Genomic DNA, 1,049,858 nt, shown 5'->3' with positions numbered 1-1,049,858 from the left:
TTGTAAAATCACTCTGTAGATATCTATATACCTATCTTTATTTTGGAGCAAGGACAATAAGTATTAAACTAGTTTGAGGCTTAACATTAATACCATGGTGTATTTAATCTAATAACCTATTAACCAGTTCGATTACAATAGATTAACATCGCTTATACTGCTTATAGAATCAAGAGTCTTACAATAATTTTCTTATCTAATAAATTTCAACTTTATTACATTAAGGTAAAGTCGATAATCCCTTATTTCATGCTTATGAAACTTGAATATCATACTCATAGAAGTGCTCTATGTTGACATAACGACGATGATAGGTCCTACGGCGTCATTCCTAAGCCCTTGCTCACATTGTAATGGAACTTGGGACCAACTGTAAGGTCAATGCAGCCAAATAAATGTTCTTCTTCTTCAAAGTGTAAAATATGGATTTAACTACTGAAATAAGCACGAATGTAAAATAGCACATGTGAATATATTGACTTCCGATTGACAGACAGTTTATTTTTCTATACGTAGACAGCCTACATTTGCACCTAGCTTTTTCCCGGCCAAGCGCCAGGGTCTGCTTTCCTGCTCAGTCTTCTCCACTTTGCCCGGTCTTCGGCATCCTCAGGTGTGAGATTGTTGTCTTGCATGTCCGCTGTCACGACGTCTAGCCAGCGCTTCTTAGGCCTACCGCGGCCGCGTAATCTTGGACCTTGGACAGTGAGATTGAGGCATCTATTTCCGACGTAGTCTAGCGGTCTGCAGCCAAATAAATGTTAAATAAAAAAAATATGAATACGTCGGCGAGAACACGAGTGTGCATATGCCGGTTGTAAAGAAGCAAACATGAAATCGGCAGGTAAGTATACCTATAAACATGTCCATAATAATTGGTACCAAACATTACAATCGACACCAGGATGCTTGAAGGCGTATCCAGATTAGTACATTTTTCGCCAATCTGATGAAATTGCCCGATCGAATTAAATGGTGCGGACGCAAATACCAATTTAGCTCGCAGAATTCAACCGCCGATAATGACCGATGTTACCGATAAAATGAGGCGCGGACTCAAGAATACCAATTTGTGAGGCCAGTATTTTCGTTCTAAGGCATTTTTTAAATTTAGAGGGCTCTAATATCACCATAAATCTAAAATTGGAGATTGACGCCAATTTCATTTCTGATCAAATCGACCGATTTTATCACCCCCGTCTGGATACCACTTGAGCCGTCCTTATACGCTGGTGTGTATTGGCCTTTAGGACTGACGCCCTGCGCGTGATATGCTTGTCAACCACATTGCGATACTGACCCTAGCCCAATTGAACTCATGCATAATGCATGACCGATCAAAACTACTAATGCCATCATAGTGTTTAGTTTTGCAACTGGTACCTTTTGGTAACTGTGGCATGGACCAGAAGCTTTGAATAAAGGTACTAAAGTTAGACGAGACGATGTGGTAATAAAACTTCTAAACTGTATGAATAGAATGCAGGTTTGTGGGTTTGATATGAAATAGGTATTGATAGTAGATATGGTATGGTCGGCGGCCGATCGTAAAGTTTCTGAGTAATGTTTTAAACCAATAGACAGGTAAGATAGGTTTGTTAGGTTGCTTCAGATGGCCGTAGCCGAAGGGCAAACCGTCCAGAAATAGGAGCGTAGCGGTGCTCTGTAGATTCAGGAAACAAAACAATGATTTTCACGTTTCCCGTTATACCTAGGATATTCATGACCTGCCGGATTTTACGATTGGCCGCCGACATCGACATGTGCGCATGCATATGGCATACACAGGATAATAATTGAATATACATATCTGATGACCAACTGTTCTGCACCTACTTAGCCAATTACAATAAGCAAGCAATAAGTTCTTGTTTCCAGACATAAAATAACCACAATCAGTGTTTTTTCTTGTAGGTATTTAATGTCGAATCCGTTACATATTGGATACAAATCGCTTCCCTGACGACACAAACAAAGGAAGTTTTTGCGGTTAACTGCTGAGAAAAAAGCAATTTTAACTCCAGTGACAATAGTTAATTTAGGGTACCGTGGAGAATCCGATTAAATTTAAGTGTCACCTTACATTACCTAAAAAAAATTATTATTTTTAACATTCAATCTTGCTTTATAACATTCTTATTTATCCAGTTTACCCCGTTTATTTGTTAATAAGTTTTATTTGAGCTTCAACGGACTGTAGACTTGGGTAAGTACCTACTTAGTTGGTTATAATTTCTTATTTGGTTATAATTCGATACCTCCACGCGTTCCCAAGATCAAGGATCTTGAGTCTAGACACTTGACAGACAGACGGACGGACAGCAAAGTGATCCAATAAGGGTTCCCTTTTTCCTTTTAAGGTCGGAACCCTGAAAACAGAGTTTTAAAGCCATAACAGGACCCGACATTCGTCGTAGCTTCGCTCTTGGCGCTCGCGACTCTGTTTTTGTAGGAGTTCTTTAACCTGCACAAATCGCTCTCGTCCGGAGTCGTCTAATCTAACGATTCACGCGTGAGGCGCCGGCGCAGACTGTCACACCGTACCGAACATGATGGTGCTCTCACATTCAGTACCGTATTTACCATAAGGGCACGCGGGGCCCGTGCCCTGGGCCCCCATCCTCAGGGAGCCCCGAAGGACAGACAGTAATTAGTAGATTGTTAACCAAGGATGGAAAGTGATCCATTTCACCCGAGATATTTTGGCGCTCGAACGAAGAGAGAGCGCCAATAGTTCGAGGGTGAGATGGTTACTTTTACCCGAGTTAAACACTCTACTTTTCATTTAGACTATGAGGAAAATCAAACACAAGAAATGTATGTTGATTATTGGTAGGTAATATTATCATTACATTACATTCATTCATTCAGTTTCACTTTTTTAAGGCGCGTATACATCGGATTGTCTATGGTTTTCAATTTTTTTTCGATCAAAATGTAAACGGCGCCAATTTCAGTCATGCGGAAGCTAATATGAGAGCTTTTAACTGAATAATATGCTGTTGTTAGAAGTAAAAATTAAAAAAAAAAAACTTTCCACCCTAAGGGTGGGAAATTAAATTTTCCACCCGGCTATCAGCCTATGAAAGGTGAACTTTCCGAACAGGAGAGATGAAAAGTATATTTGATAACCTTATAATAAATAGAAGGTCGACATAGTAGAAAAAAATTAGTTTAATTCGCTTTCTTTACTTTCCAAAGGGGCCCCTAAATTCTTATGTGCCCATGCGCCCTAGCATAGTTTAAGACGGCCCTGCCCACATTGGCTGTTATAATAGGTATAGTTATTTACGATACAACTAAAAGTAGGTAGTTACAGAACTCTCTTCACTTTCTTCGGAAAGTATATATGTAACTACTTTTAAGTTATTTCGTTTTTACTGAACTGTGACGCGGTGGGCAAAGTTATGTTAAAGGGCAAATTTATACTATACTTATACTTTTACGGTATGCATATCGTCACTTAGTATCCATAGTACAACCTTTACTTGGTTAAAGTATTTTTCAAAAACGCGCGAGGGGTACGTTATTAACAGTGTCATCTCCATACCATTTATAACCTTAAACCGCTAAATTTCGCAAAATTGAACTGAGATGACGTTTGCCAGGGTATTCTTCCTGTTTTCAATACAATAATAATAGCCCCAAGTATTTATCTTAAATACTTACAAAAATGATAAATACTCGTACAAAACTTTAAATAGTGTTTGGTAAAAATTTAATTTTTGGTACAAGCTTTTATCGCTGACTGTACTTTTCTTTCCACAGGCAACTAATAATCATCGAGACAATTCTAAAAACCCGAAACACAATTAGGTTGCGTTGTTTCATCACAGAGTTCCTATGGCCACCTCCGGTCTCCATCATCAGATCAGCTCCATGACACCATAATATTGCATTGTCACCCGACTTACGTAAGGTAAGTACCCCTATTAACGACCCCATTAAAATTGGCATTCATTACCGCGGTATGTACAAAATAGCGTTTAATAAGGAAGCTTATTAACTTTCTTTGAATCTAAGAACACAGAAATAAAGCCTTATCTTTTGACTGTCGAATAAGTATAACACTACTACGGAAAGATCACACAAACAAGTCGAAAAACGTAAACTAGCGTATCAAGAGCGCAAGATTTGGTTGCTCCATACTAACACGCAACACCTCAAGTAAGTAAACGCGTATTCTATTTAGTGATTAGCGTAATAATGGTAAATATTATGGAAAGACTAAGACTTGAGATTGATTCTTAGTTATTATCTTTATGATTCCCAAATACTTTATTTGCGATATTTGCTCGCCAATAGGGAAAAAATAGGAAATTAAAAACCTCGGTGTTAGGTTTCATTTTCTTTGTGTGACACCTAATTTCGAGGTATACCTCGGTAATAACGGAAACGGTATTTTAGATTCAAGCGATCTTATATTCATATATAAATGCACATTTCCTTGACTTTTGATGTTATTGCATTATTTAACCTCCTATAAAACTAAAGAGCTATTAACGTGGTATGAAATCTATGCAAGAACTCTTAATTTTGATTACAATTTTAGACACCTTCTCAGACGTTTTCTTAGAAACCCTTATATGAGAAACTCGTTCAAGTATTGATATAAAAACAGAAGTATGGTTTTAAAGTTTATTTTAACCATTGTTTTGTAATATTTGGAATCATCCATATTGATCGTATCAAAAAAATACAAGATAACTACATATTTATTTTGATCAGTCGTAAATGAGTTTTAAAATTATTTGAATTGAACCGTTTAACGATGGTTAGAAAAGACATCACTCGGTAGTCAGCAGCTGTATGGGTGATCAGCTGTGTGTGTATGCCTATTGATATCAAACGTGCTAAATCACTCTCTATTTTTAAAAGCCTCTTAAAAAATCATTATTTGTCTCTTTCATAAATTTTTCATTTTTTTTTAACTCCTTATTGTTTTATAGCCTCCTTTGTCATCTATATATTTATTTGTTATTTATATAATGTTTATATAGTAATAAATGTAGTATATTTTTATTTCTTATATTTGTAGTATATGTATTTTATTTTATTTTTATTATTTGTTTTATTTTCGCACCACCCGTTAACTTGAATTTGTTTCGCCTTCTCACTATCTGAAGGTTGTCTGGAAGAGATCGCTGTTTAGCGATAAGTCCGCCTGTTGTTACCTACATATTTGTACCTGTTCATACTTTTGTACCATTTCTTTTGTAGTGTGCAATAAAGCATTTTATTATTATTATTATGAGAACCTAATACAGACCCACCCAAAACTTTCATGACTTCGAAATTAATAGGTTCTTAAAATACCTAATACTTTTGATATTCTTTGGTATACCAGGTACACAATAAAAGGCTTTTTAAAATTCAAGGGCCGAAGAAAGGCCCGAGAATTTTCAGACCTAATGTTGTACCGTTGCACATAATATTTTTTATAAGGCAGCAAACATAAAATGATATATAAAGTCAAAGTAAATATTGGTTATTAGATCTTTGTCTAGAAAATAGTTTTTTTTTACGGTTATACAACTTTTCGCTATTGTGATATTAGTGATCATATAGATAAAGGACACGGCCCCCTACGCACCGCGCTTCAAATGTAGCTGGTTTAGAAATCACTGGCAGTCATTTAATCGACAAATAGAAGTGCTGGAGTAGAAAAATATATTTTATGTTAAAATAGACACACAACACAAACATACAACATTAATATTAACTTACACAGATCTTGTATATGTATTGTGTAGAATATAATTGTGATAGCTTAAACATTTTGGCGCAATTTGCCCTCCACGTCCGGTTGAAATAATTAAGTATGTACCTATTTATTTGACGTAGATAGGTAATAAATTAAACAAGAATTTCGACAGCAACACACTTGCTCGTAAAGGGTACCCCACGATGTTTTTAGCGTTAAAGGAACCAACTATTTCTATTTAAAATTGGGCGCACAGTTGCACAGTTGGGGTTGGTTGGGATTGGGGTTGGGCGGACAGAATAACGTCAGAGACAAACGCCACATTGCAGGCTAGCATGCACTGGGCCCAAGACAGAGTGGCTTGGAGAGCGTTGGTGAAAAGTGTCCACATTCGTCACGTCCCTCAGCCATGAGGATACGACAAGGAAGAGAATTAAATAAGTTTTATAATATGAAAAGCGTATGTATTGAATATAGGTACCATATTTTATCCATTATTGTCAAATAAATAATATTTATCATAATTATGGAACTAAAAATGCAACAAGTTATCTACCCTCGTAAAAAGGAACCCACATCCGCGGTATTTGGGTAACAGCGGTCCATTACCACGGTAATAGGCGATTTCGACATTTTGGTTTTGATAATTATTTTTTCCTTTATAATTTTCTAAAACAAGGCCAGAAACTAAAATAATATAAACTTTAATTAACAAACTAACATAAAAAAATATGTCTTGGTCCATACACCGCCGGTTTATACTTAATTTTTGGCTCTTTTTGGGAAACTTGCTTAACCCCCTCGTTAATACCCATACTTACCTTATGTATGCAAAATTTCAGCTCAATCGGAAACCGGGAAGTGGATGAAAATAAAAAAAAGCTTGTAAAAAGCTCTCATCGGTGTGAGCGCGTCCAAAAGCTCATTTTGCCACAAAACCACGCGAACAGGGATCATCGCTCGACCGAGGCCTTATAACTGTACTGCACAGCCTCCGGTTATGTAACTAGAGGTAGTCCTCGCGCGCCTGCCAACGCAGGAACACGGGTTCGAAACCCGACCTGGCTCACTGACCGTTGTGTATGTGTTGTGACCGGCATTGACCTTTTAAATTCAAAGCTTTTAAAAAATAGAACTAGGTACTCTCTTATTGTTGTTAGGAAATAATTATCCTTCTAATCAAACATTATTATATAGATACTTTTAGAAATATAACATAACCTACCGTATCATAATATATAATGAGTCTTGGACTGAGTCAATGTAGGATCAGTTAAGTTTGTGAACTAAGAACTGAACGTGTTATGACTTTGCTGTGACATCATGGAGATACTAAGGTTTGTTTATATCTGGTTTCCTTTAATAATATCTTGGTAGCAAACAAGCATACAGTGAATTGTAAAAAAAAATATAACAATATGTCTACTCTACCACTGATTAAATTAATCCAGACCACAGTTTTCGATCTGGGGGCCGATTTTTGAATTTCGATCACTCGATTTCGTCACTCGAAAATCGGTGGAAAACGGCGAAATGCTAATTTTTGAAATACGAACGATCGAAATTTGGAATCTATTGGTATTGACCACTCGATTTCAATTCTATTAGTAGAATTTAAACGCCTAGTAGTGGAGATATCATATAACGAAATACACGAAATCGAGTGGTCGAATTTCAAAAATCGGCCCCCTGCGGGCCAAACCAGCCAATGATGATATCCGCAACAGGCTTCGTCAATTTAAAATAATAATTTAAGTCGTTTCATAATAAATCCGCATTACCAACCTCAAACATTAGACGCTTAACTATTAAACACGTACGTATCAGGTAATTGGCGTTACATAAAACAAAGTCATTTTAGTGTAGAAATAAGGAAAGGTGAATAAAATATTTACATCCTTAAAAGTTCAAGCCCCAGTTTTGCATATCCACGTGCGTGAACGTTACGTAATGTTTATGTTTTCCCGTATCTCAGAAACGCGGATATGTGACGTTAAGTTACATAAAAGTTTACAAAGCTTTTACCTACTTAACACTTACTCGAGACAATTGACAATATATCCCATAGATTTAACACTAAGTGATTATTTCAAAGGAGATTGCTCACACAAATTGTTAAGTTTATTATAAAATTAGGTACATAAACAATAGGTATGTAAATATTTTGAAGCCGATTCTGATCAGTAATAGTTAATCGACAAAAAAACACTCAAGTGCAATGTAATAAAACATACAGGCATACACAAAAACATTTTATACTTACAAAGTGACCCGTTTTCATTGCACTGAACACGGAATTATCTGAAGTAACGATTTTCACTATCTTTGCTCGTGTACGATGTTGTAAATTAAGTATTAAATCAATTCATTCAAGTTACCCTAGCTGAATCATTTTGTAGCTAACACTTACTCACTGAACATAAATATTATGGGGCTCCCCCACGCCAATGACCTTCGATTTGAATCCCTTAGTTTTCTAATGTTTTTTGTAGGTTATCATATTAACAGCAACGGCTTTAAGCAATATAGTATCCCATATTTACTTTAAAGTTCATCGTCTTCGAGATATTTGGCATCAAATTTGAACCATTTTAGGCCAAAAAACTGGTTTTCTGGCCATAACTTTTGTGTTAATTAGTTTAAAATGAAAACCTTCGACACGATTTTCGAGACTTCAAAGACGAACCCAAATATGTAGATTTCGTACATGTCAGATCCTTCACTGCAAACTAGATACGAAAAAAGTGTTTTTTTAGACAATGTTTAAAAAATTCATAACAAAATAAGTATTCATTTTTTTTCAAAATCCGGTGGACAAAACCGGAGATAAAAGATTGAAGAACCGATAACCGTTTGTCTTATAATTTTATCTGTAGTACAAAAAAAGGAGATACGATTCAAAACTTGTCAAAAATCGATGAAAACCTCGGGTAGCCCCTTAAAAGAAAATACCTTTGTGAACTCCAATTCAGGCTATGTCATAAGACACTAAGCCTATTTCCGATCTTTTTGTCATATCAAACACATTATCCGGAATATAACAATCATATAAATCCAATTGTGTGAATGTATCACACGCATATTTGTCCAAACTGATAAAAAAGCTTGTGTGGCAACCGCTGTTGAACGTTATTGTCTCGACATTGGTCAATATTATCCAATCATTGACATTTGTACTTTAGCAAATAAGCGACGCATAAACCAATACAGTTAGAGATGTTAATATCGCTGATAGAGAAAGTTAACTTTCCTCGATTGATGACAGTAGAAAGCTTTTGTTTAATCTCTTAATGTCGTGTCAAGATTTCCGCAATTAATGTCTCTTAATGATTATCTACTAAATGATTATGAATGTGGAACGCTTAAATGATTTAAGAAAAGAACTTAACCTACCTACCTCCACTCTGCACTAGCGCCATCTTTTTGTTGTTGCTCATTCTGTTTTTTATAATTGTACATGTTTGATGAATAAATGTTTTGCCACATTTAAGAAAAGAAAATCCTATGTTTTTATTAATTTGCATTAGCAAATAGTTAACATTTTTAAGTAGGTAGGTCATACATACACAATCAGGATAGAATCTTTTAGGAAAACATATTTTCATAAATTAGTTATCATTAACACGGTACTCCACCGACAAACAAATTATTAACAAATAAATATTTACTTTTCAGATACAAATACATCTTTACAATTTTGACTTTCTTCTTGAAAAATGTCAACAACGAAAAAACTTCAAACTACAATAGTACAGTACACACCACTCCAAAATGTCCATTCACTAAATTAGTAGAAGAAATATTCAAAATGAGAAATCAAACTAAACTAAATGACATTAATAGTGAAGGAAAATTAGTGCTTAACTCTATAGCCGATGTGACAACTGATATTAAAAACTCAAATAAATCAGTACAAGATGCTCTAGTAAACGATATAATAGCATCCATAAATAGAATAAAGAATAATATTACTCAAGGAAACGATGAAGAGAGAAATCTAAATGAAGCAATAATATTAAACGTTCCTAATCAATTAGAAAAGGCTGATCGGAGGAATGATGAAATAAGTATAAGTGGAATCAAAAGTGGTATTGAAGAAAAGTTCGATGTCAAACTAAATATATCAAAGAATAATAACAAAAAGAAAGCACCAGAACCCAGTACTACTACTACTACTACAGAAAGAACAACCTACGTCGAGATTTTGACAATAGAACCAAATAATACCAATATTAATAATACCACATCCCTTAACATAATAGAAGTACTGAAACATCTTATGCCGATGTTTAATAGTACCATGACTAAAGAATTACATAACATTACTATAATAGAAAGAGATCATAGCAAAAATCACTCATTTTCCGCTACGAAGAATGTTTCTACCATTGTTGTTACATACTGTGATAACGAAAATTATACAAAAGCTAATGTATCGTTTCAAAATACAGAAACAGATTTAAAGATACCCAGCAATAATACAGATGATGACTACCTTATTAATGATGATGATGACGAATATGATTATAACGATTTTGTGCCTGAAGTCAACTTAACTAAAAACGAAAAGAAAGATATAATGGAAGCTGCTGAGTACGGAATGCAGAAAATGCATGAGTTGTATGCAGTTATGGAACCAAAGTTATATTCTATGGGTATGTATGCATTGTGACCATATACCGAATAAGAAAAATAACATTCAGATCATACTATCTGAATGTTATTTTACGGACAGTAAAATGCCTGGAGTACCTAAATAATTCCAATCTCAATCTTGGTGACTAACCCGTTGTCTAATCCTACAAGATAAGAATATCATTCTGAAGTAATTTTTCAATCAGCAAAAGTTTAGTTACAGTGCAGATTTTGTTTGTATTGATAACTCCATTTTTCGTCTTTATTAATGAATAATAATCGTAGATACTTTCAGTGTCATAACATGATATAATAACTTCTAGGCCTATGGTTAGAGGACTCCAACCCCGCCCGGTACGTGGCCGCCTTCAACGCGCCCTCAGAGGATGCGGCCAAGTTCTACCGCTACGGGTATGCTTCACTGCAAGCTGCCGCCAAGCTAAAACAGCTCACCAGGTATGTTGAAACTTGGAAACTATACAAGACTGTTATGCTAATTCAAATGCCTCTCCTGGGAAATCTAGGTGTGGTTGAGACAATTTGCATTTCGCCAATATTTTTATTAGAGTTTAGGTAGGTGCTGGGAGAAATATAGGCACTTTTATTCGTCGATAATTATATTGATTTTACATAACAATACGATAATGTTGGTTCCGTAACCTTAACCTAACCTAGTAACCAAAGAGTTACTTATTGATGGTAGAAGTGGTAGTGGTCCTATTACATAATTATCGTCACAGGAAAACAATAATGCTGTAACACGCACATACACGAAAAATATTTTTTTACATATTCTTATTACATTTTTTTTTGCGTCAATGGCATTGTATAAATTATACAGGTACAATGAAAAAATATAATCTTTTGAATTTGCAGTAGTCGGATTAAAATTAATGACAAATTCAAAGTGTTTCGTTCGATTTGCGGTTAACAATAAAAACTTGAATTGCGTCGTGATGCTCCATTTACCGGTCGATCGCTTGTCTAGCAATCTAGACCAATTGAATTTTCAATATAGTCTTATAAGAAAAAGAACTAGTACCTATTTATAATGCGTCTACAAAAACTGCCACAATACTGTTTAAAAAAGCACTAATGGTGAGCACAGGATTTTACAGAAATATCTTCTTGACCGTACTTAATAACATTCTTTAAACTAACATTCGCTCCTTGAGAAACAAACAAAATTAAGAATCATTCGAATAGTGACGTTGTTCCATTTTTAACCGACTTCCAAATCTCAAAGAAGGAGGTTATCAATTCGGTTGTATGTTTTTTTTTATTTTTTTTATTTTTTTTATTTTTTTTATTTTTTTTTATGTTTGTTACTCCATATCTCCGTCATTACTAGATCGATTTTAAAAATTCTTTTTTTGATTGAATGTATATGCATACAGATTGGTCCCGTTTTTGTCAAAACCCAGTTCTGATGATGGGATCCATGAGGAATCGAGGGAACTCCTCAAATCTTAAAGGCATACATATAGTGATTTTAGGGTTTTTATCAACAAATCAAGCATATACACCCAAAAAAGTGACATTTGATGAAGTGGAACTGCTGATGATGATCAGAACGGAACTCTTTAACGACGCATAGTTCACGGTTGGCGATTTGTCCTCTTCGTTATGTTTGTTAAGCAAGTTAAGTTTTTAAGCCACATTTTTGTCAAGCTCGAGTTCTGATGATGGGATCCGTGAGGAATCAAGGGAACTCCTCAAATCTTAAAGGCATGCGTATAGAGATTTTTGTATTTACATCAGAAAATCAAGCATTTTCATTAAAAACTGTTGCATTTGATGAAGTGGAACTGCTGATGATGATCAGAACAGAACTCTTCAACGACGCATAGTTCACGGTTGGCGATTTGTCCTCGTCGTTATGTTTGTTAAGCAAGTTAAGTTTTTAAGCCACATTTTTGTCAAGCTCGAGTTCTGATGATGGGATCCATGAGGAATAAAGGGAACTCCTCAAATCTTAAAGGCATGCGTATAGAGATTTTTGAATTTACATTAGAAAATCAAGCATTTTCATTAAATACTGTTGCATTTGATGAAGTGGAACTGCTGATGATGATCAGAACAGAACTCTTAAACGACGCATAGTTCACGTTTGGCGATTTTTCCTTTACGTTATGTTCGTTAAGCAAGTTAAGTTTTTAAGCCACATTTTTGTCAAGCTCGAGTTCTGATGATGGGATCCATAAGGAATCGAGGGAACTCCTCAAATATTAAAGGCATACGTATAGATTTTTTTTGTATTTTCATCATAAAATCAAGCATTTACATTAAAAACTGTCGCATTTGATGAAGTGGAACTGCTGATGATGACCAGAACAGAACTCTTCAATGACGCATGGTAGACGTTTGGTGATTACGAATTTCGATTTTGACTTGGACTGGGACCCGGACTCGGACTTATACCCGGATCCGGTTCGGACCCGGATCCTGTTTGGACCCGGATTCGGACTCGGACTCGGAACCGGACTCGGACCCGGACTCGGACCCGGTCTCGGACCCGGACACGGACCCGGACTCGGACCCGGACTCGGACCCGGACCCGGACTCGGACCCGGACTCGGACCCGGACTCGGACCCGGACCTTGATCCAGAAAACCACTATGATACCTTAACTAAATAAACAACTATGATTACCTACCATAAAATTAATGTAGGTATAAAGTACGATGATGCCAATCTTACTAGCCCCTCCCGCTTAAACCCCCGTACACCGCACGGCATGCGCCATTAAGTGGGTTAGGTTAGGTTTGAACTGCGATCCTCACAGAACCGAACAAGGATTAGGTTAGGTTAGAACTGCGAGCCTTACAGAAACGAAATGCTACTTGAAAAGTGGGTTTGATTAGGTTCGAACTGCGATCCGCACAGAACCGAACTGCTATCTGAGGAGTGGGTTAGGTTAGGCTAGAACTACGACCCTCATGGCTCCTCTTCACGATCGGCCAACGCCAGCCACTCCAAGGGACGCATTTATGCGTTAGAGGGAGCAAGTGATATTGCTATCTCATTCTACCGCATGGCTGCGTCCCTTGGAGTGGCCGGCGTTGGCCCATCCTGTAGAGGAGCCATTATACAGAAGCGAAATGCTAGTAGAAAAGTGGGTGGTTTTACCTCCTTTTCTACATAGTGTACCATCTACAGTAATCTTTCATCGGCCCCCATGGAAGTCGGTTTTTTTTTCTTAAAAATTATTGTAAAGTTGAATATTCAGGCACAAATCATTTTGTATAGTGACACTATGTTTCTCAAGGAACGATATTAAATAAGTCTTCTTAAATATCGACTTCGTCTGTCGATGGATGTTCTACAAATATCGATATAATGATTTTTCTAAATTTATTATTAGTAGGTAGATAACATAGGTACATAAAACCAAATCAAACGGTACCTAGTAGGTATCCCGTCAAAATAGGTAGTACTTAGGGCCCCCCCACATCTAGCGTCTTTCGAGCGTCGGCGTCTGGTCAGCGCTATGGAAAATGACGTCGCTGCGCAGTTGCGTCGACGTTGCGTCGACATTGCGTCGAGCAGCGACCATAGAGTTGTAGACGCCGACGCTCGAAAGACGCTAGATGTGGGGAGGCCCTTACCGGCCAAATTAAAGTTCAAAATCTGAGGGCTTACAATGCCAATATCGAAAAATGTAATAACTTTTGAGTTAGACCTAGCCAAGTTGGCTTAGTGATAGCCGAGACAGTGCAAGTGTTATTTTAAACGTCAAACTTCTATGAAATTAATACATTAAAAAAACTTATGCGCACTGCCAAGGAATGGAATTCCTTGCCGGCGTCTATATTTCCGTGTTCTTATAACCCGGCAACCTTCAAATCAAGAGTGAACAGGCACCTTCTGGGCGAGCTCGCTCCATCGTAGGCCACGTCTACGCCTCGGCTAGTCTGTGGCCATGAGTAAGCCCATTCATAATAATAAAAAAAAAAAAATAACTTGCACAGTCTGGGCTATCCAAATCGCTGCCATCCAAATCGAACAGTCACGAGCGATAGATAGAGAGGCAATTTTAAATAATTTTATTTTGGCGGTAGGCCTTCTTTTGCCAGTTTTGGTAGCCCCAGTTTGATCTATACAGGGTGTAATCGTTTAGTGTAGCCAGGTGATAATTCCGTAAATATAACAGATATCAGAAAACTTGAAAGTGATATCGAAAGTGCGTTACCCAGTAAGTAAAATTACATTAGTAACTTTTTTTAAATAAAAGCAGAAATATCCCAAACATCAACTTCGTTAATTATGGCTACTATCGCAAATAATGAATTTCAAGCAGTTGTATCGTAAACGACACCGACGTTCTTTGAGGGGTGAGTCGTCGTACTAAAATGTATGGGAGGCTTTGAAGTTAATTTTTGGGATATTTCTGCTTTTATTTTAAAATAGTTATTACTTAATCTAATTTTACTCATTGGGTAATGCACTTTAGATATCAATTTGAAGTTTTCTGATATCTGTTATATTTACGAAAGTATCGCCTGGCTACACTTAACGATTACACCCTGTGTAGATAGATTTGACTTTTACATAGTGTTGACACCTTTCATAACACTTATGTTAAATACTTCATGAAATGAGCAAATAACCCAAAAGAGACGAACCGTAACATTGAAATTTTTTATCTGCAATTTATTTTTATTATGATACCAAATTACATTGAATTACTGAGCTCCACTCCACGCTACCAATTTCATGCCAATTTAGTAAAAAGCTTTAACAATATATAATCTAATATATAACTAGAGCGCATAAAATCGATGAGGATGACATAATATTACTCAGGTTAAAATCTTGTAATACCTAATATATATATCTTAATTAATACAAGTTATCATAGTAACAGCGGCGTTCACCATTACCATAATATATATACTTAAATGGGTATTTATTTTATCACTCCAATATTACAAAATAAAAACTCACCAAAGGGATTTATACATTTATTTATATCTGGTATAAGTAACCGTGACTATGTAAAAAATTATAGACTTACTAAATTAGTTAAAAAAAAATACGCGTACAATTACGTAGTACCTACTTAAGTAAATAAGCAGCAATTTAACCCTACTTAGTAAAATAAGTGACACTAAAACAGTAAACTTGTTTGATAAAACATCTCGCCTTTTTTTAATGTAATTACTTTTCTATAAGGCGACCTCTCATTTAACAGGAATGTGTAAGTTTCTTGGTAGGGAATTAACTTTCAAAACCTGTGGAGTACTTAGGCACCTCCAAACTTGTTCAATTTGTTAAGTGATTTATGAGAATTAACCTAGATTTTAGTCATAAATAACACACCAGTGTCTGATTCAAATCCTTTGCCGAGTGATGGCGAAATGGTCATGTATGTACGAGTAAATCTATAAAGACTGTATCTGCGATTTTGGGGACGCAAAAGATTATCGATAAAGAGATCCATTTAATTTGGCAATTTACAAATGCATATAGTTAGTTTGAACATTCCGTGGCTACTGGACATTTACATTTTTGCCACACTTTTCGGTTAAGTAACTTTTGCTTGTCGGTATTGGGCCCCATACATTCCAAGTTTCCAAGACTTCTCTTTCCGTACAGATTCTAGTTTTCGCAAAACTACATTATTAATTATTTCTATTATTAAAAGAGCCGCATTGAAATATTTAGTTACCCATAAAAAATTACACTTAGTTATGTTATATTTTATGTTGCCTGCAAACGCCAGCTCTTTTAAATAATTGGGGCATTATCTATGAAAAGGGACCTTATTGTCGATGGCGCTTACGCCGCACAGCGTCGCGCGGCACTGTATTTATATCGGAGCATCGTTAATAATGGCGTAAGCGCCATCGACAATAAGGTCCCTTTTCATAGATAACGTCACAATTAAGCGATTGTCTTTATTCCGACTAGTGTCCCTACCCTTTTTAAAGGTAAACGATAAATACGGGAAACAACATTAAACAGAAATAAATATAAATGATTAAATTGCAATTAATTATTATTATTCTAACAAACGATCGCTGATAAACGATTAATATTTTTTTTTAATTGCACAAGTATTCATTCAGTAGAGGTCTTACCCTAGTTGGTAAGTTTTTCGGTAACACATTCGCGTTCCACTCCTTATTCAGCGTTGTGAAATAAATAATCCATTTTTTTTAATCATCTTTCAATTTTAATCAAAACGTCAAAGAGCTGTCGTGCGGGAACCGCAGGCCGGAGCCGGCGAGCCCCTCGCGCAGCCAGCGCTGCGCCTGCGCCGCCATCTCCTCGTCGAAGTACTCGCGCCAGCCGCCTGATTTTCCTGAGATAACATAATAAGTTAGCCGTTTATACGTTGTTCGTAATATTACTATTACATCCATAAATAAATAAACCAACAATTCAAATGGACCAATAAAAACTAATAAAATAAAAATAAATTTGGGTGAAACCCCAAGAAAAAAATAAAATAAATAAAAAATAAATTTAATCTGTTGTCGCTCAACGTCAGTGGATATGCTACCTATGAAAGTAATAACTGTACATTCAAAACAAACCAAAAACGTTAAACGTTTATATTTGGAGGATTCAACGCCTCAGTTGCGGAAAAATCATAAAATTAATTTATTTAGTGTATCTGTAATTATATAGTGACGTATCAAACGTAAATTTTATAAAATAAACTCAGCGACAACTGCTTACCTTTTCTTACGAAGCGCTCGGCATCGGGGTTGAAAATCTTATCCCTCCACGTCGGGTGTACAGACTCGTTTTTCCTGAAGTTTTCTATGTCCAAGTGCTCGCAAAGTTTTGCTATTTGTTCATCGTTTACTTCCTTGCCAAGAAAATCCGATACTCGTTTAATAGATGAAAGCAGATCCTGAAGAAAGTACAAAAAACAGTTTAAGGCACAGTATGTATAAATTACTCTATGGTTTCTAGCACTAGCGGCAGAACATTGCAGTGGCTTTAATATCCTTTTGAGTTTCGGTGATAGAAATGACAAATTTTGTTCTCCTGTTTGATCCGTATTGCTATTTTTAATTGCCAACAACTTATAGGAATTACCTTATTCATATCTTCGTAGAAAATGAACAACATATTTGGATGTTGACGTAGCGCCCACGCCTCTTTTAGATGTGTTAAATATGGAGATCTAACAACTAAAAGAACATAAGCGGGCGTCATAAAACATTGGTTCAGTTACCTGCAATATGTTACACAACGAAGCCCGCAAAAATATCTGATACGATCTTATTTGTAGGGCCATCCATAAGAGCGTGTCATATATTTTTGCGGCCTTCAAAGAGTAACATATTATTGCAGGTGACTGTACAATAGACATCATTTATTGGTAATAAGGCATTACAAGTCACAATATTTAAACATATTTCTATACATCTTACATCTATTGTTTATACTATTGTACAATATTTATCTTCAGAAACAATTCAGCATAATTTTATAAGTTACATTATAAAGTATTCATCAAAAAGTAATTTCAAGTTGTAGGAAATAAGTATTTTCTGATTCGATGCTCACCCAAATCGTTGATGAAAAGATTCCAAAAGCTATTAAAATCTCCAGCATAAAACCAAGTCAATTTTTGATGATGATACAAGGACACAGCGACGTCCCTCGGATCCCGGGCCACGTACAGGACCTTGGCAGAATCCAGCAGGTTCAGGGGCAGAAGCGAAAAGGCTAGATGAGTCTTGAAGAACCGAGGAGAATGCGCGTTGTTTATCGCGTCATAAGAAAGCATTTGTATGGAACATTTTTGGCGCAGTATCGGATCCAATAAGTCCAGGTTTAGTTCCTTCTGGTATTTCACGTTGGATCGTCTGAAAAAAAGGAACGTGATTTATGTTTTTTTGAAATTAGACAGAAGCATGATTTTTTCCATGCTGATAAATTACACTGAGCAAGACGCAAGACGCGATTTGTCTTGTCTTGAGAAGAGATAAACATGTTCTCAAAATGGGTGTTTTATCATTTAATGGTACCCACATATAACTTTGTCATAATCTTAACCATGTCATAAAGGTACAATTCACACTTAAACAGACTACGACAAATAAAAGGTTAAAAAGACAGCAATACTTACTCAAGTGCAATATATCTGCTATTCAAAGGAATCTTTAAGGCCGTGACGAAATCAAGGTCATTCATGAGTAGCCACACTAATTCCTGGGTCCATGTTGTACCTTTATAAAAAAAAGTCTTTTAGTCCCCAACGCAACGGCAATAGTAATAAACCGATCAAGTCAGTATTTTCTTTGAGATTCCTGAAACTTGACCTTTTCGACGGGGCATTTGTCCGTATCTGACGATATCACGCGACTTAAATCGGTAGCGACATCAGGTGAAGTCGTGCGAACTCGCGAAATTTCGCCTGACACACTAACGACATCGCACAATATGACACTCTCTGGTGAGTGGCGACATGTGTCGTATCTGGCGACATCGCACGACTTATGACACACACTGGCGACACGTATCGCGCGCTGTTGCCAGACATGTCGGGCGAAGTCCGGCTACGTTGCGTTGCGCCACGTCATCTGACGTCGCTGGCTTTGGTTCCCTAACTAAGTAATATATATTATACTCCCTCGCTTACTTTCTACAAAAGGCTGCAACCCTGATCTCAGTGGATTTTCTCAGTAATTGACCTGGTGTAAATATTGTACCTATTTGATACTTTAAACGTATCGTTGACTTGCCTGATCGAGGAAACGTGGTCACCCACACGTCGTCAGGCCGAGCGGCCATGTTCCTGAACTTGTCGGCGTCATCCGCGTAGCTCGCTGGCAATAGATAGCCCCCGTCGCCGAAACGTGCGCAAATAAGGCCTGGAATGGAAACGTAATAAATAGAAAACAACACATTCGGTAAAGATGTCAACTGACGTGCGCGGCTACAGCCCAAAATGAACATTCGTGCATTTCAATAAAGTTCACGATGAGGCGACGGCATTTAGTAGTTATACATTGAGTTATACCTACCTTTAAAACCGTCGTTTATTAGCTTGTGAGTGGCAGGATCGAGATCTTTTACTTTTATCTTATCGCACATTGTATCTGAAACTGACAGAAGACTGACATTAGTACATATGTATTTATTATCAAAACCTAGTATAGCATGACGTATGACTTTAGTTGAAATCCGCTGAATTTGTAGGATTATTTCATCAAAGCATGGAGCGACTTAATATTAACCTTTGACTTTTAAACTTTTAACTTTTAAAACCTAAAATAAAATCGAGGTACCAAGCTTCAGTGTACAGTCAGCAGCAGAAGTTGCTAAGCGGGTAAGGTGTTCAAAATTATCTTGACGCGACTTTATTATTAAGTGAATAAGAGCGTGTCAGGTGAATTTTGAACACCTCGCCCGTTTAACATCTTCTGCTGCTGACTGTACACTAACAACCCTTTATTTTTACCCGATGCCAGCCGAAAAAGCAATAAATATAGTAATTAGCGTCGTGGATTTTTATACCTTTTGCCAAAAGTAAAGGCCTGTGCACACCGGATGAGTGTGCGTATATAATACTTATACAGCTTGCGTGATGGGAGCGCGCACGGCTCCGATATTTTAGCGCACGTGCACGTATACGCACACGCAGCCGGTGTGTTCTGGCCATAAAGGTGACATTTGGATGTCAACTGCAGCTGCACTGCTGCACGCTAGAAAGGTCTGGGCCGAGGCGTCCGACACTTCGTTTTCCATAAATATCATCATTATGATCACTGATCACACATAGAAAACGAACCCGGACGCGGACCGTTCTAGCATTAGGGTAACATTCCATTCCTGACCGCAGCTGCACCAGTGCATGGTACTAAACGCATCGGTTATTGTCAGTTTCCATAGTAAAATGAACAGTAGTGCAGCTGTCGTTGGAAATGGACTGTCACCTTTAGTCATCCTTTATTGTTGCAGCGCCGGTGTTGCTGCCGCTGTACCTGTCAATTTCCTTTATAAAATTGTTGAGCATTAGAGTTTTCGTTCGCCGAGACATCTATTGTCAACTAGTACTGATAAATTCCGCTACATGGCGCTAGATGTCGACTACAAAATAATGCGCGTTTTGGCAAGAAAACTGATGTATGCAATTCCCACTCTTTCTTTACTTATATGACGCAATGCCGCTGCCTATATAGCTGATCCTATAGGCTGCACGTGTAGAAGAAATAATTTCTTCTTACATAAGAGACTTAAACCCTAACTCAGTAGCTTTGGTCACTTTCTGCATTGATAAAAAAATTGAGTTGGTCGTTTTCTGCGTAACTACGGTCGCAATATGCTTTAAAACGCATAGCCTTAACTTTTTTGGTATATCTTGCAAACCTAGGTAGGTACCTAGGTATGAGCCAGCATATTTCAGCGCACAGCCAGCGCTCTGCGTTCCCTCTACATGTTCTGTCAATAGTTCTACCGTGACCATCGGGTATTCGTAAGGCGGTCTTCATATTGAAATTGTGAATGGGACATTGCTATAATCAACTATAATGCTATACATACGTACATTGTGCTGTCTCGCTTACATTACACACCGGAGCAGCGTTCGGATTAGTTCGGATCTACGTCTAATATAAAATACAAATACAAATGTTTTATTTCGGAGATAAAATTACAACAATAAGTATTACATTTAAGGACTCACGTTAGACCGGGCCGTGTCAGGGCCGGAGCTTCTGGGGCATCGTTTTCTATGGAAAGAATCACGTGATCACCTGTCATGTCATAGAAAAGTAAGAGCCGGAAGCTCCGGCCCGGACACGGCCCGGTCTAACGTGAGTCATCCTTTATGCTGGCCACCACAGTCCTGTGGTGAACATAATACACGCAAGCGAAAATAAACAGCGAGGCCTACTTCGATTGTATTGTCTTCTTCAATTTAATTACTCAAGTGTTATATTATATGCCTATCGGTTATTTATAGTCAATGTCATCGCACATGTTGTTTAATTTTCCTACATATCGTCGGCCTGAGTCGCAAACCTCGTAACTCCATTTCAAGGAAATTAGTAATTGCTACCTTGGACAACTATACTTATAGTCGCAAATCTCGTAACTCCCCCGGAGGAGTTACGAGGTTTGCGACTTAGGCCGACGATATGTGCCTTTAGGCGAAGTAGGTCACTTTCATAGCGCCACATGTACCATACCAGTAACCCGGAGTTATCCTGTTAAACCTGGAGTTACCATGGTTACCAGTACAATTTGACACTGAGTTAACGGTTTAGCCGGTTAACCCCGGGTTAATAGGATGGTGCAAATGGCGCTTAGGAGTCACTTTAGAGATAGTGTTACACCGAAAAAAGCCTGCAACGAATTTGATAACCCACGCAGTGTAAGTGTTATTTATACGTCATAATTTCATAGAAGTTTGACGTTTAAAATAACACGTGTACAGCATGGGCTATCAAAATCGCTGCAGACTTTTCTTTGTGTAACTCTAGTTCACATTGCGAGGACGTCCCTTTCGATGTAGGTATTCATATGTAGGCTTTCAGAGAATACGACACACATAGGGTTTGCACGACGGATCCGAAATGTATGGGAAGAGCCGCGGATCCGGATCCAGATCCGGATAATTTCATACATTTCGGATCCGGATTGCAAACCCTAGACACACATTCATGGATAAAAATATCATCAGCTTTATCACGGTGATAATATCACCGTATCGTGGTCCAGTAGGTAGGTATCATTGACGTAAGAGAGTAATGATAACTTTTATTATATTGGCACGATCTAGTAATGTCAGGTACTATCTTACTAAACTAAACAAGTTAAATAATTATAAAGGATGGCTCACGTTAGACCGGCCCGGCCCCGCGGCCCGAGTCCGTTCTATAGAAAGTTTGCAGGTGTGCCCTTTTATGTCCCTTCCCGTCGGTCTTCGGCAGGATAAAGGGGGCAACAACCCCGAAACCGCCTTACCATACAAACGTAGTCCCCATTTACCCCTTTATTTCTATTCAACATCTGACAATATCTGACGTATGTACAATTCCATACATTACAACTGAGTGGCTAAAAACTCGAATGATAACTAGAATCCAGACTTAGGTCACTTAGGCACGCTCACACATTAGTCGCATGCTTGACAAGTAATTCGTGGCTTGAACTATGTATGTGAACTATGTATGTCACTCGGTACAGCGGATACATCAAAGTGGCATGTCGCAACGATTCGTCCTCGAGGAACGCGGCACAGGCTGCCATACAATTTATAACTAACTTACAGTTGTAGTCAATTACACTAAAAAGTTTAAGGATTATAGTGACAGGACACGCATAAAGGATGACTCACGCTAGATCGGGCCGAGCCCGGGTCGAGGCGACCACCATGTAATTTTCTATGATTGCTGATCGGTGATCACGTGGTGCTTTCCATTGAAAACGAAACGCCGGAAGCTCCGGCCCGCTCCCGGCCCGGTCTAACGTGAGTCATCCTTGACCCGAGTAATCGTTTCGTTTATGGAATTTAGTCAGGTAACTTCGAAAGCGGGGTCATTTTGTAAATGGCAAAATCTATAAAACAACACTTACCTGGTCTACGCTACTACAACGCTTACCAAGGCATCTTGCATACTGTCGCTACAGTAGAAAATACATACTTCTAATAGTTTAGTAAACAATTGCCATTTTCAATATTCCCGCTTTTTAAGTTACCACAAAAGACCCTTACTTTTTGTGGTCTAGTTTCCAAAACACTCACAAATGTTGCTTCGTCACGTTACGTTTCAATACATAAATGATAAGGCAAACGTTCTAGTGCTTGACATGCATAGAGGACACCTTGCTGTCACCTCTATTGACAATGACTTAAGTTTCAAGGTGTCATGTACTGGGACCGCGTCGAGCACCAGTATGTTTACCTTATTTACCCAAACTAATTAAGTCTAACTGGATCCGAATCGGATTTAATAAGTACCCACCTTAGTTCAATAATCGGTCTCTATTACGTATTTGTATGGCAGCCGGCGTTAAAGCCAACGAGTTCTGAGCTGCGCCGGAGTGGAATTTTGCGGGCATCCTGCCAACGCTCTTTAACATAACCCGTTGCTTGCCCAACCGCTAGATGGAGACGTTTATGTCTAGTTTTCAGATGTTCACGGCTAACATGGCCTATTAGGTTGGCATCTACTGGTCTCGAAATATCCTTTTAACTCTTTCCCCACCGGTTTAAGGATGCCTCATACGTTAAACCGGGCCGTGTTCGGGCCGGAGCTTCCGCAGATTACTTTTCTATGACATGACAGGCGATCACTGATGCTTTCCATAGAAAACGATGCGCTGGAAGCTCCGGTCCGAACACGGCCCGTCCTAACGTAAGTCATCCTTTACGTAGGTACTTACAAGAGAAGAGTGGACGACCGCTTCTCGATACAAACTCAGTCCCCATTTTCCTCTCTTCAAGTATCGAGTCTTAAGCCAATTTACGCACTAGAAATAAGTACAATATCTGACATTGTATCTGCTAGTAGCGAGTGACAGCACGATCAGCTTAGAGCAGATCTGCGGGCGCTTATGGACACTAGCGACTCGCCCGCCACTAACCACTTCGCACGGGTTAACAAATTATACACCTAAACCTTCCTCAAGAATCACTCTATTGATAGGAGAAAACCGCATGAAAATCCGTTAAGTAGTTTTTGAGTTCACACAAACAGACAGACTCGGTGGGGGTCTTTGTTTTATAATGGCTCCTCTACACGATGGGCCAACGCCGGCCACTCCAAAGGACGCAGCCATGCGGTAGAATGAGATATTGCTCCCGCTAACGCATAAATGCGTCCCTTGGAGTGGCCGGCGTTGGCCCATCGTGTAGAGGAGCCATAAGGTGTAGTGATAGTGATGACATGATACAATCAGCATCCTTTTTCACTCTGCAAGTAAATAGGTAAGAGAGAGGTAGGTAGGTTATTGTGCGATAAGAGCGAGTTAAGTTAAGGACAACTCACGCTAAATCGGTCCGAGGTTTTCTATAGAAAGCATCACGTGATCACCGCTCAACAGTCACAGGTAGGGTTGCCAACCGTACTATATTATATAGTAGATATTGTACTATATTTTGGCTCTCTGTACTATATACTTTTGGAAAAATATATAGTACGCTAAAATACTATATTTCCGATTAAACGTATATAGTCGCACCAAACAAAGTCTGCAGCGGATTTGATAGCCCACGCAGTGTAAGTGTTATGTATACGTCATCATTTCATAGAAGTTTGACGTTTAAAATGACACTTGCACTGCGTGGGCTATCAAAATCGCTGCAGACTTTTTATGGTTTTGATGCCTAATTCTGGAAAATACTATATTCCAACAAAAAAAGTTGGCAAACCTAGTCACAGGAAACGAAGTGTCGGAATTCTCGGACCCGGACCGTTATAGCATGAGTTATCCTTAAGTAAAACTTTACCTTCCACATTTGTACTGAGTACTTTATTCATAAATGACTGTTTTTCCCGTCTCTACCTGGAAATTACATATGTCGCAATACGTGTATCAGGATTACCTATACGATTTCCATTTTATGTTTTAAGTATACTACTGTAGCATAGCATATTTATAACCGGATGATATTTGTGGCTTTCCATTAAAGAAGGGTCCTTATGCCTCAAGTGCAATAAGGTCCTTTTTCGCACATTGCACTCTGAACCGTTAACCTGGACCGTCTTAACTAAGTATAGACAAGGATAACCTGTACGAGTATAAACATATAAACTGAATACATACATATAAATAGGTACATTAGAATTTTCTGCATTATTTAGTCGGTCGATCCACCAACGAAGCTAACAGAAAGCAGAGCATTTATTATACAGAGTGATTTTGTTACGTCTTGAGTTCTTACCATATATCGCTCGAGGGGCGAATATGCAAGTTATAAGATCATCATCATCATCATCATCATCTCAGCCTATATACGTCCCACTGCTGGGCACAGGCCTCCTCTCGAGCGCGAGAGGGCTTGGGCTATAGTCCCCACGCTAGCCCAATGCGGATTGGGGACTTCACATACACCTTTGAATTTCTTCGCAGATGTATGCAGGTTTCCTCACGATGTTTTCCTTCACCGAAAAGCGACTGGTAAATATCAAATGATATTTCGTACATAAGTTCCGAAAAACTCATTGGTACGAGCCGGGGTTTGAACCCGCGACCTCCGGATTGCAAGTCGCACGCTCTTACCACTAGGCCACCAGCGCTCTTATAAGATAAGATGGGTTAAGAATAACATACGGCGCAATCCGGGAAATTAATTAGAGATTAACTAGATACCATGCATATAGTAAAGATATGTGACGTCCCACGGGTAAAGGTACCTTATAGCGGTTGGCGCTTACGCTATTATTAACTTTGCTCCAATACTTTCAATTTTTTTTTTCAATTTCAATTTATTTACTTCCTTTGAGTACAATTTTAACATTACATAATGTTGTTGTTGAAAAAAAAATTTGAAATATTGTATTGCGGCCCTATGCGACGTAAGCGCTGCAGCCACCATAAGGAACTTTTTAGCCGCCATAAGGATCTTTTTTGCCTTGGAACGTCACAATACTTTACTATTTTATATCTAGTGAATCTGTAATTCATTTCCCGAATCGAGCCGATAGTTTATTTTGCTCCGGGCAAGACAAATAGTATGAGGATTCCATACGGTGATAGTCTTACCCCAGCGATAGTCTTACGCTACGTCTTACGTAGGCGAACAACGCGCGAACGCGGCGCGGCGCGGCGCGGCGAAAGCGGCCGCCGCCGCGCCGCGCCGCGCCGCGCCGCCTGACATTCGCGTGCAAATCGCGCCGCACCGCGTTCGCAACGAGATCGCTTACGTAGGACACTTCTATGGGCATCAAAGGATTGATTTCGCCGCGCCGCGCCGCGCCGCGTTCGCGCGTTGTTCGCCTACGTAAGACGTAGCGTAACTCCTCCTTTCCTTACTGAACAACTTTTACTTTGAAGCCAACCCCAAAATCCTACTTTTTACTAAATTATCTATCATCTGACCCTCCAAACCAAAGAGAAATCTTGTAAATTCTGGGAATATTAGGTTTGCAAGCGGACCCCATGCGCAGTGAGCCCTGGCATAAAGCCAGGACAAAGTTACAAAGATTAGTAGCTAGGGTTACTAATAATTCTAATATTACAGTAACACTAAATCAGCGTTAAAATTGTGCAAGTAATATCAGTCACAGCCCAGAATCAAACCCGCGGCTAATCGAGCCGATGCCGATTACGTGCACATTATCCGTTGCCGGATTAACCAATATTTAAACAAAGTAAGGGTCTCCCCAAATGTATCGAAGCGCATTCGGCAAAAGTCTCTAGGAAAAAACTTTTGTCCACGAATAAGAGCGAATAAGCTGTCGACATGACGGCAGGACCCGGTCAATTCGAGCCGAGGCGCACCGGACGATATCAGCCTGTCAGTTAAACGCAAAAGGTGACAGTTCCGAACAACTGACAGGCTGATGGCTCTTCTTCACGATGGGCCAACGCAGGCCACTCCAAGGGACGCATTTATGCGTTAGAGGGAGCAAGTGATAATGCTATCTCATTCTACCGCATGGCTGCTTCCCTTGGAGTGGCCGGCGTTGGCCCATCGTGTAGAGGAGCCATGATATAGTCCGGCGAACTTGTAACTTGTGGGCCCCTTTACAATTTATGAAGTAATTAAGAACGTTAAACCTAGATTAACTTGCTTTAGATCTTCAGACAAAACACCGCTGGGCGTAAAAATTATTCATTCCATTGTTACAAGCTAAACGGTTTAGGAGTTGCGTCAGGATAGACAACAGACACACAAACAAGCGTGGGACACTCGAACCTTGGACTGAAAACTTAAACCGATTATAACGATTACTTTGTTATTATATTAGGCATAAACTTACTTATTACTCATTAATCCTGTTGTGGTTATTTATATCGTGCGCGTTATGACATTATACACGGTGGCTAAAAAATAACTGCATTCCTATTGCCAGGGAGGTTTTGCGATTATATTGAGCAAGCTTTCTTGAGCTTACCGTGGGGCTTAGTCAATTTGTGTAAAAATGTCCTATAATATTTATTTATTTATAACTTTTACTATGGGAGCAATTCCGAATACGCAAAAATAAATTTACCCTCCCATAGAAAGTGGACGAGCCAAAATGTATGAAACAGACAAAAAATTTTCCGCGTGTCGAGGTTGGTCCCATATTAAAGTTGCTCATTATAATCCCAAAGCCTAACATTGCCTGAATTTAAAAATAAAATGTACTTTAAATCACAAAACAGCTGTCTTTATCTACTTCCTTAATTACAAATCGATAACTTTGGGTTCAATTGGCGTAAAGGACATTTTGACGAAAATGAGTTATCTAGACACGCGGCAGCGTGTCAAGCCAAGTTCAAGCAAAGGAACTGGCTAGCCAGCGCCGAGTGTAATATTACACGAACCACTTGGTGCCACTTTTGACCCTTCTATAACTCAAAACATCTTTGACGTAAACACATAAAACTACGTGTGTTTAATTATATCCATAAGGATATCTAGAAGCCCAAATTTCATGAAGCTAGCTCAAACGGTTATAAAGGTATGAAGGTCAAAAAGTCTTAAATTTTAAGACTGACTTATGACTTATAGTACCTAAACCTAACCTACTTCCAGATGACCTAGAAGGTTGAAATTTGGAATCCAGCTTGGTTATTGTGTGTAACCGTAGGAAAAAATCTAAAAATAAAATAAAGTTAAAAAATAGGGGGGGTTCCCATACAAAAAAAACACTTTTTATTGGGACTGACATATAAGTACCTAAACCTAACCTACTTCCAGATGACCTAGAAGGATGAAATTTGGAATCCAGCTCGGTTATTGTGTGTAACCGTAGGAAAAAATCTAAAAATAAAATAAAGTTTAAAAATAGGGGGGGTCCCCATACAAAATAACCATTTTTTATTGGGACTGACATATAAGTACCTAAACCTAACCTACTTCCAGATGACCTAGAAGGATGAAATTTGGAATCCAGCTCGGTTATTGTGTGTAAGCGTAGGAAAAAATCTAAAAATAAAAAAAAGTTAAAAAATAGGGGGGGTCCCCATACAAAAAAATATTTTTTTATTGTAGCGTTGGAACCGTTACAAGCAGATATTTGAAACTACCCCAATATATGTATTATTATATTTGCTATATTAAAATAAAGTTTAGTCAAAAAATAAGTGGTGTCCCCATACAAAAAACTTGTAATACGCTCTAAACAACCGGCCAACGGTGTGTCGTCGGTGGCGCGCTCACCACATAATTATACAAAGAACAGAAGTAAAAACCATACAGCGGAAACACAAGAAAAAACATTAAATCTCAATACCTGCCTAGTTTTCTTTACAAAAAGTATTGATATCCCACCAAAAACATAAATGTAAAAAAGGAGAGCCAAGTTCAATACAAAAATTATGCTTGGCTGTGGGGCTCGCCGCAAAAAGAATGGAGATCTAAATGAGTGCCACTGCCAAGTTCTATGCAAAATCCAAATATGTATTTATAGGAACAAAATAACATTATAAACAAGTATTAAACTCTATTTCTTTGCTTTATTGGATACCTATAACAAATGCTGTTATTTAAAAAAATGTGAGATCTTAAAGTAGGTTACATTTGGCTTGGCCAGGTTTTATCAGAATTACAATATATATAAAATGATTGATATAATGAAAACTGGCCAAGTCAAATCTAACCTACTTTAAGATCTCACATTTTTTTAAATAACAGCAATTGTTATAGGTATCCAATAAAGCAAAGAAATAGAGTTTAATACTTGTTTATAATGTTATTTTGTTCCTATAAATACATATTTGGATTTTGCATAGAACTTGGCAGTGGCACTCATTTAGATCTCCATTCTTTTTGCGGCGAGCCCCACAGCCAAGCATAATTTTTGTATTGAACTTGGCTCTCCTTTTTTACATTTATGTTTTTGGTGGGATATAAATATACAGTTTTGTTCAGAATTCCAAGCGCTATCGTTCTGTATAGTTAAAATTTCGATATCTCTTAAAAAGTGGCCTTTACGACCCAATTTTTACACTATGAACTTGCAAAAACAGCTTAGCTCAAGGGGCTACACGATGGTCCAAAGGTATAGGTATGTTACATTAGTGAGTTATACTAAAATTAGTTAACTTACTAAAAACTAAACTGAAGTAAACAATCATTGTTTAATTATTAAACTCTATGTCTATATACCTATAGTATATTTTAACACTTCTTATGATATTTAATAACAATTCGCACCATTACAAGGTACCTAAGTTTTTGATAAGGCAGGTAGGTACTAGTTTTATAATGTTATTTAACTTATTTACAAGGGAAATGTTTGTAGCCTTCTGTCTTACCGTGGTGTTTTTTGATAAGATCCGCTGCTCTTTCAGCCATCGCGATGGTGACGACACCAACCTTGGCGGTCGGCAGCGAGGGCATGACGCTGTCGTCCACCACGCGGAGCCGCGACACGTGTCTCACTCTCAGGCTTCCGTCCACCACTCTGCCCATCGCACAGGTGCTGGCCGGATGGAACCCGGCCGTGGAGAGAACCCTCCCGTAGCACTGCCAATACTCATCACTTTGATATTTTAACGCATCACATTCCGGCAGGGGAGGTCGTATAAACCCACCACCGGCTTCCGAAAAATATTTAGAATCTTGTATCTGAACAAGTCGCTGCGCTGATGCCGATATCATCAGGATCGCTATAGTACCCGGTCTTAATGATCGGTGGTACTGCAATATCCGGGCTTCGTAACGTCACTGAGCCAGTTGACTTTTGCTTGTCCAGGAATATTAGAATCACCAGTTTCTCGCTAATAGGTTGGCTCAGAACGTAGGTTAATGTTACAGGTATATTCCAGTTAAAGTTAATTAGGAAGATATACAGAATAATTTTTAAGAAAAAAAAACCGACTTCTATGGGGGCCGGTGAAAGATTATTGTAGATGGTACACTATGTAGAAAAGGAGGTAAAACCACCCACTTTTTTACTAGCATTTCGCTTCTGTAAGGGTCGTAGTTCTAGCCTAACCTAACCCACTTCTCTGATAGCAGTTCAGTTCTGTGAGGATCGCAGTTCAAACCTAACGTAACCCACTTAACGGCCCATGCGGTGCGGTGTACGGGGGTTTAAGCGGGAGGGGCTAGTAAGATTGGCATCATCATACTTATATACTTACACATTTTATGGTAGGTAATCATAGTGGTTTATTTAGTTAAGGTATCCTAGTGGTTTTCCGGGTCAAGGTCCGGGTCCGAGTCCGGGTCTGAGTCCGGGTCCGAGTCCGGGTCCGAGCCCGGGTTCGAGTCCAGGTCCGGGTCCGGGTCCGAACCGGATCCGGGTATGAGTCCGGTTCTGGGTCCGAGTCCGGGACCCAGTCCAAGTCAAAATCTAAATTCGTAATCACCAAATGTGTACTATGCGTTGTTGAAGAGTTCTATTCTGGTCATCATCAGCAGATCCATTTCATCATCAGAACTCGAGCTTGACAAAAATGTGCATTAAAAACTTAACTTGCTTAACAAACATAACGAAGAGGAAAAATCTCGAAACGTGAACTATGCGTCGTTGAAGAGTTCTGTTCTGATCATCATCAGCAGTTCCACTTCATCAAATGCGACAGTTTTTAATGAAAATGCTTAATTTTCTGATGTAAATACAAAAATCTCTATACGCATGCCTTTAATATTTGAGGAGTTCCATCGATTCCTTATGGATCCCATCATCAGAACTCGAGCTTGACAAAAATGTGCATTAAAAACTTAACTTGCTTAACAAACATAACGAAGAGGAAAAATCTCGAAACGTGAACTATGCGTCGTTGAAGAGTTCTGTTCTGATCATCATCAGCAGTTCCACTTCATCAAATGCGACAGTTTTTAATGAAAATGCTTAATTTTCTGATGTAAATACAAAAATCTCTATACGCATGCCTTTAAGATTTGAGGAGTTCTCTCGATTCCTCATGGATCCCATCATCAGAACTCGAGCTTGACAAAAATGTGCATTAAAAACTGAACTTGCTTAACAAACATAACGAAGAGGACAAATCGCAAACCGTGAACTATGCGTCGTTGAGGAGTTCCGTTCTGATCATCATCAGCAGTTCCACTTCATCAAATGTCACTCTTTTGGGTGTATATGCTTGATTTGATGATAAAAACCCAAAAATCACTATATGTATGCCTTTAACATTTGAGGAGTTCCCTCGATTCCTCATGGAACCCATCATCAGAACTGGGTTTTGACAGAAACGGGACCAATCTGTATGCATATACATTCAATCAAAAAAATAATTTTCAAAATCGGTCCAGTAATGACGGAGATATGAAGTAACAAACATAAAAAATAAAAAAAATAAAAATAATAAAAAAATAAAAAAAAATAAAAAACACACAACCGAATTGATAACCTCCTCCTTTGGGATTTGGAAGTCGGTTAAAAAGTGGTGATAAGGCACCAAAGAATCCGGTGCAATGTTGAACGTTTTGGTGATTTTCTTTAAAGGAACCGGCAACAATAGGTAATGGAAAGCTAGTCAACTCAGTTAACGATAAAACAGTGTCCATAGCAGACGCAATATTATGCTTTCCGCTTATGACCAGGGGAACTATTAATTGATCTCTCAATCCTTGGCCAACAGGTAGGTCTGCTATGACTTCTATGCCATGACTCTCCAGGTGTTCTTTAGGACCGATTCCGGACACCATCAGCAGTTGCGGGGAGTTGAATGCACCGGCGGAAACGATCACCTCAACGTCAGCGTAAACAGTTATTTCCTGATCAGAGGTTTTTACTCTTACTCCTATGGCTTCCTTATTATCATTAAATAATATTTTAGTACCTAAACTGTTTTTAAGCAAAAAGAAATTGTTTCTTTTTCTAATAGGGATCAAGTACTCCACAGCAGTGCTAGCTCTCTTTGAATCTTTAGTGATTTTGAATTGTATTTCGTAAGTTCCAAAAATATTTGACCTCAGAGGATCCCTTATGGTTTTCATGCCGATGTCCTCATATGCATCAAGCATGATTTTATTTTTTTCTAAGAACAGGCTGTTAACAGTGTGATTCTTGACGCTTAACGGTCCCTTGCTGCAGTGGAACTCAGCTGTAGGTCCGTGGAGGAGGGACTCGTCTAGCATGTTTTGAGCCTTCTTGAAATATTTGAGCATGTTATCCCAGCGCCAGCCTTCGTCGCTGCCAGCTTCAACCCAATCCTCGAAGTCCGCTTTTGAGCCCCTGATGTAATTGTAAAGTTAGATTTTATTATTAGAGCATCTTATGCAAATAAACTAGGTAAGGTAGAAGTACTAGTGCTCGACGCTGCACTAGTATTCGATATGTGCACTTTATGTCAAATTAATATAGGTTAAATTTGAACGGCGAAGATTTTTCTGTATTCAAATTTAATTCTTGTCACTTTGACATAAAGTGCCCATGTCGAATACTAGTGCAGCGTCGAGCACTAGGACTTCTACCATATTTAAGAGTCATTGAGACTCCGACCTCTTGTCGCAATGACGTCACAATACGGTGGTTTGGGAAATAAATGAAATGGTGTTAATTAATACTCAGGGTCACCCCAGAGGCCCAGACTAGCGTCTTTGAGCGTCGACGTCTAGTCAGCGCTATGGCAAAGAGAATTTGAAATAGAGGAATATTGTCAAAGTAAATTATGTAGTCAGTACATTTACTGCCATCTTCCGACACAAATGATTAACCTATTAGAACGCCATTTGACTTATATCCTTATTTTTTCACTAATATGTGTTAAATTTGATAAATGTCATAAGTATCGCCATCTAGGTACTCGACGATAGGCCGAAGGTATGGTGCCATCTTTTCGAGCGATGGCGCCATACCTTTGCCAGTCTATATTAAAATATATTCTTTTATTTTATCCTTTTCGGAATCCACTTTTTCAAAGTTTTATTTTTCTTGCCTACATAAGTCCCACGCATGTCAAGTATCATGCTTTCATCCGGATGGGACTATACTTTTAACTCTTTTAAGTATAATTTATCGAGGACCCAACTATAATTTCAAATAAAAAATTGCAAATTAACATTTCATATATAAGATGATCCATAGACGAGCACCCAGCAAGCATTTTGCCGCGAGATTGTGCAACTTTTTTAAAGTTGAGAGCTTGTGAGCAATAACCGTCGTCTTCGGAATAATAGTCCCAGTCCCAGGGGGAGTGAGTGACGAATGGCCATAACCCGGGTATCTGCAATGAGTGTTATTCTTAATAAGCATAGTAATTGTGCGAGCCGTTTTAGCTTGCGCAAAAATGCTCTCGTATGTCCGGCTGTTCTCATCTACGTACAAAATAAGTGAAAGAGGTGAGTAAGAATGTGTTGCGAGCTTGGGAGAGATGACTGTGTTGATTGTGTTGCGAGGTAGGGACGCGAGCGAACATTAAAGTTGACATTTGGACTCCGACCGCAGCTGCATTGCTACGGCAGCATTGCAGCGCGTCACCACTGCCGACTGCTGACTGCAACTAGCCTGACACTTAAACGGGTTGCGAGCGATCCCAATATCATCCAACCAGGATGCAATGCTAGAACGGTCGCTATTTAGCCGCAATTCAGCCGGCCTAGCCAAGGTTACAATCGCTATCGCTTCGACAACGAAAACCATTATGTCTCTCTATCACTCTTTCGTATTAGCGCGACAGTGACAGTTGCGTTTCGATCGCTACGGAGCGTAAGCGATTGGCATCTTGGCTACGCGGCCAGCCTCGTCTTTGTCATCGATCTTCGCTTGTGTGTACAATTGCAAGTCGCCGGCGTACAAGTGATATGAGCAATTTTTAAAATTCACAAAAATGGAGTAAATTAGTGGAGAAAGTATACCGCCCTGCGAAACACCAGAGGAAAGTTCGCACCAATTATATAGATAGTTTTCGAATGGCCCAAGTAGCCTGTCGATGACCGCAAAGGTAGGACGCAAACCACTCGGCTGCTGATGATTTAATATTGAGATGGTCTAGAGCGGTAAGGAGAAGCTCACGATTTACAACGTGAAACGCTTTCGAAAAATCGAGGTATTAAGATCAGAACAGTGACAAGGGATGCCTCTATGCCCAGCCGCACATCTTCTATAACCTTAAGTAGAGCGGTAGTTGTACCATCGCCCACACTGTACATCAGTGGACCTTATGCCTTTTTAAACATGAAGTGTTGCCGTTTGTACTATGCCCTGTACGAAGGCCTGACTGAAATGGTGAAAGAATATGGTTATGGAGATGTGAGTGGACAGTTGCTTGTGCACTACTCGTATGGCTTCCAGAACCTTAGACAAAAACGGGAGATTTGAAATTGGGCGAAATTCTTTGAGTAATGAAGGGCTGGGTACTTTTGGGAGAGGGATTATGAAAGCACTACGTCACAAGGACGGAAAAATACCTGAAAATATGGAAAGATTGACGACAAGCGTTATAATAGGGACAGTGCATTCAAGGCTGATCAATATCATGATCCTGCTTAGCTCGTCATGCCCGAATCTAGGTATTTGACTTAACAGAGTTAATTATTGTACAAATTTCATCATCAAAGGCCGGGTGAAAGTGAGAATAGAATGAGAGGAAGAAGGTAGGGCACGAAGCTAAGAGATACTTTTGTCATAAGCAACTTACAAAAAGAAATGAAATGCCACCAAAAACATTTTCATGTAAAATGTTGCCAAGATGAGATCATAATATACGGAATTATTCCTTGGTACAATGCCTCAGGGGCCTATTTTAGATTTAAGCTAGTTATAATTTCGTTTAGTTGTACCACTGTATATATATTGTATGTAAATAAATGATATAAATATATATATATATATACGGATGTCAAAAATATATCATATTTCATGTAGAGCGAAGCTTCTACTCTGCAAGCCCTAACTTCACAAACTCTACACCTTAGTCAAAATATGAGGCGTGGCCTTATCGGTACCATCACATGGGCGTGCGATGAAAAATGTATGTGCTGCGGGTAATGTTAGAAGGTTAATTAAACTCAATAAGTATTTACAACGCCAAGAATGGGCGGGTCTCCGCCGGCCTCGATCAGCAGCACCCTCCAGTCCGAGACCTCAGTCAACCGGTTCGCCAGCACACACCCCGCCGTGCCGCCGCCCACGATGATGATGTCAAAGTGATCTCCATCTGGAATACAGCTTCTAAATATTATGGTGGCTAACAAGCATACGATCCTGACCTGATGGTAAGCGGTCATCGCATCCCATGGACGTATGCAACTCTAGGGGTCTGTAGTGCGTTTAACGTATGTAGCGCGTTGCCGAACCTTTTAAAACTTGTAAACTCTTTTTAGGGTTTTTGGAGAACCCCATACATACTGAAGACCCTCGAGAAAACCTCGGCAGGGAGCTTATTCTATAAGAAATTTCTATTAAGCCGCACAGTGCGCGACCATTTAGGTTCTAGGGCGTGTCAGGATGAACACTGCCGACGCGAGCGGTGCGGTGATGACCGTTGGAATCGTTTGTCTTTATCTGCCATTTTGACTTATGTATTTGTAAGAAAGGGATAAAACATAATTTAACTAAATCAGGCCCGTAAAGTTTTATGAAAGGGGTTATACTTTACCATGAACGATGCTTTGACTCGGCCACTCGCCGGTCGCTGTAATGTTAAGGTAGGTGAGTGCAGCGAACAACAGCTTCAGCACTTTAGACACTAGTCCGGCTGGCTCGAAATGCTGGATGAAGTCCACCAGCGTCTCTAGCAGCTGCTCGATGGACCCTGGTGTAAAAAATAAAATAAGCATCTTAGACATCTATGCTAGGGTTTGGTAATTTCCTCAGAAGAATCAAAATAAAAATCACCAGATATTCATTTAGGAGTGTCAAAGAGAAATTTGTTTTCAGTCAATAGTCTAGAGGTGTAACTTTAATTTTTGTACGCAGTCGAATGCTGATAGTGATCCTGCGGCGCTCCTCTGCAAGGTGTAGTCGGCATTCGTTGGTGGTTTTAGACGGTAGTCCTATTACTGGTTAGTCCGTCATCGCTCCTGGTTCCCCCGGGCCAGGTGGCATGCGTAAACGCATTTCCCCAACGTTAAAAAAAAAGTGTAACTTTAAATTGGATCGGAACTATTGTTCAGTTTACAAACGACAGACGAGGGCACGAATTATTTTCAAGCGAAGGGGGTCTCGTGATTAAAATAGTTAGTAATACGTATTTCTTTAAGGCACGAAGAGTACCTGAGCAACTTTCAAAAAAAAAGAAAAGTTTCTAAGAAACATTCCTTATTTGTTACCAAATGTGTAAGGAAATCTGGTAACAAAAAAGGAATGTTTCTTAGAAACTTTCTGGGACATTTTGGGAAATGTTGTGGAAGTTGTTCAGCTTCATGTACTTTACCAGCATACCAATTTTTATAGAAATCTAAGATGTGATGGGAATGTACAAACTTTTCAGAATTTCTCACCTAAAGATTAGGATATCAAGTTGAATTATAAGTTTATTTATAAGATTATTTTAAGTTTTATATTGCATGTAGTTTAGTTTTAGTATTGTTTAGTTTATATTTTTAAGTCCCAATAAATCCTCCTTTTCTTTAAAAAAAAATTGAATTTTAACTTACTAAAGATAATGCTCCCCTCGCCGACACAGCTTGTAATATATGTTATAAGCTTTAGAAGACTAGGCTCAGAATCCGCGCCAAGCGCTTGACTGGAACCCAAAGAAGAGTCGAGTGACGCTGAACTTCTTAGAAGATTCATAGTCAATTCGTACTTGTGTATGAGCGTACTACTTCAGTTTTTCTGCTCCATATATACCCCCTTGTTTATTTATACAAATGCAATTCACATTTGTGTTTTCAGACACGCTTTATAATCAAGAATAAATTGCATAAAATGCGTCATGTTTGTGCATAATAATTGCAGGGATGTTTACTAAAACAACATAACTGCTTAGAGCAGTTGACACTTTTTTAAGAACATTGTTAATCGTTTCAGGTGTCAACCAGTGTAGTCAGTTATGTTGTTTTTGTAAACATCCCTTCAATGATAAAACAGTATAATTAATGTAACTTCATATTAACGAATACAAAAGAGGTGTGAAGTGTTTTGATGCACGGCCCATCCATATCAAAGAATATAACTCACTACTCACTAGGAGAAACCGATATAACTCCATACAAAAAATATGTACCTTTCAAAAGTTCGTTTATACTACTATAGTTCGTTTTTTTAGCATTAGAAAGAAGGTAAGTGATCCTCACGTGTATTTTTATTAAAAATCACCATTGAAAAATAAGTCACAGCAAATATATTAGAATTTTATAAATCATATACCATCTTTATACGTTATTTTGCTTTCATAATAATTAAATAAACTATTTTTTTTAAAGCGTTTTTCAATATTTTTTACTAAAAAGACACGTCAAGATTGGACACGGCAGGACCGAAGTGATCCCATAAGTGTTCCGTGAACAAAGTTTTTTACGGAACACTAAAATAAACGAACTATAGCGCTCTGGGCTATAACCGCGAAAATCGAAGTTCGCAAATTGCGGGCTTCTTTCTCTATCACTCTTATTACGCCTTCATTGGAGTAAAAAAGAAAAATCCCCGCAATTTGCGAATTTCGGTTTTCGCGGTAGCTCCTTTGGTGGGATCGAATTGTAATTAGAATTGACAACCCGTTTAGCCTAGCGGGTATTGGCAGTAATCCAGTTCAGGAAGCTAATGGTCCTGGGTTCGAATCCCGGAGAGGGAATTTCTTTTTGTATTTTTTTTGTTGGGGTCAGGTTTTTGAAATTAGCATATCACAAATAAATAAAAAATAAGTTAAAAGATATTAATTAGGAGAAATTCGTCAAATATAAAAGGTAACAAAATAGTTACGTAATATTAAGATATAAATATTTTCATTCGTAAATCATAAATAAATCATAAATCATTTATTTTTCGTGATAAACTTAGTGTACAATACAGAAGTAACATGAAAGGCTTAAGTAATACAAACATAATTACAAATTGTTTACCACGAAATGGGCTCGCCTCAGCATAATGCTGACCCGAGAGTCGGCGCTGGTCTTCAGCTTCCGGCGAGTCCATTTTGGGGGGCCACGATCGCAGCTGTACGGCACGGCCTCGTAGAACTGAACGCAACCACTTGCGGCGGCTGCCAGCGCCATCTGGCCTACGGGTGTGACAAATGACAGATAACCTAAAAGGGTGCTAAAAATAACACTCGAGAATTCATTCCTATTAGGATTACTATACACTTATTAGGAGTAAACTTGAGTATGCATAACAAATTTGGAATCCCCGATACCATACTATATAGATTAGGACGCATCCAGAAAAAAACTATCAAGTTCCTCTGTTTTAAACTTAAATATCCTTATACATCCTCCAACTATATCAATATTTGCAGGAAGCATCATCTCATTCCGTTGCATATACGCCGTGAAATCTCAGACATAGTTTACATTCTCAATATTATAAACGGAAATACTTATTGACTGCCCTGAATTGTTGGCTGAGCTCTTTTTCAGTATTCCATCCAAATCTACAAGAAATTTTCGACCCCTTGCTGTTCCAAATACTTCGCGTAACTACAGACCATATCCATGTATATTAAAACCTTCTCCATAATCTAACAATTTTCTGAGAACCGCATCAAAATCGGTTCAGCCAAACGCGAGATAATCGAGGACAAACATACATACATACATAGGGGTCAAACTGAGAACCTTCATTTTTTAAGGTGGTTAAAACGAAAGTAGTAAAACTGCAGACTTCGGAATTGGCTTGAAAAATTTAATAATAAAAAAAATTACTTTGCCGAATCTTTAATATGACGAGCCTAATATTAATATAAATCCCGGTCTTTTAATAGGCTTGCGTTGGGATACTTGGGATATAGATCAAACACGTTAGGCCCATTGAAGAGCTTTAATGTCATGTAGACTTAATTATTATTAAACTTTTTTTTTCTAGCCTATTTGAGTGTCCCACTGCTAGGCAAAGGCCTCTCCCCTTAATTTCCACGACTCCCGATTTGGTGCTTCCTCCGGTGGTTCAGGAAACTATCCAGGTCATCTCGCCATCTCCGTTTTGGGCCTACCGCGGCCACGTCCCTCTACCGGCATCCACCATTATTAAACTTGTGAACTTAAAATCATATTAACAAAGCTAGTTCACCGCAATTATTACCTTAGATGACCCATTACGATACGTCTAATGGTTCAACAATGAATAGCAAACGGCCGGTGTTATGCTGAACGAGTCAGGTGCCAATGTCATGTTGGGTAACCGGCAATGAATACATTCGGACGCTATTCCGTTTTATTTTTTGACAGTTTGAGACATGACCATTATGAAACTAACCACGTCTTAATTTTCAAATAATGGACGACAGACGAAAGCCCGGCAGCTATATTTTAACGCGGCAAATTTAAAATCGTTAGTTATCAATATCATGTGCCATATTCGTAATTTCGTACTGAACACTTTGTTTTATTTCGTACTTTAGAAGACATATATGATAATGATACAATGCACATATTGTTAAACCCGTGAACTATATATATAAATTCACGAACTATGTGCTGGGGTTTGTAGCATTTACCTTGGAATTACCTCCTTCCTTTTTCTGTTCCTTTATTCCAATTCCTGCATTTAGCTTTCCAAGTCCGATCATTCTGATTTGCTTATTATGGCTCTGATCAAAATACTCCTTGTACTATATCTGAAATTCACAGACGTGCTTACTTCGGGCTATTATTTTTATAACTTTCCATATGCCCTAAGCCACCTCAATACATACCTTTAGGTTTTTCCAATTATTTTATGTAATTTGAGGTGAATTTTATTAATATTATCGCTGTGTTTTCCGGGATCCTTTCATTGTTTACATTTTGTAAGATGATTGACGTAACCCGTCAATCACCCTTCAACTGTTCGGATCTCACCACTAAAAAGACTAGTATGTATACTTTCGGCAAAGGTTATTCAAAATTTTGGTAAAATCATAACTGGTACTCGACTATTTTTAAATTTCAAATCTTGTAAATCTGATTCTTTAGATGTTCTAAAGAATCAGGTATAAAAGCGGAACAACCGTCATTCTGTTCAGTTCTTCGTCAGCTCTCATCCGAGCATTTTCGAAATTAAGGGTCCGTGCGGGGCCAAGTGAGGCCCCGCACCTTCAAGAAACCCTCCTCTTCCTGGCGTAACTTACTATATAAATACTTTCACTATAAATTACAAACGCAAATCTACTACAAGCCTCTGATTTGGTGACCCTCGCTGAACGCCTGTGCGCACCCACCTTCACGCCGCGCGCCTGTGCGCGCCCTCCTTCACGCCGCGCGCCCGTGTAATGTAGCATTTACCTTGGAATTACCTCCTTCCTTTTTCTGTTCCTTTATTCCAATTCCTGCATTTAGCTTTCCAAGTCCGATCATTCTGATTTGCTTATTATGGCTCTGATCAAAATACTCCTTGTACTATATCTGAAATTCACAGACGTGCTTACTTCGGGCTATTATTTTTATAACTTTCCATATGCCCTAAGCCACCTCAATACATACCTTTAGGTTTTTCCAATTATTTTATGTAATTTGAGGTGAATTTTATTAATATTATCGCTGTGTTTTCCGGGATCCTTTCATTGTTTACATTTTGTAAGATGATTGACGTAACCCGTCAATCACCCTTCAACTGTTCGGATCTCACCACTAAAAAGACTAGTATGTATACTTTCGGCAAAGGTTATTCAAAATTTTGGTAAAATCATAACTGGTACTCGACTATTTTTAAATTTCAAATCTTGTAAATCTGATTCTTTAGATGTTCTAAAGAATCAGGTATAAAAGCGGAACAACCGTCATTCTGTTCAGTTCTTCGTCAGCTCTCATCCGAGCATTTTCGAAATTAAGGGTCCGTGCGGGGCCAAGTGAGGCCCCGCACCTTCAAGAAACCCTCCTCTTCCTGGCGTAACTTACTATATAAATACTTTCACTATAAATTACAAACGCAAATCTACTACAAGCCTCTGATTTGGTGACCCTCGCTGAACGCCTGTGCGCACCCACCTTCACGCCGCGCGCCTGTGCGCGCCCTCCTTCACGCCGCGCGCCTGTGCGCGCCCTCCTTGACGCCGCGCGCCCGTTCGCGCCCTCTTCGACGCCGCGCGCCTGTGCGTGCCTGTGCACGCCCTCCTCGACGCCGCGCGCCTGTGCGCGCCCTCCTCGACGCCGCGCGCCTGTGCGCGCCCTCCTTGACGCCGCGCGCCTGTTCGCGCCCTCTTCGACGCCGCGCGCCTGTGCGCGCCCTCCTCGACGCCGCGCGCCTGTGCGCGCCCTCCTTGGCGCCGCGCGCCTGATCGCGCCCTCCTTGACGCCGCGCGCCTGTGCGTGGGAACGCGTTTCCCAGGCGCTGCACCCCGGAGCACCGTGCTACCACGCTACTACAACTTCCCGGTGTTGTTGGACAATTTAAGTTCCCAGCCGTGCCATATTGACCCACCACTTATACCTGGAAAATAAACGTTACCTACCCCTGAGTCTTTACTTTTCATTTCTTCACCCTTCATCCTTCCAGCTGCTCAGTTGCGTGCTCTACCAATTCATTGGCAGAGCACGTAACGCGACAGGTTGAACAAAAAAAATACTCATAGTTTTATTTGTGATGACTGCAAAAAGTTAGAAAATACAGTTAGACCTGCTATAATTAAAATGTTCCTTGAGTTCCTTCTATATTTAAGATGATCGGACAGAAGTTGACAAATTATTTAGATTAGTGACTCAATTATAATTAATATTAAGTACTATATGATGTTTATATTTATTCACTATTAAGTAAATATAAAACATTAAATTAGCTTACAAATAATAATACAAACTATCTCTAATCTAAATAAACTTGAAATAAAAAGCCTATAAATAAAAAACGTCCCCCAAATCACTGCCGATGGGCAGTGTGCCCAGAAGGCTGGCCGCATTGCCACGTTGTATGGCAGTACTATATGTATGTGTAATTGCTGTATTTATAAGATTAATACTAAATTAGAAGATCTCATAGTTTGACATGGAGATATACGGGTACGATATAGGAATTTTCCAATATTTTAAAAACTTTTTTTCTCAGAAGTTGTAGAGGTTCAAGTTTAACTTGTTACTTTTGTTGATTCGTTACTAAATAAAAATTCTTTAAACACCATTTGTATTTTTTTAATTAATTGTTTTTCCAAGAAATTAGCATTTTCTCTTTAGGGGTACGAATTAGGCAAGTTTCCCCTACGAGTTTATTTAGTACCCAACGTAAGTGAACAGACATTGACTTTGAGGACAGGACAATAGTGTGAATTTGGAGACCTCGAGGCTTGGACGCGATCTAATTAAGTAATTACGTATGGGTGCGAATTCAAGTCACATTCTTCACAACATCTAAACAATTTAAAAAAATCAAAACTTAACGCGGTGACGGAAGGGTGATTTTTGCAGAGCTGGTTTTTAAGAGGTTTTGTATCATACAATTTAGGAAAATGAATAAAACAACATTAACTTGATTTGAACAGTTATACGGAGGTATTAAATGGGTCACGTACATGTGTTGCCTGACAGACATACAAAAAGGATTAATCTTTTCGATTAACTATCTCACCTTTTTTTATTCATTTTGAAAAAGAAATACTTAATAGTTATTTGGTTTTTTGTCTCCGGTTAACTAGAAAGATTACAATAGTGGCATCCTCCTTTCGTACTTATAATATTAACTGGCTGGCTGTGATAGTTATGACTATCCAGTTATTAATGAGCATATTCCTGAGTTTTGGTGACACCTAATGATGTCCGTTGTCCGCGCTAAAAATATTCGGAAACCTAACGTATCTATAGGAACACAGTTTCGTATGTCTATAAACAAACACCAACTGTATTTTTTAAATGGCAGTGCCCTGTTTTGTAAAAGCTTGTAACTTGTAATACAAGTGGAAGTCCCTTTCTAACAAAAGCGGTCAAAAGGGGACTTCCACTTATATTACAAGTTACAAGCTGTTGATAAACAGGGCACGTCTCAAAACCTCTAAAAAAACTTTAAATGGCGCTTAAACTATGTACAATAATTCTTATCGGAACCATTTTCCCCTGTTTCCCCGTATCAATGAGATGTGTTTCTTGTTGATCAGATCTAATATAAGCGCATTGTCGGTGGAATCGAAAGCTGCGCGCGCGCCGCCAGCTCTCTAGAAAGCTCCAACCGGTCGCGGGAACGCCGGCGAGCATGCGCGTTGCTGTCGGCGGAGTTGACACGAATGTGAAATAGAAACACTAATAAATTATATAAATATAAACTTGAAATGAACTAAATAATCATTCACGTAAGTTAATACGAGTAATATTAATACCTTATGTAAACTCTAATTAAATTCTACTGTGGATATAATTTTGCTTTTACTACCAATGCGATAATATTGCATGGCTGTAATCATAAGAGTTAGACCAAGAAAATTCTGCAACGGTTTTAATAGCACACGCATTGTAAGTGTTATTTTAAACGTCAAATTATGACGTATAAATAACACTTGCACTGTGTGTGCTAATCATCAGAAATCATTGCAGACTTTTCTTGATCTAATTCTAATTAGAGCGATTTTTATAAGCGATAAAAAGGGCAAGTAAAAATGCTACCGTTCTATATTCATTGATTAAGATCATTATTTATAGACATGGTTATGAATATAGTCAGTTCGAATTGAAAACCTGATCATAGCTACTTTTATACATGTCAAATTAGCATTTTATAGAGACTTTAACGAAGCAATGTTTCATTTTTAATATCATTTTTTTTTATTTTTTTTACTTTATTAGGTACACTAAACAGACATCGTACAATATCATGGGTAATACATTTGCAAATTATGGCTTAAATCTAGCACGAGATCCAAAACAAGTGTACACAGCATGTTTTACAATTGAGCGGAAATATTACAAACTAATTATCACCATATTATAGTTACAGTGAAAAATATCAGAGAAGAAATATCTATCTAAACATTACAATATAACGAGTAACGAACTTTACATTAAATTATAAAGACTATTAAACATCACAAATGAAACAAACTTAGAGGATTAAGGCAGATGTCATCAGTTAAGTGGGAGAAGAGGAGAAGAGGACGCCAGCCAAGCACTTCCTAAACCTAGCGATGTGAGGGTCAAAAATATCAATATCAGTGTCCCTACCGCGATGATCACCAGCTATTAAATCGTTATATTGGCGGCACATTCTTGTGATTGGGTTATAGAATGAAGTATTGTTTTTGTACACTCTAAGTGCGAAAAGTTTAGTGTTACGACCTCTAAATCTAGGCGTATTAAAGGTAATGGATGATAATAGTGCAGCAGAGTCAATTTTTGAGTGTATATAACCTTATATAAATTCAAAAAGTCAAACATCTTACGACGAGCCTCTAGTGTGGGGATATTAATTTGTTTATATTAATGTTATATTTTTGTTGGCTGAATATAAAAAGTTCGTGTTGCTTATCGTTAACCACTAACATGTAAAATCATGTACCTATAACGGCTCTTACGCTGTAAAAGCGTCGAATTCAAAATGCGCACGCCGAATGCTAACTTAGAAAAGTGTGTTTTATATGGGAAAGAAACTACTACCAGGTGTTATAGACGTAGTGACATACGCTCATACATAACGAGTATATCTACCTGTCGGAAGAGGAAGTCACATTATGCTGTTATATTGTTATGACACTAGAACGAGATCGTTGGAGGAAATTATGGAAATTTTAGTAGGCTGTTATGCTTTATGAAAAATAGTGTAGAATTATGTGCCGTATAATACTACTGGCAGTCAGTACATTAGGTACTTACCAAGAAATCAATTACAATATTAATTCTAATTAACCTCAAATAAATCGGGTTACTTAATTTTATCTATTAAACTTAAGTAAATTCTACCGAAACTGTGTGCATGATATTGTATCGACTCAAAATAAAAAATTTAAAGATTCTTTATTCTTTTTCAAATATAAATAAGAATTTCGGGAGATATGGCGATCCAGGGGAGAGTAAAGCCTTTGCCCGGCAGTGGGACACTCAAATAGGTTGGTAAAAAAAAACCGGGCAAGTGCGAGTCGGACTCGCGCACGAAGGGTTCCGTACTATAATGCAAAAATAAACAATAAATAAAAGCAAAAAAAAAACGGTCACCCATCCAAGTACTGACCACTCCCGACGTTGCTTAACTTTGGTCAAAAATCACGTTTGTTGTATGGGAGCCCCATTTAAATCTTTATTTTATTTTGTTTTTAGTATTTGTTGTTATAGCGGCAACAGAAATACATCATCTGTGAAAATTTCAACTGTCTAGCTATCACGGTTCGTGAGATACAGCCTGGTGACAGACGGAGGGACGGACGGACGGACAGCGAAGTCTTAGTAATAGGGTCCCGTTTTACCCTTTGGGTACGGAACCCTAAAAAATGGCAGACGACAGTTTTACGAGTATGGCACATTTCTTTCCATTTAGTGAAATAGTAACTAACTCTTACTCGCACTTTTAGATTTAAGCTAGATTAAGTTAATTTTGTATTTGTACAGTTACTGTAATCCTCTGCCTCTATAATGCCTTATTAAGACGAAACAGGAGCTAAGTTTTAAATATTTTAGGTAAATATACCGTCTCGCTAACGGAAGCTGCTCCTAAAACTAGTGCGATAAGGACAAGGCGAAAAATCCCGCGTAAAAATCTCAAAAATCGAGGTTTCGTACTCGACTGTTTCCTCCTCCAAAACTTAACCAATCCTAACTAAACTTGGAAATTTAAATGATTATGAAATTATCTGTGTCGGACCGTTGTGCTTTTTTGGCTAATTGATATCAGTTATGAATACTGCGCCTCTCATTGCGGCATAATCAATTAGGCCATTTTGACCATTTTTGAAGGGCTCGAGCGCCTTAAAAAACAAAAATATCAAAAAAAGCAAAACGGTCCGACACAGATATTGACAATATTAATCTGTGTTGAAAAAATCATTGCTCTAGCATCAAAACCCACGGAGGAAACAGTCGAGTACTTCTGTATGGAGAAATGACCACTCCTGTTGGCTCTTAAGTTATTACCATGTTCATCAACACATACGTAAGTATCTTAAGTTCCACTCTACTGGACACCGGCGGGTATTTATCAGCAAGGTCAACGACCTCTAGTCTACAGTCCATGCAGCCTGCACCTTTCCAAGTGCAAGGTGGCTTTCACTCGACGCGTTTGCACTTTCGATTTTACCTGTACCTGTATGGTCTGCAGAACCAGTAGCATATGTACAGTCAGCGTCAATAGTAGCGGATGAAACGACGCTGCAAAAGTATCTGCCAACCTTACTTCGAAATAATTATAGATTATCTCTATCTCTACAGCTTGGGCTCAAAAGTATTTGCCACATTCTAAAGGAGGACTCACTTTAGACCGGGCCGTGTCCGGGCCGGAGCTTCAGCCCATCGTTTTCTATGGAAAGCATCACATGATCGCCTGTCATGTCATAGAAAAGTAAGCGTCGGAATCTCTGGCCCGGGCACATGGTGGTCTAACGTGAGTCATCCTTTTTAGGGTTCCGTACTCAAAGGGTAAAAGGGTATTACTAAGACTTCGCTGTCCGTCCGTCCGTCCGTCCGTCTGTCACCAGGCTGTATCTCACGAACCGTGATAGCTAGACAGTTGAAATTTTCACAGATGATGTATTTCTGTTGCCGCTATAACAACAAATACTAAACAGAATAAAATAAAGATTTAAATGGGGCTCCCATACAACAAACGTGATTTTTGACCAAAGTTAAGCAACGTCGGGAGTGGTCAGTACTTGGATGGGTGACCTTTTTTGTTTGTTTTTTTTTTTGCATTATGGTACGGAACCCTTCGTGCGCGAGTCCGACTCGCACTTGCCCGGTTTTGTTCTACATGCAGAGACATATCAATATGTTTGTTAACCTGTTAGAAAATTAACCCGAACATAATGTGCCTCCTAAACTAGCTTTACGACAGTAAACTAACATAAGTTACTTACTACTAATCTTTCGCTTGCACGGGACTCAATAAAGAATCGAACAAATATCAAACTTTGCTCTCTTGTTTTACAAATAGCTATTGTTATTATTAGTTTAGTTTCTTCCCTGTTTAAATATTATATTTACAAGAACAAAACATTACAAAGCGCAAAATCTGACAACTAGTTAACATTTAAAATTAGCATTTACCTTAAAAGCGAAAAATGTCTGACTTTGCTCTTACATTTTTGTGCGACAAATATGGCAAATGTTGCTGTTTTGAAGTACAAAATTACCTTAATTCATGGCTTTTAATTGTAAAACAAATTTAAAGAATTTCACAACGTAATAACACCTGACGAGAAAGATAGGTACCTAGGCATAAAAGAAATCAACGTGCACATGTAATTCGAGTTTTATATAGAAAAAAATAAAAATACGCTTATTTAGGTACCGTTTCCTTATTGAAGTTAATGCCATATTGTGCATTGCATACGGACTATAAGTCACGCTCCGTTATGTATATACCGTTATAATATTATCGTTATCAATATCACTTAAAAAATAATGCACATCACTTTGAATTTTACTGCGTTGTTTCATAAACTGCATAATTTATGAGTATTTTAACACAAATGCCCATAATAATTAAAAATATGTCTTACTTCAGGCGTAGCTCACTCCGCGATTTCGTGGCTTTGCTACAGGTAGCTAAAAGTACATCCGTTCCACACCAAATTTTGGTGGCTAGCCCTAGCCATAAGCCGCGCGTGGCGCTGTCGCCACCTAGCGGCCATATCTGTCCTAATCATAACAGACGCGTTTTGTTAGAGAGTGTGTCTTCTGTACTTAGTACTATTATTTATTCTGTGCTTACGCCTCGGTCACGAAAGACACGCTCTAGTTTTGGCCTAAATTGTAAACAAACTTAACCATAGTTTTGTCGAAACATCTTCGGATTTTGGCAAAAAAATTATATTACCTAACCACGGTTTATCTTATGTAGGTACCGACTTATTACAGTTATTACCTATTATGATATAACATAAATATAAAACTTCGTAATAATAATTGGTAGCGTGACCAATCTAGATCAACATGATCGTATTATTGTTATTGTTTTATAATACACGCTTTTCCCTATTGTTCTACAAATTGTAAAAACGTACATCGTAAAACAGGTACCTCGTACGTAAAAGTCGGTGAGATTATCTCTCACTCATTTCTTCGCTACAAAATTGAGATGTATCGTTAACGTACTATTCTTTTGTACTGTTGTTTTATTAGATATAATTATCTTGTTAGAGATGGATCTGATGGATTAGAGATATATTTTTATCTTAATATACTCATAGTTCGGTAACCGTCGTACCATGTATTGGTAATGCTAGAACTCTGCGGGGTATCTCTGAACTGAATGGGTTGTTTAGTTAGTGCTTCTGGGCATTTTCTGTAAATCGACAACCATTGTGCCTATTTTGCGTGAAACGAGGTAGCGCTATACTAACCACCTCAGCTCCCCCAGGAAGCCTAGCAAAGCTTTCAGCTTGCTGACTGCCTCTTTTAGTGTGCTCGGAGTCCCTAGGTATTTGCTCCTGTATACTTTTCTACCTGTTTGCAGTCTAGGAGAATATGTTTTGTTGTTTCCTCTTCTTCCATGCAGGTTCTGCACATGGAACTGTTTTACTGCAATTAATCGGTTATTAAAAACATAAATATAACGTATTCGTATAACTGCATAGATACATTTGAAACGAAATACAGCTTTCAATTCACCTCCCACAACTATTTCAAATAAGAATAAAAATTGCAAACAGAGAAGTCGACTCATGTCAGAACTCACTAGAATTTAACAGTAGGTAGAACCGGTCTTAATCCAAACCCCGGCTAGTCTGGTTGTAACGGAACTAGGATCATAACCGTATTACAAGATTTACAAGTTATGGCATCAAGCACTTCCAAGAACATTGTAACATTACCTACAATCTACATTCGTACTACTTTATATGAACACAAGGAACTTTCAATTATTTTCATCAGGATTTATAAACTTTGGGTTCATTGCACTCATAATAAATTCACGAGTCTGCCATCCAGGAACTATTCTCCTAATAAATAAGGACTGTTCGCGTATATGCGGTATATGTCTAATTGTTCTACATACAAGGACATCTTTGTGCAACCTAAACTATTAGAGAATACATACAATCTCATACAATACCTACATACATTTGACGCGTCTGGGCGCGTAGCCAACGTGCCAATCGTTAACGCTCCGTATCGTATTCTAGTCATCTCTCTCTATCACTCTTGACACTCTTTAAAGTGACAGTTGCGTCACAGAATAAATAATAGTACTAGGTACAGAAGACTCACTCCCTAACAAAACGCGTCTGTTACGATCAGGACAGGTATGGCCGCTAAGTGGCGACAGCGCCACGCGCGGCTTATGGCTAGCCTCCAAAATTGGTGTGGAACGGATGTACTTTTAGCTACCTGTAGCAAAGCGACGAAATCGCGGAGTGAGCCACGCCTGGTTGCGTTTCGTTCGCTTTGATTCGTTACTCTTGGTACTGAACTGACTGTGCGTCTAATTTGATGATGAATGATTTTGTTATTTTCCATAATTCTTCCACCCATTTTCAGCCACTATTTGGCACATAGGCACGCTATTTACTTCGTCGTTTCATCGTAACTAGGACGTTTTGTATCCAGTCTTCCAACCACTCTAGCGATGTCCATTATTTTAGCTCAGAATTTTCTCATTCATACTTTCCATAAATAAGACGACCCCGAAAAGGTGTAGTGTACCTAAGTATAAAATATTGAAGACAAATTTGTTTTTTTAATTGATAGTATTAAGTGACAATCCTTATTAATCATTCGTTAAATAAAAAAAAACATATTCGTAACAGTTATGGCACTACTTCCAACATACAATATTGTGTCACTAGATAATTATTTCATTAGATTTCGCGTGCGTATATGGTGACAGGGCTCCATCGGCGCGATTTCATATTCCCACAATTGTCTTTAAAAAAACATCTGTGAATGGGATTAGATAGAAACTAGATCGTTCCGCGATTGTTAAGCTTTTTGCCAAGTTTGCACTATTGGTTAAAATGCTTATGTTTATCACGGCAGCATTTAGATCTCACTATAAAACACATTTGGCGTTGAAATTAATAGTCTGTCTCTGTTAATGTAGCAGTCGAAGTGTTGAAGTAAGCTTCTTATGGATAGAAAACAATGAAAGCCGATCTGTGGATATTTATCAACATTAATTCATGTGGCTAATTTGTCATATATAGGGACTATTCCGTCCATTATTTATAGCGTCTGAAGCATCTTAACAACAAACAAAATTGATAATTTCGTCGACAAAGCAGCGATTGCTTTTAGTTTCAGCAATCAAAAACAAAATTAGGTGTTTTCCTACGATTGAAAATCAAAGAAATATATGTACCTACCTACTCTCGTGGACGGAATAGTCCCTATGACGGAATTAGCCACCTTACCTTACCTTACTTTATATTAACTGAAAACCGCCGTGTCGCCGAAATAATTTTAGCTTGTAAGATTTTACTATTGTATGTATGTTACTTTGTAAGGTATGTACCTATCTATGGGCCTTAGTTGCCTGATTTCATTTGATTGTAAGTATTGTACCAATTTAACTAAACGTTGCAACGCAAGCACACTCTTCCCCAACAAATACAGGGGCGTGCTGTCACACACCCCGCTAAGTGTTCATCTCTGACCTGTCGCCGCAATTGGAAGAGTGGGGCTTGCCGGGGTCAAAATAGCATCATTGTTCTTAGACAACTAGGTTTAGAAATAATTTATTTAAGAGGCGTGGGGATCGTTCTACATCATAGCGCACCAAAATAATAATGTTTCCCACGATTTAAAAAAGCCGAACTGGCGGCATTGAAATCTTTTTAGAAACTCAAATGAACCTAAACATAATTGAAGCATCATCATAACCAAACGATTAACATCAACACCTTATTTACCAACATTGGCTCAATAATTTTGATGCTACAGTAGAAAACATGACATCAATATACTCGTACTTACTTATACATAGTTATACTTGGTTATACGTAGACTACAAATAGCACTTTAGCGGCTCGATTCGGAAAATGAATTAGATTTCTACTAGACTTCAACAAGTTACGATACGGATAATTTAAAGATATTTGTAAGATAGATATATATGTCAAATTTGACGTTTCCGCGATTATGGAGCTCCTCTTGAACGATTTCGACAAGTTATGACTTAGATATCCAAGTCACATCTAGTCGATATCTAATGTAGATCTAGTTGATCTCTAAATCGTCTCAAGATCTTGTGATTACCTCGAAATCCGAATAGGCTTGTGAGTCTAATGGAGAATTTACCTTTTTCAGTAAGTACTTATCTTAGGTAGGAAAAACTCAGGCGAGTAAGTTTGATGCCACACCGTATGCACATAATTGCTCCTGCCCATATATCTGTGCCTGACTTGTTATTGATTACCAAACACGGACGCGGCAGTTGATACTCTATGGTCACGCCTTTGCTCATAGAGGATAGAGGAAAATGCTTCCTATTGTCACGTACGTTACGTAAAACGAAGCGTTATTACTTATCCACTGGTTATGACTGTTCAGTCAACCGTAATATGTAATCATTTACACCTTTTGGTTGAGTTTTACACCTACACCTTACGGTCAATTAGGTCGTCACAACTTCGTTTTTCAAGAAAATAAGCACAAAAAAGGTAGGTATAATGCAGTTTCATGTTCGCAAATCTAATCTGCCGGCCTAGCCAAGGTGTCAATCGCTATCGCTTCGACAATGATACGCTTTGTATCTCTCTATCCCTCTACCATATTAGTGCGACAACGACAGTTGCGTTTCGATCGCTACGGAGCGTAAGTGATTGGCATGTTGGCTATGCGGCAAGTACTTTTTTCCGATAATAATAAATAAATAAATAATAATAAATAAATAAATATTATAGGACATTTTTACACAAATTGACTAAGCCCCACGGTAAGCTCAAGAAGGCTTGTGTTGTGGGTACTCAGACAACGATATAATATAACAATAGATACATAGATGGCCAAACTATAACTAACTACGAGCAGATAGTTTCAATTTATACATTGAAAATATTGGAATATTTTAGCAGGTTTCTAGCTGCTTTCTTTGTGGCACAGTGGCATCACGAACCGGATATATTATATCCACGTCAACTTTCAATGATTTAAACTTTTAAAGCATTCCTAATAGCAGGATTTGATAGCTGAGGACTGCGCCAGTTTGAACGAAATTGCCAGAAACGTAATGATTCAAATATGTACCTGACTAATAAAACAAACGCATGTAGGTTGGTACACGCTAGGACTTTTGGGACTAAAGGCCCTATTACTTATACCTAGTATAATATAGGCCCATCTTAAACAATGTTGCAATGACTTGCCTCCAAATTTAACCCCCCCCCCCCCCCCCTATTCAACAAAATCATTAAAGCGAAGAACTTCAAAAGTTATGAGTTATGACGCAACTAAATTTTTTTTAAAGTAGTAATGACGTCGCCTTGAATGGGCCCGTACTCGAAAGGACAGTATTACGAAACATTTGTGTTCATTGTGTATGGAAATGGTCAGCTACTTGAGATAATTAGGGAGCATGACTGATGACTTCGCTGAGACGTAAGAGTTTAATAACCCTCTTAAAACTTTAAGATTATTATATTTGTCCTTATTTGACTAATAAATAAATAAATAATAAATAAGATCGCGCGAGTTAAAAATTGATATAATTATGTTAGCGCCGCCTTCATTACATTCATAAATGCCGCTTTGATAATCACATGTGTCATGTATGTTTGAACCTTTATGCAATAAATATTCCACAATAGAAAAGCAAAATGTCAATTGCCCCGCTGGAGTTAGAAAGCCCAGGTTCGAGTCTCGAGCCCGACTCTCACTTGATTGCTGGATGCACCCACACTTTCTACGGGCAGGGAAACTGCAGTGCTATATTAATAGCGACTACATTCAGTAATGATGGTAACCTGTGTGAAGAGAGATTTTACTGATTTTGAACCGATCTTTTCACCATTTGAACGACTAGTTAGTCAAGTAGAGATTTGCAAAACCGATGGACCTGGCTTCTATATGTTGGACTCAGTAGTTTCAGTTTCAAATACCTACATATCAGAAATTAGTTTTTGTGCAAAAAGTTGTGCTAAATTAATCCTTTTCTATCATGGATCAGAAGCCCTTAGCACAATCCAAAATGTAGTACAGGTGTACTCTAAGTGCATGGAAGCTAAAATTAAATCTCTGTGAAGAAAAGTTTTGTATGGAGCACTAAAACTCACTACACCTTATGAAACAAAGCTCCCGCCGCATCGGTATGTATATTCGAGGTAAACTCAAAAACTACTCATCGAATTTTCATGCGGTTTTCACCTATTAATTCTTGAGGAAGGATTAGGTTATTAGGATTTGTTAAGGTTTTGTGTAACCCGTGTTAGTATAATAAATAGCGTAGAAAAAATTAAAAATCAGGAAAACAAAACACGTTCATGATATTTTTTTCATCGACTCAGGTAGGCCACATTCTGACGCCTCTCTCTAAGTATAAAAATACCTACCATTTCATCTCATTCACAAACTCCTGACGTCAGCATGACACAACTTTCGCGATATTTTTTCACACATTATATGTAATCGCTTTCACCGGGCGTGTAATACGGCAGTGATAAATGCAAGGTTGTTAACTTAGCGGTCGTTACTTCGATTGTTTCGATCGGAATTTGTTTTAAGGTTGAAGAAAGTTTGTTTATTAGAGCGAGACAGTGAATATTTTCAATTATGCGTCGTTCCGGTTAGTATTAAAATAATAACTTCACTATTTTACGTCCTTCCATAAAATAACTAGTTACAGGCAGCATTTGTCATTTCAGTCATTAATCATTATTTTCTAATATCTAAAGGAAAGAATTAAATACTTAACACAAAAGCAACCAGACAGTTAATTTTTGATTCATATCAAATACGGTTGATTGTTAAAACTTGTTAAAAGATACTCAGAAACAAATGGTATCTAACATACCCGAGTTACAAGAATTCTTATGTACAGTGTTTCAACTAGAGAGTGGAACCATTACGGCTAAATATGTAAAATCAAACTGGAAGCTTTAATCTGTAACGTATCACCATAAAAGTGCAGAATTTCTTCCAGAAACAGTCAACAAGCCATCTTGGCGAAAAGAAAGTAGTTTCCGACGTTCGTTTCCTTAACCGGTGGAGAAACAAGCAAGGACACGTTAGTCGACTCGACAGATGTTATACAACTCTCCATATTTGTTTAGCTGCTGGTAAGACAGGGCTATAACCGCGAAAATCGAAGTTCGGAAATTGCGGGGATTTTTCTCTGTCACTCTAATTACGCCTTCGTTGGAGTAAAAGAGAAAGATCCCCGCAACTTGCGAATTTTGGTTTTCGCGGTAGCCCCTCAGGAATATACCTAAAATGTTCAGAATACCTAATTATTCAGAATATATATAATAAATAATACCGTATCACGTACAGTCACGGACTTTAATTGTTGAGCCATTTGGGTTTACTTTTACACTGGATATTTCATTGATTCAGTATTGACAACCAAATTAGCTTGAGCCCTAAATTGAGTAAATTGCCTAACAGTACGATCTTCGTATTGATTTTACTTACTAACCCAGGTTAGTAAATGAACATTTTCCGTGTACCTATATAGCTGTGTATACGGAAAAAGCTATTTTGCTAAGAGTTAAACCTGAACTGTGAACTAACGTCATCTTATACCTATATTATTTTAACGATCTAATTATATACGTGTCTCTTTTTGTAAAGCTGTTAGAAAATAAGTAGTATATACTTTGGATGCATATTATAATCCATTGATACAAATCCTATACAGTATGTAATATCTATAGGCTTGAATTATGTCAGTCAATAAACTTCCATGCAAGCTAAGCCCGCGGAAGTTTTGCACATATCGTGTCGCGCAGCACTCATGCGCATATCGTGCGATTTGCATGATCCATCGAAATGCGATAGCTAATGAAAGTGAATGTGCGACTTTTATTACGTAATTGCGAATTTTGAGTGTCATTCTAACACGACAACTTTTACATGATATTATTAGATGACGGATTCTACCTCGTATATTTAGGGCGGCGGCTAGACTGAAGACTAGCGTATTTTTTGCGCATATACGGTCGATTCGGCGTCATGAGCTTACACGCGCGTTACATTTGGGGCCCGATTCGGATTTTGAAATAGACATCTATTAGATATCTTTTAGACATCACCAAGATACGATAACAATATGTTTAAGATCTAACCTGTCAAATTTGACATTTGCGCGATTCTGGAGATACTCTTGAACGATTTCCACAGGATATGACTTAGAGATCAAATTCACATCTAATAGATATCCTCTATCTAACGTAACAGTGACATTGGTTGCCCGAATGCGCTGCAAAAGAGAACTAGTTGATATCTAAACTATAACGTATCTAGAATGGATCTAGTACGTTTCGTCTCTTGTGAATATCTTGAAGTTCGAATACGGCAGTTGGTTTCTACAAGCTTACATGCGCCTTACTTTTCCCTACATTTGGTTTCTACAAGCTAACATGCGCGTTATTTTTCCCTACATTTGGTTTTTACGAGCTTGCCATATCGACTACATTTTGTCTATCTGGTCACTCAGAGTGTATATCTATTTTTTGTATTACATATTTAAAAAATACAACTCGGCTGACACCACTTTATGACTTAAACATTTAATTGCTGATTGTTTTCATTCTTTACACCTATTGTTTAAATTAACAATAGAAATTTTATACACTTATAAAAAAAGTAATTGTTGCTATTTTAGTTATATTGATTGATAGTAATTTTGCACGTAACTTATAAGAAAGTAATTGTCATCATTTTAGCTATAGCAATATATGTACACGCAAACTCGCAAAGTGCTTACGGTGCTGAGAAACAGTCTATTGTGATTTGATTCTCTAGTCTTCATATTTTCTTTTTTTATTTCAGTTTTTGTTACTAATGTGACACAGTTAAGTTCAATATACACAGTACAGTGGCTACATAAGCATCTGAAGTAGCTGTCCTCTAACCATTTCTAGTTGTAAAGAATATCCTTAACCCTAAACCCTGCGTAAATATTATAGTAAAGCTCACCATAAAAAAATTACTGACATCAATTGCGATCGAAATATGGTTGAATTTTTTTTGTGTTGAAATTGAACGAAAAACTTGCAACTCTGTTCCAATCTTCCAAGTGAAAATGGTTTAAATTACATTGAAGTACCTACCTAATTAGCACCTACTACAGGGTTTTTTTTTTCGATGTGGCGCGCGCACAGCTCTTGTGAGCAAGGACCCCGCTAAGGATACGGGCGAACCTTGCTCATAATGCTCATACGCATATCTGTCGCCAGTTTTCCCTTAGTCGCCTTATACGACACCCACGGGACGAGATGGGGTGGTGCTATTCTTTTCTGATGCCGGCACCACCTACAGGTAGGACCATGGGCCTGCATCTGCAAATGCCATTACAGCCTAGCTGTCAGCCTAGTTATAATAGCGCTTTTCTCGAAACTGGTGCAATAATAATTCCTGTAGAAATTTATTATTCTTGAATACAAGCAATTTATAGGTTCCTTATGAGCGGTATTGCTTACCTTTTCATTTCCCTAGAAACATCATTCAGTACTAAAGCTAGCTTTAAACATTTATTAGTTCCGTAAGCGTTAAATTAAGTATAACAATTTATACAACCCACACATTTCCTTTATAATTGTATAAATGATATATGCCTACATTACCCACCCCTATAAAGTATGTAAAAATTCTCCTGAAAATGGGAATCTAACACATTTATGCTACTTCTAAAACTATGATAGTTGTCGAAAATATTGTTACTTTTCCATGCCGTAAATTTTTCAGAAACGGTACTCTGGATTCGAATAGGTACTGTTCCGGATACCTAACTAAGAATTCGCAGGACTTCGGTAGGATTTCATTTTGTTATTTCATTTTGTTGGGCGAGCTCGCTCCATCGTAGGCCACGTCTACGCCTCGGCTAGTCTGTGGCCATGAGTAAGCCCATTCATAATAAAAAAAAAAATATTTAGTAATGTTTTAAAGTTTAGATAAATTTCATCTCACCTAAGGAATGTGTCATGTAGTTATTGGTACTGTTACAAACAGTTGACTGTGCATCGCATGACTGAATGTCGTGTGGGAAATGCTAGTAAAGCCGATACCCGGGAAGTTGAACGCTCGGTCACAGTCTGTCGAGCGTTAATATTTATACGTTAAACTAATGAGTGTTATGTGGCCGCTCTCACTTTTAATGCCTATTGCTTAGCTAGTCGCGTCTGAGTTTTAATTAAAGGCTGGTTACAGATGTAGTGCATAATTGTTTTCCATCGTATTTTCTCGGAAACGTTCGTATTTGTCATGCTACTTCAGTCAACCTCAGTACTTTTTATACCGAGACTGATGAAATAGCAAGACACGTTCGTACGTTTCCGTGAAAATACGGTGGAAAATAATTACGCACTACATCTGTAGATACATACTTACTGTATACATTTACAATACATTTAATCAGTACCGTCTTTACCTTAAGGGCACACGGGGCCCGTGCCCAGGGCGCCCATCCTCAGGGGGCCTCGAAGGACAGACAGTAACAGTATATTTGATTACCCATAATAAATAGAAGATCAGAGTAGAAAAAAAATGCTAGTTTAATTAGCTTTCTTTACTTTACAAAAGGGCCCCAAATTCTTATGTGCCCAAGGGCCCCGGCATATTTTAAGACGGCCCCTGCATTCAATAATTAAGAAGATAGGTAGTTTTGTACAAGCTAACCGGCAATTGATAGTATACATATTCCATATACTGTGGATTGCTCTTAGAGGGGAATATTTGGCGTTCTCTCGATTTCTCGATCTTGAACTCTGCATCTCGATCGAATTCTCGAAGCTAATGTGATGGCGATCGTTAGCCATGGGCAAGTTCACGGCTGCAATAGAAAGTGAGCGCGAGCAATCGAACATCTGTTATGCGTGCGCGCACTTTTACCGCAGCGCCGATTTTATCGGTTCCCGATACGTGATATTATCGGCATTGCGAATCGATGTTTGTTGTTGTAGTTGTGGAAAACTTATTTGTACTTTGAGTCTATAGTACTTAATATTTAAGCTGTCACACGGCTGACAGGTTACAATGATATACGGATTTTAAGGAAGAGGATTTTGACCTGATTTTTTTTTTATAAGTTAACTGTTTACAAGATGGTTTGTGTTTGAAAAATTTAAGAAGATAAGGGATAAAACACAATTTATTAACAATAATAATTTAATGTTATTTAGTATTAGGTAAGCAACATAATAAAAAAAATACGAAGTGAATTACGAAGTTAGAACGGAAGAAGAGCAGATGAATAGATGCATCATTTTTCACAAAAATTTGAATTACCCGCAGAAGCAACCGCAGACGCATAAAATTGTAATATCATTTTATATAAGTATGACAAAACTAATGAGTGATGAAAGGATAGATAAAACTATTACGATCAACAACACGCGCACGCGCGGTCTTGGTGAGAAAGTGACTCCGGCGCGGGCATTCGTTAGGACCCAATAAAATCGACACCCTACCATAAGTTATTAAATATTAAATCTTTATCGGGCCAAGTGCGCGTCGACTGTACAAAGACTTGTCGGCGCGCTTAATAGAGGCTTCTGGTGACCAGAGGGCTGGCCACTATTTCGCCCAGCGTATTAGCATCGCTATACAGCGGGGAAATACGGCCAGCCTTCTGGGCACCTTGCCCGTTGACGGCGATCTGGGGCAAATTTTTTACCTATAGTTTTTGTAAGTTTTATTATGTTTGTTAATTTATTTCTTTGTTTCTATCAATAAAGAACCCTGTATAAAGCATAATAATGTTAATAAACAATCTTTATCGGCATGTGAAGTAGCTTATTGTTTTCTCTGAAATATTTCCAAACGAAAAAAAACTTACGCTCTTGTAATAACAAATTGTACACATTTTATTAAACTATTTGGGTATGTACTACAAAAAATACTTCAAAAAATTAACGTAGGCTTTTTTTGTTAAACTTTAGAGTCTGACTGTGCCTCTATTTCAATATCAGTATTTGTTCATCTCGCTGCGTGACGAATCGGCGTAATGAACTGTGAATCTATCGACTTGTTTTAGCTGTTTTGCCATGTTGACGTTGTCGCAAAGCGCGCCGGTGCGGCACGAACTTGCTCGTTTCATCAAATTTTCACAATTCCAATAAAACTTTTTATTTGTTTGTGACTTAATTCTTTGATTAGTAATTGATTGCTTGTAATTGTTGGTAAACCGCAGTTCTCGAGCTTTATAGCTCGAGTTTCTTGACATACAAAACACTTCTTACAACTACTTTCCCTAAACAGAATAAATCGATAGTTGAGACTCTAAAAAATTCCACACAGTCATGATTGCTTTTTACTGTGGTACCCTGTTAAAATTACAACATTTTGCTAATATAGGTACATACTTATATCTTATATGTATACTGAAATAAGCTTGAAATCAGATTGCTGTCTTGCTCTTAAGAATATATTTAATTTCAATGCATATTTGTATCCCATATTAGGTTTGCTCAACATCTGGAAATAAGGATCTGTCTACATCAATTGCAAATCGATGTCAATAAATCGATCAATGACCCGATTGTTGTTTCGTTTTCTGTTTTATGTTCTATTCGATTGTCTTCGATTCAATACCCGAACTGCGTAAGAGTTAGATTTAAAACAAAGCCACAATTTACCCAATTCACGCAACTCGTAACAGATGGATTATTACAAATTATTACCAAACCGATAACCAAAACCGAAACCGAAACTGGTGCGATTTCAAACTGCCAACTGGCATGCTATCCAACTCGTAAAATGTTTGTGGTTACTTGCGGAAGAGAAAATATGTATTTCGTTCCTCATTGTAGAGCAAAAATGCATAATTGCCTTTAAAACACAGTGTCGCTTTCAGCATGGATCAAATGAGTACGAATGATGGACAACCTAAAGAACTTACTATGTATATTCAGCGAAAATTTATGCTTGAGCAGAAATCATCGTCTTTGTGGTCTTTCTGAACTGTGCAAAGAACCCATCTTTTCTAATTTGATTATTTCAAAAAGTAGTTATGAACAAAATTTTTACGCTGCACCCTTACAGGAGAGATACATTTTTTCATTACTTGAGACTCAACTAAGAAAAACGGGATATATTATATAGGTACATAGGTAAGGTATACGTGACATGTCCACAGAAGGGACCTTTTTCTAAAATGTGTTAATGTGTATATCCAAAAAAAAAACCTAATTGTTGCTCTTTAGCTTATTCTATACGGAGGTACGGGTTCGTTTATTTAAGTTTAAAAACTCGTATGTATGTACTATTTACTAGTACTTTGAAGACGTGATCTCCGGCTTTTAATCTCTGGGAGGCTAACTGCCTTGACCTGAACCATAGCAAAAGTCTGTGAATACCAAACGCATTTCCCAAACCAATAAACTGATGCTAATTGCAATCGGATACCCAGAAAAACGCAATTAGCTGTGCACTTTGTCAACGCTGCAACCGCGGCTTGGGAGCTTGGAAGTGGTAGTATTTGAGGGCAGAGTACCAGCGCGCGCGCACAGTACCACGCCGCGCCGCGCAGGCGCCGCGCGCGGCTCTAGTCAACCACACTAAAGACAAGTTCTACGAGACTTCGGTTAAGACTACAAACATGCTTTAAGACTGAGACTGACTACTTTAAGACTGCAGTGACTGACAAACGATGTGGTCATTTTTGTGACATACAGATCGCTCGTGACTCTATAATGTGACTGATCCTTAATGACGACTTTGTGACCTAAAGTGACTTACTGACGAATTTGTGATATGTGACTTGTGGCGGGGTGGTGACTTGTGACAGAATGACGATGACCAGTGACAGTGACTATACTTGACATTTGACTGACTGGATTTTTTGGAGCTGAGGGGGAATCAGGTTAGTAGCAGCATTTAATTTTTGAGTGATTCTCAAGAAAGTGGCATCGACAGGTTAAAGTTAATGAAAAAACATTTTTTTGTATTTTTTTTATTTTTAATAATGAAAAATATGTTTTACCATTAGGTAGGTACTGTTAATATTAACGCTATTTTAACATTTCGTTTAAGACAGACCGATCTAAAAACGGAAGAACAACAAACTTAATCAATTAAATTATCAATTAGATCACCTTTACATAAATCATAAGATTTTATTTAACAACCTAAGTCCTAAACCCTTAATTGCAAGTCCTTAATTATTTTAATGTTAGTATGTCTCACGACAGTTTAAATTCGATTAACCTAAGTCCTTTAAATGTTTTTAATATATGTATGTAAGTAGTACTTACCTTTTCACCGTTATTTAATTGAGAGTATTTATCTGAAAATTGCATTTACGGGAAGTTAATTTATTATAATATCTAAAGATAGTTTCGGTATAAATAATATGTTTAAAACTTTTATAATCTACATATTCCAAGAAACTTCTTTTATATTTTATGTAAATACTTTCAGGGCAATCAAATCTTGTAGGTACAGTAAAGTGTAAAAAAATGGGTGCATACTTTATATCCTTAATTCGCCAACATAAGAGCTGACTATGAAACACATTTGTAAGATGTGTAAATTTTAAAAACCTAGTATCAACTAGACTCAAATCCGCCCTTAATCACAATCTTTTTGGAAAATGAGAGCTTCCATCTGGTTTTAATCCGTTTCCAATTAAATTTGAGGTACCTACCTCAAAAAATTATGATATTAACATTAATACATAGCCAATTAGCCATCACTTAGGCAACATCAAGTAAGAGCATTTTCTCATTGTCCAACCCGAAATCGGATTCGTCTACAAAGAAGTAAAATAAATATAAAATATTGTTTGTTGTTCAAAACATAAAAGATCTTTAAAACTAGTGCCTGCGCCAATTCTGGGGATTAGTTGCCAAGCGGACCCCAGGGTCCCATGAGCCGTGGCAAAAAGCCGGGACCATTAGAGGAAGATGAAAAGGTCTTGATGCCATATAGATAGAGTACTCTTGTAGTAGTAACAGTATTTCTCCAAGGGTCATCCGATATAGGATCGCACAATGTGGAAACGCTCTGAAGGTAATATTTCAGACTGTCTGCCCTGTGACGTTTCTTCAAACAAAAACGTCACTTTTGACACTGACACATCGAATCCATATCGTTTCTAGATCTATTAATTGACGTATATTAAAGCTCGAATCGGGCCGTAATAGCGCATAAAAACGGCCATAATTGTATTGCTATTCATAACGTCCAAAAGCACCCCAGGGCAAATAAATGAATATTACAACACGCACAACAAAACGCGTCATATTATCGAACCTGCGCCGGAGTCGAAAGTGGTTTCACTTTCTCTGCGCTCCGCGAATTATCATGCGTGCGTTTATCATATTAATTTTATGTGGTTACGTAAGGGAACTGGTTTAGTTTAAACTGATCAGCTTTCAATATTTTGTTGGTTTTCTCGTTGGTTATTTGAGGAATGCTATTGTAGTACGTATAATCAATGAATGGTACGACATTTTAACTAAGTATTAGCCCGATATGGCGCTAACAACTGTTTATATCTACAATACAAACACGCACAGTCGCACAAGTATCTACGGGTTTTACCAGTGTCACTTTTACAACGGTTTTTACAGTATATTAGGTATCTAATTAGGTAACTAGGTAGCGTGTGTCTAAAAAATCATCAATTATTTCTCTTCTATTCCTTTTCTAACATTTAGACACTATTTTAAAAGAGATTACGGACCGACACTAAATCAGCGGCAAAACTGAAACTTGTCTACTGCGTTATTATACTCTGACCGTAATCACTGTAGCGTTGTTTCTCTCATTATAAGCTAATTTGGCATTCTCGTGAAACCGCGAGATTTCCCAATTATTATAATTTTTAAGTATAATCCGCTTTCCTAACACACTTCCGGCGACATCCGCTTCAGATGATCGTAAGCATATCTTAACAACTGATAGGTATGTTTTCACTCTCGTTACTTAAATATGTATGGTAATTTGAAAAGTTTTGGCCCACATATTTTGTCTCACAAAGGTCGATTCGAATAGGTTATCTAATAATAAATTATTGAATTTATAGGAGTGAGAGTGGGTGGGATTTGAATGTGACATTCATGAATACAATATTGGATTCCGTGAGGTAGCTGACCACTGCTGCTGAGTGGAATATAAATTAAAGTTAAGAAAAAACATATTGCAGGTATCAGTTGGATGAGAAGAATTGTTACGATGCTACGCTTTGTAGCATCGTAACAATTAAACATTACCTACAAGCATTATTCGCAATAATAACATATAAGCCACCAGGACGATAACTTTATCTTGTTGGCTCAACATCAACAAGTCAACACTCAAAGCACTTTCGCTCATAATCTAGGAATTTAATTATAGCACCTACATTTATATAAATTTTCTAATCACCTTCCCAAGCTTTAAGTAAATTTAAATCTGAATTTGCTGGCATTGAGATTTCTGCAAAAAAACGGGGTACATGACAAGCCTGCTTTTTAAAATTAGTGTCTTGTCCACAGCGGTGATGGCCTGGAGAGCCGCACGGAGGACCCTCAGTTCCCAGCTGCCAGCGCCCTGCGGCAGTCGCCGCTGCTGCAGCACTGCCCTCTGCGGGGCGCGCCCAAGTGCCCACCTGCTTCTAAGAGGTTGGTATATGTTGACATTCGTCTGTAGTGACCAGCCTTATTTTTTAAGGATAAGTAACTCATAGTAAATTTCCACGAACTTTCCTCTGTTATCCAAGTCAGCTCTCCTGTCTTGTTCTTATTTATGCCTTAAAAAATTTCATGTTTAAAGATTTTCAGTAAAATGAGTGGCCGATGGTATTTTAAAACTGACTTCCGCGCGTGTTGTGTTGTGTCATATATTTTCTTATCATTATGCGAGATATTTACATTCACAACCCCATATGTTGGGTGACATAATCATGTAACTGTCCGGGGTTCGCTGTGAGCAGCTGAGCAGTTGCGGTCATTACTCTATCTATACCTACCCTCAAACAAAATCATAAAATTCGCAACTACAACTCTACCACGATATGCTATAGAACTTCTATTCCAACGGTACAATTTACTTTGTTAACATCTTTCGTTTTATCGATCTGTAGGTACGTCTTGTAGTCTCAACACAATAGATTTACAAAAATGGTGTCACCTCGCTCTAACGGCACTTAACAACAAACATTTACAAAGCAAATCAGTTATTTAATCGTTCATTGTCACAATTCAACATTATGTTCTAGGTACCGAACACATGATGGCACCTGTAACAATGTGAACCGCCCAAGATGGGGTTCCACTATGACCCCCGTCCAGCGTTTTCTTCCCCCCTCTTACTCCGATGGCATCCAAGCGCCTCGCCGTTCGGTTTTCGGCTCAGCTCTACCTTCAGCCAGAGAGATCAGCTCCACTGTCCATGAAGACCAGCACGTGGAAACCCCGGGTATAACGCATCTGCTGATGCAGTGGGGGCAGTTCTTGGACCATGATGTGACATCGTCGTCGCAGTCACGAGGGTTCAACGGCTCGGTGCCGCGGTGCTGTAAAGATGGTGGGCGGGACTTCGTTCCTCGAGAGTTCTTGGTGAGTGTTTGCTAATTTAATGTTTTTAGACATCTGTTTAAGTCTTGAAGGGATGATTTAAGACCGAAGACCTCTTCTCTATTGAGAAATTCTATTTAAACGAAATGTTGTTCTCAAAGTTTACTTGGCAAAATGTTCGATACATTAAAACTTTTTTTTTATACCTAGCACCCTGAATGCATGCCCATCGAAGTTCCGCCCTCCGATCCATTTTATGGACCAAAGGGAGTGAGGTGCCTGGACTTCGTGCGGTCGTCCCCCGCGCCCCGTGACGACTGTGCCCTGGGCTGGCGCGAGCAGATGAACCAGGTGTCGGCTTATATCGACGGGTCGCCGCTGTACGCCAGCTCGGCGCGACAGTCGGACAAGCTGAGGCTGTTTAGAAACGGTACAGCAACATCATGATCCAACTTGATCCACAATCTTCCCAAAGTCTATCAAACCCTATAAGACAGTCAATTCGACAACTATAAGCCAATGCCAATATGTCCAAGACCTTGAGGTTCACTAGGAAACATCTTCGAACTCGACTCTGCCTGTTAACGGTTTTTTAGATATATGATGACAAAGCTTGTATGGAGATTGGCTAAACTCTGCAACTTGGTAATTTTCATCTTCTCTCCAGGAATGCTGCAGTACGGACGCGTCCAGAACCGGCGTCCACTGCTTCCACCGGAGAGACGAGACGAGCTCTGCCGCGGCGGCGCCGTCTCTTCGGACTGCTTCAAGTCAGGAGACGCCAGGGTCAACGAGCATCCTGGCCTGGTCGCCGCCCACATTGTGTGGCTTAGGCAGCATAATAGGTAACATCACAAGACATTTAATTCTACCTGGCTTCATAACTTTCAAGTAATCCGATTGAAATGACACCAGACATTATGGTCTCTTCCACGCTGATAATATTGGTTATATAAGAAATTTTTTATTAGAATAGCTGATCTATCAAGTGACAAGTTCTGATGCTGTTCAGTTGATGTCACTTACCTACTTCCGATTGTTACACCACTTTCATACAGGATGGCGCAAGAACTGGCGCATCTAAACCCTCACTGGAGCGATGAGAAAGTATACCAGGAGACGCGGAAAATTGTCGGCGCGATGATCCAGCATATCACCTACAGAGAATTCCTGCCAATAGTATTAGGTCAGTCATTACCAACATTTTCACCGTCCATAAACCATCCTTGATACTCTTTAAATAGTTGAATGTGTTCCTTTCAGCACCTTTTTATTTCTTTGCTACTTTGAAGATAACGATCTCCGCCTGTCGTAACTTTACTAATGCCAGAAACGGCTGCCAATACACTGCTGTTCTTGTTCTAATTAATTTTCTTTATTTTCAGGTCAAGAAGTAATGCGTCTGTTCGACCTAGAACCCTTAAAGAAGGGCTATTACAAGGGCTACAGCCCGAAAATCAACCCAAGCCCTGCGAGCTCATTCGGCTCGGCTGCGTTTCGGTTCGGTCATAGCCTGGTGCAGCCATCCATGGTGCGGTACGACCGGTTTCACAGGCCTATGCAAAATAGTAAGTTTTGGTTTAAAATCGCTTTATTACTTACATTGACCCTTTAATTGATGTCATGTGATGCCCCATATACATGGATATAACCTATGAAAAGGTCATTGAATATAACCTTCAAGAACTAAGCGTCTAATGCCTCTTTACAGACGTCTCTCTCCACGACGAACTCACCAACCCTTCCAACATCTGGAGCATGGGCGCCGTCGATCGCCTCCTCCTTGGCATGGTGAACCAGCCAATCCAGAAACGCGACGAGTTCATCACAGAAGAACTGACCAACCACCTTTTCCAAACACCCTCTTTCGACTTCGGGATGGATCTGGCCGCTATCAATATTCAGAGGGGGAGAGACCACGGAATCGCACCTTATACAGCTTGGCGGGAGCCGTGTGGACTGTCACCGATAAATGAGTTTGAGGACTTGTTTAGAGTGATGTCGCCGCGTGCTGTGAGGAGATTGCAGAGTCTATACAGGTACCTACAAATCTATTTCATCATCATCAGTATTTAAGAGCTATGCTTCGGTGGAGTAATCGCCACTCTTTTTGCTGGGCCAGCCTTTTAACTTCCTCGTACGACACGACAGAAACTCTACCTTTTATTTGGCTGAGATATGTGAGCCTGGGCCTTCCTCTGCGTCTTTTCCCCTCAATCTTGCCCTCCAGGATGTTTAAAAAGAATCTGTCGTGCCGTCTCAGTGCTTTCTTAATACTCTCAAATAAAAGTATAAAGATTTCTAAATTTAGGGGCAGTCCATCTTTAACTCGTCATAAGAAGAAGATTAAAAAATCTTAGTAGTTCCTTCTCAATCTAATTGAGTTGTTGTTTCAGGCACGTGGATGACATTGACCTGTTTACAGCAGGCATGTCTGAGAGGCCGGTGGTGGGTGGGCTGGTGGGCCCTACATTTGCCTGCATTATCGCTCAACAGTTCTCGAACCTTCGGAAAGGAGATCGATTCTGGTAAGTTCGTGACTTTGTGCAGTTCCTGAACACATATAATCTTAAGTGCCTTGTAAATGAACCTACTCGTGTTACTAACCACAGCAGTACCTGTATAGATAATATAGTTAGCAATTTAGAACTTAGTAATGTAACCGTTGTTGACCTCGCCATCTCTGATCATACACTACAGTACGTGACTTTGTGCAGTTCCTGAACACATATAATCTTAAGTGCCTTGTAAATGAACCTACTCGTGTTACTAACCACAGCAGTACCTGTATAGATAATATAGTTAGCAATTTAGAACTTAGTAATGTAACCGTTGTTGACCTCGCCATCTCTGATCATACACTACAGTATGCCACTTTTCCATCGCCGTTACAAAGGCGTTCTGCGACTTTTTATAAATGGACTAGGCATCTAAGTGAATATAACCTAGACAGACTTCTATTGAGCCTACAAAACACTTCGTGGATTCCTGTGTATAAAGAAAAAGATGTTGATTCGGGATTTAATATGTTTCATGACATAATAATGATGAATTTCAATAAATATGTACCGACTTCTAAAATTAAATTGAAAACTTGTGGTAAGGAAGACAGAGGATGGCTGACAAGGGGTATAAAAATATCGTGTAAAAGAAAAAGAGAATTATTTATCATGACTAAAAGCAACTCAGATGATAACTTGTTAAACCATTACAAATCGTATTGTACCTTGCTAAAACAAATTATTACTTTTGCTCGAAAGAAATACACTGAGAAAAAAATTTCAGCTTCCAATAATAAAGTGTACGATACTTGGAAGGTAATAAATGACAATATTAAAGGATGTAGGCCGTACAATATAACTGATTTGATAGGTTTGTCTGATGGTGTAGAAGTAGCAAATTCTGCAAGTGATGCTGCAAACATGTTTAATAATTACTTTAAATCCATTGGACAACTAAATTCAACTAATCCTTCAGACAATGCAGGTGCAGTCTTGCCCCCTTTTGAAACCACCACATTGTTTTCATTTCCAGCTAGCAAAAGTGAGTTAAAGAAAATTGTTGTGGGACTAAAAAATAAAAAATCATCTGGTTTTGATGACATTCCCTCAGGTGTTATAAAGTATATTGCCGACTCCATATTAAAACCCCTCTTGCACTTAGTAAATCTCTCTTTGGCTGAAGGAAAGTTCCCAACTAGGCTCAAGAAAGCTAACATAAAGCCCATACTTAAGCAGGATGATAAGTTATGTGTAAAAAACTACAGGCCGATCTCTCTCTTAACGATGTTCTCAAAGATTTTTGAAAAGATTATGGCTAATCGTCTATATGCTTATCTGGTTTCAAACAAAATTTTGGCTCCAGAACAATTTGGATTTCAAAAGGGAGTTTCTACTTCTGATGCACTGTTTGAAATGTCTGACTATGTCTATGAAGCACTGAATCGGCAAGAAAATGTTGTTGCCATTTTGTTAGATTTATCTAAAGCTTTTGACCATGTAAATCATAGCATAATGCTAGATATCTTAAATCGCTACGGCATTAGAGGTATAACAAACAAATGGTTTGAATCCTACTTGAAGCAAAGGGAACAATGTGTCTCGGTATCAACCTTGAATCATAAAACTCGTACTCGTTGAATATTAAATCTGATAACTCATATATTGAATCTGGTGTGCCCCAAGGGAGCATACTGGGGCCCATCTTGTTCCTTTTGTACGTAAATTACTTGCCACAGCTATTATCAAACAAAATAATTATGTTTGCTGACGACATTTCCATGTTATTTAAATTCAAGAAAAATGAAACTGAAGGCCTTAATAGTTTAATTACAAATAACTTGTCTATTGTTGTAAATTGGTTAAGTATGCTCAATCTAACTACAAATATTAAAAAAACTAAATGTATGCACTTTAGAAACATAAGAACTGGAAGTGTTAGGCTAGACATAAAATCAAATAGCTTGTCTGTTCTGGCTACAAATGAAACTAAATTCCTGGGTATATATGTGGATGAAAACCTAAATTGGAAAAAACATGTTGACTTTCTCTGCAACAAACTTAGTAGCTTCGCTTTTGCTCTGAAAGGCTTGAAAAATATTTCTACAGAAAAAGCAGCTTTGCAGGCGTATCATGCATTTTTCCAATCACACGTCCTCTATGGATTAGCCGTATGGGGTAGTTGTACCGAAGTCCATCGTCTGTTTATACTACAAAAGAGATGTGTACGTATTTTAGTTGGCAGCAAATCAAATCGAGAGTCGTGCAGAGCCTCTTTTAAAAAATTAGGTTTGCCCACTCTTTCTGCACTGTATATAATAGAGCTCTGCAAACTAGTTCGCCGGCATGTAAATAAATTTCCTGCAAAAAATAACTTTAATAGCGACAGACTAAACTCAATGTTTGCTCACGACATCCGGGCTCCTGTTGCTACGACAGCAATCTTCCAGCGTAGCACTATCTATGTTGCTGCTAAAGTGTTTAATACGTTGCCCGTAGAAATTAAGTCACTCGATGACTTGAAATTTGTGACAGCACTTAAAAAATTTGTCATTGAGTTATGCCCCTACAGCTTAAGTGAATATTATAATATAAACGGTTAGTTAATAAGTAGGTATGTAAGTAAATATGTAGCTACACCCACTGGGTAAAATTGTATTGATTCTCACTGTATTGCCTAACATCAACATGTACACATACAATTTATGGCTTATGAATAAAAAAAAAAAAAAAGTTCAATAGCTGAATCAGTGCCTAACTGTATTTTGGTTGTGAGTCAGTAGAAATAATTTAGTTTCATTATTCGTGACACAATACCGGTTACAGAATACTTATTTAATGTGTTTGTTGTTTTAGGTATGAGAACGGAGGCTTCGAATCGTCATTAACACCGGCACAATTACAGCAGATACGTAGGATTTCATTTGCCCAAATCCTGTGTCGTACCCTTGACACCATAGACAGCATTCAACCTTTCGTATTCCTTTCTGCAGAGAACACTGACAACGATCGGATATCCTGCCTTAACAGCTTACTGAACAACTTTGATCTATCGCCATGGACTGACGTTAACTCAAGCAATGATATTAGTAAATCAGACGAAGTAAGCACTGAGCGACCAAAGAGAAAGACTACTACAACTACCAAACGATCTACAACAAAACACCCTACCACAAAAAAGCCTCAAAAAGTGACTGCCACTACTAAAACTCCTCAAAAGAAACCAGTTCCTGTTGCTAATAATTTTCATAATGCGACTAGACCAAAACCTACACATAGACAAAATAAAACTGACAGTATTAATGACAAAAATGCAACATTGACTGACAAATATGTGATAACGACAACTGAACAGACTGTACTAAAGATAGACGACAAACTTGACTTTAAAAACAAAAGCCGACGATATGAAGAAGCTGACGCGCGACGCAATCACAATAAACCTACAAAACAATACGAGAATGACTATGACGATGACGAGGAAGTACATAGTGTACAATCTGTAGTTATAAATAACTTACAACATAAGCGACCCTACAACAGACCAGTAATAGCTGTGACTGAAAACATTGATAAATATACTTACTTAATAAATTACGTGCCTAGACCCACACAGTCTTGGCGAGACACGACAAGAAGAACGACGACAAGACGACCAACAACAAAACGTACGCACGACAGGGACGTAGTGAAAGTGACGTATCAGACTTATGACGACACGTACGGTCGACCCAACAAACCTTATTACTACAACAGATACGACGACAGACATGACAATTACAATAGACCAGACGACAGAAATGACAACTACGACAAACAAGACGATAGAAATGACAATTACAATAGACATGACGATAAAATCGACGATTACAATATTAGCCTTGAAAGTAAAAAGGAGAATCATAACTACAGACAAAACATACCTAACACGAACGACAATAATTTCTCTTCTGCTAGATCAAATGACAAATTCCAGACATCTACTACGAAAACTGATACAACTATTGACAAGATTGACGTTACGGAAAATATTAAACCGACGACTGTAAATCCATACAAGCTAGTAACATTTGGTTATGTAGGTACATACAAAGGGGACATGACAAATGACAAAGAGACAAAAACGGACTCGACTGAAACAGTTAGACATGAAGTAATAAGTAAAGACTTCTCGACTTATGAAGACGACAGACTAGATGCGGACGAAAAGAAAAACATTAAACTGTCGACATTTTTCCATTACGAGACTGCGACTAAACCTTACAACAATTTTAGACCGACAAGACGTTACGATGAGGATCAAATACCTGACTACTCAAAGACGAACAGCAAATATTACTTCGTTAGGAACGTTTTACGAAAATATCCAGACTCTACTTTGACAGACGAAGTTGCTGACGAGACTAAACAGAAGGAAATATTAAAAGAAAACTATAACAGCCCAGGGCAGCCAGTGCCTGTGATGATAGAGGAAAGATCGTCGGCTAACAAACTGGCTCTGCTGGAAGAGGCAGAGGAAAAGTCGGCGATCCCCGATCCGGAGAGACTGAGGGTGAAGATCACCAAGCCATCAAGTCCGGCTAAGACACCGTCGGTGGCTTTCCAAGTGATACCCAGTGAAAACAAGTAAGTGGCACACTATCTAAAAATACAACCCACAACATATTGATGAAGCTCGTAGTAATTTCTTAATTTTTCTTCTTGGTCGATTTTACCCTCTCTCTCTGGGGCCTCGCCATGATGTCCTTATTGCGATTCTGTTTAGGACGTTAGAGGACGGAGATATATAATTTGTATGTCTCCGTCCCTTAGCAATTCAGTTAAGGTCCTAAACAGAATCGTAATCGTAATAATATCATGGTAAGGCCCTTGTTTTTTAACTTAGTCGATATAATTTTCAACAATCACTAATTTGTTTTAACGAAATATACAACTACGTGTTTTTGTTTCAGTCCGTCTCAATGGGCGACATATGAAGAGAAAGACTTGCCCGAGGGTCTGCCGCACCGCATGCCACCGATGAAAATCGACCCGTACGCGTTAAAAGAAATCCCCAGACCTTTCAACTTCGGCAACTTAAGGAGGCGACGTCCAGGAAAGAAACACTAGGCCAAACTTTACCTAATTAAATCTTTATTCTTAAACTTCACAAGCCTCAATTCGCTAATTTATGAAAATGGCAAATTAAGACAAACAATTAATAGCTTGAGGCTTGGAGCGCGTTTATACATAATGCCATTATAATACAAAGCTTGATCAATCATAACGTTACTCAAACAAGCTGTAAATTTCATTGTAAATAGGTAGAAAAACGTGTTTAACTTTGTTGACAATGTGATTAGTTATAAACGACAGACAGATGATAAGACTTAAGAAAACAAGTAAAGAGTTGTAGGTAACTTGCAAAACATTGAGGACATTAAATGTAATAACGGCGATACTCCATCAGCAATAAGTCAATCTTCCATAGGACTTGACTTCAATAAGTTTAGGTTTAAACGACAGACAGATGATAAAACTTAAGAAAATAAGTAAAGAGTTGCAGGTAACTTGCAAAACATTTAAGACATTAAATGTAATAACGGCGATACTCCATGAGCAATTAGCAATTAGTACCTACAGCCAAGGAATTTGATTTCTGTGCCACTTCGTGGATTGTCCAAGTGACAAAGTTTCAATAGATTTCATACTGTCACTGAGATAAAGACGAACTGGCACAAAAATCAAATTCCTTGTCCGAAAATTTTATACATTGTAATTAAACACGATCTTTTAAGGATATGTGACATGAGCACCTACCGTGACAAAGGTTGAGCAATCAACTATCTCGTCGGCAAGGACAACAAATACAGGGAGTGAATGAAAGCATCAATGATGCTCAAGACCTTTGTGACATGAATTACAATGACGGACGTGACGGGCGGACAAGTGTTTAGTCATATGACTAAACTTACTTAATGACATTGACAGCTTCGACATGAGCTCACTGACGCAACGAACTATTTCTTTCTAGATCATTGTATGATTCATTAAATTTAAAATTATTAAATGGACTAGACTAGAGGACAATGTATGAAAACAAACTGAAACAACTTGAGACTATAGAATTACTGACTGACCGACATATATCAAAGTTTCTAATACGACATGGAAGTGAATTTAAATTATTTTTGATTGGACGTCATCAAAATGACTAGATTAGGGTAGAATGACTTATAACTAAACCATATTGGGAATATGACTGAAACATGACTGACTGATAGACAACTAACGGAATTTATCTATAGTAAACAACTTAATACTTTTGTGACCACTAACCAACGTAACAGTTAACTCATTAACTGAAATTTGACCATTAAGTTAAGTCTAGGCTGGACCGAATCGTCATCAAAATGACTGAAAGTAGCATAACTGGTAAAATACTGACTGAATAAATGACTGCATGACCGACAAATTAATATCGAAGCTGACCGATTATGACAATAAGTACCCAGTGTAGGTGCATGACTCAACTTACAATGGAAAGTGACCCTTCATAAATACAGTAAACTCATGAGGATGACGAATGACTAAGACTAGTTAGTCCTAGGACTATTAGACTCAGATAGCTCGTAGAATGACTGAAAATTTAAACAAATGATGACTGAATATTGCGACTAACCGACAGACATTTAACGAAACTGCATGTACCATGTGAAAATAACTTGACAAATATCAAAGCTGCCTAGCAATGATAAATAAACTATTATTTGACTTAAAATAATGGATGACTCGACTATTATATTTATGCTAATTAGATTTAATCTAAATTGATTGACATAACTCACTCACAGAACGTATACGATACTGAAGTGACTTACCGATCTCAGTAGTTATGGACATGACTAAGAAAAAATTAAAAGTAAGTTAACATATTGTAAAGGATATCACTTACTGATTGAAAGTAAAAAGTATTACTACAGACCCCGACGGAAACAAGACAATAAGACAACTCGACTGTAACGACAAGTTTAGTGTTATATGACAATTAGACTTAGGCTGACCGACGCGACTCATAACCGAAAACTGATAATTTTGTCCTAGTTCGTTTTTAATAGAGTACATTTTAAACTAAAAATTTATTACATTAAAAATTTGCATGAAAGATCGACTCTTTACTTAGTGCCTAGCTAGAGGTAGGTACTTTTTCAGAATTGTCGTCTTTGTCTACTGACAACATTTAGTTTGTCAGACTATAACACTGTCACGGATACTGGACATAACTGATTTTGACTAACTGACATGGACTGGAACTAATACTGACATTAACTGACGGTAACCGACAAAATTGCACTGGCTGTAACTGACACTGATTGTTACTTTTACTGACTATAACTAAATAAAACTGATTTTTACTGCATTGGATACCACCTAGAAAATTTAAATTGATATTGACGCACTAAACTGACTGATAACTAAGTTAATGGCTATATCAGACATCGACTAACTGTACAATGACAGCTACAGTATATTGAGTGAGACGCACTGTCAACTGACTGCTAGAGTCTGGCTAGCCAAAATTTGTTGACAGATATTTCGTTGTTGTATCACCAATTGTCTATGATTTAAAAAAAAGCTAAAAGTTAGTTGACAATTTATGTCATTCATTCAAATTATTTGCGGTTTATAAGGGGTTTCTTTTAAATAATATTAATAATTTCTATACTGAGTGAGGTTCGCAAACTATTATTCAAGCTCGTAAATAATTACGACAATGTGCGAAGTCGACGTGTAGCGTTGTATAACGAAAAACTGCAATGTTTACAACTCCTAACCAAATGTAAACAAATTAGGAGGTTGGTGCTCTATAAATATTTTGATACTTTAAATACTAGTTCTAACATTTGCCTATTACTTTGATTAACTACGTGAATTTATTAATGCCTGAATCCCATAAATAGGACAAATGTATAAAGAAACGGATAAACTAAAAGTCCTGAAAAATATCTATAAAATCTAAATATTGGAACGTAAACATATGTGTTTGTCGTTGACTGCACTTTAAATAATGGTAGAAATTATGTGAGCTGACTTAGAGTGCACGTAAACGTTTATTTAACTTATTTCCTTAGGTACCTTACTTGTACACAGAATATCAAAAATACTATCTAGTATCAAAACTATAATTCCTAGTACACAAAGTGTGACCAGCCCAAGATTTTATGAATTTCCCGCCAAAAATGTAGGTAAAATTTCAGTAGCCAGACTATAGCGAATTTGACTAACTACAACTGACAAACATCATCATCATCGTTGACAAACTGGCGCTATAACCGGTTTCTACTAACTTATCAGCCGCGAATATTGACTAACTGACATTGAAAGTTACTGACGACTGACACGGCTTGCATGGCTGCTAGCTAATTTGACAAACTACGACTAAGCGTCACTGATTTTGACTAACTGACATTGAAAGTTACATACCGCTATAACCGAATGTATGACTTATCTGCTGCGGATAACGACTAACTGACATTGACTGACTGACTGACTGATAATCGAATGTATGTGACTTATCTGCTGCGGATAACGACTAACTGACGTTGACTGACTAAATACAACTGGGCGTCACTGATTTTGACTAACTGACATTGAAAGTTACATACCGCTGTAACCGAATATATGTGACTTATCTGCTGCCGACAACGACTAACTGACATTGACTGACTGACCGACTGACTTTTAGTTCACCTAACTACAATTGACGGTAACTGATTTTGACAAACTTCTGTTGCGGATATCGACAAACTGACATTGAAAATTACTTATGACTGACTGCTGGTTAATCTGAGCAACTTCAACTAACCGTCACCAATTATGACTAACTGACACTGAATATCACAGATGTTAGTTAACTGACACTGACTGAAACTGATTCTCACTAGCACTGAGCAGTATACTGGATATTGACTAACTGACATTGACTGCAACAGAAACTGACTAATGGTAACCGACAAATCGACACTGACTGCAACTTATACTGGCTGTGACCGAGTGAGACCATTACGACTGCATCAGATACTGGCTAACTAATAACGATTAACCATGGTATAATAATATACTCCGCCTGGTACTCTCTTCCCGTCTTTTCTAGGTCACCTGACTGACACAAGCCTACGTCATTATGCGACAGCGGTATATGATAATATGCGATAGCACTACATATAGCGGCCATTTTATTGTGACGTAGGCTTGTGTCACTCTGGGAAGAGAAGACCATGTTTTATTGGACTATGCGATTAACTACAGGTGAATAGTTAACCGTTACTAGTAAGTAGGTACCTACCTAGGTACTGACATAACCGACAGACTAACTAATCAACAGCAAAGCAAAGAGCACCGACTAAGCGACATTGACAATCAGTGATATTGATTTACTGACTCTACTTTAACTGACTTACACAGACATTTGACTACAACTTCTGACCTGAAATTGACTATAACTACTTACGTAATAAACTTGCATTCACTAGACAAGAAATATATGTACAATTCAACAATAACTAAGTTGACTGACTTATAGCAGTGACTGGCTGACTGACTGTGGCACTTACTGACTGACTAGAAATGATACGGACAATAAAATTTACATTAAATAACTGATAACAACACTGACTCAACTGACTGTAACTAATTTTGTCACTATCATGATTTTTACTGGCTATACTGATTCCGCCTAACTGACTATGACACTGAACGTCTTTAACTATGACCGACTGTAAACGACAGGTACTAACTGAATAATTTGATTGAACGTGAATTGAGATGATTAATTATAATAACACATGAATAGCGATATTTAAATGTAAAAGATTAGTTAGGCATAGTAGAAAATACTGACATAACAAAATACAGACTCAATATGATGACGTTTTAAACTACAAAATAAAGACCGCAGCTTGCACTGATCAGCTGACATAATGTGACTGTGACTGACTGATGACCTATTTCAAAATAAGTGAACTTAGGGCCTATTATTCTATATCCAGATATTTAAGGAATTATTCTTATGAATAACAGTTTAACTTTATATGGACACGGAATAACGGCCCTTAACCTTTTAACCGCCTTAGACTGATATATAAGACATACAAACTCGGGCTCATTTTGTCGCGGTCTGATAAATAAGTCAAAACTTCGTGTAACTTCGTACCGCCAGCGAGCGACACGAGCACGCTCGATGAAAATTATGGCGGTTAAAAGGTTAACACTTAACAGACTGAGAGCGATCTACGTATGACAATAATTTAAATTAGTTCATAAGATGTTGGTTAAGTAGAAAAGTGACGTTTCGATAAGTTCCATATTTATGGAAAACTTTTGTTGTTCTAAAGTTTTCTATTTAACTGACAAAATATAGGATTGATTCAAATATAGAATGTTAAACTTTTATCAGTGTGGTCAGCATTTATTAACCCTTGACATTTTTTTTTTGAAAGTCTATGATTGATTTATCTAATGCTGACTATACCGATATTTAAAAAGAGCAACGAATTTATTAACATTTACTTACAATGATGAAGAATCTCACTATAGTTACGTATTTTAATGTAAGTAGTGCTTAATACGATGATAAAATGTAATGTTTTGTTCTTGATAATGAAACTAACCACCAATGGTTATATAAGTGTATCTTGTAAACAGTTTGTTATCAATTTATCACAGATATGAATATTGTTTTACGTAAACTAATAAAGAATAGAACAATGTTGATTATGATGTGTATTTTGAACATGAATAAAGTTTCTAAATGAATTGGAAATCCTAAAGGTGTCTTTTGTATATTAAGTTGAAATAACTTATTCTAGATAGTGAATAAAAGTTTATACAACATGACGTCATTTTATTACCCACATCACAACAGAATATACATTTTTGTATGCTTATAAATTCTAATAAATTAAAATCCGTAACAATAATTATCATAGCCATTCTAGTACAAAAACTGATAATTTAACACATGTACTGCCAAGAACATGTATGTGTGTTCATTTTGTACTGGAAATGGGGTGCACAGCACCGAAAATGTTAAGGTAGGTAACCTTAACCTACCGTTTAATAATAAAAATCATAATTAATAGATCGATCGCAACGTCGGGCCGTGCTCGTTGACATCACCATCCCCCATGATGAGAATCTCGTGAAGGCCGAGAAGGACAAGTCCAGTAAGTACCTAGACTTGGCTCACGAGATAACCGCGATGTGGGATGTTGATTCGACGATCATTGTCCCGATAGTCGTTTCAGTGAACAGTTTAATAGCGAAGAGTCTCGACCAACATCTCGAGAGACTCTCGCTAGGTGGTTGGATCAAGGGACAGATGCAGAAGGCGGTGATCTTGGACACGGCGCGGATAGTACGTCGGTTCCTCTCTCTGCAGCCCTGACCACCGGTAGCTTGGGCCTTGCCCCGCTGCTGGCGGCACCCTAGGTTAGGTTTTTTATAATGTGTTTATATGTATTTTTTATTGTTTTGTAAGTGTTTTTATATTTTACTTTTATATTCATATTATAAATGACCTAGCCTAAGAAGAAAGAAAAATAAAGTAAAAATCATATCTTACAGAAAAATACATTCATGAGTAAATGCCTTAAAAATATCAAGATTTTTGGTCTTAAATCATTGTGTCTATTATGTTGTATATTATATACGGTTTTATTCATTTGGTATGATTTTTGTTCATTACATGTATTATCAGAGTCACTATTAAATAGTGATCTAAATAAATATTTTAAATTCTAATATTAAGTACAGTGAATTCTAGAACAGACTAGTCACATCAACCATAAAATAATAATTCGTAGTAAGTAGATTGCTATATAAATATGTACCTCTAAATAATTTATACACAAAAAACAAATGTATAACTGACTGAATACATAATTGTATGAAAAAGCTACATAATTGCTATATTACAGCAAAAGTATTTGAGTTGGTTTTCTAGAGAATATTTAATGGTCCTTCATACAATGTCCTTCAAGTACTTTAAATTTACTGACCTTACATTACATAGCATCAATAATGAGACTCACATCATATCCATATGTTTAATCTCTCTCAGGATAAAATTGGCTCAAATTTTTGGCCATTTCTAGTGCCAGCTCTTCAGTGCTTGCACACAAGACCCTACGAGATAAAATATCAAACGGGCCACCAGCGGGATCAATACAGACCCCACCAGCTTCACGGACTATAATGTCACCCGCAGCGATGTCCCAAGCATGAATACCAAACTCAAAGTTCAGATCAGCCCCTCCCAATGCCACCATGCACATATTCAAGGCAGCAGATCCCAAGGTTCTAATGCCATGAGCCTTAGTAATTATCATTTTAAAGTTTTCAAAAAGAACTTTCTGTCTTTCTGGGTCTCGACTTGTACCAGCCTCTGTCATGATCAAAGCCTTACTCAACTCCTTAATTTGAGACACATGTATCTGTCGGCCATTATAAAACGCGCCTTGACCTTTCTTTGCTGTGAACAACTGCTCCAGGATAGGATTGTACACAATACCAGCAACTGCCTCCTTGTTGATGAGAAGTCCCAAAGAGATGCAGCTGTGTGGAAAACCGTGGACAAAATTCATAGTTCCGTCGACTGGATCTATCACCCATGTGGGCGCATCAGTTAGCTCGCACATAGCGCCACCAGACACCGATTCCTCGCCGATAAATTTATGGTCGGGATATAATTTTGAAATCCCTCCAATCAAAGTTTCTTCTACTTTTTTATCTATTTCTGTCACCAAATCGATATCACACGACTTCAATTCGAAGTCCTTGCATCCAGTAATATGATCTTTTATAAGGTTTCCGGAAGTTTTCACCAAAGACAGCGCCGACTCGAAGTATTGGTCAACCAATGCAGACTGATCTGCCATCGTGCGAATGTGCCCGCGGAACGGTTTAATAACGAACCGTACAGCAACACCCAGAAATTGTTTAGAACAAGTTAATTTAATTATAGTATTAAATAAATAAATTGTGATTACTATTGTAAAACACCAAAGCCTGTGAGTTTCCACTATCGCCAGTCGCGAATTGGTTTATTTGACATTGACATGACTGACAGCTGAAGATGACAGTTGTGACCTTCAACAATTTTTCATAACGTTCCAAAACACGCACAGCTAAAATTGTCGATAAAATATTTTGTTACGTCACTTTAACGCATTCACTGCCACCAACGCATATATGCATCACCGTGACTTTCACGCTGTGCCTTTGACGCACAGACGCGTTCATAATATATAATAGTGACAGCAAAGTGCGGCACTTGGTGAATGTCCAGGAAAAGAGTGGCAGTGAATGCGTTAATATAAGCACAGATCAATAAAGTGCGTCGACCAAAGAATATAATACTCACTGCCCAGACTTATCCCAGTGGCCCATTTTATAAAGCTACAAGTTACAATTTACAAGCCGAAGTCTCTTTCTAACCCTATGTGTTAGAACGAGACTTCCGCTTGTAAATTGTAACTTGTAGCTTTATAAAATAGGCCACAGGTCACACAATAAATAATAGTACTAGGTACAGAAGACACACTCTCTAACAAAACGCGTCCGTTACGATCAGGACAGATATGGCCGCTAGGTGGCGACAGCGCCACGCGCGGCTTATGGCGAACCCCAAAGTTGGGGCCGAACGGATGTACTTTAAAGCTACCTGTAGCCAGAGATATATATAACTCCGTATAAGATAAATAAAGTCTAAGAAAAAAACGTGCCTCGGGCGGCCAAGCAAAAGTCATTCTCGAATAGATGGCGCCATTACCTTTGGCCTATTCTCGGCTAGATGGCGGTAACGACACCGTTTGGTATTTAACAATTTTAACACATATCAGTGAAAGAACATGGGTCAGTATGGAGCAATAAAAATTAAGAATCATTTATCCGTAAACATATTTTGATTATTTTATCATCATCATCATCATCTCAGCCATAAGACGTCCACTGCTGAACATAGGCCTCCCCCTTGGACCTCCATACGTGCCTGTTGGAAGCGACCCGCATCCAACCGGCAGCGATTATTTTATACATTTTCAATTTTACTTTAAGTTTTAATCGTGTGTCGATAGATGGCAGTAAATGTACCGTGACTACAAAATGACAATGACAGGACCCCTCTATACTATCTATTCTTTTTGCTGTAGCAAAGCCATTGATATAGAATAAGAATATTAAGTCAGTGAGCAAAGCGACGAAATCGCGGAGTGAGACACTCCTGCCCAGGTTTGATTATAGAAATACGAAGTACGAGTGAAGTGAATACAAGTTGATTGCAAATAGGTAGATAAATTTCTATCATTCAAAATCATCACTTTTTTTCGTCTGGCTTTTAATCACTTAACCCTTTAGTCCGTACCGTAGCGGCAACATACATGCTTAAAACAAAAACGCGAGATGCGATTAAGAATTACGGCTCTAAATCGAACGACTAGGAAGGAATGTCAAATGGTAAAAGGGGTTCATTCTAACAGCCAAAAGGAGCAAAAATTTGCCACTTGTAGAAGTTGTAGATAAAATGCAACTTTCTCATCAATTTAAGTAACTATTTAAGCGTATTATGATTGTTTTAATTTTTGGATATTTTTCAATGAAATAAATTTTATCTTATCTTATTTATTAGGATAATTTCAATATTATGAACAAAAAAAATATTGGAGAATAGAGCCTTTACGAGCTGGTGTGGTGAAAATAATAAAATGCAAGGCAGTCTCTCCCAATAATACGGCAACAGGCAGGCTGCCTAGGGAAATGCATTGGACAAAAAATAAAACCAGTGGTTAAAAATCATGAAAAATTGTTTAATTGGCATACCAACTGATAACTTGTTACAACCTATGGCCAATTTTACAATTATCTATAATTGTTAATAATTAAATATAATATTTATGTAAAATATGTTTATGCTTCAATGGTTTACTTACATTTAAATTTTATATTATTATTCAGAAAAAGAAACTATATAATTAGACTTCGGTAAATAGTCATATAAAATGCTCGCAAAGTTACATCGGGTGTATCAAAATTTCTCGCGTAGGAGAATGTTAACCATATAAAAACCTAAGGCCACAATTTATTACTAAGTGTCTTATCTAAGTCTAAGAGTAACGCAAGCCGTGTCGACGCCTGGCAACATTGCCCGCAGAGTAACGCAAGCCGTGTCGCCGCCTGGCAACATTGCCCGCATGCCGAGAGCGGTGTATTTACAAATCCAAGGAGTACAAGGTATAGTTAATAAAATCTGTTAAAACACCCACGAGGCGTGGCGGCAACGGTGGAATTTGTACTGTATAGAAAACTGTAAATTTTATATAAAACTGTAGTAATTATAGTTGTATTGGGGCAGTTATTATAATAAGTCATTGGACAGCTCAACAATAGCTTGATAAATCACAAAAGTGATTTTAGTCTATTTTGGACTGACTGCTAGTTTCCCCGCCGCCACGCCACACACCGAAAGCTTCCATGTTCTTACTTAACTACTACTAGGTATCATTAAATTTGTATGGCAACTAAGCGCTCAGTGTCAACCACTGATATTATTTACATGTACAAGCAACCGTCTGAGCGCGGCTGAGCGTTGTCAAACGTCGAACATTGTCGAATGTCGAACATTGTCGAACGTCGACAATCGCACGCGCCCAGTTTGGAAGCAAAAGTGAACCAGAATGCTTTTGGGGGACTCGATATTGTCGCAACAGTCTTCATTACTCAGTCGCTTTAATCAAATAAACCAATCACTATGAAGTACTTTTGCCACTATTAATAATACTTTTTTTTTCTCTTTTTTTTAATTTCATCACAATATCACCCAATGAGTAATTTCAACATTTTACCCGCTAGACTAGGTCAAAGGTAAAATAGCAAACTCTCCATTGTCAGGAATGTTCCGTTATTAATACTGGACTGTGTATGTTCCAATTTATAAAAAAATGCTTGATATATTATGATGGCGTAAAAAAAATTAAATGCGTAGAGATTCGCAGACCGTTAAATGCATAAAACAACATTTAAAGGTGCATCCATATTGGAGTTGCTTAACACATTCAGGGCTAAGAACCCGACTGTCGGGTACACTGTTCGTAGCGACTATGCGCTACATACGGCAAAGACGTGGCTACGCGCTACGAGCGCAACCCGCAGCACTTAGTGGCAATAAATGTGTTAAATAACAAAATAACTAACACGACTTTGGCCACATCCCGAAACACGTCTTGTCTCTTTTGCAGTGTAGTAAAAAAAAGATGTCCAATATTCGTATAAAAACAAATCCGATATGGGCGCATCCAAGTCGCAAATATTATTACAACAGACATGCAAAATGTTTCTATTTCATTAGGACAATTCATTATCAGGCGATATGGTTTGGGGTGTACAGTAATACATTTACAAACTGACGGCGCGGACCTAACTCTGTACTAACTTAGCAACACGGTCTCAAAACAATATAACATTATAATAATTACTTTTGGAAACAAATATAATGATAGGCAATTTTAACGTAATTTTAAACATAATGTAATAATATCAAAATGGTTATTTTAGGTTTTTTATAATGTGTTTATATGTATTTTTTATTGTTTCGTAAGTGTTTTTATATTTTACTTTTATATACATATTATAAAAACCTAGCCTAAGAAAAATGATGAATAAAGGAATCAAAATACAAATTTTCTGTGAGATTAACCATTCGGCGAACGACATTTATACGAACTTCACTATTGCTGTAAATTCATAATTCTGCTCTTCGAATTCAGAATGACGAAAAATTTAAAGTATTTCAGGCGTGATACAGACATGATCATTTTAATACAATATAACAATGAAAATAAAACGCATTTTTAGATACAAAAATACAAAATTAAGTTGAAATATTTGTTCAATAAAAACTGGTAAACCGGGGTGACTTTGAAATGCAGGGACGACTTCGAAATTTCAGTTTTTCAGCCGTAACATATTTATATTCGGAATTTTTTGTAGTAGGTAAACAAGAATGTATAAAACTTGTTACACGAGCAGTTAGTGAAAATCAAGAAAATGCAAATTTAGTGGCAGTTTTAAAACTATCAAATTATCCCCAAACTTTCCTAGTCACCCCGTTTTACGGTACATAACCTATAGACCTCTACCATCTTTGCAATAACTTCTTGCTTAAATATATCATGTAGCCAGACGCAATGATAAATAGCAAGCACTCCTTCGCGATTATATGAGGCGATATTGACAACTTTATGTAATAAAACTAGATATTAAATTTAATGATTTGATTGATAAGAAATAGTGAAGTTCGGTATTGCGACATGATTAATGTTAAAATAGTTAAAAACAATAAGTTTATCATGTAAATCAACTGTAACATAAGAAGGCATAAGACTTTAGTCAAAGCGAGGGTAGTCAAATACCAAAGACATTTGAAAAACAACTGGTACCTATGCCTTGTAGTTAGCTGACCCGATTGAATTGTATAACTCCAAAACGCTGAGCTGGGCAAAAAGCTGTAAAGCTATATTCTCTGTCCGACATTGATCGTAAGCTTTTTGTCAGGCGCTAACCCTAACATTTCCTCTCACAGCTGATTTACATCAGTTGTTTCAATGTCAACTCTATGTCAATGATTTAAGTTCCAAATTGAATGTATATGTGTTGAGCCGTGTTGCCGTGTGGGGGTCTACTCGACGCTGTTGGTGGTGTCGTTGACGTCATCGAAGGACTCGTCGCCGGAGCCGCCGCCGGGCGCGAGCGAGGACCGCTTCATGCGGGACGAGGACGACCCGCTCGAGAGACCGATGGGACCGCCGCCTTGCCGCCTGCAACATACAGATTATAACATTAGTCTGTCAACTTGACTCCGTAATAAATAGCGACCAGATTTGGCGAATGTGTCATTCGCGAACCGTTTTCGCACTGCACGAGCGCAGTTGGTATAGGAGCGGCGCGAGTCTATCTCGCCCCGAAATAGACTACCCATCATTTCCCAACTTTATGTAGAGAGAGGGTAGTGGTAGCTGTAGCTATCTCGCGGATGTGGTACTGTCGACCCGCTTTTGAGCTACACCTACTGGTTTTAATTTTTCAAAAGGCATACGAGCAGTCTGCATTACTTTCGTGGATGGCGAATTCGCTACATCTGGCCGCACCTGTACGTTTTTTGCGTTGGAAAGAAAGCGACAAGTATGTAAGACGTTTGTGATAATTGGAGCTATAGTTAGTTACAGATATATAAATGTTGGCCTTCATTCTGGACCTCTAAAAATTTACTGGAATATTAACATCTATCGAGATTATTATTAAATTTATTCGTTACTTGCAATTTTAGTAAATAGTGTAAAAACTACTAGACAAAATACTTACAGGGAAGTTTAATACCTATACTATTTGTTAGTCTAAATACATTTAAACTCTAAATATGAAAATTAAGTGTCAAATCGCCATCATATATGTAGATTTGACTATATGACAAAGAGATCAAACCCAAACAACACAATGAAATGGGTTTTGCCCATGAAGTGATCATGGCGAGACAGCACAACAAACATTCTTTATAAATGCTAAATTATGACAACTTTGTAATGACAACGTTTTTTTATTAACGGCGTAACGAAGAACCTCGCAAAAATAATGACAAGGATAAAGAAGCACTTCTTGTTATCTACTGCAGTGAAATTAGGATTTATAAACCTCTTAAGGGGCCTCCGCCGGACGGCATCGGCCTGTCAGTTAGAACAAAATTTTGACAGTTCTGAACAACTGACAGGCCGATACCGTCCGATGGACTGTTAATAAGTGGGCCCCTTTAAACACTGTTTAATTAAGATGCGTCCAGATCGAACAAACGCGCCGCGAATTTTCCTGTTTACGAAAGGCTCTGTTCACAATATCGGCGCATTTGTAAGATTTGGACATGCCGTTACAAATCGTCACTATATTTGAAAGGATTTTATTACCACCGATTTTATCAATGGCTTGCTGTTTTGTTTATTGCGAGTACAGGCATCCATCTCTTCCTAACCGATGAGTTTGAAAGAGACGTATGCTGTAGTCAAGCAATGAACGCTAGCACTCTTGAATGTGAAAATGATCCTTATTTTCAATGTACGTAGGCTGTTATTAAGACATATGCGTAAGCTTAGACATAGAACATTATGCTGGATCGACAATATTGTATGGCAAAACAAAAGAAGACGACGAATAAATTATGACTTCATATCATTTTGACTAGACATTTTGATTTATTATTAAGGACTGTATCGTTTATTATTATAAGGATCTAATCATTTTATTAAAACAACGATATGTGTAATCAAAATACATTTATTTGGCACAATGAATATAACCTCTCTGAACTTGACTAACCACAATTCAGACACATACTATAATTTAATTATTATCTCGGGTTCTCACAAAACAAAACGAACTGACCTGCTCACAATTCAAATACCTTAACATTTTTAATATTGATCGACCGTCATCGTCGAACGTCACCCCACGACTGACTACGAATGATCGTTCAATATTCAAGATGGAGGGATCGATCACGTGACCATTCACGTGATCGATCATTACAAATACTTTTTAAAGTATAGTCACTTAACTTATTTAATCTATAAAAATGTATTATAAGTACTAAAAATCTATATAAACCACACAGTATCCTAACAGCTCGGCCATCCTGCTAGAGCAAGTCCCTTTGCTCATCTACAATTACCATTCGGTTAAATGTTAGATTTACTGGTTTTATAACAGTATATTACTAATTAAAGTATATATTAACTAAGCTATACGAATTTATATGGTCACTTTATTTATTATCATTCATTTAATTATTTTTAATTAACTCATTGAACAACGTCATCAAAGCCTAATCAATAGCACTTATTAATAACTTAAAATAATCTAACAACATAGTTAGGACATTTTAGGATTTCTATTAGTACAGTACACCTAATTAAAGATTCAAACTTACGATAGTACAATATTAACTAAAAATTAACAATTTATCTAAATTAACTATATTCTAGATCATAGACTAACAGCCATGTGAAGTAGCCATGATGATTACTCAGACCCATTTGGACTTTCGGTCTCGACACTGCCAAATTCAGAACTACTTACTTACCATGATTGTTATCAAACACAACCAAGATTTTAATTTATTTATCGCAATTATGTTTTCATAACGATGGTTGCCCTTTTCCGTGTTAGTGGTGTATCTTCGACTGCTAAGTAGTCAAAGATATCTAATCGTTCGGAAGGCATCTAATAATCCTATACGGTCCCTGGTATTTGCTACCCAATTTTGATTTACCACCACTCGGCATTTCTCTCCTAACGCTCACTAGGTCTGTGATTAATCTAACGGGTGCTCCAAAATAGCTCATGTGGTCGCGGAAGACCTTCACCGTTGTTGAGGTCTTTATATTTCGAACATACTTGATGTTAACGAATTTAGTAAAGCTGTTCATTATAACAAGGAGATAATCACCGTGAGGGTCTCTAGTTCAAATGAATGCGAACGTTGCTTATCTGGTGTAGTTTTTCGGCTAAAGTATACGAGACTGGCTTAAAAGGGTCTTCATCACTTTTTTGAAGTAAGATTTCAGCAACAGTATCCATAATTTCCTTGTATTCAATCTTAATTTTTTTTTTGTGTGACCTCAGTGCTTATAATTATAATTTCTTCAATAAAGATCCTATTCCCCTTATAGGTTATCTTTATTGTTTTTGCTCAATGAGCATGAATGAACTTGCACTACATTAACCTACTAACACGAGATACCTACCTAAGATACAAGTATCGAGTTACTTGGTTTAGGTATTGATATAAAATATATTAAAAAGCCAGTTACAATTTTTAGCTTGCAAGATTTGATGTTTTATTTTAACTTTTTTTTTTAACCATTTTTGTCTATCTACAGTGTTTGAGTACTATTCAAGCGTATTAAGATCGTTATAATTTTTTTTAATAGTTTTCAATGTAATAAATTTTACCTCATCTTATCTTGGCTTGTCTTAATTAAGCTTCTAACTCTTTAGTGACCCATCTATACACAAACTGCCGCTGCACTTATTACCCGTAATCACCTGTACATGTATAATTTCACGAGGAGCTATTGTTACGTGTGTTTGAACTTTCAAGAACAACATGTCAAGAGCAATTTCAGTTGTCTAGGTTCATCTTTTTTTTTTTAGTTAACTTGTCGTCAGTCTTATTAGCAGCGTCTAGCAGAACGGATATCTTGTAACGTGATCTTCTACTATCATTACATCAACTTATTTTATTCCTGTACAGTCACGTTAACTTTAAAAAATCTTACCTAATTATTGCTTTACGCAGCCAGTTACACCTACCTTTTACAGGCAGGTTGCTAGTGTCATAAGTTAAATTTAATTTATTCGCACCGGTTTTCTATTTAGAGTTAACGCACTACCCAATACCCATACTGACAGAACACAAAAGATTTGTATGTATTTTTTTTTCAGGATATTGATAATAGTTATATTTGGAATTGCTTCTCTACTGCTACAGAACACTGGAAGGTGACCTAGCTTGCCGCAGGTCCACTGTCTTTTTTTTTTACAATTATGACAAACAATTTTATTAGAGGATTACTCCGATTGTTTTATAAGAGCGCGGCGCGCTCATTCTTTCTTCCGTGGTTTTATAGTATGGTCATCTAACTATTTCCTATCTTGTCCCTGCTTATCAGATTTCTCACTTATTTCTCTGTTAAACCCCACCTTAACTGTTTCTAAATACGTATGAATCTCTTCAGGTTCACAAAAGCCAGCAGCTTGGGCACCTACTTGTACAGCACGGTCATCTATACCATCTAACAAGCAGTCAACAACAGCTTTCCAACCCTGAATACTACATCTGTTTAGTAAATTAACTTTGTCATAGTAATAGTGCTCAAGTGAATGGATATTGCTTATAGCTTTCTTGGAGAGCATAGTTGTTAAAAGTTCACAACATGGGAATGATTCTACAAGTTTATCTTTCTACTCCGACCACGTGTAGAGGACAGTGCTGAGACCTCGGTACGAAGATTTAGTAGGGCATGATGTCGTGGATGCTTATAATTATCCTCATTGTCTTCATAAGAGGAACTCCGCGACCTCCGCAATTTCCGTCGGGCTCGTGCGTCCACATATGGTGACATTGGTGACGTGCTTCTACTGCGCGGAATGTGGCTCGACGGCCCAGCACCGTGGTAATCTCTAACAGATTTCTCGTGCGCGTGAAATCGCGATCATATTCTTCATCATGCAGCAAGTGTTTGCGGCTTTGCCTACTTTCAGGCTCCCTTCCGCTCTCTCACTTGGCATGGCAAATGATTTACGCGTTGGACGTTCCCGAATCTCACATTCGTTGACGTCCACTTCTGTGACATTAAGATCTGTGCGTTGATTCTCTCTGCACCCACCATCGCTGACCTTATCGTCATTTACTGTCCATGTACGTACTGACTAAATAAGAACATTTTGTAATACCATGGCTACAATAAACGATTATGATTATGATTACGTCCATCACTGGAACTTTTAGGCACGTATTTAACCGGTCATCTAATTAATTGAATATGGGTAGTTTAAAAAATAGAAATGGGTACTAAATTTAATACATTGGCGACAAAAGGGGGCCTTAAAATATATTAATATGAGCTGTATTTTAATGCTGTTACAGCTTTTAGTTTACTTTTAGGCAGGTATCAAATATTTATTTGGCAACTGGAGACCATTTTGTGAAGCACACTACTATATTGGAGACCATTTATGTAGCACATTTAAAAAAGAAAAGAAAATGGCTATGTATTAATTCAAAAATGAAGTTCGTTAGAAATATTTTGTTTGGTTACTACCTTTACACTGGATACACAGTCAACCTAACATGCTCCTCCTCGCTTCGCTCGTCGTCGCACCTATTTTCTGATTCTGGCAGAATACAGTGGTAACTATTGAAATAAGTAATTAAAAATTGAAAGACCTAATGGTACAATGGACGTTAGGTGTTTCATGATTAGGGATTTCGACTATAAGTATATCGCTTTACAATATTTTAGCTATTATTTTAGACGCCAACCTATCACTTAGAGTTCCCTATATTTTTTTTGTTGGATCGATTTTGCTGCCATTTTTTTTTAAATAATTATCATGGTTATATTTGAGACTAATATAAATTTATTGGCTCTAAACTATTAAAATAAAATGAAAGTTCCTGTTTAATAATAAGCCAAAATTATATTTGTGCGGTTAATTATTGCCGCTCATTCCAATTTTTAACCGTCCTTACAAACATTTCGAATGTTGTAGCGTCACCTTTCACTATATGGTTAAATATGATTAGAATAGTTACACGTTGTTATTTTAAAAGAGCTCTAACAGCTGATATAGCATCTTAATCAGTTAAGTTTTTATTATTAACGTTCTTACACGATTTAACCCCGTAATATTAGCATTTCCAACAGGTTCTAACAACCCGGAATATTATCATCCCTGGCAATTTATTAAATTTCACTAAGTTCAGGGAGTTGTCAGGGGCCTAAAATATCTTTACATGTCGGTTCTCATGAGGCTCTACACAATATCAAAAGATTTGAAGTTATAACATGTTTCAGCTGCTTTCAGTAGCCTGAAATATCGTTTCAGGTCGTTTCTAATGAAGCTCTACTCAATATCAAAACATTTGAAATTTTCACAAGTTTCAGTCGCTTTCAGCAGCCTGAAGTAACGTCGCAGGGCGCGTCTAAACGGTTTCATTATTTATTTTATAAAAAAATGTTTTTAAATCACAAAACACCATCATCATGGTTACATTAAAATTTCATTAACCATATGATTTACGAAGTATTTAAGGATTTATTTCTTCATTTACCAAATCGTTTAGTTTCTTTATACTAGTAATTTGGTCATTATTTGAATAAACAACTATTATGAATATGATGATGATGATGATAATGATCGTATCCGTCGAGACGTATCCGTCGACGGCGACACCCGGATAAATCAGTATCAGGTATTCATACCTGATTATGAATATACTGCCGTATTCGAACTTCAAGATATTCACAAGAGACGACAACACGTACTCGATCCATTCCAGATACATTATAGTTTAGATACTACAACTAGTTCTCTTTTGCAGTGCAATTCGGGCAACCAATGTCACTCCCACGTTAGATAGAGATATATATTACCACGTAAGATATATATTAGATGTGAATTGGATCTCCAAGTCACATCCTGTGGAAATCGTTCAAGAGTATCTCCAGAATCGCGCAAATGTCAAATTTGACAGGTTAGATCTTAGACATATCGCTATTGTATCTTGGTGATGTCTAAAAGATATCTAATAGATGTCTATTTCAAAATCCGAATCGGGCCCTTAGACTTGTTCACATGAATGTAACACGAGCAAACTCAAACTCAATGTAATTCAAAGAATAAAAGAAAAACGAAAACGGGAAGTTGTATTGCATTACCTTATTAGCACATCATCACGCATCTAGTTTTAGGCAAATCGTGGAAATATAATATATATTTACAAGTACCTACACTAAGATAACAATAAACACTTAGTTGCGAACCAATCAAAACATTATTAAATCTGACCGTCGCAGTTGAAATTCATCGTATAGGTAATAAAGTAAATAGGTATTTAATAGAAAGCAACACTCAACCTTAGGTATTGGAAATTATAGTTACCTACCTTTGTAGTATAAAACTTGTAACTGTTGTTTTTATTTTTGTCAAAACAGCTCAGACAAGCATACGTTTTAACGTATGCATGCACTCGTTTCGTAGTATATTTCTCACATTAAACAAGTTTGAGATCACGAAGTCAGAACGACTCTTATGATGTTATTAAATTACATTATTTTATTATTTCGTTTACATCCCTAGTTGTATTAAGCTATCATCATTTAAGTGTGAGCACGAACCTCACACTTTAAAAAAAAATGACTAGTCAAAATAAGTGGTCAACAAAAACAATGATTATCATTTAATTGTTACGAGTATGTGTCATTATTGTATTCATTGTGCCAAGGCCGATTAATTAACTTTTGCAGGCGGGATAAACGAGTGATTTGTAAAAATACTCGCCCATCCTCACTTCTGAGATATAAGGATCTAATCATTTTATTAAAACAACGATATGTGTAATCAAAATACATTTATTTGGCACAATGAATATAACCTCTCTGAACTTGACTAACCACAATTCAGACACATACTATAATTTAATTATTATCTCGGGTTCTCACAAAACAAAACGAACTGACCTGCTCACAATTCAAATACCTTAACATTTTTAATATTGATCGACCGTCATCGTCGAACGTCACCCCACGACTGACTACGAATGATCGTTCAATATTCAAGATGGAGGGATCGATCACGTGACCATTCACGTGATCGATCATTACAAATACTTTTTAAAGTATAGTCACTTAACTTATTTAATCTATAAAAATGTATTATAAGTACTAAAAATCTATATAAACCACACAGTATCCTAACAATTATAAATACAACTTTACTTAGCCGTTTTTTCTGGTATTATGTTTTTATTAAAAAATTACACATATAGTTTAATTAGTGCTTTAATAATAAGTAACATTTCGTCCTGGGAGATCACGTAAAGCATATGGTTTGGACAATATTTACCCAATCCTCCCGAGTAACTACAACGATTTCGGACAAATACTACAAGAAAATTTACGGTTTGCGAACAAGATAAGTATTACACAAAAAAAATCGTACTATGTAAACAGCAATTACATATGATTCGTAAAGCGAAACATCTGGGCATAGTCTAATCATTTCTTTTAGTTGGAAAAAAAGTTTTGGATCTGTGCTTGGTGGCCTTTTTGAAAATATGGCATGTTACTTACGACAACCCCGACTTTGGTATACAATATAACCATCATGGAGCGTTTCTATCGACCTGTTCTAGCCATGGTTCAACGCCATGAATGTCCGTTAGGCTTTGGATTTCGGTAGATTCTTTTAGCTGTTTCCGTCATTTCCCTGGCGTCAGAAATTGACGGGAATCCAAAATGTTGCATAAAAAGTCGTTTTCATGTAAAGATAAAATACACCACATTTATTCTGTGGATGTTCAATTGAGCAATCATGAAAAGGACACTTAGATGGCATATTTTGGCAGCATATTAACCTTTTGTTTCTTTAAATCGTACTAAGGAATCGGTGAAATAGTCTCAATTTAAGCTCGATAGGCTTGTCCGAATTACATTTGCTAGAAGGTATTAAAATCATCATAAAGTCCCTAAAATAAAATAAATGTAAAACATTCTTATATCAGATATGTCTTAAAAATACCCCCAGATTATACCTTAAGAACATAGTAATACAAAATAATACACACGTCAACAGTTAGACCAGGTTTTATCTGTATTTATAATAAACGATACAGTCCTTACATAATATTAGTGAATAATTATGATGATGCGCTCCTACTTCCCGAAAGGTTAACCTCTATTCGCATTGTGCAAGAACATCATAAGATATCAATTTAATTAGAAAAAAGTAAGAAAAAGATGAAAACAATTTTATTAGAAACCTAAGGCTCTTACGTGAAACGTATCATGTATTCGTCATCATAGTTCTCACTGTTTTGCCAATTATCGCGAGCAGCGCAAGCCGTGTTAACCGCGTGGCAAGCTGTAATCACCATAGTATTGCCAAGTCTTACTGTACAGTTACCGCATCCTAGTCCGAGTGCGACTCGTCGCGCGATGGTCTACACACAACACACGACATTATACACATGTGTAAACTAAGGACCTCTAATGCAAATAAGTTTTTGGCAAAAACTTTCATTTTTCGTACAAGCTTTTATCGCTGACTGTACTTTTCTTTCCACAGGCAATTAATACTCATCGAGACAATTCTAAAAACCCCAAACACAATTAGGTTTCGTTGTTTTATCACAGAGTTCCTATGGCCACCTCTGGTCTCCATCATCAGATCAGCTCGATGACACCATAATATTGCATTGTCACCCGACTTACGTATGTATGCAAAATTTTAGCTCGGAAACCGGGAAGTGGATCAAATTTAACTTGCAAGATTTGATTACAGACAACGGTCAGGTGAAACTAAATAAAAGCTTGTAAAAAAGGATAGGTGCGTCCAGATTTGCTGAATGCGGCATTCGCAAACGAATTGTGAAATTTACTCGCGTTGCGCGAACGGCTAGCCACGTTCGCTAGATCTGGACGCACCTTATAAATATCGTTTACAATCTCTATACGAGAAATGCACTTGATTAACATTTATTGCACTTGTGGCCTTGCTAGGTTACTAGATATTTCCTGAAATATTATGTTAAGACGATAAAAAACACAAGTAAAAATGTACTACTAAACAATATATTTTTAATCATAACCCTTAAGACGAAACAGGAGCTGAGTTTTAAATATTTTAGGTAAATATACCCGTCTCGCTAACGGAAGCGGCTCCTAAAACTAGTGCGATAAGGACACAGCGAAAAATCCTGCGTAAAAATCTCAAAAGAGGTTTCGTACTCGACTGTTTCCTCCTCCAAAACTTAACCAATCGTAACCAAATTTGGAAATCTAAATGATCATGAAATTATCTGTGTCGGATCGTTAGACTTATACAAAAATACTAACTGATAACGGTCCATATCCCGGTCGATATAAGAAATTTTGTGACAATTGATTAAATTTCAATTTGATAAGCAATGAACACACATCTTGCCACACTAAGGGTTATCTTTTGGACATCGGTACTAAATAGTACAACATTAAAGGATTAACTTCATTACTTAAATTAAGATAAGAGACAACGAAAAGTTATATGCAATGTTATTTTGTGTCTTTTCATTTCACTAATCAATCAAAGAGCTATTGTGCCTATGTTACTTGAGAAAAGAAAGTAGTCTTTGGAATTAATAAAACAAAATATTAGTGCCATCGACTTCACAGCCCACAGTAGTAGTAGTAGTAGTAGTAGGCTCGGAAGTAGCTACTTGCAGGCTGAGGATTCGTTTTAAACGGACGACCTTGGGAGTCCGTTTAATTGAATCCGAAGCCAGCAAGTAGCCTTCCAGCCGAGTCATATATAGTGCTTTTCTCAAAAATGGTGCAAGAAATAGAAATATTTTACAAAAGCAACGTTCCTACGTATATATTTTCACAGAAAAAAGCCCTTGCCGCCTTTTTATTTTTTTAATAAAAAAATAGAAGTGTATTTTTCTGCCGAAAATACGCCAACCTATTTGAGACAGCTAAATAGTCGCGGTACTCATCATCTGTATGGCTGTTTAATGGGCCTGTGCCTTCATTTGATATGGCCATTTCAACATTTAAAAAGTTTGGAACACGACAAATAATGGAATTTGTATGCAACATTGCAGTCCCAAAATCGAGACTGCATTGTTTTTAACTTTTTAATTTTTGACTGACCATAAACTACGCGCTTCGCGAACTAGTTTTTAGACGGCAAATTCGACTATGCCGTCCATTTTTGAGAAAAAGAAAATTAACAAGCTTAGAAATTAAACGTATTGCCTAAATCTACCAAGAAGAGAAAAGGACAACACCAAAGTGGGTAAACTAAGGGCTCATTTAGACGATGCGAGAACTCGCATGCGAGTTTCATTAAATTGCGGGTTTTGATTGGTCGGTTGAATAGGACGTAACGAACAGTCAGCAATGTAACTAAAATCGCAAGCGAGTTCGCGCGCCGTCTAAATCAGCCTTAAAGAAATTCTTGTGATCCTCGGTCACAGCGTGCTTAGTTATACTTGTGCCTAGGCACAGTGTGGGTTAAATATGCTTATAAAGCTGCAGCCACTGTCCAGGAGGAAAGGAGCGCTCGCGGTGGCCATCTTTACGGAGGGCCAACTGTTACCAACGGAGTGGACGCTCGAGCGGAGCCCAAATGCCAAAAGGCGGTCGTTAAACAAACGTACCGAGCAGCCAAGGTCTTAGGACGGAATGCACGCTGCATAGCGTTCTTTACCGCTTCCTGCCACGCCGAACGCTCCGCTGGACAAGTACGATCGCAAAGGCAGTAAACTTTGGTCATTCAACCACGTGCTGTCCAAGATTTTGACGCGAGATATAGACAGATTATCAGACCGTGTGCCAGGCCAGGCGAGACAAAGAGGGATGCTCGTGTGGCAACAGGCGAGGGACAGAGAGGGGTGCACTCACCGCAGCTTGTTGCGCAGGTTGTTGCACTCGCGCGTGAGCGTCTCGTGCGTCTCGAGAATGTCCTCGAGCTCGCGCTGCGCCTTGCGCTTGCCGACCTTCTCGCGTTGGACCTCCTCTTCCGCCTCGTCCAGCTGGCGTTTGAGCGCCTTCACGCGATTGTTCATCTGTAAAAACAAATGTCATCATCATTATCTCAGCCGAAAAACGTCCACTGCTAGACCAAGGGCTCCCCCAAAGATCTCCACAGCGAACGGTCATTTTCTTCCCTCAACCAACGGTTTCCCGCGACTTTAACCAGATCGTCACGTGGGCGCGCCACATTGCTCGCAGAACCGATGGCCGATAGGGCAGAAGGGTTCTCGAGTGGCGACCACGTACCGGAAGACGCTCGCGGGACTCCGCCTCTAGGTGTGACAGTTACCTTCTCTATCTGCTCCTTGTACTGGTCGGCGTGGCGGCGCTCCTCGTCCAGCTGCAGGGCCAGCTCCTTCATCTTCTTGTCGAGCTTGCGCGACGCCTTCTGCTGCGCGAGGATTCCGCCTCTAGGTGCGACAGTTACCTTCTCTGCTCCTCGTACTGGTCGGCGTGGCGGCGCTCCTCGTCCAGCTGCAGGGCCAGCTCCTTCATCTTCTTGTCGAGCTTGCGCGACGCCTTCTGCTGCGCGAGGATTCCGCCTCTAGGTGTGACAGTTACCTTCTCTATCTGCTCCTTGTACTGGTCGGCGTGGCGACGCTCCTCGTCCAGCTGCAGGGCCAGCTCCTTCATCTTCTTGTCGAGGTTGCGCGACGCCTTCTGCTGCGCGAGGATTCCGCCTCTAGGTGTGACAGTTACCTTCTCTATCTGCTCCTTGTACTGGTCGGCGTGGCGACGCTCCTCGTCCAGCTGCAGGGCCAGCTCCTTCATCTTCTTGTCGAGGTTGCGCGACGCCTTCTGCTGCGCGAGGATTCCGCCTCTAGGTGTGACAGTTACCTTCTCTATCTGCTCCTTGTACTGGTCGGCGTGGCGACGCTCCTCGTCCAGCTGCAGGGCCAGCTCCTTCATCTTCTTGTCGAGGTTGCGCGACGCCTTCTGCTGCGCGAGGATTCCGCCTCTAGGTGTGACAGTTACCTTCTCTATCTGCTCCTTGTACTGGTCGGCGTGGCGACGCTCCTCGTCCAGCTGCAGGGCCAGCTCCTTCATCTTCTTGTCGAGCTTGCGCGACGCCTTCTGCTGCGCGAGGACTCCGCCTCTAGGTGTGACAGTTACCTTCTCTATCTGCTCCTTGTACTGGTCGGCGTGGCGACGCTCCTCGTCCAGCTGCAGGGCCAGCTCCTTCATCTTCTTGTCGAGCTTGCGCGACGCCTTCTGCTGCGCGAGGACTCCGCCTCTAGGTGTGACAGTTACCTTCTCTATCTGCTCCTTGTACTGGTCGGCGTGGCGACGCTCCTCGTCCAGCTGCAGGGCCAGCTCCTTCATCTTCTTGTCGAGCTTGCGCGACGCCTTCTGCTGCGCGAGGACTCCGCCTCTAGGTGTGACAGTTACCTTCTCTATCTGCTCCTTGTACTGGTCGGCGTGGCGACGCTCCTCGTCCAGCTGCAGGGCCAGCTCCTTCATCTTCTTGTCGAGCTTGCGCGACGCCTTCTGCTGCGCGAGGACTCCGCCTCTAGGTGTGACAGTTACCTTCTCTATCTGCTCCTTGTACTGGTCGGCGTGGCGACGCTCCTCGTCCAGCTGCAGGGCCAGCTCCTTCATCTTCTTGTCGAGCTTGCGCGACGCCTTCTGCTGCGCGAGGACTCCGCCTCTAGGTGTGACAGTTACCTTCTCTATCTGCTCCTTGTACTGGTCGGCGTGGCGACGCTCCTCGTCCAGCTGCAGGGCCAGCTCCTTCATCTTCTTGTCGAGCTTGCGCGACGCCTTCTGCTGCGCGAGGATTCCGCCTCTAGGTGTGACAGTTACCTTCTCTATCTGCTCCTTGTACTGGTCGGCGTGGCGACGCTCCTCGTCCAGCTGCAGGGCCAGCTCCTTCATCTTCTTGTCGAGCTTGCGCGACGCCTTCTGCTGCGCGAGGACTCCGCCTCTAGGTGTGACAGTTACCTTCTCTATCTGCTCCTTGTAGTGGTCGGCGTGGCGACGCTCCTCGTCCAGCTGCAGGGCCAGCTCCTTCATCTTCTTGTCGAGCTTGCGCGACGCCTTCTGCTGCGCGAGGACTCCGCCTCTAGGTGTGACAGTTACCTTCTCTATCTGCTCCTTGTACTGGTCGGCGTGGCGACGCTCCTCGTCCAGCTGCAGGGCCAGCTCCTTCATCTTCTTGTCGAGCTTGCGCGACGCCTTCTGCTGCGCGAGGACTCCGCCTCTAGGTGTGACAGTTACCTTCTCTATCTGCTCCTTGTACTGGTCGGCGTGGCGACGCTCCTCGTCCAGCTGCAGGGCCAGCTCCTTCATCTTCTTGTCGAGCTTGCGCGACGCCTTCTGCTGCGCGAGGACTCCGCCTCTAGGTGTGACAGTTACCTTCTCTATCTGCTCCTTGTACTGGTCGGCGTGGCGACGCTCCTCGTCCAGCTGCAGGGCCAGCTCCTTCATCTTCTTGTCGAGCTTGCGCGACGCCTTCTGCTGCGCGAGGACTCCGCCTCTAGGTGTGACAGTTACCTTCTCTATCTGCTCCTTGTACTGGTCGGCGTGGCGACGCTCCTCGTCCAGCTGCAGGGCCAGCTCCTTCATCTTCTTGTCGAGCTTGCGCGACGCCTTCTGCTGCGCGAGGACTCCGCCTCTAGGTGTGACAGTTACCTTCTCTATCTGCTCCTTGTACTGGTCGGCGTGGCGACGCTCCTCGTCCAGCTGCAGGGCCAGCTCCTTCATCTTCTTGTCGAGCTTGCGCGACGCCTTCTGCTGCGCGAGGACTCCGCCTCTAGGTGTGACAGTTACCTTCTCTATCTGCTCCTTGTACTGGTCGGCGTGGCGACGCTCCTCGTCCAGCTGCAGGGCCAGCTCCTTCATCTTCTTGTCGAGCTTGCGCGACGCCTTCTGCTGCGCGAGGACTCCGCCTCTAGGTGTGACAGTTACCTTCTCTATCTGCTCCTTGTACTGGTCGGCGTGGCGACGCTCCTCGTCCAGCTGCAGGGCCAGCTCCTTCATCTTCTTGTCGAGCTTGCGCGACGCCTTCTGCTGCGCGAGGACTCCGCCTCTAGGTGTGACAGTTACCTTCTCTATCTGCTCCTTGTACTGGTCGGCGTGGCGACGCTCCTCGTCCAGCTGCAGGGCCAGCTCCTTCATCTTCTTGTCGAGCTTGCGCGACGCCTTCTGCTGCGCGAGGACTCCGCCTCTAGGTGTGACAGTTACCTTCTCTATCTGCTCCTTGTACTGGTCGGCGTGGCGACGCTCCTCGTCCAGCTGCAGGGCCAGCTCCTTCATCTTCTTGTCGAGCTTGCGCGACGCCTTCTGCTGCGCGAGGCGCTCGCGCGACTCCGCCTCTAGTTGCTCCTCCAGGTTGGCAACCTTCAGCTCTAGCGAGGTGATCACGCCCTGGAAACAGATACGATATTAGATTTAGATAAAATAAAATATCCTTTTAGATACCCTTTTTAAAATAGAAATCCCCTTTTTAAAATATATTTTATTTGTATTAATTGTACATCGTCATATTAAAGTTTTTTTTTTTCTAGCCGATTTGCGTGAAAGTCATATTTACAATTATTTTTGAATATGACGATACAATACAATTATTTGCTAGAGGCGATTTAGGCAGATCTAAAATGATTTGTGCCTCGTTTTACACCTTCTGTCTTAGGCCCACTTCCACCATCCGTCTAACCCGGGGTTAAGCGATTAAACCGTCAACCCAGTGTCAAATTGTCCTGGTAACCATGGTAATTCCTGGTTTAACCGGTTAACCCCGGGTTAGTGGAATGGTGCAAGTGGGCCTATAAGTGTGACAATATTAACTTTGCAGTCTCCAGCTCGGCCAGCTTGGCCTTGAGCTCCTTGTTCTGCCGCTCCAGCACTAGCTTGCCGCTCTCCAGCTTCTGCGTCGCGGACTTCTCTGTGCCGAGCTCCATGGTGATTTGATCAATATTACCTTGGTCTTGGTCCGCTGCAGTCTCCAGCTCGGCCAGCTTGGCCTTGAGCTCCTTGGTCTGCCGCTCCAGCACCAGCTTGCCGCTCTCCAGCTTCTGCGTCGCTGACTTCTCTGTGCCGAGCTCTATGGTGATTTGATCGATATTACCTTGGTCTTGGTCCACTGTGCAGTCTCCAGCTCGGCCAGCTTGGCCTTGAGCTCCTTGTTCTGCCGCTCCAGCACCAGCTTGCCGCTCTCTAGCTTCTGCGTCGCTGACTTCTCTGTGCCGAGCTCTATGGTGATTTGATCGATATTACCTTGGTCTTGGTCCGCTGTGCAGTCTCCAGCTCGGCCAGCTTGGCCTTGAGCTCCTTGTTCTGCCGCTCCAGCACCAGCTTGCCGCTCTCCAGCTTCTGCGTCGCGGACTTCTCTGTACCGAGCTCCATGGTGATTTGATCGATTTGGTTCTAAAACATTGGAGACATTTATGAGCGTGAATATCATAATTGGGAAATTAGGATTTACTAAATCTGTCAAAGTTTGTAAAACGAAAATTGAAAATCTAAAACTATCTCATCACCACTATATCATCCGGTTGTATTACTGATGTCAGATCGATTCCAAAGGAATCGGAATAATTTCGAGCACCCTGTGAAAGTTTGGTGGTGCTTGTACGTCAGTCACCACACGGGATTGTTATGCCATTTAGGGTTCTTTCTGGTAAATTAGAAATTCTATAGCGTATGTATTGAACAACCAATTTAGCTAGGACCCTAAAGGTGACATTCCATTTCCAACGATAGCTGCATTACTGTTCATTTTACTATGGAAATTGACAATAACACCGACGCGTTCAGTACCAGTAGTGCAGCTGCGGTCAGAAATGGAATATTTATTTATTTATTTATTTATTTGCACAGGGAAACAAACAGCATATAATTACACATATAGTTAAAATAATTAAGTTAATACAATTGCCAGAACAGTTTCCACTTGTGGGTAACACAGTTTTTGCTCTGAGAGAAGTAGCATGCACTTATATAAATTAACAAGGCAATTACAAACTAAACCTAAAGATTATACGATTAATGACAAAGGACTACAATGAATACCAAATGACAAGACTACAATTAATGACAAAATGTATGGAACAAGTTAATTAATTACAACATTCAAGAAGAAGCGTTTTATACAGATTTGCTGCATTAAAAGTTAGTGATCATTGTTTGATAATTATTTGTTATTACTATCATTTTTCTTTTTTGTTACTTTCATTGCAGATACAAATTTAGTGGGATTTAAGTGAAACATGTCTATATGTAAATATTTCTTATTATAAGTACTACATGCTCTTACTAAATACTTATTGTTTGCATATCTTTTACGACTAAACGGAATGGAAAACAAATAAGTGGACCTGGTACGAAAGGTTGGACATCTAAGTGACAATTTTACCATATTACCATAAATGGAGCAACAATCGTGGAGCGTGATGGTACCTTACCTGATAAACCTGTCGCTCGTAAATCTTATTGTAAAGACATAAGGTCCACCGATGGTCAGTTAAAAGCTTCTAATCAGTTAAGAGTATCCAATTTCTTTGTCCCGCGTCACACTCTCTCTCATAAAGCAAAAATGTGAGACAAAATACACATTGGAAAAAGAAATGGGAAAGGTAAATAGCACCCTTACCTGTGCCTTCCTAAGGCGGTCGTTGAGTATTTCGTTGTTGGACTGTTCCTCGTCCAGGTCCTCCTCGAGCGCCGCTATCCGCGCTTCCAGCCGTTTCTTCTCGTCTACTAGAAGTGTACTCTGAAAATAATATACAAATATTAAATTAACGTACAAGTAGATGTTAATCGAATTTAAACTGTTGTGAGACAATAACATTGAATAATTTTACGGTTTAGACTCACTTGTCTTTAGTCACTCGCGCGACATGTTTCGGAGGGCCTAGGTTTCCTTTCTCAAGCACTAACCAGACCAGAACGGAACTCTTCAACGACTCGTTTTTGACGTTTTCATATTCAGTGCAATAAATGCTTGTGCCGCACAGAGCCGCGCACTGGTGGAATCGCGTCTTTATATGTCAGGATAATTGTCGTACTTTCGGCCAGGGATGTGAGCGAGATTACATCAGTTTCCGCTAGTGTTATGAAGTTTTGGTTTATGAGAGTAAGAGTAGTGATGATACCTTGCTGGCGGTGTTGTTGAGCTCGTCCTGCAGGTCGTCCCGTTCGGCCTCGGCCTGCCGCCTCGCCCGCTCGGCGCCGGCGAGCTCCTCGGCGTGCTGCAGCGCCTCGGCCTCGAGCGCCTTGACGCGGCGCTCGGCCTCGCGCGCTGCCGCGCACGCCTCCTCCTTGCCGGCGCGGGCCTCCTCGGCCTCGCGGACGGCCTCCTTCAGTTGCTGCTGGAGCTTCTTCAGTTGCTTCGTGGCGTCCTCCTTGACCTGTGGAAAATTATTTATAAATCAATTCTCAGAAGAACAAATTTTCTAGCAGTTATCATCGGCAAATAAAGAGAAAATAATGCGAAACATTAGCACCGCTCTTTTGACAGCTTTCGTAGAAAACTTTAACTGTCCCAGTTACCACATAGGTAATGATTACATCAGCTAGATTAATATTAGGCTGTCCAGTACGGATATTACGGTCGTTCTTGTCTACATGACAGCGTGATAAAACTATGTCCGTCACATTCAATCGCGCGGTTTTAAAAAGTGACGGTTATTTTGTCACGTTGAATAAGCGATCCATAACACGCCTGCAGCACTGACATTTGACAACTGTAGGCCTCTCCGTATTCTACATACTCCATGTATGTTACTGTGCTAACGATTAATACTCTTGTGTGACAGTTGTCAATGTTTGAAGTGTTTCAGTTTAGTTCTATGTTTCTTGCAAAATATAAATTCTTGTGTTTTTTATGATGTAGTATTAATTAATTACCCATCCACAAATACAACAGTTACCTTGTTGGCCAAGTGTAGCGCTTGCTCGGCGTCCTTGAGCTCGCCTTCGAGTTTCTTCCTCATGGCGAGAGCGGCAGCACGTTGTTTGCGCTCCTCTTCGAGCTCGGCCTCCAAGTCGCGGAGCTGCTTCACGATGCCGCGTCGCTTCTCCTCGCCTTGCTCTTCTTTGGCCTGAAATTGGAGGTATAGAGTTAAGATTTTGATGTACTTTGAAGTATTCAGTTGACTTACACATTCACATTGCATTTGATTTGATTACACGTATAAAGAAAGATCTTTGGATTCAATGGTGCACTAGACCTTACTGACTGCGCCAATAAACATTCTTAGCCATTAAGCCGTGGAAAGGCCCCTAAGGCCCGAGCAGTTTTGAAACTACAGCAATAAAAAATAGACAGACTTAGATCTCCTCATTATGGGTTCGGAGCTCAGACAGCTCTGATTCGAGCGCTCGTTTACTTCATCCCACTGACCGCGCCAGTATACAAACTACATGCTCACCTGGAGATCCCTCTCAAACTGCGCCCGCATGGCCTGCATATTGACTTCCAAACGCAGCTTAGCATCCTCAGTCAGCTGCAGATCATCTTCGATCTCCTCATTCTGGGCCCGGAGCTCAGCCAGCTGCGATTCGAGCGCTCGCTTCGCCTTTTCTAACTCGTGCACGTTCTTATCGGCGGTTCCTTGCGTGTTCGCGAGCTCGTCGAGCTCAGACTGTAGGAGACGCTTCGTGCGTTCTAGTTCCTCGATCTGCAAGATAACGTATACGATTGAACATCTGGATGCCCTAAGTATTGGTCCTATTATTATATTACGCAAATGTTTGAGTGCTAGGAAAGTTGACACCGCATATGCGGGGCACCATAGGGGCACTCTAGTTGATCTGCGCTCCAATATGCCGAACCATGCAAGTGACAGGGCTGGCTCGTGCGGAGCGTATAAATTTTAAGTGTGAGGTTTTAGCAAATATAGATAAGTGTTTAGGTACGTGGTTTATAGTAAGCAGGTAAGGAAAAGGTACCTTTTCAGCGGCGTCGTCCAGTTCCCTCGTGAGCGAGAGCACTCGGGTCTCCTTGTCGCGCGCCTCGCGCTCCGCCTGGTCGCGCTCGGCCGCGTAGCGCTCCGCCACCGCGCGTTCCTCCGCCACAACCTGAAACGAATTAACATTGCAAATACGTCTACACACAACAAAAAGAGGTAAGTACTTTAACTAAATCTTAAGGTGTTATATAAAGTAAATAAATCTGTATTGCTTTATTGTTTAAGGTTTAACATTACATTTTTCACATTATAAAATGTATTCTAGTCATTCGATTTCGAACCGTAATTCTTAATGTAGAGATGCGTTTTTGTTTTAAGTATGGTAGCCGAGCATATTCCGATACGAGAGATAATGCGCTATACTGAAAATCTAAATTCAAGACCAAAAAAGTAAGACAAGGTACGTATAATAATATAATCAAATATAATTCTACTGTTTTTAAGCTCAAATCGGTTTATGGTCTTTAGGCTCCTTATAGCACAAGGGGTAGTATTGTTTAACAAGTTTAACTACAAACTCCATACCTTGTCGAAGCTCTTCTGTTTTTTTTCGAGTTCCATGACCTTGCCGCGCTGTGCTTCCAATTCGATGTTTGTGTCTTCCAGTTCCGCTTGGATCTTCTTTTTACCTAAACATCACAATAATAACATTAGAAATGCCACGCCATGTGCATGAACTATAGGGGGCAGCATAGGAGCCGTCAGCTGGACATTAACATAACCTTAAGGGGTCCGGACACAGGAAACGAAAAACTTAAAGTGTGCCAAACTATAGTAAATATGACAATGACACATACTCTTGTCAAGCTTGTCGTTGGCCTGTTGCAGCTCGTCGATCTGTCGGTGCAGGGCCTCGATGTCCTTGCTGAGTTTCTTGCGCGCTTCTTCCAATATGGCCGCCGCTTCCGCTTCCTCTTCCGCCTTCTTCTTGGCTTCAGCCACTTGGATAGTGAGGGCGGCGACCTGATAAACACGATAAAATTAAAATTGGTTTTCCGGATACCAACGCTTTTAGTTTTGAAGGAAGGTAGTCGGTATTAGCACTATTTCCCCTCTGCGGAGGTACAAGATCAACTGTGCATGCACACAACTAGCGTGGTGCGTGTTGTGACTCATCCATACACAAGGTGTGCAAGATTTGTCTTTGACGTGTGTCATTTTCCATGTATTTGTGTCATCATTACAGGATTTTGTATGCAGTGAGTGAGAATTGCGACTGTGTGCAGGTTTCCCCCCGCAAAAGTGGCAGAACGGTTTGTACGGTAAGATATAGCTTGGGCTCCTCCCTTCCGACTTCGTGAAACACGGGCTTCGAACGTGGTTCGAAGGTGTCAGGTTGAAAATCAGCTTCAGCATCGGTGTTACCTGTTTCTCGAAGTTCTTCTTCGCCTCCTCCTCTTCGTCCAGCTGATCGCGGGCTTGTTCCAGCTGTTGCTCCACATTGCGCAGACGCGTCTGCAGGGCTAGCTTCTGTTTCGTTTCTTCCTCCAATAAGGCCTGGAAATAAAATGGATTTTAGGCTACAGATGTGGATTTTCGAGAACAGCTTTTTTTACGCTGTGAGTTTCCGAAACTATTAATGACTGCAGTTATTATTTCGTAGAAATCCGAAAATAATGCTCTCTACAAATGCAAAAGGAGTGTACCTGGGCCTCGGCGTGTTGCGCACCGATGGTGGCGGCCTGCTTAACGGCGGCCGAGGCCTTAAGCTCGGCCTGCTCCAGCTGTGCCAGGGCTTGCTCCGCTTCGCTCTGCAGACGGACGCATTTCTCTTGAACTTCCGCTCTGCAAAATAAAACGACTGTGTTAACACACATACAATGCACACATGACACATGAAAATAAAAATAAAACTCACATACAGCTGCACATGGTGACGTACTCAATAGGCAAATCTACATCGAGTGTCTTTTGAAGATAATTTGTACGTAACGTACACTCTCGGCATATATGCTTTTATCGAACACTTTTAAGCATACGAAGCTACTCAACCACCACGTACGAGGACGTGTACAATTTGTTCTGTTAAAAATTAACCCGTTCAATGGGTTTGTAAAGTATAATTTAATCTCCGTTGAATGATTATTTTTAGGAAGAATCCTTTTGTTGAATATCCACATTGAATCTCTTCGAAATGAAGAGAAGCTGGTGACAACTGGATGCATAGAGATATGTGGAGATGCATGGGGGAGTCCTACGCCACAGAGGCGACTACTATTATAAATAATTGTTAAAGTTTAGTTTATATTAATAATATGTATAAGTAATTAAAACTGTTTAAGGATAAACACAAAACAAAGAAGTAATAGAAGTGAAACGTACGTCTATAACGTGTGGCATGATTAAGGTTAGCTGCATTCACTTTCAGCACAGACTATTGTCAGTCGAGTGACAGTTCAGTATGGCGCTTTTGACATGTCAGATGTGAAAACAATTCCAGCAATAATTAGAAATAATTACGAATATGCCGTGCTGCTCCATTTTGGAGTGTAAAAATAATAGCCGAATAGAAAATATTAGATATGGAGGCATTTCATATCATCGATAAGTATTATTTCATGTGATATTTCAATATTTTTTACATTTTCGGTTTCCGCAAGGATTTTTCGATTGTTTAGTACAAAAATCAAATTTATGTAAATGAGATAAGGTTGATATCTACTTAGGGTACGGGTGCGCTATTCGCCCACAGTGCGAGGACCATATCAAAAAAGTTATCGATGTCGATGTTCGTATAAATACACAGTTCGGTTTGTTTATGTTCATACATGTTCTTAATAATTTATTTTTGTTTTGCCTCTGGATGATCATATCGAAAAAGTCGTCGCTTATGCACATTTTATATTATGTACAAAATATATTCTTACTTATTTATTCCTATTCAATGGATTATTCACCCCCCATCATAAGAGGGAGGCCTATGTTCAGTAGTGGACGTCTTATGGCTGAGATGATGATGATGATGATGATGAATAGATTATTTGATTTAAAGTTTTTCTTATAGTATTTGTATCTATACATATTTGTCAATTTTCTCTATTAAATAAGGTATTCTATTAAGGAAAGGTTCTCTATTAAGTAAGGTGTCAGTTTTAAGCTGTCACATAATTTTATTGCCGGGTATTTGCTGGCCAGTCTAAAGCCCGCTCCACACTCTTGCACAAATTTTAAAGCGTTCTTCACATTGGATGCGAGTACGCACCATGCTCCGGTAAAAACGTGCATAGTGCTGTCTCGCTCGTACATCAGAGCGGCATTCCTATCCGCATTATTGTGATAACCGTCTAAGTGCAAAAAATATTGTTAATATTTCCATTGTTTTTAATTAGCGTTTTTTAATAATTTTTCATACGAACTTATATTATCGGAGATTCATATTGATGGATGACACAACATTATTGCTTTGTTATGCCTACATAATAACGTGCTAGTTATATAATAAGTATCGTGAACACTTACTAACGACACTTACACTTACTTGCGTATTTTTTACGCACGCACCTAGTGAGAATATTAATTGCAGGTAAAAAATACGCAACTTGCGTATTTTTCACGCACGCACACACGCATCGCAGTAGAAGGATAAGAAATTTGATTTAATTAAAAAAACTATAAGTACACAACGGGTTAGCACTAATTGGCTAGCAGGTTATTATTTCGCGCCATTATAAAGCAATATTGTTGTGGGGTGTGCTAAAGAGTAACAGTTTTTATTATATACCTACTCGCTTACAGTTATATGCATGGTTGGTGGCGTGATTACATTTAATACGAGATTTTTTTATTAAAAAGTAAATAGGTACCTAATCGTCGCCAGAAAATATAGTAATATACATGCATAAAAAAACGGAATAGTTTACGTGTACATTGATCATTAATAAGCGTTTATCGATATCACACAGAATCATGCACATCCCTATCTCATGTGTCAACCTCATAGTCGAATATTTTATCCTATCGCATTCACTCTTGGAAAAGCCATGCAAGTGTAAAAGGGATAGAGCATAAATGACAATTTGTCAATGATTTGTGTATTTTTACAAAAAATAAAAGTCGTAGTGCAATTTCGACATAATTTTCTTGACTGTAAAGTTCAAATTACTGTGATGGGCAAGGGCTCATAATCCCTTTCGAAATAAGCAAATATGGCCAATTTTTGTGACAGCCTTTTGGCGACATAGGTTCAAATACTAATCTAGGCTCATGCCGTTTCCCGTCAGAGCGCGGCGCGCTCATTCTTTCTTCCGTGAGGATAAAGCAACTAAATAATATCTAGTATCACAATCACAACACTCACAAGTATCACAAGTATGGTAGTACTTACAATCTTGTAAGTCAAGTTATTGTAAGGTAATAGAAGAAATAAAGGCTATTTTTATTTTATTTTATTTATTGAATCTCTTACCGTGATCTCTCGTTTTCCTGCAACTTAGCGGCTAGTTCAGCCAGCTGAGCTTCGGCCTGCTTGCGGCGGCGCTCGCCTTCTGCTCGCGCCGCACTGGCTGACTTCAGCTCTGTGGCTAGATCGGCATTCTCCGCTTCCAGGGCTTGCTTGGCTTTCTCAAGGCCTGAAATAAACCATGGAGGTTACATATCATGGTTTAGACAAAACGAAACTTAACCCCTCGAATGCTTATAGACTTAGGCTCCGAGTGTTTCAATTTAAATCTATTGTTTTAAATGTTAAGGGTCACTTTTTCAATTATCACATTCGACAAACCGCCGTATACAAGGGGTTAAAATAAATCAAAGTTTATCCCTTTTTCAATGTAAACAGTAACTTATTTCTTTTATTATTAGAAATAGGAACGGAGAAGAAAGGGAAAGTTAGATATTTTATGTGGTAAAAACTCTGAAGCTCACTTTTGTGGCGCTCTTTTTAATGCTAAAATAACTTAGAATGTTAGGTATTATAAATTATTTTTATATGCAGTATAGCAGACCATCGATTGGCAAAACTTTCAACCTCATTCACACTTTGAAACTTCACAACCAAGTAACTACACAGTGATTCAAATATTAGATTTTTCGGATCATAACATCAACGTTTTTACGTTTATTTCCTTGACATGTAAACCACTAACAAGTATGAATGTTCTAATTAATAATAGATTAAGGCGCTCTTATAGTTGAGTTTTACGTTTCCGAGGGGGTGAAGCAGACGAGTGGTAGAACAGGCGGGCGGGCGCCCCGCGCGCCCCGCCGCACCATTCCCGCGCAGCACGTCTACATCCTTATTCTGGCGCCATCGGTATTCTGAATATTCTGATTTGTCAGTTCCGGGATTTTTTCCGGCAATTAATATCGAATAAGGTTTATTAACAAATTCGTATTTTAATGAGTATTTAATGAAATTATATACAATATGAGAGTATACCCCGACAAACTAAGAACCTAATCAAATTATACCCAATTATTATGAGACAGAAATTGGTACTTACTTACCTTAAAAATATAATAGAGTTAGACAAAAAAAAATTCTGCAAGGATTTTGATTGCACACGCAGTGCAAGTGTTATTTTGAACGACAAACCTTTATGAAATTATGATTAACACTTGCACTGCGTGTGCAATCAAAATCGTCGCAGACTTGGTCTAATTCTAGAAGTCAATTTCGGGCAAGTAGGTTTGAAAATAAGGAAGAATACTGTAGTTCGTTTATTTTAGCATTAGAAAGTACTCGAAAGAAGGTAACCGATCTTGACATGTCTTTTAATTGAAAAGCGCTTTTTAAAAATCAGTAACTATTACATATTATGAAAGCTTATTTTATATATTAGGACTTTTATTTTATATATAATCAATCCACATTTGGCATGATGTGTCACATCCCCGTAGCTGCAGGCGTCCATAGCCTATGGTGAATGTGGGTCGTATGCTTGCTTGCCACCAGTGTGGTATATAAAAACAGTATTTTTTGGAATAAATTTCCCATATCGCACGGTACGGACTTGGCGGAAATAAGGTAGAAGTACTAGTGCTCAACGCTGCACTAGTATTCGACACGGGCACTTTATGTCAAAGTGACAAGAACTAAATTTGACTACAGAAAGATCGTCGCCGTTCAAATTTAACCTATATTACTTTGACATAAATTATAGTGTGTAGCTTTCAAATAGAGCTCAACGGCTAATCCTATTGTCTATTGTTAAGGGGCTGTCCATAAATTACGTCATCGATTTTTGACGATTTTAGACCCCCCCCCCCTTATAATCATCCAAAAATCATGCTCCAAATGACCCCATTTCCTCCTACTTCATGCTACCGTCATCCTATGTCCAGACCCCCCCCCCCCTCCCAATTTGAAATGACGTAATTTATGAATAGCCCCTAAGTAAAACCGCACGTGCTACTTACCTGCAAAAAAGGGTCTTAATTATTTTATTTGGCACCTGAGCGCGGGCTAGGCCAACGCTCAAAAAACCAGTGTAGGTGCGCTCTCCGATAACGCGCCTTTGTTACGCATCTCGATGACACATTTTAAACTGGTTCTGTAGCGTTCGACTCGCCGGCACTCAGTAACCGAAGTACGTATTTTTTATGCAGGTGGTTGTGGCACGTGGCACGAGCGGTTTTACTAAACAATAGACAATAGGATTAGCCATCGAGCTCTATTTGAAAGCTACACACTATACCTTGTCAAAAACTAGTGCAGCGTCGAGCACTAGTACTTCTACCTTACCTAATATTAAACACGAAACCATTTTAGGCATTTTTCGACCACTTCCCTTAAAACGCATGTAGGTAACTCGGAAACTAAAAGCGGTGAAATGGTTACCACCATACACTAAACACTCCCACATAGGTATTTGAATCCCGTACACATATGTTTAAAAATGATTCAATTTGATTAATTTAATAGCCTTTAATAAAATATGTTTACACAATTTATCAATCGTGACTGAATTCCGGATTGGTTAGATGGGTGTGTGCCTTTGCTTCCCAACTTGTTATAAATTGACAATATGACGGGCGAATGTCTGAAATGTCACAATAATTAAGAATTATTTTGCTTTTCTTCGTAAGTATGTTGAAAAACATTGTGTGTATAACATATTTGCATATTTATACAGTGGTTACCCATTTTATGAAACGTCCAGTAAACTAGTATAGGTCCGACGCTGGCAGTGGCCACGGGCGTACTGGCGCGGGGAATGGGCGCAAGGTATTGCCGCGTAGGGTGTAATTTAGTAGGCAAAAGTTGAATTCATAAAATTATGAATGAAAAGATTAACGTATCGATAAAAGGACCAGTAATAACGAAGATTTACTTAAAAGCTATCGAATGAGGTAAGTTTCATATCCATTTTCGTCGTAGTACTTCTAAAATATGGATCAAAAGACAGCTTTAAGCATGTTTTCAACTTAAGATTCTATCGAGAAAATAATGAGCCGTTGTGTTCCTGACAAGCAATAACGTAGTTCAAGGACTAAAGTTATACATACTAGAAAATCATGCTTAAAATCCTTGTAAAAGTCTGTAAATATGGTTACAAAAAAGCGCATTTTACTACACACCGCGCCTTAAGAGTTTTGTTTGTAAACACTGTAAATTATTGTGTGAATTAATTTTTCTTTTCAAATACACTAGAACAGATGACAAGAAAGTTATTCACAGTGGACACGGTTCGCATCCGATTGCGAAGGCCTCCCAGGCTCCGGAGGCGAACATATGCTCTGCCAATAATCCCTAGCGAAGTGGAACGACCGCCCCTCCTCCAAAGGAAACTCTGTCACACTGAGCAAATTATCCTCCTTGTACGGTTCCAACTTCCCGTTCTTCAGTCTTTTATCGCCGGACATTGTTTAAAAATATATTTTTTTTATCAGAAATTAAATGTAGAGCTTCGAAAAGTTTGACGTTGGTTGGATGTTATAAATGGAACGTGTTTGATTTGGGTGTCAGTGTCAGATGATGTTGACATAGAGTAAACTTTGAAAAAGGTTGTGATTGGAGAGACTAAAAAGTTTAAATAGCTGAAACTTGGAGGATATAACCAACGGAGACGCCATGTCTAAAATTTTCGGTACAAAATAGTCTGCCGTTTTTTGCGGGGGAGGGGAACATCAAATGTATAGGTACGTCATGTCAGATAAACGTCAGTCCATACATATGGTTGACATGAGGTTGACCATTGGCCGCCTATTTTCGACAGAGGGGAACGCCTGTTAATGGCGGCTCCATTGTTAATTACTCCGAGAGCTGAAAGGAAGGTTTTATTCTAGAATTAAAATTTCATTATATTTTTTTTAGGTTTCTTACGGGCCCGATTTTATAGGTATCGCAATAGGCAATATTAGGCAAAGCTCTGCGTAAGTGGCACCACTAGCACATACAGTAAATAAACCTCATTGACATCATCAACGACACTAAGTCAATCACATGGCCTATACCGTGAAGCACGACAATCGAAAGTTCGGTTTCTGCCTCTCTATCACTCTTGCTTATTCGATAGATAGAGAAGCAATTAAGAAATTTCGAGTTTCGCGTTTCGCGGTAGGCCACCTGTAAACATACCGCCCATATACCGCCTTGGTGCATTAATGTCATAGTGAAAACTTGTCAAAAAAACCAACAAGGCTAAGAGACCGTCAAAAATTGGTTCGGGATGCACAGTGGCGCCGCCTATTTAATGTTTTTGAGGGACAATTTTTAGGGTTCCGTACCCAAAAGGTAAAACGGGACCCTATTACTAAGACTTCGCTGTCTGTCCGTCCGTCCGTCTGTCCGTCTGTCTGTCACCAGGCTGTATCTCACGAACCGTGATAGCTAGAAAGTTGAAATTTTCACAGATGATGTATTTCTGTTGCCGCTATAACAACAAATACTACATGAAGATTGTTTTCCTTACCTCTACCTTCCATACGTAGTATGTATAAGTTACTCTATGGTTTACTAAACAAATTAGTGCTGTACTCTGGCGGCAGAACATTGCAGTAATACTCCCTATTTAAGAAGACTGATAAAACGAGAACGAAATAGGCCACGTCCACGTGCATGAAGAGGCAGCATAGGAGTCGTCAGATTTTTGGCGCGAGGCGTAAATGTGTCGTTTATGCTTCCGATGTAGCCCACAAGATGGCACAACCTACTATGCACAAGGAAACGTAGCAACGAGACGTTGAACATGTTTCAATCTAATTGACCGAGCGAAAGTGAAGGTCTTTCTTTCAGCTCAAGCAAAAAATTATTTCGTTTGTCAGGTTTTTAACATATTCTCGTGTATTTTGGTGAGCAGGGTTGTGTTAATTATGAGTAAGTGTATAGTTTCCTTTTTGGTTGAGTTTTTCGATTTAAAAAAAAAAAGGTTCGCGAGGCCTACAGCCCACAGAGCCACTATAAAAGAGTCATAAGAAAAGTCTATCATCATCTGCTCAGATTATATGACAATCCGCATTATTGCAAAGACTTCCGATGGTCAGTTCAGAGTGTTACCATTAGTTACTCACCAGCTTTAGCTTTCTTGATCTGTTCATGCTGTTCCATGAGCTGCTGCAGCTCCTGAGAGTGCTTGTGCCGCTGTTCGGCCAGTGAGCTCTCGTGGGTGGCCGCTTCTTCTTCCAGGCTTCGCTTCAGGATTGTTACCAGGAGTGTTACCATCAGTTACTCACCAGCTTTAGCCTTCTTGATCTGCTCGTGCTGTTCCATGAGCTGCTGCAGCTCCTGAGAGTGCTTGTGCCGCTGTTCGGCCAGTGAGCTCTCGTGGGTGGCCGCTTCTTCTTCCAGGCTTCGCTTCAGGACCGCTACTTCTTGCTCGCGCTTGGAGCGGAGCTCTTGTTGAGCTGTTGGTGGAAAATATTAAATAAATTAAGTTATGAAGATCAAAAATACGTATCTCAATATTTTGTTTGTATTATGATCAAACTGCAGCTAAGCTTTAAGGTTTCTTTACACTATTCAAGAACAAAAACCCTCTCTGTATTTTATCGAGCAGTTGAATTTATTGTACAGTCAGCCAAGAAAGTGGTCTACCACTTTCTTGGCTGACCGTACTTCAGTAATCGCTAATGTAACTAAACTCACGAGTTTTGACATCATGAATATGCACTTAAAGCTTACTAAAAACAACTTTCGTTAGCATATTCGAATTAAAATAATGTTACGAGTGAGTTTTGAGGTCCACGTAGTCAGCAGCAGAAGTCGCTAAGCGGGCGAGGTGCTCAAAAAAGATCTCTACTTTATTGTAAAGAGAATAAGTGCGTGTCAAGGTAATTTTGATCACCTCGCCCGCTCCGCAAGTTCTGCCGCTGACTATACTCACCGGCGGTGGTGTCGAGCGAGTCGAGCAGCTCGCTCTTGAGCGCCTCCAGCTCCTCGTTGAGGTCGCGGCGCAGCTTCTCGGCCTTGGTGCGCGCGGCGCGCTCCGCCTCCAGGTCCTCGTGCGCGTCGGCCAGCGCCGACTCGGCCTCGCGCGCCGCCTTCTGCGCGCCCGCGCGCAGCGCGCCTTCCTCGTCCGCGCGAGCGATCGCCCCGGCCAGCTCCTCCTCGCGTTTAGCTGCAAAAAAAAACAATCAAAAATTGACATAACATTTGAAAATATCACGTTACGATAAACCACATATTTCATCAAACCCGAGTGACAAAAAATCTGCCGATGATAACAAGAACTAACTAAAAATGTAGTCGAATACGATGGGTGCCGCAAAAAGGGCGGCTATAGAACCTGGGGCCTTGGGCGGCAAAGACTACAAATCCGCCCCTGTCTCTACTACATTCTCCTATTTGAGTAAACACTAGAAAATTAACCGACAACTTACCGAGCACAATCTGCAGCTCATCCAACTGCGCTTTCCTCTCAACCAGCTGTTCTTTCACATCCTGTAACTCAGTTTCCAGCTTGCGTTTAGCGCGGTCCGCCTCCTGCCTGAGCTGGTGGTCTTTAAGCAGTTTTTCTTCTAGCTCGGCGATGGCAGACTCCTGCTTCGCCTTTAGCTTGCTGAGGTGTTTAGCCTTTTCTTCTTCTTCGGCTAACGCTTGTGAAAGGTCGTTGGCACGTTCTTCTAGGATCTAGATGTTGAAATTGTTAAATTAATTTTCTAAAAATGTAAAGAATGAATCTGTCAATTTTACGGAATGTGTGAAGCACGACTGTCTGTATAATTTGGTTATTACACTGATACGGATCCGCATCCTACGTAAATTTCGCCTCAAAATTATTTTAATTATTTAAGATAGAAATATCCATTTGCTTGTGACGACAAAAGAAATGTTAAAGGTATGGTTTTAAGTCACCACATGTCGTAAAATTTGTCAAATATTACGTGTTTACTGTGTAACCGCAGATAGTTTCCATATACCTCTCGCCTGCTGCCTAAGCACGAGATATTTAAACTAGCCGTCTTTTCCTAACAATATTAAATTAACGGACAGTCGAACTCGCGCGCTTTTGCCGCGGCGCATCACTAGAGCTGCTGGTTTACCAAGGTATGTCCATTGGTAAACCAGCAGCAGGTAAGTTAGCTTTATACATACCTTCTTCTCTTTGACGAGTTTCTGGTTGGTGTCGTCGCTGAGAGCCAGGTCTTCTTCCAACTTCTTCAGTTTGGCGTCGCACTGCACTCGCTCCAGTTGCAGCTTCTGCCGCGCCGCCTCTTCCTCTTCCAATTGCTCTTCCAGGTCCTGAATTATTAAATATTCGTTAGCTTGAAAGCATTTTCTATTTAGACTTAGTGTTTTGTGGTAATTGTTATATTATAATTATTGTCTATGATAAATCTAGATTTAGTCTTAAAATATAATATCAATGAGTTTTGATCCATATTTTAAAAGGGTTGTCCAAAACTCCAAACGAGTGAAACAGTTTCATTTACAGTTCAGGAACACACAAGAGGTCGAGATGTAAATCAGAATGGCCGTGTCGGAGTAAAACTTCCAGACCCAGACTGTCAAAATAAAAGACTTTGGTCTCCTCCAGACATCCTCCAGACTGAGTATAGTAGCGCTACCCCCTCTGCCACAAATATACGGTAGTTTCACTCCAGTTTCGAGTCGTAAGTGTCTTTGTGTGACGCCCGTGTCTTTGAACAGACCAATCACGGCACGGGACTCGCTCACCTCGTCCCCCGCATCCCAGTATTTTTGGCAGCATCGGTTTCATGAAATAAATGCTCTAAACTCCGTCTAGATGATTCCTAGTCTATGACATCTCTCAACATACCTGAATGTTAAGCTGCAACCGTTTCTTCTCCTGCTGCAGCGCGCTACACCTCTCCTCCTCCTCCTCGATCCTGCCCTCCAGATCATGCAGCAGTTCCTCTAACTCCTGTTTCCTGGCCGCTGCGCGTGCGCGGGATTCTTCCGCTTCGGCGCACAGCTCCAACACATACCTGAATGTTAAGCTGCAACCGTTTCTTCTCCTGCTGCAGCGCGCTACACCTCTCCTCCTCCTCCTCGATCCTGCCCTCCAGGTCATGCAGCAGTTCCTCTAACTCCTGTTTCCTGGCCGCTGCACGTGCGCGGGATTCTTCCGCTTCGGCGCACAGCTCTAACTCCGCCTGCATAGTCAGAATGGAGTCATGAAAATTGAAAATCTTACTCTAAATATTATTATAATAAAGCATGTTATCGATGTTGATTACAGGATTTCGAAGCTTTAGATATGACTAATGATAAGTTTCTACATTTAAATTGCAAATCGTTAACGGCGTTAAAAACTTTTCCGGTAAGATCTTACACCTGTACAGCTGCAAAAGTGGAATTCATTCATAAAGTGGGTATACACTTTTGGAGGTCGCTGTCCATAGTTAGATCTCTTGATCCATTTAAGTATATGCTTTTTATCTCACAATTTTGCTCGACCTTATGGTTATGGCGATGGGATTCCAGCATGTTTTGGATCTGTTTCATCACCTTCAGAAAAGTACACTAACCCCCTTATTCATAAACGTTTACTAAAGTTGACAAGCCGATAATAATCGTTTGTCCCTTTCCGACGTATTGGTATGATGGAAAGGGACAAAAAGTTTATGAATAAGGCGGTAAGATGTTACCTGCAGTTGCTCAGCCAGCTGCGTCTTCTCGGCGCTGGCCTGCTGGAACTTCTGCTCGTACTCCTGGCAGCGCTTCATCTGTGTGTCCAGCTTGTCGCGGATCTGGCGGAGCTCGTCTTCCTTTTGCGTAAGCTTTTCCTCCTGCTTCGTCACTTCTAGGAGAGGTTTCACCTGGAATGTTGAGTCAAAACTTTGTGGATTGTCGACTTTTTTATCTGATGCCTAGATAGATCTCTCCTCTCCTTTTTATAAAACACTTTTTTACGCATTGTGTGTATTATCTGTGGACTGCAAGGCGCTTAATAATAAATATATACTTCAATACATCAATTGATCCCATACAATATTATTTCCAGTAGCTGCCATGTAAAATACCCATTTAAAAAAATCATACAATTCATAGACAATTTTATATTGATAGATTAGGTCTATAAAACAATAAAGGAAAAATAATAATTACAGGTAGTGGTGTTCATCATTAAATGCAGAGGATTATTAGTTACTTTATTACAATAAAATCTCAAAGAATGGAATATAAAGCAAACGAAAATGAAGAACCATAATTTTGTTTAGATTTAGATAACAAGTAGATATAATGAACTTCGAACCCTCCCAAGAAATAATCAATCTACACACATTGACTAATCAAAACTAAACACAGTATAAATAAACTTACGAGCAGTGGAAAGATAAACTTGATAGCTTCGCACCATTTTAGAGACTACAGTCTAATGAACAAGTGTGGCCTATTTACATAACTTTCGCATTAGACCGAGGCTGTTGCCAAAACTCTAGGTCGGCTAATAACTGTTTTAGTTGAACGCCGATGGACTTAGCATAATAATAATAAGTGCTGTACTAAGAACTGGGTTAGTAAGTCCCATTGACAATGAATTTATATTTATAAGCACGACAGCCGAGTATTATGATTTATGCCTATTTGATTCTCATATATAACAATTCTTCGTATAATTCGGAATCGAATATTATGCGCTAGATAGATCATTATTTGATCATGACGACCGATGGGGCCAGAGTACTGTTCTGGAGACCTCGACTGGAAAGCCGGAGGGACGGAAAACCACGAGCCAGATGGTCGGACGACATTAGAAAGACGGCAGGGCCGACCTGGCATAGAGCCGCCGCATACAGAACAACATGGAAAATTGGAAATCCATGAACGAGGCATAAGTTCAGCAGTGGACGCAAATATGCTGAGAGAGAGAGAGATCATTACTTAAACTTTTGAAAGTCACGCCAACCAAGAAGAATGCGTGGCGCGTCAACGTGGACCTTAAGGGAATGCACGAAGATTGATATTGGGCTGTAGTCACGCACGTCAGTTGGGAGTCATAGGGTTAAGAACCCAGACCTCGATATTAAATGTCAGGTAAAAATTTACAAGTTGGTAAAGTAAAGGCCTGTCTGATAGTAGAATTAAATGGTAGATAATTTTTAGTACATACGAAGCAATGAAATTAAATCTTACCTTTATGTATAATCTCCACCATTGCCAATTCCTTAGCTTGAGGTACGCTGCGCAGTTCCTCTGGATAATTCTGATCGCATTCAGTTGCTGCAATCTCTTCTGATAGTTCCGCCTGGCCAGAAACCCTCGGCAGAACGCCTGGAAGTTCACAATCAAGTCCGTGATCTTATAATCTCTTTCCTCTTCCAAGTGGGCCAGTACACCAGCTCTGAAGAAGATCTTTGACTGACCAACGCGGTACAGGTTATGGTCGAGCTCTAAGGCCTCGATCATTTGCTCGCATGCCTTCTTTCCATCCATGAAACCTTTCGGGATGATGTTGGGAGTGAGCAGTTCATATCGCTGTCTGAACTCTTGGAAGGGAATGCGGTTGGGGAAACCTTGTCTGCATATTCTGATGCCCTCCAACACACCGTTGCATCTGAGCTGATCTAAGACCAGAGGGGCTTCTATCTTACCCGCCCTCTTCTCGTGGTTAGGAATGATACACCTGACGAAGTTTGGATTTGTGTTTCTGAGTGTGGCCATAAGTTTTGTCAGCTGCTCCTTGTACAGTTGAGAGACTGTTCTGAACATGCCCTTTCTCGTTCTGGCACCGAATTGAGTGTCAGTCATGGCCTGCTGCGCCATGCCGACGATCTCAGCGTCCTTCCAGATGTGACATACGAAAGGATCTTGGGAAGATTGTAGAAGGGAAACCACATTTTCGTTCAGCGGGTCCATGTTCTTCATTAGCCATTTCTCTGCAGAATAGTCTACTTTGCCAGCGTAGTGGATGATCGCGAAGTCGGCGATGCCACGGAAGTCGGTCTTCATGAATTTGGGGTGGACGGAGTGAGCGGAGACCAATTTTTCGACGAAAGTTTTATCCGTGGCTTTGGGGAACCAACATTCCTCGTCTAACAAGGCCATGATACCCATGGGTTTGTCAATAAGGTCGATAGTCGGCTGGAGATCGAGGCCGAAGTCGATGAACTTCCATTCGATGCCTTCCCGCTGGTACTCTTCTTGTTCTAGGATGAACATGGTGTGGTTGAAGAGCTGTTGGAGCTTTTCATTTGTGTAGTTGATGCAGAGCTGTTCAAAGGAGTTGAGGTCGAAGATTTCAAAACCAGCCATATCGAGGATGCCGATGAAGGAGGCTCCTTGCCTCTTGGTCCTGTCCAGTGACCTGTTAATCCTGTTGACGAGCCACCTGAAAAGGCGCTCGTAGCACGCTTTGCCGATGGCTTCCACTGAGAATTCCACCTGTTCTTTCGTCTGCGCTTTCGTTACGAAGTCGCGACCGACTTTGATCCTCGGCTTGAGGAAGGCCTTTGTCATCTCCGTTACAGAGAGACCTGGAAAAACAAGCAAATGGTTATTACTGAACTGTTGTAGAGTACATTCAAATGACCATAAGAAGAATGATCTCATTATTTTTATATACTTTTATGCCATGGACGGCATGGGTTTTAAAGTAACTATAGACCTTGGCTAATTATCATATGTATATGACACAAACGGAAGACGTAGTTTTGGAAGATAAGTTTACCAACTATTACATAAGACATGTATCAACTTACCAAGTAAATGAGCAATTTTTTGAGCAACAGTGTTATCAGGCAGCGTAGCCTGGTCGGAGTTCCTCTCCTGCTTGAATTGCATGGATCCAAACAGCAGCGTCGCGGAGACTATTCTGAATATCGAGTTGAAGTCCTCATTGTTCATGCCCATGATGTTCATTGACTTGATGGTGGCTTGGAACTCCAGGGCGTCGTCGATCCCGGGCACTGTAAAGGATTCTACGCTAAGTGTAAAGTGGATGTCGTTCAAATTTGGAAGAATGTTTATTGATGTCATGATGTGTTTCAAAATTTTAATGCCAAACTGGTGTTGTTTTCTTATCAACATGCAAAATAATACGACAAGGAGTATTTCGTGCGTTTTATAATGTATGTATTTAATATTAACTTTTAGTATGTTTTACAAATTATTTTAGTCGCGTTGAAATGGCAGTTGTGTCTTTAGAGCTTAGTTTTGTTGGCGATACAAGTTACAAGATAGCTTAGTAGGAATACCTAAGTCAAATAGACCTTCGATCTGGCCAAAGTTGAGAGAGGTCACTAAAAGTAAATCAACAGCTTATTGTTGCTTATATAAGATTTACCAATAAAAACAAATATTCTTAGTAATTTCAATGCAACAAAAATAATTCAAAGCAAATAAACTTTCAAATGCAACCGTACCTGGTAACGCAGCATTGGATAGGAAATGGTAACTCTTCGGGTCTTCGAGTATGTACTCCGCGCGCTGCTCCGGCGTCGCCCCGGTCAGGAGCTGGTAGAAGATATGGAAGGTCCGCTCGTCTTTCGCCTGCCGAATGGCGCGCGACTTCTCCAGAAGGTACGTCTCGATATTCGCGCCGGCTATGTAGCCGGACGCGTCGAAGTTTATTCTTATGAATTTGCCCTGGAGTGGAAAAGGGGGAATTTTGAAAAAGCTTTGACACGCTGGACCGCTTAATGCCAAGAAACGCGGTATGTTCTAGCTAGAATTAATGTTGTCGTTAGATATGAGAATTGAGAGGAAAACTGTTTTCCTCTCAATTCTGTTACAGGCATTTGTGGATCAGGCTAGTTTACGTAAACTCGTTCACTATATAGTGCGACATTAAAAAGTAGATATTGAATAAAACGGAACCAACAACTATATATTAATAGAATTATAAAATAAAATAGAAAGAATTGATTTACTTACGAATCTTGATGAGTTGTCGTTTTTGACTGTTTTCGCGTTACCAAACGCTTCAAGTATGGGGTTGGCTTGCAATAATTGTTGTTCTAATTCGCCCTGAAAGGAAAACATGGACTTGATTAAGTCTGTTCAACAATACTGTCAGTATTTTGGAGTAAAATACTGACATTATTCGTCGGGTATTGATGTATGTTAGTACAAACACATGACAGAAGCGTGGGAGGGTTAAAGTGTATGTGTTAGGGTGAACACTGAATTACTACCAATTATGGTTTAGCAAAATTTACCTCAAACGTGGGTCCATTGGTCTAAGGGTTAGCATGAAATGTAATGTTGGCGATGTTAGAGACTAAATTTAGAAAAAAAATAAAAACGTTTATCCAAATATTATGAGTATTATGACTTAACAGATATGGGGAAAAGTAAATAGAGTGGATTTTTAATTATTTTTAGTACAGTAAAAAATTATACTGTATTTAAAAAATATCTGAAAAAGTACCTATTCAAAAATATGTTGTTCTAGTAGGACAATGAAATAAGCAAAATATGTGAAATTAGAAATTATCAAGCAAGTCCAAAAGTTACTTCATTAGCGCCCACAGTACTCGTTTCGGTATAATTAACAGTATGTTAAACGGGTACCCGGGCGCTAATGACTAACCCATTCGACACACAAATATACACTTACATGAACTAAGTCATTATGAATTCGGAATGATACAAGGTCCCAAAACCCATAAAATACATATATGTATTACGTGTAACAATTATATACATAAATGTTACACATAGGATACACAACGCAATACAAAATAGATGGAAAAAACTGAAGTTGGTGTCCTGTCTACGCTAATTTTGTATCACCAATGTACGTGAGTCATACTGAAAGCTTCTGGGTTCTGATCTATGAGAAGACTTATTTTTTCTAAGTGGCCATTCCAGGACTATTTTGGCATACAGATTTAGCGTAGCTTTTCACTTATGAAAAAAAATTGAGTTACACATCCATATAATCCCAAGCGTATGTGGCGATGGTATAAGTTGGAATTTCCTCATTGGACTTACTATTATCAACTGTGGTGAGGGTCCCTGCAGTAGTTCCAGGCATCGGGGAGGGGAGAGAAAAATATACATCAGTGCATGTTCAGAAGTACAGTACAAACAGACTTAAACTATAATGGTTGTTGCTAGGTACCTAGCAAATAAACTTTTTTTACGTCGGAAGTAAGGAAAATAGTACAAGGAAACAAAAATCTAAATTAGGGATGGAAAATCATTACCAAAAACATCAAAAACTACTTTTGAATTATATCTGTACATAGTAACAACCATGAATAAGTAGAGAAAAAGAAAATTCTTGCAATTTGTGGCTTGACCGTAGTCATACATTTTAATAAGATATGTCGTTTTGAAGACAGACTGTAAGGCTCTGTCCTGACTTGTAAGAAATCTGTGTGATATCAGTCAGTATTATCTGAAGCAGAAACGCAAAGTCAGGGAAGGTTCTTAGTCTTGTGTCCATATGCGAGAATTTTCTGTAATTATGTATAAAAGGTGCTATACAGCGAGTTCACAAGCCACCTCCGACATGCAGGTGTGCTAAAATATACACTCTTTTGTACCAGGATGTGACAAATCTTTTATAGCAAGGAAATAGCGAAAATTTACTTCTACAGTATCATGTACTCAGCGTATATCTTTAGAGCTTACACATATTCGACCTTATGAGAATATATTTAGAGTACAAAATAGCTTTATGTTTGGCGCTAGCTGTCACTTAAACCTCTTACCCTCACGCGGTAGTCGAACCAGTAAATTTGTGAGCGCTTGAGCAAAATAAAATGTTTATCAAAATAACCTAAAGCTTAATGTTATTTTAATAATCTATACAAAAAGAGTCGATGGCTAGGTTTGTATCTTTTTTTTTTCTTATACCACGATGGTGGTAAACAAACCTCCTGATGTTACGCAGCCACCGCAGCCTATGGGCGCTTGCAACTCTATCATATATATTCTTAATTCATCAATAAAAATGACAACTGCAGGGCCTTTTCCTGTCCTATCAAGGCCGATGCCCCCAGCATGTAGTAAATTATTTGAATTTAAGCACACGATGTTATTGTGTAGGTACGTGTATAAATATATTCTCCATATTTTCCGCATTACAACGACCACCATTTTAATTATAATAATGACACGATATGTTACTCATATTCATAATACCAATTAGCAGCCAGACTCGACGAAATATGCCACTCTGTAGCTGACCCAAAGGCGACATTGTAAATAATCGTGCATACCATAATCGGTGCATTTCTTACAAATTATACGACATTTTGTTGGTAAATTTAAGCGTAAAATATACTTGACAATATTTTTTATGCTGATAGCCAAAACTTTATATCGGTCGATACAATGTTGTAGACGTTTTTAAAGCTTCTGATCTGGGTAAAATTGCAAATAAGTATTCGTTGGTCATAAATGTTCCTTGTATGGCCATATTTACAGTCATAACACATTCGTATACGTTACGAAACATTATTCGAACCTATTTAGATATATTATTTAATTTTATTATCTACTGAAACGATACCTTAAAAAATTAAATAAGTTGAAACGTGAAGCAATGTCAGATTACCATAAATCGCACCTGACTGTACCAAAAAGGCATTTAACGAACATGGCAAGACCAGCCTTATGTAAGCTTGCGAACGATATGTGACGTACATCTTAAAGTGACGTACAAGATTCAACTCCCTTTTACATCACCTTTTAAATTGTACCTTGTGTACTGAGAGACAAGGTCGAAAATGCTATAGAAAGCGTAACGTGATATGTCTTTTTGAAAGTGTCGTATATATTACTGGGATATATTTACGAGTCTGTACACTCAATCGATCCTTGTCTTATTAAACCTTATATGGGATTTATCTCTTGAGGTGTGAAATCGAGTACGAATAGTCCAATTAGTACAATTTAATGTAAACCAATCGGAATGCAATAAAATTTCGAAGCAAGTGTAAAACTCTCAAGATAGTCGCACTAGTTAGTCGATCAAGGTCTAAAATGTGCCCTACGTGAATGGCAGTAGGTTCAAATTTGAAGTTCAGCGAAGCCAGATAATGGTAAGCTTTCATGAAAACTCTTCAATAACCTGCCGTGTAATTTGGTGATCACACTTATGGTAATACATATTTATTATTTAGTCTCCATTTTCACCCGGCGTTTTATCGTGCCAAAAATATAAAATCTGTTTCGCTGCGTTACAAGAAATAGGTTTACGTTTACACCGCATACAGAGTTTTAGATATTGTTATCTGATTGCAGTGAAGTCATCAAATCAGTTTACACTGCAATGTTGACAAATATGAACATGGGTCAAATTGATGACGGAATTTTCTATTAAATATGTACTTAAACCAATACTTGGGATATACTAAGTCAATAGACAAATACAGATTGCATTGTCCAAAATACTCGCGTGATTTAAAGCTCTGAAAAGCCGATATAGGCTTCAATGTAAAAAAAGATATGACAAACAGTTAATATTTGATTCTTAAGGATAAGTTAAGAAAGTTATAGAAACACTCTTACCGCTCCAGATCCTTTAGGTTTTGAGGCAGCGACGTATGCTAGGTACTGTATGACTTTTTTCGTGTTTTCTGTCTTTCCGGCGCCCGATTCTCCTGTGCAGAGGATGGACTGGTCTTCGCGATCTGAAATACCGGAAAAATTATTATTATTATTTATTATTTGGAGCCTGTCGTGTTCCACTGCTGGGCAAAGGCCTCTCCCCAATTACTCCACAAATCACTGTTCTGAACAGAACACTGACAGTGCTATTCCGGCCACTACTTAAAGAAGGAGTCCAGTTCATTCCGCCATCGTCGGCAGAGTCAGCCAGATCACCGATTTGAGTTTTCGGGCTCCTACTCTGAAGTGATTTTGCCCCACAGAAAAAAATATACACGTAAAACTTCAAATGCATTTAAATACCTACTTGAATTTCTAAATTAGCAACAGAACTAAATTGATACACGAATACATAAAAGTTCGTTCGATAGAAAATCAAAACGAAAGATCACAAATCGATCTGGGTGTTGTTATTTAGGGTCGGTTACACCGAACTGTCTGATCACCACTAAAACGTTCGGAAAATGTTATTGTATGGGAAATTCAATAGTTCTTCGCTGAGTGACGTCCATCAGTCCATCAGTGGTGGTCGGTGCAACTAGCCATTAGTGTGTCTATTCTATGAATAATACATTATGGATCGAATGGGTTAGTCACGAGTATTTAAAATATCTAGTACTGACTATCAAAAATTTTAAGGAAGCTTCGGCAAATTGGCTTCCTATTTTCTTTTACAAACAACAGCTTGTCAGTGCCTGGCATGTTTTCTTCTACTGATCATATCAAATCAAGTAAGATGATTGACGTGAGAAAGATCTTCAACAAAGTTTACTTCAACTCCGTAAAAGATGCGTATCTAAATGTCACCGGGTCATCTTTTAACGACACCTAATTAACGTCACATTGTTGTTTAATTATGACATTGTAGTAAGCCGCGATTACGATCCCGTAATCCCTTTAATAACGACTACATTTACATTCTTATAGTAAACAAACTATTTGACCCGAGAACATCTGTCCCACATCTCTCATCTCTAACTGTTGGTTAATAATTTGGTAACTTTCCGTCCAAATAAGAATTTGGATTCAAGACTTAATACGTTTAGTTTTTTGTAGGCACACTCAAAATTTCCAAGACGTACGGATTATACGCCATGAAGGGTTTATAAGTATGCCATGATATGTATTATCTTTGTCCAGCAGGCAAGTCGTGAGTCAACGCATCTAACTCATAACAACCTAAACAATGCATTTGCATACGGAACCGCAGCGTATCTTCGCCTTTGTTTACTATCATTATGAAACATCGTGAGCGTTTCTAGTATGACTTGGTGAGTGACTGAAAACTGATCCATCAAGGATTAGAGTCAGGGAATTTAACCTTGCGCCCTATGTCCTCCACTTTATCTTTACATTACGGTCAGTTGCCTAAGCTTGAGTCAAAGGTAATGCCAAACAAGTACGTTTGCGATCACATCTGATCTGAGTGATCTGACCATTTTATGCTAAAGGGAAATATGGACGAAGAGAACCTTGGCACACCATGCAACGGTTCCACACTGACTTAAACTTGATGCTGGCGCCACATTTGGCTGTGCAAAACAACTAATGAGATGCAACACTCAAGTATTTGGCCAAATACAGCCATACGTACCATCGCCCACACTGTTAACTGTCCATCGGTGGACCTTATGGGTTTTGTAATAAAGTCCACCCATGTACAGTATAGAGTATTTCTTTGTACCAGCATGAGACCTTCGTCTCAATTCCGTGGCGAAAATAACGGAATGTAATTAATATACCTGTAATCATTCAGTTTATTGTCTCACTCGTTGCCGTCTTTGTCAACTGAACAGCCTTATGAATCGATCCTAAACAATGGGTTGGCACGGAACCGGCTCATCCTCACCTTTGTTTACTATCATTACGAAACGCAAACACCGTGGGCGTTTCCTGTCGGACCTAGGTTCTTTCTCTTATACAAGCGAGCGTTTCATTCAGAAGAACCAATGTAAACTGGGACCTCAACGTCCCTATAGCTGTATTGGATCTCGAGGTCATACGTGTGCTGGTTAGTTAGAGGCAAATGCTTGATTGTATATTTAAGTTATGTGGGAATAGAACTAGTACTTAGCGAGTGACGCGATCGAATGTCGTAGGTTCAAAGGGTTAAATTCGCTAGAAGAATGTGAAAGGGATATCAGAGGTGAAGCGAGAGATAGTTATGATTATCGACAGTTTCTGTATAAGTGACGTTGTTGAAAAAATAAATATTGTTGGGGACAATTTACTAGTTCATTTTCTACTGGGTATGCTAGTTTAGAAAGGATTAAAAACGTCAGGTTCGACCTTCTAATATTCAATTTTGATTTACTTTTTACGTATTTTGTCGTCTCGTTTATTTGGAACATGAATACATATTTTTTTTTAATTTTGAGCTCAGGTGTTTTTTACCACCTCAACGGTTACAACTAGAGATGCAACGGATAGTTGTTTGGCCGGATACCGGATACCGGATATCCGGCCTGGACACTGGCCGAATATCCGGTATCCGGCCGCCGGATATTCGGCCGGCGGAACTATACCTACATTTCGGTTTTTCAGGTGCGCATTCTGCAGGTTTGACCTGTTACCTAGTAAACGTTCGCGCGGACTCATTTCTAGGTTCGAAATGAGTGCGCGTGCAAGTCAGTGGAATGATTAAATTGTTTTAAAATAATAAACACGTACGATTATGACCATGTCTGTTTCTTAAATCCAATTTGTTTACTCCGAAATCAAGCAGTGTTACTATCCGGTATCCGGCCGGATAGCAGGTCACTATCCGGTATCCGGCCGGATAGTAAAATAATGGCCGGATAGGCCGGATACCGGATAGTAACCGGATATTTGGTGCATCTCTAGTTACAACAAGTTCTCTAGGTGATTTAACATATGTAAAAACTATGGTTATGCCTTGGTCAATTTCGGTCGAGGTAAAGGAGCACTCTAATAACATGTCACAAAGACCTATCATAAATCTTAAAAAAAAAAAAACAGGCTCAGCACTACGAAGCCGGAGATAAGGCCGACGGAACCATTTGTCTAATTGTTCACTAATGGGCGCGATACGGCGCGCCTATCTCGCTTTGTGGTTAGTTCGTGATTCAAGAGGAATGCGCTAAACGTCTGAGCGGTATTTGAACGTGCATACAAGTCAGAAGGTGGTGTTGATGTTGAACAATACAGGAGCATGTCTCGTTAAACTGAATCGGCTTCTGGTCGGCGAAAACCCATTGGGTGTGATTTACAAGGAGCCACGACTATGTAGCCTAGCTCTGTATACGGTGGAGGTCAATATAGTCACTGACAACCTAGTATCGAGCTCGCATCAAGATTTTATAAAATAATTAATTAGCTTGCGTCCATTATTTGAGCTATCTACTTGTCTACTTCCAACAATATTAAAACATTAGGTGCATTTTAGGTACTGTTTCACTGGCCTCCATTTTCCATTAATATAGAGCATTGAGGCGACTTAAGGCGGTGACGTTTGGATATCAACTGGAGCTGTTGCGACATTACTGCTGCGGTCTTGATGCCGCCGCTATATCTGTCAATTTCCTTGATAAAATGGATGCATTATAGGCACTGCCACTGCCGCGATTATGACGTTCAATCCGCCACTCATTTTATCAAAGAAATTGACTGAATAGTAGGTAATGCAGCTGCAGCCAACCTTCGAATGTCATTTTTAAGCACCAGGCTGTGTCATTGATGGCGATAGAGTCTGTGCGGAAAAAGAATACTCGTGGAATGTATGGGAACTAATACATTCTACGACCCTTCTCTTTCTGCACAGACTCTACATCGTGGCATTCTATCTCCCCATCTTACAGTCGCCATCAGATATATCGCAGCGGCCAAGGAGCTCACAAATTTCTGAACACGTCTCTATTTTCAAGGCGCTAGAGTGCGTGTTCATGTTTTTTGAGCACCTCGACCGCTCTAATCTGATGGGAACTGTACACGGTGGGTGTCTCATAAGTACTAAAACTATTAAACTTGAGGAACGGCCTTGTAAAAGCGCTGGTGGCCTAGCGGGAAGAGCGTGCCTAGTTTCCCCTCTGGGTTGGAAGGTCAGATGGCAGTCGCTTTCGTAAAAACCAGTGACTACATCAATTCTTGGGAGTAGTTGTCAAGCGGATCCCAGGCTCCCATGAGCCGTGGCAAAATTCCGGGATAACGCGAGAAAGAAGAAGAGGATACTGACCTTGTAACATAGAGCGGTATGCTGTGTCGGTGATGGCGAACACGTGTGGCGGTACCTCGTGCCTCTTTATGCCTTTGTACCTCTCCATGATCTTCTCCGTGTAGATGGGCAGCTTCTTGTATGGGTTGACCACCACGCAGAAGAGGCCGGAGTATGTCTGCGGAAGACATTTTTAGGTTAGAATCTTTAATATTTTTATCCATTTTTAATAAACATACTCTAATAACAGTAAAAGTAATGGCAAATCGAGGGATGAAAGTCATGTGACGAGAAAGGTATTACGAATGAATGTGGAGGGAAGTACGAGGAAAGGAAAACCGAGGAAAAGGTGGATGGACTGTGTGAGAGATGATACGAAACGAACGCAAGTGAATGATGAGATGTCGGGCGACAGAGAGGTATGGAAGAAAAAGACAAGCCGTGCGGATCCCTAATGAATGGGAGAAGGACACGAGAATGATGATGACTCTTAATACATTGGGAATAATTTTAAACTTATCAAAGAGTAAGACACAGTAACAAATAATCGTGTAGGCAGATTCTGTCTAATCTTAGATTTAAGGCCCTTCTTCTACTATTCTGGTAACGCGAAGTCTGTAAGACCCTGAACTATTTAATAAATATCGTACTAACTAGACACGGGTTGGAAAATCATCTTAACAAGTAATGATGAGATATTAGCGATACGACCTCTGTCGTCAATTTGTACCTCGGTCAGATAGTATGGTGTTGTTAATTACTAATTATGCACATAGGTACGAATACTAATTGCAATTCGTTTCAATGCCCTCTAGAACTACGAGAAAGATATAGCATAGGAAACAAATACAACTAAAACAATTAACCACCTTTTTGGAACAATTATCGCTTCCCATCCGGTGGGACCATTATTAATTTCTAGTTACATTTTAATGTGAAACCCAAATATCTACACCACCCCTCCCTTGCTATAGTATTCAGTGTGCTTGGAAAAGTTTTAAGAGAACATTCTTGGGTTCAAACATATTCCTCTCATACATATGACATGTTTTAAGTACGAATTGTTTAGCATAATCAGTGAAGTGTCAGTAACACAACTAACACACAGCCTTGGTCCAACTCAATGAGCAACAATAAATCAAATCAGCGAGCCAAATGATCGAATGATCTCAGCTTCAATACTGAGTTCTAGATCCGGATCTGACACGAGGTGAAAAAGACTGATTTATTTGACTTACTCCACTGTAGCTGTAGCATAATTATTTGCATGACCATATAAACAAATATTTTGGATTTTTTACAATGCAATACGAATACTCTCTATTGCTCACCGCACTAAAAAAGGAACAGTACACTTATCACGAGATCTAAAGAACGTTTTAAAGGAACGAACCTTTAGGCGGCCGAAATTATTCAGTTCGCCGGACGATATCAGCCTGTCAGTTAAACGCAAATAGTGACAGTTCCGAACAACTGACAGGCTGATATCGTCCGGCGAACTGGTAATCGGTGGGTCCCTTTAAAATGAAGGGCTTTCCTCATTTGCTAATTTTGTGTTTTGATTAGACTTGGACTTTACCTAAACAAGACTTTAGATAGAAATGATCGTCTCTCATCTTAATCCCTGGCCGAGCTTGCTGCCAATGTTGGCTAATTGAATTAGGTCTGGCCGATTAACATATTGCAATTGTCAAGGTTTTAAAGTAGAACAACATCACTAAACATACTAAAACAAAAACGGCTTCTATCCAAAGTACTATCGAATATAAATTGTCTTCAGCATTCCAATCAATTAAAATATAATTAATAACATTATTTCATAGATTCAGGCGCCTACTGAAGTTTTATTAAAAATGTACCTAACTTCACATAGAGAGAGTCGAATTTACTCCCGAGGTTTAATATTTGACCGCGCTCGCGAGTTCGAAATCAATTTAATAAAATGTATTGCGTGGGGTTCCAGTTGCATTTAGAACGTATTGACTTTATTGGTATTTCATCACCACAATCATATGACAATAGATTGAGCGGGATGAGAATGATTGAGGACAGTTTATTGCAACTTGTTACGAGATCATCTTGTGTGAAATATCTCATAATTTTAAGTGTATGTGAAAAATAGGTAACATTATTAATCGAACATTTTTATGTTGTACTTAATGTAATAATGTTTTAGGGAATAAAAAAATACACTGAAAATTTTAGAAAGGATCCTCTGCGGTTTCTGGATAATCTCTCCTTTTAGAATACGAATAAACCCAGTTGTAAGACGTCTTAGGCCCACTTGCACCATTCTACTAACCCGGGGATAACCGGTTAAACCTGGAGTTACCATGGTTACCAGTACAATTTGACATTAGGTTATTAGGTTTAACCACTTAACCCCGGGTTAGTGAAATGGTGCAAGTGGGCCTTAGGGCCACTTGCACCATCCCACTAACCCGAGGTTAAGCGGTTAAACCGTTAACTTAGTGTCAAATTGTACTGGTAACCATGGTAACTCCAGGTTTATCCGGTTAACCCTGAGTTAGTGGAATGGTGCAAGTGGGCCTTAGAGGAGTAACTTTTATTTCCAACACTTGGAGGAAAAAACAGCATCGCAACGATACCACGTACCAACGAAGACGAAAGTGACTTCCCCATCCGCTTGTAAGAAGTGATTCACACAGATCTGCGAGATTCCGTAGTGTTAGGTAATACTGGAATGCTTTCTAGAGATAATTGATGAGACATCAATATGTCGTTAGAGAATATGAGTCATGGGAATGAGTGCTTCCGATGCAATCGGAAGTTGTTAGGATAGGGCGGTTGCAGACTTCCACTAACAATTCGACACACCTTTCTCGCTTAAGACGAAACAGGAGCTGAGTTTTAAATGTTTAGGTAAATATACCCGTCTCGCTAACGGAAGCGGCTCCTAAAACTAGTGCGATAAGTACAAGGCGAAAAATCCTGCGTAAAAATCTCTAAATTCGAGGTTTCGTACTCGACTGTTTCCTCCTCCAAAACTTAACCAATCGTAACCAAATTTGGAAATCTAAATGATTATGAAATTATCTGTGTCGGACCGTGTTTTTTTTTTTTTTGGCTTTTTGATATCAGTTTTGAATACTACGCCTCTCATTGCGGCATAGTCAATGCTGAAAGGAAACTTCAGATCGGTATGTTGTTAATAATGAAAATAGTTATGAATCTTCCCAAATAACTTCTTTCGCCTCACCACGAATTCGGGTCCCGATTTCGATCACTGATTTCTAAGAATGAATATGCCTTAAGCGGTTTCGTTATTGGGTTTTTCCTTAGCGATTGTCTCATTGTTGTGTATAACGGTTTAATACTAAACTCTTGACACGAGCGTACTATGGCACAGGAAAATAATGCTCTTCTCTGGGGTCAAGTTATCGTCAAGGAACTCATTATTATAAGATTTGTAAAGACAGGATTGGGCCAAGAACGCAGTATAAATAAAGTAATGCGTATGCAGGTCAAGCAAGGAGCGTCGCCGACAATAAAGTATGCGCAAACAACCAATTAGATAGAGAATTATTGCTTTGAACTAATTGCTGTGATCGTAAAACTATTATCGGGACGAATCAATTTGTTGTAGTAGTTCATAATGGACGGGTTAGTTTAGGCGCTCGAGCGAGTCTTAGAGCGCGCTCTTAGACTAAAGTTGTAAAAGGTTACACTGATGTTAATAATAATACAGTATCCAACAAGTCCTCAGATCAATTCAATGTTACTTAAAAACGACATTTTGCACTCAAATGACAAAAACAAATAGTCTTAACTGAGTCCATATAAATGACCCAAGGCTTAGGTAAATCTGTTTTCAACAAACACATCGTTTGAGAATTCGACCATATTGGCTTTCTCGCACTTTCGTGAAAAACCGTTAGTTATTATCTCTTTCTGAAACTACTATACCGGGTGTGGGCTGTAACATGAGCAAAAAATGTAACTGTAGACTGTACTCCTCATACTGATCAACATTTGTTCAGCGACTTTTAAAAATAACTTGTGGTTTGATTTTTAATACACTTTAAAGTTTATTCTAAGACGCAATGTATTGCGAATTTTGTTATGTTTAAGGCGTGACAAGCAACGTCAATCACAATGATATGGCATGGCGATGGCGTCCATTAAAGATAATATTTATTTTGTATGAAAAATAGGGAGTCTAAATACTTCATAATTTTTTAAAGTTATGGCCAAAAGTGTCACCGTCTGATGAGTACAATCTATGTTTTAATTATTTGCTCCTATTACAGGCCACACCCGGTATAGAAAGAAAGAAGTTTTATCCTGTTCCCATCACGCGATACCCGTGACCATAATATGCGTTCTGTATAATTATTAAAGTAACGTAAGATATCCGTTATCTCGGTCGGCGACTACAAAGCGCGCCTGTTTGATAACATTATCGGGGGCAATTGCTCCGAATCAATTTGCGATCTGACCCGGCGTCTAGAGGACGTGTACGAGTAAACACGCTTATTGTTTAGCTATTCGCACAAAGATATTAATCCTTTTATAGCCTGTCCAGTGTCCGCTTTTCTAAGATAAAGTAGGAACGCCATACTAAATTACTAATACTATGGCGAACTTGATCTTAGAAATCGGACAGGCACCTAATCGCATTGGCTGAAAAGAACATTTAGATAACAGTTCATAAAAGGAAACAATTCAAAGGTCTAAATGTTTAACCCAAATACTCGTACCCAAGATATCTTCAAAACCGGAAAGCTCGATTATGTAAATATGGACAATCAAACAGAGGATAACAAAGAAACAAGCCACATTTCTACGTAAAACGTTTAAATTGCTGAAGGCTACGCCTACAGATAAAGTGTAGGCAATAGACCGTAACAAATTTAAACAAAAGGCTGCGCTAGATGAATATTCGAATAAATTACGTAGACAATTAAGCTAATAGTGAACCTAATTAAGGAGGTAGATACATTTAAATGCCTGATAGTTAATGATGCTGTTTCTAAGCTTGAGTTAAGTTTAATACATAACACTGTAGATAAAGTGGTACAATCTAAACGATACGATCAAAAAATTAGTACTATCGTTGATATTAACTGACCATATATAAAGTATAATGATATAATGATAATGAAACTTCTTGACGGTACGTCTTAATTTACACATATAGATTATCGATTCATCTGCTTTTCAAAAGCTAAATAACAGATGTAGAGAAAGGATGTGGAAAGTTGGGTAGAAATGTAGAGAAGGAAGAAAAGAGATCCTGATGTGCACAATATCGTGATGAGTGAGGCAGATGGATTTATACATATAAATAACTTGCATCTTAACTAAAAACAAAAATATTTATCCTACCATTTAAATTTTCGCTAATCTTTCTTTAGCGTTAACATTGTTTGCGTTTTGGCTTGTGTTGCCGGCTTAGACTTAGAAAATAGATCTCATGTTGCCTTTCAATACGATTGGGCAAGAGTGTCAAAGCCCATGAACACTAAACTTCCCCGACCAGCCATATGTCGCAGCAATGTATCAGTGTCGCAATAGCAAAGCACAAAAACTGCAGCGGCACGGTTTCCACGAGGCGGCCTCCTTATTCGGCATCTCCTTACTAGGGCTCTCCTAATAAACTGATTGAATGCTATACAGCTATGCTGTAAATAGCAGCGTTTAGCTGTGATTTGGCTTGCTGCTTTAGTATCTTGACGTTGGGTTTACGATCACTTACGTTCTAATGCACGTTTTATTTGTCGTCGTTTTGTTGGGTTCTGATAAAGAAGATCACATTTGCATGATCGCATAGTGTTGTTCGCCAGTGAGGAACAGGATAGTTGGTTTTGTTTGATAGTGGACCTCTGTTAGTACCTATACTATATGGCTCCGGTAAAACTCTAAAGTAAAAAAACCAAATGACCCAGTCATCAGTACCCGCGGACTGTCATGTGGTGACGCGCGCGCGCACAAAGAAAAGGTAATGTAGGATGACTCACGAGTTCACCATCCAAGCGTTTGCCAAAATGGCCGCTACACTTTACGAGCGTTTTTTATGGTCAACGGGAATCGTGAAATTATGGACATAGTTGCGAAGATTTTATGGTGCTAATTCTGTGACCAAATCTGGTTTTGGTTAATAATTTGGTAGTGAATATTACTCACTGAGCTATTCTTTAAAAGTATACTCCATGATAAACCCAATGGATAAACAAGTCACAAAAATGGGAAAAAGCATATTTTAAGAATATGAAGAAAAACAATTAAAGATATTGATAGAACATGAAGATGAGCATAAGCAATTTGTTGCAGTCTTTTAGTAAGTACCTAATTTGCAACAAGACACCTACGCCATAAAATAACAAACCACACAAAAACCAGAGGAATTCAAGCAAAACTATGAAATCATTAGTTTGCCTAATGTGAGTAAGCATTAAGAGACGCAGCCTTGAAGAATTTAAGGTATGGCTTGAAACAAAAAGCATTTACAAGTGTACCTAGTCGTCAAATCATAATCCAAACTGTTTTGCCTCTTGGAATAACAAGGTTGGTGAACTAATAAATAAGATGTAATACAAGGTAATTGAAGATATAGGGGACACCAGCGCGATAAGGAGTGCAAAAAGTAAAATGACAAGATTAATGTGCTGATAAATGGATATATTATACAACAAATATCCTTTCAATGCTGTTTTTCTAAACTGTAATGAAACTCGTTCTCAATAAATCCCGAAACACTGAACCACGTAAAACCTGAAGAACTAGTTATTTTAACTACATATTTCACACAAAGCCTTGTTAATATGGGAAATGATAATGTACTACAAGGTGCTGTTTTTCTAGTTGTACATAATTTAGTTCCATTATTTTACGCAACTGACATAACATATAGTTGGTTTCCATTTTGAGCACTGTAATTGTAATTAAGTATATTTCAAATTCTGTTGTTTTGATTTATTGCAATATTTGATTTATTGGATATTTTAATTAATTCACTGTAATTAAGACCGACTAGTTGTCACATCAAAGCAACATCAAATAAGTCTTAGGCATATCTACAATTCTAATAACAGTTCTATGCATTTAAACTAGAATAGTGATCTCGCCTGAATACAAACTTGTAGGATCAAAGATAATTCCAAATACGTAACGACCATACATATTCTCGACTCTGAGTCACACCACACCGGCGTAGTAACGCGCATCTGTTCAAACTGGAAGCAAGGCCGTGCGAGGCCGACTTTAATTACTGCAGCATGTCTATTAACTATGGGTTAATAAGGGATTGAAATTTTACGTGGGAGACGCAGTATACGATAAAGTTACAGTACAGAATCTGCCCCATTGAATGTAAAGTTAGAATTTTTCGAGATATCCGAATGTTACTCTCTAAGAGCTTGACTCTTTTAAGAGCTCGTTCTACCATTCCGATGTATCAAAAATTCTAACATTAATACAATAATTACAACTGGAAATAAATAATCACTAAAGCCCACTCTCAGGATTATTGGATAGACAACTAAATAAAATGTTGTTATAATTTTGGCGGTAGTGGTGAACTTTAAAATGACCAAATGTTTGGAGATCATCTAAGGACGAAAGCATAACAGGAAAATAGAAAACAGGGAGGCCAAGGAGAACATCATGTGAAGGAAAAATAAACGTCATTTTATATCAGGATCCCAAATCCTCCCTGCATTTGATGATGAGTTTAAATGACAGTGGAATTGAACTATGGTAGATCTATTCCCAAAAGGGTCAACAGAGCTAGAGAGCTACATTTACATTCAAAACATACCACCTCGTTTGTATAATTTATTTATTTCGAGCAAAGGAAGGTACGTTAGCGCCGCTAGTGATATACACCCACATAACCTTAACATGACTTAGCTCAGCCTTATCTTACTGCTTATTTCAATGTTTTAAGGTTCAATTTCAGGTTTAAAAAACAAGCTATGACTCACATGACTATCTGAGAATCGTTAGCGTAAGAGTTGACATGTTTGGTACCGTACAAATAATGAAGATACACATTTGTACTGATTTGCAAATATGTCGTCCTAGTTTTGCGACGTTTACTTAGAATAAAGTACATTTTAGTGACGCTTCATATACTGATCAGAAAGGACCAATAATGTCAGCAGAACTTAGCGCAGCGTATACGCACTATACGCAGCGATGTGTTGTTTATACGTTGTGCTTTTGTTATACATTTTGTTGCGTAAGCTGTCCGTTGATACATTAAGCACCAGTATAGCCGAATCGAACCCTCATTGATAAAATTACTGTAACTTAATACACCTGCGTATAGCAAGAAATTCAGAAACCAGTAAACGGTGACTCGGAATTAGATTGGTTAATGATACGCAAGAATGGAAATGGATCCATTGATTGAAGATTACGAGAAGGGTTAATAGCTAATAGGAAATCTCTTGGCCATTGACCTTAAAAGAGATCCTGTTTTGGTAACAGTAGACTCAAAATTTAAAATACCTATAGTAGTGCCTGACAATAAACAGTCACCCACGCACCCTAAAAAGGAAAATGTAATCCGTCAACTACATGTTTAAGATTTACCAGTAAGGAGCTGTAATGTAAATTATGGAAATGTAGAAGCTTAAAATACCAAGAAGATCTGTTGGCATGGATAAAAGATAATCACTTGTATTACCAATAATCTATTCTGGGTGTTAATATTCAAGTAGCTTTAAAGAATTCTTCATTGAAATGCCATATAAAACTAAATCTGTTCTGTTTTTTTTCTAGACTGTCTTACTGTTGTAAAGATTTTTGGGAGTACCTCAAGGGAGTATCTTGGATGCAAAAAAGTGTTCATTTTGCTTTCTTAAAAGCACTAGTCTCAGGTGCGCTCTCGCTACTTTTGTAAAACAATTAGCATAGCGATAATTCGTTCATTATCAAAGCGTCGCGAGCGTTGAACTCACGCGCAGGATATAGGCTCGTTTCGCGTATCGCTGCGCATCCGCTGCGATACCAGAGCAGATCGAACAGTTTTTACTTGTTGCTTTAAGTTGCATTCGAGAATTTATTTCAAGACTAGCTTCCGCTCGCGAAGTTTGTTTTGTTTTGGCTTACGTTGAGCGGAAAGTCCAAAGTTTTGAGTAACAAGTAAAAACTGTAGGTTCTTAAACAAAATCATTTTATAATAATAATAATAATAATAATAATAAAATCATTTTATTTCGGATATAAATCCATAGTTGTTAGTTACAAACATTTAAAAATTAACTTATAAAATAGTGTTAGTAGAATTACAATGTAATCTTAACCTAAGTACTTAACTACTTATTCACTACAGTGTGGAGTTTTGACCACTGCTGCAGCAGGGGGGAGTCCCACCTATCCAACAACGCTATCATGATACCGTTAGCGCTGCCCCGCCAGCGGCTAAGTAAAGAGGCGCACCGCTTCCGCATGATAGCCGCAAAGCCGTCGACTTGCGCCTCCGCAAACATCCCGGAGGCGCTACAGTGACGAGGCAGCCCCATCAGCATCCTGAAAGCGTTGTTGTATTGCACTCGTAGGTCGCTGTACGCCCGCTGCGTATAGCTACCCCACAGGCTGCAACTGTAAAAAGACTGGCAGTAAGCTTTGAAAAGCGTCACTTTAACTGCATGTGTGCAACGTGCAAACCTGCGGATAAGCATATTGCACCGCACGGCCAGCGACCTACGTTCCCTCTCTATATCACAGTTATCGCTAAGATCTTCGGTAACCCAATGACCTAAATACTTAAATTTACTTACCCTAAGCAGAGGTGTGCCATATAGAGATACATCCGGCAAACTGGTGTAGGTTTTAGATCTGGGCTTGAAAACCATTAGCTCACTTTTTTTTACATTGTATTTTAGGCCATGCGTTTCCGCATAGCCTTGACATATTGAAATTAGCCTTTGCAGCGCCCTGATTGAAGGGCTTAGCAGCACCATATCGTCAGCGTAACTTAGGTTATTTATACACACTCCTCCTACATGGCAACCGACTCTGGTGCTACTAAGCTCCTCAATCAGCTGGTTCATGTAAAGGTTGAAAAGTCTGGGAGAGGTCAGACCTCCCTGCCTCACCCCACACCCCAACCTATACTCCCCCGAGACCACGCTTCCCCACCTGACTTGGTTTTTTTGGTGGTTATACCAGTACTGTAATAACAATATGCATTCAGGAGCCAGGGTTGTTTCCTTCCTTAACTTATCCCATAACAAATCGTACGATACCAGATCAAATGCTTTAGAGAGGTCTAAAAAAGCCGCAAATACAGGGGTTTTTCTGGTCGTATAATACTGCACAGTCTGTTTAAGGCAAAGGATAGCACTCTCCGTAGACAAACCAGGTCGGAACCCAAATTGCGCATCGTTAAGTGACAAGTGCTTCTCCATTTGCCGATCAATCAGGCCGTCCAGTACCTTAGCGATGATAGAGGCTAGCGATATTGGTCTGTAATTAGATAAGCTAGAGGAATCACCCGTTCTGTCTTTAATTATTGGCACTACAATCGTACGCATCAGGTTTTCCGGTAGGTACGAGTGACGCAGACATAATGTGTAAAACATTGCCAGAGACCTGGGCAGATGGATACCCGCATGTCGTAAGTGTTCGACGCTAAGATCGTCATGCCCTGGGGATTTTCCCCCATCTAAACCTTTAATAACACTCCACACATCGCTATCTGTAAAGCTGATACTACACTTCAGGTGGACATCCGAACTAGCCCCGGACACCGACGACGCAGGGCCCAATGGCGACTCTAATTTAAAATGTCTTTGGAACAAGTTAGCAATTTCAACGGGCTCATGTATCCCCTCCACGCTCACAGGGAGACCCGCCTTATGGTTTAATCGGTTTGTGTTTTTCCAGAACTTGCCAAACTTTTTACTTGAATGGTGTTGCGCAATAATATCCATTTTAATCTTTTCCGCGTTATCCTGGCACCATTTAAGTTTTGATTTAAATATTTTTCTGGTTTCACACATACGGTTATAAAAGAAACCAGATTTTGGTTTGCCATATCGCATCCAAGTTTGAAACCATAAACGAGCCTCGCCATGCGCCTCTCGCACGTACCTATTCCAGCCGGTTATATATTTTTTTCTTTTTACACTACGTTTATTGACATACGTTAGCACAGCGCCCATTGAAAGCGTATCGATAATTTCCTTGTACATGCCATCCAGTAGTAAACAATGACTCTTATCTGTACACAATTTATCTGCGCAGTCGCAAAAACATTGGTTAAAATCGAGCTCTCTTAACCTATTATTACAATATTCACGATACCTATCAATCTGATTTTGGTCGCGTTCACCCCACTTTACTTTATTTTGGCACAAGGTGTCCCTCGGTAGGATTTTTGGTGTTAGTAAATCTATGTCACACTCGCACAGGACAGGGTAGTGATCAGACCAATAAGTATCGTGTAACACAGATACATTTGAAACCGTTAATTTTGCCGCATTTGTTAGTATACAGTGATCTAGCCACCGGCGGCAGCCGTGCGCTTCGCTCACAAATGTAAAAGTGTCCGGCGGTAAACACTCCATATCAATACACGTCCACGACCGTTCCGCACAAAAGTTTGCAAGTTCATATGAGAATGACTCACCTGGGTGCGCATTGTAGTCCCCCAACATGTACACACACTCGATATTCTGGTTCTCGATGATTGCATTTATTTCGCTCATGCATTCCGTAAACTCAACGAGATTATCGCTTGAATCTATTGGCATGTATACGGAAAAAACAAGTAACGAACGATTATGTAACACTACCTTAATTGCCGTCAAGCGCACACTATGACACTGCACTACTGATACCGTCGGGAATAATTTCTTCCTCCATAGCAGGGCGACCCCTCCGTACGGTCTCCCCCGCAAGAGGCCCGCCGACGTATCCACTGCTGACTTACCGCTAAACGCAAAATTATCGTCAATGCTTCCCAAAAAAGGCACGTCGTTTTCTAAAAGCCAAGTCTCCTGGAGTGCAATTATATCTGCAGACTTACACAACTTTCTGATACAGTCAACAGATCTTTTAACATTTTTACAGTTGAACGTAACTAGTTTTACTTTTTTTTCCATTATTGATTTACTTTATTATTGCCTTATCTGAGTCTGTTTTATTCATAAAGTTGATGAAACGGCGATAGGATACCCCTTCAGGCCAGAAATCATTATTTAATAATAATTCTGCTTTACTAGTAGGTACGAAGATCTTAAAAGAATTGTAGGGTTTTTCCGCTTTCATGTTCATTTTCTTAATCACCACATTTAACTTAGTCTTATTTTCAATGTATGTTTCAATATCACACACGGACACCTCCTTCGCGACATTATAAATATAAATAGGGACACACGATTCTGCCGCTTTAAAATTCGTTTGGGGGCCCGTAACCGCTACTCCTTTATGGCCAACAAAACGATCATTTACTTTGTTTTTCGGTCCGGTTTTCTTTTTTCGCTTTTTAGTTTGTGTTTTCCATTCGCCTTCCTTAGCAACGTCCGCAAAGGAGACATTATTTTGCTGCTCGTTCTGCGCGCCCGTATGTATCGACGCATCGTCGATCACCTGTGGCGGTTGCGTCATCCTCTTATCAGTATCGCCTCCGCTCACATTGTTATTGTCCTCCAGATGTATTTTATTTATATTTTCGTTTGAAGCCGGCGCAACGGATTTAACTAGCTTGCAATTTGGTTTGCCCTCATGAGAATTGGACAAATTTTCTACTTGCTGATAGTGGGACTCTGAGGTTGATGGTGATGATGATGGTGCTGTCCCTGCCATCGGGGCATAGCAAGCCTCCTTTGGAGCATCTTCAGCTTCGAAATGCTGCAATCCCATCGGGCCACTATTCATATCATAGCTAAAAGAGCTCATCAAACAAGCTCCCCGCCGTGCATTGTATATGACAGGTCTCTAAATTGACTTCTAATGACGAGTAATGTAATGATGTCGCGATAAGAAGAAAGTATGTAAGTAAGGCGTTCAAACAGCAAGGAGAAACTCTTGACTTCATCAAGTCTTAATACTTACCTTGATTACTATGCTGGGATTATAGAGTTCATCTCAACATTCTCAACTAAATACTTAATCAGCTTAAAGCACACCCAGACAAGCCGATCTAATCGGCTTCCATGCCTCATACTTGTGTATTCTCTTTGCAGGGGCGGGCGAGTCGACTTTTTGGGCATCACTGCAGCAACACTGCGGGTTTTATCCATGCAATTATTTTACTAACTGTTGACAGTGCCGAATATAGGTATTACCTGAGTAACGAGATCCCAGGACTCGTAAGCACACGCGTATAATCGGAGAGCTTTTTTGTATCAGGGCTATAACCGCGAAAATCGAAGTTCGCAAATTGCGGGCATTTTTCTCTGTCACTCTTATTACGCCTTCATAGGAGTAAAAGAGAAAGATCGTAGCAATTTGCGAATTTCGGTTTTCGCGGTAGCCCCTCTGATCTTATAGAACAGAAACAGACGTTCGCCTCACTTCTACTGGATAAAATGTAGGAATAACCCCAAAATGCATCGGTCTGTTGAATGTGACTTTGCTTTTAAAGAGTTCATTAGTGCCAGGGTTTTGGTAAATTGATTCCATTGTTTTCGGGCACTTGAGTTACGGTTGTACGGTTTCGAAAGACTGGATTGAATTATTTTTTAGAAAGGAGACGGAAAATATTCGGGTGACGGGGAAAGTCATTGAAGCGTATTGTATGTGGTGCAGTAGGGCTAAGGTGGTCGGTTGTTTATCATCTGTGATCATGCCTGTCATGTTCCAACAAGTATGTAAGTGCGAAAGTGACACATGATATGACAGGTGATAAACATGCGACCATGATACCGCTCGTTGTTTCTTCGACGCGATCTTCAGCTCAAACAACTTGAAGGATTTGAATGTCTTAAATTCTTGTCACTGAGCGAAAGTGACACAGGAAATAATTATTAATTAGTCAACATTGTTCTGGTCTTTTCATTCTTCAACTTTGTAGTACTTGTAGTGTAAGAGGCGAAAATTATTTAGCTAGTAAAAATAACTAAAGACGGCAAATCATCAAAAAAAACCCTGTTTACAAAATTCAAGATAAACTGGCGCTACAAAAAATAACTCGGACAACGCCAAACCTGCGGCCTTCAAGGTTTTACAGCGATCATCCGCCCTAAACCTAAACACATGTCGTCATGTATGCCATAAAGATTAACCCTGATGATATAACCCTGATAACATAGAAACTTCTGAACATGACGTCATCACCCGAATTTAAAATCGTTTTATTAGAGCACATTTCGAATACGTACGAAGAAAAACAAACATATGGTATGTCCGGACATGGTGTATTGCGGAATACACTTGGTTGTTGTTTTTGCACAAATATACATGCGCCACATTAGCGACTTAAAAGAAAAAGAGAATTTTTATAACACCGCCATAACTGCCATAAGTGTTACCCTACCGACATAGTAATACTCCTCTCGGCATTGTTTTAATTTTCATAAACCTATAGCAAAATGTTGCTTTAGGATATATGTAATACCTATACTTAGGATATGTGAATTTTCATCATTGTAAAATTTGGTTTCCGGGGTCTAAATTTTTACTTTCTCTAAAAGTCATTTTAGTGAAACCACACTTAGTCTCTTCAGAATTATTGTAAAGGCTCACCTTTGGATTTACACGACAGGAAATAAATAAAAGAGGCTTTATGATAAGATATGCTCTTTCGAAAAAAGGGCTACAAAAAGCATGGAATCTTGCAGAAATTATATCGAAACATTTATGTACGTGGGTACCAAACTCATTTGCAGCAGAGCTAAAGCCAGATTAGGACAGTATTAAAGTTCCCCGTCTGACCTCACCTCAAAAACGAATATACCAAACGAATTGAATGTAGCAGACGGGTTTGGGGGGCATTGCACCTGCCCGCTGAGGGGAAGCCACCTGTCGACCTCACAGGGTTTTGTTTGATAATTCGGGACACATTTTATTAGTGCACGATCGTGACTCGGACGAGTTTTGAGTGGGCGTTATACATTTAACTTGAGTCCAGCACAAATTAGGAATCGTAGCATTATCGGTATATTTTTTTCTCCGATCGATAGCTTTACTCTGCAGAATTTTACGGTAAGATTTTGGAGGCATATTTCCATCCCACAAAATAACAGATGTTCGTCAATTCAATTTAGAGTCAATAGATTTTAATTATTTGAGTAATTGTTTTTATTTCACTGAACTAATAACTAACATTATTGTATAATGTGTAATGTTTGTAACTGGTGTAGTAAGAGTTTTTGATATATTTATTTGTTGGCCAATACATTTTTTATCGAAAAACAAATATTTTTCGGTGAATTCTTTAATAAGACGAGTATGAAACCCAGTAGCAACAATGTCTGATATTGCCTTACTTTTAAGATGTTTGTGCTGGGATAATTTCATTGCAAGTTACCGCAGTCCGACGTCGCCGGCGTCTAGTCTCATCAATTTTCCGGTCTGCCGCGGATTCCCTTACCCCTTACTTATTTATGAGCTCCTTGTACCGACAATATTTTTGCAGGAATTAGTTTTTTTTTAGGAAACTTGCCAAATCTTTGTCGAATATAAAGGCTGTAATTTATGCCGATAAGTAGCTTCCCCAAGTATTAAAGACATTCGTATTGATGATAAAAGCAATCGTTTATAACAGACAGACTTTAATTAGAACTAAAGTTTACTATCAATCAAAATGGCGCCTCAAAACCAGATGGCAACTTAACCGGCTATTCTCCGAAATCGACCAATAAACTGCAACGGTGAAAGCACGAGATGCGTCACTGAAACCCTCGAGTGGTGTGATGGTGTTGGTGAGTCATTGGAAAAATCTGCGACGGATGTGTTGTACTATTTAATCGATTACAACAGATTTGGCTACGCTAACTGATATAATAAATGCGTCATTCCGGATATCCGAGGTGACGGTGACGATTAAAATTGCTACCTGCTACTTTTATAACATTTAGGGCATGTCTTTTCCTATGACTTTTTTTTCTTTTGTATCTCTAAATAAACGTGCTTTCAAACACTTAAGGATATAAAGAAAGCTTCTTGATATAAGCTAATTTTATAGCTCAGAAGGGATAAGATTTGAAAAGCTCTATGATCATAATTTATCCTTTTCACACTTTAAATAGTAAGAATGAAGCACCCGCTAAGTCTGCTTTTAGAAACATAATCGCCAATGCCCCAGACATGTGTTAGTGTAGGGTAGCAAATAACACATTTTATGGGAGGCTTAACGTCTTTGGCGAGCCTTGCAGACTATGGCCCATTAGGAAATAGGTTTCCACACGTATGGTGTAAGTTTATATGGTAAGTCTTCATAACAGCATCGGTGTTTCCTCGATGGACTAAAGTTATTACGTAGTCTAGACTAACGATGTGCTCGTAAAGTCATGCTTCAATAATGGATTTATTTTAGCTTTATTATTAATTGCAAGTATAAAACTATGCAGTAACATAAAAACTAATGATCAGAGTAGAAACGTTAATGATCAAACCAATAATAAGACCAGTAGTCAAACCGATAAGGGCCGGTTGATGAACGATGACAGTTCTGAGCAAATCACTGGACCACACGCGGAGAAATTAGAAATCAACTTCAATTGCCATCCGACCTACTGATCGCATACTAAGATGCATTTGAGATTTGATACGGCTGATGAAGACTAACAAACAAATCAACATTGATTTCATCTGGAATGCTATGTGTGTTAGATGGCTGATGGCTGAATGTCAGTATTTGAATTAGAAGAAAAAAAAAGATATTAAGAAGGACAAAGTCAGGATAGAGTATATGATAAAAAAACTAGTACATAATAGGAATCATAGCAGTAGGCACGACTTTTAGCAATGTAGAGAACGGCCTTCATGACCTACAAAGAGAAGAATTAATAAGTTCTTCCGCAAAAACAAGATTATCAGGTCAAGCAAAAGACAAGGACTCTCATATTTATCGGTTTCATCTGGGAATATTTATGGAACGTGTAGTTCAGTGAAGTCAAAATTATAAAACTCAGGTATGACATACATTATTTGGCTGCCAATGCTTAAGACTCTAGGTAGAGTCTTGGGTGCAGAACATCATAGTATTTTTCTTCCCCTACATATTTTTTGTAATTTTTTGAGCAATAATGAAACACCGGCTTCTTTCCTCAGCGATGAACATTCCACGCACCCCATATCACCGCAGAACAATGTAAACGCATGATTCACATATCAAATTTCCAGCCTATCGCCCTTGGGCCACCGACCGTGACTCACTTCAAGTTGGGTATGTGAAGCCTTCCTTCTTTGAATTATCTAAAATCTCTCGTTTGTGCAATTCATTAAATGAAAAAGGACATAATGGGCGAGGAAGGTTATGGTGGCTGTTTCTAATGTCCAGTCCTGTCTCTTTCTAAAATACATAAGAATAAATCATGTTGCTCCATTCATGAAAACGAAACCGTGCTAGTCGATGTAGTAGAGATCAATTTGAACGACATATATTTTGGCAGACTTCGACCACGTTAAGTACCAACTTGGCAGTGACAATCTGACAATGCATACATATTAACCCACAGGAGCGCCATACTTGATTTAGCACTTGGTTTTATAACTTAGTGTGGTCGGACTAAATACTGACATAAAATAAACTTTGCTCTGGTAGCGGATAACATATACAGTCAGCCAAGAAAGTGGTCTACCACTTTTCGACTCTATCAATCAGATGATAGAGTCGAAAAGTGGTAGACCACTCTCTTGGCTAACTGTACCAACGTGTAGTTCGAAAAGAATTATTACAATGTGCATTAATAAGACCCTGCATTTGTACAATAATTTTTTTTAATTCTTTTTTCATTACAGCTTTATATTTGGTTCCTCGTTAAGTATTCCTACAAAATTAGTAACATTTATTTCTAATTAAAACACAATGAATCATTACCTAAACCGCAAGGTTTGTGTTGAATCTAATTAAATTGTTATTCACCTCAATACATATTTCTCGAGAAACGCAAAAACCTTAGTCATTCCATTACGCAAAACCTTCAGAAATGAGGTTTTGTGTACGTGATCAGTTTCAGTTGGTGACATAAAATGCTTCTTGTTATTTTATTGGGGTCATCTGTAACTATGACGAGTAGAGTCATACTCATAATATAAATATTATACCTAAGGCCTGATTCGAAACAAATTTGACAAATTCAGAGTGATTTTTCTTGGATATTTTCTAGCTTACTTTATATATACACTACGACATTATAATTATCAGAATCACAAAATTATTATACCAAAAAATTTTTTGTTTATCAATTCTAAGATGATCAAAAAAATCAAATAAACGCCGACGTCTTTTTAATTAGGCGCCAAATTGCTGTCAAAAACTTGATAAGTATGGAAGAAACTTGCACATAACTAATTTCCAACATAACCTGTTACCTAATATTATACCAATACTGAAAGGTAATTTCATTGCAATATCCATGAAACAATGAGGATCTAGACATATCTTCAAATATCTGGCGTATCAGGAATTTCGTCGATGTGGTGTCAGTTACCGGGCATTGGTTACTTTTCGACAGAGAAATCGACACCAACATCACTAAAAGAAACGGTTCGCAGCTTTAGTTTAATAATGCGGATTTCCAATATTACTTTGATAATATTTGGAGATGATCCACGATGTTTATGAGGCAATCAGCATGCTTAAGCCAGTACCCTCGAAATCGGACCAAAAAACTTGATTCAACAAAGTCCCACAGTATTGACCTATTGAACGGTATGGAGTGGAGTGTCCAAGGAATTAGTTCGTTAAAACAACAAAAACTATATGCAATATAATATTTCAAAATAAACATTGTTCTTGATAGGACTCAAACTAAGAAACTGTCAAAAAACACTGTCGGATGTATGATGGAGGGCATACAACAAAACTAACTAGACTAGACAAAAATATTCAAAATCGTTCTCCTTCTTGATGCGACTGGCAAATCATATTACTTTTTGGCAACCGGGTTTTTTAACCTAATCAGACCCTGCTGAATCCGAATTTGCCGGTTGCTCGATCGATATCTTGACCGGAAGTGAGATATTTGACATTAAAGGTCCCTTTTTTTGGTTTTTCGTAAATAACTCTTAAACGGTGGCGCATAGCAAAAAATGTTCTATTACATAAGTAATCTACATAAAATTGCCTACAAGAAAGATTCAGTACAATTTTTCGCTAGGATCAATATTCAAAGAGATTTCAACGCGGGAAATTTAATTATAATCACTTCTAAGGTCCCGTTTTTTAGGTTTTCGTAAATAACTCATAAACGGTGACAATATCAAAAAATGTTGTGAGACTTTAATAATCTACACAAAATTTTGAATAAGAAAGATTCAGTACACTTTTCGCAGGGATCAATATTTAAAAAGATAATAAAGAGGGAAAGTTAATTATGATAAATTCTAAGGTTCCTTGTTTTTATTTTTTCTTTAATAATTTGAAAAGTATGACTCATAGCAAAAAAAATCTTATACATAAATAATAGACGTAAAATTTCCTACAAGAAACATTTAGAACACTTTTCGCTAGGATCAATATTTAAAAAGGCAAAGCAGCGGGTAAGTTAATTATAATCATATTTAAAGTCCCTTTTTAGTTTTTTGTAAATAACTCGTAAACGGTGTCCCATAGCAAAATAGGTTTTTAAGAACAAATTATCTACATAAAATTTCCTCCAAAAAACATCTAGAACACTTTTCTCTAGGATCAATATTTCAAGCGATATTAAAGGAAGAAAGTTAATTACAATCAGTTCACAGGTCACTTTTTTTTAGTTTTTCGTAAATAACTCGTAAACGGTGGCCCGTTGCAAAACAATATTCTACATAAATACTAAACATAAAATTGTCCACAAAAAAGGTTCTGTACACTTTTTCGCTACGATCAATATTTAAAGAGGTATTAAAGGGGGTAAGTTAATTATATTCAATTTCCAGGTCCCTATTTTTAGGTTTTCGTCTATATAGGTAAAGAACTATTTTATTTTATTTTATTTTAAAAATGTAGACCCAGTATTTTTGGAGATAAAGGCCAGACCATCACCCCGATGGTAATTTTTTGTATTTTAATGTTTTATTTTGGGGGGAGGGGCTTTATCTCCGAAACTATTGGGTCTTAAATTTTGAAAAAATATACAGAATAGAACCTCTATATGACAGGAAAACCTATTAGAATTATGCAGTCAAGCGCGAGTCGGGCATTACTTAGTTTTTGAACCGATCCCGACGGGTTTTTTAAAGGCAATCACTCGCGTTTCACATATACAAAACACATTGTTAAAAATTGGGTAATGCACGGATCCCTTGCAACGCGAGTCCGACTCGCGCTTGGCCGGCTTATTTTCATTTTGAGGTACAGAACCCTAAAAAGAGAAAAGTGTTCCATATGTTTTTCGTAGAAAATTTTATATCGATTATTTATTTACAAGAACATTAAGAACTTATTTTGCTATGAGCCTTATTTTACGAGTCATTTACGAAAACCTAAAAATGGACCTGAAAATTGATTATAATTAACTTACCCCCTTTAATACCTCTTTGAATATTGATCGTAGCGAAAAAGTGTACAGAACCTTTTTTGTGGACAATTTTATGTTTAGCATTTATGTAGAACTAGCTGACCCGGTGAACTTCGTATCACCTATCTATACTATGTCTCCTTTTGGCACGTCACGGATTAGCCTGGCCGCACACGCTCGGAATTTTATGTAGGTACTGATTGACATGGTGTGTAAGCGAGACAGCACCATGCATTTGTAGAGCGACGTCCCGTTCCCACCTGTCATTCCGTACGGAAACATAATGAACATTCCGAACGCCTGCAGCCAGGCCTGAAAAAAATTGTTATCGATTAGTCCCTCTACTATATAGGGTGACTTCAAATTGGTAATACAAAATGAATGTTTTACATATATCTTCCCTTCATTAAGCCCCTCAATTAAGTCTCATGCTTTTAAAATAATTAAAAGTATTTTTTTTTGTTTCATCCAATTTTTTTAGGCTTCACATGGTTATCCTAACATAATAATTAACGAAGAAGGTTAAATAATTTCAAATGAACAATTGAACACTTTCCTCTTTGGTTATCAATCACCTGTCACAGTATTTATGAAGTAAACGTGTTTTGATCAGTAATTGTCACTTGTCAATTGAATATTAGATTTTCCGCAAAATTTGATTTTACAATAAATTTTTAAATAAAACAATACCTGAGAAACGTGTTTTCTACAAAAGGTGCAGGAGCAAAATTTGGAGAACCTCCATTTCCAGCAAGATTGTGCACCAGCACAGTTAACTCTAAGTGTGCGATATTATTTAGACCAAGAGTTCCCTGGCAGATGGATTGGACGCAACGGCCCAGTCGCATAGCCGCCTCGAAGTCCCGATCTTCGCACGGGAATTAAAAAGCTAATTGAGGTGTTCAATTCTGTGAAACCAATGAATTTATTCTTGGCAGACTAAATAATCTCAAGAGTATTCATAAGAATCAGAGTTATGTGTCCAGAAAAGCGGTGGTCATTTTCAATACATATTAAAATACGTTTCGTTAAAGTAGGTGCACACTGATCTACTTATTGAAAGTGTTGAAACGTAGGTATTTTAAGATTGTGTTACATTCGGTAGATTACGTATATTAATAAATGATTTCATTTAAATTAATTCGCTTATTATTTACCATAAATTGTATCAGGGTACTTAAAACTAAACCGCTTAACTTAATGCCAGTCCAGACGGGAATAGTTTTACTCCAATCTGATTAAATTGTTTGATCAAATCAGGTGGTGTGGTGTGGTTGCAAACTCCATTTTGCTCGCTGATTCCCTTTTATTCGATTGTAAGATTATGACCGATAAAATGGAGGTGCTAACTTCAAAATCTGTTCTTATTTCTTGTACACATTACAAATGTAACCTGTAATGGTGTACTGATGTCAACTTTCTAGCATTAATTGTAGTTTCGGCTCTGCGTGATGATGATGAGTCAGTCAGTCAGTCATCCAGAAACGTAAATTTAACGCTGTTTTTTAGGGTTCCGTACCCGAAGGGTAAAAACGGGACCCTATTACTAAGACTTCGCTGTCCGTCTGTCTGTCTGTCACCTGGCTGTATCATCTCATGAACCGTGATAGCTAGACAGCTGAGATTTTCACAGATGATGTATTTCTGTTGCCGCTATGACAACAAACAGAATAACATAAATTATGTAAGTAAGGTCCTATACAACAAACGTGATTTTTTATGGTTTTTGCGTATTGGAACGGAACCCTTCGTGCGCGAGTCCGACTCGCACTTGGCTGGTTTTTTTTAATCCTGTTGGCACCTCAGACAGTGGCGAGACACTCCTGACTTCGGCCAAACTCGGCTCCGTTCGGCTCAGCATTGCTGCGAGCAGTTATAAGGGTTGCTACCATTTGACGTCCTTTTGCATGCACGACCACAGATAAGATAATGACTTGAATTTTGACAACCCTAAATAGCCGAACGGGATAGTACCATACATTAAAAAGGGATAGCAAGATTCATCCCTGAATCGCTGTCAAACTTCGGTTTTGTAGGAAGTGTCCATTATGGTACTTACGGTAGTACCAAAGAGTAAGGTAGTACTATTATTTAGTATGTATGTATTTGTTGGTTGTCATTTTGTTTATGGGTGCGTTCAAAACTGTTTGCATATTGCTGGCTTTAACAGACTACCGCACCGGACCGCGAACTTTGTGTATCCCGGCGTACTTTCAATCGTGTGTCAGAGGGCCTACCGCGAACAACGTAGTTCGCAAATTTTACTCCTATTCGCGGTAGACCCGCAGTACGTTCGTTAAAACCATACCGCCGGGCGCGGTGCGGTAGTCTGTTACGGCTTCATGACATCGAGCAGTTATATTCCGTTTCTGAACGCATCTATAAAGCTTGACAACCAACAATGACAATCTTTTGTGACAGGGACACTATTTGGTGTCATTTATGTGTCATTGCTCGCAATAATGTGGACATGACTCCAAATTTGATTAAATAATTAATCATTTAATTATTTTTTTACCTGAGATTTGATTTTGTTCTCTAGTCAATAAATAGCACTGAAATATATTTTTGATATAAAAAAATGAGTACCTACAAAAAATTTGAAAAACATACTGATATTTTAAAAATAAATTTGCATTATAAGAAATCTTTGTGTTATTTATTGATTAGAAATCAAAATTAAACCTCAGGTAAGAAATTAATTAAATGATTAATTATTTAATCAAGTTTGGAGTCATGTCCAAATTATGCTAGCAATGACGCCAATCTGTCCGATTTCTGTTATTTATTGCTTGCATTGTTAAAATCTAAATACGCGATAATTCGAATGTTGTGGATCTATGTTATCGACTCAAAACCCTTGATTTAATATAATCTTCAATTTGCGGAACTCCAGTGTACCGTACCGACAGGACAGCTATCATGTTTGACAGGTACGTTGGTAGGAACATTTTGTATGGGAATGATCATTCTTTCATTATTTTGTTTTCGTAAATTTTTTCAATGTTTTTAATAGTTATTCTGCTATTCTAGGCCGAGACTAATCCAACAAATCAAAAACCATGAAAATCGGTCCAGCCGTTCTCGAGTTATGGATGCTGGAACAAACACGACTTTGTTTTATATATATAGATATTGTTTTGCAACGGGCCACCGTTTACGAGTTATTTACGAAACTCTAAAAAAAAGTGACCTGTGAACTGATTGTAATTAACTTTCTTCCTATAATATCGCTTGAAATATTGATCCTAGAGAAAAGTGTTCTAGATGTTTTTTGGAGGAAATTTTATGTAGATAATTTGTTCTTAAAAACCTATTTTGTTATGGGACACCGTTTACGAGTTATTTACAAAAAACTAAAAAGGGACTTTAAAATTGATTATAATTAACTTACCCGCTGCTTTGTCTTTTTAAATATTGATCCTAGCGAAAAGTGTTCTAAATGTTTCTTGTAGGAAATTTTACGTTTATTATTTATGTATAAGATTTTTTTTGCTATGAGTCATACTTTTCAAATTATTAACGAAAAAATAAAAACAAGGAACCTTAGAATTTATTATAATTAACTTTCCCTCTTTATTATCTTTTTAAATATTGATCCCTGCGAAAAGTGTACTGAATCTTTTTTATTTAAAATTTTGTGTAGATTATTAAAGTCTAACAACATTTTTTGATATTGACCACCGTTTATGAGTTATTTACGAAAACCTAAAAAACGGGACCTTAGAAGTGATTATAATTAAATTTCCCGCGTTGAAATCTCTTTGAATATTGATCCTAGCGAAAAATTGTACCGAATGTTTCTTGTAGGTAATTTTATGCAGATTACTTATGTAATAGAACATTTTTTGCTATGCGCCACCGTTTAAGAGTTATTTACGAAAAACGAAAAAAAGGGACCTTTAATGTCAAATATCTCACTTCCGGTCAAGAATTCGATCAAGCAACCGGCAAATTCGGATTCAGCGGGGTCTAATTAGGTTAAAAAACCCGGTTGCCAAAAAGTAATATGCTTTGCCAGTCGAAATCGTTTTTATGAAAAATATGACCAGTCTAAACGACAGGAGCGGGAAGAAATGGAAAATGATGAATTTACTTATAAATAACAATTTTTAAACAAATTTTCAATAAATTATGGAAAAACAAATCTTGATTCAGCTAGCTTCAGTACCATTAATAGGGTTTTCAATTTGGCAGATTGAATTCGAATCAGGCCTTATTTGAAATATTATACTCGTAATGTCAAGCCTTTTGAGGTTGTCTTTGCATACAATATCTAATATGTCTTTAAAGACAATCAGCTTTGAAAATTGTTTAAAAAATTTGGAATATTTTCTAGAAGGGACTCTAAAAATCAGGAGTCTTATAGTGATTGCAAATATAATGTTATTTCAGGAAATTTTTAGTCTTTATTACCACCACACCACACTATTAACACTAACAGAATCTAGAAAGAGTCCATCCTAACTAGGTTTACAAGAAACCTTACCAAAAAAGAACAGAATATCAAAACACTTTTTTATTAAACTAAACATTACCAGGAAAACATGAACACCAAGAGGTGTTAATCATCATCTTCCTCGCGTTGTCCCGGCATTTTGCCACTGCCAGGCCTATGGAACTCTCCGCGCGAGCTCGGATTTATACCTACGAATCTGCTCCCGTTCACGGTAGAAAAGCAAGCCAGTTGGTTGCCACGCGCGCTCACGTACGCACGTCACCGCGCGCCGCACTGTCAATTTTTACGATAGTTACAAGCTATGTAGTAGGTACCTGTACCTAACTACTATTGAATTTATTTAATTAAACATGTAATGTTTATTATGTATGACAAATGTATAGTTTTAGATATATTTGAAATAGGTAGCAATTGTAGCAAATTTTTAATTTATTTTGGTAAACGTTTATTTTAACGACAGTAAGTTAACTTTACACCGGAAAGTGCCTACTCATTTTTGCTCCGATTAACTTATAATTAATTACCTGTATTCATTCATGGGGTTCCTATTATTTTTCTTTAGTGTGTAACATTAAACTAATTCTTGCTGGGATTATTGCGCGGTTTATAAAACGGCGTAAACACTGCGCTTACTGCAGGGACATATGACCTTTTAAAGGGACTATTTCGCAAACTCGTCATAATTGGAATATTAGGTATAATTTAAGACTTAGCTTTCCTTTTATTTCACTCCGCTGTTTAAGTAGGTATTTATTTATCATTTCTAAGCGTCAGCAATCCTAGCGTTGTGCCGATGCGCGTGGTGCGGGGAGCGGAGCATTGAAGGTCACTCCATTGTATTTTTGTGTAGGTATCAAAACGATAGGTATTTGCGTTTTGTTTGAGAGATAAGTATCTGTTCGTAAGAACTATTATATAATCTGTGCCACTGCTCAAAGGGCCCACTGATTAACAGTCCGCCGGACGGTATCGGCCTGTCAGTTAGAACAATATTTTGACAGTTCCGAACAACTGACAGGCCGATACCGTCCGGCGGACTGTTGATCAGTGGACCCCTTTATGGGAGCCTGGGGTCCGCTTGACAACTAATCCCGAGAATTGGCGTAGGCGCTAGGTTTTACGAAAGCGATTGCCATCTGACCTTCCAACCCAGAGGGGAAACTAGGCCTTATTGCCGGTTTCCTCACGATGTTACCCTTCACCGAAAATCGAGCGGAAGATGATGATTACCAGGAAAACATAAGCACCAAGAGGTGTTAGTCACTAAGTTATTTGCGCCAGCTTTATTTACCTCATTATCAGATTGCTCAAAGGGTTATTTGAGGTCGACACAGTTTCGAACATCCTTTGAAACCAGAATTCGGGACATCTATCCCACTCACTCTAACGGTGGTCAAAGATCAAGTGAGAAAGACTGCAGGAAAATCCCGATTGTCGAAGCAGATACCCTCAGTACATTGACCACGTTTAACGTGTTAGCATTTTGGCTAACGACCGCTCATTTAGGGTTGCCAAAAACTATAAGTCAGCTTGTTTAAGAGACAATAAAAACTCTTTAAAGAAAGATATTGCGGTAAGTGTTTCGGAGTTCCGTAAACTGGGTTCAAAAACACATCTGTTTTTGTTTAAGTACTGTTTTCGTAGAAAATGTATCTTTATTTTTAAGAAAGGAATCTTGTCTTACATATAGCGTTAAAAATGATTTTTAACCGCCTTAATTAGTCAATCTAGTTAAATGTCTATCAAACAAAATTATACGGAACTCTGTTTATTCACACCGTAAAGGTACAGTCAGCAGCAGAAGTCGCTATGCACTCCAGGTGCTCAAAGAGAGGTAAACGTTTAAACTGTCAAAAAGTTGTTGACTGTCATGGTAGTATTTACTTGTGAGCGCTCAACGTGTCACAAATATGTTAACAGTCGCTATTCATTAATTTCTACACTTACAACAAGTCATTGATACCTTAGCTGTCAAAAAACCAATGGTATCTAAGCGGTCAACGTGTCAAATATATCTGAACAATATGGAAAAATAGACTTTAAAGCATACAAGTATGGTCGAATATTGAATAAAAGATAGCCATGCTAATTTCAGGTAAAGCGTTTTGACAATCATCGAAAGCAGTACAGTCTTGTCATCACATACATCTATCTCACGTTTTGCCCTTCAACCATTTGACAGGAGCCTTTCGGTCAACTTACTGCAAACTATTTCTTTTAACAGAATCGTCAAGACGAATGACACATAGCAAAAGCTAACTGAAGCCGAATTTAGAGCCAATTGTCAAGGCACGTCGTGGTCTCAGTAACAGGCGTTTGCTTTTCAAAGCAGAGACTGCGGGTTCAAATCTCAGTCGTACGCACCTAGAGATTACAGCTTTTTGTATTTTTTTTGGGTTTCATTTCTTTTATTAATTTGTGTCTTCTGGTTTTATGTTAATTTCGCATTAGTTTATATAATTTTTGAAGATAATGTCACATGTAGCGTATGTACGACTTTCTATCAGGACGTTGTAGGTTTGAACCCGCAGTGGGCGTTACTTAGATTACTCCTGTGCGGAATGCCATTTGATATTTACTACTCAAAAATCACGTTCGTTGTATGGGAGCCCCACTTAAATCTTTATTTTATTCTGTTTTTAGTATTTCTTGTTACTTATAATAGCGGCAACAGAAATACATGATTTGTGAAAATTTCAACTGTCTAACTATCACGGTTCCTGAGATACAGCCTGGTGACAGACGGACGGACGGACGGATGGATGGACAGACGGACGGACAGCAGAGTCTTAGTAATAGGGTCCCGTTTTACCCTTTGGGTACGGAACCCTAAAAATGCTGGTCTCTTCGAAAACTGACTAAATTGAGACCTACAAAATCGATATCTAAATAGAAATAATCTTAGTTTTATTTTTCAAAACGTTCGGGGTTCGATTCCCGAGCTGAGTACACATTTTTTTAAATGTATGAATGTAGTTTTTCGTGTTACTAAAATCGATGACATGATTCCTAAGAAGAGATCGGTGTATATCTTATAGTATCAGATTTTCCCATACTGGCCGATCTAAATGGGCCACCCTGTATAGTATATTTTACTACAATAAGTGGGCTAAATAAATATATTAACATAGGTATATAATATGATCAACAGTTTGGAAGAACAGCCGCATATGACAGTTAAAATAAAAAAACCGATCATTCTAGTAGAACCTACTTATTTATTGTATAAGTTCGATAAAATACTTCTTTAAGAAAGGAGGTGTCAATTCGTAGTGCTACAGTATTTATTTTAAAGTTAAACAGATAAAATGTTGATGCTTAGTTACCATTGAAATAACAACTGCTTAGCAACTGGTGGCACCCTGGCTGCTGACGTACGTGATTGGCAGTGCGTATAGGTATTAATGACAGCAGCTTGAATTTGATTGCTTAGTTACCACTGACTTTTTAACCGTTATTGTCATTGTGATTAAATAAGGATGTATGTGTTAAAGAAAAACTCAGAAGTTAAGGTATTTGTGACGAACTGAAAGCCTACGTGAAAATGACATCTTAAATGTCCTTATTTTTGTGACGATTGAAGTGTATATGTTTTCTTGGACACCTTGCCCGCTCAGGTATATCTGCTGCTGACTGTACTTGGCAAAGTTCTTAAGAGATACGTATATACAAGTTATCGGACGACGAACGCCTTTGTTAACTTTAAAGTGTAAGAAACGAATGACCCAGTTGTTTACATTCGTGCGGTAAATTGATGCAGTATAAATATACACGAACTTGTTGAATTCACACGCAATATTGACCGCTTTTAAGTATTTTTTGTAAGGAAAGATGCATTTAAAAAATCTAAAGTTTCGAGTTCGCTCTCTCGATCTCAAAAGTAACGAATATTTTTGTGTTCATACCATCACCTTCTTGTGTTGTATCATCTTCTGTTTTGATCATTTCATCAAGTTCCCGGGTTATTAAAATAAGAATTGTTTTATATCTATCTGCTTTTCTGTGCTAATATACTCTTTAATTTATATTGTCCCTACTTTAACAATATACTCTCGTAATAAAATGAAATACCAGAATAGAAAGTCTGTAATGTTTAGTAAGTAATTAGACTTAATTATACAGAAGAATATAGTAATATTAACGTTGCCATATGAAACTGAAACTCATACATTTATTTAGCAAATAGGCCACAAGTGTTTTATACGCCAAGTTGCAAGCAATAAAAATAGATCACCAGCATTTTTAATAGTACATTATTGTCGAGGCTCGGAAGTAGCTACTTGCAGGCTGAGGATTCGTTTTAAACGGACGACCTTGGGAGTCCGTTTAATTGAATCCGAAGCCAGCAAGTAGCCTTCCAGCCGAGTCATATATAGTGCTTTTCTCAAAAATGGTGCAAGAAATATAAATATCATAGAAATATTTTACAAAAGCAACGTTCTTGCATATATATTTTGACAGAAAAAAGCCCTTGCCGCCTTTTTATTTTTTTTAATAAAAAAATATAGCTGGTCAAGCAAAACTTGTCAGTAAAAAAAGGCGCGAAATTCAAATTTTCTATGAGATGATATCCCTTCGCGCCTACATTTTTCAAATTTGCCGCCTTTTTTTACTGACAAGATCTGCTTGACCAAGTATAGAAGTGTATTTTTCTGCCAAATATACGCCAACCTATTTGAGACATCTAAATAGTCGCGGTACTAATCATCTGTTTGGCTGTTTAATGGGCCTGTGCCTTCATTTGATATGGTCATTTCAACTTTTAAAAAGTTTGGAACTCGACAAATAATGGAATTTGTATGCAACATTGCAGTCCCAAAATCGAGACTGCAATGTTTTTAACTTTTTAATTTTTGACTGACCATAAACTACGCGCTTCGCGACCAATTTTTTAGATGGCAAAGTCGACTTTGCCGTCCATTTTTGAGAAATATACGTTTACGTACAGTCAAGTGTAAAAATATGGGTGTAGACAACTTACTCAAAAATACATATATCCCATAATTCTTAATTCGCTGACATAAGAGCTATGGGACATATTTTTTAATTTTAGTTTAAAATTGTTTTTTTTAACTATATAGTTGTTCTATTGTGGCATTCTTCCTTTGATTTTAATAATAAATAATTTTATGTTTTTGAGATGATTTGTGAACCCATATTTTTACACTTGACTGTACATAAATCAATGAGATATTAGATAATTAGAATTACCAAGATATTATTTCTTCATTATTACATTATAAATGAAGAACAGCAACAGCCCTATCGTTGGGTGCAGTGCATTGACTCGTGTTCAGAGGAAAACAATAATTCAATTCACATCAGCATAAAGCCAGCCTTCTAATTAGATGCGAGCCACCGATGCTTTATTGGGAAATTTACAGTAATCAATGCATTCCAAGTTTGGTGAATGCAGTTTTACTTTTGACCGCACCGAAGGTCATTGGTCTGTCTAAGGTATAAACGTGTTTTTTATACATGAAATCTTTGTTTATAAATATCAAACTAACCGGCGAGTTTTTAATAAGTATGAAATATGACATGTTTCCCACTGTTTTTCACACAAATTAAAATTAAAATTCAGTTTTCATCATCAAACATTTATTCAACAAATAGGCCACAGGGGCACTTTTACATGTAAAATGTTTACAAGTAATAAAAATAACCAAGTGGATGCCGGTAGAGGGACGTGGCCGCGGTAGGCCCAAACGGAGATGGCGAGATGACCTGGACAGCATCCTGAACAACTGGTCGGAGGAAGCACCAAATCGGGAGTCGTGGAAATTAAGGGGAGAGGCCTTTGCCCAGCAGTGGGACACTCAAATAGGCTAGGAAAAGAAAATAAAAATAACCAAAACAATTACAAATATGGAATCAATGAACTATTAGAACCTTTATTAGAGATGTATAGTATACAGTCTCAGTCTCTAAATGACAAAACACAACTACCTACTACTAAAATTCTGCTATGTTTACTATTATCTCAATACAAAACAAAAACAGATTGGTAAAAAAATTTAGTTTACTAAATTTTTTAACCAACCGCTCATCTTCCTTCGACCTACGCTATACGCTGTATACGCATACCTTAGGTACCTAAGCCCTCCCTGCATCATCTGTCATGCTCACAAATTGACCAGGCACTATACAGGCCCGTCAGCATGTCCAATCAAATCATGATACCCTAAGGGCCTCATCTCGGCACTAATTTGATGACGTCACCATATCAAGATCGCGGTCTCTTATTACGTATCCAACATAGAGTGGGTTGTAGTTATCTGATGTGTACGGGTAAGGTATAATTGGAAATTGTAATTAAATAAAGGCAAAGTTTATTTTAGTATTGTTTCGTGCTCATGTTCGTGATAATATATCGTGAAACATGGCGTTTCGGTTGTCTATATTGCTATAGCGAAAGGTTACGTATATCATAGTCTGAATTGTCGGCAATCCCTCTTTTCCGAGACTGCAATATATTGTATTATTTGAACATGTGTTATAATTACATTTGTGTGATGTAACGAAATTCAAGGTTCGTCATTTTCGCCTGAATTTGTAACATTTCATAAGTTGCACTCCAAATAATTGTTCAAAGTTTTAATTAAAAATAAAAATGTAAAAATCGCGTGCAATTTGGCAAAAAAATAACTTGTTATTTAGTCATTATTCATTATTCTCATTATCGGCAAACGTTTGTTACTCCGTCTGTCTACCCATTCGTGTGTAGATAATTCTGAATTATTTGTGAATTTCTATGTACAGGATGATCCCTGAACGCATATCAACGTAGCAGTCAAAACATCACAAAACTAGCTAAATTTAATAACATTCGAGTTTTTTTTTTAAACGGAACTAAGGTCCAATAAGCATTAAAAAGTTTAGGACCCGGAGCAATTTAGATATAAGCATCCACACTAATATTTTATCGTAATGGTCAGTTAACCAATTAAAATACAGAGTCATTACAATGACAATAATTCACACTAAGCTCGTGCGCATGTCGACTTATTAGAATCATGTAAAAAAACTACAAACTACATGAAAGAAAAAGGTCTTAACTACATTATGATGTAGTCAGACATATGACATTTAGTTGTACAAGGTTAAGACGACCGTTAACATGAGTCATCGGATAGAGGTTGATGATTGTGGATGTAAATAGATTCATTCGTTAGAACATTTTGGGTATTTTTTTGCATCAGTTGTTGGTTTGTAAACAACTAGAGGCTTTAAAAGTAAGTACGTAATTCTGGAAATATGTACTTAATACTGATATTTAATACAGAAGTGTCAATCAATTCTCTTATCAAGTTAAAACGACTACTTTCGACAGTGAATTTACCAACACTAGAAATTAAAAATGGAGCGTACTTATAGTTCTTCCACCTATCCAATTTCTTTGTTCAATGTGTAATTGTGTATTGCGTCTCACATTTTTCTTAATGACTGACATTGGCAAAGAAATTGGACAGGTGGAATACCACCCTTAGCTTTATCTCGGTCGTGGTCGACTAGCTATTGGAATAGCGCCTAGCACTGGCTGGATGCCAACCGCAGCTATCACATGCAGGAAGAATTCCTACAGGAACACACTAGCATTGACAAAACACCCAATTCCCGAGGAATAAAGTCCATAATTGAACAAACACAGGCAACATTTTCCAGGAAAATTATTCGGTCAATTATAAACCTTAAATGAAAAGGACAAGATTGAATTTTGTTTCGAGATGGAAAAGTATTGACGTTGTTGAAATACTGCATCCTAGTCCTATAAAGGTGATGCGTCTAGACTAAGTAGTTGTAAGTTTGAAGCATCTCTTTGTAAGCGATATTGATGTTACGTGATGACAGAGGGTTATAGTGCTTGGGGGATTCAAAGTATACTTGGGTGTGTAATTATTTTGTGAGACTCGACGTTTCAGCTATGCGCTATGCCATCCCATCGTTTATGTGTACATAAAATAGTGAGCTAAGCTTATAGTTACAATGAGGTTGCGTTGATATTAAACTTTCGTGAGACATATTTTAAATCCCCCGACGGGTCCGAAACATGTCGCCAATAGCGACTAAAAAGTCAAGTGAGGTTGCGTTGTTTTATCAGAGTTCCAATGACCACCTTCGGTCTCTATCACCAGATCAGCTCGATGTCATCTTAATAATGCACTGTCATAGGCCTTTACATTTCACCTCTACTGGAACTATTTCAACAACAAGTTGTCGAAAATGGTTTAGGGCAATTTTGAACACATCTCATAGATACGAGTATACCGTTTTACTGAGGTCGTTTTAACTGGTTCAAGTCCCAAAACTCTGCTACCTTCTAGAAAATCACAACGCACCTTCTTGACCAACCCCTTGAGATACATAGATAAATTCTAGGCCTATTACTTACGTAGGAAAATTGCAATTTAAATAAAAGCTTGTAAAAAGTTTAGCATCGGTCCATTGGACGTTTAATTGTGTATCTGTCAGCACAATGCGAGAAGATTTTAATCTTACACGTGGTTAAGGCGAGTCTATTGGCATGAATAAAAAATACGTGTTGTAATTAACCAGGCCCGTGTCTTACTCGTATGTCGTCGCTCTTGTTATTGCTAACGTAATTTAAATTAGGGACTAATAAGCTGATGGGCGAACCAGTTCGCCGGACGATATCAGCCTGTCAGTTGTTCGGAGCTGTCAAATTTTGCGTTTAACTGATACGCTGATATCGTCCGGCGAACTGGTAATCAGTGGGCCCCTAGGTTAGAATACCTAAACTTGTCAAAATTTACATCATTCTTCCATATACTCTAGGACCTCTTTCTTACTTACCAATGGCCAGTTGAAAGTCTTACTATTATGTAGTACTTTGAGCTAGTTCACTTTAGTATTTTTGATGAGTTTGCTGTAGATTTTGATGACATTTACTTCTTTAGTAGTACTAAACTTCTACCACATAACGGAAACTCAGTCTAAATGTACCGTCCCCACTATCTCTACAAAGTTGTTCGGAATAATGACCAAAGTAAAAAATGATCTGCATGTCAACTGTAACCAAATGCAAAGCTAAGTAGTATCACAAGACATTCTCGCTGCCCGGCAGACTGTATTGATTGCTATGCCTCTGGCTAGAATCAACCGGTCCACAGATCTAAGTAACTTTCAATAAATCGTTAGTTAAAACTAAATCAAAGGCATTGGCTTGTATAATCGTTCAATTATCCTGTTGTTCCACACATTGACACTCGCACATTTTGGTGCGGTCGTTCACCCCGCAAGATTATAAAATTATAACGTTAGTATTATATTATGCGCGCAGTGTAACATCATTAGTAGCTTCAAGACATATTTTTTCGATGCTATACGTCAAGATGATGGAAAAAAAATTGCGCTTTAAAACGCAGTTGACTTCAGTAAAATAAATTTTCTTCAATTCAGAGTTGGAAATAATGGAGTTAGTCTCCAATGACAATCAATTCATTGTGGTTTATAAATATTTAATTAAATTTTGATAGTTAAGTTGATAACAAATTAAGTAGTAACGATAAAAATAACTACATTTCCAATTTCAAAGCACTAAACATTTAAGTAATTTAAATTTTAAATGAGCATAGTTATGGCCTGGTCACATAAATGGTAATGCGGAAAATGTATGATTAATCAGTAACCACAGGAATTTAATAACCGTCGTGTTTTGAGAGAATCAACGCTCGAACAGACGAACACAATCCATAGTTACCGGCAATGGAGCAAAGTTGATTTTCCTTGGTTAATAATTGTTATTAATTAATGAGCTGCCTTGTGCATGTGCACGGTGATGAAAATGTATAATAGGAAAAACCTGTAGATATGCCATATTCCGATTTTGTGATTTTCCAAACTTTGGACATTTTTCCAGTCATATTCAAACGCAAAAAAAGCGCTGGTGGCCTAGCGGTGAGAGCGTGCGACTTGCAATCTGGAGGTCGCGGGTTCAAACCCCGGCTCGTACCAATGAGTTTTTCGGAACTTATGTACGAAATATCATTTGATATTTACCAGTCGCTTTTCGGTGAAGGAAACATCGTGAGGAAACCGGACTAATCCCAATAAGGCCTAGTTTACCCTCTGGGTTGGAAGGTCAGACGGCAGTCGCTTTCGTAAAAACTAGTGCCTACGTCAAATCATGGGATTAGTTGTCAAGCGGACCCCACAGGCTCTCATGAGCCGTGGCGAAATGCCGGGATAACGCGAGGAAGAAGATTCAAACGCAAATTGCTTTTTATTCGTCATTTTGCACATTGGTAACATTCCAAATAATTACATCAATTTCAAAATTTGTCAATTTTTAAAATTTGCTTCCATTGCAATTTCAATATTAAAGTTGATGATGATAGGCGTGGATGCTAGGATATCACTTTTTATTTAAAGACCATCAATATGTCCTGCCAAACTGCCCAAAGACAACTGGTAGTTTAAATAACCCCTAATTTCAGAAGAAAAATACACAATTCCACATTGCCCGAAGCATAAGCAGATTTATTCCCCATTGACAGACTCAGCTCAGTAAAAAAAGTTTTACTTTTATTTTTCGTAAATTAATTGCAAAAAAATAAAGAGCTGAAACATATGATCGCATTCCAAGAACGAACTGAACCTCAATAAAAAACGGCTTATGAAGAGAGAAAAACAACAGTAATCCAAAGGAACGTAAGCTCGCAAATTTACTGACACTCCCAAATATCCGGTATCAAACAGCCACATTGTCATTCGAAATACAAAAATTTTAATTTTGACCGCGTCCGCGCACCGACCTTGGTCTTGTGAGGACTTTGGGGGGTGCCGGGTAGGGGGGAGCCAGGATCACCGCACGAACTGGTCGAAAAAACGTTGAAATAACCAGCTAAACGTTAAGTAATGTCCTTGGCGCACCTTGTTACGTTTGCGGTTGGACATTTAACATTCTCTAAATCAGGAGTTCTTATTGCCAAGAGATTAGGACTAAAATAGAACAATGTATGTTAAGGAGTTTATTTGTGGATTGTAATTTAAATTGTTGGGCGCGTTGATTTAAATTCCAAACAGGTGGGATTGTCCGTCGTATGATTAGTAGCAGAATTTTAAGTTTCAGAACATGTCAAATTTGATAACTACGGTCATTAAAGTTCATTTATTAAGCACTCATCATGTAAACATAAAAAAAATGACAAAGAAGAGCAAAGAAGCTTTGAAATCATATCAACCAGAAACATGTATAGCTAAATTGTAGCAGCAATACAAGCGGAAATGTGGATGAGCTAAGAAAATAGTAAACAGCGAGAAAAGAATAGGCAAATCCATGAGAATATGACAAAATGAACTTGTCCACCCCAATTCAATGTATCTAAAAATAAATCGTAAAGGAATTGAACGAGCTTCTTGTGATTGCATTTTCGCCATCCATCACCAAGAAGTGCGGAATAATTCTTCATCTTTGGCTCTATCATGAGCACATACCATTAGGTAAGACTAGAATCATGCACTGGTCAGTTTGTAAAGAAAAAAACGTAATGAGGTTGCATTAAGAACAAAGCCGGTCAACCTCCGACCCTGTTACAGAACAGAACCAGACGACAATGACCAATGCGCGCCGTTGCAATAACGCGAATAACGGAACGTTATATAAAGAGCAATTACAAAAGAGCCGGCACCACAGTATAGCCGAGACAATGAATTGCGAGAAGGAACCAACTGATGTAACGGAGGATTCATGAATGGGGTTGGCAACTGTCAAAGGTTTGCATAGATGGCAATGGCATTATCATAGGTTGCCCCTTTTTCTATGAGAATTAAGGGCATAATTTCCCATTAAAAAAAAACAAAATTTTACACCATTCTAGGGATCTGGCGCCATCTGCTAAATACTTCGACCACACACCGGACCCCATTTGTCATAGATATAGCTTTTTTTTCTACAAACATGCTAGATGACCTGAACGAATAATTATTATAACTACTAGGGTCTGACAGGACCACAAGGTGTATCATCGGTTCCTAGCTTACTTATCCATTTTTGTATCCAGTGTCAGGGAATATAGCCGTTAAGAAAATTCTACTGTAATATAATGCCTAATAAATTCTAGCAGATCCACTTACGTCTAATACATCTTCTTCCAATAGAATGCAATAATTTCATCGACACTATTCCAAATTCTACCTAAATGCTTTCCAAGAATGACCTAATAACAATTTATGGAACTAGTAAACTATAGCCCTAGAACTAAGTGCTTACTAAAGTGGAATTTCAATCGATAACCAGATGTGAGCTACGAGTAGTTGATTTCAGAGAGATAATTATAGTCGTTCCGATCTTAACTACAGGTGATCATAACATTACCATATGTGTATGTGTCATAATGACTTGATAGTGAAAGCCACTAATAGATAGGTAGCTTAGTACTCTGACAATCAAAATTAGTTGAGTATTGTATTGGAACTAATGAAAGATCAAATATGAGCAAGGTTTTCGTTCAGTCACTATTCGAAAATTAGCACAACACCAAATTAGTGAAATAAACCAATCTCTCTTGACAGAGAGGATTCCAAACACCGGTTCTAGCCCAGTCGGTATATAATGACGCTGCATCTGAAGCAGGAGGTCCCGGGTTCGAATCCCATTTATTTGTGTGTTTATAACAAATATTCGTTCCTGAGTTATGGAACTTATGGATGTTAATCTATGTATGTTACTATGTTTTTATCTATTTCAGTATACATATTATGTATATCGTCGCCTAGCACCCTTAGCACAAGCTCTGCTTATAGTTCGTTTTTTTAGCATTAGAAATAAATTAAACAATCTTGGTGTGTCTTTTAATTGAATTTATATTCTTCTGGTTTAACAAGTAATAGTTACTGATTTTTAAAAAACATTTTTCATTTAAAAGGCATGTCAGGCATGCATCGCTTAACTGCTTTCTAATGCTAAAAAAACGAACTATCTATAATAGTGAGGGCCTAGGTCGACCTGTGTAAGATGCTCTCCGAATATTACTTTATTTGAATAGCGACTACAGCGACATTCATCTTCCCTGTTACGTTATACCCATTCAACTCCTTAAATCAAGTGGAATCTACAAAAAAGAAAGGTACTTCCATTAAAACCCAACAGTTCCTTTGACCCATTACCGAAACCGAACGGTACCATAACCGGTTCGGCCTCTGCATCGTGTTACCTCAGATAACGTGAAACCTCGATATTAGGAGCCAATAAAATAATTATAATCATGTAGAGGAGGCGGAAATTTGAAGTGTTATCTGTAGCATTAGTGCTTAAATTAGCATTTGAATTTACTAGAGTTATAATTTACGAGTTTAAATGTTCATTTTGATATCCTTCTCTTTTAAATAAATATTTCGTAGGAACTGAGGGACGTCGCCAACAACAAGCTTACGTTTCTTATAAGTAGTGACCCTGCCTATAAAGCAAGAGGTCCCCCCGGGTTCGAATCCCCATAAAGGCATTCATTTGCGTGTTCATCACGAATATTTGTTCCTGAGTTATGGATGTTAATTATGTATTTAAATTTAAATATTAGTTTTATCGTTACCGTTTGATTTGTTAGATGAATATAGCGAACGCATTATTCAGTTGCAGCAAATTTTAAAGTCGCATTTTTTAGCGAAGCAAATTTTCATGTTCCGTATATTTTGCTAACGCCTTATTTAGTTGCTGCAAATTTTTATGTCGCATTTTTTAGCGAAGCAAATTTTCATGTTCCTTATATTTTGCAAACGCCTTATTTAGTTGCAGCGTATTTCAGGAACGCATACTTTAACAAAGCAAATTTTCATGTTAGTTATATTTTACAAACGCCTTATTTAGTTCGAGTGGATTTCAGGAATGCATCATTTAACGAAGCAAATTTCATGTTAAGTAGTTATATTTTGCAAATAACTCATCCCATCAAAACATTACATATAATTAGATTAGAACTTGTCCAACTTTACTATAAATTATATTGCACTATTTGATGGCACTATATGAATGGGCAAATCGAGCTATATGGACTAGACGACCCTGGGTTAGGATATCGAACAAATCAAATAAATATGAATCTTTAAACTTACGTTTCGTAAACAAAAGCATAGAATAAGGACATAGGTACATCTTTCACAAAGGTAAATATGCGTTATAAAATCAAATAAATGTTTACAATTATTTAGACCAAGTAGTTTTCCGTTTGAAATTCTCGTTCACGTTCCCTATACGTCCTAGGTAAACAGGGTGGAAAGTAACTATGGGCCCTGAAGGGGAACTACCTTAAATTAATTAGTTACCTTATTTTACTGAAAGAAAACATTATTATATTTGAAAAAAGAAACAAAACTGCATTTCAAAATACTCTTCCCACAACCAGGAATCGAACCGGCTAATATACGAAATAAAAACATTGTGTATTTTTATCACGTCGACAAACAAGGTTAATCATAAAGATTGAATCTCTCTAACAAACATTATAAAGGCCGTAGCAGGATAAGGGAAGAAAAAATGCCCTTTTGTAATTAAGTGCAGTTTTTTTCTATAGTTACTTACATCTAGTAGTGCAATTGTGCAAAAAAATAAAATCCAAATTTATGAAATATGATATTACTGTATAAATAAAAATTACAAAAGGGCATTTTTCCCCTTATCCTGCTACGGCCTTTAATGAAGGGAAAACCACTATATCAAAAGTTATTTGAATGGGGCCCAAAAATGTATTGATAATCAAGAATTTAAAATGAGCTAACTAAAGAATTTAAGGTAGTTTAGGCAGTTTCCGTCTAGGGCTCATATAATCTTTCCACCCTGTAGGTACCTAGGATACCTAGTATAAATATGATAAACTAACAATTCACTTCAAACCTCTTTAGATTATGGACTGAAGAATAGATTAGACGTAATAATCTGACAATGACGTAGAAAAACAATTTCTTCTGTATAAGAATACATACGAGTATTACATTGCATCGGTCTTTGTGAGAATAAATATTTATAAACCTTGTAGTGTTATGTAGTGCAAAATGCAGGCATCATCTAGTTCATCATGTAGTGCATCATCTAGTGCATCTACTCGTGATAACAGAGTTGAATTTACTTTTGTGCCAAGTTCTCACGGAGGAAACATTTTGCTACGAGCAGGACATAGATACAGCTTAAATAGATCCAACAAAATGTCTACGGTATGGTTATGCACAAGCAAAAGTTGCAATGGGACTGTTAAGTTAAACAAAGATAAATCGAATATATTAAATGAGAGTAATCATTCTTGTATACCCGATTTTCAGTCGAATGAAATCGAAGAACGACTTGCATACTTAAAAAAAAAAGTAAAAACTAATTACAGACCAATACCACTATTGTATCGCAAAGTAATGTTACCTGTAATGACTAAAGAATATGCAGCAAAATTACCGTCATTTCATTCAAAGCGGGATGCCTTGTATAGAGCTCGGAATAAAAGTATTAAACAATTTCAGTTCCAAAATTGTGAAGACGTTGTAATTCCACCTGAATTAGAAGAAAATTTTTTATGTGCTCAAATTGAAGACGTACTTATTTTTATAAGTCCAGAATGTAATGATTTCCTGCAGCGTGTAGATCGCATCTTTATGGACGGAACATTTAAAGTTGTGCCACGGCCATTTGTACAGCTTTATACATTTCACGGTGACATTGGCTCTTCATCAGAATACACCAAAGTTGTCCCTCTTATTTATGCCCTGTTACCCAACAAGCAGAAAGGAACTTATGAAAAATTGTTTAATGGTATAAAAGAATTTATCCCAAATTTTCAACCAAAATGTATAATGACTGATTTTGAGTTGGCAGTGATAAATGCAATTCCAAATAGTTTTGAGTCAGTATCGGTCGGTGGCTGTTATTTTCACTTTTCCAAAGCTGTGTGGCAATACGCATCTGATTTGAACATTTCCAGCAGCCGTGACGGCTGCGACTATGTTGCAAAATGTGTTGCAGTCGCTCATATGCCGAAAACAAAGATACTTGAAGCGTGGTTCAAAGTATTAGAAAAAGTGCCTTCCATAGAAAATATCGATTTGTTCAACGGATACATAACTTCACAGTGGTATAATGTCAAGAATATGAACATTGTTTCTTGTTATGACCAACGTCACCGCACAAATAACGTGACAGAGGGTTGGCATAATAAAATGAATAAACTAGTGCGAGGTAATAAAAGTTTATTTCATTTGATTGCAATGATGAAAGAAGAGTCGAGGACTGCTGATTTTCGCATCCTTCAACAAGAAATGGACATTGAGACAGAACGAAAACGATTAAGAAAATATATACAAATGGATGAAGTTATAATGAAAATAGTAAATAGATATCTGAATCAGAAAATATCTATGGAGAAGTGTATAGAAAAATTATCTTTTTTAAAGTATACTTAAACTATAGATAAGCAGGAAAGCAGAAGAGAAGAGAAAAAAGGGGAAAAAATAGTTATTAAGTGGTCATTAATAATGTAAGGAAATATTAAGTTTCAGTTATGTGCAGCTGATTTAGTTTTTTTTCTAGTTTAAAATAAATAGTTCATGTTAATACTGAGTATTTTTATTATAATTTATTTATGATGTGTTGTGTGAGCCTATACATACATAGGCATATACGTCTATAGTAGGTCCTACCACTGGGCATTGGTTTCTCTTAAGCGGCATTTACATTTAGTCGTTCGCCTCATGCTGCTTGAAGCGACCGCAAAAGTGTAAATAACACTTTAGTCGATCGCATTCGCAATCGACAACTGCCGCCAAGTATTATGTGACCGAAGCAGTGTATAGGTAAATACGACGTCTGTCGCCTAATTACTCGTAAGTCACCGACTGCGACGAACGCAGATCAGTTGACATCGTGACAGATATCTGATGGTTGACTTTGTAGTTCAGCCGCAGTACCTATTCGTGAAGACTAGCTAAAAGACGACGTTCTTTGAACGAATCCCTTCGGCAGTCATGCGGTCGCCGAATAGTAGGCGGACAGACTAATGTGAAGACGACGTTTCAAACAACTTCGGCGACCGCATTATTTAGGTGAACGACGAAGTGTAAATATTGCTCTATATTTTATACGGATAGGTATACTTCCTAAGCAATCTCAAACTAATCGGAACAGTCTCAATAAGGTTGCTTCTAATTATTTATAAATAAATCTGCAACAAGCAAAGGAAAAACATTTATTGAGCTAGAGCGAACACAGTCAGACCGAGAAAGTTCAACACATGTTTAAAAATATTGATAATATCTTGAGCATGATTTGCGTTAAAATCTGTCAAATTTTCTTCAGCGTCGGCAATTTCCTCCCACGCATCGATTTGTTTTTCTAGGTGGAATAAGCAAGCTTTTGTCCCCGGCGATATGTATAAATTGTACTTCACCAAGAGATTTTCCTTCATTACAATTGGTACATCGTACAATTCTAAATTTGGACAGCCGCCGAATATGCAAGTACACCACTCGGGTGTTCTTTTAAGTGGCTTGGTGATTAGAATTTCTTCGCTTTTCGAAATTTCCATCTTGGAATCAGCAACAAAATAGCTTATAGGTATATCCACTACAAACTGATAGATATGCAAGATTTATTGAAATATAAAACGTCAATAACACTAAAAAGTTAAAAGACCTAAAGGAAAAAGGATTAACATTATTTTGAAACAACTCTAAATAAGTTTGCATTTAAATTTTAAATACCGTAAACTGGGGCTCTTTAGAAACCACGAGGCTATTTGGAATAAGGGAGGTGTAGGTTTTGAGTCCCTATATTTTTTGTTATGGAGATGATAGAAACTTAGATCTTTTTCTGACAAAAGATCTAAGTGTCTATCATTGCCATTACAAATAATTAGGGACTCAAAACTTATAGTTTTTTTTATTCCAAATAGCCCCGTGGTTTCTAAATAGCCCCAGTTTACGGTAGGGCTATTCCCTGAGGTCTTTCGGTTCCTGTTGTAGAGGTTGGCTATGGCCTGCGGGTGACAAAATGTATGAACTGACAGGTGACTCGATAAGTCAGGTTAGTGCCCGCTATTCACTATTGCCGAAAACAATCGAGACATTCGTGCCATTCTTTCTAAACTTCTTGTAGGATTGAGAGGGACAGCACGCACACATCGGCTGTGCTCGGCAAGAGTGAGAGAGTAGAGCAGGCTAGAATGAGTCTATTCATTATTACGGTGCCGGCCTTATACATTCTGAATCATAATGTGGATATATAATTATGAATTCATACTCTGAAATCTGGGCCCGACCTCACACAATCTGAATCAGATCCATCTGAGAAATTAGTAATTCGAAAAGATGTGTGTAGACAGTAGGTAAAAAATATTTCGGGAGCACCTTTAGCTAAAAAATGAGGCTAATAAATAATAAGAACATAAATCAAGCGTTGGCTAAAAACTGCGATTACTGAAATTTGCTGCAAATAAATAAGGCGTTTGTGATATTAATCTACTAATAAATTATAATGACATTAAAAATTGTTCGCTTAAAAATGCGATTACTGAAATTTGCAGTAAATAATTAAGGCGTTTGCGATATTAATCTACTAATAAATTATAAGGCCATAAAATAAGCGTTCGCTAAAAAATGCGACTTAAAAATTTGCTGCAACTGAATAATGCGTTCGCTATATTCATCTAACAAATCCAAAATAATGTATTTATTTTTATTTGTTTATCAAAAATATAGAATCCACAAACTGAAAAGCTTTTGTAAAATGGATTTCCATGCGTTGTTGCTGTAGTCTATATACAAAATCGAACGCAGCAAATACACAGCATTCGGTTTGTATGAAACCGCTACTAAAACCCTGATGGTGATGTGCAAAGCCATTCTCATTCTTTGCTTACTCGTGATTGATTATAACAATTCACTTATTATAATCAATACACAAATTACAGCCGTATTATTAGTCCTTTCGAAATACGTACCTACTACGATCTCATCGTTTGTATTCATCGTTTCTTATTTAAGCGGATATTGGCGGGAACTTACCTGAAAAGTAAAAGTAAGATTAGAAATGTGCAAGGATTAATGGATAGAGTTAGACCAAGATATGTCTGTAACGATTTTGATAGCACACGCAGTGCAAGTGTTATAAACGTCAATCTTCTATGAAATCATGATGTATAAATAAAGCTAGACAATAGCGTTGAAATTTTCCGGAAAAAATCCCGTTTCTTTCCAAACAGCTCGTTTTTTTCGGATTTTTACGGAAAAAAAACCATGAGATTTACCGCTTAAATTTTTCAGAATAAAACAATAAAAGCGATTTAAACAGGTTTCAATCGGTTATTTTTCTTAATACTGGTGACATTTGACATCGGAACGGTGTCAGTGTCAGTTCAGTTCAGTTGTCACAGTTGTGTCATTACGCTTATCAGTCGGTTGGTTTTTTAGGGTTCCGTAGCTCAAATTATATAATTTTAAAATACATAGGTTCGAAGTTATTTGAGAGAATAGCCAAAAAATTACCATTCCCCCCCTTTATCTCCGAAACTACTGGGTCTACTGGGCTAAAACAATCTTGACGTGTCTTTTTATTGAAAAATGCTTTTAAAAATTAGTTTATATTACTTATGAAAGCCAAAGAATGTAAAAGATCGTATATTATTTATAATTCTAACATACATATTTGCTGTGACTTATTTTTCAATGGTGATTTTTAATAAAAAGATATGTCAAGATCGATTACCTTCTTTCTTATGCTAAAAAACTAACTATAGATTCATGTGATTCTCACTCCAACATTTTTTATTGGGGAAAAAACAGACATAGGCAGATAATACAAAAAGAGGACATAGGTTTATACATTAGTAAGTGCAACCTACATCCTGAGACAATTCCCACTATGATTTGTAAACCAAGAATATTTAAGTGGCATTGTCATAGGATTGAGGTAACAGGATAATAGATACTAAACTAATATTGGTTACAATTATTATAACAAGTGCTGCAACTCATATTATAATATTCCATAATCTGAGAAAGCGCGCAATACCCGCACATATAAAACAAAGGTCGTGTTTGATAACAAACCGTATAGGAAGGGTGATAGCGTATAAACAATAGGTGTACCACGTCGCGTGACAATGGATGAATTAACGTAATATCGGCGTGATGTCATCGCGTGAGTTGGAAACGCATTCTGGAGGAACTGGAATGTTTCTTATTTGCCTTTTTAAAGTATTTACGCTTTTAAAATACAGCACCATTTTGATGTGAGAACGTGCTCGGAAGTTCTAGGAAATGCTCAGTAATGCCAGAGGGAAATTTGCCTCCCTTTCACACTTACGTACGAGTTACAAGTGCGACAGAGGCAACAACGTGGTTTGCGATAGGCCCTCAGGAAAAATGCACCTTGGTGCGATTCATTTCAGTCGTGACGCAGACAAAAGTCACCTTTAAGTGCGATGCGTGTCCCCAAATACCTACGACGGGGCATACCAGAAAGGGGACGTGACGGGTATGGCAGCTTCCTTAATAACCTGCAGATCTCTGTTTATATACCGAATTTAAAACTAAGTTAACAATCGTTACAATGCCAAATATCGGATATGTCGTAACGTGGTTATATGACTCTAGCCATCATTCGATATTTACCAGTTTCTTTTCTGTGAAGGAAAACATCATGAGGAAACCGGACTAATCCCAATAAGACCTAGTTTCCCCTCTGGGTTGGAAGATCAGATGGCAGTCTTCTTATAATTCTTGGGATTAGTCGTCAAGTGGACCCCAGGCTCCCATGATCCGTGGCAAAATGCCGGGATAACGCGAGCTAGAAGAAGATTACTCTATCCATGAGCCTGATAGTCTGTTTAATCTGGCAACGGTGGTAATAGCTAGTTCTAGATTAGGTATATTACGGACAAGACAATGACATATCTTGAACATAAAACATTACAGCAACAAAAACACAAAGACTATGGAAATCATTATCAGAACTATGATTCAGACATAACTTCAATAGTTATTTTTATGACATGGCATAATGTTCTTTTGTAGCCAACACTTTCAGCATATTAAGCAACGACGCGGTAGGACCAAATAAATGGTTAACCATTACGTCGAAAACACACCTATACCGCTTCTGGCCATGTCATGAATCATTGAAATCGATTCAAACGATCAATTCTTTGCAAATTAGCGTCCGTTACGTTTCGAATGTGCCTTTTTTGACACAGCTAAATGACCTATCGTGAGTCTTATTGCCATGGGGTAAGGTCTGAAGTTGGTCAGTTAAGTGTGTTAGCAATCCGCCCTGAGCTACACTATTTGTTTAACTAACTGAACAACCATCAGATAATTTTGTTTACGTAAGGCTGTACTGCGCTTCGTTAAGCCACGGTTCAGTCTAATTAGGGTTCGGTGGAAGAGATTTATGACTTGATCTGGTTGATATAGTATTTCAAATATATTTCCTAATGTCAAAATTTTGTTCCGCTGTTGCTCTTGTTAAGTCGTAAGCAGGTATGAGTACACTTGAAATTTTTTCAGAATACCTCCAATAAAGTATAAGGGATAACAACTTGCATGCTGATGTAGCACCTTTTAAATTGCCAGAAGGTCTGCGCTTACAATCGTACGGGCCGTACGCTTTTTGCGAGAGCAAAAGCAAAATGTAGAGACAACGAGTGCATATCTTGTGTTAGGTGGAAGTGCAATGTCAGGCTATAAAGGGAGTGTGCACACTCTTATTATGCCGGTGGCATGGCATGTCTGCGTTTTCATACATCGTCCGACACGTTTATTTGGAGTTGAGCAGCGTACGAAATGTACCAATACACACACGAAATCCAATATCCCATCAAATAATATAACCATATTCGAAACATGCTCCTCAAGAAATGTAGAAATCTTAATAAGTCTACACAAATGGCGTCGAATCGCCATACTGACCCTTCTGACGACATTCCTGAAGAATTTTCAATCATTAACCGATGGTCGGTCGAGTGGTACCGTTACGGCGATTACACGTCACAGCCTCGTGTCCTGTCCAGTCCAACCAGATGGCAATACCGTCGACCCACTTCTCGAAGGTCCCTCGACTTATGCCATTTAAGGTACGGCAGGGTTACGCAAGCCGGGTGACTCTGTGCGAACTGCCGTGCGTAATTGTGATACCTTTTCATCGTAAACACGATAATCTCGCAAATCGTTTTGGACATGTTTGATATGGTGTTAAGATAGAGACTTGCTTTATATGGATTTGGAAGGACTTTAAAAAGGTTTCAATGGAGTAATCAGAAATTCCGGGTATTACGTAAAAGCCTACTTTTTAAACAGTTTTTTTTCTCACGTAGATGGAAATCAGGAGCATACAGTCCACCGAATGGTAAGCAGTTGCAACTACACTACTACTAGGGCTGTTCCACGCGCGTAGCCGATCATTGAAAATCCTGTATTCCTTTCTGGAAGAAATCCATACTGTAATGTAAGCCCTTGGAAAATACTTCGTCAAGCTTCATCATTATAATTATTTACAACTGAAGCTTTCGTGGGAAAACATGGAAAACAATGCACATTAAGTATTGCACGCCTGCGGAACCTTCTGGACGCAGATAAGGCAAAGGACGATAATGTTGCTTATGCTGAGAGCGCGTTCTAATATCAACGAATGTAACTATTATGGTTTCCCCAGCGTTAATCAATGCGACCAGTACTTCCATTTACATCTTGTAACCGACACCAGACCGGCAATTACTAATCGGAATGCAATATTCAAAGCATTGGCGCCACAAAAGTCCGTGTCAGGCCAAGAAACTCCGAAAAAAACGAGCCTAAAAGACCTCAATGAGCGTTGATTGCGTACCAAAGCCGTTTACAGTTAATAAATTCTACACCATCTTGTGCAGGTTACTCAATGTGTTGTGGCATATGGTTGGCTAAATGGCTAAAACACGGCCTTATAAGGTCTGGACATATGGACGGAGCGTGAGTCGTGCTGACATGTCCTTTTGTTAGTTGGAAAGTTTAGACGCCTGTTAAAGGCCAATGAGGTTGTTTATTTACCGGGCTGCTGTGAGGCTTGTACTCAAGAGTGGATATGACTCAGTATATAGGCTATTAATATCGAGGATGAAGTGCACATGGTAGCCGTTTTTATACTATCGTCAATGAATCATCTATTCATCAGATCCTTGCACGTGTGAAAACTAGAAACTTATTATGTTTTAGCGCCAGATTTTAAAAAAATTCAAAGGACGTCCCTAGGTTTATATGATTTTTTAGATGTGATGAGAATGTGATGAAGTTATAATATGAAGGTATTTAAAACCAAATCCGCTATGCTAGCTAATCATGTCATTACGGGGTTGGTGTGACAAGAGTTGTAAAGAGAACGTCCGTGACCAAATTTTGAGGAACGACTCGCACGTCTTTGACAAGTACGATTTCTTCATTATTCCTCATTCATTGTCCGTTGCTACAGAATGATGGATCATCACAATCATCAGTCACGTAATCTTTTACTTTCAATGATGGCACAAGTTATTATGAAAATAGCAATGAATATGTAATTACAGATTTAAAGGTATAGTTATAGGACTCAGGCGAACCATAAAGGCTTAAGTTACGAGTATTTATTTACCCGACTAATGAAGAAAGAACGGAATGTTTTTCGAGTGGCATATTATACACTATTTCTTTGGCTGCGTAGGGCAGGGCAAGCTTTCTAAAGTATCAATATGTAAAACTAAGTAAAGAAATCCATGTAGGCGCTAAGCCTTCCCTAGCCGATGTACCCTTCTTCATGTATCGTGTAAGAAACGTAACAACCAGTTGCTAAACGAAAGAGACGATCCGAGACAAAAAAATCTCCTTAACAATGCCGTAACTCGCCTTAACAAAGTTCGCTAGATTCAATTTGAGACGTTAAAAGCTGCTGCTAATGAACAGCATTCCATTTCGCGCTAGGCAATAAAACGTCCAAATTAATTGTGACGTCCCACGGGCAAAGGTACCTTATGGCGGGTATGGAGTTATGCATACCCCAGTAATCTACAATAAATAAGCTATCGATAACACAAAAGATCAACCTTCTAAGTTGCGTAGTTACAGAGATATGATTTTTTGAAAATAATGTTGTGAAATGAGCAACTTTACAATAGAGAAGTTTTAAGTTTAGCCGCCTAAAAAACTATGTTCCTGAAGTAAGTTACATAGTTGACTACAAATAATAATACCTTATATATCTGAGATTAAAAAAATGTTGCGACTTGTTCTGTAATGCAAATAGAAACCTTTGATATCGACTGATTTATGTGTATACTAACCAATCTCTTGAAAATAAAGTTTTATTTCATTTTCACGATTGATTGCAATGAGCTCTCAAGATTTAAATTGTATCTATTAGAAAACGACACTGAGAGACAGTTTAAGCAAAAAGCAATGCCGATTTAGAGGTGAAAATGTATTTTCTGACTTTTTCAGATAAAATCAGAAAATTGAATATTTTTACTTTTAATGTAACAAACAATCAATTTTTCTGAGCACATATGAAAGAAATTCTATCATTCAAATGAAATAAATCCTAAAACCCCAACTAAATACTATATTTAACCCCTTATGCCACTTTAAACTTACATAACAATTACAGTATTTGCTCCATACGTTTACGAAAAGGTACCTTATGGAAATAAATCTAATAATACATCACTACAAAACATCAATCACATTGAAGTTTATCTTTTATGAATAGAAAATATTAATTTACATTAAACTGCCACAAATTTAATTAGTTCTTCGTCATAATAATCTTAAAAAAGACCAATAATTTGTATGTAATGAAAAGGTACCTTGTGGTTAAGTTACATGATGAGGCATGATGATAATGGAACAGTTAGGATAAATTAATAATATTTTGGGGTAAAGATGGTATAAATAGTCTATTTCTTATCAATAATATATTTTGGTTGCCATTGAAGACAAGCGGCATTGAGGTTCAATGACCTCAGATATTCCATAAGGTAATGCGTCGGGTATTGGCATTTTTCAGCAAACCAATGGCTGATTTATTGCATGCGACCAAACCAAATGAAGATTATTCTAGTTAAGAAAGACTTGACGAGAGTAACTTTGGTATAATAGCAGGCTACTTGGATTTGTAATGTCGGTCGATGTACGGTTATAATATTTGCTAGGCGCCCCAACCAGAACTGAAATTATCAAATTAGTTTTGCAGAATGCTAATACAGTTCTCTACCAAACTTCTTTTCCCGTATTGACTAGTTTTTTTGGGAATTTTCAATCTTTTTTCCATAAGGTACCTTTTCGACTAAACTCTGAGACGACATTACTAGGCTTATAACTAACTTGTAACAAAAATAAAAACAGGTAAACAAACGTTACGCATTAAGGTTTCAGATCACACAATAAAAAAAAATTGAGCATTTTTTCACCTCAAAACATTTCATATCTCCGAAACTAGAAACCCTCATAAGGTACCTTTTCCCGTGGAACGTCACAATTAAAGTCTCTCAAGAACATCACGGGACAAAGACAAGAACTGATTATGCTAAAGTTCTGTTCAATTTTCAGCAACATGTTAAGCTATTATGGAACGTATTTTTGAAGTTTTAGGTTTGGTAATGGCTTGCACGGATGAGCAAAATGCTTTGTCGAGCCTCCCGCGTAGTGCATCATTCGCATTGCGGACTAAACATTTGCAATAACGAAATGCTAATGGTAATAAGCGGGTTTAATATTATGACCGTAATAAAATTGTTAGGTTATTGCCATTCCTTTCTATTAAGACTGTTCAACCGAGGTAGTATAAGGTTTGTTTTATCAGAATACCTAAAGCGATATTTAACTTTATCGATACCTACACAATAGATTGTAGTGGTCAATTGGTCATCAATGGATAATGTGGCTGTATTAGAAAATTTTATTGTCTTATCTTAGTTATATATTAATCAATGCCGCCATTTTTACTTTTTGAAAATATTAGTTGAAAACGTGCAAATTATTCTTGTCAAAGTTGTATGATGTATGATTTATCTTTATAAATCATGCAAGGATGCAATCAAGTTTTTAAATAAAGAGAATCTTTATTCTCTTTATTTAAAAACTTGATTGCATCCTAAAATCCTAATTCAAAGAATTCGCCCGGCTGCCAATTTATAAGAATTTAAGTATACTATCGGTTTCCTTGGGTATTGCCATTCGTCCGGATTTTTCCGGATTTGTCAAAGAAAAATATGTAACCAACGGGAACCACTGTCACTTTTTGTGTCAAATCGGGGTAAATCCCTAAAGCGACCCGGGCCCTACTTGGGGACAGCCTTTGATGAAATATCGATATTTTTTTCACAGAAGCGGTACTATGTATCCACCCAGATTAGATACCAGCCCTTTTTGGTAATCGGAAAAAGCTCACTTTACAACGGTGAAGCAGAAATGTGTCGCTTTGCACTTTTCCACGCCGAAGATATATTGAACCGCTTCCATATACCGCACTCTAAGGTTGCCACATAAGCCAATGTACAAAGCCTAACGTCTTATGTGCCCGCCAATTATAAGTAATGGCATATTGGTTTGATCCGACGTCATATAACTTACGGTACAATCACTTGGACGTATATGGCGACGTCTAAATCGCATGTCGTTTGCAATTTGTTAATGTCGACCTGATTGAGCAACGGTATAAAACGCTGCGTATTAAATTCTTTAGATGATTATAAATGGAACGGCGAATATAGTCAAAGCAAATCCGTGTAAAGCGACACTTCGCACCACCTGTTCGATATTATTGGTTATTAAATAGTTCTGTCCTGTTACGATTTGATGTCGGCTCAAGGAACTGTTGAAAGCAACGATTGATTGGTCTGAGGCAATCGGAGTAATTTGAGTTAAATATGGCGCCGGCAGCTGTCATCAAGCATATTTTAAACTATACGATTACGTTTACAAATGTTTTGGTGCAATTGGACTGCAATTAAATAGTCCACTTGAGAATATTGTCTATTTCAGAATTATTGAGAATCTACCGAACTTATACTGAAGCTTGTAAAACAGCATATAACTTGTACTTGTTCTATAAAATCGAGGAAAGGTTGACGCAAATTCAAGGAATTCTTGATGTCCTATGTATATCAGATAACACAATCAGTTACTTAATATAAAGAGCAATGACTCAATTTATGGTTGAATCAAAGAATAAACAATGTTTGGTATAAAATTGTGTATGTCGTGTCAAAACGATTACTGAATATTTCATAAAAACCTTTATATCGCTCGAACTATTGATACCACTAAATTGACCCAGCATCTACACTACATAAATTCATCAAAGATAGTAAAGAGTACGTTTAAACATTTATTTAATGCATGGAACATATCAACGACGTGACTGCTCTAGAAATAGCCTTTGCATACGTAGGTTCTTACAGTACCGTCTACGTCAAAGATAGTTTTATAATATTGCACCTTACTGCGTTGCAATAAGGCGGAAAAAGTATACATATCTTTGACGATACAACCGTACAATACAACGAGCAACGTGTGAAACAATTACCAGCTGAAATACCCCCTATTGGAAGGAAATAAGCACTGTAAAAGCGTTAGTAGGTTGCCTAGTGTACTCGCAGATATCGTATCTCGAAATATTCTCCGTACAACGGTTTCATTCATATTTAGATTTATACCTAAGTGTGCGATGGCGAGATCGTGGATCACGTTTTTCAAGGAGGTGGAGTAAAGTAAGCTATAATTATTGAGCAAGGCTTAAAAATTGCTTGAAAACTGCACTGCGAAATGGAGCTCTGAAAGAGGTTACGTATAGCATTCTACGTGAATATTTATTCTGCGTACTACAAGTTAAAGTCGGGCGCCAACCTCGAGGTAAACCACAGAACTTTACTTCAATGTGTAAATGTATGTCAGCAATGTCAGCATAGCGCTAGTATTCTAGTACTTAAATCCCTTTTCCGTAGCAAATGTCTATATATACATTCGCTTTATTAACCGACGCATCGCTTCAATTCATTATTTTACAAATTATGGTGTAGTTATAAAACAGCAATTTCTGCAATATTTCTAAAATAGTAATTTTCAGCACTTTCTAGACAACTTGGCACTTTAATGAAAACAAACGCGAATGAAGTCATAGATATAAGTTCCATTGACGTATTCATGGGAAACGTCCATTATATCACCGCCCGTTTAGAAAACACTGCTGTTCTATATTTACAACCGAATAGTTATTTTTAAAACAAAATACAAACGCTGTAATAATATGTAACTTGTGAACTTACATTTTAGTTAGTCTTACACATATGAATTGACGGAAATGGCGTAAGTGACAGAAATTAACGATGGTTACGCTTGAGCACAAAATAAGGTAAGGTACTTATAGGTTAGTTTTATAAGAGATGAGACAGTGACAATGTCTTCTTCTTCTTCTTTGGCCAACCCTCTTCCCAGCTCATCTGGGGTCGGGTCTCTTATATTAAATATGGAGAATATGGCCTTAAATATGGAGACAATGACTGTAACTGGGAAAATCCAGCCATTCCTGAGGAAATTACGACTTTGATTTCAAAGCTAAGTTAACTGAACTTGAAGATTATTTTCATCTATTTTTTCATGTCATAGGAATTATTCAGATAAAACGGAATAATAAATCATCATTTCATTGTAACTTCGAAATTGTGGATGGAATTGTGGAAAAGCTAGTTTTATAATTTCTGACTGTCATTTACATAACAATTCATCTCATTTCTTTTCCTCGTCAGATAAAAAGAAAGAACAATGAATTAATGTGCGAAACATGTAAAAGTTTAAATTAATAAACGAGTAAAAGGCTGGCGAAACATATACATATTACTACACAGCCACGTTTGGTCCAGATGGCTATTAGGGGTGGGTGGCCGGAGTTTTCTCTGCATTGCAGATAGAATAGCGAGGCACTGGACAAACTGTAGCGTAATTGCAGAAATCAATAAAGGATAAAAATTTACGATCTCACGACTAACAGATAGACCGTTCACGGGATTTATTTGCAGTGATCTTACTATAATTGATTGTTATTATGGAATTGTCGACGACAAAAATATAATACTATTTTACCACAATACACTGAAATTAAGTAAAAAACGGACAAATATGTTTTTTTTTTGTTATTATATCTATAGGCGAAATTATTCTTCTGTTACAGTGATTACAGTATCACTGGAGTTTGGCTTAATGCGCCAGTACGCCACATATGAGAACAGCGCAAATCAGAGAAGTTTCAGTCTTTGCATAAGACATACAGTTGATACAGTCGCCATCAGATATATCGGAGCAGCCAAGGTGTTCACAATATCTGAACAAGCACTATAACGCCTTGACAATAGAGGCGTGTTCAGATATTTGTGAGCACCTTAGCCGCTCCGATGTCTGATGGCGACTGTACAAATCTCAGGCAATTTTATTGGTTTCCTTTTTGGCGATGTAACTATATTAAGCAAAGGGATTTTTTCAAAGGGATTTTGTCGAAGATCTTTAAATATAATATAAGGTTGTTTTTAGCATTAGGGGACTATGTACCTACAATACAAGTAGTATTTCAGCACATTACGGACGCATTAAACAGCGGCGTTATCCGTGCCAAAACAATCTTTCGTCCATCACACGCCTACATGATAAAAGCCAGACTAGGTTCCATTTTTCAGCACGTAAATATGGTATGTAAAACCACTACACCTAAAGATTTGCCTCGTATTCTCACATTTTGTTGAGATGACAGTTTTGTGCCTAAAATAATGGAGCTCGTGAAATTCCCATGGCATACGTCAATGTTTACATAGCTGCGTCAATGTTAACATCTGTAGGTGAAACGAATAAATTCCTTATATATATTTGTCATCGTCACTATATTTTCCTGGGTGAAAAACGAACCTACCTCTTTTTTTTTGAGTAGGTTTAGGGATAGATGAACTTAAAAAGTGCCCCTAGTCTATGTTAGGGATGAAAAACCCGACGTCTGTGTAATTAAAAGTTATCCAATTTTATATCTCTATTGTTATATAGAGAACACTCCAAAATTTTATTTAATAATAAGGGAAAAGCGCCTTCCGTACCGTGTAATTGTTTGTCATTGTCATTACGCTGGGTTATCTATGTCGGCGGCCGATCGTAAGATCAGGCATATCGTGAAACGTGAAAATCTTTGACTCGTTCCCTGAGTCGACGGCGGGGCTCCTATTTCTGGGCAGTTTGCCCTTCGCCCCCTTCGGGCATCTGAAGCAACCTATCGAACCTATCTTACTTATATATTGGTTTAATGTGACTATCCTCAAAACAATACACAGGAACATTACGATCTGCCTGATCTTACGATCGGCCGTCCACATCTACACGCTGAGTCACAGAGACATATTTACACTACATTACAAGTACTTATCAATTTATCTTCTTTAAATCATACCATATTTCTCTCGCCATATTGGTACAACAAATGAAGCATAAACTACAATTTCCGAGCCCTTCTAGTCTACGTTTGAACCACAAATAATTTGTCTGCGACGTCTGAAAGTTTAAACCCTGTCTGCGCCCTCGGTACGGTACAAATATACCAGTACTTTAACTTCATATATATTCCGAGTATTTTTAAGTTAGGAGAGGGTGTACTATTGTGGCTGGGCGGAGCTGGAGGAGGCCACGCTGGACCGCGAAGAATGGAAATCCCTTCTGAGAGCCCTATGTCCCTGATGAGGGATAACAGGATATCATCATCATCATCATGTACTATGTGTAGCATGTGTATGTGTATGTGTGTGTGTGTGTGTGTGTGTGTGTGTGTGTATGTGTGCGCTCTGTTGGATTAATCATTGAGGAGAATTCAGCCACGCTTTGCCGTTTTCGTATTGGGTTTGTTGGGTTTTCGTTTTCGAAAAAAAAGCTCCATATTCATAGCGTAATTTCTCCCACTCATCATGTTTTTTTTTATCAGACAGTATGTATGTAGGTATGTCACTCTATTGCACATATAAACAGGTTATTACATTGCCACGTTTTACCGTGTTTTTTCCCGTACGTCCTCCGGACTAGTCTAAATTGAGGAGCTCGTGCTTGCAAAACACGTCGGATTGTATAGCAATGCATATTTGAGAGGGCGCTCCAGATTGTCTGCGGTTGATTGACCTATGTCGCGGTAATAGGATTGGGAGGACCTATACATGACCTGACTGAATTGACATAATTTGACTACTCCAGCACTAATGATTTGATTTCTTTTATATGCAGTTATTATGCTGTCATGTTTCACCGTGGTTTCTCTCCCAGACGTCCCCCGGGCTAGTCTACATCGGGGAGCTCGTGTTAGGAAAACTCGTCGGATTGTATAGTAATGCATATGTGACAGGACATTCGCAGGTTGCCTCCGGTTGATTGACCTGTGTCGCTGTACATAATAGGATCGAGAGGACCTATTGATGCCCTGTCTGCATTGAAATAATTTGACTACCCCACTAATTATTTGATTCTTGTATAGGCAGTTATTATACTGGTATTTTTCACCGTGTTTTCTCTCCTGTACGTCCCCTGGGCTCGTCTGCGTTGGGGAGTTCATGGTAAACTCGGATTGTATAGCAATGCATATTTAAGAGGAGACTCCAAGTTGACTGTGGTTGATTGACCTATGTCGCGGTAATAGGATTGGGAGGACCTATAGATGACCTGACTGAATTGACATAATTTGACAACGCCACTAGTATAATTATTATAAATTGACAATGCCATGTATTCGCAATCGGACGTTTATTGTGTTTGACGACCGGTCTGGCCTAGTGGGTAGTGACCCTGCCTGCGAAGCCGATGGTCCTGGGTTCGAATCCCAGTAAGGGCATTTATTTGTATGATGATACAGATATTTGTTCCTGAGTCATGGGTGTTTTCTATGTATTTAAGTATTTGTATATTATATATATCGTTGTCTGAGTACCCACAACACAAGCCTTCTTGAGCTTACTGTGGGACTTAGTCAATCTGTGTAAGAATGTCCTATAATATTTATTTATTTATTTATTTATTTATTGTGGTGATATCCAGTGATGCCAAATTATTTTAAAGCTAAACCTACTAGGAGTACATAAGGAAACATCGTTGCCACATATACGTTCGTTCGTAATAATTAACGAAGTCAACTAGGGCAGAATGAGAAATCAATGTTTTCAAGTAGGTATACGTTATCGATTTTAGGATGAGGTTTGGCATAAATCGTAAAACTTCACACGGTTCAAGAAAGTTGATGTTCATTTCTATTTAATGCTCATTTGTAACGACTCTATTGCTCTTGACTGGCCTATCAGACTTCCCAGTCACAGACTTAGGGGTCATCCATTAATTACGTCACACGTTTAGGGGGAGGGAGGGGGTCAAGAAAATGTGACATATTGTGACATGGGGGAGGGGGGAGACACAAACTTTGTGACGTCACTTTAACTTCATCAGTAACCGAAAATTTATTTAAATTATTTAGTTCGCTGTACATTTAAATAACAAGTTTTTAAAACGAAAATAGTTTTTAATCGTTTAATTTTCTTTCCTAAGCAGTTTTGGGTTATAAAATTACTAATATATATATCGTCAAAAATATTTTGATAAAATATTAATAATACTTAGGTACTTCCTTAATTAGATTTGGCGATTTCGTAGAAAAAATGTGACGTCACACTAGGGGGGGAGGGGTTTGCCAAATGTGACCAAGTGTGACAAGGGGGGGGGAGGGCTCAAAAAACCTAGAAATTGGTGTCACGTAATTAATGGATGACCCCTTATTTCCAAAATCAGCCTTTGCGGCAAACCCTGTTTTATATATAACTACATTTATTTACATAACAGATACACTAAACAGTGATACTACTAAACTATATCATTAACTAGCTTAAATCTAAAATAGGCCCTTGAGGCATTGTACCAAGGCTGCTGGCGGCATTTCCTCGCTGTATCGCAATGCTGATACGTTTTGCGTGGAAGCCGCCAGCTCTGCGGTCACCAGTTACGTCAACCAGACTCTTCTTTGATTTAATAGTCTACAAATATGCAATATGCTAATAGTAACAATGGTAGAAATCAGTTTCTATTTTCATATAAATTTAATGATTAGAAACAGAATATCGAAATGACTGTACAGCGATAGATTGATTAGCCATTGTTATCCGATAAATAAAACCATAACCAGATGGATATTTTTTGTACATTTTCCCCAAGTCATGAATGACTATGACTAACGCGTAAGCAAGAAACTCTTATCAATGTATCATTATCAGATTCTATAAAATAAGCTGTAGATTATTGTATTTAGATAGCTCATAGCATAGTAGTAAAAATAAAAATTTTAATATCAAAATGATACCGGATATTGTGGTGAATGTATTTGTTTATAATGTCCATGTTATCTACGTGGACGTAGGAAAATTGTTATCTTTAAATTTTAATAATAAACTTTGATGTCATTCCAGTGTCTATTCATGATTTTTTAGTGTTCCGTACAAAACTTTGTTCACGGAACACTTATGGGATCACTTCGGTCTTGCAAATCAGTTGAATGCGTTTTTTTGTTATTTAAGGCAGGTTTAAGTGGTTAAGTACCTAAGGTAAGTCAGTAAAACTAAACTAATGAGTCATTGTGCTGTAAAATTAATTGATCGAGTGAAGCGATAGTCTCCGTTTAAAGTCTAGCAAGTCTAAAGTTGGAGTCTTGAGCAAAAATGCTTTTGCATGCCCTAATGTTCTCCTCTGCATCAGATCGCATTTCTCAGCCGGTTTGCGTGAAATTTTGTGAGCGGTTTCAATAGTGAAATATAATTTTCTTGTCGATTCAGTTTTTATATTTATTTCATAATGGCGGAGCTATGGAGGTTCTCGTGAACCTATTCTACAGCTCACAGACAGAACCGAACTAGTGACAATTGGTTATTGAAAAGCTTTTGAAAACAGACGAGAGAAAGACATATTTTCAGGATGTAGATTTTCTTGAAGGTCGTTCGTAGCTCCTTTCCAACCAGACCGTTCTATCATTCATATCACGTCATTCCCATAATGGTTGTTCCCATAGATAGAAAAAGTGATTGTTTTGCGATTTAGTCCTTCTATGGTTTTGAAAATCTCATGTTTATACGGATCTGATCATATCAAACGACTATAAATGGACCATGAAGACCATGCAAAGATATAATTGACCGACTTGCAAGAGAAGGAGCTGTCGATCTACGTGTCTATTTTAGATGCCCCACGCGCAGAATAAACAACTTACTTTCACAAACTCTTTTAATCAATCGTGTTATTGTAGAAGCAACCTTGGATTGTAAGACATAAAGTACACGATTCAAAATTACGTCACAATGATGTGCGCTTAGGAAAGAATAGGCAGTTTATTGTTTTTAATTTTATGTATAAGTTCCGGGACAGCTTTACTGTTAACTTTAACATGTTTTTTGAGTTCTGAGCATACATATTCTTACTCGTAATGCAGACCTGAAAGATGTAAAAGCCGTTGCAAAGTCAATATTAATGCTATTTCGCGGTCTAATCGGTCTTTCACGAAAATTGCGACAGCTACTTCCGGGCATCTTTCTGAATTCAGTAGTACATATGTGGTTTTAAACACTCTACAGGACCAGGTGTGGGAACTCGTCGGTTCGCATCGAAGTCGTCGAACCAAGGCAAGTAGTAATCCAATAACATGCCTAAAGAGGAACATGCCTAATCATGAAAGCCAACCAGATGCCCGTAAGCACCTTGTTTATGAAATGTTCGGCCTAATACGTGACTCATACCCAGTTATCGGCACTAAACGTGACTTGCGATGGATACAACAGAACGTGTGAATTTGAACGTTTAAATCTTGGCAGCGAATGGTAAGCAATGGCTGTTTAATAAAGTTTTTTGTGTCTGATGAACAGCATTGTTCTCCAGTACATCAATGTATTGTGGCGAATTAGGATCTGGATACGCTTGCGAGTTGAGGTTAGATCCCTCACGTGGAAAGGACTATCAGGCGAAGAGTGCCACAAGTACCAAGGCGCTATAACATCTGTGGAGGTTAAACGCACGTAGCGTATATTCGCGTGGGCCGCATCCCCGCTCTCTCCCCGCCAGGTCAATGACTGCCGGGGCCGTTTCGGCCGGGCGCGGCGCGCCTCACCTTGACATTCATCTCGAGCACGACGCTTTGCCCAAACGTTTGAAAACTCGACTAATGTCAAATGAACGTTCTACCACCACCCTAAGCTCTAATCGGTCGCCTACGCGATTCGGCCGGTTGACCAAAGTTCACACATCGAAGGTCCGTGTAGACGAAACACGTCTGCCTGCTGTTTATGCCTGCCTGGTACAAGAAGTTCGTTTTGATGAAGAAATTGAAATTAAAACCGGTTGTTTTTGCTCGGGCTTTGAGTTGAGACAGATCAATGAATTCGGCTTTAGTGGACTCGTCTGTATTATTTAATAATAAGTGGATACTTGGTTAGGTTAACTATTGTTGCAAAAACATGCCTCTTTTCAGAGTTCAATCAAATTTGTTTTTCGATACATTATGAAACAATGAATTAATCAGTACCTACACTTTTTTTATTAAAACAATAGGTATCACGATTAAATTTCCAAGGAAATATTTCTTGAGTGAATCTAATATTTGTTCAAACTATCTACAAAAATTGAATACTTAATAAGGCGGATATTTGATATGGCTTCATTTGTATTAATTTCTACTCCCTCTAGTTGCCATATACAACTAAATAATTACATAAATATCAGTATACTTGACAACAGTTGGTGTATATATCCACTGACTAATGATTGCACAATATGATATGATTAGCCTATTAAATGAATAATTATCATGAAAGCGTCTTTTTAGTCATCCTCAAGCGACCCAGATGATCTCATGGCATGGTTGACATTTCGGATGCATGGAGCTTACATAACCACGCAAGTATTCAAGTGCTTCAAGATAATTACTTACCCATTGTCCTTAGGTTACATTACGACATTTACTAATGTGAGTTTACTTAACCTACATGATACACAAATGACCAGCTGTAATCACTTCTTGGAATAGTTATAGGTGCCTATTAGCGTTGACAGTTGGAGGGGCATGATCGAAGACAAAATAACTAAGTGGACACTTTACAGACTTGATGAGATGATAGGTAGACAGAGTTGGCTGTGGTAGTGATTGATATGTCCAAAAAGAATTCACAAAGACAAGACCTTGTGGGATCTTATTTGCATTGCAGTCTTATGGTTCGAGCTTTGTTTTTCGTTTTCGTATACTTGTGTTTAGCTGTGCAATTTATCTGTGATGCAGTTCCTGTCTATGTATACGCGAACCAGCGTCAGAATCTTCTTTTCAACCATTGGTTGTCTTGAACAACCAACCAACCAGTCTTGAACAACAAACTTTGGTTGGTTGGAACTTGGAATTGAGCACAAAAATATTAAAAATTGTTTAAAATCTCGCAGGCCTGTAATTTTCAATGTTTCAGTGCACCAAACGTTTTGGTTTCCCTGGTGAAGGCACTACGTTGACCATCGATCAATGTTCGCAAACTTAATGGTGCGTGAAATCCTTACATTTAAATAACAAAGGTACGCGTACCATACTGGCTCAGTACTCCAAAACAGCAAGTCCATGCTGATTTACGCTTATGATATGAGATACGCTTTTTCGGTCCAGTAACCACCATTAAGGTACGTACGGTGACGTTGGTCCGATTGTTCTGATAAACTCGTTAATTAACCGCTCGTAGTTATGCAATCCTGGTGCTAAAATTAAACTGTCTGGCTATGGTTTAATAGTTACGATAGTTTAATTTAGGTACCTAGTGAGGTTTACGTATATATAAGAGTTACGTTTTATATAGTAAATCAAAAATAATATTAATGTAAAAGATGATGGAAAATAGTGACGTAAATAAGAAGCTCTGCTTTTTCGATAAACCAGAATAGATAGAGTGATACCAAAGAATATGTAAACTAAATAATGATTTCTAAATCTTATAAATATGTGCCTCCATGTGTAGGCATAGTAAGCGAAATTGGACCTGCAAGTTACGTCGTATTGACAAAGCACAAAAATGCAAAGAAATCTCTTTCTTCTAACTGTCGAAGACTTTGGACTCTGTGGACTCATTTCGATAATACGCATCAGTTTTAAAGCCAATATGGCGTAATTATTACGTGCTAAGCAGCCTTAGAATATTTAACGTTCAATTTTTGAACGTTTTGCCCATATGGCAGTTAATATAAAGTATCTGTATGATAATGAGCCACTTAAGAGCCAACAGGAGTGGTCATTTCTCCATACAAACGTACTCCACTGTTTCTTCCGTGGGTTTCGATGCTAGAGCAATGATTTTTTCAACACAGATTAATATTGTCAATATCTGTGTCGGACCATTTAGATTTTTTTTGATATTTTTGTTTTTTAAGGCGCTAGAGCCCTTCAAAAATCGCTAATATGGCCTCATTGACAATGCCGCAATGAGAGGCGTAGTATTCAAAACTGATATCAATTAGCCAAAAAAGCAAAACGGTCCGACACAGATAATTTCATATATCATTTAGATTTCCAAATTTGGTTACGATTGGTTAAGTTTTGGAGGAGGAAACAGTCGAGTACGAAACCTCGATTTTAGAGATTTTTACGCAGGATTTTTCACCTTCTCCTTATCGCACTAGTTTTAGGAGCCACTTCCGTTAGCGAGACGGGTATATTTACCTAAAATATTTAAAACTCAGCTCCTGTTTCGTCTTAACTTTAAATATATAGATCTATGCAGAGCGGTTTTGGAGGCCACTTTATAAATCAAGAGATTGTTCAACTCTTAAAGCTGATAAGAGGAGTGCTAAGTGATAAGCAGATACCTAAATCCTCTTTCCTGAGCAGAATATATATTCTACAAAATCTATCTCATATGAATATACATTTTTTTAATATAAAAACCATGTAAGTTAATCAAAAGAAGGCTTATTTTATTTTTAAGAGATGGTGGGACGAATTAGATGCATTCCAGCGGGATTGGCGGGATCTTGCTCAGCACAGGAAGGATTGGAAAGGGAGAGGGGGGGCCTTCGCCCAGCAATGGGACACACACTAATAAACATTTTTTTTAAAGATTCTTCAAACTTTTAAAAACTATAATGAATAAGTTTTGGTATGATTAAGAAATAATTTATAAAAGGTAATGTAATGACAAGTATTAAATCTAGCCTGCAATACATTTAATAAACATTATCTTAACATCTTGCAATTTATTAAAGGTAAAAAAATAAATTGCTGCAATTAAATCTCAATCCAATTATGTGTGAACAAGTCCATAAATAAAATTGGTCAAGAGAATTTAAGATGATTTCCTTTTTAAATTTGACCTATACATAATTGCAGTTCATACTGATTTAATAATGTGATAACAATCCACAAGCATAGCATGATGTGCTGTACATAAAGGATATTTCATAATATTTTGTAAATATTAAGGAAAGTACCCTGTCATTTGGTTTCTACTGAACACCCGTGGTACTGAATTTGTATGGCATACCTACACACTTTGGATTTGGGAGTTAGGACAATGACCTCCTTCATAGATTTTGACAACAAGCAATCAGTTTAAGGTACCTATAACCTGAATATGATGTGTACATATTACAATTTTTTTTTAACAATTTTTCAGGATCGCTTCAAAGTTGCAACAGCTTGTCAGAATTGCAACAGTATAATTTATTACAAGTAGCAGCTATAGCAGTAAAATATTGTATTACTTAGATGGCAAGTAAATTAATGTTTATACAAGCATAAACTGAAACATAGTAAACATTGTAGGTTAACAGTGCCTATAGGAACCCATTAAAGGTTACTATGTTATTGGCTGGCGCTTATGCTGTTATTCACGACGCTCCTATACGAATATGCTGCTACGCGTCCTAAATGCCAACTGCCATAAGGTACCTTTACCCGTGAGACGTCACATATTATTTATTAATCAGAAAACCAAGATTAGCAGCTATGCTGATTTTATGGCAAAATATAAATACCTACCTTTTGCTTTCTTTGTTAACACTATTGCTTAAATATGATGTAACACATCATGGATATGTTAGAAAACATAGTTATGTTTACACATAAACATAGTTACAGTCACCCGCAATAATATGTTACTCTTTGAAGGCCGCAAAAATATGTGACACACTCTTTATGGCTCTACAAATAAGATAGTGTTAGATATTTATGAGGCCTTAATTGTGTATCATATTATTGCAGATGACTGTACATCAGTACTATGTTTCAGAAAGAATTTCTGCAGAGCCATGTAATTTTTTTTTTTAGTTCTTATATTAATAAAACCTAACCACAAGTATTAAATCAATCAGTTACATCAATAGGTAACAAAAAACTCTAAAGTATGACTTCATTGTTTAAAGTGTGAATCATCTTAACTTAAAGTTAAGAAAATGTTTACTGTATTTCTTGTAAAATATAATGAATTAATGATGTCATGTACATTATCCTAGATAATTGTATAATTATAAAATTGTGAAGTAACGTTTTATGGGAATATTTCCGTACACGGCGGGAAGAAGTTGATAACTCGAGATATTCTAGTGAAGAAATTCGAACTTAAAATAAACTTACATAAGGTTCAAATTTCTTCATTTTTTTCTCGCCAGATATCAACTTCTTCCCGCCGTATACGGATTTAAATAAAAGAGGATCATGCTATTATTAAAAGGACTACAAGGATAAGGTAATATTTGTACATTTTCCCTCTATTAATAATATTTGACCTCTGCATAGGGATAAAGTCACAGACAGTTTTTAATAACATTAGTGTTAACACATTTGCTGCGGCAATTAGTGTAATTCATAATTAACCATACTTTGCATGGGGTCTCTTGACCCCCTACAGCATAGAATGTGATAACCATATAAGGCAGCGGTCGGAACATGCGGCCCGCGAACCTCCCTAGCTATTTTGTATGTAATATTGACATCAACGTCAGAAATATTACCAAAGTGCGGCCCGCATCAACTTTGTTAACTACTATCCTTGGGTGCTAAAAGGTTGCCGACCGCTGATATAAGGCAATGTAACAACAGAAGTATTATCAATGATTCTGTTCAATAACTTTCAAGCAGGATCTCTGAGGGTGTACGGTGAAAACGGAAAATCGAAATTTCAATATCTGCTTCACTACAACATGAATATGAAAGAGTGATAGAGAGGCAGATAGCAAAATTTGATTATTTTTTTCGCTCTTGACCCTGAGTATTAACTTTATAGAAAGGGAGATATGTAACTAACTGGGTGTCTGGCCTATAACCACTCAACCGTCCGGCCCGCAAGACTGTTTTCCTGTCAACCGTCCGGGGTTTTTTAGCGACGCACGCCCCGCGCAGCGCATTCACAACTTTCTACAAAAATTATAACTACACTGCCATCAATTTTTTTTAGAGCTAACTATTTAGTTAGGCTACGTTGTCGCATCAAGAGAATTAGTAAATAATGCCAAAATATTCCGTTAGATGGCTCTGAAATCAAATCTTTCTTCCACCCCTTTGGATAGTAAGGTTCCCGCGGACGGTTAAGAGCATATTTTTTTGGATACTATGCTATCGTCGGACGGTCAAGTGGATAACTGCGAACATCGAAGTTCGCAAATTGTGGGCATTTTTCTCTGTCACTCTAATTACCCCTTCATTGGATTAAAAGAGAAAGATCCCCGCAATTTGCTAATTTCGGTTTTCGCGGTAGCCCCTCTGGTACCCCAAACTCTCTCTCCATGGATACTTTATACAACTTCAAGTGCCTATGTTAAATGGGCCCATGAGTTACAACAATTTAATAAAAATTTGTTACTTATGTGATATAAAATTAATATGGTATGATCAGATCCTTATTCTTACAATCAGATTGCATGCATGGAAAACAGATGTAGTAACAAAAAGAAAAGTGTTCTTAAAAAGTTTGGGGTACTTACATAAATGAGGCCGGAGTAGTATCTGTCCTTGATGTTATGCAGCACCGATGCTTCATTCAGGCATGTCAGCTCTGCCATGTCCTCCACCTTGTCAAACTTGGGAGGATTCATTTTCTGGATGTCATCTATCTGGACCAGCATCCGCTTCCCCGACTCTGCGATCTCCACTTCCACCTCGTCTCCTCTCTCCCCCTTGATTCCAGCCGCCACGAACCCTTGCGTTTCGTGGGGCACCCATACTAAACGCTTCTGCGTCCATTCCGCCTGAGTGGCCGGATCGTTGAAGCTGTTCCGATCCACCGATAGATACCGGAGCTCCGGGTCGTTCCTATCCATGTCAACCATCGCTAACCACGCCGCGCGCCTCGACTTGCTTTACTAACGCCGGCACTGAACACATTAAACGGTCGCGCCGACCGACACTGCACCTCACAACACTTTTAAAAATGCACCCGCGTTCCGAGACCGCGCGAGGCGCCGATACAAAATGAAGATTGCGACTGACAGGCGGCGGAGTCGCCGACGGTTACGGTAGGAGGGATGGACCGGTCGACGCCCGACTTCACGTTGAGTTTGTTCTTAATTCGTATAAGATTATTGTTGTAAGACTTAAATGTAACGCGGTTTCGTTCACTTATCCTAACATAGTTATTGTTATAGACATAGTTTGTGAAGAGAAACGAAGAAAAATAGTTTTTCCACTGATAAATAGCAGGAAGAAACGCAGCACAAAATCTTGCCGATTCGGTTTTTTGTCGTTGAAATTTGTTTTATGTTACGCAAATCAAATCAATGCGGCGGCCGTTAGTGTCTATTTTAGGATTGGCTATTGTTGTAGAGTTTTTTTTTTCGAAACTGATAGTTACCAATGAAAATGGTTTTAGTAGTCTATGGTACGTGAAAAACAGAAAAAATGAGAAAAACACATCGAAAACATGCTAAAGGCTAATGGAAGATGATGGGAAGATGATTGTTGATTTCGTTGGATTTTATTGAATCAGTATGATATGAAATCTAGAAAGTTTTACTAGTAAACGCTTAAATAATTTAAATCAGTTATGCAAATAAATAAAATATTCTAATTTTTTTTTATTAAATAGTATAAAGGGCCCTGCACACAGTGCGACAAAGCGCACTACAATAGGGTTACCAGTAAAGTAAAAATTGGTGAATATATTAATATTTCTTTTTTATAGTCTCAAACCATTTCCGTCAGTAGAAACAATCGTAAAATTAAAAAAAAAACTTAGGCGTGAAGGGTAATTTTCTCATAGAAAATTTGAATTTTGCGCCTTTTTCAACAGACAAAGTTGTTTGACCGCCTATATTTATTCATTGTTGATCTCCAAACTCCAAATTGTAGTCCGACAAGAAATTGTACAAAATAATTGAGGGTGCCACTTCCTACTTAACTGTCACATTTTTGACGTAAAATGCTTAAACATAGCAACAATTTACTATGGAAATTTATTAGTTTCACTTTATTTAATTTCTAATATTTTATGCCGCACTATAAGTTCTCCCCAGTGATGATTATATGTTTCGAGATTGTTAGAATGGTCAAAAGAGGTTTGGCGCCAGAGTACTGGCCGCATTTGGTATTCTATAATTTCATATCAAATCGTGTTTAAAAATTAGATTCTATCAAGTGTCATGCTGCGTAACTGTCTGTGTTTGTTTTGCTTAATAAATTAAAACTAATTTATTATTTAATATCTTATTTATTCACAAGGGACTCTGCGTTACAAGTAGTGATAATATTATGTGTAATAATAATAATATCAGGTTAAGGGCCGTCGCGCAACCATAACTGCGTTATGCCCATAGTGTGAATAATTTAGAAGATAGTGTTGGCAAAATGAGTGAAAATGCAACTTCGAGTAGTAGCATCAGTGGTTTGCCATCTATAGAAAAACTGGATGGTAATTCCAATTACGCAACATGGAAGTTTATGATGGAACTGTATTTGGTCCACGAGGATTTGTGGGAATACACGAGTGCTACTCCTGCAGCCACCGACGTTTCAGGTACGAAACGGGACCAAAGAGCGCGTGCAAAGATTTGTCTTATGGTCCGACCCCATTGTCTAGTGCATGTCCGTAAAGCAAAATCAGCTAAGGAAGCTTGGGAAGCATTAAAGAATGCATTTGAAGACAAAGGTCTGAACAATCGCTGCCGCCTATTGTCAAAGCTAGTGAGCTTGACGCTGGAACAATTCTCGTCGGTTCGAGATTATGTGACATCTGTCATGGCGACGTCACAAGAGCTGTTAGATTTAGGGAAGGAGATTGATGATGAGCTACTAGCAGCTTTACTTCTTCAAGGCCTTACCCCAGAGTTTCAACCGATGAGGTTGGCCATAGAGAACAGCAACATTAGTTTAACTACCGATTATGTGAAAACCAAGCTGTTTCAAATGGAAGATACCTTCGCAGCAGGCTCCAGCGAGAAGCAACCAACATCTGCGCTGCTAACAAAGAAGCATAAGGGCAAGAGTGCACCTAAATGGAAGACCAAAGGAAAGGTCAAATGCTTCATTTGTGAAGGACCTCATAAGGCACAGGAATGTCCAGAGAATCCGAAAACGAGGAAGGAGGCACTGCAAGCCTATGCGCTTGGTACAGCGATGAATCCACACGCAGATGACTGGATCATAGACTCGGGAGCGTCTTCAAATATGACTCATCGGAAATCTTGGTTCAAAAACTTAAAAGACTCTAAGAAACCCTTGAGAGTGACATGTGCAAATGGTAATGAGGTACTTGGCGAAAGTGAAGGTACGGTAGTTTGTGAATCTATAGATTTGACTATAAGCAATGTAACTTATGTCCCTGAATTAGCCTCTAATTTATTGAGTGTGAATGCTATCGCGAAAAAGGGACACGTGGTGGTATTTACTGAAAAAGGGTGTGACATCTTTAAGAGTGATGAATGCAAGATTAGAGGTAAGGCTGTAGTGAAAGGTGTGGAAGAACGAGGCATTTATAAAATAAAGTGCTGTTCACAGGGTTCTGCGCTTTCATCTGCAACTGCAAGTGACCAGCTGATGCAGTGGCATCGGAGGATGGGGCATCTTGGTATGAAAAACCTCAAATTACTCAGAGATAAGATGGCAACAGGGGTAAGTTTTCCTAACACTTTATCTAAACTTGAGTGTATACCCTGCATCATGGGAAAACAGACAAAACAACCCTTTATAAAAAAAAATAAAGCGACGCGAAGCACTGAGGTGCTAGGTCTGGTACATTCAGACGTCTGCGGACCTATGGAGGTTCCTTCAGTCAGTAAGGCCCGATATTTTTTAACGTTTATTGATGATTTCACTCGAAAAACTTTTGTATATTTTCTAAAACAATAAAACGAAGTGTTTGAAAAATTTATGGAGTTTAAAGAGTTTGCTGAGAATCAAAGTGGGAAGAAACTGAAGATCCTTCGCACAGATAACGGCACAGAGTTTGTCAATAAACAGATGGACAACTACTTGAAAAAGTTCGGGATACAGCATCAACTGACAGTTGACTACACACCAGAACAAAATGGCGTCGCCGAGCGGGCAAACAGGACGATATGCGAAAAAGCAAGAAGCATGCTGCATGACTCCGGTTTGGCTAAACGTTTTTGGGCAGAAGCAGTCCACCATGCCGTTTTCTTAAAAAACAGGTCACCAACGCTAGCGGTGAAGAATATGACACCTGAAGAAAAGTGGTCACGGCGGAAATGTGACCTCAGCAATGTGAAAATCTTCGGGTGTAAAGCATTTATGCATATCCCTAAACAAAAAAGGAGAAAGTGGGATCCCAAGAGTAAAGAACTGATTTATATAGGCTTCTGTGACAACTCCAAAGCTTATAGATTAGTGAACCCCACTACAGGCGAACTGCATAAGGCAAGAGATGTGATATTCTTAGAAAGTGAAATACATCATCAGCATTTGGAAACAGATCCAGAGGAGATACTTAATATGTCTGAAGAAAACGTCAAGGCGACACCTCATCAGAACATGTGTGATGACTGTGATGAAATAGAAATTCCACTGGCAGTGGAAAATGAGGTTCCTAGAGAAGAAGTCGTAATTCCTAGAGTGGAAGACGTCCTTCCTAGAGAGGAAAGACCGGAAAGTGGTATCAACAGTCCTAGAGTCGACCATGAGCCAAACATAGAATCTGATCTGGCCGAGTCGGACTGTGGATCATTTTTAAGTATCGATGAAGAACCTGAGGAGGAACAGGAACGGAGGTACCCCCTTCGAACAAGGAAACCAACTCAGTTTCCGGATCATGTACTGTATCAAGCCATAGAATCGGAACAGGAACCCAGAACGATTCGTGAAGCACTGTCAAGAGATGACAGCAAAGAGTGGAAAGTCGCCATTCAGGAGGAGTTGAATGCGATAAAGAAAAATAAGACATGGGTCTTAGTCAAACGACCAGAGCGATGCAACGTCGTTGATTCAAAGTGGATCTTTAAAATCAAAGACGAGGGGGAGGGAAGAAAAAGGTACAAGGCTCGGCTCGTGGCTCGCGGTTTCAGCCAGAGATATGGCATTGATTATGACGAAACCTTCTCCCCGGTCGTTAGACACAGCTCGCTAAGGACACTTTTAGCATTGGCAGCTGATTATCGCCTTCACATTGACCAGATGGATGTCAAAACGGCATTCCTAAATGGAGACTTATCTGAAACTGTGTACATGAAGCAACCAGAAGGTTTTGAAGAAGGGAGTTCGGACTACGTATGCTTACTCAAACGTTCCCTGTACGGGTTAAAACAAGCCCCTAGAGCATGGAACACGAAACTGAACAATGAGTTGCTACAATTAGGTTTTACGAGGTCTAAGAACGAACCATGCGTTTATATTAAATCTAGTAACAAAAAGATTACTATACTCGCAGTGTACGTGGATGACATCCTTATCTTGTGGAATGATAAAAAGGAGCTGAACTCTGTCAAAACCGATCTCATGAAAAAGTTTGAGATGAAGGATCTTGGTCGTGCGAAATTTATCTTGGGAATTCGGATTACTCAAACTGATACTTCGATCAAAATCGACCAAGAGAGTTATGTAGATAAAATATTGAAAACCTTTGGTATGGTTGACTGCAAGGTCGCATCAACGCCTGCAGTGCCTGGACAAAAGCTTGAGAAGCCAGGAGAAAAACACAAAACTGATGAGGGCATACCATATCAGAATCTCATAGGGTCACTTATGTATCTGGCAGTCTGCACGAGGCCGGACATAGCACATACTGTGACTTATCTAAGCCAATTTAACACGTGCTATACTGACGAGCACTGGATCGCAGCGAAGCGAGTGCTTAGATACCTAAAGGGTACAAAGAGTCAAGGACTCAAGTACAAAAAGTCGGACAAGATGAAAGGCCTAGTCGGTTATGCGGATGCTAGCCATGCTACATCCTACGATAGGAAATCGTTTACTGGTTTGGTCTTCCTATGGAAAGGAGGAGCTGTTTGCTGGGAGAGCAAAAAACAGAAAACGATTGCCCTTTCAACTGCGGAAGCCGAGTATGTTGCCATCTCAGAAGCAGCCAGAGAGGCAATATTTTTAAAACGATTTGTTGCTGAGATCACTGGAGAACGAGAAAAGCAGTTAACTATCTTCAGTGATAGCCAGTCAGCAGTTGCCATCGCGCAGAATCCTGTGCACCATCAACGCACGAAGCATATTGATGTGCGCCACCACTATGTGAGAGAAGCGGTTGAGAATGGGCATATCCAGTTAGTGTACTTGGAGACAGAACGAATGGTGGCGGACGTACTTACGAAAGGTAAGTTTATTGAAGGGTAAGTTTGTGTTGTGTGCAAGAGGCATGGGTCTAGATCTCTAGAGGTATGAAATTAAGGAGGAGTGTTAGAATGGTCAAAAGAGGTTTGGCGCCAGAGTACTGGCCGCATTTGGTATTCTATAATTTCATATCAAATCGTGTTTAAAAATTAGATTCTATCAAGTGTCATGCTGCGTAACTGTCTGTGTTTGTTTTGCTTAATAAATTAAAACTAATTTATTATTTAATATCTTATTTATTCACAAGGGACTCTGCGTTACAAGTAGTGATAATATTATGTGTAATAATATCAGAGATGTTCGACTGCATACTTCTTTCTCTTAAGTTTCCTCATGGGCCTGATGACAGCAATTATAGCACTAAACATACATATACATTTCAATAATCTTGACCTGCTGGGGCTGCTGGTCATATAGATAATGAGATCAACGATTAATTTTCATACTAAATGAATCAAATACCAAATTATTTTTAATTATTTAGATCCTTTTATTGACACAACCGTAATGTCTAATTTATAATACATGGTACTTACTTAAAAAATCTGACTTATCCATAAGATAAAACAAAATAGAGTCTGTGCGGAAAGGAAGGAGTCTTAAAATGTATAGGGCATAATACATTCCACGACTTTTCCCTTTTCGAACAGACTCTACCTATTCTATGTACCTATAAATAATTACTAACAAAAACGAAAATGACAGCACTATAAAAAAAAGGTAAAATAGAAACTAAACAAACAATTGTATGTTTAGCCTGGTCAAGATTTTAATGCCACAAGAAAAACACGATAAAATAAAAAAGAAAACAATAAAGGATGTACATGTACGTTTCTTCAACTACAATCTCTTTGAAGCTTAGGCAGCCGGCAGCCACACTGAAAGTTTTTATTTTGCCCATTAGTTATAATCATAGATATTATAATATACTTAGATGACGCCTCAGCGTTATAATAAATGCTACCATTGCTCCGCTGCCCCTATTCTCTACTATTATTAATAACTCGCAAAAAGCGATGCTTCATCCTTGCAACATTCTGCTTATAACCACGTGTGCAGGGTCCTTTATTACTGCTTGTCAAACGCCAAATCAGCTGACGATGACAGCTTTCATTTTGAAGTGTAATACTACTTATTTAAGAATACCGAAAACGAGTGTAATTTCATAACATTTACCGACTTTGTCTATTTGAGTAGTATTACAATTTATTGCTCAATCTCAATAATCTCATGAATCTCAATAGTTCAATGTGAGAGAAACCGGTTGATTGAATAATGAGATTAATAAAGAATAACCTTCAATAATTATCCAATTTGTTAGAGTGTTGATACACCCAACTATTTCTTTTATCTAATCAAGCCTGTTGTTTTCATTTTAGTGTTGATCTCAACTGAAGTCAGTCGGTGGTCGGTTGATACAGAGTTCAGTCGTCCGGCATCAAGTTAGGTTATTTCACGTTCCAGAATTTGAACAGTTAATTTCACAATGGCGTACATAGTAGATATGCGTTCGGATACCGTGACAAAGCCTACCAAGGCGATGAAACATGCTATGGTGAATTCTGCTTTGGGAGATGATGTTTTTGGAGAGGACCCAACGGTGAATGCCTTGGAAAGTAAGATAGCGGCTTTGATGGGGAAGCCTGCAGCGTTGTTTGTGCCTTCTGGTACCATGTCCAATTTGATTGCGAGTAAGTTTCATTTAGAAATCACCTGTATTTATTTAATAAGAAAGATAAATAGAGGACATCTTACACAGATCAACCTAGCCTCTAGATAGGTGACGATATAGATACTTATATAGATAAATACATAGAAAACGCTCATTAAAATAAAATAAAATAAAATAAGCCTTTATTGCTGTTTAACACAATAATAATGAAAGTATTAAGTGGGTACCTTTGCACTATGTTTCTTCTATACTACATTATATATTATATATCTAATTTCTTAACTAAGTGAATCGGCATCCGGTTTTCGTTTCTTCCTTTTTACAGCTTGTCTTTCGCCATAGGCCTCCTCTAAACCTTTCCATTTTATCCTGTCTTTTGCAGTTCGTCTCCATGTAGGGCCAGCTAACTTTCTTATGTCGTCTTCCCAACGTTTAAATTGTCCTCCTTCTTTTCTTATCCCGAAAACGCTCATTACTCAAAAACAAATATTTAAGTTTTGTGCAAGCGCTTTGCAAGTTGTTAAATCCACTTGAATGTTACCAATTGTTACTTCGACAAACAAGACTGGCTTGTTAATAAATGTTAGTGTGCTTTGTTGTTGTCATCCTATGGTACCCCATTCATACAGAGGACCTTCGTGAGACGTCGCCATCTGCTCCTGTCCAGTACCTCGTGCTTACTTATACAATTTCAATTTACCCCCCTGTCATGATCCCCCCCCCCCTGCATCCGCCTTTGGGGGCCACTGCGCAGGTGTGTAATAATTAGAGGTATTTTATTAATTTTTTTTTTATTATTTCAGTCATGGTGCATTGCAATAAGCGAGGCGCAGAAGTCATTGTTGGAGACAAGGCACACATTTACAAATATGAACAAGGCAAGTTATTTTCATCTTTCATACAGTTGCCTCAAAACTTATAGCGCTATACGCCATCAACTTGGGCACAATTTTTCTTACACTTGATAAGTAAGCGTATGACCTTTGGCACCTTGGTAGAATTGCTTTGATGGATTCCTATTATATGACCATGTAAAACTGGCAATAAAATCTATCAAAAATAAGATTCTTAGTCGACTTTTATTCTACGCCTTCACACAATACTGTTAACCCTTTATAAGACACCATCAGGTTGTCAGAAATTATGCAAAATTAAACCCTTTCACTTTGAAACAAGTTCAAAATCATGTGGGAAATATATTCCCTCTACCCTATAAAAGCTTAAATGTCTACATAAAAATACAAAGTTCAAAATCATGTGGGAAATATATTTCCTCTACCTTATAAAGGCTCAAATGTCTACGTAAAAATCTATGTCATCATCAGGCGGTGCAGCACACGTCGGCGGCTGCCTGTTATCCACAATGGAGAACAATCCCGACGGCACCTTCGACCTGCAGAAGATGGAGAAGCGAATCCGAGGCACCGACGTACACGAGCCAATCACATCGCTGGTCTGCATTGAGAACACGCACAACGTTTGTGGCGGGAAGGTAAGCTGTTAACCCTTTATATGACACCATCGGATTGCCAGAAATTGTGCAAAATTGAAAATCCTTTTACTTTGAAACAAGTTCAAAATCATGTGGGAAATATATTCCCTCTACTTTATAAAAGCTTATAGTTCGTTTTTTTAGCATTAGAAATAAGGTAAACAATCTTGATGTGTCTTTTTTATTGAAAAACACGTTTTAAAAATAAGTCACGGCAAATATGTAACAATTATGAATCAAATACGATCATTTATATTCTTCTGCTTTCATAAACTAGTAATAGATACTGATTTAAAAAAAGCGTTTTTCAATTAAAAGACATGTCAAGAATGTCAAGATCGCTTATCTTCTTTCTAATGCTAAAAAAAACTAACTATAGCTATATGCCATATAATTTGCGCATGCGTTTGCCTCGGCCCAGGCACGTCTACAGAAAGACTCGGAACCGGTTTTTTCTTCATACGTAAAATACCGGTATTATTACGTTCTTTTTCGTTATTTGGTTTATTATATCATTTTTAATGGGTCAATCTAAGGGGTCATCCATTAATTACGTCACACGTTTAGGGGGAGGGAGGGGGTCAAGAAAATGTGACATATTGTGACATGGGGGAGGGGGGAGACACAAACTTTGTGACGTCACTTTAACTTCATCAGTAACCGAAAATTTATTTTAATTATTTAGTTCGCTGTACATTTAAATAACAAGTTTTTAAAACGAAAATAGTTTTTAATCGTTTAATTTTCTTTCCTAGGCAGTTTTGGGTTATAAAATTACTAATATTTATATCGTCAAAAATATTTTGATAAAATATTAATAATACTTAGGTACTTACTTAATTCGATTTGGCGATTTCGTAGAAAAAATGTGACATCACACTAGGGGGGGAGGGGTTTGCCAAATGTGACCAAGTGTGACAAGGGGGGGGGGAGGGGTCAAAAAACCTAGAAATTGGTGTGACGTAATTAATGGATGACCCCTAATAATACGAAGTAGTTTCCTAAATACATGATTCAATCCTACGAAAAGAGTATAAAATAATTAAAAATATTTAGGGATTAAAAAGAGTGGGAAGCGGGGTAGATAGGCACAAGGGGCAGTTTTGAACACCCACACTAATTCCTTAACTAAAAACTTATGTTCACCTTTTGCAACACTAAAACGTGGCTTTGTATGTGTGAGTGAGGTACGAGCTTCGGCACATCTCTCCTGACAGCCGTTGCCGCTTGGTGCGTGAAAACGTGTTTCCGCGGTCGCATAGTAAATAAATTATGATTTTTTTATCGAGTTGTGGTGCGAAATTTTAGACTTTACCGGATGAACATTATAATGAGCACTTAGTACGTTTATTCAGTAATAGGGTTAGCTTATTATTTTAAAGTAATACTTAATAGTATATTTTAATAAATTATTTTTAATTTTTTTGACCATTGGGGTACTTTGGTGCAATAAAGATTGGGGCAGTTTTGAACATATCAAAGTGCCCCTCTAGTGTATCTAAGTGCCCCTGCCAGTTTTTGTTGTGATTTTTTTTACTGTATAGTCGTTTTTTTTACGTACAAAGAGAAAGAAAATTAACAAAGAAAAGTTAAAACAACCAAAGTAGCTTTTTGTCAAAATCTGACACTGAATTCATTAAAAGTTGTTTTTTGTAGTGTTAATGCACCTGCTGCTTAATAACTGTAGTATGTTCTAATAGCACCGCACTTAATAGACGTTTTATAATGTTTAAAAAGTTTACTACTGGTCAGCTAACTGAGTTGATCTGTAAAGTGTGCTCTGGGGGGCAGTTTGAAACACTTACCGGGCACTTTGATTCACGTGCCAAAGTACCCCAAAATGATGTATCAAAGTGTCCCATGTAATGTATCAAAGTGCCCTGCAGGTGGGGCACAATTGAACAAATCCCATTTTTTGTTAAAATCCATATATCTCTTTTACTGGCCATAAATTTAACAAAAAATGATACACTTTTTATATCTTAGTAAATTTGTCATCTAGTAAGTACAAAAAAAATGTATTTTGAGTTCATTTTGGGGCCTAAAATCGATTTCAAAAAAAGGTGTACCAAGCTGCCCCGCTTCCCCCTATGCGCGGCAATTACCTCGCTCTTTCCGTAGATCCAAGAGCGATGAAAAGGGGTCAATTAGTTCAGAATTTTCAGTCAAAATGATTAAAATATCTTTGCCTTTGAGTTGCAATTAGGGATTGCAATTGCTGGATCCAGCTTCCAGCAATCCAGCTGGATCCAGCGCTTTTTTCGGTCTGCTGGATCCAGCAGGCAGCGCTGGATCCAGCGCTGCGGATCCGCAATAAAAAAATCATCAAAAAACTACACACGCAACTTTGCAAAAACTTATAAAAACCGTTGGTTTAAGCGTTCCAGCGCTTAGCCCATCCCAAATCTACTACTAGTGTATGTAAATTTGCTTATAGGCTATACTCGCCCGAATATATGTAGATGATTTCTTAAAGTTTACTGTTGCGTGCCATCTGCACGTCTGCATTATTGACAATACCGTCGTATTATTATGCAATATGCCGTTAGCCAACATTTTTTAATCCCATACAACCATTTCCAGTCGCCGTTACGACGCGGTGTAGACACATCTTGTGTCGACACCGTCTGTTTCGGTCACAATTCCAGTCGCAGAGTCGTCGCCGTGTCGACACAGTTACCAGAAATGGGGAAGGGTCGACACATGACACAAAGTGACATAAAGTGTGGTCGCCGTGTGCACACATTGTTACTAGTTTGCGACTACTTTATGCCAAAATCATTCGTTCATTCGTTCATTTTGTTCCTGTCAAATGGAAACTGTCAGATGGAAAAATAGTTAAATAAAAATAAGTGACATTAATACGCCATCTCTAAAACGGATTACAAGACGTAATTATATATTGTTTGCATTTATATTACAATAGGACTTAAATTATTATGGGGAATTAAACTGCTCGAGTGATTTGATAAACTAAGTGTAATATAATCAACGCGCCACCACATTGTTTTAGTTTAGCCGGAAATGAAATTGTTTACTTCTCAGTGCTTGTGTTCATAAATATATTATTTGATGCATTTTTAGTACTTCGATGCGTATACTATACTTAGATAACAGAAATAACGCTTTACATACTACGAAACTTGTTAATTATGATGTATAAATATGGTTTAAGGCTGAGAAATATTGCAGTCACAAAGTAGTCGCAAATGTTTCGACTTTGTGTCGACTCTGTGTAGACACATGACACGCGCTGTCAAAAGTAATAACAAAGTTACTCGATTTGCAAAATGGCTCCTTGTGTTCATTTGTTTTCAGATATTCTCAAAGTGTAAAAATGACGTGGTCAGAGATGGGACTTAATAGATTAACTGTTTATTCGACTAAGGCCCACTTGCACCGTCCCACTAACCCCAGTATCAAATTGTACTGGTAACCATGGTAACTCCAGGTTTAACCAGTTAACCCCGGGTTAGTGGAATGGTGCAAGTGGCGCTAATTAATGGAATAAAAAAAGTTAATCCTCAAATTTTAATCACGATTAGGTTAGTCGACCTAACATAGGTTGGAAGTTGACAGGGGGCCATTTTTGTACGTAAAAATAATAGAATTTCTTGCAGATGGTAGCCAAACACTTTGTCATAAAAGTCGAGATGGGTGTCGATTTATAGGTTTTAGGGAGTGCCGATTTCGAAAATGATGACCATTAATTTTGGAATCCAAAATGGCGGCCATGCACTGTGTCATAAAAGTCGTCATGGATGTCGTTTTATACGTTTTAGGGGGCCCCAATTTTGAAAATGATGACCATTTTGGAATCCAAAATGGCGGCCATGCACTATGCCATAAAAGTCGTCATGGGTGTCGTTTTATAGGTTTTAGGAGGCGCAGATTTCAAAAATGATGACCATTTTGGATTCCAAGATGGCGGCCATGCGCTATGTCATAAAAGTCGTCATGGATGTCGTTTTATAAGTTTTAGGGGGCCCCGATTTAGAAAATGATGACCATTTTGAAATCCAAAATGGCGGCCATGCACTATGTCATAAAAGTCGTCATGGGTGTCGTTTTATAGGTTTTAAGGGGCGCAGATTTCGAAAACGATGACCATTTTGGATTCTAAAGATGGCGGCCATGCACTATGTCATAAAAGTCGTCATGGATGTCGTTTTATAGGTTTTAGGGGGCCCCGCTTTCGAAAATGATGACCATTTTGGAATCCAGAATGGCGGCCATGCACTATGTCATAAAAGTCGTCATGGGTGTCGTTTTATAGGTTTTGGGGGGCGGAGATTTCGAAAATGATAACCATTTTCGATTCCAAAATGGCGGGCATGCACTATGTCATAAAAGTCGTCATGGATGTCGTTTTATGGGTTTTAGGGGGCCCCGATTTAGAAAATGATGACCATTTTGAAATCCAAAATCGCGGCCATGCACTATGTCATAAAAGTCGTCATGGGTGTCGTTTTATAGGTTTTGGGGGGCGCAGATTTCGAAAACGATAACCATTTTCGATTCCAAAATGGCGGCCATGCACTATGTCATAAAAGTCGTCATGGATGTCGTTTTATAGGTTTTGGGGGGCGCAGATTTACAAAATGATGACCATTTTGGATTCCAAAATGGTGGCCATGCACTATGTCATAAAAGTCGTCATGGGTGTCGTTTTATAGGTTTTAGGGGGCGCAGATTTCGAAAACGATGACCATTTTGGATTCCAAGATAGCGGCCATGCACTATGTCATAAAAGTCGTCATGGGTGTCGTTTTATAGGTTTTAGGGGGCGCAGATTTCGAAAACAATGACCATTTTGGATTCCAAGATGGCGGCCATGCACTATGTCATAAAAGTCGTCATGGATGTCGTTTTATAGGTTTTAGGGGACGCAGATTTCGAAAATGATGGCCATTTTGGAATCCAAAATGGCGGCCATGCACTATGTCATAAAAGTTGTCATGGGTGTCGTTTTATAGGTTTTAGGGGGCCCTGATTTCGAAAATGATGACCATTTTGGAATCCAAAATGGCGGCCATGCACTATGTTAAAAGTCGACATGGATGTCGTTTTGTTGGTCATGGTCATCATTTTCGAAATCTGCTCTTCCTAACACCTATAAATCAACATCTATGACGGCTTATATGACAAAGTGCACGGCAGACATCTTGGAATCCAAAATGGTCATCATTTTCGAATTCTGCACTCCCTAAAACCTATAAAACGATATCCATGACGACTTTTATGACAAAGTGCACGGCACACATCTTGGATTCCAAACTGGTCATCATTTTCGAAATCGGCATTTCCTAAAACCTATAAAACGATATTCATGACGACTTTTATGACAAAATACGTAGCCGCCATCTTGGATTATAAAATGATCATCGTTTTCGAATTCTGCACTCCCTAAAACCTATAAATCGACATCCGTGACGACGCAAGTTATCTTTATTTTCAGATCTAATTAATTGCTACAGAATACAAAGGACAAAAAAAGAAGCGAGGAGGTAATGAAACAAGCAAAAATACAGATGATTCCTCGACGCAATGGGATGCTTCTTAAATTGTGTCCAGATTTTTTGTCATAAAAGTTTTTATTTTTCACATATTACTCTCACAAGTTCCGTGACATTTCGACCTTGTAATTTTTTAAGTAAATGTTTTTGTTTATCTGTGAGGATCTCACTAGAATAATATAATCAAGGTATGTTTATATTTGATGATTGAAATAGTAACGCAAAAAAAAAATTATATCTGTGTCTTATATTCCTGCCGAAGACTTTTATTTTTCCTTTTCCTTCTACACAAGTTTGGTCAAGTAATAAGAATTTAGGGCTCTCAATTTTATTTTGACTTCTACAACATTAAAGCTACGAGGCCATGTTTGGTATCGTTTTCGTATAAATTCGCAGTACCAAATTTAGTTATGGTATCACATTGACACCATTCCAAAGTAAAAACATATACTTTCTTTTAAACTCCTCTTCACGCTTAAACTGCTGAACAGTTTTAATTTAAATTTAGTACACATATATATTGAGTCCCGAGACAGGACATAATAAGTTATCTCAAAAATCATCCTTTAAAGGTGTGAAATGAGGTGTAGGGGGGAATTCAGAATTGACTTCTTGAAGTTAATACTGTTTAAGTTTAGGTTTGAAGTCATGTTTTTTTTATCATTTTTAACTAAATCAAAGATGTAGACCATCCCAAATTTAATATAAATCAGTTCAGCGGTTATTGATTTCCCGTACAAATTTCCACGCCACTTTTCACACTTTTCAAAAGATGATTTTGGTTATAAGATCTATCCTATGTCCTGTTCCGGGACGCAAACTATTTCTATACGAAATTTCAACGAAATCGATTCAGCGGTTAAGCGTCAAGAGGAGTTTAAAATAAACCGGCCAAGTGCGAGTCGGACTCGCGTATTAAGGGTTCCGTACATTAAGTCCGACTCGCGCTTGACTGCACATTTCTAATAGGTTTTCCTGTCATCTATAGGTAAAGAACTATTTTGTGTATTCAGACAGACAGACATACAGACACACGAGTGATCCTATAAGGATTCCGTTTTTTGCTTTTGAGGTACGGAACCCTAAAAAGATATTTTTTTATTTTGTGGAATGGTGTCAATGTGATACCTTAAATGGATTCAGCAACCCAGATTTATACGAAAACGATACCATACACGGCCTTGCACCTTCACTGATGTAGATATATCAAGATAAAATTGAGAGCCCTAAATAAACTTTCAAGAGCGGATATCTCAAAAACTATTCAACATATCGAAAAATATGACTGAATAAACTTGTAACAAATTAAATTAACTTGCATTTTGTATAAGTGGCCATGTCGCTAAGATGCATAGTTTCCGAGATATAATCGAAAAACCGGAAAATGGGACCTTCAAAGCCCCCTCTCTTCCCCCGCTCAAGGGCTACGGCCGGGGACTTTTGATATGTTCACCTCCTAACTTGTCCAAACCAAGTTACAGAGTCAAAAATTGTGTTCCGAGCATTTCCCTCTACAACTTTTTGGAGCATTCGTTGGCTGACCTAAGTAGCTTATTGCATTTCTTTAAAAACTTTTCTGTAAAAGGTTGACGGGTGTTGGGTGTTTATATGGTTTTGGTCGATTATTATCATTTGCATCGCCCATGATGACTTACTAGAATTACTTACGAGCACACGAGACACTAATAGTAGTTTGACAAACCTTGGTTTTCAAGAGGTATTTTATATTGACATTTGCTGTCACAAATTTGCTGTCAGATTTAGTCGCAAACCGCACGCAAAGTGCACACAAATGTGTCGACACCTTGTTACGGAAAAGTGTACACACGGCGACGACACTTTGTTTCGAAACAATTCTAGACACATTGTGTGGACTCTGTTACGACACATCTGACATTTAGTTACCACTTTGATGATTCTGCGACTGGAATGGTTATATGGGAATGTAACTATTTATTACCTAATCTTAGTTTTTTTTTGTTTTGTATAATATATATTTATATATTTTGTCGGGTCCTTATCGGCGTGAGAATGCGATGCCATCTGCTTGACCGTTTTATTTTGCAGTAAGTTACTCCACGACTTTCTAGCTCCTATCGTTAGTGTTGCTAGATTATTTAACCGCGTGTGAACTTTCGTTTCAAATTTAAGTTTTGTGTAGGTACCTATACAAAAATCATTTAATATGAACGTTAAAATGGACGAGGATGTGATAAAAAAACTATGGGATTACTTTACAAAAAATATGAGGGCCGGAGTGCTATGCTCAAAGATTCTAATTATTTTATGTTATTTTATTTTATTTTATTCTAATTCTAATTCTAATGTTGAACATGTAACCGTTCAACCACAGGCTTAAAAGGTTATTTACAGAAGATTCACTGTGTCAATTTTACGTCCGGCAGCACCAGCAACAGTTACAAATAAACTAGTACTCACTTTCAGAGGTCTCAAAAGAAATAAAAATGTTTTAAGTTTAAATTACGCCCTACTAGAGTCTGGCTAGCCAAAAATTGTTGACAGATATTTCGTTGTTGTATCACCAATTGTCTATGATTTGAAAAAAAGCTAAAAGTCAGTTGTCGATTTATGTCATTCATTCAAATTGTTTGCGGTTTTTATGGGGTTTATTTTAAATAATATTAATAATTTCTATGCTGAGTGAGGTTCACAAACTATTATTTAAGCTCGTAAATAATTACGACAATGTGCGAAGTCGACGTGTAGCGTTGTATAATGAAAAAGTGCAATGTTTACAACTTCTAACCAAATGTAAACAAAATACGAGGTTGGTGCTCTATAAATATTTTGATACTTTAAGTACTAGTTCTAACATTTGCCGATTACTTTGATTAAGTACGTGAATTTATTAATGCCTGAATCTCATAAATAGGACAAGTGTATAAAGAAACGGATAAATTAAAAGTTCTGAAAAATATCTATAAAATGACAGCGTTTTACACAAAAATAAAACGCTAATTAAATAACTTACCCTATTCGGAACCTAATAATAATATTGAGAATGGCAACATTGCGTTGTTGGTCGTATTGTCCTTTTCTAGCATATACGTCCCTCTCTCTCCCACGCTCCCACCACACAGCAGTTTGCTTTTTGGCGGTTGTCGCAAAAAACAAATTTCCAACTCATTGTCTCAAAATTATACATATTTACACCAGGCAGGATTAAAACTTTAGGTTCCGAATAGGGTAAGTTATTTAATTAGCGTTTTATTTTTGTGTAAAACGCTGTCATTAAACAACTGTACCGCTATTCGGAACCTAATAATAATATTGAGACGTGTTTGTTATCGCCTGGTGGTGGGAAGACGCCAAGCCAATGTGATTATATACATGTACTTATTATGTATATTATGTAATATTATTATATGAGTGTTTAATTAATTATGCAGTACACCCTTTATTTTAACACCTGTGAGGAGAGAGGTATTTAGTAAAGCATACAATTTGATATTCATATTTCATATTCATTTTTATTATTAATAATGTACACATACATTATATTATGATACTAACTTAACATTTTATATACGTACTTAATGTACTTATAAATGTTCAAAAAGAATAAGTGAGTCGCAACAAGGCTACTTAATTACATGTACATATGTGAAAACTAGGTAAAAAAAAAAAAAGATGTGATAAGTCAGTCTACTCTTCAAGGAGCATACAACATCTGTTATTAAGGAGTAATGTAATTCAAGTGTGAAAAGATAAAAATAACAAAGTACTAGAGTAGTTTTTATTTATAAGTAGCAATTATTATCAAATTTGATAATAATTATCTATAATAGTAAAGTAAGCAGTTGCAGGAATATAACAAGGACAGGACCTTTCCTATTTCCAGAATCCCTCGGGATTAAATAGACGAATATTTTAATTATTCGTTATATCACTATCACCACAAAAAAAGTTAATAAAATTATATAGGTACTTGTTGAAATGTCATAGGGAATCACTAAATTTCTTTAATGACTGTAAGCCATATACTTGGTTATAGGTTATATATAGTTATAGCTATAAAATGCATTTAACCCTTTTAAACGCTTTACTAACGAGAACGCGAGTCAACCTAAATAAACCTTACTTAAAAGTATGAAGGTTACTTTGAGAGCTTAAGCCACAACACTCAATGTGTTCACTGCGCTGTGGCACTAGTTATGACGCTTTTTTGGTGTTCTTGGCGTTCAAATGGTTAATGTAGAATTGCCACAGAACTTTATCAATAATATTTGCCGAGTCATTCTAATTAAATTAATGTTTAGCTATCATAAGCTTAATTTTACTCATTAATTTGTATATATGTAGTAAGAGTAGTTTCTCAGTGGTTTACTTTATCTGGTGCCTACTGGTAGACATATTAAGCCTTAAAACTTTATTGGTTCTGACCGCTAAAGTGGCTTAATTTCTGTAAACTATTCATAAACATTGCTTAATTCTGAATATTCAGTTTTCTCTATTCAGTGTGTAAATTATAAGGAATAAGATACTTAATTCGAAACCCTAGCTCATCGCATAGGTGCTTTTAACCGAAATACAAATTTATGTGCTTATTTCGTGATTTTACGTTATTTGCTGTGGGAAACCAGGGGGTCCCCGACCTTTGCCGAGCGCCCAAAGCCAACAGCGCAGAGGCCCTTTAAGAGGGACCTATTTCATCCAACGCTAGAATCAACACTTTGTCGAATCTATTAGATATTTAGGTATACTTATCCTCCTTATGAACTAAGGATAATTGTTACTTGTTTATATTTCAATAATAGCAAGATCTGAAATATAATATTACTTAATTTGGGCCAGTGTACTTTTGTATACTATATCTCTGGCCTACTATATAGGTTAGTCTAATAACATCCCGCCTTCTGGGAGGCAATATACAGAGTTCTTGGATAATATTCACGATAGCGCTAAGTGTGTGGACCTAGTTTTCCGACACGTGACTGCATGAAATTATAGTGTGCATTTTTTACAGGTCTCGAGCAAGAAGGGCACCTATATATAGGTTGAGGTCCTTAACTTGTAGATTTGGTAATAGGAGCAAGACACAGACGGGGTGTAAATTATTTGATCCACCATGTTTCAAGAGATTCATGTGCATTGATGCCTTTAGGTTACACTGTACATACAGACTATATAACTCTTTGGCAGAGTTTTGCCAACATATTATAATAAATGACTGCATTTGTTTGGGTGTACTTGTTCCACGACAAAGACATATTTATATGTATTACAATGTATTTTTGAAAAGTACTCGCGTTTCAAAATAGCTTCGCCTTTTCGCAAGGCTTGCTTCTGTTTCACATTGTGCAAAGCAAATAGTATCACAATGTTATAATTTTGTATAAATTGAGAACTAGAGGGTCATGCTCTAGACGTGACCGCCCCGAAGTTATACTAGAACCGGTCGTGCAAACCGTCAAGTCACTGTTTCTTAAAAACCTTATGTAGTGGGTACATTACATTCCACGGTGGGTACATTTGTTAAACGTATAGTATCAAACTATGACGAATAATGACAAGTGAATTAAGTGATACTTAACAATATTTGGTCCGTGCATAGAAGCACGTGCCCTTGAGATTAGAGCATGGGTAGTTTAAAATAAACTTAATCTGTGCATAGGAGCACTTACGATCAAGGTGGTTCGAATCCTCAAGGGTCACAAGGCAGACATAAGGGTGTAAAATAAATCATTCATAATCGCCCCGTTAGGTCAGTTTTGTAAATTTTTATTTCCAACATGCTTGTGCAGCACATGACAATTTTTCTATACCATGCCAGTCAGGGATATAATAATTAAATAGGTAACCTTGGTTATGTCGTGTACCTACATAGGTAGGTACTCGTAAACATGTTAACTGAAAGACTAGTGCTCTCGAGGCAAATATAATTTATATTAATTTCTAATCTGCCATAGCAGGCATAGACTTCAAAGGTTTTTAGATATTCATAGGGCCGCTAAACGGAACCCTTTGTACACCTTGAGCAGGCTGTTTGTGCTCTTGTAATTTGATTTTCACACCATCAGTGATATTAAACATAGCTTATTTCAGAATTGAACCGTAAGCTATGTCGTGTCGTGAGCTTAGTGAGCCCGATTTAATTAAGAGTCCACAGGTTATCTGGACCTTGGAGGATTGACCACATCTTATTCTAATTATCAATATTCTGCCTGGGCTTATGGTCGAATTTAGGTGACTAAATCTCTTACTATTATCTATGCCACCCACGTTATGAGGCTTAGCGTCTCCAGACCACAATTTTATATTTTTCTTCTTTAAAATAAAAATGAGTCGAGATAGGCCCGGAATCTTAGGTTATTTTATACCTATTATATTATAGTTTTAGAAATGTTCAAATTTGGGTTTAGCCAATAGGGTGTTCGGGACCCTTAAAATAGATTGGTAAACAAAAATGAAACCTCGAATAATGAAGCCTTGCCTATTTCGACTGATTTTTACCAAGAACATTATTTTGTTAGAACCCTTTTCACTTTGTCTAAAAGGAGGTATTTACATACTCATCTTTGTTATATTTTATGATTGTGGCCTACTCGGTCGCCTGTGTTATGACCATATCATTTAATTTCTGACATGCCTTGCGCAGGCTTACATAGGTTGTAATATCATCATTAATAACTTGACATCAGTTCGTGAATGAATCAAAGATTCTTTGGCACACCTTACGCAGGTGGAAACATGGCAGCCTTGCGCAGGCTTAGATAGGTACACAACATATTGGTTTCATCACAAATAACTTGACGTTAGTTTGTGACTGAATAAAAGATTCTCTTAGTGGAACCGTAACAGACATAGGCATAAGAATATCATTCAAATGAAGTTTATGGGTAATATTCCCTTAGTTGCGAGTTCTTCGCTCGACAAGGGGAAAGGATTTACTTTAATAAGCACTTTTAGAAAGTGTCATTCACGGTGACGCGCAGATTTGCCATAACTAAACTTTAACTCTACAGTTAGGTTAGCGAATATAATTTGACAATATGAAACAAACCATGCGTCTTCGTCAATGAATCAATCTAAAGATTCCCATATTGTTAATGCCCTTTCAAGTCACAGGCTTCCGATTTTATTTAAAACGTTTACCAGTGTAGGTACTATTTATGTAGGTAGGTAGGTAGGCTTAAAGATTGACCCTCTTGTATGTAGTTACATATAGCATGAATAATCAAGTTATTCAAATCCAAAATAATACCAGCACATATAGCAACTACATGCAAGAGTTCTTTTCGTTGACCTCTTAAGCAACCTGTTATTTATTTAAAAAGATACCTATCTACCTACATTCCATTTTTTTTTTTTCAAAATCAGAGATCTAGTTAGAGAGATATAAGTTGGAAGATAAGGAGTGAAATACTTAAGGATTTCCATGTAATTCTTGCGCAGAGCCATGCTAATCTCTCTCTTTGTCTAGTCAGATTTAAATTTACGTACTGCCAAAGTACTCACTTTCCACAAAAATAAATGCAATGCTTGCGATGTAGGTTTGTTCGTTACCTTGTGTCCCTCAGAGCGGAAATAGAAGCCCCGCGAAGCGGGGCTTCGTCGACTCCTAAGCGGGTACACGTTATTTATCAGCAAGTTGATTACCAAAAAATTCATTTTGCAATATTATATTTAACCCGGAACGGGATAAAACGAAAGTTGCTGATACATACTTCGACAGATAAACCCTACACGTCTATAAGCTTCTACCTTAATACGTAGGTTCTACGTAACACATATTAACTATCCGATCCTTTCGTATTCGAAAACACAAATCACTTGAAAACTGAAGGGTATGCCTCCACACATCACCATTTAAGTGTTATAATTTTAACCGTTATTATAGACACACAAAGATTTAAAGTAATGAGTTATAATTAAGGCTCAGGAGAGACTTAATGTAGGTATAAAATTAATTAAATTCTAATGGTGACAAGTGCATGCTTTACCAGCTCGATGTGTTTTCTAATAACATTATGTGTTTTAGTATTTTCATTAGCATAGCCACGGTGCGCGCAGGCAGCCTTTGAAAACTTACACATTACTATTCCGGATCGTTTTTATTTGCTAGATAGTTTAACGGACACTAAATTTAAATATTTATTTCGAACGGCAAAAGCCGTTAGAAACTGTTTTTCAATATAGTCAGCTAAACTGGGGTACAAATTCAAAAACTCACCAGCAGTTTAGCTTCACGACCTTCCAGATGGAAAAACAGCAAGCCAATGAGTTGGAAATTTGTTTTTTGCGACAACCGCCAAAAAGCAAACTGCTGTGTGGTGGGAGCGTGGGAGAGAGAGGGACGTATATGCTAGAAAAGGACAATACGACCAACAACGCAATGTTGCCATTCTCAATATTATTATTAGGTTCCGAATAGCGGTACAGTTGTTTAATCTAAATATTGGAACGTAAACATGTGTGTTTGTCGTTGACTGTACTTTAAATAGTGGTAGAAATTATGTGAGCTGACTTTGAGTGCACTTAAACGTTTATTTAGCTTATTTCCTTAGGTACCTTATTTGTGCACAGAATATCAAAGATATTGTCTAGTATCAAAACTATAATTCCTACTACACAAAGTGTGACCAGCCCAAGATTTTTTGAATTTCCCGCCAATAATTTAGGTAAAATTTCAGTAGCCAGACTCTATCCTCCTGTTAAGGGTGTATATGTAAATAGGTTTTGATACGTTTACACTATTATCTATGTCTAGTCTTAAGTTCTTTTTTAATTCCATATTTAAATTCTAATGTTATTTTGACTGTTTATATTTTTGTACGTCAGTTCGCAAAATAAACCCATCACAAACAGTCAACTGCCTGGTTTATTGATTATTTTCCACTTTAGCTATCGAAATTCCCTCTTCTTTACTTGTCTGTCTTCTTTATTTTGGTCCTTCTTCCTCACTCATGATCTTGCGATCTAAAACCAAGCAGTCGGCTAAAAGCGCTAAAATGACGCGCTCGGAAACGGGTACCCCTGCCACGGGTAGGCTCGGCCAGTCCAAAAAGTTGGATCACGGTGCGGCCGACGCCACCGTACCACCCGCGGCTTCCGACCCGCAAATCCCCGGGACGTCTCGCGAGTGCCTCACAACCGGCACCAGCGCCGAACAAGTTAATGTTCCCCTCAGTTGCAGGTCTCGCGCTTCGGGCTCTACGCGATCATCGGCCACGATTAGGGCACGACGATTGACCGCGGAGGCCCACTTGGCCCGCAAGAGCATAGAAAGGGAACAAGAGCTCTTTCAACGCGAACGGAAACTCCTTGAGCAGGTTAAACAGGTAGAACAGCTTGAACTTGAAGCGAAAATAGCCGCCTTAGAAGCCGAGGAGCGTTCCAATCACACGGTTAGTAATGCATATTCTCGTACAGCATCTTGGGTTCGTGACGTAAATCAGGAAAGGCAACCCGTAGACACACGGGCCGAAGTGGGTATAACTATTCCGCCTCATATAGCGGTAGTTACCACCATGACTGCCGATCCCCCTATAAATTTACGTCCAGAACCTACTGTAGAGTGTAATGTAGTAAATAACCGTATTCATTCACCTTTATTGCGTGAAAACGTCAAACGTCAAAACGGCCACGATAATGCAGTGATTGATTTTAATAATGATTATGTAAACCAAGAGTGCCGCCGTCAAGAGCAAACCGAGCCAATAACCGGCTCTGTTACGCTTTTACAAGCTATTGCCGATACGGCTGCCGCAGCTAAAGCGCTCGCCGCACGAGACGTGCCAAGAAAAGCTAAAATTGAGCTTCCAACTTTCTATGGCAACTCGTCACAATGGCTTCAATTTAAATACTTATTTGATAGTACTAAAACTTCTTATTCCCCCGCAGAAAATACGGCGCGTCTATATAACGCACTTCGCGGGCCCGCCCGGGAGGCCGTCGCCTCTTTACTCAACACCGCGGCAGCTTCCGAAGATATCATGGCAGCACTCGAACGTACATTTGCTTGTCCCGAAATGATTGTCTTCGGCGAAGTTCAGATTTTGAAAACGCTGCCTCGGCTCGGGCCTGACCTAAAGGAGATAGGTATTTTCGCTAATAAGGTACGCAATTCTTTGTCTACTATGAAATTACTCGGCCTACGAGAATATTTACAATCGCCGGAGCTGTTTCATAATATTCTAGGAAAATTTAACCCTTTCATGAAAATGAGATGGTCTGATTATGCGTCAGATTTGTCAGAAACGTCAAACCATCTCAAGTCAAAGTTAGAACTTTTATCTGACTTTCTAACACGCGAACACGAACGCTATATTAAATTCGCTTTATCGCCAGAAGTAGGGCTTTCTATGTCTATACCGCAACAATCACGAGTACATTTTCCAATGAATAAACCATTTAAACGTGAAAATATACATTCCGTCACTCATGACAAAAATAAAACGATTGGTAAGATAGTGTGTTTATTGTAAAAAATCCCATAATATAAAAAAATGTACTGAATTTACGTCGTTATCTGTTGACGATAGGTGGCGTTGGTTGCGTGAACACAAAGTTTGTTATAAATGTCTAAAAGACAACTCACACCTATGGAAATTATGCAAAAGCAACCCTTGCGGGGTCGATGGTTGTACTTTTCGACACAACCCTCTTTTGCACGGCAGGCAGGAAACGTTTACATCACCGCCTCCACCCGATACACGGATTAATAACATCATTTGCGTTCCTGCGGCTGAAAGTGGTACCCAGCATTCGTCGAGTTCCTCGCCAGCCGATAATAAGGTGTCAGACAATAATGTGATTGTGTCTAATATAGGTATATCGTGTAACCAACATAAAACGTCTAATGAAATATGTTCAAATATTACAATGTTGAAGGTTTTACCAGTGACACTGTCAGGGCCAAATGGCAGCTATGAAACCTTCGCGTTTCTCGATGATGGCAGTACTGCGACTATGATCGATTGTAAAGTGGCTGCTCGCATAGGTTTAATAGGGCCTGAAGAGATCATAACTGTCAATGGTATCATGGGTTTACAAAAAACTACAAAGGTAAGATACGTTGACTTTTACATAAGAGGTAAATATGAATCTGATATCCATTTGGTAAATCATGCTAAGGCTGTACAATCGTTAGGCTTGAACGAACAAACTCTATCTAGAGAGACTATTGAATCTTATGCTCACTTAAAAGACCTAGCCGAATACTTGACATATGCTGACGCTACACCAACCGTACTTATTGGTGCTGAGCATTGGCATCTGTCAATATGTCGCGAGGTTTGTGAAGGCAGACGTAACGAGCCCGCCGCTTGTCGCACTTTGCTTGGGTGGACTTTGTATGGACCAACGAGTAGCAAAACCAAGCCAGTCGAGTTCGTCAACCATTGTCAGTTAGACCGCACTGAACCTTCTGAGAATGAACGCCTGGAGTCACTGATAAAGGAGCAATACAAACTCGACTCGCTCGGTATCTCTAAGCGCGAGACTCTATTTAGCAAGCTAGACTCCCGCGCCGTCGAGATTCTTGATGCTACCACCACACGCTTACCGACCGGTAGATATGAAGTAGGTCTTCCGTGGCGTGACAACATACAGTGTGCTCCCGATAGCTACCCGCAAGCTTTATCAAGATTTCTAAGCCTCGAAAGGCGAATGATTCGTGAGCCCGCCTTTGCTGACGCATATAAAAAGTTTATTGATAACATGATTGCTAAAAATTATGCTGAGGAGTGCAATCCCGGCACTTATTATAATCATTTTATCACTAAAAGCGTCAACACCAGCATTAATCTCAAACACGATACCAATTTAGGCGATTATTCAAATAAAATTCACACCTTATCTGATAACTTACAACCTAGTACAGTCAGTCCGAATAAAGCAGAAACAAATTTTGACATTGAGCTGTCAAGTGTGAATAACAATAAAAATAAATTAAAAACCGAATCTGAACCTAATAAAAGTGACATTAACGCAAGAATAAGGTGGTATTTGCCTCATTTTGGCGTGTACCATCCACAAAAACGTAAACTTCGTGTTGTCCACGACGCAGCCGCGACTAATCAGGGTGTTTCATTAAACTCGTTGCTGCTTCAAGGACCTGATCTTTTAGAAAATTTATTAGGTATTTTATTTCGGTTCAGAGAGGGCGCTGTTGCCATAACAGCTGATATTAAGGAAATGTTTCCTCAAATAAAAATCCGTGAACAAGATCGTGACGCACTACGTTTTTTATGGCGCGACGTTCAGTCAAGGGAAACAACGCCTCTAAAAGAATATCGGATGACAGCTGTCATTTTTGGAGCATCGTCCAGTCCTTTTACTGCGTTGTACATTAAACATAAAAACGCTATGTCTCACCAAGATTCGTATCCAGCGGCAGCCAACGCAAGTATCCATAGTTCCTACATGGACGATTTCCTGGATAGCCTGGACGATGTGGACGAAGCTGCACAGATGGCATCCGATGTTGTGACTATTCATCGTAACGCATGTTTCGAAATGTGTGGCTGGATTTCTAACGATCAAGGAGCATTGCGTCTTGTACCGACTGAACTGCGCGCCGCCCAACCTAGTGAGATGTCACTTGGTAGTGAGTCAAGTAGCGTCAGAGCCTTAGGTGTTTCATGGGATCCTATATCAGACACTATCGGATTTAGGACCGGTTTAGAAGGTCTCATACTACAGGGCAGTTTTAATAAACGCAAAGTGTTGTCCCACCTCATGAAAGTATACGACCCACTAGGTTTGTTGGGCCCAATAGTGGTCAAAGGGCGTATACTGCTTCAGGAGGCGTGGAGATCCAATATTGACTGGGACACACCATTTCCACCATCACAGATTTTAAAGTGGAACGAGTGGTTTAAGGAACTGTCTGACGTATCTACAATTAGGATTCCACGATGGTACGCCAAGCTCAATGGAGAACCTATACACAGGGAGCTACACATTTTCGCGGACGCAAGCGAGCTTGCCTTTGCCACCGTCGCTTATTGGCGCTTATTGTATGCAGATGGTACAGTCAAGCTCGCACTCATCACCAGTAAGACGAGAGTCTCACCTTTGAAGCCCACTTCAATTCCTCGTCTAGAATTGCAGGGCGCTTTGATAGCTTCTCGCCTTGCTGTCACTATTAAAGAGTTTCATAAGAAAAAACCTTTACGAACTTTCTTGTGGACAGATTCAAGAACTGTCCTCGGTTGGCTCAGAAGTGACGCACGAACGTACAAACCCTTTGTGGCCCATCGCGTAGGAGAAATTACAGAAAATACGCGCGTGCAAGATTGGAAATGGGTCCCAACTGATTTGAACGTTGCGGACGATGCCACTAGGATTAAGCCGCTTCATCTTAATCCAAACCACCGATGGTTTACAGGTCCCTCGTTCCTCCTCGATCCTCCGGAGAATTGGCCTGTTGAACCAGCTGGTCAGCCTATAGTCCAGGAAGAGCGGAAGCAGACTTCTGGACTTGTGGTTGGTCATCTGACAATTACCGCGGATTTCAGTCGTTTTAGTGACTGGCTACGATTACTTCGTGCTACTGCTCGCGTTTTGCAAGCTGCGTCTAAATTTCGCTCGGCTTTAGATCGCGTAGGTCGCGTTGCTCCTAGCACCGATGTTAGGCTTCGTCAACGTACGAATACACCTACGTCCACCACTCTAATCCCCCTGACAGCGGAACTTATGGAAGCCGCAGAAAGGCACGTCCTGAAGAAAGTACAGTCTGAATCATTTAGTGACGAAATCCCAATAATAGAACGTGGAGAATTGATACCAAAGAGTAGTCGCCTGGCGAAGCTTTCTCCCAGAATGGGGCCAGACAACTTGTTGCACCTAGCTGGCAGAATCGTTGCCGTACAAGACGTCGGTTCCGAGATCAAGTTTCCAATCATTCTCGATGGACGACACCCAGTAGTGCGCTTATTGGTCAATTTCTACCATCGCAAGGCTGGACATGCAAACAATGAAATGGTGGTCAATGAGGTTCGACAAAAATATTGGCTTTATTTTAATTTTTAACAAGCAGAAACGTCTGCGAACGACTTTTAAATTTATTCTAAGCTTAAAAATATTGGCTTCTTCATCTGCGCAGTACTGTTCGAAGCGTCACCAGCAAATGTTTGTTCTGTCGCATTAAAAGAGCAAAGCCAATGAATCCGATGACCGGTAACCTTCCTCCTCAGCGGCTTGCCCACCGCCGCCGCCCATTCACGTACACTGGCTTGGATTATTTCGGCCCGTTAAATACCAAGATCGGTCGAAGACAAGAGAAACGTTATGTGGCCCTGTACACCTGCATGACATCCAGAGCCGTTCACCTGGAGCTTGTACATTCCCTTTCTGCTGACTCCGCAATAATGAGCCTGCGACGGTTTATTGCTAGAAGAGGAACTCCCAATACTGTATATTCTGACAACGGTACATGTTTTATTGGTGCAGACCGAATTTTACGAGAATTTTATCAGCACGAGGTCTACGATTTTGCTGCCAATAGAGGAATAAAATGGAGCTTTATTCCTGCCGCTGCTCCGTTTTTCGGCGGATGCTGGGAGAGACTGATTCGCACCATCAAAGTCGCGCTGAACGCCACATTACGTGAAAGAGAACCTAATCCCGAAGTCCTAGTAACTCTCCTTCTAGAAGCTGAGGCAATTGTAAATTCTCGACCTCTGACCCATGTCCCTGTTGGCCCTGAAGACCAGGAAACCCTAACGCCCTTCCACTTTCTAATTGGCTCATCTTCTAACCAGGTTCTGCCTGCAACCCTTGACGACCGAGACCTTTTAAGACGTGCTGACTGGAGGAAGGCGTTGAGATTGGCCGACCACTTTTGGAACCGATGGGTAAAAGAAATTCTGCCAACCATGCAACCTCGCCAGATAGCGGAGAACAGAGAGCACGACTTGACTGTTGGCGACTTAGTCATCATTGTAGACCAGAACCTACCCCGAGGAACCTGGCCACGCGGCCGCGTCGTTGCTACATTCCCTGGCAGAGACGGAGTGGTCAGGGTGGTGGACGTAGCCACATCAGGTGGAATCCTTCGTCGACCTTCTAAAAAATTGGTCAGATTAGAGGCATATCTAGTCTGGCTAGTTTTGTGTGCTTTCGCACACAAGGGGGTGGGATGTTAAGGGTGTATATGTAAATAGGTTTTGATACGTTTACACTATTATCTATGTCTAGTCTTAAGTTCTTTTTTAATTCCATATTTAAATTCTAATGTTATTTTGACTGTTTATATTTTTGTACGTCAGTTCGCAAAATAAACCCATCACAAACAGTCAACTGCCTGGTTTATTGATTATTTTCCACTTTAGCTATCGAAATTCCCTCTTCTTTACTTGTCTGTCTTCTTTACCTCCCTTTGTTTGGTTTATTTCATTTTAATAAAAAAAACATGTAGAATTGCACCATGTGTCTTTTTTGCAAAATCGGTAAACTGCTGGATCCGCGCTGGATCCAGCTGGATTGATACCGATCCAGCAAAAATCCAGCTGGATTGAAAACGCTGCTGGATTGCAATCCCTAGTTGCAATGTTCCTACGTTGCCTTTTTTATGGTAGCATGCAACATTCCTTGAATAAGCAGAAAGTCACGATAAGTATTAATTATTTATGGTTTGCGTTGCGCTTAATAGGTTTCGTTTTAAACATTAAATTGTTCCGTGACAAATAAAGTTTTTTTTAATACTAAATCGGTGGCAATCAAGCATAAGGCAGGACGGTAAGCGGTTACTGTAGACTATGGACGATTTTTCTTTTCAATGCTACACGTTTGTGATGTCACCCTTGTGCTTCCGCCTATGAATCCACAGACTCCGTGCGCGAGCTATTGCTTCGTGTTTGTATACTATTTGAGACGTTATCTATGAAAAGGGACCTTATTGTCGATGGCGCTTACGCCATTATTAACGATGCTCCGATATAAATATAATGCCGTGCGACGATGTGCGACGTAAGCGCCATCGACAATAAGGTCCCTTTTCATAGATAATGCCCCATTTTATGACGTATAACCTATCCAATTTCTTTGTACAATCTGCATTGCGTTGCGTCTCATATTTTGCTTTAATGAGAGAGTGAAATGCTGAGATGCACTGACGCCACTGATAAATAATTTCATGTCACAGTGACGTCAGTGACAATCAATACTAAAACCGCTAGTAATACATTAATTACTTTATTGTCACTGTGACAGGTACCTACGAAGTGGCACAGAAATCAAATTCATTAACTGTACTTTGCTTTGCTCTAATGTCTAATTATGACCACATAGGCGCATACATAGGTGCAGAGGTTACAAATAAAATAGATAAAGACTGCTTTGGCCGGACAATAATTGCCTTTGTTAATTATATTTGAGCAGTATTTCGCACTTATCTATAAAATTAATTGGCGGTGTTCTCAACTGGTTGATTATGCTCATTAGAGATATCACAGAATAAATAATAGTACTAGGTACAGAAGACTCACTCTCTAACAAAACGCGTCTGTTACGATCAGGATAGATATGGCCGCTAGGTGGCAACAGCGCCATGTGCGGCTTATGGCTAGCCACCAAAATTGGTGTGGAACGGTGTACTTTTAAATAGCTACCTGTAGCAAAGCGAAGAAATCGCGGAGTGAGACACGCCTAGAGATATTTAGGTACCAGAGGCTAGTAAATAAAAAAGACCGACAACTTCCACGCAACACCGCGTTCCCCGTGATATCTTATTGTTGTAGGTGGCGCTATTTACTATTTTTCCATTTTAGCTTTGCGTGTGTGAAAACTACCACCTTGATATATTAGACCGGGAGATAGTGACACATTTTACTGGGTCATTTGTACCAGTATGGCGTTTCGTCAGGGGTCTAAGTACGTAATGAACGAAATAAAAATGATGGTCATAGCGCTGGTACCGGCGGCCCAATCGCGTGGGCGTTAGTCGAACGTGTCGGATAAAATACGAGTGTCGAACGATTTGTTCCACAAAAATACTCGTATTTTTCGATAGTCCATAAAAAAGAAGTAGACGGTAGCGTAATGCCATACTTCTCCGGTGTGACTTACAGCCCGCCATACTGAGGCGAACACATTAATTAAAAAAAAACAATACAATCATTTGTGCCAAGCTAATTTTTGCACAGGTGATCATCGTCGAGCAGCCATTCATGGACCACCATGCCATACTTTTCGGATGGTTCCAAATGGCCGCCATACCGCCGCAAAGGAGTTAATTGTTTTTATTGCTAAACGATTTGTACCATGTTCTAATTTTTTTTCAAGACTTTCTGTGTGATTATAAATGGAAATCTCATAATGCCATACCTGTAGGAGGTGGCAAATGTGTACATTTTTTTTTTATTTATTTCAAGTATGGTGCCCCTTTTTCCCCCTATTAGAAGTATGGCAAATATAATAATGGTCACATTGCATCATATAATTTCCAAAAATCCAAATGCCATACTGGTACAAATCGTCAAAAAATTGTTTGTTGTTTTAAGTTTTGGCTTAAGTCTCACAGTCGTCCGCCCCGTAGTTATAATCTGAAATATTTTTTTTAGGTACCTATAATTGTATCTAAACAAACAGAATATGATGATGCCATGCTGTAAAAAATTATTTTACGTATACATAGTCGTATTTTTGAAACGTGTCGATTAAATAAGTTTTTCAAGTATGGCAGCACTTTTTCCCCCTACTATAAGTATGGCAATTATAATAACGGTCACATTTTATCAAATACTTTCCAAAAATTTAAATGCAATACTGGTACAAATCGTTTAGCAAAAAAAAACAAATTAACTCCCTTGCGGCGGTATGGCGGCCATTTGGAACCGTCCGAAGAGTATGGCATGGTGATGTCCATGAATGGCTGCTCGACGATGATCACCTGTGCAAAAATTAGCTTGGTACAAATGGTTGAATTGTTTTTTTTAAATTAATGTGTTCGCCTCAGTATGGCGGGCTGTAAGTCACACCGGAGAAGTATGGCATTACGCTACCGCCTACTTCTTTTTTATGGACTATCGGAAAATACGAGGATTTTTGTGGAACAAATCGTTCGACACTCGTATTTTATCCGACACGTTCGACTAACGCCCACGCGATTGGGCCGCCGGTACCAGCGCTATGACCATCATTTTTCTTTCCTTCATTTTCATTACATGCTTAGACCCCTGACGAACCGCCATACTGGTACAAATGACCCAGTAAAATGTGTCACTATCTCCCGGTCTATATGGGGCCTATTCCATAAGAAGATACAAGCTATTATATAGGAATAGGCCTTGAACGTAAAATAGGAATAGCCCTGTAGGTACAATAAAAGTATTTTGGCCATACTTATTTAATACCTATAGGTGGCGCCAATATGTACATGTGACCAGGTTAGAATTTGATAATTTCATGAAATTACATTTCAGAATTGAGTACTTAATGATATAGTTTAGGTTAGGTTTAACTTTTCATGATGTCTCCAACCAATAATCCAATGATTGGCACATCAAGAAATGATCAATTCTAAGATCTGGCCACGACACGTACAGTCGCCATCAGATATATCGGAGCGGCCGAGGTGTTCACAATATCTGAACAAGCTCTCTAACGCTTTGACAATAGAGGCGTGTTCAGATATTTGTGACCACCTTGGCCGCTCCGATATATCTAATGGCGACTGTACATACCAATCATCAAAATAGTTTCACGTGCAGAGTCCAACGCTACATCGGTCGAATATCCCTAAAATAAAGAGGAATCTGTGTAGTGTGACTATTTGTGCTAAATGTGGTATCCAGGTGCTGCCCATGAAATGGCTTGATGAGCTGTCTGTCATCTGCAAGAAACATTCCTTACCTATACATGTGGATGGAGCCCGAATCTTCAATGCGGCAGGTAAAATACGCAAGTTTAATTATCTGATTTATTTTTTTAACAGTGCCATCTCTTTCTAACAGTCTGGTTCGTTTCTAACGTGTTTAACCACGACTTTCTTTGTCTACGAGTAGCATACCTGAACGTCCCCGTGAAAGAAGTAGTCAAGTACTGCGACAGCATATCCGTGTGTTTCAGCAAAGGCTTGAGCTGTCCGGTCGGCTCAGCGCTAGTGGGCTCCGTACATTTCATTGAACAGTAAGTACATATGTCGTCATATGGTAGTGTGGTAATTAACCCTTTACCAGGCCACAGAATAAGTAATAGTATTATCATACAGAACGGACACGCACCGCCCCGCCCCGACTCGGATTACCTCGCCCCGCGACTGAGTTCTGACGGACTCCTGACGTACGCTCAGTTCGGCTAGCGACGCCGCGACGCGATGACGCAACGTTCAAAATTGTTAGAATCGTGTAGTATACCCTTTACATCTCATTCTATTATTACACAGGCAACACCTCTCTCTATGATCAATGTTGCCACTATACACCTATCCGGGTTCTCTTTCGTTTTCCCCTCCGCTCGAAACGTAATGGCTCCTCATAAGTCAATTTTATTTTATAACTTTTAAACATGTGATATATAATAATCCGATTTAATCGACCCTTTGACATGGACGAAATGTAGTGTAATTTATTGCAAATTAAAACTACGATTTTGTTGAGTAAAAGAAGCATTTTATTTTCGACGACATCCTTCGCCGCAGTCCTACGCAAGGCCCTGCGCCTTCATCCTGCACATCAGTTTATGTACCCAGAAGAGAGTGCTGCGAGGATACTGAAAACAAAACCGCAGAAAGGTACGTCGGAAATAGTGTAATTTTTTTGAGGTTAGAATTGCACTTCCCTCGTTTGCATATAACCTCACTTTTCTTCGATTGCTCAACTAGTCACTACAAATTAGTCCAAAATGTCGTCAAACAGTGAAAATAACGGGCACATTCCAGTTGAGAAACTGGATGGCTTGGCAAACTATTCAAATTGGAAATTTGCTATGAAGATGCTACTAACGCTGGATGGTCTATGGGGCTGTGTGGAAGGTACGGACACCAATGCGACCCACGAAAGCCGCGCTTTAGCTAAGATATGTTTAACGATCAAGCCTGCACTGTACCAGTACGTGCGAGATGCCACGTCGGCAAAGGATGCCTGGAAGAAACTCGCCGATGCCTTCGAGTCCAAGGGCCTATACCGAAAAGTGCTCTTGCTACGTCAACTGCATAAAGTAGAATACAACCAGTACAGCAGCATGTCGGAATATGTCGAGGCGGTGATGCGGCTCGTTCAACAGCTCGATGATATAGGCAAGAAGATAGACGATGATGAGGTAGCGGAGATCCTGTTGAGTGGTTTACCGCAGGAATTTGACAACCTGGTGTCGGGTCTGGAAACCGCCTGTCTTACAAGCAAACTCACGGTGGAGCTTGTGCGTGCCAGATTGCTACAAGAAGAACACCGGAGAAGTGCGAGTGACCAGGAGGGTGTGAAGACCTACCTAGGAAGCAAGAAGAAGAAGTCATCGCCTATGTTTTGCCAGTTCTGCAAGAAGAGCGGACACACTATCAAGCGTTGCTTTAAGCGCAAGAAGGAGCTGAAGAACAATGAAGAGAATCACACTATGCTTGCATCAGCCATGGTATGCAGCGGCAGCAGCTGCCATGATTTTGTCGTGGATTCTGGAGCGTCCCAACATATGGTTGCTAATAAGGAGCTACTAGAAGAACCTAGAGGTAAAAATTCTACAATTTATATAGCTAATGGTAATAAATTACATAGCAATTGTAGTGGTAGGGTCCCTTTGTGCTCCAATATTAGCCTTGTAAATGTTCTCCATGTGCCTGACCTCTCCAGCAATTTACTGTCCGTTAGTCAAATCACTGACAAGGGTTATACTGTCGTTTTTAGTAGGGATCATTGTAAAGTCTTTGATAATGTTAAAGTCACTGGCGATCAACTGTTAGTTGCTTCTAAGGAAAATGGTTTGTATAAATATAAGGCTCAAGTGCGACACATCCTTGAGGAGGAGTCTTCCAAGCTCTTGCAAACCAGGCAAGAGACAGTGAATGCTCACGCTGTTTCGACAGTGCCAATGGATCTAATCCATAGACGTCTAGGTCATTTGTCTGAACCAGGTATGAGGATTCTTGGTGATGGGGAGAAATGCATGAACTTACTTTTTCAGAAAGAAGACACCATCAGTGGTAGTTGCGAGCCGTGCTTGACAGGCAAGATGGTGCGAGCACCGTATCCTGCTGTCAGCACGAAGCGCACTACCCAACCACTTGAACTCATCCATTCAGATGTGGCCGGACCGATGCAAGTCGAAACTTGGGGTGGAGCTCGTTACCTTTTGACCTTCACAGATGACCATACCCGGAAAACGTGGGGCTACCTTATGAAGCATAAATCAGAGGTGAGTTCACATTTTATTAATTTTAAAACTATGATTGAGAAACAATCCGGATTTTTAATAAAATGTTTGCGCAGTGACAATGGCCTTGAGTTTACAAACAATAAACTGGCCAATTATCTTAAAGAACATGGTATTATACATCAAACCACTGTCCCTTTCAATCCTGCTCAAAATGGAACAGCGGAAAGGGCTTTTAAAACGATTTTTGATAAAACTAGGGCTATGCTGCAGGAATCCGGCCTGTGTAACCGCTACTGGGGAGAGGCAGTTATGACAGCCATTTACCTGAAAAATAGGTCTCCTACCAGAGCGCTTTCAGGTGGAATTCCCGAGAGCTTATGGACTGGGTCTCCTATAGACATCAGTCATTTACGTGTCTTCGGGTGTACTGCTTATGCACATGTGCCTAGTCAAAAGCGTCGAAAACTTGATGCAAGAGCAAAAGCGTTAATTTTTGTTGGTTATGGTGAAACTTTTAAAGGATACCGTTTGATTGATCCCACTAAACCTCATAGAGTTATACAGTCCAGATCTGTTATTTTTAATGAGGATAAATTTATAGGTAAACATGACAGTAGTAAAAAGACTTGTGGAGCCAATTTTTATAATTACTATATCGATAAAGACAATTTTAATAATTCAATGACTAATAATGAAAATAATTCTTTTAATGCATTGAATAATTTTAATGATGACTCTCATTTTAATGTTAATGATGTCATTCAAAATAATGAAAAAGATAAATCGGCTGAGTGCTCATCCTCTTCAAATACAGTTTCAGATGCAGAGACCCTGACGCAACCGGCGTGGTCACCGCTTTCTGAGCACTACTGTACGGGCGATGAAGGTGCAAGTGACAGTCCCGGTGATGAAGATTGCGTCCCAAGAGGCGCCTTGTCTTCTCTGCCGGAGTCATCATTTGATGATCATGACGACGGTGATGAAGTGGGTGCTCCAAGGGGTCCCGTGTCTTCTCTGCCGGAGTCTGCACCAAGTGAGCCGACGCTGCCGGCTGTTTCCGACACGTCTCGTTCACGTCCCGTACGTAAAACACGAGGTAATATGCCACAGCATCTCAGAGACTATGATTTATCTATGATAGCGGAAGGATATTCGCCAGATGAGCCTGCATCATACCGCGAAGCCATGCAATCTTCTGAAAAGGAAGACTGGCAGCAGGCAATGCAGTGTGAGTATGACTCTTTAATTAAAAACAAGGTATGGATCTTAGTAGACAGACCTGCAGATGAAAACATCGTCAAGTGTAAGTGGGTTTACAAAAAGAAACTCGACACCTCAGGTAAGCCTGCCAAATTTAAAGCTAGGTTGGTTGCCCGTGGGTTTAGCCAAGTAGAGGGCATTGACTATACGGACACCTTTGCACCTGTAGTGAGGCATAGCACACTGAGAATATTGTTTTCTATTGCTACTGAATTAAACTTACAAATAGACCATATCGATGTTACAACTGCATTTTTAAATGGGGAATTAAACGAAAAGATTTATATGGAGCAGCCTTTAGGCTTTAAAAACTGTGATAAGGTTTGTTTGCTTAAGAAGAGCTTATACGGCCTTAAGCAAGCAAGCCGAATGTGGAATATCAAAATACATGATTTCTTAGCACTAAATAATTTTACTCAGAGCAAATGTGAGCCATGTATTTATACAAAGAAGACAAAGACTGAATATATTATTATTGCATTGTATGTTGATGATTTTTATGTATTTCACAATAATTGTATTAATAATATTTTACAACTTTTACAAAATAATTTTGAAGTCCGTCATTTGGGCAAATTGAATAATTGTCTAGGAATGAATGTTTATAGAGAAAATGGTATCACAACCCTAGATCAAACTGAGTACATAAAGCGTTTATTATTCAAGTATAATATGTCAGATTGTAAATCTGTTTCTACACCTTTACCGGTTAATTGTAAATTACAGAAATCAAATAAGACATGTTTAGATGATGAAGTCTATCAGTACAGACAGTTATTAGGAAGTCTAATGTATTTATCAGTCTGTACTAGACCGGACATTTCTTATGCATGTAGCCAACTTAGTATGTTTAACACATGTTTTGATGAAAATCATTGGCGCATGGCGAAGCGTGTGCTACGTTACCTAAAAGGTACTATTAATTATGGCCTTTGTTTCACAAAGAGCAATACTTTTAATCTTACTGCATACGCTGACGCAGACTGGGCCAATGACCTTTCAGACCGCAAGTCCTATACTGGCTTTGTGATTAAGTTAGGATCTAATGTAATTAACTGGGAGGCAAGAAAGCAACAATGTACTTCTCTTTCAAGTTGCGAGTCAGAATACGTAGCTATTGGAGATTGTTGTAAAGACATATGTTTTGTACGAAATTTCTTGTCAGAAATTATCGATAAAACTTTTGACACTGTCATTTATAATGATAGCCAAAGTGCTCAAAAATTACTGTTAGTTAAAGAGCACTCCCACAAAAGAACAAAGCATATAGACCTAAGGTATCACTTCATTAAAGATCTGATTCAAAAAGGGAACTTAAATGTAAGGTACTTGCAGACTGACAAAATGGTAGCAGATGTATTAACAAAACCTTTATGTGCTGAAAAACATTGTAAATTTGTGCAGGGACTTAATGTTAAGCCTTTAAAATGTTAATTAAGAGCCACTTCTCTACTTATGATTTTTAAATGTGATATTCATTCCTGTCTTACCTAGTTATAGCTGCATGTCTATATTTTACGTCTATGTGTTTTTACTAGACTTAAGCCTGCAGCATGTAATTTATTCTAAGTATGCTTTATGTAGAGCCATACTTAGAGCTTTTCTAGGCATGTAAAGTGCAAGGAGGAGTGTTAGAATCGTGTAGTATACCCTTTACATCTCATTCTATTATTACACAGGCAACACCTCTCTCTATGATCAATGTTGCCACTATACACCTATCCGGGTTCTCTTTCGTTTTCCCCTCCGCTCGAAACGTAATGGCTCCTCATAAGTCAATTTTATTTTATAACTTTTAAACATGTGATATATAATAATCCGATTTAATCGACCCTTTGACATGGACGAAATGTAGTGTAATTTATTGCAAATTAAAACTACGATTTTGTTGAGTAAAAGAAGCATTTTATTTTCGACGACATCCTTCGCCGCAGTCCTACGCAAGGCCCTGCGCCTTCATCCTGCACATCAAAAATGCCGGTGTATTGTGCGATGTACGGGTAGTACGGATAACTAGGTACTTATTGTAGAAATGAATAATAAATATAGTTTTCCAAAGAGACGAAATATGTATCAGAAAATAAGGCTATACTTTTGCGTAAAAATAATAATATCATATGAATTAAAACCCGTTCGTTGAATTTGTGAATGTTAAGCCAACATTTAATATTTAAAGTACCTAAGGTAACTAGACCTTCTACACAGATATTCCTCGTAAATGTTTTATTTTTAGTTTAACACTCTTTTCACAAAAAAGAACTTGTTGGTCGCGGGACATTCGCGTTTGATTTTTAATTTAATTTTAAGAATTTAAGAAATAATTATGTATGTTATATAAAATAATCAATAGGCATCAACAATAAGGTACATTTAATAATGGCGTGTTGAAAGTCCAACTACGTGCAGGACTATAAACTGACAAAGCTAATTCAACAATTGAAGCGAAATAAAACATAAACCTATATTTTGTTTTTTTTTACGTATTTCGGTCGAATTATGCAACGCAGCGGGCCGCTCGTCGTGTCCTTCGGCCGGCCTCGGCAAGCCTCGGCTTCGCCTTCCCCGCGCGCCGCACGAGTCAGCCCTAAGCCACTTACTCACACAATGACGCGTGTACAGACGTGCCGTGCACACATATAAACGCAAATGATTTTCGATGTATGGCGTGTCCGCCCTGTGACCAGGCTAAGGGATATATATTTCCCACATATGGCACTTCAAACATGTGTTGTATTTTCGATCAGTAAGACTGACATTAGATTGTCATTTTTGAACTGTCAGCCTGGTAAAGGGTTAAACCCTTTGAGTCCCGCTTACGTGATATTTCACACGGGTTTTGTTATAAAAAGTATGAATATTGAATTAAAACCCCCTGAAATTTAGAACATAGTAGCATGGTCTATGCCTGGGACTCGATAGGTTATCCATGTTATCACAGCCATACTCAACCTATTTTTTCATGAGGGCCACAAATACAGTTTTGCCTTAAAACCCTGGGCCGCCGGATGAATTTGCTTAACCCTTTAACAATTTGACATTCCTTTGCAGTTATTCGATTTCGAACCGTCAATTGTAGTAGAGATGCGTTTTTGTTTTAATTATGATGGCAAGTATGTTGCCGCTACGGACTAAGGGGATAAAGGTAACATATTCGGATGGCAAGGTCACTTGCAGAGCCCGGTGGGCCGCAGGTTGCGTATTCATTATTGCAGGCTGGGTTATCATATTAAAAAAATCTACATCTTGAGATTAGTCCACTTCAAAAGTTCAAATACGCGTACATACGAGTTTATACGAGTCTCTTTTTTTTTTATTTCAGAGCGCGACGCGTCCGAAAGATGTTAGGAGGCGGTATGCGGCAAGCCGGAGTGTTGGCGGCGTGTGCACTTGTGGCGCTCGATGAAATTGTGCCGCAGCTGGAGTTGGACCACAAACGCGCCAACAGAATGGCTAAAGGTAATGTTTCCGATCAGTTAAGCTAGATTTTAGATCTTAGAGCAGCGGTCGCTAACCTTTTACAAGCCAAGGGCCACATAGTAGTTAATAAAGTTGACGCGGCCCACACTTTGTTAATATTTATGACTTTATCAGACATTGTCGTTTGTCCATATTACATACAAAATAGCCAGGGAGGCTCGCGGGCCGCAAGTAAGAGGTTTGCGGGCCGCTCGTTGCCGACCGCTGTCTAAAAGCATCTTTTCGTGGTCACCACGCAATATTAGCATTCCATAGCGAGTATACGTATTTTTTATTTATACCTAGACGCGAATGCCCGACAATGCGCAGGGGAGTGTGCTTAAACTGTAGAGTATCTCCTTATTGGCGTGAAGTGTAAATGTCACTGTCAAGTTAAACACGGAACGTGGATCCACGTTAGTAAGTATTGAACTATTTGATACTTCTTGCACGGATGCGCGTTCCGGCATACAAGAGGTTAAGTCTTTATAAGGCAGAGGGAACATATTTCCCACTTGATTTTGAACTTTATTTTTTTTAATGTTAGGGTTCGCCTAGGGAACGCTGTTCACATGTTCATAAATTACCTATCATAGGTGGCTACGATACGATAAAACACGAACTTTATCTGTGAGTGACTTATGATAGTCACTTTCCATTGTTATAACCAAATATTTAAAATACATAAGGTAGAAGTACTAGTGCTTGACGCTGCACTGCACTAGTATATTCGACATGGGCACTTTATGTCAAAGTAATATTTTTCTGTATTCAAATTTAATCCTTGTCACTTTGACATAAAGTGCCCATGTCGAATACTAGCGCAGCGTGGAGCACTAGTACTTCTACCTTATATGTATCTTGCAATTAAAGAGAGCATGCCGAGTAATATTGACATAATTTTTACCCATTCTTATTAGTAACTTTATCCCAATCTATTTTTATTTTAATTCCAGTAATCGAAGGCATGTTCCTGAAATGTTTCACCGTGGACGTCCAGAACCAGCACACCAACATAGTTCTGGTGCGACTCACACCGAAATGTCCCGTCGGGGCGGGAAGGGTCGTACAGAGGTTAGCGCAAGTTTCGCTGCAGGAGACACAGGTTTGTACCTACTTACTATATCATATTCATCATCATCAATATTTATGAGCTATGCTCTTGTCGGTGGAGTAATCGCCTCTTCTTTTTGCTGGGCCAGACTTTTAACTACCTCGTACGACACGACAGAAACTTTATCTTTTATTTGGCTGAGATATGTGAGCCTGGGCCTTCCGCTGCGTCTCTTCCCCTCAATCTTGCCCTCCAGGATGTTTAAAAAGAATCTGTCGTGCCGCATCAGGTCGCCACCTGATACGGCGACCTACTTACTACATATCCCTTTTACCATCCCATTACATACCATAACCTTATCCCTTTTAAATAGACACCAATCTTAACACTTTGACAGGCATAGATAGGGGTGTCTGAATTAAGTAAAGTTGAACCATATCAGTAAAAACAAAATTAAAAATAATTGTGGGTAACGGATAAACCTGCCTAATAAAACCTTAACATGGGCACGCGCAGAACGTTCATCGAATTTCGATTTAGATTCCAGATCCAGATTTATTTATTAATATTTATACTAAATATACTGCATTAATTACCCTTTTGAACGCCAAACGGCGCATCCATTTGCCGTGCCACTGACGCCACGGGGGTAAAATTTAGGTGTCGTCCCTTTCAAACCAATTCATATAATAAAACAGGACGACATACAGTGTTGCCACTTTTGAATTTCTACTCTTCTTTGCCAAGCTTAAATCTATAATTGTCACATTTGTGTTACAGGGCGACTGCAAAACCGCGAACGACGAAGGCGTGATATTGAAAAGCATCATCTTCGACGACCAAACTATTCGCTTTACACTCCACAACGGAATAACGGACGAGGACCTATGGCTGGCCATCATGAAGATCACCTACGTGTTCAAGGAGATTGAGGCGGAGGCGGGGAAGGCTACTAAAATTTAGAACGTTTCCCTATCCTCGTAAGGCCCAATGTGCATTACAATGTACACTGTTTCAATCTAATTTGAACCTTTCAGAAAGGAAATAACGTAGCATTTCCTTTGTTTCATTGTTTTCTAAAACGAAAGTCACCCTAATGTATAAAACAACAAGGTTCAAATTAAAAATAGGGAAACTTTCTATGGTGGGCCTTACGAGGCTATCAGAATAAATAATAGTACTAGGTACATAAAACATAAGACTCACTCTCTAACAAAACGCGTCTGTTACGATCAGCACAGATATGACCGCTAGGTGGCGACAGCGCCACGCGCGGCTTATGGCTTTCCCCAAAATTGGGGTGGAACGGATGTACTTTTAGCTACCTGTAGCAAAGCGACGATATCGCGGAGTGAGCCACGCCTTGCTATAGGCCAAGCAATAAGAAGGTATAGAGGCAAATGCTAGGAACACAATTTTTGAATCCGTAACTTTGCTTGGACTAGTTAGGAGGTGAACATATCAAAAGTCCCCGGCCGTACCCCCAGTGCTAACTTTATACTAAAATGAACTCTGTTTATAGGTAAATAGAATTCATTTGGTGGCCAATTACTAACAATGGCCGGTTACTGGCGAATTACCCTAGTTAAATGACTAGTAACATTGTTGCTCGAAGATTGTGGCATATTTAGACAATAAATGAAGCAAATGTCAAATGCTCTGCCAATCACGACTTTATCATCTATAATTATAAGGTTATTATTCGAATGTAAATGAAAATACATACATATTAAGTAAAGTTATTGTTTACTGTTGACATTATAAAATAAATAGTACAATGTTGTGATGAGATATTTACTTATCAAATATACAATTGTTATACATATTTTTTTATTACCTCCTAGTTGTAGCTTTTACCAAATACACATTTTACAAAACAATCACTGTGGGGGACAAACCTATCACTATCTTGGCGGGGGCACGGCCGTGCCCCCAGTTATCCTGAATGTCAAAGCACGAGGGTAAAGGGCCCCACTGATTAACAGTCCGCCGGACGGTATCGGCCTGTCAGTTCTTCGGAACTGTCAAAATTTTGTTCTAACTGACAGGCCGATACCGTCCGGCGAACTGTTAATCAGTGGGGCCCTTTAAACAAAACTTGCCCCCGAGTGAGACAATATTTTTCATCACACCAACCCAAAGCAAATATTAAATGTAAAATATGAAACAAAATCAAACCAAATGAATGTTATTAAATATTTATCATCCAAAATCATCATTTAAAAGTCAATTCTACGAGCATACATAAAAAAACACCTCAAAATTTGCATTTGATTACTTTGTAAATAAAATGTAACTTTGCTATCAGTTTTTGAAGTGCAAAGCAAAAAGAATAGATAGTATAGATATAGAGGGGTACTGTTATTGTAAATTTTGTAGTCACAGTAAATTTACTGCCATCTATCGACACACGACTAAAACTCAAAATGAAAACGTATAAAATTATAAAAAAAATGTATACATATGGTTAATTTTACTGATATCTATGTGTTAAAATTGTTAAATATGAAATGGTATCGTCACGCCATCTAGCCGAGCATAGGCTAAAGGTGTGTGCGCAGGGAATGCAAATCGGTTATTTTTTGTATGGAAATAATCGGTTTTTAACCGAAACCGCGGTTATTTCCATACAAAAAATATAACCGTTTTTCCCCCGAAAGGGATAAAAACGAATATTTCGAGTCCAGCCGAAGCTTGACCCACCTTGAGATTACGATCGGCTTTTCCCCAAGTAAATCGTTCTACAAACTCCCTATAACCTACTTACAGCCACCTTAAGTGGCAACACTGGCGTGACGTCACTACCGGAACAGGCACCAACGCGAGCCGGCTAGCTGCTTGGTCAGTACCTTTATATGCCGGCAAGGCATTTAAACTTGGGTGGGTCAAGCTTCGGCTGGACTCGAAATATTCGTTTTTATCCCTTTCGGGGGAAAAACGGTTATATTTAGAGGTCCGAGCCTCTGCTTGACCCACCTTGAGATGTGTTTGGTTTCTGCCGGCATTTTTCGATTGGTGTACTGTGAATGGTATCGTGATGATTTCAATAATAATTCATATTAAGATATTGTTAGGAATCACTTTATTTCTACTTATTACAAGTAATTAAAGGGTGAATTAAAAACGATACCTCTTAGAATAGACTAGACCGCATTGAAATGATTGGAAGGTCTGTCGGTATTAATCATACGTGGTCGGCTGATTTGCCTATAGTAATGTCTGAAGAATGTTTCTTGCGATCTCCAGTTTCCTTTAGACAAGACGTCTTCTATGTCTAAACCGCTCAGGGAGTAGTTGTCACTTGCCACTGCAGCACGGGTGGAGCCAGGCGGAGCATTTATGTGAAGTTCCTTGAAGTAGTTTTTTATCCAACCGGCTATCACGCATCTACTGGCTTCTTGTACCTTCCCTCTAGTTGTGATAAACAGACTGTTCAAAGATTGCCTAGCGTTTCGCCGAGGCAACGATACCTCTAATAATTTTTTAATCCAAAATACGGAATTAAGATTCTTGACATGATTGGCCTTGAGGGCCCATCCGGTTTGACGAAATTTTGTGCAGTCTGTTTTCGATCCAAACCTCGGTTGAAGGATGACAGAGTCGGCGCTAATATGGCAATTGTTAGGTGATATATCTAATAACGTCAAGTCGTGGATACGTCTACCTGAATGCAGTAACAGTAGCAGAGCCGTATGTCTGGAGACTTGATATAAGCTATCCTCATTTACTATACTTTTATTCAGACCAATTAAAATGTCATCCAAATTCCATATAGGTTTCTTAACCTTAGGCTTAGATATTGATATGCCCTTAAGTATGTTTCTCACTAATGGATGACTGGAGATTAATTCTGATCTCGATGGATTGGCAAAGGTACAAATCACTGATTTATGTACTAATATTGTTGCAGCGGCTAGATGTTCTCTATGATGAAGAAAACATAGATATTCTGCCACTTTTTCTGGAGACGGGTCATTAATAGAACAGGAATTTTCAGCTGCCCATTTTTTCCATCTGATCCATGCTGAATGGTATGTTCGTAAAGAGCTTTTTCGCCAGGAATTTTCGAGAAGGTCCTTGTACTCTTGTGGCCAGGTGTTTATCTCGGAGGCCCACCCCGTACCCTCCAGACTTCCAATTCTAGGTCTCTCACTTCTGGAGGTGGTTGGTTGGTTCTGCGATCCATTAGATTGAATTGTAAATCTCGAATCGTGAACGGGGCTGCTGTTGCGCGAGATTTGAGATCGGCTCTCCAATGTACTTTGTGCCACCTCGGGCAGGCAATTAAGTAGATTCCTCGCGCTTTGTTCAGGTGGCAAAGTACTCTCGGCATTAGACATGGTGGGGGGAATATCCACGCCAGGTTCCAGTTCCAATGTCTGGAGAAAGCATCTACGAATAATGCGTTTCGATCCCGTATGTCCTCGGTCACGTACACTGGTACCACCTTCGACTGAGCTGACGCAAAAAGGTCGATCTGTGGTGTTCCCCATTTGCTGAATATCGTGTCCATGACTGAATTCGACAGGGACCACTCCGGAAGTTCTTGTTGGCGAGAGAGGCTGTCCGCCGTAGCGTTGTATCGACCCGGGATGTGTCTCGCTGTAAGCGTTATATTTAGTTGATTGATGAGCTGGAATATCATTCTCGTTAGCTTCAGCAGGACCAAGGATTTGGTGCCCCCTTGTTTCTGCAGATAAGCTACGACAGTTTGGTTGTCTGATTGTAGAAGGCACGTTTGTCCTCGTACTATTTTCTTGTTCTTCTTTAGCACTATGAATACTGTCCACAATTCCTTCCTGTTGCAGTGCCACGTTTTTTGCTTGCTGTTCCACGGTCCTTTTTGGTGTCTGCCATTTATGGATGCGCCCCATCCCCAGTCCGATGCGTCTGTCGATATAAAAATTGTCGTTTGTTTTGGAAAAATAGCAGAATTGTCGGACAGGTGTCCTAGCCACCACGTGCAATCGGATAGAGTCTCCGGGGACAGAGCATATTTTTTGCTCGTCGGGAATCTTCTCATTTTGTTGTTGTCTCTCTGGAGGTGCCGACAGTGCAGTCGCCCGTAAGGCACGACAAAGGACGCGAAAGTCAGACGTCCTAGAAGACGTTTTGCTTCTAGCCAGGTGCATTTTTGTTCCGTTAGTATTTTCGACAGTTGTTTCCTCGTAAGCAAGTTTTTCTTGTGGTCTATACTCTTTATGTCCGCTTGCGTGTCCCAAATAATCCCGAGGTATTCTTGTTTTTGAGATGGAGTTTGGCTGGTCTTTCCGGAGTTCAGTTGCCATCCGAGGTACTTTAGTATTTGACAGGCACGAATTCCTTGTTTTGTTAGTTGTGACGGATTCTGCCCCGCTATGAGGAAGTCGTCGAGATACACGACCACGCGGATGCCTTCGCTTCTTAGGATGCTTGCTACCCAGTTCGTTAGTTTGGCGAAGACTTGAGGTGCAGTTGCTAGACCAAAGGGCAGACACGTCATTTGAAAGAGGCTTTCTCCCACCTTTAGCATCAGGAATCTCCTGTGCTGCTCTATTATTGGCACATGAAAATATGCCTTTGAAATATCTATTTTCAGTAAGTAATCCTGTGGTTGTAAGAAGTTTTGAACTTTTTGGGAGTTTATAAGCCTGAACTTTCTTGGTTCTAAAAATTTGTTTAAGTTTTTCAAATTGAAGATCTGCCGAAAGCTGCCGTCCGGTTTCTTTTTCAGGAATAAAGGGGACAGGAACCCCGTTGGAGCCGATGCTGGCTCTATCGCCCCAATTGTTTGTAGGCCCCGAATTTCCGAGTCCATGGTAAGGCTGGGCGTCGTCTCCAGTGATTTGATGTCTTCCTTGGAGAGGCACATTAACGGGGGTTTTTTGATAAAGGGGATCCTGTATCCTTTTATTATGTCTAGTAGAGTTTGATTTGCTCCTAATTTTCTCCACTGATTTACCCTTAGACGTAGTGCCCCGGCTCGAAACTGATTGTCAATATTTTTTATTATGCGCAGCTCGCGTGGGGCGCTTTCTGGAGTCCTTCTTCGAGCTTTGAGTGTCCTTGGCACGATTCTTTTGATGACCAGACGGTTTGGCTGGCCCGTGGGCTCGTCGAGGTTGTCTTGTCCTATTGAAGTTCCCGCTCCCAGCGTTGGGAGTTTTGTTTTGCATTTTGCTTTTGAACTCCGGTTTCTTCGGGGGAAAAAACTTTTCATATCCGCCATATTGTTTGAAAGCTTCTGAAAGCATTGCTTCATCAAACAAGTGTGTCTTAGAAGGCGGGATGTTCTGCATGACGGTGTCACACGCCATATCCGAGGATGAGTAGAACGCTCTTCTGGTCGATATTATTTCGGAGCGCCGGCCACAGACGTATTGTAGCGCCTGGTCGGAGATACGCCTGTACCCAGACTCTTTTGAGAGTACATTCCGGTGTATCGCATTGAAAATGAGGGGGTCATCCACCTCTCTTGCTATCTGCTGGAGCCCATTTTCTAGGGCTCGTCGCTCCAGCAGAAAGGCATGCGTGAGAACCCCTAAGGTTTTGTCGATTTTCAAGAGTATATCTGGATTACACCATTTCGGCGTGATCTTGCTTAGCTGAGGGTTGATTTTTAATGCAGTGAAAACCGGAGTTCCATGTAGCGTTTTTTCCGCTTCTTTGTAACGCAGATTATTCCATGTGTCAGAGCCAAGGCGTTGGCATTTAGCTCCTTTTGCTACCATGTCTGCATCTGCCGCTGGAACAGGAGGTTCAGCTTCTGTAGTGATCGTGTCAAAGCAAAGACCCGCTATGGCTTCTGTCTTGTCACCCCATGTTGGTACTGGCGTTTCTTGGCGCTCCTCGCTTTCGTTGTTCGATCCTATATCAATGTCGGAATAGGACGTGTCCGCTTCAGCGATAGTATGATCATCAGCCACTTGAACGTCTTTAACTGAGTTTACCGCTTGTATGACGCGCTCGGCGGTGTTGTTCGAGGCGGCCACCATTTGTTTCATCAGGGCGGCGAACATTTCAGTTTGTTTCGCCAGTGCAGCGGCAATAGGATCCGGTGTGGCGCTCTGTGTTTTTTCTGTGTTCCCAGGGGTCCTCAGTCGCTTCGTTCTGGTTAAGGACCGAGCTGGAGAGCTTGGAGCTCGTTTTGAGCCCCGCGACGAAGAGCGTCCTCTTAAGAAATTATCGGTCACTTCTCTGCTACAAAGATGTGGTTTCATCGTTCTAACTGTATTCAGAACATTTTCCACGTTGTTGCCGTGTATTTTAACAGCCAGTGAGTAAGGGGCATAAATTAGGGCTCTGGTAAAAGGCCATTCAAGCATCTTCAATTTTATGTTTTTATATGTTTTTTCGGATAGTTCCTTCAGGTTAAAAGCTGCTGCTATGTCTGCTGTCGGGATCGCATAGCGCAATTTGTTGGTTATCTTAGGATCGGGTGGATCGCCAATGAGCTCTCGAATATTGACCTCTTCTATTTGCCAGTCCTTCCAGTCTAACGGCATGAACGGTAGAACGGCGTCATGCAGCTTGTCGATCGGGTCCTTTGAGGAGGAGGCTGTGGTGCCCGTGAGTAGAAGGATCTCTTGGATTGTTGGCATATTCCTGAAAAAGGAATACTATTTGAGCATAGCTGTAACTGATGATCCGTCGGATCAATTAGGCTTAGAGAGGACGGTCGCGCGAAGCGTCGGGCCGTTGGTCCGACGGGCGGAACTGATGGTATGTACAGTGAACCGTCGGGTCAGCCGGACCGCCCGTCGGACGGGTCCAGTATGGAACGGATAGGAGCCGACGGCTCAATTAGGATTGTTCATTTTTTTAGACCCCCATTTTTATTTTATTTTCTGAAAATATAGGTTAATTTAAGATACCAATTTGAATGATTTAGTAATTCGTGGCTCGGTTGAATATTTATAATTTATTGAAAATATGAGATACGACTTCTCGTAAATTACATGTCGTCGGCTGATTAGGATAATGCACAAGCAACAACAAGCATTAAAAAAATAGTTGTCATTGTCAATTGATTGTAATGTCACCTGTCGACAATGTCAGTGTCACGTGTTTCTATAAATAACAATCGTCTGGAATGGAAAACTCGTTTATTTTGAATCATTAATTTCAAAATACCTACGCTATAAATTTGAGAAAGCTGATTCCAGAAATCTGCCTAAGTTATATAATATAACTTAGTTTTATTGGAGTATGTATCCATATAGCATCCAACTCCAACCATAACTTGGCTGAAATCAAGGGAGCAAAAATACAAATGTAAGTTACCTACATCATATATATTTTAACTGATTCGATTTGTAAGAAGATTGGATTCATAAAATCGTTACAAGCGTCCATTGCTAAAGGTAGCTTAGCACCCAGTGGGTGCTTTCTACCGGCTTGTCATCATTGTTTGGATATTGTACTACATACTTATACTACTATATTAGGAACATGCCAATTTTGCTAATTATAGCCTATTATTTCAGGTCATCGTGATTCCTATTTAGATACAGCTGTGAGATATGTAACTGCACTTGGGCCCAGAACAAAGTTGAGCATTTTGTATTGGAACGAACGTCATATTAATTATTAATCGTTGTAATACTTTACGACCGTAAATAATGCCTGGGAACAGAGTAAATAACAAACCATACACTTCTCTTCTGGATGGTCAACAAGAAGCCATCATTGTCAGATGCTCGTGCAGAAAATGATAAACATTAATTTAATGTAAAGTTACTATTTTTTTTGGAAACATATATAACATATTTCCCAAATTAATAAAAAAGTAGGTAAACAAAAACATGTTTTATTATTCACAACTCTTTATTAAGTCTTGTCCACCATGATATCAGCAGCTTGCACTGCAACATGTACCTGGAAATTAGAAATTATATCTTTTTAAAGCAGTTTCAGGCTGAATTTTGAGTAGAGTATGGCTATGTATTCTTGTATATTCCTTCTTTCTAGTAGGCACCATCTCTGTTTAACGGTTTGCCTTTAGATACTCTGGCTACATTACCACAGAAAATAAATAGATACCACGACCCTACCAATAAAGTGAGCTTTTAAATACTTAATTGTAGTAAATTAATATTAATTTTATACTTACATCGACGTGATTCTCACAGCAATACTGTGTGTAACACGTGAAGTGGGTAGGTTCTTCCAAGTTTAATTCACGGCACCATCTTTCACGTCGTAGGTCTTCGTGGATTCGAACTATTATTTTTGTGAATCATTCCCACACATAGGAACAAGGTTTTTGATATATTATTAAGCAATGAAATCTACTGTTTAGGTATTAATTATAAATCAAATTGTAACAAACAAGCGCAGCGGTTTAACTGAAAAATTTTGTTATGACAATCGATGACAATGATAACTTTGACAATACGTGAGTGACGGATTTATTTACTATGGTTCGATAACTTTTATTATGCAATGACTTTACATTCAGCCCAGGAGAAGGTCAAACTAAGGTCATAAGGATATTTGTTGAAATATCTTCAATCCTCAATTATTATATCGCAGCAAATGTCGGAAACTGTTTAAAAACCTTATATCTCGAAATGGTTATCGAAATAGAACATTTGAAAAAAAATGAACAATCCTAATTGTACAAGTTTCTGCTTATGTGTTTAGAAACGATATTCTACTATTTTTTTTAATGGGTGGAAAACAGGGTACAAAATGTGAATAAATTTTTGTCAACATTTTTAACAAACAAATAGGTACAGTCGCCATCAAATTAATAAAAAAGTAGGTAAACAAAAACATGTTTTACTATTCACAACTCTTTATTAAGTCTTGTCCACCATGATATCAGCAGCTTGCACTGCAACATGTACCTGGAAATTAGAAATTATATCTTTTTAAAGCAGTTTCAGGCTGAATTTTGAGTAGAGTATGGCTATGTATTCTTGTATATTCCTTCTTTCTAGTAGGCACCATCTCTGTTTAACGGTTTGCCTTTAGATACTCTGGCTACATTACCACAGAAAATAAATAGATACCACGACCCTACCAATAAAGTGAGCTTTTAAATACTTAATTGTAGTAAATTAATATTAATTTTATACTTACATCGACGTGATTCTCACAGCAATACTGTGTGTAACACGTGAAGTGGGTAGGTTCTTCCAAGTTTAATTCACGGCACCATCTTTCACGTCGTAGGTCTTCGTGGATTCGAACTATTATTTTTGTGAATCATTCCCACACATAGGAACAAGGTTTTTGATATATTATTAAGCAATGAAATCTACTGTTTAGGTATTAATTATAAATCAAATTGTAACAAACAAGCGCAGCGGTTTAACTGAAAAATTTTGTTATGACAATCGATGACAATGATAACTTTGACAATACGTGAGTGACGGATTTATTTACTATGGTTCGATAACTTTTATTATGCAATGACTTTACATTCAGCCCAGGAGAAGGTCAAACTAAGGTCATAAGGATATTTGTTGAAATATCTTCAATCCTCAATTATTATATCGCAGCAAATGTCGGAAACTGTTTAAAAACCTTATATCTCGAAATGGTTATCGAAATAGAACATTTGAAAAAAAATGAACAATCCTAATTGAGACGACGGGTCAGATATAGGGATATACGATCCCTTTCGTTCCGGGTTTTTGCTTTTGTAGTGCGTATAAAGCACGTTTACTCAAAAAGCAGGAGCAGGTGATGTGATACACGCTGCTCGCATACGTCTAATAACGTAATGTGATTTGATGGCTCTCAGAGGCGGTAAGCCGTCCGGAGCATCAATAAAATTAACTCGTAGGTTGCTAAAAGAAAGGGAAATAGACTTACCTTAGTCTTACACTTGTAGAACTAAACGTAGATAGTTCACTTTTATATTCGCTTTGCGAACGAACACACGTCGTTACTTGGGGGAAAAGTCAAAGCGTACTGACCAAGCAGCTAGCCGGCTCGCGTTGGTGCCTGTTCCGGTAGTGACGTCACGCCAGTGTTGCCACTTAAGGTGGCTGTAAGTAGGTTATAGGGAGTTTGTAGAACGATTTACTTGGGGAAAAGCCGATCGTAATCTCAAGGTGGGTCAAGCAGAGGCTCGGACCTCTAAATAACCGATTTGCATTCCTTATGTGTGCGGCATCTATCCGAGAATGACTTTTTCTTGATTTCCGAGGCACATTTTTTCCTTAGACTTTATTTATTCGTCTTATACGAAGTTACATATGTCTTTGTGCAAAGTTAGCCTTTCCGAGCTGGTGTGGTGAAAATAAAATTATTATACTTATAATTATTCACTAAGGACTCTTAAACCAACACTATAATAAATTCACTAATGTCACGCTGCATTGCAATCAAACAACCATCAAATAATCCTATTCTGTTCGTTCCACACCCGCACCAACTCACTGTGATCACTGTATCCATGAGAGGCTATCACTTCACTGTAGTCCTCTTTACTATACTTCTTCTTGTAAAAATAGAAATGTGGACAATGGGTCGGCTCTATGCCAACCTTCTTCGCGACTATACCCAAATAAATATCATCAAATCTGAAATGTTTTACATATAAACTCCCTATGTACATTATTTTAATAGCCTTATTAGATAGGACGTAAGCGCCCGCCGTGACATAAGGCGGCCAACGATTCCATGGATATTCATCTATAGATACTCTCCATTTACTAGTTATATATCTATGCGGCGCGGATTTAAACACGTAACCGGCGAAAAGTAGTCTGTCTCTTTCGTTTCCATAAAAAGTCGTGCTCAATCCTGTTGGAGGCTGCTCTGATACATAGTTCAAAAGATTGCTAACAGATATATACATATCGTCGTCTGTGAATAAATAATAATCTGCCGTGGAGCAATGTTCGTACGCCCATCGAAAAGACATCATAGTCTTAAAAGTATTGTTATAATAATTATCATGAAAATCTATCTGTATAATGTCATTATGTTCGTCTATTTCTTTTTCTATCATCCTTTGCGTTTGAGATTTCATGTCATTTATTCCAAGAAAGAATAGGATTTTGACGATGCGCCCTGGTAGATAGCTCTCTTGGCCATACGTCTGTCTTATAGCTTTCCTGTGTTGAAAATGATTCATAGCAGATTTGACTAATATAAACAGGTCAAGCTTCTCCACAGCATTACATTTCCCAGAGTTACTAAGGAACCTATATGGGTATATATTTATAGGGGTTACGCTAGGTTTATAACCAGCTAATATATCGACAACAATCGGCCGAATATCCGTGTTGAGTGGATAGTCAAATTCACTGTCAAAATCTCTTGAGAACACATAGTCACTAACACCACAGAAGTAGTATAGAAACACGAGCACACACACAGTGAACACGTAGAGATTTCTTCTCCGTTTCATTTTGGATTGTTCATTGATTTTGCATCTGGAATAGAGACAATCTTCATTAACTTTGGCTTGTTAAAATATGCATAAACAACGTTAAAATGCCTAACTTGATATGAAGCTCTTATCTACTACACTACTGCATAAACGTACCACGAGTATCATAAGTTCAAATATTTGTTTTAATTACTCAACCACCAGAGACCGGTAAATAAAAGATTGTCAATCTTTTTACAAGTCATTATCTGTCCTTCTAAGGCCCACGGCCCTACCTTACCTATAGTACTTAAATCATATTCGATTGCAACAGTGTTGCTTTTACTTTGTTTCGTTCAGTTTTTAAATAACGCAACATCAACTACACTAAAGGTTCATATTTCTGTGGCAAATTTTGCATTTTTCATTTGTATGGCTAGGCCTTAGGAGGCTATACCTCTCGCGTCGAACGATGGTTCCCTATGACAGTTAATTTTTAACCGTCGACGCAAAGAGGTGTATTATAATTTTGACGCCAATGTCTGTTTGTGTGTTTGTCTGAGGTATCGTAGCACTCAAACGAATGCAGCTATGATTAATAATGATAAGTGTAAGGGCGCGGTTTTTTAACAAACTACGGAAACGGAAACTATTATAATAGTTGTATGCTTGGTTAAATAAGTCGCTTAGTTTACCTGCAGACTGCAGAGTCAGTGTGGGTATCCCCTAAGTCACAACACAGTAGCACAATGGTACGTACGTATATTATATGACCTGAGTTGGTTTCGTATTCTTGACTACAAGTTTGGATAGGTTGGTGATGTTAATAAGACTGACTCAGGTGTTAGCAATACAATGTATGAAAACTGCTTGTTATTTTATTACACTATAATATTTTCACACAATAGACTGAACACTACAAACAATGGGTACAAGCTTGTATTGAGTTCGTGATCATCAAGACAATGATGTGCGTAAGTACAGTCTACATTAGATATATCAGACCGGCAGAGGTGCTCAAAAATATCTAAATGCCTTGTCATTAAAGGCATCTTCAGATATTTGATACTGATAATATTTATACTATAATATAATCACTTCGCTATAATCGCGAACTGCTTAATTGTCAGTTCGTATTATGTCTCTTTATTTCTCAAGCCATGAAAACAGGAGTTTTGAATATAATATAGTTATATTAGGTTGGCCATTGGGGTTCAATATGGCAACGCGGCGAGCTTGATGGGCTCCTTTGCATCTAGAGGGGCTTGGAACGAATTTTGTGAAAAGTTTTTGTGTTCTTAGATTAGGTTAAGACATTTGTAATTTTTGGATGTGTATCATATGGTAAATTGTAAGTTTAGAAACATACCAAATTACAAAGACGTGTCCACAGTGGAACTGATGGAGACCGGTGGCAGGTAGTGGCTGCGGATCTGGTTGTGTAGGCGAGACACTTCAGCGTCAAGACTCTCCGTCTCACGGACTAGTTGAGTGAACTGTACTATACCTGAAAACATCAATGAGTTTATATTTTATATTTACTAATATCATAATATGCAACAGGCGTGGGGTCGGTAGAATATGGTTTTAATCAAATAAAGAGAGTACTCCCATCGTAAAAGCTGGTAACACACTTACAATCCCTCTGGTGTTTCAGGTGTACATGGACGACGGTAATCTTTTGACTCCTATGTATTATTTTATTTATTTATTTAAGCCTTTATTTTTCCTTAAATTGTATTTCATTAAGAAGTTTTCTGTTTATATTGTTGCTTAGTTTATATTAAGGACCCCTGTCGAGTATAGGCCTCCTCCATATCTTTCCACCTTTCTCAGTCTTTAGCCTTGATTAGCCAATTTTCTCTATCTGTGGCTATGTATATCATAAGAAAAACATACCACAGAGTAATGTTTACCCTGTTTTGAGGCAAACACCATAGAGGTTGCACCGTAACAATATCAAAATAAAATAAGCATAAAATATAGGCAATGTTATACAAATAATTAATCCAACAAGACCACCTGTTAATAAATTCTAATAATAATAACTATCTCCTTTTCGGTCTGCCTAAACCCCGACCTGCACCATGCTCCGTGGGTCCCACTCTGTAACAACCATTTTGGCCCACCATTCTGGGTGCATGCGGTAGACATGGACGACCTGGACCCCATATGGTGGGAAAATGCCGATAACAGGGTCGAGTGGAGAAAACGAGGGGAGGCCTTTGCCCAGCTGTGGGACACCAAAATAGGCTAAATAAAAAAAATAACCAGGAATAACATGCTAACCTTCCCGGGTACCACTGAATCCATGTCGTTTGATAGTCTCCATCTCGATCTGGACGACCATGGGGAACACAATCTGCATCATTTTCAGCATCTCATTGCCCGCGGCTTCCTTCGCTTCGTCCAGTTTGCACGAGTAGTCTGGCGAGTCCAGCGCGTCAATGATCTCGGACAGAATCTGCCGGATCTGGTCAACGGACACGTTCTGCGGCGATGCCATTGTCTTCACCCTTCATGTACGGATTGATCGACGGTATTTAAGACAAAGTAAAGTCTGTACTTGTGTAAGCGCTTGCTAATAAAATAAACGGGATTGAACGCAAATAACTACAGTGATAAGAACCATTCATAAGTTTGACAGTCAGGATTGATATCTAAGTCACCAAACTTGAGAATGGATGAGATAAATATAAAAATTAAATAATTTTTAGATAAACGCTGAGTGAGATGAATAAGCCTTTGACAGGACTGAGGACAGGAAGGGGATTATTATGTTTAAAAATACTTTGTAGACGCCAAAACTGTGAAACTCATACAATAATTTAAAAAAATTAGTCGTTTAAAACAATACCTTAAATAATTCTTAATTGCCAAAACTTAAGCCCCCCATTCACACTCCTACCGTGTAGTCTGCCTCGTTGGGTAGGATTGTGTATGGGGGTTGTCGTCCTACGTTGCGGCCTACCGTGTTTAACGTGTGGCGCACCGCAATGCTGGCTGCCCACAACCCGGCTGCATGTCTACGTATCTACGTCCATGTCATTCCGACACAACGAAATTTTCCTTCTGCGACACGGAAGCCTAAATCGTTTTTGCAAATCCAATTGTAAATTATTCATTGTAAATATTGCTCTCATTATATGTAAATACTATCATCTATCTCCGCGTGTTATTTAACATAGAAATAGTGCTCTAGGCAAGAACACTAAATTGGTGACCCGCGACTTTCGAAATTTAAAATGACCGACGAGTTCGAAGATTCCGTTTGCGAGAAAATAGAGCCCGAACGATCAGGCGCTGCGGTGGATCGGTTAACCATGAGGTTACCACCATTTTGGGCAGAAGATGCGGAAGTTTGGTTCGCCCAAGTCGAGGCGCAGTTCGCCGTTTGGGGCGTGAAAGCCGATTCCACGAAATACTTTCAAGTGATCAGAGAGCTAGATCCCAAAACGGCTCGAGAAGTACGGGATATCATAACGAAGCCCCCAGAAACGGATAAATACGAAAAGTTGAAAAAACAATTGATCGACCGTCTGTCAACGTCGCAGGAAAACAAAAGACGTCAGTTGCTGCAATTTGAAGAACTTGGAGACAGGAAACCAAGCCAATTCCTTCGTCACCTTCGAGGATTAGCTGGCGATAGTGTCACTGACGATTTTCTCCGAAGTTTGTGGTCCACTCGCCTACCTACTCAAGTGCAAGCGATCATCGCGTCTCAGAAGACGGCTTCTTTAGACGACATCGCGACCCTTGCAGACCAAATCTTAGACGTGACACCTTGTTCTTCTTTTAAGCAGGTTGCAAGCATGACTTCGTTCGAAGACATGTTTAAGAAGATGGAGCAATCTATAACGGCGCGCATCCAGAGCGAAATGACTCAACAGATTGCTCAGCTAAGCACCGGTAACAGCAGCGGTCAGCGACGTCCGCGTTTTAACAGGAGCAGGTCGCGCAGTCGCAGCAGATCGAAGTCTCACGGTCGGTATCACGCTGTCAAATCAGGTATGTGCTGGTATCATAGTCACTTTAGTACCAACGCACGGAATTGCATTCCGCCGTGCAACTTTAAAGCGGAAAACTAGCAAGACAGTCTACCGTGGCGGCTGCTGACTGTCCTCCTACTACAACCTGCCGCCTATTTATCACGGACAGAGTAACTAAAATTCAATACCTCATTGATACCGGATCTGACCTCTGCGTTCTGCCACGCCATTTTATGCCTAAATGCAAGTCGCCTGACAACTACTCGCTTACTGCCGCTAATGGTTCGCTCATACATACATACGGCATAATCAAGCAAAAGTTGGACATAGGATTACGCCGAGATTTTATTTGGAACTTTGTCGTAGCAAATGTAAACAAACCTATACTTGGCGCTGATTTTCTTGCACATTATGGTATTCTTATCGATTGCAGAAATAAAAGACTACTCATTGACAGCTTAACAACTTTGTCTACTACGGGACAGCTTAAGCACTGCAACCAGCCCAGCGTTAAGGCAATTTCGGGTGACAGTGAGTACCACCGCTTGCTAGCAGAGTATCCCAGTTTAACGAAACCATCTGGACTGCCGCGAGAGGTAAAGCATTCCACTGTTCACTACATTCGAACTACTCCAGGTCCTCCTACCTTTTGTAGACCACGCCGTTTAGCTCCAGATCGCCTGAAGATTGCTAAGGAGCAGTTTGAAGAGATGCTTCGCGACGGTGTAGCGCAACCATCTGATTCACCGTGGGCGTCGGCGCTACATATGGTGCCAAAGAAAGGCAATGGTTGGCGGCCGTGCGGGGATTACCGCGCGCTGAACGCACGCACTATCCCTGACAGATACCCTGTCCGCCACATAGAGGACTACGCACATCGACTAGCTGGTAGTAAAATATTTTCAAAAATAGATTTAGTTAAAGCTTACAACCAAATTCCCGTATACAAAGATGATATCTGCAAAACTTCAATTACGACTCCATTTGGAATGTTCTCCTTCCCATTCATGCCATTTGGACTCCGAAACGCTGCCCAAACCTTTCAACGGTTCCTGGATGAGGTGCTCAGAGATCTGGACTTCGTGTACTCCTACATCGATGACGTGCTCATCTTTTCTAAAGATGCCGAGCAGCACTTAGATCATCTACGGCAAGTTTTCGATAGGTTCCATGAGTACGGTATGCTCATCAATGAATCCAAATGTTCTTTTGGCCAGAAAGAAGTCACATTCCTAGGATTTACTGTCTCTGAGGAAGGCACGCGTCCCATCGACGAGAAGGTAAAGATTATGCAGGAATTTCCTCCTCCAAAGACCGTCGGTGGCTTACGCAGGTTTCTCGGCATGCTGAACTTTTATAGAAGATTCGTTCCTCACGCTGCCGAACACCAAGCCCCTCTTCACGACATGCTAACCGGACCTAAGCTGAAAAGTTCGTCTCCACTAACTTGGACAGATCAACAGTTAGAGGCATTTCAGAACTGTAAGTCTAGTCTTGCAAACTCTACATTACTGGCTCATCCCATTATGGACGCAGAACTAGCTCTAGTTACTGATGCTTCAAGCACGACCTTGGCCGGCGTTTTACAACAGTTGGTGCAAGGACAGTGGCAACCACTTGCTTTCTTCTCAAAGAAGATGACACGGCAACAGACGCAATACAGCGCGTATGATCGGGAGTTGCTTGCTATATATGAAAGTGTCAAACATTTCCGCTACATGGTAGAAGGCAGACATTTCGTCATTTACACGGATCATAAACCTATCACCTTCGCCTTTCAGCAAAAAGACAGGAAATGTTCCCCGAGACAATTCAATTACCTTGATTTCATTTCGCAGTTCACAAGCGACATCAGACACATCTCCGGGAAAGACAACATCACCGCTGACACGCTCTCCCGTATCGAGACCATTGCCGTGCCACCAGACTTCGAAGCCATCGCGCAAGCTCAGCAGGAAGACCCAGAGCTACAAGAACTTCTTGCCAATCGATCTTCGTCACTGAAGCTTGAGAAAGTACCCGTACCAGGTACCAATGTTTATTTATATTGTGACACGTCTCAAGCAAAGCCACGTCCGTTTATCGTCAAGCAGCATCGCCAGAAGATATTTAACACCATTCATGGCATGAGTCATCCAGGTACGAGATCCACAATCAAACTAGTTACTCAGAGATTCGTGTGGCCATCTGTACGCAAAGATTGCGGTACCTGGGTACGTGCATGCGAATCGTGTCAACGTGCCAAAGTGCAACGTCATACCTCCTCTCCTCTTGGAAATTTCAAATTACCAGAAGAAAGGTTTAGTCATGTCCACATTGATCTGGTCGGCCCATTGCCACCTTCATCAGGATTCCGTTACCTTTTCACAGCCATTGACAGGTACACACGGTGGCCCGAGGCAAAGCCACTGTCTGATATCACGGCTGAAACGGTAGCCCATGCATTCTACGATACTTGGATATCGCGTTTTGGTTGTCCTCAAACCGTAACTACTGACCAAGGACGTCAATTTACCTCACGTATGTTTAAGGTCTTGGCAGAGCTTTGTGGTGCACAGCTGCGTCACACGACGGCTTATCATCCTCAAGCCAATTCGATGGCGGAGCGTCTTCACCGCTCCCTGAAAGCTGCCATCATGGCCCACAACAGCACGAGGTGGACTGAGGTGTTGCCGATCGTCCTACTCGGCATAAGAAGTGCGTGGAAGGAAGACATCAAATGCTCAGCTGCAGAGATGGTGTACGGTGAGCCTTTACGCATCCCGGGTGAGTTCTTTCATTCTCATACCTCAAACACCCTGCAGCCTGATGATTTTGTCACTCAGTTGAAACGCCAGATGTTACACCTCAGACCCGTCCCCGCATCAAGGCACGGAAACAAATCAGTCTTTGTTCACAAGGACCTAAGTTCATGCAGCCATGTTTTCCTTAGACAGGATGCACTGCGTGGATCGCTAGAACCGCCATACACAGGCCCATATCGCGTGCTAAATAGAACGGACAAGACCGTCACACTGGACTTACTACGAGGACCAGTGACAGTCTCCATTGACCGCGTCAAACCAGCTTACATGCAGAGCGACACAGCTTCACCTACAGGCACAAGTGCTAAGCCTACTCAAGCTGTTGTCCCGGTGAGAACCACTCGGTCTGGCCGGAAAGTAACCTTTTCTTCTCATTTACAGGCAGGACTCTGATTCTCCCAGGGGGGTCCTGTGGCGCACCGCAATGCTGGCTGCCCACAACCCGGCTGCATGTCTACGTATCTACGTCAATGTCATTCCGACACAACGAAATTTTCCTTCTGCGACACGGAAGCCTAAATCGTTTTTGCAAATCCAATTGTAAATTATTCATTGTAAATATTGCTCTCATTATATGTAAATACTATCATCTATCTCCGCGTGTTATTTAACATAGAAATAGTGCTCTAGGCAAGAACACTAAAAACGTATGACAACAGAGCGCGCCATTTTTTTGAAGTTTATAAAGAAAATCGCTGTTTTTAGGACCAGAAATCACCCAATCACTCCAACAAACAATGGAGGAATAGGCATTGCAAAAATTATTACCAATACTTAAGAAATATGACGCTCTCTGGCGAATTTTTAGCAGTTTCTTTTCCCACTCTCTTTTTTATTTTTATTCAATAACAAAAAAATACAAAGCGCTATTTTCTTTTTTAAATTGCACGTAACATTTTCAAGAATAAGTAGACCGATACTTGTGAGAAACGAAGCAGACGAAGCAGTACTGGTGAATGGACGGCAAAACAGTACCGTGTGTGAGCTATTTCTTGCTCCGTATTCCTGCAAGGCGATCTACAGAGTAGGATGGTGTGTAGCCCCCTCCAGACTATGCGCGTGAATCGCGGGCGAAGCCGCGAACGCGAGTGTGGAGTCGATTTCGCTGTGTGCGAAAATCAACGCCACACTCACGTTCGCGGCTTCGCGCCGCGATTCGCGCACGAGTGTGGAGGAGGCTTGTGAGCTATATCCTACGCCGTAGTCCTGCGAGGCGGACTACAAGGTAGGAGTGTGAATGGGGCGCTTAATCTTAATCTGAGGGCCTACCGCAAACCACGTTCGACTTGTTGCCTCTTTGTCGCACTTGTAAATTTGTAGGTAAGTGTGACAGGAAGGTAACACGTCGAACGTGGTTCGCGGTAGTCCCTCTGACATTTCTGACAAATACGTACGCAACTTCATATGCCCCGCCCCTTTTGTTTATTTATGTATAACCTACAATAATTTAATAAAGTAGATTTATTGAAAAAGGTGCCCTTAAAATGCAATAAAAAAATCTTATTAAGATTACAAACCACTACACGATCGGCCCTACTGCGTACAAGGTAGGTAGGTGAATATTTGAATGAAACACCTACGTTGTACTAAGTTCCTTTTTTACATATATTTTTATAAATTTTATAATTTACTCATAATTACATTGTTCCTGATAAGATAACTTATCATAGTCATTAGCTATGCTATTAAACTTATCTATTATTGCTATTTTATCAAGTATTGTCGCGTGGCGGCATCGATAATAACAAAGGTCCATTATAGATTACATTCTATCTGCTTTTTAGTTCAGTGTGTACGGTGTAAAGTTAAATGCTGTGATCAATCCACATACTAGGTAAACAAGTAAAAAACTCACTGGCAAGTTTCAAATTATGTATTAAGTAGAAAGAAGTGAATTTTTAGAGTACACCAAGAAAAGACTGCATTGATTTTGATAGCCCCATTGCAACTTCTATGAGATTATGACGTATAAATAACTAACTTTTGCAGTCCTTGGTTCTGTGTGGGCTATCAAAATCGCTGCAGACTTTTCTTGGTCTAAATCTGTACATCTTCAGGTGCTTTATTAAGGATATAAACGTAATTGTCAAAATACTCGTATTGTCACACTAGAACTTATACAAAATTGAAAAGGCCCATTATAAATTTCCAAAATAATTTCAGAGTCAACATGGAAGATGAGATAGAGGAGATGGAGTCTCGGCCTCCGAGCGCTCGCCGGAACTTCTCTCTCCGCAACAATGCAGCCAGACAAGTGGCTATCAACTTCATGCCGTCCAGGCAGCTGCCCGGCAGTGAGTATTCATATTTACTACTATTAGATACTAGATATAGTTAGATTTTGTATGAATCTTTAATATCTTTACAAAAATGCTATTATGGATCATCCATTAATTACGTCACACGAATTTTTAGGTTTTTTGACCCCTCCCGGAGGGGTCCTTGTCACACTTGGTCACATTTTGCAAATTTAAGAAAAAAAGAAAAATACTTTGAATGCAGTTTTGTTTCTTTTTAAAAATAAAGTAATGTCTCCTTTTAGTAAAATGAGCCAGCTTAAGGATTTAAGGTAGTTTCCCTCCAGGGCCTGACTTATCTTTCCACCCTGTATATGCTAGTAAAGTAGGCATTAAAAACTGGTTACCTGGATAGTTGAATCTAAACACTGATTTAAACATGAATCTAGTTAAACAAAATAATCCACTAATTGTATATAAATTACCTTAACTCTTTTTTTCTAATGACCCAGCCCATCAATATCATTAACAGCTCAAATTACATTGATTCACCACTTACTGTTACATGACCATTTCTAAACCTTATATTCAAGCAGACAAGGTCTACCTATGCGCAGTTAAGACTGTTTCTGTTACTAACAGCTTGTACCATGTCACTGTGACCTTTCTTGAACCTTATTCCATAGATATAAGGTCCACAAATGGTTAGTTAAGTGTTGCTGTTAGTATGAACACTGATTATCCTAATTATTACAATTAGTGTGATTCAGACAGTCTGATACTGGCCTTCGAGAAAACAGGACTGGCCAGTTGCACATATACTCTGTTCTGTTACATACAATCTTGTTTCAAGTTTTTATATGAAGTCGTTTGTCTTTATCTGTCCTTTTGACTAATGCATTTGTAAGAAAGGGATAAACATAATTTAACTAAATCAGGCCCCTACAGTTTTATGAATAAGGGGGTATAAAATAGGTATATATGGGTAGCTATAGCTACCATGTTTGAAGTAGTGGATGAGTCTGTGACCTCTGTGACATCTGTGAGTGACATTGAGCTCCAGGAACTTATAAGAGGTACTTATTTTTTTATATTTATATTTAAGCTCAATTAATTTAAGGACCCAAAAAAATAAACTTATTCTTTTGTGTCTTTGTTTCGTTAATGTTTACTTTACTGCCTTTTATTTTTGATTTTGATAGATAGATTATCTGTTTATTTTTGGTCATGATTGTATCCCTTGTAGGGGATTGCTATAAGAATTTCCACATGATTAGATAACATAAAACTAGTTTAAAGTTAGGTAAAAGTATCTTAACCAGTTAAATAAAAAGCAGCAGCCCAGCAGGAAGACATCCTATCCAGTGACTGATCCAGGCGGTTTTGTATTTGGTTGGTTAACCAACTACCCGAAAATTTACAAATTGTTTGTTTACTTTTATTTAAATACCTAAAAATACAGACTATAGCTAGAGAATAGACTGAGTACACAGACAAAACATCCTACAGACTGAGCATAGTTGCGCTACCCCCTCTGCCACGCATACGGTAATTTTGCTCCATGTTCGAGTCGAAAGTGTCTTTGTGTGACGTCTGTGTCTTTGAAGGGACTAATCACGGCACGGGACTTCGCTCACCTCGTCCCGCGCACCCCCGCATTTTTGGCATCATCGGTTGCATGAAATAATTGCTCTAAACTCGGTCAAGAGGATTCCTAGTCTATGACTGAGTATGACTGACTAAACAAGTCTTATATTAATAAGAACCTAAAAAGTTGATTTATAAAAATTATTATTTGGAAACAAATCACTTTACATTGAATTTGTTGATGATAGGGGAATCAACAGTTTTTCCTGTTAGGTAACCATACTTTTAACTTAGCTTTTGTATAATTGCCGTTAGTGATGTGCCGTTACCGGTAAAATACCCAAGGTGGGAAAATTCCCAGTAATGTTACCGGTAAGATTCCCCAGAATCGGTAATTTACGGTAATATTCAAATTAAGTAAATGTCAACATAAGTTGTTCTATATTAAATCATTACTTGTCAACAAATGCATCATACGAAGTGCAAAAAATCAACATAGGTTTACTTTTCTAGTAAATTCCCAATACTACTGGTAATTTTCCCAATGTTACTCGGTATTTTACCAATATTACTAGGAAGTATTCCCCTTGTCTGTGCAAGTGGGCATAGTCAAAACCAGTTCCAGTCAAAACCACTCAATGAATAATACCAGAATTTTAGTAAAACTAAAACGAAAATGTAAAAATCACATTGATTTAATAATAATCATCACATTTTTATTATGAGTAGGTAAGTTGTAGTACAATGACATTGTTTTTGAAGTGGTAATTTTTTATAGCTTAGTAACATTGATATAATAATATTCTTATTTTGAGCGTATATATTTATTTGATTTATTTTATTTATTATATTTTTGTATTTAATTTATTTATTTTATTTTATTTTATTTATTTATTTTATTTTATTTTATTTTATTTATTTACTTCATTTATTTTAGTGACAGAAAAACCTTGGTAATTGACGAACTTTGATTTTTGCGGTTATAGCCCATTACGGGATACAGCGCAACTACCTTGCTTTGCAACTCCGCTAAGATTTAGTGAAAGAGATAGCTGAAGCTACGAGTGGAAGAGACGTAAAGATAATTAAACCATTTCTACATGTTTTAAATTAAATTGCTTCAATTATAACGTAAGCGTTCAAGTACGAGTATATTACCCGCTTTTGGGAATATTACCGGGAAGAATGGTAATTTACTGGTAATATTCCCAAATGGTAAAATACCGGTAATGGTATTTTACTCTCGGCACATCACTAATTGCCGTATTGCAGCCATTATAGACCTTATGATATGAGCGAAAGGTCTATTTAAGCTTGCATGAACATGCTCTAAATATGTACCTACCTATTTTCGTAAGTAAGCATTTTATTCCTTCGTAAGTGAATTCATTGGTTTAGTCAGTAATTGTACTTTAATAATAATGGCGGTGTTTCAATTGCGTATGTATTATTTGTATTAAAACGAATGTTTTTAAGGATTTAAGGTTTTAACGCTTTCAATCGCGCATTTTTCGAATACAATATGAATCCACCTAGAGGGTTCTTGGCAGTGAATGCGTTAATATTGGTACTAGTGTTAAATGGGTTTAGTTACTGAGCGTAATAATTTGTCAATGTGTACATGTGATATATATTTTTTTGTGTAAACATGACCAAAAATGGTTCCTTATGCTCTGGTTTCCTAGGACAGCGGTGCCGTCATATAGCGGCCGTCTCCATACAACTACGACATCCATATTTAGCCGTATTATTTAGTATGGAGACGGCCGCTATATGACGCCACCGCTATCCTAGGAAAACCGAGTTTAAAGCCCGATTTAGACGATGCGAGAACTCGCATGCGAGTTTCATGTCATTGCGGGTTTTGATTGGTCAGTTGTATTGGACGTAATCCACAGTCCACAATGTAACTAAATCGAGTAGGTAATCGATAAATGCGAGTTCGCGCGCCTCGTGCGGTTGCACCAAACTATTAGTGTTCGCTGATTTTTTATGTATGGAAAGTTTCATAGTAAAGCGCCGGGCCGCGCCGGCTGACGTTGACCAGTTCGTCAAATGTGGTAGCTGCAACTGGCCCTTAATCAGCCCTGCATTTTTATTCCCAGACACGATTCGTCTAAAACGCAATGCATCTCACAATGCATTACTTGAGGAGGCAGTCGACGCGCCCGATTCGGCGGACCGGCAGGCCGATATTATCGTGCGTGAGATGGAGCAGCATTCCAGGCTCATGGAGGACAATCCTGAAGCTGAGGAGCTAAGGAGGTAATGACGATTATATAAATAGTATGTATGCATGTTTTTTGTTTAATCTACAGTGGCGGATTTGCCCTAAGGCCTACTTGGCCCAGGCCTAGGGCGGCAAGATATTAAGGGGCGGCAAATTCTGTCAAAAAATCGCTGATGATAGCAAGAAATAACTCAAAATGTAGTCAATATGATGCGTGCTGAGAAAAGGGTGGGTACAGGGCCTGGGGCCTAGGGCGGCAAACACTGCAAATCCGCCACTGTTAATCTATATATAGGCGGCAACAGTGAAAACTGGCGTGAATCCGCACAGGACCGAGTAAATATAGCAATAATGTAGTATAGTATTATATTACCTGCACCACAACACAACATCACTTTTAAGTATAGGTTGCACATCAGCCTGGCCTCTTCTGATAGTGGCGATGCCAGGACGATGTTGCAACTACCTATGTTGGTAGTTTGCATGGTTGGTACCTATGTATGTATGTCACTTTATTACACATAAACAAGTTTACGTAGTTATATCCTTGTAAGGCCCAATGTGCATTACAATGTATACTATACACTCTGTTTCAATCTAATTCGAACCTCGAACCTTTCAAAAACTGAATAAAGTGGTATTTCGTTTGTTTCACTTTCCGTTCCGTTTTCTAAAACAAACGTAATGTCTACTCTACAACAAGGTTCTAATTAAAAATAGAAAAAAAATGGTGTGTATATAAAACAGACACAAAACAGAATGAAAATAAAAATAAGTTTACTCTTAATTAATTTACTTGTCTCTGGTTCTTTAAATGCTTACAATGAATGCAATTTCTCAATTCCAGGGAAGCCCTGCGAGATTTGCCGCAAGGCTTGACGATGAAGCGCCACGTCAGAGCCAAGCTATCAGCCTCGGTCAGCCTCCGGTCCAAAAGCAAGCCCATCTCTCTCTACAAGCGATTCAAGTACAGGATGAGCTTTTTGTGGAAAAGGGTGAGTTTTTTTTAATCAAATATTCTTTTAGACAAAGTTGATCAGTGATCACAGAGTTCAGAGTGAATGGCCCGTTTTGCCCGTTGGGTCGAACACAGGTGAAAATAAAATCTCTCCTGTATACCCGATTTTAGGTCCACCTCATAAGCTTTATTTTTGGATGTTATTTACATCGCTTAAAAGCCGGTCCCGGCGTAGTGTTCGAGGGTACGGGTACAGTCGACGTCAAAGATATGTTTACGCTTTTGCACCTTACACCTTTGTAATAAGGCGAAAAATGTAAACATCTTTGACGTCCACTGTATAAAAGGACAAATGGTGTTATTCATAAACGTTTCTCAAATCTAACAAACCGATGATAATCGTTTGACCCTATCCGTCATTTTGATTTGATTTGAGACGAAAATTAACAGAGGTTTATAAGAGGTTGCTAAGTTATATGAATAAAGGGGAAAATGTGAGCACTAAATCTGTGTCTGCACCAGCTCTTATCTCAGCGAATTAAGAACTATGGGACATATTTTTGAGTAAGTTATATGTACCCATATCTTTAGACTTGACTGGTGTACAGTCACCTGCAATAATATGCTACTATTCCAGGGTCACAAAATTATGTGACACATTCTTATGGCTCTACAAATAAGATCGTTCCAGATATTTTTGTAGCCTTCGAAGAACAACATATTAATGCAGGTGATTGTACACAAAACTTAAAGGGGCATAGGCCATGAGTACGAATTTTTATAAAACTCAATTTATTTGTTAACAGACCCGCGACCGTTTCCGAGATTTCGTCTTCTCCATCGAGCTCTGGTACGAGCCAATCCGGTCCATCGAGGGCCACTTCGGCTCGGCCGTCGGCTCCTACTTCTACTTCCTGCGATGGCTGTTCATGCTGGATGCTTTGCTCGCCGTTATGCTGGTCGCTTTCGTAGTCGTGCCTCAGTTATTGCACGATGGGACAGGGAGTGGGATTAAGGATATGACTTTTCTGGACTTTGTCAGTGGAAAGGTTAGTAAGGGTGCGTCGTATAATATATACCAACATTTGATATAATCTAATTTTAATATTATTCACAACATATAACACACGTTGGGGCTACCAACAAATAATATATGTTTATAACATATATGGTAGAAATTCTCTAACGTACTTCGTATATATTAATAAATAATATAAAGTTTGTATTGGCTAATTATTTTTTATATAACATTCATAACTTATAGGAATTATTACAAATAAAGATATTTGAAATATCTTATACAGGGTGGAAAGGCACGACGATCCTTGCCGGAAGTATTAGGTCGTTTCAGTGATACAGAGCAGATTGGAAATGGTAAGAATCGTTAATTGAGTAATAAATAAAAATACCAAATTTTCTACTTTTTAACTGTGGTGATAACCCTGTAGCATGTGCACATGACGGCTAGATTAAGGATCTCCGTCGGGAAAGCTCGGGACTTTACGCTTTTTTCCGATCGTTGACAGAATCGCAATGATGTATGAATGACGCATAAATCAAATGAATGCAAAAATATTACAAACAATTTTATTACTTTCTTAGATAATTACTTTTTGCCAATATTTAACACTATCTTCTCTTCACATACGGTGTTCAAATGTACCTCCGTGTCTTATAATGTACGCCGCAGCCCGCACCCGAGCCCGCGCACATTGCCCATGCGATAGTGTATGCTCTCCGTAATTTTTCCTCCGCAGATTGTCAAAAGCAGCAATTAGCCTTTAATGTTTCATTTCGTCCGCAGTTTCACATTCCGTTTGGTACACCATATCTTTTACACAGCCCCACAAATTTAAATAACCACGAGCATCTAACAACGGCATTTTTATTTGAAGAATATGACATTAGATAAGTAAAGTTCAATGACAATTTAGTTTCAAACATCAGACGTCTTGTCTATTTCCTACCATGCAAGAAGGTTTGTTAGTTAGGTTAGGTATTTAAGAAGAATTTATTCTTGATTTATTCTTAGTATTTCATTTTCACATGTTCATTTGGTGTATCAAACACAATCTACTTGTAATTTTTTATTATTTTAGATAGTGTCCAATTATTCGAAAATAATTTTGTGAAACGTGTTAAGAAATTAAATCCTTTTTATCAGTCAAGGAAACCAGAGATATACAACTGCGTACTTTTGAGTGGTTGTCAATGTCACAATTTGAACTGTCGTTGTAAACAATGTTCTGGTTAGTATTATTAAGGAATAACTTAACTATTCAAGTATTGAACAAGTGGAACCACTAAGAAAGCGAAAATCCAGCAACGTTTCTTACCGTGTTGTAAGCAGACCTAAGAATGGTTAGATGGCAACAAATTAGCATAATTCCCTGTCGTATACTGATTGTTTACAAGTAAGTTCATTGACCCTGTCACCTGTTAGGGTTAGAACAAAGTAGTTTTTGCATGGATGTTTAAAAGGCCATAATTTAGAAACGGTTGCCCGTATTAACATAGTTTCTATGGAGAAAATATAGAGCTTAGGCTAAACAATTCCCCTTTTGCGGAAAGGATCGTCGTGCCTTTCCACCCTGTATATATTATAACATAACAATTACATGAGAAAAATACCTTCCAAAATATATGATCATACATGTAACAAAGTAATTAGTATCTTCTGCCGGTTGTTCTTTACTAAAGCAGGTCTCCGTTAGGTACGACGACGAGCGAAGCGAGGAGGAGTGTTAGGTTGAACTGCGAACAAACAGTGCATAACAGTGCATCCAGAACGAAATTGGTCCATGGTTTAATAACTTACCAGAATTTATTATTCATTTATGTTCTTAGATCTAGTACCTGATATAGTTTTTGATCGTTCGACTATATAATTTTTATGACATTCAAGTTTTATACAATATGAAATTATCTACATTGAATGTTATTCAAAAACAAAATTAGCCATTTTGACATTATACGATTTGGGTTTTATACAATGCAAAACTTATATTATTCAAAATTATACAAGGTGAGCGTATATCTTGTCAATGTTATATTAATAATTGGTATAGCCACAGACTAGCCGAGGCGTAGACGTGGCCTACGATGGAGCGAGCTGGCCCAGAAGGTGCCTGTTCACTCTTGATACATTTGTAGCGGTTATGTTAACGTATAGACGTGGCGTTCAAAGAGTTAATGGACACAACAAAAACGTTATTTGATTCCGTGTTATGTTTCCAGGGCGCGTTGGAAGACTCCTTACTGTTCTACGGGCACTATCACACCAGCGACGTGGCGGCGCCGGGCTACAGCATGCCGCTCGCCTACTTCTTCACCATGCTGTGCCTGTATCTCATGTTCTTCGCGCTGCTGTGCTACAGGTACGTTGATCTGTTTATTCAGGGAGGTTTGGAAGACTGCTGGGCCCAGTTTTATAAAGTTACAAGTTACAGGTTACAAGTGTACAGGCTACAGGCACCTGTAATGCACTGTGAACGGCTACAGGTGTTTTATAAATACACATAGATAATTACAGTTGTAAAGAACCACGGTCAATCTCGATTACATGTGAAATCTACAAGTGTGAAGGACATCACTATTTAAAAAAAAACGTTTGTCATAGATACTCGGTGTTCTACTAAATGCTGTGTTATTGTTTGCTTTAAAACATTAATTACTGGAAAAATGGCCAGAAATGAAGGAAAAATCGAGTGGTTGAGAGCGGTGTTCGATGCCAAGGATATACTTTTTAGGCCGTTTTCAGATTCAGATTAAGTTAGATTTAATGAAATATTTACCTAATAAGTAAATAAGTACTGTTTCACATTACATTAAAATGTATCGTTTCGGTAGCGGCTCAAAGATAAGTACCTACGCTGTGTATCGAAAATTATGAATAGTACACTTTGCCATAATGTGAATGCACTATACCGTAGGTACTTAAAAAAAGAGACGACGAGACGAGAATGCTAATAAATCAACGACAACTATCGGCACTAATCCCTTTCCGTCCTAGTAGATAAAATAAAACGAAACATCAATAAAATCAATATCAAACATATTTGTCACTTTATTTCTTATTTACTATATATTTCAGATACATTAACAAAAACTGATAGGTCAGTGCATGGAAAAGTATGCATGCCCTGGCACAATCGTTGGCGTTGGTGCCTAATAATAGAGTAAAGTTTAAAATCTCTCAGAAAACAAATAATTTTAATTAAAATTAAGAATTATGAGCGAAAGAGCGAATCACTGAGACACTACAAGTAGCTGCTGTTGTGCTGTTACAGGACTCAAGACGTATGTAAGTTTTTGTTACAAGTGTACCAATCTACACTTGTAATTTACAATATTTTTATAAAACGCTTGTTCGATTATGAGTTTAAAACTATTAAACTCCCATATTTTCGTCTATGGTTGAGCTACAGGCACTTGTACCTGTAACCTGTAAAATTGTAACACAACACTTTTATAAAACGCAAATTGTAAAAAACGGAGCAAGTGTTGCCAGTAAACGCCTGTAAACTTGTAACCTGTAACTTTATAAAACTGGGCCCTGTTCTACGGGCACTATCACACCAGCGACGTGGCGGCGCCGGGCTACAGCATGCCGCTCGCCTACTTCTTCACCATGCTGAGCCTGTATCTCATGTTCTTCGCGCTGCTGTGCTACAGGTACGTTGATCTGTTTATTCAGGGAGGTTTGGAAGACTGCTGTTCTACGGGCACTATCACACCAGCGACGTGGCGGCGCCGGGCTACAGCATGCCGCTCGCCTACTTCTTCACCATGCTGTGCCTGTATCTCATGTTCTTCGCGCTGCTGTGCTACAGGTACGTTGATCTGTTTATTCAGGGAGGTTTGGAAGACTGCTGTTCTACGGCCACTATCACACCAGCGACGTGGCGGCGCCGGGCTACAGCATGCCGCTCGCCTACTTCTTCACCATACTGTGCCTGTATCTCATGTTCTTCGCGCTGCTGTGCTACAGGTACGTTGGTCTGTTTATTCAGGGAGGTTTGGAAGACTGCTGTTCTACGGCCACTATCACACCAGCGACGTGGCGGCGCCGGGCTACAGCATGCCGCTCGCCTACTTCTTCACCATGCTGTGTCTGTATCTCATGTTCTTCGCGCTGCTGTGCTACAGGTACGTTGATCTGTTTATTCAGGGAGTTTTGGAAGACTGCTGTTCTACGGGCACTATCACACCAGCGTTTATGCCGTGATATCCAGATCTGAACGCATATTTGATGTCCTGTAGTTCCGAAATACTAATAGCGTTATTCATAAACGCGTTACTGGCTTGAATTAGCTATGAATGGTTTGTCTTTATCTGTCATTTTGATTCATGTATTTGTAAGAAAGGGATAAAACATAATTTAACTAAATCAGGCCCGTAAAGTTTTATGAATAATGGAGTTAAAATATAACCATATGTTAAAGATTTTTTTTGTTTTGTTATAGAACCGCGTTGTCATACCGAAGGAACTTCATAGAGACGGCGCGGATCGGTGGCATGAGCCATGTATTTGCCAGCAAGGTTAGTTTATTTTCTTAATACAAGTTTTTATTACTTTGACAATATATATACCTATATAGTCCTCCTCATCGTTTTCGATGACGGCGACCCTAAATAAATATCATGGACGTTGTCTAGCGTGAGCCCTTATGTGGCTGGCCAGGCCGAACTTGGTCTTAAATATTCTATTGCACGTGTGACAATAAAGTTGGCCAGCTTCGTTGAGCGTGTACACGTAGGAACAATATATATGGCTATACAATATCCTCATCATCCTCAGCATTGAGGGAACGAGGAAGAAGATACAATATATATGGTTTGACAATAGATATGGGGAAATAAGCTTATTTGTGAATTTTTATTACTTAAATTACAGGTATTCTGTAGCTGGGACTTCGGAATCACCACTCGTACGGCTAGGGCGCTGCACGCCAACAGTATCTATAACGAATTTAAAGTAAGTAAATATTTCTTACGCCTATTATTGCTTGGTCTCTGTTTGAACTGGTAGAGAATGCCTTGTTTATTTTTACGCACGTTCTACAAACCTCAATTATTAGCTATAATAATCCTTTGTTCCTGTCATTCTGACTTATCTAATAATTTAACTAAATTAGGCCCATATTTAAATACACAAACGGGTCTACTGCGATATAATTTCATTGTTAGGGTTCCGTACCCAAAGGGTAAAACGGGACCCTATTACTAAGACTTCGCTGTCCGTCCGTCCGTCCGTCCGTCCGTCCGTCCGTCCGTCTGTCCGTCTGTCTGTCACCAGGCTGTATCTCACGAACCGTGATAGCTAGACAGTTGAAATTTTCACAGATGATGTATTTCTGTTGCCGCTATAACAACAAATACTAAAAACAGAATAAAATAAATATTTAAGTAGGGCTCCCATACAGTAAACGTGATTTTTGACCAAAGTTAAGCAACGTCGGGCGTGGTCAGTACTTGGATGGGTGACCGTTTTCTTTTTGCATTTTTTTCCCTTTTTTTTTTGCTTTATGGTATGGAACCCTTCGTGCGCGAGTCCGACTCGCACTTGCCCGGTTTTTTTTACCTTTAATTCCGACGTTTCAGCTGAGTTGCATTAGCTGTGGTCACGGAAAGACTGACTGAGCTGGTCTAACTCAGCTGAAACGTCGGAATTAGAGGTAAAAACAATGAAATTATATCGCGGTAGACCTGTTTACATAATTAAATATGTGTACAACGTGAGAGTTTAAAGTGTTATATATTAGGCCCGTGTAATTTTACGAATAAGGGAATAAATAAATAAATTTAGGTATGGACAGACCCCACGGACGCGATATGAGGTCGGCAAAGAGAATCAAAATTAAATTCTAAATTTAAACATCTGCGTGGACATATTTATCAAAAAGTAATTTAGAGTTAAACCAAGAAAAGTCTGCAGAGATTTTGACAGCATACGCAGTGCAGGTGAAATTATGACTTATAAATTATAAATAATGCACTACGTGAGCTGATGTCAAAATCTCGGCAGACTTCTCTTGGTATAAATCTAACTATGTATTTAATTTCAGGAACTCCTCAACGAACAAAACAAGAAGCGAACCTCAAAGTCCTTCTGCACACGTTTCGGCCAGCGCCTAGCCAATATAATCATTACCACCCTCGTATTAGCGTTCATTGTTGGTGTGGAATACGGATTCTTACTACTTCTACAGAGGGAGAGCAAATTGGCACATTGGGAGATACTGGTGTCCTTGGGAGTGACTGTAGCGGTCACCATTTGTCCACTGTTCTTCGCGTTGGTCGTCAAGTAAGTATGCAAATATAGACTTTATACCTTCATTTTAAGGTTTATAGTCGTTGGAGTATGGATTTTTACTGCTGCTGCAACGGGAGAGTATATTGGCACATTGGGAGATACTGGTGTCTTTGGGAGTGACTGTAGCGGTGACAATTTGTCCGTTGTTCTTCGCGTTGGTCGTCAAGTAAGTATGCAAATATATACTTTATACCTTCATTTTAAGGTTCATAGTGGTTAGAGTATGGATTCTTACTACTTCTACAGAGGGAGAATAAATTGGCACATTGGGAGATACTGGTGTCTTTGGGAGTGACTGTAGCGGTCACCATTTGTCCACTGTTCTTCGCGCTGGTCGTCAAGTAAGTATGCTAATCTAGACTTTATACCTTCATGTTTAGGTTCATAGTCGTTGGAGTATGGATTCTTATTGATTCTACAGAGGGAGAGTAAATTGGCACATTGGGAGATACTGGTGTCTTTGGGAGTGACTGTAGCGGTTACCATTTGTCCACTGTTCTTCGCGCTGGTCGTCAAGTAAGAATGCTAATATAGACTTTATACCTTCATGTTAAGGTTCATAGTCGTTGGAGTATGGATTCTTACTGCTTCTACAGAGGGAGAGTAAATTGGCACATTGGGAGATACTGGTGTCTTGGGAGTGACTGTAGCGGTCACCATTTGTCCACTGTTCTTCGCGCTGGTCGTCAAGTAAGTATGCAAATATAGACTCTATACCTTCATGTTAAGGTTCATAGTCGTTGGAATATGGATTCTTACTGCTTCTACAGAGGGAGAGCAAATTGGCACATTGGGAGATACTGGTGTCTTTGGGAGTGACTGTAGCGGTCACCATTTGTCCACTGTTCTTCGCGCTGGTCGTCAAGTAAGTATGCAAATATAGACTTTATATCTTCATGTTAAGGTTCATAGTCGTTGGAGTACAAGTATGGATTCTTATAGCTACTGCAACGGGTGAGTGGTGTCTTTGCCCACTGTTCTTTGCTTAGGTCGTCAAGTATACGAATATATACTTTAGACCCTCGAGCTTAGAGTCCATGACGAAATAAAAGCTGAACCTAAGTTTTTTTGACAGGTTAGAATACTACAAGCCCAGAACGGCCGTGTACGTGACGTTAGCACGAACATGTTTCCTGGACATCGGTACTCTGACGTTGCTGCTCTACTACTGGTCTGATTCCGGAGCTGCAGTAAGTACTAAGTACCTACTGCTTAAGAATGTCTTAACCCTTGGAGCGCCCCAGAATTACCGTAGTATGGAACTCCTATACTAGTTACCAGCACACGTGTCTGTGTAGGGCGCTCCACGGGTTAATAGATAATCCAAATAATCACATAGTTTCGCAAATGGATCATGATATTAAAACAAAAGTTGTGACTCCTTTGGACAGTGGTTAACCTTTTTGAACGCCAAGAACACTTAAAGTCGTTGTTACTAGTCGTGCCCACAGCGCCATGAACAATAGGTATTATGGCGGACGCTGTCAAAGTAACCTTCACACTTTCAACACAGAATAATTAATACTAAATATATGCGTTCACTGTAGTACTACCGTACAGAAAGGAAAGTTCCTACAAAAACGAAGTTTGACAGCGGTTCAGGGTCGAATTATACTGTCCCTTTCTAATATATGGTACTATCCCTTTCGGCTATTTAGGGTTGTCAAAAATCAAGTGATTATCTTATCTGTGGTCGTGCACGCAAAAGGAAGTCAAGTGGTGCCAACCCTAATAATTACTCGGAGCAATGCTGAGCCGAGCGGAGCCGAGTCTGACCGAAGTCAGGAGTTTCGCACTCCTGGTAAGATTTACATTAGCCCGCTTGCGCTCGGGACCTAGGCGTGTCAGTGACGTTTTTGTTTATGACATAAAGCGTTCAAAATGTTAACAGCTTGTGTTCATATATGTAATGATTTTATCACACAGACTAATAGAAAAGGAGGACTCCTCTATGCGGATAATGGTTCCATCTCAAAATTAAGCTTTAACGGCTCGGCCACGACATTAAGCGACTTGCGACGGCGGCAGCTATAACCATAGGTTGGAGCAAGACACAGCGATCGGACCATTCGTTCCCACCTATGGTTGTCGCTGCCGCCGCCGCAGGTCGCTCAATGTCGTGACCGAGACGTTATACTTTGGGTATTTCTAACCACTGTTAGAGAAGTTACAAAGTTCTTTCACTAGTAAGTATCGCCTGGTTTTGTGAACTTCACCCAGTAAAAATAAAAATATCAAATATTATGTAAATTCATACCACGATTTTATGTGACAATAGAGTTTAATCCCAGGTATTTCTATATATCTCTATATTTTTTTAATCCATTAGAATTTTGATTTTTGTTTTTCATTATGATTTTATTTTATTTTTTCGTCCAGTGCTGGGAGACGTCGTTCGGCCAGGAAGCGTACCGGCTGGTGTTGCTAGATGCGATAATATCGCTAGTAGTGTTGCCAGTTATTGAGTTTTTAAGAGCTTTAATTTTTAAGTAAGTTTTTGTTCTTTTATTTGTTTTAAATAATTTTACTTTTAATTTTTTTTTTACTCAATTGTCGTTGGAGGGATTGCGTTTTTTTTTAAGTTTGACTCGTTTATTCCGCCAATAGCACAATAGCACAGATACTAATACCTAAGTATAGCCTGGTAAACCTAATTTTTCGGTAGAGGCAATTTTTTTAAATGCAAAGGTTCCATCTTCCATAGTAATTTTGAGTGTATAGAGTCTTTTTCTACTGAAAAATTGGTTTTCCAGAGTATATAATACTATTATGTTCGAGTATTGTGTCACCCGATTTGGTTTGAACGTGTTACCTACTACATATTTCTAATAACAAACCTACCTACTATTTTTAATTCTAAGTAACTAATTGTTAATAAACACCTTTTATTGCAGATTGAACCCAAAGTCCAGAGCGCCAGAGTTCAACATCGTATTCAACTCGCTAACCATAATCTACAACCAAGGCGTGCTGTGGTTCGGCATGCTATTCTCACCTCTATTAGTGGTAGCAGTAGCGTTGAAGTTCCTGTGCCTCTTCTACGTGAAGAGGGAATGCGCTTTGAGAGCGTGCCAGCCGGCTAGAAAGGTATAACCCTGCCATTGTAGATTGAACCTTGTGTGTAGGTCGTTAGAGTTCGACATTGTGTTCAACTATAATCTACAACCAAGGCGTGCTGTGGTTCGGCATGCTATTCTCACCTCTATTAGTGGTAGCAGTAGCGTTGAAGTTCCTGTGCTTGTTCTACGTGAAGAGGGAATGCGCTTTGAGAGCGTGCCAGCTGGCTAGAAAGGTATAAACCCCTATACAGGGTGTAATCGTTAAGTCGTACAGGGTGTAAATGTTAGATTTATTTCATAAACGGTAGTTTTATTATTTTAGTACAGTTTATTATCACAAATAATGAATCTCAAGCAGTTTTATCTCTTACGACACCGACGTTCTTTGAGGGGTGAGTCGTCGTACTAAATGTATGGGAGGGTTTGAAGCTAATGTTTGGGATATTTCTGCTTTTATTTAAAAAAAGTTATTAATGTAATTTTACCTATTGGGTAACGCACTTTCAATATCAATTTAAAGTTTTCTGATATCTTTTATATTTACGTAATTATCGCCTGGCTACACTTAACGATTACACCCTGTATGTTGGTCCGACCGACTTAACTAGCTTTTATAAAGCTACAATTTACAGTTTTCTGATGCGCATAATATCGAAATTTAGGTATTTTATTTTAAATCAATTTTACGCCAGTGTCTTATTCAGACTCCATGAATAAAACAACTATCTATCATTGATACTTGATGCCTTAAGGCAGCGGTCGGCAACCTTTTAGCAGCCAAGGGCCACATAGAACTAAGATGACGCGGGCCGCACTTTGGTAATATTTGTGACTTTAGCAGACATTGTCGTTCGTCAGTATTACCACATTACTTACAAAATAGTCAGGGAGGCTCGCGGGCCGCAAGCGAGAGGTCGGCGGCCCGCATGCGGCCCGCGGGCCGCGGGTTGCCGACCGCTGCCTTAAGGTGTGCCTTATTTTACTAAAGAATAAAATTGTAACCCATTAATAATAAGAATAACCGTTACAGGAGTTTTATCTGGATTACGGCTCTAGCCTCCTACGGCGCAAGGTCCTATCTGTAGTACTTCTTCAGTTCGATGATATTTAAGTCATATTCAATTGGAACAGAGTCGTTTTTGCTTTGATGCGTTCAATTTTCAAACAACTAAACAACAACTCTATATCCTACACATTAGGTTCAAGTTTCAGTGGCAAATTTAGGATTTTTCATTTGTATGGCTGGGCCTTAGGAGGCTAGATAAAGCGTGTTACGAAGCGAAGCATTTCAAAGAACATTCCACTAAAAACACGATTGACGCTTCTTAATAATACACTCGTGGAAATCGCACACCTTCGAGCGAAAGCGATTCTTTCAAAAGCCGACATTTTTAACAATAAATAAAACACGTACACAAAAGAGACATTAGATTAAAGGGTATTAAATGAGCTTTTAAATTATGTCAAAACCATTTCACTTAAGAGCTAGAATCGCCGCCGACGCGGCGCCGAGTGTATGTTAACTTATATTTTTGTGTAGATTTGGCGCGCGGCGCAGACCCAAACGGTGCTCTACATGTTGGTGACGATGTCTCTCTTCTCGACTCTCTTCGGCATCGGGACCTTGTTTTTAGGGTACGTAATATACTATGATAATAATAAGTAGATAGTTGCAAAGAGAATTGATTTAAATAGAGAGAGAGGTACAGTCTAAGAAGAAAACGTGCCCCTAAGTTTGACATCCAAAAGAGATGGTGCTGTACTGTTTGCGGCTGTATACGTTTGCGGTCACTGAATTGTCAAACGTCAACTATCAGAGTTACCGCAAAATGTATGCAGCTCTCGTACATTTTCCGCCATCTCGTTTACCTGTCAAATTAAAAGCACGAAATTGTCTTAGGCCAAGCGCGCACCACGACTTTTTGTCGCGCGATAATTTAGTCGCAGAAATGTAACGTATGTGTTTATATGGAAGTGCGCGCATGTGCGACAAAAAAATTGCAGCGATTTTAAAATTGTGATTTGTCACATTTTTCCGCGACTACTCGCGACGCGATTGTCGCAAAGTGAATTGCAGCATACAGAATGGTATGGCCCCGCGCGCACTGCGATAATAAAATCGCACCCCGGACCTCAGTCGGCATTCCGCTCTCCAAGCGTCAACTAATCGGAACCTGCTTCTCCAATGGAGTCACAAGATGAAACGCTAGATGTTGACCGTTTAATTATAGAAATAGAACGAGATCACCTTTGTGGTATAAATACTCAAAGTCATACAGCGATTGCATATTGTTTCACGACAAGCGACTGGTACGAAATCCATGTCGAGAATGAACAAATCGTCGACTTTTCATCGCAGTGCGCGTAGTGAATTTTCTGCGATAAATTACAGCGCGATTCTAAAATCGTGTCGCAAAAATTAAAATCATGGTGCGCGCTTGGCGTTAGAGTTCACGGATTTTACTCAATGTCTCTTTGGTAGTTGCAACGAGTTGTCTCAATGTGTCAAGTCCTCTTTCAACCCACTTTATATGTTACAGCACCAGCTCTCACTCCTGCGGGCCGTTCCAAAACTATGAAACAGTGTTCTCAGTATTCACGGAGGGCGTTCTGAAACTATCCACGCGCCCTACTTTGCGCACCATACTGGTTTTCTTAACGCGACCGGGCGTCATTGGTTTCCTGATGCTTACGCTGTGGTATGTATAGTTCGTTTTTTTTAGCAATAGAAAGAAGTTTAAAGAAGATAAGCGATCCTGGCATGTCTTTTAATTGAAAAACGCTTTTTAAAAAACAGTAACTATTACTTATGAAAGCAGAAGAATATAAATAATCGTATTACATTCATAACTGTTACATATTTGCCGTAACTTATTTTTAAAATAAAAGACAATTAAAAGACACATCAAAATTCTTTACCGTATTTCTAATGCAAAAAAACGAACTATAGACATAAACTCATAGGCAATGCTACTGAAGTTGAAAAATAATTATTATCTAGATTATCTTAGGTATTTAACCCTTTATAATAATTTAAAATAGAGTTTAAAATCTGGTGGGAAATATATTCCCTCTACCTTATAAAGGCTTAACTAGCTACCTAGAAGTATCAACATAATATAACATGTAAATGTAGATCTTTATTTTGTGATAATACTATAAAGTCGAAAAAATCGTTTTAATTCGTTATGTCAGCATTGGGTTGATTAATAACTCTGTTATGTGCACTATTTAATTGACTGTCTTCTCCGATCGCTTGTGGTCAACCACACCTAAATATTCAGAGAATATAACCAACGGAGACGCCATGTCTATAATTTTCGGTACAAAATAGTCTGCCGTTTTTTCCGGGGGAGGGGCACATCAAATGTATACGTAACGTAAACATAGCCATGTCAGATAAACGTCAGTCCATACATGTGGTTGACATGTGGTTGACCATTGGCCGCCTATTTTCGACAGAGGGGAACGCCTGTTAATGACCACTCCGTTTGGTTATATTCTCTAAGCCTAAATATTATAATTACCCGCTTTATTGAGTGACGGAAATGGATTGCCAGACTTATTACATGTTGTTTTCTCTGCAGCGTTTTAGTGTACTACATGCGAGCTAAGGCCAAAGCGCAGCACTCCATGGTGGAAATACTGCGCCATATGCTGGTGCTGCAAGCCAAGGACAAGGATTTCCTGCTTAACGCTATCGCCAAGGTCTCCAAAGGAGGTAAAAATCACTCATTTCGACGAAGCGAAGGCCCCCAAAGATTTCCACAACCTTAACCCTTTATAAGGCATAAGGGTGTCAGGAATTATGCAAAATTGAACTCTATCACTTTGATATAAAGTTCAAAATCAGGTGGGAAATATATTCCCTCTGCCTTATAAAGGCTTAAGCAAATCATGAGTCCATTCAGTTGAGAATCTCTGTATGAGTCCTTAGGTTTTCGTTCGCCACTCAAAAACTTATCTGCCTCGGTCATAGGCTCCCCTTACTCACTGCCACAAAGTCTTACACTTCTCACTTCTCACCGTCAAAGTTTGTTATGCTGACGACCTCGTACACATGCGGCTCTCATGCTTTGAAACTTGAAAGAGTTTGGATTCTGTTAGACATGTACAGCTTTTTCACACAGCTTAAGCTGGCTATGGGCGGTATTGCAGCTGTCCAATTTCTTTGGACTTTCCAAGTGAGACGGAATGATATTGGACCAATATATTGAAAGATAGAATACCACCCTAAGTGCAGATTGAAGGTTTATTTTCGATGTTATTTTTAATATTGTTTTCTTTTATTACCTTAATTTCACTATTTGCAGAGTGGATGTACAGCCCAAAACCCGAAGACCCAAGCGACAGTCACACCTGGAAGTACCTTAACGAGGTCCGCAAGCCTTCCAACGCGGGCTTCCACTTTGACGCCTCCCGACTCAGCCATTCGATGCTCGGCGCGAACAAAAGTCGACCTAATTCCTATGCGCCGGAGAAATCAAAGTCAAATGACGATGGGGATACAGATAACAGTTCTTTTAGCTGGCAGGGGTCGAGCTCTTGCTTGAATAAGGAGAATGAGAAGAAGTGGATTTAGATTACAAGCAAAAGTCGACCTTATTTTTAAGTGCTGGAGAAATCGAAGTCAAACGACGATGGCAATACGGATAGCGTTTTTAGCTAGCAAGGGTCAAATTCATGCTTTAATAATAAAAAGGAGAATGAGAATAAGTGGATTTAGACTGCAGATCCAACGACGATGGTTAATTTGTTGATACTTATACACTACAGTTTGAATTTACCCGAAATAAATTTCGTTGAAAATAGACGGAGCTCTTAAGCTTTTATAAGGCAGAGGGAATATATTTCCCACATGATTGTAAACTTTGTTTGAATGTGATAGGGTTCAATTTTGCATAATTTCTGACTCCTTTATGCCTTATAAAGAGTTAAGGTCCTTCATTACTTGCTTGGTTTGAATCGTACTGAAAGGGACATCGTTCATATTCTAGAGTCGTAATCCTTATGTTCCTTTATCTTGGGCGAAAACGCCACAATGTATTATTTAAGACTGTTCTTTTTATATTTTAGGTTAGATTTTTTATGTTATATATTGTTTTGTTCAAGATCTCTAATAAATACTACAACAGTGATATAAAGCATAATAAAATTGAACAATACAGGCTTTTTAGGTAGGCACTTATATTTATAGCTAATTCAAAACTTTTATTAGATTTAATTTGGTTGTGAAAATTTTGCATAATTAAATTTTCATATCTTTAGACATAATTATTTACTTATGAATTTTAATAATGATGTTGTATTTTTATTATCTTAATTATGGTGCTATTAAATAAAATCAATTTACATATTTATACTCAAAACATAATATTGTTTTATTACAAAACCCACACAGCTTTTCATAGGCTAAATCGTTGAGTACAATTATAACTTAAGACAAGATAGCGAAATAGAATCGTTACCATTGTTATGGCAGAACCGCAGAAGTACCGTTATGGAGTGTAGAAGTACAGTCAGCAGCAGAAGTTGCTAAGCGGGCGAGGTGTTCAAAATTACCTTGACGTGCTCTTATTCTCTTAACAATAAAGTCGCGTGAAGATCAATTTGAACACCTCGCCCGCTTAGCAACTATTGCTGCTGACTATACCTCTACTTCCATAGTAGGTACCTTGTCATTGCATTATAAAAATTAATGCATTAATTTCATTGTAATATTAATGTAAGCAAAAATAAAATCTAGACGTCTAGGCCATAGGCTAAGGCAGAGGGAATATATTTCCCACAATGATTTTGAACTTTAATTCAAAGTCTTAGGGCTCAATTTATGGTTCAACTTCAGTTATGCCTGTTAAAAGGTTAAAGTTTAACCGTTAGTAAGCCGAGGTATTCTTCAGAGAAAAGTTCGGGTATCATGCAGGCTAACCGTGCAGGTTCTTTAGCGTATAATTCGATCTGTGGTTGAAACCGATTCTGCCGCTGTTGCTTGATCATCTCTGTCGCACTTGACTTCGACACTTGAGTGCGACAGAGACAAAATATAAAGTTGAGCCAACTTAAAAAAACCATAGAGAACTTTTTTATATATATTTCCTTTTTGATTTGTTACTGGTTGATTATAAAACATAATAATTGTCTTTTCCATAGCAACAAGCGGTTTCTATGGAGACGCGTCACTGACACTGTCGACATTGTTATTTATTTTGTGTACCTACAGTTTTCCCAGAAAATAATTAATAAATGAAATATTAAGGAGCACAGAATCTTGTAAGGTAAGCTAAAGTGCAAATTTGAATGGGCTTAGTAGTTCCGTAACCACTATTAAACAAAATAAAACTTCGTTAACATTTTACAAGTCATAATATACCTACATAATATTTATTAAAGTAGCTAATGCTCGGGCTCTGCAAAGCCTGTAAATGCTATAGATTTTAAAAACGTGTGTAAAATCCAAACAAACTGTAGTTTAGTGATTTGCACACACAAACATTGGATTGAGCGATCGAACTGTTGAGGTATGGTGGACAGTTGGAATAAAAGACGTGAGTCTAGCTCGATGGTTATAATCAGACTGACTAAACTAACTTACATGATCTGTCTACATCTAGTTACATACACGTATAGTATATGCACACCTCACCTGGGGGGTGCTTTTGAAAAAAAATTAATTGTTAAATTACATTTTTTTTTGTATTCAAATAAATGTATAAAAATATACAATGTATTTTTATTTTATATGTACCTATATTTTAATCTTATGAGTAAAGGTTACAATGAAAATTATAATAGAAAAGTTAACTACAACATTTTAAAACATTAAAATTAATTGTTACACACTAAACATTAAAACATAATATCATAGTGATACATACTAATTATAAAAAGGTTTAGTTCTATTTTTATGGACAAGATCGATCTTACCATCTATATCTAACTTAACATTTACTCCATCGTCCTCTATGACTTTAAAAGGTCCTTTAAAAAGGTTATCAAATTTTTTCCCAGTTTCTGACTTAATTAAAACAAGATCATCCTTTTTATAAGTCATTGAGTTCGATAACTTATCATAATATATTTTTCGTAATTCTTTTGTTTTTAACAAATTTTCTCTAGCATCTTTACGTGCTAATTGTAGTCTGTATTTTAATTCTAAAGCATAATCTTCTGAGTTATACATAGGTTCTACAGTGTTAGTTAAATTACTAGGGATATTACATTTCTTTCCGAAAACCAACTCGAATGGTGAATACTTTGTGGCTGTATGTACTGTTGTATTATACGCGAAACACCAGAACGGTAACCACTGACTCCACGTGTCAGGGTGTCCGTCGCACTGTATTCTCATAAATGCGGCTAAATGTTTGTGCATATTCTCTAATGCGCCTATTGATTGATGGTGGTATGCGGTTGAATTAAATTTACTTATTTTTAATAACTTACATACTTCGTCCATAGTAGCTGACATAAACTCCGTACCGCGATCTGTTGTTATCGCTCCTGGGATGCCATACCTTAATATAAAATTACTTACTAGAGATCTCGCTACGCTAATTGTATCCTTACGCTGTAGGGGATACGCCTCAATGTACTTGGTCAGTTCGCACTGCAATGTGAGAACGTATTTGTTATCTTCCGCGTCGGCATCGAGTGGTCCGAGTAGGTCGAGATATATTTTCTCGAAGGCGGATGTCGCTGTCGTTGTGATAGTCATTGGCTGTCTTAAGTTCTTAGAGTACTTAGATACTTGACATTTACTACACTTTTTCACATATTCCCTAACGTCATTTTCTAAACCTGGCCAGTAGTATTTAGACTTAATATTACTTATCATTCTGCGAACGCCGGCATGTCCGCTTGTTGGTAACAAATGATAGTCGTTCATTATAACTCGTCTCTCATCTTTGTCAGTAATTCTGTTTATTTTTCCTAGGACATTTACTTTCGGTCCGGACCAACTTTTATTTAACTTTATTTCATTTACCAGAGATTTTATAAATAACGCGTTTTTATCATTTTTTATTATACATAACTCATCTACTTGTATCTCTTTACAGAAATCACTTAACATACTCACAAATACGGCTCGCGTGAAATATGACGTATAATTAAGGTTAATGTAAAGACGTAATTTATCTTTTACGTACGCAAAACAATCTTTTTCTCTGGTTATTAACTTATTTTTTCTCAATATTCTTAACTCATCTTCTGACCCAAATAACATTTCTACAGAGTTATTAGGCTTTCTTAATATTTCCGCAATTCTCGGCTGATCAGACCTTAAATTTTCGGATATACTAAGATCCATAATATTACTGTCACTCGATCCGTCATCTTGCATTAATTTTTTACTCTGGGCCCTTGTCATAACCATAATCTGTTCACTCATATTTTTTAATTCGTCTGATGTTATTGTTATCCTACTTAAAGCGTCTGCTACTACGTTAGTTTTTCCTTTTATGTATATTATTTTATAGTCATATTCCTCTAACTGCAATCTAAATTTTACTAATCTGCTGGACGGGTCTTTCATGCTGAAAAGATAGAGAAGTGGTCTGTGGTCTGTTAATATTGTAAAGCGTCGTCCAAACAAATATGGTCTGAAATATCGTACACTCCATGTGATTGCCAAAAGTTCTTTCTGAATAATGGGATAATTTAACTCTGATTTATTTAGGGGTCTACTGGCATACGCTATAGGCCTTTTGTCTTTATTACATAGCACGGAACCGATCGACTTTGCTGACGCATCTGTTTGTAAGATAAATTCGTTTTCTATGGAAAAATCGGGATATTGTAAGATTGGTGGCGTTATTAGTTTTTGTTTTAGTATGTTAAACGCCGTATCGCACTCGTCGGTCCACTGAAATATTACGTTTTTTCTACATAATTTGTTTAATGGTAAAGTTATCTCCGCGAAATTAGGGATAAATTTCCTATAGTAATTGCAAAAAGCTACGAAACGCCTAACTTCGTCACTATTTGTTGGTGTTGGGTAATTTTGTAATACTTTTGTTTTTTGTGGATCTGGTAACACACCTTCCGCTGATACAACATGACCCAAGTAAAGTAATTCTTTTTTTAGAAAATCACATTTTTGAGGATTTATTTTCAAGTTAACTTTACGCAACCTCTCTAAGACATCAATTAAGTTTTTATTATGTTGATTCATATTTCTTCCAAAAATAACTAAATCGTCCATGTAAACAAAACATTTCTCGTACGAGAGACCTGACATTGCTATTGACATTACACGGGAAAATGCACTACCACTAATTTTCAAACCCATGGGGAGCCTTTTCATTCGAAATTGACCTTGACTTGTTGAAAACGAAGTGATATTTCTACTATCTTCATCCAGAGATGTTTGGTAATATGATTGTTGTAAATCAAGGTGACTAAAGTATATTGCGCCTGACAAAGAATCTAGAATTTCGACGATATTCGGAAGAGGGAATTTATCGTCTTGAATAACGTTATTTACTTTACGGTAATCGATAACTAATCTCCATTTTTTTGTGTTATCCTCTGATTTTTTCGGTACTAAAAGTATGGGACTGTTCCAATCGCTATTTGATTCCTCAATTATATCGTCTTTAATCATTTGTTCAACTTGTTTATTTACTTCCGATTTCATTGCTGCTGGTAATCTATAAGGCTTTGTATATATAGGTTTAGTATTTGGTTTCACGGTAATACTTTGGCTCAATATATTGGACGTTCCTAATTTATCCCCTTCTAAGTAAAAGACATCGGCGTATTTGGCACATATTGACTCGATAAGTCTACGGTCTGTATCGTTTAAATGGTCTAATTTTAAAGATGGTAGTAATTTTTTAACTCGATCTACTCCGTTGTCGGTTTTGTGAAAGTTGCAAATGTTATAATTATTTAAATTTTCTAATTTAGGTAGAAACATGGGTAATTGGACGTCATGGTCACTTGTATTTAAAATTCGTACCGGTATTCTATTTTGTTTAACTTTAACTATACTTCCGGCTAAAAATATATTTTCGGCTAATTTTTCAGAATTTATAACGTAATCCTTTCCCAAGTCAAGAGATTTTACTTTAATTAAATGTAATGATTCACTTCTCGCTGGTAGTGATAAACAAGTTCCGTTATTGCTACTTCTCTGAATTCGTAACACGTATCTCTCGTTCCCATCGTGTAACGTGAGTTCGTCCGTCATTAAGTCTATAATTGCGTTATATCTTCGCATGAAGTCGAGTCCGAGAATGCCATCCGCGTGACATGGCATATCCTCATCCTGTAATATATGAAACCTATGCGTAAGCGATATCGTATTACTGTATTCTAAAGTCGCGTCTGTCACATGTTTACTTGTAATTTTTCCACCTACGCCTGATATTATAGTACCTTTTTCGTATGTCGGAGATTCTATGGGAACCTTGCTACGTTGTAAAATAGATATACTTGCACCATTGTCAATCATAAGGATAATATTTTGTCCACCTACTGAAACTCTAACATAGTCTAGTCCGTCACATATAGTCAAAACTTTATGCTCGAAAAAACTGCATCTGTGAAGGTTCTTCACTCACCGTGTTGCGTGAGGTCTGCGGCTCGTGTGTATATGTATACACATTTCCTCGACGGCCGCGGTTCCTTTGTGTACCACGTCCTCTAAAATTTGCACGCTGTCCGCGTCCCCTATAAAAATTATTAGTGGGTACAGTACCTCTGCTCATCGGGTAGCTCGGTACCCAATGATTGCGGTAGGCTCTGGCTCGAGGCTGGTAGGCATGTCCGCGCCAACCATAACGCTGGGGTTGCTGGAAACCTCTTCTGGTCATGTTCATGACCACAGGCTCGGGCTGCGGTCGCGCCAGCTCCTCGTCTTGAGCAGCTCTGACGGCTTCCTTCAATTCTGTGTACTCCCGGGCAGCTAGAATTGTACTTAATCGGCGGTTTCGCAAACCGTCTGTAAACTTTTTGATAGCCAAGGACTCATTTATCGGTCTAAGGACATCGCAAGCTTCCGATTTCCCGTCAGCTTGTGCTATTGTTAGGCCGATAAACAATTCCTCTAGTTTATCGCCGTATTGGCTAATTGACATTTCTCTTTGTGAAATGTTGTTTAATTGTATTAGCAAAGAATTTGCGGATTTCTTAGGTAGCAAATATTTTTTTATATCGGCTACTAGCTGGGTAGCGGTGTCATATGTCGGTTTTAGCTTCAATTGCGCGATTTTATTAAGTCGGGTTTTTAAAACAAAAGAAATCAGCAACTTCTTTTCGCTACTATCTGTTAACATGCCATCTAACATTTCAATTCCCGCTATCATCCTTTCCACAGTTTCCTCCTTATCATCTAAAATTGGAATTAAGCTATTAGCTTCCCTAATTTCAAATTGTTTCGCCATTTTAGCTGGTTTTTCGGACACGCTTTCTATTATTTTATACTTTAAAATTCTATCGTAAACTTCTTCTATTTTCTCACACAATAATTCCGAAAACAAACATTCCTTTGACAGGTCATTTACATTAACAGAAACAACTAACTGCTTATAGTCCTCATATATTAATTGCGCTTCAGAAATTTTTATTAATCCTACTTCTTGTTGCCTTCTACACTCGCCTAATTTCCGCAGGTCAACTCTAAGTTTTTCTAACTTTTCATATATATTATTTAATTTTAAATCCATACCTTTAACAACACACTTTGACGCACTGAAATTTTAACGCTTTTCACTTCACACACGCGTATCGCGTAAAGCTCCTTGCTCCTTCCTTCGCCTCCGATCCTTGGTGCCTAGACATCTTCTTCGGTGACTTTGGCCGGGGCTGCCCGCCTTCCAGACAGCCTGGTCTGCATCCTGCTCCAGAATTCGCGTCGCACCTCTTTTCTGACACAATTCGCTTGTGCCTTTCTCGCCAACACGCACAGTCCACAGCAGAAAATCAGCGCTATTATGACAAATAGGATGCTCACTAGTATATTATTGATTCTGGTGTGTTCATTTGAGCTCGTTGCATAGTTGCTCCCAATTGCATTCTGTGTGATGATGAACTCCCTTTCTTCCTGTTTACTGTACTGGTGCCCCATTTTCACTTTCACTTAATTTATAAACTGTCCGAAAATTCACTGATTTAAAAGTTCATCGCTCAGTCGGTACGCGCTCGCTCCGCGGTCGGTCGTTGTTTATATGATATCCGATACCATCGCGCGCCGAGGTACGTCGAGGCCACGGTCAACGGTCGCCATGAGGTATGGTGGACAGTTGGAATAAAAGACGTGAGTCTAGCTCGATGGTTATAATCAGACTGACTAAACTAACTTACATGATCTGTCTACATCTAGTTACATACACGTATAGTATATGCACACCTCACTGTCATTTTAGTAATTAATATCCTGGGAGTCCGAGCTTTGCTCGGAAAATATATTATAAAAACTCAAAATGCGCGTTTATTCAGATATATATAAGATGTAGCTAGATTGTTTTTTCGTCCCCGAAAACCCCCATATAGTAAATTTCACCGAAATCGTTAGAGCCGTTTCCGTGATCCCCGAAATATATGAAGATATAGTTACCTACAAGAATTCTTTTTTTTTTTTTTTTATTATGCATGGGTTTACTCATGGCCACAGACTAGCCGAGGCGTAGACGTGGCCTACGATGGAGCGAGCTCGCCCAGAAGGTGCCTGTTCACTCTTGATTTGAAGGTTGCCGGGTTATAAGAGCACGGAAATATAGACGCCGGCAAGGAATTCCATTCCTTATTCGGCGGTTTAAAGCGCCCCTTGCACCATCCCACTCACCCGGGGTTAACCGGTTAAACCGTTAACCCATGGTCAAATGGTACTAGTAACCATGGTAACTCCAGGTTTAACTCATCGTTAACCCCGGGTTAATGAATGGTGCAAGTGGTCCTAAGATATATGATATAAAAACAGAGCTTATGATCTTTTTCAGCAGTGCAATGGCAAGCGGCGACCGCAAGCGCAAGGCCTTGAACCCCAACCTCCAGCTGGTGGACGCCGAGCCATGTCCACCACGTTTTGTGACTCCTGCGCGGAAACAGCCTGGCTTGCCGTGGATGCCGCGAGCTGGTCGCCACTCCGAATTGGATAAGGACAGCGTACTGCTAAGTGCGGCTAAAAACTACTACCCTGAAGGTATGTTCAACACCTACAGACCACGGACTCATTTAGACGGCGCGCGATCTCGCATGCGATTTTAGGTAGGTACATTGCGGACCATTGACGTTACATCAACTCAGCCGACCGATCAAATAACGCAATGTACTGAAACTCGCATGCGAGTTCTCGCGCCGTCTAAATGAGCCCTAAAACTGCCGGCCACTGGCCGCGTCACCGAGCTTGAGGTGCATGCATCGCGTACTCTTACATATTTACTAATAAGTACATTTGTCATCATCATCATCATATCAGCTAGAAGACGTCCACTGCTGGACACAGGCCTCCCCCAAACAGTGCCACAATGACCGGTCTTGCGCCACCCGCAGCCAGCGGACTCCCGCGAGCTTTACCAGGTCATCAGTCCTGTGGGGGTCTACCCACGCTGCGTCTTCCGGTATGTATCCGGTAGACTAGGTACAATTATATATATAAACAGCTGCCACGTCGTCAGCTTTTTTAAATTTTCTTGAAATTCGCTGAAAACATGATTACAAGCCTTAGCTACTGTTTCTTTGATACTTTGTCTGCTATGACTAAGGAGTCGTCCATTAATTCAGATTTTTTACTCCTCCCCCTCCCACTATGTCACACTTTTTCATAGTAAAAAGATAGGTCCCCCTGTTGCCGTGACGTAATATGTGGATGAACCCTAATAAAAGTAGAGTTTCATACTAAAAAGCTGTAGCCAGTGCAAAGAATATAATACTCACTAGGAGAAGAACGACAACTCCATACAAAAAAATGTCCCCAAACGTTTATACGTTTATACTAGTAGCGCCGCGTTGTGTACCAAGAACTAAAGTTGACAACTGGTTTAGCCTGGCGGGTATTGGTAGGTAGTAATTCTGTTGATAAACATATTTTTTATCTTCATATCACGAAATATATGAAAGATGCAAATATTACCCCTTGTTTGTGGTATTATCAATTGATTTAAATAAAAGGCATATTTATGTTTATAACATTGTATAATTTTATTTATTAAAAATATGTTTTACATATAGAAATATACACTGAAAATTAAACCCTAACAACTTAATAAAAAAATTGACATTAATAAAGCGCATTCACAAAGTTTCCAGTGTAATACAAATAACATTAGACATGCCTACCTATTACACTTTACACACAGATACACTACACTTTACACACGACATTTTACACAGATTTCCAACTTGTATTCATACATTTCTTCACGGTTAATTAATACGCTTTCCAGATGCATTATGACTCGGTTCCTTCTGAACCCACTAAAACTGAATTTCACTCTGGCTGCTTCAACAGCCGTTGCTCCATTTTCTATGTGCATTGCTGTAATCCATGTAGGTACAGACTTACAGTCTTAAGTGGTAGTACCGCTACGTTGTATTTATTATTTGAAGATTTAATAAATAAAATTTTCGTTATGAACTTTAACCACAGCAGTTGGACAGAGTCATTGAGAAATATATTTTTTATTATGGTGGGTAGATGTACCTACCCTCCATATATTTTATGGGCGTTGATAAAGACAGTTGGAAGCAAATATTGAATTTTAAAACTGAATCGCGTATAATTAAGTTTTACGCGTTTTAAGTCCCGTTTTATGATTAATAATGTATAAAATTCGTGATAATTTAAATCAGAGTTGGGAGCAATGTTGCTGTAGAAAAATGTTTTTATTTTTATTGCTCGCAACTTTTTCTTGGAGGCCAGCGCAGACATAGAAGCTTCAGGCGCACACATGCGCAATTGTTTGGGGACATAACTTTCTTAGGAAGTGAACAGGCCTTGAGCCAGTGACAGCTGTAGTAGATATCCAAGGACTGGCCTTACGGGCACTAAAAACCGGGCAAGTGCGAGTCGGACTCGCGCACGAAGGGTTCCGTATCATAATGCAAAAAAAAACGGAAAAAAAGAAAAAAAAAACGGTCACCCATCCAAGTACTGACCACGCCCGACGTTGCTTAACTTTGGTCAAAAATCACGTTTGTTGTATGGGAGCCCCATTCAAATCTTTATTTTATTCTGTTTTTAGTATTTGTTGTTATAGCGGCAACAGAAATACATCATCTGTGAAAATTTCAACTGTCTAGCTGTCACGGTTCGTGAGATACAGCCTGGTGACAGACGGACGGACGGACGGACGGACAGCGAAGTCTTAGTAATAGGGTCCCGTTTTACCCCTTGGGTACGGAACCCTAAAAATGGTACTAGGTAGTTCAGCGGTGTCACTCACGAATTCGAGCCAATCGTGCAGTCCTTAGATATATATGTCAATGGCTGTAGCATATATGTGTAAAATCATAATGTGCAGGTGAAAGCGAAGGCGGCTGCAGCGAATTCCCACCGTTAATGCAGAGGAAATCCTGGACCCGTGGTGTGCCGCACCGAGACAGCTTCGATTACGTCAAGCCTATGGACTCCACTGGTAAGTATTGTTAAAACTAATACACCAATCATCATCAAATAATAGTTATTTGTTTTACAAGGGGGCAAAGTTGTTGTTTAACCGCTCGTGCTAATATTGATACCCGAGCAAGCGAAAGATTCCAAAATTGAACCACGAGCGTAGCGAGTGGTTCGAAAAATGGAATTTTGAGCGTTGCGAGGGTTTCAAAGAACGAGGGTTAAACAAAATTTGCCCCCGAGTGAAACACAAAATTATTCACCACACCAACCCGAAGCAAATATTAAATGTAAAATATCAAACAAAATCAAACCAAATCAAGTCCAAATGAAAGTTATTAAATATTTATCATGCAAAATCATCATTTAAAAGTCAATTCTACCAGCAAACATATTTAAGAAAACAACTCAAAATTTACATTTGATTACTTTGCCTCACATGTGAATAAAATGCAACTTTGCTATCAGTTTTTGAAGTGCAAAGTAAGCCTTTCCGAGCTGGTGTGGTGAAAAAGATTTAATACAATAAAACAGACATAACTTGGGATACGTCGCCGCACGATAGTGATAGTGACCATTTCCAATACCGATTGTTGGGCTGCACACAGGAAGGCTCATTATCGGTTATCAGTTATCAAGATTCGCTATCACATATACATACTAGAGTGACCAAGAACATGTTTCTAAGGGGTAAACAACGCGCGTGTGTCATCCGAAGTTGCAGGCATGTATTGGCTACGCTAAAATAAGGCGGGGCGTAAGTATGCTTGTTTCCAAGCGACGCGATATAAAATAGGTCCAAAAACTATCATATCTGAAAATCATCCTAGGTCGTGACATTGGAAGTGGTTCCAAAGCGCCGGGTTCTCCCCATCCTCTTTGGCCCTCTCGATCCCCACAGTGAGCTCCTGTTTTCTACTAAGCCAATAATATGACTACCTACCCTACCAAAAGATGGGGTTATCCCGTCTCTAGCTTATCTTTAGCAGGCGTATTATGGATCGCTTTATCCACGTGATAAAATAACTGTCACTTTTTAATTCCGCTGGATATAGAGTGACGGACACCGTTTTATCACGCTGTCACGTAGACAAAAACGACCATCATATCCATACTGATTATTCTATAATGTAGGTAACTGCTACACCCCGGCCTCGAAGACCATGCGGGTAATAAATATGCCCCCAAAACGGCGGGCGCCCCCCGTCCTCTACGGGCCGCTCGGGCCCCGCGGGGAGGTCCAGTTCCCGCCGCTCAAGCCCTACGCCGAGCGGATGAGGGAGAAAGAAGAAGCAGAGAGAAAGGAAAGAGAGAAGGGGAAATTGCAGAAAGGTACATGTTTACTATAGTTTTATAACTTTATATATGTAAAGTTTACTACCCTACTGCCGGCATAGCCAATAAGGTTTTAATCGCTATCGCTACGACAACGAAACGCTTTGTGTCTCTCTATCTCTCTTCCATATTAGTGTAACAGTGACAGTTGCGTTTCGATCGCTACGGAGCGTAAGACAGTCTTTCCACAGTGACCACAGCTGGTGCAAATTAGCTGAAATGTCGGAATTTAAGGTAAAAACAATGAAAGTATAGGTATATCGCGGTAGACTTTGTGTAATTAAATAGCGAATTTTGAAATCTGCGTTTGCACAGGAGTCCGAAAATTTTTGGGCCCAAAATAAGCAGTCTCCGTAGCCAACATGCCAATCGTTAACACTCCGAACGAAACGCAACTGTCACTGTCGTACTAATATGGAAGAGTGATAGAGAGAGATGACTACACTACGCCACGGAGCGTTAACGATTGGCACGTTGGCTAAGCACCAAGGAGCTTTTAATTTTTATTCTATTACAAGCCGTAGAAGACATGGGGTCTGTGATTAAATTGATATATGGGCTGATTTAGACGATGCGAGAACTCGCATGCGAGATTCATACCATTGCGGGTTTTGATCGGTCGGTTGAATTGGACGTAACCAACAGTCCGCAATGTAACTAAAATCGCATGCGAGTTCGCGCGCCGTCTAAATCAGACCTAAGGCAAAATTTTACTCATACTTCCACAGGACTAGTGCTACTCGAAGACCTGGTCTCCGGTGCGTATAACAGAAGAAAAGAGGCCGAAGCAGAGGCCAGGCGACAGAAGAGGGAGAAGAGAAGGCGAGAGAAGGAGGCCGCCGAAGCTGCAGCAGAAATCGCTTTGAAAAAGTACCAATTCTAAAGTCTTCTGTATTGTCTTTTTAAGCCCCTACACAAAAAAGGAGTGTTATATGTTTCATGCCAATGTCTGTGATCTGTCTGTGGGATCGTAGCTCTCCAACGGATGAATCGATTTCGATGCGGTTTTTTTTTCGCGAAAGCTATTTTCCTTGCAGTGGTTCTTAGCTATGTTTGACAGAAATCGATCCAACATTTTGAAGTCAGCTCTTTTACAAAATGGTTTATGGAATTTTTATTAGTATAAAATTGATTATTTGGCATATACATAGCGTAGGGGCCGTAGGGGGTTTTTTAAAGTTAGAGACATTAACAATATTTTTTTTCTTATAGGCATTTAGAAAAATTACAATTCGAGGTTCCGAGAGACCCGGACGATCAGAAATTAGAAATGCTGAGAATAACCGCAGAGGAGCACTACAGATACATACATCCTAAGGATTTAGAGAGAATCAACTACTACTTGACCACGGTAAATTTTGTTTGTTAATCCACAAACATTGCACACTAGGGGGCGTTTTCGGGCAGGTCAATGGGGTTGGCCGGTGGAAGTTTTTAGCAGATGGCGCCATCATAGCTTGCCCTGTCAATCCGTAGAATTGTGTCAATTTTTTATTTTTTTAATACCCTGGATGCCAGCTCTTTTAGCCAAATCTCATAGAAAAAGGGGCAAGCTATGATGGCGCCATCTATGCAAACGTTTGACAGTTGCCAACCCCATTATATATTAGCAAAGAGAATAGAGTGTATAGAGGCGGATTGTCAAAGTAAATTATGTAGCCACTGTAAATTTACTGCCATCTTTCGACAGAAGATTAAAACTGTTAGAATGCCATTTGACTTTGATCCTTATTCTTTCACTGCCTGCCTGATGTGCCTGCACAACGCCCCCTGGAGTCTAATAATGTTTGAACATGGCAAACATGCATCCACCGCAGCACTGGCCGGTGATAAGAAAAAACATGATGCTCTTCGCGTTCGCGCTCGGCTTTTGTTTTTGGCGCGGAAAATTTTGTTGGTAATTTTGCTGCTGCTACGAAATTTTAATTTGTATTTTTTTACAGTTAGCCTGTTGTGGTGTCTCACTGCTGGGCAAAGGCCTCTCCCCCTGATTTCCATGACTCTCGTTGTAGTGCCTTCTCCGGCCAGCCACTGATGAAGGCGTATTACTACAAAATAATTCATTGTTCTGATATACATAAGTATCACTTCAAATATTCTTTCTCTTTCAGGCTCTTGACGGGAAACATCTACCAGACTTTCCCCAGCACCTATACTTAAAGGCGAAGGCGGCAGTAGATAAGCAAACAGCACATATCAAGAAGAGGTTACTGATTCTCACATACCAGGCATGTGTGAGGCAAAGTTTGGCTGATATAAAGGAGTTTTTCCTATGGGCTATGAAAAGGTACCTATACATATAATTGAGAAAGAAAATGCAAATTGTATTTTGGATATTTTTAGTGTATTCGTTCTATAGCCGGGTACTCACTAGCGAGCTGTAAACGAACATGCGTGATACAGTAACGAGGTTCTAGTGTGTACGCGTGTTACAGTTTCGGCTCGCGACGTCGCCGGAACGCTTTCACCGAGCGTACTGATTTTGCGAGCTGTAACTGTAACCGAATAGATACAGTACGAGGTTCTAGTGTGTACGCATGTTACAGTTTCGGCTCGCGTCGTCGGCGGAACGCTTTTACCGAGCGTACTCATTTTGCGAGCTGTAACTGTAACCGAACAGATACAGTAACGAGGTTCTAGTGTGTACGAGAAGGCCAAGCCGAATCTATCCTCAGTTTTGGTTTGTAACTCCACGATGTCGGACGAGTATTTTTCGCATGTGCAGAATACATACTAGATGCCTACTCGATGGTCATAAACGGCCACGAAGATGTGGGATTCATAGAATTTATCGGGAAAGTAGTTCCATAGAATACACTACATAGTACACTATTTTCCCTGTAGGCGTCTATCAGCAATAGTAGTTTGTGTTACAAGGGATCAAAATGATATATTTCCGTCAAGGGCGTATATTGAATCCTGAATGAAGCGATGGATTCTACAATAGAATCCCGAACGTAGTGAGGGATTCTAAAGTAGAATCCTGAGCGTAATAAGGGATTCAAGTGTTAACGCCCAAGACGAAATAATTTTGATACCGTGTGACACATACTGCTTTTCACATCAACTATGAGGAAAATAAAAAAAATCTTAGTGTTGACACAATCCGATGCTTAAACAGATTATTTAAGCTAAAAAAATAATGTGTCAAAAAATTTAAAAATAGAGTGCTTGAACAGAAAAGTGCCACTTTGATCCCTCCTAGCAGGGAAGAAAAGTGCCACTTTGATCCCTCCTAGTAGGGAAGCAAAAGCCGTTTTCCGAATATGTGATGTGAAAAATACATTTATCCTCTGACCATTCACTCATGACGAATAAATACTCGATATATAGCCTGGAGCGCTGGTGGCCTAGTGGTAAGAGCGTGCGACTTGCAATCCGGAGGTCGCGGGTTCAAACCCCGGCTCGTACCAATGAACTTATGTACGAAATATCATTTGATATTTACCAGTCGCTTTTCGGTGAAGGAAAACATCGTGAGGAAACCTGCATACATCTGCGAAGAAATTCAAAGGTGTATGTGAAGTCCCCAATCCGCATTGGGCTAGCGTGGGGACTATAGCCCAAGCCCTCTCGCGCTCGAGATGAGGCCTGTGCCCAGCAGTGGGACGTATATAGGCTGAGATGATATAGCTGGTCCGCAGCGGCTAGCAACAACTAATCTTGACGTCCACGAGCGCAGTGCAAGCGTCCTTTGGTTCGCGGCGGATCGCTGCGAGCCGCTCGTGTAGCGTTCGTTGCAGGCTCGCGAGCACGTACACACTATGTTTTTGGCAACAGTAACTGTTACAGTTACGTGCAACGTTACGGGTTCAGAAATGAGTACGTTGTAAACGTCGGCTCGCTGCGAGCCGCTCGTGTAGCGTTCGTTGCAGGCTCGCGAGCCACGTATACACTATGTTTTTGGCAACAGTAACAGTTACAGTTACGTGCAACGTTACGGGTTCAGAAATGAGTACGCTGTAAACGTCGGCTCGCTGCGAGCCGCTCGTGTAGCGTTCGTTGCAGGCTCGCGAGCTACGTACACACTATGTTTTTGGCAACAGTAACTGTTACAGTTGCGTGCAACGTTACGGGTTCAGAAATGAGTACGTTGTAGATGTCGGCTCGCTGCGAGCCGCTCGCGTACCGCTCGCAGCAGGTTTGCGAACCACGTACACACTATGTTTTTTGGTTACAGTACATGCAACGGTTACAGTTACAGCTCGCTAATGAGTACCCGGCTTATGAGTTTGTTCATTGGGCTTCGCGCTTGTAGCCATAGGATTCTTATTTATTTCACGTAGAATGTCATAGGTTAGGTATGCTGTATTTATTGCACGTATGTCATAGGTTAGTGTGCACTATTTTTACGCAAAGCTTTTCGAGCCTCTTTTTCAACTCCCAGTTTTTCCTAGTACTCTCTCTCTCTCTAGTCGTTTTCTTCATTGCTGAAGGTCGTGTCCGTCTTGAAATTTTCTGATGACCCCTGTCACCAATCGCTTCCATCCCACCCTGCTCTCGGCCTTCTTCATGGCGGTTGCTATTGTGAGGCCTGTAAGGGTAGAGACCTGATCCGACCACCGAGCAGGAGATCTGCCACGTCGCCGCTTGCCGTCTACTTTCCCAACAACTACAAGTTTCTCCAAGTTGTCAGGTTCTCGGCGGGCTATGTGTCCAAAATAGCTAAGAATCCTTTTAAAACAGGTGGTGGATAGCCTTGTCTGGATCCCAAGCTGCTGGAGGATAGAGACGTTTGTCCTCTTGGCTGTCCATGGGATACGTAGCATCCGTCTCCAGCACCACATTTCAAAGACCTCTATTTTCTTGCGTTCCGCTGACCGGATTGTCCATGATTCCGAGCCGTAGAGGAAAATCGAGAAGACCAGCGTTCTTATGATTCTCATCTTGGTGTTATTCGAGATTTTTCGATCCTGCCATATTCGTGTCATCTTACTCATGGCAGATTTGGCCATTTGAGTCCTTTTCGAATTTCTCTCTCCTTCTCGCTCGCGAATTTCTCGCTTCCTCCTTGGTTAGTAAGTAGTGACCCCAGGTATACAAATTTCCTAGTACAGTCAACTTTAAAAATATGGGTGTAGCCAACATATTCAAAAATATGTCCCATACTTCCCATAGTTCTTAATTCGCTGACATAATTAAGAGTTATGGGACTAATTTTTGAGACCCAATTTTTACAGCTGACTGTGCAGCCAAGGATATATTACTTAGGTAGGCACCATTGTATGCTCGATCTCTGGGTAATAATAAGTACCTACAGTAAAATTGGCCGAATCACGTGATTTCTTAATAACAACCATAACTATAAACCAATTTTCAAGCCACACAGAGATATATTTCATTCGCTAATTTCCTCAAAATTCATTTTTCAGATGCATCCTCTCCTACATCCTGGAGGATCCAGCGGAATGCGAACGCCTCCACATAGCCTTCCTGCCGCCCCTGTGGCCAGCGTGTGTCGTTCGCGCACCGATGCCGTGGCATTCTGACTATGTGCGCGCTAAGCAGGCCATGTTCTTCCGATACTATGAGGGCAACCCCGTGCTTATAGAGCTGAGGAGAATGTGGCATGACAGGTAGACAAATTTGATACGTATAGGAAATACCTATAGGCATAATAAGCAGAGCTCGGCGGGGGTGAGCTGTTTTCAGAGTTTGCACAACATGGACATGCATTGTCATTCGATGCTATATGTGGTGTAATTTAATAACTAAAGAAATTTTTTACTAAGGCTGCCTTTCCGCTACGATCTTTACGTTGCCATTAAAACAAATCAATTTTATACCAAGCTTTTTTAGTAAACCTCAAATACAAATACAAATACAAATACAAAATCGTTTATTTGTCCAACATAGGTATGAATAGTACATAAGTACAGATCTTATAGTATTACTGTTGTATCACTATGTTGTGCCATAAGGCGTACAATTATTTGTCATTAATGGACTGTGACTACATGCTGTGCACAGTTACCATTAATTATAGTCTAACAAAAATTCGCTTACACTATAATATGTTTTGTCAACTAAATATTTAAAAACTTTACTTTTAAAACTTGTCATATCCTCTAAATTTCTTAATTCATTCGGTATTTTATTAAAAATTTGTGGGGCCATTCCAAATATACTTTTTCTATATAATGCTGTTTTGGAAGGCATTGAATTTATTTTGTTCCTAAGACGTATACTCTTAAACTGTTGAAATAAGTGGGGATTACTTTTAACAAAAATTACAATTTCGAAAATATACAAACAAGGTAGAGTTAATAGTCCTAATTTTTTAAAATATGGTTTACATGAACCCAGTTGCTGAATTCCACACAATGATCTAATGCATCTTTTTTGCGCTTTAAACGCTACTTCTCTGTCAACTGAGTTTGCCCAAAATATAATGCCATACCTTAGTGTTGATGTTACATAGGCTTGATATGCCGTCAAAACAACTGGTTCACTAACAATCTTTCTTAAATTATATAAAACATATGAAAATTGATGCAGTTTCTTACATATAATGTCTATTTGATTTCTCCATGTCAATTTATGATCTAAGCTTATACCTCTTCCAATACTATGTATATCCATCCATATGCTACTATTAAAGTTTATTTGTGCATAAGGCATATACTTATAATTAAACTAAAGTCTTATTTTAATATTTCTTTCTAAGGTGTATCTATATTAATATCTACACTTGACATAAGTGACGTCAAAATGGCTCACCCCTGCCGAGCTCTGATAATAAGCACAAGCAAAAAGGATAGATAGTATAGAGGGATCCTGTCATAGTATATTTTGTAGTCACAGTGAATTTACTGCCATCTATCGAAACACGACTAAAACTCAAAACGAAAACTTATAAAATTATCATAAAAATGTATATATATGGATAAATGATTTTTATTATTTTTATATCATTTTGATCCATGTTCATTCACTGATATTTATGTCTTAAAATTGTTAAATATGAAACGGTGTCGTCACGCCATCTAGTTGAGCATAGGCTAAAGGTGTGTGCGGCATCTATCCGAGAATGACTTTTTCTCGATTTCCGAGGCACGTTTTTTTCTTAGAGTTTATTCATCTTAACGAAGTTACATATGTCTTTGGCACAAGTAAGGGCTGATTTAAACGATGCGAGAACTCGCATGCAAGTTTCATTACGTTGCGGGTTTTGGTCGGCCGGTTGAATTGGACGTAACCAACAGTCCGCAATGTAACTAAAATCGTATGCGAGTTCGCGTGTAAATCAGCTCTAAGGGTTGCCGAATAGTGGGAAGGCCACAGACTACCTAGTCTAATTCAGATGGACCGACGATCTGGTTAAAGTCGTGGGAAACCGTTGGTTGAGGGCAGCGAATGACCGTTCGTTGTGGAGATCCTTGGGGGAGGTCTTTGTCCAGCGGTGGACGTCTATCGGCTGAGATGATGATGATGAAGCGTTCCCGAATGTGCAAATAAACTTCTCTCTCGTGATTTTATTTGTTGACATGAAACGTCTTTTTTCTCTCGAGTGTATAGAGAGTGATAGAAATTATGTTTATAGATTGACACAGCTTTGCAAAGCACGCTATTCTCAAAACTCACGCGTTAAATTTGAGATTTAAAGTGCCTACAAGTATCGATTACTGTCGAAGCGTTCATAAAACTAGTTTCCCAATACATTGCCTAATTGTCAACACGAATCCAGTTCATGAAGAACCGATTTGCCTTACGAATATTTTTGACGTGCCGCCTTCAGCAGAGGAGTCAATAAGTATCAGTACCTACTTACTGACCCCTTTTTCCCGCAGGTACCAAAATATGTTGATCTGCGACATGAACAAGATGCAAGAGGGCCTCCCTTTCCCGCAATACCCGCACGAGTTCACAGAGCGCCTGCAGAAGTTTTGCGAAGCCTCTCGTTCGGAGCTCGTCGATAATTGGCTGATCGACGTGGCCGATACAATGATCAAGATGAGGCATCACTGGGCCGTTTATGTGGCGAAGAAAAAGAAGGAGTCTACGTTTCAAGTGGAACGGTTTTTTGAGTATGTTTCTATTGTTTTCTTTTATGGTTTTACGACAGTAAATAAATAAATAAAATAAATATAAATATTATAGGACATTCTTACACAGATTGACTAAGTCCCACAGTAAGCTCAAGAAGGCTTGTGTTGTGGGTACTCAGACAACGATATATATAATATACAAATACTTAAATACATAGAAAACACCCATGACTCAGGAACAAATATCTGTATCAACAAACAATTCTTGAAAACAAACGATTTAATGGCTTGGCCACGACATTACGCGATTGGCAACGGCGTCGGCGGCAACCATGGGTGGGAACGAAAGGTCCGATCGCCGTGTTTGGCTTCAACCTATGGTTGCCGCCGCCACCGTCGCCAGTCGCGCAATATCGTGGCCTACCCGTTATACGTTTTTAGCAAGCTACAGTCTTGATTTGGAATAGAAAACGGTCACAATCTGTTCCCCATTCCATTCTATCTCTCGTTCGTTCTTGTTTTCCATTTGATCTCCGAAGACTCGACCGGAAAGTAAAATGAGTCATAAGCAAAATGTATGCTTTTTTTTAAATAATTATCGACCACATTGTAATTTCGTAATTTCAGATGCATCCACGGATTGATGTCGAAGCAAGTTCGGGATTTAGTGGAGCGGAGTGTTTATCATTTTGCCGCGTATTTTTCGTATTATTTTGTAAGTTTATAGTTTATACCTACCTATTCTGTTTAGAATTTTTTTGCTAGTTTGAACATAACTTTTACCTATTTATACGTGTTTAACTTTATTAGCATTTTTCTTGGACCCAACAGTTAAGTAGCTATTTGTACGTATGAATTGTAAAAGTCATTACCGTTCATAGAATGTCTGTCGGAGTGGCGACTTTCTATATCCACCTTGGCCTGTAGTTTAGCGCTTTCCATTCTAGTACAGTCACGCTCCGTGATACGCCATTTAAGGTTCTTTCTAAATTGGACATTCCATGGCGTAAGTATGGAACAACCAATTAAGCTAAGACGTGACGTAAATGCCGTAACAACCGCATAGCGTGATGGTAAATGAAGTTTTAATACTACTTTCCATTGACACCTAATATTATATTAATATTACTGACTTGCATCGCAATTATAATTGTGGGTTTTTACCCGACTACGGCAACGCAAAAGGAGGGTTATGATTTTGACCGGTATGTATGTGGGTATGTATGTAAGTATGTTCATCTGTTCCATCATAACTTCTAAAGTACACATTATAATTTGACAAACGATATGTCATTCCAATCGTCTTAATCGTCCTCTGGTTATAGGCTATATGACGTCACAAAAAATGAACACGGCTCCCTCTAGAGGTCATAATTGTGTCGCTTAACTTCAAACTCGGGTAAATCCATTAGACCCTCAGCAAATATCTACCCTATTACGTTTTCTTAATACCAAAATCGCATAATCTGACAGATGGATTTATCCGAGTTTGAAGTTAGGCGACTCAATTAGTTTTTAGATATATTACTTTATAATAATATGTATGCTAGTTTTCAGGCAACTAATCTATGGGCTAATAGTTGCCTGAAAATAAAGATTTTCATTCATTACCACCCAGGAAGGCAACGATTACGGGCAAGAATACCGCGACTACACATACATAAAGCGGCCACTTCTACGAATAAAGGCCGTCGCACACCCCGGCTCGACTAACATCACCTTCGACCCGCCGCTCGAGCAGATGCCGGTGCAGATCTCCAAGTGGTTCCATAGCATCATCAACGTGGGCAGTCAGCTGCCGAGCGTGGACAGCATCATGTACCCTGGTATGTGTGCTATCGCCCACCCTGTTACCGGGATCCTATCTCGTCGCATAATAATTGATTGTCATAATGTAATGTTACGCATAAAACTTTTTTCGCATAGTTTTTCTCCAGCTGAAACAGAAAGTATTTTCGAAAATATTTTGCATAGGTTGTATAGAATAGGGTAGGTTAGGTTAGGTTTGTGTTATAATTTTTCAGAAATATTTATATTTTCAGTACTTACAATAACAATTATGCGAAATGAGTTTTATGCGTAACATTACATTAGGACAATCAATTATTATGCGACCCAATATGGACCCCCTGTTACCACATCGGTGGACCTTATGCCTTTTGTAATAAGGTGCACCGATTTACAGTTTTGCTGTTTGTACATCTACAAAATAAAAGCTTGCACTTACTTATGTTGGGAATATATCCGTTTGAAGAGAGTAAAGTGGATCCTGCTGACTGCGCCATTTAAAATGCGTATCTAGATAGAGGAGGCAACAGGAAACCTCCTTACCAACAGGCCATCAAAGGCAGCCTTTGGACTTTAGTGGTCATCCATTAATTACGTCACATGAATTGTAGCCAGCGCCCCCCTGGTGTGACGTGACATTTTTTCAACAAAATCGGCAAATCGAATTAACTAGGTATTATTAAAATTGAATGAGTATCATTCCAAAAACTATTTAACTGTACAGGTAATAAAATAATTTAAATAAGCTAAAGTGACGTCACAAATTCTTGTGACGGGAGTCCCCGTTGTCACAATATGTCACATTTTCTTGACCCCCTCGTAATTTGTGGATGATCCCTATTATATGTAAGTATACAGGGTGATTTCGGGGTCGTGGAGCAAGTGAGCCAGACATCATACAGAATCCAAAGATGAGCCTAATGATGTTGTTATCTCTTTATTTATTTTACGTCTTAAGTTAGGTTTTTTTATAATATGAATATAAAAGTAAAATATAAAAACACTTACAAAACAATAAAAAATATATATAAACACATTATAAAAAACCTAACCTAGGGTGCCGCCAGCAGCAGGGCAGGGCCCAAGCTGCCGGTGGTCAGGGCTGCAGAGTGAGGAACCGACGTACTATACGCGCCGTGTCCAAAATTACCGCCTTCTGCATCTGACCCTTGATCCAACCACCCAGCGAGAGTCTCTCTAGGTGTTGGTCGAGACTCTTCGCTATGAGACCGTTCGCTGACACGACTATCGGAACAATGATCGTCGAGTCAACATCCCACATGGCGGTAATCTCATGAGCTAAGTCTAGGTACTTGCTGGACTTGTCCTTCTCGGCCTTCACGAGATTCTCATCATGGGGGATGGTGACGTCGACGAGCACGGCCCGGCGCTGCGATCGATCTAACAGCACGATGTCAGGCTTATTGGCTACAATAGTCCTGTAGTGATGATAGATCGATCCCAATAGAGCGTGGCACGACCATTTTCGAGAACTGGCGCAGGTGAGTACTTGTAGTACGGCACTTCGCGGTCCACAAGGCCGTATAGGAGGGCAAGCTGCTGGTGAATAATGTTGTTATTATTATTGTTTATCACCAATAATGATGATTATTTTCCAGATGACAAGTAGGAAAAAACATTTTTGCATAATACAATTTGGTGACCCTACTCAATGTGACGTCTTGTCGCTTTCCATACAGCGTATGTCAAAAGTCATAGGGTGACCATAATTACTTAGTATAACATTAATTTTACTTGAAAAATAACAATAATTAAAGTAATTATATTTCAATCAAATACTAGCATATGATAATGTGGATCATTTACAGAGTTAGAAATAGTGGTTCTGGATCACGACCCAGAAATCACCCTGTATATATTTAAACAAGTCCCATTGAAAATGTAATGAACACACATTTCATTTCCAAGGCGCCACCCGCCCCAACCCTTGGCTGATGTGCGTGTATCCCGAAGAGCAATACATGACGAAACTCGTCAACAAGTCCATCCACTACTTCAACATAAACAAGCCTGGCCCCATCTCGTTCCTGTCCTGTTACGTGCCATATTACTACATTCTGGACGGCACGGCTAGACAGGATCTGATGATATTCTTCGGGCAAGAACCACCGCCCCTGTTGAAGGTAATATACATTGACTTATATCTAAAATGGGCCTTACTGGCACAAAAATGGTGCTAGTTCAGCGGTGTCACTCACGAATTCGAGCCAATCGTGCAGCCTAACGCAACTAGTTGCGAGTGTTGCTACCAATCGCGCGCGTTATGCTAACTCATCAACCAATCGCGTACTGCTCCAACCTTACTGTCCGTAAGGCCAGTCCTGAGACATACGTCAGTGGTAATGTATCCAAAACTTTAATGCTTCATATCTAGAATTACAGCTACGACTGATATGATCAAGGTTTATAGAGCTTTCAGACTCTTCATTGCAAGAATACGTGATCGTAATACGATATTTTCTGACAACGCCACTCGTTTTGTCAACCGAATCCTAATAAACTTTTCGGTAAGAGCCTTTGAAGACATTATCACATAGACATCATCATTAAATTTAAGAGTGGGCTCTTGTCGGTGCAGCGTGATGAAGTTGTCTCCACCTTGGTCGGTCCGAAGCCAGCCCTTTAGTGTCCTGGTACGACATGGCCCCTACGTGCTCCTTTACTTGGCTCATATAACTTTTCCTTTGACTTCCCTTCCCTCTCCTTCCATTTATTTTCCCTTCTATGATGTCACACTAACATCAAAAGTATATACATATGTATTGTGTTTAAAATACATATGTATGTTAGTCTGTAAGGTATTTGTAATATGGGCCTTGTTGCCTGAATTAAATTTCTAAATAAAAAAAATATCAAAAGGGGCCCACATGGTAGTCTGCCGGACGATATCAGCTGTCAGTTGTTCGGTGCTGTCAAATTTTGCGTTTAACTGACAGGCTGATATTGTCCGGCGAACTGGTAATCAGTGGGCCCCTTGAGTTAACCAAAAGTTTTGTACTAAATATATATTTATATATACGCTCTATAATCTCCTTTCAACGTTACCCACACACGATCTCAGTTAAATGTAATAGCAGTCTTCTTCTTTATTTGCCATTCCCTAACGGACGTCGGCAACCACCTTTGCCATCTCTCTCCTGCTCTTAGCCATTCTTGTCAGAGTGGCAATAATAAACTTTTGCGTGCTTTTGCTTTTGCGTAGTAATTTTTTTTTATTTCCCCAGGACTTCACAGAACGGATCTACATGTACGAGGAGGTACGCGATGACATCGCGTTCCTCCGGCGCGACATTCCACTAAACATGGTGATGCTCGACTGCGCTCCGCTCAACGACACCATGCAGGACATCATCAACGGGCTGCGGCAACACATTGTGGATCATTTTATATTGGTTAACAGGAAATGGAATAGAGGGTAAGTGATCGCTTCACCTTGCTTTTAAATCCTACGCCAGCCGGCCTAGCCAAGGTTACAATCGCTATCGCTTCGACAACGAAAAGCATTATGTCTCTCTATCACTCTTCCATATTAGTGTGACAGTGACAGTTGCGTTTCGATCGCTACGAAGCGTAAGCGATTGGCATCTTGGCTACGCGGCCTGATACACTCGAGGAACATGACTCCATTATTAAACATTCTAATTTTCAGCTACCTTCCATGTTAACGGAGTTTATTCTTATAGTTTGAATTTTCTCAAATTATTTTTACGCCTAAAGTCTTTTTTCCCCCGACTGGGTAAGACCCTAAAAAAACAAGAAAATATTTTTTTTGTGCGAGCAGTGTGCTACCGTGCAGAGAGCACGTGCCAAAACAACAATTTCATTTAAAAAGCGACTGTCGTTGGTGGTTTTAAGGTTCAAATACTCTCTCTCTCTCTAGATTTGAAATTTTCACAGAGTTTCTGTTGCCGCTATAAAAACAAATACTAAAAAGTATGTAACCCTCGGTGGGCGAGTCCGACTCGCACTTGTCTGGTTTTATAATTACGATCCGCCCGCTCGCAAGCGCAACTATCACAATGTCATAATAGTTATTTACAATACTGGTGCGAAAAATAGACGAGTGGCGAATTTTAAAACACGACCGAAGAGAGGGTATGAATCGACACGAGTTGTGAATTACCTATTCGCAAGTGTATCGTACAACGTTTTACAGAACATATGGCCCTCTAAGTTTTTTACGCAGTTACGTAATGTGCTTATCCCATACAACCATTTCCAGTCGCCGTTACGACGCGGTGTAGACACATCTTGTGTCGACACCGTCTGTTTCGGTCACAATTCCAGTCGCAGAGTCGTCGCTGTGTCGACACAGTTACCAGAAATGGGGAAGGGTCGACACATGACACAAAGTGACATAAAGTGTGGTCGCCGTGTGCACACATTGTTACTAGTTTGCGACTACTTTATGCCAAAATCATTCGTTCATTCGTTCATTTTGTTCCTGTCAAATGGAAACTGTCAGATGGAAAAATAGTTAAATAAAAATAAGTGACATTAATACGCCATCTCTAAAACGGATTACAAGACGTAATTATATATTGTTTGCATTTATATTACAATAGGACTTAAATTATTATGGGGAATTAAACTGCTCGAGTGATTTGATAAACTAAGTGTAATATAATCAACGCGCCACCAAATTGTTTTAGTTTAGCCGGAAATGAAATTGTTTACTTCTCAGTGCCTGTGTTCATAAATATATTATTTGATGCATTTTTAGTACTTCGATGCGTATACTATACTTAAATAACAGAAATAACGCTTTACATACTACGAAACTTGTTAATTATGATGTATAAATATGGTTTAAGGCTGAGAAATATTGCAGTCACAAAGTAGTCGCAAATGTTTCGACTTTGTGTCGACTCTGTGTAGACACATGACACGCGCTGTCAAAAGTAATAACAAAGTTATTGGATTTGCAAAATGGCTCCTTGTGTTCATTTGTTTTCAGATATTCTCAAAGTGTAAAAATGCCGTGGTCAGAGATGGGACTTAATAGATTAACTGTTTATTCGACTAATTAATGGAATAAAAAAAGTTAATCCTCAAATTTTAATCACGATTAGTTTAGTCGACCGAACATAGATTGAAATTAAATTAATCTGAACATTAATCGAATAAATTATCGATTAAATCTCGGTTGGAAGTTGACAGGGGGCCATTTATGTACGTAAAAATAATAGAAATGTCTTGCATGCAGATGGTAGCCAAACACTTTGTCATAAAAGTCGAGATGGGTGTCGATTTATAGCTTTTAGGGAGTGCCGATTTCGAAAATGATGACCATTTAGGAATCCAAAATGGCCGCCATGCACTGTGTCATAAAAGTCGTCATGGATGTCGTTTTATACGTTTTAGGGGGCCCCAATTTTGAAAATGATGACCATTTTGGAGTCCAAAATGGCGGCCATGCACTATGCCATAAAAGTCGTCATGGGTGTCGTTTTATAGGTTTTAGGAGGCGCAGATTTCAAAAATGATGACCATTTTGGATTCCAAGATGGCGGCCATGCACTATGTCATAAAAGTCGTCATGGATGTCGTTTTATAGGTTTTAGGGGGCCCCGATTTAGAAAATGATGACCATTTTGAAATCCAAAATGGCGGCCATGCACTATGTCATAAAAGTCGTCATAGGTGTCGTTTTATAGGTTTTGGGGGGCGCAGATTTAGAAAATGATGACCATTTTGGATTCCGAAATGGTGGCCATGCACTATGTCATAAAAGTCGTCATGGGTGTCGTTTTATAGGTTTTGGGGGGCGCAGATTTTGAAAACGATGACCATTTTGGATTCCAAGATGGCGGCCATGCACTATGTCATAAAAGTCGTCATGGATGTCGTTTTATAGGTTTTAGGGGGCCCCGCTTTCGAAAATGATGACCATTTTGGAATCCAGAATGGCGGCCATGCACTATGTCATAAAAGTCGTCATGGGTGTCGTTTTATAGGTTTTGGGGGGCGCAGATTTCGAAAATGATAACCATTTTCGATTCCAAAATGGCGGCCATGCACTATGTCATAAAATTCATCATGGATGTCGTTTTATGGGTTTTAGGGGGCCCCGATTTAGAAAATGATGACCATTTTGTAATCCAGAATGGCGGCCATGCACTATGTCATAAAAGTCGTCATGGGTGTCGTTTTATAGGTTTTGGGGGGCGCAGATTTCGAAAATGATAACCATTTTCGATTCCAAAATGGCGGCCATGCACTATGTCATAAAATTCGTCATGGATGTCGTTTTATGGGTTTTAGGGGGCCCCGATTTAGAAAATGATGACCATTTTGTAATCCAGAATGGCGGCCATGCACTATGTCATAAAAGTCGTCATGGGTGTCGTTTTATAGGTTTTGGGGGGCGCAGATTTCGAAAATGATGACCATTTTGGAATCCAAAATGGCGGCCATGCACTATGTCATAAAAGTCGTCATGGATGTCGTTTTATAGGTTTTGGGGGGCTCCAATTTTGAAAATGATGACCATTTTGGAATCCAAAATGGCGGCCATGCACTATGCCATAAAAGTCGTCATGGGTGTCGTTTTATAGGTTTTGGGGGGCGCAGATTTAGAAAACGATGACCATTTTGGATTCCAAAATGGTGGCCATGCACTATGTCATATAAGTCGTCATGGGTGTCGTTTTATAGGTTTTAGGGGGCGCAGATTTCGAAAACGATGACCATTTTGGATTCCAAGATGGCGGCCATGCACTATGTCATAAAAGTCGTCATGGATGTCGTTTTATAGGTTTTAGGGGACGCAGATTTCGAAAATGATGGCCATTTTGGAATCCAAAATGGCGGCCATGCACTATGTCATAAAAGTTGTCATGGGTGTCGTTTTATAGGTTTTAGGGGGCCCTGATTTCGAAAATGATGACCATTTTGGAATCCAAAATGGCGGCCATGCACTATGTCATAAAAGTTGGCATGGGTGTCGTTTTATAGGTTTTAGGGGGCCCTGATTTAGAAAATGATGACCATTTTGAAATCCAAAATGGCGGCCATGCACTATGTCATAAAAGTCGTCATGGGTGTCGTTTTATAGGTTTTGGGGGGCGCAGATTTAGAAAATGATGACTATTTTGGAATCCAAGATGGCGGCCATGCACTATGTTAAAAGTCGATATGGATGTCGTTTTGTTGGTCATGGTAATCATTTTCGAAATCTGCTCTTCCTACACACCAACACCTATAAATCAACATCTATGACGGCTTATATGACAAAGTGCACGGCAGACATCTTGGAATCCAAAATGGTCATCATTTTCGAATTCTGCACTCCCTAAAACCTAAAAAACGATATCCATGACGACTTTTATGACAAAATACGTAGCCGCCATCTTGGAATATAAAATGATCATAGTTTTCGAATTCTGCACTCCCTAAAACCTATAAATCGACATCCGTGACGACGCAAGTTATCTTTATTTTCAGATCTAACAAATTGCTACAGAATACAAAGGACAAAAAAAGAAGCGAGGAGGTAATGAAACAAGCAAAAATACAGATGATTCCTCGACGCAATTGGATGCTTCTTAAATTGTGTCCAGATTTTTTTGTCATAAAAGTTTTTATTTTTCACATATTACTCTCACAAGATCCGTGACATTTCGACCTTGTAATTTTTTAAGTAAATGTTTTTGTTTATCTATGAGGATCTCACTAGAATAATATAATCAAGGTATGTTTATATTTGATGATTGAAATAGTAACGCAAAAAAAATATTATATTTGTGTTTATATTCCTGTCGAAGACTTTTATTTTTCCTTTTCCTTCTACACAAGTTTGGTCAAGTAATAAGAATTTAGGGCTCTCAATTTTATTTTGACTTCTACAACAGTAAAGCTACGAGGCCATGTTTGGTATCGTTTTCGTATAAATGCGCAGTACCAAATTTAGTTATGGTATCACATTGACACCATTCCAAAGTAAAAACATATAAACTTACTTTCTTTTAAACTCCTCTTCACGCTTAAACTGCTGAACAGTTTTAATTTAAATTTAGTACACATATATTTTGAGTCCCGAGACAGGACATAATAAGTTATCTCAAAAATCATCCTTTAAAGGTGTGAAATGAGGTGTAGGGGGGAATTCAGAATTGACTTCTTGAAGTTAATACTGTTTAAGTTTAGGTTTGAAGTCATGTTTTTTTTATCATTTTTAACTAAATCAAAGATGTAGACCATCCCAAATTTAATATAAATCGGTTCAGCGGTTATTGATTTCCCGTACAAATTTCCACGCCACTTTTCACACCTTCAAAAGGTTGCTTGGTTATAAGATCTATCCTATGTCCTGTTCCAGGACGCAAACTATTTCTATACCAAATATCAACGAAATCGGTTCAGCGGTTAAGCGTCAAGAGGAGTTTAAAAAAAACCGGCCAAGTGCGAGTCGGACTCGCGTATTAAGGGTTCCGTACATTAAGTCCGACGCGCGCTTGACTGCACATGTCTAATAGGTTTTCCTGTCATCTATAGGTAAAAAACTATTTTGTGTATTCAGACGGACAGACATACAGACGCACGAGTGGTCCTATAAGGATTCCGTTTTTTGCTTTTGAGGTACGGAACCCTAAAAAGATTTTTTTTAATTTTGTGGAATGGTGTCAATGTGATACCTTAAATGGATTCAGCAACCCAGATTTATACGAAAACGATACCATACACGGCCTAGCACCTTCACTGATGTAGATATATCAAGATAATATTGAGAGCCCTAAATAAACTTTCAAGAGCGGATATCTCAAAAACTATTCAACATATCGAAAAAATTGACTGAATAAACTTGTAACAAATTAAATTAACTTTCATTTTGTATAAGTGGCCATGTCGCTAAGATGCATAGTTTCCGAGATATAATCGAAAAACCGGAAAATGGGACCTTCTAAGCCCCCTCTCTTCCCCCCACTCAAGGGCTACGGCCGGGGACTTTTGATATGTTCACCTCCTAACTTGTCCAAACCAAGTTACAGAGTCAAAAATTGTGTTCCGAGCATTTCCCTCTACAACGTTTTGGAGCATTCGTTGGCTGACCTAAGTAGCTTATTGCATTTCTTTAAAAACTTTTCTGTAAAAGGTTGACGGGTGTTGGGTGTTTATATGGTTTTCATTTGCATCGCCCATGATGACTTACTAGAATTACTTACGAGCACACGAGACACTAATAGTAGTTTGACAAACCTTGGTTTTCAAGAGGTATTTTATATTGACATTTGCTGTCACAAATTTTCTGTCAGATTTAGTCGCAAACCGCACGCAAAGTGCACACAAATGTGTCGACACCTTGTTACGGAAAAGTGTACACACGGCGACGACACTTTGTTTCGAAACAATTCTAGACACATTGTGTGGACTCTGTTACGACACATCTGACATTTAGTTACCACTTTGATGATTCTGCGACTGGAATGGTTATATGGGATTATAGCACCGGTGTCGTAATATAGCACCTGATGTACTGTAAAACGTTATAAGCATGTTTGTGTTTCAGAATTTGCAATGTGTATGAAGAAATAGCCGCGCGCGCGAGCGAGACCCCCGAGACCACGGCACAGCTGGTGGACCTCGTCAATTTCATTACCGAGAGCCGGGACTGTGCGCTTTTCGACCTCCGTGATAAAGCGCGCACCACCGCCGCATATGTGCTGTTTCTCATGACACATGCTCATCTTAACTGTGAGTCAACGGTTTACGCCACCTACACTATTGGCGATGATCATTGATAGTATCACCATCTATCATCGGTAAGATGATCGTGCAAGCATCCATATGATCGCCTGTGCAACCGCCCTTCGATTCCTATTGATGCGTGCCCAAAAAACCGGGCAAGTGCGAGTCAGACTCGCGCACGAAGGGTTCCGTACCATAATGCAAAAAAAAAAACAAAAAAAAGCAAAAAGCAAACGGTCACCCATCCAAGTACTGACCACTCCCGACGTTGCTTAACTTTGGTCAAAAATCACGTTTGTTGTATGGGAGCCCCATTTAAATCTTTATTTTATTCTGTTTTTAGTATTTGTTGTTATAGCGGCAACAGAAATACATCATCTGTGAAAATTTCAACTGTCTAACTATCACGGTTCGTGAGATACAGCCTGGTGACAGACGGACGGACGGACGGACGGACAGCGAAGTCTTAGTAATAGGGTCCCGTTTTACCCTTTGGGTACGGAACCCTAAAAACCGACAACTCACGTGTCGTAGGCGGCTGGCGAGACTGGCGGAGCTGCCGAGTATGGCATACTCGTATGCCCTCTAGACTATCGTGCCCGTCAGTCATCGTCTATCATCGCCGATAGTGTAGAGGAGCCATTACAATTGATGACGTAGTAGAGCGGGGCCGTCTCTGTCGGCTTTTTATTACAATCAATTCTCTTTAGTCGTGGTTTGATCGTAGACTGTCCTACTGTGGGGTCCTCCATATCCCTGCCATTTCATTACTTATCTCCTTGATAAAACATCAACAGTCGAGGACATAAACCTGAACACCCGCGTGTTCCTCTGGCCGCTCGACATGGAAGAGACCATCGACCTGACACTCAAGGCCCTCAACACCAAGAAGACCATGGCCGAAGAGAAGCTCCGCAGCCGCAAGTGCGTGTTCGAGGAGAAGCTGAAGACACACGAGAAGGACTTGGAGGTGTTCCGGCGGTATGACCCGCCGCTGCTGACCCTGGATCTGCTGAAGGAGGTGGTCAAGAGGGTCGATGAGATTAACCAGAATTTATTGGTGAGTAAATGAGCGTTTTTGTTTTATTTTTTTGCCATTTTTATTGACCTTTTTTGCCACTTTTGTGTTATTTCTACTCAGAATCACGAGCTCTTTCGATCCTAATGGGATAAAAAAAGTCCCAGTCTTTTTCCTAATTGTGTTACCATTTCCCCATATACTTTGTATGCCGGTAACAAAAAATAATGTTTGAAAAGACACCATTTTGCTCCTATACTTAAGGATGAAAACGGCTCACGATCCTACTAGAAATAACACAAAAGTGGCAAAAAAGTCACAATATATATTTTCTATGAGTAAGACTGACATTCGATTGTCATTTTTAAGGTTCCGTACCCAAAGGGTAAAACGGGACCCTATTACTAAGACTCTGCTGTCCGTCCGTCCGTCCGTCTGTCACCAGGCTGTATCTCACGAACCGTGATAGCTAGACAGTTGAAATTTTCACAGATGATGTATTTCTGTTGCCGCTATAACAACAAATACTAAAAACAGAATAGAAAAAAGATTTAAGTGGGGCTCCCATACAACAAACGTGATTTTTGACCGAAGTTAAGCAACGTCGGGCGGGGTCAGTACTTGGATGGGTGACCGTTTTTTTGTTTTGCTTTTTTTTGCATTATGGTACGGAACCCTTCGTGCGCGAGTCCGACTCGCACTTGCCCGGTTCTTTTATTGAAATGAATGAATGAATGAATGAATAATATTTATTTCAGGACTAGTCCCATATTATGTTAGTAATAAGTTTGGTACATACTTAAATTTAGTGTTAGTGCAAAACAACATAAATAAAATTTATAATTTATAATCTACCTACGTGGAGCGCGATACATGGAGCTGTGTCCATCTCCGCATCAGCGCGGAATCCCAGCGGTCCGCGAACGCGCTCAGGATCCCGTTGGTGCTGCAGCGAACTCGGGCTAGCAGGGAGGCGCACCGCTTGCGCATTATGGCAGCAAAATCGTCGGTCCGCGCCTCCGCAAACATGCCTGTCGAGCGTAGTTACTGTGGGGCTCGCAGATTCCGAAGTCAGGACACGTTCACGCAGGCTGGAACACGCTGGCTGGCTCGCTGGCTGCTGTTACCTCCGGTTACCGCACCATTACCGGGAATATGTAGGGTGTTCAATGAAAACACATTTGTAGGTTTAAAGAAAACTTTGGAGAGTGTTGGGAGGCTGGTGCCTCTGTTGATGCTTGTAGATGAGTGAGTGAGCTCCCAGGGTGGGCGCGTATATATAGGCGCGCTCAGCGCACCCCCACCGTAGGTACTCTAGGCCACGCCTACTCAAGGCGTGGGTGTTACGTGCAGAGTAAGTATTTTCTTTATTGAGCCAATCACAGTACAGTAAATATAATCATGTTACAAAATTAGGGAAAAAGAGGATATATTTAATTGGGGAACAATAAAGACTTATTATCTAACACGTGACATAATAAAACGTAAAAAATAGCCAAGTTGTACAATAAGTAATTATAAAAAATAAACACACAAAATAGATTAGTAACATATGGAACGCTTAAAACTAGACATGAATGATTAAAAACTAGCTATACACGACAATCTCCCCCACGTGTGTCAACACCGTCTGTATGTGAGGAGTGTATAGGTATTAGCCTGGAAACTGGGCGACGGACGTCACCTGCGCGGGTGCGAACAATGGCTACTCTTACGTGGCCATCAGGGCCGGGAAAGAGTTGTGCGATTACGCCTCTAGGCCATGTTCCTCTTGGCATGGAGCTGTCCGCGACTATGACTACGTCGCCTATATGTAGTTTCTTCGCGTTCTGATGAGCACCGGGCCGAGGGAGGAGGCTGGGTCGGTATTCCTTTTGCCAGCGCCTCCAAAAATGGTCGGCTAAGGTCTGCGCTGTCTTCCATGACGAGAGTGTCATAGTTGCATCTGTGAAGACGCCCAGTGGTGACATGGAGCTCGATCGACCGATGAGAAAATGGTTTGGCGTCAGGGCTTCACTGTCTAAGTCTGGATTTACTGGCGTCAACGGTCGAGAGTTCACTATGTGCTCGGCTTCCAGCAGCAATGTGTGCAGCACTTCTTCATGAGGTGCTCTCTCTTTGAGTGTTACTTTTAGTGACCTTTTCACGCTGCCTACGAGCCGTTCCCATGCGCCGCCGGCGGAAGGGTTGCCGGGCGGTATCTTTTTCCAGGTTATGGCTCGCTCGATCAAAAATGGCTTTAAGTTGTCGGGCAGCGTCTTCTTGGCCTCTGCCAGTTCTCGCTCTGCGCCGTAAAAGTTGGTGGCGTTGTCAGAGTATAGAACCGTGGGCGTGCCGCGTCGCGCTATCATTCTGCGCAAGGAGAGTATCATAGAGGATGCCGAAAGTGAGGCGGCAAGCTCTAAGTGCACAGCGCGTGTCGTGAGGCATGTGTATAGTACACCCCATCTCTTTTCGCGGCGACGGCCTATCGTGATTTGCATAGGGCCAAACAGGTCTACGGCTGTGGCGGTAAATGGCGGTTGATTCGCCTGGAGCCTCTCTGGCGGGAGGTCGCCTACAGGAACCTTGAGTGTGGTTCCTTTATAGGTCCGACACCATTGGCACTTGTTCGCTATATAGCGAATATTACCGCGCAGCCCGATGATAAAATATCTCTGCTTTAATTCGTTGATTACGGTTGCGTGGTTACCGTGGTCGAAGAGCGCATGGAAATGATATATCAGCAGTTTGACAAAATCTTCTTTTGCGTACAGAACGGGTATGTGCACGTCCTTGTCTATTCTGGCGTTCAGCACGATGACTCCGTTCTTATCCAGTCGTATTGCTATCTTATGCAGCGGAGACTTCTTCGGTAGAGGCCGCCCAGTTTCCAGTAGCTTAATCTCCTCTGGAAAGGCAGCATGCTGACTCCGGCGAATTAGCAAAATTTCTGCTAGATTTACATGCCCTTTGTTCATTTCTGTGTCTGTTTTCTGGGATAGCAATGAGGCTTTAAAAACCTCGGCGGCAACCAGAACCCTAGCGGTGGCGCGAACTAGTCGTACGAACTTTGAAAATCTACCTACTTCCGGTAGGTACTCAAACTTATTTTTCGCGACACCTACTGAGCATACGAGTTTGCTAACGCGCTCCTCGCCCGTATCGGCCACGGGCGCGGGCGTTTTCTCGGTCGGCCAATGCTCTTCGGGTTTACGTATAAAATCGGGCCCTATGAACCACCGGTGGTTCACTCCAAATTGCGCAGGTATTCCGCGGGTCGCGTCGTCAGCCACGTTGGCTGCACTAGGCACCCAGCGCCAGTTGGCGGGGGTGGTAGTGTTCTCTATTTCTGCCAACCTATGTGCCACGAACGTTTTATACCTACGTGGGTCCGCACGTATCCACGTGAGCGCCGTTTTAGAGTCAGACCAAAAAAACTTTTCCTTTATTACGTAATCTGACTCCTTGACTATGGTTTCCGCTAATCTCGTGGCTAGTACGCAGCTCTGCAATTCCATTCTCGGAATGCTCACTACCCGGAGAGGCGAAACGCGGGCCTTAGCGGCTACTAACGCGGAAGTTCTAATCCCCTCGGGGTTGACGCTAACCAGATACACGGCCGCGGCATATATTTTTTCGCTTGCGTCGCAAAAAACATGCATATATGCCTCCCTATTAAATGCGGGCACGTGTCGCGGAATTTCTAAGTCCCGTAATTGCTGTACGTTTTCGATGAACGATCGCCACGCGGGTGCGAGTGAGACGGGTATAGGCGAGTCCCAACCGATTCCGGTCCTCCATATCTCTTGCATTAACGCCTTGCCTAAGACGGATATGGGGCTTACGTAACCGATCGGATCGAATATTGACATCGCGCTACTCGTTACCTGTCGCTTTGTAGGTAATTTCTGACCGTTAAGTACGTCTTCGGGCGTATTACGAAAGTTCACGTTGAAACCTAAGGTGTCACGCTTGTGATTCCATTTCAAACCTAAGGTACGTTCGCTCTCGTTCGCGCCTAACAAAGACGTTTCCTCTTTGCTGTTAACTACGTCAGCAATTACCGCAGGATGGTTCGACGCGAACCCGCGGAGTTCGAATGACGCGCGCATGTTTAGCTCGTAAATGTCGTTTACTACGCGTCTGGCGTCCTCCTCGGACGTGTCGAGGGCGATTAACATGTCGTCCATGTACGTATTTTTAATTGTTTTTTCAGCTGCGATCGGAAATTCAGCACTATGCGTTTTTGCGTTTTCGTTTTTGACATATAAAGCGGTTGTCGGCGACGCTGCCGATCCAAATATTAGCCGCTTCATTCTGTACTCTTGCGGTGGAGAAGTACGGTCTTCCCCCCTCCAAACGAAACGTAACGCATCGCGATCGCGCTCTAAAATTTCGATTTGCAAAAACATCTCCTTGACGTCGGCTATTACCGCGATTTTACCTTCGCGGAAGCGCACTAATACGCCAAAAAGTGATTCTAACAGGTCGGGGCCTGCCAGCAGCGCGCTGTTGAGCGAGCGACCGTATGCTGTGGCAGCCGCGTCCCAAACTAGCCTCATTTTACCACGTTGCGGGTGAAATGTGGGGAAATGCGCTAGGTACCACGTCCGAGGTGCGTCGGGGGGCGGGGGCGAATCCATCTTCTCCGCGTAACCTTTATCGAGCAAATTATTCATATGTTTCGCATATTCGGCTTTCAACTTTTCGTCGCGGTCTAGTTTACGTTCTAGACTGAGTAGCCGCTTTAATGCTTGCGCTCGGTTATCGGGGAGTTTTTCGTCGTCGGTTCGCCATAATAAGCCCGCTCGATACCGGTTCTCCCCCGGTATCTTATCGCACGTGGCTTTTAATAAGTCTAGCGCTCGTTGGTCGGGATCGGCCCGAGGCAACTTTTGTGAAACGCCTAACGATTCTATGTCGAAATGCCGTTTCATGAGCTCTAAAGCTTCGTCGTCCGCGGTTTTAGGCCGTGCATGCCCCACAAAATTTACCGCGGCGCGACGCGTTCGGTCTGGGCCGTGTAGAACCCATCCTAATCTGGTTAGACTCGCGACGGGAAGGTTAGGCGGGCCGTCTATGACTTGCCGAGAAATGATGAGGTGCCAGTTATCTTGACCTATCACGATAGTAGGTACGGCCGTAGGGTAACTTAACTCGTCCGCGATTTTCGACAAATGTTCGCACTTGTCTACTAAGTCACGTGGTACGCCTTGCGAACCTATACCTATATCGCCTATCGTGAGCACCTCCATTAACTCCAAATGTCGGCTACAAAAACCCCTAATCGCGACCTGTAGCGCGTACGAGTCTGGGTCTCTAACTACGCCGCCTATTCCTTCAATTTCTAACGTCTCTCCGCGTACGCGAGGCGCGATTTTATCGGCTGTCTCGTGCAGCATTAAAGTCATTGCCGCGCCTTCGTCTAATAGCGCGAGGGTTTGTACGGTACCTACAGGTCCCGACACCTCCACAGGCATGACTTTGAGATACGTTTGCGGGAGTCTAATATTGTTTACAGATACGGCCGGCGTACTGTTACCGTTCGCGGGCGCGGCCGCGTTCAGTCCGTGTAACAGCTTACTGTGTCCGGCTTCGCACTGGTTTACACCGCACGCGACGTATTTACACTTAAACGGCCTACGGTGATTCACGTCTAAACATCTATAGCACAATCTAGCACCCTTCACTAAGTCCCAACGCTCAGATATCGTCGCGGCTAAAAACTTTGAGCACGCACTAACCTTGTGCTCGTTCCCGCTCTTACAAATGGCGCACGTAGTGCGAGAGACAGGGACGGACGATACCTGCTGTTTGGGTCTAGCTCCGGTTGACGCGGGTTTTTTTTTATTGTTATTATCTTCGCGTGACTTGACTTGTGCGACAGTATGTTTACTACGCGATCTACTCTCCGTTTCGCGTGGGTAATTTTCGTGGAAATCTGACTCCGAGTCCGTACTACAGTCGCGGGAGAACGCGGGGGCGCGGGACCTAGAGGGAGCTTTGCTCGACCGCCTAGGTTCGTGCTCAAAAGATACCGTGTTCACTACAGCTCGCGATCTAGTAGCCGGTCTGCGGTTTACGCGTTTGGCTGCAGTACTAATGTCGTTGAGAAACTCAGATAAAGCGGCTAGGCCGGGAGTTTCCGAATTAGTCTGCCTATATTTGGCCCATTCGTAACGCACTATCAAATTTAATTTGTCCACTATTTTGTTCACTAGTTCGGGCGCGTGCAAATATTTTTCCTGACGCAACGATTTTATAGTGGCGACGGCGTTCGCGATATGCGCGGCGAAAGAAGAGATATTACCATTGTCTTCGGACAAACGCGGCATGCGTTTGATATTATGCAGTTCCGTAAGTACAATTTCTTCGGGGTCGCCGAATTGCCGTTCTAGCGCTTCCATAATTTCGTATGGATCCTGAACTGTGTACATGATCGATTTTACGGCCGTCCGGGCCTCGCCTTTAAGTGCGCGCCTAATTCTACTGACATTGTTAACGGCACTAAACATGGGCGACGTGTCCTCGAACTCCGCCCTAAACGATATCCATTCGGTTATATCGCCACCGAATGTGGGTAACTCTGGCGGCTTGTGATACATTGGTGCGTAGGTACCTTGCGGCACCTCTAAAAATCGCGGTGGCGGCTTGCTAACCCTATCGGTCGCGGCGCGCGGCGCGGTCTCTTTCGGCGGCGGGATTTTTACGTTTTCACTCGCGATTTCGCGCTGTAGCCTCGCTTGTTCTACCCAACTTCTAGTTCGTACCTCGGCCTCGGTCGCGATACTGCCGCCGTCAGACTGCGCCTTAGCTTGGGCAATCTGCAGCTTCGTTTTGGCGGTATCGGACTCTGCCTTGGCTACGAGTAGAGCGGCTTTACGAACTTCGAGCTCGGCTAAAAGCACGGTTAATTCACTATCGCGGTCCCTATTTGCCGATTCGCGGGCAGACCTAACTGATTCGCGAACGGACGGCGCTCGCGGCGGCGGCGCAACAACGGGCGGCACTAAAGTATTCGACCTACTGCGAACTACCACTGTTTCATCATGACGCTCTTCTGAGTGTACCGACTCATTATCTCTCTCACCACTAGTTCTCCGGTTGTCGCTGGTGCCTTTGCTCCACGTATGGGTCTCGCCGGACGTAGTTTTGCCGGACGAGGGCGTGGGCGTGGGCGTGGGGACAGGCTGGTCCCGTCTGCGTGAGCGAAGTGATCTTCCGCTTTGTGACATCTTCTTCTTTCTTGATTTTTACGCACAAAACACAACACTTGACACACGCGGGGGGTCCCTAACTATATACAAATTTACCTGCCTAACGCCTATGCTCTGACGCTACAGAACGCAACGCCAGTGCCCCTAAGCGTGGATCCCTCGGTGCACTGAATCTCCCGCAATGGCTAAGTGCAGTGCCTAGAGCGTTCGAAAGCAGCGTGATGGTATCACCATGTGACACATGCAACTAAAGTTGCCAGGACGCGTGAGTGGAGGAAAACCTACAACACTGCACGGTCCGCCGGCAAGCCGGTAATGGTGGGTTATGGAGAGGTAGGTAGGTAAGGTCTGAGCCGAAGCGAACTTCGGAGGCTCAGCGCGTTCGTTTTTCTTTTTTCCTCTGAATCAAGTAAAGCTCTACTTAAAATTCAGCGCGTACGTGTTTCTTTCTTCATTCGGCAACGAAGGACCATAATGTCGAGCGTAGTTACTGTGGGGCTCGCAGATTCCGAAGTCAGGACACGTTCACGCAGGCTGGAACACGCTGGCTGGCTCGCTGGCTGCTGTTACCTCCGGTTACCGCACCATTACCGGGAATATGTAGGGTGTTCAATGAAAACACATTTGTAGGTTTAAAGAAAACTTTGGAGAGTGTTGGGAGGCTGGTGCCTCTGTTGATGCTTGTAGATGAGTGAGTGAGCTCCCAGGGTGGGCGCGTATATATAGGCGCGCTCAGCGCACCCCCACCGTAGGTACTCTAGGCCACGCCTACTCAAGGCGTGGGTGTTACGTGCAGAGTAAGTATTTTCTTTATTGAGCCAATCACAGTACAGTAAATATAATCATGTTACAAAATTAGGGAAAAAGAGGATATATTTAATTGGGGAACAATAAAGACTTATTATCTAACACGTGACATAATAAAACGTAAAAAATAGCCAAGTTGTACAATAAGTAATTATAAAAAATAAACACACAAAATAGATTAGTAACATATGGAACGCTTAAAACTAGACATGAATGATTAAAAACTAGCTATACACGACAATGCCCGACGCACTACAGAAATGTCAGCCTGGTAAAGGGTTAGCAATCATGCTGGGTGTTTGCTGTTTAGGACGACAAGCGCGAAGCGGAAGACATAATCAACGAGGAACAGCTGTTGGACCAGGACGTGTCGGTGTTCTTCAGTCTGCAGACGATGCTGGCCAGCGTCGATCCCTTCTACAAACTGTGGCACACCTCCTTTGACTTCTACGACGGTTATGAGAAGTGGTGAGTGGTGGAACAGATAACAGGGAGCGCGTTGTCCATTAGCGCGATGGGATGACTTACGTCACCTTGGACCATCCCACTAACCCGGGGTTAACCGGTTAAACCTGGAGTTACCATGGTTACCAGTACAATTTGACACTGGGTTGACGATTAAACAGCTTAACCCCGGGTTAGTGGGATGGTGCAAGTGGGCCTTAACTTTCTATATCTACTCTCACAACTGTCACTTTTTTACTACGAAATTTTGTACAGGTACCACGGCCCCTTCTACGGTTTAGACGCAGAGCAGATCGCAGAGGACGTGGAGGCGTGGTGGAAGCTGCTGTACAAGCTCGGTAAACAGATGTTCGAGTACCCCGGCGCCAAGCGCATCGCGGACATGGTGCGCAACAAGGTGGAGAAGTTTAAAGTGCTGCTGCCGGTGCTCATCGGTATATGCAACAAGGTATACATGACTGACAGAATTTTTTTAGCACGCATCAGGGAAAATGTCTTGAGAGTGTTCAGGTTTCTTTACCACGAGATATGTTTTCTATTTAATTGTATGGTTAGGACCGTTGCGTTGCGTTTGCGTTTTTTTGCTATCAGAGTCAGCCCCCCCCCCCCACACACCCTTTACCCTTAAGGACTTTTAGTATGTTTATCTAGGCACCGCAAGGTATAACTAGAACTATTTTCAAAACTACAAAAATTATTTCCGTCGATTGCTCATATTGCGTCTATACAAGTACACATTTTACGTCCATGGACTACCGTAGAATATTTCCTCAATTCTATCTATGTCATAGAAAACGTTACTGTTTGATCCATGTGTTTGATCTTTCCTTTCAGTTGCCAAATTAAATCACGATGACTATTTTGTGTCATTTGCCATTGCCACTAGTTTTTATATATCGTAAACTTTTTATACTCGAGCATTTTCACTGTCTCCCATTAATGAGCTCGTCAAACTTTTCTAGGGCATGCGCGAACGCCACTGGGCCAAAATCAGTGACCTTATCGGCCAGCCCGTAGTCCACGAGCCAGAGACAAGTCTGGCCGACATGGTGGAGCAGGGCGTGCACGTGTTCGCCGCGCAGCTCGAGGAGATTGGCCAGTACGCCTCCAAGGAGTACACGCTGGAGAAGGCGCTCAACAAGATGAAGGAGGAATGGGTGGGAGTCAAGTTCGAGGTCATGCCGTACAGGTTGGTTATGGTGTCAGTTGTCAGCATAAATCAGCGACCTTATCGGCCAGACCGTAGTCCACGAGCCAGAGACAAGTCTGGCCGACATGGTGGAGCAGGGCGTGCACGTGTTCGCCGCGCAGCTCGAGGAGATCGGCCAGTACGCCTCCAAGGAGTACACGCTGGAGAAGGCGCTCAACAAGATGAAGGAGGAATGGGTGGGCGTCAAGTTCGAGGTCATGCCGTACAGGTTGGTTATGGTACTTATGGTATCAGTCTAAAGCATAAGTAGCGTGCTCTATTTCTGACATAAGACAAACAGTAGGTAAGTAAAATAGCAGTAAAATGAATAATATCAGGACCTATAAATTGAAAATTATGGCCGGTGCGTGGTTCCTATAGAGATACTTATATATAACACTTTTGTGCTAACTGTGCATTCGAATCCCTTTCTCACTTTGCCCTCATAATATCAGTAAGATTTGACAATTTGCAAAACGGATGTGTCCTTTCTTCTTTTCTTAGTCATAGGAAGATTATACATTGTTAATGTCCTACAGATGTCGAGCATAATTATTCTCCTTCGTATTTCCATGGAATCATACGAACGTGTCTTGTTATTTCAGTGAGTCTCGGTCCAAAAAGCACTGAGGTTGACTGAAGTAGCATGACAAATACGAACGTTTCCGAGAAAACGCGAGGGAACACAATTATGCACTACATCTGTAACTTCTTTTGGTAGAGATACCGGCGTCGGGATCCTCACCGGCCTGGACGATATTCAGCAACAGCTGGATGACCATATCCTCAAGTCGCAGACCATGCGTGGGTCACCCTACGTCAAGGCGTTTGAGGCCGACATGGTCGCGTGGGAGGAGAAACTCATCAGCATGCAGGACATCTTGGACCAATGGCTGATGGTAACTGTTCACACTTAAACTCTACTGCCAGATACATTGGTGTCAGGATTGCGTGGCTCACTATATATCAAGGCGTTCGAGGCCGACATGGCCGCGTGGGAGGAGAAGCAGGCCGCGTAGCCAAGATGCCGATCGCTTATGCTCCGTAGCGATCGAAACGCAACTGTCACTGTCGCACTAATATATATATGGAAGAGTGATAGAGAGACATAATGGTTTTCGTTGTCGAAGCAATAGCGATTGTAACCTTGGCTAGGCCGGCTGATCAGCATGCAGGGCATCTTGGACCAGTGGCTGATGGTAACTGTTCAAACTAACCTCTATTGCCAGATACATTGGTGTCAGGATTGCGTGGCTCACCATGTGTCAAGACGTTCGAGGCCGACATGACCGCGTGGGAGGAGAAACTCATCAGCATGCAGGACATCTTGGACCATTGGCTGATGGTAACTGTTCACACTTAAACTCTATTGCCAGATACATTGGTGTCAGGATTGCGTGGCTCACTATATATTAAGGCGTTCGAGGCCGACATGGCCGCGTGGGAGGAAAAGCTGATCAGCATGCAGGGCATCTTGGACCAGTGGCTGATGGTAACTGTTCAAACTAACCTCTATTGCCAGATACATTGGTGTCAGGATTGCGTGGCTCACCATGTGTCAAGACGTTCGAGGCCGACATGACCGCGTGGGAGGAGAAACTCATCAGCATGCAGGACATCTTGGACCATTGGCTGATGGTAACTGTTCACACTTAAACTCTATTGCCAGATACATTGGTGTCAGGATTGCGTGGCTCACTATATATTAAGGCGTTCGAGGCCGACATGGCCGCGTGGGAGGAAAAGCTGATCAGCATGCAGGGCATCTTGGACCAGTGGCTGATGGTAACTGTTCAAACTAACCTCTATTGCCAGATACATTGGTGTCAGGATTGCGTGGCTCACCATGTGTCAAGACGTTCGAGGCCGACATGACCGCGTGGGAGGAGAAACTCATCAGCATGCAGGACATCTTGGACCAGTGGCTGATGGTAACTGTTCACACTTAAACTCTATTGCCAGATACATTGGTGTCAGGATTGCGTGGCTCACTATATATCAAGGCGTTCGAGGCCGACATGGCCGCGTGGGAGGAGAAGCTGATCAGCATGCAGGGCATCTTGGACCAGTGGCTGATGGTAACTGTTCAAATGAAGACGTTTTAGGCCGACATGGCCGCGTGGTAGCATGCAAATACTTTGGATCAGTAGCTGATGGTGACTATTGAAAATAATGCATAAAATTGCGCTTGCAACTCCAAGGGTGTCACCACCAGGAGAACAAACTGCGTAGTACGTTGACAGTTTAAGAGACAAATGCACAGTCACAGACTCTGTCCTCAAACTGTATCCTCACTAGCTCGAATAACCTAGTGTTTATGAAAATTAATTCCCTAGTTGAGCAGTACAAAATTTGAGCGAGAAGATATTCCACAATTCCCTACCTAACCTCTTGCCTCTCATCTTTCGTCTTGATTAATTTGGTCTGTATCCTTCTATTTTCTTCTTCTTTTCGTGTCGAGGTTCCTTTTTTTATACGATGGATGCCTAGTAGGCAGCGGTGTTGACAGCCCTGGCTGTCGCGTCCCTCAGATCCAGCTCCGAGCAGTGATACGGGCATGGGGGGCACGCCAGTAGATGTGTCATGAGAAGATTAATCAACTTCCTCCTTTTTTCCCCAGTGTCAAGCCACCTGGATGTACTTAGAACCCATCTTCTCCTCTGAAGATATCATGCGTCAGATGCCGACGGAAGCCCGCAACTTCCGCGACGTGGACAAAGAATGGCGGACCATCATGTTAGCCACCGTTAAGGACCCCATGGTCCTGACGGCCACGGATTTCCCACAATTGTTGAAGAAGCTGAAGTACAGTAATGCGTTGCTGGATGATATACAGAGAGGATTGAACGATTATTTGGAGAAGAAGAGATTGTTCTTCCCGAGGTTAGTGGTGGTATTGAAGGTAGGAAAGTAGGAATTATACACACAATAGTAGATACAAAAATGTGACGTCCCACTGATAAAGGTACCTTATGGCGGTTGGCGCTGCTTACGCTATTATTTACACCACTCCAATATTTTTGCGGCGCTATGCGACGTAAGCGCCAGTCGCGATAACCTTTTGTCGTGGAACGTCACAAATAATCTGATACAAGCATTGCAGCACCTTGTACATAAATAGAGGTGTGAGGCGTGTTCAAATATTTGTGAGCCTTGACCGGTCCAATATATCTGATGGAGACGTATTTTCTATTTTTAGATTCTTCTTCCTCTCAAACGATGAGCTGCTCGAGATCCTATCGGAAACCAAGGACCCTATGAAGGTGCAGCCTCACCTCAAGAAGTGCTTCGAAGGGATATACACGCTAGAATTCAATGCCGCGAGAGAGATCGTTGGTATGGCTTCTGCTGAGGGCGAGGTGGTGAAGCTGTCTTCCAGTATACAGCCTGCCGATGCCAAGGTAAAGAACTAACCCCCTTATTCATATACGTCTACTAAAGTTGAAAAACCCCATATTGTCCCTTTCCATCATACCTATACGTCTGAAAGGGACAAGCGATTATTATCGGTTTGTCAACTTTAGTAGACGTTTATGAATAAGGGGGTTAGAAGATAATATTCGTTTTATACAGGCTCAATCCTGTCGGAGACTGTTAGGTTACGTTGCGGTGCGAAATTTTCTGCCTAATTCAAAAGACGACCTATTTGAATATAACATATTTAAAATGTTGAAGGGGCATTCCAGAAAAGTGTCGGGTTTAGGTACGTGACGCTATTTTTACAAGCTTTTATTTCCTTTCACCTGTCCCGTTGTCTGTCAGTCTGTAATCAAATCTTGCAAGTTAAATTTGATCCAGTTCCCGGTTTCCGATTGAGCTGAAATTTTGCATAGTACATACGTAAGTCGGGTGACAATGCAATATTATGGTATCATCGAGCAGATCTGATGATGGAGACCGGAGGTGATCATAGGAACTCCGTGATAAAACAACGAAACCTTATTGTGTTTGGGGTTTTTAGAATTGTCTCGATGAGTATTAGTTGCCTGTGGACCAAGCAAGAAATTTTTGCCAAAAACTTATTTTACACTTCTGATAAAGCCAAGAAGCCAATATTTGGCATGACAACCTATGATAATTTTAGCTTTAAATTCAACGGAATATATATATACTAGATGAAAACCCGGCTTCGCTCGGGTAAAATAAATTATAATAATAGGTACTAATTTTGAATTGAGTAATTATTTACTTTAAGACTTCAAACCTTCATCAAGGCAGTTACATACCTATCTCATCTCCGATAACTTTAAATCCATAACATACAGTTTAACTGGTTTACTAATATGTGGCCGAAAATTGTATGGCAAATTATCACTTCCCAAACTATTTTTCCAATAGTATCATTTGGCAAAACTATCAGATGGCAAACCAATGTTTCGCATATATAACATGTCGCAAATGATTATTTACAATATTATTGTATGGCAAAATATTTAGTTGGTCATGTTTCAAAATGTCTTTTATTGTTATGTCGAATGTATTGATAGGCATAAATTATTTTTCGCCTAATATTGTGATGCATACTACTAAATACCCTAATAATATAGTACTCAACTACTCATGGTACAAATTACAGTAGCATTTTATTTCGTTACGTAGGTAGTTTTTTCGAGATGTGCAGTTCAATGATGGAGGTAGTAATTTTGTTTACTACATTTCTGGCAACAGTTTTTTTTCTTGGGGTCGCAATTCTTACCTAACCTAACCCACTTTTCTGGCAACAGTTCGTTTTCTTGGGGGTCGCAGTTCTAACCTAACCTAACCCACCTTTCAGGCAACAGTTTGTTTTCGTGGGGTCGCAGTTCTGACCTAACCTAACCTAACCCACTTTTCTGGCAACAGCTCGTTTTCTTGGGGGTTGCTGTTCTAACCTAACCTAACCCACTTTTCTGGCAACAGTTCGTTTTCTTGGGGGTTGCAGTTCTAATCTAACCTAACCCACTTTTCTGGCAACAGTTCGTTTTCTTGGGGGTGGCAGTTCTAACCTAACCTAACCCACCTTTCAGGCAACAGTTTGTTTTCGTAGGGTCGCAGTTCTAACCTAACCCACTTTTCTGCCAACAGTTCGTTTTCTTGGGGGTCGCAGTTCTAATCTAACCTAACCCACCTTTCAGGCAACAGTTTGTTTTCGTGGGGACGCAGTTCTAACCTAACCTAAGCCACTTTTCTGGCAACAGTTCGTTTTCTTCGGGGTTGCAGTTCTAACCTAACCTAACCGACTTTTCTGGCAACAGTTCGTTTTCTTGGGGGTCGCAGTTCTAACCTAACCCACCTTTCAGGCAACAGTTTGTTTTCGTGGGGTCGCAGTTCTAACCTAACCTAACCCACTTTTCTGGCAACAGTTCGTTTTCTCGGGGGTCGCAGTTCTAACCTAACCTAACCCACCTTTCAGGTAACAGTTTGTTTTCGTGGGGTCGCAGTTCTAACCTAACCTAACCCACTTTTCTGGCAACAGTTTGTTTTCGTGGGATCGCAGTTCTAACGTAACCTAACCCACTTTTCTGGCAACAGTTCGTTTTCTCGGGGGTCGCAGTTCTAACCTAACCCACCTTTGAGGCAACAGTTTGTTTTCGTGGGGTCGCAGTTCTAACCTAACCTAACCCACTTTTCTGGCAACAGTTCGTTTTCTTGGGGATTGCAGTCATCTAACCTAAAACATGTTGGTACAGTCATCAAATCTATTAGCGTAGTGGCACCCGTCCATGGAAATATGTAGATACGTTTGTTAAAAAAAAAGCCACCAACAGGTCAAATAGCCATCAAAATATATTATGAAAAGTAAGTATAAATAAAGCAAACGTTTTTTGACAATTAAGAGTTAGCTAAGTTGAAACATTTGCTCAGTGACTATTTGTCTTAATGAATTTTGGTAAAATGAACATCTACTAAATAAAATTGTGATCAAATAAAAAGTATGCGAAGTTTCAATTTTGGCAAACGTTATGTAACAATAAATAGTTAGGTATAATAAAACATTTGCTTAGTGACTATTTTTCTAAATAAATCGTGGTAAAATGAACATCTGCTAAATAAAATTGTAGTCAAATAAAAATTATGCTAAATAATAATATGCTATAAGCATTGGTTTGCCAACTAAAAGTACTGCAATAAGTTGGTTGGGAAGTGAAATTAGGCGAAAAATATTTCGGCGAGATGGCAGTACACCAGTTTAACTCTAAACGTACTATTCAGATATATCTTAAAACAAATATGTATGTAATAAAAAACCGGGCAAGTGCGAGTCGGACTCGCGCACGAAGGGTTCCGTGCCATAATGCAAAAAAAAAAAACAAAAAAAAGCTAAATAAAAAACGGTCACCCATCCAAGTACATACTGACCACTCCCGACGTTGCTTAACTTTGGTCAAAAATCACGTTTGTTGTATGGGAGCCCCATTTAAATCTTTATGTTATTTTGTTTTTAGTATTTGTTGTTATAGCGGCAACAGAAATAAAACATCTGTGAAAATTTCAACTGTCTAGCTATCACGGTTCGTGAGATACAGCCTGGTGACAGACAGACGGACAGACGGACGGACGGACGGACGTTTTACCCTTTGGGTACGGAACCCTAAAAAACCTAATCTAACCCACGTTAGGTTTTTTAGGGTTCCGTACCCAAAGGGTAAAACGGGACCCTATTACTAAGACTTCGCTGTCCGTCCGTCCGTCTGTCACCAGGCTGTATCTCACGAACCGTGATAGCTAGACAGTTGAAATTTTCACAGATTATGTATTTCTGTTGCTACTTACATATCACGGTTCATGAGATACAGCCTGGTGACAGACAGACAGACGAACAGTGAAGTAAACTGAAATAAATGTCATATACCTACTAAGAAAGACCGGCCAAGTGCGAGTCGGACTCGCGCACGAAAGGTTTCGTGCCATTACGCACAAAACGGCAAAAAAATACGTTTGTTGCATGGGAGCCCCACTTTATTTATTTTATTCCGTTTTTAGTACTTATTTGTTGTTATAAGAAGAAGAAGAAGAAGAAGAAGAAGAAGAAATACATTTATTTTAACGTCACAACATAGTACATGTAAAAAAAAGAAAAGTATGCAGACATAAAACAGATTAGGACGCTAAAATAGGATCCCCACTCAGCATGATGCCGCGGCAGACCGTGGCGCTGGTTTTCTGTGGGGACCTGACTTAATCTAAAATTGAATGGCGACACGTATTACGCCAACGACACACAAGTAAATTATTTACATTGATTAAGAAAAAAAAACATGAACATTATTATTGATATAGCACGGAAAACATAGAAAATTAATACACAAGTAAAAACCAGAAAAGAAAAGAACAATCACATGACATAGACTACCGTCTTTTTTAAAAAAATATATAAACAATTTGCGAGGACAATAATTATTGGTATTTGGTGTGGTAACACCAAACCGTATAACTGTCTAGCTATCACGGTTCATGAGATACAACCAACAGACAGACGGATAGAGGAGTCTTAGTAATAGTAGGGTCTTGTTTTTACCCTTCGGGTACGGAACCCTAATAAAGTGTATAGATTTGTAACACAGCAGAGATCTAGTCTTTCTAGTGACTAATAGCCTTGTATGCTTGTTTGCCTCCAACATGGCATTTAAAACATATTAATAAAAACTTACTCATTTCATCGGTCATATACAGCCTAGTATTGGCTTTAATATATATTGGGTCTGAAATATTTTTTTTATTTAATTTTTTAGTATGTATAGCGGCAACAGAAATACATCATTTGTGAAAATTTCAACTGTCTAGTTATCACGGTTCATAAGATCATGAAATACAGACAGACGGACGGACAGACGGACAGCGGAGTCTTAGTAATAGGGTCCCGTTTTTACCCTTTGGGTATGGCACCCTAAAAAGTGACCAAGAGCTCCAGTGCCCCAGGCTGGAATCGAAACAGCATCCTCTGCTATAGCCGCTGGTGCCTGTGCCATTTGGCCACCGGACCCCAGCGGCATAGGTCGAATTTTTCCAAGTATATGCACTTCTTACTGAAGGCCCAGCGTTCCACCTGGCCACCCCTAAGGTAAAATTGAAATTATGTAGAATTGGGATTATGTAGAATTAAGCTTCTGTAAAATTGAAATTATGTAGATTTGGGAATCTGTAAAATTGAAAATCTGTAGAATTGGTAATCTGTGATAGGAATCTGTAGAAATGAGACTAAACCCTTAGTAATGTGGTACTATGTACTAAGCTTCACTATGACTCTGAAATTGTAGCAGTAATTAATTTTGTTTTAGTTGTCACCTGACGATTTATTTAAGTCAAACTCTGAAGTTATTATTTTACACTTTTATTTGAATCAGCATAAAATATATCTTTTGATATATACTATATATATATATATAAATCTTATATTCAACTTACATTGACTCCAGAGATTACTTCTTCTTAAACCTTGTGTTATTAAATAAGTCCACCATACACTGTAGTTGTTCGCACTGGTTCACACTGGATCATATAATCAGAGTGGAGTCAACTGGTTCTTAAACTCAACTTTTAATTACTTTTGTGACTTAACTTCACTTTCATCTCGCTTTAGTTTGTCAAGCACATTCCTTCAAGGTTCTTCCTTCCATTCTGAAATGTATAAATACAACTGAGTATACTGTATATAAAATTTGTGTCCCGTCTGGTCTAGTGGGTGGTGACCTTACCTATAAAGCCAAAGGTCTTGGGTTTGAATCCTGGTAAGGGCATTTATTTGTGTGATGAGCCGAGATATTTGTTACCGAGTCATGGATGTTTTCTATGTATTTAAGTACTTCCAAAGAGACGTTCAGCGCTATCAGCTATGAACTTTGTAACATGTAATGGGTCTCACATATGGAATACAATGGGAACTATTGTGGCAAGGTTTGTCCAAGTAACAAAATTATGTGAGAAATTATGTATCAACAACAAAACAATAATGAAAGTTGAAACAATTATGTGGTTTGAAGATACTCACGATTTTCGGCATAGGTTTATATATTTGTTTTACGCGTTGGTGCCGTGTCATCGTTAGTATTGTAGTCACAAACATTTAAACTGAAAAATAAGTTTTAATTCCCATCAATAATGCATCTGTCATCAGTGACAGTAGTCGTTTTTTTTTAAATAGGCTTTCTACACGCTCGACGCCAAACGCGCCTGTGTGACGGAGCCTTAAATGTCATATACCTACTATTGTAAGAAAAACCGGCCAAGTGCGGTTCGGACTCGCGCACGAAGGGTTCCATACTTTTTAGTATTTGTTGTTATAGCGGCAACAGAAATACATCATCTGTGAAAATTTCAACTGCCTAGGCCTATCACGGTTCATGAGACAGACAGACGGACAATGAAGTACATCTGAAATAAATGTCATATACCTACTAAGAAAAACCGGCCAAGTGCGAGTCGGACTCGCTAATAGGTTCATAGGGTCATATCCAGCCTAGCATTGCATTGGCCCCGCTTAAATATTTTAAGAGTGTAATAGATTTGTAACCGGTCAGCAACGTGAGTCCCTTGGAGAAGCAGAGGTCTAGTCTAAACTCCCACTTACCATCGGCATTAACAGCCTTGTATGCTTATTTGCCACCAACATGTCATATTAAAACATATTAATAAAAATTTACTCGGTCAGCAATGTGAGTCCCTTGGAGAAGCAGAGGTCTCGTCTAAACTCCCACTTACCATCGGCATTAACAGCCTTGTATGCTTGTTTACCACCAACATGTCATATAAAAACATATTAATAAAAATTTACTCATTTCATCGGTCATATCCAGCCTACCATTGCATTGGCCCCGCTTAAATATTTTAAGAGTGTAATAGATTTGTAACCGGTCAGCAATGTGAGTCCCTTGGAGAAGCAGAGGTCTAGTCTAAACTCCCACTTACCATCGGCATTAACAGCCTTGTATGCTTGTTTGCCACCAACATGTCATATTAAAACATATTAATAAAAATTTACTAATTTCATCGGTCATATCCAGCCTAGCATTGCAGTGGCCCCGATAAATGTTTTAAGAGTGTAATAGATTTGTAACCGGTCAGCAATGCGAGTCCCTTGGAGAAGCTGAGGTCTAGTCTAAACTCCCACTTACCATCGGCATTAACAGCCTTGTATGCTTGTTTGCCACCAACATGTCATATTAAAACATATTAATAAAAATTTACTCATTTCATCGGTCATATCATATCCAGCCTAGCATTGCATTGGCCCCGCTTAAATATTTCTTTAATTTGTTTTTAGCATTTGTTGTTATAGCGGCAACAGAAATACATCATTTGTGAAAATTTAAACTGTCTAGTTAATCTAGTTATCATGGTTCATGAGATCTTGAGATACAGCCTGGTGACAGACAGACGGACAGCAGAGTCTTAGTATTTAATAGGGTCCCGTTTTTACCCTTTGGGTATGGAACCCTAAAAAGTGACCAAGGCCTCCAGTGCCCCAGGCTGGAATCAAAGCAGCGTCCTCTGCTATCGCAGCAGGTGCCTGTGCCATTCTGCCACCGGGCCACGGCGGCATAGGTCGAATTTTTGAATACTAAACACAATACTCCCATGGAACGCTTTGAAGTTCAAATCTCGTTACGTTACGATGGCGTTTGCACTTTGCACTATGTTCGGTGACTATTTTTTATTGTTAACACACACAATACACTATTTAACAGGTTTTTATCACGTATTTTCGAATAAATTAGTAATTCAAAACACCCCAAAGCCGAATGGTTTGACGTCTAGGCAGTGTTGCAATCGTCTTAAAAGCCGTAACAGACTATCGCACGTTCTAGCTTAAAAAAAAATTATGTAATAATTATACCGGTATACATATCCATATGAAACGAAACTTAATGCAAATAATAACCATTATACATACCGGAGTCATCAAATAAACAGTAATATTCGTCTTGGTTTTTATTTTTAAAAAAAAACGACCAACCTAACTTGTAAGCATGTTTGCAGTTTCTAAACGCAACAAACGCTGTCAAATGACAATCAACAAATTGAACATTTGCATTCTTTGTCGAAATTTTTTCACTTTTAAATGCAAAATACTCGACAATACGAATTTTGCGGATACATGTTCTCGATTCAAAAGTGATATTTTTTCAAGCTCTTTCGATTGAGCATAATTTCATTTAGGTCTACCGTGAAAGCGGCTCGCGTTTATATATAAAGAAATATTTACAGATTTCTGCAGGTTAGTAAGTACCTAGTTGTCAAACGCGTCACATTCCCGACAAAGTTGATATTTTTGTGAAATATTTCATTTTTCCAGGGCATGGTGGAGCGCTGGCTGCAACAGCTGGAGCACCAGATGATCGTGAGCCTCAGGGACGTGGGTGCAGAAGCAGTCAACGCGTACCCGATCACCAAGCGAGAGGAGTGGGTCCTCATCTGGCCTGGACAGATCGTTCAGACCGGCTCCTGTGTGCACTACACCGCCGAGGTATCATTTTTAGGGTTCCGTACCCAAAGGGTAAAACGGGACCCTATTACTAAGACTCCGCTGTCCGTTCGTCCGTCCGTCCGTCCGTCTGTCACCAGGCTGTATCTCACGAACCGTGATAGCTAGACAGTTGAAATTTTCACAGATGATGTATTTCTGTTGCCGCTATAACAACAAATACTAAAAACAGAATAAAATAAAGATTTAAATGGGGCTCCCATACAACAAACGTGATTTTTGACCAAAGTTAAGCAACGTCGGGAGTGGTCAGTACTTGGATGGGTGACCGTTTTTTTTTTTGCTTTTTTTTTTGTTTTTTTTTGTTTTTTTTTTTTTGCATTATGGTACGGAACCCTTCGTGCGCGAGCCCGACTCGCACTTGCCCGGTTTTTTCGATGTGGCGCGCGCACAGCTCTTGTGAGCAAGGACCCCGCTAAGGATACGGGCGAGCCTTGCTCATATGCATATCTGTCGCCAGTTTTCCCTTAGTCGCCTTATACGACACCTGTCGCGAAACGCCTGTCTTTATGGGAATTTATGTAACTACAGTGGTAGAGTAAATTAGATATGACATGCGTCGCGATGGAATGAGATAAAGATGTTTGAATCTTACCTTTATCTCCTGGTCTATGCCTGGGGTTCCAGCATCTATTGCCCTCAGGAAACTCGTGCTCACAGGATAGGCCACGCCTGCGGGGCTCCAGCGCACCACCTGAAGTTTTAAGTGATTTATGACATCACCGTTATCACTGAGCATCTCGGGATATCTTTTGGGGATTCTACTACTAAATCAGATTGGCATGATTAGATCTATGTTAAGTATAAGTGTCAATAGGCTTCAGTCAGTCAGTCATGTCCCAGAGATCATACTTCTCCCACAGGCAATTCAACACTTCGGTACCGCGCCCACAGGGGTACCGACACAACATATAGCCTCGTCAGGCTCTAGGCACACCGTATAGGTTACCGTCAGGCCTCGTCAGGCACTAGCTCATGGACACCGCGACCACTGGGGTTGTCCCTCTTCCACTCTCCAATAACACATGAGCCCTACAACCACTGGAGGGCTCCACCTCTGCCTTCTATAACCAAGTCCACCGTACCTCTCGTACGGTGGTGATCTCCCTCGTAACTATACCAAAGTAGTGGACATGTCAACAATCAAGTTACGGGGACAAACATTCATAGAAGGTATTTAGTTTAAGGGACATCTAGGTAAGACTGAATAGTTACGTTATGAGCTTACGTTACGTGTTCATGATGTAAAGCAAAGCAAATACAAGCAAGTGGAGAATACTCAGCTTTAGGGAAACCAGCCCATGTGGTTTCCTGCTACGTAGGATGAGTCTCGATAACCTCACGAGCACATTTAACTGTTCATCACGTTGCGGCGACGAAGTCTGACAACAGAGACTTCCATAGACTAGACCTGGTATACTCACCATAGATACACTACTCTCTGGTAGGGTTGCCAGCGGTGAATATAGATGTTAGACGTCATCGCAGTGCCTGGCACTCGCGACACTCCCGAAGACAGGCAGAAGTGCAGACAGGGATTGCGTCCACAGCCGGATCTTCTCTCGGGCTTTGGCGGCGGCATCCCTTTGCTGCCGTGGTCGAGTAGATGCGCCAGTGTCATCATCAGCATTTGATCCGTTGTCTGTCTCAATATTGTTAGGCGAAATGACTCTCTCTAGAGTACACTCTTCACTTATACCTGCTGTATCATATAAAGTTTCCTTATCCCCTTCATCATTAAAAGACATGTCGCCCAAATTATCGACTTCGAGGTCGATGTCTAAAATTTGTGAATCTTCAAGAACTCTTGAGTCTTCTTTATTCACCGTTGATGTAGCAGCTTCTTCGCTTGTCACATCTTCTACTTCTAATGGATACAATTGTGCTAAAGAACGAGTATACACTTTATTCCCTACCTTAACGCGGGCAACACGACACATATTGTCGCTCCCCTTTTCAAGAGATATAATTTTTCCTACTTTCCAGTCTTGTCTATTTTTGTTATCGGCCTTAATTTGTACTACTTGGCCCTCCGATGGTTCAAGCTTGGATGTGCACCTAGGTTGTTTAGGAGAGTGTGAATACCTTTCTCTCAGGCTCAAAAGGTACCGATCTATGAACATTCTTTTAAACTCTTCCAATATGCTGATACCTTTCTTCCAGCTTTGTACTAGATCACTCTTCGTCTGTGTTTCTAGAGGTAAGGATCCATCACTCCCGGTGTCTGTTATTATGGTTCTTCCCATAGCGATGAAATCAGACGGCCTAAGTATATGTTCTACATCTTCGTCGACATATGTTAGCGGTCGAGTGTTGACAACAGCTTCAATTTCCTTGACTACAGTACTTATTTGATTGTCCGTAAGAAGATGTTTCTGAAGAGTTGTTCTCATGCAGACTTTGACCATACCCACAAGTCTCTCGTAGAAGCCCCCGAACCATGGTGCTAATTGAGGGATGAAACGCCACTTAATCTTCTTTTCTATACAATAAGGTCGTGTCATAACTTCGGATATTAATTTAAAATTAGTGGCATTGTCAGATGTTATTACTGTGGGTACGTTCCTAGTAGCTATGAATCTTCTTAAGGCAAGAAGTCCTTCTTCTGCTGTCAAATCTCTCACGACTTCCAAATGTATGGCGCGTACGGCAAGACAGGTAAATAGGCAAATCCACCTCTTCTCCGTTCCTGATTGGGTTTTAACTAGTATCGGGCCTAGACAGTCTATCCCTGTAAAAGTAAAAGGTTCCGTGTAGTTGACCCTTTCAGGAGGTAAAGCCGGTGTAGGCGGTAGTTTAAACGGTCCACCCCGTTGTTTGATGCATTGACTACATTTACTTATGACGTTAAGAACTCGCTTCTTCCCTTGTGGTATCCAGAAGTTCTGACGAATTATACTAAGAGTGTGGGCGGCTCCGACATGATAATTATCATTATGAGTTCTCATAGTGATATTATCAGTATATGTACTCTTAGGAGGTAGTAAAATTGGATATCGTTTGTCATATGTCCAATTAGCGTATTGGAATCGCCCCTTGCTCCTTAGTATTCCATCTTCATCTATAAAAAGACCTAGATTTCTTTTTAGGCTAGTCTCTTTTCCTGCTAGTTCTTCGGGAAAGTACTTAGCTTGGACTTCTTTGATCTCTGAAACCTTAGTATATACGATGCCGATGTCTTCGTGCGTCCCTTCTTTAGGTCCAGTTCTTAAGCTGTCATCTTTATGTGTCGTTTCCTCAGATCCAATACTTAAACTACCAGCTTCATCCTGTATCTCTCTGTCGTCAAGTCCTATTTCCATTGGAATGCTCGACAGACCCTCCCCAACCAAAAGAGAAGTGTTACTTGACGGACTGACAGGCCATTCTATTGAGTCTTTCGATAAGAACTCGGGTCCTGCCAACCATTTCTCCAGTTCCTCCTTTGGTTGTGCGGGCCTGGTTGCTACGTCCGCTGGGTTTAAATCCGTTGGAACATATCGTACCTTCAGTTCTTTGTTTTTCTTCATTTCTTGTATTCTTCTTGATACGAACGGTGTTAGAAGTTTATCTGAGTAGTACCAACCGATTACAATTTGACTGTCCGTCCAGAGGATTTGTTCAGTTATTTCGCCTCGTAGTGACTTCTTAACGTACTGGATTAAACGATGCCCTATAAGAGATGCAATAAGCTCTAATCTTGGGATCTTTAAATGATCCTGATCTTTAATTGGTATCAGTCTTGATTTTCCTATAACGAAGTTTCTCTGGTTGCCCTGCACTATGTAGACAACCGCTGCATATGCTTTAGTCGAAGCGTCTGTGAAGCAATGGATGGAATAGCTCTTCAGCCGAAGGTTCTCTACACAGCACCGGGGAACACAGGTGTCCTTTAAGTTCCTAAGTTCTTTCTGTACATCAATCCATCTCTTCGCTTCATTTCCAGTTAAAGGGTTATCCCATTTTAATTTAAGTTTCCACAAATCCTGTAGAAGAAGCTTCGCTGATAGTGTAGAGGGTGCTGCGTACCCACAAGGGTCGTACACTGACGCGATGCATTGTAGAACTCCCCTCTTTGTACTAGGATATTCACGTTCCTTCAGTCGCAAGTGAAGTGTATCTGATTCTAAGTTCCAGTCCAGTCCGAGTACTTTAACTATTCTATCTTGACAGCTGTCTGGAACCTGTTCTATGAAGTCACGTGAGTTGGAGCTCCACTCCCTCAAGTTCATTGACATTTGTTGAAACTCTTGTTTTGTAGCGCTATATAAGTCTATTGCCTCTTCTACAGTATTTGTTCCAGTCACCATATTATCCACATAGATGTCATGAGAAACACGTTGTATATTTTCTAAGCTAGATTTAGATAAGTGGTATTTAATTGTGGCGTTCAGTAAGAACGGACTGCTGATCACACCGAATGGGACTCTACAGAACCTCATGTGTTTTAAATTGTTGTTTTCTACTGGTTTATCTAGATCCTTGATCCAAAGGAATCTAGTTACGTCACGGTCTTTAACTTGTAAACCTATTTGTAGAAATGCTTTCTCTACATCTGCACAAATACCTATGTTATGTGATCTGAACTTCAACAATATTCCTGTTAACTCTTCCAGCATTAAGGGACCACAGTAAAGGCACTGATTTAAGCTCTTATTGTCCTTGATTTTAGATGACGCGTCGTATACTATGCGCGGAGGCTTATTCTTCTGTTTGACACAGTGATGTGGTAGGTAGTGAACTGGATGACTAGGGCTAACAACCTCTTCCTCCGGTACGACTTCTATTATTCCTAATTTCTCTTGTTCTTTAATTAATTCGTCGTACGAAGTCAATGTGTCAGCTTCTAGACGTTTAATTAAACTCACAAGTCGTCCTAGTGCCAAACCGAAGTTAGGATCCAAGTCTGGAGGGTATTCTACCCATGGCCACGAGACTTGGTATCTGCCATGTTCAAACTGGGTCGTCTCGTTGAAGTGACGCAAGGCTTCTTCCTCTCTGTTCTCTTTTGGAGAGTCCGTGATGCCAATTGTTTCCAGATCCCATAGTTCTTTTAGGTTTACACCTTCTAATGGTAAATCAGGTTTATTTCTTCCTATATCCAAGTTAGTCTGACAATAGGTGATGATTTCCAAGTTATTATCTGGTTCTATCTCTGGTTTTCCTCCGAAAGTCCATCCAAACTTGGTGTTAATCATGAAAAGATCTTCCTTTAATTCTATTATCTCGGGTAATAACAGAGATAGATAGTAGTCGTTACCCACTAAAAGGTCTATCCGGTCACCGAAGGATCCATCATCAGCTAACTTATATTCCGGATTCCATAATCTACGGTCAGGTCCTAAGTATGGAACGCCTCTTGCAATCACAGGAACAATGTTGACATTAATTGAAACAATTTCACCGGTTTGTGCTATCATCTGGATCTTAACTTTGGGACTTTCCACTTCTTGAGGTGTATTGGTACCAAAAATAAATATAGTAAGATGACTATCTTCTATGGTTACCAGGTTGAATTTCCTTGCGAAGTCCTTTGTAATGTAAGATCTCATGCTTCCTCCGTCAAGCAGTACCCTACCTTTATGCCTGTTGTTGATTCCTTCAGCAGTTATCTCTATAATGGCTGTTTGCATAACGGTAGGTCGCACATCGTTTACTAGGCCTAGTCACAAAGGTATGTTAGGCTTGGAGGCTTCGTTGTTTTCTGTGACAATTCCAGGTGTCTTTGTTGTGCTCGTCTGCGCTTCTGTAGTCTTTGTTGATGCCATCTCTGACAGAGCCTTCGGACACAGAAGTAGGTGATGGTAGTTATTTCCACAGCAGGCGCAAGGTTTCTTTGATTTGCACGTTCTTCCAAAATGTCCTCTTTCCATGCATCTGTAACATCGAGCTACAAGCCTATTTTTCCTATCCCTTATTGTGGTATACTTCTTACATTTCGCAGAGTCATGTTCTGCTCCACAGAACAAGCATGATATCCTGAACCTCTTTCCAGATGGTTCCGTTGAAGAATTTCTTTCTTGGTTACTTCCAAACTTCCTTTTCACCCCTTGGTTTCTTGAATTTGAAGCATAATTGTTTCGCTGTCTATAACTATTATTCTTAAATATATAATTATTTCTTCCTCTTCCAAATCTAGGGTTATTAAATCTTTCACTGACGTGCAGTGTCTCAGTAGTGTAGTTGCCTGAAGTACTTTCACTTGTTTGGGAGATGAATCGACTGGCGTCTTCCTTGGCGGATATTAGCTTCTCTAGCTCCTTTCTTATTTCCGGAACTGAATCATCCTTGACTCTTTTCTTCAGTTCATAGACTATTTCTTCTGAGAACTTTTCCAGTATTACAAACCGAAGGTAGCTGTGCGTGTCGTCTTCGCCTAAGGAACTTAACACTCTAAGATGGGTCTCTATCTCGTTCAGGACATTCCGGCAACTGATAGTGGAACTGTCGGCCGGTTTAATTTTGCTCAAAGCAGAGTAATGGGCATCTTTGACAAGCTCCACGCGTCCATATCTTTCTTTCAACGTATTGACAGCTATGGCGTAGTTCCTGTTGGTGGTTCCTAGCCCTTCGATCAGCTTCTTAGCTTCTCCTTTTACAGCAGAATTGAGATACATAAACTTATCTACATCACTTAGTCTTCTACTATCAACTAAGGAGACGAACTGATCCCAAAACTGGTGCCAGGTTAGAACGTCACCGTGGTACTCCGGTAGATTCAGTTTAGGTAACTTTCCCGATACAGGCATGGTAGCTTCTTTTGATGTGGCTCGAGCTCTTCTGACCCTCACTTGCAGCTCACATAAATCTTCTTCAGCTGCCAGCTGGATCGTAGAAACCCTGGAGATCTCATCGGCATCAGGCTGATTAGCCATCTTAAAGTAGTTATTCATTTCGGCCTTTATTCTACTCAAGCTGCTTTCTAGCTTGGAGATGACAATTTCCATTTCTAGGAGAAACTCGTCCGTAGGGGAACCAGGTATGATACTCAATATCTCCCTCGCCTTAACAGACAAACTCTCTAAATGTCCAGCAGTAAACCGAAGTGCAATTTTCAAGCCTTCCTCCATATTGATTACTAACGTAGATACAGACCTGTAATATACACACATCAAATAGTAACACCACATTGTACACCGCTCAATGTACAATGTCCCAGGGAAGATAATTCAAGAGACAAAATATATAATTTTGTTATTCGTAGCATAGTATAGCAGGCATATAGCGCTTAGGCAGGTTCATATGTGTTAGTTGTTATTATTCCATAAGCATTGTATGTGCCCAGCATAACTCAAACTTTCATTCCATAAAATTACTTAAATCTAAGGGTTCAACGTTAGTTGGTCGAGGTCGCATGCTGATAGCTCTTGGTAGGTCAATAATCGTTTTGCTTATTTATGTAAACAAACCTATTTATTAATTTAAAATTGACTAAATGTTTCCAAATGTGAAATGTGTACCTATTCCAAAATTAAAACTAATATTCCAAGGAAATTTTAAATACTAGCAAATTTTCTAATAATTATTCATTAAGTCATCACCAAGTCTATTTGGAAATTAAAAGGGTAACTTACTAATCATGATTTGTATATATTTGTGTCAAAATAAATGAAATTAAGTAATTATAGATTGAAAGTGCCTTTATGTTGTAAGTGTCACTAAAGAAACCTTCCATCTTATTTTATGTGTCAAAATATGATGTAATCATAGATTGAAAGTGTCCTTATGTTGTAAATGTCACTAAAGAAACTTTCCATCCAATAAAATTGTTTTAACCATTGATGTATATCTCAGGATTGGCCTTACGGGTAATAATATTGTCCACAAAGTTAATTAAATTTTTTATGAATTTATGATGTTCAATTAACACTGACTCTAATATTGCAAATCAAGTAGATAGGTGTGTATGTGTCTATATTTATTCATTACTTATTTTGTGTATAAATTATTAAAGTATTATCATAGTTATTACTTTCAAAGAAAATCTATAATTTCAAAGTGTGTTCACTGTGTTCTAAACAAAGCCAAAAGTTAAGAAATATTCAACCAAGTATTAATATCACATAATGATAATAGTGTAATTATTTAAATTTAAGTTTGATATTTTATTTTAATTTTAAAATTTCACTTTATTTGTATCGTTTTAATTCCTACAACCTACATCATGTAAAAGCGCTGATATTGAAAGAAAACACTGTCACATATAACCGCTGTAAATTAACACACACAAAGCATTCACAAAATAATAAGCATGGGTAAACAGGGGGTTAAGGGTTTGTAAAAAATAAACACACAAATATTTATTTAATCACACATAGCAAAGGTAGTTCCCTAAATTTGTAAAACTCCTGGCGGACAATATAAAGAAATCTCAACGTATGATGAAATTACTGGAATGAAGTTAAGATTCCTTTTCGTTCACTTTTCATTCCCTTGAGCACACATTTAACTTTACTTTAAGTAAAACATTAATATCATGATATGAATGTACTACTGATAGTCAGGAATATTACTTGTTACTTTATTAAAATAATGTTGCCTTGATCATAGCAAGAATTCTACTATAAAGTTAAATTGATTATGATATTTATTAAAAATATAGTGAAGTAGGTACTATTTTCTATAAGAATTCACTTGTTTATATTAATCAAGAAATTAATTTATTGGAACTAAACAAATGAAGGTAAATTAAGCAAATTTGTCACACAATTATACTCAAAATGCATTACTCTTTTCGTCAAGGTGCTCATGAATCTAATATCAAATATATATCATTAATATGTAGCGGCGAAATAAGCCCTAAGCAAGGCGTATCGGGTAGCGGGCACATATCCCGGTATGTAGCAGTTTCTCGGTTCTCGCATGAACAAACGCTGGATGAATTTATAAATAACATGTACTTACAGTGAAACAGACGGGATCTCGCCTCAGATGACACCGGGCAGACGTCGCGCTGGCTTAGTGGGAAGGGCTCGCGGTCGGGTCCGGGTTTCGGGTACCCGTTGCCGGGGCCCCGTTCTCGTGCTACACGAAACCGGATTTGTGGCCCGTTCGGAACGGATAATTAGGATCCGTGTAATTAAGATCCGTGTACCCGTGTTACCCGTGTGTCCGGATCCACGGATATTAATTACACACGGGTCCGGCCCGTTCTCGACGTATAGTGACGATGAAGATCGATCGCGTTCTTTATAAAAGCAAAGAATCTTATATCTTTAAACGAGCAATACCATTATATTCAAATAGTAAATGTACTATTTTTTTAAACAGACTTGTAACCATTGTTACCAATAAACTTCCATTTTCATTTTATCATTTTCATTTTTTCTATTTCTATTTTTCGCGCATTTCGGAAATGGCTCTAATGGTTTCGATAAAATTTGCTGAGCGGGGGCGAACAAAACGAAAAAAAAAACAGAACGGCATCAACTATGTATGACCAAATGAAAACAGCTGAACTATGATTAGAAACTTTGACCGACTGAGTGGCAAACTAAAATCTTAAAAATTCCATAACTGAAAAAAATCCAATTCTTGTTTGTAAAACAGTACGGCTACTTCTTTAACTTTCCAAACAAAAGGTATGCCGGGTAAAATATCTGTGTCAAAATTGCCACGGGTATTTTATTGCATGTGCCGCCCGCAAACCATTATTATCTTAATCTACACGTGTACATTTCTATGAACTTCGCACGAAATAAAAATTATCTAAGTAATACTAATAAGTGGGGATGTGAGAAAAAACTAGAGTCGGACAAAAAAAGTCTTAAAGCGGATTTGATAGCCCACGCAGTGCAAGTGTCATTTATACGTCATAATTTCATAGAAATTGCGATCGAAAAAAAATGTAGATTTAACCAAATCAATTCGTTAATTTATGAAATGAACGTATTGATTTGGTTAAATCTACATTGTAAGCATATGATTACAGTTCTTATTTAGGTATTTATTATTTAAGTTTAAGATTATGTTTAGTTCAAATACCTACATATTAGTAAAGTGCAACGTTACAAAGTATGACGTTTAAAATAACTCTTCCACTGCGTGGGCTATCAAATCCGCTGCAGACTATTCTTGGTCTGACTCTAGTATCTTAATATTTATTATAAACCTATATGCTCATTATTTAATAATTTTTACAAGCAGTAACATTTAATATACAATTGGTGTCTCATTTAATATAATCCGACTAAATTACATTTCAGCAACACCTTCATATTTCACAAAATAATCAAGACATTATCCACCGGTAGAATACCACCTCTTAAATATTGTTTAAACTCGAACCGGCCGGGGGAGTCGGTCCGCCGGCGCCGTGTATTCAATACCCGAACGAAGCCGAAGTCCGCGGCTCCGGAGCCGAGCGTAGATCCGGAGCCGAACGCACTACACGGGAACGGATCTTGACGGGTTCGTGTAATTCGGAGGCTTAGCACCGCCGGGGCTAAGAACACGGATACACGGGTTGGCGTGTAGCACGGATATCGGGAGCCCTAGGGGAAGTAGGTAGGTGGCGGCTATAGGCCTACAAGTATCAAATAAATATTTGTCAAACAAAGCTAAAAACTAAGTTAATAAGAGAGGGAGGTCTTCACCTTAACCAGCATCATCTAATTTTGACAAGGTTTTCACAAACAGGTTAAATTCTAACTAGAAAGCCTCGAAAAAGTTTGAAAAAGGAACTTGAATAGCCTATGGCGTCTACAGTAATTGGGAAATCGCGATAAATTTTAATATTCGTGTGATACCTTTATTTGATTTGTGTTCTTGAATGAACAATCTAAAAGTTTCTTTATTTAAAATAATTAAAAGAACTTACCCCGCAGCAAAATTATAAACTGCAACTTTCTTGCTGTTCTTTAAGTCGTAGTCAACGTAAAATGGTCGACCCACGCTGTTACGTGCTTGTACGAACTCGATGAGCCGACAATACCAACACAACAAACCAAACCGCTTCCGCTGTTCGTAATTGTGTCGTAATAAAATAAACCTTAGGTCGATGAAAATAAAGCTCATAATGGTTATATTCTTATAATATTCCTAAAGATGAAGTGAAATATAAAATGATAATTATCGCTCGATTTTATACTTATTCAAAATTATTAATCATAAAATTAAAGAAGACGAATAAAGAAATATATTTTTAACATATTAGGGTGAGTTAAATGATTTTAACATAATAAAAATACCAACGATTGACCAACCAAGCGCTCTGCAGTTTACGTTCTCATAAACCCACATAATTCTAACTTGAGTACTATTACATCCATTTTACTTAATAACAATACATAATTAATTATTCCACGCTATTTTTTCATAATTTTCTTGAGTATATATCCTTTTTGCGAAAATAAGTACATTATTGTACTCCGTAGTTGTTCCGGTCGTCGCTCTGGGGTTGCCGTTCTAAAAACTTTCTTCAGTATCGATGATTATGATTATAAATCGAATAAGTCAAACAACATTCGACCTCTTCATTGATCGAATCGATCGTTTATCGATTAATTATATTCGCAGTTCGCCATTAAACTTAAATCAGCTTATGAACTATATATTAACCTAATCATGTATCTGAAATGAACATTAAATAACAAACACACTATTATTTATTCAACCGTTCCGATGCGATCCTGGTATCTGAAATAAATTTCTTTTATTTCCTGAAAGCTCGAAGAACAACATCGACTATTTTTTGGCCCATATCACAAGTTTTAGGCATAGATTCACACATCTCAGCATCGTTCCACCATGTCGCGAAACGCCTGTCTTTATGGGAATTTATGTAACTACAGTGGTAGAGTAAATTAGATATGACATGCGTCGCGATGGAATGAGATAAAGATGTTTGAATCTTACCTTTATCTCCTGGTCTATGCCTGGGGTTCCAGCATCTATTGCCCTCAGGAAACTCGTGCTCACAGGATAGGCCACGCCTGCGGGGTTCCAGCGCACCACCTGAAGTTTTAAGTGATTTATGACATCACCGTTATCACTGAGCATCTCGGGATATCTTTTGGGGATTCTACTACTAAATCAGATTGGCATGATTAGATCTATGTTAAGTATAAGTGTCAATAGGCTTCAGTCAGTCAGTCATGTCCCAGAGATCATACTTCTCCCACAGGCAATTCAACACTTCGGTACCGCGCCCACAGGGGTACCGACACAACATATAGCCTCGTCAGGCTCTAGGCACACCGTATAGGTTGCCGTCAGGCCTCGTCAGGCACTAGCTCATGGACACCGCGACCACTGGGGTTGTCCCTCTTCCACTCTCCAATAACACATGAGCCCTACAACCACTGGAGGGCTCCACCTCTGCCTTCTATAACCAAGTCCACCGTACCTCTCGTACGGTGGTGATCTCCCTCGTAACTATAGCAAAGTAGTGGACATGTCAACAATCAAGTTACGGGGACAAAAATTCATAGAAGGTATTTAGTTTAAGGGACATCTAGGTAAGACTGAATAGTTACGTTATGAGCTTACGTTACGTGTTCATGATGTAAAGCAAAGCAAATACAAGCAAGTGGAGAATACTCAGCTTTAGGGAAACCAGCCCATGTGGTTTCCTGCTACGTAGGATGAGTCTCGATAACCTCACGAGCACATTTAACTGTTCATCACGTTGCGGCGACGAAGTCTGACAACAGAGACTTCCATAGACTAGACCTGGTATACTCACCATAGATACACTACTCTCTGGTAGGGTTGCCAGCGGTGAATATAGATGTTAGACGTCATCGCAGTGCCTGGCACTCGCGACAACACCCACGGGACGAGATGGGGTGGTGCTATTATTTTCTGATGCCGGCACCACACGGCACGCCTAGGTATCATTGTAAAAGCTCCTAAATATTGACTAACCTCCTAAGTCTCATATATGGCTCGTGCGCGTTGGAGGGTCTGCCATCTTGTGGCCTGAATCGGAAACATATGTGCACATGTACATTGCCAAAGCAAGTGCTACAATCTACCGTTCTCGTCGGTACGTTTCCTTGTGCATAGCACAGACAAGACATCCTCCAGACTGAGCATAGTAGCGTTACCCCCTCTGCCACAAATATACGGTAGTTTTACTCCATTATCGAGTCAAAGTGTCTTGTGTGTCGCCCGTGTTTTTGAACGGACCAATCACGGCACGGGACTCGCTCACCTCGTCCCCCGCACCCCTGTATTTTGGCAGCATCGGTTTCATGAAATAATTGCTCTAAGTTCCGTCTAGAGCAGTCGGCAACAAGCGGCCCGCGGGCCGCATGCGGCCCGCGAACATCTTGCTTGCGGCCCGCGAGTCTCCCTGGCTATTTTGTATCTAATATTGACAAACGACAATGTCTAATAAAGTCGTAAATATTAACAAAGTGCGGCCCGCGTCTACTTCGGTAACTACTATTTGGCCCTTGGCTGCTAAAAGGTTGCCGACCGCTGCTCTAGAGGATTCCTAGTCTATGGGTATCATTGTAAAAGCTCCTGAATATTGACTATAACCTCCTAAGTCCCTGCGTACAATTTTTTGTACATATTCCAAAATCTATTTTGAACTTTTATTGTGTAACTAAGGGCTCCAATTTCAAACAAAACAATTGCTTCTGGGTCTAAGGAGGCTAAAGTAGGTCAATGAATTTGAGACGGGAATAGTATTGGTATTTACATAAGGACAGCTCCAGTAACTGTTATGTTATAACATTCTTCATTATTCTTTTCTTTTGCGTGATCAACGCGGATAACTATATCACATATTATGTGATAATGACAGAACTGTCTGGGTCTCTGGATAGTGTTTAGTGATAATGTGTTAACCCATATTAATTACGCAATAAGATGTCAACTCAAAAAAATGACGCTTAAAGTTGACATTTTATTGCAAAATGAATGTGGGTTGACACATTTTCGCTAAACACCATCCCTCTATCGTGCCGTCATCCAGTCGATAATCCCACCCATCATAATATTTATGACCATCCGCTGACCGTGACCTGTTTTTTAACACATCCATTGCCACTAAGTGCTACAGGTTACGCTCGTAGCGCGTAGCCACGGTTTTGCCGTATGGAGCGCGTAGTCGCCACGAACAGTATACCCGACAGTCGGGTTGTTGGCCCTGAGTGTGTTAAACATTTTTATTTTATTTTATTTATCAGGAAAACTTACAGCTTGAGTAACAACTTAGGTAATAACATAGAAACAGTTAGCCAATTACAAGTTTCCACAGGTAGAATTTCCCGATTTTCTTCAACAGTAGTTTTTGAAGTCTTCTCCTAAGTTTTTCATCCATTACACACACTTATTAAGAATGACTGTAGTTCAACTGTTCGAAGCTCAGAAATGGCTTAATAAAAATATGGCCCCACGTTGGGCGCCATTGTAAAGATGAAAAGCTCCGGCTTGTCTAAAATGGGAACAGCCATGTTAAAAAAAAACTAAATCAAAATTTAAATTAAGTAAACTAAATGGTGTCTTAACCTAGCTGCAGGTAAAGCCTAGACTTATTTTTATGCACCAGAAGATCATTTTGTTTAACTTACCTTTCGGAGAGTGTTTTATTTATTTATTTTTTTAAACATTATTGCACAAATTTACAAAAAAAAAAGAGTACAATTGGCGGACTTAACGCCTTGAGGCATTCTCTACCAGTCAACCATTGGGCTAAACAGAGACAGTTTGGTGCAGGATTGTAAATAGTGGATATGAGAATAGACACAAGTCGAGACTACATACTATCAAAAAGAATAGATAGTATAGAGGGGTCCTGTCATAGTAAATTTTGTAGTCACAGTAAATTTACGCCATCTATCGACACACGACTAAAACGAAAACGTATAAAATTATCAAAAAAATGTATGTATATGGATAAATGGTTTTATTATTTTTATATCATTTTCATCCATGTTCATTCACCGATATCCATGTGTTAAAATTGTGTGTTAAAATTGTTAAATATGAAACAGTGTCGTCACGCCATCTAGCCGAGCATAGGCTAAAGGTGTGTGCGGCATCTATCCGAGAATGACTTTTCTTGATTTCCGAGGCACGTTGTTTCCTTAGACTTTATTCATCTTATACGAAGTTACATATGTCATTGATACTATGATACTATACTTACACTTATACTTACACAAATGTACATTATATATATGTTTTGTTGCATTTCATCAGGCAATAGAAGCAATTCAAACCCACACTCTGCCGGACTTGGTCGCTCGGAGCACTCAGCAGATCACCGGGCTGGTATACCTGGTGCAGGGCGACCTGGAGCCAGGGAACAGGGTCACCATTGAAGCCCTCATCGTCATTGATGTGCATGGTAATTTATCAATCTTGCCATTTAGTAGTAGTAGTAGTAAAATACTTTATTGTACAAAAAGAAACATAAAACATGAAAGAACACACATCATTAGTACAAAGGCGAACTACTACTTACGGTATTCGGTACGGCGGTATTTATACTTGGTTAAGCAAATCTTGTCAGTAGAAAAAGGCGCAAATTTCAAACTTTCTATGGGGCGATAACCCTTGGCGCCTACATTTTATAAATTTGCCGGCTTTTTCTACTGACAAGATTTGCTTGACCAAGTATACCTATAGTGTTTATTTTGCAAACTTTCTGATATTATAAGAATGTTGGTTAATTAATGCGTCGTTTTCAAGAAAATGGTATCACGTTGTCGCTTGCCATAAGGACGCTGTGACAGGTTATTTTTATAAAGATACAAGCAAATTACGTCCTTATAGTAAGCGATGAAGTGGTTTCTTTTGCTTGAAAACGTGAATTAGAGGGTTTCTAAATTGGAGACATATTTACCACAATCAGGACCGTCCAGACTTGCTAGCATGAGATGCGTTCTGTGCGCGACTCCATACCTCTAGCGAGTCTAGCGCGACTTCAAGTATGGACTCGCGTGCAAGAACGCAATTCATGCTAGACCGCCATAGACACTATTTCGAGTTAATCTTTGGAAAAAAGGTTAAAATTTAAAATCCTTAAACTTCATTCATCATTTGACTCTATTGTAAATTGAGAATCAACTTGCGGCGATTTATAAGTATTATTTAGGATCTAAGTGAAATTATCAATCTGTATACCTAATATTGCCTATATTACATATTAGTTTTTCCCGTCAGGTCGTTCTATTCTGGAAGAAATGGTCGAAAAAGGCGTCAGCGATGTCGCCGACTTCAACTGGATATCGCAACTGCGTTACTACTGGCGCGGAGAAAAAGTGACGTGCGCCATGATCACCACCGAGGTGGACTATGGGTTCGAGTACCTGGGCAACATCGGGAGACTGGTGGCCACGCCGCTCACTGATCGCTGCTTCAGGTGACTACAATTGTTGTGTAGCAATAGCTTTAAAAGTGACGTGCGTCATGATCACCACCGAGGTGGACTATGGGTTCGAGTACCTGGGCAACACCGGGAGACTGGTGGCCACGCCGCTCACTGATCGCTGCTTCAGGTGACTACAATTGTTGTGTAGCAATAGCTTTAAAAATGACCTGCGCCATGATCACCACCGAGGTGGACTGTGGGTTCGAGTACCTGGGCAACACCGGGAGACCGGTGGCCACGCCGCTCACTGATCGTTGTTCAGGTGACTACAATAGGCCCTGTGCATGAACTATACCTTTTGTCATTCATTACTTTTAATTGAATGTACCTACTTATTATTATTATTTATACCTAGTCGATCTTATTAGTTATTGTGAATTCATGTTAATGAGATACTTTGTAGCATTTGTAAAATAGTTAAAATACCTTGCAATTTTTAATTATTGTAGAAATATATTTAAGTAAATTGGTTGATTTATGGTACCTACCTCTGTTGAGACATGACCTTGTTACATTTTCCGTTATAACAAAGACACACAGGCCTATTCGGATTTCGAGATAATCACAAGATCTAGAGACGATTTAGAGATCAACTAGATCTACATTAGATATCGACTAGATGTAACTTGGATATCTAAGTCATAACTTGTCGAAATCGTTCAAGAGGACCTCCAGAATCGCGGAAACGTCAAATTTGACATATCGGGGGGCACGGCAGTGCCCCCGCCAAGTCGAGCGCGAAGCAAACACTGCCGTACCATATTTACTGGAACCATTTCGCCGCATTTTCAGGCCCCTATTTGAGAACCTCTGGATAAGACCAGAACGAAGAAATTTTGGTCATCCAGTAAGCTATAATCACATACTTAAAATCCAAAATTTCAAGTCTGTAGGTCATTTAGTTCCGAAGTTAAGCGAAAGCAAAGTTTCGCATTTATGAAACTCACTCATGATCATCAGAATAGAACTAGTACTTCCCATAAACTCAGAGAGCTGAAATTTGGTACAGAGTTAGGGTTTAATGGCCACATAAAGGGAAAACCTAAAAATATTGCAATATCAGTCACGTTTTAAAGATCTAAGAACTGCATAAGTAAGTTTGTAATCCCATATAAATATATGATATTACAAAGTTACTGTTGCAGTTCCTACAAATAGTAGGTAAAGTAAAGTAAAGGTACTCTACGATGTACGATGTGAGTATGAATGAAGATATGTTTAGTTATGATATGTGTATACATAGTATGGGTATGAGTACCCGAAAAGAAGGACTGCCTACAAAAAGAGATGAGATCCCATCAAAAACATTACATGTAAAAAGGTGCAAGTCTCGCAACGCTTTTACTACAAAAAAGTTTTGAGATGTAATGTGAAACCAAGTCGGTTATTTTAATCAGTGCCAGGGGGTGTTAAAACCGTATCAATAAGATATCTTTAATTTGTAATACGTATAATGACTTGGCCATCGCACGGCTGCATAATGACAAAAGGATCATCGTCACCTATTAAAAATAATTCTAATTGAACACAACGCTAGCGCTAATTGCAGTTTGAGCATTACACATATTTACGAGTACGGTACGAGTAAAGCATTATGTGCGATTGCCAAGTCATTATATGATGATTAGTGACGGATTACTGATTATTATTTAATTATTAGATTTAATGAATGGGCAATACGAAAAACTGTTGCTACTGTACAAGAATCAGAACCGGAAAAAAAGAAAAGAAAGATTTGTAATGATAAAAAAAACTACTCCTAAAAAGAAAAAAAATGTGTTAAATAAGAAAATCTAATAAAATAAATCAATATGCCCACGTTTCTACAAAAAGAAGTGAAATCCCACCAAAAACATTCTGTAAAAAACTAGCCAAGTCTCGATGGAGCTGCTTGTTTATCTCTAAAAAGTAATGAAATCTAGACAAAGTCGAGCCAAGTCTAAGGTTCCTTACTGCGATTTCTTTATTATTATAGTTAATGTTGTGTGACTTGGCCGTTGAAGGGTACACAAGGGTACAAAACCAGGTGCTCCATGACACCATTGCACCAATCTGCCATTGCACCAAAAAGAAGTGTTTGTTTCAGGCTCGCCCATACATAAGTATTATTGAAATACGCAGCTTTATCAAGCCTACAATTGACTGGTTATTGAATCAAGTGGCAATTTTCCATCGTCAATGGGTAGCGGTTCTGGCGACAGATTGGTGCAATGGTGTCACGGAGCACCTGGTTTTGTACCCTTGTGTACCCTTCAACGGCCAAGTCACACAACATTAACTATAATAATAAAGAAATCGCAGTAAGGAACCTTAGACTTGGCTCGACTTTGTCTAGATTTCATTACTTTTTAGAGATAAACAAGCAGCTCCATCGAGACTTGGCTAGTTTTTTACAGAATGTTTTTGGTGGGATCTATCTTACAAATATCTTTAAATTATCCATATCGTAACTTGTTGAAGTCTAGTAGAAATCTAATTCATTTTTCGAATCGAGCCGACAGTGGTAATGATCTGGATTGGTGTTTAAACAAGTGGCGACTTGTTTACAAAAACTGTGACAAAACGTCTAACCAACACCGGTAGCACCACGGAAGAAAGAATGAGCGCGTCGCGCTCTGACGGGAAACGGCATGTGCCTGGATTAGTATGAGAACCTATGTCGCCAAAACGCTGTCACAAAAATTGGCCATATTTTCTTATTTCGAAAGGAATTATGAGCCCTTGCCCATCACAGTAATTTGAACTTTACAGTCAATAAAATTATGTCATAATTGCACTACGATTTTTATTTTTTGTAAAAATACACAAATCATTGACAAATTGTCATTTATGCTCTATCCTTTTTACACTTGCATGGCTTTTCCAAGAGTGAATGCGATAGGATAAAATATTCGACTATGAGGTTGACACATGCGATAGGGATGTGCATGATTCGGTGTGATATCGATAAACGCTTATTAATGATCAATGTACACGTAAAAACTATTCAGTTTTTTTATACATATGTATTACTTTATTTTCGACGATTAGGTACTTACCTACTTACTTTTTAACCGACTTCCAAATCCCAAAGGAGGAGGTTATCAATTCGGTTGTATGTTTTTTTTTATTTTTATTTTTTTTATTTTTTATGTTTGTTACTCCATATCTCCGTCATTACTGGACCGATTTTGAAAATTATTTTTTGATTGTATGTATATGCATACAGATTGGTCCCGTTTTTGTCAAAATCCAGTTCTGATGATGGGATCCATGAGGAATCGACGGAACTCCTCAAATCTTAAAGGCATACACATGGTGATTTTTGTGTTTTTATCAACAAATCAAGCATATACATTCAAAAACGTGACATTTGATGAAGTGGAACTGCTGATGATGATCAGAACGGAACTCTTCAACGACGCATAGTTCACGGTTGGCGATTTGTCCTCGTCGTTATGTTTGTTAAGCAAGTTAAGTTTTTAAGCCACATTTTTGTCAAGCTCGAGTTCTGATGATGGGATCCATGAGGAATCAAGGGAACTCCTCAAATCTTAAAGGCATGCGTATAGAGATTTTTGTATTTACATCAGAAAATCAAGCATTTTCATTAAAAACTGTTGCATTTGATGAAGTGGAACTGCTGATGATGATCAGAACAGAACTCTTAAACGACGCATAGTTCACGTTTGGGGATTTTTCCTTTTCGTTATGTTCGTTAAGCAAGTTAAGTTTTTAAGCCACATTTTTGTCAAGCTTGAGTTCTGATGATGGGATCTATGAGAAATCGAAGGAACTCCTCAAATTTTAAAGGCATGCGTATAGAGATTTTTGTATTTTCATCAGAAAATCAAGCATTTTCATTAAAAATTGTCGCATTTGATGAAGTGGAACTGCTGATGATGATCAGAACGGAACTCTTCAACGACGCATAGTTCACGTTTGGCGATTTGTCCTCTTCGTTATGTTTGTTAAGCAAGTTTAGTTTTTAAGCCACATTTCTGTCAAGCTCGAGTTCTGATGATGGGATCCATAAGGAATCGAGGGAACTCCTCAAAAAGGCATACGTATTGTCGTGTATAAAAAATAATTAGATTTAAAGTGTTTAAATAGTTAATGGGAAAAATGCCTCGGATAAGATCCGCAGTAAAACATTGGACTATTGGAGTGCAAGGGTCCTCTTGTTACTCTAACCTGGTTAATGGGAACTTGGTAGGATATTGAAAAGATAAAACCAAATATATGACATGCAATTTAATACACTTCGCTAACTACTCACAATGCACTCCGCTTTAGGGCGGGCGCTGCTCAAAATACAATCGGTTTCTCTAAACTGTCGGCGGTTATGGGGTGACACTATGGCAATTCTTAACCTACGATCGCGAGACGGGCGAAACGTGGAGTTTTGGCCAAAACCTAAAACGAAAGTCTAGTGCACTCACGGATACCGGATGTAGCTTTCATCCTGGAACTTAGCGTAGCAGACAGATCGACGTAGATCAGCGGCGGGCGTTCATCGAGCCCCAGCTGTGACAAGCTAAGGCGAGAACAAGCCGCGGCGCTTGGAGTTTCACGGGAAGGACCCGCGTGAAGACACCTTGGAGTCGTCGGACGGCAGCATAGCCATCCGACACACGGCCTGCAGGTCGAGGCCGCGCCCTATGGCGTAGAAGCAGCGTCAGCATGACGCTCAGCAAAATCGGGGACGCGCAACAGCGCGCCTGGGAACACGATCACCAACCGTGCTCATGTCCATCGGCGACACGGGACGCACTAAGTAAATCACGCGCACAATTCACGCACAGCGATATACGCACTTTACAAATCGGTCTCCCACCAGCCGGACCAGGCGGCGGAAGGAGACGAGGCAATTCCTCTTAATCTTTAATTAGAAACCATCTACATCCTAGCGTATTCCCATTCCAAGTCCAAGTGAAGTGACAGTGACAGTTCGAAATCTTCCCCTACCGGACACGTTGCGTTTCGATTCACATCAACACATTAAACGTCAAACCAACTTAAATCTTTTTTAAATCGAATGATTCTCGAAAAAATACCAATGCTCATTAATACTTGTGATATTTTAAGTGGTTAATAATAATTTCTAATAATTACATTTATATCGTACGTTTCTACTTTGTTTCCTTTGGAATATATCCTTGCTTATGCCTGAACAAAACGCCTATATTCTTAGCTGTCACCGGGCTGTCAAACTTACGACTACCCAACGAAAGTCTTTTTTATGTTTTTATATAATTTCATAAATGATTCTAAAATACAAATTAAATTAGGATGTGACCTACTTGAGCAGTTAAAACGGATCACGAGGATAATTTTGATATACGTGAAGCCAGGTTTGGTTCAACAATCTCTGCACAATCTGGGTGACAAGTTCCGTTCGAGTGGCATGCTCTTTGGACTTGTTTCTTCGAAACCAGTTAGCCAGGAGGCAGTATATGCTAATCAACCTACAGCTGAGAAGGTGCATTACAGTTTTACATAAGTGTCATACTCTGGTGTATGTTATTTTGTTGGAAATGCGACAGTCATGTTGTACAGGTTATCCTGTATGGAAAAGTATGTATCTATCATAGGCAAGTATGTAGCATCGCTACAATATCCCCTCTCTCGGCAAAGAGGTTAAGCACCGGTTAACCGAGGCAGCCGGGGTAACCGGAGAAAAAAAAAAAATTAACCGGATACCTACTCAACGAGTCCATTAGGACGTTAATTATACATGCAGATATGCTAAATATTATTATGTTTTAATCTATCTATGTCCATCTCTGGGACTGTAAGTTTTATTTCTAAATGTTAACTCTATTAGAAATCACAGTGCATGGCCACTACACTGTGGTTTCTGCAACCTAACTAAAAAATATTTTTTTTAATTCAAGTAATCCTCTATTGACTGGTCTAGCCACTATTCAACATAAATAATAATAAGCTAACTCCCTATTCTAAGATTCACTAAAGTATTTAAATCCAATTTAAATATTAAGTATTTTCAACTATATTTATAAATTCTTACTATTTAGTATATTACAAGTAGTTATATACATAATGCAATATTAAGAATTAAGTTTTAATATGGCATGCCCTACTATGTACATGCCTATGAGTACAAGATTAACTTACTAGTACCTTAATGTAATGTGGGAACTAGTTGCTAATTTATATCTACAGATTATCCAATACAATAGTGGAGGCTAACTTGTAGCTCACACTCAAGTCAAATCCCAATGTGTAGCCAGTGGGCTTACACTAAGTGAAAAAAAAAACTTGGTTTTCTTTTTCATGTCTAAGTCAGTGAATTATATCTAATATAATTACATCACCCTGGACCCTTAGGGTGTGTAGTCACAAAAAAATTTGGTTTCCCTAGAAACGCTTGAAAAAAAATCTTGACCAAGTGAGTCAAGGAGGTACGCGTACTCAAAAAAAATGGGTTGTTACCTAAGTTCACCCAAATAAAAAAAATAAGTTACTAACTTGAAAATACACCTTGTGAAATTATAATATTGAGCATAATGTTACTGAACCAATGCTTTAAAATTAAATGGTAACTGATTTTTTCCAGATTACCTTAACTACAAAGCGGTTTGCTCTAGCAGTCGGAAATTCGGAGGTTATGTGACGAATCAGGAATACTACTCCAAATGGAATGCAGCATGCCGTTCAACAACATGTCCCTACCTTTAGCGAATACAAATGGTGCATGTTTCAGCAGAACTTTAAAAAATGCTATGCTAAGATAGCTGAAATTGAGGTTGATTCTAAGACCAATTTCCTCAAATTTCAAAAAAAAAACAAAAACAAATATTATGAACATTTAAGTTCTATAAAATAGTTCTATTTAGAACTGAATAAGTCAAAAACAATAGAATTTAGAGTGTCTCGTCTGTCATGCTAAGTCTGCGGAATGAAAAGTTTGAGTTGGTTTGAGAAATAAAAATGAATAAATATTTTAATACTTTTGAAATGGGTGGGTCGGGCGGGTGGGTGTCTAACGCGGCACCCCATGGTCGCGTATTAAACAATGAGGCATTAGGCATGGGTAGGGGTGAGTAGATAAGGTATCCCCCCCCTCCTACTTCATGAAATTCCTCTCCTTCCCCGTCCGGCATGTCGGTAGAAAAAATGGTTTGCTTGTGTCAGGGTATGTAAAAAAGTATAATAAATTGGTAACACTTCACTTTATACTGGAAGTGTTAAAATAAATTACCTACCTCTCAAATGGAGCATGGTGAAAAAAATAATATGTGGCTGAGCGCTATGCTAATTAGTCATAGTGTAGCCTAATAATATTTGTAATAATTGATGAATTTGCTACCCTGTCACAAGTAAACTTACAAATTAATTAATTTTATATTTTGAATACAAATAATTTCACTAAATTTTTTAAAAATAAAGTTTTTTAAATGACAAAAATTTTATAAATTGATGTTATCGCTTCCCAAGCTCACAATAACCAGGCTATATATTTAATTTAAACTTTCTTCGGGCGCCATTGTCGTGAATAAAAAAATAATAAGATTTTTAGTAGCGTGACATTGTAGTGTATAAAAAATAATAAGGTTTTTAAATGTTTAAATAATTAATGGGAAAAATGCCTCGGATAAGATCCGCAGTAAAACATTGGACTATTGGAGTGCAAGGGTCCTCTTGTTACTCTAACCTGGTTAATGGGAACTTGGTAGGATATTGAAAAGATAAAACCAAATATATGACATGCAATTTAATACACTTCGCTAACTACTCACAATGCACTCCGCTTTAGGGCGGGCGCTGCTCAAAATACAATCGGTTTCTCTAAACTGTCGGCGGTTATGGGGTGACACTATGGCAATTCTTAACCTACGATCGCGAGACGGGCGAAACGTGGAGTTTTGGCCAAAACCTAAAACGAAAGTCTAGTGCACTCACGGATACCGGATGTAGCTTTCATCCTGGAACTTAGCGTAGCAGACAGATCGACGTAGATCAGCGGCGGGCGTTCATCGAGCCCCAGCTGTGACAAGCTAAGGCGAGAACAAGCCGCGGCGCTTGGAGTTTCACGGGAAGGACCCGCGTGAAGACACCTTGGAGTCGTCGGACGGCAGCATAGCCATCCGACACACGGCCTGCAGGTCGAGGCCGCGCCCTATGGCGTAGAAGCAGCGTCAGCATGACGCTCAGCAAAATCGGGGACGCGCAACAGCGCGCCTGGGAACACGATCACCAACCGTGCTCATGTCCATCGGCGACACGGGACGCACTAAGTAAATCACGCGCACAATTCACGCACAGCGATATACGCACTTTACAAATCGGTCTCCCACCAGCCGGACCAGGCGGCGGAAAGAGACGAGGCAATTCCTCTTAATCTTTAATTAGAAACCATCTACATCCTAGCGTATTCCCATTCCAAGTCCAAGTGAAGTGACAGTGACAGTTCGAAATCTTCCCCTACCGGACACGTTGCGTTTCGATTCACATCAACACATTAAACGTCAAACCAACTTAAATCTTTTTTAAATCGAATGATTCTCGAAAAAATACCAATGCTCATTAATACTTGTGATATTTTAAGTGGTTAATAATAATTTCTAATAATTACATTTATATCGTACGTTTCTACTTTGTTTCCTTTGGAATATATCCTTGCTTATGCCTGAACAAAACGCCTATATTCTTAGCTGTCACCGGGCTGTCAAACTTACGACTACCCAACGAAAGTCTTTTTTATGTTTTTATATAATTTCATAAATGATTCTAAAATACAAATTAAATTAGGATGTGACCTACTTGAGCAGTTAAAACGGATCACGAGGATAATTTTGATATACGTGAAGCCAGGTTTGGTTCAACAATCTCTGCACAATCTGGGTGACAAGTTCCGTTCGAGTGGCATGCTCTTTGGACTTGTTTCTTCGAAACCAGTTAGCCAGGAGGCAGTATATGCTAATCAACCTACAGCTGAGAAGGTGCATTACAGTTTTACATAAGTGTCATACTCTGGTGTATGTTATTTTGTTGGAAATGCGACAGTCATGTTGTACAGGTTATCCTGTATGGAAAAGTATGTATCTATCATAGGCAAGTATGTAGCATCGCTACAGTATAGAATTTTTTGTATTTTCATCATAAAATCAAGCATTTACATTAAAAACTGTCGCATTTGATGAAGTGGAACTGCTGATGATGATCAGAACAGAACTCTTCAACGACGCATAGTACATGTTTGGTGATTTCGAATTTCGATTTTGACTTGGACTGGGACCCGGACTCATACCCGGATCCGGTTCGGACCCGGACTCGGACTCGGACCCGGACTCGGACCCGGACTCGGACCCGGACTCGGACTCGGACTCGGACCCGGACCCGGACTCGGACTCGGACTCGGACCCGGACTTGGACCGGGACTCGGACCCGGACTCTGACTCAGAGATCCGGACCTTGACCCGGAAAACCATGATACCTAAACTAAATAAACCACTATGATTACCTACCATAAAATGTGGGTATGATGATGCCAAACCCCTCCCGCTCAAACTCCCGTACACCGCACCGCATGCGCCGTTAAGTGGGTTAGGTTAGATTTGAACTGCGATCCTCACAGAACCGAACAAAAGTGGGTTAGGTTTGGTTAGAACTGCGAGTCTTACAGAAACGAAATGCTACTAGAAAAGTGGGTTTGATTACGTTCGAACTGCGATCCTCACAGAACCGAACTGCTATCAGAGAAGTGGGTTAGGTTAGGCTAGAACTACGACCCTTACGGAAACGAAATGCTGCTAGAAAGTACTGGTTTTACCTCCTTTTCTACATAGTGCACCATCTACCATAATCTTTCACCGGGCCCCATAGAAGTCGGTTTTTTTTTCTTAAAAATTATTAATAAAAAAAATCTCGTATTGAAAGTAATCACGCCACCAACCACGCATATAACTGTAAGCGAGTAGGTATATAATAAAAACTGTTACTCTTTAGCACACCCCAGAACAATATTGCTTTGTAATGACGCAAAATAATAACCTGCTAGCCAATTAGTGCTAACCCGTTGTGTACTTATAGTTTTTTTTTTATTAAATCAAATTTCTTATCCTCCCACCGCGATGCGTGTGTGCGTGCGTGAAAAATACGCGAGATGCGTATTTTTTACCTGCAATTAATATTCTCACTAGATGCGTGCGTAAAAAATACGCAAGTAAGTGTAAGTGTAGTTAATAAGTGTTCACAATACTTATTAACTAGCACGTTATTATTTTAAGGCAAAACAAAGCAATAATGTTGTGTCAAACATCAATATGAATCTCCGATATAAGCTCGTATGCAAAATTATTAAAAAACGCTAATTATAAACAATGGAAATATTATTAACAATATTTTTTGCACTTAGACGGTTATCAACTTATCACAATAATGCGGATAGAAATGCCGCTCTGATGTACGAGCGAGATAGCACTATGCATGTTTTTACCGGAGCATGGTGCGTACTCGCATGCATCGCAATGTGAAGAACACTTCAAGATTTGTGCAAGCTTGTGGAGCGGGCTTAGACTGGCCAGCAAATACCCGGCAGTAAAATTATGTGACAGCTTAAAACTGACACCTTTACCTACTCGTATTTAATAGAGAAAATTGACAAATATGTATGGATACTGTATAGTATCCATACATATTTGTCAATTTTCTCAATGGATTATTTGATTTTAAGTTTTTCTTATAATACTATAATCACGCCACCAACCACGCATATAACTGTAAGCGAGTAGGTATATAATAAAAACTGTTACTCTTTAGCACACCCCAGAACAATATTGCTTTGTAATGACGCAAAATAATAACCTGCTAGCCAATTAGTGCTAACCCGTTGTGTACTTATAGTTTTTTTTTTATTAAATCAAATTTCTTATCCTCCCACCGCGATGCGTGTGTGCGTGCGTGAAAAATACGCGAGATGCGTATTTTTTACCTGCAATTAATATTCTCACTAGATGCGTGCGTAAAAAATACGCAAGTAAGTGTAAGTGTAGTTAATAAGTGTTCACAATACTTATTAACTAGCACGTTATTATTTTAAGGCAAAACAAAGCAATAATGTTGTGTCAAACATCAATATGAATCTCCAATATAAGCTCGTATGCAAAATTATTAAAAAACGCTAATTATAAACAATGGAAATATTATTAACGATATTTTTTGCACTTAGACGGTTATCAACTTATCACAATAATGCGGATAGAAATGCCGCTCTGATGTACGAGCGAGATAGCACTATGCACGTTTTTACCGGAGCATGGTGCGTACTCGCATGCATCGCAATGTGAAGAACACTTCAAGATTTGTGCAAGCTTGTGGAGCGGGCTTAGACTGGCCAGCAAATACCCGGCAGTAAAATTATGTGACAGCTTAAAACTGACACCTTTACCTACTCGTATTTAATAGAGAAAATTGACAAATATGTATGGATACTGTATAGTATCCATACATATTTGTCAATTTTCTCAATGGATTATTTGATTTTAAGTTTTTCTTATAGTATTATAAGAAATTTTAAGTTTTTCTTATAGTATTATAAGAAACTATCTCGCTCGTACATCAGAGCGGCATTTCTATCCGCATTATTGTGATAAGTTGATAACCGTCTAAGTGCAAAAAATATCGTTAATAATATTTCCATTGTTTATAATTAGCGTTTTTTAATAATTTTGCATACGAGCTTATATTGGAGATTCATATTGATGTTTGACACAACATTATTGCTTTGTTTTGCCTTAAAATAATAACGTGCTAGTTAATAAGTATTGTGAACACTTATTAACTACACTTACACTTACTTGCGTATTTTTTACGCACGCATCTAGTGAGAATATTAATTGCAGGTAAAAAATACGCATCTCGCGTATTTTTCACGCACGCACACACGCATCGCGGTGGGAGGATAAGAAATTTGATTTAATAAAAAAAAAACTATAAGTACACAACGGGTTAGCACTAATTGGCTAGCAGGTTATTATTTTGCGTCATTACAAAGCAATATTGTTCTGGGGTGTGCTAAAGAGTAACAGTTTTTATTATATACCTACTCGCTTACAGTTATATGCGTGGTTGGTGGCGTGATTATAGTATTATAAGAAAAACTTAAAATCAAATAATCCATTGAGAAAATTGACAAATATGTATGGATACTATACAGTATCCATACATATTTGTCAATTTTCTCTATTAAATACGAGTAGGTAAAGGTGTCAGTTTTAAGCTGTCACATAATTTTACTGCCGGGTATTTGCTGGCCAGTCTAAGCCCGCTCCACAAGCTTGCACAAATCTTGAAGTGTTCTTCACATTGCGATGCATGCGAGTACGCACCATGCTCCGGTAAAAACGTGCATAGTGCTATCTCGCTCGTACATCAGAGCGGCATTTCTATCCGCATTATTGTGATAAGTTGATAACCGTCTAAGTGCAAAAAATATTGTTAATAATATTTCCATTGTTTATAATTAGCGTTTTTTAATAATTTTGCATACGAGCTTATATCGGAGATTCATATTGATGTTTGACACAACATTATTGCTTTGTTTTGCCTTAAAATAATAACGTGCTAGTTAATAAGTATTGTGAACACTTATTAACTACACTTACACTTACTTGCGTATTTTTTACGCACGCATCTAGTGAGAATATTAATTGCAGGTAAAAAATACGCATCTCGCGTATTTTTCACGCACGCACACACGCATCGCGGTGGGAGGATAAGAAATTTGATTTAATAAAAAAAAAACTATAAGTACACAACGGGTTAGCACTAATTGGCTAGCAGGTTATTATTTTGCGTCATTACAAAGCAATATTGTTCTGGGGTGTGCTAAAGAGTAACAGTTTTTATTATATACCTACTCGCTTACAGTTATATGCGTGGTTGGTGGCGTGATTACTTTCAATACGAGATTTTTTTTATTAATAATTTTTAAGAAAAAAAAACCGACTTCTATGGGGCCCGGTGAAAGATTATGGTAGATGGTGCACTATGTAGAAAAGGAGGTAAAACCAGTACTTTCTAGCAGCATTTCGTTTCCGTAAGGGTCGTAGTTCTAGCCTAACCTAACCCACTTCTCTGATAGCAGTTCGGTTCTGTGAGGATCGCAGTTCGAACGTAATCAAACCCACTTTTCTAGTAGCATTTCGTTTCTGTAAGACTCGCAGTTCTAACCAAACCTAACCCACTTTTGTTCGGTTCTGTGAGGATCGCAGTTCAAATCTAACCTAACCCACTTAACGGCGCATGCGGTGCGGTGTACGGGAGTTTGAGCGGGAGGGGTTTGGCATCATCATACCCACATTTTATGGTAGGTAATCATAGTGGTTTATTTAGTTTAGGTATCATGGTTTTCCGGGTCAAGGTCCGGATCTCTGAGTCAGAGTCCGGGTCCGAGTCCCGGTCCAAGTCCGGGTCCGGGTCCGGGTCCGAGTCCGAGTCCGAGTCCGGGTCCGGGTCCGAGTCCGAGTCCGAGTCCGGGTCCGAGTCCGGGTCCGAGTCCGGGTCCGAGTCCGAGTCCGGGTCCGAACCGGATCCGGGTATGAGTCCGGGTCCCAGTCCAAGTCAAAATCGAAATTCGAAATCACCAAACATGTACTATGCGTCGTTGAAGAGTTCTGTTCTGATCATCATCAGCAGTTCCACTTCATCAAATGCGACAGTTTTTAATGTAAATGCTTGATTTTATGATGAAAATACAAAAAATTCTATACGTATGCCTTTTTGAGGAGTTCCCTCGATTCCTTATGGATCCCATCATCAGAACTCGAGCTTGACAGAAATGTGGCTTAAAAACTAAACTTGCTTAACAAACATAACGAAGAGGACAAATCGCCAAACGTGAACTATGCGTCGTTGAAGAGTTCCGTTCTGATCATCATCAGCAGTTCCACTTCATCAAATGCGACAATTTTTAATGAAAATGCTTGATTTTCTGATGAAAATACAAAAATCTCTATACGCATGCCTTTAAAATTTGAGGAGTTCCTTCGATTTCTCATAGATCCCATCATCAGAACTCAAGCTTGACAAAAATGTGGCTTAAAAACTTAACTTGCTTAACGAACATAACGAAAAGGAAAAATCCCCAAACGTGAACTATGCGTCGTTTAAGAGTTCTGTTCTGATCATCATCAGCAGTTCCACTTCATCAAATGCAACAGTTTTTAATGAAAATGCTTGATTTTCTGATGTAAATACAAAAATCTCTATACGCATGCCTTTAAGATTTGAGGAGTTCCCTTGATTCCTCATGGATCCCATCATCAGAACTCGAGCTTGACAAAAATGTGGCTTAAAAACTTAACTTGCTTAACAAACATAACGACGAGGACAAATCGCCAACCGTGAACTATGCGTCGTTGAAGAGTTCCGTTCTGATCATCATCAGCAGTTCCACTTCATCAAATGTCACGTTTTTGAATGTATATGCTTGATTTGTTGATAAAAACACAAAAATCACCATGTGTATGCCTTTAAGATTTGAGGAGTTCCGTCGATTCCTCATGGATCCCATCATCAGAACTGGATTTTGACAAAAACGGGACCAATCTGTATGCATATACATACAATCAAAAAAATAATTTTCAAAATCGGTCCAGTAATGACGGAGATATGGAGTAACAAACATAAAAAATAAAAAAAATAAAAATAAAAAAAAACATACAACCGAATTGATAACCTCCTCCTTTGGGATTTGGAAGTCGGTTAAAAAGTAAGTAGGTAAGTACCTAATCGTCGAAAATAAAGTAATACATATGCATAGACGGTTATCAACTTATCACAATAATGCGGATAGAAATGCCGCTCTGATGTACGAGCGAGATAGCACTATGCACGTTTTTACCGGAGCATGGTGCGTACTCGCATGCATCGCAATGTGAAGAACACTTCAAGATTTGTGCAAGCTTGTGGAGCGGGCTTAGACTGGCCAGCAAATACCCGGCAGTAAAATTATGTGACAGCTTAAAACTGACACCTTTACCTACTCGTATTTAATAGAGAAAATTGACAAATATGTATGGATACTGTATAGTATCCATACATATTTGTCAATTTTCTCAATGGATTATTTGATTTTAAGTTTTTCTTATAGTATTATAAGAAAAACTTAAAATCAAATAATCCATTGAATAGGAATAAATAAGTAAGAACATTTTTTGTACATAATATAAAATGTGCATAAGCGACGATTTTTTCGATATGATCATCCAGAGGTAAAACAAAAATAAATTATTAAGAACATGTAACATGTAACATAAACAAACCGAACTGTGTATATTTATACGAACATCGACATCGATAACTTTTTTGATAGTCCTCGCACTGTAGGCGAATAGCGCACCCGTACATGACTTTTACGCTAAGTAGATATCAACCTTATCTCATCTACACAAATCTGATTTTTGTACTAAACAATCCAAAAATCCTTGCGGAAACCGAAAATGTAAAAAATATTGGAATATTACATGAAATAATACTTACCGATGATATGAAATGCCTCCATATCTAATATTTTTTGTCCGGCTAGTGTTTTTACACTCCAAAATGGAGCAGCACGGCATATTCGTAATTATTTCTAATTTTTACTGGAATCGTTTTCACATCTGACATGTCAAAAGCGCCATGCTGAACTGACAATAGTGTGTGCTGAAAGTGTATGGAGCTAACCATAATCTTGCCACACGCTATAGACATACGTTTCACTTCTATTACTTCTTTGTTTTGTGGGTAGCACGGTCGCATTATTTTTTTCGCTTGTCACCATGCCTGTCACGTGACAGGCGATAAAAATGAAACTATGTTGCGCCCAGATGACCTGTTTACAGTGGTTACCGGTGTTGACGATGCGTAACAGCATTCCCACATCGACAAAAAAAGGCAAATAATATGTTAAGTCAGAATCATCTCTTTTTTTCCTAGGACCCTAATGAGCGCGTTAAAGCTGAACCTTGGCGGAGCGCCCGAAGGCCCCGCTGGCACCGGCAAGACGGAGACCACCAAGGACTTGGCGAAGGCCGTCGCCAAGAAGTGCGTCGTCTTCAACTGCTCCGACGGGCTGGACTACAAGGCGCTTGGGAAATTCTTTAAGGTACAATCTCTTCTTCTTTTTCCAGCCCATTTCCCAGTTCAGCTGGCGTCGGGCTTCCTCGTACGTCGTCGCCAGGACTATCTATCCTGGTTTGTCTGTGTGGTCAGGTTTTGTGTCCTCATCTCTTTTTAGACATAGGACCACCAGGTTGATGGTCTTCTGCCTCTTCCTCAAGGTATAATATACTTTCAATAGTATCATGACAAAATAAAACTTATGTTACGGGGTGTGTTCCCATCTGTCCCCGCCGGGCACAAATGGGAAGAATCACAAAATTTCCTAGCTACCTTATGAATTAATTATTTCATAATGTCTCCATGCAATTTTGCAGCTAGCTGTACCTAAATGCTTCCGTAGAGATTGCGCTATTATTCACTACAGAATAGATGCAGTCCATAATTGCTTTTCATCGTATTTTCTCGGAAACGTTCCTATTTTTCATGCTACTTCAGTCAACTTCAGTACTTTTTGTACCGAGACTGACTGAAATAGCAAGACACGTTCGTACGTTTCCGTGAAAATACGATGGAAAATCATTATGCACTACAGGGGCCCATTTCTCGAACGGTTATTAGACTAATATTATTAGTCCGCGAACTGTCAAATCGTATGGGTTACCATGGCAACACACTAATATTATTAGTCTAATATCGTTCGAGAAATAGGCCCCTGCTGTACTAATTAACTTGTTTCTTTATTTAGGGTCTAGCACAGTCCGGCGCATGGGCTTGCTTCGACGAGTTCAACCGTATAGAGCTGGAAGTGCTGTCCGTTGTGGCGCAGCAGATCCTCTCCATCCAATTGGCGATCCTGCGGAAAGAGAAGCGGTTCATCTTTGAGGGCACGGAGATCAGCCTCAACCCCACCTGCTCCGTGTTTATCACCATGAACCCTGGGTGAGTGACTTTTAATCTGGAGGTTGCGGGTTCAAACCCCGGCTCGTACCAATGAGTTTTTCGGAACTTATGTACGAAATATCAGTTGATATTTACCAGTCGCTTTTCGGTGAAGGAAAACATCGTGAGGAAACTGGGCTAATCCCAATAAGGCCTAGTTTCCCCTCTGGGTTGGAAGGTCAGAAGGCAGTAGCTTCCGTAAAAACTTTGCCTACGACAATTTTTAGGAGTATAGGTAGTTGTCAAGGGACCCCGGGCTCCCATGAGCCGTGGCAAAATGCCGGGATAACGCGAGGAAGAAGAACCCCGGGTAAGTCAACATAAGTTTTTGTCCAATATATTATTTCTTGCTGCTGTTTACCTGTACAAGAAGAGTCTTCGGGAATACGGAGATCTGATTCAAGTGAGTATCTATAGTGCAACAGATTTACTCCCTCCAGGTGGGCGTCTTATACGTGAACTCCTTACTTAACCTTTGGAGCAAAACTCGATTATATTGTGGTATTTCTACCATCTAAAAACGTTAATTCAAATACCTTGTTGATGTTCCTACCTTTCCTCCTCCTACTTGCTTCCTCCTTCATTCCTTACCTTCCTTCCTTTCTCCTTCCTCTTGCGCTTCCTCCCCTTTCCTTCCTTGCTCCAAAAAAGGGTTCCTCTTGCTCTTTTTTTTCATCACTCGAAACCGCTATCGCTAGTATAGTAACTAAATTGAAAGACGACTTTAGCATTTTTTGAACTATTTATATTGTAACCCTTGGACTTAAAGTTGTATGTACGTTATCTCAACTCAAATTACAAAAATAAATCTGTGATTTTGGCACTCTTTTGTCGCCGTTGTATCGCTTACATACAGGTAATAACAATAACCTGAGGACTAAAATCAGAATATGATAACATAGATAAATTCTAAGATAAGTAAATATTCAAAAACTAGTCCCCATTATTATAGGTAGTCAAGGGTCCAGCTATCATGTACTTCATGGTGGGCGGCGCGTCCTCGAAGACCAGGTCATGTTCGCGCGACAAGTCATCGTACTTGACTTCAAAGACCGTCTCCCACCCGTCCCTGTCGGCCGCTATTTGGGTCCCGTACCCTGTCATCCACCCTCCTGTTTTGAGGGCCCCTAGTTCAGCACACTGTAGGCGTCTGTAAAAAAAATGGAAGGCAAAATTTAGTGATCATAATTTCGTATAACGTCATTACGGATATGTGGGGCATACGGGTAAGTGTGGCTGGCCTCGCCTCGCAATAAATAAACTTAAACACTAATTAATGTGTAAACAGGCCCCAATGTTAAGGCCAGCCACACTTGTCCCTATGCCACACTTACCCGTACTGACCTTAAGCCCCCTCCAGACTATGTGCGTGAATCGCGGCGCGACGTCGCGGAGCGAACATATCGCGAAGTTGACGTAAGACTCCACACTCGCACACTTCACGGCGATTTCGCAGTTTGGTTTGCGGCAATATGGCGGAAAAGCATCAGCTGATCGAGTTTAACTGTTAGTTATCTATGGCATCATACGTGATTTAGCTGTTTTTCCATTTTGTTTTATTGTAAAACCGTAAAATATAGCTGCTTAATATAATATAATTCATATTTATTTTGCCACAGAGGAGCCAAAATATTGTGTAATGTGGAGTCTTGCAAGTTCGCGCTTCGCGTCTCCTTTGACGCGGGCCGAAATACCGACAAAAAACGGTGAACAAGGCGTGAAGGCGTGAACAATCTGCGAAATCGACGCCACACTTGCGTTCGCGGCTTCGCCCGCGATTCACGCGCATAGTCTGGAGGGGGCTTTACCTAAAACACCTGACAAAATACAAATACATAGTAGTATTTAAAAAACAGTGGAGCATGCGCTGACTTTACGTCAGTACCGTCACTAGTGTCAGTAAATACTTACCTAGAGATGTTGGACCAATATAGAGTCTGTGCGGAAAGAAAAGAGTCGTGGAATGTATGGGGCACAGATGCTACCTGTAATACATACCTTGTTTTTAAAAACTGTTGCGCTATTCCACACCTCCTGTAGCCCGGCATCACCAGTACGCTGTCGTCATCCAGGTACTCTTTCAGATTCAATTCTTTCACGGGTTTGTACATGTCCGAAGTTGCTTTGAAGACTGCTGTTAACTTTCTGATTTCCTCGGGACTGTTTTTCTGGAAGAAATATGTATAGGTGTTGTCAACCAATTATGATATGTGTCTAGAATTCTAGATTTCAAATATTTCTCAGCATAGCGCAAGCATACATGAACATAGGAACTTTATCCTTTGCTCAAATATAGTATAGGATCTATGCACCTTCTCTTTTCGATAAGCCAGCCAGACAAACCTTAATCATTTCCAAGATCTGATCCCAGTTGAAATCTTCCGTCACGAGTGATACACTCGACACTCCCAATATAGCCCCGGCATAATCCCCTTGGTCTTCGCAGCAGATGACAGTTCTGCGCCTTGGGTCTTGCTTGAACATATTCAAATATTCTCTATACGACTCCACTGCCTCTGGATTCTTCGTGATACCTTGGATGAAGAAACTGTATTGGTTGCGCAAAAATGTTGGTAAATGCTGCCTTCCAAAATCCTTAACGGAAACGTACGAACGTGTTTTGCTATTTCAGTCAGTCTCGGTACAAAAAGTAGGTACTCAGATTGACTGAAGTACCTATGACAAATACAGGAATGTTTCCGAGAGAATATGATGGAAAACAATTTTGCACTACGAATATATCTGTAGAGAGTAGGCAGTTTTAAAGATAAGTTTCTGCTTCATTGTAAAACAATGTTTTTCGTTTACCTATAAGCATGAATAAGTAGTTTAAATATGATTATAATTTTGTCATGTCATCATACCTGCTGCTTTGTGTACGACTTCGTCCGCCGCAAAGTGTTTCAACCTCAGCTCCACGGCCTCGTCAACCCTCTCAGGAGGCAAGTCTTGTATCCTCAGCTTCAGTGTAGCGCCATCTTTTGATTTCGTCTCGAATCTTAGCCACACTTTTTCGGTCATATTAGAACAGTTTCAAAGTTCAGCCGCGCGTGTTTCTGCGATAACGGTCTGAATGAAACTGAATGCATAATCTTATTACTTATCGCGAATTGTGTCATCACAATACACTAGTGTTGATGTTGACCGAACGTGTTATTAATTACGAGTTATTACCTACATATAAAACCAATAATTAAGAATTAATGGCTTCAGGTAATTGAACTCAAAAGTAATTTTTAATTAGATTGAAATACTTACATATGACTTATAGTATTAATTGATGTTTTCCTTCACAGAAGAGCTCTACGGTGAAAGAAACCGCACAAACACCATTACGGTGCAGTTTCCCTTTCCCTCTAGATTGGAATGGAAGGCACGGTTGTACAGTCACCTGCAATAATATGTTACTCTACGAAGGCCGCAAAAACATCTGACACGATCTTATTTGTAGAGCCATAAGAGCGTGTCACATATTTTTGCGGCCTTCGAAGAGTAACATATTATTGCTGGTGACTGTACATAAACCGGATAGTAGACACTTTTTTTGCTTACCAAATTTTACCCTTATGACCGAGTAAGACCGTTGATCATAGGAGACTAGAGAAAGCGGTATTTTTTTTTTTTATTATTATTATGCATGGGTTTTAGACATGTGTAAGTAATGCTCGTAATATCACAAATGAGATATCTCTCGAACACGTAATATGGCATTACGTATCTCTCCGCGAAATCAACCAGTACTTCAAACATCACGCATCACGCGAGCCGCACCGAGCGCGCGAGCGCCAACGACCGGCCGAAGCGCGCGAAATGGATTCAATTCCAAATACATTGACTCGCCGATATGAACGGTCAGTTCAAGTCTACGCACGGAGCGCGTAATGTGCAATGTGACTTGTGATAGTGTCATGTTTGTTCGCCATGCCATGCCATCATTGCTTTGTTATTTCGCTCGCACTCGCACTCAGTGCTCGCTCGCTCTCGCTCTGCGATGCTTTCGGCGATCTTCGGAACCGTTCGGATAGGTCCGCTCGGCCGATCGCCGCGGTTTAAGTTGTCACTCACTAATATTTTTACGAATATGATTTTCTGCAATAGATTTAAAACTCTAATGCGTCCGCGTAGAGCTTAAAATGTTTTTCTTATAATACAAGAAAGACACGGTCAAATGGAGTAATTTATTTGCGATTTTGAATTTGACGAAAAGAAAACCGTTTATTATTATTGTTGTGAAATGTTTGATAGTTTGCTTGACTTTCGCGGTTCGCGGCAAACTAAGTACGAGTTAATACTTGTTTATCCTTTGATTTAATTGTGAATTAGTGCATATCGAGACTGACTGTAGAAATTAGAGTTGTTTATAAAGGCTGAGTGAACTAAATTGCAAATCTATTTAAAATAAAGTGTGAAAGGTGTAAATAATAGTTTCGTTATGGCAATATTCTGATAATGTATTAGTGCTGATGAGTAATCGCTTTTTTACGGACTATTGGTGACTTTAACTTGATTGACCTATTAAAAAAAATGGCTATAAATGAACCACTTTACGGAGACAGAACCAAAGCGAGCAAAATGTACGCATTGTTATAGAATACTCGCCATATCGGGAAGCTCCATAGGCAATTATCTACCTCCGAAACTTACATACATATTACATATAGTAACAGCACCAGTCATGGGACATTTAAGAGGAAATTTGGAGTATTTATGATATTTCCCTTATAAATGTAAATGGTCTACCGCTTAGCGTGTTAAAAGATGAAAGTCCTATCCGTCTTTCATGTTTTTGGCATGTTGTATCAAAGATACTGCAAGGAGTTTCCACATACTTAACAAATTAAAACTATGTTTTTTTTCTCCAGTCATGGACACCAAAGTTCCAGTAATGGGCCCCCGGTAATGGACATGGATCCAGTAATGGGCCCCCTATAATGGACATTGCTCTATTAGTATAAAATATTGAAATGGTGAATAAGTTATGGCAAAAAAATCATTTTTTGGTATAAGCTTTTATTGCTGAATGTATTTTTCTTTCCACAGCCAATTATTATTGTATTAGATCCATCGAGACAATTCTAATAGACCCAAACAAAATTAGTTAGGGTTTATTGCGATAAAGTTCCCATGGCCACCTCCTGTCTCCATCATCAGATCAGGTCCATGTTATCATAATATTGCATTATCATCCGGATTTGCATACTTAATTACATACTTACACAAAATTTCAACTGAATCGGAAATCGAAAAGTGGATCAAATTCAGCTACCAAGATTTGACCTACACTAACTAACAGGGCAATTTAAATAAAAGTTTGGAAAAACGATATTAATTTATCCGAAGTCCGAGAATACCTACTGGTCGACATATTTCGTAACTACATTTTACTTCTGTATTGTTTAAAAACATGATATTATGGCATGACAAGCATCATTATGTCAATTGTCCCATCATAGGAGGTATGCAGTTTTACAGCTCCTATAATGGGATTGGGCTAAATACCACTATTTTTTTACATCTGTGGAGTCACAACATTAGTGTGTTGTATACCTTATCTCATGATAAATGCAATTAACAAAACACATTCTAGTTTTCATCAAGTATTAATTAATTAAAATTTAATAAATTAACTCACCTCTCTTAGCGAAGTTGTTAAGAATTCGTAGTGGTATTTTTTTTCAGTGACATGACAACTTTTGGGTTGACGCCAATTTCTTAAAAGATAACCGAATTTAATAAAAATTGAAACATAAACAGCTCTAGGACTCTTATTTATGATAAAAATATATCCAGTGTTTATAAACTACTTTTAGATACTTATTTCAGAGGAATTGTGGTTTTTTGTCCCATTACTGGTTCCACGCCCATTATAGGGGATACTACTATAATTACATTATATTATAATTCATAAGAACTAACAAAAAATCTTTCACATAAAGGTGACAAAACGCAACGCGTAATAAATAGATCGATCGCCGATACGGATCCGAAACGCCTAGAATCACTAGAGTGCTGTAGATGCGCTGTGTAATGTAAGAGATAGCTGTAATGTGGCCATCTCGCGCGCGCCCGAGCGCTGTTTCACGGTCGGGTCATGTTTCGAGTGATGAGTGATGTGCTGATGTGATATCTCAGTGTACCATTACGTGTTCGGAAAAGTGATGTGATATAGCATCACTTTTCGAAGCACTGTTTCGCGCATGTCTAATGGGTTTACTCATGGCCACAGACTAGCCGAGGCGTAGACGTGGCCTACGATGGAGCGAGCTCGCCCAGAAGGTGCCTGTTCACTCTTGATTTGAAGGTTGCCGGGTTATAAGAGCACGGAAATATAGACGCCGGCAAGGAATTCCATTCCTTGGCAGTGCGCATAAGGAAAGTAGAAGCAAAGCGCTTAGTGCGAATTGGCGGAATATCTACCAAGTAAGGATGGAAACCGGCCGTGCGTCTAAAAGTCTGATGGTAGAATGGGGACGGTGGAATGAGCTCGTGTAGCTCTTGGGCACACTCCCCGAAGTGCAACCTGTAGAATACCGACAGGCTGGCGACTTTCCGCCGATGGGCCAAAGTCTGAAGCTTAGCCGTTAGCTTCTTGTCGCCAATCATCCTCCTGGCTCTGCGCTCCACTGAGTCCAAAGCGGCGAGTTGGTATTTAGCTGAGCCATCCCACAGGTGGCTGCAATACTCCATACACGACCGGACTTGAGCTTTATAAAGTGTTAGAAGCTGTCCAGGTGTGAAGTATCGCTTCACCTTATTTAGGACGCCCAGCTTTCTGGCCGCAGTTTGTGCTTTAGACTCAATGAAGCTGCCGAAGCCGAGGACTGAACTCAGCTCCATGCCGAGGAGTTCCAGGCTGTCGGTAATAGGTACAGATGCACCCCGGAAAGAAGGAGTCAGGTCGAATGGACTCCGTTTTGCGGAAAATAGACACGCCTGCGTTTTGGAGGCATTGAACGTGACCAGATTGTCATCACCCCACTGGGAAACGAGACTAAGGGTCAAGTTCATTCGCTCAACCATGGCCTCTCTCTGTGAACGTATATCCTCCCTGCTGTCCCTTGCACTAGCCAAATATCTCTCAACAACCGTACTGTCATCTGCATAACCTACAATGCTGGGTTGCAGCATGTCGTTAATGTGGAGCAGGAAAAGGGTTGCGGAGAGAACAGACCCCTGAGGAACACCGGCGTCAATGGCCATGAGGTCCGAAGAGCAGCCATCAATAACTACTCTGATCGACCGTTCACTCAAGAAATCAGATAGCCAGCTACAAAAATCAGCAGGGATGCCGTAAGCAGGAAGCTTGCTAAGGAGACTTGCGTGCCAAACCCTGTCAAAGGCCTTCGAGATGTCCAGTGAAACAGCAAGCGCTTCACCGTTCCTCTCGACGGCCTCGCCGCAGCAGTGCGTGACATACGCTAAAAGATCCCCAGTAGACTGACCTCGGCGAAAGCCATATTGACGGTCACTGAGCAGATCATTTGCTTCGAGGTATGCCAGCAGTTTGCCGTTAAGTACCCTTTCCATGACTTTACAGAGCATGGAGGTAATGGCGATTGGTCGGTAATTGCAGGGATCAGCACGACTACCCTTCTTGGGTACTGGCTGCACGTTTGCAAGCTTCCAGGATTTCGGCACCGTTCTTGTTTGGAGAGAGAGGCGGTACAGGCGTGTCAGTACAGGAGACAACTCAGGCGCACACTGCTTTAGTACACGTGCAGGTATACCGTCTGGTCCATTGGCCTTATTCACGTCAAGATTCAGCAGAGCTCGGCGTACCTCTTTTTGATGTATAGCAATTCTCTGCATAGAGGAACTGCAATGAGGTAGCGTAGGTGGAAGTTTTGAGCCTGCATCTAGACGTGAATTGCTCGCAAACAGAGAAGCACACAAGTTAGCTTTCTCTGTCGCGGAGTGGGCCAGTGTCCCATCAGGTTTCTGCAGAGGTGGCAATGTGGGTCGGCAGAAGTTGGATTCGACCGCTTTCGACAGGGACCAGAACCGCTTGCTACCAGGAGGGTAGGAGGCGAGTTTGGCCCCTATTCGACTGACGTGGTCGAATCGAGCCTTTCGAAGCACCCGTTTGCAGGACTTGGCAGCTGAGTTAAAGGCTTTTTTCTTCGCGCGAACCCTCTGTGCTCCAGCTTTGGTATCGCGGGCTAGTACCCAAGCCTGGTATGCAGACTGCTTACGAGCCTCGGCTCGAGCACAGTCCGAATTGTACCATGCTCGGGTCTTGTGATCGAGCGATAGGTCGGAGAACGGAATGAAATATTCCATTCCCTGCCGAATCACATCCGCAACAGCCTCAGCAGAACAGGAGGGGTCAGTCATATTGTCGCAACAGTCTTCATTACTCAGTCGCTTTAATCAAATTTATTTCTTATTTAAAAAATAAAGTAGGTAATTGATTATATCGGCCAACGCTACAGATCTTAATCACAAACAGTGAGTACATAATATAGAGTTTATTCAAAGATGATAATAAAAGATAAGGAAAATGATAATGTGTGACATTTATTGCCAAGGTTCGACATAAATTGTGATGCTATCTTGTTTTAGTGTTTCGTAGATATCTAAAAAAGAAAAATGGAAACCTTATAGGATAATTAAACGTGACTGTCTCATGTAACGTGACTATCTGCTTATCCGTATATCAAAGCTAGTTTGCTCTCAAACTGACTTACTGAACTGAAATATCTATCACATACAAAACATGTTTTATTGACTATCTTCAAAACAGTCTTTAGTTCCAAGGCTAACGCCCTGGACCTATAGGCTAATAATTTGATTTGTTCCCTAAGTAGTTTAGGATAAAAACTCGGTTATCGTATAATTCCTTTAGTTCCCATATATCTTGTGCTGTTTCCTTCACACCTAGTCCCTCACTAACCCAATCGGCCATTAGGAAGAAGCATTATCCTTCATCCTTCACAACCCAATCATCAATCAGGGAATCCTAGTTCAGTCACATGTAAACTATCACTATTATTAAGTTTTTGTTTTATTTGAATGTAACTATTAAATACCTACGTGTTTTTAAATAAATTATGTTTATGTTTACTAGGTATTTCTCTAAGGCCCACTTGCACCATCCCACTAACCCGGGGTTAAGCGGTTTAACCGTTAACCTAGTGTCAAATTATACTGGTAACCATGGCAACTACAGGTTTAACCGGTTAACCCCGGGTTAGTGGAATGGTGCAAGTGGGCCTAAGATTCCCATGTTACAGGCCGAGCCTAGTGTGGGTGTATCACTGTACTGCTTCTCTTGGAATACAAATTTCTTGAAATCATCACACAAACTTACGCAATTTGTCCCACAGTTACGCGGGCCGTACAGAGCTGCCGGATAATCTGAAGGTGCTGTTCCGGACGGTGGCCATGATGGTGCCGGATTACGCCATGATTGGCGAGATCACGCTCTACTCCAACGGCTTCGTGTGCGCGGGCCCGTGAGTTTAATGGCTTCTCTGCACGATGGGCCAACGCCGGCCACTCCAAGGGACGCAGCCATGAGATAGCAATATCACTAGCAAGCGCAGGGGAGCACCCGTTATAAATGCGTCCCTTGGAGTGGCCGGCGTTGGCCCATCGTGTAGAGGAGCCATAACACTTCGCCTTTATTCGGAAACCATCGCAACTAAGGGCGTTCTCATAGTGGCGGATTTGCCCTAAGACCCAGTAGGCCCGGGTCTAGAGCGGCAATATATTTAGGGGCGGCAAATTGTGACAAAAAATTCGCTGATGATAAGAAGTAATAACTCAAAATGTTGTCAATATGATGGGTGCTGCGAAACGGGCGGATACAGGGCCTGGGGCTTAGGGCGGCAAATCCGCCGCGTCCGATCCGTTATCGATACGACTACAAAGAAAAAATTGTAAAAGCGTGCCTTTATATATTTTGATATTTTGTGTAATAAAGATTGAATTAATTAATTAATAGATTAGCGCGCAAGATCGTGCAGGCCTACAAACTGTGCTCCGAGCAGCTGTCGTCCCAGAACCATTACGACTACGGCATGAGAGCCGTGAAATCGGTGCTGCTGGCGTCCGGGGCCCTCAAGAAGGCCTACCCTGAGAAAGACGAGGCTCAGCTGGTGCTGAGGGCCATTATAGACGTCAATATGCCCAAGTTTCTTTCACAGGTAAGGTGTTGATCTTTGACGAAATTATTAATAAGAAAACTATCAGAGTAAATGGTAAAATTCTGCACTGTTCACACAAAATAAAAATTTCTACATATCGTCTTTGTAAAATCAGGAAACAAAGTCACATAAAAAATCGAACGAATTGAGAACAGATTGAGAACCTGGCGGCCAAGGTGACGCTCGCTTGCGCTTCGGCATCGAATCGTTTTGGGTCTCTCTATCACTCTTCCATATTAGTGACAGAGGGGCTACCGCGAAAACCGAAATTCGCAAATTGCGGGGATTTTTCTCTGTCACTCTAATTACACCGTCATTGGAGTAAAAGAGAAAGATCCCCGCAATTTGCGAATTTCGATTTTCGCGGTTATAGCCCAGATGCGACAGTTGCGTTTCGTTCGCTACGGGGCGTTAGCGATTGGCACGTTGACTACGGGGCCTTTTCGAACTCCAATTCTTTAATTCGTCGAGTTTTTAAGGAGTTCGCTAAAACGCTCAGAAACACGGTTGTTGTTCTTTCAGGACGTACCGCTATTCATGGGTATCTACTCTGATCTGTTCCCTGGAGTCCAGATACCGCAGCCAGACAGAGACGAGTTGACAAAGTGCATCATTAAAGAGCTGGACAAGCGGAATCTGCAGGGCACTGAGTGGTATCTCGAGAAGATCATACAGGTAAACTCTTAAGAATGATCAATACAACCGGCTTTCTATGTATCTAAATATTAAGTCGTCTTTCGTTCCCCAAACTTTATTCCTGACATTGAAGACTATGGCTGCCTGTACTTATACTTCTCCAAGACATTGTACTTGTATAGAGTTAGACCAAGAAAAGTCTGCAACGATTTTGATAACACAAACTTCTATGATATTATGAAGTATAAATAACACTTGCACTGCGTATGCTATCAAAATCGTTGCAGCCTGATCTTGGTGTAACTCTAATAAACAGCGTCTTTCAGCGCCCAACTGTATAAAGCAATAAAGTAAGTACTGTATTATGTAGTAGTCCGAAGTAGGATCCAAATGCAAAACTTTACATGTCTGTTTACATACCTTCAAGCAAAGTTAGGGTAAATAAGCTAGATTTCTTGATACGCGGATCAAGAAGAACCCGGATGTCAAAGCGAAGCGATCACAATGTTCACTTTTCCGCACAGATTTACGAGATGATGCTAGTGCGCCACGGCTTCATGGTGGTAGGTCCACCGATGGGCGGGAAGACCCAAGCTTACCAGACCCTAGCGGACGCCCTCCGAGCCCTGCAGCTGACTAAGCCTCCGCCGCGCCACAAGGAGTTCGGCGCCATATACAGGATTATCAATCCGAAAGCGATCACTATGGGCCAGTTGTATGGATGCTTTGATCCTGCTTCGCATGAGTGGTAAGTAAAAGATCTTTCACGGTTGTTGTGGACCTTCAGAAAGGTAGATACTGTAGATAGAATAGTCTACGGAACAGAGAAAGCTGTGATGCGAGTGAATTTTTAGGAGTGTTTTCCGTTTGGTCGAAAAAAAAAAATTTTTGCTATCTTTTAATAAAGGAAGATTAGGACAGGTTAAACTTTCAAGCCTCTTCCTTTACTATATTCTCCCATTTTTAGGCTAAAGGCCTGGCCACGACGCGCGACTTGCTTCGGCTAAGTTGACAATCTTTGGTTGGAGCGAGACAGCGATCGGACCTTTCATTTCCAGTTATGGTTTTCACATTAGCCGAAGCCATGGGATTAGTTTCATTAGTCGTCAAGCGGACCCCAGGCTCGCATGAGCCGTGGCAAAATGCCGGGATAACGCGAGGAAGAACAAGAAACATTAGCCGAAGATAATCGCGCAATGTCGTGGCCAGGCCGCCAGGGAAACGGCACTTGTCATTGGACTTTATGTATCTCAATGAGGCCAATAGAACTACTGTACAGAAAGAAAACTTCCTACAAAAACGAAGTTTGACAGCGGTTCAGGGTCGAATCATGCTGTCCATTTCTAATATACGGCACTATCTCTTTCGGCGCGCATAAGTTGTTCGCAGAAATCGCGAAGCGTCTGGTTGACGTAACTGGTGACCGAAGAGCTGGCGGCTACCTCGCACAATGTATCAGCATTGCGATACAGCGGGGAAATGCCGCCAGCATCCTTGTTACAATGCCTCAGGGGCCTATTTTACATTTAAGCTAGTTATTAATTTCGTTTAGTAGTACCACTGTATATATATATATTGTATGTAAATAAATGATTTAAAAAAATATATTTAAAGGAAGTTCTCAATGATTACCTAATGTTCAGGTCAGACGGCGTCCTAGCGATAGCGTTCAGAGAGTACGCCATGTCGATAACGCGCGACCGCAAGTGGATCCTGTTCGACGGGCCGGTGGACGCCGTGTGGATCGAGAACATGAACACCGTGCTGGACGACAACAAGAAACTGTGCCTCATGAGCGGCGAGATCATTCAGGCACGTTTCTACTTAACCTGACACCCAACACTAGCATCTCGCACTATTAGTCAATTCTTTGGCTGCTGATACATACCTATATACAGTGTGTTTTCTGTAACAGGAGCAATAAATTTAACTGTAGGCTGTACTCCTCAAACTGACCAACATTTGTTCAGCAACTTTTGAAAATAACTCATGTTTTGATTTTTATTACACTTTAAAGTTTATTCTAAGACGCAATATATTGCAGATTTTGTTATGTTAATAGCGTGACAAGTAACGTCAAACACACTGATGTCAGCGTACATTGAAGGCAATATTTATTTTGTATGGAAAATAGGAAGTCTAAAGGATTCATAATTATTAAAAGTTGCTAAACAAATGTTGGTCAGTTTGAGAAGTACAGCCTTTAGTTTAATTTATTGCTCCTGTTACAGGAAGCACCCTGTATACACACACATTACACTTTCACATAGTTATACACATTATTATTCTCTAAATTTATTTTCGGTATTATTTGCATTTTCTTGTTGTTATTCTACTGTATTTGACGTTGTTATTTTTCTTGTAGGTATAGCGTTATTAACATTGCCTTCTATTCTTTCCACTCATATATTTGCAATGTATTAATTTGTTTTTATTTTTGTTATATGATGTTTATTATTTATTTATTTTAATGATCAAATATGTATTCTTGTAAATTGACTTTAACATTTTATAATGTAGGGAGGTCCCTAGGGAGTTATGGCTTTTTTTTCACAATCCATAACTCCAGCGGGAACAATATAGGCCTTTGTCATAATTGTCATTCAGTTACACCTGCATGAAATAAGATTTTTTTCGAGCAAGTGTGATGCAGATGACTTTTCTATTTTGGCAGATGACAAACAAAATGAATTTGATATTTGAGCCGGCGGACTTGGAGTTCGCCTCTCCGGCCACCGTGTCGCGATGCGGGATGATCTACATGGAGCCTGAACAGCTAGGTACAACCGGCCTACCCAAGGTTACAATCGCTATTGCTTCGACAACGGAACGCTTTGTGTCTCTCTATCACTCTACCGTATTAGTGCGACAGTGACAGTTGCGTTTCGATCGCTACGGAGCGTAAGCGATTGGCATGTTGGTTACGCGGCCTTGACACGCTCGCGGATAGAACGCCGCAAGTGATCCCATGAGGTTCTCCTGACGGCAAAGAGGGCAGGGGATGTTAGTGGGTATTCTCCTCCCCTCCCTCTGGCTAGCAGAGGATGTTACGGGAGGAGCGAGTCCCACATACCACCCCCCAATGGGCTTCCCCAGCCCGGGGGTGAGATGCGTAAATGCATCAACCCCAGTGTTAAAAAAAGGTACAGGATACGCAATTACATTTCCACGAGCGCGATAAATTAGACTCGAGAAGGCGTTACTACATCATGGCAATGTCACAGCCGAACTGTTAAATTTAGCTAAACCATATGTCCCTCTTATCTATCATCTTTCAATCCTTTACAGTTTGGCAATGTCGCCGCTTTCCTATCATTAAAGTCACTATAACGAAAATTTAAGTACTAAATTACGGAATAAATATAATCACAATAAAATGGTTTAACTGAATAAATAATTTTTTTGCCATTCGTTTATTTTTTTCACGTAAACGAGACCGAAACTATATTGCTCCCTTCAGGCCTCGCTCTTACTCGTTTCGTCCAGCCCTTTTCTGATTGAGTCAGTTTTTTGTCGAGATTCTCGGCGATCGGCTCTCGATCTCTCATCATCATATCAGCCAGAAGACGTCCACTGCTGGACATAGGCCTCCCCCAATGTGCCACAATGACCGGTCTTGCGCCACCCGCATCCAGCGGACTCCCGCGACCTTTACCAGAGAGTGTGAGAGTATGTACAGTCGGCATTATATTTGTGTCCAGGGTGGCGCGCTTTTCTAACGTCATACAACAGGTGGCTCAGCAAGAAGCTGATCCCGGAGCAGTTCGACCTGATCATGGAGCTGGTCGACTGGCTCGTGCCGGCCATCTTCGATTTCATGAGCGTTAAGTGCCACCACTTCGTCGCCGTCGGCGAGATACATCAGTTTTTTGTGAGTTCAGAAATTCTATATTTAAAAAAAATTGAATTCTAAAAGCTGCACCTGATGTTAGGCACTGGTCCCACCGCGAGCTTGTAAGCTATGAGCTATCGGCTATAAACACGAACAAAAGATAAAATAAAAATAAATGTGAATAAAAGAGTGTAAATAAAAGAGACACGGCGATATTTATAGTTACTCGCCCAGCGGTGAGCTATAAATATCGCCGTGTCTCTTTTATTTACACGGGAGTGCTTATCTTTTGTTCGTGTTTATAGCCGATAGCTCATAGCTTACTAGCTCGCGGTGGGACCAGTGCCTTACTAAGGGAAGGCTAGCTTGGGTTTCAGTGACTATAGCTCAAACCGTATAAAAAAAAAAGGAGTAGGCCTGATTAGTAGAGTAGGTATGAAATATAGTCAGCCCGCCTAGCCAAGGTTACAATCGCTATCGCTTCGACAACGAAAAGCTTTATGTCTCTCTCTATCACTCTTCCATATTAGTGCGACAGTGACAGTTGCGTTTCGATCGCTTCGGAGCGTGAGCGATTGGCATCTTGGCTACGCGGCCAGTTTTGACAAATGTTTATTTTCTGGTTTAAATATTTATATTTTTCCTGGTTTTAAGATGTTCATGGGTTGTGGTTTAATTTCAGTCGTTCACCCGCCTATTGACTTGTCTGCTCGAGAATGAGAACCAGTTCAGCACCATGTGGCTGCAGTGCACCTTCGTGTTCTCCCTGCTGTGGGGCCTGTGTCCTACCCTCACAAGTGAGCAACATTAACACCTGAAACCAATACAATGATTCCGCTCATTTTAAATACTCCCGCTGATTGCTTTATTAGGGTTCCCCTGGGTACATATGTAGACGCGGAATCGGCAGAATCTGAGAGGAAAAAGCTTTACGTCTGCGAAATAAGAGCGAAAAAGTCGTCGTTCGGCTCGGTTCGCATCGGTCGGCGCCTGCCGACAGTGCCGACGCGTCGACAGAGTCTGGGGAGACACTTACACGAATTTAGATTCCTAAAGTTCCTGATGGTCCTTTGGCCTTACGTACCTACCTACATATATTTTATTCTTTCTGGAAGTTTGCTTAAGTCGCAAATAAACGTAATCAACTAATCAATTAATCATGTTAGTTAGCCAGCTGTCACTTTCTGGTTCGCTGACATGTTTCTTTTTTGCAAATAAATGATACCATAGGTTTTTGTATTGTAGTTACTTTAATCGTAATGTCATGTCATTCACTTAATGACTATCTTTGTTAGGTGACAGCCGCAAATCCTTTGACGTTTTCTTCCGCAAACTATTGGACGGCCAAAATGCGACGTACCCCAAACCTAAATCTTTCAAGCTCACAAAGAACCAGCTTTTCGGCGACAAGGATACGGTGTATGACTATGTGTATGATAAGAGAAATAACGGGACTTGGATACCTTGGATGGAGTTAGAGAAAGAGGGACAAATTGCAGCGAATGCCAAGGTATTGTTATAATGACATTCATCTTATACAGGTTTTTGTTATGTCTGACCTGTCTATGTGTATATGTAGGTCATACTGAACAACTTTACTACAGGGCCAACCCCGAAATCTAGAAAAAAATCTACCGTCTCATACATTTGAAATAAAGAAAGAAAATATATTTATTTTAGTCAAACCAAACCAGTTAATTACATAGAAGACATATAATAGATGAGACGGACGTTAAAAAAGATACCCACAGATTTTTGACGAATCTTATCTTATGTCTATGTTTTCAATGGAACAACATTTTTTTTGCGATGTCGGGGTTGGCCGCGTAGTAAACGTTGTACTGATCAACGTTCACATATCGTTCTCGCCCTCAGAGTGATCAGACATGGCAAAAATACTCTGGAAACCCTGTTTTATTAGTTTACTAATTTTCTTGAGCAAGCTACGAAGTAGTCTATCGCATTTTTCATCTCCTTCTCAGATCATTGCCATTACATGCTCTTTGTAACTATAGAGGAGTAAACATCCGGGGGGGGGGGGGGAGGCATCCGGGCCTTAACGGGCCCCCGATCACGAGGCAGCACAGGAAACTTCAATGAGATAAGAAAAGAGGAAGATACTAATATGATGACGCTCCCAATAACCCTGCAGATTTGTTCCATGCACGGTTATTCTGGCGTCAAAAATACTTACACAATTGCTATTAACAATAGATATCAAACGTGGACGATTTTGAGTATTTCGTAACTGGAAACAACATGGCTGTAATTTTCTGTACAAAACAGTCTGCCGATTTTTGCGGGGAAGGGGAACGTCAAATGTATGACTATTTGTACATGATTTGTACGTAACGTACAAAAAGCCATGTCAGATAAACGTCAGCGCATACAAAAGTTTGCACAGTTACGTAAGCTCTTAAAGGCGACTCCGGTTATTAAATACAAGGTGGATGATTACTTTGATATTGTATACAGGTGAACGACCTCATAATCCTAACGAACGAGAACGCATGCTTGCGCTACTTCGTGTCCAAGATGGTGCGTTCCAAGATCCCGATCCTCCTCGTGGGCCCCACCGGTACCGGCAAGTCCTCCCTCGTGCTGAACTTCCTGCTGTCGCTGCCCAAGGAGAAGTACATCACCAACACCATCAATTTCTCTGCTAGGACCACTGCTAATCAGGTGAGGATCTCACATTACCAACGAAAATGTATTACATTAAAACAATCATAAGTACATAGGCAAAGGGTTAGGTAATACATATGTGGGTAGGGTAGAAAAGTGGTTTCAATCGATGTGTGGAAGGGCGGCACCGTCGTCGAACCCAAGCCACCTGGCGGTCGACTTAAAACGGTGGCGTGTGTTTCGGATACACATGCTGGTGGCGCGTATAACGGCGATACTGATCCTACATCTTAGCATCTGAGGATCTCACATAGACTAGGAATCTTTTAGATCGAGTTTAGAGCTATTATTTCATGCAACCGATGATGCCAAAAATGCGGGGGTGTGCTGGACGAGGTGAGCGAAGTCCCGTGCAGTGATTGGTCCGTTCAAAGACACGGACGTCACACAAAGACACTTTCGAGTCGAACATGGAGTAAAATTACCGTATGCGTGGCAGAGGGGGTAGCGCGACTATGCTCAGTCTGGAGGATGTCTTGTCTGTGGGATCTGATTTATCTTATTGTTTTCGTTAGGGATACGCTTCGACCCATAGGGATCTTTTGTGCAATTACCCCCTAGAAAAGATCCGTCAACTACTCAAGAGCTTTTCTCACCATATCCATGTGCCGGATGATGGAGCTCATGGGTAGCGTTTTGAAGTCCTTTGGTTCCAGATATCCTGCCCTAAAGTCCTTCATTCTTTGTCTGGATTTCACTTACGTATCTACAGTCGATTATTATGAGACTATTTTATTACAGAAACTAGTGTCTCTGTCGGCGGCCGATCGTAAGATCAGCCAGATCGTAATGTTCCTGTGTAATGTTTTTGACGATAGTCACATTAAACCAATATGTAGGTAGGATAGATTCGTACGGTTGCTTCAGATGCCCGAAGGGCAAACTGCCCAGATATAGGAGCCCCGCGTAGCGGGGCTCCGTCGACTCAGGGAACCAGTCAAAGATTTTCACGTTTCACGATATGCCTGATCTTACGATCGGCCGCCGACATCTCTAAAGAAAGTCGAAATCAATAGAAATTGCAAATAATGTACCTACCTAAAAAATATTACTGATATCGTTAGAATTTGACATTTATCCTAACATATTTACGAAAGTAGTTTATTTCACTCATATTGATAAGAAACATTTATAATTAACAAGTAAAGTGGGTATTATTTGATGTAACTGCTTACAAATGTATTTAAAATTTAATATCTTTGATTTCTTTTTCTAGACGCAAGATATTATTATGTCTAAAGTGGATAGACGCCGGAAAGGCGTATATGGACCGTCCATGAACAAAAAGGTATGTATGTAAAAATATCTATTACAGTACAGTGTTTTAATTTATAGTCACTCGTTGCGAATTTCCTAAGTTTCACACTTGTATCGTAAATGTAGGTGCTATTTTTTTCTTTATGCTAAACAAGGTTATTAAGGACGTTTTTCAGCACATATGTTTTCTTTGGTTTATTTTGTCACCGTTTGTGTAACAATATATGGTTATCGCATCACGTATTACCCTGTTATGTACCTTATCTGCTGTAGGTATACTATACATTGGTATTTACCGTATTGACTATTAATTAATAATATTTCTAAACGTGTCATAATCATAACAAGTCATTGTTGTATGTATTTCTAATTATATCTTGTTTTTCCCAGTGCGTCCTTTTCGTAGACGACCTCAGCATGCCACAAAAAGAGGTGTACGGAGCCCAACCTCCACTGGAGCTGCTCCGGCAGTGGATAGACCACGGCCACTGGTACGATCTCAAGGAGATGGTCAGACAAGAGGTGGTTGACGTGGTAAGTGGTTTATCTCCAGTGTGTACCCATGGGTGACCTCCGTATGCTGTAGACAGAGCTGGACGGATGCTTACCTAGAGCTGAATCGGCAGTGGATAGACCACAACCACTGGTACGATCTCAAGATGTTCAAGCATGAGGTGGTTGACGAGGTAGGTGGTTTCTCTCCAGTGTGTGCTCATGGATGACCTTCGCATGCTACAGGAGGTGGAAGGATCCTCGTCTGGAGCTGAATCGGCAGTAGATAGACCACATCCACTGGTACGATCTCCTCAAGCAGCAGGTGATCAAGCAGGAGTTAGTCGTCGTGGTAAGTGGTTTATCTCCAGTGTGTACTCGTGGATGACCTCTGTATGCTGCAGTAACAGGTGAGTGCACAGACAAAACATCCTCCAGACTGAGCATAGTCGCGCTACCCCCTCTGCCACGCATACGGTAATTTTACTCCTTGTTCGAGTCGAAAGTGTCTTTGTGTGACGTCCGTGTCTTTGAACGGACCAATCACGGCACGGGACTTCGCTCACCTCGTCCCGCGCACCCTCGCATTTTTGGCATCATCGGTTGCATGAAAATAATTGCTCTAAACTCGGTCTAGAGGATTCCTAGTCTATGGGTGAGTGATAGAGTGAGACACGGACACTGGTACGATCTCAACTCAATGAGATTATCAACCAGAAGTTGACGACGTGGTGAGCCGTTACAGATGCTTTGTACATTTTGTCTATGTAGTTTATTTTAAGATGCCTTTCTTGCGAGAGAACCATGAAGGAGGAAAGTAACATAGGCAACTATACACGGTGTAACATGAGGAAACCGAATCCTTTTAACCACGCATTTCTGAGGCCAAAAGAAGGAAAAAATGTAATATAAGTTTAGGTAAATTTCGCCAAAAAAAAAGTTTTTTTTGTTTTGTTTTTTTTTTTCATTTTTTTTAATGTGTTTGTACATAAAAAATAAATGTTATTGGTAAACTTGTCACTTAAAATTGATTTTAACATTTTTTTTCGTAAAACCTACTTTTTGCAAAGTGTTACTTGTCACTTTTTGACATCTATCAATAAGTATATTTAGACTACGTCCCATAGCAGCAACATCACCGTCAAAAAGGCCTTTTACACTATGTAACAATAAAAAATTGTTTTTTTTTAAATTAATATTATCTCTGAAACTAGGCGAATTTCAAAAAAGCTTGTAGGACATTTTTGTCTCTAAATATGATCAGGAATACGCTGTTAAAATTATTCGGTTTCCTCATGTTACACCGTGTATACTGGACTAGCATTTTGAACAAGGAAATTTTCCGACATGGTGATTTTTCCTGATCGGCATTGACGCGCTGTAGCATCCGCGCCAGTCGCAAAGTAAATCTGATGCTTGCCCTTTTTTACGCGCTTAGTCAGAAAAAATTCTAATGATATATAGTGTTCTTGCTGATCATCAAAAGATTACGATAAAGAACGCCGAATCCCATGAAACTACTTTCTTCTCTGATATTTAATAATTTTACGGTTTAGACTCACTTGTTTTAGTCACTCGCGCGACATGTTTCGGAGAGCCTAGGTCTCCTTTCTCAAGCACTAACAGTGCGAGCACTACACAGCAGTGTGACTAAAAACAAGTGAGTCTAAACCGTAAAATTATTCAATGCTATAGTTCGTTTTTTTAGCATTAGAAAGAACTTCGCAGAAGTAAGCTTGTGGTTCCAAATCCGGCACTTTTAGCGGTAATAATTTGAAGTAAATTATATGTATTGACCGTGCTACATTAGATAATTCAATAATTATTAACAATTAAAGAGCCTGATAAAAACTGTACGTTTACTTCTGTGGAGTTCTTTCTAATGCTAAAAAAACGAACTATAGTATGTATCACAACAGTTTAAATTCGATTACTTTCTTCTCTGATTGTCTCGACATTTCTTGCCAGTTGTTCGTCTCTGCCATGCTCCCCCCTGGCGGTGGCTCCAACCTTATCTCCTGGCGGCTGACTCGGCACACGATATTGATAGCCCTGGATTCCTTCGAAGACAACACCCTCAACAAGATCTTCGTCACCATCATGGACTGGCACTTTAGCAAAGGCTTTAATGAGACGCTTGTGCGGTTAAGTAAGGTAAGGTCCTTCGTCACCTACCTTTAAAGGGACTATTTACTGAGGTCTCTAGGACTAAAATCAAAACCTGAGATTTATTATAAAGACTAATGTGTAGTTTAGCTTTGAATAAAAGATGAGATAAAGACTAAATAAATTTTTCGTGCCTATCACAAAATATGTACCTAGCTACGAAACGAATAGGCACAGACAACAAAAGCAGAGAAACCAGAACATTAAGTCCATCACGAAATGGACCCAACTCTGTATAATGCTCTTGTCTCTGCGCTTGTCTTCCGTAGGGCCCATTTGGTGATACCACCGACAGATAACACATTAAAACTTTACAATAATAAATATTCGAGATTTTTTTTTTAATAATAATGAATCGTAGTTGTTTAGTTTTCCATGAACGCGGTGGGGGTATATAACCTTTTATTTTATTGGGTGGACAATCCGTTATGGATAGCGCCGCACCGCAGGGACAGCGCGGAGGTTATGTCGGACTTTCACCAACTAAAAACCTCCCAGTTATCCTCCTCGGCGCATTTCGGACGGCTCTGAGATCTCCAATGAACGCGCCAGTGCCGTCCTAGCGCTATGCCCCTTTGTGGGTCCCCTCTTTTTTCAGCCGCAGTCCCTAGCTGCGACTTTCTCCGATCCCGAGAACCCCTTTTAGGCGCCTTTTACGACAGGCAGGGGATACCGTAGCGGTATTCTTACGCCCGGGCTACAGGGCGCGGGGGGTATATAACTAACCTAACCTAACCTAACAAATAACTTATAAGCTTCCCGCTACTTTCTTTCAACAGAACGTGGTATCAGCGACAATGGAAGTATACAAGACCGTGACCGTCCAGTTCCTCCCGACGCCCAGCAAATGCCATTACCTCTTCAATTTGCGAGACTTCGCGCGAGTTATCAAGGGCGTCCTGCTGGTGCCTGCGAGTCACATGAAGGAAATGAACAAGCTGGTGCTGCTGTGGATTCATGAGACTTACAGGGTGTTTTATGACAGGCTGATTGATGATACTGACAGGTTTGATTATTGTCCGTTTTAGTTAGTACAGTCACCACAAGGGAATATTATGCCATATAGGGTTCTTGCTAAATTGGAAATCCTATAGCGTAAGTATTGAACAACCAATTTAGCTAGGACCCAAAATGCGCAACAATTGCGGAGCATGATGGTAGAATAGTTAAAAACGGTGAAAAACGCGACTCTTAAACCAGGCGTCATTTTTTCGAAGTCTGGCTTTTCTACCAAGTTCCAAGGAACTTACGTATAGTAAGCAACAGAAGTGGCTAAGCGGACGAGATGGCCGATGATCTGAGCACAAATTTACTGCCAAGATAATAAGTGTATGTGTGCACAAAAGTCGGTTAATATGTTTAGTGCGAATAAAACTCGGCGAAAACATGTTAGCCCAAACCGTACCAAGCAAATTTGTAGGCGAATATATATAGTGTATTGACTAGAGATGCACCGGATATCTGGTTAATATCCGGTATCCGGCCATTCATTTACTATCCGGCCGAATACCGGATAGGGACCTACTATCCGGCCGGATACCGGATAGTAACATTGCTTGATTTTGGAGTACACAAATTGGATTTAAGAATCAGACACGGTCATAATCACACAATTTAAACATTCCACTGACTTGCACGCGCACTCATTTCGAACCTAGAAATGTGTTCGCGCGAACGTTCACTAGGGAACAGGTCAAACCTGCAGTATGCGCACCTGAAACACCGAAATGTAGGTACCTTATAGTTCCGCTGGCCGAATATTCGGCGGCCGGTATCCGGCCAAACAACTATCCGTTGCATCTCTAGTATTGACTCTTGAATACAAATTATCTGGTACTCTTTCTTCAGGCAAAAGCTATTCGAAGTAATTTACAAAGCTACGTACGCCAACTACCGCGTACACATGGACCAGGTGATGACGGACATGGGTTACGTGCCGGACGGAGAGAAACTGAATAACAACCACGCTTCCAATGTATTCTTTGGGAATTACATGGAGCCAGACGCTGATCCGAAGATTTATGATCAGGTGATTTGAACATTTATAGCCAACAAAAACTTTTAGCCTTTTAGTCATTTTGACGACCGGTCTGACCTAGTGGGTAGTGACCCTGCCTGCTAAGCCGATGGTCCTGGGTTCGAATCCCAGTAAGGGCATTTATTTGTGTGATGAACACTAATATTTGTTCTTGAGTCATGGGTCTTTTCTATGTATATAAGTATGTATTTATCTATATAAGTATGTATATCGTCGCCTAGCACCCATAGTACAAGCTTTGCTTAGTTTGGGGCTAGGTTGATCTGTGTAAGATGTCCCCAATATTTATTTATTTATTTTCTTACCTACATCAGGCGTGGCTCACTCCGCAAGTTCGTCGCTTTGTAACAGGTAGCTACAAGTACATCCGTCTCACACCAATTTTGGTGGCTAGCCATAAGCCGCGCGTGGCGCTGTCGCCACCTAGCGGCCATAGCTGTCCTAATCGTAGCAGATGCGTTTTGATAAAGAGTGAATCTTCTGTACCTAGTACTAGGTTATAGGTTTTCGCGGGCTTGGTTTCCGCAACTCGACGTCATAATATTGCGCCTATTTTGCGTGATGGGTTGGCGGCACTATTCCTGCCAACCCAACTCTACCAAGAAGCCTAGCAGACCCTTGACGTTGCCGACGACTTCTGGGAGAGACCCCGGTGAGCCGAGGTGTTGTGCCCGGTATTTTGCCACCCCTGGGCATTCGAGAATACCTAGTACTATTATTTATTCTGTGCTCATGTTAAGCTCTGTACAGGCTGCGTAGCCAAGATGCCAATCACTTACGCTCCGTAGCGATCGAAACGCGACTGTCACTGTCGCAATAATATGGAAGAGTGGAAAAGCCTTGGAGGATATAACCAACGGAGACGCCATGTCTAAAATTTTCGGTACAAAATAGTCTGCCGTTTTTTGCGGGGGAGGGGCACATCAAATGTATAGGTACGTCATGTCAGATAAACGTCAGTCCATACATATGGTTGACATGTAGTTGACCATTGGCCGCCTTTTTTCGACAGAGGGGAACGCCTGTTAATGGCGGCTCCATTGTTAATTACTCCGAGGGAAAAGCGATAGCGATTGTAACCTTGGCTAGGCCGGCAGTTTCTATACTGTATGTATATTTCACTCAATTTTACTGAACTTATGTTTTACTGTGAGAGAGAAAGTGAATTTGTTTTTTTTTTTTCGTTCGAGAATGAGAAAGCGATTTGCGTCTCAAGCATTAGGGAGAGACAACGTGATTCCTTGTCAAAGACGGTTTGGTTTATTCTAGCTCTTGATATTGTCTCCTAGGTGACGAACCTCGAGGACATGGCGGTGAAGATGGAATACTACCTGGACGAATATAACGTCGTCTCCTCATCGCCCATGGCCCTAGTCATGTTCCGATACGCTTTGGATCATATATCCCGGTGCACTAGGGTGCTATTGCAGGATAACGGTATGGTCCATCCTAGTTTGTTGATCTTCGAGTTCCTTTTCTATGCATGAAGTATGCGGTGTAGAAAGTGCATAAAACTGTAGCATCGCACGTCTTGCTGATTATATGGTCGCCTCAGAAGATAGAGCCCAGGGGGCGTACCGCGAACCACGTTCGACCTATTGCCTCCCTGTTACACTTACGTACGAATTTACAAGTGCGACAGAGAGGTAACACGTCTATCGTGGGTCGCGGTAGGCCCTCAGGAATAATTTAGGCTGAGTATAAAGGTTATGACTTTAATAAAAACACAGCAGAGCCTAACATGAGATAACATGAATCTCAAGAGAAACTGTGTTTTCATGTTATGGATGCATTGACATTTGAGAACGTTGCTTCTCCAAAAAAAGAGCGAAATATCGCATATCGCGATAAAATTATAATTTTCGCTTTACTAAACTAGATTGAAATCATCAAGATTCCATTGTGTAGGTATATCAAGTACCTAATCTAACTAGGTATTTCGTTCCTCCAATAATAGAAAGAGAGATTTTTAACTTTCTATATCCGTACTAGGTAATCTCCTGCTCGTCGGCGTCGGCGGCAGCGGGCGCAGCAGCGCCGTCAAGCTCGCGGCCAGCATCCTCGAGATGAACGTGATCCAGATCGAGATATCTCGCGTGTACGGCCAGAACGAGTGGCGGGACGATATACGGAAGATGCTGATGAAGGCCGGCATCATCGGCAAGCCGCTGGTCTTCCTGTTCGCTGATAACCAGGCGAGACACTCTTGTTGAAGAAAAACAAAAGTTCTTCCTCTTTATATTTAGTAAATCATCATTCTCTTGTCCTTGTCCCATTCACTTGGGGTCGGCGCAGCATGTCTTTTTCTTCCACACCTCTCTGTCGCCCGTCATTTCATCATTCACTTGCGTTCGTTTTATATCATCTCTCTCTGGATGGACTGTGGTCCATCCACCTTATCCTCGGTTTTCCTTTCCTCGTACTTCCCTCCACATTCATTCGTATTACCATTCACGACACATCACTTTCATCCCTCCGCATCACATGCCCGTACCACGCTAGGGGATTTGCTCTTACTTTTTCTGTTATTCTCAAATGAAGAAGCCCAATTACTTAATCGAATAAATAATAATCACGTCCATAGTAAATTATTTTCAAATACACTTTCAGATTATGTACGAAGGTATGGTCGAAGACATAAACATGCTGCTGAATACCGGAGACATTCCGAACCTTTATGGCATGGACGAGAAGGTAGAAATTCTGGACAAAATGCAGGGTGCTGTGAGAGAATCGGTAAGGAGCTACAACAAGAATCGACTGCTATCTATGTAAATATTTGTAGTATACTTCAATTAGGGTGGGTTGACTGGGGTAAAACCGTTTGTTACGCCCCTATCGCCAAGGCACGGCAAGTCACGGCACGGTAGTCTTGGCATGCCTGAGGATGCCTTGGCAGTCTTCAGGTTGCTTCGGCAGCGTTTCTAAAGACGCCGCCGAGGCAGTCTTCGGGAATTTTTACGGGAACTATGTATTTAATGTATTTCTGGTGTATTCGTTGTCTGAAACATATTATACAATTAAAAAAAGGAGCTAAATATTTTAAATGTGCCAAACAGGGCCGGAAAATGGAGACGACGCCGTTAGCCATGTTCGGGTTCTACGTGGAGCGTGTGAAGGCGAACCTTCGCATCGTGATGGCCATGTCGCCCATCGGGGACTCCTTTAGGAACAGACTGCGGATGTTCCCCTCGCTTATCAACTGCTGCACCATCGACTGGTAACATACCTATTTGTATTCTTCTTCTTAGGGCCATTTGCACCATTCACTAACCCGGGGTTAACCGGTTAAACCAGAAAGTAACCATGGTTACCAGTACAATTTGACCCTGGGTTAACGGTTTACCCGCTTAACCCCGGGTTAGTGGGATGGTGCAAGTGGCACTTAGCCGGATACTCTTATCAGAGCAGTCGTGGTCATTGAGGTCGTTCTACGGCCTTTTTAGTTGTTTCCCGCCATGCTTTTCTATTTATTGCATTCCGCACGCACAGATTTACCTTTATTTGCCTTTTTAATAAAGGTAATAAAATAAATTCGCGATAGACCCGTCTATAAATCTGAGTTAATATGTGTTCAAAACTCGAAAGTTTTAAATATTATATTGCGGTCCAGATATGTTAAGATATCAGCACTATATAAATATATACAGGTTCACGGCCTGGCCTCCCGAGGCCTTGGAGCGTGTAGCGCAGATGTTCATATCCAAGATGCAAGGCGTGCAAGAGGACATGTGCACGGCGTGCGTGGAGGTCTGTCAGCTGTTCCATATGAGTGTCGTCCAGCTGAGCGACAGGTAAGCTATGCGTTATGGCTCCTCTACACGATGGGCCAACGCCGGCCACTCCAAGGGACACGTCTCTTTGTGTGCACGACCACAGATAAGATAATGGCTTGAATTTTGACAACCCTAAATAGCCGATAGAGATAGTGCCATATATTACAAATCCCTTCCCAATCTCATCCCTTTCAGCATGATTCGACCCCGAACCGCTGTCAAACTTCGGTTTTGTAGGAAGTTTCCTTTCTGTACGACAGTACTATTATTTATTCTGTGATATAGGGACCGTGTGCATCCGGAGGTTTTGTCTTAAGGTTGTTATCTCTGCGCCATACGATTAAATAAAATCTCTACGTTATCATTGTGGATCTTTATGTAAAATCAATGAATAGTAGATTGTTGTAGACCAAGGGCTGAAATGATGCCTTTCACCCGAATTAAACACTATTTTTCATTTCGAATAGGAGGAAAGTAAAATGCATGTGTTTTTTAAAAACATGACTAAGTATACATTTTTAAATTATTTATTGAGGGTACTTTCAATTAACAATTTAGGCTAAAGTATCGTTATTTATGGAATGTGGTGTCAAATATCAGAATGGAAATTGTATAACAAATCCATTTATACCCAAATTTCAATTGCTTATCGTAAAAAAATTAATAAAATCGTACTTGGATGGAACACAAAATGCTCTAGTGCAGAAACGTATCATTTTCTGCACACCTTTTAGAACAACAATGATCCTCTTTCAGAAAATGAGAAATGAAGAACTATTGTCATGTTTAACAGGTTTTATAGCGAACAGAAGCGCAAGGTATACGTTACGCCCACCAGCTACTTGGAGTTGATTAAAGCCTTTCAGAGTCTTTACGCTATGAAAGTGGATCAGATCACCCGAGCAAGAATACGGTGAGCTATTTTTAATTTTTATATTTTTATTGTGCAACAAGTTGAACAAGTTTATAACCCCAGGATATAACATTTTTTGGTGGTTCATACAAGTACTTATTCCAAGTAGGGTTTCTGATTTCTCGATCTTTTTTATTTCTCGAGGCACGAGCATTCTCAACCAGGAATTCTCTAGTTTCTCGAGTATCTCGAGAAATTTTGAATTTTCAATAAGACAGTATTCTAAGTAAGCATCTGGTGACAGGAAGTCAATTGGTTGGAATAATTTTTCCATTATGTATCATGCTATGGTACTATTCAACTTGGAAAGCGCCTCAAAGAAAAGGGGAATGACCCCCGTTCTGAGTCATGGCTTGTCCAACAGGTCTCCATCGCCATACAGCGGGGTAACGCTGCTAGTGTGATGGGGACCTTTGGACCCGGCATGGCTCAGAACGGGTTTTAGTTTGTTAAGTTTTATACATACTTACATAATATGTAAAATTGAATAAACTAAATTAAATAGCTATTCAACTTATTATTGCAGGTACGAAACTGGCTTAGAACAATTAGACTTCGCAGCGGGCCAGGTCGCTGTGATGCAGCAGAACCTGCGGGATCTGCAGCCGTTGCTGGTTGAGACGTCGGACAAGACTGAGAAACTTATGATCAAAATCGAACAGGACACCGTAGTCGTGGAGAAACAGAAGGAGGTTCGTTGCGGAACAGGGGCATAGTTTTAGAGTACCATCACTCACACTGTTAACTGTTCATCGGTGGACCTTATTACAAAAGGCATAAGCTCCACCTACGGGCAGTAGAGTGTTGCTGTTTGTTTGTTGTAAATAAGGAAACATAGGCGTGATTTGTAAGCATTGTATTGACAGCAATTTACCTCATTTAAACTAGTTTGCATTTAGTATGTTAAAGTTTAAGAATATGTGTCTAACAAAAAAAACAACGGGTTGCACTCCGGGAGTGCCGGCAGAAGTGAAAACTCAATGACATTGTAACAGTTTTTCGTTCAGGTCACGTGTCCGTCTTAATTACTTCTTACGAATCTTACGGTCACGTGACCTGTCGGGAGTTTAACATTTTTTCTTCATCACAAAAAGTGCACAGCGCCGCTAAAGAAGTTTTCACTTCATAAATTAGTACGTATTAGAATCAACAACCAAAAATAAAACAGGAATATTCCTTACGCCACTTTATTCTAACAGATCGTAGGTGCCGACGAAGCCTTAGCCAACGAAGCGGCCGCCGCCGCCCAAGCCATCAAGGACGATTGCGAGTCCGACTTGGCAGAAGCCGTGCCAGCCCTCAACGCTGCCCTGGACGCCCTCAACACCCTCAAACCAGCTGACATAACCCTTGTGAAGAGTATGAAGAATCCGCCGGCGGGCGTCAAATTGGTCATGGAGGCGGTTTGCGTCATGAAAGGGATTAAAGGGGATAGGAAGATGGGTCCTGATGGTTAGTTGCAGTTCTCTCTCTCTCTCTCTCTCTCTCTCTCTCCGTCGAATTACTCTTGGCAGAGCAGTCGTAGTCATGTTGAACGACTAGCGATTCTACACTAGTCCTCCCTTTCAGATGCTTCTCTGGCACATGTGTTAAGTGGGGTGTTGGTAAGGGCTTTTATCTGATCCGTCCAACGCATCGGAGAACGTCCTCTTGACCTACAGCTATTGACCCGTCCCTGGACAACAAGTCTCTCCATGGCCTGCTCTCCACGCCGCGTCACATGTCCGAAGTATCTGAGGATACGCGCTCTGAATGTGGCTTAGTTGCAGTTACTTACCCATTTTTATTGCTTTAGTGAACAATCTTTCTAAACAACGATTATATGACACTTTTGACAGGGAAGCCATTCGAGGACTATTGGGGTCCGTCGCAGAAGATGCTGGGCGATATGAAGTTTCTGGAAAACCTGAAAGCTTATGACAAGGACAACATACCTCCTGCCATTATGAAGAAGATTCGAGACAAGTAAATACACATATATGAATATTACTTCGTTTGATATAGAAGTTGACTGTTTTTACTGTCGAAGGAAAATATAATTTAGGAACTTTAGGAACCTTGGCCTTTTTCTTCGACCTTTACATGTTTCCCCATTATCCGTAGATACATTCCTGACCGCGAATTCGACCCAGCCGTTATCGCCAAAGTGTCTTCAGCTTGCGAAGGTCTGTGCAAGTGGGTTCGTGCTATGGACGTGTATGATCGTGTCATTAAGGTCAGAAATTCAACATCTTATATCGAGGTCTTCATAGCATCTCTTCTTCTTTAAACTTCACTTTTTTCCGTTCTCCGGCATCCTCAGGTGTGAGATTGTTCTCTTCCATGTCCGCTGTCACAACGTCCAGCCACCGCTTCTTAGGCCTACCGCGGCCGCGTGATCTAAGGCCTTGGACAGTAAGGTTGAGGCATCTATTTCCGACGTAGTCTACCGGTAGCATCATGCCGATAAAATAAAGATATGAATGAAGGTCACCCTCGGTGTAGGTATCCACTGTGTAAATTCTGAATTCGTATTGCCTGTGTTAATTTACCAATTAATTTTCAGGTTGTAGCTCCGAAGAAAGCGGCGCTGTTTGAAGCAGAATCGGAACTACAGTCGCAGATGAACACGTTAAACGCTAAACGAGCACAGTTGCAAGGTGTACTCGACAAGTTACAGGTTAATAACGTTACAGTGTCAAATATATGTGGAAATCCATCACAGAATCCTTCTGGGCGAGCTCGCTCCATCGTAGGCCACGTCTACGCCTCGGCTAGTCTGTGGCCATGAGTAAGCCCATTCATAATAAAAAAAAAGAAGGGTCATTTTATGCATGAAATGCAATAAAGTTCTTTTTATCTGAAATTCTGACCCTTCTGTGATGGCAAACCACATTATGTATGTAAGTATATCAACAATTTATAAGTTATATCACGATTGATGCGCTCTTTTATCTCGAATGAACTTCTTTTAATTGGGTAGGTAAAGTTTTTTGAAGATAGGCAAATTATATTTTTTTCCGATAGTATTTATTATAGCGATCACGGAAATGCAGCTCTTTTATTTTTATTTCATTTTATTGATTAAATATAATTTTTTAAATGATCGATATGACGTTTGTGAGATGGAATGGCAGATACGAGTAATTCCTTTGCACGTAGTAAATGGGACGGGATAGAAAAAAAAACGATGTCAACTGTCAGTGTCACTTAGCTCTCATTCCCGAAAAATAACGGACAAGCCTCATGTCAGTGTTGCCAACTTGGCATAAATGATGCCAGATCTGGCATATTTTCACTCGCTTTGGCACCAAAATTTTCCATTTAGCATCTGGCATATTTTTTAGCATAATTTAGTTTAAGCCAAGTTTGCACCAACTTGGCAGCAACAATATGCGCCATCGCCTTATGCGGTTCATATTTTCATATGAATTTTGACTTTTGTGAACGGATGGACGTCAAGGGACTATATAAAGTTGGTCAAGCAGATCTTGTCAGTAGAAAAAGGCGGTAAATTTGAAAAAAGTATGTGTTTTAAGTGTCTAATTTCAAGTGATATTTTAGCATAGGTGTTACAAAAATCTTTGGCATAATTTTGGCATAATCTAGACATTAGTCTAGCATTTTTTCAAAATCCGAGTTGGCAACACTGCCTCATGTTACCTTGCGAATTGCTATTAATGTTATCATTGAGATTTTCGGCGACCTCAGCACGACCCACGGACTTCTGATTCCCCACGACATCTGCGCGTATTTGGACAAAGATTGAATTTACTTTCGATAACTTGGCACTGCATAATTATTGGACAACGTTTTCTTCCCCACCCCTACACGACGGCCCCTACGCTGACCCTTGGACAGAGTTTTGCAAGAAAAATAAGCGAGTTCATACGAGATTGCGAGCAGATTCTACAAATTTGAAATTATTATCATAACAGTGATAAGCACAATGCCGTTGAATTAGAGGAGCAATGGCCGTACAGGAGTACGTATCCGTGAAATACATAGGTACATAAAACTTTCTTCACTTGTGTTTTGATTTTTATTATTAAATTGCCATGAGCTGTTAAGTTCGAAAACAAGAAATCGGTCTAATTTTTTCTAACAATTTCAACCATCTGTTAGTTTTGTGTGGTTATCCTCATTTTATGAATGTTGTTCTTATTTTCAGGTGGATGTAAACATTCATTGGCGGTATTATACTGATGGCTAATTAGAACCATTGAGCCATGACATACTTCCTTGCAGTGTTATTCGGCTAAGCCTCGAGCATCCTGTGAATCTGAAGGATATAATTATTTCCATAAAAAAGAGCAATCGAATTAGGACCAAGATATCCCGAGAATCTAAAGACATTTTATAAAAAATGCAATAAAATGAAAATGGGAGACTCTCTTATTTTAACAATGTTACAAGATCATGACAATGTTATGGTCTATACTTATTAAAATTTTAAAACCAACATGTCTTTATCTTTGACTTGAAAACGTAGAAATGATTTGGGTTAAGTTTTATGAAATGCAACTTATGCTAAAAATCTATTATTATTATATGTCAAATTATCAACTCGATGTTGCTTAAGGCGTATCCAGATTAGTCAATTTTTCGCCAATCTGATTAAATTGCCCGATCGAATCGGGACGTACGGACGCAAACGCCAATTTGGCTCGCCGAATTCAACCGCCGATAATGACCAATTAAACAACTGTACCGCTATTCGGAACCTAATAATAATATTGAGAATGGCAACCCTGTTGTCGGTCGTATTGTCCTTTTCTAGCATATACGTCCCTCTCTCTCCCACACTCCCACCACACAGCAGTTTGCTTTTTGGCGGTTGTCGCAAAAACAAATTTCCAACTCATTGGCTTGCTGTTTTTCCATCTGGAAGGTCGTGAAGCTAAACTGCTGGTGAGTTTTTGAATTGTACCCCAGTTTAGCTGACTATATTGAAAAACAGTTTCTAACGGCTTTTGCCGTTCGAAATAAATAATTAAAATTTAGTGTCCGTTAAACTATCTAGCAAATAAAAACGATCCGGAATAGTAATGTGTAAGTTTTCAAAGCCTGCCTGCGCGCACCGTGGCTATGCTAATGAAAATACTAAAACACATAATGGTAGAAAACACATCGAGCTGGTAAAGCGTGCACTTGTCACCATTAGAATTTAATTAATATTATACCTACATTAAGTCTCTTCAGAGTCTTATTACTTATTACTTTAAATCTTTGTGTGTCTATAATAACTGTTGAAATTAGGTATAACACTTAAATGGTGATGTGTGGAGGCATACCCTTCAGTTTTCAAGTGATTTGTGTTTTCGAATACGAAAGGATCGGATAGTTAATACGTGTTACGTAGAACCTCTACGTATTAAGGTAGAAGCTTATAGACGTGTAGGGTTTATCTGTCCAAGTATGTATCAGCAACTTGTCGGTTTATCCCGTTCCGGGTTAAATATAATATTGCAAAATGAATTTTTTGGTAATAAACTTGCTGATAAATAACGTGTACCCGCTTAGGAGTCGACGAAGCCCCGCTTCGCGGGGCTTCTATTTCCGCTCTGAGGGACACAAGGTAACGAACAAACCTACATCGCAAGAATTGCATTTATTTTTGTGGAAAGTGAGTACTTCGGCAGTACGTAAACTTATACTTAAGTCTGACTAGATAAAGAGATATATTAGCATGGCTCTGCGCAAGAATGACATGGAAATCCTTAAGTATTTCACTCCTTATCAATTTACATCTCTCCAACTATATAGATCTTAGATTTTGAAAAAAAAAATGGTTAAAATGTAGGTAGATAGGTATCTCTTTAAATAAATAACAGGTACTAACAGCTTAAAAGAACTCTTGCATGTAGTTGCTATATGTGCTTGTATTATTTTGGATTTGAATAACTTGATTATTCATTCTATATGTAACTATAGGTACATACAAGACGGTTCTTTAAGCCTACCTACCTACCTACATAAATAGTACCTACACTTGTAAACGTTTTAAATAAAATCGGAAGCCTGTGACTTGAAAGGGCATTAACAATATGGGAATGTTTAGATTGATTCATTGACGAAGACGCATGGTTTGCTTCATAATTTCAAATTATATTCGCTAACTGTAGAGTAAAAGTTTAGTCATGGCAAATCTCGTCACCGTGAATGACACTTTCTAAAAGTGCCTATTAAAGTAAATCCTTTCCCCTTGTCGAGCGAAGAACTCGCAACTAAGGGAATATTACCCATAAACATAAACTTCATTTGAATGATATTCTTAAGCTATGTCTGTTATGGTTCCACCTGCGTAAGGTGTGCCTAAGAGAATCTTTTATTCAGTCACAAACTAACGTCAAGTTATTTGTGATGATACCAATATGTTGTGTACCTATTTAAGCCTGCGCAAGGCTGCCATGTTTCCACCTGCGTAAGGTGTGCCAAGGAATCTTTGATTCATTCACAAACTGATGTCAAGTTACTGATGATGATATTACAACCTATATAAGCCTGCGCAAGGCATGTCAGAAATTAAATGATATGGTCATAACACAGGCGAGCGAGTAGGCCACAATCATAAAAATATAACAAAAATGAATATGTAAATACCTCCTTTTGGACAAAGGACAAGTGAAAAGGGTTCTAACAAAATAATGTTCTGGGTAAAAATCAGTCGAAATAGGCTTCGTTATTCGAGGTTTCATTTTTGTTTACCAATCTATTTTAAGGGTCCCGGACACCCTATTGGCTAAACTCAAAATTGGAATAATTAACATTTCTAAAATTATAATATAATAGATATGAAATAACCTAAGATTCCAGGCCTATCTCGACTCATTTTTATTTTAAAGATGAAAAAATCTTTGCACCCTAATAGAAAATTGTGGTCTAGAGACGCTAAGCCTCATAACGTTGGTGGCATAGATAATACTAAGAGATTTAGTCACCTAAATTCGACCATAAGCCCAGACAGAATATTGATATTTAGAATAAGGTGTGGTCAATCCTCCAAGGTCCAGATAATCTGTGGACTCTAATTAAATCAGGCTCACTTAAGCTCACGACACAACATAGCTTACGGTTCAATTCTGAAATAAGCTATGTTTAATATCACTGATGGTGTGAAAATAAAATTACAAGAGCACAAACAGCCTGCTCAAGGTGTACAAAGGGTTCCGTTTAGCGGCCCTATGAATATCTAAAAACCTTTGAAGTCTATGCCTGCTATAACAGACTAGAAATTAATATAAATTATATTTGCCTCGAGAGCACTAGTCTTTCAGTTAACATTTTTACGAGTACCTACCTATGTAGGTACACGACATAACCCAGGTTAGATACCTATTTAATTATTATATCCCTGACTGGCATGGTATAGGAAAATTGTCATGTGCTGCACAAGCATGTTGGAAATAAAAATGTACAAAACTGACCTAACGGGGCGTTTATGAATGATTTATTTTACACCCTTATGTCTGCCTTGTGAACCTTGAGGATTCGAACCACCTTGATCGTAAGTGCTCCTATGCACAGATTAAGTTTATTTTAAACTACCCATGCACTAATCTCAAAGGCACGTGCTTCTATGCACGGACCAAATATTGTTATCACTTAATTCACTTATCATTATTCGTCATAGTTTGATACTATACGTTTAACAAATGTACCCACCGTGGAATGTAATGTACCCAGTCATAAGGTTTTTAATAAACAGTGACTTAATGGTTTGCACGAACGATTCTAGTATAACTTCTGGGCGGTCACGTCTAGGGCATGACCCTCTAGTTCTCAATTTATACAAAATTATAGCATTGCGATACTGTTTGCTTTGCACAATGTGAAACAGCAGCAAGCCTTGCGAAAAGGCGAAGCTATTTTGAAAGGCGAGTACTTTTCAAAAATACATTGTAATATATATAAATATGTTTTTGTCGTGGAACAAGTAACAAATGCACACAAATGCAGTCATTTATTATAATATGTTGGCAAAACTCTGCAAAAGAGTTATATAGTCTGTCTGTACAGTGTAACTTGAAGGCATCAATGCACATGTGTCTCTTGAAACATGGTGGATCAATTAATTTACACCCCGTCTGTGTCTTGCTCCTATTACCAAATCGACAAGTTAAGGACCTCAACCTATATATAGGTACCCTTCTTGCTCGAGACCTGTAAAAAATGTACACAATAATTTCATGCAGTCAAGTGTCGGAAAACTAGATCCGTGTGGATCTACACACTTAGCGATATCGTGAATATATATCCAAGAACTCTGTATATTGCCTCCCAGGAGGCGGGATGTTATTAGACTAACCTATATAGTAGGTAGTAGGCCAGAGATATAGTATACAAAAGTACACTGGCCCAAATTAAGTAATATTATATTTCAGAATATAAAATAATTTACAATCTTGCTATTATTGAAATATAAACAAGTAACAATTATCCTTAGTTCATAAGGAGGATAAGTATACCTAAATATCTAATAGATTCGACAAAGTGTTGATTCTAGCATTGGATAAAATAGGTCCCTCTTAAAGGGCCTCTGCGCTGTGGCTTTGGGGCCACAGGCGCCCGGCAAATGGTCGGGAACCCCCTGGTTTCCCACAGCAAATAATGTAAAATCACGAAATAAGCACATAAATTTGTATTTCGGTTAAAAGCACCTATGCGATGAGCTAGGGTTTCGAATTAAGTATCTGATTCCTTATAATTTACACACTGAATAGAGAAAACTGAATATTCAGAATTAAGCAATGTCTATGAATAGTTTACAGAAATTAAGCCACTTTAGCGGTCAGAACCAATAAAGTTTTAAGGCTTATGTCTACCAGTAGGCACCAGATAAAGTAAACCACTAAGAAACTACTCTTACTACATATATACAAATTATTGAGTAAAATTAAGGTTATGATAGCTAAACATGAATTTAATTAGAATGACTCTGCAAATATTATTGATAAAGTTCTGTGGCAATTCTACACAAGAACACCACAAAGCGTCATAACTAGTGCCACAGCGCAGGGAACAATGAGTGTTGTGGCTTAAGCTCTCATAGTACCTAACCTTCACACTTTTAAGTAAGGTTTATTTATGTATGTACAGTGACTTGCGTTCTCGTTAGTAAAGCATATAAAAGGGTTAAATGCATTTTATAGCTATAACTATAACCAAGTATATGGCTTACAGTCATTAAATAAATTTAGTGATTCCCTATGACATTTGAATAAATACCTAATTTTATTAACTCTGTTTGTGGTGATAGTGATATAACGAATAATTAAAATATTCGTCTACCTAATCCTGAGGGATTCTGGAAATAAGAAAGGTCCTGTCCTTGTTATATTCCTGCAACTGCTTACTTTACTATTATAGATAATTATTATCAAATTTGATAAGAATTGCGACTTATAAATAAAAACTACTCTAGTACGTTATTATTTTTATCTTTTCATACTTGAATTACATTACTCCTTATAACAGATGTTGTATGCTCTTTGAAGAGTAGACTGACTTATCACATCTTCTTTTACCTAGTTTTCACATACCTACATTTAAGTAATTAAGTATAGCACCCTTGTGGTGACTCACTTATTCTTTTTGAACATTTATAAGTACATTAAGTACGTATATAAAATGTTAAGTTAGTATCATAATCATAATATAATGGAATATCAAATTGTATGCTTTACTAAATACCTCTCTCCTCACAGGTGTTAAAATAAAGGGTGTACTGCATAATTAATTAAACACTCATAATATAATAATATTACATATACATAATAAGTACATGTATAATCACATTGGCTTGGCGTCTTCCCACCACCAGGCGATAACAAACACGTCTCAATATTATTATTAGGTTCCGAATAGCGGTACAGTTGTTTAACCCTTTGACCGCCGTTGGCATGTATACAAGACAACGATAGAACGATACACTGGCGCCGCTGTCTTGTATACAAGACACAAATTCAACCGCTCGGTAAATGTGAAAAAACATCAATTGTAGTATTTTTTTACACTCGTGTTAATATTTTAGGTCTTTGATTTTTAAAATAATTGCATTTAAAGCAGATAAATAAATCCATTCTTTTATAATAAGGCAATCAAAAAAATTGCTCCAGTTTTCAACGTTTTTCATGTTCCTCGTCGCCGTTGTCTTGTATACAAGACAGCTAGGGATGGGAATGTTAACTCGATATGAGAATATTAGAGATGCAACGGATAGTTGTTTGGCCGGATACTGGATATTCGGCCTGACCATCGGCCGAATATCCGGTATCCGGCCGCCGAATATCGGCCAGCAGAGCTGCACGTACATTTCGGTTTTTCAGGTGCGCATTCTGCAGTTTTGACCTGTTTCTAAGTGAACGTTCGCGCGGACACATTTCTTGGTTCGAAATGAGTGCGCGTGCAAGTCAGTTGAATCTCTAAATTGTTTTAAAATAATAAACAAGTACGATTATGACCGTGACTGTTTCTTAAATCCAATTTGTTTACTCCGAAATCAAGCAATGGTACTATCCGGTATTCGGCCGGATAGTAGAGCATTATCCGGTATCCGGCCGGATATTAAAATACTGGCCGGATAGGGCGGATACCGGATAGAAACCGAATATCCGGTGCATCTCTAGAGAATATTCAAATTAAATATCAAGTGGCCAATCTGGTTTTATTTAAGCATTTGAACACCTGTTAAATGCCAATTGGTGATAATTAGTAACTAGAATCCGTTAAACGAGACGAGAGAGAGACAGGCATAACTATAGCTGGAGTTCAGGGAACTTGTTCAGCTGTCCATAGTAGAGTCAGACAAGTAAATCTGTCCTTGTGGTCTATTTGCAGAACAAATGATTCATTTTGAGATGATAGTGTAGTGGGGAGTGATACCCTGCAGTGACCGCTTCGCACAAGAATGATACCTACAGGCGGACGCTCGGACTAGTCAGTGTCGCCTAACTATGAGAATGTTATGTATTTGAAATTGACGAAAAATTAGTAGTAGTAGTAATCACTTTATTGTACACAACACAGGTTTACATAATATTTACAGAAATAAAGGTACAAAGGCGAACTTATCCCTGTAAGGGATCTCTTCCAGCTAACCTTCGAGTAGATGAGGGGAGAATGCAAATTAGATAGACAAACTTACGGAATGCACAGTAATGTTTTAAAAGTAACTAAACAAAATGTCCAAAAGCAAATAAAATACATAAATAATATTATAAAATAAAATACATACTACATACATAAATACTAAACATATATTACATACAATATATATATATATATATATATATATATATATATAAAATTATTATGGTAGGGATGGATACGGGAACTGACAAGCTCTTCTAAGGAATATGTCGAATGTGAAACATGCATTCCCGAACATTTCTGATCCCCACCCTTTTCCAATATTATTGTTCTTCACTCATTGACAATTCAACCCACGTGTCATTTTCCCCAATGCAGTTCCGGTACATTTATATTATCGACACACGATGCGCGGCTCTAACCATACGCTTATAAAGTTTACGTACCGACAAGCGCTTACGCCGTTGACCTAGAGACTATTATTACTTAATCCGCGCGGAAACGGACCTTGTCGGTCTGCACTGCGGGCAGTCCATGCGCGCCGTTGTCATGTATACAAGACTTCTCGTAGAGCCTAGTGCGGTGATATTACGTCATGAATCGATATTGTTTAGTGGTTGTTTTTAATGATAAAGACCTTTATTTTTAACATTGTCGTGTGTAAAAAATATGTTAATTTTTGGCATTCTCGAAATAAATTAAAGTTGGTTAAGAACAAAGCCAAATTGAGAAGATTTTTACCATAAATTGTAAATATCGATATCACATTTTGCAATCCCTAAACTTTTTATTAGTTGTTTACTTAGAATTTACTCTGGCGTGTGAGTGAGCGTCTTTGCGGACTAGGTCCGGCGGCCAAAAGGTTTGACAGCGTTTTACACAAAAATAAAATGCTAATTAAATAACTTACCCTATTCGGAACCTAAAGTTTTAATCCTGCCTGGTGTAAATATGTATAATTTTGAGACAATGAGTTGGAAATTTGTTTTTGCGACAACCGCCAAAAAGCAAACTGCTGTGTGGTGGGAGTGTGGGAGAGAGAGGGACGTATATGCTAGAAAAGGACAATACGACCGACAACAGGGTTGCCATTCTCAATATTATTATTAGGTTCCGAATAGGGTAAGTTATTTAATTAGCGTTTTATTTTTGTGTAAAACGCTGTCATAAAATGAGGTGCGGACACAAGAACACCAATTTGTGAGGCTAGTATTTTCGTTATGGGGCATTTTTTCAATTTAAATGGGTCTAATATCACCATAAATATAAAATTGGAGATTGACGCCAATTTCATTTCTGATCAAATCGACCGATTTGATCAGTCCCGTCTGGATACCGCTTTAGCACCGCGAAAGGGCGCTGCGCGGTGCGCGCGGATTGACGCATGCGCGTACCGTATGCTTTGTATCTATGGTAATATAATTTTAAAAAATATGCAAATAAAAGGCGGCAAAGTTTATTCGTTGTGCAATACTCAATAAGTTACCGCTTGTTATTTTAATGCTCGTAATAAACAAAATGAGTTCAAGTGACGAAAACGACCTGGAATAGACGGCATGCACCGCCTCATTTGAAAGCAGAAGCAAACTTAATAATGAATAACTAGCTTCCTGCTAAGTCCTGGGACAAATACAACAGGACTTACGACATGCTCATGCTGTGGAAGGACACAAGAAGGACAGCCAAAACGCAAGAAACACCTACTCTGAAAGTGGTTTTTAGCGTATTTCTGTGATCAAGTGAAAACTAAAAAGCCATCTACATTTAATATAAACTAAGAATATGCGTTGTTTTTTTAATTGTATTCGCGTCACTTTACCCCTATTAAATACGCTTTACTAAATTGAATTTGTTTTATTTCCTCACATAATTTGAGAATAGTGCTTACTATGTATACCTCAATGGAAGCAAAAATGTAGTATTTTTGCGAGTTGATACACTTGCTACTTGTGTATAGTGGCAAATGTATTAAACTCGCAATCAACACTAATCAATATGTAAACAGGCCCCAACGTGAAGCACATTTACCCTACAGACATACTTATCCATATTGACCATATTTGAACCTCTCAACTCTCTTCAAGGGCACGCCACACAGCGTGATTCTATATACTGTTGTAATGTTAATGCTTAAGGATAATAATTTGTGGATTTTAAAATAAAACGAAACGAAATTTACTGGATTTATATTATATTATTTTGGATTTATATTATAAGTTTTCTAAAGTACAGTTGCCATCAGATATATTGGTGCAGCTAGGGTGCTCATAAATATCTGAACACGCCTCTATTATCAGGGCGTGCGTGTTCAGATATTGTGAACACCTTGCCGAGCCCATATATAATAGCCAATAACGACCTAGTTATAAGACTATTACAATCTTAATCATTATGTATGTATAATACAACAATCACGTTTATATAGTCCTCACAAACGTATAAGTTACCATTTTGGCCAATATATCTTCAAAGCTTGTCACCGAATCGCTGTTAAAGACTTTGGTGTGCTCAAATACGCTGAATTTGGAAAGTAACGTCTGTACTTCCTACAAGACGGTACGACGCACTTTGAGTTCATCTCTGTAATATTCTATTTCCATTCGAACGTTTCCGGCATCGTCTCCATCTATTGTGTTGATACTGAGATCCAAAATGACTCGTGTAGCAGTCCAAGAGTCGTGGTGGAGGCGTTAATGAAAATGTTCTCCAAGAAGCAGTGCCAAGTAGTCGAAAGCAATCGTTATCATTATCAAAATATCCGTGTTGATCGTGCTAGGGACGTTAAAAATACTTATTCTAGAAATCACACCGACATCCAATTACAAGAAAACACAAATGTTTCGTCCGACCATTATTTTCCAATTATTTGCAAGTTATTTTCCAAGAATGACACTGACAGTTGACTTCGATTTTTTTTCTATCTCGTCCCATTTACTACGCGCCAAGGAATTAATTACTCGAATCTGCCATTTCACCTCACAAACGTCATATCGATCATTTAAAAAATTATATTTAATCAATAAAATGATATAAAAATAAAAGAGCTGCATTTCCGTGATCGCTATATTGAATACTATCGGGAAAAAATATAATTTGCCTATCTTCAAAAAACTTTACCTACCCAATTGTCCAGACAAGCTGTATCACTAATCGGATTGCAATACCCCTTTATATGAATGTGTTCCCTCTTAGGCCTTGAACGACGAGTTCGCCGAAATGACGCGCAAGAAGAAAGGTCTAGAAGACGAAATAGAACTGTGCTCCACGAAGTTGTCCAGAGCTGAACAGCTGATCGGTGGCCTGGGCGGAGAAAAGGCGCGCTGGTCAGAGCTGGCGCATGATTTACAAGAGCTACTTGGCAAAGTGATTGGTATGTATGAGTAGCTAAAAAAAAAAAGAATCTATAGTCTGTATTTTTAGGTATTTTAATAAAAGTAAAGAAAATCTACCCTCAAATGGCTCCTTAAGCCAGTAAGTTGAGGGTAGATGAACATTACACGATCAAATAATGTAGGTTAAAGTCAGCTCGTTCAGTGACAGATCCAGGCGCTTTTGTATTTGGTTGGTTAGCCAATATATCTTATAACTACCCGAAAATGTACAATTGTTTGTTTATTTTCAATTAAATACCTAAAGATACAGAGTATAGAAAAGTTTAGATGGCGAGATCGAGATCTGCTGTACGAGATTGAATCGAGTATTTTTAGAGGCTATCCATATGGAGCACCCTAAACCGGCGAACGTGTATGAGGAATGTTATGGAAGTGAAGGAAGCGAAAGAGGTATGTCAGGATCGTAGCAAGTGGAAATCCGTGGTATCTGCCTACCCCTCCGGAAAATAGGCGTGATTATATGTATGTATGTATCCATATGGAGCCAGAGATTTAAACTTTTTCATTTCCAGCATAACAGCTGTCTCAAGATCGATATCAAAAATTGAATAATAAATAAACTTGGTGTTTTCAGGTGACGTGTTATTGGCAGCCGGTTTTATAGCTTACCTCGGTCCGTACACCGTGAGCTACAGGCGAGAGATCCTGGTCATTTGGAATAAACGCACCTTTGAACTAGGTGAGCTAATATATTCTGGGTACCTATTTACTTCTCTAGAACCTGAAAATTAAAATTTTGAAACTCAGACTTTTTAGTGTCCTACAAGCATATGCTGTTTTGCTAATAAGCTAATCTTACAAGATTTTTTAACGTAGATTTAATGAACGCTCGATATTGGTTTGGTCTGACATTGCTTTTTAGTTAGTGTAGCCACCGTTGGCGCTAGTAGTATATACAGCTGTAATGCTCAGCCAAGATATGGTCGGACCGGATCGATACAGCGATTTAGAGCACGATGCTTGTTTTATGTATTATTTATCTTAATTGTAAATAGTCGTTATGTTGTATCTTCTTGCTGTGTAACTTTTTTCTTATTTAATTAACTGTTGACTGTATGTTATTTCTGTCTTTTTTCTTCTTGTTTGTTACCTTCCGTGATTCTTCTCACTTGATGGTCTCATCGGAAGATCAGCGCTGGAAGCCACCAGCAACATGCTGAGATGGGGCCATTTAGTGGCACTTTAATCTTATTTTGTGTTTTCTTTTATACTATGTACTGTTCGGATTGTTTGTGCTTACGAATAAATCTATTCTATTCTATTCTATGTAACTAATTTTCTATCAATTTAACTAGTTTTTAGGGTTCTGTACCCAAAGGGTAAAGACGGGACCCTATTATTAAGACCGCTGTCCGTCTATCTTTCACCAGGCTGTAACACGAGAACCGTGATAGCTAGGCAGTTAAAATTTTCACATGTGATGTATTTCTGTTACTGCTATAACAACAAATACTAAAAATAGAAAATAAACATTTAAGTGGGGCTCCCATGCAACAAACGTGTTTTTTTGCCGTTTTTTGCGTAATGGTACGGAACTCCGACTCGCACTTGTCCGGTTTTTTTTTAACTTAATTGAGCGCGTTTCTAAAATGTCGTCGCCTTGCAGAGATCCCTTGTTCGGAAACATTTTCACTGATCACGACGCTGGGCGAGGCTGTGGTGATCCGCGCGTGGAACATCGCGGGGCTGCCCGTCGACTCCTTCTCCGTTGAGAACGGCATCATCGTGGAGAAGAGCCGGCGGTGGCCATTGATGATCGACCCTCAAGGTATGATTACCCAAGATATAGTTTGGTTCATCGTCATCATCATCATCATATCAGCCAGAGGACGTCCACTGCTGGACATAGGCCTCCCCCAAAGTGTTCCACAATGACCGGTCTTGCGCCACCCGCATCCAGCGGACTCCCGCGACCTTCACCAGGTCATCAGTCCACCTTGTGGGGGGTCTACCCACGCTGCGCCTAGATATGAGCGCCGATAGGCAATTAGCCGGCGGCGGCGCGCCGGTCAAAATCGGTCGGCGGCGGCGGCGAATCGGCGGCGTGGCCTTGAAACACCTTTGATTAATGAAAAAATAATTAAAAGCAAAATTTTACCGAAAAAACATGTTTTTGCTGTAAGAAAGTTATAAAATAAGTGCATTTTTCAATTTCAAGGATAATTTATGGAATAAAGGTACGAAAATAGTTTTATATAGTATAAACGGTATCGCGCTTCATCAGAGTCGGTCTTAGTCTTGGTGAGGCCCTGGCCGGAAGATCTTTGCGAGGCCCTATCTTTTGTGCTAAGTAAAAAGTAGCGGATTGACTGTATCATCAGGAAAACGTCTTGTCGACATTCTAAAGAGCCGAAGTGAGGAAAATCAAGCTCCGTCGTTAACCAAAATCAACCCAACAAAACCGATTTATGTCTAAAGGTGAAGCCCGAGGCCGAGCTCCACCTAACACCGAAGACCTGATTCCGACGCTTTCCTATGCGGGCATGCGAGGCCAGAGGCTGAGCTGCTGGTATTAAGCATACACCTTAGAATCGAACGCCAATAGTGAGCTTGGCTCACGGCCGAAAGCCTGGAGCGCCGATTGCGGTGCGCTTCTGTGCGAGGCCGAAGACCAAGCTGCAAGAGAGCAGAGCTTATAATTGAACTAGTGGTCCAGTGCAAGCAAGTCCGAAGGCCGATAAAGACCGAGGCCATAATGTTAAAAACTTGGAGATGCAGGCGCATTCGTGCGAGGCCAAAGGCCGTGCTGCAGTGGAGCTAAGATCGCACAAATAACCAATGACCAAGCATTTTAAAAGCGAGACCGAAAGTTGAGCTCCAAACAGAGCCGAAAACTTGGAGGTTCAGATAGCGGCATTCATGCGAGCGATGCTAGGCCAAAGATTGAGCTGCGAGAGAGCAAAGCTTGAAATTTGAACAATGGCCAAGTTTAAATGAGACCCGTTTCCGTTTCCGACGCCCTTCCGAGCGAAACCAACGGCCTGACCTTTGAACGTGAAAACGCTTATATCTGAAATTACCTTTTTTACACCTTTTAAAAACATTCAACCATGCTTGCAATGGTTAATATCACAGTGAATGACGGATGACCTAACCAGCTGGCAAAATTTGTAATTTCATTGTCCTAAGACTAGTAGCGCGGTTACCAGACAGAAAAGTTTGAATTTACCTTCGATATTTTTGAATTATATGGACCTAAACTACCTTTTTAATGTCTATAAGCTATTCAGAGTGGCGCCGTTAAAGATCCAAACTAGATAAAATATATAATATCTGATTCTGAAAGTAGTAGTATCTACAAGGTCACGCCGATGCCACGCCGATAGCGCAGCGTCGGCGGCGGCGGCGCGAAAATTTCGTCGGCGGCGGCGGCGCGCCGGCGCGGCGCTCATATCTAGCTGCGCCTTCCGGGTACGTGGTCGCCACTCGAGAATCTTTTCGCCCCAACGACCATCGGTTCTACGGGCAATGTGCAATAGTTTGATTAAGATGTAAATACTGCTAAAGTTGTGTCGTAAGTATACTTGTGTCGAATCACTCTAATCCTACCCGACTGCGCCAAGTAGCTAACACAACTGGCTACTTTCCTATTAGTCAAATCAGCTCCTTTTTTTAGAACTTTCAAAACGATTTGCTAATATGGAATTTATATGAAAACGAGTATAGTGACGTCACGGTCAACTCACCTACTTTTTATATTTCAATCCGTTTATTAAATAGAAATTGTGTTTAAAAATAAGTGATATTCTTGAAGTGTTCGGAGTTCAGGGGTTATAATGATAACACAAGAGTCGAGTAAATACTGAATATATTGGTAGAAAGCGCTGGCCTTATATACTAAGGTTTTAACAGGTTTAATCGAGTGGAAGTTATGGCAATGGTCATTAACCATTGTATAGCAAATTACAGTAAGTCAAGGTTTATGGCATCGTTAACTTAATGTTCTGTAAAGTAGTAAAATACATATGTGGGAGATAGGCATCAAGTATCAGCTGTATCAGCTGATAGCAGCTGTGTATGATCTGACTACACTACAGCTTTCCCGTTTTTTTTTTTTTGAAGACAAAAAATATATAACAAGTATTATTTTTTGGCTTAAGTGAACTTATATCTATGGTATACATATTGGTTCTTAAAATTATGAATATAATAAAAATCTTACTGCTATCTGGATATACAATTTGCTTACATGCCTATTTCTAAGATTACATGTTCCTTATATGGTTATGAAATACATTGTTGCATTAACATGTGTTTACTTTTATTGAAACTGTTAAGTAATATGATATTTATTTGTTAGGCATTATTTATTAATTCTCTGTGTCATGGAGATAGTGGTTCCTTATATGGATGGTGGTATGCGATGGGATGTTAGGTTTTTTTTCCATCAGAATTCTTGCTCGTAAATTGTTTGTTATGGTAAAGAATTGATCGCCAATGAGCCATTTTGTAATGTCTGCATTGTGACCTAATAATGTAAGCTGACTTCGTGATACTTGTCACCTGTCTTTTTAAAAAGTACACAGCGCCTTTTAATAGCGCTCTGGTCGTTCGACCTTTTTTTACATACAACATATTTATTAAGGATACAAAATTTAATATTTATTATAGCGCCCAAGGACCGCTGCAATTGAGAGCTCGCTCGAATTGTTTTGGTTTCGAGGGTTATTGCCTGGTTGTATCCTGGTGTACCTTGCTTACATTATTTATTTCCACGAGCTATCCAGTTTTGAAAGGAAATCATCATTTTGAAAACTTAAAGCATATATAAAGTCATAATAACTTTTGGATATTGGTCATAATATTCTTATGAATTTAGATGGTACGGAAATATTCACTTTGCTTACAACAATATTTGAAATTGGTATAACACAGTTATGCTTAAATTGTACCTCTTAACATCGTATGGTCGTTGTTGGACACTGGGGGGTAGTAGTAGCGACGGCTCTGGTGCTGGTGACTCGCTGCAGGTGCTGGGTAATGGCGGCGGGGCTGATAATATGCTCTTCCTAGACGCTGGCGCCTGCGGGCGGCGCGCGCATGCCGCACTCGTCCTGCCCTGTAGTCATCTGGTGGTTGCTGTTAGGCACAGGCGGTGTTGGTAGTGGCGGCGGGCCTGGTGCTGGGCTAGCTGGCTGGCTGGTTGGCTGGCTGGCTTACTGGCTTACTGACTGGCTGGGCGGCTGGGCGGCGTCTAAGCCGGGGCTGCCTCGAGCAGCCCGACTGGCAGGGTCGCCATGAAGTGTTCGGGCTAATCCTCGAGCAGCCCGCCTGGCAGGGTCGCCATGAAGTGTTCGGAGTTCAGGGGTTATAATGATAACACAAGAGTCGAGTAAATACTGAATATATTGGTAGAAAGCGCTGGCCTTATATACTAAGGTTTTAACAGGTTTAATCGAGTGGAAGTTATGGCAATGGTCATTAACCATTGTATAGCAAATTACAGTAAGTCAAGGTTTATGGCATCGTTAACTTAATGTTCTGTAAAGTAGTAAAATACATATGTGGGAGATAGGCATCAAGTATCAGCTGTATCAGCTGATAGCAGCTGTGTATGATCTGACTACACTACATTCTATGTTTTTCTAATAATTATCTGGTACTTTTTATTTCGTGCATGGTGTGAAATAATTTATTTTAATTAGAGGAAACATCCCAATCCTTTTACGATAGATGTCAGCATTTTTACAATATTCAACTGTTTATACGTCTGTTTTGGTAATCAAGTTCAAGTTCAAATATACTTTATTCACGTAGACCTAACAACAAGCATTTATTTATGAATTGTACGTAAGTATTATTACATAAGTATATGTAATTATCTTAAGGTGGTTCGCCTAGGTTACTCAAAACTTAACTCTCGCTAGATGGCACCACTTTTGCAAAATTTCAGATTTTATTTTTTTGTGAAATGGTCTTGGCATTTGTATACTTAAAAGTATGTTTCGCGCACTCTTTAAGTAAATATTGAACTATTAAAATAAACATTGAATACTTCATTGTGCAAAAACCACCTTTTTAATTCGACGGAGTGTTGCTGTCACGCTTTTTCCTACTATTACTCACACATGCAAACAGTGTTTCCGTTATCCTTGTAGTAGACAATTTCACACAACGTAAGTATGTTGCAATAGCGTAACGGTATGTTCGTGGAAATACGTGCAAGAGGATTGGGGTTCAAGACTGGTGCGAGTAGGTAATTTCTTTTTGTTTCTCCTTTGTGTTATCTTACCTTTAAACGAGCAATTATTAGATATATAATTATTTATTTATATATTTGGATGATATCAGAAACGGCTCTAACGATTTCGATGAAATTTGCTATAAGGGGTTTGATCTCTTAGCTAGGTCTATGAGAAAACGCGCATTTTTGAGTTTTTATGTTTTGTAAGCTTTGGTCGGTCTCCCAGATATTCAATCTCCGCTTGGCAACTAATCCCAGAATTGGCATGCGCACTAGTTTTTACGAAAGCGACTGCCCTGACCTTCCAACCCAGAATAATAAAAAAAAAAAAGTAAGTAAACTTATTTGGATTAGTCCGGTTTCCTCACATTGTTTTCTGTCACCGAAAAATAGGTATCGGTGTATAAATGGGTAGTTTTTTTTTTTTTTTTTTTTTTTTTTTTTTTTTTTTTTTTTTTTTTTTTTTTTTTTTTTTTTTTTTTTTTTTTTATGTATCAAATGCTATTTCGTACAAAAGTTCGAAAAATCATTGGTACGAGCCGGGGTTAGAACCCGCGACCTCCGAATTGCTTTCCGCTAGGCCAGCAGCGCTTCCCCCACATACTCAGTGTTATCAGGTTTTTTAAAAATCAAAAACTATTACTTATGAAAGCAGAAGAATATAAATGATCGTATTAGATTTATAATTGTTACAAATATGTAACAATACAAAAATATGCCGTAACTTATTTTTAAAATGTGTTTTTCAATTAAAAGACACGTCAAGATTGTTTACCTTATTTCTAATGCTAAAAAAAACAAACTATAGTAATAATTGTGTTTTTCATTCATAGACAAAATCCATTATTTTTAACCACAGGAAATTTTATACACTTCTTATATTTTATTTATATTCATATTCATATTCATATTTATATTTATATTTTTATATTTTCGTCCGTACCCAAAGGGTAAAACGGGACCCTATTACTAAGACTTCGCTGTCCGTCCGTCCGTCCGTCCGTCTGTCACCAGGCTGTATCTCATGAACCGTAATAGTTAGATAGTTGAAATTTTCACAGATAATGTATTTCTGTTGCCGCTATAACAACAAATACTAAAAACAGAATACAATAAAGATTTGAAATTTTTGAAAAAATTTGTAACGTGATTTTTGACCAAAGTTAAGCAACGTCGGGAGTGGTCAGTACTTGGATGGGTGACCGTTTTTTTTTTGCTTTTTTTTGTTTGTTTTTTTTTGCATTATGGCACGGAACCCTTCGTGCGCGAGTCCGACTCGCACTTGCCCGGTTTTTATTGCAGTGAGGATGTCCTGATTGTAAAAATCAGGGAGATTAGGAAGAGTATAATTTCTAATTATCTTTGTAAAAATAAAAGAATACGTGTAGCCCATACTTAATAATCGATTTATGATAATAAGAAAAATGAAATAAAAATAAAAAAACAATACGAAATTTAGGTGTAACAAAAATACAAAAAGTTATGTTCCAGCATACAATGACTGAGGATCGAACCGGGAATCTTCCGTTTGCAAGCAAAAAAGCGACTGTTTGCATAACACGCCATGATAGTTCTTAACTAAGCTGACGAACTTCTCGCTTAGGTCAATTAACTACCTGTCAAATATCAGTGTCAACAAAATTGCACTAAACATGACGGCACTCCAAATTCGAACCGTGGTCAGCCCGGCAACGTCGGAAATGGTATGGCAACGTCGCAAATGTATCTGTACACGACATTTGTGACACACACATACGTAAAATTGATGAAAAGTTAACTATGATTTTTGCATGATTTCTGTATGAAACATTGTTTTCCTGTTAATTTCGCGCAAACGAATATTCGAAAGAAGATAAATGCGGAAATATTTGTGTACTAATAGTGTGTAGTTACTTAATGAGCTTTGATTGAATTTTGTATGAAAAGCGAACCACCTTAAGCTAATTATCAGAGCAATTTATTGAAGTTAATATTATTCCATAACAATATTAAATTATTATACAAATAATGAGAAACTTGTATTCGCAGAGCAAGCGAATAAATGGATAAAGAACATGGAACGGGTGAACAACCTGAAAGTGATAAAACTGACCGACTCCAACTACGCTCGAGTGCTGGAGAATGCCATCCAAACGGGCATACCCGTCATCCTGGAGAACATTCGGGAACACGTGGACGCGGTGCTGGAGCCGATCCTGCTGAGGAATATCTTTCGGTAGTATTATCATCACTTTTCTCGGTCCTGTGCGCCCTCTCGCCAATTGCTGACTCGAAGTTCGCGCAGGTTCGCCTCCACCATGTCGCACCAGCGATATCTGGGGCGTCCGATAGGCGCTGTCTTGTGTCGGAGGCCAAGTCTCATTTTGGGTCGCTGAGCCAACGGAGTAAGTAAGTAAGTAAGTATTATTACCATTTTCGAGGTCTCCTGCAATCTTCTCCCATCGAGGAAACAGTCAATTGCTCATTCTACTTAGCGCTTGTCTAAGAGAGACACAGATCAACCTAGCCCCAAACTAAGCAAAGCTTGTACTATGGCTGCTAGGCGACGATATACATACTTTTATATAGATATATACATAGGAAACACCCATGACTCGGGAACAAATATTTGTGTTCATCGCACAAATAAATGCCTTTACCGGGATTCGAACCCAGGACCGTCGGCTTCACCTTCACAGGCAGTTGTCTTAATAGTAATAGGCTGATTTTCGTGTATCCAGGTCTGGCGGTGTCGACTGCCTGAAGTTCGGAGACAACATCCTGGAATACAACTACGACTTCCGCTTCTACATCACCACGCGGCTCAGCAACCCCCACTATCTGCCTGAGATTGCTGTCAAAGTATGTGCTCCATTTTTAGGGTTCCGTACTGTAGCCGCCGTGCAGGTCAGGATCTCGACGACTCAAATAAAAAGCTTCGATTTGAAGTAAACTGTTGTAATTTTCTAAAGTTACTGGTTGACAAGGGCTTTGACTAAAACGGTTAACTGTAAAAGTAGTGTGTTGATTGTATGGAGGCTGATGAAAGAGTGATTTGCATAATTTGAATGTCCGAAAAGTTGGTTAAGATTTAGGTGCCTCTAATTGGCCGCGATACATAGTATGTGGAGCGCTCCTATTGGTGCTTTAGAAAAAGCTTCCAAATACTACGAGTAGCCGAGCCCGACGGCTGCGTTTAGCTACTGCATTAGTTTTATACAAATAAAGGTTGCGTTCGCAACACGTACCCAAAGGGTAAAAACAGGACCCTATTACTAAGACTCCATTGTCCGTGATAGCTAAACAGTTGAAATTCTCAAAGATGATGTATTTCTGATGTCGCTATAACAACAAATACTAAAATGATAAGATGGTGATAGAGATTTTCGGAAAATCGCACAAAAATCACAGTAGGTCAGCTGCTTGCCAATAAATAATCTCTTCTGATGTGAAGAGGTGTAATCCGTTTGTTACGTACGCTAAAACTAATGGTCCATCACATGACAGGTGACTATACTGAACTTCATGATAACGCCACAAGGCTTGGAAGACCAGCTGTTAGGCATCGTGGTGGCCCAGGATCGGCCGGAGCTCGAGCTGAAGAAGAACCAGCTGATTGTGGAAGGTGCCAACAATAAGAGGACGCTTAAAGAGATCGAGGATAAGATCCTAGAGGTGACGGTTGACGTTTATTAGATACCTTTTTTTTTATTAGCCTGTTTGTGTGTTCTGCTACTGAATGGCCTACCGCCACCATCGAAATATCGTAAATCGTTATCTGTTTCTCTATTGCTTTTGCATATTCAAGCGATTTTCCGATGTTTGCGGTAGGATCTCTGTCTCCTTTTCTTCAATTTAGAAAAAAAAGTGTAATCTAAGTATATCCCTAAGTTCAATTCTTTAACCGAACGCAATTGTATAGGTACTTTATTATGTTTATGTTATTCACCATACAATCATTTAGCATTTGCACATAGAATATTGGATTCAAGTTATAAAAATGTAAGACAAAGACCACACGGTACGCCTCCTTCATATAAAATCTCTTCACAGGTCTTGTCATCAGCCGGTAACATATTAGAGGACGAATCAGCCAATCAGATCCTGTCATCGTCCAAGGTTCTCTCCATAGAGATCAACGCGAAGCAGGCAGCGGCGGCCATCACCGAGCTGGAGATAGACGAAGCGAGACAAGGATACGTGCCCGTGTCGAAGCATAGCTCCGTGCTCTTCTTCTGCATTTCGGATTTGAGCAACATTGATCCTATGTATCAGTATTCGCTGGTTTGGTACGATCACTCAACTTATTTTGTAGTTTTTGTATTTTTACTAGAGACAGACCATGAATAGTCTGCAACGGATTTGATAGCCCACGCAGTGAAAGTGTTATTTTAAACGTCAAACTTCTATGAAATTATGACGTATTTGACACTTGGACGCGTGGACTATCAAATCCGCTGCAGACGTTTTTTGGTCCGACTTTATATTGGTTCCCATTGCTTCATTTCTTGATTCAAACCGGAACTTAACCGAACCTCTCAAGTCGGCCTGCCTATAATATAACTAGGACTAGGCACTTATCTGAAGTTATATTCAGGTTCATAATTATAATTTTCCCCTTTGGTGTCATCCGTTTTAAGTAGCGCATAAAATATTAATTTTTGTTTAATTTTAATTTGAGACACTACACAAGTCACGCGGTGGAGAAACCTTACATATGCGATATGTGTGATAGCAGCTTCGAAAATTAATTTCGTGTTATTTAACATAATGCTTGACATTTTATTTCTATTCCCAGGTTTATAAACCTCTACAACCAAGCTATATTGAACTCGCCACAGTGCGACGAGCTAGAGGAACGTCTGAGCAGCCTTAACGCTTACTTCACTAAGAGCATGTATGAAAACGTGTGCAGGAGTCTCTTTGAGAAGGACAAACTCATATTCTCTCTCGTTCTCACACTTGGAATACTGAGAGCTAAGGTAAAACGGACTTTATTGGCTGCTGATAAGTCTCAATTTTTGATTGAGAGTGATATCAATCCCCTATCTGAAGCTATCTGAAGTGTTGATGCTGCGTACCATTATACCGTCTTTCTATTATGATAATTACTTAATGTTAGGTTATCTTTTTAGTGACGGCCACCAACTTGTCTAGACCAAAGAGAATATCTTATTTGGATTAATTGTTTAGGCACAAAGCGATCAGCACATTACTAGAGTTCTTCTTATTGTTTTGTTGATTATCCATACAACAGCAACACACAAACTTAGACGTACTTACATAGTTACATAAAAAAAGCATTTACATGCATGCGGCGAACAGTCTTCTCCGACGTCGCGGCGGCAGAGCCTTTTATATTGCAACCCATCAGAATTTTCGGAAGTAAATAACTATTTAAATAATTTTACGGTTTAGACTCACTTGTTTTTAGTCACTCGCGCGACATGTTTCGGAGAGCCTAGGTCTCCTTTCTCAAGCACTAACAGTGCGAGCAGCGTTCACGACGGCCGTGTATCGCATACTGCTGCTCGCCGCGTCGCACGCTGCGCGCGCGCCGATAATACAAGTGAGTCTAAACCGTAAAATTATTCAATGTTAGTATGTCTCACAACAGTTTAAATTCGATTAAATAACTATTTATGTCACTCATAAATGATGAAATCTGTTTGTCAGGGTAAATTGGATGAGGAGATGTTAGCGTTCCTGCTGACCGGAGGCGTGGCGCTGGACAATCCTTACGAGAACCCCGCGCCGGGCTGGCTCTCCGACAAATGCTGGTCCGAAATCGTACGCTCCAGCAATCTGGCAGGGTGAGTCTATTTTCCCATTGTCCGACCCGATATCGGATGTCGGAAGGACGTACAATGTAAGATATATGTGTTTCTCTGTATTTATGATTAAAAAAAAAACAATAAATAACGCAAAAAGGCGGAGTTCATGCCAATAGCACTCTAATGCAGCTGTTTTTGTCATAGGCGCCTTCCGATATCGGAAAGGCGGACTTAATGCCAATGGCACTTTACACCAGCTATTTTTGTCATAGGCGCCCGGAAGCGCCTTTCCGACAACCGATATCGGAAAGGCGCTTCCGATAAATTCAGCCATGTCGGAGCCCCTCGTCAGCTGTCGGACCGATCATAGCGTGACCGCTAAAGATGGCGCCCGGGCGCGCCCCCGCGGCCTGACTACGGGGATGTAGAATCCTACATCCAATATCGGATCGGACAATGTGAAAACGCTCTAAGATGAGCTTTGATTGTGATATATAGGTTTTGACATGTTTGCCAACGTATTATGAGTGATGAAGACGCTCATATCTATTAGAATGATACAGGAATGTTACTATTTCGTTATAAAGTATAACTCGTCTTTGGCGGTTGTTGTGACAAACTCTGTAATAAAATGATTTCAGACTCAGAGGATTCAAAGAAAACTTCTTGGCGAATGTGAAGGGTTGGAAGGATTTCTACGACCTGGCCGCCCCGCATGAAGTCGAGTTCCCCCCGCCCTATCAGAATGTCAAGGGCATAGCAAAACTGATCATTCTCAGGTAATGTAGTGGACTCAATTTCTTGACGCGCTATTGCAAAACTGCTGCGTACTCCACCAAGCTACAGAACGGGACCGATTCAGACAACTAGTTGGCGGAATCAAACGGAGTTACGATCCTCAGCAATGAGGGACCGATTGAAGAGAGGGAAGAGAGATTGCAGAAAAGAAACAGGTACTATAAAAAATGTATACGTCTGCATGTTGTACCTACTGCTGTTGCCGGAAAATTACGGTAGCTGCACTCCATCCATTATTCATACTTTTTTACTCGACTATGTACCTACAGTCACCTGCAATAATATATTACACAACGAAAGCCGCGCAAAAATATCTGACCCGATCTTATTTGTAGAGCCATAAGAACGTTTCATATATTTTTGCGGCCTTCGAAGAGTTGCAGGTGACTGTACGTCAGGTTTATGATTTTAGAAGTTTTATATGCTTATTAAATATTTTCCATTGTATTATGCCTATTTTGATGAAGTTTCAATCTGTTCTTTTTTAGTCCCGTAATAAATCTGTGTCCCTAGTGAAAAAAGGTACAAGTGTCGGGCAGCGCAGTTGTAAATGGGTATAAGTTCCAAGTAACACCTGTGCCCTTTTACTCCTAAAATACGTGAGACTTGTACCCTTTTTCACTAGGGCCACAGAAATGATACTTACATTTTAATCGACATCCAAAAAGAAGGCTATCCGGAAATCCCGTACTCAATGCTCATAAAGGGGGGACTCAAATGCACGTTACCGGCCCTTTAACCTTTTGAACGTCGCGCGTATCGTGCGCGCCGCGTCATCGTGAACCTTGCTGGAATGCACGAAGGTGGATATTGGGCTGTAGCTGCGCGCGTCAGTTGACATCTTTGGTGGTCAAAAGCTTAAAACCTTTTTTTTTTCATTCAGATGCATTCGGCCCGACAAGCTCATCCCGCTCGTCCAGCAATACGTGGTGGAGGAGATGGGCCGCACCTACATCGAGCCCCCGCCCTTCGACCTGGAGAAGTCCTACAATGACAGCAACTGCTGCTCGCCCCTGATCTTCATATTGTCTGCCGGGTCCGATCCCATGTCGGGGCTGGTGAAGTTCTCCATGGAGAAGAAAGTCGTCAGCTTTGAGACGATCTCGTTGGGACAAGGGCAGGTGATTGAAATTGTTCTTTTTAATCTAACAATAAGCCACCACCTTTATTTTCAAATCCAGTCATTAAGAAAATGAGTTATAAGTGGTGGTTGCATTATCACAACCATACATTTTTCTGTATACCTGAATTAAAATAACATCAAATAAAAATGTCAACTTGGTTAACTATATACACGGTGTAACATGAGGAAACCGAATAATTTTAACCACGCATTTCTGAGGCCAAAAGAAGGAAAAAAATCTAATATGAGTTTAGGTCAATTTCGCCAAAAAAAATTTTTCCATGATTTGTTTTTTTTTAATTTTTTGAATGTATTTGTATATAAAAAATAAATGTTATTGGTAAAACTTGTCACTTAAAATTGATTGTTTTTCTTAAAACCTACTTTTTGCAAAGTGTTACTTGTCACTTTTTGAAATCTGTCAATAAGGATATTTAGACCAAAGAGCATGTAATCACTACGTTTTAAGAGTCGGCACTCTCGAACAATCCTCGAACTTATGAACTTCGAAATTATGAACGTACATATCCCAACACACCAAATACAGGCTTAAAGATCTCGCATCCAGGCCATAATTGTTAAAAAAAGAAAAACCACACAATACTACCAACACAAAAAAAAAACAACGCTAGGGCTCGACACTTCCAGTACCTACTGTTTATCGATATCGATAAATGTGCGATACGTGCTGCTGTATTTACCTACTGTACTACCTATTAATAAAATAAAAGAACATTATATATATATAAACAATTTTATTTTACATGATAAAAATAACATAGTTTATTATTCAAGTAGGCATATTACAATATGCTGAATTCGCGCGCATTCTTTTTTAATCTGGTCCCTTTTTATTGAAGGCACTGGATGGAGAATGATTTCCACAAATGAACTTGTTTCCATTCAGCTTTTGAATAGGTAAATAAATACGCCAAATCCTCATTTCATTTTCCTCAGCTTTGCCCATAATCGACATCTGAAATAAAGAGATTATCGATAAAATTGGTCGTACACTATTCGTGTCATAGGTTACTTAGTTTTTTACTTAAAAATACTTTATTCACAAAATATTTTCGTTTTAATCATGGATTGTACACGACTAAAACTAATTAAATTAGTAACTGTTAACGACTCAAAGTAAATAATGAAAATATTGCATACAAACATCAGTTTACCGACCTGTTCGGATCAAGTTGGAAATTTGGCCAAAAATGCGTCAGTAGTTAGTCTTCTTACACACCCACTACAAACTTCACATTTCCTTAAAGATTTGGCCCCCATTTAAATAACAGCTAAAGTTATTTTACCAATTACAATAAAAAATAACCACGTATTTTCACGTTCACGACAATTCAAATGACGTTTGACGTTTTACTACCAATCATACCAACCTAAAGAAAAGTAAGTATAATACGTCTATGTTAAAAGCAAGTATGGTATGTGCCACCAAAATGCAACAGCAGTCATTTTAATTCGATAAGATTATTTCTATGCCTCAATGTTGGTAACAAGGGCTTTCATAATTTATCAAAGTATGGGGTGTCGATGGGCTGATTTAGACTACGTCCCATAGCAGCAACATCACCGTCAAAAAGGCCTTTTACACTATGTAACAATATTTTTTTTTTATTTACTTTTTTTTTATCTACGTATTTAGAAAGAGCCTTCATCTATGGGACATGTCGGCATGGGGCCTCTACATTACATTACTCTACATTACATTAGTGTTGCTAGATATCAAAGAAATGGTACACGAACTTCGCATGTTTAGATAGGGGTTCCGCCAATATCGACTGGAAAACCCCAACATCTGTTGCTGTATAGCCCCCAGCTTCAAATAATTGTGCCCTCTTGTCCCGAGTCCGAACACATTCCATTAAGAAGTGCTGTACATCCTCCACGGAGTCGCAGATATCGCAGTTGGGCGACTCTGCTTTCCTCATCAGATGAGCAAACTTATTTAATGGAATGTGTCCGGACCGAAGCCTGTGAGCACGTACAATATTCGCCCGGTTTAATTCAGCAACTTCCCACCAGGGTATCCGAGGAGGCTCACATTGAATGGTCTTGTACCAGATTCCTTTCTCATGCGATCTTTCATCAAAAAACTCCTTCCAGCGACCATACATTTTACTTTTATACTTTGCGACTGTTTCTGAGAAGTCTGGAGCGACATCAAACTCAATTCTCTCAGAAGCAGCCGCTGCCGCCAACCGGTCAGCCTCCTCGTTTCCCGCCAAGCCGATATGTGACGGAACCCATTGTATTTTCAAACACCTTCCGCAATCACGGAGCTTAAAAATTTGCATCAAGATTTTGTACGCCAGCGAAAAGCACCGTTCGCCTGAGGCACACCGGTTTAAATGCTGAATGGAGCTTTTACTGTCCGTGAAAATTGCCACATTTGGATAATTTTGATTTTCAACAAACATTAAAGCCTGATAGATCGCACTGAGTTCCGCGACCATTATAGAAACTCCAGTTGAAATTTTATATTGTGCTCTTGTGGCACTAAAAGGATCAAAAAAGGCAGCCCCTATTTTTTTACCGCACTTCGACGCATCAGTGAATATTCTATAGAAATTGATATATTTCCTATTCAGTTCTTGAACCACATCGATACGCAGAGCATCGGCGTTGTGTTTGTGTTTTGCACCAACAACAGATTCTAAACCGCTGTACAAGACGTCATGTAATTCAATTTTTGACACCCAAACATCTAATTGAAACATTGGTAATGGGAATGACGACTGAATATGCTCTTCAGAGATTTCCTCATTTACGACAGCTAGCAAAGGTTTTTTCCTTGTCTTAGTCCAGTACCAGTAAATTAACATTATCTCTGAAACTAGGCGAATTTAAAAAAAGTTTATAGGACATTTTTGTCTCTAAATATGATCAGGAATACGCTGTTAAAATTATTCGGTTTCCTCATGTTACACCGTGTATAGCACGTCATATTGGTATACCTTACTTATTAATTAGGTATACCTGCTGATGTGCCATTGAAGTCACCAAAACTCTGAGCACACTTCGAAATCGAAAGTTTCCCTTGATTCCTGTGAAATTTTGCTGAAATTTTCTATACCATTTCCAACTTTTTGGAATCTTTCCGCAACTTACACATCTGTACTACCCTAAGTATTTGACGTATGAAGACATGTCAAATTCCATCGGAGTGCAGTTGAAAGATGAACAATGTTTACTAAAGAACAACTTGTTCCCACCAGGGTCCCATAGCCGCGAACATGATAGCGGAAGCCATCAAGACCGGCGGCTGGGTAGTGCTGCAGAACTGCCACGTGATGGACTCCTGGATGGGAGAGCTGGAGCGCGTATGCGCGGAGGTGATCACGCCCCAAGCCACGCATCACAACTTCCGGTGCTGGCTCACCTCCTACCCTAGCCGCGCGTTTCCGGTCACGGTTCTGCAGAACGGTTGGTATCTAACGACGTTTAGTACCTACCTATATGTATTTATAGTTTTTTGACAATGGTTTTTTCCACGAGTCCGACCTTCCCTTACCTACAGCCGGTTTTTTTCCTTCTGGATGTACTGTAAAAAATTTTACACGTATTGGTTCAACATCATTGACGACATCAAATATTTGCAGGCGTAAAGATGACCAATGAGGCCCCAAAAGGCCTGAAGAACAACATCTACCGATCGTACATATCGGACCCGATCTGCGACCCGGAGTTCTACATCTCCTGCCCGCGCACGGAGGAATGGCGGCGCCTGCTGTTCGCACTCTGCTTCTTCCACGCGCTGGTGCAGGAGAGACGCGCGTTCGGCCCGCTCGGCTGGAACATACAGTACGAGTTCAATGAGAGCGACCTGAGGATCTGCATCATGCAGCTGCAGGTTAGGTCGACATTTAGGTTGATTTGTGCGAAAACGTGCGATCCCGTTATCTAGCAATGAACGGCTTTCGGTTACGACGGTGATGACCCGGAATTCTACATCTCCTGCCCTCGCACGGAGGAATGGCGGCGCCTGCTGTTCGCGCTGTGCTTCTTCCACGCGCTGGTGCAGGAGCGACGCGCGTTCGGCCCGCTCGGCTGGAACATACAGTACGAGTTCAATGAGAGCGACCTGAGGATCTGCATCATGCAGCTGCAGGTCAGGTCGACATCTAGGTTGATTTATGACGAAAACGTGCGATCCTGTTGTCTAGCAATGAACGTCTTTCGGTTACGACGGTGATCGAATTTCAGAGTGCGCAAACAAATAATATGCAAACGCTGCAGATATGTTGCCTTTAGTTTTTTCCTTTAATAGTACATTACTACAGAGGCCGGGACGAAAGGGGTTGCCGGCCGAAGACATATAGACGGCCGAGCGAAGCGAGGCCGGATAGGTCTGAGCGCGGGCAACCCCATTTCCCGCCGAGGTATGTATAGTGCTTTTCTCAAACATGCAATGAAATAAATAAAATAAAAAATCCACGCAACCCAAGTTTTATTTATAGAAAAAACTAAAAGTAAACTACACCCAAAATATAACCAACACGTACCTATATCATTATCACGCGTATGTTTTACACGAGTCGTGTATTTTTACTACCCGTATATTTTCATGTATCTTTGATTTTTTCGCCTTGTATCCGTCTGATTGTCGTTTTCGTCACATAAGTTTACATAGTCTTTCATGTTGATATCATGTTTCACATACATCGTTGCTTTATGCATGGAGTAAATAAGTATAATTTCCACAGTGTTGACGAATTTGTAGTTACATTCATTTAAAATATGCCACAAAACTGTTTCTAATAAACTGTAAGCCATTTTTCTTAGTTTCTCAAATAATAAAATTGCCATAAGCAACCATATACATACTTCGTCTTTGACTTGGCGGCAGAGGCAGCAAGTTATTTAAAATCAATTCTGCATACGCTGCCAATTCCAACACCTACGATTACAATTAATATTAATTTCATTATTTCGTCGGAACTCATATTAAAGTCAAAAAATCAACAACGCACCATAAATCCAATAAAACAGAATGAATATTTTTCAACTTTACCTCCATTAACAATTTAAAAAATATAACTACGCGTGTTTGAGTAGACCTTTTTACCGCTAACGTTTAGATGAAATATTTTAAATGTTTTTTCTCAAACATGCAATGAAATATTGATGTTATGTTCCTTATAATAGGCTGCGAAGTATGACGTTTCAGGTGCGGCTAGGACAAAAGGTAGATAATGGACTTTCATACAAATCTTGCAGGCCTAGGCCGGCAAAGTCCGCTTTTTTAATTTTCATTTCACAGATATTTGTGACACAGCATCGTGGCATTCATCCATTAAAAAAAAACTAGAGGCAGTATTCGCTTTATGGTTCGTAATGACACTCTGCCACTACGCCTGTAAAAAAAAAACAAAAAACAATGTTTGCTATAATTTGCAGTTTTATTTGTATAAAATCAACATGAATTTCATATATAATACATTATTAACCAAATTCTATAATTTTAAATTATAAATTTAACTACACAAATAAAAACATTTAAAATATTTCATCTAAACGTTAGCGGTAAAAAGGTCTACTCAAACACGCGTAGTTATTTTTTTTTAAATTGTTATGGAGGTAAAGTGTAAAGTTGAAAAATGTTCATTCTGTTTTATTGCATTTATGGTGCGTTGTTGATTTTTTTACTATAATATGAGTTCCGACGAAATAATGAAATTAATATTAATTGTAATCGTAGGTGTTGGCAGCGTAAGCGGAATTGATTTTAAATAACTTGCTGCCTCTACCGCCAAGTCAAAGACGAAGTATGTATGTATATGGTTGCTTATGGCAATTTTATTATTTGAGTAACTAAGAAAAATGGCTTACAGTTTATTAGAAACAGTTTTGTGGCATATTTTAAATGAATGTAACTACAAATTCGTCAACACTGTGGAAATTATACTTATTTAAGTACTCCATGCATAAAGCAACGATGTATATGAAACATGATATCAACATGAAAGACTATGTAAACTTATGTGACGAAAACGACAGTCAGACGGATACAAGGCGAAAAAATCAAAGATACATGAAAGTATACGGGTAGTAAATATACACGACTCGTGTAAAACATACGCGTGATAATGATATAGGTACGTGTTGGTTATATTTTGGGTGTGGTTTACTTTTAGTTTTTTCTATACATAAATAAAACTTGGCTTTCGTGGATTTTTTATTTTATTTATTTCATTGCATGTTTGAGAAAAGCACTATACATACCTTGGCGGGAAATAGGGTTGCCCGCGCTCAGACCTATCCGGCCTCGCTTCGCTCGGCCGTCTATACCTATGTCTTCGGCCGGCAACCCCTTTCGCCTCTGTAAGTCTGTAGTAATGTACTATTATTTGTGTAGTTAAATTTATAATTTAAAATTATAGAATGTATTATTTATTAAGTTCATGTTGATTTTATACAAATAAAACTGCAAATTATAGCAAACATTCTTTTTTATTTTTTTTATAGGCGTAGTGGCAGAGTGTCATTACGAACCATAAAGCAAATACTGCCTCTAGTTTTTTTTTTTATGGATGAATGCCACGATGCTGTGTCACAAATATCTGTGAAATGAAAATTAAAAAAGAGGACTTTGCCGGCCTAGGCCTGCAAGATGTGTATGAAATTCCATTAACGACCTTTTGTCCTAGCCGCACCTGAAACGTCATACTTCGCAGCCTATTTTTAGGAACATAACATCAATATTTCATTGCATGTTTGAGAAAAGATAATTAATATACCGCCGCTATTTTGAGATAGCCTCCTAAGGTGAAATTTGAACCTTGAATGCGGGGAATAGAGTTGATTTTGGCTATGTTTGATTTGAAATTGCACGAAACAAAACAAATGTAACTCTGTTCCAATACTTCCAATTGAAGATTCAATTGGAAGATTTTAAATTTCATCGAACTGAATAAGTACTATAGATGGGATCTTGGGCCTTAGGAGGATAGTTGGACACCGACATATTACTTCAAACATCAATCTTTCAGGTAAATTTTATGTATTTTCCAGATGTTCCTCACCGAATACACGGAGACTCCATTCGACGCGTTAAACTACCTCGCTGGAGAGTGCAACTACGGCGGCCGGGTCACCGACGACAAGGACCGCAGGCTCATACTGTCGTTGCTCTCTCTCTTCTATAACGAGGAGGTCACTGAGGTTCCCGAGTGAGTAACCCATCACTACACCTTGCGGTCTATTCCCACTGACGTCCAGTTTTTTGCGGTACGGTACGGTTTTTTGCAGAATCCCGTTTTAGTAGTAGGTATAGGTAACTTTCATACGAGGATTATGTTTGCGGGATCCTGCATGCATAGGTACTACAGAAAAGTGGATCCTACAAAAAACCGTACCCGCAAAAAAGTGGACGTCAGTGGGAAACAGCTCTTTATCAAACAAAGTCGCCCGCCGCGTCTGTCTGTATGTTCGCGATAAACTCAAAAACTACTGAATGGATTCTCATGCGGTTTTCGTTTTCACCTATCAACAGAGTGATTCTTGAGGAAGGTTTAGGTGTATCATACTGTGTGTTAAACCGTGCGAAGATGTAGCTTAAAAGTAATAGTTTTTACTTCCACTCGATCTCTTGCTGTTCGGATGTCGATTGTTAAGGACGGGAATTTAAGAATCTGGAAATACTGCCATTTTTAGGTCTTTTATGTTTTCAATGTCTAATGGTTGCTTGTGGTACTTAAACTTCTTATTGCTGTCTAGAGGTAAATACCTAATGCCTTACGTGGAAAGTGATCAAATATTGCCCAATAAAGTTGTGATAGCCACCTGACAAGCCCACAATTCTGCTTTATCGTCAATAAACCGTTAATAATTTGCGCAGATACTCATTCTCTCCGAGCGGCAACTACCGCATGCCGCCGTCCATGGACTACAACTCTGTTCTGGAGCACATCCGCGCTCTGCCCATGATCGCCAAGCCCGAAGTGTTCGGTCTTCATGACAATGCCGACATCACTAAGGACAACAAGGAGACTGGTGCTGTAAGTTCTCTCTATTTACCTAGGTATTGCATAAAGCCGTTACAACTCTGTTCTGGAGCACATCCGCGCTCTGCCCATGATCGCCAAGCCCGAAGTGTTCGGTCTTCATGACAATGCCGACATCACTAAGGACAACAAGGAGACTGGTGCTGTGAGTTCTCTCTAACTAACTATTTACCTATTGCACAATTTGCATAAAATCATCAATTTACAATTACAACACTGTTATTTGGAGCATAATATCTGGGAAACCGAAAAACACGTAAAAACTAAAAAATACTTGTAGATAAAGATTTTATAAGACCTAGTTAGATCGATTTTTCGCCCCCGAAAACCCCCATTTAGCAAATTTCATCGAAACCGTTAGAGCTGTTTCCAAGATCCCTGAATAATCCCTAAATATACAAGAATTCCTCGTTTAAAGTTATGAAATACGCGCTCTACGCTCTATCCCATGGTCACCAAGCCCAAACCAAAGAGTGATCTTCACGACAACGCGAACATAACTATATAAGGACAACAAAGATAATTGTCGTGAAGATCACTCTTTGGTTTGGGCTTGGTGACCATGGGATAGAGCGTAGAGCGCGTATTTCATAACTTTAAACGAGGAATTCTTGTATATTTAGGGATTATTCAGGGATCTTGGAAACAGCTCTAACGGTTTCGATGAAAAATGGTGCATTTTTCTTGTAGCAAAGATATATGTAACTTCGTATAAGATGAATAAAGTCTAAGGAAAAAACGTGCCTCGGAAATTGAGAAAAAGTCATTCTCGGATTGATGACGCACACACCTTTGGCCTATCCTCGGCTAGATGGCGTGACGAAACCGTTTCATATATTTAACAATTTTAACACATAGATATCAGTGAATGAACATGTATCAAAATGATATGATCATTTTGAGTTTTAGTCGTGTGTCGATAGATGGCAGTAAATTTACAGTGACTACAACATTTACTATGACAGGACCCCTCTATACTATCTATTCTTTTTGCTTGTAGTTACTCTTCGGCACTCTGCTGACCCAGACGTCCATAATCGCGGGCGGCGGCGGCGAGGGCGGCGGCGAGGGGGGCGGGGTGGTGGAGCTCACGCGGGACATGATGGGCCGCATGCCGAAGCTCTACAACATCGACGAGGTCAGCGCCAAGTACCCCGTGCAGTATTACAACAGCATGAACACGGTGCTCAAGCAGGTGGGTTTGGGATTATTATACCTTCATTTGAAACATACTTAGACTAGGAATCCTCTAGACCGAGTTTAGAGCAATTATTTCATGATGCAAAAAATGCGGGGGTGCGCGGGACGAGGTGAGCGAAGTCCCGTGCCGTGATTGGTCCGTCCAAAGACACGGACGTCACACAAAGACACTTTCGACTCGAACATGGAGTAAAATTACCGTATGCGTGGCAGAGGAGGTAGCGCGACTATGCTCAGTCTGGAGGATGTTTTGTCTGTGACTTGAAACTAGAGTAAGGAGTTTACGAAGAAGAGAGAAATGGCGTTCAACGTCGTATACAAAATTTTATATCTCTATTTCTTTCTAGATTTTGATTTAAAATGTAATGATTGTCGGAAACCGTTAACTTTTCAGGATTTTCGTAAGGTTATCCTATAGATACCTAGGTTAGGTTAGGTTTATTGTTTTATGGCAATCCTGAAAAGTTACGCGTTTCTGAGAAAAACCAAATTATGACTAACGAAAATGTGGACAAACAATACATTATGACTTAAAACTTTATGGGAAACAATAGAGACCCCTTTAGGCCACTAGCTCACCGGATGATGGAAATTGGAACCTATTTAACAGCTCCCCGAATTTTCGTGAAATAGGTACCTACTGCATAATGTCCCATTCTCTCCCCTCCTCCATGTGTGTAAAAGGCCACATACACCACAAACGTAAAAAAAAGAAATACCAAACTCTTTATAACCTGACTATGTATATTCTGTAAATCCGTTGATCAGGAGCTGATCCGCTACAATCGTCTAATATCTGTGGTGTCGCGGACGCTCTACGGCGTGCACATGGCAGCCCAGGGCCTGGCCATCATGAGCGCGGAACTGGAGGAGTGCAACAACGCCTTCGTCAAGGGCATCGTTCCCGCCGCTTGGATGTCCAAGAGCTACCCTTCGATGAAGCCCCTGGGATCTTATGTAGCCGACTTGTTGAGCAGGTTTGTCAAGTTGTGACATAACTCCTCAAACGCCAATGTCAAAAATTTGCTACCTACTGAATGAAAGTAACCTTGAAATTGTAAATCAAAGTTCAAAATTGTCTGTGACGTATACGGGAAAAGGCCTTCTAAGGGTTAATAAGATTAGATGTGCCTTAAGGGGCCCACTGATTACCAGTTCGCCGGATATATCATCCGGCGAACTGGTAATCTGTGGGCCCTTTTATATGTTAATGATGCCCTAGAAATTACTATCTAAAAAGATACCTCCATATCAACAATTCAACATTGTTTAATGCCGCCGCATTGTTTAATGATATAGAAGGCAAACAAGGAGACGGTTCGCCTGGTGGTAAGAGATTACCGTCGCTCATAGACACCCGCAACACCAGCCCTAATAGCATTTTCTTGTAGGGATTTTGTTGGGCCTTTGTTTACGTATTAGTTGGGCAACCGTTATATTTGGCCGTACGATTTGCTGGAGGGCCCTCGACAAAGGCCCTCCCGAATATTCCCAACAGAGGGCCATTAGAGTAATTTTTTCGTTGGGCCTATTTAAATAAATCATACAATTATTCAACGGTGGTGGTTTTGGTTGGGCCGTGGTTGGGCCTATACACATTTGTTTGATAGTTGGTTAATTGTTACATTTGGCCGTACGATTTGCTGGAGGGCCCTCGACAAAGGCCCTCCCAAAGATTCCCAACAGAGGGCCATTAGCAGAGAGCGCAACTTTGGTGCCGATGACGTCATTATGACGTTAAGTCGCATATAGGATGTTTTTTTAAAACAACATTGTAACACCTGATGATTATATATATAATCATTATTAAGATTAATACATCATTATTAATTGTTTAGTTATAAAAATGCCTGGTAATTTACACAAAAAATAATGTAAACATTAAAAAAGTTTTGTACGGAACACTAAAAACGATACGAAACGATCTCCTTCTCGTTCAATATGCTTTGTTGTTTTCAAATGTTTCTCTATATTGCTTGCTTTTGCTGTTAAATACGGCTGCAAAGACCCCATAGCGACATCAAAAAATAATATTTCGGTTACATTTTACTAATAAAAAAATAAGTAAACAGTAATTGGTTGTCATTTCCAACAATCTTGTTTTTAACATGATAAAGACAGTTAGTTATGTTTTTATACGTGGCCATTACGTATAAAAACTCTCAACTCAAGTTTCAATATCAGTAAACTAAAGGCTAATAAGTTGTTATTTGTTTAAGTATCTATAATCTAGATAACAACACTCTGTATCTAGCTTCACGTCATACGTCTGTCATCGGCACCAAAGTTGCGCTCTCTGGCCATTAGAGTAATTTTTTCGTTGGGCCTATTTAAATAAATCATTCAATTATTCAACGGTGGTGGTTTTGGTTGGGCCGTGGTTGGGCCTATACTCATTTGTTTGATGGTTGGTTAATTGTTACATTTGGCCGTATGGCTTGCTGTAGGGCCAACTGCAAAAAAATAAAAAGGCAATTTTTTCGTTGTGCTTCTGTTTGCAAATTCAACAATTACCCATCGGCAAGTCAGGTAGGTCGGTAGGTAGTCGTGCACCAGGTTGAAGGCCCAACACAGCTTGTCCCACAAAGGGCCAACATTGTAACTTTAACGTTGGGCCTTGTGTAGGATTCTTACAATACTACCGTAGGTAAATAGTTGTGTAATTTATAGTGTGCCTACAGTCTAATTATGTAATGGGCTTTTGTTTACGAGTCCTACAGTTACCCTACGTTAAGTAAGTGGTTGTGTAATACGACGTTGGGCCTTTGCTGATAAATATTACAATTACACTACGGTAGGCATTGGTTGTATCCACATGAAGGCCCTAGGCAGCAGTTGTTGTTAATCTTCTCTGTATCGTTCCAATTTTAGTATATATACTGCCGAAGCACGTACACTTACTATACACTCTAACTTGTATATATACTAACCGCACTTCGAAACTTTGTAAGCGAGATTTATGTTTTTTGAGATTTAAATTGAGAAAATGTTGGTAAAATACAATTTTTTAAATTTATGTATAAATGTTATAGTTATAGCAATTAGATTTATAAGTTACTTTAAAAAAATATTATGATTATATCCTGAATAATCGAGAAAATAACTATAACTTCTATGTTTGGAGACAGTAACGCCATCTAGTGACGCCACAAGCAAACTCAACTGGTATTGTTGGGCATCAGTACCACAGCCAATGTTGGTAATTGCGATATTTGTGCTCACTGGGCCAACGAATGTTATCGTTGTTTAGCCACCGGTACCAAAATACACAAAGGCCCATTGTTAGGCGTCAGTGCCACAGCCAATGTTGGTAAATACGATATTTGTCATCATTGGGCCATCGGATGATATTTTTGACTAGCCAACGTTACCAAAATACACAAAGGCCCATTGTTGGGCATCCGTGACACAGCCAATGTTGGTAAATGCGGTATTCGTCACCATTGGGCCAACGAATGTTATCGTTGTTTAGCGAACGGTAGCAAAATACACAAAGGCCCATTTTTGGGCCTCAATGCTACAGCCAATGTTGGTAAATGCGATATTTGTCGTCATTGGGCCATCGTATGATATCGTTGATTAGCCAACGTTACCAAAATAAACAAAGGCCCATTGTTGGGCATCAGTGCCACAGCCAATGTTGGTAAATGCGGTATTTGTCATCATTGGGCCATCGGATGATATCGTTGACTAGCCAACGTTACCAAAATACACAAAGGCCCATTGTTGGGCATCAATGCTACAGCCAATGTTGGTAAATGCAATATTTGTCGTCATTGGGCCATCGGATGATATCGTTGATTAGCCAACGTTACCAAAATAAACAAAGGCCCATTGTTGGGCATCAGTGCCACAGCCAATGGTGGTAAATGCGATATTTGTCATCATTGGGCCATCGGATGATATCGTTGACTAGCCAACGTTACCAAAATACACAAAGGCCCATTGTTGGGCATCCGTGCCACAGCCAATGTTGGTAAATGCGGTATTCGTCACCATTGGGCCAACGAATGTTATCGTTGTTTAGCCAAAGTTACCAAAATAAACAAAGGCCCGTTGTTGGGCATCAATGCTACAGCCAATGTTGGTAAATGCGATATTTATCGTCATTGGGCCATCGGATGATATCGTTGATTAGCCAACGTTACCAAAATAAACAAAGGCCCATTGTTGGGCATCAGTGCCACAGCCAATGTTGGTAAATGCGATTTTTGACATCATTGGGCCATCGGATGATATCGTTGATTAGCCAACGTTTCCAAAATACACAAAGGCCCATTGTTGGGCATCAATGCTACAGCCAATGTTGGTAAATGCGATATTTGTCGTCATTGGGCCATCGGATGATATCGTCGATTAGCCAACGTTACCAAAATAAACAAAGGCCCATTGTTGGGCATCAGTGCCACAGCCAATGGTGGTAAATGCGATATTTGTCATCATTGGGCCATCGGATGATATCGTTGACTAGCCAACGTTACCAAAATACACAAAGGCCCATTGTTGGGCATCCGTGCCACAGCCAATGTTGGTAAATGCGGTATTCGTCACCATTGGGCCAACGAATGTTATCGTTGTTTAGCGAACGGTAGCAAAATACACAAAGGCCCATTGTTGGGCATCACTGCCACTGCCAATGTTGGTAAATGCGACATATGTCATCATTGGGCCAACGAATATTATCGTTGTTTAGCCAACGGTACCAAAATACACAAAGGCCCATTGTTGGGCATCTGTGCCACAGCGAATGTTGGTAAATGCGATGGTGGGCCAATACAAAATTAACGTTGGCTACGGAACGAACCTCATCCCAACGTTTTCCCTACCGTTGGCACCGTGGGCCCCAACGAAAATGCTACTAGGGAGAGGGATTGTAAGTTGGTTGCTGGCCTTTAGGATGGGGGTACGCTCTTTTATATAGGCATGAATAGACGCCATGAGGGGTAGAAAAAGAAAAAAATAATTAACAAATAAATTCAGTTTACTATCACAATACTAAAGCTAACATTTAAATACAATGTTTGTACTCAGTCTGTTGTTGTACTGATGCGAATGTATTGCACATGTAACTATTATAATATGACACGAAAACTTCATTCAAGTAACATATAGGTAGAGCCATAGTCAACGAATGCACCCACAACAATTTTTTTTGTAAATGTAATGCCTAAACGTTTTAACCAGCAGGGCAAGCACCTGATTGGCGCGACAGTATATCGCGGCAAGATAGACTACCCGTCTTAATCTAACTATGTGAACAAAAGAGGGACGGGTAGTCTATCTCGCCGCGAGATACCGTCGCGCCAATCATGTGCTAGCCCGGCTGGTGTTACAATAGGTACGTTTTTATCTATTTCCCCTTTTCATGACTTTTTGCTTTATTAACTTAATTTCATATATTACATTAACTAGAAGTCAATTTTAGATTATCATTGTGATGCGCAGAAAAAATCGACCTTTATTATCTTATCCAAATTCCCAGACTTGGTCTGTTTTTCACGAGCTAATTTTTAGTGTTCCGTACAAAACTTTGTTTACGGAACACTTATTTTATTTTTAAAATAGGAAGAGAGCGTTACTGCATTCCGAACTATCTTTAAAACTAATTCTAACCACAACATGAATAGGATAATCAAATCACGTCTACATATAACTGCGAAAATCGAAGCTCGCAAATTGCGGGCATTTTTCTGTCACTCTACTTACGCATTCGTTGGAGTAAAAGAGAAAGATCCCCAATTTGCTTGCAATTTGCGAATTTCGGTGTTCGCGGTAGGCCCTCTGATCACATTAAAACATACACCACTATGTTGGTTGATATTATGTATATTGATCTTCGGAGTTACGTCTCTTCGAAATAATCTAGCGTATTTTTGTATATCGTGCATTCCACCACAATCTTGTTTTCGTGGGCGAAGAAACTTTTTGACCGACAATTTTGAGTGTCTCTTGAGTCACTTAAAGTGTCTCTGGAGTAAAATTTTTAACAAGCAGAAACGTCTGCGAACGATGGTATCAAGCTTAGAAGAAATTAAAAAATGTGGAAAAATTTTGGGTGGGTGGGTGAGTAAATATCCACTCTAAAATTTTGTCTCTGGAGTTACCAAGAATCGGGCTTCTGGTATACATAGTTTCTGTTTATTAGGTTCAACAGTTGGGGCATGCAATGTTTTAACATATACCCATAACTGAAACATAGAAAATTTCAAAACGAAGTTTCATAGTTGTGGACAGGTTTGTGTCAGTCAAAAAGTTGATTCGGCCTCGTAACAATAAAAATAGGGACAGACAAGTGTTAAAATATAGGTATAGACAACTTACTCAAAAATATGTATGGTTCTTAATTCACTGACATAAGAACCATATTGAGAGACATATTTTTGACATAGAGAGACATATTTTTGCGTATGATTTGTGCACCAATATTTTTACATTGATTGTACTAGGAAGCATATACAAATGTGGTTTTTATACTCTTTATACTCGGGTACGCGTTCAGAGCGGCTACCGCGAAAACCGAAATTCGCAAATTGCGGGGATCTTTCTCTTTTACTCCAACGAAGGCGTAATTATAGTGACAGAGAAAAATCCCCGCAATTTGCGAACTTCGATTTTCGCGGTTACAGCACAGTATAGATCGACATCCAAAGCAGTGATAGATGACCTAAAGAGCTAGCTATAGATTTAACCTCCACGTATGTTCAGCGATTATAATGGTTTCAGAGAATCCGTTACTCTGTCATTACTGTCATTAGCCTTCGTTTGATCAGTACGTTCAATGCAAATCACACCTTTTTATTTATAATATCTTTGCTTGATCATTTGTGATGTTATCAACCAAAAGGGTACTTATTGCCGGTTGTCAATAAGGCGTTATTTACATATATGTATATGTAGCTTCAATTGGAAATCAACCTACGACATAAAAACCGGTTAATGCTGCCCTCCTCTAGACTAAAAATGCACTCTAACAGTACCTTTGTCATGGCTATAAAAATATATAATAAGTTACCAAACAAAATCAAAGACGAAAATGTAGAGCAAAAATTTGTAAACCAATTAAAAGAACTCTTAATATCAAAATGTTACTATAAGGTTAAAGATTATTTAAATGAGTCTATTTTATGAATTTTATTATTACTTAATTTACTATATTCGCAATTCGCTGATCCAATTATGTATATTCTATTCTATTGACATGTTATATTACTCTCGATACAATTTATGTGATGAATGAGATTAATTTTAATTTTAATTATGTATTATGATTAGTACCTACTAGAAATGTAATTTGTAGACTTAAGAATGTTGCAGTGCCCTAACAGGGTGTCATGTACCTACAAATGTATTTATTGTAACACCTGTATTCTGATGAACATGATAGCAATAAAGAGATATGAATATGAATATGAACCTTATCAACAATCGACATTGTGGTACATTTTGGTTGAAAACTTCGCATTTAATTAACGGTGTATTGTAGAGCTCTATACATTTTATTATATACGTAGCTGCCAATACTGCCACAGGTAATATGTAAGCATCATTCTGGGTCAAAGGCCCAATGTATTATACCTATACAATATACATATACCTAATATTAGTAACCTGAGCGAAGATTTATAATTATTCCTAACTAAAAACATTGTTCAGAAATCTTATTACTTAATTGACACATAGAAAATACAGTAAACAGTCAACAGCTAACACCTACCTACATTGTGCAACCTTTAGCGCCACTTGTACCATCCCATTAACCCGGAGTTAACCGGTTAAACCGTTAACCCAGTGTCAAATAGGGAATATTACGCAAAACTTAGCGTAGAAGGCATCACTAGAACAAGCGTCCGCGAAACACGGAAATCGAAAATTCGGTTTCTGCCTCTCTATAATTCTTGCCTATTCGATCGATTTTTCACGTTTTGCGGTAGGCCACCTCTAAACAAACTGCCTTGATGGATCAATGTTATAGTGAAAACTTGCCAGAATACTGTTTTAGGCCTAGTATGTATAAGTTATTCTATGGTTTACAATGTGCATTAGTGCTGCACTCTGGCGGCAGATCATTGCAATAATACTCCCTATTGTACTGGTAACCATATATGGTAACTCCACGTTTGTTGACCCCGGGTTAGTGAATGTTGCATGTGGCCGTTAGAGTTAAAATTTCAATCACAGTGGTCACAAATAGTCGCAATCTTCTCAAATTAAAGAAGTTGAGTATAGATATCTACCCACTTATTGCCACACAGTAAAAATGAAGTGTACAAAGTCCGTAAACTATTCTGCTTCGCATCACGGTTGAAGATCATTGTAACTCGCAATATGACAATAAAGATTTCAATTTTATAATGTTTACGTTTACGGCCTTATGCTCTGGTTTCTTAGGATAGCGGTCCCGTCGTATAGCGGCCGTCTCCATACAAATACTAGGACATCCATATTTAGCCGTATCATTTACTATGGAGACGGCGGCTATATGGCGGCACCGCTATCCTAGCTTTACGTTGTCAAGCTAGCATAGACAAAAAGCCTGCATTTTTACACAGGGTAACACACACAATTAAGGAACTAAGATAAGAGGACACCACAGACATATCTGTAGCTACTAAACATATACATGCATACAAATACATTTAGATGCCAAACAGTTAGTATAGTATATTATATTTTAAACATGCCTTCAAAACAACAATGAATCCAGTTGATGTCCGTAATTTTTACGTTCAGAAATAATATTACGATCACAATTTATCCTAATTTGGTCTAATTGTTACTTTTAAATACATTTATAGCACTGATAAATACTGACAGTTTCAACAGTCGCCAATTACAACCTTCTTATCACTTTAAACAACCCTCGAAAATTCGGAAACCCAACAATATTTCTCCAAAAGCTCGTGTATGTGACATCTATGTCTAGTAAGGCTGTTACTACAAAATAAGCTCTAAAATCGTCCGCAAACGACTCAAAATTCAAGTCTCCTTTTTGGCGAGATCCAATAGCTTATTCATCAACTCACCGCCGAAAGACTCCCTGTATTTCTGACTGATGCTATTGAGCAAGGCGTAGGGGGTTTCATAGTTCATGTTCTCGATGATAGCTAGGGTTGTGTCGTCGTAGGTCCGGCCCACGACTCTGAACCCGGAGGCGGACATCTCGATACAATAGTCGGAGTTCTCCAGGGTTGTCAGGTTGATGTAAATCCTTTGGTTGTCGTTTTTCAGCTGTGTTGATACGTTGGCCGATTTCACGTGTTTGCGTATGTCGTTGATCGCCGCCTCGGCTTCTTGTGGCCATGTTTCTGCGGTAAGGACTTTGTCTTCCATTTTACTGAAATAGAGGCAAAACATTATTGTTTTAGTGTTGTGTTCATATGATGACTAATTGCTAAATCTATTGTTCACATTTTTGGGTTCGAGCTGAAATGTGATATCTAATATGAGAATACTGACTCATTCTTGGCGCAGCGAGTAAGCCACACAAAACAACCCATAAATATTGCTGTAGGTGCTTCAACCGTCCGTGCCGGGCGACTGACGAGAACTAAGAACGCTTGAAATGTTAGACATCAACTAATTACAACTATATGTATGTAGTATGTCCCACGCATTTGCTTGTATACGCCAACAGAGCATAATTCCGCGAGTATGAATGAAAGCCGTGCCACGCGGCACATGCATGCCTACTCGCGTAATTGTTCGTGGACATTAATAATGATGCGTTTTACCTTGGAATACTTTGGTCAGTAACATTATTAGAAGGACATAAAGACTTGAAGACCTAAAAACACGTACGTGACGTAGGTATCTACCTCAGAAGTGTTAAAAAACTTCAAAATCCTATACAAGATTAACATTTTTATTTAGGCAAGCTAAATTATCCCCAGAATTGGATAGCCGAGGGTCCGTCCTCACAGCTCCTCTCCTGCTAAGACCAAATGCTTATGATTATTTAAAATTTTATTGGTCTTAATAAATGCGGCGGGCGATGAACAATCCATCTTTTTTCTACTAGACGCTTCTAAACACATCATACCTACAAAGGGCCAGTTGCACCAACCGCGCCTGTTACCAGCCTGTCACCGTTTAACTGACAGTCAGACTGAACTGGTAATCAGTGGGCCCCTTTAGACAGACTAGCCCGTGGTATTTTGGAACTCCGGAACCTCCTCCAATCGTTCCTCTCAGGCGTCCTGGATACTTTGACCTCATCCACATCGACCAATAAAACTTTACTCTTGCCGTCAGGTTGAAATTCCTCCAAGACTGGGTAGACGAGGGCCCGCCAATCGTGTTCTGGATCTCGGGGTTCTACTTCACCCAGTCGTTCCTCACGGGTGTGCTGCAGAACTACTCCCGACACAACAAGATCCCAATCGACCAGGTCCAGTTCGAATTTGAGATTACCAGCATGGAGGCAGAGTGTGAGGAATTGCCGCATTTCGGAGTGTATTGTAAGGTAAAGGCCACCATATAACTTACTAATGACATTCCATTCAATGCCTAATATAAGTATCAACAAATCAATATGCTACCACGAAAATGTTACTCATATTTTAGGATTACCTGTCTGTTGGGATTCCCTCTTCCCAATTTTCCTGTTTTATATCAGTATTCTTTAAATATGTAGGTACACTATATAATTATACATTAGAATAAGTAATCCACGCCGTCAATGTATGGTTAAATGATCATGGAGATTTGTTGACGCAGCTTAGCTTAAATTTCATTTCATTTCATTTCTTAGCAAAACAAAAACGCAGTTTTACATTTTATGTAGGTATAAATTTAAAAGTAGTAATCGTAAACCATCTCTAGAGAAATTTTTTTACAACAAATCTAGAGAAATTCTTTTCTGTAGGAATTTTTCAAACACTTTGAGTTTAATCGAATTTACCCGGGAATTATCGCCAAAAAACCACTGACGCAAAGTTTACATTTCCCTCACTACACTATCATACGACTACAATAGACAATCGAATCACAGCAAACTGAACTCTACTCACCGACCAGAAGGTCCACAGTCCATTGTACCGTGGCTCTGATATGAGCTTGGGATATTTTTAACCGTATTGATGTATCGCAAGCAGCAAACACAACAGATGGAACACCAAGGACACGAACACAGTGTGTTTGTTTGGGTGAGTTGTGTGTGCATGACATTCTGGGCTTGACATTTTCACCTAAAGATACTGTTTGTTCACAGAAAACGGTGTTCGCTTTTACTTATACTTTGCTAGGTTTAGGATAACAAGCTTAAGTGTCACTAACCCTTATCAAAGTAATATAGAGTGGCGATTCTGCCACCCCTGACAGTATATAGCTGACCCGGCCGGCGCGGCGCTTCTGCAGTTATTTATTTAAAATGTACCACATAAAATATAGCCTACACAGACAGACAGAGGTGCAGATTGCTATTATAATGTACTATTTCTGATCACAAAATGGTAGGTATAATACCTACACAGTTTTTAAGATCTGAATAAGATGCATTGTACCTATATTAGGAAGAGGTGCAGCAGAGGTAGGTGACGTGAGCACTAGTAACTTTTTAGTTTAAATATAATATTCGGTTCTTCACTTCTAGCTATAGAAGCAGATAACCTTGATTTGATTGCACTGAACTTTTACATTGTTTTGTAATTTGGATGACTATCAACAGTCTTTTATTTTGTTATTACGTACGTACGTATCATCACAATTATTCTAAGCAATTATTATCACAATTTCCATATAAAAATTACGTGTTTTTTTGTAGATTCATAGACATCTATTTCATTTTCAAACAAGATATATACAGTGTGTTTTCTCCATAAAGACTGACTGGTAGAGACTCATGTGTGCAATAAATTGTAAAGTTTAAAGAAATGTTTGTTCCCTACAGGGACTTTTCCTTCAAGGAGCGAGATGGAACAGAGAAACGATGGAGCTAGACGAATCCTACCCAAAAATCCTTTTTGACACCATCCCCATCATATGGTTCCAACCGGCTTTGATACAGAACTTCAACCCGCCGCCCTGCTACTTCTGTCCTATATATAAGACGAGTGAGAGGAAAGGCGTGCTGGCGACCACGGGGCATTCGAGTAATTTTGTCATGTTCATCACTTTGTTGTCCAAGATACCGCAAAAGCATTGGATCAATAGAGGTGTTGCTAGTTTGACGCAACTTGATGATTAGTAACCTTGTTAGGTTTAGGGCCAGCAAAGATCTATGAAACTTTCCATACAATAAAATTTAGCGAACGCTTTAATGGTGACAGTGACAGACGGTTTGGTGCAACCGACCTTTAATGTTTCAGCACAGAATAAATAATAGTACTACCGTACAGAAAGGAAACTTCCTACAAAACCGAAGTTTGACAGCGGTTCAGGGTCGAATCATGCTATCCCTTTTTAATACATAGCACTATCCCTTTCGGCTATTTAGGGTTGTCAAAATTCAAGTGATTATGTTATCTGTGGTCGTGCACGCAAAAGGAAGTCAAGTGGTGCCAACCCTAAAAATTACTCGGAGCAATGCTGAGCCGAGCGGAGCCGAGTTTGGCCGAAGTCAGGAGATTCGCACCCCTGGTTTCAGTCAGTAGATACTTTAAGGTCTAATCTATATGAAATTGTCTAATTTATATTTGTTTGCCGTAAAGCTCTTGTAGCAAATGTTATACATACCTACTTTCAACTCCTAAATTCGGCGTGACACAGCCAAAAACGTCTAATCGTCATATCACGGCAAACATTCTGAAATTATTATATGCTTCATTTATAACACGACCGCAAGCAAGAGTGCAGTTTGTATTTGTAACTCTAGACCAGTGCCATGTTTATCAAAAGCTTGTAACTTGTAATACAAGTGGAATTAACTTTCTAACAAAAGCTGTCAAAAAGGGACTTCCGCTTGTATTACAAGTGACAAGCTTTTGATAAACAGGGCACAGAAATGACTTATTAATTTACTTACCCTATTGCTAACATTTTGACCACCACTATTTTATATACGATTAACACGCAATAATAAACTTTATTAGAATGTATTAAGGTCCCTTTTACACTGTAACTTTTATCGTTAACGACCGACTGTAGCGGTCAAAGAGCTAAAAGGGGGCCTTTGCTATAGTAGCAGGTTGTAAAGCGCTTAATCTTATCTAAAAAATTTACCACTGCCAAAGATGTCAAAGAAGTTACTTTTGCCGATGAGAAAGAAGGGAATTGAAGAATTCATTTATTCTCTTGTGCAGGGACGTTAGTGATAACTGATAAATGACATTAAAGATAAAATTGAAATGATAATTTTGTAAATTAGGTTATCATGCTGTTTTATATGAAATTTTTTTTAAGTATTTTCATAGTAATAACTTGATATTCAAATTCAAATCATATTATTTAAAAACAAGTATCACATTTCCAGTGCCTGTGACCAAGGTTGACTATCTTAACATAATATAATTGGTGGAGAGACAACTGACTTCTGCAGACATCATGATATATGTGACGTTCCACGAAATAAGGTACCTTATGGCGGTCGGCGCTTACGTCACGTAGCACGGCATTAGTATTGGAGCGTTCGTTAATAATAGCGTAAGTGCCAACTGCTATAAGGTACTTTTACCGTGGAACGTCACATATACACGATGTAACATGAGGAAACCGAATAATTTTAACAGCGTATTCCTGATCATATTTAGAGACAAAAATGTCCTATAAACTTTTTTGAAATTCGCCTAGTTTCAGAGATATTATTAATAAAAAAAAACAATTTGTTATTGTTACATAGTGTAAAAGGCCCTTTTGATAGTGATGTTGCTGCTATGGGACGTAGTCTAAATATCCTTATTGATAGATGTCAAAAAGTAACAAGTAACACTTTGCAAAAAGTAGGTTTTACGAAAAAAAACATGTTTACCAATAACATTTATTTTTTATGTACAAATACATTCAAAAAATTGAAAAAACAAATCAATAAAATTTTTTTTGGCGAAATTAAGCTAAAATCATATTACATTTTTTACTTCTTTTGACCTCAGAAATGCATGGTTAAGATTATTCGGTTTCCTCATGTTACACCGTGTACATATGTGCTATATAATTATAGTTCAGGTAGAAACTGAATCAGGTAAGGCAATTAGTATACATTCTAACAATAGCTTTAGGCTTTGTTCACCAAGAAATGAACAACTGGAGTCAGATCAGAATATGTAGTTTTAGATTTTGTGGTGTTTGTTGCTGTTATGTATTTTTACTGTGATAATGTCTAGTCATAAAAGTTTGAAATATATTTATTTTGATATTCTGAATGTGAAGACTTTTATTTAATTACTAACCAATATAAATGACCCTTGTGCATCATGTCCAAATGGAAACCAAAATATTGTAAACTAGTTTCTGCTTGCAAGTTCAATCAATCATCATCATCGTCACCATTCCACGCAGACATAGTTGCGAGTAGAAGCTAGTTGTTTATAAAATACAAAGAAAGGTGGTGGTACTAGTGCTCAACATGCTAATGCCCCATACATGACACCCTGCTGTCACCTCTATTGACAATGACTTAAGTTTCAAGATGACATGTACTAGTACTATGTCGAGCACCCGTACCACCACCTTACTTACATCTAATATCTAATAGTCTGTCAAATTAGCAAATTACACCAGCTGGACAGGGCTGGCTTCCTACAAAATGTGGGCAACTCAAGCAGACTTCAACAGTAAGTAAGTTTTGCACTTTGTTTGAGGAAACGGGAACATATTGAACCTTTTAAACGCCACAGACGGCAATAGGTCAACGCAAAATCGTGACAACGACGCAAAAGACGGCATTTGACGGCAATCGTTTTTTGATGAAAATCTACTAAAAACAAAGCATATAACTGTAAAATAAAATACAAACTTAATGCATAATGCATAGTAGTGGTTGTGGTGAGACATGAGTTATAGTAGCGATCATAAATATGAAACATTTCTTCACCTTAATCCATTTTTATGAACCAAACTACCATCCGAGCGTTGAATACAAATTAGAATAGACTAAATAAGTAAATAAAATAATGTTAACAATGTTTGGCCTGATGGTTGGCTGGTAGAGAATGCCATTATGCATTAAGTCCGCCATTTGTACATTATTTTTACGTTTTGTGCAATAAAGTTTTAATAAATAACACATATAAATAAATAAAATGTACTCATTTGATCTGTTGTTGAATAACAATATTATCGTAACAATGCACTCAAAGAATTCTCATTTGAATAGAATGTTGATAACAAACATGGTGAATATTCCAGCCATGTTTTAACAACATAAAAATGGACAAATCAATTGGGCCATGAGCCATGAGAAAATGATGGCCTAAGGTTTGTTTACTGTAACTGTTTTCATTATAACATGTGTGAATCCACAACCTATGACTTAAAACCCTCATGCCTTACTGCTCGGAAGCCAAACAGAAACAATAATCGTTTTTTTTTTAATTTAAGAAACATGTTTTATAAAATGTAAACAATTATTTAAATTCATTGTAGGTAGATTGCTATACCATGACTGTCAGTAAACAATCCATAGAAGTCGAAATAAACTATCTACCTTTGTTAAGTGTTACCTTTTATTCTTCAAACTAAAGTTAAATTGTATAATTGTTATTAAAACTAAGGTAGCAGTGATTAAATTTGCCGCTCATAAATTTAAAGACTTACCTTTAATTGTAGATCTTGGTGTTACTTTTATATAATGAAGCAGTTGGCCCAAGGCTCGTCCAAATTGATTTTAACTGGATTCAATCATAAATTTTCCTATGGCCAAGGAAATTCATTTTCAAGTCAAGTAGTTCACTCCCAACAATACCAAAAAAATGACAGCTACTGTCGACCAATCTGAAAAAATGTGCCACAGACAAAATTTATTTCCGTTCGTATAGAATTTACATAACTTGGTATAAATATAACTACAGCGTATATAGTAGACTTTAACACATAATTTGCATATATTTTAACATATATTAATTTCGTTCATAATATTGCATCATATTGTAATATTTTTTATCAGTATTTTTGTTTTGTAAAGTCATAGATAATAGAGTACACGTTAAACAAACATAGTGATGATGACGATGATGAGCATTGATTGATTTTCACTCTTCCGGAGCAACACTATTTCCGTTCCTTTTCACGGGTTTTCAATGCTTCTTCCGCTAGCTGTCTTGATTCGTTTGAAGAGTTAATTGAATATTGAGCCGTGTACCATTAAATCAACACAAAATACGCTAAAACTTTCTATTTGTGATTCGTGTATAAGTAAAAATATGAAATGAATAATAGTGAAATGTGTAAATCATCAACAGATCGTGCGCGTATCGAAACCACGCTATGTTGTTTATTGTGATTTCGTGCAGATGGCGCAACGGTCTCATAAACTGCGTATCTCAAACTGACGTTTTTGGTTATTTTTGTTCTCGCCTCGTGTTTACTTTAGTGTCTAATTTCGGTCCAATTGCGAAAAATTTGTTGTGCAACAACACTTCAATCAATATTTCGATCATACACGGAATCGCCATATGGAATAGTATCGATCCGCAGTTCTCGACTAGGTATATGTATACAGTATCACGTGGTGGTGTGGTGGTTTATATAATTCTTGTTTACCGCACAAGTCGAAACTTTGCGCATGTGCGTCCCGTCAGTAACCTCAAATCGTAGAACGGGCTCGGAGTCGGCAGGTTCCGGACATCCGGGTCGCGGAGCAGCGGATCCGGCACGCGTGTGAACTTGTGATGTGCCCTTGTGCCAGCAGTGGCAGTGCGCGCCCCGCGTGTGGACCGAAGCGCTGGTGATACTCGCGCTCGCCTGACATGGCCCAGACTCAGTTCTCGCGGAGCTCGGAGAGCGACGCGTGGGCGCTGCTCTCGCTCAAGTCGCCTCCGTCGCCTTCGAAAGTGCAGTGGGCCCAGGAGCCGGCTCCTGTGGCCATCGCGCGGCTAGACGGGAGAGACTTTGAGTACTTGATCCGGCAAAAGCGCGTGGTGATCGGGCGCAACTCGAGCCGGGGTGAAGTGGACGTTAACATGGGACACTCGAGTTTCATATCGCGGCGTCATTTGGAGTTGTTCTACGACCAGCCGGAGTTCTACCTGACGTGCAACAGCAAGAACGGGGTGCTGGTGGACGGCGTGTTCCAGCGGAAGGGCTCGGCGCCGATGCTGCTGCCCAAGAGGTGAGTGAGCCGGCCACGCGGCGATAACGGCGCCGCCCGCGTCATTCTATTTACAATTACACATTGGCTTTATGTTTGTAAACAAACATATTTGTTTATGTCTACCCACCTGTTGGAACAATAAAAAAATATTGCATTTTACTTCCAATTCATTAAATGGACTTTTAGGGCTCTATGCAATTCAATAATAGCACAAATCAAAGTCCAATTTCTTGATTATTCCATTCATTTGTAGCGGTAGGTGGATGATGTAACTCATGGCCATTTCATTGCAATATGTTATGAGTTTCTGACACTCACAACATATTTTCTGTATAGCAAACTCATGGTGATAGTCATATTGACATCATTTATGGAAGACTATTTACATTTATTCATTTTTTAAATACAATGTTGATGTTGACATACAGTTTCTAATAATAACAATGCAATATGTGCCAAATTATAATTACTGGTGCACCTATCTGATGAGTAATGCCAATCTGCAGGAATCCTTCTCTTTCTTGCTCACTTTATCAGTATCTTTTGTCCTACTTTTGTTGTTGACATTACAAATGGAATGTATGCCAGTTAATATATGAGGTAAAACTAATTTTATATTAACGCAAGCATCTAAATTGTTTGTTTTAGGTACCTATATAGATTTACTTGTTACTAATGCAGTCAAAAATATCTAATTGTTGCAAGGAAAAAGGGTTATAATCATTACCTTCTATAATTGTCCTATAGAAGTGTTATACACTCCGTGAGGGACAAAACATGCTATGCAACTAGGGTTGCCAGATGGTCGGGATTTGGCGGGATTCTCCCGATTTTTAGCATGTGTTCCCGATTCCCGACAAAGTGTAAACTGTCCCGAAAAACAGCTCCACGTTATAAAACAATAATTTCAAGTTCCGAACTGCCGTCGAGCGAGCGAGCTGACGTAGTGCCAATAATGTAAAATATCGTTGTTTTTAATACAATTACTTTAATTTGAATGTATATTTTTTCCCGACTCAAGTCCTAATATCCCGAAAAATTGATATTGTTTCCAGATAATAGCGCATTTCGATCTGGCAACCCTAAATGCAACACTATGATTGGTCGAATTTATTTGTTGCCCACCATAATACATACAAAATTTATGGTGGGGAATAAAAAAAATGTGAGACTGACAGGGACGCTTTCGCTGCTACTCCTACTGAAAGATATATAAGACTATCCTGTTCAGTCATTTCCCCCCACCACTCATGCCTGATCGAGTTATATGCTAGTTTCATGGTTATAAAAGGGCTAGTTTTGAGTGGTTAGCAAGTTCTATAGACATATCTGAATGTGCATTAAACCAATAATAGTAGGTAAGTGAATCTAAAGTACTGTGGAAGTACCTCCGCAGAGTTGTTTATATTGTTTTATTATTCACGCTAACTGATTAGCAGTTAATTAAAGCTGACAAATTCACAACACTACTATCTTATCATAGTTCATTCAACTATTCTAGTGTACATATGCACTTGTGTTCCTATTAACTTTTCATTTGTTTTCCTTAACTAGCATTTTTGGGATTAACTTTAACTTAAATCTAGAATAAAGTTATGCCCTTGTTTATGCAAATGAACTTTATACATTTACTAGCTACCCGCCCCAGCTTCGCATGGGTTAACAAATTATACACCTAAACCTTCCTCAAGAATCACTCTATTAATAGGTGAAAACAGCATGAAAATCCGTTCAGTAGTTTTTGAGTTTGTTGCAAAGAAACAAACACAAGTTCGCCTTTATGTTGTATTTAACTCTGTAACTGTGTTTCTCGTGTTTATATTTCTATGTACAATAAAGTAAATACATACAGACGCGGTGAGGGACTTTGTTTTATAAGGTGTAGTGAAACAAACTAATTTCGTATTAGCCAGGGATTTAATTCAAAACTATAATCTCTGGTTTGGTACAGCACATGTTACCACTAATATGTTATTGCAAATTTAATGTACAGTTGCATTCAGATATATCGGAGCGGCCAAGGTGCACACAAATATCTGGCTGTACACTTGTCAAGGCGTTAAGAGTGTGTGTTCAGATTTAATGAACACCTTGGCTGCTCGAATATATCTGATGGCGACTGTACCAGCTTTTAAATAAATGTCACGAGGAAACATAAACACATATGAGTCACTAGAAACTTACAAAAAAATTGCATATTGCAGCTAGTAGCTTGAACTGGTTATTCAGGTTGCAAATTTACATTCACCTCTGTAAACAAACCAAACTTATTAAAATAATTTGATGTTGGGTGGATGGTTGGGTTTGACTTATTAAATATAGGTACATTTCTGTTAATATAATATTGGTGCCCTGAAAAGACTGGTGGATGTGACTGGGGACCGTAGGGTTGGCAGCTTCCTCGCACAGCAGGGGTAATACTGCCAGCATCTATGGCACCTTGCCGAAGAATTTTCATATTAGTTTAGGTTTAGTGGCATTTTATTATTATTAACTTAGGATACTATAATCTTCTACCTAGCGTTATCCTGGCCCACACTGGCCTTAGTTTGCCAGGGTCCGCTTTCCTAATTGCTTTCCTCCACTTTGCGCAATTTAGGATACTATAATATTTATAATTAATTGTTCCTTATTAAATGTTTCATTTCAATTAAATACAATTCCATACACGGTGTAACATGAGGAAACCGAATAATTTTAACCACGCATTTCTGAGGAAAAAATGTAATATGAGTTTAGGTCAATTGCGCCAAAAAAAATTTTTTTTTGTTTTGTATTTATATTTTTTGAATGTATTTGTACATAAAAAATGTTATTGGTAAAGTTGTCACTTAAAATTGATATTTACATTTTTTGTCTCTAAATATGATCAAGAATACGCTGGTAAAATTATTCGGTTTCCTCATGTCATGTTACACCATGTATAAATAGGTGTATGATAGATATTTCAAAGTAGTTTTACTATAATGGGTCACAACTAGAATGTATATGTTATGCCCTAGTATTTATACCACTTATTATGTAGAATGTAGCGTTTGACCTGCTCTGACCTTGCCATATATTTACTGTTTACTATACTGATAACCCCCCTGCTGCTCAATTAATGCTGATTGATATGTTCTGTATTTACTATTAATACAACTTAATCATAGCTAAAGCTATGCATGATAAAATAATTATAACTGTGTGACAAGGAGGGGGGAGGGCTCACAAAACCTAGAAATTCGTGTGACGTAATTAATGGATGACCTAAAGTAAACAAGTCTATAAAAATTGCAGAACTGTTATCCGTTTTTTCACATTCATTATCTTGCAAAACAAACCACCACGTGGGCAGACCATGCACCTTCTAGATCACTCGGGTCACTCCACATTCGCATCCTTGAAACGTCACGAGACGGCTGTCTATCACGCATAAACTTAAGTGAACATTAGTAGGCCGTATGTCTTTGTGTTAAGGTGCAGAAATGGTCAGCTAATTATGTCAACGATGGTGGGGTCGATGTCAGAGATATGTATACAGTTTTTGCCTTATTACCTAAGAGATAAGGTGCAATAGTGTTGACATACATTTTAGATGTTGCGCGTTGATACGGATACGACGCATACGCAGTCGTGTATTCCCAATCGCTTACCGAACTAAGGCGAGTAGTAATCGTGATTTCAAGGTTTGGGTGTGTTGAACATAATGTTTAAAAGATTTAGAATATTTAGATAACGAACTCCATGGATTAAAATAAATGGTCGTCAACGCGCATTTGCCTTTTCTGAAACTACCATCGTCTATTAGGCTACGGTAACACCTTAGTAGGCATGGTTGTGTGCCATAAACAGAAAATTGACTTTACTTGTAAGCGTTAGGAATATCACCACAGAGCGTGTAAACAACAAAAGTAAACAAAACGGCTAGCCTGCCGTCTCTGTCTGCGCTCTACGTCCGTCTCTGTCGCTTCAATGATGGCCGAAGCGCGCGTACTCAATCACCTTGGACGGTGATAAGAATAATCAAAACTTTAGTTTTTGCATGTTATCGTAGTTTCTTGTGTATGTTATCGATATGATATTGCCTACTTCGTCGTCTAACAGATGTTGTATTTATTTACATTATAATTATTGTGTTTTCAAACTATTGACAATGACAACTTTGACTATTAGGGTTCCGTACCTCAAAAGGAAAAACGGAACCCTTATAGGATCACTGGTGCGTCTGTCTGTCTGTCTGTCCGTCTGTCACAGCCGATTTTCTCAGGAACTACTGGACCAATTAAGTTGAAATTTGGTACACATATGTATGTTTGTGACCCAAATACGGAGATGTAAGGTAAACGAATGAATTTTAAACATGGGGGCCACTTTTGGGGGGTAAATGAGAAATTTAAAAAATAAAGTTTTTCAAACTATATCATGTTACATATCAAATGAAAGAGCTTATTGTAAGGATCTCAAATATATTTTATTTTTATAATTTTCGAATAAACAGTTTCGAAGTAATTCAAGAGAATAGGCAAAAAATGACCATTCCCCCCCCCCTTTATCTCCGAAACTACTGGGTCTAAAATTTTGAAAAAATACATCAAATAGGTTAGAAATGTACAGTCAAGCGTGAGTCGGACTTATTACTTAGTTTTTGATCCGACCCCTACGGATTATTTATGTAAAGAGATATCACTCACGTTTCACATAAAAAAATACATTTTTAAAAATTGTGTAATGTACGGAACCCTTGGAACGCGAGTCCGACTCGCACTTGGCCGGTTTTTTTTTATATTGTTGCTACGTACAGTCAGCAGCAATAGTTGGTAAGCGGGAAAGGTGTTCTAAATGATCTTGACGCGACTTTAATTGTTAAGAGAATAAGAGCGCGTGAAGGTAATTTTGAACACCTCGCCCGCATAGCAACTTCTGCTGCTGACTGTACTTACACATATTTACTTAGGTATTCATCATCATCTTCCTCGCGTTGTCCCGGCATTTTGCGACAGCTCATGGGAGCCTGGGGTCCGCTGGGCAACTAAACCCAAGAATTGGTGTAGGCTCTAGTTTTTATGAAAGCGACTGCCATCTGACCTTCCAACTGAAAGCACCTACTATCGGAATCTAGCAGTCACATTTTTCAGAACTTTAGGCTTGTTTCCAACCGTGTAGTACCTACATAGATAGTAGACACTTTAATAATCTGTAGGTGTAGACTGTAGATACATAACCTACTCCATTTCTAAATCTATTTGTCCTTGAGTCTATGACCTGGTTATCATTATCAGCTTATCACCATCTGCCTACTTTCTAGAGCCTAATAATAGCTTCCCAAATAATTTTATTCTCTTGTAGGTAATGATATTTCCTGTGAGCCGTACTGCTTAATTAGCTTAGTTTTCCGCGTCTTTTAATTGAATTACACCTACCAACTTGTATGCGTTTGATTATCAATGTGAGAAATTATTTGTAATTGGTATTACAACCACCGTTTATTGCAGACTATAGAGACAATAATATCTTGTTTTGACTTTGATCTAAAATATCTGTACTGTTAGGCTGTTATCAATAGAGGTCAACTAAAAATAAGCCTCTCGTTTGCCCTCCAAACAACCTTTTTGATATTTTAGTACCCTGTCTAGCTCTTATGTAAATGTGGGCCAAGGATAGTACCGCGAAAGACGTATTTCATTTGTCTCCATCCATAGTTAATCATCATCCTGTCCTAGCCTATTTCGGCCTCGGCGACTGAGTACGCACTGGCTAGTGAGAGCGACGATCGTGAGCTCTCAGGTGGCTGACGTAGCCTATTTTTGCAGTGAATGTACAATTGTACATTCACTATGTCCACACTCACCGCAGGTCAGCACCTCTCCGACAAAATTGTAGTTTATGACCGCGGTGGTCAGGCTTTTAACTCGTCACGCTTCGCGTCGAGCTCCACTCGCCTCTGGGCTATAACCGCGAAAATCGAAGTTCGCAAATTGCGGGGATTTTTCTCTGTCACTCTGATTATGCCTTCGTTGGAGTAAAAGAGAAAGATCCCCGCAATTTACGAATTTCGGTTTTCGCGGTAGCCGCTCAGCTCTTCAAAGGCTTGCACTTTTGTAATCACTGTATGCCTGCACTTCGGCCGATCTTGTGCCGAAGTCTCCCAGTGCGATGGTTCAATGTCACATCCTATTAGTTAGGTATACCTGCTAAGCTCGATTATTATAAGAGCGACAGAGATGAAGATGAACCAAACTTAATGTAAACCCCGAATGGTTGTATCTCAAGTTATTAACTAGTGGCTGCACGCCGCTGTAGACCACGTGAACCCCCTTTTTGAAAAAATCTAACCAGAATAAAAAATCTACAATACTAATAGACATACGGAAGCATTTTTGCCTAAACTGAACGACGCTTCGCGCTCACTCGGTCAGTGAAATGTATCATGTCTCCGAAAGATGATGCTTGCAATGCAGAGTAATGAATACGGGTCATGTGCATTTTGTGTAGCAATTCCCATACAGAGTGACCAGTTTTCATTGCGTCTGATTGTACTAAACGTTCATTCACCAGTCCATTACAATGTGCACACACGGCTTTCGATTGTAGTAGTATGCTGTAACGAGTATTCTAGTCGAATCTAGGGCAAGTCCTAAATGCCCTTGCTCGACTAACATGTCCATACGGCCATATAGGCATGCGAGTTTAGCCTTTTAGAGTCGGTGTCTACACAGTTACATTGTATTTCGCGATATAGGTACATAGGCTTGTATAGCGATGTCACGATGTGCCACGTACAAAGCTGGTGGTCCTAGGTTCGAATAGAGGCATTTAATTGTGAAATCGGTAGGGACATTTGTTCCAGTATTAATATTTTATCGATACTCGCGTCCAACTTAGCTATTTTTTTTCTCGTCAGCGTGCATGACGCAAAGGAAGGTAGTCAATAGATGCCAATAAAAGTACGTGTCTATGTTTAATATGGAATGGAATATGTACTACAATAAATAGAAATTGTCTATGGTTACCTAGAAAAGAAATTGTTTGTGCTTTTTGTTAATGTTTTTTGTTCTGCAGTGCAGATGGGTATAAAAAGCCGAATAACTAATTAGGTATTATTCGGAACCAAATACGTTTCGAAAATGAATAACCGTCGATGCATGGAGGATAGCATTTTAATATCCAATACTAGGCAATTCAGCAATCGATACAAACAATTCGACCGAACACGAATTAACAAATATGCCAAATTTCTTGAATGCCGACAGAGTACCGAACTCACGTTAACCGATTCGTCGCGTGTTCCATTTTCGAAAACTTTTGGCTGTGGCGCGGAACAATCATTTCATGACACGGCAGCCATGCCATGCGCCATAGAATATGATGTTGATGACACGCCTACCGTGTCATCAGCCATGTGTAAAAAACATTGATGACACGGCAGGCGTGTCATCAGCCCTGAATCGGTTAAACGTACGTACGCCTTTGTACTAATGACGAATGTTATTTTTCCTGTTTTGTTTTGTTTTTTGTACAATAAAGTGTTTTACTACTACTACTACGTACTAGTAACGAATATACTAGAATAGAAGGTACTCCCGTAATTGCACATAGACATTCATGCCCTTAGCTACTACACGACACGATATCTAGACACGCGGCAGCGTGTCAAGCCAAGTTCAAGCAAAGGAACTGGCTAGCCAGCGCCAAGTGTAATATTACACGAACCACTTGGTGCCACTTTTGACCCTTCTATAACTCAAAACATCTTTAACGTAAACACATAAAACTACGTGTGTTTAATTATATCCATAAGGATATCTAGAAGCCCAAATTTCATGAAGCTAGCTCAAACGGTTATAAAGATATGAAGGTCAAAAAGTCGTAAATTTTAAGACTGACTGACATACCTATAGTACCTAAACCTAACCTACTTCCAGATGACCTAGAAGGATGAAATTTGGAATCCAGCTCAGTTATTGTGTGAAAGCGTAGGAAAAAATCTAAAAATTAAAAAAAGTTTTACAATAGGGGGGGTCCCCATACAAAAAAAACATTTTTTATTGTGACTGACATATAAGTACCTAAACCTAACCTACTTCCAGATGACCTAGAAGGATGAAATTTGGAATCCAGCTCGGTTATTGTGTGTAAGCGTAGGAAAAAATCTAAAAACAAAAAAAAGTTAATAAATAGGGGGGGTCCCCATACAAATTTCTTTTTTATTGTGACTGACATATAGTACCTAAACCTAACCTACTTCCAGATGACCTAGAAGGATGAAATTTGGAATCCAGCTCGGTAATTGTGTGTAAGCGTAGGAAAAATCTCAAAATAAAAAAAGTGAAAAAATAGGGGGGGGGTCCCCATACAAAAAAACTGTAATACGCGCTAAACAACCAGCCAACGGTGTGTCGTTGGCGGCGCGCGGCACCACATAATTAATACAAAGAACAGAAGTAAAAAACATGCAGCGGAAACACAAGAAAAAACATTAAATCTCAATACCTGCCTAGTTTTCTTTACAAAAAGTATTGATATCCCATCAAAAACATAAATGTAAAAAAGGAGAGCCAAGTTCAATACAAAAATTATGCTTGGCTGTGGGGTTCGCCGCAAAAAGAATGGAGATCTAAATGAGTACCAAGTTCTATGCAAAATCCAAATATGTATTTATAGGAACAAAATAACATTATAAACAAGTATTAAACTCTATTTCTTTGCTTTATTGGATACCTATAACAATTGCTGTTATTTAAAAAAAATGTGAGATCTTAAAGTAGGTTAGATTTGGCTTGGCCAGTTTTTATCAGAATTACAAAATATATATGTTGAATAACTTTATAAAATGACTGATGTAATGAAAACTGGCCTAGTCAAATCTAACCTGCTTTGAGATCTCGCATTTTTTTTAAATAACAGCAATTGTTATAGGTATCCAATAAAGCAAAGAAATAGAGTTTAATACTTGTTTATAATGTTATTTTGTTCCTATAAATACATATTTGGATTTTGCATAGAACTTGGTACTCATTTAGATCTCCATTCTTTTTGCGGCGAACCCCACAGCCAAGCATAATTTTTGTATTGAACTTGGCTCTCCTTTTTTACATTTATGTTTTTGATGGTACTTGTTTACATTGGCTAGTATGACGGTCTGTGCGTCTTTATTACGTAACTGGAAACATAGCGGACGATGTTGTGAATGAGACCGCTCACTCAACGTGTTGTGTCTGTGTGTCTCCGTAGTTCTAGAATAACTACGAGGAAACGGGTGACTTTAACCCGAGTTTTTTTGCCATCCTCTTTCGAAATCGGTTAAAAATGTGGCTATGTCACTAGCATACAATGAATTAATTGCCACGAGTATATAGTCGTGAAAAACTAGAACGAACTAAAATAATTAGAAGTCTGGATAGAGCCACAGAATAAATAATAGTACTAGGTACAGAAGACTCACTCTCTAACAAAACGAGTCTGTCACGATCAGCTCAGATATGGCCGCGAGGTGGCGACAGCGCCACGCGCGGCTTATGGCAAACCCCAAAATTAGGGCCGAACGGATCTACTTTTAGCTACCTGTAGCAAAGCGACGAAATCGCGGAGTGTGTCACGCCTGATAGAGCTCAAAAATGATTCCACGGGAATTGTGCCGAGCGATTCGACTGTACAGCGTACATGTTGACAAAGCCAAATATCATAACGCCACGCAAGATGTTTGACATACCTTTAGAATTATATTTTAGCAAATCAACACTTATTCACAACTTTTTTTTAATAGTGGGAAATTGCATTCAGAGCTGCGGGCGGGGTATATTTATGGAGTAGGGATAGTTTTCAAATAAGCGTCAGTTCATGTCACTTTTTCGAAGATGGTGGTTTGCGCCTTTTGCGAGGTCCACTATTCACATGAGCCACTAGTACCTATATAATAGTTATTTGTTTTACAACGGGGCAAAGTTATTGTTGAACCCTTCGTGCTAATATTGATACCTGAGCAGGCGAAAGATTCTAAATCCAAAATTTGCATCAAATAACTTTGCCACTTGCGGATAAAATGCTACTTTCTCATCAGTTTATGGGTGACAGGATAGTTTATACTTTACGAGCTGGTGTGTTGAAAATATGTTACCGACACACATTACTCCCTGTGTTGCCGTGTGTTTTACACGAACTAATGCGCGCACGCAGTCGCATTGCATCGCAAGCTTGCGCAATGACACCGACGAACAACCAGTTACGATAATAACATGTCTCTTGCGTTACTTAACGTTAACGCACACGGTAATGTTGACACGGGAGCTGTAAGGCCGACTTCCGAATAAGGAGGTGCAGTCGACTGTGTCGTTTGTTATGTTCGTCAGGCTTACTGAAAACGTATTAATTTACTGGCTGATTAATTATTATGTCATTTCCGCTAGGACGCGGAGCAAAGCTCGAGTAAATGAATAATTAAATAATTAAAAACTGCCTGTCGCAATCTAGCTGATGAACCGATTTTGACAAAACATTTGTTATAGCGGCAACAGAAATAAATACATCATCTGTGAAAATTTCAACTGTCTAGCTTTCACGGTTTATTAGATACAGCCTGGTGACAGACAGACAGTGGAGTCTTAGTAATAGGCTAATAGGGTCCCGTATTTACGCTTTGGGTACGGAGCCCTAAAAAGTATGGTTGCCGATTGCCTATATGACTGACCTAACAAAATATTCAATCCACTAATATCCACACATCCAACAGTTGAAAAACAGTTCTTTAACAAAACTAAAACAACTAATCCAAACAAATCTTCACAAACCGTATTTTTAGCACGCCTATTCTTTATTTCTTACCATCCATTCCAAGAAGGTTAATAATATGTTTCTAAATTATTATATTAATATAACAATTTAAAATTCTTCGCGAATGTACCCTCCAGCCTGCGTTTATTTTGACGCCATGTTTAAAACATGCGTGTTGTGACGGCTAACTCATTGACGAGCGCGTCAAGGTTGGTCTTCATCAATACAAAATGACCCTTATTATCTACTGCAATAAGCAACGTTAAAGGTCAATATAGCGTGGACATGTACAGTCAAAATCAGATATATCGGAACGGCCGAAGTACTCAAAACTATCTGAACACGCACTTAACGCCTTGACATTAGAGGCGTGTTCAGATATTTGTGAGCACCTTAGCCGCTCCGATATATCTGATAGCGACTGTATCTACACCCGCCCAGGAAAATATGATCTGTAAATGTATGGAGCGGTTTGGATTCTAGAGTTCTCCTCAGGCTGGTTTACGCTAGACCATTTATCATTTGATACAGGTTTGGCGACCTAGTAAGCGCAAAAGAGGTATTTAGCGTGGTCACTGTAAAAATATTATTACCAGTAATTTAACTAGATTTGTTAGACTGTGTGACCAATTTAGGTGACATTCCATGCCTATGCTCCTTGTGCATATTTAAGCATCCTTTAGGCATAGAACGTCACATATCACTTATAACGGATAAATCACTTGAATTGTTTTTTTTAAAGAAAGTTTGAATATTAATAATAAATAGGAAGTCGCGCTCGAGCCCCGACTCGGTTTTGGAACTTAATTGCACGATATTTTTCAATATTCACCAGTATTTGTAAGTAAGATACATACCAGTAGCTCTCCTGTGCCTAACAGTAGGACTTTGTAGGTTTCGGTTACATATCAGAATACCGAAAATCGATTTACCTAATGTTGAATCACCTATGCTCGTTTCACCTATTTTTTTAAATACCTAATGATCAATTAACCTAAGCTCATAACACCTAATGAACGAATTACCTATTGCACGTTTCACCTACAATTGGTTTACCTAAGCTCAGAATACCTATGCTCGATTCACCTAAAGTTGAAACACCTAATACTCGAAATACCTAAAGCTAATATACCTAATACACGAAACACCTAATGTTGATATACCTAATGCACGAAATACCTAAACTCGGTATATCTAATGATCGAATTGCCTAAAGTTAACATACCTACTGCACGAATTACCTAAAGTCGGTATACCTAATCATCGAATTACCTAAAGTTAACATACCTAATGAACGAAATACCTAAATTCGAAACACCTAATGCACGAAATACCTGAAGTCGATGCGCTTAATGAATGAAATATGTACCTAAAAAAAATATAATTATTGTTTAGTAGAATATTACTAAGACATACAACATTTAGTATACATTTTTTAGCCAAATCATTCAATTGGCTAACTATTTTTTATTATAATATAAGGTCTAGTCGTTTGCCAGAGTCGAGATAGGTGCGACGACGAGTAAAGCGAGGAGGAGCGTGTTAGGTTAACTGCGACCAAACAGTGCCAAAACAGACTTTTATTTCATCGTCATGATGTTAACTTACAAAAATTTAGTTTTTGATAAGATAGGATAAGATAACTAATTTTGTATCAGACTTACAAAATCATTCTACTACCTAAAAAGTAGCATTTCAAAAAGTGTATTTTTAAGTTCTTATCCGCACAAACAGTTTCTACTGTAAGATTGGGAAATCATACGAATTATTGGGTGGAATTGCCACTTGATCATTCGGCAAAATGATATGAATTTTGTTCTAGGTATATAGACTTTAGGTATTCCGTGCATTAGGCATATCGACATTAGGTAATTCGCGCAGGAAGTATATCAACTTTAGGTGTTTCGTGCGATAGGTTTAGCAGTTTTAGGTATTTCGTCCATTAGGTAAATCAAGTTTAGGTACATCGTTTATTAGGTATATCAGCTTTAGGTGTATCGTCCATTAGGTATATCAGCTATAGGTGATTCGTGCATTAGGTATAAAAGCTTTAGGTGAAACGTGCAATAGGTAAAACGTGCATTAGGTACATCGTGCATTAGGTGTTTCGTCCATTAGGTTATTTAAGCTTAGGTATTATAAACTTAGGTCAGTCAATGTTTAGGTAAATTGATCGATAGGTAATTTAAAAATAGGTGAATCAACATTAGGTAAATCAGTTTTCGGTATTCTGATATGTAACCTAGGTTTCAGACTAAAAAGTTCTTGCAAAAATATTGATTGTGCAAGCTCTAGCTGAAGCGTGTCCACTGTCCAAGTAGAAAGTAAAATATGCAGATGACACATTACACTGATTATTTTTAGACTGTGACGTCATCATTTTACATGACTCGTCCGATACATAGTACTCGTAACTTGATTAATAGTGGTGTTCAGTAGGGTGGTCCATACGAATGTATGAAAAAAAAAATTGTTTTATTTTTTCGGGCTCCACCAGTGTTTTCTTATTCGACTATGAACGAAAATTATATGTACCAAAATTGAGCTTTCTAGGACAACGTTTAGAGGTTGCTATGATTTGGAAGTAACAAAATTCACTAAAAAGCGTAGTACCCGCAACGGCCAATTTCAATAGTACCTAATCTTAACGAGGTTTACCCTCATTACCCTGTTTCGTTATTTGTTTCATTTCTTATTAATACTTGCGTAAGTGAAAGAAGTATTTTTTGTTGTGCTTACTTGCGTTATGATATACAGTGGCGGCGCGTCCATAAAAGCCGATTCCCACCGGCTTGCCTGTTTTTGGACGTTTGAGCAGAGTTGCAAAGGAAATATGTAAGCCAAATTAGCCCCGGCTTGCCTATGGATATGTTTGACGCGCCGCCACTGATGATATATTAAGACTGCATCGAGCAAAATCAGCGAAAAAGGCAGTCACCGTTTAGTCGCTAGCGTTCACATCTCTTGATAAAAAAAATTACAATAAATGTCATTATTATCCCAAAGAGTGTGTTTACAACGAATCACCCTTGAAAATCTGAAATATTTTACAATATAATAAATACACTTATGCAAAGTTGTACCTAAAACGAGATGAACGAGTGTCAGCGTTTAGTAAAATTTGTATAAAAAAATCGATGCTCATGCTATAAAATCGAGTGATTTCGAAAGCCAGATAACTGGACTACAACGAATCAGGCTTTTCCTATTTTTCCTCTTAAAGGCTACAGAGAAATTCAATCGTAAACGTAAACTTTCGTAAAATTTCCATACATCCGCCATATCTGTCAAATTCTCCTTTCAATCAGATGCCCGCTGGGCTTGGTTCAAAGCGGACGCGTACCAGGATCTCCCAGTTTGACAGTTTGAAATTCATATCCGTATACGAATGATGATACCAGTGAAAAACTGTGTTCAAAATAAATAGGGTAAATAAATAACGTCACACGGAGATCTAGAGTCATTAAAATTTCGACATCTTTTTATTCACAAGTCATAATACTTAAAAAATATAACAAATTATTTAATAAAATATATGAATACAACCAAATCAGTGTAATTAGCTTCTTCCTAATTCACTTAAAATGAAAAAAGTTTGAAGATTTGTTATTTCTTATTGGAATAAATTTTCATTGTGCTGGTATTCATGTTACGTCATTTTAAAAACATATATGACATTATGTCAATATACTAGATAAACAATTTATCAACAAAATTCTTCACATTTTAGCCTAAGCAATATAAATTATTAAAATTTTATTTATGAAGACGGAGCAATGTTGTTCACATAATTTCAGCAATAAAATTCTTAGTTTCAACTAGTTCTGTTGCTATTCTAAGAGCTATCACGAGCTCTGAAAGTTAATTCAATGATATATCATCAAGAAATTGAAATCAAGACTCGAACTGCAGTCTCAGCGAGTTTTTGTGGCTATATTATCAGTTGAAAGAACGATATTTAAAGCCAATACCAGCAGTGGTCTGTTTTACGAGTACCTATATTGGTTTCATGTGACGATGTTTATATAAATGTATCTATCAAACAACAACGTGCTTTTATTTCATTGATATTCGGTGCAAAACGATAACTCAGTAACGAAATAAAATTATGAGAAATGCTTATGGTTTTTTTCAGTGAACGTTTATATTTATGAGGTCGTTTATAGGTAAGGTCTTATGTCTTATCAGCGTGGCTTTGGCCTTTGGACATTTTTGTAATGCTTTGTAATAAGATAGGTGAGGTATCTACTTATATCCCTAATTGTAATAACCTTTTTTGAAATGAATTACAATTTAATTATGATTAACAATCAGTAAACATCATTAATTACAAATTGGGTGAGATATTTCCGACATAAAACCTAAAGGTAAAAGTACAATTTGCTAAGTAAACTGTCAATCTACATTAATTATTATAATAGATAGACACTTATAGGTCAGCTTACTGAAGATTATGAACAACATATAGGTACTTTCTAAATAAAATACAATTTGTTTTTCCATGACTCATGTAGGCCTTATTTTACTAGACCATTTAAATTAAAGATGAAATTAATTCATGATAAAAGGTAATAAGGCCCGGTAATATTCTCTGTTATTCTTGAACTTGTACTATGACTCAGACACTGACACTGACAGTGCAAGTAACAAGGCCCGGTTCCGAACCAACATGGTATGGTTTTTTTATAAAACGTGTATTTTTCAAAAGCGCCGGAATATTATTATAACTATTTTGGTATATGAAGAAACATGAACAAATGAGAAATCTATATTGAATTGAATTGGTAATAATATCCTGATTATTTATAAAACTATTTCAGTTAAAATAAAGGTGGGCCTTATATGCCTCACCTAACCCTATTCGTTCACATTTAGATCCTATAGCTATATTTGGTCACTTTGGCCGTCACTATCTATTTGATACCGATTGTACTAACAATTAAAAGTACAGCTCATATGTACTTTTTCCTGTACTGAAACTTATAAGGTATGCCCACCAAATACGCTCATAAGAACGATATATTCGATAGATATAGGCTATGAACTATCTAATGATATACAGGGTGTAATCGTTAAGTGTAGCCAGGCTATAATTCCGTAAATATAACAGATATCAGAAAACTTCAAATTGATATCGAAAGTGCGTTACCCAATGAGTAAAATTACATTAATAACTTTTTTTAAATAAAAACAGAAATATCCCAGACATTAACTCTACTCTAAGACATTAACTCACAAACCCTCCCATACATTTAGTACGACGACTCACCCTTCAAAGAACGTTGGTGTCGTAAGAGATAAAACTGCTTGAGATTCATTATTTGCGATGATAAACTGTAATAAAATAATAAAACTACCGTTTATGAAATAATAGATTTATTATTTCATAAACGGTAGTTTTATTATTTTATTACAGTGAGGGGTGAGTCGTCGTACTAAATGTATGGGAGGGTTTGACGTTAATGTTTGGGATATTTCTGCTTTTATTTAAAAAAGTTATTAGGAATCATCCATTAATTACGTCACATTAATTTCTAGGTTTTTTGACCCCTCCCCCCCTCCTTGTCACACTTGGTCACATTATGCAACTCCCTCCCCACCTGGTGTGACGTCACATTTTAGGTAATTTTGTTTTCAACGAAATGGGCAGTACTAACTCGGCATTATTTAAAAAAAAAATATTTTTGGTAAAATAAATATATATAATTTTATAACACAAAACCAATTAGGAACGAAAATTACCTACATACTTCCAAAAACTCATTATTTAAATGTACTGCGAATAAAAAAATATAAATTAATTTTCGGTTACTGATGAATAGTGATGAAGTTAAAATGACGTCACAGTGTTTGTGACTCCCCCTCCCCATGTCACAACATGTCACATTTTCTTGACCCCCTCCCCCCCCAAACGTGTGACGTAATTAATGGATGACCCCTTAATGTAATTTTACTCATTGGGTAACGCACTTTCGATAACAATTTGAAGTTTTCTGATATATGTTATATTTACGAAATTATAGCCTGGCTGCACTTAACGATTACGCCCTGTATAAGTTACTTCGGGACGCGTCATGGTCATGGCCCAGAACCCATACTATCCGGGACACAGTTCTTTAATATTATGTGGGGCTAAAAAGGCCCTCTGTCAGTGCAGGTGACAAGGCCCGGTCCCGGGCCTTATTGAACGTATGAGATGGAATAGTAAATTTAAATATTTTAATATAGGTAATTATGAGTTTTTTGATTTCCCGATAAGTTTTAAGTAAGCATCACTTACTGACTTACAAAAGTATAAGCGTAGTACCTGCATTCTATTAGATGTTTTTAAAGCCTTATTATCAATAGAGCTTTAAAAATTAAGTTTTAAGTAAAATATAATAAGCGTGTTTAGTTGTAAAAAATATGTTACAAGACCTATATATAACTAATGAAGGGATAATTTTAGATATAAGTAGTTCACTTCGAGTAGGTAAAATAGAAGATTTCTTATATCTTTAATAATAAAACTCCTAGTTTTAATTTGGTCTATGTCTACAAACCGCATACCTACCATCGCACACCACCACACTGTTAAGTGACAGTTCGTAAACCTTATTACAAAAGGCATAAGGTCTACCGATGGACAGTTAAGAGCGTCGCCGTTTGTACCTATCTTAATACAAAAGTCAACAACGAAAATAAATAATTACCTAATACGTCACATACCTATGACATGACATGAACAAACAAGGAAAGCTATATATAAAAAGTGTTTTTTCTCTGTCTTCTCACAAAGGAAAGTTTGACAGTTTTAATTCCTCAAAGGAGGTCAGTAGTTAACACTAAACTCGAAACAGCACCTTTAAAAAAACATTAGGGGTCACTGACCTGTCCCAGTAAATTGAGGTAGTGTGCGTGAGCTGCGTTTGTGCGTGAAATGGGGTAATTTGACAGAATCTGAAAATTTACCCTCCTCTACGCCCTCTTAAGTATCTGGTATAAGTTTATGATAAATCGATATGCGTAATTAATTGCATGGACCGTTTAGTTAGACTATAGTTCTCATAGTGAAATATGGCATCGACTAGTAGTTCCGTATCAACTAGGGCTACAGCGGCACTCGGCAGTGTGGTTAATTGGAAAACCAACAGAATCAATAATATATCTCATGCGAGACTTCCGTCGAAAGGTGATGTGCTCAGAAGATTTCACTTTCATCATTTAGAAGAGAAGAAGTCCATGAAACAAAGCATTAAAAATGTGAAATCTGTTCTAGCAATTTGGGAAAAAGCCAGGATTCCCACGCAAAGAATTGACACTGCAAAAGGAACATTTAGAAAGCTCTGAGATGCATACAACCTTTTAAAAAATATATTAAAACTGATTTACAGTCATGTCGTGTTAAAGAGGCGCTGTTTACATCTGCTCTTTTAGAGCTTTTTAATATAGCTGCAAAAGACGATTTAAACATAATGCAAAACGAAAAAAAATAAGATATTTCTCATCATGCAACGAGAAGGTACAACAAGCTGTAGTATGGCTGGCACAGATGTAGCTTTAGCAATGGTCGAGAGAAATCTGAAGCATTTTTAGTAAAAGACCCGTCACACTGGCACACTGATCAAACTTATGTCGATATGCAGAAAAAGGTACAACAAATGAAAGTTGTAAATTAAATGACTGTGCATTACATTACAAAAAACGAAGAACAGAAGCAATACCTTATCCACGTCGTCGATCTGCATAGGAAGAAATACCCCGTAGCTTCAAAATCTAACTTCCTCAAAATAAGTTCTGGTGATAAGGATCCGAGTGGAGTTAGTAAATAATTAATTAATATACTAGTATAGTTGAATGTTATTTCATGTTCATTTTCATATAAAAATGTCTAATTAAAGTGCTCCTTACAAAAATGTCTACTTTTTCTGTACATTCCAAAAAAGCGTCAAATCATAGCAACCCCTAAACATTACCCGATTTTTCTAAATTTTTATACAACGCCGTTTTAAGTCTAATTAAACGAAAAGAAACTGGTGGAGAAAGGAATTTAAAAAAAAATTTTTTTTGGACCACCCTAGTGTTCAGTGCTAATTAAAATGCTTTGATTATCACAGCATCATAGCTAAGAGATATCAAAACAGTAGGAATTTTTCCTGTACTTAAAATAAATTATTTCAAACCGTGCACAAAATATAGCACCGGATAATTGTTAGAAAAACATAGATAGCAAATATTTTTAAACACAATTTGTGTTTAATAAATCGGATTGTAATATAAAAAGTAGGTGAGTTTACCGTGACGTCACTATATTCGTTTTCATATAAATTCCATATTAGCAAATCGTTTTGACAGTTCTAAAAAAGATGCTGATTTGACTAGTAGGAATGTAGCCATTACCAGTTTTTTAGCTGTTTAGACGCAAGACGCCTAGGCAAGTTTATCTGTTAGTTTGAAAAGCATTTTACTACTCTGTTGACATTATTTTCCCTATTGTAACGTTTTCCCGTTTGGTCCTAATGTCCTAAAGGAGAGGTTCACTCAGTATCCATAACAAAGATTGGGCTATATGTGACGTTATCTATGAAAAGGGACCTTATTGTCGATGGCGCTTACGCCATTATTAACGATGCTCCGATATAAATACAATGCCACGCGACGCTGTGCGGCGTAAGCGCCATCGACAATAAGGTCCCTTTTCATAGATAATGCCTCATATACGAGTCATAGTCCCCAAACTCCCTGGGAATACGCTGACTTTCCACTAAGGTGGAGATGAGAGGCGGCGTGCGGGGAATCAACCAATAGCATTTCTTCTCCGCACCGCTGAAATACAACCAACTAGCCGGCCTAGCCAAGGTTACAATCGCTATCGCTTCTACAACGAAAAGCATTATGTCTCTCTATCACTCTTCCATATTAGTGGGACAGTGACAGTTGCGTTTCGATCCCTAAGGAGCGTAAATGATCGGCATCTTAATTGGCTACGCGGCCTGGACTTCATTTCATACACACTTTAATGTTGTTTCATGTCATGCGCGATAAGCGCATAGATCATGCCAACCCTAACAAAAACGTCATTCCAGATCTAGGTCGTCATAATTCATTTTAGCCAGATCATGTTATCTAGTCTAGACTGTGTAAAGTCTGTACAGGACGCCCAACAATTACTTTAGTGACGTTATATCTTTAAAACAGGTAACCTTGTTGAGATCGTTACCCCTTTCCGAGACCAAGACAGAAGCTAGCGCGAACGCCCGCGAAGGCGAACATAGGAATTCGAATAGTTTCTTAGTTCCTGACACTCGCGAGCGTCAGAAATGGTGTTTTCACCAGAGTGTCGCTACCCAGGTTAGGTAGTCCAGACCGCTATCGCGAAAATCGTAATTCGGATTCAGTTTTATACATCTATGATCTATCTCCCTATATCGCTCTTGCATATTCGACAGGGACACACAATCTTGAAATCTTTATGTACCCTTCTGGCATCAGTGACTACTCTTTATTGCTTAGGTACTTTACTTCTCTGGCCAGGCGTGGCGCACTCCGCGATTTCGTCGCTTTGCTACAGGTAGCTAAAAGTGCATCCGTTCGACCCCAATTTTGGGGTTTGCCATAAGCCGCGCGTGGCGCTGTCGCCACCTAGCCGCCATATATTATGTGTGCTGATCGTGACAGACGCGTTTTGTTAGAAAGTGAGTCTTCTGTACCTAGTACTATTATTTATTCTGTGCTCTGGCGTAACAACTCGACGATTTTAGACTCCCCCTACAAGAAAATGTCAGGCTTCTCTGTTCAACTCCGCCGTGGCTCCGTATTTAATACTTGCTTTGGTTTCTTGACGTGGGGTGTGACAAAAATAAGGCTTTCTTGTGCGAGTCAATTCTCTAACAACCATTTCAACTGATAGTAAGATTTTTTTTAATTTATTGTAACTGTTTCCTCCTATTATATAATTTATTATGCACTGATTGAATAATTAAGAATTAGATTGATATCTAGAGTCTGGAGAGACATTATATCAACTGGGTTCGTGATTACAGCTCTGTGAACAGCTGTGTTTCTTTAACCGCCTGAGACCCAGAAGCGGTTGTATTGTTTTTGAATTTGGTACTCTTTGGTATTCGACAAAAGTTCAAAATAGCTTATGGAATATGTACAAAAGATTGTACCGGGGGTCTCAGGAGGTTAATTATACCAGTCAACGACGTTTATCAAATATAATGTAATGACAGGTATACAGGGTGATCCAGGAGACGTGAGCAGGACTAACACTGCGCATTTTGTAAATTATAAGCAACTGTTTCGTATCAGTATTAGTGAGATTAACGTTAATTTTCTACTCGTCTTGAAAAAAATATATAAATTTATTTACGACATGCATGGTCACCCTAAAATTAGAATACTATGTAAATTGAATGTCAATTGAATGTCACTGTCATCACGGCCTGGCTACTTTTGAAAACTCGTATCTCACTCAAGTTTGACAGTTTATTTTCTTCGTAATCAAAATACTGTCATTACTAGGGATGTAACGATACCGATACCGATACGATATATCGACCGATATAATCGGCAGACCGATATATCGGCATCGCCGATTTAAATTCAGCCGATAGTACAGTTTGAAAAGCGTGCGAAACGAATGACGCTGCTAATAATTTGAATACACTTTGTTTCCATAACAAATAACCCTCCTTTTGCGTTGCCGTAGTCGGGTAAAAACTACATAAAGTAAACTATAATTACTGATTTGGATTTACTTTTGCATTGATTGCTTGGTGGTTACCTAAATAAATGTTTTCTTTGATTTTTATTTGGCATTTATCTTTATTAGTTTTACAGTTTTTCACACTTCACAAAATCGAGTGTCTAATTAATATATTGTATGCTTTATGCATAATAAGTAGATAATTCATTATTTGTTATGTCTATTAGCTAACTAATGTGCCATTGATATCGGTATCTGTATCGGTATCGCCGATTATTTACTTCAATAATCGGTATCGGTATCGTATCGGCAAAGTCATGTATCGTTACATCCCTAGTCATTACGGTTAAAGTGGTTTTATGTTTATTAATTAGGTCTTATACGGTAACCATGATTGCAGAGAGTTAAATTTGCCCTCACCAAAAAGTTAAAAATAGAAAAAAGTGTCGTTGTTTCACCTAAATACGACGGTGATCGATCAATTATCAGTTACTGAGTGTGCAGGATTAGTCCTGCTCACGTCTCATGAATCACCCTGTTATAATACAGGAGGATATAGGAGGTAGGTATACTTTACGATCTAATTATTTTACGCGTCAAGCGCCGGGTGGGTCGTTAAGTTAATTAGAATGCACAAACAAATACGGCGTATATTTTATAGCTACATATATGCAGGTTGTTTGTTTATTTATTGCATGTTTTAGAATAGGTATTTTCATTAACCCTTTACCAGGCTAAGGGATATATATTTCCCACATAAGGCACTTCAACATGTGTTCTATTTTCGATCAGTAAGACTGACATTTGATTGTCATTTTTCAACCTGGTAAAGGCCTAAAGGGTTAAGGTGAGAGCCGAGGATAATTCGATGCGATTTTCTATCGAGCAACAGTTTTATACATATCTAATAACTAGTATGTTTCTAAATTTCCTTATCAAGAACATCACAACGCTTTAATCTCAGCACCATAAACTATACATATCAATATCACACATAAAGATCTTGCCTGCTGAAGTAACGAAAAACAAAAGTAACATTCTGACAGCTGAATGATTTTAAAAAAAGTATCAAATATTTAGATCAGTTTATTTGCTGTAAGAACATCATATACTCGAACTTGGCAATAAACTAGCCAATTCAGTTTACCCATAGCCAACATCGATATGTATCTCCAGCATAAATCCTGAATTCACTCGCTTCCCACACGTACACGCAAGCGAAAAAGGTCATATAATTGCACTAATTTTACTGTTTAATACCTTTCTTTCGTCTCGCAAGAAGAGCTAGTCTATTCTTTCACATTCACAAATCATTGTCTCGCTGATCACGCCCATTTTAAATTGACTCGTGATCGTAACAACTTCGCGTAGTAAAATATCAACTTTATACTGGTTTTCCTAAAAACGGTATGATTGACTTCGTGAATGAGCCCTGCGCCCACGGCGCGACATTCCTGCGTCTCGGTGCATCGCACTTTGCGTTTATGTCTGCAATGCTAATAAAAGACATATAAGCCGTGGAATGAGGAATGTTTATATGACTTACTGTTTAAACGTAGATGCACCTGCTTGATTAGTTATTTAGTTAACTGAAAACTAGGCATGGAAGGCTAGCTATAATATTCTGTTTGGAGAAGTGGCTTGAAGGAGTCAGGTTTTGTAAGAGCTGAATCATGCCACTTCTCCCTTAATACAAAATATGTGTGTAGGGTACATGATTTCATACCGCATAAATGTCCTAGTTATAAAATACCATTATACTTGTATTAACTAAATATTTACTTAGGTTTTTTTCACCTCCAAATTGCATTTGTGATGTTATGTTTATCATACTAACTATAAACATAACTAGAGAATATTAGTCCTAATTTTCTCTTTATACGGGGCGCGGCATTGTAACTTGATAACAAACCACGGAGTGAATTCCTAGCACAATACTATGCTCGAATCGTTCGATGACGCGTTCACGCGAAATGGCACCCACTTATTGGTGACGCGGTACATTGAACGAGACTGTGACGCGGCCGCGTCTGGAAGCGAGTGTGTTCCATCATAATCATATATGGTTGAATATAAAACGCGCCGCGAAGACGCGATAAAACTTGACAAGGTCAGTCGTGGCTCACTCCGCGATTTCGTAGCTTTGCTACAGGTATTAGCTAAAAGTACATCCGTTCCACCCCAATTTTGGGGAAAACCATAAGCCGCGAATGGCGCTGTCGCCACCTAGCGGCCATATCTGTGCTGATCGTTACAGACGCGTTTTGTTAGAGAGTGAGTCTTCTGTACCTAGTATTATTATTTATTCTGTGACAAGGTGGACTTTAGACGATAAAGAATGAAGAAGAATAGGATGAGAAGAATCTGATGCCTGGAATGAACAATGTTTTTTGTGGCTATTATGTTAGGGAGGGCTATATTAGAGCTAGCTGGTCAATATTATTGCTTAATTGTTAGCCTAGGATTATTATATAAAATCAATAGGTAGGTAGTTAAGCTTTCAATGGTCAATATCTATCTAGAGTATTTAGTCCTGTAGTTAGTGAGATGTTTTTTATTTGTTTTATGTGGATATTTTATGAGTTCTAGTCAGATCCGAAATAGTTGTAGGTGTTTTATTTTCATTATTCTGCATATTTAAGCAAAAAATATAAAATTTGAAAATCTGCATGAACACACCTATGCCCCTACATATGACACTCCGGCATAACGACCTCAAAATAGCATATAACTGGAAGGAAATAACACTTCTAGAAGATTTTCTTATCGTGATTAATTTGCCTTTAGTCTTAATCTTCCCGTAGATTTATTAGACAGGCATTCAATTCCTCACCCGCCCGATTGTGCCCGTTGGCGTACAACTATTTGTACGTTTAATCCCGCCTCTAGCTATCACCGATATTCTGCATTCTGACATTCCTACCAACCACAATATCTTCATCTAAATAACCGGGGCAAACTTCGAGTTCTACGATATTCCTTTCTCGCAATGGAGAAGGAACATAAAGGATTCCTTATTAATGCTTGTGTGATGGAAACATACGATTCGGCAGTTCACGAATGTGAGATTTTCGAGAAATGGGGGGCCCGTTTTCGAAAGAGAGCTAGCTGAAGGTTTCGTCGTTTTCGCCAGTCAGATTAGTAGAATTGTAACTAAACTTCTAGCTTTATAAAATGAGCCCGTGGTGCTAAAGTCCCATTTAGACGGTTCAAGAACTTGCATGCAATTTTATTTTCATTACATTGCGATTTCCGGTATTCGGTCGATTGACTGAATTCATTGTACTCTGTAGTAGCAACGTATCGAAATTGCATGCAAGTTCTCGAAGTGTCTAAATGGGGCTTAAGGTTGCCACACTTCCCACAACAGGCGTATGTATTTGCTGCCAGCGTGCGAAAAAAAAACCGGGCAAGTGCGAGTCGGACTCGCGCACGAAGGGTTCCGCACCACAATGCAAAAAAAAAAAACAAAAAAAAGCAAAAAAAAAAAAACGGTCACCCATCCAAGTACTGACCCCGCCCGACGTTGCTTAACTTTGGTCAAAAATCACGTTTGTTGTATGAGAGCCCCATTTAAATCTTTATTTTATTCTGTTTTTAGTATTTGTTGTTATAGCGGCAACAGAAATACATAATCTGTGAAAATTTCAACTGTCTAGCTAACACGGTTCGTGAGTTACAGCCTGGTGACAGACGGACGGACGGACGGACGGACGGACGGACGGACAGCGAAGTCTTAGTAATAGGGTCCCGTTTTACCCTTTGGGTACGGAACCCTAAAAACGATATTTCAACAGCGCCACTAAAGGAAGTCAATAAATCCGATATTCGTCCGTCCCTTGCCATCTAGCCAACGTTACGGCGCATACCGTTCGCCAGAGCCTTTGTAAACAAATCACGCGGCCGTAAATATAGGTCGGCGGCGGCGTGCATCGCGGCGACAGACGGCCGGCGTATTTTTGGCAATGCAACTGTCGCCCCCATCTGTGCCATTCTCTGAAGCAAAGTTCATTGAAGAGTTGTTTCACTCGTAGATGATCCGTAGCGTAATTAAATCAACCATTAGAAAATCTCCGCCTAAGGGTCGGTTGCACCAAACTGTTCGTATCGTTAAAGAGTTCGCAAAATTTTTATGTATGGGAAGTTTCATAGTATTTAAAGCGCCGGGGCGCGCCGGCTGACGTTGATCAGTCTGTCAAATGTGGTTGGTGCAACTGGCCCTAAGTAAAGCTCTTGACATAACATACTTAATTCGGTAGGTAACTGACGACAGGGTCGCAGCTGTTGCAGCTACGTATATGTAACGTTACACACGGTAGAGAGATCTGCATCTCACTTCTACATATTGCTGCATCCCATGTCGTCATTTACTGGATTTATATGTGAAACGTTGAAATATGCAGAATTTTACAGGCGCTGTATGTGGTATATTAATGAAATAATCGCCACTATCACGATTATTTATTTTTCTTTAAGCTAAACGTTAGGACGTTAGCTAAACGTAATGCCTAATAGATGACACCCTGTTGACTCTTCTATTGACACTGACTTAAAATAAAGATGACATGTACTGTGACTGAATGAAGTGCCTGATTTATAACGACATGCTTACTTCGGCAAAGTTCTTTCTAATCCTTAAGAAGCGCTAATTAATTATGTGAATAATAACTTCGAAAGCATTCGATTTGAATGACAACATAATTTCAAACCCCCTCAAAATGTTTATATCATCGTGTCGTATTCTACCAAATCATGTTTGCTTGTTCATATTCTGTAAACCCAGTTTGTATGACGCAATAGGTGGCTAATTTGATTTGTGGGCTGTCAATCCTGAAGTTTCTACCCCACCCCTTCTACACGATATAAAGGGAGCTTAGGTTAGTCTCATGTTTCGGTCACGTCTCAGAGATTACTAGTCTTAGTATATTTGTAATGGTTAGCTAATTTATAACGTGTAAAATAGTGTTCGACCGAAGTTTCGGTTTCGGCTAAAAAAACATGTTTCGGCCTAAGGTTTGGTTTCGGCCAGAGTATCAGAGCACAGTCCTCTGATACTTCTGAAAGCAAACTGCAGAGATACATCTGTATTTGTAAAAGTATTAGAGAAAGGCAGATATTTTTGACGCGTTGTTCTATCCTCTACAATGCTGACTGTACAAGAACGTATCTACTGTTATTGATTCTGCATGGATACATTCTTACACGGTCCATTAAATACCAAGTGTTGACCGGCTTTATTCCCAGAACGATAGAGGTGAGTCTTTTCAGACGCTTGAAAGTTTAAAGAGCTTGTTCAAAGTGCCCGATTTCATTGTCTGTGCACAGGCAGCTTACTTCGAGAAGTTTCTTTGACACCGGCACATTTGGGTCACTCGTTGGAATACTAAAGGTTATATCGAGGAAAGTTGAGAAATTAATTAACGGTAAATACCTACAGTGAAACCCGCTTATGATTCTGAAGGGACCACGCCAAAAACGCGTTAAAAATGTGTGAACATGTTGCTGGGACCAGTGTGAAATGGCATATTAGGTACATTGTATTAAAGGTGATCGGCTGATCGCATAAAACGGGGGGTAGCTAAAGTAGACGGTAGTTATCGCACTGAGAACTGTCAAATTTCCATGTCACAAAATATAAAAAAAAAGTGAATGTGATGGCGGTGTGGGAAAGCAAAAGGCCTCAATATCAGAGGACCTACCGCGACAAACGATAATCGGAATTTCGTTATTAGCCTTTCTTTCGCACGAGTATGGAAGGCCAATAGAGAGACAGATAATGAAATAATTTTTCGCGGTAGGCACTTAGTTTCTCGATAAACGCTCTAAAACTGAAGGTTTATAACCTTATAGCCGCGTAATTAAGCCGACCACTGACTTAACAGTCCGCCGGACGATATCGGCCGGTCAGTTGTTCGGAACTGTCAAATTTTTGTTTTAACTGACAGGCCGATATGGTCCGGCGGCCTGTTAGTCAGTGGTCGGCTTAAGTTCTTACGTAAACACGGTAAAGTAAGACTAGTGACGTAGACGCTGCTGCCTCGCGACAGGACAAAGCCACTTTCTCGCATTAGCACCTGTTAATGTGTATGTTCTCCGGATAATATGTGGAACGAACCTACGTCAGCCCCTCCCTCACGTCTACATGTCATCGAAGTGAACGAAGAAGGAATACTAATCAGCTTTGTGGAAACCCGTGTAAATCTTACAAAGATTTTGATGTCAAAAGGAGATTTTGCGAATGCCTCCATTATAATGAGAAAAAGGCTGTCATTAATTTCATTACAGCAAGAATCATTTTTTACGCTTGTGAGACCACATGAGATCAGGTCATTTGGGTTTATATAATTACTTATCTGTGAAATATCACCAAACCAAACACGGGGATCCCTTAAATTAAAGGGATATATTCGCCGTTGTATGGACCTCAATTCCCGTTATTGTGTTTGAACCTGTGTTCTGTACAATAAATGATTACCTACTACTTGCTAGGTACTGTCAAATAGTTACTTAGCATTTAGAAGGAATTGATAAAGAACGTTGAGAAGTCAACAGTCAGGTGGAATGCTCTGAGAATTACGAATATATGCAGCAATATGTATCTACGAATTGTACTGAAAAGTCGACTATATTCAATGACTACCAAGAAGACCCTCAGCATTTTATTAAAGTTTTCCTTTAATAACACGCTGCATATGCCACCCCCGTCACTGTTATTGTAAGCAGTCTTGTCAATAAGTCCAGACAGAAGTGCTGCGAACCCTCGAGGTCAGTGCCCCTTCAGACTACGCGACGCCTTACCGTACATCCAGTGATTCTCAATAACACTCTTGACAACTACTTTATTATGTTAAGTAAGAGACCAAGAGCAGCGGATTTCTATAGAACCTTGATGTCTTTGAGTTAAACGTTATCCTTCCATTTCATTAGTTAACGCTGCAAACTTGCATAGTTAGCTGTAGACCTAGTGAACCCTTATGGCACAGCCATTTTTAAAAAATTCCATTAAATGCATATAATTTTCGTACCTGCTCACCAAATTTCCTAGAATCGGATGAGAAATGCGATCTGTAGAGTAGAGGAAAACAGGGAGACACAAGCCAGACAAAACGAAAGCATATTTACCCAATCTCAAACGAAGCTATCGCTAACTTTAGGTCAAATAAAATTCTGCGTAACTAATCCTTCTTCATAATATTTTTTCTTATAAAGTAAGTAAAACAGGAGGCAATAAGACAACTACTTAATTGGACGGAAAAAGCTTGTAAAAATAACCGATGTAGTAAACAAACGCGCACATTCCTAATCACATATATGGATATCAAGATTCTTATCTTTTCGCTAGGGCTGGCCGGCAGACGGTATATCAGATGTTTATTTACATCTTACACCAAAACAAAGTACCTACATAAGCCGAGTATTCTCGAATGAGGATATTCGATCCTGTTGCTACCCGGGCCGTACAAACTGCGAGCACAAGCAAGGTTTTAATTTAACCGTTCAGATATAGAACTTCTTTTCCTTCAACACAGCCTTTACTGCTTTTAATCTAAAATGAATTTTACCGTTTGTGATTAAAGATCACTTTACTTTGTCAGCGCATCGTACATCAATCATGTTTCGATAACACATGACTGCCGACCGAGTTTTCTTGGGGCAGTGTGTTGCCATGCTTACCGTATGCTGGCGTTCATGAGAACCAGCCTAATTATGACCTCGATCTCCGTAATAAAGTACCAATTGTAGAGATCACATTACAGTTTAACCTGGGCGTATTTGGAATAAAGCTCCACACTTGGTCTCCGCAAGTTTGGTCGGTTTTTTGTCTCCAACCCGGTTGACGACTTTATACCACGTGCAAGCCGGTGCTTCGTATCAGCTCGTAAAATTTGAACTTAACGGCGTATTGAAGCATGCTTTCATGCTTCTGTAGCACAATACTTCTGTTTTTTATCAATTTCTTCCTAATATTGGTATTAGCTGGCGTATGCATATCTGATCTACAATGAAAAAGCCAAAGTATAAAGATTTCTATATTTGTCGCTACCTGAAAGTAGCGTCACACTTCATAAGGAACTATACTTTCGCCATCTCAGTAACTGAATCGATACTGTAGGTAGAGTTATGTTTTAAATAAATATATTTACTCAGTGGGTTTATCAACTGACGATATGTGGCCTTGCGCAGTCGGATCCAAAGTTGGGAATACCCAAACGAAATCTTAGCGCAGACACGCTGCTTGTCGCCTCGATTTTGCGGATGATTTCATCTTTGCCCAAACAGATTTAGAGCTGACAATGTTTATTTGTGGTTTAGCATACTCGTTTTGCTATTTATAATTTTAAATGTTTATAAATATACAATTAGGAATAGTTTTTACGGTTAGACAGCTATCGCATAAATCGAAAATCGAGGAAAGTAATATTCGCGTCTCTATCGCTCTTTTTAATTTAAACTGATAATGACAGACGCATGATGGATAATATGTATTTGATTTAGATTTCCCTATTTTTACTGCTCCATTGGGATAAATAAAACACTTCGTTTAATCGTCACCTAAATGTCAAAAGTTGGGCACTAATGATTTGGTAAAGTTTACAATACTATTACTTACATAGTTTAGTTAGTAGGATCCCTACCCTACCCCTGTAGGATATAAAGGCGAAAAGCCCCATATTTTCACGCAAAAAAGCAACGCTTTTACTAATCCTAACATTTTCTTTGTAAATATTAACCATTACTCGCTGCCGAGACAATCCCATTGCTCAGATATGTATTTACTCTAACAGTAAACTTATAACGTTGACAACAGCCAACAAGGCCAACAGGCCGCATTGTTTGTCTAAAAAGTTCTCGAATTAAAATATGTATACGCAAACGTTAACCAATTCATCAAACAAGCGGGCGACGTCAAAACACTGATTCAATAGTAGGTTCGTTGGAACCTGGGCCTTGAGATAGTGCGACGGTCTCGAAATTTATCACCGGGGGCCCCAATTATATCAGCGGTACTGAGTGTTGCTAGCCCCCTTTTTGCTGATATCTCAGGGGTTTTCGTGTTGTCTAGTGCCTGACATAGGAATTCAGGAATGTCAGGATTTATTCAATATTTTCATTAGGATTCAAACAAAAATTTTCGATTTACGATAAGTAAACAGATTTTCGATAAGTTAGTATATATGTATTATACGGTGCGTAATTGTCCGTGATTTGATTGTAGGTTGTATAACAATAATGTCGACTGCACAAAAATCAGCAATTTATCTCAGCTTTTCCAATTAATATATGTAGCGTATTGTAAGTTTTTCTCTAAACTCTAATATTGGCCTGTCGCGGACATGAGTCTAGTTGCGATGAGTCAGATTTTTTATTCAGGCAACTGGCAACCTAATTTCTGCCAGCCTTGAGCAGGACAACAGCCTAGTTGAGTGAGTCACCGAACTCACCGACACGCGGTTAATAATAACCCCTGATGAGTAGTAACTTTTTTCTTATGAAGCCTTCCGTCCAATTGCGCCAGTATTTTTGGGGTATGTGGTGTCACTTGAGGTATTTTAGCCGAGAATCAGCGATGTAATAAGTTTTTTTTTTTCATATATTATATCTCATAACTGGCAACCCCAATATTCTGCCAGCCTTGAGCAGGACAACAGCCTAGTGGCGTGAGTCAGCGGCACGTTTATAATAACCCCTGAGTAGTAAGTTTTTTCTTATGGAGTCTTCCGTCCATTCATACCGCGTGCTTTTGGCCAATGAGGTGATATTGTATGTAAATATCGCTTTCCAGCGATTGCTTTAGAAACAAACAGTATGTCTGTATTATTTGTGATTATTTTATGGTTTTCCTCGTTGAATTTCCAATGCCGTCGAAAGTTCTCTTGTGTTTACTTAGGAATGTCACGTGTTAAAATTACCTGTTCCTGTAGCATTCACTGGTTTTTTAAATTGTCCTAAACTGCACGATCCTTAGTGCTTTAGAAAATTGGTTAAATGTAGATTTCCTTACGGAATCCCGTCGTGTTTGCACCTAGCCTAAGATTTACGATAAAGCAATTTAGCTGCTCTAGTTAGATTAGAAGTGTTTTAGGCATTCATTCAGAAGTAAGACACTACAGAGTAATAATGTTATTTACTAAATAGAAAATGTATACATAGATATATACAGGAGTAGGCAGAGACCACGGATTTCTACTTGCTACGATCCTGACATACTTCTTTCGCTTCCTCTTTCATAACATTCCTTATACACGCTCGCCGGTTTAGGGTGCTCTTGGAATAAATAGAAAATTATGGTAAATAACTAATATTGGCGAGCTTGTAACTGTATACAAACTAAAAACAAATATAACCTTCAGCAATCATTTACACGTTAAAAAATATGCTTTGTCACGCGATAAAATAATTATACCACATGATTAGTTTCACACACAAATCTAGCGAGTTGCCGCTATAATTTTTTACAACGTATCAATAACAATACTATACTTAAACTAATTAAGAGGGGGCGTAAAGCCAGGAAATTAGAAAAATAACAAGGAAGGGAAACTTGCGACGGAAGATTTGCGATCGCGCGGGTTTTGACGTTTTACCTCCTCAACTCTGAAAGTATAAGTTTGAAATTTTGATTTTCGAATTCCACGGCTATATCATTTGCTACAATTTACAAATCTACAAGTTGACCAATGTGGAGAGGCGTTATGGTCAGCCGCTTTAGATTTGTAAACTTTTAGCTGATTTAAATTCTCTGACAATCCCCAACCAAATGGATCTCCAGATTAGCCGTCTGATCTGTTGTCCACTGAATCACCGCCCCCGTTAGATAAAGTTCCATCGCCTGTGTGATTGTGCTCGTTCTCACGCTGTTTACAACTTGTTTACCATTTCGCGTTTATCTCCGCGTTTTCCTTTTAGGGATTGAAATTTCGTTCTTCTTCAGCCATTGTTTTTCTTTCTGTTGTTGCATTTAAATTTTATAATACACAGAAAACGTATTACTGGTTGTTATTTTTGTTTTGATCTTTACATTTGGTATGCTGATCAGTGGATCCTTATAGCTTAGTCATCTCAATAGCGAGGTCATTGTTTCCTAATTCTTGACGACAGCATACGAAAGGCTATAAATTATATTAAGGATTGACTCTTGAACAAACCTCCTTATTCCAATTAAAATAACTCGATTTTTGTTAAGGCCACTTCCTATTTACGTATGTCGATATGTCGAATCCGATATTTCATCTGTATCAGAAATCGCAGTCATTTAAATCGTTTCAGAGATTTATAGGTTCGTTCCGGATGGTGCTGAATAACCGCGAATATCCCTGGATACTTTGGATAGCGCTCTGCGTTATCAGCAGGGAAATATGAGTGTTGGAAACTCAATAGCGCACTCGAGATGTGGATCGTTCTTTGTGAGATTCTTTGCGACGGCTTCGATCGACAATGTTATTCTTTGTATAGGTGTTCGCGCAGGATTTGAAAACCTTTGAGAGGGATACATCTGTAACGAAACCACAGAGCACGGTGCTGGAAATTAGGCGTGCCAATTGAAAATGTATGACAATAGAAGCTCATTCTTTTGGCATTGCTACTGAAACAGATTTACGGCTGTTTCATTTGATAGACCTGTAAAAGAAATCCGTCTTTGAATTTAACGCCTCAACTTAGCTATACAACGACATTGCTATATCGCTGATCGCTGCAAACTTGTAATGGAACTACAGAGTAACAGGCCAACTCTACAATGTGTCTTAAAACTGTATTTGTAATTTGCTCAAGTTTACGTTCACAACAACTACAATGTTTCTGTTATCTTAAAATAAAAGATTGCCCGAGATAAACGCAGCGCGATAAAATATCGTGATATCGAATGTATTGTTGTAGTAACAATTTATTTTTAGTAATCATGTTGTTAGCTATTCTCGGCGATTAAGTTGGCACCTTCTCGCGCGTGACGCTGTATATTTAGATATCAGGACTAATTAATTAATTTAAACGCTTTCGCAACTGTATAAGCCACGCTTTAAACGTCATATTTTACTGACGCTGCGAGTCATTGAACTTAAAGCATAACCACACGACCATAACCCTTTTAAACTAGTCTGTAAGGTATAAAATAGCTTGGCATTTTTTTTCAGAAGGCTCTAATGACGCTCGGGTGTCTCTGAGAGGGCTCGAGTGCGACGAGTAGGCGAAATTGCGAATTTCCAGCTCAAGAGAGGAATGCGTCCTAACTGAGGGCGTCTGTTGTGTTAGGGTTACGCAGTTGAATGAGGTTACAGCGCTTCGTAGCCAGACTTATTCAGACGCGGGCTCGCTGTTTTTAGTATGCGACAATGGGGTGGGATGAGCGTATCCCTATTTTGTGGTGTACCCTTTTTTTTACAACTTGACTAAATTGTAGTCGCTGGAATGGTTTTTTAAGTGTGGTAATAATAAACGTTTAATTATGGTCGGTTAAATTACGGCTTTTACTGCGACTGACGGCAGTACCTACACATTGTTATACTTTCTGTATTTACCTCTTAAGTATATAAAGAATTACATATTGTATTATTCCTACGCATTTAATAATGATGCTAATCGAAACTCAATAAACGTTAGGTAATTAACATTGAACCAACATCATCAGTAATTATAAATCCGCTTAATTAATGAATATGAAAGATATAAGGCTATCTATTTAAATGATGGAAAGCTACACCTTCAATTGTAAAATCTATTCTTCAATCAAATACTCAAATGTGTACAGTGTAGTTCATTCAATTCCCGCAAGTGATGAATGTATAATCATGACATCAATTATAGCTACCTACATAATTAATAATCAATAGTGACGGACCGAACGGGAATTCCCGTGATCCGTCAATTATACCGACATATTTGTGACACAATTGATTGTTAAGATTGGTAAATACTATAAATATCAACTCAATTTAAATACAATTCACGATTTATCTAATATATTGTTTTCTTCTTTACAGGTAAACCAGGAACTAGTCTTAAGCATTAAGATTGTCGTGAAACCTTCATTATACTTCGGTGAGATCGCCTAATAATTCTAACATGGAATCTACAACGGTCACTAAAAATTTTACAGGATTAAAAGACACATACATATAAAAACTTGTTTTCGAGGCCATGTGTTGGTGTTTTCCGTCAAAGTGTTTTCGCCTCCCTCCTGCATCCGACTGTGTCATCAGATAAGCTCCGTATTGCATCGTCATCGGAATTACGGAAATACACAATGTACACATTAACTGGAAATATAGGTATTAGATAGGTACCCTAAACTTGTACCCATCATTAATAAACAAATGTCCGATGCGTCTGGCATTTAGCGAGTGGACTGTCAATTGTCGCGGACACGCGTCACGCCGTTATTTGCTAGATTACTAATTTGTGTGCGGGGTAATTACGTCACTCGGTGACGTCATTTCAACGCGGCTTCGTGGTATTAAATACGGACGCGGAATATAAACATACTTTTTACATATATACTTAAGAGTGCTTGTTCCCTTTAGGTATTGGCTTGACTTATAGTCATGTTAGGTATGGTGGTTATGGTGGCGTATGGTATCGTCAGAACTTTGGCGGACAAATCTATCAATATATGGCACGAATTAGGTACATAGGTGTCTGCAATCAGATCTCCGGCAGACACATTTACAGAATGCGGAATTTTTGTGGTATTTCCGGACCTATACGACCTTCAAACCTTCAAGAAAAGAGCCCTTCTTAATGGCCGGCAACGAACTGGAATCCCCTCTAGTGGTGTCCATGGGCGACGATAATTGCTTACCATCTGGCGAATCGTCTGCTCCTTTGCGTCCTAATATCATAAAAAATATATATATCTGCCAGATAGCTCTGACGGTCACTAATAATGCGCTATGGAGATAATTTAAGCAGTAAGAATACTAAAGTGCACTTTCAAATAATAACTAGACGTTAGGCTTTTTCGACCAATAACTTTTAACGCGGAGTACAAAACAAGAACACAGCGAATATATGATTAGGCGCCTAAAAAATATTCACAGTGTTAGTGATGGTACTTGCCATAACTATTCCAAATTTTAGGTTCCAACATCAAACGGTCTTTGAAACGCACTTAACCGATTTGCAAGACCGAAGTGATCCCATAAAAGCACCGCAAACAGTTTTGTGCGGTAGAGCACCGCACTAATAAACTGGAAAATATTGCGCCAAAAATTGCCTAAAACTTTATTCTCCCTTAAAAATAATTCAATTCGCTAGCAAAATGGCGTCAGAAAATCCCATCAGACAGACCTTGAGCGCGATACCATTGAGGTCGGATCCGACCCCCGTTCGCCATGTTAAAATAATTACGTAAATTCACCCATAAATTGAATGAAGGCGTGCGAAACTCTCGTTGCCATGTTCATTTCCTTAAGCTGGCTTTCACCGGGTTTATACACAGCGTTAGTTTTTGCCTGCGGTTTTGCTCACGTGAAATATGGTTATGGTGTGCCCCTGCTTGGCTGCATAACGCTGTGCCAAATTTTGGGAAATTATTAATTATTTATTTGGCACGTAATGGTGAGCTACCATGTTTTAATAGATGAAGTAAGTTTGACAGTGTAATCGTGAAGTTAACAGTGATGCCATAAGGGGATTAGTTGCACCAGACCGCCTGTCAATGTCATCGTAGTATATTTAAATTAGTTGGTATGAAAGTATGTCAATTCTCTATCATTTCGGTATCGTTGATCAGTTCGTTAGCTGTTCTTCGTGTACGATTTTTTAAATCAATATCTGAAAGTCATTCATAAAAGAACAAAAATGTAATCATAGGTTTATAAATACGGAGCGAAATCCTAATACACCTGCCAATAAAATATCCTCGCTCATTCGTGTCCCGATGTTACGTATCCCCATTTTCGCAGAAAATATATCTTATCTTCACACCCAGCTTTTTATACAAAATTGATTTTCCGTTACATGTGAACCTAACGTAAAGTGTTCATATTATTGAGAATTTGTTTGTAGATTATTTATATCGTGTAAAAGGTTAGGTTCGCTTCCAAACTTTTTATTGCCGTACTGTAAAGGAAAATCTTGGCAATTACGGCGGTATAATGGTGATACGCTTTTTAAAGAAAAATATGGGGTTATATGGAAGCTATTTTGGTTCCTTTGTTGTAAAATACGTTTCGCAAGTAAAGCTTTAGAAACGAGCTTTAGTTATTTTGGTATTTTCGAAGGGTTTTTTATGGTAATTTTAAATTTACTGTTCGCTTCAGGACTAAAGCTCCCTGAAATCGTCTAGTCCTCTGAATCTCCTGATCCTACCTGATGATAAATATCTATCTAGAGGTTATTTTTGTGTACTTACGAATAAAAAGCATTGATAAAAAGTTTAGTTTCCCCCGATATCACTTTATGTTATTTTCAGTTTATCACTGAACTATTACTACCAAATACTATTTCGGCATAACCGTACAAAGGGAGGCTCCGAGACACCCAACTAAATCGAAACAGACGGGGTGAAGGTCGCCAACTTTATTCAACCCCGAAACATCATTCCAAGCTAAAACGCCGTCCATAAATAGTAAACGTCATTGCACATACGACATTTTTATCTTTACACTGTAGCGCGTTATACGCGAGACCTTATCCTGTCATCCAAAGCGAAAAGGCATGTTATTATGAAACTTGTTTGGAGATAAGACTTTCTACCCGAGCATGCCGGGGTTGTTTACTCGAAATAACGTGCTTAGATGCTGACAGTGTCAGATATTGTTATGGCAAGGTTCTGTTTTGTTTGTTTTCAAATATTATTTTTGGCTTTTGTGTTACATACTATATCAGACGTTCTTATATTATGTACCTACGAACAAAAGTACAAATTGCGTCAGTCATGTCATTAGCTCCCAGCCGTTAACTCGTAAGGTGCCCAAGATGAGATGTGTCATCTGTCGCCGAAGTCAGCTGTCGCTCCGTTGGTGGGAGGAACGGTAGCCACCAAAACACAAAAAAAAAATTGCCGCCATTAAAATAATTTGATACTTCAAATCTGTTGATATTTAGATGCCTGCCTTACCTTTGTACATAAAAGTAGTGTAACCAGGTATTAGTCACTGGCTGGGAATGAACCTACCTACTGTCTGGGGCGAGCCTCGCCGTAGATCGCAATTACGCGGAAGCTGGGATCCTGTTTGTGACTCACAGTTCTAGATTCGGCCACTGTCGCAGTTGGCGTAAACAAAAATGCATTGTTCTCACAACGTGATGCCTACTGGAAATGACGTTAGTTTGACGATTTATTTAGTTGTATGCTTGTAAACGAATTTAGGTACCGTAAAAAAGCAGTTTCGCCCCCGTCTACTTTATTTATTTACAGTTGCGCGTATACAGTTAAAGTTTCAATTTAAGCACCTTAACCGCAAGCTAAAAACAAATAAATTTAATACATTCGTAGGGCTGTCCAAACCCGCCGGCGTGACCGCATCGCACGCACAGTGTCGAGGGTCGCGCGACCTTGAGTAGGGGTGATGACACATCTCCCCCCGCTTCCTGTTGCCAACCCTAGCTTGCTGATTTGCATCATTGTAGTGCTATGGAGTATCGTATAAGCACCTGGGAGACTAAGCCAAGATAACAATCGTTGACAGAAAACGCAAATTGATTTCGGGGTTGGTCCCACCCATAGTAAAAGTTGTTCAGTATGATTATACTTCCTGATACTACTCGGTATTCCAAAACCTCCCTGGCAACGGGAATGCAGATATTTTTTAGCCACCGTGTATAATGTATGGAAATGGTCAAGTGACTTATCGTAGCATCTATTCTCTTCTTCTTCTTCTTAGTCGGTACACTCTTATCAGAGTGGTCGCGTGGTCATCATTGAGAAGACTGCAGCTTTCCGGGTACATTCGTAAACCGAGCACTTGTGATTAGTTAATTATTTGTGTTCCGTACAAAACTTTCTTCACGGAATACCTATGGGAACAAAAGAATAATACCTATACGCAACATGTTTTGTGAAAAACATGCCAAGTGTTTTGCCTTAATGTTGTGACAACTAAAAGATGATGTAATAGACATATTTATGCTCTTTAACAAGTCATTTGACCTGGCTCTGGTATCAAAGTGTACACGGCAGCCTCGGCTTATACCTACATAGTATGACTATGACCTATTCATTATTCCTGTCCCACCGTTCGAGGTAGGCTGACAACAGTGACAACTTAATACTGTATATTCAACCTGACTATAGCCACATCATAAATAATAGTATTACCATACAGAAAGGACACTTCCTACAAAACCGAAGTTTGACAGCGATTCAGGGTTGAATCATACTGTTCCTTTTTAATGTATGGCACTATCCCTTTCGGCTATTTAGGGTTGTCAAAATTCAAGTCATTATCTTATCTGTGGCCGTGCACGTAAAGGGACGTCAAGTTGTGGCTGTAATGCTGATCAACCGAACGGAACTGAGAATACCCGAAAGACTGAGTAAAGACCAGGAGTAATGCAAATTTCTATACCTCTAACAAGATTTTGGTTACAATTGTCGCAAAGTAATGTATTCATTGACGGTAACGTTCCGCAAACTCCGGCTGTCTGGAACGCCCATAATTTGTACCCATCACAAGTGTTTGCAAACGCGTCAGTCGGTGCTGCCGACTATTCGCACAATCTATCCTCGGCTTTATACTAACACCATTATAAACCAACCTCCGAAAACGCATAGTTTTCAAGACTAAACGGACCAGGTTATACTTGATGTACCTACACTTTAGGGGAGGAGAATTTTTGAATAGGGGTGGGGACATGGTAATTTGAGCGGGTCTTTATGCTTTATTAAGTTGTAAGGGGAAATTAATGTGCCTTTATTTTGTGACGGTTGTCTTTAAGTGCACCTACGGAAAGCAAGGGCTGCTTGTTTTATGGGTATTATTTGGAAACAAGTATTTTTTCTGCAGAAATTATTAACCCTTTAAGTGTTTGGTCCTGCATGCAGTTGTAGTTGTGGCCGTTGTGGGTTAAATCACACTACTAATATAAGTACATCGAGTTTCTATTTATTGAACTAAAACTAACTTGTTCTTGTTACGTATACATGTACCTTGATTTCGTACCGTTCCGATCTATTATGTAAACTTGCACATGAAAGATTGTTATCTACGACCCGCTGCAAAGTCACAAAACAAAAATTGCTCCCAATAAACCTGACTCGAGCTATTCTGTCATGCCACTTATGAAGTTAACAAGCCTGTCAATAAAGACGGTAAGGCGAATTTTCAGGCGTCTCATTCACATCGCCAACCGAGTACGGGCGAAACTAAAGTTCAGGCGATCCAGTGTTATTCGCTCTGCGATTATGCATGCTTGTTGTTGGTCTCGAGACCACTTTACATTGGCGATCTTCAGAAGTCATCTCGCCCACGACAACCAAACGGTCGTATTCGGAAAGGCCACCGGGTGAAGGACGTACGCTTTTACTGGAACCCAACGATCGATACTATGACGCGAGCACACACAAGCCAACACCAACCCTGTTGCTATCTGCATATGGCTCAATTTCCAAGATCGCGCACCCCCAACTCGCCTGCTGACCTGTTGTGTGCGGCGTTAGTTACCAGCAGACACAACATACTACAGCCATTATTATGTAACTCGACAGTATCGTTGTTTCGACGTCCACTGCGCATTCTGGACATTGTTTTAATTACCTACGCTTATACAGCCAACGATGTATACTAATCGAATTCGAAGGATCATTTTGTTTTTGTTTACGTTTCGTGTCAGGGAAAATGGAACGTTTCGAAATATATGATTTATGTTTTAGTTTTGGAATTAATTTGACAGCAGTTAATGTTACATTTGGGGTTAAGTGGGTTTGATTGAGAATTAATAAGTATAAACGACATATAAATTGTATTGTTTATCGATTGATGTTCGAGTTTTTGTGATTTTCTGACTTGAGTGGGTGAACGCTACTCTGTGTAGATGCTATGTATGTCAACAATTCATATACATACTAACTCTAAACGTACATGCCGTTATGGCACACCTGACATTTAGTCTCTGTATCTATTATTTAACTTTCATTAAAATCATGAATCATTCAAAAGAGAAGAACCACTAATGTCGGCTCATGCAGCATTGTCAACACACCTACTCTATGCATCTTGTTATTATAAGTACCATGATAAAAGTATTGGCGCCATGCACGCCTTGCTTACCAGTTATTATTAAAGGCTTCTCGTCGCCTCCGTCCAATAGGCTTAGTCTAGGCCATCTAACTTTAAACCCTAACACTATACCAACAGAGCTGAAACTCCCCAGCGGCCTAGGTGGTAAACACTTGTAAAATAATTTACGTAGAATAAAGTTAAGTAAACAAGCGTATTATCGATCGTAAACGACTGGCTATTTTGCTTTAAATACATCCTTGATCTTAACGGAATAGAGCTTAAATTTAATTAGCACGCGCGTTGAGAAACTGCTAGGGTGTGATTTTTGATTGATAGCTATAAATTGTCACACCTTAATTTGTAATAATGAATACAATATTTGCATTTATAATAGTAATTATTTAAAACTAGCTTAAATTGGCTATTTTCGCAAAGTAATAGAATATATACTCGTACATGGGGAAAAGTTGTTGTTTAACTCCTAGTGCTAATATTGATACTTGAGCAAGTGAAATATTCCAAAATTGATATCAAAAAGTGGTCTTTCTCTCGGAGGGTTTCAAGTCACGAGGGTTAAAAAACTTTTCTACCAAGCGAAACACATGTTTCACCACGCCAAGGAAAATTTGAACTGTAAAGCGCTGGTATAGTCTACCAACACAACAGACGGTGATATATTATTGGCCAGTAATTTAATTGTAAAAAAAACGTGTAACATCAAAAATGGTTCATGTTTCCACGGACCGAACCGAACTATTTAAATTCAGCGCGCATCCAATTAATGAACTACCACCGAAGCTGCCTCCGATAAAATTTATTGACTTCCAAAACCAATTGCGATTTCGCAAATGAAATGCTTTATTAACTTTTGACGGCAAAGCCACGTCGGAATTTATTTATTTCTGTATTATAACTTCGTGAAATTAATTATACCTACAAATAGAGCTGTGCAGAAATCGGTTGGTGGTCTGTAATCAATTCAATCAAAATTTCGTGAAAAAATGTCGCTTACAGTTATTCCTACATAACAAAATAAATAAAAATTGTTGTTCACCAATTAGATGTAATTGTATAATGAAAATGCCACAGCCCTCTCATGTTATTGAATCTTCCTCAACAGGGTAAAATCTGAATAGAAAATAACAAAACATAACTTAATTAAAACTTCACTTACAGGCTAAACGTAAAACTGAACTTCAAGGTTTATTGATCCTTACATTATTTATAATTTAGGCATTTGGTTGATAGCTCAAATATAATTATAAACTTAGGGAAAGGGATTTCAGATAACCTCTCCAATTCCACCCTGAATAACTACCGCGAAAAACGAAGATCGAAATTTCGTTATCTGCCTCTCAATCACTCTAATATACAAGAGCGATAGAGAGGCAGATAACGAAATTTCGATTTTCACGGTAGGCCTTCTGTACATAGATTGTGGTGTCCCGCATCCCGCTGAGACGGCATGTGATTTAGGAATCCCATTCGCTGTCAAGCCGGAAGCGTTCATTGATGATGGACCGGACTGTCGGTGCCGGGAATGGGGTGGACGGGAATGAATAGGGACCTTTATATGGAGCAATTATGCGGATCGAGCTGTTTATCCGTTGAGAGCGGAGAAATCGTGGAGATCTGGAGGATGTGGTTGAATGGTGAAATTATATGGCCCTTTTACGTTTGTACAGACACGGTAAATTCGATTACGGTAAAGTCGGTCTAAGCTAAATTTGCACCTAATTGACGAGAGCAAACCGTCCGTCATATTTTCATAAGAAATTGACATTAATGATGACATTATCACACTTTGTCATTGCAAAATTTGCATTTAATGCCACGCAGAGTTAGCTTGGTCCGCTTCTAGCCTGAACTGATGACATGTGATGCTAGCTGGTTATTTTTATAGTTCAGTTACAAGAATATTATACGCGAAAATACATGTGTAATTAATTAATTACCTACTTATTACCGCTTAACCCGCCTGTTGTCTGTATCTATATTTAATCAATTGTTTCCTTACGTTGTATCTTTTCCTGAGGTGACCCAAAATAGAGTATTACAATACAATACAAATATTCTTTATTTCTCACCTTTAGTAATCTACCTATTCTAAGGTTGGTATTCCACCTGTCCAATTTCTTGGTCGAATGTGTATTGTGCATCGCGTCTCACTAAGCAAAATGTGAAATTGGACGGGTGGAATTCCACCATATTTACATACCTATAGTTTGTTTTTTTAGCATTAGAAATAAGGTAAACAATCTTGATGTGTCTTTTAATCGAAAAACTCATTTTTAAAATAAGTTACGGCAAATATGTAACAATTATGAATCTAATACGATCATTTATATTCTTCTGCTTTCCTAAGTAATAGTTTTTGATTTTTAAAAAGCGTTTTTCAATTAAAAGACATGTCAAGATCGCTTACCTTCTTGGAACTTCTTTCTAATGCTAAAAAAAACGAAATATACACTTCAATAAGGTTCTCGTCAGAACATAAAGTTAACTTAACGTTAGTCTCCTAATTAAATGTGCAATAAAGAATCTTCGAAAGATAAGAAAATTCTGAATGTATCGATGTGCGAAGTCAGATTTATATCGTTCGTTGTACGAAGAAATCAATACTTGGCACAGATTTAAATCAAAACGTGTACAGATCTGGGAACGACATAAAAAGATAAGATAAGATACGTAGTAAAACAAAATGGCTCCGAGAAGACGCCCCGTATAAATATCTTTTGGGTTTAATTTGCTTTGAAAATGTTACCAAGGATAATTCTTATCATCCAACAAATTAGACACTTTATTTTCGGAAATGTCTTGAGTATTCCGAAATTATTCGAAAGAGCTTGTTGCTAGGCCTATGGTGAATAAAGCATTTTTGGAGTATTCGTTTTCGCAATTTCTATTTATTACCATCCAAATTTAGAACACGAAATAATAAAAGACGAAAAGTTGTTTTCGAATTTTAGAAATAAAGAGCTATACAAATATAAGTTTGGTTAGCAATCGGAAACATTACGAGGCTTCTTCCATTCATGATGTCAATGTAACTCGGTCCGTGTTTACAACTTGTATTTGGAAGAGTCGAGAACGAATCGCCAAAAATATTTTGTACAGTCAAAAAGTAACTTTAATGTTATGAAAGAACTTGTTTTTGAATAGTTATTTTTGTTCGCTACGTAAAGGTAGAAAGAATACATATACTCATGGGCTAAATTTAGAGGAACGCAAAAAAGGTTTGATTACTGGATTACAACACCTAAAGTAATTTCAAAATTAGTAATTGAAACTTTTTCTTTACGTTTCTCTAAATTTGTCCATGAGTGTATGTACTTGCCTACTTGCTTGCAAGTTTGGTACTTTCAAGAACAAGTATAAATACTCAGGAGAGTAGTACAAAATACTAGAACGTTAAAATATAAAATGAGCCATCTAGTTCTAGTTACTGGCATTGATCAATGCCTTCGCTCTGAATCATTGGACTCCTATAAAATATCTTCTTTGAAAGGAACGCAATCAGTTTCCTCTTTTCATTCGAACACTCCTAGCGGTTTTCTCAGGAGACTCTTCACATCGCTTAGCTGGTTCTCGCTTCTAAGAATCCAGTAAAAGTGCAACTTGAAACCAGTATCAACCATTTGTAACCATTACAAAAAATTACCTACTAATGTTTATAGGCATAGGTTATTTTAACTCAGTATCACAAGGACTTTTGATTTAAAAAAAGTATCTCCATTGTTTCATTCAAATTTTAGGCGTCGCTTTTGTGACGATCTATACAAAATATATGTGAAAATCCGTCACAAAACTTGACAACTTGTTTCGGACACTTTTCTTTTTATTTAAATCGATAGTACTCGTGATTCCAAGTACCAAAATTTGACGATTTTTCGAAAAAAGTAAATGGTACAACTTTTCCTGAAAATGTCCGTTTAGTGTTCACCGGTGAGAATGTCCACACTGCAAAGATTGAATTCAGCTCTCGTAGTTGACCCGATCTCTGCGCCGTCTGAGGCGTGCTTACGTGGGAAATGCGGGATGCACGTCGCCCACTTGCATTGCGACTATTCAGGCTATTCAGGACGGCTGCGGCCAATATGGCTGTGCATGGGCTTGTGGGATAGAATGACGCGCTAATTATGTGGATTACGGTGGCGTTACATACTGTTTCTGGAAATGCTTAGGTGTTTGGTACTGTGACAAACTTGTATACGTTTCAGGCGCTTATTTAATCACAATTCATTGTTTATCTAAATGTAGAAATGATTATAATACTGTGTAACCAATATTACCAGCACACTGAGAGAAAAATCATTAGTAAACTAAACCAGGAATTAAAAAACAGTTCTGTACTGGGGGAAAAAATGAAGTTTAGTAATAATTATAGACGTTTCACTGTTTCTGTAAAGTTAATTTATTTCTACAAACAGCTCAGTAATCCTAAATCTAATTTCAACAAACAGATAATAGAAATTGCAAGAACTAATAGAAATTGCAAAAGTCAATTTGTTCCTATTAGTTGACTCTCCTTGTCCCCGGATTAAGTTTATTTTTGTAATACTAAGTGTGTTTTTGTTATACTTTTCTCTCAGTGCAGGCTGCTTTCTGTACCCTTTCAGAATTCAGAACTATATAGAGTCTGTTCGGAAAGAGAAGAGTCGTGGAATGTATTGGGCCCCATCCATACATTCCACGACTCTTCTCTTTCTGCACAGACTCTACTTACGTTGTCACGTCGAGATGTTCTGGAACAACTGAAAGTGCCAAAGTAAGGACTCCGACTCAACTCCAAGTTTTAGAAAAGCCTTCTATGATATAAATTCTATGTAAAAGTTGTTTTCAACAAATGACGAAGATGTTAAAATAACAATCTAATCAGTTTGCAGCCAGAAAATTGCCGCTTCTCTGGGTTGCACACTTAAACACATTACATTTAACTACGCACGGCTTGAGTGTTCCCACAACGCCACTTGCTATTCAACACAATACCGCGTTTGTGTGTGTTCGCGCGTATTATGCTGGTCTTTTATTGAATCCTGCAGTGCGGCTATTAAATGGTATTTCACGGAACCGCTGTAGGTCGTGCGGTGATCGATAGTGTTTTTGCTCGTCAGTGACATGAGTGAATTGCGGACCGGCCCCAGTGGCCCCGTGTTGGGCGCCATTCGTAGGGATTTATAATGTATATGTACAGTTTGGTATTATATTTATGAGCTGCCTACATGATTGAATTGAATAATTACCCTTGTTTTAAAGAAGGTTTGACAGATTTGATAACATTAGTCCAGTTCTTCCCCTTCCGAGTACTTTACTCAATTAGTTGTATACAGTCACAGATAACTCGACATTTATTTATTATTATGGTTTGTTTAATTAATATATTGTCATTGTTTTTCTCTCGATATCGAAAAGATTAGGACTCGCATTATTGTGAAAAAATAGACAGCATAATTCCGAAGAACAATAGTTAGTTCAGTATTCAAAGTTTATGTAACTATGTACTTATGTACCTACATAAGAAAACGGCACACCTACACTGAACTTTTTGTTTACTTCCAACGAATTTAATCTGTCAAGTGGCACACGTAAACAAATTTGGCAAGTTATCGCGGTGTTTCGCTCCGATGGAGTTGGTCGCGGCCGCTGCCAACTGAGCGTTGCGTTGCCTGCACATGCTGGAAATACGTAATAATAGGGCAACCCCAGAACAGGCAGTACTTGCGATGCCAAGTTTTAAATTACGGTGATATGCAATCGTTTTGTAAAATGTCGATGTGGTTCTAGATTTTTATTTTATAGTATGGAGCGTAGGCGTTTACTTTCTTCACATAAACAGTGAATACGCGAATATTATTTGCAAAATCTGGACTGCAAAATGTTAGGCAAGTTTCGACTACCTAGTTAAAGTGACCCCTTTCCTCGCTTTAATATGAAGGATAAGGCTGAAATGAAACTCGCGTAATTGGGTCATACAGAGTTAAAAAAACAAAGTGCGTCTCTGAATAAGAGACGCCGTTTAATGATGAATGAGATTATAAAAAATAGGCATTTAAAGTGCCATGACTTTTGTCGACGCCCGCGGGAATGCTCGCTTTAATTTCAGTGTAATCCAATTACGAGTATATAACACAGAATAAAAAATCGGCCTTAACAGACATAATACTTATAAATTACTACAGACGTAGTGCATAATTGTTTTCCTTCGTATTTTCTCGGAAACCTTCGTATTTGTCATGCTGCTGTAAGTGAAATTTGTAAGGAAAGAAGAGGAATGAGGTGCGCAGTCATAGATATGGTTATATTGGTCTGTTCCACAGTGGACCATTCCTAACTAGACATTAATATAGACCCATATTGATTCCAGATGCACGCTACGCTTCCCTTCCACGAACATCCGGCTGGAGTTCCAGTCGCTGGTGGAGGAGAGCGGCGGCGGGGCGGGGGGCAGCTCGGGGCCGCCGCTGCCGCCGCTGCGCATCACCATCCCCGTCGACAACGACGGCCGCAGCCCCGCGCCCTCTCCCACTGGTCAGTGTCAACCCCATCACATACGGAGCGATAATACATAGAGCTTTACAGTTCACACAGCCAAGAATTAGTCTCCACGAGGCACGAACATCCGGCTGGAGTTCCAGTCGCTGGTGGAGGAGAGCGGCGGGGGGCAGCTTAGGGCTGATTTAGATGGCGTGCGAACTCGCTTGCGATTTTAGTTACATTGCGGACTGTTGTTTACGTCCAATTCAACCGACAGATCAAAAACCGCAATGTAATGAAACTCGCATACGAGTTCTCGCATCGTCTAAATGAGCCCTTCAGCCCATCACATACGGAGCGATAATACATAGAGCTTTACACTTTACAGTCGCTATAGTTCGTTTTTTTAGCATTAGAAAAAAGGTAAACAATGTAGTAAACTGTAGTTTACCTAAAACTCTTTGTAATGCTAAAAAAACTAACTATAGTAGAGTGCGGTGGACGATTCAGGCCCACCGCCACCAAAGTTTAACCTTCTGCTTAGACTCTAATTCTTGGCTGTGTGTTGTTGAGAATTAGTTTTACCACCACTAACTAGCTCATGCATAATTCTTATGTTTCTGTTATCTTTCAGGCACAATAAGCGCAGCGAACAGTTGTCCGACATCCCCCCGCGGCGCCGGCTCCTCAGGCCGGCGGCACGCGGACCTCGGCCTCGTCGCGCAGCACTACGCCGACCTCGCGCAACGACCCACCTCCAACGGCACTACTGTAAGTGTCAACAAGGCAGCGAACAGTTGTCCGACATCCCCCCGTGGCGTGGGCTCCTCGGGCCGGCGGCACGCGGACCTCGGCCTCGTCGCGCAGCACTATGCCGACCTCGCGCAACGACCCACCTCCAACGGCACTGCTGTAAGTGAACACAACAAGGCAGCGAACAGTTGTCCGACATCCCCACGCGGCGCGGGCTCCTCGGGCCGGCGGCACGCGGACCTCGGCCTCGTCGCGCAGCACTACGCCGACCTCGCGCAACGACCCACCTCCAACGGCACTGCTGTAAGTATCTAGAACTAACACAACAGTAGCCCGTAAGTGTAGTTAGAGTATGGCAATATTGGTATATATGACAGATACTATCAAGTATGAATCTCTTTATTCTGACTTCAGTTACGGACGTAACGCAGAATGCAGATGTGTATTATCGCATAACGAGTTCAGTTGCCAAATTCTCAAAGTATTTAGTCATGTCATAAGGTTATCTTCATACTGGCGCTAAATCACAACCTAGCGATGTTTCCCTTTGAAATATTTTAATTTATTAACGTAAACACGTAATTCCAGGCCTCCGCCGTGTCGGACTCTGGCTACAGCAGCCGCGACGTGCGCGAGCGCGACCGCGACCACCGCGAGCGCGACCACCGGGACGACGCCAAGCCGCCCTACAGCTACGCGCAGCTCATCGTCCAGGCCGTCGCCTCGGCGCCGGACAAACAGCTCACGCTTAGCGGGATCTACAGCTATATAACGAAGCATTATCCCTACTATCGCACGGCCGATAAAGGCTGGCAGAATTCTATACGTCACAACTTATCACTTAACAGGTTCGTACACCCTTAGTAGTTATGGATATGATGGAATGATTCTATCAGATTTTTAATTATGTAGACTAAATATAGAGACTCTGTATAGATAGCTGTTGGATCTCCAAAACATAAATAAATAAATGAATTTTAGCGCTTTTCTATATGTATTTTAATAGAGTTCTGGGGCGGCTTTTGGTTCACAGAAATGACACGGGTAATGGATTTTACGAAAGCAACTGTCTTCTTACTTTAGAGCGCGAAGGAGAAACTAAGCCTAGATTGGTTTTCTCACGATATTTTCCTTCGCCAAATAGCAGCTGGTAAATGTCAAATGATATATTATTTCTTACATAAGTTGCAATTAGTTACTCAATGGTATACGAGCGAGGACTTTGTATCGCCAGGTCACCAAGCGCTCATCCTTTAGACTGCTCTTGTTCAGGCAGACTAACTCCTCGCCGGTTTCCTTGTATAACTGGACTAATCCTGGCTGGATGCTTTGCACGCAAAGTGCCTTTTTTGCATTTCATGATTGTTTTATGTAGTGTGTAGTCTTCTGTTCGACTATAACCTCGTGCATTCACATTTGATATTCCCTTGCAGATACTTTATAAAAGTACCGCGCAGCCAGGAGGAGCCGGGCAAGGGCAGCTTCTGGCGCATCGACCCGCAGAGCGAGGGCAAGCTCATCGAGCTTGCCTTCCGGCCTCGCCGGCCTCGCGGCGTGCAGTTCCGCGCGCCCTTCGGCCTCTCCTCCAGGTACGAGCGACGAACGTGGACCGTATGTCCAAGGGATATAGGTCTACTAATAGCCAGTTAACTGTGTAGTTGTACTGTCACTTCATTGGCGCTTTTATATTTTGCCGTGGACGTCTACACTACGACCGCAGCAGGTTTTAACGTCGCTATAAACCAGGGGACATATATGTAAGAGAATGTATCCTGTGGCTTTTAGTTTACTGTGGTTGGTAACTTCGACGTCCACGGTAATTTAAAAGTGACCAAAAGCAACAAATCTCTGGCTGCTTTACTTACAATTCAAAAAGAGAAATGGCTTAACGAACATAAATGTGACTTGGTAGAAGTGGTGCGTGCATCGTTAGGAATTTTCGAAATTGCGACCTAAATACGATATAGCTACGATTTTTTAATATCTGTTAGGTTTTAAATTCGTACTTCCAAAATATCAAAGTTTTTATTATTTCCATAGAAGTTGGTGTACAAATCGAATATCATCACAATACTGACATCCGTCCAGTGGGGGTAAGAAGTTGGGGAGTAAACATTGTCTAGTGGGTACTATTTTATACAAGATTTCTAGATCATTCTATTGTACATCATATTTTCTGATTAGATCCTACTTAGAACTAATCTACTGTATATTTAGTTATTATTTTGTCTATATCGAATTTAGAACTCATGTATTTAGTAATGTACATTAAATTGGAACAACATTTATACACTTAGCATTCAGTAATTTAACATAAATTATTTAGAACCAACATAGTATTGATAAATTAAATTTTTAGAATAGACAGATCACTAAAGAAAGTAGGAACAACAATACCAAAAAAACACTTTTTTGTGTTTGTTGCCTATAATTTTGGACTTATTCGCTCGTATCGTTCGAATCATTTTAAAATTGGGGGTACCTATCTCTAAAATAGGACACGGAGATTACAAATGTTGTAAACAAGAAGAAAAAATACAACTAAAATACCACTTGCTGCTTTAGATTTGTGAAATGTAACTTATAAGCTTTACCCACTGTGTACCCAAGTCGGGTCTTTCTACGACTGGTCTGGCCTAGTGGGTAGTGATCCTGACTATGAAGCCAATGGTCCTGGGTTCGAATCCCGGTAAGGGCATTTATTTGTTCCTGAGTCATGGATGTTTTCTATGTATTTAAGTATTTGTATATTATATATACCGTTGTCTGAGTACCCACAACACATGCTTCCTTGAGCTTACCGTGGGACTTAGTCAATTTGTGTAAGAATGCCCCTATAATATTATTTATTTATAATTTATGAATGACCGTGTATAACTAGCTCTAACTGTGTCCCTGTGCAGGAGCGCGCCCACGTCGCCGTCGCAGGTGGGCGTGTCGGGGCTGGTGACGCCCGAGGAGCTCTCCCGCGAGCCCACCCCCGACCTCTTCACCACCGAGGACCACGACCAGGTACACACTTCATCACTTCACGCGCATCTACATTTCACCTAGGTATTTAACTCTTTGAACGCCACCGCCCATCGTGCGTAACGTCATTGTTAGACCGCGGGCCAGGAGCATATATCGTCAGTCATCGCCTCCCGGCTGATACTTTGTCAGATGATAGTTTAGATGCTATTGTGAATAAAAAAATATCGTCAGCCGGTTGTATCGCTGTGGAAAGAACGTCAGCTGGTCACATGAACATGTAAAAAATATGCACTTTACCTTTTTATGATAATAATAATAACAAAGCGGCAGTTGACGTCCACTAGGGTTCATCATACATAGTCGTTAACCACTATACGAGTTTTCGCCCGGGAGGCGATTGGTCATGGAAAGCTGTTCCTATCTCGCGGTTTATGTGGACATTGTTGGGATGTACGAGGTAGATATCGGGCTGGGCCGCGCGCGTCAGTTGATGTCTTTGGCAGCCAAGGGGGCTAGAGGCTAAAAATAATCAGAGCTATTGTAGATCCCATCTGGCTCCAACAGACCTTAAGCAATGAAGCATAGTATAATATTAAATATAATAATTAGTTGATCAAATACAATCATGTTTGTTTACAGAGCGGGTCGCAGCGGTTGAACAACTCCGGATCGCAGGCGGCGCAGTACCTGTTCTCCGGCCGCAGCGGCGTCAGCCAGAGCGCGCCAGGCTCGCCAGGTACGTAACATTCATTGATTGTTTCTTGATGAATATAGTCAGGCGTGGCTAATTGCATTGTTTAGTTATGGAGGAGCGAGGCACCCTGATACAGGTTCACTCACCTAAAAGGAAGTCGCAACCACTGATGGCAATAAATAATTTTTCATTTTCATTTTCATTTTTTCGTTGCGCGATTCCGTCGTGTCGCTACAAGTACATGCGGCCTACACCAATTTTAGTGTCTAGCAGTAGTAGTTGCCGCGCACCGCTACGGAAAGGACGCCAGCTCGCGCTTGCGCCACCTTGCGGTCATATCTGTCGTTAGAGAGTGAATTTTCTGGTACCTAGTGCTATTATTTATTCTGTGATATAGTTTAAGTTCCATACGTACCGGTTGGAAGCGATCCGCATCCAGCGTCTTCCGGCGACCTTAATAAGGTCGTCTGTCCATCTTGTGGGTACATATGGAAGTCCAAGGGGGAGGCCTATGTTGAGCAGTGGACATCTTATGGCTGAGATGATGATGACGATGATAGTCTAAGTTATGCGGTAACCCTAGTTATCAAAAATAGACGTTTGACAGTTCAGTGACAGCAAAATATAATAATAAACTAATATTCCAGCGTAAATACGTACGTTGGTAGGGAAACGTGTTGATAATGGATGATAATGATAAAATTATCTATACAGGTCACGGCATCTCGTACAGCGCGGGCGGCAGCGGGCTGGTGGTGGCCGGCCACCAGATCACCGTCGTCACCAACGGCGCCGGCGGCGAGCGGGAAGGTAACATACTCCCTCTCCTTCCTTAGAGCAGGATATCTGGAAGCAAAGGACTTCAAAACGCTACCCATGAGCTCCATCATCTGACACATGGATATGGTGGGAAAAGCTCTTGAGTAGTTGACGGATCTTTTCTAGGGGGTAATTGCACCAAAGATCCCTATGGGTCGAAGTGTATCCGCAAGGGTCCCTGAAAACAATAAGATATAACATAACAGTAACACGCCCACACACAGTGAACAACTATTCTTTCCATCGAAATCTTAATTATCTAGCTGCCGTTAAAATGTACGGAGCTGTCCTGCATCATCTAATTAAACTGCCATAACTGCCTACATGATACATAGATAGACACCACTACCCGCGCGCCGGGGCAAGTAACACTAATATTATTCCGCTCCGTGTTTTTAATTTATATTGTTGTTTGAAGTGGTGGTTTAGAGCTATAAGTGGCGTTTTCGTGAAGTTATTTAGCTTATAATTGATATACAGTAGCAGGATTGCAGGACTGGGCAGTGTTCCGGTCAATAATAAGAAGCAGAAGCAGTGTTAACGCTCGCGTTCCTACCCGCCTGCATCGTTATCTCTCGCCTCCGTACCAAGCAACCACCCGAGCTAATACGGTATCGCTTGTGTATCGCGCGCCCGGGCTGCGCGCGTTATCGACGACCGGATCTCGCCCGCAAAGTGTGTTATCGTGGTACCAAGGCGTTATAAACAGTGTAAAAAATTAACCATGGCTAGGCGCTGCGAATGTTGTGGTGAGGATTTGTATGCACACAATTCTCTGAAATGTTCAATTGCGAATTGTGCCCGTGACTACAAGTATGACTGTGTTGGCCTTTCACTAGAACAATATAAAAAAATGACCGCGACGGTTAAAAAAACCTGGATCTGTCCGGCTTGCAAATGCTCGAGACCGAAAGGCGATAACTCGAATACACCCTGCCGTAAGCCCGACGATACTAATGTTACTCATAGAAACAAGAATAAAGTCACAACAAATAATGACAACAGTGGGGCCGTCGACGCCAGCGAGACCGGCGCGAGTTCATCGGACGAGCTTCCAGGATGGTACGACTCGCTAGAAAAGAACTTATTAGCCAAAATGCGTGCACTCTTATCCTCAAAAATTGAACCGTTGTCGACGAAGATGGATGAAGTGAGTGATGACATAAAAAATAAGTTAGAAACCTTTGAAGACGAATTAACTTTTCTTAAAAAAGAGAATTCCGAGCTGAAGGCAACTGTCAGTGATTTGTCCGCAAGGCTCAATTTGGCGGAACAACACTCGCGAGAATGTAACGTAGAGATTTCATGCCTCCCGGAGCACGACAAGGAGAATTTAGTTAACACCGTCGTTCAGATTGGCAGGGTTGTTCAACTACCACTTCAGGAATCCGATGTTCAGTTGTGTAAGAGAGTGGCAAAAGTTGATGCGTCCAGTACGAGACCCAGGGCAGTCATTGTCAAACTACGGTCTGCGCTCCAAAGAGATCAACTACTTGCAGCTGTTATTAAGTTCAACAAGAGCAACGACAAAGATAAGCTCAACTCGAGCCATCTCGGCATCGGAGGTACAAAAACGCCTGTCTACATCTCAGAACACCTGGCACCGACTGCAAAAAAACTTCACGCGGCAGTCCGCGCTGCAGCTCGGGAAAAATCGTATAAAAATGTATGGACTCGCAACGGCAAGATATTCGTCCGTAAAACTGATGAATCTCCTAAACTTCACATCAAAACATATGCTGACGTAGCGCGTCTGTAGCGCGGTAGGATTATTTTTGTACTAGTCCGCGTTTTTATTAATCAAAATTCACAGTGTACTATCAAAACATGAGAGGAGTACGTACTAAACTGCAAGAACTGAAACTAGCATCGTTGTCGTCCAACTACGATATTATTGTAATGACTGAAACGTGGTTGCATAATGGAATAGGCGACGCAGAGCTTTTAGACCCAAGATACTCTATTTATCGCCGTGACAGACAGTACGAAAGATCTGGTAAAAGAGATGGCGGCGGCTGCCTCATAGCGGTTTCAAATAAATTATTTTCTACAAGACTGTGCAATTGGGAAGGAGAACATGAAGACTTATGGGTTGAAGTCCGCGATAAGTATACAAATTTGACCTTTATTATAGGTACTATTTATATGCCGCCTAATTCCACTACCTCAAAGTACGAAAAATACTTTTCATCACACTTGCTCGGAAAAGATGTATTTACACGTAGGGCTTGCGGGCGGGAAATTGAAATTTTCGCCCTAGGGCGGAAAAAATCTTTTCCGAGCAAGTGTGATGAAAAACACTTATTTACACGTAGGGCTTGCGGGCGGGAAATTGAAATTTTCGCCCTAGGGCGGAAAAGTGTTTTATACAGAAGTTTGTTTTTATTAATTCTCCTTTTTTTCCTTACAAGTGTGATGAAAAACATTGTGTGTGCCACGGGCGGTAAAGAAATTCCGAACTCGTGAACATTTTAAGCCCTCGCTTCGCGTCGGGCTTAAAATTGACACTCGTTCGTAATTTCTTATTTCCCGCCCTTAATACACAATGTACTATTGAAAACTTAAGTGATAGAATGGATTCTTGTGAGGAAAAGATTTTAATTATTGGTGATTTTAACTTAGGGGCTATCAAATGGTCTCCCGACTCAAATGGTTGTTTTTTAAATCCTTCAGTATGTAATAATGGGGCGGCAAATTCTTTATTTGATTTTATGTCATTGAATAGCATGTTTCAATTAAATCCTGTTTTAAATGATAGCTCTAGAATTTTAGACCTAGTTTTAAGTAATTTTGTAGGCCCTATAGTCAGCAAGTCTGTAGATGTCCTTTGTAAACTTGACGGGCATCATCCGGCGCTTGATATTGTAATAAAAAATAACAATAGTGTAAAGAGAATCAGTAAGCCTAAACAATTTGGTACGTATAATTTTAAAAAAGCAGACTATTACATTGTTAATGAGAAGTTGCGTTCTATTGACTGGAATCTGGAGTTTGCCTCGTGTAGTACGGTGGACGACATGGTTTCAGCTTTCTATAAAATTTTAAATAAGGTTATAGAAATTACAATCCCCAAGTCAAAACCTCGTAACTATCTGTACCCATCCTGGTTTAGTTCTGTCCTTATCAGTATGATAAAAGAAAAAAATAAATGTCGACTAAGATACAAAAAAACAAACAATCCTCGTGACTTTTTAGAATTTCAGTTGCTACGTAGTCGGGTCAAAACTAAAATAAATAACGACTACTCGCGTTATACGTCATCTATAGAAAGTGATTTACATTCTAACCCCAAGAAATTTTGGTCTTTTGTCAAAAACTCACGAAAACAGCCTAGGAACAGTTCTTATATTCCTTCTAGTATGTCCATTGGAAACGTAATAGCTAGTAATGATTCCGAAATTTGTAATATGTTTGCAAGTCACTTCTCCTCTACATTTTCACGACATTTCCATCCTCCAATGGGCGATGTGGTGTCCAAACAAATCTCCATTGATGCACTGAACAACACGTTTTCTTCAGTTCGATTGAATGAGTCATCTGTCATGAAGGAGCTTAAAGCCCTCGACGTCAGTAAGGGCCCCGGTCCCGATGGCATTCCTCCGTACTTTATAAAAAAATGTAGCAAATCTTTGACTGCCCCATTGGTTAAAATATTCAACGAGTCACTGCGACACTCCATATTCCCTACTATCTGGAAGGAGGCTAACGTTGTTCCGGTTTTTAAGAAAGGTGATAAGACAAAGGTATCCAACTATAGGCCGATATCTCTTTTATCTATTTTTCCTAAGGTCTTCGAGTGCATCATCTGTAAAAAACTGGCTTGGCATGTTAAAGAAAGAATTTCTCCTTTGCAGCACGGTTTCATAAGCTCTAAGTCCACTTCTACAAATTTGCTTTGCTACGTGAACGACGTTGGTACAGCTATTGACTCGGGCCACCAAGTAGACGCCATCTACACCGATTTTAGCAGCGCTTTTGATAGAGTGGACCACAGTATTCTCATGCATAAGCTTCTCGACCAGTTTAACGTCACAGGCGAAATGTGGAGATGGTTTGGTTCGTATCTGTCTGGTAGACGGCTAAGAGTAGTGAAAGATGGATACTTTTCAAACACGTATGTGGCGACATCGGGGGTTCCTCAAGGCTCACATCTTGGCCCTGTTCTATTTATTTGCTTTATAAACGACTTAGTTTCGTCTGTCAAGCATAGCAAATGCCTGTTATATGCTGATGATATGAAGCTTTACAAAGTGGTAACATCGGTAACTGACTTGTTGCTATTACAAGATGATTTGAATAGCGTAAAGACCTGGTGTCTGGAGAATAATATGACTTTAAACGCTGACAAGTGCCTCTTTATTAAATTCACGCGAAAAAAACTTCCTACCGACTCAAAATATTGTCTCAATGACGTTGTGCTTCGGGAGGTTTCCAATGTTAAGGATCTTGGAGTATGCCTGGATTCTAAATTAAACTTTATAAATCATATTGATTCAGTTATTAGTGAAAGCAATAAAATGCTTGGGTTTATAAAGCGTATAGGCAAAAAATTCAAACGCGCTGACACATTTCAAACTCTTTTCAATGCTCTAGTACGGTCTCGTCTTGAATACTGTTGTCAAGTTTGGAATCCGGGCTACGCAATTCACATTAATCGGTTGGAAAAAGTCCAACGTTCTTTTACTCGATTCTTAGTGTTTAAAACAAAGACCGAGGGAGTTCGTAAAAACCTAACATATGAAGAGAGACTCCAACGGTTTAAAATGTCTTCTTTACAGCTCAGGCGGTCATTCCTTGACATGGCTTTGTTACACAAGTTGTTAAACGGTAAAATCGCGGAACCTTACCTACTGGGCGGTTTAAACTTTACAGTACCAAAAGCTAGCACCCGGTCTGGTCGTCGCACTACTTTTCGCCCCAGTTCTACCAGGACTAAACTGGGCAAGTCACTTCCGGTCCATAGAATGCAAGTAACATGGAACAATCTGTCTCTTGAACAAAACTTTGAAATAGACATATTTAGTGATTCTATACAAAATTTAAAGCGCAGAATGCTCAAACAAACTTTTAACAAGTAATGTTTATAGTAGTTATATGTGACGTCCCACGGTCAAAGGTACCTTATGGCGGGTATGGAGTTATACATACCCCAGTAATCTACAATAAATAAGCTATCGATAACACAAAAGATCAACCTCCTAGGTTGCGTAGTTACAGAGATATGATTTTTTGAAAATAATGTTGTGAAATGAGCAACTTTACGATAGAGAAGTTTTAAGTTTAGCCGCCTAAAAAACTATGTTCCTGAAGTAAGTTACATAGTTGACTACAAATAATAATACCTTATATATCTGAGATTAAAAAAATATTGCGACTTGTTCTGTAATGCAAATAGAAACTTTTGATATCGACTGATTTATGTGTATACTAACCAATCTCTTAAAAATAAAGTTTTCTTTCATTTTCACGATTGATTGTAATGAGCTCTCAAGATTTAAATTTTATCTATTAGAAAACGACACTGACAGACAATTTAAGCAAAAAACAATACCGATTTAGAGGTGAAAATGTATTTTCTGACTTTTTCATATAAAATCACAAAATTGAATATTTTTACTTTTAATGTGACACACAATCAATTTTTCTGAGCACATATGAAAGAAATTCTGTCATTCAAATGAAATAAATCCTAAAACCCCAACTAAATACTATATTTAACCCCTTATGCCACTTTAAACTTACATAACAATAACAGTATTTGCTCCATACATTTACGAAAAGGTACCTTATGGAAATAAATCTAATAATACATCACTACAAAACATCAATCACATTACAGTTTATCTTTTATGAATAGAAAATATTAATTTCCATTAAACTGCCACAAATTTAATTAGTTCTTCGTCATAATAATCTTAAAAAAGACCAATAATTTGTATGTAATGAAAGGTACCTTATGGTTAAGTTACATGATGAGGCATGATGATGATGGAACAGTTAGGATAAACTAATAATATTTTGGGGTAAAGATGGTAGAAATCGTCTATTTCTTATCAATAATATATTTTGGTTGCCATTGAAGATAAGCGGCATTGAGGTTCAATGACCTCATATATTCCATAAGGTAATGCGTCGGGTATTGGCATTTTTCAGCAAACCAATGGCTGATTTATTGCATGCGACCAAACCAAATGAAGATTATTCTAGTTAAGAAAGACTTGACGAGAGTAACTTTGGTATAATAGCAGGCTACTTGGATTTGTGATGTCGGTCGATGTACGGTTATAATATTTGCTAGGCGCCCCAACCAGAACTGAAATTATCAAATTAGTTTTGCAGAATGCTAATACAGTTCTCTACCAAACTTCTTTTCCCGTATTGACTAGTTTTTTTGGGAATTTTCAATCTTTTTTTCCATAAGTTACCTTTTCTACTAAACTCTGAGACGACATTAACTAGGCTTATAACTAACTTGTAACAAAAATAAAAACAGGTAAACAAACGTTACGCATTAAGGTTTCAGATCACACAATAAAAAAAAATTGAGCATTTTTTCACCTCTTTACAAAACATTTCATATCTCCGAAACTAGAAACCCTCATAAGGTACCTTTTCCCGTGGAACGTCACATATAGTCTTTCCTGCATGCCTTAATTACTTAACCTATTAATGTATATTTATAGTTTGTAAAGTAGTGTAAAAGCCTCGAACTGTTTGAATGTTGTTGCACACCTGTTATTGGTGCATAAATATCATACGTGTCTGATGTACTTATGTAACTTTACTTGCTTTGTTTATGTACTGTTGGTGTGTCTATAAAATAAAATAAAAAAAATAAAAATAAGATACATGTTTTGCACTACTATAGGAGTGTCAATTTTGCTTCAGAAAGCTTCAGAAAAAGAGTTTGATCCTCATCTGACTCAATATTAAGGTGTGCAATAAAGAGTATTTGTTTTCTATTATATTGTAACCTATTTTTGGGACGACAAGATATATTTTTATTTACGTAAATTTTAATATAGATTTTTTAATAGCCTGTTACAGTGTCCTACTGCTGGGCTAAGATTAGTACTTACGAAATAATTACATATATTTCTTTACAGTTTTACGTATAGTAGTAGTATATTACATGCGGAACGTGTGTTGTTACAGAGAAGTACGTGGTGGGCACGAGCACGGGCGGCCTGGTCTCCATCCAGGAGGAGGACGCGCTGCAGCACGAGCCATACCTGCAGTCAGTACCTGCCTACACATACTCGCTCATGTCTACTTAGGCCCACTTGCACCATTCCACTACCCCGGGGTATCTAACCGGTTGGGTTATCCGCAGATGGTCTAGAACGCAAAATGACTAGTGTGTAGTTTTGCCTAAATCGCAATTAGTCTACATCGCAAACGGTCTAGAACGCAAAATGCCCACTTTTTATATCACCACATTTTACATAGGTAGGTTAGGTTCGTTAGGTATCTTCAAATGGCCGAAGGCCAAACACCAAGGAATAGGAGCCCCGGGGCTCCGTCGACATCGCTATAAAGTTAAGATAAAATGGAAAAAATAATTCGGGCATTTTGCGTTCTAGCCCGTTTGCGATGTAGACTAATTGCGATTTAGGCAAAACAACGCACTAGTCATTTTGCGTTCTAGACCATCTGCGGATAACCCACCGGTTAAACCATTAACCCAGTGTCAAATTGTACTGGTAACCATGGTAAGTCTAGGTTTATCCGGTTAACCCCGGGTTAGTGGGATGGTGCAAGTGGCCCTTATTGTTAACGATTTCTTTTGTAGCGTCTGAGCATTAGATCGTCGATCGGGGACCCTATGAATGAACATAATGTTAAGAATATATCATGATTTTGTTTAGAATTTATCAAGTCCCATTCTTCGGGAGAAAAATATAGCTATAGTGTGTGTAATGTGTGCAATCAATTAGTTACACACAGCCGAAAGTAGTGTAAGTGCGACCAAGATGGCGAATCACGCGCTACGATCCCGCCATGTTTACCCGACACCCTCCGAATTCTTTCGAACCGCTCCGAAACCTATTCACATCGTCTCGCGAGGAGAGACTGTCGCGTGAGTGAGTGAGAAAGAGCGCGCAAGAAACAATGAGATAGACGAGTGACTTAAATCATCAGTGAGTTGAAGAGTGAGTTCAATCAAAAGATATAGTTGAATTAAATCACTCACTCGTGAATGACACATGTTTATCGATCGCCTTATTTTGGATGACGATCGGTGTCAGCGTCAAGCCACAGAATAATTAATACTACTACCGTACAGAAAGGAAACTTCCTACAAAAACGAAGTTTGACAGCAGCTCAGGATCGAACCATGCTGTCACTTTCTAATATATGGCACTATCCCTTTCGGCTATTTAGGGTTGTCAAAAATCAACTGATTATCTTATCTGTGGTCGTGCACGCAAAAGGAAGCCAAGTGGTGCCAACCCTAATAATTGCTCGGAGCAATGATGAGCCGAGCGGAGCCGAGTTTGACCGAAGTCAGGAGTTTCGCACCCCTGGTCGAGCGTGCGTTCCGTAGCTCTCGGTTTAGGCTTTGTATTTTTGAGTGTTGGATGGAGTAGACAGATTGGTTCAGAAGTTGACATGTTGCAGGGGTAGATACTCGGGCGACATGGAGGCGCTGGCCGGCGAGCTGGTGATCGAGGCGGCGCCGCTGGAGCCGCCGCACAAGCGCCATCGTCACCGCGACGTGAGTACCTGATATTTTGTTTTCTTAGAGAGTCGGCGTCTAGTCAACTCTATCCTCATCTCATGAGTCTATATGTTATGTACCTTTAATGTACATATCCGTTGCAATCTAATTTGAAGCTTTTATGAAACAGATAAAGTAGCTTTTCTATTGTTTCCTTGCGTTTTAAAACTAACGAAATTCGTTCCAATTTACTTTTAGAACAAGGTTCAAATTAAAAATTGTTAAAGTTTCTATGGTCGGGTCTCGCGAGGCTATGGCTGATGGTCAACGCAACACAAGCGACACCATTTAGCATGGTTTTGACTAGATGCTGACGCTCAATAAACGGTAGTATTAGAGCTCGGTATAAGAACTCGCTTACTAGTGCGTCGACCGGCGATTGCAATCGGGTCACGGCATATACAAACAGAAATACACGGCCCGTGAAAGCCGTGAAACGTCACACCGTGTCAGTTTTTGAAGTGTAAACTTCTTTAACGGCGCTGTGCACTTTGGGGAATAAATGTTAAACTCGCGACAGGTCACGTGTCCGTAAGATAAGTAAGACGTAAGGCGGACACGTGACCTGATCGAAAAACTGTTACAATGTCATTGAGTTTTCACTTCTGCCGGCACTCCCGGAGTGCAACCCGTTGTTTTTTCACCATGCAAATAGTAACGAGACCCTCCTAGTTAGTACCTAGTTTTGTAAAAATGTCACCCAATATCACTACAGGTTAATCGAGTTCGCGGATTTTGTTAAACTGTAATAGTGCTGGGAGCACCTTGCAAGTTATATAACGTTGTGTGACAGGGGCAACACGATAATATTGATGATGTGTTATAATTATAACTGGCAGTGTAGGAGCACCATAAGATAATTGTTAGTTCAGTCGTGTCACTCACGAATTCGAGTCAATTGTGCAGTTTAATGCATAGTTGCGATCAATCGCGCTCGTGATGCGAACTCATCAACCAATTGTTCATGTCGGCAGGTGTCCGAGGCCGAGGAGCGCCGCGCGTATTGACGCGCGCCCGCCCGCCCGCCTGAGGATTGTACTCCCCCTCCCCCCCGCACACCACACCGCACCGCAGCCATCACGCACCACCGCTCCACTACCGACCCGAGCTGAGCGACCATCGCAACCCAGTACGCTGTCCTAGCATACGGTTGTGAAAACGCTTCTTAGGAACCTCGCCTTTCTTACTAGCAGAGTATTTTGCGTCAAATTACATCCATTTAAACGTCGCGGCGTGGTTCCCCAGTCTCGTAGTACAATCCTCAGAAGTATGCTTCGCAGTGAAGTGCCGACCGCTCGGGACCGTTGGATCGGAACGTGGTTCGACCCGGCACGGTGGCAATAATAAGGTGATAGGGTAATTTAAATCTGGAATATCGATACGCATAACCGACGAGGGAACGCTGTGGACAATGTTGAGAGTGATTTTAGTTTACGCGTAAGTAATGCAGTAGTATGATCTACGGATGTCTTTTTCGTTTGTTTTTTTTTAATAGTTCTGGACTCGAGTGCGTAGTTTGACAGTTATAAACTTCAGTTTGACTTTTTTTAATTATACGCTTGCAGTGACTATGTGTTGTCAGCTTCAAAAATATGCAGCCGGCGGGAGGCCGTATATTATATAAATTTTATTCTCGTATTTCTGAAGCTGGCTTAAACATTTTAAAATTAAAGTACTAAGTGCAATGATTTATTATAATTTATTGATAAGTTTAGTTAGAAATAAATGTGTAACCGATCATTGTTGCTTATTTGATTAGGAACTACTTAAATTAATAGAAACTCATTTGTAGACGGAATAACCTTTTTATTTAATCGATCGAATATTTTAAGTGCTAATTTAATTTTTTATGTCCTAAAAGTGTGGTTGAATGGTAACTTAGGGTTTAGTTACTTTGTGTGTATCTGAGCCTTCGTCGCACGTCAGGGATCGATAGAACCGATCAATGAAATTAACGAAGTGGTAACCTAAAAGAGATCATTAATAAAGTTGTTTAAAATAATCAATGAATTTGACACGCGAGTACAACATTTTTACGAAAAGCGTTTTCGAGTTTTTCCCTTTCTAGATAAATTTACAAATGTGTAATTTAAATATTCCCCAGTTAAAGTTTGTAAAAATGAATTCTTGTAAAGAATTTAATTATTACAATAAAGTAATTACCTAAGTCATGAATTTGGAATCGCCTTAAATACGGCCATTGTATTTTTATCCTATCAACCCTTTCGATGTAAGGATTAGGAATAAAATTAAAGCAATAGAAATATTTTTGATGTCTCAAATTATAATAACCAACGAAAATGGCTGATTCATTTGCATATAGCAAATCTGTAAAGTAACGTTATCTTCGGTCAGTCGTGTATGGCCCCTGAATCTTACAATACATTTGAAATGTCTGAAGTTCCAATGATGCAAAGTTCAAGTCAGAAGTAGTAGACGTTGGTCTTTTTACTGAGGGTAATTTAAGACATTGCGTTTGAGGTATTGCGTTAAGATCTAACGAATTGATATCATGCAGTACAGTTTAGATTAAACTAGTCGGTGGCACCTTAAGTTGAGTACTGTCAGGTAATTATGATATTTTCATTAGTTCTATTTTCGTATATATCAAAATATAAAATACAATCGTTAAATTTAAAATTATATATATTTATTTCGCTACACAAAACAGTTAAAAACCTAAATGTAGTCACAATAGAAGTAGGAACATTTTTGCCAGTAATTTGATCGCGAGCAGGCAAACTAATTTAATAGATAGGTGAATAACGATAATGAAAATTCTAGCAATTGCAGTTATGTCCTGGTGTGCCGCCACAAAGGTTGGGCGTACTTTACATAGAATATTTTTGCTTGAAGTTTGATTCATATCGGCTGTTGTGACACCGTCACTAAAATTATGCATTGCTAAAGCAAAACTGATGGCGTGCCATCTAATTCTGTTTAGGACGCCCTATCCTTGTTGATACTGTCACTTTCTGTAGCTTCAACTTTCAAAAGAACGCGGGGCTCCAAGATAAATATTATGCTCGAAGTATTTATATTTCGAATTTATTGCATACAGGAATAATATTGCAAATGCCAGAATTTTCTATACTACTTATTATATTTGTATAATTTGTCGTATTTTAAAGTCTATATTCATATTCAGGTATTAGTAGGTATATAGTTTATGTAAAGTTACGCAATCAAATAAATAGTTCCTTTATTTTGCCACGTAATGCAATTAAATAGGTATTTTAAGGTCCTATCTTGTATTTGCCTGTACTTCACTTTCAGGACGAAACAATATCTTGAACTGAGCCTCCTAAAGCAATGTAGATAGGTACAAGAAAAATGCTGTTCTATTTTTAAATATGTATTAGCGAAATAAGTAGTCATATAGAACCCCCTCAACTGCAAAAAAATCAATGAAAAACTGATCTTTCCAATAAATTACATAATGGTAGTTAATTACCTTAAAATGTTTTATGCTTTGTATAGTTTCAGGTGAATAAAACACATATTTGTTACATTAATTTTGATGTTTTGTGTTTTATTTGCAACAGAGAATAATCTCAAAGCTAGTTCACTGTCACCGATACACCAACTCCATGGTACATATGTACATACTACATATTAAGCTTAGCACTGGTAAATAAGAATGAGATATTCTTATACATAAAACATTTTATAGTAGTCAAGTATTACTACTACATGATCTAAAAATAAATGTTCTAGTATACAAATATGTGTGGCAGTTGATAAAATAATAGCATACATCCAGATAAGTTCAATCTACATATTAATGTAAGAGAATTGGGTTATGACTGGGTGCGACAGACACTTTATTATTCACACCTAACGTAACAATACCTTCTGTGAAATGGTATAGATATGTTTTAATTTCGTATATGTATATGAATGACGTCGATCAAATTACGTTACAAAATATGGCCGGCTTACCAATAGTTAGGGAGGCGAGGTAGCTAAAAAATTCAACGGCGCCGTCGAGACCTATCAAAATCGAAAGATAAAATAATTTCGAAAAGAAAAGCTCGTATGGCAAAAACCATTTTAGCGGTGGGTTTGGCGTGTACGGTTTTTCAAAAATGTTAAAAAAAACAGTTACTTGGGCATTCTCGAGCGCGTCAGATATTCATACTACGTATGCCCCGAGTGCCTCTGATAACAACGGTATACTAATCTGCCGGTTTGCGTGGTGGGGGTAGGCATATAAAGTAGTCAAAAATGCAAAAAAAAAAATGTACTCGAGCGCGTCAGATTTTCGGAAGGGGTGTTAAGTAGGCCCCAAGGAAGCTTCCTTTAAAAAAACTGACGATTTCGGCGTGACGATAAGTTACGATGAATTTTTGAAAATGCAAAAAAAAAAAGTTTTTTTGAAATACTCGAGCGCGTCAGATTTTCATAGGGGAGGTTTATCTCGGTATCCTGAAAGCATATTTTTTTAATCTGACAAAAATGTTGGTGGGTTCTCTTAATCTGACCGATTTTATGATGCTTCAAGTCAAAAAGTTTTAACTTTGGACAAAAATGTAAAGAGACCTTTTTTGTGTAAAATAAAATTACCTTTTTTGTTTATTTAAACTTTTTTTTTGTAAAATGTATCGTTCGCGACTTATATGCCGCAACGCGTTCTTAGGAAGACGAAATGGCTCCTCCACACTTCCGGTCATGCGGAAACCGGCAGATTTTGTATTTTTAGTAAGTTTTAGATTATATTCTTCAAAATAAAAAATAAAAAAATCGCGCTCGAGAATGCCGGATTAACGTTTTTTTTTTTACAAGTTCGCGACCCTATAACTCGGCGGCGTCAAGGACTTATCGTCAGATTAGTTAAATTTAGTCTTTAAACACTAAAATCAACCCCCAATATCTTAATCTGACGCGCTCGAGTATTTCAGACTATCAATTTTTTTTACTAATCTGATCGTCTATCCTAGGCGCGCGTCACTACATATAGAGCTAAATACTTTACAAGGTTGTTCTATTAGGTCTAAGGTATCTCTCATATCTTAAACTGCCACGCTCGAGTATTGCCGAAAATTCCCCTATTCGCCTCCCTAACTACAAGTATGATGTTAATAGCGTATTTGCTGTATTTTTAATTAATCGGTGATCGGTGACATAATCCATGTTTACCCGAAGTGACTTTATTTCAAGAATTTGAAAGAGCCTTAATATCCGCCATTTTGGTACAGGGCAACATTTTTTCGGGAGCGTTATGATATTTAGATATATAGTTGCTAAGAATTTGGCACTAGAGCGTCCTTATTTTTCAAAACAAAATAGTATCTCATAACGCGATTATGCGATGACCGAAGTACCATCAACTATCAAAATTGCTAATAAATGGTAAGGCGGCTTGAAGAACTTGTGATTTAGTATGTATTGCACTTACGTTCGTGCGAATGCTGTCAACATTTTAAAGTAACGTTAGCTGTAGAATATTTTATTTAGCGTAGGTGTATAGGCGGGATTGAACGATGAAAGATTATTTTAGCATTTAAATATATGTGAATTATGTGAGAGGCTTATTTGGCGTGATTCCGTTTTTGGTCCCGTCTCGTTTTGTATAAATCGTAGGTCGGTAGGTGCATGGTTTTATGTAGTTTTTCGCTAATCGTTCGCGGGTTATTCGCTATTTGACTCCGTTTTTACGGATAATCTCATTTATCGGATTGAGTTTGAACTTTGTGATCGTTTCAGGGCTATTTGTATGAACTTAGCCAACGTGTAAATATCGGAATAATAACAGTTTTTCTCAAAAATGGACGGCAAAGTCGACTTTGCCATCTAAAACATAGGTCGCGAAGCGCGGAGTTTATGGTCAGTCAAAAATTAAAAAGTTAAAAACATTGCAGTCTCGATTTTAGGACTGCAATGTTGCATACAAATTCCATTATTTGTCGAGTTCCAAACTTTTTAAAAGTTGAAATGGCCATATCAAATGAAGGCACAGGCCCATTAAACAGCCAAACAGATGATTAGTACCGCGACTATTTAGCTGTCTCAAATAGGTTGGCGTATTTTCGGCAGAAAAATACACTTCTATTTTTTTATTAAAAAAAATAAAAAAGCGGCAAGGGCTTTGTTCTGTGAAAATATATACGTAAGAATGTTGCTTTTGTAAAATATTTCTATGATATTTATATTTCTTGCACCATTTTTGAGAAAAGCACTATATATGACTCGGCTGGAAGGCTACTTGCTGGCTTCGGATTCAATTAAACGGACTCCCAAGGTCGTCCGTTTAAAACGAATCCTCAGCCTGCAAGTAGCTACTTCCGAGCCTCGACAATAATGTACTATTAATGCAAATCACTCCATGGGTACACTACATAATTCCGAAATATTTTATGCCGAATTTTAGAATATCGAATTTTATTATTACGTTTTTTAAATGCTCGACCCATCAATATTCCGACTGTCGTAATTACGAATGATGAAAATCACGAAAGTGTATATTTCCGAATAGCAAAAAAGACGATTTTTTTAAATTCCGAATCACATAATTCCGAATATAAAAATTCCGATATTGATAAACACCGAATTTAACATTTACGATTTTTGAAATCACGAATTCCGAAATGCCATTATTCCGAAAATTTTAATTCCGATTCCACGTGACTCCTATTTTAAATATCCCCATTTTTTAAATTCCGAATTTATCGTGGATTCGCAGTTCTAACCTAACCTAACCCACTTTTTTGGCAACAGTTCGTTTTCTTGGGGGTCGCAGTTCTAACCTTTTTTTTTTTTTTTTTTTTAAGAGGGGAAATGCTTTACGCATTCCAAACCTAACCTAACCCACTTTTCTGGCAACAGTTCGTTTTCTTGAGGGTCGCAGTTCTAACCTAACCTAACCCAACTTTCAGGCAACAGTTTGAATATCAAATATCAAATATCAAATATCAACATTTATTCAGCAAATAGGCCACAAGGGCACTTTTACACGTCAACATTGAATTTACATAAAAGCAAAAATAATAACATCAACAATTTTATAAATTAAAACTAACAATTCAATCTAACGTATTACAATTACTAAGAGATGTATATGGTCTCTTAATGTCGAATTACATACAAAATACAGATAAAAAAACACACACAAAAAAAATCTATAATATTTAGAGGTGTAAATGTCTCTAGGTGTCAGAACTATAAGATTATATAGTTTATCAAGTTATCCTTAGAGATGTATAGGGTCTCCAAGAGTCAATATCCTGTATAATTAATACATTCATTAAAAGAAAAGAAACATACGAGAACAGAATGAGGCGTCTCACTGTAATTAATTAATAAAAGTTACTAAGTATAATAGCTCGTGTTAGCTTAACAGACCATTTGTTTTCGTGAGGTCGCAGTTCTAACCTAACCTAACCCACTTTTCTGGCAACAGTTTGTTTTCGTGGGGTTGCAGTTCTAACCTAACCTAAGCCACAGTTTTTTTGTTGGGCTCCGCATCTGCTGCGGCGCTACGGGAATAGCTTCCCCTCCGCGCCTCCGGCTTTTTACATACACTCTAGGGGTAGGACAGACAAGACCACGTGGATAGTGGGGTGCTCCGATTCGGATTTTGGTTAGTTAGACTTAAAAAAGTGCGTTTAAGTCTTATTTTCAAAATCACGAATTTCATTATTCCGAGTTTACAAAAGATCGAATTTCTGAATACCGAATTACTTTATTTCCGATCGGTCAATGATTTTTCGGAATAGACGAATTCGGGAAAAATATTTTCGGATTTTTCCTAAATCGGAATTTTAAGCTTTCGTCCATATGAAAATCGGATTTTAAGTATTCGGAAATAACACAGTCGTGATTTTCTTCTTTCGTGGTTTTCAAAGTCGTAATTTAGATATTTCGGACATATAAAAAAATCGGGATTATGTAAATCGAGGTTATGAAAGTCGGAAAAACATATTTCGGAATATTTGGGTGTTCCCTCACTCCATATTAATAATGAATATTAGTGAATCGTATCGTTATCGAAGAGTAAAAATATCTTGAAATTTTTAGCTCAGCATGAATATTAACCTCCGTCATATATGTCAGGTAAGAGCTATTGTAGTCATCTCAACCCGCGAATGTTAATAACGTTTAGCTAAGTCGTTAAGCTCTTGGTTATATGAATCATTATGTTCTGGTTATTTGGTTTGAGTTATGCCTCACACGCTTTAAAGTAATTTTACTTCGCTTTTCAGCCGTAAGCACTTGACCGAATACCTAGCCATAATGACCTGAAATCAAACTATGTTATGCCTACGCGATCCTTGTTCTTAAAATATCATGAAATTTAAAAGTAACCAATTATCGACCAATGTTGCTTACCTTCTCTAAGGTATATCAATGCGACGCAAATGTCTCAAAGTTTTGGGAAATAAATTGTGCGCGGGTCATATTATAGCAAAATCGACTCAAGTACGTAAGTCAGTTATAAGTCGATTTTCGCTCAGACGATTTAATCGGAAAGTCCTTTTAAAGAGGCAAATGACTGAAAAAACATGAGAAAGGACTCTGTGCTTGTTATCAACGCTTTGACCGTAACACGTAGCTTATGAAGAATATACCGGCCCATCAACTTATTCTGCATGGCTGAGTGATTATTGTGACGTTTCTTGGAAAGAAATCATGCCCATAAAACTAGAGGTTTGGTGGATTTATAAACAAGTTTTATACAGCTGTCAGAGACGGAAACTTGGTATAAATAGAAGAAAAAGTTGATAGGCCTATAGCCACACTTAAGCATGTATAAATATGTATAAACATATATAAGAGCTAAAGGTAGATTAAGTTCGCAACTAGCGTATGATTATAAGGCATTTAAAATGCCAATAATACTTTCGTGTCTAAAGTAATGTATTTAGTGTATGCTGGTATATAATTAATTTTGTTGTGTATATTGCATACTATAACTCGGGAAGCTTCTTCCGGATGGTTGTACCAAGACACTTGTCTGATTATTGACAAATTTTAAGAAATAAACGTATTTTAATCCTTCATATGGTTTCATTTGACTCCTCTTTGCACCTCAGTAGGACCTGGATAATTATGAGAATATGAAAAGGTTTGTACTTACACAATGTTACATTACACAAATCTTCATTAAATGTATGAATTGTAGACAGTTCAAGATAAAGAATAATAAGATAAGATAAGATTAAAATAAGAATAAGGTAAGGTAAGATTTTTGCTTTGGATTTGATGTCTGTACACACTCGAATCTCGGCACCGCTCCGATCCAATCGGAGAAGCGCGAGACGAGACGAGAAGAGCAGCATCTACACACTCGTTCTCGGCCTATCTTGGGGCTCTAGACGAGTGTGTACAGCCCGCATGACAGTACCCGTGGTGCCAAGAAGGGGCTACCCATTCATAAGTTACGTCATTTCAAATGGGGGGGGGGGGGTCTGGACATCGGATGATGACATGACGTAGGAGGAAACTGGGTCATTCGAAGCATGATCTTTGGATGATTTTAGGGGAGGGGGGTAAAAAATCGATGACGTAATTTATGGACAGCCCCTAAGTGCGTACGTTGTCAAAGTAACCTTCAATGTTTTGAGTACGGTTTATATTTGCTAGCTTATGCCAGAGATAGCGTGAAGACGTACTTGGGTTTGACAGATGGCGTTCAAACGGTGGCGAGACTGGTTGTCGCGTGCACCCGAGCTGCATACATTGCCATTGTTAGTAGCTCGGTACACGTCAAGGCAGTCGGACGTCGTGGCATAACTGGACAGCCATGAAATAAAACCAATGTCATTTATCATTAAAGTATTTATTTCCATAATGATAATCGACGGATGTATGACATTTAACAGCAGAAATTACTTGATTTGGATTATTTGAACATTCATTTTAACAACAATTGTAACGCACATTCAGATTTCAATCATAGGAATATATTGTATTTTTAACATCAAAATCATTGTACAGTAAGACATTCTGCTTAAAAGCTAGTTGAGGAGAATTTGTCGCTACAATATACCTGTAATGTTTTATTTGTCGAAAGAAGTAAGTAAGTAGCATGACAAATACGAACTTTTCCGAGAGAATACGAAGGAAAACAATTATGCGCTACATCTGTAATCACATTTGAGACATAATTTCGGGACCTTCAAAATATTGTGTACCCGACTCCTATTAGCATACCTAGGAACAGGCTAGCTCGGTCAGAGACCATTATACATTCAAGACTTAACTAGATATACTTATAGTGGTTATATTTTTGTTTTTCATATTTTACATATTTATCATATTTCCTAATATGGCTTCCCAAGATACTTCTAAATTAGGCTCGGATAATAACCGCTAATGTAATTAAATGCAATAAAATCGGCTGAGAAAGCAAGACTTGCTAGAGCTAAAATAAGGCGGTGGAGAAACACAGATATCAGAATAAAAGAGCTGTAGAGTTATAGGTGTGGAGTCTCTATTCCATAAATACAGGGTGTTTGGTACATCGTTTGCCAAATTAAAACGGCAGATAGGTTGAGTCATTTGCTATCTTCTCGTGCCTAGAAAAACAGAAATGGTCATTTTTTTTTACTACTACGCAAGTAAAAATTTGAAATTTATGAAAAACTGGCATAGAAGTGAAAAAAAATGTGGGCCAAATTAAAATATTCTAGGCCTGAGAAGATAGCAAATGCCTCAACCTATCTGCCGTTTTAATTTGGCAAACGATGTACCAAACACCCTGTATAATTTCCTGATTTTTTTTTCTACTCGCATTCATCTAAGCCTGAGCAGGAATATATATGATCACGCGCTATGTTGCGGAATTTCACTGGAACTAATTTTTTCATTCTATACTGAACTATCAACCTATATGAGAACAGCAGCGCCCTCTTCACAATGATCATATATTACTGGTCAAGCTTTAAGGCCGAGCCACACCGGCTTGCGTGTACGTGACGTGCGCGTGTGCGTGCGCTAAAATGTTGGAGCCGCACACGCATACGTCACGCAAGCTGTGCCATCTCTCATAAGGATCTGTATACTACAACGCCGCACTCGCACGCACGTGCACTTCACGCACACGCAGCCGGTGTGCACAGGCCCTCAGTGTAATATCGCGTTCAACATAAAAATTTGGTTGACACATCCCTTGTATTTTGATATCTATGGCTAAAAGGAACAGTGAACAGGCCGCGTAGCCAAGATGCCAATCGCTCACGCTCCGAAGCGATCGAAACGCAACTGTCACTGTCGCACTAATATAGAGACAAAGCTTTTCGTTGTCAAAGCGATAGCGATTGTAACCTTGGCTAGGCCAGCGGAACCATAAAGGGGTTAAGCAATAATCTTAAAAAACAGATTCATCGCCAAATTCATCTTGTTAATTGTTAATTTGATTTGAAGTAAGTAGACAATACACGAGTTTACACTTCAGAAGTCTTTGAATAAAACAGGAAATGTCTTAGAAAAAATACCCTTCACCATTCATATCGACCTATATCAAAATTGCCCAAGTCTTCAAAAGGTGCATTCATTTGTTATTTACCCAAGGTAGAAAACACTCAAATTGTTATGTCAACAGCAGAAGTTGCTAAGGGGGCCAGCGGGCGCAGCACGGTGCCATTTTTATCGACTATCACTATGCGCGTCCCCTTCGCACTCACATACTTGTTAGAACGTGACAGGCATGGTGACAAGGGATAAAAACGCGACCGTGCTACGCCGCCAGGTGTTCAAAATCATCTTGACGCGACTTTATTGTTAAGAGAATAAGAGCGTGTCAAGGTAATTTTGAACACCACGCCCGCTTAGCAACTTCTGCTGCTGACTGTACATATAATTTTTCAGATTAAGAGTCGGACCAAGAAAAGTCTGCAGCGGATTTGATAGCCCACGCAGTGCAAGTGTCACTTATACGTCATAATTTCATAGAAGTTTGACGTTTAAAATAACACGTGCACTGCGTGGGCTATCAAATCCGCTGCAGACTTTTCATGGACTGACTCTAAGCAAGTTTGATATATCGACGGTGTTTTTATGTCCAATCATTAAAATATAAAACTCAAAGAAACCTACTTTTCGGAAACGTACGTACGGCTAACTACATCTTATTACATTACAAGTCATAAATATCAAATATCACATTAAGCTAATGTCAGTTCAGTCAAAGGTTCACTAACTACTTAAACCAAACCAATTATGTTTAATAAAGAGAGGGCGCTTAGCAGGAGGGATTTCGTACATTGACCTGGCTGTTCCCGTCTCTATCGCACGCGAGTAATTATATTGCTGTCCCGCCCATGATGCAAGCATTGCAAGCGGTCAATGACACTGCGCGAGCGGGATAGCAAATATGCGCGTGCAATAGAGATAGAAACAATTGGTCACTGTACGAAATTCCTCTTGCTAAGCGTGCTTTCTTTACACACGAACGTGACAAACAAGATTATACAGAAATAAGATATGTTCCTGCGTGTAATAGTTTAACTTATTGGCAGCATCCAAAAAGCCGCTCCAATACAATGGAAATTACGCTCCCATTATAAAGCGGCATGCTTAAATCTGACGTTCCACGGCAAAAGGTACCTTATTGCGGCTGGCGCTTACGTCTCATAGCGCCGCAATAATATTGGAGCGGCGTTGATAATAGCGTAAGCGCCAACCGCCATAAGGTACCTTTACCCGTGGGACGTCACAAATTACATGAAACTTGGCATGAACAAGGAAAATAGAGCGAATAGTTTTATACTCGCGATAATTTATTTGTATTGCAATTTCTAGCAACGGAAACTTGTACGAAACATATACATAAGTTCGTTTATTTGGCATTAGAAAAAAAGGTGTACAATATTGACGTGTCTTTTTATTGAAAAACACTTTTGAAAAATAAGTGACGGCAAATATGTAACAATTATGAATCATATATGATTATTTACATTCTTTTGCTTTCATAATAGTTACTGATTTTTAAAAAGCGTTTTCAATTTAAAGACTCGTCAATATCGCTTAGTCTTTTTCTAATGCTAAAAAAACGAACTATAGAAAAACTTGAATGTGCTTATCAAATATCATGTTATTATTTTAAAATGAGACCGTAACTTGGATTGTATCGGGGCGGCGGCGGCATTTTGTTTAGTACTGGAATCTCTGGTGATTTAAAAAAAAAAACATCTGAATAGGTACTAGCCTGAATAGCCGCCCAGACATTAAAACTTGCCAACACAAATGCAATTTTGATCTGTCAAAATAAAGATTCAAATTAGAATGGAACGGTAGTCCTTTTTATAGGCCTCTGGGCGGCCAGAGGATATCTAAATATCACGTACGTGTGCTTTAAACACTATGTATGTAAACGAGGTAAGTAACTAAGTAACTATGGACCTATAATACTACGATTATTCACGAATAACATAACATTACAAGGATCCAGTGAAATGCAGAGACATACATCGAGGTAGTTTAAAATTTTGTTCAATACTAAAAAGCGTTTGACATGTAAGGCTCCTTCTTCACGTTGGGCCAACGCCAACGCCAACGAGGGACGCAGCCATGCGGTAGAATGAGATAGCAATATCACTTGCTCCCTCTAACGCATAAATGCGTCCCTCGTTGGCGTTGGCCCAACGTGAAGAGGAGCCTTTAAATATAATTGATAGTGTTTAAAAAAGGTTTACATTCGGTAATAACTCAAGTGTAAAAATATGGATGCATACAACTTACTCAAAAATAAGTCCCATAGTTCTTAACCCGCTGACATAAGAGCTATGAGACATATTTTTGAGTATGAGTGTACCTATATTTTTACACTTGACTGTACCATACATTTCATCCATTCATATAAACTGGCTATAAGAACATTAAAATCATAATTTAAATTTGCGACAATAGATACAAAGCAAGTTAATTAATTAAAATAATAGAATTATAATGAAAATAAAATATTCTTGCCTTTGGCTCGGAACATAATATAATGACTCGCGTCGTTCTCACTTAAAAGGCACCGCTTTGACAGTTTTCTAAAATTAAGATGTCAGTTTCTATGCATATGCACTTTATGAAACCATTGAAAAAGTGGTACCTTTTGCGTAAGAACGTCACCTGCAGGGTTATTTTGATATGTCTGAGCATACTTTGAGGTGTACAACACCGAAATTGCAAGAAAAATTCTGCGGTCCATAGAAAACATATGGTTTGCCGAAATGTATGAGGCAGCAGATTTTTATTTTTGGGGTTGACCCCATAATAAAAGTCGTTCAGTATAACCCCTCCAAGTAAGGTCACACATAACAAAATCACTCTGTATGTATATATTTCCACTTTCCAATGGGGTTGGCAACTGTCAAACGTTTGCATAGATGGCGCCATCATAGCTTGCCCCTTTTTCTAGGAGATTTGGCTTAAAGGGCTGGCATCCAGGGTATTAAAAAAAACAAAAAAATTACACAATTATACGGATTGACAGGGCAAGCTATGATGGCGCCATCTGCTAAAAACTTCCACAGGCCAACCCCATTACATACCATCGCCCACAATGTTAACTGTACATCAGTGGACCTTATGCCTTTAGTAATAAGGTCCACGGATGTACAGTTAGGAGTGTTGCTTATTGTACCGACGAGGAAATTCTACGAGGATACTTTAAAGCTTAAAACTAACAAATTCGTGAACCGTTTCGCAGAAAACATCGAACTAGAAGATCAATTTCAAACATCTACCCACTAATATCACGAGAGGAAACATGACTTTTATATACCAGACGCGCGTCAATAACATTTGCCATCACTCATAAGGTTTAGCAATTATCTTGGGGCCTAAACTCTATTTATTTATTCGATAGACTAAAGCGACATTTCTCGACTCGACTGCGATCGCCAACCCGCCTGCCAAGCGTGGCGATTATGGCATTCACCTCCCATAAGGGGGAGGCCTATGTTCAGCAGTGGACGTCTTGTGGCTGAGATGATGATGAAAGTGACATTTCATAGTATGACATGACATTTTATGCTCATATTATGAAACGTCATTTTAGTCTACCGAATAAAAAAATAGACTATAGCTAGATGACTATAGTGTGGAGTCCAGGGGCCCGTTTCTCAAAAGCTTGTAACTTGTAATACAAGCGGATGTCACTTTTTGACAGCTTTTGTAAGAAAGGAACTTCCACATGTTTTTGAGAAACGGGCCCCAGACGGGACAGGTTTTTTCGCCAATCTGATTAAATTGTCCGATTAAATCAGACGCAAACGCCAATTCGGCTGACTGGGCTTATTGGTGATAGAAAACGCCAATCGGAGCTTAAATAATGTCACGTGAATTTTTGGAGCATCTGTCACGAAATCACGATTACTTTTTTCTTTTCGTTTGTCATTTGTCGATGTATGACCGTCATCTTGAATAGGCCCCCTAGGCTGAATGATTTCAACAAGTTGGATTTTTCCGAAAACAGCATAATATCTTGTTATTACAGATAGATCGCACTCCAATAATGTAATGGCATATGTTATTGATACACGTCCGTTATTCAAAGATTACAACACACCTAAAAGTATACTTTTTGTATATCCTAACTCCGACGCGCTCATACATTTTGATTGCACACGGTGCACGTAGCTTGCGCATATTGTATTCTGCAACTCGAGCATTTATTACTAACAGATGGACCCTATGGCTTTGTTGTTAATAAGGGATACGAATTGTCAGTTAACAGTGGACGATGGCACAAGTAAACTTTGTAATGTTGCTTGCGTAAGTAGCCTGCACCTTGTGCAAGCAAAATGTAGTACATACATTTAATGTACACTGCTTTGCCATACAGCCGTATTCGAACAATGAGATAGGTACGTCAAATACTAGATATTGAACCGATATGGATCGGATATGTCAGTGTCAAACAAGTGTCAAAACGTTTCTTCAAACAAATACGTCACTTTTGACACTTGTCTGACACTTACATATCCAATCCATATCGTTTCAATATCTAGTATTTGACGTATCTCATTGTTCGAATACGGCTGATAGTATTAAGCACCCATGCTTTATCTATACAAAACTTGAATCTTTACATTGTTTTTTTTTTCACTACTTCATTTCATTATTTAACATTACAAAATACAAAAATGGTAACTAGACACTTCATAGAAAATCCGTTTTGCTAAGCCTTGTTTTCTTAGGTTAATATGTGATTTTCTATGTATAATTAAGTAAGTTTTCATCATGTGTATATTTCTTTCTATTAAACGACAATGTTCACTTTAAAAAATGAGAAATATATATTTATATACATAGTAATAATGGGTACTCAATACTTTTGACGAAGGCCGTAGTATTTAATATACGTTAACTTATAAGTTCTCACATTCATACTCCAGAACAGTCTTGTGGTAGAAGAGGAGATACCTGTCGAATAAAAAAAAACAGTTAAAAATAAATGTCGTCATTGTAAACTCTAATCAACATTATTATAGTTTATTAGTTTGTCATTGTCTTTTATTTTAAACTTTGTGTACTAGAAAAAGATATAACACATTTTAAGTATCAAATGAATTGTGTCGCTTAACTTCCAAATTAGGTAAATCCGTTCTACCCTCTCACTGAATATCTATTAGGTACCTACCTTTTCGTATTACCAAAACCGCATAATCTGATATAGGTATATCAGATTATGGATTTACCCGAGTTTGAAGTTAAGCGACTCAATTTTAAGTTCTATGAGTATGAGAAAAATAAACCAGAAAGCAATACTTTTATGGACTCGTTGAATAAGTCTTTTCACCTTACTGTGGTAAATCCAAAAAGAAGAGTTACGAGTCTAAAACTAAAGTTCGTTTTTTTTAGCATTAGAAAGAACTTGAAAGAAGGTAAGCGATCTTGACGTCTTTTATATGAAAAACGGTTTTTAAAAATCAGTAACTATTACTTATGAAAGCAGAATATAAATGATCGTATTAGATTCATAAATGTTACATATTTGTCGTAACTTATTTTTAAAATGTGTTTTTCAATTAAAAGACATGTCAAGATTGTTTACCTTATTTCTAATGCTGAAAAAAACGAAGTATAGGACAGTTAATCTGCCCAACCCTGTATATGAATGTGGGGACGGGTATGTTTGTATTGCGTGTTCCACCATAGCTTCGAAATTACGACGTTGGTGGCATAGATAATTATTTACCGATTTTTAAAACGAAGGAGGTACGCGTGTTTAGACCTGTGACTTCCTTGAGAACGTTCGCAGTTTTGTATGGGAAATGTTCTCGCTCGAAAATATTTCCGAAACGGAGAACGTTCTAGTAGAGAACGGCACAACTCTACTCGCGTTAAGTTTCAATATTATTTAACTCTTAACAACAAATGTGACGTTGTCGACAAGGTGTGATTCCAAAGTGAAGCTATATGGAAATAGCGACTTTTTGACAACCGACAATAAATACCATTTTGATTGAGAACAGCACAAATAATAGATACGTACCCTTCGCTATCTAAAACCTCCCTGAGCGAGGCCCTGGTGATCATATGGTCGTCGCACTTGAACCAGCTGCCCTTCATCTGTCGCACGTACGCCGTGTAGTGGCCCGCGTCCAGCGAGCCCAGGTGGTTCACCACCGCGAACAGCGAGTACCGGTTATCCTCGAACACCCCCTCAGGCGCATTGTTATTATCAGCCGCCCCGCTGTCAACTGATCGGCGGTGGGACGACATGAATGGAGTCATATCCAACTCGGCCGGGAAGGACACGAATGTGGAGATTTTTCTGTCGATCTGCGACGAGTGCTCGAAGCGTTTTAAATGGAAGCTCGCTACTATAGGCAGCGTTTCGAGCGTCAACTGTTTTGTTGATTCTCGGTACGCTCGGCAGTTTGAGCATTTGATCTTAGCTCCGGAGCCAAGGTGTTCGGCTCTGGTGAATCTCTCTAGGCATGCTTGGAGGGATCCAGGGCCGGCTACGTCTAGGCTGATGTCCCAGAAGGGGTCGATGGTGGTGGAGACCCCGGAGCAGGAGGTGCAGACCACGTCGCTCTGCAGCCCGCCCGTGAAGATCTGGTCGATGATGCAGTTGCAACGGCCGTTCTCTTTCTTTTCGGTGTGCTCTTCGACGCCATTCATGCAATGTCTGGAAAATTCATAATGTATGTAAGTCAAAAGAACTTGAAATAAATGCTATTACTGACTTCTACAATCCTTAAAAATGTGTGCCCACTGAATACCAAGTAAATCGTACTTTGATTTGAGAAAACGCCATATGCTGCACAATAGCCTTAAGGGTGGTATTCCTGTCCAATTTCTTGATCCAATGTGTATTGGCGTCACATTTTGCTTAATGATAGAGTGAGACGCAAACGCAATGCACATTGGACCAAGAAATTGGACAGTTGAAATACCACCCCTGGCAAAACGCTTCTGAGATAAAAATATGTTTGATCTAAGTTAAAATTAGATCAAATCATGCATACGCGAGGCCGAAAGCCGGACTACGCAGAAGGCCCGTAGTGCTTGACTACTGTAGCGACAATCATAGGTTGGAGCGTGACACAGCGATCGGACCTTTCGCTCCAACCTATGGTTATCGCTGCCGCCGTCGCAAGTCGCTCGATGTCGTGGCCGACCTGTTAGGGCTGAATTGGACGTAACCAACAGTCCGCAATGTAACTAAAATCGCATGCGAGTTCGCGCGCCGTCTAAATCACCCTAATGAAACTCGCATGCGAGTTCTCGCATCGTCTAAATGTGCCCTTAGTGTACCTGTGCAGCACGTCCAGGGTGGCGATGAAGAACTCGTGCGCGTCCTGCTGCTCGTAGCCCGCCAGGTGGCGCGCGTGCGTCCAGATCAGGTGCAGCAGGCGGTGCAGGGTCAGCGGGGTCTTCGCACCGGAGTAGAACTCCTGAAATGCAAAAAGGAAAAAAGCTTTAAGCTAATTCTTTCTCACTAAATCTCAGTACCTACTTTTTCAGCAGCATTGTAACGCCTCGGCATGCCACGTTCCTAGCCTGCGTTCCGTGGTTCACGGGTACCTAAGCCATTGGTCTCCATTTGACGCTTATCGCTCCATAAAGCGTCTCATTCAATTACTGATGTCTTCTCATACAATGTGAACAAGGCCTTATTTACACTCTAAAGAAGCTGAACTCAAAGCGCTGGAAGACCATACTGTTTGCTGTATGCTGCTGATAATAACTAAGATCAGCGCCGTGACGTGGGTGACTGTAAATTCAGTAGGTATGATTACCTGTAACTCATGACTGTTTTGCTGAGTCATATGAGAATGTGTAAACGCCACAACTATTAGTGCCTCATGTTGCGTAACTTATTACTTAAGTTAACAAGTACAGATGTACAAAATTTGCTTATAAACTTTTGTATATACTTAGTGAAGAGTTCGATCAGACGTTAAATATTTTAAATTTGTAGTATGACGTAGTTTGCAGCCTACATATTTAATTAACTGTTAAGTTTGATTAATCCTGTTTACTTATGAAGATTCAGGAACAGGTTGTCAATGGCAATATAATTTAAGGCGTTTTTGTGAACAGTATGCAACTAGTTCAAACCCTATTGACCTCCCTGTCTATAGGGTATTGGACTGTATTTAAAATAAATTATGTTACACCTTGCATGGAATAAAGCACTAGAAAATTAATAGAGATACGTAGGCAGCAGTTATTTTTAGACACAATTTATATTTTAAAGCCTGTATAAAACTATAAAGAGTAGGTAATTTGATCGTGACGTCACACGCTAGTGTTTCATATTAATTCCATAGTAGCAAAATCGTTTTGACAGTTTGAACAAAGAGACTGATTTGACTAATAGTAGTCAAATACCCTATTTGTAACCCCTGTTTTAGGTATGGTTTTTACTTTATTTACCTGGAACAGTTTGGAGACCTCGCACACCAAGCATTTTCCGGAGCCCTGCGACTTGCACTTGTGCTTCTCACCGAGGAAGTAGTCTCGGAGGAGAGGCGTGTGGATCAGGGCCTGAAAATATACATTTTTAAGCATAAGCGCGAAGTGTCTCAGTTTCAGCTTTGAAGATAAGCTTATTGACAGGGCGTCGTTTCAGCTGAGACATAATGTTTTCTTACGGCCGTCTGTTCTCCTCTACAGGTCGCATTTAAAAAAAAAAAACAGTATGTGTTTTTTTTATTTACTCAATAAGAAATACACAGCAATATAGTTTGTCGAAAGACTGTCTCATTTCAATCATAGACAGAGATAATCATACTATCTTTGTCTTACACTAGTACTAGCACTCAAAAGAAAATGATGAGTGTAGTTTTCCTGGTTCTTACTGTCTGACAAATTGGTTTGAACAACTATAACCATAACACATTTGTTTCGCCATACTGCGTGACAGTTTGTTAGGTTTTTTGAGAGCGTATTCGATAATCATATGATTTTGATTGTCGATATAGTGGCCAGAATTGATAATTTCATGATGTGGCAATTTTTCATCACGCACACAACACACCACCACATAACACCACACACACCACACCATGAAAATGTCAAACCTAACCATATCAACAAGTGCTCAATTCTAAATTGGTATTTCATGTTCATGTGTTAGTATGGAGGTGAGATTTGGGGGTTCGTGAGGTTCTATAGCTCACAGAGCCCGTAATTTTATCGTAGATTGCAATTTCCTTTTCACCTTCATCAATTTAAATTAGTTAATAATTCGAAAAAACTAGGTATGTTGATAAAACAATATTGATAGTGGCATTGGTTGTTTTCAAATACCTAAACTGATTCAATTAATAATTGAGTCAGTTTCAACGACGCTAAATGATACAATTGCGTTAAATCAACGCTTACGAGCACAGAATTCCATTCAATTAGGTACCAGTACCAGACCAGCTAAACAATATTGCAGACAAACTTAAAAACAAGACACTAACACATTCAGTGCCAGCGCTAGCTACGCGCTACGAGCATAGCCGATAACATGGAAGAACCCGTATGTATAGTGAAAAGCGCATAATTCGAACTGAGAATCCTCCTAGCATACGAGTAGTCAAACAAACGTAAATAAATGTATGTTTAGACATGAAAATGATACGTTTTCCTCCCGTCCCTGTAACTTGTTGACAACTTGGTTTCCTGTTATTGATGCTTCTATATCATTAACATTATTGATAACTAACTTTAAAGACAATATAAGTTTGTAAAATTTAAGAAATCAATCAATTGACAATTTGAAATTTGCTTGCAATAATGCCTTTTGTTACATGGCCAGTTAAAAAGTATTCTATACAACCGAAGAAAAATCGCAAAATCGCATTCGGAAAATCGCGGGGCACTTTTGGATGACACTAGCCCAGGACCAGGATAAGTGGCGTACACGAAGAGAGGCCTATGCTCAGCAGTGGGCGACTGAAGGCTAGAATGATGATGATGATACAACCGAACGCAACAAGAAAGATAAGAGCAGAACCCAACCTTAATTTCGATATCGGCAAAAAATCCGGTTTCGTTCGGACATTATTATATACATGTCGGCGGCCGATCGTAAGATTAGGCATATCGTGAAATTCCTAGGCATATCGTGAAACGTGAAAATCTTTGACGTGTTCCCTGAGTCGACGGAGCCCCGCTACGCGGGGCTCCTATTTCTGGGCAGTTTGCCCTTCGGGCATCTAAAGCAACCTAACGAACCTATCCTACCTATATCAAACTTCAAACTTCAAATATTTTATTGCCACAAAAAAAAAGACTTACTAACTAATACATATATGTACTTAATAATTATTGTGAGGCAATAGGTCTCAGTCTCAGCATGTGCTGTGCCGGTGGCTCAGCGCTGGTTTTCAGACCGAGCCTTTGAGTTGTGTGTCGGTCACAAACAAACAAACAACAAATTCTGGTGGTGCTTGTAGGTACATCAATAGGTAAGTACAAAAAGAAAAGAGAAAGATATTACAATTTTTAACAATCTGGATAAAAAATAAAAAAATTAAAATTATTAAGAATGTACTTATAAAAAAAAAAAGAAAACAATATTAGTGCCACAATAATCAGTAAAAAAAAACTGTATAAAAAACAGTATAAAAGAGAAGAAATAAATAAATAAATAAAGTGCCAGGTGTATGTATAGATATATATATGTATGTCTATACCTATGCGTGTGTGTGCGTGTGTGTGTGTGTGTGTGTGTATGTGTGTGTGTGTGTGTGTGTGAGTAGTAAGAAAAAGAGAGAGGGGTGCCGTCTGGGGAACCTAAAATTTGCTCTGCATCATCTGCATGTCTAGCAAGTGTCTTCGGACTAACCGCTTGTACTTTACAAAGTCCATGGGTTCCCGCAGGGGTGGGGGAAGGTCGTTCCAGACCTTTGCAGCTGCAAATTTGAAGCTCCCTCTAAAGAAGGCAGTCTTGTGTTGGGGTGTCGCTATCTTGGTGCATCCTCTTAGCAACCTGGACCGTGTGTCGTTAACCCATTTCAGCTTCTCAAATAGGTAACGGGGCTTCTCATACTCTAATATTTTTCGTACTGCACAGGCCAAATGCATTCTCCTCCTGTTTGTCATATTTAGTTTGGCCTTGTCGTTTAGGTAAGGAGTAATATGCGCTCGTCTGGGAATTTCATAGCAGAAACGGGTACACGCATTTTGAATGCGTTGTATGTATTTTTTTGTATCTGCTAATAGCCTGGGTCCATATACTATGTCTGCGTAGTTAAAGGGTGACAGTATTAATGCTTCTACTAGAATTTCCCTAACTTTTTCTGAGAGATATTTGCGAATTCTGTACAGTATTTTTAATCGGTAAAAGGCATTTCTGACTTTAGTATTTACATGTTCAACATATCTCAGTTGTCCATCCATGACTAACCCGAGGTTTTTTGCTGTGTCTACTTGCGTGACCGGCGCCGTCCCTATCGATACTCTGGGGTTTTGTTCCTTTATTTTTAAGCATTGCCACTTGTTTCCTAGTATTATGTACTGGGATTTAGCTGGATTTAGGATGAGGTTATTTTTACCTGACCATTTTGCTACTGCTTCTAAATCTGCGTTGATTTTTTCAAGAGCAATTTCCAGATCGTTTGGCGCAAAAGAGTAATATAGCTGGGTATCATCCGCGTATAAGTGAGCATTACAATGTTTAATGTTCATGACTAAATCCGCTGTGTAAAGAATAAAAAGCAATGGACTCAAAATAGAGCCCTGTGGTGTACCGCGTGTAATTTCTATTGTTTGTGACTTCAGTACTTCGCCCTGATCTGCTTCCATTTCAACATACTGCTTTCGATTGGTAAGAAAAGAGTGAAACCATTCGCATGAGGACGGGGATACTCCATAATGTGCCATTTTGGAAAGTAGCAATGTTGGATTGAGGCAGTCAAAGGCACGCGAGAAATCCAAGAGTACTAGAATGGCTCCCATTCCCTTGTCTGATGCTGCAATAATATCATCTGTGACTTTCGCTATTGCTGTCGCCGTTCCATGTTTGCTGCGGAAGCCTGACTGTGTACATGGGAGTAGGCTATTATCCTCTAGATACTTAGATAACTGCTCACAGACTATTTTTTCCAGAACTTTTGATAGTACCGGCAGGATGCTAATCGGTCTCAGATCTTTATATCCTTCAGTCTTGCTAGATTTTGGTATCGCCTTTACCTTAGCTATTTTCCAGGCTTCTGGGTAAGCGTTTGTTACGATTGACGTGTTGATGATGTGCGTTATAACCGGCAGAGTAACGTCTAGTGTCAGGCGTATCATTTCAATTGTCGTACCGTCACGGCCACTTGCATTCGTAGTGATAGACGCAATTATTTTTGAAACTTGCTTCTCTGTGCAGCCTGTTAGGTTGAACACCTGATCAGTGATTTTTTTTTCTTCATAATAAGCCAGCATATCGTAGTCAGTGTTAGCATTACCTGGAAGATCCAAGAAAAACTGATTTATTCCGTCAGGGTTCTGTAGATGTTGCGGGATCGGAGGTTTATCAGTGTCACCTAAACTTGCCGAGCTTCGAAGATGTTTCCACATTTGTTTTGGATTCGACCTGTTTTTATTTACGTAAAACGTGAAGTATGCCGTTTTTTCGCGCTCTAAAGCTCCTGTTGTATAATTACGTAGTTCCTTGTAGTATTACTGATGGGAGTCTTTCTTGGTCTTACGTGCTCTTTTCAAAGCATTGTCTCGTAAATGAATCATGCTTTTAATGTTGTCCGTTATCCAAGGGTGACTTTTGCAATCAACGCGTAGTTTTTTTACAGGTGCGTGTTTGTCAAATAAGGTTATTAGCAATTCGTCAAATCGGCTCACTTTACTGTCTAAGTCCGCAATCTGTTGGATTTCCTGCCAGGGCATACTTCCAAGATCTAAATTGAATTTTACCATGTCTATTTTTCCCAGAAGTCTTTTGTACATGTATTTAGGTACTTTTTTCGGTTTGGGGATCAGTAAATTCACTAAAATCAATGCGTGGTCGCTAATCTGGGGGTTATGTAATACTTGTACTGACTTACATAGGTGAGGGCTATCTGTAATAACTAGGTCTAATAAGGAAGAACTTTCTGTTGTGATTCTAGTCGGTTCATTCACAAGCTGCTCCAGACTTCGTTGAGTTAGGAAATTACATAACTTTTTTGCATTAGGCCTATTTTTTTGTATTTGTACATCTATGTTAAAATCTGTCAGCAAAAAAACCGAGTTGCAGGTGGCGAACATATCTAGAGACTCATTGAGCGCATCTATGGCACTGTCAGTAGATACGGACTCAGGTCTGTACGCTGTTCCGATAGCGAAACGTCCCACGCCACGGACTATTAACTCTAGCCACATTTGTTCGAGAGCGGACGGAGGGTGTTCTTTTATTCTTGCGTTTAAGTTTGTCCTAACGTAAAATCCTACACCGCCCCCTTTTGCTCCATATGGTCGCGGGTTGCTTTTTAGAGTATATCCGGGTAGTTTAGGGACGAATTTTTGTTCGTCCGGTCTCAGCCATGTTTCATTCAGTGCGATTATATCCAGTTTGTATCTATCCATGGCTGCGTCGAACTCGTCACGGCCAGTATTTAACGAACGTATGTTTAACAACCCTAGTGTCAAATTGTATGTTTTTTTAGGGGTCATTTTCATTATAATAGATAAAGTAAACGAAATATATACCAATAAACAAGTTTTTAATCTTCTGAGGCCCAGTGAAAAAACCGTAGAGAATTGGAGCAGATATACCCGTACTTTTACTGGAATGGTACTTGGTATTAGAAATTTTTTTCTGATGTGGTATGTACAGTATAATATACAGCGACAGGTAATTAATGACATAAGTATTCACCAAAATCTGACACTTGCAATATGTAAAAAATAACGAGAAGTGAGAGACATATAATTTCTTTTCTTTAATCAGAAGGCTATATATACATGCATTTAAATATGTAATAATATTACCTTTATAAGTACAGTCACATCCAACAATATATATATACGAAAAGAATATAATCGCATAGCTTAAGAATGTTTCATTACGCTTACTGCTTTCAGAGAGTACTATTACTATAAGGTGGTAACTGTAAATTCCGAACACGACACTATTATTTATTATGATCAGATTCTGTGGGGTCCACGCAAAAAACACTTCTTATATCTTTTTCGTTATGTATGCGAACCGCTCTACTGTCCTTACTTTCTGTTTTTCTCGCGAAAATACGCCCGTCCTTGGTCCATACGAACTTCCAGCCCGCTGCCGTACCCGCCTGCTTTGCCTGCCATAGAAGCTTGCGATTGGTTTTCGTGAGCCTTTCGTTAATGTAAACTGCGTTAGGGTTGTGTTCCGGTAGTCCGATATTTCCAGTGTCAACGCCGCGGCGTACCCGTGCGCTCCGTAGTAGCTCATCTCGCAGTGGTCGCCTGGCTAGGCGCACGACGAGGGGACGGGGTCGCTTTTTCGTGTTGTCGCTGCCTCCGGCCGCTCTCCACGGGCCCACACGCTCCGCGCTGATAACATCCTGTGTATCCAATGACATCCCTACTTTTTGCGCCAAGGCTTGTGTAATATGTATGGTAGATTCTCCCTGGTACTCGGGTACTCCTACTATTTCTATGTCATTGAGCAGTAGTGCTTGATCTCTTTCATTTAGCTCAGAGTGCATGTCTTCCATTTTTTTTTTGCAGCTATATATTGGTTTAATGTGACTATCGTCAAAACATTACGATCTGCCTGATCTTACGATCGGCCGCCGACATACACATTACATAACGCACCTGCACAATGCAGTTCATGAAGCAGGTGGAGCCCAGGTTCTGCAGCCCCCGCAGCCCGATGGTGGTGGAGGGGCTGATGAGACGCCGCTTGCGGAGCCGCCGCAGCGCCGTCGCTTCGTTAGCGTTCGGCAGCCATGGCATGAACGGCGCGCCGATGCCTAGGGACCTTTAAAGCAAACACATGTTAGAGGTACATAGGACAAAGAAATTGGACACTTTGTACAGGTGGAATACCACCCAAAGACAATAACAAGGGCCTTATTGTCAAACATATTTTTGGAATGTTGGTTACATCAAGCTGCAAAGTGGATAGGGTGACTGCTATAATAATTGGCCACTACATAGTAATTGGCCACTCTAAACAGTAAGACTTTTTTTGGCTTGTTTCTTTCTGATTTGTTAGAAAAGGCAAATTACTATGTAGTGGCCAATAACTATAGCATGCACCCTAGGTGGATTAAGAGTTGTTATAGGCGCGTGGCTTCCAAAGCATATGTCGTTATCTGAACCTAGGCTTGCTAAGAATGGATCCTTCCTTTAGGATTAGGCTCTCACCGCCAAAATGACTGACATTCATTTAAAATTAAAGTAAACCCAAAACCGAGAAGGAGAATTAGGCTAATATTGTAAACTAATAAGCAAGGCTAGGTCTTAAAATTTTACAAATATAGGCAAAAAACAAACAAACACAAACAAATGCAAAACTACAACTATAGTAGTCTTAGTATAGTTGTAGTTTTCGCTCTAATATTTGTTTCATGATGTGCATACATGCTTTGGATGGCATTCCCAACCAAAAACCTGCTCTGAAAAGAATTATTCCATGTAATAAATGTTATCTGTTTTGTGTGCCTAATATATATAAAATAAATATATGCAAAATGTATGAGTAATATGGCTGTAAAATTGTTTGAAATATGAAAGATCTTTGTACTAAATAACCTAAAGAAGATCAATTATTTAATCAAAATCTTTAAAGTAAACCCTAGATAAGATAACTCTTTGAAAACATCAGACAAGTGCCCAAATTTACATCATCATTGCTGATATCAAAAGGTTAATGTAGGTTATCTAGAAAATAAAGATATAAGGCTTTAGTGCTATCATATTTAGAGCAGGGTTTCTCAAATTTATAGCCCCAAACAGCTGACATAAGCCATGCCTTGAATCCTTTATAATCGCTGCCAAACCCCTGGTTTACATAATACCTCTTTTTGAGAATCTCTAGTACATATTCCTGAATATTTGCACTGCAAACCATAATCTCAGTATACCTCTTTAAGAAATCTTGTAGTTATGTGTAAATTAAGCATATATCTTATGATGATTTAGAAATACATTTGTAGGTACTGTACTAGGAATGATATTGTATAAATTAATGATTTTGTATCAGTATTATGTCTATGTGCATAAGTAGTTAGAATAGACTAGATGACTAATTTTCATTTATGGTATAAATCAATCAGGTTTGTTTTTATGATCAAACGTCTATATGGGACCCATTGCATTAAAGCAATTTAAAAGTCAGAAATGATAGTCAAAGTCTGACAGTCGTACTTCACTTGCGAAACGCTCCTAAGTGAATGTGACGTCACGGTCACTGAAAGTCCACCTTGAAGTATGGACAAAACATGAAAATTGTGTTTTTGTCGGTGAAATATTGCATTTTTGCATATAGTTGCCATATAATATTTTTTTGTATAAAATGTAAGGAATCGAATGGTATCCTTACTTATTTCCTTTTTAGAAGTTAAAAAAAAACTTAAATTTTGAAACTATATTTTTGTATTATTTCCATATAATTATGAATTTAATATCCACATTAATGTGATAAATTGCTCATTTGCTCTCAATTTTACTAGAATTTGTTATAAAATTCAACATGTGTCATTATTCCTATACCTACTATCTAAGCTTTATTAGTCTGATTACTTACTTTGCTTCTTTTAGCCGATGACTCAAAGCAATTTCAGCCAATTCTCTGTCATAAATGTAGTCCTGGCATTGAGCACAGAATATATTTCCATAGCTCAAATCAACATAGAGAAAATGCTTTTTGGTTTTTGAGTGGTCCTGGATGTGACCCGCATAGCAGGCAAAGAATATGCAGTGAAGGCAAGAGTGCATGCGGGGCCCGGGCTGGCCACATGTGAAACACAGACATGATGTGGCCTGAAAAAAAAAACATAGTCAAACATAGACATTTTAGCTTTTATTCTTTTTTTTGTTTCAAGGTTTATTCTTTTTTTTTTTTAAGATGAGGTAATATCACTAGAAGTTTTGTTAACATTAAAAAAGAAAGATTATATCAATAATATTCTTATAAATCTCGTTGCAAGTGAGTCACGACATCACGCCGCATCGCACGCGACAAACACAATGCCTAACATGATCAGCTGTTTTGAGGTCAAAGATTACGAATCAGCTGATAAGTATTTAAACAGCTGATTACTCTTTATTAAAATATACACAGCTAAATCCATGTGAAATCTTAAAAATTCAGAGCATTTCTTTGTTTTCTGAGCCTTGTCAATGTCTTGAATGCGTGTTCATATAGATGTAAAATGTACCTGCGAGATATACGACGCCAATCACTTCTCAACGCTTACCTTGTATCTTCTAGCTTCTAATGAAGTGCAAGACACGAAAAATGCATGCACTATTTTGTAAGGATTAGATCCTTTGGCTGCCTTAAAATTATTCAAGTGAATGCATCCATTGTCATTCATATTCTTGCTTGTATAACACCGGCGACGCAAAACAAAATTTTCTACGTCGCAAGCTTTAAACCAAAATCATAATAACACTGACTGAACACACGTTTCAAACCAACACAAAAGAAAATCCTTGGAAAAATAAAACACGAGCTTATATTGATGTGAATGTGAAGAAGAAACAAGAAGCGTTTGCGTTATTGCAGGGCTACGCAAACGCAAAGCGAGCTCCGAGCTCTCAAACGACCATGGGTTGGGCTCACAACTCGCAGTCGCTAGCTTTGCTTTGCTTGCTGAACCGGGCAGTCGACTCGATTCGTCCGAGGCTAGCGCAGGCGAATATGGCACGGCGGCGTGAAGCACGGACGGATCCGCAGAAGAGAAGGGGACGACCGGACGCGGGCGGGGCGAGGCGAGGCAGCCCCAATGACGTGCAAACGTGCAACGAATGTGACGTTTGTTCCCACAGATAAAATACAGAAACAAAGAATGGTAAAACTACTACATAATCTGTGGTAGAACAAACTATAGTCTGGCATACTAAATTTATCATATCAGTAAATAAGAACAAAAAACCATACTCATCTCTTTCTTTTGGGTGCCAGTACTAGCGTAAGACAAAGACAGTGTGTTTTTTCTGTCCGTACGATGAACTAGTCTAGTGAATGAGAATGAATGACGACAGTTTTTTATGTACTCTGTGGTACTCCTCTCCTCGCTTTGATTGAAGTAAATAATAAATATGGCCGCCCGCCACTAATAACGATGTAAACTATTGTTGATTGTTTTTAAAAATATCGTTTAGTTAAGAAATGATAAGTGAATTTGAAAACTTGTCCCTTGGAGGAACTAATACAACGAGCAATCATGGAGATCATTTTACTCATTCCGGTAATATGAGTGTTTTTTCTAATGTATACGTATATCATAGAACTAGTTTAGTTGTTTTCCAATTAAAAACTTGACCTCAATGCTTAGCTGCTAGCTGACGGTTGATGTGGTATTTTCAGAGCTGACACCTGAACAGCAGAAGACTTTGATAGACATTCGTCGTCGGAAAACTGAGTTGCTGCTAGAAATACAGGTGAGTGTTATTTAATTTTCATTGTCGTTTCTTACGTTGTGCGATTGTTATTCATGTGCCAAGTTGCCAACTGTGCGTCAGCAGAATGTTATTTAAGAATTGTAAGCAATTTATTAGGCTGAGGAGTAACTTGAGGTTGGAATCCTTTTATGGATGAGTTATTATTAGGACTGTTACCAGTTATGTTATTGCTTAAGTGATTTATCAAAGTTTGTATGGTTCTAAACGAAGTAATGGATAATTTAATACATAAAGATGCCTCATTTTGAAAAATATAAGTATCCTATCCCTTCAAACCCATAGCAATAGACTAAAAGTTTTGTTCAACTTCAAGCGATGTGGTAGTGACATACTGGTTAATCCCCAACCGCCTGTGACCCACTGCTGTTGTTTTGTTATGATTTGTGACTCCTTACTTACAATTTGTTTTCCTCCTTGACTTCTGTCATCAATGCATACATGGAAGTATAACTCTACAATTCACTCTCTTGAGTACAAAAAATGGGGACTTAAAATACCTATCACCCAGGGTAAAAAGAAACTTTGTCTAGGACATAGGGTTGTAACTGTTGTTAGAAGAAGATAACTAATCAATATTTCCACTCAGAAATGTTCTATTCAACATGATTTTGAGTCTAAGAAAGTTTGTGAGTGACTGCGGTAAACAAGCTATGTTGCAGTGCCAGAGAATCACTTGAATTTCTTAACTGTACAGATGAATTTGTCCACATTGCTATTCATTATCTAATCACCCATGAAAGGTAAATGAATTAAATTATGGGCAAAGAGGTAAGGTAACAGTTGCCTTTGTAATTTATAATATTATGTGGGATTTTTTAATTATTAGCCTAATTTAGTGTCCCTCTGCTGACCACAGAGCTGCTCTCATTTCCTCCACCCTGTTGTTTGTACCTTCTCTCCAATCCGAATTGAATGTGTTCAAATCGTCCAGGAAACATCTTGTTTTTTGGTTCTTGTCGGGATAAGGTTCCCCCCACATCTGGCGTCTTTCGAGCGTCGGCGTCTACAATTCTATGGCCGACGTCGACGCAACTGCGCAGCGACGTCATTTTCCATAGCGCTGGACCGACACCGACAGACGCCGACGCTCGAAAGACGCCAGATGTCGGGGGGCCCTTATGTTCTCCACAATCGGCTTTAATCGGGTTAAAGCCTAAAGTCATGATAGATTATGATATTCTGGTGTTAATGCCCATTTTTATGCATGAATAAACATAATTTAGTGTACGACACAGAAATGAAACCTATCATACATCATCTATCCGATATGTTTTTAAGAGAGAGTAACTCATATTATGTTGTTTGATGCCCTGCCATTCCCTACTAGTGTTGAACTTTTATGTTGTTGGAAATTTGAGAAACAAAAATCTGGATCTAAAAAAGACAATATAATATATCAAATATATGACATAATGGAAACTTAGGTATTATAGGTATATAAAACGATTGCGTTTAATTAACGAAACTATTTTAAATATATGGAGTTGTGGTAATTAGACCTTAAATAAGAATTTTTTACAAGAATGACCATAAAGTACAAGTAGATATTAGTACTATTAGTTTACCCACTAAACACAGGCATTAATGTTTGTAGTGGGCTATTTCTAAACAGTGGTTAAACTGTAAACAGTTTAGGGTCCAATCGAAATCTGGACAGATGCCTAATTGCCCGCCAACATGTGTCTACCAGTCTGAACATTACACCAATGACACCATTTACCTTTCTATGGAAACCCAAAAACCCCCTTTATTTGTCCTAGTTTTTATTGAACACTTCTTTGTAAAGTTATCTCACAAGTTACCTACTTGTCTTCTTCTTAAAATATATTTGAGAAATATGGCTTCTCATTCTCATGCTTATGTATTTTTACTAGAGTATTAAAATGTTGCACAAAGTAGTTCAACTAGTTCATTACCAATTCATAATACATATAGTTTACGAGGCGAACTTATCCTTTCAAGCATATCTTTCCAACTAACCCCTTAGGGTGGTATTCCATCTGTCAAATTTCTTAGTCCAATGTGTATTTACTTCTCACACTTTGCTTAATGGGAGAGTGAGACGCAGTGCACATGGGGCCAAAAAATTTGACAGGTGGAATACCACCCTTAGCCACAGAAAGATATGATAGACATACTCAAGTTCAAGACAGATATTTTCCTATATTAATCGACAAACAAAACAAAATCAACCCTTCTTCTTCTTTTCGTGTCGAGGTTCCATTTCTTATTCGATGGATGCCCAGTAGGCAGCGGTGTTGACAGCCCTGGCTGTCGCGTCCCTCAGATCCAGCTCCGAGCAGTGATATGGGCATAAAATCTCGACATCCTTGCTAAGCCTTTTCATTCAATACGCGACCAGTCTGACGTAAGCCATCAATGCACAGGCTTACTACAGCGGTATTGTAGTAAGTTAGTATCAGACGGTCCGCCACGCCGTGCGGACGCGTCGCTACGTCGCTCTGAACCGCATACAGCTGACAGTTACCGGGACCGCAGTGCCAAGGGACTGTGTACTTTGTGAATCGTGCTCTTTTTAACGGATACTGACTGCAGTATTGTGTTGTGTATAGTAAGTGTTTTATATGGATATGAGGATGACTTCGCCGTCCAGTTTTCCTAAAACATGATGTATTACTAATAAAAATTAAACACCATGTTGTTTAATGTCGATACGGTTTGTTTGAGTCGTCATAGTCATTGTTGAGTCTTCATGTCAATAATTTTCCTTATTGAATATTGTTTTCAATCGCGTTCAATGCAATGTTTATAAGAAGCATTCCTAGACTTGCTAACCTTCATGCTAGCACTAAGGTGTTATGCTACAGTCTTAGGATCGTGATACTGTATACATTTACGTGCTAATGATAGCGAAATTATCAAGAAATTGATGATTGTTTGCTAAAGATTTGCCGTCAGTGCTGGGAATGTATCATTTTGAATAAAAAAGGGACTGGCAATTGTCATGAGGGGTGCTTTGTATTGCAACATGTAATAAGCGCAAACCGGCCTGAGGTTCCCTTTTATTCGCATCGACACTTTCTGTACTATATTAACTATACTTAGCAGTAGCTTAGTCTACCTTAGCGGCTAACTAGTTGTATTGTGGAAGTAATAATGAGCTGATTATGCAGATATTATGCGTAGGAAGTTCCATGCAGGGCATTCTACAACTCGACCGTAGGTTTTTTCCTGAACAAGATTTCTATTGGATTTCTTTATGTGAACTAGTTTTTGTTTACTTATGACTTATGAGACTTGCGAAAACATCCGCATTGCTTTAATATCGTATTCTTGATTATAATTTTATAATCGACCAGTAATACTAATTAGGCCCACTTGCACCATTCCACTAACCCGGGGTTAAGCGGTTAAACTATTAACCTAGTGTCAAAATGTATGGCTAACCATGGCAACACCTAGTTTAACCGGTTAACCCCGGGTTAGTGGAATGGTGCAAGTGGGCCTTAGTATCAGAGTAACTTACTCAATATGATTCTTTCTGGAAAATCTGCCTGTCCTCCAGTCACCTGTTTTTCTTATGTCATGCCACTTGTCTATGTTTGTCATTATTTTGTCTTTCGTGACAGTTAATTGACGTAGTTTTTGGTACAATTTTCCACATAATAGTAAATATAATGTAAAGTTCTCATTGTTCTAATGCTTTTTATGATGTGATGTTAATGTCGTTGATGTCAACATTGTCAACTCTTATGTCATGTCCCAATCATCATCATGTTCGATAAATCATGTGTCAATCATTAGTTCTTCACATGCAAACAGTCATTAGCAGTCAAACATTACAAGACTCATTTACTTGCATTAGTGACGTCATTATGTAAAGCCGCATCCTTATTGCATTCTGTGAGCATATCACTATAGAACTTGCAAGAAGGTTAGCGATCTTGACATGTCTTTTAATTGAAAGACGCTTTTTAAAAATCAGTAACTATTACTTAGCCACTCACATGCTTTTGGTAACTGTAGCTACCAGCTGTCACCCTTATTTTATTACAATAATAGAGGTCACTGAAAAATATCAAGCAAGTGAGTGGTTATGAAAGCAGAAGAAAATAAATGATCATATTAGATTCATAATTGTTACATATTTGCCGTTACTTATTTTATAAACGTGTTTTTCAATAAAAAGACACATCAAGATTGTTTAACCTTATTTCTAATGCTAAAAAAAACGAAGTATAGTTGACAACAAAATCGCTTGATTAATTCGATTATTGTTAGCTTGTGTCATCCGAGTCTAAAGGGGCCCACAGATTAACAGTCCGCCAGACGGTATCGGCCTGTCAGTTGGTCATAACTGTCAAAATTTTGTTCTAAAGGGGCCCACTGATTAACAGTCCGCCGGACGGTATCGGCCTGTCAGTTGTTCGGAACTGTCAAAATTTTGTTCTAACTGACAGGCCAATACCGTCCATCGGACTGTTAATCAGTGGGCCACTTAACTGACAGGCCGATACCGTCCGGTGGTCTGTTAATCAGTGGGCCCTTTTAAAGATGATTGACACTTGATTTATCGAAATTGGCTCAGTACATTCGACGCTACGGTGGAACACCCGACGCAAGTATAAACATGACTTGGACTGCTAAAATAATAACTAAGACACCCTTTCCTCATTGTTCTTTGTTATTCACTAAATCAAGACTAAAATCGGTGTTTTACACCCCCTAATTTGTCTTTGCCGTGGTCAAAAATTCACCAAATATTTTGAACCTCGTATACCAACCTCATATCACAGACAAAACAATCAAAACATCCTCCAGACAGCATAGTCGCGCTACCCCCTCTGCCACGCTTACGGTAATTTTACTCCATGTTCAAGTCGAAAGTGTCTTTGTGTGACGTCCGTGTCTTTGAACGGACTAATCACGGCACGGCACTTCGCTCACCTCGTCCCGCGCACCCCCGCATTTTTGGCATCATCGATTGCATGAAATAATTGCTCTAAACTCGGTCTAGAGGATTCCTAGTCTATGCCTCATATATAAATAAACAGACACGATCTTTGTTTGATTAGGTACTTATTTGCTACTTTTATGACTTTGTTGTCAACCGAAGATATGCCTAAAATGGTCGTAGTCTATTATCATAGCGATGGCACTCGTAGCATTGACCCTTTGTCCCAAGCCCAGCTGGAGCTCTTGATTATTTACATTTAATTAACTTGTAAACATAATGTTATTCACAGAAAGATAGTAAAGGTTCTCATTTGTGTAAGGTTAAGGTTCATTTAGGTTTTCATACGGACAGTGCCGTTCTGTATACTTTAAATTTAGCAAAGCTCTTTGAGACTCGGAGTCGTACTTGCTCAATAAGCCTCAACGAAAAGTTGTAGAAGCTGAGTCGAATAGAGCAAATCTATTTCAGTAGAGACGCAGCATTTGCTGATATAGATATTTAGTATTGTTAGTGCTTGCACAAGACTTATAGAGAAAGCTAGATAAAAATTAGGTTTACAACAAAAGGCTAGCCTTAACCTTGAAGCCTTGAGCATTTAAAGCTCAGTCGACAGCCAACTCACGGCACATGCTTGTCGAGCAAGTTTTCACGTAGGGTCAGTTGGGTCAAAGCATAACGTTACGCAAATCCCAGCCTTGACTATACCGTGAATAAAATTATGTATGATTGGTCGGTAAACACAAAATAGTGACGTGTTGGTAACTTTCTTTGCACACAAGTGTTTTCTCTTAGAAAAAGTCTTTGTCCTTTCTTGCGCGAGAAAATAGTTTATCCCCAGTCGCTCTCTCGCCACTGGATAGATGCCTAATGTTAAGGTTTCACGTTGGACAGCTGCCTAAAACTAAGGCTATTTTCTGGTGCGGAATTGAAATTCGATCATTGAAATGCCTACCGGTTTTACGTGGTTCCAACTGAGTCATCGCAGTTGCATTCCCTCGGACAATGTTCGCGATTCATCGGTTTATCATACTTCCTCTGTCGCTTCCGCAGCCGCTAGCCAACTCTGATAACAGGACTGTCCATTTGTGTTCTTTCCCGTTGATTTGATAACTTGACGGGGATTTTAATTATTTGTCTCATAAACCTTTTTGCGAAATGTTCAGACTTACACATAAATCAAGTATGTAGATGGAAAATCGTTCCGCTCTACAAGTGTGTTTTTCTTATGAAATTATATTATGGTTCTATACATTCTGTATATTTTGAATAGTATGTACAAATTAGCTGCTTACTAATGACTCATGTATGTTCGCCGTTTTGGCGCTCAAAAGTCAGTTCAACTCATTCATTGCAATATTTGTAACGCCGTTTCGAAATACGGGTAATCGTAATAGTATTCTGAATCATCCATTTGTTTTTACGTTACCGATAACGCTAATTCAGGTGTGACAACCTTGTCGAATTCAAAGATAAGCATACGCATGTAGAATTGTCAAAGTGCCAAGCGTCCGCAGCTATCTTCAGTATCGTGCGTTCCTTACGGGGAAGTGTATGGCGCGTGGCGATGTGTTTACATGTGAGATTGCTCTGCGACGCGCTGTGGTGGCCGCTGCTGGCGCGGCTGGCCCGCGCTGCCAGCACTTACGACGACGACTATGACCAGGTCTGTCTGTGCTTTCCATGTCTTCACTGCTATCATACGCTAGGTCATGCTTGTGCAATTATCTGTTGTTTGTTTGTTAGGATTCTTCGCAATAAGCGCTTGTTCACTTTCTGAATTGTTTTTGTTGTGCTTGACGTCTCAGGTAATTTCCCCAACCGCACCATCAAGCTCACTCATTCGTTCGGTTTCATGCTTCTTGTGCAATATGTGGTGATGATTATTCATTAGGATTCTTCGTACACCGCTTCTTAAATCCATTGTCAGTTTGTTGTGCTTACATCTTTTTCTTGTGTCCTTTCACCAAGTGGCTTGGATACTGACCTGACTTACCAAACGTAATTTCCGAACCAAACCGGGGCGGCGAGGTCATCACATTATTTCCTTTGTTGCGTTTTCTAATCGTCCGTGGCTTGTAGGCGTTATAAGCGTGTGATGCGCTCGTGAAGTGATGTTCATCAAAGCCGGGCCTCCGGCCGAGGAGGAGCGCCGGGGTTCGGTCTCCAACTGGTTTTCTTCACTACGGCGGGGCGGGCGGCGGCGGCGCGAGGAACCCTCGCCCTCTAACTACGGCTCGCTGGGCCGCCGTAAGGACACGCAGCCCCGCGGCAAGACAAGGTCTGCCTGGGACCTAACTTCGGTATCTAGACTGGTCTGTAATGCTTTATTGCTTTCTTTTTTACTGTTACACTTTCGTTTATATCAATATTCCGCTCTTGAAGCGTAGGTACTAAGAACTTGAAATCAGTTTACTTTTAAATTCAGAGTAGTTCAGAGCTTGTATTTAGCGACTGGCCTGTATTACTATCTTCTGTGTTCAATGACTTATTCACAGCTTTACCGGAAAAGCGAGTGTAATCAATATATTTCCGATCTAATCGAGACGTAAATGACATATTCGAAAACTACTGAAAGAACTCTTATATTTTTCAAGCTTAGGTTACGCAAAATGTCACATTAGACGTACGTGGCGCCCGTAGACTTGGCACTATTCCAGACACGCTGCATCTATGACGCTCTCGCTGCGTTGGCGATTTCACTAGGTACATTCCTAATTTCTTTTTTACACAACCCAGACGGTCTATATTCCATCAAATTTTAATATCTGTATGTATAACTATAGGCGCCTGTATTTTATGTCATTTTTGAAAGTCATTGTAAAAAAATAACCCACTAGACCTGGATTACCCAGTAGTGCAAAAGTACACGATTTGAATAGTCTTTCCCAGAATATGATATGTACGAATTACGATGTTCATTTTCAGTTATCTTCGTCTTAAGAAGTATTTTTGTTTGTAATGCACGATACCCAGAATACCTACAGTCCTACATGTTACATCGTCAATGTCACTGAAGCTGATTGACGTAATGGCGTGTAGAATATTTTTGCTCGCAAACACAAGTTGTTTTCGCGTTATCAGTATCACTAGAACGGTCCGATAGCGGCTGATACACGGAACTCATCGAAAACAGCCCAACTGTAAAAACATTTAGCGCTATTGATAATATGTGAGTCACAGTCATAGGACAGGCCATCACATAGATGTGTCTAACCGTATTTTTTTGAATGAAAGCCGGTTTTGAAGTCAAGATACATGAACTTACAGATTTTATTGTCGCTAAGATATTTTTTGATAGTCTTATCAATGTAATCTGTTTAAATTGTTGGTAAAATGATTGAATGTCTTAGAATTCTTAGATAATAGCCGGGAAATTATTGCATAAGCCAATTTTCTTTGCAATACAATCGCGTACGTAGGCCCTAATAAGGACTACGGAATTGTGAGTACGGCATCCTAAAAAGGCAGGGTGTAAAATCTAGAACGAATTCAAATTGAAGGTATATCAGGTTTATGGTCCGTGTCCATATGCGTACCCAGCATTTTTTAAAGGGTGAGGCAGAAGTATGGTTATGTGCCTTAATTGTTCCTAAAATTTTTAGCTTCTCGTCAGACCACAGACCAGGGTGGGGCAAGTTGCCCCACTTGCCCCACCGTGCGTACGCCTATGTCCGTGTCCACGGAGGCCTCAAGCCAGACAGGCTGCATAGTTCTTTTTTTTCATATTCATGTTAACATTATCTAATATAAATGTGAATGTAAGTTTAAAGTCAGGGAAACATTTTTCTTAATTTTAATGAAACAGTGTCGCATATAACTTGTTATTTATTGTTAACATCCTTTGGATAGTGCAGAAATTGTACGTTTTAATATGGAATCCGGACACTAATGTGTTTAATAGTGTTAAAGATATTCGAAGAGTTCGAGGAAGGCTACACCCGACTACAAAGTGGAAGCCGCATCCGCTAGTTAACAGGCCCATTGCTATTGCTATCATGTTTGACGAGCGCTCGACGCAAACTTGTATATCTTAGTAGAAGAGCCGGCCGCAAATTTTCTAACCGACTTGATACCACGATGAAATGCACAATGGTTTCCCATAAAAGTGATGCTAAGTCCGAATTCGATAGTCTGCCACGGCGGAACTTGCCGAAAGTACGAAAAAGAAGGCCACTTCCGGTGCGAAAAAAGGGGGCTGATTTAACCCATCTGATACCGAAATAATAGTTATGGCAGCAGTTAGAAATTTACATGTAGACACATAAAAGCGAAGTCTGCCAGTATTTTTTTTGCCGGAAGTGCTTGGCAGACGCTCTCAAAGGTGGCCAGCGGGACCCCTAATTTAACCCATCTGATACCACCATGAAACCAATTCCAGTCGGTAGGTATGAACCCTCATGTCAGGAATATATAAGTCTGCCAAGGCTTTTCCTGCCGAAACACCTTGGCAGACGAGATTATGTAAGCAAGGTCGGCATCGGTTACCCTACACTAACCCATCTGATACCACCATGAAACCAATTCCAGTCGGTAGGTACGAACCCCCATTTTAGGAATATATAAGTCTGCCAAGGTTTTTCCTGCCGAAACACCTTGGCAGACGAGATTATAAACAAGATGACCATCGGTTACCGTACACTAACCCATCTGATACCGCCATGAAACCAATTCCAGTCGGTAGGTATGAACCCTCATTTCAGGAATATATAAGTCTGCCAAGGCTTTTCCTGCCGTAACACCATGGCAGACGAGATTATGTAAGCAAGGTCGGCATCGGTTACCCTACACTAACCCATCTGATACCACCATGAAACCAATTCCAGTTGGTAGGTATGAACCCCCATTTTAGAAATATATAAGTCTGCCAAGGTTTTTCCTGCCGAAACACCTTGGCAGACGAGATTATAAGCAAGATGACCATCGGTTACCGTACAGTAACCCATCTGATACCACCATGAAACCAATTCTAGTCGGTAGGTATGAACCCTCATTTCAGGAATTTATAAGTCTGCCAAGGCCTTTCCTGCCGAAACACCTTGACAGACGAGATTATGTAAGCAGTATCCACATACGAGGGATCCGTATTTTGGGATTATAGAGATTACGGACATTATTAATAGCTGTAGGCTTATTTATTACTTTATGCTTATACATATTTGTATATTATTATGTTATTAATAAAATATATTTATAATTTATTAAACCTAAACTTAATACATTGGGAATTCATTACCTGCTTACGGCAGTAGTAGGGATAAGTGGGTCAGTTCTGGCTCACTGAGCCAGGCCAACAGTCCCTCCCCCTTTTTTCCCTTGTTGAGGCCCTGCAACCTTGCCTTGAACCCAAACTAATGTCATTGTAGCTCGAATCTAACCTAAACTATTTTTATTGCTTTTAGAATATTTCAATTATCTACTTTTGCAAAGTTAAAGGTTGAAATCTCTATTTCGCAAAATGGGATTTTAATGTGACTTTAATGTATGTGCAGTCTACTTAGTAATTGGGTTTAAAGATATAAAAACACACATTTTATTTCCTATCCTAAGTATCCTATCCTAAGTTTATTCAAATAATATTCTGAACATATATAGTAATTAGACTGGTCATATTTTTCATAAAATCGATTTCGACTGGCAAATCATATTACTTTTTCGAAACCGGGTTTTTTAACCTAATTAGACCCCCGCTGAATCCGATCCGGTTGCTCGATCGAAATCTTGACCGGAAGTGAGATATTTGACATTAAAGGTCCGTTTTTTTCGTTTTTCGTAAATAACTCTTAAACGGTGGTGTATAGCAAAAAATATTCTATTACATAAGTAATATGCATAAAATTGCCTACAAGAAAGATTCAGTACAATTTTTCGCTAGGATCAATATTAAAAGAGATTTTAACGCGGGAAATTTAATTATAATCACTTCTAAGGTCCCGTTTTTTAGGTTTTCGTAAATAACTCATAAACGGTGGCCAATATCAAAAAATGTTGTTAGACGTTAATAATCTACACAAAATTTTTAACAAAAAAGATTCAGTACACTTTTTGCAGGGATCAATATTTAAAAAGATAATAAAGAGGGAAAATTAATTATACTAAATTCTAAGGTTCCTTGTTTTTATTTTTTCGTTAATAATTTGAAAAGTAAAAAATCTTATACATAAATAATAAACGTAAAATTTCCTACAAGAAACATGCAGTACACTTTTCGCTAGGATCAATATTTAAAAAGACAAAGCAGCGGGTAAGTTAATTATACTCAATTTTAAAGTCCCTTTTTAGTTTTTTGTAAATAACTCGTAAACGGTGTCCCATAGCGAAATAGGTTTTGAAGAATAAATTATCTACATAAAATTTCCTCCAAAAAACATCTAGAACACTTTTCTCTAGGATCAATATTTCAAGCGATATTAAAGGAAGAAAGTTAATTACAATCAGTTCACAGGTCACAATTTTTTAGTTTTTCGTAAATAACTCGTAAACGGTGGCCCGTTGCAAAACAATATTCTACATAAATATTAAACATAAAAGTGTCCACAAAAAAGGTTCTGTACACTTTTTCGCTACGATCAATATTTAAAGAGGTATTAAAGGGGGTAAGTTAATTATAATCAATTTCCAGGTCCCTATTTTTAGGATTTCGCAAATGACTCGTAAAATAAGGCTCATAGCAAAATAAGTTCTTAATGTTCTTGTAAATAAATAATCGATATAAAATTTTCTACGAAAGACATATGGAACACTTTTCTCTTTTTAGGGTTCCGTACCTCAAAATGAATAAAAACCGGCCAAGCGCCAGTCGGACTCGCGTTGCAAGGGTTCCGTACATTACCCAATTTTTAACAGTGTATTTTATATATGTTAAACGCGAGTGAATTGCCTTTAAAAAACCTGTAGGGATCGGTTCAAAAACTAAGTAATGTCCGACTCGCGCTGGACTGCATTATTCAAATAGGTTTTCCTGTCATCTATAGATTCTATTCTGTATATCTTTTCAAAATTTTAGACCCAGTAGTATCGGAGATAAATCCCCCTTCCCCAAAATAAAACATTAAAATACAAAAAAATACCACCCCCCCCCCCCTTTATCTCCGACACTACTGGGTCTAAATTTTGAAAATATAATTAAAATAAAATAGTTCTTTACCTATATAGACGTAAACCTAAAAATAGGAACCTGGAAATTGATTATAATTAACTTACCCCCTTTAATGCCTCTTTAAATATTGATCGTAGCGAAAAAGTGTACAGAACCTTTTTTGTGGACAATTTTATGTTTAATATTTATGTAGAATATTGTTTTGCAACGGGCCACCGTTTACGAGTTATTTACGAAAAACTAAAAAAAAGTGACCTGTGAACTGATTGTAATTAACTTTCTTCCTTTAATATCGCTTGAAATATTGATCCTAGAGAAAAGTGTTCTAGATGTTTTTTGGAGGAAATTTTATGTAGATAATTTATTCTTCAAAACCTATTTCGCTATGGGACACCGTTTACGAGTTATTTACAAAAAACTAAAAAGGGACTTTAAAATTGAGTATAATTAACTTACCCGCTGCTTTGTCTTTTTAAATATTGATCCTAGCGAAAAGTGTACTGCATGTTTCTTGTAGGAAATTTTACGTTTATTATTTATGTATAAGATTTTTTACTTTTCAAATTATTAACGAAAAAATAAAAACAAGGAACCTTAGAATTTAGTATAATTAATTTTCCCTCTTTATTATCTTTTTAAATATTGATCCCTGCAAAAAGTGTACTGAATCTTTTTTGTTAAAAATTTTGTGTAGATTATTAACGTCTAACAACATTTTTTGATATTGGCCACCGTTTATGAGTTATTTACGAAAACCTAAAAAACGGGACCTTAGAAGTGATTATAATTAAATTTCCCGCGTTAAAATCTCTTTTAATATTGATCCTAGCGAAAAATTGTACTGAATCTTTCTTGTAGGCAATTTTATGCATATTACTTATGTAATAGAATATTTTTTGCTATACACCACCGTTTAAGAGTTATTTACGAAAAACGAAAAAAACGGACCTTTAATGTCAAATATCTCACTTCCGGTCAAGATTTCGATCGAGCAACCGGATCGGATTCAGCGGGGGTCTAATTAGGTTAAAAAACCCGGTTTCGAAAAAGTAATATGATTTGCCAGTCGCATCAAGAAGGAGAGCGATTTTGAATTTTTTTGTCTAGTATAAATATCATTACTTATTCTGTGTACAGTGGAGAAAACGAATGAAATCATGCAATTTGATTTTGCTATTTTTAAATAAAGAGTAACTAAACAGTATTTTCCACAGTTGTTGGTAATGATACCATCTCTTACAATTTCTCTTCATGAACATTTTATGATACCTAACCTTCCAGTTTTCGCCCGAATTAATCAAAAAATTCACCAACTCCATTTACACCAACCAAATAGAAAACGGGTCCGTGTCCGAATTCGCGATCTCGAGTCCGGGTCCGCGTCCGGGTCCAGGTTCAGGTAGAAGTCGAATTCAAAATCTTGCTTGTTTTGCCAGTGGGGTAACTTGCTTAACAATCAATCAATTAGAAAAAGACAAGTCGTCGAGGAGTTCCGTTCTGATCACCATCAGCAATACCACTTCATCAAATGCCACTGTTCTTAATGTAAATCCTTGTTTGCCTGATGAAAATACAAGAGTCACTATACAATGCCATTAAGATTTGTAGAGTTCCCTCGATTCCTTATGGATCCCATCATCAGAACTTGAGCTTCACGAAAATATGACTTAAAAATCTAACGTGCTTAACAAACATAACGAAGAGGACAAATCCCCAAACATGAGCTATGCGTCGTTGAAGAGTTCCATTCTGATCATCATCAGCAGTTTCACTTCATCAAATGTCACAATTCTGAATGTAAATGCTTGGTTTGTTTAAAATCCACCAGTATCATATATGTTAGGGTGGTTCAAAAAACATTTTTTTTTCCTAAGGGGCACCCCCTTATTTTGTTACACTTATTATGTTGATAAATTGAGATTATAGTTGAGATAAATTAAGAAACTTGGTGTATAAGTTTCTTAATTTATCTCAACTTTCCGGTTTTTTTATTGTTAGATTGTTTTGTCCTCCTCCTTGCTACTTGATATAGTTTTAAGTATAATAATCACTAGCGAGAGCTACCCGCTCCGGCTTCGCACGGGTTAACAAATTATACATACACCTAAACCTTCCTGAAGAATCACTCTGTTGATAGGTGAAAACCGCATGAAAATCCGTCCAGTAGTTTTTGAGTTTATCGCGAACATACAAACAAACACACATACGGACAGACGCGGCGGGGGACTTTGTTTCATAATATGTAGTGATATATTTCATAACCATAAAACTACCACATTTTTAACAAACTAAGGAGAACAAATTCAATATTTTCACAAGTCATTATTATATAGAAATGACTAACTTACCACTTCAGATAATTTAACAGTAATATCATCAATATGATATTAAACAAAGCACCATTCGCTCCGGACGCCGCCGGCTCCATTTATATTTCATTTTTTCATGCAAAAGGCACCAAGGAAGATCCGCGGGTAAATTTAATGGCGAAAACGATGTCCATATTTTGTTATTTTGGTATAATTATAAGAATTATCACTAGGTATTAGGTATTAGAGAACTAAAATTAGCTACAACGACGTACGAACGAACAAAATAAATAAAAATATGTCACAATCATAATTTGTCAGTCCGAAGTCGCTTACAAATAATGTTAATAAAAAGTATTGCAAATTCAAATCGTTATAATTTACATCTACATGTTTATTTTACCTATGCAAATTATACTTACTTTTTATTTAATAAACTTGAAACTTATTGAAATGATCATATATTGTGTACGCTACAGTATTATATTTCAATAATATTTTAGTCACTAAAGGATTACTGTTTATAAGCAAGCTTCGTAAATGCCTGTCTGGTATACAGAGTGCGTACCGCGATCCATGTTCGTCATGTTGCCTCCCTGTCACACTTACGTAGGAATTTACAAGTGCAACAGAGAAGCAACTTTTCTTCATTTGAGACATTTTGAGTTTTGTATGTCGGCGAGCAGGCGAGCACCTAGCGCCTCGTGCCATCCAGGGACTCTTTTGCAAGTTGTGAGGAGCGTTGAGTTTTTGAGGTTCGCGAGTGAATTTGAAAGGATAAGAGTTTTTTTGAAATTTGAAGTGTGTGAATGATTTGTGTGGCAAGAGGTGTTTGTGATGCGCACGAGTAAATGAGTAAAATGAATAGAGGAGTGAAGTAAGACATTTTTGAGTTGAGTGGTACAAATGAGGTGCCTCGCGAGTGAGCGACTCAACACTACTATACAAGGTGGTGCTTAACCACGTTGAAATTTTGTATGTTGTTTGAAACCCAACAAAAAGAGTAATTATGATTCAGAATTTTATTTAAAATATCTGGTTTCACACTATTTGCACATGTGATGTATAAGTTTTGAAGTAGAAAAACATTTTCGTACAAAATAATATCTTTTAAATCACACTTTCAAATAATGTGAAAACTATTACTTACATAAAAAAAAAAATAGTAACTTATTTATTTTTTTGATTTCAGACAATTTGAAAAATTTCAATGTGTTTGAGCACCCCCTTGTAGTTAAGATTGCAAGATGCTTGGCGTATTTTGTCAACATAATAAGTGTAACAAAATGAGGGGGTGCCGCTTCTTCTAGCTAGAGTTTGAATTTTTCCCATACAAACGTGAACCACCCTTACAAGATTTGAAGAGTGCCCTCGATTCCTCATAAATCTCACCATCAGAACTGGGTTTTGACAAAGAGGGAACCAATCTGTATGTATATACTTACAAGTTACAACTCAACTAAAAAAATAATTTTCAAAATCGATCCCAAAATGACGGAGATATCAAACATTAAAAAACCGAATTAATACCTCCTTTTTAGGGTTCCGTAGCCAAATGGCAAAAAACGGAACCCTTATAGATTTGTCATGTCTGTCTGTCTGTCCGTCCGTATGTCACAGCCACTTTTTTCCGAAACTATAAGAACTGTTGAAACTTGGTAAGTAGATGTATTCTGTGAACCGCATTAAGATTTCAACACAAAAATAGAAAAAAAAAATAATAAATTTTGGGGGTCCCCCATACTTAGAACTGAAACTTAAAATGTCTTTTTCATTAAACCCATACGTGTGGGGTATCTATGGATAGGTCTTCAAATATGATACAATACAATACAATACTTTTTATTGCACGCCTCACATACACTTAGTTTACAATAAATGGACAATAACATAAAAAAACCGGGCAAGTGCGAGTCGGACTTGCGCATGAAGGATTCCGTACCATAATGCAAAAAAAAACAAAAAAAAAGCAAAAAACTGACCCCTCCCGACGTTGCTTAACTTTGGTCAAAAATCACGTTTGTTGTATGGGAGCCCCATTTAAATCTTTATTTTATTCTGTTTTTACTATTTGTTGTTATAGCGGCAACAGAAATACATCATCTGTGAAAATTTCAACTCTCTAGCTATCTCGGTTCGTGAGATACAGCCTGCCCAGCCTGGTGACAGACGGACGGACGGACGGACGGACAGCGAAGTCTTAGTAATAGTGTCCCGTTTTACCCTTTGGGTACGGAACCCTAAAAAGACAATAGAGGTAACAACAGGCGGTCTTATCGCTTATGATATTGAGGTTTCTAATATCATTTATTTCTAAACTGAATAGTTTGCGCGAGAGACACTTCCAAAGTGGTAAAATGTGTGCACCCTCCCCTCCCCCTTTAACTTCTAAAATAAATTTAACTTCGCACTGAATGATGACATCGTACGGGGCTTAAAGCCCCCGTAACGCAGTGAACGTGTTAAAGTCACATTAAAATTCCATTTTTCGAAATAGAGATTTCAACATTTAACTTTGCAAAAGTAGATAATTGAAATATTCTAAAAGCAATAAAAATAAATTAGGTTAGATTCGAGCTACAATGACATTAGTTTGGGTTCAAGGCAAGGTTGCAGGGCCTCAACAAGGGAAAAAAGGGGGAGGGACTGTTGGCCTGGCTCAGTGAGCCAGAACTGACCCACTTATCCCTACTACTGCCGTAAGCAGGTAATGAATTCCCAATGTTTTAAGTTTAGGTTTAATAAATTATAAATATATTTTATTAATAACATAATAATATACAAATATGTATAAGCATAAAGTAATAAATAAGCCTACAGCTATTAATAATGTCCGTAATCTGTATAATCCCAAAATACGGATCCCTCGTATGTGGATGCTGCTTACATAATCTCGTCTGTCAAGGTGTTTCGGCAGGAAAGGCCTTGGCAGACTTATAAATTCCTGAAATGAGGGTTCATACCTACCGACTAGAATTGGTTTCATGGTGGTATCAGATGGGTTACTGTACGGTAACCGATGGTCATCTTGCTTATAATCTCGTCTGCCAAGGTGTTTCGGCAGGAAAAACCTTGGCAGACTTATATATTTCTAAAATGGGGGTTCATACCTACCAACTGGAATTGGTTTCATGGTGGTATCAGATGGGTTAGTGTAGGGTAACCGATGCCGACCTTGCTTACATAATCTCGTCTGCCATGGTGTTACGGCAGGAAAAGCCTTGGCAGACTTATATATTCCTGAAATGAGGGTTCATACCTACCGACTGGAATTGGTTTCATGGCGGTATCAGATGGGTTAGTGTACGGTAACCGATGGTCATCTTGTTTATAATCTCGTCTGCCAAGGTGTTTCGGCAGGAAAAACCTTGGCAGACTTATATATTCCAAAATGGGGGTTCGTACCTACCGACTGGAATTGGTTTCATGGTGGTATCAGATGGGTTAGTGTAGGGTAACCGATGCCGACCTTGCTTACATAATCTCGTCTGCCAAGGTGTTTCGGCAGGAAAAGCCTTGGCAGACTTATATATTCCTGACATGAGGGTTCATACCTACCGACTGGAATTGGTTTCATGGTGGTATCAGATGGGTTAAATTAGGGGTCCCGCTGGCCACCTTTGAGAGCGTCTGCCAAGCACTTCCGGCAAAAAAAATACTGGCAGACTTCGCTTTTATGTGTCTACATGTAAATTTCTAACTGCTGCCATAACTATTATTTCGGTATCAGATGGGTTAAATCAGCCCCCTTTTTTCGCACCGGAAGTGGCCTTCTTTTTCGTACTTTCGGCAAGTTCCGCCGTGGCAGACTATCGAATTCGGACTTAGCATCACTTTTATGGGAAACCATTGTGCATTTCATCGTGGTATCAAGTCGGTTAGAAAATTTGCGGCCGGCTCTTCTACTAAAAGTACAAAACCAAAACACTGTTAAGTAAAGGATACACTAAAAATATTGGTTGTTCAGAAATTTAAATATCTTGTAAATGTGGTTACAGCGAGAAAATGCCGCAAGCATCCTTGGTACCATAACATTGTACCAAGGATGCTTTGTTGCATTGTTCTCAAGGGCCTATTTTAGATTTAAGCTACTTATTAATTTCTTTTAGTAATACCAATGTATATCTTGTTTGTAAATAAATGATTTTTTAGTAAAAAAAAATGTTCTACACATCGCTTACGTAAATAAAAAGGTAGGTACTTACAAAATGTATCTAAGATACTATAAAATTGATGAGCGTTAATGCAGTAATATAATTATGAGGCACTTTTTTTCTGACTATTATTGTGCGTGAGAATAGTGAATAACTAGGTTCATATTAATCACATTACATCAACGACGTGTGTAACTATGAAGCTATCGTCGAACTATTAATACTTATGTACAATGCAACTACCCAAATCTTCTAATAGGCTTAGCGAGATTACATTTCGCCAATCCGTTTAAATCAGCAACCGTTTTCTGACTAACTAGGCATGTAGGGTTGCCACTTATGGTATAATTAAGTAATACACATTGAGTTATAATAATGTTAAAAACGTATAAAATGTCATGTATTTATATCCAATTAAATAAGTTTATTTTAATTTACCCTAAATATATTTTCTGGATATCTTGTACAAAATAAATACTAGCTCTTGTAGTAGGTAAGTAAACTTTGTAAATATAAATATATACTCAGTTCTAGTCTATTTAAAAAAATATACCCATCAAGGGTTACTTTCGTTACATTAAATGCGCATAATGTAACATTTATGTGACTAGTGAATAGAATCAGGCGTTACTTTGCGGAAATCCATATTAATTCAAACTAAAATATTACTTTGCTAATCCACGAAAACAGACCATTCTAGTCAGGTCATTCCGTTGCCGGGCGTCATACCGCCAACAACTCCTGAGGTTGCCTCGTAGAGAGGCGAAACACGTGTCGAGTATTATTCTTTTGGTGGTGGTTTGTTATATTTATTTGCGTATTTATTTGTGCGGTGGGAGGGTGGGAATATTAATTGCATGTAAAAATACGCAAGTAAGTATAACGGGTTAGCACTGATTGACTAGCACGTTATCTTTTCGCGGATTAGCATTTGAATTTATGTGACTATGGATAATTAACATCTCTCGATCAGTCTTCAAAATGATATTAAAAAAGTTTTATTCTTCCTTGAATCAACTTACTTGATGTCCCTATCAAACATCAAGCGTTGCGTTGCTCAAGACGAGACCTCGCCTCGGAAAGACCTTTCATAGACCGTTTACTATTAGAGGGAATAAAAAAAATGTGATCAGGTAATTCTGAGAAAAACGCTTAGGTACAATAAATATATATTTTTAATCTTAATTAATGAAGTGGGAAAATTAATCTTTGTTAAATAGTTAAATTCAGTATATTTAATACTAATATCAGTTATTATGGTTACCTTTTTTTAATATTGGTGAAATCAAGATTATTGTTGAAAATAAATAAATAACAACCCTAACCACAGGCACTGATTGATGAATCTCTTGAGTCTTGACATTCAAGACAATGCGCACAAAACATCAATACATCGATCTCGATGACCTTACCGAGTTAAGATTGTGAATAGATCACAACAGTTTGATAATGGTTTCAAATGCTGCAATCACTTTTAAAATCTCATAATATTAATGAACCGCTCAATTGAAATTTACACACTTAATGCATTTAGGCGGGATGACCTAGACACCTTTCTCAGTAACTGGCCAGAGCAGGCGCTCTGTCGGGAGTCGCGGAAGACAAGGGGAGAGGCCTTTGCCCAGCAGTGGGACACCTTAATAAGCTAGCAAAAAAAAAAAATTTTACTGCGTAATCTAAGGAACAAATTTCTAAAAAAAATCTTAATTTAGAGCGGTGGTGGCCGAGTGGATATGACATCCGACTTTCAATCCGGAGGTCGCGGGGTCAAATCCTGTAGTAGAAGAGCCGGCCGCAAATTTTCTAACCGACTTGATACCACGATGAAATACACAATGGGAAACCATAAAAGTGATGCTAAGTCCGAATTCGATAGTCTGCCACAGCGGAACTTGCCGAAAGTACGAAAAAGAAGGCCACTTCCGGTGCGAAAAAAGGGGGCTGATTTAACCCATCTGATACCGAAATAATAGTTATGGCAGCAGTTAGAAATTTACATGTAGACACATAAAAGCGAAGTCTGCCAGTAGTTTTTTAGCCGGAAGTGCTTGGCAGACGCTCTCAAAGGTGGTCAACGGGACCCCTAATTTAACCCATCTGATACCACCATGAAACCAATTCCAGTCGATAGGTATGAACCCTCATGTCAGGAATATATAAGTCTGCCAAGGCTATTCCTGCCGAAACACCTTGGCAGACGAGATTATGTAAGCAAGGTCGGCATCGGTTACCCTACACTAACCCATCTGATACCACCATGAAACCAATTCCAGTCAGTGGGTACGAACCCCCATTTTAGGAATATATAAGTCTGCCAAGGTTTTTCCTGCCGAAACACCTTGGCAGACGAGATTATAAGCAAGATGACCATCGGTTACCGTACACTAACCCATCTGATACCGCCATGAAACCAATTCCAGTCGGTAGGTATGAACCCTCATTTCAGGAATATATAAGTCTGCCAAGGCTTTTCCTGCCGTAACACCATGGCAGACGAGATTATGTAAGCAAGGTCTGCATCGGTTACCCTACACTAACCCATCTGATACCACCATGAAACCAATTCCAGTCGGTAGGTATGAACCCCCATTTTAGAAATATATAAGTCTGCCAAGGTTTTTCCTGCCGAAACACCTTGGCAGACGAGATTATAAGCAAGATGACCATCGGTTACCGTACACTAACCCATCTGATACCACCATGAAACCAATTCTAGTCGGTAGGTATGAACCCTCATTTCAGGAATTTATAAGTCTGCCAAGGCCTTTCCTGCCGAAACACCTTGACAGACGAGATTATGTAAGCAGCATTCGCATCCGAGGGATCCGTATTTTGGAATTATACAGATTACGGACATTATTAATAGCTGTAGGCTTATTTATTACTTTATGCTTATACATATTTGTATATTATTATGTTATTAATAAAATATATTTATAATTTATTAAACCTAAACTTAATACATTGGGAATTCATTACCTGCTTACGGCAGTAGTAGGGATTAGTGGGTGAGTTCTGGCTCACTGAGCCAGGCCAACAGTCCCTCCCCTTTTTTCCCATGTTGAGGCCCTGCAACCTTGCCTTGAACCCAAACTTATGTCATTGTAGCTCGAATCTAACCTAATAATTTTTTCAATTATCTACTTTTGCAAAGTTAAATGTTGTAATCTCTATTTCGCGAAATGGAATTTTAATGTGACTTTAATGTATGTGCAGTCTACTTAGTAATTGGGTTTAAAGATATAAAAACACACATTTTATTTCATATCCATAGTAACATCATTACTTATTCTGTGTACAGTGGAGAAAACGAATGAAATCATGCAATTTGATTTTGCTATTTTTAAATAAAGAGTAACCAAACAGTATTTTCCACAGTTGTTGGTAATGATACCATCTCTTACAATTTCTCTTCATGAACATTTTATGATACCTAACCTTCCAGTTTTCGCCCGAATTAATCAAAAAATTCACCAACACCATTTACACCAACCAAATAGAAAACGGGTCCGTGTCCGAATTCGCGATCTCGAGTCCGGGTCCGCGTCCGGGTCCAGGTTCAGGTAGAAGTCGAATTCAAAATCTTGCTTGTTTTGCCAGTGGGGTAACTTGCTTAACAATCAATTAGAAAAAGACAAGTCGTCGAGGAGTTCCGTTCTGATCACCATCAGCAATACCACTTCATCAAATGCCACTGTTCTTAATGTAAATCCTTGTTTGCCTGATGAAAATACAAAAGTCACTATACAATGCCATTCAAATTTGTAGAGTTCCCTCGATTCCTTATGGATCCCATCATTAGAACTTGAGCTTGACGAAAATGTGACTTAAAAACCTAACGTGCTTAACAAACATAACGAAGAGGACAAATCCCCAAACATGAGCTATGCGTCGTTGAAGAGTTCCATTCTGATCATCATCAGCAGTTTCACTTCATCAAATAGGCCAAGAAATAAGAAGTTATAGAGGGAAATGCTAGGAACACAATTTTTGACTCCGTAACTTTGTTTGGACTAGTTAGGAGGTGAACATATCAAAAGTCCCCGGCCGTAGCCCCGGTGCTGGGGGGGAGAGGGGGGAAAGAAGGTCTCATTTTTCGATTTTTCACTAATATCTTGGAAACTTTGCGTCTTAGCGACATGACTACTGAGACAAACCAAAAGCTGATAAAATTTGTTACAAGTTTTATTCAGTCAATTTTTTCGATATCTTGAATAGTTTTTGAGATATCCGCTCTTGAAAGTTTATTTAGGGCTTTCAATTTTATCTTGATATCTACATTAGTGAAGCTGCTAGGCCGTGTTTGGTATCATTTTCGTATATATCGGGGGTGCTGAATTCATTTTTGGTATCACATTGACACCATTCCTTAGAAAAAACATATAAACTTTAAACAAATACCTTTTTTTTTAAATTCCTCTTCACGCTTAAACCGCTCAACCGATTTAATTGTAATTTGGTATACAGATATTTCGAGTCCAAAGACAGGACATAAGATACTTTTTATCTCAATAATCATCCTTTAAAGTTGTGAAATGGAGTATGGGGGGAATTCAACTTCGTCGACGAAACTGAATTCCTGAGGTAAATACTGCTTAAGGTAAAGTTTGAAGTCATGTTAGGTATCATTTTCATCTAAATCACAGATGTATACCATCCTAAATTTCACCTAAACCGGTTCAGCGGTTATTGACTCCTCATACAAACTTCCACCCCACTTTTCACATCCTCAAAAGATGCTTTTGGTTATAAAAACCATCCTATGTCCTGTGTCGAGACTGAAACTATTTCTATACAAAATTTCAACGAAATTAGTTCAGCGGTTTAAGCGTGAAGAGGGATTTTTAAAAATATATTTTTTTTAATTTTGGTTTTACTTCGGAATAGTGTCAATGTGATACCATAAATGAATTCAGCACCCCCGATTTATACGAAAATGATATCAAACATGGCCTAACAGCATCACTGATGTAGATATCAAGATAAAATTAAAATCCCTAAATAAACTTTCAAGAGCGGGTATCTCAAAAACTATTCAAGATATCGAAAAACTTGACTAGATAAAACTTGTAACTAATTTTATGAGCTTTCGGTTTGTCTTAGTAGTCATGTCGCTAAGATGCAAAGTTTCCAAGATATCAATGAAAAACCGAAAAATTCGACCTTCTTACCCCCCTCTTCCCCGCAGCACCGGGGCTACAGCCGGGGACTTTTGATATTTTCACCTCCTAACTAGTCTAAACAAAGTTACGGAGTCAAATATTGTGTTCCTAGCATTTCCCTCTACAACGTTTTTTGAGCATTCATTTACTGACCTAAAATGTCACAATTTTGAATGTAAATGCTTGGTTTGTTTATAAAAACACCAGTATCACTATATGTTAGGGTGGTTCAAAAAACATTTTTTTTTTCCTAAGGGGCACCCCCTTATTTAGTTACACTTATTATGCTGATAAAATACACCAAGTTTCGTAATTTATCTCAACTACAAGGGGGTGCTTCACCACGTTGAAATTTTGTATGTTGTTTGAAACCCAAAAAAAAGAGTATTATTCAGAATTTTATTTAAATATCTGGTTTCACACTATTTGCACATGTGATGTATAAGTTTTGAAGTAGAAAAACATTTTCTTTCAAAATAATATCTTTTAAATCACACTTTCAAATAAGGTGAAAACTACTACTTACATAAAAATCTAAAAAAGAGTAACTTATTTTTTTTGGATTTCATACAATTTGAAGAATTTCTAAGTGTTTGAGCACTCCCTTGTAGTTAAGATAAGATTACAAACTTGGTGTATTTTGTCAACATAATAAATGTAACAAAATAAGGGGGTGCCGCTTCTTCTAGCTAGAGTTTGAATTTTTCCTATACAAACGTGAACCACCCTACTACTATATGCAGCACAACGTCCTGAGTGGCGCAGGCTGGTGCATGACAAAGTGCGCGATTTCGAGAAGCAACGTAAAGTTGACCTCGACACTAAACGCGATGATCTGAAAGCGCACCAGCCTGCTTCCATTCACTACCACTATGTGGCTGGTGTTCTCACGTGCCCTCAATGTGCGCGGAGGTTCACCTCCAAGATCGGCTATGTCAGCCATATTCGGGCGCACGAGCGCCGAGCTAACTAGGAGTCGAAGTGGTCGCCATGGTCGAAATCGGCCGGAAGGATCATCATCATCATTTCATTCACCTACAAGATTTGAAGAGTGCCCTCGATTCCTCATAAATCTCACCATCAGAACTGGGTTTTGACTAAGACGGAACCAATCTGTATGTATATACAGTGGAACCTGGATAATTGCAATCTCAAGGGACCGGCCAATTTTTGTCAATTAACCAGGTTTTTCATTTAAGCAGGTCGTGTCAATTAACGAGGTTCAAAAAAACGTTGTGTCAATTATAGAGGTTTTCATTAATAGAGGTTGCGTTCTGACAAATTTCTTTTATGGAGGTGCAAATAACCATTTTAAGTAGCTTTACACGTTTACATTCTATATATTGCTTCCGTCTATACTTGCACTTTTACACTACATTAATTACCACTTTATTTTCTTATCATTTGGGTTTAACAAATTCCCTTGAATTGTAGAAGAAAGTTTTATTAGAATGTAAAAAGCATAAGTACTTTGTTTTTTATTGATCAAAACTAATTCACCTACTACAGGCTGTGATAGGTACCCAATAAATAAATAAAATTCTGGATGGAGATATAAATAAAATGATCATTGCTATTAAAATATTGTTTCTGCTGTATACAACTACATTATTTCAATTACAGAGGTAATAAGCAAGACTCGTTTCAATAATAGAGGTAAAAACAAGAGCAAAAAAAACGGATTTTTTTAGCACAGTGTCAATTATAGAGGTCTTAAGTTGCGATGTGGTCAATTATAGAGGCAAAATTACGAAAAGCACTAAAATCTAAATTGCAATTATAGAGGTTCCAAAATTTCAATTATAGAGGCCTTTTGGTCTCAAGGGACCGGGACCGGACTTTTGGTTGCAATTATTGAGGTTTTCCATTTATCCAGGTGCCAATTAACCAGGTTTCACTGTACTTACAAGTTACAACTCAACTAAAAAAAGATTTTTTTTCTATTTTTGTGTTAAAATCTTAATGCGTTTCACTGAATACATCTACTTACCAAGTTTCAACAGTTCTTATAGTTTCGGAAAAAAGTGGCTGTGACATACGGACGGACAGACGCACAGACAGACATGACGAATCTATAAGAGTTCCGTTTTTTGCCATTTGGCTACGGAACCCTAAAAAGGAGGTATAAATTCGGTTTTTTTAATGTTTGATATCTCCGTCATTTCGGGATCGATTTTGAAAATTCTTTTTTTAGTTGAGTTGTAACTTGTAAGTTCAGTGAAACCTGGTTAATTGGCACCTGGATAAATGGAAAACCTCAATAATTGCAACCAAAAGTCCGGTCCCGGTCCCTTGAGACCAAAAGGCCTCTATAATTGAAATTTTGGAACCTCTATAATTGCAATTTAGATTTTAGTGCTTTTCGTAATTTTGCCTCTATAATTGACCACATCGCAACTTAAGACCTCTATAATTGACACTGTGCTAAAAAAATCCGTTTTTTTTGCTCTTGTTTTTACCTCTATTATTGAAACGAGTCTTGCTTATTACCTCTGTAATTGAAATAATGTAGTTGTATACAGCAGAAACAATATTTTAATAGCAATGATCATTTTATTTATATCTCCATCCAGAATTTTATTTATTTATTGGGTACCTATCACAGCCTGTAGTAGGTGAATTAGTTTTGATCAATAAAAAACAAAGTACTTATGCTTTTTACATTCTAATAAAACTTTCTTCTACAATTCAAGGGAATTTGTTAAACCCAAATGATAAGAAAATAAAGTGGTAATTAATGTAGTGTAAAAGTGCAAGTATAGACGGAAGCAATATATAGAATGTAAACGTGTAAATCTACTTAAAATGGTTATTTGCACCTCCATAAAAGAAATTTGTCAGAACGCAACCTCTATTAATGAAAACCTCTATAATTGACACAACGTTTTTTTGAACCTCGTTAATTGACACGACCTGCTTAAATGAAAAACCTGGTTAATTGACAAAAATTGGCCGGTCCCTTGAGATTGCAATTATCCAGGTTCCACTGTATATACATACAGATTGGTTCCGTCTTAGTCAAAACCCAGTTCTGATGGTGAGATTTATGAGGAATCGAGGGCACTCTTCAAATCTTGTAGGTGAATGAAATGATGATGATGATCCTTCCGGCCGATTTCGACCATGGCGACCACTTCGACTCCTAGTTAGCTCGGCGCTCGTGCGCCCGAATATGGCTGACATAGCCGATCTTGGAGGTGAACCTCCGCGCACATTGAGGGCACGTGAGAACACCAGCCACATAGTGGTAGTGAATGGAAGCAGGCTGGTGCGCTTTCAGATCATCGCGTTTAGTGTCGAGGTCAACTTTACGTTGCTTCTCGAAATCGCGCACTTTGTCATGCACCAGCCTGCGCCACTCAGGACGTTGTGCTGCATATAGTAGTAGGGTGGTTCACGTTTGTATAGGAAAATTCAAACTCTAGCTAGAAGAAGCGGCACCCTAAATAAGGGGGTGCCCCTTAGGAAAAAAAAAATGTTTTTTGAACCACCCTAACATATAGTGATACTGGTGTTTTTATAAACAAACCAAGCATTTACATTCAAAATTGTGACATTTTAGGTCAGTAAATGAATGCTCAAAAAACGTTGTAGAGGGAAATGCTAGGAACACAATATTTGACTCCGTAACTTTGTTTAGACTAGTTAGGAGGTGAAAATATCAAAAGTCCCCGGCTGTAGCCCCGGTGCTGCGGGGAAGAGGGGGGTAAGAAGGTCGAATTTTTCGGTTTTTCATTGATATCTTGGAAACTTTGCATCTTAGCGACATGACTACTAAGACAAACCGAAAGCTCATAAAATTAGTTACAAGTTTTATCTAGTCAAGTTTTTCGATATCTTGAATAGTTTTTGAGATACCCGCTCTTGAAAGTTTATTTAGGGATTTTAATTTTATCTTGATATCTACATCAGTGATGCTGTTAGGCCATGTTTGATATCATTTTCGTATAAATCGGGGGTGCTGAATTCATTTATGGTATCACATTGACACTATTCCGAAGTAAAACCAAAATTAAAAAAAATATATTTTTAAAAATCCCTCTTCACGCTTAAACCGCTGAACTAATTTCGTTGAAATTTTGTATAGAAATAGTTTCAGTCTCGACACAGGACATAGGATGGTTTTTATAACCAAAAGCATCTTTTGAGGATGTGAAAAGTGGGGTGGAAGTTTGTATGAGGAGTCAATAACCGCTGAACCGGTTTAGGTGAAATTTAGGATGGTATACATCTGTGATTTAGATGAAAATGATACCTAACATGACTTCAAACTTTACCTTAAGCAGTATTTACCTCAGGAATTCAGTTTCGTCGACGAAGTTGAATTCCCCCCATACTCCATTTCACAACTTTAAAGGATGATTATTGAGATAAAAAGTATCTTATGTCCTGTCTTCGGACTCGAAATATCTGTATACCAAATTACAATTAAATCGGTTGAGCGGTTTAAGCGTGAAGAGGAATTTTAAAAAAAAGGTATTTGTTTAAAGTTTATATGTTTTTTCTAAGGAATGGTGTCAATGTGATACCAAAAATGAATTCAGCACCCCCGATATATACGAAAATGATACCAAACACGGCCTAGCAGCTTCACTAATGTAGATATCAAGATAAAATTGAAAGCCCTAAATAAACTTTCAAGAGCGGATATCTCAAAAACTATTCAAGATATCGAAAAAATTGACTGAATAAAACTTGTAACAAATTTTATCAGCTTTTGGTTTGTCTCAGTAGTCATGTCGCTAAGACGCAAAGTTTCCAAGATATTAGTGAAAAATCGAAAAATGAGACCTTCTTTCCCCCCTCTCCCCCCCAGCACCGGGGCTACGGCCGGGGACTTTTGATATGTTCACCTCCTAACTAGTCCAAACAAAGTTACGGAGTCAAAAATTGTGTTCCTAGCATTTCCCTCTATAACTTCTTATTTCTTGGCCTATTTGATGAAGTGAAACTGCTGATGATGATCAGAATGGAACTCTTCAACGACGCATAGCTCATGTTTGGGGATTTGTCCTCTTCGTTATGTTTGTTAAGCACGTTAGGTTTTTAAGTCACATTTTCGTCAAGCTCAAGTTCTAATGATGGGATCCATAAGGAATCGAGGGAACTCTACAAATTTGAATGGCATTGTATAGTGACTTTTGTATTTTCATCAGGCAAACAAGGATTTACATTAAGAACAGTGGCATTTGATGAAGTGGTATTGCTGATGGTGATCAGAACGGAACTCCTCGACGACTTGTCTTTTTCTAATTGATTGTTAAGCAAGTTACCCCACTGGCAAAACAAGCAAGATTTTGAATTCGACTTCTACCTGAACCTGGACCCGGACGCGGACCCGGACTCGAGATCGCGAATTCGGACACGGACCCGTTTTCTATTTGGTTGGTGTAAATGGTGTTGGTGAATTTTTTGATTAATTCGGGCGAAAACTGGAAGGTTAGGTATCATAAAATGTTCATGAAGAGAAATTGTAAGAGATGGTATCATTACCAACAACTGTGGAAAATACTGTTTGGTTACTCTTTATTTAAAAATAGCAAAATCAAATTGCATGATTTCATTCGTTTTCTCCACTGTACACAGAATAAGTAATGATGTTACTATGGATATGAAATAAAATGTGTGTTTTTATATCTTTAAACCCAATTACTAAGTAGACTGCACATACATTAAAGTCACATTAAAATTCCATTTCGCGAAATAGAGATTACAACATTTAACTTTGCAAAAGTAGATAATTGAAAAAATTATTAGGTTAGATTCGAGCTACAATGACATAAGTTTGGGTTCAAGGCAAGGTTGCAGGGCCTCAACATGGGAAAAAAGGGGAGGGACTGTTGGCCTGGCTCAGTGAGCCAGAACTCACCCACTAATCCCTACTACTGCCGTAAGCAGGTAATGAATTCCCAATGTATTAAGTTTAGGTTTAATAAATTATAAATATATTTTATTAATAACATAATAATATACAAATATGTATAAGCATAAAGTAATAAATAAGCCTACAGCTATTAATAATGTCCGTAATCTGTATAATTCCAAAATACGGATCCCTCGGATGCGGATGCTGCTTACATAATCTCGTCTGTCAAGGTGTTTCGGCAGGAAAGGCCTTGGCAGACTTATAAATTCCTGAAATGAGGGTTCATACCTACCGACTAGAATTGGTTTCATGGTGGTATCAGATGGGTTAGTGTACGGTAACCGATGGTCATCTTGCTTATAATCTCGTCTGCCAAGGTGTTTCGGCAGGAAAAACCTTGGCAGACTTATATATTTCTAAAATGGGGGTTCATACCTACCGACTGGAATTGGTTTCATGGTGGTATCAGATGGGTTAGTGTAGGGTAACCGATGCAGACCTTGCTTACATAATCTCGTCTGCCATGGTGTTACGGCAGGAAAAGCCTTGGCAGACTTATATATTCCTGAAATGAGGGTTCATACCTACCGACTGGAATTGGTTTCATGGCGGTATCAGATGGGTTAGTGTACGGTAACCGATGGTCATCTTGCTTATAATCTCGTCTGCCAAGGTGTTTCGGCAGGAAAAACCTTGGCAGACTTATATATTCCTAAAATGGGGGTTCGTACCCACTGACTGGAATTGGTTTCATGGTGGTATCAGATGGGTTAGTGTAGGGTAACCGATGCCGACCTTGCTTACATAATCTCGTCTGCCAAGGTGTTTCGGCAGGAATAGCCTTGGCAGACTTATATATTCCTGACATGAGGGTTCATACCTATCGACTGGAATTGGTTTCATGGTGGTATCAGATGGGTTAAATTAGGGGTCCCGTTGACCACCTTTGAGAGCGTCTGCCAAGCACTTCCGGCTAAAAAACTACTGGCAGACTTCGCTTTTATGTGTCTACATGTAAATTTCTAACTGCTGCCATAACTATTATTTCGGTATCAGATGGGTTAAATCAGCCCCCTTTTTTCGCACCGGAAGTGGCCTTCTTTTTCGTACTTTCGGCAAGTTCCGCCGTGGCAGACTATCGAATTCGGACTTAGCATCACTTTTATGGTTTCCCATTGTGTATTTCATCGTGGTATCAAGTCGGTTAGAAAATTTGCGGCCGGCTCTTCTACTATCTGTGACCTCAAGGTCCGAAAGAACACTTAGGTAATACATAAATCAATTTACATATTAAGGTTAGGTTATGTGGAGTGCTTACTACCTACTTCTTACTCCATTGATTGAATTGTTGAAACATTGGTGTAAAAGAAACTATTGCCCCTAAATAAACCATGTTTCTCCTACCCCATATGACCTTAGAGCAAAACCAATGTTTGACAGCACTCGACGCAATAGTAGTGAAAAATCATGAATCATGACATGACATCCCTGTTTTTGACTGAACACGGATGTGTAAAAGCACCAACTTTTATTGCATTGCTAAGAAAGGAAGGATATAGGTACCTATTCCCATACGGATCCCTAGGGTTGTTACATATGCGCTTGTCGTCGCTCTGACATCACTGCAGTACGTTACGTCTTGCACCTATTAGAGCTACAACGGATCACAACAGAAGGACGAAGGATGGTAACAGTCAAACTTACTGGCTAGCTTTCTGGGCTATATATAACCGCAAAAAACGAAGTTCGCAAATTGCGGGCATTTTTCTCGGTCACTCTAATTACGCTTTTACGAATTTCGGTTTTGGCGGTAGCCCCTCTGTATTGTCTGGTACTTAATTCACGAGCGAAGTTGCAAATTGTTTATCAAACAAGACAAACGACGGCGACGATGGATCGGGCGCAGCGAATGTCTTGTCTACGGACAGATAATGGATGAGAATGCGATCGCTGTTGCAATCCTTTTGCAACTGGGGCGCATTTTGTCTTACTGAGGTGGTAGGGTTGCCATATGTCAGGATTTCCTGATTTCCTCTAACATTTTACGTCAGGATTTTTGGTCCTTTGTCAGGATTGCTGGGAACTTACCGCACCTTTTAGCTGAGGTGTTTATAAATTTCTCTAGAAACTACATAAAGTTCGGAGTTGGGCACAGGAAATGGAAGGTTATGCTATAGGTAGTAATAGGTACAGCATAAACTGGTGGTGGATAGTGAAACGCTAGTGGCCCACGAAATATATTGGAATAAGGGATTTAATTGGCGCTTTTATACTTTCGCGTTTTGTACACATATTTAATTACACAAACGGAAAGAGTCTTTCCGTGACCACAGCTGGTGAAACTCAGCTGAAACGTCGGAATTTAAGTTAAAAACAATGAAATTATATCGCGGGAGACCCGTTTGTGTAATTAAATACTTCATGGTAGTGTAATGGTATGGTATATGTAGGTGAATTGTAGATAAATTGTGTTTGGAAAAATAACCGTCCAGTAAATGTCAGGATTATTAGAGTGAGACGTCCGGACTTGACAGAATATTAAATTTTTTATTTCACATGGCAACCCTAGCTAAAGGGGACAGCTAAACAGACTGACATCACAGATTACACAGATGCGTTCCTCATAACGGCCATAATCATTGTTTACTACTTATTGCAAATATTTGGACATGAAGCAATGGAATACATGGCCTATTTACGAAACAAATACATGAAATAGACACTACTGTTAATTCATGTTTTTAAATAAAATTATATTTTATATATGTGCAGATACCTATTTCTTATTATCAATTATTTTATTAGAGTCTCACTTGCCGTATGCCGATCATGCTGACGAGTATTGTTCAAATCACAAACAGAACGACTAGTTTGTTTACCAAGACACACGGAAAACTAGTTTTAACTAGGGAAAACGCGTTTTCATTAAAAACTTTTAATTTACGGTAACATACAATTCAACTATGTACTCCAATATCAAGTAATAAATACGGAATACATAGATTTAAAAACAATAACCTTGTATGAAGCTACCGCGTGTGATAGAAATGCATTTGACTACGAATTCTTTCAACCATGAACACACTCTAGGACTGAACACCTAAAGTGTACCCTCAATAATCTCTACACATACACACAAATTGAAGTGTTAAGTGCTACCGTATGCCGGCACTATGTCATGTTGTATACCAACCTTAACAATGTTTGTAGGACCCAATATTGTGCACATGTTCCGAACAATGGCCGTCACATGGCGTCAATATAGTTTCATGTCGCATTATCTATACGATTATTGTTTTTGTAATCAATTCATAGGTACAATACCTACTGACCGTATTAGCATAGACAGGCGACGAATGCATTGAAATTATTGAATCGAATTTTATCAACTCTACTAAACCTTTGTGATTGGTTCCTTTATTGTCAAGTATTAAATTCACCAGCAAGGTTTACATAAACAAATTTTATGTATTAGGTATTTTACGACTGTCTAGTACCTAGTACAAATTGCACGGTAATCAGTTTGCGTATTTTATATTAGCTCGTGTCGTGAATTTTACGGCGGTACTTAGTTCCGAACAACGTACAAACGGTAAAACCTTCGAGCTGGGTACCTACTCGTATAAATAAATTTCACAGGGAGATATTTAACTGAATCAGGTTAACAGTATAGGAACCCAGCTTTCCTTGTCGTACACGTCGCTCGATCAGTAGAGACGATGCAATTGGTGCTCCAGACGAAGATCCTCAAACACGAACCGAAAAATATCAAGTACATACTTTTTCGACTTACTAGTGCATAAAGTCACCTGCAATAATATGTTACACAACAAAGACCGCAAAAATATCTGACACGATCATATTTGTAGACCCATAAATAAGAGCGTGTCTATTTTTGCGGTACGTGAATATCTCGTTTAATATAATTTTAATTATTACAATAACTTATTTATGTTAAGTAGAATGGTAGAAGCAACAGCTTTGAACATACAATAGGATATCAAGATTTACAGACAAAGCGAATTACATGAGCTTACAGTTAGTTACCATAGTATTCTAAATAAAACGAATGCTAATACTTTCGTATACACACAGGCGAACTAAGAGAGTAAAAAACGTAATCCCTAAATGGAAGTAAAATATTTACAATATTAAACAACTCAATTCAGTAACGCCCAGAATAACTGAGGTCAAGTCAAGAAATGTAGTGAGATAGATAACGAAGTTATGATGAATTTTGTAAATCACGAGGATCAAATTAAAATAACTGATAATTAAAAACAGCTGGCTTTTACGATCTCACAAAGCAGAAATCCAATCAACACGTAAAAGCTCGGCAGATTTGCTGTGTCGCTAGCTAGGAATTGATATATAGATATACCTAGCTACCATGATATTGGTTTTCTGATTCGGAGGCCCTTTTCAACTGTCATCCTATTTATTCAGGCAGCAAATACAGAGCATATTTACACTTTATTATATATTTATTTGGCTTTCTGCTACTTTTTTTTTCCGTGCGATAGGATTTTTTAATATCCCTATCCCTACTAATACCTAGTATAAAATAGTGAGATTTGGTATGGAGATAGTTTTAGGCCTATCATTCCACAAGGTATCACATTCATCACATCATCATTCCACGCAGACGAAGTCGCGGGCAAATGCTAGTAATTCTATAAGCCTAGTCTATATTTAGGGAATTTCCTTTGATATGATGAATTATATTGAGAAATTATTTGCATAGGATACATTCGTTCTCAAGTTGCTACGAAAGTACGAAAATTGTGAGCCTCCGGTACGGGTTCGGTAGGTACTAGTAGTGCGATTTTAACGAGGTCACACATTTCTTTGCGTATTATCTGTTTTCTCTCAGTATAATACACGGTGTAACATGAGTAAACCGAATAATTTTAACAGCGTATTCCTGATCATATTTAGAGACAAAAATGTCCTATAAACTTTTTTTTAAAAACGCCTAGTTTCAGAGATAATATTAATTTAAAAATAAACAAGTTTTTGTTGTTACATAATGTAAAATGCCTTTTTGATGGTAATGTTGCTGCTATGGGACGTAGTCTAAATATCCTTATTGATAGATGTTAAAAAGTGACAAGTGACACTTTGCAAAAAGAAGGTTTTACGAAAAAAAAATGTAAAAATCAATTTTAAGTAACAAGTTTACCAATAAAATTTATTTTTTATGTACAAATACATTCAAATAAATTGAAAAAACAAAACAAAAAAAATATTTTATTTTGGCGAAATTGACCTAAACTCATTAAATTTTTTCCTTCTTTTGACCTCAGAAATGCGTGGTTAAAATTATTCGGTTTCCTCATGTTACACCGTGTATAATAGTTCTAGCGAAGCTGCGTGGGTAAACAAACGTTTAGAATAACTTGTTTATATTTAATATTTAATATCCTTCAGCAAATGTTTGATATTAATCATGTTTACCAACCTATTATACAAGAAGCTCGGGGGTCGGATTCCCTTTGCTACCGGCTTAACTTAATTCAGGCATTAACCTACTGTTGGCTTTAATAAGCGAACTTCGCTGAATGACGGCCATATTTTACCTTAAATAGGTTGTGTTTATTAAAAGTTCACGAAACCGCATTATAATTGGAGCAATTATGTTTAGGTCAATAAGAAACGTAGAAAAGTTGTATATTCAGGACTTTGGTTTGAGAGGTGCTTGAAACGCAACACTTGAGTAGGTTTAGGGATCTTAAAATTCATGGAGGGATTCACATGTTTGGAGGGAGGGTCTCGATCCCTTTAGGTCTTTACCCCCCCTCTCACTAAATCTGCCTTTGATAGAAAGGTCGTTTAGGTATAGGTTACGATTTCACAATCAGTCGGTCCCCAAAATTTTGGCAGGGACTTTTTTAACCTGTATGATCCTAACCCAACTGCATTATATTTTATTTTATTTCTAGTATTGTTAAATCCGCAACACAGGTTAATGTTATTGCACGCTGTTCAAAGTTAAACCTCGTTATCGCGACCACATCTAGTTTCCAACTGTAGTAGCAATATTGACTCCGCACCCTCTGGCGGGTTATAAAAGTTCACACAAAAGACGCGGTCATGCATGCATGACTCCGAGCCATTTCCTTTCGTGCATTTGCTGTAGATTTGTTTGGAAAATACATGGATTTCTGTCGTATACAGTTTGCATATGTGCAAAAATAGAATTCGATGTTTGTGCCCTTCGGGCTGTGTGCATCGGTATCGATGGATGTAACTACTCGTATGTATTGATTCCATAAACAAAATATTATACATAAAATATAAGCGAGAACGGAAAAATTGCGATTTAATTAGAATCGGACTAAACTAACTGTGCATTGCATTCTATGAGACCATGACGTTCCCTCGCTTAGTTTTATTCAAATCGGTGCAAAATTAGCGTAGACGGACTGTAATCGATTGACGTAATACATGGCATTGACGTCATATTATATAAAAATAAAACCATAAAAACGTTTTACCAAACCTGAACTTACTGTTAACAGAGGACATTCGATCACAAATGATTAGAAACATTAGTTTCTAATTTTGCCTCGTATTTTTAGTCTCCAGAATAAAAGTCTACAAACTAAAATAGGTATACCGATATTACCGATAAATTAAACCTATAAAGCCGTGGGACGGGGGTTAAAAGTTTATTGAACTGATTAAATAATATATGGCGCTGACGTCATTCAATGGAAAACCGTCAAACTTTCCATCCAGCCTAATGTTAACGTAACATCAATCAACCACAGATTGTTTGAGCATTCGTTTCTAAAATTATGCTGTATTTTTAGACCTATACACCTATACAGTATATATTTACGAAGCCAAACGTCACCTGGCATATTGTTTCACTTTTAAATAATTAAAATTAGCTCATTACCGTTGGGACTATAGATCCGTTCTTGAAAGTCGAAGCCAAAGATATGTTTACACCAGTGCACCTTAACTCCATTGTGTTAAGGCGTTAAATGTATACATATCTTTGGCATCGTCTATACTAGCTCGGTTATAGTAGACGCCAAGTAAATCTAAATAAATATTGTTGGCGTTTGGCTTGGCAAATGAGACTGTGGACTGCCCTCACTGCAATCGTTGTGTGCATTGAGATTTTAATCTCTGGCCTGCTCGACCTGATTTTATTGAATTACCACCTTAATGCATAGATAAGGCTTATAGTTATACTCGTAAATAGAATGAAGACTGCAAGAAATTTTTTGTAGTTTGAATGAAGAAGCGGTGAACTGTTTTTCATCGTTTAAATACTTTCTATCTTTAAGTGCTTTAAGATAGCTTTTAGCACATAAACGTATCAATGATAAGAATGGCCGCTAATTAATAATACTTCATAGTATTTTGAAGAACTATTTAAGAAGTGAGCTTAGTTAGGCTACAGATATATTAATGTTGACATTATTGACCCATCTACTCTAACATTGCGGTGTAAAGAAAGTAATAAAAACGTCAAACACGAACTGTATTAAGGTAGAGTCGAGCAAGAGGTTGCATAAATCTCAATCAGCTGAATTTGCCCCGGTTCTGAGTAACGTTACAGTTTAAACGGGCGTGAAGGATCGGATCGAGGTGACCTTAGACATCTATCCTCATCTTGCGTCACCTGCCTGTGTTCTGGACCGGCACAGACTAAATTATACTATAGTGATACGCCACTGGAACAAAGTAGTTATTTACGATACAAGTGCGGAAAAGAGGAAATTCGAAACGAGTGGCGATAAAATTAATTCTCGACCGAAGGGAGTGTTTTAAATCGACACGAGTTCCGAATTACCTATTCGCACGTGTATCGTACAACGTCTTACAGCACATAATATATGGCCCTTTAAACATTGACATACTCACGGAAAGTGCTCTTTTACGCATTAAGTAGTGCGGGAAAGTAGGACCATATGTACTGTAACGTGTTCTTGAGTGGAGACCGCGACTCGGCAAACGTAGTGTAGGACGCCCTCCAACCAGTTGGGATGACGATCTGCAAAAGACTGCAGGGAGATGCTGGATGCGGCAAGCTGAAGACAGGGCGCTCTTTAGGGGAGGGCTATGTCCAGCAGTGGACTACTATAGCCTGATGATGATGTACTGTAAAGGACATTTCTATGAGCATGCTTAACAATTTGCAGACAAAAGTATAGTGTAGCCAATTATCAGTTGGCAGGCAATGTCCCCTGTAAAACTTGATGTTGCGAATCTAATCGCTCTTCCGATTCGAGTCATAGCCAGTGCGAGCAGTTAACGCTACTCAGGCACTTTGTCAGTGCCGTCAGTAATATAACTCCGTATAAGATAAATACAGTCTAAGAAAAAAACGTGCCTCGGAAATCAAGAAAAAGTCATTCTCGAATTTCTCGATTAGATGGCGCACACACCTTTGGCCTATTCTCGGCTAGATGGCGTCGACGACACCGTTTAATATTTAACAATTTTAACACATATCAGTGAAAGAACATGGGTCAGCATGGAACAATAAAAATTAAAAATCATTTTTCCGTAAACATATTTTGATTAATTTATACATTTTCAATTTTATTTTAAGTTTTAATCGTGTGTCGATAGATGGCAGTAAATGTACCGTGACTACAAAATTTACTTTGGCAATAGCCCTCTATACTATCTATTCTCTTTGGTATAGTGTAGCTGTAGAGTGTTTTACTCAGGAGTGGCGTATCTGCTTTGTCATTAAGTAATCTTTGGAAGCGTGCAACGCGTGTGCTAATAGTGTTTATTAGCTCTACCATTGCGTGACACGGCACAGGTGACGAGCATGCTTTACATATTGTCACACATTCGCGAATCTTCCCGTGGTCCACATACACTCACGCAATGTCAAACGAGGTCACAAAACTCATTTCGTGAAAATAAAACATTAGTATCTACTGCTCCAATTAGCGTGAAACACACAATAAAGATGATTCTAGTGATGTTTTAGGGCTAACTATATAGGTATTACGGAAATCGTGTAAGTTGTGCGCACGACATATAAAGATATGTCGTATGTCGTGGCGTATATGTGGTAATGAATTTAGTGATATTTTGTAATGAATTTTCTTATGACTTGTAATTTCTCTTTTTACTGTAGGTAGTAGAATTGACGCATGTTAGACTAAGTATTGGATATAGTATATAGTCAATCATCATTATCGTCTCAGCCATAAGACGTCCACTGCTGAACATAGGCCTCCCCGTTAGACCTCCATACGTGCCGGATGGGGGGTGAATGCCATAATCGCCACGCTTGGCAGGCGGGTTGGCGATCGCAGTCGAGTACACCGAATTTGAGGGACGCTGCTGCCCGTCCACTGGTGGTCTTGGACGGATATACCTAGTCAATATTCAGACACAATTGTAATATTGTTAATGAATAAATAATTAATAATATAATATAAAGATACTCGTCTATGAGTGTGAGTTACGTAGGGCAGTCTGTTGAGATTCTTTCTTTTTTTTCCTGCCCTTATCCCACGTTATGTGGGGTCGGCACAACATGTTTTTCTCTTCCATTCTCCTCTATCTTTCGTCACCTCGGCACTCACTCCTTTCTTTCTCTTATCCTCTTTGACACAATCTATCCATGACAATACAATTGAAATTTACTTTGGCGTAACCATAATAACGTGGTAGTAGAAAAAGTTGTAATTTACTAATAGAATTATTGTGTCAAAAGAATAAAGTGCATGCTTTACATATTGTCACCCATTCGCAATCTTTCCGTGATCCAAATCTACCTACGTCACGAAATCTTAAAACGAGGCCACAAAAGTCATTTCGCGAAAATAAAATAAGTATCTAGGTACTATTTCAATTAGCGTGAGACAGTCGTACAATAAATATGCTTTGAAATTCATGAGCTTGTAATTTCGGTTTATTATGATTTCACACAGTTTCGTTACATGCGAAAAACCTTGATATTTTTTAATTGTTCGGTTGTATACATTATTTAATGTTAATATTATTCTTTAAAAAACACAATTGAGTTTTAGGCTACGAATATGCGGCTTAGCCCGTATTATACTAACGACTATATTTTAATCTAGAAAAATACACTGACAGATTACAGATATCGGTATGACATAAATATAAATCAAATCATATAAAAATGAAGTAATTAATTACGTGTCTTATCAACCTGGGACCTTACAATTATGCTTTGCTGTTCGATTATTGCGATTAATGTAGACTTTTACAACTATTCAGCTCTTGGCCGTTATTGTTCGCGTCCGTACTTCCGTAAAGTACCTTTCATAGAAACACGTTTACCGAATATCACGCGAGATGGCGCTGTACCGGGAGCAGCGATTTCTACATCGCGCTAACGAGATTTTTATTGGGATTGTATATAAGGGTTTGGGATATATTTTTAATATATTGGCTTTATTTGTGACTGGTTGTTTATTTTCATAGTCAATCATTCATTAGTAAAGATCGCCCTTTTTGATAAAGTTAGGAGTACATACAGTTATCATTATCACGAAATATTTAAATAATAATTAAATCAATAGGTATCTAAATCATCGAACAGTATGGCCCTTGTAAAACAGATAAAAGCATTTCAGGATATTGCAGTATAGACCCTCTGTCCAAATACTCCAAGTTGCTCAATAAAATAGGTCACGTGGTAAACGTGTAAAGTTAGGGAACTGTAAAGATCGTTTTCCTCTCGAAGGGTACTTCAACGGGAAGGGAGTAGAAACCCGGCTTTTGGGACCTTACAATTATGCTTTGCTGTTCGATTCTTGCTGCTTGCTGCTTAGGCTTTTAGGACTATTTCAGTTCTTGGCCATTATCACCAAAAATTTAAATAATAATTAAATCAATAGGTATCTAAATCATCGAACAATATGGCCCTTGTAAAACAGATAAAAGCATTTCAGGATATTGCAGTATAGACCCTCTGTCCAAATACTACAAGTGGCCCAATAAAATAGGTCACGTGGGAAATGCGTAAAGTTAGGGAACTGTAAAGATCGTTCTCCTCTCGAAGGGTACTTCAACGGGAAGGGAGTAGAAACCCGGCCTTCAATCCACGACGCTACACCGTTCGTTCAGAGCGCCACTCAAGTTTAACAACTACCGCAAGAATTGTGCTGCAGAAATATAAACTAAAGCATTCAAAACGATTTGTTCCGTGAATAATCTTAAAGATAACTAAGACAGCTTAGCTGCAGCTACAAAGGAATATCGGATATCCTTAGTAAATAGATTTCAGGTTCAAGATTTTTCGATATGTCGAAGTCCTTTCTTTTATTCAAACTTGTTTGCTGTTTGTTCTTTAACACAAAGTTTCTTTGTAATAACTACATATTACCTTTAGACCTGATAATATAATAAAAATTGTCCTGTTTACAAGTTTTATGATAAAGTTACTAAATATTCTTTATTGTCCACCATAAAGTGAAAAAAAAAATACACAGAAAAGGAAATACAAGTTTAAGACACCTAGTCTAGAGTATTTTTAATAGAAAAGGTAACTCTACCTGTTCTGCCTGGTACTTACCAGGTCTATTGGTCACCTATCAGACATTAAATGTCAGACGCTAGTCAGGCAGAACATGTTTTTTTTGTTAAATATTATTTGGTAGTTGATTCTTTACCTACGGGAAACAAACCGTAATAAAATCACGTAGTAAAGATCCAATACTAATAAAATAATAAACATTTACTTACTCTTGTTTATTTCTGTTAATATGTATAAACTCACTTGAGAAAGTTTTCAGAGTCATCAACATTAAATGTTTCAAAATACCCTCTTTAAAGTTTATGACAAATAAAATTTAATGTCTATTAATGTTACATCGGCGTCATTTGATTCGTTAAATATTGCTCTTAATGTTTTAAAGATGTTATACAAATCTATTTCTTATTGATCTATAGTTTTCTTTATGTTTTATGTTATACAGATGTTATCTCTATTTAAGGGGAATACACATAGGATAATATTATGTTAGTAACATGTGTTAGTGTCCATTAACTATTATAAGAAATGTCACTTGTGACACTGACAGAACAAATCCGGACTAAACACAAAAGTGATGTAAACAAATGTTCGCCTACCGCAAAAACGTCAAAGTCAGCTGCTGACTCGTTATTTCAAATGCACCATACGAGTAGCGACGAGGGCGAAACCGGTCCCGCGGCGGCGCAGGCGCAGAGCGCTGGTGGGGCGACGAGCGCGTTATCAGTTACTGGCGAGATTACAAGTGGCTGCGTGAGACACACGGATGCGGCGTTCGGTCCGAACATAAATAATCAAGTACCAACGGCAAAATGTGATGATGACGAGGAATGGCAATTAGTGCAACGTAAGAAGATGAAAAATCGTCGTTTTATAGGTAATAGTGGAACAGCAATTGTAGACCCTAATAGTAAATTTAGGGCCGTTTCCAATATTTTTACGATGTACATATACAACGTTGACAAAGAAGTCACGGAAGAAGATATTATGCAGTACGTCAAGGAAAAAGGGAGCATACAAGTGAATGTGGAAAAAATGAAAATGAAAATCTCAAAAAGTTATAACTCTTTTAAAGTTTTTGTACCGAGATCTAAGCTTCAAATGTTTATGAGTGATGACTTCTGGCCGGAAGGTATTTCATACCGGAAATTTATTGGCAGAGCAGATGCTCTGAAAATTGGCGTAAAACATAAATCAAAATAATGGAAGATACAGCTAAGTTAATAACTTTTAATTGTAGAAGTGTAACTAGATCGGTTGACTGTATTAGGCGACTGTGTGTATCATCGGACATTATTGCGTTGCAGGAAACATTTCTTTTGCCGCATGATATTGCATACTTAGGCCAAATTGATGATAAATTTGCCTTCACGGGTACATCAGCGGTGGATACGTCGGCCGGGGTACTTCGCGGGCGTCCTTATGGAGGAGTGGCTCTGTTATGGAGGAAATCGCTCTTTACAGATGTTACAGTGATAAAATGTAGTAGTGTTCGTCTTGCTGCAATTAAGGTACGATATCGGAACTGCTCTTTGTTATTTTTCTCTGTGTACATGCCCACGGACTCGTTGGACAATATTATTGAGTTCACTGAGTGTCTAAGTGAGATAAGTGCCATAGTAGACAGTAACGATGTGCAATCCGTTTTCATGCTAGGGGATTTTAATGCTCATCCCGATACATTGTTCGGTCATGAGTTATTGACTTTCTGTGCGGAACAACAATGGACATGTGTAGACTTAGACTTACTATCGTTAGACACCTATACCTATGTTAGTGACGCACACGGATGCCGGCGATGGCTTGACCACTGTGTAGTCACGGAGGCCGCTCGGGGCCTTATTGATGCGGCTGAAGTGCTTTATGATACATATTGGTCGGATCACATGCCTTTACAGATTAAACTTAACTTGACCTTGACTAGGCAGTCTATTCATTTGTCGAGCCCGCCTAGTAACAATAATGTCAGATGGGGAGAGCGAGATGCTATGCAAATATCTAGGTATACAGAATTATGTAATGATAAGCTAAAAGAAGTCGATTTTCCTTCTGAATTGGCTAGGTGTGCCGGTAGGTTGTGTAGAGATTGTAGTCATAAAAATGTTTTGAACAATATGTATTGTGACATTATTAGTAAACTTACCGAAGCATCACAGTTAACTAGTAAGAACAGCAGGGCAACATTTAAACGTATAATTGGATGGAATAAGCATGTTAAGCGCTCTCACGGGGAGGCTCGGTCTGCTTTTCGAGAATGGTGTATGTTTAATAAGCCGCGTTCGGGTCCTTTATATGACAACATGTGTATTACCAGAAAGCTCTTCAAGTCCGCACTAAAATGGTGTCAAAATAATCAAACTCAAATTAAAATGGATATACTGGCACAAAACCATAAGGTGAGGGACTTTAAGAGTTTTTGGAAGAATACTAATAAATTGAACCCTAAGTCGAGTGTCCCTGTGAGTGTAGCGGGGCAACATGATCCCACCGCCATAGCAAACCTTTTCAAAGACCACTTTAAGGTAAATGCGCCCTTAATACGTCAAACTAAGGTGCTTAATATGGAGAGTCAGTCAAGGGACCTGAGTGTGCACTTCACCGCTAAGGAAGTCGCGTCAATAATTAGTGGTATGGAAAGAGGCAAGTCTCCGGGCCACGACCAGCTCAGTATTGAGCACCTAAAGTACGCAGGGGTGCATTTGCCCAGAGTATTGGCTATGTTTCTTAATTTGTGTCTTAGCCACTCACACCTGCCCGATGAGTTGATGAAGACTATTGTCGTGCCAATCATGAAGGATAAGACTGGTGACATTTCTGAGCTTTCTAATTATCGACCGATTTCGCTTGCCACAGTAGTAGCAAAAGTGTTAGACAGTTTGCTTGACAGGCATATGGCCAGTCGCATACACTTACACGATGCGCAGTTCGGCTTCCGGCCAGGTCTTTCTACCGAAAGCGCAATCCTGTCTCTCAAGCACACTGTCTCTCATTATACATCTAGAAAAACACCTGTCAATGCATGCTTTCTAGACTTGTCTAGGGCATTTGATCTTGTATCATATGACATTTTGTGGCAAAAGTTGACAGAGGAGACTGATGTGGCGGGCGAAGTTGTGTCGGTGCTTAGATATTGGTACAGTAAACAAACCAATTATGTAAGATGGGCAGGGTCACTCTCTGATATGTATGGGTTGCAGTGCGGGGTGCGGCAGGGGGGGTTGACCTCGCCTCGTCTCTTCAACTTATACATTAATCGTCTGATTGTTGAACTCAGCAGCACCTATAAAGGCTGTCATATCGGTGGAGTGTGCGTAAACAACATTAGTTATGCAGATGATATGGTGCTGCTGACTCCATCAATCAACGCGATGATCACTCTTCTCAGTATTTGTGAGAAGTATGCCGAGACCCATGGACTCAGATACAACGTAAAGAAGAGTGAGTGGCTTGTGTTTAAGGCTGGCTCCAAATATTATCCTGACGTACCACACCTAAAACTATGCGGGACTCCTCTAAATAAAGTCGTCAAATTTAAGTATCTGGGTCACTGGGTCACGGAAGATCTGAGTGATACCATGGATATGGAACGTGAGCGTAGAGCGTTGTCAGTCAGATGCAACATGTTGTCGCGTAGGTTTGCACGGTGTACGAAACAAGTCAAGGCGACGCTGTTCACAGCATATTGCCAATCTTTTTACACCTGCAGCCTATGGGCCAACTACACGCAGAAGGCTTACAGCGCTCTACGCGTACAATATAACAATGCTTTCAGGGTTCTGATGGGGTTGCCTCGTTACTGTAGCGCCTCGGGGATGTTTGCCAATGCCGGAATAGATGGATTCCATGCCATCATGCGAAAGAGGTGTGCTTCAACCCTGAGCAGGATACGGGACAGCCCCAATGGAATCCTGGGCATTGTCTCAGAAACGTGGGACAGCCCCCTAATGAGGCACTGGCTCGGTCTGCATGCGCCAGTTCCGTATGTACCGGGTCATAGGTTAAGTTAGTTTTGTTTTATTTTTAAATTTTAATGTATTGTTTAGTTTTATATGATATTAACCCTAATTTTAAGTTTAGTAATAATGATACTAACCCCAATGGACCTAAAGTCTGAAATAAATTATATTTTTTTTTTTTATTTTTTTTTTTTTAAACTCATAATCTGTTATTACAATCAGAATACTAATTTATTACGACTCCACCAGCGATAGACTCATTCACCCTAGTCCCTTAATGCGTAATGAAGGTAAATATACTAGGGTAAAGATAGTTTATAGATATACATGGTTGTATAGCAGATAACACTCATATAGCAGTCTCTTCCTTCGAGCGATCTAAATCGCATTAATTAGCAGTTCGCATCAAATTAATTAAACGCGGTACGCACTAATGTGAACGGGCTCTTAGCGCAGCGTTGGAACTACTGTTTCAATTCTAAGTATAGCCACATGCAGCAGATGGCATTAAGACCGGGAACCAGAAATAGCAGTCATTAAGGAGGGGGGGTGTTGACCTTGCCGGGGGGGGGGGGGACAAGTCTTGCTCTGACTCACTAACTTGTTTCGCGAGAAAGTCGGGTTTGTTTAGCTCATTATGACTGAAGTTAACGATATTTGTGACGTTATCGGACGAACTTGTCCGTGGTAAAACCGTGGTATGGTTTTTACTTCATTTAAAAATCGTTTTGAGTAGGCTTTAAACTCAGGACATACTAGGATACCGGTCCGATTTCTTTAACTTAGCCAATGGATGTTTTGGCTGTAAGGTACTGTCGTTAACTCCTTGAATGAATTTCTCTCAAATGAATCAGCCTAGTGCATTTTGTCTAACAGCGGCACATTTACATTTACACACTTTTTTGTTATTCCTAGTTTAGTAAATCAAATTTTCCCATATAGAACACACACCTATGTCCTAATGATCAATCATTTTACGTCATTCCTTCAATCGAGGTTACTGCTATCGATTCCAATGCTATCGATCCCAATGCCAATCGCGGTTTGGCAAATTGATAGCCAAGACCGTCTGATTGCAGATCTATGAATAGACGACGTCGGATATTCTTGTACATCCCAATTAAAATCGTACAGCAATTTGTCCGACATTTATGTAACATCCACAAAATTCCAACCATGAGTTCAAAAGTCTACGCTATTTGAAAAATTACCGATAATGGCGTTTCATTTGATGATCATATTACACGTGCCATAATTACAGTGTTTAGTTTAAATGTCAAACTAATAGTTATCTGATGTAACTGTTACGTCAGTACATCACGTAGGTATAGAATTCGACAGAATGCCTGCAATATGAGTCAAATCAGCTGTTCTGTATGAAATATCCCGACGATTTCCTGCTATTGCGGGCCAGACACAGTTAGAATGTCATTACATTACACTTTAAGAAATTATATTACTAGTATTACTATTGACAGTGTCATATGAAAATTGGAATAAATTGCATACAGAGAGGACCGATTGGTTATCGATGTTCAATATTTCAAGTTGGATTTTGTTGTATCATATCATTTCTGTACACAACAGCATTCATGATATTGCGCTGAACATTGTTCATAATTACTATAGCCAAAGCATACAATGATGCAATATGTAAACAACATATAGCTCATCCCATAATCCTTTGATTGTTTCATACGGATTGGATCTGCGCGTTTGCCAAGCGAGCACGGTCACTGACTCTGACTGGTTCCACTTGCATTTTAAAACGAAACGACAAAAAATCACAACATGGGCGATACGCAGGTCATTCTCCTTGTGTCAAGTTTTATTTCTCGAATTTATAAATGGATAAAGAGGGATTTTAGATTAGTTATTAATAAAAATTCGAGATAGTGTCCGTCTACCGACTTGAACAAAGCAAAGTGACGGAGTGAGGTTTATAAACGTCATAGTTTTCATAGAAAGTTAACATTAATGATGATAATATTATAGCACACTTTGTCATTGCAAATGCCATGCAGATTTAGCTTGGTCCGACTCTATTAGTCAAGTGAATTGCCGGGATATCTATTCCAATAAGTACTATCAATAACCGACATGGCCCCTCGAATTATACGCCTGTACTTACGCGTACGGGACCTGTTAAAATTGGCTACTCAAATGGCTCTTTAGATATAAAACAAAAGTCTACTTGACAGCAACTTCATACGTACTTTAATACCTGATCAAATGGAAATCCCAGGCGCCTATTCGTTTTGCCACAGTGACAGGCCTCACTTTTTAATCCGAGCATGCGGCGCCTAGGTAGCGGCATTCCTGTTTCAGCATCAACAAACATGGAATTTTTGATTTGAACACTGTATCACCCATGTTTAGATTGCATGGAATATTCGAACGCACGTTTTACATAAATCGATTGCCCCCATTGTTCGGATTATTTGACGATAGATATTATATTCGGGAGCCCTTCAAAGTTTGGAGATTAATTTTCTTCAGGCTTCTTTCATTTTCCTCCACAAGTTTGCCAAATCACGCTCTTGTTTAATAATTGCGTGAAGATTTTTCTAAGTGATTTCTCTTGTATCCGGTTTGGTTGGGACTGGAACTGGTCTGGTGAGTTGACACGACAGGGGCATATAGCAAGGCGATCTCTTTCTGAGAATTACTTGCTTCCACTTCCTACCTTACCGCTCTATTATTGACGCGGAGATTAATTTGTATTTACAAGTTGTAATATTATTTAGTTTCACACAACACTCCTGATCTTAGCGCATTCGGTTGCATCCTTAGAGAATTTATCTCTAAGAATATTTGAGAGACTGGGTCTTAAGAGTGCTATTACATTTCGGGGTTGAGCGAGTTTAGGTATTTTAAGCGCTGCGGCAGGCCGTGCGAGCTCAGTATTCCGATCCCTTCTACCACACTCGCACTACAATGATGGATTAATCATTCTTGATCCTTCGCGAAGCATATTGAAATCAACCATAACAACACTAACTGTACTTAACTTATAAAGTCCTAAAACTGTTATTTGGTAAGTACGAAAATACTAAATGCAGTGCAAATGTACATAGGGGCTGTTCATAAATTACGTCATCTATTTGTGACCCCCCCATCCCTCAAATCATCCAATAATCATGCTTCGGATGACTCTGTTTCCTCCTACGTCATGCTACCATCATCCGATGTCCAGACCCCCCCCCCCCTCCTCCCATTTGAAACGACGTAATTTATGAATAGCCCCATACTCGTACTTATGAACGTATATTACTCGAAAGAAATTATAGGTACTCGCTTATTTACAAGAAACAAGTTACAAGAAACTGAAGATACACAGGGTCTGATGATGGAGCTGGAAGGTGGCCACGGGTACCAGTCTATCATGTAACTAAACCACTTCGTGTTTGGGCTCGTTTGATTCGTCTCAACAAGATCTTTGACACTGAAGATACACAAGGTCTGATGATGGAGCTGGAAGGAGGCCACGAGTACCAGTCTCTCATGTAACTAAATAATTTCGTGTTTGGGCTCGTTTGATTCGTCTCAACAAGATCTTTGACACAAGACAGTACTCAGGGTCTGATGATGGAGCTGGAAGGTGGTCACCATTACCAATCAACCATACAACTAAACCACATCGTGTTTAGGCTCGTTTTATTCATCTCAACAAGATCTTTGACACTAGGTGATACTCAGAGTCTGATGATGGAGCTGGAAGTTGGTTACCGGTACCAATCAACCATGCTACTAAACCACTTCATGTTTAGGCTCGTTTGACTAGTCTCAACAAGATCTTTGACACTAGGTGATACTCAGAGTCTGATGATGGAGCCGGAAGGTGGTCACCGGTACCAATCAACCATGCAACTAAACCACTTCATGTTTAGGCTCGTTTGATTAGTCTCAACAAGATCTTTGACACTAGGTGATACTCAGAGTCTGATGATGGAGCTGGAAGGTGGTAACCGGTACCAATCAACCATGCAACTAAACCACTTCGTGTTTAGGCTCGTTTGATTCGTCTCAACAAGATCTTTGACACTAGGTGATAAACCAAACACGAAGCCCAAACACGAAGTGGTTCAGTTATGTGATAGACTGGTACCCGTCGCCACCTTCGAGCTCCATCATCAGACCCTGAGTAGTATCTTGTGTCAAAGATCTTGTTGCGACGAATCAAACGAGCCCAAACACGAAGTGGTTCAGTTACATGGTAGACTGGTACCCGTGGCCACAGTCCAGCTCCATCATCAGACCCTGAGTACTATCTTGTGTCAAAGATCTTGTTGAGACGAATAAAACGAGCCTAAACACGAAGTGGTTTAGTTGCATGGTTGATTGGTACCGGTGACCACCTTCCAGCTCCATCATCAGATCCTGAGTACTATCTTGTGTCAAAGATCTTGTTGAGACGAATAAAACGAGCCTAAACACGAAGTGGTTTAGTTGCATGGTTGATTGGTACTGGTGACCACCTTCCGGCTCCATCATCAGACCCTGAGTACTATCTTAAGTCAAAGATCTTGTTGAGCCGAATCAAACGAGCCCAAACACGAAGTGTTTTAGTTGCATGGTTGATTGGTACCGGTGACCACCTTCCGGCTCCATCATCAGACCCTGAGTACTATTTTGTGTCAAAGATCTTGTTAAGACGAATAAAACTAGCCTAAACACGAAGTGGTTTAGTTGCATGGTTGATTGGTACCGGTGACCACCTTCCGGCTCCATCATCAGACCCTGAGTACTATCTTGCGTCAAAGATCTTGTTGAGACGAATAAAACGAGCCTAAACACGAAGTGGTTTAGTTGCATGGTTGACTGGTACTGGTGACCACCTTCCGGCTCCATCATCAGACCCTGAGTACTATCTTAAGTCAAAGATCTTGTTGAGCCGAATAAAACGAGCCTAAACACAAAGTGGTTTAGTTGCATGGTTGATTGGTACCGGTGACCACCTTCCGGCTCCATCATCAGACCCTGAGTACTATCTTGAGTCAAATAAATACATATAGAATGTCAGGTCGTTTCAAATATTTTTAATCCTGTCCGGTAGTTTATTAAACTGTACCATTATAAATTATAATACTATAAAAACAGTGCTAGGATCAAAGTCTCTCGTTGCGGTTTACACGCACACAGTATAGCGTTTTACACGGCGCCCGCCGCACACAATGATAAAAAACCTCGTCGACGCCGTTGAAAATGTGCGGAGCCGACCGACACACGTCCTACCTGTACAAGCTCTGCCGCGGCACTGAGCTGGCGAGCGCGCGTCATCGGTAATATAGAGTAGTTTTCAAAAAATTGCCAAAAAATTATAGTAGAATTTCATAAACACTAATGTATACCAACAGTATAAGCAAACGTTGCAGATTGCTTGAGTATGAAAATGACTTCGATATTAAGTAGATTTTCGTAGAAATTGACACTTGTTTCGGAGAGAAAATTGAGTTCGTTTTACTTTGATTTTCTCTTTCTCAAAGGTATGTAGGAAAAATATCGTTTGATATGCCTAAAGTACAGGGTATTAGTAATACAAAATAGCCAGGTTTAGCAGAGTAAACTTCTCAACATTTCCAAATAAGAGCTTGCCGTTCAGTGCTTCACGGGGTTTTTCGGAAATGACCATCAGAAAAAAATTCATTACTAATTTAATAAGTCCTTTTTCTAATATTTACAACGATATTTAAAAAGATAAGAAGACGCTTTTACTGGAACAAGTACTCATTGTTTCTAATAATGAGCACAAAGTCCTGAATTTCGTCGACTAGTATCATCAATTTTGCATTATTTCGAGTTTTCTTGTAAGAGCGCTCTTAAGATTAGGCAGCTGTGAGAGAGTGCTTGCTCTCATCTTATAGTCAAGTTGCTTATGCTTAACTTGACTATCAGAAGTTCTAAAGGCATCCGAAAACCTTAAGTTCGACTCGACTCAACCAATACAACACTTCATGTGGTTGTCCATACAGTGATTTTAGCAAATGAATTACGGCTTTACCGGGGTTACCATCGGGCGACCCACGTGGTCATCAGGTGACTATTGAGTCACCTTAACACTAACCGTGTGTCGACCTCATAACCCTGAACGTTAATGAACTTAGTAACCAGAGGGTATACTTGAATTGCAAAAAGATTCGTTCCGTGCTGAGTTTTCTAATATACCAAAACTCGGATATTCTCAGTCTGCAATGAAATGTCCCTCGAAATGTCGTACGTGCTCAGAATTTATTGTAACGCGGTTGAGAGATTCGGGAAAAAGTCAGATAACAATCATTTCACGGATATTCTCCGATTAGTTGGTAGCTCCGACAAACGGAAGCTAACTACGTGGCTTACGTGTACGTGCATACGTGTTTCCAATATTACTGTACCGGCATAAATATACAACCTTCACGGATGCAAAGAAATTTACTAAAATGTCGATGTTTATACAAGTGGAGTTTTAAATAGTACATTACTACTGAGGCCGGGACGAAAGGGGTTGCCGGCCGAAGACATATAGACGGCCGAGCGAAGCGAGGCCGGATAGGTCTGAGCGCGGGCAACCCCATTTCCCGCCGAGGTATGTATAGTGATTTTCTCAAACATGCAATGAAATAAATAAAATAAAAAATCCACGAAACCCAAGTTTTATTTATAGAAAAAACTAAAAGTAAACCACACCCAAAATATAACCAACACGTACCTATATCATTATCACGCGTATGTTTTACACGAGTCGTGTATTTTTACTACCCGTATATTTTCATGTATCTTTGATTTTTTTCGCCTTGTATCCGTCTGACTGTCGTTTTCGTCACATAAGTTTACATAGTCTTTCATGTTGATATCATGTTTCACATACATCGTTGCTTTATGCATGGAGTAAATAAGTATAATTTCCACAGTGTTGACGAATTTGTAGTTACATTCATTTAAAATATGCCACAAAACTGTTTCTAATAAACTGTAAGCCATTTTTCTTAGTTTCTCAAATAATAAAATTGCCATAAGCAACCATATACACTCAGCGTCAAAAAAATCGCACATCTTAACTTTTTTCTTTCAAGCGGTTTTAAACCTTATATTATATAAGGCAAGATAAGACTATGGGGCCTTATTTGAAAGGTTATGAAACCCTCTATTGGAAAATGTCGTAAAATGGACGATCTACTCCATACAAAAAGAAAATTTTCAGGAAAAACGAATCGACGTGTATTCAGGTTAAAATTGCAAAGAATAAAAACACTACAAAATCAACAGATACGGAAAAAACAAACTTAAAACTAAACTTAAAACCTAATGCTGCCTCCTCTTGCCCTCCGAGTAGCTTCCATGTGATCAGTAATGACTGTCATGAGTGCCACGGTGCGTTTTTGAGGAAAGTTGTTCCACTCCTCAATAATGGCGTTTTGAAGCCTGTCGAGAGTGGCAGGAGCAGGATCAGGCGATCGAACCCGCCGGTTTAGCTGATCCTAGTGATGTTCGATTGGGTTCAGGTCAGGGCTCCTTGCTGGCCACTCCATTACGGTGACCCCAACCTCCCACAGTTAATCTCACACAAACAACGCAGTGTGACAGCGGGCGTTGTCATGCATAAACTGGAAGTTGGGTCCAACAAAACCATCATATGGGAACACATGCTCGTCCAAGAACACCGTTATGGAACGCCGAGCAGTCAGGAGTCCCTGGCTGTGACCACCTTCAGTGCGGGAAATGCACAAGAGATCAGTTTACTCGTCGATCGAAATGCCGCCCCAGAACATGCGAGATCCGACCCCTAAGCAGACGGTTTTTTCAGTGCAGGCTTGCGTAAATTGCTCTTCCTGCCTCCTATACACCCCCCTGCACCTGTCGTTGATGTAAAGGCAAACCCTCGTCTCGTCGGAAAAGAGGACATTTCTCTATTGTTCAAACGTCCAATCTTCGTGCAGTCGGCAAAATTGCCTCCTGGCTATTCGATGCTATTGCTTTAATTGGGGGCCTGTAGCAGCTCTACAGGGCAACATCCTCTTCTCTTCCGGCTTTCTTCCGATCGTAGAGGTGCTTACTGCTGTTTTTTGAGCTGCTTGAAGCTGCTGCTGCAGCTCAATAGCCTCGGAGAAACGGTTCTGCAAAGAGTTCGATACATTGTACCGATGGTCTCTAGCGGAAGCGCAGTGTTGTCTTCCAGGTCCAGGCCTCCTGATGTAACCACTAGTCACCTGAAACCCCAGCAAGACTCGACGCACTCGGAAACCGCTTATGTTAAATCTTTCAGCAAATTCTTACTGCCATAGTCTTGTTTGCAGCAGTGCCACCTCTTGAGCTGCTTCTTCTGGACTGGTATTCATGTCCAAGGGTTTTTTCTTGCTGTAACGGTTCATTAGTAACCTCAGTGACCACTGAAGAGCGAATAAACCATAACTAACCATTACCCTCCATTTTATACCCCTCCCGGATTGCACAACAACGGACCGATTAAAATTGGCTCTCGGCCCTTTTTTAAACAAAACGCCTATGTTCGGCGATGGTTGTTTTTACGGACAATGCCGATTTATCTTTTTAAAGTTCGTTAATTGCGCTTTCAAATGATACCAATATTGATAGGGTACAATGCATTAGATAAGAGCTATATTTGCTTGAAACGAATTTTTGGCGAGGTGCGATTTTTTTGACGCCGAGTGTATATACTTCGTCTTTGACTTGGCGGCAGACGTAGCAAGTTCTTTAAAATCAATTCTGCTTACGCTGCCAATTCCAACACCTACGATTACAATTAATATTAATTTCATTATTTCGTCGGAACTCATATTAAAAACAAAAAATCAACAACGCACCATAAATCTAATAAAACAGAATGAATTAATTTCAACTTTACCTCCATAACAATTTTAAAAATATAACTACGCGTGTTTGAGTAGACCTTTTTACCGCTAACGTTTAGATGAAATATTTTAAATGTTTTTATTTGTGTGTAGTTAAATTTATAATTTAAAATTATAAAATTATATAATGTATTATTTATTAAGTTCATGTTGATTTTATACAAATAAAACTGCAAATTATAGCAAACATTGTTTTTTTTTTTTTTTTTTTTTAATAGGCGTAGTGGCAGAGTGTCATTACGAACCATAAAGCAAATACTGCCTCTAGTTTTTTTTTTATGGATGAATGCCACGATGCTGTGTCACAAATATTTGTGAAATCAAAAATTAAAAAAGAGGACTTTGCCGGCCTAGGCCTGCAAGATTTGTATGAAATTCCATTAACTACCTTTTGTCCTAGCCGCACCTGAAACGTCATACTTCGCAGCCTATTATAAGGAACATAACATCAATATTTCATTGCATGTTTGAGAAAACTCTTTTTTTATATTGGCTTAGTGGTTTGGACATATGTATTTTCACAATCTTCCAGAGAATATTTCTGTACGCTGCTTCGATTGATCTTAAAGTACCGCGAAAAGTCGTATTATCATAATACCTGTCATTGGCAATTAATTAAATCATATTCATATCCAATCCACCATTGTAAACTAGGAAGTAGGGAACCCTTCAAGAAAGAAATTGGCTTCATTTCAAAAGCCATGCTGTCACATCCTCTCGTATAGAGAAATTCTTTATGACGACTTCAAAGGCGCGGATACCTACAAACATGTATTATGTTTCTGTGAATGTATTATTTGTGTGGATTCGGAGGATTCAGATAATGTTGTTCTTAGGTAATTTTAAATTTCTAATAATCATTAATTTAGCACATGTTTAATTTTCCAGACTTTCACAGTCTTTGTTTTGGTAGTTGTTAGCGGTCCACCACCATATTTTACTGTCGCCCTATTCACTAATAAAACGTACTAAAGACTAAGTATTAATAGTTATATGTGTTATAAGTCATAAGAGTCGTAAAAAGTTAATGGTTTTAGAAAATTATTGTGCAGTGTCAGTGTAGTATGGAAAAAATAACATTTTCAAATGTGTCGTTTTGTTACATCTGACGTACAAGTATGTTATGGTAACATCAGTTAACTCCTATACATTATATATCCTTTGGTAATACTATACATTTACCATTATTATTTGATGGATTCATATTAATAAGTTCAATAACGTCTGACCTTACTTTTTACAAATTGTGAGGCCACTCATAAATACTGATACTCTACTTATTCATAAATCATAAAGCTTAGGAAACGCCTTTCCAACAAACAAAGACAAATGTCGAAATGACAGAAAAGTACAAACCTTTATCAAATGCATTTTAGACTTAACAGGAGGCTTAATGAATAATAACACAATATGGCTCGTTTAGTTATCAATGTAGCGTAACGAAGCGAGCACGTTGTGAAGTCGTTTCGTAAGGACAGTCGTGCTCCCATGTCCCAAGGGCTCATTCCCTCCATGGCGGGCTGGAGTAATTGCCCTTTTTCGTGAAACCGTCACGAGGAACCGCACTCATTTAGAGCTATTTGTATTAAATGCTCTTGCGTAGAGTTTCTGCGGCATCGTAAACGATAGCTAGGGGAGCCGGCTGGAACTTATTGTTTGGAAATTGTTTCGGTCATGGACATAGCCTTGTGGAGCCTTGTACGCCCGTACAAAGTTATCGCGAGAGTCGAGCTCACGTAGTTGTACGCAGTGTGTAACAGATGGCGCTTTTTTGCTGACATGAAGATCGCAACGGGCAATTCATATGCATGCGCTCATCCATAGTTTATATCTATGCTTGTACCTCGGCAGAGGGGAAATAGTGCGAATACCGCCTCCCTTCCGTGTTGCTCGAAGCAACGATCTATTCTTTAGTGGGTTTCTGGCATCGGCCTTAAACTTTTTGCGTTTAGCATGGACATATATATTACTTCGTAAGGACGCGGCTAACGAGCACTAAAAAGGGGGCCGCTACATGGGTGTGATATTTGCATTTATCACACCCCGGCGCTCAGTCGTGTGGCGAATTGCGCAGTAGAAAGTTGTCACGCAGCATAACACAAAAATGCCTTATTGCGTTGTAAAAGGGTGCAAAAACCATTATAGGAAGTATAAGGAAAAAAATGGGATCTCATATCATCGGTAAGTAATTTCCAATTAGGTTTATTTATTGCTTAAAACCAATTTTAAACGATAATTTTATTTCATTCTCACGAGCAACTAATGTTCGCTCGTACGTCATAGCGCTAATGCATTAACCTTGTAAGGACGTCATTTCTCTTTGGAAGTTATTATGAAGTAGAAATGCATACTGCGTGATTTGTATAGGTAAATTTACTTAAATATGATTAGTTGATTACCTACCGGATATAATTACCGAAATTAAAGTACCTATTGTCTGTCTTACAGAGTTTGTTCCCGTTTCTTTTACATAATTATTAAAAACATTCGAAATAACAAGATCAAGTATTTGTTATTGTTTTATTCGTTGACTTAGGTACCTAGTATATTAATTCTTGTCAGGTTAAAGTTTTTAATTAACTGTAGGTAAAACTCAAAAAAAATTAACAGGTGAGCGCTAGAAACAAAGCGCGCATTTTCAAACACCGATTAATTCACATCGCTGTATTTAATACTTTCCATTACCTACTTATATTTTTGCATCATATTTGTGGACAGGTGGCACGCTCTCGTTTCGGAGGCCAAGATTCTCTTTGGATCACTGAGCCAAAATAGTTAGTTTGTATTGCTGTTTCCTTCTTTTTTACTCTACCTGTTTTGCAAGCAAGAAACTAACAGAAATAGTTGTTCGCCGCATTTTACTCGCGAAAGCTCGGGAGGTACTTATCGAACTGTACTGCTGTAGCTAGTAGCTCGGCCAACTTGTCGACCTTGACAGAGCCGGCTTACACAGGGCGGCACACCGCACTGCGCGAATGTTTAAAATATTGCATTGCCACCTGAGACGATAATGACATCACGAAATAACGTAGAAGAACGGAAACTTATAAGGATAAGTTCGCCCATTTTAATACAATAAATATGTTAACTAAAGCATTTATTACGAGAATCATAAGTAATACATAGGCAAAGGGTTAGGTTAAGACATATGTAGGTAGGGTAGAAAAGGGGTTTCAGTCGATGTGTGGAAGGGCGGCACCGTCGTCGAACCCAAGCCACCAGGCGGGGGACTTAAACCGGTGGCGTGTGCCTCGGATGCACATGGTGGTGGCACGTATAACGGCGTTACTGATCCTGCATCTCAGCCAGCCCAGTACAGTACTTAGAGATCGGTTCCAACGTTGAGATATGGTTTCTGCCATATGTTTTATAACGGAGGACATTTGGGGTGCATAGACGCTGTCAACAGATGTTACAAGTGGTGTGAAAGTTGCATGTCGCATTTCACAGGCCGTGGAATATTTTCTCTGTTTTTCGTCTTCAGCTGATTTTAGTACAGATGTCACGGGTCTTGAGAGGTAAGAAGGAGCGTCAGTGTCGACGACACGGATATCAAACAACGCCAACAAATACAACAAATAATTTTGATTAACCATAAACTTAATCGACGCTCTTCTGATATAAACCGCGAATAAACTTAACAAACCTTGTACGCCCGTACAAAGTTATCGCGAGAGTCGAGCTCACGTAGTTGTACGCAGTGTGTAACAGATGGCGCTTTTTTGCTGACATGAAGATCGCAACGGGCAATTCATATGCATGCGCTCATCCATAGTTTATATCTATGGTTTCGGTATCAATACAATACAGCGGGCATATTGTAGTAGCATTTAGAAGAACCATTATTGGGCCATGGTATCTTCATAGTGTTGACTTTTAAGGTTTTGATATTTCCTGATATATTTTAATACCATTAACACCCGTCCCGATGGGACAAAGACTTAAAACATCTCTTACCATTGCACTATGCTAGTAAAGAATGAATGCTTTATGTCGCACATAATAGGGATCATATTATTAAGTTACCTGGTGTGCATAGGTGATGTGTTTTTGTTCTTTCAGATATAAAATAATAGGTAGGATTTCTTTAACTTTGTAATGTTTGTTTTTATATTCGAATTTGATACAAAAAAACCGTGACCTGAGTTGGAATTAAAGACGGCATTGTAAAAATTATCAGTAATTGTGACCATAAAGTTATTATAAACTGAGATTCACGGTCAGGGTTGGATACAGAAACGAACATTTGACAACACGTGTTGTACCACATGGCTTCTTTATCGCACCACTTGAAAGTCAAGTGAAACTAACATTCGACTTGGCAGCCATTGATGTATTAACCTTCTCACATTCTTGCATTTTTTGCTAAGAAGCTTCGCTGTGCTCATAATGGATTGCCAATGATAATTCACAAAAAGCTTATGCGATTGAATACATTCTCGCCTAGTTTACTGAATTATATGTTAAGCTTTCATACCTATGTGAGTGTTGGTCAAAAATCGTAGACTCAAACCTCGGATGCGCTTAGAGCACAAAAAAGCGTCCTCGAAATCCTCGAATGCAAAAAGATGACTAAAACGATCTGAAGCGGAATCATGGTCGCATTTTTATCACCAGTCAAGACATGCGTCACTTTCGCACTTACGAGGGGCGGCTGAATAGTAATCTCCTTGGTCAAAAAAATATTAAAATATGTTACTGGTTGCAATGCAATTTTATTCGTTATTTATTCTTTTTTCAAATTTTGTGACATTCATTTGTTTCCGTAAATGCCATTTGTGTACAATTTGCGAATTTATGCAAGATGTCGGGTGAAAAAATCAAAATAGTTAAAATTGAGCACCGTGCAGTGATCAAATTCTTAACAAAAGAAGGAAATACGCCCTCGCATATCCGAGAGCGTATGTTGCGTGTGTTTGGTGATTCGTGCCCTTCAGAATTCACTATAAAATTTTGGTCCAAGCAATTTAAAATTGGTCGTGAAAGCTTGGAGGATGACCCCCTCAGTGGAAGGCCGATTTTTGCGGTTACGGAGGAAAATGTAGCCAAAGTAAAAAAAATAATTCTAGAAGACCGACGGGTGAAGCAGTGGGAGATAGCCCGAGATGTGGGCATAAGTAAAGAGAGAGTTAATGAAATAATTCATACACATTTGAACATGTCTAAGGTGAGTGCGCGCTGGGTCCCCAGAATGTTAACGCCTTTTGACATGGACAGACGGGTGAAATGTTGTAAGGACTTTTTGAACATGAGTCGGGGGAAAGAAGAAGAAATTATGTCAAAAGTAGTGACGTGTGATGAGACCTGGATCAGACAGTGGGACCCAGAAAGTAAGCAAGAGTCTTTACAATGGAAGTTCAAAGACGAGAAGCCTCCTAGGAAGTTTAAAGTTCGACCGTCAGCTGGCAAACTTATGGCTACGGTGTTCTGGGATATAGAAGGAATATTAATGATTGATTATTTACCAAAAAGAACTACCATGAATGCCGAATATTATTCTAACCTGCTACGCCAGTTAAGGGATGCAATAAAAGAAAAAAGGAGAGGCAAATTAAGCAAAGGAATTTTGATGTTACACGATAACGCACCTGTCCATACTGCCCGCACAACGCAGCTGGTTATGAAAGAATTAGGCTTCGGTACCATTGACCACCCACCGTATAGTCCAGACCTAGCCCCCTGCGACTATTTTCTCTTCCGAAATCTGAAGAAAGACCTCCGAGGCAGAAAATTTTCTACTGATGATGAGATGAAGGCTGCTGTAACGGACTTTTTTGACGACAAACCAAAAGATTTTTTTTTTCATGGGTTAATGTCATTATTTGACAAATGTAATAAGTGCATTTCCCTCGAAGGGGACTACATAGAAAAATAAAATAAAACTGGACACTACAGTCTTTTATTTCATACTTAGGTAGATTACTATTCAGCCGCCCCTCGTACATATTTGTTGGAATGTGACATGACATGTGACATCGGCATAATGACAAATGATAAAGAGCCGACCATCTTAGCCCTAGGGCCTAGATCATACAGACAAGAGGTTAATGGCAACAATATCAAAATGTGTCCGATACATTTTTATTTCATATTGCCAAATTATAATTTTGATGACAATCTTCGTCGAAGTTGCAGTTCAAAGTACTTTAAATCTCGTGCATTCGTAAACAATGGATTCAAATCAAATGAGCTAATCTTGGTTATTTACATATTGCAATATGCAGTTCGGCGAAATGTATTCATTGCTTTGGTAATTTTGTTGAATTTGCTTACCGAGTTTAATTAGTGAGCGAAATGTTTATTTAGATTCTCACAAGGAAATGTGACACATAATAACTACCATAATTAAGTTAAACAGTGTTATTAAACTTATTGTTTGTTTTAACTTTTATTTATATTTTAACTTGCTATAAATCGTGCTAACGCACTTGCTTAGAAAATACTTGCTTAGGCATTAAGTATGTAGTTATTGATATTAAGCTATAAAAGTCAAGGTATTCCGATACTATGTATATCATTTTTTAAATCTAGTTATCATCATGTTACCAAACAAAAAAAAACACAAATCGAGACTTATTTTTCAACCGTCTAAAACTTTCGCTAAGAGACTAATTTTCCGGAATAATCCCAAATCATCTTAAATATATCTCTGTTAAGAACTAAGCCTACTGAATGTCGAATTAGGCCCGCCATTTGTATCTTTCTATTTACGCTTTCTACTCCGTTACGCCCGGAATTCAGATGGGCTTTTATTTATTGGCGTTTCAAATATCACTCAGTCGAATTTGGACGGGTGTAAATTAGTGGGGGCGTTGCATGCACATCTCCCCGTTCCCATACAAACTGTCTCATTCGTCGCTAGGGATGGTTTACCTGGGCAATACCAATAATTTTATCCGGGGCAATACCCATAATAGTTGTTACTATTAGGTTTAATTTTGCATGGATGAACCAAGTGTTTGCGAATAAATGTTATGTTACGTGTCTAATCAATATTATTACGAGTTAAAGAAATTTGTTTAGCCAGTTGTTGCTAATTTGATAAGTTAGAGATATAAGTACGTTAATATGAATCTTAATTAACCATTTCCGTTGAATACTGTGCTCACTGTGCTGAAGAAAAGTCACGTAAATCGGTCGTATAATACACCAATTGTCTTTTGATTTATGACTATGAATGACTTTTTTGCTGTCTGTGTATAAGTACAACTGGATTTCCCTGCACCTGCAGGTTACCGTTTGCTTACTAACGTGTGAAAAAAAAACAGTCTAGTTATGTTTTTCTTTTAAAAATGGGTTTTATTTAATCATTTTAAAAATGATTTCGCCAGTGTCAAAAGTGTGCTTGTACAGCATGAAGCCAAGATGAATTTGCCGGATGTTGACTAAAGAATCGATAACCGCGTTTTAAGTCTAATTCTTAATTCCACGTTAATTCACGCATAATAAGCTTACAATATTATACTTTAAACAACATTAATGAGAAAAAAACCGGGCAAGTGCGAGTCGGACTCGCGCACGAAGGGTTCCGTACCATAAAAAAAAACAAAAAAAAGCAAAAAGAAAACGGTCACCCATCCAAGTACTGACCCCTCCCGACGTTGCTTAACTTTGGTCAAAAATCACGTTTGTTGTATGGGAGCCCCATTTAAATCTTTATTTTATTCTGTTTTTAGTATTTGTTGTTATAGCGGCAACAGAAATACATCATCAAATGGTTGACTGGTAGAGAATGCCTTTAGGCATTAAGTCCGCCATTTGTACATTTTTCCTGTGCTTGTGCAATAAAGTTTAAATAAATAAAAAATAAAATAAATCATCTGTGAAAATTTCAACTGTCTAGCTATCACGGTTCGTGAGATACAGCCTGGTGACAGACGGACGGACGGACAGCGAAGTCTTAGTAATAGGGTCCCGTTTTACCCTTTGGGTACGGAACCCTAAAAAGATTCTCGGGACAACTTCGCCATTCTTAAGTTCAACCGGGAATCCCAGTCTAGTGTTGATACACCCTGTATTGTTATACCCGGCAAACGGGCAACTCCCGTGGTATTTTTTGCTCCTGTCTGATTTAACCCTCGTCCGTTATCGGAGCGTGGACATTTGTTTCGTTCGAGGGAAGTTATGCTCCATCGCTTAATTGAAATTAATTAGCATGTGCTTATTGGCAAAAACGTTACATGAGGTTTACTGGTTTGCAGCGGTTACAGAGGAGCGACCTATCATCGGATGCTTGCTGGCATTCTATTTTGTCCAGTTACGTACTTACGAGTAATATACTATTGATATACATTTCTTTATGGTGGTAACTGGGAATTTCGGATTTTATCGAACATATATTATGATCGACTTCTTGAGAACATTTGATAGGTATATAATTATAAAATAAATTATAAACCAGTGCCCTGAAAAAGTTATAATTATGTACATAAAAGGACGCAACGAAATACAAAAAGGAAGTATCGGTATCGATAGAACAGTTTTAATAGGCACATAAGCGAGCCTTACGAAACTTGATTGAGGCCAGGGACCGTTACCGGTATTCTGACTACAGGTTATTATTGAGGTATAACCGGTGTAATTTGAATTTGGGTATTTATATCACTTAAGCTCCGAATAGAGGTATTCGAATACCGGTATTCAATAGTGTTATCGGTTTAGCCAATTGACAACAAATACCACTATTTGATAGTTTACTCCTAAAGCTATTACCGGTAATAAGTAAGTGCCAATACCGGTTGTAGTAGTACCACGATTCGTTCCTTCGCTACTCGTCAAGGACGTTGTCCGGCCCGCTTGTAAAGTTGTAAATACTTAAGATTCGGATCTTAGAATGCCCGTTTTCATGTTGCTGGTGAAATTAGCTGTTAGGTGATGATTTTGACGAATACATTTTTAATAGCGTTCATTTGATTCTTTTAATTGTTTTTTAATTGTTGATTTAATTGTATTTTATTATGTATGTAGTTTATAATCTCAAAGATATGAGCGCTGATTAGACGTGCGCGCCGCCGCCATAAGGAGTACGCGCGCCGCCGCCGCCGCCGGTAGTTTAAAATTCGCGCCGAATATTTTTTTATAAGACAGTATTATGCAGCGTTAAAATATGTAATAGGTTATAGTCTGATAAGAAATAGTTGAAAATTATTGCGGGCGCCACTTCCTACGTAACTCTCACATTTTTGACGTAAAATACTTACTTAAAAATGGCAATAATTACGTACTTACGGAATTTTTCTGGTTATATAATTGAATTTCTACTATTTTATGTCGCACCAACACCACACTAAGTCATTATTTGTCTTATTACAACGTAATGAACCAAATAGATAAAAAAATATTATTACGGATTTTTTTTCCTGTGCGTTCATCAAGACATCAAGAGACAGACCCGATTTCATTTAAGAAAGTTCTTACGAAAATATTGATAAAATTACATGCATTATTGTATACCATTGTTCAGATGTTGCTGCATCCTACGATACCCCGCTAAGTTTGATTTAATGTTAATAAAATGACGCCAATGACTGAAAACCACCACCACGAACCACCACCACCACCTACGGTTTTACCACCTACGAGCTATAAACTTTTTGGAAAAATATAAAAATAGTAGGTTTTACTTTAGTTCATAACATAAGTTGACATTATCAGTAAGTGTATTTGTAATTAAAAGCAATTATTCTATAATAATTTAAAAAATAACATGATATTGACAAAAAAAAACCTTATGCATATAAAGTACTGTATATTCGGCAACGTCCAAAATACTAGACGTCTTTTCATTATGCAGCGTATCTTTTTATTTACACCGAACCTGGCAACATCCAACATATTTGTCATACCTATGTTTTTTTCGAAACTATTATAAATAGATTTTTTTTCATGATTTTTCTACAATAAACAACCACATACCTAATAAGATAATAACACCGAAAAAATGATACTAACACAGTTTTTTAAGATTTTTTTCCCTTGTCGATTTAAGGGTTAAGCATGACTTTTCATTATTGAAAAGTTGAAAAATTCCACGCCGCCGCCGTGGATTTTTTGGTGGCGCGCCGTTGCCCAATTATTTTCGACCGGCGCGCACGTCTAGCGCCGCCCGGTAGGCATTTAGCCGGCGACGGTTCGCCGGTCAAAATTGGTTGGCGGTGGCGGCGAATCGGCGGCGTAGCCTTGAAAACTTGGTTTATGCGAAGAGAATTCAAACCTTTTAATTTCAAGGATTATTTATTGAATTATGGTAGGAAAAAAGTTTTTCATGCCATGAACTGTAGATAAGCAGCACAATGAACATCTTTATATTGTGAGGTTACTGTTAATTGAATTTATCACTAATTCACTACACCTTATAAAACAAAGTCTCCCGCCGCGTCTGTCTGTAACTATATGAATGTATGTTCACGATGAACTCAAAACCTACTCAACTGATTTTCATGCGGATTTCAGCTATCAATAGAAAGATTTTTGAGGAAGCTTTAGTTTAGGTGTACAATTTGTTAAGGTTTTGTGTTATCCGTGCGAAGTCAGTGCGGGTAGCTATAGTCAAATATAATAGTTATTGGTTAGATATTGGTACGAAATACGGAAGCCTAAAAAGAATATTAATTTCAAAATCTCACTGTCATTACATGATTTTGTTGTTGTGTGCGTGACTTCAACTATCGTGCTCATACCTTTACATTCAATTGTTGAGGATATGTTCTGGAATAGACGTATTAGGTTAGACTCCATATCACCTATTTCTTATTCATTGACATTGCCTGGCCACCGAATCGCTAACTACTGCCACATGTTTAGCTTAAGCATAGACAAGAGAAAGCATGCAGTCTAATATATATTAGCCAAAAAAGTTATATATCCGAACTTAATATAAGGTGCTAACAAATTAGCTACCAATATTTTTACAGCTGATAATACTCGACTCCTGGAGTATATTTGTGACGTCCCACGGTCAAAGGTACCTTATGGCGGGTATGGAGTTATGCATACCCCAGTAATCTACAATAAATAAGCTATCGATAACACAAAAGATCAACCTCCTAGGTTGCGTAGTTACAGAGATATGATTTTTTGAAAATAATGTTGTGAAATGAGCAACTTTACGATAGAGAAGTTTTAAGTTTAGCCGCCTAAAAAACTATGTTCCTGAAGGAAGTTACATAGTTGACTACAAATAATAATACCTTATATATCTGAGATTAAAAAAATATTGCGACTTGTTCTGTAATGCAAATAGAAACTTTTGATATCGACTGATTTATGTGTATACTAACCAATCTCTTAAAAATAAAGTTTTATTTCATTTTCACGATTGATTGCAGTGAGCTCTCAAGATTTAAATTTTATCTATTAGAAAACGACACTGACAGACAGTTTAAGCAAAAAACAATACCGATTTAGAGGTGAAAATGTATTTTCTGACTTTTTCATATAAAATCACAAAATTGAATATTTTTACTTTTAATGTGACACACAATCAATTTTTCTGAGCACATATGAAAGAAATTCTGTCATTCAAATGAAATAAATCCTAAAACCCCAACTAAATACTATATTTAACCCCTTATGCCACTTTAAACTTACATAACAATAACAGTATTTGCTCCATACATTTACGAAAAGGTACCTTATGGAAATAAATCTAATAATACATCACTACAAAACATCAATCACATTACAGTTTATCTTTTATGAATAGAAAATATTAATTTACATTTAACTGCCACAAATTTAATTAGTTTTTCGTCATAATAATCTTAAAAAAGACCAATAATTTGTATGTAATGAAAAGGTACCTTGTGGTTAAGTTACATGATGAGGCATGATGATGATGGAACAGTTAGGATAAACTAATAATATTTTGGGGTAAAGATGGTATAAATCGTCTATTTCTTATCAATAATATATTTTGGTTGCCATTGAAGATAAGCGGCATTGAGGTTCAATGACCTCAGATATTCCATAAGGTAATGCGTCGGGTATTGGCATTTTTCAGCAAACCAATGGCTGATTTACTGCATGCGACCAAACCAAATGAAGATTATTCTAGTTAAGAAAGACTTGACGAGAGTAACTTTGGTATAATAGCAGGCTACTTGGATTTGTGATGTCGGTCGATGTACGGTTATAATATTTGCTAGGCGCCCCAACCAGAACTGATATTATCAAATTATTTTTGCAAAATGCTAATACAGTTCTCTACCAAACTTCTTTTCCCGAATTGACTAGTTTTTTTGGGAATTTTCAATCTTTTTTCCATAAGGTACCTTTTCTACTAAACTCTGAGACAACATTACTAGGCTTATAACTAACTTATAACAAAAATAAAAACAGGTAAACAAACGTTACGCATTAAGGTTTCAGATCACACAATAAAAAAAAATTGAGCATTTTTTCACCTCTTTACAAAACATTTCATATCTCCGAAACTAGAAACCCTCATAAGGTACCTTTTCCCGTGGAACGTCACATTTAAGTATGAAACATTTAGGTTTTATGATGTTCTTTGAGAAAATTGGAAAACAAATTTGCTACGTAAAAACACCCTGTTAATGAGATAATTAAATGAGACCTCTTTTTAACTGGCCACTTCACGTTGATAAATGAAATGACACGTTGATGATAATGACATTTAACACAAACAATTGTTGGCAAAACAGAAAGTGTTAAACATCTTGTCAGTTAAATCATAGACAAATATAGTAAGCATAGAGTGCTCACTCCATACATCAGTTTTGGTACCAAAAAGACTATTATTTTCGTAATTGACATTTAGCATCGAGTAGCGGAATTATCAGTACCGCTACTTGATACTAGATGTCTCAAATGTCGCGACTCACGAAAATTGTATTGAACAACTATTTACAACTAATATTAAAGCAGAAGGAGTTGAAAATAAGTTCCAGTTAATCCTTGTTTAATATTAGCTGAAAGTTGTTGAGCATTAGACTTTTCGGTCGGTGCAACATCTATTGTCAAGTAGCAGTGCTGATAATTCCGTTACTCGATACTAATGTTGACTACGAAAACAATAGTATTTTTGGTACCAAAACTGATGTATGGAGTGAGCATGAGCACTCTATGTATTTTTTCTTTATGTGGTTAAATGCACGTAATGATTATTTTTAATTAATTTTATTAATATAATTTTAATTTATTTTTTTGTTCGGTAAATAAAACAAAAATATGATATGAAAAGTTTTCTTGATTTCTATTTAAAGTTAACTGTTTTTATATAAAGTACCATCTCTTAAAATATCGATACCTACAGCTTGGCAAAAAAGAGTAGAAATTAAAAAGTGGCAACATTGTAGTGTCGTCCCTTTCAAACCAATTTATATAAGAAAACGGGACGACACTACAGTGTTGCCACTTTTTAATTTCTACTCTTTTTTGCCAAGCTGTAATTTGTTAGCACCTTATATAAAAGCAATAAATTCCCGATCAAACTAATCTGCATAGCATTTGCAACGACAACGTGTGTAAATATTATCATCGTTAATGTCAAATTTCTATGAAAATATGACGTTTATATTATAATAACACTCCCTCACTTTGTTCTGTTCAAATCGGTGCAAAGTTAGCTTAGACAGACTCTAGTATCTAACAAGGTCACGCCGATGCCACGGCGATAGCGCAGTGTCGGCAGCGGCGACGCGAAAATTTTGGCGGCGGCGGCGGCGCGAAAATTTTGATGGCGGCGGCGGCGCGCCGGCGCGGCGCTCATATTTCATATGGAAATGTTTTCTGGGGTTAATTCTTTTCATTAATTCATTCATTAACCTCGTGCTTTGAAACGGTCGGAATTACGAACCACTTGCTACGCTCGTGGTTAAATTATGAAATATTTCGCTTGTACTGCGATCAATATTAGCATGAGGACTTAACAACAACTTTAACCTCTTGTCGCAAAGTTTTTGGTTACTCTTTGATCAAGTGCAATGAATACCGGTATTAAATACGATAACCATTACCGGTATACTGAATACCTGTTATTATTGAGGTATTAATGAATACCGGTATTTCATTATGTCAATTAGTGTAGTTTAGCGATAAAGACAAAAACGGAATGACAGCAATACCTCTAATTCGAATATAGGTATAACATTTTAACCGGTATTCGTTTGACAGTTTATATACAGGTATTTAATAAAACCGGTTATACGGTCCCTGATTGAGGCATAAACGATGCATCCAGTACACCCATGTACACTTATGATAATGAGCGAAATCGTTTATGGCATTAATAACACCCGCCAACAATTAAATTTCAATCAAAGTAAAAAAAAACCGGTTCATCCACATTAGCGAGCTGAAACTGGGCCAACAAATGAGTCTTATTATTGTCTATCGACAAGCGCGCTTGGGTATAAATTCGTTTAATGTCTCCCTTCTGGCGAGTTGCCAGGTTCAAAAATCGGCCTTAATTTACAAGCCGATTGTTGGAGACTGCAAAGCTGGGCTCACGAAGTCGTTCAGGGATGTTGTTCCGATCGCTCAGCAGGCAAGTCAGTGTCAGTAGCTAATGAGTTGACTGGCAGGCTCCATATAACTCCACATGTTTCATTTCATCCCTGTTTTACAGGATGTAATGTCTGATACTGATTACTGTTCGTCTCTCACTGCTAGTTGGGTTTAAAAACGTCAAATTGTATTCAACTAACCGCTGCCATTGCCACAGGCCAAAAACCCCCATAAGCAAGCGTATAGATTTTTGGGAATGGAAACACTGAGGGGAGATGAGGAAAGATGCCCGCTTTTATGAACTTCGGTGTACATCGGCCTTCTGTTATCAAGAGATGTGTCTGAGAGGGTGACCCATAGTCATTACACCAGCTTCTCCAGAATTTATGGCTTAGGAATTTATGGTTACCTTTTATTTACGTTATAACTTTACAATTATGAAATTTTTCTTTCAATCCAGAGTTGTACGCCTGAGCTGATAGCAATGGGAATACACAGCCAGAGCACCGGAAATATGAACCCATTGTGTGTTGTTTCGTCTTGTTGTGACTGCAGTCTGCTCTGCCTCACTTTGCCGTTATTATTTCTGCCTGCATTTCTTTCTCAACACTGAGCAATTTTTCAACCGCTGGAAAGGAAATAAGAAATCAGCATGATTAATTAATACAGTCTTTTTGCACGACTGGGAAGGGTGAACGTTTCTCAAGTGTAGCACAGAGCGTTGTGAAGGCATTACAGATTTTAATGTTGTTAGGATTCCGAAAGTTATTATGATTAAAGCGTTCTTTTTGTAGAATAGGAGTAGAAGAGAAAGTAACTTAATATAGTCTTAGATCAATACGATAACGCTAACGCCATAATATCATTATTCTCACTAAACTATCGCCGGCAAATATGAGTTCACTGTAAGTATCTTAATCCAAATATCACTGTACTGTCAAGGGATTTAATTTCTGTGCCAATTAAGGTATGCCTTGTCACAGTGATATTAATATGAGATCCTTAGCTATTTTCACATTGAATAGCCACTGTGACTAGGGTTGACATAATAACTATATAAAAAACTGACATCACTGACAAAATTCCGGACCTGGACCCAAAAATCTGTTCATTAAATTCTAATCCTAAAAAAATATTTTAATTGAATATTATCGAATATCTTAATCTAACATGGCATTTTCTTTTTTACAGGTAAGCCCGTTACGAGTTTGATGCAGTAAGATTCTCTCCACTCGCTCACTAAGCTTATCGTGTATGTATATCTGGTTCTAATGGTTGCAAACTTGGATGTGGGAGGCCTAAACAAGCTGGGCTGTATGTACTGAGCGTATCAGTAAAAAAAGACAGTTTCTATTTACCTACGAGTATACTTGAATCGATAAAAAATTGTAGCAGACTGTATTAACCATCTTTGATCGAATTAGGGAGCACGTGTCTCCTTGGAGACTTGGCATAAGTAAACATACAAAAGTAGAGGAGAGTAGTGCCAGCAGTGTAGCATAACTAATAATAATGTAGCAGAATCGACTAAATTACAAGACTGATACGTTCATATTTGTTAAAACAGTCTTGCAAATCCTGCTCTACCCACGATTAAATGGACACGATACATGTCATGTATAAAGTTGTCTGTGTAATTGTGTACAAGCAAGTTAACAATTACATATGTATCTCCAAAACGGATTGATCGATTCAGTTTCAGTTCGATATCAGCGACGACTCTTAAATGGCTAATGCATGTAACTCGCCAGAGGAACATGCTATGATGTTAGTCGGTTTTTTTTAGAGTTATTTATTAGTATAGAAAAAAACAGCACCGCATCCGCATACACAAATCCCGCAAGTCAATGGCCAGGCATCATAGGACACGTCAGAATCCGTATTATAATTTAGGATTATATGTAGAAGTGTTTTGAATATGTAGAACTGACACGGTTTATTGGCTCTGAACGAGGCATGTCAGGCATACAATACGTTTTACGACCTCCAGTCGCCCCGGCGATCCTGCGAAGCCGATGAAATCACTGCCCGGTAGCTCTTGACCGTGTAAAACCAATAAATCTTCGGGTACAGATCCTGTTTGCATTTGACGGCCAATCGGCCATGCCTCCGAAGTATTCATTTAAATCGGTTCAACTGCCTTGTTGGAAATATAAAGCATTATAATATGCAATCGGGAGTTAGAATCGGTTAAAATCTATGAAGTATAGAATATATAACCTACCAGCACCAGCCAGACATATTCGTTAAGGTTATGAGACGTTTTCTCAGAAACAAATATGACATTATTAAATTGAACCGCCTGCCCCTACTGAGTCATACTCGTACATGTGATTTCTTTATTGTATGTAACATTGTTATTTGTTTGAGTCTTTCGACGCTTTCATAAAGAATCATGAGTTACGTTCGGAATTTCCCTGAGAAACAAGGACGATTGTACGTACGATTATGTACAATATGTACGATTAAAACACGTCCAATGTCCAAGCCATAGGTTGTTTACCGTGTTGAAGGTGTGTAATGAACTAAAAATATCCGCTTGTGTAAGTGTGATTGAATATGCAAATACAGCCTGTAGCGTTCCACGGTCTAATCTTTGCACAATGTACTAGTATTAGAATTATAATACAACAGTTAACTCACTTATTAGTAGTCACTGTAGACTAGGTATGTTTTGTATCTTTCGGGCATCCATCTTCAGGGGTTTTAGTGCAAAGACCATCGCGTTCTGTCCCGCACAGTGTCGTTTTAATCAAGCTGTGCATAAATTACTCGTTTGTTATTTAATTATAGCTGGCAATAAATGCACTAAAAATATTCTCAGGAATCACCGATTTGTCACGGAATGTCAATCCTTGTTCAATCGCATTTAATCAAGGTTAACCTGTAGAGGAGTAACGTCATACTCCTCGATAACTATCTTAAGATCAATGCTTATGTCATACAGTGTTGTTTTGTTACTTATGGAAACAAAATGTCGATTTTCTAGAATCCATGACATGGCTCGAACACATCGGCTGTTTTGCCGAGCTCTGTTAGTAAATTCGCAGCATTACATTAGCATGACGCCATTACGTTTTGCTAATCACTAAGTTAGCGCTATAACGTCACAACGTGTTCAAACTTAGTGTCTATGTCTAATCCCGGAAGAGATTGGAAAACTTATAACAGATAGAATCTTGCGCCGAGTCTCGCTCACTTCTTGATTAACTTACGGTATCAGTTTTATGGACATCGCTAGCGTCCCCGGGAAACTATCCCGCCAGTATTGTTAATATTGTGTGACGGCGGGTGACATTAATAGCGGAGGCAGTTATAAAGTTGACCCAAAAAATTTTTATTAAGCTATGAGCTTCATCATATATGTTCCTTGAGTAATTCTAAGCATTTCAAGCCTGGGAGGCAATAAGAAATGTGTGTCTACTCGGATTTGTAATGGATTCAAACTTTCAACCCCTTTTTAACCCTGTTAGGGGATGAATTTTACAAAACGCTGAAATTACTTTTCTTGTCTTTTAATAATATCCCCAAATACAAAGATTCAAGTCCCGCGTTCGAAAATTTTTTTGATATCCATACAAACTTTCAACCCCTTTTTCACCACCTTAGGGGATGAATTTTCAAAAACGCTGAAATTAGTTTTCTTGTATGTTTATAATATATCGTTTTACGAAGTTTCAAATTCCTAGCTTAAAATAAAACTTGAACCCCATATAAACTTTCATCCCCTTTTTAACCCCATTAGGGGTTGAATTTCCCAAAATCGCTTCTTATCTCTTGTACACTTTATAAATGTAATCTAGTGTGCAAATTTCAACTTTCTATCTTTTGTAGTTTCGGCTCCGCGTAGCAAAAATCTCCAACCAAATTTTTCACCTTTTTACGTTTTTCTTGTAAAATTACTATGAAACTGAAAAAAACAAATATCAGCAATGAATTCTACGTCTTGGGTTTATACGAAAATGATACCAAACTTGCCCAAGTACCCACCAGGATCAGAATAGATTTTTTTTAAAGATGACGGGTGGCGGCCGTCTTTGTAAACCCCAGGCTAGAAATGCTTAGAATTACTCAAATATCAGATGTGATGAAGCTCATAGCTTAATAAAAAAATTTTGGGTCATGTATGGCAGCGTTACATAACTGATTCCAGTATAATGACTGCCAATTAACTGGCGCTATGATAAATTAATGTCTACAAGATGCTTTAATAACTTCTCGGAAGACGTGGCATATTTGATGTTATTATGTACATAGTAGATGTAGGTATTGGTCATTTTCCTGCTTACCAATCAGGCGACGTTTCTTATCAGTTGGTTTGTATAGTAAATAAAAAATAAAATAAAAAAGCCTTTTATTTCTGGCATAAATTTTTACGAATTAAGGTTGGAATGTTTTTTTTTTTGAATGATGACATTAGTTTACCTAAGTACTTACAATTTAATATAGAGGCATATGAATGTGAATCTAAGTTTTCTTTATTTTCTACGTATATTAGTGTTCAAAAAATTTTTAATCTATAAAATATTATTTTAAATAACTATTTTAAATAACTATAGTTCATTTCGTTTTTCGGTAAACAAACTTTATGCGTCTCCTAATTGAAAAACACATTCCAAAAATAAGTTACGGCAAATATGTAACGATTATGAATCTAATACGATCATTTATATTCTTCTGCTTTCATAAGTAACATTTCTTGATTTTTAAAAAGCGTTTCTCAATCAAAAGACACGTCAAAATTGCTTACCTTCTTTCAAGTTCTTTCTAATGCTAAATAAAACGAACTATAGGTAGACACTTATTTTAGGTTTTCCTTTACTTTGATTTCCTATTATGCAAGAACCCCTCTGTGGGTAAAGGCCTCCTCCAAAGTTATCCAGTCTTCCCTGGTTTGTGCTGTTTGTAACCAGTTTTGGCCTGCTGTTTTTCTGATCTCGTCTTCCCATCTAGCATATGGTCGCGCCTGTTTCCTTTGTATAGTAGCTATACCTAATATTTACTTTAATTAGACTCTTATTCCATAATTTACATATTGGGGTTCCATTACGATACCAGTAGCAGGTGCTATAATAAGCACATTGCGTAACTACGTCGAAAAATTAAAGGGCCAGCATATGTACTGTAAAACGTACGATAGACGTGCGAAGAGGTAATTCGCAACTGGTGAAAATTTTTTCTGCTGTTTCAGCGTTTCCAACATTCACTTTCATGATTGCATGCAATTGTTCTTGGCCTCCTTTTCCAAGATTAATTCACTGCTAGCATAGCACATTATCAAAGGAATGTTAGTATGTCATTATTTATTTTGATGAATATGCATCGGGACATGACAATGGCGTTATGATTATTATGTTGTATGCGTTCACTGCGGCTACTGGAATTAGACGACGTCATTAATTTCTTTAGTAGCTTTTATTTTGAATCTTGTACAATGATCGGTTGATTGTCAAGATTTATCTTTGGGACTATAAAAATAATGTAAAACGTGTATTTTTGTTTTCTTAAAGATAATTTAAAGAGCGACTCAAGTTGTGTTAAAAGGGCCCACAGATTACCAGTTCGTCGGATGATATCAGCCTGTCAGTTATCCAAAAGGCGATTAACTGACAGGCTGATATCGTCCCGCGAACTGGTGATCTGTGAGCCCCTTTAGTCACGTCCAACTGTCACTTTCCTGGCAAATTGTAAGGGGCTTAACATTGACCGTAAGTTTTGTGACGATTTCTAACCGGCCGTAAATGGACTTAATGGTACACACAAGTCACTCATACCTGTGATTTTAATAAACCTATATATTACAAAAATTCCCTGAAAATATCATAGTTCATCCAAAAATGGCGAGTCCAATAATAAAAGCATTCGCAGACGGACCGCTATGCCACAGTCGTAAATATCACTAGGCCACAAGAAAGCACAAAAAATACACGGCCTTTACGTGAATTGTGAGGGTGCTTATCTTTAATGTCTTAATATCTGGGCCATTTATGATATTATACACTATATTTATTGTTTCGGGGCCTTGTCTGTCCGATCCCATCTAGCCCTTGGCCTTGATAAACATTTAGAACAAGTCACTCCCATCTTCTTTACTGGTAATAGTATATTTTATCGATTTTTGTATACTTTTATCTTTCTGTAGATGTCCGGTGCCTTAATTCTGTGTTGTTTTCTTAGACAAAATATGGCATTTTGTGAGTAGTCATCAGAGCGGTAATGTCTTAAAGATCCAGTGTTGGCCGTAATGGTTAATTCTAATTAACAATTAATCAATTGCATTAACCATTAATTCCGCAATTAATCAATTGCATTACGCATCAATTTAATTAAAGTTAGTTAGAATTGAATCTTGAGACGTTTAATTACATTGATTGTCAATCTAATTGCCTATTTAATGGCATTAAAGTTTCAAAAAATTAATTAGAATTACTCTCAATTGCATTAACGTTTAATGGAATTAAATATTTTTTTCATAAACTAATAATTAATGTTAATTTTGCTTGAAACTATTAAATGGGAATACACTCATTATTGGTGTATTTTTATTTGTCCCTGTCATATGTGAGTTGGAGACAAATGGGAAACGGGGACAAATGGGATTTATTCATTTATATGAAGCGCTTATTCCGTCTGCTCCAGGCGGGAACAAATGGGAAAATATCGGATAATGATGTGTTCCCATTTGTCCCCACACCAATAAAGTGGGGAAAAATGGGAATAATTTATATGCAAACTGCACATATATTTCCTATATGTTCCCCGTGGGGACAAATGGGAATACACCCATTATTGTTAGTTATAATGGGTGCTCATAAAAAAAAATAGAATAAATAAAATAAATAAAATAAATAAAATAAATAAAATAAATAAAATAAATAAAATAAATAAAATAAATAAAATAAATAAAATAAATAAAATAAATAAAATAAATAAAATAAATAAAATAAATAAAATAAATAAAATAAATAAAATAAATAAAATAAATAAAATAAATAAAATAAATAAAATAAATAAAATAAATAAAATAAATAAAATAAATAAAATAAATAAAATAAATAAAATAAATAAAATAAATAAAATAAATAAAATAAATAAAATAAATAAAATAAATAAAATAAATAAAATAAATAAAATAAATAAAATAAATAAAATAAATAAAATAAATAAAATAAATAAAATAAATAAAATAAATAAAATAAATAAAATAAATAAAATAAATAAAATAAATAAAATAAATAAAATAAATAAAATAAATAAAATAAATAAAATAAATAAAATAAATAAAATAAATAAAATAAATAAAATAAATAAAATAAATAAAATAAATAAAATAAATAAAATAAATAAAATAAATAAAATAAATAAAATAAATAAAATAAATAAAATAAATAAAATAAATAAAATAAATAAAATAAATAAAATAAATAAAATAAATAAAATAAATAAAATAAATAAAATAAATAAAATAAATAAAATAAATAAAATAAATAAAATAAATAAAATAAATAAAATAAATAAAATAAATAAAATAAATAAAATAAATAAAATAAATAAAATAAATAAAATAAATAAAATAAATAAAATAAATAAACAAAATAAATGGTGACGCGGGCCGTACTTTGTTAATATTTATGACTTTATACTATTACATACAAAATAGCCAAGGCGGCACTCGGGCCGCAAGTGATAGGTTCACGAGCCGCATGCGGCCCGCGGGCCGCAGGTTGCCGACCGCTGGACTAGACCTTTGATCCCTTGGACGTCTTTATAAAATTACGATATTTATTCTTGTTAATTGTTAATTATCAATCACATGTTTAATTTTCATTAAAAATTGTTTTAGTTTTTAATGGTTTGTAAAGCAATAACCATTAATTCTTTTTAATTGTTAGTGGTTCGTAATAAATTAACATTAATGCAAATTGATGTTCAATGCAATTGATAATTAATTTTCCTTCAATGGTTAATGGCTAATGGCAATTAACCTTTTCAATGGTTAATTTTTAATGGTCAATTGCATTAACGTTCGGCCAACACTGTAAAGATCCATCAAAATGGCAGCAGTGGTAGCTATTAAAAAGTGTTACTACTGATCTTTTTGGACCTAAAGTTGTCACAATTTTCACGGTCTACCTCAGCACATTTTATTTGTTGTAAGTATTCCTTCTATACGATTAGGTACATGAGTTTTCATCTAAATTGTACCACGAGTATACAGGGTGTCCCAGAATTCGACGTCAAGCCGTAAACGGATGATAGACCAAGTCATAACAGTTATCATAAAAATACAAAAAAAAATATAACTCATGTTCTTTAAAAATTATGGTCACTTTAAAAAATTTCAAATAAATCCACACCCTGTAATTATTCAAGATTACACAATAATAAAAAAATTAGAATAAATTATGGAATTTGTAGTAACAAGAGTTAAAGAACCATTACAGGGTGTGGATTTTTTAGTGAATTTTTATAGTGACCATAATTTTTAAAGAACATTTTTTTTTGTAATTTTATGATAACTGTTATGACTTGGTCTATCATCCGTTTACGGCTTGACGTCGATTTCTGGGACACTCTGTATGATGACATTAATTTAAATTACCTCTGATCTGATTAGGATGTATTTCATTTGTGCAAAGTTAAATTCATCGCCATAACGAGAGCGCTGGTAATGATTTTAATGAGTGTCATTTTGTAAACTGACTGCCGCAATGAACAGATTAATTATGTGATGAATTACGTTGGAATGGATAAATATGTATGAAACCCAATGTCGATACAGCCTAGGATCGCTCGATCAAGGTACGTACAGTCGCCCTCGGACGTACATATACCGTCGTACATATGCCTCTATTGGCAAGGTGTTAGAGTGTGTGTTCAGATTTTTTTGAACACTTCGTCCGCTCCGATATATCTGATGGCGACTGTACAAGCAAATTAAAAACCAATGAAACGGTATGTCTTTTTGGGATCCACAAAGCTATATGTAAGCAATAGTCAATTACACACTTTAAACCTATAAATCCTTCTTGTTCCACTGGTCAGAACTGCTTAAAACTGGTTAATAGCTCGCTATCAAGAAATGCCATCTATCTGAACCTGCTAATAATGTATTTTTCATTGGCGTCATCAAACAAATATGTACCCTTAATGAAACAATTTTTACTCAAGGCCACCGCGGCGTGCGGCGTTCTCCGATCATGAGTTCATGAGCATGACAAACATTTATTATGTTATTGTTTGTATAGGACTATAGTTAGTTAGAAATGCTGCCAATCTAGCCCATAAGGATATTTCTAAATTTTAATTTGTGTTATAATTGGGGTATTACTCAAAATCCATCTTTTTCCAGTTTTGGTCCGTTTGGTTACGGTTTTCAATACAACCTTCTATGACCGTAACAAAACGGACATAAAAATTGTATGGAATTTTGGGGACACTTTTTTTTTCTTGTATTAGGAAAGAGCTCGTGATTCTGAGGGGAAGTAATGTAAATAATCCAAAATCTAAAATGCAAGTTGAGGGTACAACTCTAAATACAAAATTCCTTGTGCTAATCGTCCTTTATTTAGCTTTCATTGAGTACCTACATTGACGTATTGGTAAACGTTCGACCCCTTGTAACTCAATTTTATTTATAACCTGGCATACATTAGCGGGCCCATTAGGCCGATGTCGATGGCCCGTCATTAATGCTTGAGTAATCACCTGGGACCTATTGTTAGACCTACTTTAGAAGCAATATCAACAACCGGTTAAAGGCAGCAATTTCGCATAAATTTCAATTGTTTGCCGTGCATTTTGCGGGAAATGGTTTTATTGTTGCGTTGATAACTTAATTATCGTTTTACTCGTCAAAACAAATCACTTTACTTGTATTCAAAAGTTAAAAAAAAAATATTTTGAGTAAAAGCATCTATGGAAGACAGTACTAGACAGTACGCATCATAACGATTTTTCCTAGTCCAAAACTTCAAACCCTATGATTGTGTTTTTTCAAATTCACAGCATAGGTAGAATCTGTGCGGAAAGAGAAGAGTCGTGAAATATATGTATGGGATCCAATACATTCTACGACTCTTCTCTTTCAATCTATATCATAGATTGTGTATTAATCCCTTAATACATAGGTATTGTGGAGTGTAGACTGTAACTTTTCGTGATGAGGGGTTCGTTGGGTGAAGCGTAGAAACTCGCCGCTGGAACGCGCTGGCCGTCGTGCTGTCTCGAAGTCCGCTATACCTCCATTTACCGGAATATGTGTTGTGTGAAATAAAAACACATATATCTGAGTTTATTTACTGGAGAGTGTTCAGGCAAGTGATAGAGTTAAGCTCTCTGAGTTCTCTGAATATGCTACAAATGGCGCGGGTTTATATAGGAATGGCCGGGCGATTTGTATCTCTGAACTAGTGGGCATTATATGCAGAGTGAGTTTTATTTATTTCTGTCAATCTCGTTAATTATAAGCACGTATGAAAGGAGCACGAATCCTAGATTTATAAATAGATACAATATTAAGCACGTATGAAAGGAGCATGAATCCTAGACTTATAACTAGATATAAAACATTCCACGCAATTCATTTGACATAATATGTGAGCACAAAGTAAAACATAATATACAAAAGTAAAAATAGCAACCTAAACGTAAAGACTAATTCAACACATGCATGAACCCTAATAGCTATTTACGACAGTCTCCCCCACGTGTGTTAACACCGTCTTCATGCGCGGAGTAAATGGGGATGAGTCTAGAAACTGGGCGGCGGACGTCACCTGCGCGTGTGCGAACAATGGCCATCCAGGCCAGGATATAGCTGGGCGATTACGCCTCTGGGCCACGTTCCTCGTTACTACGTCACCTTCATGCAGTTTCTTTACGTTTTCTTAGCGAGCAATACGGCTTTGAAAACCTCGGCGGCAACCAGACTACCAGCGGTGGCGCGAACTAACCGTACATTATCAATGAACGATCGCCACGCGGGTGCGAGTGAGACGGATATAGGCCTGTCCCAATCGATCCCTGTCCGCCAAACGAAACGTAACATATCGCGATCTTGCTCTGTTATTTCGATCTGTAAAAACATCTGTTTGACGTCGGCTAACACCGCGATTTTACTTTCGCGGAAGCGCATTAATACGCCAAAAAGTGACTTTAACAGGTCGGGGCCAGCCAACAGCGCGCTGTTAAGCGAACGTTCGCAAGCTGTGGCGGCCGTGTCCCAAACTAATCGCATTTTGCCGCGTTGCGGGTGAAAAGTTGGGAAATGCGCCAGAGGCCACGTCCGGGGTGCCTCGGGGGGCGGTGGCGAGTCTATTTTCTCCGCGTAACCTTTGTCAAGCAACATACACTTTGCATATTCGGCTTTAAGTTTCGCATCGTGGTCTAGCTTTCGTTCTAGACTGTACGGCCGTTGCAATGCTTGCGCTTGGTTATTGGGGAGTTTCTCGTCATTTGACCGCCAAAGTAAGCCCGAGCGATACCTTTGCTCCCCCGGTATCTTTTCGCAGGTGGCTTCTAGTAAATCTAGCGCACGTTGGTCGGGGTTGGCCCTAGGTAACTTTTGCGAAACGCCTAATGATTCTACCTCAGAATGCCGTTTCACAAGTTGTAAGGCCTCGTCGTCCGCGGTATTAGGCTTTGCGTGCCCAACCAATTGTACCGCGGGCGCGATTCTGTCCGCAGTTTCGTGTAGCGTCAAAGTCATTGTCGCGCCTTCGTCAAGTGGCGCGAGGGTTTGGACGGTACCTAACGGTTCCGACACCTCTACAGGCATGACTTTGTGACACGTCTGCGGCAGTCTAACATTGAGTACTGCAGGTGCTGCCGGGACTCTATTACCGCTCGCGGACGCGGCCGCGTTTCGACCGTGTAATAGTTTATTATGTCCGGCTTCGCACTGATTCATGCCACACGCGACATATTGGCACCCATAAGGCTTAGGGTGACTCGCGCCTAAACATCTACAGCACAATTTAGCACCCTTTGCCAAGTCCCATCGCTCAGATATAGTCGCGGCTAGAAATTTCGAACACTCACTAACTTTGTGTTCTTTGCCGTTCTTACATATGGCGCACGCATCGCGCGAGACAGAGACAGACGATGTCTGCTGCCTGGGCTGAGCTCTGGTTGACGCTGGCTTTTTCTTTAAATTACTATCGCGGTGCTTTACTTGAGCTACGGTCGATTTATTAGAACGCGATCTATTTCTCGTATCACGTGTGTATGATTCGCGGGAATCTGACTCCGAATCCGAACTATAGTCGCGAAAGGACGCGGGGGCGCGGGACCCAGTGAGAGCGCTGCTCGATCGACTGGGCCCGCGCACAGAGGAAACCGCGCTTCGTTCACTTCGCGATCCACTAGACGTATCACGGTAGAATGCGGGGGCGCAAGACCCAGAGAGAGCTTGGCTCGATCTTCTAGGTTCGCGCACAGAGGAAACCGCACTCCCTGAACTCCGCGATTCGTCAGACGTGTCACGGTAGAACGCGGGGGCGCGAGACCCAGAGAGAGCTTGGCTCGATCTTCTCGGTTCGCGCGCAGAGGAAACCGCGTTCACTGCATTCCGTGATCTGTTGGACGGCTTATGTCGGTTTATGCGCTTGGCCGCAGTGCTAATTTCGTTAAGAAACTCGGATATCGCAACTAACCCGGGTGATTCTACGTTAGACTGCCTGTATTTGGCCCATTCATAGCGCACTATCAGATTCAACTTATCCACGATTTTATTCACGAGCTCAGGCGCGTGCAAGTATTTCTCTTGACGCAAGGATTTAATGGTGGCGACGGCATTCGCTACATGCGCGGCGAATGAGGTTATATTCGAATTGTCTTCGGATAAACGCGGCATGCGTTTAACGTTATGAATTTCCGTAAGAACAATCTCCTCAGGGTCGCCGAACTGCCGCTCCAGCGCTTCCATTATCTCGTACGGATCCTGAACCGTGTACATTATTGATTTTACGGCCGTCCGAGCTTCGCCCTTAAGTGCGCGCCTAATCCGACTGACGTTATTGACGGCACTAAACATGGGCGACGTATCTTCGAACTCTGCCCTAAATGATATCCACTCGGTGATATCTCCGCCGAATGTAGGCAATTCCGGCGGTTTATGGTACATTGGCGCGTAGGTACCGTGCGGTACCTCTACAATGCGCGGGGGTGGTCTGCTAGCCCGATCGACGGCTGCACGCGGCGGCGGTTGCGTTCGCGCGGTCTCTTTCGGCGGCGGGATTTTAACGTTTTCCTTTGCGATCTCGTGCTGTAACCTAGCTTGTCGTTCTACCCAACTTCTAGTCCGTTCTTCGACGGTCGCGTCACTGCTGCCGACAGACTGCGCCTTCAGTTGCGCAACCTGCAGCCGTAAATTTGCAGTGTCGGACTTTGTCTTAGTAGCTTCGACGGTCGCGTCACTGCTGCCGACAGACTGCGCCTTCAATTGCGCAATCTGCAGCCGTACATTTGCAGTGTCGGACTCTGTCTTAGCAACGGCTAGACGGGCTTTACGAACCTCGAGCTCGGCCATTAGCACGGCCAATTTATTATCGCGTTCCCTAACCGATTTGCGACTCCTATGTGAATCGCGATTAGACGGCGCCCGCGACGGCGATGGCGGCGCATCGATGTCTTTATTCACTAGCGTACCTAATCTACTACGATTTACTACCGTGGCATCTAACGTTTCCGAGTGTACCGACTCGTTTCCACCGGTAGTATTCGGGTTGCCACTGGTGCCCTTGCTCCACGTATTAGTCTCGCCGGACGTAGTCTTACCGGACGAGGGGGTAGGGGTGTCCATGTTCGGTGCGGGCGCAGGCGGGCCCTTGGTGCGTGGTCGTAGGCTCCTTGCTTCCTTTTCGGACATCTTTCTGGCTGGAACCACTTCACTTCACTTAACACACGCGGGGGTCCCTAACTTGACCTGCCTATATCTATGACTGACCGTTACTGAGCGCAACGTCAGTGCCCTAAGCGTAGCGTGGATCCCTCGTGGCACTGAATCTCCCGCAATGGCAAAGTGCTATGCCTAGAACGTTTGAAAGCAGTGTGTGGGTATCAACCATGTGACACATGCAACGAAAGTTGCCAGGACACGTGAGCGGAGGACGACCTACGACGCTGCACGGTCCGACCGGCAAGCCGGTAAATGGGTTACGGAAAGGTATTGGGGTTGGGTCTAAGCCGAAGCGAACCTCTAGGCCCAGCGCGTTCTTTATTCAGTCTTGCCGTCTGAGTCAAGCAATGTCGCTTAAAACTCAGCGCGTACTTGTTTCTTTCTTGCCGTCTGAGTTAAGCAATGTCGCTTGAAACTCAGCGCGTACGTGTTTCTTTCTTGATTCTGAGTTAAGCTATGTCGCTTGAAACTCAGCGCGTACGTTTTTCTATCTTCATCCGGCTCGAAGGACCAAACTGTGGAGTGTAGACTGTAACTTTTCGTGATGAGGGGTTCGTTGGGTGAAGCGTAGAAACTCGCCGCTGGAACGCGCTGGCCGTCGTGCTGTCTCGAAGTCCGCTATACCTCCATTTACCGGAATATGTGTTGTGTGAAATAAAAACACATATATCTGAGTTTATTTACTGGAGAGTGTTCAGGCAAGTGATAGAGTTAAGCTCTCTGAGTTCTCTGAATATGCTACAAATGGCGCGGGTTTATATAGGAATGGCCGGGCGATTTGTATCTCTGAACTAGTGGGCATTATATGCAGAGTGAGTTTTATTTATTTCTGTCAATCTCGTTAATTATAAGCACGTATGAAAGGAGCACGAATCCTAGACTTATAAATAGATACAATATTAAGCACGTATGAAAGGAGCATGAATCCTAGACTTATAACTAGATATAAAACATTCCACGCAATTCATTTGACATAATATGTGAGCACAAAGTAAAACATAATATACAAAAGTAAAAATAGCAACCTAAACGTAAAGACTAATTCAACACATGCATGAACCCTAATAGCTATTTACGACAGGTATATTATGAAACCATATTCGATATATAAGAACCGAATTACATATTTGTATGTTTGTAACATCAGCTGTGTGTGATCCTTCCCCTCATCAATACATTTCACGTGTTTCATATTCTTGGAACTCATCTTCATTAAAAAATGTCTGTAACAAGTTAGCGGTACTTCCTGTTTATATATATTGTATATAATAAGCAGTGGAGTTTAAATTAAGGAGATGTTTTTTGGGGGGGAATAAGTTGGTAAACATTGGGGTATGAGGGCCGTTTGTTGATTCACGTGGGGCTCGTTTAAGGGTGTCCAACTGCCCTTATGTTTGTGTAACTTTATACCGTGACCTTTCCCTAAGATCGACTTTGCTCACTTCAATTAGCTAAAAGATCTTTTAGTCAAGTATGTACGTACACGTGCCTTGTTATATTGCGTACTAACAAACAGTCATTCTGGGACAAAAACAATGCCATCAGTTTAGTAAGTAGAACTCTCAGGGTTGCATGTTTAAAATGTCAAAATGAATAATAGAAAGTTTAGTTTCGCAGACAATAGTCCAGACAATTTTATTTCGCCGGCCGAGGTAATACCTACAGTTAGATTTCACGTGTTTTGCAGACTTTCTCTATAACATTCCCAGGCAGAACTAAACTTTTATGCCTAATGGGAAATATCTTTACGTTTCCTACAATCTTGGCACAATTCCTTACGGATCTGGCCGATTGTGAAGCTAAACACAAAGTACTGCGAAAGCGAATTAATAGGGGAAAGTCTCTAAGGATTTGCGTGTTCGCTCTCTTTACGTGCACGGCAGCACTTTAAAATATTACAGCGATTTGTTTACTCCAATCTTTAATGTTCGTATCTAAGTCTCAAACACAAAAATGCAATTTCATGTGTTGGCTTTTCTTAACATTTCATAAGCAGTGGTGCGCAGCGATTAATATTAAACGCAAATTGTTTCTGAAAATCCTTTATAAAAAGTTATCTTAGGTATTTTTGTAGGAGATGCTGCTGTTTGTTTCAGCTAGATCAGTAATTAATTGCGATATATAATAAATTTTCTTCGGGAACAGAAAAGTGTGAAAACTACATTATTTACCTATGATTCTGACATGTCGACTTCTCATTTTACTCTTTTGGACTCTGTTTATGACCGTTTCAAGTAGGTACCTACACTAGTTTTCATCGTCATTTAGTATAGTTTGCTATACCTACTACATACCTACTTAATTATTATACATGGACAAGACTTGTAACACAAATGGGCCAGGGATTTAACTGAGGTTAGCTGCACCAGATGTAGCGCTTGCAATTAAACAATTTGCTCTAATGCGCTAAGTCAATAAACGGTCAATAGGCAGTCGGTGGCGAAATTGCAAATACTCTTAGAGCATTGCAGTTTAAATTGTATGATTGCTCATGCATCTCCTCTTGATATAGATTTATGGTCTATCTCAATAGGACCGACGAAGATTGCACGAATAAATAACAAGATTGGAAAATACGAGGGCACATAACTTACAATACGGTTTATTGAATCATTTAACATTTTAAGTTATGTTTATTGTGGAGATCAATATAACACACTAATGATAATCTAATCCATTCAGATATTAAATATATCCAAGCTAAAACTTTTACTCAAAATCCGTCCGTTCGGAGGATTTATTGACCTCCGAATTACGAGTGTAAAATGTGTAAATCCCAATTTATTGGCTATGTCGATGAAACCCTACACAAGCGATGATGGATATGGGTGTATTGTCACGCCAGATATAGTATATACGCAGGCTTACAGGTCATTGAATTCCGGCGTTAGTATTCGCCTTGTGCTTGCCGGCAATTTTAAACTTTTAACTATGTGGGTCACGTGCCACGCCATTCCAACCCCTCCCTTGTTCTATTTTGTCCACACGCATATACTATTCTCAAATAGATGCATGTTTTGTACGTATGGCTTTTGAATTGATACGTGCTTAGAGTGCAAAGTAATATGAAATTATTGCTGAGTGCTCGGTTTTTGCCTCCAGTACAAAATGGATGGCTTGTCAGGTACGGTTACATTCATCAAGATAAGTTGTTTATTATCACCGTGGAATCAGGTAGCTATTAGCTACTAGCTAATGCACGGCGCCATGTGTACTCTGAAACTAATTAGTTTCACATGGCCTCATGGCAACAAACTATTTTTAAATCGACGAACCGTTTTTCGTCTAAGAATGTACGTTTTAATTGTCCTATCTCCCTTTGACCTTTCAATTTGGCTCGATGATGTGGGTCCTTTTATTACGTTTGAATGATTGCCTCGTTTATTGATGTCTGATCGGTTTGTCTGTTGAACTAGATACTCTCGTTTCAGAATCAATTTGGAAGTATCTCGGGCCACATGTCGCAAATTGATTACACAACCTATTGTCTCTCGCATTATTGTTATTCCCAAATCAGGAAATCGCTCTTAATTTAGCACGCTCTATAAACCCCGATTCTTTTGTTAATATTATATTATTGCATAATCTGGCTGATTTGGTATAGCTATCGAGAAAGTGCAAGATGATGTAATTTCATCGGGTCACTCTAATAATTAGCAATTTTCTGCTTATTCAGTAGTTCCGAGGGCTACTTTCAATGTGTTCAAAAATACTGTGAATTTCTCAAACAACAGAGTTCAATTTCGTACAGAGACACAAACTATATCTATAGAACTACCTGGAAGTTTTTTACTCTAAGCTGCGTTATAAAAATAAACTTCACAGTTACATTGTAATACGGCGAGTCTTTACAAAAAATGCTTTTCAACACGCGTAATAAACTCGTGGACCATTGTCTGGGCTAATCGTTTTAGCCTAGGTTTAGACAGCAACTCTGTGATGCAACGAGTAACATGTATAAAAATTGGACATTCGAGGCCAGAATCCTAAGAATATCTAGTTCATTCCTTTCGCCAGTTTAGTGCTAACTGGCTCTATGCTATTAGGATTAGGGTAAGAAGATATGGGCGGAAATTCTGGAATGAGGAAAATATCGTTGACACGATTAACTGGAGCGGCTTCATTTAGGAATATCTATCTAAAGAACTTTAGCTATGTTTGTTTTCCTTTTCTTAAGCTTCGATATTTTATCCGTCGTTTAACGGCATGTAAAGACCTGCCACGTGTTCGCTATTTTCACATAAGTAGCTACATTTCGTGTCGCCGGTTATTTATACTAGCGGCTTAATCGCTGCCCATTACCGCCTCAACCGACGTCGCATCCAAATGAGCCGGGCGACACGACAAATCACTACCACGATGTTACATCGACACTGAACTGACAATACATGGGCGTTATTACTTAACTTATAAGGTCTTGCTATTGGTACTACCATATGAATTCAGCTATTTCAGGTAGAAACTCCTATAAGTATGTGCATAATACATATAAAGCGTGAAACTAATAAAACTATTTTCATTATTAGTCAATGACCAGTCAGTAAGGCAATACAATCTTGCGTTTCTCCGAACCAAAGAATATATCAGAGATGGCGTCTTTGGCTAACTTTCAGTGCATATTTTGTATGGCTCTTGACATACCTATAGCGCTTCCGCTGTCATCATTGAGCTTGAGAACTCAGAGTTTCAAAAGAAAATGCTTGGTTGCGACTGTCGTAGTCATGAAACAATTTGTTTTGGGAGAATATTAGGCTTACACAATGTGCACATTGTAGAAATGTAGCAAAACAGTACCGTTCGCCGTTCAAGAGGCCGAAAGATCCATGGATAGTAGAAGGCGTAGAAACGTAGTATTCGTAGGAAATTAGAGTAACGGTCTTTATAAATGACTTGTTGCTTGTAAATCTGCAACCAGATAAACTAAACTATTTCGATCCACTCTTATCTTGCAGTCTGTAAGTGTTAGTCATGCATACGCTTGAACGAGAACGTTTTATCTTTAGCCGACTTTAGTTTTGTCTACCAAGACATGATACTACCAGCCCTACTGCAATTAATCTTGCTTGAGCGATACGGCTTACTGCGTATTTTGCTCCACGCACTTGTCTCCTTGTGATCTTTTTAACGTTTCTTGAATTACGACTGTGACCTCGACCCTCGCTTGTCAAATATAGCCACAATCGTTCTAGACAGAAGCGTTCTCGACAGGCTAGCCAGTATACTGAGACCTCAAGGTCTATGACAAATTTGTGTAATCAGAGATCACACTTACTGCTGGGCTTTAGAGGTAATCGGTCAACACAATTATCTGACTATCTGTGAATCTTACTGCGACGAGATAGGATATACTATTGGTCATTTCAGCGTTGCTGTTAAAACGTAACGGGAATAACAACCCTGCATCCAACAATACTAAAATAGCTTCTTGTATTGTATCGGACTAGACTTGGCTACAGACAGTGAAAGTACTATTGTTACATTATGTGCTGATCTGATGACACGGAGCGCAGATGATGGGACATTCACTTTTGATAACATGATATTGGTGAAAGGTTTACAGCGAAAGTATATACGGGGATGTAACGTCTTACTTGATCTTGTTGTGTGATGTAATTTAATGAATGATATTAATAAATTCTAAGGCGATTAAAGCCAAGCTAACTCTGTACGGTATTGACAATACCAAGGCGGAGCAATGTCATTAGTACTTTCTCGCAAATTTCTATGAAAATATGACGTTTATAACGACCCTCCCTCACTTTGTTGAAGTCGGTTTAGTCAGTGCAAAGTTAGCTTAGGTGGACTCTATCAACAATTTTTCACCTAGAATGTATGTAGTGCCAGTGGGGAGACACTCCTCACTTCGGTCGAACTCGGCTCCGTTCGGCTCAGCTTGCTCCGAGCAATTATTAGGGTTGGCACCACTTGACTTTCTTTTGCGTGCACGACCACAGATAAGATAATCACTTGAATCTTGACAACCCTAAATAGCCGAAAGGGCTAGTGCCATATATTAGAAAGGGATAGCATGATTCGACCCTGAACCGCTGTCAAACTTCGGGTTTGAAGGAAGTGTCTTTTCTGTACGGTAGTACTATTATTTATTCTGTGGTAGTGCGTCGGTTTCGGTCCTTAGTCCTGGCATAATTATTATCCTTAACCCTTTACCAGGCCCAAGAATGACAATCGAATGTCAGTCTTACTGATCGTAAATAGAACACATGTTTAAACTGCTGTATATGGGAAATATATATTTATTTAACTCTTTACCAGGCAAGGGATATCCCTTAGCCTGGTAAAGGGTTAAATGTCGTGTACAATAATGACGAATTAAAAGCCTTAGATTGTTACGAGCCAATCGCGTGACTGCGCTGCATGTGTTCTGGTGAGTGCAATGTGCACGCTTTGCGAATGCAGGTAAAGGGCAAACTATTAAATCATACAAGGCTGTTTTTGTCCGTATTCTAATGAGTGTATAGTTTAATACAAATTGATTAGTATATTTAGCTGATTGTAACATGTAATTAATTAGACCATAGAATTTAGCTAAGTCAGAACATTTTAATCATTAGAAGTATTTCACAGTAAATAACGCGTATACGGTTGTGAAAGTGGCTACAATTCATCACCGAAACTCGAAAAGAAATAAATATCCCGACGCTTAGAGTTATCGCTCTATCTTTTCTAAATTGTGCCTATTAGATCCTATCCTTATGAGTTACTACGAGTATATGCCGCTAACTGTGAGCCTATTGTACCCAAACACGCCTCCTACCGACTCAACTCGGCTTTATCCCCCTCTAAAGCGCCTGGGGTAATTTCAGTATATCTTCTTTTATTACCGCTAAAGGTAGACTTCCGAGCACAGCGGCTCCGGCGACACTAACGCAGCGACACTGACGCGGCGACAGAGCGACAGTATTATGCAGTATGGAAATGTATGAACTTACTTCCGAGCGCAGCGTCACTAACGCAGCGACAGTGGCGCCGCGTCAGTGTCGCTCGGCGATAGCGGCCGTGCTACGTCTGCGCAAGCACTGTCGCGCAGCTCGCTTCACCCGAGGGCTTTTCTCCGCGGAACCCACGCACCTGCTGTACTGAAAAAACCCGTCTAGACAGGCCTTATTAAACTGTATAGGCGTCTAGACTGCAAACGTGTTGATAAATCCATAATGGCTCCTCTACACGATGGGCCAACGCCGTCCACTCCAGGGGACGCAGCCATGCGGTAGAATGAGATAGCAATATCACTTGATCCCTATAACGCATAAATGCGTCCCTTGTAGTGGCCGGCGTTGGCCCATCGTGTAGAGGAGCCATAAAACGACACCCGATTCATTGTCAACCTTGTTGCGTTGTTCAAAATGGTCAAGTTGTACTTACTCGTCTTAGGAGCCGGCTTAGGACTTGGGCTCATGGGTTGTTGTTCGTATTCCTGTAGGTTAGCGCTTGCAGGCGAGGCTTGACTCGGCCGAGGCAAAAAAGTATCAGTATATATATTTACAATACAAATACTTCTTGCGCACCTAAAACATTTAGTTGTTTAGACATGTTGACGTTAAACTGATTCGTTTTTATAGTAGTTTATACGTTTTACCAGTGGGTACGGCTACCATCAGTTTGGCATTGACATAAACGCTATCGTGAACGTAATTTACTTTCTATGCATCTTGCTCGTACTGACATATTAGTGCGAAAGAGATATATAGAAAGTAAATTACGTTCACGATAGCGTTTATGTCAATGCCAAACTGATGGTAGCCGTACAGTACTATTACTAGTATAACCCGACGCTAGTGTGACTTGACGAGAATTAAGAAGAGCCAAAAATTTAGACTTACTTGTTCACTGGAGCTTGGTAAAATTGTACATAGGTAATCTATTTTGCATAATTTTCAGAAACACCGAGGAACAGGTAGCAGTAGTTTTTTGTCAATAAATTTTAAATTGTAAATGCTTTGTTGATGAAAATACAAAAATGGTAGTTATTTCAAGCGTCAATTAGGACAATAAGTTTAGAAGATGTATATTTTTTATCGCGTCGTGCGATGAAAACCTATCCTTTGGTGGTAAGCCTAATAGATTGGCGTTTTACTGATGGCCGCTTTCTCGTCGAGCTATTTTAATGCCACCCCAGGCAGGTATTGTTTTATTCTGCTGTTCTGTTCTGTCCTGTGTGTCCTGCGCCCGAACCCGAGCCTTTTCTGTAATGACATTGTTTGTGCCTTATTTGTTTGCAAGTGCACAATCAACTTGTTCCTTTTATTATCTTCCAATTCGCTTTGCATTGGTGAACGTATTTGTAAACGCGTAGGTTTAACTAAATGTCATTTATTTTATACGAAGCAGTAAAATATTGCGATAATGATTCTGGGAATTATATACGGATAAGTTTATCTGTGTGTACACATGTTAAGTACATACGTAAAGCCATTTTGTGTTTTTATAGGATGTTGTTATCAAGCGTGTTTTACACCAGTGGACCGTTTAAAGTTCAAAATATGTGGGTGTATTAACCTAATATAAACTTAGAACACATCACATCATCTAATTCTAAACAATAGAGGTTATAATTTATATTGTATGAACTTAGATAAATGATTTACTGATATCTTATCGTAATATTTAAACATACTCGTCCTTATTTGTTTTAATGGATTTATTTTATCTATGTATGTCCTTAAGAAGTGCCCCTTTTACCCGAAAATTCTAATATGGAACGTCTACTTTCAAGTACCACCTGCAAAAGTTCCTCGTCGTAACGTTGTGGGCGATCGCCATCAGTTTTATTATGATATGAAATATGAAACGGCGTTCTGCAGGTGCACTAGAATGTTTGCTATTACTCCATTGTCTAGACTAGGGCCGGTATCATATCTCGGGGGAATAGGTAGCGGACCGCAAATTGTGTTAGCGTAGCGTACTCTGCGCCTCTTCCGAAAGCATACCGTCCGCGAGCAAACATTTGACTAGGGTTCACCACGTGCTTTCGAGATTCTGGCCAAATACCTATTGCAAATGATACTGTAGCGGCCTTACGACGAGACCTTACTACAATGCAACACCTCAACTACAAGATGGAACATATAAAGGTGACATAGTGATATCGCCTGCGGATATATTCTCATTAGTCTCCGCCGGACACAGATGGAAGGCGCTCTTATATGAATCATTCCCATTTGTCCCAGCGTCATGTATGCCGCGTCACGTGGGGCGGGGTGGGAATACACCCGCCCGTGTTAATACCTACTGTTAATGCAGCATCATACTGCTGCTGGAAACAGAAACGCGGCTGCAGTCGCAATCAGAATGCACCTTTAGAGGTCGTTCGCATTATTTAAGCTATAGGAATAGGAGCCCTGAAAGCTAGCAGCTAGACCGTGGCACTCATTGTTTACGTATTCCTAGCTCTCGCTCACTCACTGTGAACAACAACGTGCCTTGATAGTCCTATTCATTCTAACGATTTCATTGTGAGATTGCCACAACTACATAGCACAGTCACTTTTATAGACTTCACTTAATTCTAAAAACTGATGCAAATAATAATTAAGCAGCGCAAGTACTTACATGAATGCGAACTTATACGAAGCGTAAATTGTCATGTCGTAAATTGTCAATATTGACTAGAACGTGTTTGAGAAACCCATCGTGCGATATTTATGAATTTCATAAAAAATGCACACCTACGTCACAGAATAAATAATAGTACTACGTACAGAATACTCACTCTCTAACAAAACGCGTCTGTCACAATCAGCACAGATATGGCCGCTAGGTGGCGACAGCGCCACGCATGGCTTATGGCAAACCCCAAAATTGGGGTCGAGCGGATGGACTTTTAGCTACCTGTAGCAAAACGACGAAATCGCGGAGTGAGCCACGCCTGCCTACGTCAAAAACAGGCCAGACCCTAAAGTTTCATTTTTGAAAGTTCACGTACCTACTCCTAAAACTCGTTCCCCTTAATTTACGTAAATTTGCTCCCCTCTGGACCGAACTGCTTTAATTACCCGCCTTCGCTTTGCGAGACGTTTTTGCGTCAACTATTAATTCCATTGTAGCTCTTTGCAAATGAGAGGACAATCAACAAAATTATAAGGCAACCATTTTAGGGTTAATTGTCACTACAAATTCATTGGAAATTTCCATGATATTATAAATGCGAAAGTGTGTCTGTCTGTTTCCTCTTCAAAATTAAACCGCTGAACCAATTTGGACAAAATGTTTAGGCACCGAGAAAAGATATATGATTCTTGGTATTTTGAAAATAAAGATAAATGAAAATAAGAAGTAGAAATGTATGGAATTTGACTAGAATGAACAAGCCTTCATCGTCAAAAGTGTCGTTTCTGACGAATGAAACACCTTTGGAACAAAAGTTTAGGGTGTTGGTAATTAATTATTGATATTTGCCTACTTTAATTTTAGTGATTTTTCGGTTGTGTCCTAAAGGAGCCTAGGGTCCGGTCGGCAACTTATCAGTTGTTTGTTATCTGTGTTTAAAATAGGGGAAAATGGGCCATGCGGCGATTAAGTTTAATATTTAACGTTATTTGTGTACTTAATTAATTACTCCTTCAACAGACGCGTTCGAAACTTTGAACTCGACCACAGTACCTACAATATTATGGTTATCGCTTGAACACAAACAATTGGTTGCGGTTGAACTACGTTATACATATATTCAAGTGCTTAAGTTACAGTACCTATATAATTGGTAGGCATGTAACTATTGTGCCGCAAACATAGAAAAAAAAATACACTATAAAGTTGCTTATTTCAACTATTTAGCATAACATAAAACTATGTAGCAATAGAGTGACTCGTGCATTTCTTATCCGTTGCATGAGATGCACTAAACGCCTTGCATTTAAGTGCAGTCGAGCTTGTACAGAGCATCTCATTGTCCAGGCCGTCCAGACGCAGTCCACAATAGAAATTCCTACAAAATTATGCATTTCTAATGAGGTATTTTCTAATACGTAGCTTTCATGATCAATTAAGCGTATGTTGAACTCCACACTATTTAATATGCATAACTATATTATTATTTGCTTATCAATTGTTACAATCTCTGATGCGTGTGTAATTTTATACGGATATTACGTTTTATAAAGCGTGTATAGGTGTTATAATCAAACAAGGTTTGATCTGAATGATAATACAGTAAATTACGTACTTACTGCTAGGGGCGCGAAACTCTTCCCTTCGGGCAAACTCGGCTCCGTTCGGCTTAGAATTGCTCCGAGCGTCCCTTTGCGTGCACGACCACAGATAAGATAATGGCTTGAATTTTGACAATCCTAAATAGCCGAAAGGGATAGTGCCAGATATTGGAAAGGGACAGCATGATTCGTCCCTGAACCGCTGTCAAGCTTTCCTTTCTGTACAGTAGTACTATTATTTATTGTGTTACTGCTTAATTTTACAAACTATATGTTGGTATGACTATAGAATAAATAATAGTACTAGGTACAGAAGACTCACTCTAACAAAACGAGTCTGTTACGATCAGGACAGATATGGCCGCTAGGTGACGAAAGCGCCACGCGTGGCTTATGGCTAGCCACCAAGATTGGTGTGGAACGGATGTACTTGTTGCAAAGCGACGAAATCGCGGAGTGAGCCACGCGTGGTATAACGTACACGGTTCTTATGTGATGTTATATTGTTTCAGCAACTCAAAGATGAGCTCGGCGAGGTGGTCGCGGAGCTGGAGGCCCTGGACGGGCAGGAGGAGTGCAAGCAGAACAGCAAGGCCAAACAGATGAGCATCGGCAGGAAAAAGTTCAACATGGACCCCAAGAAAGGTGAGCACCATCAGACATCTCATAGTTTTCTCTAGTAGGTACTAGGAGTTCAGCACCTAGGGTGGTACCTATTCCATCTGTACAATATCTTGGTCCAATGTAATTGCGTCTCACTCTCTCTTTAAGCAAAATGTGAGACAAAATTACACATTGGACAAAGAAATTGGACAGGTGGAATACCACCACCACCCGTTGATTAGCAAAGCTGACCGACCAACGTCGCCAGACTGACGGCGATTTAATTCGGTATTCGAGTAGGGAATTCAGTCGAAAGAATGTGACCTCGGGTGGGTTTTCCCGAGTTCGGCGTTTTAGGTATTTAATTATTCACATTATGAATCACAATATTATACACACACGTAGCATAATTTATTGCGCCATTGTGAAATGATGTTAAATTTACTTATTTTCACAACGAACGAAACGAACGAAGCAAATTATAAACAAATAGGGCGAACTAGCTTGTATGAATAAAACATAGTCCTCACACATTATAATTAAATACATGAAGACACGAGTAACAGTCAATACTCGCGTATTTAACGTAATGATACGATAGCCTTTATAAAAATGGCGGAACACAGTGCCACCCATTTCGATGGCATTCACGCGACAGCGGCAGGTGCGGCGTTCCCACGGCAAGGCCTAAGTAGGCATACCTTCCACGTCCAAGCAAATTGTCCTATCCTTTCTCTGTTCCCATCGCTCATCCTGTGTAACGGGACCTTGACATCTGTCACAACTATGCGTGGCAGGAGATCGCAACTTATATTGGTTCACTTTAAAAGTATGTACACCTGCACTCAGGAAAAAATAGTTTTGCTAAAATTCCAATCGTTTATGAAGACTTGTGAGGCAAACCAGTATTGATAAGTACGTACCTTTTTCCTGAAAACGTCCATATTCACACATCATGAAAAAGCTCTTTCTAAAAGGTTCATCCACCTACTGACGTCTACAGGAACATATTTCTTGAACAGCCTAAATGTTACCACTGCCGGGCACAGCGTATGTTCGCTATTGGGTTCCGTTTTACATTACATACACCTTCGATTGGAATTTCTACATATACTGAAAGAAGAGATAAAAATTTTTAAACATCACACTGAAACGGACTACCTACATTGGGCTGGCTCTTCAGTTGTTACGGATCCCTTACCCCCACCACAACAACCCTATGTTTCACTAGTAAACTCACGTGCGATGAACTACATGGTTTTCAGATAATATAACAGGGGTGTTATGTCGGTGGGTCAGTCATCGTCACACAGGACACTTGTTCTTCTGAGCAATCAACTCGCTTGCGCTCCGTAAACTATGGGAACACGACCGGCACTCATTACTTGCTTGACCGACCAACAATCCCGCCATTACTGCGACACAATCACCTGGATGCTTCTCATTACTAACACGAATCCATTCACAGGTGCCTTGAATCACACTTAATGCCACTTGATTGCCGGATTGCCGCCTTTTCCGCGACGTGCGTGTTTTAAAAGAGAAAGCACAGGACTGATGACGCATTTTTACTAATTCAAATACTTTTTCATATCTCGCTCTGAAAGTGGGTCGTTGTTGTTCTAAAAGGTGTGCAGAAAGTGATACGTTTATGCTCTAGTACAGAAAAGTGGTGTACTCCTCTGCGTCCCCATCCCACGAACAACTGGGTGGAAACAAAATGGAAAAATAGTGTCTTTATTTCCTCGCCTGGAACAATTGGTAATTGTTTAATTTTACAAATCCCACGTTGATCCTTTTTTTTATAAAAAATGATGTAAGTGAATTGTTAAAAACAAATTATTCTTGATTTCTTTCGTTGTATTCTATTTACTCGATTTCATGAGGCTGGAACCAAAAGGAATACACCAAAAATATTTTTTTAAACCTTACACTTGGGTAAATGAGCAAAGGCAGAATCTTATACAGCCACAGTTAAACGTTTGTAAGATAGTAAATTGATTTATAAAGTTATTTAGCACTATATTCATGAAAATAAAATAAAAAAACAAGATAAAAAATACTTATATTATTAATTAAATTGTTATTTAATATTTAAAATATTTTTATTATGTTATTACGTGGTGCGGCGCACCAAGGTCGCGGTCCGGTCCGGTAGTCTGTTGCGGCTTTTAGAACGAAAAAGTATAAAATTAAAAAGTAAGGGGAATCCAGCTGATTTTCATACTATGTATAATGAACAAATCATTTTAAAATTACTGCAGTTTGTTGAAAAATGTGTGTTTTCGTAAATATTGCAATTTGAAATGATTTTCGCTAGGGGTTATTAATCTTCACACATGTAAAGTCTCCGACTGCAAGTAAGTCCTAAGGAAAATAAACCATTACTGATTTTGCGAAATTGCCTTGTCTTGTTTGGTTTCCTCGCATTCGATATGAAAAGTAGAGTGTTTAACTCGGGTGAAAGGCACCATTTCTGTCTCGGACTATTGGCGCTCTCACTGCGTTCGAGCGCCAAACTACCTCGACAGGAATGGGTGCCTTTCAACCCTTGGTTAACAATCTACTATATCTATACTTACAAGTACTTACTGGTGATGACAAAGAAGTCTATTATCTACTAGGTCAATAAAAAGATCATGGCCAATTGTATACGAACAAAAGTGCATTGAATTAATCCTCGAAATACGGGCCTCTTATTCTCGTATCATAATTAGTATTAAATAATTCTCCAATAACAGTTACATCACCGCAAGGCCGTGTGCCGTTATAGCAAACAAGGTGGAAATTATGAATCTTTGCGGTCCACGGTTGACCAACATGACCGATGGACGGTACGTTAATGTATCGGTGTCCGGTTATTAAGACTGGATCGAGAACACATCACATTACTGCCAGTTTACTGAGCCTAGTTCACCATTTTTAACTGGCTAAGCAGTTTCAAAGAGTAGTGTATTTTTCCTGTTTTTCATATATTATGAAAATGATTTTGTAAACTCAAGAGCAAACGACTCACATAAAGAAGCAGATTTGATCGTAGCGATTAAATATATATAACAGTTTTATTAACACATAAGTACATAATTTATCTATCTTTCACAAACTTAGTACATAAAAATAAAATAGTTCAAAAAAACTAGGCGCATTAAGAGATTAGCGTGATACGGTCAGATAAAAAGAAAGACTACATTCAGTTTGGCAAGAACGCTGCGAATAGAATTAATATTAACGGTCTTACAGGTAAAGGTATATCATACTATTCATACTATTAATTTACGTCTGAGCTTAATCTTTTCACACAAGCTAATTAGGTCGTGCGCACACTAGCTCAAAGCTGGCAGGCGCTACAAGCAGGGCCCTGTGCCAACTTCTCTGAATACACACTCCTTGCTCTCGAGCTGCGTCTACAAGTTTTCTTACCTGGACAATTTCCTAATGACGTCGCGTACTGAAAGGCTTGTATACGTGTACTTTGAATTTTCTTATTGCATTCACGAGAATGCTGAAAGTCGAAATGTTTTCTTTTGATGAAATTATTCGAGTTTGCATTTTGCGCTTACCGATAGCAAAGATTAATTCATTGTTTAAGATTAAGAAAATGTCGTGTCTCTAAGCTAAGCTAAACCATATGATTTGTCTAATATATACAACTGATGAATCTTTGCTAATAGGATAGGTTATCATGATATGGATGTTATAGATATTACCGGCACGTTTGAAAATGATTGCAATCAAAGAATTTTAATTTCGTTAGATGCTGAACAATGGTATATATCACTCTCTTCGATCTGTTTGAAGCGTAATTTGGCAAACAATATTTATTTTGATGGCAAGCAGTTTCGTGTTTTAGTGCAGCATCACAAAACTTGCCAAGTCTACATTGGAGCCGGCATAAACAGTGCACTAACTAGCCATTCTGATTTTGGCGCATCCCAACTACGATGATTTATTACCTGCACGTGCCGTTCATTTTATACCACCATTGTTTTTCAGGAATGTTAATAGATAGTTAGAACCACGTTTCACAGTACAGTAAATTCCTGAGAATAAGTTTGCTTTTCGTAGGAGTCGGAAGGAATATTCTATTGATATTTTAGAATCCTTAAAATCCATTTTCCACTTTCACCAAAGTCTAATGTCTATAACCCTTGATAATCGTTTGTCCATATCCGCGATTATGACATTTGAGGTTTTATTTAGAAAGGGACAAAATTTGCCAAAGGTTTGCTAAGTTTTATGAGTAGGTATCTTAGGGGGTAAAAATATACGAATAAAAGTTTATCTTACAAAAATCTTGATCGAATCTTAGTTTACGTTATGAACAAATTATGCTTTCGGGCACATGATTTTGTAGAATAGGGACTGTACTATACTTTCCTGTCTTTCACTTGTGCCTATAATAAATATAACAGGCTTTATAATAATATTTCAGCTTATCCTTTGAATATGCAATGAAGATGCATAATTCATATAATGCCCTGCATGGCACGTGACTTTGAGGGTTTCTTTCCCCCGGGAAATAATTTCACCGCCTCGATGGCACATCATGTGGTTTTATACTGAATTATGTGCTTGTAGGTTTCTATAAATTGCCGTGACGAGGAAAAAAGAAGTAGGTAAACGTAATTTCCTGCCGTGGCACTTACGTACCGGTAATTAATCATGTGCTGCATCAAGGTTACCTGAGTTAGTTCTTGTTAGAGCTAAAGGTTTTTTTTCTATAAACTGTTTCTTTAATAAGTTCTTTCTAGACGGACGTGACCTCACTGATCTTCTTTAAGAGTTTAAGACACGTCCCATATACTACGCTTACAGCCAACGATTTTCACTAACGTAATTATTTACACGCGATTGTTTTTGACGTTTCTTTTTGACACAAAGTTATGGTTACATTATTACATTAGTGCAGGTTGCAAGTAGAACATTTTTTTCATAATTTATTTATTGCATCCATGGTTGTTACATAGTGTTACATACTCGTAGTAATAGTACGTTTCAAATGGACACTGTTAGGGCACCGCAATAGCCTTAAATCTAAATCATGCTAGGTATTAGACAGTATTTATATAGTAATTATAAAATTAGGTCTTTTATTATATAATTTTTAAACAAATTAGTTAGGTTCGTTTTATCTGTTTCTCCTTTTCTGTGGTTTCACAGTTTCTTTCTTGTTAGATCTGACGACAATATAAACGAGATCTCGGCTTGTTAAATTCAAAACAGCAGCACAAACGTGGATACAAATGGCGGTCGCATTGCAACTCAAATAGCTAGCAGCTACCTGACTGCAAATGCGCTCGGTGAAATATTTATGTACCTACTTAGCTACGTACTCGTAGTTTTACCATTAGGTTTTTTGAAAAATATTTATTACATACATAATTATGCCTTTAATGGCTTAAATCAGGGTTGTATACAATACAAAATTTATGATTTCCTGCCAAAACAAGTTGTAAAACACAACTCCTTATTCATTCCGTTTTATATTTGTCAAGACATGCGATTAAAAAAACTGGGGGTCGCGGACTCGATCCGGCACGTACTGCCTCGTAGAATAGAAGCTAGGTGTCGGTATCGGTACGCTATTTTACGAGCTTTTATTTAGTTTCACCTGACCGTTGTCTGTCTGTTTGCCTGTAATCAAACCTTGCAAGTTAAATTTGATCCACTTCCCGGTTTCCGATTGAGCTGAAATTTCGCATGCATGTATACTGCATAAATCGGACGACAATGCAATATTATGGTACCATCGAGCTGATCTGATGATGGAGACAGGAGGTGGCCATAGGAACTCTGTGATGAAACAACGAAACCTAATTGTGTTAGGGGTTTTTAGAGTTGTCTCGATGAGTATTAGTTGTATGTCGTAAGAAAAGTACAGTCAGCGATAAAAACTTGTACCAAAAATGAAATTTTTGCCAAATACTTATTCAAAGAAATTTAAAAAAAGCCTGGCGATGCTCAACATCTACAGCTAAGTACCTACTTTCGATGGGTACGGCAATTTGCCCCATTGCTCCTATAAATAAGCGATGCGTTATCGTTACCGGGAATTTGTGTCCGGTGGGAAATATAAAATTGTGACTTCCAATTCGACTCATCCATTATCGTTAAGTGGCGTCTCCGGTCAAGCAAGATCGTAGATTTCCTCTCACTAGCTCCTGTGTTAGACTTATAAACTATGTTCAGCACTGCTCATTTCAGTTGCACGCTCGTTTACGGATGCTCGCTTAAAAATGTTAGCCAACGTGAGTGAGTAAAAATAAAGATAGTTTATTATTCAAGTAGGCATATTACAATGCGCTTAATATGAACGTCGAATAAAGCTACACCGGCACCAACCCTACACCTCTGCCTCGAGAAGATTTAAGTCTCCCCTCAATTGGAGGAGGGTATCCCAATATGGGATCGGCAACAAATATAATATGTTTTTAGTCATTATATGTTTTTAATTAGTATACCAGGGGGTAAAAAACAAGTATGAGTTGAATCTAAATAGTTTGTAGACTCACTAGTTTCACGGCACTTCAGGACTTAAAGTCCTGAAGTATATAGAGTTATCAGCGATTGATCCTTGTTTCACCTGGTGGAAGCGACGACAGTATTAAGATGATTGATTCAGTAACAACCTATTCACTCTTGCTCTTATTCTTATTACTCTTTTTATGTAGTATTAATTAAACTAAATGTGGTATATTATATTCACATCTGCATTGTACAGTGGGCTTCTTATATGCACCATCCAGCAGTAGGTAATTAATTACTGTAAGTAGTGGTGGTCCGCGAGTATGATGGTCGCCATGAGACGTCACACATCGTTAGTCGACTTCGTTCCGCAGCGACACGATAATACTGCCTGCATTTGCCATGCCAATATATGCTCGGCATTAACATAAATCCGGTTCTATTTGATACCAAGGATAAATGACCTGTAGCAGAAAAATATATCTTCACAAAAAACCTGTTAAGACCTAGATTAATGGGTTGTATCGAGCGGTGCGATACTGCGTAGCGAGACGCGTCATATTTTCCCGAGTAATGATGACGTCGTCAAAGGACTCTTACCTTACTGCGGAGAAAGAAATTTCATGTCCAATGGGCGACAATTTGGCACCCTTATTTGCTGTGCGTGACTGAAATACAATCATTACGAGTATTAACAGTTGACAATTTTACATATACTTAAACAGCATGAAATGTTGGTACGAAAGAGGGATTGGCCATCACGCCTTGCGTTATCATCGCTTCTGCACCCACATGGCTGATACTGCTTAATTGCGTATAGGCATGTTAGTCTATTATACCTTATATTTTTTTCCAAAAACACGGAAGATGTACATATATTGCAATGGATAAATAGTGAAGGTAAACTTGTTCTAAATTCTCCGACTAAATTGTATTTAGGGATAAGCAAGGGATGTTAACATTAACTCTGGGGCTGGCAATACGATTTCGATACATTTTTTAGGATTCCGATGTAGCATTTAATACCTAAAAATAGGTATGTTTGTAGGCGTTAAACCTAAAAACGGTCTGACATCTACAGAGGGCAAATATTCTGGTCAAAAGGTCTAGTGCCTCTTTGAATTTCGTTGAGTATTCGAATCAATATTAGCGTTTACATTATTATGCCTAAAGATTTTCCGCCTACGTGATTCAGGCCCTGGCAAAGGTGTTGGCCTATACCTAGTTCCACCAAAAAGAACCATTATAAACATGATCTCCGAATAAATATAATTCTTACGGAACTCGAGGTCACAGTAGCCATGATTTTTTGAGCGCTCAAGTCCGATACCACAGACGACAGTGGGAATATAGGACTAGACGGGGGAGGCTGTGTTGACGTAATACAGAGGCGCACTGCGTAGGAGTTAGACACGACTACGATATCGCGAACTAAAATCAATAGAGGCTTCTTTTTACGTGCCAAAGAAAAGCTCCACTCAAGTGGAGTTAAAAGTTGTCGAAAGTATTGTTTCGTTTAATGATGCTAACTATTATGATATGCAAATAGACCGGAGGACTTTTTCTGATGTACAAACTTATTACCTGACGTAACCTTTATGTGAGGTGGGCCAAGACGAGACAGATGTACATATTACGTTTTCGATTACATATTCCACAGAGCGAATTTTATAATAGCAATGCCAGCAGAATTCCGAAAGTATAGGTATGTAAATGTGGAATACATGCTATCCCCATCCCAATCCACTTAGAACATATACTAAATGGGATTCTAACCTTTAAGATGCTCTCAGATGATTGATAACGACGTTAGCATAGCACCTCTGTGTATGGCTATACGGGAGCGACATTCCCTTCGTACAGGTGCCAGACATGTGAGTTCGTAAAATATAAATGTATATGGACTGAACACTACAAAGGGCTTGTGCACAAATCACGCGAGTTTCGATGGGAGGAGGGGGGGTCACGAAAAACTCACGACAGATCACGTTGGGGGGAGGGGGGTATAAGGAAACCTCACGTGTATTTTTCTACAGTGAACGAAACTAAGAAAAAAAACCAACCACATGAGTAAAATACCTTTTCTCGGTTTCGTTAAACATAAATCTTCACTCTGCACTTCAAAATAGCGAGTGTATTTAAAGAAAATAGAAAATAAACAATATTTTCTAAATACAACACTATTTATCTTAAAATTAGGCCGAATGAAAAAAAATCATAAAAATACACGTACAAATATCACCAAGGGGGAGGGGGGGTCAAAAAGTAGCCGAAAATATTAATATGTGATTTGTGCACAACCCCAAAGGTGCTACATTATCACTATACGAACGCTCTACTCTACTGGAACAAGTTTCGTTAATTATAATTATTCACTTTTTTTCGTTTGTAATCTCGACACGTCAACGAAGTTTATCGTGTTGACTGTTTCTGCATTATTCCCAAATATTTTGTGCGACAAGTGAATATATAAAAAAAAAATACCTATGTAGGTATTATTGACGTAATATAAAATACACTGCAAAACAATCGGCAGTTTCGTACCTAATTTCATTTTCAGTAGAATCTATTATTTTGTTCGCAACTCCCCGCATAATTAATACACGAGTTAAACTTTCACCGCCATTTTCGCACCTGGAATCTCATAAAGCTCTTGTTGAATATGAGGTTTAACGCGTAAATAAATTGCAATGCATTGTTTGTTCGCATACCGGCGGCGCTGCCAATGCGGCGGAAATGCGTGCATGCGGCGCCGGTCACCGACTGCTTTCGCGGTATCGGGCCGGGCGGGTTGCCATCGCCGACTAGCTATTGGCCTTGGAAATGCCAGCATAAGCGGGACTTTGGCTGTAACTGTGAACTATACTCCCGATATTCGTGCGTGCACGCCGTGTGTCCGTGTTCTTAGCCTTCCCTTCGCTATAAACTTTCCATTCTTCGCTCTTATAAAGAACGCGTCCGATCGTCACTATACGTCGAGAACGGGCCAGACCCGTGGATCCGGGCACACGGGTACACGGACCTTAATTACACGGACCCTAATAACCCGTTCCGAACGGGCCACAGATCCGGTTTCGTGTACCTAACACGAGAACGGTGCTCCGGAGACGGGTACACGAAACCCGGTCGCAACCGCGAGCCCTACTGTGAACCCCGATGGTTTAGTCATCTATTTGCCCCTGCATATTCGAGCGATAAAATATTTTCGCAGAGCGGTGGGCAGTTATCACGGTGGATAAAAGGGCCCACCGTGGACTCTTTTAAAATGGGAGGTTTTGGGATCACTGGTTCGTCTTGCAGCGCCATCGGCAAGTCATAGGAACACGTTCCCTGAGAGCCACTAGTCTCAGACCGAATGCTTTTAAATTCAGTATTGCGTTTCAGCCCTAATGCACCGCACTGTAACATATAAAGGCTTTCAGCAAAAAAACTAACGAACACTCCCAATGTTGCTTTTACCGCTAAATATTTGGACAGAAACTTTTTGGGCGGCTTTCGAGCCACTGTTTGGACAATATTTTAGGCTTTTATCGTTACATTTGCATTTCGAATAGCGAAATGTTTTTGCAGTGTGGCTATCACCGTAGATCGTTATTATTATAAACACGCATTGTGTTGATTGGACAATGCAGGTCGATTAATGTGGTTGAAAGCATATCCCGCGCTGAGCCATTTTTTTAGCCGTTGGTATTACCTACATAAATCGTAACAAATATGCTATTTCATCAAATCAAATAATATAGCAATGACGAATATATGTTACGTTCCTGACAGCGCATTCACGAAAACTCTAGGGATTCACAAAGCCACTCGAGCGTGAGTTTTATTTTCCATTTACCTACTCATGATTCGAATCGCGCCTTCTTATTGAATATTCAAGTGTTCACGAGCAGAAATGGGATCGTAAATCATATTTTCCTTTCCTCTGTACATGAGTACACATAAATGAATATCACTTTCCAATATCCGAGAGGAAAAGCGGTGAATAAAAGGCATAAAACAAGTCAACGTGTTATGTGGAGAGGATTGTGGAGGTTTTGGTGTCAACTGTCAACGTTAACGGTAGTTACGTATAAAATGATTATTCATGTGGATACCTCAATTAATCTCGTCATTTGTTAAATAAGTATCCGTTTCACAAACATAAAGTATACCTACGTTTTATTTACTTCGTAAGATGATTCATGTTGTTGGTGCTTACGACAAGGAAGAAGAAGACGTATATTAATTTCAACACTCGATTTTCTTTAGGGAGAGGATAGCAGTCGAATAGTAGAATAATTCATTAGCCGCGTCCACACAGAGCGAGCATACGCGCGAGGCAATTTCCTCGCGCACAAAACGGTAGGCCGAGGCACGTCTACACTGGCCGTTGCCTCGCGCGTATGCTCGCTCTGTGTGGACCCGGCTATTATTGTATACCTACTGGGCGTAAAAATAACAACTCTTGTCAAATATCTATCCTCGGCCACTGTCCTTCATTTTCCTGGTTTAATATCGTTGTACCATTATTGACTCATAGACCGGGAGATAGTGACACATTTTACTGGGTCATTTGTACCAGTATGGCGGTTCGTCAGGGGTCTAAGCATGTAATGAAGGAAAGAAAAATGATGGTCATAGCGCTAGTACCGGCGGCCCAATCGCGTGGGCGTTAGTCGAACGTGTCGGATAAAATACGAGTGTCGAACGATTTGTTCCACAAAAATCCTCGTATTTTCCGATAGTCCATAAAAAAGAAGTAGGCGGTAGCGTAATGCCATACTTCTCCGGTGTGACTTACAGCCCGCCATACTGAGGCGAACACATTAATTTAAAAAAAACAATTCAACCATTTGTGCCAAGCTAATTTTTGCACAGGTGATCATCGTCGAGCAGCCATTCATGGACATCACCATGCCATACTCTTCGGACGGGTCCAAATGGCCGCCATACCGCCGCAAGGGAGTTAATTTTTTTTTTTGCTAAACGATTTGTACCAGTATTGCATTTAAATTTTTGGAAAGTATTTGATAAAATGTGACCGTTATTATAATTGCCATACTTATAGTAGAGGGAAAAAGTGCTGCCATACTTGAAAAACTTATTTAATCGACACGTTTCAAAAATACGACTATGTATACGTAAAATATTTTTTTACAGCATGGCATCATCATATTCTGTTTGTTTGGATACAATTATACCTAAAAAAAAATATTTCAGATTATAACTACGGGGCGGACGACTGTGAGACTTAAGCCAAGACTTAAAACAAAAAACAATTTTTTGACGATTTGTACCAGTATGGCATTTGGATTTTTGGAAATTATATGATGCAATGTGACCATTATTATATTTGCCATACTTCTAATAGGGGGAAAAAGGGGCACCATACTTGAAATTATAAAAAAAATATTGTACACATTTGCCACCTCCTACAGGTATGGCATTATGAGATTTCCATTTATGATCACACAGAAAGTCTTGAAAAAAAATTACAAGATGGTACAAATCGTTTAGCAATAAAAAAAATTAACTCCTTTGCGGCGGTATGGCGGCCATTTGGAACCATCCGAAAAGTATGGCATGGTGATGTCCATGAATGGCTGCTCGACGATGATCACCTGTGCAAAAATTAGCTTGGCACAAATGATTGAATTGTTTTTTTTAATTAATGTGTTCGCCTCAGTATGGCGGGCTGTAAGTCACACCGGAGAAGTATGGCATTACGCTACCGTCTACTTCTTTTTTATGGACTATCGAATAATACGAGGATTTTTGTGGAACAAATCGTTCGACACTCGTATTTTATCCGACACGTTCGACTAACGCCCACGCGATTGGGCCGCCGGTACCAGCGCTATGACCATCATTTTTATTTCGTTCATTACGTACTTAGACCCCTGACGAACCGCCATACTGGTACAAATGACCCAGTAAAATGTGTCACTATCTCCCGGTCTATCAGTGCATGACTAAGTAGATAAGCTCTGTCAATAGTCAATTGCTGCTGTTGGCATGAGAATATGTAAATATGTTAATTACAAGCATCGAGTCATCCTGTGTATTCTTATTGTTTTGACATATACTCATTGATGCTTCAGGCATTGAAATGCTACTGCAATCATTAGTAGACAATTCGTCAATCAAAATACTTAGCGTATAGGATACAAATAATTGCATAAACGCGTCGTTGCGAAACGTAAAAAATATACGTGAACCAAATTGGTAACGAGTATTTATATGAAATAAATCTATCTTTTTCAGGTATCGAATACCTGTACGAGAACGGTCTCCTCCAGAGGACGCCCGAGGATGTAGCACAATTCCTTCACAAGGGCGAGGGACTGAGCAAAACCGCCATCGGGGATTACCTCGGCGAGCGCTCGGACTTCAACGAGGCTGTGTTACGTGCCTTCGTGGAGCTACACGACTTTACGGACCTCATTCTGGTGCAGGCACTAAGGTGAGCGACGTTAGACTATATACATTTTTAGGGCAAAGGACTGAGCAAAACGGCTATCGGGTATTACTTCGGCGAGCGCTCGGAATTTAAAGGCCGTTCTACGTGCCTTCGTGGAGCTGTACAACTTCACGGACCTCATTCTGGTGCAGGCACTAAGATGAGCGAATTTACACTATACAGAGGTGTATAGTATACAGTGTATACACCTCTTCAGACTGAGTCAGCCCACCATCAGATATTACAATCGATGTCCTGCTTCGTGCATCCGTCGAGATATTCGATTCACTGTGAGCGACGGCCCACAGAGCAAAGGAGTTGACCAAATTCATATGGGTGATTCACAAGACGGGGTCACACGATTAACGTAAGGGAAACTTAATCTAGTATACCACAAGTACTACTCTATGACGCCGTGTTAATTTACTATATACACCGTGTTTTTATTGAATTCCGTTAACTTCGGGGTATGGTTAAGAACGTTTAAGTGAACTAATTGGCATAGTTAATTTAAAAAAAAAAAATTTTTTTTTGCTTTTTTTTAAAGAAAAAATTAAGTTTAATAAGTAATTAAATGTAGCATATAGCGTTGATGTAACACGGGCATTACATTTAACTCAACCAAACAATTGAAATCTGTGACATATCAATGTCATTTCGAACATCGATCGACCGAGATTGTACTTAAGTTTAGTAGCAAATGTATGAACTCATTCTTAACACTAACCAATATGTAAACCAGCCCTAAGGCACGTGGACACGCTTGCAGAGGCCTTATAGGAAAAAAATAAATTATTGATTATCTCCGAAATGGAGTTAATTAGAACATCGGTGTCTTTGAGAAAGTTACTTAATTTAAGCTCAGGAATGCACCCTTGAAATTAACGGAAATCAAAAAAAACACGGTGTATATAATATACTCAATTGATTATGTATGCAACGGTCTGGATTCTAATTCAAGGGCACACGACTCTGCTCTTGATACTAATATTGATTTAAACATGCTACTGTTTGCTTGCACCACGTTACAACCCACGTGTAGCATACTTTTAGACCGCGGTAATGTTAACACGCCATGAAAACAACGGCAGACTAAGTGGGCTATCGGCAGCTCACAACAAATTATGTGCAGACACAATTAATTTTAATGCCTTGGTCCCCGGTTAAAGCCACGTTGTCTTAAATTGGCTTCGTGTTTAAACGAAGATTGCCTCTTTCCATACTAATTTCATAAGTTAATAGTAATGGTTTCTATTTGCAGTAAGCCCTCACATACCGATGGTTTACTCATTCGAACTACCAGTGTCGATTATTGGATGAATGCGTCATAATGAATAAATACCTAGTCATACTGGTCCTAAACACAAAAGGAAAACAATTTGTATCCATAAGGGCAGAAATCAGAAACCATTACACACTTTACAAATTACACCTTGTACTTTACCGGTTTAGATCGCGATTTATAACAACTGCTCTTTCCAACAACCATATTTATTTCCAAACATCGAACTTGTAACTTAAAGTTAAGTAAAACAGTCGTAGCGGTTAGATTAGGTTAGCTTATTAAATAAAGAGCGTTTCAGTAAAGTGTTTTAGCACTTGAAAATCAAAGAATTTCGTAGTATTCTCAAACAGTAGCTTTTTATCAAGATATATTCTGTTTACATCACAACTGTAGTAAAAGTCGCCTCGATGTCTGGAACAAAGGCGAGCAGGTGATCGTATATCTAATTATTTTCGTTGGCTCGGAGCGGCACGGTAAACAGCGGCGAAATGCGATATTTCTGGAAATACCATTGTTACAATCATTTTTGCTTCTGACGACCAGGAAAATTGGTAAACATTTTCATTATGCCTATGGCACGAATAAAATAGGTAGCTAATGATTCATATAATTCATATTGTATTTACGATGCAATTATTATTATCAAGGTGTGATTTCATTGTAATACTGTACTTACTACGTTGTGTTCTTCGCTCATTATAATTAAATATCTGGGAGACCGAGCTTTGCTCGAAATACACATAAAAACTCAAAAATGCCCGTTTTCTCAGAGATAAGATATAGCAAATTTCATCGCAATAGAGCCGTTTCCGAGATCCCCGAAATATATGAATTGCTCGTTTAAAGGAATTAGAGTTATTATTTCCTCTATCATAAGTTCCACTGGATGTAGATGCTTATAATCTGCAGGTTCTGAACTCTTTGATCTGACATCGTACAATAAGACTCGAGAAACTCATTAAGTAGTCTCAAAATGACGACTCCTTTTTGACAATTCGGTAACTACCGTTCATAAATTGGAACATATATTTATCTTTACCATGTATTTTCCAGACAATTCCTCTGGAGCTTCCGTCTCCCCGGCGAGGCCCAGAAGATCGACCGCATGATGGAGTGCTTCGCGCAGCGCTACTGCCAGCTCAACCCGGACATCTTCACCAACGCGGACACCTGCTACGTGCTTAGCTTCGCCATCATCATGCTCAATACTTCGCTACACAACCCTAGTGTTAAAGAGAAACCTGGGCCCGAGCAGTTCGTCGCTATGAACAGAGGGATCAACAATGGAGGGGACTTACCACATGAATTGCTCTTGGTAAGTCAAAGTACTTCTCAACCCGGACATCTTCACCAACGCGGACACCTGCTACGTGCTCAGCTTCGCCATCATCATGCTCAACACTTCACTACGCAACCCTAGTGTTAAAGAAAAACCTGGGCCTGAGCAGTTTGTTGCTATGAACAGAGGAATCAACAATGGAGGGGACTTACCACATGAATTGCTCTTGGTAAGTCAAAGCGTCCAGTTGATACACTATTTCTGGATCATTTGTCTTCAATACGGTAGGCAGTGTTGCATAAACTGTTGCTGCTGTATGGATAGCTTTGTCACAACCCAGTGAATCCAAATAGTCCTATATATAAAGGACAAAATATGTTGTAGAAAGAGATATGGATTATATATTTTTAGTCGGGAGTGATTGATTACTAAAAATAACACATTTAAAAAGTTATACCGCAATCGTTAAGTTGTTAATTCTATTCTAAACAAGGAAAATCGCTGACAAAGTGATTGTATAAGACCATTATAGAAAATACAAGTAGAAAGCCCTAAATAGGAGTTATTGTTTAAACAGTTCTTAAAACTATTAATGATTCATGCACTGATTAAATTATGTCTAATGTTTGAAGATCATTAGTGAAATGTGTCACAGTTGCTCATTGTGAATGAGTTAACCGTCTCATCGCCCTTGCACAGATAATTATCGGTTAAACGGAAATGCGAGTCGACATTCCATTCACACAAACACGTCAATTACGAAATCTGATCTAATCTTAACCTAAAACTCCATCTAATCTATGATGTTAAGATAGTTGACACTTGCGCTATTTTAGATAAAAAAAAAGTTAAACGAGATTTAAATTTAGTAGGGAAAAAAATCGAAATAAAAGTCTAACCATGCTATGTTTTGCATGGCATTGGCAATGACAGTGTGGGAATGTCGTATATGAAAATATGACGTTTATAATGTTAATGACACACTCACACTTTGTTGTATCAAAGTCGGTGCAGAGTCTGTTAGATGAGTTCTAGCCCCGTGCCGCCCACCATACAAAATTATAGCCAAGGAAGTTAGAATCATGTTGTATTTCCAATTGGGTTGAATTTCATTTGTTCGAAAGTTTTAAGAGACAAATGAAATGTTACCTGCTTTGTTTTTAATTAAGGTTGACATTCCATTGAAACTGAGTGTACATCCTAATGCACATTGGGCGGAACGAGGGTAGGGCCGCTATTAACCAAGATTATTTAATATTATGTGCGCTTAGTTAAATCGTGTTGTACAAATTGCGCGGCAATAGCTACCGCATGTAATCGCTTAATGACGCAAACATTGTCTGCCTTATCTATAAAGCGGCTGTTTACGATCGTTCCTACTGCGCCGACTTATATATCAGTAGCTCTATACTAACCGCAAACTGAACACCGGGGTCATATTACCATCTCCTTTACTCTTGCTACCACCGTGTAAGTGTGAATGAGAAGCTTTACGACCCCGTTCGTAACTGACTTTTATACCCATTCACGTATATCTCAGGACGGGCTTTGCGGGCACTAAAAATGGTACTAGTTCAGCGGTGGCACTCACGAATTCGAGCCAATCGTGCAGTCTAACGCAACTCGTTGCGACCAATCGCACGCGTGATGCGAACTCATCGACAAATCGCGTTGTGGCGTTGTCACACCGCTGAGTACAGCGATTGGTCGATGAATTCGCATCACGCGCGCGATTGGTCGCAACTAGTTGGCTAGTAGGCCCCATTCTTGTTGCCCGTAAAGCCAGTCCTGAAATATACGTCAATGTTTATACCTTATTGCGTTTTAAGTGTCCATCGGAGTTTAGTGCTGCATATTGATGTGTTTGTTGTAATGTTCCAGTCATTATACGAGTCTATAAAGACGGAGCCATTCAAGATACCGGAGGACGACGGGAACGATCTCATGCACACCTTCTTCAACCCGGACAAGGAGGGGTGGCTATGGAAGCAGGGCGGCAGGTACATTAATTACAATTTACATTTATTTATGACATTCACTTAGGCGAACTAACTATAGTTCGTATTTTTTAGCATTAGAAAAAAAGTAAACAATCTTGATGTGTCTTTTAATTGAAAAACACGTTTTCAAAATAAGTCACAGTAAATATGTAACAATGTTGATATGATCATTTATATTCTTCTGCTTTTATAAGTAATAGTTACTGATTTTAAAAAAGCGTTTTTCAATTAAAAGACATGTTAAGATCGCTTACCTTCTTTCTAATGCTAAAAAAAACGAACTATAAATCACATACAAACAACAAAAGGATAAGCGGGTATTCAAAAATTGGCCCAATTTAGTATATTGCGGACTTAACAAGTGTAATAAATGAAATAATATCTTGTGAATAGGTAACACAAATGAAAGTATAAATGACTGATGATACATGCAATGTCAGTACCTAAACCATACATTTTACATGATTAATATATTTTCTCGCAATTGGAACATTTTATACTGAAACGTGCTTTATAGTTTTGTATGCTTGGTGCCATATCAATTGATTGCCTTCCTAATCAATTAGCCTTTTTTCTTTTTTTTCAAAACTCTTTGTAAAATCTTTTTGTTTTACTTAAATCAAGATCATATCATAACATTCGTTAGTAATCAGGCTTGCCGATTGTGGAATTACTAGACTTTTTGAAACTGAAACCCTGAACCCTGAAACTGAAAACTGATTTTTTGAAACACTATTTCGTCGGGGATAGTGCAATACCGCGTAACTAACAAATGCAGTAAAGTCCAATTTCTTTGTTACATTGTTTGAATTTAGAACTCTATCGACTTTGTTACGCGGTATTGCACTATCCCCGGCGATTTATGTTGTAAAGCGCTAACATGTGCATATTTAAATTTGATAGTATTCGTTCACGTTTTGTCAGGAATATTTCAACAAAATAGGAATGTTTTTTCCAACTGTTTTTTCAATAAGCGTTGCATATTTGTATGTAAGGTACTGGCAGAATACCAGCGATGTGGTTTGCCGCATCACAATGCTGAGTCAGCGCCTTTTCTGTGCCACGACACATGGCTTCATAATTTTTTAATGTAATACATATTTAGTTAATAGTTTTTAGTAATTAAGTTGTTTTGCATGTTCTATCTTGTTCTTTTATAATGCCGTGTATGTTGTGGGTATGAATAAAGAAATTATCTATCTAATGGTGTAATTATTCAAATTTCAGATACAAGTCGTGGAAGAGACGGTGGTTTATACTGAACGATAACTGCTTGTACTACTTCGAATACACGACGGACAAGGAGCCGAGGGGCATCATTCCACTTGAAAATATATCCGTAAGTCGCACTTTTGTCTTTGATCTATAAAGCACACGTATAACCATGTAGATATGTAAAAAAATAAGGTTAGCGGTGCCAAATTCGTTCGAACATTTTATTGTTTATCCGGCCAAGTGTACTCCACTTGTAAATATATCTGTAAGTCTCACTTTTGTCTTTGAAGTATAGAGCACACGTATATATGCCATGTATATATGCCATGTAGATATGTAAAAAAATAAGGTTAGCGGTGCCAAATTCGTTCGAAAATTTCACTCTTTAACCGGCCAAGTGGACTTTGCTGGTTAAAAATAGGTGCCAAAGTGCGTAGTTTATGGGCAGTAAAAAATTAAAAATTACAAAGTTACAGTCCCGCTATTGCAGTCTCGATTTCGGGAATGCAATGTTGCATACAAATTCTATTTTGTCTAGTTCCAAACTTTTTGAAAAGTTGAAATGACCATATTAAATGAAGACATACGTCCATTAAACAGCCAAATAGATGGTCAGTACTTATTATTATAATGTTGGCACCGCGACTATTTAGCTGTCTCAAATATAGTCACTTAAGCCATTTCCGTCAGTAGAAAAAAGCGGGAATTTATAAAATATAGGCACGAAGTGTTGTCGTCCCATAGAAAATTTGAATTTTTCGCCTTTTTCTACATACAAAGTTGTTTGACAGACTTATAGGTTGCCGTATTTTCGTTAGAAAAATACACTTCTATAAAAAAAAAGTTAAGTGTATTTTTCTGCTTCCAAGGTCGTCCGTTTAAAACAAATTCTCAGCCAGCAAGTCCCTCCTTCCGAGCCTCGATAATAATCATACATCGGTATTTTCGGTGCGGAAATGATTTTGTGTATTTATAACTTTGTTTATCGTAAAATAATTACCAAACTTTGAATTAAACCTAGGTAGTAAGCTCCAAATGTGCTCAGAAATGTTAAATAAGTATGGTTTTTTACAGTTTTTACCTGTTATTATTTGTATGATAATAAGCGCTGGTGGCCTAGCGGTAAGAGCATGCGACTTGCAATTTGGAGGTCGCGGGTTCAAACCCCGGCTCGTACCACCAATGAGTATTTCGGAACTTATGTACGAAATATCATTTAATATTTACTAGTCGCTTTTCGGTGAAGGAAAACATCGTGAGGAAACCGGACTAATCCCAATAAGGCCTAGTTTCCCCTCTGGGTTGGAAGGTCAGATGACAGTCGCTTTCGTAAAAACTAGTGCCTACGTCAAATCATGGGATTAGTTGTCAAGCGGACCCCAAGCTCCCATGAGCCGTGGCAAAATGCCGGGATAACGCGAGGAAGAAGAAGGAGATTTGTATGATAATAATGTAGTATAAATGTGGTTTGTTTGGTGTGTGTCCCAGGTGCGTCCGGCGTCGGACCGCACGCGGCCGCACTGCCTGGAGCTGTACGCGAGCGGCGGCGCCGACCTCATCAAGGCCTGCAAGACCGACTCCGAGGGGAAGGTCGTCGAGGGGAAACACACCGTTTATAGGTAAACACTATAGGCCCCGTGCATGGACTATAGGGGTCAGCATAGCAGCCGTCAGATTTTTGGCGCGAGGCGTAAATGTGTCGTTTATGCTTCCGATGTAGCCCACAAGATGGCAGAACCTACTATACACAAGGGAACGTACCGACGAGAACGGTAGATGCTAGCACTTGCTTTGGCAATGGAAGGTAGAAGTACTAGTGCTCGTCGCTAGGCTAATATTCGACATAGGCACTTTATGTCAAAGTGACAAGTTACATTTAAATACAGAAAAATCTTCGCCGTTCAAATTTAACCTATATTACTTTGACATAAAGTGGTGAATCATACCGTCGTTAGTGTATGGATTTGGGGCATTATTACTACGAACATTAAAATTCGAAAGTTTAAGAATAGTCAAATAATAGGCAGCTTTTTATAGATCAAGTGTACAGTGAATGCCCTAATTAAGTACCCATGTCGCCATACTAGTTGTAAAAGAAGTGGATACTTACGTTAGAGTGGTATTCCACCTGTCCAATTTCTTTGACCAACATCATTGCGTCTCACTCGCTCATTCAGCAAAATGTGAAACGCAATACACATTGGACAAAGAAATTAGACAGATGGAATATTACGCTTAGGGAATCTCCTGTACTTTGCTTTTGCCAGTCCTGCGCTTATCCAATAATATGATGAATTTAAAGAAAGTTTTGGGGTAAAACCTATTTACCGATTAGTTTTAAACCGTTGAACCTCGAAGTTTAACTTACGTGTCCCCGCAGAATGTCGGCATCGGCGGCGGAGGAGCGCGACGAGTGGATCGAGTGCCTGCGGCGCTCCATCAGCCACAACCCCTTCTACGACATGCTCGCGCAGCGCAAGAAGAAGGCGCAGCACCAGCACGCCCACCCCGCGCACTAGCCGCACCCACACACTACACACTACCCACTACTCACACGTGGGCCATGTTAGTGGACTTTTGCTCGGTTTATTACCCGTTCGTAGGGTTTGCAATCCGGATCCGATATGTATGAAATTATCCGGATCTGGATCCGGATCCGCGGATCTTCTCATACATTTCGGATCCGTCGTGCAAACCCTACCCGTTCGGGACGATGGTTTTGGCTAAACGAGCTCATACCGTTACGGATTTGATGAGACGTATATACTGTTGCTCCGGTTTCCTAACATAGCGGTGCCGTCATATAGCGACCGTCTCCATACAAATACTACGACATCGACATCCATATTTAGCCGTATTATTTAGTATGGAGAAGGCCGCTATATGACTGCACCGCTATCCTAGGAAAACTGATCTTTAGTCTTTGCCCGTATCCTTGTTAACGGCCCGGGTCGGATGAGTATTTTACTAGAAAACGGCGTATTATTTTCTGGTTTAGTAGCACGATTGTTGGCCAAAGTATTTGACGGAAACGCTGGGTATATTCTAACTTAATATGCAGCTCCGAATAACTATTCATTGACTATTAAACGTCAATTGAATCAAAATTGATCATTTGACGCGACGTTCAATGAAAGCCACTGTCAAACAGCGAAGCGCGGTAAACCACTATGTGCAAATCTTTCGAGCATCTCGCTAGTTTCATGAACTTAGGAGCCTGCTACAAAAATCTAAATTTGTGTATCTGCATCACTCTAAACTTTAGAGTCTAAAGAGTATTTTTAGGTATTCGCGGGAGGCACTCAGTTAACAACTAGTGCACACAAGGTCCTAAAGTGTCATTATATGGAACTTGCTAACTATGTAAACAAAATTTCCTAGTAAATTGATCACTTCACTATGGCGTTTTGTTTACATAGTTAGCAAGTTCCATAGAATGACACTTTAATCTAAACTGTATTGTGACAATGACAATTGTTTTAAATACGACTCATCTGTTCCGACGCTCGTTTCGTCCGGTTTTTTTTTTATATATCAGATCGACATGTAAAATTGTAAAATGGTATGTACTGTGTCTAAGTATCCAAATATCTTACTTAACATTACGTTTTAGATTACATACTCAACGTTAATTCAATTTCATTACAATGTTTCCGTGTTACAGTGATGTAATGTGCAGCTTTAATGCAGCTGAATATTTATGCAATAATTCATATTTATTACCAACACGGGAATCTTGTGCTACAGTTTTTATACACGAAGACGAATACTTCCGTTTACACAACGGATACTGAACGATTCTTTCGTTTTTAATTTGATTTGAAGAGCGGCTTATACGGCGGTGGTTAGTAATAGTTAAACAACCAAATAATCATGATAATGTCACATGACAAATATATGGGTTTGCTTTAAACATATGGCCATAATAAGCCCATAATTATGAATATGACGTCCATCTAAAACGTATAAGACGAGAATTTAGTTAATGATTAGTCAGTAGTCAGACTTCAATCATTGTGATATTCGCCGCGACAGCAGCCCTTTGTCGCGCTGTCAAACTCCACAGCTGCTGAAACCGTGTCACGAGCGATAAACGACGCGACAAAATATCACTAGCTGTCATCTTGTCGTATGTCGCTCGCCGGCCGACGGTATATCGTTGTCCATGTATATAACGAAGGAAAGACTGAACACATGATAGTGTAATTTTTACACGATTTATTTGAATTGAAAATAGTAAAAACATGGTGCATTGTACGTGCGTACTGCCAAATTATAATTTAAGATAATTTGCGTCTGTATGAGAATTTCTATTAATTGGAATTTATTAATGTTTATATTTTAAATGCAATGTTCTTGACAATAATAATTATGTTTATCAAGATGGTTGCTAACCTTGGCAGGTCATGATTTAACACTCCTTGAGTTTCTGTTATTAATTCACAGGAAGACGTTAGGTATTGATGAAAGTATTACTTTAAAGGTTAATCTACCATACGACAGTGTAAATTAATGTTTGTATAAATAGATTAGTGTTAAATTGTCAGTTTAGTGTAAAAATGTAGTATAGTTTGAGTTCAGGCTGCGAAGATGTAAATATTTCTAAATGGAACGTTATGGACGCCTTAGGGTACTGCTTGTTAGCTACCATTTTAGTTCACATTCCTCTCAAACAATTATTTGAGGCGCCTTTCATTAGTGTTAGTTATCATGCATTATAATCATTAGTCACTCAAAAATGTAACTTCCTTTAGCCCCACTTGCACCATCCTACTAACCCGGGGTTAACCGGTTACACCGTTAATCCAGTGTGAATTACCTAATAATCCCTATTTTCTATCAATGTGAAATACCAATTGCCAATAAATTTAAGATGTGAATGTCGACCAGAATCTTAGAAATTTCGTAATTGAGTGTGGTATTCCACGTGTCTAATCTCTTTGTCCAATGTCAGTGCGTCTCAATCTCTCTTTAAAGTAAAATGTGAGAAAACATACACATTGGACAAAGAAATTGGATAGGTGGAATACCTCCCCTAGTTACGCCATCGACATAATTATCACCAAGCATCGACATGGCAATACTTCTGTATACGACTGAAATTCTTATAGGTATCGTCTTGGGTCGTCCCATTCGTTTTTCGTCAAGTTCTTAAATTAGTCCTATTCTGCTTTCGTCACTCATTCTACATTCATCACAATCGTCGGTGGCTTCCAATGTAGAATGCGTGACGAAAGCAGAATAGGACTAATTTAAGAAACTTGGCGAAAAACGAATGGGACGACCCAAGACGATACCTTCCTATATATTCTCATTGTTTTTCAAACGACATGCTTTTTACATCTTCATTACTTAATTTTCCGCGTCTTTTGCATCTTCAAAGAATATGTAAATGATGGAGCATTGTCCTTCACGCCTGTGTTTATTGTTATTGTGATATGTTGTATGTATATTTAATGACATCACCGTTCCTACGTCGCTTGTTACACGCGCGCGTCGTATGAATAATTTATTCGCCGAAAAGGAAACTAATCGACCAATTACAAACTATTTAACAACTTTAACGTGTTCACAATTTACTCAACGGTCTAAATACTATATCAGTTATGGCCTTCAATGAGGAAAACAGTAAGTAACACTTCAGGCGGAGTGCCAATTTTAGTACCTACTTGTAAAAAACGGCAAAATTTGTAAATTGGTGAGTTGCGTGAGGCCGTTTTAAGTGTCAGGTGTGTTTTTGAGTGACGTCTTAGGTGACGAGGCGCACGCGAGGCCGACAACGATGAGACAATGAATTAAAATAATGAAATAAAATAAACACATGAACTGCACAAGTTGCTCTCCTCGCGCGCGCCCGGATCCTGTACTAATCGATCTGTACTAGCCTAAATAGTAATAGTTATAAGTTGTAAATGCGCCTCTTAAATGTTAATTTATCTCATTTGTATGATTTATAATGATTTATTGAATATTTGCATAATAATGGTGTTGTAAATAATTTTGTAAGAAGATCGAAATACATAAATATCTTTATTTAAAAACTAGTTTTCTTTATTCCACAACTCGTATATTATCAGGTGCTTAAATTGCAATGAAGTGAAATTAAACAAATATTGATCTTTAGACGAATGGTTTAATTATTTCGATGATATTTCTATACAAATACGTCAATAGTCGGTAATTGTATTAGACAGGCGGTTTTTCATCTAATAGCCCAGCAATCAATCCATCCTTTTCACTTCAGTGCATTTAGATGCTATAATATTATCCTCGTTTGTGTATGCTTGAGGATCCTGACCGATTTTTAGTCGTGTTTTTGCATTCTTTTCGAGCACGATATTTTCTATTCTAGATACAGCACAACAGAAACCGTTAAATTATCGAAAGGGGCTCTACATATTTATCTTCGCACGGTCATCAAAATGTCCGGGAGAATGGCTAATCTACTACCTATAATATCTATCTGGTTTTGTAATATTTAAATGTAACTATGATTGAGCCGATTATGTAGTAGCACACGGGCCCATACAAATTTCCAGGAAGAAAGTAGATAACTAATCAACTTCCCCATAATAATTATTCCCCATCGTAATTTTCACGGAAACGTACGAACGTTTCTCGCTATTTCAGTCGGTCTCGGTACAAAAAGTACTGAGGTTGACTGACGTAGCATGACAAAATAAATATGAACGTTTCCGAGAAAATACGATGGATAACAACTATGGACTATATCTGCACTTGATTTGAAAGTAAAGTAGTAAAACAAGGTAAATATTGACGGCGTGAATCCGGATTTTGTCATACTTTACATTAGTCATGTGTTCAACTAAGTGTGGTGCAAGTTGGCGGAAACGTAGCAAAAAATGTAGGGAACGACAACATTCAATCAGTGTAAGTATAATGTGTACAGTCGGCAACGCATGTCTTTTGGCACGCCATTCAAGACATACGTTACTCCTTTCCGTCACGTCAGAGTGATAATTTATTACAGCTTCTAAATACTGCAATTTATGAATAAAATACTGTTTTTTTGTGCCACGTGTATCCGTGCTCAACAAAGTACAAAGTGGTGCGAAAGCAACGGAAGCAAGCAAAAGATGCGACGCGACATGAACTTCATGAGTGAGAGATTTGGTTGTCTTTCATGTTATTTCCTGCTACTGGTCGTTAGATGGCGCCACCAAAATGATCTTTGCAATCAAGACTTCTAAGAGACGCGCTTATACAGAGACAAGATTAATATAAAAGACTGCTAATCTCCATTCAACACCCCATTGTAGTAGCAGTTAGCAGTAGCGTTAACTGTAAAGGGCAGCACAGGAGTCCCTTAATTGACCTTGCCCTTGAATAGAAACGCGACACCGACATGTCAAGTTCAAGTTTCCAATTTAGGCACTGTAGGGCCAGTAAGTAGGTATGTAGAGTTAGACCAAGAAAAGTCTGCAGCGATTTCGATAGCCCACGCAGTAGGTACAAGTGTTATTTATACGTCATAAACTCATAAATTCATAGAAGTTTGACGTTTATTTTCGAGAAGTGTCAAATTCAAGTTTCAGATAGCACGAAAGCAAATAATACAAATTAGAAAATGATCTCGCGATACTGTCGCAGTGCCCTTGTGCTAAGGTCAAAATGTCAGATCCTCTAAAGCATTCCCCTAAAAGCGATTGCGCGATAATACTTCGGTTCATTTGGTTATTGTAGCTGACTAATTCACCTGCGTGCGCTATTTCACAGCCGAATGTATCCAGACAGGTGGGCTAGGGCAGCTACCAAGTGGATGCCAGAAGATGGCAGAAGGCGGACAAGAGACCTTCTTCAACAACTAGCCGGAAGAGGTACCTACTAGATCGGGAGTCGTGGAGATCAAGGGCCTTTGCCCAGCAATGGGACATCAAAATAGGTTGCGAAAAAAATGTTTCACGTCAAAAATCCGTGGCTTATTTTCCCTAAGAAGGCCCTGCAGTAGGCCCTGGTCTAGAGCGGCAAGACATTAGTCGCGTCAGCAAGGCGGCAGTCTATAGATGGTTGCTGAGAAAGGTGCGGCTAGTAGAAACAGGGTTTAGGGCCTAAGGCGGCCAACACTGCAAATCCACCACTGGCCAAAATAAGTAAAACATATATTGTATATGCGTAGTCGAGTGTACCATCAGCTGTACCACGCACCAGTAACACATTTTTCCTAACGGCGCGCCGCCGACCGTGACGTACTGGGCTTCCTTTTCCGACGCCAGTGAAACTGCTTGTGCAATGCATGCTATTCAATTTAATATAACCTATCACGTACTTATAGATTGGGGTTCTCGACAGTTTGAACTTGTGAAATGCTGTTGATTTCGGTTCGGACACTATATTGACTATATATACGGGATAGTCACGCTAGCCTGGACCACAATTAATATTCGATATTAGGTAGGTACAAAAGGTGATAGCTGGCACTGGACTTGGAAGAAGCTTAGGTATGCTAAGATGAGAGAGAGAAGAGGTATAAAAATTCTGGTCAGTTCACATTACTGCTTCGTTGAGCGTGACGATCGCTTCTAATTTGGTCGACCGCCACACACTTTGCATATGCACCTCGTAAGGACACAAGGGTTGGAGTGATCACCAGTAATCGTCTTCGTCGAGAGTGTTTACATCATTTTGGACTGGCCTACTGGCCTGATCCGCTTAACCACTTTTGTTGTTGATTGCACATTTGGAGGTTTATGTAAAGTTTTTTGAGAATAACCCATCGGTATATGTCGTATAGTACACCGGTAGGTACACCTATAATTTCAATAATAATCGCCGATTACATAGCTACGTGTTGTTATTTATGAGTATATACAATTCAAGCGAGCCTAAATAGCCAGATGGAACAAGTAGGTACTTAGATACTTAGAGGGGCGTAAGTAAACATCATTAATTAAGTTTAATATAGCATAATAACATAATAAGACCTTTATTTATTTAGGTTGCGCATCTGAAGGCGCCGTTGTTTTCACTTGCCGACTGGGCGATGGCATTGAGATGCATTGCGAGAGCGCTAAGTGTTACAGGCGCCCTCCGTTGCGATAACTGCAGCGGTCACGAAAACTCTGCAATGATTATAAAACTCGCTATAGTTTCTTTCTTCCGTACTTCTATCATTAGATACAATAGATAGACAATAGACAGTCTAATTTGGGTCGCAGATGAAGGAACAAAAAGCCTTTCCGAGAGTTTGCGATTGTAACGCATAACTATTTTATTTATATTTCTCTAATTATTAATTTGTTTTACATATTTAATTACTTAAATACGTACCAAAATTTCCAGGACCGTTAGTAAATCAGAAATGGCTAGGCACAGAAACATCGATGTAACTAAGATATAGGTAAGCTAAAATGAGAGAGAGGAGTATACAATTTTGGTAAGTTGCAGGTGATCGAGCCTAGTGTGGGGAACACTGTACTGCGTCTCTTGGAATGCTAATTTCTTTAAATATATAGATATATTTTGAATATGATTTTATTTAATAGTGCTGTAGGAGTAAACAGGTATACTTATAAGGGGTAAACAGAGTTTACTAATAATGTATTTGCTTGTATTGTTTGCAGGTACTCATTTTAAAATTGGGGTTAAAACCAGTCTCTTAAATAGGTCACAGGATTGACAATATTGAAAAGGGTAGGCATTTGTTACCATATAAAATAAAGATGTGTCCCGATTAGGGTTGCCAACTTTTTTTTGGTGGAATATAGTATTTTCCAGAATAAGGCATCAATAATATAATACATTTCAAGAAAATATAGTACCTTTTTAGATAAAATACTAAACATAGGTGTAATTAGCATTACGCTGAGTGGGGGTCCTATTTAACGTCTATGTGTCGATATAAAATTTGTAATTTAACTGGTTGGTTGACGTAAATAAATGTATTTTCTTTCTTTCTTTCTTCTTTCTTTCTTAATTTACGTTTAATCGAAAATATAGTATTTTAGCATACTATATATTTTTCCAAATATATATACATAGTACAGAGAGCCAAAATATAGTACAATACTATATAATAGTACGGTTGGCAACCCTAGTCCCGATATATTTGGCCACTTTGGCGACAATATTTATTTACGCTGACGTCGCTAACTATAGGGTACCAACATTACACTGTTAACAAACGAATTAGGTCTAATAAATCACTCAATACTCATGAATATTTGGCTAAGTGAAGGTATCCGGCTCCATGCTATGTAGTACTATTACCCAATTAATGATTACTAAAGTGTTACAGTTTAAATTAAGTGTAATTAAGTTACTGTTTACCTACATCCTTCATTCATTCCAGAAATGTTTGTTTACACATTGCCTGTAATTATAAGAGAGTTTAGTTAGTGCCATACTTTGAATTGATATTAATTATAGTGTAGCCAGGCGTGGCTCACTCCGCGATTTCGTCGCTTTGGAACAGGTAGCTACAAGTACATCCGTTCCACACCAATTTTGGCGGCTAGCCATAAGCCGCGCGTGGCGCTGTCGCCACCTAGCGGCCATATCTGTCCTGATCGTAACAGACGCGTTTTGTTAAAGAGTGAGTCTTGTGTACCTAGTATTACTATTATTAAATTTATTCTATGGTGTAGCTATAAAAAGGTAACAAACATAGTTAATTCAGCATTTATAATATCAAAGTGCCCATTTTATTGTTAGTATGGATAGAGAGCATACATTAAATGTTAATAATTGATTTATAATAATCATTAACAGTATTCTTGTCCTCTTAAATACATTGATAAGTACCTGATTGTCGGTATAATTTATAATAACTTACATTGTAAATGCAATTACGCCATCTTTGAGCATTTATAGGGGGCGTTTTTTAATTTAATAGTTCATTCACTGTTAAACAAACAAGATACCTATATAACTGAGAAGTTGTTACTCTTACGCGGCATATTATATTTTTTTATGAAATTATGTTTGTGCTGGAAAAGTCGATCACAGCGTTTCTGAGTCACCACAAAGGTTTTTCCGGCCCTATTCAAGATCCGGGAAAACCTTTTTCCTTTACTTATTATGAGTCACACCAAATGCCATCAGTAAAAGACAAGTAATAATTTTTAAGAAAAAAAAACCGACTTCCATGGGTGCCGATGAAAGATTATTGTAGATGGTACACTATGTAGAAAAGGAGGTAAAACCACCCACTTTTCTACTAGCATTTCGCTTCTGTATAATGGCTCCTCTACAAGATGGGCCAACGCCGGCCACTCCAAGGGACGCAGCCATGCGGTAGAATGAGATATCAATATCACTTGCTCCCTCTAACGCATAAATGCGTCCCTTGGAGTGGCCGGCGTTGGCCCATCGTGAAGAGGAGCCATGAGGGTCGTAGTTCTAGCCTAACCTAACCCACTCCTCAGATAGCAGTTCGGTTCTGTGCGGATCGCAGTTCGAACCTAATCAAACCCACTTTTCAAGTAGCATTTCGTTTCTGTAAGGCTCGCAGTTCTAACCTAACCTAATCCTTGTTCGGTTCTGTGAGGATCGCAGTTCAAACCTAACCTAACCCACTTAATGGCGCATGCCGTGCGGTGTACGGGGGTTTAAGCGGGAGGGGCTAGTAAGATTGGCATCATCGTACTTTATACCTACATTAATTTTATGGTAGGTAATCATAGTTGTTTATTTAGTTAAGGTGTCATAGTGGTTTTCTGGGTCAAGGTCCGGGTCCGAGTCCGGGTCCGAGTCCGGGTCCGTGTCCGGGTCCGAGACCGGGTCCGAGTCCGGATCCGAATCCGGGTCCGAGTCCGGTTCCGAGTCCGGGTCCGAATCCGGATCCGAGTCCAGGTCCGGGTCCGAACCGGATCCGGGTCCGAACCGGATCCGGGTATGAGTCCGAGTCCGGGTCCCAGTCCAAGTCAAAATCGAAATTCGTAATCACCAAACGTGTACCATGCGTCATTGAAGATGAAGAGTTCTGTTCTGGTCATCATCAGCAGTTCCACTTCATCAAATGCGACAGTTTTTAATGTAAATGCTTGATTTTATGATGAAAATACAAAAAAAACTATACGTATGCCTTTAATATTTGAGGAGTTCCCACGATTCCTTATGGATCCCATCATCAGAACTCGAGCTTGACAAAAATGTGGTTTAAAAACTTAACTTGCTTAACGAACATAACGAAAAGGAAAATCGCCAAACGTGAACTATGCGTCGTTGAAGAGTTCTGTTCTGATCATCATCAGCAGTTCCACTTCATCAAATGCAACAGTTTTTAATGAAAATGCTTGATTTTCTGATCAAACAAAAACCTCTATACGCACTTCATCAAATGCGACAGTTTTTAATGTAAATGCTTGATTTTATGATGAAAATACAAAAAAAACTATACGCATGCCTTTAAGATTTGAGGAGTTCCCTTGATTCCTCATGGATCCCATCATCAGAACTCGAGCTTGACAAAAATGTGGCTTAAAAACTTAACTTGCTTAACAAACATAACGAAGAGGACAAATCGCCAACCGTGAACTATGCGTCGTTAAAGAGTTCCGTTCTGATCATCATCAGCAGTTCCACTTCATCAAATGTCACTTTTTTGGGTGTATATGCTTGATTTTTTGATAAAAACCCAAAAATCACTATATGTATGCCTTTAAGATTTGAGGAGTTCCCTCGATTCCTCATGGATCCCATCATCAGAACTGGGTTTTGACAAAAACGGGACCAATCTGTATGCATATACATTCAATCAAAAAAAGAATTTTCAAAATCGATCTAGTAATGACGGAGATATGGAGTAACAAACATAAAAAAAAAATAAAAAAAATAAAAAAAACATACAACCGAATTGATAACCTCCTTCTTTGAGATTTGGAAGTCGGTTAAAAAAGAAAAAATCGTGATAAGGGAATCAAGTATTTTTTCCAAACCACACATTTTATTTTGATTGTTTTCTTCTCTTGCTTGACCATGTTTTATTTTAAACTAACCGTTTCTTATACTGTTTGCTTTATAATTACACTTAGGTTCTATTGTAATGTTTTTCATGACGTTACCCTCTGACCTCAGTTGCTTGTAACCAATTTTTTTTATTTAAGATTTTGAGCCCATCGCGCTTCCCCTAAAAGAACCTCACGACCCCTCATCAAGTCGCGAACCACAAATCAAAAAATATCTGTGTTATATTGCATTAACTACACTTTACTAATTTATTTGCTGTAAACAAAATTACGTATGATCTCTGCATTTAAATATGTGTAGGTACCCCACTCGGCCTGTCAGTTGTTCGGAACTGTCAAAATTTTGTTCTAACTGACAGGCCGATACCGTCCGGCGGACTGTTAATCAGTGGGCCCCTTAACACAATGCAACCTACATTTTATCGAGGGCACAAAAGTGCATTTCATACGCCAAGTCCATTTGTAGCCTTGTATTGAGCACAGGTATAAGTCCTATATTATTCGGTTTTTCATACATTTAGTGATATATCAACATTGACTCGACCTCGGTAACAGAAGTTCGCCCCTTGCCGCCGCGGTTATGAATATTTAACCCTCACTGTTATAGAACAGCGATATTCAGACGATATCCAGAAAATATTTCATGTGGAAGTACCTATTTCATGTTATCCTTTTATACATAGTCTATGTTAATCCCTAATAATAATATGTCTTTCCCATCACGGAAAAATGGTGTTCCGGACCTTTGGGAGGCGTGCGCGGAGCCGAAGCCAACACGTAGAGGCCCTTTTGACACTTTAATGAAATGTAAGGGGTACACCGAGCGGATGCTGCCCTTACCCGTGTCATGGGACGCACGCAGAGGCAGCACCCGCCAGGGTGTAAGGGCTATTGAGAGTTGATGAAATCTAAAATGAACTAGGTTATTGGGTGAAAGCGATGGACTAGTACTGAGCTATGGGGTAAAAAACCGGACGCCTGCCTAATAAAACGGTATGCAATTTTATTTCCGGCAGACGGTGACTCGCCCTCACAAGATGGGCCCCCACAAAAAAGCGACATCTAGGATGGCTCAAGGGCAACACCGGTGTGAGCGGCTCAGGGGTGTCGAGAGGTGTGCGCCGCTTTCTACCCAGTGGCTGTTAACAGCCACTGTGCCAACTCGCGTCTTATGCATATTTCACTTCCACCCCTGGAGCTTATAGCTCTAACGACTCCACTCTGGCCGGCCGGCTAAGGCAATTATTATAATAATATTATTAGGGATTAATAATAATATTATTATATAGGGAATAACATAGAGGCATTTGTAATATTATTACAAATGCGAAACGAATTAAGTAATTCTGTCTGTTACCTCTTCATGCTTAAAAAGCATTTAAGATTTTCCTTGGCACCGACTGCAAACAATATCAGTTTCTAGCACATATAAAAGGGTAGGTAACAAATAATTTATTTATCATTTTGGAAGTCCATTTTCTTCAATTTTCTTTAAGAAATCGATAAAAATGCTATTAATTATTAATTATAATATAGTTTGGTTACTGACTCACAATAACAACTTCCTTCGCAATTAATTATTTGTTGAAATTGAATCGATACCTACTACGGTCAAGTAGGTACCTAAGTTAACTACCTATTATTAATGGTCACGCTAAACTTACCTACTCGTATGTTCCGTACCTATTAATTTTCTAAACGCAAAGTTTTTCTAATATATATGCAACAAGCCAGCCAAGTTATTTATTACTAGTACCTAATAAATACCAATAATTACTAAGGAATGCCTCCATAATAACATGTTAGTAGAATATGTAAGTATAGGACGTTTTCGTAGGTAACAATTGTCACTTTAAAACCTGAGTTAGGTTTAGTGCATCGTAATAAGCGCTAATTAATGAGAGGTCATAATCATAATGTTTTGCTACTGTCCTTGTCTGTTTAAATATAACAAAGCGAGATCGATATCTCATGTACGAACCTACATTAAGTAGGTATATATGCGTTTATGAAAACTAAAATGACTAGTTCAGAGGATGCTAGTGCTACTTAGTCAAAGAATATGTCATTTTATTGACTCATTTTATTTGTAGGTAAATACTTTACTATCCTTGAACTAGATGATTACGAATATTTCTAAGTAAATATACATAACATTTTCCTTAATCTTAATTAATTACAAATGAATGTTATAGCTGCATAAAATTATTAAATGTTGACGTGAACACTAACAGAAGTTGTGGTAAATGAATTGTTTCACAGTCAATATGAAAATATTTATTAGATTCATAGTTAAGTAAGTACAACTACTAGCTTTTAATGCCAACTATACCATTCTTTGCACAGTGAGACATTGACAGACGATTCCGATAAGCTTAAACTTAATTTGCCTGTGTTGGAGAGCTTGATGATATCCTAACCATGCTACTTTCTTAGTCCATGCCCCAACATTTCTTTGTCACCGAAAGTACGTGCCCAGTCAACCAGACACCGAGAACTGACTCAAAGGTTGCTTTCAGTTGATTTATTTATAAAAATAAACAACGGGTTGCACTCCGGGAGTGCCGGCAGAAGTGAAAACTCAATGACATTGTAACAGTTTTTCGATCAGGTCACGTGTCCGTCTTACGTCTTACGAATCTTACGGTCACGTGACCTGTCGCGAGTTTAACATTTTTTCCCCATCAAGAGTGCACAGCGCCGCTAAAGAAGTTTTCACTTCAGAAATCAAGTAAGTACCTACGAAACATAGGAAAGTTAAAAAAGCTTGTAAAAGTATACGTCACGGTCAGCCTCGTGACCGCTTAAAGAAATACATCGCCAGTTCATTCGATGTCATACCATTTAACACCACCATGACCGTGAAACTTGCAAAACGATCAATATATTGACCGTTTTATTTAAATAACAAGGCCGTTTACAGCAAGTGTAATAGCAATAGGATGTGTTCATAATATATGAAATTGTGCCTTCTGAGGTGTTTCCCTTGCGCTATGACATGGGGTTCTTCAAGAAGCAGGTATTTAGGGTTCTCAAAGTTTGGCAACGCATAAGTGGCTCCTCTGATGTTGCTTACGCTCATGGGCCGCGATGACTGCTTCCGATCAGGAGGTTCGTCTGCTCGTTTGCTTTCAATTACATAAAAAAATGTATGGATTAATTGATACCTACCTACTCATTCATTTTCCCGAATCAGGCAGATTTCAAAAGTTGTTTCAAGTTATTTGATTAATTTAGTTAATAGGTTAATGTTTATTTGATATGTATTGCCCATCTTTCTTGAAATTACGTATGTAAATTAATCTACTACGCTGCCACGGACATGCTACCAGCTTAAGACATCTTTTTTATTAATTAACAATTCTGTTGCACGTACTAATCATCCATCTTTAATTTACTGATTAACTACTTGACAATCGAACTGCGATAATTCACTACACCTATTTGGTACACAATGTTCGCTAACTTTGGCTTCATAGGTACATACATACATAATATTAATAATTTAATTATTCAATTGTGGTCCACCAAACTTACATGATAGCAACAATTCATCATCATCATCTCAGCCATAAGACGTCCACTGCTGAACATAGGCCTCCCCCTTAGACCTCCATACGTGCCGGATGGGGGGTGAATGCCATAATCGCCACGCTTGGCAGGCGGGTTGGCGATCGCAGTCGAGTTAACCGAATTTGAGGGACGCTGCTGCCCGTCCACCGGCGCGGTGGTTTTGGACGTAGTTTAAGGACATAGGTACCCGGGTCCAACATGATAGCAACAATTACACATTGTAAATAAGTAGGTACCTAATTAAATAATATTTTTTCTCTGAGTAAGTAGTTATATAAATAACAACTTAATATTCAAACTACTATATTATCATTATAATATTTATAATATACAAGTTAATAGGTAACTTTTCAATTAATATATCTACTGTACTGTTATTGTGGCATCATGGCACTAAATATGTAATAAAATGGAAAAGTGTTTGTCATTTAATTTCAGGTTAGCATAAGCAGACTACTGGATTAATATGTACCTAACGTTCCACGGAAAAAGGTACCTTATGGCGGCTGGCACTTACGTCACATAGCGCCGCAATAATATTGGAGCGGCGTTAATAATAGCGTAAGCGCCAACGGTCATAAGGTACCTTTACCCGTGCGCCGTCACATATGGTTCCCACCAAATTCAAAATCACTAACAAAATTGTATTCAAAATTTTACCCTTAAAGTGACATTCCATTTCCAACTGCAGCTGCAATACTGTTCATTTTACTATGGAAACGCGTCGCTGTCATTGTCAATTTCCATAGTAAAATGAACAGTATTGCAGCTGCAGTTGGAAATGGAATGTCACTCTTAACCTCCTGAGATCGAGAGGCTTTATTCTGGAATTTGGGATTCCTGTAGAAAAGAATTTAATCTTTACAGCCCTTAACTTTTGGGTAGGTATGTCTACAGGAAAGACGTGAACGTGTGTGTTGACCCATATAGAACACACAATAAACACACACATACACAATACCTACATAATAAAGTTCAAAATAGATTGTGCAATATATGTTTGTACAATCCCGATCTTAGGAGGCTATCCGCTCTCTGATGTGTGAAAATTTCCACGGAAAAACAGGGGGCCGATTTTTGAAATTCGACCACTCGATTTCGTGTATTTCGTTAAATGATATCTCCACTACTAGGCGTTTAAATTCTACTAATAGAATTGAAATCGAGTGGTCAATACCACTAGATTCCAAATTTCGATCGCTCGTATTTCAAAAATTAGCATTTCGTCGTTTTCCACCGATTTTCGAGTGACGAAATCGAGTGAACAAAATTCAAAAATCGGCCCCCAGATTCGTAATACAACAATATCTCATAATAACTACGTGTCTATTAGAAGCTCTCGCGTTTTGTTTTTAAGTAATTAAATATCTGAGCTCCCCTGTCTCGCGCGGCTGCGGTGTGGCGCGGTGACCGCGGGGTAGCACAATACTTTTGGCAGTCCGTGAAAATCGGAAAAGTGGTAACATCTGAGCTAATAAAGTAATGCGACTAATTTATTCATAGTGATGGTGAGTCATTGATGAGTCTTGGTTTTAGCAAGGCTAGGTATGTGAATATGTACCTACTTAAAAATAAAAACCGGTATAGGTAGGTAGAGCTAAAATTTTTTTCAATATTTTTGTGAAATATTGCTATTATTAAATATAGGGTAAACATCAAAAAAACATTGGAAATCTCACGAAGGTATCCGTTTCATCTTGGGCAAAAATGCTTTTGTACTTTTTTTTTTCCTTTATATGTTGCATGTATCTTTTTTGAGCAGGTTCATCAATATTTGAATAGATTTTTTTGTCGATTCAGCTCCTAGATTTTTTATAAGAGCGAAGCCATGGGGGTTAATGAAGTCTACAGTTCTCAGAGCCACTTTAGGCCACCAAACGAAGGAAAAATGAGGGAAATAATTCGTGTATAAGCGTATTTTGGCATATAGTTGTACTAGCGGATGGCGCTGGGCCTAACATACGGCGTTGCATGAACAAGAGATTTCCTTTGGCAGGATTGGTCCTTAGGACCCAAGGATGGATTCAAGAAGTGGAGCCACCGAGATTTTTGATGTAAATTTTTAGGGGGGGGGGGGTTCTCAACTTGATCTTGATATCTGTATCATGTATCATTTAAGCTACTAGGTCAAGTTTGGTATCGTTTGCGTATAAATCGGGGGTGCCGAATTCATTTCTGATAGCATAGTGACACCATTCCGAATAATATTCCAGGGAATAACATAGCATACTTTTAATCTCAATAATCATCCCTTAAGGGTGTGAAAAGGGAGGAGGAAATTTGTATGGGGATTCAATAACCGCTGAACCGATTTAGATAAAATTTGGTATAGAGATAATTAGTTAGTTAGCTCACCGCTGGGCGAGTAACTATAAATATCGCCGTGTCTCTTTTATTTACACGGGAGTGCTTATCTTTTGTTCGTGTTTATAGCCGATAGCTCATTGCTTACTAGCTCGCGGTGGGACCAGTGCCTAAGTGGTACCTATAACTTATGAGTAACAATTGTAATAAGTTGCTACAGCCACGCCACAGGTATCAATTACCTCATCATTAGGTACAGTCGCCATCAGATATATCGGAGCGGCCAAGGTGTTCACAATATCTGAACAAGCACTCTAACGCTTTGACAATAGAGGCGTGTTCAGATATTTGTGACCACCTTGGCCGCTCCGATATATCTGATGGCGACTGTACCTGCCGACACGATAACTCCTACGTCAAAATTGATTCGTGATGCAATGCCGAATTGTTATTTATTCGCCAACTGATAATTTGTGTTACTAAATTCTAAAGTTTATTACGTCTATTGAAGTAACAGCATTGTGTTTTACGCTATTTGTGTACTGGCGAAATACTACGTTTTTATTACTCCAGTCGTTTTACTTGCTGAATGGAAATAATACATAATTATCTACTAGGTAACGAGACACAGTACTGTCAACTTATGTACTGTGAATTTTGCTTCTAGCCCTTGAATACAGAAGTGCAGTAGTAGAGGACAATATGGTTTAGACGCCGTTTTTCAACATGAAAATATGTAATGCAAATAATGCAATCAATAAACATTAGGTACTGCTTTGGAGATCGTAAAACGAGGACTGAGCGGTCAAACCCGATAAGCCTAGATTTTTAAAATTTACATATGAAAAATCCATTTTATCGTGTTTGAGTTTGACGGCTACCCCCTCTTCTATTGTCTTGTGACTACATGCGGATACCATAACAATACAGACACACCAACAAATATAACAATACATTGTTTACTAAACTAACAATATTTACGATTCAATAAATAGCTTTGTTTTGATTGGCAACTCTATATCATCGTCCGTCGAAAACAAAATATGTACGACGTTTTGGGCGCGAGGTTGCTTCGCGATTATATAATTTTACACAACCAGTCAAAGTACTTCGACTGCAACCTTTCACATGCCCAGTTAACTCTCAGGTAATCATTTGGAAATTAAGCTCTAAGTTCACGGGATAAGGTCGTGATTAGAATTGTTTAGTTTAACGAGTTACGCGTGTGCGACAATTACAAGTCGACATATATGATATTGTTTACTAATGTTGTGGAATCGTACAAGGCAGGTTGTCGCACCCACTTACCTTGTGGCCAATGTGGCCCTACGAAGTAGGTACACTGGCGTTCAAAAGTGCATGGAGATGTTTCAACCGTAATATTAAGGCATTACGGTAGACATCTATCCATGCACTTTTGAACGCCACAGTACCTATGTCATCATTGCATTGACCACTGATTGCTTATTAAGTAGGTAATGTAGTGTCATTTCATATGCGAATGTTGTGTTTTTATGTCCTGTTCGTGCTTCAGAATTAAAACATGCCTTAGGACAAAATAGTACTAAAGGAAATAGGAAATAGAGGCAAACGAGCAGATGACTCGCCTTATGGTAAGTAATTACAGGTGCTCATGGACACCTGCAACAACAGAGGGGTCGTAAATGGATTGCCGGCCTTTAAGATGGGAGTAGATACGCTCTTTTCTTGAAGGATTGAATTGAACGTCGTATCGGTCGGAATTTACCGCGGGCGACAGTTCATTTCACAGTTTAGATGTGCGAGGCAGACTAATAACAACCTAAAAAGCTCAATATACAGTTCGAATTGTGACTTGTGACTTACACGACAGGACTTCTCTCTGTAAGAAATTGCATTAATTAGCGTTTAGCGCTCAACTATAGTTCGTTTTTTTAGCATTAGAAAGAACTTGCAAGAAGGTATCTATCTTACATGTCTTTTAAATGAAAAACGCTTTTTGAAAATCAAAAGCTATTACTTATGAAAGCAGAAGAATATAAATGATCGTATTAGATTCATAATTGTTACATATTTGCCGTAACTTATTTTTAAAATGTGTTTTTCAATTAAAAGACACATCAAGTTTGTTTACCTTATTTCTAATGCTATAAAAACGAACTATTATATAGTCACACGCGATTCTTCGTGGTCAATCAAGAAACATAAACAACGTAAATATTTCCGCGCATTTGTTTATTGTAAATTAATTGGCTTGTTTAACGGTACTTACGCTTAAAGTTGATTATATCCTCTAGCCGCCCAGAGACCTATAAAAAGGTCTCCTGTTCCATTCTAATTTGAACTTTGTGTTGACAAAATTAAAATTTCATTTGGCTTGGCAAAGTTTGACGTATGGGCGGCTAGAGGATATTCTTATCTGTTACGGAACACTTAAAGGTGCTTTTCTTTTCTATTACAATGTCGAACAAATGGCGTCAGATCGTTGTCAGCCTATTGCAGCCGTCTGATTCACAAAGATTTCCATCTCGACTGTTAGATTGTGTCTAGTATTTTTTTTTTTTTATTATTATGAATGGGCTTACTCATGGCCACAGACTAGCCGGGGCGTAGACGTGGCCTACGATATCTTGGTCTTGTCATCTCTAACAAGTAGGTATAAAAAAAAATATAAATGACAACTTTTTACCAACTTTATACCATAAACAAGTGTCATAGAGCTTTTGACTGTTCATAGTGTTCATTAATTTTGGTCTGTTGTAAATCAAATGCCGCCATACCGTAATTTGAGATTTTTTTTTAATGAACAAAGTAAGTACCTATCAGTGAAATATCAACAATACTCCAATTTTTCTCTTAAAGGATGACTCACGCTAGACCGGGCTGGGGCCGGACCGGAGCTTCCGGCGCTTCGTTTTCTATGGAAAACACCACGTGATCAACTGATGATCACCGACCAGCCGTCATAGAAAATGACACGTCTCGTCAGCACGGCCCGGTCTAGCGTGAGTCATCCTTTAATATCTCATGATTGGTGTCGCATAGGTAAAGCCAGGCGTGTCTCACTCTGCGATTTCGTCGCTTTGCTACAGGTAGCTAAAAGTGCATCCGTTCGGCCCCAATTTTGGGGTTTGCCATAAGCCGCGCGTGGCGCTGTCGCCACCTAGCGGCCATATCTGTGCTCATCGTATCAGACGCGTTTTGTTAGAGAGTGAGTCTTCTGTACTTAGTACTATTATTTATTCTGTGGTATAGCTTCAAACATCACACTTCATACTGGTTTAGCTGACGCAAAGAGTTTTGTGGGCATTGCACCTAAATCGGTCTATGCAAAGTTCAGTGAGCGTGAAGCATGAAAATGTCGTATCTGTGACAACCGTTCGACATCAATTTTCTAAAGTAGATAATTGCTGGAAAACCGTGGTAATGTTTTTATTATGCAGATACTTGATCAAGCAGATCTTGTCAGTAGAAAAAGGCGGCAAATTTGAAAAATGTAGGCGCGCAGGGATATCGTCTCATAGAAAATTTGAATTTCGCGCCTTTTTCTACTGACAAGATTTGCTTGACCAAGTATAAATGTTGATCTTTTGTTATGTGACCTTATAATTATGATGCATCATCGCATCTGTTAAAATATAGCGCTACAGCTAGTCACGGCGCGATTCGGAAAATGAATTAGAGATTAACTAGATACGATATACGATATAGTAAAGTAGTTCCACTGCAAAAGGTACCTTATGGCGGCTGGCGCCGCGATTCGGGAAATGAATTAGAGATTCACTAGATATGAAATAGTGAAGATATGTGACGTTCCAAGAAAAAAGGTACCTTATGATGGCCGGTGCTTACGTCGCATAGCGCCGCAATAATATTGGAGCAGCGTTAATAATAGCGTAAGCGCCAACTGTCATAAGGTAGCCTTACCCGTGGAACGTCACATATCTTTACTATTTCATATCTAGTGAGTTCCCGAATCCGAATTCATTTCCCGAATCGAGCCGTAGTCAAGCAAAGCGACAATTTATTAATCTTATCGACTTTACTGTAACGACCCATTGACGGGTATTTCCAGAAAAAGTTTAGTTACGTATAGTGTGTATTAATGTTTTTTTTTTAAACCCACAACATTCTGCTATTTTTACTCGAAATCACAACGCCGAAAAAGTGTCCGAAAAAAGGACAATTTTGAGACGCATTATCATTATCATTTTGTTTGCCTATGCCATTACAAAACAGACTCGAAATTTTTATGGAAAACTGGGGAAACTGTTATTCTTTTATTTACTTACAAGTTCTATTATTTCAACTACAAGGGGGTGCTCAACCACTTTGAAAATTTTGTATGTTGTATGAGAACCAAAAATATTATTTTGGGTTATTTTCACTAAGAATAACTAGTTATTCTGAGTCAAAGTAACCCTAAAACTTTTAAAGTTCATTTTCGACGATCAACAATAAGAAAACTATTTTATTAACTATTTTTTTGTGTCTCGCACTTAAATATGGTTTTCATTGTTGCACATTAACTCTACCATTAGCTAAAAGGAATGCCTCGATTTAAAAATCGCCCTGTATGGTTTGACCCGCTGCAGACAGGAGCATTGATTTTCCAGCAAAGCCTTGGCATAAGTCTGCCGGCTAGCGTGCCATAAGGCGGTTTAAAAATATTTTATTTGCCGAAAGGATCGCAGAACAGTAGTAACAACTCTGTAATTGATGTCAAAAATGCACCTCGTGTTTGTTATTTCAATATTTCGCTTTCTTTAATGTTGAATAAATTATATTTCTGTTCGTGTTGTTATAGAATTTTGTAGTTAGGGAAAAGTCATTAAGGTACATCATTTTATTTTTATTTTTGTTTCATAAATGGCTCACCTATATTTGTAAGAAAGTGTAATCGTGTTCGTACTATACAACATAATAAAGTTAGGTTTTTGAGAATAAAGTCGACATGAAATTCACGCTACTAAAAATATTTGATCAAAATTATTTAAATAATGTGTACACTTCGCGCGGTCTATCATATATGTTCATACGTTAATTTAAATACAACAATACATGTATACCTATATATGACTGAAAGTGTTCAGTGGAATTCATAAATAAGCAACCTTAAATAGGTAATTATTTAAATAAATGCTAATTCCAATTGCGTTCTTTTCTATTCTGCCACTTAATAAGTAAACCGCCCAATAATAAGTAAGTCGGTAAGTAAGGTTGCATTACTTTTCGACAACTGTTTAGACTTTCTTATACCGTGTTGCATTCGCACGAAAACGCTCTTAATGGAATATAGTCATGCTCTAAAAATAAGCCTCTAGTAAAAGTGTAACGTAGTGAATTATTCGGTTCTAAAATGTGGGGTGGACGTGGTCACGCGATGGTGTAGGTAGTAGGTACTGTACATATGCCATGCTTGAGTGCGCTGAAACGTCATCACCTGGACATTCCAATTTCAAAAATATACCTATGCTTGATTTTGATATTGCATTAGGTAGTTACTCTTATTGTACGCCCTCTCGTCAATATGTAAGTAGGATGAAGTAGGTACGCGTCAGATTTATTGATTTATTAACTTGATAAATAAAATAAAGCATATGACACCGGGCCGTGTAGCTAATGATCCCTTGGGTATATTAGGTAAATGGGATTCAGAGAGTCATATGCTTTAATGTTTTCATATTTTATTTATATTTTAGAAGTTAAAACATATTCGTTCACTTTTACCCAGTCGACGGTATACACTTCATTTTTTTTATAACGGAAAAACAGTAGTTTGTAATAATTGCAATACAATTGATACATAATTATAAATCTTTCGATCTAATTCGGATGTAAAAATAACAAAAGGTATATATTTAATTGTGCTCTCAACCTAACTTGCGAGGCTCATCTATATTGACCTCCTGACTCTACACCTACATAGCATAGATGTAACCAGGGCCATGTCTAGCCTGTTATGTACTAGGATACGGAATTCAAGACCGTACAGATACAGACGACTCGACAAGAATGCAGTCTGCCGATACTGATGGCATTTCTGTGAGGTCACGACCTTCGTGCCGAACTATGATTGTCAGGTAGGAATATAAGGCTATAAGGTGTCTTAGAAAAACAGATCTGTTAATGACCTTTTTTTAGAAGCTGTTATTTTAATTTCTGTGGCAGTCAAGAAATTCAATTCAATTCACTTAAAGCACAATTCTTTGATTTTAGGAGCGGTCGTTTGAGAATGACCGATTTATTTATTGCTTTATATCGTGCAAACTTGTAAGTCATTCAAATAGGAGCACATATATTCCATTGAGAAATCATTTTGAGTTTGGATTCTATGGTAAACAATTGAATGAGTTTTCAAATGACTGTTACAGCTTGGCAAAAAAGAGTAGAAATTAAAAAGTGGCAACACTGTAGTGCCATCCTTTTCAAACCAATATATATAAGAAAACGGGATGACACTACAGTGTTGCCACTTTTTAATTTCTACTCTTTTTTGCCAAGCTGTACAGATGCTTTGTGTGAGGAACAAGGGTAAGGCTTTTCTTTATGGTCCGATTAGAGTTGACTGTTGAAAAAATGGTACAAGTAAGCAGTGACAAAAATCCGGACATCACCCCAAAAATCCTAAAATTGTCTGAATGGTAAATTCTTCAAAATTCTGCCCATTAAATCCCTTATTCCAAAACTTTTCGTACTCTGTATAACCCTTCCCTTTATTTTGCCCAACTCCAAAGCTTTTAGCTAGGTGAGATCCAAAAATCCTGACATGTTACGAGAAATCCTTACGTACCTATACCTAAGCGAAAAACCAAAAACTTGTGAACAATTGCTTCAGCATTGTAGGTACTATTATAGCTATTAATTGGTTTCCGTTTCAGTGGCTGTTAGCAATAATTATCTATAGGTAATTAATTTGTGACCTAAGTTTATTGCTTAAGATAGTGGTTGAGACACAACTTAAATGACTAAACCAAACAATACCTAGACTAGTTTCCTGTAAACAAGTTCAATTATGATTGTCATGAAATCAATATTGCTATAACAAGAATACCAATGGAAAATATAACTAGATCCAACGAAATGCGATTGTTATGAAATTACATTTAGGAACTACGTAATAACATATATGTAATTATGAATATGTGGTGGCTAATTATTATTTTTATGGTGTTATGTGTATGGTGTTTTCATGAATTACTTAAAGTATAATTCTATAGAACTTGCTAACTATGTAAACAAACCGCCATATTGAAATTGTCAAAGAATGATGAATTTACTAGTGACTTTTGTTTACATGGTTAGCAAGTTCCATAGAATGACTCTTTAGAGCTCTACACAACTATACTTTTAAGGATTATTGACTGATACTCAATTTTTATGAAGTATTTTCCTGAACCACATATATGTAGAACGTAATTGTGAGAAAATATCAGTTACAAGAATGTTTGCTGTCTAAGCTGCCATTAAAACAATGGTTATCATAAATGTCTTAGCACTGCACTTCCATTTCTTACCAATTTCCACCCAATATAACTGTGATCTTACCTTCCATAAACACTACATCTAATAAGAGGTCAAACTGAGTTGGTTCAATTCGTACCCAGCGTTCGTTTGCTGATGACAGAACAAGGCAATATTTACTATAATACCAAGGCTATCGATGATAATTATTAGTTGTCACAAAAACGAATAAATAGTTCTCACAATAGCCCGCCATTGGAGCGAAACAATGGAACTGGGCGACACTGCGCGGTTTTTGTAAGGATCGTCGCGGAACCTTCATTCGTTGTGATGTGACAATCACCGTGAAATTATATTTTACTATAGGCCTTTTTTTAAATTAGGCACGGTACTGAGGAAAATTGCATGAACAGAAACTACATATATACAATTGTGTGTTTAAATATTCAGTGTCATCGCGTAACTTTAGGTTCTGTATAGGCAAACCTTGGGCATTCGGTGATACGTAGTTATTCGGTGATAGTCAGTTTTATTGTCTTTTAGCCGAGTTACCCGGTATTTTTTTTGCTTAAAACAATGTTTAAGAGTTACCATGGATGTGACTAATGTGTTGTAATATGGTTTCAAGTAATATAATTACCAGGGGCCAAATTCGACACGTACAACTGTCAGATTTCGCTTCCACGTCAAATCAACAGTTGATTTTATCGCATACTGAGTTATGATTCCATCAACGGTGGATAATATCATTTGGTACAACCAAAACTCCACTCTAAACTAAGGGTGGTTCGGTTTGGTTTGCTTGTCACCCTAACTGTGGATTGTTAATGTCAAATTTTGACATTGTACGTATTCGAGAACTTATGATTTTTCCCACATCAACGGGATATCAACACGATACGTCAAACGTCGCTTGTCGAATAGGGGTCCAGGTAACGCGGATAATACACATTAAAACTGACTATCACCGGATAACCAAGTATCACCGAATGGCCAAGGTTTGCCCTAGGTAACTTTAAACTGGCGGGTCGTAAATGCCCATATGCCATAATGTGCGTCTACTCACATATTTATTGTTTTTCGTCATCGAATATATATATATATATATATATAGGTAGATAGCAGCGGATATACAGGAATGAATTTTTTTCACCAGCCATACCTACTCTGCGTAGTGAATTTATTGGTCATACTGGGGGCCGAATTTTTAATTTCGTTCACTCGATTTCGTCACTCGAATATCGGTGGAAAACGACGAAATGCTAATTTTTGAAATACGAGCGATCGAAACTTGGAATCTAGTGGTATTGACCACTCGATTTCAATTCTATTAGTAGAATTTAAACCCCTAGTAGTGGAGATATCATTTAACGAAATACACGAAATCGAGTGGTCGAATTTCAAAAATCGGCCCCCTGGACAACTTTTATAACCTATGCCGAAATCGCAAAAAAAAAATTGCTGTTTCATTTTCATACTTTCCGGCTGATGTAATGTCGCTGATTTCTAATGACGCAGTCAATTTTTTTTTCGCGATTTCGTCATAAATTTGTCCGATAGAAAAAGTTGGTCAATATGACCTAATTATAAATTCACCACGCAGAGTATGCATGGCTGGTGAAATAAATTTCAGCCTGTAAATCAGAATAGAGATTTTTCACACACTAAGAACATGACACTAGTTCAGGCACATGTAAATTATCACTATTTTTAAGTCTTTGTTTTATATGAATGTAACCATGAAATACGTGTTTTTTAAATAAATTATGTTTATGTTTATGAACCTAGTTAGTAAATACACATAAAATAGTGTTGTAAATACCTAGGTATAGGTATACGCGCATATTACATAAGCTACACGATAAGTAATGTAGGACCATACGCCCCCATTACATATACATTATACATGTTAGGTATAATGATTATTAATGGACTCACATTTTTAAATGGAGACTTAGTTATTCTCATTAAAACATCAATCATATCAATCAGTAGCTATTCAAGATCGCCTTAATAAATATGTTTACTTGGCACATGTTCATTTATTGAAACGATACATACTTATGAGTATTTGAATTTGAGCTTAGGTGGGAGAATCTGTCCCAAAAGACACTTTGAACACAAATAAAAATAAAGGGCAAATGGCCCAGCGTCAGGCCTATGGAACTCTCCGCGCGAGCTCGGATTTATACCTACGAATCTGCTCCCGTTCACGGTAGAAAAGCAAGCCAGTTGGTTGCCACACGCGCTCACGTACGCACGTCACCGCGCGCCGCACTGTCAATTTTACGATCGTTACAAGCTACGTAGTAGGTACCTGTACCTACCTACTATTGAATTTCTTTAATTAAACATGTAATGTTTATTATGTATGACAAATGTATAGTTTTAGATATCTATTTGCAAATTTAGCAAATTAAATTAATTAATTATTTAGGTAGCAAATTTTTAATTTATTTTGGTAAATGTTTATTTTAACGACAGTAAGTTAACTTTACACCGAAAAGTGCCTACTCATTTTTGCTCTGGTTAACTTATAATTAATTATCTGTATTCATGGGGTTTCTATTATTTTTCTTTATTGTGTAACATTAATCTCTATCTGGTTTTAAATTACACGAAGTTTTAAAACTAATTCTTGCTGGGATTATTGCGCGATTTATAAAACGGCGTAAACACTGCGGTTACTGTAGGGACATATGACCTTTTAAAATGACTACGAGTATTTCGCAAACACTAACGCATAATTGGAATATTAGGTATAATTTAAGATTTAGCTTTCCTTTTATTTCACTTCGCTGTTTAAGTAGGTATTTATTTATCATTTCTAAGCGTCAGCAACCCTAGCGTTGTGCCGGTGCGCGCGGTGCGGGGAGCGGCGCGTTGAAGGTCACTCCATTGTATTTTTGTGTAGGTATCAAAACGGTAGGTATTTGCGTTTTGTTTGAGAGATAAGTATCTGTTCGTAAGAACTATTATATAATCTGTGCCAGCGTGCGAGGAGCCTGCCTAATATGTTTAACGAACAAGAAGGAAGAGAATGAAGGAGCGACAGAAACATGAAAACACGATTATGTAAATCAGATAAGGGAACGGTAATGATAATGACCAGCGTCTTTTAGGGATAGGTAATGAACTGTGAAGCCTGGCAGCGGGTAGACAGGAAAAAAATATACTGGGTAGGTAGTATTTTTTTAATACCCTACCGGTGGTAAATAAGCATATTCCCCACCTGATGGTAAAGCTGTCACCGCGGTGTCACACTCATGCGCGTTGCCGACCCTTTAACTCTTAAACCATTAGAATCTATAGTTAGTAGAATTCGATTTCGAATCGTAATTCTTATAGTAGAGATGCGTTTTTATTATAAGTATGATACCAAATATGTTGCCGCTATAGATTTAAGGGTTCAAAACCTGTACTGATTTGCACAAAAGAAACCGCACCTCTCAAGAAAAAATATCAGATTACTTACTAAATTGACAGCCCTACCTATTATAAGTTGAGTCTTCAGCGCAGAAAAAGACGGACTAATCAGACAATAGATGTAAACTGAATTGAATTGATACCCTGATACATCTGTTGACAATAATCAGTAAACACTGCGTAACAGATAGAGCAATTAGTTTCTTTACAGAAGCCGACTATAATACGTACCTAAGCCGTTTAAATACGTAGAAGGTGGGATGTAATTAACTGTCATTAGGAAAAAAACAACAAATTCTAGTCGTAACACATTATTGGTTTACTTAGACAAGACGGATATAAGTAGAGTCTGTGTGCGAAAAGAGAAGAGTCGTGGATTATATGGGAATCAATACATTCTACGACCCTTCTCTCTTCTCTTTCCGCGTAGACTATACCTACTAGAGGTAGGTATATGGTATATATATATACCTTAAAGCATATGCCTACGCTGTTAGATACACGTTACAGACAGACATTACAGACAGCGTCACACGGAAACTTCTATGTTTGACATATTTGTAAGGGTCACTTCAACCAATACCGTAAAAGGTTAAAGTTAGTTGATGAGTCAAATATCAAAGAATAAAAAAAGTACGGACCGGAGTACGTAATTGAAATAAAAAGAAAAACCCGCGTGATGGCCATATTTTCCGTCGCAAATTCCGCGTGACGCGCCGTATGTTTTGTTTTCCTCTAATTTGCTGGCTTTGCCCCCTCTTATAAATAAATGGCGTCTTCATGAGCAGGTGTTGTGTGGATTAACAATGTTTTTCCGTGCAATTTGCACTTGGAACACGTTTTGTGTTTGCGTCATTGTGTGATATCATCCCGACCACATCTCGTTGCCGATTTAGGATGTGCATACCTACATAATTATTAATTAGCATTTGTACTTATCATAAGTCGCAGAGTGAAATGAGATTGCGTTTTTAGCGAAATTGTGTTAATAAATAGCCAAAATTATTCTAGTTTGTTGGTTTTCTCATACCTAACTTATTTAAAAGAAGTGGTTTTGGTGGCGAATACCAGTCCATAGTCTATATTACTAATAAAATATGGAATGGCGCCCCTGCGTGCCACGGTTCATAATAAGTATACAGACATCGTACATTTTCCAGCATTTTTGGTGCATCGGAGTGGTGTTAACGGTTATTGGTATAGATAATTCCAACTGAAATGGTAAATTAAGGTTAATATTAACGTAATTACCGCTAATTAATCATTAGGGTTGAAATTATTTATACCAATCCGTTAACACCACTCGGCTACACCAAAAATGCTGGAAAATGTACGATCATTGATAATATATCATTTTCTACCAACCTCTAACAGATTTATTGCAATAATGTAGGATGTGCATGTACTATTCTCATCCGCGATACAGATCGTTAGTAATGTAAAAGCCATATTGCAATGCAAGTGTAGAATCTCATTGCCAAGTCTAACACCGTGCTTCCTTATATAATACTATTATATGTAGGTCAAGAACACGACCATAACTGCAAACAATTTATTTAAAATATTTCTAACAAGGAATTTGTTGAGGTTAGATATGCCTCATATGCCTATACTTAGGCACATAGTTAACGCCCCTGTAATGGACGTGGTACCAATAATGGTACCACAAATCCTGAAAAATAAGTATTTAACATCTGTTTTTTAAACACTGGCAACATTTTACCATAAACGAGAGTCATAGAACTGCTTAAGTCAGTATATTTGTTATTTTCCTTTTGTTTTTAAAATAAATAGCCCCCTACTGCCTATGATTGGAGAAAAAAAAACATTGCTTTAAACAAACATTGTTTTAATTATGTTCAAACAAATTAAACAAATCGAAAACATTAAAGACGAATAGAAAATTTGCAAGTATCGGTGAAATATCAAAAATACTCTTAATTTTCTCTTAAATGCGACGCGGTAACTATGATGTACTTACATACTTAGAGCGTTGGTAGCCTAGGTAAGGGCATGCGACTTTCAATCCGGGGATCGTGGGTTCAAACCCCGGCCCGTACCATACCAACGAGTATTTCCGAACTTACGTTCGGTTTGTCATTAGGTACAGTCAGCCAAGAAAGTGGTTTACCACTTTTCGACTCTATCAATCAGATAATAGAGTACCACTTTTCGACTCTATCAATCAGATAATAGATAATAAAGTCGAAAAGAACCACTTTCTTGGCTGATCGTACCAGTCGCTCTTCAGTGAAGGAAAATACCTAAGTATTCCGAAAAGTTGTACGATTAGAAATTAGGATGCAATCAGGATAGAAATTAAATGAGAGACTTGCTTGTGTTTACACAATGAATGTGTATAGATATTTATACAATGAGATCATCTTCATGGAACAGTCATACAAATGCTTTATTTGAAAACAACAAGACGGCAAATGAATGTAAAGAAAACTGTTCAAATATCATTTAATCAAGACAAATACTATGGAAACTTACAAATGTGTTTGAAACAAGTAAAGAGCGCACTGAATATTGTTTTCATTGTCTTTATTTTCATACATCACTAGCTTTTGATCGAGACTTCGTATGCTGTGCGTAATGCGTAAACTACTGCCGTATTCGTACTTCAAGATATTCACAAGACACGACACGTACTAGATACGTTATAGTTTAGATTTCAACTAGTTCTCTTTTGCAGCGCAATTCGGGCAACCAATGTCACTTTTACGTTAGATAGAGTAAGATATCTATTAGACGTGAATTAGATCTCTAAGTCATATCCTGTGGAAATCGTTCAAGAGTATCTTCAGAATCGCGCAAATGTCAAATTTGACAGGTTAGATCTTAAACATATCGTTATCGTATCTTGGTGATGTCTAAAAGATGTCTAATAGTTAGATGTCTATTTCAAAATCCGAATAGGGCCCAATACCTCCAAATTACCGTCATACGCCTCACTGAGATACTAACAAAAACAAAAGATCGCGAGCGACCTTCATGCTCGCGACTCTGGCCCGATGACCGTAACCAGTAACCACCTGGCTAGCCGTAATGACAAACAATTAAACTCTGAAAGGGTACGTGTTGGTTTTATGCTCTAGAGATTAGGGGACCGATTCGGATTATGAAATAGACATCTATTAGACATCACCAAGATACGATAACGATATGTTTAAGATCTAACCTGTCAAATTTGACATTTGCGCGATTCTGGAGATACTCTTGAACGATTTCCACAGGATGACTTAGAGATCTAATTCACATCTAAATAGATATCTTACTCTATCTAACGTAAAAGTGACATTGGTTGCCCGAATTGCGCTGCAAAAGAGAACTAGTTGATATCTAAACTATAACGTATCTAGAATGGATCAAGTACGTGTCGTCTCTTGTGAATATCTTGAAGTTCGAATACGGCAGTAGGATTTTCAATTATAAACGTAATTGCTCTTTAACTGGTAGGTAACGTTGGAACTATAATATTTTTCTAACTCGAAAGGATGACATCTGTCATTTCCAAATAATTTTCCGAGATTTGGCGTTTTTAGGTTTAAATTATATGGAGATGACAGGTCCCTTTAAATTTTTTATAGGTACCTAACCTACCATTTAATGTGCTGTGATATGTATGGAAAGCTGTATTTCGATGCTAATTAAATTAATCAAGATATACCTACCTACTTAATTTACTATAATATGTTTTAGCTATCTAGATAGGATTGCGACGACAATATTTCAAATTGCACAAGCACATTATTTATCACTTAGCCCCACTTGCACCATTCCACTAACCCGGGGTTAACCGGTTAAACCTGGAGTTAACATGGTTACCAGTACAATTTGACACTGGGTTGATGGTTAAACCGCTTAATCCCGGGTTAGTAGGATGGTGCAAGTGGGCCTCAAGAAAAGCTCTAATACCTAACCTAATTAAAGTAATTAATCATGTGACGAGGCGATATTGCACTTGTTTTATAAAAACAGACGATATGACGACTGACGTTTGCCAAAAGTGGCGATATGTATCTTATACTTACCTACCTTTAAACGAGCAATTCTTGTATATGTATACGGCAAAGTTATTTGCTAACCGGTTTGACGATTATTAGTTACCTCTATAATGAGATTTGGTATATTACGATAAAAAAAAACCGGGCAAGTGCGAGTCGGACTCGCGCACGAAGGGTTCCGCACAAATAAAAAAAAAAGCAAAAAAGGCAAAAAAGAAAACGGTCACCCATCCAAGTACTGACCACTCCCGACGTTGCTTAACTTTGGTCAAAAATCACGTTTGTTGTATGGGAGCCCCATTTAAATCTTTATTTTATTCTGTTTTTAGTATTTGTTGTTAAAGCGGCAACAGAAATACATCATCTGTGAAAATTTCAACTGTCTAGCTATCACGGTTCGTGAGATACAGCCTGGTGACAGACGGACGGACGGACGGACGGATGGACAGCGAAGTCTTAGTAATAGGGTCCCGTTTTACCCTTTGGATACGGAACCCTAAAAACCGTAAAATATATACTTAACATGTTTTGTGACATTAACGTCATCAACATTAGTACTTACTTTCAATTTTCATACTTTTACTTTCTATATATCTTAGACAAAAAATTGTTTGTCAAAATCAGACCAGTTGGACTGAACTTGATCTGAACTCATCAAGCTTTCCTCTCAAACTCGTTTCATACTTGTCAGTGTCACATTCCCGATAATTATAAACTAATTGACAGCGGAGAAATTTATATGACGAATGAAATTAGCGGCGTCAGTGGATGTGTTGGAGGACTTTTAAATTGCCGATACGTTTACATACTTATTGATTTCGATAACTTGCTTCAGCTACTAGTATACCTACTGAGAATTGACGGCTCGACTCGGGAAATGAATTAGACACTCACTATACTTCGTTTTTTTTTGCATTAGAAATTAGGTAAACAATCTTGATGTGTCTTTTAATTGAAAAACACATTTTAAAAATAAGTTACGGCAAATATGTAACAATTATGAATCTAATACGATCATTTATATTCTTCTGCTTTCATAAGTAATAGTTATTGATTTTTAAAAAGCGTTTTTCAATTAAAAGACATGCCAAGATCGCTTACCTTCTTTCAAGTTCTTTCTAATGCTAAAAAAACGAACTATAGATTATGAAATAGTAAAGATATGTGACGTTCCACTGCATAAGATACCTTATGGTGGTTGGTGCCGCGATTCGAGAAATGAAATAGAGATTCATTAAATATGAAATAGTGAAGATATGTGACGTTCCACCGAAAAAGGTACCTAATGGCGACCGGCGCTTACGTCGCATAGCGCCGCAATAATATTAGAGCGGCGTTAATAATAGAGTAAGCGCCAACCGCCATAAGGTACCTTTACTAGTGGGACGTCACATATCTTTACTATATCATATCTAGTTAATTTTTTACTTTTTAACTTTTACCCAAAAAGGGACCGTGTAATTAAATTACTGTAAAGAAAAAAAAAACCAAGAAGAGAAAACAAAACACGGGAAACAAAGCTTAATAATAATAATCTAGTTAATCTCTAATTCATTTCCCGAATCGCGCCGTGAGAATGTTATCGATTATTATGTAGTCATAAATTATAGGTAGGTACAAACAGCAAGGGTCTTAACTGTCCATCGGTGGACCTTATGTTTAATAAGGTTTACGAACTGTTAACAGTGTGGGCGATGGCAGGCGTGGCTCACTCCGCGATTTCGTCGGTTTGCTACAGGTAGCTAAAAGTGCATCCGTTCGTCCCCAATTTTGGGGTTTGCCATAAGCCGCGCGTGGCGCTGTCGCCACCTAGCGGCCATATCTGTGCTGATCGTAACAGACGCGTTTTGTTAGAGAGTGAGTCTTCTGTACCTAGTACTATTATTTATTTTGTGGCAGTGAGCTGCGAAATCGCATGGAGAAATTGTGAATGAATTCATTGATAAAGTCGCCATGCACTTTTGCAGCTGATAGTACGTTAGGTACGTTACGTTCGTTTGAACAATGATTGCCGCAATTTTGTGTAACAGTTTTCTGTGTTAGTTTATATAACTCCACATTATTGGTTTAATAATTATAAACGTAAGTAAATTAACAGAACCGTCTTGGGGATATCTTTCCGCTATAGTTAGTTATTATTTTTTCCGATTTTCAGTACCCACAGAAAGAACACATTTTTACAACTGAGAATAAGTTTATTAATTTTATTGTTCGTTATGTTGACGTTATATACCTTCTTGACTAAATTAGGGTAACATTCCATTTCCAACGACAGCTGCACTACTGTTCATTATACTATGGAAATTGACAATGACAGCGACGCGTTCAGTACCAGTGGTGCAGCTGCGGTTAGAAATGGAATGTTACGCTTATCCTTTTCGTTATCAGCCTAGAGGTAAATACATATTAAGTAGGTACCTACAACTTTTACATGTTGGCAACTCCAACAGTAATATAAGTCATTCATTCATGCAATTCATTCTACTCGGTTACCAATGTAAACGGTTTACAACAGCGGTTTATAACATCAAATTAATTTCACCTATGTGCTCATGGTGCTTTTATTAATTAAATACAAATATTGTGACCGCAAGTCGATTTTTTCTTCGCCCATATAGAACCAGCCACTAGAGCCTCCGCTGAACAGTACATGTCTCCTGTGGGACAGATAATAAATAAATAAATATTATAGGACATTCTTACACAGATTGACTAAGTCCCACAGTAAGCTCAAGAAGGCTTGTGTTGTGGGTACTCAGACAACGATATATATAATATACAAATACTTAAATACATAGAAAACACCCATGACTCAGGAACAAATATCTGTATCATCATACAAATAAATGCCCTTACTAGGATTCGAACCCAGGACCATCGCAGCTTCGCAGGCAGGGTCACTACCCACTAGGCCAGACCGGTCGTCAAACTAACTAAAGATAACTTCTGGTCGAGCGGTGAAATAAAATGGATTGATGGTGGAATGGATGGATGGAGTGGATGGTGGAATGGAATGGGTGGAAATGGATGGATAGATTCTGCGGAACATCGACTGAATTCTTTTGCGATTGACATGGTTAGTTACATTGTCAATAGCAAAAAATATGTTCAGAATCCACATTTTCTTCGCTTGACTTCACCCATTACCATTGCCTTTTTTTGAATAAATACATGCCTTTTCAGTGAAGTGTGGAAGTAACGCAATATCGTTTACCTACGATCAATTAGCAAGAAGCAACATTCAGTGTTGGCTAACAACTTTTTATAGGCGAATGGTAAGGTGGTTGGCTCTTCAGACACCTGCCGCTATGTCAAATTATTTGTGCAAATACTCACGTGCCTAAGTGTGGTATTCCACCTGTCTAATTTCTTTGTCCAATGTGTATTGCGTCTCACATCTTGCTTTAACGAGAGAGTAAGATCCTATTCACATTGGACAAAGAAATTGGATAGGTGGAATACCACCCTAAGAGGCCAATTCGAACGTACACTGATATCAGACTGACATATAACTGCAAGGTACATTATATAAGTTTCGATTGACTTTTTATATTAACGATTGTCATCTTGGCTAGCCCCCAGACAGGCGCTCCTAATAACTAGGCAACGATTTCTCCCAAGAGCAGGAATGCCTAAAAAGAAATAGGAATAGAATTGTGAAGGTATATATCTAATTATAAGTATACAAAATATGGTTGATATTTACGTACACACGGAAATCTTTATTATTTTGGTAGGTAGTGTTCCAACCCGATTTACTTCCGTGAAGATATTTTGATGGTGTTACTGGTTATATGGCATATTAATAAGTAGTTACATAAAAGTGATCAATAAAAAAACGGCAATGCAATCAAAACATTTCAAATGTGTCCTCGAAGGTGAATTTATAGCAAAGCCCGAATAACAACCCAAGGATACATTGTGGTATATCACAGTACCTCAATACAACGACCACCTATGTAATTATGATACTCATTAAAATTTCAAATGTCATTAGACTCGTCAGTAGATTACTTATAGTATTATCTCAAAGTTTACACGAGAGCAACGTTCATCAACAGACGAGCAATAAAAACAGCAAACACAATAATACGATAAACACGTTTATTATTTAAAAATTAAACATACAGTCACGTTCACGCCTCATTCTTACAATTTTAGTTACAATAACCTATCAAATGTATCTATTGTTATTTTACACAATCAGGTATTATATACCATTTATATTATACACTCCGAGAACTTTAAATTGAGGTACATATCATTTTAAATGGTAATATTTCATATATATTATGTATGTGTTAATGAATAAATATTACGCATACGAAACGCCTTAACTAAATACAAAGAGCTGGAATGTTAATTGTTCGAGTCGCGGGCGCAGCTTTGGCAATGCGTCCCCGACCTATCGTCGGGGAGCCTCTTCTTCACGACTCTAACCTGTCTAAAGGTCACCAATGTTGTATTGTACACCTAAATCTATAAATAATATTAATTCGTCAAGATATGCACAGCTTTCATTCACATTATCACTGGGTCGACCGCGCGGTCAAGGTAACCTTAATATTTGGTAACGATACGCATCAGTCAGAGCGGCGCACAATGCATCACGGTCAGGGCCGGACGCGGGTCGCGCGCGCACTAGGCCAGCAGGTGCGCCAGCGCCGCCAGCAGCAGCGCCGCGGCCAGCGCGCGCAGCGGCGCCGCGCCGCCCGGCAGCCCCGGCGGCGTCACCTCCTCCCCGAACACGTAGCTCTTCGACCCCGTGTGCGACTTCAGAATCCTGTAGTTCACATCACTTAGCAAAACTTCGTTCTTCATGAAATTAAATAGCCTGTTTACTATTACGTAAACGTTGCCGTGGTCGTCGAAAGCGAATCGGTCCACCCACTGAATGTAGTTGGCGTCGCGGGCGATCGTCCTCTGCCCGTGCTGGAAGGGCAGGCTCGTGTTCCACTCCGCGATGGTAGAGTTGCCCACCAAGCCGAAGTAGAGTACGCCGTTTGCGTCCATTTTCATACCATCCGTCTGGGAAGCTTTAGTTCCGAGATCGACTACATATGGTCGTAGAGCGCCGTCGCTTTGTCCAATAGTTTCATTTCGCAAAACTGAGGCATTGATGGCGTACATGTGGAAGCTAGACAGCGGGCAGTAGTAGATGGTGCGGTCGACCGTGTCGCCGGCGAGGAACTGGGGTCCGAGCGCGATGCTGTCCACGTTGACCGGCAGGTCCACCGTGGTGCCGTTGATGCGGAAAGTGGTCGCTTCGGGAACGGCGGACATTGAATGGGAATCACGCACTTTCCACGACTTCTTGTCACTGCGACGGAAAACTATAATACCCGGATCGGTAGCACTGTTATCCGTAATGTAAGCATAGTCTCCATCGCGACGGTTATCAACGACGAGATCATTTAGATACGTGCTAGAGCTGTCCACTGGACTTAACAGGAATCGCTGCATCTCATTTTTGCCGGTTTTAAGGTCGATGAGCACGATGGACGGCGGGCACTTGGAGTCTGGCTTGTCGGTGAGCGTGTTGACGCGGCCGTTATCTAGGACCCACAGGATCCCGTTGCGGTCGACCTGCACGTTCTGCACGAACTGCAGCGCCTGGCAGTCGCCGACCTTGTTGGCGTCCCAGCTAGGGAACGGGCGCAGCTTGGGCGCCGTGTCGCTCTGAACCACCGGGATCGTCGCGAGAGTCGCCGGGACCCCTCGCATCATCCTCGGCACCGTTATGAACAGGTTTTCGCCGTAGTAGCTTATTCCAGATATTAGGACGTTCTGGGGAATATATCTGCTTGTATTGAGGTAGGCCTCCCGATCGGCCGGGGAGGCCCAGTCGAAATCGATGGCGTTCCATTCGTAGATGACGCGGAACTGTTCGCGCCTCGGGGGCGGGGGTCGCGTCTCGTTCTGGGCGGCCGCGGCGGCGACGGCGAGGGCGAGCACTGCGGCGAGAAGCATGGTCGTGGCGCGGGTGGTCGCGAGTGGCGCGGTCGGCGCGAGCGATGCGACTGAGCCGAGACCGCCGCTACCGTGCCCGCGGGCCGAGCGCGCGTGACAACACCGCGACGTCACTGCCGACTAACAAACAAAACAAACGGACCCCAAGCAACAGACGCACTTCATTTCTGTGTCTACTGACTTTGTTTTGCGCGGGGCATTATAATAACAGCTCTAACATTATAACAAGCTCAGTCAGCTTCCATTCTTAATAGATTATCTCTTTGTAAAATTATTAAAAGCTGCGAAATATTTGTCCGTATTATGTCCACCACAGGACAGGCTTTGCCTAGTGTGGTGGCTAGCATAAATGTAATATTGTTATAATTTTATTTCCGAAATAAAACATTTGTATTTGTATTTGTATTTTTTTATTCTTACAAAATGTTTAAATGCATGTAGAAACTTACGTAAAAATCTCTAATGTATTCAAATGTAGTTTCCGGGTAGGGTTTTGCAAGGTCGCGATTCTCACCCCATCCAGACGAAGGGTCGGCTGTCTGGGAGAGGGTCTAACAATCGATTCAATTGGATTTACTCGTTAGGGTACTTTAGAATTAGTTTACTTCACGGATATGAGGTCACTGCAGTACATTGTATCTAAGTTCTATTTTGAATTCAAACGGCGATGTCATTGGAATACTTAATTTATAACAACTAACATAATGAAAGAATTCGTACAATGATAGTAGCGTTGTAGCTAACATTAGAGTACCTATTTTTAATATGATTCTAATAAAACAAAAATACCTACATAAATGGTACCCACCGTTTATAGGTTCGCGTTTTCAGGATTAGTCCCGTAGTAAAAGTTGCTCAGTATAATCCCAAAACGGCCCTGACTCCATAGTCAGTCCCATGAATGCAGTTATTTTTAGCCACCTTCTATGGGAACCCCGGAATTTCATAACAAATGTTATAAGTTAAAAAAATCATAACTCGAAGACTACGCCAAATCGGCTAACATACTTGGGGTATATTCTGATACGACGTGAGGAATCCGAAAAAAGTTTTTTGACATTAAGGTTTGGACCACTCTGTATAAAAATATAACGGAGACTAGGTTATCTAATGACACCTTCACTCATTAATTAAGCCATTAAATACTGTAGCGCGTGTCAAAAAAGATGCAAACAAGTATTATAGCGATATGGAAATTTAATATCATAATATTTATTTAGAGCTCATACATTTTTAGGGTTCCGTACCCAAAGGGTAAAACGGGACCCTATTACTAAGACTTCGCTGTCCGTCCGTCTGTCCGTCTGTCTGTCACCAGGCTGTATCTCACGAACCGTGATAGCTAGACAGTTGAAATTTTCACAGATGATGTATTTCTGTTGCCGCTATAACAACAAATACTAAAAACAGAATAAAATAAAGTATTAAGTGGGGCTCCCATACAGCAAACGTGATTTTTGACCAAAGTTAAGCAACGTCGGGCGTGGTCAGTACTTGGATGGATGACCGTTTTCTTTTTGCATTTTTTTCCGTTTTTTTTTGCTTCATGGTACGGAACCCATCGTGCGCGAGTCCTACTCGCACTTGCCCGGTTTTTTCTCTTTCGGTACTCGTACCATACTATAAGATTAATTGAACATTTCAAAAAATGTTAGAGTGACTTTTTAAATGCGCAGTTCCCAGCCGATTTCATTGTAACTTTGATCACTTTTTTATTAAAATCATTTTGGAAATGCTCAATTATTAATTATGTAACCTTCGATAACATCGAGGGTATACCAACATATTTTTTTAGATATAAGATTTACAAATAATCCTATATTCATTCACGCACTCGCATTAAAACGGTTTCATTGTTAGTAAACTCGTACACATAAGAAAAATAAACCTGTTGTTCTAAAGATAATAAACATTGTTATGTTTGGTTGAATAGTGAATAAATCAATGTTTATGTTATTGGAACTAGTGACAAATGTTCCAATGATAGCAAAGAAAAAATCTAGCGCATTGTATTGTGCGTTTCAACTTTTTTTTTAACGGAGGTATCGAGTCAAATTTTCGTCAGTTATTTAAGTCATACCTAGCAATGCACGCACGAGAACTTTCCAAAGTTGCGAAACTTTCCACATGAGAATTTCTCGGTAACTTCTGAGAATGTTCTCGAGAACGAGAATTTATTTATTTATCGTAGTTTATACCATGAATATTCACGATAGTTTAGGTGTAGTCCTTACCCCCAGAAAATTTCGGCTTTCGGTCGTCCGCTTCCGGTCAGAAAAATGTATGACGGCCCGGCCAAACGGTCAGACTTAGGTGGGGGGTGCTCGACCAAATATCATAGAGGGACCCTGGCAGTTTTTGACGCCGCCATTTTTTTTTCAATATGGCCGACTTTTTTTTTACTTTTTTAATTTTGTCCTAGCGCGCTGAAATTTTGCTCACGGAATCTCGGGGTCCCCTAAATACGTATGAAAATTTTTTTTTTGGAAAAATGCTACTATTGCGGGAAAACTGGCCACTTTTATTTTGTATGGCAACTTTTAAACGGTGCGTGATAGGTGGGGGGTGCTCGACCAAATGTCATAGAGGGCCCCGAGACAAAACAAACTGCATTAAAAAAAATCAAAATGGCCGACTTTTTTTTTAATTTTTTCAGTTTGATCCGAGCGCGCTGAGATTTGGCATAGCGGGAGATAGAGGCCTCTAGATTCTAATGAAAAAAAAAAATTTTTTTAGAAAAAATTGTCAAAAGTCGAAATGTTCTCTGAAATACAGTGAGAATTATTGGTAAACTTATCACATCAACAAAATAGCTAACTGTAATAGACAATAATATATGCATAATAATATTTAGTTTTAAGTTATGCCTATTTAAACTTTATTTCAAGTATATTCTCTTGTTTAAACAATAATTTCCATATTGCAGGAATGTTCTCTGTCTCGAGAACGTTTCCGCTTTTTGGGAATGTTCTGCAATTTGTACATTGCTAAAACCTCCATTCACCATTAAATTCCATCAAATCTACCACTGTGTTGCCAGTAAAATGAAACGTTTTATTAATAGTAAATAAGTATATCATCAGCGGAAGAATGCACATAAGTAAATAATTTACTATTAATTTTAAATACAATATTTAAATGCTTATTTTAAATAATCAGTGTTCTAAAAAAAGCTGTTCCATTAATTAATATTGAATTATAACTATTTTGAGGTAGAAAAGTTCGTATTGAATTGGTAACACTTCAGGTCTAAACAACATTTGGTATTCCGTTTTAATACAATAACATTATCGTCTTACGATGTGCGTATATTTTTATACCTTAAAACGTAAATTCGAAAACGACAAGTACAGGATAGTGTGAAACAGCCTTATGGGTACCATGATGGATTTATGGCGGCCATGACACTTACTTGTCAAGTCAAGTTGTCACTTCATTCGGCATCTGACGTCTGTTTTGAGCGCTCGAATGTTTTCCTATCTCGTCGTGGTGATATCCTTTGTTAAGTTTTTGTTTCTTGTTAAGTTTGTGCTGTTTCTTTTTGTTGATACTAATACTGTGTTAAGTTTGTACCGCGAACGTGAGTTTTGCTTTTACGAAAGCAAAATGGAACCTGTGGCAGGTCCCTCTCACTTGAAGGAGAATATTTCTCTTTCCCCTATAAATATTTACTATATAAATAAAAAAAATATCTAAGAGTCGAAATATAGGCGACACATTTAACGAAAGCCCTGCATTAATGTCGTTGGCTGCGTTTCAGTAAAGGTATAAAAAATGGAGTCTATATTTTGACGTAGCTTCCATATTCCATACAAAAAGGGATTTTATTAAGTACGTTCTTTACCTTCATTTATATAATTATATTTTATATTATCACAAAAAGGTTGGTGACATCTGATCCGTCATACTGACGTTGACAGATGTCATTGTGACAGTGACAGTTCTTGGTAGATTTGATGGAATTTAATGGTGAATGGAGGTTTAGACTCATACCGCGGCGTGGGGGCGGCGGTTTTGGGTATAAATTGAAATAAAAAAGGCTTGTGCACAAATCACGCGAGGTTCGATTCGAGGGCTGGGTCAAAAAGGAGCCGGAAATACCTAGCGTGATTTGTGCACAGCCCCAAAAATCTAGTGCGTTTGAACTTCATTTGTAGCGAGTCAAATACTAATATTCGTCAATTATTTAAGTATGTAATGTTTATTTTCGAGTAACCTTTCAAGAGTCGTGATCCAAAAGATACGCCAAGCTACTCTGGTAGCGCTTCGCCGTAGCCTTAGTAGGTAAATAGTCCTAATGCAGCCCCAATTACATCTTGGCAAGACTTTAATCTGTTTTTTTTTTATATTTAAATATTATTAAAAGAGAAGTTACATTAATTATTGTTACTTATCTGCCAAACTGCGTAGCAATTAATAATTACAGGATTAAACGAACTTACCTGAAGTGAAGTTCTATCCTGATTATATGAAGTACTTAGTCCGTGGTAAACTAATGTAGTTGTCTTCAGTTCTGCCATAGAACGTCGCGAATTTAAGAGCTAGAAAGAAAAAGAAAAAACCCAGCCGCTGGCAACATTATGTCAGTAAGTTTAGAGCTAAATCGAGAGGCTAACAAGGGAAGAAGTTAGCATGGGATGAATGTTAACTTGGGAGGGAGGGAAGCTCCTACCACGGACTAAGTACTTCATATAATCAGGATAGAACTTCACTTCAGGTAAGTTCGTTTAATCCTGTAATTATATTTGTACTTAGTCCGTGGTAAACTAATGTAGATGTTTAGAGAATTTAACATCAATAAATAACTTGTAATGATATAACGTTTAGCCTCTCAGGAACATACTTGTGTCCCATATTCATAATATATAAATATTGAAAAACACAGTTAAGAAACAAGTGTAAACTTATTATTAACCAAATTATGGAATTGCATTATGGAATTAATAACAGACCTAATGATAGTTTTCGAGAACTCTGGATCTTTGGAAATATCCCATCATCATCAAGCATGGCTCATGAGAGCCTGCTTTGAAATATCTGTAACTACCTACTAATCAAACGTCTAATTATCATTATAAAATTGGTTATTATTCAGGCATAATATGTAAGGGAAAGCTTTGATATAATATACGAGTACCTTTCAATGACCTAGCTGAGATTCATTGTTCTCTTTAAGCTCTAGAAAGGTACCTCGCTATTACAGACTTAATGTCTGTAAGACAAGGCAAAGCGTGAGTAATTACATGACATTACTAAGTATCATGAGTTGCCTAAATAATTTGCGTGCTCATACTATAACCAAATTAGTTTGTACCTAATTTATTCTAGTTCTGGAATAATCAAATTACACACACAAAAATTATTTAAAGTTTGTAAATTTCTGTACCTATTTACATTTTATTTAGTAATAAAATATTTTTACCTTTTAGTAATAATATTTAGTTGTACAGTTACTGTAGGTAGGTAAATCGTAAGTTATGTATTTAAATACTATAATTTGTTTTTGTCATTTGGACCAAGGCGCGCCTTGAAAAACAATAATTACTATTTATCATTCATCTGCACTCTTGTTGTTGAAGTCAATCATACTATCCTTTGTCTCTCTCACACGCTTTATTATAATTACCATAATTATACAGATTTAATTTTATTCAATAAGTTAGTACCAATTATAACTGTCAGGTCACTAACTGTTGACAAGACTTAATTATGAAATGGTGAATTAACAACATTGTATTATATGTAAATGTAAGTATATATGTTAAGTCAAAACTCTCCTTGTACTTTCAAACCGATCCCAATTTAATTTTGTGTTTGTCTACAATTAAATTAAATAATTATCAAGTACTATACGTTGCTCCATTCGTCACAAATATTGTGAATGCGGCTAATCATGGATATGTTGGAGAGAATCATGGAATCACTAACACTTTTTCATTGCGATATTATGCGATATCTAACGCGATAAATCGTTAGTCGTAGCATTAATCCATACGGATTTAATGACTGAGAGGTAAAACGAAGTACGTCTAGTAGCGTGCGTGTGCGGCAACAGAATAAAGAATAGACCAAGTCTATGGCCGACTATGAAGTAATTACAGGTATGTATGTTAACAAGAATGAAATAAAATATAAGTTTGTCATAATTAACCCTTTAACAGGCATATCTTATTGAAAATTGTACCTTATCACTTTGACATAAGGTTTAAAATCGATGTGGTAAATTGGGAAATACATTCACTCAGCCTTATTAAAATCTGATGCCTTAGTTAAATATATAAATAAATATTTCATCTTCTCATAAAGGTAAGATTCTTGGATATAGAGAAAAGTATAATATGCCTAGGTCTTAACTTTCCTTGTATAATGATTTCTTGAATGATACCTTCTTATTCCATAATAATCCACCTACCAGCAAGTCATTCAGCATCTATATCTTAAGTCTCTTAATAGTTACGAGAGTGGAGATCAATATCTCAAAATTGTTATCAATCTAAAATGACTATATATATCTATAAATCCCAATCCTGTGGTGGTTACACCCTGGTTTTCCAGCTTCTTTTATAGCATGATGAAGAGTGAATCACCTTGTTTAAGATACAGATGGGACATCTCTAAGTATTATGTTATGCGTTTCCTGCTTTTTATTTTCAGGGCCATTCAATCTATATATACATAGGGCTCAGATTGTAAATACTTTGATATTTGTATCTCAAATTACTGGTTATCCTTGAATAGTTAGGGATGTTATAAAAAAGCTGTTATCATAAGAAAAGAGATGGTAAGACATTAAACATCTTCAGAACCTGATTTTTCTAATATTTTAATACACATAAATTATATATAATATGTATTCTAAATTTTATTGTTGGTATTAAATAAACACACTAATAACTAAATTAAGTAATTTAAATGTATCTCTTAGAGCCATCTTATTTAACACCTAGTCTAAGAAGCCAGGTAAATAGACGACAAAGACCCAAAATAAAGATTTATCATTGTCATCTTCAAAGATGTCATTCTTATTTGTGATGTATTGGTACATCTTCATGTGATTGTTATTTAAGTATATTATTCTTTCTCTGAGCAATTGTAATAAATATTTTATGAATGGTATATAGTCATATTTATTATATAGGACTCACATTAAAATATGTGAAGTTAGTTGGATATTTGTTATTTTCTTATTGCTATTTAATGGATTAATGTCAATATCTCCAAGGGAAAATTGGATCTTTTTGCTAACTTCCTTCTTTGCTAACTCTCCTTCTTAATGGTATGGCACATAATTCAAAAAACGGTATATAATTCACTGCTGGAACATAGTCTGCTATACATATAGGTAGATGCAAACCTACATTGCACAGTGTATTCTGTAATACCTATAGATTTTAGACACTTATCTCATTGAAGAATCAAACTTGAATAAGAAGATCTATAAACCCTAAAAGGACTGTTATATGTACTTAATACAGTTCATAAAGATAATTATAATTATTAAGGCCTAGGCAAACCTTTTTTGGTAGTTGTTTCTTAAGTGCAAGGTCCATCATATGAGTATACATTTCTATATATGTTATAATAAACTCTAGTTAGGCCCGAGAATATTATTATGATTATCTATCTTTAATTATCCTGCTTAAAATTTTTCTTGGTGTATCTACTCATGTAATAGTAATTGTGTAATATTAAAATTATACACATAAATTAAACCTTAAAGTTGAAAAACCTTATATTTCCCAATAATCCATCTTGGGTTTTCAATTTGTGTGATCAAAGTCACTTAAATAAATAGATATTTTAATAAATGTCTTATTTATGACGCCTTCTGATTGCAATATGCCCATATAGTAGGTATTATAGCATGAATCATCATATTCCAATCCACTTAAAAGTATTAAGTACTATGTTGTATTGTACTTACTATGACAGCTTGAGTCATAATACTCTGACTTATACATGTATATGTATAAGAAACTTATAAGAACCATGACACTAGTATCAGTATCTGTTCATTAAAGTACTTAAATGTTTTGAGAATTTTGCTGACATCCACATGATGGTATCTTAATACTGAGTATTTACTTACTTACCAAAATAGACTGATCCTTTAATCATTTTAATGCATGAATCAATTACCATTCAGCACTCAATACTTTGTATTTTACACAGACTCTCCACTTCTGTCGAACACCTGTCTCACAGTTTTAGGTATGTGTGTAATGTGGATGCATATAACAGATTTGTTTATGATAGATATTATCTGTATCTGAGCATATAAAAAATTGAGCTCATTATCAGACAGTGACAGCAGGGACGGTAATGTCTACCATGATAAATTTAATAGTTTTATTCAAAAGGGACTCTTTTATGTCAGTGTCCAGTCTATGTTATATTGTTTGTACTTGGTATTTCCAGCATAACATTAAACTTTGATTGTAGGTATATCCAACAAGTTTAAGTTGGGGACTTCATCTTTTTCGTTTTTCATTTGTTATTCCTCTTCTGTGGGTTCTTTTGGTCCAAAATCCAGTTTTGTAAAAAACCACTTTTAATATACTGTTTAATTAATGAAAAAACAAATTTTGAGTCTGAAGCTCACTTCAGATAATTTTATGACCAAAACTAACATTTTCTGGCACCCTAATTTAGGGCAAGGACAGATATAATAAATTTTGTATACCAGGCTCATCCAAATATATGTATCGGTAACCCAACCGTTTAGAGTTCCAACAAAAAATGGAAATGGGAATTGGTACAAGTCGATTCATCTTGGACTGAAACATCTGTTGAAATGTACTTAAGTCATCTTAGCCCAACGGGTCAGAATGAATGAGAATCAGTTCCTTGAAAAAATTAAAGGTAAGTACCTAATGGTCCTTTATTTACATACCTTGTAAATGTTATGCACTTCTCTCCCACCGGGAGGAAAACATAATATAACATATTATGTTGTAATAGTATATGTACAGATTTATACTTTATGTCTTCACTCAACGAGTGACTGAGTATATTTTATTTCTGTATCTTGTCTTCCATTGGTATTAAAGATGATGCTTTGTAAGTTTCAAAATGTGCATACTTTTCCAACGGAAAAGCACCCTTTTCCAACGGAAAAGAGTGAAAAGACGATCAGAGTAAAGTCGTGATCGTGAATAAACAATCTTCGACACTGAAGTTACTGCAACGCAGTTTTACTGAGGCCTGAGAGGTTATGATAACTTTTTTATTCATTGTTATTATCATTCGTATATGGTTACAAAAATGTTGTTTTCCACCGGAAAACAGGGCATAATATAACATACTATGCCAGTAATAGTATTTGTATGTAACAAAAACATTGTTTGGATGACGGAAACATGTCATAGCGTCATATGTAAATTACTCCAAATTTCGTAGATCTTCATATCAACTCTTCTTTTTATAGTAATTTAAACTTCCACTTATCATTTTAGACATAATAATTTTGGTCTGTATTCCTGAAATTTCACTGAAAAAACAATTTATCACACCGAAACCGGTTTCGCGAGACGTTCCGCGTTGGCGCGAAACTAAAAAACTGACATAATGTTGCCAGCGGCTGGGTTTTTTCTTTTTCTTTCTAGCTCTTAAATTCGCGACGTTCTATGGCAGAACTGAAGACAACTACATTAGTTTACCACGGACTAAGTACAAATATAATTGTTGCTGTCATCCTGACCTAGGTTCTATGTTCTATCTAGTGCCCGAAGGCTAATGGACAGGAAACCTACTTATTAAACATTTATTAGCAACGTTACGCATATATGTCATGAGCATTATTGTGCTCCGTGTGATGAGTCAGTGGTCCTGCTCAAGGTTCAAATCCTGTTCCTGACTGAGTCATCAATGGTGAAGAGTCACTTGTGTACATGATCTAATCAAAACACAAGAAAAAACGTATACAAATGTTACGGTTGACGAAATTAGGCATAAAAGGTTACACGTACATATCTCATACCGCGATCTTATAATTGTATCCCAGAGAATATTAAAATTATACACCTAACTTGGTACGACTTATACCTAATTACAATTGTAGTCACGTTACGGGCTTGATTTAGTTAAATTATGTTTTACCCTTTCTTACAAATACATAAGTCAAAATGACGATAGAGACAAACGATTCATAGCTAATTCAGGCCAGTAAGTAACGCGTTCATAATATTTATACGTACAAGTCAAACCACTTCTCATCTCTCAGGAAAGTCCTTGGTATTCGATATTGAGCTCTATTTGATCTCTAAAATATTGACTGTAGTAAACAACGGAAATAATATTGACTTAGCGCGTGTGACGGCCATATGACAGGGCCCGGACGAGTATCGATAATTAGATATACACGTTTTTGTGGGTTTAAATATATCAGCACGGTCGTGTATGTCCAGTGGCGTAGCTAGGGGGGGCGGGGGGGGCGGCGGGGGCGGTCCGCCCCGGGTGTCACCCATTTAGGGGTGACACCCGACCGTGAATATCAGTAGTAGTGCCACCTATAAAAATTCGTAAAATCATGTAAAATGAAAGCGATGGAGTAAATCCTGAGCTATTTAACATAAATTACAATTACTCTTTTTTAACCGACTTCCAAATCCCAAAGGAGGAGGTTATCAATTCGGTTGTATGTTTTTTTTTTATTTTTATTTTTTTTATTTTTTTTATTTTTTATGTTTGTTACTCCATATCTCCGTCATTACTGGACCGATTTTGAAAATTATTTTTTAGATTGAATGTATATGCATACAGATTGGTCCCGTTTCTGTCAAAACCCAGTTCTGATGATGGGTTCCATGAGGAATCGAGGGAACTCCTCAAATCTTAAAGGCATACATATAGTGATTTTTGAGTTTTTATCATCAAATCAAGCATATACATCCAAAAGAGTGACATTTGATGAAGTGGAACTGCTGATGATGATCAGAACGGAACTCCTCAACGACGCATAGTTCACGGTTGGCGATTTGTCCTCTTCGTTATGTTTGTTAAGCAAGTTCAGTTTTTAATGCACATTTTTGTCAAGCTCGAGTTCTGATGATGGGATCCATGAGGAATCGAGAGAACTCCTCAAATCTTAAAGGCATGCGTATAGAGATTTTTGTATTTACATCAGAAAATTAAGAATTTTCATTAAAAACTGTCGCATTTGATGAAGTGGAACTGCTGATGATGATCAGAACAGAACTCTTCAACGACGCATAGTTCACGTTTCGAGATTTTTCCTCTTCGTTATGTTTGTTAAGCAAGTTAAGTTTTGAATGCACATTTTTGTCAAGCTCGAGTTCTGATGATGGGATCCATAAGGAATCGAGGGAACTCCTCAAATATTAAAGGCATGCGTATAGAGATTTTTGTATTTACATCAGAAAATTAAGCATTTTCATTAAAAACTGTCGCATTTGATGAAGTGGAACTGCTGATGATGATCAGAACAGAACTCTTCAACGACGCATAGTTCACGTTTGGCGATTTTTCCTCTTCGTTATGTTTGTTAAGCAAGTTAAGTTTTTAAGCCACATTTTTGTCAAGCTCGAGTTCTGATGATGGGATCCATAAGGAATCGAGGGAACTCCTCAAATATTAAAGGCATACGTATAGATTTTTTTGTATTTTCATCATAAAATCAAGCATTTACATTAAAAACTGTCGCATTTGATGAAGTGGAACTGCTGATGATGACCAGAACAGAACTTTTCAATGACGCATGGTACACGTTTGGTGATTACGAATTTCGATTTTGACTTGGACTGGGACCCGGACTCGGACTCATACCCGGATCCGGTTCGGACCCGGACCTGGACTCGGATCCAGATTCGGAGCCGGACTCGGAACCGGACTCGGACCCGGACTCGGATCCGGACTCGGATCCGGTCTCGGACACGGACTCGGACTCGGACCCAGACTCGGACCCGGACTCGGACCCGGACTCGGACCCGGACTCGGACCCGGACTCGGACCCGGACCTTGACCCAGAAAACCACTATGATACCTTAACTAAATAAACAACTATGATTACCTACCATAAAATTAATGTAGGTATAAAGTACGATGATGCCAATCTTACTAGCCCCTCCCGCTTAAACCCCCGTACACCGCACGGGATGCGCCATTAAGTGGGTTAGGTTAGGTTTGAACTGCGATCCTCACAGAACCGAACAAGCATTAGGTTAGGTTAGAACTGCGAGCCTTACAGAAACGAAATGCTACTTGAAAAGTGGGTTTGATTAGGTTCGAACTGCGATCCGCACAGAACCGAACTGCTATCTGAGGAGTGGGTTAGGTTAGGCTAGAACTACGACCCTCATGGCTCCTCTTCACGATGGGCCAACGCATGCTAGTAGAAAAGTGGGTGGTTTTACCTCCTTTTCTACATAGTGTACCATCTACAATAATCTTTCATCGGCCCCCATGGAAGTCGGTTTTTTTTCTTAAAAATTATATTAAATATATTTTACAATTTTGATTGAATTTTGGGGTGACACCCACAATTTCCGCACCGGGTGCCACCCATGCTAGCTACGCCACTGTGTATGTCTACGTGACAGCGTGATAAAACGGCGTCCCTTCGCTTTAAATTTCCCGGTGTCAAAAAGCGATGTTTATTTTATCACGTGGATAAATCCATCAATAATACGCCTGCTGGAAAAGCGGATGAGTTTCAACTCGAAAATTAAGTACCTATTTACCTAAGGTCTATGTGGAAAAGACCATATATCAGGCAAAACTGTCTCTCTTCTGTCGCTTCTAACTCTTGCGATTGTACCTACACATACCTTCTCCAATGACAGAAGGTCGGAGAAGATGAGGAGTTCGCTGACCAACCACGCCACAATCACCACGCTTGGTATGGATATGTAATGAGGAGGGATGAACGCCATATAGGCAAAAGAATCATCATCATTATCATATCAGCCAGAGGACGTCCACTGCTCCCCATAGGCCTCCCCCAAAGAGTGCCACAATGACCGGTCTTGCGCCACCCGCATCCAGCGGACTCCCGCGACCTTCACCAGGTCATCAGTCTACCTTGTGGGGGGTCTACCCACGCTGCGCCTTCCGGTACGTGGTCGCCACTCGAGAACCTTTCTGCCCCAACGGCCATCGGTTCTACGGGCAATGTGCCCCGCCCACTTAAGTTTAGCGATTCGGAGGGCTTCATCGGTTACTTTGGTTCTGCTGCAGATGGCCTCATTTCTGATGCGATCTCGCAGAGAGACTCCAAGCATAGCCCTGTCCATTGCTCTTTGGGTGACTTTGAGTCTTCTTATGAGGCACAGTAAGCAAAAGAATAATGAATGTTGATGGACGGAGAGCAGACCCAAAAAATATAGATGGATTGTGTGAAAGAGGATATGAGAAAGAAAGGAGTGAGTGCAGAGGTGACGAAAGATAGAGGAGAAAGGAAGAGAAAAACATTGTGCCGACCCCACATAACGTAAGATAAGGGCAGGAAGAAGAAGGTTTACAGAAGGTCGGTAGAGCAGAAGGAGTGAAGTTTTTAGGGTTCCGTACCCAAAGGGTAAAACGGGACCCTATTACTAAGACTTCGCTGTCCGTCCGTCCGTCCGTCCGTCTGTCACCAGGCTGTATCTCACGAACCGTGATAGCTAGACAGTTGAAATTTTCACAGATGATGTATTTCTGTTGCCGCTATAACAACAAATACTAAAAACAGAATAAAATAAAGATTTAAATGGGGCTCCCATACAACAAACGTGATTTTTGACCAAAGTTAAGCAACGTCGGGAGTGGTCAGTACATGGATGGGTGACCGTTTTTTTTTGCTTTTTTTGCATTATGGTACGGAACCCTTCGTGCGCGAGTCCGACTCGCACTTGCCCGGTTTTTCCATTCTGACTGTGTCTGGTTCTATTCGTTTTTAGTGTTCCGTACAAAACTTTGTTTACGGAACACTTATGGGATCACTTCGGTCTTGCAAATCAGTTAAATACGTTTTTGTAGCATTAGAAAGAACTTGCAAGAAGGTAAGCGATCTTGACATGTCTTTTAATTGAAAAACGCTTATTAAAAATCAAAAACTATTACTTATGAAAGCAAAAGAATATAAATGATCGTATTAGATTCATAATTGTTACATATTTGCTGTAACTTATTTTTAAAATGTGTTTTTCAATTAAAAGACACATCAAAGATTGTTTACCTTATTTCTAATGCTAAAAAAACGAACTATAGCCTCTGTATTCGTAAGTCTTCAATTTAATGGCAACTTCTAAGAGCTATACGAGTGTACGTTTATATCAACTTCTAGACTAACTTAGTGTTATTCATTTGATTACAATTGGCTGGCTGTCAGGCAGTGTGAATCGATTTCTCATAGAAACAATTCTCATCATCATCGAGACAAAAACCAAGATTACATAATATGTATGTAGTGCGACATCGATATAATTAAAAACGTTTTCCTTGACAAAACCCGCCTCATTGTCAAATACATTTTAAATTTTTTAAACGTGAAATGTTTAAAAAACTAAATTAAAAGTAAAAACTTATTTAAATACAAGCTTTTATTTAAATGCGCTAAAAAGAATAAAATAAACTTTCCTTTAAAATTTTACTATCAAGTTTTAACGTCATTACATAATTTATATGATATAAAAGCTTGTCGCGAGATTTAAGTAGGTACTCGTATTTATTGCGTATGAAAATTTTAAAAATTGTAATCCATCAGATCAAGTTATTTATTTCACTTGTTTATCTACAAAGGTTAATCTCGCGTTAATTGCGTTAAGTTGTGTAATAATAAACACTTTAAATAAATATAAATATAGCTTTAAAGATTCTAAGTATAGAGCGACAAAAGACGCATAGATTAAAATTGTGTAGTCTTCCGCGCGCGTGCTGTGTGTGTATTAAAGTGCCAACCACATATGTATTACAATTAATAAATATGCAGTAGGTAGGTACACAGTGTTTATACATATGTGGTTAGCACATGAAATTATTTAGGTGTTGCATTAGACAACATGTTAAGGTTACTAATGGGATGGAGTGGGACAATACAGGGTGGCTGAAAAATAACCGCATTCCCGTTGCCAGGGAGGTTTTGGGATTATAATGAGCAACTTTTACTATGGGAGCAACCCCGAAATCGCGATAAGGTACTAGAACTAGACGTTTTGATATCTAGCAGCCGCCACGACAAGACCAATAGTTTCAATTTACTCTGGACAATTAAAATGCAAGGTGTTTTACATATCATTATTGCTAATATTCATTAAAATTATATTGAATGAGTTTAAGTTTAACTGCTCTCGTCAAATGCTGTATTCCCAGTGTATTCCGCCCTCTATACACCGTGTTTTTTTTGATTTCCGTTAATTTCAAGGGTGCATTCCTGAGCTTAAATCAAGTAACTTTCACAAAGACACCGATGTTTTAATTAAGTCCATTTCGGAGATAATCAATAATTAATTTTTTTCCTATAATGCTTCTACAAGCGTCTACACTTGCCTTAGGGCCGGTTTACATATTGATTAGTGTTTAGAATGAGTTCATACATTTGCTACTAAACTTAAATACAATCTCGGTCGACTGATGTATGAAATGACATTCATATGTCACAGATTTCAATTGTTTGGTTGAGTTAAATGTAATGCCCGTGTTACAACAACGCTATATACTACATTTAATTACTTTTTAAACAAAAAAAATGCAAAAAAAAAGCAAAAAAAAAATTGTATTATTGTCCCCATCAGTACCGATGTGATGGTCGTTCTTGTCTACGTGACAGCGTGATAAAACGGTGTCCGTCACTTTCTATCCCACTCTGTTAAAAAGTGACAGTTATTTTATCACGTGGATAAAGATGGATAAAGCCATCCATAATACGCCGGCAGGCATATTGAAAATATTATTGAAAAATCATACTTGCAAATTTAGTTAGGTATATTCTCATCACATTTAGGGTAGCTGACCCGGCCTACTTTTAACAAATATAGAACACTATTTTAATTATTCTAGCGAGAACATTAGGCTTTGAATTTTTCAATGACGGTTGATTTCGATTTAAGTTTAATCATTAATCACACCTAATTTTTCAAGTTTACATTGTTTTCAGGCTTTTGAAGGGTCCGTTCTTATGTAACGCACTTGAGTACCAGCAATTACATCATAGGCTACGGCCATCGCTTACCAGTATGCGTTAGGCAGACCGTGTTTGCTACCAATGCTACCATCGTGGTTTATAGATTTGATATGTAGGTACAGGTACATAACCTACTGTATCTAAGAAATTAACAAATAACAACATGGCATAATTTATTATAATGTACTTATAAAGAACCCTAAACAGGGCGTGGCTCGCCTCACACTAGTCAGTATTCTACAAACTGGATGATTTACCCGCTTGTAGGTACTCGATATCGAACGTGCGTGAATACTTCATGATATTAAGCGTATGGGCATAGGAAACGATTTCTTTCTAGTTTCCGTAGCGTACGTGTATTCACACGCAACGCTATTAACCTCTAGCCGCCCATACGTCAAACCTTGCCAAGCAAAATGAAATTTTATTTTGTCAACACAAAGTTCAAATTAGAATGGAACAGGAGACCTTTTTATAGGTCTCTGGGCGGCTAGAGGATAATAAGTACAAAACTCACAAAAGCAGTAAGTTGAATGTGCGTTTTTTGCATCTTAAAAACGGTTGGGCGTAAATATGAAATTGAAAACATGTTAAGACGAAACGGGAGCTGAGCTAAAAGTCAATTTTGAGATTTCAAGCTGAATATACCCGTCGCTCTGACGGGGCGTAACCGCGGCGTGAGAGACTGTATTTGTATGTGTAATGCACGCACACAGACGCGTGCGGTGCGCCCGTACTCGCGCTGGCGCGCACCTCACTGATTGCAATTTGCATTGTCACTTTTTGTTACTGCTACTACTAAGTAGGGTAATTCGCCAGTAATTGGCCACTTTTAATAACTGGCCGCCCTAAACTAAAAATGAATCCTATTCACCTATAAACAGAATTAATTTTAGTATAAGGTTTGTATAGGAAAGTCGTCTAATTAAACTATTTTGATCTGTGTTATTTTAAGAAGAAACGTAGGTACTTTATTAATAAGAAATTGTGTATAACGCGGGAAATCGTATTAATTTTTATTTTATTGGTATTCAGGATAACAACAGCCGTAAATATAACTAAGACATATTAATGCTTACATAAAAATAAGGCCAATAACAGTCATCCATTGAGTTACATATTAAGCGGGTTATATTTAAGAGGGAGGGCTATGTTCAGCAGTGGATGTCTTATGGCTGAGAGAATGATGATGATTGGGCTCTATTGTTTTATTAAAGTGCTAGCAAAATTCGCCAATCTACTTCTTAATTTGGTTAGTTTTAAACTAAAATCACAGTTGGATTGGGTAGATTTGTGTAGCATTTTAACCAATCGCAGGCGTGTCTCACTCCGCGATTTCGTCGCTTTGCTACAGCACGCTACAAGGTAGCTAAAAGTACATCCGTCAGGCCCCAATTTTGGGGTTTGCCATAAGCCGCGCGTGGCGCTGTCGCCACCTAGCGGCCATATCTGTGCTGATCGTAACAGACGCGTTTTGTTAGAGAGTGAGTCTTCTGTACTTAGTACTATTATTTATTCTGTGCCAATCGTGCAATCAAACAGTTATTTTTAGTCTGGAATGTAAAAACAGAGCTTAATTACATAGATACCTATTCAAGGGTATTGACTGATAACAATGTAAAAACACCTCGTGTTTATTAACGTGTGTGTGTCGAATCTTTTAACTCCTCAAGCGTGCCAAATGGCGCGCTGTGACAAGTCTCTAACGTTTCTTTAAAAGTTATTGTATATCACCGGAAAAGTAGGTATATATTATGTACAAATGTTTAACAATATCACCTATAATCGTCCTATCCAAAGTAAATGTCATGCCACGAAAACAGGTGACAAACACTCCAAATACACGAACTAAATAGTGAAATCTACATTGCGACGAGTAAAATAATACAAATCCATGAAAATTATTGTTTTTAAATATGCATCACTGGGTGAGTCATGATCAGCGTACAAAAGTCCATATTTCCAGTAGTTAAGTAACGTGGAAAAACAACTCCTTGTCATGCTCACATACGATTACAATCTCTTGATATTTTTCAAATACTAACTTTAAAATAATGGATGAAAACATGTAAAATACTTCTGACTGAACTTCCATTGTTAATGTTATTCGTACTCGTAATTACATACTTGCAACAAAATAAAACCACAATCGTTTAAGTTTGTATTTGTGCGCCATCTCTTGTTGAGTAGATGAACTACGACGACAAAACACTCGGGCGAACACGATAAACGGCGACGCTACTAGTACCGACATTTTTCGGTAGATGTCTCAGCGTACAGCTGAGTAAATAGAATAGATTGCATTTCGTTCAATTTTTGTTTAAATTGTATACTTGTGATTAATTTTTAAAAAGGAATTTAAAAAAAAAGATTAAAAACATTATTAACCTATAATTATATAACAATATCCTTGAGCTTTGTTATGCATAAATTCGACTTCATTAGCAACTCCCGTATGGTCTAGTGGCTAGGATACCTGGCTTTCACCCAGGAGGCTCGGGTTCGATTCCCGGTACGGGAAAATCTTTTGCTTGTTATTTTTTTATTTTTTACACGACTGCCCAAACAAAAAGAGTGTATTGTTTTCAGGGTTCATGTTTGTATGTGAGTTTCTTTATTCCACCATAACTTCTGAATGCCTTAACCGATTTAGATAAATTATATATCATTAGAATCCTTACCTCATCCCGACTAACATAGGCTATGTGACGTCATAATAAAATCAATATGGCGGACATAATACATGATATTGCGTGATGTTTAGAAAAAAAATTCATGCAAACCTATCGAGTGGGGCCTCAAAATGAAGAGCTTTGAAAGACGATTTAAAATATATATGCAACATACGCGTTCAAGTCTTATTTTGGTAGAATAAGGATTCACAAAATGTGCTAAGAAAAATAAATCCTTCTATCTTATTTAGTGCACTATCAAATGTAAGGGTTTTTACCGCTGATCATAAAAATATATATAAATCATATGGTATACCTAAGGTAAATACAGGAACTAAACGCAAACATGTTCTAAATCGCGCTATTGAAATCTAAACGTGTGAAATTCTATTTAAGCGATGGGCTTCGAATAATTTCTGGCTTATTGGATTCTTATATTTCTTGTGAATAAAATTATCCTTGCCTACTAAACCTAATTAACCCGCCTGCGAAACAAATTGGTTTTGTTTTAACACGTGCGTAGGTACTAAACTAATTTTCATAATAGGGATACTGCAATGTTCTGCCGAATATGCAAGAGTGATAGCGAAATTTCGATTTTCTTATTTCGCGGTAGAGCCCGAGATTGTGATGGAGTGTAGTAGTGGCGCCCCCTACGCAGAGTTTCGCGTAATATTCCCTATTGTAAGAAGTATCTATGTGACAATGTTTATACATATTATGTCTTTTCCTTCTCAAATGCTTCGAACCTTCCTTTATTCATTCCTAACCTAACTAGTAGTAAGTAGTAGACATTTGTCTAAATTCAAAAGCCGAAATGTGAGCTCCGCGTAGGGTCCAAGGGCTAGAGCGCGCGCTTTTCGCAACTTTCCCCTAAGTAATATCTTAATTGTGAAGGCCAAAGGCCGAGCTGCAAGAGTGTTGTGTTCAAACACAGACCAGCAGGCCAAAGTCCGAGCTGGGGTAGGGTCGAAGGTCAGGATCATCTGACAGGTGGAACTCACTTACTGCAATTTCCCCTAGTATAGCTGCAATCTCCCCTTTTATAGCAATAAAAAAGCCAATGGCCCGAATCGTCCGAAAAAGGCGCGTCTTTAGTATTCAAACAACAACAACATACCATAATATGGACAATAATACAAGTATCTAAATACGAAGGCCGCAGGCCGCGAACCTCGCGTAGGGCTGAATGCCCGAAGCGTCCGAGAGAGGTGTACCTTTAGTATTTAAACACAGAACAATGCAATGTTACAAGTGTCTAATGCGAAGCCCGTAGACCGAACTCCGCGTAAAGCCGAAGGTCCGGAGCGTCGGACAGGTACATGCGCTATCCTCAATTTTCCCTAGTATCTTAATTGGGAAGGCGCGATTCCACGCGACGCCGAAGACTGACCTGCGGGAGCTTAGTACTCGTGGAACTCGGTCAGACATTTGAAGAAATTGCACCCGTGGGCCTTACGCAGAGCTCGGTCTTCAGTCTACGTATTTTGACACATGTACAATGGTTCTGTGTTTCACCGCTAACGTCCCGCAGCATGGCTTTCAGCCTCGCGTAGAAGCGTGCTTTTGAACGTTTTGGGCGTTCGGCCCTACGCAGAGCTCGGCCCTCAGCCATCTAGTCTGTCGGGGCTAATAGCTACCTATATTCGCCAGTTCATCATTTGTAAGTAGGTAGTAATTACTGCCACATAAAGATGTTAGCGTCGCGTAGACTGAATAATGAAATGCAATCAGACGCATATGATTGTTGTTCGATTTGTTGCTAACAACGTGCTATTTAGCCCAGGGCCATGTGCGTCCTGCTAAAGTCGCATCGAAGGTAATCGAGTCAATAACTTTTTTAGTGGGAGTTAAAGTTATGAGTCTTTACTGTGGACCTTCAAACCCTCATGGACATGTTAAATACTTCTACTTCTTTTTAAGAAGCTATATGGGAAAATGTCAAATGTCCCATATCGTGAACACATCCACATATTATCCACAGAAAAGACGCCGGTATTCCGGAACGGTGAGTTTAATTAAAAGGTCCCAGTCCCAGGAGCTAATATCCACATAAAGAGAACTTTGTGGACGAACTAAATGCCCGAGTAATCTTTATAAATAATAGTTTTAGTTCGTTTTGTCACTAAAATGAGTAAAATAAAATAAATTAATTAAAAAATTAAAAACACGACTGCTGAATTTTAAAGCGAACTGAAAAGCTAAAAATAATGTAATTATGTTAGTTACATAAGGGGTCATGCACATTTATGACCGTGACTGTGGGTAGGTACGTGTGCATTTAGTTTCGATTGCAGTCGGGGGACCTTTTAAATGAAATAATGCAGTAGGTAAATAAAGGTCCCCCGACTGCAATCGAAACTAAATGCACACGTACCTACCTACAGTCACGGTCATAAATGTGCATGACCCCTTATGTAACTAACATAATTACATTATTTTTAGCTTTTCAGTTCGCTTTAAAATTCAGCAGTCGTGTTTTTAATTTTTTAATTAATTTATTTTTTAACTAACTAAGGCTCACCCATCCCAGTAACCCGGAGTTAAGCGTTTAAACCGCTAACCCAGTGTCAAATTGTAATGGTAACCATGGTTACTCCAGATTTAACAGGTTAAACCCGGGTGCTAATGTGGCTTTTACAACCCAAAGTCGGGTTTGGCCTCCGAAACAAGAGCACGCCACTTCCCGATCCTGCGCTGCTTCATGCCAATTATCAGCTTGAAGCTACCGCCGATCCGCTTCAACGCTGTCTCCCCAGCGGTATCTGGGTCGACCCACCCACTGGGCGGCCACCAGCCGGTCTTCCCAAATACGACGATAATTTTCGACGCATTTAATTATTCTGAGAAATGATGTGAACTGATACTGATGCAGGATTTCGTAATCTTTTTTCAAACAGGGAGAGTTGCATCAAACTGTCTGCTAACGCTTTCTACAAAATACTAAAGTACCTACATAAAGCTTTTAGGGCTCAATTACCTATATTAGGTATTTACTGGTATTTATAAACACTATAGCCGCCAACTTCAAATTGCGGTTTCAGATTTTTTTTGATGTTCAAGCGGACTATCTTTATTTATTTATTTTTATTTATCTTTAATATCTATATTATTAATGTTGTCGGTGAAAGAAAACATCCTGAGGAAACCGAACTAATCCAAATAACGCCTAGTTTCCCCCCATGGTTTGGAAGGTCAGATGGCAGTCGCTTTCGTAAAAACTAGACCTCAAATCATGGGATAACTTTGTCAACGTGTCAAGCGGAATTTGGTAAAATGCCGGGATAACGCGAGGAAAATGATGAGATATATCACTCGTTTTATCAAGAAGAAGGAAAAGCTATTGTAAGGATTTAGATTTAGAGGTTATAAAGTTTAAAATAGAAATATAACGCTTGTAAGCTCTTAAACAACTCGTTTGCTGTTCCGTTGTTATTTCCTAGCATATTGAAGTCATAATATTTACCTTGGCCATCCGTTCTCACAATCCTGGCCTGGTACTGCGAACATCGAAAATTCGAATTTCGTTATCTCCCTTTCTATCGCACTTGCTAGATTTGAGCAAAAGAGACACAGATAACGAAAACTCTAACTTTCGATGTTCGCAGCAGGCCTGATGTTTCAGTAGAGCAATACGAGAATAGATGATTTTGCCGTGGCTATAAATTTATAACTGACATTAAAGGGGAGTTAAAAAGTTGTATAAGTCGCGGTTGATGGTTTTATTGCGCACATTTTTTGAGCTTACTGAATGTATTCTGTGTATTTAGGTGCATTTGGATCACTTTGGTAATTTGACTAATATCTCTAAACCAGGGTCCAATTTCTTGAACGATATGTGTCTAGTATTATTAGTGTGTTGTCATGGCAACCCATACGATTAGACATTTCGTGGACTAATAATCATCATCATCATCTCAGCCATAAGACGTCCACTGCTGAACATAGGCCCTTAAAATTAACCGGACCGGCACCGGACTAATAATATTAGTCTAATAACCGTTCGAGAAATGGGCCCCAGAAGTACCTACTTCATACTTTAGCACCACTTGCGCTACTGTTACGCTTATCATGGTTCATCTTGGTTGCTGTTGCTACAATAGAAAGTGCTTCTATCTATAGTTTAGTAGATATTAGCAATTTTCAAAACTATCCCGCTTTCGAACTACCCCAATGCACCTTACTTGCTCTACCTATAACCTTAGCCAATGTCGGTAAATGTATTTGAATGTGAGGACTTTGCGTTGCGTCAGCTGCGCATGTCAAAGCAACCTGTGTCAATATCACACATCACCGTCATTTGTAGGATTCAACACTTCGTTAGGTGACTTCTTAGCATTTCAATGATGATTGTCAAAAAAATGTATATACTTAATTAGTCAAGAACCTAAATTAGGCACCTATATTAATGGGTTATTAAAATTAATCATATAAGTATTGTGCACACTATCCCTATAGTTGAGTAAGTTCAGAGCATAAAAAGGTCAACCACGGCGTTGCATGAACAAGAGATTTCCTTTGGCAGGATTGGTCCTTAGGACCCAAGGATGGATTTAAGAAGTGGAGCCACCCAGATTTTTGATGAAGTGTCTGCGACGTCTGAGGTTAATAATTCTTTAAGTTTAGGTTCTATGTCAAGTTTAGTATCATTTTCAACTAAATCAAAGATGTAGACATAAATTTCATCGAAATCGGTTCAGCGTTTATTGATTTCCCATACAATCCTACACCTTACCTTTCATTTATAAGGTATTTTTTTTGGAATAAAAACTATCCTATGTTCTTCCCCGGGACTCAAACTCAAATTTTATCTAAGTCGTATCAGCGGTTATTGAATATCTATACCAAATTTTATCTAAATCGTTTCAGCGGTTATTGAATCCCCATACTAATTTCCTCCTCCCTTTTCACACCCTTAAGGGATGTTTTTGGAGATTAAAAGTATGCTTTGTTATTTCCTGGGACTTAAACTATCTCTGTACCTAATTTTAACTAAATTCATGTTTTATGTATTTTTACTTCGGAATGGTGTCATTATGATATCAGAAATGAATTCGGCATCCCCGATTTATACGAAAACGATACCAATCTTGGCCTAGTCGCTTAAATGATACAGATATCAAATCAAGTTGAGAGCCCCCCCCCCCCCCCTAAAAATTTACATCAAAAATCTGGGTGGCTCCACTTCTTGAATCCATCCTTGGATCCTAAGGACCAATCCTGCCAAAGGAAATCTCTTGTTCATGCAACGCCTTATGTTAGGCCCAGCACCATCCGCTACTTTCATATCAACGCCTAAAATAAGGCTCATTGATAATCAAAAACTGGACCATAGTTGTATTATAGGACTAGTTACCTGATTTTACGGTACTTAATTACTTTTTGAAGTTGCGGACCATAGTGGTATAGTAAGTACTGGTGTAATGTTGGGTTGTTGTACGGTACCTACCTATAGTTTGTATCTTTAGGTATTTAAATAAAAGTAAACAAAATCTACCCTCAAATGGTTCCTTAAGCTAGTTGTGGGTAGATGAAAACATTACATGATCAAATAATGTAGGTTAAAGTCAGGTCATTCAGTGACAGATCCAGGCGGCTTGGTATTTGGTTAGTTAACCAATAAATGTTATAATTACCCGAAAATTTACAAATTATTTGCTTAATTTTATTTAAATACCTGTAGATTAGATACAGAGTGTAGCTACTTCATGTTTACTTTGACAGTGTCTGGTAAAATTACAGCAGTTGTAGGTTATCGTCCTCTGCAGGATTTATCTCTCTCGAGGTTATGTATTCTCATCGTTGAGTGCACAGGCGAATGATCAACTAAAGAAAACCAGTTAAACTGACCCCAGATAGGTGAGGTCAATACTGATTTAAAGTCATTTTGGTTTCGTAAGTTATTTATAATAATTGGTGTACCTGCAGAGTATTTTACTCGCCGATAAGTTTTCACACACCACCTGACCAACAGAGTGCATGGAGCAGAATTTGATTATTTCGATGACATCTTTTTGGACACAGATTGTTAAGCAGTATAATATTTATGTAAGGGGTCATCCATTAATTACATCACACGTTTAGGGGGAGGGAGGGGGTCAAGAAAATGTGACATATTGTGACATGGGGGAGGGGGGAGACACAAATTTTGTGACGTCACTTTAACTTCATCAGTAACCGAAAATTTATTTAAATTATTTTATTCGCTGTAAATTTCAATAACAAGTTTTTAAAACGATAATCGTTATGATTCGTTTAATTTTCTTTCCTAAACTGTTTTGGGTTATAAAATTACTAATATTTATATCGTCAAAAATATTTTGATAAAATGTTAATAATACTTAGGTACTTATTTAATTCGATTTGGCGATTTCGTAGAAAAAATGTGACGTCACACTAGGGGGGAGGGGTTTGCCAAATATGACCAAGTGTGACAAGGAGGGGGGGAGGGGTCAAAAAACCTAGAAATTCGTGTGACGTAATTAATGGATGACCCCTAAGTATAAGTTTTATCAACCAGTTTTTTTACCGAACGGTCTATAGTGTTGACTCTGTGTAGAATAATATAAGTAAAGAGAGAGTGGTAGGTAACTCCGCACATCAGTTTTCTTACCAAAACGCGCGTTATTTCGTAGTCGACATCTAACGTCAAGTAGTGGAACTATCAGTACCCCTACTCGACACCAGATGTCACAACTGTCGCTACCGAAAAAATGTACTACTAATACAATTTACAACTAATATTATAAGCAGAAGGCGTTGAAAATAGACTTCCAGTTAATCCGGTTATAATAGCTGAAAATGGTTGGATATTAGAATTTTCGTACGGCGTGACATCTAATGTCAACTAGCAGTAGGTACTGATAAATTCCGCTACTTGGCGCTAGATGTCGGCTACGAAATAACGACCGTTTTGATAAGAAAACTGATGTACGGAGTTACCACTCTTTCTTTACTTATATTATATTACTCTATGGTGGGGACTGTGGGGAGACCGAGGTGAGTTGTGACAGAGGAGAGTTGTAACATCGTAAATTTTTTGGAATCTTTTAACTAAAAACAAGTTCAAGTTACGAGCTAACAAACGCACACTGTTGCGAGCTCGCTAACAGTCATTAGATTCCAAATAATCGACAATGTCACAAATCTCATCTGTCAAAACCCACCTCGGTCTCCCCTACAAACACAGAGTGAATAGCGTATAGTCAGACCAAGAATAATCTGCAGCGGATTTAATAGCCCACGCAGAGCAAGTGTTATTTTAAACGTCAGATTTTTATGAAATTATGACGTATAAATGACACTTGCACTGCTTGGGCTATAAAATCCGCTGCAGACTTTTTTTGGTCAGACTCTAGTTTCCTTCCATCATGTTTGCCACCGACGTGGTATAAAAAAAGATCTTAACCGCATGTTGATGGGAAAGTTTCCGAAAAATTGGAAAAGTTCTAGGATATTTCAGGAAAATTTTACCTACAGGAAATTCACGAAATTTTCATTTTGGAAACGGTCGAGCCCCGTGCACAAATGTAAGAATTTTCCGAAATTTTTCTATTCGTATGTGTAAATTTCGCATTTATGGAAACTTTCTAACGGCATATCAGTACTTACAGTGGTTCTTTAGGTGAGTGCTCGGTTAGAGATTAGCAGGGGTTGTTGTGCACAACTTATTTATAAGTACACAGATAAAATATGACTTGTTTATGAGTGCGTAATTAACTTGTGTACAAACTTACATCACTTACATTTAAGAGCTTGTAAAATTCCGTTAAGGCCAGAAGATTATTCATTCGAAAGTTGATTTAACCTTTAGTAGGTACTTAACTATACATCACATTATAGGTATTATCAATTTATGTGTATACCTAGTATCCATCTAATTGTTTCGCAAATACTGATGTGCGGTCGAAAAGTTTTCAAAATTGCAAAATTTTCACTTGGAAAATTTCGGACAGTTTTCATATTTTTATGTAAGAATTGAAATTTCTTTCTTCTTCTTTTTTTCTTCGTTTGTAATTTTATTTAAATGAAGAAAAAACTTACAACAGATACAATATAAAGTTAAAACTAGAAATAAAATAAAAATACAAACTATAAAATATACTTACCTACAAAAGAAACCAAACTATAAAAAGTTGTGATTTTTTACCGCAATTGCCGAGGACTTTTCCAACTTTTTGAAAACTTTCCACATCTTGCACATAATATTATTATGCACTGCAAAGTTAAAAGATGTCTCCCAAGCCATTTACTTTTGAACCATATGTCCAAAGAAAAAAGAAACATCGTGAAAGTAGAGCATAATAAAGACATTTAATGAAAACTATAGAGATTGTGATCAGTAGAGCCCGATATTGAGTTATTGCAAAAACACCCCTGCATACGTATTAGTAGCTAAACTAATACCCGCCGTTCAAGACAGCCTAATATGTGTGCTAAACTAATAGTTTTGCTGCCTGCTTTAAGATACTTATAGCCCCCGTTCAAGACAGCCTAATGTGATGCCAGGGTTACTACGGAACGGAGCATGACCCGACATTATCTTGGCCGGTTTATTTATGTAGGTAATTTAGCAGTTAGGTAGTTTAGTGGTTTTAGCTCAGTACCTCGGTGACTTGATCATATTGAAGTTTAAGTTAAGTAAGTAAGTACGTTCAATTAATTATAAGCTATAAGCTACAATTGGCGAGAAATCGCACAGGATCGAGGAAAGGGGCGCTGTCTTGTGTCGGAGGCCAAGTCTCATTTTGGGTCGCTTAGCCAACGGAGTAAGTATTAAGCTGCTGTTAAGTATACTCGTAAAATACTCAGAACAGTCAAGTGAGTAAAATTTCTATGGACGTCTTGACTGCTAAGCAGTAAGTATAGAGTAGATAGTAGAGTCAACATCCGCATATCATTCGCGACGATACTACGCGTGATTGGCTTTCTGAGTGACAGATTCACTCATGAGCGAAATTACGATAAGTACCTCACCCGAATACTCAGAATTTCCCATAACCTACATGTCATATGTCATCTGTTTTCCAGAGTCGTGAAAGGAAGCGATTCGCGACGCGGTCGCCGGCGGCGCATTGGAAACGCACGTTAGATAACAGTTCCTCTGAACAGGCCTTCGATCATCACCTCTCGTAGTTTATTTTTTAACGGCTGCGAATATACAAGCGTAGGAGATCGCGGCTTACAGCCAGTTGACGCTCAGCCGACACACGATTCGCGTCGCGCGCAAGCCAGTTTTCCCGCGCGAATTTAAAAAGCGCGTGTTCCAAATTTAAATTGCAAGTTCCTTTCGATCGTTCCGCGGTACACAACATGCCTAAAAAGAAATAAAATAGTTGAAATCAAGTCGCGTTTTAAGTTATTTTATATATTATTTCAAAACATGTGCTAAATTGTGAATTCGTGTTAATGACATTTGTTTAAGTGGCGTATTCGGGTGTAAAAATCTGTGATAGTACATTGCTGTGAAACTTTGTACCCAGTGCATAACTTTAACCGTTCGGTTGTATTCCAGTTTCGTGAAATTAAATTTCGCGAAGCGTTCGATAATTTTTCTTTATGATAGGTCCATATATGAAGGTAAGTCATCACTGTTATCATAACGTTAGTGTGAGTTGTTTGTTATCTTATTCATAGTCCACTATGTACAATTGTTAACCTATAAAAAACTATAGGTAGGTACATATCTACTCTAAAGCTGTTTAAACATTGAAAATGAACATGAATTACATCTATTAGGTATATAATGTCACTATAAATTAAATAAGTAATAAAGAACGTTCCCAAACATATATATGTATCTAAGGTGTATTCGGGTAATACCGAATGTCGGATAATTCCGAAATTAAGATGAAAATCACCCTTAATTCCATCATAATAAAAGTCTCTTTTCGGAATTATCCGGCAGTTTTCGACATCCGGAATTACGCGAGTAAACCTTATATAGTAACAGCACCAGTCATGGGACATTTAAGAGGGAATTTGGAGTATTTGTGATATTTCCCTAATACATGTGAATGGTCTACCGCTTAGCGTATTGAAAGATGAAAGTCCTACCCGTCTTTCATGTTTCAGGCGTGTTGTATCAAAGATACTGCAATGAGTTTCCACATACTTAACAAATTAAAACTATGCTATTTTTCTCCAGTCATGGACACCAAAGCTCCAGTAATGGGCCCCCCAGTAATGGACACTGCTCTATCAGTATAATATAGTGAAATAGGTCATCAGATCTGGTCCATGTTATCATAATATTGCATTATCATCCGATTTGCATATTTAATTACGAATACAAAATTTCAACTCAATCGGAAAACGGGAAAGTGGCTCAAACTCGGCTACCAAGATTTGACCCTCACTAAAAAACGATATTAATTTATCCGAAGTCCGAGCATACCTCCTGGTTGACATATTTCGTAACTAAATTTACTTCTGTATTGTTTAAACATGAAATGATGGCATGGTAAGCATCATTATGTAAATTGTCCCATTATAGGAGGTATGCAGTTTTACAGCTCCTATAATGGGATTGGGCCAAATACCACTATTTTTTTACATCTGTGGAGTCACAACATAGTATGTTGTATACCTTATCTCATGGTAAATGCAATTAACAAAACACATTCTAGTTTTCATCAAGTATTAATTAATTAAAATTTAATAAATTAACTCACCTCTCTTAGCGAAGTTGTTAAGAATTCGTAGTGGTATTTTTTTTCAGTGACACGACAACTTTTGGGTTGACGCCAATTTCTTAAAAAACAACCAAATTTAATAAAAATTCAAACTGAAACAGCTCTAGGACTCTTATTTATGATAATATACAGGCAATGTTTATAAACTGCTTTTAGACACTTATTTTACAGGATTTGTGGTTTTTTGTCCCATTACTGGTTCCACGCCCATCATAGGGTACACTACTATAAATACTAAACTAAACTCAAAATGTACAAAGACCTTATTAGTTAGTTATCGGAAATCATTGGTAGGTGTAGAAAACAGGATGCTCTAAAGAACCTCAATAGCTATTAAGAAGTTTTTATTAATAGCTATCGATGTTATGATGTTAAATTAGGTTATACCTACCTAGTTTAGTGAATATGAATTGACCGACTGCTCCCATTAAAATGTTGGTGAGTAAACCACTTGAATAATTTATATTTCCCAACCGCTTTACGTATAGTGTTTACGTAAAATTTCAAATAAAAATTTCATTTGATGATGATGATGATGATGATGATGATGATTCCATCCCAATAAGGAATAAATGTGCAGATATTATTGACGTAGACGTGACTGTGACGACGACAAGGTGTCTCAGTGCCGGTTTCCGCAAACTTCTCTTGTCAGACCTGTGGTAGACCATGTCGGTCTTGCATCGGTCTATTCAGCCACTAAAAACGGTGTCTCTCCGGTGTTACACCATAAATCGTCTGCAATAGATGAAAAGGCCTATGATGATGATGATGAGGCGTGACTGTGCAGGTATTTAGATAACGTTAACAATTAAAATTAACCCGTAATAGATATCGATATTGGTCACGACTTTGCGTCACGTCTGGGGTATAAAAACGGTTTTGCAACGGTGGGTGTTTCTTGAAATTTCGGACCTCTGAGTCATACTGTGTCTGGCCGTGGATCGTTGATATCATTATACACACATATGTGTGTGTTCCAATAGCTTACATCTGAATAAATTACTATTCATTCATCGACCTACCCAGTTTAAAGTTTTTTTGTAGTTTTATTCAGAATTATCCGGTCATTCTCCGAATTTAGCAATACTTCCAAAACATGTTCGTTAAAATTCACTTGCAAGAATCTCGTTTCTTACCATGTTTTCAAAATAGCCGAGTAAATCGAATGTTTAACCTCAATAAGGTCAAATTGATTTAATCAGTTCTATTTGAGCGAGCGATACCAAAACAAATGTATAGGTATGATTGCTTGTAATATGTAACAGAAATAGATGTTCCTAACTGTATGTACCATATTGTTCTCCTAACTACAAATGAATATGTTGCAGTTACTAAGCACCACTTGCAGCATTCCACTAACCCGGGGTTAACCGGTTAAACCTGAAGTTACCATGGTTACCAGTACAATATAACACTGGGTTAACGATTTAGTTAACGTATACCTACTGCGTTCAGCCATGGCATTTTCCTAAAACATTTTAATCGATCTTCCTCAAATAGGGTAAAGTTTGTAACTTCGACACATTTGGCCAAAAAGCCAGGAGTCATTAAACTTGTGGGAGGGACATATGGTAATACTTACTCGGGTAATGAACTATTTGAATTTGCCTTTTCAGTACTTGATATATTACCGGCCAAACTACAAAATCACCAATATGTCTTGTTTAGCCTATTTTCTCATAAGAGCATTTTATATTTTAAGTTGTGGCCATAGTCTAATAAAACATGGTCTTCTCTTCCCAGAGTGACACAAGCCTACGTCATAATAACATGGCCGCTATATATAGCGCTATCGCATATTATCATATAGCGCTGTCGCATGATGACGTAGGCTTGTGTCAGTCAGGTGACCTAGAAAAGACGGGAAGAGAGTACCAGGCGGAGTATATTATTATACCATGCTTGTGGCTATCTTCCGTGTAGGTATGTGTGGTGGTAAAAAATCGTGGGTTTACTCGGTTGTGCCATATAGAGTAGAAAAAATTGATGACTAAATATTCGGTCCGAATCCTTATCATACACAGACAAGAGATTATGTTATGTTTAAGTCACGTCTAGGTAGATGTGACTTAAACACGTTACTTAAACGTGACAGGTGAAAATGTACGGGGTTTGACATTGACCGTCAGTTTTGTGACGATTGCTAGACCGGCATTGGTACACAGTTAAGTGAAAACCTATAAACAAGTTGACTCCTTGAAAGTGATCAGTGTGAGCTCTCTAAGATAAAGTTGATTTCAGAAGTTTTGTTGTCTTAAATGTAGTAGAAACCACATTATTAATTCAGTTTCAGGTCAAAACTAAAAGAGGTTAATAAGATGCGGATACATCAAGCTATCAGCGGCTCATTTCAGAAATATCACATATCACCCACTATTTTTAATTAGCTTGTCTGTAATGATTAATAAATTGTTTTATTTATTGTATAGTTGGACTGATGACGGCCGCATTTGACCCCGAGTAATGAGCACACGTAACAAGTCTGTTATAATGTTGTCACCGATTTAGTTGGCTATTTATCTGGCTACCTATTGTTTTGTATTAAACGTGTGAAGATTTACACAACTTGTTAATGTTAAAGACGATATTCTACCTTGAAATCTGGATTGGTAATGGGCGTATGGACCAGAAACCGTTAATAATAGTTTTTGTAACGATATCAGTTTGTTAATTTGTAATGTTTTTGTAACTGAGTTTTAATGTTATATGGTTACAGCTGCTTTATTAGTTTCATCTGAGTAAAATATCGCGACTTTAATTTGAGGTACCTAAAATACATCATAATTATATTATAATTAAATAATCATAGATTAATTATGATTGTTTCATTATAATCATTATACATAAACTTCGGCAAAATTATTTTTTCTACAGTAATGACATCTAGGTATTTTTGTCTTCTAACAGTTGTATCTACTATACATATCTATTAGTCATAGCGTTGAGTTTCATAATGTTTAAAGTACCTACCTACTTAAACGCATTAGTGTCAAAAGGACGCTGAATAATTTACAGTTCCGTTCACATTTCGCGTCCGCCTACAATACGAATTGTACAACATACAAAATACTTCTTCATTTAGTGTCTAAACTATCACACCAAGTCCGGTAATTTACAAAACATATTGTATCCAAAGGAAAACTGGAAACACAAATTTATTGCTTATCTTGAACAGCGGCACAAAACAAAATGAAATGCCATTCGATTTTAAATCTTACCAGTAAAAGATAGAATATTGATGCAATAGCATTTCATTTTGAGTTGTGCCACTGTTCTTGATAAGCAAATGACGAAAATGCTTAACACTGGTCTACGACACAATTAGAGCGATTGTACAACTCCTTCCTCCATGTTTTGCCACTCAGTTGTACATAAGAGAAGCTTTGGATAAGGGGCAACTCTATACACACGTAACACTGAGAGCACCTTGCACAGTATCCAGTAAATTACTTTTTCTCAAAAATGGACGTCAAAGTCGACTTTGCCGTGTAAAAAACAGGTCGCGAAGCGCGGAGTTTATGGTCAGTCAAAAATTAAAAAGTTAAAAACATTGCAGTCTCGATTATAGGACTGCAATGTTGCATACTAATTTTATTCCATTATTTGTCGAGTTGCAAACTTTTTAAAAGTTGAAATGGCCATATCAAATGAAGGCACAGGCCCATTAAACAGCCAAACAGATGATTAGTACCGCGACTATTTAGCTGTCTCAAATAGGTTGGCGTATTTTCGGCAGAAAAATACACTTCTATTTTTTTATTAAAAAAAATAAAAAGGCGGGCAAGGGCTTTGTTCTGTGAAAATATATAAGTACGTAAGAATGTTGCTTTTGTAAAATATTTCTATGATATTTATATTTCTTGCACCATTTTTGAGAAAAGCACTATATATGACTCGGCTGGAAGTCTACTTGCTGGCTTCGGATTCAATTAAACGGACTCCCAAGGTCGTCCGTTTAAAACGAATCCTCAGGCTGCAAGTAGCTACTTCCGAGCCTCGACAATAATGTACTATTCACCACACCAGCTCGGAAGGGCTCACTTTGCACTTCGAAAACTGATAGCAAAATTGCATTTTATTCACATGTGAGACAAAGTAATCAAATGCAAATTTTGAGTTAGTTTCTTATGTTTGCTGGTAGAATTGACTTTTAAATGATGATTTTGGATGACAAATATTTAATAACATTGATTTGGATTTGATTTGGTTTGATTTTGTTTGATATTTTACATTTAAAATTTGCTTCGGGTTGGTGTGGTGAAAAATATTGTGTTTCACTCGGGGGCAAATTTTGTTTAACCCACGTGCTTTGAAACCCTCGCAACGCTCAAGATTCCATTTTTCGAAGCACTCGCTACGCTCGTGGTTCAATTTTGGAATCTTTCGCTTGCTCGGGTATCAATATTAGCACGAGCGGTTAAACAACAACTTTGCCCCCTTGTAAAACAAATAACTATTGATTGAGAGAGGGGGCATGGCAAATCGTAGGTCTACTTAATAAAACAATTATGTGATGTGACCCATTTCTTTAATAAACTTGAATTACATGGTAACTTCTACGAACTGACTCTGAACATGGCTATTCAGGCTTGCCTACCCATATGTTTTACGCTTCAAAATTTTAAACTCTTTATTGAATCACAAATACCGGCAGCCGGCATAATTTCAACGTAATAATGGTAATTTGGAACCAAAAATACGGCATTGTACCATCGCGTGAACTTCCGTTGTATGGTGTTGGTGTGGGCTATATTATTCTCTTGTTACATTATAGTGGGAACAAGCAAGTTAGGTACCCGTTAATGATAAAGCGAGCTGCAAAAGTACATACCTACCTGCCCACTCTATGAATGAATTCCAAAAAGCCTGTTTGTACGAATATATCAGGCAGGACCGCTTACTATATACGTATGCCATCCTCTTTTCGATTACCTATTTTTCAGATTAAGTACCTATATTTCTAATTACCTATCAGGGGGCCAAGCCAGAAGCTTTACAGAAAACGCCAATTGAAACGTATCTTTTGAGGTCGCATCGGTCGTCCCGGTACAAGTTTACTTTTAGATTGGCGTTTTTCGATAAACGATGGACATCTTGGCTACGGCCTCCAAGAAAATCATGGTGATAGAGCCAGAACTTTTTGAGAAATCAATTCAAAGTAAATAGTTGGGTCTTGCAAGCCACACCCATTAAATCAGCTAACTCATACCAGACAACGGCGCTATTCATTCTATGAATTGAATGACATATTGAATGAGATTATGCAATGATCTGCATTTATTATGTACGGCTGTTCGCACGCGACCATGGTACAGTCAACAGTAATAAGATATTTCAATCTTTACTTTATAAACGCTGTAGAAAATGTATTGGAGATAAGTATAAGGTGCTCGAGATTACCTGCACAATTGTACATTATCTTAAAAACTGATATTGTGTCCAGTTTACGCTGATTGACCTTTTTAACAAAGTATTTAGTAAGAGACCTAGGTACCCTACATAAGACCTAGACCTAGTTAAAGACATGCAATATGTATCGCATTAACTTAAAAGGCGTATTAAAATGAAAACCGATCCTCCCAAAGCGGCAGAGACTCGCGATATGTTTTAACTGGATCTTTCAGTTCATACTTTTTTATACTCGTAAGAGTCATAGATAAGTACATTCGCAGTATTGCTCGATAGATATGATTTTATTCGATTGTAGGTATACATTATTTATCAAAGTAGGTATCATGTATTATTAAAATGTAATATGCCACCAGGAAAACTGCTAGTGGCAATTAAATTACTAAGTAAATGTATGGCGTCAATGGTCACCTCACTTGTTCGAACTCAGTATTTGAACTACGTCACAATACATTCTGTGTATAATTTATACCTGCTATAGCTTGGCCCTAAATACTCGTAGTAATGACCTCAAGATTCGATGAAGAGATACGAAAGATATAAAGTGCGTTAAATTAATTAAATAGATTTATTTACTTAGCATGGAAACAAATTACTAGTTTAAACTTGACACAATTTTTACAAATATGTACCACTACTTTTGGTGGCAAATAATAAACTTGTTTTATTATTCATAATTATATTTTAAATTTGTCTTTTATGTTAGGCCGCGTTAAAATGACCGAAACACGCCTATGCCGATAAAGCCGGGTCTCTATTTGAGCGTCAGCAATAGGACGGACATGAACCGTTTCCTGGTGATATGGTTAGTTATAGTTATGCTAATAATATTATGTAAAATAACGAATAATAGGTAATATGTAAGCACAGTTGTTTTACTTATATGTTTTGTACGGAAGTTGTATATTTATGATCAACAAACATCGTAAATTTTATAGCATTTTTGGTGCAGCGGAGTGGTGTTAACGGAATTGATATAGATAATTCCAACTGAAATGGTAAATTAAGGTTAATATTAACGTGATTAACCCTAATTAATCATTAGGGTTAAAATTGTTTATACAAATTCCGTTAACACTACTCCGCTGCACCAAAAATGCTACAAAATTTACGATGTCTGATGATTAATTAACTGTCCTACTGACGGTAACGGCAAATTGACTATCAAAAATCAAATCAAATATCAAATATCATTTATTATCAGATTTATCAGGCAACTAAGGCCCATAGATACATACCTTACAAACAAACATACATACAATAGTAAAATCTTACAAGCTAAACAAAATATTTCGGCGAAACGGCGGTTTTCAGTTGTGTCGCATGTTCCGGTGTAGGATTATGGATTATGGGTTAAAGCTCTCCACACACCTTACTTAATTCAGTAACGGAAGACAGGGACGCACCAATACGTAAAATTCGTAGAAGTGAGTGTCAAATTACCCGGCGCTAGAGTCGGACCAAACTAACACTGCATGGCATTGGCAATGACAAAATGTGGCAAAGTCTTTAATGTCAAATTTGCTAGATATGACATTTATAATGAAACTTCTTCGTTTTGTTTTATCCAAGTAGTCGGTGCAAAGTTAGCTTTAGAAGGAAGCTATTCCTATAGCTCAGCGGTCGCCAACCTTTTAGCAGCCATATACCAGTTAAGAGCCAACAGGAGTGGTCATTTCTCCATACACGTTTGTATACTGTACTGTACTCGACTGTTTCCTCCGTGGGTTTTGATGCTAGCGCAATGATTTTTTCAACACAGATTAATATTGTCAATATCCCGTTTTGCTTTTTTTGATATTTTTGTTTTTTAAGGCGCTAGAGCCCTTCAATATTGGCCAAAATGGCCTCATTGACTATGCCGCAATGAGAGGCGTAGTATTCAAAACTAATATTAATTAGCCAAAAAAGCAAAACGGTCCGACACAGATAATTTCATAATCATTTAGATTTCCAAATTTAGTTACGATTGGTTAAGTTTTGGAGGAGGAAACAGTCGAGTACGAAACCTCGATTTTTGAGATTTTTACGCAGGAATTTTCGCCTTGTCCTTATCGCACTAGTTTTAGGAGCCGCTTCCGTTAGCGAGACGGGTATATTCACCTAAAATATTTAAAACTTAGCTCCTGTTTCGTCTTAACAAAGTTGACGTGGACCGCACTTTGTTAATATTTATGACTTTATCAGACATTGTCGTTTGTCAATATTACATACAACAAAATATATAAGCCAGGAAGGCTCGCGGGCCGCCGGTTGCCGACCGCTGCTAGCTTTAGCTGACTTACCTTCCCCGGAGTTATTCTATTCTAAATAGGTACCATTGCGCACTAGGAGGTAGTCATTGCGGTCTTGATTTGATTGGTCTACCACATAGAGTTACCACGTGGAAACTACAGTAGATGCGATACGTTTTGTTTGTGACTTCATGAACACGAGCGTGGTTTAATCATAAAATGACGATATTGTTATTAGGTAAAATAATAAGCGTTCCGGACGTTTGTATTTTAGTTTTTATTTTATTTTGGGTAGTTTCATTTCATAACTTTGACGATAAAGAGGAAAACCCACCTCACCCCGTAGTGCCTCGTATTTGGGGTGAGAGGGGATACATTATTTTTGTAGCAGTAGCCTTAAAATCCCTTCTCACCCCCCTCTCAAACCTTCTCTCCCCATTCATAACCCACATCTCCCCGCGAAACCTACTCACCCCGTTTTACGGTAGATACTGGAAGGCAATTATAGAAACTCACTGGTAGTGACATAGGTTAATCTGTCAACTGATAAAAATAATAATCTCTTGTCTTCACCTTCTTTGTAAATCCCTTCCACTTTCACGTGGAATCATTCAAGCTTAATTAATTAAGAGGCTATTTATAAATTAATTGCATGATAATTAGTTATTACATCATTTAAAAGTCAATGAATTGTTTAAAAAACTAGTAAATCGTTGCAAAGGTACAAAGTTTATCGTAAATGTGTTTCGCGATTAACTTTGAGTGACTGGCGCCGATGGGGTGACTGAGCATTGACGTAATCATCTGATAGGAGTGGTACAGTCGACGTCAAATATATGTGTACACTTTTCGCCTTATTACAAAGGAGTAAGGTGCAAAAGTGTAAATATATCTTTGACGTCGACTGTACCTACCAATACTAACTTGTACTTATACAATACAGCGTGGAAATACAATATGATCGAATATGACCAAACACATCAACTTTTTTCCCACTTGAAACCTTGAAATTGGTTTAATAAACTTTAAAATAATGTTGTAGGTAATTTAAACCCATGTGTTGTCTAACTTGTCTACTAAGTGCCTTTTAGTAGAATGCGTATTACTTATTTGGGGTGTTGTGGGCCTTTGAGTGCCGCTTTGACCAAGCTATGATCTATGGTGACGGCCCTTTAAAGTTCATTACTAATGCCCGTTGAGTCCAGGAAATTCCAGATTCTTTGGGCCGTAATGCTCTGTACCTCATAGGATTCCAATATGAGTCACCCTAGATAGGTACTTTACAGTTACGAAACGCCCTCGAATAAGGGTCGATGACCGCGAAAAATTCTCTCAAAGGATAGAAGAACTGAGATGCAACTGGGCTGAGCTGAATTATGATCAATATACAGTAGAAGAAACCTGGTCTCAAGCCAAATCGATTATAATAGATTCTGTGAAATCTGCAGAACGACCGAAAGATGCGACACAAAAACGCCAACGCTGGATGACGAATGAGACTCTCGCTATAATTGAAGAAAGACGTGTTTTAAAAGCTATTGGGGCTAGTACCACACAGCAGAATAATCTAAACTCCCGCATTCAAGGTGCGTGCCGTCGTGATAAAAATATGTTTCTTCAAAATCTTCTTCTTCTTCTTCCTCGCGTTATCCCGGCATTTCGCCACGGCTCATGAGAGCCTGGGGTCCGCTTGTCAACTAATCCCATGATTTGACGTAGGCAACTAGTTTTTACGAAAGCGACTGCCATCTGACCTTCCAACCCAGAGGGTAAACTAGGCCTTATTGGGACTAGTCCGGTTTCCTCACGATGTTTTCCTTCACCGAAAAGCGACTGGTAAATATCAAATGATATTTCGTACATAAGTTCCGAAAAACTCATTGGTACGAGCCGGGATTTGAACCCGCGACCTCCAGATTGCAAGTCGCACGCTCTCACCGCTAGGCCACCAGCGCTTCTTCAAAATATATGCACAGAAATACAGAGACACGGGGAGAAGCACGAAACCAAAGACCTTCACAAGAAGATCCGTGAAATTACTAAAAAGTTTAGCTCTAAAACATGGACTATCGAAAACGCAGAAGGAAGGGTCGTTACAGAGCTGGAAAATATTCTAGAGGTCTGGAAGGATTACTGCCAGTCGCTCTTTTTTGACCCCAACTCGCACAACTATGTCTCTACCAATCCAGAAGATCAAGACCTGGAACCTCATATAATAAGGGAGGAAGTTAAAGCTGCAATCAACCATCTAAAGGAAGGGAAGGCAGTTGGAAACGACTGTATTCCAATTGAAACAATCAAGTGCTGCGGAGATTTTGGCGTAGACATATTTCACACTATATGTAACAAGATCTGGAGGGGCGGGCTGTGGCCAAAGGAATGGACGCACTCTGTGTTTATACCATTACATAAAAAAGGGTCTACGACAAAATGCAGTAACTATCGTCTTATAGCACTCATACCCCATGCTAGCAAAATTTTACTCCATATAGTGAACGAAAGGTTGAAGGCTTATATTCAGAAGGAAATAGCACCAGAACAGGCCGGGTTCGTTAAGGGCAAAGGTACACGAGAACAGATCCTAATCGTGAGACAGATAATAGAGAAAGCAAAGGAATTTAACAGACCGACTTTCATATGCTTTGTTGATTTCCAAAAGGCATTTGATTCTGTTAGATGGCCACAATTGTGGAAGACCCTCATGGAAATGGGAGTACCGAAGCACTTGGTGCATATCCTCAGGTCCCTTTACGAGTATGGCTCTGCTTCAGTCAGAGTGGATAATGTCACTTCCCAACCACTACATCCTTCGGCAGGAGTTAGGCAAGGTTGCATTTTGTCGCCTCTTCTGTTCAATATTTACACGGAACACATTATGAGAATAGCTCTGGAAGAGTGGACAGACGGTATTCCTATTGGCGGCAAAAACATTTCAAATCTCCGATACGCCGATGATACTACATTAATAGCAACGAGTAAAGAGAACATTGCGGAACTATTAAACCGTGTTGAACGGTTACATATCAGAATACCGAAAATCGATTTACCTAATGTTGAATCACCTATGCTCGTTTCACCTATTTTTTTAAATACCTAATGATCAATTAACCTAAGCTCATAACACCTAATGAACGAATTACCTATTGCACGTTTCACCTACAATTGGTTTACCTAAGCTCAGAATACCTATGCTCGATTCACCTAAAGTTGAAACACCTAATACTCGAAATACCTAAAGCTAATATACCTAATACACGAAACACCTAATGTTGATATACCTAATGCACGAAATACCTAAACTCGGTATACCTAATGATCGAATTGCCTAAAGTTAACATACCTACTGCACGAATTACCTAAAGTCGGTATACCTAATCATCGAATTACCTAAAGTTAACATACCTAATGAACGAAATACCTAAATTCGAAACACCTAATGCACGAAATACCTGAAGTCGATGCGCTTAATGAATGAAATATGTACCTAAAAAAAATAATTATTGTTTAGTAGAATATTACTAAGAGATACAACATTTAGTATACATTTTTTAGCCAAATCATTCAATTGGCTAACTATTTTTTATTATAATATAAGGTCTAGTCATTTGCCAGAGTCGAGATAGGTGCGACGACGAGTAAAGCGAGGAGGAGCGTGTTAGGTTAACTGCGACCAAACAGTGCCAAAACAGACTTTTATTTCATCGTCATGATGTTAACTTACAAAAATTAAGTTTTTGATAAGATAGGATAAGATAACTAATTTTGTATCAGACTTACAAAATCATTCTACTACCTAAAAAGTAGCGTTTCAAAAAGTGTATTTTTAAGTTGTTATCCGAACAGTTTCTACTGTAAGATTGGGAAATCATACGAATTATTGGGTGGAATTGCCACTTGATCATTCGGCAAAATGATATGAATTTTGTTCTAGGTATATAGACTTTAGGTATTCCGTGCATTAGGCATATCGACATTAGGTAATTCGTGCAGGAAGTATATCAACTTTAGGTGTTTCGTGCGATAGGTTTAACAGTTTTAGGTATTTCGTCCATTAGGTAAATCAAGTTTAGGTACATCGTTCATTAGGTATATCAGCTTTAGGTGTATCGTCCATTAGGTATATCAGCTATAGGTGATTCGTGCATTAGGTATAATAGCTTTAGGTGAAACGTGCAATAGGTAAAACGTGCATTAGGTACATCGTGCATTAGGTGTTTCGTCCATTAGGTTATTTAAGCTTAGGTATTATAAACTTAGGTCAGTCAATGTTTAGGTTAATTGATCGATAGGTAATTTAAAAATAGGTGAATCAAGCATAGGTGATTCAACATTAGGTAAATCAGTTTTCGGTATTCTGATATGTAACCGTGTTGAACGCACCAGCCTCCAGTTTGGCCTTAAAATAAACCGGCAAAAAACAAAAATGATGATTGTCGATCGAAATCAAAACAATGCTCCAGATATAACCGAGATTGCAAATTGTTAAGTCGTACAGTCTTACATTTACTTAGGATCACTTGTAACTAATTCTGGAGGCTCTGCGGATGAAATTAAAAGACGAATTGCTATTACAAGATCTGCCATGGAGAAGTTGAAGAGGATATGGCAGGACAGAAATATCACCAAAGCCACCAAAGTCCAATTAGTGCGGTCTCTCGTATTCCCTATATTACTGTATGGTGCTGAGACATGGACAGTGAAGGAGCGAGAGAGACAAAGAATCGACGCACTCGAAATGTGGTGTTGGAGACGAATGCTGCGAGTATCTTGGACACAACACCGTACAAACGTCTCCATACTTGAAGAACTTAAGGTGAAAGAGAGGCTCTCAGCTACGGTCAGAGCGCGTATCCTCAGATACTTCGGACATGTGACGCGACGTGGAGAGCAGGCCATGGAGAGACTTGTTGTCCAGGGACGGGTCAATGGCTGTAGGTCGAGAGGACGTTCCCCAATGCGTTGGACGGATCAGATAAAAGCCCTTACCAACACCCCACTTAACACATGTGCCAGAGAAGCATCTGCCAGGGAGAACTGGCGTAGAATCGTTCGTCGTTCAACGTGACCACGACTGCTCTGTCAAGAGTAATTCGACGGAGAAGAAGAGAGATAGGTACTTCTTTTGGACATTAGTGGTTACAGTTACATTTACATTACCTACTTAAAGTGTCTTATTATTTAAACATCATTACAGTATATTAATATTAGGAAAACATAGAATGCGTAACAATGTTTTCCTAATATTGTTATACTGTAATGATGTTTAAATAGTAAGAAATAGATTAAAGTAGATAATGTAACGGTAACTTTGAAAAAAAAAATGTTTTTCTAACCTAGCCTAGTAGCAAAAACAGACCGCAAACAGTAAATGCTGGCAACAGCTGGCATAAACTTGTCAACAAGGGTAATGAATAGAATAGAATAGAATAGAATAGAAATAATTTTATTCGTGAGCACAAACACAAAATAAAAAATTATACCGAACAGAGAAAACATAAAAAAGAGAGAGTGCCACGAAATGGTCTCACCTCAGCATGTTGCTGGCGACTTCCAGCGCTGATCTTCCGATAAGACCATCCGGTGAAACAATCACGACAGGTAACATGAATAACAAGAAAATTATTAATATACATAAAGAATAACAACAAAATTAATATATACAAAAGACAAATATAGTAATAAGAATACAAAAGACAAAGATAGTAACATTAGAAGAGATTAGTACATTACAACAAAATTATTATGTATGGTATTACTCCGTACAAAATAGCTGTTATATTATCACTATTATCAGGTCAAACTCATCTTGGCCGTACATTACGCCTGATATTACAGCTAGCGCCATGCGGCAGCTTCGCAAACTACACTAAAATGACAAATGAAACAGGTCGATTTGTTACGAACAAAAGCAATACTTTATCGATCTTACAGATTTAACTGCTTATAGACAGCCAAAAGAGGGCGAGAATAACATTTTTCAAAAGTAATGTGCCATGGCAATGCAAAGGGAACGTAATCTAAGTGGTAAGTAAAAGCAGAAACTACAGGCAGCTTGTATCGTGTAAGCAGGTTTCCTGGCTAAGTTGGTGGCTAAGCATGTACTGTTTAAGCTTCGTTTTAAAACTATGAATACTTTGCAGGTTCCTCATTGGCGGTGGACGTCGGTAATGGACTCTGCGTTTTGCTCTACATTATGGCTCGAATTATTTTGTATAGTAATATAAATAAAAATCTAGGATACAGATTTTTTTTTTAATAACGAATTACTTTTCTTCCTACTGTTTAAATAATCGATTATTTTGGAGTACCTCAGCCAGCTTACAATAGATTGTGCGATAAGTATTGGTTTTCGAGGAATAGCGATATCATGCTTAGTGACTAACACTAGTCAATTTTCAATTAGATGGAATTACCAATATGACATAAGGTTACGATTGGTTACGATAAGAGTCTTTACGTTATACCAGACATCTTGTAACTTTTATTCAGCTGTTTCTTCATTCATACAAAAGGATGAATAAAGTATTTATTTTTTAAATGACGTGCTTCAATTCAACCGTAAAAGTTAAGTACACAGTTGCCAACAAGAATGGATATCGATGACTAGAAGGCGAAACTAATGACTTGCAAGTCAACCGAAAAACAAAATAGATAAAAACCGCTGTTTTCAATGTAATTCTAGAAGGTGTGTCGAATTGCGTATTGATTCATGGATTTTCCATCTCGAGACGCAAGCTAGCTCGACCAAAGTACGTTACGGTCACAATGGTTAGCATAAAAATACTTACACAGGTGCTTAAAATACTTGACAACAAGAATGACCAACGACACGCGACAGACAGACTGAGAGACTGATATTGCGAAAATATGAGGGTTCTACGTTTTTACCACAGAGTCCTAAAAATGCAACGTAGTAACATGTCATGCGTACCTATACGCTGCATCAAGTTCTATTGCGATCGGCCCTAACATACCTATTAAGTTGTTGTCTATTCTGAGATCAATCGAAATTAGCTACATATTTGCGGCGTTTGGTGTCGAAACTTTGGGGTCATGGGGGCCAAGTCAGGCGTGGCTCACTCCGCGATTTCGTTGCTTTGCTACAGGTAGCTAAACGTACATCCGTTCGGCCCCAATTTTGGGGTTTGCCATAAGCCACGCGTGGCGGTGTCGCCACCTAGCGGCCATATCTGTGCTGATCGTAACAGACGCGTTTTGTTAGGGAGTGAGTCTTCTGTACCTAGTACTATTATTTATTCTGTGGCCAAGTGCGCGTCGACTGTATAAAGACTTGTCGGAGCGCCCCGAGCGCCTAATAGAGGCTTCTGGTGACCAGAGGGCTGGCCACTATTTCGCCCAGCGTATTAGTATTGCCATACAGCGGGGAAATACGGCCAGCCTTCTGGGCACCTTGCCCGTTGACGGCGATCTGGTCCAAATTTTTTATCTGTAGATTTTTAAGTTTTATTATGTTCGTTTATTTCTATGTTTTTATCAATAAAACACAATTTACTCTTTAATTAGTGTTCCAAAACCAGTATCAACGTACATAATATTTATACGTCGGGCTTTATTCAAAGAAAACAAGGTCGGATTTGTTTTGAACAAACTCCTTCGGTTGTAAGCATTAAGGGTAATGCCCTCTTATACGTATTCTGTTCACGATAAGTATTATATGTGATAATAATATACTTTGTTGTTCATAAAAATATAAATCCCATTCGTTCTTAGAATTGACATGAATCAAACTTTTTCATTCACGGAAATGGCGTTGTTGGCAGAATGTCAATTATTATAGTACGTATCTGGAATTCGTGATTAATTTATAAATCAAGTAAAAATGTAGGTAGTTACTGAGCTCTAGGAGAAAAAAAGGCGATGATGTAAGTTTTATGTTGGCATGTGCAGAAAAATTGTTTATATTAAACGGTTATAAGTATCTAAAGCTAACAGGCAAATAATTGCAATAACTTACCTTTAATAAAGACCTGTTTGATTTAATTGACAAACCACCTTAGTTAAATATGTTTAATATGTATAGTTAATTATTTTAATATTATACAACATTCTAACGGATACGCCTTCCGTAAAGCGTACGTTTAATCCACAGACAAGACATCCTCCAGACTGAGCATAGTCGCGCTACCCCCTCTGCCACGCATACGGTAATTTTACTCCATGTTCGAGTCAGAAGTGTCTTTGTGTGACGTCCGTGTCTTTGAACGGACCAATCATGGCACGGGACTTCGCTCACCTCGTCCCGCGCACCCCCGCATTTTTGGCATCATCGATTGCATGGAATAATTGCTCTAAACTCGGCGTAGAGGATTCCTAGTCTATGGTTTAATCGAATATATAACAATAGAAGTTTAGAATAATTCCCAATATTCCACTGTTTATTATTCATAATGGAATTGGCAATCATCAAGGAAGTATACTGTTTACTGGATCTAAATCTGGGGCAAGTAGAACATTGAACAAATGTTGCAGACTCTGTGTTCGTGCGTCAGATATGTCAGAACCAACTGATATTTGCCATCCAGATCACAATGATGATGGACCGCGATGAACAATTGTTTGTGTTACTCTGTCCGTTAATTTAATGGAAATGTATTTGATCAATTCGACGGCAGAAGTCTCATTGACTGATGTGTTTGTAAAGAGACATCCTGATTTAGATATCTGTGCAAACTTATAAATATTTTTGGGGAAAACCGTTTAAACAAACATCCGTTTCCAGCAAATGTTTTTGTCTGACCGTACGTCCTGTATTTTCGTTCAAAGACAGCTTTATCACGACAAGCTACTGAAACGCATATACCATCTGGTAAATAAATAATTACACCAAGATAGCGGTGTAATAAATTAATACAACTGACAGGCCTTTACACAAGTCTATACAGGGTGGAAAGATAAGTCGGGCCCTGGAGGGAAACTACCTTAAATCCTTAAGCTGGCTCATTTTACTTAAAGGAGACATTCCTTTATTTTTAAAAAGAAACAAAACTGCATTCAAAGATTTTCTAAAACTCGCTTGCCTCGCCCGGGACTCGAACCGACTAAAAATTCAAAAAAATAAAAACTCGCAATTTTATTCTACTAGTCGACACAGTTAATGTTAATGACAACATTTCTCCAAGAAACATTAGGTCTTACACTCGTCTGTCGTACAAAATATCCATAAAATCTTATATTTAGTACTTACTTAAGATTTTTTTAGACAAGCCAAATTTAAGAAAAATTGAAAAATACTTTGAATGCAGTTTTGTTTCTTTTTAAAAATAAAGGAATGTCTCCTTTAAGTAAAATGAGCTAGCTTAATGATTTAAGTTAGTTTCCTTCCAGGGCCCGACTTATCTTTCCACCCTGTATATTACATTAATACTTCCCTAAATAAACACTTTCAAGTAACAAAGTATTTACTTGTCTTATTTACTTTGCTTGTAAATCAGGCGGTTGTGAAATACCGTTCTACCTAGGTCGCACTGAGTTTCTCGAGTCAGGTGACACCTTGGCAACAAGAAATCCGTGTGCAAGCTAGTTTTGTTGCCAACTCGACTATTTAATGATCAATTTACCCAACGTTTACGCTTGGTTGGTGATGGACAATACAGTATCTATTACCTGCAATTTTAGAGAGTATCTTAGCACTGTTGATTAGTTTACGTACCTACAGGCTGTTTGCAAATTGGATGTAGACCTTGGAGGATTTAATATTAGAGTTAATTTGTTTCAAATACTTAATTTGCATTAAAACAGATTCGTGAAGTGATTTTCAAAATAACAAGTTAAGATTTTTTAAACGTTACCTTTTACTTTTAATTTAAGTATTTATTTTTGCCCCTGGTTATTAGAGCCTATAATTTCCTCTAATTAATATAAAAGTAAGTCTAGTACCGGGTCACTCACGTTTATAAAGTCGAAGTTAGCTCGACATGTTTCGCTCCATAGCGAGGAGTATTTTACAAAGAGCGCACGCGTTGGCGGTCCGACGCAGACCCGGTTTAATATATTTAAGTTTAGTCACTGTCTTACGGAAGTTTTGTTATTAAAATAGTATTAGGTCTTTCGGGGAAGAGTCTCAATTTCATAACGACCTGTATTAATATTAGAAATATAGAGCCATAAGCTCAATAAATCCGCGCCATTCTGCTATACAATCTGTTGCCACGTGCTGAATGAAGTACATATTTTTTAAATTGTCGTATTGATAACAGCCATATTGAGGCACAGACCTACTGAGACGGTATATTTTTGGTGACAACGAGCACAATGAAGCCACAGTAGGGTCAGTAAAAAGTCCGTTTTATCTCCGGTGAATGAACGCCGGCCAATGTTCCGTTTCTCTTGAAATAATTTTACAAATGTACGGAAATACTCTTGATTCGGAGTATTCACGTGTTCATTATAAACATATATGTATGATATTGTAGGTACGTGTGTTGTCTTCCGCGTTGGTGCTCTAATTATGGCGACGCAAGACAATGTAGGGTATCCTGGTCAAACGCGAATAAACCCGGTAAAATATGATTCCAATTTAGTTTCAATAGGTCACATAAGTTGCTTATTTTAAAAATATTTTAGTTGAACAACTTAGAAAATATCTGTTTTAATCAGGGGTAATTATTTAGATCATGTTTCCACAATTATAACTTGTTTAATTCCTAATAGACCTACTTATAGGTAATTAATTTAATATTTTGTTTAAAAAATATTATAAACTTCTTTCGTCTCATATTCTTTTTTCTTTCTGTAACTTTAGGAATTCAACGAGATTTTTTATATTTTTTTATATTGTAAATCCCGAATATCAGATACAACAAACTTTAAAGAAACGATTGGTGTCATGATCATGAGAGGGCCATAAAATTTTATTATCCAATAAAAATCATCTCGCACGACTTGAAGTCAAAAGCACGTCTGGCGTAGGTACGTCCTACACTACCTACGTGTTAATATTTATTTTATTGATAGTTAAAATCCTAAGTGTTTAAAACATGTTATGATCATTTGCATAATAAAAATTATCGAATTTTAATTGGAATTTAGAACATAAGTACCTACCTAATTAACTTTTTTTGGAAATTCTTAGATTGTAGGTGTTCTAATCTAACGTTGGTGGATTCTCTAAAAAATCAACAAGTAATTAGTAACTAGGACAAGAAGGTGAATCAAGTCGTCGAAATCCATGGGTCAAAAGTTATGTATGTGTAACCTACATTGCGCATTAAAGGGATAAAATATATATTGACTTGCGTAGTGTCTATTTCTGGCTTTTTCCCTCCTACTTTTTTTAGCCTACTTTGCAGGTGTCCCACTGCTGGGCAAAGGCCTCCCCTCGTTTTGTTCACTCGATCCTGTCATCGGCATTTTCCCATTTTCCCTCCTACTACTTATTATTTTTGTAATAAAAAATAAATAAAACCGCTCGAACGTGAGTAGATCCCTTGTCCGTACACAAGTAAGTATTGTGTGACACCTCACGTTTTCCGCCGTACGTTTCAGCTGCACATACACTTAGGGTTGCATTCTCAGTTCCTGTTAGAACCAGCGTAATGTGATCTCTAAGTCTATGACAACAATACAGAGACTGTTACACTGGTTTATACAAGCTATCAAATCTCCCGTTTGTTAATTGATTGGAATTAAACCCCACGAGGAACTACATCTGATAGCTATGATAATATATAATTGCATCCTTTATGACTGACTGGTAATTCTTTGGTAAACAAACGATTTATCAATGCTCGATCTATCCCGATAACTGTTAATGATGGATGAGAATTTTCCTGTATAAACATATCAATCTTGTTGATCTAGTTTGTGGCTGTTATGATTTTGCGTTGATGACTTTATAACTATTTAATACGGCCATGTTTCAAATCTACCGTACGGTAATTTGACATCAATAGACAGACTTTTGCTATAAGTACTAGTTACCTATAATATTTTTACATCCAGCTTTCTGGAAAATGCATTAATCAAATTGGCATACTTTTAGTAGCTTCTTTAAAAACACGAAAATCAAGATAAACGAGATAGATAGGCGTAATCACAAATGGGAAATTATTAAAAGTCACATACCACAGTGCAAAGTTTACTTTTAGTATACCTAAACATCTGTAAACTTGAATGTTTGGCCTAGAATTTTCTCTCAAACGTGACTTCACCACTGTTGCTTGGAACAATGAATATGTAATAAGAAAAATAATTTATACTTATGAGTTTTCCCGGAAACCAGCTATGCAAAAGATTTTCCTCTTAAATCACACCATTTTATAAACATTTTGCAAGATGCCAATTTTCTTGGATTGCGACTGTGGACTGCGGTTTATTTGATTCGCTATCAGCTGTTATTAATCTGAGTTCCAGCATTTATTTCAGAATAGTACTGGAGGTGCAGATATAATCGTCGATGAAAAGGTGGATAATTGCAGAGATTATTGATGAGCAAGCATTGTTTCTAGTCTCTCATAGCCTGACAATAAAAGAATAATCTGATACCTATCTCAGAGCTTATAGTAATTAACCTAGCTAACTACTAAATTACAATACAATATTATTTATATATATTATATATATGTATGTTTATTTTAGTGTATTTATTATGATTGTATTGTGCTCGTACAGGTACCTAATTGTATCATCTATACTACATGTTTTTGCACAGCCTACAACTTATCTGCTTTGCCTAAAGGTTGACTGGTAGAGAATGCCTAATGGCATTAAGTTCGCCTTTTGTACAGTGTATTTCCTTATGTGCAATAAAGATTAAATAAATAAAATAAATAAATTCATAAATAAGATTTATCTTGGCCTCAAAATGCGTAACATTTATGCGTGTATGCAGATGGCATCGATAATTCGATACTGGGTATCGTCTTGGGTCGTCCCATTCGTTTTTCGTCAAGTTCTTAAATTAGTCCTATTCTGCTTTCATCACTCATGCTACATTGAAAGCCACCGACGATTGTGACGAATGTAGCATGAGTGACGAAAGCAGAATAGGACTAATTGAAGAACTTGACGAAAAATTAACGGGACGACCCAAGACGATACCCGATACTGGTTTAAGTGAAGCGTTGATTCAATAAGTGTCGTGTCTAGCTTGGTCTAGGCATTTTTATAGGTTATCGGCGCCATTTAAGTGTCGATAATAACTGTAGGTTTATAGTTTAATTGATTATAGGAAATTAATTATAAGGCTGACATAACTTACTTCGCAATATGCCTTATTAAATATTTATGACTAACAATGTTTATTTTTTATATTATATCACCCACTACCGTTAACGTAATTAAGTACCGCGTTGTTGTAGAGTCAAAACACGGCTAGGAGGCCAATTCGACTTGTTATAAAGACGACTCATGACAAGACCATAAATACCACTTTTGTGAAAAGCCGCGTTTCTTAGGATCTGTTACAGTATACATAAGGTAAATAGTCCATTATATGTCAGCCAACTCACTATTTTAGCAATGTTACTACCTATCAAAAACTAAGTGAAATAGCACCCAAGCTCAAATCGCCATTTTGGAAGCTGCCGGTGAGTCATTGAGAACAGTCACGATAATGGACTCCACAATAGCCTTCCGGTTAATAGTTTTTTTAATAATCCATGTAAGAGTATCAGACACCTTTTTGCAAGACCACGAGTCAGTGGTCTCTGGAGCATTGACCCAGATTGAGCTGTCGGTACATTTGGCAGACGCGCCGTTCTAAAATACGAGCCAAGGGTTATTCCAACCATCAACGAACCAAAGCACAGATTAACCAATATAAATCGGTCTCTAAACACGTATAGTTATTAAGAATCCCGTGGTCTTGGATACAATGGTTTTTGTCGAATGCTCAACCAGGTCAAAGAAGAAATATGCCAGTATATAGTTACTGATTCTGACGTTTTCCGGTCCACATTCATATTCTTTCATGCATGCCGAATACCCCATTTATTTGTCCTGTCGTTGGTGGTTTACGAGTATTAACTTCGGCCTATTCATCTATAAAAATTACATGCATGTGTCATTCTAAATAAAATATACAGCGCTTATCAATCTACAATTCTGTTATTATCGACAAAACTCTATAGTCTGGCTGGCCAAATGTATTGTCTATTATTGTGTACATATACGAATACCTAGGTTACAGTAAATAAGAACAAAACATTACACTCATTCCCTTCTACAACAGATTAAATTTTCTCTGGCTAACCTGCTATGCCACTGACTGTGGACTTATAAATTATGACATTGGCATAAAGATACAATTAAGGAGACTTTGACCACGCTAATTATGCACAAACTTGGCAGTAAGAATGCATACTTACATATTTATTCCCTGTAAGCTCTATACTTTACATATCACTTGGCATACAAACTTAGCGTGATTAGACTCTTCTATTTTTTTCACATAGGGTAAGTTAACCAACTAGAGATTAGATAAAGAGTTTGAAAGAATAATATTAGGTCAAACCGTGATATTTTTACACGTAATATTTGACAGAGATGATGCATATTAAGCCACTTCGTGTCAAACTAACAACCTACAAAATGCTAATTTCGATATGAACATGAGAAGGTCGCTTTTTGTCTATATGAAAGGCGTATATTAGTCACAAAAGTGTAGAACAGTTCTTCTTATAAATGCGTTTCGAAATATTTCGTTCCGCGATGAGTCGTGTGGAAATTTTCATGAAATTAATTATTCCCCAGAACTTTAGGTAAAGACATGTGTGCACAACTGCACATTACGTTTATTTATCTAAACAGTGAAGATAGCTGTAAGCTGTAACCAACTGTAACGTACATTACTCCACACTCCACAATATATGTATTATGAAAAATATATGTTTGATATCTACCTACTATTACTTAGAGTTAGACCAAGAAACAGGGCAGCACAGCGCAGTGCGAGTGTTATTTATAGTACGTCATAATTTCATAGTAGTTTGACTTTAAAATAACACTTGCACTCTTAGAGGATATAACCAAACGGAGACGCCTTGTCTGTAATTTTCGGTTCAAAACAGTCTGCTGATTTTTGCGGGGGAGGGGCATGACAAATGTATCTTATGTGACGTAAAAATGGCCATGTCAGATAAACGTCAGTCCATATAATATGTATGACCATTGGCCGCCTATTTTCGACAGAGGGGAACGCTTGTTAATGACTTCTCATTTTGGTTATATCCTCTAAGCTTGCACTGCGTGAACTATCAAAATTGCTACAGACGTTACTTGATCTAACTGTAGTACTGACAGATATTGAAACAACAAACAAAGCTGATTTACCAATACTGAATTAGATTGGTAATGGACAAAGTGTGTCAATGTCATCACTGATGTTAAAGTTCTACGAAAATGTGACGTTTATAACGACACTCTTTGATTTTTCAAGTCGGTGCAAAATTAGCTAAGGCGGACTCTATTCAAATATCCGCCGTGGTGAACAAAAAATAATAAATGATACCAATTTGAACTCTATAACGAATCGGCTATTGTTAAAATTAAGTTACGTATATTTTATGGTTTGAATACGCTTGTGCGATTTTCTATTGGACTAATAGGTACCTATCATATATTAACACTAACATTTCTGAATACACCGCTCAGCGGAGCATACTTACTCCAAAATAATTGTGTTTACGCAAGCACCTAATTAGCACGCCAGTGGCTGCGAATCAGTCTGTTATTCTAACCTAAATGACTACACCTTAAAAAACAGTCCCCCGCCGCGTCTGTCTGTTTGTGTGTATGTATGTTCGCGATAAACTCAAAACTAGAGAACGGATTTTCATGCGGTATTCACCTATTAATAGAGTGATTTTTGAGGAAGGTTTAAGGCCGAGCCACACCGGCTTGCGTGTGCGTGTGCGTGACGTGCGCGTGTGCGTGCGCTAAATTGTTGGAGCCGCACACGCACACGTCACGCAAGCGGTGTGCCGTCTCTCATAAGGATCTGTATACTACAACGACGCACGCGCACGTGCACGTCACGCACACGCAGCCGGTGTGCACAGGCCTTAAGGTGTATAATTAATTTGCTAAGGTTTTGTGTAACCCGTGCGAAGTTTTAAATATAAAGTCTTTCCACGTCTTAAGTGAGTAATATGCTTCATGCTTTCACTTTTCCTGAGCCTTTTTCCTGAATTAGTATCTGCGCATTAGAGAGGCGCTCCATACAGTATTTTAATAGCACGTGACATTGCTATCTAAACTTCTTATATGGCCGACATATCTTAGCAATAAATAAACATTATCTTTACATGACTAGGAGTTGATACATATCAGCTGCACCTGCATCTATGGAAGCATAGTTAGCTTGTTATATAAAATATTTTCTATAATATAAGGTGAATATTCGGAGGAAAAATAAAATTAGACAACGTTTGGATGAAAAAACGGTTTCGCGCGGTCGTGAACTTTCGTCTTAACAAAGTAATGTGTACCAAAAATGATGGTGGCTGGCAGAGTGCTGGTGGCCATGTCACCAGCTATCATTAAGCATAGTTGAAATGGCCGGTAGAAACATGCATCACTTTCGCAAGTATGTCGGTGGCTATCACTCCGGCAATTAAATTGTAGTTAAGCCTATACTGCTGTGATCATCAACATTTAATAAGATTAGAAAATATTCTATATAATGGACCGAGAAATAACAATGACTTTGCAAAAAAGCATTGTTATGAAAGAGTCGTTGCGAAATGATACTTTCACGTTCTTAAATGAAATAATTTAATGCTCCTGGTGAATGTTAAAATGTGATTACCTAGAAATTTGATTACTAGTTTCGTCTACACAATATGTGTTACGAAATCATAAAATCTTCTAGTATTTTTGGCACCGTGTTGCAATTATTTCAGGGTGGCTCTGAGTGAGCATATTTTTGGAGTTTAGACTGGATTATATTTCCTTTACTTTTTTAAACGATTTTGTCATTATTATTATAGATAGGCAATAGGCATTTATAATTTCAAATAATTATGGACCCGGATGATTGTGAACGCGATGTCCTTTGATGCTGTTCATTATTTTACAGGGGGGTATAAAAAATATAAGTACGGCATAAAAATATGTTTTGAAATACACTATATACCTAATAGATTCATCTGTTTAGCGAATTCTTTTAAAAATACTTAGGTGAAACCCAGTGTAAATATATAATGGCTAAGCCTAGCTGAGACCTTTACTTATTAGCAATGCCTGCTTTGTGCCTTTCTCTTTAAACAAGCTAATTAGTGGGTTACACAGAAATGGTTAGAAAGCCTTGTGTTATATTAACGGAACACATTTTTCAGCAAACACCTTTCAGAAATATGCCTTTAGTACCGTTTGGTAACTAAAAATTGGTAACCAGCTTCGAAACGGGAAAGAAATGCCAATTCGTAACTGGCTTTAAATTGGGACTTTTCTATTACCGATTTGTAACCACGTTTGGTAACTGGCTTCGAAACGGGAAAACTAAATCCCGGGTTGTAACTGGTTACAAAATGGGACTTTTGAATTACCGATTCGTAGCCACGGTTAGTTAATCAGCTTCCAAACGGGAAAAAATATCCCGCGTTGTAACTGGTTACAAAATGGAACTTTTGAAGTGGCTCATTAAGTTGTATACAGGGTGGAAAGTTAAGATGGGGCAGTGAAGGCAGCTTGCTGTCACTCGAAAATGGTCTTGGGAAACCATCTCTAACTTTTAAAGTGGTGACAATTGGTATTTACAAGTTTTGATAAAATGTACAGTCAGCGAGAAATTATCAGTAAAACTTAAAATAAACGTATGCAATGACAATAAGTCTGAAGTGCTTTCGTATGTACACCGTTCGAATTGGTAGAATAAACTCCGATCAGTAACTCCGTCCCAATACGTAACCGGCTACAAACAGGTAATTTTGGATTCCCATTTTGTAGCCGGTTACAAAATTTAGTTACCAGACGGTACCACTCTGGCCCAATTCGCAACTGGCTACATACAGGGAATTTTAGATTCCCATTTTGTAGCTAGTTACCAAATTTAGTTACCAAACGGTAACACGCTGGCCCAATACGTAACCGGCTACAAACTGGGAATCTTGATTCCCATTCTGTAGCTGGTTACGAAATTTTGGTTACCAAACGGTACTAAAGGGAAATATGACATAAATGTCACAAATAAATAGACAGTCTCTCATCATTGTTGTTATAGGTGTTTAAATGTATTGTACGAAACTTAAGTAAAAGTGGGTGGTTTCACTCACGAAAGTAAATGTTGGCTTTCGAGCAGAACGGTTTCTTATTACGTTTTAGTTCGTAATTTGCAAAAAGACAAATTGCGGTTATTAAAGTAGAATGACATAGTATAGCGCATACTATTACGTATGATTAGGGCATAGAGATTTAACTATCTAACGATTTCCAAAACATTGAAGTTCGTCAACAACTTTTTATTCTATGGGTTTTATACCTAGTTTATTAAAACACATGTGTTTCTCTTCGTACATCTTTTCTTTACACACACTATCAATCCAATCGCATAATACTTATCACATTCTTTTATTAATAAAACGTTTCTATTGTTTCAGTGTCAACATTTCTACCCCAAACATTATGATTTACAAATGGATATTATGATAAGAGTGAAGTGTTGCCAAGAAACTAAAAACCCAAAGTGACGAAGTGCCATTTGGTGTCTGTAGTGCTACGTTCCGCTGCTCCCTTACCTGTTTATTAAATCGTTACCATGTCGGACAAGACTACATCGTCGGTCGGCCCGAGAAGTTTCGAGACTATTTCCGAGGAGGATGGGCAGGATGGCTCGCCCTGGGACAAGTTGTTAGGAGACGAAAAGAGTACTGTTCCTATTATAATTAAGACCGAAGCTTCGAGCACGACTTCTAGAAGCGGAGAGGAGGTTTCCCTACATCCTCAGGCCATCGACTTGGAGTCTAACAAGCTGACGCGCTCGAAGAGCCTGGTGCATCAGAGGAGGAACAGCAGCGGGCTTCTGGCGGCCATCCCGCGGCAGTTGAGGAACTCCTTCTCCTTGAGAGGGGTCCACAGCGAACCGTCCAGCGTCAAAGACGTGCCCACCACACGGAATGACAGCTCCCTCAACCTTCTACTTAGGTGAGTCATATGACATACTAAGTTGACTGAATCGCGAAATTTGGTTGAATTTTTGGTACTTCTGTAATTGTGGAACAAAGTTACAATCATCATAAGCGGTAAATAAATAGGAAAATAAAGGGAAAGTGAATAAACAACAAGCATACAAAATTATTCCTATAAATCATTTATTTAACCAGATTTCACTGTTCAATGCAGATTAGCATTGTCATGTTAAATTATTGTGTTAACTAGGTATACTATAGTAGGACATACCGTCAAGTGGGGCGTGGGTCTGTTAAGATGTTAAGAAGTCCATTAGGTATATAGGTACACTTAGTTTTAAAACGGTGTAAAATACTGCACTATTATTAAAGGAGAATTAATCATTCGGAATTCAGTGCTCGATTTAACTCTCTTTGATAAAGAAAACATCGCCATTTAGTTCTTGTAAATTATAAATTATAATAAAGAGCATAGTTACTGTGTTAATGACATAAGTAATTATGAAAACAATGGGTTATATAAGTTAGACACGATAATAGGTCGTGCGTGTCTAGAAATTTCTCCACGGAGTTGTCATTGAAGACAGGTCAAGAGCGGCCGGCGCCGGCGCCCGTGCAGGCTTCGCGGCCACGCTTATTGCGACCCACTGGCGCTAATTGAAGCCCTCCAGATTTATATGTTAACATTACTGCTGATTTATTTGATGAGACCACAGATTTTAAAACAACAGAAAAAGTTACGACTCTCTAATGGCCGAGATTGCCTTTTCAGCTTTTTCTTTATAATATAACATTTATTCCATTTTGTAATTTATCTACGATGAGTGTGAATAAAAAAAAATAGTTTTTAAAAGTCACTATTGTTATATGTTTATGGGCATATTAGTAATGATATTATTTATTATCTCACGGAAGAAAAGTACCCCTATATGCGGATAAGGGTTCAATGAGAAAATGAAGCTTTATGTCCCTTAATGGAATCAGAACCAAAAAGTACCTAAATCTTTTTACAAATAATATATAACATGCACGAAAGAGATCGCGCGCCAGCCAGTCGCCAACAGCCTAGGAGAAACGTTCTAAACTTAAACTGCTTTATGACCCAACTTACTTCGTCGTAATTGATTTTTTTTTATTATTATTTTTAACTATACCTACTACTTAGAAGTTACCAGGCTTCGCGAAGGCCGCCGGTTTATTGCTTCGACCCACTGGAACTAATTGAAACGCCGTACCCTTCTGATTTATTAGCTACTTGTGAGACGGCTGATAACTTGAGCGTTTATATTTATAATGATTAGAAAAAGTTTTAATTCTATAATTTTAATGTTACCACGACTATTTTACCTTAACTTATAAAAGCCAACCATTTCGGTCGAAGCCTAATGAAGACTTAATTTTGTACGTACGATATGTCAAATTAATTACGCATAATCATGTCACATTTATTTTTTACGTATATACTCTTGACTTTTGAATGAAATATGAGTGGGCGGCTCATATTTCAGTGATCAGTTATCAGTATCACTTGAGATCAGTTTAAAATAAAATAAAATGAGCCACCAGAACTATTTATTAAATTACGAACGCTACTTTTTGAATACTTTACAAGCAAGCTTTTCAATAATATATTATATTACAATTTCAAAATTTAGAAATGACAACCGGAAATCATTCGACATTTTCATAAAACCAAATAAAAGTGTATTCGTAAGCCACATACTATTGGAATGCTTAAATTATTTTTAGTTCGATACTGCTTAGAAATTATGCACCAAAATGACGCCAGGAAAGGCACAAAACGCTTTCACGCGCCGTATTCGCATGCAGATTTTTGCAAAGGAAACGGACGTCCTCATACAAATAGCCGAATGCAGGAAACGTCGCTAGGCAGCCGAAAACAATGCTTCATTGACAATATTATAATTGGCATAGACCTCAGGGCCACTGACTTTGTCCTCTTTAAACTTTGTATTGGACTCCAATCGGTTCTTAGATTGCGGATAAAGGGAAACTAAACCAAATTTATTATCGATACGGTACAGGATGATAAAGGTCGTTAATATAGAGCGACATAAAATAGTGGTAATTAAATAATACGGAACATGAAAATTCCTTACTAAATTCTTGCCATGTTTACGTCAAATATGTGACAGTGGCGCCCTCAATAGTTTTCTAAAATTTCTTGGCGGTTATACCTACGATTGAAGCGTTTAGTGTGCGTATGTATACCCAGCTTTATTTATCCATGTTCCAGTTTTTACATTAATTGTTTTATCCCGTCTGCCACTTGTCAAAACTATCATGTCCCCATAAACTATCAGCTAGTTAACCTCATTTCGTACACAATAGATGCGATAACCTATATTATGTTTATGACCCAGAAAACACACTTTTATTGTGACGCAAACGTTTTGCATCATTGGAATTATAAATTTTAGATTTATACGGCAGCTTGATGACGTTATAGAGTTACTCGAACAGATTAAAACCGACACTATAAAGTTGACTCCGTAATGTCAGAGATATGTTAATGAGGACACGATTCTGCAATGATCCGATGACGTCAAAGACATTGCTTGAATGCGGAGCCTGTATTTCCATGACATACAGAGCCGTAGCGTCACAGGCTCACCAGTTTTATTATGACCCCCAATTATGATACTTTACTATAAAGTTTAAAGCCATATTTATGTTGGTTTTTCTAAAGCAAGGACTTCGTTGGCAATTTGAACAAGCAGTGTGCACTCAGAAGGATTGAAGAGCTATTTGCCTGTGCTCAATGGTACAAAGGTAAAGTTATCTCAAAGCGACGATGAGATTGTGCACTTGGAAGACTCGAGTGTTTATGTTTGTCCAATCATAAAAACACTACGGTACGGTCTTTAGCTATAGCTACGAGTAGGTATACCCACAACAGTGAATTTTCATGAATCGCCGCTTTTTCGTACGTCACAGCGGACACATCTATCTATTCAGAAAAGTTGGCTACATCGAATGGCAATCGATGTATGACATATGCTTGATGCAAGACGAGCTGAAAGATGAAGGTTACTAAAACTAAAAATGCTCACTAGTTAGGCATAGAATATTTAATCCGATAATGTAATGAATGTGACGAGGTAAATATTCAAATTTTAATGACTATAGGTACTTATAAATTGCAATAGAATTAATGAACGATGCTTTAAAGTGAATAATAGTCTAAATTTGCGTGCCTTTTGCTTTTCACTAAAATAAGAAATTAATTACGTTCCAAATATAGAGATGTTAAAGAAAGAATTTCGTGTTACACTTAGGCATGTCCAGTCAATTCACGCGTTCATATTGCGCGCATCAGAAATCTTCACATTCTTACATATAAGTAAGTAATACTCAGAGGCCAGCTTTCTATTTTAATTAAACAATTAATTTGCACCTTATTGACCGCTGTACGGATTCCTGGCACGAACTCGGCGAGGCCATTCACTTCCTTCAACGAACCCAACGTGATAGCATGGGGACCGTTTATATACTTGAGAAAGATTACGCACATAGATTGGCAACTCGGTAGTAATAGAGGGCAGAATTCCATTTAATAAACCTTCAAGTTTACATTGGCCCGGGCCTAGGGCGACAAGATATTAGGGACGCCAAATTGTGGCAATAAATTCGCAGATGATAACAAGAAATAACTCAAAATATAGTCAATATGATGGGTGCTGATGCTGAGAAAGAGGCGGCTCTGTAGCCGCCCTGGACTATAACCGCGAAAATCGAAGTTCGCAAATTGCGGGGATTTTTCTCTGTCACTCTAATTACGCCTTCATTGGAGTAAAAGAGAAAGATCCCCGCAATTTGCGAATTTCGGTTTTCGCGGTAGCCGCTCTGTGGCCTGGGCCCTAGGGCGGCAAAGACTGCAAATCCGCCACTGAAAACCATAGACTCCAATGAGTGCAACTCGGACAAAAAGCTGAGATTAGCTTGGCTTTTAACAAGTATTTCATTTGTAGGTACTAGCTTCCAGTGACAAAAGGTCACGAAATAAAAACTCCGAGAAAGTTAAACCCCAGAACTTGTACACTTACGAAATCCTCATTACTCATATCTACCTGTTCTTATTCTTGTGAGTAACTTGTAATATTTACCTTTACTCAATGTTATATTAAAGCATGAGTAATATTGTCATCGTGAAGCCATTATATAAGTATGTTATTACTCGTGAAATAACTCTAAGAATCTTAATAGGGAACTATAACTAAAACATTTTTATCTTTATCTTGCTGCACACTTCACAAGACCCTCAGAGAAGTTATATCTCTTAAGCTTATAATGATTAGATTAACAACAAGTTTAAAATATGTATATGTATAGTTAGGTTACCTATAGGTACCGTAAACTGGAAAGTTTATTTAGTGACCTCTTCTGCATAGATTTTCGTAGAGCGAGGAGTGGGGGGGTAGTCACCAACTCTGCAGCTTACCGTATTTCACCTTGTTCTGAACTACGGTGATGCTCATCTGTTTATTTTTGTTCTGTCCATTCGTGTAAATGTGTGAAGGTATTGGTTTTATGTATAGCGTGCGTCCACGCATGTTAATATTTGCCAATGCCACCATTCTTTCATAGCGTATGAGGATTACAAACTCTACAACACATGTGTCGTTTAAAAACTGGCATCATACGTTTGCTGCCATCGCAATTGCTCAACGAGCGCAAGCGAGCGTTCGCGAACTAGTAAAAAATATATTTTATTACTCATTGTATTATTACGGGTTTAGGGGTCATAATATCACTGGTATGCGTGTGACGGTTTTGTTGGTAATAACTAGCAGTCGGCCCTGTACGTTATCACCACGTGGCGACCTAATTCGACCTACCGTTTTCATGCTCCCGCGGTGTGCGAGTCCGATAGTATTTTGTGGTTACTATGCTATAATGCTATATTTATATTAAATGTAGCATAAATTGAATATGTAGGTATAATTTGTGTGGTTTGCTAGAGTAATAGGTATGTCGCAGTCGGATCGTATAATCCGCCGTATTACATTACGGCTAGCCGTTTTCAAAAACAGGGGCGTTTTGAAATGCGGCGGTTTAACGATTAGCCGTATTGAATGCGGCTGAATGAGAATCCGCCGGAATGTATTCGGCGCCATACGTTCTTCAACACGGCTAGCCGTAATGTAATACAGCGAGTCATTAGCCGCCGCTTTGACAGTTTTTAGTTCCCATTTTTAACACTCGTGGCGCTGCCTGACAAACGCTGGGGTGTCCATCAAATCTGGAGTTTGTCGGACAATTTCTTTTCAAAAAAAAATTTCCTTCGCAACTTAACTAGACGGAGCCCCGCTTCGCGGGGCTCCTATTTCTGGGCGGTTTGCCCTTCGGGCATCTGAAGCTACCTAACGAACCTAACCTACCTACCTATTGATTAAGTGAGACGTCCGTGAAAACATTACACTCTGGGGAAAAAAGCGTAGGTAGGTAATTAGGTTAGGTTCGTTAGGTAACTTCAGATGCCCGAAGGGCAAACCGCCCAGAAATAGGAGCCCCACTTGCGGGGCTCTGTCTATTTAAGTTGTGAAGGAAATGTTTTGGAAAAGAAACACATGTAGTGCGGTGGGACCATGGTAGAAATAAATTAAATTGCAAACATTGTCAAACTCCGGTTACGTAGGCGACCGAAAGAACTGGTCACTCTACAATGTACGAAGCGGCTAAACGTGGGCCGCCTTATTGAAGAACGTATCGCAGTGACAATCCGGCTAATCGTCGAACCGCCGCATTTCAAAACGCCCCTGTTTTTGAAAACGGCTAGCCGTAATGTAATACGGCGGATTATACGATCTGACTACGACAGGTACATTATGTTCCATGTTCGTGAAGTAGTGTTAAGTACCTAAATCCTCATTTAAAATAAGACTTAAGTACTTAATGTTTTTTTACATTTTGATAAGTATAATTATATTAAGATATGTCCAATCTTAATTTGTAATCGAATTGACGAAAACGGCTGTAACTGTAAGATAATAAGATTGTATCCTTAAACACTTAAAACAAGCGACTATCATCATAGTGAATAGTCGGTAATATCTGTTTAATGAAATTCTACAAAAATCAATATTATTTAAGTAAATTAATTTAATGCGTTTCTTTTATTTTTGCTTACATAATAAACCTCAAAGGAAGTTCTGACGTAATACAATATGACACAGACACACAGTATCATCTGTACAAATATGGAGTCTCTTAGCAACACATTATTGTCGATGCCATAAAATACATTATAATTAAAAGAAGGAAAAATAACTGCTGCTAACAATCACTAAAAACCGTCCAATTCTTAGAAATTCAGGAACGAATAAGGATTTATTTAAGTATTCCACGAATGGTTGTACAGTGACCTGCAATAATATGTTACTCTTCGAAGGCCGTAAAAATATGTGACACGCTCTTATGGCTCTACAAATAAGATCAGGTCAGATATTTTTGCGGTCTTCGTTGTGTAAAATATTACACCTGGTGACTGTACACAGAAAACGTAAATGACACGTCGGTGACAGGTATTCAGTAACATCAACACTGGCTAGATACACAACTTGGTTGACACAATTTATTTGTGTAACGTACGGTAGAATAATTGGCATATTGGTGTCACTCGCTTATAAACCCAAAACCAATATATAATTATACCATAATAGTGCTATATTTAATTAAGCACAACGCAATTACGAAAAACATTGACTATGGACCAAAAAAAATATGTATCGACATTAAAAATGCAAAATAAACAGTTGTCAGTTAGGATGGCATGATGGTATGGTGATGGTATGATGTTTGCACGAGATATATGAATTCTCAGTAACATGACTTATTAAAATATCATCTGCACGAAGTCTAGAAACGTTGTAGCTGCCAGTCCAGGTTTGCTGTAATAATAAAACAGAATTAATTATCCATTATAAAGATCAAAAGAAATTCGCTTCAGACTGACTCATTTAGATGAAAACACATGAATCACGCTGGAAAATGATCATTATTGAGAAATGAGCGTTGTATATCGACAGAAACTTGACGTCACCGATAATATCAATATCACTAATATATCCCTGGCGTCGCCGTATGGCTTAATCGGAAATGCGTGCCGCGGTATCCGTCCATACAACTTTTTAATTCGAGTACTCACAGGCCAATTCGAGTTTTAGTTATTGGATCTGTTTCCGATATGATACTGACATAGAGGTACAATAACATAGAGAAGACACGGGGGAGTGGCCAAATGACCGAACGAGATACACTTATAGAACTTTCAGTAGGAGTAGCAGAGAAAGCGGTACTATTGCTTGTCCTTGTCAGTCTCACTTTTTGTTTGTTCCCCACCTTTTTGTTAGTATGGGCTATGGTGGGCAACAAATAACCCGACCGAATTACGTAGATTGTTTTTGGTATATTGTCAGGAATGTTAAAACGTGTTTTTAATATTGTCGCATTGCGTATGTTTTGTCCCTCACGGAGGCACGCGCACACCACTTCTATAGGATGCTACTTCTATGGATACTGATCTGTCAGTGTCAAAAGTGACGCTTTTGGTTGAAGAAATGTCACTTTACACATTTTTTTGGACGTTTTCCATCACAAATGTCACTTTACACATTTTTTGGACGTTTTCCATCACAAATGTTACTTTACACATTTCTTCAACCAAAAACGCCTGTTTTGACACTGGCAGATCAGCATTATATCGGAAACAGATCGAATAACTATAACTCGAATTGGCCTGTCCGCCTCTCAACTGTTCCCTCCTCGGAAATTGAGCATATTAGGTTAGGTATTCGTACTACTCGTATAGTAGGTATAGGGTTAAGCTTATTGGTACTAATGTCAGCCCTTCTCCAATGACCCTTCAGAATTCATCATCAGGCATCCATAGATATAACTCAAATCCCACTGGCTTGCCTAATTTTTATCAAGCTGGCCACTTTTCTTCCAGCTCATGGAGTAATTAAGAAAAGAAAAGCCAAACTATTTAGCTTATACTTGCCTGCACACCTTTTTTATGCACCGCCATTGCCCTTCAACCTTATAGCCCAAGAAAGATACGCTTACGTTAAACATTAATTAGTAATAGGCAATTTTTTTTTTATTCCTGTTCTTTAGATCATTTTAAGATACTTTATTTTCGAATCCAACCAACTTTCCCTCCGGAAGTAGGTAAAAAAAAATAGTTTAAAAAAAGAGCCGTTCTTGTTTGTTAAAAATAGTAATAGTATTTTTAGTTCGTAAACGTGACGAAAATAATATATATAATGAGTCGACAATGGAATCGGTCAAAATATTTACACGAAAAATAACTAATTCAATAAATTGCGGGACCTCACGGATATACGTCGTAACTTGATATAAAAAAAAAGTTATAATTAAGTCTTTGATTTAATTACCATAAAACTACTTCATTAAGCTATTTATCCGAGAATCCAACATCAATATTATTTGTATCACTTTTATATATATTTACGCCTTAAACGTGCTAGAAAAAATGGTTATAGATATAATTTCTAGCAGACTTTGTTCTGATAACGTTCAAAGTGATATTCAATACATAATCACACTAAAACATGGTCAATGTAATAAATAAGAGCAATTTAACAAATTCGCTAAATGAAACTACCAAATTTGAACTCTGTGCGCTAATGCTAAGGATTACATTTCCTTGCGGCGCGCGGGTACAGTTTCAATGCGGGCGGTGGCGGGAGTTCGTGCCAAGGACGCGTGGATAGTATGTAGGTAAGTATGTACTTAACTACAAGTTGCTACAAGTGACAGGCCAATTCGAACGTGCGCGGGCGTCCCGCTCGCACCAAATATTTGTGCGGCCAAGTCTGAGCGAAATGAACGCGCGCGTGAATGATAGCTAATTAAAAATAACTGATATAATTTCCAACATTATTTTAATATTGGTTGATGTTCAAATTATACACGTCAGTCGTCAACGTTATGACCCACTACAAAAATAAAAATTTCGCATGACTATCGTTCTTATTTAATTTCAGAATGGCATAGTGTGGAGTGGCATTATAAAAGGAATACTTATTATCGTAGTCATTTGACAGTTTTGGTGACACTTTCACATTCTGTCACAGCGAAGTGTGTAGGCCCACTCTTTAATTTTATATGAAAGTCTATCCAACAACTTTGTCGGTAGAAAAAGGCGCGAAATTCAAATTTTCTATGAGACAATAACCTTTCGCGCCTAAGCGTCTGTAGACTTTTTTTTTCAACAAACGTATTATATTGACTATTTCGTGCTCTTTCTATTCATAACTAGTTTACGTTCCTAAGTTTCAGAAAGCCCCCTCTCGCTGTCTGCGAAAATCGACGCCACACTCGCGTTCGCGGCTTCACGCCGCGATTCGCGCACGAGTGTGGAGGAGGCTTAATAAGTATAACATAGTATAATAATAGTCGACGCCAAAGATATGTTTACACTTTTGCACCTTATTCCTTTGTAATAAGGCCAAAAGTACGGCTTTAAAATGACAACGTTTTACACAAAAATAAAACGCTAATTACATAACTTACCATATTCGGAACCTAAGAACAATATTGAGAGTGGCAACACTGTCACAGGAGGCTATTCATAAATTACGTCATTTCAAATTTGGGGCAGGGGGCAAAAATCGTCAAAAATAGATGACGTCATTTATGGACAGCCCCTAGGTCGTATTGTCTTTTTCAATTCAATTCAATTCAATTCAATACTTTATTTCCAAGAATATGGTACATACAATGTTGGTTAGTAAAAGGTGTTAGGTCAGCATATTCTGCCGGCATGCATCGGCGTAGAAATATTTACATAGCTATGTACATGGGGAGTAAAATTAAATATTAAAATTAAAATTCAGTCAGTAGGTATAAGATAAGCAAAATTAATTAACAAATTATAATAAATGTCATTTAAAAAATTCATCTACAGAGTAAAAACATTTCCCAAGTAACCACTGAAACATTTTTTTTTCAAATTTACATATCGGTAGAGTTTTGAGGTCATCTGGCACTCTATTAAATATTTTTACAGCCATATTACACACATTTGATTGGGACACTTTCAGCTTCTGCGCAGGTTGATGTAGCTGCAGTGGCTTCCTGCTAGGCCTTTGCTTATTGACCACTTCATCGTGAAGTGGAAAAAGCTGAGGCTGTTTTTTGACAAATTTAGTAATTTCTAAAATGTACTGACAAGGCAATGGTAGAATTTTAAGAATGGGAGAGGATCGTGCCGAGAGCGTACTTGGGACAACGAAGTGGGAGACAGCCGATGGACGTCCTAGGTACCGCTGAAACGACGTAGTTGCTCTAGACCTGCCCAACCTCCGCCATGCTGACTGGCGAGAGCTATCGCAAGACCGAGAAACATGGCGTGATCTGGAGTCGGAGGCCAGGACTCACTTTGGGTCGTTGCATCACCGTAGCTGTAGTACGGCACGATCCTCTCCCATTCTCTTTGTGTCCGAGCCACGGAAGCTCAGCCGCTTTGGTCTCTCCAATACCCAAATATATCGCCAAATATATCGGAACACATTTTTATTATTTCTATGGCAACAAAGTTATATTACGATATATTTGGCTACTTTAGCCGTCACTATCTATTTCATACTGACTGTACATTTGCTTTATGAATGTGTAGTCGCCATTAGATATATATCGTAGCCACCAAGGTCGCTCAAAAATATCTGAACATACACTTTGATTACATTATACATAATTTACATGGTTCAGATATTTGTGAATACCTCATCCGCTCCGATATATCTGATGGTGACTTTCAGCAAGAAGAAAAATCTTACCTGGTCGAGTCGTATCTTATTACGCGAGAAAACAATTCCCGAATTGATTATATCTCTAAAGTCATCCCTTGAACTGATGGACTTCATATTAACGTATCAACTTTTTATTTTTGGGCTTTCTCGGCAGCCCGTTCCCCGGACCAATGGCAATGGTTGCCGAAGCCATAAAAGTCATCTGAATAATATAACTCGAAAATAAATTTAAAACAACGAAATGCAAATTATTAGTAATATGACAGAAGTCATTCGTATGGGGGCTACGAAGGTTGACATTGACAGCACTTTTTATTTTACTTCGAGTAAAAAAAGCCGAAATCACTGCATACCAACATAACAAACATAATTTTGGTTATTTGAAGATCGAAACGAAACCAACAGAGTTTCCGAAAATGGCCGATAGTCGTAAAATGAAGAATGTTATGAAAATTTCTTTTGCTTATTGTAAGTTAAATACGCATCGAAAGCGATAGTTTTTATGCTCTAGTTATATTCTCATATTTAGATAATAGATTAGAACAGCTTTTTCTTATCATACGTGCGTCTTATTCGTGAAACGTGTCAAAAACTTTTTTAGAAATTTGTAAGGTGCCATCTCTCTTCTTCCCTCGTTTTTTATCCCGTTCTGGTTTTTCGATTTTATATATATGATTTGCATTTGTGACCACCTGACGAAGCCTGCGTTGTGGATATCCTACCTAAAAATTTGATCATATTTTTATAGATGTTAAATAAAGACTTAGATAAAAAATTATATATATGTGAAGTGTAATTAAATCCAATATAACAACTACATGCAAAAGTTCTTTTCCTTAATCTTTTAAGCTATAGGTAAGTAAGTACCTGCTAAATTATTTATTTAAGTACCTACCTACATTTTTACCAATATTTTATTCAAAATCAAACATCTAGTTGGAAAGAAATAAGTAGGTAGATAAAGAGTGAAATATTTCACGATTTCGTATGTCATTCTTGCGCAGAGCCATGCTAATCTCTCTCTGTTTCTAGTCAAATTTAAGTATATGAATTATGAATTGCCGAAGTACTAACCCACAATGGGATGTAGGTTTGTTCGTTACCTTGTATCTCTTTTTATCAGCACTTTTATTACTAAAAGTTTATTTGTGACGTCCCGCGATAAAGGTACCTTATGGCGGCTGGCGCTTATGCCGCATAGCGTTGCAATAATATTGGAGCGGCGTTAATAATAGCGTAAGCGCCAATCGCCATAAGGTACCTTTATCCGCAGGATGTCACATTCTGCTATATTATACTAACCCTGAACGGGATAAAAAGACAAATTGCTGATAGATACTTAGACAGATGAAACCTCCTCGCCATATCATAGTCTACCTTAATACGTAGGTTCTACGTAACGCGTATTAACTAGCCGTACCATTCGTATTCGAAAACACAAATCACTTGAAAACTGAAGGGTATGCCATTCACCATTTAAGTATTCAAATTTCAAACCTTATTATACACACAGAAAGATTTAAACTAACAAGACTCAGAAGAGACTTCATGTAGTATGTAATGGTAACACGTGCACGCTTTACTAACTCGATGTGTTTTTAAAGATATGTACTTCAGTATTTTCATTGGCATAGCCACGGTGCACGCAGGCAGCCTTTGAAAACACTTTCACGTCATATCATGGCATAAGCCGTTAGAAACTGTTTTTCACCACACCAGCTCGGAAAGGCTTACTTTGCACTTCAAAAACTAAGAGCAAACTTACATTTTAATCACAAGTGAGGCAAAGTAATCAAATGCAAATTTTGAGTTGTTTTGTTATGTTTGCTGGTAGAATTGACTTTTAAATCATGATTTTGGATGATAAATATTTAATAACATTCATTTGTATTTGATTATTACATTTAATATTTGCTTCAGGTTGATGTAGTGAAAGATTTTGTGTTTCAATTGGGGCAAATTTTGTTTAACCCTCGTGCTTTGAAACCCTCGCAACGCTCAAGATTCCATGTTTCGAATATTGATACTCGCAATATTAGCACGAGCGGTTAAACAATAACTTTGCCCCCTTGTAAAATAAATAACTATTTCAATATAGTCAGCTAAACTGAGGTACAAATTCAAAAACTCACCAGTAATTTAGCTTCACGACCTTCTAGATGGAAAAACAGCAAGCCAATGACTTGAAAATTTGCCTTGAATAACTGACAAAGCAACCTGCCTGTGTGGTGGGAGTGTAGGAGCGAGGGACGTATATGCTAGAAAGGAGCAATACGACCTACGACAGTGTTGCCACTCTCAATTTGAGATGCAATGGATAGTTGTTTGGTCGGATACCGGGTATTCGGCCTGACCATCGGCCGGCGGAATAATACCTACATTTCGGTTTTTAGGTGCGCATTGTGCAGGTTTTAACCTGTTTCGTGGTGAACGTTGGCGCGGACTCATTTCTATGTTCGAAATGAGTAGGTACCTACGCGTGCAAGTGAGTGGATGTGGATTTTTAAATTGTTTTGAAATAATAAACGAGTAAGTACAATATGACCGTGACTGTTTCTTAAATCCAATTTGTTTACTCTGAAATCTAGCAAAGTTAATATCCGGTATTCGGCCGGATAGTGGGTCACTAATGTCACTATCCGGTGCATCTCTACTCTCAATATTATTCTGAGGTTCCAAATATCGGTACAGTTGTTTAATTGTTGCTTAATTTGGAGATTGACCCCAATTTCATTTCTGATCAAATCGGTCGATTTGATCATCCCGTCTGGACTCCACTTAACAGCCGTAACACATTAGCGCGCGCGCGTAACACGGTGCGCCAAACCATAGCCTGATGTCATGTAGGTATATACTTAGTCCAAAATTATGTTATTTATATGCAATATATGCATTGAACGTTAAATCTGAACCAATTCGATCACTATTCTATAGTGAATCAGCATGACTTGAAAAAGCGCGGCAAATTTAAAACATGTATGTAAAAACCATTTAAGGTTTCAATAGCCCTCATAGACCTGACTTTTATCTCGATATCGTAATTTTCTAGCGACAAACCCATTATCTATACAAAACTGTCGCAAAAATGTTATCGCTTGTATATCGTGGTACAGGATAGGATGGAGCCATAGACTTACTACTTGCTTGCAGGTATCGTAATCAAACAAAGTGCTTGCTAAGTAGCTAAATACGCGCAATGTATTTTTATGTCAAAAATAATGTATTTATTTAATGTTAATTTAGTATGAATTATATAGTAAATATATGTATATTGTTTTATCCACAAATATGAACAATTGTAGTTAATTTACAAAACATAATTTATACGGCCACAAATAAAATATTAAATGCTTCTAAAGTCTGTTTGATTATTTCTACATTGGAAACGAAGTCATTTCAAATTATAAAAACATTAACTGAACACCTTATTGCTACCTGCATTCACCGCTCGCCGCTCAGCTACCCCCTGACGAATACCACGGCCTTACGTTTTATGACAGGACTCTGAGTCAGGGGAGTGGCACACTTGGTCCGCCATTTTAGTCAGTCATTCCATGTTCGGGTGCGCTTGCGTTCAGTCGAGTTTTGGAATATTACTGCAAATTTTTGTTGTTTGTTAATTTGTTGGTTATGGTGTCGACTTTTATTGCCCTAGTCGCCAAAATAAATGATGTTACTTAGTGAAATTTTAACCGACACCACACGGTAAAAATAAGTTTACCAATAATTACTTAGTTAAAAATCGAGTAAAAACGGTATTTCTAATACTAAACTTATATTTTTTGCTATTCAATTAAAGAGTACTAACAAAATCCTAACTCAATTAATTAGTGCAAATATTTTAAGGTTTGCGATTCCTGCTCGGCCTTGCGTCGTAAGGTGCCCGGTACCACTGTATTGCAGCAATAACTAGAAATGCTTACTTTGGGGAACATTAGCAACTGTCGTTTTTGATAATTACATTTTAGTGGTGAGGGGTGGTACTTAAATGACCGCTATTGAAACCTTAAATGGTTTAAACTTATAGGCGCGAAGATTTGAAATCCCTAAGAAAATTTTAATTTCGCGTCTTTTTCTGCTATCAAATTATGTGTGTTTCGGTATAATAGCCCAATATAATTGGCCTATTATTGTATTAAATTTAACGCGCACGCAAAGACGGAAAGTCTGCAATTATATAAAATTTACTTTCTTATTTACAGCACTCTTGCCCAGATTAAAGCTGATAAGTAGTTCGAATCTAGTCTCCCATATTTTTTAATTTCACTGGTACATATGTCTTGACCGAGTAAATAGTAAATATACTAAATACTTTTTTAAATATTCGCGCTCGGGGCGGGGGGAAGTTTCATCGTTCCGCCGCCCGCTCCATGCAACGACCAATCGCGTTAGCTCGCTGGCTCGTGCGCGGCAATTTTAAAGCAACGATAACGTTTTTGATGGTTTTTTGTGTTATGAATCATATTTCAAGCCGATTTTTACAGTATTCGACGATCGAGAACTCATAACGAAAATCCCATATGATATTGATCTATTACCATTTTTAACCAGGAAATTAAAGCACAACCCCATAAAACCCACCATACGGTATTATTTAGTGTACGATTAAATTGCAACGCTTGTACTCAGTGGCGTAACTAGGGGGGGGTTGGAGGGGGCACATGCCCCGGGCGCCGTCCAACGGGGGGGCGCCAAAATGCACAAGACCTTTCGTTAGGAGGGAGGGGGGGGGGCGCAAATTCGGTGCCTGCCCCGGGCGCCATATCCTCTAGCTACGCCTCTGCTTGTACTTATTATAATTTGGAAATAATTAGAGAAAAAATAGCCTATTACCATTTTTGAGGACGGAAATATACTGAATTTAATAATAACCGTAGGTTACTTACTTTAAATGTAGGATACATAATTATTTTTTGTGTGATTCATGCTTAATGTTATAAATCAAATATTTCTCTATGAGTATTAATTTAAAAAATGTTATTAATATTTTTTACAAATTTTCTGTGATTTTTTATATTTTTACATTTTTTTTTAAATACCTAAATGTAATATATTTATTTGGATTATGTGTCGACGTAATCACTAGATTTATTGTCTGTCCCATACACCGAATAGTTCAGCTATTACTAATTATTTCCATTCCGCCATACTAGCCGATTGTATCTTTCTTGGGCTATTATTTTTTAAGGCATCACATTAAGGCATCACAATAGAGATCTTTCCTACAAATATGGAGTAACAAACATAAAAAAAAAATTAAAAAAAAAACATACAACCGAATTGATAACCTCCTCCTTTTAGATTTGGAAGTCGGTTAAAATAGGAGTCAATGACAGGACTTTAAGAGCATTGGGTATTTTATCCTACACACGAGTATATATCAATAAATAAAATCAAAAAGAAAATAGCTACATTGTAAGAATGTTAAATGTGAATTTACCGCCGCAACTGCGAATAAATCAGATGTAAGATCAAGGATACGGCTGAACGTTGATTCCTTATGAGATGGGTGCGATAACAGACAACAATGAGACACTAACATACGAATAGTAACTATTACTAATTGTTATGTAACGGTGAGTCACGGTCACGGGTTGTACTGAGCTATTACTATGCTAACAACGGTAGTATGTATAATTAGTGCAATTATTTGATATACTTACACGTTTATTATGTAAAATGTTCATAGGCATTATACCTCTCCCTATATGCAAAGGGAACAGAAGACCGCGAAACAGGCGAATACTTATATTACCTATACCTATATACATAATTAATTATTTAAAAAAACATATATTAAATATAGGTACCTACTACTGCTCTGTCGGTATACAAAGCGACACTAATAAAGGCTTTATAGGTAAGGTAAGGTAAAAAAAAAAGAATCTTAGATACTGTTTCCCAAAAAAAACACAGCAAGTCCAGTTAACCAAATAACACTAATTATATTATGTAATTGTTAGGTACATTAGCGTAGTTTTCATAGCTCTATCTATAGCGGTGCTAGCGGTCAATATATTTAATTTAATTATAACAATATCGACCGCAAATGTCAAATTTGATGTTAATTTTAATAAAGTGCCATTTATGCGGTCGCCTGAACTGTAAGCTATGTATACAGCTGTATTTTAGCTATACTCGTATATGGCTAAAACAGAATGCAATATTAATTAGGACCGTCAGCTGCTATAATAATGGTTGTAGCCGTTACTATAAACGTGCCCGTTTTTTGCCGATCTTCTCTACCTGGCTTTTTAGATTTGTTATGAGTCATATAATCACCTTAGGTTACATTGAACCGGCTGAACTTTAAGCTTGGTCCCAAAGTGAACTTTTTTACTAATTCTTATATCTTTTGCGTGCTTGTATTTTTAGAAGCTCGCTCATCGATTGACTAATGACTTTCGTAACCGGTCAAACGAACATAAATATAAACTATAGGAAGCCTTGTGATATGATTCCTGCTAAATAATTGTAGGTAGAGTTAGACCAATAAAAGTCTGCAGCGATTTTGATAGCCCATGCAGTGCAAGTGTTATTTATACGTCATAATTTCATAGAAGTTTGACGTTTAAAATAAGTAAAATACCCTTGCACTGCGCGGGCTATCAAAATAGCTGCAGACTTTTCTTGGTCTAACTCTACCTATCTTAATATAATGGGCCGTTCGGGAAAAGTACAAAACTTGTAATTGCCCCAACAATTTAATAAAATAAGAATGAAAAACCCTTAATTCAAATAAGGGAAAACTTGTTTTTAAATAAAAACTCTATTTGCGGTACCTACCCAATATAATTCATCCAAATGTAGACGAATTTAGCCTCAGTTAAGGCCTAAACTACTAATTTTTTGAGGTTGAAACTAAACTTTGTTAATTCTTTGTAATTATAGTTCTCCTAGTTATAGTTGTCCCTGACTATGCCATCTACCGGCGAGTAGCGGTAACCTTCATCCCTGAAAACCGATAACTTCACGTGTAAGAAACTTCACACCGCACGCGCCGGAAAGACGATCTCAAGACGAACGGCTATTTCAAACTCACGTGTCACTGCGACTTGGCAACAGCACTCGGTATCTCTTTCATTGTGAGCGAAGTTCGGTAATGTGGGTTAATAATAACTGGCTAAATTGTATTGATATTCTAATTTCAAATCTGGAAATCTGGTTGCCTCGACACGTCACCAGCTCGCATATCTTTAGATAGACTTCCTGGTGTACTAAATATTAGAGACATAATAATAAATATTGTGTAGTAAATACGTAGTATTTACATTAAAATCAACTAATATGCTATACGCCGTTATATTCGGCATTTTGATGTTTGAAAATCACCCAACCGTGCTATCTTAGAAAGGTCACTCAATAGTTAGAGGTCCAAGCGCTTTACAAAATCTATGTAACCTGTAAACATTTATGTAATCTATGACAGCCTGCCGTAATCGAACTTCAAGATATTCACAAGAGACGACACGTACTAGATCCATTCTAGATACGTTATAGTTTAGATATCAACTAGTTCTCTTTTGCAGCGCAATTCGGGCAACCAATGTCTCTTTTACGTTAGATAGAGTAAGATATCTATTAGGTGTGAATTGGATCTCTAAGTCATAGCCTGTGGAAATCGTTCAAGAGTATCTACAGAATCGCGCATATGTCAAATTTGACAGGTTAGATCTTAAACATATCGTTATCGTATCTTGGTGATGTCTAAAAGATGTCTAATAGATGTCTATTTCAAAATCCAAATCGGGCCCAGCGACCATGCTAAAGTAGGGACGTTATAAGTAGGGTTTGCACGACGGATCCGAAATGTATGGGAAGATCCGCGGATCCGGATCCAGATCCGGATAATTTCATACATTTCGGATCCGGATTGCAAACCCTAGTTATAAGCACTGACCCGCCTGTTCCTAACCCGCATAATTATATGGCTATCCCGCACAGTGGCATTGCCCGCTGCCTTCATGGGCGGGACAGCAATACATGCGTGCGATAGAGATAGGAACATGAGGATCAATGTATGAAATGATTTGTGCTTAGCGTCCTTAGTTTAAACGCTATAGAAATATACAGTAACGCAACGTTGTATAACAAACTGTACTGACAGTCTTTATTAACTAACAGGTTTTTTGATTCTAGCGTCTTTTATCTCTTAAAAGATCTCGCCAATTATGTGCAATATTATCATCTATTCTGCCGGAAGCTAAAACAGCTAGAAAATTACGAAAATCAGCTACGGATGTAACGACTAATTAATAGAAACTGAAAGTAGTTTCGCGGATTTAGTACTCGTGACGTTTCATTTTGGCAACGATTTAGACGCTGTATAGGTACGTACCTACCTACTTATTAGAGTTTAGACAGTTGGCTAATAAAAGTATTGTCAAGATAAATTATGTAGTCAGTACATTTAATTTGTTAAATGTCAAAAAGTATCGCCAGCTACTCGACGATAGGCCAAAGGTATGGGTGCCATCTTTTCGAGCGATGGCAAAATCAGACAAAACTACTTAGACTTGTATAGATGTCGGCGGCAGATCGTAAAACCGGGCATATCGAGATATTCCTAGGCATATCATGAAACGCCGCCATTTCATGATCTGACTAAGATTTGCCCAGGCATATCACGATATGCCTTATAAAAGAGGCGGCAGATCGATCAGAGCATTGGCATTCGTTGATATTCCTAGCTTCATACCGGGCGTATCGTAAAATAACCTCGTGAGGATTGCACGATATGACTGGTGTTCGCTAGGCATATCATGAAATGCCGGCGTTTCATGATCTGCCTAGGAATATCACCCAGTGAGGATTGCACGATATGGCTGGTGTTCGCTAGGCATATCATGAAATGCCGGCGTTTCATGATCTGCCTAGGAATATCACCCTGTGAGGTTTGCACGATATGGCTGGTGTTCGCTAGGCATATCATGAAATGCCGGCGTTTCATGATCTGCCTAGGAATATCACCCTGTGAGGTTTGCACGATATGGCTGGTGTTCGCTAGGCATATCATGAAATGCCGGCGGATCTGCCTAGGAATATCTCCCCTTGTTGCAAAACGACGCGGTTTTGGAATGAGATGCAATGCTAATTCACAACATTCAGGATCGAGCATAAATATCTATACTCACCGGTAATAAACGGTACAACACGATAAAATAACCAAAGGATATCACGCACTGGACTGACCTGATACTGCAGCAATGGCGGAATCCTCTCGATGCCACTAGTTCTTTTTTTACGTTCAGCACATTCTCCTCTTTCACACGCCGGCCGGCGGTACGTTAAACAGTCTTAGGCCTTTTATCACGCACGATATATCACTAAAACACTTAGTTTTGGAGGCATAATACGTATAATGTGATTTAAATCGATAGCGGTCGATCCGCATGCCGCGGCGTCTCGCTAGTTCTCGTTTTCGCCAACAGAGGCGCTGCTGAGGCTCGTCCTGACCGTGCCGCCCGAGAGTTTCGGACGATCCTATTGGCTAAAATGTCAATATTGTATCATTGTGAAGTGCGTTTTGGCTTTGCATCGATAAACGGTAGAAGCGCGCAAAAATTTGATTAATTACTTAAAAACTAAACGTTAAGAACGGAACACCTCTTGAGGCTTGCACGATATGGCTGGTGTTCGCTAGGCATATCATGAAATGCCGGCGTTTCATGATTTGCCTAGGAAAATCACCCCGTAAGGTTTGCACGATATGGCTGGTGTTCGCTAGGCAGACCATGAAATGCCGGCGTTTCATGATTTGCCTAGGAAAATCACCCCGTGAGGTTTGCACGATATGGCTGGTGTTCGCTAGGCATATCATGAAATGCCGGCGTTTCATGATCTGCCTAGGAATATCACCCCCTGAGGCTTGCACGATATGGCTGGTGTTCGCTAGGCAGATCATGAAATGCCGGCGTTTCATGATATGCCTAGGAAAATCACCCCTTGAGGTTTGCACGATATGGCTGGTGTTCGCTAAGCATATCATGAAATGCCGGCGTTTCATGATCTGCCTAGGAATATCACCCCTTGAGGTTTGCACGATATGGCTGGTGTTCGCTAGGCATATCATGAGATGCCGGCGTTTCATGATCTGCCTAGGAATATCACACCCTACTTATTTGATATGCCTAAACGTAGCCAGGCAAATCGTCAAACGTTGAGGTTTGAACGATATGCCTGGTAGTCGTTAGTCAGATCATGAAATGGCGGCGTTTCATGATATGCCTAGGAATATCTTGATATGCCCGATTTTACGATCTGCCGCCGACATAGACAAGTACCTATACAATATTCCTGTATTTAAAATTCTCTTTGCTAATAATAAAGAACCGCCTAAAATTTTATCTGATTTTGAATTGCCATAATCTAGGCTTTAGACAGAAAATTTGAGTAATGGTTAAACACAAGAGTTCCACATGTGATCTATATTAAACTCGTAAAAAATGTGACTTAATAACAGCGTAAACATCTCGAAACGCCAAAACAGTCCAGCAGTTGGTGCCAAACACGCTGAAGTTAGTAGCTCCAAGACGGCATCGGCACCTGCCTTATGTCATTGTCCAAGTCTGGGGGTGACTGTCTCAATAACGCTCCCAGTCCAAGGTCGAACAAATAAACGTCGTTGTGATTCCATTAACCCGCCGAATGCCTTGTCCCGTATACGTCACAGACAATATCAACTGTATTACACAAATTTTAAGGTTATTAATTCAGTAGCAAATTTTTGACTACCTAGGGCGTTCGAGGGATTAATATAGCAACCATTTTATTTACGCTCTGGAGTGACTCCTATTAGCTCGATTTTTTCAAGTTCAACGATCTTCCAGCGTCATTTGTTTTTCTAGGAGAATGCTTCAAAACAATTCGTTAAATATTGACTGAACTCAATTTGTCTATTAAAATTAACTTCTTGTGTGCTTTGTTAAACTCTGATTGTGCACGTAAAGCACGTTCAATAGTGGCAGACAAATCTATACACCTAAAGTAAACCAATTATAATTTTAGAAAAAGCGGGCAAGTGCGAGTCGGACTCGCGCATGAAGGGTTCTGTACCATAATGCAAAAAAGGCAAAAAAAAACGGTCACCCATCCAAGTACTGACCCCGCCCGACGTTGCTTAATTTCGGTCAGAAATCACGTTTGTTATATATATTTGTTGTTATAGCGGCAACAGAAATACATCATCTCTGAAAATTTCAACTGTCTATCCCGGTTCGTGAGATACAGCCTGGTGACAGACGGACGGACGAACGGACGGACGGACGGACGGACAGCAGTCTTAGTAATAGGGTCCCGTTTTACCCTTTGGGTACGGAACCCTAAAAAGTAGAATCTTACAGCTGAATATAATACTATGACTCTTACAGCTTTCATAGTTCTGTTACAAAGCCGCGAACTTGGTTGAGTAGGTATCAGTTGTATCACGTGTCCAGTTCAATTGCACCGCAACATTACTTCCACTACACAGGTAGTTAACCACCAACACGTTTCTCACGTGGCTGCTGTATCAAATTTACAATTTTACACGCATGCTTAGCTTAGACACCTGCAACTGCGTCACAGAAGCAACGTTCCTCCATTCGTAGTATTAGTTTGTGAGGATTTCCCCTGGTATGTCAGGATTTTTAGTCCTTTGTCGGGATTGCGGAGGGAGTAGGCAAAGTGTCAGGGTTTTTTTGGAAAGCTCAACTAACTACTCGTCAAAGTTTGGAGTTGGGTAGAGGAAAGCGAAGGTTATGCTGTAGTTAGCGTGTTGAGCAGGCTTAGTGCAGGTGCACCGCGACAGTATCTTGCAGGCGATATACATTATTGGTCTCTAGTTAATAGAGATAGAAAAGGACGTGTAGTCTATCGACCAATAGGTTAGGTGGGGAGGGGAGATATATGAACCTCCTTTTGTGGTATGATTTTTGGTCAAGATATTCCATTTTTCGATATGGAAATCCTATCTCTACGTAGCATTGCTCTGAGACTAAGTCGCTATCCACCTCTTCAATTGTCTAAAACGTAAGCCAGGTTGGTACGAGACTAATCATCTCGATGACGGCAGCAAATTCTTATCCGAAACACTTCAACGTTTCCGTAGCTATTTTAATAATCACGTAGTACTACGCGTGCAAAATAGCCCGCGCCAATCCAGCATTAAGACATTGTTAATCTGAAATCATTTTTCGACTTTATTCATCTGTACTCGTAAATCTTAGCAGATAAATATTTTGTTCCTCCTCAGATCCAAATATTTATGCTACAATAGTAAAACAAGTTGGAATAATCCAGATTAGCGAATGAGTGGAGACGATATCGTACTACTCAAAAAATAGTGCGGGCGACGTCGCGACGCGCCTCGACGTCGCGCGCCGCCGGTTGGCACGGGACGCCTGTTGTGTTTGTTTGGGAACGTCTTCGCATCTGTTTCATTAAACATCCGCTCAGTATTGGACTAATTCCCTCACAATCGGTGCGAGTGGAAAGTCAACTGCACGTTTTCTTGGGACGATTTTTCTGCGTCGCCATTTCTTGATGACAGTGTCGCGAAGCATTCCCCGGGGGACAATGGTGCGAAAATTCGTGGCGCTGTTGTTTGACATCAAGGAAGTGTTCAGTGAATCGTTAATAAATGTTCTGCTGAAAGACAAGAGTGGAGACGGTCTGTTAGTGCGATCGTTGTAGTTATATTTGCCGCTGATATTTACCCGTGTGATAAAACGGTGATTTAGGTTAATACGACATTACAAAGCGCTGGTTTCGCTACTGAATGTGATAATATAGCTTAATATACAGTATTTATAAAGACTGTTTTAAGGAGTGTTTGAGACTTTCTGTATAAATCACGTCGTCTGGTAAAAAGAAAGTCAATTTTAAGATGGAAGAAAGAATGTCAGGACTGAAAAGATGTATAAGTCAAGTGTCTATGTTTATGACTGGAAAACCTGTGAATTCGTCCGAATCTGCTTGGAGAGAAGAATTAAATAAGTGAGTTTATTAAATGTTCTTTCATATTATATGTAGTGTATCCTCTAGACAAATATAGGTAAAGTCAGTATAGCTGAAATACATGTAGAATAACTGGATACACGTAACCTGGCACTGAGTAATCACAGACAAAGAGCTACAAGTAAGTATTATAGTTTAGGCTGTCTCAAGTATTTGGCAACAGTTTATTTACTGAAAATATTGAAGCGTCTATCTTGTTACGAAGCTATTAGAATCGAATACCTAACATCAACAACATGTTTGTCTACATATCTATAAATGAAAAGCTTTAAAATGTTAAGCAAAATCGAGTACCTATCAAAAATTTAATGAAAAATAAAGTATCAAACTGAAATTATGCCTCGATTACAAGGTAATCAACAAGCATCTACTAGACTTTATACTTACCTACCTTAACTACAGTCACCAATTAAATCAGCTCGTTGAATGCGAATTAAATAATTCCAAATAATTATCTGACACGCAATAACCATGTCCTGCGGCTTTACTTCAATTTATACGTTTTATTGCGTAACATACCTACTTATTAAAATCATTGCACATACTTAGGTATTGCGAGTTTTACAAGTTAAAACACTGCCCGTAAAACATATAAAATCTAATAATTCAAACTAAGATTAGGTATTCAATATTTATCATTTAAAATCGTCACTCAAAAATCTACCAACTAACATGAGGAAACAACTCAAAGTTAGCATCAAATACCTTTGATACACTTGTGAATAAAATACAATTATCTCGTCTGTCTTTGAAGATTAAATAATCTAGTTACTACATGGATATCAGTTGTCAAAAGGGATCTCTCCAATAACAATTTAGATCCAGCGACGACTCAGAAACGATATCTCTGGAGAAGGAGGATTAGGAGAGCCCTAATTAGAAATGGGACAAGGCCGGAAGAAGAAGAAGAAGAAAGAGAAGATTAAATAGAACCTTTACGATGTAGTGATAAAATAATTAAGGGATCAATAAAGAATAAAGAGATATAAGAGGTACATAGTTGCAAAATTGTATGTGTCATTATAAAAAAGTAAACACAAGAATACAATCAAATTATTACATTTCAGTCATAAATGACGAACGGCGACTGGAGCGTCAAAGCCGATAACAATGGCGTCTAAACTAATGTTGCCAGTAAGAAAATATCGCGGCGTTTGGTAGTCTTTATAAACTTTCGGAATATAACCAATTTCGCAATTACCCCAATGCAACCTACCTGTATGTCCACAAATCATATCCATTGGGGAATTTTGCGGCGGTTATAGCTGTAAATTTCCTGTATTTCTTCGATAAAATGATTCGAGTGACAAAATGATCTTCATAATCGCAACAGTAATGCCGCGGCAAACGTCATTTATTTTATCAAGGAAAATGACATATACAGCGGCGGCAACTCTAGTATTACTAGCATGGCTGCAGTTGAGGAGTGACTTTATAAAAATAAGCCCTTTTGAAAAGACACTCCTCAGTTGATATCCAAATGCACCTAGAATACGCCTCCAGGTTCATGGAATGTAACTGTGGAATGTAAACAAATGTAAAACCGGAGTGTCCGCTCGGCCCCACCGGGCGACCGCAGGCATTTGCACCCGGCGACATAAATACTATACAAATATATCTCGGTTTGCCTTGAATTTCTACAATTCGAGCTAATTTACATTTTGACAGTTACTTTTGTTAAGACTTTTTTTGTAATTTTAACTGATTCTGATCTTGTATTTTAGAACTGCATTATAAGAAGGTGGTATAATGTAGTTGAATGAAATTGTTGATATCAGAAATTTAACCGGACCGATTAATTCCCTACAATAATTAATTCTTCATACCACAAGCTTGTTAAGGATCTCTTTGTTATTCAATAATTGATGAGAAAGTTGCATTTTATTCACAAGAGTGCCAAAGTAACTTGATACAAATTTTAAGTTGGTAGCCATGTTGGCTTGTGGAATTGACTTTTAAATTACATGATGATTTTGATCGATAAATATAGTAGGTATAGCGTTAATTTAAATTTGATGTGTAATGTTTTATTTACACTTAGTATTTTCCTCACGTGTGGTAAAATAGTTATTTGTTTTACAAGGGGGCAAAGTTGTTGTTTAACCGCTCGTGCTAATATTGATATTCATTGGTTTCAAAGCACGAGGGTTAAACAAAATTTGCCCCCGAGTGAAACACATTTTTCACCACACCAACCCGAAGCAAATATTACATGTAAAATATCAAACAAAATCAAACCCAGTCAAATCTAAATGAATGTTATTAAATATTTAAAATCATCATTTAAAAGTCAATTCTACCCGCAAACATAAGAAAACAACTCAAAATTCGCATTTGATTATTTAGTATCAGTTTTTAAACTGCAAATTAAGCCTTTCCGAGCTGGTGTGGTGTGGTGAAAACAAAATTGCTTGTTTACACGGCGTTTTAATAAAGGTAGAGACCTAATTGTTTATTCTATAAATTCCATTCACAAAGGAAAAATTTATAGAATTAATGAATTCGTTACATAGTTGTCATAATGTAATGTAATAACTCCACGGCCGACTTCGGCCACGGCGACTGGTGTCAACTCCGTTGCTCTCGTTATCATAATAATAAACCTTCAAATGTACATGTACCTACCTGAAATACCTAGGTATAGTAAGTTAGATCCATAAAACTTTTACTTTATAATGTTTGCAGAAAGCATATTTACTGGTATCTAGAAAGCTTTTCTACTGATAATGTTAAAATGTAGGCACTCGGCTTATATGGGTCAGGCCTGAGTGAAATTGAACGCGATAAAATAATCTAAAGTACGTCATTTCAATAAACCACATTTTGTGCACTTACGTGAAAAGTGGGACAGACTGCGGCATGAATTTACTAATTTACTTTTCATTACACAATACTAATTGAATATTGTGGTACATATGTATAACTAGGTAGGTAATTCACATTTCGTATGCGTAGATAATTCAGCTTATTGGTTTGTAGGCCGTTACATCGTAACGTAACAATGTTGTTCACAGCTTAGGTAGGTATTCCATTATTTTTTGACATAGGTATATTATAACATGACCAATAAACTCACAAAAGTACATGACTCATAACTAATGTAATGATTCACTAAAACTTTTTAAACAAAAGTTGACAGCTCCCCGCCCGTCGCTGTATTTAAATAGGCACTTACAAACTATGCAGTTTGCCAAAAAGTAAATCGCTTCCTATGAAGAGACATTCATTAATTTTTTAAGTTTTGGCATTAAATAACAAACCAACTTATTACGTCCATATGTACCTATAATAATCATGATTATTTCCCTTTATTGAATGTAAAACAATCCCGTTTTATACCCACGGTTAGCCATGCTCATCCGTCCAGATTACAGATGGATCACTGTACTGGTCCAATCAAAGCGAACTCCGTTGTTTCGATAATGATTAATGACTTGTGCGCAAACGTTTAGTCATCAAACAGTGCGAAGTCTGAAACGTGATTCCCTGTTTGCTGAAATGATTTATTGGGATTTACTGATATTTATTTGATCAAAGGCGATGACTAGCATAATTAGCGGGTTTCCGAAATTTCGCATTGATGTATGTAGGTACCTATTGTAGGTGTTTCGACGTTTGTTCTAAGTCATTGCTTTCTAAACACCTCAGATTTCATTTGAAATGACGTAAAACGGTTAATTGACGGCAGTAAACACACAAATCACGATTACGGTTTCGTTTAACAACTAAGCTGTGACGTAATCGCGTCTCTCTAATTAGCGGCTCGTCTGAGCTAAACAAATAATAGAAATCAATGTATGCTTTGCAGATACCGTCAAGCCCGTTATGCAGCGAGGCGCGTGAGAAAGCGCGTCATCTTCAAACACGGCGATTGCAACGTCGTGCAATGGAACGTGGCCAAGCGCAGACGCCGGTACCTCCAGGACATCTTCACGACCCTCGTGGACGCGCAGTGGCGCTGGACGCTGATGGTGTTCGCGCTCTCCTTCATCCTCTCCTGGTTGCTGTTTGCGCTCATCTGGTGGCTCATCATCTTCACGCACGGAGACCTAAACCCCCCCGCCAACAACACCGACCCCATCATCCCCTGCCTCAACAACGTCAACACCTTCACCGGTTGCTTCCTGTTCTCCGTCGAAACTCAACACACCATCGGATATGGATCCAGAACAACGAATGAGGAGTGCCCAGAGGCTATATTCGTTATGTGCCTGCAGAGTATTGTTGGAGTCTTCATTCAAGCATTTATGGTAATTTTATTTTATTTACTCCACGTACCTATGCATTGATTCAGTCTGCCAAGATGTCTGGGCAACGATACTATATTTCAACTTTTATTAATGACATTCTTTAGCAGACATGAATTTCCTTTGAAAAACAAAATATAAAGATGTTGAGCGACACTTTTAGAATAAATTAGTGTCCGTCAGCATAGAGTTAGTTGCGCAGTGTGTATTTAGAAATCTACCTGATTTAAAGCCAATATGATAATTTAAAATAAACTTGGCACAGCGCCAGTTTTGCTAACGTATCAAGTGATGCAGACGATCTCTTAAAAATTATTACTAGATTTATAGAGACCATACCACGTGAAAATAATGTCGTTAATCTATTTAACGATTTAGCAATTAGCATGGTTATTTCAATGTGTTCTAGGAATATAATAGTGAGTTAGTAGTCAAGGTAGCTACAGACTAATTTCAATGCAACAGTCATTGGAAAATGCAAAATTGAGAACCATGACCCTCGCTGCTGAGCGACGTGACAGTGACAGCAAGGTTGTTCTATTCTAGGTGGGAATCGTGTTCGCAAAGCTCTCTAGACCCAAAAAGCGAGCCCAGACCCTACTTTACTCCCGAAATGCCGTCATTTGCTTGCGGGACGGGCAGCTGTGTCTGATGTTCCGCGTGGGCGACATGAGGAAATCACATATTGTCGAAGCCCATATAAGAGCCCAGATAATCCGCCGCAAGGTATATAATTTCAACAAAAACGGAGACTGGTTAGTGATTGGGGATTTCAGTTCGCACGCTTAGAAGCATCTTAGCACTGTCTCCACTCCTTAACGTCGGGTCGTCATTTGTCTATTCAAATTTCGACTCTCACAGTTTTCAATTGCCAAGTCTCATTTAATTTTCTTGTCTTTAGGTGGGTCTAATATTCGCGAAGCTGGCTCGAGCCAAAAAGCGTAACACCACGCTCCTGTTCTCGAGGAACGCGGTCATTTGTCTGAGAGACGGCGAATTCTGTCTCCTATTCAGAGTGGGTGACATACGCAAGTCGCATATACTCGAAGCGCACGTCCGTGCTCAGATTATTCGGAAAAAGGTATCTAGATAACTGTTAAGTTAACGCAATGTAAATGTGCATTTGATGTCTAATTTGCGCGTTTAACCACAACTTTCTTTATTAAATTGTGTTTGTTAGACCCATCTATAGACTTGTTCGTGTCGCATGCTGCATGCTCGCTTCTTTATTTTGCTTCTTAACAAGTTAACATACGCTTATTTTTACTATTTACGCTTCTAGAGTTTTTAGCAATGTGGTTGTGCGGTTGATTCAGTCCGGTTAAGCGAAAACGATAAGGCTATGATTGGAGTCCGAAGCTAATGACTTTTTAATACGTAGAACAACCATTTGCGTTGTTTTTGTCGGTAATACCAACGGGCTCTGGAACGAATCAAATAATTATGATATATGACTCGCAACAATTCAAATAACTCAAGTGGTTATGATAGCCAGCCCTTTTAGAATCCAGATATCTACCAATATAAATTACATAATGGCAACTACTACTGTGATCTCTTAGCTAGAAAACCAGTCAGTTTCAGTGTTCTTAATAAACCAAAAAATTCAAGAAATATAGATTTACTGTCACTTTGATTAGATACCTACTTAATCCAATTAAATATTTGCTTAGTTTGTACCTATTTTGCATAACCTGTCCTGATCGCAGATAACGCTGCATATTCTGCTAAAAATGTTGCATTTAAAAGTTCATTTTCTTCATTTGTAGGAGCAATAACATTATACAACGTAAATACCCTCAATCTGCAGATGTATCCTATTAAACATCAAAGTTCAAACTACGTTTTGATTTTCCCCAGACATGTTTAAAACGGTGGGCAGACTAAAATACGAATAACAACAGCAGACAAAGCAAACAAACGGCAATTGACGTAAACTTGTACACAGACCCAAACGAACAATGAATTGGCATTTAACACGAATATGATTTGCGGTACAATCACATGGATGTTTCTTGCTGTGTGTCATAGTTTTTTTGTGTGTTCGGGTAATTAAAAATACGTCTGATTGATAATTCTGAAAAATAAATGGACTCTATTGGTGACTTTGAAAATTACTCGCATACTCCGTATTTTATTCTATATTGTCAGTGTCAAATAGTGCATGTTTAAAAATGTATGGCGCCTTATTTTACGCTTTAGATTCAGTTTTTCGCCAACGAACACGCGAAAGTATTATAATTATTATAAATATGAAACAGAATAACGTAAATAATTGTAAGTATACAATACAATATCTTTAAAACTAGATTTAAAGCAATTTATATTCATTATCACTCGTTGTTCATTGGTGGAAGATATTGTTTAGATCTGGCTTTTAGTAAAATAAACAGTAGATCTAGAATTAGATGCAGTTGTAGATAGGTACAGTAAAAAGCATGAACTATATATAATTCCGTCATTTACAGAGAAATATGTTATGACGACATTTGCAAGGCATAAAAAATCATTATTCATTACATGGGTATGGTTGTTTAATAAAATTAAGTAAAAATATTGAGCCGCCGTGGGGTGGGAAACAGAAAGAAGGAATGAACATTCGAGATAGAGCATCAATAAATAATTGGTGCATAATAATCTGATAACTATAGATATATTAATTCCTTCTTTCTCACGCTATAGCTGCTTTTACCATAAGGTGCTTTGACATAATGTTTGAAGTAGATCATTTGATAGAGTAACGTATTTTTTGAATATCATCAGATATCACTTTCAAAATTCGGAAACACTTTCCAACTTCGAGCAACGCCGGCTTCCGACATGTCGGAAGGGAGGAGCCCAAGCGATATCTGCCCGTACAAAACATTCTGCCATTTTTTGCGGGAGAAACGTGCACAGTCTTTTCACTCACTACATACATACAAAATCCAATATGTAATGACGACACAAATACATAGAAAATGACACACGTCAAAGACAAATCTTGCAAACCTCGATCTTTGTGTACGGATGAGTCACTACACACATCGCCATAGGTACAGTCACCATCAGATATATCGGAGCGGCCAAGGTGCTCACAAATATCTGAACACGCCTCTAATGTCAAGGCGTTAGAGTGCGTGTTCAGATATTGTGAACACCTTGGCCGCTCCTATATATCTGATGGCGACCGTACAGTTGTATCTATGCTTCGGCAGAGGGGAAATAGTACGTGAATGCCGTCTCCCTTTCCGGTGTTGCTCGAAGTTTTCCAACAAAACAACCTTAAACTAAAAGCTGGTCTATACGTTTAGATCACCAGAGAAGGCGAGGTGCTCCCGTTCTACCAGCAAGAGTTGAAAGTCGGCGCCGACGGAGAGGAGGACCGTCTCATGTTCATCTGGCCCATGACCATCGTCCACAAGATCAACGAGAAGTCGCCGCTCTACAATCTGTCGGCCGCCGACATGCTTAGGGAGAGATTTGAAATCGTCGTGATGTTAGGTGAGAATTTATTTATTATCTATCTATGTATATCTTTATCTACTTATAACCATATTCACCCTCTATGATGCGCTCAAAAACCGCGAATTTCGGCGAGCATAAATATCTTTTGTTGGAAATTTCTTTCGCTTTCAGCTCTGTTCACTAACCCACATTAGTACTTTTATGCCCTTTGTTACATAGCAGTCGCATAAACTAATTTCATTGCACAAAAGAAAATCCTAACGTAGGTATACTGTATACTAAAGCCCACTTGCACCATTACACTAACCCGGGGTTAACCGGTTAAACCTAAAGTTACCATGGTTACCAGTACAATTTGACAATGGGTTGACGGTTAAACCGCTTAACCCCGGGCTAGTGAGATGGTGCAAGTGGGCCTAACAGATTTTTTTTAGTTGTCCATTGGTCGACATTATGTCTTTGCGGTATTTATTTCGGGACAGAAAAAAAATTTGCTCATTAAATAGTTATAGCTACTTCGACAGACGGAAAACAATGTAGTTCCCCTAGTTTACAATGCAAGGACTTTCCTATTTAACAGTTTGTAATCGTAGTTTACAAACAACGTGTAGGTATTTATTGGTTGCTCTCTCGCTAAATTTAGTTTTAGTCTGATCAGCAATAATGGGACTTTTAAAATTTTATTTGTTTTAAAACTTTCGCCATATTTTAAGGTCCGACAATGAACCATTTAAATATCACTAGTTGAGGTTTTACTGCTATTGGTCATTTTTAGGGTTCCGTACCCAAAGGGTAAAACGGGACCCTATTACTAAGACTTCGCTGTCCGTCCGTCCGTCCGTCCGTCTGTCACCAGGCTGTATCTCACGAACCGTGATCTAGCTATCACGGTTCGTGAGATACAGCCTGGTGACAGACGGACGGACATAGTTGAAATTTTCACAGATGATGTATTTCTGTTGCCGCTATAACAACAAATACTAAAAACAGAATAAAATAAAGATTTAAATGGGGCTCCCTTACAAAAAACGTAATTTTTGACCAAAGTTAAGCAACGTCGGGAGTGGTCTGTATTTGGATGGGTGACCGTTTTTTTTTTGCTTTTTTTTGTTTTTTTTTTTGCATTATGGTACGGAACCCTTCGTGCGCGAGTCCGACTCGCACTTGCCCGGTTTTTTTGTTGTACATTTCAAGCTTATTAACTGTATATGTTATCTGACTCTAAACACTTAAACATGTGCATATCATATTGTAGTTGTAAAGTCCAAAACTGTAGAGCTGCAACCTTGTGAACGTTTAACATTACATATATTGTCACCCATCATATATTTCGGTTACATAATGTAGCCTACTGTACTAATTGGTCGAATCAATTCGTAGACCACATCCATGACAATAAACTTAATTCAAACTATTCGAAGTAAACTATACATAACATAGATATTTTAGCATTGCGATATGGCCAATTACACGTCATATCCACATTATACAATTTCAGTGTCTATAGATCGTAAAAGTAATACTGTTGGCATAACTTTTGTACCGTTTTTCCTCTGTAGTTGTTTTGGCGCTTCCTCGTACTGTTTTGGTAGTTTGCCCTGAACTTTACTTAAATAACCATCATCTACGTAACAGACGAACATACATAGGTACGTGTGACATCATTACGATAAATGTTTGCCAATATTTATAGATTTTTGGCTTGAAATTCAAAAGATAATTGTGGAATGTGCATCACATCTAAAATTCTAGAGGACATAAGAGGGTAATATAGTTTTTAAGAAGTATTCACCTGGTTACTTAAATACAAATCAAAAGGTTTTCAATGGTTGAGAGATTCGTTTTTCAATTACAAGACACACATACAGTCGCCAACAGATATATCGGAGCAGCCAAGGTGTCCACAAATATCTGAACACGCCTCTATTGTCAAGGCGTTAGAGTGCGCGTTCAGATATTGTGAACACCTTGGCCGCTCCGATATATCTGATAGCGACTGTACATACCTGTAAAGGTAATGGGGTCACCGTTACCTTTCCACAATGTTCTCTCCTTTCATACAGAACTCAATGTGTTGCTTCTGCTATAAATGCTTGAAGGTCAGTGCTAGCACCGCTAGCTAATTATAATGACTCATATCATAAGCCAAAAATAATCCCGTATTGGAGATATGGGTATAGGTCGTATCTTTATGACGTAAGATAGTTTAGTAGTGTTAGGTTTTTCTTCACAGAACTGAATAGCCACATTAGAATTGCAATAGTCAATGTAGCAATGCTGTCGACTACATTGCTGCATAATACCTACTTAAAATATAGATATCCAGATATCCTAGATGATTGAATTTTTTTGCACCAATGCAATGCTGAAACAATGTATGGAATGTAATTTTTGAAGATATTTGAGCCATTAAGTAGAATTTTAAAGACAGGTGACTTCAACTGTCTAAGAAGCAAAAGTGGAGAAGATGATAAAAACTATAAAAATACATCTAGTTACACTGAAAAAAATATGAGCTATCGAGCACACATTAAAACTAATTCATTAAGATTAACTGCTATTACAATATCGACTAATGTACGTACGTACGTAACTTACAAACAGTAAACTTTACTGCTTGATTCGATAGGCTCCCCTGGAACTGTTGAAAACATTAAAATTTAACGCAATTTCAATTGTTTCAACCGATTTTTTTTTTCAGTGTATATATATAATAAAATATCATTTATTTTAATGTTTACAGAGGGTGTGATCGAGTCTACGGGGATGACCACGCAGGCTCGCAGCAGTTTCCTCCCGTCGGAGATTCTGTGGGGGCACCGGTTCGAGACTATGGTGACGTTCAGGAAGGACACTGGAGAATACGAGGTTAGTACTTTTAACCCGTCTTCAGGTCAGGAACTATGTATACCTAAACAAGGAGGAAAGTATCATTATATATCAGGAAAATATTTTCGTCGACTTGTAAATCTTACACTGAGAACCTCTTAAATAAGTACCTACCCTTAAAATGTCGAAATTTTTCAACAGTGAATCCTATTCGCTTGTGTTGTTATAAAAGTGATCGCGTGATAGTATGTACGAGTATTGTATATTATTATGTACATATATGACATTGATTTCATCCTGAAACTTTGGTAGCTAAATGTTAAAGCCGGAAAATCCTTTATGAGCTCAACCTACAGAGCTAAACATGAATCAAGGATGTGATTTACTCCTTTCAATACAACATTAATACTATTTATATTCTTTATATGTATCTGGTTACATCTTCGGTTGTCTGTCTCTTTATTTTACTCGGCGACCTTCCACCCATTCCGTCGACTTAAAAACTGAGAAATTTTACAGAGGGAATTCCAGCATAGTTACTCTGAGCCAGTTTGTAGGTTGTTATTTTTATTGTATGTAAATACATCACAAAACGTGACTTATCACTAGTAATATTCGTTACAAGGATCCGTAAAATAAACAATTCCTTCTATGAAACTCAATGGAGTAAAGTAATATAATAACACGACAACGTGAATCATGACGAATGACGTTGGTTATGGTACCATATGTAAGTGCGATAAGTCAAATTATCCCTAAACCATTTATAGTGTAGGTAATCAATGGCACGTGTGCGCAGTGTGTGGTGCCATTTGAATTTATTGTAAGCTATTCAATCACCAATAAAATTAGTCACGCAAACAATTTTCTACATTTCGTGATTACTGATTAAAATTGGGTGATTTTTCTGTGGTCTGACTGACAAATAAGTTTTAACACCATTGTGATACCACCTGCAATGCACCAAAGGCAAAGATTGAATTAATTCGATGTGTAAAGACAGTTGTGCTTCGAATCTGACAGCAAATGTACCTAGATGGCGCTGTACGGCTTCGTACATAGTGCGGTGAATCCGGTTGTCAGAATCAGACGATTAATAATTTTGTTAGGAACCCCAAACCATACAAGGTATGGCACCGTTTAGCCGTTTATCCATAATTTGAGAGCAAATTGGAAGGGACGGCCTTTGATCTCATCTGTCTGACCAGAGGCAGCTTACCAAATGTTGGCACAGATTTTACCGTACTTTCTCATTGGTTTCACACGTTGCGATATTGGCAATCTTCCAGTAGGTCCCATTTACATACAATATTGCCGGTCCTCTCGTCCTTGAGACACCTGTGTCCAGCATTGAAGCGATCATAGACACGACTATTCCAGAGCCGACTTGTCTACAGTCTCAGAAATCAGTCATATAGAACTATGATCGACAGATTTTTACGATCACGAACATTTTGGCTATGATTGGGGAAGGCCGGTAAAAACTAAACGTATAGTGCGCTAACAACGATAGGTGCATTGTTTTATATGATGTTTGACAGTCAGTCAGTGAGCATTCTCGACGATAGTACATTTTCGTATGGAATTCAATCAAATTTACAATCGCCTTCAGACAATCCAATTGACAATGGTTGGGAACCGTTTGCAAGATAGAGGCCTGCATCCCCGCTCCGGGTCATTCCTGGTGCAGAGGTTATCCGTCGCGATTCAGCGCGGTAATGCGGCGAGCGTTTTGGACACATTTTGTTCTAGCATTTGCAGACTGCATTGCAGAAAAAGCCACGTCCAGAGGCTGCATTCAAGGATCTGTCGTCGGCCCTGTCCTCTGGAACCTTATTCTTGATGAGGTCCTTGACATGCCCATGCCAGAAAGCTGCCACATACAGGCATACGCTGATGATATTCTCCTGGTGTGTAGCTCGAAAAGTTATATAGAACTAGAGCATAGAACCAATTCTGCTTTGAAACAAGTTGTTGACTGGGGAAAAGGAGTAAAATTATCATTCGGACATGAAAAGACGAAATTACTTGCATTTGTACCTAGAGCTAAGCAGGCACGAATACACATGGACGGAAACCTTATAGAATTTAGCAACTCATTTAAGTACCTCGGGGTAACAATAGATAGCAGGCGAACATTTATAACACACGTATTAACTAAAATAGAGAAAACAAAAAAACTTTACTACAAACTTCAACAATATATTAGACCGACGTGGGGTGTCCACCCGGGAAATATCCGAACCATCTTTGAACATGTAGTAGAACCAATCCTAACGTACGCAGCCTCAGTGTGGATTAACGCCCTGAAGTACAAGAAAGTCATAAACAAACTATTGTCGTTACAGAGACTATTTGCCATAAAATGCGTCCATGGCTTCAAAACACTCAACACACCATTGTCAATTACGCTCGCCAGGTTAACGCCCCTACCTGCGATTGTGCGTTGCGCTGCAGAGATAGAGTTAGCACGAATCAGCAGACGCGCTTCCTTCCTGCCTAACGATTTAGAAATCGAATCCCCAGCACCACCGTCTTCTCTGCTGCACCCGGCCTTCAGACGCACGATTGAATTCTCATCCATTAACAACCAACAGGAACTGGACATCGTAACTGAAAACCAAAAGGATACACACACATGGCATATTTACACGGATGGAAGCAAAACTGATGGTAAAGTAGGTTCAGCTTTTATCATTGAAAAACCAAACCACCAGCCAATTATTAAAAAGCTGAAATTACACGATTGCTGCTCGGTGTTTCAGGCCGAACTACTCGCCATACGAGAAGGACTCCGATATGCGCTACATGACAAAGCTTGTCCACACAACATTTTTGTGTTTTCAGATAGCAAATCGGGCCTTACTGAAATATCTAATCCAAATAGCTACAATCATATAGTTAACGGAATACAAATCTTGCTGCATGGACATGAACAAAACACGAAAGTTGAACTATTTTGGACCAAAGCTCATTGTGGTATTCGTGGTAACGAGCTTGCAGACACTGCAGCGAAAGTTGCCACAAAACTACACCGCGCCCCAGACTATGATAGAATACCGATCAGCCACATAAAATACCAATTAAAATCTGAACTGCAAAATGACAGGAAGAACTATTACAACGACCCTAATAATTGCCAATACACAAAAACCCTTTTCCCTACTTACGATGACCTTATGCAATATTTGGAAAAAACCACTTTGACCTTTGCCATAACCCAGTTTTTGAGCAACCACGGATTCCACAAAACCTATTTACACCGATTCAAAATAACACCTGATAACAAATGTCCATGCGATCCGAATTCAGACATCCCGCAAACCCTGAACCATTTAATATATAACTGTCCAAGATTTGCTCCAAGACGTCACCACTTAGTAATCACTTGTCAAAACCTCAATATAGACCCATTTAACTTACAGGATATATTAACCAAAGAATCAACCACTGAATGCTTTCATAACTTAATAGAACACATAATTTACAATTTAAAATCTTTTAACGGTACATAAACTCAAATGACATTATAAAACACAAGTAACTTTTCAAGTAGGTACACTATACACACACTTCACACTTTACATTCACACTACACAAACATTATATCCCGGATCACACAGTAACACACCCGAAAACAACGTGTATACCGATAGCGCCGCGTTTTCGGAAACATAACACTGGACAGGGTGGAGGGTTTTAGTCCGTAGGCAGCTGGAGCAATCCCAGCTGAGTCGGACATGCTGCCAAAACCGGGTTGGCAGTATCCAATGAGGATTACCTCCACCTCTGACAAAAAAAAAAAAAAAAAACATTTGCGCCTGGGATGACGCGGGGTGGGCTATTTGACTTACTGCTGATTGCTTTGTTTTTGACTTGGGTTTTTTTATGTTATGTAAAAAATAAAAAAAATTACAACTGCCTTCTTCTCCATTCAGATGTGTGATGGTTAATGTCCCATAAACTGACAATGGTGATGCTTCCAGGTCGACTACACGAGCTTCAACAACACCTACGACGTGGACACGCCGCTGTGCTCGGCGAAGCAGCTCGACGAGCTGAGGGCGACGGTGTCTACTTCTCAGAAACTAGGTAAGGATGCGAAAAGAGGATCGTTTGAGACGCGCCCGAAGGACTGGAACAACAACTGTTTGGGGAGCTTCAAGTACAAGAGAAACAGGTCCTTTGGAGGCAAGTATATCTCAAGCGACGTTAGGTAGCTAATGCGGTCCCAAATCTAAAATAATTAATACGAAATATTACTTTACATAGTTTAAAATACCAACAACAACAACGACACTTAGTTATTTAGAAGATGATCCATTAAAGTGAATGGAAACGAGTTCCACTAGTTTAGTTCCAAGAATAGAATTATGTGCCTAAGACCGTTTGATTACGGTCATTATGCAACTTTACCAGATTTTTCCGGTGAATCTGTAAAATCATTAGAGTATAACTGCGCAGCCAATTAAAAGCGTAATAAAATTTAAAAATAACTCGCCTAATAAACTGTGTCAAGAATGATTTCTCTTGTCTCTCGCTTTAACGCGGATAGCTCATCTCGGTTTTTATTTGAAGTGAGATGAAAATTGTCGAGGTGCACAATTTTACCCCTAGAAACTTAAACCTAAAACTATATCGGTTTTAATAGGTAATGTTGTTAATTTCCAGATCGTTTGCTCGGCACCATACCAAAGACCTTCTCCAACGACACCCTGGACCTCAGCTCCGTGGACTCCATGTCTCTGGACGAACATATAGAGATCAAGATCCCCGACGCGAGGGCCAAGGAGAACCGGCTGCTCGCCCAAAACAATTTCGTACAGAACATCAATGAGAAATCTAGAAATACCAGCCACAATCACCTAGCCGTTGAGACCGGCCAAGAATTACCCAAGATTCAGAATCATCATGAACATGAAAGCCACAAAAATGGAGATGCGAAGGAAGCTCATATGCATAGAAGCCATAGTCACGCTAGTATGAAGAAGGTGCATGGCCTCACGCCAAACGGCATCGGCCATCACGGACATGAAAATAAAGTCGACGATATCAACAGAATAAAGAAGTGAGTATACATTATTGTTTTCTTGTTATCGGTATTAATATTTGTGGTCAGGGCTGCAAGTTTTTTAATTGACTTCATATTGAGGTTAATTGGTACGCTATTTTCTGAATTTAGTTCAAGGAGTTTGTGTAAGGCTTGCGGTTTTGCGTAATTAGTACTTTTTTATGTTGTTTTTCCACTTATTTTATACTTACGCCTGACGCTGAGTACTTACCCACTAAAAATTAACTGCGCATTCCTGAGGTCATAACCTCCTCGGTCATAGTCCTCACATTGTCCAGGTACGAATTCGAATAGAGATTTGAACTCTGTAGAAAATTTATTTTTTTAACTGACTTTAGCTCTTTATGTACCTATACTTAATTTATAGTAATTATCTGTGTCATATTTTGGATAACCTAGGTGTCCAATTTCAGGATGTGATGTGATCTAGCTATATGTCAACTGAATTTAGCTGAATTTCGATTCCATACATAAAGCTTAACAAAGTTTGTATTTTTCACATTCATATTTTCTATGGCGATTTCCAATGTGTATTAACAGACCTTCATTGTAACTGATCCGCAGCCTATGTCCGCAGATCGCCAAGTGCGAACCAGCTGGCGGCGCCCCCCACCATCCCCATCCTTGTGACGGAGGCCGACGTCGCCTGACCTCCTCCAACCCCGCGACCCCTGGCATCCCCGGGACCCCCGGGACCCCTGCGACCCCCTCTGAGGCCGCACAACAGAGAACACCCACGCAGGGTTAAGAACAGAGTTCGCTTCAGCAGCGAGAGTACTGAGAACATGTGGGTAGATGGCGCTATGAGTACTTAATTTATCGTAGTAGTACGTAAATACTAAAGAAGATATGCCTCTTTTGTGGGTCATTGAGTTCTATCGATTCATTTTCGTGGACATATTGTTACATTAATTAATTTTTGATAGCAATGTCGGTTATTTTGTAGAGATTTCATATTTCTTTCAAATAACTGGAAAGACGATCAAAATCTACTTCTTTAAGATACTTTGCCAAGATCACGCACGAAAGTAGCCTTTTTCAAAAATAATCTGAATAAGACTACTTTCGTGCTGTATTTTTTTTTTGTTATTTTTGTCAGGAAAACTTCTTCCTTTTTTCTTCTTGTAACTTCTTTAGTATTATGTAATACTTAATATGTTTAAGTGCAAACTTTTAGTATAGGTAGTACAGTGACTTTTCCGTCAGATTGTCCTCTTAGTTTTGTCTGATATGTGGAAAAACAATAACACTCACAGCGTGCCTGTGTAAAAAATAGTGCCAAATAAAGTCTTCCTTTCTGTTTTATTCCATTTACATAATAATTTTACATACTTGTACAATTGATTTCATAACAGTGACAGGAAATACAAAAAAGGCTTCACTTATCTATCCGAATTTTCTTAGTGACTAGGTTTCCTATCTGTGTATGAGATGAGAACGGAAATAACGATTTCCCTTTTTATGTAGTAAATTTGATAATGTGCGAGTGAATTTATTTAAAATTTTCTAGACCAAGTATTTATTCGAATAAATGCGGCCAAAAATTGCGGAGCTAATTTATAACAAGAGCTTTAATTTTTTATGATAACTATCAAATTTTTATCCTTCATAATCAGTAACTTGACTTAAGTAATACCTGCCTACTGTATGTCAGCGCATAATATATTCACATATCTGATCTTTAAATCATGAAAGATTAATTCTAGGTAGAGTCAAGATACTGATTATGTTTTCTTAGATAGGTACTTTTAGACATACGAGTAAAATGACACCACGATCTGTCTTTTTATGCGAAATGAAATGCTCCGCAGCGTGTATCAAACGTGTTTGTAGGAATAAAGTCTGTAATAATACTGTCGGTAGTTGAACTAACGATAGATGTGTAGTTAATTGCTGATTATTTCAGTTTATAGTAAATATTAGAAATCCGTTGCATTACGGTCCAAATGAATACAGTAAGTGCGTGAGATACTTACTTGTTTTGTCGTTTGGATGGTGGTTTTTATGATACTCTCGCAATCCTGACCTGATTTATTAATTTGTTGGTTTGTTATCACAAATCAGATATCACAACAAACAGCTTATTTCTGGACAATTAATTAATAAAGACACTATCCATCCATGTCGATACTCATCATTATTGTAATGTAGTATTGTAACTCAGGGATAAAAATTAAAAGTAATACCTACCATATCCGTACACGGCGGGAAGAAATTGATATCCGGTGGGAAAAAATGGAAGAAATTTGAACCTTATGTAATTTTATTTAAAGTTCAAATTTCTTCGGTATAATATAGAGTTATCAACTTCTTCCCGCCGTGTAAGGATATATTTTGTAATTCTTCGAGTTCACACTAGAGGGGAGTTTTATTTCTCCAGATAGCGTCACCTATACAATAATGATGAGATCTATTAATTATTTATAACGTCCTAAATCAGAACGTTTTTGTCTCTACATTCTTTTGACACATTTTTGACGAAGTGTTTTGAAATGATGTAGAAACACTTGATGACAAACGTACCTATCCAAATAGATTAGGTGTTCGAACACCCATAATATCTAACGCTCAATTAAAACATCTTTTTAACATACTCGGGTTAGGACAGTGAAGAGTAACTGGGCTATAACCGCGAAAATCGAAGTTCGCCAATTGCGGGCATTTTTCTCTGTCACTCTAATTAAGCCTGTAGGAGCCTGGAGTAAAAGAGAAAGATCCCCGCGTTTTGCGAATTTCGGTTTTTGCGGTAGCCCTGTCACTTTGAATTTTAAAGTCTGATTAGAAAATCAGTGGCCCCTGTTTATTTATAACACAGTGAAATAAAACATTGTATTTAATGTTAGATACATAAGTTTACTTATATTTATTATTTTCCTTTATGTATTATGTTTTTAAAGTCAAATTCAGTATATTTATTTATTGGCAATTTTAACATTGAATATAATTCATAGATAGGTACATAAGCGGTCGTATTCACTAGATGTATCTTAAATGTAAATTAAGTAAACATTGGTGAGAAAATAATGGATTATTCAGTGTATTAGCATTATGTAGATATGAGACATTTTACATAGTAATGTTTAACCTGGGAATGGTAAATTAATAAACAGTGTTAATCGCTAATTTTCGTAATTAAACTTTATGGCGTGTTCACTTTTGGTTAATAACGATTTGAACTATACTTGATTCGCCGGTTATAAGTCTCGAGTGACAGCGCCATCTAGGGATTTATAAAAGACATAGTTTTCTATTTCGAGAAGGTGACACTCTTTATTAGTTTATTACTACTGTGTGGTTTTACGTAACTATGATTGGTATTCCACTTGTCCAATTTCTTGGTTCAATGTGCATTGCGTCTCACTCTATTATTAAGCGAAATGTGAGATGCAAATATACATAAGACAAAGAATAATTGAAGTAAGGAATCGAACATGAAGTGTGATAAAAACTAATCATTAGTCGGTCTTTTCGTACAAAGTACGTGTCTGTTATATATTTACTAGTGAAATATACAGCTTTTGTATTGCCATTGGGACATTTTTTACAATATTTATACAACATAAGTATTAGAAATGCTATGATTAGGTGGAGCAAGTGCCCTGCATGGAACAAGTGCCACCCTTAAAATAACAGGTAAAAAGGGCTAATTATAGAGTCGGACCAAAAAAAGTATGCAGCGGATTTGATAGCCCACGCAGTGTAAGTGTTATTTATACGTCATAATTTCATAGAAGTTTGACGTTTAAAATAAAACATGCACTGCATGGGCTATCAAATCCGCTGCAGGTTATGAATGCTGCTGCAAATGATCTTGGTCTGACTCTAGAACCGTTGTCTCACCTCATTATAGCCTTTGTAGTTATAAATATATATTTATCAATAGGATAAATCATTATTATATTTTTGTATAGACTGTTGTTAAGGCGATAGAATAATAATACTGCTTAATAATAATCGTATCTACGATGCCAAAAATATCTATATATTTAATATGATATAAAGCGCATACATTTAATGTTGCCTAAATTGTAGTCAGAATCGGAAGTTTAGTTTAAAGGTGACAGTTCATTTTCCACCGGCAGCTGCAATACTGTTCATTTTACTATGGAAATTGACAAAAACATTGTGTTCAGTACTAGTAGTGCAGCTGCGGTCAGAAATGGAATGTTACCATAATTTAAAAAGTCTTATTCTATTGTCTATGAGACACAGGGGCCTCCACAGCGCGGGCGCTGTAGCTATACGCTTGAATTTGTATTGCCTTACCTAACCTGACGGTTCCTCTACACGATGGGCCAACGCCGGCCACTCCAATGGACGCAGCCATGCGGTAGAATGAGGTAACAATATCACTACCTCTAACGCATAAATGCGTCCCTTGGAGTGTCCGGCGTTGGCCCATCGTGTAGAGGAGCCATGATACCTAGTGTTCATCAGAATAGAAAGGTATTATATACAATAATGACATACACTCCTCTTTTATTTACATCCTCAATATTTGCCAAGTATTTGTCCCTTTCACCGCCAAGACAAGAAACTTACGGAAATTCGTACCTTAATAGGCGCCACGAGATTAGATTAGATTAGACGAATCTAGCCACCGCCATACAATCGCAATTATAGTTCATTTTTTTTAGCATTAGAAAGAACTCCACAGAAGCAAGCGTGCAGTTTTTATCAGGCTCGTTAATTGTTAATAATTATTGAATTACAAATATTAATGTATGGTTTATTAGTCCAGAACATATTATTGAATTATCTAAATGTAGCATGGTCAATACATATAATTTACTTTAAATTATTATCACTGAAAGTGCCGGATTTAGAACCACAAGCTTACTTCTGCGAAGTTCTTTCTAATGCTAAAAAAACGGACTATAAGCTAAAATTTTAATAAGAGCAACATGTAACATCTATCTATACTTAAAAATAAAAGTGGGACAGAGTTAAGAGAGTAACTATATAGCTATGAGCCACGCATTAATCTATCTTTTGACCACTTTTAACACACATAAGTTTACATTGTTTCGCCATTCGATAACAGATGGCGCTGAGTCACAAAATTGTAGCCAAATAGTAGCGAAGCATATAGCATATCTCACGTAGTTGTGCTACTCAACAACAGGCGGCGCCACTTAAAAAGTATAATTGCTTTACAATTTTATCTCCTAAATTTTCCCTTAGCATATGTATTTTATCAATTTAAAAGCCATCTAACGTTTTCCTTTAATATTAGCGCCATCTGATGACACAATATCTAGCCAAAACTTGATCAAGAATTACTAGCCCTCTTCGACTGTCGTTTCTTCTTATCCTTCTCGTCTTCACTGGACGATGAAGACGGTTCAGCGGATCCATTGAAGAAGTCTGGTGGGTACTTCACAATCGAGGGCCTGTGGGTAAGGCTGGACCTCCTGATGGCTTCGGCTACCAGTCTATCGGCGATGCCGAGGGGAGGTGACTTGAGGGAACTTCGGTAAATCGTGTCATCAGGGAGGGGAGAGCTGTAGCCTGGAATTGGAAGGTAATTTGAGTTAGTTTCACTGCCATTTTAGGTAGTAAGGAACTGGTTTATATGTATATCACGTATGGGATAGATAACTAGCCTAGCAGGCTAACTTAGGATAAACTAGTTCTGACTATGGGAACCATGAGGAAACTCCTCAAATCTTATAAGCATACTTACATATAGCATTTTCATCTAAAACCAAGCATTTGCATTCCATGAAAACTAGAATGAAACTCATCCACGACGAGTATTTTACTTGTAATAACTACCTACATTTGTTATATGCTATTTGTATTTATTATGAGATGCACTATATGTATAAATAATATTTCAAACTGTTTTTTGAAGTCGTTTTTTTTTCTATTAACCTTTTGGACGCCAATGACCGATATATCCGCACCGCAGGTTCAACGCCAAAGACTGATTAATCGGTCACAGACCACAGAGCATCATAGACCTATGTGCATATGCATACCTAAAGTTCAATTTCAGTTTTGACACTTCGGTGACTTGGCGTCCGCGTGAGTCGCGTGACAGCTTTTGTGTTTGACACGGCGTCGAAAAGGTTAAAGATTATATACCTACATAACACTTTAGGGATAATCCTGAAAATGGGTCGTTTAAATAACGCCAACTTTAAGTTTTAAGCAGTCAATTTACAAATATCGAGTAAAAAGTACGAGAAGTATAACTATAGTTATGAATTTCAAAGATTTAATTAAGTTATCCCAAAAGCGTCATAATATTTGTTTACTATGAAACAAGTATAAAAAAACTTACCACAGCAAAGGCTAGAGACGGCACATACACGAGCACAACATGTAATATTCCCATGAGTATGACGAGGACAGCTAAATGTAACCCAACTCCTTCTGAACAATTTAAATTTAGGTACTTTCGGGGTTTTTATAATTTTCATCTGCATAAAATCTTAACATTCGTAATATGTAACTATAACTACTAAGATAAGAGTTGTCAGGTTCTGGTATTGGACACTCGTTTTCAATTCGATTAGTAGAATTTAAATGCCTAGTAGTGGAGATATTATTGAAGGAAATACACGAAATCGGGTGGTCTAATTTCAAAAATCGCCCCCCCAGGTACGAGTACGTTCTAAAATTAAATCGAATAGATTTGCCAAATTATTCATTAGATTTATGATTTTCTTGATTTTCTTAATTGCAAGATACCATGATAAATAATAAATTCATAAGATCGCAATGTTTTTATGTTATACATAATTTTTTATGTTATACATATGTTATTTCATATATGTATGGTACATTTCCAACGAGTCAGTTCGTTCTAGAATGCTAAGATTGAACTAGAATAATAACTGGATGAACCTAAGTAAGTAAGTGTAAACCACAATATTTACTTATTGCAGAATACAAAATAGATACTGACAAATTCGATATTACCCATAGGTAGTTACTGAGCTTTATGTGTTATACATATGTAATATGTTACATATGAATAATAAATACACATAATATATTATGCTAGTAGCTAGTACTCGTATCTAATTACCTACGTTGTAAAAACCGTGAAGTTTGAATCCTATGGTGTCATTTAAGTGAATTGCAAATACATAATGTATATACGTAATTAAGCGCAGTAAAAATAAGAAGCTGTGATTACTCTTACTTTAATTGATTCATTTGTGTTACGAAAATTAACTATGTAAATTATATTGTATTGTATTTATTGTACTTAATTCGTACACATATAGCATACGCTAACACACTTTCATGCATCTAACTTAAATATAAATGGCTTAACTGTCCTAACACAATGGAATCAATTAAGTTAAGACTAATTACAGGTGTGCTTAACTATGTACAATTTAATTGCAATTCACTCATTTAAAACTTAAAGGCCAAAGCAAAACAAAAGAGGCAGAAATAAATAAAACACACACAACAACGTTACAACATACATTTCGAATGTTCAATCTCTATTTACATACAATATCTTGATCATAAGTAGGCAGGCACATAATATTACTATACAGCCGTCTGCATAAAACTATGACGATATGCTTGAACTACACATACACAAATTAACTTAAATTAAATAATTGCACAAACTTAAATATCATTTCAATATTTTATACTCTTACTTAAATCATAAACAGGCGAATGGAATGTTTGAAGTATTGAACTCGTCATCTATTTGTAAGTTTGAGATTCATTTTTTACAGTTTATACCTAAACTTGACTAGGAGATTTATACGGGATAATATTGGAAGTAAAATAAATAAGAGAAGTGACTGTTTTTCAACTATCATACCCATGTAATTGACACATTTGTTTTTATTTTAATGACAACCTCTATCGTTTTTCAACTCTCAGACATCATTATCGGTCTACCGTTTAACTGAGGCGGTTGGTGATGCATGTAGCGGATTTGTATTATGTAAAGTAAATAATTTATGTTTACATAATATGTGTCATTTTAGCTGAAGATCTCACTTTGTCGATATGGAGTTATTAGTAGTTGCTAAAACTACATAATATAGTATAGTTTTCTAATGTAATACCGGGTGTGGCCTGTTGTAACACGAGAAAAAATTAAACTGTAGGCTGTACTCCTCAAACTGACCGACATTTGTTCAGCGTACCTATTTTTCTATTTTTCATACAAATTAAATATTATCTTCAATGTAGGCTTTCATCAGTGTAATTAACGTTGTTTTCTCACGTTTTAAACATAACAAAATTCGCAATACATTGCGTCTCAGAAAAATAAACTTTAAAGTGTGCTAAAAATTAAAATACCCACAATTTTTTTTAAGTCCCTGAAGAAATATTGGTCAATTTGAGGAGTACATTTTAAAGTTAAAATTTATGCTTATATTAGTTACTGGGTACATAAACTAGTTTTCGTCACAAAACTAAATTTTTTTACCAACCGCCTGCAATAAGTAGACCTATAAATACTCATACGTTTCTGAAATAACATTAGTTTTAAAGAGTGACAGTATAATCTCCATCTTTGTGTTCGGCTTTGGGTTCCGCCGGGGTTCGCTCGGGCATCTTCAGGACAAGGGGTTCCGCGTTTTCTGTGTGGCACCACAAACACAAACATATAAGACGGATACATAACACACAGTAAAGTGTCATTCTGTGGAACTTGCTAACCATGTAAACAAAAGTCACTAGTAAATTCATCATTCAGAGACAATTTCAATGTAGCGGTTTGTTTACATAGAATAACACTTTAGGTATAACGGTTACATAAGAATTATAATTAACTATAGTTAAAGATGCAGAATACGTAAGTATTTAGAGATAATAATTCCATCACAAATTTTTCCTTTGGACTAGATAGAAACACAGAATGAAATGGAAAAATTTATATTTTGTTAATTTTTAAATTAGTTAGCAAAATTGATCTAATCTCTATTTTCTAATTTCTACTTTTGAATTGGTTCAATCCTAAATCACAACTATCTACTTTATTTATAAGGATTGTGTTAGGAGAAAATAGGCCAATAATACTTACATTAATTGTACCTAAGTATAAATACATACACAATTTTTAAGATGAACTTTCATCCCAGGTACACACAGTTAGTGATTTTGATTTATTAGAAATATCGAAACAGAGTTAGACCAATAAAAGTCTGCAGAGATTTTGATAGCCCACGCAATGCATGTGTTATTTTAATCGTCAAACTTCTATGAATTTATGACGTATAAATGATCGACACTTGCAGTGCGTGGGCCATCAAAATCGCTAAAGACTTTTCTTGGTCTAACTCTAAACACAAATCTGCATAATACAAAAGGCACAAAAGGCATGTTAATTAAATAGGTATTTTGTTAGACAAGCGAGATTGAAGCTGTTGCACATGTGTTGTATTGCACTAATACTCGTGCATTGGCGTGGGTGAATGAACAATTGAACAACAGGAAAATAAAAGATAAGAAAAAGCAGTTCACTTAAACCTTTACCGCATACGGAGCCATATATGGCGTATATGATATTCATCTCTATTGACAAGTATGAAAGTTCAAATTTACACTATTTTTTTACGTGCAGTAAGGGGTTAACGCTACACCTTTGTGACCTATTGGATATATTAGTTTATTCGCTTTATAGTATCGCAGAATAATCCATTATGTGTATAAAACAATAAACAAGATAATAACAATCACAGGAAAAAAACGAATATTGAATAAATCATAGGTATTATCAATATTTTATTCTTATTAGCCGTTTAAGTTTTAAACCCGCATCTTCCATTATCTTGGTGTACCTACGTATCTTGGTATTTATATCATATTAGATAAAATAAATTGATTAAATTAATGATAAAAAAAATGTTAAGCTACGAGATAAATTTAAACCTTAAGGGTCATTTTCTGGTATTACATTATAATAACTAACTAAGTAGGCATCAGATTTTGTAGCATAAGAACGATGTGCTTAGTAAATTTTATAGCTATTCGCGAGAGTATCTCTAGAAGATATCACGTCATGTCAAGTTAGAGATAAAGATATCAATATGTTCCTATTACAGATCAATAACCTTAATACCTACACATGGCACTATAGGTGTTATTATTCTATTAGAAATTATGCTAACATTAAAATTAGATTAATTATCAGTATTACTATCATTAATTTGTATATCTGTAGGTATCTTTATCCCATGTAACTATGTAAACTAAAATACATTCTTCTGAATTCGAGCATCTACGATCTTTAAGTAGACGTTTCTAATCATTAGGTACAGTCGAGTGCATAAATATGCATACATTTCTTCACCTTAACCCATTGCAATAAAGTGAAAAAATGTATAAATATTTATGCACTCGACTGTACCTAGTGTATATAGTATAACAGTCTTAAAAATAGCATAAAACAAGCAGATACTAGTAATTATAGCTGCCTAGATTACAAGTAAAATTTCATATTAAATTAAGGCTCTTTTCACCTCGAAAACTTAAAACAAAGATCAAAGAAATCTGTTGCAAATGCAAATGTAGTAACATTACACCCCAATCACCTCTGCATATACTATTTGTATATGTCAGAGCATGAAAAAAGAAAGAATATTACAGTATAATTAGCCGGCAATCAAATCTAAGTATCGTCGTTAGTTACTCTTAAAACTTGGAATAGTCTTGGTTAACAGTAAGCGGTGCTAAATTGCCTTTTATTGGAGTCAATATTCTTAAACGCCGCTGGAATCTGGTCAACTTCCTGGCGCAGAAAGGGGGATCCTTTGTCTATATATCAAAATAAATTGGCAAAATGGCACTAATGGCACTATCAACTCCCCTTACTAAAATCAAATTTAATAACGTCTTCTACAAAGTTATTGCCTAAACAAGTCTTAAAGTCGTAAAAAAGATGAATAATCAAAGAGACGAGAAATCCAGACCGCGGTAGGTATAATAACGGTGACATTGTCAACTTGTAGTGATAATTTGCCGTACTTTGCTGGTCCAGCAAGTAACTTTTTTTTAAGCTACCATCATCAGTAGGTATCATAGTTATTTATCGCCCTAAATGGAAACGAAAATTACAGTAGTATCAGGTGTCAATGGTCAACGTGGTGAAATAGGCCCCAGACGTTTTAATTTTTACACTCGTTGAATATTATACCGTAGAATTTTATATTTACTGAAGTAAATGAGTCAGGTGATAGTGACGACACTGTGCATATAGGCCCTAATTACGTACAACACGAACCACTGAAGTGATTTAAATAAATTACGTCCTACAAGTTAGCATCTTATTTACACCTCATAACAAGGAACAATATCAGTTCGTATACTTATACTCACGATGAACTTTGGATCAAAAACTATAATGAAATACCGCTTGGAATCGTCAAAACACCATGGTAATTAAATCCTTCGTAGTGTCATTGTTGTTAAACAAAACAAAGTAAATATTGTACACTGATTATAACAGGTGATAATAAATCAAATCAGTGAAGTGTAGATAAACGTAGATAGTCAAAGACAACAATGAACAAATCAAGATGCAGTATGCGGCGCTGAATACAGTAGCCCGTGCAGGTATATATGTGACATGCACGTGAATACATGATCTAATGAATAATAAGCATACTTCAGTGCTTTGACTAGGAATTATGAACATATTTGCACTACTTAAAACACACAGGTAGGGGCTATAAATTTAACTGCAATATTTAGAATTTAAGATCGCTTGAGGCTACTACGGAATAACTTTTGACACCAATCTTTGATGTATGTGGGTATACTACTTAAAATTTTATTAAGTTACTTTTTATGGATAAGTTTTAGTCAGACTAAATAGATTAGGTAGGGACATTTTAGGGATTCTATTTTAACTCTAAGGCTCCAAAAGGTGTGTATTTTTTGGAAAAACTTGACGTCAATATAGCCACTTCGGCCTTAAAGGCCTTATGAGGTTAAGAACATGTTCACAGGAACTGGTTTTGTATAGTTAAGGAGAAAACAGTTAAACAGAAAATTACCTATATGAGGCTCTTACATAATTATCATTACAACATATGATAGGAACAGTATCTAGACCCTTCACCAGCTGACCCTAAATAAATAAAGTACCGATAACATTAGACATCTGTGCAAGTGTTAACTCCTATTTTAGTAACGTAAAGTATGCCAACAGTGACGGTGATATGCGTGGAGTTATCTTGATTAGGTACTAGGCTATTTTTGACAAGATTGAGTTGACGATAGAGAACACAGAAATACATGTTAAAGCTTTTGTTGATTAGTTTGTCGCATATAGAGCCAGCCACCAACACCACGAGATTTCACTTGGAAAATGAACTCACCGATAGATCGGCGATCAGTCTGGCTGCCGTAGAACTCGTCCAGCTCTTTGGCAGAGCAAAGCGGAGTATCCACCTGCATAGTCTCCTCGAACTTAGAGTAGTCCACCTCGTAGCCCTGGCGCTCGCGGTTGTACGTCACCAGCGGCGCGAACCTGTGCCCCCACATGATTTCACTGGTTGTGTAACTAGAACGAGCTTGCGTCGTCTGCCCCGTCGACTCAATCGTACCTTCTAAAATAACTACTATTTCGAATCTCTCCTGTAACACATCCGCTGCAGACACACCGTAAAACGGACTCTCGGCATTTATTCGGTGCACCATAGTGATCGGCCAGATGAAGAACAGATTACTGTCGCATCCGTCGGCGTTCAATTCTAATTCTGTTTGATAATGAGACAACACCTCACCCTCCTTGGTGGTTCTCGAGCGAATAAGTTGCGCTCTCACACTCGCACCAATAATATGCGACTTCCTGAGATCACCCACTCTGAACATTAAGCATAACTCCCCATCTCTCTGGCAAACGACCGCGTATTTCGAGAACAGAAGAGTCTGTGTCCTGTGCTTCGGACGGGTCATTTTAGCAAACACAATACCGACCATGAAAGCTTGGATCATAACTCCCACGATACTTTGAAGGCACATAATAAATATCGCTTCCGGACACTCTTCGGTGGTCGTACGGGATCCATAGCCAATAGTATGTTGGGTTTCAATACTGAATAGGAAGCACGATGTAAAATCATAAATGTTGAACACACACGGTTTCCAGTCTGAGCTTTCTTGGTTGGTTGGGAGGTGGTTTTCTTCCAAGTCTCCGTGTGTGAATGCAATTAGCCACCAGATCAATGCGAATCCAAGCCAGGAGAGGATGAATGATAGTGTGAAGACGAGCAGAGTCCATCGCCATTGTGCGTCCACTAAGGTGGTGAACATATCTTGTAGGAATCGCAGCCGCCGTTGCGAGATCTTTGACTTGAGGATATTACACTCTCCATTTTTGAGAATGGCTCGCCGCCTCGTCCTCCGCGTGGCTCCGTGCCTGTGTGACCGGCTCCTGTAAAGAACAAACGGCTCGTTACAACTATTCGCATGAATGGCTTCTCGTTATGATCTATGCGTTTGTAAATGAGAATGCCTAGTTCACGCTTGCATCGTCAGTACGGTAGCGACCTTCGTCAATGTTAATGTCGATAATGTGTACTAGTTAAACTTAGAGAATATATCTTATGTTAATTATCATATACTATAAAACGACCAATGCACCTAATGATGTCGATGAGTTTTATAGTATAGGCGATAACGAAGGGGGAAAGTCTATCCATCTTTGTTTAACTCTTAAGTAGGTAAAAAGTTTTCTCAGTGTTAGAACACGGTGACCAACGTGAAACACCCCCAAATTAATCAACGACCAATTTGTGTACACATTTACACATATAAAAATCCCTTTCATCGAATCCAAACAGAGCTTGTGTGCCCAAGTATATTAAAATAAACATGAAACACGTAGGGGATGCGAGACGAAAAACAAAAAGCGAAACAGTACGTTGGACTCGGCGACGGCACAGGGTTGCGCGGATCGACGAACCTCTTGCTGGCCGTGGGGTAGTACACGCCAGGGGAGAGGTTCCCGTTACCGGGGACCGTCTTGACTTTGAGCCATTCGTCAGGCAGGAGCTGCTGCTCCTCACGGCAGGCGGGGGACTCGGGGTCGGCGTGCATGGCAGGATTGGCAGGTGTGTGCGCCTCACTGGCGGGCGTGTGTCTGCTCCATCCCCGTGCGCGCGCGCTCCTGAAGCATCGCGCGATAATGCCGCGGTCACGACTGCCGCTCCGCACAACGACGCGCTAAACACTGTATAATTGTATCGCGAGATGCTTAATCAAAATTATCAGCAAACTACGGAAAATCATTTTCAGCAAGTGCCCGTATTGACGTCGGAAAGGAAGTACAGGGTGGTGCTATTCTGGATGACTCGTTTAAAAAGTATTTAATTGGAGTTGCAGGTATTTTTTAACGAATTTTTGATAACTCAATTAACTTTGCAGTTATTTAACTGTCATATAAAGTATTTGTTTGATGATAAACATAATAAACACAATAAGATTTGTACATAAATACACATAACTATGTAAACTACTGTTACAATTATAGAACTTGTAGAACTCAAAATATACAATCTGTAGAACTTTACGGATGTTATTAGTGAAAATTGATCTATGTGTATCTCTGCTGTTCTGCAATAGTAATATTATGAAAAAATATTTTTTAAATTTTTTAAGCTCGTCTATTTACTATTCATATTTTTTTTTATGGGAAAAATCATTTATTTATATACAAGATATATACAGTGGTACATACTAAACGAAATTCTACTATTCATCATTATAGTACATATATATATATATATGTATAACAAAATTAAAAAAACGCTGGTGGAAAAAAGCGTTGGTGGCCTAGCGGTAAGAGCGTGCGACTTTCAATCCGGAGGTCGCGGGTTCAATCAAACCCCGGCTCGTGCCAATGAGTTTTCGGAACTTATGTACGATATATCATTTGATATTTACCAGTTGCTTTTCGGTAATGGAAAACATCGTGAGGAAACCGGACTAATCCCAATAAAGCTTATTTTCGCCTCTGGGTTGGAAGGTCAGATGGCAGTCGCTTTCGTAAAAACTAATGCCTGTAGTCAATTCTTGGGATTAGTTGTCAAGCGGACCCCAAGCTCCTATGAGTCGTGGCAAAATTCCGGGATAACGCGAGGAAGAAGAAGATATGTATAACAAAATTGTCTGTAGGTATTAAAGTATTTAAATAATAATAATAGCTTCATTCAAGCGCCATATAACCACATAGTATTTCCTACGCATCTTATTGTTTTCAATAACAATGGACTAATTTTATCTCTTCATATAATAAAAATATATTTGACGATAACATTTTCCTGTTTTCAGTATTAAAGATTACATTATTAATCTGTTCTTTCGAGGAATTTCAAAGCGATTCCAAAATCGCGTAATGCGTCATTCTTATGAGTGTAAATCAAATGTAATAAGTGTAAGCGGTAAGACGACGACAAGGTGTCTCAGTACCGGTTTCCGCAAACTTCTCTTGTCAGACCTGGGGGCCGATTTTTGAAATTCGACCACTCGATTTCGTGTAGTTTGTTAAATGATATCTCCACTACTAGGCATTTAAATTCTACTAATAGAATTGGAATCGAGTGGTCAATACCACTAGATTCCAAATTTAGATCGCACGTATTTCAAAAATTAGCAGTTCGCCGTTTTCCACCGATATTCGAGTGACGAAATCGAGTGAACAAAATTCAAAAATCGGGCCCCTGTGGTAGACCATGTCGATCTCGCATCGGTCTATTTAGCCACCAAAAACGGTGTTACATCATAAATCGTCTGATATAGACGAAAAGGCCTATGATGATGATGATGAAGCGGTGGTGGCCGAGTGGATATGAAGATGACGTCCGAATTTCGATCCGGAGGTCGCGGGTCCAAATCCTCTACTCCACTAATGTACGAGCCAGGATTACTCATTAGAGTTTTTCGGATAACTCATTAGTTTTTCGGAACTTATGTACGAAATATGTTGAATTTACCACTAGCTTTTCGGTGAAGGAAAACATCGTGAGGAAACCTGCATACATCTGCGTTGAATGTACCACTAGCTTTTCGGTGAAGATAAACATCGTGAGGAAACCTGCATACATCTGCGCAGAAATTCAAAGGTGTATGTGAAGTCCCCAATCGGAGTGAAGCTTTTTTCATCATAGCAACACGAGGAAAACACTGCGACTCTAGGTACTTGAATTAATTTATAAAGTCGCTACATCCTCTATTTACCAAGATGGCCGCAAACTTTTCATTAAATAGCCAATTTGACAAGTGCGAATTGGGCCGCTAATGCCCCCCCTCTAATTTGTTACTCCTGATCATTTCGAAGGTCGATCTTCATTATACACTCCTTACACACCTACTACACACCCACTTTACATTATCATGTTATTGGTAACATTTTAATATTATTGCGAACTATTTTTTATTGGTTCAGTAATTTAGTCTAGAATTGAAAAGAGTGGAATAACATTTGTAAGTTTTGTAACGTACAAATTTTATTCGAAGATTTTATTATTTTTTATTTTCGCGTATTTTTCACACTGCTGTCAATTTACTTCGGATTCTTGATAATTATTGTAAGCACTAAAGTGGGTGTGGCGTTATAGAAAAACAACTTTTTTTTCAGGGCAGTGTAAAGTTTTGTTTTTAGTGCAGTGTTAAAACTACGGCAATCCAAACTGGTCACTCTTAACTAATTACCGAGATTTGTGGAATTCATATAATAATTAAAATGAAGAAGAAAATGTAGGAAAGCTGGCCCTACGATTCAGTGGGATATATGTATAATATATAGGTAGCTAGGAAGAGAGAGAGAGAAAGAATTCAGAATTTTACCATTACTTTTCGTTACTTTTTGGCTATTTTTATGCTTCCGCACCTCAAAAGGAAAAAAACGGAACCGTGCGTCCGTCTGTCTGTCCGTCTGTCATAGCCCATTTTCTCCAAAAGTACTGGACCAATTAAGTTGAAATTTGGTACACATATGTACGAGTAAATTCGTGACCCAAAGACGAACATCTTAGGTAAACAAATGAATTTTAAACATAGAGGCCACTTTTGGGGGGTAAATGAGAAAATTAAAAAATAATGTTTTTTGAACTTTATCCTGTTACATATCAAATGAAAGAGCTTAATTTGTAATTTTAAAATAAATAGTTTAGAAGTTATTTAAGAAAATAACCAAAAATGACCATCCCCCCGCCCCCTTTATCTCCGAAACTAATGGGTCTAAAATTTTGAAAAAAATAAACAAAATAGCTCTGTACCTATAGATCACAGGAAAACCTATAAGAAATATGCAGTCAAGCGTGAGTCGGACAAATTACTTAGTTTTTGATCCGACCCCTACGGGTTTTTCTAAGGCAATTCACTCGCGTTTCACATATAAAAAATACATTGTTGAAAATTGGGTAATGTACGGAACCCTTGGAACGCGAGTCCGACTCGCACTTGGCCGGTTTTTTGATTACTTCACTGATATTGATATAGGTACTTCGGGGATCTCAGAAACGGCTCTAACGATTTCGATGAAATTTGCTATATGGGGGGTTTCAGGGGCGAATAATCGATCTAGCATTTTTCAGTGTTTATATGTTTTCCGACCAAAGCGTCGTCTCCCAGATATTATTTTTTTATAAATAATATTTCCAATATTTCTTAAAAGTTCCGTCTCAATGATATTTCCGTTTTCTGTGCACTTAATTAACACGAAACCTCCGTATAAACAAATTTACTCACGACATCATTGTATCTCGAGCAAATACGGCGACATTTCAGTCGTGATATTAAAATAAGCACCTTGGTGACACGATACATACGTAATGATATAAAAATTGAACAAATAAACAAGTACGTTGCAAATAATTTTGCTAATAAATAAGTACGTATAGTTCGTTTTTTTTAGCATTAGAAAGAACTCCACAGAAGCAAGCGTGCAGTTTTTATCAGGCTCTTTAATTGTTAATAATTATTGAATTATCTAATGTAGCATGATCAAAACATATGATTTACTTCAAATTATTACCGCTTAAAGTGCCGGATTTGGAACCACAAGCTTACTTCTGCGAAGTTCTTTCTAAATGCTAAAAAAACGGACTGTAGAGTTAGACCTAGATAAGTCTGCAACGATCTTGATAGGACACGCAGTGCCAGTGTTGTTTTAAACATCAAACTTCTATGAAATTATGACGTATAAATAACACTTGCATTGTGCATGCTATCAGAATCGTTACAGACTTTGTGGTATAGTATAGGGAGACAGATTGTTGAGTTAGTAAGTAGTTCAGTAGTAAATGGACCATTGGATAGAGCGCATGTGTTTAAATTAAATACTCCCCTACCCCTCTCGTGACCTCAACTTTTCTTGACCTAACTCCACCTACCTACCTACCTAAAGCTGAGAGTTCCTACAATAAATATTATAGTTATATTAATCCTGTAAAAAATAACGTTTTTACTGGACTATTACCTACACATTTGGTTCTTTACCCGATATTTTTTACTAACTTGTAATACAATAAACATACAGAGTGGCTCAAAAATATGTTGCCATTTTTTTAAGATACTTAATACGTTTTGTATTACTTAGTTATACTCGTATGATTGTAGTGTAAACAAGAAAAATATTCTTAATTTTTTTATCAACGTAATTTAATCTGTATGAAAGATTGTCGCTGAATAACGAAGATACTTATAGAATAAGGATACTTTCAGTATAAAACACAATTTAGGTAGCGTCATGCTGGTCTGATAGAGTCACTCGCTCTACTCTCGGTCTACTCGGTCTACGTGACGCGTATTTTGAAAACTATTATCATAGTTCAACGTAGCCGGCCACCAGTCAAGTTCTACTTGTACTGTATTAAGCAGGCCACTGACGAGCCTTCCAAATCGATGCCGTTACAATGGATTCATCCAAATGGACGGCATCCTAATATTAAACATTGTACGTTTTTGACATTCACGGACCGATTTTGGATTGCAGCCACGCTATTTGGACTGTTGGAAGGCTCGTCAGTGGCCACCTTTAAAAATCAGGCCCAGCAAACATGGTATGCACGGAGATATACCATATAAACCTTTAAATTAAAATATCCTCATTGCTTCAAGCAATCACGCCTCGTGCAATATAATAAAATGAAAAGATCGCGACCGTATTGCAGTTGCAGTGTCGCATATGTCTTCACAACTTCGCACGTACAGTACGCACGTAGTGCTCGCCCCCGTACAGGATAATCATAGTAATCATGCAGTTGCATACGCGTGGCGAGTGCATCAAGTGTACAAGTGTCAGTGGTAACTTATGAAGAGTGACGGGGCGCGCGTGCTGGACCCTAGTAGGTACTAGATTATACAGGACCTTACTAGCTTGATGTTTCCTTTATATAAAGTGATTTTGTTGTCTGACCATACTCTGAGAGGGAATATGTAGGTACTGAATTACTAGCTTTTACTATGTGGCCAATCCCGAAAATAAAAAAATCTGCTGTTTCGACGAATCTTATGTCAAATTTTTCTGTAGAACAGCAGTTTTTTTTCGCGATTCGGGGTTGGCTATATAGTTAAAAAATATTCAGTATGACCTACATACTCACCCCTCCGAGTATGGTCAGACATAACAAAACCACCCTGTATAGACAAAGGTGTATAAAAAATCTTAAAGGTACCCTTATACCCTTATGATTTTGATGAAGTTTTGTTTGTACGTACATACATAACTTATTTAATTTATACGGTATTTTTGTGTACAATGAGAGAGAGTAATTACTTACATCTAGGCACAAAACGAATATCCAGTTCAGCTAAATATTTTTTAATACAGTTGCTCAAAAAGTGCTACTTTACGTAGCTGTTTAGCGTGCGGAAAGTTGGTTATCTCGAACTAGTGCTTTTTACTTTTCCAATTTTTTTAAATTTATACTTGTTCCAATTCACGACTACTTATTGATCAGTGTTAATATTAGTTTCCTTTAAACGTCGTAATCAGCATAAAAACCTACCGTTAATGTAAGAATACGAAAAATATTACATATTTCATATTTAATTACTTACCTCTTCATCATTATAACACGTTTATTTTTTAATATTCAATATTGAAAATTCCGTTCTTAATAAGTTGACTGAATGGAACGGAATAGCTGCCAAACGCCCATAGATATAATATACGACGTCTAACCGAGCTGTCACTGTTACCACTTTTGTTTAGTGTACGATTAACAATGTTTTTCTTATTTTTTCGCACCTGTATTAAAAAACGTCGTTCGATACACGTGCGGAAATGTCATTCTTCACTCGTCCCGAGTCTTGCCACTCGCCTGCGGCTCGTGGCAAGATATCTCGGTACTCGTGAAGTAATGACATACCTTCCGCACTAGCATCGAAATGTACTAGTAGTACCTATGGTTTACCAAATCTTTGCAAAATCATTTCCAAATCCTCTCAATTCTCCATCTTACGAATATCTCCAATGTTGAAACCCAAATCTATTTACTTTGCACTCCGATGTCGAACGGCTCAAGATAAAAATAGTATTATGTTTTGTAAAATAAAAACTAAGCTTTATTGCATTCAAACATCATACATACATGCATCTACAAAATATACCTACGCATTAAGAAATTGAGCGCAGCGACCGCAGTAATATTTACGTGGTAAATTCGACTTGTATTCAGGAAGTTCGGAACGCCTGGCATATGACCACTTTTTTTTAAATAATATATTTGCGATATGACGAGTTAGTAGGAGAATGCAGAGAACGAGATAGATGAGGTTAATAACCGAATATAAAATTGGTAGAAAATACAAAGATTTGTATACTTTAACCCTCTTATTCATAAAACTTTACATGTCATTTAGTTAAATTATGTTTTATCCCTTTCTTACAAATGCATAGGTCAAAATGACAGATTAGGACAAACGATAAACGATTATTAGCTATTAACTCACATTATAGACCGGTCTAACGCGAATTATTGTGTTAGACCCGTCTATAATGTGAGTTAATATGTATTCAAAACGCGAAAGTTTAAAAGATTATTAGCTAATTGAGATTTGTTGCGCGTTTATGATTAAGGGGGTAAGTAATTACCATTCAATAGGCATGTATTTTAAATTGACTCCAATTCAATGAAAAGAGGTTTATTAGGAGTAAAACACCTCTTAAGGTATCTTACACAGATTTACAGATCAGAATGAAATCTTCCACCTCTTAAGATTTTAGTATTAGTAGAAAATTACTTATTAAAATTACGCGCTACATTAAAATAAGATAAAACACTGAGAAAAAAGATTAATAAATAAGCCATAGTGGCTTAAGCTAAAAGATTATGTAGGTACGTCACCTATCATCATTTGTGCCATTCTCAACCAAAAGGGTACTTATTGTCGGTTGTCAATAAGGCGCTATTTCCATATAGCTTCAATTTGAAATCAACCTTATCGATAACCGACTATATGGTACCTTTTGACTGAGAACGTCACATTTTACAATATAACACGACGCGTGCGATAACTGCCCTTAGTTTGATATTAAAAGAGAAATAGCATTTTGAAAAATACCAAGATATTAAGGCGGTGTTTTTAGAGCCTTAAATCTACAAAAATCTAACTACTTTTTCTATGTAGGTAATTTCATCGCGTGGTGGAAATGTCTCGAGAAGCGATTAATCAAGATTACCTAGACACATATCAGTGTTTGAGGATTTTTGTGGATTTGGCAGATTATGGCGCGTCTCCCCGTGTTTACCTTTTTGTTTGTGAGCCTTGGAAAGTGACACTTTGGGCAATTAGCCTTCGGGTAAACCGGTTCATAAAAGTAAGAAATGCCGTCATTGTTTATGTAGTTACATTCAGAAAATTAAATAACTATGCTCGTCATCGATAAGTCACTTAGGTATTTCAATAATCGACTCGAATTTAGTCGTTTCACATAGCTTTTGTGTTTATTAGTTTTTATTTAATTTTATATTCTGTAACGTACCTAATCTTAATTCATTCGTGTGTGTTATTTATTTTTCCTAAAAATAAAAAAGTCCTCCTAGTCTATTCTGTCAAATCGTAATATTTGTCTAAATTCGACATATTTGCATGCCAACATTGACAACTCATGATTCATACGCACATACCGTAGTCGACTAATTGTTAAAAGTAGCAATGTCACTGGTGAATTTCCCAACAAGAATAGTTTCTTATAATAGTTATAATATATCTTTGAGAGGGGAAATTAATATTCGAAAGTATATTCACGATATATATGTGGCGAACTGTGTGTGTGTAATGTGATATCACAATGGGGGGGGAGGGGTATTAAAACTTAGAGACCTGAAATAAAATTATGTCTCACAGCTTTTGTCAGGAGAAGGAAACCAAATTAATCTTATAAATGAAAATGTTAATGGAAATATACCTACATGAAGTTGACTGGAAAATTGGTCAAGACGGAGCACGCTGTTGTTTTAATTTATTTTTCTCAAACATGCAATGAAATATTGATATTACGATATGATCTTTATATTAGGCTGGGAAGTATCACGTCTCCGGCGCGGCTAGACGAGAGGTTTTTAATGAAATTTCATACAAAGTTGCAGGCCTAGGCCGGGAAGTGGCTCTTTTTAATTTCGATTTCACATGCTACGCTCTTGAAAGTTTGTGAATTTACTTGCTGATATAAACACAATCGACATGAGACTGGGTTTTTTGACCCTTAATTTACTGTCTAAGTTTATTTAATAATTCAATGTAATTTCACTTATTTTGTCTGGTGATTATCAATAATAAACAACTACCTGACTATAGACTAGCATACCTTGTCACTGGTGATTAATTCAAAACAGAACTGGAACACTCTTGGTCAACAACGATAATGTCTACCTTATCACTTATTTACGTCTACGACGCATTTTCAGACACTTTCCACGTGTTTTTCTATACAAAAGACACAAAAAATTTAAGTCTGAACACAGAAGATTCCAGAAAAAAAAACTATTTTATCCAGAATACGATTATCGCTTTACGCTATGGCTTCTTTTTTTTTCAAAATGGCTCCTGCCGCTCAACGATTTTAATTTACAATTATATGGAATAAATAGGAAATTTTTAAATGTAAAACTAAACAATCACAACGGATACTGGATTGCGAATAAATATTTCAACAAAACTATTTCGATAAGTAAGTGAAATCACTTATCTAAGTTTACTGATTAGATATAGTAGATACTTTCAAGGATGGTGATTCAGGGCTCGTACCCTTAACAATAACACCATATTTCAATTATTAAATTATCGATAGAGATTATTAAAGAGTTTCACTCGGTCACCATTCGAATTGCTTATTAGATAACAATTTTTTATCACGGGACGCAAGCCGATATCTATAATTTATAGACAATTATTTATAACTATCACAATTTAACCTGTTTTAATTTGACGATGTTGATGCTACTTAAATAAAAGTACACAATACGAGTACCTATTTATATCTTTTTTTTTTTGTAACTATAAATGACTAAAAGCGGCGAAACGACCTGTTTACAATAAATTGAAAAACTCTTAAATTAAAAAAAAGGCTACTACTATCAGATAATTATTTTCCGCGATTCGTAGAACGCATAATTATGATTCATTCAGATGTTTGTAAGTTTTTGTTCGAAGTTTGTAAATACGTACCTGTAACAATTTTGCGGATGCATCTGGCTCACGGTTCTAATTTAAATACACATGTCTGTCTTCACTATTGTATACTTCATTATTTTATTAGTAGGTACCTACGTCTACCACTTTTAAGTTAGTTTACTAGAATAGCACCTAATTGTCAAAGTAGCGAAGTTATATTTGTTATCTTTCTTAGAAAAAAAACTCGTTGTATGTTTAAATATTTGTCCAATGACTTACTTATATAAATAGCATAGCATTTTTGCACTAGCGACTCTGCTTTAAATGTAACTTGTAAGATTAAAAGGAGTAGTTACATTTTTTAAATGACTCTTCTAATGTACGGAAAAGTCACATATTGATAACTTTATGAATAGTAAATAATCGTTATTGTTTATCTAACATCTAACCCATTCATCTCTAGGCTAGAGGTAATGCTAAGGAGTTCAATGGCAATGATATTTTCCCTTTTTTCTCTCATTCATGAAAATATTTCGCCCAAAAATTTGCTAATTTTAATAGTCTCAACTAAACTAAAGCCCAACACTAGCGTCTCCCGAGCGTCGGCGCCCACTATGGCTGCTGCTCGTAACGTTGGCGCAACTGCGCAGTGACGCCTTTTTCCATAGCGTATAGATGCCGAAGCTCAAAAGACGCTATAGTGTGGGGTGGCACAGGTGGCCACTGACGAGCCTTCTAACAGTCCAAATAGCGTGGCTGCCATCCAAAATCCGTCCGTGAATGTCAAAAACGTACAATGATTAAACATTGGGATGTCCGTCCATTTGGATGAATCCATTGTAACGGCATCCATTTGGAAGGCTCGTCAGTGGCCTGATATTCTAGTTAGTTTTTAATTTTAACCATAGTTGGGGGATTTCAGACAATGGTTTTACGGTTCTTGGGTTAAAGTAGAGCTTACTGTTTAAAAAAAGCATGTATTAGCTTTCATGAGACACTAGGTCAAAGGTTACATAGTCAGATAACTTAGCTCTTAGAAAATATTTGATATTGTTAAAAAAATACAAACTATTAAAGTTACCTGCACGTATCCTGTCGATAAATAGTACTCTGTCCGATAGAGCTGCTGTATGTCGGGATTCTATGTAGGCTATTCGAAGCATGCAACGTCAACGGAGGCCTGAGGAATCCGCTTCCTCTAAACCCAGCCCCAAGCATCGGAGACTCCACCATCGAGCTGTCAAACACACTGGTTTCATCAGTCTCCTCCGGGTTGTAAAAGATCTTCCCCGAAGCCGGTTTGGGTTCTTTCTCCTCGGTTCTGATCTCCATTTCGTAGGAACTGGGCTCGGCTGTCATGGTTAAATGTCCGAATTGAACTGTCACAATATTATTATCGTCCTTGCACTCGCACTGTGTTTTTTCATGTTGCGGGGTTTCATTTTGGGGACAGCTGGTCCTGGAAAGATGAAAATGATATTTTTAGGGATATTTTATTAGGTAGTCTATTTATTTCAAAGAAACTAACTATGTATAACATATTGAATATAAAATAACTTATTAAAATAAACTAAAACTACAAAGAAATTAAAATTAATACTAAAATAAAAGAAACTTACCTATAAAATAAAAACCTAATTATAAAAAGAATACCCCCTCTAGCAGGTCCGCCTGTGGCATGGTACCCATTACGCTGGCGGCGTTTCCTCGCTGAACCGCCAGGGCGATTCGTTGCGAGAAATACGCGCCAGCTCTGGGATCCCCTGTGGCGTCAATCAGCCGTCCCGACAGGGCCCTCACAAAGGCCTGCATGTCGGCTGACCAAGGGCCCAGTGTCTCTACCGCGAGCGCCGCAAACTCGTAGTCCTTAAGTAAGGACGAATATTTGCGGCGCTTGAGAACCTGGGCCTGGTCAGCCGCGCCGCCGGCCTGGGCGCGGGTCGCCTGGATATGGGACTGTGCGAAGGTATCTACGCACGTTGCGTCCCACACCAGGGCCCTACCTAGTTTCCACGGCACCAATGTGGCCCCGTCGGGTATTAGGTAGTTAACACTATTGACCCCTGTCACTTTGTTATGAATTAAATTTTTGCCTATTACCTATTTAACTCTCGCTTGAAATAGGTTAGTATGATCGTAATCATCAGGGAATACAAATGGTTGGAGCGAATCTCACCATTATCATTAGAAAATATTTATTAACATTCATCTCACTTCCAGGCACAAAGTTATGGACTAGTTAGAGGAATTAGGTAGGCCCATGGTCATGGGCGCCGCCAGGATTACTTTCAGGGAGGTGCATATGTGTAATAGAAGCACTCGATGCCATCATTTAAGTACGTGTCAATGTTATTAACAATACTTAATATGCAATTTTATTCAAACAATAACATAATAATGCTGGCGTAGTCAGGTAAAAAATATATATTTTGTACATTTTCCTACGTGTTTTCTTTCTTGCCAGGGGGGTGCAGTGCACCCCCTTGCACCCCGCTGCCGGCGCCCATGCCCATGGTAGGCCATAGGCCATAGTGCCAACTCTAGCCCAATGCAGGTTGTGAAATAGGTATACAATACATACTCCTAATATCTCACGGTGTTATTTTTAATATGGTGATACATTAAAAACTATATCTTTCTGTTTAATGTAATCGCATTCCTGAACTACCTGTGGGTTAGCTATGTTCGTTTCATTACAAATTACGAATACTAGCGCCATCTGTTGACGAGTAGCAATACCAACATTGCATTTTAATTCACCAGCGACCCGCCCCGGCTTCGTACGGGTAAGCCTTAATAAATTATAACTAAACCTTCCTCAAGAATCACTTTTGATAGGTGACAACCGCTTGAAAATCCGTTCAGTAGTTTTCGAGTTTATCGCGAACATAACCGACAGACAGACAGACGCGGCGGAGGACTTTGTTTTATAATATTTATAGAAGATACATATGTCCAATAAAATTAAGTTTAGAACATTTTTAAAGTTTTAAAAAATAATTTTAATTAGCATGTTCATTTACTTAACTATTTTAATTTAATGAATTTTAAAAAAAATTATATTCGATATCTTAAATTACGAATTTTTTAATGAATATTTAGGTATTTATTTATTAACATAATAAAAACACTAAAAACTTATAAATCAATTTTTTTACCTAAGTCGCGGTGGTAGTTTTATGAATTAGGTCAGTTGAAAAGTTTTGAGTGTTGCTGTCGTCATTATGTCATATCAAATCAGGAAGATTGTTCCGTTTTGACACATCCATCCTCAGCAAGGATGTGCGCTATCGCCATACTTTACCCAGTTAACGCCCGGCGGATGTCTTGATAGCCACCTACGGACACGACACTGCGGAAAACCTTGTAAAATTCATGCCGTTTCAGTAAATGGTAGAAAATTGAGGAAGATTATTAAAATGTTTATTAATGAGTGAGTTGCGTAGGTGTAATAGCCACATTATTGGAATGAGTAGGGTTAGCCTAGGGTTTAGCTTACCTATAGTTCGTTTTTTTTAGCATTAGAAAGAACTTGGAAGAAGGTAAGCGATTTTGGCATGTCTTTTAAATCTTTTAATTAAAAAACGCTTATTAAAAATCAGTAACTATCATTTATGAAAACAGAAGAATATAAATGATCGAATTAGATTCATAATTGTTACATATTTGCCGTAACTTATTTTTAAAATGTTTTTTTCAATTAAAAGACACATCAAGATTGTTTACCTAATTTCTAATGCTAAAAAAAACGAGCTATAGCTAGAAATTTTCTTAAAAATCCAATCAAGAACAGTCAAGTTTTAGAGGGGACTTCAGAGTTTTCGTGAAATCCCGTTAGATCGAATTCTTAGGTTTTATGAACAGATATTAGGTTAGGTATAATCCTCTAGTCTCACTAATTCATAATTTCGGTCACTTTAAATCATCTTTACTTTAATCTTAATTATGCCCTGACGGATCTTTAAGCCTTTTGATTACTTTGGGACGAATCATGTTGCTGAATTGCATTTGTAGCCACCGGACGAAGCCTGCGTTAATATAAATATAACTGGAGTATTTTTTAAGATTTTGTTTTTGTCGGTTACTGTAAAATGACATGTAATCCAATAAAAAAAAAATACGAACAGAAGTTTTATTTATTTAGTAAGTTAGATAACCTTAAAAGCTTACCGACCCCCCAGTTTATTAAAACATATTGTGTCAACTTCTTTAACAATATCTTCTAGTCCAACAGAATACAGTCTCCAGATACAAAATCAGTGTCACATAACTGATACACATAGCTTTCAAGCGATTATAAACGCTCGCATGACATGTGCAATTGCATAATTACAAATGCACGAAGGTGGCCAATGAAAAGTGTGACGTCACGGCACCTGAGCGCCGAAGGCCGGTCTCAATTACGGTGACCAGTAATTAGCCACGCGTGTGACCTCAGTTTTGAGGTATGTTCTGGTTCATCTCATGATTCTTATTTGGATCAAGGGTGGACTGACTTGGCATGGACTTGGCAGTTTGTACAGTCGGTATCGTCTTGGGTCGTCCCATTCGTTTTTCGTCAAGTTCTTAAATTAGTCCTATTCTGCTTTCGTCACTCATTCTACATTGAAAGCCACCGACGATTGTGACGAATGTAGAATGAGTGACGAAAGCAGAATAGGACTAATTTAAGAACTTGACGAAAAACGAATGGGACGACCCAAGACGATACCGTACAGTCTAGGAAACGCCTAGGATGATTTTTACTAGAACCAACGAAGCCTTAATTTGGAAGTAAGTCTATTTTAATTTTCACTAAAATACTTAGTAATGAAGTTGATTTAGATATCACTGGGAATCATTTAACTGACAAGTTGAAGTGCTGAAGTGTATCAATAAATTAACAAGAGTCCGAAAGTCGTTAGGCTATAATTATGACCTAACACCCCAGCCCCCCTCCCTCCTCTGCCCTGCTAGTACCTTGTACACTAGTATTCACGGAACTACTAAACTAACATTATTTTCCATAATCTAAATTTTGCTATCTGCCTTTTGCATATTCGAGCGAATCGAGCGATGGAAAGGATGATAATGAAATTTCGATTTTCGCGCTAGACCTAGTAGGTAATCGAGATTATTTCTTCCACGTTTTGAATAATAGTACGATAAAATAATAAAATGTAAAAAAATACCTACCACTTCTACCTATGTAAAATCTATATTTGAACTTATACAAATTAATAAAACAATGACGCGACCTACCTCGTCTCTACAAAAATAGCACTGCGACGACTTTATAATGAAATCATGTTTTTATCTCTCAATCGCAACGTCATGGTCATCCTTTTATTAAAATGCATAAACAGGAAACTATGAAAATAATAAAACAAGTGAAAGTAGCAGTGTGTGATATATTTTTTAATTAAATTTTTGTTATCAATTAATCTCGAATCTGCCACATTATACATTATCTATTTTGCTGAGTGTGATAAGTAGTACTTAATGACACTCAGCAAAATAAAACAGTAGGTACAGTCGCCATCAGATATATCGGAGCGGCCAAGGCGTTCACAATATCTGAACAAGCGCTCTAACGCCTTGACAATAGAGGCGTATTCAGATATTTGTGAGCGCCGAGACCGCTCCGATATATCTGATGGCGACTGTACATGGTAAGTCTTTCAGAGGTATTTATTTACATCCGACGTTTAAATCTGGAGCAGTTCAATAATTACAGTGCTACATGAGTTGCGCGCGACTCCATACATCTAGCGCGACTTCAAGTATGGACTCGCGCGCGAGAACGCAACTAATGCTAGACCGCAATTGCAAGCTAGATGCAATTATCTCAGGTAGCCTATAAAGAAGTTACGTGGTTCTTTTCTAGTAGAAGGAAGCTAAGTTTTGGGACTGAAACTAATTTTGTTACATTTTTAGGGTTCCGTACCCAAAGGGTGAAACGGGACCCTATTACTAAGACTTCGCTGTCCGTCCGTCCGTCCGTCCGTCCGTCCGTCCGTCTGTCACCAGGCTGTATCTCACGAACCGTGATAGCTAGACAGTTGAAATTTTCACAGATGATGTATTTCTGTTGCCGCTATAACAACAAATACTAAAAACAGAATAAAATAAAGATTTAAATGGGGCTCCCATACAACAAACGTGATTTTTGACCAAAGTTAAGCAACGTCGGGAGTGGTCAGTACTTGGATGGGTGACCGTTTTTTTTGCTTTTTTTTTGTTTTTTTTTTTACATTATGGTACGGAACTCTTCGTGCGCGAGTCCGACTCGCACTTGCCCGGTTTTTTTTACTTATTTAACATACCTAATGCACCGTGAACGTACTTAAATGCAGCCTAGCCTTCAGCTAGTCCGTAGCTCCCTCAAACTTCTTACTTACCAACAACCGCCTCAGTTAAATGGTAGACCTACATATAGTACCTGTAGCTAGGTAGTAAGTTAGTCCCTAAATACGGATCCAGATTAATCCAGGGTAATGTTTTGTTTAAAGATTCGGTCTGGCCTAATGGGTAGTGAACCTGTGAAGCCAATGGTCCTGGGTTCGAATCCGAGTAAGGGCATTTATTTGTGTGATGACACAGATTTTGTTCCTGAGGCATGGTTGTTTTCTATGTATTTAAGTATTTATATATTTAATAAGTATATCGTTTTCTGAGTACCCACAACACAAGCATTCTTGAGCTTACTGCGGGACTTAGGGTAACATTCCATTTCTAACCGCAGCTGCATTACTAGTACTGAACGCGTCGCTGTTATTGTCAATTTCCATAGTAAAATGAACAGTAGTGCAGCTTTCGTTGGAAATGGACTGTCACGTCAATCTGTGTATTAAGGATGTCCTATAATATTTATTTTATTATTTATTATTAAAGATGGGCTACTATGTAGATAGAAACATGTTGTAATAAAACCATCGCTAACATAATTATGTACCTACTCAATATTATACAATATATAATATTGTGTATAGGTGTTCAGTTTTGACGGTGTATTAACGACTTTGACATATTTATGTTTTGTCCTGAGGTCACACGAGTTGGTCTTTGCAAACTTGTATTTCAAGTTCTGACATTTACATGTGTAAATATATAATTTTACTCGTACTTAAGTAAATAATAAAGATTTATATTGCTGAGATACGCTCTATACAAATTATACGAAAGGGCTATACCGGGTGTGGCCTGTAATACGAGCAAAAAAATTAACTGTAGGCTGTACTCCTCATACTGACCAACATTTGTTCAGCAACTTTTAAAAATAACTTTTGGTTTAATTTTTGATACACTTTAAAGTTTATTCTATGACGCAGCAATGTATTGCGAATTATGTTATGTATAAGGCGTGACACTGACAAGCAACGTCAATCACAATGATATGGCGTGGCGATGGCGTCCATTGAAGATAATATTTATTTTGTATGAAAAATAGGGACTCAAATACTTCATAATTTTTAAAAGTTGTTGAACAAAAGTGTCATCGTTTGAGGAGTACAGTCTATGTTTTCATTATTTGCTCGTGTTACAGGCCACACCCGGTATATTATTGTACCCAAGGGTAGCTATTGTCATTGAAAACTTTCGGATTAATACGAACCTGTGTCAGGTACGTTATGTTATGTAATATGTTACCGAAAAGTATAATTAGGTATTGGGACCCCTCGCGGTGGACCTATTTATCGGTTAGTAGAATAAGTAAGCATACAGTGTTCACTCCATACATTAGTTTTGTTACTCAAACGCTTATTATTTTCGTAGTCGAAATCTAGCGTCAAGTAGCGGTATTATCAGTTCTGCTACGATACTAGTAGAATAAGTAAGCATACTCTACGTGATCGAATCAGAAATGAGGAGATCCGTAGACGAACTAAAGTCACCGACATAGCCCACCGGATTAGCAAGCTGAAGTGGCAATGGGCAGGCCACATTGCACGCAGAGAAGATGGCCGATGGGGTCGAAAAGTGCTCGAGTGGAGACCACGGACTAGCAAGCGCAGCGTAGGACGTCCACCCACAAGATGGACAGACGATCTTGTTAAGGTCGCCGGAAGACGCTGGATGCGGGTCGCTTCCAACCGGCACGTATGGAGGTCCAAGGGGGAGGCCTATGTTCAGCAGTGGACGTCTTATGGCTGAGATGATGATGATGATGACAGTGTTCACTTCATACATGAGTTTTGTTACCAAAACGCTTATTATTTTCGTAGTCGAAATCTAGCGTCAAGTAGCGGTATTATCAGTTCTGCTACGATACTAAGGGCAAACCAGTTAACTGGCCATTGGCATAGGTAGATAGGTACCTTATCTCGCTGCAATAAGATCTACAAACGGTCAGTCGACTGTATTAATAAGTACAATGCAATGGGAGTGAATATCCAGAGCATAATTCGCATCACATTTTACTGTCTTCGCAGGCAGCGGGGACAAGAATTTATTGCAACGATTACCTCTACAAACTGTGAATGAAGCAGGAAGAATCTATTTCTGACTCATATCTCATATGGCTATTGGTCTATTACTATAGCACAATTGACCAGTGATTTGATTGCAGGCAAATGCTCTGCTATTGCTAGTGTGATTCGGATCACGCGACACGGCAAATTATCAAAGTGGTGGTGAAAAAGGCTACCAACTTCCAAACTGAAAGTCCTAAGTTGTAGGACCGTGACTGAGATAAAAAAAATGGAATATCATAAATACCTAGGTACCACCACCAGCAGCCACCGTAGCATCCCTTGGCAATATCACTATCGCCACACCTTATAAAACTAATTCCCCCGCCGCGTCTGTCTGTTTGTTCGCGATAAACTCAAAAAATACTGAACGGATTTTCATGCGGTTTTCACCTATCAATAGAGTGATTCTTGAGGACGGTTTGGGTGTATAATTTGATTAATTTGTTAACCCGTGCAAAGCTGGGTGGGTCGCTAGTTCTAAGTAGGTATGTATGAGTAGTGAGTACCAAATTGATGAATAATAAACTTGATGGAACGAAATGGTTACGTGTCTTTTTGTCATCTCGATACATTTTTTTTTGTTTAGCGTTTGTCGATGTAAGATTGTCATCTTAGCTAGGCCCCCAGGTTACACACCTATGATAGCCACTCAATTTCGTATGATTGGATTAGAGCAAGTGCGACGTCTCACGACACAGTCAATTCACAGTTGACTCACCCGATCTTCATTAGCTGGGCCCAATTTCTCAACATTGCCGTGTCATGACCCCCTAAAATGCGCAAAATCTTACTCAATCGTTCCAAACCCCGTAATTATTTAAACACCATGCTATTATTATACCAATAAAGTTATTATTATATATTATTTTAATGCTCGGGTAATTCCATGGCCGAGCTATCAATTAAGTATTTCCCGCAGTATTGCCAAATTGGCGATATGTCCATTTCAACTAAAGTTTTCTGGCTATAGTCTGTGCGGAAAGAGAAGAGTCGTAGAATGTATTGGATCCCATACATTTCACGACTCTTCTCTTTCCGCACAGACTCTATAGGGTATTTTTTCAACGATTAACCAACTGTGAGAAACTTTTATTTTTTAATATGGAAGTAACCCTAAAATCTGAGAAAAAGAATGTTTGTTTGAATGTAAAATCCATTTATTTTCTCTATTATGGATTACTCATCTACTTATAGCCTAGTCAAGATGTCAATCCTTGATGAGAAAACGCCAATATAACTTTAATTGTATGGAAACAATCACGTGACTTTTCCTAGCATCTGATCTGTCATCCCCAGAGGGACCGCAGAGGTAAAGGCAGCCGGAGGGCCGCAGAGGTAAAGGCAGGCCCAAGCTCAGATGGTCGGATGGCGTATACCAGGACATCAGGATCTTAGGAGTGAAAAGTTGGAGAAGAAAGGCTACAAACAGATCGGACTGGAGAGACTTGCTTGACCAGGTTAAGGCCCACCCGCGGCTGTAATGCCTCGGATGATGATGATGATCTGTCATCCCAATACTTTTTACTTTTCGTTTAGAGTTACGATTACGCGATTGGCGAGGTACGATTGTCAGCTTGCCAAGGCATATCTATCAAGGCCTCAAATCTGCATAACATAGATATCGAGGGATATCTATGTTATGCAGATTTGAGGTAACTAACTAATTTGTGACGTTATGTATGAAAAGGGACCTTATTATCGACGGCGCTTACGCCATTATTAACGGTGCTCCGATATAAATACAATGCCGCGCGACGCTGTGCGGCGTATGCGCCATCGACAAATAGGTCCCTTTTCATAAATAATGCCCCATTATTCCACAAATGCCTTTAAATCAAATCCTTAACGTTATATCTGGGAGACCGAGTTTTGCTCGGAAAACATATAAAAACTCAAAAATGCGCGTTTTAGAGATACTCGTAAGGCCTAGCTAGATCGATTTATCGCCCCCGAAAACCCCCATACTTATAGCAAATTTCATCGAAATCGTTAGCCGTTTACGAGATCCCGAAATATATAAATAAACAAGGTGTCTATTAAATAATGTCTCACACTATTTGCCATAAACATAATACATGCACAAAATGTGATAAGCACCTAGAGCATTAGAAGGTTATGGACCACACGTACTGTCGTGAATGTAATGTATGTCATAATAGCCTTTTATCCTGTTACCTCTACTTAGTATTTTATGACTAGCCCAGCTACCTGACTAAAGCATTAGAAACCGGAGACAACTCAGTAATAAGGACTGTCAATCTACAAACCTTCCACAACACAACACAAGCCTTCTTGAGCTTACTGTGGGACTTGTCAATCTGTGTAAGAATGTCCTATAATATTTATTTATTTATTTTACAAATCAATCGCGATCGCGATAGTGCCACTACACGCCACTCATTGACTGGAGTTCTCAAATCCATTCATCTAGTATAGGGCTCTCTATACCCCGGCGCGCGACGCGTCGCGTTCCAATCCGGGCAGCCGACAACGTTCCAATCCGGCCAGCAGGAGCCAGAGCGGCTACCGCGAAAACCGGAATTCGCAAATTACGGGGATCTTTCTCTTTTACTCCAACGAAGGCGTAATTAGAGTGACAGAGAAAAATCCCCGCAATTTGCGAACTTCGATTTTCGCTGTTATAGCCCGGCTCCAGGGGTTCAGCCCTAACAGCTGCAATCAGATATCCCCGCCCCCGGCGCCGACGGAAGTTTGGGGACCCCTGATCTAGTACCTATAAAGAGCAGTACGTTTCTGTGGTTTTGATTCACCATAATGGTGCCTGTCACACTTCCGTCGAGTTTGTAGAGGCATCATTATGAGTTTTATCCGCACTCTTTGATGTGGGAAAATCTAGAAAATTTACTCAAACTCATAGTTGTTATAGTCTCATAAGATCGTATCAATTTTATTCAAAAAAAATAAATAACGAATAGCACAAAGCACCTATCGTAGGTGAATGAATTGGGATTTTATATGTTAAAGAAGTTCAAGAAAACCGTTACAACCGACAATATGAATAGGTATAAATGGAATGGAAAATGAGCTATAGCGGCGCCCTCTGTGATAAGAAAGTCAACTTTGTATGGACTGACAGTCTCTATTTACTACATGTCTCCATTACGTACTCAAGAATCTAGCTAACATCTAAATTCCTAGATACCACTCGATTTACGACTGCACTTTTCCACATATACCTCCCAACCGAATAACGTTTATACACTTTGTAACCTATCCCTGGGAGGTAAGATTCAAAATCGCACAATTTGAACCTTGCAGCATATATCGGGTACTTGTAAAGTAATAAAGGTGAGTTTCTCAGACAAGTTGTCCATGTACCAAGCAGAGTAAATAACCTGAGGCCATTCACTTAATGAAAACGATAATATCTACCTAGATATTATTGTTTTCATTAAGGTAGGTACGCCTTGTTTTTCTATTACAGTCAGCCAAGAAAGTTCTACGTGGTAAGAAAGTGGTTATAGGTATAGGTACGGTAGCCAAGAAAGTGGTCTACCACTTTTCGACTCTATCAGTCAGATGATACAGTTTTCGACTCTATCAGTCAGATGATACAGTCGAAAAGTGGTAGACCACTTTTTAGGCTGACCGTACCTATACCTATATCCATTAACTTAACTTAAGCCCCCGCTCGCTAATTCGTCCGCGTTGAAGTCATTAATCATTATTAAATACTTTCAACCCCAAGTAAGTCCCCTTAAAGGTTTGAATTTCCAAAAATTCTTTCTTGTTAGTGGTCTTTTTTTATGATATAGGAGGCAACGAGCAGACGGATCACCTGATGGTGAGCGATTACCGCCGCTCATGGACACCGGCAACACCAGAGGGGTTGTAAGTGCGTTGCCGGCCTTTAAGATGGGAGTACGCTCTTTGCTTGAAGGTGTGAAGGTCGCATCGGTCCGTAAATACCGCAGGCGACAGTTTAGGCACAGAATAAAAATAATAGTACTAGGTACAGAAGACTCACTCTCTAACAAAATGCATCTGTTACGATCGGGACAGATATGGCCGCTAGGTGATGGCCGTAGGTTATGGCACAGAAGAAATAATAGTACTACCGTACAGAAAATACACTTCCTACAAACCCGAAGTTTAACAGCGGTTCGGGGTCAAATCATGCTATCCCTTTCTAATATATGGCACTATCCCTTTCGGCTATTTATCGGGTTGTCAAAATTCAAGTGATTATCTTATCTGTGGTCGTGCACGCAAAAGGAAGTCAAGTGGTGCCAACCCTAATAATTGCTCGGACTCCGAGCAATTATCGGAGCAATGCTGAGCCGAACGGAGCCGAGTTCGACCGAAGTCAGGAGTGTCTTCCCACTTCTTATGGCTTGCCACCAAAATTGGTGTGGAACGGATGTACTTGTAGCTACCTGTTTCAAACCGACGAAAGCGCGGAGTGATCCACGCCTGGTTTAGGTGTGCGAGGCAGGAAGTTTCTGGAGAAACGCACAGTTGATGACTGCTAACCATCTAAGTGGTGAAGATGGAATAGACATACCTCTACTTGACGTATTTCAAGGTCCTATTTTCAATGGTTTAGGCTATGCATTACCTAGGTATCCTGTCACTATTATGCTGTAGTGTGGAACGCTAATATAAAAAAAATAACTAATTCAGATTAAAAAATATAACTGATTTGCAAGACCGAAGTGATCCCATAAGTGTACCGCGAACAAAGTTTTGTGCATCATCATCATCATCCTTTATTTAAGAGTTAGACTCTTGTCGGTGGAGCGATTACCATGCATGTCGGTCCTCTGCCTTCTCCTTGACAGCCTGATACGACACGACGTTGAGCTTTTCCTTTACTTGATCTATGTACGTTCCTCGTTGCCTCAACTTTCCCTTCAATTATATTTTTGATAATTCGTCGTGTCGTAGCAGGTGACCAAGCATCTTTCCTCTTCTGTTTTCTATGGTTCAAAGTTTTGTGCGGGACACTCAAAAGGGTGTTTGAGGTTTTCAGTACTCCACTACTCTACTCAAGTACTCAGTGTATAGATTTAAAATAAATATACCTTGTGTGTGTTTCATTCATTTGCAATTCAAATGCATTCAATGTTTACTATACAATATGTAGTAGGTATGTAGTTCAACGACTAGTGCGAGTAAATACCAAGTTGTATATTATACTGTCAGCTGACTTTATCATAGGAAACAAATATTATTTGACGTTTGAATCAGCGCAGTTCTTAGAAAATACGAGATGTTTAGAAGTAGCAAACATGAGTTGTGGTTGATAACATAGGTACCATCTTCCACATTGTCAACTAGAGATGGACCAAAAAAGTCTGCAGCGATTTTGGTCCACGCAGTGTAACTGTTATAACTGCATAGAAGTTTGACGTTTAAAATAACATTTACACTGCGAGGGCAATCAAAATCGCAACAGACTTTTCATGGTCCGTCTGAGTCTAACTCTACCTACTTAGTTTTATTACTCATTCTTTTCACCTGGTGGTCTAACTAAGGGCCCGATTCGGATTTTGAAATAGACATTTATTAGACATCTTTTAGACATCACCAAGATACGATAACGATATGTTTAAGATCTAACCTGTCAAATTTGACATTTGCGCGATTCTGGAGATACTCTTGAACGATTTCCACAGGATATGACTTAGAGATCCAATTCACATCTAAGAGATATCTTACTCTATCTAACGTAAAAGTGACATTGGTTGCCTATGATATTTTATATGTAGATGTGTTATACACGTTCCAAAATTGAAGCACTCACCTCGTGTCATGTGTACGAGTTTGTCTCAGTCTGCCTGACGCAAGCGCGAAGTGTACACCAGTTAATACTTTTCCACAAATAACGTGTATTAAGCAACAAAATGCGGACCTGCGTTATGTTGAAATGCTCAAATTATCCGCGGAAGCGCAAAAAAATTGACGGCGTCACATATCATTGGTAAGTAAAAGCTGAAATAACCCGTTTTTCTTCGGTTTAATCTTGAATTAAATAAACCCAGCCGCCATTTTCGCCGGCTGACAGAACGAGATAAGTTTATGTTCTCATCAGCGAGAATGACAAGGACGCACCAACTGCGTACATAGATTATCATAGCAGACGCGTCATGGTAAGTTGCATTCATTGTTTGGTGCTTGTCGTACAAATAAAAGAAATATATTTAAATTTCAACTTTAATATTGAAGTTTTTTACTTGAACGCATTTTTTCTTGTATTTAAGTACAACAATTGGCAAATTAAAGATTATTATTGGCCATATTATTGTCCGGGTCGCGTCAATTAAGTAAATAGGTATATTGCTGTTTATACAAAGATTACTACAAAATTAGTATTTATTGTCAGGCATTTCATTTTCTCACACAGTAACAATTATTAATAACATAAAACTGTTAGTAAAATAAAGGATTTTGTTGTTATTGAGTTTGCTTTTTGTCAAAATGTTTCTATAGTATAAGAAAAATGATGAATAAAGAGTATAATATAATATCTTTTATTTACATAACTAAATATGAAAACTTTTTACTTCGGTAGCGAGTACATTACTACATAAAACTGCATTAAAATGATTTGCACCTTCTGTCAAACATCTTAGTCTTTGATTTTTTTTTCTTAATAAGTTTTACGCTTCGCGCCATATTCACTGTTTGTCGTCGTGTTATGGTGGTATCACTGATTTACCAAATTCACGCGCAAGTGACAAACACTAGCCGTCTCTTTTTTACTTAGGTATTCTTTTAATTGTGCCGTCTCTTTTACGCATTTGCGTATGAAGTTATAAACAAATTGTAACTAATGCTGCCGTGTCGTTGGCAGCATTGGTTGGCATCATTTTTTTCGCTTGATATGTTAGTGTATGGCTTATCTACATATAAAATATCATAGTTGGTTGCCCGAATTGCGCTGCAAAAGAGAACTAGTTGATATCTAAACTATAACGTATCTAGAATGGATCTAGTACGTGTCGTCTCTTATGTTGTGAATATCTTGAAGTTCGAATACGGCAGTAAGCTAAGATGACAATCAGCGCAAGCGTAGCGAACGAAACGCCTCTCTTTCTCTATCGCACTAATAGGCATGGAAGAGTGATAGAAAGTCATTAGTTTCGTTTTACCCCAGGGGGCCTAGCCACGGTGACAATCGTTAAGAGAAAACGCCAATCGAATCTTAAATAATGTATGGAAGTAGTCACTTAACTTTTCATAGAACCTGTCATCTCGATATGTTTTTACTTTTCGTTTGTCATTTGTCAATGTACGATTGTTATCTTGGCTAGGCCCCCAGTGGTTTTGATTTTCTATGACTGAAACACCTCATCAGATTCGAGTGACTTAAAAGCTAGTGCACAACTTCTAGAATTTACGTAATTTATCCCATGCAATGCTCAGCATCCTGAAACGTAGTTAATGAGATCTACTTAATCAATGTTCAAGGCATTTAAGAAATAATTCTACTTTTAAAAGAAACTTATACGTACCAACGTCATCAGCACAAAATGCACAAAATCTCTTCAAGAATCACGCAACTTCAAAAACTTCTCAAACTATCCTCGCCATTCTGGTTTGAAAAAAGAACAGTTTCTTTTTAAATTTCCTTCGCGGGATTTCAGACACCAAGTTCTGTTTTGAAAAAGGAACAGTTTGCTTTTAATTTTTCTGCGCGGCCCTCTACACTAGGGCTGCACCGTGCACCATCGTACCGGTTTTTGGCGAGCGGTCTGATCGCCAGGATAGTGTGGACTGGCAATGCGTGCGGACTCCGCCGGTACCTACTCCAATTGTGGACCGCGATTATTTGTTAACTAGCCACGCGCTCGGAAACAATTGCCGGTGTTCGCTGTTGGCCTTTGCAGATAAGATTTTATGTCCATTTTGCTGCAGATTGTGCAGGGTCAGTTTAAGTTTGTTTAGGGATCACAGCGCCATATTTAAAACAAGGAGTAGAAAAGCCCTAGAAAGTGTAAAATAAAATAACGTTAACGAGCCAGATTTAAAATAATCCACAAATCAAGCCTCATTGCCTACATACCTAGTCCTAAAAGTTTTGCGTTTGAAAGAAATACAAGAAGATTATAAATGGGGTGCTTACATTTGCCTTATTAGGTACTTATTAAATACAGATTGTGCCCTTTAATGTTACGCGTTAGATTTACTCATAGCTGTATCAACTGTATGACTACAAATAAAAGAATACTCACCTATCGGTACTTACCTTCACTCAACCGAAAAATTGCATGGCCACTTTCAACCTATGTACTATGTATCTACTACCAGTACTACCTATCACTATCTAGATTTCAAGCTACAAGCACCTATTCAAAATCCAACGTAGTAAAAGTTAAACATATGGCAAAAGTTAATAATATGTTGCTAATTTTGCCATATGACGAGCAACCAATATGTGGAATTAAAGATAAGCTCAAACTATCAATATGAAATAGCAATATACGCTCAAATATTCATAACGCGATCCCACATAGCATTCCCTAACGCCTCCACGCGCCGCTCCACTTGTCACTTCGATTGTTCGACATCACCTTTTGTCAAGCCGTCTCATTTGTATCACGTCTTGCCAATCATTCAAACCTGCTACCAGACCATTTAAGAATGACCCCTAGTTACAAACTATTTAGAAGAAGGGAGCGGTCAATAGTTATTGGCGATTGTGTAACATTTTCATACGCAACTGAAGTAGAGAAATGAGTTTTAAGAGTAATGACTGGTATTTTTTTCGATTGGACAGCGTTAGTTATAATTCTTGTGTTAATTGGTTTGTTTAAAATAGCGTTCACTATAAATATTTCTGCAGTATCTCAAACTTAGTGGTTTAATTTATTGATTTCGTACTTAGATCACATATTTTTTAAGCTGTCGAACATGAAAGGACCCAAGTACCTACAGTTCAATAGAAAGTACCTTTGTGCAGGTGCCAATGCTATTACAAATCATTATTTAAATTTGTCAAGCCGGATTCTTAAATAACCAGGGCTATAACCGCGAAAATCGAAGTTCGCAAATTGCGGGGATTTTTCTCTGTCACTCTAATTACGCCTTCATTGGAGTAAAAGAGAAAGATCCCCGCAATTTGCGAATTTCGGTTTTCGCGGTAGCCGCTCAGTACCTATTGTAAACTTTGGATGACGACTATGCCTAAGTAGTTCAACGAAACTTTTCAACTTCTTCAGGTAACGATATCCAATTTTTGTTTTTCAATCGCCGATAAAATCTAAGCAGTTTATAAGTAACACAATGCGATGCGACATGATAGCCGTGCTGAATTTTAAGTTCGTTTTTTTAGCATTAGAAATAAGGTAAACAATCTTGATGTGACTTTTAATTGCAAAACACATTTTAAAAATAAATTACGGCAAATATGTAACAAGTATGAATCTAATACGATCATTTATATTCTTCTGCTTTCATAAGTAATAGTTTTTGATTTTTAAAAAGCGTTTTTCAATTAAAAGACTTGTCAAGATCGCTTACCTTCTTGCAAGTTCTTTCTAATGCTAAAAAAAACGAACTATAAATAACGAATCGCGCAGCAACCCTATCCACCAGGCAGTGGCGTGCAGTGGAGATAAGACTTAAATCGGGCTCTAGAAGAGTCATTCTTGAAGGAATGTAACGCAAACTATAAAAATCGGCAACTTTTTTTTTGGTCATTTTGTATGGACTGCCTACCCTAGTGCCTACCTTTTTTTGTATGCAATGCACGCCACTGCCACCAGGTACCTACCTACAGGATATAACGGCTAGCGCATTTAATCCCCCTACACCTTTTCGGCACGACATCGCCATGACAGATGGACTCGTTCAAGAGCACACCGATTATCGAATTAGGACCCCGCTGCCGCTGCTCTTTCGATTGCCAGGGCCGGTGCGTCCGCCGTCCTCTGTGCATCCCTATTCCGATGGTGATGATGAAGTAGAATAGGATGTGGTTGGAATGCGGTTGCAATGCAGAATTGCAGCTTCGACCGGTAAAAAAAATAGGTATCTTTTTTTTATTGCCTAGAAACGAAGAGGTTATTATATGTTAATAATTAATTCATGAAAAAAGTTAAATTATGTTTAGAAAGAAGCCGGGCTAGAAGTATCCCGTATCCCAGTGCCAAAAGGGGGAGGAAACAGAGCTCCCAGAGGCCTATAAATCGTCATCAAATGCTTGAGCAAAGCTTTCGACTCTAATCTGGTACAGTCAGCGGCAGAAGTTGCTAAGCGGGCTAAGTGTTCAAAATGATCTTGACGTGACTTTATTGTTAAGAGAATAAGAGCGTGTCAAGGTAATTTTGAACCCTCGCCCGCTTAGCAACTTCTACGGCTGACTGTACCTAACCTGTTACACCATTTAGTTATTTTATACCCATACCTTGCGACATCACCGCATATATAGATTCTCCAGTTTTCCATGCAAGTGACGTTCCTCATCATTATCACGAATGCCATTGTATAGCTACTAGTAACTATCAGTCTGTATTATTTATATGTCCGAGCCTCTTTAACGATGCAAACCTAACCTCAGGCTATCGAAATAAATTCTAAAGCGAGCATAAATACTAGATAATCACTATTTATTACTGAATTATGAAACCTTGTATTACACGGGTAATGTGACGACATAGGGCATCATAATTTAACTTTTGGTTTGTGCCATATGGTAATGACTTTTTCCCCGTAAGCCCCCATTCGCACGACAGCTTTTCCAACACGCGTTAAAAAAACGCTTGAATCTGTCCACACTCTAAATTCGACTTAACCACCAAGGCTTAACGTCGGAAATCCAACAACGCTTGATAAAAAGCGCCACCGCTGTGTGAATACATATGTCGTAGTCAGATCGTATAATCCGCCGTATTACATTACGGCTAGCCGTTTTCAAAAACAGGGGCGTTTTGAAATGCGGCGGTTCGACGATTAGCCGGATTGTCACTGCGATACGTTCTTCAATAAGGCGGCCCACGTTTAGCCGCATCGTACATTGTAGAGTGACCAGTTCTTTCGGTCGCCTACGTAACCGGAGTTTGACAATGTTTGCAATTTAATTTATTTCTACCATGGTCCCACCGCACTACATGTGTTTCTTTTCCAAAACATTTCCTTCACAACTTAAATAGACGGAGCCCCGCAAGCGGGGCTCCTATTTCTGGGCGGTTTGCCCTTCGGGCATCTGAAGTTACCTAACGAACCTAACCTAATTACCTATCTACGCTTTTTTCCCCAAAGTGTAATGTTTTCACGGACGTCTCACTTAATCAATAGGTAGGTAGGTTAGGTTCGTTAGGTAGCTTCAGATGCCCGAAGGGCAAACCGCTCAGAAATAGGAGCCCCGCGAAGAGGGGCTCCGTCTAGTTAAGTTGCGAAGGAATTTTTTTTTTGAAAAGAAATAGTCCGACAAACTCCAGATTTGATGGACACCCCAGCGTTTGTCAGGCAGCGCCACGAGTGTTAAAAATGGGAACTAAAAACTGTCAAAGCGGCGGCTAATGACTCGCTGTATTACATTACGGCTAGCCGTGTTGAAGAACGTATGGCGCCGAATACATTCCGGCGGATTCTCATTCAGCCGTATTCAATACGGCTAATCGTTAAACCGCCGCATTCCAAAACGCCCCTGTTTTTGAAAACGGCTAGCCGTAATGTAATACGGCGGATTATACGATCCGACTGCGACACATACATGGTTATCCATTCAAACGCTTTTTTAACGTGCGTTGAAAAAGCTGTCGTGCGAATGGGGCCTGCCTGGTAAGAGTAACTATAGTAAGAGGGGTGTACTATGATATTGATATAATAAAACCGGACAAGTGCGAGTCGGACTCGCCCACCGAGGGTTCCGTACTTTTTAGTATTTGCTGTTATAGCGGCAACAGAAATACGTCATCTGTGAAAATTTCAACTGTTCGTAAGATGCAGTCTGGTGACAGATGGACGGACGGACAGCGGAGTCTTAGTAATAGGGTCCCGTTTTACCCTTTGGGTACGGAACCCTAAAAAAAAGACATAAATACATTACAGCGAAAAATGTTTATTTATATACTTAACTACGTTGTAACCATGACTGTACCATACCCACCTTTTCAACATCTAATTAAAATTATTTACAAACTGCATAATTATATTCACCTAACAAGAAAATTAAAAACTGAGCAATAGACATTGAGCACCACTTACCACGCATCAGCATTGAAATTGGTCAAATAGATCACATTTCAATAGTATTAGCGACATCTCTGGTTGAGTAGAAAAAGCAACATTATGCTACGTATTGTTATATTGGTTTCTATGTCTAAACTTTGTAGTCTAACAAAAGTAACTTAAAAGTCTAACTGAGTATTGGAAACAAACCAAAGGTAAATTGGTGTTTTGCAGATGTGTGTTAAATTACATTTAGGTACTTACCTACCGTTAAAGTTACATACTTTAATATTCATAATTTTACGTTGTTTTATGTAAATTTCCACAAAAAAATGGTTGATTGCAAACTTTTTCATACCGCAGTAAATTTTCGAATCTATCATTCATCACATGACGTACAAGTAGAATTGAACCCGCTAAAGTAGCGCCATCTATAAAAGAGAAAATTGAGTACAGTTACTGCACCAAAACAAAGAGATAGGTAGGTCAAATCAAAATTGAACAAGCAATATTCTAAACGTGCCATTACTGATGAGTCAAAAATAAAGTAGTAATGGAAATACACACATTTCGTAATAGGTAAATGTTATTATACCTGTTCCGTTTTTTCCTCAAACATGGACACACTTTCTAAGTAGCAGAATCAAAATCCTACTGCGAGCTTTTTCTTTAACTTTCTTCTTAATTCCATTAAACAATGGTAGTTAGTCTGCATTACTTTATTTTGAAGCTGTAGGTTCGTCACTTGCAACTTAACTGCACTTAGCTGCATACTACACTGTTCCAATTCCGAATCAAATGTTACCAAGAGTTTTTTATTCACATCTAGCTCTTTTTGGAAGTAAGATGTAGCAATAAGCAATGTTTGGTCACACATTTTCAAATCTAGTTTTAAACGAATAATTATCCCATATAAAAAATAATGAATGAGAAATTGTTAGCACGTTGCCGTTGACTCATTTTTGAAAATAGTCAAGTATGAGTAATTTATTAAGGTGTGCGATGATAACATAGTAAATAAAGATGATAAAGATACTCGACCTATATAATTTTGTTCATTTGTATCTATGATAATGCGATTGAGGGGCGTTTCTGTATGAGGATGTATTATGTCCAGTTGATTTTCACGTAACAATGTATAAAAGATAAATTCTACATATTCCTGTAATAACATCTATTTTTTAAATCGATACTATCGATTATTATAGAAAATGCGTTTTACATAGAAAAATACATTTCACTTACCTGTATTTAGTATGGCAACACTGCACATGCCAACATTAGAAAAAAAAAAAAATTGACAAAAGTGTGCTGTCATTTTTCTGTCCCAAATCAATCACTGTTGATTTTCTAAAACAAAAGCTATTTAACAATATTAGTAATTATGTTTCGAGCAAATAATTTTGATAAGTTGCTCGGTAAGTATCTAAGAGTCACTTTATACATAGTATACTATACAGGAACTATTATTAACTCTAGTATTTAAGTTGACAATTCCAATATCTCCCGATATCTCTACATAGTAGAATTTTCTCTGATTCACTTTCTTTTGCTACGTACAAAAAGTTTCTAACACGAATCACTTATCTTGGCCGATGTAACGGTAGCAAAATCGGAGAACTTGACAGTATTTGTAAAATTCGTGTATAGATGATCGAAATGTTATGAAATTTTTAATTTCAGACAAAGCTACAAGTAATCTACGTTTGGATCCAGACTGGCCGACTATTCTACAAATATGTGATTTGATTCGGCAAAATGATTGCACGTACGTATGATTTACTACGAAACTTAAATTTACTTGATGATTATTTGCTCGCATATTATAATGTTTGTATGACGATGGTGATAATATTTGTAGGCCAAAATACGCAGTTGCTGCCATCAAGAAGAAGTTGTACTCTCAGAACCCGCACCAGGCCATGTTTGCACTGCTCACCCTTGAGAGTGTTGTAAAAAACTGTGGTAAGGGTAAACTCATTTACTTCATAATGCAATGACTCAGAGACCAATTATGACTGACTTAGAGCCAGTTGCACCAACCACAATTGATGGACCGGACACTACTCATTGGTGAACTATAGAATTATCAATATAATGAAATTTATCTAACAATTGAACAATAATTAATGGTTTGGTGTAACCAACACTTCAGAGTTCCAATAATAACAATTAGCTTACCAGCCCAAAGCAGGCGTGGCTCACTCCGTGATTTCGTCGCTTTGCTACAGGTAGCTAAAAGTATATCCGTTCGACCCCAATTTTGGGGTTTGCCATAAGCCTCGCGTGGCGCTGTCACCACCTAGCGGCCATATCTGTGCTGATCGTGACAGACGCGTTTTGTTAGAGAGTGAGTCTTTTGTACCTAGCACTATTATTTATTCTGTGCTACATTGATAAACTATCCTTTCTTCTCATTTTACATTTGATTAGATTCTTGGTTACAACAGTTAACATCAGTAGCGTGAACTTATCTAGCCATAGGCAAAGTAGCATCTGCGAGGCCCTATTCCTTCAATACGTATTCCCAATATATAATACATCTGCAAGGCCTCCTTAAGTGCGAGGCCATGGGCGAGTGCCCAATCACCCACACCTAGCTGTGCTACTGTTAACATCATGTATCAAACATATTGTGTATACAGTCACGCTGTATGTGAATTTTTTAACCTAACTAGGCTAATCCGAAAAGTTCATAAAAAAATTTAGATATTTTAGTTATAGTAACTTAAGCTAATCTAGTATGCTTCTCACCATAACCCTTTCTGAAATTTCTGAGGTAATGGCCTCTTCCAACAGTTGTTTTTGTCTTGTGCCCTCCATAGCCAGTTTAACCCTGCTGTATTGACAATGACATTATTATCATCATTTCATTACCACAGGCTCCGGCATACATGATGAGGTGGCTTCAAAGGCGTTCTGTGAAATGCTACGGGATCTGGTAAAGACTACCCAACATGAGAATCTCCGTACCAAGATCTTGGAACTGATACAGGCATGGGGATTCGCATTTCGGAACAATCCAAAATATAGAGCAGTACAGGTATGCTTTGCACACTATTCCACCAGTGTTTTTTCACTAACATTTTTTTTATGCTTCCAAAAATGCAATATATTGTCAGGTTACAAGCAAAAGTCACTAACTAACATTGCAATTATTGGACCATAAACCGTGGTACAAGTGTTATAAAGTACATTGTTACTTAAATTTTTTATAGTACTTATAGTTCGTTTTTTTTAGCATTAGAAAGAACTCCACAGAAGTAAGCGTACAGTTTTTATCAGGCTCTTTAATTGTTAATAATTATTGAATTATCTGATGTAGCACGGTCAATACATATAATTTACTTCAAATTATTACCGCTAAAAGTGCCGGATTTGGAACCACAAGCTTACTTCTGCGAAGTTCTTTCTAATGCTAAAAAAAACGAACTATAGTGACTTTTGCTTGTCACCAATCAATATAGTATATTACTTAGCTTGGCTAAAAACCCACCAAAATTCAGCTTTTTAGTGTTACGAAATATAAAAAGTAATGTTCTAAAGTAAGTACCTAACACTGACAATATATTTCTGACTATATAAATAATCTAGATCTATAAATAAATAGGTAATCTAAAGTAGGTCAGCATTTAAATCAATTATCCTCAAAATCTGAAAGGAATGCGGGAAAAAATTGAGTAACAAATATAGTTATTTTTGTAGTAATGTGATATTGAATGCTCAATTAAATCCATATGTACTTAAAGATATTATAAATTGTGAAAAGTCTATGTCGGTTTATTTTATGGGATGCTTACTTTTTGTGAATCAAATACCTAAACGGGTGGGAGATTTGTGTGTTCATTGATAATAAAGAAGGAAAAATTATAGTTATCTTTATAATAACTTGCTTATGTACCTACTTCACATTAGTCATTGTCATTTCCCTATCCTATAGCAACGCCCAAATCGTAATTAGCTATCATTATTACCATATTTACATTTTTATCTCCTATTTATCTTAATTAGAAACACTTGAATATACCAGCATTCTTATCATCAGTACCTGCTTGCAATATGAATTTTATTTAGTTTTTGTTTTAAATCTTATTAGAGACTTTACTGATGTACGGTCTCCAACAACCCTTGCTATGTCAGCTGTCTAACATGGTTCATCTTGGCAATATCTATTTTTTGTAGGTTTATCTTATTATGTTTATATATAAGTAATATTTGACTTCTCGGGTACATTTCTCTTTATAAGTTATGAATCTCCTGCACCAACATTTGTCTCTCTTTGACCCAATGGTTGACTGGTAGAGAATGCCTTTACGCTTTACCCCCATTTGTATTTTTTTCCTGTGTTTGTGCAATAAAGTTTAAATAAATAAATATTATCTTAGCTAGAGAGAAGATCTTAGCTAGGCACCCAGAAATCTTGCTCATCTACGAGTAGAGGTCTAGCCAAGAGTTTGTAATTAATATATCAAGACACACACTTATTTCTATAGTAAGTAGTAACAACAAAGGCGTGTGACGATATATTTGGCCACTTTTGCCCTCACTAGGTATTTGATGGTCACAATACTTTATCGTATCAAACGGGTCAACCAACATTAGGTACTATGTTTTTAGGTATTTAAGTGTAAGAGTCATCCTTTCGCATTTTATTTAACAATCCATAGTATAGTACTACATAAAACTAGTTTCTTGGCAAGGCTTGCGTCCAACTGAGGCCGGGGTCGTTTTCACCCGCCGCCCGCGGCCGACAGCGGCCCGTCGCCCGCGGCGTCTGAATGGTATGTTCGGGAATGCTCGGGAGTGGTCGTTTTCGGGGGGACGCCGCACGCGGCGGGTATTCCACCTATCTAATTTCTTTGTCCAATGTGTATTGCGTTTCACATTTTGCTTAATGAGGGAGAAGGACGCAATGACAGTGGACAAAGGAATTGGACAGGTGGAATATTTACCACTCTAACAGAATATTGATTGACAAATTCCAGCCAGACGAGGTCATGTTCAAAGATAAACAATGTTAAGGTCACAGAGTACAGTCGGCTACAAAAGTATGATTCTTACACTCAAAATAAGTTAACGCCGATTTTGCTTTTATTACAATAACTGGCATAACTAAAAAAAAAAAAAATTTTAAAATTTATTTATTTTATTTATTTAATCTTTATTGCACATAAGGAAATTCACTGTACAAAAGGCGAACTTAATGCCATAAGGCATTCTCTACCAGTCAACCTTTAGGCAAAGCAGATAAGTTGTAGGCGGTGCAAAAACATGTAGTAGATGATACAATTAGGTACCTGTACGAACACAATACAATCATAATAAATACACTAATATAAACATACATAAATATAAATAATATTGATACAAATACATATACCTACTTACATATACATGTACATACATACATACATATGAAATCAGATGAACTTTCAAAACAGAAACATTCAAGATTTTCCAGTACTGCCAGCAAAGTGCTCACTTAAGGATTTTTTAAAAGCGAATTTGTTCGGACACTGTTTAATTTTGACAGGGAGACTATTCCAAAGGCGAGCTGCCTGAATTGAGAAGGAATCGGACATATAACCAGTTCGGTGAGATGGTATAGACAGAGAAAGATTTAAACTGTTTATTATAAATAAAATTTACAATTTTTTTAAGGACTAACTTAACCTAATCTACATAACTCTAACTGGTGACGCGCCCTGGCTTCGCACGGGTTACACACAATCTTAACAAATACCTAAACCTTCCTCAAGAATCGCTCTATGGATAGGTGAAAACCGCATGAAAATCCGTTCACGTTCAGTAGTTTTTGAGTTTGCCTCTTACTCTGCCCCGAGATCCATCCTGTGGGACCCAGTCTGTATTAGCTATTCGTTTGGTCCAGCGCTCCGGATACTTTCGGATTCTTGACCTAAACTACTGTTTATTGATTTATTCAAGTAACCTAGCTAATCTAATTAGGCCCCATTACCACTTGACTCTGCTCAGAGCCCAGTCACCCTGTACGTCTAGTGATAAAAATGACAGCACCATTTATAAGAGTAAGTTAAAGATTGAATGTAAGTAATTACGGTAATAGTTGTTAAACATTATTCATTATTAATGTGTTTATTTGTATCGAGAGTTCTCTGGAAAACAACCGTCGTTGTCATTAATATATATATAATTGAATTTATTTAGGTATTTGTTGATTTTATAATCAAGTATCAACCGACTTCAAAATTTCGAATGAGGTTCTTAATCCGCCAAATTGTGTTTCACTCGGCAACCAAGTTTTGGTCACCCCTCGGCACTTGAAATCCTCACAAACAGTTGCTTTATAATAGTTAGGTATAATACAAATATAAAAATAGCCACCCCATAGTCCCCATATCTATATTTATTAGCCGAACTATAAGTTCTGGTGTTTTCATTTCAAACGAGATACCAGCGACAACAACACGCCAATGAGGTCATTGACATTATCACTTCATAATTACTTAGATAACGTTAGGTACCTAGGCAGTAGCAGACAGATTTGCACAAGGACCTATTTCTCGAATGGTTTCTAATCTACTTACTACCTACGACTTCATCTGGAATGATTAAGTTTCCCCAGGAATCTGTATATATATTATTTTCTTTATCATCTCTGTGGTTTACAACTTTGTAACGCGAGTTGCGTTATCACCTAGGTACCTACCTGTCAATGATAGTGAGTCATACCTAAACAAAGCAGAACGTCATACTGAAACTAGCATTCACTCAATACAATGTCCTTTAACTGCTCAGTGATTCGTTAAAAAGAATATTTTTTCACTTTGTGTTCTACTTGGCGCTGTACGTTTAGTAAATTCATTTTTGATCAGTGAAGAGGCAATAATATATTTCAAATGGTATGATATTCTTCATAATCATCATTCTATTATTGACCGTTTTTCCTACTCGTGTTATAGTGTATTAAGCTGTTATACGTAGGAAAAAAATGTTCTCCATGCATGGAGTTCTTTTAGATTTGTTTCCCCTACCATGAGGCGGTGAATTTCAAAAAATTATGTAGCTTATTTCCATTTCCACCCTAGAGCTTAGGTATACTTTCTTTCATTCTTTGTGAAATTTTTTAGTTACTTTGAATTAATAGGTAAGTATAGTTAGTATTAGGGATGGGGGATCTATACAAAAGGGATGACAACGCTAGCTGTAGCAAAAATGTGACTTCGTAGGGCTACAATGTCGTACTGTTTGACAGATGTTAACTGTCTAATAACAGGCGGGCAGGGCGGCGCCACTGCCACTTAGGCTCACTAACCCGGTTCACCGGTTAAACCGTTAACCCAGTGTCACATTGTACTGGTAACCATGGTAACTCCAGTTTAACCGGTTAACCCCGGGTTAGTGAATAGTGTCGTCCCTCCTCTATAATATATGTATGAAATACTAATTGCTGGGTTCACCTATACATATGGACGGCATGAATATATATAATTTACACATTTATATCATTAGAATGGAAAGATGAGTCGACCAACTTTATTCCACTCTACTCAATTGTGTGTATACAGATAAAATGAGGTCTTGCCTCTCTCATGTGGCTATGCCACTTACATGCATGAATCATTTTTACCTGGTGCCCTTCCATGTCCTTTAGCACTGTGTGGTAGCTAATCCACATTCGCTGCTAAATGGCTATGCACCTCAAGTTGGGCATCGGTCGACTTGCTCCGGTCTAGACAGGGGCAGATCCCTGGTGACTCTTATCAGATTTGCACATTAGTCACTTAGCCGGACGGGGGGGGCTATGCCCCCCGGAGACCTCCACCTTCCCCATAGTCTCGCCACGGTTGCTCCAACTTAGTCGACCGTGCCTGTGTGTTTCCGGACACACCTCAAATGCATGTCCAATTTCCTTGACGACCAAATGTGCTGTGCACTGCAAGATTGGACTATTACTAACGGAAAGAACGATATGCTATAACCGTCTCCTCATCTTTCCATCTTATGATGCACGTTTAGGTCGACATAAAAATATGGCAAAGCAAACACTCACCTGATGTGTTATTGATGGGGCATTGGGCCTCCTAGAAGCTCATGGCTCCTAACTGTTTTACTACCACGATCTCTGCTCACCTACTTTCCTCGTGTTCGTGACACACCTTTCCCGCCATCTTTTTCTCACCATACCAACAAGAAAAAGTTAGTCAAAACAAGTGGTGTTACCACATAACAAAATATAGATTGACATTACAGTGTTAGTGTTGATACATACCGACTTTTACATGGCGAATCGCGCTGTGCGCGACAGTCCCAGAAACAAAGGGAGTCTTATTGCAGTAGTGTGAGCAGGTGACGCGTCCACTCCAGGATTTTCTCTCTGGCACGAATAGCAGCGTCTCTCTTAGTTCTAGTTTCCGGTAGCATACTGTCAGGGTTGGAAGTAACTTCCTCAGAAGCAACTACCTCGTCACGATTCTCAGGTACTGGATTGGTTTGTGGTGGCTGTATACTATCGCTTCCACTTGGGGCAGCATCCAGATCCAAATACTCAATTGGCGTGTCCAGAGGTGGTGCAGTCTGTTCCTCCTCTGTCGCTCCAGGTTGTGGAGAGTCATCTGTTTCAGTCTCCAGCGGGTAGAGATGACCTACAGATCGAGTCATCATGGAGTCTCCAACCTTAACCTTAGCGACCCTATGTTTGCCATCTGCACTCTTTATAAGCTCCGCTACCTTCCCGACTTTCCACAACTCTCGGTTTTTAAGATCTGATTTTATTTGTACGATGTCCCCCAGTTTGGGTTCACAATCAGAGACAATTCTTGGTTGTTTAGGAGAGTTTTGGTATCTTTCCCTCAGACTCGTCAGATACTGTGCCATGAATATCTTCTTAATTTCTTCCAGGATTATCAGACCCTTTTTCCAGCTTTCTATTAGGTTAACTTGAAGTTTGGAACTGTCCACCACTACTGCTGCACATACACCGCTGCTGCTGTGTGTGTGTGTGTGCTGTGTGTGATGCTGTGTATGTACTGTACATACACTGTTCATTGCTGGGGTCAAAGTTAAACATTTCCCAAGACTTAGGAAATCGGCTGGTCTTAATATGTGGATCACTTCGGTTCCAATTTTAGTAAGCGGTCTTGAGTTGACCACAGCTTCTACCTCTTTTAACACGGTTAACAGCTTGCTGTCCCCGAGAAGGTGCTTTTCAAGAGTGCGCTTTAGAGAATGCTTCACTACACCTATTAGTCGTTCATAGAATCCACCATGCCACGGAGCCAGCTGAGGTAAACCTCCATTCAATTCCTTTTTCAATGCAATATGGCTTACTAACGACTTCTGATGTTAGTTTGAAACATGTGGCATTGTCTGAATACAGTCTTTTTGGTGTGTTTCTAGTAGCAGCAAATCTTCTCAGTGCCAAGAGACATTCTTCTGCTGTCAAGTTGTTAACAATCTCAAGGTGAATGGCTCGAACGGCTAAACAAGTAAATAGGGCAACCCATCTCTTTTGTCTGCCAGTTTCTGTGTTCACATAAAGTGGTCCAAAATAATCTACGCCACAGTACGTGAATGGTGTGGTATAGTTCACTCTTTCAGTAGGTAGATCAGGCGCAGTTGGCAAGCGATAAGGACCACCGCCGTGTTTGACACACCGCTGACATCTCGAGATCACTCGTTCCACCTGACGTTTACCTTGTGGTATCCAGTACTTCTCTCTAATGAGACTAAGGGTATGTGTAGTGCCAACATGATAATTGTTTTCGTGAGTTTCCTTGATTATCTTTTTTGTAAATTCACAGTCTCTGGGAAGCAATATAGGATGTTTCATATCATAATTCCATGTGGTGTTGACCATTCGTCCCTGGCATCTCAGTACACCATCCACATCTAGAAACAATCCAAGATTTCTAGTCAGATGTGTTACCTTTCCTGCAATCTCGTCGGCGAAATGAAGTTTTTGCAGTTTCTTTATTTCTGCTATAGTACTATCTGCCGAGTTCAATGGAGGTGGTGTGTCCTGTACTGAGTAAATCTCTGGTATGTCGTTACTTAAATTATTGTTTGTCAACTGGTCGATCTGGTCTTCAATTTCCATCTGTTGGTTATCATCTGCTTCAACAGTTCTTGGCTTATTCCCTGGACCATCATTAGTTTCCGGTATGCTACTGTGTCCACTCTGGTCCAGGCCCTCCCCAACAGAAAGGACCGTCATATGGTTCATATAGTGTCTATCTGTAGGCCACATTGTCTCATCCTCTTTTAAGAATGTGGGACCATTGAACCAAAGTTCCTTGGATTGACTCCATCTGTCGGGCCTGGAGCCTCGGGCCTCGGTTCGGGATATGGAGTTCACTTTTGTCTTCACCTTTGGCTATCCTAGACTTTCCCATTAAGAATGAGATTGATGTGCCTTGGTTACTTCTTGTTGTTAGATAAATAACAGCAGCATATCCAACCTTTGAGGCATCAGAAAATCCATGTAACTGGTATGTTGACGCTAGTTCTGGATTGACATTTGTTACACATCTTGGCAATTCCAGATTTAATGCTGTTTTTATTACCTTCAATATTTCCTGCATGGACTGCACCAAGTCATCTGGTAGGTTGGTGTCCCATTTATGTTTTTGTTCGCAGATGCTCCGAAACAACACCTTCAATGGTAAGGTTAATGGACAAATGAAACCACATGGATCATAGATTCGGGCTAAAGTACGAAGTACCTTTCTCTTAGTGTTGACTGGTGCATCTTTGTCAAAGTGTTCATCAGTGATTTTCAATTGCAAGGTGTCCTTTTTCACATTCCATGACAACCCAAGAATTTTTACTGTATCTTCATGTTTTGCTTGTTGTTCTGAAGGTACAAGATCAAGAAATTCCTTATTATTCGATAGCCAATCTCTGATGTTCATAGATATTTGCCCAAAGGATCTTCTCGTCTTTTCATAAATTTCTTGCGCTTCTTTCACAGAGTTCGCTCCAGTTACTAGATTGTCTACATAGCAATTGTTAGCTATATCCTTCAGTAAGCTTCCATCTGTCTGTGACATGTGATATCTAATGGTCGCTGTCAGGAGAAATGGACTTGAAATTATGCCGAATGGGACTCGACAAAACCGAAGATATAGCAGGTTGTCATCCGTTAGGTCCTTTGTAATGTCTTTAGCCCACAGAAATCTTGTCACATCACAGACTTTCTCTTGAAGTCCTACCTGCAAGAATGCCTTTTCTACATCGGCGACGATTGCTATTTTCTTCGTCCTAAACTTCAAAAAAAGGGCCGTGAGATCCTCAAGCATGGAGGGCCCACTATACAGGCATTCGTTCAGGCTTTTCTTGTCCATACTTCTCATTGAAGCATCGTAAACAATCCTCCCACGTTTTCCTTCACTTTTTACAATGTGATGGGCTAGATAGTGCACAGGGTGTTCTGTGTCATTCCTATGTGGTTCGACTACTTCAATGACATTTCCGTTTAGTTGCTCCTTCCGAATATCATCATATTCTTGCAGCGTTGCTGAATCCAATCTATTGACCAAGCTCTTCAGTCTTCCTAACGCCATGCCGAAATTTACAGGAAGCTGAGGTGGATATTCAATCCATGGCCACGTTACTTCATAACGTCCATTGCTGTATTGTATGGTTTCATTGAAATGTTTTACAGCTTCATCTTGTCTAGTGGCTTTTGGAGAGTTATTTATGCCAATACATTCAAGAGACCATAGAAATTTAATGTCAATGTTCCTGAGGGGTAAGTCCGGTTCGGTAAAATAAGGGCAGCTTGAATTATGACAGTGGCAGTAAGTAGTCACAGTTAAAATATTTTCTGGGACGGCAGTGCGTTTACGATTTTCATCTCCAGAGTACAGCCAACCAAAGTCAGTATTGATCAAATACAGATTTTCATTAAGTTGTATCTTCTCTTGACGTCTGAAACCTTCATAATAATTGTTCCCTATTAAGAGGTTTACATTTTCACCAATAGAGTCATCATCGGCCGCTAGATCCACCACTGAGTGATCAAATTTAGCTATTGGCAACTTCTCAGTAATATGTGGAACAATATTTACTCTTACTTGTTTTTTGGTGCCACGTTTGGTTTCTAACACAATGTCCACTGAAGGGCTTGGCATTTCCTTTGGAATAGTTTCTCCAAACGTGAACACTAAGAGTCGGTCTTCATTATCTGGTAATAGCTGTAGTTTGGCAGCAGCCCGTGCAGTTATGTAACTCCTCTGTGAGCCACAGTCCAATACAAGTCTGCACTTATGTTTGTTTATTTTGTTGTTGTTGGGGTTGCTGATTTGTGCCACTGCTGTCTGTAAGAAATTGTATTTATTTATATTTGCTATATAACACTTTACCATTACAGGCCAACTGACAGGTAAATCTTCCTTAGCCTTTGGCTTTGGACACAGAAGCTGGAGGTGTCCATCACCACATCGGTAGCATTTTATTTTTCTATAGCACTGGTCTGTATTATGGTTCCGTTTCAAACATTTGTGACATCTGCCAGATAGCTGCTTTTTCCTAGACTCAATGTCACTGTACTTCCTGTAGTCCACACTATTATGATTTTGGAGCTTACAAAAAACGCAAGGCATCCGGCTCTTCTTTTGAGGTATGTTATTTTTAGCACAATTTTCCGCCTTTCGTTTTAAGCTCCGTCGTGGTGGTTTATATTTTGATACATTTTGTACTGAATCAGATTTAGTTTGGAGGACATCCGTAGTTATAACATCCGGTTTTGTTTCCAACCCTTTCGGTATTGGTTGCGTCTGGGCCTTTTCCATGGCAATCACAATGTCTAGTAAAGTCTGTCTTACTGTGGAGGTTGAATTACTCTTCGATTGCTGGGGCATAAGGTGGTATTGGTGTAACACTTGCTCCGGAAACTTGGCAAGTATGGTAGCCCGTAGGTGGTTGCCCGCTGTGTCCTCACCTAACTTCTCCAGAACTCGCAAATGGCGCTCGATCTCGTCCAGAGTATGCCTACAACTGGAAGCCGAATATTCTGCTCGACCCAAGTTGGTAAGCGCAGTGTAGTGTACGTCTATCAAAGCATCATTCGACCCATACCTTGACTTGAGAGCCTCCACGGCAATGGCATAATTGTGATTAGTTATACTGATGCCCGCTACAGCTTCCATTGCCTTGCCCTCCAGACTACTTAACAAATAATTAAGTTTATCAGCCTCGGCCATGGGCTGGTTGTCTATATTGGACACAAACCAGTCCCAAAATTCCGACCACCGTAGCTGATCCCCATCAAACTTAGGTAGTTGCAGTTTTGGAAGTTTGATATTCATTTGTCGTTCCGTTGTTGTTGTTGTTGTATCATGCGGATCAGCTACAACTGTCATGGATGTCTCTATATTCACGATTAAATCCTCCGCCTGTAGTTGAAGATCCATAGCATTTTCAACAATGGTAAATTTAGGGTTTGACGAGGTAGTCGTGTAGTGACGTATTTCACTTTGCAAATTTATAATCAGGCTTTTTAAATGACCTATTGTATTTGATGCCTTTTCGATTATGAGATTGCCGGCGTCGTCTGACTGTATGCTTTCAATGTAAGTTTTCAATTTGTTTTTTCGCATTTCGACCATATTCTCTAAGATGTCTTCCATCCTGAATATCACTATCACACCGAAATCTACTTGCAAAACACTAATGGATAACTCTGATTAAAAGTTTCTCTTGAAAATACTCGACTTCCAGATAGCAAATTTTTTCATGACAACTTTGACAAGTGACAACCAAAAGGGCGGCAAATCGAGGTAGTTCCATAGTAGTGTTGTTACGCAAAGATTCCATAATACCGATTTTGATTATTCGTTCAATTTGTAAAACCAAGAGTTTACTCAACAAATATTTGTCGTTTACATATTTTTGCAAATTAAAACCAGATTGAAACTTGTTAACGCTAACCTTTGTATTAATATCACTTCAAAACATTATATTAGTTTCAAATATCGCTCACTTCAATCGAATCGGTTAAAATCGATTACTTGGGAACGCACTAGAACCATAGACATTCGGATGCAACGAATGAATGGATTTTGTTAAAATAATTTCATTTAAGTGTACTTTACACGATGTTCTACTAAAATTAAACCTAGCTTAAGCCTTACATACACGTGTGCTATATTTTTTAATTATTTGTAATTGGAATTTTTCCAAACTTTCTTATAACACAACTACGCACTTTCAAACCAAGAAATTATCCTTTTAATATTGAACTGTGTGCCTTTCAGTTCTCCTCATTTAGAGACTGACAATCACTCAGTATAAAAGGACTTGTGAACTAAAATAGTACAATATCAAAAACACAAACTCACTTATTTTCCTTAATACTAAATTAAATGGTACTCAGACAAATTTCTTTATTATTATACACTAATATATTAGTTGCAACATTAAATCATGATGAATAAAATAAGTAATCACAATATCTGCTTAAATAAAGAACCTGGATGTCAATATCCAGCGGTTCAATTTTTTATTTGAGTAAATTTTGATAAAATAAAATAAGCCTTGCTTATCCGGCTCATTTATTTCACATCCCAGCACCTCCACCAAAATGTCGTCCCTCCTCTATAATATATGTATGAAATACTAATTGCTGGGTTCACCTATACATATGGACGGCATGAATATATATAATTTACACATTTATATCATTAGAATGGAAAGATGAGTCGACCAACTTTATTCCACTCTACTCAATTGTGTGTATACAGATAAAATGAGGTCTTGCCTCTCTCATGTGGCTATGCCACTTACATGCATGAATCATTTTTACCTGGTGCCCTTCCATGTCCTTTAGCACTGTGTGGTAGCTAATCCACATTCGCTACTAAATGGCTATGCACCTCAAGTTGGGCATCGGTCGACTTGCTCCGGTCTAGACAGGGGCAGATCCCTGGTGACTCTTATCAGATTTGCACATTAGTCACTTAGCCGGACGGGGGGGCTATGCCCCCCGGAGACCACCACCTTCCCCATAGTCTCGCCATGGTTGCTCCAACTTAGTCGACCGTGCCTGTGTGTTTCCGGACACACCTCAAATGCATGTCCAATTTCCTTGACGACCAAATGTGCTGTGCACTGCAAGATTGGACTATTACTAACGGAAAGAACGATATGCTATAACCGTCTCCTCATCTTTCCATCTTATGATGCACGTTTAGGTCGACATAACAATATGGCAAAGCAAACACTCACCTGATGTGTTATTGATGGGGCATTGGGCCTCCTAGAAGCTCATGGCTCCTAACTGTTTTACTACCACGATCTCTGCTCACCTACTTTCCTCGTGTTCGTGACACACCTTTCCCGCCATCTTTTTCTCACCATACCAACAAGAAAAAGTTAGTCAAAACAAGTGGTGTTACCACATAACAAAATATAGATTGACATTACTAGTGTTGACACATACCGACTTTTACATGGCGAATCGCGCTGTGCGCGACAAATAGTGCAAATAGCCCCTAGAGAACCAATAATATTAATAGTGATTTTAGCAGTGGTTAGAACTAAAATAGATTGGTTGTCAACAGGACACGGTGAATATTCTCAAAGCCGAAGGATATAAGTTTCCACCGCTGAAGGAGTCTGACGCTATGTTCTCCGCTGACACTGCCCCGGAGTGGGCTGACGGTGAAGTGTGCCATAGGTTTGTATATGGAACGAATTTTTACCCTGATAAGGCTTTTCTTGCTATATCTGCAAATGTATCACATTTCCAATTTAATTTACTAATTTTATGTACAGCAAAATTGCTGAAATCAGACTAAATAAAGATAAAAAAATTTTTTTTTACAATATAAGGATTTCCTCTATCACAGCAATATGTTCTTTGACAGGTTTTCCCGTTAACTAGAAAACCAATAAAGTATGTGTCTGAGAAACCTAGCTATCAGTACAACATGGCACTCGGTACAGTCAGCAGCGGAAGTTGCTAAGCGGGCCAGGTGTTCACAATGACCTTGACACGACTTTATTGTTAAGAGAATAAGAGCGTGTCAAGGTAGTTATGAACACCTCACCCGCTTAGCAACTTCTGCTGCTGACTGACTACTACACCACAGAATAAATAATAGTATTACGTACAGAAAGGACACTTCCTACAAACCCGAAGTTTGACAGCAGTTCAGGGTCGAATCATGCTATCCCTTTCTAATATATGACACTATCCCTTTCGGCTAATTAGGGTTGTCAAAATTCAAGTGATTATCTTATCTGTGGCCGTGCACGCAAATAGAAGTTAAGTGGCGTCAACCCTAATAATTGCTCAGAGCAATGCTGAGCCGAACGGAGCCGAGTTCGACCGAAGTGAGGAGTGTCTCCCCACTGACTACACAAATAATTATACCATAATTACAAAATGTTGTACACAGATGCCGGGTTGCCTTCTCCCTGATGGTGCGTCGGCACCACTGCAGAGCCTGCGGCCAGGTCTTCTGTCAGCAGTGCAGCTCAAAGAGTTCCACCTTGCCCAAGTTCGGTATTGAGAAGGAGGTAGGTTTAAAATGGGTTATGTACTCGAATGACAAAAACGGGACGAACTTAAATGATAGGTGGACCTATATGTATTATTTTTAATTACGTGGGTTTTTCTAGTTAGAAAAAATGTGGGCCAGACTATATGATAATAGTGCAAAAGTACCAAATTTGCGTTGTATAAATAAAATAAAAAATCATTCATACTGCTTAAGTTATCTTTTGGATGAAAAACATGCATGTTTGAATTTTTAACGATGATGTAGTCTTCTGTTGATGTATTATTTTTATCGTAATGAAACATTACCCCTTTACTGGTACCACTTTCAAACCAGGGCTTATTTTGATTTTTAATGTGGTCTAAGGTTTTAGGAAATCTTGGTTTTTGGGTCTGAAAGCTATTATAGGTTTATTTTTTACCCAGGTTCGGGTTTGCGATGCTTGCTATGACAAGGTGAGCCGCCCGCCGACCTCAACAGCGAAACTGGAGATAGTCGACACCTCCAGTGACTACGGCCCTGCTGCAGCGCAGCCACAGGTATGCACACTTATTATTACTGCTTTTTATTGTTGTTCAAAAAAATCTTCATTTTATCTGGAGAATATTCAGTAATGTACAGTCAGCAGCAGAAGTTGCTAAGCGAGCCAGGTGTTCAAAATGATCTTGATGCGAGTTTATTGTTGATAGAATAAGAGTGTGTCAAGGTAATTAACTAATTATAAACACCTCGCCTGCTTAGCAGCTTCTGCTGCTGACTGTACAGCAGCATGTGAATGTACAGTGAACTGCAAAAGTGCATACCCACTATGAATGAATTCCATTTATTAAGTGGGTATGCATTTTAGCAGCTGTGTATATGTACAGTCAACATCAAAAGTAGCGGATCAGACTATTGTGGCAAAAGTGCTACTACTATTTTCTAACAACTTTTGTAGTATCTTTATTAAAAGAACAAAGTGCACAAAAAACAAGAAACTTATGAAGTGAAGTTAAATTACTCCTAATTAAATTATGGGATTTTATAGGCAACTGCTAAATTATTACAAATTTTAGGTTAGAAAACTTATTTTATTAACTTATTTATGCTATAAATATCACTGGGCTTCGTAATTTTCTCCTGGCATTTCACCACCCGGCACCAACATTGCAATGTTATTACCATTTAGTAGAATCTGGTCCAATTTGGTTATTTTTCTTCCTTCCGGCGTCGATTCGTATTCCGTTACATCATCAAGTAACATGTTCACAAAATCGTCGAATCCTTGTAGTGTTCCCACCATTTCTTTGTCGTTTTTCATAATAATGTGAATTCGGGAACCTATGCACTTGTCCACTAATTCTAGCGGCAACAGCGTGTTTGGGTTTGGTAACGACGATTGAGCCATTTTTTGCGATAGATAGATTTCCTTCTTCGTTACCAAGTATATTATAGTTAGTTTACACACAATGCGAATGTAATTATTAGTGAAATATTAAGAAACATACATAAATCTCTCACAACAAACGTTTCGAACGCAAATTGTGATCAAGGTTATCAAATCTGACAGTTGCGTTTGAGGCATAGATAAGTCGTCTTCACACTATAACGATATGCTACAACATAACAACTGAAACAGCGTTGGCACATCACTGCGGATTTACCGGTTTTTACTTTGGTATGGCAACACTGTATTGGCCAATTGGTTCGAATCCAAGGTAGACTTTTGAACTGAAAAGAAAATTAGCTTCTTCTTTCAACAAATCTTTTGAATTTTAACGACGTACGGACAATATTTTGATGATAGTATTTTGTTAAGCGTTGACAAACTGTTTTTTGGAGTGTAGTTTATTAAAAATGTCTAAAAATTACGTGACAAGTTATCGTGGTGATACATACTTTACGCCAACCGGCAAATTACACATAAAGGACGAGCTAGTTACTCCAATTGAGGAAGACTTCGGCGATCACAACAATTTGGATGATTCAATTAAACTCGAATATGGAGGAATGAGGAAATCTATGTCTATGAACGATATAAGTTCACTTACTTCGGACCTAATAAAACTAGGATATCATGAACATGCAGACCACAGGCACCGTAGAGTCACAGGAACAGGCGAGCTGTCAAAAACGAAATTTGTATCAATGGCTGAAGCAGTTTATCATTATCAGAGAGATACGCCAAATCGCTTCCATTCTAGTCGACCTCAAGCATTCCGTCCTAGTGTAGCTCCAGGGCCGTCAGAGCTCACTATTCCTCAGTCACCTATGTTGAGATGTAAGGCACGCTCCCGACCTCTTCACGTTATGTCTCAAAAAGAAAAAGAAGAGATGGAAGCAGAAGAAATCAAAAAGTTCAAGATTAAAGCTAATCCAATTCCGAAATCAGTGATTGAAGGGTGTAGAAATCTTCCTGAGGTGCCAAAGAAAACTCCAACGGTTCCTGAACCATTCCACTTGACCGAAGTGAATAAAAAATTAGCTCAATCACCTGTACATGTTCCTGTATTCAAAGCGCGTCCTGCACCCAAACACATACTTGAGAAACCACAGGTGTGTCCTAAGCAGGCTATTCCTGTCACCATACCTGTCACTCCGAAGTTCCACTACAAACCACCTCCGCAGACACACAACTCTGCACCTAAACCACCCAAGCCAGTTGAAAAGCCAGCCCGTCTTGGACCCGTATTAGTAGAGCCATTTTCATTTGAGAAAAGAGATGAAGAAATCAAGCGCCGTCGCGAAGAGAAAATTAGAAAACAACTTGAAGAAGAGCGCAAACAAGCATGTCAATTTAAAGCACAACCGTTGCCAGGAGCTGTAAAGAAGCGAATGCAAGTCACTACAGTCAAATGTGGTTCGTCTTCAGCATCCTCGGAAAATAAAGAGAACCGCATCAAATTTGAAGCCAAACCTCCTGTTGTATTGTACAAAGAACCTTTCAAACCTGTACTAAAGCCAGTGCAACTTGTAAAACCTGCTCCGTTTCAGCTAACAACAGAAAAGAGAGCAGTGGACAGGGAGAGATTTGATAAGATTATGAAAAACAAGGAGGAGGAACAAGAGAGGCTTAGACAACAGAGAGAGAAGGAGATACAAGAGGCGGAGGAGCGAGCTAATGCTGAACTGAGGGCTAAATTGGTGCACCACCCAAAACCAGTTCCTGTTGTTCACAACCCATTTGTTCCGGAAAGATCTGTGGCTCCACTCACTGTGCCAGAAACTCCTAAATTTGTTAGGAGATTGAAGCAACATTAATAGGCCAGCATACTAGAATGATCACATTGTTTTAAAGCGTTTATCCCTCTTACAATCTTAGTAGGTAGGGTTGTATATGAAATTAATCTATTGTATAGAAACATTTTATTGTCAGTCAACTTGGAGATTGTATACAATCATAATTGTCACAATTATGCATTACTTTCCTTTTTATAATGTTGGTATATAATTTGAATCTGGAGCCAAATGAAGTGTAGGCCCTCTGATATGTTGGTAATGTTCCATGATTGTGCTTCTGCGGAGACTTAGAAGTAATTTCATTACACAATAATATTTTGGAATGGAGATTTGGATTAGTATATGAAATAAAATAACATTGTTATCCTAATTGGGGTCACAAAAATGGATAATTCATTTTTTGAATACGAAGATAAGTACAGAGTTGAAGTAGAAAGTGATTCAGATACTGACATTATCAATGAACGTGTTCTCGAGTACTTGATGCCAAAAACTCCTATAAAAACTGCCATGCAAAATAACCCCACAGTTGTACCTGATTCGGGGTAAGCTCTTGTTTACGATGGATCAGAAGATGAAAAAGATGCCCCTCAAGCTCCCAAAAATGCCACAAGGAGCAGTGATGATGAAGAAGTCTCCCCAGAACTGCTACCCAAACGCCCACCACCCGAAATCTCTCAACACGACAAGACTCTCCTGTCATCTGCAGAGTCAAAAAAAGGCATGGTCCTCGACTCTAGCTCTGACAACTCCATAATCATTGACAAAGCGGGGAAAAGTAAAATGAAATGCATGAGAGATACGATTTAAAGACTAATGGTGGGAAAGATGGTAAAATAAAAGATAGTGAGGAAAGTGGTGCCGATACTATGGAAGATAGTGAAACATTTTTTTTTAAGAAACTTCAAATTCCTTTAAGCTGGTAAAGGTATAAAATATGGTACCATAAAATACCAAGTTCAACATTTAATTAAGTACCATTACCAATGTTATTTTTAGTACTTTCTAAACACTTTCCGCCATTCATGAAACTATGTTGCCTCAGAACTAAGTATTTCAAATAATAGTCACAAGTAAACCAAGATTCCAAGTTATGTTTGGACCATAGGAGATTTTGGACAGTTAGGTGGTTTTACCAAAGGTGGATGCACTTTTGCCCGAAGGAAGGAATGCTTAGAAATTGAACATATTGTGGTCATTCTAGTTATACGTATAGACATTTTATTATTAATGATTTTAGATTGTGGACTGATTGACAATAATGTTAATGTTTGTCAAGTCATTAGTAATTTCTACATAAATTTTATTATATGACATTTTCATTGATTTTGAGTAGTTTTAGTTTAGAGATAGTTTGTATTGTGTAGTTTAAAATGTTGTAATAATGTTTTCCATTTATATGTCATTACATACATAATAACGATTATTGGTTTAGTAATTGTGTAAGTTAACTTTAACTCCTTTATTAAAAGTTTTATAACTTATTATTGTTGTTTTCTTTACACATTAATCCACTGTTCTTTAACACGTTCACTGTCCCATTCTGAATTGTTAACCTTACGGCTTTGTAATAGAGGCTTGCCGTGACCCATATACGGGGCACGGACAGTGAACGTGTTAACCCTTTTCCAAGCCGCACCAATGTATGTACAAGGTTTTCCCAAAAAATCCAAATATATTCCAATCAATCCAGCTTTGATGATTCATTTGAAGACAAGTCACATATCCCAAAAGTTGAAAGATTTCGAGTTGAACTAGAGTTGAACCTTAAATTGGAATGCTAATAAAGTTGAAATTCTATTGGCGCGTGTGTGGGCGATAAATCGTACTAAAAAGCGCTAAAATTTTGCACTGTACATGTACAATCAAAACATAATTTATTTGGGATTGCTGAATTTAAGAGTTAAAGGTTTAAATGAAATTGAATTGATCCCGCTTATACTTAAACGAGGCAATGGAATAACACATTTTCAGTAATCCTAAAAATGAAACTGTGCAAGCAACAAAATTACAACGACAGTAAAATGGTCGCGTTTTTATCGCCTGTCACGTTCTAACAAGTATGTAAGTGCGTAAGTGACGAATGACACGACAGGCGATAAAAACGCGACACCGACACCGCTGCCGCTGGTAATTGTATTCAATACAATTTGTCCTACGCTAATTAGTAATCAGGTTATTACAATTCAATTTGAACGCAGAAACGTCCCGGAAAATCGGAGCAGGACCTGCAAGAAGAAGAAGAATTACAATTGGCGCTTGCGCTCAGCCAATCCGAGGCCGAGCAGAAAGAGAAGGAACGCACGCGCTCCCGCTCGCACATCGCGCCCGACCCTGTGACGCACCCTACTGGTAACTATTTATTTCATACATACATGCATACATATAATCACGCCTATTTCCCGGAGGGGTAGGCAGAGACCACGGATTTCCACATGCTACGATCCTGACATACCTCTTTCGCTTCCTTCACTTTCATAACATTCCTCATACACGATCGCCGGTTTAGGGTGCTCTTGACCTGGCCTTTCTTCAGGACATTCTTTATTTCATAAATCTTACATTATTTATTTGCTGCAACCATGGTGTTGATCGAAATTAAACTTTTGTGAGTCATATTTTAAACTGTTTAGACGACAACGGTTTTCAACCGAAACATGTCGCCAATAGCGACAAAAACTTCAACATGGTGTTGATGTTCTTAGAATTACATAAGTAGGTAACTCCAATCATGTACTGTACCCTACTAAAGTGTAGCAACATATTACCTATACACCGTGTTTTTATTGAATTCCGTTAACTTCGGGGTATGGTTAAGAACGTTTATGTGAACTAATTGGCATAGTTAATTTAAAAATTTTTTTGCTTTTTTTAAAGAAAAAATTAAGTTTAAAAAGTAATTAAATGTAGCATATAGCGTTGTTGTAACACGGGCATTACATTTAACTCAACCAAACAATTGAAATCTGTGACATATCAATGTCATTTCGAACATCGATCGACCGAGATTGTACTTAAGTTTAGTAGCAAATGTACGAACTCATTCTTAACACTAACCAATATGTAAACCAGCCCTAAGGCAATTGTACACGCTTGTAGAGGCCTTATAGGAAAAAAATAAATTATTGATTATCTCCAAAATGGAGTTAATTAGAACATCGGTGTCTTTGAGAAAGTTACTTAATTTAAGCTCAGGAATGCACCCTTGAAATTAACGGAAATAAAAAAAAACACGGTGTATATACTCTGTACCTTTAGGTGCCTACTTAAATAAAAGTTTTAAACAAATTTTATTGATTTTCGGGTAAGTAGTTATAACATTTATTGTTTAACCAACCAAATAGGATCTGTCACTGAACGACCCAGCTGACTTTAACCTACATTCATCATGTAATGTTTTCATCTACCCTCAACTGGCTTAAGAAGCCATTTGAGGGTAGATTTAGTTTACTCTTTAAATACCTAAATATACAGACTATAGGTACAGGAGAAACAAACAAAGCAATAATTAAAATCAATTATTTACAGTTTACACATGAAACTTTTACCTATACGTACTTTGACATACCTACCCGTGAATGTGAAATCACAGTACAAATATAGTAGCATAAGGTCTGTCACCTTGTGGCTAAGATTGGAATAATTAGTTTGATATTGATAACTTGACCATTAATATAAATTTTATTGTTTTATTCACAGTATCGCCAACCCCGTCATCCGTGAGCGCGTCCCCAGAGCACGCGAACCAGTCGAACCCTGAACTGTCTCGTTACCTGGACCGCAGCTACTGGGAGCAGCGCATCTCCAGCCAGAGCGCTCCCACCGCACCCATCTCACATACTACTAGCGACACCTCCGAGGTACTTACTGAAGGTTTTTGTTTTCTGCGCGACTTCGCCCTTTGACCGTACAATCCGTACATCTGCATTTCAACTATAAAATTGTGAGCTAAGCCTCACGGTCGCATTTTTATCGCTCATCACTATGCCTGTCACGTTCTAACAAGTTCGTAAGTGACGGGCATAGTGACAGGCGATAAAAATGGAACCATGCTGCGCCCGCTAGAGTTTCTATCGGAGTAAACAACGCTTCCGACTTGTTCCATCTTGGTTGAGCTAATGGCACAGTTAAATAGAAACAGAACGGGTTATTCCTTACGCTGTCAAACATCGGTTTTGTTAGACCAGTACCTAAAAAATAATTTGTACTTAAGAGCCCTTCAACATGCGCACTAGCGCCACAGCTAAATAATCGTGGTTATTTAAATTTAACGAAAGATATTGAAAAAAGGGGGCCGCTACGTACTGTGTTGTGTATTTAAGTACCTTTTGAATACATCAAACTAGTTTTTGTGTTGCTGGTTTCGTCGATCTAGGAACTCAAAACAAAAACGGCCGTTTTAACTTTGGACGCATAGATTGACGAATCCAGCAACATAAAAACTAGTCTGATGTATTCAAAAGGTACTTAAATACACAATACAGTACGTAGCGGCCCCCCTTTTTCAATTTCTTTCGTTAGTAGTACCAGGGGTGCGAAACTCCTGAGATCGGCCAAACTCGGCTCCGCTCGGCTCAGCATTGCTCCGAGCAATTATTAGGGTTGGCACCACTTAACTTCCTTTTGCGTGCACGACCACAGATAAGATAATCACTTGAATTTTGACAACCCTAAATAGCCGAAAGGGATAGTGCCATATATTAGAAAGGGATAGCAAGATTTGACCCTGAACCGCTGTCAAACTTCGGTTTTGTAGGAAGCTTCCTTTCTGTACGATAGTACTATTATTTATTCTGTGGTAGTACATTATTGTCGAGGCTCGGAAGTAGCTACTTGCAGGCTGAGGATTCGTTTTAAACGGACGACCTTGGGAGTCCGTTTAATTGAATCCGAAGCCAGCAAGTAGCCTTCCAGCCGAGTCATATATAGTGATTTTCTCAAAAATGGTGCAAGAAATATAAATATCATAGAAATATTTTACAAAAGCAACGTTCTTACATATATATTTAGACAGAAAAAAACCCTTGCCGCCTTTTTAAATTTTTTAATAAAAAAATAGAAGTATATTTTTCTGCCAAACATACGCCAACCTATTTGAGACATCTAAATAGTCGCGGTACTATTCATCTGTTTGGCTGTTTAATGGGCCTGTGCCTTCATTTGATATGGTAATTTCAACTTTTAAAAAGTTTGGAACTCGACAAATAATGGAATTTGTATGCAACATTGCAGTCCCAAAATCGAGACTGCAATGGTTTTAACTTTTTAATTTTTGTCTGACCATAAACTACGCGCTTCGCGACCATTTTTTTAGACGGCAAAGTCGACTTTGCCGTCCATTTTTGAGAAAATTTAAATAATCACGATTATGTAGCTGTGGCGCTAGTGTGCATGTTGAAGGGCTCTTAAGTACTTATATACTATTATCAATTCTGTGATCGAGTCGTCAAAACTCGACGCTGGGACTTAAGAAAGTATCTCGATTCTTTCCCGGCCATTCTTTGTCCCCAAAAAATGGGGGCGAAAGATCATTAATTTCAGTAGTAATTTTTTTCGCCTACAATATTGGGCACACCTTACGCGTCTTAGAGCTGATTTAGACGGCGCGCGAACTCGCATGCGATTTTAGTTACATTGCGTACTGTTGGTTACGTCCAATTCAACCGACCGATCAAAAACCGCAATGTAATGAAACTCGCATGCGAGTTCTCGCATCGTCTAATTAAGCCCTAAATTCTAGGCGTCTTGTTCTAAGTATGTCCTTCGAGCATGTCTGAAATTAAACTTTTTTTTTCCAGGAATATGTCAAGCCAGCAACAAGCAAGGCGCAAGAGGACGACAATGAGGACAAAGAAATTGACGAGTTCGTGGAAAAACTCAAGTCTCAAGTCGAGATTTTTGTTAACCGAATGAAGAGTAACTCTTCCCGGTACGTTACTTTGATACTACCATGGAGAAAAAATACATAGAGTGCTCACTCCATACTTCTGATTTAGTACCTAAAAGACTATTATTTTCTTAGGCCCAATTGCACCATTCCACTAACCCGGGGTTAACCGGTTAATCCTGGAGTTACCATGGTTACCAGTACAATTTGACACTGGGTTGACGGTTAAACCGCTTAACCCCGGGTTAGTAGGATGGTGCAAGTGGGCCTTAGTTGACATCTAGCATCGCGTAGCGGAATTATCAGTAGTGCTACTTGACAATAGATGTAGCCCTGACCGAAAAGTCTAATACTCAAAAATTTTCAGCTGATATTATAACCGGATTAACCAGAACTCTATTTTCAACCACTTCGGTTAGCATCCTTATCAATTGAATACAAACGAAAGGTTAAGATTAGATGTTTGATTTGAACTACAGTTATTAACCTCTAGCCGCTCAGAGACCTATAAAAAGGTCTCCTTTCCCATTCTAATTTGAACTTTGTGTTGACAAAATAAAATTTCATTTTGCTTGGCAAGGTTTGACGTATGGGCATTTTATTGTGTTGTTTTTTCACAGAGGCCGGTCGATCGCGAACGATACATCCGTACAGTCCCTGTTCATGAATATAACCGCGATGCACTCCCAGCTACTGCGCTACATACAACAGCAGGACGACAAGCGAGTGTATCTTGAAAGCCTTCAGGTATTTCACTAAAGCAGCGGTTGGCAACCCGCAGCCCGCGGGCCGTATGCATTCATTTTTATCCCAGGCAATTCGAATATTCGAGGGTAGAAATGCACATTTTATGCCCAAGTTATACAAGCTACTTTTCACTTCGGTTATGAGTAAAATATACAAAAATCCAATATTGTAGCTTATATAACCGTATTTAATCAAGTCTAAAGAAAATTGTACTTGGGCCGGTCAGGCTTGCAGTTTGTATGACAGATGCAGGACTTTATTGCTAAGTCAATAAGGGTCGAAATAGATGATTTTACTTTATGCACTAGCTAGAACATAATAAGTACGCACGACTTAAAGTTGAACTTAACGAGCATGATGAGAAGTGAAAATAAATTTATAAAGTTCTCTTTGCGCCATGGCACTGACGTTTGAATAATTTCTCTGGATATCTTTCTAAAAGTAAAGTATACGTCAGTGGCGGCGCGTCAAACATATCCATAGGCAAGCCGGGGCTAATTTTGGCTTACATATTTCCTTTACAACTCTGCTCAAACGTCCAAAAACAGGCAAGCTGGTGGGAATCGGCTTTTATGGACGCGCCGCCACTGGTATACGTATAGTTTTGTTCGTATTTAATGACAAAGAGAATAGATAGTATAGAGGGCTATTGCCAAGGTAAATTTTGTAGTCACGGTACATTTACTGCCATCTATCGACACACGATTAAAACTTAAATTAAAATTGAAAATGTATAAATTAATCAAAATATGTTTACGGATAAATGATTTTTAATTTTTATTGTACATACTGACCCATGTTCTTTCACTGATATGTGTTAAAATTGTTAAATATCAAACGGTGTCGTCAACACCATCTAGCCGAGAATAGGCTAAAGGTGTGTCCATCTATTCGAGAATGACTTTTTCTTGATTTCCGAGGCACGTTTTTTTTTAGACTTTATTTATCTTATACGGAGTTATACCGAGTGCGGCCTGTAATATGAGCAAAAAATGAAACTGTAGGCTGTACTCCTCGTACTTACCAACATTTGTTCAGCGACTTTTAAAAATAACTTGTAGTTTGATTTTTAATACACTTAAAAGTTTATTCTAAGACGCAATGTATTGCGAATTTTGTTATGTTTCAATGCGTGACAAGCAACGTCAAACACAATGATATAGCGTGCCGATGGCGTCCATTGAAGATAATATTTATTTTGTATGAAAAATAGGGAGTCTAAATAATTCATAATTTTTAAAAGTTGCTGAACAAAAGTGTCGCCGTTTGAGGAGTACAATCTATGTTTTAATTATTTGCTCATGTTACAGGCCACACCCGGTATATATCTCTGGTAATGACTTACCTGATTAATTCCGTGTTACAATGTTTTTCACTACATATAATACATAATAATAAAAAAATTCAATACGGCTAATCGTTAAACCGCCGCATTTCAAAACGCCCCTGTTTTTGAAAACGGCTAGCCGTAATGTAATACGGCGGATTATACGATCCGACTGCGACACATATACTTGGAAAAATTGGACCTATGCCGCTGTGGCCCGGTGGCCGAATGGCACAGGTACCTGCCACGATAGCAGAGGACGCTGGTTTGATTCCAGCCTGGGGCAGTGGAGGCCTTGGTCACATTTTCTTAGTATATGACTTTTATTTCAGTTTATTAAAATTGATTTTGTTTTAGGACAAAATAAACCAGATCCGCGACAGCCGCGCAGCGCTCGACACGCTCCGAGCCGAGCATGCCGCACGCTTAGCCGCGCAGGCCGAGGCCGCCGAGCGACAGAGACAGATGCAGATGGCCGCCAAGCTGCAGGCCATGCGCAAGAAAAAACACGAGTATCTGCAATACCAGCGGCAGCTCGCGCTGCAGAGGGTGCAGGTATAGAAGTATTCCATTAGTTTTGTGTACAATCACCAAACCCTTATCATAAAGGTTGCCATCAGTGTTACTTACAATCTGCTCTTTTGACTTTTCTGAGCTAAGACAGACTTCATTGGATGCAAAGTACGTCGCTCTGGTGTGCGAGCGTTACATCACATTTAAACTGCATTGATAGATTTATTAATTACATGGTTGAACCGGGAATCGAACCCGCTGCACGAGAAAAAAAGAACATCCTGTAGCTTTATCATACCGATCGAAAGGCTTTATGATTATTTTTAATTGTTTTTTAAATTAAAATAATGTCTCCTTTCAGTAAAATTTTCCATCTACAATATTTAGGGTAGGTACTTTCCCTCCATATGGCATAGCCGTGGGACGCCCTGTATATGCTGTCTCGTTCATACATCGGACCCGCGTGCAGAATCCGCATCAGTGTGATAACTGCGTAACTTTGGCGTCGCTATCTCGGAGTTACAAAATAAAATTAATTTTGTTAAAAAAACCATTATGCAGTATTTTTATTAATGCCGTTTCTCCTTTCAGGAACAAGAGCGAGAGATGCAAATGAGACAGGAACAACAGAAACACCAGTACATGATGGCATCAGGCACCGGTTTCTACATGCCAGGAGTCACCATGCAGCAGTACCAGCCCGGCTTCCCCAACCAGCCCATCTACGCCAACCCACAGTTCCACCAGATGATCCCGCAGACCACAGACGGCACTGTCCCCCCAACCGGTCAACCTCAGATATCCCAAGCCATGGTTCTCAACGCCAACCAAATTGCAGCAATGTCACAGTCCCTGCCTCAACCCAGCAACGCCTTCGCCATGCCCACCTCAGCTATGACCATGAGCCAAGCTCCAATGACTTCCCCATCCATGAACCCACTCAACATCCGACCAAACATGACCCCGCAGCAAATACAGCAAATGATGATGCATCAGCATCAGATGAGAATGGCCCAACCTGGGCAGAGCGTCCCACTAATGTTCCCAGGGCAGCAGCAAAATGGACAGGCACAGCCAAAGAACCAACCGCCAACATCCATGATGGCTTCTATGTCTCTCGGACCAAACCAGCCTCAGCCACAAGCTAACCCGATGCTCGGAATGCAAATGCCAAACATGAGAATGCCCATGATGCAAGGCCAGAACCCACAGTTTCCGATGAACCAACCAAATAGTCAGCAACCTCATATGCAGCAACCACAACTACCCGGGCAACCCATGTCGTTACCGGGACAGCAAGCGCCAAACCAAAGTATGCCGCAACCTAATAATAATCAGAATATACAGCAGATACCACAAAACATGCAACCTATGTCAATGCACGGGCAACCTATGCCAGGACAGCAAATGAACATTCAAGGCCAGCAACCACAGAGCCTGCCTCAACAGCCAATGATGAACGCTGGACAAACGCCTATCCATATGGGCCAGCCAGGACAACAAAATCCGCAGATGATGCAGCAAATGTCTCAACAGATGTCTCAAGGGCAACAAATGCCTCCAAATCCGACGATGCCTCAAAATCCGACAATGCCTCAAAACCCGGCCATGCAAATGGCGCCCGGTCAGCAAGTACCGCCTCAACAAATGCCAAACAACCAAGGCCAACCAATAAAAGTGCCGTCACAAAATTTCACCAATGGCCAGCCGGCGCCGCCACCCAATCAGCTGCCGCCCAATCAGAACCAACCACAGACTCAACCACAAACGCCTGTCAAGTCGGAGAGCAACAACAACACAGCGGAACTCATCAGCTTTGATTAGTACTGCTAGTGACGTGCTAGGGCCCATAGACTACACTTGGAAGTTTTATTCACTTGCTAAGTTTTAATCATATAAGGAGATAGGGACACAGTTGTATATTAGAGTGAGAAATTATTGCTATCTCATTTTAAATGCTTATGGAAGTAAAACTTTCAAGTGTGAAGACGGAGCATTATTGACAATATTTTCTACGACTGCCATTTTATGTAGCCTGGCTGTCAATAGTTGAATCTATAAAATTCGATTAAGCAGCAACATATACGTTTTATGTTTTGACTTATGTGGGGCCAAAGTATGCATGTAAATTGCAAACCGGCATGCGGCCTTCTCACTATGTTTATTGCCCTACCTGCAAACTGATTTCGGTCTCATATTAGCAGTGTAGTCGGTAGATTATATTGTGCAATAATTTGATCGTATATGGGAGGCCTATATAGGAGATTATGAAAATGACTGGCGATCATCCGTACGTAACGTAAAATTAATACGCAATAATAAAAAGCACTTAGAATTCACAGTAAGATATAGCGTTTCTGAAATTATAATATTGATAGTATAATAAATGTTTTTATATTATAACTTACTATAATATAATATGATATATTCACACTTCATTTTCATCAATATTTCAAGTTTATTGTATTTACCGATCAAACATTACGATTCGTGTTTTATAATTGAATAGGCAAATTATAAGAGTTCATTTTAAATTCACCTTTTCATTTGGTGTAGTTCTTTATAAACCATTCTTATGGCCTTTGTAACGTATGTAAATGTGTAACATGTAAAATATTTGTCATTTTGTAGGTTTAGATAATACAAGAATTATATTTAGAAATTGAAAATATTTTTGTTTACCGATTTTTTTATTTGCTGATAGATGTTCTGTTATTTATCTAAGTTATGATCTATGATGTATAAATACAATAAAACATTTAAAATATTTATTTGTTTTGTACTGTTTTTTTAATACCCAAAATCAGCAACAAACCCTTGTCATAAGCCCGCTCCACACTCGTGCGCGAATCGCGGCGCGAAGCCGCGAACGCGAGTCTGGAGTCGATTTCGCATATCAGCGAACTAGACTCCACACTCGCGTTCGCGGCTTCGCCCGCGATTCACGCGCATAGTCTGGAGGGGGCTTAACAGCTAACTGAAATTATTTACTTAAGGTAAATCCGTCTTTAAATTCCGTACACGAGCGAGTGTTTCAAACAACATATATAGTTTGTTAAAGGAAAGAATCATAGACGGAGAGAATCGTACTATCTTTGTCAGGCTCATTTTAGACGATGCAAGAACTCGCATGGGAGTTTCATTCATTACATTGCGAGTTTTAATCGGTGGGTTAAAGAAGACTTAACCAACAGTCCGCAATGTAACTAAAACCGCATACGAGTTCGTGCGCCGTCTAGTCTAAATCAGCCCGTACTAGCACCGAAAAGAAAAGGATGAGTATAGTTTTCCTGGTTCTTACTGATTGACAAATTGGTTTGACCAACTATACTTATCTTCATCGGTAACGATAAAGAATTAATTGTTTTTAGTCAAATGTAGGTTAAATAAATAAACCTATACCTTTTACCTACTAGCTTTGACCTCGTAAATTGTGTCGCTTAATTTCAAACTCTGATAAATCCATTCGACCCTCAGCAAATATTTATCTACCCTATTCTATATAATAGTTGCTGATTCCAAAAATGGTATTGTATATCAAAGTTTCAAATTATTAAGTTCACAGAAAGAAGCTAGAGCTAAAGGCTAGAGCTAAAAATATAAATTTGTCTTTGGATTTAATAAAAGGAATAAAACTGCTTGGAACTTAGAAGCTGTAAAGCCCCCTCCAGACAATGCGCGTGAATCGCGGGCGAAGCCGCGAACGCGAGTGTGGAGTCCTGAACGGCTCGGCCACGACATCGAGCGACTTGCGACGGCGGGAGCGATAACCATAGGTTGGAGCGAAAGGTCCGATCGCTGTGTCACGCTCCAACCTATGTTAATCGCTCCCGCCGTCGCAAGTCGCTCGATGTCGTGGCCGAGCCGGAACGCAGACCTGCGAAATCGACTCCACACTCGCGTTCGCGGCTTCGCCCGCGATTCACGCGCATAGTCTGGAGGGGGCTTAACAGACGGGCATACCGAACCGCTCCGTTAGTCCGGTCACATGGTCACATAGAGGTACAATAATATAGAGAGGACACGGGGGAGGCGCCAAATGACCGAACGAGATCAAACGAGATACACTTATAGAACTTTCAGTAAGAGTAGCAGAACAAGCGGTATTAATGCTTGTCCTTGTCACAGTCTCACTTTTTGTTTGTTCCCCACCAAAAATTTTGTATGGTTTATGGTGGGCAACAAATAGCCCGACCGAAATACGTAGATTGTTTTTGGTATATTGTCCGGAACGTTAAAACGTGTTTTTAATATTGTCGCATTGCGTATGTTTTGGCACGCGTATACCACTTCTATAGGATGCTACCTTGTATGTCCGGTTAGCATTTTTTTTCTCGTTCTTAGTTATAGCTGCGTCCTTAACAGACGTAAGGTGGACTACCTTCTACTCGATCGAGCACAACTCGGAATAAACCAAAAAAAATAATAATGTTGAGAAATAAATAATTGATGTTACTTAAATATTAAAAATTTAACGAAGGATATTCTTGCACAAACAGAATAAAAAACCGATAATATTTTAATGGTACATCACATCCCTACGTATTTAAATAGCGGGAAATGAAAATCACTTGACAGTTGACAAAGCAAACGAGTTCGAGTTGTGACTTGTGATTGAATGTGAGGAAATAAAACCAACTGTTTATTTACAATTTCATGGGTTTAATTAATAATATTCAATTATTAGAACCAGCGTCAATCGTGTCGGGTCGGAGGTGTAGTAATCTTCACAAATATGGACGAAGAGGGCCAAGACGGGCCCTTCACGGTATGGCAAATGTTCAATGCGCCGACTATGGTGCTCTTCAACAACTTGGAAAACGCAGCTGACGGTCTAGAAAGATTGTTAAATTCAATACTCAAGCTATCAGGGTAAATACACTCAATTTGTTTTGTAGTATTTGCTTGATTATCATAGAATTATAATTTTGTTGTTGGAATTGGCTAAAGAAAGGACAATTTTGAAATGTATATATTTTCAGTGTTTCAGAAGTTCTAGTGCCTCGGCCAGGATCTACAAAGTATCCTGATGTGTATTACAGCGCCTTTAATACCTGGTTGATAGGACGGCTGTTCTATGTGTGGTCAGTAAAGGAGCTAAACAGGTAAATAATAAATAAACAGATGTCAGATTAAATATCTTTAGGCATTTAACATTTTCGCAACCGGGCAAAAAACGGCGCACTACCCCAGAAACCGGTCATCTATATCTGCGTACAAAACAACCCGCTGGGCGGGTTGTCCGGTATCTGAGCAAACATTACGAGTGCCTACCAGGCGGGTTCTCGGTAGTCAAAGTGTTAAGTTATGAATATTACTAGTGAACCCGTGGAGTGCCCTACTATCACATGTGTGCTACTAGTTAGTATAGGAGTTCCATACTATGGTGATACTGGGGCGCTCCATGGGTTTAATATTGGTACTTTGCTATTCTATTTATCACTGATGATGAATTAATGCAATTTTTTTTCAGAATAAATACATTAAGTAAAGATGCGCAGTTGAAAATTTTACATATTCTGAGTATGAATGACGCATCATTCTATGACAAATTGCATTCTGAATATTTTTCAATATTAAATAAACTTATTCAGTGTTATACTGATGCTGCAAATAATCAGCCTGTAGAGATATGCTTACAGCATTTTACTCCAGACAAAGTTACAATTCCAAATGTGGAATTGAAGTTAGAACCGATTTATGTTCAAATAAAGGATCTAAAGACATGTAAATCAATGATAGATCTGACATTGCAACTGCTGTCCGAGAGCATTACATTTAAAGCAATAGCCGTTGATCAGTATAAGGAACAATATGAGAAAATCTTTGAACAAGTGCTGTATGTACTGGACAATTTTAGTGTAGACCTAAAACTTGCATCATTGAAGTTTTTCGCCGATCTCTTTACAAACTATGAGCAAATGGCTATAAGCAAGTTTCACCAAATATTTCCGGAGGTTTACAATGAAATGTTGAAGAGCTTTGAAGCTATAGTAAAGTCATTGCATGTGTACTATGAAAAAGGTGAAGTGGATAAATTAGATTTGGAGAATTTCAAATCTATATCTTCGACATTGATGAAGTTCATAGAAGTAAATATAGAGCAGGAATATACAGAAATATTAACTACAATATGCACAGTTATTCTTCAAACTAAGAGCAATGATATTTTTGGTAAAGAGTTAAAACTATATTGCCTCGCAATGAGCAGCAAAATTGAGCTACCGGAAGATTTGATGGACATAAAAAAACGAGATGCTTCCGAAGTAAATATGCTAGCCGAATGCTATTGCAGTAACATCATAAATCACATTCAGAGCAACATAGAGAATAAGCAACCTGTTAATTTAAGAGAAAACTGGTATTATAATCAATTAATGTCAGTTTTTCAAGAGTTACGAAAACATGACAGCATACATGGAGAAAAGGTACTCTATGAATACACTTTACATAAATGCCAAGCAGTTTTGAGGATATTATACCAAGTTTTTATACAAGGAATGAAAAGTAATAAGAGAGAAGAATACATAAGCTACTTTTCATTGTTGAGTAAAGAAACAGCAAAAGGAATATGGTCATTACAACTGCGCAATGTAAAAGTGTTTAGAGATGAACTATTACATCTTCAAGATATCCTGGATACAATGCTAAATATGATATTAGACGTAATAGGTCTTTTAGACAAATCTTCACTGGCAGTTGATGATACCAATGAACTACTCCGGTTGATATGTCTGCAAACGTCATCAGGGTTTTCATCATTTTCATCCAATTTTGATCAAAAGATAACAGCAGTTATTTTAAAACATGTGCTAGCTGCATTGACCATAATGAAGAAAAATAAAATGAATGAGGCTTGGTCCAGATTTGTGACACTCCTGTTCAACAACCTGATCAGAGTTAAAAATGAATTGATGTATCTAGAGGTAAGCTTCTATTGATATTATTGGATGATTTATTTTTAAGGTAAAGGTACTGCATAATTGTGTTGACACATTATGAATAAGTTTCTTCATAAAGTGGCCATGCAGGCTTGTAGAAAATTACCATAAGATAATTCTTTTACTATTATGGAGTTCGAAAATTTGTTTTGCTACCTAGGCTATAGACACCAGTGTTATTGACTGTAGAAGAGTAGTAAAGTAAGAAAAATACGTTTTTTGACAACTTAACTAGATGGCGCTAAATATTTTGTGGCAACTGAATTGAAACTTGACAACCAGAGTTGCTGCATAATGCACCTACAGTCAGCAGCGAAAGTTGCTAAGCGGGCGAGGTGTTCAAAATGACTTTGACGCGACTTTATTGTTAACAGAATAAGAGCGCGTCAAGGTAATTTTGAACACCTCGCCCGCTTAAACAGCGTTCTACGTAGGCGAACAACACGCGGACATGAAGCGAAGCGATGCGGCGCGGGGTGAATCAATCCTTTGATACCTATAGAAGTGTCCTTCGTGGGCGATCTCGTTGCAAACGCGAATACCTTGGGCCCGCCACGCCGCGCCGCGCCGCGTTCGCGAGTTGTTCGCTTACGTAAGACAGCGTTAGCAACTTCTGCTGCTGACAGTACATAACCATACATTATGTTAAACTTGCCTTACAAAATACTTCTTTAGCACCCATATACTTTTTTATTTCAGGTCATATCCATGAGCGGTCTCCTTCTCATCAACAAAGTTCTATCAGCCAGCAAACTCATTGGCGATATACTCATGCCTGCATTCCTGACCAAAAACAAAGACATACAGAAACTATTAACCAAAGAACTACCCGCAATCTCTTGTATAGCATTGGGCACATACCATGTTGTCTTAGACAATGCCGATGGCACTGGAGGCCATTCAATATTCAGTAATGGAACTATAAATGTGTCTATAATTTGTTCTAATTGTCATAAAACAAATGTAACCATTTCTGAACGTCTGACTCTTCATTCAGAAAGTACCAATACAACAGAGAACCAAACCACAACATTAGGCTTGAGAAACCTTTTTAGCAAATTTTTGAATGCTAATCAGTATATAGACCTGAAAAATACATGCTATTGGGATCTTGTTAGAAGATTGTGTGGCCACTATTATGTGTTTAATGGTGGTGTGCCGAACGAATTAGTGTGTGAAGAGAATTGCCATCATATTGTGGAAGCTCTCAAGCCGCTATTGGGAAATGAAACGGTAAATATAAAATTATTCATTATTAGTTCAGATGGCAGAGCATTGGGCTTGTGATCCATTGGTCACGAGTTCAAATCTCACCCAAGAAGTTAATTTTCTGCTTTTAAATATGACCTGCTTCTTTGTTTTTCAGGAGAACACAGAGTTACATGCCCATAAAGATGACGCATTAAATTTGTGTGTGAATCTACTAGTTAAGTCTACAAAATCATGCTTAGAAGACAACTCCTATAACAGACAGACACAAACCCTCAACAATATAAAGGAGTTTGGTATTCACGGCAGTGAAAAAGTGATTTTACCAGTGACAAAGTTGTTGGTGTATTTTATCATGCATCCACAATGTTCCCTTGGGCCCAAAGCGGTTCTGTATCTAAGAGAAATATGCGAAGTACATGGTTATACACCGAACCAAGTATACCACAGATATAAGAAGGACTACTGCAAACTGTTTGTTGAATGTAGCTTATACAGTGGGAAAGAATTCACTGTGTCTCTTCTAAAGGTAGTAAGAGCGTTTGGCTTTGTTGGATATAGAGATTTCATCTCGAAAGATGTCCATCATTTTCTTCCGTATCTCATGCCATATTCGGTCATAGTGAAGCAAGTACCAGCCATGATCGAGGAGATAGCGTCGTTAGTGCAATGCTCAGTTTCAGATTTCCTAATAGACCGATTTCCACACGTTTACGTGCATGTATATTTGAACGAAACGAAGGAAGTAGCCCAGAAATGTAATAACACGATAGAAAAGCTGACAAAAACTTCAACGTTGAGCCTTATTAAGAAGCATTTTAGGGTTATTCTGACAGAATTCCTGTTGCAGTACTGCTGCGATCCTGAGAAAGTTTTGAACGCGTGCAGATATTTGGCCTGTCACGACCCAGACGTGTCCACACCAGATGGAAGCATGAGCATGAGTACATCACAAATAGCAGACTTCCTAAATCCTAAATTCTTAGGAGTGCTGGCATACTTTGATCACAAGCTAGTAAATGCTAAAGTAGCTTTATCCGTTAAACGGAAAGCGTTGAAAAGCTTTCCCGACATTATGCAACTGATGGGTGAAAAGTACTTAACACCGTTAAGGTTTAAGGTGTTAGCTACGTTGAGATCAGCCCTTCCTTTAGCGAAGGAATTTCCGAAAATTTTGGCTGATGCGTGGGGTGCTTTCATACACAACATAGACAGCATGTCACTGGGACCATTACTGACAAACCTGGCAGTTTCTTTGTTACAACAGCTCGAACACGCGCCTCAAGAAATCAACAAGATATTTCAATATCTCGTTATAAACAACGAAAACTTATTAAGCTCCCACATATCTGAGCTCTTTTTTTTGGAAGACACAAAATTATCCGAAAAAATCAAGATGGTAGTAAAGAGACACGTGAAAAGAACGCAGCCCGAATCGTTCCTTGATAAAGTGAAATGGTACTTGCACCATTTGGATCAGGATATACCGAGTATAAAGGCGTACGCTTTCAGCCAGTTGGATAAGCTGCTGAAGAAGAATAGAACTGAGATTCATAAGGCTATCTTTGGTGGGAAAAATATAGATTCGGCTATTGTTGAGCTGATAGATGCGTTACTGCAAGGTGAGTGGTATCCGTTCATAAAATATGTAGTGCATGCAGTATCGATTACACTAAAAATCATACCTATAATGCTTCAGGAACTTGCATGATGAAGCATCGTGAATGTCAGCTGTAGTTCCGTGTGTAGGTTGACTAGCGTTGGCCTCACTATAATTAATTTCCTTCCGATTAAAGATTTTTCAATTAAAATTGAAAAAGAAAGAAGTTAACTGACTCGGACTTTTAGACGCACGGCCGGTTTCCATCCTTACTTGGTAGATATTACACCAATTCGCACGAAGCGCTTTGCTTCTACTTTCCTTATGCGCACTGCCAAGGAATGAAATTCCTTGCCGGCGTCTATATTTCCGTGTTCTTATAACCCGGCAACCTTCAAATCAAGAGTGAACAGGCACCTTCTGGGCGAGCTCGCTCCATCGTAGGCCACGTCTACGCCTCGGCTAGTCTGTGGCCATGAGTAAGCCCATTCATAATAAAAAAAAAAAAAAAAAACTATAGTAGACGCAAACCAAACTGACTACCGGGGCTGTAAAACTTCTTATTCACACGCGTGGTCGCAGGTAGAGTGAGAGATAGTGCTATGACCCCAGTCTTCAGTTTGGTAGCACGCACGCATACCGGAGTTCCGTAGACTTGTCGAGGTTGGTCCAGTATCAGAAACATCATGCCAATGAGTGTATGTTTCCTATTATTATTATTATAAGCATATACGGTGTCCCACTGCTGGGCAAAGGCTTCCCCCTTCGATTGAGATTCGTCTCGGTTTTGAGCAATCTCCGGCCAGTTGTTAAGATATGCATCCAGATCATCCGGCCATTTCCGTCTGAGCAGACCCTCGCAGTCTTGCGGCACCCGTACCGTGGTTATTTTGGCCCACCTCTGTGGGTGCACGCGGCAGACTATACGAGTCTGAAACTCTAAAGTGTTTAACCTCTTCAGGTTGCAAGCACCCAGACCCCCAAGTAAGCGCGGCCAGCGGCGCCTGTCTAGGCCAACTAGGTGCTATAGAAGCCGGTCACCTACCCCGACAATACGTACAACCTGACCGGTCGCCGTTCGCTTTCTCTATTGGAGACAACTGCTTCGCTGCCACAGCATTAATGGAGCTAGCTAGGGCTTTTCAGTATGAGAAGGATACTATGGTAAGTTACCAATTTTTATAACTGTATATTTTTGATGACCGTCTAGGCCAACTAGGTGTTATAGAACCCGGTCACCTACCCGCCAATACGTACAACCCGACAGGTCGCCATTCGCTTACTCTATTGGAGACAACTGCTTTGCTGCCACAGCATTGATGGAGCTAGCTAGGGCTTTTCAGTATGAGAAGGAAAAACTGTCTCGGCCAACTAGTCACCTGCCGCGCCAATACGTACAACCGGATAGATCACCATCCGCTTTCTTTATTGGAGACAACTGCTTTGCTGCCACAGCATTGATGGAGCTAGCTAGAGCGTTTCAATATGAGAAGGATATGTCACCTATGTTTTATAACTTTGTATATTTTTGAAGACTGTCTAGGCCAACTAGACGCCATAGAAGCCGGTCACCTACCTGCCAATACGTGCAACCTGACCGTGCACCTTGTAAAACAAAGTCATCCGCCGCGTATGTCTGTTTGTATGTATGTTCGCTATAAACTCAAAACTACTGAACGGATGTTAATGCGGTTTTCACCTATCAATAGAGTGGTTCTTGGGAAAGGTTTAGGTGTATAATTGGTTAAGGTTTTGTGAAACTCGTGCGAAGTCAGGGCGGGTCGCTAGAGGTATAAACGGGTAAGCACTGATCGACTTAGCACGTTATTATTTCGCGAATTAGCAAAGCAATATCTTTGTTTTAATTATAGTTCGTTTTTTTTAGCATTAACTAGAAATAAGGTAAACAATCTTGATGTGTCTTTTAATTGAAAAACACATTTTAAAAATAAGTTACGGCAAATATGTAACCATTATGAATCTAATACGATCATTTATATTCTTCTGCTTTCATAAGTAATAGTTACTGATTTTTAAAAAGCGTTTTTCAATTTAAAGACATGTCAAGATCACTTACCTTCTTTCAAGTTCTTTCTAATGCTAAAAAAAACGAACTATAGTGAGCGCATTTAGATTCAGTTGTTTCTTACTGTTTCAGAATATGGACAGCTACGCTCTGACGATCCAAGAGATCCTGAAGATATACGATATTTCGCCGACCGGTAGCAAGAAAGATGTGTGGGACAGCTTTCCAGAGCACATGCACCAGATAATGTTTCCTCTGCTAAGTTCGAGGTTTGTACGGAATAATGGGAAATGTAATGGTCTGGCAGAGAATGCCTTTAGGCATTAAATCCGCCATTTGTACCATTTTATTTGTATTTTGTGCAATAAAGTTTAAATAAATGTACAAATAAAGACAAACCCCGCGAAAGCCAACTCTGATAGTACGGGCATGTAATGCGTCGGGAAAAAGATCACCCGGTAAAAATTGCTCCATGACGCCCAAAAGCCACCTGGTGGATAAACCTGGAGAAACAGTCGCCAAAAATACCAGCAACCTACTATGACATAGCCAAACGGCGGAAGCATAATTCAGAGGGCCGACCCCAAATAAAAAGGGAAGAGGCACGGAGAAAGAAGAGTAGAAATAAAGACAAACTTTGTGTAATACATACATAATTATGCATTATGATAACCGTTAACATAATTTTTTTTATTTTGTCCCAATAATCGAATATAGACATTCCAAATATTATAATTATATTATGTGTATTATATCGACTTTATTCTGTTAATCTTTGTTTCACGGTAGAAAATGACAAAAAGAGACTCACAGAAATAACTGCAATAATATCTTGCACAACAAAGCGTGTACAAATACATATACGCGCGCATCCATTGTTTATCTTTTTGTTCGCAGGTATACCTTGGCCTATCCGTCTCAACCCAAGAAAGCTCATCCTCTGTTTGGAAGTACGTTCGCCACAACTTTCTTGGAATGGGCCCACAAGTAAGTCAACAAATACTCTTACTTCGATAGCATTATCCCTTTTTAGGGTTCCGTAGCCAAATGACAAAAAACGGAACCCTTATAGATTCGTCATGTCTGTCTGTCTGTCTGTCTGTCTGTCTGTCTGTCTGTCCGTCCGTATGTCACAGCCACTTTGTTCCGAAACTATAAGCACTATACTGTTGAAACTTGGTAAGTAGATGTATTCTGTGAACCGCATTAAGATTTTCATACAAAAATAGAAAAAACACAATAATTTTTTAGGGTTCCCCATACATAGAACTGAAACCCAAAAATTTTTTTTTCGTCAAACCCATACGTGTGGGGTATCTATGGACAGGTCTTCAAAAATGATATTGAGGTTTCTAATATCATTTTCTTCTAAACTGAATAGTTTACGCGAGAGACACTTCCAAAGTGGTAAAATGTGTGTCCCCCCCCCCTGTAACTTCTAAAATAAGAGTATGATAAAACTAAAAAAAATATATGATGTACATTACCATGCAAACTTCCACCGAAAATTGGTTTGAACAAGATTTGGTAAGTAGTTTTTTTTTAATACGTCATAAACCGTAAACCGCAATTTTATTATGTTACTTGCTGTTACGGAACCCTTCATGGGCGAGTCCGACTCGCACTTGGCCGCTTTATGTATCTGCATGAAATGCTGAAGCTCATATTTCTTCGTCTTCTATGCCCTGGCCCTGGGCTTTTGAATTTATTGACGACCTTGGAAGAATAAGGTCCGTTATTCTTCTGCATGTCTCATGATTTTAATTTTTTAATATTTTTCGCAGAAGTGTTCCGATGCCTAAATAGTATAAAAGTAAATTAAGTCTTGAAATGTTTCTGTTGGGCTATTTCTTTGCCACTGAAATGCCAAAATATATTTTCGTTTACAGCTGGGCCGGCCAACTGATCCCTCTAATAGAGTCAGAGAACATTCGCGAACTATTACGCACCGTGCACCCGAGCATGCGCCGTGACGTCAGAACGCTGTTCCTGTTCCTACCATACGTGTTGTTGCATGCCGTCATGGCCAACAGCAACACGCAGTACATACAGGAGGAGATACTGGCTGTTATAGGTACGATATAAACACTTGTGATTCCTCCCTTATGCCACCGTGCACCCGAGCATGCGCCGTGACGTCAGAACGCTGTTCCTGTCCCTACCATACGTGTTGTTACACGCCGTCATGGCCAACAACAACACGCAGTACATACAGGAGGAGATACTGGCTATTATAGGTACGATATAAACACTTGTGATTCCTCCCTTATGCCACCGTGCACCCGAGCATGCGCCGTGACGTCAGAACGCTGTTCCTGTCCCTACCATACGTGTTGTTACACGCCGTCATGGCCAACAACAACACGCAGTACATACAGGAGGAGATACTGGCTATTATAGGTACGATATAAACACTTGTGATTCCTCCCTTATGCCACCGTGCACCCGAGCATGCGCCGTGACGTCAGAACGCTGTTCCTGTTCCTACCATACGTGTTGTTACACGCCGTCATGGCCAACAACAACACGCAGTACATACAGGAGGAGATACTGGCTGTTATAGGTACGATATAAACACTTGTGTTTATAATACAGATTGCCTTTAGATTGGCAAAAGAAAAAGGCGCGAAATTCAAATTTTCTATTAGACGATACCACTTCGCGCCTACATTTTTCAAATTTGCCGCCTTTTTCTACTGACAAGATCTGCTTGACCAACTATAGTAACATTAGTAACGGAAAGTTCAAAATCCCGATATAATCTGTCATGTAGGTATAGGGTTGTACTGTGGAGACAATACCTACCGGTTTTATTTGTTAAAACAGGTTTTCTCTCTTTACAACAAACACTAATGTAAATATGACAAATGTTTTTGATCAGATACAATTTGCAGGGTCCGAGAGCGCTAGAACCGAAAGCGGGATCTCAGACAGAAACCGATATAAAATGCTTCGAGACGTACGCTTGACACCTAATATTAATACTGTTCAAGCAGAGGAAGGCAACCAGGTTAGTCCACACTACGTATATTTTTAGATACTGCTAATCATAGACAAGACATCCTCCAGACAGCATAGTAGCGCTACCCCCTCTGCCACAAATATACGGTAGTTTTACTCCATTTTAGAGTCAAAGTGTCTTTGTGTGACGTCCGTGTCTTTGAACGGACCAATCACGGCACGGGACTCGCTCATCTTGTCCCCCGCGCCCCAGTACTTTTGGCAGCGTCGGTTTCTTGAAATAATTGCTCTAAACTCCGTCTAGAGGATTCCTAGTCTATGCTGCTAACTTTGTTGTCTAGGACTAGGGTTCCAGAGTAAATTCAAACTTCCACACCACAGGTATACTTTACATGCAGATGATACAAACTGAATCCCGCAGATCAATCGTGGACACAGCTAGTAATAATTATGTATGGAACCTTAAGTTTAATCTATTAACATCTGTGAAAAGTGTCGACAATGATAATGATAAAGATGTATTCTAATTTCAGAGCAAATGTAGTAAAACTATCTATACACTGCTGGACTTCTTGAATAGATGGATGTTGGAATGGTGCCATTCAAAACAGCGGCCTCTGGAGAATGAAAATTACAAGTTAGTAATAAAATAACATTTACAATGTTATCTTTGCGTGAAAATATGTAATCTTTCGACAGAGGCCTATGAACTAATCTAGCCGAGGACGATATCGCATCTGCGAGGCCCTTTTCTTTCACTTTGCCCGAAGGGGCCTCGCGGAGTTGTAGTATACAGATCCTTATGAGAGATTGCACACCGCTTGCGTGACGTATGCGTGTGCGGCTCCAACATTTTAGCGCACGTACACGCGCACGTCACGCACACGCAAGCCGGCGTGGCTCGGCCTTTAAACGACCTGTCCTATATTTTTTTTTGCATTAATTTTTTTTTGTTTTTACATTTTCCGAATCAGAGCACGATAACGAATATGCCGTTAAACGGATCCCCGCTATTTTTGCTACACCTTGTAGAAAAGTCAAACCAAACTTAAATAATGCAGATATAGAAATGATCACGTGTTTTTTCGTCACATTTGTCATCGCGATACATTTTTACTTTTCGATTGGCGTTTGTTAATAAAATAACAAACGATTGTTATCTTGGCAAAGGTCCCTGATCTATCACTAAAAAGTTGTAAATTTTAGGGCGATCTCAATGTTTATGGAGAAATTCGACAAGCTTCTAATAGCTCGCGGCAACTTCGCTTGCGGCGAACTAGAGCGCGCCCTGCAATACCTAGAACTGTACATGGGGGAGAAGAAACATAACATGCAGGAACAACTGCCGCTGCTGGCCGAGATATACGCGCTGCTGGATGAACCGGACTCGGTCGCTGGTAAGATAATAATCATTCGAATATATGAGGAAGCTAAGGGAAAAAAATAAAATTCGACAAGCTTCTAATAGCGCGCGGCAACTTCGCTTGCGGCGAACTAGAGCGCGCCCTGCAATACCTAGAACTGTACATGGGGGAGAAGAAACATAACATGCAGGAACAACTGCCGCTGCTGGCCGAGATATACGCGCTGCTGGATGAACCGGACTCGGTCGCTGGTAAGATAATAATCATTCGAATAATGAAAAAAGGATAACATTTTATTTCACCATTATTAAACCGTTATCAAGGTAAGGCGATTCAGCGCCTACATGGGGCACAGCGTGGTAGTCTACTGTGAGGCTGATAATTTATTGTCATTTTTGAACTGTCAGCTCAGAGAGAGAGAACTATCGAACTTATTCTAATTATGGAGGCGGCAAAAAGTCGATTGTAGACCTTATTCGTAAGTTCGTAACTATCAGTGGCGGCGCGTCCATAAAAGCCGATTTCCACCGGCTTGCCTGTTTTTGGACGTTTGAGCAGAGTTGTAAAGGAAATACGTACCTAAGCCAAATTAGCCCCGGCTTGCCTATGGATATGTTTGACGCGCTGCCATTGCTAACTATTATCCTAGTAGGTACATACCGCCCAAGTGTAGGCTCAAATGATTCGTCTTGAACAGCCCAATACTTTTGAGGTGCAAAGTGCAGCAGGCATTAGAGTGTGTATTGAAAATGTTGTTTTTGACTATGACTTGACTTATTTTGTGGTGCACAATTAAGTATATTTATTTACTTAATAACTGTACATTTTCAGGAATATTGTCCATCAAAAGATCCGAACCGTCTCTGAACGAGCTGATACTCACGCAAGTAGTGACGGGACGGTTGCAGGACGCTGCTCTTTGCTACGAACGACTGGCCCAAGAGGGACAACTAGATAGGCACAGTTTGCGGGTAATTTACATATTTTAAGCTTTTATTGGTATCGTCTTGGGTCGTCCCATTCGTTTTTCGTCAAGTTCTTAAATTAGTCCTATTCTGCTTTCGTCACCCATTCTACATTCGTCACAATCGTCGGTGGCTTTCAATGTAGAATACGCGACGAAAGCAGAATAGGACTAATTTAAGAACTTGATGAAAAACGAATGGGACGACCCAAGACGATACCATTTTATTTAACTTGGCCTGTTAGTACCTACCTATATGTATGTTAGTTAGTGTGGGTCAAATATTGCCAGCTAAACTTGACCCACTTTCCGATTTCCGATTGAGTTAAAAAATTGCATACACATGTAAGTCGGCTGAGAATGAGACTACTCTTTATTATCAAAATAAATCAGAGACGGACAGTTTGGGTACCTTTCCTTGTTAGGTGTTTTAGAATAATTCCCCGAGAATTTGTTCCCATTAAAGTCCCTATAGTAAAAAGTTCTTGTGATAGGATAATGGTACATGTTTAGTCGAAGTTATAGATTCTCTGTGTGTAAAATTCCGTCACGTACTTTTCAGCCGCTACTTTCTTCCACTCTAATTTTAACTGTTTAATTTTCAGGGTATGGTAGACTGCTATCTAGGTCTAGATCAGCCGTTCACAGCGTACCGCTTGCTAAGCGAGCACGAGGCCGAAGGGTCTGCCGCAGAGTTAGCCGCAGAGCCATTGTGGAGGCTGGGCCGATTCGAGCAGCTAGATGAACTCATAAACAAACCGCTGGTAAGACGTAGGACCTAGGTCTCGACCAGCTTCACAGCGTACCGCTTGCTGAGTGAGCACGAGGCCGAAGGCTCTGCTGCAGAGTTACCCACAGACAGAGCCACTGTGGAGACTGCCAGTTCGAGCAGCTAGACGAGTTGATAAACAAGCCACTGTTAAGACATAGGCCCTAGGTCTCGACCAGCCGTTCACAGCGTACGGCTTGCTAAGCGAACACGAGGCCGAAAGTTCCGCTGCGGAGTTTGCTGTGGAGGCTGGGCCGGTTCGAGCAGCTAGATGAACTCATAAACAAACCACTGGTAAGACGTAGGACCTAGGTCTCGACCAGCCGAAGGTTCTGCTGCGGAGTTAGCTGTTGAACCACTGTGGAGGCTGGGCCGGTTCGAGCAGCTAGATGAACTCATAAACAAACCACTGGTAAGACCTTAGAGCTTGTACAAAACAGTCTGCCGATTTTTGCGGGGGCAGGGGCACGTCAAATGTATAGCTATTGGTACATGATTTGTACGCAACGTACATTTGTATTTAGCCATGTCAGATAAACGTCAGTCTATACAAAAGTATGCACAATTGTGCAAGGTTTTCGGCAGAGGGGTACGCTCTTAAAGGCGAATTCGGTTATCAAGTCGGGCCTGGGGTGGGCCCATTTTAGGGGGATATGTGAAACGTACATTTAGGCTCGTAATGAGAATGAGGGGGTGGAGCCCACCCACTAAACCCACACCGGCTTTCCCACAATGTGCTATTTGGAACCGTCGTGGGATCGCGAACATTGTCAAAAGAAATTAGATAATTAATTAGTACGAGTATATTCCCCGTTACTTTGATTCAGCTTTGTGGTAGAACAGAGTTCTGTTTTATTTTTACCAGTAATCATAGTTAATAATTAATGTATAATTAATTTATTGTTCCAGCCAAGTTCCCGAGAAAACTGGGGAGTCCTAATGGGCCGCATTCTCCTCTCGTACCGCAGTCAAGACAACACTCTTTTCCAACTCTCATGCAAAAACGCTACAGCCAAACTATTAGCACAAATGGACGGAGAGGCGAAAGGAGAAAGTGCTTTAAGGAGTGGATATCAAAGCGTGTTGGGCTTGCACGTTATTACTGAGTCGGGACATGTAGAAGAAGTCTTGCAAAGGTAGGATTATGACATCTGGAGTTCTAGAAAATTACGCAAAAACTGCCGTAGCCAAGCTATTGGCTTATATGGATGGGGAGGCGAAAGGAGAAAGTGCTTTAAGGAGTGGATATCAAAGCGTGTTGGGCTTGCATGTTATTACTGAGTCGGGACATGTTGAAGAAGTCTTGCAAAGGTAGGATTATGTCATCTTTAGTTCTAGAAAACTAGGATAAAACTGCCATAGCTAAGCAATTGGCTCATATGGATGGGGAGGCGAAGGGAGAAAGTGCTTTAAGGAGTGGATATCAAAGCGTGCTGGGCTTGCACGTTATTACTGAGTCGGGACATGTTGAAGAAGTCTTGCAAAGGTAGGGTCGTATCACGTGCCTTTAGTACTAAAAAAACCGGGCAAGTGCGAGTCGGACTCGCGCACGAAGGGTTCCGTACCATAATGCAAAAAAAGGCAAAATAAAATCGGTCACCCATCCAAGTATACTGACCCCGCCTGACGTTGCTTAACTTCGGTCAAAAATCACGTTTGTTGTATGGGAGCCCCACTTAAATCTTTATTTTATTCTGTTTTTAGTATTTTTTGTTATAGCGGCAACAGAAATACATCATCTGTGAAAATTTCAACTGTCTAGCTATCACGGTTCGTGAGATACAGCCTGGTGACGGACGGACGGACGGACGGACGACCAGCAGAGTTTTAGTAATAGGGTCCCGTTTTACCCTTTGGGTACGGAACCCTAAAAAGATTCGACTAAACTTCTAGCGGTGAGCGGCAAGACGCTAGAGTCGGATCGGATCACGCTAAGTTTTAATGCCAACTGCTACGTCTAGTATGAAGCCAATAAGGATATGTATGCATTCTTACCGCGAAGTCTGTGCAAATTTAACGTAGTCAGAGTTTATGTGTACGTCTTCATTTGCGAGAATCTTGCGGAGCGTGCAGCGTAGCGTCATGCGTCCAAAAGATTTCTGACATACGTTTGTAATGTTTATTTATTAAAACTTTATTGTACAAAATATATATACCACAATGCACAAAGCCTAATGGCATTCTCTACCATTAGCCAACTATAGAATAGAGCTAAACAGAGATACACACACTTGGTATTGTTCCACTATGAGCGAGAGAGAGAGGTCACTCGCTGATCGCCGGCGTGTGATATCGTGGTCGGGCTATTAGAACAATAAAGCGGCATTCATGCTTATCTGTGTGCTACACAATTCATTGTCTTGCGGATCTATGCCTTTACACGATTATCGAATGAATCAAACTTTCCTTTCAGGCTAAAATCCCTAAGCGATGGCGACAGACAGGCCGCTGACGTATTAAACAAGTTGTTAGACGAGTGGCGACGACGCCTCTCCGTAGTACAGTCGGACGTCCGGACCGTGGAGCCTTTGTTGAGGCTTCGACGGATATTGCTGCAACAGACACAGGTATACATAACATTAGATCTAGGCTAATCAATCTACGGCCACAGAATAATTAGTAGTACTACCGTACAGAAAGGAAACTTCCTACAAAAACGAAGTTTGACAGCGGTTCAGGGTCGAATCATGCTGGCCCTTTCTAATATATGACACTCATACTTCGCAATTGAACCCGCAAAACCGTAGCAGTTGCACATTAGGGTTGAGGCATATATACATATTTACTAAGTCAAATACATAAACTATGTTTTAAATGAATTATTTAAGATCTGTTTGCGTGTGATTACGCTAAATAAGGTATTCACATCCTTATGATATACACACATCATTACGTTATAAGTGGGTAGAATTTATTTTGGACTTCAAATTAAGAGTAAACAAATTGTGATCAAATAAACAAAAATTAAAAGAAGTAATTTAATAATTTACTTTCCAGAGACACAAATTTATCTTTAAAATTTAAAAAATAGTGGCTATGTTATCATGAGTCATGATGATGTTTCATGGCATATGAACGCTAACCTTTACATTCAACTGTTATTTGCTACGGTTTTGCTGACACGATTGTGAGGTATGATGACACTATCCCTTTCGGCTATTTAGAGTTGTCAAAAATCAAGTGATTATCTTATCTGTGGTCGTGCACGCAAAAGGAAGTCAAGTGGTGCCAACCCTAATAATTTCGTCGCGTCGGTACAAGTACATGCGGCCCACAGCAGTTTTGGTGTCTAGCCAACCATACCAACCAACCAACCATAGGGTTGTACTATTAATTAGCGCATCGCTACGGAAACGGACGCCTGCTCGCGCTTGCGCCACCTAGCGGTCATAGTCGTAATAGACGCGTTTTGTTAGAGAGTGTAACTTCAGTACCTTAGTACCTACAATAACTTAATTCTGTGCCGCGACATGGATTAAAAGTGCCTGTAAATGAGCTGTAACGTGCTTTATTATTTAAAAAAACGAAATATATTGAAATTACCTTGAATGTTTGTAGGAGTTATTGGAGCCAACGCACCCAACTACGGCGGGCATCTTCAAAGCTTGCATAGGCGACCTTTGGCTGCAAAGCGCGAAGCATGCTAGAAAAGCAGGAATATTTCAACAGGTGACTAGATTATAGTATAAAAAAAACAAAGGGTTGCACTCCGGGAGTGCCGGCAGAAGTGAAAACTCAATGACATTGTAACAGTTTTTCGATCAGGTCACGTGTCCGTCTTACGTCTTTCGAATCTTGTCGCGAGTTTAACATTTTACCACCATCCGTTCAGTTTCAATTTCAGTGAAAACTGTAATTATTACGATTTACTCACTTTTCGCTTAATAGTCGTCGTGCTCGCGAGGTCTACAGCTCACAGACCCATTAGTTGTATGAGCGTGTCAACAAAGCCATCTTGCCTGTAAATATTTTTTCCCGCACTTTTTTTTTTCAGTCGTACATGTACATACTGAATGCGGAAGAATACCGGCCAGAAGAGTTGTTCATAGAGAAATCGAAGATGTACTGGGCTCGCGGCCAACACGAACATGCCTTTACGACGCTTAGGCGGGGTTTGGAAGATGCGTATCCACAGCTGGACAAACTTACTAGTGAGCAGAGGTAATATCTGTTCATATTAGGGTTGCCAACTTTTTTTTAGTGAAATATAGTATTTTGCAAAATTACATATAAAATATATAGTACACTGAAAGAAAATATAGTACAGTCAAGGAGATGGTTTAAAATAAATGAAAAGTATGCCAAATATCGCGCGTGTCAGTAGGCGTGTGTAAAATCATGGATTGGACTAAAGCAAAGGGGTTGCAGCACTTAAAAAAAAATCATGCGAGTGATGTTATTAGCACATCAATCACATCATCCATCGAAATTTTACTTTTCCCAACTTTGGGGTCAAATATCTTGGCCATTTTCGATTTTAGAGAAAAGGTTTTCCTACATAACATGCTTATTTTAGCGTTTTGATTGAATTTTTTCTACGATTCCTATACATTTTGCACTTTTGGTCAAAATTTTTCTGTCTTTTATTGCACCACCTTTGCTTTAGGCCGACCCATTCCTATTATAATCCTTATTACTTTGATCATTATCAGATTATCATTTTGGTCATCCATTTCACAAGTAGTTAGAAATATTATTTCAATTTATTTCGTCGATGCAAAGTTACAAACTTCTGAAACTTCACATCACAAGATGAAAAAATCGTTGACAGTTGGCTCAGTGCTGTATATGAGGACGTGACAGTGACACTGATAATGTCACTTTTGACATAACACTCTTGACAGTAACATTGACATGTAGGTTCACGTTAAGCCTTTATAAGGCAGAGGGAACATATTTCCCACCTGATTTTCAACTTTATTTCAAAGTGGTAGGGTTCAATTTTGCACAATTCCTGACACCCTAATGCCTTATAAAGGGTTAAAGCATGCAACACTCGCGCTTGTTCAGTTTAAGAACTTTGAGTTATGTTGTTATTTCATATTTATGAAAAAAAAGCACAGCGTAAGGACCCATCGAAATATAGTATTTTTGCGTACTATATAGTATCCTAAAAATATATAGTACGCAAGGCCGAAATATAGTACAATACTATATTATATAGTACGGTTGGCAACCCTAGTTCATATGCAGAGAAGTTACGTTAAGTTAGAGCTCGTCAATGGGATGATTTTTTTTAAATGTCTTATTTGTTTCAGAAAAACATGTGCCAAAGCAAAGCTGCTCATAGCAAAGTATAATGATGAAACTACGAACGTTGATGTAGACGTCAATATCGGGTATTACAAAGAGGCCGTCGATGTGTTCAAACAGTGGGAAAAGAGCTTGGTAAACAATTTATACTAATTTAGGATTATATTAATATTTTGATATGTATACGATTAATTATTGAGACGAAGGGCTCATTTAGACGATGCGAGAACTCGTATGCGAGTTTTATTGCATTGCGGTTTTTGATCGGTCGGTTGAATTGGACGTAAACAACAGTCCGCAATGTAACTAAAATCGCATGCGAGTTCGCACGCCGTCTAAATCAGCCTCAACGATAAGTAATTTGCACTTAAGTAAAGCAGATAAAATAAACACGAAAATCAAGATTCTTGGATGTAGGTACAGTCAACTGTATGGGTGTAGCCAACTTATTCAAAAATATGTCCCAGGAGCGAATTAAGATTTGCTGACATAAGAGCTATGGGACATATATATTTTTGAGATGATTTGTGCACCCACATTTTTACAGTTGACTGTACATACGTAGAGATTATAAAATTACTGGATATTGCACGTAGAAATTGTATTTATTTGAGCACTCACTAGGTTTTTGCCGTCACTTTCTTTACTTTCAATACTAAGTGACGTATTTGACGGTCATATTTTTGGCCATACATTTTTGATGCATATATTATTCAACATCCAGTGTTTGTTTACTTCTTGGCATGTAAATAATGCATGGCTATAATGTAAAACAATCTGATGGAAAATCCTTTGTTTCTCCAGGTTTGTTTAGGCGCGTACTACGAGAAGGTAAGCGAGACGCCAGGCAGCGGCAGCCCCAACTGGTCTCGAAAGTTATACGCTCTGAACAGCTATGGGAAAGCGCTGCAGTACGGCCACAAATATCTGTACCAGAGTATGCCTCGGATGCTGTCTATATGGTAAATACACTGACTTGTTAGTACCTACCAATAATAAACACATTAGTGTTAATGACTGAATGATACTAGTTTGTATCTTGTATTTTTCTATGGCCAGGCGTGGTTCACTACGCAATTTCGTCGCGTCGCTACAAGTACATGCGGCCCTCACCAGTTTTGGTGTCTAGCAGTAGTGTGGAACCGCTGTGGAACGGACGCCTGTTCGCGCTTGCGTCTACTTGCGGTCATATCTGTCGTAATTGACGCGTTTTGATAGAGAGTGAACCTTCTGTACCTAATATTATTATTTATTCTGTGGTATGGCATCTTAACCTCTAGCCGCCCACGCCCATACGTCAAACCTTGCCAAGCAAAATGAAATTTTATTTTGTCTACACAAAGTTTAAATTAGAATGTAACAGGAGACCTTTTTGTAGGTCTCTGGGCGTCTAGAGGTTAAAGTAGATATCGCTTTTGCTACTATAACTGTAAACTGTTCTCATTTCTCAGGTTAGACGTAGAAGTGACGTCATCAGACACGAGCATTCACTCAGTCCTCGCGCAGATGACGGAAGTCATAAAGACGTACTCTGAGAGACTGCCCCTTTACTTGTATCTGACTGCCTTCTCGCAAATTGTGTCAAGAATTTGCCATCCTGTGAAAGAAGTAAGTTATTTGTGTACCAAGAATATGACTACTCCTTTCTTAAACTTTCGCGTTTTGAACACATACCTATTAACTCACATTTATAGACGGGTCTAACGCGAATTTTATTTAATTACCTTGATTTACCGACGTTTCGACACAGGTTTCACTGGTCGTGGTCGCGGCTGACTGATGTCCCAGCAAAACGTCAAAACAGAGATTTGTGCAACTACCCGACAAAAGGGTATGGAAATCAAGGTAATTGAATAAAATTCGCGTTAGACCCGTCTATAAATGTGAGTTAATAGGTATGTACTCCTTTCTTCCCTAATAATGCCCAAGAAAATCATATGCTGCCGTTTTGTAATAATTTATAATTATTTTTTATGATATATTAGATTGCAACGAAAATGAAGATATTGTTATAAATTTGCATTTTATTCACATCAAAAGTTCACAGATAATTTGTATTGCACTAGAATAGAGGATCCGGGATATTATACTTTTAGATACTACATACAGAATACATTTTTGAATATTTTTGTAATGGCTTGATCATCTTACATTTTATAAATGATATTTTGTCTTTTGTTTTTACGAACGTTTGTTAACACCACTTTTTTAGGCACATTTAACTATCTTTTTCCAGGTATACCTCCAACTGAAAGCCATAATCGTCAAACTAATAATCGCGTACCCGCAACACACCCTCTGGATGATGATGTCGGTGATCAAATCCGCATACCCGCAGCGCATCAAGCGCTGCAGCGACGTGTTCACCGACCCGAGGCTCAAGGAGCCGCACATGCTCAAGCTGCTCAACGACTTCACCCAGCTGGCCGAGAAGCTGATCGAGCTGTGTAACAAACCTATAGTCGGCAGTGGATCGGTAACACTCTTCTTTAGAGATTTAATTACACAAACGGGTCTACCGCGATATGATTTCATTGTTTTTAGCTGAAATTCCGACGTTTCGGCTGAGTTGCACCAGCTGTGTAAGGCACAATGGAATCATATCGCGGTAGACCCGTTTGTTTTATTAAATATGAGTACAAAACTAGAGAGTTTAAATTTATATTCTTCTTTAGATGTCTCGAATTACACTTCGCACGAGCTCTGAGCAATCCTCCCACTCCTCTGCGAGTTTAGTCAGTTCTCTGTCATAAGTATTCACTTCATTTTCAGTTGGCATTTCAGTATACCTATAAGGCAACGGTTGCATGTCGCAAGTGCGTATAGGCTTTTAGGCACGTTTTTTCTACGGTAACCAAAGGTATTTATTTCAGACGACAACAGTATCAGCTCTAGTCCGCACCCTGCCCCGTCTGCTAGCCAGTGAAAACTTCAGCCACATAATGATGCCCTTCCAAGAGTTCTGCAAGATAGTCTTACCATCTAAGGCCGCTCGGCAAGAAAGGATCGACTTCAACATTCCCGCTACACCGCCCGTGTACCTCGCGGGTATAGAGGAACATATCACCATTCTACCGTCGCTGCAGAAGCCGAGAAAAGTCACGTTGAAAGGTAATTAACATTAGACTCAGTTCTGCAAGTTAGTCCTACCATCCAAGGCGGCTTGGCAAGAAAGGATCGACTTCAACATTCCCGCTACAACGCCCGTGTATCTCGCGGGTATAGAGGAACACATCACCATTCTGCCGTCGCTGCAGAAGCCGAGAAAAGTCACGTTGAAAGGTAATTAACATTAGAATCAGTTCTGTAAGTTCGTCCTACCTTCCAATGCGACTCGGAAAGAAAGGATTGACTAACATTCCCGCTACACCGCCCGTGTACCTCGCGGGTATAGAGGAATACATCACCATTCTACCGTCGCTGCAGAAACCGAGAAAAGTCACGTTGAGAGGTAATTAACACTACCATTGCAATTCTGCAAACCACCACCATTCAACTTCAACTATTGAACTATTAAATTATTACTAACGTATAGAACCGGCACAGAGAACCAGTATTTCGCGCCATGAGTTGCTGTCGTTTTGGCAACAAACCATAGAAGCAGATGAATCGAGAACTAAACGCGTTTAAGCGCCATGAATTTTACGGCGCTTACGACGTTTTGGTCGCGTGGTACAGGTTGCGTTTGCGACAATTTCATTGTTTAGGCCCACTTGCACCCCAATAACCCGAGGTTAAGCGGTTAAACCGTTAACTTAGTGTCTAATTGTACTGGTAACCATGGTAACTCCAGGTTTAACCCGTTAACCTCGGGTTAGTAGAATGGTGCAAGTGGGCCTTAGTTAGTTTAGTTATAATAACTCAATGACTTTGACATACCGCTACTCCACCCGTGTATCTCTAGCCTAAGGCCCAAGGTCCTACCTATAGTGCTTATTCAGTTCGATGAAATTTAAATCGTATTCAACAGAGTCGCATTTGTTTTGTATCGTTCAATTTTCAAACAAAACCAAAATCAACTCTATTTCCTGCACTAAAGGTTAAAATTTCAGTAGCAAATTCTGAAATTTTAATTAGTGTTCCTTAGGAGGCTAGAAGCATAAAGATTGATTCAAATATTTGTGTAACTCTATATATTTTTTAGGTTCAGACGGAAAGGCTTACATCATCATGCTGAAGCCACGAGACGATCTCAGGAAAGACTACCGTTTGATGGAGTTCAATGTAGTAGTCAATAGATTCCTACAGGTAAGCCTTATATTTCTACGACGCGTTATCTAAGATAAAATAAGTTTTTGGCAAAAATTTCATTTTTGGTACAAGCTTTTATCGCTGACTACTTTTCTTACTACAGACAACTAATACTCATCGAAACAATTCTAAAAACCCCTAACACTATTAGTTCCTATGGCCACCTCCTGTCTCCATCATCAGATCAGCTCGATGGTACCATAATATTGCGTTGTCATCCGATTTATACATGCATGCAAAATTTCAGCTCAATCGGAAACCGGGAAGTGGCTCAAATTTAACTTGCAAGATTTGATTACAGACAGACAACGGGACAGGTGGAAACTAAATAAAAGCTTGTATTTAATTAGGGAAAAGACTGTTTTGACTTTTTCTAGTCTGTATCTTTAGGTATTTAAAAAAGAGTAATCAAAATCTACCCTCAAATGGCTTCTAAAGCCAGTTGAGGGTAGATGAAAACATTACATGATCAAATAATGTAGGTTAAAGTCAGGTCTTTCAGTGACTGATCCAAGTGATCCAGGTGGTTTTCTATTTGGTCGGTTAATCTATAAATGTTATAACTACCCGAAGATGTACAAATTATTTGTTTACTTTTAAGTCATTCATTCATTCATTAATTTCATTTATTTATTTCTTCTATAACAATATGATCTTGTGTTAGAAAAATCTTACAAGCTAATACATGCACATAATTAAAATTATACAAGAACAGCGGGACCGGACATGTCAATAATTAGAATTCCAAAAACACACTTAAACCAACAAAAAAAAAAGTAAGCACAGATAAAGTAATAAAAATGTTATCATTAAAAGTGTAAAGTTACATGCATGATAATTTTGTAAAAATCAGTTTAATTTGCAAAGATCTCGTCCATACTGTAAAAGTGAGTACCTAAAGATACAGAGTATAGTGTAAAGTTACCTAGGATGAACTATGTATAATATTCGATATAATTTTAGGATGCACCAGAGACGCGTCGTCGCCGGCTGTACATTAGGACGTACTCAGTTCTTCCCCTGAATGAGGAATGCGGCGTCATCGAATGGGTGCCTAACCTGGTCGGACTGCGGCCTATCTTGCTTCATATTTATAAACAAAAAGGTATCCAAATAATCATATAAATATTTGAGAAAACTACCTATACCTTTAAGTATATTGTTCGAATCACACTGACAACTTCAACAACATTTTTTCAAATATACTTTATTCATGTAGGCCTAGCAATAAGCACTTGTGAATGGTAAGTTGGTATTACATATACCTATATTATTTTAAGCTAGTTATCAGAGCAATTTATTGATGTTAATATAATTCAATAATAATATTGTTTTTTTTTTGGATTATTATTAATATCAAATTTAATACTAAGAATTTCACAAAAAGATCGTAAAAAAATACTAGTCTAGAATGTTCCTAGAATAAAATCTAAATGTCAAAAAAAAAACATTTACTGCAAGCGACTCCCTAGGCTGGTTCTCTCTTCGTCGGCGCTTTTCGCCACAAAGCAGATAAACCACATTGGTTTACGAGCGTAGCTCGCACTGACAGTGAATGCGTTAAGGTATGTCATTCTGGTGAGTGGCAGATCTTGGGATGATGCTCATCATGGAGCCGAGGTTGCTCTAGCAAAGGTATCCACCTGGCTGAATAATAATCTACTGACTCTTAACGCTGACAAAACCAATTACGTAGCTTTCTCAAAAACCTCGGCCTCTGCACCACCAAAGGAAAAAAACATACAGCTTCACACATGTGATCAAAAAGCAACACCAGATCGATCCTCTGCAAGTCCTGCATGTAACTGTCAGCTAATTAAAAGACAAAAGGTAGTCAAGTATTTGGGGATTCTGTTTGATGAGCATCTCTCTTTTGCACAGCACATCGCTGCTCTTACTACTAGAGTCAGAAAACTTATTTATGCGATGAAGCGGCTCCGTGACTGTGCAACAATGGACATGCTTCGAATGGTTTACCACGCATTGGGTCAGTCCATCATTCAGTATGGCGTGGCCGTCTGGGGTTGTGCTTGCAAGACCCACCTGCTGCCACTAGAACGTGCACAGAGAGCAGTACTAAAGGTTATGGTAAAAAAGCCTTATAGGTACCCCACAAATCTGCTGTACCGTGATATTAAAGTCCTAAGAGTCAGACAACTCTTTATCATCAAGGCGGTCACAAACACTCACAGTAACATTATAGGCTCTAATATACATGAAAACATGTTAAGCAAGCGAACGTACAGGGCGGCACTCCCTCCTTACAAGTCTGCACTCGCGAGGAGATCACCCGCTTACGCCCACTACAGAATATATAATCATATCTGTAATAAGTGTAACATCAAATGTCTATCGGTCCCTAGAGCGAAACACGAAGTAAAACAGTGGCTACTCACACTATCTTACGACGACACAGAGGACATCATCAAATGTTTAAAGGCAAAGTAATGCTGCAACACGCAAATAGGTAACTCTTTCTCTCTCTCTCACACACACACACACACACACACACACACACACACACAAACACACACACAAACACACACACACACACACACACACACACACACACATATATATCACAAACCCAGCTATTATAATTATTTAGGTCCTGCATGTAACATGCCCTCTTACGGGAACAATTGTCATTCCATAAGAGCTATAGTTATATTATACAGGAGTAGATATAAGGTTGTTTTTGTTTAGTTTCAGACATTTAACTATCAAGTCACCTATCTTAAAGGTAAAATTGTACATTGATAACCACACTCGCAGATCAGATGGCCAAGATACAGGCTCAGCCTAGTTTGGTCTCTGACGGATATAGTTATATTTTTGTATATTACCTAAATTTGTAATAAACTTTTTTGTATTTTATTTTTTATTTTTTTTGTATAGCTTACAAAAATTACTGGTAACTTTATTATATTGAATTTAAAAAAATCTATTTATATTTCTAACATTTCAAATATTCTTACTCAACTTTTTTTTATAAAGGTATTCATACAAGTAACCGCGAGCTGAAAGAGATGATGTGTGCCAAAAACGACCCGTTTGAGAAGAAGAGACGCATGTACGAAGAGAAACTATTGCCGCGACACCCGCCCGTCTTCCAAGAGTGGTTCCGAAGAGTGTTCTCAGACCCGTACGGCTGGTAAGACCATCTTTATATGATACTTTAGATTGTGGCTTCAAGAGTATCGAATGAAACTGCGTCAAAAGTATCTAACAGTCTTTAATAGATTTACAAAAAAATATTTTTAATGTAAAAAAAAAGTTGGTAGATACTTTTGAAAGCGGACTGTAGGGAAATATATTTTGCGTATGTTGTCTCCTACGCTATTACATATACACCGTGTTTTTATTGAATTCCGTTAACTTCGGGGTATGGTTAAGAACGTTTAAGTGAACTAATTGGCATAGTTAATTTTCAAAAAAAAAATATTTTTGCTTTTTTTTAAAGAAAAAATTAAGTTTAAAAAGTAATTAAATGTAGCATATAGCGTTGTTGTAACACGGGCATTACATTTAACTCAACCAAACAATTGAAATCTGTGACATATCAATGTCATTTCGAACATCGATCGACCGAGATTGTACTTAAGTTTAGTAGCAAATGTATGAACTCATTCTTAACACTAACCAATATGTAAACCAGCCTTGGCAAGTGTACACGCTTGTAGAGGCCTTATAGGAAAAAAATAAATTATTGATTATCTCCGAAATGGAGTTAATTAGAACATCGGTGTCTTTGAGAAAGTTACTTAATTTAAGCTCAGGAATGCACCCTCGAAGTTAACGGAAATAAAAAAAAACACGGTGTATAGTAGTAGGTATTACTAATAACAGTATTTGTTTCAAACGCTTTTCATTGTGTATCATATTTTTACGTTTTAGGTATCAAGCACGTTCGGCTTACATAAGGACGACTGCAGTTATGTCAATGGTTGGATATATCTTGGGTAAATGCATTAATAAAAATTGTTACTATTGTTAATGGAATAATTAAAAAACGTGTGATTAGTAGTTATAGTGCACTCGATATGGTACAGAGCTTTATCCAAATTATATTGCGTTTACTTCATAATTTCGACGAATGTAGCAAAATAGTGTAATTTTCATCTTGAAATAAAGACATCTAATCTAATCTTCCCAGGCCTCGGCGACAGACACGGCGAGAACATATCCTTCGACTCAACGAACGGTGACTCCGTGCACGTGGACTTTAACTGCCTGTTCAACAAAGGCGAGTCTTTCGAGTGGCCTGAACGCGTGCCCTTCAGGCTCACGCACAACATGGAGGCCGCTATGGGGCCGCTGAAGCACGAGGGCATGTTCAGGTGAGGCCACATAAATGCCCAAAGGCCTCGGCGACAGACACGGCGAGAATATATTTTTCTTACGAGACTATGATGCTTCTGTTCAGCGGTAGGCACCTTTCGGCTGATACGAGTATGATGATGATTTATAAAAAAAGAAAGTTATCCTACAGATGTTTCATTTCTTTTGCGACTGTTGGTGTAACTCGCATAGTAGTGCAATCGCCAATCGGGCTCACCTGTGACTTGAATCGATTTCAACTGCTCGTTGAATAAGGTAACTTTTTACAGATGGTTATATACGAAAGAAACAGTGACGTAGGTCACCAATGTTCTGGGCTGGGATCAACCAGCGTCTTCTGGCCACCCGAGTTTGTATGGGTCGAATTATAAAGGCGTACGGCCCCTTAAAAAACACAAAAACAATTCAAACTCAAAATACTCCATAAAATAATTCGTTTTGTTTGTGTTGTAATAGAAGATTTACTGCCGTTGGAAACCGCGTTTTAAACAACCTATTTTAGGGCTGATTTAGACGGCGCGCGAACTCGCATGCGATTTTAGTTACATTGCGGACTGTTGGTTACGTCCAATTCAACCGACCGATTAAAAACCGCAATGTAATGAAACTCGCATGCGAATTCTCGCATCGTCTAAATAAGCTCTTACTCTTGTTTACACTCAACCCTTGCACAATCCACGAATGAATACATGATTTATCCCCCCCATATTCAAAAACTTGGCGCTCCATATCCGATTCAATATACACAAGTTGCGAACACCCATTTGTTTAGTAATTCATCAATCACTTTTGCTATTTCCGTTCAGGAAAAGTTGCGAGCACTGATCATTGCTTACTAATAGATAGAGCATTATATGACACACATGTTTTAGCACAGAATTAGTAACAGGCGGACTCGGGTGGACCCCGAATGGAGTTACCTCAGCCCGCGGCAGTAAATTATGTATTATGTACAGTCAGTCAAACTATTAGCTTAGCACCCCTGCATACAAATGTATGTATGTATGTATGTATGTATAAACTCTTTATTGTACAAAACACAAAACACAAATTTATGGAACAGGATAGGCAGTACAAAGGCGAACTTATCCCTTTAAGGGATTTCTTCCAGTTAACCTTTGAGTAGATGAGAATTGAAGAAGAACGGTAGACAAATATAGCACTGAGTACAATAGACTAGAGTAGAAATACATAAATGAAATAGGAATATATAGAGTATATATATAGAGTGAGTAGAAATGTGTATACAAAGTTGTATGTGGGTGCTATCTTTGCAGTCTGTACCGATAGATTGACAGAATCTGAGTTCGATTAGCAACGCGATGACGGAAAGTTCAAAATGCCAGTGTATTGGGCTGGGCTATGTACGGGTACAAGTGTCAAGTCGTGTAGATAGGGTACCCTTTCATTTCATACACCCATCAGGTTCATAAAAAGTATAAAAACCATTGATTTTGATATGAGGCTATGAACTGGACAGGTATTATAGTTACAACATTGATGAGTGGGGCGGCATTTATTAAGATAACATAATCATGAATCAGGCTTTGTGTTTGTCTCTGATGTCCCCTAATTAATATCGAAAGCGTTTACGGTCGGTGAGGGACTGAGCGTGAGATACAGTATCTAATGTTAGGTAATCCATGGTCGCGAAGTGCTATGGGGCTATACCGCCCTCACATACCCTTTCATCTGCGCCCCCTAAGAAGTCAATTACGTGAGTGATATCAGTTTGGCTTACGACGCAAAATATTAGGATGAGGACGTAAAATTTCTTTTTGGGATACATTTTTCATACGATGATAAGGTGTAGGCATCTGACTTAATTGATTCGCTGTATCTTTTGATATTTATGTGAATGTATATCTTCTTCCTCGCGTTAACCCGGCATTTTGCCATGGCTCATGCGAGCCTGGGGTCCGCTTGACAAGTAATCCCAGGGATTGGCGTGAGCATTAGTTTTTTACGAAAGCGACTGCCATCTGACCTTCCAACCCAGAGGGTGAACTAGTTAGGCCATATTGGGATTAGTCCGGTTTCCTCACGATGTTTTCCTTAACCGAAAAGCGATTGATTCATCATCATCATCATTTCAGCCTATATACGTCCCACTGCTGAGCACAGGCCTCCTCTTATGCGCGAGAGGGCTTGGGCTATAGTCCCCACGCTAGCCCAATGCGGATTGGGGACTTCACATACACCTATGAATTTCTTCGCAGATGTATGCAGGTTTCCTCACGATGTTTTCCTTCACCGAAAAGCTAGTGGTAAATATCAAATGATATTTCGTACATAAGTTCCGAAAAACTCATTGGTACGAGCCAGGATTTGAACCCGCGACCTCCGGATTGAAAGTCAGACGTCATATCCACTCGGCCACCACTGCTTCACTGAAAAGCGATTGGTAAATATCAAATGATATTTCGTACATTAGTTCCGAAAAACTTATTGGTACGAGCCGGGGTTTGAACCCGCGACCTCCGGATTGAAAGTCGCACGCTCTTACCGCTAGGCCACCAGCGCTTTTTTTGCCATTTTTTCAATTTAGCAAGAACTCTAAATGTCATAACCATCCCGTGTGGTGACTGTAACTTACGTATACTGGCGGAAAAAAAAACGATTCTATCTTACAAGCTTTTATTTAGTTTATTTAGTTTCACCTGTCCGTTGTCTGTCGGTCTATAATCAAATCCTGCAAGTTAAATTTGATCCACTTCCCGGTTTCCGATTGAGCTGAAATTTTGCATGCATGTGTAAATCAGATGACAATGCAATATTATGGTACCAGCGAGCTGATCTGACGATAGAGACGGGAGGTGGCCATAGGAACTCTGTGATGAAACAACGCAACCTAATTGTGCTGTTTAGGGGTTTTTAGAATTGTCTCGATGAGTATTAGTTGTCTGTCGTAAGAAAAGTACAGTCAGCGATAAAAGCTTGTACCAAAAATGAAATTTTTGCCAAAAACTTATTGTAATTGATGTTTATCTTGCCACAGGAAAAGCTGCGAAGCAGTGATGCGAGCGCTCAGAGCTCAGACCGCCGCCCTAATGTCCGTGATTGGTCCATTCGTTTACGATCCGCTAGTGTCATGGGGTCGCGCGCGACCCATGGACTGCGGGGAGAGGACTAATGAGCAGGCCTTACAGCATCTTATACATATCCGACAGCGGTTGAACGGACTGGTGAGTACAGTTTAGTGACATAGGTATGTTACAGGCAGCCCTGATGACAATGATTGGTCCATTCGTGTACGATCCGCTGGTATCATGGGGTCGCGCGAGACCCATGGACTGCGGGGTGAGGACTAATGAGCAGGCCTTACAGCATCTTATACATATCCGACAGCGGCTGAATGGACTGGTGAGTACAGTTTAGTGACAGGTATATTACAGGCAGCCCTGATGACAATCATTGGTCGTGTACGATCCGCTGGTATCATGGGTGGGATATACTAGCCCCGATGCAAATGATTTCGTCTAGTTCCGCGCAACAATTTTGTTTATTTTAATAAATTTTACACATGAACATATAATGACCCAGTAATGGGAACCATAATAGCAATGTTTAATGTAGATTATTTTGATCGTATAATAAAATTGCATGAGACTCTTATTGCTGAAAAAAAGGACTTTTCAAAAACGTTGTCCAAATCATATTGTCCTCTCCTACAGCACTGCTGCATGCATGGGCTCGAAACAAAATTGTCAGTACATTGGCAGAGCCCTATTGCTTTCCCTGGTAATAGCCCTTTTCACAGATGTTGTAATCCTACCCGTCAAAAAAAAAATCATTATTTTTTTTCTTTCAGTACAAACGGTATTTCTTGCATTTGGATTTAGTTATTACAGAGTATTACCATATAAAATTAAATTACAGTAGTATAAGCATTAAATATTAGCAATTTTTAAACAAAAACATTATTTTTGAACAAACACGAGAACCTCAAAAAATGGGGTCACCTGACGAAAACATATGCATCGGGGCTCGTATCAGGCAGCGACATTGAATGCAGTGAGTCTGTATATGTAACAGGTGACCCTAATGTCTGTGAGGGCCCCCTTCATGTGCTTACGACCCTCTGGTAGGCGTACGTAGTATTAATACCTCATCATCATCATCATCTCAGCCATAAGACGTCCACTGCTGAACATAGGCCTCCCCCTTGGACCTCCATTCGTACTGGTTGGAAGCGACCCGCATCCAGCGTCCTCCGGCGACCTTAACAAGGTCTTCTGTCCATCCTGTGGGTATTAATACCTAAGTTTACGTTTTTAGGTTATTAAAAATGTATAGTAGGTGTACCGTTAGTTTTAAAGGTATTCGAGTTATAGAAGTGCTACTGTATGAATGTAAACGGGTAAGCTTAACATGTAAGAACAATTTGAATTTGCTTGCAATACATTTAAAAACCTAAAGGCTAAATTGTCACGCAATTTTTTTAAGTCGACTATGCCGTCGCTTGTAGCTCGATTGGTCGGTTGACTTATACGATACGTACATTATTTGTTTGACGTTAGCGAAGCAACTGTGTAAATAAAACCAATATAAAAACGCACAACATCCGGCCCCGACCGGATCTGTAGTTCATTAAGCTCGGTCTCTGCGATGTTTTCCTTGTGTTTGGTCTGCATCGATGGCGACAATTTTTTATATTAAACCATAAAGAAGGAAAAAACCTGGCAGACATGAATTGGGCCAGACAATAGAAAATAAATAAAATAAGGCCATTTAGGCCCCCCCCCCACATCTGGCGTCTTTCGAGCGTCGGCGTCTGTCGGCGTCGGTCCAGGTCCAGCGCTATGGAAAATGACGTCGCTGCGCAGTTGCGTCGACGCTGCGTCGACGTTGCGTCGACGTCGGCCATAGAATTGTAGACGCTGACGCTCGAAAGACGCCAGATGTGGGGGGGGGGGGCCTTATACAGTGGTTTAGAATGTCTGCCCATCATATTTACTACACGAGCTGAATATGACGGTTCAATACATCTTGTATACCTAATAGACCTCTGATATGTGATATCATACAAAAATTAAGCAGTAAGGTGTGGTGGTACTAGTGATCGACATGCCAATGCCCAATAGATGACACCCTGCTGTCACCTCTATTGACAATGGCTTAAGTTTCAAGACGACATGTACTGGGACCGCGTACAGCACCAGTACCGCCACCTTATGTAGATGGAAACCAACCTGCGGCGGTAGCACGGTCGCATTTTTGTCGCTTGTCACCATGTCCGTCACGTTCTAACAAGTAACTACCTATGTAAGTGCGAAAGTGATGGACATTGTTGTAGTTTTATGAATAAGGGGTTGTGCATAAATCACGCGAGGTGTTTACTTTTTGACCCCCCTCCCCCTTGGTGATATTTGGTGAGGTTTTTGGCTACCCCCCTCCCCTCACACAACCTCTCGTGTATTTGTTTGAAATTTTTTAATTCAACCTAATTTTAAGATAAATAGTATTGTATACAGAATTTCCTGTTCATTTTTCTATTTTCGTTAATTAGACTCGCTATTTTGAAGTTGTTTGAAGTACAGAGTAAAGATTTATGTTTAACCAAACCGAGAAAAAGTATCTACTCTAGTTGTAGGTCTTTTTTCCCTTAGTTTCGTTCACTGTAGAAAAATACACGTGAGGTTTCCTTATACCCCCCTCCCCCAACGTGATCAATCGTGATTTTTTCTTGACTCCCCCTCCCCCTATCGAACCTCGCGTGATTTGTGCACAAGCCCTAAGGGATCAAAAAGAAAACAAAATTGTAGCCTTTGACGTCTATGAATAAAATTATTTATTATTTTCAGGTAAAAACGAAGAATATGCAGCTGTCCCTGTCACTCTCTCCCGAAGGACAAGTGGAACACCTTATAGTCGAGGCGACTAGTGTTGTGAATCTGTGCCAAATGTACATAGGGTGGGGACCCTTCTTGTGATCGGTCTTATTAAAAGTGCCTTAATATGTGATAATAAATATATTCGATACATTAATACTGTCTTCTTGTTTTATTTAGTTACTACCAGGGATGTTGCGGATATTCGCATCCGCGGAACATCCGCATTATTTTCAACATCCGCATCTGCATCCGCATCCGCATAAAATCGATGCGGAGCATCCGCATGATGCGGATGTCGACCAAGTCGGTAACAGGAACATATTAGCGGTGGCGCCGGCGGCGTAAGTGCTAGGTAATTTCGTCATTATATATAACGAAATCGACTAGATCCCGAAAAGTCGGCCAAGTTACTGTTTATTAAATAAAACGCACATTTTTTTATGCTAAAAATGTAATGTTTGACGTTTTGTAAGTACCAAATCTTGACATCCGCATCCGCGTCCGCGGATGTGAGGCTTTAAATATTCACATCCGCTTCCGCGGATGTCAAAAAATCTGCATCAATCCCTGGCAATCTGCAATAAATTATTTTTATTTATTTAGCTGCAATTTTATATTATTTCGATGAGAGACTCAATAATCTTAGTAACCTGTTACATCTTCTTACGACATAATAAAAGTTGACTCTGTCACAAGGGCCTTGTGACAAAATCGCCTCAGAATACGAATGAATTCGAGATTGAGAGAGATATGCTTAACAATTTCGTTTGGTATGAAGTTTCAATCATCATCATCATCATCATCATCATCATCATCATCATCATTGTGACGTTTACACAATAAAAGTGCAATGCGAACTACCTGCAGGTCGACATTCTGTTGTCAACTGTCATACCGTGCAGACGGGTCGCGGAGCACATGCCTGACCAACTGAGTTTTATTTATTACCTCGCAATACAACAACAGAACCTAGACGTCACAATGGCGACGAGGATAAAAAACGTAAGAAAAAGAAAACAAAACCGATGTAGTTGCTAAATATCCGACAAAAAGTGATCAGTTTGAAATTATTTTTCAATGAAAGGGAGGGAGACAAATGACCCAAATAGCACAGGTATGATTGACCCAATGTGGACTTAAAATATAGCTCTGAGCAGCACATAAACATCTTTATAAGGTACACTTCTGGTACTTAAACTATATTTTGGTCGAGAAAAAAAACTATTTTTACGCAAATAGTATTACTATAGGGCACATTTCAACGTCTTATTCAGTTCAAATACTATTTAATGCTTTTAGCTTTCCAAAAACGGGTCGGTGAACAGAAATTAAGCCAAATACGGTAAAATAAGTTATTATAAAATAGAAATAAAACTTTTATAGCGACTGTGAATTTATGGAAGCGTGTAAAACTATAATTAAGCTATACGTATAATAAATAAACTGTCGCGCATATCGCTGTATAGTGCTGAATATGTCTGTTCACCGGTAATTTATTATAGGTAACTAAGTATACCAACGTGGTGCTGTCTGCGTTAACGGTTGTTGAAACAATATCTGGGTTCGCTGTAGTTTATAATTAGCTCACAAATGTATCAAATTAAGGGCAAATGCTTAATAATACTTCACATAATAAGGTTTATTACTTTTAACCGGAAGTCATCTACCTAAATAAATAATAAATGTACTCTTTATTTCGAGTCAAATTCAATAATAATCAACAGATCAGCTGCTAAGCCTGCTAATGCTGCTATACAATATGTGCTACTTAGTTTACGTGCTACTTAGATATGCATTTAAATTATTTAACCAAATGAGCATAATATATATATATTCTGGGTCTTGTTTCTATAATGTAAAAGGAAAAATAAGTAAACAAACTGATACTGTCGGTGAAATTTGTCGTAAAGCTTAAGCTCAATACGAGAATTCTCCAAAAAGGGAATTTATAGTTGTCAATGTTGTTGTGTTAATCTGATGGGTAATATTGCACTTACCCTCCTGGGGCCCAGCCATACAAGGAAAAATCTGAACTTGCTATTGAAATCTGAATCTATAATGTAGGATTCAGGGTTGATTTTGTTTTGTTTAAAATGGAACGAAGCAAAACAGATGCAACCGTGCTACAATTAAACACAACCTATGTCGCTAAGGAGCAAAATGTTATTGTTACGGCGACGCTGACGGCGAACATTGAATCCTGAACGAAGCGAGGGATTCTAAAATGGAATACTGAGTTTAGTGAGGGATTCAAGGGTTAACGCCCAAAGTGAAAATAATTTTGCTACCATGTGACCCATACTGTTTTTCACATCACATAATATATAAGGAAAAAAAAATAGGCTAGTCTAAAGGATTTAAAGAGTCTTAAGAGTCTAAAGCGTATAAAGAGTCTAAAGGGTCTAAAGAGTCTAAATAGTCTAAATAGTCTAAAGAATCTAAAGAGTCTCTAAAAAGTCTAAAAGAGTCCAAAGAGTCTAAATAGTCTTAATAGTCAAAAGAGTCTAAGGAGTCTACAAAGTCTAAATTAGAGTCTAAAGATTGTAAGAGTTTAAATGGTCTAAAGAGTCTATAGAATCTAAAGAGTCTTAATCTAAAGGGTCTAAGAGTCTTGAGAGTCTGAAGTTTAGAGTCGTACATGTATGCAGTAAACAGATTTTCCTGAAAATAATTATATTAAAATATCCATTTTCCGAATAGATGTAAAAAATTCAAATTTTACTGACCTTAGAAAGTATCTACTTACCTATTTCATCTGGTAGGACCGTGGGCCTTGGGAAGGTATGGTTAATAATTCTGCCGCGCCAGCAATGATTACGCGGTGATCGATTGCATTTGGAAACTCATGAAATGCTTACCCTGTCCTCCTTAAATAAGTTATTTATTTAAAAACGAGTTTTCAAATGCAAGTATCGCGGTTATGGTGGTGGGGCAGGGTTGCTGATGCCGATTATGGTGTATTTAAAATGACTAACTACACATTGACACAACCTTGCCTGTAAATATGACAAACAGGCAAAGTCGAGTTTCATAGACTTAAAAGCCAAAGGTATTAATGCATAGTTTATGCAAGATACGAGTTCCGTATAAATAAATACCTACAATTGGAGTGAAATCTCCGCGAGTGCTGCATGGGATATCGGCCCATGTAGTGCAAATGATAAGTTCTTCAAAATTAAAAATTAATATATTTCAGGAAAAAATCCATAAAACATTGTTAGTAATATGTGACTATAATTAACCTTAAAGATTGAAACTCAGGTTATTGTCACAAAGACTCGTCGAACTTTAATGTAATGTCTTGGGGTCCAATCCTATGTATATGTGTCTACCTGTTCTGTTTTTACACGTTGTGTTACTTCGATAACTCCTTAAGTACAGAAACCCGGTAGTTAGAAGGTACTTACCTAACGCACATGTTCCGTGCTTACTTACGGATAGTTTTACAATGATGTCTTAATTGTACGCTTTAGAATGTGCCTAAGTGTCGTGTGCCTGCTAGCTGCGAGCACTCCTCCAAGTACGCACGTTTTAGAAGCTAGTGTAATGGACATTTTCAAAGTTGCTGTCGACGAATTAAACTAATACCTTTCACGGAAACAGATTTGGTATGAACAATTCATAATTCGACTGATGCAACAGAAACTAGACTTTGAAAATGTCTAATCTAATCTATTCCTAAAGATTCTAAACGTGATTTCAATGCGGAAAAGGAAAACGATCTTATTGACAGATTCGTTGAAAATTGAGCCTCCGTGGATCTAAAAGAAATGTTGAATCTAGGGGTTTCAGTTACAATAAACAAGTGATTATGGAAAAAATATAGATAAAATATTAGGATGCAACGGAAAGAGTTTTGGGCCAACATAACAAACAGGTAGACAGGATTGCGATAATGGCGCCGCCTACCCCCTAAAAGATAAAATGTGCCGGCATGTGATAAATGTGCCTACAAAGGCCAATTCAAAATGCAAAGCACTAGGACTAAATGAATACCGATAAAAGTCGACGGGCCGACTAGATAAAAGTCCAGAAATAAATAAATTACCTAAAGCCAATCAACTAATTTTAGTGCCATAAGAACACATAATTCTATAAATTGACAATCAGGTCAAAGGTAAATTAAAGGTAAATAAATAGACGCTGGGTCTGTCACAATGCCACACATGTAGGTATCTAAAGTAAATGCTGAAAATAAAAACAAAGTACCAATCAGTGGCGATGCGTGAAACCTTGCACTCCCACTGGGCTACTTTATATATGACTTGTTCCTAATCGTGAAAACATACACATGCGAAAATAGTAACCAAGTTCGTAAAACGGACTGCCAAGTGATGGCATCAATATCGGACAATTACCCAGATAGCCATGAGTTTTAAGTGTAATAAAAAGGCACGTTAGAGGGAAATTTATACTGTGTACGTATAAAACCCTAAGGACCAGACGTGATCTTGATTGCACCAAACTACAGTTTGCCAAATTGAGGTTGAGACTAACAAATCAAACAAACCTTGTAAATTGAGGTTGCAGATCGAACCTCTTTATATTTTCAAGAGTACATATATATTACATATATTATCAGAGAGTGATTTACTTAAGTCGTTGTTTAATAATTATCGTACTTTCGGTACTTAGTACCAAATATGAACGAAAACCCAAAATGGCCTAGGGTTTTATTAAAGCAACGGAAAAATAATAAAGTAAAGTGAAACCGTGTTCATCTGTTCATGGTAATGACATTCCATTGGTTCCTTGTAAAATATAAATAATTAGAGTTAAACAATATACTCGTATGCCACAATCAAGGCAGGAAAATGAACATACACAAGTGCTAGTTTTGCTCTATAATATATTTTTAAATGATTGAACCTAATGGAAACAAAATGTCTATAAAAATAATAATAATTAATGTGACTGTAATCATGATCAAATTAAGACTGTATATTGTAGTCAAGGGCTACTGTAGACTATAGTCAAGGCTAAAATCAACTTCCAATTAGTAAGCAAGTATTGGAGTTGTTTTCATGACATAAATATATGAGTAACAGTAAGTTGCTAGATTAACAGAACAGGTATTGATCTGTATTCAGCAAGTATTGTATTAATTAAAAAACGGTAATAAAATAATATATCCAATCCAATGCAATTTATAATAATAACGGTCAAATATGTAGGTACCTACATCATTATACCTGAGTAATAGAAATCTACTTGTAGGTAGGTATAGATCATGGTTGCGTAAATATCATACCAGGCCGCGTAGCCGGGATACCAATCGCTTACGCTCCGTAGCGATCGGAACGCAGCTGTCACTGTCGCACTAATATCGAAGAGTGATAGAGAGACATAATGCTTTTCGTTGTCGAAGCGATGGCGATTGTAACCTTGGCTAGGCCGGCAATACACAAGTAAAACTAAACAGGTTGTGATGTATCTTGTAAGACTTTTTACCTTATTTAACATTGGACCATTTACGTATATTATAAATTGCATCCTATCTATATATTATACTGTATTACCTATCAAACAACCCAAGTAAAACTGAGGCAATCGGCTGTTGCCAATAAATAATGTACAGGTACGAGATGTTATTAGAAAGCAACCTGCTTGTAACAATTTTATTGGAAACTCTCGAAATAGATATTAATGTTTGAAACATGTACATAGCTTGAATGCTAATGGAAAAACCTAGAAAAGTGTAAGCATCCAAAGAAAATGTGTAGCAATTAAGGTTAAACTCGTAAGATATTTAAACCCCGAGTTATCAATGTGAATAAAAGAAAACAGACTCAAAACTGCAAAAAGGAGAAGGACAGGGACTGACATTGTAAAAGTAAAACCATAATTGTATTAAAACACTTTATTACACTAAACAAGTACATAACAATAAGAGAAGAGAATAAATATGTACAAAGATGAACTTATCCTTTTAAGGGGTCTCTTCCAGCTGACCGCTAAGCAACTGAGAGAGATACTAGGAAGAGTTCTAAATATTCCAAGATTGATATTGTTAAAAATGTTTATCGTTGAACTGTTGAGAAATAAATATATATACACCTAGCCGAGTTTCTTCCACCGGTTCTTCTGGGGTCTGAGGTTAACGCTGTTTTCCGGACCGGTGGCAGTAAGTCGAATTAGAATCTAAATTAACCTAGCAGTTATAAGATAAACAGATGTGAGATGGTTGAACTATTGTTGCATAGCTAACGCATAATGTAAAATAAATAAATCATTTATAAAAAGGAAGAGATGTGACGTTTACACAATAAAAGTGCAATGCGAACTACCTGCAGGTCGACATTCTGTTGTCAACTGTCATACCGTGCAGACGGGTCGCGGAGCACATGCCTGACCAACTGAGTTTTATTTATTACCTCGCAATACAACAACAGAACCTAGACGTCACAATCATCATCATCATCATCATCATCTCAGCCATAAGACGTCCACTGCTGAACATAGGCCTCCTTGGACCTCAATTCGTGCCGGTTGGAAGCGACCCGCATCCAGCGTCTTCCGGCGGCCTTAACAAGGTCGTCCGTCCATCTTGTGGGTGGACGTCCTACGCTGCGCTTGCTAGTCCGAAGTTGAAGGTGCATGTGCAGTTTCATTACCTACTTATTATTCAGTGGTGTTTGATTTCTTATGTACAGGTTCGGCTCATCATTGCTCCGAGCAATTATTAGGGTTGTCACAACTTGACGCCCCTTTGCGTGTACGACCACAGATAAGATAATGATTGAATTTGGATAATCCTAAATAGACGAAAGGGACAGCATGATTCGTCCCTGAATCGCTGTCAAACTTCGGTTATGTGGGAAGTTTCTTTTCTGTACGGTAGTAGGTACTATTATCTAAGTCGGATTCACATTTGTCTGTCGTGTTGTGTTGTGATGCATCAAAACAGTATCGGAATCATACATTTAATATGGTTGCGTTCACATTTCTCCGATGCCGTCTGTTGTGACATGACGGCTGGTGTTGTGTCGCATCACAAGCGATCCCGGTCACGACAGGCAAATGTGAATCTAGCTTTATACACAGAGCTCATTTCCTTCATGTCACACCAGCTATCTGAGTTAGTTATTCTACTAGGTATTTCTATTCAGACTTAACTTATGATATCATCTACGTTCCCTCGGGCTAGTCGGGCTTGACGTAATACCCATATTCATCTCTAAATACGTAAGATCGTATCAAAAGTATGCCAAATGAAGCTTATTCCTTCTATTTTTCTCTAGTTAATCATCACAAATCTGTTGACCCGATCTTTTTATCGCGAATCGTTACCCGCCAGGCATTAACATACAACATGAATTGAGCCTGTATAATACGTCACACTATCAGGGGACGGGTGATATATTCCAATCCGCTCATTGTGAATTCTTCCTGTGTCCGGGATGGGCTTCCCACCCCGCCCTAGGTTTGTCCTCGATGCTTTGCGGATCAGTTATTCGACCTTTAATATCATAATACTTGTTCATCAAATTAAGCTAATATATTCAGAGGACGAACATAGAAATGCCATTTTAATTTTTATTGATTAGGTACTTACGTAAATATTTCTTGAAATTGAGTGAGGCCAATGGAACGAATGGAATAGAATCTGATCGCGGAAAATAATATAATTAGGTATTTTAGAACATTGACATTTTCTCAAAAATGTAATCATAAAAGCGACTTCAACAAACTAATCTGACGGATTAGCCCAAAAGTCCAGTAGACCCGGGCCTAGGACGGTAAATTGTGACAGGAAATTCGCTAATGATAAGAAGAAATAACTCAAATTGTAGTCAATATGATGGGTGCTGAGTAGTGATACAAACAGGGCTCGGAAACCGGTATTTGCTCCATACAAAAATACCGGTATTATTACGTTCTTTTTCGTTCTTTGGTTTATTATTTCTTTTTTAATTAAACAATCTGATAACACAAATTCGTTACCTAAATACATGATCCAGTCTTACGTAAAAAGCATAAAATAATTCAAAATATTGGTCTATTTCGGGGTTTTTAAAAAATACCGGTTCCGAGCCCTGGATACAAAAGACTCGAGCCCTGTTAGCTCTTTTTTTAGGGCTCGCCTCATTTCACGACGCCTAAAAGGCTAAAAGCCTATTTTACTAATGAAATAATAAAGGCTTTGAGCCTTTTAGGCGTCAAGAGATGAGGCGAGCCGTAAAAAAGACTCACAGGGCTCGAGTCTTTTGGATCACTAGTGCTGAGAAAGGGGCGGCTACAGGGCTTGGGCCTAGGGCGGCAAAGACTGCAAATCCGCCACTGTCGCTACCCGAAACCAATCAGATTGTCTATCTATCACCTATGTTTACTTACGCAGATTGACACCACCACCAACCACCCTATTGACATCTTATAAACACGGATAGGTATTGATTATATCGCTTAAAGGGAGCAAGGCACCCTATCTGTTAATTACACGTAGGTTATTACTCGCAAGCTCAGTAATCCGTCTAACGCTACGTCTTACGTAGGCGAACAACGCGCGAACGCGGCGCGGCGCGGCGCGGCGAAATCAATCCTTTGATGCCCATAGAAGTGTCCTACGTAAGCGATCTCGTTGCGAACGCGGTGCGGCGCGATTTGCACGCGAATGTCAGGCGGCGCGGCGCGGCGCGGCGCGGCGGCGGCCGCTTTCGCCGCGCCGCGCCGCGCCGCGTTCGCGCGTTGTTCGCCTACGTAAGACGTAGCGTAATATTGCACGAGAGTGTATCTCCACTCAGCACTTGACTAGAATTGCGGACGGAGCATACTAACAATGCCGAGATAAGTTATTGTTTATGAGTTCCGTTAGTAGATGCTTAGAACTAGGAGAGCCATGAGCGGCATTTAGATTTTTAAAACTTTTCATGCTCCAAGTATCTGTAGGTAACTACACTTATAGGTATTTTAAGATCTATTAGTTGCATTGCATATATGCAGTTTATATGCAAATTATTTCCCTTCCGGCTTTGCGTGCTTTTTTTGTAATATTGTCTACTTTTTTTACATATACCTATATACATATTTTTATATTAAGTAGATCCAAGTTACGAGCAATGCAGAACAATATAACAAAAGGATATATATATAGGTACATCTCAAATGGACTCCAATATGATGAAATGCTAAGAAAACTAAATGCATTCGATTTTCTTTGCCGAATGTTAAACCAGTCGATACTAAGATACTTTTGAATAATGAATGCTTAGAGATGGTAGATAAAGCACTGTTTCTTGGTTTAACATTGGACAAAAATCTACAATGGAGTCCTCATATAAGAACACTAGCAAACAAATTAAGTTCGGCCGCTTACGCTGTGAGGAGAATTAGACAATTGACTAATGTTGAGACAGCTCGCCTTGTTTATTATAGTTATTTTCATAGTGTAATGTCATATGGTATTCTGGTTTGGGGCAAAGCAGCTGACATACAGACTATATTTGTCTTACAAAAGAGAGCCATTCGTTCTATATATAATTTAAGGGTGCGTGAATCATTAAGAGACCTTTTTAAAGAAATTAATATTTTAAGTAAGCTTCCCAATACATATATGATAGTATTATTTATGTTGTTAAGAATCTAGACTCCTTCACTAAGAATTCTGATGTCCATAACTATAATACTAGAAATAAAAATAAGCTTGCTATCAGAAAGTTTCGTGTTCGTAAGGTACAGAAGTCATTCGTTGGGCAATGCATTCATTTTTATAACAAGTTACCTGAGGATGCTTTAAGATTACCCTTTCCAGCTCTTAAGAATTACTTAAAAAAGTCATTGATGTTGAAGGCTTATTACAGAGTCGAGGACTACTTGACAGACAAACATGCATGGTCCAAACCAGAAACTATAATAACGACAAGTAGCAATTAAAAATATTGTATTATGTGTAGAGTTAAAGGTGACTCAGCTCAGGTAAGAAAGCACATCAAATTGTATAAAAGCATCTCATAACAATCAGTCAGATTCATATAATATGTATTCTCATTTCTTTTATTGATTTTAATTTCTTTTCCTTTTGTAAGATTTGATATGTTTTCTGAAAGAGCTACGTATTTGTGATTTCATGTACATATATGTTTATTTTTTATATCAAATTCTATAAAGTTATGTACTCACTGAGTATAATTGCATGAATTCTATAGTAATTTAAATTGTATTTTTCTTAATTACTCGTAATGCATGTTAATTATAAGACGTAATAATGTTTTGAAAAGATGTGTCCCGCCGAGTTTGTTGCCGGTCCCGTATTGGGATACCCTCCTCCAATTGAGGGGGGATTTAAATCTTCTCGGGGCAGAGGTGTACGGTTGGAGCCGGTAAAGGTTTATTTGACGTTCATAAGCGCATTGTAATATGCCTACTTGAATAAACTATTTTTTATCTTTATCTTATCTTATCTGAAATTATTGTCGATTTTCGAAATAACCCAACTTGTTTGACCCGAATATACATTGCCGAGTAAAAGTACCTAATAAGTAAATACGTAATAGGTATGTTATATAAAAATTCCAATTATTCATACGTAACGTACCTAACGTTAACGCTACTTTTATTGTTTCCAAATGCCCTGCGGCATTAGAGAAAACATAAATCAAAGATTCCCCGCAATGCAATATCAGAGTGCATAGTATTCCGCCGGCTAAGTGGGAGTCGGTTCGCGCACGAAGGGTTCCGTACCATTAATGCATAAAACGGCAAAAAAAACGTTTATTGTATGGGAGCCCCCGCTTAAATATTTATTATAAGTACCTATATAGGTACCTATTCTGTTTTTAGTATGTGTTAGAACGGCAACAGAAATATATCATCTGTGAAAATTTCATCTGCCTAGCTATCACGGTTCATGAGATACAGCCTGCGGGCGCAGCACGGTTCCATTTATATCGACTATCACTATGCGCGTCCCTTTCGCACTTACATACTTGTTAGAACGTGACAGGTATGGTGACAAGGGATAAAAACGTCACCGTGCTACGCTGCCTGGTGACAGACAGACAGACGAACAGACACATGGACAGCGGAGTCTTAAATAGGGTTCCGTTTTTACCCTCTGGGTCCGGAACCCTAAAAAGAGGGGTCATTCTTTATGTGTGTGTTCCTGGCCAAAGCTAGTATCGGGGTCCTCGCGTGCCGTCGGTGGCGCGGTTGACAGGCAATATCCGGATGATCCATTGTTCGCCTCATTGCGGATTCTGTGCGGCGATGTGCTTTCAGCCCTTGCCTTCCCGAGATAAGGTAAATGTAAATAGCAGGAAACGCACGCTCGTTAAGAGGATAAGTAGTGATTTAAAGGAGCCACTTTTTAGGGTTCCGTACCCAAAGGGTAAAACGGGACCCTATTACTAAGACTTCGCTGTCCGTCCGTCCGTCCGTCTGTCACCAGGCTGTATCTCACGAACCGTGATAGCTAGACAGTTGAAATTTTCACAGATGATGTATTTCTGTTGCCGCTATAACAACAAATACTAAAAACAGAATAAAATAAAGATTTAAATGGGGCTCCCATACAACAAACGTGATTTTTGACCAAAGTTAAGCAACGTCGGGAGGGGTCAGTACTTGGATGGGTGACCGTTTTCTTTTTGCTTTTTTTTGTTTTTTTTTTTGCATTATGGTACGGAACCCTTCGTGCGCGAGTCCGACTCGCACTTGCCCGGTTTTTCAAGTCCTAAGAATACCTAAAGATAAAGGAAATTGAGTGTCAATCGACGCGGATACTCACTAAGTCAGCTTGAAGGGAGTTAGGAGGAGGAGGGAGAAGGGAGAAAGGAGGAGAAGGGAGAGGGTTTGAAGGGAGAAGTGTTCCATTTGTTCCGTTTTTATATGCAAATAAATTACTCGTTTAAAGGATCATACAGTTTACATAATGAGATACTTATCCTTCTCGTGTATATACATAACAATAGTCGAACATACCAATGTAAAGCGCCCTGAGTTTAAGTACCTATCGGAATGGAAATTATACAATGGATACATACTCGTATAGAATAGAGATTATTGCTTAACGTAAAAAAACGTACTTGGATAGTAAAATCGTGATCTGCCCTAGGGCAGAAACGATCACTTTCAGCCCACTTCATAGATAAACAATGAGCCACTTTCAGAACATGATGAGCAATGAAAAACAATTAAGACTGCATCGAAGAATAATGGGATTATTGAAACGCCTTCGGATATATCTTTCTTGACGATATAAGTGTTGTCGGAAGCCGACACACGAATGCATTAAAATTGACTCCTTAGAAAAAAAATCATAGTTACACTCTGGCGGGCATGCTTGCCTCAGCACGGCCTTATTGCCAGTGTCTACGAGTGTGAATATATTTTTGGACGGTTGGCTTGTAAATTAAATTATTTTTTTTAAATTAAATTAAATTAAAGTAAATTTTAAATTAAATTAAATTAGATTTATTTAAGACCAACAAAGGATCAATTTCGTTAGTGACACATTTTAATCTTACAACTAATGTTAGTAGGTATACACACACAACTTATTGACTATCTATTACATATATATTTACATAATAATATAAATTAATTAATTTAATTTAAGCACATGTGGAGTGCACCACAGTGGTTCAGGTAGGCCCCATCAAACCTATCTGCATACATGGCTAGGATGCTGTTGGTGCTGTTCCTCACTCTGCATAACAATGAAGTGGCTCTTTTGCGCATAATGGCAGCAAAACTATTCACGCGCGCCTCCGCAAACATTGTTGACGCGCTGCAGTAGCGAGGGAGCCCCATCAGCACGCTAAACGCATTATTATACTGTACGCGCAGGGCACTGTACTGTTTTTGTGTGTAGTTCACCCACAGACTGCTGGTGTAAAAAAAAAAAAGTAAGTGTAAAGATGTTTGTAAACTCGACTTTCCAAGTTCTGTTAGTGGAGGGAGTGCCAATGAAATCACAGTCCACTTGGTATTGCAGTGTTCTCGCTTATTTGAAATTGGCACCGGAGACCCTGGCAGGTGAGATAGTATTGGCAAACGATCCGCTTTCTAAAGTTTTATGCTGCAATAAATCGCTTTTCGGTGTGCTTTATTCCTAGAATACTTACTACGTTTTCGTTATAATCGTACCTATCTGCAAAAAAATATTCAATAACAAAGGACATTTGAAACCAATATGGTAAAAATTTGGAGTCTAATTTCTACCGCTGTTGTTTTCGATTTGTTTAAAGAAAAATACTGCAAGTGATTTTACATACATACTTACCTAATTAAAAAATTAAAACAGTATTTATTATTTTCTCCAATCATGGACAATATAGCCCCTTTTCTATTTTTAAGGCACTGGTCCCACCGCGAGCTAGTAAGCTATGAGCTATCGGCTATAAACACGAACAAAAGATAAGCACTCCCGTGTAAATAAAAGAGACACGGCGATATTTATAGTTACTCGCCCAGCGGTGAGCTATAAATATCGCCGTGTCTCTTTTATTTACACGGGAGTGCTTATCTTTTGTTCGTGTATATAGCCGATAGCTCATAGCTTACTAGCTCGCGGTGGGACCAGTGCCTAAGGGTCAAATTTAGCTTTGAGAATGCTCCAAATTAAATGTCAATTAAGCAAATGCATGCTTTACATTACAGGGAAATTCCGCGCGTGCTTATAGAATGCAGAATTGGACTTACGTATTTTTTCTGGGCTTTTTCCAGTAAATGGAGGCTTTTGTGCCAACTGCTCTAACTAATGCAAAAAATATTAACTTTGCTTAACATATTTATTTATCTTTAATATAAATCTTGAATAAGATTGCAACCACGCTGTCTACACGGCTTTGAATACTATTTCACCTATGTGTAGTTATCTCTGATTCCGTTCAAAGGAGTACCAGATTGAAAGGTTTAAGCTAAGCGCTATTCCGCTAGTGAGTGCAGGAGCCGAATAAAAGTTTACTTACGTCGTTTGGGATACTCCCTGCCGTTGCAGTATTGGGAAACGTAAGTTTCCTTGATAAGTAGTACCTAGTATAACACTATTGCACAAAACAAGTACACACACACAACACAGAGAGAATACAGTAAATGTGTACAAAGTCGAACTTATCCCCTAACCTAAAGGGATAAGTAGTCGGGTTATATTTCTATTGTTGTCGTATTGCGGTCTGTTGCGGTCGAAAGTGGAATGTTCGTTATCGTTAAGAATCGATAGTAGGTAGGTAATTAGTTTATTTAAAAATGTATGACGTGTAAAATATATTTTAGGTACTACCTAATAAATAAACTAGCAGTGCAGCGTTACTGCTGCAGCTATACAATCAGAATGTACTCTTAAAAGGTATAATTATATAACATGGACGTACGTTGTACCAGACGAAACTGCTATAATCAATGACCTAGGCAAACCGGTACCAAGTTCCTAGTCTAAAGTACCACCACCGGATTTCTCCCGGGAAGAATCTACGGCTAGACTTGAACTGTACAAATGCTGTTTCGTTTAGCCCCGCTTACATTATGTGGCCCGCGAAACAACGTGAATGCAGGGTTTATTTAGAATAGGGTTTGTAAAAGCTTCAAGGTATTTGCAAATTAGGTTATAAAAATACGTCGATTTTTGTGTGTATATGGATGTAACTATGGGTTTTTATTGTCTATTAGTAAATCGTTTTGTTTATTTCACGCGAACAATATATATATATATATCTATATATATAAATGCAAGTGTCCTGACTGACTGATTCATCAACGCAGAGCCCAAACTACAAAAGCCAGAAAGTTGAAATTTGCACACCAGATTGCATTTATAAAGTGTACAAGAGATAAGAAGCGATTTTGAGAAATTCAACCCCTAAGGGGGTTAAAAAGGGGATGAAAGTTTGTATGGGGTTAAAGTTTTCTTTTAAGCTAGGAATTTGAAACTTCGTAAAAAGATATATTATTAAAATACAAGAAAAATAATTTCAGCGTTTTTGAAAATTCATCCCCTAAGATGGTGAAAAAGGGGTTGAAAGTTTGTATGGATATCAAAAAAAATGTCAAGTGGTGGAGTTGAATCTTTGTATTTAGGGATATTATTAGAAGACAGGAAAAATAATTTCAGCGTTTTGTAAAATTCATCCCCTAACAGGGTTAAAAAGGGGTTGAAAATTATAATCCATTACAAATGCTTTGAAACTTCGTAGAAAGGCATAATAGCCGATTACAAAAAATGTGATTGCAACGCTTTTGGAAATTCAACCCCTAAGGGGGTTAAAAAGGGGATGAAAGTTCGTCATCGGGTGCAAATTTTATTTTAAGCTAGGAACTTGAAACTTTGTAAAAAAGTATCAAATTCAAATATAAGAAAACTAATTTCAGCGTTTTAGAAAATTCATCCCCCAAGATGGTGAAAAAGGGGTTGAAAGTTTGTATGGATATCAAAAAAATTTTCGAGCGCGGGACTTGAATCTTTGTATTTGGGGATATTATTAAAAGAATATAAAAGTAATTTCAGCGTTTTGTAAATTTCATCCCCTAACAGGGTTAAAAAGGGGATGAAAGTTTGTATGGGGCTAAAGTTTTCTTTTGAGCTACGAATTTGAAACTTCGTTAAAAGATATATTATTAAAATACAAGAAAACTAATTTCAGCGTTTTTGAAAATTCATCCCCTAAGGTGGTGAAAAAAGGGTTGAAAGTTTGTATGGATATCAAACATTTTTTCGAGCGCGGGACTTGAATCTTTGTATTTGGGGATACTATTAGAAGACAATAAAAGTAATTTCAGCGTTTTGTAAAATTCATCCCCTAACAGGGTTAAAATGGGTTTCAAAGTTTAAATCCATTACAAATGCTTTGAAAATTCTTAGAAAGGCATAATAACCGATTACAAAAAAAAGTGATTGCAACGTTCTTGGAAATTCAACCCCTAAGGGGGTTAAAAAGGGGATGAAAGTTCGTCTTCAGGTGCAAATTTTATTTGAAGCTAGGAACTTGAAACTTTGTAAAAAGGTATTATAATATAATACAAGAAAACTAATTTCAGCGTTTTTGAAAATTCATCCCTATGGTGGTGAAAACGGGGTTGAAAGTTTGTATGGATATCATGCAATTTTTCGAGCGCGGGATTTGAATCTTTGTATTTGGGGATATTATTAGAAGACAATAAAAGTGATTTCAGCGATTTGTAAAATTCATCCCCTAAAAGGGTTAAAATGGGGTTCAAAGTTTGAATCCATTACAAATATGCTTTGAAACTTCTAAGAAAGACATAATAGCCGATTACAAAAAAAAGTAATTGCAACGTTTTTGGAAATTCAATCCCTAAGGGGGCTAAAAAGGGAATGAAAATTCGTCTTGCGGTGTAAATTTAATTTTAAGCTAGGAACTTTAACTTTTTGGAAAAAAAGGTAATAAATTAAAAAACATGAAAACTAATTCAAGCATTTTTGAAAATCATCCCCCAAGGTGGTGAGAAAGGGGTTGAAAGTTTGTATGGTGATCAGATATTTTGTGAGTGCGGAATGCGGAACTTGAATCTTTGTATAAGGGCATAGGTACCTATTATGAGAATACAAGAAAAGTAATTTCAGCAACCAACATCAAAATCCACTTGACTTAAAACTTCATACAACTTGCTAAAAAAGAAAAGTACTTAATTTTAACATTGCTTGGATATGTAAATTATAGGTACTAAAGATGTAAAATGTTGAAGATAAGATACCACGCGGACGAAGTCGCGGGCAACAGCTAGTTGGTAATAGTTACCTATGTGTTATACCAAAGAATATTAGGTATACCTATACAGGTATATATCAAAATTAATAAATGGATACATTAGCCATTTATTAATTTTGATATTACTGCCACCGTCACAATGTATGAAATGGTATGGTAAAGAAAGCAAATTCCTTGGCCGTACTTATTCTACTAATCAAGTCACAAAAGGGTCTACAAATCCTAAATATTTCTACCATACCTTTGTCTCTTTAATGATAAATCATTAGTCACGATTAGAAAGTAGGTAACAATTTTTCTTTCTTTCCTGTACTGTACAAGGAAGGATAATATAGAATATTACAGTAGACTGGACTGCAGAAAACATCAGTGCTAAAAATTAATTTCCGAAAGTTAAAGAACCAGAAATATTATTATATCCAGGCGAAATACGATTATGACGGCCTTTGTGGAGTCTTAATAAAAGAACTCTTTGCTTTGAGTCAATATATCCGCAGAATGCCCAAGGTCCGGAGTATCGCTGCCTTCGTAGATGCCTCTATTTTTCTGTGCCAGTGTTTTAACAAATCTGGAAGAATATAAGAAAGCAAAGAATAGTTCAAAGAAGAATAGAGCCATAGAAGTGTAGAAAAAAAGTTCCAAATAAGTATCATGTTTTACAGGGTGCCCAAAAATATGATTACGTTGACAAAGTTTTTTTAAGAATATTTTCTTACTTAAATCTTCTTCCTCGGGGTATCCCGGCATTTTGCCATGGGGACCTAGGGCCCGCTTGACAACTAATCCCAAGAATTAACGTAGGCACTAGTTTTTACGAAAGCGACTGCCATCTGACCTCCCAACCCAGAGGGGAAACTAGGCATTATTGGGATAAGCCCATCACCGAAAAGCAACCGGTACCTAAATATCAAATAATATTTCGCACATAAGTTCCGAAAAACTAAAAAAAAAATCTCTCACAAAATGTCATTAAAAATTAAAACTAGTAGTACAATAGTAAGTACAATAATTTAACTACTTACCTGTAGAAATGTAAAAAGCCATCGCGCTTGTCCTTGAAGCTTCTGTGTTCCTCTTCAATATACTTTTGAAAAAGTTCGTCTGAATCTTTTAAATTAAACAGATTATCGTCATTAATTTCAATTCCATGATCACTTCTTAATGCCTCCTGATGATCACCTTCTTTGACCGCATCATCTAAATTAAAATTTATTAATAAACAAGCTATAAATTCGTAGAACTAAGCTAAACTTCCAAATACTTAACAGAAAAGATAACATAGCTTTTGCAGAATTATTCAACATTATACTCTGTATCTTTAGGTAGGTATTTAAATAAAAGTAAACAAACAATTTGTACATTTTCGGGTGGTTATAACAATTATTGGTTAACCAAATAACCAACCAAATACAAAACCACCCAGATCTGTCTGTTTTCGTCTACCCTCAACTGGCTTAAGGAGCCATTAGAGGTAGAGTTTACTTTTATATTAATATCTAAAGGTTCTGCCTCGTGACGTAGTAACATCGACCTAAGTAAATAGGTACTCCAACTGCACTCACAAGTCTTTAAGTGAATAGCGTAGCTTTCCTCAACTTCCGCCGGGTCCAAATCTGCATATTTATTCATCACATAGACGGTCTTGCTCCCCTGCGATGTAGCATTCAGTGCCGCAGCGGCATTCAAGTTGTTTACAAATGCCAAATAATGATTACTTTCATCAAACAAGTTTTTATATTGTTTATTATATTTTAGCTTAAAATCGGTAAATTTATCGGTTGCATTAGCAACTGTATAAACCGTCCCATCAATGTCTGGGATATGGAATATCAGAGAACAAATAAATACAACGTGAAACATCTTTACGTGGGAATAAAAACAACTGGCGGAATGGATATGTTTTTCTGAACACCTATCATTTTGATTAGTATACGGTACATCTAATCGATTTAACGCAAAACACACCATCTCAGATATCGCTACCCGTTTGACAATCATACCTACTAAAACGACATAAGACATCATTTTGTACGAACACAAAAGAGCGACCCTAAATAAGAAGGGATTCGTCGTGTAATCAGCTAATCTTGCGTGAAATACAGAATTCGAGTTCGACACGCCGTAAGTGGCACGGAATTTACAGGCGTCTATATTAAATCTCCTGTTATCCGACATTGGACCGGGACAATGGGAGAGATTTAGACAAAGTTCTTGGCCGAACGAGGAAAATTTACATTACAAACAAAAAGAGAAAGCGAACTTCCCAGACGTGAAATTACAAACGTAAGGATCAGGGATACATTCAGCCCGTCGCGAAATATTGCCGAGGAGGGCACTATCACATGTCTGAAAGGATCTTTATTTATCACTCGCTTTTAGTCCCACTTCCTGGCCTTCCCAAATAAAAGCATAGTCAATGAAATATTGACCGTGAAATCGATGAGCCTTAACCCTCACGCTCTCTTTGATCTTTATGATGTCATTCCAGGATATATTTCCATCGATACCTACTGAACAAAGACATATTCAACTACTGCTATATTATTCATTGTCTTTATCCGAGCGAATGTCGAAACGAATGTAATTAAATTTAATATTCATGGGTAAGCTAGATCCTCGCTATCACCGCTGCGGGTACGAATTTAATTTTGGGCCTTTGATCTAATATAATATTCGAGGGTAAACTCTAAACGCGTTAGGCCGGTAATCTCTCCATGCTCTAGAGCCGTGTGATTAAAATTTCCTCTCATTACGAATACTATTAGCCGGGATTGGTCGAGATTAATTGCGTTCGATTAGTTTCTGCCGGCGAAACTTATTCCATCCGTCCTCTCGTTTAACCTTATATCGATTTGCTATTTTTTAACCTTTTTACCCGTCGTGACTGAGCTCGATTGACCACAGTCGTGCATGATTAATTTCCAATAATTCTCTCCCCCTTTTCAAACGCCATCAAATCTCTATGATTTATTGCTAAAATATCGGTAGGCAATCAAGATACGCAAAAATCGTTACGTGTTTAAGGATCGGCTCGTATATTTTAGATTTTGGTGTATGTGATATTCCGTATTTAGGCCAACGTCGTTCTCATTTAGAAATACATATTTCAAAGGATGATTGTATATGTATAATGATTCCATCAACTAATATTTTACATTTGTGTAAACACTGTTATTTCTATATCTGTTCTTGGCGAAATTTATTCAGACTCCGTCACTCAGATTAGGTTACGAGGATAAATATATTCCAAGTGCTTCCCAAAATCCTAATCACCAACCTTATATGGCTGCTATAAGTACCTATATAAAATCGTGTGACATCATAATAAATACGTGACTTTCTTCACAGATGAGAAGACACGAGCTGCCGACTAACACTCTATCGGAGCAAATTGATTTTCGAACAGGAAATATTGAACATTTTCTAGACACAGCCGAGCGAGCGCTGCATCAACAAAGTGTGCGCAATAGTGCGCATCACCTACTAAATATTACGTTAGCTATAGTTCGTTTTTTTAGCATTGGAAAGAACTTGCAAGGAGGTAAGCGATCTTGACATGTCTTTTAATTGAAAAACGCTTTTTAAAAATCAAAAACTATTACTTATGAAAGCAGAAGAAAATAAATGATCGTATTAGTTAGATTCATTATCAATCAATCAATCAATCAATCAATCAATATATTTATTGCTTACTTTACATAAGAACTTAACTTAGGTACAAAATGCGGTGTGGTAAATTGCTATACATATGGATATATTTTTACTTTTATGGATATGCAAGGTATAGCGAAAGCAAGCTACCCTCCGTACTAGTTTACACTGTATTACGGCAAGGTAAGGTAAATGTACGCTTCACCGAATGCTTAAGCCCTAGACTTACGTTTAATTTTTTTATTCGTTCTGATATTTTCTTACGAATATGTTCAATACTAAAATAGAAACATAGATAAATTTGTCCTCATTTAAACATCCCTATAAATTACTGAAATGATTGGACGTGTATTAAAAACATTTTTAAAGTCATTTCTTCCAATTTCCTTGTTTTTACCGTTTACCGAACTAAGAAACGTGATTTGCACATTATACCGAATAGGGAGCCCGCATTACCGAACTAGGAAATAATTGTATGAAAATATGGTGTTGAGTGGTGCTCAAACTTCAGTAGTTCACTATTAAATCCCTACTATGCTTCGTTTTTTAGCATTATAAAGATGGTAAGCGATCTTGACGTGTCTTTTTTATTGAAATAATTCTTTTGAAAAATAAGTCAGTAAGTAAGGTACGCAACAATTATAAAACATGTACGCATATGTATAAAATAATTTGGCTGTTTCATAAATTTTGGCTGATCCATTTTCTATGGAAGGGTAAATTTTTTTTTCACGATTTCGGAGTTGGTCCCATAGTAAAAGTTGCTCAGTATAATCCGAAAACCTCCCTGGGAATGGGAATGTAGTTAATTTTTAGCCACCCTGTATGTGAACCCCGGAATTTCATAACAAAAGATAAAAGTTTAAAAAATCACAATCGCCCACGACGAGAGGAATCTAAAAAAATTTTTGAACATCATGCTTCATTATTTTTATTATCCTATTCAGTTTTTTTGTCCACGTTCCAAGACTATTATCAGGCGTCCAATAAGTATGTCTAAAGTTTGAAAAGCGCTGGCATTGAAATAATGGTCACAAAAAATAAACATATAAATATCGACCTAGCCGTTATCGTAATAAGGATGATATTCTCATGAACGTCGAATAGAAACATGGCCAACGCAAACATGAGTTCGGTAGCAGAGACCATGGGTACCATTCACCGAACGGCCGTTCGGTGAACGAAACATGGAAAATATGTGGAACCTATTTCGCGAACGGATTTTGAAAATAGTATTTTAATCGTAATCAATGTGGTATAACTACAAATCTATCATTAAATTTAATACTTGAATCCATTACAAAACCGTACATGTATAAAGTTCTTGTTAATACTGACGTAAAATATCTAAAATTATTGTTTGATAATAGTCTTGCCAAAAACCTTATTTTGATGCCAAAAAGTCGTAAAACATGAACATTTCAAACGCAGTTTTATAATAATCTATATAGGTTATTGTTGTTCGGCAATTGCTCATAAAATTACAAATACATTAAGTTATTTGTGAAATTAGGTAGTTAATCTAAATAGTTCGTAATCAACCATTAAAAAAATAATTTCAAAAACATACGCTTTCCCTGATTTCGGACGCTGTTCGATAATACCTTCCAATCAAATTGTCGGTGTACTCATCACCGAACTCACATTAAGCTTAATTTCTGATAATATGACTGCACTAAATTAATTAAATTTACTAAAATACACAAACTAATTAAGTAGTCACACTGAAAAACCATACTTTGAAACACAGAAATAAATTTAAAAGGTTTTATGACCTTAAGAAATATACGCAACTTCTTACCGATTTCTTTAAGGTTGCCCATACAAAGTGGCAATCGGGAGCAACGATCCGTTTCGATCAGTTGCCACGTCCCAACTGCGGGACAAATTGGCCGACTCTGAGGCATAGTTGAAGGGATAGGTATTTAACTCGTGGAAAAAAAATACGCAAGTAAATATCAGCTGTAAATAATCGACTTATAGCCTAAAATAGAAGAAATTCGGTGATACGGACGGATATTGAGCGTTCGGTGGAGCGTACTTTTACCTTACCCCCTTCCCCTTCTGCCCGCGGTCCATGATGTCATAGTTGGTCACCCCATATAGGTAATGAATCAGAGTAAATACATTAAAATAATAAAAACAGGCTATGTTATAAACTTAAGTACTAGATTTACATGCAAAAAATGTATAATTTGAAAGTGCTAATTAGTGTATATTGTGCGTGTGATATGTCTGTGAAGTCATGGTGTGTCTGTGTGTGTGCTATATAAATAAATGTGTGTAGGTATGTATATAGGTGCAAATAAAACTTAACGGTCAGCAAAGCGTAACAATACACAGTATAGCCAGACAACAGTGCTCAGCAGGAAAAACATACTTCTACATAAAATCAATTCGAGGTCTTTGGTTATGTTATCTATATATGTTGTTTCATATTATCAGGATGATATCTTAAGTAGTGATTCTGTATCTTCATAATTTTGTTGCTTGAGATATGCAGTTACAGCAATTTTGCAATTTCTGTTGGTGTACTTCTGCAGATCTATATGTTTAGCTAAGCGGTTGTACAAGAAGGGTCCTAAGAAGAACTGAAAGTTATGAGCGAATTTTGTTTTACAGGGAGGTATGTTAAAGACTCGATCCCGTCGTCTTTGCAGAGTTTTTACACCAGAAGTGTTTTTGTGTTGTCTGGAAATCAGAGCCACGATGAATAGCTGTCTAACAGTCAGAGCATCAAACTCCTTATAGATGAGAGCAGTGGGATAACTTATTTTTTTAGAGGTTGAGACCTTGATAATAGCACGCTGGGCCCGTTCAATTTTTATCAGATGTGATTTCTTGGCTCCTCCCCAAGCTTCAATACCATATGTTACTATGGATTGACACAAAGCAGAATAAACACTCTTTACCAGTGATTTGCCTAGGTGTCTAATATTTTTAAAGATATAGATAAGTTTTATAACGCGTGATGAGAGTAAATTGATCTGAGAGATCCAATTAAGATTTTGGTCAATAAGTAGTCCCAGATACTTAGTTACTCTTGTAGACTCCAGCTTATAGCAACTACAAGAAGATAGGAAGGGGTAAGTACACGAGTGGGCCTTGATACTGAAAGTATTATCTGGCTGGGTGGAATTCCTTATGCTAAAGTTAATATATTTAGTTTTATCAAGGTTCAGAGTGAGGATGTTGGATTTGAGAGATTATGGTTACATATTTGCCGTAACTTATTTATAAAATGTGTTTTTCAATTAAAAGACACATCAAGATTGTTTACCTTATGCCTAATGCTAAAAAAACGAACTATAGAAAAAAATACATATCATGGTATTTTTTACGAAACGTATTGATTAATATTACTAAAATACAATGAAAAACTTATAGGTCTGGCCGAGCGAGGTAGGTAATATTTAACTAACGATTATTAATTCAATTTATTTTGTGTGTCAAAGTTTGTTGTCAAATCTTATGTCGGCGTCGGCGGGTAGTACCTATAGTTCGTTTTTATTAGCATTAGAAATAAGGTAAACAATCTTGATGTGTTTTTTAATTGAAAAACACATTTTAAAAATTGGTTACGGCAAATACATAATAATTATGAATCTAATACGATCATTTATATTCTTCTGCTTTCCTTTCATAAGTAATAGTTACTGATTTTTGAAATGCGTTTTTCAATTAAAAGGCATGTCAAGATCGCTTACCTTCTTTCAAGTTCTTTCTAATGCTAAAAATATATTAGCGGCTACCTCCTCCCTGTTTGTGTAAAGATAAGCGTCACGTTTTCATAGTTTTCATATCATACCGGACGCGGGCTAAGCTCGGACACTCTGTCACTCTCAAAGGTAATGTTTGCTAAACCCTCGAGTTGCTGTGAAAACCCAGGACTGAATCCCAAACAAAGTTGCCCGTATCAAATTAAGCGTTGATATATAGCTTACGTGATTAACCCTCGAATTTCGGTGCCGAATTACAGCAGTTTCAGACGTCGCCAGAACTTTTCTTTAGGTGATAAACGCTCTCGCAAATTGCCCACATTTATTCGACTCCGCAGGAAACCGCTGCTAATGTGAACTGTGGAGAATTCCTCTTTGTGAGCTCATGCCTCTTTATACACTTACGATGTACAGTGGCGTTCAAAAGTACATCGATAGATGTCGACCGTAATGCCTTAATATTATGGTGGAAACATCTCCATGGACTTTTGAACGTCAGTGCACCCGGCCGTACAAAACTGATTCCAATATGTGAATCGGCCTGAAATTTAACTGTTTAATTGCCTTTCCTTGCCATTCCCGGTGAAATTAAAATCAATTGCGCCCAATTAAGATAATTGCGTATACAATACGATAAGTTTGATTTACGCAGGTTGGTTTCAGTGTTTCAGAATAATGCCAGGGTAAGTATATGAAATTATAACGTAACACCCATACATTTGATATACCTACATATAAGTATGTATATCGAAATACGGAAACGGCGACCTTAGACGAAGACGAAGACTTATTTTACAATTATAAAATTTGATGGCTTTTATTTTAGGTTAAAGAAAAAACTTCTAGATTATTTTACCAGAGACATTTTGGAAACAAATATTTTATAAGGTGGTCTGAGTAAGGTGGACTGGAAGACGTCTTATAATCTTTTCCGTTGACCTCTGTATAACCATATAAGTAGAGTTACATTACCTAAAGGCAAGTACTATATACATATTATATGTAGGGATAGACGATTACAATGTTAAGATCCGCCATTTTTCAGAAACCTGAGAAATCCATTCCAGTCCATTAAATGAAGTGTAACATAAAGTATCATGTAGCTACACCAGCGGACTGGGGGCTACATTCAGAAACAAAATATATAATACCAATTTACATTTTTTTTATTGAAAATAACATGGGACTATAAAATACGCGTACCACAATACAAAAATTCCCCAAACTGCGGGGTAGTTCGTTGGCGAATTTACATTTGAGTTAGGCCATCAGGGCGCTTAAGTTTCGAGCCAGGATTCCAGGAGTTGAACCCGATAAACCCAGCATTAGGGTGGTTCAAAAAACATTTTTTTTTATTTTCCGACGGGCCACCCCCTTAGTTTGTTACACTTATTATCAACTTATTATGCTGATAAAATACACCAAGTTTCGTAATTTTATCTCAACTACACGGGGGTGCTCAACCACTTTGAAAATTTTGTATGTTGTATGAAAACTAAAAAAAAACAGTATTTAATTTTCAGAATTTTATTTAAGTATATGTTTACACATTATTGGCACATGTGATTTATAAGTTTTTAAGTAGAAAAATATTTTTATTTCTATTTTTTATAATTTTTCTAAAGTAAGATTTTTAGAATTTCACCTAAATAAATCATAAAAAATAGAAATTAAAATGGTTTTTCACCAAATAACTTTTACATCACACTTTTAAATAATGTGAAAACTATTACTTACATAAAAATAATAACTTGATTTTTTTGGATTTCATACAACTTTGAAAAATTTCGAAGTGTTTGAGCACCCCCTTGTAGTTGAGATAAGATTACAAAACTTGACATATTTAGCCAACAGAATAAGTGTAACAAAATGAGAGGGTGGCCTTTCTTCTAGCTAGAGTTTGAATTTTTCCCATACAAAAGTGAACCACCCTACCCAGCATGCTGCAGCATTGCGATACAGCGACGAAATGCCGCCAGCATCCTTGGTACAATGCCTCAAGGGCCTATTTTAGATTTAAGTTAGTTATTAATTTCTTTTAGTAATACCACTGTATAACTTGTTTGTAAATAAATGACTTTAATCTTATTTGAATTTGAGCATTTACGCTCCAGCACACAAACATAGCAACAGTATGTTAGGTCCACACATAAGTTCAAAATAGTATGCGTGTTGGGACAGTTTGTTTTTTATTGCCGGTGACGGTGGATTTGTGTTGATTTTTTTTATTTATACTTGTACTACATTTCAGTGGGTGTACTGGACTCGAAGCCGAACGAAAGCAACCAATACATTTTCGATACGTCAAATAAACATTCGAGAACAAAGCAGGGTCGTGATGTTCGTAGCGATCGTTGCAGAAATTTGCAATTTTTCTTCGAGCAAAATCTATTCCCGTGAAAAATGCGCCCGACGACGGACTGTGTCCTCGGAAAGTCACGTACTGTGGACTCAGATTATCCAACGGTTATTGAGCACTTGAAGGGTGTTATAGCCCTGGCGGCATTCTGATTAAATAATCCGTATTATCTTGGATAGATGGATAAGACTGGGGTGGCCGAGTGGATCTGGCCTCCGCCTTCTAATCCGGAGGTCGCAGGTTCAACTTCTGGCTCGAAACTTAAGCGCTGTATAGGGTATACGAAGGCGCCTGACTCCTAAATTAAAAGAAAAAACTATCTTCTTGTTTCTCGCGTTATACCTGCATTTTACAACGGCTCATGGGAGCCTGGGCCGCTTGACAACTAATCCCATGATTTGACGTAGCCACTAGTTTTTACGAAAGCGACTGCCATCTGACCTTCCAACCCAGAGGGGAAACTAGCCCTTATTGGGATTAGTCCGGTTTCCTCACGATGTTTTCCTTCACAGAAAAGCGACTGGAAAAAACTATATCACTATTATAGAACCTGCTCACAAAATTAAACAAGAATCTCTTGGAAAATGTGACTGAATGTGCCTGACGCACTACAGTGCCTCGTCAGCCTTAACAACATCCTGAGGACATTGCTATACGGGACTCCCAATGTCTTGTAGGCCCAACTTCGTGTAAAAATTACCCACAAACCGCACGTGTACTGACATTGACAGTGCGCTAAGTGGTATCTTCTCGGGGCAGAGGTGTACGGTTAGAGCCGGTAAAGGTTTTTGACGTTCATAAGCGCATTGTAATATGCCTACTTGAATAAACTATTTTTTATCTTTTTTATCTTTATCTTATCTCTATCACCTTTAGTTTACTTAAGGCAACATCCCTATTTTGGACATCAGTGTACCTAAGGAGGTGCGCATTGATATCTATCTTTACTGAACCGGTAAACGGGTTACGAGGTTTCGAATTTCCCGAAAGTTTTAGTGTGGCATTAACTTTAATATCCACTAACACGTAAGCAAAACTAGAAAGCAGTCATTTTATTACAGATAAGTTTGTACTTCGACATCAGCAATGGATAACGGTTATTATGGTAGGTACTCGTACTTACACAAGGTACATACTTACTAATTGTATCTCCTTATAAAGAAACCTTTGTGATAACTATTGGAAGCAAGGTAAGGGGGTTCTCCTCCTTCTTCCTCGCGTTATCCCGGAATTTTGCCACGGCTCATGGGAGCCTGGGGTCCGCTTGGTATTTTTCTGTTGTAATATATAATTTTCAGAAACGTATAAGTGTTATTTGTTTTACAAGGGGCACGAGTTACTATAATTTTATGAGGCGTTGCGTCTCTTGCAGACGTTTTATGCATTGCTGTTTAGACAACGGGTTTGGTGACTGTGGAGGCCGATGCGTGAGCGGCACGACCTCCCACATTTTTGGCAGAGAAAGCTCATGCCAACTGAGGTTCCAGTCCCGGTTTGCTTTCTGCGACACCTGCTATCTAACGCATTAAACCAGACTTGGTTGCATGTTGGTATAATTTCATGTACGATGATAAAAATGGAGACAAAATGAGAAATCGTGATTCACACTACATTTACTTAACTACACATATAATATAGTTATGTACTAGGTGGTAATAGTAATGTAAATAGTTTGTTTTATTAGATGATGTGGTAAAAACATCTTCCTATCGTCTTTCCATCCCCGCGACATCATTCCGAAAGTCGTAAAGATGTGCAGTTAAATTATAACGCTGCACACCCATTTAATCCCATTTGGAGACCAGCAGGATGCAATAAATCATGTGGAACTAAATCTTAGTAGAATATTCGTGGCGACTTCGAGGTGATCCATTCCAATCGCTTGCCGTACGTTGGCAAGATCCAGGCCCCGTAGACAATATGCCAATCGCTGGAGTTAAACCAAGATAAGTCTGCAGCTGATTTGATAAACCACGCAGGGCAAGTGTTATTTATACGTCATAATTTCTTAGAAGTTTGACGTTTAAAATAACACTTGCACTGTGGGGGCTATCAAATCCGCTGCAGACTTTTCTTGGTCTGACTCTACAAATTTTTTACTGTGGGGGCTATCAAATCCGCTGCAGACTTTTCTTGGTCTGACTCTACAAATTTTTTACTGTGGGGGCTATCAAATCCGCTGCAGACTTTTCTTGGTCTGACTCTACAAATTTTTTAATGTGAAGTAATACAGTTCAGACAGAAGATAAAATTGCGAATTAATTTCTGTAAAAAATTGGGAATAATTAGTGTATTTCAGAGTCATAAGCTCCTTTACCGCTAATTTTATGACCACTTCCTGTGGAATGATCCACATAATTTTTAAATTATAAAAAATAATATATAAAGTAAATTGTCTTTTTTCTATAACTCCGTGTTTGATATGTATTCTGTTGCCCTTAAGCAAATTACAAAGACCGGAATTAACTCCGCGTATACGAGTACACTCGTACACGCGGACATTTTAATGTATAGTCGAAGTCTTTTAAGCTGACCGTTTAATAAAAAGGCTATGAGAGCTCATAGTTCTATGTGGTCAGCTTAAAAAATCAACTATAGGTAGGTACCTACTACCTACTTAGAAGTTTTAAAATATTTTAATCATTACTTGTACGAATATAATGTGCATCGCTTTCTAAATTTTAAGGGAAATCGTAAATATTTTTCTGTAATTGTGTCAGATTCAAATAAGTAGTTACTTTTGATAATTAAATAGAAAATTACAATTGAAGCGCTTAGTAAACAACAACGGAACCTGCGCAATATTTAACGTGGAAAATTAGCTCAGATTTCCAGAGCGAATGAATTCCCTCTTAACCTAAATACTTGCTAAACAAATCTCAACGATGATCTCAAATCTCAAACAATGCACGCGCAAATGCGATACGCACTTGACCCAAATTCCTGACAAACTCCCTCTCCCTAACGAAATTTTTGACAACTGTAGGCGTAGCTATTTATAGAGCTACAATCGCCAAGACAAAATAGTTATTTCTGTCACAAAGGGGAAAAGTTGTTGACTTCTCCTTTTAGTACGCGAAAGATTCCAAAATTGAACCACGAGCGTAGCGAGTTTTAAGTTTAAATAAACTTGCTACAAACACAAAATCTTTCACCACTCAAACGCGTGGAAAATACTGTCAAACATTACAAATCAATTGTCTTTCTTATCAGTTGTTGAAGATTAACATTTACGAGATTATGCATTTACGAGCTGAAGCTCTAGCATTAATTTCTGGGACCCGTCAAAAGAGACGATGGCAGTTGGAGGATCCAAAAGAATGCCGAAATAGAACACCTGATAGCCGAGCCGAACATAATAGGTGAGACCAAAGCGCATCGTCTCCGCTGGCTTGGCCATCTCGAAAGGATGGGTGAAGATCGGGCAGCCAAAAGGGCCTACTTGGGTCCACCAATTTGGCACCGTCCTGTTGGTCGTCCTAAATACCGTTGGGCAGATAGAGTGGAGGCAGATCTCCGTGAGCTCGGACCGATCAAAGTGGCGCGCTCTTGTGTTGGAGGCCAAGACTCATTTTGGGTCACCGCGCCAACCAAGTAAGTAAGTAAGCTCTAGCATGAGTTGCGTTCTCGCGCGCGACTCCATACATCTAGCGCGACTTCAAGTACTTATGGAGTCGCGCGCGAGTACGTAACTTATGCTAGTTGGCCTGGTGTGGTGTTTTAATAACGCGCAGATTTCTTCGTCTATACGCGACACACGCATATTCACATTTCGCGGGCGAGCAGTGAATGGTTTAAACCCGATAAGTAAGTAAGTACTAAGTAGGTAAACGTGCGTGCAAAATCACTTTGGTTGCGTCTTATTGCTACGACTTTTTTCATACATTTTGTATGGGTTGCGGTAATTACACAGCAGACATATTTGAGAAGTACCCCTATATGTCAACTCTGTGTACAGACAGTCATTAAAGAACTCACAATAGCTCTCCACAAGAACCCGGATATTGAGCTCTCCAACTTTGCGTCAACAAAGCAGTTTGATGTAGTTCCTTCGAGTTAGACATAGACAAGCAGAGGCCCGATATTTATCACAACTCCCTCGGAACACAAACACGAAGTTCAAAACTAGCTTAACCCTTCGGGAGTTCTCATCTGAGCGGAAATCCCAACAATTTTGTCTATGAAATTGAATGGCCCTGACTCAGTTTTAGAAGTTTCAAGTGATATTATAATTTTATAGGCGTTTGGGGGCCAAATATCTAAGGGTAACTGCGTTTGTATTGTATTGAAATAATTCGAGATTTTAAAACTAATAATATTTGAAAATTCTCTTTGTTTCAAAGCCAAATAAGCGATAACTGAATCCTAATCTTTAATTTAATCTATAAAGAAAAGAGGATACTACCTATTTCTACTATTACATAAAAAAAAGAAAAACTATAATGATATATCATATTTATTTACTTTTAAAAGACCTATTTTTATTGAAATTTAAACAAACTTTTCACTTTCATACTATTACGATGGTTTAAATTTTTTTCATCTTCTAGAACCTGTAATTCTGGATCTATAACCCGATGAGGCTTCTCTGTCTGCATACTTAACTTCTTTTTCTCTCCATCAGTATAATCTGCATATTTATTTAGCACTAGCTTCTGCGAACCAATCATAGCATTGTTATTATTTATATACTCAACATTTCTCATGAACTCTCTATACCTCATCTCCTTTTCAGCTTCACTTTCAATATGCCTCCCATATTTTTTGACAAATGCATCGTAGAGCTCAGGACCATTTTCCATATTGTAGAGAAATAAAGGATATCTTAAGTCCAATATACCAGCCGCTGCTATAGATAACAGATCGAGCGAAAGTAAAATATAAATAAGGTTTCCCATCAGTAGAGTTTATACACGAGTTCACTGATAAGCAATATTCCTTGAAATGTGTTCATTAAGATGGCATTTGTGCGGTTCATGCGAGTAATTTCCAATTAGAGTTGTAATTTCATACGCTGGCGGTGTGATAGGGCCTTAATAGATTGCGTTTGGATTTTAATTAAGAGCGACCGTTGTGGGCGTCGTTGTCATTCTTAATGGATTCGACCTGTTTTAATGGCAGTTGGTGATATGGTTACCCAGATTATATCAAAATAATTATAGCAAAATCTTTGGTATACAAATGTAATGAGTCACTGTAAAAGTGTAAATTTCCTTAATTAAATGAGTCTGAGGAAATTGACAGTGACAGCTCCCGAGTCAAGGCCGCAGCTATAACGCCACAACAATAATTCAGCTACCTGAGCTACGGTTTCTATTCGAAAATATACTATAGAACTAAATCACCGCGCAACTTTTAAAGTTGACAATTTTCTGAATTTAACCTGATGTACCCTTTGACGAAAGTATTATTTATTTAGAAATTCCAATCAGGCAACTAGGCCCATTCTGCCGTCCTAAGCTAAAAGGCAGTTTTTCGACAAAAGCTAGTTTCGAGATAATCGCAAAAAACCAACCCAAACATCTTTCTTGAATTTCTACGAAACGGAAAAAGTTTTTCCATTTTTTCTTTTTGTATGTGGTAGGTATATATATGTACTTATTTTAGGCATTTATAGTATGTTTCTAAACAGCTCAGTTTTTTTTTAATTTATAAAAAACACTTTAGATTAGTATTAAGCTTAAAAATGTGTAGGTTGTACTAGTCAAGAAGGCGGTAAACATGCGTTATACGGCGTTCTAATTTAGTTACAAAGCAGAAACTAGGTAAAAACGCCGTATATGTCACATGCTGCCTTTTTGCTTAGTAACAATGAATAATTCGCACTTGAAATCCTAAGTCAAAAGACCTTATAGCAGCTATTCGGCCTTTTTGGTTACTATACTAGGACAAATTAAGATTTTGTCCAGATTTTCGACTAGCGTGCTAGTGTAAAAAACCGTATACCACCAAAAACACCGAACATACGGTTTTATAGATTAGTATTTATGGAAGAAATGGGAATAAAAAACAGTCACGTAGTTTAAATGTTTATTTATATACGAACTAGAAATGCCATACTACTAGGCTATTATTAAAAAAACAAGATCCAGCGATTATTTTTTGGATTACAATCTTAATTACCATACAAAATTAACACATAAATTGGGTTATTCCCACTAGTTATCATTAAGTTATAACCAGTGATAAGTAATGGGATTTGTTTTCCAGTAGTTACCACTGGTAAAAGGTGAGAATTTTTTCCCAATAGTTACCACTACAATTTTGTTAGGGTTCAATAAATCCTCTATATTTATAGTATTCTACTTATACTGTTTTTGTTACTATTGAAATGTAAGAAAATGTTGGTGGTAACTACTAGGGAAAAAATCGCACCTTTTACCAGTGGGAAACAAACTTTACTGTTTACTGGGAAACAAATCCCATTAGTTACCTCTGGTAACAACTTGATGGTAACTAGTGGGAATAACCCGATTTATGTGTTAATTTTGTATGGTGATTAGGATTCTAATCCAACAAGTAATCGCTGGATCTCGTTTTTTAATAATAGCCTAGAAGTATAGTATTTTTTGTTCATATAATAAATAAACATTTAAACTGTACTGCAAAAAAATGTTGGTGGTATCTACTAGGAAAAAAATCCCACCTTTTACCAGTGGTAACTACTGGGAAACAAATTCCAGTAGTTACTACAAAACTGAGCTGATGGTGTACGGTCTTTCTGATTTTATTTGTATCATAGGCTAGATTTACTCGACACTACTAATGACATTACATATACTGCTAATGAGCATGAGCAACGAAACTTAAAAGAGTCCGCAATAAGCTCAGCCGAATTTTACTTCCCATAAAAACGGAGATTCGTACTTATTTTAAAACAAAGTGTTGGATTGTAATAAATTGCACATACAATGACATGAGGCATATCTATGCCAGTACCTAATTAGTTTATATTCCAACAAAATTAATGAAATAGAGGAAAAATAAGTTTTGTATGAAAAACTTATATTCGCTGTATTTTTTTAACTATGGTATCTGAAGCTACACATTAATAAAATTACAGGCATAGATATACCTTATCCTTTACTGAGTACAAAGTTTTAGAGGAATCTAGCTAATCGTTTTAAAATGAGAGCGTAACTACAGTTGTACTGAGAACCCAGCTTGCTGCTGACTTAAATCTTAGCAAACATTTATCTTTGTAGGTGACCAGTTTTTGCATACACGTAACTCAAAAAATACATAATGTTTTACCGAATTCGTGGCATCTGTAATAGTTATTTTAGTTTGTTATCAATAGGCATGGAATCATCGAGAGTTTCATCGTACGATAATACGTTAGCGAACTATGTAGTCTACGTTAGCAATAAAATTAATACGAGTGTATTAATTCCTGCACATACTCTGTCATTTATTTAATTCTAAAACGCCTTTTAGCGGTTGTAATTAAAAATCAGATTCACAATAAAAATATTTTTCTATTAGATTACAAACTCATATCTTTGACTATTTTAACATACAACTATTACCTAATACACAAATATACCAACCTATTTTAAGATACATATTGTTTTTTATAAAACGTAATAGATAAAACTGTAATATATAAATACTATGATAAATAAAACGTAATATAATTTGCAGTAATTAATTTACGATATTTCTTATCGAAATCTATTGGTGCGATATGAACTAGATAAAACCTACTTAAGTATTTAATTTAAGTAAAATATTATGTATATATATATGTATAATATTTTACTTAAATTAAATACTTAAGTAGGTTTTATCTAGTTCATATCGCACTAATAGATTTCGATAAGAAATATCGTATATATATATAATATAATATTATATTTAACTCTCAGTTGGTTTTCGGGTGGACCCAGGTTCCATACAAAGATGCCCATGGTCCTATGTCCTGGTTATCTAAATAATTAGGCGGAAAATGTTATACTGCCCGTAAGAATTCTCATTAAATTTCCCTTTAAAACATTTTTCAATAAGATTTAAACTCTTCATAATGTCAAATACCTACTTGGCTTATAAGGAATTCAACCCGATAAGTTTAGCTCTAATATCAATTTGATTTTATTTAAATAAAAGCAGTCAAACCGTCCAATGAATAAATAAAACTTAAACAACGTTTGCTGTAGAAAAGTACGTATGAACAATTTTACCATCACAAACTACGCTAGAAAGACGTATTTGCTGTCGAGCGGAAGTATTTGCGAGGTATTTTTAAAGTATATACCTTGATAAAAATGATAATACTCGAAGGTACTAATTGTAAACACAACATATTATTGATAACATATGATGGTAATGCAATAATAAAGTATTTTTTTAACCTTGGCGTTCGGTCAATATTTCGCGCGCAAAAAGCCACCTCCGCTCTAATTCCGGCAGCCACAAGCCTGCGCTTGCGGCTGACGGCTTTTACTTAGCGTAAAGGTGTCTTTCGGCGCGCGGGGAGCATGACGAAGGTTGGAGCATATACTGCGTTATAGACTAGTTAGACGCACTTTCAACCATTTTAAAAGTTTGTTTGCGTTTAATACGACGTCTATACAAAATAAGAAGAACGTATAACAGTTATACGTTTCTAAAGACTATTATGGTGACGTAAAAAAGTTAAGTGATACAAGGCTAAAATGGCGTATGACACATTTAAAGAAAAAAAAAATATTATACGATTTTTTAGACTAGTATCAGATCTAAAATTTTGCTCAAGATCCTAATCTTAAAGTGCGTATAGCGTCTTTTACGTATTTTTAGCCTAGTTTTTGGCTTATACGTTATTTTAGGCTAGACATGGTGGATAAGATTTTACGCAAACCAGAGCGTAAAAAAACGTATAGCTGCATATACGTTGTTTTAGCCTGGCTTTGTCAAATAGTCGCTTTTTAGACTAGGAATGAACGAAAATTAGTGCAAATACGGTCTTTTTACGATATTTTTCTCGAAAACTAAGCCACTTATCGGAAAACGGGCCAAAGTGGTCGATGCGTCTCGATCTCTACATTACGAATATCACAAAAAGTCCATTTTGGCAAAATGTCGAAAAACTGCCTTTTAGCTTAGGGCGGCAGCATATTACAAGTACCTTACAGACTAACATACATATGTATATTATAAACTTAAAACTAAACACTATTTATAGTTCGTTTTTTTTAGCATTAGAAATAAGTTACGGCAAATATGTAACAATTATGAATCTAATACGATCATTTATACTCTTCTGCTTTCATAATTAATAGTTTATGATTTTTAAAAAGCGTCAATTAAAAGACATGTCAAGATCGCTTACCTTCTTGCAAGTTCTTTCTAATGCTAAAAAAACGAACTATAGTCGACAAAACGGCGTGGCTCCGTTGCATCGGTTGCTCTTGTGTCGGATTCTATATTAGTTCTTCTGAACCGAATTGTCACTGATGATCCGATTAAACTTCAGGATTTACACACGCAAATTAGCTATAGTATGTACTTATTAATAGTACTTATCCTTGGGCAGTTTTAGGCATTAACTAAGATTAGGTCCAATTTGTATTACCTTAGAATAATTGGCTTATACATATTTCCAGTTTCAGATTTCTGTTTAAATTCCATTTCGAATTAACATACCTACTTTTTAAACACGTATTTCCGGTGACAATTCTAAATCAATCTCATCTGTCATTGTCTTTCTTTCAGGAATGTAATTGGGTACCTTGTGCCGTGTACCGCGGGTCACGATCGACCCTTTCCATGTCCCCGCGGGTCTGACTCGAGCGGTCTGTCATCAAATCCGGCAGAAAATTCGAACTTTAAAAATCTGATATTGATTTGAACATTTGGCTGGCATTTGGTTAAATACAGAAACCGAAAACTTAAACTTTTTGCCACCACTGACTCGCCTGATGAAAGTCATGAGAAATAGGCAATTTATGACTACATTAAAACTCATATAACAATCGGGTTAGTAGTATAATAATCGATCGAAATGTCTTTTATTGTTAAGGTCACACGATTGTAATTGTTTCACACGATGTAATCACCAAATCCCAAAAAGGAAAAACACCAAAAAAGCACAATAACAAATAAACTCGTTTAATTATGAAATCATGTCAGAAACTCTTGAACTTCGCATAGGAATAGTAAGAAACAAGCTGTAAATATTTGTACCATCTTAACATCAATACCCACAATGAATCGATTTCAAAACTACGCTTAATTAAGGATCCTTATCCATACGAAACACATAAACGAGTCTAGGATTCACAAGATAACGCTAAACCGAAATGTACGTAACTGTGTTTGAATAGGAAGCGTTGATTTTCGTCTCAGCTTTGCCTCACAGATGAGGATTTGGGCAAATAAATGGATACAAATGGATCGCTGTAGATGCTGATGCCTCCGTGTGACCGGAATACGGGCTCTGTGACAAACTTGCACACGTAGACGTGTCACATTGAATGTAAATACTAGTCAACTACATGAGAATGTATCTACATAAATTGGGAACTTGAATATATAACCAACTAGCGACTCGCCTCGACTTCGCACGGGTTACACAAAACCTTAACAAATTATACCTACACTTAAACCTTCCTCTATTGATAGATGAAAAAGTTTTTGAGTTTATTGCGAACATACATACACACAAACAGACGCGGCTGGGGACTTTATTTTATAAGGTGTAGTGATTAAGCGAGGGAACAGATGTAGCAACGTAATGGAACATTAATTACGGTGCGCTCCTCAAAAAATATATCTCGTATACTGATCTAAAATCAAAGCAATATTCGGCACCTAGTTTTGGAATTTTGGGTAAAAATATGTGAATTTAGGGACGCAGTGAATCTTTACTTATTTAATTTTATTTTGCTTTATGAAATAAAACTATTGAAACTGATTACATCGCATATATTGAATACATACTACCTACATCCCGACGTTTCGAACCCTTTACAGCATTCGTGGTCAACGGGTTGACCATTCAATATACCGTAAAACGGGGTGAGTAGGTTTCGCGGGGAGAGTTGGATTATGAATGGGGAGAGAAGGTTTGAGAGGGGGGTGAGAAGGGATTTTAAGGTTACAGCTACAAAAATAATGTATTCCAATTTAAAATGGGGCTATAGTAATACGCGTAATAAAAAAAAAACGATCCAACAATCTTCCAAAATCACCTTTGTATGAAAAACCCTCTCACCCCAAATACGAGGCACTACGGGGTGAGGTGGGTTTTCCTCTTTATCGTCAAAGTTATGAAATGGTACTACCCAAAATATAATACAAACTAAAATACAAACGTCCGAACCACTTATTATATACATCATTCAGTTTTCACATGTAAATAACTATAAAATTTTATCGAGGTTTGAAAGTCAAATTTCACCCAACTCACCCCATTTTACGATACGCGATATAATCCGTTTCAATACTTTTATTTCATGAGTAACTATCGCGGTTACTGAAGACAATATTATTTGGCTTTAACCAATCATGTTCAGCATAACTTAGTTCATTTCATCAAGAACCATATAACATTGTGTAATATTGATACGCTTATCTTTTACGTAGCCGTAAATTGTTATGCTCAATAACCGAGCTGTGTGCCAAGCTACATCGTTGCCGTGCCAGAACTTAGCCCGAACACTTTTACTAAATCATATTTTAAATATGGACACTTAGTTCAGTTTGTTATATGACTATTTTCAAGTCTTTAACTTCTAAAAGTATTTAACTTTTAAAACGAGTACCAAAGTTAAAGTTAGCGGAATTTTGCTGATGTTATAAAATAACAAAACTAGCTTTTTGCTTCTTACATAAATATTCTTCACTCTTCATCCAGCATTTTACAATATTCTAGATATGTTATAGGTAGTTTAGATATCAACTAGTTCTCTTTTGCAGCGCAATTCGGGCAACCAATGTCACTTTTACGTTAGATAGAGTAAGATATGTATTAGATGTGAATTGGATCTCTAAGTCATATCCTGTGGAAATCGTTCAAGAATATCTCCAGAATCGCGCAAATGTCAAATTTGACAGGTTAGATCTTAAACATATCGTTATCGTATCTTGGTGATGTCTAAAAGATATCTAATAGATGTCTATTTCAAAATCCGAATCGGGCCCTAAGTTCAAAACAGATTTTGAGAGTAAATTTATCTTTGCAATTACCTTAAAGGGCCTTAACTAAATAGAAATGTTAAGAAATCGAAATCCACGTCCATACTTTATTACGTGGCCAAAAGCTGAGCCGGGCCTTGCGGAGTGTTGTAATGGCCGCAGGTCCGGCCCTTTCTCTGTACCCTGCGGTTCCTGAGGTTCAACACTGCCGTCTAATGCCGACTTTACAATCCGCTAATGGATGATTGGTAAGTCCTTTGGACGCAGCGTTCACAGATTTACCACAGAATAAATAATATTACTAGGTACACAAGACTCACTCTCTAACAAAATCTGTTACGTCTGTTACGATCAGAAAAGATATGGCCGCTAGGTGGCGACAGCGCCATGCGCGGCTTATGGCTAGCCACCAAAATTGGTGTGGAACGGATGTACTTTTAGCTACCTGCAGCGAAGCGACGAAATCGCGGAGTGAGCCACGCTTGGATTTACTAAAGACACAAAGATCCTGAGATCCTGACATAAAACAAACATACAGCAATAAAGAAACTACGGGATATTGTTGTATGACGTAATGAAATAATTAAAGTTACTTTCAAATTTTTATTTTATGAATTTACCTGTCATGGTGATTATATGTATATAGCCGGTCAAACAAGTTTGTCAGTAGAAAAAGGCGCGAAATTCTAATTTTCTATAACCGTTCGCGCCAAAATTTGCCGCTCTTTTCTACTGACGGAAATCGCTTGACAGAGTACTTACTTATACGAGTATTATATTCTTTGATATATACACATTTATCATTACATTTATCAATACATTCGTTTTATCATTAGACTCAGAAAATTGGCAATTAATTTACAGCCAGCAAAAGAGTTAAATTTAAAATATGTAGGTCAATCTATAAATTTCTGACCGAAAAAGAGACAACACAAGAGACAGTAGTTTCGAAATATGCCCTTATTTAGACCTATAGGCATGATATTTATTTATTTAAACTTTATTGCACAGTAAAAATTGTACAAAAGGCGAACTTAATGCCAGAAGGCATTCTCTACCAGTTGACCCTTGGGCCAAACAGAGAACAAGTAGTAATAGGTGCATTGACTAATAACTTGACAGAACGATCGAATAAATTACGATTGCTCGATTACACCGATCAGTAACCCCCATCTACTTAGTCTGAGAGATAGTTCGATAACTACCAAAGTTATTGAATGAAAGCAAAAGCAAGAGATCATCCCTCGTTAGTTTTCCCACAAAAACAGGTTCCGGCTAAACAACTTCGGAACTAAGCAAAAACTTCCTTTACGCCACGTCAGTGGCAAATAATCCGGCTCTTATGGTAACCGGTTACCGAAGCCGAAACTTAAGAAATAGTACATTATTGTCGAGGCTCGGAAGTAGCTACTTGCAGGCTGAGGATTCGTTTTAAACGGACGACCTTGGGAGTCCGTTTAATTGAATCCGAAGCCAGCAAGTAGCCTTCCAGCCGAGTCATATATAGTGCTTTTCTCAAAAATGGTGCAAGAAATATAAATATCATAGAAATATTTTACAAAAGCAACATTCTTACGTATATATTTTCACAGAACAAAGTCCTTGCCGCCTTTTTATTTTTTTTAATAAAAAAATAGAAGTGTATTTTTCTGCCGAAAATACGCCAACCTATTTGAGACAGCTAAATAGTCGCGGTACTAATCATCTGTTTGGCTGTTTAATGGGCCTGTGCCTTCATTTGATATGGCCATTTCAACTTTTAAAAAGTTTGGAACTCGACAAATAATGGAATTTGTATGCAACATTGCAGTCCTAAAATCGAGACTGCAATGTTTTTAACTTTTTAATTTTTGACTGACCATAAACTCCGCGCTTCGCGACCTATTTTTTAGATGGCAAAGTCGACTTTGCCGTCCATTTTTGAGAAATAGCTATTGTTTAAAGGGGCCTTGTATTGTATTAAGATATTTCGGAAGAAACTTAGTCTGAGCTCATTTTTCTGGCATAGTAAAAAAACATACATACAGAAATAGTTAAAGACCACTTGACTGTCTAATGGGTCCTCTACACGATGGGCCAACGCCGGCCACTCCAAGGGACGCAGCCATGCGGTAGAATGAGATAGCAATATCACTTGCTCCCTCTAACGCATAAATGCGTCCCTTGGAGTGGCTGGCGTGGGCCCACCGTGTAGACTGTAGAGGAGGATACGTCGAACGTGGTTCGCGGTAGGCCCTCTGAATAAGTATCACGCGCAAGCCGGCGTGCTGCGGCGCATGTGACGTGCGTGAGGGACTATTACTGCCGTATTCGAACTTCAAGATATTCACAAGAGACGACACGTACTAGATCCATTCTAGATACGTTCATTATCATCATCATCTCAGCCATAAGACGTCCACTGCTGAACATAGGCCTCCCCCTTTTTTGGGGGGTGAATGCCATAATCGCCACGCTTGGCAGGCGGGTTGGCGATTGCAGTCGAGTACACCGAATTTGAGGGACGCTGCTGCCCGTCCACCGGTGGCCTTGGACGTGGTTTAAGGACATACCCGGGTCCTAGATACGTTATAGTTTAGATATCAACTAGTTCTCTTTTGCAGCGCAATTCAGGCAACCAATGTCACTTTTACGTTAGATAGAGTAAGATATCTATTAGATGTGAATTGGATCTCGAAGTCATATCCTGTGGAAATCGTCCAAGAGTATCTCCAGAATCGCGCAAATGTCAAATTTGACAGGTTAGATCTTAAACATCGTATCGTATCGTATCGTATCGTATCGTATCGTATCGTTATCGTATCTTTGTGACATCTAAAAGATATTTAATAGATGTCTATTTCAAAATCCGAATCGGGCCCTTAGTATTTGCCGGCCGGTAATGTTGTATGAAAATGCATTGCCGGCGCGTTTTAATACAGCACCTACTTGCAACATGGTGCTTCGCAGCCTATTATTACGAATGCAAACATAGATATCAGGGCAAATTCCGACGATTAGAAAAAAACCTTTTGGATACCAACTCGCTATGCGCCATACTCAGTACAACTACGTCCTGATAAAAACAACAGCTTTGAATGCTCTGAATACTCCTAAAAATATCCGGAGCCTCTCTCATTCAAGCTACACTGCCGAGTGAGCTTCTAACCACTAAGCTTACTATAAAATTTTAGTATTTTTCACACTATTTCCACCCCGGACCTAGTTTCGCAAATACTCCCGGAATTGCATTGCCTTATCCGACCCGGGGCTAACTGTAGACGTGGGCGCCCGTAGCTTTTCCAGGATACAACAATAATCACCCTTATCTTTCGTGAAAGCGTTTGTCCTTTGCCAATAAACGTGAAGTGGGCCGTTCTCTTTATCTAACCCGACTAACGGATAGGTGGAGTAATCTGTGCACGGCTACACAATATAATATATTAGCGGAAGCAGTTATAAAGTTGACCCAAAAATTTTTTATTAAGCTATGAGCTTCATCACATATGTTCCTTGAGTAATTCTAAGCATTTCAAGCCTGGGAGCCAATAAGAAATGTGTGTCTACTCGGATTTGTAATGGATTCAAACTTTCAACCCCTTTTTAACCCTGTTAAGGGATGAATTTTACAAAACGCTGAAATTACTTTTCCTGTCTTTTAATAATATCCCCAAATACAAAGATTCAAGTCCCGCGTTCGAAAATTTTTTTGATATCCATACAAACTTTCAACTCCTTTTTCACCACCTTAGGGGATGAATTTTCAAAAACGCTGAAATTAGTTTTCTTGTATTTTAATAATATATCGTTTTACGAAGTTTCAAATTCCTAGCTTAAAATAAAACTTGAACCCCATACAAACTTTCATCCCCTTTTTAACCCCCTTAGGGGTTGAATTTCTTAAAATCGCTTCTTATCTCTTGTACACTTTATAAATGTAATCTAGTGTGCAAATTTCAACTTTCTATCTTTTGTAGTTTCGGCTCCGCGTAGCAAAAATCTCCAACCAAATATTTCACCTTTTTACGTTTTTCTTGTAAAATTACTATGAAATTGAAAAAACAAATATCAGCAATGAATTCTACGTCTTTGGTTTATACGAAAATGATACCAAACTTGCCCTAGTACCCACCAGGATCAGAGTAGATTTTTTTTAAAGATGACGGATGGCGGCCGTCTTTGTACCCCACCCTCCCCCCCACTTCACGCTAGAAATGCTTAGAATTACTCAAATATCAGATGTGATGAAGCTCATAGCTTAATAAAAATTTTTTGGGTCATGTATGGCAGCGTTACATAACTGACTCCAGTATATGTGCTTATGGACCATACACATTATACCGGGTGTGGCCTGTAACACAAGCAAATGATTAAAACATAGATTGTACTCCTCAAACGGTGACGCTTTTGTTCAACAACTTTAAAAAATTATGAAGTATTTAAACTACCTATTTTTCATACAATATAAATATTACATATCTTCAATGGACGCTATCGCCACGCCATATCATTGTGATTGACGTTGCTTGTCACACCGTAAACATAACAAAATTCGCAATACATTGCGTCTTAGAATAAACTTTAAAGTGTATTAAAAATCAATCCACGAGTTATTTTTAAAATTTTCTGAACAAATGTTGGTCAGTATGAGGAGTACAGCTTACAGTTAAAATTTTTGCTCGTATTACAGGCCACACCCGGTATAGCATGCGAATTGTCACAGTTGGTAGGTACCTACTGTGACAATTCTCTGAACCGTGTAGGTACACGGTCGCGGCGTCTTCAAACTTGCAAGAGGATTCCAATATTTTAGAAGGTGCTTTGTGCTCGCTCAGTATTGGTTGAGGAGTTTATAACTTTGTAGGTACCTACCTATTGTCAAGGAATCTTATGGAACACCTATTACTTACTTCTTAGTTGGTTCATTTGACGAAATGAGCTGTAACTAGCTCAGTATTTGTTTTTTATATACATATTTCCTTAGTACAAAAAATTATTTGTAGATTTGGATATGCTACGGGCTATGACAGTATAGCAATACGGTCGTAGAATAACAGTAAATATAAGTACAATGTTTCATACATTGTAGTTATATTTAGCAATGTACAAATTGCAGAACATTCCCAAAAAGCGGAAACGTTCTCGAGAATGTTCTCAGAACATTCCTGCAACATGGAAATTATTGTTTAAACAAGAGAATATACTTGAAATAAAGTTTAAATAGGCATAACTTAAAACTAAATGTTATTATGCATATATTATTGTCTATTACAGTTAGCAATTTTGTTGATGTGATAAATTTACAAATAAGTTGCTTAAATTCTCACTGTATATCAGAGAACATTTCGGCTTTCGACAATATTTTCCAAATTTTTTTTTTTGTTTCATTAGAATCTAGAGGCCTCTATCTCCCGCCATGCCAAATCTCAGCGCGCTCGGACCAACTTGAAAAAAATTAAAAAAAGTCTGCCATTTTGTTTTTTTAATGCAGATTGTTTTGTCTCGGGACCCTCTATGACATTTAGTCGAGCACCCCCCACCTATTACGCACCGTTTAAAAGTTGCCATACAAAATAAAAGTGGCCAGTTTTCCCGCAATTGTAGCATTTTTCCATAAAAAAATTTTTCATAAGTATTTAGGGGACCCCGAGATTCCGTGACCAAAATTTCAGCGCGCTAGGACAAAATTAAAAAAGTTTAAAAAAAAAGTCGGCCATATTGAAAAAAAATGGCGGCGTCAAAAACTACCAGGGTCCCTCTATGACATTTGGTCGAGCACCCCCCACCTAAGTCTGACCGTTTGGCCGGGCCATCATACATTTTTCTGACCGGAAGCGGACGACCAAAAGTCGGAATTTTCTGGGGGTAAGGACTACACCTAAACTATCGTGAATATTCAAGGTATAAACTACGATAAATAAATAAATTCTCGTTCTCGAGAACATTCTCAGAAGTTACCGAGAATTTCTCATGTGGAAAGTTTCGCAACTTTGGAAAGTTCTCGTGCGTGCATTGCTAGTTATATTTACTGTTATTCTTACCATTTGTACTGGAATCAGTTATGTAACGCTGCCATACATGACCCAAACATTTTTTATTAAGCTATGAGCTTCATCACATCTGATATTTGAGTAATTCTAAGCATTTCTAGCCTGGGGTGGGGGGGAGGGTGGGGTACAAAGACGGCCGCCACCCGTCATCTTTAAAAAAAATCTATTCTGATCCTGGTGGGTACTTGGGCAAGTTTGGTATCATTTTCGTATAAACCAAAGACGTAGAATTCATTGCTGATATTTGTTTTTTTCAGTTTCATAGTAATTTTACAAGAAAAACGTAAAAAGGTGAAAAATTTGGTTGGAGATTTTTGCTACGCGGAGCCGAAACTACAAAAGATAGAAAGTTGAAATTTGCACACTAGATTACATTTATAAAGTGTACAAGAGATAAGAAGCGATTTTGGGAAATTCAACCCCTAAGGGGGTTAAAAAGGGGATGAAAGTTTGTATGGGGTTCAAGTTTTATTTTAAGCTAGGAATTTGAAACTTCGTAAAACGATATATTATAAACATACAAGAAAACTAATTTCAGCGTTTTTGAAAATTCATCCCCTAAGGTGGTGAAAAAGGGGTTGAAAGTTTGTATGGATATCAAAAAATTTTTCGAACGCGGGACTTGAATCTTTGTATTTGGGGATATTATTAAAAGACAGGAAAAGTAATTTCAGCGTTTTGTAAAATTCATCCCCTAACAGGGTTAAAAAGAGGTTGAAAGTTTGAATCCATTACAAATCCGAGTAGACACACATTTCTTATTGCCTCCCAGGCTTGAAATGCTTAGAATTACTCAAGGAACATATATGATTAAGCTCATAGCTTAATAAAAAATTTTTGGGTCAACTTTATAACTGCCTCCGCTATTGAACTTACAAATTGAAACGGATTATATAATCCGTTTCAATAGTTTTATTTTTTGAGTAACTATCGCGGTAACCGAAGACAATGTTATTGTAGTACTTATACATATTATAGTTACCTACATTTCGACTGCTGTTTTGAATACGTCGGACATTCATGAACGCATACGCGCCACAGAAAGTAAATAAAAACACTCCAAAAAATTACTCATGATAATTTAAACGTGTCTTGCTATTTCGGTCAGTCTTGGTACAAGAAGTACTGAGGTTGGCTGAACTAGCATGAGAAATACGAATGTTTCCGAGAAAATACGAAGGAAAACAATTATGCACTACATCTTTACCTAATTACAAGTTGGTGTAACTTCTATCTCATTTTAACACTATTCACCCGTAGGTAATACTTATATAGGTACTAGCTGTTGCCCGCGACTTCGTCCGCGTGGACTCTTATCTTGAACATTTTACATCTTGAGTACCTATAATTTTCATCGATGCAAACTTTATAATACAAACTTTTAATATAATGTTAATGCCCTTTCACCAAGTTTGAAGTTCCTAGCTTGAAAGCTTGAAAAAAAATGTTTGATATTCATACAAACTTTCAAACTTTTGCACCACGTTAGGGGATGAATTTTCAAAAACGCGGAAATGAGTTTTCTTGTATTTTAATTTAATACCTTGTTGCAAAGTTTCAAGTTCCTAGCTTAAAATAAAATTTGCAACCCAAGACGAACTTTCATCCCCTTTTTAACCATGTTAGGGGATGAATTTTACAAAACGCTGAAATTACTTTTCCTGTCTATTAATAATATCCCCAAATACAAAGATTCAAGTCCCGCGTTCGAAAAAAAATATGATATCCATACAAACTTTCAACCCCTTTTTCACTACCTTAGGGGATGAATTTTCAAAAACGCTGAAATTAATTTTCTTATATTTTAATTTAATATCTTTTTGCAAAGTTTCAAGTTCCTAGATTAAAATAAAATTTGCACCCCAAGACGAACTTTCATCCCCTTTTTAACCCCCTTAGGGGTTGAATTTCCAAAAACGTTGCAATTACTTTTTCTTGTAATCAGCTATTACGCCTTTCTAAGAAGTTTAAAAGAATTTGTAGTGGATTCAAACTTTCAACCCCTTTTTATACCTGTTAGAGGATGAATTTTACAAAACGCTGAAATTACTTTTCCTGTCTTTTAATAATATCTCTAAATACAAAGATTCAAGTCCCGCGTTTGATAAAAATTTTGATATCCATACAAACTTTCAACCCCTTTTTCACCACCTTAGGAGATGAATTTTCAAAAACGCTGAAATTAGTTTTCTTGTATTTTAAAAATATTTCTTTTCACGAAGTTTCAAATTCCTAGCTTATAATAAAACTGGAACCCCATACAAACTTTCATCCCCTTTTTAACCCCCTTAGGGGTTGAATTTCTCAAAATCGCTTCTTATCTCTTGTACACTTTATAAATGTAATCTGGTATGCAAATTTCAACTTTCTATCTTTTGTAGTTTCGGCTCTGCGTTGATGAATCAGTCAGTCAGGACACTTGCATTTATATATATAGATAGATTGCCGATGGACTGTCTAAGAAGAGTAGCTAGATCAGGCCCCAAACGCGTTAGTTCCGCGTAGCATAATCCCGGTCGCATTTTTAGACGGACCTAACGAACCTAACTTACCTACCTACACTTTTTTCTCCAAATTGTAATGTTTTCATGGACGTCACACTAAATTAATAGGTTAGGTAAGATGTGAACTAAATATGAACGAAAACAAACACTAGTGGGGAAAAATGCGACCGGGAATAATGCTACGTGGAACTAACGCTAGTGGGGAAAAATGCGACGGGGAATAATGCTACGCGGAACTAACGCGTTTGGGGCACTGATCTAGCTACTCTCTAAGAACACCCCAACACAGATTTCAAAAGTTTTAACGCCGCTAAAATTGCAACGGGACAGAATTTCAAATGAACGCATCTGAAAAGGGACGCAATGCAGTCACGTTAAAAATTCCATTGCCTATTAAGCATAGTAAGTATGCCAAATTTCAGTTCAATCGTTTGAATTTGCATTTAAACAGAATACGTAACAACATTGCAAGTGAAAAAAAAGCTACACACTTCTAGGTTTCCGAGTACTCCTGTGCTTTTGACCTAAATAACCTAAGTACCTGTTACAGGCCGCGTCAGCAATAATCTTCGTCGCTGCACTCTGTAAAAAGTCCACGATACCAGTTCTTGGTTAAGAACGTCCTATATGATGAAGGGGCGATCAGCGTCAATTATATATTCACAAATATGCACCTTATGTCATTGTAGCAAGGAGTAAAATGTGCAGATATCTTTGGCGTGCATTTTGTATGCGTGACATATGACTTTATGTAGCTAAGGCTGCGCAGTCGTGTGTCGCGCGGCCATTTAAAACCGCGGCGAGAGAAAATAGGAGTAGACGTTGTCGCTACTTTTTTTTATACATGGAATTGTGTAATGCATTTTAAAGATAAATCAGCCAACATCATTTTCATTATTATAAGTGACTTCCCTTCGGGCAGATTTACACATTGATTAGTGTTAAATGCGGTTTAATACTGAAATATTAATGTGTAATTATTATGCCTTGGTTATGCTACCTAGATATTTTGCAATGGTTTCCATGCCTGCAGTTAGGTAGGTTTGGATTTTTCTTTAAACCTTGATTTCATTAGTGTGGATAAGTTTTTCAATAATATTCAAGGACATTCAGGATACGTTTTTGAACTGAGATGATTGTTGTAAGTAGTTTTCCAGTTAGTTATCCAGTTATAAACGAACTGATTTTGAACTACTGACTGAAATAGTAGAGGCTGTGGAGCCATAAGCCCTATTCTAACTTTAACACTAGAGATCATCTAGAGATGAATAAGATACGATATCGAGAAGATATCTTAGTCATTTGTAAGTTAGATATGTCAAATTTGACGTTTCCGCGATTCTGGAGGTCCTCTTGAACGATTTCGACAAGTTATGAATTAGATATCCAAGTCACATCTAGTCGATATCTAATGTAAATCTAGTTGATCTCTATAATATATCGTCTCTAGATCTTGTGATTATCTCGTTTCCCGAATACGCGTGTTAGACTAACGATTGAAAAGAAAAACAAAGAAAATGTATTTCTTCGTGACATATTAACAAAATTGAGTGACATTTTCGAAGACAAAAATTACATTCACCATAAACGTATCTATTCTACAAAAATGACAAGGGTCTGACGTTAAAAAAAAGAAGGCGAAGAAAGCTGTAATCTGGCTCCTGCTCCCGGCATGTTACAAATTTTACAACAGTAATCAAAACATTGCTTAATTTCCAACTTTTCACTTAGGAAAGTTTACGTCATTTCATCAATTGTCAAAGTTTAAAAACTTAATCCACTTAAGGACCCTTTAGGGGTAGTGTGGAGTGCGCATGTCGCTAGGGTAGCTAGCACAGAGGACACTCGGCTCGCGGCGCGCACTCTGCCGGCACGCTCGCGGCACCTCGCGCTGACATGGCCTACGATCGCGCTCCGGTATTTGTAAATTGTAAACAGCTACGTCTACCGAACGAAAGTTTTTAAATTTAGAAAGAGATTCGATCGAAAATTAAAAAAAAAATTTAATGGGTATTTTATGGTGAAAGAAGAGATGGAGTTGATAAGACAGTGAATTACAAACGTATGATGTGACTAAGTAATTACTTGATTGTAATTATTTGAAGTGCACGTGTGAATGAACTTATGCCATTATCAAACGAAACGCTGTATAAAAATGTTAAAATGATGCTTTTGCTGCTAATAACGTTATGTGGTGAGTAAAGTGTCTCATACTCAGTGTTTCTGGTTTTTTTTTAATATTTTATGTCCTTTAATAAGATCATCTCACCAGCTCCTGATTACATATTCTAGTTTTTTTTTTTTTTTTTTTATTTATTAAAGTTCTAAACAATTAAATGAATCGCAGAGTTTCATGTTTCTTAACTGCTAAGCCAAAAATGGCTTGTTTACAGCTAGAGTTCGGACTAATGCACTACATAGGTATGTTATAGAATTGTACACATGTTACATTAAAGTTACGTTTTATAAAATATATTCATAATTACTAGATGATAACAGATAAGATGATAACAGAGTTACCCAAGGAACTGGGATACTTTTATTCAATACATAGTTAATTTAAACAGATAATAAAGAAAACTATGCCCATTTCTTAGATTAATGCTAAGTACTTTTGTCTTTACCGCTAGACAGCTAAGAGAGAGCCTATCCAAAACTTTTAATTGAAAGGAACAAAGGCTATCACATTCCCATGTTACACCCTTTAGTACACTAAATGCGAATTGTTTACAACTCTCATAAAACTGATCCCGACTCCGATTCCAAATACAAATTTTCCAACGGTATTTTAGAGCCAGTATTTTTTTTCTTTTAATAAATAATGCACAGGCTTTCGTTCCGCTCGTTTAAAACCTTCGAGATTCGAATAAATTAAAGGCCTAATAAATATGGCGCCGTCATAAAGCTGAGTCGATAGTCCGAGAAGTTTTCGCTCCTAAAATACCTAAGTGCAGGACATTATTTTAACCAGCTCTCAGAAACTGCACTGATTGGCTCGTTTCTAGACGTTAAGATTATTCTGCAGAGTTTTAATCTTTTATGTTTGCTGTATTATCAATTTGAACCTACGTTTTTTACCCGATTTATGTGTTTTACTACGTTTACTACGTTTTACTGCTTACAACTTCTTCTGTGCGGTATGATGATGATTGATAAGAACTATTCTGTCGTTTCTCGGGCCTCAAACTATCTACATATCCAAAATTATCTAATCCGCGGCAGTTTGAGCGTGAAGAGGATCGGGTAACAGACATACATACACTAGACAGACAGACTTATTTTACTTTCGTATTTATAAATCTGTAGGTATAAGCTCCGCAAGGAATGGTTCCGATGATTTTATTTGTTGCTGTATTAGGCCTAATTGTGGTAGTATATGTATTATAGGTGATAGGTATAGGTACCTATATTTTATTTTTCACCATACCAGCTCAAAAAGGCTTACTTTGCACTTCGAAAACGAATAGCAAAGTTGCATTTTATCCACATGTGAGGCAAAGTAATCAAATGCAATTTTTGAGTTGTTTTCTTATGTTTGCTGGTAGGATTGACTTTTAAATGATGATTTTGGATGATAAATATTTAATAACATTTGGACTCGGTATGGTTTGATTTTGTTTGATAGGTATTTTACATTTAATATTTGCTTCGAGTTGGTGTGGTGAAAATTTTTGTGTTTCACTCGGGGGCAAATTTTGTTTAACCCTCATGCTTTGAAACCCTCGCTAATTTTGGAATCTTTCGCTTGCTCGGGTATCAATATTAGCACGAGTGGTTAAATAACAACTTTGCCCCCTTGTAAAACAAAATAACTATTGTAGGTTCGTAAATTTAAATTTGATTGCTATCTATGATCTGACCCGAATAACGGATGCCACTGCCTATTGGTCCTGTTATTTATGATTAAAGTTTCCTGCGTTGATTTATGATGGAAATTTTGTGTAAAATAATATTTGGGATTTATATATGTACATTATGTACATACGTAAAGATAAAACTTTTAAAATAATTATTTCATACAGCAGAGCCGTCGGTAAATGAAATTGCAATTTTAAGTACAGGTACATGTATGAGTTTTAAATAAATAGGTTAGGTATGTTGTATGAACATTTTGGTAAATAGTAGATAGAGTTAATTTAATTAAGGTAATTAAAATCCATAATAGTTGTGGGTTCGAATCCAACGTTCAAATCCAAAATCACAGTTACACAATGACATGCCATATACATGTACAAGTGACAATGTACAGTCACCTGCAATAATATGTTACACAACAAAGGCCGCAAAAATATCTGACACGATGTTGTTTGTAGAGACTTTAAAGCGTGTCACAATATTTTTGCGGCCTTCGAAGAGTAACATATTATTGCAGGTGACCGTACACTCGGTTATGCGTAAGTAACTACGGTTTTGGTCCCATTCCAATAAATCACGAGACTAATCATATTGTTCAGTACAAAAACCAATCTTAATACCATTTCAACAATAACGTTAAGTGTAAATTCGCGGCCATTTTAATGTCCGCGCTAACGGTTTTATTTAAGGTGGTTCTCCTTGCTCGATTTTCATACAACTTTCTTGGCACCCTAGCTCCTATTATATAGGGTTTCTTCACTTGTATATGTAATGTTTGGGTAGTATATATATTTCTGTCTTCGCTTAACGTAAAAAAATACTAGATTTTGATTAAAATTATTAAGAAAAAAGCCTTTGAATATTGGTAAAATTTTGCCTCATTGCTTGTTTGTGTGAGTGATGCTTATAGTATCGGTGTAATTCTAACATGGCGACTTCATTTGACAAGCAATCATTTTTAATTTGTCAAAGGTGTAACAGATGGCACTTTAAAACCGCAACACAGATTACCTGTGTATTTTGTTTTATTTTCACTCAATAGAGGGAGGTATATTTAATGCACAAAGCATGTTACGAGTATACCTACTCATTTAAGAATCTCCTTTCTGATATAATTTCATTCCCAGATTTAATATAACTTAATAATTATTATGATTATTACACAATAAAATACATTTATATATTTATAGAAAGGTCAGTCCAAACAATAATTCGCGTTACGGTCGTCCGCCGAAAACCCTTGTGAATTCTGCTTTCGTTTCGGTAGAAATATAAATGTTCTCTGGAAAAGCCTATATTTATTGTAACAATGATTTTTAAACTAAAATACCTAGCTATATTTTTCTCAAAAATATATAGGTATGTGGAGAAAAATGTCATCTTCTTGTAAATAAACAAGATTCTATAATATCTTCTGCTTGTGCATAACAATAACGTTAGTAGATGATATTTTTAGGGTTCCGTACCCAAGGGTAAAACGGGACCCTATTACTAAGACTTCGCTGTCCGTCCGTCTGTCCGTCTGTCTGTCACCAGGCTGTATCTCACGAACCGTGATAGCTAGACAGTTGAAATTTTCACAGATGCTGTATTTCTGTTGCCGCTATAACAACAAATACTAAAAACAGCATAAAATAAAGATTTAAATGGGGCTCCCATACAACAAACGTGATTTTTGACCAAAGTTAAGCAACGTCGGGAGTGGTCAGTACTTGGATGGGTGACCGTTTTTTTTTCGCTTTTTTTTTGTTTTTTTTTGCATTATGGTACGGAACCCTTCATGCGCGAGTCCGACTCGCACTTGCCTGGTTTTTTTTCAAAAATGCTGCCTTTCACCCGAGTTAAAACACTCTACTTTTCTTTTCGCATACGAGGAAAGTAAAATGCATGTGTTTTTTTAAATACATTTTTATAGTAGGTATTTTTGAGAGTAGGTATTTTCAATTAACAATTTGGCCAAAAGTATCGTTATTTATGGAATGGGGAGTCAAATATCAGAATGGAAATTGTATAACAAATCCATTTATACCCAAATTTCAATTGCTTATTGTAAAAAGAATAATAAAATCGTACTTGGAATTGGAACCTAAACTGCTCTAGTGCAGAAACGTATCATTTCCTGCACACCTTTTACAACAACAATGACCCTCTTTCATATATTCGGTCAAATTGTGCTTTTTGAAAAACTAATTATAGCCAGCCTTTTATGAATGTAGTATGATACCTTAGGGTATGGTGCTTTACGCACACTAGCGTCCCTTCCCCTCCCCCTGACGCAACCCCCCCTTTTTGCATGAAATATGTCCCGGTTCACAGTTTTTTACATGTTTTGAGGAAAGTATACATTTTAGGTAAAAAGTGTCAATGAAAGAAATAATCCTTAATAAAAAAGGTCATATTCATTTTTTTATATGATGCACCTAATTCATGTATTAGCTTGTCAAAATTCGAAATAACATAGTTTTTACTTAGGGTTCGAAATTGATTTATTATACACGGTGTAACATGAGGAAACCGAATAATTTTGACAGCGTATTCCTGATCACATTTAGAGACAAAAATGTCCTATAAACTTTTTGAAATTCGCCTAGTTTCAGAGTTAATACCAATTAAAAAAAAAACAAGTCTATTGTTACATAGTTCAAAACGCCTTTTTGATGGCGATGTTGCTACTATGGGATTTAGTCTAAATATCCTTATTGATATGTCAAAAAGTGACAAGTAACACTTTGCAAAAACTAAGTTTTACGAAAAAAAAAACATTTTAAGTGACAAGTTTACCAATAGCATTTAATTTTTATGTACAAATTCCTTCATAAAATTAAAAAAAAACCAAACAATATTTTTTTTTGGCGAAATTGACCTAAACACATATTACATATTACATTTTAGGATAAAAGTGTCAATGAAAGAAATAGTTCCTTATTAAATTCTTAGTAAAAATGGTTATATTCATTTTATAACACTTATTATACAAGGTGTCCTCAAGAAATGCGAAAGATTTTATTTCTGAGGTCAAAAGAAGGAAAAAATGTATGTATGAGTTTAGGTCAATTTAGCCGAAAACAATTTTTTTTATTGTTTTTAGGGTTCCGTACCTCAAAAGGAAAAAACGGAACCCTTATAGGATCACTCGTGCGTCTGTCTGTCTGTCCGTCTGTCACAGCCGATTTTCTCCGGAACTACTGGACCAATCAAGTTGAAATCTGATACACATATGTAAGTTTGTAAACAAATGAATTTTAAACATGGGGGCCACTTTTGGGGGGTAAATGAAAAAATTCAAAAATAAAAAAATTCAAACTATATCATGTTACATATCAAATGAAAGAGCTTATTGTAAGGATCTCAAATATATATTTTTATAATTTTCGAATAAACAGTTTAGAAGTTATTCAAGAAAATAGGCAAAAAATGCCTATTCCCCCCCCCCTTTATCTCCGAAACTACTAGGTTTAAAATTTTGAAAAAATACATAAAATAGGTCTATACCTATAGATGACAGGGAAACCTATTAGAAATCTACAGTCAAGCGTGAGTCGGACTTAATTACAGTTTTTGATCCGACTCCTACGGATTTTTTAAAGATTTCACTCACGTTTCGCATAAATAATGTTTAGTTTTAAGTTTATAAAATACATATGTATGTTAGTCTGCAAGGTATTTGTAATATGGGCCTTGTTCCCTGAATTAAATATCTAAATAAATAAAATAAAAAATACATTGTTAAAAATTGTGTAATATACGGAACCCTTGGAACGCGAGTCCGACTCGCACTTGGCCGCTATTTTTTAAATTTTTTGAATATATATGTATGTACATAAAAAGTAAATGTTATTGGTAAACTTGTCAGTTAACATGGATTTTTACTTTTTTTTCGTAAAACATAGTTTTTGCAACGTGTTACTTAATTGTCACTTTTTGACATATCAATAAGGATATTTAGACTAAATCCCATAGTAACAACATCGCCATCAAAAAGGCGTTTCGAACTATGTAACAATAGAAACTTGTTTTTTTTTTAATTGGTATTAACTCTGAAACTAGCCGCATTTCAAAAAAGTTTATAGGACATTTTTGTGTCTAAATATGATCAGGAATACGCTGTCAAAATTATTCGGTTTCCTCATGTTACACCGTGTATAATAAATGAATTTCGAACCCTAAGTAAAAACTATGTTATTTCGAATTTTGACAAGCTAATACATGAATTAGGTGCATCATATAAAAAAAATGAATATGACCTTTTTTATTAAGAATTTATTAAGGATTATTTCTTTCATTGACACTTTTTACCTAAAATGTATACTTTCCTCAAAACATGTAAAAAACTGTGAACCGGGACATATTTCATGCAAAAAGGGGGGGTTGCGTCAGGGGGAGGGGAAGGGACGCTAGTGTGCGTAAAGCACCATACCCTAAGGTATCATACTACATTCATAAAAGGCTGGCTATAATTAGTTTATCTTCCCCATACATTAGAACTCAATTTAACCGAATCAATAGCATGAGAAATGAAACGGATATTTCTTGTTTTCTTTGCATTAGCATTTTTCTCTCGATAATTTAATCAATTTGCAACATAAGTAGAAGAATCCTCATCTTCTATATATACAGGGTGATTCATGAGACGTGAGCAGGACTAATCCTGCACACTCAGTAACTGATAATTGATCGATCACCGTCGTATTTAGGTGAAACAACCACACTTTTTACTATTTTTTATCTTTTTGGCGAGGGCAAATTCAATTCTGTACAATCATGGTCACCCTACAAGACCTAATTAATAAACGTAAAACCTCTTTAACCGTAATGACAGCATTATGATTACGAAGAAAATAAACTGTCAAACTTGAGTGAGATACGAGTTTTCAAAAGTAACCAGACCGTGATGACATTCAATTTGACACAGAATATCGGTAGTTTAGTATTCTAATTGTAGGGTAACCATGCATGTCGTAAATAAATTAATAACTTTTTTTTTCAACACGCCTAGAAAATTAACGTTAACCTCACTAATACTGATACGAAACAGTTGCTTATAATTTAAGAAATGCGCAGTGTTAGTCCTGCTCATGTCTCCTGAATCACCCTGTATAAATGCAAGTGTCCTGACTGACTGACTGACTGACTGACTGACTGATTCATCAACGCAGAGCCGAAACTACAAAAGCCAGAAAGTTGAAATTTGCACACCAGATTGCATTTATAAAGTAAACAAGAGATAAGAAGCGATTTTGAGAAATTCAACCCCTAAGGGGGTTAAAAAGGGGATGAAAGTTTGTATGGGGTTAAAGTTTTCTTTTAAGCTAGGAATTTGAAACTTCGTAAAAAGATATATTATTAAAATACAAGAAAACTAATTTCAGCGTTTTAGAAAATTCATCCCCTAAGGTGGTGAAAAAGGGGTTGAAAGTTTGTATGGAAATCAAAAAAAATTTCGAGTGGTTGAGTTGAATCTTTGTATTTAGGGATATTATTAGAAGGCGAGAAAAGTAATTTCAGGGTTTTGTAAAACTCATCCCCTAACAGGGTTAAAAAGGGGTTGAAAATTTTAATCCATTATAAATGCTTTGAAACTTCTTAGAAAGGCATAATAGCCCATTACAAAAAAAGTGGTTGCAACGTTTTTGGAAATTCAACCCCTAAGGGGGTTAAAAAGGGGATGAAAGTTCGTCTTCGGGTGCAAATTTTATTTTAAGCTAGGAACTTGAAACTTTGTAAAAAAGTATCAAATTCAAATACAAGAAAACTAATTTCAGCGTTTTAGAAAATTCATCCCCTAAGGTGGTGAAAAAGGGGTTGAAAGTTTGTATGGATATCAAACATTTTTTCGAGTGTAGGACTTGAATCTTTGTATTTAGGGATATTATTAGAAGACAGGAAAAGTGATTTCAGCGATTTGTAAAATTCATCCCCTAACAGGGTTAAAAAGGGGTTGAAAGTTTGAATCCATTACAAATGGGTTTGAAACTTCTTAGAAAGGCATAATAGCCGATTATAAAAAAAAAGTAATTGCAACGTTTTTGGAATTTCAACCCCTAAGAGGGTTAAAAAGGGGATGAAAATTCGTCTGCGGGTGCTAATTTTATTTTAAGCAAGGAACTTGAAACTTTGTAAAAACGTTTTAAATTAAAAAAACATGGAAACTAATTCAAGCATTTTTGAAAATCATGCCCCAAGGTGGTGAGAAAGGGGTTGCACGTTTGTATGGAGATCAGATATTTTGTGAGTGCGGAACTTGAATCTTTGTATAAGGGCATAGGGCATAGGTACCTATTATGAGAACACAAGAAAAGTAATTTCAGCAACCAACATCAAAATCCACTTGACTTCAAACTTCATACAACTTGCTAAAAAAGAAAAGTACTTATAATTTCAACATTGCTTGGATATGAAAATTATTGGTACTAAAGATGTAAAATGTTGAAGATAAGATTCCACGCGGACGAAGTCGCGGGCAACAGCTAGTATATCCATAAATATCAAAATATAAAAGGACATACATTTTCAGAAGATTTCGCCGTGCGACGTTGCCAAATGGTTTAAAGTACAACATGCTCGCAACGTTTGGATGTCAATAAGTTGACAATGAAAAATTATATTTCATATCAATTCAAACTTGATATTTTTGACAGTAATGGGTTACTTAAATAAGAAGGCATTTTTCGCCCGGGTCTACTATGGTCAAATGGTCTAGTGGCTTTTAGCTATTGAGTATAAGTCTAACAAGTTGAACAGCATGACAGGGTTCAAACCACGAACGAAGATTTCTTTTTGTATTTATTTATTTATTTTATTTCATCTTTTTGGTAATTTTATATGCCTTATTTTAAAAGTTATTTTAAGTAAATGTGTTGTATTTGATTATTTCATGTAGGTATATTATTTCAAGAAAATTTTGGAAACTTTTATTTTATACCTGGTCAAGCAAATCTTGTCAGTAAAAAAAGGCGCGAAATCCAAATGTTCTATGAACGATATCCCTTCGCGCCTACATTTTTCAAATTTGCCGCCTTTGTCTACTGACAAGATCTGCTTGACCAGCTATACTTCGTCGATAGTTGACTTCTTATGTACCTATTCTGCGATCCTAATTAGCCTCATGCATGACTTTTTTTAAATTATTTTAATCATTATTTATATCCTTTGAAAACCGGAAAATAAAAATACTTTTATTATAAATCTTCCCATAATATTATTAAAAAATAATTAAAATACTGAAAATGTTTTACTCACCTAAGTTTAGTTTCGAAGAATAACATACGCTTAAAATAATTCAAAAGAGAATGCTAAAATTATAAAAAAAAACAATTGGCATTGTCGGGGTTTGAACCATGTATCTTAGCTACGATCTGATTTTTTTCAAAATAGAGGCTACGTGTGCCACGAGCACATGACAGTTGATGGTCGAAAACATTAGTTGCTTCTGAATGCCTTGTAATTCTTAATCGTTGCTCAAACAAGAATTTATTATTTAATTTCCAATCTTTTTTCAACAATAAACATTTCATCCGCTGCGCCCTCTAGGTTACTTTACTGTAACATTACGAATCTGCTGACATTTGACACTGACTTTAAGGTGACTTTAAGTACGTAAGTGTGCGTGAATGCAAGAAATTGCAATATTTTGCAGTTGGATTCCGGTAATAACGAAATGAGACAATGTTGAGTTGAACATGTCTCGATTTGGATGTAGTATTTTTTATAGTTTTCGCACATATCAACACATCTTATGAAACTTTGTATTTTGGGAGAAATAGTGAAAATCCACAATTCGTGCACAGTGACGCCATCTTTTGGCTGATAATCGGCATCCCATCCCTAGACATCCACCTTAAATTAAAACATCGTTTAGCCAATGACAGAGAGATGACAGATGATGAACGGCGGGTGAGCTCGCGTTTAGATATTGCTCATAAACATTTTTACTACCGTCTCGCTTCTCCAATAAATAGAGAGCGTAACGAAACGCGCGAAAATTGGTGGAGCTACAAGAACTTACATTCGGTGATACTTTTACTGTTGTGTGGAACAAAGCTATTGACATGTTGCCAAGAAGCTTATCTTGCCAATTAGATATAACTTGACAAAACACACGAATAAAAAAGATAAATATTAGTCAGAGAATGTTTTATTTTATTTAGCCCGGCATACATATTATGTCAAAAGGATGTCACCGTAGTTAAGGCTTTTTTACTCCATATTTACATTATCCAAATGACATACAGCCGTATTCGAACTTCAAGATATTCACAAGAGATGACACGTACTAGATCCATTCTAGATACGTTATAGTTAAATATCAATTAGTTCTCTTTTGCAGCGCAATTCGGGAAACCAATGTCACTTTTACGTTAGATAGAGTAAGATATCTTTTAGATGTGAATTGGATCTCTAAGTCATATCAATCCTGTGGAAATCGTTCAAGAGTATCTCCAGAATCGCGTAAATGTCAAATTTGACAGGTTATATCTTAAACATATTGTTATCGTATCTTGGTGATGTCTAAAAGATATCTAATAGATATCTATTTCAAAATCCGAATCGGGCCCATACATAATAAAGAAACCGGACAAGCGCGAGTCGGACTCGCCCTACCCAAAAATTAAGTTTTTAATAACTGATGACTTTTATGTCAGTTCTACTACCTAAAATAGTTCCCCGAAAGCCGAAAGTAATTCGTACTCGCAAAATGTTAATATAAACGAGAAATTCAGTAGCAAGTTTCAAAACTAAGCTAAGTTTACCATGTTTGTTACGTCAGTAACAAGTTTTTTAATTAAGGCATGTTTAATTATTTCTGCCAGTTTCCTTTTCCAGCCTTTCTAGGATTACAAGCACAGGGGGCCTACCGTGAAAACCGAAGCTCGCAAATTGCGGGCATCTTTCTCTGTCACTCTAATTACATCTTAATTGAAGTAAAAGAGGAAGATGCCCACAAGTTGCGAATTTCGATTTTAGTGGTAGTAGGCCAGTTTCAGTAGCACCATCATGACGTTATACAGGGTGATTCAGGAGACGTGAGCAGGACTAACACTGCGTATTTCGTAAATTATAAGCAGCTGTCTCGTATCAGTATTAGTGAGGTTAACGTTAATTTTCTAGTCATGTTGAAAAAAAAAGTTATTAATTTATTTACGATATGCGTGGTCACCCTAAAATTAGAATACTAAACTACCGATATTCTGTGTCAAATTGAATGTCATCACTGTCATCACGGACTGGTTACTTTTGAAAACTCGTATCTCACTCAAGTTTGACAGTTTATTTTTTTCGTAACAAAATGTTGTCATTATGGTTAATGAGGTTTTATGTTTATTAATTAGGTCTAGTAGGGTGACCATGATTGTACAGAATTAAATTTGCTCTCACCAAAAAGTTAAAAAATAGGAAAAAGTGTGGTTGTTTCACATAAACACGATGGTGATCGATCAATTATGAGTTACTGAGTGTGCAGGATTAGTCCTGCTCACGTCTCATGAATCACCCTGTATAATGTTCAAACGACGATTAGATGAAATACGTTTCTTTTAGATCGAAATATATTAAAATTGAGCTAACATAAATCCTTGGATCCATTAAATCCTTGGCTTTGAAATATAATTATGTTTCTCGATAAGACTTGTAAATGGAATGGTAAGTAGGTCTAGACAGCTAAGCTTATTTTGTTAGCTTAGTAAAGGTATACGTATAGTAAATTGGCAGTAATAGGCCAATCGAACGTATCACCGCATTCCGCTGACAGCGTAAACTAATCTAGCCGTGGGTGAAGTCGCATCTGCGAGACCCTTTTCTTTCACAGTGCCTGAAGAGGCCTCCTGCGAGGCCCCCCTTGCGGCGCCTCGCGGTGAGTGCTCACTTCGCCCACGCCAAGCTAACTGGCCACTAACATCAGAATGCCATCGTACTCGTACTTGTCCGTACATGTATTCAGACTACATATTCTCTAGCCTAATATATACATATTCGGCTAGATCACCCACATTATGTTATATATATATTTTTTAGGTATTAGTTTTAGTTTTGTAGGTAGTTTTATAATTTTAGGTAAATTTTATTCTAAGTTTGTTATTAATTATGTTTATGGTTTTAAAAAATAAAAAGAAAGAAATTAAACTATTTTCATGATTAATTCTCTTTCTATTTAGTACCTAAATTGCTGTAATTGCTTTGTAATAGTCAAGTTGAATAATCCAAGCACTATTAATATGCGTCCAGGCTTTGTCACCCCTCATAATCACTTACCAAAAAGTGATTAGGTTTAGCTGTAACGTAATTATGCTTAAGGCGCTAGAGCCCTTCAAAAATGGCCAAAATGGCCTCATTGACTGTGCCGCAATGAGAGGTGTAGCATTCAAAACTAATATCAATTAGCCAAAAAAGCAAAAGGGTCCGACATAGATAATTTCATAATCATTTAGATTTCCTAATTTGGTTACGATTGGTTAAGTTTTGGAGGAGGAAACAGTCGAGTACGAAACCTCGATTTTTGAGATTTTTACGTAGGATTTTTCGCCTTGTCGTTATCGCACTAGTTTTAGGAGCCGCTTCCGTTAGCGAGACGGGTATATTTACCTACAATATTTAAAACTCAGCTCCTGTTTCGTCTTAAGCAATACCTAGTAAACATCAATGCTACATGAAAATATTTGTCTATTTGACAACACTCTACTTAGTTTAAATAAGTACGTATCTAACAATCCGCACGATATAAAGTGAATCTCTTTTAAGGAATTAACCGAATTTGAGATAATTTCACGGGGCTCAACTGTCTCCCTTTACAAATGGTGGGGTTTGAGTGGGATTATTGTAAAAGGATTATCTTAGACGTAATTTACAAAGGCGTGGTATTTTAATCCTGCTAAAGTCGCGGCAACTCGAAACAACATCCATTGTTGAGTTCGTCAACGTCTTTTAATTAATTTTAATTTATATTTTGTCGATTGTCTGCGAAATTAAACGAAGTTTGCCGTTTCTTGACGACGTGGGAGAGTTGGCTCGTGGCCAGCCGTAGTACTTATTGTTTATTTACTGGTACAATTTGTGGCGAATGTCCCAGTGACGAAGGTAAACGAAAAAATGTAATAAATCGTGGATCTCCGTCGTGCCACGGATAAGCCTGCCTTCATCCCTGGGGGGAATATTATATTCATTAGCATGCGGAAATTAGCGCTTTTTTAACAAACTGGGATTAAGGGGCTCATGGAAAATCAATCACTGCACCAGAATCCGTCTAAGCTTACGTTGTACCGAGTTGAACAGAATGTTGACGAGTGTCATTATAAACGCTTTATTTTCAAGGAAATTTGACATTAATGAAGACAATGTGCCCGATTCGGATTTTGAAATAGACATCTATTAGATATCTTGTAGACATCACCAAGATAGGATAACGATATGTTTAAGATCTAACCTGTCAAATTTGATATTTGCGCGATTCTGGAGATCCAATTCACATCTAATAGATATCTTACTCTATCTAACGTAAAAGTGACATTGGTTGCCCGAATTGCGCTGCAAAAGAGAACTAGTTGATATCTAAACTATAACGTATCTAGAATGGATCTAGTACGTGTTGTCTCTTGTGAATATCTTGAAGTTCGAATACGGCAGAATGTCGTTGGCGTTTCTGAAGCAGGCGTCCGTTCCGTAACGGTGCGCAACTGCGCACCAGTAGGTAACTACTTCTACTGCTAGACACCAAAACTGGTGATGCGACGAAATCGCGGAATGAGCCACGAATGGATGTCAATATCATCATTTATGCGCCATTCTCGTACACATATTTACTTGGGTGAAATTCTCACTGACGATTTTTCAGCCCAGTCGTTTAAGTACAAAAAGTTAAGGTCGTGGTCGTACAATAAATATCTCAAGTTTGAACAAACTCTTTTTTTGGCGGAATGTAAACAGCTGTTACAAAGTTAATATTCAGTGTTCTGCGAAAGCTAGCCTTACTTAGGCCATAAAGAGGGATGGAGCTTGCATACTGTTTGCTCACAAATCGGTACTTACATTAATGCAAACGATTATTGCTAAAGATAGAGAGCTAAGAACATTTCTAAAAAGACTAAACATAAATAGGTACTTACTATGTATATATAGGTATACATTTTTATTGATTATCTTCTGGTTCCATTGTACACACTCTTCTGGTGGTGATGTAGGTTCTGTCATGGGATCTGGTTACATGGTACTTGATTTAAACTTTTACGATTTAAAGAAAACATTATTATTGCACAACGGGACTTAATCGCGTATTTAAGTTTTAAGATTTACCTCCGACGTTTCGAGGACGTTCAAACTGCGCGGCTAGAAGATGTTGATGTCAACATTGTCAACTTTAACCAGTCTTCTCCGCGAGACCACGGGGACAACGCCGTCTTTGAAAAGTCGGAGGTAAATCTGAAAACTTAAATACGCGATTTAGTCCTGTTGTGCAATTTATTAATTACATGGTCGTTTTAAATAAAGTTAATATTACATACGAGTAGGTACATATTAATATCATTTACATATATCCTGTGATAAGCAATTATGAGACTATTAAACGGTCATAATGGTCGCCGTAATTACTCTAGTGATCCGCTAAATCCCTACACATGATAATCTGGCTACGTAACGCGTATCGCACATACGGCTCAATCCGACAGCCTATCCGGTATTACCTCGAGTTGACGGGTGCAATTAAAAAGTGCGAGGAGGGGACAAATGAATCATACAAGTTGAAGTCGATGAAATGTTGACGTAAGACAGTACCTAACGTTGTGTAATTTAAAAAATATATAATCGCTATTACAGTAAAATTAACTGTATTGATTAATTATGTTAGAATCAGAATTACTAGAGTTAATGTCAGAATAGATGTCAGATATGTACAGTTGCAACAAAAATTAAATCAAAGAGGTATGCACAAGATAAGATAAACATGAAATTATTCTACCCTAAATAGCCGAAAGGAATAGTTCCATACATTACAAAGGGACAACATGATTCGTCCCAGAATCGCTGTCAAACTTCGGTTTTGTAGGAAGTGTAATTTCTGTACGGTAGTACTAGTTAAGTAGTACTACCGCAGATTGCAAGTCACACGCTCTCACCGAATCACTGGTGGCCTAGCGGTGAGAGCGTGCGACTTGCAATCTGGAGGTCGCGGGTTCAAACCCCGGCTCGTACCAATGAGTTTTTCGGAACTTATGTACGAAATATCATTTGATATTTACCAGTCGCTTTTCGGTGAAGGAAAACATCGTGAAGAAGCCGGACTAATCCCAATAAGGCCTAGTTTACCCTCTGGGTTGGAAGGTCAGATGGCAGTCGCTTTCGTAAAAACTAGTGCCTACGTCAAATCATGGGATTAGTTGTCAAGCGGACCCCAGGCTCTCATGAGCCGTGGCGAAATGCCGGGATAACGCGAGGAAGAAGTAAGTAAGTACTAGTTAAGTAGTACTTATTCTGTGCTAGGGGTATTAATTACCAAAGACAAAAACTAATCCGAATGAGTTTTTCGCTGAGCTTCCCTGTACGCAACAAACTATGTATTCTGAACGGTTATCGACAAGCATTGCTCTACGGACCGTGACTGTCGATGGCCGATGGCAAGGGAAATTGTTAATTCTATCGAAACGAAACACATAGGAAACCACGTCCTAGCTTAGCTCGTACGTCGCGATGGCTTGGCACCCTTCCAGCCAGCGATTGTGCTTTACTATGCCGATTATTTCACTGGTGCACTATTCAAACTGCTTCGGAACCCGACTGAATGGACATGAAAGAATTTTCGTGTGCAGCGACCGACTGTAATGATGGACGTTTATTCTTTGAAAGCTAGGGAAGCCCGCAGATTTAAAACGGCGTTTCTGTGTATAGTAAGTACATTACTATAGAGGCCGGGAAACGAAGGGTTGCAGACCAAGTAGATATATATAGACCCCGTTTCTCGCAGAGATTTGAATAGTGGTGTTCTCAAATTTGCAATGAAATATCCATAGGCTACGATGGCCGAAATTGGGAAAAACTTGTCAAAAAATGTAATTTAGCGCGGAGTAAGTACCAGGGCCTCATGAGTTACGAGAAGGTGTCGTTGACCAACTGACCAACCCCCCGGGGCCCGGCGGCCGGGGCGCGTACGAGTATAAGACTGGTTTTAGTATCACGCGGACCATCCGTGCGGATCGCTCCGCACCGGACGGACCAATATGTATTAAGTTCAGGGAGCGTTATACATAGAGTAGCTGACGGGTGTCGACAGCTTTCTCATTTCTCGCGGTGCGGAGCGATCCGCACGGACGGTCCGCGTGACACTAAAACCAGCCTAAAAGTGACATTCCATTTCCAACTGCAGCTGCAATACTGTTCCTTTTACTATGGGAACGCGTCGCTGTCACTGTCAATTTCCATAGTAAAATGAACAGTATTGCAGCTGCAGTTGGAAATGGAATGTCACTCTAAGGGTAACATTCCATTTCCAACGACAGCTGCACTACTGTCAATTTTACTATGGAAATTGACAATGACAGCGACGCGTTCAGTACCGGTAGTGCAGCTGCGGTTAGAAATGGAATGTTATAAGAGTATCGCGGGCCGCGGCTGCTTTCAAAAACAAAAGAAGGTTGCTTTACAGACCTAGGTGTGTAAGGCTGTATGAAATTCCTCTACATGATATGTGAAGATGATTTTTCACTTATCGCACCGGATACGTAGTATTTCCGGACCCAATTTGAAGTAAGTCATGACAACATTTCATTGCATGTTTGAGAAATGGTACATTACGATACAAGTGCGAAAAGTAGAAATTCGTAATGAGGCGATAAATTGAAACACGACCGAAGTCAGATTTGCGATTGCGTATTACCTTTTCGCACGTGTATTGTACAACGTTGTACATTATGGCCCTTAATTTTTTTGACTTAGGCACGTATTGTCTTTAATCCCGCCCTAGGGTGGTAAAGTAGCACCATTATATACTGTAAAAAAACCGGCCAAGTGCGAGTAGGACTCGCGTTTCTAGGGTTCCGTACATAAGTCCGACTCACGCTTGACTGCACATTTCTAATAGGTTTTCCTGTCATCTATAGGTAAAGAACTATTTTGAGTATTTTTTTCAAAATTTTAGACCCAGTAGTTTCGGAGATAAAGGGGGGGGGGGGATAGTCATTTTTTGGCTATGTATATTAAAATTATATAAAAAATATGTCCATCATTGGGTCACTAATTTACATATGTGTACCAAATTTCAATTTAATTGGTCCAGTAGTTTTCAAAAAACTAAGCTGTGACAGACGGACAGACAGACAGACGCACGAGTGATCCTAAAAGGGTTCCGTTTTTTCCTTTTGAGGTACGGAACCCTAAAAATATTGACTCCCTTCTTTTATGTTCAGTTCGCCAAAGGGTCGGTGTTGAGGTGTTGATATGCAAACGGTGCGGTGCCGACATTTTCTACGTGGAGCATAAATCGTGAAACATGGATATTGTCGTTCGGAAATACGGTTACGATGTCCCATAATTTTATACGGTCCAATAATGTTAGTTTAATGCATTTTATGTTGAAAAGTGTGAATAAGTAACGTTTACGTTTACGTTAGTTATTAACATCACGGGATAGAATGTGACCAGTAATGTGACGGAAACCGTTTTATCAAGCTGTCACGTGACAAGAACGACCATCATATCCGTACGATAACACTATAAATTTTTCATCAAATTCGTTCAGTAACCGTGGAATTGCACGCAGGTTTAGCGGGAGTTATAGAAAAAGCGTTCTCCCTAGGGAGTTATGAAGTTTCTAGTGCCATGATTTAACAGTTTTTTGTCTTTATACTTAATTTTTGTATCGAAAGTGTGTAACTCGGGGCGTAATAATATTGCAAACTCGAGTCTATAAAGCGCTCCGACAAGCCGTCACGATTTAACTTACTCTCGTTTGCAATATTCAACTTACGCCCCATGTTGCACAATGTACTATTGTTTAATCCATTTAGTAAAGAACACAATCAGCATGTTGTAATAATTAAATTCATGATATAGTTTGATATAAGTAATAAATATAAAAAAAGTTGGAGCACAATTACCCAGTGGGTAGCAAAGGATGTACATTTTACGGTATTGACCTATTGTTACCAAAATCTCAACGGATCGGCATGGCGTGGAATGTGGCTATATTACGCGAAAGAGGCTGCATTCCACACAATCCACATACCCCTCATCCAGTTATAGGGATTGCCAGCAATTTCGGAATTCTTGTATTTTCGTCTTTATTGCATATACCTACGAAAGAGGTAAGGTCACGGGTTAGTGTAGCTGCGGGGTAAATGTGGCTGGCCTTCCTATTGGGACTATATACCATATTGGTTCCTCTACATGATGGGCCAATGCCAGCCACTCCAAGGGACGCAGCCATGCGGTAGAATGAGATAGCAATATCACTTGCTCTCTCTAACGCATAAATGCGTCCCTCGGAGTGGCCGGCGTTGGCCCATCGTGTAGAGGAGTCATATGGATTAGTGTCTATTGCGAGTTCTTACATTACAAACAAATAGCATATATTTATATAAATAGCCTCCCTTAGCCCGCAGACATACTTACGCGAATATACCTTACTTAGATACATTGTGAGGCAGCGACAATAGCAAGAAATGAGATTTCTAAAAGAGCCCACACAATCCACACATTACCTTCGCCGGACGATATCAGCCTGTCAGTTGTTCGGAGCTGTCAAATTTTGTGTTTAACTGACAGGCTGATATGAGTATCATCAGGCGAACTGGTAATCTGTGAGCCCCTTAAGTAACATCGCCTTTATAAAAACTAGTACATTCGGATCGCGACTGCAGCAGTGGGAATTTGGGAAACGGGCGAGGACACTGGCAATTTCCTGTTTTGTACTTTCCAATTCGTCCAGCAATGCGACCACGATTGCAACATAATTAAAATCAAGTATCCAAATTGACGACCGGTCTGGCCTAGTGGGTAGTGACCCTGCCTATGAAGCCGATGGTCCCGGGGTCGAATCCTGGTAAGGGCATTTATCTGTATGATGATACAGATATTTGTTCCTGAGTCATGGTTGTTTTCTATGTATTTTAAGTATTTATATATTATATATATCGTTGTCTGAGTACCCACAACACAAGCCTTCTTGAGCTTACCGTGGGGCTTAGTCAATTTGTGTAAAAAAATGTCCTAATAATATATTTATTTATTTATTTATCCAAAACGATTTGACAGTTATATCTCCCGTTTCACATTCGTTTGTCATCTGTCGTAATCCGAAAGCAACATTATCTTGCTTGTATAGCGACAGCTAGGATTATACAACAGTCTTAAGAGCCCTTCAACGTGCACACTAGCGCCACTGCTAAATAATCGTGATTATTTAAATTTCACGAAAGATATTTAAAAAAACCGGGCAAGTGCGAGTCGGACTCGCGCACGAAGGGTTCCGTACCATAATAAAAAAAAAACAAAAAAAAAGCAAAAAAAAAACGGTCACCCATCCAAGTACTGACCACTCCCGACGTTGCTTAACTTTGGTCAAAAATCACGTTTGTTGTATGGGAGCCCCATTTAAATCTTTATTTTATTCTGTTTTTAGTATTTGTTGTTATAGCGGCAACAGAAATACATCATCTGTGAAAATTTCAACTGTCTAGCTATCACGGTTCGTGAGATACAGCCTGGTGACAGACGGACGGACGGACGGACGGACGGACAGCGAAGCCTTAGTAATAGGGTCCCGTTTTACCCTTTGGGTACGGAACCCTAAAAAGGGGGCCGCTACGGACTGTATTGTGTATTTAAGTACCTTTAGAATACATCAAACTAGTTTTTATGTTGTTAGATTTGTCAATCTATGTGTCCAAAGTAAAAACGGCCGTTTTTGTTTTGAGTTCCTAGATCGACGAATCCAGCAACATAAAAACGAGTTTGATGTATTCAAAAGGTATTTAAATATACAATACAGTCCTTAGCGGCCCCCTTTTTTAAATACCTGTCGTTAAATTTAAATAATTACGATTATTTAGCAGTGGCGCTAGTGTGCACGTTGAAGGGCTCTTAAGAGAAAGTGGTTAAATACGTCAATTCATTCGGGTCCCGTGATGATCCCATCCATTACCCCGTCGCAATTACTGTGGTCCTTCCAAAACGCCAACCGCGCTATTATTTGCCTCGATTAAGGTCACTGCCGCATACGAATTGACAATTTCATCTAAGTAATGGAACGATAAGTGCACGGAGACGGCCAATAGATTTTGGTAAATTACTATTGTACGGCCGAACCATTCCATGTGTTATACTTTCAGAATTTGCAACGTATATCGAATATAGTCTGTTAGGAAAGAGAAGAGTCGTGGAATGTATCGGGCCCCATGCAAGCCACGACTCTTTCCAAACAGGGGGGCTACCGCGAAAATCGAAATTCGCAAATTTTTCTGTTTTACTCCAATGAAGGGGTAATTAGAGTGACAGAGAAAAATGCCCGCAATTTGCGAACTTCGATGTTCGCGGTTATAGGCCTGACTCTAAATGGAGCTAATCCTGAACTATGAAATTGTTCAGTAGTAAAGTAAATATTTAATATTGCGTAGTCGAGTCAAATATCAAACATTAGAATCGTTTTAGTATGATATATTGCAACTTCTTATTAAACAAATAAACATATTTTGCAAACACAGAAGTATCAAATAAGTAGATAATGACGGTCAAATTGGCTAAATATATCGAAAAACATCCTTATTTCCATGGTAACAAAGATGTACTAGGATATATTTGGCTACTTTGGCCGTCTCTATTTCATTTGGGTAAATTGCGGATATAATTTGTTTTGGCCATTTCTAAAGCCATTTTAGCTCAAAAATATAATATTGTGGACAAAACAGGCGACAATTCCTTTGAGCCATTGATACCATTCTATATAAGGCAACGTACGCCCGACAATTTTCCAGCCCTGAAAATGTGAGAAACATGATGATTGAATTTAAAAAGTTCGCAGTTATGAAGTAAAGTTAAGGATATTTAGATGAGTAATAAAGTACCTATCAACAAAACTGAAGTACGAATAAAACGAGAAAAGTTTGGCTCGTGGATCTCCCACGTAGTGATGTGCCGATGAGAACGTTCTCCTTTCTGAGAATTCCTTTCCGAAGAAATTTCCGTAAAATTTCTAACTTTCTCGAGAACGTTCTCTTATTAGCATAAAAAGTTATGAACAGTGTTATAATTATATTTTTTAATGGAATGACATATTTACTTTTGTTAAGTTTATACCTTTTGCCTCAAACTTGTTTGGGCAATTTTGTGTTGTTTTACTCCTGGTTTTTTATCAATTAGTATTATTTTTTATATTGCTATGAATGGATTTGCTTTTAAGCTTCTATGGTTTTTGTCTTATCTCCACACTAAGCGATTAAACAGAAGAATTCATCGGTTTTGCGACGAAAGGGTAAAACTCTCAGAGAACATTTCCGAGAACGTTTCCGATAGATTTCTCTGTTCTCGGGAAAATTTAGAGAACGGCACATCGCTACTCCCACGATATTAATGACGGGTACCTACAATCATAACTTCAAGAGCCTTTGTTTTTATTGTCATAAAAGATAAGGATAAGCCCTTGGGCTTTGTTTGAATAAACTTACTTTTATTTATAAGCCAAGTTGAAGCCGTAAATTAGGGCGGGGGCGGTACATGGGAATACTTAATTAGAGTAATACGCAAGGATGTATCCCGGGAATATTACCAGAAATATTCCCGTTTTCATTGCGTATTCAAGGTTAGATAGAAAAAGTGGCTGTTGCTAGAATTATTTTATACATATTTCAGTACTTACGGAGATTTTTTTACCCTAACTATATTTTTTTCAATTAGAAACATAAGTACCACGAAAATATGTATATTCCCGCATTATTTTTAAATAAGAATTTAGGACACAAAATAAATGTGATATTCATTAATATCAGTGTAACATAAATATTATTGATAATTGTGATATAATGTATTCATTGACCTGTAATTCAATACAATTCTTTGGGGAGTTCTGGTTTTCCATACATAAATATAACATATTGACAAACTATAAGATGCGCACGTCTTACCTACTGATTAATTATCATTTCCAAAAATCGGTAATCGTAAACAACTTCATAACTGGGAATGGAGAAGTTTGATCAATGTTGTTTAATAAATGCTCGGTACATGCCATAAATAAACATGTGCACATCGAGTTTCATTAAAAATATTAATAATCTTTTATTCATTACGTCATTTTCTCCTTTGTACAATATTCTCGAGAACATGGTAACATTCCCGGCTGGTAATGAATCCACGGCATTATCACTATTAACACGCTTATTGTGTCCGGCTTACGGCTCGATTCGGAAAATGAATTAGATTTCTACTAGACTTCAACAAGTTACGATATGGATAATTTAAAAATATTATTTGTAAGATAGATATGTCAAATTTGACGTTTCCGCGATTCTGGAGGTCCTCTTGATCGATTTCGACAACTTATGACAGTTATGACTTAGATATCCAAGTCACATCTAGTCGATATCTAATGTAGATCTCGTTGATCTCTAGATCTTGTGATTATCTCGAAATCCGAACAGGCTTGTTAGTTATTGCAGTATTGTTTATTATTAGTACAGGGTCCCAGGAGGCCAGGAAGAGGCAATGCCTCACGCGCCTGCCACGGTTTGGCGTACTGACTTCCTGGAGAGAGGCGTATATCATTGTTAACGTTGAGGCTGTACAATAAGTTCGTGATTAATTATCTAGTCACTTCACGTTTTCACTTATAGTGAGGATCGTAATTGATAATAATGTCTTTACTTATGTGTGTGTAACAGGTATATCTATTATTATACATAAACATAAAGGTTTTTTTCGGTTATTAATTCACTGTTGTTACGTTATACTAGTACGTACTGTGGTTGAATAATACTCACTTGCCTTATTTTTTTATCATAATAACGCAACAAACGATTTAAGTAGTAGTAAGCACATTTGTTAACAAGATAGAGAGAGAGAGAGGTGAAAAGGAGTGTATAGTGTGTAGCTTTCAAATAGAGCTCGACGGCTAATCCTATTGTCTATTGTTAAGTAAAACCGCTCGTGCCACGTGCCACAACCGTCGAGCTCTATTTGAAAGCTACACACTATAACTATGTACTCGTATATAGGTACCTACATCTCTCATGCATTTCTTCCAGCATGAAAGCATCTTACATAAAAAAACAAAACAAGTTGGCAAACAAGTTCTAACTCAAAGTGTATACCGAAATTGTGAAATATGCTTAGAACATTGAATATTCAAAAGTAACATTTCGAGCAAAACAATATTTTGAATAACAATTCCTGTTCTGCCACTTCGTCTAAATATCTGTAGTACTTAAACAAATTACGGGAACTCTCCGCCATAATTATTATTCAACCTTTATCCGAGCCCGAATCGAGTAAATTTGTTCCGAAATTACTTTTATTAAAAGCATTTCTTTCCCTCCGCCGAACCAAAGTGCTAAAGTAGAGTAAATGGACTGGAATTTCCGTTTGAAGAATAAATTATCTAGGAATATTACAGTAAATTACTCTTGAATGAAAAAGACGTTCGCCATCGTTGCAAATATCGGTTAAATATTTGGAGTGCAAACATCTCGATTTGTGGTATTTGATCGTTAGGAGCGGATGCGGCTGTTACGGCGTTACTGTGCGCCAGGGATGTTGCGGATGCACATTTTTTGACATCCGTGGATGCGGATGCGGATATTTAAAGGCTCACATCCGCGAATGCGGATGTCTAGATTCTTAAATAACGTCAAATATTACATTTTTAGTATTTTTATTAAAAAAAAAAACGCTCTGGTGCGTTATATTTAATAAACAGTAACTTGACTGACTTTTCTAGATCTAAACGATTTCGTCATAGGTATTGACGAAATTACCTAGCACTTACGCCGCCACAATGACGTTCGTGTACCGAATTGTTCGACATCCGCATTCTCATAAGCTCCGCATCGACTGATGCGGTTGCGGATGCGGATGCGAATATTCGCAACATCCCTGCCGTGCACTTCGCAGGCTGTATCCTGCATCTCTCGGTCTCTCCGAGACGAGGGCTCTTATTGTAATACAATTTTCCGCCATTACCAGTGTACTACGCGTCTGTAAGATTTGAGTCTTTTAGTTCGCACACAATTATTGAAAATAAGTTTGTGTTTAGTATGAGTAGAGAAAAACAATTGGATTTTTTTTGTGCGGTTTTGTCCAGCAGAACATCAAATTAGACCTTATCAAAGAACAAAAAGTGCTTTAGACTTTATTTCTCTTTCCTGAATTTGGGTTAGGTTTGGTCATTTACCCTACCTACTGCTTTGTGTATTGAGTTTCATAACAGAACTATTAATATTGTATTATTTTTGCAATTCTTAAACTATGTATATTAGTATGACACCAAAGGCATAAAATAGAAGTTCTAAAAGTTTAAGAGAAAAATGTTCGCAAAATAATTTTAATGAAGCCGTCATACATTTTTTATGGACATCGGTTTCGCAAAAAAAAAGTCCTATATTTTTGCAAGCCATGGGACAACTCTACGGTATAACGACAATAGTCAACAAAATACTTAATTGATTTAATGTAATTTGTGAAATTGATGTTCGTCAGCGTTGTCATCATTCTCGTCTTCAGTTTTTTAATAAATACTTAGTGATCCTTAAACTAACCTTAACAGGCAATGGCACGAGACATTCCGAATGTCCATCGCTGTCCCATATCGCTGCTGAATTGGCTAAAAATATACACTCTAGATTGTATTGGAAAGCTTACGAAAATACTCGCAAGTAAACTAGTACTCACGTCACCATACTAGCTGTGTATAGAAATGTGGATACTTATGTTAGGGCACCGACTGTGGCCCCATACACGTCCTCGGAGGAGGGGGGGATCATGCGTTTCTGATCCTCCCCCATTGTGAGGGGGCCCTGGCGATAAGCCGGGGCTGCCGGAGGGCGCCGTGGTGGAATGTCATCGATCCCAGTGCGTCCTCACGAACAGCAGAAAGGGCGAAACGTCGGAGTGGGTTTAGTGGGTAGGGCCAAATTCTCCCCCTCTCTTGCCAGGAGAGGGGAAAGGAGCGGCGAGTCCCACACACGGTGCATAAACGCATCCCCACTCCGTTAAAAAAAAGGGCACAGTCTGTATATTTCCGCTAAAATACGCTATGCGTGATGTGAATTCATGGGCCATACGCTGCAGGTCGCTGGCTCAAAATTGGCTGCATTAACCGCATGTTTACGGGCGCGCCCCTGGCGTACAAACATTTGTCCGTGCGTTTACCAAGTTTACCCTGTATACAATTTGTCATAATTTAAAAACCTATTTTGCTAACGTTGAATGTTGGTGGGCACATTGCAATTTGTGGTAAACGTTCAGTAGGTACCTAGGTACTAGCTACAACTATAGGTCTGTGATATGTACAATAAATATATTTAAATGCACTAGTTTGTTAGACAGCGAATGTATTTCAAATAAACCTTTAAAAAAATCTTATGCTGCTCCTTGAAAAAAACTCGGCAAGGATCGAGTTAGTTCCGTAAATGTTCTCGAAAGAAAAATCATCTAAAACTGCACTTGCGACCATTTACTTATAAAGTGTGATGACTGATGATATACCTACACGTTAGACTGGGCCGCGTCCGAGCCGGTGCTTCCGGCGCATCGTTTTCTATGGAAATTAAGGATCACGTGATCGCCTGTCATGTTATAGAAAAGTAAGCGCCGGAAGCTCCGGCCCGGACACAGCCCGTTCTAATATGGGCCATCCTTACCCCGTAGGTTTCAATAATGTTTCCTTGTTGGCAGCCCTGACATCGGGCCACGAGATAACGCAGCTGAAGGTTCCGCTGCACGCGGACCCGCGCCGCGCGGCCGAGCTCAGCTGCCACTTCCACATGGACGGCCAGAAACTGCACTCCGTCAAGTGGTACCGAGACCTGCACGAGATCTTCCGATACAACCCCTCGCAAAAGGTTAGACAGTTTATACACTCGTGGATAAAGCCGACCACTGACTAATAGGCCGCCGGACGATATCGGCCTGTCAGTTAGAACAAAAATTTGACAGTTGCGAACAATTGACCGGCCGATATCGTCCGGCGGACTGTTAGTGGTCGGCTTAAAAGAGGAACGCAAAAAAAGTTAAATTATGTACTTAGGAATACTAATTTAGAAATTATAGCCAAACAACTTTGTCTGTAGTAAAAGGCGCGAAATTCAAATTTGCTGTAACCCATCGTGCATAATTTTTTTTTAATTGCCGCTCTTTTCTATTAATGGAAATAGCTTGACAGACTATACTTTAGGTACTGTAATCCAGTAATAAAACCTTGTTTTTGCGTTCCTCTAAATCGGCCCATGTTCGTCGATCTTATACAGGGTGTTACTGACCATCGGGCTTTAAATCCATGATTCGATTCTACTCGCTAAACTGAGCTACTTTTATTATGGCACCAACCCCGAAATCCCGATTTTTTTTTACTTTTTCATACATTTTGGCTGATCATACATGTCAATGTTTTCTATGGAAAAGCCAAAAAAAATCCCCGATTTTAGAGTTGGTCCTATAATAGTCAAAGCAGCTCAGTTTAGCGTGTAAAATCAAGCCCAGGAATTAAAGCCCCATGGTCAGACACATACTGTATAGTACTATCATTTGTAATTTTAAGACTTTCAAGTACTTCTGTAAGGTTAAAATCCAATTGAGAATGGGCACCTTTGCGTTGGGGGCAGCCCGGTACTTATTTAGTTTATATTTCAGTTTAGTTGTTAATTAGTTTTATGTTTAGTTTATGTGTTATTTTACTTATGAAATAAATTTGTTGACTTATTGAGAATTCCATTTATCAATGTATAATTTCCCATTGATATTAACATTGCTGCCTTCGATATGGCCGCAGGACATATACCTACATTTATTTTATTGATATTAATACATATTTCCAGCATATATGTTTTGAAATGTTATCTTTTGTTTAAGTACTAAACATGGACGTTCAGATACCTAATCGTAGAAATTCACCAATAGGAAAACTTATTTGTTTTGTAGTAGATAGGTACCACGTAGGTACGTTAGAATCTACCCTATGCGATATACTTACCAATAACCAAGAACATCTGTACTTGCCCTTAAAATAATAATTATTATTTTTAACGTAGGCAGTAGTTTGCCAAAATAAAATTTCGTAATAAAATACGTCTGACCTTGTTTAATGAGCAAAGTTTAGAAAAACTTAAGGCTTCATACTATCAAATTTAATTTCAGTTTTTTAAGTGAAACCGAAGACGACATTTTGAGGCTTTGTTCGTCACGAAAGGATATAAATTTGTAATTTATTATAGCGTCTGTCTCGTGAAGCAAATCTCATTAATAATTGAGCGCCTGTCGTCGTTCATAAATAAAATATCAAGGTTTATTTGATCCGTTTACCTTCAAAAATACGTATCTAAAGTATAAGTAAATATAATTACAGTACGTCGAAAATCGCCTGAATCGCTTCGGGAAAAGGATGGTACGGCCGTGCCTTTTTGTTTTGCTCGACTTGGCGGGGGCACTGCCGTGCCTTAAGAACAACCGGGCAAGTGCAAGTCGGAATCGCGCACGAAGGGTTCCGTACCTTTACGCAAACGACAAATAAAACACGTTTGTTGTATGGGAGCCCCATTATTTATTTTATTCTGTTTTTAGTATTTGTTGTTATAACGGCAACAGCAATAGGTATGTCATCTGTGAAATTTCAACTGTCTAGCTATCACGGTTCATCTGATACAGCCTGGTGACAGACAGATAGACGGACAGACAGACAGACGGACAGTGGCATCTTAGTAATAGGGTTCTGTTTTTACCCTTTGGGTAAGGAACCCCAAAAAGAAGCAAGTCGAACCTAGCAAAGGTTTTGCATTAAACGCTATAAGGATTTTGAAGTATCTAAGTCGTACCTAAGTAAGTAGTCTGTATCTTCATTGTGCTAATATTCTTAATGGTTATGCAAATTTTCTCCAATAAGCGTGAAATATAAATTCTGACATTTTAAGTATCCTTTTCAAAATGAAATAAATAAATCTTAGTGTATTATTAGTTTCATAATATGTTTCGTCGTTATTTATATATCGGAGCACCGTGCTACCTACCACGCTACTACAATTTCCCGGTGTTGTTGGACAATTTAAGTTCCCAGCCGTGCCATATTGACCCACCATTTATACCTGGAAAATAAACGTTACCTACCCCTGAGTCCTTACTTTTCATTTCTTCACCCTTCATCCTTCCAGCTGCTCAGTTGCGTGCTCTACCAATTCATTGGCAGAGCACGTAACGCGACAGTTTTTATATAAATAACGACGAAACATATTATGAAACTAATAATACACTAAGATTTATTTATTTCATTTTGAAAAGGATACTTAAAATGTCAGAATTTATATTTCACGCTTATTGGAGAAAATTTGCATAACCATTAATTAATTATTGCATTTATATATATATATATATATATATATATATATATATATATATATATATATATATAAATGTTAATAATTATTGAATTGCACGACTGTTTTATACGCGATACCAAAACCCGTATCCGTTTCAAAATAAATCGTAAATTATAGTATATGTGTATAGTATATTTGTATAGGTAATTAATATGTTATTCGTAATTTATTGATACCTTTACTTTAGTTTATCATACACAATTAATACATTATTTAACGAAATGAAAATGAAATGAAATTATGGTTGTTTATTGTGCCGACAAATATGAAATATACTTTTATTTCATCCGCTACCTACTATTGATACTGACTGTACAAGTGTACACTTACGCGGAAAATCGTCCGTTTCTTAGAAAAAAGTTGATCAACAAATTGTGTAGGTACCGTCAAGCGGCCAATAATTTTTAACCACCTGTCTTTCTACAGACGCAGATCCGCTTGTTCAACGTGACCGGTGTGATGGTGCAAGGCGGTTCATGCGAGCAGGAGTCGTGCGTGGTGCGCGTGATGCCGCTGCCGCAGGCCACGCGGGCCGCCTACACCTGCGAGGTCTCCACCGAGGGACCCATGTTCCAGATCGCCAGGCAAACAAAACACATGACTGTTGTTGGTGAGAATTGTTTGATATGCATTATTTTTTTCAACCCGATTGGTTTCATTTGTTTGTGGGTGTACGGTTGCACTCGCAAAGCGGCGGTCTTGCATTTGTCACTCTATTTAGTAGGTGATATGTTCGGTTATAAACTACTGCCTAGTTGTAGTCCTATTGGCAACTATTAACTGGTTGCTGTTACCTGCCTTGCGGCTTATCGTAACGCCATATGCAGATTCGAAAATGCAAATGAATCTAAGCAAATATAGCTTGAATTTCGAGCAAAAGCGCAGGTATCTACACGGCTGGTTGGGTTAGTTTAGGTTTTGTATCCCTTTATTTAGCAAGAAATTCATTTCACGGAGAAGGCTTATCAAAATGAAAGCGAGAAATAACAAAAATAAAGCCGATCTTCAGTTTCCCGTGCCGCCGCACGCAGCAAGGCAATTATCATTTACCAAGAGCGAATTACGAGTATCTATGAAATAGGCTTTTGTGTGACAATGTTTCTAATTTAACAAATGATTATTTTAAATTTTGAAATGCCGAAACGCTAATTAAGATTTACCTACTAAATTTTTGTAAAATAAAATAATATTAACCTGATATTAAGAGATTAAGGGGCTGGCCGACTTAATACCTACCTACCTATCAAGTAAATCTACTATTAACTTAGAGGATATAGCTAAACGGAGTAGCCATTAACAGGCGTTCCCTTCTGTCGAAAATAGGCAGCCAATGGTCATACACAATGTATGGACTGACATTTATCTGTCATGGCAATTTTTACGCTACGTATACATTTGACGTGCCCCTCCCCCGAAAAAATCGGCAGACTGTTTTAAGAATAAGAATAAGAATAATAATAGAATAAGAATGATGTTTTCTACAGAAAATTACAGACATGGCGTCTCTGTTTGGTTATATCCTCGAAGACAATTAAATTTGCCGAGAGATTCCTTTGATTCTGCTATAACGAGACGTCCCGCCGCCATTTCGAGCGCTTCTACACCTAGATTTAATTACGCTTCAATCCTTTGTTACTCCTTTTTTTAACTCAAATGACTTCATTCTCTTCAGAGACTTATTCTTATTTATTACTATTACTCTCCTTCAATTTCATGGCTAACTTTTTAATAAGCTTACTACAACTTTGTGATTTATTCAAATTAATTTTCCCGCAGCGATGCCGGACAAGGACCCAGTTATAAGTGGGGCTCCGAATCTGGTTCGTCCGGGGGATCAGATGCTGCTGAACTGTTCGACGGACTACTCACTGCCGCCCTCGGATATTAATTGGTACATCGACAACGAAATACAAAAGGTTAGTGGCAATATCGAGGCTTTACACAATGAGGGCGACGCCCAGGGGACGCGTTGACCCTGTTAAAAGGCTATTTCTATTAATTAAATTTGGAATACAATTTACGAGACTACATAGATTAGGCACTCAGAGAGTTTCAGTCCATAAAAACATTTTTCAAATATGTATTAAATTATTTTATACCTCCCTTGGAATAACATTTATTTTCGTTAAATATAACAGTATATTCCTGTATCTGTATACTCTTCGTATCTGTATACTCGTATACAGATACGAGTACACAGAAATACTTATTCGATTTCGTTATTAAATTAATTAGTAGGTATTATTGTTTCCTGATTATAAATCACACAATAGAGATACATAAAGTCCACTAATTCCACTATGGCCACATGGATTACAGATTATATGTATATCTACCTATTATAATTATATGTATCTATATATTATGTATTATTGCGAAAACCTGACAAATATGACCAACAAACAATTGTTCCTTCTCGTATGACCCTTATAGAAAGATTCCCTATTTTTAATTTGAACCTTGTTGTATAGTAGATTAGGGCGCATTTTGTTTGTTTTAGAAAACAATGAAACAAAAGAAATGCTACCTTATTAAGCTTTTGAAACGTTCGAATCAGATTTATACAGAGTATAACACTTTGAACTCTCGCGTTTTGTATCCATGTTTAATTACACAAACGGGTCTACCGCGATATAAACAATACAGTGAAATTATATCGCGGTAGACCCGTTTGTGTAATTAAATATGTGATACAGAGTGTACATTGTATTGCACATTGGGCTTACGAGGTTAATAAAGAGACTGCGAGTAAAACCCAGGCTGTGAGCTGTGATTGACTAAGCTTTTAGGAAATTCACCTACATAATACGATTGCGGGGACTTGAAATAATTGAGATCGCTACTCCATTTAGGTTAATTAAATTTCACTGGAAATCGGGACTTGGGGAATTAAGTTTTAAGAATTAATTTGACATTTAATTACCTTCTTTATTCCAGTTTAACTACTCCTGGTTTTAGTTTGGATAATTTAAAGTAATTAAGATTTAAACATAATAACAATTTTCTAAGGAAACCTGTACAATGTCACTATTTAAAGGAATCTTGTTAAACTTTATACGTTCTTAACTGTAAAAGTCTGATTGGAGAGGGCCTTTATAATGGAATTATAATTTTAACTGGTCTATTGCGAACTTATTTTGTGGATGATGTGTGTCGGACCATTGATTAATTTTTATTAGGATAACGTAGGGATACTCGTATTTAGAATGTAATGATTACTAAGTTTCCAACTTTATCATAAGACTTTCGTTGGGTATTTTTAATTAATTTACACATATCTCTGGTTGTTTATACGACAACGGTTTCACTTACTTGAATTTTTTGTCGCTATTGGCATACAGTATGAAACATGTCGCGAATAGCGATTAAAAATTCAAGTGAGTGAAACCGTTGTCGTGTAAACAATTTAAAATATTATGTCTCACGAAAGTTTAATATCGATATCTCTGGTTTATGGTATAGTGGAATGTATTACACAAGCTATATGTATAGTTATATACATATCTTTTCCATGAAATGTGAATAAGGGACTACATAGTCCGAAAGGGTAATAGACGCAGTTAGGCCTCGTTTAGACGGTGCGAGAACACGCATGCGTGTTTCATTACATTGCGGTTTTTGATCGGTCGGTTGAATTGGACATAACCAACAGTCCGCAATGTAACTAAAATCGCATGCGAGTTCGCGTGTCGTCTAAATCAGCCCGTATTGTTGCAGCCCGAAGCGTGGCAGCACACGGAGCTGAGCGCGCCGCTGGCGGGCGGACTGCGCGCGTCGTGGCGCGTGCTGCGCGTGCGCGTGCCCGCCACCGCCAGCGGCGCGCTGCGCGTGCGATGCGAGTCCGTGCTGCAGGTGAGTCTATGACATCGGTTACACGCTAAGACATCGGTTACACGCTAATTCTGGCGTCAGTTCAGTACATCATTCTGGTCAGAATGACGGGAGAATTATTGTGCAACACGCGGACTGATGGACTGATGGTCTGGACTGTTGAAAAAATAATTTTATTGATAATATTCGTCAGTCCGTTTTGAATGACAGAAAACTGATAGGAGACTGATCGTGTAACCTCTTTGTGTTGTTCTCGCGTCAGCCACCGTCCATGCAACAATGGAATGATGGACGGAATTGACGCCAGAATTAGCGTGTAACCGATATCATCATCATCATCATCATCATCAGCCTACTCTCGTCCACTGCTGGACATAGGCCTCTCCTATTGCATGCCATTGAGCACGATTTGCGGCAACTCTGATCCAGCTCTTGCCAGCCGCCTTGCGAAGGTCATCGCTCCATCTAATCTGAGGGCGTCCTACGCTACGCTTTCCGATGCGCGGTCTCCACTCGAGAACTCGTCTACCCCAACGGTTATCGGTTCTACGGCTAATATGACCGGCCCACTGCCACTTCAGCTTGCTAATCCGGTGGGCTATGTCGACGACTTTAGTTCTCTGACGGATGACTTCATTTCGAATACGATCCCTCAGAGAGACTCCGAGCATAGCCCTTTCCATAGCTCGCTGAGCGACTTTGAATTTATGAACCAGTCCTACCGTGAGTGTCCACGTTTCGGCTCCGTATGTCATCACGGGCAGGACACACTGATTGAAGACTTTTGTCTTCAGACTCTGTGGGATTGACGACGTGAAGACTCGACGCAGCTTCCCATATGCTGCCCAGCCCAGCTGTATCCTTCTATTCGACTCTTTCTCGAAGTTGTTCCGTCCTAACTGCAGTATTTGCCCGAGGTAGACGTATTCCTGAACAACCTCGAGAACAGCCCCTTGTACTGCAATAGGTCCCGGAGCAACACGTTCGTTGAACATAACTTTCGTTTTGTCCAAATTCATCCGGAGACCTATGCGTTGAGAAGAATCAGCTAGACCGGTCAGCATATGCTCTAAATCCTGCAACGTCTCAGCCATTATAACGATGTCGTCGGCAAATCGCAAGTGTGAGATGTATTCGCCATTAATGTTAATACCATGTTCCTTCCAGTCGAGCGTTTTAAACATATCCTCCAAAGCATTTGTGAACAATTTGGGGGATATCACATCCCCTTGTCTCACACCACGATGCATGGGGATAGGCTTAGTCTGCTGGTTTTGGACTTGGACGGCCATGGTAGCTGCGTTGTACAGACATCTCAACACTTGGATATATCGCCAGTCGACTTGGCATCGCTGCAGGGAATCCAGAACAGCCCAGATTTCAATGGAGTCAAAGGCTTTCTCATAGTCCACAAATGCTAAGCACAGGGGCCGATTATACTCTTCAGTCTTCTGTATGATCTGCCGCACTGTGAAGATGTGGTCTATGGTGCCGTATCCTCCTCGAAATCCGGCCTGCTCCGGTGGCTGAAATTCGTCGAGTCTTCGTGCTAGGCGGTTCGTGATGACCCTCGAAAACAGCTTGTAGATGTGGCTTAGGAGCGAAATAGGTCGGTAGTTCTTCAATAGGGACTTATTTCCCTTTTTGAAGAACAGCACGACAACACTCCTACTCCACACCTCTGGAGTTCTCCCATCGAAGAGAACGGCGTTAAAGATGTTCTGGAGCTCCTTCAGTGCAGGTTTGCCTCCCGCTTTCAGAAGCTCAGTTGTGACGCCGTCCTCGCCTGGGGCTCTTCCATTTTTAAGCTGTCTGAGGGCCATCTCGATTTCGTCAGTGCTGATTTCTGGCAAGTCTTCGGTAAAGTGGCGGATTAATGTGGCTCTCGAATCCTCATTTTCGGAATCTGGTTGAGATGCATGCGAAGCGTATAGCTGGCCATAGAAGGATTCGATTTCAGAGAGAATCCCCGACCGGGACGATACAACAGCCCCACCGGTTGTGGTCAGCTTCGTCAGGTGGCTTCTTCCAAGGGACTGGACAAAAACTTTTGACCCCCGATTCTGCTCAATCGCTTGCTCAATGAAGCGTGTATTGGCGCACCGGAGGTCACGTCGTACTAGTTTGCCAATCCTCTTGTTTAGAGCCCGTCGCTGTGACGAAGTGGCAGGTGGGTCTTCCCGTCGTACCTTCATAAGCCTGAGGGTTTCCTCCGAAAGCTTCGACCTCCCGGCTTTACGCTGTACTTCGCAAAATCTCGTACCTTCATCCCTGAGGATTCCAACCACATTTTTGAGGGTCTGGTTTATATCAACGGCATTTGTGCTTTCCACGGCAGCGAATCGGTTCTCCAGGTTTGACTGGAATGCTTCAGATCCTACCATGGTTTGGAGCAGGCTAGGTCGGAGCCTGGACTTCATCAAACGGACACGTTCGAGCTTATAATTGATATTCAGAGAGCCTCTAACAAGTCGGTGATCACTACCGGTGTTAAACCTGTTGATCACTGAGACGTCTCTGAATATATGCTTTTTGTCGGTTATGATGAAGTCGATCTCGTTTTTTGTCATAGTATCGGGGCTCCGCCATGTCCACTTCCTTTGGGACTTTTTCTTGAAGAACGAATTCATCAAGAAAAGCCCCTCTCTCTCGAGGAAGTTGACAAGCATTTGCCCCCTATGATTCCGGCTACCAAAACCATGGGATCCTACTACCGACTCGCTGCAATTCTGTACTCCCACTTTAGCGTTGAAATCACCCATGACAACGTTGAAGTGGGCCTTGGTGGTGCGATGTAGGGCCTTCGATATGTCATCGTACATATCTTCCACTTCTTCGTCCGTGTGTGTCGAGGTCGGTGCGTAAACCTGTACCACCTTGAGGCTGTATCTCTCATTGAGCTTAATTACGAGGTACGCAACCCTGCTCGACACACTCGACATTTCCACGACGTTGTCACAGAGGGCTTTGTTTACCAGAAACCCTACGCCACCTTGGGATAGCTGGTCTCCCTCTCGAAAGTACATAAGGTGACCCGATTCGAGGGTTACTGTGTCCTCCCCCTGTCTTCGGACTTCGCATAATCCCAGAATGTGCCACCTTATCCTTCCGAGTTCTTCTTCGAGTTGTGCCAGGTGCTCATCCAGCCGTAGCGTACGTCCGTTGTACGTCGCCAAGGTCAGTTGTTTGTGGCGGCCTTCCGTCACCCGGCGATTCTTCGCACCCCCTACCCTACCGTTACCGAGACCGCCGCCGTGGTCCCGGACGACAGGGCGACCGGGAACTGGGGGCCGTGGTTTTTGGTGTGCTTCCATGGAGGCTTTGCCCATAATCGCCACGCTGGGCAGGCGGGTTGGCGATCGCAGAGCGTAACATATCGCACCAGTGTCGCTGCTGCCCGACACTGGTCTGTTGGATTTTGCTACGCTTGTTTACAAATGGTTATACCGCCATCAGTCGGTCCAGAGCCTCGTCTGTTGTCCGGCAGGATGCACCACGAGCAGGTGAGGTTGGTGGGAGCACTGAGGTGATATTTGTTCTCCCTTACATCCCGATATCTATTGTCCTAATTTGTATTTTAACCAGAAGGCAAGACGTACCATTGTTTTAATCCCATGACGGTCGTCGTCGGCGTCGAGCGTGAGTTTCGTGGCCGAGGCGGCGAGGTGTAACACAGACACGAGGTTCTCCTAGAGTATTTATTTGTATTTTCTGTGGGCAGGTGGACCCGCCCGTGCTGCGTGACGTCAGCGCCACCGTCACCGTCTACTCGAGGACGCAGCTCTCTAAATACGTTTCTAATAAAGGTTGGTTTTTAATAAACAATAATTGGGCCAAACAGATCTATGATCAGAGAACTATGATAAAATCATTATCATAGTTCTCTAAATAAAAGGAGGACCTTTTCACGTGGATAAGGGTAAAATAAGAAAATTAACCTTTATAGCCCTTAAATACCAATATTTTATGTTAGTTTTTTTTAATGTGCTTTTTCTCTCCTGTCTTTTTACAAATAGTCTAACATAGTTCTTAAGAGTTACTAACCATATTATGAAACCTGTCTTCTGAAATAAATGATTTTTATTTTTTAATATATAATATAAGCCAAAATATTAACTTTATTAAGTTAGTTTAACATCGTTTATTTGGAAATGTTAGTGACCAACTATGAGTCATAACGCCAGGCGGGGCGCTGTCAGGGCGACCCCGTTCTGTAAACTCTCAACTAGGGAATATGAGGCTAATATTTATTTAGGTTCGTAGAACTTTGCTATTTGCGTTTAGGGATTCATTTTGATACTAAAATTGTTATTTATATTAAAAGTAGGTACACTGGAGTTCAAAAGTCCATGGAGACGTTTCAACCGTAATATTAAGGCATTACGATCGACATCTGTCCATGCACTTTTGAACCCTACTGTACATCCGTCCAAATATGTTTTAAATTAAAATGATAAATTGTAAAATTAAAGTTCGGCTCATGGTGATTAAACACGTTATAATTGCGAAATTAACGAAGGCATTCGATCTCATAACGTAATTCAATTAAGTATTTACTGTGTTTTTGTGTAAAATATTAAGGCCCCAGTACACAATGGGCCATTGCCGGCCACTCCAAGGGACGCAGCCATGCGGTAGAATGAGATAGCAATATCACTTGCTCCCTCTAACGCATAAATGCGTCCCTTGGAATGGCCGGCGATGGCCCATTGTGTACTGGGGCCTTTACACTTCGGCAAAAATGTTGGCGTATGTACGGCTGCTCTCTTCCGCGGGAGGCCAATTAAATCTTACATTTTGACATCAAAATGACGTCATGATAAATACGAGATAAATGCATGCGCGATTAATAGCTACATGCTAATTTTACTACACCAACGCGAAGGAAATTACTAATTGTTAAACATTACAAATGAAATACAAATGAATGCTTTTAAATATTGATCACTTTAAATCGTCACTTAAAATTATTCTAGCAGCCGGAAAGAACTCAAAACCAACAAATTACTATGCCCCTCTCGAGGACAAAATGCATTTTTTTTATAAAGAGACCTTTTACGAGCTGGTGTGGTGAAAAATACACGTTGTTTCTTGTTGCAGGTGGAAAATTCTGCGTGAACGCAAATGTGGTAGCTGCCATTTGGATCTTCACTATAATATCAAGGTTTATGAGCTTATGAGGATCGATATAATCATGTCTGGTGATATTAGATGTAAGTGTAGATACATTTTCCTCGGCCTATGTTTAAAAATTAAAATTTAGTTCAATGTGAATGAAATGATTCATAAATGTCCATAGAAAAAATGTACCTCCATAAGATCAGTTAGTTACATTTAAGGCTGCACATCGGATGCGTATCCATAAACGTGGACGTACGCGTTGTAATATATAGATCCTTATGAGAAGTGGCACACAGCTTCGTGACGCGTGCGTGCACGGCAACAACATTTTAGGGCAACTACGCGCACGTGGGCGTTTAAGCACACGCAGCCGGTGCGCTCTGGCCTTTAACTTAAAAAGACAAAAGAAGATCATATTATTATATACCCTCGTCAATGCTTATCAAACGGGAAAATATTTTTTGTACATTGTAAATTATAACTCAATGTTAACGAAAATAAACTTAAAATGTATAAAGCACATTTAAATTATACCCAACGTGTGTAGAGTTTAATCTAAGTAAAATAAAGCATTTGTTTCTCAAAGATGTAATGTTTTGTAGCTTCTCTGAGCGTTAATTAGTTTTATCAAAGTAAGGACGGAAAGCACGAAAAAATTTGTACATTGACCAGCAATGTCCTATCTCTATCGCACGCGTATAATATAATATTGCTGTCCTGCGCGCACAATGGCCGCCGGCATCATGAGCGGGACAGCAATATAGTAAGGTACGAGTGTGCGATAGAGATCGAAAATGGCAGGTCAATGTACGTCCTTACATTATAATAGACATAAGTAGGCATTAATCTAATGGCTGTGTTTTACTTAAGGTAACGTCAATTCTTTGCACATCTTTTAAACTAAAATGTACAGTTACACAAAATTGTTGTTTTTGTTTAAATTATCATAACATATAAATGGGATACGTAAATAAAAGTTTAAAAACTAATTCGTTCGTGTTATTTTCTTATTAACGCTATTCTGCCCTATTAGCTGCAAAAGCCATTACTAAGTCCTGCTACGTCTGGTATGCGTAATAATACATATAGGTAATACAGAATGCCCAATGCCGGTTTACCAATTTCAAAATATCAGAAAAAAAGATGTAAACCAAATCTATATACTTTTTATGAAAAGAAGATGAACGATGAATGTCCCCATTCTACCATCGGACTTTTAGACGCACGGCTGGTCTCCATCCTTACTTGGTAGATATTCCACAAATTCGCACGAAGCGCTTTGCTTCTTCTTTCCTTATGCGCACTGCCAAGGAATGGAATTCCTTGCCGGCGTCTATATTTCCGTGTTCTTATAGCCCGGTGACCTTCAAATCAAGAGTGAACAGGCACCTTCTCGGCGAGCTCGCTCCATCGTAGGCCACGTCTACGCCTCGGCTAGTCTGTGGCCATGAGTAAGCCCATTGATAATAAAAAAAAAATGTAGCTTTCAGTTTTTTAATCACATCTTTTTTATCTTTTAAGCGGACCCCGGGCTCCCATGAGCCGTGGCAAAATGCCGGGACAACGCGAGGATAAAGATCTTTTTAAAAGTTGTCGATGTGTTGATAGCATATTCCGAAATTACTGCAAAACTAACACCTTGCTAATAGTGAAAATCCTTTGGTTAGAGAAGCCTCACAATCACAGACGCATTTATGCACGCTGCTACGCTCGACACTCTGTACCTACATATAGGGTAATTTTTGGACCTTTAGCCATATTGTGCGAGGTGATTAGGTAGGTCATACTGAACTTTTCCCTTGGACCAACTCCGAAATCACAAAAATTTTCTTGGCCACTTCATACATTTTGGTCGAGTGGATGTCAACGTTTTCTATGGGAAGGCCAAATATTTTTTTGGGATTTCGGGGTTGGTCCCATAGAAAAAGTTTGTTCAGTATGGCCTACCGCACAATATGGCTATCGGTCCAAAAATGACCCTGTATATACTCGTTTACCAATCAAATTACTCAAGCACTCAAGATGATGTTTCGGCTGTTTAAAAATTGGGTAGAGTTAGACCAAGAAAAGTCTGCAGCGATTTTAATAGCACATGCAGTGCAAGTGTTATTTTAAACGTCAATCTTGTATGAAATTATGACGTATAGATACCTAACACTTGCACTGCTATCAAAATCGTTCCAGACTTATCTTTTTTTTTAAGAGGGGAAATGCTTTACGCACATATACCACCCGGCGCGGGGACACGCCGGGGTGGTTATGTCAGACTCCCTGTTGTGGGCTAATGAGACCCCAGATTTACCCACTAAAGCCCCTCTGTTGCCGCCTCACTGCCATACGGCGAGGTCCCAGGAACGCCGAAGTACTCTTCCGCAACCTCGCCTTCCAGACTTCATCATCATCATTTCAGCCTATATACGTCCCACTGCTGAGCACAGGCCTCCTCTCATGCGCGAGAGGGCTTGGGCTATAGTCCTCACGCTAGCCTATTGCGGATTGGGGACTTCACATACACCTTTGAATTTCTTCGCAGATGTATGCAGGTTTCCTCACGATATTTTCCTTCACCGAAAACCGAAAAGCTAGTGGTAAATATCAAATGATATTTCGTACATAAGTTCCGAAAAACTCATTGGTACGAGCCGGGATTTGAACCCGCCACCTCCGGATTGAAAGTCGGGCATCATATTGACTTGGCCACCACTGCTACCCTTCCAGACTTATCCTGGTCTAACTCTAGTAGAATTTACTTAAATGCAATCGAAGTCAACCAATTAACCTTATCCTCGTCGAATGGACTGCAATGCAATATTCTGGTCTCGCCCCAACAAAATTAGATTTCTGTCTGAAACTAAATCCGTATCTACATCGACGTAAAATTAACCATATTCAAAAGCTAGACTGAAAAAGCTGCGGCGAATATTCTTTCACTGAATACAGTCAATTAAAAGTGAAAGTATTTATTTCAAAGTAACTTAATATTCAGTTGGTATTCAACCTGTAGCTGGTGGGATATTTCACTTTTAAGCGGTATCCAGACGGGACTGATCAAATCGGTCGATTTGATCAGAAATGAAATTGGCGTCAATCTCCAATTTTAGATTTAATATGACAGTCTAATTCCAACGGCAGCCTGCACTACTTTTCATTTTACTATATGGAAATTGACAATAACACCGACGCGTTCAGTACCAGTAGTGCAGCTGCGGTCAGAAATGGAATGTTTCCCTTATGGTGATATTAGAGCCCTCTAAATTGAAAAAAATGCCCCTGAACGAAAATACTGGCGTCACAAATTGGTATTCATACGTCCGCACCTCATTTTATTATCGGTAATATCGGTCATTATCGGCGGTTGAATTCGGCGTGCCAAATTGGCGTTTGCGTCCGCACGTCCTGATTCGATCGGGCAATTTAATCAGATTGTCGAAAAATTTACTAACCTGGATACGCTTTTATAGGGAGGTTTTAACAACACCGTTAAATTATTATTTTTGAGCCGGCGAATAACTCGTCGGATAAATCAACAGACGGGATGGCTCCCTCGGGAATGTTCTGATACGTCCTCGCGTTTGCTGGGAATATTATGATAAAAAGCAATTTTTATGTAGATTCGGAACGAGAATAATTGGTCGAAAAGAGGGAGCATTTGTCACGTTCGCGTTGGTGATCGTCTTGTTAAGCGAATATAGATGGAAGATTTGTCGATTCGTCCTGTCATAATGAAATCGTGAAGGCTATTAAAACAAAACTCTTCTTCTTCCTCGCGTTGTCCCGGCATTAAATAAATTTAGTGGTGTTTTATTTATATCTCCTTTGACATTTACTGGGTCGTCAGTCTTTCCGTGACCACAGCTTGTGCAACTCAGCTGTAACGTCGGGGTAAAACAATGAAATTATATCGCGGTAGACCCGTTTGTGTAATTAAATATCCAATATTATTCTTCTGATCCATTCATCATCATCATCTCAGCCATAAGACGTCCACTGCTGAACATAGGCCTCACCCTTGGACCTCCATACGTGCCGGTTGGAAGCGACCCGCATCCAGCGTCTTCCGGCGACCTGATTCGGCGATTCTGATCCATTATTACTTGGATAAAACGATAAAAAAGGGAAATATTAAATTGTAAACTTATAAAAATTGTCTTGGCTGTTTTGAAGGACCTACGAGTCGAGAAGTAAGAGTCTATGGTCGACTGTAAAATACAGAATAGCTTCAAGTAATTTGGCGTAAAATATTTCTGGCAGTATATTATGTACTCGTACCTATAACAAGGAAACACCAACAAACTGCCGTATTCGAACTTCAAGATATTCACAAGAGACGACACGTACTAGATCCATTCTAGATACGTTATAGTTTAGATATCAACTAGTTCTCTTTGGCAGCGCAATTCGGGCAACCAATGTCACTTTTACGTTAGATAAGTAAGATATCTATTAGATGTGAATTGGATCTCTAAGTCATATCCTGTGGAAATCGTTCAAGAGTATCTCCAGAATCGCGCAAATGTCAAATTTGACAGGTTTGATCTTAAACATATCCTTATCGTATCTTGGTGATGTCTAAAAGATATCTAATAGGTAGATGTCTATTTCAAAATCCGAATCGGGCCCAAAGATGACGAAACGACGGAAGAGGACGTATCTGGTTGATTAAATTTATATCTGATTTGGTTTGTTATAAATGAAAGATGATTTCAACATATCCCTTAATAGGTAGGTAGTACATACGTATGTAATTCTCATACATATGCATTTGACATCCCTTTTTTTACTACACAACACAAAAAAAATACAAAATGAATACAAAAACAAAATGAATAAAAAACACAAAACACAAACACAAAAACGCAAAATGCAAAATGGAAATGTAGAATACAAAATGGGTCCATATTGGGTCGCATAACAATTGATTGTCCTAATGTAATTTTACGCATAAAACTCATTTCGCATAATTGTTATTGTGCTGAAACTATTAAAATTTCTGAAAAATTATAAAAGAAACCTAACCTAACCTACCCCGTTCTACACAACCTATGCAAAATATTTCCAATAATACATTCTGTTTTAGCTGGAGAAAAATTATGCGAAAAGAGTTTTATGCGTAACATTACATTAGGACAATCAATTATTATGCGACGAGATACCACCCCATACAAAATACATACTTACCTATTAAGCTCGATACCTGGTGAAGCAAATAATAATGGTTATAAAATTTCGATTCTGTTATTTTCCTTTTATATTAAATTTAGTGTTTTGAAGCGTATGAAAAATAAATATATTCAGGTATTCATTTCACAATCGGGAAAGCTACGTTAATATTATTTTAAAACCTAAAAATACACGGTTCCACCAAAAAAATGTTAGATTTCATAAAAAGTTAAATCAAATAGGTCTGACCTAAAACTCAATTTTATAAAAAATAAACAAGTCCTTAACAATGGAAATTTATGCCCTGCAAACGAAACCTAACACAAACATATTTAGTTTAGGTTCAAAAGGATATTGTATAACAGCTAATCCTTACAGTAATGAGGTGAACTATGTAGTGAATAAATGATAGGAACCAATTTTCGTCTGTCGTCTTAGAGCTCGATCACATTGAGAAGGATTTTTTACAGGTAAATTGTTGCGAGAAGGACAAACTCAAACGGCGCGATTCGGGAAATGATTTAGAGATCCACTAGATATGAAATAGTAAAGATATGTGACGTTCCATGACAAAAGGTTCCTTATGGCCGCTGGCGCTTACGCTATTCCAATATTAACGCCGCTCCAATATTCAGCCGGGGCAATGGTACCTTTTGCCGTGGAACGTCACATATCTTTACTATTTCATATTTAGTGAATCTCTAAATCATTTTCCGAATCGCGCCGTGGGACAGCTTCCACGTAGCGAGCAATATCAGCTACGAGTTTCGACGTCGCGCACGTAGCAGTGTACTCGTAGCAGCTACGCGGATTTTGTCAACTCTTTCCATTGGGATTCGATACTTTACTGTAAAGTTTCAATACTTTCAATAACGAATGGATGCTTTAAAAATGCTTCGTCTATTTTGAGCTACAAATAGATTATAAATTACCGAAGATATTACTGATATTAGATATTATATAAGAATAGATTACCGAACTAAGGGTACACAATATTACATACATAGGTACATTAATTGCACTAACCCGGGGTTAACCGGTTAATCCTGGGGTTGCCATAGTTACCCATACAATTTGACACTAGGTTAACGGTTTAACCGCTTAACCCTGGGTTAGAGAGATGGTGCAAGTGGGCGTAAGTCATCTAAATCTGACTTGAGGTGTCAATATACAAATGTTAACCCTTTTACTAATGACCGAGGGCATAGAGTAGGTAATGACAGTAGGTTTATGTAAAAGAAAAAATGTAAATTGTAGCTAGTCGTGTTAGGCTGACTCTTAAAGTATGTACATAGATATATTAGTACAGTCGGTGCCCTAACATAAGTATTAGTATGTACAATACTTATGTTAGTACAATTAATATGGCGACGAGGGTAGGTACTTAAGTTGAGTACTAGATACCTGCCTATCCATGTTTTATTTTAATATAATTTAGCCAAAGTTTAAATAATTATAGGTACTATCTTTAAAACTGTCTTCTTAATTTTATTATGCTGTAAGAACAAAGGCAATAAAATACAAATTTTATACCGGTAACAACATCTAAACAAACAATATAACAATACATCACGACGACAAATAAAACAACAGGGCGAATTGGTGATAAAAATAATGTGTATGCACAGAGTAATTATTTTTCCAAAATACGCCGTTTTATGTTTACGAAGAGGAACAACTAGAGGCTTTCGGGACGAGTCATAATAACGCAAACGACCAACGGTGCGATTCGGGAAATGAATTAGAGATTAACTAGATACGATATAGTAAAGATATGTTACGTCCCACGGATAAAGGTACGTTATGGTTATGGCAGTTGGCGGATACGCTATTAATGATGCCGCTCCAATATTATTGCGGCGCTATGCGACGTAAGCGCTAACCGCCGTAAGGTACCTTTTGCCGTGGAACGTCACATATCTTTACTATTTTATTTATTTTGTATTGAAATAAATATTATTCATTCATTCATTTCATATCTAGTGAATCTCTAGTTCATTTCCCGAATCGCGGCGCCAGCCGCCATAAGGTACCTTTTGTCGTGGAATGTCACATATCTTTACTATTTTACTATTTTATTTATTTTGTCCTGAAATACATACAATTATTAATTAATTAATTCATTAATTCATTTCATATCTAGTGAATCTCTAATTCATTTCCCGAATCGAGCCTATAAGAACGCAAACGACCAACTCCCCTAGGGGAGGAGAGTAATTTAGTCGTCGCCTCTCGGATCATATTATCCGTATTCCTAATACAAATGATCCGCAGTTCCGCGGGGACGCGCCAAAATGGCTAAATTAAAACGGAGTATACCACAGCGAGTTCGTGCGTGTATAAAAAGCCGCTAGTGCTAGTGGTTGGCCAAAAATAACTGCAAATTGTGTTAAAGGTACGATTAATCTTTAGGCCATTTGAATCAATTTGACCCGTAGCACAAAAAAAAAACGGAAAGGAGTTATGACGTCATCTTTTTTTTGTATGGAAAAAAAATATTTTTTGTTCAGAAACTTATCGTGTGTGGTATTAAATGAAAGGGCATTCGGAGCCGTTTCTAAAAATATGCTCTTTCATTTGATACCACACGCGATAGGTTTTTGAACAAAAATATTTTTTTACAAAAAAAACTCCTCTCCTTTTTTTATTTTGGTGCTACGGGTCAAATTGATTCAAATGGTAATCGTACCGGTTTTCATACCTTTAACACCATGGGCGTACGCAGTATTTTTTAAGGGGCAGAAGTAGGGGAGGCTGGGTACGTTGTAACAGGGTACGGTTGAAACATAAATTCGCAGCTTATGGTCAGGTCAGAGATCAGGGTGGGGCCACTGCCCCACCTTGCCCCACCGTGGGTACGCCTATGTTCACCATTTGCAGCTAATTCCCGAAATTCAGGCTGTACCGCTAACACTACGCGTATACCGCCTGGCGACCGTCCAGACTGGCGGGTTGACAACGAGCCCCATATTCACCAGATTTTATCAAATTATTGCGAAGGCGGTGAAATAAAAAGGTTACACGATAAGCAAGTGACGTTCCGAATTCGGTTGTTTTAGCACCGTGTAATATCGCATAACTTTACGCAATCTCGATCTTTAATATCAATAAAAGTGATAGAGTATACCGGGTGTGGCCTGTAACACGTATTTGCTCGTGTTATTAAAACATAGATTATACTCCTCAAACGATGACACTTTTTTTCAACAACTTTTATAAATTATGAAGTATTTAGAGTCCCTATTTTTCATATAAAATAAATACGAGTATTATCTTCAATGGACGCCATCGCCACGCCATATCATTGTGATTGACGTTGCTTGTCATGCCTTAAACATAACAAAATTCGCAATACATTGCGTCTCAGAATAAACTTTAAAGTGTAATAAAAATCAAACCACAAGTTATTTTTAAAAGTTGCTGAACAAATGTTGGTCAGTATGAGGAGTACAGGCTACAGTTTAATTTTTTGCTCGTATCATAGGCCACACCCGGTATGTAAAAATGTGACATATTTTATTCCGTCGCCGGTGTTTCCTAAAAATATTAATAAATATTATCAATATTTTTATTTTATTTATTTATTTAATAAAGTACACTTATTCTTAAGAATAGTCATATCCTCGCAAAACTCAACAATGAGTTATATCCAAAACTAGAATAAAAATGCTTTAATTGAGCCCATCTGGAACATTTATTGATATCTTATTTGATGACATCAAGGTGTTAGTGTATCAGTTTTATCACACAGTTTATAATATAAAAAAAAAACATATCATATACCACCTCCCCTTAATTTTTGTAATGTGTTTGTTAAATAATCTCTCCAGTATCTCTTCACAGCGTTTGAGAGAATCCGAGATTAATTATTAGGCCATTTCGCCATTTAATTACCAACATGCTCGTGGCAGAACAAAAGCTCGACGTACAGCCACCATTCCAACAACTAACCGAGTACGCGCACATTGAAGGTTCAGACGGACTAGTATAAGTGCGTTCTTCAACTACATACAGTTGTTATGGGTCTCGAGGTCTTCTTATATTGGTTCCACTGAGAAGTACACTCGCCTTAACTCGTTAGACTATTAGGAGCGAACGGCTAGTATAATGTTCGCAACCACAGCCAACCGCAAGTTCCCATATAACAAAAGTATTTCGAGCGTACTTAATATACGTTGTAACGGGTGAATATCTATTTAATTTAGCGAAAATCTTTGTGAAAGAAAGTTGCTAATTTCGACATAATAATAAACATCCAATATTTCTTAGAATTTAGATGCCGACATTACTTTAACCTCCTGGCTCTCCCAAGTGGACAAAGGGTCAAACGTTTTGTATCTATGAGCTACGTGTAGGACGCCGGTCGTCTGTAAGTTAAAACGCAGAGAAATTAATTAAATTAAATATCTAATCAAACCTTGAAGATAAATCAAAACGTTAGAAAAAAAAACCGGTCAAGTGCGAGTCAAACTCGCCCACCGAGGGTTCCATACTTTTTAGTATTTGTATAGCGGCAACAGAAATAAATCATCTGTGAAAAATTTCAACTGTCTAGCTATCACGGTTCATGAGATACAGTCTGGTTGATAGACAGACGGACAGTGGAGTCTTAGTATATAATAACCGTTTTTACCCTTTGGGTACGGAACCCTAAAAATGTAATGGTACAGAACATTATAATGCCTACTTCCCATAAGGTAAACGTACTAGACTGCTCGACATGCTAATGCCCATTAGATGACACCTTGCTATCACCTCTATTACCCCTTACAATGACTTAAGTTTCAAGATGACATGTACTGGGACCGTGTCGAGCACCAGTGCGTTTACCTCACTTAAATAGTTAAGCTATAGTTCGTTTTTTTTAGCATTAGAAAGAACTTGCAAGAAGGTAAGCGATCTTGACATGCCTTTTAATTGAAAAACGATTTTTAAAAAACAGAAACTATTACTTATGAAAGCAGAGGAATATAAATGATCGTATTAAATTCATAATTGCTACATATTTGCTGTAACTTATTTTTAAAATGTGTTTTTCAATTAAAAGACAAAAATATCCTGATCGTTAAATAAATGGAAATAAAATTGAAAATGATTAAAAGACACATCAAGATTGTTTACCTTTTTTCTAATGCTAAAAAAAACGAGGTATAGTTAGAGTGATTGGTAAAGTCATCTAGGTTTTTGCTTTTAATAAAATGCCCTTTTCTATAAGCGTGAGCGGACAATATGCATTACTCTGCAGCGGGTTTTGCATTTCCATCTTATTGTAGCTGGCCTCGTTTGGATGCAAATATTGTATAGTTCAAGCCAGAGCGAGCCGTCCCGCATTTTAGTTTCGTTCGCTTCCTGTAATTTGCTTTCGAGATGTTTTTTCTCCTTTTCACTTCGTTTATTCCATTTAAAATGAAACATGCATAAAAATCGCTGACATTCCGTTCCGTACCATAACTCCGTTGTTCATTTTATTTACATAGCGACTTTAGAATTGTTGTTGGTATCTAAACGAGCTTTGCTATCTTTGGTAAGTATATTTTTCAACTATTTGTATAATAAAATAATAACGCCGGCTGGTTGTGTGTGAATCTACGTTCTTGCCAGTTCTATGCATGCCTGAACAGTCTTCAGGAATATATTTATTCCCTTATATTCGCGATGTATAATGCGAAGGAACATTGTTCAGCTAAAATGTTCATATCTTACAACATAACTTTCCTCAGCAGACGGGAGGTATTTAACTATTTATGCTTGATGTGATTGTATTTAAATACCATTTTTGACTGTTTATGTTATCATCATCTTCCTCGCCCTTGTTTTAACAACGAATCCCCAGAATTGGCGTAAGCACTAGTTTGTACGAAAGCGACTGCCGTCTGACCTTCCAACCCAGAGGGTAAAATGTTATTATTTTGTATAGATTTGTATTTTCCCGATTTTCCTTATTGATCAAATGGAAATATTAGTCTTTCGATTTTTGTAAATAACTTTTGTAATTTTTCGTAGGTCCCATGAATAAATGTGACGGGTTTGGTTACTTGATTCAAAAGTGTTACCTATATTGCCACGAGGTATATTTCACGAGGTAACAATATGTTTAAAATAACTTTAATTAATAGGTACATATTATTTGAATTTTAGTTGAACTTGTTTCACTATTCTATATGTGTGCTTTCACGTTAGGGACCGTTACTTACAGAAATAATTTTTAAAATGTTCATTTCTCCGCGCAAGACGCAAGATTTTTATTTTAACCGAGTACATTTAACGATTCCACGTCTCCTTTCTTTTCCATTTTCGAATTTGCGCAGCAGTTTAAACAATGTTTGATCGCTCGAGTGCGCCATCAGTGTTACTGATTCATACGTAACCATTTAATATTTTCGAAGCGTCTCGTTCATCTCGCCCTCGCAAAGGTCCTCACGGCACTTAAGCAGCCTGTGAAGTGTTCGAATGGCGGCAGACAGAAGAAAATAGCCAAATTTAATATAGCGCAGGTCCCTAAGGCCCTGACGGGACCTCGCGCGTCGCAGACTGATATTGTAAAACTTTTCTTCGGCGCAATCTACATAAAAAATGAGCCGAGGGTTCGTGGTGACCCGCTGGTAAATGAGAGCCTTTTGAACTGTTAATTTTGTTTGCATACAAAATGAAATCTGACATGAAAGTTATTTGCGTCATGATCTTAAAGCTATTTTGCAGTACGTATTCTTACTTAAATATAAAGTATTGAAAATTTTACTACATAATAAGTATCTTAAATATAATATACTAAGTCAGTACGGATATGATGGTCGTATTAGTCTACGTGACAGCGTGATAAAACGGTGTCCGTCTCTTTCTATCCGCAGAATTAAAAAGTGACAGTTGTTTTATCACGTGGATAAATGTGGATAAAGCGATCCATAATAGGCTTGCTGGAGACCACTTTCAGATGCTTCCTCGCAAAAGTTTCTTACACAAGTGGTTAAGTAGGTACTCTTTCTCGCAGTCGACTGCCCTTGCTGTTTTAACAAGCTCGTTAAATTAGTTAATCTACTTATCTAGTAATAACTTATTTAACTTTAAACGCTGACTGCGAATTAAATTGAAACATTAATCAAATAAGTACTTTATTAATTGCTGAAGTCCTATAAAGACCGAATTATCCAGCCAAGTTGTCAAAACATAACTTCAATCTCGTTGCCTCAAATAAACGAAATACTTCAGTCATTTACAATTTGTTAACAAGATTTGATCCTTGGTCCCTTGTCAAAGTCTTTAGTGAGTTTATTCGCTTCTCTGAACATTGTTCGGTGTCTGCAGTTGTTAATTAGCAAGGAGTGGCAAGAATAACTTGCGGTGGTTGTAGCTAGGTACCAAAGTTACGAGGACTTCCTGTTATGATTGTATTATTGCGTCACTGTGTCTGTTGTCTCTGTTATATTATTAACGAGGTGCTTCCAATTTACGACGTAAAAACAACACAGTTGTAACTGAAACGTTATACGTTATAATTATGTTATTTGATGCAGTAGGCTGCAGATCGAAAGTGAAAACGCGTGTATAAATTGAATATTAGAATTATACAAATTGAATGTTTCATTTTTGATGAAAAAAAACTAAATGGAAATAATCAGTGAGAAAACTTTATTTATATAAAAATAAATCTACATTAAATTAATTTTCTTAAGAGCCCTTCAACGTGCACACCAGCGCCACAGCTAAATAATCGTGATTATTTAAATTTCACGAAATATATTGAAAAAAGGGGGCCGCTACGTACTGTATTGTGTATTTAAGTACCTTTTGAATACATCAAACTAGTTTTTATGTTGCTGGTTTCGTTGATCTAGGAACTCAAAACAAAAACGGCCGTTTTAACTTTGGACACATAGAATGACGAATCCAGCAACATAAAAACTAGTCTGATGTATTCAAAAGGTACTTACAAACACAATACAGTACGTAGCGGCCCCCTTTTTTCAATATCTTTCGTTAAATTTAAATAATCACGATTATTTAGCTGTGGCGCTAGTGTGCACGTTGAAGGGCTCTTAATTAGAACGCCTCGAAATGTACACATCGAAAATATCGAAATAGGTATCTAGAATTCTCAATTACCTCTACAAATATTTACGTTCGCCACCGCTTAATCCGAAAGGAACAAAACGCAATTGGTCGTGTTTGTATGTCATTTACTGAACAAATTCAATTATATTTCAATTTTGACCGCCACGGACAAATATAATACAAATTCCGGGTGGCCTTCGGACGCAAATAATAGGATTAATTCGTTTTCTTCAAATTGCTTTTAACTTAAGAGATTATGTTAATTTTACATTACAGTAATGAATTCTGTACAGTTAGATTGATGCTGTACAGAAGAGTAGCGGATGACATAATGCTCCAAAAGTATCTGTCACATCCTAGTTATTGTTCCATATAATGTATACGAGTAGGACTTAAGTACGAACGTCTATTTGTTAAGCTAAATATTAGAGAATTGTACATTATTTTGAAGCGTAGTCTGATCTGTAAGATCTGTTACTTTTTATATGCTGACTGTACTTACGTTGAAAATAATATATCATTAAAAAGAAAATTATATTAAGTAAAATACCTTTGTATGCCTATTTAAAAACAAGTATCCCACAAATAACAAAAACACATGTTGATTTCCACCAATTACATAGGTTTAGTTAAGGATATCCTAATTGAATACCATTAAAGCTGAGAGTATAAACATTTGTTCCTTAGAACTATTTAGAAGACAAGCAGTAAGTATTATTCGAGTAGATACTTTAACCCATAGCACAATACATGAACTGTTTAAAACTCCATACATTTGACGACCGGTCTGGCCTAGTGGGTAGTGACCCTGCCTGCGAAGCCGATGGTCCTGGGTTCGAATCCCAGTAAGGGCATTTATTTGTATGATGATACAGATGTTTGTTCCTGAGTCATGGGTGTTTTCTATGTATTTAAGTATGTATTTGTATATTATATATATCGTTGTCTGAGTACCCACAACACAAGCCTTCTTGAGCTTACTGTGGGACTTAGTCAATCTGTGTAAGAATGTCTTATAATATTTATTTATTTAGTATTTATTTATTTATATAAATTTGACACGATGTACCTCCTAATTAAAAAAACATTCGGTGACTACATATCCGTATATTTGAACAAATGCTGTCTGATCCTTTGCCAAAATTCCGTACACGGCGGGAAGAAGTTGATAAATGGCGAGAAAAAATTGGAGAGATTTGAACTTTATGTAATTTTATTTTAAGTTCAAATTTCTTCAATAAAATATCTCGAGTTATCGAGTTCTCCCCGCCGTGTAAGGATTGGTCTTAATTGTTTGAAGGTGCCAACGCTGCCGCTCTTGGCTGTGCACTCGCGCGATTGTATAAACACCTCGAACGTGCCTCAAAGGCCTTTGAGCCTATAACTAGGCATTTATTCGGATATTTAACGGCCCGCATCGGTAAGTGTTTACTTTGGTAATGAAATATTGTAATGAAGGTTTAGTATTTGCAATTCTTTAAACGCTGAGAAATTTGATTGCTTTACCGTTTCATACCTCGTTACAGTCAAAATGGGTTAGGTACCTAGGAAAAAAACGTTAATAAGTATTACCTATGTATTCACCGATCACCCATCGTGGTGAAATGGTGAAAATAGGTGGAAATGGGTATAGATTAAGATAGGTATCACATAAGCTAAGTGAAATTCTAATAATTAAATTACTATCATAACAGAATCACATTAATGTAATCTAACTTTAAATATGCAATAGTGTTCGGTAACATACAAGTAAAATTAATAATGAGTCGATCATATGTGATACGATCCGTTTACATTGTTTTATTTAATAAATCATAACCGTTAATGATATTGACTTAACTGTTATTATTTGACTAGCTGTGCCCGCGGCTCCGCCCGCGTGGAATTCGGTCTGTGTCAGTAAGCGGCTAATTTCTAATCCTAATTTCTCTCCCTCCCTCCCCTGGAGGCGGAACTTGAAGTAAAGTTGACAGATGGATATGCTAGAGGACTGTAGTCCAGATAAAATATTTTACACTTAGGTACCACTAAATAAAACTACACTCCAAAATCAATAGTTTTTATCGCCCTTATTAAAATTTACACGTGATTTTAACGACAAAGTGTATATCGGATGATACAGTAAGGTATACGCGCGCGAGCGAAAGCGAAGCGGCCTTCCTGGCTAGAGCGCCACTCACCGTGGTCTTCTTCAGACTCCTGAGGAAGACCGCGTGCCGTTTGTAACCTCAATGCGTTGCGAGACTTTTGCGAACGATTCGATTTTTTTCGGGAAGGCATGGAAATGCGTATAAAATGCAGGTCCCAAATCGTTTGACTCCGCAAACGACCAGTGCCAGATTAAGATATTTTGATGCTCTAAGCATTTCTAGACCATGGTGCCCCCTCTCCCTAGGGCCATCAAGATTTTTTTGGTAAATTGAGTTTTTTTGGTAAATTGAGTGACGTTCATTGCCGCATTACAGCTGAGAATGGAAATCAATTGACAGTGCTGCAGCAGTAACGTTGCAACAGAGTACCTAATGCTGCTGCAGTCGCCATATCTTAGAATGTAATTGAAAACGCGAGTGAAGAGAGCGCGAAAATTTTTCGATATAAAAGCGCATTTTGATAGACAGTTGTACATTTTTACTTTTAGTATGGAAATCAGTCACATAATTTTATCACGAAAATTGACAGTGCTGTAGCAGTAACGTAGCAACAGAGTAATGCTGCTGCAGTCGCCACCCGAATGTTACCTTTGTCATATCTCAGGAAGTAATTGAAAACGCGAGCGAAGCGAGCGCGAAAATTTTTCGATATAAAAAACGCAATTTGATACACAGTTATACATTTTTACTTTTAGTATGGAAATCAAACACATCATTCTATCACGAAAATCGACAGTGCTACAGCAGTAACGTTGCAACGGAATAATGCTGCTGCAGTCGCCACCCGAATGTCACCTTTATCATACGTTAGAAAGTGATTGAAAACGCGAGCGAAGGGAGCTAATTTTTTTATATATTTACAGAGGTTCAGAGGATCGCCGTGGTCGTATGCCACGATTATAAACTTAAAAGTAATATGTCATACGACCACGGCTATCCTCTGAACCTCTGTAAATATATAAAAAAATTAGTAAATTATATTACGTTGTATTTTTTATATAAAAAAATGGTAACATTTACAATATTTCCTGCTTGATAATTTCAGATAAGAATTCTATCTTGTTTAATACTTTTTAGAGCGCGATTTGCAGTAGTCGGGTTTTAGTTTTTGAACTGATTTTTTATTTAATTAATTTTGGGGTCATGATTTCGTTACTAACTTTATGAAGTCACTTTATATTATTTTAGCGAGGGCGTCCTCAGTACAGAAATGCACGAAGTAGTATGAGGGCGCCGAAGGCGCCCGGCATTGGAACGAGTACGTCGGGCTACGCCCGGCTCTTTTAGTACGAGGTCGCCGAATGCGCCCGGCTTTGGTACGCGTACGTCGGGCTACGCCCGACTCTTTTAGTATGAGGGCGCCGAAGGCGCCCGACTTTGGAACGCGTACGTCGGGCTACGCCCGACTCTTAGTATGAGGGCGCCTTCGACACTAGAACGCGTACGTCGGGCTACGCCCGACACTTTTAGTATGAGGGCGCCGAAGGCGCCCGACTTTGGAACGCGTACGTCGGGTTACGCCCGACACTTTTAGTATGAGGGCGCCGAAGGCGCCCGGCTTTGGGACGCGTACGTCGGGCTACGCCCGACTCTTTTAGTATGAGGGCGCCTTCGACACTAGAACGCGTACGTCGGGCTACGCCCGACACTTTTAGTATGAGGGCGCCGAAGGCGCCCGGCTTTGGAACGCGTACGTCGGCCTACGCCCGATACTTTTAGTATGAGGGCGCCGAAGGCGCCCGGCTTTGGAACGCGTAAGTCGGGCTACGCCCGACTCTTTTAGTATGAGGGCGCCGTAGGCGCCCGACTTTGGAACGTGTACGTCGGGCTACGCCCGACACTTTTAGTATGAGGGCGCCGAAGGTGCCCGGCTTTGGGACGCGTACGTCGGGCTACGCCCGACTCTTTTAGTATGAGGGCGCCTTCGACACTAGAACGCGTACGTCGGGCTACGCCCGACACTTTTAGTATGAGGGCGCCGAAGGCGCCCGGCTTTGGAACACATACGTCGGGCTACGCCCGACACTTTTAGTATGAGGGCGCCGAAGGCGCCGGGCGGCTTTGGGACGCGTAAGTCGGGCTACGCACGACTCTTTTAGTATGAGGGCGCCTTCGACACTAGAACGCGTACGTCGGGCTACGCCCGACACTTTTAGTATGAGGGCGCCGAAGGCGCCCGGCTTTGGAACGCGTACGTCGGGCTCCGCCCGACTCTTTTAGTATGAGGGCACCGAAGGTGCCCGGCTTTGGTACGCGTAAGTCGGGCTACGCCCGACACTTTTAATATGAGGGCGCCCAAGGCGCCCGGCTTTGGAACGCGTACGTCGGGCTACGCCCGACTCTTTTAGTATGAGGGCACCGTAGGCGCTCGACTTTGGAACGCGTACGTCGGGCTACGCCCGACACTTTTAGACTTGTGTCTCCCTAGTCGCGTAACACGCGAATAGGTTCCAGAGCGCTTGTAAATTCATAGTTCGAATTACCTAACCGATAAATAAATTAATGTTTTATATGGCGCATGCAAGCAAAGCCGGGTGCAAAAGCTAACAATATTTATATATTTGAAATGTGCTCATTGAGCTCTTTAAAATGATGTATGACACGTCATCATTACTTAATTTAATTTTTTTGGTTCGTGACTTTATGACCTCTAGAGGGCGCCGTGTTCATTTTTTTGTGACGCCATATAGCCTATAACCAGCGGACGATTAAGACGATTCGAATGACATATCGTTTGTTAAATTATAATAAGTACTTTAGAAGTTATGAGGGAACAGATGAACATACATACATACATACCCACATACATACCGGTCAAAATCATAACCCTCCTTTTGCGTTGCCGTAGTCGGGTAAAAACACAATTTGATAGTACATTTTTACTTTTAGTCCCAACCAGGCGCGAATCCAGGATTTCATACAGAGAAGGGATGGGACAGGTTTTTATCAGCCTAGCTTCGCATAGGGCTCGATATTTAAGGGTCTCAGCGAGGTTGTTTGATGCAAGAGAGGTGAAAAGATGCAAGAAAGCAGAGCTTGGAATTGACCAAGTGAATTGAATTGGCGAAGTGTGAGCAAGGCAGAAGGCCCAGCTGCGAAAGAGGAAAGCTTGGATTTGGGGATCCACGCCCAAGTGTAATTAAAGCAGAAGATCAACTTTGCCGTAAGGTAGCAAGCTTCGCATAAGACCTAACGCCGAACTGCAAAAGAGTGGCTTGAAATCGAATCTATGCATGTAATCACGTCTCTTCTACTGCTCGCTCTTTGGCTTCACTCGAAACCGCTACTCGTTTAATTTTGTTGTATTATTAAATCAACATAATTATTCAATTAAATTTGTTGATATATACGTACTCTTCTAAACTTAGAGTTAATTTGGCAAAATCCTTCCTCGGTGGCTTATTCATGTCAACACGTATTAAATTCAGCGCCATCTGTTAGTTTACCAGGGTACTCTATAGTGGTAGCACATATTTGAAAAAAGTTTGCCCCTCCTTCCTAAGTAGCGCCATAAGATTCAGGGGCAAACTTAAGTCAATCGAGTGTTTTGGCTACCCCCCCCTTTTAGGGGTTGAATTTTTATAGCCTAAAACCTGGCCGGGGATTTTCTCGACAGATTAGCAAAGTTTTCATCAAAATCCGTTCAGCCGTTTTCACGTGATGCGCGTTCAAATAAACAAACAGATAAACAGATAGGTAAACAGATAAACAGACAAACAGACAAAAATTCTAAAAACTGTTGGAACGTGTTCTGTTATCGATTCTAAGTATCCCCAGCCAACTTTTTTTCAAATATCTTCCATGTACAGACTTTCGACCGTCTTCAGCTTTATTATATGTATAGATAGATAGATTAATAATTTGATACACCACCTGTAAGTAGATTTCCATAACTTAATGCATAATTTCAAATTAAAAGCATTGATGAGGGAAGTGGCTGTAGAAATTAGGCAAAATGGCAAACAATTCGTACCTATACCTCCACCACCACCACGACGACCAGTCTGGCCTAAAGGGTAGTGAAGCCGCCTGCCTATGAAGCCGATGGTCCCGGCTTCGAATCCTGGTAAGGGCAATTACTTGTATGATGATATAGATATTTGTTCCCGAGTCGTGGTTGTTTTCCATATACATAATTATGTAAGTATTTATATATTTTATATATCGTTGTCTGAGTACCCACAACACAAGCCTTCTTGAGCTTACCGTAGGGCTTAGGGCAATTTGTGTAAAATAGTCCTATAATACTTTTTTTATTTTATTTATTTTACCTACTTTATTAAAAAAAGTTTAGGTACCTACTCTTAGTCAGTTAAGAGTGTTGTTGCTAACTTTGCACCTTTGCATCATCATAAATACCTTTCATCAAAATTCCATTGAAAATATGGCGTTTATCATAGCACTATCACACTTTGTCACTGCAAAATCTGTAGAGCTAGCTCAGACGGACTTTAAAACAATAACAAAAAGTTGACAGCCAACACAGCATAATGGCTCCTCTTCACGTTGGGCCAACGCCAACGCCAACGAGGGACGCATTTATGCGTTAGAGGGAGCAAGTGATATTTCTATCTCATTCTACCGCATGGCTGCGTCCCTCGTTGGCGTTGGCGTTGGCCCAACGTGAAGAGGAGCCTTAAGCTTGTGCTTCAATCCGTGCTCGCTGCATGACCGTGTAACGAGTTCCCATAAAAACACGAATACCGCTGATAAAAATCCCATTTGAACTAACGAATTTTATTCCGCCGATGAACGGTTTTTTGCGATGTAACTGTTTCATAAAACATGCACGTATCTTTTAACCACATTTTAATATCCGGCCAACTCGAGATATTTACATTTATTTTGCAATAAAGTGGTATTTATTTCGTACAAAATAATTATTTAATATTAACTATGTATATAACACGTATATACTATCTGTACCGATTCTGTTAACACAACTCCGCTGCACCAAAAATGCTGTAAAAGTTACGATGTCTAGTCATGATAGTTCATACTATTAGGTGCATAGGTACTCTACTCGCAATGTGCAAATTCATTGTGATGCGAGACTAATTTAGATTTCAATAATAAGATTCTAATTACATAATATATCTAGGCAGTCATTACGCTTTCAGCAATTTCAGTTTATTACGCTTAGGTACATATATATTGGTTCGATGTAAATTAAATTAAAATATCCATATTATGCCTCCGAATCGGGTGACGATATTATATTTTTTTAAATATTGTTCTTTTTTATTTTATTTTAATTAACTATGAACATTCAACAATGTCTGATTAATGTCTCTTCATATGAAATTTAGTGCCTATTCGTTGTTAAGTAAATTGAATTGGATCGGAAGGGTGTCCCTAGAGACTTGAAGAGATTGTGTTCGCGATATACGAAGCCTTTCGGGCGTATGTAATTTATTGATTTATGTAGTTTACGTAAGTAGATTTACCGTACGTGTTTCTAGATTTGTCAAAGGTGTTTTTGTGCAAACAGCTTTACGAAAGGATGTACCTAGCAGGATTATAGTTTTGGAAAAATTGCCCCTCTTGGAGTTTGAAACTATAGTCAAGTATAAAGATATAATAAAGTGCACAACTTTTCAACCCCCCAACACAAACCATTAACGCTAACATGGAGCTTAAGCGCCATATACGCAAAGTCTGTTACATATATATGATCTGCAAAAAACGTCAAAAAGGTAATTTTAACTAGAAATTGATATTAAATTTGATGTTTTTAGGGTTCCGTACCCAAAGGGTAAAACGGGACCCTATTACTAAGACTTCGCTGTCCGTCCGTCCGTCCGTCTGTCACCAGGCTGTATCTCACGAACCGTGATAGTTGTTGTCTAGACAGTTGAAATTTTCACAGATTATGTATTTCTGTTGCCGCTATAACAACAAATACTAAAAACAGAATAAAATAAAGATTTAAATGGGGCTCCCATACAACAAACTTGATTTTTGACCAAAGTTAAGCAACGTCGTCGGGAGGGGTCAGTACTTGGATGGGTGACCGTTTTCTTTTTGCTTTTTTTTGTTCTTTTTTTTTTGCATTATGGTACGGAACCCTTCGTGCGCGAGTCCGACTCGCACTTGCCCGGTTTTTTTGCAATAAGTAACGTAGTCGGCAGCATCACTGCAACAGTATTGCAGCACGACATTACTGCCGACTGCATTACTGCCGCGAATGTCAAAATCGATGTTACTGCCCCGGTTTTTGACATGTTAATGATGACAATTTTTCTGTAGGTAGTAACGCTGGTGGAGTGTAAATCCGAACGGTACCTTTACACTGACTTCAATACAATGGGATCAATTAATTATGAAGTATTTAGGTAAGTACTTAATGGGTCCCCATTCCCGCAAAAATATTTTTTTAAATATCCAAAGCAGTAGATACCTACTTATACATAATATTATATTGTGTTGTATTATACATATTGTGGAACATAAGCACCTACATGTAGGTACTTATGTTCCACAATATGTAATTGTATGAGTAGCTACTGCTTTGGATATTTAAGTTTTTTTTACCTGAAGACTTAAATAAGGAGTGGGTTCTAAACAAAAACAAACTTTTCACTAGGTATTTTATGTTGCATTGAAAACTTACGCTGGCTCAGGACTTTGCTTATTTCGAATTCCTTGGCGAGACTCAACGGGAGATAAACTTTCCGTTTGACTGTTGACCCATACATTTAGATAGACTTTTCTTTTGCCTTTGAATTTTGATGAGAAATTTATTTACGGGGCTCGAGGAAAAGTTGTATTTTAATATAGTCAGACCGCAAAAAGTCTGCAGCGATTTTGATAGCCCACATGAATGAATGTAAGGTTCTTTTCTACTCTCATTGTTTAGTTATTATTAATAACACGAATGTTGTTGTCGAGGAATAGACGACATTAAATGGATTAAGTATGAACAAATAGAACATACAAAAAAATGTGCAATAAAATACTATTTTAGTTAGCCTATAGGAGTGTCCCACTGCTGGGCAAGGCCACGCAATAAAATACTAGTCGGTAAATATTATATTACTTTAGAAAGGATCATATGGAAATGAGACCAGCGACAACACTGTGATTGACATTTTAAGCAGGAAATATACTAGATACTCAATATTTTTAGGGTTCCGTACCTCAAAAGGAAAAAACGGAACCCTTATAGGATCACTCGTGCGTCTGTCTGTCCGTCTGTCCGTCTGTCACAGCCAATTTGCTCCGAAACTACCGGACCAATTAAGTTGAAATTTGGTACACATATGTAAGTCTGTGACCCAAAGACGGATATCTAACGTCAACAAATGAATTTTAAACATAGGGGCTACTTTTGGGGGGTAAACGATAAAATTAAAAAACAAAGTTTTGAAAACTATATCGTGTTACATATCAAACGAAAGAGCTCATTTTGGGAATCTCAAATATATTTTTGTTATAAATTTAGGATAAAAATTTTAGAAGTTATTCTAGAAAATAGACAAAAAATGACCATTCCCCCCCCTCTATCTCCGAAACTACTGGGTCTAAAATTCTGAAAAAAATACACAAAATAGTCCTTTACCTAAAGATGACAGGAAAACCTATTAGAAATGTAGAGTCAAGCGTGAGTCGGATTTAAGAACATAAATGCGGTTAACGTTTTTTTAGGGACACAGCCGCAATGGTTTAAGTGAAACGTGATGTAGACAGCTATTGCGAAGGCCATAGGCCGATATCCGCATAAGGCCGAAGGCCCGAAGCGTCCCAAAGTGGCGTTCCTTTAGCTTCAAGCGTGAGTCGGACTGAAGACAAAAAATGCGACTAGGCTGTAACTGGCACATAGCCGCAATGGTACTTGTAGTACAGTCAACAGCAGAAGTTGCTAAGCGGGCGAGGTGTTCAAAATTACCTTGACATGCTCTTATTGTCTTAACTATAAAGTCGCGTCCAGATCATTTTAAACCACTCACCAGCTTAGCAACTTCTGTTGCTGACTGTACTGATTGATTAGGTTACTATTGTTACGTGTTTTAAAAAGCACTAGGTATACAGGGTGGCTAAAAAATAAACTAAGTGTATTCCCGTTGCCAATGTTGCCAACGTGCAACCCTGAAATCGCGGGGAAAAATTTGTCTGTTTCATACATTTAGGCTGGTCCGTTTTCTATGGGAGGATACTTCTTTTTTCGCGATTTCGGGGTTGGTCCCATACTAAAAGTAAAGTACTAAAAGTAAAGTAGTAAGTAGTACTAAAGTTTAAATAAATAAATAAATAAATAAAAGTCGCTCAGTAGAATCCTAAAACCTCCCTGGCTACGGAAATACACTTTTATTTTTGGCCATCCTGTAGGTATTATCTCTCTTCGGCCTTCGCTTTTAAAACACTTTCGGAAGTTGTAGGAAGCGCGACCCGTCGGACGCTCGAGTTTTCACTGTTTTCAGCTCTACGCATTTGGACACTTGTACTATTGTTCGGCATTTAATCTTCAGAGATGTAAAGATATAAGCCACCACGCCAGAAAACTTCATGTTACATCTGGTTTTTGATTGACCCATTCGGGTTTTTCAAGACGTTTCACGTACAAAAAAATGTTGAAAATTATGTGATGTACGGAACCCTTGAAAGGCGAGTCCGACTCGCACTTGACCAGTTTTTTATATAATATTTTAAACTTTCGCGTTTTGAACACATATTAACTCACTACTACATATTAACTAACTAAAGGTAATTGAATAAAATTCGCGTTAGACCCGTCTATAAATGTGAGTTAATATTTTTTATATTTATGTAATAGTTTTTACACTCTTTCAGGACACTAGTATTTAGGCATTTTTAAAAATTGTAAATTAATGCACTTAAAACTTTACACCCCACAGTTTCGCTCATGACTGGAACGAGTTGGTGTCACAAACATAATTTTTAATAGACTTCAAAGGAGGAGTTAATTCAATCTTATGTTGACGCCAACTACCTGCAGGCCTACGGCCCGATTCTAACTTTAAGATACGTCAAATATTAGATATAGATTAGATATGTCAGTGTCAAAACTGGCGTTTTTGTTTGAAGAAACTTCACTTTTGACACTGACATATCGTATCTTGTCGTAATATTTGACGTATCTTAAAGTTCCAATCGGGCAGCTATTATGGATCGCTACATCCACGAGATAAAATAACTGTCACTTTTTAACTCTGCGGGATAGAAAGTGACCGACATCGTTTTATAACGCCGTAGATATAAACGACTATCATATCCGTACTGATCCACGCTGGCCTGTTTACACGTTAATTAATGTTAAATGCGACAAATGTCTGACCGTACTTAACATTACGTAATCAACATGAATAAGCTCCGTTCTTACTCGTATAACGCAGGAACATATTACACATACCAGTGGGCCTACCGCGAACCACGTTCGACGTGTGTCCTCTCTGTCGCACTTGTAAATTCGTACGTAAGTGTGACAGGGTTCGTCGAACGTGGTTCGCGGTAGGCCCTCAGATTTTACACCAGAGCAAGTGACACCGCAACAGAAAACTGCGTCACGAAAATGTTTTTTTAGTATTTAAGATTTTTATTATTGTACTTGTTACTTTGTAAGGTATGTATCTATAGTCGCACCAATAAAAGTCTGCAGCGGATTTGATAGCCCACGCAGCGTCAGTGTTATTTATACGTCATAATTTCATAGAAGTTTGACGTTTAAATTTACACTTGCACTGCGTGGGCTATCAAAATCGCTGCAGACTTTTTACGGTCTGACTATACTACGGGCCTTAGTAGCCTGAAAATAAATGCTTTGATTCGATTATACAAATTCTGCGACCATAACATACGTATAGAAACACAAACTAAAGCACATTACCCCTGATTGACTCTATGTCGACTCGCAAACGTCAGGGGGTAAAAAGATCAGCTTTCCCGTCACAGTAAATAGTTGTTGAATAAAGTATGAGGCAAGCCGATCTCGTGTTCGGCAACATTCCGGATTCACGAGGGCTGTCAGCGAATTCATTCATTATTTCACTAGTTCGTCATGTGTTTTTTCACCAATTTATTCGGATATGGAATACCTAGTTGCCGGGAAGGTTTTAAATAAATGATTAGATCCATCAATTTGTTAGCTTGTACAAATTCGTTTTGCAATTCTAGTTTATTTTATCTACACACATGTCATTAGTGCTCTATAATGCGTTCAGAAACCGTAGGAAATGACAAGCTTTATTATAACCAATTTTACTATGAGAACTTTCTTATCTGTGGTAGTAGGAAAATTTGTACTTTAATGTTCATAACGTTATAGATCTTTGTAGGTTATGAGTTTAAATTTGGAACATCAGTCAAAACTCAAGTAGGTGTCTATTCTAGTATCCATAGATATTAAAACAGTTATCGATACGAAACGTCAATTTAGTATGTTTTTTAAATATAAACCGCACGACATTTGATCTCGAGTGACATGAGAATAGGGACTTCATTCTTTTGTCTAGGAATTAAAAAAAACTACGGATGTGTGACATGTGTGAAAAAAGTTTTCATTCACCGCCATTTGACGTACAGTTTATCTTTTAGTTAGTTTTAAGTATGTGTTTAGATAAAGTAGTGTATGTAACTGTACATAATTAGGCATTAAAACACTCGTGTGATCCTATTAAGAAACTCACTAACGTTCGTTTCTTAAACCCACACTCGTATTTTAATGCCTCTCATTATGTAGCAGTCACATAAACTACTATTACGCACGGGATACATTAACTTTTACGTCCTGTTTGCATTTTGCAAGTATTTAACCTAAATGTAATTACACATTTCACCACAGGTATTTTCTTAATAACCTAATAAAAGAGAACAATTAGACAGTTACATATACTTTTGAACGCGAGCTGTAGAGATAGGTAATATCTCTATTTGGAAAAGTAGTTATTCTAGGGTGGCAGATACTTTTGAGGCGTTCTTTCATCCGCTACTGTAGTTAGTATACTGACTGTAGTTATTTATCACCTATTTAATTAAAACACAATAAGAAACTGCAAAATAACTCCAAGCGTAAGAAGGAACTTCCTTGGTGAATTTAAACATGGATGCCAAACTGTTAAGTTAGTTAACGCTCTAAGCTACCGTTATTAAAACTTTCTCAAGTCAATCTACATAAAAAATGAGGTGACAACCCTTCGACGGGATTCGTTTATGAGTGGTTAATCCGCTTTACATGATAAATGTAGGAAAATACCAGCTAACATTTCAACGCAGAGCTGAACAAATGTCGACGATTTTAAAGGAAAACGTCAAAATTTGTCCTAACATTTTCTGTAAAATAGGAGTGTACAAGCGTAATAGCACTCGCATATACACTGTGTAACATGAGGAAACCGATGTTTCCTCATGTTAATCATAGCATTCTTGGTAAATAAATGTGTGCAAGAAATGTACACATTTATTTACCAATAAATGTGTGCAAGAAATGTACACATTTATTTACCAAGAATGCTAAGATTAGGGCTCGAACTTTTTGTGCCGATGACGTCGAACCACTTACCTATGTGATTTCAAATAGTCTTTTAGTAAACAATTACTTACCACTTATCAACCTCTTTATGAATGAATGAATAAAATGAAAAAAATATTTCAGTCAACTAGTGGTCCATACATAAATACCTACCTTAAAACTAGCAAATATTTATTATAATTTATTATATTATGTCTGGGAGCCGGCCGCGGAATCGCCGAAACTAATCCACTAAAGATTACGCCAATTAAAATGATACTGCTGTATTCGAACTTCAAGATATTCACAAGAGACGACACGTTCTAGATCCATTCTAGATACGTTATAGTTTAGATATCAACTAGTTCTCTTTTGCAGCGCAATTCGGGCAACTAATGTCACTTTTACGTTTGATAGAGTAAGATATCTAATAGATGTGAATTAGATCTCTAAGTCATATCCTGTGGAAATCGTTCAAGAGTATCTCCAGAATCGCGCAAATGTCAAATTTGACAGGTTATATCTTAAACATATCGTTATCGTATCTTGGTGATGTCGAAAAGATGTCTAATAGATGTCTATTTCATAATCCGAATCGGGCCCATAGTAGTCATTCGGCGTCTGAAACACAAATTTAATAAAAAAATGTATCTTTATAACAACTTTCGAGAGACTTAATATATTTACAATGTTTGCAAACATCCGCATTAAAAATTCGAACCCTGGCTATGATTTTAAGCGCATCATTGAACGATAAGGTAATTGCTTATATCATTGACATAAAAGCTATCTCGATGCGCAATTAGTTGTAATATATTGGAAAACTACCAATAAGCAATAGCCATGAAATGCAGTTCGCTCGAATTTTATGCAAAATTGCCTTTTTACGACCGCGTCCCCGACCTGATAGTACCTTTAAATCTGGTCCATTTTACTAAGACCCCCGAATATGCATTTACAGCCTCTTGAAACACCTAAGAGAGAAGCGTGGGAGGGGATGAAGTAGATCTCATTATGTTGGCTGCAAAACTAGCAGCTGCTTTTCAATGTCTTGAAGCAGGAGCACGGAAAGTTGCTTTAGGAAGTTGAAAGCATTAAATTAACTGTTCCTCTCATAAGGCGAAATAACTTTGACAAAACAGTTTTCCAGTTGAAATGTTGCTACAGACGTGATAAAATATATTTGATTAAGTACCTAAGTACTAGATAGATTGCGTAAGATTTGAGAAATCTATAGCCTGTTTTACTGAGACTCGCAGCTGCCAGGAAACCATGGATTGTTGTAGCTAAGCAAAAATAAAAAAAACCTTGGTTTTTTTCAGGAAATACGTGACGTCAAAACTTTATTTTATAATGGCGAAGCTAACCAACTGAAATAAGCCAAGATAAAAAGTAGCTTAAACACAAATCCTTATTTTTGTATCTCATTCAGGATGACTCACGTTAGACCGGGCCGTGTCCGGGCCAGAGCTTCCGGCGCATCGTTTTCTATGGAAAGTATCACGTCGCGTAATCCTCGTCGTAATCCTTTAGTTAGATGAAAAAAAACATGTTTAATTACAACCTGGCTTGTCTTTTTTGATTACTGATTGATTGATTACTTTCAGGTTTAGAAGTCGCAGTAATTAATTACAAAATAATGTTATAATTTTATTTTAAAGAATGGTACGATATAATAATATACAGTTGGTAATAATATTTCGACGTTTTTCTATAGGTATGTTATTTTAACTGCGAAATGATTCCAACAACGCAATTCTTGTTATAATTGTTTCCTTGGAATGAAAGAAAACATCCTCCACGGCTAGAATTGCTCGCGGTCAATTGTTCTTTATAAAAGCGAAAGTCTCGAGCCCTTTGTGATATTCGGGCTTTGGTTTAAATGTTTTTTCTGCGTTTAAAACGGGGAAGTGTCACTTTAAAGGTCTCAGTCCATTTCTAACGACAGCTACACTACTGTTCATTTTACCATGGAAATTGACAATGACAGCGACGCGTTCAGTACCCGTAGCTGCGGTTAGAAATGGAATGTTACCATAACGATTGCTTAAGGTTGACTTAGGGTTGATGGAATCATGAAATGAATCATTAGGGGATACTAACTGGTGACCGAAGAGCTGGCGGCTTCCTCGCACCATAGCATTGCGATACAGCGAGGAAATGACACCAGCATCCTTGGTACGCCTCAAGGGCCTATTTTAAGTTTAAGCTAGTTTTTATTTTATTAAAAAAAAAGTAAAAAATATTTTTATTGCACAAAAAGAATACAGTGGTAACAACACGAGTTTCTGGTAAGAGTTGTGCATAACGAACTTCACATTCAAAGATTCCAGGAGTCCCCGCACTAGGCTAGGCCTGTATCGTGGATTTTAGTACCTATTTGTATTGTAGTACCTCTGTATACTTAATGATGAATTATAATAGACAATTCATCGAACCTGTTCTTCTAATACCTATTCGCCGTCAAGCCTGAAGAGACCGTGACCCCGTGAACCACAAGTACCTCAAAGTTCGTAATATTTGTCTCTCTTCTTCCTCGCGTTGTCCCGGCATTTTGCCACGGCTCATGGGAGCCTGGGGTCCGTTTGGCAACTAATCCCAAGAGTTGGCGTAGGCACTATATAGTCTTTACGAAACCGACTGCCATCTGACCTTCCAACCCAGAGGGTAAACTAGGCCTTATTGGGATTGGGATTAGGTTTCCTCACGATGTTTTCCTTCACCGAAAAGCGACTGGTAAATATCAAATGATATTCTTTGATTTCGTACATAAGTTCCGAAAAACTCATTGGTACGAGCCGGGGTTCGAAGCCGCGACCCTCAGATTGAATGTCGCACGCTCTTACCGCTAGGCCACCAGCGCTCTAATATTTGTCTCTCTATCGTTCGAATATGAAAGATGCTTAATTTCAATGTCAGTTTTCGATGTTCGCGGCTCTCTGGCGTTACAGTAAGCAAATCTAATTAGAACCCAATATACAACTTGACAATATGGGGATAAGACAATTGACCTACTGTACGTTGCCTGCTGATTGTCTATTGTTGTGGTAATAATTCGTTCATGCTTGATGAAGTACTGTGATCTTTTGATTAGAAGCTGAGGTATTGTCCCAATCACAAACAAAGCGACAGACGTGCGGTGATATATCGATAATATCGTGGGCGTCGGGACGGCGGGTGGACCTTATAGAAATATTGTATCTTCTGTGTTCTAGTGCAGGTACCTTTAAAAGAGGTCAGTGTAGGTACCTCTCCCTAAAATTAGCTATTTAAACAAAACTTCACTACCATTCCGCCGTCAGGATGGTTATCAAATCGAGTTTTAGATATAATGGACCATTATGTATTGTTTACTGAATTGTTAATACGGGAATGTTGTTTTTATCTGCTCATTTGGTGTTTCAGTACATACCTACCTATATTTCTAAACGTTATGTTTGTCGGCACACTAAAGTATAAAACACTGTAAGGGATTCATTTTTACCTCCTTGCTTTAGAATACGAAACCCTTTTTTGGGGGGTGAATGCCATAATCGCCACGCTTGGCAGGCGGGTTGGCGATCGCAGTTGAGTACACCGAATTTGAGGGGCGCTGCTGCCCGTCCACCGGTGGTCTTGGACGTGGTTTAAGGACATACCCGGGTCCTGGACGTAGTTTAAGGATATACCCTTGTCCTTACACTTTAGGTAGGTATTATTGAATAAAGGGTGACTCACGCTAGAGCTTTCGGCGCTTCGTTTTCTATGGAAAGAACCACGTGATCACCGGCCGCCTCGGTCCGGGCCCGGCCCGGTCTAGCGTGAGTCATCCTTAATTGTCATTTGCGGCAGCAATGCAATCGGCAGTAATATCGCAATGCAATACTGCTACATGCAGTAGTCTTGGTGTACTCTGAATCCAAACGTTAAAAAAGTTACCGTTAAAAGTTACATGTGAAGGTAAAGACCTTCATATATTAATTATATTACCTACTTACATGACCTTTGTGATCCAGGGATCCAGACCTCTGTGTCCATTTTTCAGGAGGACAAAGGATGACTCACGTTAGACCGTGCCGTGTCCGACCCGGAGCTTCCAGTGCGTCGTTTTCTATGGAAAGCATCACGTGATCACCTTTCATGTCATAGAAAAGTAAGCGCCGGAAGCTCCGGCCCGGACACGGCACGGTCTAACGTGAGTCATCCTTAAAGAAGGCATCCTCGTTAAACAATTAGTAAAACATTTAATAGCCAATACAGAAACCTCTGAACTCCGTTTAAAGTTATTTAACTAGCATACGAAACGACATTATAAGGGCTCCGGACGACCCCAAAACATAAAAGTTAATAATTAAACGAAAACTCATAGCTGGTTCGAACCGGTGTAAAGTGACCTTAAGGTCTACTGAGTTCTGGGGGCCTAGCCAAGGTGACAATCGCTATCGCTACGACAGCAAAACGCTTTGTGTCTCTCTATGACTCTTCCATATTCGTGCGACTGTGACAGTTGCGTTTCGATCGCTACGGAACATAAGTGATTGGCATGTTGGCTACGCGGCCTGGTTCTTCTCCGAACGCAGTTTGCTGAGCACAGAGGGCCTACCGCGAACCACGTTCGACGCTTTGCCTCTCTGTCGCACTTGTAAATTCGAACGTAAGTGTCACAGGGAGGCAACACGTTCGAACGTGGTTCGCGGTAAGCCCTCTGAGCGGACGTCCGTGAGTACCCAGGATCGGGATAGCTGATATCATTGTTATTTAATTGATTTATATAATTCAATATAATAAAAAAGTAATCCATGAGTTTGATCAGAAATGACATTACGCATTTTTAGAAGCATTTTTCATATTACTTGATAGCTTCAGTGCTAAAATACTTACACATTTTTAATGGCGCGTTTTAGACCATGTTCTTGGGTTTCAAGTGCGTTGCTGGACTTTGCGTTGGAAGTACGCTCTTTTCATGTGTGCAGAGTGTAAGGCTAATTCGCTCCGTACAGGAGACCGAGGTGAGTTGTGACAGAGGAGAGTTGTGACATTGTCGATTTTTTGGAATCTAATAACTGTTAGGCCCACTTGCACCATTCCACTAACCAGGGGTTAACCGGTTAAACCAGGAGTCGCCATGGTTAGCCATACAATTTGACACTAGGTTAATAATTTAACCGCTTAACCCCGGGTTAGTGGAAAGGTGCAAGTGGGCCTTAGTGAGCTCGCAATAGTGTTCGTTTGTTAGCTCGCAACTTGAACTAACAAACGCGCTCTATTGCGACCTAGTTTTTAGTTAATAGATTCCAAAAATCGACAATGGCACAACTCTCCTCTGTCACAACTCACCTCGGTCTCCGCTATATTTGACTCGCCCGTGCTCGCTACGCAAACGGAATTACATCCTTGTTGCGGTCGGAGGGTATTGAGAATTACCTGAGCCAAGTGGTCTGTCGTGGGTCTGTTATTAGAGTCCCTATTTATAAGTTGAACTGGGAAATTATGCCCTAGATGGTATTATAGTACAGTCGCCATCAGGTATATCGGAGCGGCCAACTCGCTCACAAATATCTGAACACGCCTCTATTGTCAAAGTGCTAGAGTGCGTGTTCAGATATTGTGAACACGTTGGCCGCTCCGATGTATATGATGGCGACTGTACTACGAGCGACAATATATGGATTTCCATATATACAGAGGCGTGTTCAGGCATTTGCCTTTATAAACGTTATATTTTATTAGGAATAAAGATGTTTGGGTTCAATCGGCTCTCCACAACATGTCATGAGCGAGCCATGCTTTCGAAAATATTTTCAACGTGGAGTTTCGCCATTTTGGAAATATTCCGACGGCCCATCGTAGCTAAATAGTTGGATTAAAGACCTGTTCCCTACAGGCCTACACTTCAAAATGTATGTCAGAATAACAATACTACAATCCATACTTCCGTACCTACTAATAAAAAAGGCGAAATATTATTAATGTTATAAAGGCGAAAGTGTGTCTGTCTGTCTGGTTGTTACCTTTTCACGCTTAAGCCGCTTAACCGATTAAGTTGAAATTTGGTATAGCGATAGTTTGAGTCTCGGGGAAGGACATAGGATAATTTTTATGTCTGAAATCCCTCCCTGCAGAGATTGCAAAGGGGGGTGGAATTAAGAGTTAATGCACTGCCTAATAATGGAAGTTTGAATGAATTGAATGATTGCTATTAGCATTATCCAGGTGCTATACCTATTTTAGCTGCTGTCACCAGGGGTCGGAAACCGGTATTTGCTCCATACAAAAATACCGGTATTATTAAGTTCTTTTTCGTTCTTTGGTTTATTATTTCATTTTCAATTGGACAATCTTATAAGCTTATAACACAAAGTCGTTACCTAAATACACGATTCAGTCCTACGTAAAGAGCATAAAATAAGTCAGTATATTGGTATATTTCGGGGTGTTTTAAAAATACTGGTTCCGAGCCCTGGCTGTCACAAATTTCACGCAAACGAAGTCGCGGGCAAAAGCTAGTTGATTTATAAACACACGTTATTAATTTATTAAAACTTTACCAAATCTAAATAATTTATCATCTAGTTAATGAAGGAGACAATATTCCAAATGTACGTTTTAATCCTATTACTTAAGTGAATGTTTTGAAAGTTTGAAACTCATTACTTAAACTTAAAGTGTAGGTAATTTTCTAAACCAGGGGGCCGTAACTTTTGTGTGACGAGACCAACGAAGAGCTGGGTTCTGATTAATTAAAAAAATCGTTTTGATCTTGTTAAGATACGACCTCGACGATCGTTCGACGAGTGTCAATACAAGGTCATATGATTATAAAATCAAAGGCACCGCAAGTGAACCGCTGGAAGTTTTTCGCCCAAAACTCCTCCTAGGTGAATGTCGCTAACGCTCGCCACAAAATAATTAAAATTCTCATCGTGTCGAGATATCAACTTCGCGACTCTCAGAACGAATCCGGAATTTACCCTATGATTACAAAATGGTTTCCTATAAATATGGCCAACCCACGTACATTATTTATCTTTCTGTTACCGACAAAATATGTACCTATCGCAAAACCCTTGTCTTTTATAATAAGCCGGTAAAGCACGAGATTAAAAGGATCCACAAAGCGTAGTCGAATGTGTAATATATGAGCTTAAGGGGAGACTCACTAATCTACTTTGAAATAAAAGCTAACAGAAATTTGTTGTGTCTCAAACAATGATATTTCCCGATTCGAACTTTAAGATACATCTAGATACGATATGGATTAGATATGTCAGTTTCAAAAGTGACTATTGTTCAAACAAAAAAGTCACTTTTGAAGAAACCTCACTTTTGACTCTGACATATGTAATCCATATCGTATACCTAGTTAGACGAACCTAATATTTGACGTATCTTATTAGTTCGAATCGGACTGATCGTATTAGGTTATATGGTACCAGAGACATCTGCAAAAAAAATTGCTATATTTGTGGCATTTCAATGTTTTCTGTAAAATTTCTACAGAATTGCGCGTTAAGAGTTGAATAACTAATTCATCTTTTGTGTTTTTCAAGTATTTAGTGAAAGATACTGCAATTGATTTTAACATAAGTATCGAATTAAAACCTCGGTGTCTTCTCGTCATGGCCGTCTCGCAGTATGGCGGTATTTCTTTTAAAATAGCTAGTAATTTTGTTTCATTCGCATGTCACACTTTTCCGTAACTAACCTTGCACTGTTTTACTCGAGAGACTACACAATTTCTTTCAAGTTGCAGCCAATTCCCCCGCCCTAAGTGGGTTCAACCGAACGCCAATCTGCTATGGCAGCTTCATTAGCGCTTGAGCTGGCACACAGAGTCAACACAGCGGGATTGTAGAATGGACTCGAGAATAATAATATTTAAAATAAATGAAATAAATAAATATTAAGGACATCTTACACAGATCAACCTAGCCCCAACCTAAGCAAAGCTTGTATTATGGATGCTAGGTGACGATATACATACTTATAGAGATAAATACATACGTAATACACATCACAAAGATACGAGCATACGTGCATAATAAACAAATAAAATAAATATTATAGGACAATTTTACCACAGAAGAAATAATAGTACTACCGTACAGAAAGGACACTTCCTACAAACCCGAAGTTTGACAGCGATTCAGGGTCGAATCATGCTATCCCTTTCTAATATATAGCACTATCCCTTTCGGCTATTTAGGGTTGTCAAAATTCAAGTGATTATCTTATCTGTGGTCGTGCACGCACAAGGAAGTCAAGTGGTGCCAACCCTAATAATTGCTCGGAGCAATGCTGAGCCGAGCGGAGCCGAGTTCGACCGAAGTCAGGAGTGTCTCCCCACTCATTTAGTTTAACCTAGTCCCACAGTCAGCTCAGTAAGGCTTGTGTTGTGGGTACCAGACGACGATACGACGAAAGTTGAAGTTGATGAATAAGGAGTATCTGTAAGGCATCTTTAATAGACTTTACCTAGCAATTTACAAGTTACAGAATTTTAAGAACATTCTCAAAATTTCTGGAAACTTTCATGACATAATTCTCATGCATGTTTCCACTTAGAAAGTTCCCGTTCAGATAAGGCATTATTGCCCAACGCGAATGTGTTGTTTCTTTTTAAAAATAAGTAAAGGAATGTCTCCTTTGCTTTAAGTAAAATGAGCCGGCTAAAGGATTTAAGGTAGTTTCCCTCCAGGGCCCGACTTATCTTTCCACACTGTATATTGAGCAGATTAGACCACGTACTGTGTACTGCGGCTGTCCAGAATGGGCCGTGTGTCACGTGTGCGCGATATTGCTGCTGAAGTACATTTGCGGTGCAGCGCGGCCGAGCTCAGATTGCGTTGTTCACAGGTCAAGACGGTGATTATATATTTTGATATAGATATTTATATCAAAATAGATATTTTGTTATAATTTTAATGTTTGACGTCACTGACATCGGGGTTTTCGGTGGGGGAATGATTTCGTGTCTATTTGTTTCGTGTAAAATAATTACCAAACTATTTATGAATTAAACGTAGGTAGTAAGGTGCAAATGTGCTTAGAAATGTTAGATTAGTATCGTTTTTTACAGTTTTTACCTGTTATTTGGCTAGTGTAAAACATTCCCGCACTGAAAACCCTAATGTATGGCAGGACAAAAACCTTTTTTTAAAGAGTAAAATAAATAAAACGTGTAGAAGTTTAAGTGAAGTACTAGCTACTGACAGAAAGTAACTCTTCATACCATTTCGGGAGAAAACGTTTTTCACTAATTAAATCTTAACATAACATATGTCGATCGCTTCAGCATAATATATTATAGGATTATAGGTTTCACTTAATTAAAAAAAAATTCAAATATTATTTCGTACTTCGTAAAAAGGCAATCTTTAACCTAGTTTTTCATTTTGTCAATAACATACTAAAAAAATATGGAGAATGGAAAATATTACGTTTTTCTTTTTGTATGGACGATCACGTGCTATACTTCCCACTAAAAATGTTAGCTCGCTCTATTTATTTTGTATTACTTATATGTTAAAATCCGTTTTAGTGAAATCGCGTTTTCTGTAGTTAAAGCTGCGCTGTTAAACTGTTAAAAAGTGACTTGATGAAAACTAGTTTTGACTAATTTGTTCGAGTTGTAATTCGAGTCCGTACAAGCCCTATTAAACTTAACTACTGTGAAAATAGTTCAGTCTGTGTAAAACTGTCCTAAAGTCCTTATTTATTTGTTGTAGGAATGTTAAATAACATGAGGATTTCGCTAGTGAATACCTTCATTAAAACAATGTTTTAACGTTCACCAGGCGTGGCTCACTCCGCGATTTCGTCGCTTTGCTACAGGTACCTAAAAGTACATCTGTTCCACCTCAGTTTTGGGGAAAGCCAATAAGCCGCGCGTGGCGCTGTCGCCACCTAGCGGCCATATCTGTGTTGATCGTAACAGACGCGTTTTGTTAGAGAGTGAGTCTTCTGTACCTAGTACTATTATTTATTCTGTGCGTTTACTAAACATTTTCATAGCATCCAGTAATTCTAGAATTTTAGACTTTGTGCTACGCGGAGCCAACTAAGCGCAGCGAGTGCAGGATTCACACAACAATGCAGTCTCGGCACTCTCGCAGGAGCTGCACCTCGTTAATTAGTACACGAACACAGACATACAATTATTTAGACTGATGACCCAAATTTAACATTTTTATTATCATTTGATATTTACCAGTTTCGGTGAAGGAAAACATCGTGAGGAAGCCTGCATACATCTGCAAAGAAATTCAAAGGTGTATGTGAAGTCCCCAATTGTCCGCATTGGGCTCGCGTGGGGACTATAGCCCAAGCCCTCTCGCGCTCGAGAGGAGGCCTGTGCCCAGCAGTGGGACGTATATAGGCTGAATTATTAACTTATTTCAATTTTGGGTGGATGTAAAGATCTTCAAACCAAAGAATTTTTGGTATTAAGGTTGACTCACGCTAGACCTGGCTGGGGCCGGGCCGGTTTTCTATAAAAAGCACCACGCGATCACCGATCAGCCGTCATAGAAAATGACATGTTGGACGCCTTGGCTCTGGTACGGTCCGGTCTAGCGTGAGTCATTCTTTACTAAAAGTCAAATAATAGAGCAATGTAACCACGGCGTGGCAGTTGGTAACGTGAAAAGGAGAAGCACGGTGAAGCGTGTTGCAAGTACTTAGAGCCGTTGCGTATTAGACAGTGGTATCACGGTTACATTTTTATCACCTGTCGTGTCATGGGTCACTTTCGCGCCCTTACATACTTGTTAGAACGTGACAAGCATGGTGACAAATGATAAGGAGCCGGCCATCTTAGCTAAAAAAATTGCGCTCTTTCGAAAATTTGCGATACCACGTCTATTTTATATTGTATATCTGTGGCACGGAAATACCGTTCTTGCGCCAACTTTGCTTCAAAGTAAAACTTTGCGCCTAAGTACGTGAAAAGTGATAGTCTGTACTGAATAACGAATGGGAGTATTGTTTCGGCGTCAGCCGAGTCAGGTAGCGGTAACAGCTGAGTTGCGTGAATGAAGTTTCAGCTAGTGATGTGGTGTCGATGGTGGCAAAATATTGTGTCAAACCTGGACCCCTATTCGACAAGCGACGTTTGACGTATCGTGTTGATCTCCCGTTGATGTGGGAAAAATCATAAGTTCTCGAATACGTACAATGTCAAAATTTGACATTAACAATCCACAGGGTGACAAGCAAACCAAACCGAACTACCCTTAGTTTAAAGTTGAGTTTTGGTTGTACCAAATGATATTATCCACCGTTGATAGAATCAACACTCAGTATGCAATAAAATCAACTGTTGATTTGACGTGGATGCGAAATCTGACAGTTGCACATGTCGAATTTGGCCCCAGGTGTGGCTCCGTGATTTTGTCGCTTTGCTATAGGTAAAAGTACATCCGTTCGACCCCAATTTTGGGGTTTGACATAAGCCGTGCGTGGCGCTGTCGCCACCTATAGCGGCCATATCTGTGCTGATCGTAACAGACGCGTTTAGTTAGAGAGTGAGTCTTCTGTACCTAGTGCTATTATTTATTCTGTGGTCAAACTTACTTTACATTTTATTTTTCATATCTCATGCTCTGAAAGTGGGTCGTCGTTGTTCTAAAAGGTGCGCAGAAAGTGATACGTTCATGCTCTAGTGCAGAAAAGTGGTGTACTCCTCTGCGTCCCCGTCCCACGAACAACTGGGTGGAAACAAAATGGAAAAATAGTGTCTTTATTTCCTCGCCTGGTACAATTGGTAATTGTTTAATTTTATTAATCCCACGTTGATCCTTTTTTTGACAACAAATTATTTATACTTGGTTTATTTCGTTGAATTCTATTTACTCGATTTCAAAAGGCGGGAACCAAAAGGAATACAACAAAAATATTTTTTAAACCTTACACTTGCGTAAATGGGCAAAGGCAGAATCTTATACAGCCACTCTTCTTACTATAATGAACAAATCATTTTCATACTATAATGAACAAATCATTTAAAAATTACTGCAGTTTGTTAAAAAATGTCGTAAATATTGCAATCTAAATGATTTTCGCTAGGGGTTATTAATCACACCTGTAAAGTCTCCGATTGCAAGTACTTGAGTCCTAAGGAAAATAAATCATGGCCGTAGATACTTAGTTACTTCCATTACTGATTTTGCGAAATTGCCTTGTCTTGTTTGGTTTCCTCGCATTCGATATGAAAAGTAGAGTGTTTAACTCGGGTGAAAGGCACCATTTCTGTCTCGGGACTATTGGCGCTCTCACTGCGTTCGAGCGCCAAACTACCTCGACAGAAATGGATGCCTTTCCATCCTTGGTTAACAATCTACTATTTTAAGGCGGTTATAGTCATCTTGGCTTCGTTCTCTGGTTAAATTACTTACTGTCTAAAAACGATTACATCAAAAATTTCATATTTGTTACTGTTCAAGCTTGGAGTCTTGAGTATTAAATAAAAATCGCAGATACTTAAAAAAGCTTCTAATTCAGGTTCCACAAAGGTACTTAAGATTAAATGTATGTAAATAAAATATATTTGCGTGTATGACGCGCACATGAGCGTGTATCTCAGAGCCTAATGGTTGGCTAGGCATGTAAGTAGAGGCGGCGGGGCGCGGCAGTGGTCAACAGGTTTAGCGGTGTACGGTCCCCGCTTCCCCTTCGGTGGTAGGAGCCGAAACATCCTGGGGGCCCTTGGAGGCGTCAGCCTTCAAGGCTTCATGGGTCTCGTCCAGCAGAGGGCAGAGGTACTTCACACCTCGTTTATAGGTGCCCGTTACAGTAGCAACTTCAGCTACTCGCGAAATCCCGTCAGCGACAGGAAACAATTTGGCGACTCGTCCAAGCCGCCAGTGCAGTGGAAGAGTATTCTCTTCCTTGATTAGGACCAGGTCACCCAGTTGAAGAGCTCGTCCTGGAACACGCCATTTCGTCCGTTGCTGGAGCTCGCAGACGTATTCCATTTGCCAGCGCCGCCAGAAGTGCTGTCTTAATGCCTCGAGCCTCTGAAACCTATCTAAACGGTTTGGGTTTATATCCGCGAGGTGGGGCGACGGCAACGAAGTGAGCGCGCGGCCGATGATGAAGTGACCTGGGGTTAAGGGTTGGAAATCGTTTGGAGAGGACGACAAAGGACACAAGGGACGACTATTCAGGATGGACTCCACCTGACTAAAGAGAGTTGCCAATTCCTCATATGTTAAATGAGCGTTACCTAATATACGATTGAGGTGAAATTTTGCCGATTTGACTCCTGCTTCCCACAAACCACCAAAGTGAGGAGCATATGCCGGTTGAAATTTAAATTGTATTCCCTCATTTGCTGCAAAATTGCAAACCGTGTCTGAGTTTGAAGTAAGGTAATCGCTAATTTCCTTGGCCGCTCCTAAAAAATTACGTCCATTATCGCAGAAGATCTCGCGAGGTCGCCCTCTGCGAGAGATAAAACGTCGCAGCGAAAGAATGAAAGAATCCGTCGACAGCGTGCTTACTGCCTCTAAATGCAAACATTTGTACCGGAAACAAACAAATATAGCTAAATAGCACTTTGTTATTTTGCAACCTCTGCCATGCCTGTCCGTAATCATAAACGGACCTGCGAAGTCTACGCCGACACTAATAAAGGGAAAATCAGGCGTTACGCGCTGAGAAGGCAGAGTGCCCATTAAGGGAGCAGAAGTGTTGCCAGCTGCGCGGCGACAGGTGACGCATTGTTGCGATACGGTGCGCGCAAGTGTGCGCCCCGATACGGTCCATACAGACTCGCGAATGGCGGCTAGAAGCAGCTGAGGAGGAGCATGCAGGAGACGGATATGTTCCTGTTGAAACAACAATCTAGTCAAACTATGTTTGGCATGTAAGAGCATTGGGTGGCGTTTGTCAAATGGATAAAACGACGAGGACAGACGTCCACCAACTCTGAGAAGCTTGTCGTCATCATCGTAAAACGGGTTCAACGATAAAATAGGGTTTTTAGGGCCTAAAGGTTGCTTGTCACGCAACAATTTCAATTCGTGAGGAAAACTAGCCTGCTGTGACATAGCGACTAATTTTTTAAAGGAAACCTCGAGCTCCTCAGGTTGTAGCACACCGGTAGTTTTATTAGATGAAACACGGCAGTTATGCGCAAACCTAAGCATATAAGCTACCGCACGTTGTAAAAGTTTGAGTTTCGAGTATCGATCGAAATCAATAAAGTCAGTTTTTTGGGAATCGTTAGTGATCGCGACGTTAACCTTTAGCTCGGGTAAATCGAGCTCCGAGTTTGAGGAAAACTGAGGCCAGTTATTCTGTGGCTCGTGCAAGAAAGATGGCCCGTTCCACCACATGTGCAAATCAGATAAGCGACGCGCTTCGACCCCTCTAGATGGGTAGTCAGCCGGATTTAAAGCGGTTGGAACGTGACGATACTCACTGCCATCGGTGAGTTCTAAAATATGAGCCACGCGATTGGCGACAAACGTTTTTAATTTTGTTTGATTAGTTTTAAGCCATGCGATCACAATTGACGAGTCAGTCCAATAAAATTTCTGCGCAATCTGGCAGCGCAACGTTTTAGAAACAGCTGACGCGAGCTGCGCGCCTAGAAGGCAAGCACATAATTCCAATCGAGGAATAGTCGTAGCCTGGACCGGCGCGACCTTGGCCTTGGCGCACAGCAACCTGACTACAACATCGCCCTTCTCATTAGTGGACTTTAAATAAATACAGGCCGCGTATGCAACTGAGCTTGCATCACAAAATACGTGCATCTCGATATGCGTCGGCGAGTCGCAAAGAACATGACGAGGTATTTGGAACGAAGTTAAAGACGCTAACCCGTTTATAAAGTCCTGCCAAGACTCGTTTATGTAACTCGGCACGGGAATATCCCAGTCGATTTTTTCAATCCATAATTTTTGAATTAAAACTTTAGGTATAATCGTCAGCAAACACAGGAGGCCTAAGGGATCAAATATTTTACACGAATCCGATAAAATTGAACGTTTCGTAGGATGGCCGTCCTTGGCAGAATATTGAGTAGGAAAATGAATGATATCTGCCTCAGAATCCCAGCCCACTCCTAGCGTGTGCGACGACGAGCTAATGATCAAGCTACCTTTATTTATACCTACACTATCGTTTTGTGAGTCATGCAAAATTGACGGTAAATTTGAGCGATATTTGCGCAGGGGAAAACAACCAGCTGCTAGCGCACGCTCAACCGACTCTTTAATAGAACGTAATTCCTCCTCTGTGTCTGACCCTGTTAATAAATCATCCACTAAAAAATCATTTTGGATGATGGTTTTAATTTTTTCATCTGCACATTCCTCGCCCAACTGCCACAAACAGCGTGTGCTCAAAAAACTAGCACTTGAAAATCCGTAAGTGACCGTGTTAAGCCTTAAAGTCTTTAAAGGTTCGTTCTCATTGGAGCGCCAAAGAATTAATTGTAAATCGCGGTCGCATTCCTGAACCAGGACCTGCCGATACATCTTAGCGACATCCCCAGTTAAAACATATTTGTATGTACGAAACCTCAGGAGGATATTAAACAGCGAGTCTTGAATCGTTGGCCCAACCATCTGCAGGTCGTTTATAGAATAGCCAGACGTGATGGGGGCACTACCATTGAATACGACCCTTAGCTTCGTAGATTCGCTGGAGGGCTTTTGCACACAATGATGTGACACAAAAAAGGAAGGATCCGGAATGTCAGAATCGGACACAGAGAGATGGCCTAACTCGGCATATTCATTTATAAATTGCTCGTAAGCCGATTTCAACTCAGGGTTGCGTTTAAATCGTTTCTCTAATGCAAAGAACCGTTTTTTAGCAAAGCGATATGAGTCCCCTAAACAATCGGGTTCCGTAATTAATGGCAGACGCACGTGAAACCTACCGTTATCGTCACGATAAGTGTGAGTGACAAAATGTTGCTCACATTCCGCCTCCAAATCGGTAAACGGTTGACTAGGTTGGGGCACTTGCTCCAGCTGCCAGAATTTAGTAAGCGAGTCGTCGAGATTATCACTTGTGTACAAGTGATTGCATTGTAAAAAAGAATTGAACGACTTTTCGTTAGACATTGAAAATGCATTGTATTTACTGACCACTAACCAACCTAGTTTTGATTTGCGCAAAACAAGTGTATCGTGCCCTAAATCAATTTGCTCGCCTCCAACCAAAGTCCAGAAAACGTCACCGCCAAGTAAAATATCTACAGGTCCGGGCTGATTAAAATTAGGATCGGCGAGTTTTTTATTACATGGCCTCTTGATGCCCGACACATCGATATGCTTTAGTGGCAAAGTGCTATTAATCACAGGCAGTGCTAAACATGCGATATCGAATTTAGCATTTTTATCATGTTTAGACCGAATTTGCACAAAACAACGCTCGGGATTACTGGATATAGGAACGTCAGATAATCCGAACAGCTTTGTATTACTGGGCAGCGGTGCGAGTTGCAATTTCTGTTTATAATTGGTTGTCACAACAGAAGTCATACTTCCGCAATCTAAAAACGCGCGCGCTGTTACATAATCATTAATAGCCGGGCTATATATGTCAATATACGCGGTAGGTAAAAGTATTTGATCTGAGCGCGACACGGTCATATTCGACGACAGCCCGAGCTCGGGCTCCGAACGCGGCGGAGGCGCATCTACGGGCGCAGCGGCAACCTGAGGAGTCTCCCTATGCAACAAAGTATTATGGCGCTTCTTACAAGTGTGACACGGAGCTACTCTGCAGCGATGAGAAGTGTGCCCCTTCCGCAAACAGTTGAGACAAAGGCGTAACCTTGACGCTCCGGAGATCCGGTCTTCAACTGGCAGGGACAGGAATGACGAGCAATCGTAAATCCGGTGCTCGCCGCTGCAGAACACACAGGCAGGAGGAGAGGCCGAGGCCGAAGCAGCAGGAGTGGCTGAAACCGCAAAACATTTGGTGCTAGACTTCTCGCGTTTATTATGAGGCGAGGCAGCCGGTTCGCGTTTATTATTATTATTAGTGATGGGCTTATCAGATTTATTACGCTGAACCGATTCCAAAACGTCAGCACGTCCCTTTAAAAAGCGATTAAAATCGGCCAATGACGGCATATCGTCATTTGAAAATGAATTACTTTTATATTCCTCCCATTTTAAACTCGTATTACTATCAAGTTTACTCGCGACCATATGTATAAGAAGCGTGTCCCACTTATCAGTGGGCTGGCCCAACGTATTTAAAGCCCGTAGGTTTTTGGACACATGATCCACTAAATAACGCAGGGACTTTGCCGATTCGCGACCAATCTGTTGCAAGTTAAACAAAGAGTTTAAATGGTTGCTAATCAGCTGTTTTTTATTGTCATATCTCTCGCAGAGAAGACGCCAGGCCTCAGCGTAATTACTGTCCGACACTTCTAAGTTGCTAATCACCTGAGCCGCTTCACCGTCCAAATAAGAGTTTAAATAGTGAAATTTGTGAATCGGCTTGATGTTGTCGGAACTGTGAATGAGTGAATCAAATGTGTCTCTTCTGAATTCTGAATTCGAGCCACTTAAAATACGAACCATCGAAACTAGCGATTTTAATCACAGGCAACCGAAAATTTAAACCGTTGCATGTATTGTCATGACCACAGTTGCTTTGAACTTCAGACTTTACGCTGGCGAAATCAGATCTTTCGGCTATCTTATCAATAATTTTCTGAGCCGTTGCAATAAGAGAAATAAAATCATTTTCCATCTCTTCTCTTATGTCAATTTCGGTCTGCATATCTGATGTAGTCGCAATTTCTATTTGAGTTTGGATCTGGTCGAATTGTGTGAACATACCACGAAAACGATCCAACTTCAACGAAAGTTCGTCTACATCCTTTGAGGAAATATTATCCTGAGCATTCAATTCTGCAATGTAATTTTTAAATTTAGTAATACGTCCCTTAATGGACGTTCTAGTAGGGATCAACGTAGCCATTTTAATAAATCTGATTTAAATTAAAAACAGCGAATGAGGAAATGAGAAATCAAAAATCAAAATATTGGAATAAATACGTAAATTTTCCGGCCTATGTTCGCAGTCACAGTGGTTGGCTGGGTCGGCAACAGTGCTGTGCGGAATGCAGGAGTCAGCAGAAAACGCAACGCAGCTGCAGCTGAGTAGCTGTTGCCGGGCGCGATGCGACCGGTTCTTATCTGTAACACGATGAACACTTGTGTTACTATGGAATGCAATGGAATTTTTTGCGTTGAGATTTAACTGTGCGTAATTAGTAAAATCGCTAGACAGTACTCTATATAGCACAAAGTAGGAGTATGCTTTATGAAATAACGGAATGATTGAAATTAAGGTGAAGAAATTAACTAATAAGAATGTCACTCAAATAAGCGTTTCTGTTCTTAAATAGTTTTAAAATGCCTATTTAAATTGCGTAAAAGGCTATAAGTTTTAAATTTGGCTATAAAGCAGCGATCAGATTATTTCACTGACACTAGCTATTAAATGAGGATACGTGCTAAGAAAATGCTTGCGTCACTAGTGCAATAAAATGGCATACAATTAAACTCAAGCACGGCAAAGGGTGAAGATGGCAAAGCTCAAAGTCAAGTAGGTGGAGGAAAGTACGAGCAGAAAAATAGGAAATAAGAAGGAATGGTGCACTTCCCTTGCTAAACCTTGGCTGCGGCGTAGTTCTGACCGGCGGGCTTGAAGTAAGGGTGTCTGCAGCGTCCAAAATGGCGTCGTAAATCTCCGAATATATTTGTACAGTTCAACTGGCGTCGTGGATAGGTACAGTCCAATAGGCGTCGTAAGTCCAGAATACTGCGTTGACGCCGGGATGTCCAATTTCTGCCACGTTGTAGCTGTCGTGACCTTTGCTCTCTTCACACGTAGAAATTCCGTTCGACTCGGGCAGAAGCAATCGTTGCGTATTAATCACGTCGATGGGTCACCATGTTCAAGCTTGGAGTCTTGAGTATTAAATAAAAATCGCAGATACTTAAAAAAGCTTCTAATTCAGGTTCCACAAAGGTACTTAAGATTAAATGTATGTAAATAAAATATATTTGCGTGTATGACGCGCACATGAGCGTGTATCTCAGAGCCTAATGGTTGGCTAGGCATGTAAGTAGAGGCGGCGGGGCGCGGCAGTGGTCAACAGGTTTAGCGGTGTACGGTCCCCGCTTCCCCTTCGGTGGTAGGAGCCGAAACAGTTACACAAAATATTCTCAACTTGCCTAAACAGAAAAGACGCATTTAAAAAAAAAATTAAGGGGTTTTGTCACGCAGTGACGATGTCACCCAAAAAGACGCATTTAAAACATTAGATAATTCAATATAACACCCTCATTCAAAAGCTTATGGTACGATTAACTTAACCGTTTAAAATTTTGCTTCGTTTTCTCATATTAACCAACATAATAATTAAAAATATGTTCCTGATAAAATGAAGCACATTTTTAAAGAAGTATTTGCTCTACAGTATCTTCCGATTGCGGGTCAAGTTAACGCTAGTTACACAACAATTCCGAGGCAACTCCAACGAAGGCGAGGCAAGTTAGTTGAGTTGGAAGTCATTAACTTCACTTAAGTTCGTTACTGGTGGCGCTAAGAGCGATGCATGCCCGACGTGATGCCAGATGTGTCTCGGAATTAGCCGAACGAGATAAAAGGTGCTTCGGAGTGAACCCACAAGATACTTAGGAAAATGTGGGAGCTACGTGAGTTTTGTGAGAGGATTGCCTGGAAATGGCTTTGGGAGGGTGTGAATAAAGCTTTATAATAAACAGAAAATGAATGCAAAGTGAATAATGATACTTATGTTATTGTTTTACCAGTAGCTATGCTATGCATTATAGATTTTATATGAAATTTTTACAAGCTGTGTTAAATTTATTTACATACATACATACATACATACATATAATCACGCCTATTTCCCGGAGCGGTTGGGCAGAGACCACGGATTTCCACTTGCTATGATCCTGACATACCTCTTTCGCTTCCTTCACATTCATAATATTCCTCATACACGCTCGCCGGTTTAGGGTGCTCTTACTACTTACTAAAAATAAAATGTTACGTAAACATGTCAAATACTTACGAGTATGTTCCCCTTTTAAGGCGTACATTTAAAGTTTTTACTGCACAAAATAGTAAAACTGCGCAAAGCTCGAGCAACATTTCTCCGTTTCTTGTTGCATGTTGAGTTCACTTTGTCATTAAATTGGAATCGTACTTATCGTTTTTCAGTTGGATCCTAAAGGGAATTACATTTTGATTCTCTTAACTTTGCGGTATCTACAGTAAAGACGCGAACGAGTCAAGATTACATTATAATGTGAATGACCCAATTCTCGGAATACATTTTTCCTTGTAGGTATTTTCATTAGACATTGGAGTTCATACAAATAAACATATTTAGTCTCTTAGATGTCTTGTCTTGTACATAAATTAAATAGGAACCAGATTCCACAACTTAGGTAGTGTACGTTGAATTGAATTGTTATTTCAGAGCATACATAAATCATCCTTAGCGTCGGAAACATGATATATTTGCCGATAAAACGACACTCCTGAATACATTGGACGCTCTCCTTGACATTTCAGAGAATTTATAACTCGGAAAAGTCGACGACACGTGTTATAGTTTCCAGTACGGTGAAAGTGTTACTTATGGGGTGTGCAATGCCTTTGTTCGATATGTTTTAACTTTGCTTTGCTGAAGGTTGTATGAAATAAGTTTTGCACCGACTTTGATAGAAAGTGAGAAAGGGCCACACGTTATATTTCTTATAAAAAAATACGTTTGTGGTGACACCTCTACTCTTAGATAGGTACTTACTGCAAAACCCGTGCAGAGTTGGGTCTTTCTTTAGAATATAATCTGAGCAGTACGATTATTTGGTCCAGAGAGCCATTTAATAACGTTATGAATGCAGTGCCCGTATAAAGTAAACGCGTTGAAATGTACGTTCTGTGATGGCAAAGTCTAAGGCGCTGAAACATGGACTGAGACCTATAACCAAAGTCAAGTCGTGTGAGTACCTAAAAAGCAGGCAGCAGGCAGACGCGGCAGGCGCATACCCGCCCGCACGTTCCCCGCCACCATTATGGTAACATTCCATTTCTAACCGCAGCTGCACTACCGGTACTGAACGCGTCGCTGTCATTGTCAATTTCCATAGTAAAATGAACTGTGTTGCAGCTGCAGTTGGAAATGGAATGTCACTATTAGTCGTCACTCCCCGTCGCCCCCGTACCGCGCAGGCGAGGACTCATAGCGGTCGGTCTATAAAGAAGTTATATTTCCAATAGGTAACTAGGTACCTATTAAAGTACATATGTACCAATTACCAATGTTAATTACATACATATAAAAAATGTGTATAATGTTGAAGTTAACAAAACGCTTACGCATTTTATGCATAATAATTTTGAATACTTGGTAGGTCAAGAAATGAATGCTCAAAAAACGTTGTAGAGGGAAATGCTAGGAACACAATTTTTGACTCCGTAACTTTGTTTGGACTAGTTAGGGGGTGAACATATCAAAAGTCCCCGGCTGTAGCCCCGCTGCTGGGGGGTAGAGGGGGGTAAGAAGGTCGAATTTTTCGGTTTTTCATTGATATCTTGGAAACTTTGCGTCTTAGCGACATGACTACTAAGACAAACCGAAAGCTGATAAAATTAGTTACAAGTTTTATCCTGTCAAGTTTTTCGATATCATGAATAGTTTTTGAGATACCCGCTCTTGAGAGTTTATTTAGGGATTTTAATTTTATCTTGATATCTACGTCAGTGAAGCTGTTAGGCCATGTTTGGTATCATTTTCGTATAAATCGGGGGTGCTGAATTCATTTATGGTATCACATTGACACCATTCCGAAGTAAAACCAAAATTTAAAAATAAATATTTTTTTAATTCCCTATTCACGCTTAAACCGCTGAACCAATTTCGTTGAAATATGGTATAGAAATAGTTTAAATCTCGACACACGACATAGGATAGTTTTTATAACCAAAAGCATCTTTTGAGGGTGTGAAAAGTGGGGTGGAAGTTTGTATGGGGAGTCAATAACCGCTGAACCGGTTTAGATGAAATTTAGGACGGAATACATCTGTGATTTAGATGAAAGTGATACCAAACATGACTTCAAACCTTACCTTGAGCAGTATTAACCTCAGGAATTCAGTTTCGTTGACGAAGTTGAATTCCCCCCATACTCCATTTCACAACTTTAAAGCATGATTATTGAGATAAAAAGTATCTTATGTCCTGTCTTGGGACTCGAAATATCTGTATACCAAATTTCAATTAAATCGGTTGAGCGGTTTAAGCGTGAAGAGGAATTAAAAAAAAAAGGTATTTGTTTAAAGTTTATATGTTTTTTCTTAGGAATGGTGTCAATGTGATACCAAAACTGAATTCAGCACCCCCGATTTATACGAAAATGATACCAAACACGGTCTAGCAGCGTCACTAATGTAGATATCAAGATAAAATTGAAAGCCCTAAATAAACTTTCAAGAGCGGATATCTCAAAAACTATTCAAGATATCGAAAAACTTGACTGAATAAAACTTGTAACAAATTTTATCAGCTTTTGGTTTGTCTTAGTAGTCATGTCGATAAGACGCAAAATTTCCAAGATATAAGTGAAAAACCGAAAAATGAGACCTTCTTTCCCCCCTCTACCCCCCAGCACCGGGGCTACGGCCGGGGACTTTTGATATGTTCACCTCCTGACTAGTCCAAACAAAGTTACGTAGTCAAAAATTGTGTTCCTAGCATTTCCCTCTATAACTTCTTATTGCTTGGCCTATGGATAAATAAAACATTATTCAAATCAAATACCGTCTCCAGACTTTTCTCTCAGCCTATGAAAGACTACGCTAATTTAACGACAAAAAAGATGAGCAACTAGACCGTGATACAATTCCGAACATCAGTCAAGTCACAAACAAGATTACACTGTAATCAATCAGCGTGGAGAAGACGAGATGTCGACGATAATTAATCGCTTGCAGACGTCTCGGAAAGATCGCTGGCGGAAGCATGGGCGTTATACTACGTAAGGTGACAGGTAAATTCGATTGAAGGAAGAGCAATTTATTAGAGTAAGACCAAGAAAAGTCTGCAGCAATTTTGATAGCCCACGCAGTGCAAGTGTAATTTAATACGTCACAATTTCATAGAAGTTTGACGTTTAAAATAACACTCGCACTGCGTGGGCTATCAAAATCTATGCAGACTTTTTTTGATCTAACTCTATTTGCATATTTTGGTATCCTGTAAACTGATGTGTTGTTTGTGGGCTAAATTCAAACCAGTACTACCAGTAGGGCTAAGTTGGTTGGCTCTTAATCATTTGTCACCATGCCTGTCACGTTCTAACAAGTATGTAAGTGCGAAAGTGACGCAAGACGTGACAGGTGATAAAACATTATCATGATACCGCCGCAGTAAGGCTAAGATGGTCGGCTCTTTATCATTTATCACCACGCCTGTCACGTTCTAACATGTATGTAAGTGCGAAAGTGACGCATGACATAACAGTTGATAAAAATGCGACTATGATACCGCTGCAGTACGGATATGATGGTCGTTCTTGTCTACGTGACAGTATGATAAAACGGTATCCATCACTTTCAATCGCGCTCTGTTAAAAAGTGACCGATATTTTGTCACGTAGATAAATCCATCCATAATATAGGCGTGCTGATAAAGAGAATTACGCAACATGATACACGACAGTGACAATTCGCTTTTTCAAGAATGGATATATATAGGTACCTATGCATGTATGCTTTATTGTACATACAACATAGTTGAATGTATTGCAAGTAAAGGTAACCTTAATAGTCAATAGACGCCCTGCCAAAACTATATGGACAAAGAACAATATACAACAATGAGATCCTTTTTAACGGGTATCAAGTTTCTGATCTCTACAACGATAATGTAATACAGATCAGAACAAAGTGATGGCCAAGTAATATGTTGTTAAAATTCGATCCAAACTAGTGTCCGAACGAAATTGGAATTTTGCCGAAACCGAAACCGAAGATTCGGTTGTGACTCAGATTAGGCCGAAACCGAATCTTTTATAGACGTGTAAAAACCGTTGAAAAAAAGACCGTTGCTTTTCTTTGTAGAAATATGAACAATAAAACCCGGTGAATATACCGGCCAAATGAAAGTCGAACTACACCTATTTTAATTAAGGTAGAATTTTTAGAAATATTAGAATTTACTTATCATTATATTAGAAAACTAGCCTCACGCGATCCGTAAGCACAATGTTGTAAGTTTTAGCGCGGCCGAAAGGTTCGCCAAATTTTTGGCCGAAACCAAACCTTCGACCGAAACATAATTTTCATGCCGAAAACTGCCGAAACCAAAACTTATGTCGGCCACTAGTCGTAACATAATAGTTAGGTACCCATAGCTCCATTGTAACAGCTCTCTATTAATTATGAAAATTAACAATTGTTCCCTACTCTGAGTTATTACATTGTGCACTTGATTAGGGTTCAATAATAAATACACCTCATACAAGACATTGATATTGCTTACACTACTACGTACATTCTATACAAGACAAAGAAAATTTGAAATTACCTATCGAATAATTCCAGCGTTACCTATTGTAATAAATTCTGTCACTATTGTCCCTTGGACAACGGGACAGAATAACAACATGAAAATGTTTATCCATCTACTGACTAGTGACTGATGTTTCGTAGGAAAGTTTCTAAAAGTTCTCATTATAATGTATCAAAATTTTCCATTTCCATAATTTGAGGTCATTTTGTTTGTGATGTGACTGTAATTTTTTTCTGAATATTCCGAGAACTTTTCCAACTTTCCGGAAGTTTCACATTTGTACACCCAGACACCCACCTGCCTTTAATGCGCTGCAAAATGCTTAATCGTTGAGAAATCGCTCAGTAATCTATTAGAAAGGGTCAAATTCGTAAGATACGAGTATAATGGCGCATAATTTATTTTAAATGGAATTTCGATAAGATATTGAAATTTTAATAATTCCAGTTTTTCGACTAATTGAGAAACAAAGTAGCCATTTCAGTTGTGTCTCTTTTAATACTATTATCAGTAAAATTGAATTGCGTGATAGCATTATTTAAATCGGAACTAAAGATACTTCACAATCACACGATCTCTCTGCTTTGCCTTAAGGTTGACTGGTAGAGAATGCTTTTGGCATTAAGTCCGCCTTTTGTACGATAAGTTTTCTTTTGTGCAATAAAGTTTAAATAAATAAATAAATAAATACTTATAATTTAAGATAGGGTATAAAATAGAGTACCTATAGTTTACTACAAGACTTTTCAGAACAAATAGCAGCATTTACTTTTCTAGCACAATCAAATTTGTTTTCTCAATGACAAAAAAAATAAGATTAAATAGCCAAAGAGACAATTGAACGGGGCAACGAAAATGAAACAATCGTAAAGTCGAGAGCAGATTGATTGTGCGCCGAGCGAGCGGCCAGGAAACTTCGCCGGCAGATTACACAAGCGAAATAAATCAAAATGTCTATTGTTTACATGGTTCATTGATCATCGGTGTGTGTTTGGGTAATTCTTTTCATTATATTGAATGTAGAGGTATGTTTTTGTGACGAGGTTATCATTAAACAATGAAAGGGAGCTGTCTTTCTCCTTAATCTCCAAAAGTACCTACAGTCGTATCGAGCAGTGAATTTATTAAGCGCTACCAAGTAGTAGTATCCTGATCTCATCATCGTTCCACCCTCCAACAGGACTTGGTTAATTTTAAAAATGTATAATCAAAAAATAATCAAGATAAGTAGGTATGTGCAAATGTAGTGCATAATTTGTTTTTCATCGTACTTTCTGAGAAACGTTAGTATTTATAATGTTACTTCAGTCAACCTCAGTATATACTTTTTGTACCGAGACTGACTGAAAAAGCAAGACACGTTCGTACGTTTCCGTGAAAATTCGATGGAAAATAAGTATACACTACAACTGTAAATACTAGGTAATAATAGGTAGGTAGTCCTATCCTATCCTCAGTCTCTAATATCCACTATTAGATATCCGTGAAAATCAGTCCTGGCTTCATTCGCGAAGCCGACAAGATAAGACAGGGCCAAAGGAGAATCCCCGTGATACGGGTCCGACAGCGGGAAACTTCTTAACTGCTTTTCCAGACGCTTTGGAACAATCTTCTAGTAAAAACCAGTGTCAACATTAACTGTGGAGACGAAGAACACGGTAAGAGCATAACACTGAAACTTTTCCTGAGTACCAACCTACCTACACTAATGTGTACTACAGAGCTCTAGAGCTAACGTGCCGTGAAACCGTTTATTTCAGTGGTTTCGAAAGTTGACTGGGCTCTGACCCACTTAACAAATACTGCCAAATTCGGGACCCAACTCTCCGTCCATCCGTGGGCCGTCTTAAAAAGGGGGCATAAACATTATTGGTAACGCTCAGATTCCCTAATAGTTTCAGCGCCCACTCAATACTCGCTCGCGATCCATAGTTTGGGAAATGCTGGACCTTTTTGCTATGGACGATAATAAATAAGTATATACTTGTCCTATTGAGATTTTTGAGTGGTCTTATCGTATCACTAATAGTAGCAGATGAGCATAATTCTCCTCCGCGATTGTTGCGCCATTTAGGGTCTTACCTAAATTGGTTGTTCAATAATTACGCTATAGAAAATCCAATATAGCAAGAACCCTAAATGGCATAACAATCCCGTGTGGTGACTTCATGTACAATTGTTTGGTTAGCCCCCCCGGTTTATATATATGCGTTTGTCTCAGTTAATCGTCGGGAACACACGGCTTTAGAGCACGGCTAATGTTCACTTTACCTAGATATTTCGTTAAGGTGGTTCGCCTAGGTTACTCAAAACTTAACTCTCGCTAGATGGCACCACTTTTGCAAAATTTCAGATTTTATTTTTTTGTGAAATGGTCTTGGTATTTGTATACTTAAAAGTATGTTTCGCGCACTTTTTAAGTAAATATTGAACTATTAGAATAAACATTGAATACTTCATTGTGCAAAAACCACCTTTTTAATTCGACGGAGTGTTGCTGTCACGCTTTTTCCTACTATTACTCACACATGCAAACAGTGTTTCCGTGATCCTTGTAGTAGACAATTTCACACAACGTAAGTATGTTGCAATAGCGTAACGGTATGTTCGTGGAAATACGTGCAAGAGGATTGGGGTTCAAGACTGGTGCGAGTAGGTAATTTCTTTTTGTTTCTCCTTTGTGTGATCTTACCTTTAAACGAGCAATTATTATATATATAATTATCTATTTATATACATATTTGGATGGTATCAGAAACGGCTCTAACGATTTCGATGAAATTTGCTATAAGGGGTTTGATCTCTTAGCTAGGTCTATGAGAAAACGCGCATTTTTAGTTTTATGTTTTCTAAGCTTTGGTCGGTCTCCCAGATATTCAATCTCCGCTTGGCAACTAATCCCAGAATTGGCATGCGCACTAGTTTTTACGAAAGCGACTGCCCTGACCTTCCAACCCAGAGAGTAAACTTATTTGGATTAGTCCGGTTTCCTCACATTGTTTTCTTTCACCGAAAAATAGGTATCGGTGTATAAATAGGTAGGTATCAAATGCTATTTCGTACAAAAGTTCGAAAAATCATTGGTACGAACCGGGGTTAGAACCCGCGACCTCCGAATTGCTTTCGGCTAGGCCAGCAGCGCTTCCCCCACATACTCAGTGTTATCAGGTTTTTTAAAAATCAAAAACGATTACTTATGAAAGCAGAAGAATATAAATGATCGTATTAGATTTATAATTGTTACATATTTGCCGTAACTAATTTTTAAAATGTGTTTTTCAATTAAAATACACGTCAAGATTGTTTACCTTATTTCTAACTAGCTGTGCCCGCGGCTCCGCCCGCGTAGAATTCGGTTTGTGTCAGTAAGCTGCTAAATATATAAAAAATTGTAAATTACATTACGCTGTATTTTTTATTCAAAAAATAATAACATTTATAATTTCCTGCATGATAATTTTTTAAAATAATTCTATCTTATTGTTTCATACTTTTTAGAGCGCGATTTGTAGTAGTCCAACTACGCCCGACGCTTTTAGTATGAGAAAGTCGAAGTCGCCTAGCTTTGGACCGCATTCAGCGCGCCACGTGCGTCGGGCTTAGCCCGATGCTTTGAGTATGAAGGTGCCTTCGGCTCCCGACTTTGGCAAGCGTACAGCGTGTCACGTACGTCGGGTTACGCCCGACGCTTTGAGTATGAGGGAGGCGCCCGGCTTTGGAACGCGTACAGCGTATTACGTACGTCGGTCTACGCCCGACACTTTTAGTATGATGGCGCCGAAGGCGCCCGGCTTTGGAACGCGTACAGCGTGCCACGTGCGTCGGGCGTAGCCCGACGCTTTGAGTATGAGGGTGCCTTCGGCGCCCAACTTTGGCAAGCGTACAGCGTGTCACGTACGTCGGTCTACGCCCGACTCTTTTAGTATGAGGGCGCCGAAGACGCCCAGCTTTGAAACGCGTACGTTACGCCCGACGCACTGAGTATGAGGGCGCCGGAGGCGCCCGGCTTTGGAATGCGTACAGCGTGTCACGTACGTCGGTCTACACCTGACTTTTAGTATGAGGGCGCCGAAGGCGCCCTGCTTTGGAACGCGTACAGCGTGTCAGCACGTACGTCGGTCTACTCCCGACGCTTTGAGTATGAGGGCGCCGAAGGCGCCCGGCTTTGGAACACGCACGGTGTGTCAAGTACATCGGTCTACGCCCGACTCTTTGAGTTTGAGGGCACTGAAGGCGCCCGGCTTTGGTAACCATACAGCGTGTCACGTACGTCTCTTTTAGTATGAGAAAGTCAAATTCGCCTGGCTTTGGACCGCGTGCAGCGCGCCACGTTGTCGGGCTACGCCAGATTCTTTTAGTATGAGGGCGCCGAAGGCGCCCGGCTTTGGAACGCGTACAGCGCGACACGTACGTCGGGTTAACTCCGAAGCAGTGCCGGATTAAGATATTTTAATGCCCTAAGCATTTCTAGACCATGGTGCCCCCTCTCCCTAAGGTCATTAAGTTTACATTATTTTTTTTGGTAAATTGAGTGCAGTTCATTGCCGCATCACAGCTGAGAATGGAAATCAGTCACATTATTTTATCTCGATAATTGACAGTGCCGCAGCAGTAATGTTGCAACAGAGTACCTAATGCTGCTGCAGGCGCCACCCGAATGTCACCTTTATCATATCTTAGGTTAGAATGTAATTTAAAATTTTTCGATATAAAAACGCAATTTGATAGACGGTTGTACATTTTTACTTTTAGTATGTAAATCAGTCACATCATTTTATCACGAAAATTGACAGTGCTGCAGCAGTAACGTTGTAACAGAGTAATGCTGCTGTAGTCGCCACCCGAACGTCACCTTTATCATATCTTAGAAAGTGATTGAAAACGCGAGCGAAGCGAGCGCGAAATTTTTTAGATATAAAAACGCAATATGATAGACAGTTGTACATTTTTACTTTTAGTATGGAAATCGGTCACATAATTTTATGACGAAAATTGACAGTAACGTTGCAACAGAGTAATGCTGCTGCAGTCGCCACCCGAATGTCACCTTTATCATAACTTAGAAAGATATTAAAAACGCGAGCGAAGCGAGCGCGAAAATTTTTCGATATACGCAATTTTACTTTTAGTCCCAACCAGGCGCGAATCCAGGATTTCATACAAAGAAGGGATGGGACAGTTTTCTACCAGCCTAGCTTCGCATAGGGCTCGATATTTAAGGATTTCAGCGATGTTGTTTTCATGCATAAAAGATGCAAGAAAGCAGAGCTTGTAATTGACCAAGAGAATTGAATTGGCGAAGTGTGAGCAAGGCAGTAGGCCCAGCTGCGAAAGAGGAAAGCTTGGATCCACGCCCAAGTGTAATTAAGGCAGAAGATCAACTTTGCCGTAAGGCAGAAGGCCTCGCATATAACCTAACGCCGAACCGCAAAAGAGTGAGAGAGAGTGAAACCCAGATAAATAAATATATACACATACAAACACGAACGCTGAAAACACAATACACTCTCTCTCACTTTTTTTTGGGTAGTCGTGAAAAAGATGTCACTGCAATGAGGGGTAATTAATTTACTGTCGTTTAATTTTGTTGTATATTTTTAAATCGACATAATTATTCAATTAAATTTGTTGTCCATGTCCGTACCTCCTCATCTAAACTTAGAGTTAATTTGGCAAAAACCTTCCTCGGTGGCTATTCATGTCACTTGTATTAAATTCAGCGCCATCTGTTAGTTTACCAGGGTACTCAATAGTGGTAGCACATATTTGAAAAAAGTTTGCCCCTCCTTCCTAAGTAGCGCCATAAGATTCAGGGGCAAACTTAAATCAAGCGGGTGTTGTGGCTACCTACCCCTTTTAGGGGTTGAGTTTTTATAGCCTATAACCTGGCCGGAGATTTTCTCGATAGATTAGTAAAGTTTTCATCAAAATCCGTTCAGCCGTTTTCACGTGATGCGCGTTCAAATAAACAGACAAACAGATAAACAGATAAACAGACAAACAGATAAACAGACAAAAATTCTAAAAACTGTTGGAACGTGTTCTGTTATCGATTCTAAGTATCCCCAGCCAACTTTTTTTCAAATTTTCAAATATCTTCCATGTACAGACTTTCTACCCTCTACAGCTTTATTATATGTATAGATGCTAAAAAAAAACAAACTATATAGTAATAATTGTGTTTTTCATTCATAGACAAAATCCATTATTTTTAACCACAGGAAATTTTATACACTACTTTTTAGGGTTCCGTACCCAAAGGGTAAAACGGGACCCTATTACTAAGACTTCGCTGTCCGTCCGTCCGTCCGTCTGTCACCAGGCTGTATCTCACGAACCGTAATAGTCCGTAAATTCCGTAATAGACAGTTGAAATTTTCACAGATGATGTATTTCTGTTGCCGCTATAACAACAAATACTAAAAACAGAATAAAATAAAGATTTGAATGGGGCTCCCATACAACAAACGTGATTTTTGACCAAAGTTAAGCAACGTCGGGAGTGGTCAGTACTTGGATGGGTGACCGTTTTTTTTTTGCTTTTTTTTGTTTTTTTTTGCATTATGGCACGGAACCTTTCGTGCGCGAGTCCGACTCGCACTTGCCCGGTTTTTATTGCAGTGAAGATGTCCTGATTGTAAAAATCAGAGAGATTAGGTAGAGTATAATTACTAATTATCTTTGTAAAAATAAAACAATAATAAGAAAAATTAAATAAAAATAAAAAAACAATACGAAATTTAGGTGTAACAAAAATACAAAAAGTTATGTTCCAGCATACAATGACTGGGGATCGAACCGGGAATCTTCCGTTTGCAAGCAAAAAAGCGACTGTTTGCATAACACGCCATGATAGTTCTTAGCTAAGCTGACGAACTTCTCGCTTAGGTCAATTAACTACCTGTCAAATATCAGTGTCAACAAAATTGCACTAAACATGACGGCACTCCAAATTCGAGCCGTGGTCAGCCCGGCAACGTCGGAAATGGAATGGCAACGTCGCAAATGTATCTGTACACGACATTTGTGACACACACATACGTAAAATTGATGAAAAGTTAACTATGATTTTTGCATGATTTCTGTATGAAACATTGTTTTCCTGTTAATTTCGCGCAAACGAATATTCGAAAGAAGATAAATGCGAAAATATTTGTGTACTAATAGTGTGTAGTTACTTAATGAGCTTTGATTGAATTTTGTATGAAAAGCGAACCACCTTAAGACGATAATGGGAAGTAGTTGTTAAGTTGGAACGTCTGGACGTGAATCTTAGAAATTTAATAAGGCAATTCTGGTAAGTGAATTTCGTAGAGCGCAAACTTTGGTTTATCGCCTTGTGAATAAAGAAACGAGGCATATTTGAATTTAAAAATAAATACAAGTAGGGTAATTCGGTAGTAACTGGCCACCCTAAACTAAAAATGAATTCTATTCACCTATAAACAGAATTCATTTTAGTATAAGGTGGCTAGTTATAAAAGGCTGTCCAGTAGTAGTGTCCAGTTTTTGGAACCTTATACTTATAGAATTAATTTTTAGTTTAGGGTGGCCAGTTATTGACCGGTGGACAGTTACTAGCAAATTACCCTACATGTCTTCTTTGATATTGATTTCATATAAGCATCAGTATTGCTGCCAGCGCGAGCTACACGCTACGAGCGTAGCCGATAACACGCGAAACACCGTATGTAGCAAAAAGCGGTCGTTGGCGATGTACGGTGTATTCTCTCCCTTGCTGTCGTACTGCGGGCGCAGCATGGTTCCATTTTTATCGCCTGTCACTATGTCCGCCACTTTCACACTTATATAAGTACATGTTAGAACGTAATGCAAGGCATTTTGAGTTTTTTTATAAACGAGTGAGATTGTTTAATATATTATTAAACACCACAACACCTGCGCGTAGCCGCGTTCATCAGCACCGGTAGCACGGTTGCATTTTTATCGCTTGTCACCATGCCTGTCCCATTTTTACAAAAATACATGTTAGAATGGGACAGGCAATCTCACTCGTTTTACACAAAACTTAAAATTCCTTGCATCGCGTTTCTCCTAAGCACTTTAAGGGTTAATTACCAAGCTCCCCTCTGGCTCACCCCCGATGGCCCCGATACAATTCCACTTTGCGAGACACCCTTACAATGGCAAATTGCTAATACCCAATAGCTCTGAAAAAAGGGCGCCGAATTGCCATTTCCTGGAAAAGGCTTTATCTTTTTTTTTCTCATTGTGAAGAACGAGCCACAGATAAAGAAATAGTCGACACAAAGTACTCTATTGTGGGGTTTTTAAACCATATCTTTCAAGTATTTAAGAGCTCCCCTAAAAAATGGTAATTCAACCCCAAGGAGGTGAAAATGCGGTTGAAATTATTATGGGGCTGCAGAACCTAGGGTATTTATTTATTTTATTTAAGCCTTTTATTTCTTTAAAAATTAAAACATATATTATACTCCTCAAACTATAAAACTTTTGTTAAACAACTTTTAAAATTTATGAATCCTTTAGACTTCCTCTTTTTCATACAAAATAAATATTGCCTTCAATGTACGCTGACATCAGTGTGTTTGACGTCACTTGTCAGGGTTTAAACATAACAAAATTTGCAATACATTAGAATAAACTTTAAAGTGTAATAAAAAAAAATGAGTTATTTTTAAAAGTAAAAGTTTGAGGAGTACAGCCTGTTTAATTTATTGCTCCTGTTACGGGAAACACCCGGTATACAATACATTTAAATTATACAATTAATTATAAATTTCATTTTTATCAGTTTCATTAATAATATTATAAATTATGAGTATATGAATAATTTTATTGATATTTTTTTTTAATATTTACTATCATCAAAGACCTCTCGACGAGTATAGGCCTCCTCCATTTCTAGGGTATATATTTAATAGTATTGATATTACAAAAGTGTTCCTATGTACCTGAAATTTTCTTTACATAAACACGACCTCAAATCTAATATTATTTATCGCCATGATGGATTCCATTCCCATTCCAATAACGTCATCCGTCTCATGAATTCCATTTCGCGATTACGGCGTTCCCTCCGTGTTTCTTAATAATTCAGATCTGCACATTCATCTTCAAGTGTCATCTCGTATGGCATTGGCGGGTTCCTGGAATGTCTAAGTAGTTTTACTTGAAATAGAGTCACCGAGATACCTAAAAAGTCCTGCCAGCTTATTATGGATGGGTTTATCCACGTGATAAAATATCCGTCACTTTTTAACAGAGCACGATTGAAAGTGACGGATACCGTTTTATCACTCTGTCACGTAGACAAGAACGACCATCATATCCCTACTGATTTCTTTTATTAGGGTTCCGTACCCAAAGGGTAAACGGGACCCTATTACTAAGACTTCGCTGTCCGTCCGTCCGTCCGTCTGTCACCAGGCTGTATCTCACGAACCGTGATAGCTAGACAGTTGAAATTTTCACAGATGATGTATTTCTGTTGCCGCTATAACAACAAATACTAAAAACAGAATAAAATAAAGATTTAAATGGGGCTCCCATACAACAAACGTGATTTTTGACCAAAGTTAAGCAACGTCGGGAGTGGTCAGTACTTGGATGGGTGACCCTTTTTTTTTGCTTTTTTTTGTTTTTTTTTTTGCATTATGGTACGGAACCCTTCGTGCGCGAGTCCGACTCGCACTTGCCCGGTTTTTTGCATATCTAGGTCTCCTAGTGAGTGCTAGCACGTGCAGTGTTATTCCTATTTTACTTCTTAGAAAATAACTCGAAACGCCGCCGGTCTATTGAAAATGCATGAAGCAGGCATAAAGTGTCTCCTTACGGGAGGGACTGCGCTACGATCTAGTCGCAGTGTTGACTAGTGACCATTCGTTTCTATAGGTATCTGTTAGTATGTAAAATTAAAATATTCAGAATTAACATCTGTCTGTCTGTTCGGAATCCTACACTGAGCACAGCCCGACATACTCTTAACCGATTTGTAAACATACGAACACCAATGCGAACTTAGGTAGGTATATACATACATTCCGATATTAAAATTATGTCATGAACATACATCGTTATCGCGGGAGCAAATATAAATTTATTAAAGAAGTGGTAAAACAGACTGCCCGTTTAGTAAAAACAGACCTTTCTGCCTACACATTATAAGCCTCCAAGAAGTTCATCATACATAGCACGAAGTTTTTGTTGCATAATGTTCATAAATCTTGCTTTACACTCTGTTAGTAAATAATGACCCGGAATCGACATATCAAATAAATTTTCATGATTTATTTTGTACAACATTATTTAATTTGAAAACACTTTTTCCGAACATTGTCCATGTTACATGTTTAGCCCATTCTCTTAACAGAGTTGCCGATCAAGTTCGTGTTCTTTTTCCAGAAGTTAACCTATTAATTTCAAATGTAAAGAAAGTATTTCGCAAATCTCCGAAAAGAGTAAAAGCATTAAGAGAAATGTTTAATGGAATTCCTTTGCCTCCAAACCCAACAATTATTCGCTGGGGAACATGGATCGAGGCTACCACTTACTACAACAAGTATTTTGATGAAATAAAAAGCGTTATAGACACATTTCGTAATTCAGACGCACAGTGCATCGTCAAAGCAAAAAAATCTTTACTCAGTGCAAAAGTTCGAAAAGATGTAAATTTCATAGCAAAGTATCTGCAAGTAATACCAGATGCTATAAATAAACTGCAGTGCCAAAATCTATCTCTTAGTGAAAGTTTGACCATAGTACAAAATACATACAAACATATATCCAAATTAATTTTGAATAAAGATGGAAAACAGATTTTAAAAAAGTTCAAAGTGGTTTTGCAGAAAAATGCCGGATATGAAGTTATGAAAAAAATGTGTGAACTGATATCGGAGAAGGAGATAGTACTAGATTCAACGATATATCGTTCTACATTTGATTACTTCCGTCGTTTTAAAAACGCACCCATTACAACAGTAGCAGTCGAAAGATCATTTAGCCAATTAAAATGGATATTTACTGCACGACGCCGCAGATTAAGAGTAGAAAACATAGAGAAAATTTATGTCGTATATTACGAAAATCACTTAAGATCAACAAAAATTAAATAATGTTGTACAAAATAAATCATGAATATTTATTTGATATGTCGATTCCGGGTCATTATTTACTAACAGAGTGTAAAGCAAGATTTATGAACATTATGCAACAAAAACTTCGTGCTATGTATGATGAACTTCTTGGAGGCTTATAATGTGTAGGCAGAAAGGTCTGTTTTTACTAAACGGGCAGTCTGTTTTACCACTTCTTTAATAAATTTATATTTGCTCCCGCGATAACGATGTATGGTCATGAATGATAATAAAATGACAAAAGGTACGTTTTTATTTGAAGTAACGCCACATTTGACACTGGGCCCGATTCGGATTTTGAAATAGACGTCTATTAGATATCTTTTAGACATCACCAAGATACAATAACGATATGTTTAAGATCTAACCTGTCAAATTTGACATTTGCGCGATTCTGGAGATCTTGAACGATTTCCACAGGATATGACTTAGAGATCCAATTCACATCTAATAGATATCTTAATCTATCTAACGTAAAAGTGACATTGCATGGTTGCCCGAATTGCGCTGCAAAAGAGAACTAGTTCATATCTAAACTATAACGTATCTAGAATGGAAATAGTACGTGTCGTCTCTTGTGAATATCTTGAAGTTCGAATACGGCAGACTGACATATCTAATGCATATCGTTTCTAGATCTATTAATTGACATAACTTAAAGTTCGAATTGTCCCGCTAATTTTGATATCGGATTGTGGTCCCTTGATCTCATTTTATTACTAGCTTTTATTTACTTCCACCTGAGCATTATGGTGTCATCGAGCTGATCTGATGATGGAGACCGGAGGTGGCCATAGGAACTATGTGATAAAACAACGAGACCTAATTGTGTTTGAGGTTTTTAGAATTGTCTCGATGAGCATCAGTTGCCTGTGGAAAGAAAAGTACAGTCAGCGATAAAAGCTAGTACCAAAAATGAAATTTTTGCCAAAAACTTATTATTACAAGCTTTTATTTACTTTTTGTCTGTTTCTGTGTCTGTCTGTGTGTAATCACATCTTGCAAGTTAAATTTGATCCACTTCCCGGTTTCCGATTGAGCTGAAATTTTGCATACATACGTAAGTCGGGTGACAATGCAGATAATGCAATATTATGGTGTCATCGAGCTGATCTGATGATGGAGACCGGAGGTGGCTATAGGAACTATGTGATAAAACAACGAGACCTAATTGTGTTTGGGGTTTTTAGAATTGTCTCGATGAGCATTAGTTGCCTGTGGAAAGGAAAGTACAGTCAGCGATAAAAGCTTGTACCAAAAATGAAATTTTTGCCAAAAACTTATTAGCTGATGCTTATTGCGTGTGCAGTAGCGAAATAAGGTTAGTTACCGAGGCAGAAGTTTTTGCGCCGATACAAAAGTGGATGCGGTATCCACATGAATATTCAGGAGCTGCACGCGTTCTACAATATGCAGATCGATACTAGTTTTATTAAATGGGAAACTTATAATAGAAATAGAAGTGTCATGGGAGAGTGGATTGGAAAAGAGGTATTTTATACGGGTCTCTACTGTTTCCCATAAAGTTTTTAGTCTTAATGTATTGTTTGTCCACATATGAAATTTATTTATTTATTTTTTACTTATATAAAAATATGAACATTCCATCTTTTATTATGCAAATTGACATGAAAATTATTTTGTTAATTCTATATTATCCTTAGTTCATTAAGTGAATTGTATATATAAATGACAATGTATGACCATTACTGAATAAATGATATGATATGATATGATATACGTCAGTCATAATTTGTTTTTTTCTCAGAAACGCGTAAATGTCTAGGATTGCGATAAAATAAACCTAACCTAACTTAACCTATCTATAGGATAACCTTACAAAAACCCTGAAAAGTTAACGGTTACAGAATTATGACTAATGATAATCTGATTATATAAACATTAAGACTTTCAATAAACTATATCAAACAAATGGATCCTATTTCCGATTTTATATCCACCTACTCACAATACAATACTCTACACGTAGGTATCTTTATTGCGTACCCATAGACTAGGAATCCTCTGCGGGAAAAATGCAGGGATGCGCAGGACGAGGAGAGCGAAGTCCCGTGCCGTGATTGGTCCGTTCAAAGACACGGACGTCACACAAAGACATTTTCGACTCGAACATGGAGTAAAATTACCGTATGCGTGGCAGATGGGGTAGCGCGACTATTATGCTCAGTCTGGTGGATGTCTTGTCTGTGTGTCCTCACACATAGCATATAAGATACATTTTTATATACCATTTTGATGTAAGTGTACATCGAATTGGCCTGTGTGAGTCTCCATCAACAAAGTACTTGTTAATGTTAACATGATTGGATTTACTCCCCTGTGTGTGTGTTCCAAATAAAAGACTAAAACAACAAAATACAATGTATTTGTCACGAGAAGCTTATTTACGTTAGGTATAGAAGTGGCTGTTGTATGCCAGTGTATCAAGTCTAATACCACTAATGGAAGTAACAATGCAAGGTAGACAAGTAACTAGTTAAGATTTACCTGAGCAGAGGTACCTACGCGAATTTGAAGTACTATTAGGCCCAGCAGTAAGAGTGTGCGACTTTCAATTCGGAGGTCGCGGGTTCAAATCCGGCTCGTACCAATAAGTTGAAAATAAATTGGCATGAAAATTAACTTAACATAAATATATCTATGTCTGATACTAGTTTTCTTTGCTAAAAGTGATTATACATACAAAGAAAATAGAGCGATCTCAAGTTTAGTATTAATTAAAATTAATATTAATTAACATCTTTGAAATATTACGTCCTTTTTATTTTGAAGCAGTTTCTTGAAACGACTTAGGTTAGTTTAAGAGATAATTATATTTCGAACATAAAGAAATTCCTTTGTAATACTACTAGTACTTACAAGTGTAAACATGTCTGCAAAACTTTGTTCAGGCATCTGAGTTGCTATAAATAACTCAACAAGGTCCAAAGTTAAACATTTATGTTACTTGTTTAGCCTCATCAAAGTTATTTTGTTTTCAATTCTCCCCGCAAATTTATAAAGTTTCATCGGTCGTAAACATTTTCCTAATGTATTTTTAACGGGGCATTCCACATTCTTTGTAAAGTTTAAAAAGCATGAGTGTAATTAGCGGAGACTTTTAAATTGCTTCCGTAGCAACATTTCCTCTAGTTGAGAGGTGTTTATTTTAACATTCAAAGCGAGCGACGCAAACTGCGGCTGTGTTCCGTTTGAGTCTTAGATTCGCTCGGAAGTTAGATAGTGATGTAAAGTCGCGGCTTACTCTGCCCTACCATGCCCTCCCATCTCGAAGGGCTTATAATTATTTTCAAATCGATATCATAGATGGCGCTATATGTCACGATCGACCATTACGAAATATTTATCCTACAGATTAAGTGATATTTAAGTTTCATCTGTGGTGTCATTAATTAAAAACATTATAAATTAAATACAAGCATCAATAAAAACACGAAATCAATGCATTATTTTAGAAAGTTATAAACTACAAGTTGCTACAACTATATTGCGATCGTCTACGACATGAGCAACAGCACGCGACAGTTATGAGGCTAGCCAAATAATATTGAATATTGTCACTAGATGGAGCCACCACGATTCCGGTATGTTTACATCATCAAAACGGGACGAGTGTGTGCGTTCCGTTCCATCCATCTATCCTGCGTTTTGTTTC

At 38.7% G+C, this 1,049,858-nt stretch overlaps 26 protein-coding genes, 1 long non-coding RNA gene and 2 other non-coding genes across 45 annotated transcripts; 14 read left to right on the top strand and 15 right to left on the bottom strand.

Annotated features, from left to right (window-relative positions):
* Nucleotides 1-9,382: 9,382 nt before the first annotated feature.
* Nucleotides 9,383-11,098, top strand: LOC134667728 (putative uncharacterized protein DDB_G0289963). Its single transcript, XM_063525148.1, has 3 exons — nucleotides 9,383-10,359; nucleotides 10,663-10,795; nucleotides 11,080-11,098. The coding sequence occupies exons 1-3, from the start codon at nucleotides 9,513-9,515 to the stop codon at nucleotides 11,096-11,098; spliced, it is 999 nt and encodes a 332-aa protein (XP_063381218.1). The 5' UTR covers nucleotides 9,383-9,512.
* Nucleotides 11,099-16,509: 5,411 nt separating this feature from the next.
* LOC134667727 (luciferin sulfotransferase-like) lies at nucleotides 16,510-19,399 on the bottom strand. The gene is made up of 7 exons (XM_063525147.1): nucleotides 19,330-19,399; nucleotides 19,048-19,176; nucleotides 18,432-18,531; nucleotides 17,867-18,168; nucleotides 17,393-17,487; nucleotides 17,027-17,204; nucleotides 16,510-16,646 (listed from the first exon to the last, which is right to left on the bottom strand). The coding sequence occupies exons 1-7, from the start codon at nucleotides 19,397-19,399 to the stop codon at nucleotides 16,522-16,524; spliced, it is 999 nt and encodes a 332-aa protein (XP_063381217.1). The 3' UTR covers nucleotides 16,510-16,521.
* A 10,285-nt stretch (nucleotides 19,400-29,684) lies between these two features.
* LOC134667726 (ecdysone oxidase-like) lies at nucleotides 29,685-38,457 on the bottom strand. The gene is made up of 6 exons (XM_063525146.1): nucleotides 38,418-38,457; nucleotides 35,978-36,133; nucleotides 35,403-35,536; nucleotides 33,441-33,604; nucleotides 31,886-32,613; nucleotides 29,685-30,076 (listed from the first exon to the last, which is right to left on the bottom strand). Exons 1-6 carry the CDS (start codon nucleotides 38,455-38,457, stop codon nucleotides 29,685-29,687), a joined length of 1,614 nt encoding a protein of 537 aa, XP_063381216.1.
* Nucleotides 38,458-61,158: 22,701 nt separating this feature from the next.
* LOC134667144 (peroxidasin-like) lies at nucleotides 61,159-72,788 on the top strand. The gene is made up of 11 exons (XM_063524436.1): nucleotides 61,159-61,533; nucleotides 64,151-64,276; nucleotides 64,873-65,212; nucleotides 65,381-65,600; nucleotides 65,838-66,015; nucleotides 66,229-66,356; nucleotides 66,556-66,738; nucleotides 66,882-67,209; nucleotides 67,567-67,698; nucleotides 70,525-72,294; nucleotides 72,621-72,788. Exons 3-11 carry the CDS (start codon nucleotides 64,931-64,933, stop codon nucleotides 72,775-72,777), a joined length of 3,378 nt encoding a protein of 1,125 aa, XP_063380506.1. The 5' UTR covers nucleotides 61,159-61,533; nucleotides 64,151-64,276; nucleotides 64,873-64,930; the 3' UTR covers nucleotides 72,778-72,788.
* A 5,733-nt stretch (nucleotides 72,789-78,521) lies between these two features.
* On the bottom strand, nucleotides 78,522-80,753 carry LOC134667191 (inositol monophosphatase 1). The gene has a single exon (XM_063524511.1). It carries the CDS (start codon nucleotides 80,583-80,585, stop codon nucleotides 79,755-79,757), a length of 831 nt encoding a protein of 276 aa, XP_063380581.1. The 5' UTR covers nucleotides 80,586-80,753; the 3' UTR covers nucleotides 78,522-79,754.
* Nucleotides 80,754-82,490: 1,737 nt separating this feature from the next.
* LOC134667208 (myosin heavy chain, non-muscle) lies at nucleotides 82,491-196,799 on the bottom strand. The gene is made up of 28 exons (XM_063524535.1): nucleotides 196,042-196,799; nucleotides 130,057-130,213; nucleotides 125,766-125,887; nucleotides 123,237-123,260; nucleotides 122,175-122,267; nucleotides 121,664-121,886; nucleotides 121,001-121,207; nucleotides 119,436-120,775; nucleotides 117,947-118,117; nucleotides 117,284-117,451; nucleotides 116,430-116,576; nucleotides 115,715-115,964; nucleotides 115,219-115,452; nucleotides 114,569-114,739; nucleotides 109,362-109,524; nucleotides 106,603-106,741; nucleotides 106,322-106,453; nucleotides 105,754-105,919; nucleotides 105,482-105,585; nucleotides 104,937-105,065; nucleotides 104,417-104,665; nucleotides 103,916-104,086; nucleotides 103,139-103,393; nucleotides 102,637-102,756; nucleotides 101,262-101,411; nucleotides 100,230-100,412; nucleotides 96,915-97,078; nucleotides 82,491-85,517 (listed from the first exon to the last, which is right to left on the bottom strand). Exons 1-28 carry the CDS (start codon nucleotides 196,384-196,386, stop codon nucleotides 85,379-85,381), a joined length of 5,916 nt encoding a protein of 1,971 aa, XP_063380605.1. The 5' UTR covers nucleotides 196,387-196,799; the 3' UTR covers nucleotides 82,491-85,378.
* Nucleotides 196,800-203,079: 6,280 nt separating this feature from the next.
* Nucleotides 203,080-239,533, top strand: LOC134667179 (uncharacterized). The gene is made up of 8 exons (XM_063524497.1): nucleotides 203,080-203,535; nucleotides 204,320-204,394; nucleotides 204,842-205,008; nucleotides 229,286-229,382; nucleotides 229,496-229,619; nucleotides 236,377-236,513; nucleotides 237,470-237,618; nucleotides 238,348-239,533. Exons 1-8 carry the CDS (start codon nucleotides 203,331-203,333, stop codon nucleotides 238,528-238,530), a joined length of 1,137 nt encoding a protein of 378 aa, XP_063380567.1. The 5' UTR covers nucleotides 203,080-203,330; the 3' UTR covers nucleotides 238,531-239,533.
* Nucleotides 229,834-231,744, top strand: LOC134667190 (uncharacterized). The gene is made up of 2 exons (XM_063524509.1): nucleotides 229,834-231,153; nucleotides 231,606-231,744. Exons 1-2 carry the CDS (start codon nucleotides 230,334-230,336, stop codon nucleotides 231,626-231,628), a joined length of 843 nt encoding a protein of 280 aa, XP_063380579.1. The 5' UTR covers nucleotides 229,834-230,333; the 3' UTR covers nucleotides 231,629-231,744.
* Nucleotides 239,534-247,665: 8,132 nt separating the features above from the next.
* Nucleotides 247,666-252,640, bottom strand: LOC134667184 (protein C10-like). 2 transcript variants are annotated; one of them, XM_063524504.1, is made up of 3 exons: nucleotides 252,167-252,640; nucleotides 251,247-251,384; nucleotides 249,800-249,941 (listed from the first exon to the last, which is right to left on the bottom strand). In XM_063524504.1, the coding sequence occupies exons 1-2, from the start codon at nucleotides 252,381-252,383 to the stop codon at nucleotides 251,251-251,253; spliced, it is 351 nt and encodes a 116-aa protein (XP_063380574.1). In that variant the 5' UTR covers nucleotides 252,384-252,640; the 3' UTR covers nucleotides 249,800-249,941; nucleotides 251,247-251,250. The 2 variants fall into 2 exon arrangements, with proteins under 2 accessions (XP_063380573.1, XP_063380574.1); XM_063524503.1 differs by lacking the exon at nucleotides 252,167-252,640 and having other exon boundaries at nucleotides 247,666-249,941.
* Nucleotides 252,641-258,069: 5,429 nt separating this feature from the next.
* Nucleotides 258,070-279,405, top strand: LOC134667215 (transmembrane channel-like protein 3). The gene is made up of 16 exons (XM_063524543.1): nucleotides 258,070-258,217; nucleotides 258,836-258,964; nucleotides 262,600-262,759; nucleotides 263,572-263,719; nucleotides 264,489-264,731; nucleotides 266,920-267,059; nucleotides 269,148-269,223; nucleotides 269,579-269,659; nucleotides 270,750-270,988; nucleotides 272,073-272,187; nucleotides 273,377-273,486; nucleotides 273,892-274,084; nucleotides 275,597-275,691; nucleotides 276,597-276,755; nucleotides 277,644-277,777; nucleotides 278,370-279,405. Exons 2-16 carry the CDS (start codon nucleotides 258,841-258,843, stop codon nucleotides 278,636-278,638), a joined length of 2,286 nt encoding a protein of 761 aa, XP_063380613.1. The 5' UTR covers nucleotides 258,070-258,217; nucleotides 258,836-258,840; the 3' UTR covers nucleotides 278,639-279,405.
* Nucleotides 277,197-447,199, bottom strand: LOC134667199 (GSK3-beta interaction protein-like). 3 transcript variants are annotated; one of them, XM_063524523.1, is made up of 4 exons: nucleotides 440,806-440,907; nucleotides 438,764-440,683; nucleotides 436,991-438,264; nucleotides 277,204-277,566 (listed from the first exon to the last, which is right to left on the bottom strand). In XM_063524523.1, exons 1-2 carry the CDS (start codon nucleotides 440,844-440,846, stop codon nucleotides 440,326-440,328), a joined length of 399 nt encoding a protein of 132 aa, XP_063380593.1. In that variant the 5' UTR covers nucleotides 440,847-440,907; the 3' UTR covers nucleotides 277,204-277,566; nucleotides 436,991-438,264; nucleotides 438,764-440,325. The 3 variants fall into 3 exon arrangements, with proteins under 3 accessions (XP_063380592.1, XP_063380594.1, XP_063380593.1); XM_063524522.1 differs by having other exon boundaries at nucleotides 277,197-277,566; nucleotides 436,991-440,683; XM_063524524.1 differs by lacking the exon at nucleotides 440,806-440,907 and adding an exon at nucleotides 447,037-447,199 and having other exon boundaries at nucleotides 277,198-277,566; nucleotides 436,991-440,683.
* LOC134667206 (dynein axonemal heavy chain 3) lies at nucleotides 287,098-443,854 on the top strand. Its single transcript, XM_063524532.1, has 70 exons — nucleotides 287,098-287,200; nucleotides 289,521-289,634; nucleotides 290,747-290,944; nucleotides 291,676-291,817; nucleotides 292,160-292,298; nucleotides 293,059-293,234; nucleotides 296,320-296,523; nucleotides 298,738-298,974; nucleotides 299,563-299,650; nucleotides 300,554-300,761; nucleotides 302,653-302,867; nucleotides 303,969-304,159; nucleotides 310,253-310,437; nucleotides 311,229-311,491; nucleotides 319,766-319,923; nucleotides 320,176-320,368; nucleotides 320,883-321,109; nucleotides 321,831-322,008; nucleotides 323,730-323,992; nucleotides 324,309-324,510; nucleotides 332,382-332,552; nucleotides 347,706-347,853; nucleotides 348,672-348,870; nucleotides 364,804-364,972; nucleotides 365,675-365,868; nucleotides 375,195-375,323; nucleotides 375,815-376,016; nucleotides 376,539-376,691; nucleotides 377,177-377,400; nucleotides 378,296-378,464; nucleotides 379,327-379,432; nucleotides 380,354-380,523; nucleotides 381,167-381,281; nucleotides 381,780-381,994; nucleotides 382,960-383,166; nucleotides 384,386-384,457; nucleotides 384,817-384,960; nucleotides 386,887-387,072; nucleotides 387,864-388,090; nucleotides 388,933-389,113; nucleotides 390,412-390,559; nucleotides 391,115-391,317; nucleotides 391,733-391,858; nucleotides 392,182-392,342; nucleotides 392,773-392,916; nucleotides 393,692-393,811; nucleotides 394,338-394,503; nucleotides 395,011-395,263; nucleotides 395,650-395,776; nucleotides 395,915-396,026; nucleotides 396,357-396,470; nucleotides 408,074-408,251; nucleotides 408,848-408,952; nucleotides 409,880-410,041; nucleotides 416,486-416,672; nucleotides 417,178-417,298; nucleotides 417,944-418,111; nucleotides 418,490-418,725; nucleotides 419,235-419,418; nucleotides 420,113-420,249; nucleotides 420,852-420,989; nucleotides 421,892-422,129; nucleotides 425,362-425,569; nucleotides 425,746-425,996; nucleotides 429,158-429,315; nucleotides 429,984-430,143; nucleotides 431,150-431,344; nucleotides 432,118-432,326; nucleotides 441,601-441,811; nucleotides 443,237-443,854. Exons 1-70 carry the CDS (start codon nucleotides 287,122-287,124, stop codon nucleotides 443,531-443,533), a joined length of 12,258 nt encoding a protein of 4,085 aa, XP_063380602.1. The 5' UTR covers nucleotides 287,098-287,121; the 3' UTR covers nucleotides 443,534-443,854.
* Nucleotides 366,802-368,957, bottom strand: LOC134667646 (uncharacterized). Its single transcript, XM_063525069.1, has 4 exons — nucleotides 368,733-368,957; nucleotides 368,212-368,402; nucleotides 367,867-368,036; nucleotides 366,802-367,018 (listed from the first exon to the last, which is right to left on the bottom strand). Exons 1-4 carry the CDS (start codon nucleotides 368,887-368,889, stop codon nucleotides 366,802-366,804), a joined length of 735 nt encoding a protein of 244 aa, XP_063381139.1. The 5' UTR covers nucleotides 368,890-368,957.
* Nucleotides 447,200-447,616: 417 nt separating the features above from the next.
* On the top strand, nucleotides 447,617-510,623 carry LOC134667216 (forkhead box protein K1). The gene is made up of 11 exons (XM_063524544.1): nucleotides 447,617-448,549; nucleotides 495,495-495,658; nucleotides 496,239-496,375; nucleotides 496,946-497,205; nucleotides 497,791-497,946; nucleotides 499,261-499,369; nucleotides 499,970-500,066; nucleotides 500,739-500,834; nucleotides 507,999-508,080; nucleotides 509,466-509,562; nucleotides 510,540-510,623. The coding sequence occupies exons 1-11, from the start codon at nucleotides 448,188-448,190 to the stop codon at nucleotides 510,570-510,572; spliced, it is 1,593 nt and encodes a 530-aa protein (XP_063380614.1). The 5' UTR covers nucleotides 447,617-448,187; the 3' UTR covers nucleotides 510,573-510,623.
* LOC134667223 (uncharacterized) lies at nucleotides 453,478-924,148 on the bottom strand. The gene is made up of 2 exons (XR_010098616.1): nucleotides 924,071-924,148; nucleotides 453,478-453,565 (listed from the first exon to the last, which is right to left on the bottom strand). It is a non-coding gene; the product is annotated as an uncharacterized LOC134667223 (long non-coding RNA).
* Nucleotides 523,154-538,804, bottom strand: LOC134667135 (ubiquitin carboxyl-terminal hydrolase nonstop). The gene is made up of 7 exons (XM_063524420.1): nucleotides 538,341-538,804; nucleotides 537,668-537,903; nucleotides 535,732-535,897; nucleotides 529,390-529,500; nucleotides 528,265-528,404; nucleotides 526,994-527,635; nucleotides 523,154-525,921 (listed from the first exon to the last, which is right to left on the bottom strand). The coding sequence occupies exons 1-7, from the start codon at nucleotides 538,458-538,460 to the stop codon at nucleotides 525,867-525,869; spliced, it is 1,470 nt and encodes a 489-aa protein (XP_063380490.1). The 5' UTR covers nucleotides 538,461-538,804; the 3' UTR covers nucleotides 523,154-525,866.
* On the top strand, nucleotides 539,173-658,215 carry LOC134667174 (cytohesin-1). Of its 3 annotated transcripts, none has more exons than XM_063524491.1 (9): nucleotides 539,173-539,336; nucleotides 539,456-539,529; nucleotides 633,398-633,530; nucleotides 646,200-646,398; nucleotides 648,734-648,995; nucleotides 650,841-650,959; nucleotides 652,187-652,298; nucleotides 653,663-653,793; nucleotides 654,555-658,215. In XM_063524491.1, exons 1-9 carry the CDS (start codon nucleotides 539,258-539,260, stop codon nucleotides 654,691-654,693), a joined length of 1,248 nt encoding a protein of 415 aa, XP_063380561.1. In that variant the 5' UTR covers nucleotides 539,173-539,257; the 3' UTR covers nucleotides 654,694-658,215. The 3 variants fall into 3 exon arrangements, with proteins under 3 accessions (XP_063380561.1, XP_063380560.1, XP_063380562.1); XM_063524490.1 differs by lacking the exons at nucleotides 539,173-539,336; nucleotides 539,456-539,529 and adding exons at nucleotides 541,983-542,122; nucleotides 546,548-546,780; XM_063524492.1 differs by lacking the exons at nucleotides 539,173-539,336; nucleotides 539,456-539,529 and adding an exon at nucleotides 545,864-546,131.
* On the bottom strand, nucleotides 689,947-691,894 carry LOC134667134 (protein yellow-like). The gene has a single exon (XM_063524419.1). The coding sequence runs from the start codon at nucleotides 691,824-691,826 to the stop codon at nucleotides 690,498-690,500; it is 1,329 nt and encodes a 442-aa protein (XP_063380489.1). The 5' UTR covers nucleotides 691,827-691,894; the 3' UTR covers nucleotides 689,947-690,497.
* Nucleotides 710,393-710,464, top strand: Trnae-uuc (transfer RNA glutamic acid (anticodon UUC)). The gene has a single exon. It is a non-coding gene; the product is annotated as a tRNA-Glu (tRNA).
* On the top strand, nucleotides 719,782-791,898 carry LOC134667150 (G protein-activated inward rectifier potassium channel 3-like). 7 transcript variants are annotated; one of them, XR_010098612.1, is made up of 10 exons: nucleotides 719,783-720,194; nucleotides 747,513-748,056; nucleotides 775,644-776,085; nucleotides 776,629-776,808; nucleotides 779,376-779,565; nucleotides 782,273-782,397; nucleotides 786,345-786,450; nucleotides 787,030-787,426; nucleotides 787,994-790,743; nucleotides 790,852-791,898. XR_010098612.1 is itself a non-coding variant. In XM_063524448.1 (9 exons), exons 2-9 carry the CDS (start codon nucleotides 747,671-747,673, stop codon nucleotides 788,175-788,177), a joined length of 2,010 nt encoding a protein of 669 aa, XP_063380518.1. In that variant the 5' UTR covers nucleotides 719,782-720,194; nucleotides 747,513-747,670; the 3' UTR covers nucleotides 788,178-791,898. The 7 variants fall into 7 exon arrangements, 6 of the variants coding, with proteins under 6 accessions (XP_063380518.1, XP_063380521.1, XP_063380519.1 ...); XM_063524448.1 differs by lacking the exon at nucleotides 776,629-776,808 and adding an exon at nucleotides 776,984-777,163 and having other exon boundaries at nucleotides 719,782-720,194; nucleotides 787,994-791,898; XM_063524449.1 differs by having other exon boundaries at nucleotides 788,007-791,898.
* Nucleotides 759,799-759,909, bottom strand: LOC134667815 (U6 spliceosomal RNA). Its single transcript, XR_010098695.1, has one exon. It is a non-coding gene; the product is annotated as a U6 spliceosomal RNA (small nuclear RNA).
* Nucleotides 788,715-827,192, bottom strand: LOC134667155 (G protein-activated inward rectifier potassium channel 3-like). Of its 6 annotated transcripts, none has more exons than XM_063524460.1 (4): nucleotides 826,920-827,192; nucleotides 812,070-812,447; nucleotides 799,744-800,801; nucleotides 788,715-792,940 (listed from the first exon to the last, which is right to left on the bottom strand). In XM_063524460.1, exons 2-4 carry the CDS (start codon nucleotides 812,345-812,347, stop codon nucleotides 792,702-792,704), a joined length of 1,575 nt encoding a protein of 524 aa, XP_063380530.1. In that variant the 5' UTR covers nucleotides 812,348-812,447; nucleotides 826,920-827,192; the 3' UTR covers nucleotides 788,715-792,701. The 6 variants fall into 6 exon arrangements, with proteins under 6 accessions (XP_063380530.1, XP_063380531.1, XP_063380532.1 ...); XM_063524461.1 differs by lacking the exons at nucleotides 812,070-812,447; nucleotides 826,920-827,192 and adding exons at nucleotides 801,291-801,599; nucleotides 810,183-810,287; XM_063524462.1 differs by lacking the exons at nucleotides 812,070-812,447; nucleotides 826,920-827,192 and adding exons at nucleotides 801,291-801,592; nucleotides 810,183-810,233.
* Nucleotides 832,855-862,527, top strand: LOC134667147 (hepatocyte growth factor-regulated tyrosine kinase substrate). The gene is made up of 13 exons (XM_063524444.1): nucleotides 832,855-832,997; nucleotides 833,263-833,347; nucleotides 833,441-833,544; nucleotides 834,462-834,622; nucleotides 847,122-847,237; nucleotides 847,962-848,082; nucleotides 848,489-848,602; nucleotides 853,484-853,634; nucleotides 854,982-855,142; nucleotides 857,081-857,211; nucleotides 857,790-857,916; nucleotides 859,601-859,798; nucleotides 860,348-862,527. The coding sequence occupies exons 1-13, from the start codon at nucleotides 832,964-832,966 to the stop codon at nucleotides 861,578-861,580; spliced, it is 2,736 nt and encodes a 911-aa protein (XP_063380514.1). The 5' UTR covers nucleotides 832,855-832,963; the 3' UTR covers nucleotides 861,581-862,527.
* On the bottom strand, nucleotides 849,070-849,605 carry LOC134667202 (U6 snRNA-associated Sm-like protein LSm5). The gene has a single exon (XM_063524526.1). It carries the CDS (start codon nucleotides 849,448-849,450, stop codon nucleotides 849,160-849,162), a length of 291 nt encoding a protein of 96 aa, XP_063380596.1. The 5' UTR covers nucleotides 849,451-849,605; the 3' UTR covers nucleotides 849,070-849,159.
* Nucleotides 849,846-851,369, top strand: LOC134667162 (targeting protein for Xklp2-like). Its single transcript, XM_063524475.1, has one exon. It carries the CDS (start codon nucleotides 849,900-849,902, stop codon nucleotides 851,301-851,303), a length of 1,404 nt encoding a protein of 467 aa, XP_063380545.1. The 5' UTR covers nucleotides 849,846-849,899; the 3' UTR covers nucleotides 851,304-851,369.
* LOC134667207 (serine/threonine-protein kinase ATR-like) lies at nucleotides 864,347-897,428 on the top strand. Its single transcript, XM_063524534.1, has 30 exons — nucleotides 864,347-864,628; nucleotides 864,739-864,861; nucleotides 865,230-866,682; nucleotides 867,397-867,930; nucleotides 868,064-869,528; nucleotides 870,468-870,670; nucleotides 871,665-871,801; nucleotides 872,430-872,519; nucleotides 873,422-873,606; nucleotides 874,427-874,542; nucleotides 875,027-875,130; nucleotides 875,700-875,890; nucleotides 876,689-876,828; nucleotides 877,427-877,585; nucleotides 878,500-878,726; nucleotides 880,004-880,157; nucleotides 881,149-881,259; nucleotides 881,585-881,751; nucleotides 882,849-882,978; nucleotides 883,648-883,805; nucleotides 884,295-884,451; nucleotides 885,080-885,319; nucleotides 885,717-885,954; nucleotides 886,988-887,091; nucleotides 888,058-888,199; nucleotides 890,092-890,248; nucleotides 890,992-891,056; nucleotides 891,251-891,434; nucleotides 894,434-894,620; nucleotides 897,240-897,428. The coding sequence occupies exons 1-30, from the start codon at nucleotides 864,492-864,494 to the stop codon at nucleotides 897,366-897,368; spliced, it is 7,587 nt and encodes a 2,528-aa protein (XP_063380604.1). The 5' UTR covers nucleotides 864,347-864,491; the 3' UTR covers nucleotides 897,369-897,428.
* On the bottom strand, nucleotides 914,367-915,797 carry LOC134667605 (uncharacterized). The gene is made up of 3 exons (XM_063525036.1): nucleotides 915,493-915,797; nucleotides 914,953-915,127; nucleotides 914,367-914,498 (listed from the first exon to the last, which is right to left on the bottom strand). Exons 1-3 carry the CDS (start codon nucleotides 915,788-915,790, stop codon nucleotides 914,387-914,389), a joined length of 585 nt encoding a protein of 194 aa, XP_063381106.1. The 5' UTR covers nucleotides 915,791-915,797; the 3' UTR covers nucleotides 914,367-914,386.
* Nucleotides 924,149-946,344: 22,196 nt separating the features above from the next.
* LOC134667604 (uncharacterized) lies at nucleotides 946,345-983,781 on the top strand. Its single transcript, XM_063525035.1, has 7 exons — nucleotides 946,345-946,503; nucleotides 972,027-972,193; nucleotides 975,143-975,326; nucleotides 976,493-976,632; nucleotides 978,434-978,568; nucleotides 982,269-982,353; nucleotides 983,648-983,781. Exons 1-7 carry the CDS (start codon nucleotides 946,434-946,436, stop codon nucleotides 983,725-983,727), a joined length of 861 nt encoding a protein of 286 aa, XP_063381105.1. The 5' UTR covers nucleotides 946,345-946,433; the 3' UTR covers nucleotides 983,728-983,781.
* A 39,303-nt stretch (nucleotides 983,782-1,023,084) lies between these two features.
* Nucleotides 1,023,085-1,024,178, bottom strand: LOC134667133 (uncharacterized). The gene has a single exon (XM_063524417.1). It carries the CDS (start codon nucleotides 1,024,144-1,024,146, stop codon nucleotides 1,023,115-1,023,117), a length of 1,032 nt encoding a protein of 343 aa, XP_063380487.1. The 5' UTR covers nucleotides 1,024,147-1,024,178; the 3' UTR covers nucleotides 1,023,085-1,023,114.
* Between the last annotated feature and the right edge of the window lie 25,680 nt (nucleotides 1,024,179-1,049,858).

Source organism: Cydia fagiglandana, chromosome 9, assembly GCF_963556715.1.
Source record: "Cydia fagiglandana chromosome 9, ilCydFagi1.1, whole genome shotgun sequence".
NCBI classification, from domain to species: domain Eukaryota; kingdom Metazoa; phylum Arthropoda; class Insecta; order Lepidoptera; family Tortricidae; genus Cydia; species Cydia fagiglandana.
Note: the sequence above shows the minus strand (reverse complement) of the source record. Positions and strands in the feature narration are given on the sequence as shown.

What these genes read in the sequence shown, in the direction of transcription:
- LOC134667728 (XM_063525148.1), top strand. Translation starts at nt 9,513, where the DNA reads ATGAGAAATCAAACTAAACTAAATGACATTAATAGTGAAGGAAAATTA. An exon ending in ACCAAAGTTATATTCTATGG is followed by an intron (nt 10,360 to 10,662) that starts GTATGTATGCAT and finishes AATAACTTCTAG; the next exon opens with GCCTATGGTTAGAGGACTCC.
- LOC134667727 (XM_063525147.1), bottom strand. Translation starts at nt 19,399, where the DNA reads ATGTGCGATAAGATAAAAGTAAAAGATCTCGATCCTGCCACTCACAAG. An exon ending in AGCAGATATATTGCACTTGA is followed by an intron (nt 18,169 to 18,431) that starts GTAAGTATTGCT and finishes CCTTTTTTTCAG; the next exon opens with ACGATCCAACGTGAAATACC. An exon ending in TCTACGAAGATATGAATAAG is followed by an intron (nt 17,205 to 17,392) that starts GTAATTCCTATA and finishes TACTTTCTTCAG; the next exon opens with GATCTGCTTTCATCTATTAA.
- LOC134667726 (XM_063525146.1), bottom strand. Translation starts at nt 38,457, where the DNA reads ATGGACTCGCCGGAAGCTGAAGACCAGCGCCGACTCTCGG. An exon ending in ACCCGCCCATTCTTGGCGTT is followed by an intron (nt 33,605 to 35,402) that starts GTAAATACTTAT and finishes CACTCATTGCAG; the next exon opens with ATACCCGGGTTATGGCCATT. An exon ending in GATCATCTTATATATGAAAT is followed by an intron (nt 32,614 to 33,440) that starts GTTAATTTGCAA and finishes CAATTACATCAG; the next exon opens with GGGCTCAAAAGCGGACTTCG.
- LOC134667144 (XM_063524436.1), top strand. Translation starts at nt 64,931, where the DNA reads ATGACCCCCGTCCAGCGTTTTCTTCCCCCCTCTTACTCCGATGGCATC. An exon ending in AGATTGCAGAGTCTATACAG is followed by an intron (nt 67,210 to 67,566) that starts GTACCTACAAAT and finishes TTGTTGTTTCAG; the next exon opens with GCACGTGGATGACATTGACC. An exon ending in CGGAAAGGAGATCGATTCTG is followed by an intron (nt 67,699 to 70,524) that starts GTAAGTTCGTGA and finishes TTGTTGTTTTAG; the next exon opens with GTATGAGAACGGAGGCTTCG.
- LOC134667191 (XM_063524511.1), bottom strand. Translation starts at nt 80,585, where the DNA reads ATGGCAGATCAGTCTGCATTGGTTGACCAATACTTCGAGTCGGCGCTG.
- LOC134667208 (XM_063524535.1), bottom strand. Translation starts at nt 196,386, where the DNA reads ATGGTTGACATGGATAGGAACGACCCGGAGCTCCGGTATCTATCGGTG. An exon ending in CCTCACCACAGTTGATAATA is followed by an intron (nt 122,268 to 123,236) that starts GTAAGTCCAATG and finishes TTTTCCTTTCAG; the next exon opens with GGCGAATTAGAACAACAATT. An exon ending in ACCGCCTTAGGAAGGCACAG is followed by an intron (nt 101,412 to 102,636) that starts GTAAGGGTGCTA and finishes CCAATGTTTTAG; the next exon opens with AACCAAATCGATCAAATCAC.
- LOC134667179 (XM_063524497.1), top strand. Translation starts at nt 203,331, where the DNA reads ATGGCGTACATAGTAGATATGCGTTCGGATACCGTGACAAAGCCTACC. An exon ending in ACAACGTTTGTGGCGGGAAG is followed by an intron (nt 205,009 to 229,285) that starts GTAAGCTGTTAA and finishes TGTGGTATCCAG; the next exon opens with GTGCTGCCCATGAAATGGCT. An exon ending in CCGAATCTTCAATGCGGCAG is followed by an intron (nt 229,383 to 229,495) that starts GTAAAATACGCA and finishes GTCTACGAGTAG; the next exon opens with CATACCTGAACGTCCCCGTG.
- LOC134667190 (XM_063524509.1), top strand. Translation starts at nt 230,334, where the DNA reads ATGTCGTCAAACAGTGAAAATAACGGGCACATTCCAGTTGAGAAACTG. An exon ending in GCTACTAGAAGAACCTAGAG is followed by an intron (nt 231,154 to 231,605) that starts GTAAAAATTCTA and finishes TTACTTTTTCAG; the next exon opens with AAAGAAGACACCATCAGTGG.
- LOC134667184 (XM_063524503.1), bottom strand. Translation starts at nt 249,916, where the DNA reads ATGAAACGGAGAAGAAATCTCTACGTGTTCACTGTGTGTGTGCTCGTG.
- LOC134667215 (XM_063524543.1), top strand. Translation starts at nt 258,841, where the DNA reads ATGGAAGATGAGATAGAGGAGATGGAGTCTCGGCCTCCGAGCGCTCGC. An exon ending in GAAGCTGAGGAGCTAAGGAG is followed by an intron (nt 262,760 to 263,571) that starts GTAATGACGATT and finishes TCTCAATTCCAG; the next exon opens with GGAAGCCCTGCGAGATTTGC. An exon ending in CGTGCCAGCCGGCTAGAAAG is followed by an intron (nt 274,085 to 275,596) that starts GTATAACCCTGC and finishes ATTTTTGTGTAG; the next exon opens with ATTTGGCGCGCGGCGCAGAC.
- LOC134667206 (XM_063524532.1), top strand. Translation starts at nt 287,122, where the DNA reads ATGCCGCGAGCTGGTCGCCACTCCGAATTGGATAAGGACAGCGTACTG. An exon ending in GTGTGCACTACACCGCCGAG is followed by an intron (nt 332,553 to 347,705) that starts GTATCATTTTTA and finishes GCATTTCATCAG; the next exon opens with GCAATAGAAGCAATTCAAAC. An exon ending in TGCCCAAGTTTCTTTCACAG is followed by an intron (nt 376,017 to 376,538) that starts GTAAGGTGTTGA and finishes TTGTTCTTTCAG; the next exon opens with GACGTACCGCTATTCATGGG.
- LOC134667646 (XM_063525069.1), bottom strand. Translation starts at nt 368,889, where the DNA reads ATGACCGAAAAAGTGTGGCTAAGATTCGAGACGAAATCAAAAGATGGC. An exon ending in AGTCGTACACAAAGCAGCAG is followed by an intron (nt 368,403 to 368,732) that starts GTATGATGACAT and finishes TCTTCATCCAAG; the next exon opens with GTATCACGAAGAATCCAGAG. An exon ending in CAACAGTTTTTAAAAACAAG is followed by an intron (nt 367,019 to 367,866) that starts GTATGTATTACA and finishes TTTTTTTTACAG; the next exon opens with ACGCCTACAGTGTGCTGAAC.
- LOC134667199 (XM_063524522.1), bottom strand. Translation starts at nt 440,846, where the DNA reads ATGGGTTGTTTTGTGTGGCTTACTCGCTGCGCCAAGAATGA. An exon ending in ACTCGCTGCGCCAAGAATGA is followed by an intron (nt 440,684 to 440,805) that starts GTCAGTATTCTC and finishes CCTCTATTTCAG; the next exon opens with TAAAATGGAAGACAAAGTCC.
- LOC134667216 (XM_063524544.1), top strand. Translation starts at nt 448,188, where the DNA reads ATGGCCCAGACTCAGTTCTCGCGGAGCTCGGAGAGCGACGCGTGGGCG. An exon ending in CCGATGCTGCTGCCCAAGAG is followed by an intron (nt 448,550 to 495,494) that starts GTGAGTGAGCCG and finishes TATTGATTCCAG; the next exon opens with ATGCACGCTACGCTTCCCTT. An exon ending in CCCTTCGGCCTCTCCTCCAG is followed by an intron (nt 497,947 to 499,260) that starts GTACGAGCGACG and finishes GTCCCTGTGCAG; the next exon opens with GAGCGCGCCCACGTCGCCGT.
- LOC134667135 (XM_063524420.1), bottom strand. Translation starts at nt 538,460, where the DNA reads ATGAATGACAATGGATGCATTCACTTGAATAATTTTAAGGCAGCCAAA. An exon ending in TAGAAGCTAGAAGATACAAG is followed by an intron (nt 537,904 to 538,340) that starts GTAAGCGTTGAG and finishes TTTTTTTTTCAG; the next exon opens with GCCACATCATGTCTGTGTTT. An exon ending in AGGTCTCCAAACTGTTCCAG is followed by an intron (nt 528,405 to 529,389) that starts GTAAATAAAGTA and finishes TTTGCATTTCAG; the next exon opens with GAGTTCTACTCCGGTGCGAA.
- LOC134667174 (XM_063524490.1), top strand. Translation starts at nt 546,580, where the DNA reads ATGTTCATCAAAGCCGGGCCTCCGGCCGAGGAGGAGCGCCGGGGTTCG. An exon ending in TTCCACTTGAAAATATATCC is followed by an intron (nt 652,299 to 653,662) that starts GTAAGTCGCACT and finishes TGTGTGTCCCAG; the next exon opens with GTGCGTCCGGCGTCGGACCG. An exon ending in GGGAAACACACCGTTTATAG is followed by an intron (nt 653,794 to 654,554) that starts GTAAACACTATA and finishes GTGTCCCCGCAG; the next exon opens with AATGTCGGCATCGGCGGCGG.
- LOC134667134 (XM_063524419.1), bottom strand. Translation starts at nt 691,826, where the DNA reads ATGCTTCTCGCCGCAGTGCTCGCCCTCGCCGTCGCCGCCGCGGCCGCC.
- LOC134667150 (XM_063524448.1), top strand. Translation starts at nt 747,671, where the DNA reads ATGTCGGACAAGACTACATCGTCGGTCGGCCCGAGAAGTTTCGAGACT. An exon ending in CTCAGATTATTCGGAAAAAG is followed by an intron (nt 777,164 to 779,375) that starts GTATCTAGATAA and finishes CTATACGTTTAG; the next exon opens with ATCACCAGAGAAGGCGAGGT. An exon ending in GATATCAACAGAATAAAGAA is followed by an intron (nt 787,427 to 787,993) that starts GTGAGTATACAT and finishes ACTGATCCGCAG; the next exon opens with CCTATGTCCGCAGATCGCCA.
- LOC134667155 (XM_063524460.1), bottom strand. Translation starts at nt 812,347, where the DNA reads ATGACAGCCGAGCCCAGTTCCTACGAAATGGAGATCAGAACCGAGGAG. An exon ending in TATCGACAGGATACGTGCAG is followed by an intron (nt 800,802 to 812,069) that starts GTAACTTTAATA and finishes TGTTCTTTACAG; the next exon opens with GAGCCGGTCACACAGGCACG. An exon ending in GACTGATCGCCGATCTATCG is followed by an intron (nt 792,941 to 799,743) that starts GTGAGTTCATTT and finishes TTCCAATTCCAG; the next exon opens with GCTACAGCTCTCCCCTCCCT.
- LOC134667147 (XM_063524444.1), top strand. Translation starts at nt 832,964, where the DNA reads ATGTTTCGAGCAAATAATTTTGATAAGTTGCTCG. An exon ending in CAAAATATAGAGCAGTACAG is followed by an intron (nt 834,623 to 847,121) that starts GTATGCTTTGCA and finishes GGTTGTCAACAG; the next exon opens with GACACGGTGAATATTCTCAA. An exon ending in AGTTCGGTATTGAGAAGGAG is followed by an intron (nt 848,083 to 848,488) that starts GTAGGTTTAAAA and finishes TTTTTTACCCAG; the next exon opens with GTTCGGGTTTGCGATGCTTG.
- LOC134667202 (XM_063524526.1), bottom strand. Translation starts at nt 849,450, where the DNA reads ATGGCTCAATCGTCGTTACCAAACCCAAACACGCTGTTGCCGCTAGAA.
- LOC134667162 (XM_063524475.1), top strand. Translation starts at nt 849,900, where the DNA reads ATGTCTAAAAATTACGTGACAAGTTATCGTGGTGATACATACTTTACG.
- LOC134667207 (XM_063524534.1), top strand. Translation starts at nt 864,492, where the DNA reads ATGGACGAAGAGGGCCAAGACGGGCCCTTCACGGTATGGCAAATGTTC. An exon ending in AACTCATAAACAAACCGCTG is followed by an intron (nt 877,586 to 878,499) that starts GTAAGACGTAGG and finishes TTATTGTTCCAG; the next exon opens with CCAAGTTCCCGAGAAAACTG. An exon ending in AAGCACGAGGGCATGTTCAG is followed by an intron (nt 891,435 to 894,433) that starts GTGAGGCCACAT and finishes ATCTTGCCACAG; the next exon opens with GAAAAGCTGCGAAGCAGTGA.
- LOC134667605 (XM_063525036.1), bottom strand. Translation starts at nt 915,790, where the DNA reads ATGTTTCACGTTGTATTTATTTGTTCTCTGATATTCCATATCCCAGAC. An exon ending in CGCTATTCACTTAAAGACTT is followed by an intron (nt 915,128 to 915,492) that starts GTGAGTGCAGTT and finishes ATTTTAATTTAG; the next exon opens with ATGATGCGGTCAAAGAAGGT. An exon ending in GGCTTTTTACATTTCTACAG is followed by an intron (nt 914,499 to 914,952) that starts GTAAGTAGTTAA and finishes ATATTCTTCCAG; the next exon opens with ATTTGTTAAAACACTGGCAC.
- LOC134667604 (XM_063525035.1), top strand. Translation starts at nt 946,434, where the DNA reads ATGCCATTATCAAACGAAACGCTGTATAAAAATGTTAAAATGATGCTT. An exon ending in TCGACAACGAAATACAAAAG is followed by an intron (nt 976,633 to 978,433) that starts GTTAGTGGCAAT and finishes GTATTGTTGCAG; the next exon opens with CCCGAAGCGTGGCAGCACAC. An exon ending in TAAATACGTTTCTAATAAAG is followed by an intron (nt 982,354 to 983,647) that starts GTTGGTTTTTAA and finishes TTCTTGTTGCAG; the next exon opens with GTGGAAAATTCTGCGTGAAC.
- LOC134667133 (XM_063524417.1), bottom strand. Translation starts at nt 1,024,146, where the DNA reads ATGGGCACTCTGCCTTCTCAGCGCGTAACGCCTGATTTTCCCTTTATT.